We start from the raw sequence: 1,138,540 nt of genomic DNA, 5'->3' as shown, positions 1-1,138,540 counted from the left end.
GGAAAAGCGTTGCCTTTTGCATACCAATAATGTCTGATTCATATATGTTCAGTGTCTGTAAATAATTATCTACCCAATGTTTATCTTCAGATATGTCACCAGAGCATCAGGAAGGCGTCCTGATATTTCCTCTCTTAAGCTATTTTTCAACGTGAATATTGCCAACAAAAATAGGAACGATAAAAAATAACCAACTTGATCACCTGAAATCGCAGATGTTGGTAAAGTATATAATACATAGTCAAATTTCTAATGTTAATAACAGATTCCCCACATAACCTTTTACTTATGACTTGTTAAAAATCAAAATCTGTTATAAAATTATGAGGAAAGGAGTGCCTTAAAGGGACATTGCCTTCCTCAAAAATGTGCGGCAATTTTCTCTTCCTTTGTTTACATAAATCGGGATTGGAACGAGCTGAAGTGCTCTTTCAAAGCGTCGGCACACACGAATGGGCCGAATGGCCACCTTCTGTGCTACATGATTCTGTGATACATCAACACCCATTGTCAGCCTTGGTGCACTGAGAAAGCACCTCCCTCCCAAATAAAAAATTGATAAAGAAGTAGAGCTTCGCTCTGCATTTAACTCAATCGGTCACGTCCAAAAGGGGGCGGGATTTCATACCCCACCACTGACATCTCACATTGATGAACACAAGCATTTAAATATACTTTTACAGAATGTTTAATTTGTAGCCGTTTAACTTGACAGCAGAGAATCTCCATTTTCGAGTCAAATTGTCCAATTATATTTCTTTTTTTTTTACATTTTCATTGACTATACCTATATTTTACAAACCAGCTAAGTAACATGTTTTAAAAGATTCTGCACGGATTTATTTAATTTCATTTGCAAATGCAAGTTAATTCTTGCGTTACAGTAAGTGCAAGCACAACTTTAACATTATCATTGGGCATTTTTGTGGCTGTGAATGTATTGAATTATCCAGAATCAAATTTTGGAGATCTTGGCCATAATTTTGACATTTTGCCAAGCAAAAATAATTTCTTTGGCATTAAAACTTGTTTTGATTTTTTAGCACATCATATTTTCCAATATGGATGTTTTAATAGTCTTAATACTCAAAATAGAATTTTGACAAAGTGCATTCAAAGTAATTATGGAATATTATCTATTTTTCTTTTAATTTATTATCAATTTTCTAGCACACTACTGCTTCCTAGATTCCTGATAAAATGTATATCTTCCCTACATGCTTCATTACTAGAACTAAATTTGTATACTTAAGATAAATTATAAGATAATGTGATATTCCAATGTTAGCAAAAAATATCAGGATGATTATAAAGTACTTTATATTCACACAAAATTTCCACTAACATTAGAAAAAAGACTTGCATTTACATAGCACCTTTCACAACAACATGACATCCCAAAGTGCTATACAGCCAATTAATTACTTTCTGAAATGTAATTACTTTTGTAACGTAGAATAAATGGCAGCCAAATTGCACACAGCAAACTCCCAAAACAGCATTGTGATAATGACCAGATAATCTGTTTCTGTGATGTTGATTGAAGAATAAATATTGATCAGCACACCAGGAATAACTCCTCTACTCTTCTTCAAAATAGTGCCATGGGATCTTTTACATCCACCTCAGAACGCAGGCAAGGTCTCATTTTAACATCTCATCTGAAAGATGACAGCTCCAACACTCCCTCAATAATGTACCGGAGCATCATTTGTGCTTAAGTTTCTGGATTGGGACTTGCACCCACAACCATCTGACTCAAAGGCAAGAGTGCTATCAACTGAAAGGAAGTATTTTAACCCAATGTTGACAGTTGATAGGATTCAAACAGTAGAACAAAAGGGGATTCCAGGATTTAGGTCAATTGATAAACCAATTTAGAGAGTGCTGAACTAAGATAGACGAACCAGAGGGCACAGTTATAAAGTCAAACATCAAGCTGAGCTTAGCATAAGGAACAACTGCATGACGAGTCATTAACTTATGGAATAGTCTGCCACCTAGTGTGGACAATACTGACTTAATTTAAGCATTCAAAAGAGAGAAAAAATGGTCACTTCTTGATTCAGTGAGCAGCAGAAAATGTTGGTTTTGAGGCAGTAAAGAGATTTGGAGAAAAAAGCCTGGAGAATAGAATTAACTGAATAGAATGGGTCAGCTTTTGTTTCAATCTTATGTTTTCTCTCTTGTTTTTGTTTTACTAATGAGGCTATGTGATACAGACCTCTCTGCAAGGTTGCCTTTTTTTTCCTCACTTGCTTTGAGCTTCAATTTTAACAAAAGTTACTTGCATATTTTGCGAAAGAGCAATAGGCTCTTTTTTTCAATATTCTTTTTCCTGTGGCTCTGAGAAAAACTTGTTGCTATGTTTTTGAAAGCTTACATCATGCCAGTAGATGTTGTTAATTGGCTAATTTTAATTTAAACCAAAGACTTCTGTAAAACATCTCAATTGTGGCACAAATTTATTCTAATGATGATTTGGCACAATAATATCATCAAATACATTTTTAGGTCAACAACAGTAACTTCCACATTGATAATTCATTTATTTTTGGTCGATTACCTAAGTGTCTGATCATGGTTGTGTGTAAATGTGTACTTAATATCGACATCCACATGTTGGCTTTAGAGAGTCATTCTTTGTTCTGGAATATAACAATTTTATGATACGTTTGTACTTTGCTTCAGATTAATTGTTGCCTTCCCATTCACTGAGTTCTTGTTTCCAATCAATGAATTTCATCACAACTACTGTAAACATAGTGCTTAAAGCAATATATTGACTAAGAGTAATCCAAATGCAAAATACTGGAGATGCTGGAAATCTGAAATAAAAAAGGAAAATGCTGGAAATATTCAGCAGGTCTTGCAGATCTATGGAGAAAGAAATAGAAAGTTAATGTTTCGAGTTGATGACCTTTCATCATAACTTGAAAATGTTAGCCATCTAACAGGTTTTAAGCTAGTACAGAGGCAGGGAAAATGGGACAGGAGGAAAGAACAAAGGGAGGGTCTGTGATAGGGTGGAAGGCAGGAGAGATTTAATGACAAAAGGGATAATGGTGCAAGGCAAAAGGGGTGACAAAGGGACAAGAAAAGAAAAAAAGATGGAATAAAAACAAGAAATACTGGAAATACTCAGCAGGTCTGGCAGCATCTGTGGAGAGAGAAGTAGAGTTAACGTTTCAGGTCAGTGACCCTTCATCAGAACTTAAAAGATGAGTCTCGAGGAGGTGTAAATGGCAACGACAGAACTATTACTTGAACTGCTATCCAATAAAATGGGGGCGATGGTTATCATTTGAAATTGTTGAACTCACTGTTGAGTCTGGAAGGTGGTAAAACGCCTGACTGAAAGACTAAGTGCTGTTCCTCGAGGTTGCATTGAGCTTTATTGGAACAGTGCATGAAGCCGAGGAGAGAGGAGTCAGATTGGAGTGCAGAGAAATAAAATGACTCGCGAATGGAAGTCCAGGGGCACGCTTGCAGACTGAACTGAGGCATTCAGAAAAGCAATCACCCAATCTGCGTTTGGTCTCTCGAATGTAGAGGAGACTGCATCATGAGCAGAAAGTACAGTATACTAAATTGAAAGAAGTACAAGTAAATCGCAACTTCAGCTGGAAGGAGTGTTTGGGGTCCTGGACAGTAGCAGATAAAAGGGCAGGTGCTGCAAGAGCACGTGATGTGGGAAGAAGACCGGGTTTGGAGTTGATGGAAGCGTGGGCCAGGGTGTTTCAGAGGGAACGGTCTCTTCAAAATGCTGGAAGGAGAGGGGAGGGTCAGTAATAAAATTCGTTTTAAAGTATAAGCTCTGCTGAGTAAGTAGCACTCCTCCCTTTCAGTCACAAGGCTGTAGGTTCTGAGGATAGATCCAGGATTTGAACTTTTGATTTAAGCTGCCACTTCAGTGTAGTACTGAGTGGCTGCATTGTCAAAGGAGTCATGGGGAATATTAAACGGAGACTCCATCTGTTTAGATTGGCACAAAAGATTTCATTGCACTATCCAAAGAGGGGCAAGAAAGTTTTCCCAATAAAAACAAGAAATGCTGGAAATACTCAGCAGGTCTGGGAGCATCTGTGGAGAGAGAGGCAGAGTTAACGTTTCAGGTCAGTGACCCTTCTTCAGAACTAGCAAATATTAGAAATGTAAAAGGTTATAAGAAAGTAAAGCGGGGGTGGGGCAAGAGATAACAAAGGAGAAGGTATAAATAGGACAAGGCCACAGAATAGCTGACCAGAAGGTCGTGGAGCAAAGGCAAACAATGTGTTAATGGTGTGTTGAAAGACAGATAGGGTGTTAATGGACTGCAAATTGAACAGCCGCAAGTACAAACATGAAAAAAACAGTGAGTAAGCAAACTGAACAAACTAAGATGAAATAAAATAAAATAAACACAAAAAATATTTTTATAAAACGAAAAAGAAAAAAATAACTGAAAATAAAAGTAAAATGGGAGACCCATCATGTTCTGAAATTATTGAACTCAGTGTTCAGTCCAGCAGGCTGCAGTGTGCCTAAATGGTAAATGAGATGCTGTTCCTCGAGCTTGCGATGATTGTTCACTGGAACACTGCAGCAATCCCAGGACAGAGATGCGAGCATGCGAGCAGGGGGGAGTGTTGAAATGGCAAGCAACCGGAAGCTCGGGGTCCTGCTTGCGGACTGAGTGGAGGTGTTCCGCAAAGCGGTCATCCAGTCTGCATTTAGTCTCCCCAATGTAGAGGAGACCACATTGTGAGCAGCGAATACAGTATACTACATTGAAAGAAGTACAAGTAAATCGCTGCTTCACCTGAAAGGAGTGTTTGGAGCCTGGGATAGTGAGGAGAGAGGAGGTAAATGGGCAGGTATTACACCTCCTGCGATTGCAGTGGAAGATGCCATGGGAAGGGGACGAGGTGGTGGGGTTAATGGAGGAGTGGACCAGGGTGTCACGGAGGGAACGATCCCTTCGGAATGCTGACAGGGGAAGGGAGGGGAAGATGAGTTTGGTAGTGGCATCATGCTGGAGGTGGCGGAAATGGCGGAGGATGATCCTTTGGATATGGAGGCTGATGGGGTGCGTGGTTCTGGGAGGGAGGGAAGGGGTGAGAGTAGAGGTGCGGGAAATGGGCCGGACACGGTTGAGGGCCCTGTCAACCACAGTGGGGGGAATCCTCGGTTGAGGAAAAAGGAAGAAAAAGGAGAGTAACAGGGTCGTTGTTATGGGGGACTTTAACTTTCCAAATATCGACTGGAAATACTATAGTTCGAGTACTTTAGATGGGTCAGTTTTTGTCCAGTGTGTGCAGGAGGGTTTTCTGACACAGTATGTAGACAGGCCAACCAGGGGCGATGCCACATTGGATTTGGTACTGGGTAATGAACCCGGCCAGGTGTTAGATTTAGATGTAGGTGAGCACTTTGGTGATAGTGATCACAATTCGGTTAGGTTTACCTTAGCGATGGGCAGGGACAGGTACATACCGCAGGGCAAAAATTATAGCTGGGGGAAAGGAAATTATGATGCGATTAGGCAAGATTTAGGATGCGTAGGATGGGGATGGAAACTGCAGGGGATGGGAACAATCGAAATGTGGAGCTTATTCAAGGAGCAGCTACTGCGTGTCCTTGATAAGTATGTACCTGTGAGGCAGGGAGGAAGTTGTCGAGCGAGGGAGCCGTGGTTTGCTAAAGAAGTTGAAGCGCTTGTCAAGAGGAAGAAGAAGGCTTATGTTAGGATGAGACATGAAGGCTCAGTTAGGGCGCTTGAGAGTTACAAGCTAGCCAGGAAGGATCTAAAGGGAGAGCTAAGAAGAGCAAGGAGAGGACACGAGAAGTCATTGGCGGATAGGATCAGGGAAAACCCTAAGGCTTTCTACAGGTATATCAGGAATAAAAGAATGACTAGAGTTAGATTAGGGCCAATCAAGGATAGTAGTGGGAAGTTGTGTGTGGAATCAGAGGAGATAGGGGAAGTGTTAAATGAATATTTTGCGTCAGTATTTACAGTAGAGAAAGAAAATGTTGTTGAGGAGAATACTGAGATTCAGGCTACTAGGCTAGATGGGATTGAGGTTCACAAGGAGGAGGTGTTATCAATTTTGGAAAGTGTGAAAATAGATAAGTCCCCTGGGCCAGATGGGATTTATCCTAGGATTCTCTGGGAAGCTAGGGAGGAGATTGCAGAGCCTTTGTCCTTGATCTTTATGCCGTCATTGTCGACAGGAATAGTGCCGGAAGACTGGAGGATAGCAAATGTTGTCCCCTTGTTCAAGAAGGGGAGTAGAGACAGCCCTGGTAATTATAGACCTGTGAGCCTTACTTCGGTTGTGGGTAAAATGTTGGAAAAGGTTATAAGAGACAGGATTTATAATCATCTTGAAAAGAATAAATTCATTAGCGATAGTCAGCACGGTTTTGTGACGGGTAGGTCGTGCCTCACAAACCTTATTGAGTTTTTCGAGCAGGTGACCAAACAGGTGGATGAGGGTAAAGCAGTGGATGTGGTGTATATGGATTTCAGTAAGGCGTTTGATAAGGTTCCCCATGGTAGGCTATTGCAGAAAATACAGAAGTATGGGGTTGAAGGTGATTTAGAGCTTTGGATCAGAAATTGGCTAGCTGAAAGAAGACAGAGGGTGGTGGTTGATGGCAAATGTCCATCCTGGAGTTTAGTTACTAGTGGTGTACCGCAAGGATCTGTTTTGGGGCCATTGCTGTTTGTCATTTTTATAAATGACCTGGAAGAGGGTGTAGAAGGGTGGGTTAGTAAATTTGCGGATGACACTAAGGTCGGTGGAGTTGTGGATAGTGCCGAAGGATGTTGTAGGGTACAGAGGGACATAGATAGGCTGCAGAGCTGGGCTGAGAGATGGCAAATGGAGTTTAATGCGGAAAAGTGCGAGGTGATTCACTTTGGAAGGAGTAACAGGAATGCAGAGTACTAGGCTAATGGGAAGATTCTTAGTAGTGTAGATGAACAGAGAGATCTTGGTGTCCAGGTGCATAAATCCCTGAAGGTTGCTACCCAGGTTAATAGGGCTGTTAAGAAGGCATATGGTGTGTTAGCTTTTATTAGTAGGGGGATCGAGTTTCGGAGCCACGAGGTCATGCTGCAGCTGTACAAAACTCTGGTGAGACCGCACCTGGAGTATTGCGTGCAGTTCTGGTCACCGCATTATAGGAAGGATGTGGAAGCTTTGGAAAGGGTGCAGAGGAGAATTACTAGGATGTTGCCTGGTATGGAGGGAAGGTCTTACGAGGAAAGGCTGAGGGACTTGAGGTTGTTTTCGTTGGAGAGAAGGAGGAGGAGAGGTGACTTAATAGAGACATATAAGATAATCAGAGGGTTAGATAGGGTGGATAGTGAGAGTCTTTTTCCTCGGATGGTGATGGCAAACACGAGGGGACATAGCTTTAAGTTGAGGGGTGATAGATATAGGACAGATGTCAGAGGTAGTTTCTTTACTCAGAGTAGTAGGGGCGTGGAACGCCCTGCCTGCAACAGTAGTAGACTCGCCAACTTTAAAGGGCATTTAAGTGGTCATTGGATAGACATATGGATGAAAATGGAATAGTGTAGGTCAGATGGTTTCACAGGTCGGCGCAACATCGAGGGCCGAAGGGCCTGTACTGCGCTGTAATGTTCTAATTCTAATATCAGAAAGTTGGGGGGGGGGGGCAGTGGGGGGGAGGGCATGGTTTTGTGCATAAATTGGTTGCCAGATCTGCCTGCTCAACAGTGAATACACTTCAATAGTCTCTAATTAACTGTGAAGCAATTTGGATGTCCTGAGGATGTGAGAAAGATTACATGAATGTAAGTCCTTTCTTTTAAAAGAATCATGATTAAATATTGACTTTAATGGATGAAACAGGCTATTTCTTTGTTGTTCATTGGTGGCATGAGAATTTGAAAGGTAAGCAAATAAAAATGTACTTGTGGTGGAACAGCATAACAGAAGGTGCAAGTTATGAAAATATAAATTCTAAAACTACAATAATGAACTTGACAAAAGCAAAGATCTGATGAAATGTCATCGACCGGAGACATTAACTCTGTTTCTCTCTCCATAGATGCTGCCTGAGCTGCTGAGTATTTTCAGCACTTTTTGTTTTTATTTAATACTTACTTTTACTCTTATTAACAAACTTATATGCATCTAACCTTTATCTATGATTTCCTCTAGTTTGCAGGAACTGACCATAAACCAATTTGTCTCCAAGCCATGTCAACAACAACAAATTGTATTTATATAGTGCCTAAATCATAATAAAACATCCCAAGGCGCTTTACAGTTAAACAAAATTTAACATCGAGCCACCGAAGGAGATATTAGGGCAGATGACCAAAGGTTTGGTCAAAGTGGTAGGTTTTAAGGAGCACCTTAAAGGAAGAAAGTGAGATAGAGAGTTGGAGAGGTTTAGGGAAAGAATCCCAAAGTTTAGGGCTTTGGCAGCTGAAGGCACATTTGCCAATGGTGAAGCGATTAAAATCGGAGATACTCAAGAGGCCAGAATTGGAGGAGTGCAGATATCTTGGAGGATTGTAGGGCTGGAGGAAATTAGAGATATGGAGGACAAGGCCATGGAGGGACTTGAAAATAAGGATGAGAACTTTAAAATCGGGGCATTGCTTAACTGGGATCCAACATAGATTAGTGAGCACGGGGGTGATAGGTGAACTGAACTTGGTGCAAGTTAGGACATGGACAGCAGAGTCATAGAGTCATTTACGGCACAGAAGGAGGCCATTTGGCCCATTGAGTCCATGCCGGCTCTCTACGGAGCTATGCAGTCAGTTCCACTCCCCAGCTCAATCTTGGATGAGCTCAAGTCACAGAAAGGAGGAAAGAAATACTTGCATTTCTATAGCACCTTTAATGACCTCAGGGCATCCCAAAGCACTTTATAGCAATTGTAGTAATTTTGAAGTGTAGTCACTGTAGGAATGGCTTGTTAGGTGAATTGCAATAATTCACTGAGTAGTGAATGAGATGCCTTGTACTCAGTTCCATGCCACATAGTTAATACCAAATCATTGAAGAGCATTGAAAAATCAAAATTCTTATTGTCATTTTATTTTGGTGCAGACATGCTCCATTTTCTTTTCTATAAGCCCTCATTTATTTAGGTTGGTTTCTGCTTATTCCCAGGCTGTGCTGTCAACAAGTCTGAATTAATTTGTTGTTGAAACATACTGGCTATAGAGGTTTCCATTGACAAAGTTGCAGTAATATGCTACAACTGTCATTCCTTCAGCATGAACATCATCACATGTAGCGACATGGAGTGCACTGGCGGTCAGAGTTGTTACGACCAGGTGAGAAAGGGGTCTCAGGCTCCCCTCTTGCCCCTTTCCTGGTTTGGCCATAACAGGGTTTATCTTTTAAAGCACAGTGATTTTAGCTTACCACCCCCCCCTCACTATACTCTAATTGTAATTGCAAATGAACCAATCAGACAGGTTTTCTTAGGTTTAATTAAGAAAGATGTAAGTTTATTAGCCTTATCACTCTAACCCAGTTAAAATTACTAAAATATGTGACACAACCATGCTCACATGCATACGAGAGGCACACACACACAAATATATCCAGAGGGGAAGAAAGAATTTGGGGGGGGGGGGGGCGGGTGGTGGTTTGAAGTAGAGTTGGCAATAAATGGAATACAGGTACTGTCTTTTGTGTTCTTGATGTGATGTCCTTGATTGAAGTTAAGGTCTTGAAGGTCTCGCTGGAATGTGGAGCACAATTTCAGACATGCTTCTCTGGTACCAGAAGACCGAAGATGTGCTTTCTCTGTAGTCTTGCCATTTATGCTGCCACTGTGGGTTCCTTGGGACTTTGCTGGAGAGAGAGACAGAGAGAAAGAGAGAGAGACTTTTCTTCTGCTAGTCTAGTTGCAGTCTTTTTCCTTTCTGTGGCACAATTCCAAAAGTCCCAGTCTTACCAGCAAGTAGGTCATGTGGCCATCTCTGTTTGAAACAGCAACTTCTGGGAGCGTTGTTGGATTTCAGAGCCTCCCAGACATACTGGTGGGGGGGTGGGGTGTTGTCTCTTACAAAGTCAAAATCTGTCGATGTCTTTTGATCATCACTATTGTTCAGACCAATCTTGTTAATTGAATCAAGGAGCACCCCCATTGGCTTTCCATTCATGTCTCTCAGAATGCAAATGCGCATCCATGTTTTCAGCTGCTCAGTTCTTTTTTTTAAGCAAGTTCTTTGCAATGTCCAGTAAAAAGTTTCAAGTAGTTACACATGTGGCAAAATTAATATGTTTCCTTTTGGCAGGTGTGATTTCCATCACGGAGTTAACACTGAAAGTCACCTTTGACACAACAGGGGACAGAAACAATCAAACCTTGTCTCAAAATGAAGACTGAGTTATACATACTATAATCTGATATTGGGGTTTAAACAAAGGCTCTTTGAGGTTCATTTTGAGAGATGGACTTCATAGCATTAGAACAGTAGACCGTGGCCACCATAATTGCAATGTTACAGCCACTTGGTCAAAAGTAGGACCGTGAAGGGGTGGGGGTCCGATCACTGGAGGGGGAGAGCCAGAGCAGCAGTGACCCAGACTAGTTTTGTGGAACCTGGAGAAGCGATCCTGCTTCTCTTGAGCCCACAGACATAAAAAAGAACTTATTTTTCCACTGGGACAAGAGCTGATGCAGTCAGAAAACTCATGGCGCATGTCCTGCCCAATTCAGTCCAAAAGTGGCTATCAGGCCCCATGCACGACATAGGACCTTGATTAGCAATTTAAATAGGCCTAATTCCTGTATCAGGGTAGTCGAGTTCTGCTCTCTCCATCAGCCAGTAGACCCAGGGGAATGTTAATTGTGATTAGAATCATAATCTAACCCTATACTGTACAGTATTTTACAAGCCTGCAAGAGGAGTAATATTTTACAGCTGGATTTACTGGTTGTCAGGGATCAACTGGACTCACCTCTCTATCAAATCAATTTGAACATCTTGAAAGTTGGTCCACAGTTGCTCTATTATGATTTGACCTATCCACAATGGGTCAAGCATTTCCTTCCAGTCTCATGGGGTAGAACTTAATCAGGATAAATGTAGAGTAACATTTGTATAAAAGGCAACATGACTTTGATTGGGTACATAAGAGTTCAACCAGAATGATTTACTTCTGGTCTCATTTTGAATGCCAAGAATGATTTTTAACAGCATGTATTGCAATTTTTTTTTACCAAGAATAACAAGTCAACACTCCAATGTTTTGTGTCAATTGTGGCACCCACTGGATTATTATTTTACTGCTTTTAAATCACATGGGCACTTCATAAATAATTCTTATAGTAAATCCTGACATAATTTGGATAACATTCTGGCTTTTGGGGGGACCTATTTACATTTTTAACTTTCCAAGAAGGTGCCCAACTTCTTATTTCACTGTTAACCATAATCTAAATTGAAAAAGCCAGAAAAAGAAAACGGAATATAGAAAAAAGAGAAATCAGGATTTTAGTTTCTGCTAGTATGTTACTATTGCACTCAATCCTTATTTCATTCATTTACTAGTGGATCTCCCATGGAGCTGCTCCTAGTTAGTCAGAGGATATATGCTGATTTATAAAAGACATGTCAGTGTATTAGCCTGCTACTGGACTTGATGCGTCCATTTAAAACAAAGGAACAATTGTATTTATATAGCACCTTTCATGACCTCAATATGTTCACAATAAAGTTCTTTTGAAGTGCAGTCACTTATTTTGTAGGCACATATGGTAGGCAATTTATACATGACAAGATCGCACAAACAGTAATGAGGCGAATGACAGGTAATCTGTTTTTCGCACTTTTCAGTGAAGGGTAAATAACATTGGGAGAACTAACATTGGGAGAACTAACATTGGGAGAACTCCCTACACTTCTTCAAAAAAGTGCCATGGAATCTTTTGCATCTCCCTGAACAGGCAGACAAGGCCTTGGTTTAATTATCTCAGTGAAAAGACAGAACATCTGACAACTGAGCAGACTTTTAGTGCTGCATTGCACAACCTAGTTCATGTGCTCAGGTGCTGGAGTGGAACACACTTGAAAAACACACACAAATAAACCTCCCATGTTGCTTATAGTAAGACAGAGAATGTGGTGTTTTATAAGGACAGGAAAATTATACCATGTAAAATAAAATGTTAGTATGTTGCCCTGTAAGGCAAGGAGGTGAAATTGCTGTGAATTCTTGAAATTAGTGTTAGGATCAGTTATGGGTCTAGACCTTGTCTTCGTTTGATTGACAGGTCAAGTAAGAAGGTGGGTGACATTGTGGAACTAGAGTGTTGTTGGAGGATGGAAGCTGAAACACAGAGCACTTTAAGATTGTTTTTCATGTGTAAAGAAGAGAGCTGACTTTGGGAGTTAAAGGGCAAGATTTTAATTCACTCAAAACCCATTCACTTACACAGAGTTAAAATTTGGCCTTAAAATCAGTTCTGATGAAAGGTCACTGACCTGAAATGTTAACTCTGCTTCTCTCTCCACAGATGCTACCAGACCTGCTGAGTATTTCCAGAACTTTTTGTTTTTATTTCAGATTTCCAGCATCTGCAGTATTTGGCTTTTATTATTATAGTTAAAATTTGGCCTTTTAGTTCTCATAATTGTAAGAATCAAACAGTTTAAATGTTTCTACATTTACATCTAGGCCCCAAAGTTCCTCAGGTGTTCTCCCAGCCTCCTGCTGCAAGGTCTCCACCATTTCTTTGTGGATTTTAAATGTCCCACCTGAATTACAATGGGAGACCAGAAGAACCGTGTAGACTTTCATGATCCTGTATCCAAATTAAGGTTTGTAATATGAAGAGACATTTAAAAAATTACACATTACACACTTAAATGAATAACCTTAACTGTAAAGTTGTCTGTTGCGTCTTTGAGCACCTTGATTTTACTTGAAGGTGCTGTGTGAGTGTAAAATAACACCCAATCCTTTTACTCCATTGGTAAAAGTATTAGCGAACATCTTTTTAAAGTAACATTTGGTTTTAGGTTGAGATGCTTCTTTATCTCTACAATCAAGACATAGTGGCAAAAGCTTTGAGATCTTCTATTTTAATTTTTTTTTGCCCCAGAAAAATTAATAAACCTAGTAACATGGCCCTAGCCAATTGTATTTGCAGATAGTGGTAACTAAGTCTATCGAATGAACTGCATTGCTTTTGTTTCCAACTCCACCCCCCCCCCCACCACCCCCACCCCCACCCCCAACCCAGCGGGGGCATCCTTCTTGTGGAAGCCTCAAAACTGAGCTCATCCCAAACCTTATTTCTTCTGCATAGCACTGTTTGCCAGTTGAGTTATTCATATAATAAGGAGGATTATGATGCCTTACTGAAGCTATTTGCAAATATTCTTATTCTCCTGGAAACAATTTCTGGTCTTTCTAGTCAGATTTATTAGTAATTGAGCATGCAGTCAGACTCAGCATATTTGTTGAATTATAATATGCAAGAGTACTTTATAGTCAAATCAAAACAGTATTCACTAAGCAAAAGACCTTCTTAGCATTAGCTGATGCTATTATAACTGTGTCTGGCATCCGAACAAGCATTATGCTTTGCAAGACCTCACGCGGCCCCTTCAACTTTTAATCAGCAAATCTAGTATTTCCATATGCAATTGCCAAAGCTTTTTGAACAAGTTAATCAGATCTGAAATCTGAGTACTGCAGAATTATACTATGCAAACAGAATCAATGTGTGTTTCTGTAAGTCATTTAAGCCACTTTCATAGTGTTCTTTAACCACCAGGTCCCAAAGTCTGATTTTCTGCAGCCAGCAGTCAGATAAAGGTTTTGTTAGAATGGTGGCCAGAAAGATCCATATAGTATTGTAGTATAGTGGTGACTTCACCTTTAAGAAACCGTACCTTTAAGAGACCAGGCCACTGATGCAACTGATGACATCATCAGACATATATAAGGATGAGACACCGTTTTGAGAGACATACTCAGCACATGGCTTACAGAGAGCACATATACATCAGCGAGGAAAAGACCTGGACCTGAGATCATGCAATGTAGATAAGTAAGACAATGAATAGTGTTTATGTTCAATCTAAATATAAAGCCTGCGGTTATCATTTAAGAAGACTTAAAAACAGAGCATAACACTACACAATTTTTCCCCAGATCTTAGTACCTGCCAGTCTAACTATACCAAGTAAATACACATCACTGGCAGCTGTGTGCTTTCGTTATGTCCCTTAATGATCTCAAACGGATGATGTGGCATCATCATTATCCCCCCCACAATTTTTCCCATCCCATGTACATTTTTCATTTTGTGATGTTGCTCGCTTTTAATGTACTTTTAATACACTTACACTGTGGATTCGCAGCAGCCAATTTATCATGGTTACTTTGTGGTTGTGCTTCCCCTTTCATGCCAGTTCAGAGTGGAGGGGGAAGAGACTGGTGGTGTGGCTTTTGGGCTGCTTTCCCAAGATCTAGTTTATAATATAATCATCCCTTTAAACACTACTGAAATCTCCTACAAAGGCTCAGAGTGAATTTTCCAATGATCCATATAAACGGGAAGGTCAGATTTGATGCCCAATCTGTCCTGTGTTTGTTGATCTCACCCAGAGTGTAATTAAAGACACTAGAAATGGTCCCAGAATCCCGGAGTTTGATGAAATTGCATTTCAACTGTTATACAGTCTGTTCGAATCATATGAATCTATTGTAGCATTTATTGTTTTCTCAGAGTTGCTAAATATTTCTGGGAGATTGTTTCAGAAGGAAAATCAAATGTTTACTTTCTTCTTGTGAATAAATCTGGAAAATTTAATTAACATTGTATTGTTAGAAGTAGATTGTTTTCAGCTGTAATACCTGCAGAAGAACAATTATAAAGAGCATTTTTATGGCACTATCTAAATGTCTCTAAATAATTTCAAGTGCCTAAAACAAATTCACATTCATTACAAGGTGCATGAATTGAACTGTATAGGTAATATGGATTTCATAAAATATATTGGCTGGAGGCGATTATGTGTCAGTTAGAACCCTAAGAGATAAACAACTTATTTCTGAATATAATTCTCTTCCACCAATGCTTTGTGCCTGTCACGTGTTTACAAATTCAACGTAAAGAGATTTGGGAAGAATCCTCAGTGAAAACATTGGGAGTTATTTTGATTTTTGGCCCGCCAACAGATGAGGCATGTTGGCCAGCCTTCCAGTTTAGCAGCACAGAGGCCCCCACGATTTTGAGGTGCTGGTCTCGTAAATATGGCAGAGGAGCTGCAGGGTGCTAAACAGGCATCCCGGTGCAGCTCAACAGATTGCGGTGTCTAGAGTAGGTAACTAGCAAGGCAAGTTGCGTGAGGGGAGGTCACGATCGCAGAGGGTGAGGGTCCCGGGACTGCAATAACCTCAATTAATTTTAAGGGTCCCAGAGGCGGCACAGTGGCGCAGTGGTTAGCACCGCAGCCTCACAGCTCCAGCGACCCGGGTTCAATTCTGGGTACTGCCTGTGTGGAGTTTGCAAGTTCTCCCTGTGTCTGCGTGGGTTTTCTCCGGGTGCTCCGGTTTCCTCCCACAAGCCAAAAGACTTGCAGGTTGGTAGGTAAATTGGCCATTATAAATTACCCCTAGTATAGGTAGTTGGTAGGGAAATATAGGGGCGGGTGGGGATGTGGTAGGAATATGGGATTAGTGTAGGATTAGTATAAATGGGTGGTTGATGGTCGGCACAGACTCGGTGGCCGAAGGGCCTGTTTCAGTGCTGTATCTCTAAACATAAACATAAACTAAACAGAGCAATCCTGCTTCTCTAGGGCCCACAAACGTAATTCCATACTTACCGTTAGTAGTCCTCTTCTGTTTCATTGCTTGTGGAGCTGTGCTGGCTCCAACCAGCTCTGACCTAAAATTCCAATCTGTGTTCTGTTTACATCAGTGGACCCCGATTACCATATTAAAAAGGTCCTATCATCTGAATCTGCTGTTGATAGGCCCCTTTCAAAATAGAGTTGGTCTTATCGCTGGAATTAAGGGAACAATAAGGATATTGACCCCATTTTGAAATCATTACTGATCTGTCAATGCCAGGTGAAGGCTGTCAAAATCCATCCCACCATCTTTAGGGACAATTACAGGGATTGCAGTAGTATACTAGACAAAATGCCAATGGTGATGAGCCACGTTCCTCTGAGGTTATTTGAGAGCTGACACTGTGGAGGAAGGAGGCCCAGCAGTTAAAATTATCTTTGCCATAAGAAAATACAGACAGAAAGCAGCAGACTTGTTTAGAAAATGAGTGTGATGTGAAATTAACTGCAAGCAAGAATAGGATCTTGATTATTATACCCTGCAATGGAACAATCATCCAACTCAAGGGCTTCCTGGGTTACCTTGGTAACAAACTGCAATGTCAACACTCAGTCCCCTGAAGAACAGCAAATATGAGAAGGTCATTTTCATAGCCACAATTTGCAAGGCTATCCAATCTACTTGTAGTTGATTTGCATGACTTAGGTGAATAATTCTTTTATCTCAGATATACAATCACTCTTGACATGTTTGCATCTTTAATGTGTTTGCTTCATCTTCACTACATATTAGCATTTTAATTTGCAACAGTATTTTGTTGTTAATTCAGATAGTTATTCTCATGGCAATTCATTTCCAAGTAAGAATATGTTTGCATTCAATCATTTCACATCTCTTGGTCTCTCCAAATCATGTGATGGTAGCAGCCGCATGGGAGAAGGGCTGCCCTACTTTGACTGTTTCATATCATTCACATGATAAGGGAATTAATGAAATTCTCCATTTATAGTCAGAGCATATTTAAAGCTGTCACTAAAATTGTTTTCAGTTATGAATGCTGCAGATGGTGAGGATTTGACTGTATAGCTCTCAGGAGCCATTCTAAAAGCGGTTCATTGTAGCTCAAAGCTGTTATTGCTAAAGGTGTTATCATTTTTTAAATGGCTCAATCTTTGATGCCAAGTCACTGACTATCAAGTGCGTTAAAAAAACACTGCTGGTGACTTTAATTATTTAGTCTTAGTTTAATTAATTTATGGTATAAAATATTTATCCTGATAAGTAATGGAACATGTATATGAGTTGGATAGTAGTTTATTTAATATATTGGGAACTAACTTGTTACTGGCAGACCAAAAGCCACACTGCTTTCCATTAATTATTTATTTGTTCATGGGATGTCAGCACCACTGGCAAGGCCAGCAATTATTGCAAATCCCTAATTGCCCTTGAGAAGGTGGTGGCAAGCCGCCTTCTTGAGCCGCTGCAGTCCCTGTGGTGTAGGTACACCCGCAGTGCAGCTAGGAAGGGACTTCCAAGATTTTGATCCAGCAATGGTGAAGGAACAACAATATATTTCCAAGTCAGGATGGTGTGCGTCTTTGAGGGGAACTTGCAGGTGGTGGTGTTCTCATGTGGCTGCTGCCCTTGTTCTTCTAGACATTCTTCAATAGAATATTAAGCTAGCGCCACTGCTTCAAAGTTGTATGGGACATGGAAATAGGTAAACAGAAAAAGTATATTTGCCTGATAAGCATAATTTACTTTTAACATACTTTTCTTCATATTAAAATGAGTGGGAAGGGAAGCTACTGCATAACTGGCAAGCCAGTGGAAGATTCCAGAAGTTTTGTAACAAATATCAGTTGCTGCCTGTACTCTGTAAGGAAACTTCTTGGTACCATTAGCAGCAAGTGAGCATACACATTTCCTACTTCCCTTACAATGATTTCTATTTTATGAACTAACTCAACTATCATTGCACTAAAACAATCCGTGAACCATTTTATTCTTCTTAAGTTTCATATTTAGTATCAATCCCCCACATCCGGAATAATTACAGTAATTAGTGTGCAAAATAAATGAACTGTTGCAAGTTGGAAAATTGAGATGGTGTGTTTCTACATTCAGGAACGTAGATTGCTATTTTTTAATGATTTCCTGCCACATTTGTATAATTTGATTAGAGGTCGCACTGTATGAAAACAAAAACCATCTGTTATTCTGATTTAAAAGTTACCACTATACTGAAAATACTGAATAAATTATGTGAATGAATATATGTTTTCTGAAGTTTTATTATCGCCTGCACAGACAATTGCCTCATGGCAATTAATTTACTGTTTTTTTTAAAATGAGGGAACAATTCCCTTTTCAGCTTTCCAGCAACTTAGCAAACAGCAGGGAGGTAACTCACTCCGAGGTGCCCAGTCGCCCCAGGTTTCCCATTGCTACAAATGGACATATAACAGCACCTGGCAATGGTTCTACTTTTGCTGTTCCTTTCCCCTGGTTTCCACTCAAGTCGTAGAAACAGCTTTGGTAGAGTTTAATAAAATTAAAGACACAGGCTTCCAGCGTCTCTGTCAGCTGGGTTTGTTGTTTTACTATCACTGAGACACTAAGGAGGTTCCTGCTATCTTTAGAACATAGAACATTACAGCGCAGTACAGGCCCTTCGGCCCTCGATGTTGCGCCGACCTGTGAATTCCCGTGACCCAAGAGCCCAAAATTTGAAATTTGCAACATGTTACAACTTGGGCAGAATTTCCTTTGAAAAATTTGGCATCCAACAGAGTGATACAGAAGCTGAGAGTTTCCTACTTTAGTATAAGTCTGAAGGATCACAGCTCCATCTCACCACTTGGTGGAATTGATAAATTTGTTTCTTTGAATGCATGTGATCTTGGCTATGTATCACGAATGTTTAATACTGAATTGATTGATCATTATGTGAGACAGTGAAATGACCAGAAGCAAACCATTGTCAATTAATTGAACCTCTTCCAATTAGCTTTCACCGTCAGTGATTGTTATGCTCCCTTATGATGTTGAGGTCTTATCGTTCTGAGTATACGGTTTACAGTTCTGCATAGCAAAGTAAACTGGAACACTGTCCCTGCCCAAAATTTCAGTCTTCACAAGTAAATTTCATTGTAATTTATAACTAAGAACATACATTCATGATATAAAAAGAATACTTGGTAGGAAGTGAGTTCACTTTGTTACTCATGAGTTTACTAATGGAATAAAGATTGTAATAAAGTTTTTACTTCCAGTATCTGCATTCAGCAACTTTGTAAGCAGTATCCTTACTTTCTCACTACCTGGTTGTCCATGTTATCACTGGCGAGATGACAGGTAATAATTTAAGGAAAATATTATGCTCCTTTTGTGTTGTTGCTGCTGCCAAGGGGCATGAATTGTGAGCTTGGAAGTGGACCAAACATTTCAACTCCATTCATCAGAGTCTTTGGATTAGAGTATCAGGATATACTTTGATTCAAACAATGCAGAAATTGTTCAAGAATCTTGGTCACAAAGTCCTGTCAGAACCCATTATTATTTGAATTGGCTTAGAAAAGTAATGAAGTTTTATTGAATTCTTTTGTTGGAAACAGTTGCATATTGCAACCAGTTTGGACACAAGCTTTTGTTTGATTATTACCAGAGGTGTTGAATAAATAGGTTTCTAACATAGGCAGGTCCCATATTCCAATGAACATAGTAAAAATATAATATAACTGCAAATCTTATGAATGAGTAATATTTTTTTCTGTTGTTTCACATAGAACTTCTTCCATATCCTACTAGTGCTGTAGATTAAAATACTTTTCTTAATAACAATTTAATTTTTAAATCATGCGAATGCTTCTATTTATAAACATTATATTAAATGTTCTGTAGAATGCGCTATTAAAGCACAATTGCATTTATGACATTGGTAGGCCTCTGGCAAATCGCTGAGGTCTATGATCCAGTCCGGTGATATCACCCAAAAATAACGAATAATGTGTTAGAGTGGGGGATTGTAATTAAGTATGTAAAATAAGAAAGTTAAAGTATGAGATATGTACTTATATTGCTTTTCTTATAGCTTAGTATTCAGATAATAACTGATAATCTACTTAAACCTATTGACAGAGGTCTATGCTGACAGTGCAAAGGACCATTGTACTTGTATCCCTGTTTCTTAAATTGTCTCTCATGTTTGTAGTATCTTGAAATTCATAAGATTTTATTATCTTTTGGATTTTACTCCATTTTCTTTCACCAAGGTGGTGTCAGATGTGGAGATTATGCAGGATTATATCCAGGTAGTTTACACCATGCTATTTCAGAAATACAGCTAAAGGTCAGCTGTACACAAACATAGCTCTAATGTAGGTTAAATTGGCTAGAGCATGGACAGTGCAAACTTCAACCAATTCTCTCTTCACATGGCACTGGGGTCCTATGAAAATCATTGGGCCTTGGTTTGCTCTTTAAATGCGCCTATCATTCAACTCGGAGCTGTGGGGTGGGTCGCTCTGGTGTCCCAGTGGTAGGCCCAAGCAAACATTACCATGGCCACAGTGACAATTTGACACTCACAGCTAAATAGATCTGCATCTTCTCAGAAGTAATGTACATTTCCCAGTTTATCATTTATAGACCAGAGGTACTAGCTAAACAATCCTGACTTTTCTAGATTCTATTTCTAGGCGATACATAACCAGAGGCAGAAGTCCCTTCTGTTTTTTGTGAAATGGATATTTAAACTCCATATAAAGAGAGATAATACAGAAATATTTTAAGGATACAACACAGGAGTGAGCCTTTTGTCCATCACAAACTGAAGTGGAAAGGTTTATGCTGTACAGAAAAAAATGCTCATTTCTGGCATGCTATCATTACAACATCCAGCCAAAATCTGTATTCACTATTCCTAACTTGGCTTTCTGATATTAATATTACAAGTGAAAAATTGGCAAGTTTTCAATTCCCCAGCACTGATATCATTCACTATGTTGGGCAAAAGATGTTGCTAACTAGAAATAAATTCAATGGGAAAAAAAACAAGGAAGCAATACCAAAGTGTTTTTTGCTCATTCACCATCTGGCATTGTTTTCATGGCTGCATAATACCAATATTAATTCAATATAATTAGGTGTCTGATCTCAGGCCAGACTGAACTTTTGATTTTGTCGCTTGTCTCCAGGCAACAGGACACATGAGATAAACATTATGGCTAGAAACATATGTGACATTTTAAAATGCCTAAAGACTGCAACAGTATACATCCCACACTATGCTGAAATTGAGGCTTTCAGGGTCATTCAGAGACTCAGCATAAATGCAGTAGGAGATTTGGTTCTAATTGGCACAGCTCAAATTTAATTAGATTGAAGCAGATAGGAAATATTGTGGCCAGAAGCCAAGATTGAGAAGTATGACTAATTTATATTGTCACTCACACAAACACATACGATGTTCTTTCAATACGAATATGTGTAATAAATACTGCTAGCTGAATATAAATAGTCTACTAGTAGGCACAGTGGAGCAGTGGTTAGCACCGCAGCCTCACAGCTCCAGGGACCCGTGTTTGATTCTGGCTACTGCCTGTGTGGAGTTTGCAAGTTTTCCCTGTGTCTGCGTGGGTTTTCGCCGGGTGCTCCGGTTTCCTCCCACATCCAAAAGACTTGCAGGTGATAGGTAAATTGGCCGTTGTAAATTGGGGATGCTCAAAAGGCCAAAATTGGAGGAGTGCAGATATCTCAGAGGGTTGTCGGGTTGGAGGAGTTGACAGAGACAGGAGGGGAGAGACCGTGGAGAGATTTGAAAACAAGGAATAGAATTTTCAAATCGAGGTGTTGCTTAACCGGGAGCCAATGTAGGTTAGCGAGGACAGGGGTAATAGGTGAACAGAACTTGGTGCGAGTTAGGACATGGGCAGCAGAATATTGGATAACCTCAAGTCACAGAAAGAAGGAAAGAAAGACTTGCATTTGTTTAGAACCTTAATGACCTCAGGACATCCCAAAGCGCTTTACAGCAACTGTAGTACTTTTGAAATAAAAACAAGAAATGCTGGAAATACTCAGCAGGTCTGGCAGAATCTGTGGAGAGAGAAGCAGAGTTAACGTTCCAGGTCAGTGACCCTTCTTCTTGCTTTTATTTCAGATTTCCAGCATCCGCAGTATTTTGCTTTTATTGTCGTACTTTTGAAGTGTAGTCACTGTTGTAATGTAGGAATGGTTTGTCAGATGAGTTTTCACTTTTCAATTGGAGTTACATTGTGGTGCAAGAACATCTCCTAAGACAAAAATTCTTGTCTTTAAACATGAACCTAAATTGAGCTGTGAAACATAATGACAGTCATGGAATCTTCTGCATTTTAACACATCTGATTTTGAATTTTTTTGAGATGCTGAATGATGTTTGAGAATATTTTGGGAAAATTCAAGGTTTGTATGTGCCAGTTTCTGTATTATAAGCTTTTCTTGTAAAACAGTACAGGTCCTTCAGGTGTTACGATGTGTTAACATGACTGAGATTTTTTAATACAGCCTTATGTGGGAATCCTGCGGAATTTTAACAATTATGCTTTCACCTTTGAAATTGAGCATAAGTGATTTATTATATGTTTATAATGAATTTTCAGCTTGTTTTATGGTGGAGTATTAAATAGAAAGATTATTTAAAGCATGAGTCAGTGCCAAGGGCTTTAATCAGTTGACAGTGTTCCATTGTATTGTGAAACATACTGGGACATTTATTGTGGCTTTATAATTAGATAGATAGTGGTGTTAGCGTAAGCTGTAGCAGTTTAATTCATTGTTAGAAAGCTGGCCTTTCTACACATTAATGTCTGGTTGCTCAGTCTCACAGATCAACAAAAAACAATGATCTGCTAAATTGTGCAATATACGTGCTTGCCATATTGGAGGCTTAGGCACCCATTTAGCCCCAAATAAACAAGAGCCACACCATCAATGGATCATCAGTGCTGCTCAGACACTGGCACTGTGGAACATCACAATCCTTCAATATCCTGTTGGACAGGGGCCGGCAACCTTTTTTACCTGAAGAGGCACTTTAAAAGAATTTGCCTAAAATAACAACTATTGGAAACTGCAAGATTTGGCATTTCAAAACCAAATACATGGCAAATTACCAGTCTCCCTGATAGAATGCATAATTTTCATGTGTAATAAACAATTTATATCAATGACTTAGATGAGGGGAACGATGGCATGGTAGCTAAATTTGCAGATGACATCGAGATAGGTAGGTAAGTATGTTGTGAAGAGGACATAAGGAGGTTGCAGACCAAGAAATATAGGTTGAGTGAGTGGGCAAAAATCTGGCAGATGGAGTATAATGTTGGAAAATGTAAAGTTGTTCACTTTGGCATGAAGAATAAAAAAGCAGAGTATTGCTTAAACCGAGAACAACTGCAGAATTCTAAGGTGCAGAGGGATCTAGGTGCTCTAGTGCATGTGTCACAAACAGTTAGTATGTAGGTACAGCAAGTCATAAAGAATGCTATCCTTTATTACGAGAGGAATTGAAAATACAAGTAAAGCTGTTATGCCTTAGGGGTAGATGGGAGTGTGGAATTCAAGACAAAAGCAGATCAGCCATGATTTTTTTTTTTATTCGTTCATGGAATGTGGGTGTCGCTGGCTCGACCAGCATTTATTGCCCATCCCTAATTTCCCTTGAGAAGGTGGTGGTGAGCTGCCTTCTTGAACCGCTGCAGTCCATGTGGGGTAGGTACACCTACAGTGCTGTTGGGAAGGGAGTTCCAGGATTTTGACCCATGTGACAGTGAAGGAATGGCGATATAGTTCCAAGTCAGGATGGTGTGTGACTTGGAGAGGAACTTGCAGGTGGTGGTGTTCCCATGCTGCCCTTGTCCTTCTAGTTGGTAGAGGTCATGGGTTTTGAAGGTACTGTCTAAGGAGCCTTGGTGCGTTGTTGCAGTGCATCTTGTAGATGATACACATGTTAGATGGCAGAGAAAGCTCGAGGGACCGAATGGCCTACTTCTACGTCTAAGTCGTATGTTCATATGTTTGTAAAATACATTTATTGAATTTATGTATCAATAGAAAAAAAAATCTAAAGTAAGATAGACCTAAGTCTGAATTATGTTTTTTTCACTTTTTTGTGACTTTTTTGATTTTTCCGTAGTATCTGCAGAATATGCATTTTCAGGTTTTATGCTCATTTCCACTTTGAATAAAAAAGTAATGGCCAATTTACATATAAAACTGAAAGAATGCTTTTTGTCTTTGTGTTTTTATAACAGATCTGGTAATAAATTGAAATGTTTTACTACAAGTTCGTCAGTAAAGTCTTCTTTAAAAACAACCTTAGCTCAAGATGCATTGAATTAAGACAATTTTTACGGCTATTGATTCTCATGATAAAAAATAGCTTCTAATATCACATTCAGAATAATTGACCATTTCAGTTATATTAGAACCAATAATGGTCGCAACCATAAAACCGGTTCCTCGAACCAAAGACATTATCTATAACCATGGTGTAGCTATACCACTCAAAACAGGTTTACTTAGAGCACGATGATGTTTTTCGTTAAAATAATCATTTTATTCCCACAATAAAAACATGGCTTTTATTTTTCTTGACTTAATTTTTTTTAGGCTTTTTCAATGATAATGCGAACCAATTGGAAAAGGTTGGGAGCCACAAGTGAGATGTTAAAGAGCCGCATGCAGCCCTGGAGTAGCAGGTTGCTGACCCCTCCCCTGTCTGATCCTATCCTCTCTCTTTACATGTTATCAATTGCTATCTCTTCCTGTTTATTCAACAGGTGATTCCAACATCTCACCTGAATGTGTGGTTAGTCAGACATATGCCTGCTTTTAGCAATAAATTGCAGGCGTTTAACTACCTCTGAACTCTTTATTTCTCTGGGCTGGATTTTCAAAACGAGGTCAGGGTCCTGACGCCTGGATGATTTCCAGGACTTGACCCCGCACCTCGGCTGCATTGTCAATGCGATGCGATCTTCAAATGGTAATGCCCTAATAGGGCAGGAAGCAAACTTGGTGTTCAATTAGTGGTGCTGAGCACCTGCCGGAGGCAGAGTCGCCTGCCTGGCAGCAGAGGCAAAGGCAAGCGCAGCCATGATGTGGCCTGGCTTAATGGCTCCTAATTGGAGGTGAACAGCTTCCCCATTCCCTCCCCCTACTCTTACATTAAAAATTGTGGACATTCCTGGAGGCATCGGGTTCCAGAGATGATCTTCAGGACTGTGATTTTTAAATCGCGGCGGCACTGGCTCCTGACCCCATGGCTCTTTCAAAGTTTGGCTGTCTGTCTCTGACTTTCTTTGTTCCCCCCTCCTTTGTCCCTCCCTCATCCCCCTGTTGCCAGCCATGTCTTCAGCCACCTCCGGCCATTCTGTCCCTCCACCTTCCTCTCCTCTTTGAAGGCATTCCATAAAGCCTACTTCTTTGACCAAGCTTTTGGTTGTCCTTTCATAATATCTCCTCCTTTGGCTTAGCGTCTATCTTTGCCTGATTACAATTCTGTGAAGCGCCTTGGGATGTTTAACAACATTAAGGTCACTAGGTAGCTGCAAGGTGTTGTTTTTATTGGTGGTGGTGATGACGCTATCTGGAAAGTGCATGTCTGTGCATTTTGGGTGAGGGCAGGATCAACTTTGGCTTTAAGGTTCTCCATAGTCAAACTACTTGCCAGTACTCACTGTTGTATACCAAAGTATTATATATCTTTTAATGTACAGAATTCTTTTTAACCATGTAACTGCTCCTTTATTTCTTTTATATTTACGAATGTAGAAGTTGTGGTGGAGTCCTATGTGTAGCGTCTGTCTCATGGTGGCAACATGAAACATCGAAGTATCCAGACTGAAGATATCTAATGAACTGTATTGTGGGCCTGAAAGCGCAAGGCAGGATGGTCAATTTGGTCATGACAGAGTCTTGCCAGAATTAACAAAATCAAAATGAATTAAACTGCCGAAGTGCTTGCATCCAAAGAGAAATACAGGCATTTGCTCATTAAGAGCGAATAACCATGTCCATCTGTACCATTTTGGAGACTGATAACAGTGCTAGAGATAACAAAGCAGAGCTAGGCCGTCTGAAGCTTGAAATTCCTGCATGAGGCCCAAGGTATAAACCATCTGGATAAGTAACTGACTTGTGTTGGAAAGGACAGTGAGGTCATTATAGACCAATTGAAAGAGTCAAAGACAGGTTTTACCTTATATGGAACAGGGCACTAGCAAAAAAACTATAAAGAAAGAGCCCACAGGAATATCTTTGCTGCAATGGTTAGAATGGTGGGGTCGGCCATCCGGAAGTTGCACGGAAGATCTGTCGGTGGATTGACCACCAAGGCGGACTCCCAATCGCAGGTCTGCTAAGCAACCGGTATTATCGTATGTACTATTGCTTGGTGGTATAATAAAGGTCTACCACATCTAGTGGAAAACATCCAAGTTGTTGTGTGCCATTGATATATAGAGTAAAGGCTAGAATCTTTAGACCAGGTAAAGTGTCTTGCACTGTCTAGGATCATACATGAAGAACAGACAACTTGGGTCAGACGACTCATGCCTGTTGAATTGTACCCCAGCATTAGTCACGGGATGAAATTGGACAAGACTCTGGAATGCAAAACAGGTGGAATTGCACTTGCTTTCCGCTACGGGACACGGCCAATATTTAGTTCTATCAAAAGCCATGGAACTGAATATTGGCTGGGTTGTATACAGGCGACCAACGCAATACTGCATATTTTGGGTTTTTGCTCACCTCCAATTTCACCCCCACTTTCCTTTGTAGATGAGTGAAGAAAATTGTAAAAAAAAATTTACTTTCAACAGATGAGGTAGATGACACAAGGCAGACCACTGAAAATAGTAATTATTTTTAAGAAAACCAGTGACATAGATTGCAAACCCACAGGATTAAACAGAGTTGTGCTTTTTTTTTTGCAGCAACAAGATGTCAAGAAATGTAAAAGCAAAATACTGCGGATGCTGGAAATCTGAAATAAAAACAGAAAGTGTGGGAAATACTCAGCAGGTCTGGCAGTATCTGTTGAGAGATAAACAGTGTTAACATTTCAGGTCTATGACCTTTGCCAGTTCTGATTAAAGGTCATGCTGATGCTGCCAGACATGCTGGGTATTTCCAGCACTTTCTGTTTTTATGTCAAGAAATGTACTTTATTTTTACAAAAGCCAGTGACCATCCTTGATAAGTCCGATTTGATAGATATGGTAAAGTGATCTGTAAGGCAGAAACTGCAATGCCTTGTTAATTTCTCTAGCTATAGGGAGATCCGAATGAGTAATAAGCAATCACAAAATGGCAAGACTCACGTAGCTTAAGAGCTTACCATCTGAAGTGCTGAATTGCTCAAATTTGTCTACAGTTTCTTTTCATCACAGGGGAAAAATTACTCTTGCAAATATGCTTGCCCTATTTAAATGACCTTCCTTCATTGTTCTTAAATTAAAATACTTCAATATCTTTGGCTTGTCTATTATTTATAGGGTATTTAAAATAGATCATTGTTTTTATTATCAGAGCAATTTTGTCTACATTGGAGATTTTGGGCCAGATTTTATTCTGTCGACAGGGGTCCCAGTGGCGGGCTGGAAGGCAGGGGGGACCCCGCCTCTGCCCTCCACCGGACCCTTGTTACTATTTCATGGCAGGCATGCCGTTCCTTTCAGGGACGAGCTCCCTCCCTCCAGAGCTGCTGGCCAATCGGAAGGCTGGCAGCTCTGCAGTAGCAGCAGCACCACTGATGGTGGTGGCTACTACTAGTACTGCAGGAGGCCCTGCAGAGGAGAAGACTTGAGAAAACCCCAGGAGAGGTAAGTGGAGTCAAGGTTGCTGGGGCCATCAGGCAGGCCCTGGCAATGGGGTTGGGGGTGGGTGGGTGTTAATGAGGGTTGGAGGGGGCAGCCATCACTACCGGGTGGGCCCTCCAGAGACCATGGATTGGCCCCAAAGGAGGGACCCCCCCTCCCACCAACCCCATAGAATCTACACCAACCCCCCTAGTGGCGCTTCCCCACAGTGGCGGGCCTCTCCATCTACAAAATTGAGGTAGAGGCGGTAAGAGCCTTTAAGTAGACACTTAAGGGTCTCAATTGCCCTGGGGTAGAAAGGCCTTCCCTGCCCTGGACAAAATGGCAGGGGACCTGAGCAATTTTGGGAAGCGCCCCCCACCCCCCCCCTACCATTTTGTTTTCTCCCCTTCCCTGCCTCCAAAGACAGAACAAAATCTTGCCTTTTATTTCAGTTGATCCAAGAATTTTTACAACTTCTACCCATGTGGGTAGAATAATAGTGGTGTAACAGAAACGACACATACACACATGCTGAAAACGACAGATGGATACAGCCAGTGGAACAAGAATATTGAGTTCTTACCAGTCTGATCAGAAAAACATCCTTTCCTGTTATATAGAATCTTACAGCACAGGAGGCCTTTCCGCCCATTGTGCCTGAATGGGCTCTTTGAAAGAGATATTCAATTAGTCGATTCCCCTGGTCTTCTTCCCACAGCTCTGCAATTTTATCCCCTTAAAATATTTATCCAATTATTTTTGAAACTTACAATTGAATCTGATTCTACCACCCTTTCGGGCAGTGCATTCCAGATCATAATAACCTGAGTTAAAAAAAAAATTCTCATCTCACCTCTTGCTGTTTTGACAATTGCCTGAAATCCGTGTCCTCTAGTTACTGACCCTTCAGTAAAAATTTTGGGTCAATATCTGGAGGAAAATATTCATCAAGGGTGCCAGATATTATATTATATTGATTATACACATGCAGACATAACTAAGATATTTTGCCACATTTATATCAGATATTAATATTGGTTTGAGCTCCTCTGATAGCTCAGCTAGCTAGGTAGTGAGAATGTGTGCTGAATTGGCTAGGAATCTCCCAGACTCAAACTCTGGTCTGTGCTCAATTAGCATCAGGCAGCAATAGGAGCACTCCACTTAGCTTCAGAGCCATGCACTTCAATGGGGAAAATTGGTTATGGTACCCCCTTCTAATCACTATCTGTGTTTCTGAGATTGTACGTGTGTGTAAACATACTGGGAATAATACCCTGAGAAGGATATTCATCAAAGGCGCCAGATGAATCCTCAATCCTTTTACCATAACTCCTCATCAAGGAACCATCCAGGGTTTACCACACAATTTATGCCAAATAGTGGATGATGCTAAATTTGGCTCACTGAGGTGTTTTATAGCAATCAGTTCAGATTATACTGTATTAGCATTTGCGCTATTAGCTTCCCATAGAATCTACACAGAGTAAAAGGTGGAAAAGGTGAAGGAATTAATCACTTCTGGCCAATTATCTAAAAAGAAGTCAAAGGACAAAGACATGAACTAACAATTATTTATTAGCCTTATAATCATAGTGTGCAGGACTTAAACCTAAACATTGGCTGGAATTTTACGCCGCCCCAGCGAGTCGGATGATGGTGTGGGGGCGGCGTAAAATTGAGTGGCAGGCTCCAGGAGGCCTACCCGCTCCGATTCTGCCTCTGACCAAGTTTACGGAGGCCCAGCGGGGGCGGGGGAAACGGCCCGCCCGCCCGTCTGAGGCCAATCAAGACCCTTAAGTGCCCACTTAAGGTCCCTCGCCCACCTCCACGGGTAGTTTGCCCGTGGTAAGCGGGTGTGCCGGGGACGTGAAAGGCCGCCCAGCTATAGCTGACGGTCTTTCCGCACCCCGGGTGGGGGGGGGGGGGTGCATGGCAGTCGGGCACAGAGCGCCCAATTGAGGGCCACTCCCACCACCCAACCCAACCCAACCCCGGGATCCAATTCGCCCCCTCCCCCAAACGACCACCCTAGCCTCACCAGGGCACGACCGATTCCTCTGGTGAGGCAACCCAAATTTACTTTCAGTCCCGGCTCCTTGGTATCCTCCTCGGTCTGCTGGGCTGCAGTCCCAGCAGTGGCCACCGCTCCCGGGAGGAGGCGGGACCTCCTCTCTTAAGTTTGTGGAAGTCCCGCCTTGGGCTAATTAAAGCCTGGGGACCTGTAAAATATGGGACGGATACCCAGGCTGGGCGGAAGCGGATCGCCACCGGCATTTACGTTGCAGTCTGGCTCCCGTCCGCCCACTGTAAAATTCCAGCCATTATGTATACAAATAATTCCTGCCAGTTGTTTATTGCCCAATGATTGACAAATCTTTTGGGCCTCCTTATCTCGAGAGACAATGGATACGCGCCTGGAGGTGGTCAGTGGTTTGTGAAGCAGCGCCTGGAGTGGCTATAAAGGCCAATTCTGGAGTGACAGGCTCTTCCACAGGTGCTGCAGAGAAATTTGTTTGTTGGGGCTGTTGCACAGTTGGCTCTCCCCTTGCGCCTCTGTCTTTTTTCCTGCCAATTACTAAGTCTCTTCGACTCGCCACAATTTAGCCCTGTCTTTATGGCTGCCCGCCAGCTCTGGCGAATGCTGGCAACTGACTCCCACGACTTGTGATCAATGTCACACGATTTCATGTCGCGTTTGCAGACGTCTTTATAACGGAGACATGGACGGCCGGTGGGTCTGATACCAGTGGCGAGCTCGCTGTACAATGTGTCTTTGGGGATCCTGCCATCTTCCATGCGGCTCACATGGCCAAGCCATCTCAAGCGCCGCTGACTCAGTAGTGTGTATAAGCTGGGGATGTTGGCCGCTTCAAGGACTTCTGTGTTGGAGATATAGTCCTGCCACCTGATGCCAAGTATTCTCCGAAGGCAGCGAAGATGGAATGAATTGAGACGTCGCTCTTGGCTGGCATACGTTGTCCAGGCCTCGCTGCCGTAGAGCAAGGTACTGAGGACACAGGCCTGATACACTCGGACTTTTGTGTTCCGTGTCAGTGCGCCATTTTCCCACACTCTCTTGGCCAGTCTGAACATAGCAGTGGAAGCCTTACCCATGCGCTTGTTGATTTCTGCATCTAGAGACAGGTTACTGGTGATAGTTGAGCCTAGGTAGGTGAACTCTTGAACCACTTCCAGAGCGTGGTCGCCAATATTGATGGATGGAGCATTTCTGACATCCTGCCCCATGATGTTCGTTTTCTTGAGGCTGATGGTTAGGCCAAATTCATTGCAGGCAGACGCAAACCTGTCGATGAGACTCTGCAGGCATTCTTCAGTGTGAGATGTTAAAGCAGCATCGTCAGCAAAGAGGAGTTCTCTGATGAGGACTTTCCGTACTTTGGACTTCGCTCTTAGACGGGCAAGGTTGAACAACCTGCCCCCTGATCTTGTGTGGAGGAAAATTCCTTCTTCAGAGGATTTGAACGCATGTGAAAGCAGCAGGGAGAAGAAAATCCCAAAAAGTGTGGGTGCGAGAACACAGCCCTGTTTCACACCACTCAGGATAGGAAAGGGGTCTGATGAGGAGCCACCATGTTGAATTGTGCCTTTCATATTGTCATGGAATGAGGTGATGATACTTAGTAGCTTTGGTGGACATCCGATCTTTTCTAGTAGTCTGAAGAGACCACGTCTGCTGACGAGGTCAAAGGCTTTGGTGAGATCAATGAAAGCAATGTAGAGGGGCATCTGTTGTTCACGGCATTTCTCCTGTATCTGACGAAGGGAGAACAGCATGTCAATAGTCGATCTCTCTGCACGAAAGCCACACTGTGCCTCAGGGTAGACGCGCTCGGCCAGCTTCTGGAGCCTGTTCAGAGCGACTCGAGCAAAGACTTTCCCCACTATGCTGAGCAGGGAGATTCCACGGTAGTTGTTGCAGTACTTGGGAAAAAATACCACTGAAGAGGCTTCGACTACAAAGCCCAGAAATACTTGTGCAGTTTAGATATCCTAATCCCCCTGACTCCTAACAGTTCAATGGAAATTCCAAATCAATTTATACAATTTACTAGGAACGACTGTTTTTTTGATGCAGTCAGAGAGAACCAATTATAGCATCCCTGTTCTTCACCCTGCTATCAGTTGGATTGTGGAGGTTTATCTTTGCTGTATGGAAGGGAAAACAATTTTTAATTGGGGTAGACTTTCTGTTTTGAGTATCTGACTCAGCACATGATAATCTATGAATATTGAATATCATTTTGCAATATTCTGGAAATAACTTTAATTTAAAAAAAGTTATTCATTCAGTGCGTGGTCCATCCAAACAACAATCTTGTGCTTGTTGAACATACAAGGGCTCATGAAGAGTTTTGTCTCAGCATTTCTTGTACATTGAAAAGGTCCATCTCAAAGAAAAGGGCCTCAGAAGATTCCCTGGGGCTAGATTAAAAAGCCAGGGCCTGGAATGTTAATGGTTAATTATGTTAAAGGTAAACAGCTGAAGGGCTTTGTTCAATTAAGGATATGAAATGAATATGAAGAGAGCCTGTTGGACAGAAGGTTGGTTAGTGAACAGAAGGCAGAGATGTATAATGTTGCATTCTGTGAATAAACTGACTAGCCAGAAAAGGATCTACATCTAGTTTCATTCTTCACTGTTTAGCTTAAATCCATTTAACATGGAACCTGGTGCCATGCCAGATTTACTGCTGTAAAACTGGCAACTGCATTCAACATGGCAACCTGCTTACTCATACGCTCATTCCACACTGGCAGGACAGGGCAGAGTGTGTGAGTAGGAGAATAAGTGAAGTGCATTGGAGTGATTGTAGGAGAGTGAATGGAACCAAGGGAGACTATTGTGAGCAATGAGGCTGCAGGTGGTGAAGCTGTGAGGAAGACTAAGAAGTCAGGTTCTTACCTTAACTCTGGTGAAGTCGCTGAACTTCTATCAGCATTGCAGCCATGTCCTGGGAGGTAAGCTCCTTGCAACCTCTTCCCACTGACAGCAGAGGTGTAGCTTAGAAGGCTTTCTTCCCTCCAAAGAGGATCTCCCTCCTCCTATCAACCATGGACTAAGGCCTCCACCACTGCATCAGAGATCATCCCCTTTCTGGACCTCTTGCAGCCTTTTCTCTCCTTGCAAGCATTCCCTGCTGCCTTCAACTAGGGTACACTTCCCCTTTAAGAGTACTCAATGCCGTTAAGTGACATCCCCAGTACTGCACTGGGAGTGTCAGCCTAGCTCTTATGCCCAAGTCCCTGGGGTGGGACTTGAACCAACAACCTTCTGAGCTAAAGAGGAGTGTACTACCAGTGAGCGACAGCTGACACTGAGATACACCACCCTGCGAATTTCTAAGGCCACTTTCAGGGCAAGAGAGATTGTTTGGTAGTAATTCACAGATATCACATGGTTAAAAGGTACTTAGACTTGAAATGACTCTCTCTTCATTTCAGCGACACATTTTCTAACTTTCTGACTACTTACATCTCAGCCAGAATCATATTCATTAAATGATAATGGACCAGATTTTGCTATAGCAGGGCATCTAACAGCATCTGTCATTAGTTAGATTTTCCCTTTCAAGCTTAGTTTATTAATTTCCTTCCTTTGGCAAGTTGCTGAAAGTGCGAGCTAATAACATTGCAGCGAGGGAAACCAGGCATCTGGGACCTGTGTGAAAAGGGCCACCAACTGTGTATCTTCTTATTCAATCAGATTGAAGGATTCTGAACTTAACAACTCAAGGACCGACAAGGAATTGTAAATTAGAGTGTTTGAGTTCAATGTCAAATCAGATACAGGAAGAGAAATCAAGAGAGGGAAAGAAAAATTGGATTAAGAGAGAGAGAGAGAGAGAGAGAGAGAAAAGAGACCGAAAGGAAAAGTAAATTTAAAAATGTTTCAATTTACAATTTGACCTTTTTTAAATCTCCGATGAATTTACTGCCTGAAGGAATGAGATTCCATACTTATCACTGTTCACTTTCAGGGCAAGAGAGATTGCTTGGTAGTAATTCACATATATCACATGGTTAAAAGATACTTAGACTTGAAATGACAAGACTTAACTTTCTTTGAGTTTAGTTTGTATCTACCACACAAATACAGCAACCTCACGGCATTCAATGCAGTACAAATGTGGTGCAGACAGTGAGATGCCATTTTCTCCACTAATGACAGAGCGATGCAACTCGGGCAGCAACTTTTATATCTTTGCATTTAATCGAGCATCTGCCCCTTGCCTGAAATTGCTATACCATTTGTGTATAAAAGACGGTTAAGTGCCATAAGCCTCAGCGATATTTTGACAGAAATTTCTGGCCTAATAGCACATATATGTCTGGCTCCCTCTGTTGGAAGATTGTGAAACTACATAATGCAACCTGAAACACTACACAGCAAATTCAGCAATTCTCTCACAGCCATGGAATCTCACTAGATAGGTATTAGCTGTGCAACCAGTTCTGTGCTCTAAGCTTCTATCAAGGAAGCTTCTATGAGAAAGAATCACTTAAAAGCCTGCTCTCTAAACCAAGAGTTAATAATGATACTAATTTGCACTTATCTCTAGCAAACACGAACAAAGCTGATCCATTATAACATGACTTATGAATTATATACCATTCATTATATTAAAATCATTTCCTAATCATTTTGGGGATCATTTAATTCTTCAGAAATACAGGAAGTCTGCTATTTCTTGGTAGAATCTGCCAAAGTTGCAATGAATCTCTCTGTTCTATTGGAACATCTCAGTCTCAACTAAGTCATCTTCATGCCTCGGACTGTGATGAATCCCATGATATTTTGAGAATATTTGGAATTTTGCTCTGTTATGTGGGAGAATAGTATTGGCATTCCATAAACTGCAAAAATTTTGTTCAGGATGGTCCTATGGCTGGAACAGATGTTGATCACAGAAGTTCAACTTCTGAAAACTTCAAGTAATCATTTATGCTCACAAATAGCTAGTCAGCTCAACTGATGTAATTCATCATAAATCAACACTTTCTTTGTGCCTTTGGTATTCCACAAGTTCAGACATTACACGTGATGCCTGTATGCTTTTGACATGTGTCGTCCAGCAAAGTAGCCAAGATGTCATAACTTCTCCAGCCTTTAGGCTAATGCCACGGAACCATATTTTTTCATATTGCAATGGCTATGTCTTCAAAATTCTTTGGTACCCTAATGTGAAAAGTTTCTTGAGTGATGTTTATTTTAGGTATGATGATGGTGCTGTCTCTTTGAGAGTAGCTCAATCATAGGTTGTTGATATTTCATCTATGTTCTACAGTGCTCTGCGTATCTCCCTTATCTTGTGCATTTTACTTGTATAATAATACGGCATTATAGATTCTAGCACAGTATTTTTGCTTTAGATATGATTTCAAACATGTGAGCATTTGGAATGGTGTGTAATGAAGCTAATGAACTTACCGGCTCATTTTAAAGAGCAGCTTAAAAAATGGAGTGATGTGACATGTAACACACTTTGGTAATGGCTTACAATCATAGATGACTGTAATTTGAAAAGTCATTGTTTGATCTAGAGCAAAGGGTTCAAAATGTCAGCACTCAAAGATAGGTACAAGTGTTATATAGGATTTATTAACTTTGAACTTCTGGAGAAGTGTGAGGGAATACATTTGGGGAGGGCAAACAAGGCAAAGGAATGCACAATAAATGGGAGGATATTGAGAGGGGTTGAAGAAGTGAGAGACCTTGGAGTGCACGTCCACAGGTCCCTGAAGATGGCAGGGCAGGTAGATAAAGTGGTGAAGAATGCATATGGAATGCTTTCCTTTATTGGCTAAGGTATAAAATACAAAAGCAGGAATGTAATGCTGGAACTGTATAAAACACTGGTTAGGTCACAGCTGGAGTATTGCGTACAGTTCTGGTCACTACTTTACAGGAAGAACATAATTGCTCTGGAGAGAGTACAGAGGAGATTTACAAGAATGTTGCCAGGGCTTGAAAATTGCAGCTATGAGGAAAGATTGGATAGGCTAGGGTTGTTTTCCTTAGAACAGAGGACGCTGAGGGGTGACTTAATTGAGGTGTGCAAAATTATGAGGGGCCTAGATAGAGTATACAGGAAGGACCTGTTTCCGCTAGGAGAGGTCAATTATTGGGGGCACAGATTTAAGGTGATTGTTAGAAGGATTAGAGAGGACATGAGGAAAAACTTTTTCACCCAGAGGGTGGTGGGTGTTTGGAATTCACTGCCCAGATCAGTGGTGGAGGCAGAAACCTTCAACTCATTTAAACGGTACCCGAACCTGCACCTGGAGTGCTGTAACCTGCAAGGCTACGGACCAGTGGACCAAGTGCTGGAAGATGGGATTAGATAGGGTGGCTAGTTTTTTCAGCCAGCGCAGACATGATGGGCTGAATGGCCTCTTTCTGTGCTGTAACTTTTCTATGGTTCTATGAACAGATAACCATATGCATTTATGAAAACATTGTAGTTTCTCTACTATTACAGATGCCTCTCATTTGATCTGGATATAGGAGGTAGAATAACTAAAAATATGAATAACTAATTAATAATTTAAAATGTTTAGTATTACCTCTTAGCTTTTGTACTTTTTGCCTCTCTTTATAAAACTTAGGATCGCTAAGTTTTTTGATAATTTATCATCTGATAAATAAATGGAAAGTAGGATATGAGAGTAAACTAATTAGAGATGTAAAAGCAGATTGTAAAAGCTTCTTTGGCTATGTAAAAAGGAAGAGATTAGTGAGAGTAAATGCAGGTCCCTTAGTGGCAGAGACAGAAGAAATTATAATGGGGATTAAGGAAATGGCAGAGACATTAAATGAATACTTTGTATCACCTTATGTTTGCACTACAAAACACAAAAAATATTCTGAAGGTAATGGGGAACAAAGGGTCTAGTGAAAATGAGGGATCGAGGATATTAGTATTAGTAAAGAATATGAGAAATTAATGGGACTAAAAGCTGATAAATCCCCTGGACTCTGTTGACCTACAGCCTAATTTTTTAAAAGAGCTGGCTACAGAGATAATAAATGCATTGGTTTTGATCCAGCACAATGCCCTAGACTCTAGAATGGTCTTCATGGATTAGAAGGTAGCAAACATAATCCTGCTATTCAAGAAAGGAGACAGAAAACAGGGAACCATAGGCCAGTTAGCCTGACATCAATTGTAGGGAAAATGCTAGACTATTATTAGGGACATGATAACAGGGCACTTAGAAAATCATAATATGATTGGAGAGAGTCAACACGGATTTTTTTTTTTATTCATTCATGGGATGTGGGCGTCACTGGCCAGGCCAGCATTTATTGCCCATCCCTAATTGCCCTTGAGAAGGTGGTGGTGACCTGCCTTCTTGAACCGCTGCAGTCCATGTGGGGTAGGTACACCCACAGTGCTGTTAGGAAGGGAGTTCCAGGATTTTGACCCAGCGACAGTGAAGGAACGGCGATATAGTTCCAAGTCAGGATGGTGTGTTACTTGGAGGGGAACTTGCAGGTGGTGGTGTTCCCATGCATTTGCTGCCCTTGTCCTTCTAGTTGGTAGAGGTCGTGGGTTTGGAAGGTGCTGTCTGAGGAGCCTTGGTGCATTGCTGCAGTGCATCTTGTAGATGGTACACACTGCTGCCACCGTGCATCGGTGGTGGAGGGAGTGAATGTTTGTAGATGGGGTGCCAATCAAGCGGGCTACTTTGTCCTGGATGGTGTCGAGCTTCTTGAGTGTTGTTGGAGCTGCACGTATCCAGGCAAGTGGAAAGTATTCCATCACACTCCTGACTTGTGCCTTGTAGATGCAAGGGAAATTGTGTTTGACAAGTCTGTTAAAGTTTTTTGAGGATGTAATTAGTAGGGTGGATAAAGGGGAAACCAGTGGATTTAATGTATTTGGACTTTCTGAAAGCATTCAATAAGGTGCCACACAAGAAGTTATTACAAAAAATTGGGGCTCATGGGATTGGGGCAATATATTAGCATGGATTGAGGATTGGTGAATGGACAGAAAACAGACAGCAGGATTAAACAGGTTACTTTTGGATTGGCAGGCTGGAACTAGCAGGAGAGCGCAAGAATCATGCTTGGGCCTCAGGTGTTTATATCAATGACTTAGATGAGGAGACTGAGAGCAAGATTTTGCCTCTGGCGTCTGGAACCCGAAGTCGAAACAATTTCCTGGCTCTGACCCCACACCGGGGTGGGAAGTAGTCACAGTTCGTGATTTGGAAACATAGAAAATAGGAGCAGGAGTAAGCCATTCGGCCCTTCGGGCCTGCTCCGCCATTCAAAAAAGATCAAGGCTGATCGTCTAATTCAGTACCCTGTTCCCGCTTTCTCCCCATATCCCTTGATCCCTTTGGCATTAAGAAATATAGAAACATTTTAGGAAAGAAAAATATATTGGCAGAGGCAGACTGCTAATTGGCTGGAGGTCTGGCTTGGCAGCCAATTAGCAGCAGAGGGTGCATGATTGATGTGGGACTTCTGAAGTGCAGTCCCAATTTAAGGGCATCACGGCAGCCATCAATGTAGCAGCCATTTTGAAGGAGCATCCGGGTTCCAGTGAACAGGAGGAGAGGCTGAGTCTGGGCACCTGGGCCAGAGCTGCCCTTCGTTTCACGGATGCAGAACTTGAAGCAGTGAGAGAGAGGAGGGAGGTCCTATTTCCCAGAGGGTGGCAGGAGAAGGCGACCCAGCCATAAAAAAGTAGGCCTGACTGGAGGTGGCTGAAACTGTCAACAGCAGGAGTGTAGTGCGGAGGAACTGGCCACAGTGCCGCAAGTGGTTCAATGACATTCTTCACTCCAGCAAGGTGAGTGCAATATGACACCTTGATGACAGACCTCTAGGTATGCAACCTGCAGCAGACACACCAGCTGAACAGCCTGAGGGCATATGCTGCTCTTGAACATTGAAGTAATGTGTGCCCAGGGTATTTACTGACACCTCAGCAATTCCCAGAGCTCTAGTTCTGTTGAGGACCTGGCAGCGCTGATGCATGAAGCTTCTTAGGTTAATAAGCTGCTGGCATTGGTCAGAGGGGCCAGCATTGCATTATCTCTCTCTCTCTCTCTCTCTTTCGTTCTTGCAAGAGAAAATAGCACCTAACTCTCGGAAGAGGGCTCGGACTGGAGGAGGATTACCCCAGTTTGCTATGTCTGTCATGGAGGAGGCAACGGTAGAAATCGCCAGGGTGGCCTTGCAGGAACAAGTAGTGGATGGAGAGATGGGAATACCTGAAAGAGAGGGTGAAAAGATAGTGAATTCTGTAGATGAAGGGGGTGGAATGCACTCCTCCCCATCTGACAGCATGCCAAAGAATCAGCTGTATTGGGAAACCAGCATTGGAAAGGCTTCTGCTGTCACAGAGTAGTTCTCATGATCTCCTTCATGTGTCTCCCACAGGGTCAGTTGTGGAGGGCAAGTGCCAAAGCACTGTCACATTACTGGGGCAGCTCCAGCATTCATGACTGCAGAGCCAGCACCATCACATCATACAAGCTCACTTTCCACCAGCGCAGATACTCTCATGTTGGTGAGTCCTCATGCGCACTTAGAAAGGATGGCACTGGGTGAACAGTTTGGCACAAGTGAGCAGGAGGAGGTGAGACAGGCAAAGGCAGCTGTGGGCAATTCCCTTCGGAGGATGGAGAACAGACACAGCTATGCTTAGCTGGGTGCAGACTCCAGGGCCTCAGGAGTCACAAGAAAGAAGGCTGAGATAGTGGCCAACCTCAGAGAGCCAACCATCCTGAGTGGATGCATGCAACATTCTGTACCTTGACTGGTCAGTGGCGCTGATGGTGCAAAGATGCATGGAGTGATGCCAACCAGCTGGTTGTCCCCACTATTGATCCAGATATCCATCCAAGGGCTAAGGCAGTCACTGAAGAGGATGTGGGAGCCTCACCACACGGGGTGCCACCACCATCTTCATTGCCTCCTTGGCCCCTCTGACTGCGGGTCCATCTATGCAGCAGAGCCCAGTGATGGAGGCTGCTGCTGCATTGATACTGGTGCAGCAGCCTCTGCAGGTGCCCCCACTAGCACCTCCATGACGAGGATGACTACCACGGGCATTTCAGCTATAAGTAGAGACAAGTTAGCAGGCTTCCTCCACCTCATCCAAGGCCACAAGGGGAGCACCGCATAGAAGTGGGCGAGGGTGGAAGCCATCATGTCGGTCAGAACACTGAGTGGTTCACTGGGGTTTATTTCATTTCTTAATATGCACTCTGTTACTTCTTGCTAACACTGTAAATATTGACACATGACTCCAGACATATGAGCCTCCATTCTTTAATGGCAAAATTCAAGAAGTGGGATGAAGTGGTGAAGGGAAACAAAGGCCTTTGAAGGGGGAGAGTGAGGCCGCAGGACAGGGATGCATCATTCATTGGCCCCAAGAGTGATTCTATTCAAGGTTGCAACTTCAATGGAAGTGTTCTGACAGGCAGCTCAAAGTGAGTTCCAGACCATGCTGTCCTCCTGGGTTAGGAGCGCTCAGGTGAAATGCTCCTGGATCAGATGCTTCCTGGCATTGATGACATTGTGATGAGACTTCGAGTCCTGCGCGGCCCCGGCCACCTCTCTGCACAGTCTGGAACATCTATGCTCTGATTCTCCTCTTCCTCCAATGACCAGTCCCATTCCAGGGACTCACCCTCTTCAAGGTTCACACCTCTCTGCAGGGCCAAGTTATGGAGAGTTCAGCAAATCACCACAATGCTCAAGACCCTTGCAGTATTGTACTGCAGGAGACCACCTGACTGGTTGAGGCATCGGCACCACATCTTCAGAAGCCCTATGGCCTGCTTGGTGGGGATCCTTGTGAGCGGATGGCTTTGGCTGTAGCGCCTCTGTAGCTCTGTCTCAGGGTCACATAAAGGTGTGAGTAATCCACTACAGAGTTTCAGTGGTGGCATGAAGAGCTGCAGAACCCCGGACCGATGGAGGATGAAGGCATCATGACAGCTGCCAAGATAGTAAGTGCATACATGCATAAAGCTCTTGTAGTCACAGACCAGCTGAATGTTGAGGGAGTGGAACCCTTCCTGTTGATGAATCTCACTGGGTGGTCACTCAGTGCCTTGAGGGCCACATGGGTGCAATCGATGATGCCCGGCACCTGGGGGAATCCAGCAATGGAGGCGACACCCACTGCCTTTTGTATCTGCGAGGCCCCATATGTTTGAAATTGTATGGACTGCCCAGCTTTTGCAAATAGCCCATCAGTGACCTGTGAGCTGCAATAGTGTGCTGATCCTTGGAAGGAGCCAGAAGCGACAAAGTTCAAGGACACCGACTTTGACAGCAGCTAAAAGGGCACGGCAAATGTTGTGAGGTGTGAGGTCTTCCGCTTCGAGGGCACAAATCTCAGATACCATCTGCCGAGATAGGCGCAGTCTCCTGCGGCACTGGTTCTCCGACATGACCCTTGTTCCTCTCATCTGCCTTCCTCGTGCCTGGGGCTTTGCCTCTGCTGCTGAGGATGTTGATCCAATCTCTGAAAACATTAACCCGATATCCAGCTGATGCCTTGCTTGCGCTAGGCTTCACTCACAATAATGTTGGCTTCATCCTCCCCGCTTATAGTCACAACCCCCTCCACTGCCTGACTGCACAGCGACCACTTGCCCCACTACCTCAGCTCATCCGATTGCTGAGTGCCCTCTCACCCGTGCTCCCTTTTGTGGGCCCGACTAATTTCATGGTACCGTCATGACTGGCTCCCTGCTGTGTTGTCACCTGGACTATGTCTGATCCATCGTGCAACTCCAGTGTCGCCATCAAATTTCCAAACTAGCCTTTAACTATCTGACAATTAGCTTGTTAACAAGATCAATTGGCCATTTATCCAATTCGGGAGGGTAGCTGGTTCCTGCCTTCTCCTGTCCTAAGCAACATCGCCAGCAGCAGGAACGGTGGTGTCAAACCGGTATGTTGCCCGGCGGCGCTAATTTTCACACTTGCCCACCTCTGCACTTGCCCCCATCAGGACCTAAAAATCCTGCCCTGAGTATAATGTTTTCACATTTATTGATGTTACAAAGTGAGGTGGGACGGTAAGCTGTGGGGAGGATGCTATTAAGGACAGATGGTAAGTCATGTGGGTGGCTTCCACTTTTCACCTCCCAACTGATCACAGATAGTGGTTTGTTCAAAATAGTGTGATAGTCCCTGAGTGTTTTTAGAGTCAAATAAACAAACAACAGGTTTTCTGCTAGGTTAAAAAAAAAGGAAGGATAAATTTTTATTTAAACAGCAAATTGTTCACTACCTTCACCCACTCTCACATTCACACACACATGCTCACATAAAGATAGATAGATGGACGGAAGGAAGCAAGCAAGGAAAAGGGTAAGATGCAATTACAATTCCAGGTGATGTAAAGGTTCATGTTGAATCTTCTTGGGAGGAAAGCCATAATGAAATAAACAATGAACTGGAGGAATAATGGCAATAAAAAGTCAACTGATAAACTGAACCACAAGAAAATGGGTATATTTGTACCACAGACAAAATGGAATAGAGGTCAGGTGACCCCCACTGTACTATAAATAAACAAACCTATTTGCAAAGACAAAACTTATTAACTGCACCTGAATTAGCTCTGGGGAAAACCCATTGAAATTGAAAGGAGCCCATTACATGTTAATGACACCTGTCTGCAGAAATGAACTAACAAAGGTTCCATAAGACAGACTGACTCCACAGCCCAATTTAGACAGGTTAAATGAATGGGCAAGAATGTGGCAAATGGAATAATATGTGGAGAAAGGTGAAGCTATCGAATTTTGTTGGAAAAATGAAAACAAATATTTTTTAAATGATAAGAGGCTGGGAAATCTTGATATTCAGAGGGATCTGGGTGTCCTTGTACCTGAATCGCAGAAAATTAACATGCAGGTACAGTAAGTAATTAGGAAAGCAAATGGTATGTTAGCTATTATTACAAAGGGATTGGAGTACAAGAAGAAATACATTTTTACACTATTGTATAAGGCCTTGGTGAGATCACGTGGAGTACTATGTACAGTTCAGGTCTCCTTACCTAAGGAAGAATATTCTTGTCTCACAGAGAGTGCAATGAAGGTTCACTAGATTGGGTTGAGGAGAGATTGAGTAGACTAGGCTTATATTCACAATGAAACATTAAGGGGCTTGGCGGGGTAGATGCTGGGAGCATGTTTCCCCTGGTTTGGGGATTCTAGAACTAGAGTCACAGGCCGGAGATTTCTGGGCCTTTTGGGGACAGCTCGGAGACGGAAGTGCTGGCAAAATGGCAGAGGGGAGGGAAGTCAAAAGTCTTCCCGTCGCCATGCCATATGCCAGTGGCAGGAAAGTTGGTGACTCAAATGTACACCAAGAGGTCAATTAAACAACTTAAGTGGCCAATTAAGGGCCACTTCCCGCCTCCGCAGGCATTTTGCCCACACTGGGATGGCATGTGCTGTGCAGGCAGAGCGCCGGACTCACAATGGGTTCTGGGGGGGGGCCTCCTTTAGGGGCACTCCATGGCCCACGGAGGGGTCCCCCTCAGCAATGGCCACTCCTGAGGCAATGGTGTCACTGCCCCCAGCTTCTTCCAACCGAACTTACGTGTCTTTGAGGGCACCCAGCTATTGAGGCTAGTGGTGGCGTTGCTGAGCTGCTGGCCCAACTGCTGAGCTGCCTGCCTTCTGATTGGGCTGGTAGCTCTTGGGAGCGGGCCACTATCTTTAATTGGACAACTGCCCCAGCTGCAGCCTCTTATTTGGCTGCCACCAGCAATATGTCACCCCAGGTTCCACTACTGGCCAAAGCGGGGCTTCTCTGTTAATGGCAAAATTCAGCCCACAGTCTCAAGGTAAGGGGTCAATTATTTAGGACTGAGATGAGGAGAAATTTCTTCACTCAAAGGTTATGAACCTTTGGACTTCTCTAACCCACAGAGCTGTGAATGCTCAGTCGTTAAGGATATGCAAGTCAGAAATTGACAACTTTTTAGATGCTAAGGGAATCAACTGATATGGGGAGAGTGCAGGAAGGTGGAGTTGAGGTAGAAGATCAGCCATGATCTTAATGAATGGCAGGGCAGGCTTGAGGGGCTGAATGGCCTATTCCTGCTCCTATTTCAATGTTCTTAACATAACCCTTCTTGTTAGATGCCACTCCCAGTTTATTAGATTTCCTGCTGGGACCACAGAATTATAAGCATACTTGTGAACAATAAACTATCTGGAACGTGTTTTCATTTAAATTAATTCTACCATTTGTGTTGTAATGACCTTATAGAATTGACAATCTTCTTCTTTGGCCTCCTTGTCTTGGGAGACAATGGGTAAGCGCCTGGAGGTGGTCAGTGGTTTGTGGAGCAGTGCCTGGAGTGGCTATAAAGGCCAATTCTAGAGTGACAGGCTCTTCCACAGGTGCTGCAGATAAAATTGGTTGTCGGGGCTGTTACGCAGTTGGCTCTCCTCTTGTGCTATCTTTTTTCCTGCCAACTGCTAAGTCTCTTCGACTCGCCACACTTTAGCCCCGCCTTTATGGCTGCCCGCCAGCTCTGGCGATCGCTGGCAACTGACTCCCACGACTTGTGATCAATGTCACAGGACTTCATGTCGCGTTTGCAGTCGTCTTTAAAACGGAGACATGGACGGCCGATGGGTCTGATACCAGTGGCGAAATCGCTGTACAATGTGTCCTTGGGGATCCTGCCATCTTCCATGCGGCTCACATGGCCAAGCCATTTCAAGCGCCGCTGGCTCAGTAGGGTGTATAAGCTGGGGATGTTGGCCGCCTCAAGGACTTCTGTGTTGGAGATACGGTCCTGCCACCTGATGCCAAGGATTCTCCGGAGGCAGCGAAGATGGAATGAATTGAGACGTCGCTCTTGGCTGACATACGTTGTCCAGGCCTCGCTGCCATAGAGCAAGGTACTGAGGACACAGGCTTGATACACTCAGACTTTTGTATTCCGTGTCAGTGCGCCATTTTCCCATACTTTCTTGGCCAGTCTGGACATAGCAGTGGAAGCCTTTCCCATGCGCTTGTTGATTTCTGCATCGAGAGACAGGTTACTGGTGATAGTTGAGTCTAGGTCGGTGAACTCTTGAACCACTTCCAGAGCGTGGTCGCCGATATTGATGGATGGAGCATTTCTGACGTCCTGTCCCATGATGTTCGTTTTCTTGAGGCTGATTGTTAGGCCAGATTCGTTGCAGGCAGCCGCAAACCTGTCGATGAGACTCTGCAGACACTCTTCAGTGTGAGATGTTAATACAGCATCGTCAGCAAAGAGGAGTTCCCTGATGAGGACTTTCCGTACTTTGGTCTTCGCTCTTAGACGGGCAAGGTTGAACAATCTGCCACCTGATCTTGCGTGGAGGAAAATTCCTTCTTCTGAAGACTTGAACGCATGTGAAAGCAGAGGGAGAAGAAAATCCCAAAAAGTGTGGGTGCGAGAACACAGCCCTGTTTCACACCACTCAGGATAGGAAAGGGGTCTGATGAGCTGCCGCCATGTTGAATTGTGCCTTTCATATTGTCATGGAATGAGGTGATGACACTTAGTAGCTTTGGTGGACATCCGATCTTTTCTAGTAGTCTGAAGAGACCACGTCTGCTGACGAGGTCAAAGGCTTTGGTGAGATCAATGAAAGCAACGTAGAGGGGCATCTGTTGTTCGCGGCATTTCTCCTGTAGCTGACGAAGGGAGAACAGCATGTCAATGATCGATCTCTCTGCTCGAAAGCCACACTATGCCTCAGGGTAGACACACTCGGCCAGCTTCTGGAGCCTGTTTAAAGCGACTCGAGCGAAGACTTTCCCCACTATGCTGAGCAGGGAGATTCCACGGTAGTTGTTGCAGTCACCGCGGTCACCCTCGTTCTTATAGAGGGTGATGATATTGGCATTGCGCATGTCCTGTGGTACTGCTCCCTCATCCCAGCACAGGCAAAGCAGTTCGTGGAGTGCTGAGAGTATAGCAGGCTTAGCACTCTTGATTATTTCAGGGGTAATGCCGTCCTTCCCAGGGGCTTTTCCACTGACTAGAGAATCAATGGCATCACTGAGTTCCGATTTTGTTGGCTGTACGTCCAGCTCATCCATGACTGGCAGAAACTGGGCTGCATTGAGGGCAGTCTCAGTGACAACATTTTCCCTGGAGTACAGTTCCAGGTAGTGCTCAACCCAGCGGTCCATTTGCTTGCATTGGTCAGTGATTGTGTCCCCTGATTTAGATTTGAGGGGGACGATCTTCTTGATGGTTGGCCCAAAAGCTCTCTTATTGCCATCATACATTCCTCTGATGTTTCCAGTGTCTGAGGCCAGCTGAATATGACTGCATAGGTGTTGCCAGTAGTCATTTGCGCAGCGCCTGGCTGTTCTTTGTGCAGCACTTCTGACTGCTTTAAGTGCTACGGATGTTAACTCGCTGGGGGCTTTCTTGTAGTTCAGCAGTGCAATGCGCTTAGCGGCTATGACAGGTTCCAGCTCTTCAAAGTGAGATTGAAACCAGTCTGCATTCCGCTTCACACGTTTGCCATCGGTGGTCATTGCTGACTCATAGATGGCGTCTCTGATGTGGGCACACTTGGTCTCTGCAGCCCCTGTGGGAGTGTTTTGAAGGGCTTTTTCAAGTGAATTTAGACATTTTTGTAACAGCTGTGGATAAGAAATTCTGCTCGTGTTGATGCACGGGTGGCCCTTCTGCTTGGAGTGATGCAGCTTCTTTGGTTTGAGTCTAACCTTGCTGCACACCAGGAAGTGGTCGGTGTCGCAGTCCGCACTGTGGAAGTTGCGTGTGATTTGAACGCTGTTTAAGGAGGCACGCCTTGTGACGATGAGGTCCAGCTGGTGCCAACGACGTGATCTTGTGTGCCTCCAAGCAACCTGGTGACAGGGTTTAGTGTGAAAGAACGAGTTGGTGATGCAGAGGTTATGATAGGTACACAACTCAAGCCACCTTCAAATGGCTCAGAACGCATACTGTCCATCCAACTGCTCACCGCCTCTGGTCCAGTATACCTGCTCAGCATCTATGCTCCAACACTCTGCTCCCCACATGAAGCTAAAGGCCAGTTCTACGAGGAACTCCATAATATCATTATATCATCCCTAAAACCTAACATCTGTTCCTGCTGGGGCACTTTAATGCCAGAGTTGGGGCCGACCATGACTCATGGCCCTCCTGCCTTGGGCACTATGGCATTGGAAGGATGAATGAGAATGGACAGAGACTTCTTGAGTTGAATTGACAATAGTCTTAGTGTAACAAGAGAGTGGAAGAGACTATGTACAATGATGCAGTCACTATAACCAAGGCAGACCTGTCTGCTACTGAGAAGAGCGTACTTTCCAGATCATAAGTATTTTCTAGCAGCCTAATGAGCTCTTTATTTTTTTTAAATGTCTGTATTTTTAAGATGTTTAACTTTTCTCCCTTAACAATGTACCATCATTAGATGAGAGGATGCTGTCATGGTCCTGTAGTTTTTTTTCTCCTGAGAATATGTAGTATGTCTTTCAGGCTGGAAAGGAGCCGTACTGCTTTAAGAACCATCAAGCCTCAGGAGTTAGAACAAATGCATTTTAGTTGCCGTTGGATACAATGATATGAAGAAGGAACCAACCAGCTTCAGAGAATGCATCCTGCAACAGCCATTCAGGGACCCAGGACCGGATATACAATGCTACAATTCAATTTTGAACTGGCTTTTTAGTTGAAGACAGTCTGTTCCAACAGAGAACACAGGCAGACAGCTGGTGTTAGCACCTGAAAGAAAAGCTCTCTGCCATTTAAACTGAAGGAAGAGAATTTTGTCTGTTTAATTATTATCTCTCAAAATTCTAAATGAAAAGTCAAGCTGAAGGAAGGGAAGTTAGACTATGACAATCTTTTAACCCTCAAAAACTCTAAAGTCAGATTGAATCTATTGAAAGTGTTTGCAAGTTGTTAATTGTTGAAATCCATTGCTGAAGGAAGGAAAGCAGCACTTACTGCTGGATTAGACTACGGACTGTTCTACTGCGGAAGAACCTTTTTTCCCCTTTGGACGGCTGTGAGGACTTCAAGCAACACTGGAATGTAAATTTGCAAGGACTCTAATTTTTTCTATTTTAAATGTTGTTTATATCTTCATAGTGTTTAAGAATTTAGTTTTTCTAATTAAACAGTTAATTTGTTGATTTAAAGAGACCTGGTTTGGTTAGCCTCATTCAGGGGTTAATGGATAGTACAATTTGGCTGGGTCTTTCTTTAATTTGGAAAGTTTAAAATGATATGTTAGGCGATCTGTGGAGGGACGGGATTGAATTAACAGTGCGTTTCTCCCACCACAATCAGATTCGTATATTTTAATTGGGGGCTTTGACTGGTCTTAACAATGGGCAAATGACCTATTCCAAGACTTCTGTTTATGCCATAGTTGGTCCCACAGTTAGAAATTGGACACCTCGAAGGACAAGAGCAGCAGATGCATGGGAACATCACCATCTGCAAGTTCCCGTCCAAGTCACACACCATCCTGACTTGGAACTGTGTTGCCGTTCCTTCACTGTCGCTGGGTCAAAATCCTGGAACTCCCTTCCTAACAGCACTGTGGGTGTACCTACCTCACATGAACTGCAGCGGTTCAAGAAGGCAGCTCACCACCACCTTCTCAAGGGCAATTAGGGATGGGCAATAAATGCTGGCATAGCCAGCAACGCCCACATCCCATGAATGAATAAAAAAAAAAGTAACCTGTTAATGACGTTCGTTCTGATTTTCCTTCCCTTCTCTGACACCACACTGCTTCCGAACATTGTTTCCCCATGGTAATGTGGTGAAGATTTGGAACTTGGCCAAGTAGGGAATTGTACCAATGTCCCACTAGCATGGCATTGCACATTGATGCTCCAAAGTTCTGCTACCAAAAATCTTTTTTAAAAAAATCAAATTAATTGAATGCTTTATGACAATACTTGTATGCGCCTTTAAACTTCTCCTGTAATCTGATTCTGGGGATTTGTCGTTTGAATTATAAATCACCGTTTCAGACCATAGGCTGGCAAAGAAAAAATGTTCAGACAGAAAACAGAGGCATTAATGTTCTACCTGGCAGGCATTCACTTGGCAATTCTCTTTCCGTAAATCTGCTGACTTATCTAGAATTATCAAGGAGAAATGAGTTACGGGTACAGCTACATTAAGAAAATGAAACCTTTTCCTATAGAGTATAGAAAAGGAGAGCTGGAGTGGACCGAATCCAAGACATTGAAAGATATAATAATCTATTCGCTCTCTACTATTATTGCAAGGATGTTGGAAAGCTGATAGAATCATGAGTAAAGCAAAAGTAACCTGTTGGGCACTGCTCGATTGATACATGGAAAGAATAAGACAAAACAAAAGAACGTCAATTTTACCTTCCTGAACCCTAAGTGAAATACTTTGGATTCTCATAATGAGTCTTTTGTATATTTGGCTTACAAATGCATAATTAGGACAGTTACTGTTTTCTGATCTGAATATGACCAACTATACATCCCTAATGCAAATGGAGAAAATGAGGATACATTCTAGCATTTTGTGATTTAAGTTGTGGAACGTCATCAAACCACCCTATTAACTGGTCAATTGAAAAAGGGAGTTGGAATGCTGCCAGCTTACCTTAGTACCTGAGTTTGAAACCATCCCTAATGGAATGAATGTGTCCCCCCAGGGGCTGGTTAAAATTTTTTTGAGTAGACTCAATTAATCCATGACACAAAACTTCCTGTAATTCAAACATTAATTGACCCTAACTTATCAGTGTCATTCAGTGAAGTTAGGATGAATATTATGGAAGATGAACATGGCACACTGTTAATAGTAGCAGCTCTCCTGTAAATTTTTGGTTAAAACACAGTCATGGCAATGTACAGGGAGCTTTATTTGCATTTTTGTCATATTGGACCTGGATTTTTTGCCATAGTTATTGAGTAGAAAAACTGAAAAAAATTGCATTATGATTCTTGCTGGAACACACACTAAGAAAAAACCTTGCTTTTATATAGTGCCTTAGCAACTCTCTCAGAAACATGTCACAATACTTGACCTATAATGAATTACTTTGAAATGAAGTGACTGTTGTTATGTAGGCAAATGTGGTATTGTTTTGTACAACAGGATGTCACAAAAAATAATGAGGTGAATGACCGGTTAATCCGTTTCTGATGGTGATGGTTAAGAGAAGGCTTCTGCCAAAAACTCTGCTCTTTTTGAATCGTGCTGTGGGATTGTTAATGTTTACTTGAACTACGGAACATGCAGAAGGGCTTTAGTTTAACATTTCATCCAAAGGACAGCACCTTCAGCAATTCAGCACTTGGTCAGCACTTGAGTATCAACCAAAATTATGTGCTCGAGCCCCGAATTGCCTATTTAAGAAGAGTGCCATTTCCTTGGAATTGCTCCAAAGGAATCATAGTTGTGTCAGTTTTGCAGAAAATATTATGTTTACTGACAGAGCAAATTAGTACTTATGAATCCCTGCCTGTTCATTAAGCAGGTAGGTGATATGATAAAGCTTATACCAGTACCACCTAATAAACTAGATGCTTCAATTGCCCTCAAATGGAGTGATCAGTATAACCAGGGTCAACCAAGCTTTTAGATATCTAAATGGCAGTGCACTCTTCTCAGTATTTGCAAATTTTCTATTGACTTACATTTATTGGTTTACTGCTGAATTTATCCTTTAGTACAAAGTATGATTAATCTGTTACATAAACAAACCAAGGAGTAGAAAAAGCTTTATTTGCCTTTTCCTGAAATTGATTCTATAAATCGGTTTAATTTACATTCCTATAATTGCTCCCAAGAGGTGCTAATGATGATTTTGGCACTTAATATCTGGGCAAGGTTGTAACTGTTGCAGATTGAGGATGATTTCCATTTTTGCAGAAAAGTCAATAATATACTGCTCCTAATTTATCTTGCACCCTCCCAATATTATTTCAATTAATATGGATATCACTAATATATGTGATCAATTAGGAAAGAAAAAGGAAAAGCTGAAAATGCTGGATTTTAAAAAAAAATAGAAAATACTGGAAATATAAAGCAGATCAATCAGCACCTCTAAACAGAAAAGACAACTTATGACATCCTGGATATGCATAACTTCGCTTTTCTCTTTACAGATGCTAAGTGACCTGCTAAGTAAGAACAGAAAGTGCCAGAAATACTCGGCAGGGCTGGCAGCATCTGTGGAGACAAAAACAGAGTTAACTTTTCAGGTCTGCCACCCTTCATCAGAACCCTGAACCATTCTGACGGTGTGAAATGTTTGTGCTTAGAGCCAGGGCTGTTCATTTTACAGTCAATTGACACCCTCTCTGTACAAATGCTTTGTCTTTTAACATACCATTTGCCTTTGTTACATGACCTTCTGGTCAGTTATTCTCTGTGACCTTGTCCTATCAACCCTTTCACCTTTGTTATCTCTTGCACAACCCCCGCTTTACTTGCTTAAAACCTTTTACATTTCTAATATTTGCCTGTTCTGATGAAGGCTCACTGACCTGAAACATTAACTCTGCTTCTCTCTCCACAGATGCTGCCAGACCTGCTGAGTATTTCCAGCACTTTCTGTTTTTGTTTCAGATTTCCAGCATCGGCAGTATTTTGCTTCTATTTACGCACAAAGGGGAATTGGGGTTGGCACGTGGGCGTCTGGGCGACCTGAGCACGCGGTGAGCGAGCAGGGGCGCGCACGAGCAGCGTCCGCGCGTGCAATGACCTGACATGCACGCGCCCAACGTTCGGGACGGACGGGTCTCGCGCGCGTGTGCGCGCGCAGCAAGCAGCAGCAGCAGCCGCCGCATCAGCATCAGTGCTCCAACAACGAGAAGGGCTCAGATGTCCTCGGGGAAAGATATCACAGGATATTGATCGGACGCAGTTGTACAATTTAATTTTGAATTAAATTGTTTGTAAAAAGAACTGAAAGGAAGCAGAATGGCTTTCGCCAACCCGGGTCACACCATCCCACAGCTGAAGCTGGAGGACGCGGCTGAGGACAGTTTGTTCAAGAACATTTCGGTGAGGTCGCTCCAGCAGTTCCAGCACCTGAGGAGCAAACCGCCTTCCCCGGCCGGCTTGAGGCACCCCAGGTAGGAGAGGGCCAGAGAGCGAGTTTTTGCACCGACTGGGTGTCCCGGGGGTTTGCACTTTAACGGGTTTTTGCCAAACAAATAGCGTTGTCAAGCAGAGCAGGAGCTGGTTGTGTGCTAAATGGCTTCACAGCAATTGGGCATCATGTCCATTTCAGGACAGTGACACATTGCGGATTTATTTATTTTTTAATAGCAAACTTCTTTACAACTTGGTGGTTATCATCGCATAAGCGGAAATGGTTCTGCAAGCTTTTGTTACAGCCGCATTTTCCAGAAGATGTACCATTTAAAAAAAAACTTTTTGAACCATTAGCAAATGCCCTGCAAACTAGGATATGTTTTCAAATCGTGCCTTATGATTGCCTAATAAACAAATCGTATATTTGGCTGGGTATCGTTTTGCTTTATCTTTGTCATGCCTTCTTGCCTCCTGTGTCTGAGCAGTGGGACTTTTGCAGATGTGGCACTGGGAATATACTTCTGGCGTGATATCCTATATCCTTTGGTTATAATATATATTCAAAGTGTTGATCCCTAATGATCTATTGAAAGCTTTTTGTTAAATAATACTTGTTGTATGCCATTGTGGATTGTTGTTACTCCCTTTTCAGAAATTGATTTACGTCTTGTTTGAATCTTCCTGTATTAGAATTAGAACATTACAGCGCAGTACAGGCCCTTCGGCCCTCGATGTTGCGCCGACCTGTGAAACCATCTGACCTACACTATTCCATTTTCATCCATATGTCTATCCAATGACCACTTAAATGCCCTTAAAGTTGGCGAGTCTGCTACTGTTGCAGGCAGGGCGTTCCACGCCCTTACGACTCTCTGAGTAAAGAAACTACCTCTCACATCTGTCCTATATCTATCACCCCTCAACTTGAAGCTATGTCCCCTCGTGTTTGCCATCACCATCCGAGGAAAAAGACGCTCACTATCCACCCTATCTAACCCTCTGATTATCTTATATGTCTCGATTAAGTCACCTCTCCTCCTCCTTCTCTCCAACGAAAACAACCTCAAGTCCCTCAGCCTTTCCTCGTACGACCTTCCCTCCATACGAGGCAACATCCTAGTAAATCTCCTCTGCACCCTTTCCATAGCTTCCACATCCTTCCTATAATGCGGTGACCAGAACTGCACGCAATACTCCAGGTGCGGTCTCACCAGAGTTTTGTACAGCTGCAGCATAACCTCGTGGCTCCGAAACTCGATCCCCCTACTAATAAAAGCTAACACACCATATGCCTTCTTAACAGCCCTATTAACCTGGGTGGCAACTTTCAGGGATTTATGTACCTGGACACCAAGATCTCTCTGCTCATCTACACTACCAAGAATCTTCCCATTAGCCCAGTACTCTGCATTCCTGTTACTCCTTCCAAAGTGAATCACCTCGCACTTTTCCGCATTAAACTCCATTTGCCATCTCTCAGCCCAGCTCTGCAGCCTATCTATGTCCCTCTGTACCCTACAACATCCTTCGGCACTCTCCACAACTCCACCGACCTTAGTGTCATCTGCAAATTTACTAACCCACCCTTCTACACCCTCTTCCAGGTCATTTATAAAAATGACAAACAGCAGTGGCCCCAAAACAGATCCTTGCAGTACACCACTAGTAACTGAACTCCAGAATGAACATTTGCCATCAACCACCACCCTCTGTCTTTCAGCTAGCCAATTTCTGATCCAAAGCTCTAAATCACCTTCAACCCCATACTTCCGTATTTTCTGCAATAGCCTACCGTGAGGAACCTTATCAAACGCCTTACTGAAATCCATATACACCACATCCACTGCTTTACCCTCATCCACCTGTCTGGTCACCTTCTCGAAAAACTCAATAAGGTTTGTGAGGCACGACCGACCCGTCACAAAACTGTGCTGACTATCTCTAATGAACTTATTCTTTTCAAGATGATTATAAATCCTGTCTCTTATCACCTTTTCCAACATTTTACCCACAACCGAAGTAAGGCTCACAGGTCTATAATTACCAGGGCTGTCTCTACTCCCCTTCTTGAACAAGGGGACAACATTTGCTATCCTCCAGTCTTCTGGCACTATTCCTGTCGACAATGATGACATAAAGATCAAGGACAAAGGCTCTGCAATCTCCTCCCTAGCTTCCCAGAGAATCCTAGGATAAATCCCATCTGGCCCAGGGGACTTATCTATTTTCACACTTTCCAAAATTGATAGCACCTCCTCCTTGTGAACCTCAATCCCATCTAGCCTAGTAGCCTGAATCTCAGTATTCTCCTCGACAACATTTTCTTTCTCTACTGTAAATACTGACGCAAAATATTCATTTAACACTTCCCCTATCTCCTCTGATTCCACACACAACTTCCCACTACTATCCTTGATTGGCCCTAATCTAACTCTAGTCATTCTTTTATTCCTGATATACCTATGGAAAGCCTTAGGGTTTTCCCTGATCCTATCCGCCAATGACTTCTCGTGTCCTCTCCTTGCTCTTCTTAGCTCTCCCTTTAGATCCTTCCTGGCTAGCTTGTAGCTCTCAAGCGCCCTAACTGAGCCTTCACGTCTCATCCTAACATAAGCCTTCTTCTTCCTCTTGACAAGCGCTTCAACTTCTTTAGTAAACCACGGCTCCCTCGCTCGACAACTTCCTCCCTGCCTCACAGGTACATACTTATCAAGGACGCGCAGTAGCTGCTCCTTGAATAAGCTCCACATTTCGATTGTTCCCATCCCCTGCAGTTTCCTTCCCCATTCTACGCATCCTAAATCTTGCCTAATCGCATCATAATTTCCTTTCCCCCAGCTATAATTTTTGCCCTGCGGTATATACCTGTCCCTGCCCATCGCTAAGGTAAACCTAACCGAATTGTGATCACTATCACCAAAGTGCTCACCTACATCTAAATCTAAATCTAACACTATTCTTCGCAATCACTGCACCTCATAATGCTACCTAATAACATGCAAAAGAACCAAATTTCAATGGAAAGGTTAGCTTCCCGGTATGGCAAAAGTATCCCAAAACATTGTTCTAAACTGTAGAACACTTCAACAATTGTTATAAACATTAAGCTCCTGCAGATTTCTTAAGGCCAACTTTTTCTGGTTATAAATCTTTCTATATTTTAAACCACCCAAAATACAATTGTTTAGCTGGTGCACTGAATTTTTTCAGAAAAAGTTTGTTCATAATTGATTTAAAAACTAATGTATATGAGAAATATGTGTTAATAACACAAACAGTATCCCTCTGCTCACTAATCTCTCTGGGGAAAAAACTGCCATGAATAACTGAAACACAGACAGTACATTCAATATGAGAAGCAAGTTGGTTATACGATTCTCCCCACAGTCAATTACATATTATTTCTTAACAGATTTTCAGTAATGTTAGTGTTATCATTAATTCTTCAGTTTAAGTGTTCTACCTTAATATAGTCATATTTTTTGGTTGGAATCTCTGCTGAGCACAAAAATGGGCACTGTCTTTATCACAGTCTTTATAACTGAATGCAACAGCTTGTAATGTTAAAGGTATTTTTAAAGGATATCTTAGTGTGATTAGAAAGCAGTTTTCTAATCTTGGGACTTGGAGTTTTGGTTTATAATATGCAGAGCTTGATGTTGGAATTCCACCTTGTCATCACTCTCGGGTATCTATGACTGTAAATGTAGTTTTATCAGTGGGTTGAAGTAATATGTGTACACTGCTAAATAGTTGTGCTCACTGTTTATTCCATGATCTGAAATTCATGATACTGGCATTGATGTTTTGTAACTTTCTTCTAGTACCTATATATAGAATAATATTTTCTGCTAATGAATGGTCTTTTCATTGCCTTAGTAACTGATGAATAACTTCAAATTTAAACAGTGCTTGATTAACCTAACCTATCATTTATAATTCCTCAGTGGTGTGTAGCATTCCAGAATGAAAATACCATGACTATTATTGCAATAGTAACAAGAAATTTGGAGAAACTAGTAGTGTGCATCTGCTTAAATTGTGACCAGATAGTGAAACGTTTGAAGTTTAAGTACAATATCAGAGTTCTTCTGGTAATCTTATATATTGCATTAATGTAACGTGTGAACCAATGTTTTGCAGAAATATTTCATTTTAATGGTTTTTCTAAGTAAAAATATTTTGAAATTTTCTTAAATATTATGTGTTGATGAACTTGTGCCACTGGTTGAACAAGCTAGACCTCTATCAGAAATTTCAGAAAAGCAGTTTTGGAAACATGTATGAATGCTGCACTCGCTTTAAAAAAAAATTGCTTTAAAACTAAAATTTGCAGATCATTGTTTATTTGTATTAATGAATTAATGGGTACATTCAATGGATAGTTGGTAATCTCAACAGAATATTGCTGATATGTATGTGATGCCTCAGTCTTTATCACAGGGAACAGACCAAGATACTGTCAAAATTATTACAATCCAACAATAGTGAATGTGTAAAATTCATTAAAGTGTTGCAAAAATACAGTGCAATCGGGTGTACAAGTTGCATCTTCATGGAGATGTTTTTATCTTCAAAAATACGAAGTATAATCTCTACACTGGATTTTGCAGCTGATTTTTGTTGTGTGAAATCATATTCTGTGACATTCACTGTATGCTAATATATTCTTATGCAATTCTTGGACCACTATTTCCTGGAGGCATTAACCCATTTAAAATAAGCGCATGTGTCCATTTCTGAATATTGCACAGCACAGTTACACTCATGCCAAAATTTGGATGAATTGCAGACACAGTTGTGTAAGCTTGTTTTTTGTTTCTGTATTTATGTACCTGTTTGATGATGTTGGTTTCTTGGTCAATACTTGATAATAAGTACAGCTAAAGCTTGAAAGAAACATGAGAGGGCTGTTGTTTATCATGAGTTATTACCTGGGTGAATTGATTGGGGCAGAAGGTATTTGTTCCATTTTTCTTCATATAAGTAGCACTATGAAGCCAATACTGTAGAATTGTACAATAAAATCAGTCATGAAACTGAAATTGTGGCATGTTTTGAGGAATTGCTGTGTATACAGTGAAAAACAAATTACAAGTAAATTAATTGGAGTACTGTGTGATAGTTCTGATCGTTATTCCATACTTCTGCAGCTTTAAATAAATATAATTGTTTTAAAGACAAACCAGTTTTTATACATTTACATTGATAACAATGGCAGGTCAGAACATCTAACTAAGCGAAATGTAACTGCAATTTTTTTTTGTAAAGGAAGTGCTGATCGCTTTGGGAAACTGGATTGTATAATATGTTGATTTCTGTGCTGATGTACTCAATAGTTGACACAAGACTGACTCATCAACCTAAACTTTCCGATTGGTATTATTTTTACACCATCAACATTACACTAATCAAGTTGGAAAATGCAAACATATCATGGAATGTTAAAGCACAGAATTTGCTTTTTATTTACGCAGTTAGTTCTATGCATTTTTCATTTTTTTTAGATTTGTCTGTCATTACAGGGTGATGTAAGGATAAATTCACTTTCTGTGGCAGAGAAGTATTTCATATTTTTTAGAAGAAAGGACTGATATGGCAGCTGCCATGACCAGCCTCCCATTAAAATTTCATTATTTTAGTTTATAATTTTAATTATATGAAGCAGTGAGTGAAATTTCATTCAGGTTAGTACTCACAGGTTACATTGTGGCACATTTTGAGTGAGGTGACATTTTTGAAATATGAATGAGTTCAATAATGTCAATATTAAGTAATAGCCTAATTTCACCCCTGATCACATGGCTGTCTCATTGCTGCCTCTAATTCTAATTAATCTCTTTCTGAAGATTAGAACATTACAGCGCAGTACAGGCCCTTCGGCCCTCGATGTTGCGCCGACCTGTGAAACCATCTGACCTACACTATTCCATTTTCATCCATATGTCTATCCAATGACCACTTAAATGCCCTTAAAGTTGGCGAGTCTACTACTGTCGCAGGCAGGGTGTTCCACGCCCTTACTACTCTCTGAGTAAAGAAAGTACCTCTGACATCTGTCCTGTATCTATCACCCCTCAACTTAAAGCTATGTCCCCTCGTGTTTGCCATCACCATCCGAGGAAAAAGACTCTCACTATCCACCCTATCTAACCCTCTGATTATCTTATATGTCTCTATTAAGTCACCTCTCCTCCTCCTTCTCTCCAACGAAAACAACCTCAAGTCCCTCAGCCTTTCCTCGTAAGACCTTCCCTCCATACGAGGCAACATCCTAGTAAATCTCCTCTGCACCCTTTCCAAAGCTTCCACATCCTTCCTATAATGCGGTGACCAGAACTGCACGCAATACTCCAGGTGCGGTCTCACCAGAGTTTTGTACAGCTGCAGCATGACCTCGTGGCTCCGAAACTCGATCCCCCTACTAATAAAAGCTAACACACCATATGCCTTCTTAACAGCCCTATTAACCTGGGTAGCAACTTTCAGGGCTTTATGCACCTGGACACCAAGATCTCTCTGTTCATCTACACTACCAAGAATCTTCCCATTAGCCCAGTACTCTGCATTCCTGTTACTCCTTCCAAAGTGAATCACCTCGCACTTTTCCGCATTAAACTCCATCTGATCATGGCTGATCTCATCTCGGCCTCAACTCCACTTTCAACAGTAAAGTGACGGAAGGGGTCATCGACAGTGCTTTCAAGCAGCACTTACTCAGCAATAACCTGCTCACTGACACTCAGTTTGGGTTCCGCCAGGGCCACTCAGCTCCTGACATCATTATAGCCTTGGTCCAAACATGGACAAAAGCTGAACTCCAGAGGCGAGGTGAGAGTGACTGCCCTTGACATCAAGGCAGAATGTGACCGAGTAGGGTATCAAGGAGCCCAAGCAAAACTGGAGTCAACGGAATCGGGGCAAAACCCTCCGCTGGTTGGAGTCATACCTAGCACAGAGGAAGATGAAGTAAGCCTTTAGCAACCATAAAGTGAGTTTAGTTAATGCAGATTAAAGCAATAATGACCGCTGATCAAAATCTGTAGCTTTTTAGGGACGTTATTACGTGATTTAATTTGTATCACCTATTTATTAACTTTACAGCTGGTGGAAATAAAGTCTAAAGATTAGTCTGGAATTGCTGATTACTCTCTACATTGCATCAACAGTCTTCCCTGCATCTTCATGGTCTCAGCAATTAGGCATTCACCGACATTGCCCTCACCTCCGACTTATAGCCAAAGGTACTGTGTAGACGGTGGAGCTTTGGCCATAATTCCATTCATAAGGCTATATTTATTTAACATAATGTATAGGAAACAGGCATTCACTTTAAAATTTGGCTATTGCCACAGCCAGTATTCATCTCAAAATACATAAGCTACTGCAAATCTTCCTGTTAGTCTAGGACCATCCTGGAGGGCCACGACAATGCATAGCTTTTCTTCATGATTAATCACCACAAAACCCTTTTCCCTGCCCCCACCAAGTACCAAGAGCTCTTGGATTTCTTTGTCTTCAAGATTGAGACTATTGTGCAACAGCTTCTGTCATTACCTTCCCCTCCTCTCCCTCTTTGTTCCTGACATCACCACCAGTCGCACTCTACCTTGATAGCCTATCACTTTTTTGTTTCTGTCCCACTTCTCCCTTCACCAGTCTCTCCATGAGACTAATATCATTTAACTCGAGTTCACACTGAACTACCCCGCCTTGCAACCTTGCTTGCTGATGTTATAAATAGTTTTCTCTTCCTTTCAAAACCACTGCCTCCACACCCTCTTCAAAAATCTATTCCAGGCTACTTTTCATGCTCAAATGCATGTTTTTAAGGAAAAACCCTCATCAGTTAAGAAGGAACCTATTCAGCTAGTAATTTGCTGCTGCTTCTGTGTTACCATCACTGCTTACTCATGCTTTGTGTATCACCCAGTGTGTTCTCCTGTACCTCACTTTCTAAATTCCCTTGAGTGGATGTACCCAAACTGGTAACTTGCAGGGTTTGAGGGCGTTACTTCCTTTTGGGTTTCTAAAACCTGACTTCACTTGATGTGGCACATTAGGAAAAATAAAACACACGTTACATTGGTATAATAAACGCAAAATACAGCAGATGCTGGAAATCTGAAGTAAAAGCAAAAAAGTGCTGGAAATACTCAGCAGGCCTGGCTGCATCTGTGAACAGAGAAGCAGAGTTAACATTTCAGGTCAGTGACCTTTCATCAGAACTGGCAAAGGTAAGAAATGTAATAGGTTTTAAGCAAATAAAGTGGGGTTCGGGCAAGAGATAACAAAAGGGAAGGTGTTGATAGGATGAGGGTCACAGAGAATAACTGACAAGAAGGTCATGGAGCAAAGGCAAAGAGTGTGTTAACGGTGTGCTGAAAGACAAAGCCCTGTCATGTTCTGAAATTATTGAACTCAGTGTTCAGTCCGGTAGGCTGTAGCATGCCTAATTGGTTAATGAGGAAGACATATCGGAAGTGCTGTTGTGGAAGAACATTGAGTTCAATAATTTCAGAACATGACAGGGCCCCCCTTTTTTATTTTTAGTAACATTTATTCTTTTTACTTTAGTTTGTTTCATCATTCATTTTTTTACCATGTTATTTTTCATGTTTGTGCTTTTGGCCAGGGCTGTTCATTTTTCTGTCAATTAACACCCTCTCTGCACTAACGCTTTGTCTTTCAGCACATCGTTAACATACCTTTTGCCTTTGCTCCATGACCACCTTGTCAGTTATTCTCCGTGACCCTCTGCCCTATCAACACTTTCCCTTTTGTTATCTCTTACCCCATCCCCATTTTATTTGCTTAAAACCTATTACATTTCTAACCTTTGCCAGTTCTGATGAAAGGTCACTGACCTGAAATGTTAACTCTGTTCTCTGTCCACAAATTAGGGCGGCACAGTGGCGCAGTGGTTAGCACCGCAGCCTCACAGCTCCAGCGACCCGGGTTCAAATCTGGGTACTGCCTGTGTGGAGTTTGCAAGTTCTCCCTGTGTCTGCGTGGGTTTCCTCCGGGTGCTCCGGTTTCCTCCCACAGCCAAAAAGACTTGCAGGTTGATAGGTGAATTGGCCAATCTAAATTTCCACTAGTATAGGTCGGTGGTAGGGGAATATAGGGACAGGTGAGGGTGTGGTAGGAATATGGGATTCGTGCAGGATTAGTATAAATGGGTGGTTAATGGTCGGCACAGACTCGGTGGGCCGAAGGGCCTGTTTCAGTGCTGTATCTCTTAAAAAAAAATCTAAATACTGCCAGACCTGCTGAGTATTTCCAGCATTTTTTTGTTTTTATTACATGTTACATTGGTGTCTCACTGAAACTCTTTGGATGTAACTTTCCATTAAATGACATGGAACTGTGTTTCAGTGAATGCTGTGGTGTCAGTGTGTTGTTTTTATCTGTTTATCTTCCCTTGAATAATAGTTTGAAGTAGGGGAAGGATTCACAAGCTGGGGAATGGTCTGACTTGGACGTTCCTTCCATGGTCATAATTTTATAACACTGATAAGGTGGTTGGTCCAATGTGACCAGAGGATTGTGTGAGCAACCGCAACCCAAATGCTAAGGAATAGGGTCACCCATATGCACCAAATGTGAAAATCCCATTGAATGTCAACCCAGAATTCAGAACTGGATGATCTGTTAACAGTTCTGTTATTGGGGAAAAACATCTGATTCTAACAGTTTGGAAAGGCGGTAATATACTGTCCTAAAAGAAACAGGGTGAATTATTTGCAGGTTAATTCTGTTCCTCAGAAGCAATCTTAAAACACATAAACATCCAGAAGAGAAATTAATGTGGTTACGGTGTGATCCCTGTGCCATATTGGGTAAACACAAAGCACCCTTGTTATTGGGCCTAAGGCCTCATTTATTAAAAGAGAATGGGGAGTTGCAGGCACTGGCTGGGCATCTCTGACAGCGTGTTGGCAGAAGATTTCAATTTTGAATCATTTAGGTAGGTCCTGGGAGTGAGGGGGAACGATTAGGAGGGAGGGGGTGATCAGGAGAGGGGAGAAGTGATTGGGTGGAGTGGAGAGATTGAGAGGCGGCCAGCAACAATTTTTGTCTCCCCGTTCAAATAAGTATTTTTAAAAATGAGCTTTTTTGGTGGCTGCCTCCAGTAGTCCTTTTAATGAATGCCGGTTATGTTGTATATAGACCACATTTTCCTGTACACAGCCTGCTGAAACTAATTATGGGCGGCGCAGTGGTTAGCACCGCAGCCTCACAGCTCCAGGGACCCGGGTTCAATTCTGGGTAATGCCTGTGTGGAGTTTGCAAGTTCTCCCTGTATCTGCATGGGTTTTCGCCGGGTGCTCCGGTTTCCTCCCACAGCCAAAGACTTGCAGGTTGATCGGTAAATTGGCCATTATAAATTGCCCCTAGTATAGGTATCTGGTAGGGGAATATAGGGACAGGTGGGGATGTGGTAGGAATATGGAATTAGTGTAGGATTAGTATAAATGGATGGTTGATGTTCGGCACAGACTTGGTGGGCTGAAGGGCCTGTTTCAGTGCTGTATCTCTAAATAAAATAATTAACTTTATTTTTTCAAATATCAGTATTGGAGTTCTTTTTAATTCCTTCACAGAATCTGGATGTCACCAGCAAGGCCAGCATTTGCTGCCCATCCTTAATTGCCCTTGAGAAGGTTGTCCTGGATAGTGTTAAGCTTCTTGAGTGTTTTTGGAGCTGCACTCATCCTGGCAACTGGAAAGTATTCCATCACACTTCTGACTTTTGCCTTGTAGATGGAGGACAGGGGTTGGGGTGTTAGGTGAGTTACTCATATCAGAATTTCCAGTCTCTGACCTGTTCTTGTAGCATGGTATTTATATGACTGGTCCAGTTAAGTTTCTGGTCAATGGTCATCCTCCAGGATGTTGATAGTGGGGGATTCAGCAATGATAATGCCATTGAATGTCAAGTGGAGATGGTTAGATTCTCTCTTGTTCGAGATGGTCAGTGCCTGGGATGTTTGTGGCATGAATGTTACTTGCCATTTACCAGCCCAAGCCTGAATGTTGTCCAGGTCTTGCTGCTTATGGACACTCACTGCTTCAGTATCTGAGGAGTTGCAAATGGTGCGGAACATTGTGCAATCAGTGAGCATCTCCACATCTGACCTTATGATGAAGGAAGGTCATTGATGAAGTTTCTGAAGATGGTTCTCTGAGGAACTCCTGCAGATGAATCCCAGGTGGCCTGGGACTAAAATGATTAGCCTGAACAACCACAGCCATCTTCCTTTGTGCTTGGTAGAACTCCAACCAGTGAAGAGTTTTTTCCTTGATTCCCTTTGACTTCAATTTTGCCAGGGCTGTCTTGCAATCTTGTTGACTTTTGCAATTAGAAATGCATCTACTACAGCAGTTTTCACCCGTGCAATAAAGGATCCTCTTCATTATATTTTTCTGTGAAATAGTGGTATTCTGTGAAATTGAATAGCCTTGTCTTCAGGATTTGCTCTGATTTATGATAACGTATTATTGTTTGGATTAGTTCGGTAAGCATATTTGTGTTATGTAGTTATCATGAATGCTTTGGGCTGCACTTGCTTGACTGGCACGTTTTTAATTTTAGATTTAAGGACTTTAGCTTTGTAGACCATTGCAGTTTCTGCATCTTGACCTCTGTGTCCAATGTATGTCCCTGTAGCTTACTGGGACTTTGCACAGCTTTATCCCTTGAAATCCTTTTGAGGGGTGACTTTGTCAGCAAGGTTCAGTAAAATCAAATTAGAAATTATTATTCTTACTGTTCTGTTATTTTGTGCTTGAAAGACCATCATTTTGGGCACTATTGTCTTTCATATCTTTTAAATGAAAACCTGTTTTCTATCATAAAAGATCTACAAAAATACTTACCTGACAAATTTCTGACACTCGATAAAATAGAATTTGAAAATATTAACCATAGATTACTTCTTAACTACTATATTCACTGAATTAACTTTAAAGAGCTTATAGTCTTGTTAGATTTCTATTTTGGCAAAATTAGTTCCCAAAGGGTAATTACATTTGGAAGAAGTATTGCTGTTTGCATGGTGCAGCAAGACAAAAGATTTCCTTGCGGCTAATTGAATGGAAGGTGGAAGATTCAATTTTCATAAAGCTCAGCAGTCGCGATCCAAGATAAATAGTCTAGTGATGTCAGCCTAGGAATGAATTCTGTGTCACTAGCAATAGTGGCCCAAAAATGTGGGCACGCCCATATTTGGGCACACTGGGAGGGTTCATTCCCTGTGCCTGAATGGTGAATCTCTGGAGAGCTTCAGGCCTCATTATAATGGATCCTGTATGGCAGCAGAGCCTGCCAGCAAAGTGTGGTAAACTATTGGGCCACTGTTTTCGTCACAGTGATATTGGTTTGGCGATATTGTCAGAATCTCTCAGTTCACCATGCATTGCTGCATCAGTGAGGTGATAGAGGCCCTGTCTGCCAGGAGAGGGGACTTCATAGTCTTCTCTCTTACAAGAGAGAAGCAGGAGGAGTGGGCACGTGGCTCCGCCAGGCTGGCGGAATTCTCAGTGGTGCAGGGAGCCATCAACTGCATGCAAGTGGCTCTCCGGGGCCCCACATATTAATGGGGAGATGTTCCATAACTGCAAGAACTACCAGTCCCTAAATGTGCAGTTGGTCTGTGACCATGCACAGAACTTGATGTTGGTGAATGCCCGCTTTACTGGCAGCAGCCACAGTGCTTAAATCTTGCGGCAGTCAGCTGTTCCTGTCATATTCTAGCCACCACAACAAGCCAGAGGCTGGTTACTTGGTGACCAGGGCTAACTGCTCTACTTCCCTTCACCACCCAACCATGTGTGGACAGCGCGCCTACAATGAGAGCCATGCTGCCACCAGGAACATTGTGAAGCAAACCATCAGATTTCTGAAACAACGGTTCTGCTGCCTGCACCCTTTAGGGCAGGCCCTACAATACTCTCTGGAGTTTGTCTCCAAATTTGTGGTGGGCTGCTGCGTCCTCCATAACCCCGCTTTCATGAAAGCGCAGCCCTTGCCACCAGGCCTTCGGTGGGCACCTCAGGAGGAGGAATAGGAAGAAGAGGAGGAGGAAGGGAGGAGTCATCTGGGGGTCCCTTCGCTCTGGAAGAGCTTTCTGTGACCTGCTGCACAAGAGTCTGGCTTGCCTACAATCTCATCACCACAGCTCCACAATTCCCCACTTTTCCATCCCTCTGCTATAGACCATCACAACATCCTGTTGGCTAAAATGCTGAAATAAAAGACACCAGAAAACAACCATTCCATAGCAGCTTTATTCAACAACACTCCCAATAATACATACAAAACTGAACTATTCATCCTTGTTCATTCCTATAAAGTCTCTTTTTTGCAGGTACCTTTGTCTGGCTTAGTGCTCTGACGCAGTGCTACCTCAGTGGCTGTAGCATGACTCGTGGAAGTTCAGTGAAGTGGGGAGACTGCAGATGGCCTTGCAGGATGACTTTGAGCTGCTCTTGGCTTTAAGGACTCTGCTTTAGACTGCACGACCCTGGCATGGGCAGCCGCAGTCTGTGTTAGCTGGCTGACTGGCAACAGCAAAGGCACTGGTCGAGTGGCAGTGGTGGGAGCATAATGCTTCCATCCTGAGAGAGGACAGCAGGTGCATAGTTCATGGAACCGCTGCCACTTCCTCAGGGTTGCACCTTAGCGATCGTAATGGTCTGCTGGATCATCGATTGTTGGACTGCTGTGACAGCCAGTGTGCCCCTTTTGGCGTCTGCAACCACGATGGCAGCAATCAGAGGCTTCATGACACCCAGCTGGGCTTTCATGGCAACAAGAATGGATCTCGTGACCTCAGTCTGAACTTGCACTGCAGTCATTGGGTAGCTTCTGCCTTGCTGCAATGGAAGCTCAGACATTGGCCACCAGACACTACATCATGGCTGAGTGCACAAGTCCTGTCATGGAATAGTATAAATGCAGAGGTCTGGGTGCAGCTAGAAATGGAGTACAGATTGTAAGCAGAGTGTGGAGATACGAGTTTGGTGAGTGGGGAGTTCAGTGAAGTCAGGAGAAGGTACTCCTTTTTTCTACTTTTTTCACCCTCCAGTATTTGGTTCTTAGTTCAGTGCAATGGAAGGAGCTGGTTGGTGAGTAACTGGTAAGCTATTCTACTTGCAATAAATAGTCTGTAAGGTTAAGCTGTGACAGGGCAATGTGGCCGAGTCGAATGTACAGCCTGTGGCATGTGGGAAATCATGGACGCACCATGTGTCCTAGACAAACACATCTGCAGGAAGTATTAAGTCCAAGCTTGAGTTCCGGGTTTCAGAACTCGAGCGGTGGCTGGAGTCACTGTGATGCCTCCGTGAGGCAGAGAACTATGTGGATGACACGTTTAGGGAGGTGGTCACACCGCAGGTTAGGAGCATGGAGGCAGATCAGGAATGGGTAACCGCTAGGCAGACTAAGAGAACGAGGCAGGTAGTGCAGGAGTTCCCTGAGACTATCTCGCTTGCAAATCGGTTTTCTATTTTGGATACTAGTGAGGGTGATGGTTCGTCAGAGGAGTGCAGCCAGAGCCAAGTCCGTGGCACTACAGGTGGCTCAGCCGTACAGGAGGGAAGGAAGAAGAGTGGAAGAGCAATAGCAATAGGGGAACAGACAGATGTTTCTGCGGCCATAGACGTAACACTAGGATGGTAGGTTGCCTCACTGAGGCCAGGGTCAGGGATGCCGTGGAGCGCTTCCGGACATTCTTCTGGGGGAGGGTGAACAGCTAGAGGTCGTGGTCCACATTGGTACCAACGACATAGGTAGGTTGGCGGATGGGGTCCTGAAAACAGATTTTAAGGAGCTAGGAAGGAGATTAAAATGCAGTACCTCAAAAGCAGTAATCCCAGATTACTCCCAGTTCCATGTGCGAGTCAGCGTAGGAATAAGAGAACTGGTGTAGGAGGGAGAGCATCAGAATTCTGAGGCATTGGGACTGGTTCTGGGGCAGGTGGGACCTTACAAGAGGGATAGGTTACATCTTATCAGAACTGGGACTAATATCCTCTTAGGGAGATTTGCTAGTGCTGTTGGGAAGGGTTTAAACTACATTGACAGGAGGATGGGCACCTGAGAGAGAACTCAGATTGGAGGGAAGCAAAACTGGTAACTTCTCGGGTGTGGGCATCAGGAGGAAATATCAGAGAGGAATACCAATGTGCATAGAATACTGAGAGAGATAGATAACACAAGAGTAGGGAATAGTAAGCTATTTGATTCATAGTTATACAGCACAGAAACACGCCCTACGGCCCATCGTGTCTGTGCCGGCCATCAAGCACCTATCTATTCTAATCCCATTTTCTAGCACTTGGCCCATAGCCTTGTATGCTATGGCGTTTCAAGTGCTCATCTAAATACTTCCGAAATGTTGTAGAGGCAGGAACCCTCACCACCCTTTCAGGTAGTGTGTTCCAGATTCCAACCACCCTCTGGGTGAAAACATTTTTCCTCAAGTACTCTCTTAAATCTCCTGCCCCTTACCTTAAATCTATGCCCCCTGGTTATTGATCCCTTCGCTAAGGGAAAAAGTTTCTTCCTAACTATCCTATCAATGCCCCTTATAATTTTGTATACCTCATTCACGTCTCCCCTCAGCCTTCTCTGCTCGAAGGAAAACAACCCAAGCCTATCCAGTCTCTCTTCATAGCTGAAATGCTCCAGCCCAGGCAACATCCTGGTGAATCTCCTTTGCACCCTCTCCAGTGCAATCACATCCTTCCTATAGTGCAGTGACCAGAACTGTACACAACACTCCAGCTGTGGCTTAACTAGCATTTTATACAGCTCCATTATAACCTCCCTGCTCTTATATTCTATGCCTCAGCTAATAAAGGCAAGTATCCCATATGCCTTCCTAATCACCTTATCTACCTGTGCTGCTGCCTTCAGTGATCTATGGACAAGTACACCAAGGTCCCTCTGTACTTCCTAGGGTCCTACAATCCATTGTATATTCCCTTGCCTTGTTAGTCCTCCCAAAATGCATCACTTCACACTTCTCAGGATTTAATTCCATTTGCCGCTGCTTTGCCCATCTATATCGTCCTGTAATCTAAGGCTTTCCTCCTCACTATTTACGACACCACAAATTTTCGTGTCATCTGCGAACTTACTGATCATACCGCCTATATTCACGTCTAAATCTTTAATGTACACTGCAAACAGCAAGGGTCCCAGCACCAATCCCTGTGGTACACCACTGGTCACAGGCTTCGAATCTCACAAACAACCCTAGACCATCACCCTGTGCCTCCTGCCACAAAGCCAATTTTGGATCCAATTTGCCAGATTGCCCTGGATCCCATGGGTTCTTACTTTCTTAACTAATCTCCCATGCGAGACCTTATCAAAAGCCTTTACTGAAGTCCATGTAGACTACATTAACTGCCTTACCCTCATCTACAAATCTAGTCACCTCCTCGAAAAATTCAATCAAGTTTGCTAGACATGATCTCCTCCTGACAAAGCCATGCTGACTATCCCTGATTAATCCCTGTCTCTCCAAGTGAGATTAATCCTGTCCCTCAGAATTTTTTCCAATAGTTTCCCTACCACTGATGATAGACTCTCTGGCCTGTAATTACCTGGTTTATCCCTGCTACCCTTCTTGAATAATGGTACCACATTCGCTGTCTTCCAGTCCTCTGGTACTTCTCCTGTGGCCAGAGAGGATTTGAAAATTTGTGTCAGTGCCTCTGCTATCTCCACCCTTGCCTCACATTAACAGCCTGGGATACATCTCATCTGGGCCTGGGGATTTATCCACTTATAAGCCCACTAAAACAGCTAATACTCCCTTTCAATGCTAATTTGTTCCAACTATATCACAATCCCCCTCCCTGATCTCTACACCTACATCGTCCTTCTCCATAGTGAACACAGATGAAAAGTAATCATTTAAAACCTCACTTATGTCCCCAGACTCCACACACAGATTGCCACTTTGGTTCCTAATGGGCCCTACTCTGTCCCTGGTTATCCTCTTGCCCTCCATGTACTTATAAAACGCCTTGGGATTTTCCTTTATCTTGCCTGCTAGTGTTTTTTCATGTCCCCTCTTTGCTCTCCTAATTACTTTAAGTACCCCCCTACACTTTCTATACTCCTCTAGGGCCTCCGCTGTTTTCAGCGCTTTGAATCTGCCATAAGCCTCTTCTTTTTCCTTATCCAATTCTCTATATCCCTGGACTTGTTGGTCCTACCCTTCACCTTTATGGGAACATGTTGGCCCTGAACTCTCACTATTTCCTTTTTGAATGACTCTCACTGGTCTGATGGAGAGTTTCCTACAGGTAGCTGCTCTCAGTCCACTTTGGCCAGATCCTGTTTTATCATATTGAAATCGGCCTTCCCCCAATTCAGTACTTTTATTTCCGGTCCCTATTTGTCCTTTTCCATAACTACCTTAAATCTTACAGCGTTATGGTCACTATCCCCGAAATGCTGCCCCAGTGACACCTCTACCACTTGTCCGGCATCATTCCCTAGGATTAGGTCCAGTACCACCCTTCTCTTGTAGGCCTTTCTACCTGCTGGCCCAAAAAGCTCTCTTGTATGCATTTAAAGAATTCTGTCCCCTTTAAGCCTTTTGCACTGACTATCGCAGTTGATATTGGGGAAGTTGAAATCCCCTACTAGTATTCCCCTATTATTTTTACACCTCTGAGATTTGCCTACATATCTGCTGCCGTATTTCTCCCTGACTGTTTGGAGGCCTGTAGTACACTCCAAGCCAAATGATTGCCCCATTCTATACCCTGGAATATTGAGCTGCCAATCCTGCCCTTCCCTCAACCATGTCTCTGTGATAGCAATAATATCATATTCCCATGTGTTAATCAATGCCCTCAATTCATCTGCCTTCCTAGGAATACTCCTTGCATTAAAATAGATGCAATCCAGCCTTGCATTGTTCGCTTGTGCCTTAACAGGTCTATATTTGGTCTGCCTTCCAGACTGACTGAGTTTCTCTAATATATTTGACTGTGCATCACCCCTTATTGTACCTCCACTCTGTATCCCATTTCCCTGGCAAATTAGTTTAAAACCCCCAAAAAGCATTAGCAAACCTCCCAGCTAGGATGTTGGTCCTGTTCCAGTTCAGGTGCAACCCGTCCAACTTGTACAGGTCCCACCTTCGCCAGAAACAGACCCAGTGATCCAGGAAGACCCTGGGGTCAGAGTAAGGGAGAAAGTAATGAAGTCTAAATAAGGGTTAATGTGCATGTATGTGAATGCACGGAGTGTTGTTAATAAGATTGGTGAGGTATAGGTGCAGATTGCCATGTGGAAATATGATATGGTTATAACAGAGACCTGGCTCAAAGAAGGGCAGGACTGGGTATTAAAAATGTTCAGGAAAAATAGGAAAGGGAAAAAGGGAGAAGTTTTTTTTTTATTCGCTCATGGCATGTGGGCATCACTGCCTAGGCCAGCATTTATGCCCATCCCTAATTGCTCTTGAGAAGGTGGTGGTGAACTGTCTTCTAGAACCGCTGCGGTCCATGTGGGGTCGATACACCCACCGTGCTGTTAGGAAGGGAGTTCCAGGGTTTTGTCCTAGTGACAGTGAAGGAACGGCAATTATAGTTCCAAGACAGGATGGTGTGTGACTTGGGCGGGGGGCGGCGGGGGGTGGGGGGGGAACTTGCAGGTGGTGGTGTTCCCATGCATTTGCTGCCCTTGTCCTTCTAATTGGTAGAGGTCATGGGTTTGGAAGGTGCTGTCTAGGAGCCTCGGTACGTTGCTGCAGTGCGTCTTGTAGATGGTAGACACTGTTGCCACTATGCGTCAGTGGTGGAGGGAGTGAATGTTTGTGGATGGAGTGCTAATCAAGTGGGCTGCTTTGTCCTGGATGGTGTGGAGCTGTTTGAGTGTTGTTTGAGCTGCACCCATCCAGGCAAGTGGAGAGTATTCCATCACAGTCCTGATTTGTGCCTTGTAGATTGTGGACAGACTTTGGGGAGGTGGAGGTATAAATTAAGGAGAGCATTGCAGTGCTGGAGAAAAGGGATGTCCCAGAGGGGTTGAGGATAGAATCAATTTGGCTGGAGCTCAGCGAAAAAAGGTGCAGTTACATTGCTCGGTTTTGTCCATAGGCCACCAACGTTCGGGATATACACGGAGGAATAAATTTGCAAGGAAATTACAGAGAGGTGCAAAAATTATAGGGTAGTTAAAATGGGGGACTTTAATTATCCAAACATAGACTGGGATAATCCAAGTGTAAAAGCAGGGAGGGGCAAGAGCTCCGAGAGTGTGTTCAGGAACATTTTCTACAGTGGTATGTTTCTAGTCCAAAAAGAAAGGAGTCACTGATGGACCTGGTTCTTGGGAATGAAGTGGGCCAAATGGATCAAGTATCAGTAGGAGATCATTTAGGAGACAGTGATCATTGTATCATAAGGTGACTATGGAAAAGGACAAAGAACAATCCAGAGTAAGAATAATTAACTGGAGGAAAACCAACTTCAATGGGGTAAGAATGGAGCTTGGGCAAATAAATTGGAGTCAGAGGTAGGCAGGAAATACAATAGCTCAACACTGGGCTACCTTCAAAGAAGAGATAGTTCGGGCACAGTCAAGGTATGTTCCCTCGAACGGGAAAGATAGGGCAAACAAATCCAGAGCTCCATGGATGGCAAAAGAGGTGGAGATTAAAGAAGAAAAAGTGCTTATGACAAATGCCAGGTAGAAAATACTATTGAGAAGCAGACTGAATATAGAAGGTCTGTGGGGAAGTGTAAAAGCAAATAAGAGAAGCAAACAGAGAGTGTGAAAAGAGAATTGCAGCTAACATTAAAGGGAATTCCAAAGTTTTCTATAGACATATAAATAGTAAAAGGGTGGTGAAAGGAGGAGTGGGGCCGATTAGGGACCATAAAGGGGATTTACGCATGGAGGCATAGGGTCTAGCTGAGGTAGTAAATGAATTCTTTGCATCTGTCTTTACCATGGAAGAAGGTGCAATCCAGGCAATGATGAAAGAGAAAGTAATTCGGACACTAGAAGGGTTTAAAATTGGTGAGAGGAAGTATTAGATAGGCTGTCTGTACTTAAAGTGGATAAGGCACCAGGACCAGGTGAGATGCATCTAAGGATACTGAGGAAGGTGAGTGTGGAAATCGTGGAGGCACTGGCCATAATTTTTCAGTCTTGCTTAGACTCGGGGGTGGTGCCAGAGGACTGGGGAACTGCAGACGTTACACCCTTGTTCAAAATAGGGTGTAAAGATAAGCCCAGCAACTACAGTTTAACTTCGGTGGTGGGGAAATTTCTAGAAAGAATAATTCGGGACAAAATTAATAGTCACATGGTCAAATGCGGGTTAATTAAAGAAAGCCAGCATGGATTTCGTAAGGGAAAATCATGTTTAACTAACTTGCTGGAGTTTTTTGAGAAGGTAATTGTTCTCTCAACCTGCCCTGCCACCTTCAATGACTTATGCACATCTACATCCAGGTCCCTCTGCTCCTGCACCCCCTGGGCTTTATTAATAGAGCATAGAGTACGAGAGCAAGGAAGATGTGTTGAACTTGTATAAGACACTAGTTCGGCCTCAGCTGGAGTATTGCGTCCAGTTCTGGGCGCCGCACTTTAGGAAAGACGTGAGAGCATTGGAGAGAGTACAGAAAAGATTCACAAGAATGGTTCCAGGGATGAGGAACTTTAGTTATAAAGATAGATTGGAGAAGTTAGGACTGTTTTCCTTGGAGAAGAGAAGACTGAGAGGTGATTTGATAGAAGTATTCAAAATCATGAGAGGTCTGGATGGATAAGATAGGGAGAAAGTGTTCCCACTCGTGAAAGGATCGAGAACGAGCGGGCGCAGATTTAAAGTATTTGGTAAGAGAAGCAAAAGTGACATGAGGAAAAACATTTTCATGCAGTGAGTGGTTAAGGTCTGGAATGCACTGCCTGAGAGTGTGGTGGAGGCAGGTTCAATTGAAGCATTGAATAGGGGAATTAGACTGTGATATGAAAAGGAAGAATGTGCAGGGTTGCAGGGAGAAGGCAGGGGAATGGAACTGAGTGAATTGCTCTTTCAGACAGCCAGTATAGACACAATGGGCTGAATGGCCTCCTTCTGCACTGTAACGTTTCTGTGAATTGGTCACCACTTCCACACTGGAAAGGATGTGCTTCAAGCTCTGCGTGAAGCCATGTGCCAGGTTGGTGTTGGATTCCGCCATGTTCCCTGACAGTGGCAACAGGCTCTGTGGCACGCCTACCAAAGCACCAAGCATCACTATTCGCATGTCCATCAGCATTCTCCATACCGCCCCATCAGCATTCTCCATACTGCCCCATCACAGTCCTCACATGAACCCTCTGCAGCAAAACATGTCTATGACCTTGCCCTCTGATGACCTGGTATGCACGCTTCCTTTCCCCCTGGCCTCTCTGCAGCCCAGTCGTTTTCAGTGATTCACCATGTGCTGATCTTGACTCTACTACCCACTAAAGATCGACTTGTACCAGTATCTGAGCTTGTGGCAGTGCACATCAGATCAAGTGACTGTGCTTCTTCATCAGATGTCTGCTGTTGCTCACGCCCTTCATGGTGAGGCTGCACTTGCTGGCTAGGCAGCAAGTCTTGGATATGCAAAAGCAAAAATGCAGAAGGGGAAAGTTGGAGTGAAGGAAGGTGTGTGGAATAGAAAGCAGAATGTGCATGATCACATCACCTGCAGCTTGCACTTCGTGCCAGAGGACAGGATGAGGGTGAGGTAGAATTTGAGAAGGGGCATAAGGCATAGTGTCATCCTGAATGTTTCCAGCAAAGCTGGATACAACAGCCTCAGTGACTTCCAGTCCTATAATGTGGAGCACCATCTCCTTCAAAGGACTCAGGTGATGCAGGCATGCTTGACCCCGCCGATTCTTAGCTGCTCCTTGCGGTTATGTGAAACCTTGTTCTGCAAGAGAGGGAAAGTCATCAGTGAGTGTGTTGCAGTGTATTTGGGTGATGTACCCACCCTAGCTGGCAGTATTGGTAAGTGTGTGAGGGTGAGGTGGAGCATCTGACTGTTAGGTATGAGTTGTAATTGCTGATGGATGAGTGGGGCTGTGATGCTTAGAGCAGCATGAGAGGTTGGTGGTGTGGTGGATAGAAGGTGACATTTGAGGACGCATTTACTGACCTTGACCACTTGTGTAAGGTCATTGAACATTTTCTGGCATTGCAGGCAGGTCCTTGGGGCCAGACTCTGGGAATTGACCTCCATGGCCACGTGCTCCCATTCCCTTTGGAGGGTATGCATTGAGAGCTTCTGGGCCCCTATGGAAACAACACATATCTCTTCCTCTTGACCTCCCGGACTAAGGCCTCCAGCGCCACATCAGAGGACTGGGATTCCTATCTCTAGCCTGAGAGGCGTTGGACATGCTGTGTGAAATCCAGTAAGTGATTTAGTGCTATCATGATTAATTGCTAAATTCAGGTTACGTTAACAGTATGGTATCAAGGAAAAGAGTCAGTCTTCAGTTTGTAAAAGTTATGGTCTGCTTATGGAAACTGTCTGCTTATGGAAACTGTCATCTGGCTGTTCTCAAGACAAGAAGGTGTTGGGGGGGGGGGGGCGGAGGAAAGCTTATGTTTAATTCATCATAAGTACATGCAGAAGTATATTAATGCTATTTGATAACTTTAAAATTTGCTAATATTTTGAAGAAACCTATCTTTTCTAAATATATTTCATTTTTCACTTTAGTTGTGTCAGGTATAGTACAAGGTGCATTGCAGGCTGTTTTTCAAAAGTATCTTGTGTTTAGGTGTTCTCAGTTAAGTGGTTTCACATTATTTTGACAATGTTATGTTATTGGCAAAACATTTTGTAATTTGCAGTTTCAGCTGTCTATAATGTTTAACGGTGTTTATTCTTACACAATAGCATTTGAAAAACATTTTTTTAGTATTTTGTGATTGTTTGTACCAACAACACAGAAGGGAGGTAAAAATTGATTAAACAAAATTGGGACAGTTCTCCTGAGAACAGAGAAGGTTAAGGAGAGATTTAATTGAGGTGTTCAAAATAGAGTGAATAAGAAGAAACTGTTTCCAGGAGGGTCAATAACCAGAGGATAAGATAATTGGCAAAAGAACCAGAGGGGGAGATGAGATTATTGTTTATCTTAATTGATTGTGCTCTTTGTCCAGTAACTCTGCCAGACTACCAGCCTCCTGGCTTTAAAGAGGGCACCTTAGAGAATATGATGTTTGAGGGGAGCTTGCCTTCCTGAGCGTAGGTGAGGTGGCCACCCCATTCCATGCCATGAAGGTGAAGGTCACACCAGAGAGTGAACATATAGAGCAAATGGGCAAAGACCCAGGAAAGGATAATGAAAACAGTCTGTCCGCCCAGGCCCAGATGAGCAAGTTGAAGTTCATGTAAGATGCTCTACAGAGAGTCAATATGGACCCAGTGGGTCAAATGGCCTCCTTCTGTGCTGTAATGCTGTGACTCTTAATACGCAATTTTAAAAATATAACAGAAAATGAAGGGAGTTGCCAAAGGTGTACTTGAATGATGGTTGTCTGCAGTGCTGATGTAAACTTTGTTTTTTAAAATAATACCTTTGCATTGATAAAGGTCGTTTCAGCATATTTTCAAAAAGAGTGGTAGAAGTTTGGAACCCTTCTGCAAATGACAATTGATGCTAGATCAATTGTAAATTTTAAATCTAAGATTGATATCTTTTTGTTACCCAACGGTATTAAGAAATGGGCAAAGGTGAGTATATGGAGTTGGGTCGCAGATCAGTTATGATCTCATTAAATGGCGGAATAAGCTTGAAGGGCTAAATGGCCTTCTCCTGGTCTGATGCTCCTATGTTTTACAACACAAATTATTTATAGAGTCATAAAGTCATAGAGAGGTACAGCACTGAAACAGGCCCTTCGGCCCACTGGGTCTGTGCCAACCAATAAAGGAAAAACACTATGATCAGGAACGACTAATATGTGGCTGCCATCAAGGTTCCACAAACAACTGCAGTTGTTTATGCAGTGAGTTGCGACGTTCTGGAATGCACTGCCAGACAGGATCGTACAAGCAGAGTTAATAGCAACTTTATTCATATACTTAATTTTTCGAAGCCATAAGGTATTGAACAGTTGAATACAAAACCAGAGGGGTTAATTAAACAAAATATACAGGAATGTTCCTTTGAATTCTTACAGATCTTGAGATTAAACATTTCTCAGAAAGAAAATAAGCAATCTCTTTCCTCAGCAGAATATAATCTTAATATGAATTACGTTGTGCAAACTTCAGAGTCTAATGCCACCATGTAGCATGGTGAACTGCACAGAAGTGCTGACACAAAGGGCTGAAGTTTTGCTTTCGGTGCGGAAACAGGAACCAGGACTGTCTCCGTGTCCCTGAACCCATCCCTGGGGGGAAACAGTCACAGGGTTGGAAATTTGATTGGGGTGCCCTTTTAATTGGCAGGTTCCCTGTCCATTTAAGGGCGATGGCCAAACTCTAGAAGCTGGAGGGCCAGTCAGAAGCCTTCCAGCTTCAGAGGAGCACCTGGCTGCAGTAAAAGATAAATCACTGGGAAGGCGCTTCAAGAAGATGCCCTCTGAGCCACTTTTTATAATTTAATTTCAAAATAGAGAAAGCAGCTAGGCCACCACTTTGGGGTGGGGTTGATGTTGGGAGGAGCTTCCTTACAGGGAGGTCTTTGGCTGCATTCCACCCAGGCAGATAGGGAGGGTGCGTAGGCCTGCCTGCCCTTTTGTTTTGAGATAGCTTCTGAGCACTTTAAAAATATTTGTAATTAAAAATGGACACAGCTGCCGGACCACCATTGTGGAGGAGAAATTCCTCCACAGGGTGGCCTGTGGTTGCAGCCGTAAGCAGCTAGGAATGGCAGCTGCAAGAGGGGAGGGGGGGGGGGTGCCTCAGTGATCCTAGAGCACTGCATCCACCCCCTCCTCCAACTACCACCGGGAGGGCACCTCCAGTCATCTGCTGTGCTTTCAGCATCACAAGCCAAATGGAAAATTCCAGTTGACCTCTGATCAATGGCCTTAATTGTCCTTTTAATTGAGTTAACAAGCTACCTGTCGCTTCTCGGTGAGTAGCCCTTCGCGCATCATCTAGCCTCCAGGAAAATGGCTGGGAGTTGGAACCGTGGTGGGAAGTGGCACACCAGCTAGTGCCAGGAAATTCTGCGCCTGCTTGCCTCCGTTCCTGCCCCCATATTGGCACCAAAATCCTCCCCTAAATATGCTTTTTAATATATCGCCTTTAAATAACACTTTTTTAAAAGTTAGCTGACATATCCTAATATTTTCAATAGATAAACACAAAGGCTTACTTATTGCATGGGTGCTTGATGAAGAACATAAAGATGTTATTTTCAAGCAATTTTCATTCATATGTTACTTGTATAATATTGTGAAGTTTAATGAGTTTGGCAGGTGGGAAGGAAAAAATATATAGCGCATTGGGGAAGTCAGTACAGTAAAGAAGCATAACAGTCTAAAATAGTAACCTTAAGAAGGGAGACATGTCATAATGTGGTTTAGAGCTATTATGAGAGAAAAAGGATAGTGAAGGAACTAATAAGGGCAAAAGGGTACTGTCTAGCATAAATGTTTGGGCAAGTAGAGGCACTAATTGGAATAAATAACATGATCTTGTGACCTTGACAGAAACTTGGCTGAAGTTAGGACAATATTCCTAGTTAAAACTTTCAAGGGAGGTAAAGAAAAAAAGAGGTAATGGGTGGTCTCATTAATTAAAAACAGAATTACAGCCATGTGGTGCTCAGATAGAGGGTTGAGTTAACAAATAATAAAGGATATGTTACCATATTGGAAATGCATTATAGACCAATGAATATTGGCGAAGAAATAGTGAATGAGTAGGCAATTTTGAGAGGCTGGTAGGAATGGAGGATTTCAATTATTCTAGGATAGACTGAAGTAAGACAAAATTTTGTGTCAAATCGGGGAAGGGTTCTTGGAACCCCAGGACCATTTCCTTAATTGGTAAATTGCATCCCAGGCAGAAAAATATAACCATTACCCTGGTCCTGGGTAACAAAGCAGGATAATAAGCGACTCGTACGCAGGAGAAACTGGACATTATGACTATAAACTAATTTAGGATCACATTGAAAATAGTTAAGCACAGAGGTCATGATAATGATGTTGGACTCAAAATTAGATTATCTGAGGGAGATAAAAGTGGACCTAGCTCAGATTTATTGGTTGGGAAAAATGGAATATCAAACAATAGACCAACAGTTGAAGATATTTAAATATGAGATGCATTTCAACTAGGGGTAATAGGGCTGAATCAAAGAAAACTGAGAATGTGAAAAATTCACAGTCACGTAAAGGGATTTAGCAAATAAATGAATAGTTAAAGCAAAGTGGAAAAAATTGGTAAATTTTGTACTTGAGAGTAAGAGATTTGAAAAAATGCATCAGTATTTTATGTCCGTGTTTATGGAGGACGATTCAAGTTAGGACTGTAGGAGTACCTGAGAAAGATGTGGAGAAGCTGCTGCTGGAGATAAGTATTCAGAAAGATCCAATTAAAAAGTTATTGGGACTAGGGTGATTTTGTGAGGCTCCGCTCAGCGCACAGTCTTGCTAGCAGTGAGATGCACCAGAAAATTGGCACTAACGATGTAGTTTTATTTCAGTTAGTATATTTGCTACTTACCTCAGTCAAATGTGAATTTGTAATGAACAGGTTGTGATTGACTAACTTATAATTTAATTTAGACAAATACAGTAGCCAATTTGCACACCGCAAAGTCCCATAAACAGCAATAAGATAATTGACTAGTTAATCTGTTTTTGGGTAGTTGTTTGAGGGATAAATATTGGACAGCAGACCAGGATTCCCCTACATTATTTCAGATAATCCTATGTGTTTTTCTACATTTGACCAGATAGACGGGACCTTAGTCTAATGTCATAACTGAAAGACAGCATCTTTGACAATGCATCATTATCTCAGTATTGTATTGAAGTGTTAGCCTAGATTATGTGCTTAAATCCTGGAATCCGCAATCTCTGACTCAGAGGTGAGTGCTATCTCTAACCAATTTTACTGTTTAAAAAAAGAAAGAAAAACTTACCTTTACCTCGTGCCTTTCAGGATGTCCTAAAGTACTTTACAGCCAATTAAATTTATAAATGGATATATTTATATATTTGTCTTTGGTATTCTGTGGGATAATTCTGGTAAAGTTACTCCATATTGTTATACATTGCCAGTGTGTCAAACTGCCTTAAAGAAAACGTACATCAGTTCAAAAATTTGGTTTAGAATGCTTTCCATACACAATTGCATGTTCCCTTGGGAGATTTGAATTGTGGACAATGTAAAGCTCCCATGATTGTAGCAAAGGATACTTTTATAAGGCTTGCTTGACACAATGTTGGAACAGTGCCAACAGTATTGTGCTTTATGACTGCTGGCACATCTATTCTGTAGGACTTTTAATAGTATTGTTGAATACAGATATGAAGAATCTATCTTCAGAACAACCTATTTCCTTATGTAAACACCAGTTTAAAAAAAAAAGACGAGATGAAATTACTAATTTAATAAGAGGGGACATTGTGAAACCATATGGGAAGCTCCTTGAAATAAAATGCAGCCCAGCTGTGGAGAGTATCATGTTCCTGTTTACTATCAGATATCTGTGTAAATATAGATCCTCATTTTTGTAACAGTCAATTTAAGAATACTATAGAGTGATGCATTCTCCAGCCCAGTTGACTTGATAAATTAATGTAATTGTTAAATGAAGTGACATTATATATTAATGTGAGACTTGAGATGTTTTTAAGTTGATTGTGTAAGCTCTGTGTTCATATGCACTGTCTGATGTGGTACTGAGCCATACACATAGGATAGCCTCAAATTCAGACTGAGCTCGGTGATCTTAACTTGCCCATGGTAGGGTAGCTGAATGGTTCCCAGCAAGAAAGTCACGCTACGTTTTAATTTAAAAAAAAGTCCCCAGTTCTCATTGTAGTCAAATAAGATATTGTAAGCATAGCTTTACTGTTTGGCTTAACTAAGTCACTTTGTATTTAAACAAGACAACTAAGACTACATTCTAAGGTTTCTACCAGTAACTGGGTTATGGATTCTGCTGCACAGAGACAGATTTTGCTGAACACTGGTTCACTGGTTTTGAAAAGCTTTCCAGTTGAGTGACATGGTCTGTATCTTCTTGGTGATTATCTTTTGTACATAGTAGCTTGCTAGCCTGTATATTCGTTTATATTGCAAAATTTCACATTGGACTGTGGCCATTTTGTAATTTGCTTCAAATTATTTACCAGATTATATCGTGTTCATTTGCTAGGACTTTCCACAGTTCTAAAGCAAATTAGCTGCCACATTTCCTACGTTACAACAGTGACTACACTTCAAAAGTACTTAATTGATCGTAAGGCACTTTGAGATGTCTTTAGGCCATGAAACGTGCTATATAAATGCAAGCCTTTCTTTTAATTACTGCTTTTAGCACTTTTATATCTTGCATCTCTGATCAGAATTGTCTAAATTTATAAATGTAGAATTGAAAAATGGTCTCCAAGTTATGTAAGTATCTGAAATATTCCGAATGCTTAGTTGTAGAAGTCACCTTTCTATCAAAGAAATTAAATAGTATTTAAGCTCTGAAAATGTGTATTTGGTATGACCTTTAATGGTGAAAGGAGTCATCAAATTGTGATGTAGCAACTGTTCCATTGTGCTTTGCGGTTTCATGGTTGCTGTGGAGACCCTTTTCAATATAGCAACCAATTGACTTTCTGAACAGCACTTGGGAGAATAATATCCATATGAGAATTCCAGTGCTAATTAGCGTTTGCATAGATGTACAAATCCAAAGCTCCAAGCACCTTCTTGGCAAGAACAAAATGGTGTTTGGATTTTGATGTATAAGGAACTAGATTTACACTACACTAGTGTTCTGAAAAACTTAGTCATTTATGCAATTAGTGGAGTGTTACAGTAGGAAAGTACAGAAAATCACAAATTAGCATCTTCCAAATAAGTGTGGCAAAATAAATCAAATGCACGAGGTTGTGACTGTTTTATAACGTACCATTGCTACCAAAAAGTGCTATTCTATGTCGGCATAGGTCTGTGTTATCAGGAACAGTGACTTTTCCCTTTTGTTTTTCCTATCCTGTATCAGTTACAGCCATAAAATTGACTTAAGTTCTTTGTTTAATATGTATTAATCTTGTACTTTATACCTCCACTACAGAGAGTGCAGGATTAAATAATTATGACTGACTTTAAGGGAAGGTGCAATTGAAATGATGGCTCAGAAATTGGCAGGCTGGCATGAATTGGATGTAGGCAATAATCAATGTGCTGAAATGCTTAGGGCCGAGGCACACCCAATTCTGAGCCTCATTTAAATGAGACCTGTAATCTTTGAATGGGCTCTGGGCAGCCAGGCAACTTGTCAGTAAATTAATATTGGATTTTATGCTGTTCCATGCCTGCCAGTAACCCTGAGACAGGTCCTGGGGGAAGGCAATTGTGAGGGGGGGTAGCGATCGATTAGTAGGGGAGGAAGCGATGGTTGAAGTGATAGAGAAGTGGGGGCAAGTGATCGAGAGGGAAGAGAGCAATTGGAAGAAAGGGAGGTGTTTAGAAAGGAATGGGGCGATCAGGAGTGGCGGGAGGCAATTAGGGGCCATGTGGGGGCCAGAATTTGTCTTCGGCACTGCAGTGAAGCTGGAAGGAGCAAGGCTACATCTCCCAGCTCCACATTCACGCGTGTATTCTCTAATCAATTTATCTTTTTGGTAGTGGACTTTAATTGTCCCTTCAAGGACAGCTGGTTAGGCAACATATACACCATGTTTTGAGAAAAAGGCCTCAAATAGGCATAGGTATTAGGCTCCCTATATTTGCATCTGTTTCAGGTGTGGGCCCTAGGTGCCTCTTTTTCTGCCTTTACCAAAATGCCGGCAGCGCATTTCCAGTGCTCAGTGTGTGCGTGGATGCCAGCCAGTATAGTGGATGTGTGCACGGATGCCAGCCAGTATAGTGGATGCTTTGGTGCCTTATTTTGCACCCATAACATGTGTAGGAGTCAATCAGTATCTAGGCCCATGTTTCATGTGATGCTGTGGAAAACTGCATTCTCATCAGGAATGTTTGTACCCACTTGGAAGATGCTTGAGCATGTTGAGGGGGGAATAATAATGCCCAACTTTGGATCCACGATTTTAGTTTTTGAAATCTTATCAAATCTAATATCAACATTTGCCAACGTTTTATTGTGCCATTTCATTTTATTTTTGAAAACCTCCAGCTGATCACCCATCAGAATCTAAGTAAATTCGAGTGAATCAGATAGGATGTCTGGTAAGCTACTTCTCGGATGTCTAAGAACTCTTTGTGAACTGTGAATTTTAAGACCTGAGAGATAATGGTTGGACTATTTTGACTTTGAGACAGTTGCAAAGGGGAGACAAGTTTGGCAATTGAGACAACTATGAGGAACTGTTTGGGATAAACTTTAGGTATAGGAAATTAATTTATATAATGTAATGGAAAAGAATCTTGGAGCCAATTTTACAAAAATAGTGCAGAGGCACATGCCTGAATTGCTCAAAAGCATACTGTAGGAGAAGGGTATGGCATAGATCTTGAGAATTTGTGAGGATTGCTCATTTAAATAATTATTCAGTGTTGCCAGATTCAATTGGACGACCTGCTGAAAAGTCAGGCGTCAGATGGATATCCAATGCAGTAACAGATTCATAGCGCTACTGCTGTGCCTTTAAAAGAGCAGATACCAATTTAGCACTGAATGTAGCAGGAGAATTATATGGACTGCAATGAAACAGATGGCAGAGAATTCTGGAGGGAATAATTGCCTCCCTTACAGAGAGAGCTATTGTGATATTAAAAAGGTGGCCACTGCTGGCACTGCAGCCCAGCCGAGGACATGGAGGCATCCATGACTCGCCGGGCTACTTGGTCGCAGCTCGGCGAGGCACGGATGGACATTTGGGGGGGCGCGTCTCGGGTCCTGGGGGTGGTTGGGGAAGCAGGGGCGGTCCTCAATCGGGCATCCTGTGCCCGATTGTCAGGCCCTGCCCCTGCCCCCCTCCTGGTGCACTGAGGCTGCCAGGTATCACTGGGCAGCCTTTCACGTCTACCGGACACCAGCTTGCCACAGGTAAAATATCCATGGAGGCGGGTGAAGGCCCTTAAGTGGCCCATTAAGTGGCCACTTAAGAGCCTTGATTGGCCTGGGGCGGGTGGTCTGTTTCTCGCCCCTCTCCCCCCGCGGCCCACGTAAAGTGGGGCGAAGGCGGGAATGGGCCGGGAAGGCCTCAAGGAGACTCGCGCTCAATTTTACGCCACCACCCTGCCACCATCCGACTCGCTGATAAATGAGCCACATCATTAAAAGGTTTTCTTGGAAGCTAGAAGGTATTGGATGTCTGACTATACACAGCCTCCTGACTCTGAGACTCAGACACTAAAGAGCAAGACAGAGTTGGTCGAGTTGAAAGTGTGTGTTGCAGCCATGCCATAGCATTACATGTGAAGTATCAACTTAGCTTGACAAAATTCCTGAATGTGTTTTTTTGTCATTTGTGCCAATGACTTCCTCACATGTGAAACAGCATTTGCTTGTTCTGTCACCATTGCCCAAGCTGTCTGAACAGCAGATTTCTGAGAAAAATGCCCCCTAAACCAAAAAGATTGTAACTTTCATTTGCTGAATGTATTTTTTAATCAAGTGGCGCTGCTGGAACTAAGAGCTGCCGGCCCGATGATTGGCTGGCAGCTCAGTGAGGCAGGAGGTCCTCCCTTAATCATGTGGAAGTCCTGCCTCTGAACAATTAAAAGCCGGGGACCCGTAAAATGCGGGTCAGATCCCCGGGTCGGGCGGATGCGGGTTCGCCACCAACTTTTACGTCGGTGGTCAGCTCCTGCCTGCCCAGTGTAAAATCCAGCCCAATGTTTACATCAGCAACACTCTTCAAGCTGCATGCTCATTGACATGTTTTGGGAGGCAAGCTGGCTGTTTGCAGAGCAATGCCAGAGCTCTTTAAATTTCATCACTTCTTCAACCTACAGTTGAAAGAAGTCCAGAAGGCTGAGGCAAGCAAATGGTGGAGTTCCACTGCCATTCTGAAGCCCTAACCCACTTTGAGAACTGGTCCTGCAAATAGTTAGCCTAGAATGGGTGCAGCCAAATAGAAAGGGTCATGTAGGAATGCATCTTGTAACTCCAAGCTCCTTCGTATTGCTGCTTTTTTCTCATTTGCATTATCTTTAACTCGGGCACTTCATCAAACACAGATGTAGCATGCACCACAACATTATAGCACAGCACGTATTGGAAAGTTATGTTGCAAGTCGTGTGTTGTTGATATCATTGCATTTCCACAGGTGTCCCCAAGGAGTGCCTGCTGTGAAATCAGAGGATGCGGAACCTACCACCTCACAGCGCATAATGGCTCCATTTATCACAAGTATGAGCACAGGAACATCCACTCTGGGGATTCAGATTTAGACTTTTGAGAAAAGAGCACCAGGTGAAGCACACAATATGAATGAGGAGAAGTAAGTGCGAATGGCAGCCGAGGTGCAGGAATGGGTTCCCCAGAGGACTAACTCAAGAACATAAGGTCGCCTTCTGCTGTTGAATTCGGTCAAGTGACCTGCAGTCATATCCAAGTAGCTTGCCTTGACGCATCAATGCAATTCCATGAATGACAGGGGCTGTGAGGGTTCTAAATTTTCAGTCCTCTCCCTTCTGCATCTATGCACGAAAACAAATAGAATAAATTATGCCCATGCAGAAAACCACCAGGCATTTGCTCCACTCTTGTGTTTTAACTACTACTCAATATAGGAATAAACAGTGAACGATATTGAGTAAAAAAATTAGCAGAGTGGAGCATAAGTGGAGCAAATAACATTGGCATGCAGACCTCAAGTGATCTTAATTAGCTTACTAGTGCAGGGAAAAAAAGATAATTTGGAATTGATATTCGAGCTCACCGAGGGTTACCTTTGGTCTACAATTTTTGCAAGGCCGAGCTATTTGCTGCTGCCTTCACAACTTACTGTGTTCTTTGCCAGGTTTAATGCCTTTGTTAGTAGATGCTATCTGAATATTTCAGTCCCTATTAATATTGTAGAAGGAAGACTTTTTTTAAAAAACAGATGATACGAACGTATGAATTAGGAGCAGGAGTAGGTCACTGAACCCCCCCGTGCCTGCTGTGCCATTCAATAAGTTAATGGCTGAACTGATTACTCCACATTTCCATCTACCCCCAATAACCTTCTACCCCTTGCTTATCAAGAATCTATCTACCTCTGCCTTAAAAATATTCAAAGACTCTGCTTCCACTGCCTTTTGAGGAAGAGAATTCTAAAGACTCACGACCCTCTGAGAGAAAACATTTCGCCTCATTTGTGTCTTAAATGGGCGACCCCTTATTTTTAAGCAGTGACCCATAGTTCGAGATTCTCCCACATGGGGAAACATCCTTTCCACATCCACCCTGTCAAGACCCCTCAGGATCTTATATATTTCAGTCAAGTCACCTCTTATTCTTCTAACTTCCAGTGGATACATGCCTAGCCATTCCAATCTTTCCTCGTAAGACAGCCTGCCCATTCCAGGTATTAGTCTAGTAAACCTTCTCTCTACTGCCTCCAATGCATTTACATCCTTCTTTAAATAAGGAGATCAGTACTGTACACCGTACTCCAGATGTGGTCTCACCAATGCCCTGTGTAGCTGAAGCATAACCTCCCTACTTTTGTATTCAATTCTCCTCGCGATAAACGATAACATTCTATTAGCTTTCCTAATTATGTGCTGTACCTGCATATTAACCTTTTGCGATTCATGCACTAGGACACCCAGATCCCTCTGCATGTCAGAACTCTGCAATCTCTCACCATTTAGATAATATGCTTTTTTATTCTTCCTGCCAAAGTGGACAATTTCTCACTTTTCCACATTATACTCCATTTGCCAGGTCTTTGCCCACTCACCGAACCTAGCTATATCCCTTTGTAGCCTCCTTTTGTCCTCTTCACAAGTTACTTTCCTACCTATCTTTGTGTCATCAGCAAATTTAGCAACCTACCTTCGGTCCCTTCATCTAAGTCATGTATATAAATTGTAAAAAGTTGAGGCCTTAGCACTGATCCCTGTGGCACACCATTCATTACATCTTCCCAACCAGAAAATGACCCATTTATGCCTACTGTCTATTTCCTGTTAGCTAACCAATCTTCTATCCTTGCCGATATGTTACTCCCTACACCTTTTATTTTCTGCAATAACTTTTGATGTGGCACCTTATCAAATGTCTTCTGGAAATCTAAGTACAATACATCCACCGGCTCCCCTTTATCCACAGCACATGTAACTCCCTCAAAGAACTCCAATAAATTGGTTAAACATGATTTCCCTTTCACAAAACCATGTTGACTCTGCCTGATTACCTTGATTTTTTTTTCCAAATGCCCTGCTATAACATCTTTAATAATAGCTTCTAACATTTTCCCTAAGACAGATGTTAAGCTAATTGGCCTGTAGTTTCCTGCTTTCTGTCTCCCTCCCTTTTTGAATAAAGGAGTTACATTCACTATTTTCCAGTCCAATGGAACCTTCCCTGAATGTTGGGAATTTTGGAAAATTAAAACTAACGCATCAACTATCTCACTAGTCACTTCTATTAACACACTAGGATGAAGTTCATCAGGACCCGGGAACCTGTCAGCCTGCAGCTCCAACAATTTGTTCAGTACCACTTCCCTGGTGATTGTAATTTTCTTGTGTTCCTCCCTCCCTTCCATTTCCTGACTTACAGCTAATACTGGGATGTTACATGTATCCTCAATAGTGAAGACCGATGCAAAATAACTGTTCAGTTCATTTGCCATCTCCTTATTATCATTATTAATTCCCCAGACTCACTTTTTATCGGACCAGTGCTCACTTTGTTACCTTTTTCTTTTTTAAAATATCTATAGAAATTTTACTATCTGTCTTTATATTTCTAGCTAGCTTTCTCTCATACTCTAATTTTACCTTCCTTATCAATCTTTTAGACCTTCTTTGCTGTTTTTTATATTCTGTCCAATCTTCTGACCTGCCTCCCATCTTTGTGCAATTATAGGCTTTTTCTTTAAGTTTGATACTATCTTTAACTGTTTTAGTTAACCACGGATGGCGGGTTCCAACTTTGGAATTTTTCTTTCTCGTTGAATTAGAAACATAAAAACATAGAAAAATAGGAGCAGGAGTAGGCCATTCGGCCCTTTGAGCCTGCACCGTTGTTCAATGCGATCATAGCTGACCATCCAAACTCAGTACCCTGTTCCCGCTTTCTCCCCGTATCTCTTGATCCTTTTAGCTCTAAGAATTATATCTAACTCTTCCTTGAACATACTTAATGATTTCCCTTTCATTGCAGCAGCTTATTCGGGAGCAGAGTGTGCGAGCGAGTGATCAGCTGGGAAGGTCAGTTTCAAAGTAAACTTAATTTCCTTTTGTTTTTGGCGGAGACCAGGGGGCTGCTGGTAAGTAAAACCCTATATATTTGGGCCGTTTAAAATAACTTGCCTTTCATTGCAGCAGCTTATTCGGGAGCAGAGTGTGCGAGCGAGTGATCAGCTGGGAAGGTCAGTTTCAAAGTAAACTTAGTTTCCTTTTGTTTTCGGCAGAGACCGGGGGCTGCTGGGTAAGTAAAACCCTATATATTTGGGCCGTTTCTGAACCCGAGACACTCCACAGGTATTGTCTCCCACCTGCCCTCCTCCTCTAACCAAAAAGAAAAGGACTCGGTGGTGTGTAGATAAGGTAAGGCTTTTTCTATTTCTCTTTTTTTTTATCGTGTGATTGGTAAAAACTTTTCGTTCCTTTTTCATTTAACGAAGTTAAGCTTAAGATTAAAAATGGCAGGAGATCTCAGACCCGTGTCATGCTCCTCTTGCTCAATGTGGGAGCTCAGGGACACGGCTGATGTCCCTGACTCCTTCACGTGCCGGAAGTGTGTCCAGCTGCAGCGGTTCTGTGGTCGAAAACGAGACACCCGAATGGTATGTTGCCTCCCAGGTGCACGGGTCAGGGATGTCTCAGATCGGCTGCAGAACATTCTGAAGGGGGAGGGTGAACAGCCAGTTGTCATTGTGCACATAGGCACCAATGATATAGGTAAAAAACGGGATGAGGTCCTACAAGCAGAATTTAGGGAGTTAGGAGCCAAGTTAAAAAGTAGGACCTCGGAGGTAGTAATCTCAGGATTGCTACCAGTGCCACGTGATAGTCAGAGTAGAAATGAAAGAATAGTCAGGATGAATGCGTGGCTTGAGAGATGGTGCAGGAAGGAGGGGTTCAGATTTTTGGGACATTGGGACCGGTTCTGGGGGACGTGGGACTATTACAAATTGGACGGTCTACACCTGGGCCGGACTGGAACCAATGTCCTTGGGGGTGCTTTTGCTAACGCTATTGGGGAGGGTTTAAACTAATGTGGCAGGGGGATGGGAACCAAATGAGGAGGTCAGTGGACAGTAAGGAGGTAGTAACGAAAGCCTGTAAGGAACTAGATAATGAAGTCAGCGTGACTAAGGGGAAGAGTAGGCAGGGAGCAGATCATGAACGCAAAGGGAGTGGTGGTCTGAGGTGCATTTGTTTTAATGCAAGAAGTGTAGTAGGTAAGGCAGATGAACTTAGGGCTTGGATTAGTACCTGGAACTTTGATATTGCTATTACTGAGACTTGGTTGAAGGAAGGGCATGATTGGCAACTAAATATCCCAGGATATCGATGCTTCAGGCGGGATAGAGAGGGAGGTAAAAGGGGTGGAGGAGTTGCATTACTGGTCAAAGAGGATATCACAGCTGTGCTGAAGGAGGGCACTATGGAGGACTCGAGCAGTGAGGCAATATGGGCAGAACTCAGAAATAGGAAGGGTGCGGTAACAATGTTGGGGCTGTACTACAGGCCTCCCAACAGCGAGCGTGAGATAGAGATACAAATATGTAAACAGATTATGGAAAGATGTAGGAGCAACAGGGTGGTTGTGATAGGAGATTTTAATTTTCCCAACATTGACTGGGATTCACTTAGTGTTAGAGGTCTAGATGGAGCAGAATTTGTCAGGAGCATCCAGGAGGGTTTTCTAGGGCAGAATGTAAATAGTCCAACTCGGGAAGGGGCCATACTGGACCTGGTGTTGGGGAATGAGCCCGGCCAGGTGGTTGAAGTTTCAGTACGGGACTACTTTGGGAATAGTGATCACAATTCTGTAAGTTTTAGAATACTCATGGACAAAGACGAGAGTGGTCCTAAAGGAAGAGTGCTAAATTGGGGGAAGGCCAACGATACCAAAATTCGGCAGGAGCTGGGGAATGTAGATTGGGGGGAGCAGCTGTTTGAAGGTACATCCACATTTGATATGTGGGAGGCTTTTAAAGAGAGGTTGATTAGCGTGCAGGAGAGACATGTTCCTGTGAAAATGAGGGACAGAAATGGCAAGATTAGGGAACCATGGATGACAGGTGAAATTGTGAGACTAGCTAAGAGGAAAAAGGAAGCATACATAAGGTCTAGGTGGCTGAAGAAAGACGAAGCTTTGAAAGAATATCGGGAATGTAGGACCAATCTGAAACGAGGAATTAAGAGGGCTAAAAGGGGTCATGAAATATCTTTAGCAAACAGGGTTAAGGAAAATCCCAATGCCTTTTATTCATATACAAGGAGCAAGAGGGTAACTAAAGAAACGATTGGCCCACTCAAGGACAAAGGAGGAAAGTTATGCGTGGAGTCAGAGAAAATGGGTGAGATTCTAAACGAGTACTTTGCATCAGTATTCACCGAGGAGAGGGACATGAAGGATGTTGAGGTTAGGGATAGATGTTTGATTACTCTAGGTCAAGTCGGCATAAGGAGGGAGGAAGTGTTGGGTATTCTAAAAGGCATTAAGGTGGACAAGTCCCCAGGTCCGGATGGGATCTATCCCAGGTTACTGTGGGAAGCGAGAGAGGAAATAGCTGTGGCCTCAACAGATATCTTTGCAGCATCCTTAAACATGGGTGAGGTCCCGGAGGACTGGAGAATTGCTAATGGTGTCCCCTTGTTTAAGAAGGGTAGCAGGGATAATCCAGGTACTTATAGACCGGTGAGCCTGACGTCAGTGGTAGGGAAGCTGCTGGAGAAGTTACTGAGGGATAGGATCTATTCCCATTTGGAAGAAAATGGGCTTATCAGTGATAGGCAACATGGTTTTGTGCAGGTAAGGTCATGTCTTACCAACTTAATAGAATTCCTTGAGGAAGTGACAAAGTTGATTGATGAGGGAAGGGCTGTAGATGTCATATACATGGACTTCAGTAAGGCGTTTGATAAGGTTCCCCATGGTAGGCTGATGGAGAAAGTGAAGGCGCATGGGGTCCAAGGTGTACTAGCTAGATGGATAAAGAACTGGATGGGCAACAGGAGACAGAGTAGCAGTGGAAGGGAGTTTCTCAAAATGGAGACGTGTGACCAGTGGTGTTCCGCAGGGATCCGTGCTGGGACCACTGTTTGTGATATACATAAATGATTTGGAGGAAAGTATAGGTGTTCTGATTAGCAAGTTTGCAGACGACACTAAGATTGGTGGAGTAGCAGATAGTGAAGGGGACTGTCAGAGAATACAGCAGAATATAGATAGACTGGAGAGTTGGGCAGAGAAATGGCAGATGGAGTTCAATCAGGGCAAATGCGAGGTGATGCATTTTGGAAGATCCAATTCAAGAGTGAACTATACAGTAAATGGAAAAGTCCTGGGGAAAATTGATGTATAGAGAGATTTGGGTGTTCAGGTCCATTGTTCCCTGAAGGTGACAACGCAGGTCAATAGAGTGGTCAAGAAGGCATACGGCATGCTTTCCTTCATCGGACGGGGTATTGAGTACAAGAGTTGGCAGGTCATGTTACAGTTGTATAGGACTTTGGTTCGGCCACATTTGGAATACTGCGTGCAGTTCTGGTCGCCACATTACCAAAAGGATGTGGATGCTTTGGAGAGGGTGCAGAGGAGGTTCACCAGGATGTTGCCTGGTATGGAGGGCGCTAGCTATGAAGAGAGGTAGCGTAGATTAGGATTATTTTCATTAGAAAGACGGAGGTTGAGGGGGGACCTGATTGAGGTGTACAAAATCATGAGAGGTATAGACAAGGTGGATAACAAGAAGCTTTTTCCCCAGAGTGGGGGATTCAATTGCTAGGGGTCACGTATTCAAAGTGAGAGGGGAAAAGTTTAGGGGGGATATGCGTGGAAAGTTCTTTACGCAGAGGGTGGTGGGTGCCTGGAACGCGTTGCCAGCGGAGGTGGTAGACGCGGGCACGATAGCGTCTTTTAAGATGTATCTAGACAGATACATGAATGGGCAGGAAGCAAAGAGTTACAGACCCTTAGAAAATAGGTGACATGTTTAGATAGAGGATCAGAATCGGCGCAGGCTTGGAGGGCTGAAGGGCCTGTTCCTGTGCTGTAATTTTCTTTGTTCTTTGTTCTCTTTGATTTGGCCTCAGCTGCTTTCTGTGGTACAGAATTCCACAGGTTCACCACTCTCTGGGTGAAGAAATGTATCTATTCTGTGTTATTATGAAATATCCCCTTCCAGTCTGCCACTGCATCTCTATTGACCTATCCCTTAACCTGATTTGCCAGTTCACTTTAGGTAGCTCTGCTTTCATACCCTCATAATTGCCCTTATGTAAGTTTAAAATACTAGCCCTGGACAAACTCTTCTCTCCATCAAATTTCTACCTGTGGCAGAAGGCATGAAGAAAGCTATTTAATGTGTAAGTTCTTAGCCATTTGTTAAAATCTAGTTTCAATTGTTTCCAGTTGTTTTAATATAGTAATGATTTCCTACTGGGCATACAAACTGATAACTTGAAAATCCAGTTGCAATAAATAAAACATTACTATATAAGAATTCACTTTATATGCAAAATAAAGGAAAAATTTAGGAAGAATAATTCAGTAGGAAAGCAAGAGAGGGTCAAATTGTGCCGATAAACCATTGGTTCTGGAACAGTAACCTTTCATATTTTATACTTCATGCAGATAATTTAAGGGGGTGGAATTGTTCCTGTTGATAATGTTAATGGAAAAGTCAGCATGAATACAAAGTACGATTTCCTATGTCAGACTAGCCCCCCACCTGCCAAGACTGCGGCACACATTATTTTGCTTCATAAACATTAAAACTTAAAATTGCAAGCCTCTGACTGGAAAGATATTTGCATAGTAACTGACAGTGTTGGAACAATGGGGACCCAGTCATTGCTTCCCCAATACACAGAAGAAATGGTCAGATCAGTTTTGGTCCCAAGACTGACTGACTGTTGAAGGTTTTGAATTTGAACTTCCCACAGAGGATTTGAACTCAGAAAGCCATGTGCTCCTGGTTGGAACAGAACTTCCTCTCCAGTCCTGCCTGCCGCAATCAATTTCCCACAGAACTGAATCTTGTGAAAACATGTGAACCTCAAACACAGAAAAGTTTCCTACGTGAACAAGGTTTAAGAAGAACACTGAGCCCCGCGAACAGCAAGACTACCTACAGTCAAGTGAGTTCGAAGCACAGTAAACAAGAAACTCTTCTGATGTTGCCTCAAACCCCTCTCTACTATATTTTCCTCTCTTTTCTGTCCCTATTTGCATGTGTGTATCGCATTTGCGTGCTAGCATGGGTGTGCCGTATATCCGTAGGCGTTAACCATATTAGAGTTTAAGTTTTAATAAAATTTCATCTTTAAACTTTGAATCTCAGAAAACCTGTGTGAATTGGTTTCTTTGTCTTATAATTGGAAAGCTGTGAACAAATATTCATAAAGGGGGAGCTCAAAACACAATGTGTTTAAAATTAAACACTGTTACAATAAGACCAGGTGAAGATAGTAATAGACCCCTAGACACCTTTCTCACCTGGTCGTAACGCCTATTGTATTTGTACCAACTTTTCTGACAAAATTATCAATCTGAGGAATTATACCATAACATTTTTAAGAAGATTATTGAACAAGATTTTTGAAGAAATCCTAAATCTGACTTTTATTGTAAATTTTGATCACAGTCTTTCAACATACGCTAGTTGTATGGCATATACCATCTTAAACTCTTCAATCATGTGGTCAGAGCACAAGATTTAATTTTTTGAATCTAATGAGCAGTGTTATCACAGGTTAACTATTTGTAGTATTATAGTAGTAATTTGCTATTAAAATCAGTGTGAAGAGATGTTACTTTAAATATTAGAAAGCAAATTAAGAGAACAGTTGAAAAAAATTAATTTGTGACCAAAAAGGAAACTTGGCTTTATTCAGGTTTGTTCTCAATTGGGATAACCTGCACACAATTTGCTGCATTGCCTCCAGATTTAGGTAACCTAAAATAGTTGGTTCTAGATGCTTGATAATACATTGTCTGCAGGCTTCATACATTTTATCTGATTAAGTAGGTCACTACGAAGAGAGTGTGGGAAAATGGCGCACTGACACGGAACACAAAAGTCCGAGTGTATCAAGCCTGTGTCCTCAGTACCTTTCTCTATGGCAGCGAGGCCTGGACAACGTATGTCAGCCAAGAGCGACGTCTCAATTCATTCCATCTTCGCTGCCTCCGGAGAATACTTGGCATCAGGTGGCAGGACCGTATCTCCAACACAGAAGTCCTCGAGGCGGCCAACATCCCCAGCTTATACACACTACTGAGTCAGCGGCGCTTGAGATGGCTTGGCCATGTGAGCCGCATGGAAGATGGCAGGATCCCCAAAGACACATTGTACAGCGAGCTTGCCACTGGTATCAGACCCACTGGCCGTCCATGTCTCCGCTTTAAAGACGTCTGCAAACGCGACATGACATTGATCACAAGTCGTGGGAGTCAGTTGCCAGCGTTCGCCAGAGCTGGCGGGCAGCCATAAAGGCGGGGCTAAAATGTGGCGAGTCGAAGAGACTTAGCAGTTGGCAGGAAGAAAGACAGAGGCGCAAGGGGACAACCAACTGTGTAACAACCCCGACTAACAAATTTTTCTGCAGCACCTGTGGAAGAGCCTGTCACTCTAGAATTGGCCTTTATAGCCACTCCAGGCGCTGCTCCACACACCACTGACCACCTCCAGGCACTTACCCATTGTCTCTCGAGACAAGGAGGCCAAAGAAGAACTTTTGGACCAATAGGTATTTCTCTAATAACCTATTGTAAGCCCCAGAAATGCTTCAGATTCATTCCTATGATAAAATCTTGTGTCATTATATAACATTTTTCAAGGTGACATTTTCTTTGATTTACTTAGCTTGTGCTTCCTTTTCCTTTGCAGTGAAGCAGATCAATCTATACTGCAAGTCATAATTACTGCATGTGCATGAGAGAAAATATCTATTTTTGGTCATTTGTGCCACATTGTGGTAGAAATTCATATGTGCCAGTGCAAACTGGGCACAGGGAGCAATAGCTACGCCAAACAGTTGTGCCTGAGACCCAATTGATATTGAGAAGGAAGTAAAGCAAAAATCACATTAAATATAAACTAGTTGGCTCAACATCTGTCGTGGATACAAAAGCAAAATGTTGCTGATGCTGAAAATCTGAAATTAAAACAGAAAATGCTGTAAATACTCAGCAGTTCTGGCAGCATCTGTGGAGAGTGTCACAAAAACATGCTAGGTCGAATGATGATTTTTTTTTAATCCACCGGCTGGAAACCTGAATATTAAACTGGTGGAGATGAACTACTCAAACTGTGCGAGCTTCGAACTCTGCCTGCTGACCATGAGGACCAAGGCATATTCCTTGCTGCAGACTGCAGTGTTCAGTGGTTTAATTGATCTGTGTTTGATTGTGTTAGTCTGTTCACCGATCGATGCTCACTGTGCTTAATTACTTAAGCTTGGGGTAGGGGAGTGGGGGGCCCTACTGAGGGTAGAGAAGCTTCAGGAAAGAACAGAGAACCCTCCTTGAAGGAAATCAGCCGCATTGCTGCCTCTTGGAGAATCACCAAATCAGCATCCACATCCTCAAACCAGAAGCCTCAGGACCACCAAAGGAAAGTTGCGCGACCACCGAATTTAACCTGAAGCCAGCTGAGTCACTAGCCTCCACAGACTGTATACTCCTTTTATTTCTCTGGACTCTAATTCGACCAATCTATCCTTTCCCACTCTGTAACCTATTTGTGTGAGAAAGTTGGAGTGTAATTTATTATTTTTACTTAGATCAGTTTAAGTACAATAAAGTTTACCTCTTTCTTTGTGAAACTCGAGAAAACCTGTCCAATTTCTTCTTTTTATGATCAAGGCCCGCAAACAGTTAACCACTCACTGAAAGGGCAAATATATCCACTTCAAAAAGAAATAAAACTGTCGTGGTCAAACAAGGAGAGGGAAAAGAGGGGAGCCCTTCGACCCCTCTTTGCCTGATCTTAATGAGCAAAACAGAGTTAACGTTTCAGGTTGATAAACTTACAAGGCATATGGAATTGTTTCCTTTATTAGTCGAGGTATAGAATATAAGAGCAGGGAGGTTATGCTGGAACTGTATAAATTATTGGTTAGGCCACAACTTGAGTACTGTGCGCCGTCCTGGTCACCCTCATTACAGAAAAGATGTAATTGCACTAGAGAGGGTACAGAGGAGATATACAAGGATGCCGGGACTGGCAAAATGCAGCTATGAGGAAAGATTGGATAGGCTGGGGTTGTTCTCCTTGAAATAGAGAAGGCTGAGGGGAGATTTGATTGAAATGTACAAAATTGTGAGGGGCATGGATAGAGTGGAGGTGAAGGGCCTTAGCAGAAAGATCAGTGACTAGGGGGCATAGATTTAAAGTGATAGGTAGAAAGATTAGAGGAGAGCTGAGGAAAAATATTTTTCACCCAGAGGGTGGTGGGGGTCTGGAACCCACTGCCTGAAAGGGTAGTTGAGGCAGAAACCCTCAACTCATTTAAAAGATTTCTGGATATGCACCTCAAGTGCCGCAACCTGCAGGGCTACGGACCAAATTCTGGAAGGTGGGCTTAAGTTGGATGGCTTGTTCTGGCACAGACACGATGGGCCAAGTGGCCTCTTTCTGTGTCATAAGCTTTCTATTGATTCTAACCTTTCATCAGAACAGTAGTGGATAGGCTTTCAGAGGTCATAATTTAGGATAAAATTAACAGTTATTTAGAAAGGGCAGCCAGCATGAATAAAAGTGAAGCTGTATCTGAGAGTATTGATGAAGGAAATGCATTGAATTTTGTGTATTTGCATTTATAGAAGGCATTTAATAAGATGCTGTATAAGAGTCTTGCTGATAAAATAAGGGCACACAGGATTAAAGGCTTATGGCAACACGGAGGAGAAATTGGATAAACAACCAATCGTGGTCACTGGATTTTTTTATGGCCTGGAGGGCTGTAAACATTTTTGTCCTTGGCATCAATGCAAAGGCCATTACTCTTAGGATGACGGGCCGCAATATAAAAATTTGTAGACCACATTAAAATAGGGCTTATGAAGAGGTCTGTAAATGCCCTCAGGAGGACATACAGTTTCATAGATTGAACAAACAGTTGAAATTCAATTTGGGATATAGCAGCTCATATTTTGTGAGGGAGAATATGGAGAGGAAATACACACTAAATGGTAAAAGTTGAAAAGGAGTAGCAGAGCAGGGGAGATTTAATAGAAATGTACAAAATTATGGCAAACTTAGATAAGTTACTGAAAATCTGTTCCCATTAACAAATGGTACAAGGACTAGGGGACATAGATTGAAGGTTTTGGACAAAAGATGCAGGGGATTATGAGGAAGCACTTTGTTCCGCAGTGAGTGGTAATGACCTGGAACTCGCTGCTCACAAGGATGGTGAAAGTGATAATGATCAATGACTTTAAGAGAAAGTTGGATGGCCACCTGAGAGAAATAGACTTGCAGGGCTACGGGGATCGAGCTGGGGAGTGGGACTAACAGCATCGCTCAGTGGAGAGCCGTCATGGACTCGATGGGTCGAATGGCCTCCTTCTGTGCCATAAATAGCTTGACTCTAAAAAGTACAGTAATAAAGCTGTAGCAAAAACATATGGGATTCCATGTTTTATAAATAGTGGTATAGAGTACAAACGTAAAGAGTAATACTAAACCTGTACTAATCATTGATTAAGTCATAATTAGAATATTGTGCCTCTTTTTGGGTATCCTACTTTAGAAAAGATCTCAAGGTCATGGAGACGGTACAGAAGAGATTTTCTGAGATGAGACCAGGAATGAGTGGTTTTAGAATCATAGAACCATAAAATGCTTACAGCCCAGAAGGAGGTAATTCGGCCTGTTGTATCCTTGGTGGCTCTCTGCAAGAGCAGCTCAGCTGGTCCCACTGCCCTGCCCTTTCCCCATAGTCCTGCAATTTTTTTTCTTCAAGTGCTTATCCACTTTCCTTTTGAAAGTTCCAGTTGTATCTACGTCCTCCACGCTCTCAGGTAGTTCGTTCCAACCACTAGCTGTGTAAAAATGTTTTTCCTCATGTTGTCATTGGTTCTTTTGCCAATTACCTTATATCAGTGTCCTCTGACTCTCGACCCTTCCACAAATGGGAACAGTTTCTCTCTAGCTACTCTGTCTAAACCTCTCATGATTTTCAATGCTTCTATCAAATCTCCTCTCAATCTTCTCTAATCAGAACATCCCCAGCTTCTAGTATCTATCCACATAACTGTAGTCCCTCATTCCTGGAACCATTCTCATAAATCTTTTCTGCACTGTCTCTATAGCCTTCACATCCTTCCTAATGTGTGGTGCCCAGAATTGGATACCATACTCCAGTTGAGGCTGAGCCAGAGTTTTCTGAATGTTCACCATAACTTCTTTGCTTTTGAACTCCCTGCCTCCATTTATATAGCCCAGGATCCTATATACCTTTTTAACCACTTTCTCAACCTGCCCTGCTATCTCCAATGATTTGTGCACATCTACCCACAAGTCTCCCTGTTCCTGCACCCTGTTTAAAATTTTGCCCTTTATTTTATATTCTCTCTCCTCGATCTTCCTACCAAAATGTACCTCGTCTCACTTCTCTGCATTAAATTTCATCTGCCACGTGTCTGCCCATTCCACCAGCTTGTCTATGTCCTCATAAAGTCTTATCACTATCCTCCCCACAGTTCACAATACTTCCAAGTTTTGTGTTCTATGCAAATTTTGAAATTGTGCCCTGTACTCCCAAGTCTAGGTCATTAATTTAGATCAAGAAAACCTGTGGTCCTAATAACTGACCCCTGGGAACCCCACTGCAGACCTTCCTCCAGTCTGAAAAACACCGCTCGCCACTACTCTGTGTTCATGGAATGTAAAGATAACCCCTAGACTCTTTTCTCTACTGCAAGCTCTCTTCCTAAACCACTCTCCCATGTCTCCTCCATCACCTCCACCAATAAGTGCAAGAAGCTCTTGGACACGGAGATCAGGACCATCCAATTAGCTGCCTCTGCCGCATCCCTTTCTTCAAGCCCATCAGGCCAAATTTCCTCTAAGGTTTCTCCGCTGCCCTAGCTCTGAGCTCTCATCTTTCTCCAGTTTCTGTCCTATCTCCCTGTATGCCCTCTCTGAGCTCATCTTGTCCATGAGAACCACCACCTGCTCCCTCGACCCAGTTCCTACTAAACTGCTGACCATCGGTCCCCATGTTAGCTGATACTCTTAGTGGTTCTATCTATTCAGATATTGTCCCTCTCTCCTTTTCTATCTGCCATCATCACCCCTCTCAAAAAATCCAACACTTGACACCACTGCCCTTGCAAACTAACACCCCATCTTCAACTTCCCTTTCCTTTCCAGAGTCTTTAAACGTCTTGCCACTTCCTGGAACTCCATGTTTGAATCCCTCTAGTCAGGTTTCCGCCCCTGCCTCAGTACCGAAATGACTATCAAAATCAGAGTTTACCTTTGACACAGTCACATTATCACTCCTCGTCCTTCTTGAGCCGCCTGCAGCCTTTGACTCAGTTGACCATCCTCCTCCAGTGCCCCTCCACTGTCGTCTAGCTGGGTGGAACTGATCTCATCTGGTTCCATTCTTATCTATCCAATCGTAGCCAGGGAATTACTTGCAATGGCTTCTCTTCCTGCTCCCGCACCATTATCGTTGGTATCCCCCAAGGATCTATCCTTGGCTCCCTCCTATTTCTCATCTACATGCTGCCCCTCAGCGACAACATCCGAAAGCACAGTGTTAGTTCTCACATGTTCGCTGATGACACCCAGCTCTACTTCACCACCTCCCTCAACCCCTCCACTGTCCCTATATTATCACACTGCTTATCTGACATCCGGTATGGATGAGCGGGAATTTCCTCCATTTAAATGCCTGCTCTAAACTCCATTCTTTAGCTACCGACTCCATCCCTCTCCCTAACAACAATCTGAAACTAAACCATTCTGTTCGCAACCTTGGTATCATATTTGACCCTGAGATGAGCATCCGGCCACATATCTATGCCATCACTAAGACTGCCTACTTCCACCTCTGCAACATCACCCAACTCCACCCCTGCCTCTGCTCATCAGCTTATTAAACCCTCTTCCATGCCTTTGTTACTTCTAGACTTGACTATTCCAACGCACTCCTGGCCAGCCTCCCATCTTTCACCCTTTGTAAACCTGAGATCATCCAAAATTCTGCTGCCCATATTGTAATTCGCACCAAGTCCTGTTGAACCATCGCCCCTGTGCTCACTGAACTACATTGGCTCCTGGTTGACCAACCTCTCGATTTTAAAATTCTCATTCTTGTTTTCAGATCCCTCCAGGACCTTGCCCCTCCCTATCTCTAACATCCTTCAGCCCCTCAGCCCCACAACCCTCCAAGATATCTGCATTCCTCCAATTCTGGTCTCTTGCGCATCCCCTGCTTTAATCGCTCCACATTGGTAACTGTACCTTCAGCTGCTGAGGTCTTAAACTCAGGAATTCCTTCCCTAAACCTTTCCATGTCTCTACCTCTCTTTCCTGATTCTGGACACTCCTTACAACCTACCTCTTTGACTGAACTTTTGGTAATCTGCCCTATATCTCTTTATGTGGTTCACGTCAAATTTTGTTTGATAATGCTCCTGTGAAGCACCTAGAGATGTTTAACTACATGAAAGGCATTAGATAAACACAAGTTTTTGTTCATGTTGTATCTGGCCTAATTAGAAGGTGTAGCTATAATATTGTGGACAATTGTGAATCAACTCTTGAACTAAATTATTTCTGTAATTCAGGTATCAGTTTTCCTATACTAATTCATTGATCAACAAGATGATGAAATATTCCTGCCACATTCTCTCCAGCAGTTTTGCACCTGCCCGCCCACACTCTTGTACTTCACAGAGTACAGTAACAGAATATCCTAATGGGATAGTTTCCATTACCATAGATAGTGATGCTGCATGGCATTTTGAACTTCCATCATCTCTCATCAACTGCTTTCCAGGTGTTATTGGCTCAGCTAACGCACTGAACTAATTTAATATGTATTTTTAGATGCATTTTTCCAGAACTCAATGCTCAACAGGCATGTGGTTTCATTTTTCTTTATGCTTATAAAATATATGGGGTAACTTAATTTGATATCTTATGTCAAAGCACTTACACATTTTTAATATAATCAAACTTTGAGTGAATATCAATTTTTCTTAAAAGTATTCAGTACATTATAACAGTTTAAACTTCAGGAACCAATATCAGAATTTCCTTGATAAAAAATAATAGCCAAAAGGTTTGACAGCACATTGAATTTTAAACTGGGGAGATGTTTTTCCTGGTCACATTTATTAAATTGAAACCATAATTTTGCAACATAAATATTTGCCTATGCTGCCACATACATATGACATTGATATAATCAATGATTTCAAGTACACTTCTGCACAATTATTTCTCATAAAATAAAAGAAAATACTGGAAATGTGCAATGCATTTCAACGCATCAGAAATAGTTTAATACAAAAACAAGAAATGCTGGATTCACTCAGCAGGTCTGGCAGCATCTGTGGAAAGAGAAGCAGAGTTAACGTTTCGGGTCAGTGACCCTTCTTCGGAACCAGTTCCGAAGAATGGTCACTGACCCGAAACGTTAACTCTGCTTCTCTTTCCACAGATGCTGCCAGACCTGCTGAGTGAATCCAGCATTTCTTGTTTTTGTTTCAGATTTCCAGCATCCGCAGTATTTTGCTTTTATTATAGAAATAGTTTAATGTTTGATATGGAACCCTGCATGAAGTACTGGAACTTTTCTTGTTTCATATAGATTACATTGGAAATGTTCCGCATTGTTTTTGACCTGAAAATAGTGACTTTCAGTGTTAGCTGCTCCAGCACAAGTTCAGTGGTACTGATTATAACTATCGCTCCCCTCCAAATAGTGAAGTGAAATTGCTGCATTAATGCTTCCTCGAAGCCTAAGCTCCACTATTCTGCTCCTGTACTTGCAAAATAAGTAGGATGTAGAAAAAAAATCACCTAATAATTATGTAACAGTTACAAGTATAGTTCTACAATTTAACTTGACAAACTGAAAGTTGCATTGCCAGAATAGTTGAGAGCAGTGACAAACTGGTATATCCAAGTTATGCCCAAGATTGTGCCACCCTGAACAGGATCACACCTCAGTTTTGCCACTGATCAGAATTTCTACCTGATGTTTTTTTCCCCCTCAGTCCTTCATGCTGAATATTTAATCTATTTTGTTTCAGGTGGGTGACACTTGTAGATTTGCAATTTGCTCCTTTTAGCTTCTGAAGTTCTTTGCAGCTTTTACTGTTAACTATAGTAAAATTAGGAAACCTCAACACTCTCAATACTACCACATCTTGCAAGTCAATGCTCACTCCGATAGAAGCTGCAGTGAGTCATTCATTTTAAGGCAATGCAGCATGCTAGCACTCTTCCATATTGAAATGGAAGTCTGAGGTGGCACCTAGGAGATCAGGAATATCCTTTGTTGTCACAGCTGATGACACCTGCCTTTCACTCAGGGCATGTGCTGGGCATTTGTGTAATGAGGCACATGTAGCTACCAGAATCACAATAGAGCACAGGCATGTTGAAGGCATGTTTCAGGTACCTGGATTGTTATATGGGTTCAAGCATCGTGGTTGTAACAACTCTGCAGTAAAGTTTTGAGAGTACCTATTGCACATTGGGTGGCCATTCGTCCGATTTTCATGTGGTCTGTCTCCTGTCCATTTCCCGATTTGAACCGGATGCCTTATTGTCCGGTATTGCCTCCAGGGAAGCATTTAAAATCAAAATTATTGGCCTTGCCTGTAGCTACGTAAGCCCAGCCTGGGGCCACCATAGCGGCCCTGCAAAGATCCTATCGGGCCTATTTGTCCTTATGATACCCTCATGCTATGTCACTACTTTGCTTGCGCCATGATTAAGGTATACGTAGAGCTACACTGATGCATACTGCTCTTGAGTAGCTGCCATGAGGAGCAACACAACAGCAGCCTGATTTTAAAAAAAACTCTCTGTCTGTCTTGCTCCTATTATAGAAACATAGAAAATAGGAGCAGGAGTAGGCCATTCGGCCCTTTGAGCCTGCTCCGCCATTCATTATGATCATGGCTGATTCTCAACCTGGATATTGCTGTCCATAAAATGGATCGGGTTACTAGGCAATCTCAACGCTTGTACACACAGTTACTGATTAAAAGCATCACTTGAATTTTTTTTTAACCTGTTTAAGCTCCTCCAAGGTTCATTATAAGCTGGAAATGTACAAGCTGCCCAAGTTTAGTTCGGTCTAAGACACTGGGCCCAATATGTAAGGTGTTCTCACTCGTCTGAGCAAAAGGTTCGAATCAACAGTTAATTTATTTTAATTTTTAAGAAGTGCGCAAATGCATGTACGCATGGGGGTTGGCAGGGGTGTCTGATATTCTTGAGGTCCATCAGTTGTAATATTCTGATAACTATTAAGGCTTAGTACAGAATATATAAGAGTATGATGGTTGAAATAATGGGAGTCTATTGAACATAGCATCTATGGTTTCCTCTGCAAATCTCCATGAAGTTCTGTACAGATTACATTACATTACGTCACTCCCTGTGATGATAATCACAGGCTGTTTCCATAATCTGCCCAGTAACTACTCGATGCCTACTATATTACATTATACTACATAAGTGGCCACGCTAACCTCAAACAACACACTTCAAAGTATATTTTGTTTTAAAAAAAAGTGTCATTTCATGCTGATGGCAACTAAAGATTAATTTTTGTTGATGAAATTTGCAAGTTTTGCTGGAGACATAAATTTTTAAGACCCTGGCAAACTGCAAACTCCTTTTCACCGACAGCAATTAATCTGCAAATGGCCTCATAATTTGCAGCATTTAGACTTAGTGGCCTTAAAGGGACAGGGCATTATTCAATATACTTAGTAGGATAATCCAAGAATACGTGGTATAACACATCTGTCATTATAAAATAGCATAGTCACTGATTTGATGACAACAGTACCATGGGATGTTCACCAGTAGAAGTAAATGTACTAGGACAGTAAAGTGTATGAAAACAGAATGAAAATGGGGAGGGGGGGTAATTTGATTTACTGCACAGTGCAAGATTTTAAAAACAGTAATAAAATATAAACAGCAATACTAAGCTCCACTTAAAACATTTTTTCACAATACAATGCTGTTTTGTAAAGTTTCCCATGCTATCAGCATCAAGCTGTAATAAAATATTCATGCCTAATTATGGCCAGACTTTTACACCCGCCCCCCCCACCGAAAAGTGGGAAGGTGGCAGGGGGGTGTAAAATGGAGCGGGAGGCTCGGGGGGCCCTCCCCGACCTGCTCCCACCTCTGCTGCCACTTTTCGCAGGGCGGCGACGACAATAAATGGCCCAACCACCCCAGTCCAATCAAGGCCCTGAAATGGCCACTTAACGGCCACTCAAGGGCCTCTGCCCGCCACCACGGGGATTTTACCCGTGGCAAGTGGGCAGCCCAGGCCCGTGGAAAGTTGCCTGTTGAAAGCAGGCGGCTCTCTGATGGCCTGCGGGGGCCCCTCATGAACGGGCACTCTGTGCCCGATAGAGGGCCATTCCCGCTGCCCCAAGCACCCCCAACACACAACACGCCCCCCCGTCCCCCCTGTTGACCACCCTGCCACGCCGGGGCCCGACCAATCACCCCCGGTGAGGCAACAAAAACTTACCTTGGCTCTGGGGCTCCCCAACATAATCATCTTGAAACTGGCTGCAGTCTCAGCAGTGGTCACCACTCCCAGCACTGATTGGCTGGCAGCTCCACTAGGCAGGACTTCCTGCCTGAAGCAGGGGGAAGTTCTGCCTCAGAACAGTTAAAGGCAGGGGAATCGCAAAATGTGGGTCAGATCCCCAGGCCAGGCGAAAGCGGGCTCGCCACCGTCTTTTCAGTTGGTGAATTCCTGAAGAATACTTGCTCTATATTAGCAACAGTTAACAGTTAGCACCAGGCGCTTACCCATTGTCTCCCGAGACAAGGAGGCCAAAGATATTTATGGTGACTTTTTAATGATGGCATGGGTTTAATTTGGAGGCCAGGAGTTCTTGCCATGCAAGCAATCAGGATCCAATAGCAACACTTAGCTGACGGGCAACAAAATTTGAAATTATGTTCTCCTTTTTGTTCTAGCAGTGTCACTTTAGATATGATTTTGGATTTGCAGAGGGTGGGGTGGGGGGGTGGAGTTTGACTGTTTCAGCTAGAGAGACTTGGAAGTTGGATTTTCAATTGGCTTTTGAGAAAGAAAATTCTGTATGCCATTCTCTGCTATTTTCCGATATGTCCAGCATGGTGTCATTCCCCCATCACCACCATACCAAATACAAAGGACACAGATAATTCAGTGTTTCTACTATTGAGAAAGTAAGGTCTCTGATCAAATTTATGTGGAATAAATAGAGCCAACAGGTTTAACTGCTGGAGGTAAGCTGTTTGACTTCTTTTCCTTCAATATGCATAAGCAGAAAATTAATCCCTTCACGATCATATGTACTTTAGATAGACAAATTGAAGTTTTCCAGTGTGTAATTAACTCAACTGTATTTTAAAGCCAAGATTTATTTTTGGACACAAAAATATCAACCAGAAGCAAATGAATCCTCTCGAAAGGGTTGGTGTATTGCTGCAATCTAAGCTGTTACAGTTGTTTAAACACCATAGATCACAGGAAGTGCACCAAACACCAAAGAAAAGGAGATTAACAACAAAACACTCACTTGTTAAAAACTCAATAAGGCCATAGAGCTAAAAATGAACAAAGTATAACTGAGGTTGGGGGTAGGTGTAGGGGATGGGGAGTGGGGGGCAGTGTGGTGGTCAGGGCAAGCGCAGAGGAATTAATTTGCTTTGCTGCAAGGATGAAGGCTTGACCCATCCTCTGTCTCCATTGACTCTGGTAACTGGGAAATTAAATGGCTAGTGGTGAATGATTCTGACTGAAATCTATTGCCACTTCTACCTTCTGCTGTTGATTTTTAGTCAATATTTCATGACGTATTAAATATCTTGAAAATTAAAGCCATATATTACAATTAGCTCATTACAATTTGGAACTTATTATAAAAGACAGTAGCCCCTCTGGATGCTTTCATATAAAAGTCATACATTTTCTGTTTATGTTGCGCTTTCAATGATTATTGTAATGGAAATTGATATATTTTGGTGAAACATTTCTTTGGATTCTTCATCCAGTGGGAATACTGAAATATCTGTATTTAGATTTCCCGTCACTTTATTTCTTAACCAAATTATTTGTCAAAATACTTAAGAATACAATCCTTAATTACATATGCCACATGATATTAAAATGCTACTGTAGAATATGTGTATTTGCTGACATCCTGTGGTAATAAGGTACTGTTGCACTCGTGAAAGGAGTTTACTGTTTTGCTGCTCATATTGCACAACATCAAGAGGTTGGACCAGTTGCTGCACACTGAGGCTCCTGTTAATATTAACTATAAAGAGGAACATGAGTTGTCCAGAAGTCATAGTCATAGTTATATTTATATATAAGTAGTCCCATTTTTCCCACTGCTTCCTTTCTGTGGAGAGATATCTGACTTCAGTGCTTCTCGATGATAGCACAGCTAAGGTTGGTAACTGGGGAGTTAGATTCTCACATACAGCCACAAGCAGAGTTGTAAGATCCAGTATGTTGTGCTATTTTAGAGATTCTGCTTTGCTTTTTGATTGAGGGAGTATCTTCACAAATAAATTTTGTTCCTGGTAACTATTAATGATTTTATCCAGAGCCCCTGTGTGCTGCCCATTTCCTTCAAATAACAGTGAAGGATACAATCTGAGGTGACATCAGTCAAGGAGATCCACTTATGCATACCATAATAAGGGAGTACATGGATTTGATATCTTTGGACACTAGCCAACGACTCTTTTTCCTAGTTAAGCGGGACTCTTATTTGATCAAAATTAATTTGCAATGACCATACTTAGTTGACCTTTAACTCAGTGAAATCATCTATATATTTTAATTTTTGAACTGTACCTTGTTAAGTGAGACATCCACAACAAACATCTGTTATTAAGATGTCTTTGTATCTTAATAATTTAGTCTAACTTTTTTTCAGTTGGCCTCAACTTTCAGGTCATAGTTTCTCAGTATCATTGCTTTGGTACAGTATATATTTTAAAGTTTTTGAATGTAGTTTGATATCCATATACAAAGCTTCTTTCCCTTTGTCGCCCTTGGTTCTCTTCTAGACTTGGTGCAATTTGGAATTTATTACAATATGTTTAAATTGTGACTAGTTTTGTCCCTCCCTTCATATGGTTCTTGATATAGAGGCTTTCGAAAAGGTTCAAAGAAAGGCCACAAGAATGATTCACAGCTTAAACAACCTCAGCTACTCATTAATTATTAAATGCTGGGTTTATTCACTTTAGAGAAACATAGACTTCAGGGTAATTTGATAGAGGCATAAGAAATATATTTTGTTCCCATTGATAGATTGGAGGAAGACCAGGGGTCTTGAATGTAAATTGCATAAGGATAGGGCTAGGTTTCCCAGAGGATAGTATAAGTATAGAACAAAGTGCTAACTTTGACCAAAGTCCCTATCCTTTAAAACACTCACGTTTAAAACGGGCAGTTGCTGATATTGACCAAAAAGCGTTAACCATTTGCATTAAAGTTAATATCAAAGTTGCTGGTTATAGCATCTTAACTGCTCTGTTTATTTCAGGCATGAACAGCTGTTGCTTACTCACTAGTTGACACTTCGTTATGGTGCACTAAATGCAAGAACAAACATTAGTAAATAACACATCATTACTCTTCAATTACCTCTTGTGTCTTAAACCTCCCACAGCCAAAGACTTGCAAGTTGATCATTATAATTGGCCATTATAAATTGCCCCTAGTATGGGAAGGTGGGGATGTGAGAGGGTAATGGGATTAATGTAGGATTAGTATAAATGGGTGGTTGATGGTCGGCACAGACTTTGTGGGCCGAAGGGCCTGTTTCAGTGCTGTATCTCTAAATAAATAAATCCCATCTAAGTGGTATGGGGTTACAGATTGTGCTGTGCGCTGACTGCAGTTTAAATAAAGCTTGTTGCAATGCATGCAATCTTATTCAGTTTATTCAGTGTTGATCTGCAATGTTTTTGTTTGATGTAATAGTGCTACCATGTTTACTGACCATAGTGTTTGCCAGAACACATCCGCTATCAGCGGTGGAAACTGTATCTTTAAAAGAGAACTAGACCAGTTCACAACTGGGAAGAAGATCTTATTGTCTTATAAAAAGTATGTGCAAATATTAGATAATAAATGCACAGTCAATGTAGTCTGCTGGGCTACCTTCAGTCATCTAATCCTGATAGTTTTCCAGATTTTTCCCCACAAATAGGCCTTGGGGTTCTTTTTTAGCTTTGCCCAGATGACTGCATGGTTCGTTTTGATCAGGGGATGTCTAGGCATCATGACTGTGTGTGGCAGGCTTGATTGTCTTTTCCTGCTTGTTATTTTTATATATATGTTTTATAAGCATTTTTTTAAATAGTTGTTAGGTAAAGAGTTTCACATGCCCATTTTGATATAATAGGGGTAAGTCTTGTTTTTTGTTCAGCTGTGTGTCGAACAGTTATGGACACCTAACTTATAGTTAGAAGCCACTTATATATTGGTGTCAAAATGCAAGTTTCACGTAGCTGTCATCATCCCAATGTAAAATTCTATATGCTGGTGTTCAGGATGATGCTGGGAAAAAGACAGGTCATCATGTTTGAAAATGTTACTGATTCTGACAGGTTTACTTTGGAATTCCAGCCAAGTGCAAGAAACATCTACTTTGAAAACTGTGAATGTAAAAAAACCAAGTGATAGCTGTATAAAAGCAGCATAAGAGTCTCCAAAACAAGTTACTGAGAAATCCACAGTGGTAGAACTTCTGTTTGCCAATATGGATTGCACACTTTTCCCTCTAGGGACACATTCAGCTTATCTAAAAGAGCTTGGAGACAGAATGGCAGATCCAAGGCTTAGCAATCTCCCAGTATGTGGAGAGAGACTGCTGAGAATGTACTAGCTAAAACTGCACAACCGACCAGCACAAAGCTTTCTACTGCTAGTCCAATTAGAACCATCCTACTTATTTGGGACATTGTCTTTCCATTGTTATATGGAACAATGTGGGAAGAAACCCAGTTCCCACTGACAGGTCAACTCCTCCAGGTTCCATTAGTGAGCCAGGCTGATTGCTAATCAATATGAATTTCCTTCAGTACTGCGGACCTGGGTGATTCAGCATTGGCCCTGTGGTTATACTATGTGTACTAGGTTGCTGGTACTGTATATATGTTATGTTAATACTTGCATCTGCATTGAGTATATAAACCATTTGCAACTCCTAATTTAAAATGGTAAGGTTTAGCTGGCAACAGGCCTTATTTGATGACCTGTTACATTGTCATAGCCAAGACATGTTGACAGGGACATATGGGCCTGATTTTGCGATCAGCAGCAAAGAAACTGTGCTCTCTGTTCATCACCCTGACAACACCCTACAAACTTTAGGTGAGCTTTTGAGCAGCAACCTTTCGCTGTTTAGATATCATTTCCAGCATTGTGTCTTCTCCAAGGGATCTGGAGCAGCTGTGAACATGGCAAGAAACAGCAAGGTTGTTGAACTAATTAGATTGAAGAATGCTCACTGAGTCACAGAGTCTGAATCAGGAAGTATAAACCAGGAAGCATAAATTAGATTTAATTCAACGTAAAAGCATGCACGGAGAGCAAAATAAAGAGAGGGAAAGAAAAATGGGATTGTGAGAGAGATAAAAGAGACATGCAGGAAAAAAAGTATTCTGATTTTTTTTTTTAAATTGCCAACAGTAAATTCTGAAGCACTGGAACTCCACACTTTTAAAACTCAATTTTCAGTGCCAGAGAGGTTGTTTGACAGTAATTATGACTTATCATACTGTTAAGCCAGTATGAATTTTTTTTTTTTAGAGATACAGCACTGAAACAGGCCCTTCGGCCCACCGAGTCTGTGCCGACCATCAACCACCCATTTTTTATACTAATCCTACACTAATCCCATATTCCTACCACATCCCCACCTTTCCCTATATTTCCCTACCACCAACCTGTACTAGTGGAAATTTATAATGGCCAATTTACCTACCAACCTGCAAGTCTTTTGGCTTGTGGGAGGAAACCGGAGCACCCAGAGAAAACCCACGCAGACACAGGGAGAACTTGCAAACTCCACACAGGCAGTACCCAGAATTGAACCCGGGTCGCTGGCGCTGTGAGGCTGCGGTGCTAACCACTGCGCCACTGTGCCGCCCTAAAGACTCTCATATGTCTGAATACGCAGCCCTAAGTTTTTCGAGTGTGTTTAGTGTGTAAGTATCGCATCTTCACAATCTTATGTGGATTTCAGTGATGAGTCTATCGGCAAGGACAATCAGCCTGCGGAGGTGGAGGGCAACATGTTCCTCACCGTACCAATTTCCACATTTAACTGTGTGTGTGTGTGTGCTGGAAATTGCTGTTTGATTTACTGTTTAATAATGGTGAGTGCTGAGAGTCTCACAGTTATTTCTGTTACAAAATCCAGGCCAGTGAATGTTGGTTTTATTTGCATTACAACATTAGCCAAGCTGCCACTCCTGGTTCACTTCAAAGCCAGGGAAAATAACAATGTTCTGAAGGCCCAATAGAGTTAGAAAAGTAATAGTAATAATTGAATACAAGCTGAGTAAAACCACATAATAGTTAAATACCAAATCCAATAAGCAGCTTTTAACTTTAAGATATAATTAATTCTATAATGTTCAATCATCTGTGTGAAGTAACTTCACACAAATGCCTATGCGGAGAAGATTGTGCTATTTTTTTTCCCTTAGGCAATTTGTTACCTAAGTTTCAAACAAATTTTAAATATTCCTTATCAGTCTTATTTTATGCTTACCATTCAAATTCCAATCGTACAAAATATAAATGGCTTTTTTTAATCTTCAAGGACTGATACTAAATTTCGACGTGGTATACTTAATTTACTTACTATATTTATTTATGACATCTAAGTTTTAGACCCTTTTAATACATTTGTCTCCAACTTAACAATGTCTCTAGAAGCCTTTTGGTTTAAATTCTGTTTCTGTAAACTTGGGAATATGTCCATATACCTATTTCATATAAACATTGCCCATTATAGTTGTCTGGTAAAGCTGTTTAGATGCCTTTCCTCTAGCTCAGATAATTTACAGGAGATGAAACCTGAACAAATTAAAAAAAAAAAACTAGCATTTACATTCATAAACAGAACAGGTGAACAGTGGATGGAGCAATTGCACCATCTGCATGATGGGACTAGCCAGAGACCCAAACCATTTTAAGCCAGTTTTCAGGGGCTAGAATCAGTCAGTATAAAAGTGAGCCATCTTACAGTGCTGACTTTGTTTGCATTGGAGTGCTGACTTGGGTTGCATTAGAGTGCTATAGTGGAAGTTTGGTAACTGAGGAAGTTCGGTGAGGAGGGAGTGAGGAGCTCCTTTCATTTCCTACCTGTCCTCAGAGTGAGGGGAGCCGAGAGCTTCCAAAGAGCACAGCTGACTGGGAGAAGTCTCAGAGGGCGGAGTTCCGGACTGGTAAGTATAAAAAACTTAACTCAGGGTTTTGTGGCCTGCATCCAGGGAGAAGACTTAGAGGGCGGAGTTCCAGACCGGTAAGTATAAAAAACTGAACTCTGGTAAAAAAAAACAGAAAGTGACGTCACAGGAAAGCTGTGACCTGATTGGCTGGTAGGGAATTTTTACTGAATTTGAAAATAAAACATTGATAAGAATTGATCAAAACCCTAATTAACTAATTAATAAGTAGAGTATCTAAACCAGAGGGAGGAGATTACTGTATTTAGTTAGCATTTAATATTTATAGTAGGAATCTAGCACTAGGGACCATATAGTTAATTATAACAATTTAGTAAGGATTTAATAAGTATTTATTTTAAATTAATTTATTAATTAGTGCTAGAAATGTCAGTTAGAGGGGTGCAGTGCTTCACCTGTGAGATGTGGGAGGTCTGTGACGCTTCCAGCGTTCAGGATGACTACATCTGCAGGAAGTGTACCCAGTTGCAGCTCCTCACAGACCGCATGGATCGGTTGGAGCGGCAACTGGATGCACTTAGGAGCATGCAGGTGGCAGAAAGCGTCATAGACAGGAGTTTTAGGGAAGTGGTTACACCCCAGGTGCAGGCAGATAGATGGGTGACCTCTAGAAGGGGCAGGCAGTCAGTGCAGGAATCCCCTGTGGCTATCCCCCTCTCTAACAAGTATACCATTTTGGATACTGTTGGTGGGGATGGCCTATCGGGAAAACATCAGCAGCCAGAGCAGTGGCACCACGGCTGGCACTGTTGTTCAGCAGGGAGGGACAAAGCGCTGAAGAGCAATAGTTATAGGGGACTCTATAGTCAGGGGCACAGATAGGCGCTTCTGTGGATGTGAAAGAGACTCCAGGATGGTATGTTGCCTCCCTGGTGCCAGGGTCAAGGATGTCTCTGAACGGACAGGGGGCATTCTGAAGGGGGAGGGTGAACAGCCAGAGGTTGTGGTACACATCGGTACCAACGACATAGGCAGGAAGAGTGACGAGGTACTGCAGGGGGGAGTTTAGGGAGTTAGGTAGAAAGTTAAAAGACAGGACCTCTAGGGTTGTAATCTCGGGATTACTCCCTGTGCCACGTGCCAGTGAGGCTAGAAATAGGAAGATAGTGCAGCTAAACACGTGGCTGAACAGCTGGTGTAGAAGGGAGGATTTCAGATATCTGGACCATTGGGATCTCTTCAGGGACAGATGGGACCTGTACAAGAAGGACGGGTTGCATCTAAACTGGAGGGGCACAAATATCCTGGCTGCGAGGTTTGCTAGTGTCACTCGGGAGGGTTTAAACTAGTGTGGCAGGGAGTGGGAACCAGAGCAGTAGGACAGCAAGTGAAATAAATGAGGGGGAACAAGTAAATAAGGCCAGTAAGACGAAGAGCAGTCAGGGAGATGTTGCGGAGCACAGCGGGACTGGTGCTCTGAAGTGCATTTGTTTCAATGCGAGAAGTATAACAGGTAAGGCAGATGAACTTAGAGCTTGGATTAGTACTTAGAACTATGATGTTGTTGCTATTACAGAGACTTGGTTCAGGGAAGGACAGGATTGGCAGCTAAATGTTCCAGGATTTAGAAGCTTCAGGCGGGATAGAGGGGGATGTAAAAGGGGTCGGGGAGTTCCATTACTGGTTAAGGAGACCGCTGTACTGCGGGAGGACACCTCGGAGGGGTCATGCAGTGAGGCAATATGGGTGGAGCTCAGGAATAGGAAGGGTGCAGTCACGATGTTGGGGATTTTCTACAGGCCTCCCAACAGCCAGCGGGAGGTAGAGGAGCAGATATGTAGACAGATTTTGGAAAGATGTAAAGGTAACAGGGTTGTAGTGGTGGGTGATTTTAACTTCCCCTATATTGACTGGGACTCACTTAGTGCTAGGGGCTTGGATGGGGTAGAATTTGTAAGGAGCATCCAGGAGGGCTTCTTGAAACAATATGTAGATAGTCCAACTAGGGATGGGGCCATACTGGACCTGGTATTGGGGAATGAGCCCGGCCAGGTGGTCGAAGTTTCAGTAGGGGAGCATTTCGGAAACAGTGACCGTAATTCCATAAGTTTTAAGGTACTTGTGGATAAGGATAAGAGTAGTCCTCGGGTGAAGGTGCTAAATTGGGGGAAGGCTAATTATAACAATATTAGGCAGGAACTGAAGAATTTAGATTGGGGGCGGCTGTTTGAGGGTAAATCAACATCTGACATGTGGGAGTCTTTCAAAAGTCAGTTGATTAGACCGGCATGTTCTTGTGAGGAAGAAGGATAAGTTTGGCAAGTTTCGGGAACCTTGGATAACGCGGGATATTGTGAGCCTCGTCAATAAGAAAAAGGAAGCATTCATAAGGGCTGGAAGGCTAGGAACAGACGAATCCCTCGAGGAATATAAAGACAGTAGGAAGGAACTTAAGCAAGGAGTCAGGAGGGCTAAAAGGGGTCATGAAAAGTCATTGGCAAACAGGATTAAGGAAAATCCCAAGGCTTTTTATACGTATATAAAGAGCAAGAGGGTAACTAGGGAAAGGGTTGGCCCATTCAAGGACAGAGAAGGGAATCTATGTGTGGAGCCAGAGGAAATGGGCGAGGTACTAAATGAGTACTTTGCATCAGTATTCACCAAAGAGAAGGACTTGGTGGATGATGAGCCTAGGGAAGGGAGTGTAGATAGTCTCAGTCATCTCATTATCAAAAAGGAGGAGGTGTTGGGTGTCTTGCAAAGCATTAAGGTAGATAAATCCCCAGGGCCTGATGGGATCTACCCCAGAATACTGAGGGAGGCAAGGGAAGAAATTGCTGGGGCCTTGACAGAAATCTTTGCATCCTCATTGGCTATAGGTGAGGTCCCGGAGGACTGGAGAATAGCCAATGTTGTTCCTTTGTTTAAGAAGGGTAGCAAGGATAACCCAGGAAATTATAGGCCAGTGAGCCTGACGTCAATGGTAGGGAAATTATTAGAGAGGATTCTTCGGGACAGGATTTACTCCCACTTGGAAACAAACGAACTTATTAGCGAGAGGCAGCATGGTTTTGTGAAGGGGAGGTCGTGTCTCACTAATTTGATTGAGTTTTTTGAGGAAGTGACGAAGATGATTGATGAAGGAAGGGTAGTGGATGTTATCTATATGAACTTCAGTAAAGCCTTTGACAAGGTCCCTCATGGCAGACTGGTACAAAAGGTGAAGTCACACGGGATCAGAGGTGAGCTGGCAAGATGGATACAGAACTGGTTCTGTCATAGAAGACAGAGGGTAGCAGTGGAAGGGTGCTTTTCTGAATGGAGGGATGTGACTAGTGGTGTTCCGCAGGGATCAGTGCTGGGACCTTTGCTGTTTGTAGTATATATAAATGATTTGGAGGAAAATGTAGCTGGTCTGATTAGTAAGTTTGCAGACGACACAAAGGTTGGTGGAGTTGCGGATAGTGATGAGGATTGTCAGAGGATTTAGCAGGATATAGATCGGTTGGAGACTTGGGCGGAGAAATGGCAGATGGAGTTTAGTCCGGACAAATGTGAGGTAGTGCATTTTGGAAGGTCTAATGCAGGTGGGAAGAATACAGTAAATGGCAGAACCCTTTGGAGTATTGACAGGCAGAGAGATCTGGGCGTACAGGTCCACAGGTCACTGAAAGTGGCAACGCAGGTGGATAAGGTAGTCAAGAAGGCATACGGCATGCTTGCCTTCATTGGTCGGGACATAGAGTATAAAAATTGGCAAGTCATGCTGCAGCTGTACAGAACTTTAGTTAGGCCACACTTAAGAATATTGCGTGCAATTCTGGTCGCCACACTACCAGAAGGACGTGGAGGCTTTGGAGAGGGTCCAGAAGAGGTTTACCAAGATGTTGCCTGGTCTGGAGGGCATTAGCTATGAGGAGAGGTTGGATAAACTCGGATTGTTTTCACTGGAATGACGGAGGTGGAGGAGCGACATGATTGAGGTTTACAAAGTTATGAGCGGCATGAGTGGATGGTCAGAAGCTTTTTCCCAGGGTGGAAGAGTCAGTTACTAGGGGACATAGGTTTAAGGTGAGAGGGGCAAAGTTTAGAGGGGATGTGCGAGGCAAGTTCTTTACACAGAGGGTGGTGAGTGCCTGAACTTGCTGCCGGGGGAGGTGGTGGAAGCAGGTACGATAGAGACGTTTAAGAGGCATCTTGACAAATACATGAATAGGATGGGAATAGAGGGATACGGTCCCCGGAAGTGCAGAAGGTTTTAGTTTAGGCAGGCATCAAGATCGGCGCAGGCTTGGAGGGCCAAATGGCCTGTTCCTGTGCTGTACCTTTCTTTGTTCTTTGTTCTGATAAATCAGAAGTGACATTCTAAGATTGATCTTTCAATGCACTGACCTCTTTACAAATCCTTGGTCTACTGTCTAATTCTATTTGCTTTTCTTTCTGTTTCATCATTGTCTCTTTTGGTAGTAGAGGACTTGAATATTGCTGAAAACAGACATTTTGTCAAAGCTTTTCGTCCTGCACTCATCAGCACAAATCGCTAGAATACCAATATAAGGGAAGCAACAAATTTATACGATATGAAAAGAGAGTGCTGATTGTTTGGCAAGTGGACTCTGATTAGTAGAGGCATTGACATGGAGAATGCACCAGTTTTTGGTGACTGACAGCTCACTGCCATGCTTTGTTTGAAATTTAAACCAGGCAGCTTTACTCTGATTGGCCAAGGCATTGCCCTGAGGAATGAACCAGCGAATGACTGTCACATTTTATTTAGCTGAAACAGGCGCAATGTGTGTACATCTTTCTGTCTGCAAAGAACAGGGCCCCGTGTATTAATATATGTAGCCTCCAGTATATGCAAATGTGCCACACTGCGATCCTGACTGACAATCTTAAATTGGTTATTGGCAAAATTCTTAGCACACTGAGGATTATTTAGCAAATGTTGTCCAATCACTGAATCACATCTAATGTTCGACACTGTGTTTTGAGTTTTGCAAGCACAGGCTGCTTGGGTACAGTGTGTACCCTGCCCGTTGCGAACAGCGGAAGGGACATGTTGTTTGGTACGATCCACCAGTCTTTGGGACGTGCGGCCTTTATACCTAGCATCGCACTGGCATTGAAATTCATACATCTCATTACTCATCTGTGTGATAGGCAGAACGTCTTTTTGGCTTGTCGGCAGCATCCTGTTCGTGGCGAACGCCACATGTGTTGCTGTTGCATAGTAGCAGCTATCTCTCTGTTTCCTAGCATTTATTTGTAAAACATGCTACATTATTTATCCTCATTATTTTTCTTCCTTCGCATATTTGTTATTTTCTCTGCCTCTGTTTCTCTTCCACTCCCCATCTTACATAGTATGTGCACATATTAAAACTATTGCCAACAGCTCAGTTGTTCCTGAACCATGCAAACACCTAGCATGTGGTCCTTTTTGTCCTACCTAGTTATTGCTACTTTGTTTATAACATTGTTCCTGGTGACAAATGGGAGGTGAATAATTGAAGAAATAAATGGGTGATTCATCTATTTGGTACAATAAACAAGATTGTAAATTAGACAGCTTGTTACCCAAGTTCATTTTGATGGGATTCATTTATTCTGAACTCAGTAAATGGAGAACACAATGGGGTAGAAATTTGTTCCGGCCAGTCTTTGGCCTCATACCCCATCCAGGAGTCAGAGGCCAGCCCAAAATTAGGCTTCCGGCTTCATTAACTTTGTGTGGATGAACTGACTGTATCCGTCATGCATCCACAGTTTAAATTGCATGGCTCTCGTCAGATATAGGGTAATATAAAGTTGTTAGTTGGATGTACAGGTTTCTCTCAGATCTAAAGGGGGTGAGATTTAAGCCAGCTAGTCCAGATACAACTACCAGCACAGAAGGTGAATTTACCCAGGAGCAGGTAAGGCAGCAGGAACAAACAGAAATCTCTGCAAATGGAGACTTACCACTCAAGGCTAACATCATCCTCCTGGAGGAAAACGGGACAACCGTTCATCCATGGCAAATTACATGGATGAGGTTGTGTTAAGAACTTTTCCAGAACTACAAGCATATCGATCATAATAAATTAAAAGCAAAATGCTGGAAATCTGAAATAAAAACAAGAAATGCTGTAAATACTCAGCAGGTCTGGCAGCAGCTATGGAGAGAGAAGCAGAGTTAACGTTTCAGGTCAGTGACGCTTCTTCAGAACTAGCAAATATTAGAAATGTAAAAGGTTATAAGCAAATAAAGCTGGGGTGGGGCAAGAGAAGGTGTAAATAGGACAAGGTCACAGAATAGCTGACCAGAAGGTTGTGGAGCTTTTTTTTTCAACAAAAGGCAAACAATATGTTAATGGTGTGTTGAAAGACAAAGCATTTTTTCAGATAGGGTGTTAATGGACTGCAAATTGAACAGCTGCAAGTACAAACATGAAAAAAAAGACAGTGGGTAAGCAAACTGAACAAACTAAGATGAAATAAAATAAAATAAACACAAAAAAGAAATTAAGAAAGGGAAAAGAAAAAAAAAACTAAAAATAAAAATAAAATGGGGGGCTGGTCATGCTCTGAAATTATTGAACTCAATGTTCAGTCCAGCAGGCTGTAGTGTGCCTAATCGGTAAATGAGATGCTGTTCCTTGAGCTTGTGTTGATGTGCACTGAAACACTGCAGCAATCCCAGGACAGAGGTGTGAGCATGAGAGCAGGGGGGAGTGTTGAAATGGCAAGCAACCGGAAGCTCGGGGTCCTGCTTGCAGACTGAGCCGTGGTGTTCCGCAAAGCGGTCACCCAGTCTGTGTTTGGTCTCCCCAATGTAGAGGAGACCACATTGTGAGCAACAAATACAGTATACTACATTGAAAGAAGTATAAGTAAATCGCTGCTTCACCTGAAAGGAGTGTTTGGGACCTGGGATAGTGAGGAGAGAGGAGGTAAATGGGCAGGTATTACACCTCCTGTGATTGCAGGGGAAGGTGCCATGGGAAGGGGACGAGGTGGTGGGGGTAATGGAGGAGTGGACCAGGGTGTCACGGAGGGAACGATCCCTTCGGAATGTTGATGGGAAGTGAGGGGAAGAGGCATTTGGTAGTGGCATCATATTGGAGGTGGCGGAAATGGCGGAGGATGATCCTTTGGATATGGAGGCTGATGGGGTGGAAAGTGAGGACAAGGGGAACCCTGTCGCGGTTCTGGGAGGGAGGGAAAGGGGTGAGGGTAGAGGTGCGGGAAATGGGCCGGACAAGGTTGAGGGCCCTGTCAACCACAGTGGGGGGGAATCTTCAGTTGAGCAAAAAGGGAGACATGTCAGAAGCACTCTCATGGAAGGCAGCATATAGATCATACCCATTCAATAGAGTGGCAATTAATGTTAACTTGTCAGTTAGCTAAGAAGTCCAATCCTAAATTATCCTCACCAATTTATGTTGAATTCTGATCTCAACTGTAAATTTATAATCAAGCAGTTAATGCAGAATATTTAAAAGCTGGTATATTCACTGTTTAAGTTTAAAGGCTGCTAACCATGATTATTAGGCTATTAAGCAATTGTTGGTTTATGACATTAGTGTCTTGTTTTGATAAATGGCAAGAAAGTGAAAAATTATTTCACTCTAATTTATGTGTATATGAATGGGAGGTTTGTAATGTAAATACTAGTATAATCTGAACTGGCTAATATAAAAAAGTTTGCCAAGCCAAATTTAGGCCTCATTAACTCCTAAGCATCGAATCATGGTACAACTTGGGACAATTCCTTGACGAGGAGTTAAGGTGAAGAATTTGAAGATTCATCTCGTGTACTTGATGAATATTCTTGTCAGGTTATCAATCCCGCTATTCTTAGAACACTTAATAAGAAGTCATAGCAGATGCCATTCAACCATATAAGCTGGTAGAACATTTTGGATAGGTGCAACTATTATTTTCAGATAATTAAAGATCCCTGGTAGACAAAGAAAAGCTGTTCCCATTTGCTGATGGTACAAGGACTAGTGGACACAGATTTAAGGTTTTGGGCAAGAAATACAGGGGAGATGTGAGGAAGACCTTTTTTCGCAGCAAGTAGTAACACGCTGGAACACGCTGCATACGAGGGTGGTAGAAGCAGAGACAATCAATTTCAAAAAGAAATTGGATAGGCACTTGAGGGAAATAAACTTGCAGGGCTATGAGTAGTAGACTGGATTGCTCTACAGAGAGCCAGCATGGATTTGATGAGCTGAATGGTTTCCTTCAGTGCCATAACTCTATCCTTCCTCCTTTCTGTGCATAAAATTCACCCAAATCTGTCAGTCAATCCCTGTAAGACATGGTGTTACAACCATTTGGACATTACCGCCCCTTTAAGAATTGTGCACAATTTGGATCCATATTCCTCATATGGTACATTTTTCTTCTTTTTTGGATGTCGGCCTGTTTCTATGTATTTGGAGTTAGAACCATAGAAAAATTATGGTGCAGAAGGAGGCCATTCAGCCCATCATGCCTGTGCCGGCTGAAAAATCTAGCCACCCAATCTAATCCAACCTTCCAGCACCTGGTCCGTAGCCTTTCAGGTTACAGCACTTCAGGTGCATGTCCAGGTACCTTTTAAATGAGTTGAGGGTTTCTTTAAATGCCTTCAAAAAATTCTTGACAGGGATGGTGGAGGGGAAGACAATGAAAAGGAAATTGGATGGCCACTTGAAGCAAATAGACTTGCAGGGCAACAGGCATCGACTGCGACTGACAGAATAGCTCTGTGGAGAACCAGCATGGCCTCGATGTGCTGAATGGCCTCCTTCTGTGCCGTAAATGACTTTATGACTATAGCTACAATTGGAAAGTTAACATATTAATTAATTCTATGAATGCCCTGGAACAAATATGTTCATAATGTTTGTAATATCTTTCCTAAAATATTTATTAAAATATTTCCTTAGACTTCCACCATTTTCTGCTATCCAAAGCATGAATGGGTCTTTACTTTGGTGAATTATTAGATTATGAAAGAGATTTTGCTAGGGAATCATTGAGTAGATCTTTCCTGACAGTTGCTAAATTAATTTTTGAAACCTTTCTTCTAAACCAGTAACCTTTTCTGTATTGAAGTTCAATAAAAGTGCTTTGATTATATTTAAAACTTAATTTTCTTTTACCAGATTCAAAATGAAAGAGTGGCTATCCAGTCAGCTTCTTTACAAACTTCAGCATTATCAATCATATATGAAGGTGAACCATGATATTGTAGGTTAAATTAAAACTTCGGCAGTGATCTCCTATGTATCAAACGATCTAACTGAATTCCAGTTGTGAAAGTGCAATTTGTCACTGCTTTAACTATGTTTTTTTTACTTCTTGTCTTAGTATCATTAATTGGATGTTAATTTTGTATTTTGAGCAATAATAACTTGAATTCCTAAGCAGGGAGAATGTAACTCACAGAGCTTAAGGTTAATTGCAATGTAACATGCAAATGTTTCCTAAGAACATGCATTTAAAAGTAGTTGTGTCTCATTATACTGGGAGGAAAAATACATGTGTATAAAATCAAAGATAATGGCTTGGATTTTGCAGTCACTGGTGAAAGAACAGCATTCACTGTTCATCATAGCTGCTCACAGACTTTTCAAGTGCTTTTGAGTAGCATTTCACGTTACTTGTTATGGACAGAATTGAGAGAGAACTGAAACCCCTGTTCGCTTCCCTTTGCTGTCTGTAATCAGTGTGTTTTTGACAAGGAAGATGTGTTTGTTTCTGAACCCCTAAGTTTATGGTCAATTTGAATTACCAGCAGCAAGCTTTTTGTGGGTTTAATGAAGAGGATTATTTTATTCACACATTCACCCCGAAAGTCTAACGTTACGTCACTCATTTGCCACTCACAAACATACACATGCATACTCAAGAAAGAAAGCCGGTAAAAAGGATAGTGCAATTTTACTAATTATAAGTAAAAGAATAGTTCGTAAGTCACATGACTTGGCTCATCTTGGGGGAAAAGGCATGCTTGCAGTCCCGGTGAAGAAAGTGTTTTCACTCCTGAAGTGTAGTTGGGTGGATTCGATAGCCGTAGTCGTATATCAAAGTCGTTGCAGGATTTTCTCAAAGAAGTGGATTTCCATCTGGTTTCAAAGTTAGTTGCTTGTAGTCTCATTACTAGGAGTTCAGTTTTCCTTACTGGTGGACTTATAAAGTAACAGGCTTGGAAACTTTAAGATGTTACAGCCTGCAGCTCCTTTAAGGCACGATGGTACTGTCTTTTGTTGCTGTCCCTTCTGGTGGTTTGCAGACTGACCAGTTTCTCCCTGGTGCTTGGAGTAATTATCTGTGATTTAGTTTTGGTCATGTGACCACCTGATCAATACTTCTGTTGCCTACCCAGAATGATTTGAAGTTCGAAGCCATTGCTACACAATGGGGGATGGATGGTAGCTATTCACACCTGCTTATGATTTAATTCCCATCCAGCACTACCTGCCTCTGTCTGGCTGAACTTGCTCTTACATTGAACAACTTCACCTTCAACTCCACTCATTTCCTTCAAAGAAAAGGTGTTGCTGTGGGTACCCACATGCGTCCTTGTTCAGCCTGTCTTTTTGTGGGATATGCCAAACATTCCTTGTTCCTTGTTCGGGTCAGTTCCGAAGAAGGGTCACTGACCCGAAACGTTAACTCTGCTTCTCTTTTCACAGATGCTGCCAGACCTGCTGAGTGGTTCCAGCATTTCTTGTTTTTATTCCTTGTTCCAGTCCTACTCAGGCCCCTCCCTCACCTCTTTTCCTGGTACATTGATGACTGTATCGGTGCTGCTTCCTGCTCTCGCCCCGAACTGGAAAAAGTTATCAACTTTGCTTCCAGTTTCCGCGCCCCTCCCACTTTTACACAGTCTATTTCCGACACTTCCCTTCCCTTCCTTGACTTCTCTGTCTCCATCTCTGGGATACACTGTCCACTAATATTCATTATAAGCCCACCGACTCCCACAGCTGCCTTGACTACACTTACTCACACCCAGTTTCCTGTATGGACTCCATCCCTTTCTCCCAGTTTCTCTGTCTCCGACGCATCTGTTCTGATGATGCTACCTTCCACAACAGTGCTTCTGACATGTCTTCCTTTTTCCTCAACTGAGGATTGCACCCCACTGTGGTTGACAGGGCCCTCAACTGTGTCTGGCCCCCACACTTCTGGTCTCACCCCTTCCCTCCCTCCTAGAACTGTGACAGGGTTCCCCTTGTCCTCACTTTCCACCCCACCGGCCTCCATGTCCAAAGGATCATCCTCCGCCATTTCCGCCACCTCCAGCATGATGCCACCACCAAACACATCTTCTCTTCCCCCCCCCCCCCCCACCCCCCGCGACACCCTGGTCCACTCCTCCATCACCCCTTCCCACGGCACCTTCCCATGCAATCGCAGGAGGTGTAATACCTGCCCTTTAACCTTCTCTCTCATCACTATCCAAGGCCCCAAACACTCCTTCCTGGTGAAGCAGCGATTTACTTGTACTTCCTTCAATTTAGTATACTGTGTTCGCTACTGACAATGTGGTTGCCTCTATATTGGGGAGACCAGCCACTTTGCCGACCACCTCCGCTCAGTTCGAAAGCATGACCCCGAGCTTACGGTCTCTTGCCATTTCAACAACCCCCTGCTGTCATGCTGACATTTCTGTCTTTGGCCTGCTCCAGTGTTCCAGTGAACATCAACGCAAGCTCGAGGAGCAGCACCTGATCTTTCAATTAGGCACTCTACTGCCTTGCGGACTGAACATTGAGTTCAATAACTTCAGAGCATGACTGGCCTTTTTTATATTTCCATATTTTTTATTTTTTAAAATTTTATTTTTTAACCAAGTGCCTGCTTTTTCATGTCGACAGAGCTGCTCATTATTCTGCTATTAACACTCTATCGACTAATGCTTTGTCTTTCACCACAAGCATTAACACACTCTTTGCCTATGTCCCAGGACAGCTTGCTTATTTAATCTCTCCTGCCCTCTGCCCTATCACACACGATTCCTTTTGTTCTTTTCCCCCCCCCAACCCTCCCCCCACTCCCTTCACTTGCTTAAAACCTAATTCTTTTCTAACCTTTGCCAGTTCTGATGAAAGGTCACAGACCTGAAATGTTAACTCTGCTCTCTCTCCACAGATGCTGCCTGAGCTGCTGAGTATTTCCAGCATTTTCTGTTTTTATTTATAATTTAACTGTTTTCTTACAGCTGTCTTTGTTGAGTTTTGAGCTCGGAAACAATGAGTCTAGAGTCCAAAGATATTGAGTTTTGGGTAGACCACAAACAATAGGAGCTGTGAATTCCACCAATGGTTATGCCTTGGTATCTCCATTCAAGGGAGGCATGCCACCCATGGTCGTTCAATTAGGAACTTTCCAGATGCTTGAGATGCTTTTGAGTCTGGGCCATAGTTGCAAAAGTCACCTGACCCTTGGCAGCCATCTTATTGCAGCATTTTAATATCCATTGTGGATCATTTAAAAAGAAAATTCAGTTCCAGAAGATTCTATGCTCAGTACAGTCCATGTTTAAAGTTATGAATAGGACATGTGTTTACTGAGCATGATGTACTAAAGATCCTTCTCAGCACAGAGCCATCTACTGTGGATTTGTGACATGTAGGAGCAGGGCAAGCAACAGAGTGTCTCTTCAGCCAATCAGAAGAATATTTACTGAAACATCGTGACTTTGACGGGAAAATCTGGGCCTATATGTTCTACTGGTCCCGACTTTGCAGTCAGCAGCGAAGTAACACTGTTCACCGTTCTCTAGGCTTCCAACTGTCCACTGACTTTTTGTGGGCTTTTTAGTGGCAACTTGGTGTTATTGGACGTCTGATCCAATGCACGCCCTCTCTACGAGGGTTCTGCGGTATGTGTGAGCTGTGTCAGATTGATGAATCCTCCCTGAGACATGCAGAGTCTAAACCAGGGAGCTAAATTTTTAATCGCTCGGAGGGGTGAGTTTGGGTGTGGGCAGACAAAAATCGTGCACTCGGAAGGTGTCGCTGATTCCCAACACCTCAGTGACGTGACTAGATTTTCAAACGGCGGGTGTGAGTGATGAGTCGACAACCTGCATGCCCCCAGTTAATTGCTTGTTGAGTTCATTATAGAGCTTGTTAAGAATATGGGGAACAACATTTGGGAATTTTCAAAAGGCAAGCATGGGGAACACGGAAACTCTGGGACACATTTGAGTGTGGTTGCCGGGAACACAGCGGGGACTCATTAGTGCTCATGACTGCAGTGTGGCAAAGTTGTATAAAATGACACATTTAAACTCAGTTGCTCATGTAGTGGCACAGAGTTGCCATTGCTGAGAAGCTTGATTTTGTGAGGCTGCTGGCATCCGTGGCCACCTCTAGCCATGCCTGCTTGGCTCGGTTGAGTTCTTCCAGATCGAGGAAAGTGTACAGCTCTCCTGTCCGCCACAGCTTTTATCAGGGCCTCAAGGGAGGCATCAGCAAAATATGGGGCTGCCTGGGGATGACTACCCAAACCACTGCTGACTCTTTGCTCTCCCTGCTCATCCATTTGCAAAGGCAACAGCAAAGGCAACAGTTATAACTGCTGTTTGCCTTTTAAATTCTCCCCCTGTGCCTAGATCACACCTCCTGCCCGCACCCGACTACTCGAATTGGGTGCCAAACCCGCCTCTGGGTCAATTATTAGCTACATATGGAAAATTGCGTCGTGTCACGAACATAGATGCAGTGCAGGATCGGGACTTGGAAAGATTCTGGGCGTCTGGTTCCCGATCCAAATGGAAATTCTGCCCAGGAAGGCTAAATCAGGAAGTATAAATTAGAATATTTAATTCACTATAAAATCTTCAATAATTAAATTCTGAAGGAATAAGATTCCACACTTATAAGATTAAGTTTTAAGGGCCAGAGATGTTTTTTGGCAGTAATTAAGACTTAGCATACCATTCAAAATTCATTTACACCTGAATGCATCAGTCCTAACATTTTCTGGCGTGTTTATTGGGTAAGTACCACAATTTAATGCCCTTTGTGTATTTTAATGCTAAATCTGTTCACGAGGTACCTGTGTAGCGAAGCTTGAAGATCAAGGCAAATCAAACAGCAGCTTAGTGATTTCACAGTTAACTGCGCTTATGCAGATGCTGGAAGTTGCTGTTCACTTTACTGAATAATACTGGTGAGCGCTGATTCCAAATGCAGTGTCGACAATCTACAAGATGCACTGCAGCAACTTGCCAAGGCTCCTTTGAAAGCATCTTCCAAACACATGACCTCTACCACCAAGAAGAACAAGGGCAGCAGAGACATGAGAACACCTCCAAGTCACACACCATCCTGACTTAGAACTACATCACGATTTTTTCACTGTCACTGGGTCAAAATCTTTTGGAACTCTCTCCCGATAACAGCACTGTGGGTGAACCCACACCACATGGACTGCAGTGGTTCAAGATGGAGGCTCACCACCACCTTCTCAAGGGCAGTTAGGGATGGGCAATAAATGAGAACAGAAAGTGCAGGAAATACTCAGCAGGTCTGGCAGCATCTGTGTAGAGAGTTAAAGTTTCAGGTCTATGACCCTTCATCAGAACACTGGCCTTGTCAGCAATGCTCACATCCTGTGAACGAATCAAAAATCTGGACCAAAATTTCTATTTTCAGAATTTCAGAAAAGCGCATTTTTCTTTAGTCCTGAACAATTCTATTCCTTGCAGTAAGTTCTGAAAAATAATTAATGCATTTTAATTTAATATTTTAGCCTTTAATGGCAGCATTGGCATCAATTCAACGTTACATGCTGATTGACTCACTCTCTGCCCACTCATGCTTCTTGTGCCTGTGCTAATGACCTACCTAAGATGGTATCCAGCATGGCCTGCCCCAGAACAGTGCGGATGCCATTTTGGAACCCATAGCTACCAAACAATGGGTGCCAAGGAGCCATGTCTTGCACCCAGTGACTCACTGAAAATAAGTCTAACTTGATGGATACTTGCTGATTGAGCATATTGCCATCCTCATTGCTTACTGTATGAGGCACAGGTTGTAATTTCAGTTTAATTTCCTTGTGACATAATTTCACAATTCATAAATGATACATCTTCATGCACTGTAGCAGTAATCAGCCAAATGCCATAACTTGCTTTAATTTTTTTCATCTGAACTCCCTCAACTGTGCTTTGTAAGTATTTGTCAATTTAGTGTATGCTGTCAGTCTTTATTGTATATTACTACTGATGATACTGGCATCTATTATATCGTAAGTATTCTGCTTACATTAGTCTCACAGCAAAGAATTGCCAGTGTAGATTTTGCACTCATGTCTGAAGTGAGATTTGAACCCACAACCTTCCGAGACTAGAGTATCTACCATCAATAATTTACCAAATAAAAATGTATTTTTAATATATTTATATATTTATTTTAAACAAAACCAAATCAAGCTACCAACTTAACTCATTCTATGACAATTATATATTCTAGAAATAGATATTTAAAACGTCAGTCATATGGAATCAGAATGCCATTATTTGTGGGAATAGAAATCTTCTGAGAGAGTTTGAGTTGCAGTTATTTTCATGTATCTATTATTTTGAGCAACACAACCACCTCACCAAAAGGGAATTTCAGCTTGAGTGAATGAGACTTTAGAAGTTGGAGACACTATCTGGTAAATGCTATATTTGAACAGTGATTTCACTTGAAATTTACATTAGTAATTAGTTTGCATGAAGTGCAATGTAGCCTTTTTTTTTAAAAGGAATGACGAAACCAGTTCTTTTTCAAATAAAATGGTTAAGAACATTGAGAATAGTTTAAAACTTTTTCCATTTATATCAGCCTGCACGAGAAATCCCCAGTCATGATGTGAAACATCATGATAAGGAAATCCTGCATACTATGTCATAATCATAGAGTTATACAGCACAGAAACAGGCCGTTCGGCCCATCACGTCAGTGCCGGTCATCTTAACACCTAACTATTCTAATCCCATTTTCCAGCACTTGGCCCATATCCTTGTATGCAATGACGTTTCAAGTGCTAATCTAAATACTTCTTAAATGTTGTGAGGGTTCCTGCCTCTACCACCCCTTCAGGAAGTGCGTTCCAGATTCCAACCACCCTCTGGGTGAAAATTTTTTTCCTCAAATCTCCTTTAAACCTCCTGCCCCTGACCCTTAAATCTATGCTCCCTGGTTACTATCCCCTCCGCTAAGGGAAAAAGTTTCTTCCTATCTAACCTATCAATGCCTCTCATAATTTTGTATACCTGAATCATGTCCCCTCTCAGCCTTCTCTGCTTTAAGGAAAACAACCCTAGCCTTTTCAGTCTCTCTTCATAGCTGAAATGCTCCAGCCCAGGCAACATCCTGGTAAATCTCCTCTGCACCCTCTCCAGTGCAGTCACATCCTTCCTATAGTGTGGTGCCTAGAACTGCACACAGTACTCCAGCTGTGATCTAATTAGCATTTTATACAGCTCCATCATAACCTCCCTGCTCTTATATTCTATGCCTCGGCTAATAAATGCAAGTATCCCATATGCCTTCCTAACCACCTTATCTACCTGTGCTGCTGCCTTCAGTGATCTATGGACAAGTACACCAAGGTCCCTCTGACCCTCTGTACTTCCTAGGGCTCTACCATCCATTGTATATTCCTTTGCCTTGTTAGTCCTCTCAAAATGCATCACCTCACACTTCTCAGGATTAAATTCCATTTGCCAGTGCTCCGTCCATCTTACCAGCCCATCTACATCGTCCTGTAATCTAAGCTTTTCCTCCTCACTATTTACGACACCACCAATTTTCGTGTCATCTGCGAACTTACTGATCATACCTCCTATATTCACGTCTAAATCATTAATGTACACTACAAACAGCAAGGGTCCCAACACCGATCCCTGCGGTACACCACTGGTCACAGGCTTCCACTCGCAAAAACAACCCTCGACCATTACTCTCTGCCTCCTGCCACTAAGCCAATTTTGCCAAATTGCCCTGGATCCCATGGGCTCTTACTTTCTTAACCAATCTCCCCTGCGCGACTTCATCAAAAGCCTTACTGAAGTCCATGTAGACTACATCAATTGCTTTACCCTCATCTACACATCTCGTCACCGCCTTGAAAAATTCAATCAAGTTAGTTAGACACGATCTCCCTCTGACAAAGCCATGCTGACTATCCCTGATTAATTCCTGTCTTTCCAAGTGGAGATTAATCCTGTCCCTCAGAATTCTTTCCAATAGTTTCCCAACCACTGATGTTAGACTCACCGACCTGTAATTACCGGTTTGTCCTTGCTACCCTTCTTGAATAATGGCACCACATTTGCTGTCCTCCAGTCGGTACCTCTCCTATGGCCAGAGGGGATTTGAAAATTTGTGTCAGAGCCCCTGCTATCTCCTCCCTTGCCTCACATAACAGCCTGGGATACATCTTATCTGGGCCTGGGGATTTATCCACTTTTGTCCGCTAAAACAGCTAATACTTCCTCCCTTTCAATGTTAATATGTTCAAGTATATCACAATCCCCCTCCCTGATCTCTACACCTACATTACCCTTCTCCATAGTGAACACAAATGAAAAGTAATCATTTAAAACCTCATCTATGCCCTCCGACTCCACACACATATTGCCACTTTGGTCCCTAATGGGCCCCCTTGGTTATCTTCTTGCCCTTAATATACTTATAAACGCCTTAGGATTTTCCTTTATTTTGCCCGCCAATGTTTTTTCATGTCCCCTCTTTGCTCTCCTAATTACTTTCTTTAGTACCCCCCCCTACATTTTCTATACTCTTCTAGTGCCTCCGCTGTTTTCAGCGCTCCGAATCTGCCTTAAGCCTCCTTTTCTTTCCGTATCCAATTCTCTATATCGCTTGACATCCAGGGTTCCCTGGACTTTTTGGTCCTACCTTCACCTTAATGGGCACATGTAGGCTCTGAACCCTCACTATTTCCTCTTTGAATGACTCCCACTGGTTGGATGTAGACTTTCCTACAAGTATCTGCTCCCAGTCCATTTTGGCCAGATCCTGTTTTATCATATTGAAATCTGCCTTCCCCCAATTCAGTACCTTTATTTCCGGCCCGTTTTTGTCCTTTTCCATAACTAACTTAAATCTTACAGAGTTATGGTCACTATCCCCAAAATGTTCCCCCAGTGACACTTCTACCACTTGTCCAGCTTCATTCCCTAGGATTAGGTCCAGTACTGCCCCTTCTCTTGTAGGACTTTCTACATACTGGCTCAAAAAGCTCTCTTGTATGCATTTTAAGAATTCCGCCCCTTTTAAGCCTTTTACACTAAGACTGTCCCAGTTGATATTAGGTAAGTTGAATTCCCCTACTATTATTACCCTATTATTTTTACGCCTCTTTGAAATTTGCCAGCCTATTGGTTCATCTATCTCTCCCTGATTCTTTGGAGGCCTATGGTACACTCCCAGCCAAGTGATTGCCCCTTTATGATACAGTTGCTTTTGAGATCATAGTCCTCTGATTAAGCACTAATGATCAGACCTGGCAGCACTCCTGTAGTTTTTATATATATATATAAAGGCTACTAATTCCAGGTTTTGAAAAGGTAAGCTGGAGAATAATGTGGAGCGAAGTAATTCTGTTGTTCTTTGACCAGGCAGTTATTTTAAACAACCCAATTGTTATTGCTTTATTGTCACAGTGGAGGGTTCTTCTGTTGAACAAGATTGTTGTGATAAATAAGACACCTCCAGACAATTTTAATTACCTGGATTAACTTTGCAGATACCTTTTTTGTTTGCCTGGAAATGGGCCTGAAAATATTTTAGGTGCAAAATGGGTGCCTAAGGATCCAATATGACAGGCAGGGTGCGCATATGTGCTGGAAGTGTGCTGCCCACTGTATTGGTAAAGGTGGAAAAAAGATTTCAGGGCCTTCTGAGAGAAGAAAATCTGTTACCTTGTACTGTGTACTTGTTCCTTTCCACACTGAATTTGCAAAGGATCACTTAGTGTCAGATTCCAAAAAACTATTAGAAGTTTGATTTCATATTAATACTACACAACCCAGATCCTTTGCTTGAAGTTCCTGAATAGGGATGACAAATGCAATTTATACTGTGGACCTGATGAGATATGCTGGCACTTGGGATGGGCCACATTAAGCAAATGTTATTAAAATAGGAATACTTAGCATTTTAGTGTGAATCATTGCATCAGTGTTTGGAGCAAATGACTATTCTGCGATTTCTTGATTATCAAGAACATGATTTAAACTTGCTGATATTCATGATGGAGAATATTTGTTCACACATATCCATGGTGCCAAAGAACTTCAGTTTGGGATAATTTGGTGTCTGATGAAATTTTGTATCACCAGTATTGGAAAACTTCAAAGAAATATCACACTCTGCAGTTCAATAACTTCTATTTGGATCTCTTCTGGTACATCATATACATTGACAAAAAATGGTATGCTAAGAATTGAGAACGCTCCTTCATGATTGCTGAAGTCCAAGAATTGTTCTTGCAATTCAGCAAAAGCACAACAAGCTGAAAGGCCACAACAATGCATAAATGTCTATTATGTAACTGTTCTTCGTACTTCTGTCTATAATAAAGGCACCTTTTAAAAAACATCAAATATACAGTTGTTCTGAGTCACCATGTCTGAAATAAATAAGAAATTTGTTATTTTGGAATGGGTGACAAATGGAATCCACTTGCCGCATTGTTCCTCACAGAATGGCTTCTGCTTTGCTTTGCACAGATCTTGCATAGTATTCTATTTTTGCTTTTGTGTATTACATCGGGACAGCTTATCTTTTACTTGATGTTTCTGATAATATTTGAGTAACTTTGTGCTCATTAATGGTTTGTTGCAAATGATAAAGTATTATATATTCCAATAATTGTGACAGCTGATAACTTAGTTATCTGGCACAGACCATATAAAGATTCCATTGATTAACTAGCTGTGGTATGAATGTGTTTTATGCCACATTGGAAAGAGAAAAGCCTGGAAAGAGTTATAAAAATAAAAAAAAACTTATAGCCGTACCTTCATTGAAAGAGTTAAGAAAGACTTGCGAGAAGGTTAAATCAAATGGAAAAAGGTATGTAGGCTTTTTTCATCTGTCTATGGTGCATCACATACTAATAGAGCAGAAAGACATCTGTTGTTTAGATACTTCAGAATAAATCTTTACCTCCAACTTTACATTCCACTGATTGGCACATTCAGTGAGCAAACTGTGAAACTCTTGCTCCTCAGACACTACCACAGCTGTTGGCGTGCAGATATTCCATCTCAAATTGCACTTGTTGTTCGTGGAACTACAAAATTCACAGTGTGCTATGTATAAATTTGTGTATCTGCATGAGAGAAAAACTCTGTGGCATAGGGAAACGGACGCTGAGCCAGCAGGCAAAAGTCAGGAAGAGTGCCCAAACGCTTTGCTGAACAGATGCATTTTGATGAGGTTTTTAAAAGAGATGAGCGAGGTGGAGTGATGGATAAGTTTATGAAGGGAATTCCAGAGTAGGATATAGGAAGCCGAGGACTACCCCTGATGCTGTAGTGAAGGGGAAAATAGACAAGACCAGAGTCAGAGGAATTAAAAAAAAAAAAAAATTAATTTGTGGGATTTGGTCATCGATGGGAAGGCCAGCATTTGTTGTCCATCCCTAATTGCAGTTGACAACTGAGTGGCTTGCTAAGTCATTTCAGAGGGCAGTTCAGAGTCAACCACACTGCTGTGAGTCTGGAGTCACATGTAAGCCAGACCAGGTAAGGATGGCAGATTTCCTTCCCTAAAGGACATAAGTGAACCAGATGGGTTTTTACAAAAATCAACAATGGTTTCATGGCACCATTACTGAGACTAGCTTTCAATTCCAGATTTTAATTCATTAGTTCAGTTATTGAATTGAATTTAAGTTCCACCAACTGCCGTGGTGGCATTTGAATACATATCCCCAGGGCATTAACCTGGGCCTCTGGATTATGTGTTCAGTGACATTACAGTTACACCAGTGTCTCCTCTAATGGAGTATTAGGAGTGGATGGAGTCATAAGGCTGGAGTAATCTGCAAGGATACAGTGAGATACTGTCATTTTCAGGACTAAAAGCCAAAATACAGCATTTCAAGATAAATTGCCGATTTGCTGTAAACAAATTTGAACTTATCATTGTCTCAATTTTATCACACTATATCAGTATGTCAGTAATACACAAGCCAAACAACTGCTTACAGTTATAAAAGCAAAATACTTCAGATGTTGAAAATCTGAAATAAAAACAGAAAGTTCTGAAAATACTCAGCAGATCTGGCAGCATCTGTGGAGAGAGAAGCAAGACTGCTTCAGTAACTGCTCAGAGTTGATGTTCTGTCAACGCTTTCACCATTTAAAAGATTCCACTGCAACACTTTATGTTCAAGATGGTGTCTAGCATGGTCAGGGTTTTCTTCTGTGCACTCACAAGCCTGTGATGTTCCTGTCTGTTCAAATGAAGGAGAGGGAAGTTTTGGGCTGTCAAGTGGACAAGTGGAAACCCCAGCTTAAACATGTACTTGTGCACATACATAATATTAGCTCTAAAGCTTGAGAAGGGATAGGATATAATATAAATGTATTTAGTGCTAGATATATCAAAGATAGTATGATATTAAATGAAAGGCTATTTAGATAGATTTGGTGCCAGGAAGTCATTATGTAAAAGGGAAACTCGGTCAACAACCACATCAGGCACAACTTTATAGCTTCTTTGGAGAAATCTGCAGGGTTCATTAAACACAATAAATTACAGCAGTTTGTCAATTTAGAATCTCAACAATAACTGATTCACTAATGTTTGTGGAAATATATAGAATTTACAGCATGGAAATGGGTCATTCAGCCCAGTTGGTCCATGTTGATGTTTAGGCTCCACTTGACCCTCCTCCTACCCCTTTTCATCTAACTCAGAACAGCATAACCTTCTATTCCTTTCTCTCTCGTGTTTATCTAGCTTCCCCTTAAATACAACCATGCTATTTGCCTGAGCTACTCAATATGTCAACGAGCTCTATATTCTAGCCACTCTCTGGGTAAAGAATTCCCTGTTTGATTTAATAGTAACTATCTTATGTATATGGTCCCTAGTTTTGGACTCATTTGCCAGAGCAAATTATCAGTCTTGAACAGAAGTTAGAACTTTAATATAGCGGCTAGAGAATTAAATACAGGTACATTAATTCTTTATTAAATATATGATGGGCTATAACTTGTCCATCTTTGGTAGTCGTTTAAATGTCTCTTCAAAAAAACTCAATAATCTTTTATTCTTCTAAATAAAAGGTTAATTTCACTGCCTTTGCAGGTATTTGTCAATCACAGGTTTACAATCTCTTTTGCATAGTCCAAAGTCAGCTTCAGGTGATACTTGCAACCTATCCAACATTCCTTATGGTTTTGGTTCAAACTGCTTGGAAGATTTTCAACATCAGAGTCTGTAATTATCCTTATAACCCTTATTCCAATTCTTAATGACATTAACTGCTGAGAGTTGATTCCATATGATAATTATGTTGAGGGAGAACATTTCATGATTTCATGTACTCTTCTATTTATCTTCTGGTTCATTCAATTATTCTAGAATTTGTCAGAATAAGTTATGATCTTTAGTCTTTGTCAAGTTGATTTATTGCAATGCGGTTGGAGCTCACTAATAAGACTAGAGGAGTAATACAGAGCCAAATCAAAAAAACCTTTTCTCCTCTCAAGCACAAGAAAGTGAAAATATTGTCTATTGCCCATTATCTTGTGATTTCTTCGCTCAGTTCTTGGTCTATAATTTTGTTTTTTCTTTAATGTTTTGCATTTATGTTTCAGACTATACTTTTATCCATTTGCCTTTTGATTATGCTTTCTCTCACCCCTTTCCTTTTTCTCCTCCTCCATTTCTTCTTCACCTCATCTTTTCCTTCTCCCTTTTCAGTTCTCTTCTTTCTCTCCGACAACTACTGCACTCTATAGGAACTGTTTTTGGGAATGATGATTGTAACGTATGTATGCAAAAATGTGCAGTTTGTTTGACACTACTAACTAGTATTGGTAAATCTGTATGCTGATAGAAAAGTTCACCCTTTCATGCAATAAAGTAACCAAGGGAAAAATTCACTGGACGGAATTTTATGTTTAAGATGCCGGTCCTGCTGTTGTGACCGGAACCAGGTACGAGGCACATCGGGGGCAGGAGTGGCCAGCCGCACACGATTCAGCAACAGGCAGCCTATTTAGCTTAATGAGCTGTGACACCCGGCCAATTGTGTGGTCAGTGTCGGGTTCGAAGGTGTGGAGTGCAGCGTCAGGTGACTCCTCAGCAGGTACTGGCATCATTTTTAAAGGGCTGTCAGCCCTGCATTAAACTCTGCACTGTGAAGTCTTGGGAGAAGAGGAGGTGATGGGAGAAACCAGAGATGGCTGAGTGGAAACCTCCGGCGGCCCCAGGCTTTCCTGATGCCTCCCTCCAGGTACTTTTGCAGGCTGCAAGGAAGAGGAGGGACATCTTGTTCCTGAGGGACAGAAGGAGGAGAGCTGGGAGCCAAACCAAGCAGTCCTGACTCCAGATCGCAGAGGAGGTCAGCAGCCATAGGGTTATTCTGTGGACATGGATTCAGTGCTGCAAGTGGCTCAATGACTTCATCTGGGCTACAAATGCAAGTCCTTCCCTGCCAGAAGTCCCCACTTGTGAGATAAAAACAAGAAATGCTGGAACCACTCAGCAGGTCTGGCAGCATCTGTGGAATGAGAAGCAGAGTTAACGTTTCAGGTCAGTGACCCTTCTTGAGCCTTGTCCAGATGTTACTTGCCTGTTGTCTCCCTTGCAGTGACCCTCCCCTCCCCTCCCAACAGCTCAAACAACATTCCCCTCACACCTCACGCAATGCCCTCTCTTGGTCACCCTGCCAGGCCCTCAATGGTTGCCCCCCTGATGGCCTCCCCGAGCAGGCATCCATGCTCTCCCACTTCCATGTCGCATCCTTGAAGAAGGTGTTCCTCTGAAGCCCTGTGAAACCCATATGCCATTTGTAAAAATCCAATCTAGCCCATAACATTGCTTTCAGTTGGTCTCTAAAGTATCTTAATTACCTGCCTGTCATGTCACCGTCAGATCTCTACCTTCCATCTTTGCCGCCATTGATAAAATTGGGATGTGCCCTATCCCGATTTTATGTTCCTCCCACACCTCCCTTCCATCCATATAAAATTCAACCTCCAGCTAAACACAAAACATGATGGGTATTGTTGAAAATGTGGATGCTAATCTAGACATTATTTAAATGCCATTACCTACATGGGTAGAGCAGGGGCAGGAATGGATGTTGCAGGTTCCGGGATTTAGATGTTTCAGTAAGAACAGAGAAGATGGTAAAAGAGGGGGGGGTGTGGCATTGTTAATCAAGGAGAGTATTACAGCGACAGAAAGGACGTTTGAGGACTCGTCTACTGAGGTAGTATGGGCCGAGGTTAGAAACAGGAGAGGTGAGGTCACCCTGTTGGGAGTCTTCTATAGACCTCCAAATAGTTCCAGAGATGTAGAGGAAAGGATAGCGAAGATGATTCTCGACAGGGGCGAAAGTAACAGGGTAGTTGTTATGGGGGACTTTAACTTTCCAAATATCGACTGGAAATACTATAGTTCGAGTACTTTCGATGGGTCAGTTTTTGTCCAGTGTGTGCAGGAGGGTTTTCTGACACAGTATGTAGACAGGCCAACCAGGGGCGATGCCACATTGGATTTGGTACTGGGTAATGAACCCGGCCAGGTGTTAGATTTAGATGTAGGTGAGCACTTTGGTGATAGTGATCACAATTTGGTTAGGTTTACCTTAGCGATGGGCAGGGACAGGTATATACCGCAGGGCAAGAATTATAGCTGGGGGAAAGGAAATTATGATGCGATTAGGCAAGATTTAGGATGCGTAGGATGGGGAAGGAAACTGCAGGGGATGGGAACAATCGAAATGTGGAGCTTATTCAAGGAGCAGCTACTGCGTGTCCTTGATAAGTATGTACCTGTGAGGCAGGGAGGAAGTTGTCGAGCGAGGGAGCCGTAGTTTATTAAAGAAGTTGAAGCGCTTGTCAAGAGGAAGAAGAAGGCTTATGTTAGGATGAGACGTGAAGGCTCAGTTAGGGCGCTTGAGAGTTACAAGCTGGCCAGGAAGGATCTAAAGGGAGAGCTAAGAAGAGCAAGGAGAGGACACGAGAAGTCATTGGCGGATAGGATCAGGGAAAACCCTAAGGCTTTCTATAGGTATATCAAGAATAAAAGAATGACTAGAGTTAGATTAGGGCCAATCAAGGATAGTAGTGGGAAGTTGTGTGTGGAATCAGAGGAGATAGGGGAAACGTTAAATGAATATTTTGTGTCAGTATTTACAGTAGAGAAAGAAAATGTTGTCGAGGAGAAGACTGAGATTCAGGCTACTAGGCTAGATGGGATTGAGGTTCACAAGGAGGAGGTGTTATCAATTTTGGAAAGTGTGAAAATAGATAATTCCCCTGGGCCAGATGGGATTTATCCTAGGATTCTCTGGGAAGCGAGGGAGGAGATTGCAGAGCCTTTGTCCTTGATCTTTATGTCGTCATTGTCGACAGGAATAGTGCTGGAAGACTGGAGGATAGCAAATGTTGTCCCCTTGTTCAAGAAGGGGAGTAGAGACAGCCCTGGTAATTATAGACCTGTGAGCCTTACTTCGGTTGTGGGTAAAATGTTGGAAAAGGTTAGAAGAGACAGGATTTATAATCATCTTGAGAAGAATAAGTTCATGAGCGATAGTCAGCACGGTTTTGTGACTGGTAGGTCGTGCCTCACAAACCTTATTGAGTTTTTCGAGAAGGTGACCAAACAGGTGGATGAGGGTCAAGCAGTGGATGTGGTGTATATGGATTTCAGTAAGGCGTTTGATAAGGTTCCCCACGGTAGACTATTGCAGAAAATACGGAAGTATGGGGTTGAAGGTGATTTAGAGCTTTGGATCAGAAATTGGCTAGCTGAAAGAAGACAGAGGGTGGTGGTTGATGGCAAATGTTCATCCTGGAGTTTAGTTACTAGTGGTGTACCGCAAGGATCTGTTTTGGGGCCACTGCTGTTTGTCATTTTTATAAATGACCTGGAAGAGGGTGTAGAAGGGTGGGTTAGTAAATTTGCGGATGACACTAAGGTCGGTGGAGTTGTGGATAGTGCCGAAGGATGTTGTAGGGTACAGAGGGTTATAGATAGGCTGCAGAGCTGGGCTGAGAGATGGCAAATGGAGTTAAATGCAGAAAAGTGCGAGGTGATTCACTTTGGAAGGAGTAACAGGAATGCAGAGTACTGGGCTAATGGGAAGATTCTTGGTAGTGTAGATGAACAGAGAGATCTTGGTGTCCAGGTGCATAAATCCCTGAAGGTTCCTACCTAGGTTAATAGGGCTGTTAAGAAGGCATATGGTGTGTTAGCTTTTATTAGTAGGGGGATAGAGTTTCGGAGCCACGAGGTCATGCTGCAGCTGTACAAAACTCTGGTGAGACCGCACCTGGAGTATTGCGTGCAGTTCTGGTCACCGCATTATAGGAAGGATGTGGAAGCTATGGAAAGGGTGCAGAGGAGATTTACTAGGATATTGCCTGGTATGGAGGGAAGGTCGTACGAGGAAAGGCTGAGGGACTTGAGGTTGTTTTCGTTGGAGAGAAGGAGGAGGAGAGGTGACTTAATCGAGACATATAAGATAATCAGAGGGTTAGATAGGGTGGATAGTGAGAGTCTTTTTCCTCGGATGGTGATGGCAAACACGAGGGGACATAGCTTTAAGTTGAGGGGTGATAGATATAGGACAGATGTCAGAGGTAGTTTCTTTACTCAGAGAGTAGTAGGGGCGTGGAACGCCCTGCCTGCAGCAGTAGTGGACTTGCCAACTTTAAGGGCATTTAAGTGGTCATTGGATGGACATATGGATGAAAATGGAATAGTGTAGGTCAGATGGTTTCACAGATCGGCGCAACATCAAGGGCCGAAGGGCCTGCACTGCGCTGTAATGTTCTAATTCTAATTCTACAGAAATCACTCGCCGATCAGAGAAATGTTCTGGTATTTGTGATCATTATCAGTGTGTTAAATTTAATTTGTGTATTAAATGTACATTTTATTTTCCACATTTCAGCATTTCCCATGATCTAGTTACTGGAAATGTTACTTGCCCGTTGTCTCCTTGAAGTGACCCCCTCTCCCCCCACCCCCCCCCCCCCCCCCCCAACAGCTGAAACAACATTCCCCTCATGCCCCGGCACAGTGGTTAGCACCGCAGCCTCGCAGCTCCAGCGACCCGGGTTCGATTCTGGGTACTGCGTGTGCGGAGTTTGCAAGTTCTCCCTGTGACCGTGTGGGTTTTCGCCGGGTGCTCCGGTTTCCTCCCACAGCCAAAGACTTGCAGGTGATAGGTAAATTGGCCGTTGTAAATTGCCCCTAGTATAGGTAGGTGGTAGGGAATATGAGATTACTGTAGGGTTAGTATAAATGGGTGGTTGTTGGTCGGCACAGACTCGGTGGGCCGAAGGGCCTGTTTCAGTGCTGTATCTCTAAAAAAAAAATAAATAAAAACCCATTGAAACTGTTTACATTAATATTCCTGACCTGTATTACACAATAATAAAGTAATGTGTTTAGGCAACCTCAAGTTGACAGCTAAATTTTAAATTTATTTAGTCCCAGAGATATTACAAACCAATGCACAATCCATGAAGGTACTTAGCTTCGAGCAAGCCTCATGTTTAAATGCATTTTTAAAGTATAATATAAACAGAAAATATCATATAGAACTGGGGAGATACTTTATATTCCTCTTATAGCATTTGAATTTGACAATTTGTAAGTTATCTGTTCAACCCATTGAGATTTTTGCTCTCAATTCCTTTTTAATGTTCTAAATTTACACAGAGATGCAGTTTGTGAAGTGTATAAATATACTGTTTGCATACGCCTGCCCCTGCCAAAGTGCAGATAGCTCATCCCAAATTGTGGCATACCGTAAAATCACCCAAGTCCAGGTAGCCTCTCATTACTTGTAAATTCTTTTGGGCCTCCTTATCTCGAGAGACAATGGATACGCGCCTGGAGGTGGTCAGTGGTTTGTGAAGCAGCGCCTGGAGTGGCTATAAAGGCCAATTCTGGAGTGACAGGCTCTTCCACAGGTGCTGCAGAGAAATTTGTTTGTTGGGGCTGTTGCACAGTTGGCTCTCCCCTTGCGCCTCTGTCTTTTTTCCTGCCAACTACTAAGTCTCTTCGACTCGCCACAATTTAGCCCTGTCTTTATGGCTGCCCGCCAGCTCTGGCGAATGCTGGCAACTGACTCCCACGACTTGTGATCAATGTCACACGATTTCATGTCGCGTTTGCAGACGTCTTTATAACGGAGACATGGACGGCCGGTGGGTCTGATACCAGTGGCGAGCTCGCTGTACAATGTGTCTTTGGGGATCCTGCCATCTTCCATGCGGCTCACATGGCCAAGCCATCTCAAGCGCCGCTGACTCAGTAGTGTGTATAAGCTGGGGATGTTGGCCGCTTCAAGGACTTCTGGGTTGGAGATATAGTCCTGCCACCTGATGCCAAGTATTCTCCGAAGGCAGCGAAGATGGAATGAATTGAGACGTCGCTCTTGGCTGGCATACGTTGTCCAGGCCTCGCTGCCGTAGAGCAAGGTACTGAGGACACAGGCCTGATACACTCGGACTTTTGTGTTCCGTGTCAGTGCGCCATTTTCCCACACTCTCTTGGCCAGTCTGAACATAGCAGTGGAAGCCTTACCCATGCGCTTGTTGATTTCTGCATCTAGAGACAGGTTACTGGTGATAGTTGAGCCTAGGTAGGTGAACTCTTGAACCACTTCCAGAGCGTGGTCGCCAATATTGATGGATGGAGCATTTCTGACATCCTGCCCCATGATGTTCGTTTTCTTGAGGCTGATGGTTAGGCCAAATTCATTGCAGGCAGACGCAAACCTGTCGATGAGACTCTGCAGGCATTCTTCAGTGTGAGATGTTAAAGCAGCATCGTCAGCAAAGAGGAGTTCTCTGATGAGGACTTTCCGTACTTTGGACTTCGCTCTTAGACGGGCAAGGTTGAACAACCTGCCCCCTGATCTTGTGTGGAGGAAAATTCCTTCTTCAGAGGATTTGAACGCATGTGAAAGCAGCAGGGAGAAGAAAATCCCAAAAAGTGTGGGTGCGAGAACACAGCCCTGTTTCACACCACTCAGGATAGGAAAGGGCTCTGATGAGGAGCCACCATGTTGAATTGTGCCTTTCATATTGTCATGGAATGAGGTGATGATACTTAGTAGCTTTGGTGGACATCCGATCTTTTCTAGTAGTCTGAAGAGACCACGTCTGCTGACGAGGTCAAAGGCTTTGGTGAGATCAATGAAAGCAATGTAGAGGGGCATCTGTTGTTCACGGCATTTCTCCTGTATCTGACGAAGGGAGAACAGCATGTCAATAGTCGATCTCTCTGCACGAAAGCCACACTGTGCCTCAGGGTAGACGCGCTCGGCCAGCTTCTGGAGCCTGTTCAGAGCGACTCGAGCAAAGACTTTCCCCACTATGCTGAGCAGGGAGATTCCACGGTAGTTGTTGCAGTCACCGCGGTCACCTTTGTTTTTATAGAGGGTGATGATATTGGCATCGCGCATGTCCTGGGGTACTGCTCCCTCGTCCCAGCACAGGCATAGCAGTTCATGTAGTGCTGAGAGTATAGCAGGCTTGGCACTCTTGATTATTTCAGGGGTAATGCTGTCCTTCCCAGGGGCTTTTCCGCTGGCTAGGGAATCAATGGCATCACTGAGTTCCGATTTGGTTGGCTGTATGTCCAGCTCATCCATGACTGGTAGAGGCTGGGCTGCATTGAGGGCAGTCTCAGTGACAGCATTCTCCCTGGAGTACAGTTCTAGGTAGTGCTCAACCCAGCGGTCCATCTGTTTGCGTTGGTCAGTGATTATGTCCCCCGATTTAGATTTGAGGGGGGTGATCTTCTTGATGGTTGGCCCAAGAGCTCTCTTCATGCCATCATACATTCCTCTGATGTTTCCGGTGTCTGAGGCCAGCTGAATATGGCTGCATAGGTGTTGCCAGTAGTCGTTTGCGCAACGCCTAGCTGTTCTTTGTGCAGTACTTCTGGCTGCTTTAAGTGCTGCGGATGTTAAATCGCTGGGGGCTTTCTTGTAGTTCAAAAGTGCAATGCGCTTAGCGGCTATGACAGGTTCCAGCTCTTCATTATGAGATTGAAACCAGTCTGCATTTCTCTTCGCACTTTTGCCGTAGGTGGTCAAAGCTGACTCATAGATGGCGTCTCTGATGTGGGCCCACTTGGTCTCAGCATCCCCTGTGGGAGTGTTTTGAAGGGCTGTTACAAGTGAATTTAGAAATTTTTGTAACAGCTGTGGGTGAGAAATTCTGCTCGTGTTGATGCGCGGGTGGCCCTTCTGCTTGGAATGATGCAACTTCTTTGGTCTGAGTCTAACCTTGCTGCACACCAGGGAGTGGTCGGTGTCGCAGTCCGCACTGTGGAAGCTGCGTGTGATTTGAACACTGTTTAAGGCGGCTCGCCTTGTGACAATGAGGTCTAGCTGGTGCCAACGACGTGATCTTGGGTGCCTCCATGAAACCTGGTGACAGGGTTTAGTGTGAAAGAACGAGTTGGTGATGCAGAGGTTATGATAGGTACACAACTCAAGCAGTCTCTGCCCGTTCTCATTCATCCTTCCAACGCCATAGCGCCCAAGGCAGGAGGGCCATGAGTCATGGTCGGCCCCAACCCTGGCATTAAAGTCCCCCAGCAGGAATAGGTGTTCGGTGTTGGGGATGCTGCTAATGATGTTATGGAGTTGTTCATAGAACTGGTCTTTAGCTTCAGGTGCGGAACAGAGTGTTGGAGCATAGATGCTGAGTAGGTGTACTGGACCAGAGGTGGTGAGCAGTCGGATGGACAGTATGCGTTCCGAGCCATTTGAGGGAGGCTCTATCATGCTGAGCAAGGAGTTTCTGATGGCGAAGCCCACTCCATGCTGTCTTGGTTCTTCAGGATCCCTGCCCTGCCAGAAGAAGGTGTAGTCTTGCTCTGCTAGAGAGCCACTCGCGGGGAGGCGAGTCTCCTGAAGTGCTGCAATGTCCACATTGAGTCTACTGAGCTCGTTGTTAATGATGGCGGTCTTCCGAGAATCGTTGATTTGTGTAAGGTCTTCCGACAGGCCAGGACACATAGTTCTGACGTTCCAGCTTGCAAAGCGAAGGGCTGGTACCTTCTTTCCTTTTTTCATGTTGTTTGGTGCGGTGTATCAGTCCACCTTTCGGGCAATGACCCTGAGCTCCAAGCACCCATTGAAGCAGGCAGACTGTGGCGGGACAGAACCTTATTGACCGGGGGCTGCCCGGTTTGAGGCGGGCGGTAGCTGTCCAGTGAGGTGCAATGACCTCTCCCACCGACAAAGGCAACCCGTGGCGCCCAGTTTCTACGCCAATTTATCTGGACTTATAACCCGTAACTGCTGCCTTCCGTGTTGTTTCAGTCGCTGTGAGGCAACTATGGAGTGACCTCTCCATGGCGCATGCCTGGGCAAATTTATGGAGGTTGAGAGTTGCCCAGTCGTCAAAACCCCCCTCTCGGCCTTTCTGGTGGGGTCCAAAGGAGTGCAGGACACGACGTTTGGCACCAGTATGGCTGCAGGAACTGCCGGAAACATGCCAAAGGTGACACATGACCGCCTACGGGGTTCCGCTAAAATAAGAAATTATTTTTCTCTCTGCTACCTTTCCTTTTAGAAATTAATTTTTCAAGATGCAGCATTTATATCATTTCACCCCAGCTTCATCTAAGATCTCAATATACAGTTGCATGCCACTGAAAACCCAACACTGCTGGTCTGTTTTTACCATCAGCTTGGTCAACATTGTAACCCAGTACATACACATCAGAAATTTGTGGGATTTTAATATGAATCACTTTTCAGATAAATGTCTGAACTTCTGTTCAAAAAAGCACAGCATGAGTAAAGTTATATGAAGGATGTTAACAAAGCTCTTTTTCCAATCGCTTTTGTCTCGATCTTACTCTCCTCGAATCAACAAAAATAATTGAATGGGCGGCACAGTGGTGCAGTGGTTAGCACCGCAGCCTCACAGCTCCAGCGACCCGGGTTCAATTCTGGGTACTACCTGTGTGGAGTTTGCACGTTCTCCCTGTGTCTGCGTGGGTTTCCTCCAGGTACTCTGGTTTCCTCCCACATGCCAAAAGACTTGCAGGTTGATAGGTAAATTGGCCATTATAAATTGCCCCTAGTATAGGTAGTGGTAGGGAAATATAGGGACAGATGAGGATGTGGTAGAAATATGGGATTAGTGTAGGATTAGTATAAATGGGTGGTTGATGGTCGGCACAGGCTCGGTGGGCCGAAGGGCCTGTTTCAGTGCTGTATCTCTAAACTAAACATTTAAGATGGCTTCTTTTCCATTTGCTGTGGAACTGTGCAGCCTCCAGCTAGTTCCTTCTGAAACGACAATCCAAGACTTATTTGTCATTGGACCCCAAGTTCCATATTAAGAGGGGCACTTTGGACACACAGAGCTCCTTTTAAAATGAAGACTGTTGCATTGCTAGTGTTAATGGAAGAGTAAGGCTAGCGACTCCATTTTTCAGCTATTCCCACCCCATTAACACCAGATGAGGACACTCAAAATTGACCCCAGTAAGTCAAGATCAGTTGCAGTCTTCACGTGAAGCAGGGCTAAAGGATAGGGTTAATTATGGGCCAGATTTTGCTGCAACAGAGCATCTAACAGCAAGGGAAACTAAGCATCTTGGACCTGAGTGAACGCGGCAAGCAGCCGTTGAAGGATTGAAGGATTGTGAAATTAATGTGCCAGGGCTCGGAAGGAAATGTAAATTAGAATGGTGAATTCAATGCTAAACCAGGTACAGAAAGAAAAATAAAGGGAGGAAAAGAAAGATTGGATTCAGAGAGAAAAAAAAGACAAAGGAAAAGGGGAATTTTTAAAAACATTTCAAGTGTGTAAAATCTCCAACAGCTATTAAATCCTGAAGGAATAAAGCTCCACATTTGGAATAGTTACTTTTCAGTGCCAGATAAATTGTTTGGCAGTAATTAACAGTTATCATGGTGTTAAAAGGTTAATTATACTGGAATTGACAAGATTTAACTTTCTGTGGTGAGTTTAGTTCATATCTACCATGCGAACATACCAACGTCACTCCATTCAATGTATTTCAGTGGTGAGGCAGAGAGTGAGATGTCATTTTCATGATGCTGTCAGCGAAGCAGCGCAACTTGGACAGAAACTTTTGAACAATTGAGTTTAGCTGTGTATCTGCTCCTTGCCTGAAGTTGCTGTACTATTTATGCATAAATAACGGTGATTACCATTAGCCTGAGAAGAATTTTGACAGGAATATCTGGGCCGATATGATCTGTTGGCTCGGATTTTGCACTTAGCAGCGAAGGAACACTGCTTACAGCTGCCGACAGATCTTTTGTGGGATTGTGGCGACAATTTGCTGCCATTGAGTATTTGATCCAGTGCGGCACCCTCTACTGGGGATCTGTGCTGTGTATGAGCTGGAAAAGCAATAGTGGGGCTCTTCAAACAATCAGATTGAAGGATCCTCAATGAGACACACAGGGCTTCATTTTAACTCGGTGGAGAGAGAAGCGGTTTCAGGTCAGTGACCCTTGACCTGAAACGTTAACTGCTTCTCTCTCCACAGATGCTGCAAGCCCTGCTGAGTATTTCCAGCATTTCTTGTTTTTGCAGTATTTTGCTTCTATATTGATTTTGACTCTGTTTATGTGACTGATTTTAATTTAGTTTTCAAAAGAAAAAATCTCCAACAATACTTAAATTTTGAAGGAATGAGATTTCACATTTGTAAAGTTATATTTTCAGGCGCTAGGAAGTTGTTTGGCAGTAATTAAGAAATCACGCCATTAAAAATTCACCTCAATGCACCAATCCTAACATTTTTTCCCCGGCACATTTAGCAGTAACGAGTGGGTAAGTACAGCAACTTCACGCCCTTACGTAGATTTTAATGCCGAGTCTACAGTTGAGATACTGGAGTAGTACCGCTTGTGAAGGAGCAGTGTGAATTGGATAGCAATTTCCTAATTTCCACATTTCAACTGCACATGTGTGGACTCCAGAAGTTGCTGTCTGATTTACTCCGTAGTAACATTGAGCGCTGTTAGCCTCACTATAACTCTTAAAGCAAAATGTGAGCCAATATAATTTCCTATGTTCACATTTATAATGCAAACTGTATGACACTATCTTACCAGTGGTAGAGCACCTCCACTGGCAGGAAGTTATAATAACTGTATTACAAGTTTACATGCTGAGTTCCCCTGATAAGCGCCGTTATTGAATACTAAAAAGGTTGAGGGAAAATGACGGCAGTCTGATGATTTCATTGTGTGTGTCTATCCCATTCTTCTTTCCGAATTGTCCTTATACCAGTCGATGTATGTAGTTATAATGGAGCACGTTTTCCTATAGGCTCCTTCTCGGTTACTTGCGCGCCTGCATCTATCTTGTGATTCGATCGTGTGCCCATCTCTTTGGATTTCGCCAGCAGTGAGAATGTAGCGAGAGGTTTGTGTGCTGTGTGGGTGTATGTGCGCACGCTGCTACAGAGGCGCGGAGACCTGCCAGTGGGAGGCACTTGGATCACAAATACTCCTTCTCACCCTCACTCGTAAACCCCGAGCTAAAGCTCGGCACTTCGGTATAACCCAACCATACTCAGAAGAGAAGGCAGCTTGTCCGTGTACTTCATCTCTGCGCACATGGACTTGGTTAAAGGGTACGGCGTTTAAGTGAGAGTTTTTGTCCATTAGTTGAAATGATTCAATGTTTCAGCAGATCCAGGTATTGGGACTGTACAACGTTATTCTTTTTTATTTTCCTATTGCAGTTACACCATTCGTATATTATTTTAAGGTTGTATTTCCATATTTTCTCAAAGTTTTGTAAAAATAATTAAAGAGCTTTTTAAAGATGTAAAATGCATGAAAGGAAATACATTTGAAAGCAAAAGTAATTGGATGTCATCAGTTGGTTTATTTGGAATATTTAGATATGAAAATAGATGATTACTTTCCCTTACCAACAAGGGTTTTCAATGACGCTGTGCCACGTAGTTTGGGAATTATGTGTAGGACTTAATTCCCCACGTAAGCCTTTGGTTTTCTAAGAATCTTTGGATTTATTGATTAAAATTTGGGTCCTGAGTTCTCCCTATCTTCCGAACTGCACGTCTGTAAATTTCGTGTGGTGTAGAACCGCTCTGCAATGCCAAGTGTCTCCAAACATTAAAACATTATAGTGTCTGCTGTTGCTGGTGTGAAATTACTTACTTTGTTTAAAAAGGCAGTTTTTCCCGTCAAGACTTTTGTTTTACAGAATTAAGAGGTCGGATCTCCAAAAGGAAGCTAATGATGGATTTTTTTCAATTTTCCTCCTAGTGCATTATTTTAAACAAAGACAGTCAGTATAATTATCATCTGGCCTGAGGATGTCTGACGAAAATCACAAGTCAAGATACAGCCATCAGTGTTGTCATAGCTTAAAATAGATAAAATATGGGAATGTATTGCACTTTAAACATTGCTTAAATACCTTGGGAGCCTGTTATGTGATTGACATTCAATGTGCAAGAACCTTTTGGGGGGTGAGGGGGGGTGGAGGTGGTGATGGGATGGCGAGGGTTATCTGGGCAATATTTTCCATTTTGTTGTGATTTTTTCCATGGATAGTTCATGGGCCATGATCTTTTTCATAGCTCCTCCTCCCCTCATAAAGATGGAGTATATGTGCAACATGAACAGGGCTTAAGTTATATGCTGATAATTGAATCTTTTTTTAAATATTTCTTCATGGAATGTGGGTGTCATTGGCTACGCCAGCATTTATTGCCCATCCCTAATTGCCGTTGAGAAGGTGGTGGTGAGCTGCCTTCTTGAACTTCTGCAGTTCTTGGGGTGTGGTTACACCAACAGTGCTGTTAGAAAGGGAGTTCCAGGAGTTTGACCCAGCCACAGTGAAGGAATGGCGATATAGTTCCAAGTCAGAATGGTGGGGAGCTTGCAAGTGGTGGTGTTCTGATGCATTGGCTGCCCTTGTCCTTCTGGGTGTTAGAGGTCATGGGTTTGGGAGGTGCTTTCGAAGGAACCGTGGTCTGTGGTCCTAAGCTCTGGAATTCCCTCCCTAATCCTCTCTGCTTCTTTCTCGTTTAAGTCGTTCCTCAAAACCTCTTTGATCAAGCCTTTGACCACCTGTTTATATGATTCAGTGTCAGATTTTGTCTGATAATGCTCCCACACATTGTTGTTGTGGTCAAAATTTAACCAAGTTAAAGAAGAGATAAATCAGGAATCTAACTTGGACTGGTAATTTTGATCAAATTTGTACAGCTCTTCACTCTTATTGTTTGATCCTGATAATTATAAATTTGGATTATGTGCAATGTAGATAGTAGCTGTGACACTTGTTGCAATAGCAAATGTTCTAGTGCAGTATGAGAAAAAAGGTTATATTGTAGAAAATAATCACACTTGGTTTTAAGCACTTCCCTTGTATGTGGCCTGCAATGCATCTTTAAATAAACAGCCTGTATCCCTTTTACTCTTTATTGGTCTAATTAGAAAAACAAACTGATGCAAATTAATTTCCAACCTTTTCATACAGCTTTGAGTGGTTCTTCTAAAAGAATCCAGTCAGAATGGTAGATTAATTGAGCACACTTAGAGATTCACTGATATGAGTTATGGATATCTTTGGAGTTCTTGGTTTTGTTTTAGATTATGTAATCGCCATGTATGCTGTGCACCAGGAATGAATTAGACACAAATAAGGATTCTAAATAAATGAGTAAATGGTGAGAAGTAATTTTGATGGCTATATAATCTCAGCTCATCTCTGTGACGTTGACGGACTAAATATTATTCAACAGTTATTTGTTGTGCAGCAGTGGGAAGGTTCAGATTCATGAAGTGCCCCTTCGAGTTTTATTTCTTCTAGTGTAGCCTTTTAAGCCACAAAAAGGAATATTAATAAACCAAAAAAGTCTTAGCATAAATAACCATATTATATTTAATAAATTCTATTTTTTGTTATTGCTGCTGAAATTAGTCATCTTTTTTAAAATGTACTTCTTAAATGTGCTTTGGATGCTGCCCATTAGCTTACATCTCCATTATAATGGCAGCTTTCATTAATATTGGCTGGATTTTATTTATATTATCAATTTCAAACATTTGTTTAGCTGCTTTCCAGATTAAAAATTAATGAATCTGCTGTGTATGGTAGCAAATATTTAAATCTGATCTCTTAGTTTTAGAATTATTTTCAGAAAGTGTTATTTTGGTGGACGCACAGGAAAAATTAAACTAGAATTTAGGATGTGCAGTTTTTTTGGATGGAATGCTCTTCAGTGTTTATTGTATTGTAACATAATACATGTAGCCCCCCTCAAAAAATGTTTGTGTTAAAAGTAAGCCAAAATCGGTTGGTGCCTGAGGCACTTATGCAATCGGCATCATTGAAGAGGTTTATTTTGTAAATCACCAGTCCCTGACATGTATCTTTCCTAGGCCCAATAGCTTTATCTTCCATTTTCACTATAACTCCTATTGTATAGCAATTAAAGCTAAGATTGACCAGCTGCCTGACCTAGAATTAAAGATTGGTTTTACCATATTAATTTTACTATAAGGTAGAACTAACTAATCAAAAAATATTTATTAACTGTCTCAACCCATGATAAAGCTGCTGCTTATCAGGATTACTTTCACCAGATTATGTGATTATTATTTAAAATCGTGCACTTAACATTTATCACATTACCAAATTTTCTGTCCTAGAACCATAGAAAAATTACGGCACAGAAGGAGGCCATTCAGCCCCTCGTGTCCTCTATTTGCATATAGAACTCCAAATGAAAGAAAACTATGTTTGCCAAATAAGAGCTGTGTTTTTTTTAAAATTCATGTCACAAATCAAGATTCAGAAAATTACATAAGGGAGTTGACCATACAACCCATGGAGTCTGCTCTGCCATTTAGTATGATCATAGCTGATCTTGGGCTTCAACTCCACTTTCCTGCCCACTCCCCATATCCTTTGATTCCCTGAGAGGCCAAAAATCTGTCTATCTCAGCCTTAAATATATTCAATGATGCAGCATCACAACCATCTGGGGTAGAGAATTCCAAAGATTTACAGCCCTTTGAGTGAAGAAATTTCTCCTCATCTCAGTCTTAAATGATTGGCCCCTTACCCGGAAACTCTGCCCTCTTGTTCTAGATTCTCCAGCCAGCGGAAGCAACATCTCAGTATCTATCCTGTCAAGGGTAGAGATAATGTCACTGGACTAGTAATCCAGAGGCCTAGGCTAATGCCTTGGGGATACAGGTTCAAATTCCAACATGGCAGCTTCAATTAATATTAAAAAGCTCAATTAATTGATAAAAATATGGAATTGAAAGCTAGTCTCAGTAATGGTGCCAGGAAACTATCAATTGTCGTAAAAACCCATCTGCTTCACTAATATCCTTTAGGGAAGTAAATCTACCATCCTTACCTGGTTTGGCCTACACTGCCCTCTGAAATGGCCTAGCAAGCCACTCAGTTGTCAAGGGAAATTAGGGATGTGTAACATCTGCTGGCCTTTCCAGCGATTCCCAAATCTCATGAAAGAATTAAAAACAAATCCCCTTCATAATCTTGAATGTTGCAATGAGATCATCTCTCCTTCTAAACTCCAGAGAATATAGACCCAATTTGCTCAGCCTCTCATCATAGGCCAACTCTCTCATCCCAGGGACCAATCTAGTGAACCTTCACTGTACATGCCTCCAATGTAAGTATATCCTTCCATAAATATGTAAACCAAAATTGCACACAGTATTCCAGGTGTGGTCTCACCAAAGCCCTGTACAGTTGCAGCAAGACTTCTTTATTCTTGTACTCCAATCCCCTTGCAATAAAGGCCAACATGCCATTTGCTTTCTGAATTGCTTGCTGTACCTGCATGCTAATGTTTTGTGTTCCTTTTACGAGTACACCCAAGTCTCTCTCAACTTAAGTATTTTAGAAGTTTCACACCTTTTAAAAATATTCTGCTTTTCTAGTCTTAAGACCAAAGTGAATAACCTCACACTTGCTCACATTATACTCCACCTGCCACCTTGTTGCTCACTCACTTAACCTGTCTATATCCCTTTGCAGCCTCTTTGTGTCCTCCTCACAGCTTGTATTCGCACCTAACTTTGTATTGTCAGCAAACTTAGATGCATTACTCTCTGTCTCTTCGTCTAAGTTATTCATATAGATTGTAAATAGCTGAGGCCCCTGCATTGATCATTTTAGCACTCCACTAGTCACAGCTTGCCAACTTGAAAATGCCTAATTTATCCCTAGTCTCTGCTTCCTGTCTGTTAACCAAACCTCTATCCATGCTAATACATCACCCCCAACTCTATGAGCCCATATCTTGTACATTAACCTTTTGCGTGGTAACTTATTGAATGCATTTTGGAAATCCAAGTATACTACACCAACTGATTTCCCTTTAATCTACCCGACTAGTTACATCCTCAAAAAACTCTAATAAATTTGCCAAACAGGATTTCCCTTTCACAAAACCATGTTGACATATTCTAATCATACTGTGCTTTTCCAAGTACATTGTTAATACTTCCTTGAGAATAGATTCCAGCACTTTCCCAACGATTGATGTCAGGCTAAGTCGGTTAGCATTTTTTTTACTCTCTTTTACACTGTGGACATGGTGAATCATTTAACAAATTTTAAATAAATATTTTAAAAGCTAGTGATAAATACAGTGTTGTGCTTTAATAAGGTTGGCAGGGAATATAGACAGACCTCCACTGCCCAGTTGACCATTAATCATTCCTGTTTTTAAACCACCTTCAACACTGTGGCTCCAGCCACAGTGGTTAGCACCGCAGCCTCACAGCTCCAGCGACCCGGGTTCAATTCTGGGTACTGCCTGTGTGGAGTTTGCAAGTTCTCCCTGTGTCTGCGTGGGTTTTCTCCGGGTGCTCCGGTTTCCTCCCACAAGCCAAAAGACTTGCAGGTCGGTAGGTAAATTGGCCATTATAAATTGTCCCTAGTATATATAGGGGAATAGAGGGATAGGTGGGGATGTGGTAGGAATATGGGATTAGTGTAGGATTAGTATAAATGGCTTGTTGATGGTCGGCACAGACTCGGTGGGCCGAAGGGCCTGTTTCAGTGCTGTATCTCTACAAAAAAAAATGTATAGAATTGTACTTTGCTCATCACACCTCTCCATTAGGATTTAAAGCTTCTATCTATACTTGCTCCCATGGGGTCTGCTATTTAAACTGATTTATCTCAATCTGTTTCTCTTTGAGATTGTTGTAAGTCAACACTATTTGTTACTTTATAGATGCATCCAAATTGTCATTAGATATAGTTAATTCACAGTCTCTTTTCCACCTTCATATTTGTATTTTCTAGACAACAGTGATAAATACTGCATACCCTCATTAAAAAGATACATTTTGTGCAATTTTTGTTGGGGATGCAGATTGCACTTGGGGAGGACTTCAGCACTATGAGCAATTAGCTCTGTTCTAATAGGCTTGATGTGACAGGAACATTTCATTTGTAGGTACCAGAAGTTGTTCTGTATTTGATTCTCTGCTTTGAGGATCTCACTGGGTTTTCTATTCGTGATATTTCAGAGTATCTATCATGCCATATTAGATTACTCTTGTGCATCTTGTGGAATATCTGGGTGTAAGCATGTAGATGTTGCCAGTAATAGAACTGATAGAATGTGGAAGTGGCAGCCTGTGTAGCTCTAGAATCATAGGGTGCACTGGACTATGTGGTATGACTGAATGGGGAGTATTATTTTGCAGGTAAACATGTAGGCGAAGCGACAATGGACTCATTTATCAGATTCATTGCCTGCCCTTGGCAACATGGGTATTAGTCTATGTTGTGTTTGCTGTGGATTTCATATTTTATATCAAAATCTATTCAACATAAATGGATATCTAGTGTTACACCACAGGGAACTTTGATTTCGGTTTACATTTCCAGAGAATAAAGATGACCGTGTCGTAACTTCTCTCTTCTTCCTGTGTAAATGTATTTGAATTACAACAGCTGATCTGTAGTAGCCTATTAGAGTTGCTTTGGGATCAAAAGTAAAATGTAGGAGATTGTTACACTATGAAGACAAGAAAAAAATCCAGAACAATGAAAAGTTTAATTTCAAAATGACACAGTCTGCATGACAATGTAATTAGCAATTCCTTTATTGTTTGGAGAAGGAGGAGTCTAAAATTTGTCATTCTTGGAACAGTGGCATGTGTAAATGAAGTATTGGTGCTTTTCATTGTAATGAGCGTAATTGTGGTTTGTGTTCAGAAACAAAAGAATAACAGATTTGCCAAACATTTATACATGAAGGCACTGATCCTTTTAAGATAGTTAATAAAGTGGAAGTATTTAAATTATTTCAACTGAACACATTGTTGTGAAATAGGACAAGGCTTTAAAGTTTGAAAGTGGCTCCTTTCGGTATAAACTGCCATCCATATCAGTTTCATAGATTTCTGTTGGAGCTGGAGGCAGAGGAAAGTAAACTTAAAATAAGGAATAGATAATGATGAATAGTATTGATGGTTAGCAACAGCTGGAGACTACCTGCAGTACAGTACTACAGGCTATGTAGACCACCTCCAGTGTCTCTCTGTTAATTTACGGATGTCTGACGCTGAATTTTGGCTGACTAGATACAAGTTGTGTTTCTTCTATAAATTCGATGCCAGGGACTGAAATGTTTAGAAATGAGAAGAGTATGCATCATAATCTCAGAAATAAGATACAATTTGTTATCCTACATATAACAATAGCTGTTCACCTGTAACATTCTGGCATGTTAATAATGAAGACAGCTTCATAATTAAAATAAGCCTTGGAATAATATACTATAATAAAATAATTATAATTTCTCTTGGTTCATGTAAAACAAATTTTGTAAAAAAATATCCTGCATTATAAATGCAAGAAGTACATTCAAAATACATTGGCTTCATGGAGTAGGAATTGGGCGTTGTTGTGCCCATTTTATTCATGGGCGGCACAGTGGTTAGCACCGCAGCCTCACAGCTCCAGCGACCCGGGTTCAATTCTGGGTACTGCCTGTGTGGAGTTTGCAAGTTCTCCGTGTGTCTGCGTGGGTTTTCTCCGGGTGCTCCGGTTTCCTCCCACAGCCAAAAGACTTGCAGGTTGGTAGGTAAATTGGCCATTATAAATTGCCCCTAGTGTAGGTAGGTGGTAGGGAAATATAGGGACAGGTGGGGATGTGGTAGGAATATGGGATTAGTATAGGATTAGTATAAATGGGTGGTTGATGGTCGGCACAGACTCGGTTGGCCGAAGGGCCTGTTTCAGTGCTGTATCTCTAAACTAAACAGTTTGCATTATTTCATTCAAATGCAAATTAGATAGAATTCTTTCAGAAAATAACTCTTTGGATACAGTTTATGAGTAATTTCAGACGAGATGCAGTAAGTGCAGCATGCTTGGGAGGAACAGGTGACTTTAGACATTTAGTTCTCGAATCTCTCCACCACTGTGGTTATCTTTATATCATGCCTGGGTCTGTTGTAGACTAACTGATAATTAGCCAACAATTTCATTATTGTTTTAAGATATATTATATGACTGCCAGTATGGTAGAAGGCTAACTAAATGGACAGTGGCCTTTCTTTGTCTAGCAGTTCCTTTACTTCTATGTTCTTGGTTGGGATGCACATTGTCTGCACCGTGCCAAGTCTGGGCAAAAAATGGAGCAGTATTTTGAAGCTTTTTCATCTGAGAATTTGTACCACAGCAGCAGTTAAAGATAACTTTTCTACAGTACCGAGTTCTTTGCTGACACTATTGTTGATAACCAGTCTCTGAACTACAGCCTAGTGTTTTTAATTGTATTTTTAAAAATAATTATGCAATGACGTTTACGTGAACAATTAGGGATGAATGAATAGGTTAGTTAAAATGAAGAGTAATTTCAGTGTTTAAAAATGGTGCTTATGTTAACTATTTCAGTGTTGCAGTTTTGGCTAAATGCCAAATTTTTTTTATCAGTATGTTAGTTTATATTATTTTGTATTATTATTACCTGATATAAATATATATACAAAGTGTTTGAGACTAAAGATATAATTTTTGAAAATCATAGCTATTCCTATTCTGTTGAATGAGAGAATCTTTGTAATATGTTGTACGAATAGGAGAGTATGCTCTAACATACTTGATCAGTTTGAACCCAACCAGTGTGCAGGGAATGGTTACGGGATCAAACTTTGGCATTTCAGTACTAAAACAATTCTGCATTGTCAGAGTGGCTCAATTTCCTTTCTGCCTATTTTAAGTGGATCTAAAAGATCCCAATGTGCTATTCAAAGAGGAGGACTGGCATTCTGGTATCCTGACCAACATTTATTCCTCAACCAACCACATCAAAAATGGATTAAGCGGTCATTTATTTCATGGGTTTTTATGGGACGTTACAGTGCCCAGATTGGCCCAGTTGCTGGTAACAAATCATCTGAAGCAGCATTGGCCATTTTCATAAAGAAGGAAACAATTCAGTAACATTACTCTATTTAACTGAGCTTCATTGGAGCAGCTAGCTACCACAAAGCAGTCCAATGTTTTCAAGCACTGTCATGTTTACAATTACTTGTTTAATGTTAAATAGAAAAAGAGTTGATGTGCTTCATGGGGTAGGACATTGATCTTTCCTTATCCTTACGGATTGAGTTCCCAATTATGGCAGTGTCATTAAGGCCATGACTTGGTTGGAGCCTAAGCATTTTTCTACAAAAAGTGAGAGTCAATATGCCTACACATCCACCCACCACTGCTAAACGTGAGAGGAGGATGCCTACTTGCCCACCCAATAATACTGAGAGAAGGAGAAAATACATTTTAAAACTAGAAAGTGTATTTATAAATTTAAATATTAACACAAGAATAAAATAAAAATCCTCTGTCTATAGGATGAGATTAAGAAAGGAATAATGCAGCTTGAAGCATCAATGAAAGCTTGACTTCTGAAATTGCATGGAACTTGGCGATGTTTATCTAAAATATGAATGTTTATGTCTTTGAATTTTTCACCTATATTTGTATTATTTATGATCAGGTTTGGAGACATTTGCAGTAGCACAGTGGTTTGCCATATCTATAGGATCAAAGATATGTTTAAATAAAAGCATGAATTCAAGTAAAAAAAATTCTTGACTAGGTTCAGAGGTGCAGTATTTATCTGTAACTCCTGCACCTTGGGAGCTGTTCATTCAGAACCAGCTGAGATCAAAAAATGGTGCATTAAATTTTCTCAGCAGCCATTTTTCTCAAAGTTAGAGTATGGTTCAGCACATTAAGTGCTGGTGGAAAGATCCTTTGAAAAACATTCAAGAAAAATAGTTCAACATCCGTAGTAAACACTTTTAGTAAACATTAGTAAATAATGTTCACTGTTAAGTTTGACTTTATTCTTGTGCAAATTGTGTGAACTGGTACTGTCTTAAATACAGTACATTAAGAAAAAACCTTGCTTGAATGGGTTATTCAGAATGACCAGTGACATACCATTTTTGTGATTCATCAATTATTTTTGATTTATTTCAGGGGCTGAAATAAGTTTACCTACTTATTGTGTTAACTGTGCGATACTTCGAGAATGTTACTTGTACTCAATGTATTCTATGAATTTCTATCATTTATCTTGTTAATTTTCGAGAGTGACCCTCCCACCATTCCCCCTCCCGCCCCACCAACATTGTCCTGAATAAAGAAGTGATGTGTCTCTCGGTCTTTACCACACTATAGCTATTCACTAGGGGAGTCACAAGAGCAGTGATTTGTCTACCCCTATAAAATATGATTCCCTCCTTCCCTTCTCTATTTGCCATTTTGCTAGACAGCTTGGCCACAATCAAAAACTGTATTCTCCTACTTCATGGTCTAGGGTGTTGCATCTGATTTGGTTGTAGAGCTAGTTCATTTACTCTTGTTAGTTCTCTTCTATTTTACGATTGCAAATGTGTCAGCTTGAATATGCGTAATAAATAACCGCTTAAACATTTTGGATCTTGCTGAAATACCATCAGGAATTCTGAATTAATTTTACCCAATATTTAGCCATTTAGCATACTGGACCTTTTGAAATTTGAATTCTTCTCAAGCTTGTTGGATTACATTCCAGCTGTGAATTGACTGCATTTGGGACAAAAGCGGTATTTATCTATACTTAAGAAGTATTTATATATGTAGAACCCAGGGAGATGAATTACTGCCATTTACAGTAAGTACTCCAGGATCTTTTCTATCAATTCCTTTCTTCACGGAATCACAGAATTGTTACAATGCAGAAGGAGGCCATTTGGCCCATCAAGTCCCCACCAGCTCTCCGAATGAGCAATTCACCTAATGCCATTCCCCTGCTTTCTCCCTGTAACCCTGCACATTCTTCCTTTTCAGATAACAGTCTAATTCCCTCTTTGAATGCCTCAATTATTATTATTATTATTTCTTGCATTAGTGATTATACATATTTTGCATTATTTTTATCAGGAGAAGTCACTTAATTAATTAATTGGATGAATGCAAGCTACGCTTTAATACAGAACACTTTACTTTGAATAGTAAATGTTATCAGTGCCGTTGCTGGATGATGCATTTAAATACAGATGCATAATGTCTTTCAAAGCATTTCTCTGACCACCAATTTTGATATTTTTGCCACGAGGTTCGTCTGCTTTTGGATTTCAAAGATACACATTTTTTTTAAGCATACATATGTCCCTGAGAGACTTCATATTAGCCAAGACACCAGGAAACAAACTTAATTATTCTTAACAATGCAATAAAGAAATATGTTTTCCTCAATCAATTGATAAATGCAGGTATGGACTTAAATACTGCCTCCACTCCATTAATCCATCTCAGTGATGAGTCACAGAATATGGAGCTTAAGCAACAGAGATGTTATATTAGTGCAGTGGAAAATTATTTCTCTTTGTCCTTACAGGCTGATAATTAAGTGTGTCAACAAAGCAATGTGGCGTATCTCCAGCTCTACTTGGTACTTTCCATTGCTTTGCATTCCCAAAAGTCGGAGTACTTGATGCTGCCTGTAGATGCAAATTTTAAAAAATCCTTGCCCTGGCAATACGAAGTACAATAAATCCAGATTATCTCCTTTTCATATCAGCAGCATGAGAAATAATGAATGAAGTATTTTTATGCCATATGAATAAACTATCGTTAAAAGTGCACCTTATATGCAAAAATATAAGGATTCTTGATGCAGGAGGCAGAAATGACTTCTCGGTGACTTGGTCCATTGCAGTCCAGTCTGATGTGGTGATAGCCTGGGGTGGTTGTAGAGATGCTTCGTAAAGTAAGTCCAGGTAGCCTTAATCCAGTTCCAAATGACATGGGCCTTTGGAACAAAACTGCCACCAGTTGACCGCTATGAATTAAAAATCTGACTCAGAAAGCGTGGTTGGTTTTGTATATAGAAAAGAATCTCATTGATGCAGTATGGAGTGCTTTTCTGAGATTGAAGTTGGAGCATGTTGAGCCAAGTAGTGTGAAATTTATTCGGCATGTAACCATGCTTTAATTGTCCTGTGAGTATTTGATGATGAAATTTTGACATAGGAAAGTGTTCCATTTCCTGGCACTGATGTGCCTTAACTTGATGATTGCAAAAAACATGAAAGTAAAACAATGAAGTTCTTCCAGTATCTTTGCACAGAAATGAATCTTTAAAACCTTCTGGTGATGGCTCCCAATGATGATATAGGTCGTGAAATTTGGCCCCATAGCGCCTAGTTTTTCAGTGCTCTGGGTTCTGTTTGCCTCGAAAATAGCATTTACTATGTGCAGGCACACTTCTGGCGTGAAGCACACCAGCTGCCATTTTGGGGAGGGCATTAACACACGAGCAGGGAGCATTTGATGGAAGTATGCAGATTGCTGATTTGACGCCAGCAGTGCCATTTTGAAACTCAATGCGAGCTAATGCCCTCTCTTTACTTATCATAGAAGTGACAATCTTATCATCGAATGATTACAGCACAGAAGGAGGCCATTTGGCCTGTCGTGTCAGTACCGGTTCACTGCAAGAGCAACTCACTCCCCTGCCTTTTCCCCGTAACCCTGCAACACTTCACAGAGAAAGGGAGAAAATTTATCCCCTCTCCCTGGGTTGGATCTGCACTCAGAAATGTCACTTCCAACATTTCCCAGATCTAAAGCAAATCCAGTTCCTCTGGAGGGGGGCAAAACACACTTCACACAGCTCAACGTGTGTTCAACAGCTTGAAGGATTGCCCACCAGCACTGTATAAAGTGTTCAACTACTTTTAGGTTAGTTGTTGTTTGATTTCTGCTGGCTTTTGCTGCAATTGTAGAAGTGTTTGGTGGTTTCCAGAGTTGTTTAAAATTGCTGAAGCCAAAAGGGACTGGTGTGGCATGTGCTGGAAGATTTTGTCCCGACTTAAAGGAATCTGCAGAAACCACTTACTGCCAGACATGGGTGCAGCTGTATGCATACCCTTGGACTACAGCATGACAGGAAAAATGAGCAGAGGTGACACACAGCATGTCAAACTGCTCAAGAGGGAGGAGGAGGAGAGAAAGGGTCTCAACAGACCATATCCACCCTGGGTGTTGAGGGAGCAATTCTCCGACCCGAACCTCAGCAAGGAACAGTGTGTGGCATGTCTCTACTTCACGAAGGAGGTCCTTACTGAAATCAGCTGTCTGCTGTAGGCACAAATGCCTCAATGCAGAGTGAGGATGGTATTGCCAGTGGCTGTGACGATGCCCATGGCCATGAACTTTTATGCATTGGCTTCCTGACAAGTGATATTTGCAGCATTTCCCAGTTTGCAGTTCCCTATTGCATTAGGGAGGTTACTGAGTCTCCAAATTGCAAGAGATCTAAATACATTTCATTCTCTCTTGCCAGAGAGAAGCAGGCGGAGTGAGCACATAGCTTTTTGAGGATCGCAGGCTTGCCGTGGTGCAAGGTGCCATTGACTGTGTGCATCTCGCTGCATGTCAATTCTAAGATGGGATTCCAGTCCCTCCATTTGGTGTGCGACCGCACACAGCGTATCATATAGGTCAATGCCCGGTATCCTGACAGTAATCATGATGCCTTCATTCTGCAGTTGGGTCGCCACGACAAATCAGACAGTGGCCACTAGGCGGCAAAGGCTATCCTTTGACAAAATGGTTCATGATTCCGTTGTACAACCCATGCACACGTGGGCAGCGTGCGGATAATGAAAGCCATGCTGTGACGTAGAAGATGATAAAGCAGACCATTGGGGTTCTGAAACAACACTTTCACTGCTCTGGACAAGCCCTTAAGTACTCGGCAGAACATGCGTCAAGATTCCTGGTGGTCTGCTGCGTAACTTCTGTATCATGAAGACACAGCCCTCGCCACCAGTTATATGGTGATCAATTGAGAAGGAGGAGGAGGCACCCAACACAGCCTTTCTGGCTGGACTGTCCTTGATCAACTCATTTGACTGCTATGAGTAAATGAAACCCAAATTCCACATTCACCATAAGGTCTGCACCTGACCTTCCCTCTTTACTGATCATCACAGTGTCCACTTGGCCATGGTTCAAATATAAAAGCCACCACAAAATAAGCATTCCAAACAAAATTTATAAATAACCCAAGCCAATATTGCGTACAAATGTCAACTAATCACCCTTGCATATTCCCTTAATGCCTATTTTCTGTGCGTCTTTGCCTGTCCTAGTGCTCCTACACAGTGCTACCCCAGTGGCTACAGCATGGTTGGTGGAAGGCTGCTGACTTTCAATGGCAGAGGCTGGAGATGGCTTTACAGGATGACCTTGAGCAGCTCTGGGCTGAGAAGGCCCAGTTTCGGACCTGCAGCTTCTCAGCATAGGCAGCGGCAGTCTGGGCGAAAGGCTGGCTCGGGTTTGCAAATGAAACCCGAGTCGAACCCGACAGAGCCACATCCGACCCCGAGCCCGACCTGGCCTCAGTCCTTCCATTTTTTTCCTGCACCCGACTCGACCCCACCCATCAGTTAACCTACCTGCTGTTTTTCACTTTGTTGCTTATCTTTCCTTTTCCTTTTGGGCCTCCTTATCTCGAGAGACAATGGATACGCGCCTGGAGGTGGTCAGTGGTTTGTGAAGCAGTGCCTGGAGTGGCTATAAAGGCCAATTCTGGAGTGACACCACAGGTGCTGCAGAGAACTTTGTTTGTCGGGGCTGTTGCACAGTTGGCTCTCCCCTTGCGCCTCTGTCTTTTTTCCTGCCAACTGCTAAGTCTCTTCGACTCGCCACAATTTAGCCCTGTCTTTATGGCTGCCCGCCAGCTCTGGCGAATGCTGGCAACTGACTCCCACGACTTGTGATCAATGTCACACGATTTCATGTCGCGTTTGCAGACGTCTTTATAGCGGAGACATGGACGGCCGGTGGGTCTGATACCAGTGGCGAGCTCGCTGTACAATGTGCCTTTGGGGATCCTGCCATCTTCCATGCGGCTCACATGGCCAAGCCATCTCAAGCGCCGCTGACTCAGTAGTGTGTATAAGCTGGGGGTGTTGGCCGCTTCAAGGACTTCTGTGTTGGAGATATAGTCCTGCCACCTGATGCCAAGTATTCTCTGGAGGCAGCGAAGATGGAATGAATTGAGACGTCGCTCTTGGCTGGCATACGTTGTCCAGGCCTCGCTGCCATAGAGCAAGGTACTGAGGACACAGGCCTGATACACTCGGACTTTTGTGTTCCGTGTCAGTGCGCCATTTTCCCACACTCTCTTGGCCAGTCTGGACATAGCAGTGGAAGCCTTTCCCATGCGCTTGTTGATTTCTGCATCTAGAGACAGGTTACTGGTGATAGTTGAGTCTAGGTAAGTGAACTCTTGAACCACTTCCAGAGCGTGGTCGCCAATATTGATGGATGGAGCATTTCTGACGTCCTGCCCCATGATGTTGGTTTTCTTGAGGCAGATGGTTAGGCCAAATTCATTGCAGGTAGCCGCAAACCTGTCCATGAGACTCTGCAGGCACTCTTCAGTGTGAGATGTTAAAGCAGCATCGTCAGCAAAGAGAAGTTCCCTGATGAGGACTTTCCGTACTTTGGACTTCGCTCTTAGGCGGGCAAGGTTGAACAACCTGCCCCCTGATCTTGTGTGGAGGAAAATTCCTTCTTCAGAGGATTTGAACGCATGTGAAAGCAGCAGGGAGAAGAAAATCCCAAAAAGTGTGGGTGCGAGAACACAGCCCTGTTTCACACCACTCAGGATAGGAAAGGGCTCTGATGAGGAGCCACCATGTTGAATTGTGCCTTTCATATTGTCATGGAATGAGGTGATGATACTTAGTAGCTTTGGTGGACATCCAATCTTTTCTAGTAGTCTGAAGAGACCACGTCTGCTGACGAGGTCAAAGGCTTTGGTGAGATCAATGAAAGCAATGTAGAGGGGCATCTGTTGTTCACGGCATTTCTCCTTTATCTGACGAAGGGAGATCAGCATGTCAACGGTCGATCTCTCTGCACGAAAGCCACACTGTGCCTCAGGGTAGACGCGCTCGGCCAGCTTCTGGAACCTGTTCAGAGCGACTCGAGCAAAGACTTTCCCCACTATGCTGAGCAGGGAGATTCCACGGTAGTTGTTGCAGTCACCGCGGTCACCTTTGTTTTTATAGAGGGTGATGATATTGGCATCGCGCATGTCCTGGGGTACTGCTCCCTTGTCCCAGCACAGGATGAATGAGAATGGACTGAGACTGCTTGAGTTGTGTACCTATCATAACCTCTGCATCACCAACTCGTTCTTTCACACTAAACCCTGTCACCAGGTTTCATGGAGGCACCCAAGATCGCGTCGTTGGCACCAGCTAGACCTCATTGTCACAAGGCGAGCTGCCTTAAACAGTGTTCAAATCACACGCAGCTTCCACAGTGCGGACTGCGACACCGACCACTCCCTGGTGTGCAGCAAGGTTAGACTCAGACCAAAGAAGTTGCATCATTCCAAGCAGAAGGGCCACCCGCGCATCAACACGAGCAGAATTTCTCACCCACAGCTGTTACAAGTGAATTTAGAAATTTTTGTAACAGCCCTTCAAACACTCCCACAGGGGATGCTGAGACCAAGTGGGCCCACATCAGAGACGCCATCTATGAGTCAGCTTTGACCACCTACGGCAAAAGTGCGAAGAGAAATGCAGATTGGTTTCAATCTCATAATGAAGAGCTGGAACCTGTCATAACCGCTAAGCGCATTGCACTGTTGAACTACAAGAAAGCCCCCAGCGATTTAACAACCGCAGCACTTAAAGCAGCCAGAAGTACTGCACAAAGAACAGCTAGGCGTTGCGCAAACGACTACTGGCAACACCTATGCAGTCATATTCAGCGGGCCTCAGACACCGGAAACATCAGAGGAATGTATGATGGCATGAAGAGAGCTCTTGGGCCAACCATCAAGAAGATCGCCCCCCTCAAATCTAAATCGGGGGACATAATCACTGACCAACGCAAACAAATGGACCGCTGGGTTGAGCACTACCTAGAACTGTACTCCAGGGAGAATGCTGTCACTGAGACTGCCCTCAATGCAGCCCAGCCTCTACCAGTCATGGATGAGCTGGACATACAGCCAACCAAATCGGAACTCAGTGATGCCATTGATTCTCCAGCCAGCGGAAAAGCCCCTGGGAAGGACAGCATTACCCCTGAAATAATCAAGAGTGCCAAGCCTGCTATACTCTCAGCACTACATGAACTGCTATGCTTATCTACACAAGCTTAAAATAACTAACAAAACTAACTTTCAAGCCCAAAAAGTAAATTAACATTTGAGCCACTTACCTAGGGTTGTGATAGAGTGTGTCCGACCCGACCCGAGCTCGAATGTCGGACCCGGACGTGTGACCCGACCCAAACCCGACACATGTCGTTGGGTCCTGTCAGTTTGGGGTTGGGTAGCTGGCCTTTAGTCTGGGCTGGCCAGCTGACAGGCAACAGCAAGAGCACTGATGGTGGTGGGAGAATGAATGCTGTCATACTGAGAGAGGACAGCAGGTTCATGCTCCACAGAGCTACTGCCTGTCCCATGTGTGGTGCCTCAGCAATCATATTAATATGTTGCAGAACAGATTGCTATATGGCTGTGAGGCCCTGCAAGCCACTTTGAACACAGGTATCCACGGCTATGATGCCAGCAGTCTGAGCCTGCATGGGAGCAAGCTGAGCCTGTATGATTTCAGTCTGAGTTTCCACTACAGCACCCAGACAGTGGGTGACTTCTTCTCATGCTGCAATGGAAGCTGAGACAGCGGCCTTTAGACAATGCATCATGGCTGGGTCTGCAAGTGAGCTAATTTTCCATGCTGGAGAGGATGGTTCCAAGCTCTGTGCAAAGCCCCGTGCCAAGTTGGTGCCAGACTTTTCTATGCTCCTTACCATTGACTACAGTCTTTCTGGCTGACCTGTCAGTGCACTAAGTATTTAATTGTGCATACCCATCAGCCGCCTTCTGTAAACCAAAGTTCGCATACGAGTTCTCTGCAGCAGAACCCATGTGAAACCTCGCCCTCCAGTGAACTGGCACCTGTGCCTCCCTTGTACCTGCCGTTGCCGCAGACCGTTCATGCCTGGTGACTCACCACTTGCAGATCCCACCTCAACGTTATTCTTTAAAGTATGCACAGCGTGACTATCGGAGCTGGTGGATGTGAGTGAGAGTGGATGATGGTGTTGTTTCTTTGCTATTTTCCTCCTCTTCCAGCTCCTTCTCTTCCACCACTGTCCGGCCAGATTGCAGTTCCTGGATATCTGAAAGGCTACGGTCGTGGCAATGGAAGGGGTGTGGGTTGGGAATCAAGAGGTGCATGTGGGAACCAAGAGACACATGCTTGGTCATTTGTAGCTTGTAAATCAGAACATACGAACTACGAGCAGGAGTAGGCCACTCAGCCCCTTGAGCCTGCGCCGCCATTCAATAAGTTCATGGCTGAACTGATTACTTCACATTTCCACCTACCCCCGACAACCTTCCACCCCCTTGCTTATCAAGAATCCATCTACCTCTGCCTTAAAAATATTTAAAGACTCTGCTTCCACTGCCTTTTGAGGAAGAGAATTCCAAAGACTCATGACCCTCAGAGAAAACATTTCTCCTCATCTCTGTCTTAAATGGGCAACCCCTTATTTTTAAACAGTGACCCCTAGTTTTAGATTCTCCCACAAGGGGAAATATCCTTTCCACATCCACCCTGTCAAGACCCCTCAGGATCTTAATAGCTTAAAATTCTGAAGGAACTGGATAACCTGCAGCCATAAAATGGGGCAACAGCGAGACCACCTTTAACTCCAACATACTGGGCAATGGCCCAATAAATCACACTAATTAAATCCATTTTGAAAAGCTTTAATGCGATAACAGTGCCACATCTAATTGGAGAAATAGGGAACAAGGCTTTCAGGGTACCTTCGTACTGTGACAACAGGTAAAGACAAATCCATCACGAGACTTTTCATGTGACATGGGCTTCAGTGTCTGGAAATTACAGTACTTGAACTCAAAATGAACTGGACATTTAAGGCCATTTTCCCAGTTTTTGGGTCACTTTTTGGATATTTAAGTATTTAAAAGAGCAACTCATAACGGTGTAAGAAAAGAAAGTAGCTGCCAGAGCTCATGGCACTCACCAGTATCTTTCTGTGTATTCTTGAGTTTAAGCTTTTTCGATCACCTCCCCCGTGCTGATCTTCCCCCAATGGGCATATTTAGAGCATCCCCAATGCTAATCCTACCCCATGGGGAATTTAGAGCATCTCCTACGCTAATCCTACCCCATGGGGAATTTAGAGATCCCCAATGCTAATCCTACCCCAATGGGGGTATTTAGAGCATCCCCAATGCTAATTCTACCCCAATGGGGTATTTAGAGCATCCCCAATGCTATTGCTACCTCATGGGATATTTGGAGATCCCCTATGCTGATCCTACCCCATGGGGTATTTAAGAACCTGTTGGGTGAAGGAAAATTGAAATGTCAGCAGGAGATATGAGCATACCATCATCTAGGATTTCAGCTCTGCTGCTGGCCATGACCTCACTTGTGACTGCTCCAGTGAAGTTGAGCATCATCTCCTCCATGAGGATAAGGGCATTCCTGTTACCTGCCGGTTAGGCGCTGCTGCTTGCAGCTATGCACCATCTTCTCCTGTAAGAGTGAGGGAAATGTTTGTGTATGGTCCAATGTGTTTGGGTGATGTGGCTGTTTTGGTTGAATAGCTGGCAGTATGTGCATACAGGCATGTGTGTGTGAGGGTGAGGTGAAGCTATGATTTGTAGGTATGAGTCATGATTGTTAGAGATTGTTGGTAGGTGAGCGATGGGGGTGTTGGACAGTTGGTAGGACATGGGATTTGAAGATACAGTTGGTCACTTGTGCAAGGTCATTGAACTTTTTATGGCATTCCATCCAGGTCTTCAAGCTTCACTCCAGGCGATGATTGCCACAGATATCTGCTCCCACTGCCTTTGAAAGTTTGTTTGGAGGGCCTCTGTATCCCGCTGCGGATAGATGACATCTCCTTCTGCACCTCCTTGACCAAGGCCTGCAGTGCAGCTTTGGAAAATCTTCGAGTCCCGCTCTGTCATATTCTGCCATAATTCTATGTTTTTGCTCACACTTTCTTCTGTAACCAGTTTCAGCACCTTTTTGAGCCACAATGCACCTCCCCTTTAAGAGGTGCAGGCTGGCTTTAACTCATGCTAGCCTATCATGATTTTTTTGCCCCCTGCTCAGGTGGGCAGCCACTCAACAGTGCACTTAGCACTGGCTGGGTGCTACAATCATTTTAATAAGCAGGCAGCACAAAGTTTGAATGTTGATTACATCTGCAGCAACAGACACTGTTTAATCATGCATCATGATCCTAGCACCCATTTTCGTTTTTATCACATTCTTATTGCATTGCACGGTTTATGAATGTAAGCAGAATAGTACGATATAAAATTTGTACAATAATTGCAGGAACAATATGTTTTTCAGCTATACAGCAAGCTCTTGGAGTCAGAAGAGTAGTAAGAGGAAGCATACTCGGCAAATAGACAGTTACCCTCCTCCATCAAGTAACTGTGCATTCCCCTAGCACCCATCGAATCCTTTAAGCCAGTTGCTCCCCTGCTTCATCAAATCATTTCTTCAGGACTGGAAATGTGGGAAGTGGTGGACTCCAGATGCTCGTCTGAATGCACCCTCTTAGATATTTGTAATCCACAAGTAAAGGCAATGATTGGCGCTATTCCCTGTGCATCCCTCATATTGCCCCACATAACATCCGAGAAATTTCTTCCACCATGGATGCAAATAAATTCAATCTCTAATTTGCATATTTTCCTCAAAATGACATGAGATTCTCATTTGAAAAGATGTTTAATTTGGATAGATGCAGTGGTTAGGGTGAATGCTCAACATTCTTACATTCTTCAGGGAAACATTAAAGGTGAAGAAAAAAGAGAGATCTGGTTGTTTTAGAGCATATATCTCTAAAGCTACATGAGCAATGTTGCAAAGCGATAGAGCAAATAGAGTGTTGGGGTGCCTTCATAGGATACTGTTTCCATTGGCGGAAGGGTAGTAAACATGACGACACTGATTTAAGGTGTTTGGCAAAAAAAACACAGACAATGTGAGGAAAAACTTATTTATGCAACAAGTGGTAAGGGCCTGCAATGCACTACCTGAGAGTGTTGTGGAGGCAGATTCAATTGTGGCTTTTAGAAGAGAATTGAATAATTATTTCAAGAGAAGACATTTGTAGGGCAATGGGGAAAGGGCAGGGGAGTAGCTGACAGAAAGCTGGCATGGACATGACAGGGCAAATGGCTTCCTTCTGTGCTGTAACCATTCTCTAATTCTGTGATGGATTATAAGACAAGCCATATTATTTTGTCCTTGTACAAGATCTCGGGCAAGCACTTGGAATACTATGCCTAGTTTTGGTCTAATCACGTGATGGGTGATATTGAGATTTTGCAACAGGTGCAAAGGAAGGCCAGTACACCAATTTCCAGTAAAACCTCTTCAGTATCATCGAGTCATCTATGGCACAGAAGGAGGCCATTTAGCCTTTCGAGTCCATGCCAGCTCTCCGTGGAACAATCCAGTCAGTCTCACTCTCCCACTCGATCCCCATAGCCCTGCAAATTTATTTCCTTCAAGCGCCCATCCAGTTTCCCTTTGAAATCATTGATTGTCTTCGCTTCCACCACCCTCGTAGACATAGAGTTCCAGGTCATTCCCACTCGCTGTGTAGCAATAGTTCTTCACATTCCCCCTACATCTCTTTCTCAAAATCTTCAATCTGTGTCCCCTGGTCCTTGTACCATCAGTTAATCTTGTACACCTTTATCAAATCTCCACTCAATCTCCTTTGCTCCAAGGAGAACAAACCAGCTTTTCCAATCTAACCTTGTAACTGAAATCCCCATCCCTGGAATCATTCTGGTAAATCTCCTCTGCACCTTCTCAAGGACCCTTGCATCTTTCCTAACTTGTGGTGACCAGAACTGGATGCAGTACTACAGTTGGGGCCTAACCAGTGCTTTGGAAATATTCAGCATAACTTTTCTGCTTTTGCAGTTAAAAAATGAAATTTGTATAAGGGAAAAGATATTCAAAAAAAGAATAGGATTTTTAAAAAAATCTGTCGGAAATTGGCATTTTAAAAACATGGGTAATAATTATTTTGAAAGAAAAAAGGGGAAGGGCCTTAAAAACAAAGTTTTGTAACTATACCATTTTTTTAAAAATGAGACCGGGAAGGGAAAAATAAACATACAAAGGGACTTGAGAAAAACAGAGGCAGGGAAAGAAATAATATAGAGAATATTGATTGAAAATAGAGCAGGGAAGGAAAAAACAGCGCACAACAGAGTTTGAATTATGAGAACGTGTACTGTGCAGAAATAGTGAATATTAATACCTCTAACACAAGGAATGAATTAAAGTTCATTGCTGCTAGTCCACCACCTAGCATTACATGTATTTATTTATTATTTATTTATCTACGAGTAACTTTGTGTAAAATGTTGGGAGCATTGTATGGATAATACATAAATTAAAGGTACAAGATTCGAGGAATCAGTTGATTCCTGCAGCACGACCATCCATTTATTTAATTTTCAGCCTACGGTTCTTGTGGGTGGACTCAATTATTTATTTGTATGTTAACTTTGTGGTTGAGATTTCAATTCATTTAATACTCACGGAATTAAAAATTCTGTGTGGGATCTTATAGTCAGCACATGAATTGAACTTGAGAGCTGACAAATCGATTGATACTTGCAGCACCATCATTTATTTGTTTAACGTTGAGTTCACAAGTCAGGCTTATTTTCAATTTTCAGCCACTATTTTTGTTGAAATATGTCCGGTCAGAAAAATAGAAATGGAGTAGCAGAATCTGAAAAACCCCTGATATCCTGTCTCGTTGAGTTCAGATAAGGATTCAGTTCACTGAAAATAAACTAACCTGGGGGACACATTTGAGAGGTCTAACCTGGATGAAGTCAGCCAATTGCAAGTACTACAATGACATGAGAACTATCAGATAAGAGGTATGACCAATAAAGCATGCAAACAGACGTGAAATTGAAGATGAGCTCAAGATAACAAATATTCTGAATAATTACTTCAAGTATTCACAAGGGAGCACAATAACATGTTCATGTAAATTAATTGTATTTAATTGTATGCAGGTGGTGGGCATTAACTGGGGATTCAATTGAGCCCCTATAAATAGACACAGACTAAAACTGTGGTTGTTGGGTTAGGAGGTGTATGCTTGTAATGTTTAACTCTAAATAATTATAGAAGTGTGTAAAGATTGGCTTCAGTTATATCCTTCACCAACTGGCTTTCTGAAATAGAACACAACATGCCCTCCCCAAAAAAAAGGGTACTGAAATATAATCCAGGATTTCAATGTAAATATGATGGAAGTACTGGACAAGTGAAAGGGCTTAAAATAAATAAATGCCTAGATTTAGGTAGTATTTATCCCACAGTGTTGAGACTGGCAAGGCGATTTATGAGGCTAATTACTATGAGGAAGTCGATGGAGAGAGGTACCAGTAGATTGGGAATAGGCTAATATGGTGCCAACATTCAAAAATGATGTCAAAACAGATACAAGCAACTATAGACTTATCAGTCTCCAGTTCTGTGTAAAATAATGGAAATGATTATCAGAAGAACTCTTTCTTTTTGGTAATATGTCAAAGTCTATTACATTCCACCTGATCGGACAGATGGTGCTTGGATGGGTTGTGCACCTACAACATCACGAGAGCGTGTAACCGACTTGGCCAAGCTGACAATAACATCATTAAATATCCAGGGATTAGATGAACAGCAAAGATGGAGTTGGCAAATTTCAAAAGTAAATTTCAGCAAGTTTGAGTTCTGTGCTTTATTAATGTGAGTTCTCATTTAATTGTTAACCTTATGTGGGTGAAAAAGGCATGTTCCTTTTCTACTGTATTATCTCGAATATACTTAGTAATCTAGCTCTTGGAGTCCTTTCATAGTTATTCCATTTATTATTAAGCAGCTGCTTTTTAATCTTAAATACTTCTGATCATGATCATCTTTGACCATTATGACATGTTCATAGAGAAGTAATTTTATGTAGCTTTCAGCTTATTTTATGTTCTCCATTTCTGTCTTTACTCTCCTGTCCTTTGTTTACATTCTGTCCACACTATTGATCTCTAGTCTTCAGCCTTGGATTCTGCTTGTATGATTTATAATTTACAGCCAATTTTCACACAGTGAAATTCAGGAATAGAATTCTGTTAGATTGAAATGTGGAAAGTGTTTTCAGAGGAGATATTGGGCTGGATTTCTTTTAGGAGGCGGGGCCTCTGGCACCGGAATGAAAAGGCAGGGGGAGCCCACCTCGACCTTTTCGTGACCCCCCAACCTCTTCCCCCAGATCAATTGTCCAGTCTTTTTACATCAAAGTTTCACGAGGTAGGATCCGTGTCCCTTTAAAGATGGGAATCCTGCCTCCATGAACTGCCAGCCAGTCAGAGGTCTGGCAGCTCAGCAATATTGGCAGCGCCACTGGTACTGCAGACCCACTGCTGGAATCCCGGGCCAGAGGTAGGTGAGGCAGGGTCGCTGGGGCCAGTCCGGAAGGCTCCAGTGAGGTGTGGCGAGGGGGTGGTTTGTGCAGTCCAGGGGGATGTGGGTCCCAGGGAGTGAAGTGGCTTCAGATTGCCCACAGAGGAGGGACTCCCCCGCACCCTCCCCCCAAGCCCGCAGGGAGGGTGCCTTGTTTTACAAGACGTCTTCCCCACATGGCAGAGACACCCCTGCCAATGGTAAGATCCCAGTGGAGGTGGGAAGAGGCCCTTAATTGGCCATTAATAGGTCACTTAAGGGCCTCAATTGGCCTCTGAGCGGGACGGCCGTCGTCTGCCTATCCCACCCCCAGTAAGATCGCTTGGCGATGGGGAGTCGACTGGCCTTCCGCCACCCGTCTGGATTCTCCATGCCAACCCCCGGCCCCACTATTGTGTGCCTTGGTTTTAGTTGAGGTTTAGTATGCCAGTGTAATCCACTGGAGTTCTAAACCCCATGGCTGGAATTTAATGTTCTCCCCTGCGGCAGATTTGGAGGTGAGGAGAGCACAAAATCATGTGGGAGTTTGCCACTGCCATCCTGCCTCTGCCGAAATTTAGTCTGGAGAGGGAAAGCCTGTGAACAGCCTTCCCACCCTGCCGCCAATTGAGGCTTTTAACTGGGTAATTAACCCCCAATTAAGGACCTCTTCCCATCACATCCGCAGTTACCCATGCAGCGGGCGGCCCTGTCACCGCATGGGAAGCACAACACGGAAGATTGTGCGGTTTGCTTCTTAGGGTAGGGGGTGGGGGCTGTCCCTCATTCAAAAGTACTTGGTGCCTGAACGAGGTGCTCGCTGAGGGCCACCCCCCCCCTGCCCTTGCTACCGACCCCCATCCCATGACCACCACCCTGCGAGACCCCTCCTGCCCCGAGCTACCTGAGGCCTGGTTCCAGCAATGCTCTGTGGCCTCAGGTACAGTCATTTCCAGCAGCAGCCACCGGCCTCTGGTCAGCAGCTCTCCAAGGGCAGGACTTCTGGCGACAGGGTCCTGAATCCTATGGAAGGCCCACCGCCGTCCACTTCAGTGCCTGATTGGCACTAAATTCTCAGGCCTTCCAGAGAACATGCGACATGGGAATCTCGGCGTCGGTTTCTCCCGATGTCGAGACCCCCACCACCAGCATAAATCTGCAATTGCCCCCCCCCCCACTTGTGTCATGGCAGAATCCAAATTTGACTCTCCACATAGTGAGTTGCCAGTCTCAGTTTCACTGTCACTGAATAGCCAGTGAGTGAATAGCTACTTCATCAGTGGAAGTGCAAGGAAATTGAAAAGCCACCAAGTCTTTTGTGCATTTTCTACTCACTGTTCATAGTGGCATAGGCAGCAGTTCATATGCCCACCATCCTTGCATATGATTGTGCATGGTGCTCTAGCAATAGCAGGTAAAGGACAAAAGTGTTTTTAAAGTACTAGCTTTAGCTGATCTACTGGAAGTCAGTTAAATTGAGATCTCAAGTGATATGACAAAGATTTTGAGTAAATTTCCATGATTACACTTCACAGCCAACCTTTTTTTACTGGCCAAACGAGTAAAGTTTGGTGAAATAGGAAGACCCTGAGCTCTTATGAATGTACTTATGAACTGGGTTGAATATGCTGAAAATCTACAACACAACCTCTTTCCCCAACATCACAGTGATTTCCAGTATCCTATAGGTAAAATTTGTCCAATTATGGGCGCTGTGCTTTAGAGAGGGTGCAAACAAGATTTATGAGAATGGTTGCAGGGATGAGGGACTTCAGTTAAATGGATTAGTTGGAGTAGCTGGGGTTGATCTCCTTAAAGAGAAGGTTGAGAGGAGATTTGATAGAAGTGTTTAATATCATGAGGGTTCTAGACAAAATAGATGGAAAAAAACTGTCCACATTGGCAGAAGGTTCAAGGACCAGAGGACACCGATTTTAAGGTGATTGACAAAAGAACCAACGGTGACATGAGGCAAAATTTTTTACCCAGTGAGTGGTTATGATCTGGAATGTACTGCCTGAGTGTATGGTGGAGGCAGATTCAATCGTGTCTTTCAAAAGGGAATTAGAAAAGCACCTGAAGAGAAAAGATTTTCCGGGCTATGGGGAAAAAGCAGGGGAGTGGGAGTAGCTGACTTGTTCTTACAGAGAAGTGGCGCAGGTATGATGGGCCGAATATGATTTTATGATCATTTTGAATTCTCAATATTTTTGTGCAAAAAAACTGGCCCCTCTAAACACTCTTCTTAAAAAAAAAAAAAGTTAGCTTGGCTTTTGCTGATGAATTGAAGACCCTTCAACAGATGTTGGGTCCCTTCAATATGTAAATGAGGAGCCTATCAGCCAGGATGCCTTAAGAAGGTCCCTCGAGTTTAGCAGTGGGGCCAATGCTTGTCTAGCAGTTCCACAGTTAAATTGATATGCTTCGCCCTGTTTTACACCCAAAAACCAGCACATTCTATACCAATTTCTAGCCCCTGTGTAACCAAAAGAAATACTGAATGTGCTACAAACTTCCAGTTGTTCAGGTGGTTGTATTCGGGTGGCAGTTTCCATAATAACTATTTAATCTGTTATTTCCAAGTTAAATGAATTTACCTACCTAGAGCACAGAAGTATTATCATCCTAGACTTGATAAAAACAGTATACTGTTTTGTATGGTCTAGTGTACTTTTAGATTATGCTGGTACTTGATTTTTTGGCATAATTGGCTTTGATCAGCCTGATTGTAAGCCAAAACGTCTTTTGCATTTGCTACTCTTTTCTAATCCGCTCTAGTCGTGAACAGTCTGAATGACAGTAATTTTGTGGTAGAATATCCTTAGAGTAGACTGAGCAATGGGAGTTCCAAATTTGGCAGCTAATTGTTTTTACTTCCAATAATGAGGAAGTCATATGCCATGTTGTTTTGTCAGGTTGCCAGCCAAAAATTCAGTTAGCAAATGATCCATAACAACGATAATAAATGTGTGTGTGTATATGTATATATATTTATATATATTTCTTAGGCTGGAATTTTTAAAAAAAATCAATTTTCGACATAAATTAATGATTTTCCAGTCCCAATAAAAATGAATTCATTGAATTAAACATGCAGCGGTGCTGAGTCATGAGGAAAGGGTTTACCATGTAGTTTGGTGCAGCACCAACTGTTTTGCCAGTAGTTATATTGGCTATTATACAGTATGAACTGGTGGCAAAAGTGAGAACTGCATGAACAATTTACTAACCTGACACAATTTCAATCTCCTGAGCCAATTTAGCTACAATTAAGCAGCTATTCATACTTAGCAGTCTATAGCATTGTGTGGTGCTCTAGCCAGCTGTATCGGTGCATTACCCCTGAAAGAAGAGTTTCACTCCATCATTCTGGATTGGAGTCATAGAGTTATGCAGCACAGAAACAGGCCCTTCGTCCCACAGTGTCTGCGCCGGCCATCAAGAAACTATCTATTCTAATCCCATTTTCCAGCACTTGGCCCGTGTATGCTATGGCGTTTCAGGTGCTCATCTGAATCCTCCTTAAATGTTGTGAGGGTTCCTGCCTCTACCACCCCCTCAGGCAGTGCATTCCAGATTCCAACCACCCTCTGGGTGAAAACATTTTTCCACAAATCCCCTCTAAACCTCCTGCCCCTTACCTTAAATCTATGCCCCCTGGTCATTGACACCTTCGCTAAGGGAAAAGGTTTCTTCCTATCTATGCTGCTCATAATTTTGTATACTTCAATCCATTACCCCCCCCCCCCCAGCCTTCTCTGCTCTTAAGGAAAACGGCCCTAGCCTATCCAGTCTCTCTTCATAGCTGAAATACTCCAGCCAGGCAACATCCTGGTGAATCTCCTCTGCACCCTCTCCAGTGAAATCACATCCTTCCTATAGTTTAGCACCCAGATCTGTACGCAGTACTCCAGCTGTGGCCTAACTAGTGTTTTTTCTGCGCCATCATAACCTCCCTGCTCTTATATTCTATGCCTCGGCTGATAAAGGCAAGTATCCCATATGCCTTCCTAACCACCTTATCTACCTGTGCTGCTGCCTTCAGTGATCTATGGACAAGTACACCAAGCTCCCTCTGACCTTCTGTACTTCCTAGGGTACTACCATCCATTGTATATTCCCTTGCCTTGTTAGTCCTCCCAAAATTATCACCTCACACTTCTCAGGATTAAATGCCATTTGCCACTGCTTCGCCCATCTTACCAGCCCAACTGCATCATCCTGTAATCTAAGCTTTTCCTCCTCACTATTTACGACACCACCAATTTTCGTGTCATCTGTGAAATTACTGATCATACCTCCTATATTCACATCTAAATCATTCATGTACACTACAAACAGCAAGGGTCCCAGCACCGACCCCTGTGGTACACCACTGGTCACCGGCTTCGAATCGCAAAAACAACCCTTGTCCATCACCCTCTGCCTCCTGCCACTAAGCCAATTTTGGATCCAATTTGCCAAATTGCCCTGGATCCCATGAGCTCTTACCACCTTAATCAATCTCCCATGCAGGACCTTATCCAAAGCCTTACTGAAGTCCATGTAGACTACATCAACTGCTTTACCCTCATCTACACACTTAGTCACCTCCTTGAAAAATTCAATCAAGTTTGTTAGACATGATCTCTCCCTGACAAAGTCATGCTGACTATCCCTGATTAATCCCTGCCTCTCCAAATGGAGATGAATCCTGTCCCTCAGAATTTTTTCCAGTAGTTTCCCTAGCACTAATGTTAGACTCACGGGCCTGTAATTACCTGGTTTATCCTTGCTACCCTTCTTGAATAATGATACCACGTTCGCTGTCCTCCAGTCCTCTGGTACCTCTCCTGTGGCCAGAGAGGATTTGAAAATTTGTGTCAGAGCCCCTGCAATCTCCTCCCTTGCCTCACATAGTAGCCTGGGAAACATCTCATCTGGGCTTGAGGATTTATCCACTTTTAAGCCCGCTAAAACCGTTAATACTTCCTCCCTTTCAATGCTAATTATACCACAATCCCCTTCCCTGATCTCTACACCTACATCGTCCTTCTCCATAGTGAACACAGATGAAAAGTAATCATTTAAAACCTCATCGACATCCTCCGGCTCCACACGCACATCGCCACTTTGGTTCCTAATGGGCCCTATTCTTTCTCTGTTATCCTCTTGCCCTTAATATATTTATAAAATGCCTTGGGATTTTCCTTTATCTTGCCCACTGGTGTTTTTTCATGTCCCCTCTCCGCTCTCCTAATTACTTTTTTAAGTACCCCTCTACACTTTCTTTGAATCTGCCATAAGCCTGCTTTATTTTCCTTATTCAATCCTCTATATCCCTTGACATCCAGGATTCCCTGGACTTATTGGTCCTACCCTTCACCTTTACAGGACCATATTGGCCCAAAATCTCTCAATTTCCTTTTTGAAAGACTTCCACTGGTCTGATGGAGACGTTCCTACAAGTAGCTGCTCCCAGTCCACTTTGGCCAGATCCTGTTTTATCATATTGAAATCGGCCTTCCCCCAATTCAGTACCTTTATTTCCGGCCCATCTTTGTCCTTTTCCATAACTACCTTAAATCTTAGAGTTATGGTCACTATCCCCGAAATGCTGCCCCACTGACACTTCCACCACTTGCCCGGCTTCATTCCCTAAGATTAGGTCTAGTACTGCCCCTTCTCTTGTAGGACTTTGTACTTGCTGTCTCAAAAAGCTCTCCTGGATGCACTTTGAGAATTCCACCCTCTTTAAGCCTTTTGCACTAAGACTATCCCAGTTAATATTGGGGAAGTTGAAATTCCCTACTATTATGACCCTATTATTTTTACTCCTCTCTATGACTGACTTGCCTGCATATCTGCTGCTCTATCCTTCCCTGACTGTTTGGAGGCCTATAGTACACTCCCAGCAAAGTGATTGTCCCCTTTATGTTTTTAGGTTCTACCCATATGGCCTCCTTTGAGGTACCTTCTAAGATATCATCCCTCCTTACTGCAGTAATTGACTCCTTGATCAATAGTGCAATGCCACCTCCTCTTTTACACCCCCCCCCCCCCCCAATCACGCCTGAAGATTCTATAGCCTGGAATATTAAGCTGCCAGTCCTGCCCTTCCCTCAACCGTGTCTCTGTGATGGCAATAATATCATATTCCCATGTGTTAATCAATGCCCTCAATTCAGCTGCCTTACTTGTAAGACTCTTTGCGTTAAAATAGATGCAATCCAGCCTTGCATTATTCGCTGTGCCGTAACAGGTCTATATTTGCTCTGCCTTCCAGACTGACTTAGTTTCTGTTCTATATTTGGCTGTGCATCACCCCTTACTGTACCTCCACTCTTTATCTCACCCCCCCTGTCAAATTAGTTTAAACCACCACCCCCCCTCCCCCACCCACCCAACAGCACTAGCAAACCTCCCTGCAAGGATGTTGGTCCCGTTCCAGTTCAGGTGCAACCTGTCCGACTTGTGCAAGTCCCATCTTCACCAGATACAGACCCAGTGATCCAGGAAACTAAAGCCCTTCCTCCTGCACCATCTCTTCAGCCACACATTCATCTGCTCTATCCTCCTAATCCTATACTCACTAGCATGTGGCACTGGGTGTAATCCAGAGATTACAACCTTTGAGGTCCTGCTTTTTAATTTGCTACCTGGCTCCCTAAATTCTTGTTGCAGGACCTCATCCCTCTTTCTACCTATGTTGGTGGTACCAATGTGAACCCAAGGGTGACAGAACAGCATTCTACCCAGTACCGTGCAGCCCCAGTACAAATCATTTCACAGCAGGTCAACAGTTGTTATGTTGGTGGATGCTTTGCCTTGCTAGTATCAAGAGTGGATTGGGTTTTCTCCAACACCCTCTCCCTTCACCACTGGTGCATAGTGACAGCAGTGTGCACCATCTACAAAATGCACTGCAGCAACTCGTCAACACTCCTTTGACAGCACCTTCCAAACCCATGACATCTACCACCCAGCAGGACAAGGGCAACAGACATTGTCACCTGCAAGTTTCCCTTCAAGTCACACACCATCGACTTTCCTTCACTGTCACTGGTCAAAAATCTGGAAACCCTTTCCTAACAGTACTGTGGGTGCACCTACACCACATGGCTGCAGTGGTTCAAGAAGGCAACTCACCACCAACTTCACAAGGGCTGTTTGCCTACACTGCTTGTTACAACCTCAAGAAACTCCAATAGATTTGTCAAATAAGATTTCCCTTTCGTAAATCCATGTTGACGCTGCCTAATCACATTATGATTCTTTGAATGTTCTGCTACCGCATCCCTAATAATGGATTCTAGCATTTTCCCATGATCTGACACTTGAACATCTTAATTTAGGGGAATTTGTGCTGGAAAAGTGTGTCCTACACTCCCATTTCTCCATCTCTTGTCACAAGTACTTTAAGTGACTGGTACAGTGGGTGCTTTATTAGGAATAAACAGCTGGTCAGTCCAGATATGACTGCCAAGGGTTGTGAATGTTTCCTTGTCCCTATGATCTGCATCTCAGATCCGGGCCTTAATCCCAACCACCTTAAATGGCCACAACAGCTGGCAGGTTTTATATGGGCACAAGACCCAAGGCCACATCACTACTGAAGTGTTATGTAACCTGCCCTCGCAATAAGAACCATGAGGGCTGGATAAAACACAGCAAAGTAATACAAACTTGTGTCTGAGAGAGCAATGAGGGAAGAGGTAAAGCCGAGTGTGCTAAATACATCGAATCTTTGATCACTTATTCCAGAAAAAGAAATTCGAAAGAAGTCAACTAAACAAAATCTGATTTCAATCTGTGGAATGTCTGCTAAAATGGACATCAAAGTAGATTTATTCTTAGCTGTCCTTGAAGAGATCGCCAAGAAAGATGAAAATTCTCATCAGAAAATATCAAGTACTATCTATCGTGTCGAAGAGGAGATCATTTCAAGTGAAGACCATGAGCGAAAGAGAGCCATGCAGATGACCTGAGGGCTTCTGAAAGTTTACTTGCAGAAGCTCAATGTCAGTAAGGGTGCATCTGGAAATATTGTGGGAACTCCGATCGGGCGACTGATGCCACACTGTGCACACAATTCGCTTCCTGTTCGACAGATGGCCCTGGACTCTGTGAACACCATTCTGTCCATTCAGTTATCATCTAAAGGCGCCAATCTGGAGCAGCTAGAGGATCTGAATACACTCGGAGCAGTTAGACGATGCTGACGTTTAAGTCCTCTTGCAAAAATGCCATCAGATCGCAGAAGTCATTTTCAAGAATTTGCCCCATGACCAGCTGCGCAACTTGCTCCTCATGGTCTTCAAAGGACTTTCTGACCAACATCCCAGCTATTCCTTTGCAGTCTCTGTGCTCGTAAAAATCATAATTGAAAGGCGAGACAGTGAACATCGGGACTGGGTCTCAGATACTTGACATACTGAGGGTTCAATTGGAGTCAGTTTCTTATGAAGATGTAAAATGTCCAGTTCTACATAGTATCACCATTTTGGCCTTGCACATTACAGCAGCAGTTGCGTCCTGTTCCTTACCTATCCCATCCCTTTGGAGAAATTTGTCAGAGACATTTGGAGATCAGTGGCTGAAGACACAGAATGTGCAGTCAGGACTGTGAAGAAGCTGGTGTACAGACTTGGAATAAGAACCTGCCCCATCAGTGGGAACAGAAAACAGTATTCAACCGCTGTATCACTGGTTTCTGTCTGCAGGCTGCATGAGGGATTATCACTAAACCTGAGTTGGCAGAGGTGGTGAATACATTATTCCCACTGATATTCAGTACCTTACTCATTTCCTTAACTAGCTGCGTTAATATTTCTCTGGTCGATTGTTCAGATATTGAACTGCAGCAGAGAGACTTTGCAGCCGAATTTCAAACATCGACAAGTAGGGATTTGTGTAAGAAGTATGTAAGGACAATAAAGGTCCTGCTAGGCCAAGCAACAAATGGAGATGTAGTTGAAAACTTGCGTAGAAATGGAGGATGGCACCAGATGCTGAAGCTGAGCGACTACAACAAGGGGGTTGTTCTACTGGCCAGAGCAATGGCAGAATATGCTGGCTGTAGTTCACAGCTCACAGATTCTGTGGTAAACAGTTTAATGAGGTATTTGTTGTATGCTTCTCCTGTTACCCAGTTGCTGTCTGTCAGGCTCCTGAGAAATATTAACTTTGGAGCTAAAAGATGGTCTTGGAACGTGATGGGCACAATTTTTAGATTAGATTAGATTAGAGATACAGCACTGAAACAGGCCCTTCGGCCCACCGAGTCTGTGCCGACCATCAACCACCCATTTATACTAATCCTACACTAATCCCATATTCCTACCAAACATCCCCACCTGTCCCTATATTTCCCTACCACCTACCTATACTAGTGACAATTTATAATGGTCAATTTACCTACCAACCTGCAAGTCTTTTGGCTTGTGGGAGGAAACCGGAGCACCCGGAGAAAACCCACGCAGACACAGGGAGAACTTGCAAACTCCACACAAGCAGTACCTGGAATTGAACCTGGGTCGCTGGAGCTGTGAGGCTGCAGTGCTAACCACTGCGCCACTGTGCCGCCCAATGATTAGTCTGTTGGGGAATGAGCAGAACTCAGAGGTGCTAACGCATGCAATGCTGACCTGCCTGTGTAAGAACATAATCCAGTCAATGGCAGACACCATTCAGCCCTTTGTGTATCCAATCCTTTCCAGAATTCAGCCACTCTTCGGGGCAGAGTGCGAGAGTGCGGGTTGAAGCATTCAACGTGTTGGGGAACTTGACCGAGTGCGGAATTGGAGGGTCCACGTCTTTCTTCCCCCAGCAGGTCCATTCCAACCTGGTGTGCTTGTTGTTGCAATTGGATGGAAAGAGTGAGGAGATCACCCGATTTTGTAGTTTAACACTGTGGATAACCTTCCCACGTATTTGATCTGCTAAGGGTTCCTCTTTGAAATATATCTAGAGGAGCCCAACTGGAGTTACATGGACTTCCTCAGAGGCATCTCACGTCAGTTGGATCACGATTTCCCCAACAGGGCCATAGAGTCATTGAGTTATACAGCACATGGGCCTTTGGCCCATCGTGTCTGTGCCGGCCATCAAGCACCTATCTATTCTAATCCCATTTTCCAGCACTTGGCCCATAACCTTGTATGCTATGGCATTTCAAGTGCTCATCTAAATATTACTTAAATGTTGTGAGGGTTCCTGCTGCTACCATCCCTTCAGGCATTGTATTCCAGATCCCAACCACCCTCTGGATGAAAAACCTTTCCTCAAATCCCCTCTAAACCTCCTTCCCCTTACCTTAAGTCTATGCCCCCTGGTTATTGACACCTCCGCTAAGGGACAAGTTTCTTCCTATCTATGCCTCTCATAATTTTGAATACCTCAAACATGTCTCCCCTCAACCTTCTCTGCTCTAGGGTTGAATTCCTACGTCATGGATGACCAGGAGCAGCTCCGAGATTATACAGAGTCCTTTTCATGTTGAACTTTACTTTATTCCTGAGGGAGCCAGCATGTTACCGACTCAGCCGGTCAGCCACCTGGTGGAAAAATTGCTCAATCAACTGCTGTTGTCGAGTACCCGAATAAAGCCTAAAGAGACACAGGCCCTGATCCTCCTCATCCTCCTCCTCTTCTTAACATCAAACTGATTCCCATTTTCAACATGATTTGTACATTTGTAACTTTTAAGTATTGTAAATAAATAAATGTTCTGTTATACTGTAAATAAATATTTTGTTGTAATAAATATTCTGCAGTGCTTATTGTAATTATTGGTGGATATTCAAACAGTGCAGTTTCTCTTGATGAACGCACACACAGACAGACACACACATGCTCATGCACAGACCCCAGACATTGGAACACTCACCAACTTATTGCGAGAGACACCCTTACTCACGATCTTGCAAAGGGGTTCTGAAATATCGGAATTTTTGACAGGCATTGAAATACCTACCTTTTCTAGTCTGCTCCGTACTGTCCTGCCCCAGTGGATCATGTGACCAGAAAGGCTGCTTTCCCCTTCAGCATGGACGTGAAGCTTCCAACATAGGGACATAGGAGCAGGAGTAGGCCATTCAGCCCATCAAGCCTGCCTCACCATTCAATACAATCACGGCTGATCATCCACTTCAATGCCTTTTTCCCACACTATCCTCATATTCCCCTTTGTCATAGGTATTTAGAAATCTGTCAATCTCTGCTTTAAACATACTCAGTGACTGAGCTTCCATAGCCCTCTGGAGTAGAGAATTCCAAAGATTCACAGCCCTCTGAGTAAAGAAATTTCTCCTCATCTCTGTCCTAAATGGCTTCCCCCTTATTTTGAAATTGTGTTCCCTGGTTCTAGACTCCCAAACCAGGTAAAACAACTTAGCTGCATCTATCCTGTCTGTCCTTTTTATGTATTATGTAGGTTTCGATGAGATCACCTCTCGTTCTTCGAAACGCTAGAGAATACAGGCCCAGTTTTCCCAATCTCTCTCCATAGGACAGTCCCACCAACCCGGGATCAAGTCTGGTGAACCTTCGTTGCACTCCCTCTATGGCAATAATACCCTTCCAAAGGTAAGGGGACCAAAACTGCACATTGTACTCCAAGTGCGGTCTCACCAAGGTTCTATACAATTGAAGCAAGACTTCACTACTCCTGTACTCTCATCCTCCTGCAATAAAGGCTAACATACCATTAGCCTTCCTAATTGCTTGCTGCACCTGCATGTTAGCTTTCAGTGACTTATTGACAAGGACACCCAGGTCCCTTTGTTCATCTACACTTTCTAATCTCTTATCATTTAAGAAATACATTGCACATCTGTTCCTTTTGCCAAAATGGAGAACCTCACATTTTTCCACATTATATTCCATCTACCATGTTCTTGCCCACTCACTAAGTCTGTCCAAATCTCCTGGAAGTGGCTTTGCATCTTCCACACAACACACATTCCCACATAGTTTTCTGTCATCTGCGAACTTGAAAATATTACATTTGGTCCCCACATACATATCATTGATATATATTGTAAACAGCTGGGGCCCAAGCAGTGATCCCAGTGGTACGCCACTAGTCACAGCTGCCAACGTGAGAATGACCCATTTATTCCTATTCTCTGCTTTCTGCCTGTTAACTAATCCTTAATCCATGCCAGTATATTACCTCTTATCCCATGTGCTTTAATTTTGCTAACCAACCTCCTGTGGGGAACTTTATCAGAAGCCTTCTGAAAATCCAAGTATACTACATCCACTGACTCCCCTTTATCAATTCTGTTAGTAACATCCTCAAAAAAACTCCCAACAGGTTTGTCAAACATGATTTCCCATTCATAAATCCATGTTGACTATGCCCAATCAGATCATTATTATCCAAGTGTCCATTTATCACATCCTTTAGAATAGATTTAGCATTTTCCCAACGACTGATGTAAGACTAACAGGTCTGTAATTCCCTGTTTTCTCTCTCCCTCCCTTCTTAAATAGTGGGGTGACATTTGCTACGTTCCAATCTGCAGGAACCACTCTAGAATCTATAGCATATACAAGGGGAACAGGCCATAGACATGACAGTACTAAATCCAGGACAAAGATTGCAGTTGACAGTCTGAGCCTGGCCATGTGAGTGACTGGGAGTCGGGGCAGCAGCAGCCTGAGGTTTGGTGCTTTGTGGACAGGGATCTACTGGATCCTTAGTATTTAAACACAACATTGGTGCCAAATCTCTTTAAGAGGAATCAGTTTGCATGGGACTCGATGGCCAGACGACAATCTAATTAGGTTTGATAGAAAAACTGAAAAGTAAAGGGGACTGTCAATGATAGTTACTGGGGCCAATTTCAATAAGTTAAAAAGAGAAGCAGCCCCGATCGATTAGAAAGAAAAGATGGCAAATAAGACAGTGCACAAATCATGGGAAATGATTAAACTGGAGATGACTGGGGAACAGAGCTTCACAGGACAACATTTACAACTGACAGACTGAGCAATAACTCAGAGATAAATATATTGATCAACAACATACAGACAGGTAATATCAAATACTTGGAAACTAATAATCACATATACAAAAACATTTCTAAATAACACAGGTATAAGTACTTCTATAATAATTTTTTTTTTGTCTTTCTGGACTATTTTGATTGGTCAGTTTAAGGGGGGGTTTCTGTCGGTGGTTGGTGCCTGTCGCACACAGAGGCGCATGGCATGCGTGGAGGATTGGAGTACGTGATGCACTTAGGCTGCCAACTGTTGGTGGCTGCAGTGACGGTAGTCTGGAGTTTGGGTAGAACAAAAACAATGGAAGGTAAAGTTACACTGTCTGGAGAGATTGTTTCTGTAAGGAGTGGGATGGGATTGTTAGGAGGGATGGGGGTGATGAGGATGGCATGAGAGGGATGGAAGGAATAGAATGAGGGTGGCATGGGATAGAAGATAGCATAGGATGCATGGAAGAAATGGGATGGGGGATGGCATGAGATGTAGGGAATGGCATGGGGGTGTGGCTGAGATGGTGGAATTGATTAAGAATAGCAAAATGGAGGGGACAATTATTATTCGAAAGCTATTCTTTGTGCTAAAAATGAAGATTCACTAGAATAGAATGGAGAATGTTTTGGAAAAACTGTGATGATGGGGCAGTCAAGTTGGATCATCCACTCAGCTCTTCTGGCTGAAGATGGTTGCAGTTGCTTCAGTCATCGTCAGCCTTGTCTTTTGCGCACTCATGCTAGGCGCTGCCATCTTTCAGGATGCGAATGTTCTCTGAGCGGCGTCCTCCCGTTTAATTGTCAACCACCATTCATGACTGAATTCATTGTGTGATTGCTTTGCTGCCTATCGCATGCTGCTCCCAGTGTTCAGCATATGAGTAATCGTGTGTTGTAGCTTCACAAGTTACAACTCATTTTCAGGTACACCTGGTGCTGCTCCTGGCAGACTTTTCTACACTCCTTATTGAACCAGTTTTGGCCTCCTGGCTTGATGTTAAAGGTAGAGTGAGAGATTTGCTGGGCCATGAGGTTACAGATTGTGCTGTTGGCCCTTAGCGCCTCATGAATGCCCAGTTTTGAGCTGCTCGATCTGTTCTGATTATATCCCATTTAGGACATTGCTAGTACTATGTAACACAATGGAGGGTGTCATCAGTGACAGGGCGGGACTTTGACTCCACAAGGACTGTGTACTGGCCATTCCTACCAATGCTGTTATGGACAGATGCAACTATGACAGGTAGGTTGATGAGGACGAGGTCAAGTAGGCTTTTGCCTCATGATGTTCTCATCACCTGCCAAAAGCCCAGGCTTGCAGTTATATCCTTTAGAATTTGGCCAGTAATGCTGCTACCAAGCCACTCTTGGTGATCGACATTGGTACTTGCCTTTGATTAAGCTTGGAGGATTCAGTCTCCAAAACAGGTGATGCTATGGGATATTTAACATTGACCCCTCTGTTCCATCTCTAAGTTGCAAGTTGCTGTTGTCACCAGCACATGATTCTAAAAATTAGGCCTGTTGCCCAATGCTATTTGCCCTACTTCTTTGCTGCTGTCTCCTCCCACTAAGGCCCTCCTGACCTCTGGGCCTCAAAGCTTCCAGCTCTGCAATCCAAGAAACTGCATTCATGGAAATCAGTTTAAGCATGCTTAAAATGATTGTTTTTGTGTCTTCACACTTTTCCTTTGGAAGTAGTGTGTGTTAGTACATCACTTTACAGACCAATTAATAATCCACTAGGCTGCAACAGGAACACTTGTTCCATGGCCATAACCATCCTTACACCAGTTGATATGGTGATTAGTCCTATATGGCAGGAGGGTTGCTCCTATATGGGGGGAGGGGAAGGTTCAGGTGCTAGCCACACCCAGCTGTCACAGAATACCCTCTGGATAATCAACTCAGAGCCTGAGCTCCGATCTCTATTCATGGGTACAGTCCACAGTGCTGAGGGAAGTGATGGTTGACATCGCGGGGACACTGGCCATAATTTTTCAGTCCTCTTTCGACTCAGCCAGGGGACTGGAGAATTGCAAATGTTACACCCTTGTTCAAAAAAAGGGTGTAAAGATAAACCCAGCAACTACAGGCCAATCAGTTTAATTTCTGTGTTGGGGAAACGTCTAGAAAGAATAATTCAGGACAAATGAATAGTCACATGGATGAATGGGGGTTAATTAAGGAAAGCCAGCATGGATTTTGTAAGGGAAATTCATGTTTAACTAACTTGCTGGAGTTTTTTGAGGAGGTTGATGAGGGCAATGCCATTGATGTGTACATGGACTTTCCAAAGGAGTTTGATACTGTGCCACACAACAAACTTGTGAGCAAAGTTATAGCTTATGGAATAAAAGGGACGGTAGCAACATGGATACGGAATTGGCTGAGTGACAGGAAGCAAAGAGTAGTAGTTAATAGATGTTTTGGGGGCTGCAGGAAGGTTTGTAGTGGAGTCCCCAGGGGTCAGTGTTGGCACGCTTGCTTTTCCTGATATATATTAATGACCTAGACCTTGGGCACAATTTCAAGGTTTGCGGATGATGCAAAACTTGGAAGTATTGTGAACTGTGAGTAGGATAGTGTCGAGCTTCAAAAGGACATAGATGAGTTGGTGGAATGGGCGTACAGGTGGCAGATGAAGTTCAATGCAGAGAAATGTGAAGTAATTCATTTTGGTAGGAAGAACATGGAGAGACAATATAAAATAAAGGGTACAATTCTAAAGGAGTTGCAGGAGCAGAGGGACCTGGGTGTATATGTGCATAAGTCATTGAAGGTTGAGAGAGCGGTTAATAAAGCATTCAGTATCCTGGGCTTTATTGATTGGGCATAGAGTACAAGAGCAAGGAAGTTATGTTGAACTTATATAAGACACTAGTTTGGCCTCAGCTGGAGTATTGCGTCCAGTTCTGGGGGCCGCACTTGAGGAAAGATGTGAGGGCATTGGAGAGAATACAGAAAAGATTCACGAGACTTGTTCCAGGGATGAGGAACTTCAATTATGAAGATAGATTGAAGAAGTTAGGACTGTTTTTCTTGGAGAAGGCTGAGATGTGATTTTATAGAGGTATTCAAAATCTTGAGGGATCTGGACAGAGTAGGTCGGGAGAAACTTCGCACTTGTGAAATGATCGAGAATGAGAGGGCACAGATTTAAAATAATTGGTAAGAGAAGCAAAAGCGACATGTGGAAAAACTTTCTCATGCAGCGAGTGGTTCAGGTCTGGAATGCACAGCCTGACGTGGAGGCAGGTTCAATTGATGTATTCGAAAGGGAATTAGACTTTTATGTGAAACGGAAGAATGTGCAAGGTTGTGGGGAGAAGGTGGGGGAATGGCACTCAGTGAATTGCTCTTTTGGAGAGCCGGTGCAGACGCGATGGGCTGAATGGCCTCCTTCCACACAGTAACAATTTTGTGATTCTTTAATTAAAACTGCTTTTGACTACATATATTACCGTTAATGGAGTGCTTTGCGATTGTGCTAATTACACATGCCAGCTTAAATTAAGTGGAAGATGTGGTTTGCACAAATAATATATTTCACCAGAAGTATTTTAATGTAAAATGTAGCAGTTATTGAAAGTAAAATTGCTGTTTAATCAACCATTTTGGTGAAAATGAATTTAGGCTTTAAGTGAATAGAATGGAAAATGAACTGATCCAGATACGTGATTTGTACTGTAGAGGCAACAACTACATTGCAATCCTTTTTAAATATTTACTGAAAAATGGTGTATCTAAATTGACATGAAATTAATTGAGTTAGCATAAATCATATTTAAAAATAATGCCTGTCTGATGGAGTGGGTAAATTTTGTAACAGCATGCACTACCACAGGCATAGATTTGTGCCCATAATTCCCTACTCAACATTCTGGCCAAAAGATCTTCTGGCACTATTCCACTCCCCCATTCCAAGGGTATTGTGCAGGGGCAGTGCACCCAAAGTGTGCTGCACCAGACCTCTGTGCGCCTGAATTTGGTAACCTGAGTCATTTCCATTGTAAGTTTGCATTTGCGATGCCGACCTGCTCCTGGCAGCATCTGGAAGTGGAACAGGACAGTCAGCTGTTGCTTTGGCAAAACTACTGTAGTCAAGTCCTTCTGTCCAATCAACTGCGAGAAGGTCTCCAGTTGACTATTGGCTGAGTCCTTAAAAAGAGTAGAAGAGATTTACTTGGTGCTAGGCCCTCACTGCTGTTCCAATTGGAGAGGGGCTTGCTTGGGGGTGGAGGGGTGGGAGGGTTCTGAGACTTGGCATCTGTCCAAAGGGTAACTGGGTAGCAAAAGTAAAAGAAAATTGGGCTCCCTTCTGCCTTTTTTGCATTGTCGAGTAATCCATGGGTCTGTTGCATGCGCAGGCACTTTTGAGGAAATCTTGAGCCCTCGTAAAGGGGGCAGAGACCCAACATCACCATTCTTTGTCCATAGTTTCTATTATTAATGCCTGGAGAATAAACATTCTTTGGGTGCTCGTGACAGAAAAATCAGCCACATAGCTTTAAATACTAGAATAAATTGTTAGAATTGTAATGTTCTATTTTTAAAAATAATTGGTATGATATAAGTTTATTGTTGATTTTCCTATTGTTAGAATGAATAGCAGCAGAGAATAAAATTACTCATGAATTTAACTTGATAGGCCATGATTTGAATGGAAATTCTTCTGTCACCTCATTTTGTGCCTGAGGAGTTACTTGCACAGTGATTAAAAATTCTCAAGACATCAAAGCTTGGTATGGAGTACTGCAAACACCTTCATTTATTTCTGTTCTTGCTGCATGACCTTTGTGTTGGTGTTTTTTATTTATATAACTGCAAATATCACTGAGGGTGTTTTATGCATTATTATTATCAGGGGCAGCTTCTGATTTCTCAGGTAGTTTTACTAATTGTAAGAAAGGCCTAGGTGCACCAATGATTATCATCAGCCCACATTAACACCTGTCATCCAGTCATGCTTTATGACCTACAACCTCTCTCAATTGTTATAACTTTCTAGTGTTGTAGATTGCTAAGTACAGCTTGAGCAAAACAAACAAAGCATTTTTTACTTATTATTATTCTGAGTGAATTGAAGTTTAATGAAACTTCTTTTCAAGATATTTTCTCCTCCTCTTTTGAGAGACTCCCATTACACCAGGCAAGTGATGACTACACAAATGTCCAGCAATGCCACTCTAAAATGGCTGCTAGGAGATGTACAAGAGAGGCTCCCCCTGACTCTTTTTGCATTGGAGCACTAATCTGTTACAATTTCAAAATGCCTCCTTGTGGTTAAAATTTTATTTTTGTGTTTGAGAAAAAATCAATTATTTAAAGAGTAATGTCTGCTGTGTGCTTAATATCTATAGCCATTCCAGTGTTTACTGCTAAATGAATACTGGAAGTCATCAATTCATTTAATATTTTATTTTATTTTCAATTTATTTTGTTTCATGCCCTTCCCCTTTAAGGTTCCCTAAATGGGAGACTAGGCAATTTGGCTTTCCCCTTTGAAAATACTTTTATGTTCTGGTGGTAGGAAGTGAAAACAAGTGGGCCACGGTAACTCACGCTACACATGTCCCTTGTGGGACCAAGCCTAAGGCTGGGGTAATTTTGATTTTAGGTGATATAGAATCAGCGCCTGTTACATGTTTCTCTTGATTTTCATTTTCTTTGACTTCTATTGAATTCAAAATCAGGAGAGATTTAGCACCTTTCACGACCTCAGATATTCCAAAGCTCCACAATCAGTGAAGTATTTTAAAGTGCAGTCACTTGCTGTGCGACAACCAATTTTCAAGTCCCACAAATGCCAATGAAAAAATTATACCATTGGTTGAGGGATAAGTGTTAGCCAGGACACGAGGACAGCTCCCTGCTCCTCTTTGAATAGTGCCACGAGGTCTATTACGTTCACCTGAGAGGACTGGACATCAGTTAAATATCTGAAAGACACCTCTGATAGTGCAGACCCCCTCAGCACTGCACTGGTGTGCCGAAATACGTGGAGTGAGACTTAAACCCATAACTTTCTGCTTCAGAGGTGAGAGTACTACTACAGCAACAAGACTGAGTGTTTCATCCCTGTTCAGTACTTCGTGTCCACTATGTTTTCCTTCACCAATGACTTTTCCAGTATCAAAAAATTAACATGCAGGAATTCTGAACAAGTAAACTGGAGAGAGAGAGTGTACAAAAAGTGGAGGTAAGTGGCCCAAAGCAAGTAATGTTTTTATATTGTGTGAGATCCATGTTCATGATAGCAGTTCCTGATGTATGGATCTTGTGTAGCCGGTTATAACAAAAAAGTAAACTTATGGGATTTGCCATGACTGATGGCTAGGACCCCTTTACCATTACTGATTTACTAGAGTAGATTAACTGCCCTAAAACGACACCTGAAAGTGACTGACTGCCAGTTGAAAACCATAACTTTTCTCAACTGGTAGTGGATGTGCCTACTTCCTTGTAATAGTTTCATTACCTCTTTCTTCCTTCCAATTTTTCCAAAAAGATTTTTGTTCTATTTTATGTATATTTTTTAAATTGCTCATGTGAAGTTGAGTTGCATAGTAAATACATAAAAACATAAAAAGTAGGAGTAGTTCATTTGGCCCTTCAAGCCTGCTCCGCCATTCAGTAAAATTATGTCTGATCTACCTCAAATCCACCTTCTCGCTCTATCCCCATATCTCTTGATTCCATTCGTATCTTTGTCTTGAACATACTCAATGACTGAGCATCCACAAATCTCTGGGGTAGAGAATTCCAAAGATTTATGACACTTAATTTCTCTCAATCCTAAATGGCGAACCCCTTATTCTGAGACAGTGACCCTTACTTCTAGATTCCCCAGCCAGGGGAAGCATCCTCTAAGCATCTGCCTTGTCAAGTCTCTTAAGAATTTTACATATTTCAATGAGTCAAACTCTCATCAAGAACATAATGTAAGAAATAGGATCAGGAGTAGGTCATTTTGCCCTTTGAAACTGCTCGCCATTCAATAAGATCTTGGATGATCCTCAGCCACACCTTCCTGCACAACCCCATATCCCTTGATTCCCTTGGTGTCTAAAATTCTATTGATCTCTAACTTGAATATACTGGATGACTGAGCATCCATAGCTCTCTGCATTCCTTCACCCTTATCACATTCTTCTAAACTCTAGGGAATATCGGGCCAGTCTACTCATTCTGTCCACATTCATCCAAGGTATCGGTTTATCTTTGTTGCACTTTCTCTAAAGCAAGTACATTCTTCCTTAGGTAAGGAGACCAAAACTATTCACAGTACTCCAGGTGTGGTCTCACCAAGACGCTATATAATTGCAGTAAGACTTCTTTACTCTTATACTCCAATCCCTTTGCAATAAAGGCTGACATGGCATTTGTTTTCCTAATTGTTTGCTGTATCTGGTTGTTAACTTTCTATGATACATGTGCAAGGACACCCAGGTACCACTGACTACCAACATTTCCCAGTTTTCACCTTTTTAAAAATAATTTTTTTTTGATTTTTTTTCCTATTAAAGTAGATAACTTTACATTTCTTCACATTATATTCCATCAGTCTCGTTCTTACCCACTTAACGGACAGAATTTTAAATGCCAAGGGGATGCAGGTTTGGGTGCGGGCAGGGGTTTGAAACCCCATAAAATGGCATTGGATCAGAAAGCCAACATGATCCCACTCACCTCCAGGTTTAACACAAGCAAGTTCTTCAGGCAAGTGGGAAACCCTCATAGATCTGTTGGGTAAGTAATTAAAATATTTAAATCTCCAATTAAATCCCCAGAATTTCTGCTTTAACAGTCAGTGCACATGTTTCCCAAGTTGTGTGGAACTCGCCAGGGCCAACCAGGCAAAAGCACTGTGCGGACTGCTTGTTCAGTGAAACAGACAGACTGGGCAACCTTCAAAAAGTGAAACTGAATAGCTGCAGCCTTGCCTAGGTGAAAGGCTGGTGCTCACAGCACCTCTTCTGAGAGTGTGTGTTCACTGCTCACAGGTGTTTATCAGCTTCTTGGAAGTCAGTTCACCTGCCTTGGACTTAACTCACCTTGATCAGTACTTTCCTGGAGCCAGCCTTCACTGCAGCATGAGAGCAGCTCCTCTTGGACCTCTGATGAGGAACAAGAGGAGGAATACCAGCAGCAGTAAGAGCAACACCAGCAGTAGCAGCCTTCCCCTCAGCCATATGCTATTCTATGGGACAGAGGAGATGGACACAGAGATCCAGCTCGAATGAGGCAAGGCCCCCCCCAATATAGGGTCTAAAGGCATGTCTCTCGACATGTGTCCACCTGGAGCAAAACCTCCTTCCCAGTGGACCAGGTGTAAACCCATTGTCATTGGCGGTCAAGGTATCTATCTCTGGAGGCCGCACCCCCCCCCCCCCCCCCACCCCGGGTCTCTGCCTCTCCCCGGAGTTCTGCACCCTCTTCTGCAAGGAGAGAAAGAAGAGAGTTTGAGTATGAGAAATGGGTTGTCTGGAGAGGAGAAAAGGACAGCATTTGTGAAGGGTGACTGTGAGGCTTGGGTGTGAAGTGGCGCAAAGCTAAAGGTGAGTCTCATTGGCTGTTCTGATGGGGATGTGAGGAAATGTCTGGAGAGAGGAATGAGTGGAGCTGCACGGTGTATTGGTCTGAGGAGTATTGTGCAGGAAAATGCTAGGAAAGTCAGGTGGGGGCTGGCACCCAAAAGTGAGATGACATTCGCCTTTCCTGCACTCCTGAGGTCCTTAAATCACTTGCGGAACAGGTTCCGGGGGCTGCACTCCTGCGTCTCATTTCCTCAGCCACTTCCATCCAAGCCTGCTTGGTTTGAGAGGCTGGCTTCTTCCTCCCATCCATGGGAAACATCACCTCACTTCTCTCCCTCAGATTCTGCAGAAGGACTTCCAGGTAAGAGTCAGATACTTTGGGGGAGGGGGGAAATCCTTCCCAAAACTCCTTTTCTGTCCTGTGGTTGCTGAATCTTCAGGAATCAATGTACAGTTCAGCCATTTTGACCCCTGCTGGGGTCCTGTTAACTAGAAATCTTTTCTTTGACATGTGGTACATCATTCTATCTGCCTGGTCGGGAAACCCGGAAGTAGGATGATAATGTTGTTGCTGAGTTAAGAAGGTATCCCAAAGCCTGCTTAAATTACAAGTGGGTTCCCAACCAGCTAATGGACTCTCGCTGTGTGTTAAGATTTTGCCCAACCTATCTATATCCCTTTGTAGCCTTTTTGCATCCTTCACACAGCTTACTTTCCCAGCTAGCTAGTTGTCAGCCAACTTGGATACATTATATTTGGTCCCCTCAGCTGAGACATTGATATGGATTGTAAACCTCTTAGGCACAAGGACAAATTCTTGTGGTGCCCCATTAGTTGCAACCTGCCAACCCAAACGAGACCTGTTTTATTCCTATTTTCTGTCTGTTAATCAAGCCTTAATTCATGCTAATATGTTACCCCAATCCCATAAACCCTCATTTCATGTGGCACTTCATCAGATGCTTTCTTGAAAATCCAAATACAGTATACCTGCTGATTTACCCTGCTGATTACAACCTCAAAAAAACTCGTAACAGATTTGTCAAACACCATTTCCCTTTCATAAATCCGTGTTTACTCTGCCTGGTCATATTATGATTTCCTAAGTGCCCTGTTACCACGCCCCTAATAATGGATTCTGAGGTCAGACTAAGTGGTCTATAATTCCTTGCTTTCTCTCTCCCTCCTTTCTTGAATGGTGGAGGTACATTTGCTACCTTCCAATCCATGAGGATTGTTCCAGAATCTAGGGAATCCTGGAAGATCAAAACAAATGCATCCACTATCTCTATAGCCACCACTTTTAAAGCCCGAGGATGTAGGCCATCAGGTCCAGAGGATTTGTTGATTTTTAAGTCCCATTAGTTTCTCCAGTTTTTTTTTTACTAATAATTATCCCTGCGTTCCTCATTTCCACAAGACTTTGGTTCCCCACTATTTCTGGAATGTTTTGTAAAGACAGATACCAAGTATGCGTTTAATACCTTTTCCTTTTCCTCCATTTTAATTTCTCCTGTCTCTGCCTGTAAGGGACCCACCTTTACTTTTGCTAATCTTTTCCTTTCGACGTATCTGTAGAAGCTTTTGCAATCTGTTTTTATGTTTCTTGCTGTTTTACACTCCTAATCTGTTTTCTCTTTCTTTATCAATTTCTTGGTCATCCTTTGTGAATTCTAAAATCCTCCCAAGCTTCAGACTTACTACTGTTTTTGGCAACGTTATAAACCTCTTCCTTGAATTTAATCCTACCTTTAGCTTCTCTTTTTAGTCACAGTTGGACGACTTTTCCCATGGATTTTTATTCTTAAAGGGAAAGTATATTCATTGCAAATCATAAATTAATTCTTCAAATGTTTACCATTATAGTTTTGTAGCAATAGGAGCCTTTTGCACAATGTCTTCGCTCCTTGGACCATTAGTTAAAATAGTGATTAGGGCCCTATGATAGCAGAGACCAAGTTGCAAATTTAAAGAGGGACCCATGTGAATTCTCGTGGGTGCTTTTGATGTCTACTCAAAATTGAAGACTGCGAGAAGGGATGTAAGCGGGTAATGCTCTTGGCCAATTTTTAACTGCCCATCCACCTTGTTCCCTCTGGATAGGAAGGGTTAAAATTACCCCCTTTTTTTTCCACTGAATCAAGTTAAGAGCTCATTATGAGGAGTGCTGATTTACCATTGACAAAATAACTTGTGGTAAGTATAATGTTGGGCCTCAAATAAAACTTTAACAAGAGACTTTGAAAAGTTGTGATACATTTGCCTTGATATTTCCGGTGCTGCACGTTCAGAATGGTATGAGGAGGTATTATGGATGGGAAACCTGGAAGTATGGATTTCCCGAATGTTCTGCAGTTTTTAACTGCAACATGCATTTTGATGTTGAGATAAATCCAGAAATATGAAGCCAAATTTCAAAGAAGATCTAGATCTAGATTTTTCCAGATCTTTTCCACAGCTCACAGATCAGAAAAACCAAAAAGTGGCAGCAGATTATAGATGGAAGCAGACTCTTACATTTTTCCCAATGTAGTCCAGTGCAGAAACATGATCTTGATGTCCAGTGAAGCCAGGAATTTGAAGCCAGATTTGAGAGAAAAACCACATCTCGGTCTTCTCCAGATCCTAACTCATGTTTACCAGAGCTCACAAGGTAAGGTCAGGGGATGAGGTTTGTACCATCAGACAGAGGCTGTTTGAACTAGCAGTTAATTTGAAGTTTGGGATAAACATGCACCCATTATTAAAATCAGGCGGACTTGAACAGCAGAAGAGAGGATTGAGTGGGGAGAAAGAGCAACAGATGGCAGTCGATGGCCACGGATAGACGTTCCCTAGGGAGCTGACTGCCCAGGCGACGTTTTGGTATAAATGTGGCAACATGACAACTTGCACTGCACTGTACAGTTTGACGGCTCCACTTCCGACAGTTTCAGAGTGAAGAATGGAGTGAAGGAGGATAGTGTCTTAGCCCCCACTCTGTTTAGTATCATCATCTCCATGCTCCTGACCTTCGCCTTCCTTGCAGATATGGAAAGAGTCTACTTGCACACTATGTCAGATGGCAAGCTCTACAATCTATCAAGGCTGAAAGCGAAGACAAAAACACATTGCGCCTTGATCAGAGAACTCCTGTACGCTGATGCTGCTGCGCTAGTTGCTCACATGGAAATTCAGCTACAACAACCCGTGGACTGTCTGTCCCATGCCTGTAATTTGTTCCCCTTGACTATAAGTGTCAAGAAAACTGTAGTCATGAGACAAGGTATTGCATCTCCGCCCTGAGCACACGAAATAACACCCAAGTGGAAGTGGTTATCAGATTCTGCTACCTTGGGTCCATGGTGACAGACAATCTGTCCCTCGATGCAGAGCTTGATACATGCATAGGGAAAGCAGCTACTACCTTTGGCCGACTTACGAAAGGTGCATGGGATGACATCAAGCTGACTCTTAAGACTAAGCTGATGGTTTATAAGGCCTGTGTTCTCAGCACTTTGCTGTATGGCTGTGAAACATGGACAACTTATAGGTAACTAGAAAAGAAGTTCAATAACTTCCATCTTCGCTCTCTGCAGTGCATTATGGCAGGACAAAATCACAAATGCAGCAGTCCTTTCAAAGGCAGAGCTCCCACCTGTGTTGGCACTAATCAAACAGGAACGGCTTTGGTGGATCGGATATGTCTACAGGATGGAAGATGGTCGCATACTCTAGGACCTTATGTATGGTGAGGCAGCCGGGGCCAGACGACGGGTAGGTCGCCCAAATGTCCCCTTCAAGGATGCTTCAAGGCCCTAAATATTGACTATCTTGCCTGGGAGTCACTAGCTGTGAAAGAGGGAAATGGTGCCACATTTTGTGGACTGGTGGGCACTACTACCATGACCAATTGCTACAGCAGCTTGGCAACAGGCGCAAAAGTCAAAAACAATCACTCACAGCGTCACTTGGCAACTTCATGTTGCAGCACTTGTGGCAGAACCTGCCTCTCATGGATTGGCCATCAGCAAAGGTGCACCAAGGGAAGACACCCCACCATGCCTTTTAAATGTTTTCTCCAGGTTTCCTGCCTGACAGCCAACCTGATTGACAGGCTGACTGCCTGTCAGTTGGGAAAACCTTTAGCAGAAGGATGTAGCAAAGGAGCAGGTCAATCTACTAGTGTGGGATAGGTGGTGAGAGATAGCAAGGTAGGTAGAGTATGGTCAGGGGTGGGGGAATGTGAGATAGTAGTCAAGGGGGTGGTAGAGCATGGTCAGTGGGTTGCAAGGTGGTGGTCATGGGGTGGAGCATAGTCGGGGATGAGATGGTGGTTGTGGGAGGAGGGCAGAGCATGGTTGGGGCGAGCGAGATGGTAGACAGGGGATGGGCATGATATGGAGTTGATGGTAGTCGTGGGGGTAGAGTGTGGTAGGGTGGGTGTGAGACGATGTTTGTGATGTGGGTATAGCATGGTCAGGGATGGTGAGATTGTAGTTGTGGGACTAGAGCATAGTCTCGGGGGGTGAGTGGGGTGAAATGCTGGTTGAGGGGGTTTAGAGTCTGTTTTGTGGGGGCAAGATAATGGTCGCGAGGAGTAGAAATCACGGGATGGGGGGGACAATGATTGCAGGCAGTGAGAGGGAGATCAGAAACGAGACAGTGATCCTGGGGGTGGGTTGGACAGATTGTTGGGGGTGGGTGTTTGGTTTACAGGGTAGCTTGTTGGGCTGAAAGGAAACACTTAACTTACAGATCCAGCCCTTCTCATCTCTTTTTACCTGACGGATTTCCCAAGGCCAAGGAAATCCGGCTGCCATTAGTGAAAAAAGAGAAAGGATGTTAAAATGGGGGCACACAGCCTCCTTCAAAGCTTTCAATGACTGACCCACCTTTTGAGAATGGATTGGTTGCCTGCCCCTGTCCCGCCTCCATTAGAAAGTTTTAAAATTTTAACTTCCTACCAAACCCAAACCTACCCATTTTTGGGGTTTAAAATTACCCCGATTATGATCACTGACATCAGTCTGGAGGAATGACTTGTCAGATGGCAGTGAAGATGTGCCATTTTCAGTAGCAGCAGGAGAAGGCTTCACCAGCCGATTATTTATCATTGCATTGCTGAACTGTAGATACCAATGAATAATGTCTGACAAAGCCTTTGGTCACCTGTCCTAATATCTCTTTATGTGGCTCAATGTCAGGTCATGTTTGATAACGTTTTGATGAAGTCCCTTGGGATGTTTTACTATGTTAAAGGCACTACCTAAATCTAAGTTGTTGTAACAGAGAACAGACAGTTGGCATTTCTGACTCTGACACTAAATGCACAAGCCTGATTCATTGACAGACTGCTCTCTCCACAGATGCTGACTGACTTGCTTTGTGTTTCTAGTTTATTTCATTTTTTTTTTTGATTCTAGTATTTTGCTTTTTATTCAGTTGATATTTCCAGCAGACTCAGTCTTTTGAAACAAATACTGTTGTTGAACTCAGTCTACCCAACATTTTAAGAAGTTGCAATAATTCCTGTAATTGGGGAGTTGATCAGTAAGAAATATCACATTTTCAAAAAAAAAATTCCTCCTTCCCATCTAAATTAGCAGCAAGCTGTTTAAAATTGCTGAAAGCTGCTCAGAGATGGTTTCTATATTGTTTTTGAGACAAATGTTAGCTCTATTATTTGTAATGTCATTTTCTCCTCCACTTTACATAGTCACATTTGCTTCATTGAGCAGGAGAGTGGGAGTATGAATCATGTCTCCCACCTCAACTTTCAATGACTGTGTATTTCTCAACCTGCAGAAGTCACGCCATCATTTTCCAGCAGGGTGAGAAACTGTCAAAACATTCCTCCAAGAGGTGTAAAGATCCAGCGTCACAGCCAGCTGAGATCTGACAGCACTCATCAAAATTTAATTTGCTTCCCAAGATATTTTTTATTAAATATGAAACATCTTTTTATTAATACTTCACGCTGACTTTCTCAATCTATATCCTTATTTTTCAGCCCTTAAGGAAAATGAAGATTGTTTCAGAATAAAAGGGAAAAGTGATGAATGAAGTGTAAAGGTTGTTAAGTGACATAGATTGTGTCAGAACTAGTTAATATGTTAAATACTAGTCCTTTATTCAAACTGTAAGATTTTGCTCTGCAATCATTAAAAGACTCAGACCTTGGTTTAAAACAGTACTACTTCCAATTAAGTTCATTGAAGCCCGTACAGAGTAATTGATCTTTGTTACACAAGAATAAATTTCATCCCCTCCATTTCCTTCCTCATTTATCTCTCCTTTCTTGATGATGGTGACTGATATTGGACTTTAGTTCAGTGTAGTAGCTGGCTGTTGGGTGGAAGCAGAATCTTGGGAGGTCGCATCCTGGGAGCTGAAGGAACAGTCACTGGTACTCAGGTAGGTGGTTGGGGGGGTGGGTTGGAAGTACCTCGCAGTCGTGATTGGCAAGGGCAGGCCCAAGATTTCCTCCTGGTCCTCCTGTAAGGCCCAAGTTAAAATTGCAGTGGGCCCCAATGTCATCATCAGAGCTTGATTTGCATATTTGTAGCAGCCTTCCAGCGGGTGTCCCTCGTCTGCTGAGAAGAGAAGGTTCAAATCATAGTCAGCGAGAAGTGAGCAGGATTGGTACAGGTAAATTGCACAGGCCTTTCCACTGAGGGGACAGTACTAAAATCGGCACTTTTATTACAGATAAATAAAAACATTGAATGCTGGAAATCTGTAACATAAGCAAAATGCTGAAAATGCTCAAAAACTTTGATGGTCGTCTGAGTAAGATTTATCAACAATTAAGATGCAAGCCTTTATCAATGTTTGATTTTCAGATGTCTCATGTCCGCTGCCAGCATTTTCTGTTTTTAATTCTGAATCTTTGTCAATTCGCTGACCTTTTTTCTTTTGCCGATCTTGACCTAAATGTAGCAGGTATTGGAACTGAAAGTGGAAGAATATTTTTTGCCTGGTTTAAAATGAAGTATTGTTGCCATGCCTATTATTTTTGCCCAAAAGTTACTAATCCATAGCTGGTAATTTGGTGTACAGTTTGGTGCCTGATGTCAGCTTTATGTGTCAACTTTGCTTCAGTGAGAATACTCCTACCTCTGATTCAGAATGTCATGGGTTCAATCCCCATTCCAGAGATTTGAACGTATAATCAAGGCTGACACTTCAGTGCATTACTGAAGGGAGTGCTTCTGTGCCAGGTGTTTTGTCTTTTGATGAAATATTAAACCAAGGTCCCATCCGCCTCCTCAAGTGGATGCAAAAGATCCCCAGCAGAAAGAGCAGTGGAGTTCTCCTGATATTATGGTTAATATTTTTCCCTTAACCATTATCACAAAACATATCATTATCTCATCATTGCTGTTAAGGGACCTTGCTGTGCATTAATTGTTTTCCCTATTTGCCTACATTACAATAGTGATGATATTTCAAAAATACTTCATTGGCTGTGAAATGCTTTGTGCCATCCATCTTAAGGATGTGAAAGGCGACAAATGCAAGTTGTGTCTTTATCTCACCTGTATCTTTCACCAAGGCAGTTCCCATTAAAAGTCTTCTGCTGGGTTACCATACTGGCATCACGAACTGTGGACCTACACACCGAAGCACTCTGTTCTGAAGGAGCTCTTCAATTCCGTTTCGCTTTGAATGTTATCAAGTGCAATTATGTATTCTCAGTCTATAATATATCACCATTATGTGAATGGCAAAACCAGAGGATTCCCTGAAACAAGAATTGATACTTGCATACAAATATACGAACCAGGAGCAGGAGTAGGCTATTCAGCCCCTCAAGCCTGCTACGCCATTCTATAAGATCATCGCTGATCTGTTTGTGGACTCAACTCCACTTTCCTGCCTACCCCTGAGACCCTTTGACTCCTTTGTCAAGAATCTGTCTACCTCTGCCTTAAAAAAAAATTCAATGAGCCTGCCTCCACTGTTCACCGGGGAAGAGAGTTCCACAGACGCTCTACCCTCTAAGAGAAAAAAAATTTCTCCTCTTCTCTATCTTAAATGGGAGACCCCTTATTTTTAAACTGTGACCCTAGTTTTAGTCTCTCCCTCTAGGAGAAACATCTTTTCAACATCCACCCTGTCAAGTCCCCTCAGGATCTTATGTTTCAATAAGATCACTTCTCATCCTTCTAAACTCTGATGAATACAGACCCAATCTGGCCAACCTTTCCTCATAAGATAACCCTGTCATCCCAGGAATCAGTTGAGTGAACCTCTGAACTGCTTCCAATGCAATTATATCCTTTCTTAAGTAAAGACACCAAAACTGTGCACAATACTTTAGATGTGGTCTCACCAATGCCCTGTACAACTGTTAACAGAACATCTCTACTTTTATATTCCATTTTGTTGTTGCAATAAACAACAACATTGCATTTGCCTTCTTAATCACTTGCTGTACCTGCATACTAAGGTTTTGTGTACTAGAACACCCAGATCCCTCTGCACCTCAGTGTTCTGCAATCTCTCTCCATTTAAATAATGTATTACTTTTCTATTCTTCCGGCCAAAGTGGACAAATTCACACTTTCCCACGTTATACTCCATCTGCCAAATCTTTGCCCGCTCACTTAACCTATCTATATCCCTTTGCAGACTCCTTATGTCTTCACAACTTACTCTCCTACCTATCTTGGTGTCATCAGCTAATTTGACAACCATACATTTTGACCCTTCATCCAAATAATTGATATCAATTGTAAATAGTTGAGGCCCCAGCACTGATTCCTGTGGCAGTCCACTAGTTACAGCTTGCCAACCTGAAAACGGCCCATTTATGCCTACTTTTTGTTTCCTGTTAGCTAACCAATCCTCTATCCATGCTAATATTTTACCCACTACACCATGGGCTCTTATTTTGTTTAGTAACCTTTGATGTGGCACCTTGTCAAATACCTTCTGGAAATCTAAGTACGCTACATCCACAGGTTCCCTTTTATCCATGTTGCTTGTGACTTCCTCAAAGTACTCTAATAAATTAGTCAAACACTATTTCCCTTTCACAAAACCGTGTTGACTCTGCTTGATTGCTTTGAGATTTTCTAAATGACCTGCTATGACCTCCTTAATAATAAACTCCAGCATTTTTCCTATGACAGATGTGAAGCTTGCCTGTTGTTTCTTGCTTTCTGCCTTCCTTCTTTCTTGAACAGCGGAGTTATATTTGCTATTTTCCAATCTAGGGAATTCTGGACATTTCCAGAATCTAGGGAATTTTATAAAATTAAAACCAATGCATCCAATATTTCAGCAGTCACTTCTTTTACGACCCCAGGATGAAGTCTATCAGGACCTGTTTAGTACATTACGCAGTGTAAGTTGTGCTATTTAAACTTATATTAACAATTATTCTGAAAACTTGGCTCAAAGGATTGCAGGTTTTGCACTTGGAGTGTTAGCAATTTTTCAGCTCAGTTTCCATCAAGGATAAACTTATACTTTTGTTAAGGACACTTTTAACAGTATGACTGCTCATTATTTCCCAGTAAATATGTAACAATGTTTAACACATCGTTGGTGCTTATTACCAGTGAACTTAAAACATGTATCGAGCCAATTATTACGAAGTAGATCCCATTAATTTTAGTTAATTATTTCCAATATTTTAAACCTCCTACACCACGAACAGAAGTCATATTTGAGCCGAGAGATGCCAATAGACACAGATATTATGTATTTTGTTTTGTTTAATTTGACAGAGCTTGTGATGTGACTCTTGAAACCCAAGTAATGCATTATGATTCATCATAAACCCACATAGATGATGTTTTACAACATTGTTATGTGGTTCACAATGTCCAACACACCTATTAGTTTTAAGTTATATAAGTGTATTGTTCTGAATGGATAATTGTGAAAATTTGTAATTGCAGAACTTTTGAGGGGGTATAGTGGGTAAAATATGTTTAAATTGATAAAAGTTTAGATTTATGAAAAAGGGCCCAGAGAATGAAACTGATGAGAAAAGAAATTGTAGAAACTGTGGGAAAAGATTGCAGTATATTGAAAAGACATCATACTGTATGAATTAACAACCAGCAGGGAGGAGAAAGTTAGGCACTGGATAGAGATGTGAGATAAGAAACGGTTAGATCAAATAACCATATAAAATTTGAAGGTGACATGGTTATTAACTTCATTACAACATTTTTAACAAAGCAAATAATATAACTGTAATAAATAAGGTATATATTTGAATCATGTGAAATAAAACAATTCGATTCGCTACAATAGAAATACATAGAAAAAGCATGGAAATAAAAGTTCTTTTGAGTACGTTTTACAAAGAATATTCTGTCTCTTATTCTTCTTCTTTGGCCTCCTTGTCTCGGGAGACAATGGGTAAGCGCCTGGAGGTGGTCAGTGGTTTGTGCAGCAGCGTCTGTCTCTTATAATTGCATTTAATTATTTTATGTTGGTCGAAGCTGAAAGAAAGGTATGCCATTATGATATTTTTAATGAGTATACATAGAACTCTTATAGCATTGCTCACAGTGAGTCAGGATTTGCTGTTTTATGAATTTATGCCATGTAGGAGGCAATTTCAGAGTGACCTGATTTAGAGTGACTGAACAAGTCAAATTCCATTTTTATTAATGTATTCTGGGATTTTTATTGGTGGTTTTAAAATTCAATTTCACATTATTCTGTGAATACTTTAAATGAGTGGTCTTGGGCGCAGTCCTCGGCTTTGGAAGTAATGGGGACATTCCTGGGCTTAGGGGCAATAGGGAGAGTCCTGGGGAGTAATGGGGCCAGTCTTGGGCTTTGGGAGTAATGGGGCCAGTCTTGGGCTTTGGGAGTAATGGGGCCAGTCCTGGGCTTTGGGAGTAATGGGGCCAGTCCTGGGCTTTGGGAGTAATGGGGCCAGTCCTGGACTTTGGGAGTAATGGGGCCAGTCCTGGACTTTGGGAGTAATGGGGACATTACTGGGCTTTGGAAGTAATGGGTACAATCTTGGGCTTTGGGAGTAATGGGGCCAGTCCTGGACTTTGGGAGTAATGGGGCCAGTCCTGGACTTTGGGAGTAATGGGGCCAGTCCTGGACTTTGGGAGTAATGGGGCCAGTCCTGGGCTTTGGGAGTAATGGGGACATTCTTGGGCTTTGGGAGTTATGGGGGCAGCCCTGAGCTTTGGGAGTAATGGGGACAGTCCTGGGATTTGGCAGGAATGGGGTTATTCCTGGGCCTCTGTAGGAATGGGGTCTGTCTTGGGCTTTGGGGGTAATGGTTTAAGTCCTGAGATTTGGGTGTAATGGGGGCCGTCCTGGGCTTTGGTAGCAGCTGGAGATGGTCCTGAATTTTGACAGAGCTGAGATTCTGGAGTTGGACAACACTACAGTGGGCTGTTGGAGTTTGGCTTCATGGGTCTTTCCTTTGTTCTGACATCACTTTGGAGGGGAACCAGATATTTGATAGATCTGTGGAAGGCAGAACTGAGCTGCTCCACACTGCGGTTGGGGGTGGGCGGGCGTTATATATAAATTTTGACTCAACAGTGGAGCCTTGGGAGTGAAATTCAACTAATTGTCATTAGACTGATGAAGTTTGTGTTGTTTGTTGCTGTGCCCAAACTGTGCTGGATGCAATATTGACTCACATGACTTTTAATTGTCTACATTCCCCACTGAAAACAGCAGGGGCCTAAGAAATATTTGTAAAAAAGAAAGTTTCGCCTTTCATGATAACTGGAGGTTTCAAAGTGCTTTACAGTAAATGAAGTACTTTCGAAGTGTTGTTACTGTCTGCAGTTTAGAAGAATGAGAGGCGATCTACTTGAGACATACAAAATTCTGAAAGGGCTTGATAGGGTAGAAGTTGAGAGATTGTTCCCACTGGTCAGGGAATCTAGGACACGGGGACACCGTCTCAGAATAAGGGGCCAATCATTCAGGACTGAGATGAGGAGAAATTATTACACTCAAAGGGTTGTGAGTCTTTGGAATTCTCTACCCCAGGGGGTTGTGGATGCTCCATCATTGAATACATTTAAGGCTGGGATAGATTTGGTCTCGTAGGGAATCAAGGAATATGGGAAGCAGGCAGAAAAGTGGAATTGAAGCCCAAAATCAGCCATGATCGTATTGAATGGCCGAGCAGGCAGGCTCGATGGCCCATCTGGTCTACCTCAGCTCCTATTTCTTGTGTTCTTGTATTGTAGGATCCTGTGCCTTCTGCCTAATATTTATTCATTCTTTCTAAAATCTGCCAACAATTCATGGTGGCAAGTTGTAACAGATGTTGTACAACCATTATTTAAAGGGATCCTCAGCTGCAGACAGGTAAATTTTCTGGTTAGTTGTTCATGATAAGTAAAGGCAAAAACTAGGTGCTTTAAGTGTAAAATAGTCACCAATAAATCCATTAAAGAATAAGGAGAAATTTCTTAACTTGGAGAGTGGTTGGAATGAGGAACATGCTACCACATGGAGTATTTGAGGCGAACAGCATAGATACATTCGAAGGGAATCTAGATAAGCACATGAGGGAGCATTTCTTTTTCTTTTGGGCCTCCTTATCTCGAGAGACAATGGATACGCGCCTGGAGGTGGTCAGTGGTTTGTGAAGCAGCGCCTGGAGTGGCTATAAAGGCCAATTCTGGAGTGACAGGCTCTTCCACAGGTGCTGTGGAATAAGAAAATGGAAAACTGCAGAGAAGATGAGCAAAGAGAAACATCAAGGAAGATGAGTATGAGGGGAGAAAACAAGAGCAAACAATGTGTTAGTATATTTTTGAAGATGTTTTATAGCATCTATCAGTGAGTGAAGAGATAATCAAACTGTCGAAGGGGAGATAAAGCAGGTAGCAGGATAATGAGTCACAGATTCAGGGTCATGAAGGACAAAATTTTGGACAAATGTCAGGCAGTATCTGCTTACACAAGCAGTGGTCAACAGCTGAGACAAACTGCCAGGAAGAGTAGTTGAGGCCAGGGTACTTGAGCCCCTTTGCTTTACTGTTGAATCTGATAGAGGCTGTGTGAGGAATTGTTCCCGCATAAGTCATCAGACCTTCTGTTAGTATGGCCTCATGCACAGTGCTTCTCTTCTCCCTGCTGCTCCTGCTTTGTCCAGTCTTCTTGGCTACTCGCCCTCATCCTCTAGCTCCAAAGGCAGCCCTGCCAGACCATCCGTGGAACTGTTTTGAAAGCAGCCAGAAGCAGTGTAGCAGGAGCAAAACCTTTTTTGCAAAATTCACGATTAAACTTTACAAGTCAGAAAATAGAGTTACTGGTGGGAACCAAAGACAGTGGCTTTAGTCGTCCCACAGAATCACAGAATTATTACAGCACAGAAGGAGGCCATTCGGCCCATCATGTCTGCAACCTGGCTTTCTGATTTTCTTCCCCCAGTGTTTAACTGAAGGAAACTGCAGTTCATCCAAGACTAAATGTCCAACAAGCAGTCTGACAACATGGGCAATGGAGTAGTCAAGAGAGTTGGTAGAGTTGAGGATCGTCAGTTCACATATGGCAGCTGGGGGTAGAAATTGGTCTGTGTTAGGCCTATTTCTTGGGCATTAAATGAATGCAAAGCGTACTAATTTAGCAGTAGGATGACCTGTGCCTAATCTGTGCAGACGTCAGTCCCACTGCTAAATTCATGGGGAACTTTTTTTGGAGTTGCAGGAAGGGTGCTTAAGACAGGAGTAAGGTCTTTTAAATATGTGAATCTGGGGCCTAACGCCCGTTGAAGGACCCCATCCATAAATTAGCTGGTGATGTGTAAAGTGTAAACATCTTTATTTTAAAAAGGAAATACTCCTGTGAAGCCAGAAGAGCAGGAGTGCTCCTCCAACTCTATTGGAGTCACAATCATCATGCCTCCTCCATAGCCCACTCCAAGTCCCCCTCCCAGGACTTAACTGAGCATTGTTGCCAGTGAGGTAGGTGACCCGAATTGAAGTCTTCACTCAGATTAGTGTGGAGGTGTGACCAGTGCCAGTAGCTGATGCCAAATATGCTGACAAGGTCCAATAATGAATTTCCTTTGATCCTCGAGCCTCTTGATTCAAACATCAGCTGATTGAAAAGCGGTCCAGATGAAAAACTGCTGTGCTGTGCAAGAACTGCTGCCACTTTTCACATATGTGGATGATTATTTGCGGACACGCCAGCGAGCACAGAAAATTGAACAAAGCTTCGTAACCACTATGTTGTTGGATTGGTTGAACATACATTAGATCTATTTTAAGGTCCTCCTGGGGCACCTAAAAACATCTGTATAACAATAAACAGTAACAGACAGACTGGCTGTAATACAAAAGTGTATTCTCTGGTGAATGGCTGCTCAGTCCTCTGAATGAAGCTTGATAAGAGGCCCATGTGGTAGTAACCACCCCACGGCCAGCCCATTAAACGTAATCGTTTTGCAGCAGAACCTGTGTAATAACTAATGAAGTGTGATTTCCCTCCTGAAAGCAAAAGCTGTTGAATCAAAGTAAAGTCACACATGAATTGACCAATGTACAGTGAGCTGCAATAAAAGCAGAAAAATCTGGAAACACAGAGCAGTTCAATCAACATCTATGGAAGGAACAAGATTACTGGCCCATCAATTAAGTTTCTTAATTAGCATAATTACAGGACTATCTTGCATAATTTTCCACTCCCACCATCGCTCCATGCTTACCACCACAGGGTTTATCATCAAGTCTCCTTCATCATCACAGCACTCCTCATAATGACCAGTTATTGAGCAACATTGACAGAGGCTTGGGAGAAGGTGACCTGACCACCAACTTAGCAAGAAAGATTGATGGGTTCTGAAGGTATAGTCAAACAAATGGGTTTTTAATGCTAGCAAAGCATGGTAGATGGTAAGATTAGCTGCTTTACGGAAGAGATGTATAAATGGCAGTGATGCCATGGATGAAAGAGCAATTTCAGTTTTGCAGCAGAGACAGGAGTCACTTAGTAAGCTAGAGTAGAAAGGTGCAGATGAATGCTCAGAATATTTCATGTGAGAGGTCGAGGTGTCTCAAAGAATGACCATCAACAGTTTGATTGTCTTTTAAGTTTTAGCAAATAGATGTAACAAACTTGCAATTTTTGGACATGGGGAAGCAATATCTTTCATTGTAATATAATGAACCAACATTGTTTTACTGTAATCTCATGTACAGAACAAAAATTGCTTCATCTGTTGTCTTATAATGTCACTTCTCAAGATTGCAATAAAACTATCTTCACTGAATCATCAGACATGGATGAAAATTATTTTTAGCATTTTACATTTTAGACAATTATATGTGTTGTATTCCCAGCCAAGAGTGTGATTAGTCAAAACACAGCAATGTAAATTGTTAAGATATTATTACAATAACGTTGTGACAAATAATAGCATTGTTTCCCTCTGTGGCTTAATAATTGTTTGGTAACCAATAGAAATTCACCAGGGTGCCAACTGTATCCAATATATATGAAAACTAAAATAAAAAGAAGAAATGTTGAAAATACTCAGCTGGTCTGGCAGCATCTGTGGGGAGGTAAACAGAGTTAATGTTTCAGGTCATGTTAACTCTGCTTCTCTCCCCACAGATGCTGCCAGACCTGCTGAGTATTTCCAGCATTTCTTGTTTTTATTTCAGATTTCCAGCATCTGCAGTATTTTCCTTTTATTATATATGAAAACTAATTTTCCAGAAAGTTATATGTATAGTTTCCATTCTTTCTACTGCCAAATGCTTAGAAATACAGCAGCAATAACGATATTAATTGCTTGAAGTCAATAAGTTGTCGAGTCTGGGTGATGACTATACATTAAATCCAATGCTGGTTCAAAAAAGGAAGTCTTTGCATTTATGTGATGTGTTTTATGAAATTGGCTCTTCCCAAAGTGCCCGACAGCCAATGAAAGGCTTTCAAGTATATTCTGTTTAATATAGAGAAAGGCCAAAGCTAAGTTTCACATAGAAAGGCTCCACAAATAACAATGAGATAAATGACTTTCTAATCTAGTTTAGTGATGCTGATTGATTTGTTTTAAATTGTGTCCGCAGCTGTTTTCAAGCACAATTCTAAGTTGTAAATACAATTGCATATTTCATTGGATATATTACGTAATAAATATCCCCAATATTTAATGAGATAGCACATTAGATAAGAATGTAATGAGATTTTATGATGGAGGAATCAATAGCACATAATATGTACCTGAATTCAACGAATTGAGATGCTATTCTGTTCCAGACAAATATTGGGTCATGCAAGTAGGCAGTTGTGAACAGTATGGCTGGTAGATTAAATCAGTCTCTAGACCTAACTTTGTATCCTCAGTACCTGCATCTACTACTTCTGTACCAAAACTGTGTACCCCAGACTGCAGTGTAAATGCTGTAGCTCAGACCTTAGAAGGGCAAATGTTAGCAAGGCTGGTAAAAAAAAAAATTGTAGAGGAATGTCCAATTGTTTGTTTCTCCTGAGGGTGAAAGGACATAACTTTAAGCAAAAAAAGAATTAACTGAAATATTTGGAGTGCATGTGTTGTGATGTCATTTAACCAATGTTTCCTCTAATTTCCTTTCGCTGTACGCGGCGGGTTAATTGCACTGTGCATCTTATAGGGACCACTGCTTGTGTGTGGCCTGTTTTTCTCCTGCGCAGATTTGAGCCAACATTGCATTACACCATTAACTGTTGAATCCCTTAGCGTTCAGATTGGGTTTTGAATGTGCCAATATGAACAGAGCCTTCAAGCCAAAGCAATCTTGGGAACAGTTTGCTCAGCGTTCCATCAACAAAGTATGAATTTATTCTTTAATACGTGCATGGAGGCTTGCTCCTTGGCTTCTTACTGCCAGTGAAATTTCCAAAAATTGGAAGAGCTGATGTGCCTGGCAGTTCTTTTTGGTGCGCTGAACTGTCACCTGAAACATCTAGGCCAGGGGTCGGCAACTTACGGCTCTGGAGCTACATGTGGCTCTTTACATTTGTGGCTCCCATTTAACGGTGTTTATATGACCAATTTGTAATGTGCAGTAACATTTAAATGTTTCTGCTCCTATCAGGCTATTTTACAAGTATGTTTTGAAACAGAAAAATGAGCAGTATTTTAGAGGTCTTATTCTTTCTTCCTGTCAATTCAATCCACTCCAGCAGCTAAAGAAAGACTTTCAACCAGTTCATGTTATCATTGCATTAATTACTCCCAGATCTGGTTGAACTAATCCATATATATATATATAGCGCCTTTCATGGACCTTATAAATTCTCGATAAACAATTTTTCCTCTTAAGATATGCTCATGCTTTTACTTCATTATTTTTTTCATCTTGTGGCTCTGTTTTATTTTAGGCAATTTTTTTAAAAAAGGGTCTTCAAGTAAAACAAAAATGGTTGCTAACCCCTGATCCAAGCCTAGAAATTGCATTGTAGCCTCCATTTTTTGGACACCCAAGGGGCTGAAAAGGCAGGCAGGGAGAGGGGCTAACATGGCCAGAAGTTAGCATCCTACCATATTAGGTAAAGACAAAATTGAGGCATCCTTTACCCATGCCTGAAACAGATGTTAGACCTTTGCAGATGAAAATAAGGGGCCTGAAGTTTATTTGAAGTCCCCAATACAAAATTAGTTTGTTCTGGGCCACCAGTGCTATATGTAATTTAATGTAAATGTTGAGATGGGAGGAGTAGGAATTGTAATTTAGCTGATACATATTATTAGCAGTGTGGCGAACCATTTTATCAAGTGGTATCCATAATTGATTCCAGTGCCATAACAGCAGTGCTATGCTAGGAGTCTTGTGTTGGAATGGTCTCCTATGCAAGACTTTTCAACAAAGCTGTGGCATTAAATGATATTGGTTAGATATCAGAAAATATTTTACTGATTGTGTTGCAAATTTTGATAAAATGTAGAAATCCGGGCCCTATTGGAACTTCATGGAAATTTCACTACAATTGTGATCAATAATTCTTGAAACATTTTGATAAAAATTTAGAAGAATTACAGCACACAGATGGACAATAATCTTCGTGTACCCAGGCTTCTTAGTATTTTCAGATAGGATTCATCTGTGGCTTTATGACTATTCTGCCAGATACTAAAAGTAGAAGCAAATACATTGATAGGTAAATTTGATATCTTCAAGTTACTGATGGAGGTAAATTTTGAAAACCCTGTTGATTGCTAATCTCCTCTAATCATAGGGCGGCACAGTGGTGCAGTGGTTAGCACCGCAGCCTCACAGCTCCAGGGACCCGGGTTCGATTCCGGGTACTGCCTGTGTGGAGTTTGCAAGTTCTCCCTGTGTCTGCGTGGGTTTTCTCCGGGTGCTCCGGTTTCCTCCCACAAGCCAAAAGACTTGCAGGTTGATAGGTAAATTGGCCATTATAAATTGTCACTAGTATAGGTAGGTGGTAGGGAAATATAGGGACAGGTGGGGATGTTTGGTAGGAATATGGGATTAGTGTAGGATTAGTATAAATGGGTGGTTGATGTTCGGCACAGACTCGGTGGGCCGAAGGGCCTGTTTCAGTGCTGTATCTCTAATCTAATCTAAAAAAAAATGTTTTATTTGTTATGTACTGGCGAAGATCAGAAGAATTGTTGTATTTGATTTTCTGTCTGGTGTAATTTAAAAGGGATATATTCCTCATTGCTTTCTCTCCCCCCCACCCCCCACCCCACTCCATACATTTTAGTTGTCTATACTTGTCCTAAAAGTTCCATCTACAAAACATGCAGTGCCAAAGTACTGTAATTGTAGATCATTTCTTATCTGTGAACTGGCAGTTAAGGGGTGATAAATAGCCATGCTTTTGCAAAAGTAAAAGCACTATCTGAGCCCCCATCCGCCTAGTTGTCATGGAAACCTTTGTGTACATTTTAGAGTCTGTTAGATTGCTTCTACCTACTTTGTCCCCGGTTTGCCTAAAAGCTGTTATCAGGAAGTGTGGCAGGATGACTATGATTCAAGGCAAGCAACAGATCAGACTTGATGAATACTTCTGAGAATGAAAAATAGCATTGATGTAAATGGTAAATGTGCCTTTTAAATAACATCAAAGCTATTTGAGCAGATACACCAAGGGTTCTGTAGTAATTTAGAAATTATGAATTTTGTTAAAGTAACAAGCCATTAATCATGTAGTATTCCTACTTCTGCAGTGGCCCGTGCTGTTCCCTCCTCTCCCAGCTCCATATTTAGGTGAAAAACCTACTGATACTGCAGGTGATCCCGAGGAGCGTTTTCCCTAAGTGCAGCCCACGATGATACTGGAATCATGGAAACGGGACTTCATACAGGTGTTAGGCCCCTTATTTGCACGTGCAATGGGTTTAAAATGAATGGGATTCAGCTAAAATGCTTATTTTAAGAGCTAATGTACCACCTTATTAGAATTTTCTCACAAAAACAAATCAAATAGAAAATTTGCTAAAAAGGGATTATATTTGAGCAACACACATGCAGAGCTGTCAGATGTTCAGTCACACTTTTCACCTCATTATTCCAAGATCTAATTTCAGTAGATCTGCTTATCACTTATTTAAATCTACTTTGCTCTATAAATATATAATTCCAATTCCTTCTGATGACAAGAAGAAATCAAAATCACTTTTATGAACCTTTACATTGTGGGGTAGAAATTTGTCTTGGGCAGTAACACACAACAGGCAGTATTGTTTTGGCTACCAGTTACACTCCCTGCCCGATATTCAGTTCTAATGCCTTGGCTAGTACTGAGTATCAAGCCAGGCGTATGGCTGGTGCCCGATGCGATAGCACTAAATGGTCAGTATCTTCAAACAGGAATTTCTACCCCATTGTTTCTGTAATGGCCCCCAATTTATGCTACAGATTTGTTGGAGGGTATGTAACTGTTTCCTTTGTCCATTTAAATGCACCTGATAGGAAAAAAATGAACGTATTACATTAAACTAATTAGAATTGCATCTGGTACCTTTTCAGAAGCTGAAAAACGCATATTTAGGTTGCTAGAATTGCTCACTTTACAAATCACAGTCGAGAGCAATGTACTGAACATAAAGAAAATGGAATTGCCTGCTCATCCAACAGAAGTATATTTCTGAATGGAAATAATATCAGTGCTAGTGGTCCTAACCATTTACTTTGTCAAGAAAAGTGATATGCCAAATAAAGAATATTAATTCATATGTTGGAAACTTACATTAAACTTTTAATGGAAAAAAATCCTGCAGTTAACATTTAAAAAAACTGGCAGCCAAGATGGCCACCATAATTTGCATCTGAAATACCTTTTCACATTCCAAGGCCCCAACTGGAGACAGAGGTCTGATGAGCATGGACTCAGTACAATTGCTTGCTCGAAGTGATTGAGCTACCTAAGATTGTTTCATTAGCACGACATTCAAGGCATTCCTAACACGTTGACTTTGAAAGAGCAAACCTCTTTGAGTGTAAATATTGGCATCCTTGGGCCTGGGGAGCCAATTCCAAACCTTGAAACTCATTAGAAGTTTCCAGAGAATACCCTGAGGCAGTCATGTGACCGTCTGTCCGTCTCTCTGAAAGCTGGGAGTTTTTTAAAAAGTCATTCATGGGATGTGGGCCAAAATTTATTGTCCATCCCTAATTGCCCTTGAGATGGTGGTGGTGAGCTGCCTCCTTGAACCGCTGCAGTCCATGGTAGGTACATCCACAGTGCTGTTAGGAAGGGAGTTCCAGGACTTTGACCCAGTGACAGTGAAGGAACGGCGATACAGTTCCAAGTCAGGATGGTGTGTGGCTTGGAGGGGAACTTGCAGGTGGTGGTGTTCCCACGTGTCTGCTGCCTTTGTCCTTCTAGGTGGTCAAGGTCGTGTGTTTGGAAGGTGCTGTCTAAGAAGCCTTGGTGCATTGCTGCAGTGCGTCTTGTAGATGGTACACACTGCTGCCACTGTGCACGGTGGTGGAGGCAGTGAATGTGTGATGGGGTGCCAATCAAGTGGGTTGCTTTCTCCTGGATGATGTCGAGCTTCTTGAGTGTTGTTGGAGCTGTACCCATGCAGGAAAGTGGAGAGTATTTCATCACACTCCTGACTTGTGCCTTGTAGATGGTGGACAGGCTTTGGGGAGTCAGGAGGTGAGTTACTCACTGCAGGATTCTGAGCCTCTGGCTTGCTCTTGCAGCCACAGTATTTATATTGCTACTTACAGTTCAGTTTCTGGTCAATGGTAACCCCCAGGATGTTGATAGCGGGGGATTCAGCGATCATAATGCCATTGAATGTCAAGGAGAGATGGTTAGATTCTCTCCTGTTGGAGATGGTCATTGCCTGCCAGTTGTGTGGTGTGAATGTTACTGGCCACTTAACAGCCCAAGCCTGGATATTTCTACACGGACTGCTTCAGTATCTGAGGAGTTGCGAATGGTGCTGAACATTGTGCAATCATCAGCAAACATCCCCACTTCTGACCTTATGATTGAAGGAAGATCATTGATGAAGCAGCTGAAGATGGTTGGGCCTAGGACACTACCCAGAGGAACTCCTGCAGTGATGTTTTGGAGCTGAGATGATTGACACAACCATCTTCCTTAGTGCTCGGTGTGACACCAACGAGCAGAGAGTTTTCCCCTGATTCCCATTGACTCCAATTTTGCTAGGGCTCCTTGATGCCATACTCAGTCAAATGCTGCCTTGATGTCAAGGGCAGTCACTCTCACTTCACCTCTTGAGTTCAGCTCTTTTGTCCATGTTTGTACCAGGTTGTAATGAGGTCAGGAGCTGAGTGGCCCTGGCAGAACCCAAACTGAGCATCAATGAGCAGGCTGTTGCTAAGCAAGTGCCAGTTGATGGCACTGTCAATGACTCCTTCCATCACTTTACTGATGATTAGGAGTAGACTAATGGGGCAGTTATTGGCCAGGTTGGACTTGGCCTGCTTTTTGTGTACAGGACATACCTGGGCAATTTTCCACATTGCTGGGTAGATGCCAGTGTTGTAGCTGTACTGGAACGGCTTGGCTCGGGGCGCGGCACGTTCTGGAGCACAGGTCTTCAGTACTATTGCTGGAATGTTGTCAGGGCCCATAGCCTTTGCAGTATCTAGTGCTTTCAGTCTTTTCTTGATATCACGTGGAGTGACTTGAATCGGCTGAAGACTGGCATCTGTGATGCTGGAGACTTTAGGAGGAGGCCGAGATGGATCATCCACTTGGTACTTCTGGCTGAAGATTGTTGCAAATACTTCAGCTTTCTCTTTTGCACTAATGTGCTGGGCTCCCCCATCATTGAGGATGGGGATATTTGTGGAGCCACCTCCTCCAGTTAGTTGTTTAATTGTCCACCACCATTCACGACTGGATGTGGCAGGACTGCAGAGCTTAGATCTGATCCGTTGGTTGCAGGATCGCTTAGTTCTGTCTATCACATGCTGCTTAGCTGTTTGGCATGCAAGTCGTCCTGGGTTGCAGCTTCACCAGGTTGACACCTCATTTTGAGGTGTGCCTGGTGCTGCTCCTGGCATGCCCTCCTGCACTATTCATTGAACCAGGGTTGATCCCCCCAACTTGCTGGTAATGGTAAGAGTCGGGGATATGCCGGGCCATGAGGTTTCAGATTGTGGTTGAGTCCAATTCTGCTGTTCTGATGGTCCACAGCGCCTCATGGATGCCCAGTTTTGCATTGCTAGGTCTGATCAAAATCTACCATAGCACGGTGGTAGTGCCACAGAGCACAATGGAGGGTATCCTCAGTGTGAAGATGGGACTTTGTCTCTACAAGGACCGTGAGGTGTCACTCCTACCTATACTGTCATGGACAGATGCATCTGCGACAGGCAGATTGGTGAGGGCGAGGTCAAGTAGATTTTCCACTCACCATCTGCTGCAGACCAGCAACTATGTCTTTTCGGACTAGGCCAGTTTGGTCAGTAATGGTGCTACTGAGCCACTCTTGGTGATGGACATTCAAGTCCGCCACCCAGAGTACATTCTGCGCCCTTGCCACCCTCAGTGCCTCCTCCAAGTGGTGTTCAACATGGAGTACTGATTCATCAGTCGAGGAGGGGGTGGGGGGGGGCGGTAGGTGGTAATCAGGAGGTTTCCTTGCACATGTTTGAGATGAGTTTTCTTGAGCAAAGAGTCAAACCAGGAACTCAGACTGTGCAGCAGCAGAAAGGGTGTGCGCTTCCCTCTCTCTCTTCCCCCAGATAACAGCACAAATTTGAAAACTGTCTGCAACTGTGGACTCTCCAAGCCTCCAGATTGCTACAGACAGAGAACAGGAGAAGAGAACCACCTACAAGTCTGCCTACAGAAAAGCCTTGAGCCAAGCAGGCCAGCCACAAAGTGCACTTTGACCAGCCAAAGATTTCAAGAATACAACTTCAACCAGAAGACCACTGAATCATTCAACCTCACAGACTGTGTATATAATTTCCATTTATTCTGGACTCTAATCCGAACACAAAATCTACTTTTCACTCTAATCTATTTGTGTGTGTGTGTATGTGTGTGTGATTTTCATGTGAACGTGTGCATGAATGTGTAGGGTATTTTTATTTTTTAGATTGGGTTTAGATTGTTAAGTGTAATAAACTCACCTGTTTCTTGTTTAAACTCAAGAAAACCTGTCCAACTGATTCTTTCATGATCACATGGAAGGTAAAAGGTAAAATATTCACTCTCTGAGGTAGTAAGCACAACCACTGTTTTTTTTTAAAAAAAGGAATAAACCCTGTTGCGGTCAAGTAAGAGGAAGGGCAAAAGGGGAGCCTGTGACCCCCCCTCCTCACCTGGCTGTAACAACTGTAACTGGTATAAATGTAGTACTGAGTGCTGAAGTCAGTGAATAAATGGCACTTATGACTGGTGTTCTTATGATAAGCATCAGATTGCTGGTCGACCATGCGTATGGCCAGGTGACAGTTCTATCATCTATCTGATCTTGCTAGTACAGTAGTGTTGGTGAATTTATGTCTGTACGATCTCTGGTAGTCTTGTAAGAAAGATGGTAGAGAGCCTTGTGGCCATTGTGTTTTAGACCATTCCCTGTGAGGTAGCAGGGCGCTATGCATTGGTTGTATTCTAACATAATTCATGGAGTGTTATTCAAGAAGGCAGCAATTTATATCAATTCACATCATTGGTGTGACAATTCTACATCCTTTCATTTATACCAAGTGTTGCGAGTTAGAAAAGCCATTTTTCTCAATTGTATTTTTTTACTTTTGGCCATTGTATTTGACTTTGGTCAAAGTTGAACCCAAAATGTGCAAAGATTTGAATTCTTGAAGTTGCCTTAGTCAGTGCACATTTCTTGTAATTTGTTTAAATATTTCGGCATTGAAACCATCCATGAGACTTTGTTATCGTCTGCTACATGCCAGAAAAACAGAAGCTACTAATTAATAATATACTCTTGCTTAGACAAGTGGTATGATAAATTCACTTCATAGCTACACTGAACTCTGGAGTCATTTTAAAATATTGTAACAGCAACTGACATTTATATAGTGCCTTTAAGCCAAAGCACTTCACATTAATTCATCTGAATGACACTACCGCTGTCATAGAGTTACACAGCACAGGAACAGGCCCTTCGGTCCACCGTGTCTGCGCTGGTCATCAAGCACCTATCTATTCTAATCCCATTTTCCAGTACTTGGCCCGTAGCCTTGTATGCAATGGCATTTCAAGTATTCATCTTGATACTTCTTAAATGTTGTTAGGGTTCCTGCCTCTACCACCCCTTCAGGCAGTGTGTTCCAGATTCCAACCTCCCATTGGGTGAAAACATTTTTCCTCAAATCCCCTCTAAACCTCCTGCCCCTTACCTTAACTCTATGCCCCCTGGTTATTAATACCTCCACTAAGGGGAAACGTTTCTTCCTATCTACCCTATCTATGCTCCTCATAATTTTGTATACCTCAATCAGGTCTCCTCTCCGCCTTTTCTGCTCTAAGGAAAACAACCCTAGCCAATCCAGTCTCTCTTCATAGCTGAAATGCTCCAGTCCAGGAAACATCCTGGTGAATCTCCTCTGGACCCTCTCCATTGCAATCACATCCTTCCTGCAGTGTGGCGACCAGAACTGTACACAGTACTCCAGCTGTGGCCTAACTGTGTTTTATACAGCTCCATCATAACCTCCCTGCTCTTATATTCTATGCCTCGGCTAATAAAGGCAAGTATCGCATATGCCTTCCTAACCACCTTATCTACCTATGCTGCTGCCTTCAGTGATCTACGGACAAGTACACCAAGGTCCCTCTGACCCTCTGTACTTCCTAGGGTCCTACCATCCACTGTATATTCCTTGACCTTGTCCTCCCAAAATGCATTACCTCACACTTTTCAGGACTAAGTTCCATTTGTCACCGCTCTGCCCATCTTACCATCCCGTCTATATCGTCCTGTAATCTAAGGCTTTCCTCCTCACTATTTACGACACGACCAATTTTCGTGTCATCTGTGAAGTTACTGATCATACTGTCCGTATTTACGTCTAAATCATTCATGTACACTACAAACAGCAAGGGTCCCAGCACCGATCCCTGTGGTACACCACTGGTCACCGGCTTTGAATCGCAAAAACAACCCTTGACCATCACCCTCTGTCTCCTGCCACTAAGCCAATTTTGGATCCAATTTGCCAAATTGCCCTGGATCCCATGGGCTCTTACCTTCTTAACCAATCTCCCATGCAGGACCTTATCAAAAGCCTTAATGAAGTCCATGTAGACTACATCAACTGCTTTACCCTCATCTACAGATCTAGTCACCTCCTTGAAAAATTCAATCAAGTTTGTTAAACATGATCTCCCCCTGACAAAGCCGTGCTTACTATCCTTGATTAATTCCTGCCTCTCCAAGTGGGGATTAATCCTGTCCCTTGGAATTTTTTCCGATAGTTTCCCTACCACTGATGTTAGACTCACTGACCAGTAATTACCTGGTTTATCCCTGCTACCCTTCTTGAATAATGGTACCAAAGGATAACGGTATCAAAGGATAAAAAGCATACTGTGAAAAATGACTGTTTCCCAGCATTGTCACAGCTCATTTTAATGAGAAGCTTATAAATGTTGGGAAAAAATTGATTTTATGTCCTTTAACAAATAACTGTTTATTATTGAGAAATTATTCTCGATGTTCAGTGTCTCTATTGGGAATGATATACAATTCTTTGCTGAGGGTAATGAAGAAGCTTTCATATTTCTGTGTTTCCCTGTTGTGTAATAATTGATTTGATTGATTTGTGGTTCGTAGGTACCATTTTGTCCTGCATTTAATAATTTATCTCAGTGTTAAAAAGGCTACCATTGGAAGTAATGAAGTTACTGAGTGAAGTCCAGTTCTGATATAAGTATGATGGAATAGCCTTTTCAAATATCCCCAGCTGCCATTTTACTCAGTTCTTCACGATGAATAAAGAAACAGGAGCTAACCTTGGAGAAAAATGGAGAGAAAAGCTAATGGGGCCTTTGAACCAGTTCAAAGAAAAAAGTTCACAGAAAAAAAAAGGGATGGTGATGTGTTAATGAAGGTCTCTTCCTCTTTTGTTCATGATGCCCATTCCTCGGTGGCTGGGTCAAGTGAGGAGAACTTCATTATAATAAAACGACATACATCACTGTTAAAACACTTCTCATGTCTCTTTTTTTTCTTTGGCTTTTACGCTGAGCCCATGCCATTTCCAAAGGCTGCACATATATATGGATGACCAACTTTGCTTGACACTGAGCAGTACACAGAAGAAAGTAAGAGAGCCAGGGGAAAGATTAATTCACAAGTTTTTAGGCAACTTCTGGTTTGTTCTTTTGTAGCTCTTTCCTGCTAGAAATTAGCTTTGCATGGACCTTTATGCCAAATGACTTAATTTTTTTTAAAGGGTGGAGGTCTTTGTCCATCTCCTCGTACCTGTACACTGTCACCTGCTGGGAAAAGTGACAACCTCGCACTGGCAGAATGTTAGTGCACACAAAAGCTGCATCTTTGAAGTTAGGATATGATAACAAACCTGATGGCATAAGTATGTGTGAAAGCCTACTTAACAGTTATGCTGGATGATTCTTAAGCATGAAAGAATTTATGCTAGATTGATCATCGGTCAGCAAAGTCTGTCTGGCTGCACTCACCAAGTTACAAATGACATTCTCATTTTCACAGGGTTGTGGAAGCCCCTCCTGTTCATGAATCTGACTGGTTGTTCCCTGGGTACCTTAATGGCCACATGGGTGCAATCGATGATGCCCTGAGCTTGAGGGAATCCTGTGGTGGTGGCGAATCCCACTGCCCAATGTGCCTGCGAAGCCTCATCTGTCATGAACTGAAGGTGCAGTCCAGCCCTGGCAAATAGGCCATCAGTGAGCTGCACGATGCAGTGTGCAGCTGTTTGCGAGATGCCACCAAAGTCAGCAGCTGATCCTTGGAAGGAGCCAGAAGTGAAGAAGTTCAAGGCCACGGTGACTTTGACAGCTACTGGCAGGGCATGGCGACCAGTGCTGTGAGGTGAAAAGCCTTTAACGACAAGGGTACAGATGTCTATGACCATCTGCCTGGAGAGTCACAGTCTCCTGCAGCACTGGATCTCTGTCATCTCCAGATAGCTCTGTCTTCGGCTATGGATCCTATGCTGAGGGTATAGTCTCCGTTGCCTGCGTGCCACTTTATCCTCTCCCCTGCCCTCCTTCTGCCCAGGTCTCTGGCCTTCCTGCAGTGGGTGTGGCTCCTCATTGCCACTGGGTCCAAAATATGAGTTGTGTCCCAATTGCCAGTTGCTGCTTTCCTTGTGGACATGTGACCTTCTAATTGTCCTTGGCAGCCTTTTCCCCCTGCACTTCTGGCCTTGCGATGTCAGGAGAATGATGTTCCCTACAATGCCTGAGTGCTTACTGCCCATTCTCCCCACCACCTGAGGTGCACCAAGGGGGGCACCTGTTTGCCAATGGCCGAGTCTCCCGCTGCACCTTTCATTGTTTTATGGGCCTGGGTAATTTCCTACAACAACAGTGACTGGTCGCCCACATCCCTTCACCTGATCTGCTGCGAATAGCGTATGCAACCTATGTACCCCACAAAAATCTCAACATCCTTCCCATTAACAAGCTCATCACCATCTTAGTTGGCCTTAATCAGGGATTGGCAAGAGTGTGATCTCACCCTGGTGAACATAGCCTGTGTCAGGAACAGTATTGGGAAACCAGCGCTTCGGGAATTGGGCACGCCAGCCAGCGCCTGTCATTTTGGGCCATAGAATTGTGAATCTCCAGAGCTTCCTGGTCAAGTTATTCTTCTCTGCCATTTGCCTTGTATAAAACAGCATCTCATTCTTAGCCTCCCTGTTTTTTTTTAAGAACTTGTGGATTTTCACATTAATTGCCCATTAAACTTGCCTCTGAAAGTTAGGAGTCATAACCAACAGTGTAAGTACCTTTTTAATGACACGATAAAACAGACATTCCGGCCCCCAGCGGGATCTGAAATTTCAGCCCAGAGTTAACGTTTCAGGTCAATAATCTTTCATCGGAACTGGCCAGTCAATTCTGATGAAAGGTTACTGAGCTGAAAAGTTAACTCTGTTTTTCTCTCCATAGATGCTGCCTGACCTGAGCATTTCCAGCATTTTCATTTTTTATTTGATTTCCAGCTTCTGCAGTATTTTTCTTTTATGTCGATGTTGAGAACTGATACAAATCCAATCTGATTGGGAATGTGCAAATTTCTGAGATCAGCTCATTTGCATAATGAACAGATCCAGTTGTAGATTTGGCAGGGGTACAGTGCATAGCACTGATGAGCGCTTTGAACCTTTTTTTGACAGTACCTTACAATGCTGTGTTGCTGAAAGTGGCTGCGATCTCTACTCAGTCCTGTTTGGTCTAAATGAGTGGCCTCCTTCTACCACCCTGTGGGATGAGGACCTTCTCTCCCTCAGAGCCTCTAGAATGACCTCCAGATCGTTGTCAGAAAAACAAGGAGCTGCACTGCCCCAGGTGCCAGGCCTCTGGCTTTCCTGTGACATCATAGAAGATATCAAACCAGGCCAAGTCTTGATGGGAATCATCTTCTGTTCTCCTTCACAACTCACATAGCAACCAAAGTATTGGCTGCCGTGGTGAGCTTAAATTGGCCCTGTACTTCAGCTAGCCTGCCTCCATTTCCACCCCTGTGGCCGCTAATTGGCCACCAAACCCGTCTCCACATCAGTTAAGGGGTTACCCCCATGAAAATTGTGACTCTATTCTGTTTCCCCTGGGGGAGCCGTCGGGACCCGGAAACAATCTCGATGACCGTTTTCTGCCGCCGTTGTGAAAATCCAGCCATTTGTTTTTCTCTCCACATTTGCTGCCTGACCTGCTGAGTATTTCCAGCATTTTCTGTTTTTACTTAACATCTATAATGTGATTTATACCGTTGGAGGAAAATCAAGCCTAATGTAAAAAAGGATTGTCTCTCACTGAATTTTGTTTCTCTTTAACTCACCTAGAAATCAAACTGTAAAATACATTTTTTTTTTACATGCAAGGAGAATGAATAATCAATTATGCCACAAACAACTGACTATTTGTGTTCTTTTTATTATGTTACACTTCAGTAACTTCAGTATTGTATATTTTTTTTATCATATTGTGAAATAAATGTTGCAGCAAGCTAACAAGAACTTTCAGCCTTTTATATATCCCAATACATGCTAGTTTTTTGTACAGTTTTAGATAATGAACATGTCTATTTTGGGTACTATTCTACAGCTGCTTATTTTACCCAGTAATACTGGTTGCTAGATAATGGGGTATTTGAGACTCTTGGCAGCTCATGGGTTTATATATCCAGTCTCCAATCTTTTATTTGCAACTCAGATTTGGATTCTAGAATGAGAACCATTGTATTGTAGAATGTGATCTTAGTGATCTATTAAAGACAACTGGTGGGGGAGCGGGGGCGGGGGGAAGAAAGAAAAAAAATTCGCAACAGCTGTTTTCCTAAATTTTCAAAAAGGAATGGAGAGAGTTGCGTTATCAAAGAGGCACGTGCTGTTTGTATTAGTGCTTCAGTCTGCTGTTTTATGTGAAAAGATACAAGTGTTATGTAAAATCTGAAAATGAAAAAAGATTGATGGGCTGAGCTATTATCAGGTAAACCACTGTCAGCAACAGCCCCCTTTCCTTGGAATAATGCAGAAGACTAGCAGTTGGTCTGTACTACTTCTTAGAACTTAGTGGAAACAGTCCCCAGCATAAACTACTAAGAATCGAATTGTTTTTAGTTACTAGTGTATCTGCCCATTGTGTAGTTATCTGACTTTTTATACATAAAATACCAATTTCATGCTCTGGAACTCTTGGAAATAATACAGAAAGTTTTGTCTGATTATCCTGGCTTCTTACACAGAAATGAGGAATGCACTCCATCTGAGTCTGAAATAGCCACTCTTGTCTATACCTCAGTTGCAAATTAAATGGATTTAGGGACACTATTAGTAAACCCAAACATCTTGTGGCTTCAATACTCCTCTCGCAGTTGGCAAGTGCCTGTGAAAGTTTGAGGTGGTGCTGAGATGCAATACTAAACAGAGAAGAGCTATTTGATGGTGGTATGAAATGCTGTATGCACCAAGACCTGGGCAGCATCCTGGCTTGTGCTGATAATGTGGCAAGTAACATATGCACCACATATGTGCCAGGCAATGACCATCTCCAACAAGAGAGTCTAACCTTGACATTCAATGGCATTACAAACACTGAATTCTCCACCATCAATATTCTGGGGTCAGCATTGACCAGAAACTCAACTGAACCAGCCACATAAATGCCCTAGCTTCTTGAGCCAGTCAGAGGCTGGATATTTTGTGGCAAGGGTCTCACCTCCTAACTCCCCAAAGCTTCTCCATCACTGACAATACACAAGCCAGGAATGTGATTGAATACTCCCTTTGCCTGGATGTGTGCATCTGCAATAATACTCAAGAAGCTTAATACTATCCAAGACAAAGCAGTCTGCTTGATTTGCAGCTCATTCACCACCTTAGACATCCTTTCCAAACTAAAAACTCAGAGCTTAATTGCACACAATAAAGCAAATACTTATTTCTATAAATCAATTTATGAAAATCTAGAGATGGCCATGTCAGTGAATTGGGCTGCATAGAATATTTACTTAATTCACCAGTGCCCTACACTCTGGAGCTAGTTTAACGTCCTTGGCTATCAGGCTGTTGTTTAACTAGCTAAGTGGCTGTTGTGTGTTCATTAAACCTCTGTGTTAGTAGAGACTGTACACAAAGACTGACCACTCCAGGTGGGATCAGTAACACAATATTGTGGGTTCTTTTTTGAATAATGGTAGAGCAGCAAGTACATAGAGATGTTCACTGTATAGGTGTTTCTTCAAGACTGCTAAAAACTCAGAATCATGTGTTGTGTTGCATGATCTTGTAGCCACACCTCTTAAAGGTATACACACACATCTCCCTTTTCCCAAAAGGAAAAGAAGAACATATTTACAAATTTAAACATCTGCTTTAGGCGGTTAGACGTTGACTATATACATGTACAGAAAAGTATTATGAGGTACTACAAAGAAAATGCCAGACCATCAATCGTGAAAATGTAAAGGTGGTTTGATAACTCTGCTAGATTTTGAAACAGGGTAGCAGTTCTCGGATACTAGAATAGATGTTTGTGAATTGGATTTCATGGAAGAAGACTCACTCATCATTTTGCCTCTCCTAAAAGAAAATTGCCGTTCATCAGAAAATAACCAAATCAATCTACAGCTATGGTACATGATTGTCCAACTCGGCCTTGCTGAAGAGTAACCCATTCACTTCGATATGGAGTGAGCTGAGTACTGACAGTCAACACGTGTTTCCAGTTGAAGCATTTTGAAGCCTCATGAGAAATATTTAGTTTTATTTGAATGTTTCCTGAAATGCTGAAGAGCTTGTTCATGTACCACTGAGATAAGAATGTGGGTCTCGCGGGAGTGTCACAGTAGAATGATGGGGCTAAATTTTATGTGCATGCCGAGGTCTCGGCAGTGATGCTGGAAGTGGGTGCCGTTGCTGCAAGAGCGAAATGTGGTTGGCTGACCACAGTCACGAGGCAGCTGGCCAATTAATGGCCTGGAGGCGCATGTATGAGTGGGGCGGGCAATGAGGCACCGATCTCAGCGTCACCTGATGGAAAAGCAGGTGCTGGCACCATCTTTAGAGGGCTGCCTGTGCTGCATGCAGTGCTGCCTTGTTCATCGGGATCAGCGCAGTAGCCTCCAATCTGAACTCCTCCAGCTGCCACCCTGCAAGACAGCCACCCGATGCAGCTCCCACCCTACAGCAACACCACCTGATTCACCACCTACCCTTAGAGGCCTCCTGCTGATGGCTGGCAATGGCCGCCACTCCCCACTCTTTCCCTTCGAGTTAACAACGATTTTTAAAATGGCTGGCTTCCAGAGACAGCACTGAGGCCTCGACTCGTTGCCACCACCTTTTAACCGAGCAGGGATCTGAAGGCCTGTGATCTCTCTGTGCCATTCGTGAAATACAAAACACAAAAGTTCCATTCAATTGCATGCATATTTTGTTTAATTACCTTCTAAACAAGCTAAATTGATGTCCCACCGCGTTGTATGGCAAGTCTGCTCTCCATCTTTCCCGCCGCTAGCAAAATTCAGAAATGATGTCGGGGTTCCATCCGAGCGCGTCTCCTCCTGATTTTTCGCCCGCCAATCCCCGCCACTTACCCTACTCTTTCAGGTTCCATAAAATTCAGACCATGATATGCAAACTGTATCAAGTACACAAAGTGTAGCAGCTGTTTGTCTTTGTCATGTTTTAGAAATACAGATTTCAGTTCCTTAGTGAGAAGTTGATATTATTTTCACTAAGGAAACAAAATAACATAACTTTCCTAATTCCAGGTTGTCTGAGACATATTTAGTAGTCTGTCACTGGTAGGCTGCCTCCAGGCATCTGTAAGGCTCCTGCCTCCACGGGGGGACAGGCCGACTGAAATATTCCAGTTGGCCTCTGATCAGTGGCCTTAATTGCCCTCTTAATTGAGTTAACAAGCTACCCGTTGTTTGTAAAATGGCCGGGAATCGGGACAGTGGCAGTGAACCAACACGCTGGCCAACTCTGGCAATTCGACGCCTTCCTGCCTCCATTCCTGCACCAAAATCCTGCTAATTCCTCATGATAATTTCTCCTGTCTCTGCCTCTAAGGGACCAATGTTTATCTCTCATCCTTTTTATATACCTGTAAAAGCTTTTACAATTTGTTATTATGTTCCTGGCTAGTTTACTCTCGGATTCATTCTTACCTCTTTAAAGGTATCTGCTCAATGATGCTTTTGATTGAGAACCAACCAATTGCAGCGGCAGAAGTGTTTGAGACCATTGGGAAATTGAAACAGGTAGCAACTGGCTAACAAAGGAAATCACTCTATTTACCTTCCTTCCTCACCCCAGTGACTCCCAATGAAGCAGCATGCACAGCATTCATTCAAAGTGTAATGATAATGGCTCATTTTCTGTACGTGAGCAAATGCATACATATTCTGCCTTCATATCTAGGTTTCCTCATTATTATTACCATCCTGAAGACTCTGCACTGTATTTTATTTTTATTTATTTAGAGATACAGCACTGAAACAGGCCCTTCGGCCCACTGAGTCTGTGCCGACCATCAACCACCCATTTTATACTAATCCGACATTAATCCCATATTCCCTACCACATCCCCACAATTCTCCTACCACCTACCTACACTAGGGGCAATTTACAATGGCCAATTTACCTATCAACCTGCAATTCTTTGGCTGTGGGAGGAAACCGGAGCACCCGGCGGAAACCCACGCGGGCACAGGGAGCACTTGCAAACTCCACACAGGCAGTACCCAGAATCGAACCGATCATGTATGTGATGAGACTTTGGAATCTGCATCATTGATCCTAGCATTTGTCAAGGATTCTCCACTTGCTTGTGAAGTATGTTTCTTGTATTTACTGGGTGAAATTTACTTAATAACTTATGAATATGCCTTAACCTACAGAGCTACGGACTAAGAGATTGAAAGTGGGATTAGGCTGGCTATCTTTTTTACGGCTGGCACAAACTTGATGGGCTGAATGGGTTCCATCTCTGCTATAAATTTTCTGTTTCTATGACGAATGGGCCTCCTTCTGTGCTGTAACAATTCTGTGATTCTGTGAATTCGTGTAATTGTTGTAGTCAGTCTCGTTTGTAGAATTAAAGCTCATGGAGAGAGAATTTCTGAGAGTTCTCCCAATCTTCCACCGTAACTTAAGAGGAGGTTTGGTGGCAGTCCAGGAGAAGTGGTGTAAGAATCAATTTTTATCTGTTTCTCGGTGGGGGGGTGCTCCACTGAACACCTGACAGAAAATCCCTTGAAAAGCCCCATTGATTTCAGAAGGAGGTATTGAGTATTATCATGTGTATCACAATCGTGTTTTATGTCATATCTAAAAATAACATTCAGTATATAACTAGACATTGAAATCCATATATTTAATTAAGGATCGCATTTGAGCAAAAGCACAAGCTTCACTTGCATGCAACCATTTACTTCAGGTTTTATTCAAAGCTTTATTGTGTGAGATTTCAGTTCTTCGGTGTTACTGTTGGGATGATATGGAGGGCAAACAGAAAGCAGATAGATGTTGAGCTCATTTCATATTTTCTCATCATTGTTGCTAGTTTAGCATTTATTTAATTATGGTGATGAATTGAGAACTTGCAGAACTATCTGAAGGTCAAACTTGCATGATTTATTTTTACTAGAAACAATTGAAGCTGTAAACCATATTAGTTATATTATAAGTACCAGACAAGCTGCTTATCTGAAATATTTGGGTTAGTTGCAATAGATAGGTGGTGCCAAAGTTCACTTTTTTCCAGTTAAGAACAATGCAAATTGTTAATTATTTTCGTTTAATATTTACTTTAAAATTATCACAGATTATTTTCCATAAATAAAACATGTCATTGTTAACTCATAGCCACATTAATATTAGTTAAAGTTTCTTGGAAAAATACATATATTTTCACCTGTGGGAGAAGGTGTTTTTGATCAAGATTATTGATTTTTTTTTGCCTGGCAAGACACGAGTTTTAATCAGGAGGTTCGTAGGGACAGCACTAATTAAATGGTTGATTTTTAGGCAGCTGTTGTCATGTGGCTTTGGTAGGATGTTGCATATTGCTTTTGGCAGCCTCTGGGAGGCACCACACATTAGCATTTCTGGCTAGAAAAATTGCATATTTAGAACTGAGCTACCTAAACTGTATTACCTAGTGGATGAAAGCTGACAGTTCACTCACAACTGGCACAGTGTGTCATGTGAATTTCACTATCACCTCCTGTACATGAATACAGCGAATTGAATAAGCAATATCCAAAATAAATAATTTTTCAGGAAGACTAGTTGTGCTAGTATTGGTAGAGTCAGTATTCAGCATATTGAAGTACAGTAGCCATATAGATTGCCAACCTCAACCTTAATAAATGATTTATGTATCCCATACAAATGGCACTCAACTTGAGTATATTCATGAAAGCATGTTCCATTGCATTCTGAGATGGGAAGATGTGGAAAAAAAGAGGCACTCAAAAAAAAAAACAAATATGGACAATGCACTAACCATGAATTTTCTGTAATCTGGATGGCTTTGTGCATAAAAATGCATTGTCAAGAGTTTTAAAATTATGCCATTAGGTCAAACTTTACATACATTTTACCACTACATTTCCAAAAGCTTCAAAGGATAATTATTCAGTAAATGATGAATGTGAATAACTCTCTTTCATTGACCTCATGTTCTGTTCACGTAATAATTCACACGGGATTTATTTATGTGCACCCAAATTAATTCAGAGGTGATGCGATGGGATAACATTGATTAGTAGTATTTATATATAACGTGTGTAGGGGAGTTTATTTTTATTCAGAGTTGTTAAGGAGTGAACACTTCAGAACATTGTAGCTCATTATCTCAGACTTTCACGAGCTGTACTGGAATTCAGTGGATCACGTGTACTTGCTGTTGATCTCTTACAATGCTGAGTGCCCTGAGTGAAAAAGAAAACCTGGAAAAACTGGAAATATGAAATAAAAATAGGAAGTACTGGAAACTGTTTTTGGTTGGAAGCCTTTGCTAACCTTTATCTTCTCTTTTTTGATGATAATGTACTTACTATCGCTAGCATTTTCTGTTTTTTATTTTTATGGTGAGTTTTGTCCATTGACAAGTAAAGATATGTATTTGATGAAGTGTTGTATTTAGTTTCAGTGTCTTGCTCTGTATCTTTTAATTTCATCTTTCTTTTGTATTCTATTCTGGGTTGTGGTCTTTGAACAATACCTCATGGGAATAAAAGAAAATCCAAAGGAACATTGATCGAAGTGTCATTAGTTTTAAAAAACTGAGTATAAGTGAAAAAATTAATTTATTAATTGATTAATTTATGAAAGTGTTGATTTCTTCTAGGAAAGTATATTTCAGTTCTTATAAAGGTAAATATTGCTATTGTGGAGAATGGGAGGTTGTCCTGTAGTGCTTTATCCTTGATACCTATCAGCTGCATTCTCAGGGTTCAAGAGTGGGTTTCAAACATGACCTAACTTCCTTTCGGTTTCTTTCTTTTTTTTGTGTATTTGTGAAAAGAAAAGTTGTCATCTAGGTATCATGACTCAACTATCATATTACTGGGTTGGTAAACAGAAATACACAATGAGGAAACCCACTGATCATCTCTAAGCTGCTGGGCTAAAATTTCCCCAGAGTTTTCCAAACCTACTGCTGTAACATAGGTGGAAAACCTGTGGAAATCTTGGAGAATGCGAATAAACCCTTCCCGTGATTTCTACCAATATTTCATGGGAGTCTTGGTGGGAGATAAAGAGAACCAGCGTGGAAATTTTACCCTTTCTCTTCAGTTGACTTTTTAAAAAATAAAGTAACTGCTCATAAACATAATAATTCACACTGTAACAGATGCTAAGTACTTCAGCAACAATGTACATTAATGTAGCGCCTTTAATGTTTAAAGTCCAATGGCATTTCACAAATGAAAATAAACAGGGAAATAGACATCAAGCAGTGGGGAGAGATTAGGCGAGGTGACCAAAAGCCTGGCAAGAAGACAGATTTTGAGAGTGCTTTTGGAAGATGAGAGAAAAGTGCAAAATTAAACGTATTTAGGGAGGGACCTTCAGAGAGTGTGGCCAAAGTACCTGAAGGCTCTGCCGCCAATGGTGGGGCAAAGGGGGGGGGTGGGGGGGTGGCGCACAAAAGGCAAAACCCAATAAGAGGTAGTGGGGGTGGGAAGGAGGGGGAAGATAGCAGGTTGGGGGAGATTGCCAAGATAGGGGGTGAGGGTGAGGTTAGACAGGTACTTAAAGATGAAGATGAAAAGTTTAAGATTAATACAATGAGGATCAGTATGCCAGGGTAGGTCACTGAGGATGGGAATGGTGGGTGATGAGACATAACGTGGGATGGGATACATGGATGGCTGTGTTTTTGAAAAATAGCAGTTAGTAGTCTGATGGAGTCTTCAGGTGTAGACTGAGTTCTACACAGCTTGGGCTGGATTTTGTTCTCCCCCAGGCGTCGGGGTCCTTGGTGGGAGGAGGGAGGCCGGGGGGAGGCCTGAAGATGCCTTCGGGAGAGGGCCACCATGAACCCGGGACTCCATTTGAATATTTAAATAAATTAAAATTAATGAATTAATGATACTTAATGTTGCCGCCTGATGTCCTGCTGCGATCTTCGGGCCGGTGGCTGGCACTCCCATGCTTTCGGATCCCTGTCCGGGGAAACGAGGCGCCACACTGGTGGGGAGGTGGGGGAGAAGGTCAGTTTATCTGTGTGGGGGTGGGGTGGGGGGAACGGGGTCAAAGTTACACCATGGGTGTAGGGGATGGTGGGAAGGGTTGGAGTTTAAAGTTGGTGCAATTTGGGGAGGGGCTGGTCAGATGGACAAGGTAAGTGTTTTTGGGGTGGGAGGTTTAAGGGAAAATAATTAACTTTATTGTTATTGTGGGGGGGAGGAGGTGGGAGAGGGGCAGAAGAAATGTCTAGATTTATTTTCCTTTACGTTAACTTTAAATATTTAAATTTCCCAGTAGGGCTCAAAGCCCTTTAAAAATGGCGTCAGCACCTGCGCACAGGCAACTGACGCCATTGTTGGGGACAGCCAGCCAGCCCTCTCCATGTGATCGGGGAGGGTTGGGGAATGACCTGTTTAAATGAGCTGCTGCACGGAAGATTGCAGCGACTTCGCGATATGTGGCCTGCACAGGCGGGCCGCCATTTTTTTCTGCACAGAAGATTCAGCCCCTTGTGTTTGTTTTTTTGGAGACAGTCTCTGATTTGAAATTGAAACTTAAGGCTTCCAGGTTCTGGGAAGTCAAGCCCAGGTTAGATAAACAGACCTGTGACTGAGGAGGAACAAATGCTTTTTTTTAACCAAGGACGTGTGACTGGGGTCTTATGTTTCAGTTTGACCAGAAAGCTTTTTAGAGTTAAGAAGAACACTGCAGTACATGGAAAAAATCAGCCAGTTATTGTTTGAAGAGATAGGCTGAGAGCTGCAGGTTTCTGTGCTTCAGAGAGGCTGTTTGGAATTGAAGCAGCCAGTTGAAGCAGTTGTTTTGAGTGAAGGCAGAGGAACCTGGACTGAGGGCTAACCATTGAGTGAATAACTTACGGCAGTTGTCTTTGCGAATGAAAAGCTATCAGCAGAACCACACCATCACAACAGTTTTGGGCAAGGCAGAGATTGTTCAAGAGGCAACAAAACAAAACACTGAAAGGGAAGATTGCATTACTTGCTATCGACCAGACCTCATAACTGAGTGGCGCCACAATCAACAGAGAGAGCAGGGAAACCGAGCGCCGCCGGGGTTAGTATACAGGTAAGTTTTTAATTTAATTTAATTTAATTTAAATCAAACATAGCATCAAATATCACAGGAAAGTGGGTAGGTGATTGGTTTGGGAAGAAGCTATCTGTTTGGTGAATATCTGGTAAATGATTAAGGTCCATTCTAATCCTATAGTTTAAAATAGTAAAGGGACTAGTGGTAATCTTAATAAAATATATTTTAAAAAAAAGTAAAATAAACTAAATAATTGAATCAAATAATTAAGTAGTTAATTAAAACACATTAAGGATGGCAGTACAGGTGATGTGTCATGGCTGTAGACACTGCAACACATCAGGGAGGGGGAAAGTTACCTGGACATTTTGTACCAGGAGGCGGTCACACCCCTTAGGATAGGGTCTTCTGATTTGGTCAGGGACAGGAGAGTGTGGCTGCAGCTGAGGCACTTAAGGGGACCCAGAGGACAGGAGCCTCAGCCTTTGCGATTGTCCAACAGCTTTGAGGTTCTTTCAGCTAGTTTGGATGAGAGTGGGGGCTGCAGGGTGGATGAGCAACCTGGCCACGGCACCATGGTACAGGAAGCCATTCAAGTGGAGGGAGAAAAAAGGTAATGGGGACATTATAGTCACGGGGATTGACACTGTTCTCTGCACTAAAGAGTGAGAGTCCAGATGGCTGTGTTGCCTGCCCAGTGCCAGGGCTCAGGACATCTGCTCAGGGCTGGAGAGGAACTTACAGTGGGAGGAGGAGGAACCAATCGTCGTGGTCCATGTAGGTACCAATGACATATGCAGGACAAGGAAAGAGGTTCTGCATAGTCAATATGAGGAACTAGGCACCAAATTAAGAAGTAGAACCTCAAAGCTAATAGTCTCTGGATTATTACCTGAGCCACGTGTAAATTGGCATAGGGCAAATAAGATTAGAGAAATTAATGCGTGGCTGAAAGACTGGTGTGGTAGACGTGGGTTCCAGTTCGTGGGGTGCTGGCACCAGTACTGGGGAAAGTGTTGGCTGTACTGTTGGGACGGTCTACACCTGAACTATGCTGGGGCTGGTATTCTAGCGAGCTGCATAACTAGGGAAGTAGATAGGGTTTTAAACTGGATAGTGGGGGCAAGGAATCAAATTTGGGAAGATATGGTAAATCAAGGAATAGACACAAGGCAAGAGAGATAGGTATTAATATGGGAAATGATAAACAGACTGTGACAGGAAGGGACAGAGCATACAAATCTAAGAGTAAATCAACAGATAAGACTAGAGGTTACAAAAAAAATAAAAGGACAAAACTAAAGGCTCTGTATCTGAATGCACACAGCATTTGAAACAAAACAGATGAACTGAAAGCGCAAATAGAAATATATAAGTAAGATCTGATAGCCATGACAGAGACATGGCTGCAGGATGACATAAATTGGGACCTGAATATTGAAGGGTACATGGCTTTTGGGAAGGACAGGAAGCTAGGAAAAGGTGGAGGGGTAGCTCTGTTAATTAATGATGGTATCAATGCAATAGAGAAGGATGACCTAAGTTCAGGAGACCAAGATGTAGAAGCAGTTTGGGTAGAGATGAGAAATCGTAAAGGCATTAAGTCACTTGTCACAGGCCACCTAATATTAACCACACTGTTGGACGGAGTATAAAAGAAGAAATAATGGCAGCTTGTCAGAAAGGTACAGCGATAATTATGGGGGATTTTAACCTACATAAAGACTGGAAAAATCAGATGGGCAGAGGTAGCCTAGATGAGGAATACATAGAATGTTTTTGGGATAATTTCTTGGAACCAAACATTTTGGAGCCAACCAGAGAGCAGGCTATACTAGACCTGGTATTGTGCAACGAGATAGGATTAATTAATGACCTCATAGTTAACCTGCTCCGAGGTAGCAGCGATCATAATATGATTGAATTTTACACTCCGTTTGAAGGAGAGAAGAGGGGGTCCAAGATTAATATTTTAAACTTAAATAAGGGCAATTATGAGGGCACGAAAGCAGAGCTAGCTAAAGTGAACTGGCAAATCAGGTTAAGGGATAGATCAATAGAGATGCAGTGTTAGACATTGAAAGGGGATATTTCAGAATACACAGAATAGATCCATTTCACCGAGAAAGAAAAATTCCAAGGGTGGGACCCGGCATTCGTGGTTAACTAAAACAGTTAAAGATAGTATCAAACTTAAAGAAAAAGCCTATAATTGTGCAAAGATGGGAGGCAGGTCAGAAGATTGGACAGAATATAAAAAAGAGCAAAGAATGACTAAAAGATTGATAAGGAAGGTAAAATTAGAGTATGAGAGAAAACTAGCTAGAAATATAAAGACAGATGGTAAGAGTTTCTATGGATACTTAAAAAAAGAAAAGAGTTAACAAAGTGACTGTTGGTCCTATAGAAAGTGACCTAGAAATTAAAAATGGATAATAAGGAGATGGCAGATGAATTGAATTTGCATCGGTCTTCATGATTGAGGATACAGTAACATCCCAGTATTAGCTGTAAATCAGGAAATGGAAGGGAGGGAGGAACTCAAGAAAATTACAATCACCAGGGAAGTGGTACTGAACAATTTGTTGGAGCTGCGGGGCTGACAAGTCTCTGGGTCCTGATGAACTTCATCCTAGGGTGTTAATAGAAGTGACTAGTGAGATAGTTGATGCGTTAGTTTTAATTTTCCAAAATTCCCTAGATTCGGGGAAGGTTCTGTTAGATTTGAAAATAGTAAATGTAACACCTTTATTCAAAAAGGGAGGGAGACAGAAAGCAGGAAACTACAGGCCAGTTAGCTTAACATCTGTCTTAGGGAAAATGTTAGAAGCTATTATGACGTTATAGCAGGGCATTTAGAAAAATCAAGGTAATCAGGCAGAGTCAACATGGTTTTGTGAAAGGGAAATCCTGTTTAACCAATTTATTGGAGTTCTTTGAGTGAGTTACATGTGCTGTGGATAAAGGGGAACCGGTGGATGTATTGTACTTAGATTTCCAGAAGGCATTTGATAAGATGCCACATCAAAGGTTATTACAGAAAATAAAAGCTCATGGTGTAGAGGGTAACATATTGGCATGGATAGAAGATTGTCTAGTTAACAGGAAATCGAGAGTAGGCATAAATGGATCATTTTCTGATTGGCAAGATTTAACAAGTGGTGTGCCACAGGGATCTGTGCTGGGACCTCAACTTTTTACAATTTATATAAATGACTTCGATGAAGGGACTGAAGATATAGTTTCTAAATTTGCTGATCACACAAAGATAGGTAGGAAAGTAACTTGTGAAGCGGATTTAAGGAGGCTACAAAGGGATATAAGTAAGTTAAGTGAGTGGGCAAAGACTTGGCAAATGGAGTATAATGTGGGAAAGTGGGAAATTGTCCACTTTGGCAGGAAGAATAAAAAAGAAGCATATTATCTAAATGGTGAGAGATTGCAGAGCTCTGAGATGCAGAGGGATCTGGGTGTCCTAGTGCATGAATTGCAAATGGTTAGTATGCAGGTACAGTAATTGGGAAAGCTAAAAGAATGTTATCATTTATCGCAAGAGGAATTGAATACAAAAGTAGGGATGTTATGCTTCAGCTATACAGGGCATTGATGAGACCACATCTGGATTACTGTGTGCTCTACTAGTCACCTTATTTAAGGACGGATGTAAATGTGTTGGAGGCACTAGACTAATACCTGGAATGGGCGGACTGTCTTAAGAGGAAAGATTGGACAGGCTAGGCTTGTAGCCGCTAGAATTTAGAAGAGTAAAAGGTGACTTGATTGAAACATATAAGATCCTGAGGGGTCTTGACAGGGTGGATGTGGAAAGGATGTTTCCCCTTGTGAGAGAATCTAGAACTAGGGGTCACTGTTTAAAAGTAAGGGGTTGCCCATTTAAGATAGCGATGAGGAGAAATTTTTTTCTCTGAGGGTCGTGAGTCTTTGGAATTCTCTTCCTCAAAAGGCAGTGGAAGCAGAACCTTTGAATATTTTTAAGGCAGAGGTAGATAAATTCTTGATAAGCAAGGGGGTGGAAGGTTATCAGGGGTAGGTGGAAATGTGAAGTAATCAGTTCAGTCATGAATTTATTGAATGGCAGAGCAGGCGAGAAGGGCCAACCCCTGCTCAGAATTCTTATGTTCATCTACATCCTGGAGGACAGAATTTGAAAATCTACCTGAGGAAGACCCTGATTTTGTTGTAATGTGGGACTTTTGGATGCCATCTTGCTGATGAGCCTGTTCAGAGGACTTGTAGGTGTTAATCTGTTAATTGTGTATCAATTGTTTGATTATATGTAGGTGGAGAGTATTAATTGGGATCTTACTTGAGCACTTATAAGCAGACACTGAGGCTGGTAAAGGGTTTTTCGCGAGGAGCTAGATGTTTGTAATCCATTTACTCTGTAGAGTAAATCTGAAACTCTGTAAAAATAAATAAATAAATAAAAATTTATTAGCTTCATGTTCTTTGGGTCACCTAGAGATTGGAACTTAAGTACATAGTAAGGACTACCACGTCAGCAGACGTGGTTTCTTCAGACTACTAGAAAAGATCGGATGTCCACCAAAGCTACTAAGTATCATCACCTTATTCCATGACAATATGAAAGGCACAATTCAGCATAGCGGCACCTCATCAGACCCCTTTCCTATCCTGAGTGGCGTGAAACAGGGTTGTGTTCTCTCACCTACACTGTTTGGGATCTTCTTCTCCCTGCTGCTCTCACATGCGTTCAAGTCTTCAGAAGAAGGAATTTTACTCCACACAAGATCAGGTGGCAGGTTGTTCAACGGCGCTTGAGATGGCTTGGCCATGTGAGCCGCATGGAAGATGGCAGGATCCCCAAAGACACATTGTCCAGCGAGCTCGCCACTGGTATCAGACCCACCGGCTGTCCATGTCTCCGCTTTAAAGACGTCTGCAAACGCGACATGAAGTCCTGTAACATTGATCACAAGTCGTGGGAGTCAGTTGCCAGCAATCGCCAAAGCTGGCGGGCAGCCATAAAGGCGGGGCTTTATGTGTGGCAAGTCGAAGAGACTTAGCAGTTGGCAGGAAAAAAGACAGAAGCGCAGGGGGAGACCCAACTGTGTAACAGCCCCGACAACCAACTTTATCTGCAGCACCTGTGGAAGAGTCTGTCACTCTAGAATTGGCCTTTATAGCCACTCCAGGTGTTGCTTCACAAACCACTGACCATCTCCAGGCGCTTACCCATTGTCTCGCGAGGCAAGGAGGCCAAAGAAGAAGAAGAAGGACCACCTTTGTTGCATCTGTTTGTTAACCTGTAACCTTTAAGATATGCATACATCGATCGTGGTTAAATTGTTAGTCCATGTTTAGTTTATGTGAAAATCTTGTCCGTTTGGTTTTTGATTTGTGGGTGGATTTGATTGTTTTGTTTTGTTGGTGGTCTCCAAGGGGATCATAACAGTAGATGGTGGCTAAGGAAGGTCAGAAAGGAAGGCATTGGAATAGTAAAATATCATCATCTTCTTTAGGTGACAAAAACAATTATCGAATCATAGAATAGCACAGAAGGAGGTTATTCAACCTATTGAGTCTGTGCTGGTTTTTTTGAAGAGCAATCCAGCTAGTCCCACTGACACAGACTTTCCCTATTCCCTGCAATTTTTTCTTGTGTTTATCCAATTCCTTTTTGAAGGCCTCAATTGAATCAGTATCTATCACTCTATCAGTGCATTCCAAATCCTAACCAGTCATTGTGTAAAAACATTTTTCCTCATGATGTATCTAGTACTTAATCAATCACTTTAAATCTGTGCTGTCTTGTTACTGACCCTTCAGCCAATGAATACAGTTTATCTTTATTTTCTCGATACAAACCATTCTAAGGGTTTCAGCTGCGGGAGGACTGCGGTAAGGGTGAGGCGGATACTGTTGCACAGATGGAAGCAGGGAATCACAGTGATGGATTGAATGGATATTTTGAAACTCAGTTTTGAACCAGATGCTAAAATTTTGAATAGTGTGGTTCAGATTGAGTGAGTGGCTGGGGTACGAGACGGAATTAACTGAAAGGGAGTGGCGTTTATGGTGGAGCCAAAATATGGGTAACTGCATTTTTTAGTTATTGATTTTCATGTAACCGAAGTTTTAAAAAATCAGTTTCTGTACTGACCAATCAAATAAACCTTTTGAATAAGTGTGCAGAAGATCATTCAGGCAAATTTCTCGTGTCCAGTAGACCTATCAAAAACAAAAAAACTCCAGGCCTAAATGTAAAAGCAAAATACCGCGGATGCTGGAAATCTGAAATAAAAACCAGAAATGCTGGAAATACTCAGCAGGTCTGGCAGCATCTGTGGACAGAGAAGCAGAATTAACATTTCAGGTCAGTGACCCTTTGTCAGAGCTTCATCAGGCTTAAATGTAACCGTGCCTATCTGATGGGAACAGATAGATGAGTGGTTGAAATAGGGTGGGGCACTTGCCGCTGCTTTTCTAACATGCTCCCGCCTGTCACCATTTTAACTGATGGCTTTTTGTCAACATTAGGGGTACCTACTTCAGGCAAGTAGGGCCTCATTATAATACAGTTCGGGCCCCAAAATGATTTTAACTTCAGATCACCGCTGAGCCTGCCAGTGAAACCTGCTGTCAATTAGGAGCTGGACCAAAAGAGGTCCAGGAACGTCAGTATTTTAATTTTTTATGGTTCCTTTGTGGGTGAGGAGAAGGGGAGCTCCTCCAGATTCTACAAGGAATCCTGGGGCCTCACTTACCCTGTGCTTCCTTTTCTTCCCCTGACCTTGACTCCTGCCCTGTCTCCCTCCACCTCTTTAGCTTGGGTCTCTGGTGGAGGCCTCCTGTAGCCCATGATGCCAATTCCACTTGCCAGATTGGATTCAGCCAGACTTCCATCACAGAGATGATGCCGGGAGTTAAAATTTACTGATCCTTATGTCGATAATGTCATGAGTGCTTTCCGTCTGGCTGCTTGACTGGTACCCTGAATTAAAATTGATGCCTCTCATTTTAACCTGGTGGTTGATAAACTACCGATGTTGTAAACTGAGTAATTTTGAATAAACGTATTTTGTTTTAAACTTGTACTTTGTTGGAAATTAATTCAAACCATTAATTCAACATGAACCCAGCAGTTCCCAGACTGTCAGTGTTGTTAACCACGGTCAATGACCAACATTAGCATTAAAGATATATTTGTATACTTTAAAACTCTTGTTCTCCAGTTGAATAAGAGTGTTGTTTCTATTCGATAGGTTTGTGACCATACATTTTTCTCCAATAATTAACTAACATTTCACTGCGTGAGACCGACTGTATTTCCAAAGGGGCTCTTCTTTGAATGGTACATCTGTGCCGTAAACATTCTGTGTTTCTCTGTCTCTTTGTAACACCTTGAATTTCCACATATTTAGTTAAGTTTATGCTTATTAATTCCTTGCTCATAGAAAAAAAAGCTCAGAATGAATTACAGACAATCATGACAATTTTCCATCATTTGTGCCATTTATCGTGCCATTGATGCCATTTGCAGTTTTACAGCCTAAAACTAATGAATGCCTTTGTCGGAACTATTATTTTCTACATGGCAAATATTGTACTTGCTAGTTTTTTTTTAATGACCAAAAACGTTAATCAGCCCCAGGAGAGATCATTGTCAAGTATCAATTTGCTGGAGGAAGCATCAGATTTCAATCTGAGATCTGAGGTTAATGCACTGCTGGATTGAAAGACTTGATTATGTTCAAATCCTGGTCTTCACTCCGCTCCAGGACTTGAACGTAATCTGGGTTTTTTAATTCAGTGCAGTGCATTGTCAGTGTTGCGATCCTTTGGATGAGACATTAAACCAAAGCTGCATCTGCCTGTTCACATGGATAGAAATGGTACAATTGCACTTGTTCAAAGAAGAATAGGGTGCCCTACTGGTGTTCTTGCCAGCACTCATCTCTGGTCAGTAATCTTATTTTCTGTTTGTAGGACATTGTTGTGTGGAAATTGGCTGCTGTGTTTGACAACATAACAGTGATTTTGCTTTAAAAGTTATCTAAATGTAAATTCCTTATTTCTATCTGCAAAGGTTGTCAGCACTGAATAGTAATGGATATGGAGAACACTGTAGGCACCAGCATAATATTCAATGGGTAATATTACAGCTTTTTGGGATTTTCTTCTCCCTGCTGCTTTCACATGCGTTCAAGTCCTCTGAAGAAGGAATTTTCCTCCACACAAGATCAGGGGGCAGGTTGTTCAACCTTGCCCGTCTAAGAGCGAAGTCCAAAGTACAGAAAGTCCTCATCAGGGAACTCCTCTTTGCTGACGATGCTGCTTTAACATCTCACACTGAAGAGTGTCTGCAGAGTCTCATGGACAGGTTTGCGGCTGCCTGCAATGAATTTGGCCTAACTATCAGCCTCTAGAAAACGAACATCATGGGGCAGGATGTCAGAAATGCTCCATCCATCAATATTGGCGACCACGCTCTGGAAGTGGTTCAAGAGTTCACCTACCTACGCTCAACTATCACCAGTAACCTGTCTCTCGATGTAGAAATCAACAAGTGCATGGGAAAGGCTTCCACTGCTATGTCCAGACTGGCCAACAGAGTGTGGGAAAATGGCGCACTGACACGGAACACAAAAGTCCGAGTGTATCAAGCCTGTGTCCTCAGTACCTTTCTCTATGGCAGCGAGGCCTGGACAACATATGTCAGCCAAGAGCGACGTCTCAATTCATTCCATCTTCGCTGCCTCCGGAGAATACTTGGCATCAGGTGGCAGGACCGTATCTCCAACACAGAAGTCCTCGAGGCGGCCAACATCCCCAGCTTATACACATTACTGAGTCAGCGGCGCTTGAGATGGCATGGCCATGTGAGCCGCATGGAAGATGGCAGGATCCCCAAAGACACATTGTACAGCGTGCTCGCCACTGGTATCGGACCCACCGGCTGTCCATGTCTCCGCTTTAAAGACGTCTGCAAACGTGACGTGAAGTCCTGTGACATTGATCACAAGTCGTGGGAGTCAGTTGCCAGCGTTCGCCAGAGCTGGCGGGCAGCCATAAAGGCGGGGCTAAAGTGTGGCGAGTCGAAGAGACTTAGCAGTTGGCAGGAAAAAAGACAGAGGCGCAAGGGGAGAGCCAACTGTGTAACAGCCCCGACAAACACATTTTTCTGCAGCACCTGTGGAAGAGTCTGTCACTCTAGAATTGGCCTTTATAGCCACTCCAGGCGCTGCTCCACACACCACTGACCACCTCCAGGCGCTTACCCATTGTCTCTCGAGATAAGGAGGCCAAAGAAGAAGAAGAATATTACAGCAAGCAAACTTGGAGCAACCTCAGAATTGGAGATTTGAGTATCAAACAGATGTGTCAACCAGACTTGATTAAAAGGATTCCCCATAAAATAGTTGATATAGTGAACAAACCCATAGCTAAACAATTAATACTGAGTCAATTAACACAGTGGAGTGGACTAAATATCCCGTGAAACATGATGCCACCTCTGTCACTGGGACCATGGAAATATCTTTGCAAGGAAGGCAACTTCAAAGGTTGTAAGGTGAGCCAGCCACATAAATTTTGCTGGATTTAATTTTGGGGATCTGGTAGTGGCTTAGAGACACTCTGGAGGTTAAATGAGTCCATGATAGAGTTGAAGCTATGTGGAGTGAGCAAGCTTGAATAATCTTTCTCTCTGGTTTTTCATGTTATTTGTAGCAGTATTTTAATTTTTTAACAGCAGTTAGCCATTGCATGAAATAATGCATAAATTTAAGTGCAGTACAATGTTAAAACACTTGCTGCTTTGTCTTTTGCAGTTGTTTTTGTTCATTCCTTGAATGCTATTGCACAGGTATTCATTGGGGTATATCAAAAGAAACAATACTGGAAATGCACAGTAGCTTGAACAGCATCTGAAAGAGAAAGGTGGGTTAACATTTTCAGGTAGACCTGACCTGTTTTTCCTACCTGTGAGGGATGGATGCGAAAGGACACTAGGATGAGGGTGAGAGAGTGTGTTGGCTGTTATGCCAATGTGTTCTGTTGAATGATAATTTTCTTTAATCCACTAACTGGAGATCTGAATTTGTAATTTTTTAAGAAATTTTTTTAAAGACTTTTTAAAAAAGATGATTTTGATAGCAACTTAAGATGATCACCTAGTTTGCAACACTGTATCCTACATTGCAAAAGACTGTGAGGAGGGAGCCAAAATGGCTGCATTTCCCAGCAAGATCCAAGACTCGGGAAGTTTAAAGGAACTACCTATTCTTTCGGCAAGCAGAGAGATACTGCTAACTGCTATGTTTGAATGACTGAGTGACTGCCAAGAGACAAGCCCCTCCCCATCTGTGGTTTTTAAGCTGGTGTTTTTCTCTGCAGCAGAGGAGAAGCAACTGGACTCTGACATGAGCAGACCCCCTCTCTCCCTCCCTTTCGTTCTCCATTCCAGCTTGAAAGCTTTCAAATCCTGCTTGTTGACTGACCACCTTTGCATAGTCTGGCCACAATCTGAAACCCTGTTGGAGGAAATCATCCGCTTCGCTATCGCAAAGAGACCCATCGAACCAGTCATCTACCTCTTCAAACTAAAAGCCTCAGGACCATTGAAATCAGCTGGAAGCCAGCTGAATCACCAAACTTCACAGACTGTATACCTTTTTTATGGACTCTAACTCAACCGATCTACCTTTCCCCACTCTGTTACCTATTTGTGTGTGTGTAAACCTCTAGTGTGTGTGAGAGTGAAAGTTGGTGCATTGTTTATTATTTTAATAGTTCAGTTTAGGTGCAATAAAGTTAACCTCTTTCTTTGTTATAGAGTCATAGAGTTATACAGCACCGAAACAGGCCCTTCAGCCCACCATGTCCGCACCGGCCATCAAGCCTATCTATTCTAATCCCATTTTCCAGCACTTGTTAACTCAAGAAAACCTGTCAGGTTGTTTTTTGTTATGATAGCAAGTAAGTAATAAAACACCTTCTGAACTGGCCAGTACATCCACTTCAAAAAAGAATTAAACCTGTTGTGGTTAAACAAGGAGAGGAAAGAGAGGGAACTCCATTGACTTTTACTCACTTGACCATAACACTGTTCAGATGCAGATTTGAAGAGGTGCCTGGAAAGAAAGGAATTTATGGAACAGCAAAGTGTCAGTAAGAGTAATGCTGTGTAGGAAAATGCTGGGGAGGTCAGAAGTGATGAATGCCACCTGAAAGTGGTATGCCTCTCACCTTTCCAGACCTAATGAGTCGATAGGTCTTTTCTGCTCCTGAGTGCAGGTCTTGGGCACCACATTTCTCTTTCCCGTGGCCTCAGCAACTTTCTGCTACGCCTGCTTCGTTTTGGTGTCTGGCATTTTCCTCCCGTTCACAGGGAAGAGGACCTCCCTTCTGGCCCTCCCGGCCTCCAGCATGACTTCTAGGGAAGAGTCAGAGAACCAGGGAGGGTGGGGAGCCTTCCATGTACTTCCCTCCATCTTCTTGCCTACAGATTGCTTTAGCAGCAAGCTTTCCTGCAGCATTTTGACCCCAGCTGGGGTCCCTTTAGATAGAGTCGTCTTTGACAGAGTGCGGGTCATCATCAAGCCCGCACTCTGTGATTGGCCAAGAGACCTAGAAGCAGGCTGCTAATGCAGTGCTGAGTTAAACAGCCACAGCAAAGCCTGCTTCAATCACCAATGGGTTTCTGACCCACTACCAACCTTCCCTCTGCATGCCAGTCCATTTTGTTAAGATTCTACTCACTGCCTTTTTACATAGTTCCTGCCCCTTGTAATGTTGCATTACCCAATATCACGAACATGTGATCATGACTCAGTTAAGATTACTCCAACTAGCTGCTAGAAAGGCCACTACAATGGTAACTGTCAAATATTTCTTTTCTCTCATTGCATACATGCCTGAATATCACTTTTTTCCTGCCTATTTTGTACAATTTTATTTAATTTCTATTCTAGGCCTAGAACCTTTCATCCTTGGTCATACAAACAGACATGCAAGCAATGACTTGATGCTTAAGCTTTTCCAAGGACATTCTAGATCAGTGACTTAGATGGACAAGAGTAGTTGTCGTGACTGTTCCTCTCCCTTCCTTCCACATTGTGATGTCTTGAAAGTCCAGCAGAGATTGGGAGCAATGTGGAGGATTGTTCCATAGTCTGAAGATGCAGTACTCCATGCACAGCTTGTCAAGCATTCAGTGTATTGCATCACTTCCTTCCCTCTCCATGCCTTGATTTCCAGCATTCATAGTTTATTACTGTGATGACGAATGATGTACTTGAGATTATTAAAAAGTGGGGTCATCCTGCAGGATTGTGCGCTCTGCATTCTGTTGTAGAATTCTCAGTATCCTAGCAGGTAGTGAATCTCAGGACAAAAGCTGTTCATTTTTCTGTATACTTTATGTGGAAACAGAAACTTTAGAAGCATTTAAAAAACAAACCAGTTTCGTTTTTGACTTTTCATCAGTCCTGACCAAGACAGATTGATGGATTATACTGCAAGTGAGGAAGCAGAGGAACTGGGTGGGAGGGTGAGTTGTGAGGAGGATGCAGAGAGGTTTCAGGGTGATTTGAACAAGTTGAGTGAATGGGCTAATGCATGGCAGATGCAGTATAATGTGGATAAATGTGAGGTTATCCACTTTGGTAGCAAAAACAACAGGAAGGCAGATTATTATCTGAACGGCTATAAACTGAGAGGGGAATATGCATCGAGACCTGGGTGTTCTTGTACACCAGTCGCTGAAGGTAAGCATGCAGGTGCAACAGGCGGTAAAAAAATCAAATGGTATGTTGGCCTTCATAGTGAGAGGATTCGAGTACAGGAGCAGGGATGTCTTGCTGCAAATATACAGGGCCTTGGTGAGGCCACACTTGGAATATTGTATGCAGTTTTGATCTCCTTATCTGAGGAAGGATGTTCTTGCTATAGAGGGAGTGCAGCGAAGGTTTACCAGACTGGTTCCTGGGATGGCAGAACTGACATATGAGGGGAGATTGAGTCGGTTAGGATTATATTCTCTGGAGTTCAGAAGAGTGAGGGGGGGATCTCATAGAAACTTATAAAATTTTAACAGGACTTGACAGGATAGATGCAGAAAGGATGTTCCTGATGGTGGGGGAGTCCAGAACCAGGGGTCATAGTCTAAGGATACGGGGTAAACCTTTCAGGACTGAGATGAGGAGAAATTTCTTCACCCAGAGAATTGTAAGCCTGTGGAATTCACTACCACAGAAAGCAGTTGTGGCCAGGACATTGTATGTTTTCAAGAAGGAGTTAGATATAGCTCTTGGGTCTAAAAGGATCAAAGGGAATGGGGCGAAAGCAGAAACAGGTTACTGAGTTGGATGATCAGCCATGATCATAATGAATGGCGGAGCAGGCTCAAAGGGCCGAGTGGCCTACTGCTCCTATTTTTTATGTTTCTATGTATTATCTATAAGGTATTTTAATGATGATTATCCAAATGCATCTCAAAATTAATTCTAACAGTTTTCAACTCAGCAAGTGGGGCAAGTGATGCACAGGTTAGAGAAATACATGAAAAACGTCACAAAGTCTGTTTGCTGTTCTTGGAAATGTTAGTTTCCTCTTATTTTTGTTCCTTTGGTAGGTCATTGGCCATTAGGTTTCCTGTACACAGAAGGGTGGGATTATTTGTATCATAGCCCTTTCCTTGACTGCTGTTAATGTAGCTGAGAAGAAATGTGCTATTAAATTCAGACTCATGAAATTATGTTTTTCTCTCTGTCTGCCTGGCTTCTGTGTGGCATACCATTTAGTAGAACAGCTGAGAACTGCTGAATTGCTTCAAGGATTCTGGGCTGTTGTGGAACAAAATGAGGAGAATGAGTTTTGAGACCTTCCAGCAATACAGAATTGCAGTTACACCACTACCAGTGATTCAAATAAAATTTTGAGATCTGCAAGTAGTGCGCATTGTTCCTTTTCTCTTCTCTTTCCCTCTTTGATTAGCAGATATATTTGCAGTATACTAGTATGCAGATGATTCCAGTATTATAGCGGCTGAGGTGCTGCTTGAATTTATTTGTACAAAAACCGTACCCTGCAATCCTACTGTTATTGCACAACTGAATGGCAAACAAGTGAAGTGTTGCCATGACATTAAAAGCTCTGTAGTTCTGAGAAACATAGCTCTCCACATACTTAATGTCATTTCATTTATCTTTCCAGCACAGGGTGGGAAGCATATGTGTTGACGTTTATTTGCCCAAATTGGACTGCAGGAAACTGCAGGCTGGTTTTAGCTTCATAGTTTCTGTCCAGAACATGTCACCAGTGTGCAATTTATGTTGCCTGATAACTGGGAACAGATTCCAGCTGGCAGAAAGTTTTTTTTTAAAAAGGGCAGAGCCAATATAACAGGTAACAGGTCTGAAATACAAAATTAATCCAGATTCCAGGCATCAGTAACTTATTATAAATGAAGCATGAATTCCTTGATCAGATAACTGCCTTGTAATGATTTCACGTAATGCCCATGTTCTACTACACAAACTTTGTGGGGATGGGGGGTGAGGGGGATGGGGGGTGGTAGTGTGTGTGGGGGGAATGTTATTCATATTATAACAGTAGTTACAATTCAAAAATACTTAACTGATTGTGAAGTACTTTGAGACCTGCTGGGCACGGAGAGGCAGCGACATGTTGCACCACCGCCAGTTGACAAGATTACTAACTCAGCCACGGACATGGGGGCTATTAATTGTGTATATATAGTGTATAGCCAACACAATGCCTTCAAAACACAGTCTGATTTAAAACATAATTCTCTCTATTTAGTGATATATTTGGCATTGATTTTGCTTGCACAAGTAGTCAATGGCTGCCACACACTTGATGTAGCGCTGCGGAGAATTTGAACAGATGTCTGTCGGTCAGGAGTGATCTTGATCTCTTTCTCTCACCTCTCTTCCCCCATTCCTGTCTCTACCCTCTGTCACTCCCTTCCTCCCTGTCTCTCTCCCTCGCCTCCGCCCTCCCTGTCTCTCTCCCTCGCCTCCGCCCTCCCTGTCTCTCTCCCTCGCCTCCGCCCTCCCTGTCTCTCTCCCTCGCCTCCGCCCTCCCTGTCTCTCTCCCTCGCCTCCGCCCTCCCTGTCTCTCTCCCTCGCCTCCGCCCTCCCTGTCTCTCTCCCTCGCCTCCGCCCTCCCTGTCTCTCTCCCTCGCCTCCGCCCTCCCTGTCTCTCTCCCTCGCCTCCGCCCTCCCTGTCTCTCTCCCTCGCCTCCGCCCTCCCTGTCTCTCTCCCTCGCCTCCGCCCTCCCTGTCTCTCTCCCTCGCCTCCGCCCTCCCTGTCTCACTTTCGCCTCCTGCTCTCCCTGGCGCTCTCTCACCTCCTGCCCTCCTTGTCTCACTTTCGCCTCCCGCCCTCCCTGGCTCTCTCTCACCTCCCGCCCTCCCTGGCTCTCACTCGCCTCCCGCCCTCCCTGGCTTTCTTTCGTCTCCGCACTCCCTGTCTTGCTCTCTCGCCTCCGTCCTCCCTGCCTCTCTCTCGCCTCCCGCCCTCCCTGGCTGTCTTTCGCCTCCGCCCTCCCTGTTTAGCTCTCTCGCCTCCGCCCTCCCTGTCTCTCTCCCTCGCCTGCGCCCTCCCTGGCTCTCCCTCGCCTCCGCTCTCCCTGGCTCTCTCTCGCCTCCGCCCTCCCTGTCTAGCTGTCTCGCCTCCGCCCTCCCTGTCTCTCTCCCTCGCCTGCGCCCTCCCTGGCTCTCTCTCTCGCCTCCCGCCCTCCCTGGCTCTCTTTCGCCTCCCGCCCTTTTCCCCGCCCGCCCTCACGCTCTGTCTCTTCCTTCCCCCCCGCCCCCCTCTCCACCCCATGCCAAGGCCAGTGCTTCTTTAAAGGCTGCCTGACTTTCAGCATGCTTCCTCTGCGCCACGCCTCTGTCTGTGTGCTGGCCTGCTTCCTGCTGTTCCCTTGGCCTCTCTCTCCCTCTCCACTGCAGCAGCCATTCCTGCTCACTCCCTGAACCGTGAAAACAACAGGGGCAGCCGATCCCAGCATGATTCCACCACGTACCACCACTCAATGCTCATCCCGCACGGGCAACCTGCTGTCAGTCACAGACAGTGAGCAATCACAAACAGGTGGCTGCTGTCCGTCAGACACAGGTCCCGCCTACCCCCTCCACCTAACTTTAATAGGAGAACTGTCAATCAAAGCCAAGCCCAGGCAGCCCACTGTCAGTCACAGAGGATTCGTGGGCCAGATGGAAACCAGTGACACTGCTGTCTGTGTACAGACACATTGCCGACCCTTGCTCCTGAGAATGTGAAAGGTACTCCAGAGCAAGCAGCGCTCCTATTCAGGTTGTTCCAGTACAGCTGGTGCAGGGGTGGCACAGTGGCGCAGTGGTTAGCACCGCAGCCTCACAGCTCCAGTGACCCGGGTTAAATTCTGGGTACTGCCTGTGCGGAGTTTGCAAGTTCTCCCTGTGTCTGCGTGGGTTTTCACCGGGTGCTCCGGTTTCCTCCCACAGCCAAAGACTTGCAGGTTGATAGGGACATTGGCCATTATAAATTGCCCCTAGTATAGGTAGGGGAATATAGGGACAGGTGGGGATGTGGTAGGGATATGGGATTAGTGTAGCATTAGTATAAATGGGTGGTTGATGGTCGGCACAGACTCGGTGGGCCGAAGGGCCTGTTTCAATGCTGTATCTCTAAATAAATAAATAAAGCTATAGCACTGGCAAATACCCGAAAATGTGGAAAATTGCCCAGGTATGTCCTGTCCACAAAAAGTAGGACAAATCCAATCTGGCCAGTTATTGTCCCATCAGTCTACTTTCGATCATCAGCAAAGCAAAGGAAGGTGTTGGCGACAGTGCTATCAAGCGGCTTCTACTCAGCTCACCAATGCTCAGTTTGGGTTCTGCAAGGGCCACACAGCTCCTGACCTCATTACAGCCTTGGTCCAAACATGGATAAAATAACTGAATTCAATAGGTGAAGTGAATGGCTTCGTGTGACGTCAAGGAGCCCAAGTAAAATTGAAATTAATAAGAATTGGGGGTATAACTCTCCACTGTTTGTAGTCATACCTAGCACAAAGGAAAATGGGTATGGTTGTTGGAGGCCAAAGATCTCAGTCCCAGGACATTGCTGCAGGAGTTCCTCAGGGTAATATCCTAAGCCTAACCATCTTCAGCTGCATCATCAGTGACCTTCCCTCCTTCATAAGGTCAGATGCAGAGATATTCGCTGATGATTGCACAGTATTCAGTACCATTCGTGGATCGTCAGATACTGAAGCAGTCCATATCCACATGCAGCAAGACCTGGACAATATTCAGGCTTGGGCTGATGTGTGGCAAGTAACATTCACGCCACACAAGTGCCAGACAACAACCAGCTCCAAGAAGAGTGAACCGTTAAGATCACTGAATCACTGAGCAGGAGTAGGCTATTTGGCCCCTCGAGCCTGCTCCACCATTCTATAAGGTCATGGCTAATCTCATTGTGGATATAACTTCACTTTCCTGCCTATGCCCAATACCCTTTGACTCCCTTGTTTATCAAGAAGCTGTCTACCTCTGCCTTAAAAACATTCAATGGCCCTGTCTCCACCTCTCTCCGGGGAAGAGAGTTCCACAGACTCACGGCCCTCTGAGGGGAAAAGATTTCTCCTCATCGCTGTCTTAAATGGGAGACCCCTTATTTTCAAACAGTGCCCCCTAGTTTTAGTCTGTCCCACAAGTGTCCTTGGCTTAAATCCTCTCTGTTCTTTCTTCCTTTAATTAATTTATTCCACTGCAGTCATGAGTTTTGTAGAACTTTGTTCCTGATGTCCTGGCTATTATTGATCACTCAACCAATGCCACAGATCATTTATTTATTTCAGTGCTTTTTATGGGACCTTGCTGAGCTCAAATTGGCTGCCACATGTGCCTATGTAGCAACAGTCACTTCTTCAAAAGTAATTGATGGCTGTGAAGCACTTTGTGACATCCTGAGGATTTGGCATCTCTTTCTCTAGAAATATTGGTTGACTGAGCTTATAGATGCCATCCAGTAAACAGCTCCCCGATTAAATTTGAGATATGAAATGGCAGTTCTCAATTGAGCTGGTGAAAGTCTGATACCATCATTGCAAATGATTAGTAAAATGTTATTTTATAAATTTTTTTTTATTAGTTTAGATTAAAAAGTAATTAAAAGGCGATTGATATAATAATTGATATAATATAATGAAGGAATACCTACTGAGCTCTGATGGCTGAGTGGTTATGGTTTTAGATTTGAAATTTAGTGGTGTTTCCCTGTGCAGGTTCAAATCCGGCCTACAGTGATTTTGTTTCCGCTTTCTTCCTGGAGTTGAGGTTACAATCAGATCAGCCATGATCTTGTTGAATGGCAGAGCAGGCCCAAGAGGCCGAGTGGCCTACTCCTCCTAATTCGTATGTTCATAGGAATTCATAGGAACTCTGTCATACAAGTACTTCATCAACATTTACCTTTTTATTGAAGTTTGTTTCCTTCCTTTCATTAAAACACAAGATTTCAAAAGTGTACACAATGTTGTTTTCAGTTTAATCACTACGCTCTTGCATCTGATAAGTCAAGTACAATAACACTCCACCCTGAAAACTTGATCTGGTGTTCAGTGTATATTTATCATTGGGAGCATTAGCAGGATATTTGTTTTAAGAGTTGTTTTTGGTTCAGACTAACGACTGAATCCTTGTAAATTTTTCCTGCACCCATTTATTTCTCCAACTTTTTCATTTTAAACAAGCCTGTCTTATAATGGTACTTATAGTTGGTTGGTATATTATAGACGGCAGTAGTAAACCATAATGTTCTTATGATGTCTCCAAAGCAGTAAATAGCAGTCTTCAGCAATGCAGCTCACTTTGCAATTGCTATTCCCAGGAGCATTCTGTGTATTAAATTTAACCTGCTAAAAGTCTGGATTTTCTTGATTTTTTTACAAGACAAGTTTATTTTTCTAGCCATTTACTGCTAGACCAGCTGCGCTGTAACCCCACATTAGAGAGGAAACTTAGCAAGACTCCTGTCCGGATGTGGAGCCTCCACACAACCTATGTGAAAGTGTTTGACAATGAAAATCAGCATACATCATTGTGTCTGTGTTTCCCATCCTCAGAAATGGTCTTAAATAATTCCTATTGCTGCAGTAAGGAAGGAAATTTTCCCATTGCATTCTGCAGACAGAAATTCTCACCAAATCAGAAATTCAAGGCCACAGTCTGAAGTGGCCAAAATCATTTTAAAGTATACTTTTTTCAATTAACAAAAATGCACCATTTTTTTTTTAGCAAAGGGAGAATCCCCCAAGGTCCCTAAAAATGCAGTATTGATTGACTCAGGAGGGGAAGGAAGTATTTGGAAGGGATGTGCACAATTTAAAGTTGCTGCTTGCAGTCCTGACTGGAATGATGCCATTGCCATGCTCAGTAAAGGCATGTCCTATTCATAACTTCAAACATGTTTAAACATGGATCATATTCAGCATAGAATCTTCTGGAACTGAATTTTCCCTTTTTTTTTTAAATGAACCACAATGGATATTTAAAAACTGCATAAGATGTCTACCGAGGGTCAGGTGACTTTTGCAATTTCAGCCCAGACTCTGAAATATCTCAAGCCTCTGGAAAGTTCCTAATTGAATGACCATGGGTGGAGTACCTCCCTTGATTTGATGGACCAAGGTGAAAGCATTTGTGGAATTCGTACCTCCTATTGTTTGTGGTCACTGTTTCCAAGCTCAAAACTTAACAGAGAGCTGTAAGAAAACCGTGAGACCAAAAGTCAGTGCAAATGGCCACCATCCATCCCCACTGTGTAGCAATAGCTTTGACCTTCAGATAGAAGTTTTGATCAGGTGGCCACCTGACCAAAACTAATCACAAATAACAAATCTTATTACTCCAAGCACCAGGGAGAAACTAGTTCATTCTTCAATTAACAGCTGCAGAGACAGCAACAAAGGTAGAATACCTATGCTTTAAAACTGGAGACTACAACATCCTAATGTCTCCAAGCCTTTTCCTTTTCAAGTCCACCAGTACAAAACATGGACCTCCTAGTAATGAGACTACAGGCAACTAACTATGTGACCTGCTGAAAATCCACCTTTCTGAGAGAATCCTGCAATGACTTCAATATATGACTCCGGATATCGATCCACCTAACTACACGCCAGGAGTGAAAGTCCCTTCTTCACTGGGCCCGCAACACATGCCTTTTCCCCAGGACGAGTCAAAATCATGTGACTTCCGAACTATTCCTTTGCTTGTAAGTTATAAAAGTGCACTATCCTCTAACATTGCTTTTTTTTCTTGAGAGTGTCATAAGCGCTTTTTTAAAATAAAAAGGAGGTCTGTGTGCCTTTAAGACTGGTAAAAATCTCTGTGGACAATAACTGCAGAGATTTAGTGTTTGAAGTGTCCAGGCTGCAGGGCAATTTGTATCCAAGCAACCTAATGGTTTTATGACAGTCTTATGACTCCTATTGCTGGAGACTTTCAGTTCCATTTTGGCAGTGAAAGAAGAAACCAGGGGGCCTTGAGCAGCTGAAAGAGTTACTGCTGGAAACTGGCCAGGAATACAACCCAGAAACCACTCTCGAAAAATAACTCCTGTATCAAAGAGGAGGAGATTCAGAGAAGGGGAATTACTATACTCTGTGGAGAAACACTGTTTTGGAGAAAGAAAGCCATGTGTTTCAGGTGGGGCAGGTTGCTGTTGCCTCCATTCAAGAATTCCTGTCTGAAGAGTGAGTTCTGTAATTGCTGTGCTCTGTGGAGAAGGCTCCTTTGCTGAGAGTAAGTCCTGTTGACTTTTGTGTTTTTGGAAGTTCCTGAACTCTCAAGGAAGTTGTTACTGTTAAACTGCTACTTTAAAAATTTAAATAGACCTGTTGCTACAACCTGTTGCTGAAAGATCTGCATGACGCCTGCTGCAGACGAACTACCTTGAACGCCTACCCATCATAGAATGTTCATTAATTTCTCCTGGAGAGATATCGAGTGGCATCTGAGTATTCAACTCTGGGCCACCTCACCGAATTGGAAAATACCACCAGATGTTACAACCCAGTTATTTTATTATTCCTGAGAAACTGCTGTAAAGACCATATTTCCGTTTTTCCTGGTTAACTGTTGGTAATTGAATGTATGTGTGTGCATGAGGGTTAGGAAGATTAGAGTTATAAAGTCTTTTCATATAGATTCATCTCATTATCATTTAAAACCTGGTTTATTCATAAGTAATTTTGTTGTTGAAAGAAACCTGGTGTGGTGTGTTTCATTCTGGGGATAAATAAAGCAATTAACTTGGCTATTTTCCGGTAGGTGGGAGACTTTACTAATATGCTGTGGCCTGTGGAGTGGTGGGACTGAATTAACAATGCATTACTCCCGCTCGGTAGTAACGAGAGAGAGAGAGAGAGAGAGAGAGAGTGTGTGTATATGAGAGAGAGTGAGGGTGGTGCGTGAGTGAGTGACGTAGCATTAGACTTTAGGGGTGAATATGTGAATAAAGAAAAATAATCCTCTTTATTTAAACCCATGAAAAGCATGCTGCTGGTTATTCAAATTGGCCATACACTCAGGAGTTAAGAAACACATACATCTTCCTTATCAAATATCCACTGATTACCGACAGGAAAGGGAAGGGAACTGGGGTTTCAGTTCTCTCTCAATTCTGTCTGTAACGCCATGGAACAAAGGAAATAGGAGCAGGATTAGGCCATTCGGCCATCAAACCTGCTCCGCCAGGGGATGTGATCCAGTAATATTTAGTGTGTCCCCTTGACACCAAATAATAACTTGACTTTCTTTACTGTTTCATCACTTCTTTGTTTCTTTTTGTTTCCATAAAAAAGGAATCATTACAGTAAGTTACTCAGCAATATTTCAAACCTGAAGAATGTAAGCATTTTTCTTCCAGTGATGAGATTATCTGTTGCAACTGGAGAAACAAAATGTTGAATATTTTTTGAAATTCAGCAAGAAGATAAAGTAATTTTGAATAAAGTTTCACAATGTCCCAGGTTGGATGAAAAATTGCAATGCCCATACAAATCCACGATCAGCTTTAATGCCATCATAGTCGTCTTCCTGTCTTATCAGACCTATCACTTGGTAACCTTTCAGTAACCTACACCCATTTAAACTCTTATGGCTGTGTTTTCCCTGTTGATGCCACTTGTGCTTATTTGCATCGTGAAACACGAAGTTAGCCTTATTGTCAAGTTTTTTTTTACAGCTTTGCATGGAGGGGAAACTAGCCTTTCATGGAAAATGCAAATCCTGGGCTGAATTTTTAAATGGCTGCAGAGGCAGATGGTCCCATAATTTCCCAGCACAAGGCAGCGTCCCCATTTTCAGCCATGGTCCCGTCTCCAGGCCATTTTCGTTCCGGGAAGAGTAGGGTTATGGGGGATGTGGCAGCGGGGGATTGACGACTATCCCCCTACAAGTGTCAGGTAGCCGATTAGGTCAATTAAATGGCATATTATGGTCACTCAGCAGAAGCCGACTGGAATTTTCCAGTCGGTTTGTGGGCCCCCCCACTGAGGCCAAAATATGGTCAAGGGCTGGAGGAGGCCTCACAGTGATAGACCAGGGGTGGAGGGGTCAGTGCGCCATCCACCTAGAGGAACCCCCACCCGCTCCACCTGCCATAGCCAGCAGGCCACACTGTGGAGGAGTTTCACCTGACTACAAGTTACATAAGCATGTGTGCGAAGCAGAACTGTAAGGTGGGTCGTAATCTTCCTGTAACAGTTTTTCTGCTTTCTTTCCTATACGTTAATCTTTTTCCTTATGTGGCTTTAGGGGATGATGCCTCAGATATAATTATGACTGGCTGCGACTTTTGTGCACTGGAATGAGGCTATATAATGGATTTCATTTCCTTTTTCAGTGCAAATAATAAGTTGTGCATGTGCACCTTGTGGGTACAGTTCTTGCTCTCTGGAGTTTAAATTGGGATTTCAACAAAAACCCTGAAAATAAAGAGGGGCCTGCTGATACTTTTTAGAACTGCGCCACTCTAATGCCCATAAAATCTTGGTTCTGGAGTATTGTATATATGCCAAGAGGGAATTACAGACAATCTGTGGTAATTCTGTTTTGTTTTCAAAGATGATTCCATTCGGATAAAGTTGGAATTAACAATGTTAGATGAAGTTTAATGGGAAGAAATGTGAGAGGATACATTTTGAGAAGAAAATAAGGAGATGAAATCTACAATAAATTACCAAATTTAAATTAATAGCACAAAGACAAGGGTTCAGAATCACAGAATAATACAGCGCAGAAGAGGCCCATCGAGTCTGCACCGATGCATTAAAGACACCTGACCTAATCCCATTTGCCAGCACTTGGCCCATAGCCTTGAATGTTATGATGTGCCAAGTGCTCATCCAGGTACTTTTTAAAGGATGTGAGGCAACCTGCCTCTACCACCCTCCCAGGCAGGGCATTCCAGACCATCACCACCCTCTGGGTAAAAAAGTTCTTCCTCAAATCCCCCTTAAACCTCCCGCCCCTCACCTTAAACTTGTGACCCTTCATAACTGACCCTTCAACTAAGGGGAACAGCTGCTCCCTATTCACCATGTCCATGCCCCTCATAATCTTGTACACCTCAATCAGGTCACCCCTCAGTCTTCTCTGCTCCAGCGAAAACAACCCAAACCTATCCAACCTCTCTTCATAGCTTAAATGTTCCATCCCAGGCAACATCCTGGTGAATCGCCTCTGCACCCCCTCCAATGCAATCACATCCTTCCTATAATGTGGCGACCAGAATTGCACACAGTACTCCAGCTGTGGCCTTACCAAAGTTCTGTACAACTCCAACATGACCTCCCTGCTTTTGTAACCTATGCCTCGATTGATAAAGGCAAGTGTCCCATATGCCTTTTTCACCACCCTATTAACCTGCCCTTCTGCCTTCAGAGATCTATGGACAAACACGCCAAGGTCCCTTTGTTCCTCGGAACCTCCCAGTGTCAGGCCATTCATTGAATACTTCCGTGTCACATTACCCCTTCCAAAGTGTATCACCTCACACTTTTCAGGGTTAAATTCCATCTGCCACTTTTCTGCCCATTTGACTATCCCATCTATATCTTCCTGTAACCTAAGACACTCCACCTCACTGTTAACCACTCGGCCAATCTTTGTGTCATCCACGAACTTACTTATCCTACCCCCCACATCTATGTCGTTTATATAAATGACAAACAATAGGGGACCCAACACAGATCCCTGTGGTACGCCACTGGACACTGACTTCCAGTCACTAAAACAGCCGTCTGTCATCACTCTCTGTCTCCTACAGCTAAGCCAATTTTGAATCCACCTTATCAAGTTACCCTGTATCCCATGTGCTTTTGCTTTCTTGATATGTCTCCCATGTGGGACCTTGTCAAAGGCTTTGCTGAAATCCATGTAAACTACATCAACTGCACTACCCTCATCTACACACCTGGTCACATGCTCAAAAAATTCAATCAAATTTGTTAGGCATGACCTCCCTCTGACAAAGCCATGCTGACTATTCCTAATCAAATTTTGCCTCTCCAAGTGGAGATAGATTCTCTCCTTCAGAATTTTCTCCAATAGTTTCCCTACCACTGACGTGAGACTCACTGGTCTGTAGTTCCCTGGCTTATCTCTACAACCTTTCTTAAATAGTGGGACCACATTAGCTGTTCTCCAGTCCTCTGGCACTTCCCCCGTGGCCAGAGAGGAATTAAAAATTAGGGTCAGAGCCCCTGCAATCTCCACCCTCGCCTCCCACAGCATCCTGGACACAAATCGTCCGGACCTGGAGATTTGTCCACTTTTAAGCCTTCCAAAACATCCAATACCTTGTCAGTCCCTATGACAATTTGCTCAAGAACCTCACAGTTTCTCTCTCTGAGTTCCATATCTACATCCTCTTTCTCTTGGGTGAAGACAGATGTGAAGTATTTGTTCAACACCCTACCAATGTCCTCTGGCTCCACCCACAAATGTCCCCCTTGGCCCCTAATGGGTCCTACTCTTTCCCTGGTTATCCTCTCCCCATTGATATACTTATAGAATATCTTGGAATTTTCCTTACTTTTACCAGCCAGCGCTTTCTCATATCCCCTCTTTGCTCTCCTAATTGCTTTCTTAAGCTCCATTCTACACTTTCTGTACTCCACTAATGCTTCCATTGATTTGCTCTCTTTGTATTTGCTTAAAGCCTCTCTTTTCCTTCTCATCGTACCCTGAATGTTTCTGGTCATCCATGGTTCTCTGGGCTTGTTGCTCCTACCTATTACCCTAGAGGGAACATGTCGGGCCTGTACCCTCCCCATTTCCTTTTTGAATGCCCCCCACTGCTCTTCTGTAGATTTCCCAACAAGTAACACTTTCCAGTCTACCTTGGCCAGATCCTGCCTTATTTTACTAAAATTCGCTCTCCACAATCCAAAACGTTTTTTTGCAACTTGTCTATTTCTTTCTCCATAACAAGCTTAAATTGTACCATGTTGTGGTCGCTATCACCAAAATGCTGCCCCACCAGCACATCAACCACCTGTCCGGCTTCATTCCCCAGAATTAGGTCCAGCACTGCACCCTCCCTTGTTGGATCCTCTACATATTGAGCTAAAAAGTTCTCCTGTATACATTTTAAGAACGCCACTCCATCTAAGCCCTTAACACGATGACTATCCCAATTAATGTTGGGAAAGTTGAAATCACCTAATATAATCACCCTATTATTTTTACACACCTCTGCCAATTGCGCACATATTTGCTCCTCAATTTCCCGCTGACTATCTGGGGGTCTATAATAAACACCTAGCAATGTGGCTGTCCCTTTTTTATTCCTAAACTCTACCCATAAAGCTTCATTTGATGCCCCCTCCAAGATATCATCTCTCCTTACTACAGTAACTGATTCCTTAACTAATATTGCAATGCCCCTTCCTCTTTTACACCCCCCTCTGTCTTGCCTGAAGATTCTATATCCAGGGATATTGAGCTGCCAATCCTGCCCCTCCCTCAACCATGTCTCCGTGTTGGCTACTATATCACAATTCCAGGTGTCAATCCTTGCCCTTAACTGCCGGACTGAACATTGAGTTCAATAATTTCAGAGCATGACAGCCCCCCATTTTACTTTCATTTTTAGTTATTTTTTCTTCCTTTTTTTTTTGCATTTTTTTTTTACATTTTTTACAATCTTTTTTTGCATTTATTTCATTTCATCTTAGTTTGTTCAGTTTGCTTACCCACTGTTTTTTTCAGGGTTTTTTTTCAGGTTTGCACTTGCTGCTGTTCAATATTCAGTGTATTTACACCTAATCTGTACTAATGCTTTGTCTTTCAACACACCATTAACATATTGTTTGCCTTTGCTCCGTGACCTTTTGGTCAGCTATGTGGCCTGGTCCAATCTGCACCTTCTCCTTTGTTATCTCTTGCCCCACCCCCACCTCACTTGCTTATAATCTGTGACTTTTCTAATATTTGTCAGTTCCGAAGAAGGGTCACTGACCCGAAACGTTAACTCTGCTTCTCTTTCCACAGATGCTGCCAGACCTGCTGAGTGATTCCAGCATTTCTTGTTTTTGCTTGCCCTTAACTCATCTGTTTTACCTGCAATACTCTTGGCATTAAAGTAGAGGCCTTCCATCCTGGTCTTACTCCCTTGAAACGTACTTCTGCTGTATTCCCTCTGACTTGTTTGCTTTCCTGTGTTTAGCTGTGTCCCTATTCTGCTTGGAGTCTACATCCCCTCCCCCTGCCAAATTAGTTTGAACTCCTCCCAACAGCACTAGCAAACCCGCCAGCAAGGATGTTACTCCCCCTCTGGTTCAGATGTAGACCATCCCGCTTGTACAGGTCCCACCTTCCCCAGAAACGGTCCCAGTGGTCCAGGAATCTAAAACCCTCCCTCCTGCACCAACTCTTAAGCCACGCGTTCATCTGTGCTATTCTCCTTTTTCTATACTCGCTAGCACGTGGCACTGGGAGTAATCCAGAGATTACAACCCGAGAGGTCCTGCTTTTTAATCTACTGCCTAACTCCCTGAATTCTTGATGCAAGACCTCATCCCTCTTTCTATTTATGTCATTGGTACCAACATGTACCATGACCTCTGCCTCATCACCCTCCCCGTTCAGGATGCCCTGCAGCCGTTCAGAGAGATTCAGATACACAAATCTTTAAAAGTGGCAGAACAAATTGGTAAAGCTGTTTTCTAAAAAAAAAGTATAAGGGATCCTAGATATTACAAACAGGGATATCAAATACAGTTGCAAAGAGGTAATGTTTTACCCTTACAAATCTTCCATTAGGCCAGAATTAGAATATTATGTCTAGTTTCAGGTGCTATACTTTAGGAAAGATGTCAAGGTCATTGAGAGTACAGAATAGATTTGCTAACAACAATATCAGGGCTGATACTCGAGAAACTGGGGATTCTTTCAGTAGCATAGTATAAGTTAGGAGTTCTGATGAATGTGTTCAAAATTGAGTGACTTTAATACAGTAGAACTATTTCCAATGGTAAAAGAATCAGTAACCAGATAACACAAATTTAAGATCATCAAAAGAATGAAGAGAGAGGTTAAAGAATTTTCTTTATCTGAATGGGATTGTTTGGACATGGAAAGCCCAGCAGAAACAAAATCCATAATAGCTTTTAAAAGAGAAGAGAGTAAGTTCCATGGTTGAAAAATAAAAAAGAGTATTGGGGAAAGGGCAAGAGAATGGGATTAAATGGGTAGTTCTTTCAGAGAACAGGAACAAGTGTGACCAGCCAAATGGTATCCCTCGGCAAGCGAAAATTCCATGGCCTAGAAATTAAACTCTGCTGTGCCCATTTTCCAGTTGCCAATATAATGGGTAGGAAGCGCACACTCATTACAAGCCAGAAGTGCATCGCCTGTAATTGGTAAAGCCCTAAAATTCGGCATGAGTACCCATGCCTGAAACAGACATTAGCACTTTGCATACAGAAATATTGGTCTAAAGTCTGCATGTGGCCTTATAGGTGGTCCTTAAAATGAGCAATTTTTAAAATATATTTAACTTAGTGTGGTGACGGAATGAGCAGGTCTCATCCTCCCATTTTTTCATTCAAAGAACGTATGCTGCTACTGAACACCAATTCCCCTCCCCCCATCCCCCCATCTCCCCCACCCATCATCCCCCTTCCTGGTCGTCCCCTTCCCTGTTGCCCCTTTTCTCATGTACCAATTGGCCACTGTGACACCAGTAGTGGATCAGTCATCAACCACACATCACCGGCAGGCAGCATGTTGCTGTCTGCATCTTGCCAGCTCACTGGAAATGAGGCCCAGGGCCTAATGTGTGCTCCTCAGGCCTCACTATTCAGGCTCATTGTTCCTTTCACTGCTCCCACACTCCCATGCACCCACAAACGGACCCAGATGAATTTCTAGGCCTAAGATTCTGAAGTGCCACTTTGCCTAATCATTTTGAACTCATGCAGTGTTTATTACTAAAGTGATTTTTTTAAACAGAAATAAGTCCCATTTGTATATTTGTAAAATCAAGTGGTGATCTTGCATCTATTAGTCATTCTATGCAGTAGCTTTCTGTCTGTTCCCAGAAGTGCCTGGGTCATTACTATTTTTAAATTTGAAGCCTTTAGCTTGCGTGCCATTCTCCACTAATAAACACCAGGATTACGATAGCTTTCATCTTGTACTTCTGGTAGTAATCGAGATAGGTGAAAGATCAGATTGTGTTTCGCTAAATGATGCAGTCACAAGTCTGGCTTAAGGGGAGATGCATGTGATGCTTAAAACACAGAAAATATGTTAATAGCTACATGATCGTCTGTTTTTCATTAAACTAAACTTCTGTGGAGACTTTAGTGTTTAGGAAATATGTGTTTAATTTACAATTTCTTGCCTACATTAGGTGCTACTCGGCTGCTTAAGACACCAATATGACAGGCAGGAAGCATTAACAACTTCCCACCAGAAGTGCACGCCTGCCATATTGAGCAAGGATGAAGAGGGGTATTTTTTACCTACATCTGAAGCTGGCATTAGACAATTAGTGTAAATAATTGAAGTGCCTAAAGCCTGCTCTGGCCCCTGGTGCAACTATGGTTTGCTCTGAGGCAGCCAGCGCCAGTGTCAGTTGCCTCCAGGAAAACCAAATATACGCCACGTAAGTTTAAAGAAAGTATTTACATACGATAAACATTACCAATCCTGGTTTCATGATCTTCCTGCTGACTTCCAAGTCCCCTGATCTCCCCAGTATGCACATGGCCTCCTGGCTCCCCATACTCTCTCCCAACCCCCCCAACAGTACTCCTGAAGCCTGCGATCTCCCGACCTAATCCTCCACTGAATCCTGATCACGCACTCCCAGGCCCACCCATCCCTGTTCCAGAGTAGGCAATCCATCCTGCTGATTTACCTGGAACTTGGTGTACTAACATGTGTGGGTGCCTCACCATAAAATCATTATGGCACAGAAGGAGGCCATTTGGCCCATCTAGTCCACGCTGATTCTCTGCAGAGCAATCCACAATCAGTGCCATTCCCCAGCTCTATCTCCGTAACCCTGCAAGTTTATTTCCCTCACGTGCCCATCCAATTTCCTTTTGAAATCATTGATCGTCTCCCCTTCCACCACCCTCATAGGCAGCGAGTTCCAGTTTATTACCAATTGCTGTGTTTAAAAATAAAAGCTCTGCCTGACATCCTCCTGCATCTCTTGCCCAAAACCTTAAATCTGTGTCCCCTGTCCTTATACCATGAGCTAATGGGAACAGCTTTTCTTTATCTACCTTATCTAAACCTGCCATAATCTTGTACACCTCTATCAAATTTCCCCTCAATTTCCTTTGCTCCAAGGAAAACAATCCCAGCTTCCCCAACCTAACCTCGCAGTTAAAATCCCTCATTCCTGGAAGCATTCAGGTAAATCTCCTCTGCACCTTCTCAAGGACCCTCACATCCTTCCTAAGTCTTATGACCAGAACTGGACACAATACTCTAGTTTTGGCCTACCCAGAGTTTTATACAGGTTCAGCATAACTTCTCTGCTTTTGTACTCAATACCTCTATTTATGAAGCCCAAGATCCTATATGTTTTGCAAACTACTCAACATGTCCTGCCAACTTCAAAGATCTATGCACATGAACCCCAGGTCTTTCTGTCCCTGTACATTCATTACAACTGTGCCATTTAGTCTACATTGCCTCTCCCTATCCCTTCTGCCCAGATGATCACCTCACACTTCTCTTTTAAATTCCATCTGCCACTTGTCTGCCCATTCTGCTAGCCTAGCTATGTGCAAGTGCAGTCAATTGCTATCATCCTCACTGTCTGCCACACCTCCAAGTTTAGCATCATTGGCAAATTTTGAAATTTTGCTCTGTATTCCAATATCCAAGTCATTTATAAATATCAAAAAAGCAGTGGTCCTAGCACTGAATCTTGGGGAACAGCACTGTCTACAATCCTCCATACTGCAGAACAGCCATTTACCACAATTCGCTTTTTAAAAAATCCTTAAGCCAACTTTTTTATCCAAGCTGACACTGATCCTCCTATTCCATTTTGTTAACCAGCCTTTTATGTGGTGCTTTGTCAAATGCTTTCTTAAAATCCATATAGACAATATCCATTGCTCTCTCTTCATCAGCCTTCTCTGTTATGTCATCAAAAAAATCAATTAGATTAGTCAAGCAACACCTGCCTTTTACAAATCTGTACTGGCTCGCTTTAATAACTCAAACCTCTCCAAGTGCCTATTGATTTTCCCCCCCAATTGTCTCTAAAACCTTACCCACCACTGATGTTAAAATTGACTGGCCTGTAGTTACTAGGACTGTCCTTAAACCCTTTCTTGAATAAGGGTGCCACATTTGCTGCTTTCCAATCCTCCTGGTACCTCTCCCATATCTTGGGAAGATTGGAAGACTATGGCAAGCCCTTCCACTATCTCCACTCCCAGTTCCTTTAGCAATCTGGGATGCAAGGCATCCAGACCAAGCACTTATCCATTCTAAGCAAAACCAATGTTTCCTTTACCTCCTTCCTATCAATTTTCACCCCATCCATTACCTCTACCTTCTCTACTTCTAATATTTTGTCAGCATCCTCTTCCTTAGTAAACACTGATCCAAAGTACTCACGAAGTACTCTAGCCTTGCCCTTCACCTCTAAGCATGTATCACTATCTTTGCCCCACTCCACCTCTTTCTACCCACTTACTATTTACATGCCGGTAGAAGATGTTTGAGTTCCCTTTTATGTTAACTGCCATTCTATACTGCTCTTTTTGCCAATCTTATTTTCCTCTTCACTCCCTCTCAACTTATTGTATTTGGCCTAGTTCTCATTCGAAGAATTCACCTTACCTGCATCATAGATCCACTTTCTTGTTTCTTCATATTCTTTATCTCCCTTGTCATCCAAGGAGCCCTGGCTATGGTTCCCTTACCTTTCGCCCTTGTTGGAATGTACCTAGACCGTACCTGAAACATCTCCTCCTTAAAGCTCAATCATTGTTCTGTTACAGTTTTTCCTGTCAATCTTTGGTTCCATTTTACCCCGGCTAGATCCCCTGTCATCCCATTGACGTTAGCCCTCTTCCAATTTCGAAGTTCTACTTTTAGATTGTTCCTTGCTCTGCTCCATTGCTAATCTAAACCTTATGATACAATGATCACTCTTACCCAAGTGTTCCCCCAAAAATACTTGATCCACTTGGCCCACCTCATTCCCAGCAGCAGATCCAGCAATGCCTCCTTCCTGGTTGTGCCGGGGACAAACTGGTCAAGGAAGTTCTCCTAAACACATTTCAGAAATTCCTCCCACTCCTTTCCCTTTACTCTAATATTATCCCAATTGATATTTGTGTAACGAAAGTCCCCCAGTCTCACCACTCTATAGTTTTTGCACATCTCTGTGATTTTCCTGTAGATTTGCGCCTCTCTCTCTCTCACTATTTGAAGCCTTATACAATACCCCAAGTAGCGTGATCATATCCTTATTGCGCTCAATTCTAACCAAATTGATTTTGTCTTTGCCCCCTCAAGGACATCCTCCCTTTCCAACATTACAATGTCTTCCCTGTCACTCCATCTATGATGAGGTCCGAGGCCCAAAATCCATAGCTCCTTGGAATTCACCATTTGAGGGTGTTAACATTGTGCAGATGAGACATCCAAAAATGGAAGCTCCCAAATTTACCCTCCTCAGAGTTTATTTCACGAGTTTATAAATGGTTTAAGGGGTTTGCAGTTTTACAAAAAGTTCTACTCTTTATTCCAGCACTGCAGCTGGCTGCCTCAGGGCAAGCAGCACTGGCTGCCATGTGTTGGCTGTGAAACAATTATTTTCAAACTCAAAGTGATGATGATATTGGGTCACCAGTCTTGCCAGTACCATTTTTAAAAAGAGTTTATTTTTGTGCAAAATTGTGGGTGAATTTTTTTTATTTTGATAAGAGCGAAAAGCCGAAAGAACCAAGTGTCATGTGTTTGTATATTTAAGAGGGCAGAGCTGGAGGAAGGCAGAGTTCTTGGAGTGTTATAGGGCTGGAGGAAATTACAGTGATAGGGAACGACGAGGCCATGGAGGGAGTTAAACATGAGGTTGGGAATTTTAAAATTAAGTTGTTGGATCAAGAGACCGTGTTAGCGAGCACAGGGGTGATGGATGAACAGGACTTGGTGTGAGTTAAGATATGGGCAGCAGAGTTTTGAATGATCTCAAGTTTATGGAAGGTGGGTAATGGGGAGACATCAACACGTTCAAGGACTTTGGAATAGAAACAGAGATTGAAGATGTGTGAGTAGTTTGCTAGAACAGAGGGGTCAAGGACAGCTTTTTTGAGGAGGGGATAGTGATTGAAGATTTGAAAGGGAAGGAATAGCACCTGGGCAGGGGAACCTTTTACGATATCAACCAGCATTGGGGTCAGGAAGGGAAGCTGGATGGTCAACTGTTTACTAGCAATAGGGTCAAGAATGCAGGTGTCCATTTAAATAGGGATTGAGAGGTGCAGTGAGTTAGCACATGGTGCTGTCACCTTTAGAGCTCAGTTTGTGTCTAGTCAGACACACAAATTGGAAATCTGTCTGTCTCTCCGTGTTGTAAGAGCCCTTTAATATATCTTGAATGACAGTATGAATTCTCAGATCTCAGTGTGGAATTGTAGGCAGTATTGTCCAAGTTGGTAGCCTTAGTTGTAAAGATCATAAGGATAGCTGGTGTGGGAAATGGAACTATCACACTGGTGTACTAGGGCTGCTTTTCTGAGACTGCACTTTTTTTTAAGCATACATCTAACTTATGTTGTACCGGGCTTTGATTATACTACTAGGTGCAGATAGTGTATCTTTTTCTTTCTTCTTTGGCCTCCTTATCTCGAGAGACAATGGGTAAGCGCCTGGAGGTAGTCAGTGGTGTGTGGAGCAGCGCCTGGAGTGGCTATAAAGGCCAATTCTAGAGTGACGGGCTCTTCCACAGGTGCTGCAGAAAAATTTGTTTGTCGGGGCTGTTTCACAGTTGGCTTTCGCCTCTGTCTTTTTTCCTGCAAACTGCTAAGTCTCTTCGACTCGCCACACTTTAGCCCCGCCTTTATGGCTGCCCGCCAGATAGTGTATATAATACACAATATCATAAGGTTATGGAGGCACTGGAGAGGGTGCAAAAAAGATTTACAAGGCTGGTACAAGAAATGTGAGATTGTACCTGTTAGGAGAGGATGAGTAGGCTGGGTCTCTTTTCTCTTGAAAAGAGAAGGCTGAGGTGAACTAATAGAGGTCTTGAAAATTATGAATGGTTTTGATAGAGTAGACACTGGGAGTGTTTCCACTTGTGGAGAAGAACAAAACTAGATAAAAGGTCACAGACCTGAAACGTTAACTCTGCTTCGTTCGCCACAGATGTGCCAGACCTGCTGAGTATTTCCCTCACTTTTTGTTTTTATTTTAGAACTAGAGGCTGGCAACAACAACAACTTCAATTTATATAGCACCATTAATGTAATAAAATATCCCAGGATATTTACATGAGTATAGTAAAATGAAAAATCAAAAATATCAGAACAGAGACATTGGAGGAGGATGGTGTGGTCAACTGTACCAAATACTGCAGACAGGTCAAGAAGGATGGGGAGGGATACCTTATCTTTGTCACAGTCACATAGGATGCCAATATCATGTCAAAGGAGGAAAGCGGGTCAGAGATTTGGGGAGGGAGTTTCAGAGCTTAGGGCCTTGGCAGCTGAAGGCACGACTGCCAATGGTCAGCAATTAAAGTCAGGAATGTTCAAGAAGCCAGAAATGGTGGCGTGCAGAGATCCAGGGGAATTATGGAACTGGAGGAGGTTACAGAGATAGGGAAAGGCGAGGCAATGGAGAGATTTGAAAACGACAATGAGGATTTTTAAATCGAGGCATTGCTTAACTGGGAGCCAGTGTAGGTCGGCAAGCACAGGGGATGTGGGCGAGCACGACTTGGTGCAAGTTAGGACAAAGGCAGCAGAGTTTTGAATGACCTCAAGTTTGCAGAGGGTACAACTAGGGTGGCTGACCAGGAGTGCATTGGAATAGCCAGATCTAGAGGCAATAAAGGTATGTATAAGGATTTCTGCAGCAGATAAACTGAGGCAAGAGTGGAGTTGGGCGATGTTATGCAGGTGGAAATAGGCGGTCTTAGTGATGGTGCTAATATGTGGTCAGAAACTCATTTCGGGGTCAAGTATAACATTAAGGTTGCAAACTATCTGGTGCAGTCCCAGACAGTTGCCAGTGAGAGGGATGGTGTTTGTGGACGGTTCCAAATGGCACTTCTGTCTTTCCAATATTTAGTTGGAGGAAATTTCTGCTGATCCTGTACTGGATACTGGACAAACAGTCTGACAGTTTGGAGACAAGTGAAGGGGTCAATATGAGATAGTCACTAAGAAATCAAAGAGGGAAGAAACTTCTTTACTCAGAGTGGTGAGAATGTGTAACTCACTACCACAGGGAATGGTTGAGGATGATGGTATAGATGCATTTAAGGGGAGGCCAGATGAACATATGAGGGGCAGGGGAATACAGGGTTATACTGATAGAGTTAGAAAAGGAAAGATGGAAGGAGGCTCGCGTGGTGGATAAATGCTGGCATGAACCTGTTGGGCCAAATGGCTTGTTTCTGTTGTGTATATTCTGTGTAATTTTTTGTAAAATGGGAACATTTTATCCCTGAACTTGACAAGCATTAGCAATTACTTCTCTATTTCTCATTAGAATCATGTATATACTTCATTTATTTTGTCTCAGATTGTATTTCTCTGAATTTCCCCACCATTTAGTTAAGAGCAGGTTTGCCCCCTTATGATGTAAACGTTCTCTGATCGTTCACGATGAGTGTATGTATATGAAGTGTACATGCATGTTGGAGGGAGGAAGAACCTCTATCAATGTAAATGTACCTTACGACCACCCTTATAATGCAAATTCATTATCCAAAAAGTCAGCAAATTCCTTCGAAACCATCCCACAGAACAAGTAATTTCACATAGAACATAGAACATTACAGCGCAGTACAGGCCCTTCGGCCCTCGATGTTGCGCCGACCTGTGAAACCATCTGACCTACACTATTCCATTTTCAATCATATGTCTATCCAATGACTACTTAAATGCCCTTAAAGTTGGCGAGTCCACTACTGTTGCAGGCAGGGCGTTCCACGCCCCTACTACTCTCTGAGTAAAGAAACTACCTCTAACATCTGTCCTATATCTATCACCCCTCAACTTAAAGCTATGTCCCCTCGTGTTTGCCATCACCATCCGAGGAAAAAGACTCTCACTATCCACCCTATCTAACCCTCTGATTATCTTGTATGTCTCTATTAAGTCACCTCTCCTCCTCCTTCTCTCTAACGAAAACAACCTCAAGTCCCTCAGCCTTTCCTTGTAAGACCTTCCCTCCATACCAGGCAACATCCTAGTAAATCTCCTCTGCACCCTTTCCAAAGCTTCCACATCCTTCCTATAATGCGGTGACCAGAACTGCACGCAATACTCCAGGTGCGGCCGCACCAGAGTTTTGTACAGCTGCAGCATGACCTCGTGGCTCCGAAACTCGATCCCCCTACTAATAAAAGCTAACACACCATATGCCTTCTTAACAGCCCTATTAACCTGGGTGGCAACTTTCAGGGATTTATGTACCTGGACACCAAGATCTCTCTGCTCATCTACACTACCAAGAATCTTCCCATTAGCCCAGTACTCTGCATTCCTGTTACTCCTTCCAAAGTGAATCACCTCGCACTTTTCTGCATTAAACTCCATTTGCCATCTCTCAGCCCAGCTCTGCAGCCTATCTATGTCCCTCTGTAACCTAGAACATCCTTCGGCACTATCCACAACTCCACCAACCTTCGTGTCATCCGCAGATTTACTAACCCACCCTTCTACACCCTCATCCAGGTCATTTATAAAAATGACAAACAGCAGTGGCCCCAAAACAGATCCTTGCGGTACACCACTAGAAACTAAACTCCAGGATGAACATTTGCCATCAACCACCACCCTCTGTCTTCTTTCAGCTAGCCAATTTCTGATCCAAAGCACTAAATCACCTTCAATCCCATACTTCCGTATTTTCTGCAATAGCCTACTGTGGGGAACCTTATCAAACGCCTTACTGAAATCCATATACACCACATCCATGGCTTTACCCTCATCCACCTGTTTGGTCACCTTCTCGAAAAACTCAATAAGGTTTGTGAGGCACGACCTACCCTTCACAAAACCGTGCTGACTATCGCTAATGAACTTATTCTTTTCAAGATGATTATAAATCCTATCTCATAACCTTTTCCAACATTTTACCCACAACCGAAGTAAGGCTCACAGGTCTATAATTACCAGGGCTGTCTCTACTCCCCTTCTTGAACAAGGGGACAACATTTGCTATCCTCCAGTCTTCCGGCACTATTCCTGTCAACAATGACGACATAAAGATCAAGGACAAAGGCTCTGCAATCTCCTCCCTAGCTTCCCAGAGAATCCTAGGATAAATCCCATCTGGCCCAGGGGACTTATCTATTTTCACACTTTCCAAAATTGCTAACACCTCCTCCTTGTGAACCTCAATCCCATCTAGCCTGGTAGTCTGTATCTCAGTATTCTCCTCGACAACATTTTCTTTCTCTACTGTAAATACTGACGAAAAATATTCATTTAACGCTTCCCCTATCTCCTCTGATTCCACACACAACTTCCCACTACTATCCTTGATTGGCCCTAATCTAACTCTAGTCATTCTTTTATTCATGATATACCTATAGAAAGCCTTAGGGTTTTCCTTGATCCTATCCGCCAATTACTTCTCGTGTCCTCTCCTCGCTCTTCTTAGCTCTACCTTTAGATCTTTCCTGGCTAGCTTGTAACTCTCAAGCGCCCTAACTGAGCCTTCACGTCTCATCCTAACATAAGCCGCCTTCTTCCTCTTGACAAGCGCTTCAACTTCTTTAGTAAACCACGGCTCCCTCGCTCGACAACTTCCTCCCTGCCTGACAGGTACATACTTACCAAGGACACGCAGTAGCTGCTCCTTGAATAAGCTCCACATTTTGATTGTGCCCATCCCCTGCAGTTTCCTTCCCCATCCTACGCATCTTAAATCTTGCCTAATCGCATCATAATTTCCTTTCCCCCAGCTATAATTCTTGCCCTGCGGTATATACCTGTCCCTGCCCATCGCTAAGGTAAACCTAACCGAATTGTGATCACGATCACCAAAGTGCTCACCTGCATCTAAATCTAACACCTGGCCGGGTTCATTACCCAGTACCAAATCCAATGTGGCATCGCCCCTGGTTGGCCTGTCTACATACTGTGTCAGAAAACCCTCTTGCACACACTGGACAAAAACTGACCCATCTAAAGTACTCGAACTATAGTATTTCCAGTCAATATTTGGAAAGTTAAAGTCCCCGATAACAACTACCCTGTTACTCTCGCTCCTGTCGAGAATCATCTTCGCTATCCTTTCCTCTACATCTCTGGAACTATTCGGAGCTCTATAGAAAACTCCCAACAGGGTGACCTCTCCTCTCCTGTTTCCAACCTCGGCCCATACTACCTCAGTAGACGAGTCCTCAAATGTCCTTTCTGCCGCTGTAATACCCTCCTTGATTAACAAAGCCACACCCCCCCCCTCTTTTACCATCTTCTCTGTTCTTACTGAAACATCTAAATCCCGGAACCTGCAACATCCATTCCTGCATATTCAGAAGTAGAGCATGGAGTTGAAACTGAACATGGCAGAGATACTAAACACTGGATATCACATCTGTTGCCTGTTAGATGCCCTGCCCCATATTCAATTCCACTGACTTCAGTGGCACTAAATTTTGGGCTAATTGTCTGTTTTGTGTCCCCACTGTGTCCAATTTCACCTCCCATAATTTTAATTTTTAAGGTTTTTGTGATTGGTCAGCCTGAAGAGCCAGAATTGTATCAGCATGCGTCTCAAGGCCAATTAGGGATGGGCAACAAAAGCTGGCCTTGCCAGCGATGCCCAATTCTATGAAAGAATTTTTAAAAAGAGCCAATTTTACATGCTGAGTAGCTGTATTGGTCCAGTATTACATTTTGGATATTGAGCCTGCACTAAATAGCGAGCCCTTGTTTCGAAAATGTACAGTTGAGTTTGAACCTGTACTACTTGCAAGGTACAGGTACTGAACCTTTACTCCATGCATCCCCTCCAGAGCACAGGCATGACATTAGTATTAGAATACTTACATTAGCTATTACAGAGCCAAACAAAGTCTTGGTTGGGCAGTTAAGAGCTCAGTCATATCAATGGCTAATTTTTGTATGTGTCCCAAAGGAAGGATTATAGAGCAGGCCCTACTGCATTAGTAAGATGACTACACCAGCTTATTCTCGCCTTTTATAAATAGGCTATTGAAACATTCCAAAGCTTTTGAAACACAGCTCTATGAACTGACTACAGGAAGGTCATCTTACTGAAATGCACAACAGCTGAAAAAAAAATCAACTTTTTGAAAAGTAAATTTTATTAACAGATTAGTCGATTGTAGTTCATTCCAACATTTTTAATATCGGTAAATGACTACATTCTACAACCTCTTGGCACAAAGGTGGTTAAGTAAAGGTAATGTCTTGCTTTTAAGTTGTACAATTACTTTTTGTTGTAGCAATAATTTTATGATGCAGTGAATGCAATTTAAGATTGCATGTATTTTTTGTTTAGGCACACATATGACAAACAGTATGGGCTCAATCTATCTTCATCATTCTTCTGTGTATTAACCAATTGCAACATTTTTCAGATAATAAGCACAGAAATTACTTGCAATGTTAAGATATAAACTCCTTTTCTTAGAGAAAGGGATAGAAGATTGCCCTGTATGATCATCAGGGACTGATGTATGCTAAAACATTCCCATGCACCATTATTCCTGCACCTACTAGTCATTATGTAGATTTCAAATCCGATCATCAATAAGATTTCCATAATCTTATCTGTGTGGCGTCTTTAAAGGGAATTTCTGTTTAATACATTTAACATTCCTCGAATACGTACCTCCAAGCACTAATTGATTTTTGGAAAATAATTTCATCCACATAGGAAAAGCAAGTTTCCAAGTGGATGTGTTCCACTCACTGACAAAAACAGCTGATTGCTGTGGCAACTTTGTTAGCAGCTTGGTGTCACCAGATCATGAGACTGCAATGATTTTGCTACCTGAAGTTAGTGGAAATCTGAAGTTCTGTATATTTCAAGTTCTTGTTTGTCAGTGATTTCCAGCTGAACTGATTACACCTCTTCCATTTAATCACAGTTTTTAAAAAGCTGTAGTAATTAATCTCCTAATTAAAAAAAGGTTTCTCTTGTTGACAGATCATCGAGGAATTTGGCAGATTTTTTTTTACTGTGAATTGGCCTAGGGTTTTTATGCTGGTCTTGGGTTTACACGGTTGCTGACAGAAAGGGGTTACTGTATAAGATTGGCTTTAAAGGACCAGCTTGTCTTTTCCTGTCCATTTTTGTACAGTCTTGTGTTTCTACCTACGGTAGTTACAGTTCCCTGGTGTATTTTAAACAGAACTTAACAAGCTGTATGACAATGTTAAAGTAATTCTAAAGCCAAATGTATTTAACTATATGCCTGCAAAATCAATGGGCAGATTTTTACCAGCCCTGTGATGGCGGGAACGGATGTTTAGGGCCGGTAAAATAGCAAGGTGGTGCTTTGGGACGCCAGTGGTGGGCTGGCTTTCAGGTTGCCTGCTTGTCCACGGAGGCAGGCAGCCACTTTGCCTAATTAAGGCCCCAGTTGGGGGCCATTTTGCAAGGCTGCCGTGATTTTGCCAGTGATGGAGCGGCTCTCAGCCGTGTGACGAGGCTATCAGTTTTTTCGAGGTGGCCTTCCTGCAGCAGCCCTGGGGGGGAGGGGGGTGCCATCAGAGCAAGAGACTTCATGCCCCACAGAGGGAGCCACAGGCAGGATAGGCAGCCCCAATGATCATTCCGGAACAGTCTCCACTCTGATCAGTGGGGCCTTCCACCCTCTGGAATCAGAATTTTAAAATTATACTTCTGTCTCAGGGGCGCCTTCCTGGTCGCCGAGCTGCCTCAGCAGTGCCCACCTCTTTCGGTGGTGCTGCCAAGGTTTCAGCGCTGCTGGCTCTGTGATTGGGCCAGCAGCATCGGAAGCCTGCGCTCCCTTCCTAATTGGACAGCAGACCAAGAGGTGGCTAATTAGGAGGCCACCTCTGGTAAAATCGCCAAGCTGGTCCCGCTACTTGCAAGCGTGGGCTCGGGGCCCCCATTTGGTTCTGTCGTCGGGGTGCCGAAGTCCATTGTAAAATTCAGCCCAGCATTCCTAACTTAATGAAACCTGCTGTGCATCTTCACCATGACCACGTTTTTAAAATGTTGTGTTGCGTAAGAAAGCTGCAGCTGTGCATTTTAAACATCGAGTTAGTGAGTTTTTTTATCCTTTCAAAGGGAAATAAAAATTATTCATGGGAGCAACAAGACTGGAGCAATTTTGGTTTCATTTTATATTAAGAAAAATAAAAGTGAATATGAAATTTTAATTGATGAATACAAGAGCATGAAATTATATCATAACAACTTGCATTCTTACGAAGCCCCACACCCAAACACACATCTTTACTTGCTCGTTCTATCTTTTTCTCAATTACCTGAGAGTAATGGTAGAAATGGTACCATCAACCTCACCATTAGTTTCGAGAAAATGTTACATTTGTGCTGTTTATACGAACTAAACTCACCACAGCAAGTTAGGGCCACCGTTTAATACCTTGTGGCCCTTTTAATAATGAGATTTATGTTCCTGCAATGGCGCTCAACCTTGGAAAACCAGAAAGGAAACAATTGAAACTGTGAAGTCTCACTCCTGCAGGTCTTAATTTGTTTCTAGAGGTTTGTAAAATTAGTTTTTCTTTATTTTTCCTTTCTGTCTCTTTCTCCCTTAATCCAACCGATCTTTCCCTCTCCTTCAACTAATTTGACCTGAATTCACCCTATTTTATTCTCCATTATTTCTCTGTTTATTTCTCTATCCTTAGATTTCATTAGTCAAAGTGATTGCTCCTGTTGTCCACCAAGGTTCCAGATAACCTGCACCACAACTCGCACTTCTAGCAATTTGCAGCACAAAAACTTTGAAAGCTGAAGGGTGAGGGAGTATAAAACAATTCACAGGGCACATTGAGATGCCCTACTCCAGGAAATTTTGACCCAATGTTCTTCCACTACTTTCTTTATTATAAAGTCTGTTGGTTTTACCTCAAAAGTTATACAGACTAGGCATTAATCAGATGTGGTGACATTTAAAAGCTCTATGACCAGTTTAGTCAAATAAAAAGGCCTGTCAAGAAGTATGGGTTACAAATAATGATGAAAAAACAATGTTGGAAATATATAGCAAGGCAATCAGCCATACAGAAAACAAACTTGTTAATGCTTTTTGTAAGTAGCCTCATTAAAATTGATCTTTTTTCTTTCTGGTGGAACAAATGCAAATTAACCTGCATTTAGAATCATTTTTCACCCATACATAATTGCCTGAATCAACCAGTTATTTTGGCATACTGTACATCCAAAGAACCATTGAAAGAACAACTAACTATGTGGATATAGTCAGTACAAAAATATATTCCGTTTCAAAGACCTTCTGGTAAACATAAATATTTAGTTTGTATTAAAAATTTAATTTTTATCCACACATTAAAAACAAGCTTCAAAGTGTTGCTAGCAGCTGTTAACTACTTTTTGGAAGATCATAAACAACCTGTTGACACTAGAAGAGCACTTTTTCATAATATTTGTTATTGCATAAAACAAGTAAAGCATTAGAACTAGAAATAAAATCTCGACTATGTCTTCCGATCTCTGGGACTGAATTCAAGCCCAGCCCAACTGATGCAATAAAATTCTTTGTTCTGTATGTGAGATACATTTGGTAGTTTCAGTCCAATTCCTTGTGATTGTAGGTTCACAGGACAAAACTACACAAAAATCAGCAATTGCCTCAATCAGGGAGTACATGAAAATAGGTGGTGTGGAAAGTGAAAGTGCCACACTGTGCACTAGCAGATGTTATAGTGAGGTTGAAGTTAAGGAATGTTATTGAGTGAGTGTAAAGAGAGCTTTATTCTAGTCTATGCCATATCTGACTTGGGAGTCTTTGATACACAAGTGTTAGATTTAGAAATGTTTCAGACGATGGCAGTCTGAAGAGTGATTTGATGCACTGCTGGTAATTTGATTTAAATCTGCAATACCTCAGCTGCGCTATAATAAAACTTCCATTACTAATCTTCTTTGGCCTCCTTGTCTCGAGAGACAATGGGTAAGCGCCTGGAGGTGGTTAGTGGTTTGTGGAGCAGCACCTGGAGTGGCTATAAAGGCTAATATTAGAGTGACAGACTCTTCCACAGGTGCTGCAGAAGAAATTGTTTGTCGGGGCTGTTACACAGTTGGCACTCCCCTTGCGCTTCTGTCTTTTTTCCTGCCAACTGCTAAGTCTCTTCGACTCGCCACACTTTAGCCCCGCCTTTATGGCTGCCCGCCAGCTCTGGCGATCGCTGGCAACTGACTCCCACGACTTGTGATCAATGTCACAGGACTTCATGTCGCGTTTGCAGATGTCTTTAAAGCGGAGACATGGACAGCCGGTGGGTCTGATACCAGTGGCGGGCTCGCTGTACAATGTGTCCTTGGGGATCCTGCCATCTTCCATGCGGCTCACATGGCCAAGCCATCTCAAGCGCTGCTGTCTCAGTAGTGTGTATAAGCTGGGGATGTTGGCCGCCTCGAGGACTTCTGTGTTGGAGATACGGTCCTGCCACCTGATGCCAAGGATTCTCCGCAGGCAACGAAGATGGATTGAATTGAGACGTCGCTCTTGGCTGACATACGTTGTCCAGGCCTCGCTGCCATAGAGCAAGGTACTGAGGACACAGGCTTGGTACACTCGGACTTTTGTGTTCCGTGTCAGTGCACCATTTTCCCACACTCTCTTGGCCAGTCTGGACATAGTAGTGGAAGCCTTTCCCATGCGCTTGTTGATATCTGCATCTAGAGACAGGTTACTGGTGATTGTTGAGCCTCGGTAGGTGAACTCTTGAACCACTTCCAGAGCGTGGTCGCCGATATTGATGGATGGAGCATTTCTGATGTCCTGTCCCATGATGTTTGTTTTCTTGAGGCTGATGGTTAGGCCAAATTTGTTGCAGGCAGCCGCAAACCTGTCAATGAGACTCTGCAGACACTCTTCAGTGTGAGATGTTAAAGCAGCATCGTCAGCAAAGAGGAGTTCCCTGATGAGGACTTTCCGTACTTTGGTCTTCGCTCTTAGACGGGCAAGGTTGAACAACCTGCCCCCTGATCTTGTGTGGAGGAAAATTCCTTCTTCTGAAGACTTGAGCGCATGTGAGAGCAGCAGGGAGAAGAAAATCCCAAAAAGTGTGGGTGCGAGAACACAGCCCTGTTTCACGCCACTCAGGATAGGAAAGGGGTCTGATGAGGTGCCGCTATGCTGAATTGTGCCTTTCATATTGTCACGGAATGAGGTGATGATACTTAGTAGCTTTACTAATAAGCAGGCACCAAAGGCACATAACTCAGTCAGTCATTTATTTGTTAATCAGCTTAGCCCAATTGGTAGCACTATCACTAAAATCTAGGCTGACACTTTAGTGTCACACCATGGATGATATTAGAAAGGTACGACTTCCGGTGCTTCAGGCACTTATCAAAGAAATCTCGTGGCAGTATTTAAGGAAGTGCAACAAATACTTCCCACACTTAGCCAATATGCCTCTTTAACTGACATTACTGAAACAAAAACAGATCAGTTAGTTATTCATGTTATTTAACTTTGTTCTTGCATATAATTTAAGTATTTTACACATATGCATACAAGGACACAGATCATCCCAGGAGTTTCAAGTATTTGTAAGAAAAAGGCAAGTCTTGCATTTATATAGCAGCTTTCACATGTCCCAAAGTGCTTTACAGTCAATATGCTACTTTTGAAGTGTAATCACTGTTGTAATGCAGGAAACGTGGCAGCCAATTTGCACACAGCAAGCTCCCACAAACAACGTGATGATGACCAAATAATCTGTTTTTGTGATGTTGAATAAGGGATAATTATTGGCCAGGACACTGCAGATAACTTCCTTGCTCTTTCATACCCACCTCAGAGAGCAGGCACGGCCTTCGTTTAATATCTCATCCGAAAGACAGAGCCTCTGACACTGCAGCACTCCCTCAGTCCTGCATTGGAATGTCAGCATTGATTTTTGTATTCAAGCCCTGGGATAGGATTCAAACCCAGACAACCTTTTGTCTTTTGAGGCGAGAGTGCTACCAACTGAGCCGTAGCTGATACTGCATAAGGTATAGACTGATCCCTGAATCAGGTATACAGTCTCTTACCAGTGCCAAAATTTGGACACCAATCTATTGTGCTGTGGTCAATCAGGAGTGGGTGCACTGACGTATTTGGGATGATTCTAAAAAGAAAAGACGGTAAACCTACAGTTTGTGTAACAGTCTGATTGGAACCACATTTACCATTGTAACAGCGTTCTTTATGTTTGTTGCACAGATAAATAGCAGTATATTTTTGAAGTACGAAATGCATTTTTTCTGTTATTTGTATTTCCTTTTCATCGCAGTTGAGTTCTTTGCAAAGGTATGTTTTAAATAACATCATGATATTGGTTATAATGACATAATTTAGAATTATCTTAAAAAAAACGTCATTTTCTTGTCTTGCACTTCGATATATAAATATCTCAATTTAGCACTGCTACGAAGGTGGTCTGTGCTACAGGCGCACTGATGATATTCTCTAAATCTCTTTATGCCCTGAAAGAAAACATAAATGCACAGATTACGATAAAACTCCTTGTCTGAAATGTAGGGTTTTTTCTGGTTACATGCTGTTTACCCTGGTTGCTGATAGGCTGGTTTCAGTGGTCTGCTACATTTTGACACACGCTGTGTGAGATGCACTGTATCCAACGGGACAGTTTAGGTCCTGCACCCGGCCGGCAACGATTGGTGTACTGATGCGACTGATCACTGGATTTCGGCCAGTGATTGGCAAATACAACTGTCAATCACCATCTCGCCCCCACACTAACTCTCCTGTTCGAGCCGGACTGAATGGAGGCAACTACTATATTGGGGGGTGGGGAAATTAACTGTGTTGCCAAATTTAACTTTCACAATTATATAATTTGAACTTACTGTTTGTGTATGTCTAGAAAATTACTGCAATATCAGTTCAAACGTCGGACTGTCGTACTTATGGTTGAGAAAGTTAAGCAACTTGTGTTTCGTGAGTCAGAGGTTCCACTTGCTCCCCTTCCCCCGAAGCCGGGAAATGTTTGCTGTATTTGACAGGAAATCTAAAGCGGTGAGAAAAAGACATCTCGAAAGCAGAGGAAATTGGTGACCCGGTTTTTAAACATTACAGAGTCAAAGCAGGTCTTATATTCTTCACTTTGAGTTAAGGTAAGTGAAGTGTGTAGAGACTGGGGTGGAGATGGAGAGACTGCTGGAGTTTTGAGTACTTGTCGAGTGACAGCTCCTGGCTGATACAATGTGTGTTCATGGAAAGTTACTGCAGCATGCAAGAAGAACAGTTATTCAGAGAATTAGAGCCATCCCGAGTACCTCTTTCCAAGGTAGGGTATCTCGACCTCTCTACAGGAGCTCCCTGATTCTAACTTCCAGTGCTGTTAAGTGGTAGGCACTGAGCTCACTTTAAACTGTATTCGTTCTTTTATAAATTGCTGCATTTGTCAGACTACCATCTGGAAGTAATAGTTGCTTTGAATCACTGAAATAGATTTTTTTGCGGGGAGGGGGAGATGTTTAGTAAACCTATGGGGAGAATGCTCAGTTAATTTAAGTACTTGAGTTCAAGTACATTTTTGTTACTTTACAATAACGATACAGGACCTCAACAATGTTACATTTTGGAATAGGTGCCATCATTTTCTTAATGATACTAACTTTCATAAAAGTGTTATAAATTCAGATTTAGCATGATAGGTAGGGGTGACTAAAACTAGAGGGCATAGATTTAAGGTGAGAGGGAGGAGGTTTTAAGGGGATCAAAGGGGTAAATTTTTCACACAAAGAATAGTGGGTATCTGGAATGAGCTGCCTGAGGAGGTGGTGGAGGCAGGAACAGTAGCAACATTTAAAAGGTATCTGGACAGGTACTTGAATGAGCAAGGCATAGAGGGAGATGGAATTAATGCAGGCAGGTGGGATTAGTATAGATAGGCATTATGGTCGGCATGGACGCAGTGGGCCGAAGGGCCTGTTTCTATGCTGTCTGACTCTATGTTAGCTGTTTGCTGATTATAATAAAGTGTTTCAATATAGTTCCTTGTGTATTCACCTTGTAGAGGAGGTGAGAATACACAGATCCTGGTACAGCATTGGCATATTATGATGCCATATACCTCTGGCTCCTGCGCTATTATATTGTATTATAAAGCTTTTAAAAAGTTTGGTGACTTTCAGACAAATGCTTGTTTACTAGGCCCTGATGATAATCATTCAGATTTCAATTTCATGGCTTATGGCGTTATTGGAGCCTCTTAATTTAAACAATATCATTCAAGTCAATGCCAAGAGTTTATTTCTTGTCTGTGTCTCTTGGGATTGTTAAGTATTAAATTTAAGTTATGCACAGTCTATGTTATGAACACTGTATTTCAATCATTGTAAACATTCAAAGATTGTTCTTCATAACTGAGATAAAAATAGATTCAGTGTGGGAAGCACAACTTGAGTGGCATTCTGTTTACAATAAGGAGAATAAATGTTGGAATTGGAAACAAAGATGACCTAGACAAATTGTGAAGACGCATGGTGAAAAAGTTCAAACAATAAAGGAGACAAGTTTAAAATCTGCACATTAGGAGTAAGAAAGTAAGTTATGCAGTAGTTTTTTTAATGCTGGGGTAAGGTACCAGGGAAGATCTTTGTGAATAAATCTGAGGTAACTAGATGCATTTCTGGTGTGAGCAGGTATTGACAAATGTGAGAAAGTGGGTAACTGGGATTGAGATCAATCAAAAGGAATGGATTTCTGAACTTCTGTGCTCCAATAATTTCTTCAGTGTGTATTTGTTATGCATAATTAATTCCTGTGTGCTTTTATTGTATGATGCAGAACAACGTCATAATTGTAGCGCATATAAATTAGTAAACTGCCGCTGAAGGAAATGATTGTACTCTAGTATCTTTTGCTTGACACCAATTTCCTTCAGGTCAAATGTCATTAGTAGCTAGTAATACAGAGGAAGATAGCATGTGCTTTATATTCCTGTCTGTAAAAAAAAACTTTACTGCTCCCTTCTGGGCATTTTACATTTTACTAAAAAAAAACTAGTTTTGTTTTCATCAAGTTGGGTGCTGTTAGTTGGAGAAAGCAACTTTTTCCACTTTTTGCATCCACTGTCAAGCTCAAGCAGTCCCAGATCTCTCTGTGTGGGATTGATGCAGGATGAAGCTATTGCTACACCACCCAAGTATAAGCCTTAGCCCAACTAAAGGCAAATATCTTACTGCAGTGATATACCGTTTTAAATTCCCACACCATTCAGCCTTACTGCCTTTGAGTCATTTAGTTAGACTGTAATTTAATGCCAATTACAGTCGCACCAAATAATGGGCAGTTTTGTGCAATGACCATCAGAGAGGAGGCGTTCATCCCACCAGTCTTGGCTGCGCTCAAATCCAGGGCTTAGAGGAGACTTGGTGGTGTTTACCAGACAGTTCCCACCTGAAGGCAAATGTTGATCAAATTTATAGCTGCTTCTAAAACTGCAGGAAAATTTACTTTCTGGAGCTTTCAGCTGACCTTCCTAGGCTTTTCTTTTGTGTGATGCTGTAGCAGTAGTCTGCTTTACTTTTTCATTTAGACCAAATCAGCAGAGAGGAGACAATAAATACCCAGGAGCCTGAAAAGCATGAATAAATTGGATAATTCTTAGCAACATATGCCAAAGAAGGGTCTTGTGTTTTATGGTCTAAAGTCTGAGCTTCCGTTTTTTCTCCTTGTAGAGATATTTATGTAAAATATACAGCACAGAAATTGACCATTCAACCCAACAGGCCTATGTCAGTGTTCACGCTCCACACAAGTCTGCTTCATCTAACCCTATCTTAATTTGGGTCGAATTAGCCCTGATTTATTATAAATTGTGCAATAGAATTTAGATTGGGCTGTTGCTTCAGTCTGTTGTATGCTGGAAAATACAACACATTAAATTTGATCATACAGGCTAAATCAATTAGTGCAATTTATTTGTACAGAAACAAATATTAGGCATATACAATGGAATACAAGATGTTATGTTTTAAAATAAATGCAAAAGTACAGATGGACTGTTCAGAGCTCTCAGCAACCTTTCCCGACCATCGGAACTGTCACTTGAAACTAAACAGTTTCTTGGAATAAGACATAGTTTTCAGGTAAAGAATTCCACATGAAGTACATAAGCCAAATATTACAGGATTTAGTCTAATCTAGATCAGACTATAGTTATCTAATTAGACTATACTAATAGTCTGAGCATATTTCAGAAACCAGTTAAAAACAATCATGAACAACTTTGATCCTGCCTTTGATCTCACTTAATTCCTTTGGAGATCAAAGCAACAATACTACTTTGACACATGATGGTGCAAATTTTCTTACTATGATCTAATCTTGGAGAAATATTATCATGAAAACGCCCCTTATCAATAAGGAGATATATAAATAATTGCCTAGAATTCAATTTAGTTTAACATTTCAGAGTCTGTTAGCACCGGAGCTATAACACTTTGCATGTTGAACATCCTGAATTAACATGAAGCATTCTCCGGTGATGTATAGTACAGTTCGATGCTGATAAAGCTCCATTCTTGACACCAGGAATGTGCCCTGGTTCCAATCTAAAAAGAGTGCCCTTTACTATGTGTGTGTGTTGTTTTTTCATTTCCTACACCAACCTCATGTGGCTCATCGAATTACCAGGATAGGGCCAGTTATTTTTATGTTGTGGGCTGATTTTCCAACTTGTTACAAATAGGATCCTCTCCAGCCCATCAGCTTGATTTTGAAAGAGAATCAAGGTCCCATAGGTTAAAGGTCATTGTCCTCCCTTGGCACCATCCAGTATTCCTTTAAAATGTATTTAAGTTTCAAGCACCGTGGAAATCTTTAGCATAACAAGTTCTTCCAGGCTGGTCAATGTTTAAAGTACTGTACAGTACTTGTACTGTACTGAAACTTAGTGAAATAAACTTCAAAGTTCATGAGTGGTCTCTGCCGGGTTGGCAGTGAGGACTATATTGAGGGTGAGGGAAACATGGTGGGGGCTCTCGTGAACACCTTTTTAATTTATTCATAGGATGTGAGTGTTGCTGGCAAGGCCAGCATTTATTGCTCATCCCTATTTTCTCTTGAGAAGATGGTGGATGGCCATCTGTTGAGGACAGAAATAGACTTTCTATGATGCTCCCTATGTCATATATCTGACCAAAATACTTTCTAGGATTGCATGTGAAAATTACTCTGGTATGGAATTGTCTCCCAGCATAAGTTCGTATATTCAGAAAAGGGGAGAAAATTCGGAATGAGAAGCAAAATCTTCAAAATTTTGAATCCTGTACTTTATTTTTAAAACCTTTTATGATTCCCTCTCCTTATGGCATTGACTTCTTGCTGGGGTACAGTCCAATGGGAATGGGGCACTGTTCACTGTCCAGCACTTTGTTCACATGATCGTTATTAATTTATGACATTGATTTGGACAAATGGTTTGCTAATGGAAAGCTTCACAGCCAAACCCCAATTCTCTCATCACTCGGTATCCACACAGGCACACCTCCAGCAGAGATTACTGAATAGATCAACTACTCACTGTCTGAACTCAGTGAGCCATTGTGAGAGCTATTTGTTTTATTATTCGGATTTACAAAAAATGCTGCTTTAAATTTTGGTTTCGAAAAGTATTAAATTGTTTTGGAAAATTGCTGTTCTTGACTACCTCTGTATTTCTGTGTCTGGTAATGTTACAGAGATGCCACTGTGAGCCTCAAACAGTGAAATGCTGCTGGTAAATGGGAATGGGCAGTCACACCTCCCTTAGTACACCAATGCTTAAATTATTTGGAGGGGATGGGCTACTGCTATATGCAGCTCCTTGTTTTTATCGCAAATATGTACTAACAATAACAATAGCCAAATAAACATGTAACTTTGTGGGCACAAGTTTTTATTTCAATTTGTCCTATTTTAAGCTAAGGTAGGTGTGGTGCAAAGTATGTGAGATCTGATGTAAGGTGAGGGTTTGTACCTGCTATTTTTCCATCAACTGAGTTCTCAGTCAATAGAGGTGCAGAGCAGGAACTATTCACTTTGCAGATAGAGGGAGAAGAAATGAATAGCAAGTCAACTTAGTTTCAATTTACAAAAACAAAATACTGCAGATGCTGGAAATACTCAGCAAATCAGGCAGCATCTGTGAGGACAGAAACAGGGTTAACATTTCTCTCTACATGAAAGCTGCCGAATCTGCTGAGTATTTCCAGCATTTTCACTTGGTTTACTTTTAATCACTTAAACATGCAATTGGAAGTAACCTTGTGACATGAGTAGGTAATTGGTTGGGAGGTAGGAGACAGAGAATAGCAATAAATGGTTAATTCTCTGATTGATTAGCAGGATGTGACAAGTTGTGTTCCCCAGGGACCCATACGGATGGCTTTTCATCATATATGTTATGACTTGGATGAAGGAATAGGGAGCTGTACGTCCAAGTGTGCGGATGACAGTAAGGCCGAAATTAGACGGTCCCCCCCCCCCCCCCCCCAAACGAGTGGGCTGGTGGCGGGGGGGCCTTTCCTGACCCCTTGCCGCCCCCACTGCAATTTTATGCGAGGCAGCAGCGGCGAGAAATGACCCACCCGTCCCTGGCCAATGAAGGCCCTTAAGATGCTAATTAACTGCCAGTGAAGGGCCTCCTCCCCCTGCCACTGGTATTTTATCCACGGTGGGTGGACGGCAAAGGCTCCAAGAATGCCGCCAGGTAAAAGCTGGCTGCCTTCTTGAGGGCTGGGGGAGGGGGCTCTCCTGATCGGGCACCCTGTGCCCCATAGAGGGCTGACCCTGAAGCCCCAACCACCCCACCCCGCAACATGCCCACTGATTGGCCGGCAACTCAATTAGGCAGGATTTCCTGCCTCAAGGAGGTGGAAGCCCGCCCAAGGCCAATTAAGGGCCTGGGGAGTGAAAAATCCCGGCATGGCTCCCCAGGCTCCGTGGAGGCGGGCTTGGCAGCGCTGTTTTGGCAGGTCCCGCCCAATGTAAAGCCTAAGTTAGGAGGCACAGTAAGTTGTGTGAATGGGAGCAGGGAATTGCAAAGTGACATGAGCAGTTTAAGTGAGTGGGGAAAACTTTGGCAGGTAGAATTCAATGTGGAGAACTGTGATTTCATCCATTTGGATCTGAAAAGAGAAACTGGAATATATTCTCAATGATGAGCGACTGGGAACTGTGGAGGAGCAATGAAATTTAGGTAGGTGGTCTTGTACAGAAATCACTACAATCTAGCGCAAAGGTATAAAAAGCTAATTAAAAAGGCTAATAGAATGTTGACTTTTATCTCCAGGCAGTGATGCTTCAGTTATGAAGAGCCTTTGTCAGACCCCATCTGTAGTTCTGTGTTCAGTTTTGGGCAGGAAACCTCAGGAAAGATATATATTAGCCTCGGAAGGGGTACATTTCAGATGCACCATGACTCAAAGGTGATGTGTCTGGTGCAATCCAGAACCCAAAATATGAGATGATTTATGTGGAGGATGATATACAAAATGGTTGAATTGAGATGGAAGTGTGTAATGCAAATGTACATTGCATGTAAAATAGAATGGAAGGGTTGTGAGGCAACTCTCATTCTATGTTGAAATAAACTGATGTCTTTTGCACTTTCTGGAATGTCAACTTGGATCTGTTTTGTAATGTATTTTTTACAGATTTTTATGAATAAAGTATATTTTTGGGGAAAAAAATGAAAATTTACATAAACGTGGTTTGTATTCCCTTTTTAAGGTTTAGGGGTGATCTAACTGAAGTGTTAAAAATGATAACAGAATTTGATTGGGTAGATACAGAGAAACTGTTTCCTCCAGTGGGGAAATCCAGCACAAGAACATATAATGTTAAAATTAGAGGTCAGCCATTCAGATGTGAAATCTGGAAACTTTTTTTCTTTACACAAACTATAGTGGAAATCCGGAACACACTCGCACTCAAATATCTGTGAATGGTAGTTCAGTTGAAATTTTCAAAACTGAAATTGATATCTTTATTAGGTAAGGGTGCAGAACGAAGTTGGGTAAATGGAGTAGAGGGACAGGTCAGCCATGATCTAGTTTAATGGCAGAGCAGAATCCAGGGACTGAATGGCCTACTCCTGTTGCCATGTTCCTGGTGATTCATATAACTACAAAATTGGCATAGATCTGGAAATGAGCTATTTTTTCTTTTGACTGTTGATGGTTCATGGGGACTCAAAGAAGCGAGTTGAAAAGCCATTGTAAAAGGATAAATGATTTTGGTGATGTAGTGTACTGGATGTAGGTTTATGATTGTGGTTATGGTGTTGGGGACAGGTGCTGAGTAGAGCCCAGGTACCTGACTATGGAATGGAACACTCACCATTGTCTGCTTTCCTATATGAGCTAAAAGCTTATTTGAGAGAGAAAAATGGTTAGAAACTGGCAGAGTGGATATATCCAGTACAGCATTGCAGCTTTCTCTAGAAAATCCAACCAACAGCTGCTTGATGCATCTTCTCTCGCTGTTTGTTCTTAACATAGTAATTGGGACAGATACAGTGTCAGGATCCTATCAATCAGAGTTGTTAAGTTCACTTTCTCCATTTGTCATATTGCAGGACTTTTGAATCTCTGTACTCATTGCAAACAATAGAATTCTTGCCAGTAAGGTACTAGAACATTCCCAATTTCTCATACGTTTAATGTAATTTATATTTTTTAATGTAATATGTTGTAATGGTGCTGTGCCTATTAGCTGGTTACACATTGTTTTTTAGGAGGAATTATCTTCTTGAAAAAAAGGGTTTTGCTAGCTTTTAATTTGGGAAGGGGGAGAAAGTTCAGAAAAATGTTGCATGATGTCATCTGAAAGGGACAGTGATGTGTTTTGACATGAACTGTGTTACACATCATCAGTTTGTAAATTTATGATAAAAGGTAAAGCAATTTATTTTTCCTGGAGATGGTACTCTTTTAACTACTGCAAGTCAAATAAAGGATCTGTATTTTTATAAACTAGAAAATGAAACTTCCACACATATAACAGTCTGGTCAAGGGCTAACCTACAATACTGCCTTTATGCTGGAAAAGCAATGATGTCATGTGCCATTTATTATTCAGTTCCCTAGTGGGTCACACTGTTCCTGATCAAATAGCTAGTCACTACATGTTGCTAAGGAACCATCATAGTAGCATCTTTGATTGTTTTGCTATAGCATCATAATGCCTAACAATTAATGTAATATCCATGAGAAAATGTTAATATTTAATCCTGAAATGACAGTTATTTAATTGTAAGACTTTACCAAATTCTTTGGACTTTTAAGGATCTGAGAAAACAGTACAGATGCGGTCACACTCATCGATAGGGCCGCTCAGCCTTTTCAGGCTTTTGTAATGAAAAGAAAGTGGTGATTGTGTAATGATTTCTCAACTTCTGTTTCACTGATGAAAATGCCAGGATAACTCATGAGCCCATGGGATTCCATGGCAATGTAATTAGTAGAGGTACATGACCCTTAGCTGTAAATCCTGGGGTTGGCGGTCACTGCAGCTTGTTTGCATTGGTTGGGGAAGTTTTGTTAGTTATTGTCTAAACTGTAGGATTGAGTGATAATTTTAAAGCCGCGAGTGTGCCATGATTTGTTTAGGATGTTTCCGGGTGTTTTCTGGTAGACAAAATATCGAACTTCTGCTTATTGTAGTTGTAATTCATCATTTACTGATTAGAATGCACTGTACAATAAACTACTTATACAACTCATGAGTCCAAATTAAGCAAACACTTTTCCCACATATTGTGTAGGGCACGCTACCATGAGTATTATGATTATGGTAGCGTCTATATTTATTACAATACTACTATGGATTTAGGTTTTTAATGTTAGTATTGGTAATAAATTCATTTATTGATGTGTACTAGGAGTTTGAACCCAGTTTATTTCTCATGATCCTTTAGGAACATAAGAAGGAAGATAGGAACAGGAGCAGGCCATTCAGCCCCTGAGCTTGTTTTGCCATTCAGTGAAATCATGGGTAATCTGTACCTCAACTCCATTTCCTTGCTTTTGCTCCATATCCTTGCCTAACAAAAATCTATCTATCCCAGTTTTGAATTTTTCATTTGACCTAGTCTCAACAGCTGTTTGCGGGAGAGTGTTCAGATTTCCACTACCTTTTGAGTGAAGAAGTGTTTCCTGACATTCCCCCTGAATGGCCAAGCTCTGGCATCTTGTTGCGGACACCCTCACAAATTGAAATAGCTTCTATCTACAAATCAATTCCTTTAATCATCTTAAACAATTCAATTAGATCATCTCTTATTCTATACTTGGGGGAATACAAACCTACTTTATGCAAGCAGTCCTTAAAATTTAACCCTTTGTAGACAGTTGTAGGTGGGAAGAGGAGGATATTTTGTGATAAAATGTGTGGGGTTTTTTTTTTACAGGTTTTACTGACTAGTGAGCTCCAAGCTTCAATTGTAAGGAGCAAAGGCTGTGATGTATTTCTCTAGAGAAAGCATTAATGTGACAAGGTAGTGGTGTGTGCAACAGTTAACTGAATGAAAGTTTTAAAATAGAAAAACTGAAAAACAGTTTGTGAAAAAATTAAGTACTCTAATTCTTGAGTAACTTACTGTAATGATTCCTTTTTATGAAAACAAAATAAAACGAAGAAGTGGTGAAGTAAATTTAAAATGAAATAGGAAAGAAAGTCAAGTATTTGGAGTCGAGCGGTCACACTAAACATTATTGGGTCACATTCCATGGCGGAGCAGGCTCGAGGGGCCGAACGGCCTATTCCTGTTCCTATTTCCTATGTTCAAGTGAACCCCCAACATGCAGCTAGACTGGGTTGAAAACCATGCTGCAATATTACTTTTGAAACTGGTCCAAGTAGCAATTTCACAAATTAAATATTAGGCAAACCACAAAGTTGAGTTATTTTAAATTTTGTTGTCATTCAAACACAACCACCAGTACACAACTCTTCTTACTCGACTAGATCCTTTCTGGTCAGCGGTTTACTCAGCATTGAGCCTATTGTTTTCTATTATAAAAATAAACTGCTCCAAGTAGTCTCTTCCTTGCCTGCGTTTTTAATAGTGCTGTGAATGGAGACTTTGAAAGTTGCTTGAATTTACTTATGGTTTTGAAAGCTTTTACAGTTCTCCAATATCGCATGTAATTGTTCTGAGAAAGTAGACCATTTTCAGTGTAGTGGCACATAAATGAAATGACCTTCCAGATTGCTAGTGAGGGATTTCAAGTTCAGGGCAGGCCTCCCAAGAAACACAGTAAAGTGAAACAAGGCAAAAGTAGTTTGTGAAGGCTGCTCTTTATAGATATTATTCAGCCTTCAAAAGGTGCAACTTTACTTGGTTTTCTGATATAATTGCAGTCTACGAATAACTTCTGATCTGTGGTAGTATTGCTGCAGCTGAGCTGTTGTTTTGTGGGTTACTTTGATAAAGTGTCCGCTTAGCAGAGGTTAAGTTTAGAAACCAAAACTTATACCTCGAAGCACTTCCCTCTTTTGGTTTGTAAGTGTAGATGAAAAAGGAAAAAACGGTCTGATGAGTAAGTTCCTAATTTCATACGTTGAGAAACCAAGAGTCTCCACTTTTGTCCCTGATGTAGGTAGTTCTGACAGTGTGAAATTTAAAAACTTAAAAAAAAAGTAAAATAAAAAGGTTTGGTACTACAAAAATAATGAACGTGGTAGTTGTGTGAAGCTGCAGTACTCTGCAGTGGCCCATCCTATCCATTGTTCTTGTGTGTAGTGCTCAGCCAACAATCTCACATGTAGGTAATGGGAATGGTGTCTGAATCAACTGAGTGTTGAGAGAGACTTTCTGTTAATATAATGTTGTGTCTGGCTTGAATTCTATACTGTATCAAGAACTTAAAGGCAATGTCAGAAATTGCAATTTTTTTTTGATGCACCGAGAGGAGACAGAGCACTGCTCCCCCCTGTTCTGAGCATTGCTCAAACTGCACATCTCACTCTCTCCAAAATTACAGTATTGATGCTTCGAAACCCTGAAAATCAAGTCCAATTTTTACATATAGATATCATGATGCCTAGCATCTCTCCTGAAAGCAGCACACAGAAAGAGAGAGCAATGATTGAAATTCCTTTCCATCCCCTGTTATGGGACGCTTCCTTTAGTTCTCCTTTGCTGAAACAAGTAGGGAAGGTGTATATAATACTTCTAAAAGAAGTGTTGATTATCATAAATGTCGCACTAGATGTAACAAAGCTACGTGTTTTAAAATTCGGGGTTGCCGTTTAAGAACAGAGATGAGGAGAAATTCTTTCTGAGAGTTGTGCGATTTGGAACTCTGCCTCAGAAGGTGGTGGAAGCAGGGTCATTGAATATTTTTAAGGCAGAGGTAGATAGATGCTTAGGCAAGGGACTTAAAGGTTATCAGGGGTAAATGGGATTGTGGAATTCGAAACACAACAGATCAGCTGTGATCTTATTAAATGGTGGAGCAGGCTCTAGAGGCCGTATGTTCATGTGTAAGAGCAGGTCAGAGGCTAGGAATTTTGTTCATAAGCTTGGTAAATGGGTGACAACTAAGCAGATAGGAGAACCTTACTAAAGTTAAAAAATCTTTTTTCCACAGAGGATGCCTCCTTCCCCACAATTGAGATTCGAGCAAAATAAATGTGCCGTGTGAGATAGAAGATAAACTCATTCAAATGTCTTCCTCCAGTGTATTAAAGCACAATTGTATTCTCCTTTTTAAAATGCTTCAGTCTGTCATTTTGGACTAAATTCTCCAGCATTGTGCCTGATAACTTTTAGTAGAAGAGAAACACTTTGCAAAACTTCCCTTTTCAGAAGGTTGCATAAATTGGGTTTAGTACAGGGTTAATTGTACATATTTTGCAGAAAATATATGTTTGATGTGCCGAATGGTTTTTATTCATTCTTCCTTGTGCACTTAACATGTTTCAAATTCAGTCATTATCTGTTTCTAATTTTGGAACGTAATTCATAGTCAATGCGAATTCAACCTCTGATTGGCTCATGTCATGCTTTTTGTCATGGTGGGTAATACATCTATTGTATAAACACTGGTTTCAAATCATTACAAAGCTGCTGCTTGAATCTGACCTTGGTAAAGTTTTAGGAAACTGACTGGAAATGTATTCACAGAACTTTTTCTTGTTTGTTTTTCATTACTACCCACTCCTATTAAGTAATAGGATAGAGTTTTGGTTCCTGACAGTAAGAGGTCAGTTTCCCGAGAGAAATGTTAAATAATTGTTTTTATTTTCTGTCCCAACATCATGACGTGAACCAAACTGCATCAGTTAGTTCCCATGATCTAAGGTCAACATTTTCTTCTTCAATCAGATTTCCCTTCTCAATCCTCACAAAGAATGGTAGCTACACTCTTTCCCCCTCCCCTCTGTTACACATATGCAAACGAAGTTTCTCTTTATGCGGTCGACGTTTTTGCATTCCATCTTTCACTGTCTTCTGCACTTTTGATTACTCTCTCAATTTCATTCATATAAGTCTCTTTCCACTAACAGCAGCTAAGTAACTGTATTTTTGAAGCAGCCATTTTTGAAGTAGTTTCTTTATATATTGCTGGTTCTTAACATAAATATTTTTTCTGCTTTAGTAAAAGTTTGAGCACTCCACTACTATATTAAACTAATAACTTGTATTTATATTGTGCCTTTAACATAGAAGTACGTCCTAAGATGCTTCACATAGGGTAACAAGACAAAAGTATGGACAATGCTAATGGAGGAGATATTGGGAGGGATGACCAGAAACTTAGTCAATAAGCTGTTTTTTTTTTTTTGAAGGGCTTTAAAGGAGGAGAGGGAAGTGTTTAAAGAGAGAATTTTAGAACAAGGGGCCTGAACGGCTGAAGGTATAGTCACTGATGTTGAAGAGAAGGGAGGGGGGATACACAAAAGGTCAGACTCCGAGAAACAGAGTTCGAAGGGGGAGGGTGCGGTGGTTGTAGGGCTAGAAGAGATTATGTAAATAGGGAAGGGGCAATGACATGATGTGATTTAAATACAAGAATGAGAATTTTAAATTGGATGTGTTCGAGGACCTGAAGCCAAAGTGGGTCAGCAAGGGTTTGTATAATAAGCAATTGAGACTTGCTTGGGATACGATATGGGCAACAGAGTTTTGGTTGACCTTGGGCAGAGTTTACAGTGGCTGAAGTATGGAGACCATCAAAATAGTGGAGTCTGGAGTTGACAAAGGCATGGATGAAAATTTCTGTGCCAGATGGGCTGATGCAAGTACAAGGTGGACAATGTTTGAGGTGGAAGTAGGCAGTCTTTGTAATGGGATCTCTGCTTGTGGTTGAATAGAATGGTGAGATTGCAAACAGTCTGCTTTAACCTGAGACAATGGGAAGGGGATATAATGGGTGGTGAGAGTTTGTGGCAGGAGCCAAAGTTGATGGCTTCAGTTTTCCCAATGTTTAATTGAAGGAAATTGTGGTTTATCCAAGACTGGATTCATACAAGCTATCTGCCAACAAGGCCAACTTCCTTCCTTTGTTAGGGCTGCGAGAGCTCTGACTGTCCTTTGACAATGTGAACATTGTTTATGTTGAGCCGCGAGCGTGAGTTTTGGCAGGTTATTTGACCATGGGCCCATCACGGTCAATCTCACTCAGTCCAGTTTTAATCACTGGGGACATTCACAATTGGAATTTTTGACCATTTCTCCACTGAGTTACATTTAATAGTTAGATTTTTAGTGAAAAGTGTGTGCATAGAGGATTAAATATAGTGCTGATACGATTGACTGTAAACAATAAGTAGTTTGTTAGTCTGTATTGGTATTTGATAAATACTGTGAACACATTGTGTTGGGAGCTCCCTGCTCCTAGATGCTTGGCAGGGCTTGTCTGGTATAGATCCACCCCTCACGTTGTGACCATGAAGAGTTTACAACAGACAGATTCTGCTGTGCCGTAATGAATCTATGACTCTAACTCTAAGAAACCGTCACTGACAGAAAACTGTGAGGGCAAGCTTTCACGAAACTCAGAAGATTAGAATGCAGGGGAGTAACTAGAAGTTAACTTGCTTAAATTGAGCAAGATGACCCACTGTGATGTGGAGAAGCAGAGTGTTTGTTATTTTGTATTATTATGCATAATCATGACAGCCCAATCATAACTGTGGCTCTGTATATTCACTTGCTGTGAAATAAAGCAGCTTAATGATTTATATGTGGCCTTATTTTATCAAGTGTTTTTGCAGTTCACCTATTTAAAGATCAGAGATGTGCATGTAAGGGGATGTGCAAAAAATACATTTAATTCCGATCACAGGGGGGTGCCATTGTTACATCCCAAGTTTCTTTATCGTATTAAATATTGGGCAATATGGGCACTCCATTAGCTGCAGGACGTTCAGATCACTTAAGGGAGTAACGAGCACAGCTGTACCTGAGAGAATATGTAAGACCAAACTGTAAATTTGTAATCGATGTGCCAACTCTCTACTGCATAAGAATCTCTTTTAGACTGTACAGTTTTATGAGGTAGTTTTTGCATTTTTGTATTTTATCGTATGTTGACTGGATATAGAGTTATAGGGCTGTATTTTACATCGGGTGGACGGGAGCTGGCTACCGACGTAAAAATCAGTGGCAAACCCGCTTCTGCCCAGCCTGGGGCTCCAACCCACGTTTTATGGGTCTCCGGGCTTTAATTGTTCTCAGGCAGGACCTCCACCCGCTTGAGGGAGGAAGTCCCGCCTCATTGAGCTGTCGGCCAATCATCAGGCCGGCAGCTCTTAGTCCCAGCAGTGCTACCGGGAGCGAGGACATGCAGCCAGGAGTCCAGGTAACTTAGGGTTGCCTCGCCAGGCTAATCGGTCACGCCCCGGTGAGGCAATGATGGTTGTTTGGGGGGGAGGGGAGTGGCGTCTCGGGTCCTGGGGATGGTTGGGGAAGCGGGGGTAGCCCTCAATCGGGCACTCTGTGCTTGTTTGTCCAGTTCCCCCCCAGTGCGTTGAGGCCGCCAGGTTTCACTGGGCGCCCTTTCACATCTCCCGGACGCCACCTTGCCATGGGTAAAATCCCCGTTGGGGCAGGCGAAGGCCATTAAGTGGCTGTTAAGTGGCCACTTAAGGGCCTTGATTGACCTTGGGTGGGTGACCCGTTTCTCATACCACCCCCCCCCCCCCCCCCTCCCCCGGCCCAGTAGGGTGGGAGCGGGTCGGGAAGGCCTCCCGGAGCCTCCTGCTCAATTTTATTCCACCCCCCCCCCCTTCCCTCTTATCCCAGCACCATCCGGCTCACTGGGGTGGCGTAAAATTCTGGCCATAGAATCAGAGTCATAATGTCACAGAAGGAGGCCATTTGGCCCAGCGAGGCTGTGCTGGTTCTCTGTAGAGCAATCCAGTCAGTCCCATTCCCCTGCTCTATCCCTTTATCCCTGAAAGTTTATTACCCTCAGGCACCCATCCAACTTCCTTTTGAAATCATTAATCTCTTGATTGTCTCCACTTCCAACACCCTCGTAGGCAGAGTGTTCCAGGTCATTACCATTGTATGTGAGGCCCTCCTAACAGTATTATGAAACCTGTATCTGATCTAAACTGGCTGCAGAGGATGCTAAAGGTGTCTGCAGTTTCGGGAATACAGGAAATTTAAATGGACCTGTATCAGGCTGAATAAAGAAATAATTAGATGCAGCAGTGGCAGTAGTGTGGGGTAGCTCTAATTGGATGAATTGAAATGGGCCAAAAGGCCTTCTCCCTTAATAAGAACATAAGAAATAGGAGCAGGAGTAGGCCATTCGGCCCCTCAAGCCTGCCCACCATTCAACAAGATCATGGCTGATCTGCCCCAGACCTCAACTCTTTTGTGCCAGCTTCTCATGGCCCTCATTTAGACCAACGGACTGTTAATTCAATCCTGTCATTCCACAGATCGGCTAACATATCATTTAAAAACTTTTCAAATTAAAGAAAGACTCAACCAAATTGTACCATCTATTAACCCCCGAATGAGGCTAACCAAAGCAGTTGTCTATCAATCAACAAATTAACTCTTTAATTAGAAGAACTAAATTCTTAAATACTATGAAGATATAAACAACATTTAAAATAGAAAAAATTAGAGTCCTTGCAAATTTACAGTCCAGTGTTGCTCGAAGTCCTCACAGGATGTTGCTCGAAGTCCTCACAGGGTGTTGCTCTCGTCCAGCGAATTTCAACAATTAACAACTTGCAAACACTTTCAACAGAATCAATCTGACTTTAGAGTTTTTGAGGGATAAAAGATTGTCACAGTCTAACTTCCCTTTCTTCAATTTAAATTACCAGAGATCTCTGTTTTGGCTTGACATTTTTTTTAGAATTTTGAGAGATAATAAACAGACTAAAATCCTCTTCCTTCAGTTTAAATGGTTGATAGCTCTTTTTCAGGTGTGCTCATCACAGCTGTGTTCTCTGTGTCTGTGAGTCTGTTAGAACAAACTGTCTCACTAAAGGCCAGTTCAAACTGAATTTAAACAAATGTATCGCATCAGGCTCTCTCCTAGTGGCTGTTTTCATGGTATCGAGAATGCACCTTTTGAATTGCAGTCTCCAAATGGCTGTTTCTAAGGCAACGAAAATGCACCTTCCTATAACTCCTGAGGCTTGCTGGTTCTTAAAGCAATACTGATCCCTTGCAAGTCTTAAAGGCAAACCGCATTCCGAATAAAAACTACAGGACCATGACAATATATATATACCTTGATATGTTGATTTGTGTTGACTGATATGATCCATGAATACTATAAAGTTTAATTTTGATTCCAAGGAGTTTAGGTTTTGCACTGACTCCTAAGTAATGGAGTGTAATTTTTGTGTGACAGTTCCAACTGATTTCAAAGCAAACCAAAGTGAGGCTATCTTCTCTTCTCAATTGAGTCTCGCTTCCTTTTGCTATGGGCCGACTCAAGTCCACACTGACGCTGTAATTGCATTGTCGCTGCAGGTATAGTATAAGGTAAAACAATTTTGCCACCACTCTGAACGCATCCTTTCAAGGAATACTTCGTATAAGGCCTTACAAGCACATGGCATGTGGAACAATCCCAACAAAGCTGAGGGTTACAGGTAAGATTGATGGTAAGAATGCATGCCATTTGGTGATGGCAGAAATAAAGATTGCATAGAATCAAATTAAAGTTAGAATGTGAAGGTCTGTTTGCCTTTAGTTTTCTAAAAATATTTCAATAAATTCAGTACTTTTCAAACTATGCAGCATTAATTTGTTTTGCTGCTCTAATAAGAGTAATTATTTATTTAGAGATACAGCACTGAAACAGGCCCTTTGGCCCACCGAGTCTGTGCCGACCATCAACCACCCATTTATACTAATCCTACACTAATCCCATATTCCTACCACATCCCCACCTGTCCCTATATTTCCCTACCACCTACCTATACTAGGGGCAATTTATAATAGCCAATTTACCTATCAACCTGCAAGTCTTTGGCTGTGGGAGGAATCCGGAGCACCTGGAGAAAACCCACGCAGACACAGGGAGAACTTGCAAACTCCACACAGGCAGTACCCAGAATTGAACCCGGGTCGCTGGAGCGATGCTAACCACTGTGCCACTGTGCCGCATTGAAATTTACTGGTTTCCATATGCCTTGATTTCCTCCTGTATTTGGTATGGGAATATAAGAGTTCAGATACTGTCTAGTCTCAATAATTCACGACCATAGTTTGTACTAAAAAAAATCCAATAAGTTGAATTAGGCAAAGTAAGTATTGTAAGGGAATTTAGCGCTACAAGTTGAACTAGCTGATAATTTTGTACACAAGGTGGAAATGACATAAAAACAGAAAATGCTGGAAACACTCAGCATGTCACAGGCAGCATCTGTGGAGAGAGAAACGCATCTTGCCCTGGCTACAAAGCCTTTTTTAAATATAACATTACCAATGCTCTCTTCTGCCAATGACCTGAAGCTTTGTGGTGTCATTTTCTGTACTTCTCAATCATGCAATGAGTGAGGAATTAAAAACTACATCACTGTGATTTAAATTCAGCCGCAGTTTGTTAACAAAGTTACTACCAGAGTGCAGAAATTCAGAGGGTGGAACTAGACTCCCCAGTAGCGCAAAACAGGCAGCAGTGAATCAGCAGCTTGTTTTACTCCCTGCCTGATTTTTCTTTTCCATTGAAGTGGATGGTAAAGACAATCCATTGGGGTGTAAAATTGCTTGCTGATTCACCTCTCCATTTTACACTACTGCCGAATTTTATGCCCTCAATGTCTTAAATTGTTTGTGTTCTTAAAGCTTGTGATTGAGCAACTTTGTGTTGCGTGTAATGTCAGAGAAATCCCTCCCTTAATAATAAGGTCGAGATATGCCAATGAAAAATGGCAACTAAATTTTGCTAGTTTTATTTAATCATCATTATCTCATCTAAAATAACTAGTTTGTCTCTGAGGTAAAATTGCTCTGCCTTCTCATTGGCATATCTCTACCTTATTATTAAGGGAGGGATTTCTCTGTGACGTAATGCGCACCATAAATCCGTTTCCCTAAGTTATTTTTTTAACCTGACAAAGTAAAACACTGTACTATGCTGGGTATTGTGCTGGGTGTTCAATAAACCCTCAGGTTTAAATTATCTCCTGAGTAGTCAGGGAAAATTTCAGCTAACGCGCAATGTTTTAATAAAACTAAATTCTGGGATGTGAGGTGAGCCTCATTAGTGTGATCCCATCCAGTAAGCCCAAATAAAAATGTAAACACAATCTTTTGTAATACCAACTCATAATTCAGTAGTTGCAGCAAGTGCAAAATTTACTTTGTGGAAATGGTAGTGTGGTTGGGGAGGATGAGTTGAAATAGTGGTGTTGAAATAGTAGCAGTAAAAGCATAAACTAGTGACTTTTAACCTTTTATTTACACATGTATCATGCCATTAACATCCTCGGCCAAACGTTCACTGATGTTTAACTTACTTTTATTTTAATTTCCTCTGTGTGTTAACTATACTCCATGGTACCATAGAAGGTTGTGGGTTGAAGCCCCGTTTCACGACCTGAGTACATTAAGTTTAAGATGATGTTTGAGTACAGGACTGAATTGTCAGGTGTGGGAACAGAATTTTCGAGAACAGAATAATATGGGGACATTTAAGGTGAAATAATTAATCAATCATGTACTACTAACAAACTAACCTTGGAGCTGCAGAGACAGCTTATCAGAAGTGACTTCATAGCTTCAGGGCTGCACAGACAGCTTATCAGTAGAAGTAGACTAACAAGAAAAAACTAACAGGACAGCTGCAAGCTGCTTCATAGTCGCCTATTGTATAGCAATCAGCCTAACGGTCCAAGGAGATAGGGGGGATGAGAAACTGCGAGAAGGGAAGGTGACAAGGCAGTACCCCAATCGGGCCATGATACCAAGAAACTGCAGAGTTTGTAAACCAATTGGGAAGATAAAGGGGGTGTCACTGACTTGTATGAAGAACTATAAGAAAGGCTTGATTTCCCTGTTCAGGCAGGAGAGGAGAGAAGAGCCCAGGTGTTGTTGTAGTTTGCTTTGCTGATGATGTAACCAAGAAGTACTGCAATAAAGTTTCGTAAAGCTACAGTCGGACTTCGTCTCTCTTTGTGTAACTAATGGGATCCCAGGGATGTCACCTTTTGGGTGAGACGTTAATCTTGTCTGCCTGTTTGGGTTCATGTAAAAGATCCAAATGCATATTTTCAAAGCAGACTGGTGAATTCTTCTGCTGACTTAGTCACATTTATTCCGCAATCAAAACCACCAAAACTGATCACTTATTGCTGTTTGTAGGATATTGTTGTGCACAATTTGACTGCAGTGTTTGCTTACAAAACAAGTGACTCTGTTTTAAAAGAATGAAGTTGGCTATGAAGCACTTTGGGGCATCCTGAGGACTTGAGGATCACTATGTAAATGCAACTTCTCACTTTCTTCCTCACCAATGTTTTGAAAGTGTTCTTTTATACGTTACCTTTAACACCTGGCTTTTCTATTTATCTTAAAAAATTTGGTGTCAGAAATAATTTCAATCGTCACTATTGCTTCTTCATTTTTCATATGAAGTTCATTCTGTGTTATCACTCAGCCAAGCTTGCCCTGATTAATTCATTCTCATCAAATCCTTCATTGGCAGTGTAATCATGCATAAAGTGCTGATGTCCATCATTCCTGTTGCTGACAAAATGGAAGAGAAAACAAAGGAACTCATCTGATTTCACAGTATGTGTATGCCATGGATCTAGGGAAATTTCCAAGCTAGTAGTCACAGTTTAGTGTTCAGATGATGGTTATACTTGGTTGAGCTTTGCTTCTGTGTTACATGGCATCATGTGAATTCCATTAGTGAGATTAGTATTCTGCAATCGAACCCAGGAATTCACTATTGCCCAGTTCAAGGCCATTTTAATTTATTTTGGCTTTTGTCATGACCAAGGCATGAGCAATGCACTGTCAATTCAGTCCCATCACTCCACAGTTCGGAGCATATTATTAAAGTTTTCCCACCTAACCGGAAAACAGCCAAATTAAACACTGTATCAATTCAAACACTGTAAAATACACCAAACCAGATATCTTTAGATAACAAGTTAACTATTAAAAAAATTTAATCTTAAACACTATTAAAACAAACTTATGTCTAAAGACTTTATAACTTCTTATTTAACCTAAGCCTCCCCCTGCGCGCACACATGCATTCAAAAACTAACAGTGGTTAACCAGTTTTTAAAAAATTATAGTGTTTCTTAGGAATAAAATAAGTAGCTGGGTTGTAAGTTACGTCCCTTGTTGATGAGGTGTGCCAGAGTAGAGTAACCAGATGCCACTTCAAGTCTCCAGGCAAATTCAAAACAGTTTTTGATAGGCATTCAAGTTATTTCAGCTGCAGCAGACGTCACACAGTCTTTCAACAAGAAGCGCAACAATAGGTCTACTTAGATTTTAAAATCAGCAATCCTTTTGGTAGAAAATTGACTGAGAATTCCAGCAAACACAAATCGGCAATAGAGAATTACTTCTGTAGCAGACTTCTTGGGGTTTGACAGTAAAACAGAATTTTCTACCTTCAATAATGTAAATTATTCTTTTTCAGGGGTTTATTCCTTCTTAGGCAGACATAGTCTGAGCTCAATGTAGATTTTATCTGCTGAGAAATAGCTTCTTTTCAGTGTACAGCACACTCTGTTTGTCCAGTCCAAACTGGTTTTAGCCAGTTTTTGCACAAAGTTAAAAGTTATAGTACACCATGTGACCTCTCTATCCTGCTGTGGCCGAGGAACAGGTGCAGCTTGGATACTACCCCCTTTAGTTTTTAAAGGCACACTGTATTTAAACAGAGAGGGAAAAAATACTACACTTCCATGACAGTTTCTCCTCAATGAAATGTGCAAATGACTACACAACCCATCTAGTTCACTAATGTCATTTAGGGAAGAAAATCTGACTTCCTTACCTGTGACTCCAGACCCACAGAAATGTGGTTGACTCTTAAAATGCCCTTTGAAATGGCCTAGCAAGCCAGTCAGTTCAAGGGCAATTAGGGATGGGCAATAAATGCTGGCCTAGCTAGTGACGCCCACATCCCACAAACGACTAAAAAGAACGCAATACTTCAGTTGCTGAGATCTTTTTCAAATTGAGCATTACTCTTTTGGTATTCCATGCCTCTGGATATAGAAGCAAGCAATTGTCACATTTTGTGGTAAACATTGGTGGCACTTTACTTGATTTATACTACAGGTTGTGTGGGGTTTTGTGTTTGAGGTTTTGAAATGGAATGGAAAATATATTCTGAAATAAAAAGAGAGTGCTGGAAATATTCAGCAAGTCAGGCAGTATCTGTGGGGACAGAAACAGAGTGAACCTTTCAGTTTTGTGACCTTTCATCAGAACTGGCAAAGTTAAGAAAAGTATTAGGTTTTAAGCAAGTGAAGGGGGTAGTGGGGAAGAGAAAAAGAGGGAACGTGTGTGATAGGGCAGAGGGCAGGAGAGATTAAATAACAGATGGCATGAGACAAAGTCAAAGGGAGTGTTAATGGTTGTGGTGAAAGACAAAACATTAGTCCAGAGACATTGTTAATGGCAGAATAATGAGCAGCTCTGTCCAAAAGCACAACTTGAAAAGCAGGCACATGGTTAAAAAATAAAATAATTTTAAAAAGAAATAAATGTTGAAATCATTGTTGAGTTTGCAAGGCTGTAGAGTGCCTAATCAAAAGTTGATGTGCTGCTCCTTGAGCTTGCATTGGTGTTCACTGGAGCACTGCTGGAGGCCAAGGACAGAAATATGTTGTGTTGAAATGGCAAGCAACTGGAAGCTCGGGGTCATACTTTTGGACTGAGCAGAGGTGTTCCGCAAAGCAGCCACCCAATCTACATTTTTGGTCTCCCCAACGTAGAGGCGACCGCATTGTGAGCAGTGAATACAGTATACTAAATTGAAGGAAGTATAAATCATTTTATTTTCTGTTGTGATCTGAAATATCTTGAGGTGATAATGGACAAGAAGTTTAATACTGTCTTGTAATGGGAGGAAGCAAACATTTAACATTGAACTTGGCATCAGCTCTTATTGTGTTCTTGTAAGTTTTTCAGTAGTAAAAGTAGATCCTTGGGTGAACAGAGCAGTATAAAGGCAGAGCTGGAAATGGGAAACTAATCAAAAGCATTATTCAGTGAGAAATGGAGGGAAGCAGCTAAGACTTGTGTGAGATGGGAAAGAGGTATCAAAACATCAATGATATTGAAAGAGGGGTTGGGAGAGAACCTAGGAGAACTGTATAGTGTGAGAATAAAGCAGTAAAATCAGTAGAGAGTTCCAAAAGAGGTGGTGGCAGTGGTGAAAAACCGCCTGACCCAGGAAAATCAAGACCCTTAAGTGGCCGCTTAACAGTGTACTTGTCCATAGATCACTGAAGACAGCAGCACAGGTAGATAAGGTGGTTAGGAAGGCATATGGAATACTTGCCTTTATTAGCCAAGGCATAGAATGTAAGAGCAGGGAGGTTCTGATGGAGCTTTATAAGACGCTAGTTAGGCCACAGCTGGAGTACTGTGTACAGTTCTGGGCACCATACTATAGAAAGGATGTGATTGCACTGGAGGGGGTGCAGAGAAGATTCACCAGGATGTTATAAAAGCAAAATACTGCAGATGCTGGAAATCTGAAATAACTCTGCTTCTCTCTCCACAGATGCTGCCAGACCTGCTGAGTATTTCCAGCATTTCTTGTTCTTATTTCACCAGGATGTTGCCTGGACTGGAGCATTTCAGCTATGAAAAGAAACTGAAAAGGCTAGGGTTGTTTTCCTTAGAGCAGAGAAGGCTGAGGGGGGACATGATTGAGGTATACAAAATTATGATGGGCATTGATAGATTAGATAGGAAGAAGCTTTTTCCCTTAGCGGCGGGGTCAATAACCAGGGGGAATAGATTTAAGGTAAGGGGCAGGTGGTTTAGAGGGGATTAGAGGAAAAACTTTTTCACTCAGGGTGGTTGGAATCTGGAACGCACTGCCTGAAGAGGTCGTAGAGGCAGGAACCCTCACAACATTTAAGAAGTATTTAGATGGGCACTTGGAACACCATAGCATACAAGGCTACGGGCCAAGTGCTGGAAAATGGTATTAGAATAGTTAGGTGCTTGATGGCTGGCACAGACACGATAGGCCAAAGGGCCTGTTTCTGTGCTGTATAACTCTATGACACTATGACCTGTGGAGAAGTGGGACTAGAAAAGATCGTGCACTCCTCCTACCTTGTTCGTAACACTGTGCTTCTCTAAAGTATAAAGACCAGCTCTTTGAGCCTGTCTGGCTAATTTGAGGTGTATTAATCTGGGAAGTAATCTTGTGACCCTCGTCTACATCCTTTCCAAACCCCTCCCTGCTCCACCATGTGAGAAGTCCAAAACTGGACATTGTATTCTAACTGAGATCTTTATACAAAGAAAAAAATGGTATGCTTTGTTTTGCAGTGAATTGTCTTGTGGAAAAAAAACCCTGTTTGTTTTAGCTGTAGCTTGACAGATTGGTCATAAGCTCTTAGATAGTAATTCACTATTAGGTCTAGATCTTTTTCTTTCACCATTGCTCTTAATTCTGTTCACTGTAGGTGTATGCAGACCCACCCATGAGCAGAACACAAGACTTTTCTATGTTAAACATTAATTGCCAAATACAGACCCATTCCCCAACACATTGAGATCTACTTGCAAGAGTTACAGAAGTGGCCCTAGAAATAGTGGATGCATTGGTGGTCATCTTCCAAGATTCTATAGACTCTGGAATAGTTCCTACAGATTGGAGGGTAGCTAATGAACCCCACTATTTAAAAAGGGAGGTAGAGAGAAAACAGGGAAACCAGTCAGCCTGATGTCGCTAGTGGGGAGAATTCTAGAGTCCATTATCAAAGATTTTATAGCGGAGCACTTGGAGAACATTGGTAGAATCGGATAGTCAGCATGGATTTATAAAAGGGAAATCATGTTTGACAAATCTACTAGAAAAGGCAAATGGTATGTTGGCCTTCATAGTGAGCGGATTCAAGTACAGGAGCAGGGATGTCTTGCTGCAATTATACAGGGCCTTGGTGAGGCCACACCTGGAATATTGTGTGCAGTTTTGGTCTCCTTATCTGAGGAAGGATGTTCTTGCTATAGAGGGAGTGCAGCGAAGGTTTACCAGACTGATTCCTGGGATGGTGGGACTGACGTAAGAGGAGAGATTGAGTCGGTTAGGATTATATTCGCTGGAGTTCAGAAGAAAGGGGGGATCTCATAGAAACCTGTAAAGTTCTAACATGACTTGACAGGGTAGATGCAGGAAGGATGTTCCTGATGGTGGGGGAGTCCAGAACCAGGGGTCATAGTCTAAGGATACGGGGTAAAACTTTCAGGGCTAAGCTGAGGAGAAATTACTTCACCCAGAGAGTGGTGAACCTGTGGAATCCGCTACCACAGTAAGCAGTTGAGGCCAAAACATTGTATGTTTTCAAGAAGGAGTTAGATATAGCTCTTGGGGCAAAAGGGATCAAAGGATATGGGGCGAAAGTGGGAACAGGTTACTGAGTTGGATAATCAGCCATGATCATAATGAATGGCGGAGCAGGCTCAAAGGGCCGAATGGCCTACTCCTCCTAACACACTCTCATAATGTATCATCTGAAAAGTTGTGGATTATTCTCCCAACATCTACACCAAGGTCACGAATGAAAATATTATTAAAAATGGTCTTAACACTGAACCCTGTGGGACTCCACTGATAACAGATCCAAATTCATTGACAACAGCTTTCTGCCTACGGGCACTGAGCCAGTTGTCAATCCACTGCAGAGGGTTACCACTTATTTTAGGAGGTTTTATTTTGTACATTGAACTAATCTAATTGTAAGAAATGTAGACATATACTGATTTTGTTTCAAGGTAACTGTGGGAGTGGCCCCATGCAATTTGACATTGAACAAACAATCAGGCTGGGATTGTGGCTTTAATTGTTAGCAAGGGAGCAGTGTAGTTGATTGTAATATTATTCGTAGTACAGTTCAGGCTAAAGTTCTCCTGTTACGGATTATATTGGGCAACATGAATAGTTCTACAGGCAGTGTTTGAGTTCTGTATCCTCAGGCTAAGGATTTGATATTCTTCAACTCTGGGGCCAACCAGCAGAATACTTGTGGTGGATTTCAAACATTATTCCACAAAGTGAGCAGCAGTTTAATAATTTAAAGTGTATGTTTACTAGTGTAGTCTTAACTCTACCCTCCTTGGCACATAAAATAGTAACTTACATTTTATGAAAGGTCACAGACATGAAATGTTAACTCTGCTTCTCTCTCCACAGATGCTGCCTGACCTGCTATTTCCAGCACTTTCTGTTTTTATTTCAGATTTCCAGCATCTGCAGTATTTTGCTTTTATTTTATATTAACTTACATTTTATACTGTTTTCCTGTTTGGTCATTGGTCTTAAGCAAATAAAACTATTAATTGGTTCAAATGTTTGTATTTTTTTTGTCTGCTAAGAGCCCATATCCAGCCTGTCCTTGGAGAGAAATTATATGGGGCACATGATACATTCCAGTAGCTGGTGTACAGAAGAAGAGTTTTTTTTACAATGCCTGTGTCTTGCCATTGATTACTTAGATGGTAGGCAGCAAATGGAGCATTCTGGATGATAAGGATGCGAGGTCCATTTGGGTCTGGACAAAAAGGATGCGAGGTCCACTTGTGGGAGTAGCTAGTGATGATGAACCTGAGAAAATATCTAATGTGCAAACCCACAAATATAACAAAAAAAAACTGGACTTACAGAAGAGAGAGATTCGTATATCAACAGTTTGTTTTTTCAGTGGCCCAGAAATAGATGGGCAAAGTGTGATCAAGGCATAATGAGATTGCATAATCGTGAAAATCTTGCAGTCTTGTATATGGGGAGGAAAAGAGATGTGTTTTAAAATAAGTTCATATTGTTTATCTTATCAATTCTGCCAAATATTAAAAATGAATCTGCACAAATACAATATTTGAGGAAGCTACCAGAATATGATTTATAATCCACTTGTGATTGGGTGCTGACCCATAATTTATCTGTGGTTTTGTCCATTTTGAGTTATGGCACCATATCATAATCCCATATCTGGTCTTAATGTATCCTTTCTGGGCCCTTTGTCCTGTACCAGATCAATCTGTCCAAAACAGTTATTACATATATTTATTCTTTCTGAAGCATTTATAGTTTTATTTTCATCTGGCTCAGGCTTGATCGAGGCCCTATTAGAAGCAAAAATTATATTGTTACGACCAGGTGAGAAGGAGGTCTAGGGTTCCCTTTCAGCCTTCACCTGGTCTTAATTTTTAAACACACTGTTTTTAGATCCCCTTGGTGAATTCATTTTCACCACTTTCCAATTATAATGCAAAGAAACCAGCACAAACAGGCTTTCTTCGGTTTAAAGAAGAAAAGTTGAAATTTATTAAACTTAAACCTAAACTCTAAGTCGGTTAACGCCTAATTAGATTAGATTTTTTTTTGTTCGATACACGAAGCGCCCACGCTAGAATGAACATGCGATACACACATGCAGATAGAGACAGAAAGAAAACAGAAGAAATCAAGTGGAAAACTTTGAGGTAGTATCTGAGGAGGTATTTTTTGTTGCAGTTCTTAGAGCTCAGTGTAGAGTCCTTGATTGTAGGTAGATCTTGCTTTTCGTTGGGGCCCAGTATTCTTCTTAAATCTTGTTCGCTGCAGGAGACGTTTCTGTCTTGGGGTTCATGTGTCTTCAGTGGATTCAGAGGCTTGTGAAAAAGAGATGGGAACAGACAGGAGAGGCTGTGGCGAGCCAGCCAGGAGAGATCTTCTCAGTCCAGGAGCACTTTTTTTGCCCAAAACTGTTTGTACAAATTCAAAAAACTCAGGTTGCCTAGCAGGTTAGTCATGTGACTAGCTGGTTTGACCATGTCCGTTTTTGTATTCGGCCATTTTAGCAGTCAACCTGGAATGCAAGCTCCTCCACCTTCAACGCCTGGTGATCAAAAGTTCGTTGTGGGTTGAATGTCAGGGAATGGCTGCTTTGTCCTTCCAAACACAATCTGTTAATATGCAAATGTCTTTTCCAGCCACAGCTGATCTGTTTCACAAGTCCTTTCTTCACTCCAGTAACAGTTGAAAATGAGTGTTAGTGACAAAATTGATGTGCCTCATTCTTGGCAGGTGGGTGCCTAGCGTGACAAAACGAACATGCGAAGTAGGAGCAGCAGTAGGCCGCTCGGCCCCTCGAGCCTGCACTGCCATTCAGTAATTTCATGGCTGAACTGATGACTGCACATTTCCACCTGCCCCGATAACCTTTCACCCCCTTGCTTATCAAGAATCTATCTACCTCTGCCTTTAAAATATTCAAAGACTCTGCTTCTACTGCCTTTTGAGGAAGAGAATTCCAAAGACTCACGACCCTCTGAGAAAAAATTTCTCCTCATCGCTGTCTTAAATGGGCGACCCCTTATTTTTAAGCAGTGACCCCCAGTTCTATATTCTCCCACAAGGGGAAACATCCTTTCCTCATCCACCCTGTCAATACCCCTCAGGATCTTGTATTTTTCAATCAAGTTGCCACTTCCTCTTCTGAATTCCAGCTTATACAAGCCTAGCCTGTCCAATCTTTCCTCGTAAGACAGCCCAGCCATTCCAGGTATTAGTCAAGTAAACCTACTGTCTCCACCACATTTACATCCTTCCTTAAATAAGGAGACCAGTACTGTACACTGTACTCCAGATGTGGTCTCATCAATGCCCTGTATAGCTGAAGCATAACCTCCCTACTTTTGTATTCAATTCCCCTTGCGATAAACAATAACATTCTATTCGCTTTCCTAATTACATGCTGTACCTGCATACTAACCTTTTGCAATTCATGCACTCGGGGCATCTCAGAACTCTGCAATCTCTCACCATTTGGATAATATGCTTTTTTTTTATTCCTGCCAAAGTGGACAATTTCACACTTTCCCACATTATACTCCATTTGCCAGGTCTTTGCTGATGCACTTAGTCAAGTTTCCAGTAAATTAACATAAAGCATTGCACATAATATACTCTGCTAAACTGCAGAAACATTTGCAAAATCTATGGAACTCATGTGAAATCTGCCTGTGTACTTGGAATATGATGTACCTGTACATCATCATCATCATCATCACCCTCTATAAAAACAAAGGTGACCGCGGTGACTGCAACAACTACCGTGGAATCTCCCTGCTCAGCATAGTGGGGAAAGTCTTTGCTCGAGTCGCTCTAAACAGGCTCCAGAAGCTGGCCGAGCGCGTCTACCCTGAGGCACAGTGTGGCTTTTGTGCAGAGAGATCGACCGTTGACATGCTGTTCTCCCTTCGTCAGATACAGGAGAAATGCCGCAAACAACAGATGCTCCTCTACATTGCTTTCATTGATCTCACCAAAGCCTTTGACCTCGTCAGCAGACGTGGTCTCTTCAGACGACTAGAAAGGATTGGATACCCACCAAAGCTACTAAGTATCATTACCTCATTCCATGACAATATGAAAGGCACAATTCAACATGGCGGCACCTCATCAGACCCCTTTCCTATCCTGAGTGGCGTGAAACAGGGCTGTGTTCTCGCACCCAAACTTTTTGGGATTTTCTTCTCCCTGCTGCTTTCACATGCGTTCAAGTCCTCGGAAGAAGGAATTTTCCTCCACACAAGATCAAGGGGCAGGTTGTTCAACCTTGCCCGTCTAAGAGCGAAGTCCAAAGTACGGAAAGTCCTCATCAGGGAACTCCTCTTTGCTGACGATGCTGCTTTAACATCTCACACTGAAGAGTGCCTGCAGAGTCTCATCGACAGGTTTGCGGCTGCCTGCAATGAATTTGGCCTAACCATCAGCCTCAAGAAAACGAACATCATGGGGCAGGACGTCAGAAATGCTCCATCCATCAATATTGGCGACCACGCTCTGGAAGTGGTTCAAGAGTTCACCTACCTACGCTTAACTATCACCTGTCTCTAGATGCAGAAATCAACAAGCGCATGGGAAAGGCTTCCACTGCTATGTCCAGACTGGCCAAGAGAGTGTGGGAAAATGGCGCACTGACACGGAACACAAATGTCCGAATGTATCAAGCCTGTGTCCTCAGTACCTTGCTCTATGGCAGCGAGGCCTGGACAACGTATGTCAGCCAAGAGCGACGTCTCAATTCATTCCATCTTCGCTGCCTCCGGAGAATACTTGGCATCAGGTGGCAGGACCGTATCTTCAACACAGAAGTCCTCGAGGCGGCCAACATCCCCAGCTTATACACACTACTGAGTCAGCGGCGCTTGAGATGGCTTGGCCATGTGAGCCACATGGAAGATGGCAGGATCCCCAAAGGCACATTGTACAGCGAGCTCGCCACTGGTATCAGACCCACCGGCCGTCCATGTCTCCGCTTTAAAGACGTCTGCAAACGTGACATGAAATCCTGTGACATTGATCACAAGTTGTGGGAGTCAGTTGCCAGCGATCGCCAGAGCTGGCGGGCAACTATAAAGGCGGTGCTAAAGTGTGGCGAGTCGAAGAGACTTAGCAGTTGGCAGGAAAAAAAGATAAAAGCACAAGGGGAGAGTCAACTGTGTAACATCCCCGACAAACAAATTTTTCTGCAGCACCTGTGGAAGAGCCTGTCACTCTAGAATTGGCCTTTATAGCCAGTCCAGGCGCTGCTCCACACACCACTGACCACCTCCAGGCGCTTACCCATTGTCTCTCGAGATAAGGAGGCCAAAGAAGACTTGGAATACATATGACTACAAGAAATTATACCTGTGGGATAATGCCTCCAAGATACTGAATATGATAAGGGATGGTGGTGATTTAAAGCTGCATGTTCTCAAATGAAAGGGGATTGGAGCTTGTAGTTCTAAGTAGTTTGTTTCCAGTTGTCACTTCAATGCTGTGGCTGGTTAAAAGCACTTTGCATTCTTCTTTATCATATTTGTAACTAGAGTCGCACTTCTGTTTTATTTCTTATATTTCTCAAGGCAGGAATCAGTTGCATTATTAATAGCACTGAGGCTATGTGGAATAGAAATGACGTTAGGTTTCCAAGCACCTTATGCATCTGTTAGTGTTGTAACATATTTTAATAACATAAAATTTACAAAAGTCTGCCTGACTAAAGATTTGCATATTCTAAACAACCTTTCCTCTAATTTTATTCTGGAGTACGCTGGCGATTTGTTTAAGTGAGCAGCCCCTTTAAATTTTTTTGCGCGGCCACACGAGTGGTAGTTTAAAGGAGCTTACTTGTGCACGGTCTGCGCATGGACTTTCATGTTATGTTAATCGTCATCAGTCTGAGAATGAAGAGGAGTAAGTCTGCCTACCAAACTGTAAATCTATAGAGCAATAGTCCTACCCACTCTACTCTACGCATGCAAAACTTGGACTGCGAACCAGCGTCATGCCTTCGGAAGCTTCTGAAGATTAGATGGCAGGACAAAATATCAGACACTGAGGTGCTCACCTGTGCTGGCATGCCAAATATCCACACACATTAACAACTGATTTGGGCTGGTCATGTAGCCAGAATTACCAAAGCGAATCTTCTATGGAGAGTTTGAATCTGAGATGCACTCTCTTAGCAGTCAAGGGAAGCGCAACAGGGACACACTGAAGGCTTCGCTTAGAGATTTTGATATCGACCTCAGGTCCTGGGAGAGGTTCACCCAGGATCGCTGCACTTGGTGCAACCAAATCAAAAAGGGGGCAGCCTCCTTTTAAAGCAAGCACTTATCAGAGACCGAGAGAAGACCCAAGGAGAAGAAATCTCAAGCCAGCAGCTCATTGAAACTCAAGAGTCTGCGGTATTCTGCCCTATTTGCGGCAGAAACTTCCGGCGCAGGTCAGTCTTATCAGTCACCTGCGTACCCACCAAAACCCTACCAATCATCCACAGATGGTGGACGTGGTCATCTTTGTCCCGAAGGATGGACATCATGTTAATGGTCTCTGTAGGATAGATGTCACAAAAACAAATATAGATGAGAAAGGGCAACTTGTCTGCCTAGCTGCTCCTCCTTTACAAACTTATGGCCTTATTATCACAATGTCCATCTGCCTCCTTGAATTAGTTTAAACTTTTTGCCTCCACTACTCAACCCAGTCGATCAGAAGTCGTATTCATACTTTATGTGTAGTGGTTCCTAAATCAATCTTGACCCTTCCTTTTTGACTTATGTACCCTTGACCTACAGCTGTAGTTTAACTTGAAGTAATGCTCTGTACTAACCTTTCTCTATTCCTCTTAGTATTTTTTTTACACTTAATCATGTTTCTTTTAGCAAGGAGGACCCAACCAGTTAATTTAAATGGGTTGTGTCCTGTTCAGCTAAAGAACTGGAGACTTCTACTAGAAATACCAGCTCTACCAAGCATTTATTTCAAATTTTTATGTTTTATTTAGATGTAAATTCTCTGTGGTGCTGTTTATAAGTCATGTATTTGAACATTCTAATACTTGAGTCAAGTTTGACCTGCTGGATTATTTCAAGATACATTTTTTGAGCTAAGATGTAGATATGTCTCCCTTTAAAGGCCACAAAATTTAGTTAGTAACTAAAGTTCATTTCAAAGATCAATTTAAAAGGTGCACACATTTCAGCTCCAGCATGCTTTGTCCCTTTCCCTTCTCCTCCTTTTTCAATTCAAAAAGGGAATTGGATATATTCTTGAAAAGGAAACGTTTGCAAGGCTGTGGGGTATAGGAACTAATTGAATAGCCCTTTCAATATGCTGGCACATGCATGATGGGTCATATAGCTTCCTATTGTGCTGTAAGATTGTATGATTCTGTGTTTCCACCATCTCCCCACCCACCCCCTCTTTTTTCCACTGATCAGACCGGTGTTGACTTTTATGTTAGTGCTATCAGTTAATGGAGGAATGCTGGCAAATGCTTTACTTTGAATAATACAATATGACATTTAATATCCATTTGATTATAAGGAGAACATTTTTGTAGAATAGCACCACTTACAATGTAGCATTCTCTCAGCACTGCACTACGGTGTCAGCCTATGTATGTGCTCAAATTCAGAGGTGCAGCTTGAACTCTTAGCTTTCTGATCCAAAAAGTGCTATGTTTTTCTGTTACTTATGATTTTGAAATATTGGACTTAGCCAACCCAAGTTTCTGGCATTTATTGCAGCAAATAAATTTGAAAAAGTAGAGCGATTCTGGAATTATTATTAAATCCTTTCTTAAATCCCTTTATTTCAAATTTCTATTGCATGTCTTGAATGCAAGTAAAAAAGGAAGAATGAGTAAGGTATATAGTGTGATTTGACAAATATAGTTCCAGTCCATGGCGAAAGAACTGTGGCGTACTGCCAAGTAATCTTTATTCCGTTTTTATCAATTTTCCCCCCAACATAAAAGCTTAATTTTTAAGACCCTGTAATTGGAAAAAAATTCTAAATAGCATTGCTCCAGGCATCACTTCACAGTTCTGCTTCCATTTACAAAGCATTGAATAATTTAAATGAGAGATTAATTAATTGAAATGAATTAATAAATATTGCGTGCTATGCCTTGACTTCCAAAAGCCATTTGACGAAGTTCTGCTTGGACGGCTGTTCGTTACACTCTGATATAAGGATTCAAGAAAAATCTGAAAAATGGATAAGATTTTGGCTGAAGGGTGGTGAATAATGGATAATTGGAGGAATTATACTTACTGAGGTGCTCCAAGGAAAATTGTTAGCATTACTCTTTCATTTACATAAATAATTTGGATTCAGAAACTCAGTGCAAATTGGAAAAACCAGGAGGTAACGTCAAACCAGGAAGGGGAGTGGATTCGGAAGCAGCTGTGAAATGATAAAATGAGTTGTACAAAATATGTAAGCGGTACGAAAATGATGTGAAAATCAATGCAAATAAGTGTAAGGTATTGCGCAAAGGAAGGAAAATAGGTGATGTACATACTCCATGAATGGTGTTGACATAGTTAAGGATGAAGCTAAAAGAGATTGAAGAGTCTTACTCCACCAATTCAGTGCAGCAGTCAACAGGAGAAGTTTAAATTTTACATATTTTAAGCCATCATGCCCTGGGTAACAACTGACATACGAGCACTTATTCATTGGTATGAAATGCAAACATGTTCTTCTATTGTGTCTTTAAGCTTGAATGCCTGACAACTTTCAGAGGTATTTTCGTTTGGAATATATACTATGGGCAAATCTCATTATCTTCAGTTCAGAATTTGAATTGACACTTGGACTCCATGGGCTGACAAAGGAATTAAGTTGAGCACATTTTTGAGGTTCTGCAAAAGACATCTTCAAAAAGCATTATCATGTCTTGAACTGTGAAAGAAACAGAGTCTGAAGAGAATATTGTAACCTCTGTGAACTGATTCTGTGGGCAGATTTTCAGTTCCTGGTTTGGGAATCTGGCGTTGCAAAGACCTCCAGGTCCTGACCCCACACTGATGGTAGAATGCGCATCTGATGCAATTTCCAGATGCCAATCCTCGAATTGGACAAGTGCCGTGTTCGCTGACCAATTACTGGCGGCAGATGCCAGAGGGAGGCGGAACTAGTCTGGAAGTGGGCCTGAATTAAAAGGTGAGCATCAGCCATTCCTGAGGCTGTCATTTGCAAGCATTATGGAGGCTGAGGCAGAGCAGTGGCAGCCTGCAGGGAGGGCTCCTGTGACGGGGCATTCCCCCCCAGTTTTCGGATGAGTCACTTCAGGTCACGCTGGAAGTGGTGACAGGCCCAAGGAGCATTCTCTTCCCTGCCAGTTGTCACAGGAGGTCCCCATGACAGACCAAGAGGGCATGGATGGAGGTTGCCAATGAGGCCAGCAGCAGAGGAGTGGTGTAGAGGACCTGGGTGCAGTGTCAGAGCACTTCAACATCTTCACTCTGTCTGGCAGGGTGAGTAATGAGAGAGACCCAGGTGGTATGCCTCCCAGTGTGCAGTCATCAGAGTGCCAGGGAGAGGGGCATCCTGTGGACGCTTAGACGGACCACCAGCATGGATGAGGGGTGTGCAGTGAAGCCTTGTTGTCTCACTGGCATAGGCCATCGGTCAGAACCCAAGTGCTGCTGCTCAGGAAACTGGAGTGAAGTCTGTAATGATGTCAGTGAGTGAAAGGCTACAAGTGAAGAGGGAGGCCTTGCATGGATGGCATCGTTCTTCACCTTGCAGGCACAACATGAGATGAACACTACTGAGATGGAGAGGGCATGCGTGGAAGGAGGGCAGGCATAGCTCGCAGTCCTTAGTCACTTTGAGGATTGGGCACTTGAAGTGGCCAGAGTGGCCATCCGCAGGGACGCAGGGAATGGCAGACAGGCTGAAGACATCTCAACATTTCCAGATTCAGGGGATGCATGCAGATGCTCCCTGTGCAACCGGCTGACACTGCAGAAGCTATCATGCCATCATTTTAAACAGCAAAAACATCTGTTGTGTGCACTGATCTTTCCTCACTATCCTCTCTTATGTCTCCCACTGGGTCACATGCAGAGGGTCAGCAGTCGCCGCGTGAACAAGTCCCTGAGGAATCTGAGGAGGAAGACATCTTGGTGACTACACCATCACATCATACCAGCGCACCCTCCACCAGCACAGGCGCTCGCAGCTCAGTAGGTCCGTTGGCGCCAAGAGCGATGATGGCTCAGGGTGAGGCACACATCACCTCGGAGCTGGAGGATTTGGGGGAGGCAGATTTGGCTGTGGCCTGTGCCTCTCGGAGGACAGGTACAGTCCTGCTTCGCAGGGTCGAGATGCTGAGGCCCGTGTGTCACAAGCATGGGGCTCTTCATTGAGAATCAATGTGAGATATGTGCCCACGTGTTGGAGTTACCTGAGGCACTGAGGAATCATGTGATGAGAATGGAGGAGTCCAGTCATTTTGTGCTCCACAATGACTCAGCGCTTTGAATGCGTGAGCTCATCCACTGAGAGATTAGCGAATCTCGTGGAGAGCCATATGTGGCATTACTCAGACTGGATGCAGGAACAGCCATGAATGAATAAATAAAATGGTGCGAATGGCACAGAGTAATGTAGCAGATGCCAGCTGCGCCCCAGTTGGTGGTTTCCCCCAAAGAAGAAGAGGGAAGGCATCGTGGCCAGAATAGGGGTCTACAGCTTAAATGTCAGCCTGTCCTTTCTTTCATACTATTCTGGTAGACTTACCAGTGTTGGACCATGACTTTCTGCCTTTATCTTGGTAAGCACTGTTTCCTCCCTCTCCAGTGCTCCTTTGCGATCTGCTGCTGCTGCCTACATTCCATTCTTTTTGCTGCCAGAACTGTGAGGGCCATCTCACAGTCTTCTGTACTGGGGTAACTATAAATAAAATGATGGAACATTACTGAAAGTTTTACTGTGTTGGAAATGATGTACATACATTCCAAAACTGGTTTGCAAATTATATTTAACAGTTGTTTTGGTAAAATTTGCTTTTTTCCCCTCTCTTGATCTCATATCCTGGGAGTGGTTCAGCAAACTCTCGTCACTGAAAAAGCATGCTAAGAATCTTCTTTTTTCTTTGGCCTCCTTGTCTCGACAGACGATGGGTAAGCGCCTGGAGGTGGTCAGTGGTTTGTGGAGTAGTGCCTGGAGTAGCTTTCAAGGCCAATTCTAGAATGACAGACTCTTCCACAGGTGCTGAAGATAAAATTGGTTGTCGGGGCTATTACACAGTTGGCTCTCCTCTTGCGCTTCTGTCTTTTTTCCTGCCAATTGTTAAGTCTCTTCGACTTGCCACACTTTAGCCCCGCCTTTATGGGTGCCCGCCAGCTCTGGCGATCACTGGCAACTGACTCCCACAACTTGTGATCAATGTCACAGGACTTCATGCAGACGTCTTTAAAGCGGAGACATGGACGGCCGGTGGGTCTGATACCAGTGACGAGCTCGCTGTACAATGTGTCCTTGGGGATCCTGCCATCCTCCATGCGGCTCACATGGCCCAGCCATCTCGAGCGCCGCTGGCTCAGTAGGGTGTCTATGCTGGGGATGTTGGCCGCCTGGAGGACTTCTGTGTTGGAGATACAGTCCAGCCACCTCCAGAAGCAGCGAAGATGGAATGAATTGAGACGTCGCTCTTGGCTGACATACGTTGTCCAGGCCTCGCTGCCATAGAGCAAGGTACTGAGGTACTAAGAATAGTCAGTGATTTAGGCTATGTAGGGATTTCAGTTGATTAAAGGGGTAAATGTTAGTGTCAGTCATTTTAAAAAATGAATACACAAAGCAATGATGAAATCTCATTGAAATGCTTCATGGTGGTACTTGAACCGCACTGTTGTAATGCAAATAGGGCATACCTTTCCTGCTTTTTCTTTGGTCCTCAAATGCCCCATTAAAACTATCAGAGCTCTCCATAGTTAACCCTACATGATAGCATTTTAGGTGTATCTAAACCACACAGACAGCAGCAGGTCAAGAAGACGGCTCATCACCACCTTCTCGAGGGAAATTAAGGATGGACAATAAATGCTGGCCTAGCCAGAGATACTGACATCCGTTAATGAATAATAAAAAAGTGATTCCTTGAACCACCCACACATTACATACACATATTTTTATATCCGAACCAATTATTCGCTGACAGTGCTGTTTTGAGGAAGAGAAGCCTTACTAATGGAAATCCAGTTATAATTTCCTTTTTTAAAATGCCCTTTAAGCATATTGATATATTAATAATAAATGCTGGAACCACTCAGCAGGTCTGGCAGCATCTGTGGAAAGAGAAGCAGAGTTAACGTTTCGGGTCAGTGACCCTTCTTCGGAACTAGCAAATATTAGAAATGTCAAAGGTTATCAGCAAGTGAGCCGGGGGTGGGGCAAGAGATAACAAAGGAGAAGGTGTAGATTGGACAAGGCCACATAGCTGACCAAGAGGTCATGGAGCAAAGGCAAACAATATGTTAATGGTGTGTTGAAAGACAAAACATTAGTACAGATAGGGTGTTAACGAACTGAAGATTGAGCAGCAGCAAGTACAAATATGAAAAAAAAGTGAGTAAGCAAACTGAATAAACTACAATGAAATGAAATAAACAAAAGAAGAAAAAATTGTTAAAAATGTAAATAAGAAAAACTCTGCTTCTCTTTCTACAGATGCTGCCACACCTGCTGAGTGGTTCCAGCATTTCTTGTTTTTATTTCAGATTTCCAGCATCCGCAGTATTTTGCTTTTATTGATATATTAATAAATCTGCTACTAAGGAATTTTTCCTACTGTTCATGATGAGGATATACGATTTCATAATGTATTGCTCAACTTTGACGGAAACTGTGTCTCCCGCCTACACCATCATCTTTCAAATGGATTTTCTGTCTCCACCAGCAGCATGTGTGCTAACTATCCACATTTAACACAGACATCAGAGTTTTAGGGGCGCTGTCTTCAAGTCTGCATTTAGGGATAACAATTGTGGGTATTCTTGAGTTCTTGCTTCAATTTTGAAGCTGTCCACTCTCTGTAGAAACTCCTGTGAGATTAGAAGTTACTGCCACAGTGTGCAGCAGCATTCAAAATTGAAAGAGTAATTGGGAGTCCAAAAGTAGTGACTGATGGAAGAGAAAGGAAAGCCTGAGTTGATGGTTGAAGCAGAACTATGTCAACGTTCAAGATTAGATTGAACAAAAGAAAAGAGATGATGCGATATGGGAACATGTTGGGTAAATTTGATTAGAAATATTTGCTCACTTGGAGTGTAAATGCCAACATGGATTGTTTCTGTTTCTGTGCTTTAACTTTTTACTATCTATGTACTTCTCTGAGTGATACTTGTGTGGAGGAGGGAATAGAGGAAGACCCAAGAGCAGCTCTGGGTGGAAAGGAGTGGGGTGCGGATGGAAAGAAAGGGAAGACCAAGAGTGGTATCTGGGAGCAGGAGATGAAAATCCAAAGCAGCATTGGGAAGATAGGATCCCTAGTGCAGGGTTGAAAAGATAAATATATCAGCATGAACCCGGTGGTAGCTGCACTGTGAATGAATTGAGGGAGAAGAGCTCTAGTATGAACTGGGTTTTGGGGAAAGTGTGTCTGTAAACTGGAGAGTGGAGTTGGTGGGCAGTGGGAGCGAGTTTGTGAACTGAAAATTTTGGTGAAAGAGAGTATCCCTATAAATTGAAGAGGGATGTAGAAGAGAAGAGAGCCTATTTGAATTGGAGAGGGTGATTAACTAGATTTTTTTTTAGTGTGGGTGTATGGATAGCATTTGGAAGAAATATGTATCATTATCAGTTTACGGCCTATAAACACTGACTTGTGCTCAAGAAACTCAAGGTTACATTCTCTATTTTCTGGGAGCCAATTTCCTTTAAAAGAAAATTATCTATTATCTATTTTTGATAATTCAGTCATTTTTGCACCAGAAAAATTAAATTATCCAAGAATTTGAATGAAAAAATATGGAAGACCACAGTAAGTGGAAACTTAGTGTTAAAAATTTGAATTATTAAATTAAATTGAGCCACTATGAATTAAGTAGATCAAAGTATTTTTCTTCTGGCTAATATATTATCTAGAGTTTTAAATATGAAGAAAAATGATTCCCCGATTAGTTATTCACAAAATTAAGCAAATAGTCTTAATTTTAAAATTTGTAAATTCCCATGTTGATTGTAACATCAAAATGTGGAGAAATGCACGAAATAAAATTATTTTTAAATATTAAATTATGTGGGGTGTTGGTGGCTTTGCTCCAAGAGCTTCCTCAGAAAATAAGTTTTGTACCTACAACATTTGTATTCTTCAAGCTTACATGTGCTCTCGTTTGCTTCCTCCAATATAAATGCAACCATTATAGGTTTATCTACAGCTTGTTACAAACCCATATTCTATTGCACTTTTAGTGTATTGATTTCTTTTAACATGTCAAGCTTACTTTCAAGGTTACTTGCAAGTTGCCATTGCTTTCGCAGACAGAGTTGGATGTTTCTTTAGCTGTTGTTCGCTTTTGCTTTTTTTAGTGTAAGGTTAAATCTTTCCACAACGAGCAAGGGCATTTTTAAATTTTAAAATGAAGAACATTTACTTAATTTTATTGAAAGTAACAGTCATTAGAGAATCATTGTTTTTCTTTATTTTAAAAACTCTGGATAATCTGTTAGCTATATCTATGAAACAGGTTCTTTCTCACCATCTCCACAGTAAAGTATCTCTTTTTCTCCTCACTTCCCCTGTATAAACTGGTCTCTTCATCTTCCTTTGTCCCACTTCAGTTGCAGTTATAGCAGTGTAATTCTTATCCTTGTTACCCTGCTCATTTTTACTTGGAAATAATATTCTATTCCAGCTTTTAAATTTATTTTTTAGCTTCATTCTCTTGCATGCTTCATTCTCCATCCGAGAGGGTTACCACTGGATCTTTGCGAATGTCTTATAATCATTTGCTGGGAGGGGCACTGGTGTTCTTTATGGTGATTCATCTTCTGGTTTTCCTTTCTTCTTGCAGTGAAGCAGATTCTTTCACTTTGTGCCAAACTCAATGACCTAGGTGAGGCTGGAAATTAGTGCAAACACAGGCTTAATCCCTCATTTTGTCATTCAGCATTGCAAATGAGTAGATTAGCATGCGGAGCCATCATGCTGCTTTTGATTTCAAGATTTGAATAGAGCAGTTCATCTTGATTGAACACAAATCTATTAATGATCAAAGTTTGGTGGTAATACTGATCTTTGACCTATTTGTCATGGCTTTTAACTCTAACTTCAGTCGAACAGCTTCCACTCCACTGATTGATTTCTCCATCTTTTGCTGTGGATTGTCCCTGTTTAAACTGGTAATTGCTGTTCGGTATAGGAAGCAGGTAGATTTGTGTTATAGAGTCATGCCACTGGCTGAAGGATCATTTATTTGAATATTGTATGGTGGTCTCAAAAATTGTTGTATTCGAGTTCCATACATTATATTCTGAAGAGAAAAACCGGCGTGTTATGAGACTGGTCTGTTGAGAGATTTAGATGACATTTTGAACATTTGCTTAAACTTTGGAGTGATTGACAGCTCTGAGCTGACCAGTTGCTATTTTCATGACTGTTTTAGCCTTTGAAACATTTTTGAACAATTTTGTAGCTTTTTGTTTGAATTTTCTGATGCATATTTTTAGAGTTTATTGCTGTGGAGACCACAGAATTTGGTACTGTATTTCATGGTGGGCAGTCTGTTTTTCAATATTATGATGTTTACTTCTCCACTCAGGTGCTTTGTCGTCCCAATTCCCTACAACAACAACTTATACTTATATAGAATCCTTAACATAAAACATCCCAAGGCGCTTTACAGGAGCATTATAAAACAAAGTCTGACATTGAGCCACAAAGGGAAATATTAGGTCAGATGACCAAAAAGCTTATTCAAAGAGGTGGGTTTTAAGGAGTGTCTTAAAGAAGGAAAGCGAGGTGGAGAGGGGTAGGGAGGATATTCCAGATCTTGGGGCCTAGGCAACTGAAGGCATGGCCATCAGTGATGGAGCGATTAAAATCATGAATGCACAAGAGGTCAGAATTAGAGGACCTACCCCATCCTTTCAGTACTCCTCAACCTTCCTGCTCTGTTGCCACCATCCCAGGCTTGACTCCCTCTTAGATAAGCTTACAGCTTCCCTCTGTGCCTCACTTAGCATCTTCCAACAGGCTTATCAAGGCACTCCCCGCTGGCTCAATATGAGCGGCAAGCCTAATTGCCCCATCCCACTCTCGTGTCTTTCCGCTCAGTGCGCCTGGGGACTAATCATGCCAATCCTCCTTCTGTCCAACTCACCCATTCCCCAGTTGACCCTATAGACTCTGGCAGCAGACCAGCTCTCTTCTTCCCTCTGCGCATTTCCCTCCAGAACATTAATCACTTTTGAACAACGCCCCTGCCATCATCATCTAATTGCAGATGATTGCATCGAGATCTTGGCCTAAACAGGAACTTGTTTGCGGGGTGATGACACCTTGCCCCTTAATGAAGTATCCCCGTCTGGCTACATCTTCCACCACTTGCCAAAGCAACCCCCCCCCCCCCAAAAGACTGTCACTGTGGCGGCGTGGTGCTTATCCCTAGATCACACCTTGGCATGACCTCCTGTCCCTCTGGCACTTTCTCCTCCTTTTGAGTATCTCATCTTGTTCCACCCCTCTCATCTCATTCAAAATCATCGTTCTTTCATATAGATATCTTCACTTCTTTCCTCCCTCAGCCTCTGCATTGAACGACTTCTCATCCCTGGTGATTTCAATCTCCTTCTCACCTCATCATGTTCTCCCTCTTATCCTTTCTAAATATCTCCCTCCATGTAAACTTCCCAACCCATATTCATGGCCACCCCCTCGACCTTGTCATCTCATGATGTGGTCTTGCTAGCCCCATCGTACCAATTACAGATAAGGCTATCTCTGATCACTTGCTTGTATCACTCTCCACCCACATTCCCCTTCCACGCCCCAAGCCTACTTTGTTCTGTATCCATCCCTGGTAAAAGCTATCCCATAATTCACTTAAAACTGCGCCTTCAAAATCCGAACTGTCCAGCCTATGGGCCCTCCGTTCGCTACAACATTTCTGCAGCTTCTGATTTGCTCAATGACACCCACACCTCCACCTTTAATGCTCTAGTCCCTAATAAAACCATTACTCTTTCACCTTGGCTGTTCCCTGGTACAGTTGTCATCTCCCCTCCCTTAAGTCCAAAGGACGCAGACTTGAAGCGATATGGCTGACAACTGGTTTAGCCATCCACTGCCATATCTGGCTGGACCACATAAAGCACCATCGGATCCTGCTCTTGTCTGCTAAAACTGCTCACTATTCCAGGATCATCCTGGAATGCAAAGATAACCCCCAGCTTCAATTTTCTACTGCAAACCGTCCTCGTAAACCCTTTTCCCTGCCCCTCCACCCTCACCACCAACAATAAGTGCGTGGAGCTCATGGACTGCTTTGTCAATAAGATCAAGGCCATCTGATCGGCTGCCTCTGTTGCATCGCTTCCTTCCAGTAGCCCACCTGGCCAAACTTCCTCTAATGTTCCACCCTGCCCTAACTCTGAACTTTCATCTTTCTCTAGTTTCTCTCTACCTCCCCTCATGCCCTCTCTGAGCTTATCTTGTCCATGAGAGGCACTTCCTGCTCCTTCGATCCTATTCCCACTAAACTATTGACCACTGAACTTTCCTTCCTGGTTCTTTTGTTAGCTGATATCAACAGTTCCCTTCCTTCAGGTGTTGTCCCTCTCTCCTTTAGCTCTGCCATCATCACCCTGCTCTTCAAAAGAAAAGAACAACCCTTGACCCCACAGTCCTTGCAAACTACCATTCCTTTGCCAACCTCCATTTCCTTTCCAAAGTTGTTGAATGTGTTGCCGCCTCCCAAATCTGTTCCATCTTTCCCAGAACTTCATGTTAGAATCCCTGGAGTCAGGTTTCTGTCCCCGTCATAGTACTGAAATAGCTCTTACCAAAAACACAAATGCCGTCCTATTTGACTGTGACAAAGGTAAATTTTGCCTCTTCATCCTCTTCGGCCTGTCTTCAGCCTTTGACACGTTTGACCCACACCATCTTCCTCCAACGCCTCTCTACTGTTGTCCAGTTGGGTAGGACTGCTCTCACCTGATTCCATTCTTATCTATCTAATCTCAACTCGAGAATCACTTGCAATGGCTTCTGTTCCTGTTTGTGCACCATTATCTCTGGTGTGCGCCAAGGATCTATCCTTAGCTCCTCCGATTTCTCATCTACATGCTGCCCCTCACCGAAAGCAGGGCATTAGTTTTCACATGTATGTTGACGACACTTAGCTGTACCTCACCACCACTTCTCTTGACTTCTTCACTGTTGCTAAATTATCAAACTGTTTATCTGACATCCAGTACGGGATGAGCAGAAATTTCCTCCAATTAAATATGAGGAAGACTGAAGCCATTGTATTTGGTTGTCGCTCCAAACTCTTCCCGAGCTATCGACTCCATTCCTCTCCCTGGCAACAGACTGACTTTAAACTCGTCTGTTCGAGACCTTGGTGTCACATTTGACCACGGGATGAGCTTCTGACCTCATGTTCGCGCCACTAAGATCGCCTATTTCCATTTCTGTAACATTGCCCAACTTTGCCCATGTCTCAGTCACCTGCTGCTGAAGCCCTCATTCATGCCTTTGTTACCTCTCAACTTGACTATTCCACACAATCTTGGCTGCTCTCCCACATTCTGCTCTCCATAAACTTAAGGTCATCCAAAACCCTGTAGTTTGAGTCTTAACTCGCACCAAGACCTATTCCGCTGCCAGCCCTGTGCTCACTGACCTACATTGGCTCCCGATCAAGCAACATCTTGATTTTAAAATTCTCATCCTTGTTTTCAAATCCCTCCATGACCTTGCCCCTCCCGATCTCTATAATCTCCTCCAGCCCCACAGCCCTCCTCTAATTCTGGCCTCTTGAACATCCCCAGTTTTAATTGCTCTGCCCCTGGTGGCTGCGCCTTCGGTTGCCTTGGCCCTAAGCTCTGGAATATCCTCCCTATACTTCTCCACCTCTATCTTGCTTTCCTCCTTTTAAGACACTCCTTGGAACCTACTTCTTTGACCAGGCTTTTGGTTATCTGACCTAATATCTCCTTATGTGGCTCGGTGTCATTTTGTTTTACAGTGCTCCTGTGAAGCTCCCTGATGTGCTTTATGACATGAAAGGCACTATATAAATATAAGTTGTTGCCAGACCAAACTCAAATTTATAATGAGAGTTTAACTGATTTACAGTGATTTTTAGAAGAGTTCCTTTAGTTACTATAACTTTACAAGTATAGATGTTGAACCCTAGATTTGCACTTCAGATCGCAACATTTATCCTATAAATTCAACTTAAACATAACCAGTTTCAAAATAAGTTTAGCGGTGGGCTATGCACAAATGGGAAGTTGTGTTAAGCACCGTGCCCGTCACTTATGCAAGGTCCAGCAGGCAGGCAAACTGTGAGGTTCACTTCTGGACATTGTGATACATATCTGGAAAAAGCTCTGAAACTACGCAAGTGTTAGGATAAAAGTAACAGCTGAAAGTTCAACAGGCTAATCGATTCAATTCAACAGGCCTCTTAAAGCTTCAAAACCTCCTGCATAGCCAAATAAACTCAGTTTATTCAAGATATGTCACATTGAGCAGGTTCTTCCTGTATTAGCACTAAGCTAAAATTATACATGAACTTAGTTTTAATACCCTTTTTATAAACCATAATGGGTTCTCAAAAAAGTGCATTTGCAGTTTATGAAGCTATTGGACATACAAATGTACAGTTTTACATTGTAAAGGTTTTTAATAATAGCTACAGGCACAGGCATGTTTCCGGCAGTTCCTGCAGCCATACTGGTGCCAAACGTCGTGTCCTGCACTCCTTTGGACCCCACCAGAAAGGCCGAGAGGGAGGTTTTGACGACTGGGCAACTCTCAACCTCCATAAATTTGCCCAGGCATGCGCCATGGAGAGGTCACTCCATAGTTGCCTCACAGCGACTGAAACAACACGGAAGGCAGCAGTTACGGGTTATAAGTCCAGATAAATTGGCGTAGAAACTGGGCGCCACGGGTTGCCTTTGTCGGTGGGAGAGGTCATTGCACCTCACTGGACAGCTACCGCCCGCCTCAAACCGGGCAGCCCCCGGTCAATAAGGTTCTGTCCCGCCACAGTCTGCCTGCTTCAATGGGTGCTTGGAGCTCAGGGTCATTGCCCGAAAGGTGGACTGATACACCGCACCAAACAACATGAAAAAAGGAAAGAAGGTACCAGCCCTTCGCTTTGCAAGCTGGAACGTCAGAACTATGTGTCCTGGCCTGTCGGAAGACCTTACACAAATCAACGATTCTCGGAAGACCGCCATCATTAACAACGAGCTCAGTAGATTCAATGTGGACATTGCAGCACTTCAGGAGACTCGCCTCCCCGCGAGTGGCTCTCTAGCAGAGCAAGACTACACCTTCTTCTGGCAGGGCAGGGATCCTGAAGAACCAAGACAGCATGGAGTGGGCTTCGCCATCAGAAACTCCTTGCTCAGCATGATAGAGCCTCCCTCAAATGGCTCGGAACGCATACTGTCCATCCGACTGCTCACCACCTCTGGTCCAGTACACCTACTCAGCATCTATGCTCCAACACTCTGCTCCGCACCTGAAGCTAAAGACCAGTTCTATGAACAACTCCATAACATCATTAGCAGCATCCCCAACACCGAACACCTATTCCTGCTGGGGGACTTTAATGCCAGGGTTGGGGCCGACCATGACTCATGGCCCTCCTGCCTTGGGCGCTATGGCGTTGGAAGGATGAATGAGAACGGGCAGAGACTGCTTGAGTTGTGTACCTATCATAACCTCTGCATCACCAACTCGTTCTTTCACACTAAACCCTGTCACCAGGTTTCATGGAGGCACCCAAGATCGCGTTGTTGGCACCAGCTAGACCTCATTGTCACAAGGCGAGCCGCCTTAAACAGTGTTCAAATCACACGCAGCTTCCACAGTGCGGACTGCGACACCGACCACTCCCTGGTGTGCAGCAAGGTTAGACTCAGACCAAAGAAGTTGCATCATTCCAAGCAGAAGGGCCACCCGCGCATCAACACGAGCAGAATTTCTCACCCACAGCTGTTACAAAAATTTCTAAATTCACTTGTAACAGCCCTTAAAAACACTCCCACAGGGGATGCTGAGACCAAGTGGGCCCACATCAGAGACGCCATCTATGAGTCAGCTTTGACCACCTACGGCAAAAGTGCGAAGAGAAATGCAGACTGGTTTCAATCTCATAATGAAGAGCTGGAACCTGTCATAGCCGCTAAGCGCATTGCACTTTTGAACTACAAGAAAGCCCCCAGCGATTTAACATCCACAGCACTTAAAGCAGCCAGAAGTACTGCACAAAGAACAGCTAGGCGTTGCGCAAACGACTACTGGCAACACCTATGCAGTCATATTCAGCTGGCCTCAGACACCGGAAACATCAGAGGAATGTATGATGGCATGAAGAGAGCTCTTGGGCCAACCATCAAGAAGATCGCCCCCCTCAAATCTAAATCGGGGGACATAATCACTGACCAACGCAAACAGATGGACCGCTGGGTTGAGCACTACCTAGAACTGTACTCCAGGGAGAATGCTGTCACTGAGACTGCCCTCAATGCAGCCCAGCCTCTACCAGTCATGGATGAGCTGGACATACAGCCAACCAAATCGGAACTCAGTGATGCCATTGATTCCCTAGCCAGCGGAAAAGCCCCTGGGAAGGACAGCATTACCCCTGAAATAATCAAGAGTGCCAAGCCTGCTATACTCTCAGCACTACATGAACTGCTATGCCTGTGCTGGGACGAGGGAGCAGTACCCCAGGACATGCGCGATGCCAATATCATCACCCTCTATAAAAACAAAGGTGACCGCGGTGACTGCAACAACTACTGTGGAATCTCCCTGCTCAGCATAGTGGGGAAAGTCTTTGCTCGAGTCGCTCTGAACAGGCTCCAGAAGCTGGCCGAGCGCGTCTACCCTGAGGCACAGTGTGGCTTTCGTGCAGAGACATCGACTATTGACATGCTGTTCTCCCTTCGTCAGATACAGGAGAAATGCCGTGAACAACAGATGCTCCTCTACATTGCTTTCATTGATCTCACCAAAGCCTTTGACCTCGTCAGCAGACGTGGTCTCTTCAGACTACTAGAAAAGATCGGATGTCCACCAAAGCTACTAAGTATCATCACCTCATTCCATGACAATATGAAAGGCACAATTCAACATGGTGGCTCCTCATCAGAGCCCTTTCCTATCCTGAGTGGTGTGAAACAGGGCTGTGTTCTCGCACCCACACTTTTTGGGATTTTCTTCTCCCTGCTGCTTTCACATGCGTTCAAATCCTCTGAAGAAGGAATTTTCCTCCACACAAGATCAGGGGGCAGGTTGTTCAACCTTGCCCGTCTAAGAGCGAAGTCCAAAGTACGGAAAGTCCTCATCAGAGAACTCCTCTTTGCTGACGATGCTGCTTTAACATCTCACACTGAAGAATGCCTGCAGAGTCTCATCGACAGGTTTGCGTCTGCCTGCAATGAATTTGGCCTAACCATCAGCCTCAAGAAAACGAACATCATGGGGCAGGATGTCAGAAATGCTCCATCCATCAATATTGGCGACCACGCTCTGGAAGTGGTTCAAGAGTTCACCTACCTAGGCTCAACTATCACCAGTAACCTGTCTCTAGATGCAGAAATCAACAAGCGCATGGGTAAGGCTTCCACTGCTATGTCCAGACTGGCCAAGAGAGTGTGGGAAAATGGCGCACTGACACGGAACACAAAAGTCCGAGTGTATCAGGCCTGTGTCCTCAGTACCTTGCTCTACGGCAGCGAGGCCTGGACAACGTATGCCAGCCAAGAGCGATGTCTCAATTCATTCCATCTTCGCTGCCTTCGGAGAATACTTGGCATCAGGTGGCAGGACTATATCTCCAACACAGAAGTCCTTGAAGCGGCCAACACCCCCAGCTTATACACACTACTGAGTCAGCGGCGCTTGAGATGGCTTGGCCATGTGAGCCGCATGGAAGATGGCAGGATCCCCAAAGACACATTGTACAGCGAGCTCGCCACTGGTATCAGACCCACCGGCCGTCCATGTCTCCGTTATAAAGACGTCTGCAAACGCGACATGAAATCGTGTGACATTGATCACAAGTCGTGGGAGTCAGTTGCCAGCATTCGCCAGAGCTGGCGGGCAGCCATAAAGACAGGGCTAAATTGTGGCGAGTCGAAGAGACTTAGTAGTTGGCAGGAAAAAAGACAGAGGCGCAAGGGGAGAGCCAACTGTGCAACAGCCCCAACAAACAAATTTCTCTGCAGCACCTGTGGAAGAGCCTGTCACTCCAGAATTGGCCTTTATAGCCACTCCAGGCGCTGCTTCACAAACCACTGACCACCTCCAGGCGCGTATCCATTGTCTCTCGAGATAAGGAGGCCCAAAAGAAGAAAGTAATCATATATCTTTTACAGGAGAAGATAATTGAGGGGAACACAACCTGTAATCATGAAGGTACGGTACCTTTCCCATATGACAACAGCACTAACAATGTTCATTTGTCTTCAAGAACTGACTCTCTGTCTAAAAGGTCAAAAGGATAACTTCCAGACTAAAATGGGTCATCAACGCCCATCCTGAAACCATCAGGAGACATTCCTGAATTGAAATTGGGGATGCATATGAGACCAGAATTGGAGGAGCACAGAGATCTCGGAGGGTTAGGAGCATAAGAACAGGAGTAAGCTATTTAGCCCCACCAGGTTGTTCTGTCATTCAGTGACACATCTTGGCTGATGTGCTGTAGAACTGGAGGAGGTAGGGAGGGGAAAGGCCATGGATAGATTTGAAAACAAGGAGGAGAATTTTTATATCAAGGTGTTGTCGGACCAGGAGTCAATATAGGTCAGCGACTTGGTGCGAGTTTGGATTTGAGCAGCTGAACAAGCTCCAGTTTATGGCGACTGAAAAGGGAAGTCAACCAAAAGAGCACTGCAATAGTCGAGTCTAGAAGTAATAATGGCATTGATGAGGACTTCAGCAGCAAATGAGCTGAGGCAGTGGTGGAGTCCGGTAGAGGCCTGCTCGGGTCTGCAAAAAAAACCCCGACCCGAGCCCGACCTGGCCTGAGTCCTTCCATTTTTTCCCGCACCCGACCAGACCGTCAGTTAACCTACCTTCCGTTTTTCACTTTGTTGCTGATCTGCACAAGCTTAAAATAACTATAACAAAACCACCTTTCTAGTCCAAAAATTGAATTAACATTGGAACCACTTACCTGCGATAGAGCGTGTCTGAGCTGAGCCCGGATGCCAGATCTGGAAGTGCAAGCGACCCGACCCGAACCCGACATGTCATCGGGTCCCGTGGGTTCGGGTCGGGTAGCTGGCCTTTAGAGTCCGGCCATTTATATGGAGCAGGCAGGTTGAAAAGGACTAGGGGAGATAGTTTACCATCATCACATCACATTGGATGTCATTTGACATCTTGAGAGTTGTTTCAGTGATCTGGGCAGAAACCTGACTGGAGGAATTCAAACGTGGAGTTGCAGGAAAGATGAGGATGGATTTGGGAGGCAGCAACATGTTCCAGGAGAGGAAAGGGAGGTTTGAGATGGGGGCTGTAGTTCACAAGGACAGACGGGCAAGGCTGATATTTTTGCAAGGGTAATGATCAATGTTCCCTTCAAGCTGAGCAGCCGTGCAGCAACCCAAAAGTTCCCATGCAGGCTATGCTCAATTCGACCCCTTTAGGTTACTGTGCGTGCACGACCACGCAAAAAATTTAATGCACCCATGCATTTAAATAAATCACCTGCGAACTACAAAGCAAAATTAGAGGGTTGTTTGTAATGATGACAGATTTGAAGGTGAGGGGACAGTACCTAAGGAGGAAGCACCATTAACAAACAGCTAGCATGGGGGCAGAGAAGGGAAGTTGAATGGCCAGCAGCACGGTGGAAATATGGTTGAAGGAGCATAAAGTGAACCTCGTGGCCAAATATGACCTCCGGCAGGGCATTGAGGGAATAGGTGAGTAACGAGAGAGAGAGATAGGAGTTTAGGGCATGGGGGAACAGAAGACGTTTGGTTGTTTGGTTAGGGGAAGGGAGGGAAACAACAGTGGCAGCTGAAAGAATGGTCTCAATCTTAATGATAAAGAGGCTCGAGAGCTGCTCACGCTTGTTGGAGGTGAGGGTGTAGGGGGCAGGGGTTTTAAAAAAACAGGTCTGTTGTGGAGATGAGAAGTTGCGGGTTATCTTTCCATTTCAGGATGATCCTGGAATAGCAAGCAGTGTTGGCAGAGGAGTGAAGGACCCGATAGTCCTTTGCATGTTCCAGCCAGATCTGGGGATGAATGGCTAAATCTGTTGTCCACCATAAACCTTTAAGACCGGATCCATTGGACTTAAGGGAGCAGAGCTGAGGCCTGTACTGGGAAAGGACCAGGGTAAGAGAGTAATGGCTTTAATGAGAAGAAGGGCATCAGAGGTAAAGATGAGGGTATGATTGTGCACAATGGCAGCTGCAGAAATGTTGTGGTGAATGGTTAGACAATTCGGAATTTGAAAGCGCTGTTGAGTGACTTGAGGGAAAGATTTTCCAGGGGTGGGCCCAGAAGGAAGGGAGGGGGAAGGGGATTTAGCAGTTTCTGTGTGAAATGTGTTATTTGAAATGACTTCTTTTTGGGCTGGTGAGGTGGAAGACATTCCTGTCTCTGCTTAATCCTCAAAGGAAGTTCTGCCTGATGCCTCCTGTATTGATGCAGCTGTTAGGTATTTTGGCAGCTATGTTGATTGCTGTGGGTACAGCAAGTGGTTTGATAAAGGATATCCTACAAATATAGATGCACAAATTGGTTGGGAGCCAAAGGAAGTTCATAGCTTTAAAAAAAAATCTATCAGTTCTTAAAGATGAAAGACTTCAGGCTTCAGTACAGTGAACTACATTGCTTTTGATAGGACTTATAAATGGGTCTCATTTGTATCTGCGGCAGCATTGTGTATAACAGAACCTGTGTGGCATTCCTAATATCTGAGAACTGAATCGATGAGTCAAATAAGCACAGTAGATACAACCATGTCTGTAAACATATTTATCAGATAGTAAATAGTACCCTAAGGGATTGAGAGGCATGACCCTCTGCAATTCTTTTAAAATTATCTTAATACTATGTAGTTTGCATTTTCTTTCACATATATTTTCTAGTTGATGCTGTTGGTAATTGTAGTTTGATTATTTACACTCTAGAGCACAGGACGGAGATATTTTGGTAGTTATGATTGCGCTAATGTGAACATGTGGATGAAGCATGGACATCATAATTTGCATTCCCCTCTCCACACTGCTGAATCTGAGGTCAAATGGGTTACCATTATTATAACCAGGTGAGAAAGAGGTCTAGGGTTCCCTTTCAGCCTTCACCTGGTCTTACTGTAACAGGGTTTAATTTTAAACACACTGTGTTTTTAGCTCCCTCTTGGTGAATCCCTGTTCACTGCTTTCCAATTATAAGGCAAAGAAACCAGCACAACAGGCTTTCTCAGGTTTAAAGAAGAAAAGTGAAATTTTATTAAACTTAAACTCTATTTCGGTTGGCGCCTCTGGATACATGAAGCGCCCACTCTAGCATGCATAAGCAATACACACATGCAAATAGAGTCAAAAAGAGCAGAAGAAAAACATAGTGAAAAGTTTGAGGCAATATCTGAGGAGTTTTTGTCACAGATCTTCGAGCTCACTGTAGAGTCCTTGACTGTAGGTAGGTCTTCCTTTTCGTTGGGGCCCAGTATGCTTCTTAAACCTTATTCGCTATAGGAAACTTTTCTCTCTTGGGGTTCATGTATCTTCAGTGGGTTTTGGAATTCTGTGAGAAAGAGATGGAGGCAGACAGGAGGTCTTCTTCAGTCCAGGAGCATTCTGCTTGCTGCCTGTTTGAACACAGTCTCTACAATTTAAAAAAAACCTGCCAAGCAGGTTAGTCATGTGACCAACTGGTTTGACCACGTCTGTTTGTGGATTGTATTGGAGCAGGGGATAGCTTCCTTGTTCCACACACTGTCTGTTTAGTATGCAAAAATGTCTTTTCAGCCAGGGGCCTGGCAACCCCTTGGCACAGGCCTTCTCTTCTTGCCAGCAACAATTTGAAATGTAATATCCATGTGGCGGAATTAATAATGCCTCATCCTTGGCAGGTGGGGGCCTGCATGACACCATGTATTTCCATGCAAACAACAATGACAATGAAGGTGTTTGAGCTCCGAGGCCCGTGTTATCTGTTCCATGCTTGGTTATAGTGAACTCTTTATCTTCAGTTTTCACCAAAGAATGTTGGGCTGTTACACCAAAATGTTTTTTTACTATGTAATGCAAATGTACATTGTATTTAAAATGGAATGGCAAAAATTGTGAGGCACTTCATGTTTTTCTGTATCAAAGAAATCTGATCTCTTATACTTTCTGAAATGTGAAATTTGAACTGTTTTGTAATGTATTTTTGCAAATTTTTATGAATAAAGTATAGTTTTGGGAAATAAATGCCAAACAAAAAAGTCTATCATTCGTTTTTACACCTTTATCTTAGAGTTCATTCTACATGTGCACTTCATTCCACAATGATAGATTAGCCTATACAGAGTCCTGATAGGCCAATAGTGCGGAATCTGTCAGTACAATACAGTGTTCTTATTAATGTATGGAACCATCTAGTCAAATGGTCATTGAGGCATTGTTATTTCTAGATAATTTCCATTAGTTACTGTTAATTATTTTATGACATGTTGGGGATGTCCTGTATCATTGTTCGTGGTCAGTCAAGGATACAGTTTTCTAAAATGGATGCTTGAAGCACCTCCCACATCCAACAGACCTAACAATCCCTCCTGAATATCCCTCCTGAGTATCATGTATCTCTTCCTTTTCCTATGTTCTGCCCCAACACAACAGGATCTCTCTCTAGCTTCAAGGTAGTGATGCCATCTGTCTTCAAGTGAAGATTCTAATTCAATTGAACTTTGGTTTTGCAATTTTAAGATGCTGTCTAAACTCTGAATAATGTGACTGCCCTGTAATTACTCATCTGTTTCCTAAATTTCTATTTCATTTTGCTAAAATTCTTTCTGAACTATATCTAATTTGTGTGTTGCACAAAAATTCACCAAGGCATGAAATTAATTTGCCTACATTGTCCCAAAGATTTCAGTGCAAAGAGGATAATGTGAGTACAGTTTATTTAACGCTAATGTAGATCTTTGATGAAAGTGTTATGATCCTGTAGTTTTTTTCCGGGAAGAATGCGGTGTACCTTTAAGGCTGGAAAAGGAGCAGTACTGCTTGAAGGCAACAACCTCCAGAGACTGAGTCAAAGAATGTTTTCTCATTGCCATAGGATACAGCCACTCGGGACCAAAGACACGAGATATGTTGTTGGCGATCGATGTTTGAAACTAGTTGAGAAACTGGCTTTAGAGACACAGTTAACAGAGACACAGACATACAGCTGGACCAGCATATACTGAAGGAAATGAGAGCTCTCTCTTGGTTTATTTAAACCCTATTTATTATACTCTCAAAATTCTGATTTCAAGCCAGATTAATTTCTTAGAAGAAAATAACTAATTCTTTTAACTACTGAACTGTAATTGTTGAAGTTCATCGCTGGAAAAGAAGAGCATCAATTCAACTGCTGAACTAGACTATGGATTGTTCTACTGTTGAACTTTTTTTCCCCCCATCGGACGGTTGTGAGGACTTCAAGCAACCTTGGACTGTTCTACATTGGAAGATTTCACTTCAGCAGGAGCGTAAATATGCAAGGACACTAATTTTTCTATTTTAAATGTTGTTTATATCTTTGTGTTTAAGAATTTAGTTTTTCCAATTAAACAGTTAATTTGTTGATCTGAAGACACCTGGTTTGGTTAGCCTCATTCAGCGGTTAACAGATGGTACAATTTGGCTGGGTCTTTCTTTAATTTGGAAAGTTTAAAATGATATGTTAGGTAATCTGTGGAGTGATGGGACTGAATCAACAGTGCGTTTCTCCCACCACAATCAGAATCATGTATTTTGATTAGGGGCTTTGACTTGAGTGGTCGGTCATAACAAAAGTATGTGAATCAGACACTATTACTGTGGTAATTATACTTAATCTTCATTTAGTCTGCTAATTAGATTTTCGTGATTTCTGATCTGGTTGATTGTCGTCCACCAATCTTCCATAAACGTTAGGGCTACCGATTAGGAGAATCCCGAAGGAAATTCTCACTGTTGCTGTCTTACACTCTGGGTTACATTGGTATAGAAATGTTTAAAGTGTGATTACTGAACTCGGGTTTATGGTGGAGTATGTATCTCTGAAAGTAACAATACATGCAATGAGCTAGACCTTTTTTTAAATTTATTCTTCTCTGATCCCATCAGATTTCTGAAACTAAAATAAGAACATGGACAAAGTATTTTTTCTTGTAGTGCAATAGTATAGTCTTGTGAAAGTTTTGAATTACTCAGTGAGAATTCTTTGTGAAATTATACTTATCTAAAAAGGTTAGTATTTTGATGAATTTATGGAAATAATTTCATTTTCATTCATCCCTTTCCTTAATGAAAAAAGAGTTGCTAACACTGGGAAAATCCTAGGTGTTAAGCTTTTCAAATGTGAATTAGCCTGCATGCCTAATGCATACTAGATACATTGCTTTGCATTTAAATCCTAAAGACATGTCAAAAGTAAGTTGCACCCATATCTACAAGAAATGCTGGAAATACTCAGCAGGTCTGGCAGCATCTGTGGAGAGAGAAGCAGAGTTAACGTTTCGGGTCAGTGGCCCTTCTTCGGAACTCCGGTGGTGGTGAGCCATCTTCTTGAACTGCTGCAGTCCATGAGGTGAAGGTTCTTGCAATGCTGTTAGGGGGTTCCAGACTGTTGACCCAGCAACGATGAAGTCAGGATAGTGGAGGACTTGGAGATGTGCCTGCTTCCCTCGTTCTTTTAGGTGGTAGAAGTCCTGGGTTTTGAAAGTGCTGTCAAAGAAGCCTTGGCGCGTTGCTGCACTGCATCTTGTAGATGGTACACACTGCATTAATGGTGCACCAGTGATGGAGGGTGTGAATATTTAAAGTAGTGAATAGGGTGCCAGTCAAGCAGGCTGCTTTGTTTTGGATGATGTCAAGCTACTTGAGTGTTGTTGGAGCTCTGCTCACCCAGGCAAGTGGAGAATATTCCATCACACTCTTGACTTGTTCCTTGTAGATGGACAGGTTTTGGGGAGTCAGGAGGTGAGTTACACAACAAAATTCTCAGCCTCTGAACTGCTCTTGTAGCCACAGCATTTGTGTGGCTGGTCCAGTTAAGTTTCTGATCAGTTGTGACCCCCAAGATGTTGAAGAAGGATTTAGTGATGGTAAAGCCGTTGAATGTCATGGGGAGGTGGTTAGACGTTCCCTTGTTTGAGATGGTCATTGCCCAGCACTTGTGTGGCACAAATGTTACTTGTCAGTATCAGCTTAAGTCTGAATGTTGTCCAGGTCTTGCTTATGCGGGCACGGATTGCTTCATTATCTGAGGAGTTGCAAACAGAATGTTCGCCGTACCTTCATCTTCCTATGCCCTGGTCTAGAGTTCCCTCCCTAAACCTCTCTGCCTCTCTATCTTGCTTTCCTCCTTACTGCTTAAAACCTACCTCTTTGACCAACGTTTTGCTTTTCTGCCCTAATATCTCCTTATGTGGCTCGGTGTCCTATTTTGTTTTATAATGCCTCTATGAAGCACCTTGGCACATTTTGTTATGTTAAAGTTGCTGTATAATTACAAGTTCTTTCGTTGTTGGAACTGAACACTGTGCAATCATCAGCAAACATCATCACTTCTGACCTTATGATGGAGAGAAGGTCCTTGTTGAAACAGCTGAAGATAAACTGAATTTAAATTCCCCAGCTGTCATGGTGGGATTTGAACTCAAGTCTCCAGATCATTGTCCATGCTCCTGTATGAAAGAGCATCACTTAATAGGATGTAATACAACCAAAATAATTCACTTGATAAAGTATTTTTTCATAGCTAGGCAATAAAAAAAAACACAACATAGGAAAAGGAGTAGGCCATTCAGCCCGTCGCGCCTACTCTGCCATTCACTTAGATCATGGCTGATCATCTACCTTAACACCACTTTCCCGCACTATCTTCATATCCCTTGATGTCATCAGTCTCCAGAAGTCTACCAGTTTCTTTCTTGAACATGCTCAATGATTGAGCTTCCATAACTCTCTGAGGTAGAGAATTCCAAAGATTCACCATCCTCTGAGTGAAGAGATTCCTGCTCATCTCAGTCTTATATGGCCTACTGCTTTATTCTGAGATTCTGGGCTGAATTTTATCAGTGCACCGCCGCAGAGCCCCCGCGATATTATGTGGGGGGGGATCATTTAAATGGAGGGGGCGGAGTGGCAGCCTCCGATGACATAGAGGGGGTGGCGGTGGCCGCGTCCCCGGCAATGGCGTTGGGCGCCACCGCGCAGGCGCTGGTGCCATTTTTGAAGGGCTTCAAGCCCTTCAGGTAAATTTAAATTTTTGAAGTGTTATCACAACACATTTCATTCAAATAAAACATTAAAAGATGGAGGCCCTTTCCTAACCCCCACAATGGTGTTTTTATTGTCTGATGTGATTGAAATTCATTTTAGTCCCAGCACAAACTTCCCCCCCACCACCTCCCAACCTCACCACATTTTCTCTTCAACCCCTTCCCACCATCCCCATAGCCAATCATTATTGTTTTTCTCGCTCCCCCCCCCGCCCTGATAATTTCATTCCTCCCCCTCCCCACCTGTGTCTTGCCTCGGAGCTCCGTATGACATTCTGAAGGCCCATGAGTTACGGCCGATGGCCGTAAAATTGGTGTGGGACGGTTGCTTGGAGCAGATAAGGCAATTTGCATTTCCATTGAAATAATTTACATATGGAAATAAAGTCCCCACCGCCTAGCGGCATGGGGACCGTACCGAGGCCTCGCCACCGCGGGTAATATGCGGCGGGGCCTTCTCAGCACTGTGGGTCATGGCGGGCCATTCCCGCAAGCATTTTATGGGCCTCCCCGCCACGATCCACGACGTTGAGGGGCTGGTAAAATCCAGTCCTATGTCTCCTGGTTCTTGACCCACTAGTCGGGAAACATCCTATCCACATTCATCCTGTCGCACCTCGAAACTTGCTGGTCTTCCAGCGCAAAGAGTTGTCCATGACCGAATGTTGCAGACTGGCACATTCCAAGGTCCAGGACTACGTGCTGAGGGACGCACTAAAGCTTGGGGCAGCCACAGCAAAGGCTCAATGGGGAAAGACCACAGTGTAAGGTCCCCCCACCAAGCTGAACAGAGGGGCTGGATCCATGGGAAACACCTTGAACTGTATCGGGAAAATTTTGTGTACTGTAAATGTAAAAATGTATATAGCATGACAATGAAATGGTTGTGAGGCAACTCATGATTGTATAGAAGGAAACTGATCGTCTTTGCACTATTTGTATTTTTTGACTTGATGCTGTTTTAAACTGTTTGGGAATGTAATTTTTACAGATTTTTATGAATAAAGTATATTTTGGAAAAAAAAAACCTATAAGAATTTTGTAAGTTTCAATGAGGTCACTTCTCATTATTTGAAACTCTGGAGAATACAGGCCCAGTTTTCTCAATCTCTCCTCATAAAAAATCCCAGAGATTAGTCTAGTGAACCTCTGTTGCACTCCCTCTGTGGCAAGTATATTCTTCCTTAGATAAGGAGACCAAAACTGCACACAATTCTCCAGGTGCAATTTACAATATTTTTTTCTCTTTGAGACGATTTACAATAAAACATGTTTTTTTAATCCACCTGACAGGAGAGGAGGTATTCTGAAAAGATTAGAAATTATAATATGGGCTACTTTTGAAATTCCAACATTACCACCTTCGTAGTAGAAGCTTAAAGAGGAAGGAAAGCATAGGGAACTAGTAACTTCATAATAATCACTCTGTATGGTTTACTTGAAATATTTCTCATTTCAAAAAATTAAGTGAGGCTCTGGTGGTGCTAATTAATTTGATGATGTTATTGTGGCAACATCTATTACTCAGGAGTGAGAATAAAGCTTACCTGACTGACATGAAAATATCTGACTGGTGATGGTATCTGCTATTTTTGTATTTCAACAGCCAGTTGTCAGTGTAAGAAGGTAAAATGTAATTTATATCCTGTAGAATCATAGAATCTTATAGCTCAGTAGGAGGCCATTTGGGTCATCATGCCTGTGCTGGCTCTTTGAAATAGCTAAGTCTGTCACCCTTTGTATGACCCCAAAAATGTTCATATTGACAAATCAATCAAAATAGCTTATTGAGACTATCCAAAACTTGTCAACACCTTTACATCTTCTGTGAAACTTAGATTTTACATTCATTTATAATTTATTTTACTGTAGCGGAATGAAAAATATCTTGCATCTATAGCTAGAATTAATATTTTTTAATTGTGTTTCTGGTCATGCATACACATTAAAATATTAGTCTAGTGCAGTTAATTTTTCAATGTAAACCTGCTGCTTATTTGATACACTCCCTTAATGTTTAATGATTTATTCCCTTTTTCAGTGTGTGAGAACTTTAACTGGAACTTTTTTGTCATGCAGATCAGTTTCACTGTCAGTTAGTACATTTTGTAAACCTACATGTGTTCCTCATGTATCTTTCAAATGAGTTATCTGACATTTTAATAAAAGAGTCACCATTGATGTTTATGACCAACACTACTATCTTTGTCATCTGCTACTGTTGCTGTCAGTTGAGCAACCCATGGTATTCTGCAAATCGGTCAGCACATTTACCTCTCAGCTGACTGATAAATGATTCATCTAACTGGAGAAAGTAAGTTTTGAATGCCTCACAAAGTTATAAGAAAGAGTAAAGGAAAATGGTGAAAGAAGTGTATATTAAAGTTTAAAAAAAGAAAACATAATTTATTGGCTACTGGGCAATATGGTGGCCTTTCACTTTTGGGTTCTCAATTCAAACCTAGACAAGAAGTAAAGGTGAAAAGACATTGCATAACCTTCTGATGAAAGGCCACTGACCTGAAACGTTAACTCTACTTCTCTCTCCGCAGATGCTGCCAGACCTGCTCACTATTTCCAGCATTTCTTGTTTTTATTGCATAACCTTAATCCATTTCCTAATGTCAATCAGCCCACAACTCAAAATACCACATAATCTATCACAGATTATTAAAATCAAACTTGCCATGCTGTGGAAACAGAGGTTGGAGTTGAGGAACATTGTTGAGACTGTTTAGGTCCTTTTTTTATTTTACGCTGTATCTGATAGGAGTGTTCAGTATACACATTATACACATTCATTGTCAAAAATTAGTAAATGAAAAGATGGATTTTTAAAAGGGAGTAGGGTTACCGAAGATCTGGAGTTCGTGATGCCAAAGGTGTTTGGGAACTTGCCAGCTGTGCCTTCTAGCATTAATCCCATTGGAGTTTGTAGAGTTAAGTAGAAGGGCACTTTATTACAATGGGTAGATGCTAGCGCTGTTTAAGGTGCATCTCTGGCACTTGTCATTTTGGGAGGGGAATGGGATGGAGCCCACACTGGTGAATCTCACTTTTTCCCTGCTGAACACAAGTATGCCTCGACTCGCATGGTACACTGGCCTCCACGAGTACAACAGGACCCAGTAGAACCAAAGAAGTGGGAACTCCTAGTGTGTTCAGTTTCTATCTGCCCCCTTGATTCCTGTTGCCATTTCGTCGCTTAGAGTTAAAGGGGCTGGTTTGTTTCACGCCATGTAAGACAAATACAACATTTTTGGGAATGGGAGCAACCTAGTTGAACAGGATTTCCACTGTTTTCTGAGAATTGAAAGGATATGGCAGAGAACTGGTTTAGCCATACACTGCCAGATCTGGCTGGACCACTTAAAACACTATCGGGTCCTGCTCTCGGCTGTTAAAACTGCTCATTATTTCAGGATCATCCTGGATTGCAAAGGTAACCCTCAGCCTCTTTACTCAAACTATCTTCTTAAACCGCTGTCCTCTATCTGTTTCACCCTCGCCTCCAACATTAAGTGCAAGGAGCTCACGGACTTCTTTTTCACTAAGATCAAGGTCATCTGATTAGCTACCTCTGCTGTATCCCTCCCTTCCACTAGTCCTCCTCATCAAACTCCCTAAAATGCACCCTCCTGCCCTAACTCTGGGCTTGTATCTTTCTCTAGTTTCTCTCCTATCTCCCCTCATGCCCTCTCTGAGCTCATCTGGTCCTTAAGACCCATCTGCTGCTCCCTTGATCCAATTCCAATCAAACTGCTGACTACTGAACTTCCCCTCCTGGTCCCCATGTTAGCCGATATTGTAGACAATTCTCTCTCTTCAGGTGTTGTCTCTCTCACTTATAAATCTGCCATCATTACCTCTCCTCAAAAAAAAGCCCTCGACCCCACCCTCTTAGCAAACTACCGTTGCATCTCCAACCTTCCTTCTTTTCCAAAGTCTTTGAAAGTGTTGTCGTCTCCCAAATCTGTTCCCTCCTTTCCCGGAACTCCGTATTTGAAGCCCTTCAATCAGGTTGCCGCCCCAGCCACAGAACCGAAACAGTTCTTACTGAAGTCACAAATGATGTCCTACGTGACTGTGACAGAGGTAAACTTTCCCTCCTCATCATCCTCGACCTGTCTGCAGCCTTTGACCAAAGCATCCTCCTCCAAAGCCTCTCCACTGTTGTCCAGGTGGGTGGGACTGCTCTCACCTGGTTCCATTCTTATCTATCTAATCGTTACCAGAGAATCACTTGCGATGGCTCTGTTCCTGCTTCTGCACTGTTACCTCTGGTATCCCCCGAGGATCTATCCTTGGCCCCCTCCTATTTCTCATTTACATGCTGCCCCTTGGCAACATCATCCGAAAGCACAGCGTTAGTTTTCAAATGTACGCTGATGACATCCAGCTCTACTTCACTACCACCTCTCTCAACTCTTCCACTGTTGCTAAGTTATCAAACTGCTTATCGGACATCCAGTACTGGATGAGTAGAAATTTCCTCCAACTAAATATTGGGAAGACTGATGCTGTTGTTTTCGGTCCCCACTGCAAACTCCGTTCCCTAGCTGCCGACTTCATCCCTCTCCCTGGCAACAGTTTGAGATCAAGCCAGTCTGTTTGCAACCTTGATGTCACATTTGACTCTGAGAGAACTTCTGACCTCATTCATAAGATTACTAAGATCACCTATTTCCACCTCTAACATTGCCCGACTTTACCCTGTCTTAGCTCATCTGCTGAAACCCTCATTCATGCCTTCGTTACCTCTGGATCTGACTATTGCAGTGCACTCCTGGCTGGTCTCCCAAATTCTACTCTCTGTAAACTTGAGGTCATCCAAAACTCTGCTGCACATGTCTTAACTCACACCAAGTCCTGTTCCCCTATCACCCCTATGCTCAGTGACCTATATTGGCTTTCGATTATGCAAAGTCTTGATTTTAAAATTCTCATCCTTGTTTTCAAATACCTCCATGGCCTTGCCCTTACCTAGCTCTGTAATCTCCTCCAGCCCCACAGCACTCTGTGATATCTGCATTCATCTAATTCTGGCCTCTTGTGTATCCCCGATTTTAGTCGCTCCACCATTGGTGGCTGTGCCTTAAGTTGCCTGGGCCCCAAGCTCTAGAATACTCTCCCTGCACTTCGCTACCTAGCTTTCTTCCTTTAAGCTATTCCTTAAAACCAGCTTGTTTGACCAGGCTTTTGGTCATCTGACCTAATGGCCGGGATTTAACCCTGGGTGGATGGGGGCCGGGCTTTAATTGGTGTGAGGCGGGACTTCCACCTAACTGTCCCAGCAACGCCACCGGGAGCAGTGGCCACTGCTGGGACTACAGCCCAGCTTGAAGATGATGTCGGGGAGCCCGGAACAAAGGTGTTTTGGTTGCCTCACCAGGGGTGATCAGTCGGGCCCCGGCAAGGCAAGGGTGGTGGATTGGGGGGACTGGGGGGGGGGGGCGGAGTGGTGTTGGGAGTGGTTGGGACAGCCCTCCGTTGGGCACGGAGTGCCCGATCATGAGGGCATCCCCCCCCACCCCGGGCTGTCAGAGAGCCGCTTGCTTTTGTGAGGTGGCTTCTTTCTGGCCTTGGCCACCTGACAAGCCATGGGTAAAATCCACATGGAGGTGGGCGAAGGCCCTTAAATGGCCACTTAAGGGCCTTGATTGGCCTAGGGCAGGTGGGCCGTTTTTCGCTGCCCTGCGTTAAGTGGCGGTGGAGGAAGGAGTGGGTCGGGAAGGGCTCCCGGAGCCTCCCGCTCCATTTTACGCCCCCCTCCCCCCACCACCACCATCCTGCTCTTTGTGGGGGCGTAAAACTCAGCCCCATATCTCAGTGGCATATAGCATTTTATAATGCTTCTACGAAACACCTTGGAATATTTTATTATGTTAAAGGCGCTATATTAATATAAATTTTGTTATACAGTTTCTGCCAGTTTCCTGCAGGAGTTCGAATGGGACTTTAGTGAAAGACCTGAGTGATTTAAACACTGATGTTTATTGCTGTGATCATTTTGTGGGTTAAAACTGGTGTGATTTTGTTACTTTTAAAAAATCTAGATTTATTCTCGGTTCAGTGTCTTAGATCAGTCTCATAGTATGCCGTTGCTCCTTATTTTTCCTGGGGTGTGCTTTCACTTGATCAGATCTAAAGTAAATTAGTGTTGAGGAGTCAGAGAACCCTCCACTTTGTTTCATCTTACTGGTTTTATTCCATGCCCTTGTGATCATCTTAGACTTTGGAAAGTGGAAGACATCCATAGAATATAAGCGGCCTTTTAAAAATGTGCAGTGCTTGGTATTTGCTAAATTCACTTGTTGAACATTAGGCAGAACAATTAGATTTCATTTTTACGTTTTCTAAATTAAATCAAAATGAATAAATGCAGTAACAATGCTATGACTAAAAGATTTCTGATATTTTAATTTTCTGAACAAGTGTGAACTGCACTTGAAATGGAAAAAATTATATTCTAATGAAATAATATGAGTGTTGCATATTAGACCTGAAGAGATTACTTCTAAACAAGTTAATATTTTATTGACAATTACCATTGCTGCCAAATGCTTGCACTGAGTTCACAAGCACTCCAAGACCTGACACAAAGGTAAGAGGGCAATTGTAGTATTACTGTAGGTTATACTCATTTAGATAACTCTGTTTATACAGTATGGACTGAACAAACTTCTCATTGATAAGGCTGCGTGGTAAAACGACAGAAAATCTGGTTTTATGTACAGTATTCATACATGAAAGGAAACAAAGGTTAAAACTGGCTGAGACTCATGTCATTATTATACTGAACTACTGGGACTGCTTTGAGACCAATTCAGAGCAGGGAGAGCTGACAGTATCCAAATATACAGCCCTGTTGTAGTGCTTTGAAATTGGAAGATACAAGTGCAGCGCTCTGCTAATTGGTGTCAAAACTTAGATGGTGTTCATATTGTTGGTGAAGAACCAACTGTCCAGTCAGGTCTTTACTAACCATAGATAGTTGAAGTGGTCTATGGGAACTTTTTCAACTTTAAACTTCAAAAGATTGGCTTCACACTTATTGCAGTTGCACTGAAAATGCATTGTGGAACATTCACTCGATTGTTTCTGCTCAAATTTTCCTGCATTACATGTGCCCTAGATAGTGCCTGGTGTGGGTGGGATTGCAATTCATAAATAATCTGGATCATCACTCTTACCCTGGTGGAATAATATTTGACAGAGTGAGGAAATAACAAATGTGAATCTCATCTTCAAAAAGTGGGTGCAGAATGAGCCATCAAATTAAGGGCCTGTAAGCTGCCTTTCACTGTTGAGAAACTGTTTGTTTGTATTATGAGCAATAATATTAGGCAGAAACGTGAGCGGCGTCATCTGTTCTAGGACAGTCAGCTTGCTTTTCGGAATAGGATGTTATCCTTCACTAATTTATTGGATTTCTTTGAAGAGGTGACAGACCTACTAAATAATGGAGACAGTGGATGCTATATACCTGGATTTCAGGAAGGCATTTGACACTATCCCACAAATTAAGTTACGACATAAAGTCCAAGCCTTTGAGATAGATAGAAATGCATTAAAGTAGATTGCAAATGGCTAGTCGGTACACAACAGTAAGTAGTCACGTATGAGCAGATATCTGATTGGCAGCCAGCTACCAGTGGAGTGTCACAAGATTCAGTGTTGTAGACAGTATCATTTATAATTTTTATAAAGGATATTGAGGAAAGAATTGTGCCCAGATTTGAAGATAATACCAAATTGGGAACAGTGTCAAATAATGAATATCAGTACCTGGAAAGGATCTGGAAAAGCTTGATCAGTGGTTGGAGAAATGGCAGTTGCAGTTTAATACAGGGAAATGTAAGATTGAGATTCAGCAGAGTGGAGGTTGATCTGAATTATGTGCTAAATGGAAATATGTTTAAAGGTATCAGAGCAGGACAGAGATTTTGGCGTTTTAGTGGACTGGTTACTAAAACCATCGGCACAATGTTCCCACTCTTTTTTTAAAAAGAAGTAACAGAATTTTGGGATACATAGCAAGGCATATAACACTTAAATCCAGAGAGGTCATTTAAATGAATTGGGCTCTGTGGAGTCTATATCTGAAGTATGGTGTGCAGTTCTGGTCTTCTATTCCAAAAAGGCTATTCAGTTATTGCAGGGGGTAGTGAGAAGGGCTATGCTGTTTCTCCCAGAACATAAGATAATGGTGTACAGGGACAGATTAACTACCCTGGGTCTTTTCTCTAGAAAAGTGAAGACTGCAAGGAGATATGATGGAAGTGTTTTCAATTATGAAAGATTTGAACAAATTAGTTTTTCTGCTGTGTACAAAATTTCCGTACAAGGGGTCATATTTACAAGTTAAGGATATCTAAAGAAAATAAAATATGCAACAGGATTTTTTAAATTAAAAAGTTATTAAGCATGTGGAACAGATTTGTGGTCAAACAAGAAAAGAGAAGGAATTACACAAGTTCTCTTCCTAATAGCACTGTTGGTGTATGTACACCCCAAGGACTGCAGCAGTTCAAGAAGGCAGCTCTCCACCACTTTCTCAAGGGCAATTAGGGATGGGCAGTAAATGCTGGCCTAGCCAGCAACACCCACATCCCATGAACGAATAAGTTTTAAACAAGTTCTTGTTAACAAATGGGATTCATGGTTATTAAAAATACACATAGATTGGTGGGTTAGATGGACCAAAGCTCTTGCCAAAAACGGTTAATATATTGCAAAGCCATCAAACTCAAATGGATACTATTCCATTAAGCTCATTTCTTGGTACTTGGCCTATTGAAATTGCAGTGCCAGAAATAGAATCTATATTTTGCATCAGCTTGCTGGTTGTGGTTTTATTTTTTAATAAAACTAATAGAGTATATAAGGACACGAGACCAGAATGCCTTAGACAGCAGTACATTCACAATCTTTCATCATATTATATAACACATTTCTGGCACTTGAAATCTGGAATGTGAACAAATTTACAGTTGTGTAGGAGCCAAGAGCTGTAGAAAATGAAAAGATTATAAGTTCTAGTGCCAAGCAGCTTGACAGTGAACTGAGGCTTGTTGTACTTCACTTTTAGAACTGGATCTCAGTCAGATTCACAGCCGTTCTGGTTTCAAAACTGCTGTGTGACCAGGTGTTGGAAATAATGTCAGCCTTCTCCTTGTAGAGTATAATCGTGCTTGAATTAATTGCTTTTCATGAAGAAACTATTTATCATTCTTAAAATAATATGTAGAATCATTCCATTTTATGTTTAGTGATGTGTAAATAGTTTTTAATGCAGAAGAACGCATTGATCTTTGTTTTGGAAAGTATGTTCGCTGTTCCTTTCCATTTCACTGAATTGCTTGATTTGATGACATACAGTTTTCTTGTGTGGGAAGGAGCACCCTGAAGACACTGATTTTGATTTAATGTTTCAGTGTCTCACCATCAAACAGTTTTCAACAATGAAAAGCTTTTTGTATTGAACTCGAGAAGCTTTAGAAGCTGGTAACCAAGCCATAAAAATAGGTTCTTTCAATTTAGTATACTTATATTTGCTAATCACAATGTGGTCTCCTCTACATTGGGGAGACCGAACGCAGATTGGGTGACCACTTTGCGGAACACCTCTGTTCACTCCGTAAGCATGACCCTGAGCTACTGGTTGCTGGCCATTTCAACCCCCCCCCCCCCCCCCACCTCCCTGCTGTCCTGCTCACATCTCTGTCCTGGGATTGCTGCAGTGTTCTAGCGAACATCGACGCAAGCTCGAGGAGCAGCATCTGATTTACCGATTAGGCACGCTACAGCCTGCCGGACTGAACATTGAATTCAATAATTTCAGAGCATGATGGGCCCCCCCCCCCTTTTTATGTTTAGTTATTTCTCCTTTTTCTTTTTCCTTTCGTCATTTTATTTTTGGTTTTTTTAGTGTGTTTAGTTTGTTTCTGCTGTGCCTACCCACTGTTTCTGTTTTTACATTTTTTTTTTAATGTTGGTGCTTGGCGTGCTTTGTGCTTTACAATCTATTCACACCCTCTCTGTACTAACGCCTTGTCTTTCAGCACACCGCTAACATACCGTTTGCCTTTGTTCCATGACCTTCTGGTTAGTTATTCTCTGTGACCTTGTGCTATCAACACCTCTTTTGTTATCTTTTGCCCCACCCCCTGCTTTACTTGCTTAAAATCTTTTACATTTCTAATATTTGTCAGTTCTGAAGAAGGGTCACTGACCTGAAACGTTAACTCTGCTTCTCTCTCCACAGATGCGGCCAGACCTACTGAGTATTTCCAGCATTTCTTGTTTTTATTTCAGATTTCCATCATCTGCAGTATTTTGCTTTTCATAAGAATAGGTTGTTCTTCTCAGCTCTCCCATTAGTTTAGTGGATAAAACAATGTATAACTCTGCCATTAATTCCTAATTTGATGTTGGCCTGGATGACGGTTGCTACAGTTGGCCTTAGTGCCCCAGTATTGGTCTCCTTATTTATGGAAGGATGTAAGTGCGTTGGAAGCAGTTCAGAGAAGGTTTACAAGACTAATACCTGGAATGGGCAGGTTGTCTAGACAAGCTAGGCTTGTATCCGCTGGAATTTAGAAGATTAAAGTAAAAAGTGACTTGATTGAAATATATGTCATGCTAGGCCCCCACCTGCCATGAATGAGGCACACTAATTTTGTCATGAACATTAATTTTAAACTGTTACTGGATTGAAGAAAAGACTTGTTAAACAGATCAGCCATGAATGGAAAAGACATTTGCATATTAACAGACAGTGCTTGGAAGGACAAGGGACCATTCCCTGACATATTCAGCCCATAATGGACCTTGATAACCAGGTATTGTGTGTAAGAGGAGCATTCCAGAGACTGCTAAGGTGATGCAATCCAAGACATGGTCAGACCAGTTAGTCACATGACTAACTTGGCAACTTCTTGGCAACCTGGGTTTTTCTGAATTGTACAAACAGTTCGAACTGAGAGTGTCTATTTGCTCCTGGACTGAGAAGATCTCTCCTGTCTGCTCCCATCTCTTTCTCACAAGCCTCTGAATGCACTGAAGATACATGAACCCCAAGAGAGAAGAGTCTCCGACAGTGAACAAGGTTTATGAAGTATACTGAGCCCCAACAAAAAGCAAGAACTACCTACAATCAAGGACTCTACAGAGAACTGTAACAAAAATGCCTCAGATATTGCCTCAAACATTTCCACTTCATTTTTCATCTCTTTCCTTTCTCAATTTGCATGTGTTTATCCTGTATGCATGCTCGCATGGGCATGTCGTGTAGGCGTCAATCGAATTAGAGTTTAAGTTCAAGTTTAATACATTTCAACTTTTCTTCTTTCAACCTAAGAAAACCTGTTTGTGCTGGTTTCTTTGCCTTATAATTGGAAAGCAATGAACAAGGATTCACCAAAGGGGGAGCTAAAAACACAGTATGTTAAAAATTAAACCCTGTTATGGTAAGACCAGGTGATGGCTGAAAGGGAACCGTACACCTCTTTCTCACCAGGTCGTAACACATTTAAGATCCTGAGGGGTCTTGACAGGGTGGATGTGGAAAGGATGTTTCTCCTTGTGGGAGAATCTAGAACTAGGGGTCACTGTTTTAAAAATAAGGGATCGCCCATTTAAGACAGAGATGAGGAGAAATCTTTAAATATTTTTAAGGCAGAGGTAGGTAGATTCTTGATAAGTAAGGGGGTGAAAGGTTATCAGGCCTAAATGGGAATGTGGAGCTGAAGTTACAATCAGATCAGCCATGATCTTATTGAATGGCGTAGCAGGCTCAAGGGGCCAAGTGGCCTACTCCTGCTCCTAATTCATATGTTTGTATTCGTGTGTTTGTATGTTTTGGGGATTAGTCAGTCAGCACACAGAACATACTGTTTAAAAGCTACAGCTAACATCCAATTTGATGAGTTGTTATCAGATTGAGGCTGTTAATTTTCAAAATCTTCATGTATATTATTTCCAACATCTGTAACCCATTGCTAAAAGCTACCAACCATGAATGATATTTTTTGAAGTTTTCTTCTATAATGGCAGACCCACCAACTCGCTAGTATCTGGTCAGAATCTACCATGTGAGTTTCCAATCTTTTTGATCAGAATAATTATCACAAGTGATGATGAGCAACATTTCCCATAGTGCAAAATAACACAAATAAGATCCTATCAGCCATATATTGCACAAAATCACTAGGACATACTTTAGCACTTGAGGATCCTTTTGACTTTAATGCACGGCAGGTAAAATACTAATCTTTTCAGAATAGCAACAAATCTGAGTTGGGGAGGGGTGAGATTTGTATATGGTCTATAGTTGTAGCTGAAGCAGATGGAAGAACAGGATCAGGTGGGCAAGTGGTTGAGTCTTGTTGTTTGCTTTGACACATGTCTGCACAGTAGAATTGTCACCAAGGGAGCATATTGGAAGCAAACATGATCAGCTGCGAGCCTCAGCAACCATTAGACAACAATGATCCAGGGCAAAACAGTCGAAAGCACAGTGATGGTATCGAGTAGATTGCAATTGTGGTTCTGATCTCAGGCCGATGATAATTTAAGTGATTCCTTTTCAGAACCTTCACCTGTTACGCAAATTGGAACTTGCATAGCTGCTGTGTGTTTATTTTCAGCCTTCACTAGCAACAAAATGGAGCAGACTTTGGTGTGTACACGTCAGGACTAACACTTAGGGATACAGTGTTTGGGTGATGCAGATCAGAATATCACTCATATTACAAATCTCTGCAAATGAATATATGTGAGTTAGCACCTTCTCATATTTCTGATGGTTTTAGTGCTTATTTATTGTAATCAGTGTAACTCGTTATTAAGTTCTGCTGAATTTTCCGGTAATGTCTTTGTGTGTGCATTTTGCAGTTCATAATTTGGAGGATTGCTGCTGCTTTTACACACTGAATCATAGAATGGTTACAGCACAGAAAGAGGCCATTCAGCCCATCCTGTCTACAACTCAGCTAGTCTCACTCCTCTGTCCTTTCCCCATAGCCCTGCAATTTTTTTCTCCAGGTGTTGAACTGATTATATCTGCCTCAACCACACTCTCAGGTAGTGCATTCCAGATCTAACCACTCACTGTGTGAAAATATTTTTCCTCGTGTTGCCTTTGGTTCTTTTGCCATTCACCTTAAATCTGGTTCTCGACCCTTCCACCATGGGAACAATTTCTCCCTGTCTACTCTGTCCAGACCCCTCATGATTTTGAACAGCTCTATCAAATCTTCTCTCAACCTTCTCTAAAGTGAACAACCCTATTTTCTCCAATCTATCCACGTAACTGAAGTCCCTCATCCCTGAAACCATTCTTGTAAATCTTTTCTGCACCCTGTCTAATGCCATCACATCCTTCCTAAAGTTTGATGCCCAGCATTGGACACAGAATCCAAGTTGAGGCCGAACCAGTGTTTTAAAAGGTTCACTATAACTACCTTGCTTTTGTACTCTCTGCCTCCTATTTATAAAGTCCAGGATTCCATATGCCTTATTAACTACTTTCTCAACCTGCCATCCCACCTTTAATGATTTGTACACATTTACCCCCAGGTCCCTCTACTCCTGCACCCCCTTTAGAATTCTATCCTTAATTTTATATTGCCTTTCCTTGTTCTTCCGACCAGAATGCATCATGTCTCACTTCTCTGCATTAGATTTTATCTGCCACATGTCTGCCCATTCCACCAGCCTGTCTCTCTCTTTTTGAAGTCTTTCACTGTCCTCCTCACAGTTCACAATATTTCCAAGTGTTGTAGCATTTGCAAATTTTAAAATTGTCCACTGCACACCCAAGTCTAGGTCATTAACATAGAACAAGAAAAGCAGTGGTCCTATTGCTGACCCCTGGGGAATCCACAGTATACCTTTCTCCAGTCCGAAAAACAACTGTTCACCAATACTCTGTTCCCTGTCACTCAGCCATCTTTGTATCCATGCTGCCACTGTCCCTTTTATTCCATGGGCTTTAACTTGTTGACACTTTATCAATTGCATTACCTTCATCAACCCTCTCTATCACTTCGTCATAAAACTCAATCAAATTAGTTAAACGTGATTTGCCTTTAACAAATCTGTGCTGACTTTCCTTAATAAATCCATATTTGTCCAAGTGACTATAAACTTTGTACCCGATTATCGTTTCCAAAAGCTTTCCCACCACCGAAGTTAAACTAACTGACCTGTAGTTGCTGGGCTTATCCTGGCACCTTTTTTGAACAAGGGTGTAACACTTGCCTTGTTTGGGGGAGGAAGGGCAGCAGTATTGAATCAATCTCTGTCAATTCTATTCAGCAAATGGGCGAATCTGCTTTGGTATGAATGAATTTGAAATTTGTTTTCAGTATTAGAATCAGAGGTTACAGATTTATTTGATGACAGCAAAAGCTTCAACCCATTGATGTCCTGTACATTCAGCTGCCATGATGTGTATATTTGCCTGCGTGCAGATTTCTTGATGGTGCAGTCTTCCTCAGCTTAAAGGGAGCGTAAAATAAGAGGCAGGTTTAACAAGAGGCAAGGAGCAAGAGATTTAAGGACCCTGAGAAGGAGAGGAAATTAAGGGATGAAAGAAAAGAGAATAAAAGAAAGAAACTACTTGCACTTGCATAATGCCTACAAGAGCTCAGCACTTCACAACCAATTAAGTACTTTTTTGAAGTGTAATCACAGTTGTAATGTCGGAAATGTGGCAGCCAGTTTACTCACAGCAAGACCCCGCAAAGAGCAATGTGATAATGACCAGATAATCTGTATTAGTAATGTTGGTTGAAGAATAAATATTAGCCAGGAGACTGGGAGAACTTCCCTGATCTTGGAAAGAGTGCCATGGGATCTTGTACATCCATGTAAGAGGACAAACGAGGCCTCGGTTTAGCGACTTATCTGAAAGATGAATAGAAAGGAGGAAGTTATTTTTAAAAAGAACTATGTCGAGAGACAGGTCTTCACAAAGTGAGCCTAAACCCTGTTGACAACACTGGCCTTGGACCTCAATTTCCAGACAGGCCTGGAATCCTGCCCACCAATTTTGCTCTGGACTCCTATTTCCACTTCTCAGTTTTGTCTACAACAGACTTCCTGGTCACATTGAGCTTTTCCATTTAACTTATTCGGATGTCTTTTTCCACGTACACTTGTGTGTGCATCTTAGCTACTGCTGTGGCCCTAAGCACATTGGCCATCTTCCAGTCTTCCTGTACTACTCTTCATCTCTCATCTTCCCTGACCTTTGCCATCATTAATTTTCAGCAACATGCTTCTCTTGGTCTTCCACCTGATCTGATGATACTCAACAGCAAAGAATTGGCAAAGCAGAGAAGCTAAGGGAGGGAATTCTTGAATGTGGGCATAAGGTGGCTTAAAGATTTGCAGCTTATCAAGGGGAGGGAGCTGGGAACAAGAATTCGGGCCAGTGTTGGAAGACCAGAGGGTGTGTGCAGGGACATGGGGCCCATTGAGTGATTTGAAAGTGAGATGAGGCACAGGCAGCTCGTGGAGTTTGGCCAGGGCAGGTTGTGATATGGAAGCAGGTCAAGACATTCTGGAAGACTTGTAGTTAATGGCTGATGGAAATGATAAGTAGGCAAGTCGAATATTGGAGAAGTCCAGTTGAAGGGTTAAAAATGCAAATTATTGTTTCAATGTGAAGAGGAAAAGGGAGAAGCTGGCGGTATTGTGGAGGTGAAAAAAATGATCTTTTTGAGGGATTAGATGTGAAAGAGGAAGATAAGTTTGGCATTGAACAATACGTTAAGTTTCCTTAATACCTTTAGCTTAGAGAAATCTGGTTTCACAGGATGATTTTCACACCGCTCTACCCGTTAGTATTCATGATTTACGTAATACCCAACTCTGATATATTCTTGACCTTGGTAAGCTCAGGTTATTAAAACAATAGCTATTTCAACTGCATCTGCATCTAGAATAAGAGAAGGATTTGCTGCACCAGCCTGAAAGACAAACATGTCTTCCTGCAAGAACAGGTGTCACAGGTACAGAGTCCAAGACATAGTCATGTTTTTGACTTTCGGCTGTACATATGTAAATGATTTTCTACTCTAATTCCTCAGGCAGATCTTTAATGCACTCAAAGGTGATCTGAAACTCAAAAGCATTGATAGTGGCAATGGGTTGTCCAGCACCACCACATTGTTCACCTGCACTTTTGTGATAGCTCCAACATATTTCTCTTTTCAAAAATTTGTTTTTTCAAACTCCAGCTCTGGCCCACTGTGCATTATGAAACAGAGACCGAGGCTGTGGGCTAGCTTGACAGAGTGTGATGGGCCCCCAAGTCTTTTGGCTGTACTCCCTTTTAATGATGCAGAGTTGCAACCCTTTTGATGGATCGATGTCCCTCAAACTTTCAGGGTTTCTTTTCAGACTTTGCCAGCCGGTGAAAACTGAAATTCCTGAGAGTTTGACCAGCCAAATTGTGCTCAGATGCCGCACTGGATGATCCAGGGAGATTGGAGCAGGCTCATTTCCTTGGTGAGTTCACCTCTCTCAGACCAGCTCCAACCATCAAAATGGCCGCCAAATAGGGATGCATCAAGAGGTGGCTATAGCATATCCCAACAAAGGGAGTGAAAAATCAGAAGGCAAGTTGCTCCTGGAGGGTCTCCAGCATCTCCTGGCAGCAAGCCTATAGGATATTGGTGTCCTTGCAGCAGGTCGATTACATGCCGTTCAGTGGGATAAATAGCAGATTAAATGACTCAAACTGACCAAAGATAAGGGATAATGTATATGGATTATAAATCTTACGATTCTCTATTTGCATTTTCACTTACTGTCAGCTTTGACTTTTTTTTATTTATTCTCCACCTATTTAAAAATATTCTTTCTCTGTGTCCATACCTCTGCCAATCCTTTGTGTCCCTGGGTGTCTGGAAGTGAGTGAGATTAGCTTATACTCCAATTTCTCATCCTGATTGCCACCTCCTTTGTTGGCTCAACCCAGATTGGGAATTTGCCATGTAACGAATAACCTTTAGAAAGAAAAGCCTTTAATAACAGGAGATTCTGTACAAAGAAAATCTAACTAATCATCTCCAGATATTAGCCGATGTTAGCCTAAGTGTATTCACTTAGTGATCAATAACATGATTCCTGTCGAAGTTATTAAAATTTTGCTTGGCATCAAGGAATTTCAGCTGCTATAGTTACTGCTTTGCTTGCCAAAGTCTTTTGGAAATTGCAGGTTGGAACAAACACATATTGATGGACAATGTCACCTTAATTTTAGTTCTAACCAAGCTAATGGACCACTTATATCAAAGCACTGAGCAAACTCTCCATAATTTGTTTTCGGGATATAACATTAGTCAGTGCATGTGGCAGTTATGTCCATTCAGTCGTCTGCTCTATTGCCCTTTTATCTCATTGTACAAAGGTTATTGGTTTACATACTGATACTGAATACAATGATTTGATATTTATTAAAGGAGCGCCTTAGCTAATCACTGTTTAAAAACTGTAGACCAATCATGTATAATCAACTGATTCAAAGGACAGATGTGTCAACAACAACAACTTGCATTTATATAATGCCTTTAACTTAGGAAAATGTCACAGGAGTGTAATCAGACAAAAGATTACAAAATATTCTTGTTCCATTTGCTCTTTAATCTGCTTCTGGCCTGTGCTTTATTTGATGTGTCACATTCGCATTCCCTCCAATGCCCTTTTTTGATGTTGGTATTAGTTCCCTAGCAAGTAGTTGAATCTGTACCCATCAGAGTCTTTCACAAATTGACCTAACCTTTATTCTCTGAATTATTTTTTTGCCCCTCTAATTAAATCAGTTCAACTTTACTGTTTCATGAAATGTTGCACAATTTGTAGAAATGTCTGAATGTGATGGTCATGTTTGCGCATGCACCTTTTAAGTTTGAAAGCCTGTCTTAACTCAGCTGCTGAGACAGTGTTGGTGTTAAGTCTTCAATGTAGGAAAAGTGATTTAAATAAATGGACTTTGTATTCTTTTGTTGCTTTTTTTAAAGAAAATTTTGCAAGTGCAACTGTAATGATCAGATTTAGCCTTTACCCATTCCATTTGAAAGATTCTTGTGTTGCACGAAGGGAATTGTTTTAATTCAGCATTGCTCCAGGCCCTGAGAATTAACATGCAGATTGTAAATGTGGATTAACTTCATTGGATGTCTGTAATTGAATGCCTTTTGAGAATTTTAGGGTGCAACAGCATGCTTTTTGGATACTAGGAAGTACAGTACCTAGTGTTCAATATAGCTTAGGAAATACAAATATACTTGAACACTAAACTGGATTTTTTTTTAAAACCTTATTCTTTCTCATTTATATGCATCCAGCTGACATTGAATATATAGACTTTACTTTCAGAATACTGTGGATTCTAATCTCATGTTTGCTTAATTGTAGTTTCCTGTAAGATAACACTTGTTTAGAGGGTTTTCCAGGCAAGACAAAATATTCTAATTGGAAATATCTGCATGTTCTTGCTCTGAGTAAGATGTGTAAATGGAAATATGGTTTTAAAAAATTCAAACATCTTTTAAACAGGAATCATCTAGATATTTTATTCAGCTATTTTAAAATTAAACAACCTCATTCAAAGGAGTGCTTTGAAAGACACTTTTTTTGGTATATTTGAATCACAACACTGGTATGTCAGCACAGAATTGTACTGTCTCTTCAAAGTATACAGGTAGAATACAAATATAAGCTGTTGTATAATCTGTAATGTGCTCGATAAATAGAATGCATAATTAGTCATTTATCATTCATGTACTGAATATTTACAACAGATAAAACTAATTTTTATTCCTTTTAGGGGAACACTGCTGTTTGAACTTGTGTGTGCATCCTAGTTACTGAGTCACTAATCTTCACACTCATTCTGCTTACATCGAAAAGTATATTTTGTTAAACTGAAAAATAATTAACACCATGATGTGGAAGAAGAATGGCATTGCCATGTAGATGTGGGATTAGGAGTTTGGCCATTCACCTGAGGAAGGTTTGACAGCTTGCCGTCCTGCTTGTACAGTCGCTTAATAATGTAAGCTGGTCCCATGAGGCAGAGACTAGAATTACATGCGACAATCGCTTATGCATATTTTATCTTCTGCATTATCTAATATTACAGCTTCCTTGATGGGCACTGGTTTCTTTATCACACTGCTGCTGCTCAAATAAGTAGTCATTTCCTTTGTGGACTTTGGTTGTTAACCTTTGTTTACAGTATCTGCCCTCAAAAAGTATGGGTCAATGGGCATTCAGCCTTCTAATAGTTTGCTGCTGACAGTTAACTCATTCTGGAGAGCTAAAGGACACTGAAGAAGTTCCAACTATATTTCAGTTTGGTGAACGGCTAGAAAAGACTACACTTTTCAAAATCTTTGTAATTCAATTTATGAAGTATTTGACTGCACATCACTTTATCTAAAGGAACAACAAAAATAAACAAAGTGAACAGGTACTGGATCTAATCTTACGATGTGAGTGATTTCACAGTGACAACTACCATTTTCTGGTGTGTGACTTTGAGTGTTCCTTTTTCTTCTATAAGACTGTTTTAGAACTGTGTTTTACAGCACTATAAAGAACAATAAACTGCAGAGATGACTGATATGCTGCAGCTTCCTGCTGTACAGATCTCATCTTCAGGCAATGGCACTGTGTCCTGGTCAAGATCCTCAACTCCAACACTTCGCAGAAAGCGTTTCAAAATGAAACGTTGGAAGAATGTTCAGAGTGAGAAAGAACAAATGGTGAACAACATTTACTGTGGCCCAATAACCAAAGAGTACCTGCAGCTTCCTGCTATTGAAATTACTCCATCAAGCGACGAGGATACTCCTTGGTCAAATTGCTCCACGCCAAGTGCTTCCCCACGCCGAAAACGCTTCCTGTTGAAGAAATGGCTTAAGGTTCGTGAGAAAAGGGAAGCAAGTGAGACCAGGTAGGTATTGAACATATAATTGAGAAATGAACAGTTAATGTGAAGTGTTGTAAAATAGAAATCTATCTGTCAATCATCATAAGATGCGGACACCAAAAATATCCCTGTTCTTTCCTGGAATGTTTAATAATTAGAATTACTGCTTTTGTAGTAAATGCTAGCTACGTTATAAACAAAAACAATAGTAGGAAATAAGTGCAGTAATGTGTGCGGTTTATCATTTACTTGCTTTTAGAGAGAAATTACATCTGTCTCATAAAGTATGGCTTTCAGACAAGGTTACCAGTGTGTTTTTAGTTTCTGATTATCTTACTCCCCCTTACACCAATATGCACATGTGTATGTGTTAGTAAGTAAATATACAAACATTTTTATTGTCTGTTAGAGTTTACAATAATGTAGTGAATCCTACATAGCTCTCCTTAACTAAATTGCTGAGATTTTTTTCTAAAATGATCTTGAAAGTTACTGTTTGGTACTGGTTGTGAAAACCACACAGGTTTAGCAGTCTTTAATAGACCTACTGGGGAGTGAAACATTTGGACAATGGAAGAATCTTTACCTGTATTGCTCATACATGTCTCCTAATAATCTTCCAGTTGCCCCAAAATAGATTATCTTGACCTTACTACCAGGAGGGATAGTGTATATTTGGAATGGTGGGGGCGGGATGAGAAAATGGAAGCATGTAAAAAAAAAAAATTTGAATGAAAATTCACAAGTTGTCACATATTTAGCATTGATCAGTGACATTAGAGGGAGTCAAGCCTGTGCGCAAGGTTCTTTGAGGAACCAAGGATATCATCAATCATGTTATATGGAACGAGATAGCCTCTTAATTTAATGCCTTCTGACCTGCACCATAAGTAACAATTCTTACAAAAAAATGTAGTGCTGTCTTTGAATCTATTGGCTAATGTATAATTTTATACCTTACAAATGGTCTTACAACTCAAGACTGTTGACTAGACATCATTTTCCATGTAAACAGCTTGGTTAACATAACAAGCTTTAGAGTTTCATAAGAGCTACAACTGGATTGCAGTCTCCATGTGGAAGCATTTAGTGGAATTATTTAACTTTTTCTCCTGTTTTAGGGACTGACTTATTGAGATATTGAGTACAAAGCTTATCAAAATACCTTTCATCTATGTGAATTTAAAGTAAAAGTTAATTTTAGGAACAAGGCCAGTTTGAATTTTTCTGGAAATGGTTACAGAGCTCAATCATGTTTCCTTTATTGTATGAATAATTGTGATCAATTTACATGGTGAAGTATGCTCTGCAACCTTTTATGGTAACTCCTTTTTTGTCCGATTTGGTTTCAATGGCCTTGACGCAAGTGCAAGTGAAGAAGGTTAGAATTTCTATAAGAGCTAGGTCAATTGCTCTAAAAATGTTAATAAATTTGAATTGTTGAGTGAGAAAAAGTTAACCTGCCAAGATGTTCAGGTTTGGTACCTTCTGCAAATTTAGTAGCAGCATTAATATTCTTTCAGAGTTGTAATACCAGTATCTGAACAGTGAATATGATCATACGAATTAGGAGCAGGAGTAGGCCATTCGTTGAGCTTAATTCAGCACATGAATTTGGTTTTAGTTTTCAAGGGTCTAAAGTATGACTCCTCTGAAAATTGATATTTACCAAGCCTGTGAAGCAGCGAAATTGAGATGCAATACTAGATTTTGCATTTAGCAGTCCACCAAAAAGGGTTATTAACCTGAAAGTGTACTCCTCCTCATCTCATAAGAAATGATCATAAGGCTAATGGCATGCTGGCTTTTATTTCAAGGGGGCTGGAATATAAAGGGGAGGAAGTGGTGCTTCAGGTGTGCTGAGCCTTGGTCAGATCCCATCTGGAGTACTATTTGGGCACCGTATTTCAGGAAAGATATATTGACCTTGGAGGTAGAGGACAGATTTACCAGAATGATACCAGGGCTTACAGGGTTAATTTCTGAGGACAGAATATATATACTTTTGGGTTGTATTCCATTGTGTTTTGAAGGTTGAGAGGTGGTTTAATTGTTGTTTAAATTAATAAAAGGACCTGATAAAGATGCTTTTTCCTCTGATGGACGTGTCCTAAAATTAGAGTTAGCCCATTCAGGAGTGAAATTATGAAGCACTTCTTCACACAAAAGGTAGCGCAAATCTGGAATTCTTTCCCACACACCCTTCCAAAAAAAAGTTGTGAATGTTGGGTCAATTGAAATGTTCAAGTCTGAGATTTACATCTTTAGTGAGTAAAGGTGTCAAGGGATATAAATCGAAACAGATCAGCCATGATCTAATTGAGTGGCAGAACAGGCTCAAAGGGCCTCGATTCCTGTTGCAATGTCATTTTGTTCTTATTGTAATAGAAACTGTACTTGAATAAGGCTTCATCAGGTTGAAACGGCTCAAAGCACTTAAGTAAGAGTAAGAAAGCATTTTGATTCTAATGATCATTATTCCATTTGGTATTTTGATTAAGGCTATGATAAAAATAACTGCAGGACTTTAGAATAGTATGCTTTCTAGAAAAGAATGGTCCAGGAGTTATACACAAGGTAATGATTTGTCGTGCTGTGGCATATATACTATGTATAATGTGATTTGCTGCCTGAGTACTGCAGTTTTACATAAAATGTCCAGGATGTAGCCGTATTACTAATTTCTGTGTTTTAACCAGTCACTTAGAAAAAAGTGAGTGAGAAAACTAAAATGAATTTTAGAGGAAATAAGAGGGTTGTAGAAAGGTGAACTGTACGTTCTGACCAGAGCGATCCCATGAAAATTTAGTAATATATGTGCTGATGAAGGATGAAAGACCAGCTAGGCCTAGTATGAGTAAAATGTGTTGCATTAGAGGATCAGGAATTGACAGGTGTTTCAAGAGTTTAAATCAGTTCTCATATTTGCTTGCCTTACCTCCACCCTTTCTTTTTCCTTTGTCTTTTATGTTACAATTATGCAAAAACATATATTCATTTTTGATCCTTATCTGGGACTTCAAAACTGAAAATAGTCAGGTCCTAGCATTTGGACCCATTATATTTTAATCCTGCTCTTCCAGCTTTATTTCCATCAGCCAGCAGCACCAGTTGCTTAACAGGCAACGAAAAGCATATTTTAAAGAGCTTGGAGATGCTCTGTCAGCAGTTTCTCAGCCCCAGGGTGTGAGGATGGTGAAGTAAAACACATAGTTTGCACTCGATGTTAAAGCTTCCCTTGAAATTTCTCTTTCAGTAGTCATGATGCCACTTCTATTTAATCCTAGTTTTGTTATCCAACTTTGCAATTTTCCACATTCTGTCCGAAAGGTACAGATTTATGCTGGGTGTGGTGCTATGGGTGCTGGCTGCATTGGTACCTTGCCTAGGTAGATAGATATTCATATTTGATCCAAGACAATAGTTGCTGCAACAATATTCAACTTCAGGGGATTACAGAAGTAGTCTCCTGTATTATTGTGATGAGGAATGGGACCATATCTATCTACTTTTCCCTCTTAATCCCAGAGCACTGAGCCCAACTGTGTAGTTCTGCTCTGCTTTACATCAGAAAGCTGCACAAAGTTGTGGATCGAGCTCGGCACCTTCTTAGTCTCTACAATCTAGTTTCACTTAGCAATCTAGCTTTACTGCCTAGCTTAATAGGTGTAACTTTGAAAGGCAATCCATATACTCCATCTCTAGTCCACAGATCTGTACTGAGGCTGTGAATGCATTTCTAATTAGGGCCAGGTGATGAACATTTTTAGGCTTTTGACTCATATCCTAAAGTGACTGAGTTGTGAACAACTGAACTCATCTGCTGTATAGGCAGTGGAGAGGATTCTTTACTCCCATGGGCAGGATTTTATCCTGCCCCTTGGAGACTGGAACAGAGGTGGAGGTGGGTGGGGGGGTGGGGGTGATAAATAAAATGGCAAAGGATGGTGTGCCCAATGTTGTCCTGGCCCCTTGCCATTTTGTCCGGGGTGGGGAAGGCCAAGGACGGCCGTCCTGCCACAGGCCAGTTGAGGCTCTTAAGTGGCTACTTGAGGGCAGCCTCTGGCCTTGGTCGGATTTTGTGGAAGATGGAGGGACCTGGTGGCTCCTATCAGGCTCGGGGTAGGAGGGGTCCCTCCTTTGGGGGCAATCCATGGCCCCAGGAGAGCCCTCGCGGCAAGACTCCCCACCCTCACCAACAATCACCCTCCCTCACCACCCCCCCCTTCCCCCTCCCCTCCCCCCCCCCCCACAAAACCTGGTCACCGGGGCCTGCCTGATTAACCCCAGCGATCTGGACCTCACTTACTTGTCATCTTCTCTGTAGGCCTTTTTTTTTATATTTCCAAAATATACTTTATTCAAGAAAGTCTGCAAAAAAAATAAATAAATAAATACATGACAAAACAGTTCTAAACAGCACCAGGTCAAAAATTACAAACAGTGCAAAGGAGGTCAGTTTCCTTCAATGCAGGAGTGAGTTGCCTCACCACCCTTCCATTTCATTGTCATGCCATATACATTTTACAGCAAACAATAATTTTCCCGATACAGTTCGAGGGGTTTTCCATGGATCCAGCCCCTCCGTTCAGCTTGGTGGGGGGACCTTACACAGTGATTTTTCCCCGTTGAGCCTTTGCTGCGGCTGCCCCAAGCTTTAGGGCGTCCCTCAGCACGTAGTCCTGGACCTTGGAATGTGCCAGTCTGCAACATTCGGTCGTGGACAACGTTTTGCGCTGGAAGACCAGCAAGTTTCGGGCGTCTTTCACCGAGTTGATAGTCCTCCAGCGGCAGTTGATGTTTATGTCGGTGTGCGGCCCTGGGAACAGCCAGTAGAGCACAGACTCCTGTGTTATAGAGCTGCCTGGGATGAACCTCGACAAAAACCACTGCATCTCTTTCCACACCTGCTTTGCAAAGACACGTTCCAGAAGGAGGTGGGCAACTGTCTCTTCCCCACCACAGCCACCGCGAGGGCATTGTACGGAGTGGGGGAGTCTTCGGGCGTGCAGGAAGGATCTGACGGGGAGGTCTCTTCTCACCACCAGCCAAGCTACATCTTGGTGCTTGTTAGAAAGTTCTGGTGATGAGGCATTCCGCCAAATGACTTTGGCCGTCTGCTCAGGGAACCATCCGACAGGATCCACCATCCCCTTTTCCCGTAGGGCCTTGAGGACATTCCGTGCACACCACTGCCTGATGGATCGGTGGTCAAAGGTGTTTTTCTGCAGAAACTGCTCCACGAAGGATAGGTGGTACGGCACAGTCCAACTGGATGGAGCGTTCCGCGGCAATGTGACCAGGCCCATCCTTCGCAACACTGGGGACAGATAGAACCTTAGCACGTAGTGACACTTGGAGTTTGCGTACTGGAGGTCTACACACAGCTTGATGCAGCCGCACATAGAGGTAGCCATCAGGATGAGGGCGACGTTGGGTACATTTTTCCCACCCTTATCCAGAGGTTTGAACATCGTGTCCCTCCGGACCAGGTCCATTTTGGATCCCCAGATGAAGTGGAAAATGGCTCGGGTGACCGCCACAGCGCAGGAGTGGGGTATGGGCCAGACCTGCGCCACGTACAGCAACAATGTGAGCGCCTTGCACCTGATGACCAGGTTCTTACCCAGAATGGAGAGAGATCGCTGCTCCCACATGCTCAGCTTGTGTTGTACCTTGGCTACTCGCTCCTCCCAGGATTTGGTGCATGCCCCGGCCCTTCCAAACCATATCCCCAGCACCTTCAGGTAGTCTGACCTGTTGGTGAAGGGGGCAAAGGATCGGTCAGTCCAGTTCCCAAAGAACATGGCCTCGCTCTTGCCGTGGTTAACTTTGGCTCCCGAGGCCAGTTCGAACTGGTTGCAGATGTTCATGAGTCTGCGCACAGACAGCGGATCCAAGCAGAAGACAGCGACGTCGTCCATGTACAGGGAGGTTTAAACCTGAGTGCCTCTACTGCCTGGGATTGTCACCCCTCTTATGCTCGCATCCTTCATAATAGACTCAGCAAAGGGTTCAAAACAGCAAACAAACAAGACAGGGGAGAGAGGACAGCCCTGTCTCACTCCAGATTGGATCGGGGAACTTTCTGATTCCCACCCGTTGATTGAGACTGCGCTATTGATGTTTGTGTAGAGCAGTTTGATCCAATTGCAGATTCCCTCCCCAAACCCCATTTTGGAAAGCACGTCCATCATGTAGGTGTGCGATATCCTGTCAAAAGCCTTCTCCTGGTCCAGGCTGATGAGGCAGGTGTCCACCCTCCTGTCCCATACATAGGCGATCGTATCCCTGAGTAGCGCGAGTCTATCGGAGATCTTCCTGCCGGGTACAGTACAGGTTTGATCAGGGTGGATCACCAACTCCAGAGCAGACTTGACTCGACTGGCCGTGACTTTGGACAGAATCTTGTAGTCAACATTAAGCAGGAGATGGGCCGCCAATTTCTGATTTCTGCCCTCTCCCCTTTCTGCCTGTAGATGAGAGTGATGATGCCTTTCCTCATGGATTCTGATATGCAGCCGGCCAGGAGCATACTCTTGTATACTTCCAGCAGGTCCGGGCCGACCCAGTCCCACAGGGGCGAACACAACTCAACCGGTAAGCCATCGCTTCCGGGAGTTTTACTCGTCTCGAAGGACTCGACGGCCTTTGTCAGCTCATCCAGAGTTAGCGGCTTGTCCAGTCTCTCCCTCATGCTGTCATCTAAGACCTCTGTGATAGATGACAGGAAGGACTGGGAGGCTCTACTGTCTGTGGGCTTCGCGTCATACAGCCCAGCATAAAAGGATTTGCTGATCCTTAGTATGTCGGACTGCGAAGATGTTACCAAGCCATCCTCTTCCATCAGGCTGCTGATAACAGAGCTCTCTCTGTGTACCTTTTGGAAGAAGTAACGCGAGCACGTCTCATCCTGCTCAATGGAGTGGACTCTGGACCGGAAGATGATCTTGGAGGCCTCCGTGGCAAAGAGCGAGGCCCGCTGGCTCTTCACCTCTTGGAGCTCCTCCTTGACCTCGACCCCCATCGACTGCAGCCGGAGCAGATTTTGCATACTTTTCTGGAGTCGGGACATTTCCCTCTGTCTGTCTCTCTCGCCCTCTGAACACCTTTGAGGATAAAAAACCTCTTGATGTTCTCCTTGATCGCTTCCCACCAGTGAACTGGAGACTCAAAGAGGGGTTTCACGGTCCTCCAACCTTTGTAATCCCTTTTGAGTTCCTCAACGTTCTCTGGCATTAGCAGTGTAACATTGAGCTTCCATGACCCCCTGCCAACCCGCTGGTCGTCCTGTAAGTGACAGTCGGCCAGAAAGAGGTCGGAGAAGAACACCGGCTTGACGTCGGTGGATCCGACCGTGACAGCACACACAAACAGGAAGTCAATCCTGGAACGGGCAGACCCGTCCGATCTTGACCATGTGTATCTACGCTGCGCTCCGTCTGCAGGTTTGCTGAAGACGTTGTGCAGTTTGGCATCTCTTACTGTTTCTATTAGGAATCTGGACGTAGCGTCCAGTTTGCTGTCGTCTCTGCCGGATCGTCCAGCTGCATCGATGATGCCGCTGAAGTCACCGCCTAGGATGACCAGCCTGGATGTCACCAGCAGCAGTGGAAGCTGCTGGAAGATGGTCAGCCGCTCGTTGCATTGAACCGGGGCGTACACGTTGATCAACCGGAGCGGAGCATTGTTGTACATTACATCTGCTACGAGGAGGCGACCGCCCACCACCTCCTTAACTTCGGAGATGGTAAGTTACTTCCCCGCAGCAGAATACCCAGGCCAGAGGAACGGCAATCATTACCCCCTGAACAGATCGATGGCCCGTGGGACCACCATCGCAACCACTGCCTGTAGGTGCTGAGGTGTGGTATTCCACACTCCTGCAGAAACAGTAGGTCGTCTTTGACCTTGGCGAGGTAATCCAAGGTTGAAACGCATCGCGTAGTGAATTTAATGCTACGCACATTAATTGAAGCAATTCTTACACCCATTTTTTACTAAAAATTAGTTGTTGCTTCCCATACCATTTGTCCTTGCTAGTCCCAGTCCTTCGGGATGTTCCTGCATACCCATAGTGTGCGCAAGCTGTTTCACGTTCGTTGGGCTCAGAAACCCCTCCTGGTTTTTCATGCAGGGTTTGTTCCACTGGGGTGGCATCGGGTGGTGGGGGGGGGTGGGTGGGTGCGGTTCTTGTAGGCAGCAAGGATTGGGCTGTCCTCTGCTGTTCCCCTCTGTTCCTCCTCGAAAACGTCACTGCTCCCGGCTTCCCGGAGCTGAGGTGCGCCAGATGTGTCTTTGCTCTCGTTGTCCTGGAGCTGGGATGCACTGGCCATGTCGCTAGGTGTGGCGCTTTGGAGTTGGGGCACGCCGGGCCCATCACAGCTTCCAGTGCCCGGGGGCTGGGGGGCTTTATCTTCCAGCTCCTTTGAGTTCTGCCGCCTCTTTTGAAGGAGCCGTTGTTCCAGCACTTCCTCGTTCATGAAGAGGAGCTGCTGTAGTCTGTCTCAGACGGTAGCCTCCTCTTGCCACTGGTTTGGGTGGTGGCCTGTTCCGCTTTTGGAGGTCTTTTCTGTGGGCCTTTTTTTTTCCAAAATATACTTTATTCATAAAAATCTGTTAAAAATTCATGACAAAGCAGTTTCAAACAGCACCAAGACAAAAAGTACAAACAGTGCAAGGGTGATCCGTTTCCTTCAATACAATCATGAATTACCTCACAACCCTTCCATTTCATTTGTCATGCCATATACATTTTTACATTTTACAGCAAACGAAAATTTTCCCGATACAGTTTGAGGGGTTTCCCATGGATCCAGCCCCTCAGTTCAGCTTGGTGGGGGGACCTTACACAGTGGTCTTTCCCCATTGAGCCTTTGCTGCGGCTGCCCCAAGCTTTAGTGCGTCCCTCAGCACGTAGTCCTGGACCTTGGAATGTGCCAGTCTGCAACATTCGGTCGTGGACAACTCTTTGCGCTGGAAGACCAGCAAGTTTCGGGCAGACCAAAGTGCGTCTTTCACCGAATTGATAGTCCTCCAGCAGCAGTTGATGTTTATCTCGGTGTGCGTCCCTGGGAACAGCCCGTACAGCACAGACTCCTGTAGGCCTTTTTTTATTTCCAAAATATACTTTATTCATAAAAATCTGTAAAAAAAAAAAAATACATTACCAAACAGTTTCAAACAGCACCAAGTCAAAAAATACAAACAGTGCAAAGGTGGTCAGTTTCCTTCAATACATTCATGAGATGCCTCACAACCCTTCCATTTCATTTGTCATGCCAAATACATTTTTACATTTTACAGCACACAAAATTTTCCCGATACAGTTCGAGGGGTATCCCATGGATCCAGCCCCTCAGTTCAGCTTGGTGGGGGACCTTACACAGTGGTCTTTCCCCTTTGAGCCTTTACTGCGGCTGCCCCAAGCTTTAGTGCGTCCCTCAGCACGTAGCCCTGGACCTTGGAATGTGCCAGTCTGCAACATTCGGTCATGGACAACTCTTTGCGCTGGAAGACCAGCAAGTTTCGGGCAGACCAATGTGGCCACCGCTCCTGGTGGCGCTGCTGATACTGTAGAGCTGCCAGCCTTGGAAGTGGGAGCTCATCCCTTAAAGAGATGGCGTCTCCGACCGCAGGCATTTAATTGGCTGCCTGCCGTTAAATTGCAACGGCGGTCTGATGGAGGGATGAGGCGGGTTCTGCTCCCATTTCTGGAACCCCCTTCGCCAGAATAAAATCTGGCCCCATCTGTCTGTTCTAGAGTCTGAGAGATAAAAAGATTGTGCCTGTTACAACCAGGGGAGAAAGGGGTCTCGGGGGTTCCCTCTCAGCCTTTGCCTGGTTTGACTGCAACAGGGGTTTACTTTTAAAACACTGTTTTTACCTCCTCCTCAGTGAATCCTTGTTCACTACTCTCCAATTCTAAGGCAAAGAAATCAACCACACAGGTTTTCTTAGATTTTAAAAAAGAAAGGTGTAAGTTTATTAACCTTAAAACTCTAATTCAGTTAAAATTACTACGAATACGCGATGCGACCACGCGAGCATGCGTACGCGATAAACACACGCAGATAGAGACAGAAAAGTAGAAAGAATAAAGGGGAAAAGTTTGAATGAATAGCTGGGGTTTATTTTTTAATCTGCCTTTGAGTTCAATGTAGAGTCTTTGATTGCAGTTAAATCTTAATGTTTCGTTGGGGCCAGTGGACGCTTTCAAACTTGTTTCGATGTAGGAGTCTTCTCTCTTGAGGTTTAAGTGTTTTCAGTGGATCGGGAAATTCATGAGAGAGAGAGCTAGGTCGGAGAGATGCTCTTTCTTCAAGTCCAGTTGCAGCCTGACCCAAACTGTTCTGTGAGCAGTTCAAAACCAAACCTGGGCCAGCAGGTTAGTCATGTGACTAGTTGTTTTTTTTTTAACAAACTCCCCTGCGTTTTTGTGGATTCCTTTGATCTTAGTAGATACCTGCAGTGCTGGGGAGAAATGGAATGCTGGCTTGTTCCACATTGTGTCTGGTGATCAAAATCCATTTGGGTTAATTGGAAAGTTAATTGCCTCTCCAGGGAACTGTCTCTTAGTATGCAACTTTTTCCAGCCACTGCTGATCTCTAAGCATTTCATCTCTTCAGTCCAGCAACAGTTTAAAATTAATGTATCAAATGACAAAATTAATATGCCTCATTCTTGGCAGGTAGGGTCTTCATGACAGTGCCAATAAAAAGCTGACCCTGTTCTGAATACACTGTTCCAAGTACACACACAATGTACAGTGAACAGATATTTTGAAACATTAATGGAATATAAATATTAACCATATATTTATATTCTGTCTAATCTAGTTTATTGTTGCGAATATATCAATAACTCAGGTGCAGCACGAAAGAAATTGATGACATTGCAAAACAGGAAGTAATTATTTTTGATGTGTTGATTTTATAAGATTGTCTGTACTGCTTGATGACAATTCAGCAATGTTTCCAGCAATTCATTACTTTGGAACAAAAATGGTGTTCTTGAGCTGCTCTCTCAAATTTCTTCCACCATATTCTAACTGGTAAAGGTAAGATGATGACTAAGAAAATAAATCAATCTACATTTCAAGATTTTAATCTGCTTACAGCTGAGGACCATTATTTAATAGTGAGGTAAGTGTTTCCTCTCCTATTAGCTTGCATGAAAAGAATGGCTTTGCTGTCACTTAGCTGGTACTTCCACATAGCATGCTGTAAAGTTTATCTCACAGCAGAATGCTGCACTGGGTATATTATAAATGTAATTAAACAAGCCACCTACCCCAATTTTTTGTCAAAATTAGCTTATCACACTTTATGTTGGTGCAACAAGAAGCAATATTGCATTTTATATTGGTAACTTTAGTGCTGATATAAACAAAATGCAGTACTTAATGAAAAATTTGTAAATTAAAGATTCAATACTCCCTCGCAGTATCAATGGTCACTTTGACACCTAGACACATTATATAATCTCAATTATTTGATTGCCCTATACTTGATTACACCTACTGCTTCTGCTTAGTTACAGTTTGACAGATATCTAAAATTCATTTGGAAACTTTATCAATAGTAAAACAATATTTGACCCATATGCAGCAACATGCACCTTAAGTGTGCATAACCATTTAGTTCAGATTTTGGCCAGATTTTCCAAATCCCTCATTAAGTTGAGTTTGGGGAGTGGGTGGAATGAGGTTGAGAAATTGAGCTGCTGGCTCGTTTGATTCTTTAGATCCATGGGTCATACATTTGACACCCTTGTTTTAACGGCTGGTATTTCATAACCTATTTTGGCCATCAGAGTAAGATGTAACACAGAAGGGAAATTAAATAATAAATCGGGGCCTGAATCACACTCCATGGTATCATAGCATCTCCTTGCTATTGGCCCAACAGTCTCGTAAGCATCAAAGTCTTGCATGCCCCCCTGGTTGTTGGAATGGTATGTGGTGAAGAAAGCACCTGAATGGGTAGAAGTGAAAATAATTTTTTGTACACCACACGTAAAGGGGTGGAGTTTCTGCTTTGGAGTCATTCGCAATTCTGGCCCAGGTTGTGCTCAAAACAGCATCCGTTTTGAAAAGTATTCTTTTCCCCAAAGTTTTTGTTTGAACTCATTTGTGAATTGCCGAACACACAATCTGCCATAAACCAGAGCAATCAGACACTGATTGAAAATGTATATTTAAAATTTTGCTGTAGAATATATTACTTGATATATTTAAGAGTAGTAACTTCGTAAAGTAACTTGATTTAATACAGATGAAAATAGGTTAAGCTTTTTAAATAAGTGTCATTCCACCACCTGTGAGTAATGTGATTCTAAACTACTGAAAGTTACTTTTAGACCAAACTGTTTTCTAGTTACATTGGATTACAGTGGTCAGTAACCAAAACAAAATCATTTAAAAGCTTTCAAAATGTACCTCTTGGTGTCCTTGTGCGAAAAAGACCCAGCTTAATTTTTGGAGCTCCTCAAAGGCCTGCAAATGAACACAATTAGCCGAAAATTCCACTGGCAATTAATTCACCATGCAGAGTTTTTGGGAGATGGTGTGTTGGGGGGAGTGGCTAGTTTTTTTCTTGTTTGGGGCCTGCTTGTGATATGTTGTTTTTAAAACTGGCACAAAAGATCACTGAAACTCTAGTTGTACTGAATGTAATTTACACTTAAAATTCCACGATCTTTCGCGGCAGTTATGCCAACGTTGAGAGAATTGTGGCGAAAAATGCAGCACAAACTGAGTGGAAACTCCAGGCCAAGAAGGTTGTGGTAAAAGCATGAAGGCTGAAAGGATAAATTGCTGTATGGTATGACATCAATGATTGATGGACTTCAGCACCTCACTACCACCACTGCCAACCCTGACCCAAACCCACCTTTCTTTTTAGGTTAAAATTCAGCCTTATGTACACTGAACACACCAAGCTCTACTTCACCACCACCTCTCTGAACCTACTTCACCACCACCTCTACTGTCTCTGATTTATCGCACTGCTTATCTGATCCAGTATTAAATGAGCAGGAATTTTCTCCAATTAAATATTGGGAAGACCAAAGTTCAATACCTTAGTTCCCTGGCACAAACTCCTTTTGATAGCTACCAATTCCATCTCCTTTACTGATCACTGATGTTGAACCAGGCTGTTATCATCTGCAGCATTTGCTTTGACCCTGAACTGAGCTTCTGACCTCTTCATCACCAAGACCACCTACTTCTGCCACCGTAATATCACCCGTGTCTGCATTTGCCTCAGCTCATCTGGTGCTTTTGTTACCTCCAGCATTTGTTGCCCATCCCTAATTGCATCACCACTCACACACAGGGGCAGCAGTGTGTACCATCTACAAGATGCACTGCAGCAACTCACCATGCCTTCTTAGACAGCACCTTCCAAACCCAAACCTCCTCTACCTAGAAGGATAAGGGTAGTGAACACATGGGAACTGCACCACCTGCAAGTACCCCACCAAGCCATACACCATGCTAACTTGGATCTGTATCGCTGCATTGGATCAGAGTCCTGGAACTTCCTTCCTAACAGCCCTGTGAGAGTACCTGATGTATGATCTAGTTGAATGGTGGACCAGACTCGAAGGGCCAAAAGGTCTACTCATGCTTCTATTTCCTATGTTCCTTTGTGGGCATCGCTGGCAAGACCAGCATATGTTGCCCATCCCTAATTGCACTTGAGAAGGTTGTAGTGAGCTGCTTTCTTGAACTGCTGCAGTGCATCTGGTGTAGGTACTCCCACAGTGCTGTTAGGAAGGAAGTTCCAAGATTTTGATCCAGTGCTAGTGAAGGAATAATGGTATAGTTCCAAGTCAGGATGGTGTATGGTTTGAAGGGGTACTTGCAGGTGGTGGTGTTCTCATGTGTCTGCTACCCTTATCCTTCTAGGTGGTGGAGGTCACGGGTTTGGAAGGTGCTGTCTAAGGAGGCATGGTAAGATGCTGCAGTGCATTTTGTAGATGGTACACACTGCTACCACTGTACGTCAGTGGTGAAGGGGTTGAATGTTTGAGTTGGTGGATGAGGTGCCCCGCAAAACTGACCTTTTTGACCAAGCTTTTGGTCAGTTGTCTTAATATCTTCTTAAATAGCTTGTTTCAAATTTTGTTTGATAATGTTCCTGTGAAGGGCCTTGAGACATTTTACTATGCTTAAAGGCGCTATATAAATGAAAGTTGTGTTTCATCAAATCAACATGTTAGATTGTAAGTGCTTTTTTCCCCATTCATGAAATATGGGTATCATTGGCATTACTGCACATCTTTCGTTGCCCTGATAAGGTAGTTAATGGGCCTTCTGCTTGGTAAATTGTCCAGCTTGGTAGGACACTTCAGAGGGCAGTTAACAGTGAAACAAGTTTGAGTGGGACTAGAGTAACATATTGGACAGACTAGGTAAGGATAGAAGGTTCCGTTCCCTAAAGGACATTAGTGAAATAGTTGGATTTTTATGTTTTATGCGGCTTGTTTTTATATATACTTTCAAAATGCTAAAAATGTTTTCTTGTCAGTTAGTGCTAATTTTCCATTGCTTGGAGAGGGAGAAGGTGGAGCTTATAAACAGCAAATTGTGATATACCCTGTGAATGGCTGGTTTTGCTGTAAATCATAGGGAAAAGAATTCTGGTAGTTTCAACCAGTTACTTTATTGAGTCTCTTCAGTTGAAAGCGATGGCTATGGTAACCCCTAGCATTCAAGATTTAGACTTCTGAGACAAATGCAGGCCTCCAGGTGGAAAATGTTGCAGGTGTTTAAAACCTTGGAAATGTTATGTAGGCAATTATTTGCTTGCAAATGGTGTAATTCTTTATGATATTATGCCATAAGCCTCATTTCCAGTAGTAAATGAGCTTGGGCTCAGCTGTGATGCTCGCTGTGACAAAGTAGCAATAACATCGTAAAATTATTATATTTGAACAGATAGAATATCACTTCTGTAGAAAGGACTTCATAAATCATGATAAATAAACCTCTCTAGAACCCCAGGATAATTGTAGCTAGAAATTGCTGAGACATATCGATTTTTCTTTAATAATAGCGTTGCATATCATTGCTCACAGTAATTAAAAGGATACTAATTTTTACATAAACAGGGATAGTATGCAATTCACACAATTGTGAGTGGCGCAGTGGTTGGCACCGCAACCTCACAGCTCCAGCGACCCGGGTTCAGTTCTGGGTACTGCCTGTGTGGAGTTTGCAAGTTCTCCCTGTGACCGTGTGGGTTTCCGCCGGGTGCTCCGGTTTCCTCCCACAGCCAAAGACTTGCAGGTTGATAGGTAAATTGGCCATTGTAAATTGCCCCTAGTGTAGGTAGGCAGTAGGAGAATGGTAGGGAATATGGGATTAATGTAGGATTAGTATAAATGGGTGGTTGTTGGTCAGCACAGACTCGGTGGGCCAAAGGGCCTGTTTCAGTGCTGTATCTCTAAATAAAAATAAATAAATTTGTTAACCGCTAGGGTGGAGCTATGTCCAGTTGGCTGGTGCAAATGGATGCAATTTGAGGTCAATTACCAGCTAATTCGTCTTGAGGTGCAGCCTGAGATTAATAAGGGGATAATTGTTACTCTGTAAATCAATCCCAAAATTGTATGAGAGGAGTATATCCTGAATAAGTACAGAGATGCATTTGCTTCCAACCTCCTCAGCTGACCCCACCGAGGTTCATGGGGTTGGGGAGGGGGGCTTTTGGCTGCGAATAGCTGGCCAGAAATGCTGGTCAAAACTTGCCAGGGTCAAGGGAGGATGCCAGTTTTCTGTTCCCAATCTTCAGCATTCAAGCCCTGATCCCTGCCTGAACCCCCAGGTGGGTCGCACATTCAGCACTGTTGACAAAATACCCCTCATCAGGTTTCAGCCACAGAAAATTGATCCATGCCTGCTGTAGTCAATGTTCACGTAGTGGTGTCTATTCTATTTAAATTCAGCAAGGATGCTCATGTCTAGAAGATTTTGTAAACATGAAAAATTAATGTGCTCTGCAAGCCCGAAACATGTGACTTGCTTCTCGTAGCAGCCATTTTCTGTGCTGGTTTCTGTAATTTGGAGTGTTTCTTGCATGCTTTCCTGTACTTGCTGCTTCAGCATACACAGGGAACAAAACAGCACTTTCACTGGTGACAAAGGTAAACTACCCCATGTTCTTTGCTTAAAATAGAGTGATTTTCGTATTAGGTGCAGCAATGACTAAACACAAAAAAAACTAAGTGCAATTTGCACAGCAATGAATAAAAGATCAGAGTTCCACAGAACTAAAATCCATCTCTTCTCATTTATTATCAGTAAATTCTGCTGAGATCACTGTCCAAATATTGCATAAATACATGTTTAAATCTCCAGGATTTATTTATAGAGAAATAGGAGCTATTGAAACATTTTACTTATGAAAGTAAATTGTTTCTAAGATCCATTTTCATGTGGAAACTGTATTTCAGGCCCTGTAGATAGAATTTGACTAAATTTAAATTTAGACCACTAATTGAGCCAATATATATTTTGTAGCTGATGTTCAAAAGCACATTCACAACTCCCCAAAGGGTTCAAAACTGAATTGAAAGACTGACCTGTATATAATTTCTGGCATGTATGTAATTGCACAAAAACTTATGCTGATCCATCAGAAGTTAGACTCAATTACATTGTCAGTTTTCAGGTATGAAATTACATCTTTCCTCTGAATCAGAAGGCAGTGGGTTAAAGTCCCAGTCCAGAGACTTGAGCACAAAATCTAGGAAGTTGCTGCAGTGCAGTAGTGAGGAAGTGTTGCATTGTCCATTTTTTAGATGAGAGAGTAAACTGAGGCCATGTCTGTCTTCTCAGGTGGATGTAAAAGACCCCATGGCACTATTTCAAAGACAAGCAGGGTGTTCTTCCCGGTGTCCTAGATAATATTTATTCCTTAACCAACATTACTGAAACATATTATGTAGTCATTTTCACATTGCTGGTCGTGGGAGCTTGCTGCATGCTAATTGGCTGCTACATTTCCTACCTTGCAACAGTGATTACACTTCAAAAGTACTTAATTAGCTGTAAAAAAAAAACCCCTGAGAAGTGATAAAGGCATGAAAGATGCAATATAAATGCACATCATTTGTTTAATCTATGTGTGTAAACACTTCAGCAGGAGCCTTGAGTATGCCCCAGTTTAAACCCTTGCATTCCAAAGGTTACCTGGAATGCCAAATTGATGAGACCTCAAGCTTTAAGAATCTGTACTCCAGAATATTGAGAGCCAGTTAGTGATGAAGTAGCACAGGCATTAGTAATTTCCTCAAAATTCTTTGGAGACAGGAATTGTATCAAAGGCACAGACAGGAAAATCTTACACCCGTATTCAAAAATGTAAAAGTAATAAACCAGGTAATAATTGTAGATTAGCTGACTTCACATCCATAGTAAGAAAATTGCTAGAGTGCATGAATGAATATTTTAAAAGTATCAGCTAGTCAGGGACAGTCAACACAGATTTATAATGTGCAGGATATACTTAACTAAAGCAGTTGCATTTTTGAGGAAATTACCAAGGTTATAGACTAACCGGATGTGGTATACTTGGATGTTGTAAAAGTATATGATATTTTCATGACCTCAGGATATCCCGAAGTACTTTTGAAATGTAGTCACTGTTGTAATGTAGGAAACGCTGCAACTAGTTTGTGCACAGCAAGCTCCCACAAATAGCAATGTGATGACGACCAAATGATCTGTTTAAGTCAAATAAGAACAGAAAATGCAGGAAACATTCAGCAGGTCAGGCAGCATCTGTGGAAAGAGAAACAGAGTTAACATTTCAGGTCAATGACCTTTCATCAGAACTTTAAGTGATGTTGGATCGTGCAATATAGGAGACGTGCAAAAATTAAGATCCGTTGTATTAACAATAATGTCAGCATGGAGAGAGGGAAAGGAAATAGAGAGTAGGATTAATGAATGTTTTTGGATTGATGAGATCTAGTATGCCTCAAGAATCTTGGCCTTATGAACCTGGCTCATGTACAGTGGCTCTTCTCTCCACTGAAACTTTCCTGCTCATGTATGTATTTTACCATGTCACGTGGAGAGTGCGGTATAGCTGCATCTCCTTGCCATTTCCTATATCCATGTAGAGGGAATGGCAAGGATTTGCAGCTACCACTGGCAATGGCAAAGTGGTCCATATAGTTGATTTCTTTGCTGAAATTCCTGTGATATTATTGGGAGAAATTCAACTTACAGCTGCCTGTTTTACACCTGTAAAATGGAAGTTAAGCTTCACAGTATTGAGACACAATCTATCGTTTCTGATCAGGATTGTAATATCTGGGTTACTATACTTTTTGAACCTAATAAAGGTAGTAGTCTGTGAGTTAAGGTAACTGGAGTTTTTACAAATGCCTATCAACTATGGCTGCCACTACAATACTCCTCACATGAGGTTCTGTACAATCTGTGACATCATATCCTGTAATGCTTACAGTCTACTTACATATCTACCTAGAAACAATCTATATCACATTATATGACATTTCCCCTCAAGTCTCTGACTTCATTCATCAGGTTAAGTTATGCTGTGGTGTTTTCATGACTCTGCCACAATGCGTTCTCCTTTCATTTGAAGATGTTTGGGGTTTAGAGTCTCTTAGTTCTTCCTCTTAACTTTCTTATATCTGAGTGGAACAATTTGATGACTCCAGTTCTCTATCTCAGTTGTCCACTGGATTGTCTGCTGATTGTCGAATCACTGGTTTACCAACTCTCCCTGATGACCGATTCTCTTGCACTTCTTCCATTTGTTTCTTCTTGGAACTGGTACCAATGATCTTCTGTTCCTTCTTATCATTCCCTGGTCAGTCTGGATAATGTATGATCTTGGAAAAGGTGATTTCTCTCTCAATTCTCAGTTCCTATTCTGGTCTTAAACCCAAACTGATTCTCCAGGTTGGCTGTCTGACAGATTTTGCACTCGGTAGCTTCTATCATAATTCTCAGCTTGAATTGATCGCTCTCTAACCTTTCTCTTACATTTTCCAAGTCTTCTCCACTAATTAGTGCACTTGGGAGAATAGGTAGTTTTGTCTTCAACCTTCTTCCCATTAATAATTCACAAGGGGCTAACCCATTCTGAATTAGAGTAGATTGATAGCGTAACAGTGCCAATTGAAAATTTTTGTTTTTCTTCAGTAACATCTTCACAGTCCGTACACCTCTCTCAGCATCTCCATTGACCTCGGTGAACTGGTGGCATGAACAAATCCATATGTTTCAGTAAACACTTTGAAACTTTCATTCACAAATTGTGGTCCATTGTCAGATATCACAATATCTGGAATGTTGTGTGTAGCAAAGATTTCTCTTAAAGATTTGACCATAGCCTCTGAATTCTGGCCATGTAGTAGCTTAACATCAACCTATCTCGGGTAATAGCCAACAACAATAAGGAGCATCTTCCCTTTATGCTCAAAGAGATCCATTTTTAGATGCTCCCGTCGTCTGGATGGAAATGAAGATGACATAAGTGGCTCCCTCACTTTGTCTGCTGGTGGCAAATGCGATGCATCTGGATACCATTTCTTTGCTATCTTTTGATATCCCGGGCCACCATACTGAGTTTCTGGATCTTGCTCTACATTTAGTGATCCCTAAGTGACCTTGGTGTAATTTCTGCAAGATATCCAATCTTAAAGCACTTGGGATGACCAGTCTTTCATCATAGACCAGCAAATCATCCACAATACTCAGATGACCTCTTTGCTCATGATATTTCCTTAAAACCAGGTTATGTGGCATATATGCTGACCAACCATTTTGACAATATTCTCTTCAATTGCATACCTCGTCGTCTTTCGTTAAGTTTCTGATTTCACTCAATTTTTTAGCTGTTGCCAGTAAGTTCTCGGTTATTGTTAAAGCAAAGACTTCTGCTTCCTCCAGAAGTAAGACATTTCTTTCTTCAGGTCTTCCAATGTTGCTCTTGATGATGCATCTGCTGTTATTTGTTATTTGCCTGGAATATATTGGTCGTCAAATTAAGTCTCATTAGTCTTAGTTGAAATCTTTGTACCCTTGGGGGTAACTTAGCTAGCTGTTTCGAATTGAACAACTTCAGGATTGGTTTGTGATTGGTTTCAATCTTAAACGTAAGGCCCAGTACATAGTTCAAAACTTTTTTGCATGCCCACCTTATTGCCAACACTTACTTCTCAATAGCTGCATATCTCTGTTCAGTTAATTAATGCAAAGTGAAATACACAGGTCTCCGTCTTCCATCCTTCTGGATCTGAAACAAGACTGCACCTAAATCCTGTTGCTGATGCATCCGCATTAGCTCTAGATCATAGTGCGCTAACACCTCTGACAAAGTTAACATCTCTGATTTTTTTCAAAGGATTTTTTCTGGCTTTCTCCCCAATACCAGGTATGACTACTCTTTAGCAGTTGTCACAAGGGCTCATTTATTGTAGCTAAATTTAGTAAGAATTCCCCTACCTGATTCACCATTCTCATGAATCTTTGTAGTTTCATTATGTTCTTTGGTTCTGAGAAATCTTTTATTGCCTAGTCTTCTGTGGATCTGCCTTGATGTCTAACCTATCAATTACGTGATGCCACGGAACCGTATTTATTTTTCTCCTCGGAATAAAACGGTGTGCCTTTAAGACTCAGTTAAAAACAGTGTACCTTAAGACAGAGAGAGAAGCTTTTGGATTTCTGAGGCGCAGTGTGCCAGCTGCACTTGTTACCTAGGCCACAGCAGGAGAGAGAGGTCAAATGGTGTACTGTAACAATTTAACTGTGTGTAAAAACCGGCTGAAACCAGTTTCCAGAGCTTCACCAGCGAAGCGTGCTAATGTAGAAAAGAGCTATCTATTTCTCTCAGCAAAAATTCTACAAGGAGCTACAGGCTGAGTTAATTGCCCAGGAAGGAAAAAAAAATTATTTGTAGAGACTGTTTGTGTTGCTGATGTAAAGTTTCGACTGAGACACTGTCGGTTTTAAAATTCAAGTTGATCTATTGCTGTGCTCATTGTTGAAAGAACTGATTGATGCCTGCTGTAGCCGAAGTGTTTTGAATGCCTATCTGCAAAGAGATTATTTCATCAAATCCGCATGGAGACTTCGAGTGGCATTTGATTATTTTCACGTTAAAATACCTCACCCATCAAGAACCTAACCCACAAAATCTTATATGCCAGTTATTTATTTATTCTTAAGAAACAGCTAATTTTTAAACATAACTTTTTTAGAAAGGAAACCAGTTAACTGTGATTTTTGAGTGCATGTGTGTGTGCATGGGGGAATTGGGTTAAAATAAGAAGTTACAAGGTCTTTAGACATAGGCTTATCTTAATAATGTTTTAAGATTTAGTTTTTAATAAATAGTTAATTTGTTGTTTTCTAAAGATACCTGGTTTGGTCCGTTTTATTCTGGGGGTTACTAGAGTGTTTAATTTGGCTGTTTTCTGCATGGGTGGGAAAACTTTAATAATATGTGACCTTTGGAGTGATGGGACTGAAATGACGGTGCATTGCTCCCACCTCGGTCGTAACAGTGACCAATGACCGTCACTGTCTGCAAAAATACACCGTTTTCATTTAACTTGAGACCTGCTTTTTCTAGTCTTTGTAATACAGCTCTTACTCTTGTGTCGTGTTCCTTCTGGTTTGCTCTGTGAATTAGAATGTCGTTCATGTGACAGATTATTCCCTCCAAGCCTTTCAGGATTCTTGACATTGTTCTCTGAAAGATCTCTGGTGCCAATGTTGTACCAAATGGTAACCTGTTGAAACAGAATCTCCCAACTGATGTTATAAATGTTGTCAACAATTTAGACTCTTCGTCCAACAGTAACTGCCAGAATCCACTGTTTGCATCTAATTTTGTAAATATGGAGCTTTTTCCAGTTTTGCTGAACTTTCATCCACGGATGCCATTGGGTGGCTCTCTCTCTCTCTCTACTGCTTTGTTAAGTTGAGTGAGGTCTACACACAGTTGGATAGGCAAAGGATAATATTTAAAGAACGTGTGCATGAATTACAACAATTACCCATTCCTGTCTGGTGCAAAATTAAAACCGGAAAGGTAGCTCAACCATGGCTTACAAAAGAAATTAGGGATAGTATTAGAGCCAAAGATGAGGCATATAAAATTGCCAGAAAAAGCACCAAGTCTGAGGTTTGGGAGCAGTTTAGAATTCAGCAAAGGAGGACAAAGAGGTTGATTAAGCGGGGGAAAATAGAGTATGAGAGTAAATTTGTGGGAACATAAAACTGACTGTAAAAGCTTCTATAAATATGTAAAGAGAAAAAGATTATTGAAGACAAAATGTAGGTCCCTTACAGTCAGAAAGGGGGAAATTATAATGGAGAACAAAGAAATGGCAGAACAATTAAACGCATACTTTGGTTCTGTCTTCACAAAGGAGGACACAAATAACCCCCCAGAAATGTTAGGGAACCAAGGGTCGAATGAGAGGGAGGAACTGAAGGAAATCAGTATTAGTAAAACATAGTGCTAGGGAAATTAATGGGGTTAAAGGCTGACAAATCCCCAGGGCCTGATAATCTACATCCTGGAGTACTAAAGGAAGTGGCCCTGGAAATAGTGTGTGCATTGGTGGTCATCTTCCAAAATTCTATATACTCTGGAGCAGTTCTTACAGATTAGAGGATGACAAATGTAACCCCACTATTTAAAAAAGGAGAGAGAAAAAATAGGGAACTACGGACCAATGAGCCTTACATCAGAAGTGGGGAAAATGCTAGAGTCTATTATAAAGGATGTAAAAGCAGAACACATGGAAAGCATAAACAGGATTGGGCAAAGTCAGCATGGGTTTACGAAAGGGAAATCATGCTTAACAAATCTACTGGAGGTTTTTGAGGATGTAACTAGTAGAATAGATAAGGGAGAACCAGTGGATGTGGTGTATTTGGATTTTCAGAAAGCTTTTGATAAGGTCCCACATCAGAGGTTAGTATGCAAAATTTAAAGCACATGGGATTGGGGTAATATATTGACATGTATTGAGAATTGGTTGACAGACAGGAAACGGAGAGTAGGAATAAACGGGTCTTTTTCCAGTTGGCAGGCAGTGTCTAGTGGGTTACTGCAGGGATCAGTGCTTGGGCCCCAGCTATTCACAATATGTATTAATGACTTGGGTGAGAGAACTAAATGTAACATTTCCAAGTTTTCAGACGAGACAAAGTCGGGGGGGGGGGGGGGGTGGGGTGGGTGGCGGGGGGTAAGTGAGCTATGAGGAGGATGCAAAGAGGCTCCAATGTGATTTGGACAAGTTAGGTGAGTGGGCAAATGCATGGCAGATGCAATATAATGTGGATAAATGTGAGGTTATCCACTTTGGCTGTAAAAACATAAATTCAGATAATAATCTGCCTGGCAATAGATTGGGAAAGGGGGAGGTGCAACAAGACCTGGGTGTCCTTGTACACCAGTCGCTGAAAGCAAGCATTCAGGTGCAGCAAGCAATTAGGAAGGCGAATGGTATGTTGGCCTTCATTGCAAGACGATTTGACTACAGGAACAAGAATGTCATATTGCAATTATACAGGGCCTTGGTGAGACCACGTCTGGAGTATTGTGTGCAGTTTTGGTCTCCTTATCTGAGGAAGGATGTTCTTGCCATGGAGGGAGTGCAAAGAAGATTTACTAGGCTAATTCCTGGGATGGCAGGATTGACGTATGAGGAGAGATTGGGTCGACTAGGCCTATATTCACTAGAAGAATTTGAGGGGATCTCATAGAAACCTATAAAATTCTAACAGGGCTAGAGAGGCTAGATGCAGGGAGGATGTTCCTGATGGCTGGGGAGTCCAGAACCAGGGGTCACAGTCTCAGGATATGGGGTATGCCATTTAGAACCGAGATGAAGAGAAATTTCTTCACTCAGAGGGTGGTGAACCTGTGGAATTCTCTACTGCAGAAGGCTGTGGAGGCCAAATCATTAAATATATTCAAGAAGGAGATGGATATATTTCTTAATGCCAAAGGGATCAAGTAATATGGGGAGAAAGTGGGAACAGGGTACTGAATTAGACGATCAGCCATGATCTTTTTTGAATGGCAGAACAGGCCTGAAGGGCCAAATGGCCTACTCCTATTTTTTTCTATGTTTTCTCTTATGGACCCATTTGGTTTCTTTACTGAAACCATGCCAGAGCACCATCTAATTGGTTTAGTTACTGCTGATATCACTCTTTGGTTCTCCATTGCTTCTGTTTCTTTTTTAACCTTTTCCAGTCCTGGGTGTGAGATCTTTCTCAGTGTAAGTAAACACACTGGCTTGGCCTCATTTCTCAGACTTATCTAGTATTCTGTCTTCAGTTTTCCGAATCCTCTAAATAGTTTTGGGAATTCAGCCCTAAAATCTCTTGGTTGGTTCACTTGTTTTTAAATTTCTTTTAGCCGACATATCAGTTGTAGGTCAATGCAAGCCTTCCTGCTGAGTAATGAACAACTCTGATTCTTAATAATATACAGCATTTTGGGAATCTCTTTATTCTTGTATCTTAAAATCATTCTCAGTTCCCCTATAACTTTCAGCTCTATGCCTCCAGGCCCAAGTAGCTTCTTCTTTGTTCTCAAGCTTCCCTTCTTTAGCAATGGTTCCTTACCCGAGAGAACAGAAACTGATCCTCCTGTGTCTAACTTAAAGCTAGTTTAATTTCTCCTACTGTGGTATCTGATGTCTAGCAATTTTCATTTGCTCCTTGTATTTCTCCTAAGATGGGAGGTTCAGTCATTTGCTCGCTTATTCTCGTTTAAACAATATGTCCCTTTGCTGGTCTGCAGTATTTGCTTCTTGCTGCAACACAGCAACTGAAAATGTCCCTTTTCTCTACATGGGAAACATTTGCCTCCTGGCTGGGCAATTTTCCTGCCAATGTCTCTCTTGTCCACACCTACTACAATTCAGTGCTGCCATCTCTGGATGTCTTTTCCCCCCTTTTGGGCTTTTTGGTGCCATTCCGTTTTTTTTTTTCACCGACACCGTTGAGTCTAATGCCTTTGAGTTCGGACTCTCCCCTTTCCCTCAGGTCAGGTCAGTTGAATTTTCTAACCTCCCGCTGTCGTTTTAGCTGATTGGCTTTTTGTAAACTCAAGTCTTCCCTCGACTGTAGTTGATCTGACAGCGCATCGTCAATAACCCTGACCACGATTCTATCTCAAATCAATTCCTCACGCAAGTTTCCATACTCACAATCTTCAGCAATCTTGTATAGATCATTAATAAATGTTTAACAGCTTTTCCATTTTATCTGGTTGTACTTATTAAATTTTGCCCATTCAAAGATAACATTTTTTCTGATCTTGAAATACCCTTCTATGGCTTTCCTGACTTCTTCATAAGTAGTCTGCTTCTCATTATTCATTGCATTATGAGAATGTTGTTTGCACACTCCCCCGTGGGATATAACAATGTACAGACCTGCTCTTTGTCTGGTCTGTGAGCTAAACCTGACGCAGAATGGTACCCCTCGAATCTCCAGACCCATTTTGGCCATGCCTTGGCTTGGTTCCGACCGCTCGAAGGCCTCTGGCAAGGGCAATGAATTTTCCATCATCTTCTGTTTTTTAATTTTTTTTTTTCCCCCCATGTTATTGTTTCTTCTCTTCTATGATCACTTTTCCACTGCCACGATATGATACCTGGGTTACTATACTCTTTATACCAAATAAAGATAGTAGTCTTTGGGTTAAGGTAACTGGAGTTTATTTATTAATGTCTATTATCTCTGGCTGCCAATACAGTCCTCCTTGCGTGAGGCTCTGTACAATCTGTGACATCGCATCCTGTAATGATGCTTACAGTCTATCTACATATCTACCTAGCAACAACCTACATTACATTATACTACAGGGATCTGAAGAATGCTGGATGCCATATTGACTCAGGCAAATTTTAGTTGTCTGGGGCACCTGCCTCAAATGGGTATTCAGCTCTTTAAATATGTTAAATATGTGAATCAAGAACCTATGCAGGTTGTAGCACTCTGAAAGAAAAATATAGGGGCATTTGAGCAGAGTTTGCGCTGCACATTCTGTACTGAGTTGTATTAGATCTTGAATGGCCTAGCCAATGGCCCTGAAAGGGACTGCTGGAAACTGTTCAAAAAAAAGACCTAAGAAATTTTCAGTCATTTTTGTGGGCCCAGGTGAAGCAAGAATGCACACACACATTTTTCTGGTCTGCAGCAGGGAGGTTCAAGGCTTTCCCTGCAGACTTAACTTGCCAGTTGGCCATGCATGAAAACCACTGAGATCCTGCCCTCACCAACTGGCAAGTTGTACTGGAGTGTTGTCTTGACTTCTGCAGCTTGTCGGCATTTTTTTTAAAAAACCTGAAAGCCAAATTTGGCTTGGACCTCAGGACACATGGACGTTGTCCGATTTGGGTGAAAGTTGAAATTCCCTTGCTGTGATTCCCATGTCCAAAGAGGCACACTTTCTAGCATTTGCTGCTGTGCAACAATCAGGCCCTGAAATAGGAGTTGATTTTTCCTTCCCCAGCCCAGGAGGGCTGAGACCACTAGTCTGCAGGTGGTAAACTGGCCTAATACTGGATAAATGGTCCACTCTAAAATAAAATTACGTATTCAATCGTCATTAGACCTGGGCAGTTGCTCATTGTAGCCCATGTCCCTCTGCAGTCCATGGGAAACTCCGGATTTTCGTCTTTTAGGTGCTGATTACCCTGCCTCAATTGCTGTGGATCAAATGAGGAAAAAGATTTTCCAAATCATAGCATACTTTCCTGGATTGGCCATCCAAACAAGCTCTTCAAGGAGTTCCTCCAAAAAGATTTATTTTTCTCATGTTAATATGGTACTTCCAAAGTCCATTGCCATGACAATGAAGTGGGCAGGGCAGACTCGTGTAGGCACATATAATTTTTCATGCGTTTTTGAGCATTCATGGCTTTTTATTTAATTGCTGGTATACTATCTTCCTGCAAGACTAATATTGCATCTTTTGCAGCAGAGAATTAAATGTTAATCCATTACAAGCCATTTTACTTGGCAATAATAGGCAATTTTTAAAAGTTCTTCCTCCTCCCCCTCACGTAGCCAACACTCCCAAAAAAAACTCTCCTCCTTCAATTCTCTTTCCTTTTCGGAGCATCCACCAGCCCCTCGCCAGAGTGGCTATTTGTGATATGTGCGTTTAGGCAGTGAATATTCGTAGGCTATGTGACATTGGGGTGGGTGGATGGATAGAGGCTTGTGTCATGGATGGGTTCAATTCTGCCTCACCTGATGTCCACAGAGGGACACTTCCAAGCAGGAGTTGCAGGACAGCAATAAGGCACAGGAATACTGTGGATTTTTTTCTTCCCTTACCCAGGAGGGCTGAAAGGCTCTGCCATTGTAACTGAGCTCAGCTAACTTGTCAACAGACTATAAATTGGATCTGGGACCTTCTGGTCTATATGGCTAAGTTATATGCTCCTTTTCTAACTGAGCATTAGAGAATCGTGCTACATTTCAACTATCTTTAAAATTTACAGATAGAATTTCTTAAATGTTTGCCAAAATTGATCATGGCTATAAACCAGAGCAAAGCATTTTATACTCGTGCCAACTTATTTATGAACATTAGTACAGAGAGAAAATCATACCCTTATGATCTGTGTCAACTGTTCCATTCATAAGAAATAGGAGCAAGAGTAGACCATACGACCTGGTAAGCCTGCTTCGCATTGTGTATTAGCAAACAGTATGTGTCCCAAACCCTTTTCATGAACATTAATGGAGGACTATTTTTCTCTTTTGTGCATGGTGTAAATAATTACATAGGCGAAACATATCCAGGAAGATTGTATCGAAAGGATCACATGCCTGTAATAGAGATTCCTGAATTTTTCTTTCACTAAATTGGGTGAAATATGTAATAGCATTTGTATTAATTTAAAGAGAGTCCTATTTGAATTTTTGTAATTACTTTGAGAGAGATTAAAGGTTCCTTCTATTTCATATCCATTTTCTGATGGTGCCAAAGCAAATCATTTCTTATTGCAGCTAATTTCAATGAAATTGAGAGACTTTAAAAAAGGTAAATGTTAATGTCAGGATGATCTTGTCATGTGTTTTTTGGTCATGTCTATAGAAAGGCAGAAAATGTTAATTTTAATTCTTTCTGTGGATTTCACAGGTCAAATTGTCAATCCATGACTGAGAGGATGAGGACGTGACAGACTTGAGAGAAGGTCACAATACTGATCTAACCAGAGGTGTAGGAAGGTAGCATGGCTGACAATATTCTTATTTCCACTCAGTGGGAACAGCTTCACCATTATGGTGGTACCTTCTTCCCGATAGCTTGAAACATAGAAACATAGAAAATAGGAGCAGGAGTAGGCCATTCGGCCCTTCAAGCCTGTGCCACCATTCATTATGATCATGGCTGATCATCCAACTCAGTAACCTGTTCCCGCTTTCTCCCCATACCCTTTGATGCCTTTAGACCCAAGAGCTATATCTAACTCCTTCTTGAAAACATACAATGTTTTGGCCTCAACTGCTTTCTGTGGCGGAAACTTCCACAGGCTTACCACTGTCTGGGTGAAGAAATTTCTCCTCATCTCAGTCCTGAAAGGTTTACCCTGTATCCTTAGACAATGACCCCTGGTTCTGGACTCCGCCACCATTGGGAACATCCTTCCTGCATCTACCCTGTCAAGTCCTGTTATAATTTTATAGATTTCTGTGAGCTCTCCCCTCACTCTTCTGAGCTCCAGCGAATATAATCCTAACCGACTCAATCTCTCCTCATACGTCAGTCCCGCCATCCCAGGAATCAGTCTGGTAAACCTTCGCTGCACTCCCTCTATTGCAAGAACATCCTTCTTCAGATAAGGAGACCAAAACTGCACACAATATTCCAGGTGTAGCCTTACCAAGGCCCTGTATAATTGCAGCAAGACATCCCTGTTCCTGTACTCATCCTCTCGCTATGAAGGTTAACATGCCATTTGCCTTTTATACCACCTGTTGCACCTGCATGCTTACCTTCAGCGACTGGTGTACGAGAACACCCAGGTCTCGCTGCATATTCCTCTCTGTTTATAGCCATTCAAATAATAATCTGCCTTCCTGTTTTTGCTACCAAAGTGGATAACCTCACATTTATCCACATTATACTACATCAGCCATGCATTAGCCCACTCCCTCAACTTGTCCAAACCACCCTGAAACCTCTCTGCATCCTCCTCACAACTCACCCTCCCACCCAGTTTTGTGTCATCTGCAAATTTGGGGATATTACATTTAGTTCTCTCATCTAAATCATTAATATATATTGTGAATAGCTGGGGTCCTAGCACCGATCCCTGCGGTACCCCACTAGTCACTGCCTGCCATTCGGAAAAAGACCCATTTATCACTACTCTTTGTTTCCTGTCTGCCAACCTATTTTCTATCCATTGCAATACACTACCCCCAATCCCATGCGCTTTAATTTTACATGCTAAACTCTTATGTGGGACTTTGTTGAAAGCCTTCTGAAAGTCCAAATAAACCACATCCACTGGCTCCCCCTCATCAACTCTACTAGTTACATCCTCAAAGAACTCTAGTAGATTTGTCAAGCATAATTTCCCTTTCATAAATCCATGCTGACTCTGCCAGATTCTGCCACTGTTCTCTAAGTGCTCTGCTATAAATTTCTTTCATAATGGACTCTAGAATTTTCCCCACTACCGATGTCAGGCTGTCTGGTCTTTGATTCCCTGCTTTCTCTCTACCTCCCTTTTTAAATAGTGGGGTTACATTCGCTACCCTCCAATCTGTAGGAACTGTTGCAGAGTCTATAGAATCTTGGAAGATGACCAGCAATGCATCCGCTGTTTCTAGGGCCACTTCCTTAAGTACTCTGGGTGAGATTGGGAATTTGATGTGTGGAATGGTGGGTCTGATTCCACTTTCAATCACTGTACGGTGCAGCACTCAGTGCACTTGTGTGTCACTCCACTAGTCAGCCCTGGCTTAATTATTTTATTAACAATTGGTCATTAAAATTCATCGTGAAAAGTGCACCAGAAAGTGATTGTTGCTGACGGCAAGCCCCAGAGTGCAGAATGGAAGTTTTGCAACACAAACTGTGTGAATGTAAGTACAGCACATTGTAAAGTACAGATTCAATACTTGAATGTAATGGGGGGGAAACCCATTTCTGTGAATGGTTATACCCAATGTACTGCACCTCTTATTTATTCTAACTGTTGAAGAGAATACTGAAGTTTTCATACTTTCATTTTAGTTTAGAAACTAACCTTATCCACAAGACTCTCAGCACTATGATTCTTTTAAAATGATATGTTTGATGGGGTACAGTGATTGCATTTGGGATGGATGAGAAAATGGATGACATCACAAAGTTGAAGTTTATGGTTTCTTAATGGTGGTATCATACTCCATCTGCATCATGTCAGTGATCATTGTAAACTTTCTGCATTGGCTTCTTTTAGAAGACAGATTTTTAAAGCGTGTGGGGTTTCAAGTAAAAGAGTGGGCTGGTGAAGGGCACATTAGTATTTTTTAAAATTCCTAGATTCATACCCTCAATTTTTTTACAGTCCTTATGGAGTGGGAATAAATCCAGATACCGGTAGTAAAAACAGATGATTCCCTCAACTGTTAACTATATATTTATTTTCCCCTCACCTTTGATCTCTGGAATGAAGTAAATGCACAATAAAGGTTATAACAAGACTGAGCTGGTAATATGTAATTTAAGGCCATGTGGTTAAGATGAGTGTGGGACTCTGAGTGAATGCAACTTTTGGATTTTTGAGTTAATGAATGGTGCCTTGCAGGCTTAATACTTAAACTATTCTGGTTACTCTTTCAAGCATTTTAGTACCATCTCATAGCACTATGAACTCTCATACAATAGGAAACCTGCGTAAGCCATGTTTGGTGTTAGTGAATTCCGGTAATGAAGCTGCTAGTATCACTTTTTCAACAGGAAAATCCTGTAGTACTTTTTTTTTAGCCAAGTCAAATCTGCTGTGTAGTATTAGATTATATGTGTTACTTACATGTTTTCTTCTTTGGCCTCCTTATCTCGAGAGACAATGGGTAAGTGCCTGGAGGTGCTCAGTGGTGTGTGGAGCAGTGCTTGGAGTGGCAAGAAGGCCATTTCTAGAGTGACAGGCTCTTCCACAGGTGCTGCAGAAAAATTTGTTTGTCGGGGCTGTTACACAGTTGGCTCTCCCCTTGCGCCTCTGTCTTTTTTCCTGCCAACTGCTAAGTCTCTTCGACTCGCCACACTTTAGCCCCACCTTTATGGCTGCCCGCCAGCTTACATGTTTACTGTTGTTAAATAGACGTTAATTTTTCATGTTACTTCGAACTTTTGGGTGCAATATGGGAGGAGGGGATAAGTATAAGACCAGAGATGAGGTTTCTTATAAAGTATATTTGTCAGGAGTTGAATACTTTGAACATAAAATGTGAATATGAGTAATGTATTTACACATTTGTTAAAGTTGCTTGTTATCTCAAAAATGGTGATTCAGGTTTCAAGCTGTGTATATGAAGTTTACAAAACTTCTGAAGAATGTAGCAATTTCCTTTTTCAAAGAAATATTCAATTTAATCATTATTGATTTACAGTGATTATTAAAGGCAACACTATGCTTCTTATGAAACTTGTTCCTAGATTGTCAGTATGTTACAAATCAAAAAACTAACTGATCAGTTCAATTGCTCTTGTGGGTGGTGAAAATCAAGCTCAAACAATATCAATAGATCTTATGATAGACTTACTACCATAACGCACTGGCAGATTATTTGGCACACTGTATATAGTGTTACTTGTTTTTATAAAAGGTACTTAATTGTATGTAAAGTACTTTGGGGTGTGAAAGGTGCTATATGAATGCAAGTTCTCTTCCTTTTATTTCTTTTTCCTCCTCCTGCAGAATTTGACATGATGAAGGTGAGAGCCCAATAAAGGCAGTGCTCTGGGCCCCAAAGTTGAAAAGCAAATATCACTGGGTTATAGTACTCTATTTTCACCAGGGGGTAATTGGTAAACAAAGAGGGACAGATGTGATTTTGCAAAAAAATACTAAAAAGAAAACTTGTTTCAAGTAAATTGTCAATAAAATTTAAAACATAGTGTAAGGAAAATAATTTAAAAAAAAATTTGTATGGATAAGGAAAAATGGGGAAAAAAAGGAAATAAAATATAAAGGCTAGAAAATGGTAGAAAAACTTAGGGGGAAATGCAAAATGGAGGCTAACGAATAAACAGAGCATTTGGGTGAAAAGAACAAAGTGCAAGCTAAATATTTTGCTTGCTGACATAATCCAGGGGATTAGAGGGTGGTCTAAATGAACTTGTTGCACAGAGTCCTGGGAAGTGTGGCAATGATGCTGGATAATGACACATATCAGGGGTCAGAATCAGGAGATGGTAAACCCAGAGAGTGATCGAGGACACCCACAAATAGATTGATACTGCTCCATATTAAAAACAGAACAGATGGGAGAGGCTTCCTCTCCCTTATATTTTATTTATAAATTCATGAGGCAGGAGCTCTACTTTCAGATCTCTGCCAAAGATGCTTTCTGTTCTGTATCCTCCTGCTAGTCGGGATGTGTCTGGCCTGTTTTCATAGACTTCCATGACAATAAGATAGTGCACAACTTCCTTTTTTCCTCCTCCCTTTTCAGACATTCCAACATTGCCTATACTATTCCATTGGAAGTATGGGTGGGCAGGATCACTCTTGCCACAACTGTTGTCACTGATATTTTATCGCAGACTGCAGGTGTGATCCAAGTGGGTGTCTTTAAGATATCTGGTTTTGCTTCTAATGAGAGAGAGTGTCATCTGGAAGTGAGGTAATGAAGCTAAAATCTGGTAAAACACAGCAACTGTGAGAAAGTGAGCCTGAGTAAGGTGATATCTTGAAACTCAATCTCAAGACTTGTTGGTCATGAGTCAAGTTCCCAACAAAATCTTTTAAGTCATCTCCAGTCCCAAATATAACTTTGATCAAAGGATAGAGCTCTGATATCTTGGCATTATTTTTGTTTTTTAGCTTACAGCTTTCATACTAACTCTGCCTTTCCTCTTCCTTACTTCCCACTTACTTTCCCCTTCCCTGCCAAAAATCTGTTGAAAACATTAGCATTATTAAATTTTCTATGTTTGTGTTAATGATGTGGTTTAGTGAAATGTAAAATAATGGGTGCTTGTTATAGTTGAACATCTTTACCTTAAAAGATTATTATAAAATTGTCATGACACATGGGGCATCATATAGTCTCTGCTGAAAACTGTAAAGAATGTTGACCTTAAAAATGCTGAGGAGCCAAAGTATGTCATTCCTCATGAACTGTGTTTCCTGCTTAGGAACTGTGTATCCTGTAAGTGTGCAGCTTAAATGCTCCACATGAGCTCTAGTGATTTGTAGTGAACATATCACCAATACCGACTTCAAAATACTACTTTTGTTCCTGTTGGTTTATTATACATAGAACTACTGACAAATGGATCTGTTTCTGTCATAAGAGATTCTAGTTGAGCATTTGAATAGATCGTTCTGTGGTATTCAAATAGGTACTCATTGCAATAGGGTCTCAATAATATCCCATTATGGAATTGTGGATATATAATTGTAGATTGGTCTTGCTAGTAGATTGGCTTATGAAAATAGTGGGTTGTTTCCATAGTAATGCTGAATTATTGGATGTTTCTTTATTTCTGATTGGTGGGAACCCTGTTGGGCATCTTGAGAGCTATAGCCTGATTTATAGATTGATAGGCCTGTGTCTTATCACTGAACTGGATAGTCCATTTCAAAGTAAGGATGAGTTCCTGAATTAATTTATTGAAATATTAAAAAGGAATATTTTTTCCAGAAGTTGAATTACAATCCAACTTGCACAATGGTGATGGCGAGGGATGTTCTGTTGCTGTTTAATGAGGCTGACACAGTGAAACATTATTAGACAAAGCTGCCATCTTTGCAGCAACAGGGTTACGTCTACTATTAGAAGTTTCACAACAGTGACATACATAGAGATCCTTCCAGTTTCAAAGGAAACTGGAATTCCAGTGTGTGCACCTGCTTCACCAGCTGAACTCTTATCTATTTACTGATGTAGTCTGAAAAGGGTCTGATTAATTAAAGGCCTGCATTGATTATTATCAGGATGATGAGGTGCCTGATATGCATCAGGCTTGACTTGCATAAGTTTCAGGAATGCGACATCAACTACTGTTGTTGTGCTGAAGCTGGTACAGGGCTTCCCCAGCACTCAGCCACTTAATTATGTCTCACTGGAGGCTAGATGCACTAGTTCTGAATTTACTGGTCCTCCACAATGCATTTTAGGCCAAGTTTCTGCCAGTAGCAACCTGAACTTGACATCTAATTTATACAATGTTAACCTTGCATTACAGACAAAATTCGGTGTAAATTTTGCTCATGATGGTTAACTTCAACTCCATAAAGAACTAATTCAATCTCACAAGTTCTTTAAGATGTAAGGCTTCATCAAGAGATACTGTAAAGTTGGCTTTTAATAATGATTTCTCTTCAAATACCAATAGATAGTAAAGAATCTATGCATCAGGTTTCCATCCATATAGGAATGCCAAAAGCTTATGGGATATTTGGGTTGCAAAACTGATGAAAACGCTGAAGTCTGAAATGGGTAATATATAGATTGCCCACTGCTAATGGTAACTGTACAAGTGGTTGCTGAAGTTCTGAGAAGATGCACCCTGTGTATTTTCCCACTGAATCTCAGTGTTCCAGGATATTTATTGTTTAAATGTCAGGGTCTGAGGCAGTAGGGATTTGATGATTCTGAAGAAGAAAAAATGTGAGGAGCAGAATGGGAAAGAGAAAACATAAAATAAAACAGCAATAAGAAGAAAACAGATTGAGTAAGAAGCAAAGTTTGAGAAAACAATAATAAGTAAACATAGAAATAGGAGTAGGCCATTCAGCCCTTCAAGCCTGCTCCGTCATTCATTATGATCATGGCTGATCATCCAACTCAGTAGCCTGTTCCTGCTTTCGCCCCATACCTTTTGATCCCTTTAGACCCAAGAGCTGTATCTAACTCCTTCTTGAAAACATACAATGTTTTGGCCTCAACTGCTTTCTGTGGTAGCGAATTCCACAGGCTCACCACTCTCTGGGTGAAGAAATTTCTCCTCATCTCAGTCCTGAAAGGTTTACCCCGTATCCTTCGACTATGACCCCTGGTTCTGGACTCCCCCACCATCGGGAACATCCTTCCTGCATCTACCCTGTCAAGTCCTGTTTGAATTTTATAGGTTTCTATGAGATCCCCCCTCACTCTTCTGAAGTCCAGTGAATATAATCCAACCGACTCAATCTCTCCTCATACGTCAGTCCCACCATCCCAGGAATCAGTCTGGTAAACCTTCACTGCACTCCCTCTATAGCAAGAACATCCTTCCTCAGATAAGTGGACCAAAACTACACACAATATTCCAGGTGTGGCCTCACCAAGGCCCTGTATAATTGCAGCAAGACATTCCTGCTCCTGTACTCGAATCCTCTCACTATGAAGATCAACATACCATTTGCCTTTTTTACCACCTGTTGCACCTGCATGCTTACCTTCAGTGACTGGTGTACGAGAACAGCCAGGTTTCGCTGCATATCCCTCTCTCAGTTTATAGCCTTTCAGATAATCTGCCTTCCTGTTTTTGCTACCAAAGTGGATAACCTCACATTTATCGACATTATACTGCATCTGCCATGCATTAGCCCGCTCACTCAACTTGTCCAAATCACCCTGAGGCGCCTCTGCATCCTCCTCACAACTCACCCTCCCACCCAGTTTTGTGTCATCTGCAAACTTGGAGATGTTACATTTAGTTCCCTCATCTAAATCATTAATATATATTGTGAATAGCGGGGATCCTAGCACCGATCCCTGCGGTACCGCACTAGTCACTGCCTGCCATTCGGAAAAAGACCCATTTATCCCTGCTCTTTGTTTCCTGTCCGCCAACCAATTTTCTATCCATTGCAATACACTACCCCCAATCCCATGCGCTTTAATTTTACATGCTAATGTCTTATGTGGGACTTTGTCAAAAGCTTTCTGAATGTCCAAATAAACCACATCCACTGCCTCCCCCTCATCAACTCTACTAGTTACATCCTCGAAGAATTCTATTAGATTTGTCAAGCATGATTTCCCTTTCATAAATCCATGCTGACTCTGTCCGATTCTACCACTGTTCTCTAAGTGCTCTGCTATAAAATCTTTCATAATGGACTCTAGAATTTTCCCCACTACCGACGTCAGGCTGACTGGTCTATGATTCCCTGCTTTCTCTCTTCCTCCCTTTTTAAATAGTGGGGTTACATTCGCTACCCTCCAATCTGTAGGAACTGTTCCGGAGTCTATAGAATCTTGGAAAATGACCACCAATGCATCCATTATTTCTAGGGCCACTTCTTTAAGTACTCTGGGATGCATACCATCAGGCCCTGGGGATTTATCGGCCTTCAATCACATCAATTTCCCCTACACCATTTCTCTACTAATACTGATTTCTTTCAGTTCCTCTCTCTCACTAAGCCCTGTGTTCCCCAACATTTCTGGTATGATATTTGTGTCCTCCTTTGTGAAGACAGAACCAAAGTATGCATTTAGTTGGTCAGCCATTTCTTTATTCCCCATAATAAATTCCCCTGTTTCTGACTGTAAGCGACCTACATTTGTCTTCACCAATCATGGAATTCACGGAAGCTGATTGGTGAAACGGATATCAATATTTTATTCACACACTAAGTTATCAAGTACAAGTTCTCACTAGCTTGCACAGTATCAAGAATCTTCAAGTACAAGTTCTCTCTACTTGCACAGTATACTACCTGTCAAGGCACGAAGTGATCAGTCTTGGACTTGCGGCTGCTCTTCTGTTCTCTGAGCCCTTGGCTCAGGGTGTCATCTTGAGTGTTCTTCCCCAGGGTTCTTGTGCCGTCCCCAGTTTTAGTCAGGGGTTAAATCTTGTTTCCAAGACCCTCCCCTCTTACTTACTCATAGGAGTCTGGTATAATGACATAATGATAATTCCTTATTTGATTCAGTGAGAACCCATCAGCACTTTTTCATTTCTTTAGTTTCCCATTGTCTACTGTGAGTCTAATGGTATCTTGTGTCCATAGCGACTCCTTTATCTGGTACATACAAGGACAGTGTCTGGTAACATATCTGTTTTTTTCTATACTGTCTACAATTCCTTGACCATCTGTGTGCTGTGGCCCCTTTCTACCCAGTCCCCCTATGCTTTAACACACTGTGTATTGTTGTGTGATTAGCCCCTTTGTTTCAACTAAGTTCTTATGTATTTTTACTGGGTTTACAGTCTGCCCTTTGATCCTGCAGGAGTATGCTGAAGGGATCACACTGCCATGTCTCTTAGGTAGTACACTTGTGCAGTTACAATTTCATTTTCAAAGCAGAAGCATAGGCAGTGTAATGTTAAAAGAAAGCACAATTTAAGCATCACTATTACATAATCACTTGTGCGAACATAATACAGTCGCAATTTCATTTTTAGAGTACATTCATTAATTTATTTTAAGTATATACCAATAGGTTATACAATTACCCTCGTGTTACATAATTAATTGTCTATCTTTTTATAAAGCAAGTTCGAATACTGATTGCCTTTAAGGTAGCTGTCCAACCTGCGTTCATACATCCTCTCACATTGCTTAATCAATTTCTTAACTTTCCAAATTAAGGTACGTCCCATAAAACACCATGATACCCAAAACCACTATCAGGACATGGGAGATAATTCTAAACCAGGGGTGTATCTGCACATTTGACCCCCAGTTCCATAAGTCCTCCCACCAAGTAGAATCGTCTATCTTGTCAATCTCATCTTGTAGCTTCTTCGACTGTTGTTCCAAATTGTAGTACACTACACCAATGGCTTCTAGCTGCTGTCTCTCTTTATCCAAGCACATGGGCAATGGTTGAATAGTATATTTGTATTCCCAGAGGTAATTTATCAAGTCCTCCTTCATAATTTCTTTCACAGCTTTCGTTTCTGTCTTTCGTTTATGTATGTCTACCAACTCCATCTTTCCTACTCTGGTTGGTATTTGTGGGTTGAAACCGAACGTACTGTTGCTCACTGGACAAGTTCGTTTATGTCCATATTGGTATTCCTTTGCTGTGGTGGTTAACCAATATCTCCCCTTTCCCATATAGGCCATGTGGGTTAGCCCTGACAATGCTTTCCTAGTTTCCATGGTGCAATTTACAGTGGCATTAAATCCACATTTTGATTCTGCTGTTTTATATATAGGATGAGGACATATGACCACCTGGTTTTCCAGACTACACTCAGACAGCGTTGTTCCAACTGGCTCTTTTCCAATTTCCACAACATAGGATAATGTATCATAGTATTTTATGTAATCTTTTCCTCTTTTCATCCCTATATTTTCTACTTCATATAATTGCATCCCTAACTTATCTCTTGGAACTACAGGTATTCCCAACACTACTCCAATACTCATAGTTCTTGTATTTACACACTCCTGACCTTTCCATACCTTAAGCTTTCTTAGTTGGCACCTGGTTATTTTATCATTTGTGTGACTAGCTAAGAACTCCAACTGGGTGTCATTTTATCCAAACTGGCACCTGTCCCCCATCAATTTGACTCAGATTTTCACAAGTTTGTTCTAACATCCATGAACCGTATGTACTACAAACACTTTCATTATTTGAAATATTGTGGACCTCCTTTACCTTTTCTATTGTATCATTAATAGTATGAGCATGACCTTCTCGTACTCTTACCAGTCATGTCACGGCATTCGTCAAATCCTGTCCTACTTTAGCTACACCACTCTGTTCCTTTTGCTCCTTGTTCAAAATATCCTTTACTAGCTGGCTGGGAGTTCTAACCTTCTGGTCCACATTTTCCAAATCTATAGTATTGACAATTGAAGTTCCTGTATGAAAAACAGTAGCTGCATCATTCACTAAACTACGTTTACGTTTCTTTCCCTTTATTATTCCCTCATCACCGAATTCCTGTCCCAGCAATTGTTGCAGTAGTACCTTGTACAACTCTCGGGTCTTCTCAGGGCACCAATCAGGTACCTGGCTATCTGACATGTTCAATATTATTGGTAACAACTCATGCTCATAGGGCGGCGCAGTGGTTAGCACTGCAGCCTCACAGCTCCAGCGGCCCGGGTTCAATTCTGGGGACTGCCTGTGTGGAGTTTGCAAGTTCTCCCTGTGTCTGCGTGGGTTTTCTCCGGGTGCTCCGGTTTCCTCCCACAAGCCAAAGGATTTGCAGGTTGGTAGGTAAATTGGCCATTATAAATTGCCCCTAGTATAGGTAGGTGGTAGGGAAATATAGGGACAGGTGGGGATGTGGTAGGAATATGGGATTAGTGTAGGATTAGCATAAATGGGTGGTTGATGGTCGGCACAGACTCGGTGGGCCGAGGGGCCTGTTTCAGTGCTGTATCTCTAAACTAAACTAAACTGTACATTATATGCAATTTTATTAGTTTTTATTATCGCAAGTCCATTTTCTGGTCCTGCAGTTAAGGCAGGGGAAGGGAGGTCAGTCACTTGTGGCTGCTGGGTTGTAACCCTACTTATTGATAATTCGGATGTGGGGGGTAACCATGGGGTTGGTGCTTCTCGTCCGAATAACCCCAAGATCTGTAATAGGGGATGTCCTTTTTTATTTTTTCCATAACATTCAAGCTCATATCTCCTACCGTTGGGTAATTTCACGCACATTGGTTTCTACAGTCTTTATCATCGCACTGCCATACGAGGAACTCGGTTCGGGACCTTGGAGTGACGCTAACGATGGTGGTCTCTTTTGAGCATTCGAAACATACCCATTGTCCGCCAGTGATGTTTACATTGATCGTCCTCAACTCGTCACAAACCTGTTCATTTTTCCGTAGCCCCAGGTAGTTGCCGTGCATTTCCACCGGTCGGACGATGTCATCCGGATGTCCTTCCCTGAACCAGTTTCTGTTTCAGCACTTGGTGTTATACGGTCTGTCATCCTCCTTCAATGCGTCGACGGCCACAGCCGCAGCAGTCGTCATGAGCGATAAATGCCAAAGTTTTATTCCATTACCTGTAAGATCAAAATAACACCTGCTGTTATTTACAGTTTTGATTAATGTACCCCAGCTGGGTCAAACTCATCATCATTTATGCGGACTAATTGACCCCGTACCCCTTGTTCTGACGAACCACTCCCCTCTGGCTTCTCCATCCACTTCCACTCTGTCCGAAGCGGTGGTTTAAGCTGTTTCTTCTTTGAATGGACAGCTGGTTCCACATTTAATGCCTCTGTTTTGATGCTACCTTCCTCAGCTTTTGTGGCTCCAGAGGAAGTGGCTTCTCCTAGGTCCTCTGGTAACATTTTCTGGAATGCAAAACTTAAGTCCTCCTTATCATCCGCTAAGAACTGAGCACTCTGCCCGTTTCCTCCCTGGCCGGGAGCGTTTCCCAGTTGCCTCATCTCCACCTCTCCTAGTGCGTCTAACTGTGCATGGTGTTGATGGATATTCTGTTTTCCAAATAGTTTAAGTTGGCTCACGTGGTACCAGAGTGCCCTACCTGTCCCCATCATTACCAACTGGCTGGTCTTATTCACTATGCGGTATGGCCCAGCGTATCTTGGGAACAGAAAGGTTCCCGCCTGTTGGACTCAAACCATAACTTGTTGCCCCACGTCTAGTTCTAATATCCTTACTTTTCCATCAAAATATGCCTTACTCTGTTTTTGTTTCCACCCATCTGTATTGCTGCTATCTTCTGAGTTGCCCGCAGGTACTCCAACAACTGATACATAAATTTCTCATGGGTTAGGGCAGTTATCTCAGGTTCAGAAAGATCTCACCCCAGCAGTATTTCTATCTCTCATTTTGCTGTACTGTCTTTCTCAACGTTCCCTTTAAAGTCCTGTTCATTCTTTCTACTATCCCACTTGACTGAGGGCGATAGGCTATATGGAATTTCTGATCAATCCCTAACATAGTCATCACACTCTGCATCATTTCGGCAGCGAAGTGAGACCCTTGTTCCAATTCTATGCTTCGAGGCAACCCCCATCTGGTAAAAACATGCTGTACTAAAATATCAGTAGTTTACTCGTGCTGTGTTAGCACTAGTGGGAAAAGCCTCTACCTATTTAGTGAAGGTATCAATGATCACCAATACATATTTAAATCCTCCCTTGCATTGAGGCAATGGCCCCACATAATCAATTTGCAGATTCGTCCACGGCCCTTCCACTGGACATGTGTGTCATAATTCTCCTTTCTGTGCATACTGGTCTGGAGTATTTTGAGTGCAAATCAAACAGTTTTCCACATCATGCTTCACATCTTCCTCCCCACACCCCCACTCCCCCCCCCCCCACCTCCCCCACCCCCTGCATTCCTGGCCACCAACACAACTCCTGTATCCTACCATCTGTAACCTCCACCCCTTGGTGTCCTTGCACATCATAAATTATTTGATTCCTATCCTGTATCGGCACTACGTATTTTCCTTCCTTCCTTCAGTACCAATCCGGTATCCATCTGTATCCTTGACTTCCATCTAGAATACTTTTCTGGCCACTTCTCTCCCTTCTGTATCGGTTTTAGCATGGGATCTAGGCTTTGTGCCTCTACCAAATCTTCGGTCTTAAGGTGGGAGATTATTAGCGCACTTATGGGGTTCATGTCATCTCCCCTCGGATCCCAATATTTCCCTGCTTTTGCTCCCATCCGTGCCAACTCATCGGCCCTCTTATTTCCTTCAGGGGACTCTTTGCTATGAGCCTTTACTTTAATGATCCCATCCTGGCCTTCCCTTTGCTGCGTTTACTATTCTCTACAGTAATGGGGTGGATGGCAAAGGTTTTCCATCTGCTGACACAAAACCTCTCGCTTCCCACAGAGGTAGGTACTCTATTAAACTGTTACACACATACATACTGTCAGAATATATGTCAACCGGTGGGGGAGACATGTGGTTGTGTCACCACAAAAGTGACTGCAGCTTGTTCTGCACCCTGCACACTTGAACTCGCTGGTAACTGTAAGGCAATGTCTTTAATAGGTGCTCCATTATGATCCTGTACATGTAATTCACACCCTGTCTGCCTAATCCTGTCCTCCACTGGAGAGGAACCGTCAACAAAAATTTTGAGTGCTTTGTGTGCTGGCTCCTTCCCTTGTATGCCTCCCAATGATTTTGACACAAAAGGTCCCTTGAGGGCCTTTGCTGTCAAAACCTGACACTCATGGGGTTCACCCTGGTAGGTTAAATTGTCCGCCAGGCATAGAGTCATAGGCTGGAATTTTACGCTGGGCAGACGGGAGCCGGACTCCGATGTAAATGTCGGTGTGATCCCGCTCCCACCCAGCCTGGGGATCCGTCCCGTATTTTACGGGAGCGGTGGCCACTGCTGAGACTGCAGCCCAGCCGACTGAGGAGGATGCACTGGCACCGGTACAGAAGGTAAGTTCGGGCAGCCTCACCAGGGGAATCGGTCGTGCCCTGGTGAGGCTAGGGTGGTGGTTTGGGGAGAGGGGGTGTCTTGGATCCTGGGGTTGGGTTGGGAGCCGGGGGTAGCCCTCAGTCAGGCACCTTGTGCCCGATTGCCAGGCCCCCCCCTGCCGGGGTGCGGAAAGGCCGACAGCTATAGCTGGGTGGCCTTTCACGTCCCCGGCACACCCGCTTGCCGCGGGTAAAATACCCGTGGAGGCGGGCGAGGGCCCTTAAGTGGCCGTTAAGTGGCCATTTAAGGGTCTTGATTGGCCTTGGGCGGGCAGGCTGCTTCTCCCACCCCCTGCCGGACCTCCATAAACTTGGTTGGAGGCGGAATCGGGGTGGTTAGGCCTCACGGAGCCTGCCGCTCAATTTTACACCGCCCCCATGCCTCCATCTGACCCGCCAGGGTGGTGTAAAATTCCGGCCACAGAGTTTTGCAGCACAGAAATAGGCCTTTAGGCCCAACGCGCCTGCGCAGACCATCAAGCACCCATCCAAACTATTCCCATTTCCCCGCACTTGGCTCGTAGCCTTGTGTGTTATGGTGTTTCAAGTGCTCATCTAAATACTTCTTAAATGTCGTGAATGTTCCTGCCTCTACCACCCCTTCAGGAAGTGTGTTCCAGATTCCAACCACCCTCTGGGTGAATAAATCCTTCCTCAAATCCCCTCTAAACCTCCTGCCCCTTACCCAAAATCTATGCCCCCTAGTTATTGACCTCTCCGCTAAGGGAAAAAGTTTCTTCCTATCTTTCCTATCAATGCCCCTCGTAATTTTATATACCTCAATCAGGCCCCCCCCTCAGCCTTCTATGTTCCAAGGAAAACAATCCCAGCCTATACACTCTCTTTTCATAGCTAAAATGCTCCAGCCCAGGCAACATCCTGGTGAATCTCCTCTGCGCCCTCTCCGTTGCAATCACATCCTTCCTATAGTGTGGTGCCCAGAACTGTACACAGTACTGCAGCTGTGGCCTAACTAGCGTTTTATACAGCTCCATCATAACCTCCCTGCTCTTATATTCTTTGCCTCGGCTAATAAAGGCAAGTATCCCGTATTCCTTCCTAACCACCTTATCTACCTTTGCTGTTGCCTTCAGTGATCTATGGACAAGCACCCCAAGGTCCCTCTGACCCTCTGTACTCCCTAAGGACCTACCATCCATCGTATATGCCATTGCCTTGTTAGACCTCCCAAAGTGCATAACCTCACACTTCTCAGGATTAAATTCCATTTGCCACAGCTCCGCCCATCTTACCAGCCCATCTATATCGTCCTGTAATCTAAGGCTTTCCTCCTCACTATTTACGACACCACCAATTTTCATGTCGTCTGCGAATGTACTGATCATGCCTCCTATATTCACGTCTAAATCATTAATGTACACTACAAACAGTAAGGGCCCCAGCACCGATCCCTGCAGTACCCCACTGGTCACAGGCCTCCATTCACAAAAACAACCCTCTGCAATCACCCCCTGCCTCCTTCCACTAAACCAATTTTGAATCCAATTTGCCAAATTACCCTGGATCCCATGGGCTCTTACTTTCTTAACCAATCTCCCATGCGGGACCTTATCAAAAGCCTTACTGAAGTCCATGTAGACGACTTCAACTACTTTACCCACATCTACATGTAGTAGTCCTTGCCTTTTTTACCGAAATGTTTCTACCTTGCAAAAGCAAGGTCCACTGAGCAATACGATTCTGACCAACATTACCGTCCTTCAATCGTCCGTCCAGTAGCAACTGTGTTCAGTTAGGATAGTTACAGGACTGAGGCCGACAATATAAGTAAAATTTTGAATTGCCCCAAAGACGGCCAGCAAATGTTTTTTACACACCGTAAAGGCTCGTTCGACCGACATTAACAAGCGAGACACGTATGCCACTAGGCAAAATCGACTATGTTTTTCCTGAAGCAATACCACTGATAAGGCAGTATCTGTGGTAGCGACCTCGAGGGCAGAGGTTGGGATGGGTCCGGCACCTGTATCGCCGGAGCTGTGGCCAGCGCCTGTTTTAATTCTGCAACCGCTGACGTACACTCTGGTGTCCGTACCCACTCTGAATTCCTTTCCAGGAGATCATATAAAGTTGCTGCCTTTAAGGCAAATCCATTAATATGGTTCCTGCAATACCCAACGAGGTCCAAAACTGATCTCAGAGCCATAATATCCTGTGGTTGGGGAAGTTCGAGGATTGTCTGTACTTGCATTTGCTCGATCTCATGCTTTCCCTGTGTTATTACTATTCCCAAATAGGAAACCTTTTCTTTCATTATCTGTGCCTTTTTAGGATTAACTTTCACTCTGACCTTCTGGAGGAGTCGAAGGAGCTCCTCCAGTAGCTCTAAGTGCTCCTCCTTACTCTCCGTTTGGAGCAGTAGGTCATCCACATACTGGATCAAGCATTCTGATTGGGAGAAAGGACATAACCCCTGTGTCAACCGCTGGTGGAATATCAACGGACTATTATGAAAATCCCTGGGAGAGAGACTTCCAGGTGTACTGTTGTCCCTGAAACGTAAACGCAAATTTATATTGACACTCTTGTGCCAGCGGTATGGACCAGAACCCATTGCTAATTTCCAACACTGTAAACCATTTAGATTGTGGCAACTGCTTCATTATCGTTGCAGGGCTCGTAGCAACAGTAGGCGCTGTCAAGGGCGTGACCTTATTTAATTCTTGATAGTCAATAGTCCATCTGGTTTACGGACGGCCAAATAGGAGAGTTATTGGTGGATGCCACTGGTCTTAACACCCCTTGTTGTAGGAGACTGTCAATGACCTTCCTTACCTCTATCTCCGCCTGTTTGGGGAACCCATACTGTTTCTGGGGTCGACGATCTGGCCCCTCAACTAGCACGTCCCCTGTCATCTGTCCGCAATCATGCTTGTGAGTTGCAAAGACCAAACGGTGTTGCTCAATAAGTTGCTGCGCTGCCACGTCAACAGTGATGTCCTCTGGTTTTAACCACAATTCTGCCATCACAACGATCCTGTCTGTGTATTGACCCGTTTGGATCATACCAGGGAAACCCTGCATGTTCGGCAATTTCCAGATGCAGCAATTCACCGGATCAAAAGACAAGCCTTGTTCCCTCATCACATCTGATCCCAAAATGTTCTCCATCGATCATCCCAACTTGATGATCACACATGCATGGTTAAAACAATAGTTACCAAATCTGAATAATAATGGTTTAGTTTCAATCCCTGTCTGAACGTGGCCACTTAACATCACTTTATTCTGGGTATGCCAAGAGGGGTCTGTTCCTTTAGACTGGTTCAGCACCGTCCGGGAACCACCAGTCCCACAAAAACATAGTGAGGTGGCCTCCTACCTCATTTTTCACCACCGGTCACCCAAATGGATCCCACCCCCCTTTGCAAACCCACTCCACCGAGGCCTGACACCATCAGTCTTCCCAGTTGGTATCTAGCTCAGAATTCCAGGTAACCGACTTTGTTAACCCTTCCTTCTGTCCAGCCCTTCTCCTGATTTCACCAACAGGAGCCATGGGATGGTATCGACCACCCTCATGCTCTGGCTGTTGAGCCACCGGCAGCCTGGCCCCTTCCAAAGGCAACGGAGAGTACAGGGATGGTGCTCCCGGTTCCCCTTCCCTGGAATATCACCGGGGTGCATTACAATCACATTGCTTCCCACAATTATAACATCTGCCGATTGTGGGCAGAGGGGAATTGTTTCTGGCCATCACTCTACCTCGCCCCACTTGTTCTTCATGGGGAGGGGGGGTGTGGGTGGTACCCTATCCATACCACCTCGACCCTTCCCGGGTCCCTCATTCCTCCATACTGCTCCCGGGCACCTCGGGTGAAAGGCACTGATCTTACCCTTTTCCTTGTCTTTATTTTTTTCCCGTCTTCCCAGGCCTCTCTCCCATAAATGGGTCATACGTCGGAGAGCCCACTGTTAAGTGTGGGTTTGGTCTTCCGGATTATAACTTTCATATGCATTCTGACTACTCTCATTAGAATGAGCTATCAAAGTGCGTGCCCATCTGTATATGTTATTCCCAAGATTACCTCTGTCCAGTCCGGGCCCATAAACTCCATTGAAATTATTCCATAACCGGTTGGCAGATGCCACCAGATGCTCATTCGACCCCTGCTGGCACTTGTGCAAGCCTTCCATGGGATCCCCTTTATTGCAATCTGACGCTGCTAATATTGCCGCCTTCATTTCATCTGGGGTACCTTGCCCCCTTGCTGTGACTGTGGCAACGCAGAGAAGAGTATGGGATCTAAACACATTCCCAACAATCGAACATCCTCTCTATTGACCAATCCGTGCAGAGCCTGTAAATGGGTTATAGCCGCAAAAGTAACGTATGGGTCCCCAGTTCCGTTATACTTGGGGATCTCCTTCTGCATTTGCGCCAATTGAGTGATGGTATCCAGAGTAGTATATGAGTATATGTTAGTGTCTGCCCCCCCCCCCTCCCCCCGGCCCCATCTGTTCGATTCGTTATCAGTGGCACCTTAGGGTAAGGCTAGGGTGGGCGCCGACGGCTCAATTGGGGGCTCAGGTGGTCTGGGAGGTGGATCATCCCATGAGCTGTTTTCATCGTTATGGTACCTCCTGGCCTGGTCTGCCAAGTCGACCCAATTAACATCGTTATTGTCATCATCCTCCCTATCCGCAAACGCACATATTATGCCCCTTTGCACTGAGAGTTGAGACTGTAGTTTATTTATCTCCTGCTGACATTTGGTATGATCCCTTGAATGGTACACCCACTCCGTCTGTGAGCGGTGCATAACCGCCATTGCGGTCTGTAAGTCAGAGCATTTCTGTTCCGCTCTTGTGAGCTGTCCGTTTCCTTCAGCCTTCTTGGCCTGAGACTGGAATTAGCTTAAATGCACCACCTGTGCTGCACTAACTGTTTCTGCCTTCAGGGCCCTATCACACCACTCATTCGTTTTTTCTGACTTTTGCAACTCCTGCTTCAATCTTTCAACTTCACTCTCTTTTTCATCTAATTCCTTCATACAAGACGCTATAGCAGTGTCTTTCACTAACTTAGGTGCCCGTTTGGCTTGGTGGGTATGCGCATCCTCCCAATGCTGTACCCCAACAGACCCCTGGCCTGTGTACTGCTTAACTGCAAACTCTATCCACAAGGGCCACTTGGCCTTCAAATATTTCCGGAGTTCCAACTCCCACTCCGGCCTGGCCAGGGCCATAATTATTCAACCGTTGTCCTGTTTTGTCTACTCAATTACTCAACCGTTCACCAATCTGATCCGTCGAACTCGTAACTTGCTTTATAAATTAGTTTGAAGTCGGCGAGGCTATTCAAAATAATTTTAAATAGCACTACAACTGAGTCCCTGTTGGGGCGCCAATTATGCTGTGCCTATTCCATACTTACTCTTAACGAATTCATGGAAGCTGATTGGTGAAAAGTATATCAATATTTTGTTCACACACTAAATCATCAATTACAAGTTCTCACTACTTGTACAGTATACTACCCGGCAGGGCACGAGGTGATCAGGCTCGGACTTGTGGCTGCTCTTCTGTTCTCTGAGCCCTTGGCTCAGGGTGTCTTCTCAAGTGTTCTTCCCCAGGGTTCTCGTGCCTTCCCCAGTTTCAGTCAGGGGTTAAATCTTGTTTCCACGATCCTCCCCTCTTAATTACTCTTAGGGGTCTGGTATAATGACATAATGAGAATTCATTATTTGCTTCAGTGAGAACCTGGTCAGCACTTTTTCATTTCTTTACAGTTTCCCATTGTCTACTGTGAGTCTAATCGTATCTCGTGTCCATGGCGACTCCTTTATTAGTACGTACAAGGACAGTGTCTGGTAACGTCTTTTTTTCTGTACTGTCTACAATTCCTTGGCCATCTCTGTGCTGTGGCCCCTTTCTACCCAGCCTCCCAATGCTTTAACACACTGTGTATTGTGTGACTAGCCCCTTTGTTTCAACTAAGTTCTTGTGTTTTTTTACTGGGTCTACATGCCCATCCTGCACTCTTGTGAGAGGGCAGATAATAAACCTAGAGCTCCTAGCTCCTGTGTTTCAGACAACAACGGGTAACCTTTTGACATCAACATCCAGGAGGAAAATATTATTTACAATTTCTGCAAAGCAGTTAAGAACTGCTCATAAGTAGATTTCGGTAACGACTTTATTATGCAGCTGAAGTGACAAAAAATTGATCTGTGCCAGGAACTGGATGCTGGAGGCATATCTTGTGTATTGAACAGAAGTTTTTCTTTAAAGCTCAGAGCTGAATGCAGTTTTCCAATTAACTTCTAATGAATATGTTATTTTAAAATGAGTAATAATCCTTGATAAAGGAACTACTTTCCTTGTACGGGGGCCTCCATAGTATTCTAAGAATTATGTTTTTGTACAACGCCTTCTCTGTGGCATGTGTTATTATTTTAGAGGGGACGGAATATTTCTACATTTTAGAAAATTAGCCCGTCAAGCTCACTGTTATTGGCCATGCAAGCATCTACAGAAATTCTACAATCTTCAAGCAACCTTAAAGTTATCCAATTCGCTGCAGTTACCATACAGCTTCTCTATGGGCTAGCTTGGCAGCACGACCCATCAGTGTGGTGACTGCAAGTGGTACAGAACTTATTTGACTAATACTGAATATATTTCTGTTTACAGTCCCCCAGAACAATATTGTCAGATGTAGAGTAAAATTTCTACTATTCTTCCATCACATTTCCTTAAGTGCAGTACCAGAAGAGCACTCTTCACTGCACCATTGTGACATTTTCTGTTTCTCACACCAGCCATTATGGCCTGTGTAAAATTTCAGGTTGATAATTGACCATTTTACACCAATCCAAGTTTGTGTCATCATTTGGAAATTTAAAGAGCAGTAGGAAAAAAACTTCCATCCTGTTAGTCTAGCTGGATTCAAGAATGCATCCTAGAAATGAAAGGGACAGTGTCTTACCCAATATACTGTCTAGACTGTTTGTTCTTCTGGTTAAATATGTTTACTTTGTCTTGTACCATAATGTTGGTTTGTTGGAAAATGTCCACTGTTATTTTGGATAATCTTGGTGATAGTTATGATTTCTCAAATGTAATTCAGTTAAAATTAAGGCAGAAATGTCATCAATTTCACAGAATTACATAGAATGTGCAGCACAGAAACAGGTCATTTAGCCCAAGTGGTCCATGCCAGTGTTTATGCTCTGTATGGGCTTCGTCCCACCCTCCTTCATCTATACTGCATAACGTGAAAAAAATAAACTGGGAAAAACAGTGCACACGGTTGCACTCTCTAATGGATAGAATGAACATTGATGAGCCTGATACCGTTTCTCATCTTTTTTGTAGGTCTCTATGTAATTCACACCAGACAGATTTCAATAGGTTCTCTTAAGTACTGATTTTACTTAGTGCTGTAAGCTAAATGTTTTCATGCTTTCAGTCTGGCTTGCTTATAGTATCCCTGCTTATTTTGTTCAAAATATTGCCACATTCATTAGATTCCTTTCAGAAAATTGAGGTGACCGTCTTTAAATAAATTACCTTTTACGTTGAGTGTCTGCAGGATAATGGAAGATTTGGCAGTAAGTAATTCAATGAGGTGTTTCTGATGATATCCAGAATTGTTTACTGCTGTCAGAACATGTATTTTAAATTGCTATATTAGATTGACTTTCAGTATATTGTTTCAAATGATGCATTAACACTCCAAATGCTTAGCAGTTTTAGCTTTGCATCAACACTGCCGTGGGGTGTAAATCAGGTGTCAAGGTCCAAATTAACTCTAATGCAGAGTCACACCCCCTTCAACCCCATGTCGAGTCGTGCCCTGCCCTGTCCAGATTCAGTTGCTTGTCCACTATAACTGCAGTGGTGGTACAAAGCAAGACCACTTTGCATTGATGCTTTAGTTATTGCGTGAATGCACCTCTGTATCTGGTTTACTTTTGTTAAATTAAGTGAAGATTTATGTTATGGGCTTACTAAATGCAGTAGAAGCAGTGTTATGTGGATAAAGGGTTAGTACATAGAAGCTCGGTTTACAATAGAGCATCAGATGAGTAGTGCTATAATATCCAGCGATACAATTTACAGACTGATTGAATAGCTTTAATTTTTGCTAGCATTATAAACCGAGCTTACAAAATCGACAAAAAGTGAACAGAGCAATCGCAGTTATGCAGAAAGCATTTAAAGACGGTGCATTTATTTTTGCATGGGCTGATATTATACATAGTTCTTGGAACTGTCTTTTTAAGTGTTCTGTAATGTTTTCCTGTTTTTTTTTTAACAGAAGGCTTTGTATTATTATTGAATTTCTTCCCAACCAGAACAAATGCTTTGAGTTACAGTACATACATAAAGACAGTAGTATTCCATTTAAGTAACTTACAAATTCTGGATTTTTATCAGACTTAGTTGGTTTGCTAGCACCCGCCTCTGCATTCCTTTTGAAAATAACAGTACTGGAAAGTGGTATCTGAATCTGCACCGTGTACCTTTAAGTGTTCATCCAAAAATGTTCGGTAGCCAGTTCACAGCAATTTTTTCTTATCATGTAGATTATTTGTTGTCCTTCCTGAAAGCATTTTAAATTCACCTTTGTAGGCACTCGCTCACCTAGGACTTTTTCTAGCTTCAAGTAAAAAGAAAAAGCTCATCTTTTTGAACGTCTGGCAACAACAGGGCTCTCAGAGATCTCAGGAATTAGGCAAATTCTGCTTAATATTTGCTTTGTGTGGGGACATCTCTCCCAAATACTGATCAAGGTCAGTACTTCCTCAGTGAATGTGAACCCTTCAGCTTGAAAAGCAGTGGGCGTGCATCTAAGTTTAGAAGGCTGGTGTTCTTTCAACATACCTTAACTCTTAACATTGACTAGCTATGAAATATTTAGTAGATAGTGCCAAAGTTATCTTGAAGTTAATTAGAAATATTTTGGTCGGAGACACTCTCATGCACATACGTTCAGATTGTCACAAAATTAAACTGATCTTTACTTAGCTACTAATAATTTAGTTCTTAAAAATGCGTAATTTGATGATTGCATCACAAGAATGGCAGTTGTTTCACACTGAACACATAAATCACTACCTTCGGACATGAAATATGACGTTTTGTTTGCTCCTTGATAAACTGTCTTTGGACAAACCTTTCCATTTTTATTTTTTCTTAGGATGTGGGCAGCATTGGCAAGGGCAACATTTTATTAACCATCCTTAGTCACTCTTGAAGGTGGTGTTGGGCTTTCTTCTCAAACCACTGCAGCTAGTGCAGTGAGGGTGTTAGGTAGGAAGTTCCAGGCTTTTGAGCCAGGAATGCCAATATACATATATCTATGTCAGGATGGTTTGTGAATTGAAGGGAACTCGGAGGAGATGGTGTTCCCATGCACCTGCTGTCCTGGTCTTTCAAGGTGATGGAGGAATTTGGTGTGTTTGGGAGGTGCTTCCGAAGAAGTCTTGCTGACTTGATGCAGTGCATTCTGTAAATAGTAGGGAATGGATGTTTAAGTTGGTGAATGGGATTCTGATCAAGTGGTTTTCTTTGTCCAGTATGGTGTTGACCTTGAACTTTGTTGCAGCTGCAATCATCCAAGCAAGTGGAGAGTATTCTATCGCATCTTCACTTGAGCCTTCTAAGTGGTGGAGAGGGTTTGGGAGTCAGGAATTGAGATAGTTGCCACAGAATACATGTGCCCTGAGCTACCGTAGCAGTCATGGCATTTATGTGGCTGTTTCAGTTGAGTTTCTGGTCAGTGGTGACCCCACCAGGATGTGAGTGGGGAATTTGGGGATGATAATGCCACTGTCAAAGGATGGTGGTTCGGCGCTCTCATGTTGGAGATGGTTATTGTCTGGCACTTGTGTGCCACAAATGTTTCTTGTAACTTATCAGCTCAAGTCTGGATGCGGACATGGATTGCTTCATTAACTGAGGAATTGCAAATAGAGCTGAATGCTGCAATCGTCAACCCCATTTCTGACTTTATGACCGAGAGAATGTCATTGATGAAGCAGCTGAAGTTAGTTGGGCTTAGGAGGCTGTCCTGTTTAGCAAGTGCGCTGTTTTTAATTTTACAAACCTACAGTAAAATGATGCAAATTAGATTGAAATGTGTTTTCTTGCATTACGTCATCAGAATAAGCATAAATGCATGGTTCAGTTTTCCTCCAAATCACGAACCTTTCCCAAATATATTGTTGTTTAGCCTCTCGATCCATGGTCATTTCATAACATTGATGCTGAACGCTTTATTTTGTTTTTACAATAGATCGGTTTCACATGTCACTATAGTTGGAGCTATCATGCAATTTCTTTGTTTCTTAGTATGACAAAGGAGCAAACATATAATTTCAAACACATACATCAGTGGGAAAGGAATAGACAGATTTGCTGCATGTAACAAGATAGAACAAATAAGGCACAGTGTATTGCAGCTGGAAACTCTGAACTAAAATATATATCCCACTGTAGACCTGCAGGATTGTTTACTAAGCAGGTGGTTTAAGTCTTCCAAAAAGGCGGGTGACTATTTGATAACCTTGTGGGTTAGATTGTAGTCTGTGAAGTTGTTAGATTCTCGTCTTGTTTTTCCACAGCACCTTCATGAAGAGGAAATGCTTCTCCTGTGGTGGTGTTATTGGCAGTTTTTTGGACCTAGTTTATGCATCATTAAAAGCCTACTAGCCATTTAAGTAAATTGCAACCAGATACCAATATCTACATTTACAGTGAATACTTTCTGCACTATTTCAAGCCAGATTGACAGTTGTCCCAATCATGGTGTCCTTTTTTCACTAAGTTGAAATAGTTTACCTTACAGTAGTAAATATTGAGCAAATTTAATTGCACATTTTTATTCTCCCAGAACATCATAGTTACAAACAGTTGAAACAAATAGTTTGAGGGGTCTACTTAATAAGATAGCTTTGACTCTAAAATTCTTTGTAGTTAATTGGGCTAAACGATAGGGTTGATATCAGAGCAAACAGCATCACTGGTGCACTGAAATAATTTGTATTGAATTCTTCAGAATGGCTGCAAATTAACTTGGAATGTTGGAAACACTGGGTAGTCTAAATATAAATGCCTTTCCGTATCTATGCTATTTTTTGTAACTGGTATGTCGCCTGTTTCAGTGCACTTTGTCTAATTTTAATGAAGTTGTGGAGACATTTCCCACATTGCAGTTGGACTGCAGAATCAGCTTTGTCAAAATGGCCCACAGAATTTGTGCAGGAGTTTGTCTTCATTTCTCTTTAATCATTGTAATATTGTCAGAATTAATATATTTTCAAATTGCCTCACAAACTCAATTTGAATTAATTTGACACCAGGGTTAGGAATATGGTCACATAAACTAAATTAGCAGAATTTCTCATCCACAGCTGTTACAAAAATTTCGAAAGTCACTTGTAAAAGCCCTTCAAAACACTCCCACAGGGGATGCTGAGACCAAGTGGGCCCACATCAGAAACGCCATCTATGAGTCAGCTTTGACCACATATAGCAAACGAGCGAAGAGGAATGCAGACTGGTTTCAATCTCATTTTGAAGAGCTGGAACCTGCATTAGCCGCTAAGCGCATTGCACTGTTGAACTACAAGAAAGCCCCCAGCGAGTTAACATCCGTAGCACTTAAAGCAGCCAGAAGCACTGCACATAGAACAGCCAGGCGCTGCGCAAATGACTACTGGCAACACCTATGCAGTCATATTCAGCTGGCCTCAGACACCGGAAACATCAGAGGAATGTATGATGGCATTAAGAGAGCTTTTGGGCCAACCATCAAGAAGATCGACCCCCTCAAATCTAAATCAGGGGACACAATCACTGACCAATGCAAGCAAATGGACCGCTGGGTTGAGCACTACCTGGAACTGTACTCCAGGGAGAATGTTGTCACTGAGACTGCCCTCAATGCAGCCCAGCCTCTACCAGTCATGGATGAGCTGGACATACAGCCAACAAAATCGGAACTCAGTGATGCCATTGATTCTCTAGCCAGCGGAAAAGCCCCTGGGAAAGGACAGCATTACCCCTGAAATAATCAAGAGTGCCAAGCCTGCTATATGCTCAGCACTACATGAACTGCTTTGCCTGTGCTGGGACATGGGAGCAGTACCTCAGGATATGCGTGATGCCAATATCGTCACCTCGATAAAAACAAAGGTGAGCGCGGTGACTGCAACAACTACTGTGGAATCTCCCTGCTCAGCATAGTGGGGAAAGTCTTTGCTCGAGTCGCTTTAAACAGGCTCCAGAAGCTGGCCGAGCCCGTCTACCCTGAGGCACAGTGTGGCTTTCGTGCAGAGAGATGGACCATTGACATGCTGTTCTCCCTTTGTCAGATACAGGAGAAATGCCGCGAACAACAGATGCCCCTCTACATTGCTTTCATTGATCTCACCAAAGCCTTTGACCTCGTCAGCAGACGTGGTCTCTTCAGACTACTAGAAAAGATTGGATGTCCACCAAAGCTACTAAGTATCATCACCTCATTCCATGACAATATGAAAGGCACAATTCAACATGGCGGCACCTCATCAGAGCCCTTTCCTATCCTGAGTGGCGTGAAACAGGGCTGTGTTCTCGCACCCACACTGTTTGGGATTTTCTTCTCCCTGCTGCTCTCGCATGCGTTCAAGTCTTCAGAAGAAGGAATTTTCCTCCACACAAGATCAGGGGGCAGGTTGTTCAACCTTGCCCGTCTAAGAGCGAAGACCAAAGTACGGAAAGTCCTCATCAGGGAACTCCTCTTTGCTGACGATGCTGCTATAACATCTTACACAGATGAGTGTCTGCAGAGTTTCATCGACAGGTTTGCGGCTGCCTGCAATGAATTTGGCCTAACCATCAGCCTCAAGAAAACGAACATCATGGGACAGGATGTTAGAAATGCTCCATCCCTCAATATCGGCGACCACGCTCTGGAAGTGGTTCAAGAGTTCACCTACCTAGGTTCAACTATCACCAGTAACCTGCCTCTAGATGCAGAAGTTAACAAGCACATGGGAAAGGCTTCCACTGCTATGTCCAGACTGGCCAAGAGAGTGTGGGAAAATGGCGCACTGACACGGAACACAAAAGTCTGAGTGTATCAAGCCTGTGTCCTCAGTACCTTGCTCTATGACAGCGAGGCCTGGACAACGTATGTCAGCCAAGAGCGACGTCTCAATTCATTCCATCTTCGCTGCCTCTGGAGAATACTTGGCATCAGGTGGTAGGACTGTATCTCCAACACAGAAGTCCTCGAGGCGGCCAACATCCCCAGCTTATACACACTACTGAGTCAGCGGCGCTTGAGATGGCTTGGCCATGTGAGCCGCATGGAAGATGGCAGGATCCCCAAGGACACATTGTACAGCGAGCTCGCCACTGGTATCAGACCCACTGGCCATCCATGTCTCCGCTTTAAAGACGTCTGCAAACGCGACATGAAGTCCTGTGACATTGATCACAAGTCTTGGGAGTCAGTTGCCAGCGATCGCCAGAGCTGGCGGGCAGCTATAAAGGTGGGGCTCAAGTGTGGCGAGTCGAAGAGACTTAGCAGTTGGCAGGAAACAAGACAGAAACGCAAGGGGAGAGCCAACTGTGTAACAGCCCCGACAAACTAATTTTTCTGCAGCACCTGTGGAAGAGTCTGTCACTCTAGAATTGGCCTTTATAGCCACTCCAGGCTCTGCTCCACAAACCACTGACCACCTCCAGGCACTTACCCATTGTCTCTCGAGACAAGGAGGCCAAAGAAGACATAATCTTGTTATACAGAGCCCAACAAACACACAGCTAGAAATTTGAAACTGATTCCTACCTAAAGTTAATAAAAGCAAAATACTGCAGATGCTCGAAATCTGAAATAAAAACAGTGCTGGAAATGCTCAGCAGGTTTTTCTGTTTTGACTTTTTGACTTTAGTGCTTCTCAGTAGAGATAAATTCCCCCCAAAAATCTTGCTTTCATCCATCTACTGAGTTGAGTTGTACCAGTCTCTAAATCAATCCTTCGATACAGCTGTAAAAATGTGAGAAAAACTGACAAAGAAAAATGTCTATTCTAACGAAGCTCATTCCAGTAGTAACTAACTCTGATTAAAACATCCTGGCTTGTTTCAAACATCTTTAGTGGTTTTGCCTCGACTACTGCTTTCAGCAGGAAATTCCTATTGTACAGTAATAATCAGCTGTACTTGATCAATAGTTAATGTGAATTTTTGATATGGTGTTGCAGTGTTTGAGTATAGGAAGGTATATTATAGTGGATAATCTTTGCATCTTGCTTTAGCTTGACCTCTGCCTCTGCTTCCTAGAGGGTGAGTATCCAGCTCACAGCTGCCTCCTTTATGCAGCTGCTAAGAAGAATGAGGTACTTCCCAGAACTCTGAAAAAGAATTGATAACCCATAACACATGCCAACCAATAAATTGTGTTTTTTGAAGTGCCGTCACTCCTGTTACCCAGCAGTCAATTTGTGCATAAAAGGAACCCACAATCAACAAATTAGGTTAATGACCTGTTTATTTTTGGTGGTGAGGGGTCAGGGTTGCATATTGGCAGGGTCACCAGGAGAGCTCCTTGCTTCTCTTCGAATAGTACTATTGGATCCAACTGAATGGGCAACCAGACAGAGCCTCAGTTTAATACGTGATTGGAAAGGCAGCACTTCTGACAGTGTACTGCATTGAAAAGTCATCCAGGATTAGATCTTGGAGTGGGTTTGAACCCATTACCTTCTGAATTCGATGTGAACTTACTACCAACTAAACCAAACCAACACCATTTTGTCAAACATAGGTAAATATCCAAATGTGAAGTTGTTGATCCTGACTCTGCGAGTCATTTGACTTGAAATGCTTCAGTGAACTTGTTTTAACTGTATATGATTAGGGCCCCTGAGTGGGATTTTTGCAGTTGCCTTATAACTGGAAAAAAAATATGGTTGTTATTTTTCACTATTGGATTAGGTCAGTTTGCAAATTAAAAATATCCTCTTAAAATACAGGTGTGTTAATGGCCAAAGTGTGTATACTGTACAATTGATTAAAGTAGCGCAAGTCTGGCAATGCTGTGTAATATGGGTTCACCAAGAAATATATAATGAGCATCCATTTACAGAAGAACTGTCTTTTCGTGCTTGATTTTACTAGGAACTCAAAATGATCACTATAATCAGCTGATCACTGCATCAGAAGATAACAATCCCTGATGTGTACTGCTGATAAACTGAGTTGTGCTATCTGCAACAGTGCTGGCTAGTGCTGCTTAATGCACACTGGAATTTTTAGCAGCTGATTTAATAGCTCAGCCTGCACTGCTCAAAATGTTATTGCTGTAAAAAGAATGTTAATTTAACTAAAAGCAAAAAATTCAGATGATGGAAATCTGAAACAAAAACAGCAAATGCTGGAATTGCTCAGCAGGTCAGGCAACATCTGTGGAGAGAACAGACCAATTAAGGGTTCAGGTACCCACCTATATTCAAACTTTGTGAATTAAAAAGGAGCAGGACAAAGGGAAAAGCGAGAAAAATGGATAACTGCACACATTCAATGTAGAGGAGATTGTGAATATAGTATTCAGGGTTGGAGAAGGTTCACACAAATTGCTCCCACCCAGTCGGAGTGTTTAGCCCACTGGAGAGTGATGCAGGAAGAAGTGAATTGGCAGGTGTTGCACCTTCTGTGCTTGCATGAGAAAGTGGCAGTGAAAGAAGTGCAAGTGGTAGGTGTGGTATAAGGTGGAAATAGAATGCCATGGAGGGAACACCCTTAGGAAAGACGAGAGGAGAAGATATGCTTGGAGGTGGTGGAAATGGCAGAGGATTATCTATCAGATATAGCTTGTAGATGAGAGCAACAGGGGATTGTGGTGGGAGCAGAAGCATGGAAAATGGGATGGACCCGGTTGAGGGTCTTATTACCATGGTGATGGGGGAAAGTCCCAGTGAGAGAAAGGAAGACATTTCAGAAGCACTGGTGTGCGACTTGGCATTATCAGAGCGATGAGATATAGATTGAGAAACTGGCAGAAGGGGACAGGGTCCTTCCAGGAAATGGGTGGGAAGAAATATAATCCAAGTAGTAACGGCCGTCATTGGGATTATAATAGATGCCAGTGAACATTTCCAACGATAGAGAGAAGTTTAGGAGGGGACGTAAGAGTCAGAGATAGGTCTGAAAAGTTAGGGAGAGGTGAAAATTTTAAGCTAAATTAATGAAATCCTCTAGATTGAGGTGAGAGCAGGAAGCAGCATCAGTGAGGTCATCAGCGTAATGAAAAAAAGAGGTTAAAGGATCCAAAGGCCTGGAACAAGTTCTATTCTCAGCCCCTCAAAATCAGCTTTTCCCCAATTTATTACTCTGGTTTTTGTTTTGCTTATGTCCTTCTCAATTATTACCTTAAAGTGTATTACACACAAGAATTAGGAGCAGGAATCGGACTCGGTCCCTCGAGCCTGCTTAATTTGATATTATATTATGTTTTCTATTGCCTAGATGTTCCCCTCTTACTTCTCTTAACTGCTCCGGTTTATTTCCCCTTTACTAGATCTGTAGCGAATCTTCCCTTGTTGGGCTCCTTACTTACTGGGTTAGAAAAGAGCCCTCTACACATTGTGAAAATTCCATTCCCTTATCCCCGTTAGCTATCTCTTCTGGCCAATTATGTTTGTAGCAGTTGAAATCCCTTGTGATAATTTTTTTGTTCTACTAATGTTACTAATTTATTTGCATATTTCTTCGTCCACCCTCCTTCCACTATTAGGTGGTCTGTATTAGTGTGAACCATCCTTTTTTTTAATTTGTCTCATGGGATGGGAGTGTCGCTGGCTAGGCCAGCATTTGTTGCCCAGCCCTAATTGCCCTTGAGAAGGTGGTGATGAGCTGCCTTCTTGAAACGCTTCAGTCCATTTAGTGCGGGTACACCCATGGTGCTGTTAGGAAGGGAGTTTCAGGATTTTGATCCAATGACAGTGAAGGAACAGTGATATATTTCGAAGTCAGGATGGTGTGTGGCTTGGAGGGGAACATGCAGATGGTGGTGTTCCCATGCATTTGCTGCCCTTGTCCTTTTTTTTTAGATTTAGAGATACAGCACTGAAACAGGCCCTTCGGCCCACCGAGTCTGTGCTGACCATTAACCACCCATTTATACTAATCCTACACTAATCCCATATTCCTGTCCCTATATTCCCCTACCACCTACCTATACTAGGGGCAATTGATATTGGCCAATTTACCTATCAACCTGCAAGTCTTTTGGCTGTGGGAGGAAACCGGAGCACCCGGAGGAAACCGATGCAGATACAGGGAGAACTTGCAAACTCCACACAGGCAGTACCCAGAATTGAACCCGGGTCGCTGGAGCTTTGAGGCTGCGGTGCTAACCACTGCGCCACTGTGGAAAAGTTGCAGGTTTGGAAGGTGATGTTGAAGGAGCCTTGGGTGAGTTGCTGCAGTGCATCTTGTTATGTTATACACTGCTGCCACTGTGCGTCAGTGGTGGAGTGAGTGAATGTTTAAGGTGGTGGATAGGGTGCTGATCAAGTGGACTGCTTTGTTTTGGATTGTGCCGAGCTTCCTGAATGTTGTTGGAATCGCACTCATCCAGACAAGTGGAGAGTGTTCCATCATACTCCTGACTTGTGCCTTGTAGATGGTGGAAAGGCATTAGGGGAGTCAGGAGGTGGGTTACTTGCCCCAGAATTCCCAGCCTTTGGCCTACTCTTGTTGTAGTCACAACATTCACATGACTAGTCAAGTTCAATTTCTGGTCAGTGGTAACTCCCAGGATGTTGATAATGGGGGATTCATTGATGGTAATACCATAGAATGTCAAGGAGAGATGGTTAGATTCTCTCTTGTTTGAATTGTTCATTGTTTGGCACTTGTGTGGCACAGATGTTACTAGCCCACTTATCAGCCTGAATGTTGTCCAGATCTCGCTGCACATGGATATGGACTGCTTCAGTATTTGAGGAGTCGCAAATGGTGCTGAACGTTGTGCGATCATCAGCGAACATTCCCACTTCTGACCTTATGATGGAGGCAAGCTTATTGATGAAGCAACTGAAGATGGTTGGGCCTCGGACACTACCCTGAGGAACTCCTGCAGCAATGTCCTGGAGCTGAGATGATAGGCTTCCCACAACAACAACCATCTTGCTTTTTTTTTATTCATTCATGGGATGTGGGCGTCACTGGCTATGTCAGCATTTATTGCCCATCCCTAATTGCCCTTGAGAAAGTGGTGGTGAGCTGCCTTCTTGAACCGCTGCAGTCTATGTGGGGTAGGTACACCCACAGTGCTGTTAGGAAGGGAGTTCCAGAATTTTGACCCAGCGATCGTGAAGGAACGACAATATAGTTCCAAGTCAGCATGGTGTGTGACTTGGATGGGAACTTGCAGGTGGTGATGTTCCCATGCATTTGCTGCTCTTGTCCTTCGAGGTGGTAGAGGTCGTAGGTTTGCAAAGTGCTGTCTAAGGAGCCTTGGTGCATTGCTGCAATGCTTCTTGTAGATGGTACACGCTGCTGTCACTGTGCGTCGGTGGTGGAGGGAGTGAATGTTTGTGGATGGTGTGCCAATCAAGCAGGCTGATTTGTCCTGGATGGTGTCGAGCTTCTTGAGTGTTGTTGGAGCTGCACCCATCCAGGCAAGTGGAGAGTATTGCATCACACTCCTGACTTGTGCCTTGTAGATGGTGGACAGGCTTTGGAGAGTCAGGAGGCGAGTTTCTCACCTCAGGATTCCTAGCCTCTGACCTGCTCTTATAGCCACAGTATTTATATGGCTACTGCAGTTCAGTTTCTGGTCAATGATAGCCCCTAGGATGTTGATAGTGGGGGATTCAGCAATGGTAATGCCATTGAATGTCAAGGGGAGATGGTTAGATTCTCTCTTGTTGGAGATGGTCATTGCCTGGCACTTATCAGCCCAAGCATGGATATTGACCAGGTCTTGCTGCATTTCTACACAGACTGCTTCAGTATTTTAGGAGTCACGAATGGTGCCGAACATTGTGCAATCATCAGCGAACATCCCCACTTCTGACCTTATGATTGAAGGAAGGTCATTGATGAAGCAGCTGAAGATGGTTTGGCCTAGGACACTACCCTGAGGAACTCCTGCAGTGATGTCCTGGAGCTCAGATGATTGACCTCCAACAACCACAGCCATCTTCCTTTGCGCTAGGTATGACTCTAACCAGCAGAGAGTTTTCCCTTTAATTCCCATTAACTTAAGTTTGGGCAAGGCTCCTTGATGCCACACTCGGTGAAATGCTGCCTTGACATCCAAGGACAATCACTCTCACCTCACCTCTGGAGTTCAGCTCTTTTGTCATATTTGGACCAAGGCTGTAATGAGGTCAAGAACTGAGTGGCCCTGGCAGAACCCAAACTGAGCATCAGTGAGCAAGTTGTTGCTGTTTAAATGGCACTTGATAGCACTGTAATTACACCTTTCATCATTTGCTGATGATCGAGAGTAGACTGCTAGTGCGGTAATTGGCCAATTAGATTTGTCCTCCTTTTTGTGGACAGGACATACCTGGGCAATTTTGCACATTGTTGAGTCGATGCCCGTGTTATAACTTTACTGGAACAGCTTGGCTAGGAGCACAGCTACTTCTGGAGTACAAGTCTTTAGTACTATAGCCAGGATGTTGTCAGGGCCCATAGCCTATCTCTATCCACTGGGATTCTATTTCTGTCTTATTGATATCTCTGCCACTTTTTTCTACTGCCATGGTGTTATCGCTAATAAATACTGCACCTTCCCTTCCCCCCACCCCCCCATCTTTTTCTAATTGTGTTACTGCATTGTTTAATTCCCAGTCCTGATTTTTCTGTAGCTGTGTCTCAGTATTCACAACTATATCTGGTTCCTCGCAACAACTTATTGCCTCCAGTTCCCATGTTTTATTATGGACACTGTGTGTATTGTTTTACAGACTGTTTAACTCATTTTTAATAATAGTTCCTCTCATTTATTTGAACCATCTTTATAAATTCCTGTTCTATATATATTTATTCCCTGGCCATTTATGTCCTCCCTTAGTTTTGTCTGTCCTATGCTCTCCTTTCCTGTTTTGTTTATATTTCAGCTTGTTTAATTTCTTGTAGATCCCTCCTCCTATCTTACTAGTTTAAAGCCTTTGCCATCTCGTTGTTGACCCTTTGGGCAAAGACACTGTCAGGTGGACCCTGTTCCATCGGTACAGCTCCTCCCTATCCCAGTATTGGTGCCAGTGTCCCATCAAAAGGAACCCCTTTTTCCCACAGCAGCCCTTTCGCCACATGTTAATTCTCCTGATCTGTCTGTATCTCTGCCAATTTGCACACAGCTCGGGCAATAATCCAGAGAGTATTACCCTTGAGATCCTGATTTTTAATTTAGATCCTAACTCCTAATACTCACTCAGCTGAGCAACCCCCCCGCCCCGCCCCCAATGCCACCACCACCTCCGCCTCCCTGTTCCTACCTGTGTTGTTTTGTTCTGACATGGACCACAGCAACTGGATTTTCCCCCTCCTTTCCAAATTCCTGTCCAGCCCCTTGGCACTGGGTAGGCAACATGCCCTTTAGGACTGTCGTTCCTGGCTGCAGATGACACCATCTAGCCCCCTAATTATAGAATTTCTATTCTGCTCTCCATGATGCCTTGGTCTATGTTGTGGCTGTCCTCCCTACAGTCTTCTTGTCCTCACTGGTAGAGTACATTGTTCAGACAGGATTGCCTTCTGAACTTCTGCTAACTCCCTGCTACCTAATTCCCTGTCATTTACACCCTACCCTTCCTTGAATCCGTGCTTTCCTCCAGGATGTGACTGTGTGCTGGATAAAACTATCCAGAAATTCCTGCCCCTCTCTTATGTTTCAGAGTGTCTGTAACTCGCAGTGAATGACTCCAAGCCAGAGTGACCCGAGGCAGAGACATTTCCTGTAGATTTAGGAATCTGGGACAGTCTCGCTGCCCACGAACTCCCACATTCTCCCCACCATCTCTAGCAATGTTCACTGTACACAGCTGGCATGTTGCACTGTGTGGTCTTTTTAAGATTGATGCCTGGCAGCACATGCACGTATATTAAAGGAAAAGTTGTTTGTGCGCAGCTTTTTTATTCCCTACATGGTATATTTCTGATTGCCTCGCTGCAGCCCACCCACATAGTATCGAGGGAACATTGATCTTTAGTCTTTTATATTCAATTGTTTATTGATGGCCTGAATAAAAATTATGTAGACTCCTTTTATTAAAACATTACTTACTGTTACCAACATGAAAGCAAAAAAATGTACTACCCACCAATCAATCACCAACCTGTTGTTCTGTGATGTCACTGTTTCCGGGAGTTGTTTACCCCAGCCAAATGGATGCTATGGGAAAATCTCATGCTTTTGGAAACCTGGTTTAGGTATCTTAGTTCTTTATCTTGGTCTATATTTATTTATGGATAATTACCCATTAGTCTGTTAAATAGTAGTATTAAATACTACCTCAAGTTTATCCAAACTGTTGCAAGTGTTAAAGACAAAAAGAAGCACCTTTTTTCCTCTGCACCCCGACTCTCACCAAATTCTAAACTTCCTATTCAGTTCACAGTCCACTCAGTTAACATTGCAATTTGTGGTTACGCTATGTCCTGCTGTTAACTGTTCTGTTCCCTTCCACTGAATGCACAGTTTTTGTTCCTTATTTGTCTTATTTTGTTACATTTATTGCTCTCAATCCAAAATGAACATTGAGTGGAGCAATGCTCAGCTATTGAAAGTGCGAGTGAGCATGAGGCAACACAACTCAGTAGGGCAGTCAATGAGGCATCCTTAAGATTGTTGAGTTATATCCAGTTAAACACAATTAGCAGCCCATTAGAAATATCATTACTCTTTCATGGTCTAGATGGTGCAGATTAGCAATGTTGCAAAAGAGGCAATTTTCTTTTAACAATGGTGAATTGTCACTAAACTGTTGAGCGCACTGATTACTATAAATGATAGCAATAGTCGCATCTGAAGTGTTATGGTTGTGGAAAGCAAATATTGATCATTATGAGGAACTGATAACTGAAGCAGTTATCACAGTAGCAATGTTTTGCTGTTTTGCCACATTGCTGGAATCCCGTGCAAAGGAGGATATGTTTTTTAAATTACGATTACTGAGTGTGTTTAATTGGGCTTAGGCAGAGCATAAATGGGGAATGGAAAATGTTTCTGGGGAGAAGTAAACCTGCTCCAAAACAAAGTTTTACATATTAATTCCAGCAATCACAATACAAATAGAATACAAAATCAAATGTACATTTTTTAAATCTGAAAGGGAAAATTTGGTCATGCATGGGAAACTTATTTATGGCCAATGCTGACATCTAGTGGAAACTTTCATACTAACCATTTTCACACCACAAATGTTGAGATAACAGAAAAATGACCAAGCAATAAGCATGAATTCATAGGCTATATAGATACTTTTATACCAATAGACTTTTAGCATCAAATCTACCCAGGATTAAAACATTCCTTATTTAGATGCAATCATGCCTCTAGTTGCCCACAACTAGCTGTATAGCGGTTTCGATTGTGCACAGTCCTTGTGGAGACAAAGTTCCATCTTCACATCGAGGATACCCTCCATCATGTTGAGTGGCACGATAGATTTTGAACAGATCTAGCAATGTAAAACTGGGCATCCATGAGGTGCTGTGGGCCATCAGCAGTAGCAGAATTGTACTCGACCACAATCTGTAACCTCATGGCCTGGCATATCCCCCACTCTACCATCACCATCAAGCCAGGGGACCAACCCTGTTCAATGAAGAGTGCAGGAGGGTATGCCAGGAGCAGCACCAGGCATTCCTCAAAATGAGGTGTCAACCTGGTGAAGCTACAACCCAGGACTACTTGCATGCCAAACAGCGTAAGCAGCATACTATAGACAGAGCTAAGCGATCCCATAATCAACGGATCAGATCTGAGCTCTGTAGTCCTGCCACATCCAGTCGTGAATGGTGTGAACAACTAACTGGAGGAAGTGGCTCCACATATATCCCCATCATCAATGATGGGGGAGACCAGCACATCAGTGCAAAAGATAAGACTGAAGTATTTTGCAACAATCTTCAGCCAGAAGTGCCAAGTGGATGATCCATCTCTGCCTCCTCCTGAAGTCCCCAGCATCACAGATGCCAGTCTTCAGCCAATTTGATTCACTCTGCGTGATATCAAGAAACGACTGAAGGCACAGAATACTGCAAAAGGCTTTAGGCCCTGACAACATTCCAGCAATAGTAGTGAAGACCTGTACTTCAGAACTTGCCGTGCCCCTAACCACGCTGTTCTAATACAGCTACAACACTGGCATCTACCTGGCAATGTGGAAGATTGCCCAGGTATGGCCTGTACACAAAAAGCCAACACAAGTCCAACCCGGCCAATCATCGCCCCATCAGTCCTCTCTCAATCATCAGTAAAGTGATGGAAGGTGTCATCAACAGTGCCATCAAGCGGCACTTGCTTAATAATAACCTGCTCAATGACACTCAGTTTGGGTTCCGCCAGGGACACTCAGCTCCTGACCTCATTACAGCCTTGGTTCAAACATGGACAAAAGAGCTGAACTCAAGAGGTGAGGTGAGAGTGACTGCTCTTGACTTCAAGGCAGCATTCGACTGAGTATGGCATCAAGGAGCCCTAGCAAAACTGGAGTCAATGGGAATGAGGGGGAAAACTCTCTGCTGGTTGGAGTCATACCTAGCGCAAAGGAAGATGGTTGTGGTGTTACGACCGATCACTCCAATCAAAGCCCCCAATCAAAATATACGATCCTGTAGTGGGAGAAACGTACTGTTAATTCAATTCCGTCCCTCCACAGATTGCCTAACCTATTATTTTTAAACGTTCCAAATTAAAGAAAGACCCAGCCAAATTGTACCATCTATTAACCCCTGAATGAGGTTAACCAAACGAGGTGTCTTTAAATCAACAAATTAACTGCTTAATTAGAAAAACTAAATTCTTAAACACTACTAAGATATAAACAAAAGTCCTTGCAGATTTTTGCTCCTGCCGGATGTGGAACAGTCCAAGGTTGCTTGAAGTCCTCACAGTCGTCTGATGGGGGGGGGAAAAAGGTTCTTCAACAGTAGAACAGTCCGTAGTCTAAATCAGAATTTGAAATTTTTGCGTTCCATCTCCAATGATGAATCTCAACAATTAACAAATTGCAAACACTTTTCAATGAATCAATTTGGCTTTAGAACTTTTGAGGGATAAAAGATGGTGATAGTCCTTCAGTTTAACTTATTAGAGATCTCTGTTCTGGCTTGACTCTTTAGAATTTTGAGAGAGAATAATAAATAAAAAAAGACTAAATTCTCTTCCTTCAGTTGAACTGGTCTGAGAGCTCTCCTTTCAGATGCTGACACACAGCTGTCTGTCTGTTTCTCTGAGTTAGAACAGTCTGTTTCCACTATAAGCCAGTTCAAAATTAAATTGTAACAATGTATCTCTTGGTCTCTGGTCCTGAATGGCTGTATCCTGGGTGACGAGAATGCATTCTCTGACTCGGTTTTTTAGAGCTTGCTGCCTTAAAGCAGTATGTCTCCTTTTCCAGTCTTAAAGGCACACCGCATTCTTCCCGGGAAAAAAAAGCTACAGGATCATAACAGTGGTTGTTGGAGGTCAGTCATCTCAGTTCCAGGATATCATTGTAGGAGATTATCAGGGTAGAGTCTGAGACACAACCATCTTCAGCTGCTTCATCACTGATCTTCCTTCAATCCTAAGGTCAGAAGTGGGGATGTCACTGATGATTGCACAATGTTCAGCACCATTTGCGACTCCTCAGATACTGAAGCAGTCCGTGTCGAAATGCAGCAAGACCTGGACAATATCCAGGCTTGGGCTGATAAGTTGCAGGTAACATTCGCACCAGACAAGTGCCAGGCAATGACCATCTCCAACAAGAGGGAACCTAACCATCTCCCCTTGACATTCAATGGCACTACACTCACTGAATCTCCCACTGTCAACATCCTTGAGGTTACCATTGACCGGAAACTGAACTGGAGTAGTCATATAAATACCATGGCTGCAAGAGCAGGTCAGAGGCTAGGAATCCTGCAGCGAGTAACTCACTACCTGGCTCCCCAAAACCTGTCCACCATCTACAAGGCACAAATCAGGAGTGTGATGGAATACTCTCCACTTGTCTGGATGGGTGCAGCTCCAACAACACCCAAGAAGCTCGACACCATTCAGAACAAACCAGCATGCTTGATTGGCATCCCATCCACAAACATTCACTCCCTCCATCACCGACGCAGAGTGGCAGCAGTGTGTACCATCTACAAGATGCATTGCAGCAATGCACCAAGGCTCCTTAGATAGCACTTTCCAAACCCGCGACCACTACCACCTAAAAGGACAAGGGCAACAGATGCATGGGAACACCACCACCTGCAGGTTGCCCTCCAAGTCACACACCATTCTGACTTGGAACTATATTGCCGTTTCTTCACTGTCGATGGGTCAAAATCCTGGAACTGCCTGACAGCACTTTTGGTGTATCTACCCTACATGGACTGCAAAGGTTCAAGGAGGCAGCTGACCACCACCTTCTCAAGGTCAATTAGGGATGGGCAATAAATGATGGCCTAGCCAGCGATGCCCACATCCCATGAACAAATAACAAAAAAATCGTAGGCCAATGCTGCAGAAGTTTTCTACGAATTACATACAGGAAATCTATATTTTACTCTTAATTTCCTGTGTATTAGTTCCTTTTGTATATACGCCATTGCAGCAATAAGTACATCAGACCTGGATTTAGTGGTCGGTGAATAAAGGATGCTACCTGTTAATTACACTTGCACTTATTCACAGACTTTCTGTGGGCTTTTGCACTGGAACTTGCAGAGGGCAAAAACAACTGGTATCCTCTACAGGGAATCTGTGTAAACAGGGCAAGCAACAATGCATCTCCTGAACCAATCTGATTGAAGAATCCTTACTGAAGCACGCAGAGTCTAAACCAGGATATGTCTGTTAAAATGGTTAACTCAATATTGAAAGCAAAATAGAGAGGGAAATATGGGTTTAAGAGCAAGGTAAAAGACAACAAAAAGTGAAGAATTTTCCAACAATAATTTTGTAGTCTGCAAGAATGAGACTCCACATTTCTAAAATTCAATTTTCAGTGCCAGAGAGGTTGTTTGGCAGTCATTAAGACTTATTATGCCATTAAAAATATGCTTACACTTGAATGGATAAGCCTAACATTTTCTGACATGCTTACTACATATCTAATGGGTAAGTGTTGCAAATTCACACCATTCCATGTATTTCCATGAAGCTTCTGTCAGAACAGGGCAATCTGGACAGTAACTCCCTGAATTCTGTGTTCAACTGTGCACGTGCAGCCACCAGAGATTGCTGTCTGACTTACTGCTGAATAACGGTGAACGTTGCTAACCTTGCCGTTACTTTTAATTGCAAAGCTTGTGCCTTCATAGGCTGTTCAATCACCAAGAATGTCTGCACCAATATAACCTGGCTATCAGTTTAATAAATTAATTTAAAAAGCAAATGGATATATTAAAACAGTTGTTACGGTCAAGTGAGGAAAAGTTGAAGGGCTTCCCTCTTCTCCCTCTCGTCGTTTGACCACAACAGGTTTAATTATTTTTTAAAGTGATGTACTGGACAATTCAGTAGGTGTTTGATTCTTGTTTTGATTATAGCAAGTAAGTAATCAGAAAGGTTTTCTTGAGTTAACAAAGAAGGAGGTTAACTTTATTGTACCTAAACCGAACTAATAAAAATAATAAACGTGCCAACTTTCTCTCTCTCTCTCTCTCTCTCACACGCACACACACACTAGAGATTTACACACATACAAATAGGTTACAGAGTGGGGAAAGGTAGATTGGTTGAGTTAGAGTCCATAGAAAAAGGGGTATACAGTCTGTGGCATTGGGTGATTCGGCTGGCTTCCAGCTGAATACGGTGGTCCTGAGGCTTTTAGTTTAAAGTGATAGATGACTGATTTGGTGGGTCTCTTGGAGACGGCAATGCGGATGATTTCCTCCAAAGGGGTTTCTGATTGTAGCCGGAGTATGCAAAGGCGGTCTGTCAACAGGCAGGATCTGAAAGCTTTTAAGCTGGAATGGAGAGAGAGAGAGAGGGACTAAAGGCCTGCTACCCGACCCGCACCTGACGGGACCCGATGACAGGTGTCGGGTTCGACTCGGGTCAGGTTGCACTTCGGGGTCCAGCATTCTGGCTGTAGTCGGATACGCTCTATCACAGGTAAGTAGATCAACTGTTCATTTAAATTTTTGGACTAAAAAAGTGGTTTTGTAACAGTTAATTTAAGTTTGTGCAAATCAGCAACAGTGAAAAACAGAAGGTAAGTTAACTGATGATCGGGTTGGGTCAGGTGCGGGAAAATATGGAAGCACTCCGGCTGGGTTGGGCTCGGGTCGGATGTTGTTCTATCGAGCTCGGGTCGGGTTTTTTTTTTTGCAGACCCGAGCAGGCCTTTAAAAGGGACCCCCACTTGAGTCTTCTCCTTTCTCTGCTGCAGAAAGACACGAGCTTAAAACCACAGATGGGGGAGGGGCTTGTCATATGACAGCCACTCAGTCAATCAAACATAACAGTTAGCAGTCTTTCTAGCAGGTCATTCCTTTAAACTTCCTGGGTCTTTGTTCTTGCTGGGGCATGAGCAGATATTTTGCCTCCATCCTCACAAGCATTACAGTGTAGGAAACAGTGTAGCAAATTAGATTGCTGCCTTAAGCTGCCAGCAAAGCTATCCTTTTAGCTGGTCTTTTTAAAAAATGTCTTGAAAAAAATATAAATTCAGATCTCCAGTCAGTGGATTAAAGAACATTATTATTATTCAACAAAGCACATTGGCATAACACAATGGTGTACAGACTTCCACCAAATCAGATTTCAGTATTACCAGATATGAGGGACTAATAATAAATGTCTGAAAGAAAATATATAATTATGAATGAGTTAACGATGCAGTCATTTGGTTTTCGGGTGCAGATGATGCATATGAATAGCTTGTACAATGCCTAGCTATTTGTGATGTTGCTTCAGTGAGGTACTCTCTTGACCACTGTAAGTTTGGTCAGGAAGATAAGAAAGGAAAAGTGCTGATTTGATTATTTTGCAGGAGGAGGGGGCATTGAATGTGATAGTGGTGGGAATGGCAGTCAGCAGTCATGCCAAATACTGAGAGCAAAAGCAAGTTTGACTAGTAAAATGTTAATGATATTAAACTTTAAAGTACTGTAACTATTTAGTATCTCTCATCTAATAATGATTCTTTTTCAATCTTCAGTAGCCAGCAGAGCAGTCAACAAAGCAGCCATGACGATGACTCTTCTCGGTTCCTGACTCCATACATACGAGAGGAAAGGTAAGTGTCCATTCAAGGAAAATGATTAAATTAAATCACAGAGTTGTGTGCTCACTGGCATCAGTCAACGATAGCTGCATATTGTCTATACCTCAGAGAAATAACTTCTTTATAAAGCAGAATTTGTTTCCATTGCTTACTGTTAGCACATGATGGCAGTGTTTGAATAGTACAGACTCTAATGTCTACAATATCCCTGTTATATTCATCATCCTCTTTGAATGTGAAAGGAAATGTTTAACTCATTCTTGGTGAGTAAGGGCTTCACTTTGTTGAAGAACCTTAGTGTCTTGAGATGGTACATTCTTAAGAAATGAATGTTGCAGTGTTTTTTTGGTGATTTATTTCTACGCAGTGCTGAAATATGGATTTGCAAGTTGCTCTTTGTTCGACAAGTCGAATTTTAAAAAATTCACCTGATTTGACTTTTCACCGTTCAGTTGTATTGAGACAAAATACATTCAAGAAGGAATAAACTGTACGTTTGGTATGGTCAAGAAATTAGAAAGAGTGGCAACAAAATCAAAGCGACGGATATAACAGATAAATAAGCTCCATAAGAAATAGGAGCAGGAGTAGGACAATTCAGCCCCTCGAGCCTGCACCACCATTCAGTAAGATCACGGCTGATCTGATTGTGGCCAAAACTCCACTTTCCTGCCTGCCCCCATAATCCTTGACTCCCTTATAATCAAAAATCTGTCTAACTGCTCTCTGAGGAAGAGAATACCAAACACTAATGACCCTCTAAGAGAAGGAATTCCTCCTAATCTCCATCTTTAAAGGGAGACCCCTTATTTTGAAACTATGCCCCCTAGTTCTACATTCTCCCATGACGGGATTACATCCTCCCAGCATCTACCTGTTCTTAGGACCGCTCAGGGCAAAGCCCCCAATCAAAACATATGACTCTGATTGCGGTGGGAGCAACACACCGTCAGTTCAGTCCCATTGCTCCATAGGTTACATTATATATCTTTAAGCTTTCCAAATCGAAGAAAGCAGCAGCCGAATTGAAACAATCTCTTAACCCCCGAATGAAGCGAACCAAACCAGGTTATCTTTAGATATCAACAAATTAACTGTTTATTAAAAAAACTAAAATCTTAAACACTACTAAGATGAACCAATATCTAAAGACCTTATAACTTCTTATTCAAAAAAACCTAACTCCTGCATTCGCATACATATACTCAAACTAACAGTCGTTTGGTTTTTAATTAGCTGTCTGAAAAAATAGAAAAAAAGAATGAAGTCTTTGCAGATTACGCTTGAGACGAATGGTCTTCTGATACAACACAGTCAAAATTCACTTGCAGTCTTCCAAGGACTGATGAATCCGAAGATTCTTCCAGAGATAGGAATTCAGCAGTTCAGTTCAGCAGTTCTAGTATTGAACACTTTTTTCAGCGATGAACACAGATCAATAATTTGTTTTTTCTTCAAGAAATTAATCTGGCTTGAAATTGTTTTAGAATTTTAAGAGAAAAACTACCCACGGTCTAAACTGACTTAGAGAGAGCTCTCCTGTTTCCTTCACGTGCCAGATCCGTCTGTTAACTGTGTGATTCTGCTAGTCAGTTTCAAAATCAAAATGGATATGTTGAAGTCCTGTTCTCCCTCTCTCTATGGTTGTTTCGGGGCTACCAGAATGCACTTTGGCTTACAGTCTCTGGAGCTTGCTGCCTTAAAGAAGTACTGATCTTTTACAATTTAAAGGCATACCGCAGTATTTCCCGAGGAGAAAAAAACAGGATTGTGACACTGTCAAGCCCCCTCAGTCTGATATGTTTCAATAAAATCACCTCTCACTCTTCTAAACTCCAATGAATATAGGCCCAGGTTGCTCAACCTTTCTTAATAAGACAACCTCTTCATCCCAGGAATCAGCCTAGTGAACCTTCTCTGAACTGCTTCCAATACAAGTATATCCCTCTTTAAGTAAGGAGACCAAAACTGAATGCAGTACTCTAGATGCGGTCTCCCCAGTGCCCTATACAGTTGTATCAAGACTTCCCTATTTTTATACTCCATCCCCCTTGCAATAAATGCCAACATTCCATTGGCCTTCCTCATTACTTGCTGTACCTGCATGCTAACTTTTTGTGATTCATGTATGAGGGCACCCAGATCCCTCTGGACAGTAACTTCCTGAATTCTGTGTTCATTTAAATAATCTGATTTTCTATTTTTCCCTCCAAAGTGAACCAACACACATTTTCCCACATTGTACTCCAACTGCCAAATTTATACCCACTCTCTTAACCTATCTATATCTCTTTGCAGACACTTCGTATCCTCCGCATATCTTGCTTTCCTACCTGTCTGTATTGTTGCGAGTGCTTCCATTTTTATGTTAAATTTTGAAGATTTGTAGTTTAAAACTAAAGAAGTCCATGGATTTTTTTTTTACAAGGCTTACTGAGAGCTTTGGACTGTAAACAGTTACTGGTAGGCACCTGTCTTCAAATAATTACCCAGCAGGGGTTGTTTTTGACTTGGGGAAAGATGTTTGCAGAGAAGTGACAGGTCAAGATTTATAGAGGTCAGGAGGAGGCTTGACTCCTGACTTTGACTCCTGACTTTGTTTATGGTTTCGCTTTGGACCATGAGTTGGGATATGGACAATGACTTGAAAAGACAGTTGGAGAAAATTTGCAAAGAGAGCAACACCCAGCTCAATCTGTTCCAGCTCTTTGAAAAAGCCTGTTTTCCATCTCTTGAGAAGCAAGTGTAAGAAACTGCCTGAAACCCCTGTTACTGCATTTTCTCCGGAAAGCCTGCCCAAACTGATCTTCAACATCGCCTGTCAAGAACTCTTCTAGGAAGATCCCAGTGACTATACGTATTTGGGATGCCAAACCAAAGAGGACTTCTGACATCTTTTCATATCTTTTTTTTCCCCTTCAAGAATTCAAGAATTAGCAAGTATTTTGGCCAGCGTATTTTTTTGTACTAGAGCTCTAAAGAGTAAATCTCTTTATTTTTCAGTTAACTGGTGCGTGTGTGGCTAAGGTAAAAAGGGAACTTTAATATTTCGATCTGTGTGTTTATGCTTTGCTTCATTATTGGTTAAGATTTGTTTTATAATAAACTGATAATTTTGTTGTTTATTGAAGAAACCTGGTTGGTATGTTTTATTCTGGGATAAAAGTAGTCTAATTTTGACCGTATGGTAAGTGGGAAAAAATGTAAATATATGTTGTGACCTGTAGAGAAGTGGAACTAGAATAAACAGTGCACTCCTTCTGACTTGATAGTAACGGTATCATCCGCAAATTTGTCGACAATACAATTATATATATATATAGGTGATAAGTTGTTAAGTCCCAGCATTGATCCCTGTGGCACTCCACTAGTTACAGTTTGCCAACCTGTTCCCTGTTAATTAGCTAATCCCCTATCCATGCTAATATATTACCCCTAACAACTTGAGCTCTTATCTTGTGTAGTAATCTTTTATGTGGAACCTTATTGAATGCCTTTTGGAAATCCAAATACACTATATCTGTTGGTTCCGCTTTATCTACCCTGCTTGTTACATCCTCAAAGAACTGTAATTAATTTGTCAAACACCATTTCCCTTTTATAAAACCATGTTGGTGCTACCTGATTGATTTTCTAAATGTCCTGCTACTACTTCCTTAATAATGGATTCTAGCATCTTCCCAATGACAGATGTTAGGCTATCTAGTCTATTGTTTCCTGCTTTCTGTCTTCCTTCTTTCTTGAATCGAGGTTTTACATTTGCAGTTTTCCAATCCGCTGGAACCTTTGCAGAATCTAGGGAATTTTGGAAGATTACAACCAATTCATCCATTATCTCAGTAGTCACTTCTTTTAAGACCCTAGGATGTAGGCCATCAGTCTAGGGGACTTGTCAGTCATTAGTCCCATTAGTTTTCCTATTACTTTTACTCTAGTGATAGTGATTATTTTAAGTCCCTTTTGCTTCTTGATTTTCTACTATTCTTTGGATGGTTTTTATGTCCTCTACAGTGAAGACAGATGCAAAATACTCGTTCAAAGTCTATTCCATTTCCTTGTTTCCCTTTATTAATCCCTCTTTCCCCAGTACTGGTGCCAGTGCCCCATGAATCAAAATCCATTTCTCCCTTGCCAATCTTTGAGCCACATATTCAGCTCTCTGATCTTATTCACCCTTTGCCAATTTGCTTGTGATTCAGGTAGTAATCCAGAGATTATTACCTGTGTGGTTCTGCTTTTTAATTTGGCTCCTAGCTGCTCATACACCCTCAGCAGACTGCTTTCTTAATCTTACCTTTGTCGTTGGTACCTACGTATACCACGACAACTGGATCCTTCCCCTCCCAGTCCAAGTGCCTCTCCAGCCCCGAGTAGATGTCCTTAATCCTGGTGCCGGGCAGGTGACACAGTCTTCAGTACTCTCACTTTTGGCTGCAGTGACCAGTATCTATCCCCGAACTATACTGTCCCCTACTTCTACATTCCTTTATACACACCCTACTTGAATGGCCGCCTGCACCACGGTGCTGCGGTCAGTTTGCTCATCCACCTGCAGTCCCTTCTCTTTTACACAAGCTGTAAGAACCTCAAACCTGTTGGACAAGTGCAAGGGCTGAGGCTCCCCAGTGCTACCTTCTGGATCCCCATACCTGCCTCTCTTGCAGTTACATCCTCCTGTCCCAAAGAGCAGGCCAAATCTGAAGTACTTAGCCTTAGGGGTGTTACTGCTATATTTGCAGATGACACAAAGATAGGTAGGAAAGTATGAAAGCAAAATACTGCGGATGCTGGAAATCTGAAACAAAAACAAGAAATGCTGGATTCACTCAGCAGGTCTGGCAGCATCTGTGGAAAGAGAAGCAGAGTTAACGTTTCGGGTCAGTGACCCTTCTTCGAAACTTAGGTAGGAAAGTATGTTGTGAAGAGGACATAAGGAGGTTGTACACCAATTTAGATAGGTTGAGTGAGTGGGCAAAAATCTGGCAGATGGAGTATAATGTGGGAAAATGTGAAGTTGTTCACTTTGGCAGGAAGAATAAAAAAGCAGACTATTACTTCAACAGAGAATGACTGCAGAATTCCAAGGTGCAGAGGATCTCGGTGTTCCAGTGCATGAGTCACAAAAAGTTAGTATGCAGGGACAGCAAGTCATAAAGAAGGCTGATGAAATGCTATCCTTTATTACGAGAGGAACTGAAAATAAAAGTATGGATGCGATACTTCGCTTACACAAAGCATTGGTGAAACCACATTTCTTTTCTTTCTTTTGGGCCTCCTTATCTCGAGAGACAATGGATACGCGCCTGGAGGTGGTCAGTGGTTTGTGAAGCAGCGCCTGGAGTGGCTATAAAGGCCAATTCTGGAGTGACAGGCTCTTCCACAGGTGCTGCAGAGAAATTTGTTTGTTGGGGCTGTTGCACAGTTGGCTCTCCCCTTGCGCCTCTGTCTTTTTTCCTGCCAACTACTAAGTCTCTTCGACTCGCCACAATTTAGCCCTGTCTTTATGGCTGCCCGCCAGCTCTGGCGAATGCTGGCAACTGACTCCCACGACTTGTGATCAATGTCACACGATTTCATGTCGCGTTTGCAGACGTCTTTATAACGGAGACATGGACGGCCGGTGGGTCTGATACCAGTGGCGAGCTCGCTGTACAATGTGTCTTTGGGGATCCTGCCATCTTCCATGCGGCTCACATGGCCAAGCCATCTCAAGCGCCGCTGACTCAGTAGTGTGTATAAGCTGGGGGTGTTGGCCGCTTCAAGGACTTCTGTGTTGGAGATATAGTCCTGCCACCTGATGCCAAGTATTCTCCGAAGGCAGCGAAGATGGAATGAATTGAGACGTCGCTCTTGGCTGGCATACGTTGTCCAGGCCTCGCTGCCGTAGAGCAAGGTACTGAGGACACAGGCCTGATACACACGGACTTTTGTGTTCCGTGTCAGTGCGCCATTTTCCCACACTCTCTTGGCCAGTCTGGACATAGCAGTGGAAGCCTTACCCATGCGCTTGTTGATTTCTGCATCTAGAGACAGGTTACTGGTGATAGTTGAGCCTAGGTAGGTGAACTCTTGAACCACTTCCAGAGCGTGGTCGCCAATATTGATGGATGGAGCATTTCTGACATCCTGCCCCATGATGTTCGTTTTCTTGAGGCTGATGGTTAGGCCAAATTCATTGCAGGCAGCCGCAAACCTGTCGATGAGACTCTGCAGGCATTCTTCAGTGTGAGATGTTAAAGCAACATCGTCAGCAAAGAGGAGTTCTCTGATGAGGACTTTCCGTACTTTGGACTTCGCTCTTAGACGGGCAAGGTTAAACAACCTGCCCCCTGATCTTGTGTGGAGGAAAATTCCTTCTTCAGAGGATTTGAACGCATGTGAAAGCAGCAGGGAGAAGAAAATCCCAAAAAGTGTGGGTGCGAGAACACAGCCCTGTTTCACACCACTCAGGATAGGAAAGGGCTCTGATGAGGAGCCACCATGTTGAATTGTGCCTTTCATATTGTCATGGAATGAGGTGATGATACTTAGTAGCTTTGGTGGACATCCGATCTTTTCTAGTAGTCTGAAGAGACCACGTCTGCTGACGAGGTCAAAGGCTTTGGTGAGATCAATGAAAGCAATGTAGAGGGGCATCTGTTGTTCACGGCATTTCTCCTGTATCTGACGAAGGGAGAACAGCATGTCAATAGTCGATCTCTCTGCACGAAAGCCACACTGTGCCTCAGGGTAGACGCGCTCGGCCAGCTTCTGGAGCCTGTTCAGAGCGACTCGAGCAAAGACTTTCCCCACTATGCTGAGCAGGGAGATTCCACGGTAGTTGTTGCAGTCACCGCGGTCACCTTTGTTTTTATAGAGGGTGATGATGTTGGCATCGCGCATGTCCTGGGGTACTGCTCCCTCGTCCCAGCACAGGCATAGCAGTTCATGTAGTGCTGAGAGTATAGCAGGCTTGGCACTCTTGATTATTTCAGGGGTAATGCTGTCCTTCCCAGGGGCTTTTCCGCTGGCTAGGGAATCAATGGCATCACTGAGTTCCGATTTGGTTGGCTGTATGTCCAGCTCATCCATGACTGGTAGAGGCTGGGCTGCATAGAAACATAGAAAGTAGGAGCAGGAGTAGGCCATTCAGCCCTTCGAGCCTGCTCCGCCATTCATTATGATCATCCAACTCAGTAGCCTGTTCCTGCTTTCGCCCCATACCCTTTGATCCCTTTAGACCCAAGAGCTATATCTAACTCCTTTTTGAAAACATACAATGTTTTGGCCTCAACTGCTTTCTGTGGTAGTGAATTTTACAGGCTCACCACTCTCTGGGTGAAGAAATTTCTCCTCAACTCAGTCTTGAAAGGTTTACCCCGTATCCTTAGACAATGACCCCTGGTTCTGGACTCCCCCACCATTGGGAACATCCTTCCTGCATCTACCCGGTCAAGTCCTGTCAGAATTTTATAGGTTTCTATGAGATCCTCCCCTCACTCTTCTGAACTCCAGCGAATATAATCCTAACCGACTCAATCTCTCCTCATATGTCAGTCCCACCATCCCAGGAATCAGTCTGGTAAACCTTCGCTGCACTCCCTCTATAGCAAGAACATCCTTCCTCAGATAAGGAGACCAAAACTGCACACAATATTCCAGGTGTGGCCTCACCAAGCCCCTGTATAATTGCAGCAAGACATCGCTGCTCCTGTACTCGAATCCTCTCGCTATGAAGGTCAACATACCATTTGCCTTTTTTACCGCCTGTTGCACCTGCATGCTTACCTTCAGCGACTGGTGTACAAGAACACCCAGGTCTCACTGCATATTCCCCTCTCTCAGTTTGTAGCCTTTCAGATAATCTGCCTTCCTGTTTTTGCTACCAAAGTGGATAACCTCACATTTATCCACATTATACTGCATCAGCCATGCATTAGCCCACTCACTCAACTTGTCCAAATCACCCTGAAACCTCTCTGCATCCTCCTCACCACTCACCCTCCCATCCAGTTTTGTGTCATCTGCAAATTTGGAGATATTACATTTAATTCCCTCATCTAAATCATTAATGTATATTGTGAATAGCACATCTCGAATATTGTGTGCAGTTTTGGTCTCCTTATTTAAGGAAGGATGTAAATGCATTGGAGGTGGTTCAGAGGAGGTTTACTAGATTGAGACCTGGAATGAGCGGGTTGTCTTATGAGGAAAGGTTCGACAGACTGGGCTTATATGCACTGGAGTTTAGAAGAGTGAGGGGAGACTTGATTGAAGTTTATAAGATCCTGAAGGGTCTTGACAGGGTGGATGTGGAGAGAATGTTTCCTCTTGTGGGTGAGTCCAGAACTAGGGGGCACTGTTCTAAAATTAGGGGTTGCCCTTTTAGGACAGAGATGAGGAGAATATTTTCTCTGAGGGTTGTGCGACTTTGGAACTCTCTGCCTCAGAAGGCGGCGGAGACGGGGTCATTAAATATTTTTAAGGCAGAGGTAGATAGATTCGTGTTAGGCAAGGAAATCAAAGATTATTAGGGGTAGATGGGAGTGTGGAATTTGAAACACAAACAGATCTTATTGAATGGCGGAGCAGACTTGAGGGGCCGAATGCCCTACTACTCCTAATTCGTTTGTTCGTAAGATAAACAAACTTATATTTAAAGGCTGGCAAGTTGCGTTACTTTTCAGTTCATGTAGTTAAGAGAGGACCTTGTCCCTGACTGGTGAATGGAAGTTTACAGACTAATCTGTACATTGTAACACCAGAATTCACTTGAAAGTCACTGCTTATATAAACTTCCATCACCAGCAACAAAAACAAAATGCTTTGAGACTCAGATTCTGGGTATTAGAGAAGAGCAACTAAATTCAGGCAACAAATTTATGGACTTGGAAGCTGACTCTCAAGGGTTCACATTTCACGACACTGCCATGTAGCAGTACCAAGTACCTGTGTTTTACAGCCTGTCCATTAAGAGATAATGGAATCAAAGTATGAAAATCAAGTGTTGTAATTCAGTTTTCATAATTAAACCTACCAGGGATGCAGCGAGCTTCAGTTCCTTCAACAGACATTTTATAGCACTGATAAATGATTGTGTAAGTTTCGATTTTAAAAGCTTTCTGGATTAGAAAGAAGGGGCCAGATTTACGGTAGAAATAATGGTGAGGCTCACAGCACTCAATATTGAACTTAAATAAAACCAGTTACATAGATATGAGGGGCAAGTTGACTAAGATAGATTGGGAAATTAGATGAAAAAGTATGATAGTAGATGGCATCAATGGCAAACATTTAAAGAATTATTTTGTAATTCTCAGCAAATCTGCATTTCATTAAGAAACAAAAACTCCATAGGAAAAGAGATCCATCCGTGGGTAACCAAAAAGGTGAAGAATCATATTGGATTAAAATAAGGTGCTTATAATATTACCAAAAAGAATAGTAAGCCTGAGGATTGGGAGAGTTTTAGTTATCAGCAAAGGTTGCCCGAAGTAACATGGCTTAGGTGCGTAATTCAGTAGATTGTTAGTATGACTAGGAAACTGTTTCTCCGCATGTTGAAACATAATCTGATTTTCTTTGACACTGAACGTTCTGTACTCAGCAACGGTCTCAGTTTTACACCCCCACCTCAATGAATTTCGCGCTTGGCATGACGTTGAGCTCTTCGGTCACCTGCGCCCCCAGGCTCACTTCTTCAACCAGCAGTCCTTCCCCCGATCAGTAGACCCATTCATCCGCCTCCAGCATTCTCCCTCTACCTGGACCCCTTCCTCTGGCCTCTTACCCGCTCTTGATCTTTTCATTGAAAACTGTCGGCAAGACATTGGTCATCTCAATTTCTCTGCCTCCCTCACTCACTCTAACCTGTCCCCCTCTGAACTTGAGGCACTCTGTTCTCTCAGGTCTAACCCCGACATGGTCATCAAACCTGCAGACAAGGGTGGTGCTGTTGTTGTATGGCGTACCGACCTCTACCTTGCAGATGCTCAGCGCCAGTTCTCTTCCTACCTCCCTCTGGATCATGACCCCATCAACGAACATCAAACTACTGTCCACAGGACTGTCACTGACCTCATCTCCTCTGGAGATCTTCCATCTACTGCTTCCAACCTCATAGTCCCACAACCCCAGACAGCCTGCTTCTACCTCCTTCCCAACATCCACAAACAGGACTGTCCCGGCAGACCCATTGTGTCAGCCTGCTCCTGCCCCACTGAACTTATTTCTTCCTATCTTGACTCTATCTTTTCTCCGCTGGTCCAGTCTCTTCCCACCTACATCCGTGACTCTTCTGACGCCCTACGTCATTTTGACAATTTCCAGTTTCCTGGCCCCAACCGCCTCCTCTTCACTATGGACGTCCAATCTCTCTACATCTCCATCCCCCACCAGGATGGTTTGAGGGCTGTCCGCTTCTTCCTTGAACAGAGGCCCAACCAGTCCCCATCCACCACCACCTGGCTGAACTTGTTCTCACATTGAACAGCTTCTCCTTCAACTCCACTTACTTCCTTCAAGTAAAAGGTGTTGCTATGGGTACCTGCATGGGTCCACATTCCTTGTTCCAGTCCTACTCAGGCCTCCTCCCCCAACTCTTTTTCCGGTACACTGATGACTATATCGGTGCTCTTTCCTGCTCCCGCCCGAACTGGAAAACTTTTATCAACTTTGCTTCTAATTTCCACCCTTCTCTCTCCTTTACATGGTCCATCTCCGACATTTCCCTTCTCTTCCCTTCCTCGACTTCTCTATCTCCATCTCTGGGGATAGGCTGTCTACTAATATCCATTATAAGCCCACCGACTCCTACAGCTACCTCGACTACACTTCTTCACACCCTGTCTCCTGTAAGGACTCCATTCCATTCTCCCAGTTTCTCTGTCTCTGCGCATCTGCTCTGATGATGCTGCTTTCCGTGACAGCGCTTCTGATATGTCTTCCTTTTTCCTCAACCAAGGATTTCCCCCACTGTTGTTGACAGGGCTCTCAACCGTGTCCGGCCCATTTCCCGCACCTCTACCCTCACCCCTTCCCCTCCCTCCCAGAACCTCGACAGGGTTCCCTTTGTCCTCACTTTCCACCCCATCAGCCTCCATATCCAAAGGATCATCCTCCGCCATTTCCGCCACCTCCAGCATGATGCCATGACCAAACGCATCTTCTCCTTCTTTCCCCTGTCAGCATTCCGAAGGGATCGTTCCCTCCTTGACACCTTGGTCCACTCCTCCATTACCCCCACCACCTCGTCCCTTTCCCATGATGCCTTCCCCTGCATTCGCAGGAGGTGTAATACCTGCCCATTTACCTCCTCTCTCCTCACTATCCCAGGCCCCAAACACTCCTTTCAGGTGAAGCAGCGATTTACTTGTACTTCTTTCAATGTAGTATACTATATTCGCTGCTCACAATGTGGTCTCCTCTATATTGGGGAGACCAAACGCAGACTGGGTGACCGCTTTGCGGAATACCTCCGCTCAGTCCGCAAGCAGGACCCCGAGCTTCCGGTTGCTTGCCATTTCAACACTCCCTCCACTCCCCACCCCCCCCCCCCCCTCCCCACCGCTCTCATGCTCACATCTCTGTCCTGGGATTGCTGCAGTGTTCCAGCGAACATCAACGCAAGCTCGAGGAACAGCAACTCATTTACCAATTAGGCACACTACAGCCTGCTGGACTGAACATTGAGTTCAATAATTTCAGAGCATGACAGGCCCCCCACTTTACTTTTATTTTTTTTTTCTTTTCCCTTTCTTAATTTCTTTTTTGTATTTATTTTATTTTATTTCATCTTAGTTTGGTCAGTTTGTTTGCCCACTGTTTATTTTCATGTTTGTACTTGCGGCTGTTCAATTTTCAGTCTGTTAACAACCTATCTGTACTAATGCTTTGACTTTCAACACACCATTAACATATTGTTTGTCTTTGCTCCACGACCTTCTGGTCAGCTATTCTGTGACCTTGTCCTATCTACACCTTCTCCTTTGTTATCTCTTGCCCCATCCCTGCTTTACTTGCGTATAACCTTTTACATTTCTAATATTTGCCAGTTCTCAAGAAGGGTCACTGACCTGAAACGTTAACTCTGCTTCTTTGTCCACAGATGCTGCCAGACCTGCTGAGTATATCTAGCATTTCTTGTTTTTAAATCTGATTTTCTTTCTTGCTTTGAAGGCTATAAAATGCTGCAAAATGATTCTGTTCATAATTTTGGGCAGTTTGATGACGCATGGTAGTCAACTTGAGCAAGATTCTAATATAGCAGCCCTGGTCCCTCTGATTCAGATAGACGTAAGGTCCTGACTGCAGTATGAGGTTAGTTTTGAACTTGGATAATTGTGTGCGCCTTCGGGCCTGATGATTATCATGGGTTCTGGATTATTATAATGAGACTAATATTTTTTCCACAATAAGAGGTAATAATTCAAATAAAAGTATTCTTTCCCCTACCCACGAGATTGATCTCCCCCCTCCCCTTAAGAATCAAATACTTTGTGTGTCTTGCATCGAAGTGATGGAAGACAGGAAACCAATTGGGCAGTTAGAAGAGGCTGTTGGGTTCCTTTAGTTTCTAAGGTAGCTACGTCATTTCTACCACAGGAAAAGACTGAAGCAAACATCATTTTGACTTGAGAGTAATGGTGTACAGGCAGAGATAGAGACTGAAAGAAAGAGATGGTGAGACCTTGCAAAGGAAAGAGGTAAACTTTATAGTCATTTGTTTCACTGTCCGTCCAGTAGTTTATGTACCATAGAGTCATAGACTCTCTTTATTGGGAAATAGTTGATGAATAAGATAATGGGAAAATAATAGAAATGTTATAATAGGTCCCTTATTGCAGTACTTTAAGGAGATGCCTATTTGGATCTCCTCAGTTATCTCTCTAATCTTAACTCAATATTAGTCGGAATTAATTTGAAGCCTTGGTGCATTTCACATTAGTACTTGATAATTCTTAAGTAGTTAGTTCTAAGGAGTACAAATCTGTAGTAGAGCCACAGCATGGAGTTAAATCGTTATTGTTTGTTGTTTATGGAGTGCTTATTTAGCTTTTCTAATCCCCCTGCAATAATAATTCTGGAGTTGGGCGGCTGCAACATTGGTCATTCTAAATGCTTGATGTTGAACTCAATAACAAAATTCTAGCTCTCTGAATGTCTAATTTCCAACCCAAATGGTCATTTTTATAGTAATGTGTTAACATTGTTCAGGAAGCTGGTGAAAGAGAAGTGAAGCTTGTGAGATTATCTGTTCTGCCTGTGGCTACTAACTATGTCATTTCTGAAACATCAACATATTATAACCATACTACAGCAGGATGTGGGCTGTCTGCTGTTGGTATGAGAGAAATACTATCTGTATTCGACTTCTCAGACATATGCTACCATCAACCTAAAGGGGAATTGTCGAAAAATAGTTAGGCAAACCTAATTTCCCTTAGTAATCAAATACACAACATAATGATCTAAATCTTATTGGAAGGTATCATTGGAGCACCAGTGTGCCATGCACCATGAAGGAAATAGATGAGCAGTTCTCAAAAAAAAGTTTGCCAAATACTTTTTCATGAAGACTGTGCTTCTTTAACTAGGGATCAGCTGATTCTTGTGGGTCCAGCTTAAATCGATTTCCAACATATTCTGTGATACAGGAAAAAATCTAGAAGATAAATGGCCATATCAATACTTTAAAAGCCCAGCTAACAGGAAACCTGGAAAGATGACACTTCTGTTCTTGAAAAGAGGATGTTGTTCTCAAAGTAAATTTTGCTGTTTGTATCTGCCATCAGTGTCAAATGTCACAATCTTATTCATATTTAAAAGGTAAGATGAATGAGTACCCTTGCACCAAATAAAGAGTTATTGGGCTGAATTTTAACTTGTAGGAGCGTGTGGGTTTGGGAGCGGGTGGAAGGTTAAATGCGCAAAAATTGACCGTGTCGGAAAGCCACCTCCAACGCCTTGACTTCCGCATTTAACTGCAGCGTGTTTGGCTGCGTGTGAGTAACTCCCCTCAGCAGAGGCAGGTTGTCATTTCGATATCCTAGTCAGTCTATTAGTGATATTAGCATGGCTTTTGGAATTCTACTGGGGATCCCAGGCTTCCTGAAACTCACCAGTGAAAGCAATGCGAGAACACAACGACAATTGTGGGGGCAAAGATGTGACGGAAAAAGTTGCCAATAAATACTGAAACCTCACAGCTGCTTTTCTGCCAGATTATGTGAAAGGCTTTGTTTACAGTACTTGTGCTGAGAGATTATTTTCACAACTTTAGGGCTGTGATCTATCAGATCAGCATGGGTGCCACTTAAGCTGTTTTACTTTGGACGTCAGATGAGAACCAAGATGACCAGCAGCAATAGCCTGTTCCTCCCAGAGCTACCTCTCAACAGGAGAAAAGGGAGCTCATGGTAGGTCATACCCGCAACACAGGGTGCAGACAGAGGATAAGATTCTTTGACATGTCAGAACACCAGTGTCTCAGGAGGCTCAGGGTCTTGGGGTAGGTGATGGTGGACATTGCAGCCTGCTGGAACAAGATCTGCTGCCAAGTGGACCTGGTGGCCATGCTTTGCCAGTGGCTGTCAAAGTCACCATCAGCCTCAACTTCTTTGTCTCTGACTCCTTTCAAGGCTCTGCTGAAAACATTTGCAAGATCTCACAGTCATGGAGTTACTTATGACACAGAAGGAGGCCATTTGGCCCATCGAGTCCATGCCGGCTCTCCATGGAGCTATGCTGTCAGTCCCACTCCCTGCAAGTCTATTTATCTCAAGTGGCCATCCAATGCCCTCTTGAAGTCAGTGATTGCTTCCACTTTCTCCACCCTTGTGGGCAGCGAGTTCCAGGTCATCACCACCCGCTGCATAAAAAAAAGTGCTTCCTCATGTTCCCCCTGCAGCTTCTGCCCAAAACCTTCAATCTGTGATCCCAAGTCCTTGTGCCATTTGTTAATGGGAACAGTTTTTCCTTGTATAATTTATCTAAGTCTGTCATAATTTTCAGTGAGTATGAAAAGATAACCGATGGTATTTTTGCCAGGGTAGGTAATTATGTCAACTTTGCCACCAATGCTGCCACCCAGTGAGTGGGTGCTCAGATTTGAGGCTGTAACTGGCTTTTCACAGGTGCATGTGGCAATTTAGGTACTCCCAGATCAACTGCAAAGCCTTCCACTCCATCAATCTGCAGCTGGTATGTAACCACAAAAAGATTATGCAGGTGTGCGCAAGATTCCCAGTCACCTGCCGTGATGCTTTCTTCCTACGGTAGTCCACACTTCCTTACTGGCTGACTGTTTGAAGTCAAGGGATACTCCTTAAATGGTAGCTGATGACACTGGTGAGCATCTCAATCAATGAGGCCCAGGATTAATACATTGAAAGCCAAATAACAACAATCACTGACCAAGCCATCAGCATGATGAAGATGTGGTTCAGGCTCCTGGACAGATTTGGAGGAATCCTTCAATACATACCAGCCAGGGTCTCCAGAATAGTCGTGGTGTGCTGCGCTCTGCACAACATTGCACAGCAGCAAGGTTTGGACTTGCAGGAGGAATGAGGCATTGAGCGTCTTCAGATAATTCCAAGGAGGAGGAGGCAGAATGTGATGCGGCCAATGCACCAAAAGCAGTGCACACTGCTGCCTTCATTATTGTGAGGCTCACGTAGGTTCCACCAGTCCACTGGTCTGATAGCCATGTGCAAATGCCACTCCCACCCCCCTTCCCCCAACACACAGCACTTCTGCAAACAGCCACGTATCCCTAGCCCCCATTGCTCAGCACCAAATCTTGTCTTACCATTCGTCACAAGTAAAAAGGCCTCTTCCTAGGCAGAAACCCAAAATGGGAAAGATGGGAAAATGGTTGAAAGAAATAGTATTTATGTGGCTGAAATAAATAACAGAAACTTAACATTCTAATATTGTGTGACACATTAATTTGCATACCGTTGTGCAACAACGAATTTTTACTATTTCCCTTGCTAGCATCTACGTGATACAACTCCTCGAGTTTCAACAGAGATAAAGGCAGGCTGCTCAGATCCCTGCTGTCTGCTGAGATGCTTTTGACTGACATCTTTTGGGTTTTGGAACCTGTGAGGGCCCTGCCAAAGATTGTTCACCTGTATCTGTGCAGGGGTAGACTCAGTCATTGGCACATGAGGTTAACTGACTGGGAGTGGTGGATGGGGGGAGGGAAATGACTGAGAAGTGGAAGCACTTTGATACAAGTTCTCCCTTCCATATCCCCTTTCACCATGATCTCATTCATGGCCCACCCGCACTTCAGCTAGCAATGAGCTGGAAAACATTTTGCTGCAGATCAGTGGGGCGATGAACGGCCAAGGCTATAGTATCATGAATCCTACTTAATGCACATTAGTGAGGGATTTTAGAGGTGGGGAGAGCATTTAATCGGATGCGATGGTGGCTCGGAATTTCCTCTCATGTTTTTTCTCTCCCTCTGATATGCACTTACTTTCGAAGGAGGCTGCACCCATTTTTATTTGGTTGCGCTAGGTGCAGCGATTCTGGGTGAGCTTCTCCTAGGATCTGGGATCAATATCAAAACTCCTAAGTGAAGCCTTCAGAGTGTCCTTGTAGTGCTTCCTCTGACTGCCATGAGAACACATCCCATATGATGTATGAGGAGTAATGTGCTAGAGTAGGCTTGAAGGCAGAGTGAGGGGATGAGCATGATATACACTTCAGGATGTAGTTAAATGTGCCACTGTACTCCCCTTTCCTGCCTGGCTTAGGTCATTAAACTGCTTTTGGCATTGAATCCATGAGTGTGGCACAACACTGCTGCTGCTGCCCTCCTACGCCTTCTTGCTTTTGCTGTCAGGTTTCTTCCTCCTGTCAGCCGGGAACAATATCTCCTTGTGGGCCCTTACAGCCCCATGTCTCACATCTATGGGGGCCTCACTAAAATGAGGCACAGCCTTTGAACATGTGTGCTCCATTCTGTTAATTCGTTATGTACTACTCCCAAATGCAGAACTCATCAAATTTCATGTTGGCAATGTCCCTGTAAATAATAGTGCCTGCTCACATTAATTGGTTGGGAAACCTGGAAATAATGTGGTAGTAGTGGTGACCTTGTTCTCTTCTCATTTCTCCACGCCTCACAGACCTGCACTTTCCCCTTCAGTTGCTCGTAAGAGCCTCCCATTTTTTAACTTCCATGAGAAATGAGCAATATGACGAGGGAAAAAGTACATGAGATGGTTTCCTGTTGCCTTCCTCATGTGGGCTTTGATGGAAACACCAGTCCTCTTCCCAAGGGATCCTCCACATGTGAGTAGCCATTATCCTTGAGGTCCTAGCTCTTCCGCCATCACCAAGAATTCGCCGGTTCTGCCATTGGACATGACCAGGTTAAAAAGCCACTGACAGACATGGTGCACATAATTCTGGGTTTCCCATGTGCTGCTGGACCTCTCAATGCATCAGGAACTTAAAATCCAGTCCAGTCCATTGAGTCTGTATTGGGATAATGTTCTCTCTGGTTTAAAATGTGTGTGTTTGAGTTATTTGAGGCACTTTGAAAATACGTTTTAATAGCCTCAGTCAGTTCCTGTTGGCAAGTGAATATTTGTAACTTTGCCAAAGTATCTCATTGACACTTAACAGTACTTTGTAAAGTTACACAATGATATAAATAATTAAAGAAATTTCTTTGATTACACTTTGCTTTCATGGTTTCACAGAGCACATGGCAATATTTAGAATTGAAGAGAATATGCTGCAGTACAATGACAGAAGATTTAAAAAGGGAAGAAAAAAGCTGGAGCAATTAGACATTTTCATTCAACTTACAGGGAGATTAAGCTGAGCTGTAGATCCTGGAGGCTAAAATCGAGAACTTTTAAATGTCCATTCCACCTGAAAAACAACAGCTTCAAAAAAGTTAACAAAGTTGCTAAATGCTAACAATTCAAGAATGGTGCTGATTATAAATCTGTAACATGTAAAAACATATGGTAACACTGATTTTGTCGATTGATCCAACATTACTCTGTCACGGGGGAATAAAAAAACATGAGCATATGAAAACCTAACGAGGAGAGAAAAATGGTGAAAACATAAAATTATGCATTTCCCAGGGAACTCTGGCTTGTTTCTCCAGAAAACTGAGTTTTTAAATTAAAAAGTGATTCATTTTGGTTAATTGTAACCACTTTTGTACTGCACAATGAATTGACTTTTTTTTTTCAAACTGGAGAGAAAAATTATATTAGAATTTTCAACAGACCAACCTGCCCATCTCCTCCAGAAGTTATGTCAACAGTCACTTTCTTACATCCAACTCCTCCCACCACAGTTCAGAGACAATATTTTCCTAGCAAACACTGTACTCCCATTCTACCCTCCCACCTTTTCCCAGGGACTCTGGGGGGACTTTTAGATCCCCCATGATGGGTGGGGGGAGGGGTGCGGTTAAATCTGTGTAAAACAAAAATAAGCGAAATGTACCAAGAATGCACTTGCTTCCAGTTAACCGTCCGAGTAATCCATTCTGGAGAGGCGGGTCAGTGATTTTAATATAAAATTAAGGTCCATTTCTGAGATTTTGGTGGCCATTTGAATATAATGACTCGAGGTGGGTTTCCTACGGCTCGGGAAACCCAGCAGCTGAAGGGAGGTGGGAACTGCCAGATCCAGCAAATTCATACTGTGGCTCTTTTCCATTTTAATTCCCCCAATTCAGCCTGGTATTCTTCTCCCCCTCCTATTTTGTTCAAACTTATATCATCTTCCCCTCAGTTCATGCTGCCACTGATTTCCCCCATCCATCCCTTCAATTAAAGCCCTCACTCTTTCCTCCCTCCCAAGTTAATGCTGGCACTCCTGTCTCCTCTACTATAAGGTAGCACTCCCAGCTTCTGCCTCCTTCTCTCCCCTTCATTACCTTCTCCCCTTCACTGCTATCTATTTTCTGCCTTTATTATCATCCATTTCCCCTCCTCTTAGTTCCACTACTATACTCGACAGCTGATAGATTGAACCGGGCCTCTCTTGCCTTGATGTTACTTGTAACGCTAATGGCCATGATTCTGACCTCTCTCTGGTTATAATCAGGAAGTTCTGTTCTCATGAGAATATCCACTTACAGTATCTAGAGGTCAGAATCTCTTCCATTAGTATTTTGAGCAGTGTTGAGAGAGGTGTCCGGTCTGGTCTGTTAGCCACACTGAAATAGATGTGGAGAAAAGATGAGCACAGTCTGCTTTTGGCAGTGAATACTGAGGCATCGAAAGGAAATCTAAAATGTGCAGAATGCTAGTGGTTAGCATGTATGTTAGAATCATAGCACTGATTAGCTAAAATTCTTCTTCTTTCTTCTTTGGCCTCCTTGTCTTGAGTAAGTGCCTGGAGGTGGTCAGCTAAAATATTAATAACAATATTGGATTTACATTCTCAAATTGCCCCTAATTTATGAAATGTAGTGAATCTTGTTACATGGACAGGGAGGGCACCACAGTTTGACTAAGGAGTTTGTAGATTGTAGAGTAGTTTCTCAAGCTGATCTATAGTTCTGAACCCGACTACTTGCTCTGGAGCAGCTCTGTATTCAAGGTTTCCATTTGGTCTTGTCACCAAGCTAGCATGACAGGTGGGATGCCCTACTTCACAGTCTCCATTCCTGGTCAGCAAATCTGTTTTTTTTTAAATCTGCAAAATTCTCATGAGCTGATATATTTTCCATAAAAGCTGTAGTATTTCCTCCCAAAGACTTTTCTTCCCCATTTAAAAAATCAAGGATGTTTTTGCATGCATCTAACTGACAACACAGGAAACAGCAATTCAAAGAGGAGCTTCACTTCCTTACCTTCCTGTTGTAACAATCAGTTATTTCTTCCCATGATCTGTCCAAGGAAAAAGTTACTATGTCTTTGCCAAATATTAAGGTAAGATGGATGTTCCGGAAAACCTTCTTACCAGACAGCTATTAGTTTTTAACTTTATTACCGACCCACATTCTGGTAATTTGAAGGAATTATCCTTGATATTTTGTAGTTCTGAAAAATTACTAACCCAACTTTGACTTCAGCCATTTGAGTATCCAAAAGGGCAAGCTTAGTACTTAAACTCAAGGTCTCCGTTTCTCAGTATTGTCTTTCCTATAAATGTTGGCATAAGTCTTAACCCAACAATTTCAAAGTTAAGTAGTTCGAAACAAGGACTATTTACTGATGTCTTTACTGGATCATGACTCTTTTCTTCAGAGGGATTATTCAACTCCAGATCAGACTGGCTTGGAAAATATGGATTCATTTCTTCTAGAGTACATTCTATACGGATCCGTTAAATCTTGCTATCAAAAACTCATTCCACAGTCTTAGAATAATATTTGAAAAGAATTGTGCTGATTTTATAATATCACATACATGGATCTACTCTGAAGAACAATAAACTATGAAGTGAAAAGTTTCTACCTATGCCGATGTAATTTTGCATCCAAAACACATTTCACTTAAAGGATACATAGTCATAGAGTTATACAGCACAGAAACGGGCCCTTCGGCCTGAATTTCCTAAAATCCCCTCTAAACCTCCTGCCCCTTACCTTAAATCCATGCCCCCTGGTTATTGACACCTCCGCTAAGGGAAAATTTTTCTTCCTATCTACTCTATCTACGCCCCTCATAATTTTGTATACCTCAATCAGGTCCCCCCTCAGCCTTCTCTGCTCTAAGGAAAACAACCCTAGCCTATCCAGTCTCTCCTCTTAGTGCCAAGTAGCAGATTTTTTTTTGACATTTTGCTTCTGGAAACCGAACATTACAAATTTTTTTTTTTAATTTGCGATATTTGGGCAATGCATGTAAGGCAATATTTATTGCCCAACCCTTGTAGCCTTGAGCATCTGGTGATGGTCTTTATGAATAACTAGTCTTTTTGGTGATGGCACTGCCATGATGGTTCTGGGTTGGGAGTTCAACGATTTAACCCAGCGGGTATCCAAGATAAAATGGTTCATGACTTAGAAGTGAACTTAAAAGTGATTGTGTTCCCATGATATTGCTGTTTTTATCCTTCAAGGTGACAGAGGTCGCAGAGCTGGAAAGTGTTGTTGAAGTGAGCTGCTTAACATTCTTAGATCGTACACATATTGCAGCCACAGTGCACTGGTGGTGGAGGGGGTGGTGATTGAGTCCAAGTTAAAACAGAAAATTGACGCATATTTGTTAAATGATACCAGCACAATCATAGCCACGAACTGTAACCTTCCAATAGTTATGTTTTATTTATAGGACTTGCTCTGCTGGAGCCTCTATTAAAGTTAATTCAGCCACATTGCAGCTTTCCATCTCCACATAATGCAGAAAATATGTTGCAGAGCACCTATTTGTTCTGAGGAATTGGAATATTGGACCTTTTGTCTTGACTGTCAATATAATTATGGACTTCAGTGTTGTAGTAAGTTGATGTCTCTTTTGAACATGTCATACTTTGGGTTTAAATTTTTACTTTACGGTCACAGCAGTGTTATGTTGTTGACTTCTGATGCCATCTTAAGTCCTTGCAAGCAAAATCAATTGCGAGGGCAACTAAAGATGGGCAATAAAATTGCCAAAGGCACCTACATCTTGGGAACAAATGTACAAAAAAGAATCAGATCAGTTAGTTTCAAACTCTTACCATCCGGGAGTGGAGCGGAGAAGAGCGGAGCGGACCAGACCTGTGGGGAGAATGGCGAGAGCGGAGCCTATAAATCGAGCCCGAGGATCGAGGCCCAGTCTCTTACCTTCCGGGAGCGGAGCAGAGCGGACCTGTGGGGAGAACGCCGAGAGTGGAGCCTATAAATTGAGCCCGAGGATCGAGGCCCAGTCTCTTACCTTCCGGGAGAAGAGAGGAGAGGAGCTCTTCCAGTGCGCCGGAGTTTTGAAAAAAAAAAGAAAAAAGCCAACAGCAACGTCAGAGGAGAGCTGTAAGGTGATTGGTTGGTGAGTCACTGTTGTTAGTGCATTTAAATATCTTTAAAAAAAAATAAGGGGAAAGTTTTTTTTGTTGAAAAAAAAAACCTCTGGTGATAAGGTGAGTACTACTAAAGTGTTTTTTTAAAATTCAGTGTAGCTTATTAAGGACCTTAGATTGTAGTGGGTAGAACAAAGCCCCCAGTGTAATTAGTATTTTTAATTAAGGGAGTAAATAATTAATCGAAGGGTAAGTCATGGCAGGAGAGCTCAGCCCCGTGATATGCTCCTCCTGCGCTATGTGGGAAATCAGGGACGCTTCCAGTGTCCCTGGTGACCGTGTGTGCAGGAAGTGTATCCATCTGCAGCTATTGGTTACCCCCGTTACAGAGCAGGAGCTGCAGGTGGATTCACTGTGGAGCATTTGCGATGCTGAGGACGTCATTGTTCTTTGTCATAGATAGCACGTTTAGTGAGGTGGTCACACCGCAGGTAATGGCAGCACAGGGAGAAAAGGGATGGGTGACCACCAGACGCAGAAGTAGGCGCAGGCAGGTAGTGCAGGAGTCCCCTGTGGACATCCCCCTCTCAACCAGATATACCACTTTGGATACTGTTGGGAGGGGATGACCTCCCAGGGGAAAACAGCAACAGCCAAGTTCGTGGCACCACGAATGGCTCTGCTGCACAGTAGGGGAGGAAAAGGAATGGAAGAGCTATAGTGATAGGGGATTCTATCGTAAGGAGTGCAGATAGGCGTTTCTGTGGCAACAAACGAGGTTCCAGGATGGGATGTTGCCTCCCTGGTGCTAGGGTCAAGGATGTCTCGGAGTGGCTGCAGGACATTCTGAAAGGGGAGCGTGAGCAGGCAGAGTTCATGGTCCATATTGGTACTAACGGCATAGGCAGGAAGACGGATGATGTCCTGCAAAGTGAATATAGGGAGTTAGGCAGAAGGTTAAAAAGCAGGACCTCCAGGGTTGTAATCTCAGGATTACTCCCTGTGCATGTGCTAGTGAGGGTAGGAATAGGAGGATAAGCCAAATGAATGCGTTGCTGAAGAGCTGGTGCAGACGGGAGGGCTTCAGCTACTTGGATCATTGGGATCTCTTCTGGTGCAGACGTGACCTGTACAAAAGGGACGGGTTGCATCTGAGCTGGAAGGGGACCAATATCCTTGTGGGGAGGATTGCTAGTACCACTTGGGAGGGTTTAAACTAGTCTGGCACGGGGGTGGGACCCAAAGTAGTAGTCTCTCCGATGAGATAGTTGAGGCAAATGTAGAAGTTAAAGCAAGCAAGTCCAGAAGGCTGGCCGGGTAGGGGCAGGACAGGGAGAGTGGAAGGTCTGGTATGCTAAACTGCATTTACTTTAATGCAAGAAAGGAATGAAACTGGATGGACCACCCGGCATCGACCGAGGCACCAGAAACGACAACGGCAAACCCAGCACTGTCGACCCTGCAAAGTCCTCTTTACGAACATCTGGGGCTTGTGCCAAAGTTGGGAGAGCTGTCCCACAGATGAGTCAAGCAACAGCCTGACATAGTCATACTCATGGAATCATACCTTACAGACAATGTCCCAGACACTGCAATCACTATCCCCGTGTATGTCCTGTCCCACTGACAGGACAGACCCAGCAGAGGTGGTGGCACAGTGGGATACAGTAGGGAGGGGGTTGCCCTGGGAGTCCCCAACATCGACTCCAAACCCCATGAAGTCTCATGGCATCAGGTCAAACATGGGTAAGGGAACCTCCTACTGATTACCACCTACCGCCTTCCCTCAGCTGATGACTCAGTACTCCTCCATGTTGAACACCACTTGGAGGAAGCACTGAGGGTGGCAAGGGCACAAAATGTGCTCTGGGTGGGGGACTTCAATGTCCATCATCAAGAGTGGCTCGGTAGCACCACTACTGACCGGGATGGCCGAGTCCTAAAGGACATAGCTGCTAAACTGGGTCTGCGGCAGGTGGTGGGGGAACCAACACGAGGGAAAAACATACTTGACCTCGTCCTCACCAATCTGTCTGCTGCAGATGCTTCTGTTCATGACAGTACTGGTAGGAGTGACGCACCGCACAGTCCTCGTGGAGACGAAGTCCCACCTTCACATTGAGGATACCGTCCATCGTGTTGTGTGGCACTATCACCGTGCTAAATGGGATAGATTTCGAACAGATCTAGCAATGCAAAACTGGGCATCCATGAGGCGCTGTGGGCCATCAGCAGCAGCAGAATTGTACTCGACCACAATCTGTAACCTCATGGCCTGGCATATCCCCCACTCTACCATTACCATCAAGCCAGGAGACCAACCCTGGTTCAATGAAGAGTGCAGGAGGGCATGCCAGGAGCAGCACCAGGCATACCTCAGAATGAGGTGTCAACCTGGTGAAGCTGCAACCCTGGACTACTTGCATGCCAAACTGCGTAAGCAACATGCGATAGAGCTAAGCGATCCCATAACCAACGGATCAGATCTAAGCTGTGTAGTCCTGCCACATCCAGCCATAAATGATGGCGGACAATTAAACAACTAACTGGAGGAGGTGGCTCCACATATATCCCCATCCTCAATGATGGGGGAGACCAGCACATCAGTGTGAAAGATAAGGCTGAAGCATTTTGCAACAATCTTCAGCCAGAAGTGCCAAGTGGATGATCCATCTCTGCCTCCTCCTGAAGTCCCCAGCATCACAGATGCCAGACTTCAGCCAATTCAATTCACTCCGCGTGAAATCAAGAAACGACTGAAGGCGCTGGATACTGCAAAGGCTATGGGCCCTGACAATATTCCGGCAATAGTACTGAAGACCTGTGCTCCAGAACTTGCCGCGCCCCTAGCCAGGTTGTTCCAGTACAGCTACAACACTGGTATCTATCCTGCAATGTGGAAAATTGCCCAGGTATGTCCTGTACACAAAAAGCAGGCCAAGTCCAACCCGGCCAATTACCGCCCCATCAGCCTACTCTCAATCATCAGTAAAGTGATGGAAGGTGTCATCAGCAGTGCCATCAAGCGGCACTTGCTTAGCAATAACCTGCTCAGTGACGCTCAGTTTGAGTTCCGCCAGGGCCACTCAGCTCCTGACCTCATCACAGCCTTGGTTCAAACATGGACAAAAGAGCTGAACTCAAGAGGTGAGGTGAGAGTATGACATCAAGGCAGCATTTGACCGAGTATGGCATCAAGGAGCCCTAGCAAAACTGAGGTCAATGGGAATCGTGGAAAACCCTCGCTAGCTGGAGTCACACCTAGCACAAAGAACGATGGTTGTGGTTGTTGGAGGTCAATCATCTGAGCTCCAGGACGTCACTGCAGGAGTTCCTCAGGGTAGTGTCCTAGGCCCAACCATCTTCAGCTGCTTCATCAATGACCTTCCTTCAATCATTAGGTCAGAAGTGGGGATGTTCGCGGATGATTGCACAATGTTCACCATTCGTGACTCCTCAGATACTGAAGCAGTCCGTGTAGAAATGCAGCAAGACCTGGACAATATCCAGGCTTGGGCTGATAAGTGGCAAGTAACATTCACGCCACACAAGTGCCAGGCAATGACCATCTCCAACAAGAGAGAATCTATCCATCTCCCCTTGACATTCAACGGCATTACCATCGCTGAATCCCCCACTATCAACATCCTAGGGGCTACCATTGACCAGAAACTGAACTGGAGTAGCCATATAAATACCGTGGCTACAAGAGCAGGTCAGAGGCTTGGAATCCTGCAGCGAGTAACTCATCTCCTGACTCCCCAAAACCTGTACACCTGTACAAGGCACAAGTCAGGAGTATGATGGAATACTCTCCACTTGCCTGGATGGGTGCAGCTCCAACAGCACTCAAGAAGCTCGACATCATCCAGGACAAAGCAGCCTGCTTGATTGGCACCCCATCTACAAACATTCACTCCCTCCACCACCGACGCAGAGTGGCAGCAGTGTGCACCATCTACAAGATGCACTGCAGCAATGCACCAAGGCTCCTAAGTCAGCACCTTCCAAACCCACGACCTCTACCAACTAGAAGGACAAGAGCAGCAAATACATGGGAACACCACCACCTGCAAGTTCCCCTCCAAGTCACACACCATCCTGACTTGGAATTGTATCGCCGTTCCTTCACTGTCAAAATCCTGGAACTCCCTTCCTAACAGCACTGTGGGTATACCTACCCCAAATGGACTGCAGCGGTTCAAGAATGCAGCTCACCACCACCTTCTCAAGGGCAATTAGAGATGGGCAATAAATGCTGGCCTGGCCAGTGATGCCCACATCCCATGAATGAATAAAAAAAAAGAAGCCTTACAGGTAAGGCAGATGAACTCAGAGCATGGATTGATACATGGGATTGTGAAAATATAGCTATTACGGAAACGTAGTTGAGGGATGGGCAGGACTTGGCAGCTCAATGTTCCGGGGTACCGATGCTTCCGGCGTGACAGAGGTGGAGGTAAGAGAGGAGGGGGAGTTGCACTGTTGATTAGGGAGGACATCGTGACCGTACTTAGAGAGGATATTCCGGGGGGAGCGTCCAGTGAGGCCATATGGGTAGAACTTAGAAATGAGGAAGGGGTGATCACTTTGATGGGATTATACTATAGGCCCCCCCAATAGTCAGAGGGAATTGGAGGGGCATATTTGTAGGGAAATCACAGATAGGTGTCGGAATTATAGGGTTGTAATAGTGGGTGATTTTAACTTCCCTAATATTGACTGGGACTGCCTTAGTGCTAAGGGATCTGATGGGGAAGAATTTGTTAAGTGTGTCCAGGAAAGTTTTCTGAAACAGTATGTGGATGGAACTACTAGAGAAGGGGCTACACTCGACCTCCTCTTAGGAAATGAGGCTGTGCAGGTGGTTGATGTGTCAGTGGGGGAGCACTTTGGGACCAGTGACCAGAACTCTATTAGCTTCAAGATAGTTATGGAAAAGGATAGGACTGGTCCTCAAGTTGAAGTCCTAAATGGGGGAAGGCTAATTTCAATGGCATCAGACAGGTACTCGCAAAAGTTGAATGGGAGGGGCTGTTTACAGGTAAAGGGACGTCTGGCAAGTGGGAGGCTTTTACAAGTGAGATAGGAAGAGTTCAGGGCCAGCATGTTCCTGTTTGATTGAAGGGCAAGGCTGGCAATTTTAGGGAACCTTGGTTGACGAGGGATATTGAGGGGCTGAAAGAAGGAAGCATATGTCAGGTATAGGCAGCTGGGATCAAGCGAAGCTCGAGGAGTATAGGGGATGTAGCACTACACTTAAGAAGGAAATTAGGAGGGCAAAAAGGGGCCATGAGATTTCCCTGGCAGATAAGATAAAGGAGAATCCTAAAAGATTCTGTAAGTATATTCAGAGTAAAAGGGTAACTGGGGAGAGATTAGGTCCCCTTAAGGATCAGTGTGGCAATCTATGTGTGGAGCCACGGGAAATGGAAGAGGTCTTAAATGAATACTTCTCGTCAGTATTTACCGTGGGCAAGGTCATGGAAGCTAGTAAGTTCAAGGGCGGGAACACCGGTATCCTAGACCATAACAACATGACAAAGCAGGAGGTGTTGGAGGTTTTGAAGCGCATTAAGGTGGATAAATCCCCAGGGCCTGACTAGGTGTATCCTAGGATGCTATGGGAAGCAAGGGAGGAGATTGCTGGGGCCTTGGCAGAGATTTTTGTATCATTGTTAGCCACGGGTGAGGTACTGGGAGACTGGAGGATAGCTAATGTTGTGCCTTTATTTAAGAAGGGCAGCAGGGATAAGCCAGGGAACTACAGGCCGGTGAGCCTTACATCAGTGGTGGGAAAGTTATTGGAAGGGATTCTGAGAGACAGGATTTATATGCATTTGGAAAGGCATGGTCTGATTCGGGATAGTCAGCATGGCTTTGTGCGTGGGAAATCATGTCTCACGAATTTGATTGAGTTTTTTGAGGAGGTGACCAAGAGGATTGACGAGGGCAGGCGGTGGACTTTAGCGAGGCCTTTGACAAGGTCCCGCATGGTAGGCTGGTACGGAAGGTTCGAATACGTGGGATCCAGGGTGAGCTGGCCAATTGGATACAAAATTGGCTTGGTGATTGGAGGCAGAAGGTGGTAGTGGAGGGTTGTTTTTCAGATTGGAGGCCGGTGACCAGTGGTGTGCCGCAGGGATCGGTGCTGGGCTCTCTGTTGTTTGTCATATATATTAATGACTTGGATGTGAATGTCGGGGGCATGATTAGTAAGTTTGCAGATGACACCAAAATTAGTGGTATAGTGGACAGTGTCTAAGCTTACAACAGGATATAGATCAACTGGGAAAGTGGGTAAGGGATTGGCAAATGGAATTTAACACAGACAAGTGCAAAGTGATGCATTTTGGGAAGTTAAACCAGGGCAGGACATATACATTGAATGGCAGGGCCCTGGGGAGTGTTGTTGAGCAGAGAGACCTTGGGGTTGCAAGTACATAGTTCCCTGAAAGTGGCAACACAGGTAGACAAGGTGGTGAAGAAGGCATATGGCATTCTTGCCTTCATTGGCCGAGGCATTGAGTACAAGAGTTGGGACGTCTTGTTACAGTTGTACATGACATTGGTTCGGCCGCATTTGGAGTACTGTGTGCAGTTCTGATCGCCGCACTACAGGAAAGATGTGATTAGGCTTGAGAGGGTGTAGAAAAGATTCACAAGGATGTTGCCTGGTTTGGAGGGCTTGAGTTATAAAGAGAGATTGGATAGGCTGGGTTTGTTTTCCCTGGAGCGAAGGAGGCTGAGGGGGACATGATAGAGGTATATAAAATTATGAGAGGCATAGATAGGGTAGATAGCCAGAGTCTGTTTCCCGTGATAGGGGTGACTAAAACTAGAGGGCATAGATTTAAGGTGAGAGGGAGGAGGTTTAAAGGGGATCAAAGGGGTAAATTTTTCACACAAAGAATAGTGGATATCTGGAATGAGCTGCCAGAGGAGGTGGTGGAGGCGGGAACAGTAGCAACATTTAAGAGGCATCTGGACAGGTACTTGAATGAGCAAGGCATAGAGGGATATGGAATTAATGCAGGCAGGTGGGATTAGTATAGATAGGTATTATGGTCGGCATGGATGCGGTGGGCTGAAGGGCCTGTCTCTATGCACTACGACGCTATGACTATATGACTCATTGTAGATTTATCACTTTTCTTTGGTATTCAGAATCTTGAACTTTATATGAACTTCTTACTAAACTTGTCTCGTGATATATTTCCCATGGCCTTTTTGCATGAGTTACTTGGCATGATGTGAGCAAGCATCAGAATATTGTGTGAGATAACTTTTCCCCAGGCAGGCGCTCAAAATCTGCCCTCGAGTGTCAGTTTTCAAGAGATTGTTGTGTTCTTTCAGCAAGTGCACACTCCCCACCTGACTTTCCATGGACGTCAAATCAAAGGCTGGGAGCATGCAATTTTGCGATGTGTGCTCCTGTTGCATAGTCGGAACGGGTGCATTGGAATTTTACTCCTTAGCTTATTCTCCATGCCCTCCTTCCCACATTACTTCTATTTCTGATTTGGTGTTTGCACTTTTACTATTCCTGTTTAACAAATTGATTCCCTCATCATGTAATCAAAGCCCACACCATAAGCTGCTTCTATTAAAAAGAACCTGGCTGTGGGTGAGATATTCATGCAGTAGAGCATGATCGGATGATTGATGTGAGTTTCTAAAGTAATCGCCCAATAATATTCATCCAAGTGGATGACAAGCAGTTTTGAAGGTTACATGCACGAAAACTTACATTTAATGAATGAAGATTATTGCACTGAAGGTAGGTAATCTTACTATTTTTAAATGGTATTACAACCACTCAGGTTTGTTGTGAAAAATTGCACAGATGCAATAAATAGAACATTGCAGATCTGAACACTGTAATTTGTCGCCTGATTCACAAGTCACAAAGACATGGATAATCACTTTTTAGACATTTAAAATAAAAAGTAAATTATGTTGTACTTATATTTTGTTTGCTACACCATTGATTTCTGACGAAACCAAAAGACTGCATTTAAAATATTTGCCATTTTGATGTGACTCAGAGCTGTAGAGCAGCACTATAACTCTATGGTCCAGAGTTTGGTGAGCACCTTTAAAGTAATGAGGCTGTTTTGATTGGAAATACTCTGCCTTCTATTGTATGTACCCTGTGCATGCTGAGAACATCAGGGCATCTCCAGTTACAAAGTACTTAATCAGATTCTTCTGAAAGCAAAATAGATTGTGCAGATTTTTAAAATTGTCCGATTACTGCTGTTTCAAGGGACACCATTGCTTCATAAATTGGGCTTTAAGATTTGTACAGTGTATGTACACAGACCGTTGCCCTCAGTTGTATTGTTTACATTTTCCCCTAAGTATTTTGTAAGTTTTAAGATTTTTTGAGAACATAAAAATTCATGGCTATTGTAGATAGGAGGAGTTATCAATTCCCTTGAGGTTTCCAAACATTATCTTACAAGAGCAGCTTTAAAATCTCTCACCAATGTCAGTGCTCATTTTTAAAGTAGTCCTGAAGTTGGTGGCAAAACCTATTCATGTTTCAAGGGCTCAAAAAGTTTTAAAGCATTTTGGTGATTTTTATTTCTGCATAAACTGTAAAAACTGAGGTACTTGACTGTGAAAACCTGTGAGAAACCTGAAACTGTCTTCCCGTAGGTTGGTCCATTAGATTTTAAATTAATTTTTTACTGCCTTTTGTACCACGGAAATAGATTATCTGGTCATTTGGGCGGCACAGTGGTTAGCACCGCAACCTCACAGCTCCCGCGACCCGGGTTCAGTCTTGGGTACTGCCTGTGCAGAGTTTGCAAGTTCTCCCTGTGACCGCGTGGGTTTCTGCCGGGTGCTCCGGTTTCCTCCCACAGCCAAAGACTTGCAGGTTGATAGGTAAATTGCCCCTAGTGTAGGTAGGAGAATGGTGGGGAATATGGGATTAATGTAGGATTAGTATAAATGGGTTGTTGTTGGTCGGCACAGACTCGGTGGGCCGAAGGGCCTGTTTCTCTAAATAAAATTTTTTTAAAAAATTATTTCATAGGTGTTTGTGGGAACTTGCTATGTGCAAATTGGCTGCTGCATTTCCAACAGTACAACAGCAATTATGCTTCAAAAGTACTTCATTGTCTGTAAAGCGCTTTGGGATGTCCTGAGATGGTGAATGGCACAATAAAAATGCAAGTTTTTCTTTTGTCTAATGCTGATTACTTGGGATAGGTGTGCAAGCTACCATTTCCTTATCTAGAGGAAGTAATTTACCTTCAAGTATTTGTCTTTTTTTTTTTAAAATTAGCCTCAAGAATTTTTTTAAGTCTTAATGCTCTGACTGGCATAGAGACCCTCAGGTTGAGTCGTTGTAACTGCCTGGCAGCCTCACGACATCGTTCCCTATGAGGCTCTACAGAAATCAGCACTGCAATGTCAGTGGGAGTCCTGCAGCCTTCGAGTCAGTCGGAAACTTCTGCCTCCCCTTAGCACAGGTACTCTGTCCATCATTTCTTTTTCATTCATGGGATGTGAATGTCGCTGGCAAGGCTAGCATTTATTGCCATTCCTAATTGCCCTTGAGGAGATGGTGGTAAGCTGCCTTGAACTGCTGCAGTCTGTGTGATGTAGGTACAGTGCTGTTGGGGAGGGAGTTCCAGGATTTTGACCCAGCGACAGTGAAGGAACAATGATATAGTTCCAAGTCAGGATGGTGTGTGATTTGAAGGGGAACTTGCAGGTGGTGGCGATCACATGCTTCTGCTGCCTTTGTAGTGGTCATGGCTTTGGAAGCTGCTGTTAAGGTGATGCCAAAGAATGGTCTACTAGAGAGGAGGATCCTAACTAAGAAATAAAACAAACTTTTTTAAACAAGTCAATTAAATGCTCCAGACACTTTATAAAATGAGATGGTGCTTATGAAATAAAAATATTCCGTCTGAAGTTTCCTTCCCTTTTACAAATTTTAGTTGTTATACCAGGTGTTTAGCATGGACAGCCAATGTATTGAATAATTCTGATTTGAAAATACCGAGTCCTATCTGTAGATATAAGCACTAGACCCTGTCTAAAGTAAATTATTTTGAAGAATATTTAATAGATCACTGCAGGGATCCAAGTTTCCATTTATTTATGGATTCTGACCCCCTGCCAAAATAAAACTGTGTGCACACTCTTGAATAGAACCCATCAAACACATCTCCACCGTTGGTGTCCAAATCAGAAGGCAGCACAGATTGCATAAAAGGAGCCTGGGATGAGACCTGAACTGTGGTATAGCAGGGGAGGAAATCAATCATTAATAACGCATTTATATGGTGCCTTTTAACATGGAAAAATGTCCCAAATTGCATTTTAGAGGTATAATCAAAAGATAGATGCTGAGCCCAAAGAAGGAGGCACCTTTGGCTCAGTTGTAGCATTTTTGTCTCTGTGTCAGAAGGTTGTGGTATTCAAGCCCTGCTCCAGAGAATTCATTATATAATGTGGTTAGACACTTATACTGAGAGAGTGCTGCGCTGTTGGAGGTGCCATCTTTAGATGAGATGTTAAATCAAGGCCCATATGCCCTTTCAGGTTGATGTAAAAGATCCTATTTCAAAGGAGAGCAGGGGAGGTTTCCTGTGTCCTGGACAGTATTTGTTCCTCAATCAATATCACAAGAACAAATGACCTGGTCATTTATTCTCATTGCTGTTTGTGGGACCTTGCTGTGTGGAAATTGGCGGTCGTGGTCCCCTACATTACAACAGTGACTCCACTTCAAAGGTACTACTTTGGGATGTCTTTAGCTGTGAAAGGCACTATCTAAATTCAAATTCCTTTTTTCTTTAATGGAAGGGATGTGCAAAGGTTTGATGAAAGAGTTGAGTTTTAAGGATGGTTTAAAGAAAGAGAGGGAACTGGAGCGATTTAAGATGAGAATTCCTTAATGTGGTTCCTAGGTGACTGAAGACATGATTACAATAGTGGGGTGAAGGGAGACATGTTGAGAAAGAGGTGAGAATCAGAGGAACAGAGAGTTCTGGGGGTGGAGATTCCATTGGTAGGGAGATGCAAGGCTATAGAGGGATTTAAAATAGGGGTCAGAATTTTAAATTTAAGGTGTTGGGATCAGGAGCCAATTTAGGTCAGTGAGGATAGTGGTGATGGGTGGATAGGATACAGGCAACAGAGATTTGGAGGACCTTAAGTTTACATAGGATGAAGGATGGGAGGCCAGTCATAGCTGCATTAGAATAGTCGAATCTGTAGGTAGCAGAGGCATGAATGAGGATTTCAGCGGCAGATTGGCGAAGGTAGGTAACGTGCTGGGCAATGTAGGTGGTCTTTGTGCTGGAGAGAATTTGGCGATCAGTATTATGGCTTGTGGTTGAATCGGACATTGAGGTTGAAAGCTGTTTGGTTTAGGCTGAGATAATGGACAGAGAGTGGGAGGATAGAATCAGTGACAAAGGAATGCGGCACAGTGGCGCAGTGGTTAGCACCGCAGCCTCACAGCTCCAGCGACCCGGGTTCAATTCTGGGTACTGCCTGTGTGGAGTTTGCAAGTTCTCCCTGTGTCTGCGTGGGTTTTCTCCGGGTGCTCCGGTTTCCTCCCACAAGCCAAAAGACTTGCAGGTTGGTAGGTAAATTGGCCATTATAAATTGCCCCTAGTATAGGTAGGTGGTAGGGAAATATAGGGACAGGTGGGGATGTGGTAGGAATATGGGATTAGTGTAGGATTAGTATAAATGGGTGGTTGATGGTCGGCACAGACTCGGTGGGCCGAAGGGCCTGTTTCAGTGCTGTATCTCTAAAAAAAAAAAGATCCACAGAACTACTACTTGTAGTTTAGAAGAGGGTTATAATAGGTACATTGATCAGCATCCTACAAATGCATCATAAATTCTGCCTCTCCCTAGGAGCTGACTTTTCAAAGTAATGCAAGCAGAAGGGCACACTGTATCATGTGGTTTGGTCATGCCAGAGCTGTTCTCGACAGCAGTTGGGGAGTGGGTGTCAGTTGTGTGAATTTAGGTCTGTGTCCACTTGGGTGTATTTGGAGAACAAACTCCTTTCCTCCCACCAGGCAACTGATAAGCTGGTGCATCTATCACCACTAGTTGCAAGAAGACACTTCCTCCCCCCCCCCCCCCCCACCCCCACCCTCACCGTCACCCTCACATTGTGAAGTGCAATCCTCCCACAACAAGTGTGGTGGAATACACACCAGTAGTCTAGTTGGAATGGATAATGCATCGGCTTGACCTGAAACTTGAAGTGTCAGGTGATCCTGAGCCCTTTCCTGCAGCCTACTTGATCCAGGTGTTCCTTTACCCTTCCACTCATACACATCCAGACGTTATACTGCAAGGAAACAGACATTTTTCTTTTCTGTTTGACTGGTTCCTTGAAGCCCTACATAGCTCAAAAATACAAGTTTGTGAGATTCCTTAATACATGGCGGCGCAGTGGTTAGCACCGCAGCCTCATAGCTCCAGTGACCCGGGTTCAATTCTGGGTACTGCCTCTGCGGAGTTTGCAAGTTCTCCCTGCGACTGCATGGGTTTTCGCCGGGTGCTCTGGTTTCCTCCCACAGCCAAAGACTTGCAGGTTGATAGGTAAATTGGCTATTATAAATTGCCCCTAGTATAGGTAGGTGGTAGGGGAATATAGGGAAGGTGGGGATGTGGTAGGAATATGGTATTAGTGTAGGATTAGTATAAATGGGTGGTTGATGGTCGGCACAGACTCGGTGGGCCGAAGGGCCTGTTTCAGTGCTTTATCTCTAAATAAATAAATAAACATGCTTGATCTTGCCGTATTAAATTACATTATTTGCATCTTGTGCTTAACTGCATCAGGGACCTAGTGTGCCAGTATATTCTCATGCCACTTTGTGACTTTACGAAATCTAGGTTTCTCTGCATAAATAGAAAACATAAGTACAATTGTTTTATATTATCATATATTACAGCTATGACTGTCAAATTAAAAACAAATCACACTTAATTTTGCCTTCTGACTATTCTTTATTGTAATTTTGGTCTCTAGATGTTTCTTGATTACACCTTTGAGTAATGATTGCATTATCTTTCCCATAACCAATTTTAAGCTAAATGGTCAAAAGTTCCCTGGATGTTCTATCTCCATTTTTAAATATAGGAATAACTTTAAATAATCATCAGTCCTCTGGCACCATTTCCTTTACTAATGAATTTATATATATATATATATATATATATATATATTGCTATCTCTTCCCTAACTACTTTTGATATGTGTGGATGAAATCCAGGGATTTCATGCTTTCAACGTTGAATTAGTTAATCAATTACCTGCTGCTATCTTAAATATCTTTGTATCTTTTTGATCTCTTATTCAAATATCTTTTCCACCTTGTTAGCCTTCCTGTTAAAAACTGAGGCAAAGTAACTATTTGCAAGGGTTCACAGAGGAAAAATGTCAGGATAAAGATATAAAATGTGAGTTTACAATATAAAATAGTGGATTCTCACCATTTGATCCTGAGAGAGATGAACTTGGCCATCTAACGGAACTACAACTTTTGGTAGTTCCGTCTGTGTTTCTTGTTGGTTTCCCTGCCTTTAAGCTTCACATGATCACTCGCTTATTAACAGATCTAAGTGAATTTTCACATCGCCTCAAAATTTGCTATCTCTACACAATTTTGTATGGAGATATTTTTGGTTTGCTCCATACTTTTGGTTTGTTCACACCCTATATTCTTGACTCCCTGGGACCCTGTCCGAGTCTTCTCCCTATCTTCCTTGTTATCACCTCGTGTGTGTGTGTGTGGGGTGGGGGGGGGGACGGATTTGGTGGGAGTGTTCTGAGCTGATCTTTGTTTAAGTGTTGAGTGATACCTGCCTTCTCTCTCTGCCTATCTGTGTGGCCCACAATTTTCTAGGAAAAGAACAGCAAATTTAATGTGCCCCCATTATTAGTGTGTTAAGATAACCAGAAATCTGTGGTGAGAATGTGATAGCCCATGAATGGCGAATTGCCACAAATTATATATTTAGAGATACAGCACTGAAACAGGCCCTTCGGCCCACCGAGTCTGTGCCGAACATCAACCACCCATTTATACTAATCCTACACTAATCCCATATTCCTACCACATCCTCACCTGTCCCTCTATTCCCCTAGGGCCAATTTACCGATCAACCTGCAAGTCCTTTGGTGGTGGGAGGAAACCGGAGTACCCAGCGAAAACCCACGCAGACACAGGGAGAACTTGCAAACTCCACACAGGCAGTACCCAGAATTGAACCCGGGTCGCTGGAGCTGTGAGGCTGCGGTGCTAACCACTGCGCCGCCCTGGACAATTTGTGTTGATCCACTGTCAGCCATGCAATAACCAAAGCTCGCAATCTGCCTCCCTGTTTGTTTTAAGAAATTGCTTCGTTCATCAAGGTCCCAGATAACCCATTGCATTTGCTATACCATTATCAATTTGCAGTTCTAGCAATTTGCGGCACAAATATTTTTTCAGCTGAAGGTTGAGAAATAAATCCAACTTACAGACATGCTGCAAGATGACTCACTCCAGCAAATCTTCGTCCATGTGTATATGTATCTGCCTGCTTTAGCCTGATTCATACCTTTCCAGTCCCCTCTGTGACAGTTTTATTGCAATGGCTCCACCCTTGCACTCGCACTCCTTCCTGCTGCGGATTGCCTGCCTTTTCTACATGAACAAACGATAATGCCCAAGCACCCGGTTAGCAATGATGATGAGTTTGCAAAACGCAAGTGCAATCTTATTCAGTGGAACGCTTAATTTTTTGTTGTCGTTTATTCTAAATTGTGGTTTTTAAAAGTAATTTTCTGACTTTGTTTTAATTGTTCATGACTAGGTGGTTGTGAGCCGCCTTCTTGAACAGCAACTTTTCTGTAGCGGTTTGATACAACTTAGTGCCTTGATAGGCCATTTCAGAGCCAGTTAAGAGCAAACGACATTGCTGTAGGTCAGGGGACATATGCAGGGCAGACTGGGCTAGGATGGCTGATTTCCTTCCATGAAGGATGTTCGTGAACCAGATGGGTTTTTACAATAATCCATGAGTTTCATGATCATGATTACTGAGACTAGCTTTTTTTCTTGTGTTGTATGGACATAATTGTCATAATTAATGTGGGACTTAATAAAAACTCCAATTAATATATTCACAGAATTTAGCAGATTAATTAACAGTCCCACTTTCAGCCACAAGGTAGCGACCAGTAGACATTTATATTGCTTAGTTTCTGTACAGCATCACCCAGTGGTTGGAATTAGGTATTGTGAGACTGCAAACATTTCAACATAAAATTTAATCTTTCATTCCACCATTAGAGTGACAAGAAGCAATTGTTAAAAATTCACTCTCCAGAGAATATTTTGGTGGTGTTAGGAACTTTAAAAAGGTGAATCACAGAATTATTAGAGCACTGAAGGAGCCCATTCAGCCCATCATGTCTGCACCGGCTCTCTGAATGAGCAATTCATTTCATGCCTTCCCCTGCCTTTTCCCTGTAACCTTGTACATTCTTCCTTTTCAAATAACTATCTAATTCCCTTTTTAATACCTCAATTGAACCTTCTCCACCAAACTCTGGCAGTGCATTTCAGATCCTAACCACTTGCTGCAAGAAAAGGTTTTTCCTTATGTCGCCAATGCTTCTTTTGCCAATCACCTTAAGTCTGTGCCCTCTCTTTCTTGATCCTTTCACGAGTGGGAACAGTTTTTCCCTATCTACTCTGTTCAGACTCCTCATGATCTTGAATACCTCTATTAAATCTCCTCTTAGTCGTCTCTTCTCGAAGGAAAACAGTCCCAACTTTTCCAATCTATCTTCGTAAATGAAGTTTCTCATCCCTGGAACCATTCTTGGGAATCTTTTCTGCACTGTCTCCAATGGCTTCACATTTGTCCTAAAGTGCGCCATCCAGAACTGAACACAATACTTCAGTTGAGGCCAGGCTAGTGTTTTATGCAAGTTTAACATAAACCTCTTGCTGTTGTATTCTATGCCCATATTAATAAAACCTAGGATACTGTATGCTTTATTAACGACTGTCTCAACCTGTCCCGCCACCTTCAATGACTTATGCACATATATACCCAGGTCCATCTGCTCTTGCGCCCCCTTTAGAGTTGTGCCCTTTATTTTAAATTGTCTCTTCATGTTCTTCCTATCAAAATGAATCACTTCGCACTTCCCACATTGAACTTCATCTGCCACTTGTCCACCCATTCCATCAACTCGTCGATGTCCTTTTGAAGTTTTACACTATGTTCCTCACAAGGAGCGACTAAAATTAATCAATGAAGTAATAAAGATCTGGATTTATTTTATTTATTCATTCTTGGGATGTGAGCATCTCTGGCAAGTTCAGCATTTATTGCCCATCCCTAATTACCCTTGAGTAGGTGATGGTGAACTACCTTCTTGAACCATATGACCTAGGAGCAGAAGTAGGACATTCAGCCTGTCGAGACTGCTCCACCATTTAATAAGATCATAGTTGATCTGTTTCAGTTTTTAATTTCACATTTCCATGTCCCCCTGTTCATCTTACGTTCTTGTTAGGCAAGGGAATCAATCTACCTCTGCCTTAAAAATATTCAATGACCCCACCTCCACCACCTGCTGAGGCAGAGAATTCCAAAGTCGCACAACCCTCAGAGAAAACAATTCTCCTCATCTCTGCCCTAAAAGGGTGACCCCTAATTTTAGAACAGTGCCCCCTAGTTCTGGACTCACCCACAAGAGGAAACATCCCCTCCACATTCACCCTGTCAATTCCATTCAGGATCTTATATACTTCAATCAAACCTCCCCTCACTCTTCTAACCTCCAGTGAAAACAAGCCCAGTCTGTCCAACCTTTCCTCGTAAGACAACTCGCTCATTCCAAGTGTCAATCTAGTAAACCTCCTATGAAAAGCCTCCAATGCATTCACATCCTTCCTTAAATAAGGAGACCAAAACTGCATACAGTATTCGAGATGTGGTTTCACCAATGTCCTGTATAACTGAAGCATAATAGCCTTACGTTTATTTTCAATTCCTCTTGTAATAAAGGATAGCATTGCATTAGCCTTCTTTATTACTTGCTGTACCTGCATACTGTCCTTTTGTGCCTCATCCACTGGAACACCTAGATCCCTCTGCACCTGGAATTCTGCAGTCGTTCCCCATTTAAGAAATACTCTGATTTTTTATTCTTCCTGCCAAAGTGAACAACTTTTTATTTTCCCACATTATACTCCATCTGTCAGATTTTTGCCCACTCACTCAATCTATCTATATTGGTCTGTAATCTCAGCGAGGCCAGGACAACGTATGTCAGCCAAGAGCGACGTGTCAATTCATTCCCTCTGCGCTGCCTCTGGAGAATCCTTGGCATCAGGTGGCAGGATCGTATCTCCAACACAGAAGTCCTCGAGGTGTCCAGCATCCCCAGCTTATACACCCTACTGAGTCAGCGGCGCTTGAGATGGCTTGGCCATGTGAGCCGCATGGAAGATGGCAGGATCCCCAAGGACACATTGTACAGCGAGCTCGCCACTGGTATCAGACCCACCGGCCGTCCATGTCTCCGCTTTAAAGACGTCTGCAAACGCGACATGAAATCCTGTGACATTGATCACAAGTCATGGGAGTCAGTTGCCAGCGATCGCCAGAGCTGGCGGGCAGCCATAAAGGCGGGGCTCAAGTGTGGCGAGTCGAAGAGACTTAGCAGTTGGCAGGAAAAAAGACAGAAGCGCAAGGGGAGAGCCAACTGCGAAACAGCCCTGACAACCAATTTTATCTGCAGCACCTGTGGAAGAGTCTGTCACTCTAGTATTGGCCTTTATAGCCACTCCAGACAGTGCTCCTCAAACCACTGACCACCTCCAGGCGCTTACCCATTGTCTCCCGAGACAAGGAGGCCAAAGAAGAATCTCCTTATGTCCTCTTCACAGCATAGTTTCCTACCTATCTTTGTGTCATCTGCAAATTTAGCTACCATGCCATCACCCTCTTCATCTAAGTCATTGATATAAATGGTAAAAAGTTGAGGCCCCAGCACAAACCCCTGCAGGGCTCCACTCATCACATTCAATCAGAAAAGGGTCCATTTATGCATACTCTCTGTTTTCTGTCAGTCAGCCAATCTTCTATCCATGCTAATATTTTACCTCCTACACCATGAGCTACTACTTTGCGCAATAACCTTTTTTGTGACATCTTGTCAAATGCCTTCTGGAAATCCAAGTGCAGTACGTCAGCGGGCTCCCCTTTATCCATGGCACATGGTACTCCTTCAATGAACTCCAATAAATTGGTTAAACATGATTTCTCTATCACAAAACCATGCTGACTTTTCCCGATTACCTTGAGTTTTTCTAAGTGCCCCGCTGCAGCCTCCTTAATGATCGGTTCGAACACCTTCCCCATGACAGACGTCAAGCTAACTGGCCTATAGTTACCTGTGTTCTGCATCCTCCGCTTCTTAAATAGAGGAGTTATATTTGCTACTTTCCAGTCTGATGGAACCATTCCAGAATCTAGAGAATTTTGGAAAATTATCACCAAGACATCTACAACCTCCTTAGCCATTTCTTTTAAGACCCTAGTAGGAAGCCCATCAGGACCCAGGGACTTGTCTGCCCGCAGCTTCATAAGTTTGGTCAGTACAGCTTCCCTGGTGATTGTAATTTCACCAAGTTCCTCTCTTCCTTCCACCTCCTGATTTATAGCTATTACTGGAATGTTTTTAGTATCCTGTATAGTGAAGACAGAAGCAAAATATTTGTTCATTTCACCTGCAATTTCCTTATTATCTACTATTAACTCCCCATTCTCACTTTCTGGAGGACCAACGCTCACTTTACTTACTCTTTTCCTTTTTAAATACCTGTAGAAACTCTTGCTAACTGCTGCAGTTCATGCAGTGTAAGTACACCCACAGTGCTATTGGGAAGGAGGTTCCAGGATTTTGGCCCAGTGACAGTGAAGGAACAGCGATATACCTGCAAGGATGGGGGGAAGCAGATTCAATTGTAACTTTCAAAAGCGGATTGGATATTTATTTGAAAAGTATTTTTCAGGGCTATGGGGAGGAACAGGGCTAGAGTCATAGTCATAGAGTGATTATAACACAAGAACACAAGAAATAGGAACAGAAGTAGACCATATGGCCCATCAAGCCTGCTCCGCTATTCAATGCGATCATGGCTAATCTTGGGCTTCAATTCCACTTTCTTGCCCGCTCCCCACATCCCTTGATTCCCCACCCGAGACCAAAAATCTATCTATCCCAGCCTAAAGGTTTTCAACAATGGAGCAGCCACAACCCTCTGGGGTAGAGAATTCCAAAGATTCACAACCTTTTGAGTGTAGTAATTTCTCATCTCAGTCCTGAATGATCGACCCCTTATCCTGAGACTGTGCCCCCACATTCTAGATTCCCCAGCCAGTGGGAATAATCTCTCAGCTTCTACCCTTTGCAGCAAGACCTGGACAATATCCAGGCTTGGGCTGATAAGTGGCAAGTAACATTCACGCCACACAAGTGCAAAGCAATGACCATCTCCAACAAACGATAATCTAACCATCTCTCCTTGACATTCAATGGCATTACAATCACTGAACTGGAATAGCCACATAAATACCGTGGCTACAAGAGCAGGTCAGAGGCTAGGAGTCCTGCGGCGAGTAACTTACCTCCTGATTCCCCAAAGCCTGTCCACCATCTACAAGACACAAGTCAGGAGTGTGATGGAATACTCTCCACTTGCCTGGATCGGTGCAGCTCCAACAACACTCAAGAAGCTCGACACCATCCAGGACAAAGCAGCCCACTTGATTGGCACCCCATTCACAAACATTCACTCCCTCCATCACCGACGCAGAGTGGCAGCAGTGTGTACCATCTACAAGGTACACTGCAGCAATGCACCAAGGCTCCCTAGACAGCACCTTCCAAACCCGTGACCTCTACAACCTTGAAGGACAAGAGCAGCAAATGCGTGGGAATACCACCACCTGCAAGTTCCCCTCCCAGTCACATACCATCCTGACTTGGAACTATATCGCTGTTCCTTCACTTTCTCTGGGTTAAAATCCTGGAGCTCCCTTCCTAACAGCACTGTGGGTGTACCGACCTCATATGGACTGCAGCTGTTCAAGAAGGCAGCTCACCACCACCTTCTCAAGGGCAATTAGGGATGGACAATAAATGCTGGCCTAGACAGCGCTGACCACATCCCATGGAAGAATTTTTTAAAAAGCCCTTTCAGAATCTTGTATGTCTAAATTTTTCTAAGCTCCAGAGGCCCAGTTTACTCAGCCTCTCACCATAGGGCAACCCCCTCATCCCAGGGACCAATTTAGTAAATCTTCACTGCACCACCTCCAGTGCAAGTATATCCTTTCTTAGATGTGGAGACTGAAACTGCACACAGTATTCCAGGTGTGGTCTCACTAAAGCCCTGTACAATTTTAGTAAGACTTCTTTATTCCTGTACTCCAATCCCCTTACAATAAAGGCCAACATGCCATTTACCTTCCTAATAGACTGCTGCACCTGCATGTTAACTTTGTGTATTCCTTGTACGAGTACACCCAAGTTTTTAAAAATTCATTCATAGGATGAGGGCATCGCTGGCCAGGCCAACATTTATTGCCCATCCCTAATTGCCCTTGACAAGGTGATGGTGAGCTGCCTTCTTGAACCGCTGCAGTCCATGTGGGATAGGTACACCCACAGTGCTGTTAGGAGGGGAGTTCCAGGATTTTGACCCAGCGACAGTGAAGGAACGGTGATATAGTTCCAAGTCAGGATGGTGTGTGACTTGGAGGGGAACTTGCAGGTGGTGGTGTTCCCATGCATTTGCTGTCCTTGGCCTTCTCGTTGGTACAGGTCGCGGGTTTGGAATGTGCTGTCTCTCTCAACATGAACACTCAGCACTTTCTCACTTTTAAAAAAATTATCTGCTTTTCTATTTTTATGACCAAAGTGAACAACTTCACACTTTGCTACATTATACTCCATTTGCCATCTTGTTGCCCACTCACTTAACCTGTCTATATCTCTTTGCAGCCTCTCTATGTCCTCCCCGCAGCTTAACTTTCCACCAAGCTTTGTATCATTAGCAAATTTAGATATATTACTCTCTTCTTCCAAGTTGTTAATATAGAGTGTAAATAGCTGAGGCCCTAGCACTGATCCTTACGGCACCCCACTATTCACTGCCTGCCAACTTGAAAATACCTCATTTATGCCTTCTGCTTCCTGTCTGTTAACTAATCCTCTATCCATGCTAATATATTACTCCCAACACCATGAACCCTTGTCTTGCCTATTAATCTTTTGTGTGGCACCTTATCGAATGCCTTTTGGAAATCCAGGTATATTACATCTACTGGTTCCTCTTTATCTACCCTACTAGTTACATCCTCAAACAAATTTGAATAAATTTGTCAAACAGGATTTCCCTTTAGTAAAACCGTGCTGACTTCTAATCATATTAGGCTTTTCCAAGTGCATTGCTAAGATTTCTTTAATAATAGTTTCCAGCATTTTCCCAACGACTGATGTTAGCCTAACTGGTCTGTAGTTCCCTGTTTTCTCTGCCTCCTTTCTTGAAAAGCGGTGTAACATTTGCACAGAAGGAGGCCATTCAGCCCATCAAGTCTATGCCAGCTTTTTCTATAGCAATTCAGTCAGTCCCATTTCCCCACTCTATCCCCATAGCCCACAGCACACGGATTGAAATATGAAAGGTCCCCTTTTTAAATTCCCCACACACAAACTCATACACACATGAAAAAATACAGAAATTCTCTCTACAGAGCTCTGTTACAAAGAAAAGACAAAAAAAAGAATATGTTGGCCAAATACTTGCTAATTCTTGATGACAAAAGAGAAGATATAGAGAGATGTCAGTTGCCCCTTTTTGGCCTGTTGTCCCAAATATGGGTAGATGACTGTCACTGGACTCTTTCTAGAGCAGTTCTTTTCAAGCAGCGTTGAGGATCAGGAGAAATGCGGCATCATGGGTTTCTGGCAGGCTTTTCAGGAGAAATGCAGCATCGGTTTCTCTATTTCTTAAACTTGATTCTCAGGAAATTTTCAAAGAGATGGAAGAGGGTGAGTTGATGGTGGCTGCTCTTTTGGGTGGTTTTCTCCAACTGTCTTCAAAATAGTTCACACTCCAACACACTGTCCAAAGTGAAACTAAAACAATATCTCAAGAGTCTAGCCTCCTGACCCTTATAAATCTTGACCTGTTACTACTCTATAAACATCTTCCCCGGGTCACCAAGGTTTCTGTTGTTTATTGCTTAAAGCACATGACTTTCCAGCAAGGCTGTTTTTAAACAACATCTCAGTGTCCTTTCAATGAATTGTCAACAACAAAGCAAAGTCCAGCTTCTATGAAATCTTCAGCCGTCCAATGAATTCATTTCCACAATTTAAATAGAAATCCTCAGAAACATATACTTAACAAAAAATATAGAAGCACTTTTGTAACAATACTGTTAAATATAATGACATTTCAAATTATTATTGAAGAAAGTCAGATGGCCCTTTTAAGAAAGCTGATGAATGGTCAATGCATAGTTGTGAAGTGACAGTTCAAATTGTGCCATTGAAAATACAAACTACAAAAACTAACATTTCTACTGACTTTACATTACAAATATCATGGGATTTGTCGCAGGAAGTAAAAAATACTGCAGTGCTGTTTTTGTCTTAGGAAAATCTCCAAGAATGAAGTTTTCCAGCAGTGTGTCATTGAGCAACATACTGTTTTCCCCAGTGAAAGCATACTACATTTTTTTTCTTTTTTCATGCTTCAAGTGCTTTGAGAGTACAGTAGTCCTTTATTGTACCACGACCAGTTGACACAACGTAGTTGGCTAATCATTACCTCATTATCAAAACCACACAGAGCAGCTTCTTTATGGGAAATGATGTCTGACTGGCAATTTTAAAAAGATGTTCTATTTCATTAATTATGCTTTTAAAATAGTTTTTAGGAATGAAAAGATAAAAACGAAATCGAACCTTACTAAATGAAGCAAAATGCAAGATATGTTGTTTTGTCTGTCTGCTGTGATACTATGTATAGATTGTATTTTACTAAGCAAAGTGTTATTCACAGTGCTAAGGTCACTGTCAGTGTTCTGGAATGTCATTCGATTTACCAACCATAAGTAAGACTTACGTAAGACTTTTGTTGTGTTCCTGGTGAAACCCACACTATTGCTTGTATTTTCCCTTATGCCTCCCTATGCTGAGTAATTTCCCATTAGTTCCACATTTGGAAAGTATTTCGAAGTCTTTTGGCTCCACCTTCAGTGCTCTGGTTGTAATTGATTGCTCCCTGATCGTTGATAGTCTTGTGCTAATAGGTATCAATTTCCTTTTCTGGATATTGGAAGACATGCTGTGAGCTTTGATGCCAGTAAACCTGTTTATGCCCTTTTAAGTAGTTCAGTGTTTGTTCAGTGCTACACAGGTGCAAGCACTTTCTTTCTTGAACTCTGATTATGCTTCTAATAACAATTTTAATGCCAGTGTGTACATTTCCCAGTGTACATTGCTTGTGTTCTATCTTGTTAAGGAGTTCAGTCAGTTTACTCTTCTATGTTGTAGTCTATCTGTTAATGTTTTACCCAGGACTTAAAGAATATCAGGAGAAAATCTAAATTCCTTTTCCTTGGCCTTGATGGCAGTGACTACTGCAGGCACATAAAGGTAGTGGTATATCTGTGGTAGCAGATATTGCAGATGAGAAAATATCACTCATTACACCTGGAACCATCACTTCCACCTGCAGTGAAACTTTTCACTTCTGCAGAGCACCCCATCAGATACTGTGCTGACATCCTGGCTGAGAATGAATATTCATATGTGGAAGTGGAAATGAGAACCAAACTGACCTGAGGTACAGATAGACTGCAGACTCTGTGGCTACACATTGACAGCCGTTTGCAATCTTGCCTCTTTCATTTGGGTAGGTCACTATGCAGGGACAAATATCAAGGTCATGCTGTGATCTCCCACTCTGGAACTGACTGAGCGGGTCGGTTTGGAGAGGTAAAGACTGGCTGGATGACTTTTAGAAGGATTTATCAAAAGATTTTTAAAATGTTTGGGCATATCACTGCTTTATTCACTGGATTATTTCGAGAAAGCTTCCAGACCAACCAGTTGAGGCAACATAAAGTAGTGAACAATTAGAAAAATTAAGATTTCCTTCAGCTTCAGGTTAGGTGAAATTCAGATGGCTCCAAAACACCGTATTAGGTTTACTTGGTCACCCAGAAATTAGAATACTTTGCCTTTCCCTTTCAAAAAAAATTAACTGATCATTGCAGCTTTGTGTTTCAAGTATTTACAAAATTCAGAGATCATTTGTACTTTTGTCTCTGTGTCGAAGATTTAAAGGTGTATAATTTTCTCATGGGAATTGCCTTGCCTTTGAGGTAATTATGTGTTAAAATAATTTATTTTACCAATTCTAAATGTTGCCCAGAGAAAATATCTGCTTCCCTTTATTTAATTGAAGAGGACAGTAAATTGTTAAGAGGAACCTTTAGTCCTTGCGGCTGAGAGGACAGAGTGTGTTATGGTTTGACTAAGCTCAGGAGCCTTTAAAAGAACTTTTCTCACTGCCTGCCAATAAAATGCAGTACAAAAAAAAATGCTTATCTGCAATTGGGCCAACAGGAAGCTATGCTCAAAGGCAGTCACCTTAGTTTGATTCTGCATGAACAAATGGTTCTCCACTGTTGCACGTAGGTCAGGTTCCCTGGTTATCTGCATCCAACTTCTGAATGTTGAGTAATTATGGATAATTGGAGCAGAAAAAATAATTTAGTCTCCAGGTCAGTTATGATTCAAATGATTGAAGGAACACGCTTCTGAAATCCTGCAGTCACTGATGGAGCCTGATATTCTATGGCACAGAAGCAGAAAACGGGTACCTGCAAAAGCACCTGCGCTTCTTCCAAGCCAGATCATCCATGTAATCTGCAGGAAACCGCACCATGTCAGCACTGCTAGGGAAATCTCTACTATTTTAGAAGGACTGATTTTTATATCCTGTTGTATTTATACTGGCATTGAAAATGCATATTTTAGAGCGACTTGGCTGCTTCCAGCGGTTGGACAGGTTAGTGTGAGTTGATTAATGATGGTTCAAACAGAGAATGAGACATCAGTGCCAATTTCCTGTACATCGGCTGTAAAACAGGGCTGCCATTTTCGTGTTTCCTCTCTCAGAAAACGACTGTCATTTAAAAGATCCAAGTAAGTTTTAGATTGTGTTGTTTTCCTTTACTGACCGCACTCTGCAATGAGCAGTTTCTCGTCAAAAAGGTCAGTTACACAAGCAACAAAGTGAGTGGACAACATTGCTGGAGGAACAGGAGGGTAAAATGATAAAGGTATACCCTTCCTGACCATCCCTTCCTTTAAAGGAATATGTACCCCAGTCAAGATTCCTAAATTGCTTCCTAAAAATGAATGTAAAATATAACTGCCTTTGTTGTTTTATTTTTATTGAGGTCTCATGGTTTTTTTGTTCTTCCATTATTCTGCATAGCTTCTAAAAATAAGTTTGAGTGCTGAATGCTGAGTTCAGGCTCCTGAGATGCCAGTGCTAAGTGGCATGGAAGAAAATATTATATCAACATAGTGTTCTCCTGGGGCGATCTTATAAGCTTTTTGTGAACTGAATGCCGCATCTCTGTTAAAGAATGACACTATCTTAAGGCTGGCAGCAAGTTATCTCCCTTGTACACTTGGTATGGGAAGGTGGCATTGTGCGACAGAAACCAGATAAAAGGGATACTTGTCTTTATTTAAAAAGAGTGTTAAAAAGCATTATATATTGAAAATATTTTGATGCACATAACTATTTACTTAATAGTCAGACACAGTATTAGATTAAAGCAGAGATGACTGAGGGCTGCATTGTTCAACAAAGTTATTTGGTGTCATTGCTATTTCATTGTGCAGTTACAGTTTAATTTTGTTGCTGTATTTTGACAACTTTGATCAGGCTTCCTTCCAAAAAATCTGATATCCACAATATGTGTGAAACAAGAGACATGATGCAAATTGGTTAAAATTCTGTGTTATAATTTTAACTAGAGAGTCTATAACACAGTGCATTTATGCATAGTCACAGTTGGCTCATGATGAGCAGAGGAACAAAATACACTTGCTGACATCTTTTATTAGATCAGCCTTTGATAATGTGTGAGGAAAGAAATTCTATTTTGCATATGGCATACTAGAAGGGAAAGCAAAAAGTGATGCCACCAGTCAACTGAAGCTCTTTTGTTGCGATCAGCTGGTGAATTTAACATGCCATTTGATGTAAACAACCCTACAGACCAATGTTAAAAAATGTTATTGAATTAATGATTTTTTACACCATCTTAATCCAAATTAGGTGTTTCTTCAGGTCCTTGTAGCCCATTTCTGTAGTTCTAACATTACTTTGATTGTCGAGGTTTGGCACTTGACTGAGTTTTAGGATTTATTGTCATAGATTGGTATTTATCTGTTGTGACATCTGTGCTTGGTTGTTTCAACAAAAACTACTTTGTGTTTTGGAATGAATAGTTAAATAGTATAAATAAACTTTGCCATTGCAAACTGGTAAGCTTAGTTTCTAAATCTGCACGTGTTTTATATCAGTCACATCACTTGAGAACCCTTTTGTGTTTCAGAGGTAGATAGATACTTGATAAGCAAGGAGGTGAAAGGTTATCAGGGGTAGGCGGGAATGTGGAGTTAAGGTTACAATCAGAATGTTGGAGCAGACTCAAGGGGCTGAGTGGCCTGCTCCTAATTCATATGTTCCTTTGTGTTACTTTGCTTGCTATTAACCTGTTCTCTTTTTTAGTAACACAAGTTCTTTTTGGATTACGATAGCACTCAGGACATTAATGCTTACTTTCATGAACTTCTTTCCTACCCTCTGATGCCATGTTACTCATTTGCTTTTAAGCTTTGCATTGTTTTTAAACTTAAAAATTCCTGACCTCCTTAATGCTTATGTTTGGTATTATTATTGTTGGAAAGGCTGCTGAATGGGTGTAATGTATCCTGGTATTGCCAGAAGATTGAGTAAAACCAATCTTACCAATTTATATTAAGAAGTTAGTTGCTTGTGCTTGTTCGTATGTTATAAGATAGTATGAATGTCTGCAAAGCGTTTTATGTCAGACTTCTGCATTGTGCAAAAAGATAATCAGGTACAAGTAAATTAACCCATTATGCCATGTATGCAGTAAAATATTATTCTGCTTCTGTATTGTAGATCTGTGCCCTTTTAAAACTAGTAAGTCAGCAAGCTCTGGGTGAGTCCATTCAAAGGTTGGATTGTACTCAGACTGGAGATCAAAACTTTGGTTTGTTAGGGAAAAAGTTAATTAGCTGTCTGAAGATATTTTGGCTCCAGCATTTCCTAACCCAGGAGAGTTTCTCTATACATACTAAATTACTGCTTTTATTTCTTTTCACTTTTTAAAAAAAAGCAAAACACAAGTTTGTATTGGATAGTAAATGGCAAAAAGTTAATATAATGTTATATATAATATCGGGGGCAGGCTGCAGTGACCGGGCCTCTGGCACGGGGTCCTGCACTGTGGCTCAGAAGGGAAGGAGGGAGAATGGGAGAGCACTAGTCATCGGGGACTCGATGGTGAGGAGTACGGACAGGCGGTTCTGTGGGCGCAGGCGAGACGCACGGATGGTTTGTTGCCTCCCTGGTGCCAGGGTCCGTGATGTTTGTGATCGCGTCTTCAGGATCCTTAAAGGGGAGGGGGAGCAGCCAGAGGTCGTGGTGCACATTGGCACCAACGACGTAGGAAGGAAGGGTGGCACAGATGTTAGAAGTGAGTTTAGGGAGTTAGGCTGGAAGCTGAAAGCTCGGACGGACAGAGTTGTTATCTCTGGTTTGTTGCCGGCGCCACGTGATAGTGAGGCTAGGAATAGGGAGAGAGCACAGCTGAACACGTGGCTGCAGGAATGGTGTAGGAGGGAGGGCTTCCAGTTCTTGGATAATTGGACTGCATTCTGGGGAAGATGGGACCTGTTCAAACAGGACGGGCTGCATCTGAACCAGAGGGGCACCAATATCCTGGGAGGGAGGTTTGCTAGTACTGTTCGGGAGGGTTTAAACTAGTTTGGGAGGGGGATGGGAACCGGACTTGTAATCCAGGGACCAGTGGGTCCACTCAGAAAGACAAAGAGTGTAGTGAGGTATTGGGGAAGGTAGCACTGTCACAGAGGACAGATGGGCACGGAGAAGGGTTAAAGTGCGTATACTTCAACGCAAGAAGCATCAGGAATAAGGTGAGTGAATTGAAGGCGTGGATGGGCACTTGGGACTACGATGTTGTGGCCATCACTGAAACGTGGATAGGTGAGGGGGAGGAATGGTTTTTGGAGGTACCTGGTTATAGATGTTTTCATAAGATTAGGAATGGTGGTAAAAGAGGTGGGGGGGTGGCATTGTTAGTTAGAAATAGTGTAACAACTGCTGAAAGAATTTTCGAGGAGGATCTGCCGACTGAGGCACTGTGGGTTGAGGTCAGGAACAGGAAAGGAGCAGTCACCTTGATGGGAGTTTTCTATAGGCCCCCCAATAGCAGCAGGGAGGTGGAAGAGCAGATTGGGAAACAGATTTTGGAAAGGAGCAGAAGTCACAGGGTAGTAATTATGGGGGATTTCAACTTCCCAAATATTGATTGGCAACTCTTTAGATCGAATAGTTTGGATGGGGTAGTGTTTGTGCAGTATGTCCAGGAAGCTTTTCTGACTCAGTATGTAGACTGCCCGACCAGAGGGGAGGCAATATTGGATTTGGTACTAGGTAATGAACCAGGGCAAGTGATAGAGCTGTTGGTGGGCGAGCACTTTGGAGATAGTGATCACAATTCTGTAGCATTCACTGTGGTAATGGAGAGGGATAGGTATGTGCAACAGGGCAAGGTTTACAATTGGGGGAAGGGTAGATATGATGCTGTCAGGCAGGAACTGAGGAGCATAAGTTGGGAGCATATGCTGGCAGGGAAGGGCACGGTCGAAATGTGGAACTTTTTCAAGGAGCAGATAGTAGGGGCCATTGATAAGCATGTCCCTGTCAGACAGGGAAGGGATGGTCATGTGAGGGAACCGTGGTTGACAAGAGAGGTTGAGAGTCTTGTTAGGAAGAAGAAGGATGCGTATATAAAGTTGAGGAAAAAGGGCACAGGCATAGCTCTGGAGGGATACAAGATGGCCAGGAAGGATCTGAAGAAAGGGATTAGGAGAGCTAAGAGAGGGCATGAAAAATGCTTGGCGGGTAGGATAAAAGAAAACCCCAAGGCCTTTTACGCGTATGTCAGAAATATGAGGATGACTAAGGGGACCGTAGGTCCGGTCAGGGACAATAGCGGGAGACTGTGTGTTGAGCCGGAAGAGATAAGTGAGGTTTTGAATGAGTACTTCTCTTCGGTATTTACGAATGAGAAGGGGTGTATTACTGAAGAGGACGGTGGGAAGCAGACTGGTAAGCTCGAGGAAGTGCTCGTTAGGAGGGAAGATGTGTTGGGGTTTTTGAATAACTTGAAGATAGACAAGTCTCCCGGGCCTGACGGGGTATATCCAAGGATGTTATGGGAAGCAAGGGATGAAATTGCAGAGCCGCTGGCAATGATCTTTTCATCTTCTCTGCTGACGGGGGTGGTACCAGGTGATTGGAGGGTGGCAAATGTTGTGCCCCTGTTCAAGAAAGGGAATAGGAACAACCCTGGGAATTACAGGCCAGTTAGTCTTACTTCGGTGGTAGGCAAGTTGATGGAAAAGGTGCTGAGGGATAGGATTTCTGAGCATCTGGAAAGACACTGCTTGATTCGGGACAGTCAGCACGGTTTTGTGAGGGGTAGGTCTTGCCTCACAAGCCTGATTGAATTCTTTGAGCAGGTGACCAAGCAAGTGGATGAGGGTAAACCAGTGGATGTGGTGTACATGGATTTTAGTAAGGCATTTGATAAGGTCCCCCATGGTAGACTTATGGAGAAAGTCAGGAGGCATGGGATAGTGGGGAATGTGGCCAGTTGGATTAAGAATTGGCTAACTGATAGAAGGCAGAGAGTGGTCTTAGATGGTAAATACTCAGCCTGGAGCCCAGTTACCAGTGGCGTGCCGCAGGGATCAGTTCTGGGTCCTCTCCTGTTTGTGATTTTTATTAACGACTTGGATGAGGAAGTCGAAGGGTGGGTCAGTAAATTTGCAGATGATACAAAGGTTGGTGGAGTTGTGGATACCGAGGAGGGCTATTGTCGTCTGCAAAGGGACTTGGATAGGTTGCAGTGCTGGGCTGAAAAGTGGCAGATGGAGTTTAACCCTGAAAAGTGTGAGGTCGTCCATTTTGGAAGGACAAACATGAATGCAAAATACTGGGTTAACGGTAGGGTTCTTGGGCATGTGGAGGAGCAGAGAGACCTTGGGGTCTATGTGCATAGATCATTGAAAGTTGCAACTCAAGTGGATAGGGCTGTGAAGAAGGCATATGGGGTGTTAGCGTTCATTAGCAGAGGGATTGAATTTAAGAGCCGTGAGGTGATGATGCAGCTGTACAGGACCTTGGTAAGGCCTCATTTGGAGTACTGTGTGCAGTTCTGGTCGCCTCATTTTAGGAAGGATGTGGAAGCCTTGGAGAGGGTGCAGAGGAGATTTACCAGGATGTTGCCTGGAATGGAGAATAAGTCTTACGAGGAAAGGCTGAACATTCTAGGCCTCTTCTCATTAGAAAGGAGAAGGATGAGGGGTGACATGATAGAGGTTTATAAGATGATCAGGGGAATAGATAGGGTAGACAGTCAGAAACTTTTTCCCCGGGTGGAGCAAAGCGTTACAAGGGGTCATAAATTTAAGGTGAAGGGTGGGAGATATAAGGGGGATGTCAGGGGAAGGTTCTTTACCCAGAGAGTGGTCGAGGCATGGAATGCCTTGCCCGGGGAAGTTGTTGAGTCAGAAACTTTAGGGACTTTCAAAAGGCTTTTGGATAGGTATATGGATAAAGGAGAATGATGGGGTATAGATTAAATTGTCCTTGACAGAGGACAAAGGATCGGCACAACATTGTGGGCCGAAGGGCCTGTTCTGTGCTGTATGTTCTATGTTCTATGTTCTATGTTCTAATATACTTCTTTGGCCTCCTTGTCTCGAGAGACAATGGGTAAGCGCCTGGAGGTGGTCAGTGGTGTGTGGAGCAGCACCTGGAGTGGCTATAAAGGCCAATTCTAGAGTGACAGGCTCTTCCACAGGTGCTGCAGAAAAATTTGTTTGTCGGGGCTGTTACACAGTTGGCTCTCCCCTTGCGCCTCTGTCTTTTTTCCTGCCAACTGCTAAGTCTCTTCGACTCGCCACACTTTAGCCCCGCCTTTATGGCTGCCCGCCATAATGTATATAATATATACATTTTGTATTTGGTCATTTTTATGCTGTTATTTGTGGAAGTCACAGTGTTGGTAAATGCTCATAAAACTGTTTCCATTATGAAGTGAAGAAAACAGGAGGGAGCTAGACTAGTGATGACCAAAACATTTGGCTACTGCTTTCCTCCTCCTCCTAGTGAAACTTCATTGCACTGGGACTGGGCAGTTTTACCCGATAATAGAGATAAGTTGAGCACATAAAATCACTTTATAAAGCAGCTCTTAACTATTAATGAAATATTTAGTTTATGCAAAAATGGTTTATGCAACTGAAGATCTGTTCCATACATTAGCTAATTGTCTCAAATACTATTTGAATTATGGAAAATAATTTGTATAGATGCACTTTGGCAGAAAAGGCCCATATTTTGTATATTGCAAAGCACATTCAATGCACTTGCACTAAACTGCTCAATTGTGGACCTATATAAATTCATTGGTGGTAGGATTTCATTTACATTGAGCATCATTTAATAAAATGGTAGTTGCTTTTATGAATAGATTAATCACAATTTCCATCTGCAATACTTAGTGCATTGGTGTGTTAAATTCTGCATGTAACTGATGCATATGTTAAAGTACTTGTTACTTTTCTCAATTGACGTTGTACTGTGCTTACATTTTAATCCTTTTTCAGTGCACATTTTTCCTTCTCTACCCCTCCCCCCCACCCCTCCCCAAAATTTACTTTAAAATTCTTGGAGGTATTTTTGTCATGGTTTCTTTGTCAGAAAGAAAGTTTTACGACTGAGATTGAGCCAGCAGATACACCGAGGTGGTAAAACCACATGCTGGTTAGTCACAAAGGAGCTGAAAGAGTTCCGACAAAAATGTTGTCCATTTTTATTAACATATTTGAAGTAACTTATCAGATGTATTAAGGTACCAAACAGCATTAAAAAGACCTGGATGCAAAGCTGGTGTTTAACTTGTTTTCCCAAGTAGCATTCTGGTCTTTTTCAGGGGCAAAATGCTTCATGTAGAAGAGTGGTTTATTTGCTGAAAGAGGTCGTGGGTGGCACAATTGCGCAATGGTTAGCACTGCAGCCTTACAGCTCCAGCGACCCGGGTTCAGTTCTAGGTACTGCCTGTGTGGAGTTTGCAAGTTCTCCCTGGGACCGCGTGGGTTTCCGCCAGGTGCTCCGGTTTCCTCCCACAGCCAAAGACTTGCAGGTTGATAGGTAAATTGGCCATTGTAAATTGCCCCTAGTGTAGGTAGGTGCCAGGAGAATTGAGGGAAGGTGGGGATGTGGTAGGGAATATGGGATTAATGTAGGATTAGTATAGATGGGTGGTTGATGGTCAGCACAGACTCGGTGGGCTGAAGGGCACGTTTCAGTGCTGTATCTCTCTATGACTCTAGGTTCATGGAGAGAAATTGGTTTAGGTCTGTTTTCAGGCACACTTGGAGCGTGTGTCAGAAGCTGAAACCCCAAAGCTCTGAATTTGAACCTCAGGGTTTGTGTGATTAATTCTGGCAAGCTGCTGGCACTTGTTGGGCCTCATAATACAGCTTGTCAGTTTCCTCTGGACCAATTTGGGATGGCTACCAAAGTGGCAGTAGCCTTTGGGTAGGTTTTTTTTTTATATCCAAAATATACTTTATGCATAAAAATCTGTAAAAAAAAAAATGACAAAACAGTTCCAAACAGCACCAAGTCAAAAAAATACTAACAGTGCAAAGGAGGTCAGTTTCCTTCAATACAATCATGAGTTGCCTCACCACCCTTCCATTTCATTTTTCATGCCATATACATTTTACACCAAACGAAAATTTTCCCGATACAGTTCGAAATGTTTTCCATGGATCCAGCCCCTCCGTTCAGCTTGGTGGCCTTCGGGTAGGTTTTTTTAAATTTCCAAAATATACTTTGTTCATAAACATCTGTAAAAATTACATTGCCAAACAGTTTCAAATAGCATCAAGTCAAAAAATACAAACAGTGCAAAGGTGATCAGTTACCTTCTATACAATCATGAGTTGCCTCACAACCCTTCCATTTCATTGTCATGCCATATACATTTTTACATTTACAGCACACAAAATTTCTCCGATACAGTTTGAGGGGTTTCCCATGGATCCAGCCCCTCAGTTCAGCTTGGTGGGGGGACCTTACACTGTGGTCTTTCCCCATTGAGCCTTTGCTGCGGCTGCCCCAAGCTTTAGTGCATCCCTCAGCACGTAGTCCTGGACCTTGGAATGTGCCAGTCTGCAGCATTCGGTCGTGAACAACTCTTTTCGCTGGAAGACCAGCAAGTTTCGGGCAGACCAAAGGGCGTCTTTCACCGAATTGATAGTCCTCCAGTAGCAGTTGATGTTTGTCTCGGTGTGCGTCCCTGGGAACAGCCCGTAGAGCACAGACTCCTGTGTTACAGAGCTGCTTGGGATGAACCTCGACAAAAACCACTGCATCTCTTTCCACACCTGCTTTGCAAAGACACATTCCAGGAGGAGGTGGGCAACCGTCTCTTCCCCACCACAGCCACCGCGGGGGCATTGTGCGGAGGGGGCGAGACTTCGGGTGTGCATGAAGGATCTGACGGGGAGGGCCCTTCTCACCACATCCCAAGCTACGTCTTGGTGCTTGTTAGAAAGTTCTGGTGATGAGGCATTCCGCCAAATGACTGACGGTCTGCTCGGGGAGCCATCCGACAGGATCCACCGTCTCCTTTTCCTGTAGGGCCTTGAGGACATTCCGTGCAGACCACTGCCTGATGGACCGGTGGTCAAAGGTGTTTTCCCGCAGAAACTGCTCCACGAAGGATAGGTGGTACGGCACGGCCCAACTGCATGGAGCGTTCCACGGCAATGTGACCAGGTCCATCCTTCGCAACACCGGGGACAGATAGAACCTCAGCACGTAGTGACACTTGGAGTTTGCGTACTGGAGGTCTACACACAGCTTGATGCAGCCGCACACAAAGGTGGTCATCAGGATGAGGGTCACGTTGGGTACATTTTTCCCGCCCTTATCCAGAGATTTGAACATCGTGTCCCTCCGGACCCGGTCCATTTTAGATCCCCAGAGGAAGCAGAAAATGGCTCGGGCAACCGCCACAGCGCAGGAGTGGGGTATGGGCCAGACCTGCGCCACGTACAGCAACAACGTGAGCGCCTCGCATCTGATGACCAGGTTCTTACCCACAATGGAGAGAGATCGCTGCCCCCACATGCTCAACTTTTGTTGTACCTTGGCTACTCGCTCCTCCCAGGTTTTGGTGCACGCCCCGGCACTTCCGAACCATATCCCCAGCACCTTCAGGTAATCTGACCTGACAGTGAAGGGGACAAAGGATCGGTCAGCCCAGTTCCCAAAGAACATGGCCTCACTCTTGCGGTGGTTAACTTTGGCTCCCGAGGCCAGTTCGAACTGGTTGAAGATGCTCATCAGTCTGCACACGGACAGCGGATCCGAGCAGAAGACGGCGACGTCATCCATGTACAGGGAGGTTTTAACCTGAGTGCCTCCGCTGCCTGGGATTGTCACCCCTCTTATGCTCGCATCCTTCCAAATAGACTCAGCAAAGGGTTCAATACAGCAAACAAACAAGACCGGGGAGCGAGGACAGCCCTGTCTGACTCCAGATTTGATCAGGAAACTTTCCGATTCCCACCCATTGATTGAGACTGCGCTACTGATGTTTGCGTAGAGCAGTTTGTTCCAATTGCAGATTCCCTCCCCAAACCCCATTTTGGAAAGCACGTCCATCATGTAGGTGTGCGATATCCTGTCAAAAGCCTTCTCCTGGTCCAGGCTAATGAGGCAGGTGTCCACCCTCCTGTCCCATACGTAGGCGATCATATCCCTGAGTAGCGCGAGACTATCAGAGATCTTCCTGCCGGGTACAGTACAGGTCTGATCGGGGTGAATCACCAACTCCAGAGCAGACTTGACTCGACTGGCTATGACTTTGGACAGAATCTTGTAGTCAACATTAAGCAGTGAGATGGGCCGCCAATTTCTGATTTCTGCCCTCTCCCCCTTCTGCTTGTAAATGAGGGTGATGATGCCTTTTCTCATGGATTCTGACATGCTGCCGGCCAGGAGCATACTCTCGTATACTTCCAGCAGGTCCGGGCCGACCCAGTCCCACAGGGCCGAGTACAACACAACCGGTAAGCCGTCGCTTCCGGGAGTTTTACTCGTCTCGAAGGACTCGATGGCCTTTGTCAGCTTGTCCAGAGTTAGCGGCTTGTCCAGTCTCTCCCTCCTGCCGTCCTTCGGGTAGGTCCTGGAAGAGTAGTAAGTGAATGGGAAAGGGTCGACTACTACAGGCTAGCAATAAGGCGTAGCACCTCTCCTGGCTCCACATTAAGGTTAAAAAAACTTGCCTTTCTGTTGGTGGCATTGAGTGGTCCTTTTAAGACTGCTTGTTCGACTGCAGAAGGAAGTGGTAAAACTAAGCGGAATATGCTTGGTATTTATTCTGCTCAGTTTCTGACTAATTCTGGAGAGAGGAGTCCTTAAACCAACATTAGGCTCCTCATTAGCATAAGAAAAGGGCCTAAGGCATGCTTTACTTGGCTATCTAGGATGCCTGAATATCACCTAAGCCAATATGGCAGTGGATGTATTACAGGTAAAGATGGGACACAAGTCATGACCCGACAGAATTTTACCATTTTGCGCCTGAGAAACGGGCAAAACGAGGTTCCGTTTTGCCTCCGTTGTATCACATTTGGCTTGAAATACATTTGATCTTGAGTTGCTGTATTGTTTGTCTATTTCTGGAAAACCATGATGCCCAGATTTTAAAGTCTGTCTTGCTATCAGCTTTTTTAAAAAAACATTCCACCATCTAGGGCATAGCAGTTCATTTGATGGACAGCATTGTTGCCAGTCTCAATATCTACTGCTCTGTGGCTATGGTATGTATGATCTACAATTATGTCCGCCAGCAACTCACCAAACTTAGTTGTACAGCACCTTCCAGCCCCCTGACCTCTATCCTACAGAGAAGGATAAGAGTAACAATATTGCAGGAACACATCAGCTTCAAGTTGCACGACATTTTGACTTGGAGATATATCACCAGACCTTCATTGTTGTTGGGTCACTATCCGAGAATTCCTTAACTCACATTATTGTGGGAATTCCATTCCCACAAGGACTACAGTGATTCAAGAAATGACCCCACCAGCACCTTCACAGGGCAACTAGGAATTGGCAATAAATATGGACTTGCCAGCGTCACCCATATTCAAAGAACAAATGCAGAAGAAAACTGACTTGAAGAAGTTAATCGGCTGACTGTGCAAACCTAAGTATAGGTTCCTAGAGTGCGTCAGCTTCACCAGTAGGTGTTAATTCAGCTGCACTGCAGTGTCAGACTCTATCACTGTCATTATTTTTAATTCTTTTTCATTGTTTTCCAACATCAACTTGCACTATTGCATTGTTTCAAAAATATCTGAGATGAGAATAACTCACAATTGAATAGTTAAAAACAAAAGCTGAATATCTTTGAAAAGTATTCTATTTGGAGCATAGTGAATCACGATTCCTTTTAACTTTAAAAAAAAAGACTTGCATTTATATAGCACGTTTCATGACAGCTGGATGTCGCAAAGCACGTTACAACCAATGAATTACATTTTTTTAAAGCATAGTCACTGTTGTAATGTGGGAAATGTGGCAGCTAATTTGCATGCAGCAAACTCCCACAAACGGCAGTGTGATAATGACCATTTCATCTGTTTTTGTGATGTTGATTGAGGGATAAGTATTGAACGGGACACTGGGAATAACTGCTGTGCTCTACTTTGCAATAGTGCTGTGGGATCTTTTACGTCCACCTGCGAGGGTTTCGGTTTAATGCCTCATCTGAATGGTGGCACCTCTGACAGTGTATCACTCCCTCAGCACTGCAGTGTCGGCCTAGATTGTTGTGCTCAAGTCCTGGAGTGGGACTTAAGCGCACAACCTTCAGACTCAGAGGCAAATGTGCCACCAACAGATTCATGGCTGACACGCCATCAGCTGCAATTGTTTTACTGTTGCATAATAGTAAATCTGCTTGGTCTCAGGCTTTCTTTATATGTTAATTATCAACCTGTCTTGTTCAAATTGGAGATACTATCTGAAGCTTTTGATAGTCAGGTGAGATAGCTTCTGTAAACAATGAACAAAGAATACGTTTACAAACCATGTTTTATATTCCACTATTGGGATAGCTAGCTACAGTTAATGACAACTGTAAAAATACATAGTGCAATCCTGCTACTATTCCCAAAATCTTTCACTGTTTAATGGATTTGAGATAGGGATAACTAAGTTAATTGTATTTTAAACAAATTTTATGGTGTTAAGTAAATCATATTTCATAAATGTATGTGAGGTTCAGTATCAGTCAGGTGAGCAATATTTATACCTCGTGCGAGCCATGGAACCATTGAAGTTGAGTTGTAAAATCATTGATTTTTCTGTCATCTCTGTCATCTGCAAATGTGTTACCTTGATCTCTGTGACAAGGTGAAGGTGACCCCTGTTTCATTCTTGTATTGGAACAAGCATCAGTTCCTTCCTGTTCTGCTCTCGTAGTCCAACGTTACCTAATCTTGGGTATTCAAGTAATTGAAACCCGATTGTAGCAAAGGTTGTTGCTCTTTGGAGGATCAGAGGAAAGCGATTCGAAATAAAAGTAGATAAATGAAAGCTGTAGGTTGGAGTTGTCCTGTGTGTGATGCTGTAAACAAATATTTACCATTTATAGTGTATGGTTTCTTTGACAGTAATGCTCTTTTTAGTGTAATTATCATCAGTCACATTCCACACATCTGAATAGGAACAGAAGCACTTTAAACACAGTTATTTTCCTCAATAATTCTACAAACATTTGAATTAGGGGCAGGAATAGGCCACTCGGCCCCTCGAGCCTGCTCTGCCATTCAATAGATCATGGCTGATCTGATTGTAACCTCGACTCCACATTCCCGCCTACCGCCGATAACCTTTCACCCCCTTGCTTATCAAGAATCTACCTATCTCTGCCTTAAAGATATTCAAAGACTCTGCTTCAACCGCCTTTTGAGGAGAAAGTTCCAAAGACTCACGACCCTCTGAGAGAAAAAATTTCTCCTCATCTCTGTTTTAAATGGGCAACCCCTTATTTTTAAACAGTGACCCCTAGTTCTAGATTCTCCCACAAGTGGAAACATCCTTTCCGCATCCACCCTGACAAGACCCCTCAGGGTCTTACATGTTTCAATCAAGTCACCTCTTACTCTTCTAAATTTCAGCGGATACAAGCCTAGCCTGTCCAGTCTTTCCTCATAAGACAACCCACCCATTCCTCGTATTCGTCTGGTAAACTTTCTCTGAACTGCTTCCAACGCATTTACATCCTTCCTTAAATAAGGAGACCAATAATGTACACAGTACTCCCTATGTTGTCTTACCAATGCCCTGTATAACTGAAGGATAACCTATGTACTTTTGTATTCAGTTCCCCTCGCAATAAACAAGAACATTCCATTAGCTTTCATAATTACTTGCTGAACCTGCATACTAACCTTTTGCAATTCTGCATTTCAGAGCTCTGCAATCTCTCACCATTTAGTTAATATGCTTTCTTTTCATTCTTCCTGCCAAAATAGACAATTTCACATTTTCCCATATGATACGCCATTTGCCAGATCTTTGCCCACTCACTTAAGCTATCTATACCCCCTTTGTAGTCTCCTTATGTCCTCTTCACAACTTACTTTCCTACCTACCTTTGTGTCATCAGCAAATTTAGCAACCATACCTTCGGTCCCTTCATCTAAGTCATTTATATAAATTGTAAAAAGTTGAGGCCCCGGCACTGATCCCTGCGGCATACCACTCATTACATCCTGCCAACCAGAAAATGACCCATTTACGCCTACTCTCTGTTTCCTGTTAGCTAGCCAATCTTCTATCCATGCCAATATGTTGCCCCCTACACCATGAGCTTTTATTTTCCACAATAACCTTTGATGTGGCACCTTATCAAATGCCTTCTGGAAATCTAAGTACAGTTCCCCTGTATCCACAGCACATGCTACTTCTTCAAAGAACTCCAATAAATTGGATAAACATGACATCCCTTTCACAGAACCATGACAAATAAGCTGTACTGTGCTGTCAATTTAAACATCCAAATCAGCACAAAACAAAAGGGGACAAGTAATTCAGACTTTACATAAACTGTTTGTTGACGAGTACAGCTATTATGAACTAGGTCTTTATTTTGATTAGATTTCAACAAATAAGGCTGGATTTTACCTAAGGTGGATGGGAATTCACCACCAACGTAAAAGCCGCTGGTGAACCTGCTTCTGCCGAGCCTGGGAATCCGTCCCGCATTTTACTGGTCCCCGGGCTTTAATTGTCACGAGGCGGGTCTTGCACCCGCTTGAGGGAGGAAGTCCCGCATCAGTGAGCTGCCGGCCAATCAGTGGGCTGGCAGCTCTTAGTCCCAGCAGCGTCACCAGGAGTCGTGGCCACTACTGGGACTGCAGCCCAGCTGATGACATGGAGCCGGGAGGGAAGGTAAATTGGGCATGCCTCCCCAGGGAGATCGGTCCTTCCCTGGTGAGGCTAGGGTGGTCGTTTGGGGGGGCGTGTCTTGGGTCCCGGGGGGCGTGTCTTGGGTCCCAGGGGGCGGGCTGGGAGGCGGGGGCGGCCCTCAACTGGGCACCCTGTACCCGACTGCCATGGCTAATCACCTCCCCCCCCCCCGCCCCCCCGGCGCGTGGGAAAGCCAGCGGCTATCACTGGGCGGCCTTTCACATCCCCAGCACGCCCACGCCACGGGTAAAATACCCATGGGACGCGGGCAAGGACCCTTAAGTGGCCATTTAAGGGCCTTGATTGGCCTTGGGCGGGCGGGCTTCCCCCCCTCCCCACCCGACCCCTCCATTAAGTTGACCGTAGGCGGGAGTGGGGCGGGTAGGCCTCCCGGAGCCTCCTGCCCAATGTTACACCGCCCCCCATCCGCCCTCACGCCACCATCCGACCCACTGGGGCAGTGTAAAATTCAGCCCATAGTTTCAAGTATATAGAATCAAGAGAAAACGATACACGCTTGGTGATTTTTTTTTTTTGGGGGGTGTGGCTGAACACTTGGGGTTTATGCGTCTCGTTTATTACTAAGGCTAGTAAAGAAAGCACACTCTTCCAGTACAACATGGAGAAACAAAGAATTGGGTGGGGGGATTGTAACGGTCCAGTGCCTTGATTTGATTCTTGTGCCTGCTAGTTAGAGATAAATGGAATGGTTTCTCTTCTCATTTCAAAATTTGTTTAGAATTGGCACCATCAACAAGAGAGATCACATTCCTGCTTGAGGTGCTCCAGGCCAAACTATACAATACCCTGATGAGGCTCCAGACTGTGCACTAATTGGCTTAGGCTGACCCGGATGACATTTCAAGTGGCTAATTCCACACACAGCATTGAGCGCAAGCCATTCCAACTGTCAGCTAAAGTAATGTGCAAAAGAGTTTCTGGAAGCCCCTTTGCTAGCTGTGGTAACCTGCTGAATAGACCAAAGTCCTACAAAGCCAAATTGCAACAGTATGCAATCCACCTGCAGAACCTCAAAGGCTTGTATATCTGTGTGCACATGTGTATGGTGCAAAACAGAAGTCTTTCAGACAAGAATGTTTGCTTCCACATAAAAATGAAGGTCAAGACAGAGATTAGGAGAAACTTTTTCTCTCAGAGGGTCGTGAGTGTTTGGAATTCTCTTCCTCAAAAGGCGGTGGAAGCAGACTCTTTGAATATCTTAAGGCAGAGGTAGATAGGTTCTTGATAAGCAAGGGTATGAAAGGTTATCGGGGTTAGGTGGAAATGTTGAGTAATCAGTTCAGTCACGAACTTATTGAATGGCGGAGCAGGCTCGAGGGGCCGAGTGGCCTACTCCTCCTAATTTGTATGTTCATAAGGTTTTACTTTTGCATTTTGGGCAGATCTTTTGGGCAGCACAGTGGTTAGCACCGCAGCCTCACAGCTCCAGCGACCCGTGTTCAATTCTGGGTACTGCCTGTGCGGAGTTTGCAAGTTCTCCCTGTGACTGCGTGGATTTTCGCCGGGTGCTCTGGTTTCCTCCCACAGCCAAAGACTTGCAGGTTGATCGGTAAATTGGCCATTATAAATTGCCCCGAGTATAGGTAGGGGAATTGAGGGAAGCTGGGAATGTGGTAGGAATATGGGATTAATGTAGGATTAGTATAAATGGGTGGTTGATGGTCGGCACAGACTCGGTGGGCCGAAGGGCCTGTTTCAGTGCTGTATCTCTAAATAAATAAATTTCATTCTGTTGCTGTAAATATGGCCTTTGTTCCCTTCAGGATATGTCACATCTTCAGTCACTTATTGATGATCTAGTTGGGGTAGGGATGGCATGGGTTTTGTTATAAGTAGCAGTTATGGTAGTGATGTTGGAATTTCTTTAGGGAGTATTCTCTATTGATAGTCCAAACAGATGTATTGAATTAAGGCCTGTGATTAATGAACTAACGTATCTGTATGGTATTGAGTATTTAACTTCCCAGCTGAAAGAATATTCATATAATGTTTGAATTGAAAATGTGACTCCAAGTGCCATTGTAGGTTGAAGATTCTGTTTATTCATTCCATATTCAGCAATTTGTTAGTTGGTTAAACATTACTTGGATGCTTATCAGGATCATTGGTGGCCATGCCAATTTTATAACCGTCAGATGCTTCCGAAGTCTTTGTGAAAATATTCCTAACTCTTGCCAGGTATGATTAGTTTCTGGCCTTTTTGGTAACGTGATCTATATTAACTCAGGGTGGGGTTTATGGGGGTATAAAGATGGAGGAGCACTTCAGAATCCTAGTCAGTAGACTTTGAGTTCCTGCATCTCTTCCATAAAGATGCGTGTTCAAAATGCTAAACTACTGTATGATGTTGCCTTATTAACTTATAGACAACAAGGGGCTAATTCCAGGTTAATTAAATGTTGATTGAAAATGTATATTTTTTTAGTGGTTTACATTATTGCTGCAAATTTCTACACAGTTATGTAGAAAATGTCAGTTTAATTAAGGTAGTTCTAGAAGATGAGAATTTATGTGCTGTAATCACATCACACGTGCCATACAAAAGCTGGAAATCTGAAACAAAATCAGAAAATGCTGGGAATACTCAGCAAATCAGGAAGCATCTGTGGAGAGAAAAACAGAGTTAACGTTTCAGGTCTCTGTGACCTTTCAGAACTGATGAAAGGTCACATAGACCTGAAACGTTAACTGTTTTTCTCTCCGCAGATGCTTCCTGATTTGCTGAGTACTCCCAGCATTTTCTGATTTTGTTTCACACGTGCCACAGTTTTCAAGGTCACAGTGGAAAATGGGCATTCTTGAGTATGCAGCCAAAGGATTTTGCTGTGCTTTGAAAATGTCTATACCAGCTGTATGAAGAAAGCCTGATTTGTGCATCCAGTTTTCAGTGGACTAAATTTCTTACACAAGTCATTGTATAGATCTCCTGCTCCAAGCATAATAATTAAACAACACATTTTTCTTATTGTAAGTGTTTTCATTGATCAGGCAACAGGAACAGTGTCAAGTTCTTTGTATAGTTTTGCGCATGCGGTGCAACATATCAGAAGTCTAATCAGTTAGTTGCATTTCAATACCTTTTCAAATGCTTTTAATTGACCTAGTTCTACCTCTTTAAACTTTACTGGAGTCTAACAAGCATGGAACTCATGGCAATTGTATGATACCGATTTTTTTCTGTAGAGGTAGTATGTGATTACATTGAATTACATTGAAATTACAGCATGGGAACAGGCTGCTTGACCCAGTCCATGTTGCAGCAGTAGTCCCAATCCCATCTGGCCATCCTATTCCTTTATCCCGTGATCTTCCTTTCCTTCAACCACCTACCTAACCTATTTTAAATGTTGACAATCTCTGCTTCAATCATAGGTGCAATCTACAGCCTCAGATCCCTCTGTGTAAAAAATATGTTTCTTCTGCTCTCTGGCCTACATTTCTTGTGTCTAATCTTATAATCTATGATTGGTTTGAAATGGCACCCTGGACACCATTACAAACAGCCAATCCAAAAAACCTCTCTGTAAGATTTTAGATTGGTGGGCAGGACAACCATAACGAACATTGCTCTGTAAAGGTGATTCTCCACTTTTAAGAAGGGAGTCGATCTTGCACAGAGTATGCGGTTAGAGAATTTAGGATACAGTCTTGTAGCTCTGACTGTGACCTGTGCATTCCTTGATTGTTCCTTCCCTAGTGAGAGAATGGGATCACATTCACCCTAGTAGATATTTTAATCCTGGATTTTAAAGCTGTTTCTTTTTGGGTAATCTTGCCTCTTCTTTGGAAAACTGTAAGTTATTGATTGCAGTTTCTTTTTGTTGTGGCTGTGTTTGATTTAGGTCTTCCATCAGAGCAAATATCATCTGGCAATGCTTTTATTATATCAGGTTCAACTTGGCACAAGGACTGTAAGTGAGGAAAAGTAAAATAAATGTTAAAAAAAAAGCTTTAAGCTGTCATTGTTAAGTGGTCAGATTCTGAGTCGGAAAGCTTATTTTTGTAATAGCTTGCCTAGACTCCTCCAGTGATTACTGAATAAACACACAGACCAGTGAGACCCGAGCCACAAAGACTTGTTTGGCCCCAGGTTGAACCCCTGGTTAGAGCTATGTTAAACAAATTCAGTAAGACTACAGCTGGCCTCAATAACCCTGAGTGGGTGGTGGAAAATCAGTCAGGGTTCCTGCTCATGATTGGTATGCAAAGATCATTGCTGGAAAAGGTGCATGTGTGTTTTGGGCTTGAGAGAACTGGACTGTAATGACCCACCCACTATTAATTGTTTGAACTTGCATAAGAAGAATGGATGCTTGGAGGAGGTACTGGAGAGTTGCTGACATCCATGATGCATCCTACAGCAGGAGCCAGTAACTTCTGATAAGGAGGAGGAACAATTGGGAGAAGAAACTAGTTTTCTCTCCTGCAATTGTAAATCTCTGCAATTATAGGAACATTGTAAACGGTACATGTATTCACCAGTTGTATCATTACCCTCTCACTGGAATATTCCCAGACCCTAGGCTTGCACATCTGCATGAAATGATGAGTATCTAAAGTACCATGTGACTAAAAATTCAGATGGAAGGTATGAGATTCCAAAGTTGACATCACAAGTCCATTAGTAACCAGAATTTAAGTGAATATTAATTCCTCTATTAACAGAAGCACCTGTCTTTTGAGCAGGACAGTTAATCTCCAAAGTCACTACTGAATTACATCAAAATGCTAACGTCATAAGTCAATTGTTTGTTTAACCCATTGGGTACCAAAGGAGTTTTTGTTTGTTATCTTTAAGACGTAATAAAACAGATTTAAATTATTTTGCCTTAAACAACTTTGCCAAGAGTCACATATGAAAATGCTTGGTGGCTTGGTCGACATAGTATCAAGGACTATTGATGCTCTTGTGCATCATCACCTTCCAGAGGTGAAGGGTGGGTGGGGAACTAGCAGGGAAATGTGAGGGGATTTATGTCATAACATGAGAAATACTTTCAATTCCTGTTTCAACCCCATAAACATTTTGAGGAGACACAATTTATTTATTCCTGTGCCTTAGCGGCAATTCAGAACAATCTAATTTACGCAATGCTTTAAAATGTGCCACCTTTCTCAAATCATTTGTTGATTTCCCTGAAAATCATCTAACCCTGTTTGCTATTTTAATTGGTTTCATATCTTACCTCAAGTACTTTTAACTCTAATTCATTATCTGAATGGATGCAAATATCAGAAATTTGGAGCTTCAAAGATTCTTTCCCTTTATCTTAAAAATATAGCTTCTGCCTGGATCTAAGGAAATATCAGCCAACCTATGCCACTTTCCTGGAGGCTTGTGCAGCACAGTCAGAGTACTATCACTGCAGCACAATAAGATTTTCCTTTCATAAAAGCAAAATACTACAGATGCTGGAAATCTGAAATAAAAACAAAAAGTGCTGGAGATATTCAGCAGGTCTAGCAGCGATCTGTGGAGAGGGAAGCAGAGTTAACGTTTCAGGTCAGTGACCTTTCATCAGAACAATGATTTATCCTTTAGTGGCAGGTGAGGTAGCCCAGCTTGATATCCCTACAAAATGCCACTAACACCTCATTTATCCTCCAACATTTAATCTGGCCAATATACTTGATGCTGATCTATAAAATATTGGTGTATAAAATAACTTGTGAACTATAGTTAGACCAACTGAACCTGATACATAAATGTATGTTGAATTTTTTTTTAAATTCAGAAAATTTCAAAAACTTGAACTACCTAATAACTGTAACAGCTTTCAAAGCATCTTTTATGGTTTCTTTATGTGATAAAATCACATTTCATTTGGTTCCCAGTATTGCAACAACCAATAATGATGATTACTGCCAAGTCACAACATCTATTCCTGGCTTGTTTCCTACTTTCTTGACAAGTATATAATTACTTTGCTGAGAGCATTCAATAATGAATTTATATGAACCACAGATCAAAAAAGCCATTTATAAATATTGCGTCAGTTCAGTTATTCAATTCAATCTAACAAGAACAATGGAAAACTTTAAACAAATATTTGCCATAAAAGTAGTGGATTTGTAAAATATTCTGTTGTCTTAAGTAAAACATAGCAGCAGATTGATAACTGGATTTACTATTTCTGGATAACTGTTCTAGTATGACTCTCATTCCATGTGTGGATATAGTACAGGGGCATTTGGGAAAAATACAAGTAATTTGGTGAGACAAAGACACGCAGGTTGTTGATCATTGTAACTGAGCAGCATAACAGGCTTGGATTATGCTCCACTGTGCACATAAGTTGCCCTTTTTCAGCTTCGCTCCACACACAATTAGGCAATACAATTAGTATCAAACATGTTAAGTTACACAAGAGCACAACATTATAGTTGCTCATTTTCTGCAGTGCCCTTTAGAGTGTATCTAGCTCAGGCCGCAGAAAGTTGAAGCAGCAGACATTGTAAGATTCTCCTTGCTGTAGTGGAGAGGAAAAGCAAGTACAGAATTATTTCCTAAATTAAACCCAGCTTTTTTTCAATGTAAAACCTGGAAGCAGACACCACGCTTCCAATCAATTGGTAGTTGCACTTTTCTAGATAGTTTCTTCTCAATTATCAGTACCTTAGCCTTTCAGCAGTCCTATGACTGTGATTGTAGGGAATGAGGAGTTAATATCTGGCACCCAATAGACTATAGTTACCAACAATGAACCACCAGTTAATTCCTTATCCTTCATTGTTTTAAACAGGGCATCTCCTTTGCCTTGGTTAAAAAAAGCTATGAACATCTGTTCTCTGACTTTTACTATCTGAAAAGCCATTTCTAATTTTTGCATAGAAATCATTATTTGCTTTTCTTGCAAAGTAACTTCATGTTTACTACCATATTTACGTATTTTAAAAAAAAATTCTTAGCTATGTTATGGACAGTGGGGAGATGGTGTGGATGATTTCTACTTTTCACCTCTCAACTGATGGTAGACAGTGTTTTTTAAAATAAATTGTTTTAGTCTTTGAGTATTTTACTGGTCAAAATAAACAGATAAGTGATAGGTTTTCTCATAGAATTAAAGATAAATTATTGATTAAAAAATACCTGAAAAAATTTGCAACCTCACCCACTCTCACATGCGCACACACAAGAAATAGAGATTAGAGGAAAGCATGAATTTAAGTCCGATTGTTATAAAAAGAGTTCACTTTGAAACTTTCTTGGTTTTCCGGGAGGAATTTTTAACTGGTGCAGGTCCGGTGTTCCTTTTCTTGGTTCACTGGAGTATTGCAGACTTTTCTGGTTAGTGGTGAGAATACTGTTAGGTTGACTAGGTGGGAAGTTTTCAAGGTCACCCTGCAGTCTCTGACTCTGTGGTTTGAAGATGGTCCTCTTCTTGGCTGGAAAGGATATCTCTGCTCCCTGGCTGGCTGACTTTCTGACTTTGAGAGCTCTTTTTAAAGAAACAAAACCTTATCAGGACTGGTTTCAGTCAGGTGACCATAGGTGCTCTCCCCTGGTGTGTTCATACAATGTCTTTGAACATGTGGTCATTAATACACAATCGGGCTTGAATGTAGCTTTACCTTGATAATGTGGTGGAATGTCCCACTGATTATCTTGGCTTTGAATCTGGAGTCTCCCTGTCAACGAATGCCTTTGACAACCCAATTCTTGAAAGTGTTTAGCATTTTAATGTGCCTTCCACAGGACTCGTCCAGACATGATGGGTTTAGCCTGCAACAGTCACTATGTATATTTGCAGTACAGGAGAGGCCACCTGACCTCATACACCATTTTGTCTGCAGTAAAAGTGTGCCTTTCTTTTGGAGTTCAGTTCATTTCATTTTTACAGTCCATAATCACTTCAATTCCTAATTGCTACTGGAGCATGTGTGACAGCTATTACAGGCTGACTCTGTTGATTGTGCACACTGGGCATTGAGTGTGTTTGTTGGAAAATATTTAGGATGGGCAGAGTCCCGCAAAACATTGGCGGTGAAATTAGTATCTTTATTGCAACAATACTTATTTAAATCCCCTTTCCATGCCCTTCCATCCTTCCCATGCCATCCCTCTCACACAATACACTTTCCATTCCTTTCATCCCTCTTAAATTATCCAGATCTCAACCCCATCCCACACCTTTTTCAAGTGCCATCCCCATTCCCCATTCCAGCCTGCCCATGCCATCCCATCCCCAATTTCCAATCTCCCGTCTGCCCCACTTCAGTGCTTCCCCAGCCCTTCCCTCCCTCCCATGCTGCCGTCTACCCTCCCTCCCCTCCCATATCCCCCCTTTCCGTGCCGTCCATCCCCCCCCTCCTGTACTATCCCACCTCCTGTACTATCCCACCTCCTTCCTACCCCATGCCATCCTGCCTCCCTCCCCCCAATGCCATCCTGCCTCCCTCCACCTCCCCCATGCCGTCCCACCTCCTCCCCATGCCATCATCCCTCCCCTTTCATGTGGTCATTTCCCCTTCTTCCCTCCCCCACCCATGTCGCTGTCGCCCAACCCCCATCGCCTCCTCCCATGTCGTTCTTTCCCCCCAGTGCTGTTCCTCCCCCTACCCCCTCCCAAATTGTCATTGAGCCCAGTAACCAAGGCGGGCATGCAGCAATAACTGGGAGCCGAAACCCAGTAAACGAGGCCGGTAAGTGTCGGGCCAGCAAGCGAGGTCAGGGAACACTGGGGGCCAGTAAGCAAGGCCGGGGAGTAGTGGAGACTGGGCCCAGTAACCAATGCCAGGAAGCAGCGAGCAGGGGGCCAGTAAGTGAGGCCGGGGAGGAACGAGAGCCGGGGACCAGTAATGACGGTGCATGTGCCAGGCTCTGTCCACCAAATTAAACTATCGACCAATCAGAAAATGTGGACACAAACTGTAGTATAGTTATAGATACTTTGTATGCAAGGATGCAGATTCTCTACTGTAATGGTCTTAGATTAGCAAGTTGATACATAATAGGTGATGATATTGATAAACTGGAATTCAGTGGTTAGAATAGAGTTGTACTTGGAAGAGGCGTTAATTTACGTGGAGTCAACTGAATTAACCAAAAAATAGGTCTAACTCCAGCTTGGACCTCATGTCCTCTTGTCTTTGCTGTTGACTAGTTTCCTTGTATGCAAGAATGCAATTATTTTGAACTGTTGTATTGTCCAATTGTAAATTAAAATGTAATTTCCAACTTTAGGTGGACAGACATTACTTTTTTAAAATAAAGTTATAATTCCATTACAAGACAGTATTCCATTACAATCAGTACAGCAGTACTGATTTCTATTTAAAATTAATCTTTTAATTAGCTACAACACTGGCATCTACCTAGGTATGTCCTGTACACACAAAGCAGGACAAACCCAACCCGGCCAATTACCGCCCATCAGATATACACTCGATCATCAGTGAAGTGATGGAAGGTGTCGTCGACAGTGCTATCAAGTGGCACTTGCTCAGCAATAACTTGCTCAACAATAACCTGCTCAGTGGTGCTCAGTTTAGGTTCCACCAAGGCCACTCAGCTCCTGAGCTCATTACAGTCTTCGTTCAAACATGCACAAAAGAGCTGAACTCAAGAGGTGAGGTGAGAGTGACTGCGCTGACATCAAGGCAGCATTTGACCGAGTATGGCATCAAGGAACCCTAGCAAAACTGGAGTCAGTGGGAATCAGGGGGAACCTCTCCGCTAGTTGGAGTCATACCTAGTGCAAAGGAAAATGGTTGTGGTTGTTGGAGGTCAATCATCTCCACTCCAGGACATCACTACAGGAGTTCTTCAGGGTAGTGTCCTAGGCCCAACCATCTTCAGCTTCTTTATCAATGACCTTCTCTACACCATAAGTTCAGAAGTGGGGATGTTCGCTGATGCTTGCACAATGTTCTGCACCATTTGCGGCGACTCCTATACTGAAGCAGTCCGTGTAGAAATGCAGCAAGACCTGGACAATATCCAGGCTTGGGCAAGTGGCAAGTAACATTCACGCCACACAACTGCTAAGCAATGACTATCTCAAACAAGAGAGAATCTAACCATCCCTCCATGACATTCAATGGCATTACGATCCCCAATCCCCCACTATCAACATCTTGAGGGTTACCATTAACCAGAAACTGAACTGGAGTAGCCATATAAATACCATGGCTACAAGTGCAGGTCAGAGGCGAGTAACTCACATCCTGACTCCCCAGAGCCTGTCCACCATCTACATGGTACAAATCAGGAGTGTGATGGAATACTCTCCATTTACGTGGATGCGTGCAGCTCCAACAACACTCAAGAAGCTCGACACCATCCAGGACAAAGTTGCCTGCATGATTGGCATCCCATCCACAAACATTTATTCCCTCCATCACCGACGCATAGTGGCAGCAGTGTGTACCATCTACAAGATGCACTGCAGCAACGCATCAAGGCTCCTTAGACAACACCTTCCAAACCCATGACCACTACCACTAGAAGGACAAAAGTAGCAGATGCATTGGAACACCACCACCTGCAAGTTCCCCTCCAAGCCACATACCATCCTGACTTGGAACTATATCGCTGTTCCTTCACTGTCATTGGGCCAAAATCCTGGAACTTCCTTCTTAACAGTACTGTGGCTGTACCTACCCCACGTGGACTGCAAGGGTTCAGGAAGATGGCTCACCACCACCTTCTCAAGGGCAATGAGGGATGGGCAATAAATACTGTCCTGGCCAGCTATGTCCACATCCCATGAATAAATAAACAATGCAAGAGGGTGGACTATGCAAAAAACAGACGATAACTATCTTATGCTAGTACAGTTATTTGTGAAGGCTGTTCATGCTTTAGAAGGGAAGCCATAGTCGCATACAACAATGTGACCTACCATCATAGATGTTGAGATATGAAAAATATTTCCTTCTCCCCTGAAGACAAAATTGGCATGAGCACAATATTTGTTTATTGTTTTCAAATGTATCCTCGTTATATGTTTAGCTACATGAGCCATTCAAATATTGTTGAAGATAAACAAATCAGCATGGTATTTGATATTTGGCAACTTTCAAATGCAAATCCAGTTTCCTGCTTCCTTAAGAGTCTGAAGCAGCATACTTTGTTGCTGCTGGTTGACCAGTAGTACAGATTTGTATTTAAAATTAATCTTTTAATTAGTGCAATGTAAATGAAACTCTTTCTTAATATTACCAGTCATTTGAGTGCTTATGCTAAATCACTTGCTAACGCAAAGCATTAATACAGAACTTAAGACAAATGAGCTGAATGATGTATACTCTATATTTATTTTGAACTATGTTTTTTGTTTAACATTTTGTTATTATTTCAGGTCAGAAAGTGCTACTGACAGGTTTGAGTATGTGATCACTTCACCAACTTGAAGTGAAAGAGTGGCATGGGAAACCATATAAATATGAGAGTTAATTTCAGTATGTAATATTGGAGGTTTGTTGGGCTGTACAATAAATTGCGACATAACATTATTAAGACGATATGTTGCTGAAATCTATTAACTGAACCTACACAAATACGAAGTTAAAGGTAAATGTTAGTGCAGTAGTATCTGTAATGGTACCACAGTGGAAATCCAAGACAAGGGGCTGAATTTTATGAACCACCGCCGATTTTGGCGGCGGGAGGTGGGCTGCACGTCGCTGAGCCGCTGCGATCCTAAGCCCGTCGGCTCTTTAGTATGCCCGGGTCAGGCCAACCCCCCTCCAATGTTGTGGAGGGAGCGGGCTGGATGACGGTGTGAACAGCGTCAACTGACTAGTCACCAGGTGCTGGTGCCATATTTAAATGGCAGCCAGCCCAGCATTCATTCTGAATCTCTTTAAAAACATTGCTGCTGGAGCAGACCAGCCAGCACTGAAGTTATTCAGCCGCAGCTGCCATACAAGTACCCCTGCAGGCACCAGAGGTGCGAGCAAGGGTGGCTTCATGGCTCAGCGATGCCTCCCTTCTCATTCTCCTCCAGGCTGCATGGGCAAGGCAGGAGGTCCTTGTCCCCATTAATGGTAAGAAGAGGCCCTCCCGCCTGACCAAGGAAGCCTGGACAGAGATTGCAGAGGAAGTAAGCTACTGTGGGGTCACCCACCGAGACTGGGTCCAGTGCAGCAAGAGGATGAACGGTCTCGTGCTCGGAAAAGGTAAGTGGCACTCTTTTGTACGGCTCCGTTTGACCTAGGTGTCCCCACACAGAGTGGCACATGGGTGACACTGCCATGTTAAAGATAGGGAGATCAGGCAGGGAGGATTGATGCCATATGAGTGGCTGCCTATGTGCAAGAACTCACCCTCGTTTGTATGCCAGAGCATGGCACCTATATGACAAGCTGAATCCATATTACACACTGATTGTCCCCCACCTTTTGTAGTCGCGCCCCTATTGTGAAGTGCATCATGTTGTTGCCTGGCAACATTATATATTTGCATCCTTGCTCTTCAGGCAAAGCGGGCACACAATGTGAGGGAGGCCTCCAGGACTGGCGGAGGAGTGCCAGACATACGACAACTTTCACAGGCTGAGGAGGAGGCTCTTGAGCTAGGTGGCAGCCAGGGAGGACGTGCTGTTTCAGACATGGAGTTCGGGGTCCCGGGTGAACATACATCTCTGACAAACACAATGGTTACTTGAAACACTTCATTTGTGGACACAATGCTGTCATATTTGTGACATATACACCAGTAAACCTAAAACTGTGCTCTTCACATTTTATCTTGCTGGGCGACTCTTAGAGTCAGCATTGCAGGCCCTGGAGAGTTCCAGCACCTCTGAGGAAGAGACAACCTCAGAGGATGCAGCGTCCCGTGACGCTCCCGCACCTTCCACCAGCGCAGATACACTCACCTCGGTGGGAATCTGTTTGGCTCTAGAGTCTGGGTCACAAGGTGGTGAAAGCACCAACACATGCCCGACCAGCTGGCTGAGGCTGAGACAGGCAACACCTGTGACAGTTGGAGGACTGTGGGTGGCCAGGTCCATGCTGAGCCCCAGGTTGATGATGATCCTCTGGTGTCGACAGCACAGGGTAGGCTGGAGTTGCAGGGAGAGGAAAGGCAACATCTGGCGGAGATCCCACAGGTCATGCGAAGCCATGCGCTGATGATGGGGGAGTCCATCCAGGCCATGACAGCTGCCATGTCCCAGACATATGAGCGCATGGCTTCCTCCTTGGAGAGGATGGCGACCCTCATGGAGAGCCACCTTCCACAGATGCGCGCAGACCTGCAAACCCTCGCCTTGGCCATGAGCTGGACACAGCAGTGGCTAGGCAAGAGAGGGACCAGAAACCTGGAGAGTGTCTCTGCGACTGGTCCTGGGGACCCCCTCAGGGTGTTTCCAATGTGGACACCAGCCCCTCTGCCATTGAGTCCAGCTCCAGCAGCCATGATGTCCAAGGAGAGCCCAGCACTGGTGCAGGAGGCCCTCAGGCGGCCGGGGCCCTCCAGGCCTCGTGTGCCCAGAGGATGATGGCCCAAGTCATCCAAAGCCAAACGGCCCTGATCAGCAGCCTGCCTCCTGTCAAGCTGCTAGAGCAGAAGTTGCACTGCAAAGGAGCACCTGCAAATGTTTAAATAGACACCATGCCACATGGGTTTTCATGGGTGACAATGGCTATGTATTAATTCCTTCTCACTAAATGTGCTTTTCTAGTGTCTCCTCTTTACTGTGTGAATGACGCATGCCAGCATGTGGCGATTATGTGTTCCCCCATTACACCATTGACCAGACAGAACTGCCAATCTATGGAACATCATTATTGCCATGCCAGTATGCGTGATGTGGCACTGCATGGATGCAGTCACATGGGCAATGGCTCAGTCATCTGCTGCCAGTAACAGTGGAGACACAGATGTCGCATGCAGAAGACTGCCTACCAGATGAAGCATGGTGGTGTGCGACGTGGGGGTATATTGTGCACTTCAGAGATTATGGGAGCGCTCAGAAATAAGGCAATGTCGTGCAACCCTTGCTTTCTGCTCGCCATCTCTGTTCTTCATCCTCCCATGCGCATATGCTGCTGAAACTCCTCTGTGCTCTCATCGTCCAAGGATGTCTCCTGCTTCCGTCTCTCATCATCCTGCAGACCTCCCCCCTCTGTTGCAAAGTTGTGCAGAGCACAGCATACAGCAGTGATGTGCGCAACCCTTTCTGGTTCATAATGTAGGGCCCCATCTGATCTGTCCAAGCAAAGGAAATGCATCTTCAGCATGCCAGCTGCTCGATGCTAGCTGATGTTGAGCCGTGGCAGGCATTGTATTTCTCCTCTGCATCGCTGGTGGGATTTCTCACCGGCATCAGGAGCCATGTTTGAAAGGGGTAGCCCTTGTCCCCAAGAATCCAGCCCTGGATTTGAGCCGGTGCAGTGAAGAGCATTGGCATCTGAGAATGGCGCAGGATGAATGAGTCATAGCAGCTGCCTGGAAAGTGGGTGTACACTCGCATGAAGCGCTTCCTGTGGTCACATGCTAACTACAGGCTGAGGAAGCAGAAGCCGTTTCTATTGAGGTATGTGGCTGATTGTCAGGCTGGAGCCTTGGTGGCCACATGCATGCAGTCAATGACCCCTTACACCTGTGGGAAACCTGCGATGGCCCCAAATCCGAGGGTTCTTTGGTGCTGACTCTTGGGGTCTGTCCTGAAGTGCACAAAGTCACCGGCCCTCCTGTACAAGGCATTGGTGACCTCCTTGATACAGCGGTGCACTGCTGACTGAAACCCTACACAGGTTGCTGGTGGGTCCCTGGAATGATGCGGAGGCGTAGAAGTTAAGAGCGCGGTCACTATGAGAGCCATAGGCATAGAGTGTCCAGTAAAGCCCATTGGCCCCCACAGGTCATCATTCAGCAGTACACTGAGATGAGTCACTGCCTCTCTGGACATTGGCAGTCACCTCTGACGCTGGTGTACTGACATCTACAGGTATGTCATGTGGGGCCTGTAGACCCGCTATCTTCTCTGGCTTCAAATGCACCTTGATGGCTGCTGCTGCACGCGTCCATGAGCTTCCATTCGGGCTGCACCTGTTTCTTGGTTCCGTTTCTGGCGGATATGGCTCCTCACGGCACTTGGATCAAGAAAGACAGGATGGATCAGCTCTATCTATATGCTGCTGGTGAACTCGGTTCCCTCAGTAGGTCAATGGCACCTATCAGCGGAGAGTGATGCAGATTGGTGCTTTAGCTGTGTTCCGGCATGACCTAAATGGTATGGCATGACATTGCCAGTCTTAGCTTTTGAATAAGTGCGGGGCAGCATGAGGACATATTATTGACCTTACCTGGAGGGGAACACCGGCAACTTAACCTTGGACCTGCTACTATTTTTGACCCCCACCCCATACAAAGGGGTCATGGAGCGTCATTGTTCTCCCTTCCCCAAACAGCATTGGCCGATTGCAGGGTCAGCCCTTTCTCTCCCCGCCTCCCCTCCCCCCCACAAATGTTAGTGGGTGCAGAGTGGCCCCCTTTATGGAAGAAGGGCATGGGGTATCGCCCTTCATGAATGCAGAGTTAAAATTCCTCACATTGCAGTCCCCCACCCACCTCCCTTCTTAAATGTAGAGTTAAAACCCAGCATATTGCAGTATCCCACCCATCTCCCTTCAAGAATGTAGAGTTAAAATCCCTCACATTGCAGTCCCGCACCCACCTTAACAGGCTCCGAGGACTGATGCCTCGGTGTCGCCGGCATTTCACAGACGTTAAAGTGAAGGCACCTGAGTGCCGCACGTCTGAATGAAGATCCTAACCTGCTGCCTGAATCGCAGCGGCCTATGTATTCATGAATGGTAAGTGCCCATATACATATTCTAATCCGGGTCCCATCGTTACGTGGCGGGGCGGCCATCACGGTACCTCGCTGCTGCCCGGAGGATTAGGCTGGGCCCTACTGACGTCGGGGTCCGTGGCGGGCCTCATCTGTGGCCATCTTCTGGCACCACCCCCAACCACAGTTCCTGACATCAAGGGCTCCTTAAAATCCTGCCCAGGATTTGTATTTATCTGTTGGTCTTGTTATGGACAAGTGGGTGATGGCATGGTTGGTGTCCACTGTTTACCTCCCAACTGACCACAGACAGTGTTTTTGTGTTACTATTGTTTCAACCCCTGTGTTTTACTTGCCAAATAAACAGATAGTGATAGGTTTTCTTTTAGGTTTAAAACAGAAGATTAACTATTTATTAAACAATATTCATTTCCCAAAATGTTCGCAACACCTTTCACATGCATTCACTCTTACGTGCACTCTTAAGAGAAGACAGATAGAAGGTAAAAGGGTAAGAGTTCAAGGTGAAAAAGTCTGTTGTTTCAGGGAAAACCTGTGGATCCTCTTGGAAGGTGAATTTTGCAGTTGCAGGCCTGGTTACTGGTTGGCTTGTAATTGCTGGGCTAATGCAGCCTTCTCGCAATCCTCTTTGGGTTGAAGATAGTGCTGATGGCTTAGTTCAATTCTCACAGGTCGAAGAGTAGTTCTTACAAAGGCACTCTCTTGTTTCTGCTGTAGCTGGCTTCCAACTTGCCTCAGCAGGGTTCAATTCTGTGGGTTGGAACTGATCTCTCTCTCTCTCAGCATTGTTGGAATTCAAGATGGCTTTAGATGTTTTCTGTGTGGTTGATGAGCGACTAGCCTGAACTTGATGTCTGAAGTTCTGTACTGGCAAGACCCCCTTTGTTCCTCAAAACGATTACCTTTTAAGGTGAATTTACAGCTGTTAGTTTTGCCCACGTGACTTTAGGTTTCAGATCTTGCTGGGCTGCACAATGGCCTTTTGATGGCCCTGCTTTGAGGACATGAGGATATGAGGACTGTTCACACCCCATTATAATGAAGGTTAGTTAGAGATGAAAAGTCTGGGGAAGATCCTAACCTGTTGCCTGAGTTTGTTTTAGTATAGCTCATGTCCACATGCAGTTATTTGTCTTATTTCCATGCAGGTGGGGTTGATTTGGTTTTTAGTCTTAGTAGATAATGGGTGTGGATTATAGTGCAGGAGGCTGAATGAGTCATGTGACTTGTCCTCCATTTTGTTGACAATGTACCAGTCTTTTAAAACTGTTCTAATTTTTATAACTTGTCATTTTGTTTCTGTATTTTCACCTCTGCACTTCTCGTGAGTGTGACAGTCTCTTCAGTTATGATAGTTACATGCCTCTTATGCAGTTATACATTTTAGAGGAGCAGATTTCAGCAACTGAGTGGTATAGTCAGTTAGTACACTGTCTTTGTCACTTGGCCTTGAATCCTTTCTGAACTAAACTAATCCCCACTTACTGGTTGCAACAGTGTTATGTGAAATTCATTTAGATAATCTCCACCCAGTTTCTCATGGATTCAGATTCACACCCAACTCTAGCTACAATTTGGCAAACAATAGTTCCCTTACTCCAGAGAAACCATGTGGATGGGTATTGTGGGAAATGGAAATGTAGGCAATGCTTTATTGAAATTGAGGTTTGTGGGCAGAGTAGAGTATTAGTTCGTTTGCTTCAGCCTATGTTATATCTGACCTGGAAGTACTTGCACCCAAAGTGAAAAATATTCATGCCCTCAGTATTCTCTGTCACCTTGCTAAGCTTAAAAATATTTATAGAGTAGAGAGGCTGAAGAGACATGGGAAAAGTTACTGAAATGCAGCAAGTCCTTCTGTAGTTATCAGCAATGAGATGAATATATTTACAATGTTACTGCTTGTGCCTAAACCAGATTAGAATGTTCAGAAAGATGTAAATAAGCATTAGAACATGTAGTGAATTCCATATTTTAATAACAAACCTGAAAAAATGTCATGTTGAGCTCATACATAACTTTAGATGAGTAGGGCAGGAAACAAAGCAATAGTTGCACAATATAAATTTTGAACCAACTTGAATGTTTTGATGCAGAAAAGTATCACATATATTCACAAATTGTATAGGTTCAGATTTGCATGGAAGGTTTCAGTTATAGTTTCTAAAGATCCTGTAAATACATTCCTTAGTTGACTTCTAGCTTGCCTATGTTGATATTGTCAGAGCCATTGATGTACCATGTCTGGATAAAGCAATTTATTTTTTTTATGGTATCCAGAGATTTTGAGGATCAAATTCTGCGACTTAATTGGTTTTTCTCTACTTACCTCCTTCCAAAGCCCAGGATACCCCTCACTTCTACCGGACTCCACAGTTTCCATTGCTGATAACTTCCAACTAACATGTTGCCTATAATTTTGTAGTATATTGTGGGCTTTAAATTGATAAAATTGAGTAACTGTGTAAAGGAACATGAAAGGAACAAAAAAAAAACACTGATTATAGTTTTACAGAAAGGTTGACAGGGTCCCAGGATACCATCTAATAAAGCAATTTGATTTACACCCAATCGTACAGCACATCCCTGATTTGCTGTAAGCAATGTCATAGGAGATCTGTGTAATAATTAAAAATGTTACATCTTGTGCACATTTTCATTTTGTCACGCATCAAATGTCACACTCAAATTTCTGTTTCTAAATTTATAACCTATCATTTGGAATATACAAATGTATGCTCTAGGAGCACAAAATATTTGTGTAATAAATTCCACAGGGTGTTAACTGACCTTACCTATCACGCTTTTTAAAAGACGAACACTGAAGTCAAAGTAACTAATCATCTCTGAGTTCCCTGAATGTTTATTTGCCTTTGTGGCCCTAAAATGGCGTAAATTAATTTTAACATCAGAATGTTACATGTCCCTATTCTTATGAAATGGCATATGATCTTACTATGAGAAATGTCACAAAAGACTTGCTAGTTATATATTAAACAATTCACAGAAAAGTGTGTACAGACTTATTTACTGATGCAGTGCAATATAAGTGTTGAAGTCTGAAACTGTAAAGGGCATTCCAATCTGCAAAGGTTACTAATCAAAGAAGAATTAAACTTTGATTGACTTAATCCTGTGTTTGCTGAATGACAATCAGAGTTTGTAGCAGTACAGAGCATAATTCCATTTTAGCAGAATAATACATTGTGTATTACATGGTATAATATTCTCAATCTGATAAAAATATTTTCTCTAAGCAATACCAGTATATATAACAAATCAATCAGACGTTACACCTGCAAAGCTCTGTGTCACATATTTGATTAAAAAGTAAAAGAAGGCAAGTCATTCCCGCTGGTTTCTTCTTGCACCTAATTGAGCTCAAGATGTCAGAATCTGCTTAAGATCAATTAGCGTCTAATTAACCACAAGAACGTATAGCAAATAGACAGGTTTTTTTTATATTTGTTCATGGGATGTGGGCGTCACTGGCAAGGAATGGGCATTTACTGCCCATCCCTAATTGTCCTCGAGAAGGTGGTGGTGAGCTGCCTTCTTGAACCAAACACATCTGCAGCTTGATAGAAGTATTTTGTGAGCAGTTGGACAGGAGACTTACTGATACTGTGAAAAGTTTATATTGCTACAAAATCTTGTAACAATGAATTACTTCAGAAAAAACCATATGTTTGCCACTTCGTAGTAAAATATGGGTAGTTCTCTCTTTACAGAGTGTTGCACTCTTCTGAACCATTGGCATTAATATTGAGCAGAATCCTGACCCTTTCTGTGAGTAAAGGTAATTTAAGGGTGTCAGTATCTGTAAGCATCTAATGGCCAGTTTCAAGGTGGCATTGACAGATGGGACAGGTTATCTGCCGATCTCGTTTCCAGAGGAAAGATCATGATTCTAGGATAAGAACAATGAAGGAAGAAGAAAATACTGGGCCAGGTTTTGCAGTCAGTGGTGAATGAATGGTGCTCGCCATTCATTACATTTGCCCATAGACTTTCTGTGGGATTTTGGACTGGAACATACTGTAAATTCGGGAGCCAAGAAGTGCATGGCCTCTACAAGATTTCTGGGGCCTGTATGAGCAGGGCAAACAATTGTGTATCTCCTTCACCAATCAGAGGGAAGAATTATTATTGAACAGTGAAGAGTCTGAATCAGGAACTGTCAGAATAGTAAATTTAATGACAAATCAGGTACAGAAACTAAAATAAAGAAAAGCAAAGAAAGCTAGGATTAAGATGGAGAGATAAGAGACAAAGAAAAAGTTTTAAAAAAGCTATTTACATATTACATTTTTTTAAAAATCTGTAGTAATGAGTCGTCCCACGAGGAGTTGTTGGAACACCATACACACTGCTTTGCATCTCAGTGCCTTGACTGGCATTAGCTCTGCACCCCTTCACCCCAGCATACTGTATACCATGCACTGTTCCTTTGGGTCCAAGACGGAGCCAGTTTCTGCCCCTATTCCTGGTCCTGCCCACTGGCCCTGACGTCACATCCACCGGCTTCAGGTGGGAGACATATTTAAATGATGCCCATCATTGAAATCATCTGGGCCTCGCTTCCAGGTGTGTTACCGCCTTTGGGCCCCCACCTGCACTAATCCCGGCCCAAGTTAAAATCCACTCTGCAGTGTCTGTTGTTACATAAATGCAGCCAGTGTACCGAATGCTTACTGTTTGAATAACTTTTCTGTCCCTTCTATACTGCAGCACAATTTGTTTGTTTTAACAGATGTGTTTGTGCTTCATGTATCCATACCGTTACTGCCTAACCAGCAGATGTTATGAGTGCCCTGTTTAAAATCAGTTGCATTCTTCAGAACAATAGCAAGTTTTGCAATGATGGTATAAATAGGGATAATTCAGATTCATTGTGGTTTACCAGCAAAGATTTAATGCCATGTGCAAAGCTGACAGTCTAAACCAGGTATTACATCTGCAAGGGCTATTTAAAATATAAATTACCCTCTTAACTACTCAGGCTAAATTATTCAACTCAATTGATCGATAAATCCAATGTAGTGTTTTATGGAAAATTATGTTTATTCCACAGTGGCGCAGTGGTTAGCACCGCAGCCTCACAGCTCCAGGGACCCGGGTTCGATTCCGGGTACTGCCTGTGTGGAGTTTGCAAGTTCTCCCTGTGTCTGCGTGGGTTTTCTCCGGGTGCTCCGGTTTCCTCCCACAAGCCAAAAGACTTGCAGGTTGATAGGTAAATTGGCCATTATAAATTGTCACTAGTATAGGTAGGTGGTAGGGAAATATAGGGACAGGTGGGGATGTTTGGTAGGAATATGGGATTAGTGTAGGATTAGTATAAATGGGTGGTTGATGTTCGGCACAGACTCGGTGGGCCGAAGGGCCTGTTTCAGTGCTGTATCTCTAATCTAAAAAAACAAATCCAAACGAAGACTTTATACATATTGGAGCTATTTAAACATCAAAATCATTGAGACATGTTTTGATTAAATAGAAAGATTTTCTGCTTGGTGAAATAGATCCTAGTAATGGCTGCCTAGGCTCTTAACCCCAATAGTTAGCTATCTATTCAGCTGTACTATGGAGACCAGTAATTACAGTGCCTTAATTTACATCAGAACTTTTGTCTTTCTCCACCCCATGGCTCATTTCCAGATAATGAAGAGATGCTAATGCAGGGGTTAGAACAGGAAACTGTGTCTTGTTTAAAGATAGTTCTATTGATCTCCACTAATGTTGTCTTTTGGTAATGTGTTACTCTGTCAGTCCGATTCATTGTGAACTGATGCCCTTCAGAGTTTAGAACAGAGAACAGTACAGCACAGTACAGGCCCTTCAGCCCACGATGTTGTGCCGAACCTTTAACCTACTCTAAGATCAAACTAACTACCTACCCTTCATTCTACTATCATCCATGTACCTATCCAAGAGTCGCTTAAATGCCCCTAATGTATCTGCTTCTACTACCACCGCTGGCAGCGCATCCCACACATCCACCACTCTCTGTGTAAAGAACCTACCTCTGACATCTCCCTGAAACCTTCCTCCAATCACCTTAAAATTATGCCCCCTAGTGATAGCCCTTTCCACCCTGGGAAAAAGTCTCTGACTATCCACTCTATCTATGCCTCTCATCATCTTGTACCCCTCTATCAAGTCACCTCTCATCCTTCTTCGCTCCAATGAGAAAAGCCCTAGCTCCCTCAATCTTTCTTCGTAGGACATGCCCTCCAGTCCAGGCAGCATCCTGGTAAATCTCCTCTGCACCCTCTCTAAAGCTTCCACATCCTTCCTATAATGAGGCGACCAGAACTGCACAATATTCCAAGTGTGGTCGAACCAGGGCCTTATAGAGCTGCAGCATAACCTCGCGGCTCTTAAACTCAATCCCCTGTTAATGAAAGCCAACACCCCATACGCCTTCTTAACAACCCTACCAACTTGGGTGGCAACTTTGAGCGATCTATGGACATGGACCCCAAGATCCCTCTGTTCCTCCACACTACCAAGAATCCTGTCTTTAAGCCTGTATTCTGCATTCAAATTCGACCTTCCAAAATGAATCACTTCACACTTTTCCAGGTTGAACTCTATCTGCCACTTCTCAGCCCAGCTCTGCATCCTGTCAATGTCCCGTTGCAACCTACAACAGCCTTCCACACGATCCACAACTCCAGCAACCTTCGTGTCATCGGCAAACTTGCTAACCCAGCCTTCCACATTCTCATCCAAGTCATTTATAAAAATCACAAATAGCAGAGGTCCCAGAACAGATCCTTGTGGAACACTACTGGTCACCGAACTCCATGCTGAATACTTTCCATCTACTACCACCCTCTGACTTCTATGGGCCAACCAATTTTGTATCCAGACAGCCAACTTTCCCTGAATCTCATGCCTCCTTACTTTCTGAATGAGCCTACCATGGGGAACCTTATCAAACGCCTTGCTAAAATCCATATACACCACATCCACTGCTCTTCCTTCATCAATGTGTTTTGTCACATCTTCAAAGAATTCAATAAGGCTTGTGAGGCATGACCTGCCCCTCACAAAGCCATGCTGACTGTCTCGAATCAAACCATGCTTTTCCAAATAATCATAAATCCTGTCTCTCAGAATCCTCTCCAATAATTTGCCCACTACCGACGTAAGACTCGCTGGTCTAAAATTCCCAGGGTTATCCCTATTCCCTTTCTTGAACAAGGGAACAACATTTGCCACCCTCCAATCATCCGGTACTACTCCAGTGGACAGTGAAGACACAAAGGTCATCGCCAAAGTCGCAGCAATCTCTTCCCTCGCTTCCCGTAATATCTTTGGGTATATCCTGTCTGGCCCCGGGGACTTATCTGTCCTCATATCATTCAAAATTTCCAGCACATTCTCCCTCTTAACCTCAACCTGTTCGAGCATATCAGCCTGTTCCACGCTGCCCTCACAAACGACCAGGTCCCTCTCACTAGTGAATACTGAAGCAAAGTATTCATTTAGGACCTCCCCTACCTCCTCCGACTCCAGGCACAAGTTCCCTCCACTATCCCTGATCGGCCTCCCCTCACTCTTGCCATCCTCTTGTTCCAAACATAAGTGTAGAACGCCTTGGGATTTTCCTTAATCCTACCCGCCAAGACTTTTTCATGTCCCCTTCCAGCTCTCCTAAGTCCATTCTTCAGTTCCTTCCTGGCTACCTTGTAACCCTCTAGTGCCCTGTCTGATCCTTGCTTCCTGAACCTTAAGTAAGCTTCCTTCTTCCTCTTGACTAGCTGTTCCACATCTCTTGTCATCCAAGGTTCCTTCACCCTACCATCCCTTCCCTGCCTCATCGGGACAAACCTATCCAGCAGTCGCAGCAACTGCTCCCTAAACAACCTCCACATTTCTGTCGTGCATTTCCCTGAGAACATCTGTTCCCAATTTATGCTCCCCAGTTCCTGCCTAATAGCATTGTAATTCCCCCTCCCCCAATTAAATATTTTCCCATCCCGTCTGCTCCTGTCCCTCTCCATGACTATAGTAAAGGTCAGGGAGTTGTGATCACTATCACCGAAATGCTCTCCCACCGAGAGATCTGCCACCTGGCCTGGTTCGTTGCCAAGCACCAAGTCCAACATAGTCTCCCCTCTAGTCGGCCTATCTACATATTGAGTCAGGAAACCTTCCTGGACACACCTGACAAAAACTGCTCCATCCAAACTATTTGCACTAAGGAGGTTCCAATCAATATTAGGGAAGTTGAAGTCACCCATGACAACAACCCTGTTACTTCTGCACCTTTCCAAAATCTGCCTCCCAATCTGTTCCTCCGTGTCTCTGTTGCTATTGGGGGGTCTATAGAAAACTCCCAACAAAGTGACTGCTCCTTTTCTGTTTCTGACTTCCACCCATAATGACTCAGTAAACAAACCCTCCTCGACGACCTCCCTTTCTGCAGCTGTGATACTATCCCTGATTAACAATGCCACTCCCCCACCTCTTTTACCTCCCTCCCTATTCCTTTTGAAACATCTAAACCCCGGAACATCCAACATCCATTCCTGCCCCTGTGATATCCACGTCTCCGTGATGGCCACAACATCGTAGCTCCAAGTACTGATCCATGCTCTAAGTTCATCACCCTTATTCCTGACACTTCTTGCGTTAAAATAGACACACTTCAACCCATCATACTGGCTGCAACTTTGCCCTGTCAACTGTCTAACCTTCCTCATAGACTCTCTGCACTCGGTATCTGCCTGTTCAACAGCTACCCCATCCACTGATCCGTGGCTCCGGGGCCATCCCCCTGCCAAACTAGTTTAAACCCTCGCGAAGAGCTCTAGCAAATCTCCCGCCCAGGATATTGGTGCCCCTCCAGTTCAGATGCAACCCGTCCTTCTTGTACAGGTCCCACCTTCCCCAGAAGGTATCCCAATGATCCACATATCTGAATCCCTCCCTCCTACACCAGTTCTATAGCCACGTGTTCAGCTGCACTCGCTCCCTGTTTCTAGCCTCACTAGCACGTGGCACCGGTAACAGTGCTGAAGGTCTGTGCTTTATTAAGTTTCCACCTGCAGCCTTACAGTTCATTAGTGTTTCATAAGTCAATTTTTCATAGCTGTTATGCATGGCGAAAACATGTTGTTCTGAAATCTGCAAATGAATTGTCAAACTCAGTGTGTTAATAGCTAATGTTGCAGGACGTCTTTTGGATTGTTGCGTTCTCATATACTTGTCATAGAAACATAGAAAAATAGGACCAGGAGTCGGCCATTCGGCCCTTCGAGCCTGCTCTGCCATTCATTATGATCATGGCTGATCATCCAACTCAGTAACCTTGTTCCCGCTTTTTCCCCATACCCTTTGATCCCTTTAGACCCAAGAGCTATATCTAACTCCTTCTTGAAAACATACAATGTTTTGGCCTCAACTGCTTTCTGTGGTAGCGAATTCCATAGGCTCACCACTCTCTGGGTGAAGAAATTTCTCCTCATTTCAGTCCTGAAAGGTTTACCCCGTATTCTTAGACTATGACCCCTGGTTCTGGACTCTCCCACCATTGGGAATATCCTTCCTGCATCTACCCTGTCAAGTCCTGTTAGAATTTTATAGGTTTCTATGAGATCCCCCCTCACTCTTCTGAACTCCAGTGAATATAATCCTAACCGACTCAATCTCTCCTCATCCGCCAGTCCCGCCATCCCAGGAATTAGTCTGGTGAACCTTCGCTGCACTCCCTCTATAGCAAGAACATCCTTCCTCAGATAAGGAGACCAAAACTGCATACAATATTCCAAGTGTGGCCTCACCAAGGCCCTGTATAATTGCAGCACAATATCCCTGCTCCAGTACTCGAATCATCTTGCTATGAAGGCCAACATATCATTTGCCTTTTTTACCGCCTGTTGCACCTGCATGCTTACCTTCAGCGACTGGTGTACGAGAACACACAGGTCTCGCTGCATATTCCCCTCTCTCAGTTTATAGCCGTTCAGATAATAATCTGCCTTCCTGTTTTTGCTACCAAAGTGGATAACCTCACATTTATCCACATTATACTGCATCTGCCATGCATTAGCCCACTCACTCAATTTGTCTAAATCACCCTGAAGTCTCTCTGCATCCTCCTCACAACTCACCCTCCCACCCAGTTTTGTGTCATCTGCAAATTTGGAAATATTACATTTAGTTCTCTCATCTAAATCATTAATATATATTGTGAATGGCTGGGGTCCTAGCACCGATCCCTGCAGTACCCCACTAGTCACTGCCTGCCATTCGGAAAAAAAACATTTATCCCTACTCTTTGTTTCCTGTCTGCCAACTAATTTTCGATCCATCGCAATACACTACCCCCAATCCCATGCGCCTTGATTTTACACGCTAATCTCGACTGGGACTTTGTCGAAAGCCTTCTGAAAGTCCAAATAAACCACATCCACTGGCTCCCCCTCATCAACTCTACTGGTTACATCCTCGAAGAATTCTAGTAGATTTGTCAGGCATGATTTCCCTTTCGTAAATCCATGCTGACTCTGCCCGATTCTACCACTGTTCTCTAAGTGCTCTGCTATAAAATCTTTGATAATGGACTCTAGAATTTTCACCACTACTGACGTCAGGCTGACTGGTCTATAATTCCCTGCTTTCTCTCTACCTCCCTTTTTAAATAGTGGGGTTGCATTAGCTACCCTCCAATCTGTAGGAACTGTTCGAGTCTATACAATCTTGGAAGATGACCACCAATGCATCGATTATTTCTCGGGCCACTTCCTTAAGTACTCTGGGATGCATACCATCAGGCCCTGGGGATTTATCGGCCTTCAGTCCCATCAATTTCCCCAACACCATTTATCTAATAATACTGATTTCCTTCAGTTGCTCTCTCTCACATTTCTGGTATGGTTGATAGGTGGGCTAAAATTTATTTTCCCTTGGTTGTAACTTTGTGCGTTACAATTTGTGTGGGTTGCATCATGGCATACTGGTTTTTTTAGATTAGATTAGAGATACAGCACTGAAACAGGCCCTTCGGCCCACCGAGTCTGTGCCGAACATCAACCACCCATTTATACTAATCCTACACTAATCCCCTTTTCTTACCAAACATCCCCACCTGTCCCGAAATTTCCCTACCACCTACCTATACTAGTGACAATTTATAATGGCCAATTTACCTATCAACCTGCAAGTCTTCTGGCTTGTGGGAGGAAACCGGAGCACCCGGAGAAAACCCACGCAGACACAGGGAGAACTTGCAAACTCCACACAGGCAGTACCCGGAATCGAACCCGGGTCCCTGGAGCTGTGAGGCTGCGGTGCTAACCACTGGTGTTACTATTTGACCTCTCTCTGTCTCCAGGATGAACTTTTTACTACCATCTCTTTCTTACAAGCTACTGACTCGTACAATTACCTGAACTATGCTTATTCAACAAATTTCCTGTAAAGACTCCATTCTCCCAGTTTCATTGTCCCTGTTGCATCTGCCCTGATGATGCCACATTCCACACCAGAGCACATGAAAAGTCCACCTTTGTTCTACTTGTCCTCCTTCATCTTACATCCCTCTGAAAACCATGATAAGGTCCCCTTATTCTCACCTACCTCATCAGCCTCTGTATTTGAGAGATCATCTTTTGCCATTTCTGCCATATTCCCTTCCCTTTTCCTCTTTCCACTTTCCGAAATGGCCATTTCCTCAGTGATGCTCTGATTCACTCTCAGTCCTGCCAGTCCAATTCATTGTGACCCACTATTGTTCTTTCCTTGGACTTTTCTTTACAAACACAGGAGATGCAACATCTGCCCAGCCAATTCACCACCCCACACATCACTGTTAAGGAACCCAATCACTCCTTCTATGTGAAACAGCAGTTAAATCAGATTTAAGAAATTGGATTTAATAAAGAGTCCACACCTGATTCATTAATTCATCTGTTCTTTCCACACTCCCACGTTGGATACAGAACGAGCTAGATTCAGTGTAAACCTCCATCTATGCTGCTCTATCAGACACTAGCCTAGTGATTACTGGACTAGCAAGCCAGAGGAAAGTTGTGAAATTGACATACAACCCTTCTACAACAAGTACATTTGTTACACATGGGGCAGAATCTTCTCGCCTTAGTCCTGCCAAAACACTGGGACCATCAGGGGTGAGGAACCAGTTAAACTCTCCAGGCGGCTTTAACTGAGCCACTGTATTTGCATCCTGTCTCCGGGTTCCCCAGCCAATCAGAGAGTGCAGGTGGGATGACGCGCTGGATCTGACGAAGGAAAGATTTCTAATTAAAGGGACCACAGCTTGGGTTAGAATGCGTCAACCGGACATGAATTTTTGAGGATGCAGCAACCATAGGAGTGGAGAGAAAATTTGGGAAGGCTACTCCTGGGGGTCTCGCTCTTACCTGGAGTTCTTGCTGCAGGATCTGAGGGACTGCAGAGAGCTGATCTTTCCCAAGAACAGGAGGAAGAGGAAAACCTGTCCAACTAAACACGCATGGATGGAAGTGACCAATCCTCCCTGTATATGGATGATGTCAAGGTCCTACGGGAAAAGGAGATGATGGATCCTGTCGGATGGTTCCCCGAGCAGACTGCCAAAGTCATTTGGCAGAATGCCTCATCGCCAAAACTTTCAAACAAGCACCAAGGCATATCTTGCCTGGTGGTGAGAAGGGCCCTCCCTGTCAGATCCTACCTGCGTGCCTGGAGTCTCACCGCCTCAGCACGCTCCCTCGAGTTGGCTGTGGTGGGGAAGAGACCGTTGTACACCTCCTTCTGGAATATGCCTTTGCAAAGCAGGTCTGGGAAGAGATGCCCTTCTGAAGAAGGGTCACTGACCCGAAACGTTAACTCTGCTTCTCTCTCTACAGATTCTGCCAGACCTGCTGAGTATTTCCAGCATTTCTTGTTTTTATTTCAAATTTCCAGCATCCGCAGTATTTTGCTCTTATCATACTAGAAAGAGATGCCGTGGTTCATCACGAGCAGCTCTGTAACACAAGACTTTGTCCTCTACGGGCTGTTCCCAGGGACACACACCAAGATAAATATCAACTGCTGCTGGAGGACCAGTGACACAGTCAAAGACGCTCTTTGTTCTGCCCGAAACTTGCTGGTCTTCCATTGCAAAGAGTTGTCCACGACTAAGTGTTCCAAGGTCCAGGACTATGTGCTGAGGGACACACTAAAGCTTGGGGCAGCCGCTGCAAAGGCTCAATGGAGAAAGGCCACTGTGTCAGGTCCTCCCTCCATAGTGTACTGAGAGGCTGGAACCTGTGTAAAACCTCTCGGGCTGTATGTACCAAATATGTTTTTTGCTGTGTATCGCAAATGTACATTGCATATAAAATGGAGTGGAAAAAGTTGTGAAGCAACTCACGTTCTGTATCCAAGGAATCTGATCGCTATTGTAATTTCCAAAATGTCAAATTTGAACTGTTTTGTAATGTATTTTTTACCAATTTTTTATGAATAAAGTATATTTTTGGAAAAAAATCTGTAGGCACAGATGCCCGTGGTGGAGAAATTAAAATTGGGGTGGCTCAAGAGGCCAGAATTGGAGGAGTACAGAGATCTCGGAGGATTGTAGGGTTGGAGGAAGTTGCAGCTGTAGGGATGGGCGAGTCCATGGAGGAATTTAAAAACAAAAATGAGAATTTTAAAATTGAAGCATTGCCAGACTGGGAGCCAATGTAGGCCAGTGTAGAGCACAAGGGTGATGAATGAACAGATAATATGAGATAGGATATGGGCAGCAGAATTTTGTATGAGCTAAAGTTTATGGAGGGTGCAAGTTGGAAATCAATGGAAATGGGAGTAGTGCCTGAGGATTGGATTAGCTTAGTGAAGACCTAGAAAACTACAGGTAATTGATTTGAACATTCATTTCGGGTAAGTGCTTAGAAAGCACCCTGCAAGCTGGGATAATTAAACATCTACATATGTATGGTAAGGGAAGGATTTGCCTAACAAATTTGCCAGATACGTTGAAGAAATAATGGTTGAGAAATTTGACTTCCACCTGAAACAGTTATTTGGGATAGTAGGTGATTGAGTGGTATTCGTTTTTGGGATTGGAGAGATGAACTGCAGAGTCTTCTGGTCATGTACTTAGCTATGCTGAGTTCTAGGCAATTTTGTGCTGTAGATTTATACTTTTAGGAATTTGGATGAGCCTGACCATACTGATTTCACTTTAGGGGCATTAGAGTGATGAGAGAGAGATAGAGGAACTTTTGCCTTCAATCTTGGCTGGTTTAAAACTGATGCATAGAGGTGAAAGGAAAGTGTGGCAACCCACTGCACTATCTAGGTCTGCCCTGCTCAAACTAAGGTGCTGGTTTACTTATATCCTGAATTACCAAACACCCAACACTTATAATTTATTTATTTCAGGTATCAAATCAGGCTCAATTCAAGGGCAGTTTTATGCTGTGGAATAAGTTGGCTAGAACCAGGCATTTAGAATCTCTCCTATTTTTCAAAGCCTGTAAATTCTGGTGTTTTATAAGTGGAAGCTTAAGGTCCAGTCCTGTTAATGCACAACTTTTGGTCTTACATGCGCATCTTCATTATTTCAAAAAGGACAGATCAATCAATGGTTAAAATTGGATAAAGTCTGGATATTCACAAATAAATCGGTAATGATTTATTTATTGTTTCATATTTATTTCGCCTCCAGCGAGGCCTGGACAACGTATGCCAGCCAAGAGCGACGTCTCAATTCATTCCATCTTCGCTGCCTTCGGAGAATACTTGGCATCAGGTGGCAGGACTATATCTCCAACACAGAAGTCCTTGAAGCGGCCAACATCCCCAGCTTATACACACTACTGAGTCAGCGGCGCTTGAGATGGCTTGGCCATGTGAGCCGCATGGAAGATGGCAGGATCCCCAAAGACACATTGTACAGCGAGCTCGCCACTGGTATCAGACCCACCGGCCGTCCATGTCTCCGTTATAAAGACGTCTGCAAACGCGACATGAAATCGTGTGACATTGATCACAAGTCGTGGGAGTCAGTTGCCAGCATTCGCCAGAGCTGGCGGGCAGCCATAAAGACAGGGCTAAATTGTGGCGAGTCGAAGAGACTTAGTAGTTGGCAGGAAAAAAGACAGAGGCGCAAGGGGAGAGCCAACTGTGCAACAGCCCCAACAAACAAATTTCTCTGCAGCACCTGTGGAAGAGCCTGTCACTCCAGAATTGGCCTTTATAGCCACTCCAGGCGCTGCTTCACAAACCACTGACCACCTCCAGGCGCGTATCCATTGTCTCTCGAGATAAGGAGGCCCAAAAGAATTTATTTATTTAGAAATACAGCACTGAAACAGGCCCTTTGGCCCACCGAGTCTGTGCCGACCAACAACCACCCATTTATACTAATCCTACATTAACCCCATATTCCCTACCATTCTCCTACCACCTACCTACACTAGGGGCAATTTACAATGGCCAATTTACCTATCAACCTGCAAGTCTTTGGCTGTGGGAGGAAACCGGAGCACCCAGAGGAAACCCACATGGTCACAGGGAGAACTTGCAAACTCCGCACAGGCAGTACCCAGAACTGAATCCGGGTCGCTGGAGCTGTGAGGCTGCGGTGCTAACCACTGCGCCACTGTGCCGTCACTTTATTTTTATCTCCAGTGGTAATTAAATTGAAATTGCCATAAATTGTCAAAGTTATCAGACTGAAGACTCCAAACATTCAAGGCTGAAGTGAACCAGTAACATTTTGGAGACTCTTCTAGAATACCCAATTTTCTCGTTAAGTAGATAACTTGAAGGCAGATAATAGAAAACATTTATTACCTTTAGGACGAGGTACTGTATCTGAAGAGTCTGCCATGAGCCACTGTAGTGGTAGAGCAAGCGGTAACTGTTAAAAGGATTGAAATGTGAGAAATAATGCTTTCTCAACATTTGTGTTGAACTCTTGTGATACAAACGAGAGCATGAGGAAGATTTATTTTTCAAATTGTTTTGAGGAAATTATTTTGTTTTAGTCACCTTTCTTAAACATCCCTATGCCACACAACATTTCTTGATTCGGAGAATGGGCAGGCTTAACGACCAACTGCTTGCAAGTACATGACAGCTCAGGGTAGCTGACTCACTATGTGGGGAATCATGGGTGTGACACTTTTACATTTAGCTTGGATTTACAAGAGGAGTCCTACCTCTTCAAGTATAATCAAAAATACAGTTGGCTGCATGATATTGATACTATTTTGTTTTATATATATTCATATATGTTGCATGTGTTTTTTAGGCTTAAGTGATCTTCTTGTTGCTGAATATTCAAAAAACATTACAACTGAAGGAAGCTATTTTTAAATATAACAGATTATCGATCAGTTTGGCCAGGATTGCTTTGTCAGGTCATTGCAAAAGTACAGGATTTGGAGCAGTGAGCATTAAATGATAGTGCTGATAATGCCCAGCCTCAGATGAAGCTAAGAATCTGTGTGCATCAGTTCTGGTGAGTAAAGGTATACTAAGATTAAATTATTGAATAATTGGGTAATGTTCAGAGAAAGCTAATAGTATATCATTTGCTATCTGTACGTGTTTATTCTACTGAAGAATTTGCAACTTTAGTTTTTAAAGGAATACAAACAGCAAGTCATAGAACAAAGCTTAATTTAAAGGGCAGTCACTTCAAAATAAATATTAACGGAGCATTGCTATCACTTGGGAGAATGCAAACCCAGAAATGCAGCTACTGCACCTATGTCCTATATCTGTTGTAATGTAAACTTATATAGCATGTTTTGTTTAGGTAGTTAAAGTAGAAAATTGCACTTTCATCCATTATATATAATTTTGTGCAGATTTTTTTCTTTTTCCCTTACAACGGCTGGTACTTTGCTATCATAAAATAATCCATAAATTCCTTTGACTCTTTCTGTATGTTTCCTTCTAATTATTAGATGTTTCTTCAAATGCCAGTCTTCGACACTAGTACTGTTGACATTTACTCACCTGTAAATCATTCTGCTGCATGCCCTAAAAGTAGACCATATGTAGTGCATGGGAAACTTATGGCAGGCTTGATGTCTATTATGCACCCAACAATCCTGATGAGATTTTATTCTTCAGAGCTGTCCATGAGTTACAATTGAATAGTTCCAGATTTTGTTGTCCAGTAATTTAAGGTATGTGAGTTGCACATGGAAAAGTGAAAGGATTTAAACTCAACAGGCGTGTTTAGATTTTATATGTTAGCAAACAGATCATAAATCTAAGTGTGTGAACTGGGGAAAAAAAATTGTGGGTGTGCCAACCTTTAAATAAACTGAAGTGCTCCAAGATTTGGGCTTGGCAACAGTAAACATTTCATTGTGTGTTAAGGGATTACTGAGTGTTTTGGTGTGCCCAAGATCTCCAAATCCAGTATATAAATAATTGGAAAGCTCATTATGATTATTTAAAGGTTTGGCATTTTAAGTATGTGCACTTTTTGAAAACCTTCAATAGCTTGGATTTTTTTTTAATCTGACAGATTCTGTGTATGATGTTTAGGAAACAGATTTATGGTCCTAATAGCAAAATGTGACTGTTTTCCATTTCCCCACTCAAGGAAATATAGCTTTTTTTTAAATGGAGGTTTGTATTGCAAAACATAGAGAAGGACAGACCAGACTGCAGGATCCTCTTGTACATGTAATATAATTTACATTAAATTAGTTGAGGTCAAGAACATTACATTTTTCAAAAGTCTCCAATTTTTACAAGTAAATAAATTTGGAAAAATATAAAAGATATAGAAGTTTCTTTTTTAATTGATGAATCATTTATCAAATAATACTGAAATTAATGTCTTCTGTAAAGTGGTGTACATGAACTGGAGAAGCCTTTATAACCCTTTTGGGCTCTTTCCAGTTATCTGAAACTGACATCATATTATTTGATTTGAATAAGCTTTAATACATTACAGTGTTTGAGCAGCAGTTTACAAGGAACAGTTGAGAATTCCTTGTATGGAAGTTGTGACTCCTGTTCCATGTTTCCCCTGCAGTTTGTTCTCGTTCACCCTCCAGATGCTCACTGTTGAATCTTCTATACTGAGAGTGATTCCAAACCCTTATACTCCAAAAATAGGAAGTTGAAGTACAGTGCATCCAAACATGCTTTCTCCCATACTCCAACCTGCTCCCCCGCCTCCATTGACTTTGCTTGAGCACTACCTATCTGTATTCAGACTCATCACAAGCTTCTATTGTTCGCGTGTTTGTAACTTATCCTGCAGACCGTGAAACTAATGGCCTTACTGTCTGCAATCAAGTCTTAATACATTGTTCTCCTTATTAATTTAATTAGCGGATTGAATGTAATTGTGGCTTATCGAAGCTATGAAATTCTATGTAGTCTACCAAGGCTCAATAATATTTACTAATTAAATAGGTGAATGCATTCCCCAATGCATTCTGAGCCATCATGCTCCCCCACTTCTGCTTGCTGCTGCAGCTCTATATCTCCTTGCCAATCTTATCCCCCTTTGATTCAAGACCCCTGTGTTCCATTGTTGCTGGCAATGTTTACACCCCTCAGTTCTAAACTCTTGAACGTCTTCCGTAAACCCTCTACTTACCGCCTCCTCTCCACCTTCAAAAATCTCAGAACCTTTTCAGCTAAACTTTTAATCATGCCTCCAATTCGTGGCTTGCTTTTTGTTTCCTTATGTCCTTCTGTAAAGTGTCTTGGGTTTTAATTAGATTGTATGTGTACATGTTTCAAAACTTTGATAAGTGGTCATTAATTTCCAGTAAGGATGTTCGAAGTGGAGAAGAGATTGTAATTTGTTAAAGAGAAAAAATAAGTCCTTTCTGTAGGAGTTTAATGCCATCAGAAGTGTTCTTGGTTGACACAAAAGCAAGATCAAGATGTGACTGGACTGCTTCTGAACTTTTGTTTAAGCATTATTTTGGGCTGAATCAGAGCAGAAAATCTGCTGAGACACAGTTCAGCTGAAAAGGATTCTGCGAGAGTCAGCAATCTTAGCGTGAGCTTCTGTATTTGTGCTTTCCAGACAGCCAGGAATTGTGCAGGATGTTTGTCTGTATCATTGAGAAGATGGATCTGCTCTTGTTGCTCATTGAAGCATTACTGAGTGACAATGGGTTTATCTTTAGACTGTTGAAGAAAATTGTATGCAAGGCAGTAGGAATTGAAATAATGTCAGGAAATTACAACACATTGACGGGTTAATGAAAGTATCACAATTATTCTAAATGTCAAATGGGAGTAGTTTGATTTGAAGTTTTTTTCATTAAGTGCATTAATTTTAAGCTGTGTCATTTAAAACTGGAGCTTGTAGATATTCTGGATATTTTAATTATTAGCTTCTTTGTCTCTCTAGCATGGAGCATCAGGGGAATTTGTGCAAAGGCAGGCAGACTACATTCCGTGCAACTGTTTGAGATGGATGTTTCTGGTGTTGATTGGCAAATTAATTGGACTAGTATTTCATTGGAGAAAGTAATGCTGTAACTGATCTCCATGAGTTAGAACACTTAGTATCCACAGTAGGACTCCTGGAAGCCTGCATTGATTTTTTTTCTCCTGTGGGTAATGTTTTGCTTCAGTTTAATAATTCAGAGCGTACAGTAAGCATCTGATCGGGATCCTAGTATCTTTTCTGCAGTTGCAACTTCAAGACCTTTCAGCTATTCAGTCATGAGAGTGGGATGATTCAAAACTGCATTAAGCTTTCCATCTGTTGTAGGTGGCATTGGAAGTATCCAGTCAGCAGCAATTCTGCATCTCACTGAATACTTTTTAAACTGCTGTGCTGTAGAATGTGCTAGTGGGACCAACACTTTCCAGAGGATTAGCTGTTACATAACCTAATGGTTTCAAGACATTTATCTTTTCTAGCGATGCTAATGAACAGAGGTGAGCATGGTCGCTCAGCAGTCACTTCCAGTACAATTCACCAACACAAGGTCAGGTATTCTTAAAGCAAGCCTAGCCCTGCCTTGGATGAACTGCTCCATAACTGGCACTTTGTGAATCCCAGTTTAGCAGGATATTGTTACCTGGCTTACATGTATTTATATATGACAATGTTTTAGATAACAAACTGTTATTAAGTGGCAATGTTATATAATGGTTTAGAAAGAAGCTATAACTAAGTGTAAAGAGTTCAGTATTAATCGTGATATTTGTTGCACGATCAGCATTACTATGGCATGGCCTATTCTATAATCAAAGTAAAAGCCATACTGTGTCCTTCACAATTATATCTGATGAGGTAAATAAGCTCACTTTCATCAGATTATACTTAGTGATTGAATATTTTATTATACTAATTTTTTGAAACTTTTGAGTAAAATGATGCATGACATCCATTTTTATCTGTTCTTTGCTGCTATATTTTATCTGAAGTTATTGTGACCCTGTGTCTATAAATGTAAAGCACAGGGTTATTTGTAAGTTGTGCTGTAAATGGGGGAGTGTGGGAAGGTAAATTGATCAAAAAGAGTCAACATAACTGAACTTAAACTTGAAATGATTTACTAATGCAATTATAATTGTAGTGTTTTTAATCTTAAAAAGAAAATCATGTTCAGAAAAAATATCTGCTTCTGTTTTCAACCCCACTACTATATTGTTCACCTTTGCTGTCTTTGGTTAATATGACAGTTGAAATGGTAAAGAGATGTATTTGCAATCTTTAATAAAGGTAAATAGGATGGCTTAATTTCTTAAGAACCTCATTAATATTTTAAGGGCATTGATTTATGTTAGAAATAGCATGGCAACTGGTTGATTGCAACCTGCGTACCTTTTTTCAATATTTATCCTGACTGTTCATGAGTACTAGCCTGACTTGATTTTACAGAATTTTTTGTTAGTCTTTCAGTTCTCTGTCAAAAGCATGCTATTAACCCTTTACCTCCACCATGCTACTCGCCACTTCAGAAAGCAGCTGATCTTTGACTGCAGAGTAGTCTAGTGAAGCCAAAGCCAAACAGAAAAGAATAGTCTATTCTCCAGAACTCCCTTTAACTCCTGAGGAGAAAAAAAGGCATCTGTAGTTGTTATGAATGAACCACTATAAAGATCCCAAGATCAAACTCTAGCCTATGCTGAGTTAGCTGATCTCACTGAGGCAGCAGGCAGGCTGCCACAATCATCATCTCAGCATCCCTGTGCTAACTGGCTGGGGTGGGGAAAATCATGCAGGCATTCTTCTCCTGAACATTTCCTAATAAGCCCATTCCCTCCTGCTGGAGAGTGTACATATGTGGGTGTCAGATCAGGACATGACTGCGATGCTTTCCATGGTTGAATAGTTTATGACACCCACTATCCAGATTCGCAAATAAAGAATAGCTATTTGAGAAAGGTGCTGGATGGTTGCTGGCATCTGTGGCTGTATATGCCATCATTGAATGACTAGCCCGTCAGGGGCCACTGTCTAGGATTTTACTGCTGTCCCTGTTGAGATCAACTAACTGAGCACAGACGGGGAATAAAATCTGGGCCCTTTGTATGAGTTAGCACAATGTCACGCATTGCATTTAACCATTAAGACATTGGAGAGCCAAAATTGTAGATTACTAGTACAGTATAATGAATGTGCAATTAATAATCTGTCATACAAATGGGCAATATTTCAAATTCCTGTGTCATCATTTTCTAAGTGATTGATTGCATCTATCAATTCCACCCTCTTGCAGCCTGATTCATTTGAAGTAGCATGTGGTACTGTGCTTGTAGTGATAGGTTTGCTCCTGTATCTGATGTAATACACGAGGGCACAACTGGCCAGATTAGGCAAAGTCTAGTTACATAACTGTTAAATATTTTTAACTTTTTAAAATAGTACCCTAATGGGGAATGATGATGTATTTATTTGTTTTGAAATACAAATACCTCTTCTAATCATGGCACAATAAATCTTCGATCCCATCGCACATCTTAATTCATATTATTTACCTAGTTTTAAAAAATCTGAGTGTTACACAAGAGAACTAAGCAGTCACATGGTTGACAACAGTGTTAATTTGAAGAGTTTCTGCCATTATTTTGTAGAAGTGAAGGAAGAAAATGCTTTCTATTTTAAAAATATTCCCTTTTGCTAATGTAAGCTCTATGGGCATGATGAGTATCACATGACCTGGTGAAATTCTCTCATGCTGCATTTAATACAGATATAATTAATCTCAGCAAAGTATGCTATCCTCATTGCCTCAATTTGTTATAATGAACAGCCCAAGCCCACAACATGATTTCTTCAGTCATAATGTAATACTGCCAGCTTTGGGAATCCATACACAGGCAGAAGGGATAACTGGACCTTTAGTTATTCCTGGTTTCTCAACCCATCCCATCATGTATTCAGGTGAGGTAAGTAGAGTAGGCTGCTTATTATGAATTGGATAACAGGATTGGAGAGGTATGTAAAATTAAATGTAAGTAACTTTAAAAAGAAAATGATTTCCCTTCCCTTCACGCGTCATGAAATGGAATCCCCAGATGGGATCAGTCATGCAGCAAACACGTCGAAATTCAGGGAGCTGGCCACAATTATAAAATCCAACAATGCAAACACACTCTAAAACATACTTGATTTACTTGTGCGGTGACGATAATGCACAAAATCCCTTAAATGCACAGCAATTACGATTTTGACTGGATTAATGACTACTCTAAATTTAGATATTAAGTTTATTATAACAATGCGAATCATAATTAATAAGTAATTTGCTGACCATGCCCATTTTTTGCTTCCTTTAGAATTTGTCTTTCTTGATTGTCATTCTTGATTTTAATCCAGATGGGCATTTCCCCCAAAGGGAAGTTACTTGATTCACTGGATGACTATTTGAAATTAAATTGTGTTTACATAACTGGCTTTTGTATTTGTTTTCAGCAAATTCAATCCTCCATAAATTGAATAAATGAGGCCCTCCACAAAGGCCCAAGTGCAATAAACATATTACTTTCCATCACTTAACAACAGATCCACAGTCCTCACACTGGTGGCACTAATGATTTGATCTCCAGACAGTGTAAGGCAGTAGCATTTCACTTTACCATGATCTTGTAATCTGCCTCTGGCCCATTACATTGATTGAACTTTCCATGCCATGTTGAAAAATTCCATAGAAAATAATCGGTTAATTTTTTCAATTATTTTAGTCGGAAACGTAAAGGCCAAATATAGAATTGTGTTCATGCATTGGTGGGACGTTTCACAAATATACAAAGGGATCAGTCTCTGTGTATTCAAGTATTTTCTATGGGCCTACATGAGATGGGTGAGAATTAAATTAAAAATAAATAACATGGAGGCCACTTTCGTGTTATTCTCTCAGGGGCAAGTGCACAGATCTGCCATGTATGAGGGTCTCAGAACTGGTTAAGATTGATTAACTCAATTCTGGTTCAAAGACATTACTAAATTTCAAGTGTGAGGAGGCTGCATTAACATCCACAGGGATAGTCATTCGTCTAAGGTGTTTCAGTTTCAAATGTGCATTGTAATTGAACTCTATTGCACTAAAATGTTTGTTATGGTGCACCTTTAAGGTACTTGTATATTGTGTGAGACTCATGCTAGCACTGTCAGATTCCCCAAGCACTGCTATTGCACAGCAGACTCCAAGCCAAACATGAAACTGTTGGAACTAGTTGCCAGGAAGACCCATTTTGATAGTCATGAAAAAGGCCTTTGATGTGGGTGCAGCCAACAATATGGTACAGTCATGCTGCTGTGCGGCCCCACCATCCATGCAAACCAACCAGCTCCAAGAGTCTGCCACACATCCAATTTATTTTGAACCAGCCACAGTATAATGGGACCATTTTGAAGACTAAAGTTGTTAAATTATTGTGGTGCAAGGTGACGTCTTTCTATTTTCCACAAATTAAAAGGAGTTGACTGTGTCACGCAAAGAAGCTGAGAGTACATCAGTAGTAGGAGACAAGCACATTGTACTCTTTGCATGAGTGATGTTTACTGGTTATACTTGTAATGTGAATGGGTGCATAATTGCACATTTCCTGTCTGCGCAGTTGCTCAAATGTGGTATGTCCTATGATACTATTGTAAAAGAAACTTTGGGCACAGTAACTCGAGCCATTAACTGTCAGTGTTGGCACTGAGTGATTCACTACAAATATTCAGTAAATTCAACTGAAAAAAAACAAAGATTGTTAAAGGAGGACAATGTGTGTGGGATTATTTCAGTACAAAGTACTGCTCTTGACGAATACATTACAGTAGTTTCAAGGATTGTTTTATTTATCCTAGCTCTGGATTTTTTCCCAGTTATGAGATAACCTGCTATAAACGTGCCAATCTAGAAAACTACCCAGGCTGACTGATATCTTCAAACAATCCCTCAGTTGAAATGTGCCTTGAATATAAGCCTAAAATATGCAAGAACAAGTAATAACACATAGTGCAGTGTGCCACAGGCATATAAGTTGCAGCATTCCTAGCATTCATGTATTGAAGGCACAAGATTTAATTTCTGGCGTGCCCCTGGAAGATGTTGACTTTTTACATTTCATTAGTGCATTCAGGTTCATCTTAATCACTCTTATTTAATTTTTAATATAAAAAAATGAAGTGGTTTTTGTGCTTCCAAAAGCCAAACCAAGCCATCATTTCTGCAAAAGCCTCAACAGTTGCTCTGCCTCCTTCAGAGACACACCATTCACAGAGACATTTTGTCCTCCACCTTCTCGCCTCCAATCCACTAGTACATTAACCCATTCAATACCTTGCAGTGCATAGGCATTCAGTACCCTTAAGATCACACTGCCAAGTTTTGCTCTCAAGCTTTATCCTCCCATTTCTAACACTGTTCTCAGACTCCTCCTCCAGCACTGCTGTCAGGCTATTCTGCTTCCCATTTTCTGCAGTGCTGTCTTGCACTCCCTTTCTCTCCCCTCCGCAGATCTTTCTGGTCCCACCTTCAGCACCACTTTGGGCCTCCTACTTTGTTGTCCTGTTGTAGAACAATTGAGCATGGCTGAAAACTCTGGATGCAAATTCCTTATCAATACTCTTGATGAAATTTGATGTTTTCCTGTACCTCTTGTCATTGTCAATGTGCAATCAGGGCACCCATCATACAATCGTAAGGATAGAATATTACTTGCCATAAAATATTCTGCATACCACATTTGAATAAAAAAAGCCTATCTAATACTAACTTGCTGAAGTTTAGGCCACTGACTATCGACAGTTTGTCTTGTCTACATAGCCAGCTATGTTACTGGCTCTTAACACTTGCATTAACATCTCACAAATCGACACATTATTTCTACTTCCAGTCTAGGCTGTGCAAAACTCTGCAATTCCCAAATCTCCTCATCTTGCTGCATTATTTTAGCTTAGCAAAACAGATTTGTCACAAAGTACTAAAAATAACGGCTTAGAAATTAGATCGCAATGGAATCAGAGAATGATGCTGTCGCTGCACACTCTAGAAGCACCGAAACAGCCCAATTGCTGGACAATGGAAAATTGGTGCTCCGGCCTCATTTGTTTATTACAGGGGAGCTGCAGAGGCCAGCCATGACCCCGAAGGATAAAGGCCTGCTATCCGACCTGAACCCGATGGGACCTGGCGACATGTCGGGTTTGGGTTGGGTCGCTCATCCGGGTCCAGCTTTTGGGCTTGGGTTGGGTCAGGCCAGACACGCACAGTAAGAAGTGTTAAAAGTAAAAAACCTACCTGAGCTGTGAGTCCGGGATGCCAAAGAGGGAAATTCTGAGTCTGCGCAGTGAGCAAGTGAGCATCTCTATGACGTCATCACACTCATGCTGCAGCTTCCTGTAGATTGGGAGTCACAAGGTAGGTAAAGGGAATATTCTGGTGGTCTGGTCGGGCACGGGAAAAAAGTAGAGGGACTCGGGCCGGGTCAGGCTCGGGTCCGATGTGGTTCTGTTGGGTTCGGGTCAGTTTTTTCTTTCCCTGACCTGAGCAGGCCTTTACCCAAGGCCAGCTTTACAGCCTTGGGAGGCATCCAAGAATCTGCTGATGTGGATTCCGTTTGAGATGGTAAGGAGAGTCCAGGATGGGTTGTGGGTACAGAGGTAATTTTTTTTTCCAAAGAAATATACTTTATTCATAAAATTTGTAAAAATATATTACATAACAGTTCAAATTTGACATTACATAAAGTGCAGTACAGATCAGTTTCTTTCAATACAGTACCTCATGTCCCGTATGTACAGTGCCTCACTACATTTGCCATGAGAGGTTATATTTACAATGTGCATTTACATTCCATGTCAAACATTCTCTGTTGTATACAACCTGAGGGGTTTTACACGGACTAATCAGGAGGAGGGTGAGCAGTGGCTGGCAGCAGCCTGCAAATTTAATGTGGAGCCAGGAGGAGCAAGAATCCTCCTTTTGGATTCACAATAAGTTAAGTAATAATATTTAAAACTCAGCAATCCAGTGACAACCTCCAGGTGGTTTGACTAACAAGCACCGGATAATATTGACTGCAACATGCACAACTTATGCTGCATTCAATCACAAATGAGCTTTGTAAAAGAGGCTTCAAACAGGCATTCGGCCCCTATTTACATATGCAATTGAACTAATGCCTGTTTCAGGCTTTCTTCCTGGATGCCTCGGCAAGAACCTTCACCATTATGGCTGGTGATGCACTTGCAGTGCAGAATGACTGCATGCACACTGCCTATTATATTGGACACTTAAGTGCCCGTTTTATGGCACAGCGCAGTTCAATTTCTAGGCAAATATGCATTTTTATTAGTGGAAAGGCGGTTTAACATTTAGATTTTCCAATTCAGGTCCAAAGAAATCAACCAGGTTCAATTTGCATTCAGTTTAGATGCAGGAGCTCATTGTTTTTTTATTTAAATGTAGGCCATTGGTGAGATGCATTTGTCAAGATTCAGGAGATATTTTAGCATCTGTAAGGAGAACACTTGAATGATTCATGACAGAGTTGAGATTTTTCAGCCAATCAAGTGACGCTTTCCCTTCCCATATGCGTTTTGTAATTCTTCATTATTAGAGGAAATAGTATGGATGTGTTGGTGCATAAATTTAGCAATTTAATTGTAATTTTTTCATTAAGCTAACTCTCAATGAAGTATGATTCAAATTAGCAAGTAGACTTATTGCACTAAAACATCTCTGACATATATACTTTCCACTTTTGCTTTGTATCAATTGCATAATCCCAGCCTTTTTATTCTAAAATTCTTAATTACCTTGGAAGAAAAGTTGCTTTTAATGGAAAAGTACCCAGAAAGAGGGAATCTTAGTCTAAACTTCAATGAAAAGCATCTAATATGGAAGGTGGCGTTTGCACACACATGTTGAGCCACAAGTGCCCTGCCCGTCATATTGGTGTAGGTATCAAAAGAGATAACCAGGGCCCATGCTTGAAACAGGCTTATTCAAAGAGGGGGGCCTATCTTTTTTTATTCTAAGAGGTGTATGTGAGCTTGATGGAGATAGTCAATGTACCTTTTACACTTCAAATACAATGTGTATAACTTGTTATGGAACTATGATTTTCCTGTATCATTTGGCTAAATAATCAATGTTTGTTAACTCGGGTACTACAGCAACACACATAATTTGTCAAATTATGTGACTTTACAAATTTGTTGACAAGAAGTGTAAAATGAGAGATCCTTATATTGAATCTATTGTTAAGAACAACATATCACACAGTGTGTCCTAAAGAAATCTCACATTGCTTGATTGATAATCTCAACTTCTTGTTGTGTGACAGATGGGAAAGACTTCTGGGGAAAGTTTGAGATTGTAGGTGGTTTCTTACATGTGTATGCATATGTATTGAAAAGATATACTACAGATCTGCCTAATTTGAAATGTATGGCTGTTTTTAAAAATCCTCCACAGAACAATGTTCTATTTTTCAGCTATGTTGTGCTCGGCCAAAATAGCTTTTCAAGGTATTCTGAAAATGTTGGAGAAAGCAGCATGATTCTGGAGATATTAGGGGTGAAATTGGTCTTTGGTAGCATAAAATAGGCAATGTTGAATTGGCTGCTCATTTTACACCCCACCTGATTTTCTTTAGGGCTAATGAAAAGCAAATATGCGGTGAAGATTGGTGTGCCAGGAGTCATTTTATGACTTTGCAGCCTCAAATTTCTGACATCCAGCTAAAGATTCCATGATGAGTGCAATGCCAGAAGATTGTTCCTGCTCTGGTCATTCCTTGAAGCTTGCAATATTCTGTGATGTTGACTTAAGTGGACTGTACTTCTCAAGTGTCAGAGGCAAATGAACACTTTTTCAATAGAAACAAACTGCAGTCTTATGTTTTGCCATAAACAGCAGATATCAGCTTCCTGTTGAGGAAACTTACGTTTTGAGTGCAAGATTTTAAAATATTTTTGTGTAAAGATCCTGATGGGATTGGCTATTGCAAGAGAGTGGAGGGCAGCACGTATGGTCAAGCAGTTGGATAATCCTTTTGTTAAAAAAACACATTCATTTTTAAAATAAGAAATGTGTTTATGGAGCACAGTAGGCTGCTCCACTGGCACAGTGTGCTCGTGCATACTAAATAATACGACATGGATTTACATCTCTGATTATAGAGCAAATTGCTGATCTCGCTTGGCTATCAGGAAGCACTGAGAGGTGGCGGGCGAGACATTCCATTATAGGGGGTGAGAATAAAAAGTCAGTGAGTTATTTTTTTATACCTTCTAGAGGCCAGTCGCTGAAGAACATCCCAAGGAGGATTTAATTCGGGCATTAAATCCAAACAAGAGTATATGCTTGTGGGGCTTAACAGATTTTATGAATTATTGATACAAAATATATTTTACAGCATCCACAAGTGATAGCGGTCAAATACTGGATTATCTATAGACATTGCAGTTTTTCATAGCTTGAAACAGAAAAAGAGTTGTGTGGATCATTGCAAAGATGGTCAGCTGTGTTAGAATCATACAGCACAGAGAGGCCATTCAACCCATTGTGCCTGTGCAAGCTCTTTGAAAGAGCAATCCAATTAGTCCCGCTCCCTTGCTCTTTCCCTGTAAACCTCCTCCCCTCAAAAAATGTCTCCCCTTCAAGTAATTATCCAATTCCCTTTGAAAGTTATTACTGAATCTCTTCCACCACCTTTTCAGGAAGTGTATTCAGATCATCAAAACTCAGTGCATATTTTTTACTTCAAGTCACCTCTGCTTTTGACATTCAGGAAAGCTCAGTACTTTTTCTTTTGGTTTTAAAGCTACCTTAACATCGTTAACTTTCCAAGTGAAATGTGATTCCTGGTGTTTAGAGGATTCAGCAACTGTAAAGTACAGATATGAAGACGAAAAATTTTGACGAATGAAATTATAACTGCTGGGTGTTTGCAATCTAACCAAAGTGTATTGTACTGAACATAAAGAGATTATTAACCAGTAATTCCACTGATGATATTAGAGTGTTCGTAATGTAAAGCGATGACGCTCAGTTAAAATACTACAGGCAAGCTGTTTACTCTCTTACTTACATTGTACTGCCTTTATTGTTCTTTAGGCACTTTTCAAATCAAGCTAGTGATAAAGTCAACTGGAAGAAAACATTTTCTGTATATAGTGTGCAGTCACAAATAGCTGTCCATGAGTTTAAAGCTGTGATTCAGGATATATTAAATGATAACAAGTAGTAGTTAGCCATGACTTTAACGTTGTGATTCTGTTTTGTTGTTTTTGGTGGTGTTTATAAGCTACTAGAATTTGGTTTTCAGTTTATGACCGCATCAGATCTGCTTTTTTACATTGCATTATTGTAATGCTCTGCTCCATTGCATTACATCCTGTAACTTGCACCCTACTCATTATCCATTCTGGATGAATATTCTCCTTCCTGTTATTGATGGCAGCTAATGGATAATGAATATCACCCTAAGTTACACCGAATCGTTTTAGCAGGTGACTGATCTGATATCACCTGTTCGATGTTGCCATTGAAAGTTAAAATTACCCCCAAAGTGTTTCCTCAAAATTTGCTCTGCTTGAAAAAAAGAGTTTCTTACCACAGTTTTCAAATTAAAGATTTCCTTATGGTTCCATTAATTCACATGATTTGCCGTTGTGGTATTATCACTGGACTAGTAACCCAGAGACCCAGCGTATTGATCTGGGGACATGGGTTCGAATCCCACCACCACAGAAGGTGGAATTTGAATTTAATTAATACATCTGGAATTAAAAGCTAGTCTAATGATGGCCATGAAAACCATTGTCGATTGTTGTAAAAACCCATCTGGTTCACTAATGTCCTTTAGGGAAGGAAATCTGCTGTCCTTACCTGTTCTGGCCTACATGTGACTCCAGACCCACAGCAATGTGGTTGACTCTGACATGCCCTCTGAAATGGCCTCGCAAGCCACTCAGTTGTACCTAACCGCTATGAAGTCAATAAAAAGGAATGAAACCGGATGTACCACCCGGCATCGACCTAGGCACCGGAAACGACAACAGCAAACCCAGCCCTGTCGACCCTGCAAAGTCCTCCTTACTAACATCTGGGGGCTTGTGCCAAAGTTGGGAGAGTTGTGCCACAGACTAGTCAAGCAACAGTTTGACACAGTCATACTCACGGAATCATACCTTACAGACAATGTCCCAGACACTGTAATCACTATCCCTGGGTATGTCCTGTCCCGGTGGCGGGACAGTGGTCTACAGTAGGGAGGGAGTTGCCCTGGGAGTCTTCAACATCGACTCCGGACCCCATGAAGTCTCATGGCATCAAGTCAAACATGGGCAAGGTAACCTCCTACTGATTACCACCTACCGCTCTCCCTCAGCTGATGAGTCAGTACTCCTCCATGTTATACACCACTTGGAGGAAGCACTGAGGGTGGCAAGGGCACAAAATGTGCTCTGGGTGGGGGACTTCAATGTCCATCCCCGAGTGGCTCGGTAGCACCACTACCGACCGAGCTGGCCGAGTACTAAAGGACATAGCTGCTAGACTGGGTCTGCAGCAGGTGGTGGGGGAACCAACACGAGGGAAAAACATACTTGACCTTGTCCTCACCAATCTGCCTGCCGCAGGTGCATCTGTCCATGACTGTATTGGTAGGAGTGACCACCGCACAGTCCTTGTGGAGACAAAGTCCCGCCTTCACATTGAGGATACCGTACATCATGTTGTGTGGCACTATCACCGTGCTAAATGGGATAGATTTCAAACAGATCTAGCAATGCAAAACTGGGCATCCATGAGGCGCTGTGGGCCATCAATAGCAGCAGAATTGTACTCAACCACAATCTGTAACCTCATGGCCCGTCATATCCCCCACTCTACCATTACCATCAAGCCATGAGAGCATCCCTGGTTCAATGACAAGTGCAGGAGGACATGCCAGGAGCAGCACCAGGCATACCTCAAAATGAGGTGTCAACCTGGTGAAGCTACAACCCAGGACTACTTACATGCCAAACTGCATAAGCAGCATGTGATAGACAGAGCTAAGCGATCCCATAACCAACGGATCAGATCTAAGCTCTGCAGTCCTGCCACATCTAGCCGTGAATGGTGGTGGACAATTGAACAACTAACTGGAGGAGGTGGCTCCACAAATATCCCCATCCTCAATGATGGGGGAGACCAGCACATCAGTGCGATAGATAAGGCTGAAGCATTTGCAACAATCTTCAGCCAGAAGTGCCAAGTGGATGATCCATCTCTGCCTCCTCCTGAAGTCCCCAGCATCACAGATGCCAGTCTTCAGCCAATTCAATTCACTCCCGTGATATCAAGAAACGACTGAAGGCACTGGATACTGCAAAGGCTATGGGTGCTGACAATATTCCGGCAATAGTACTGAAGATCTGTGCTCCAGAACTTGCTGCACTCCTAGCCAAGCTGTTCCAGTATAGCTACAACACTGGCAATGTGGAAATTTGCCCAGGTCTGTCCTGTACACAAAAAGCCAACACATGTCCAACCTGGCCAATTACCGCCCCACCAGTCTACTCTCAATCATCAGAATCACAACGTTAAAGTCATGGCTGACTACTACTTGTTATCATTTAATATATCCTGTAACATGCTGCTCAATTACATTACGTCCTAGTAGCACCCTACTCATTATCCATTCTGGAGCAATTCAGTATTCATATCATTTTTGGTTACATAATTCATGGGTTATTGCTGAGTTTACGCTTCAGCTCTTAGCGTATGCAATCCTTAGGAACGCAGTAAATGCAAGCCAGGCTGTGGTTAAGATTTAAATAGGCTATTTGATTAAAAAGTTGAATAGAAAGAAAGCAAAATGATCCACCAGATGTCTTGTTGATGCTGCTGTTGCCTTGTTGCTTGTATCCTAACTATAGTTGATCTGGTTGGTCAGATTTTCATGACTGCAAAACAACTTTAAAAATGCATTAAGACTTTCGTTTACTATCTGGTTAGTGGAATCGTGCACTAGCTACAAATGTTGTCTCATTAGATGTTTGGTGCTATCTGGGTGAATGAGCTTCAGTTGTCACAATCAATACAACTATTGATGAGAAAACTAATCAATTAGCATTAATACAAGATGACGAAGCACAAACTGAAACACCTTGCAACATCTAGAATACAGCATTGCAGTGCTATGGGCGGCATTATATGGGGTACGTTAGATCTGAGTTGATGCTTAGGAATCTAACAATTCATTATAGTTCTATGAAACTTCAGATCTGAGTGTAGTATTAGTGCCATTTATAATATTGACCCATTAAGGTGTCAGTTTTGCCTTAGAGAAAAGAAAGATTTGCATTTATATAGTGCCTTCCAGGACCAAAGTACTTTACAGCCAGTGAAGTACTTTTCTAGTGTAGTCACTGTGTGCTGTCACATCTGAGTCAGAACATTGTTGGTTCAAGTCCCACTCCATAGACCTGACCACATAATCCAGACTATCACATCACTGTAGTACTGAGAGAGTACTACATTGTCAGAGGTCTCAAATGAAACGTTAAACCAAAGCTCTCTGCCCTCTAAGGTGGATGTAAAAGATCCCACGGTACTATGGCACTATTTGAAAAAATGAAAAGGAGTCCTGTCCAATATTTTATCCTCAACCATTGTCACCAAAACAGATTAACTGGTCACTTATCTCATTGTGGGTCCTCGCTGTGCTCAAGTTGGCTGCCACATTTTCCTGCAACTGTGTTTCAAAATGGTTCATTGGTTGTGACGTGCTTTGAGGTGTTCTGATGTGAAAGGTACCATACAGCTGTAAGTTTGTTTCCTAAAGTCTGTTCCTGTTTTCACTATCTATCATACTGATGTTTGCCCTACAGTAACTGAATTTTGCCTAAGATTATTAGTATGTTTTCTATTTTTTATATTACTGTCTTGCATGTGTGCAGTTCTATTTTTTTGACACTTCATTATAGGAGGAACCATATTGGCATGAAATACTACTGTGGTTCTGTGTGTTTCCTCTGACGATTGCTGGAAAGAAGTGATAAGGTAAGTGATTAGTGTTGACTTTTGTGTATTTTCTAGTCTGTATATATATCCAATCTCAGATCAGGTTAAGTTGATCCAATTCATCTGTTTCCTTTTTGCCCATTTATAGCCGCCTTTGGCCTCCTTGTCTTGAGAGACAATGGGTAAGCGCCTGGAGGTGGTCAGTGGTTTGTGCAGCAGCGCCTGGAGTGGCTATAAAGGCCAATTCTAGAGTGACAGACTCTTCCACAGGTGCTGCAGATAAAATTGGTTGTCGGGGCTGTTACACAGTTGGCTCTCCCCTTGCGCTTCTGTCTTTTTTCCTGCCAACTGCTAAGTCTCTTCGACTCACCATGCTTTAGCCCCGCCTTTATGTTGCCCGCCAGCTCTGGCGATCACTGGCAACTGACTCCCACGACTTGTGATCAATGTCACAGGACTTCATGTCGCGTTTGCAGACGTCTTTAAAGCGGAGCCATGGACGGCCGGTGGGTCTGATACCAGTGACGAGCTCGCTGTACAATGTGTCCTTGGGGATCCTGCCATCTTCCATGCGGCTCACATGGCCAAGCCACCTCAGGCGCCGCTGACTCAGTAGGGTGTATATGCTGGGGATGTTGGCCGCCTCAAGGACTTCTGTGTTGGAGATATGGTCCTGCCACCTGATGCCAAGGATTCTCCGGAGGCAGCGAAGATGGAATGAATTGAGACATCGCTCTTGGCTGATGTACGTTGTCCAGGCCTCGCTGCCATAGAGCAAGGTACTGAGGACACAGGCTTGATACACTTGGACTTTTGTGTTCTGTGTCAGTGCGCCATTTTCCCACACTCTCTTGGCCAGTCTGGACATAGCAGTGGAAGCCTTTCCCATGCGCTTGTTTAATTCTGCATCAAGAGACAGGTTACTGGTGACAGTTGAGCCTAGGTGAACTCTTGAACCACTTCCAGAACTTATAGCCTACTTCCTCATATTCCTACTAGCTTGGTAGGCATGGAGCAGTATACTTGTAGCTTGATTTCAAATGGGTTTGCATATACCTCAACCAATTTCTTTATCATGTTGTGGATTTCACATTCGAAGATTCAAATGTTAGTATCAAAACCTGCAGTTCAAGTGAATCAACAAAGTTGTGTTCATTGAAACAACGATAAAATGATTCAGTGATCTGGTCATTCATTTGTTAGAATGCAGTTGTATACTTTTCCACTTAGAAGCAACATGAAAGTTTAAAAAGTAACTTTGTTTTTGTACAATTCCTTGAATATTCTCCTGCTTTTAATGGAACAAGTCTGCTGTAGGCTGATATTTGGGATGTCTCTAAACATTAAAGCGCCAGCATTAAGTACAGACTGTTGCAACGAATTGAAAAATTGTCCTTTTCACCTCTTTGATCCATATTTGAATTCAGTCCAGAAATAGTCTGTTCTTCCTAATGAGGAACAGACTACAATCCCAAGCCAGCAAAGACACCCTTGTATTCAGTACAATTGTAATTAGTTCATCAGTCATACCATAAGGTTGCATAGTATAAGACATTCCTGTACATTTTGAGAAGGATTAGGTTGAGAAATACTCTGCTGCGTCTGATATGTTTGCTTCTGGTGGGAAAAAAATTCAGTATGACATTTTGGTGAATAGTAATTAGGTTGTTGTTTGGCCTTTGAGGTGAAGATGACCATGTCCATCATCTGGAATGTTTGGTAGGGTTTCAGTGGGTGCATAGGTGACTGCTAAGGCCAATCTGCGCCCAGAAGTTCTGCTGCAAATAGGGCAGAATGCCACTGATGATTGAGTTTTGGATGAGTTACAGTCTCAGGATTTCCTCTCCTTGCATTTTCTCTCTGCCTCTGATACGAGCTTGCTTTCAAAGGAAGTCGCGCACATTTTATTTAGACGCCAGGTGCAGTGATTTTGGGCAAGCTTCTCCCAGGACCCGGAATTGATATCAAACCTCCAAAGCAAAGCCTTCAGAGTGTCCTTGGAATGCTTCCTTTGACCGCTGTGAGAGCACATCCCAGACTCGAGCTCTCCATAGAAGATTTGCTTTGGTAAGCGAGTACCAGGCATTCTGGCTCCATGATGAACCCAACTAAGTTGTAACTGTCTCAATATAGTGTGGATGTTTGGCATGCCAGCTCGGGTGAACACCTCAGTGTCTGGTATATTGTCCTGCCATCTGATCTTCAGAAGCCTCCAAAGGCAGCTCAAGTGAAAGTGGTTGAGCTTTTTGGCATGATGCTGGTACACAGTCAAGTCTTGCATGCGTAGAGCAGAGTGGGCAGGACTATTGCTGTATAAACTTTTGTAGGCAGACTTCTCTTAATTCCAAGACTGATGCCCAGAGGCTACACTTGCTTTGGCAATTTTTACATGTGTCTTGTCTTCGATATAGACAGCTTGAGAGACTGTGCTGCCGAGAGAGGTGACCTTATTCACTGTTGACAGATTCTGGTCATGGACTGAAACTTTAGGCTCGAGATAGGGCTTTCCTGGAGCAGGTTGGTACATAACTTCAGTTTTCTTTGTGCTGATCGTAAGGCCAAAGTTGTTGCATGTTCTGTTCTTGACATTTCTCCTGGAGCTGTCTGACTGCAAACACCATATCAGTGGTTCCTCGACCTGTTCTGAAACCACACTGACTCTCTGGCAACAGATCCTAGTCGAGATGTTGCACTTAGCGGTTCAGAGGTATTCTGTCGAAGCTTTTGCCAGAGATGGAGAGGAGTGAAATTCCTCTGTGATTGTTGCAAGATTGGTGAGTTCCTTTCTGCTTGTACAGGTGAACAATGGAGGCATATTTGTATGCTTGCCAGATAGTTCCTTGCTGCCACATAGACTGAAGGAGTTCAGTGGGCTTCTTGACCAGGCATTGACCTTCAGCCCTGTAGCTGGGATAGCATCAGCTCCTGGAGCTTTGCCGCTAGACAGGAGTTTCATAGCTTTTGTCATTTCTAACAGTGTGGGAGGGTCATTAAGAGAACAGTTGACGGCAACCTGTGGCAGCCTGTTGATAGCTTCTTCGTTGACGGATGAAGGCTGGTTGAGGATGTGGTTGATGTGCTTTGCCTATCTTTCTAGAATTTGGGCTTTTGTTGTGAGCAATGCTGACCCATCGGCAATGAGGATTGGTGATGAACCAGTAGACTGGGCCTGTAGACAGATTTCAGAGTATTGTAGAATTTCTGCAGTCTTTGTGATCGGCGTATGACTGGAGTTCGTCTGCTTTCTGATTCAGTCAAGTGTCTTGTATCTCTCCACGCTTGCATTGGACAGTCGTGCAAGTGTTAAGGTAGGCATCGTGCTTGGAAAGTGGTGACTTGTCATGGAGGTAAGCCCTATGTTTATCCTCCAGTAGATTCTAGATCACCTCATTATTTTCATCGAATCAGTATTGATGCTTATGAGAAGTAGGGCCAAGGACCTCTAGAGCAGTGGAGTACACTATAATCCCTGAAGGTCACCACTCATCCTCAATGCAGTAAGTGTCCATTTTCATTGTATACAGGCGATTCTCGAGTTTCTCTGAGCAAGATTCCTCTGTGACTGCCTGTTTGAGCCTAGAGATATTGAGACCCTTCTGGACCTTCGTGCCCTGAGGGCATCTAGGGGATGGATCTTGATGTTTAGCTTTGAGATGATAAGACAGTGGTCAGTCCAGCAGTCAGCGCTGCACATGGCCTTCGTTACGTGCACCTGCCTATCCCTCTGTCTGGTGATGATATTGTTGATTAGATGCCAATGCATGGAACGAGGGTGCATTCACGATGTCTTGTTGCAGTTAGGAAGATGGAAAACTGTGTTGGTGATCAAGAGCTTATGCTCAGCGCACATCTTCAGCAAGAGGAGACCACTTCTGTTAAAACTGCCAACCCCGATTTTTTTCCGATGACCCCCTCCCACACCTGGTGATCTGCACTAACTCTTGTGTTGAAGTCACCAAGAATGATTAGCTGGTTTGGCCTTGGCACAGTGGCAATCAAGGAGTGGAGGTCATCATAAAATTTATCCTTGACTTATCATGGCTGGTCATAATAAGGACATACACACTGATGAGAGTTGCTTGCCTGTTGCCATGCAGGGGGAATTCAAGCACCATCAAACAATCATTAATACCCTTGGACAGGCAAGTCAACTTACAGACGAGATGGTTCATGACAACAAAGCCTACACCAGCTTCGCGTCGTTCTTCTTTTCCACAGCCACTTCAAAAGAATGTATAACCTGCGCCGATTTCCTTGAGCCGACCCTCCTTAGGTAGATGAGTCTCACTGAGGGTGGCAATATGGACGTTGTACCTAGCCAACTGTCTACCAGGTCAACTGTCTCAGGTCTGTCAACTGTTGTGCTGTCCATGAGGGTGCGCACATTCCATGTGCCAATGGTGACCGGTACACCCTTACTTCCTTTTTGAGATTGACATACGACCCTGTTGATGGGATCCCTGCAGTTTCGACCTACTGGGTAGGTGAAGCAGACAATGTTTGGGGCATCTTTTCTAGCCCCTTCCTCACAAGTCCTGTGGCCATGGGTGAGTGATGTAGCAGGAGGTATGGATTCACTGGGAGCTAGTAGATCAGGCCATAGGATCGTTTTTCACTGGAAGGAAGTAGTAGTGGAACTCAGCAGCCCCCTGAGTGACTGAGCAGCCCTTTTTAGGATCACACTGCTCACTTCCCTGGATAATTATGGTCAGACTCGCCTGAATGCATGTTTCTGATTGGTATTGCAGTTCAAACAAGTCAAGGGCATTGATGGTTTTTGGAAATGGAGCACAACCAAAATAATCTGTCAGAATGTAAGATTCTTTAGCAAGGTTCGTCCAGAATGTTGCCACTCATATCCTTAGCCCCTTAAAGCCTCGCCCTAGTCCTCATGAGGCTGCTCTAACTCCCTGTGCCTGCATGAATTCATTTCAAGATCCATACTATTAAATGCATTCAAGCACTTTCCCCACCTAAACTCTGACCACCTTCAGCCTCATGTCCCTGTTTGCATCCTTCATTCCTCTGATATTGCTTTAATCCTATTTCCCCATTCTGTCCACCTCAGCATTGCCACCTGCTCTTTTAGCTGCACACTTGCCCATTGGAATTCGCCATTATTCCCCCCCGCCCCCCACAATGTCCCTCCACCTTCATCTTCACTGCTTCCAAAAGACTACTACTTTACAACTGTTTTCTTGGTTCTGCCATTAATTAATTCTTCCAATTCTCCTTCCCACTCGATTTTCATTTATCTGACCTCTAAAGCACACTCAGATATCATTCTGATGCCAGGAGCATTAAAATGCAAGTTGTTATAAATTTTAATGAAGTGGGTGTTGGGAGGATCTGCAGATTTCTTGGCTGTTTCTTTGATTAGAAGGCAACATGCTGAGTCAGCTTTATTGCCCCATAGGTACCCTGGCTCTAATAAGTAAACTTGATTAAATGCTGATTCTGCTATCTTTATAACTCAGGATGACATTCATCGTACCTTTCCCCAGCGAGCTTCAGGAAATACTTTAAATAATTTTGTTTAATTTTATTTTTGTGCATTTGACTCTTTTCACAGGATCTATACTATTTTTCTCAATTGCAAGAGCAACATTCAGGCTTTATTCACCTTCATTGGTAGTGCCATGAAGGAGATAACCCATCGAATAAAATATTCTAACCTTGCAACTGAAGAAGGAGTAATATCTCTAAGACACCGGAGTAACAGGGCCGAATTTTGATTAGGCTATGGGGGAAGGAGCAGAGGCAAGTGAGCTCGTAATTTCCCACTGCCGGCCAGCATGCCAGTCTACTGCCATGGTCTCGCCTGCGGACCATTTTCATGCAGGCAGGATTGGGGAGATGATGGCTACCTGCCTGCAAGTGGCAGCTGGCTAATTAAAAACCTTATTAAGGCCACTCTGCACACGCCAACTTTTTCCAGTCGGCATGTGGGGCCCCCTCTGAGGCCAAAACGCAGCCAAGGACTGGAGGCGGCCTGCTAGCAGCAGATTGGAGGGGGCCCAGCACTCCATACAGCTAGGAAACACACACCTGCCATAGCCATAGAGCCACAGCTGTGGTCGCTGGCTGTCCAGTGGCAGGATTATCCCTCTATGATAATGGTCAGGCAGCTGTGACCTCTTCGATTTTAAAAATGTGAGGCACCCTCTCTTTCTCCTCTGATGGTGGGGCTGCCGATTTCTGTGCTGGAAGACTTCTTGTTGACTCTCCAGCCTCAGGAGACTGCCCGCTGTCTTCAATTGCACAGGGCTGACAGAGGTGGTCAGTTAATTAATTAATTGGTCGCCTCCTCGAAAATTGCCCTCTGGGTCCTGGCATGTGTGGGTTCCCGACCCGCATTTCCTCCCAACAGCAGGATTGGGGCCCGGCCCCAATGAAAATCCAGCCCATGAACTTTTGCTTACAGTCCTTGTATTCTGGAATATCTTTGAACTCTGAATTGCAAGAAGAGACTTTTTGAATCCCAGTTTCCAGGGATATTAACTTGGGCCTCCCCTATATTTGCTTTGAACAAAATAGGATGTAATCTATCACCTGACTTTCTCACCCCAGAGTTCAGAGCATTTTTCAGCTTTTTAATGCTAAAGAAATGTCTGAATATTTGACAGACTAGAAATAAGCTATTACATATGATGCCACCATCTGGAAATTCATTTTAAAAGCACATTGTCATGCTCAGTTTTGTATTTTTTTTTTGCTGTTGCCAAGAAGACTTGAATTTCAACAGGCTGCCTTCCTCTTCTAAATAACAATGAGCTGAAAATGAAGTAACTGATGTACGATTATCTCCAGAGTTGGCAAATTTGGAAAATGATTTGTTCTCTTAATCATTATGTTTGAGAATTTTCTGTCATTATATTGTTTGTATTCTCTTGTGACCTGTTGGCATCCAATCATGATCGTTATTTTATCTAAAGGTGACCTGTCCATTTTCTATGAGTTACGCACTAATATTCTAATCTCAGAAACATATGAGAAGGTTTGTGCATCATCTCCATGATTTAAATAGTATTGAATTAGCCAACAAAGTTTTTCGAAAGGCACTCATTTTTAGATTAGAAAATCCATCCATAATAAAAGCCATATCAGTCTTTTCTGATTTCTTGTATGAATGTTTGTTTCACACACAAAATATAGTAAAATGTTAGATTCCATTCTTATGAGAAGCCTGTGTCGTCATTATTTGAACGAACAGCAAAGATCCCAATGCTTATGATCAGAAATTAGCATATGGAGATGTACAGTTAGAGGACTAATTGAACATATTTTAGGTTGCGTTGGGACTGGCTTAGCTGGAGATTTATCTGTTAAGTCAGCAAGTTGGAATAGTTTTTACATAACCTTTACAGTACAGATCTTGAAGCATGTTTCTAGAGTCTTAAACACTTAAGACTTTGAATTATATCATAATCATTGGAATGCATTGTTAATAACATTATTGCTGTTGGAGTTCAGTTATATATCTTTCCATTACTTTTCTGGGTGGTCGTTAAAGCTCTGACTCCGGATCTGGATTGTGACACCATCATCTGATAGGACGAGAATGATTTACCGCTTCTCTGATTGTATATTAGATGATTGCGTTGATTCATCTTTCCTTACTCCATATTACTCTGTGGAAATCGGACGACATGCAGCCAATTTTGGCGTTAAGTGAAAACTCATCAACTCTAAGAGTTAGCTGGGTTAATTGGTACCGCACTCACCTGATTCATAAAGTTGTCAGTTCAAACCCTACTGTGGACTTGTGCGTATAATTTATGTTGACATGTTTGTGCAGTACTGAGAGAGTGCTTTATTTTCAGAGACTCATCTTCCAGATTAGACATTTAACTGAGGCCCTGTCTGCCTATTTTGTCGAAATTTTGGAAGTAAGCAGAGAGTTCATCCAGTGACTGGGCTAATATTCATCACTGAACCAGCATGAGGAAGAACACCTTATCTAGTAAATCATTCGTATGCTCTTTGTGGAAGTTGTTGTGTGCAGTTTAGCTGCTGTATTTGCATACTGACAATAGTGATTGCACTTTAAAAAGTAATTTATTGATTGTAATGCACTTTCAGACATCCTGATGACGTGATAAAGCTCTATACAAATGCAAGTTCTTTCTTTGTTTCCTTTTCAGAGCAGCAAGCAGCACTTAATTGTGGGCTGACGTTGATCTCCCTGAAATTTTTCTTCCCCTTGCATTGTAAATCAAATGAGCAGTGACAGTAGTACCGATTGATAGCACCATAATAGTCATCCATAGTTTTGAGATATGAATCAAAGTGAAAGGTTGAACCTCAGCCAGATGAAAAATGTCAAGGACTGAACAATAAATGTGATGGGCTCCAATGGAATTGCAGTTCATGTTGGAGTCAACATTGGTGCCCGTTTGGGTGTAGATATGGTTTTATTTTTATTTCCAAAATATACTTTATTCATAAAAATCTGTGAAAAATACATGACAAAACAGTTCCAAACAGCACCACGTCAAAAATTACAAACAGTGCAGAGGAGGGCAGTTTCCTTCAATACAATCATGAGTTGCCTCACAGCCCTTCCATTTCATTTCTCATGCCATATACATTTTTACATTTTACAGCACACAAAATTTTCCCGATACAGTTCGAGGGGTTTCCCATGGATCCAGCCCCTCAGTTCAGCTTGGCGGGGGGACCTTACACTGTGGTCTTTCCCCATTGAGCATTTGCTGCGGCTGCCCCAAGCTTTAGTGCGTCTCTCAGCACGTAGTCCTGGACCTTGGAATGTGCCAGTCTGCAACCTTCGGTCGTGGACAACTCTGCGCTGAAAGACCAGCAAATTTCGGGCAGACCAAAGGGCGTCTTTCACCGAATTGATAGTCCTCCAGCAGCAGTTGATGTTTATCTCGGTGTGCGTCCCTGGGAACAGCCCGTAGAGCACAGACTCCTGTGTTACGGAGCTGATTAGGATGAACCTCGACAAAAACCACTGCATCTCTTTCCACACGTGCTTTGCAAAGACACATTCCAGAAGGAGGTGGGCAACCATCTCTTCCCCACCACAGCCACCGCTAGGGCATTGTGCGGAGGGGGTGAGACTTTGGGCGTGCAGGAAGGATCTGACGGGGAGGGCTCTTTTCACCACCAGCCAAGCTACATCTTGGTGCTTGTTTGAAAGTTCTGGTGATGAGGCATTCCGCCAAATGATTTTGGCGGTCTGCTTGGGGAACCATCCGACAGGATCCACCGTCTTCTTTTCCCGTAGGGCCTTGAGGACATTCCGTGCAGACCACTGCCTGATGGATCGGTGGTCAAAGGTGTTTTTCCACAGAAACTGCTCCACGAAGGATAGGTGGTACGGCACGATCCAACTGGATGGAGCGTTCCGCAGCAATGTGACCAGGCCCATCCTTTGCAACACCGGGGACAGATAGAACCTCAGCACGTAGTGACACTTGGAGCTTGCGTACTGGAGGTCTACACACAGCTTGATGCAGCCGCATATGAAGGTAGTCATCAGGATGAGGGCGACGTTGGGTACATTTTTCCTGCCCTTATCCAGAGATTTGAACATCGTGTCCCTCCGGACCCGGTCCATTTTGGATCCCCAGATGAAGTGGAAAATGGCTCGGGTGACCGCCACAGCGCAGCAGTGGGGTATCCGCTAGACCTGCACCACGTACAGCAACAACGTGAGCACCTCCTATCCCGTACATAGGCGATCGTATCCCTGAGTAGCGCGAGACTATCGGAGATCTTCCTGCCGGGTACAGTACAGGTCTGATCGGGGTGGATCACCAACTCCAGAGCAGACTTGACTCGACTGGCTATGACTTTGGACAGAACCTTGTAGTCAACATTAAGCAGTGAGATGGGCCGCCAATTTCTGATTTCTGCCCTCTCCCCCTTCCGCTTGTAGATGAGGGTGATGATGCCTTTCCTCATGGATTCTGACATGCTGCAGGCCAGCAGCATACTCTCGTATACTTCCAGCAGGTCCAGGCCAACCCAGTCGAACAGGCCGAATACAACTCAACCGGTAAGCCATCGCTTCCGGGAGTTTTACTCGTCTCGAAGGACTCGACGGCCTTTGTCAGCTCGTCCAGAGTTAGCGGCTTGTCCGGTCTCTCCCTTGTGCTGCCATCTAAGACCTCTGTGATAGATGACAGGAAGGACTGGGAGGCTCTGCTGTCTGTGGGCTTCGCATCATACAGCCCAGCATAAAAGGATTTGCTGATCCTTAGTATGTCGGACTGCAAAGATGTTACCGAGCCATCCTCTTTCTTCAGGCTGCTGATAACAGAGCTCTCTCTGTGTGCCATTTGGAAGAAGTAACGCGAGCACGTGTAGATATGATACCAATTGTCAAGCAAAGCCTATTGTTTAAATAATTCATTCTCAGGATGTGGGCATCATTGGTATCCCCAGTTGCCCTGAGAAGGTGATGGTAGGCCTCTTTCTTCAACTGCTGCAATCCCTGGGGCAAAGAAAAAGCAGAAAATTCTGAAAATACTCAGCAGATCCATCATCATTTGAAAAGAGGAAAGACCTCTTTATGTTTTGGGATTAAACCTTCTATTAGAGCTGCAAACTGGAAGATATGCCCCTTAATGGAACTGAACAAAATGAGGGAAGAAGTTGAGATGGTAAAGAAAGGAAGGAGCCGTGATGAAATAAACAATGAGCTGGAAAAAGTATGAAATGAAAAAGTAAAAAACTGTGGCACGTGGCTATCCAACAAAATGGAAGAGGTCAGATGATACATCCCCCGTCTCCCGTCCTGCACTGGAAATATACATGTTTGTCTGCTGACGATGAAACTCATTAACCTTGTTTGAATTAGCTTTGAAAGAAGCCTATTACATATTGATGACTCTTAGCTACAAGAATGAACTAATAAACACTTTTTGCAGGCATAATATAAGGAAAATACTGCAGATGCTGAAAATCTGAAATACAAACAAGAAATGCTGGAAATACTCAGCTGGTCTGGCAGCATCTGTGGAGAGCTCTGATGAAGGGTCACTGACCTGAAATGTTAACTCTGCTTCGCTCTCCACAGATGCTGCCAAACCTACTGAGTATTTCCGGCATTTCTTGTTTTTATTACTTTTTGCAGGCAGCCTATCTCCATCCAAGGTCATCACAATAGGCGTGAAGGACACCACTTTATCGAAAGTGGACTGCAATCATAGGCCATCATGCAACAATGTCTCCCATATCCTGGAGCATTGAATGGTCACCACAGGAGGATGAAACCCTGGTCACTTGATTGAGTCTCAAACTTGAGGTCTTTTACCTTAAAAAGTAGCCTTCGGCAGAGAGAGGAAGATCAGCCAAAGAAAACACCGAAAGCCACATTCCAGCAAAAGGCTATGAGATCGGTCCAGCTAAGCAAGAAGCCCAGCTGCTGATACTATCCTTCAAAATTAAATGAAAAGGTGACTTTAAAAAAAAAAAAATCCTCACCTGTGCAAGTAAACCAGGAATTTCCATCAATGTCTCTGGTCTGAAGTTTTAACCACTGGAAATCTACAACGCCTCAGCAAGTTCAAGACTGCAAACATCTAGTCTGCACCTTTGAAAAGACTTTTCTCCCGGGACGATTCAACAGGTGTTTGTAAACCACAAACTCTTACACCACTTTAATTGCATCTTGCCCGTTTCTTTCTATCTAGCTATCCTTATGTGTGCATGTTTGTGTCTGAATGTGTGAGTGGGTGAAGGTTGCGAAAAATTCAGGTTTTGCTGTTTATAATAAAATTTAACCTTTTATTAAACCTACGAGAAAACCTGTTGCTGTGTTTATTTGGCAAACAAAACACTCAGACTAAACACGATTTTAAAAAAAATACTGTCTATGGTCAGTTGGGAGGTGAAAAGTGGAAGTCACCCACACCATTTGCCCATCTGTCCATAAAAACTGGCCGCAGTCAAGTGCTGTAATTTTTTATCAGACCAAAGTTCTGGAGTTCTGGGGGTGGTTGGCATATGCAGGGCATTGATCTGTCTGCTTAATTCCCATGTCAGCCTTGGCTCAATGGTAGCATTTGCAACTCTGAATTAGAAGGATTGTAAGTTCAAGTCAGAGATGCAAAAACTTAAGCAGCACAGCGGCACAGTGGTTAACACCGCAGCCTCACATCTCCAGCCACCTGGGTTCGGTTCTGGGTACTGCCTGTGCGGAGTTTGCAAGTTCTCCCTGTGGCCGCGTGGGTTTCCGCCGGGTGCTCCGGTTTCCTCCCACAGCCAAAGACGTGCAGGTTGATAGGTAAATTAGCCATTGTAAATTGCCCCTAGTGTAGGTAGGTGGTAGGAGAATGGTGGGGATGTGGTAGGGAATATGGGATTAATGTAGGATTACTATAAATGGGTGGTTGATGGTTGGCACAGACTCGGTTGGCTGAAGGGCCTGTTTCAGTGCTGTATCTCTCTGTGACACTATAACAATGTTGGCACTCCAGGGCAGTAGTGAAGGACTGCTGCACTGTTGGAGAAGTTGTCTTTTGGAAGGAAAAGGCACCATCTGCCCTCTCGGGTGGACGTAGAAGATCCCATGGCACTATTTGCAGAAGCGCAGGGGATTGCTCCTGATCTCCCAGCAATAACTATCCGTCAATTTGCATCACAAAAATAAAAGCAGATTATCTGGTCAATTATCTCATTGTTTTTGTGGGACCTTGCTGTGCGCAAATTGGCTGCCATGTTTCCTATATTACAACAGTGACTACACTTCAAAAGAACTTTGTTCTTATGAAAGGTCATCGACCTGAAATGTTATTTCTGTTTCTGTCTTCACAGATGTAGCTTCTTTATTTATTTAGGGATACGGGCACTGAAACAGGCCCTTCGGTCCACCGAGTCTGTGCCGACCATCAACCACCCATTTATACTAATCCTACATTAATCCCATATTCCCTACCACATCCCCACCATTCTCCTACCACCTACCTACACTAGGGGCAATTTACAATGGCCAATTTACCTATCAACCTGCACGTCTTTTGAATGCATGCATTGCAACATCATCACACAGTCATAATTACACAATGTGTGTGTGCATGAGGGATAAGGAAATAAGGAGTTTTTCATATATATAGATTTATCTCGTTAGTTAAGACTTATTATTTCTTTTCTAATGAATAGTTGTTTAAAGAAACCTGGTTTTGGTGTGCTTTATTCTGGGGGGTAAATAGAGTGTCTAATTTGGCTATTCTTGGTAGGTGAAAAACTTTTTGATATTGTTACAGTACGAGCACTCAAGACAAAGCCCCCAAACAATATATATAATTCTGACTGCGGTGGGAACAATGCACTGTCAGTTCAGTCCCGCCGCTCCACAGGTCGCATCATATATATCTTTTAAGCTTTCCAAATCAATGAAAGCAGCAGCCGAATTGAAACAATCTAGTAACCCCCGAATGAAGCGAACCAAACCAGGTATCTCCTATTTCCTTCATGGACAGAACAGTCTGTTCACTGCATCTCGCTGCCAGCCAGTTTCAAAGTTAAACGGTAACATTGTATTTTGTCTCTTCTCGATTTGTATGATCGTAGCTAAGCAACCAGAATGCACATTTGCTCAGTCCTTGGAGCTTGCTGCCTTAAAGAAGTACTGATCTTTTACAGCCTTAATGGCACACTGCTTATTTCCCAAGGAGAAAAAAAAACAGGATCGTAACAATATGCTGTGACTTGTGGAATAGTGGGACTGAATTAACAGTGCATTACTCTCACCTTGGTCGTAACAATCTAAACATGTCTGTTCATTAGGAAGTCTCATTCAAGCAATGCAAGTGTTGGGCATTCCACTCCATATACAGATAAAAGTAGTTACGCCTCAATCATAAATCCATAAAGACTTAATTCAGGACTCTGCATTCGTGAGAATACAGAGAAGATGGAAATTATTGAGCTTCTTTTATGCCCAGGTTTCACAGCCATACGGCAAGGTGCTGAGAGCACAGGCCTTGTAAATCATCAGCTTGGTCCTAAGGGTCAGTTTGGTGTAATCCCATGCGTGTTTTGCAAGTTGAGCAAAGATGGTAGCTGCTTTCCCAATGCGTGTATCGAGCTCTGCATCAAGGGACAGATTGTCTGTCACCGTGGACCCAAGGTAGCAGAATTTGCTAACCACTTCCAGTGGTATGTTATTTAGTGTGATCGGGGCAGAAATGCAAGACCTTGTCCCATGACGATGGTTTTCTTGACGCTAATAGGCATGGGAGAGACAATCCATGAGTCTTTGTAGCTGAGTTTCTGTGTGAACGAGTAGCACAGCATCATCAGAGTAGAGGAGTTCTCCAATCAGGATGTGATGTGTTTTTGTCTTCGCTTTCAGCCTTGATAGATTGTACAGCCTGCCGTCTGATACATTATGGGTATATCTTGGCAGAACAAAATCACAAATGCTGAGGTCCTCTCAAGTGTGTTGGCGCTAATCAAAAAAGTGGCTTTGGTGGATTGGACACGTCCGCAGGATAGAAGATGGTTGCATACCCAAGGACCTTCTGTATGGTGAGGTGGTCAGGGCCAGATGACCAGTGGGGCGGCGAAAGCTCCGCTTTAACGATGCTTGCAAGCATGACATGAAGGCCTTAAGTGTTGACTTAACTCCCTGCTGGGAATCACAAGCTGGCGAAAGAGGGAAATGGCTGCACATCGTGACAACCACAACGACCAGTGGCACAGCAGCTTGGCAACAGGTGCCAGCACCAAAGAAAAAACTCACAGCTTCACTTGGTAGCTTCACATGCGGCACTTGTGGCAGAATCTGCCTCTCAAGGATTGGCCTTCACAGCCATCAGCAAAGGTGCACCAAGAGAAGACATTCGACCTCAATGGATTGTTTGCTGCGTGTCCATCAGCTTTTGTACATGGAAGGATGCCAACCAACCAGAAAATTTACAGCTACTTCTAACATTGTAAACGGAAGTTATTTGAAGTTGTGAATCTTGAATCACAGTGTAGCACCAGTTCCCACTCTTTTCACTCACCTTAAGTATAGAACAATATCCTATAGTCCCTGAACATCAGATGAAGGAAGATTGGTGACTAGAAAAGCTGAACTACAAGTCCATTATTTTCATATAAATTACTGCAATTAATATTTTATTTGTAAGCTGCAAAAACATTGATTTCATATTTAATGTAAATACAACCATTCATTTTGCTTGAGTTGTACAACTTGCATTAATGGAGATGCTGTTATTATGTCAGTGCATAATTGCATTCCTCAGAGGGTAAAGTCAGATACCATATTTTATTTAAACCCATAATAGCTTTCTTAGTCTGATAAAATTCTGCCAAACATTAGGTAATGTTGGTATACAATATATATACCAATATTTAAAACTCCATTTGATTCTGGTCAAACATCTCAACTCCTTAAAGGTTCAATTTAGAACAGAATGTGTGGCACATGTTTCTGTGACATGGTGCTAAATTCATTGCTAAATTAGGGTGCAAAATAAAGCTTTGCTTTTTGCTGTTTATGTTGTGTTTTTGTTCTTTGGAACACTGTTGTATACAGTGTTTGTAACCTAATACAAGCACAGTCCAGAGTGAGAAAAAAGGATGTTGGTTATGTTTGCACGTTGTGGGCAACTGATAAAAAACTCAGATGAATCTCTGAAAATAACCAGCTAGCAGCACTGTCTTGAATGATAAGCAGCTCTTCATTGCCTTTACTCTTCTGTTTTCTTTTGTGCCTTTTTTCCCAACCTGCAAAGGCTTAATCCAGACTTGGCGTATTGAGTAAAGAATTTCTGTTATTTTAAACAAAACCACGTTTCGCTATTATTAGTCTTTACAATTCTGTAGCAGAATTGTATGAAGAATTTTATTCCATGGGCACTGTCTCCCTCTCCTTCAAATCATCATCTCAAAAAAAAAATTCTTGACCCATCTGCCCCATCTCCAACCTCCCTTTCCTCTCCAAATCCATGAACCTGCTGTCACTTCCCAAATCCATGCCTATCTTTCCCAGACTCCATGTTTGAATCTCTCCATTCAATCAGGTTTTTGATCAGTCACGGCACCAAAATGGCTCTTATCAGTGTCACAAATGACATCCTAAATGACTGCGACAAAGGTAAACTTTCCCTCCTCATCCTTCATGACCTGTCTGCAGCCTTTGACACCGTTGATCACATTCCTCCATCGCCTCTGCACAGTTGTCCACCTGATTGGGACTGCAGTCATCTGGTTCCATTCTTCTCTATCCAGTCACAGCCAGGGAATTGCCTGCAATGGCTTCTCTTCCTGGGCCTGCACCATTACCTCTGTCTTCTTTAAGGAGCTATCCATGGCTCCCTCCTATTTCTCATCTGCCCCTTGCCAACATCTTCCAAAATCACAGCATCAGTTTTCATATGTATACTGACTGACACCCAGTTCTATCTCACCACCACGTCTCTCAACCCCTCCACTGTCTCTAAATTATCGTAGTTCTTGTCCAACATCCAGTTGTGGATGAGCAGCAACTTCTGAGTAAGTATTGGGAAGACCAAAGCCATTGTCTTCGGTCCCTGCCACCAATTCCATTCCCCAGCCACCCACTTCATCCCTCTCCCTGGCAACTGCCTGTGGCGAAACCAAACAGATCACAATCTCGTTGTCATATTTGATCCCAAAATGAGCTTCTGACTACATATCCATGGCATCACTATGACTGCCTAATTCCACCTTTGTAACATTGCCCAACTCCACTCTTGCCTTATCTCTTCTACTGCTGAAACCCTCAGCCCTGTTGTTGTTAACTGGACTTCACTATTCGAATGTACTCCTGGCCGACCACCCACTTTCTACCCTCCACAAACTTGAGGTCATTAAAAATTCTGCTACCCATGTACTAACTTGCATCAAGTTCCATTCACCCATTACCCCTGTGCTCGCTGACCTACATTTGGCTCCATGTTAACCAATACCTCAATTTTAAAATTCTCATTCTTGTTAATGGATCCTTTGCCCTAGCCCCTCCCTATCTCTTTAACCATCTCCAGCCCTACAATCCTATGAGTTATCTGTACTCCTCCAATTCTAGACTCTTGAACATCCCCAATTTTAATCGCTGCACCATTGGCAGCTGTGCCTTCAGCGGCAAAGGCTATATGCTCTGGAATTCCCTCCCGAAATTTCTCTGTTCTCTCGTTCTTCCTTTAAGTTGCTCCTTGAAACTTACCTCTGAGCAAGCTTTCGGTCATCTGTCCTATTAAACACCTTTATGAGGCTTAATTTCAAATTTTGTTTGACACTCCTGTGAAGCATTTTGGGATGTTTTACTACATTAAAGGCTCAATGTTGTTTAAATCAGTGATGTTCTTAAAATTAAATAATCAGGCACATGTCTGTTCCTGACTCCACACACAGTGGCGCAGTGGTTAGCACCGCAGCCTCACAGCTCCAGTGACCCGGGTTCAATTCTGGGTGTGTGGAGTTTGCACGTTCTCCCTGTGTCTGCATGGGTTTCCTCCGGGTGCTCCGGTTTCCTCCCACATGCCAAAGACTTGCAGGTTGATAGGTAAATTGGCCATTATAAATTGCCCCTAGTGTAGGTAGGTGGTAGGGAAATATAGGGACAGGTGGAGATGTGGTAGGAATATGGGATTAGTGTAGGATTAGTATAAGTCGGTGGTTGATGGTCGGCACAGACTCGGTGGGCTGAAGGGCCTGTTTCAGTGCTGTATCTCTAAACTAAACTAAACTATCCTGAGTTGGAAACCAGTGTGATTTAAAGAAAAGCTCTCTTGAGGATTGCACTCTGCATTTGCAGTATTGATAAGAAAATGTGCACGAGCTGCTAACCAAATGGACAATGCAGTGGACTCAATTAGCTGATGGAGATTTTGTGCAACGTAATGAGCTTTGGACAAGCAAAGTCCACTCTTTGTCGAGACCATGAGGATTTTGTCTTATGGATTCTACCTAACTGATTTAGTAATCTGAAGCAAAGTGTTGTGACCCCAGATATCATCAAGTAAAACTCCACAATGCCAACCTATACTTTGTGGTATACTGTATTAAACTGGCTGATTGTATTGTAATATCCTGCCTTTCTGCTGCCCTCTCTGTTGGGAGGTATAAATTAAGTTACCAACATGGCTGTTCCCTGTTAAGACCTCATGTTAGTTTTATTCTGAATACACAACAGAAATATGACAACGAAAGGATGGGATTGATGGATTATTTTTACATCTCATTCAAGAAATTACAGTCTGATACAATTTTTGGAACACTCAAAGTTGATTTTGAGGAATTTTGGCTTATTTGAAAGATTGCTCTGGGTGTGTCCTCAATTTGTATTCAGCTACAACTCAGTGAGTATGTTATTTTAAAAATATGCCACTGAAGACATATTTTGGCACAATGGAGGGAATTCAACCTGAACAAAGAGGTGTAATTATGAACGAAGGTTACACATTTGGCTGTAGGTTAATAAAATCCTAGATGAGGATAAAGTGACTGTTTTCGTGATTATAATAGGTCTGGATGCTTTTGAGGTGGTCATAGAGAGATACAGCACTGATACAGGCCCTTCGGCCCACCAAGTCTGTGCCGACCATCAACCACCCATTTATAGTAATCCTACATTAATCCCATATCCCCAACCACATCTTCACCTTCCCTCAATTCTCCTACCACCTACCTATACTAGGGGCAATTTACAATGGCCAATTTACCTATCAACCTGCAAGTCTTTGGCTGTGGGAGGAAACTGGAGCACCCGGTGGAAACCCACGTGGTCACAGGGAGAACTTGCAAACTCCGCACAGGCAGTACCCAGAACTGAAGCCAGGTCGCTGGAGCTGTGAGGCTGCGGTGCTAACCACTACGCCACTGTGCCGCCCGTTTAAACAATGTTACCCTAAATCCCCAGTACCTTGGACTACTCAGAAATTAATGAGATTCTGGACTCATGATATGGCTTGACTAAGAACAAAATTGCATTGCGAGTTGCATTTCGTGGAAGGAAATAGTTGCCAAATGAGTCTATTGTATTCTTGATTAAAGAAACCCTCACTGTGGTTATGTTGCCAACTTAGAAGTCAACCTTAGAGACACAGTCATTGGAGGTCTCAAGAACAGTAAATTCTAGGCCAACCTTTTGTGTAAAGACAATAAGCTGACAGGGAAGGAGGCATGCGAAGAGGCCACAGCCGTGGAAATGGCAGGAAAGAAAAGCTTCAGATCGCAAGGAAATTATTTTCCTGATCCAGCAGTGGAGGTCCACAAGATTTCAGCAGGAACCAGGCAGCCAAGTTCACAGACTCAGAGTCAGTAATTTAGATGCTATTGTTGTTATGGTAGCCACCAACCATCCAAATGATCCCCTTTCCATCAAAATGCTATACCTATGGGAAATTCGGTCATATCCAGATGGCATACAGGAATAGAGGAAACAGTGATGCTCCAGGTCATGGAAAAGATCCAGGTTGCAGCAATGCACCAGGTCGGGGTCGTTGTAGACCTAAAGCTAGATTAGGCTTCTGGAAGTCCTTGAGTGTGCATATGCTAACATGGAAAGAGATGTTGATGTTTTCGAACAGGAAGATAAAGAGTTGTACTGTCAGAGAGAATGGAAAACAGAACATGGAAGTTGAGAGAAAAAGGGCTGTAGATATAATTCCAGCACCCACAGTAAAAATGAAAATCGGAGATTCACAACTTTCATTGTCGATACAGCCGCAGCAGTGTCCGTTATCCCGGAAGGAGAGTACAAGAAGTCCCTAAGTTATATTCCCTTACAAAATACTGGTATGAAGCTGACTAGTTATTCCAAAAGCAGTATTCCAGTATCAGGTGAAATGAGTGTTGAGTGAAATACAAGGATGCATCCTATATATTGCCACTGGTAGTAATAGGAGGGAACAAAGTCTCTCTGATGGGAAGAAATTGGCTTAAGAACCTCAGTTTAAACTGGAACGAGTTATTTTCAATAGGGATCAGTAATAGTATGTCTGGCATTGAGGAAGTGAGATTGATTCATTTTTAGCCCATGAGTTACCTATAAATTACCTTACATACGCAAATTACATGCCAGTGTCTGCCAAGGAAATTTCTGAAGAAACTCGCAACGTTCAGTAAAGTATTCAATTGTGTTATGAATGGCTGGTCTAAAGAGTGTGATGGTGAGAAATTGCAGAAGTCTTTTCCATGTAGAAATGAACTAAGTGTAGATCAAGGCTGTCTCCTATGGGGTTTAAGTGTCATTATTCTGCCAAGGTTTAATGAGATATTGTTAGAGGAACTTCATGCAGAGCACACAGGGATAGTCCGAATGAAAGCTATAGCAAGAAGCTATTTTTAGTATCCAAAGGTAGATAAAGATATTGAAGAATTGGTGAAAACTTGTGAAGTGTGTCTCAGGATGAGAAATGATCCAACCAAAGTTCCATTTATTACATGGTCAAACACAAGAAAACCATGGGAACAATTATGTCAGTTTCTTTGAAGTGGAAGATAAAAGAGTATTTTGTTTTGGTCGATAGCTTTAGCAAGTGGATAAATGTTGAGTTTATGCCCAATTCCACAAGTGCCAAAACTATTGAGGTTTTGAGAGGTTGGTTTGCAATTTGTGGATTGCCAGAAATGTTGGTGTCAGAAAATGGTCTACAGTTTACGTCAGAAGAGTTTGCAATATTTCTGAATAAGAATGGAGTCAAACATTCTCTAATACCACAATATCACCCAGCATCAAATGGTGATCCAGAAAGAAGTGTACAAATTGCGAACAGGTCTGTGCAGAAATATTTTCTAGGTGACAAGCTAGGCAGTAATTTCCATGTTTCTCTTCTACACAGGCTAGATACTTTCTGTTTTCTTACAAAATAACCCAACAGTCTACAATAGGTTGCTCACCTTACGAGTCAGTATTTAAGCATGCTTCTAGGACAAGGTTTGCTTAAGATAGACATCAATAGCAAAGAGAAAAGTAAGACAGACTGAAGATATGCCCTGATACTTGAGGCATGAAGCATGGAGAATTCAATGCAGGTCAGAAGTCATGGTTTTAAACTACTGCGGTGATGAGGAGAAGTATATGTTTGGAGTTGTTGTAAAAACACTAGGTGCACTCAAATATCTAGTGAAGGTTGGAGAGACACTCTGTCAATGTCATGCCAATCATTTCTTTGAAAGAGGAAATCTGACAATGGGAGAGCATGAGAAACTTCCTATAGTCCAAGTTCCTACAGTCCCAAGAAGAAGTTAGGAAGAAAGCGAAAGTCAGAAAAAAGTTTTCCGCTATCACAGAATCTACCCCCGGTAGAGCTAAGTGAATCATGGTCTTTGATTAAGACTATTCAATCAAATTCTCAGCCGTTAAGTGGAGTTAGTCAAAGTCAAAGTTCAGGGTCGACACCCTGAAGAAGGATGTTCGTGCTATAGAGGGAGTGCAGCGAAGGTTTACCAGACTGATTTCTGGGATGGTGGGACTGACATATGAGAAGAGATTGAGTCGGTTAGGATTATATTTGCTGGAGTTCAGAAGAGTGAGGGGGGATCTCATAGAATCCTATAAATTTCTAACAGGACTTGACAGGGTAGATGCAGGAAGGATGTTCCCGATGGTGGGGGAGTCCAGAACCAGGGGTCATAGTCTAAGGATACAGGGTAAATCTTTTAGGACTGAGATGAGGAGAAATTTCTTCACCCAGTGAGTGGTGAGCCTGTGGAATTTGCTACCACAGAAAGCAGTTGAGGCCAAAACATTGAATGTTTTCAAAAAGGAGTTAGATATAGCTCTTGGGTCTAAACGGATCAAAGGGTATGGGGAGAAAGCCAGAACAGGCTACTGAGTTGGATGATCAGCCATGATCATAATGAATGGCGGAGCAGGCTCGAAGGGCCAAATGGCCTACTCCTGCTTCTAGTTTCTGTGTTTCTATGACACAGTCTGAGATGTTGGAAGAGCAGAGTCAAGCAAATGAAAATGGAAGAAGATACCCAGACAGTAAGAGAAAGAATCCAGATAGGTTAATTTAAAGTATGTAGAAAGGAAGAAGGAATAAGTTGTTCTTTCATTACTTTTCGTCAATGACAATATATTTGTTAAAGACATACTGGAGTTAAGGAAAAACAATTTTTTTACAAGTAAATTACTCTGCAGATATTGGTTATATATGTTTTAGTTGTGATTACTGTAACAACAAGCATGCAACCCAAGCTGTTATATTTCAGAGTATTGTATTTTGGGAAATTATGTACAAGCACCATTAATGTCAAAATAAATTAAATGGGGAGGGAGTGTGGTGTACTGTATTAAACTGGCTGATTGTATTATATCTTTTGTATACTGCCTCTCTGCTGGGCGGTGTAAATAAAGTTACCAACATGGCTGCTCCAAGTTAAGACCTCATGTTAGTTTTACTCTGAATGCACAACATACTTAACACACCTTTTATTATGGAAACACAATAAGTTGCTTTCCATAGATGATCGTTCATTAGTCTCATGTTCAAGGGAATATTTGCTCATCTCTTTCTATACCATTCAAATTTAATGTGGTAGGAAGTCCATTGATTCAATCGTGCGGACGCTTCCTCACAGTTGGCCCTGAAGTTAGAACGACCTTAGAGTTGAGATTTCTTTGTGCAATGACATCTGAACTGTTGGATTCAGCAAGGTTATATTGTTCTCTGCAGATTGGAGTTTTGCAGAGGGTGGCTGTGCTTTGACTTCTTATTGTCAACATAAGTAGAATGATATGCAAAGCAAGAAGGGTTTACATGGTAACTTTCATGTTATCAGGATACTTCAAAGCACTACACTGCCAATGGGTTGCTTTTGAAGTATTGTCGTTGTTAAGTAAGTGCATGAGGTGGTCAATAAAAAAGTTAACAAAGTGAGCATTGGTCCGATAGAAAGTGAGTCTGGGAAATTAATAAGGGAAAATAAGGAGATGGCAGATGAATTGAACAGGTATTTTGCATCGGTCTTCACCATAGAGGATACAAGTAACATCCCAGAAATAGCTATAAATCAGGAAATGGAAGGGTGGGAGGAACTCAAAATTACAATCACCAGGGAAGTGGTACTGAGCAAATTTGTGGAGCTGCAGACTGACAAGTCCCTGGATCCTGGACTTCATCCTAGGGCCTTAAAAGAAGTGGCTAGTGTGATGATGCATTAGCAAACATGAAACGGAGAGTCGGAATAAATGGGTCATTTTCTGGTTGGCAAGATGTAACGAGTGGTATGCCGCAGGGATCTGAGCTGGGGCCCAAACTGTTTACAATTTATATAAATGACTTGGATGAAGGGACTGAAGGTATGGTTGCTAAATTTGCTGATGACACAAAGCTAGGTAGGAAACTAAGTTGTGAAGAGGACATAAGGTGGCTGCAAAGGGATATAGATAGTTAAGTGAGTGGGCAAAGATCTGGCAAATGGAGTATAATGTGGGAAAATGTGAGATTGTCCATTTTGGCAGGAATAATAAAAAAGAAGCATATTATCTAAATGGTGAGAGATTGCAGAGCTCTGAGATGCAGAGGGATCTGGGTGTCCTAGTGCATGAATCGCGAAAGGTTAGTATGCAGGTTCAGCAAGTAATTAGGAAAGGTAATAGAATTTTACCGAGAGGAATTGAATACAAAAGTAGGTAGGTTATGCTTCAGTTATACAGGGCATTGGTGAGACCACATCTGGAGTACAGTATTGGCCGCCTTATTTAAGGAAGGATGTAAAGCAGTTTGTTGTATGTTGGAAGCAGTTCAGAGAAGGCTTACTAGACTTTCTTTTTCTTTTGGGCCTCCTTATCTCGAGAGACAATGGATACGCGCCTGGAGGTGGTCAGTGGTTTGTGAAGCAGCGCCTGGAGTGGCTATAAAGGCCAATTCTGGAGTGACAGGCTCTTCCACAGGTGCTGCAGAGAAATTTGTTTGTTGGGGCTGTTGCACAGTTGGCTCTCCCCTTGCGCCTCTGTCTTTTTTCCTGCCAACTACTAAGTCTCTTCGACTCGCCACAATTTAGCCCTGTCTTTATGGCTGCCCGCCAGCTCTGGCGAATGCTGGCAACTGACTCCCACGACTTGTGATCAATGTCACACGATTTCATGTCGCGTTTGCAGACGTCTTTATAACGGAGACATGGACGGCCGGTGGGTCTGATACCAGTGGCGAGCTCGCTGTACAATGTGTCTTTGGGGATCCTGCCATCTTCCATGCGGCTCACATGGCCAAGCCATCTCAAGCGCCGCTGACTCAGTAGTGTGTATAAGCTGGGGATGTTGGCCGCTTCAAGGACTTCTGTGTTGGAGATATAGTCCTGCCACCTGATGCCAAGTATTCTCCGAAGGCAGCGAAGATGGAATGAATTGAGACGTCGCTCTTGGCTGGCATACGTTGTCCAGGCCTCGCTGCCGTAGAGCAAGGTACTGAGGACACAGGCCTGATACACTCGGACTTTTGTGTTCCGTGTCAGTGCGCCATTTTCCCACACTCTCTTGGCCAGTCTGGACATAGCAGTGGAAGCCTTACCCATGCGCTTGTTGATTTCTGCATCTAGAGACAGGTTACTGGTGATAGTTGAGCCTAGGTAGGTGAACTCTTGAACCACTTCCAGAGCGTGGTCGCCAATATTGATGGATGGAGCATTTCTGACATCCTGCCCCATGATGTTCGTTTTCTTGAGGCTGATGGTTAGGCCAAATTCATTGCAGGCAGACGCAAACCTGTCGATGAGACTCTGCAGGCATTCTTCAGTGTGAGATGTTAAAGCAGCATCGTCAGCAAAGAGGAGTTCTCTGATGAGGACTTTCCGTACTTTGGACTTCGCTCTTAGACGGGCAAGGTTGAACAACCTGCCCCCTGATCTTGTGTGGAGGAAAATTCCTTCTTCAGAGGATTTGAACGCATGTGAAAGCAGCAGGGAGAAGAAAATCCCAAAAAGTGTGGGTGCGAGAACACAGCCCTGTTTCACACCACTCAGGATAGGAAAGGGCTCTGATGAGGAGCCACCATGTTGAATTGTGCCTTTCATATTGTCATGGAATGAGGTGATGATACTTAGTAGCTTTGGTGGACATCCGATCTTTTCTAGTAGTCTGAAGAGACCACGTCTGCTGACGAGGTCAAAGGCTTTGGTCAAATTACTAGACTAATACCTAGAATAAGTGGGTTGTCTCATGAGGAAAGGTTGGATAGACTAGACTTGTATCCGCTAGAGTTTAGAAGTGCCGACTTGATTCTGATTCTGAGGGGTCTTGACAGGGTGGATGTGGAATGGATGTTTCCTCTTGTGGGAGAATCTAGAACAAGGGGTCACTGTTTAAAAATAAGGGGCCGCCCATTGTAAACAGAGATGAGAATTTTTTTCTCTGATGTTCATGAGTCTTTGGAACTGTCTTCCTCAAAAGGCGGTGGAAGCAGAGGCTTTGAATATTTTTAAGGCAGAGGTAGATAGATTCTTGATAAGGTAGTGAAAGATTATTGGGGACAGGTGGGAATGTGGAGTTGAGGTTACAATCAGATCAGTCATGATCTTATTGAATGATGGAGCAGGCTTGAGGGGCCGAGTGGCCTACTGCTGCTCCTAATTCATATGTAATTTGTGCACAGCAAGATATCACAAGCAGCAAGGTTAATGGCCAGTTAATCTATTTTTGTTGGTGTTGATTGAGGATAAATATTGACCAAGATACCAGGCGAATTCTTTGCTCTTCGTCAAATAGTGCCATGTGATCTTTTACATCTACCTGAAGTTTAGTGGCTCATCCAAAAGACGGCACCTCCGATAATGCAGCACATTCAGTACTGCACCGAAGTGTCAGCCGATATTATGTGCTCAAATCTTGGGGTGCACATGACCTGACTGGGAAGAGAGAATGCTGAGTCAATATTATTTTAACATTCCATATACATCTCCTCTTATCTCTCCAGTAGGATGGTTGACTGTAGTTGGAGGTTTGGCACTCTAGGAGGTTTCATCAGATGACCTCCCGCTTCCACCATTGGTCATCCTTACAATGCATTAACCTCCCACACCAATTGGGAAGTGAAGAGACAGTTGTTGCCCAATTAGCTGATCCCAGACAGTCAGTCAGACAGACTATTCTCCTCCACCCTGTCTCTAATATTTTTATAACTCATAGACAAAGCTGTTCTAAGAAAGTAAAAAAAAAAATCAGTTTTTTTGAATGCCCTATGGTTTTTAATTGTCTTCCCAGGTTTCTTACAGCAGTGTTTTGGAGATTAATCTTTAATTTCTGGAGACTACAGGACAAAAATGCAGCATTGGCAACCCCAGTACTCACAGAATTGTTACAGCGTGGAAGGAGGCCATTCAGCCCAGCTTGTCTGTGCCAGCTCGCCGAAAGAGCAGTTTACCTAGTGCCACTCCCTGGCCTTCTCACCGTAGTCCTGCACATTCTTCCTTTTCAGATAACAATCCAATTCTCTTGATTAAATCTGCCTCCACCAAACTCTCAGGCAATGCATTCCAGATCCTATCCAATGTGTGAAAAAGTTTTTGCTTATGTTGCTATTGCTTCTTTTGCCAATTACCTTAAATTTGTGCCCTCTTATTCTTGATCCCTCTGCCAATGGGAACAGTTTTTCCCGATCTACCCTGTCCAGACTCCTCACGATACCTCTTTCAAATCTCCTCTCAACATTCTATTCTCCAAAGAAAACAGTCCCAACTTCTCCAATCTATCCACATAACTGAAGTTCCTCAACCCTGGAATCATTCTCATGAAACTTTTCTGCATTCTCTTCAATGCCATCACATCTTTCCTAAAGTGTGTCACCCAGAACTGGATATTATTCCAGTTGAGGCCGAACCAGTGTTCTATACAAGTTTAATGTAACTTACTTGCTTTTGTACTCTATGCCCCTATTAATGAAGCCGAGGATACTGTATGCTCTATTAAGCAACCTCTTAACCTGTCTTGCCACCTTTAATGATTTATGTACATATACACCCAAGTCCCTCTGTTCCTGCACCCCTTTTAGAATTGCACCCTCTGTTTTATATTGTCTCAAGGTGTTTTTTCTACCAAAATGAATCACTTCACACTTCTCCACGTTAAATTTCATCTGCAGATGTCTGCCCATTCCACCAACCTGTCTATGTCCTTTTGAAGTTCTACACTATTCTCCAAACAGTTTACAATGTTTCCAAGTTTTGTATCATCTGCAAATTTTGAAATTGTGCCCTGTACACCAAGGTCTAGGTCATTTTTTATATAAGGAACAGCAAGGGTCCTAACACAGACCCCTGGGGAACTCCACTACAAGCCTTCTTACAGTCCGAATAACATCCATTAACCACTTCTCTCTGTTTCCTGTCACTCAGCCAATTTCGTCTCCATGTTGCTCCTGTCCATTTTATTCCATGAGCTATAACTTTGCTCACAAGTCTGTTGTGTGGCACTTCATCAAATGCTTTTTGCAAGTCCATGTACACCACGTCAACAGCAGTGCCCTGATGAACCTTCACTGTCACCTCATCAAAAAACTCCAGATAGTTAGGCAAGTTAGTTAAACATGATTTGCCATTCACAAATCTATGCTGCCTTTCCCTAATTAACCCGCATTTGCCCAAGTGACTATTAGGTTTGTCCTGAATTATCATTTTTATAAGCTTCGCCACCATCGACTTTGTCTGTCCCCTGTTCTAATTGTCTCTTGCAACACTGCTGATGTCTGGTCTTCTGATTCATGTGTAACTGTAACCAGATGGAAAGTGTCTGCTCTGTACTATGCAAAGAAAAAAATCTGGTGCAGATTGAGGCTGCCTTTGTTGCATGTCTTCCTACTCTTTATTGGAACCCAGCCTGTCTAAAGCTCTTGATGGTTGGCATTTTCAGTCAGATCATTAAGAACTTAACTGAACAGATTCATGAGTGTTTTGGTGTTCCTTTAAAAACAGAAGACAATTGAATAATTTGAGAATCAAATGTAACCTTTGTTTAGAGAAAATGAGAAAGAAACACTTTAAGAATGCATGTTTGAATATTCCTGTCTTGAATCTACAGCCCATTAGTCACCATGGAAACAATTCCTGGGGCATTTGCATTGAATGGTGTCAGTAAACAGGAAGCCAGGCCTTGCTGCTTAATCATTCAATTACTGGAAACATTGATAAAAGTTCTATTATGCAAAGGGAATTTTTTGCCCTAGAGAGAGAGAACAGAAAGATAAGGGGAAAATGGAATGGTCTGAAGAATAAAAGAGCAGGCTGTTAGATTGTTGGAAAAAGTCCCACATAAATTGTAATGCAAAATATGATTTAGTTAAATTTTAAGCCTTGCTTTAACCCTGTTGCCAGTTGCTGTTGCACTTTCCCATGCGAGAATTTCATGTTAAATTTCCCACCTGAGACCAAATGTTACTAGTATAACGAAGTCCCTCTGATAACGCAACTCATTCATTGAGAGGAATTCAGGATTTTGTTTTACCATGCACCAGTGCATTTATCAGTAATCCGTCACCATGCTAGCGACTGATATTCAAATCCAAATCTTCAAATAGGAATATAGTGCTGCACCACTGGAGCCCAGTCAGTCAAAGATACCATGGTGCTGTTTTCAGGTTTACTCAGAGGGAGAGAGCAAGCAGAGGTCATGCAATTCTGCACAGGGACTAAGGAAAAACAAATCAAAGGTGAGTTATCTGGGCTGCTGTTACATTCCTCCTTGCAGCTGTTTGAAGAATGCATGAAAAATAGTTTGTGGACCTTGAATAAAGTAAGAAAAGGGTCAATAGAGATATAAAAAAAAACAAAGGTGGTTCCAAAGTTAATAATTATTCAGACTGAAATAGAATCGAACAGATTTATTTAAAATGGTTACTCATAATTTAGGGTGACACTTCAGTACAATTCTGAGGGTGTGCTGCATTGTCAAATGTGCTATCTTTGGGAATATTTTAAACATGAGCAGGACATTTAAGTCAGATCTGACTCGAAACATCAAGTCTGCGTCTCTCTTCACAGATGCTGCCAGACCTGTTGAGTATTTTCAGCATTTTCTGTTTTATATTTTAGATTTCAAGCATCCACAGTATTTTGCTTTTATTGCTGTGTTGCAGAGCTTGTTAACACATGCTACCCTTCATTATATTTGTTTTTATGCCATTATTAAATTTTCAACACATTTATTATGTAATAAATATCTATCAAAAATGTTGAACACTAGAATTTCAGAATGGAAAAACTTTTTAATGCAGCAAATGCTTAGGATCTGAAATGCACTGCCTGGGAATAAGGTGGAGGCAGATTCAATCGTGGCTTTCAAAAGATAATTGGATAATTATTTGAAGAGAAAAAAAAACTCCAGGGCTATAGGGAAAAGGTAGGGGAGTGGGACTCGCTGAGTCGTTCTTGCAGAGAGCTGGCACGGAATGTTGTAACCATTCTATGATATATGGAGAGCAGTAAACAATAAATTACTTTGCTGTTAAGGAACAGTTTTGTGTGAACTAATCTGTTCCTTTTACGGTTGGTTGGCTGGCATCCTTTCATTTACGAAAGATGATGGACCCACAGCAAACAATCCATTTAGGTGGGATGCCTTCTCTTGGTGCACCTTTGCTGAAAGCTGTGAAGGGCAATCCTTGAGAGGCAGATTCTGCTACAAATGCTGGACATCAAGCTGCCAAGTGACACTGTGAGTTGTTTTTGACATTGGCGGCTGTTGCTAAGCTGCTGTAGCAACTGGTGATCATGATAGTACACACCAGTCCGCAGGATGTGTCGCCAGTTCCCTCTTTCGCCAACTGCTGACTCCCTGGTTCTATAGTTGACATTTAGGGCCTTCATGTCACACTTGCAAGCATCCTTGAAGCGGAGCTTTGGGTGCCCCACTAATCACCTGGCCCCAGCTACCTCACCACACAGAAGACCTTTGGGTATGCAAACCTTTTCCATCCCGCAGACGTGTCCAATCCACCGAAGCCACCTCTGTTTGATTTGTGCCAACGCACTTGGGAGCTCTGCATTTGAGAGGACAGCCGCATTTGTGATATACCCATAATGTGCTGCAAACAGTGAAGATGGAAATTATTGAACTACTTTTCCTGGTAGCTATAAGTTGCCCATACACAGGGAAGGCCTTTGCTAGGGTCATAGTTAAAAGATTCCATTTTCTTGCAAACCGAGTGTACCCAGAAGCACAGTGCTGTTTCTGTGCCAGCAAATCTACTGTGGACATGATCTTCTCCATATGCCAGCAACAAGAGAGTGTAGAGAACAGAATAAACCCCTTTACCTTACTTTTGTAGATCTCACTCAGGTATTCAACACAGTCAGCAGAGCAGGGCTCTTTTAAGGATCCAAGGCCTAATTGCTGTAACATGAGGTCAATCAGAGGGTAATGAATCTTAGAGAAAGGCTGGGTGACTTGGAAGTGATGATGTTAGAATGATATTGCTCCCCTTGTCCTTTGTCGCATTACTATTTTGGACTTGGTTGCTACATATTATCGACTTTATACTTTCTGGTCTGAACACTAATATAAATTGTCAGTTATTTTTGGATGTTTGATAGATGTTAATGGTGTATTTTGGCAAGTATTACTAACTCCTTAAAGTTGAGAATTTGATAAATTTGTCGTAATGAAAACTATGGTATCTGTGAAGATCTGGGGCGGCACAGTGGCGCAGTGGTTAGCACCGCATCCTCACAGCTCCAGCGACCCGGGTTCAATTCTGGGTACTGCCTGTGTGGAGTATGCAAGTTCTCCCTGTGTCTGCGTGGGTTTTCTCCGGGTGCTCCGGTTTCCTCCCACAAGCCAAAAGACTTGCAGGTTGGTAGGTAAATTGGCCATTATAAAATGCCCCTAGTATAGGTAGGTGGTAGGGAAATATAGGGACAGGTGGGGATGTGGTAGGAATATGGGATTAGTGTAGGATTAGTGTAGGATTAATATAAATGGGTGGTTGATGGTCGGCACAGACTCGGTGGGCCGAAGGGCCTGTTTCAGTGCTGTATCTCTAAACTAAACTATATGCAAAAAGTCATGTTATGCCAATGGACTATTTTATTGCCAGATGCTTTGCATCAAAGGCTTTGACCTAATGCGCTGCTCCCCTCATGCTAAACACGGCTATGCCACCAATGTCCGATCTGGCATTGCCGATGCAGCTGCTCTGTCATCAACCACATTCTGAGACACAATTTGGGTCTCCGGTTTCCATATTGCAAACGTGTACAAGCCTCCAAGTGCCAGCTGGGAACAGTAAGTTCTGCCAATACTGCCTCACCCAGCCACCTAAGTGGGAGATTTCAACAGTCACCAAACTAACAGCTGTTACTCAGTACCAGACAGAAATGGTGAACAACTTCTAGAGTGGGCCTCCAGTAACGACCTCACCCTGATACACTACCCCAAGCAACAGGGAATGTTCTGTTCAGCCAGATGGGGTCAGGAATATTCACCTGATCTGTACTGGGTCAGTTCCCTTGGTGGTCACCCTCAACCAGCACAGTGCATAGTCCTGGATGACTTTATACATAGTCAATGCAGACCATTGCTCATTTGCATTGGCCTTTGCCTTCCAGTCGTCAAAAGTGCAAGGAAGATGCGATGGAACTTCTGTAAAGCAGATTGGCGAAAATATAGCGAGACCTTGGACCACATCATTGTAGCTATACCTATCCATAATATACCTGTGGAAGAATTATATAAGCGCTTTTGTGATACCATTCACAAAGCTACTTGTATAACCATCCCTCGTGGCTACCAACCCATCTACATCCCATGCCTTGATGCAGAGAGCGCAGCACTCCTAAAGAAATATGAATCATCTGGTGACCCTGATATAGCAGACCACCTCATTGAGTCTCTCAATGCTGCACACCTGGCCAGATGGGGGGAAATGACAGTAGGGCTCACTTTCATTCATTCCAGTTGTAAGTGCTGCAGCCTGATGCACCACCTTGTAGCAGCCCAGAAATCACCTGTACTAAATTGCCCATCAGTCACCCTTAACCAAGTTGCTAGTTATCTGCTCCAGCGAGGAGACCACTGGAAAAGAAAACAAAATGCATTATCTATAATGAACTGAAGAAACAATGCCAGCAACGTGCAGGACAAGGCAAAACTCATCCCTTAAAGATCACAGAACTGGAGAAAGCATTATGGGGTCTGAAATGTGGCAAAGCAGCGAGATATGACAACATTGCACCAAAATTCTTGAAATAACTTGGCCTCTGTGCTCGTGCCAGGCTGACTCAGTTCTACACAAGAATCGTCAGCTGAATCTCATTCCCGAAGGTGTGGCATATGGTAAAAATCATTGTCATTCTAAAACCCGAAAAAGATCTCTCACTGGTGGCCAGCTATCGACTGATTTCACTACTTTCTGTGTCCTTTAAGATCTTTGAGCTTCTTATCCTGCAGCGCATATCTCCTGTTAGATGGAATGACTGAAATGATCACTAGACACCTCAGGTCTGTGGTTCAATTGCCAAGCAGTCTTTATTTTTACACCGGTGGGGAGACAATCTCTGCTGGTCAAGCCAGGAGACTTCTCCACCGATACAAAGATTCATGTGATATTTATCCTTCACGTTACATTGATTACGATCCATTTCTTTAAACTTCTGCAATCACAGCTAAAGCACGTACACTTGGGCTCCGCCCATATTACTAATATAGCTTCTTGACAGTTTACCCATATTTTGCTGATATAGCCGTGACCGTTGTTCCACTTGGTGCCTTTCTCAACATGGTTTCCTCATCTATTTTTGCATCCCTGATCCTTGAAGCAGTCATGCCTACTTTTTGTTCCCGTTATTCCTCCCAAATGTCTCCCTAGTGGTCAACAGTTGTCTAGAGTTATTTTGATTAATTGCTGTTAGTGTCAGCAGTTTTAACTCCTATAGTTAATCTTCTGATTCTTAGCAGCTTGAAACTTATAATATTTAAATGTCCCCCTTCAGTCCCCCCCCTTTTTGGTATTTGGCACAAGCCCAAGTTAACCAGTTATTAACAACTCGACTCTACATTTTCCCCCTGTCCTACTCCTGCTCCCCGCGTGTCCCCTGCCCCACTGTGGTGATCAGTCACTTGCTTTGGGGGACCCGGCGCTGCCTTTTACATAATCACTAAGTTCCCGGATAGTGACCTCTGCTGCTCTTGTCACATAATCCTTGCCTTTCGCTTATTTTCTTGTCTTTTACACGTTCCACATGCAGTAATTGTTCATGCTAGCACGAGAATAAGCTGTATCACAACTAATACACGGGATATTATCCGAATCCATGGGTGGATGTAAACGTTCATTCCCCAGCTCCATTTATGCTCATAGCATGCTTGTGCTCGCGGGTCAGTTTCTATGTTGGATCCTATATCTGTGAGCTCTTGCCTTAGCACATGATATTGTTTTATTACCCTTTGTACGCCCTGCCTGATGTTCTGCAAGCTTTCGCATAAGTGGGGAATTGGTGCTGCTATGGGTTCCTCATACTGATTTAGGTCTTCCCCAAGCTGGTCTGTGACATTGACGGTAACCTGATCACTTAGTTTTACATATACCATTTGGGCATGACCGATGGTGACAGGGACGCATGGCTGAAAGCAAAAGTTTGGCATGGTGATGTTACAGGTGAGGCCTGTGTATTGGTACTCAGCTTCGGTGGTGGTGGCACAATACTCTCTTTGACCCCTATATGCCGAACGGGTATAGTGGTAGTCTACATGCAATATTTCTAGCATGCAGCCTTCGGTTTTGTTGTAACCACATTCATCCTTTGTACCCGTACCCACAGGGTGTGGACATATGGTAAGACTTCCCTTTCGGCGGCACCCACTCAACGATGCTCCCCTTATTGTCCCATTCTTTCGGAGAGCATACGCATCGATGGGGTAGTACCCTGGATCAGGCCAATATTTTCAACCCGATATTGGGGATATGGGTGCACATTTTGCGTGACTACAGGGATCATAAGTACTATCCCCACCATCTGCGTGGCATCCACTGTGCATTCTTGGACCATCAGATAGACCCTGGTCATTCCTTTGAGGGTACAGGCATCTATTAAACCGGGACCTTGGGCTAGATTGTGGAGGTATGAGCTGTTAATCCAGTCCGGAACCTCTCCTTGCTGTATCTGTGCCAAACTGTGCTGTAATTGACCCGTTGCCCATTGACGATAGGCATGGCACAATTCCCGTTTGACCCCGTCCTTAGCGTCCTGGTATTCCCTATCGTTTGATTGATTAATTGTATCCGCATGGCTTTCTATAACTTGTATACCTTGGAGCAAATTTGTGGCTGTTTGCTGCCCTACTATCGTCCCTATCTGAGCAACTTCGTTACTTCTCTTCATCAGTCTCATGTAACACCACCTTTAACCATTCCATCTCCGATTGTACCATCTGTATGTCGAGCGTATTTATCAGGGAAGTCCCTGTATTTACCCCGGTCAATACGTCATTAACTATACTACTTTTGTTAAGATGGAATGCGGCATGCCCCCTAAAGTGCGTGGCACCAGTGGCATCAACTGCTTGTTTTATCATAACATTCATCAGATTTCTGTATAACCGTACTAAATGCGTAAACTTTTTACAATATTCAGGCAACCGTAACATGGGAAGGTTAACTCTGACTGGTACAATTTCGTGCTTTACGTTATCACACAATTGTTCACCTTCCGTAAATAATACCAGTCCATTTTCCAGCCCTGCAGTTAAGGCAATGCAAGGGAGATCAGTCATTTGTGGCTGCTGGTTCGTTAATTGTGTCCTTGGTGTCAGTGTTCTGTTCGTTGATCCCTATGGTCTTGAGATCTTTTGAGCTATTATGGTATGATCTGGTTGTCACTTGGCGGGTTGAGCCTTCGCCAGTTCCCAGTCCCAGGAGCGTCAGTATTGTGGATAACATTCTGTAAGATATAATGAGCCTTCCAGTCGTCACTGGTCAGCCGTGATTAAATTCTGCAAAACAAAATCAGTCAGTTACACGTTTCAGCTGCGTCCAGTATTTCCAGCATCCTTTACCTCTGATGTCCACACAGGCACAGGTATCGCTGGTCATTATTACCTCGTAGGGTCCTATTCACCTAGGAGCAAATCTTCACACTTACACCGGTATCACGATATCATGCTACACATTCTCAATTCTCAGGTGATCTTATCAAAAGATCAAAATGTCGGGCGGAGTTGGTGGTGTCTGTCTGAGATGTTTCAGTTGCCTCCCCCTGCAGGGTCCTGATATCTCGGGATATGGCCAGACTTTCAAATCTAGCTCTCTTAAAAACTCATATCTCCAACTTTCACTGGAAAGTTCTAGGCTTCTTGGAAAATCTACATTATATTAATTTAACGGTTTGAATTCTAATTTCACCATTGTTTATTCCCAGAATTCCTTTATTAGCTCTTGAATCAGCCAGATCTAATTGCCAATTCCCATTAATTATAATTCTATTCCATTTTGAGCCCTGGATAAACTTTACAGTCCAATACTCATAATTCCTTAAAACAGAAATCAAATATTCCCATTTGATTCCAGGCATTACTATATTTTACATGTTTTTTCCCTCTAAAATGACATTTTAATTTCTTAAAAGTAACCTGCTAAATTACATTGGATTTTCGACATTTTAAATTATTCCAAATTCAAATAACAAGTGTTGCTGGAGTGACAGGTTTTATTAATGTTCCATTTAATATCTCCCCAAAAGAAACTGTTTTTTTATACTTAGGAACCACCTAGACTGTTTTTTTTTGTTTTCTAAAACTTTGATTCTCCCCTTAAATGTCAGATAAATTTCCCTTTGAGAGCTTTAAATATCCACTCATATCAATTTAATTTTGTTTATCGATTCCAATTTCCTATGCCCAGACTTGGTGGTATTGCATGTTTTTTTTTACACTAAAGACATGAGTGGTTGCAAATATGTCTCCTTCTCAAGCACTTCATCTCACAGATAAAGATTCTGTGACATTTGTTGTCTGCAGTTATGTTCTTAACTATGTTATGTTCTTAACTTCTTAAAGCTACTGGATCTCTTTCTGTGGCCTCAGTTCTCATGTGGCCTTGGAACCTGCTTAAAAAAACACAAAGAATCCATTGTGGCTCTGCCCCTGAGCCCAATGGGTTAATTTGTCCAATTATAGTCAATTTAAAATGTAATAATGTCCAAGCTGCAGCAGGGTTCATTTCTTTGCTTCTCTCCAAAGGGCGGAGCCAAACATTCTCAGATGCGTGTATTATCAATATGAATGCTTTTTCTTCTTTTTGTTTCTTTTCTGCGTTCCATCGCACTCTTTGCTCGGCTGGTGGATCATTTGGTTTCCAACCTTGTTTAATCATTTTTGCAATTACTTTCTAGTTTTTATCACCTAAGTACCTTACCAGGGACCCCTCCGGTCCCCAATCGAGCTCCATATTTCCCTTCTTATCCACGTCCATCCTTAAACCTATTGGGTTAGTCATTGTCAGCAGTACTTCTCTATTACGCTCCCTCCCGGGGCGGCACAGTTACTTGCAACTAATACCAAACACTTGTTATATACTATTACTCTATACAACTGTGAATGTTTCGCCCAATACCTTTAACTGGTTGGCGTCTGACCAGACTTGCAGGTTTGGATACTCAGCTGGCAGACACAGAACGGTTTCTACCTCATCCTAACTTACTGTGGTAATTTAAATGTACTCACACGGTGACTCAGCTTTCTCCGATCCGTGTCCTCCGTCCGTCTGTATCCTGCCGACTACGCCCATTTTTTAGGTGGAATGACTGAAATGATCACTCGACACCTCAGGTCTGTGGTGCAATCACCAAGCAGTCTTTATTTTTACACCGGTGGGGAGACAATCTCTACTGGTCAAGCCAGGAGACTTCTCCACCGATACAAAGATTCATGTGATATTTATCCTTTGCGTTACATTGATTACGATGCATTTCTTTAAACTTCTCCAATCACAGCTAAAAAAATGTACACTTGGGCTCTGCCCATATTACTAATATAGCTTTTTGACAGTTTACCCATATTTTGCTGATATAGCAGTGACCGTTGTTCCACTTGGTGCCTTTCTCAACATCGTGTTTTCCTCATCTATTTTTGTGTCCCTGACCCTTGAAGCAGTTATGTCTACTTTTTGTTCCCGTTATTCCTCCCAGATATCTCCCTTGTGGTCAACAGTTGTCTGGAGTTATTTTGGTTAATTGCTGTTAGTGTCAGCAGTTTTAACTCCTGTAGTTAATCTTCTGATTCTTAGCAGCTTGAAACTTATAATGTTTACATGTCCCCCTTCACTCCGGAAGTAGAGAACATCCTTTATGTCGACCAAACCGGTTTCTGTAAGGGGCACAGCTAATGTGATCAAGTTCTGGCACTTACCACCTACATTAAAAATGGCTTCTAAAAGAACCTGAAGACAGGCATAAATAAAAACAAGAAATGATGGAAATACTCAGCAGGTCTGGCAGCATCTGCGGAGACAGAAGCAAAGTTAACATTTCAGGTCAGTGACCTTTCAACAGAACTGGCAAATGTTAGAAAAGGTTTTAAGCAAATAAAGTGGGGGTGGGGCAAGAGATAACAAAAGGGAAGGTGTTGATAGGACAGGGACACAGAGAATAACTGACCAGAAGGTCATGGAGCAAAGGCAAATGGTATGTTAATGGTGTGCTGAAAGACAAAGTGTTAGTGCAGAGAGGGTGTTAATGGACAGAAAAATGAACAGCCCTGGCCCAAAGCACAAATATAAAGGAAAAAGTGGGCAGGCACATGGTAAAAAAAATGAATGGTGAAATAAACTAAAATAAAATAAAAGGAAAAAATAACTACAAAGCCTGTCATGCTCTGAAATGATTGAACTCAATGTTCAGTCCGGCAGGCTGTAGCGTGCCTAATCGAGCTTGTGTTGATGTTCACTGGAACACTGCAGCAAACCCAGGACAGATATGTGGGCATGAGAGGAGAGGGGTGTGTTGAAATGGCAAGCAACTAGAAGCTCGGGGTCATGCTTTCGGACCGAGCGGAGGTATTTCGCAAAGCGGCCGCCCAATCTGCATTTGTTCTCTCCAATGTAGAGGAGACCACATTGTGAGCAGCGAATACAGTATACTAATTGAAAGAAGTACAAGTAAATCGCTGTTTCACCTGAAAGGAGTGTTTGGGGCATGGATAGTTAGGAGAGAGGAGGTAAAAGGGCAGGTATTACTCCTCCTGCGATTGCATGGGAAGGTGCCGTGGAAAGGGGACGAGGTGTTGGGGGTAATGGAGGAGTGGACCAGGGTGTCACGGAGGGAACAATCCCTTCAGAGCTGACGGGATGGGAAGATGTGTTTGGTAGTGGAATCACGCTGGACGTGGTAGAAATGGCGGAGGATGATCCTTTGGATGTGGAGGTTAGTGGTGGAAAGCGAGGACAAGGGGAATCCTGTTGTGGTTCTGGGAGGGAGGGGAAGGGGTGAGGGTAGAGGCCCAAGAAATGGGCCGGACACGGTTGAGGGCTCTGTCAACCATAGTGGGTGGGAATTCTCGATTGGGGAAAAAGGAAGACATAAGAGGAGATGCGTCGGTGACGGAGAAACTGGGAGAATAGAATGGAGTTCTTACAGGAGACAGGGTGTGAAGAAGTGTCGTCGAGGTAGCTGTGGGAGTTGGTGGGCTTATAATGAATATTAGTAGACAGCCTAGCCCCGAGATGTCAACAGAGAAAACAGAGAAGTCGAGGAAGGGAAGAGAAGTGTCGGAGATGGACCATGTAAAGGTGAGGGAAGGGTGGAAATTGGAAGCAAGGTTGATAAATTTTTCCAGTTCGAGGCGGCAGTGGGAAACTGCACCGATACAGTCATCAACGTACCGGAGAAAGAGTTGGGGGAGGGAGCCTGAGTAGGACTGGAACCAGGAATGTTTGACACATCCCACAAAAAGACAACCATTACTAGGACACATGCGGGTACCCCTAGCAACACCTTTTACTTGAAGGAAGTGAATGGAGTTGAAGGGGAAGTTGTTCAATGTGAGAACAAGTTCATTCAGACGGAGGAGGATGATGGTGGATGGGGACTGGTTGGGCCTCTGTTCAAGGAAGAAGTGGAGATCCCTCAAACCGTCCTGGTGGGGGATGGAGGTGCAGAGAGATTGGACGTCCATAGTGAAGAGGAAGCAGTTGGGGCCAGGAAACTGAAAATTATCAAAATGACATAGGGCGTCAGAAGAGTCACGGATGTAGGTGGGAAGAGACTGGACCAGGAAAGAAAAGATAGTGTCAAGATAGGGAGAAATACGTTCAGGGGGCAGGAACAGGCTGAAACAATAGGTCTCTCAGGACAGTTCTGTTTGTGGATTTTAGAAAGGAGTTAGAAGCGGGCTGTTGAGGGACCAGATTCCAACCTCATAGTCCCGCAATGAGCCTCCACATCCAAAGGATCATTCTCCGCCTTTTCTGCCACGTCCAGTGTGATGCCACTACCAAACACATCTTCTCCTCCCCTCCCCTGTTAACATTCCGCAGGGATCGTTCCCTCCGCAACGCTCTAGTCCACTCCTCCATTACCCCCGACGCCTCGTCCCCTTCCCACAGCATCTTCCAATGCAATCGCAGGAGGTGTAATACCTGCCCTTTTACCTCCTGTCTCCTCACTATCCAAGGCCCCAAACACTCCTTTCAGGTGAAGCAGCGATTTACTTGTACTTCTTTCAATTTAGTATACTGTATTCGCTGCTCACTGTGCGGTCTGCTCTACATTGGGGAGACCAAATGCAGATTGGGCGGCCACTTTGCGGAACACCTCCGCTCAGTCCTAAAACACGACCCCGAGCTTCTGGTCGCCTGACATTTCAACACACCCCTCTCCTCTCATGCCCACAAATCTGTCCTGGGCTTGCTGCAGTGTTCCAGTGCACATCAACGCAAGCTCGAGGAACAGCACCTCAATTACCGATTAGGCACGCTACAGCCTATCGGACTGAACATTGAGTTCAATAATTTCAGTGTGACTGGCGCCCTTTTTTTTAGTTTTACTTGGTTTTTTTTATTTCATTTTATTTTAGTTTGTTACATCATTACGCTTTTTTTTACCATGTGCCTGCCCACTTTTTATTTCATGTTTTGCTTTTGGCTAGGGCTTTCATTATTCTGCCATTTAACACCCTCTCTGCATTAATGCTTTATATTTCACCACACCATTAACACACTCTTTGTCTTTGCCTTTGCCACATGACCTCCTTGTCAGTTATTCTCTGTGATCTCTATCCTATCAACACCTTCCCATTTGTTCTCTTTTGCCCCACGCCCACTTTATTTGCTTAAAGCCTATTACATTTCTAACCTTTGCCAGTTCTGATGAAAGGTCACTGACCTGAAGCGTTAACTTTGCTTCTCTCTCCACAGATGCTACCAGACTTGCTGAGTATTTCCAGCACTTTTTGGCTTTATTTCAGATTTCCAACATCTGCAGTATTTTGCTTTTATTCTATTAACCAAGCTTGCTGTTTCTATGTGGGACGCTGCTGCCACAACACTCTGGGTCTCAGTGCTTGCCCTATCATACTCAGCAGCAGAGTACTGTATACCTGTCTGGCATTGGTCATCATACACACATCTTTATTGAATGCAGCAATGTACATCATAACTGGAACCCTCCGCTCAACACCCCTCCCGTGGCTTCCTGTCCTTGCACACATCACTCCCCCACACATCTGTCGACTGAGGAAAACCCACAAGCTGGTTCAAACCATTCGTGCTGCACCTCACTTACCACTCCATAATGACATGTTCAATCCACCTACTGCCCGCCTTCCATCTTGGCACCCCAAATGGAGCAACCTTCCTGAGCAAGATTCACCAGCAGACATCCTTTGGATCAAGGAATGGGAAACATGGGAAGTCACTAACAAGTTATTTGGGACAAATCACATCTGTCAAATGGCAGGCTTTGAACTACCACAGCGAGAGTGGTCCTTGCCGAACAGGTTCAGGACAAGTCAGGGCCTCTGCGCAGCCAACCTCCACTGCTGGGGCCTCAGTACAAACCCCTGATTTTTTTTTCAAAAATATAGTTTAATCATAAAAATCTGTAAAAGAAAAAAATTACAAACGGTTCAAAACAGCACCAAGTTGACATTTCAGAAAATGCAAAAGAAATCAGTTTTCTTCAATACAGGAGTGAGTTGTCTCACAACCCTTCCATTCCATTTTACATGCCATGTACATTTTATTGCAAACCCATATTTGGTGTATACAGCCCGAGGAGTTTCCCATAGGTCCAGCCCCTCAGTTCACTATGGCGGGTGGACTTTAAACAGTGGTCTTTCCCCATTGAGCCTTTGTGGCGGCTGCCCCAAGCTTTAGTACGTCCCTCAGCATGAACCCCTTATGCATTTGTGGAGCGACACAAACAATGCTGCACATTACCGAGGAATGTCCCTCTACAAAGTCAGAGTCACGGACTAATCACCTTAAACTCAGCAAATGAGAAGGCTATCGCTTGACTCCAGGGATTTACATTTGCTAAGTAAAATAAATGTCCCATAAAACCCAGAACCGACACCATTGTGCCAGTTGTTTTTCTCCAGCTGTAAAGATTGTTTCTGTTTCCCCAAGTGTGCCTGTTATTATCATATTGTGGCAGGTCTCTGATTTATCTATTAGAGTAGTTTATATTAAATTGTCTATGAGCAATAAAGAATTTGCAAGGCAGGTAATCAGCCTTAAACTGCCACTTCTAGGTTTGTAAAAATAATGCTACTGGTTTGGGAGAAATTGCACCAAATGTTCTTTTTCCAGCTACTAAGTGCATTCCTCAGGTTCAAAATTTTCAAATTGTGTAATCTAACTCTGCTGTCGATGAGTGGCTGATTGAAATCCACCTGCATTTTTTTTTTGCTCAGTACATTTCCTTGTCAGGTTTGTTTTTCAAAAAAAAAAGGATGTACTTGTCATAAATTTTAATTCATCATATAGAAATGCTTTGTTTGCATTGCTTAGAAACAGTAACAAATGCCTATGGCTTAAAATCCAAGATTTTCACCAATATATATAGATTTTTAAATAGTAAAATAAAATGTTGAAATATTCTAAAGAATGTTTATCAAAAACCAAGGCAATAGAAATTCGGTGTAATTGTCTGAAACCAACCACATAACTTTCTCAAAGTGCATCTTAAATTTTCCGTTTCCCCATTTGTAAGTTAGTTTCTCTTGTTCTCTAGGTTGGTGAACCCTGACCTATGTTGCAAACTTTGTGATCTAAAGTAGGCCAAACTCTAGTTACTTTATAGAATATCTGAATTTGGGCCAGTTGGGAGACTTTAGATATGGATGGGCCTGTTTTATTAAAACACTGGTAAGGTACAGAGGCCAAAGAGCAGAATGTTCCATTCTTTTTTCCATCCCATCTTGAGTTCAGCAGCAACAGTGTGTTCATGGTAGGCTGGTCCATGGAGAAGTGTTTTTGCTGATTATTTTTGTTGAACAAGTTATTTATAATAAATTGACGTCTGCTGCAGTGAGGTTAGTATTTACCAGCCATTTACCCATGTATCTGTCAAGTGTCTGGAATTGATCGACATGACCCAATTCAAGTGATGAAAATCAACTGTTTGTAAATCTGTGCCAATAATTCCCAGTCTGAATAAGATGTATTTTCACCTTTTTTACTCTATTCGATGCAAGATTTTCGATATATTGCTAGTTGATCTCCTACGGTCTTTTTAATTGAAGTGCTGTTGAAAGGAGGGAAATGTAATTTAACCAGGATACATGGCTGTGACTCCATCACCTTTTGATAGTCATGCATTCTGTCTTTATATTTCCATTAAAATTACTATTTACATTTATGAAATGGTGACTGTGTTTGTAAATGCAACACATTGCAATTATACTCTCCTGTCAGTGATGGCGCTGCTGTGCATCCATTGGCAGGAGGGTATAATTACAGCTAGTGTGGTAAACAGTTTCCATTGGAAGTAAGGACCTAGGAATTTTTTAAAAAATTTATTGGACATGTGTGTAGATGTAAGATTTTAATATATGCATATTATATATACAATAATTTGTATTTATATTGTGTCTTTAACATAATAAAATGTTCCAAAGCACTTGAAAGGAGTGTTATAAAGCAAAATTTTATACTGAGCCAGATAAAATATATTTTAGAGCAGATGGCTAAAAGCTTGGTCAAAGAAGTAGGTCTAAAGGAGTGTCTTAAAGGAAGAAAGAGAGATAGAGAGACGGAGAATTTAGGGAGGTAATTCCAGAGCTTAGGACCTAGGTACGAAGTAGCATGAAGTTCTGCTCGGCTGAGTGCTGTGCAGCAGAGTACTTAACTCAGAAATTTGATAAGTGTGGGAGTTTGGTACAGTGAGGGAGGAGGTGCTGTTCTGGTCTTTAACAGAACAAACCGCGATCCAAGAGAGGGAGCTGGCAACAGTGAGACCCAAGAGCTGAAGCCCAGAGGCATTAATTAGTTGAACAGTTTGGTGAGTTTCAAGCTTTTTCTTTCCTTTCTAAACCAGTGCAATAGTTTAAACTCTTACTGAGGAGATATAAATATTGAATTAAATTTGTAGCTTAACCAGTTAAATTCCTTAATATAACTACAAATTATCAGTGATATTTCTAAACTTGAAACCTAATTAGTTAAATAAAACACGGTAGAGATGGCAGGGCAAGTAATGTGTTGCAGCTGTGGGAGCCGGTAGACACCTGTCTGATCCACTGCATCCACATCTGCAATAAGTGTCTGCAGCTCGAGGAACTTTGTCTCAGAATTGATGTGCTGGAGTCCGAGATTCAGACACTGCAATGCATCAGGGAGGGGGAAAGTTACCTGGACACTATGTTCCAGGAGTCAGTCACACCCCTTAGGCTAGGTACTTAAGATTTGGCCTGTTCTCAGGGACAGGAGGGCGTGACTATGAGTGAGCTAAGTATGGGGATCCAGAAGGTATCAATGGAGGAGCCTCGGTCCTTGCATTTCTCCAAAGGTTTGACGTTCTTGCAGTTTGTGTGAAAGAGAAGGCACTGCAGGGAAGATAAGCAAATTAACCACAGCACTGTGGTGCAGGGGGCCATTCAAGTGGGGGGAGTAAAAGGAATGTAGTAGGGGACAGTATAGTTAGGGAGATAGATACTGTTCTCTGCAGCTGAGAGTGAGAGTCCCGAAAGCTCTGTTGCCTGCACGGTGCCAGGATTATGGACATCTCCTCAGGACTGGAGAGGAGCATGGACTGGGAGGGGAAGGATCCAGTTGTCACGGTCTATGTGGGTACCAGCGATATAGGTCGGATTAAGAAAGAGGTTCGGCTAAGGTCTGAGCAGCAAGTGGCCAAATTAAAAAGCAGAACCACACAGGTAATAATCTCTGAATTACTACGTGAGCCATAAGCAAATGGGCAAAGGGTAAATAAGAATGGAGAGCTGAATGCGTGACTCAAAGATTGGTGTGGAGAAACGGGTTTTGATTCATAGAGCACTGACACCAGTATTGGGGAAAGAGGGAGCTGTACCGTTGAGATGGCTTCTGCTGAACCGAGTTGGGACCAGTGTCCTGGCGAATTGTATAACTAGGCCTGTAAAGAGGGCTTTAAACAAAATAGGGGGGCTGGGGGTGGGGGGAGGATGGGTTCAGGTGAGGGGAAACTTAGTAAGATAACAAGAAAGGACAAGGTAATAGTGCAGGGTAGCAATATAGGTCATGATAACCAGTGTGTGATAGGAAGGGACAGAGCATAAACATAAAAATGCACCAGCAAATAAGGTCAGAGTAGGGGAAAATGGCAATAAGACAGAATTAAAGGCTCTTTATCTGAATGCACGCAGCATTCAAAACAAGATGGATGAACTGTTAACACAAATTGTAATGGCTATCATGTACCCATTTATTTCTGAGATGTGGTTGCACGGTGACTAAGGCTGGGAACTAAATATTCAAGGGTATCTGACATTTCGGAAGGTTAGGAAGAAAGGAAAAGGAGGTGGAGTCATTCTGCTAATAAATGATGGCATCCGTACAGTAATGCGAAATGATCTAGGCTCAGAAGATCAAGCTATAGAATCAGCTTGGGTGGAGATAAGAAATAGCAAAGGAAATAAGTCACTGGTCAGAGTATTTTATCAGCTCCTGAACAGTAACTACACTGTAGGACGGAGTATAAATCAAGAAATAAATGGGGGCTTGTAGCAAAGGTACTGCAATAGTTGTGGGTGATTTTAATCTTCATACACATTGGAGTAATCAAATTGGCAAAGGTAGCAGGAGGATGTGTTCATAGAGTGTATTCGGGATAGTTTCTTAGAACACTCCATTAGATTAGAGATACAGCACTGAAACAGGCCCTTCGGCCCACCGAGTCTGTGCCGAACATCAACCACCCATTTATACTAATCCTACACTAATCCCATATTCCTACCAAACATCCCCACCTGTCCCTATATTTCCCTACCACCTACCTATACTAGTGACAATTTATAATGGCCAATTTACCTATCAACCTGCAAGTCTTTTGGCTTGTGGGAGGAAACCGGAGCACCCGGAGAAAACCCACGCAGACACAGGGAGAACTTGCAAACTCCACACAGGCAGCACCTGGAATCGAACCCGGGTCCCTGGAGCTGTGAGGCTGCGGTGCTAACCACTGCGCCACTGTGCCGCCCTTTCTGGAACTAATCCCAGGAGCAGGCTATTTTAGACCTGATAATATATAATGAGACAGGATTAATTAGTGACCTCATAGTAAAGGATCCTCTCGGCAAGAGTGATCATAAAATGATAGAATTTCACCTTCAGTTTGAGGGTGAGAAGTTTGGGTCTGAAATTAGTGTCTTAAACTTAAATGAAGGCAATTACAAGGGTATGAAGACAGAATTGGCTAAAGTGGACTGGGAAAATAGGTAAGACTGTACGTAAGCAGTGGCAGACATTTAAGGAGATATTTCATAACTCTCAACAACGATATATTCCATTGAGAAAAGAATTCTTTACAAGAAGGATGCATCATTCCTGGCTAACATTGGAAGTTAAGGATGGTATCAAGTTGAAAGAAAAGGCATACAATGCTGCAAAGATTAATCATATGCCAGAAGAATGGAAAGTTTTAGAAACCAACACAGGATTTTAAAAATTCATTCATGGGATCTGGGCGTCGCTGACTGGGGCAGCATCTGTTTCCCATCCCTAATTGCCCCTGAAAAGGTGGTGGGCCACCTTCCTGAACCGCTGCAGCCCATGTGGGGTACATACACCCACAGTGCTGCTAGGAAGGGAGTTTCAGGAGTTTGACCCAACGATAGTGAAGGAATGGCGATATAGTTCCAAGTCAGGATGGTGTGTGGTTTGGACGGGAACTTGCAGGTGGTGTTCCCATGCATCTGCTGCCCTTGTCCTTCTAGGTGGTAGAAGTTAAGGGTTTGGAAGGTGCTGTCTAAGGAGCCTTGGTGTGTTGCTGCAGTGCATCTTGTAGATGGTACACCCTGCTGCCACTCTGCATCGGTGGTGGAGGGAGTGAATGTGTGGATGGGGTGCCAATCAAGTGGGCTGCTTTGTCCTGGATGGTGTCGAGCTTCTTCACACTCCTGACTTGTGCCTTGTAGATGGTGGACAAGCTTGGGGAGTCAGGAGGTGAGTTACTCGCCGCAGGATTCCTAGCCTCTGACCTGCTCTTGTAGCCACGGTATTTATATTGCTATAATAAAAACAAGAAATGCTGGAACCACTCAGCAGGTCTGGCAGCATCTGTGGAAAGAGAAGCAGAGTTAACGTTTCGGGTCAGTGACCCTTCTTCGGAACCGAGGAAGGGTCACTGACCCGAAACGTTAACTCTGCTTCTCTTTCCACAGATGCTGCCAGACCTGCTGAGTGGTTCCAGCATTTCTTGTTTTTATTTCAGATTTCCAGCATCCGCAGTATTTTGCTTTTATTTTAGTATTTATATTGCTAGTCCAGTTCAGTTTCTGGTCAATGGTAACCGCCAGGATGTTGATAGTGGGGGATTCAGCGATCATAATGCCATTGAATGTTAAGGGGGTGATGTTTAGATTCTCTATTGTTTGTTCTGTGCTGAGTTAACTGGCTTCAGTTGTCCTCCATGCCTTATATTGACGAGGGGATTAACCAGGCAGGGTTGCCACTCCTGACTGCTCTCCAGTGTTGTAAATGATGGTGGGTGGGGACAGGATTGGGTTTAACTGTGATGGTCAGATTGCCTACTAACACTCTGTCATGTGACAAAGCTAATTGATGAATGGCACTGTTCTATACCAGTAATTGCAGCACAGTGTAGAAATTTAAATTGTACTGTTCATGTGCACAGGTGTATCTGTGCCAGTTTGCAGTATTACCTTCATTTCTAAACTTGAAGTGACTGATTTTCATTTTAAGGTTACTGAATTTTGTGTGATTCTTAAATGTCTGTCAGAAAAGGCTGAACAAGCTGAAGGTCTTTTCTCTAGAAAAGGGAAGACTTGAGAGGTGACCTCATGAAGTTTAAAGTTAGGAAAGGGTTTGATAGGATAGACATAGAAAAAACATTTCTACTTGTGGGGAACTCCAAAACTAGGGGCCATGAATATAAGATGGTCACTTATAAATCAAATAAGGAATTCAGGAGAAAATGTCTTTGCTCAGTGATGGGAATGTGGAACTCAGTACCACATGGAGTGGCTGAAGTGAATAGCATAAATACATATAAGGGGAAGCTAGATAAGTATATGAGGGAAAACCAACAACTTGCATTTATTTAGCGTCTTTGTAATAAAATATCCCAAGGTGCTTCACAGGAGCTTCATCAAACAAAATTTGACACAGAACTACATAAGTTAACATACAGTGTATTTGAATTTCCAAAAGGCATTTGATAAGGTGCCACATAAGAGGTTACTTTACTGCACAAGATATTGTTGGGGTGGGGGGATAATATATTAGCATGGATAGAGGATTGGCTAACTAACAGGAGTCGGGATAAATGGATCATTTTCAGTTTGGCGAACTGTAACTAGTGGAATGCCACAGGGATCAGTGCTGGAGCCTCAACTATTTATGATCTATATTAATGACTTGGATGAAGAGACTGTAGTCAGATTTGCCCAAAATACAAAGATAGATTAGATTTAGATTAGAGATACAGCACTGAAACAGGCCCTTCGGCCCACCGAGTCTGTGCTGAACATCAACCACCCCTTTATACTAATCCTACACTAATCCCATATTCCTACCAAACATCCCCACCTGTCCCTATATTTCCCTACCACCTACCTGTACTAGTGACAATTTATAATGGACAATTTACCTATCAACCTGCAAGTCTTTTGGCTTGTGGGAGGAAACCCGAGCACCCGGAGAAAACCCACGCAGACACAGGGAGAACTTGCAAACTCCACACAGGCAGTACCCGGAATCGAACCCGGGTCCCTGGAGCTGTGAGGCTGCGGTGCTAACCACTGCGCCACTGTGCTGCCCGGTGAGAAAGGAGGTTGTGAGGAGGCACAAAGAGTCTGCAAAGGAAGATAGATAGGTTAAAAGCAAAAGTTTGGCAGATGGAGTATAACGTGGGAAAATATGAAGTTATTCACTTTGGTAGGAAAAATAAAAAAAGCAAAATAGTATTTAAATGGAAAAGATACTACTAGAATTCTGTGGTACAGGGGGATCTGGGTGTCCTCCTACATGAAACAAAAAGTTAGCATGCAAATAATTAGGAAGGCAAATGGAATGTTGGCCTTTATTGCAAGAAGGTTGAAGTATAAAAGAAACAAAGTCTTGCTGCAACTGTATAGGTTGTTGGTGACACCACACCAAGAGTACTGCATACAGTTTTGGTCTCGTTATTTTAGGAGAGATATTCTTGTATTGGACGCACTTTAGAGATGGTTAACTAAGTTGTTTCCTGGGTTGAAGGTTTTTTTTAAATGAGGAAAGGTTGATCAGGTTGGGCCTATATTCATTTGGAGTTTAGAAGAATGAGAGATGATCTTATTGAAACATATAAGTTTCTGAAGGGGCTTGACAGGTTAGATGCTGAGAGGATGTTTCCCCTTGTGCAGAACGTAGAACTAGAGGGTATAATTTCAGAATAAAGGGTCTTCCTTTTAAGATGGAGATGAGAGGAATTTCTTCTATCACAGGGTCATTAATCTTTGGAATTCTCTTCCCCAGAGAGCAACATTATGACTGATTCAGAACAGCATGGAGTGGAGTGGAAAATTACAACTTGTCAGCCAGCTCAGCCTACCACTGATGTCATTGGCACATAATCCAAGAAAACCAGGAAATGGGAGGATAGTTCAACTTGGAGGCATAATTTCAGAATAAGGGGTTTCCCATTTAAGACGGATATGAGGAGGAATTTCTTCTCTTGGAGGGTCGTGAATCTTTGAAATTATCTACCCCAGAGAACTGTGGAAGCTGAGTCATTGAATCTACTCAAAGCTGAAATAGACATTAAAATTAGAACATTACAGCGCAGTACAGGCCCCCTGTTAAACTATAGGGGAGTCGAGGGTGATGGGAACAGTTGGGAAAGTGGAGTTGGGACCAAGATCAAAAATGTTCTTATTGAATGGTGGAGCAGCCTCGATGGGCTGTATGGCCTATCCCTGCTTCTTGTTCCTATGTTCTTATTAGGACAGATGACCTAAAGCTTGGTCGGTGGTAAGTTTTAAGGAATGTGCTAAAGGGGGAGAGAGAGGTGGAGAGGTTTGGAGAGGGAATTCCAGAGCTTAGGGTTTAGGCAGCAGAAGGCATGACTGCCAGTGGTGGAGCGATGAAAATCAGGAAATCACAAGAGACCAGACTTGGAGGAGTGCAGAGATCTCAGAGAGTTATAGGACTGAAGGCAGTTTCAGAGATAGGAATGGTCAAGGGATGTGGTGAAGTTTGAAAACAAGAATGAGAATTTTAAAATCAAGGGCTTGTCAGACAGGGAATGGAATAGAAGGATGTGGAGATCGGGTGAGATGAATTAAGGTGGGAGGAGGCTCATGTGGAGCAAAAAACCCCTGCATAGACTGACCAGCTGTGTTTCTGTGCTGTAAATTCCATGTAACTAATATGAAAGGATGCTTATCCACTTCAGTTTAAGATATACTGAGTGTGTCAGGTCAGAGAGGTAAGCAGTTCAGTATTCTAAAGATTTTAAAATGTTGTGCCTTTCAAAAATGTCCCAAATACACAGCTTTCAACATTGGTTCAAAAATGATGGCCTTGAGGTACTTTGCTGATTTGGGTAAGTGCTTCCTCTCCACAATCCAGCATAGTACATGGACTGGAACACATGCCAAACTAAGTTAGATGCTTTAAAATACTCTATGAAATTTAGATAAATTTACTGAACTGAAGATTAAAGTAAAGGCTGAATCCCTGATCATTGTATAATAAAAAGCAGATCACAGACATACAATGTAGAAATCTCATTCGACCCTCAAGAACTAAAAAGCATCAATTACCCACAAAGATCAAATTAAGAAAAACACAAGTCCCATTTCCATTTTAATCACTGTAATAATCTTTGAGAAAGTCAAGTGCATGTCTGTGTTCTAATAACAGTATTTAGTGTCAGCTGTTGCGAATCTTTCATGTTTTATGTCTGAATGTCAGTGTGAAGGACAACACCATACAGCAGATGACAGAATGTAATTTAAACCTACAGCATTACCCAGCTGAGCTCTGTATATTCCACACTTGTCCTTTATTGTTACTTGGCAGGTGAGAAAGTGACTCGACATAGATAGGACCACAGAGCTTATTTCCAGTGCAAATATAGGTTTTTAAAATGTAGGTGGAACCTGGTGGCAAAGCAGAACCTGTGCGAGGAGCCTAGCCTGTGAAGGGGAGGGAGTAACGCCTGGCATTTCTGATTTTTTTAATCCATTATCTGAGCTATCCTCCGCCTCCTCTCTGACCTAGTTTGTAAAAACAAAAGCCTAGCTAATCCTAGTGATTTTTCAAGGGTTTTTAGCCTGTTAACATTTTAGAATGGTTTCAATACGTGCTGGAGCATTATTCTTTTTTAAGTTCGTTAAGCTCAAGACAAAGCCCCCAATCAAAATATATGATGCTGATTGTGGTGGGAGAAAAGCACTGTTGATTCAGTCCCGCTACTCCACAGATCGCCTAATATATCGTTTTAAACTTTGCAAATTAAAGAAAACCACAGCCAGATTGACCACCTATTAACCCCTGAATGAGGCAAACCAAACCAGGTGTCTTTAGATCAACAAATTAACTGTTTAATTAGAAAAACTAAATTCTTAAACACTACTAAGATATAAACAGCCTTTAAAATGGCATAGTTACACTCCTGCTGAAGTAAAATCTTCCAATATGGAACAGTCCAAGGTTGCTTGAAGTCCTCACAGCTGTTCGATGGGGAAAAAAAGGTTCTTGAACAGTAGAACAGTCTTTGTCTAATTCAGCAGTTGAATTGATGCTCTTCTTTTCCAGCGATGAATTTCAGCAATTACAGTTCAGTAGTTAAAGGAATTGGTTATTTTCTTTTAAGAAATTAATCTGGCTTGACATCAGAATTCTGAGAGTATAATAAGTTGGGTTTAAATAAACCGAGGGAGAGCTCTCATTTCCTTCAGTATATGCTGGTCCAGCTGTCGGTCTGTGTCTTTTAACTGTGTCTCAAAAGCCAGTTTTTCAGCTAGTTTCAAACACCAATTGGCAACATTGTATCTCGTGTCCTTGGTCCTGAGTGGCTGTATCCTACGGCAACAAGAATGCATCCTTTGACTCAGTCCCTGGAGCTTGCTGCCTTAAAGCACTACTGATCGTCTTACAGCCTTAAAGGCACACTGCATACTTCCCAGAAAAGAAAAAACTACAGGATCATAACAAGTTCATATGTATTAGTTTTTTATAAGTTGTGAAAAGATTTGGGGAAACCAGTGCTAAAAATGTGCTGCCGTTATTCTTAGCTTGCAATTAACATAATTTAACACTTGCGCATGATCTTTTCATGATGAAAATGTCAGAGCTCTTCTACTCTTCCTCTTGGAACAGAAAAACATTTGGCCAAATATTTTTTCTTGAAGACTGTGCCCCTTTTAAAAAAAAACATTCTCAAGGGAAATTAGGGATGGGCAATAAATGCTGGCCCTGGTAGTGATGTTCACACCACATGAATTAAAAAAAAAGCTGAATGTTGCTGTTTGCTCATTTCTAACATGTTTGTGATAATGACTCAAATGTCTATCCAACTATGTGACTAGAGATTACTTGGAGCATTGACTGACATAACCAGCAGCCTTTATACTTTGCCTAAACAGGCTGGTCAGATATTCATTTGCTGAATCAGTGAGAATTAGACAGGCAATGCTGGGCCCTTCCATTGGTTCAGTGGGTAACTGTACCCCACTTGTAAGTGGTGCCAAGGCACATTGACCAAACAATTTCCAGGTTCGAGGCTTGGTTTGTGCCAAGTTAGTCGATCTTGGTGGGTTTTTGCAGGAGCAATACAATTAGATCTCGGTGCCCTGGAGTTAGGGAAGTTAAAACTCAGCTGAGATACTTGTTCCTAATTGACCTCCAATGGCCCTTGCTGCATGTGTGGATGTTAGGAGAAGACAAAATCAGGCTTAACTGTGTTATGCCAGCATGATTAGATGGGAAAAATAAAAGGCATTCAGAATGCTTTCATCTGAAGTACTTGTTGTAATCTTTCTAGAATTTTTTTAATGAATTATTATCTCTATCCACTTTCATGCCTCCCTGTAACATATTGTGTATCCTAGCTGACTGTGTTGCAATGTAATTTTAATCTGGGCCAATGAGAATGGTGATGATGGGTGAGCAGGCTTTGTACAGGTCAACATATTGTCATGGAACTTTTTTTTTCACCTCAGTTTTTAAAGGCACACTGTTTTTAAACAAAGGGGCACAGTGTGCCAGCAGCTGCACCCATTTCCAAGGCAACAGCAGGAGAGAGAGGAGGTCACCTGGCATATTGTAACTTTTGACTGTGTAAAAGACTGGCTTAAACCAGTCTGTTCCAGAAACTAGCAAAGTGCGCTCTGAAGGAAGGAGTGGTTAAGATCTCAGCAGAAAAATCTACATGAGCTAAGGAGAAAAACCCCCCGGAAAAGAACATTTGTATTATTGGAGGTAGCAAATTCCATTTTTACTTCCAAATTCTAAGAGGTCTTTGTCTCAGAATTGACTCTCTGTTATCTGTTTGTATTTGCTGGAATTCTCAGTAACGTTTCTACTGAAAGACGACCAATTTTAAAATCCAAATAGACCTGTTGCTGTACTCCTTGTTGCTAGAACTGTGTGGTGCCTGCTGCAACCGAAGTGCTTTGAATGCCTATCCCTTAAAGACTATTCATTGAATTTGCCTGGAGACTACGAGTGGCATCTGACTGTTCTACTCTGGGACACCTCACCAACTGGGAACGTAACTCTCGAAGACTTACAACCCAGCTACTTATTTATTCCTAAGAATCATCAATTTTAAACCGGTTAACCATTGGTTTTTGAATGTATGTGTGTGTGCATTAGGGTTAAGAGAAATACATTATAAAGTCTTTTAGACATAGGTTTATCTCAATAGTGTTTAAGATTTAGTTTATTAATAAATAGTTAATTTGTTGTTTAAAGATTCCTGGTTTGGTCTGTTTAATTCTGGGGGCGTTAATAAAGTGTTTAATTTGGCTAATTTCCGGTACTTGGGAAAACTTTAATATGCTATGACCTGGGGCAATGGGACTAAATTGACAGTGCATTGCTCTCGCCTCGGTCGTCACAGTAAGTTTTGGATCAGTTGGAATTGTTAACGATTGGGATTAGAAAAATCAAGTTTAAAGCTGGGAAAAGAAGGGTTGCAGAGGTGGGCAATGTTTTGAGGGTGGAACAAAGTGCTTTTGGAGATGGATAGGTTACGCTCAATCCTAGGTCAAACAGACGGCAAGGTTTCACACACCGTGGCTTAGCCTGAGTGGCTGGCTGGTCAGTCAATGGAGTTGGTGACAAGGGAGTTGGCCTTTGTGGCAGGGTCTGAAAACGATAGCTGCAGTCTTCCCAGTGTTCATTAGTAGAAATCTGTGACTCATCTATGATGTCACATTTCTGACACATAGATAATATTTCAATTCATTATCGTAGTGACATGTGACTGGTGAAAATCAGAAATGCTGGAGGTGGGGGGAAGTCATCCCACTGGTACAAATTCAAAAATCTCCTGATCTGCTGTATGATTTTAATGACTGTTAATTATATATCTACCCTGTCACCATGTTCATTATTTGTTTTACTTCAATTGGGTTAGTTTTTGTTGCTGTCTGAATTATATAGTTGCTAAGTAGCCACAAAACACATTAACCCTCACCCTTTGAATAAACACACTTGTCTAACAAATGCAGTGCCTGCTATTTTAAGAAGTAATATAAGCACTTGGTGATATTTTCCAACCAGCTATTTGTCATTTTGTTGAACTGTCCTCCATTTCCAGGTTTTCTTAGACTTTGTGCCAACGACATCAGTGGCAGGCTGAGCTGGCTGACATGCTTCATCTCCATGTCCACTCCATGCTGTTCTGAATCAGTCATAATGTTGCACTTAAGACCAGACCAAATCTGACTCCCATTACTTTGGGTTTGGGAAATGTATAGCTTTCAGTTCCCCACAGCAACATGTACTAAAATTAGAAACTTGAAAGATTAAGGGTGTGTATTTTCACTTAGTCTCCTGTGATACTGAACGTTGTGTTCCAAAATGATTGACACTCATTGAGCACGGTACTAAGCCTCTCCACCTCTGTACCTCACTTTGCTCCTTTAAGACACTCCTTAAAAACCTATCTCTATGACCAATTTTTTAGTCACCTGCCCTCATCATCTTTTGTGGCTTGGTGTCATAATTTGTTTTATGTGAAGTACCTTGGGATGTTTTATTATGTTGCAGATGTGATAAGTTGCTGATGTAAGGGAGGTGAGCTGTTGCGATCAATCTCAAAAGATAGGTCAAAACAAAGCTATTTTAAAATACACACAAAAACAATTTAATTGGTGAATTATGCTACAATTTTGTGCCTTCTTACATATTGTTCACGAGGATTATTGGTAATGGATTGACATAACCTAAATGAGGTTCATATTATGTCACAAACTTGAAAATAAAGCCAAGGCAATTTAGAATAAACTGAAGCTTGATATTCAATTAATTCGAACTGAATCTCTGGTATCTTTTAAGTAGAACCTTCCTTTGGGTGAAATGCTTTCTACAGTTCTTCTCCCAGAAAGACAATGTCAACAAAAGTCCAAAGCCCCATCCCTGAGAGGAAATCTTCCCCTTTATGTTTTGGGATATGGAGCAGGAATGACCCACACTTCCTGTCATTGCTTGAAAATATTCACAACATTTTTACTGTTTCTTGTCATTTCTGTTACACATGTAATTAAAACAATCAGCAGTTTATAGAGGAATTCTGTGCGTTTCAAATGCCTTCCTGCAGTGGGGGCTTTATTTCACTTTGGTTGGATATATTATTTTGACAGTCAAAATGTACTTTATGGACAGGGTTTCAGTGTATTCTGATGAGAACAGCAGCAATGGCATAAAATTGAGCGATTTTATTCTGTCCCAATCTGCATCAGCTATTGAGTCTTGATAACTCCTGTGTGCAAGTTCCCATGCGAATTTAGCAGGAGAGTCAAGATCCAAGGGTGGGGGCTGTGTAACACATCTGATCCCCTACATGCAGCATTTCGGCATTGATTAAGAGATTACACTCACAGCTGCCACCAGTGATTTCCAATGACGTATGTTGTCGATGGTTGCACTCGGTCCATTTAATCCTTGACTCATTTGAGGGCATTCTCGGCACAGGAAGGTGGGCGATGGTGATGCCATGGGTCTGTCCTAACTGCGGTGACCAGCTCTTGTCAGCCTTCCTGAGTGTGGAATGGAGCTGCAGGCTGTGTGAGCGTTGGTGCGCACAGAACTGTTGCTAGTAGTGAAGCGTCAAGTGAAGGTGAGACACTTGTCTCCCTCTGGAGCACAGATTGGAGAGCTTTACTGCATTTGTGAATGAGCCCTCGCCCTTGCATGCTAGCATGTTGTGGCGCGCTCATCCTGGTGATAGGGGAGAAGAGGCTATGGGTGTCGGATATTGTGTACTGCACTGATGAAAGGCTTCAAGCTTGCCTGGTAAGTAGAAGCGGCAGCGTCCGCAGCTCAGTCAATCTACTCAGCGCATACTCAAGAGAATTAGCTCGGCCCAGTTTTTCTGGGAGAGATGCAGAATACTAAATCACTGCTGGTAACTACCCTTCTTCCATTGTTTGCGTTATAGCTGCAGAATATCATCGGCTATTGCCAGTACAAATCCGAGCTAAATCAAAGAGAAAGACGTTATTAAGGGCAAAATCCGTTACAAGTTCTGAGTGCTGTCAGATTCGTAACAATCTGTGTACTATTTTATGAGTGTGTTGCAATATACTTTACGGAAGTTAAGGCTAAGTATGCGTTTATAAGAAGGTCCTGATAAAACTTTGCATTTGTCCAGATTGAATGACTTTGTATGCTGTATTTCATCCAATCTCGTTCTACTGTGTAACAATCTGAACTATGTGTATATTTTGCGGAAGTGACTTGAATGAGACTCTGACAGCACTTTCAGTGATAGTTTCCCGTTAGCAGATAATCCTGTTGCCGCCCATAGTTTGATGAATGCAAATACATGCTGGAGACTGGATTCCACCCCCCCCCCCCCCCCCCCCACTCCGTAAAATGGTTCGGGATCAGATTTTTCAAACAGTACCACTGCATTAGTACAAGTATGCCCAGTACAAGTATGCTGTATGTTTTATGGTTGCCAGTGTTACGACCGAGGTGGGAGTCATGCATTGTCAATTCAGACCCATTACTCCACAGGTCATAGCATATTATTAAAGTTTTCCCACCTGCTGGAAATTAGCCAAATTAAACATTTCTCCTTGTCTCAAGAGACAATGGGTAAGCGCCTGGAGGTCGTCAGTGGTTTGTGGAATAGCGCCTGGAGTGGCTAGAAAGGCCAATTCTAGAGTGACAGACTCTTCCACAGGTGCTGTAGATAAAATTGATTGTCGGGGCTGTTACACAGTTGGCTCTCTCCTTGCACTTCTGTCTTTTTTCCTGCCAACTGCTAAGTCTCTTCGACTCGCCACACTTTAGCCCCGCCATTATGGCTGTCCGCCAGCTCTGGCGATCACTGGCAACTGACTCCCACGACTTGTGATCAATGTCACAGGACTTCATGTCGCGTTTGCAGACGTCTTTAAAGCGTATACACGGACGGCCGGTGGGTCTGATACCAGTGATGAGCTTGCTGTACAATGTGTCCTTGGGGATCCTGCCATCTTCCAGTAGTCTTTAAGAGATGGGTGTTCAAAGCACTTTGGTTGCAGCACGAGTCACACAGTTCTTTCAACAAGGAGTGTAGCAACAGGTCTGTCTGGATTTTAAAATTGGTAGTCTTTCAGTAGAAACTATACTGAGAATTCCAGCAAACACAATCAGACAATAGAGAGTCACTTCTGAAACAGAAATTTCTTAGAGTTTGGAAGTAAAAAAAAAGAAGGAATTTGCTACTTCCAACAATACAAATGTTCTTCTCTCCTTAAGCAATACAGAGCCTGAAGATAAATGCAGATTTTTCAGTTGAGAGCGGGATCCTTCCTTTAGTCTAGAACATGCTTCGCTGGTCTCCAGTTCAAACCAGTTATAGCCAGTCTTTACATACAGGTTACAGTACACCATGTGACCTCATCTCTGTCTCCTGCTGTTGTCTTGGAAACGGGTGCAACTGCTGGCACACTCTGCCCCTTAGTTTTTAAAGGCACACTGTTTTTAAAAAGAGGAGGGAAAAAACAGTTCCATGACACCAGTTTCATTAAGTAATTGGGTTGCCAAATTTGGACATAATCCTGGGGGTGTGGGCATGTGACATTTGATGGTGTAATGCTTACCCGGAAATGTTGTTGCATTTACCTTGTAAGGTTGGGTCCCTGTAGTTGAGGTCTTTGTTTCCTGTTGTTGTAGTGTGCAAAGGAAACCCGATGGAGCCTGAATGCCGGACCCAGAAGTCCGACCCAGCCCAAACCCGACACGTCGTCAGGACCCATCGGGGTCGGGTTGGGTAGCAGGCCTTTATCCATGTACTGACGTAACAGGACAGGCTGAGTATCAGGAAATTTCCCAAGTTCTGCAATGAATCATTCCGATCATTGTATTCTCTGCTGCCCCAGAGTTTGTTCATTTTATTTTCTATCATGGTTCTTGTAATCTGTTGAAATGTTCATCTTGCTTGCATCATTTCTTCAGGTTTGCAAAGCTGGACTTTGCAGAGCTGTACCATAATATATGGTCCCAGCTATGCTCTGTGTAAAGCAATGTCTTTCCTTTTGCTAGCACATCTGAATGTTTGTGCCTTAAAGGAAAACATATTACCACTATATGATTGAGTCCATTTCCAGCAAAACATCATTAATATTACAAAGGAATGTTTCAGCTCGGCCAAGGGGCCATTGCATTTGTTCCGTAATGATCTGCTTTTATTGTGAGTTAGATACCAGGTGGTTTTCACTGAGCCAGTGGGAAATTTAGTATCCTCAATTAGGATATTTTCAGAGTGCTTTTTTTTTCTGCAGATTAGTGAATACAATTTACTGCCATGTTATAGGTACACAAGTAGACTTGAGAATGAGCACAAATTTTTGACAAGTCATTAAAGTAAGCAAGGTACAGCCAGCCATAAGGAGCGAAGCCCTGAGAAACAATAGTTTCAATCAAGTTTGTGACAGCTGGGAATCCTTTAATGTCCATCACAAGATAAGGTTGAAACCATTTTCTTTTATTTGATGTGCTCAGTCTTGTACTTTATTAAATGATTGATGAAGTCAGACCCTTTTGTTTGTTCCTCAAGCTAGCTTTCTCAGTATGATCATCAGTTCCATTATTAAGCCAAGCTGCACAAGAATATTTGTACTTATTTTTAACAAATCAATATCTGCTTAATTTCTTTTGTGTTGGAACAATAACGCAGCTGATGATGTAATAGTTTCTCGGTAATTGTAAATGCAATAGATGGTGTTATGATACTCGTTTCTTGAGTATGGGACATAATGCCTTGATAACGATTGTGGGGAAGGAGGGAGTGGATTGAAACAAAAATATAGGCGCCTGCCACCATTTTTACAGCAATGGGTTGTGAAGTGTGTGAATATCTGATCTTGTAGAGGCAGAATACTTCATTAAAATATTTATATCGGGCTCCCAAAGTGCAATTGGGCCCCTAATTTTAATTTAACATTTGCTCTGCAGGTTTCCCAGGGCTCAGAAAACCTGGCAGAAAGATGGAGGCAGTAGCTGGCGGCTTCACTAATTTCCCCCGGTCCCTCAAGGAAGCCTTCGACCTCCCCTCTGCCGATTTGTGACCTGTCTCCAACCCCTGCCGGGATTGGTGACCTCCTGCCCCACCCCCATCCCAAGCCCCAGCCTGTACCTCCTTCCTCCTGATTGCCAGGGACCATCCCGATAGGTTCCTTGCTGTGGTCTCCTGCTGCTGGTTTTTCTGCCCAGCAGCCTGTCAATTTAGGAACATAGGGAATAGGAGCAGGAGTATGCCATTCAGCCCCTCAAGCCTGCTCTGCCATTCAACTAAATCATGGCTGATCTACCTCAGCGCCATTTTCCCACACTATCCCCATATCCCTCGTGTTACCTTCTTGTGTGTTTTGCCCTGATAGCTGTTAAACACCCCTGTACTATAAACAGGCTGGTTTAACAGAAATATAAATTATATTCATTGTAAAACAAAATACATTTAAAGGCTTTTAAGTGGTGGAAATTTGATAGACTTCAACATCCTACTGTAGTTACTACTTGTGCATTTATACAGAAAAGAACTGCTTCTTATATACTTGCAAGTGCATTGCATGTGCATAGTCATTCTACATTTGTAGAACAGTCACAGCCAACTGGTGGGGAAGTACAAACAGCTGGGATTATTTCCTCTGATCAGATTTCAAACTAAAATCACTTTCTCCTTACCCTCAGTGTTGCCTGAACTGTGCGTGTACAGAATCAGGCTGATAAATGGAGTTAAGATACAGATCAGCCATGATCTAATTAAATGGCGGAACAGTTGAAAAGAATGTATGGCCTACTCTTGTTCCTATGTTCCTGTGAAATGGGAGAGTCATAATGGACTAAATCTAAACACTTGATGCAAAGCTCTGTTTGCTTTTAGCTCGAAATTACTGTATGCATTCGACAAGTATTTTATTAGACGTCAGTATATGGGAGTGGAATGATGTGTGGAGAAATGAACGGTGGGTTTTCCTAGTTTTGTTTCTAAGTCATAACCCCTCTTATGTATTAGCTTCTTATGGAACAAATTAAACTGACTTCAAATTTCTGTTTGGTTCCATATTTCACAGGTAGAAATATCAACAGTGATTTCATGCATTGCTGACAGGGTAATTGCAGATATTTCATTAATCAGCTCCAGACAGATTCTCAATAAATGTGAGCATAAAGAAGTATTTATTGTGCCTGACCTGTTCGAGTAGTGTGTTTAGTTGAGGGTCTTTGACAATAACAGTTTATTCCAAGAAATATATATATTCAATTTCATATAAGAGGTAAGCAGAAATTACTGGAATTAAACTGAAGTGATTTACTTTTAACTAAATTACTATCAGGAAAGGGCCTTTCCTGTGTTTACTTATTAGGTTATATTGCTGACTGACTTTCTTCTGGACTCAGATCCCAAAATTTTCCAGGTCAGCTTTAACGAATAATTAATTACTTCCCAGCTTATTTGTGGCCTGGCAAGGGAGCTCACCAAAGGTCAGAATGGTGGGTGGGCAATAGCATGTGATAGCAGCCCTTAAAGGGGATTTGAAAGGCAAACTTGATTTCCACAGACCGTGACATCTCTATAATGCAGATGTCCTGAGAGAAAATTACACAGATTTGTGATCACTCTACCAGCGAGTTCATTTCCCCAGGCCATGTGAGGTCGGCATACCAAGAGCCATGGATCTGTTTAATACCAAGGTGGCCAATCATAGGTGGAAAAAAACTGCATAAAAAAACAGCAAGTAATAGCAGAAGCCAGAACTAAAAAGAAATTTTAAAACAGGAAGATTAATAAAGGGTAAAAATTGTATAACTTTTTAGAAAGCTGCATTTTTCACAGAGCTTTGCTTAGATCCCCTGAAGATGGTTGAAGGGACTGCCTAGCCCAGTCCTCTCCTGAGCAGCTGGAAAGTTATGCAAGGTCTTGTTCCAATCCATTATAATATCTAAGCTCCTTTTTGGAGAGACCAATTCACAACTGACAGAAAATTGCTATCTGCACTAACCAGTGTAAATCTGGTTATATCAGGAATGTTCAGGCTTTTTACTCTTCATCTGTTAGATAAATTAAGGGCCACATGAAAAGATTTAATCCATGCTCCCATTAATTTGCATATATCCAGTTGCTGATAGCAATATAGGTCTGTGTATTTTGCTTAAGAATTTATTGATCAATGATGCAATACCATCAAGATCAGTCTTTTCTGAAGCACTAGGCCCACTAAATTCAAACAAGACATCCCAACAAATAAGGAATGTCAGCGTAGATACAACTGAATTGACGTTTGTGGGCCAGTTTACAGAATTTGGGCCTTGCATTATTTGACTATTCCTGAATTACCCAATTTACCTCTACAATTTAACCTTGAATGTTGATGGGGTTTCTCCCTCAATTGCATAATCTTGGAACTGAATTCTACAGCCTCGCAACTTTTCCATGACCATCGTTGGGGCTGATTCTTGATTCATCAGTAGGAAGTGCTATTTAAGATGGATGGTAATTTTGCCACTGAACCTGAACTTCCCCCGACCATCTGGGCATTTCGTTGAACCCAGCTGAGAACAGAAAATACAACTTGCTTGAATGCAGATAACCAAGTTTAAACAAGTGGGACACCTTGGAATTTAAATTTGAATCCCTCAGGATTCAACTGCTTGACTCCATGACTTGGTTCACGCAAAATAGAAAAATGACCTGTTTTCTATCATCGTCAATCTTTAACCAAATTAACACAGAAACAAACAAGACCAAACTCTGGTACTTTTAGTTTAATTTTGCTCCTTGCTCTTCCAGAAGCAACTAATTCTCTACTCATCAATCCTAACACTGATTTAAAAAATGTCACCGGTCATCAGCAACTATTTTTTGTGCTGTAATTTAGTTTTGAGACATTCTAAATCCACTTAACACAGTGTCAAACAAAATGCACTAAACTTGTAATGTTGCTTGTCTTCTATCTGCATTATGGAATATGACAAGATAATAAATCAGAAGAGCCAAAGAATGTGCACAGTTGGCATAGTATTCACATTAATCATATAAATTATACTTGAAAATTGATCAGAGATTAGTTTACTTGTGATGGAAAATAGTCTTAGTTTGAAATTTAAATGAATAACAAATTATACAATGTAACAATATTTTGAGAAGTTGATTATAGATGTTAATTGTACTGGAGATTGGCTAAATGTTGTTACTGTGTTATTAAATTTCAAAAACCCCAGTAATTGACCTGGAGAATGCCAATTTTTTAATATTTAGAAAACAAAGAAATATAACTTATACACCACATATTATAGTGTTTAAAAACTTCATTGTAACTGTAATGATTCACTGCCATAGTCTTGCTGTCTCAGGAATTCCTTTTTGACAGATTAAAAGGTCTAATTCTTCATAATCAGTCGACAGAATTGATGGTCAAACATAGAATTGAACTTAGTTCTCTTGAGAACTGAATCATACAGCACGTGCAGTATTTCAATGCTGTAACGTCAGAATGGTTTTGTGGAAAACTAAAATACTAAATAATAGAAAATAGAGGTCAATGAGTTAAGGAACAGAGATTCTAGAGCTCTTCAACAAAAATGAGTGAGGGACTTACTGGTGTCAAGGAGGCTAACAAATTCATAGAATTACATCTCAAACTATGAGATCAAAGCCCAAGTTCTTTAGAAATCTTAGTTAAACCTAAGATTATACTATACTTTAGCTCGTTCCCTAATTATCAGTTCAGCTTGGTTCTTTTATTAATTTTGAAACACAACTCTGCCTTCTTAGAATTGGTAGAGTCCCATTGTATCAATGATCCAATGTTTAAAAAGAGGCATTAACCTTCTTTATTACATAAGTCTTGCAAAATTACCAGAAAATAATTTGCCAAGCATAATGGTCTTGTCTACATTGTATTGAAAGTGGGCACCTGGGAGTGAGTTCTAAGCCTGTAATCTAAATGAAAGTCCTTATTATTTTGAAGTCATCCCCAAACAAGAACCAGAAATTCCTAAGCCAATTCCAAGTTTGTTCTGAGTTATTTGATCTTCTCTGGGCTGGCAATACAATTGGCATATTTGGGCTAGAGAGGAAAAATCTGCCACGGTACCCACTCCTAATTATCTGCACTCATCATGTGAGAACACTATTTGCTTCAGCTGTAATGCTTAGAATAGTCAAACACCCTGCTAACATTCTCCATCTGCACTCACACATGAAGTGTGGCCACTTGGGTAAGATACTGGAACGTTTGTGGAACTATATCCCAACAAGAGTCAGTCCCTGAGGAAATTAGAGATGAAAATTGGGCACTTTTGTTTTTAAGCTGTAACTGAGCTGCTATTTCACTTAGTCTAAGACTAAATACTTCTCTCGGAGGATGCTTGCTGTTCGTATTTTGTTGGTTTTCCTAGGAAAAACCTGCAATAATCTGTATTAATATGTTGACTCATTGAAACCTGAGTGTATTATGATTTATTGGTACATGGAAATGAGAAATAATATAATTCAAGATTGGAGGACATCTTGAACATGGACTAAAAATTTTGTTTTTGAATGGCATGAGCCCTTAAATTAAATATCCCCTTTTACTTGGCCACCATTCACATTTTTATGATGTGTAGTATGGTGTCAGGAAAATAATTAGAATTGTCAGTTAAGAGGAGAGCTGAAATTACTTTTGAAGACTGCAAGAAACGGTTGTGATTCTCATCCTTGCAGATTAATGTTGCCATGTAATTCACAGAAAGCTGTAATCGAGAGAATGGTGGATGGCTGGAAACTGTTCAAGGCACAGGTCTTGGTATGGGGTTCAAATGGCATTACAAACTACTGGAACAAAGCCTGATTGGTTTTTAACCATTGTCTGAACCCCAATATGTGATTATTGAAAGTGCCTTTTGTTTTGAATAATATATACTGTCATTGTATAAATAATTATCAAATTAGTGACATCATCATTGCAAACCTATTGAGTGAAAAATAATAATGACTGATGGAGTATTATATGGTTAATCTTCATTAACAGGAAATAAATGGCTCCGGTAACTTACACAGGCACTGCCCCGTTGTGTGTTGCGCCTTTAGAACATATCCATCGAAGTCATTTTTTGAAAGAAATTTTTCCTTCCATTTTTTGTCTGTCTTCACTTATCTTCCCTACCCATTTATTCTGGAGGCTTTGAATCATGCTGAGTCACAGATCCAGGAGCAAGAATGGCTTCCCTTGACCCTCACCCCTCCCCACCCACCCTCTGAGTGCTGGTCATTCTTCAGGGATGAGTGTGAGTTCTCGCAAGCTGTTGAACTCTGAGAGCCATCACCATTCCTGTCATCATGTCATCACTTCACATCTATGTATACACTTCCCAAAGTGGTCACTAATTTGCATCAAGTGAGAGATCCCAAGCTTTTTTTTTTGCAGGACAGGACTTCTCTGACAAGTGTGGCAGCTACTGCATTATGAGCTGCAGTGAAGTCCGATAATTCAGCACGGACCGGTTATCGATCTTGGCACTCATAGTTTATAAGTTAGTAGCGCATTTTGACAGCTGCATTACTTATTTTTATATATTATACATAGTTTGTATACAACTTTAGTACTTTCCCATCAGAATTTATCTTGTTATTGCTAAGTGTAGCCATTATGGTGACAAGTCTTTTTCATGTACCCCTTGTCACTTCGATTGTGAGAATAAGACAGTTTAATGATCTGAAGTGGATTACAACAACAATATATATAGCACTTTTTTAATGTAATAAACCATTCCAATGCACTTCACAGGAGCATTATAAAGCAAAATTCAACACTGAACCGCATAAAGTAATATTGGGATTGATGGCCAAAAGCTTGGTCAGAATGGTAGGTTTTAAGGAGCATCTTAAAGGTGGAAAGCGAGGTAGAGAGGTGCTGAACTTTAGGGAGGGAATGCCAGAGCTTAGTGTCTTGGCAGCTGAAGGCACGGTCACCAATGGTGGAACAATTAAAATCAGGGATGCTCGAGAGGCCAGCATTAGATGAGCGCAACTATCCCGGAGGGTTGTGAGGCTGGAGGAGATTAGAGATAGGGAGGGACACTGCCTTGGAGGGATTTGTAAATAAGGATGAGAATTTTAAAATCGAGGTGTTGCTGGACCGGGTGCTAATGTAGGTCAGGGTGATCAGTGAACAGAAATTGGTATGAATAAAGACATGAGCAGCAGAGTTTTGGATGATTTTAAGTTTAAGGATAAATAATTTTCCAAATTTTGGAGATTATTAAAACAAGCAAACAGTTATCAATGAGATGGCTGTTCCTGCTTCTCCCCACAGAGTTTGTCTATCCTTGGTGTGATGTTCGACAATGCACTCATAAATCATTCTCCACTTCCAGACATGACCTATACTATCCTAACATGTGAAGCTACGAAGTACTGCAAAGTTTTGGCCAACGGCCTCCAGCAGAAAGATAACCTCTTTACGGATGACGAGCAGCAACTGCATTCATTTCACACAAATGTACCTGGATGCAAGACATCAATTTAAATTCGTAGCATGTAATATAACTCCAGACTAGAGTCATAGAGTTGTTTACAGCATTGAAGGAGGTCATATGGCCCATCAAGTCCATGTCAGCTCTCCATGGAGCAGTTTCGTCAGTCCTACTTCCCTGCTTGATCACCGTAACCCTGCAAGTTTATTTCCTTCAAATGCCCATCCATTTCCTTTTGAAACCATTGACTCCGCTTCCACCACCCTCGTGGGCAGGGAGATCCAGGTAATTACCACTCTGCGTTTTGAAAAAAAACTCTTCCTCATAATCCCTCTGCATGTCTTGCCCAAAACCTTCAATCTGTGCCCCCTAGTTCTTGTACTATCAGTTAATGGGAACAGTTTTTCCTTGTCTAACTTATCCAAGCCAGTAATAATTTTGTACACTTCTATCAAATCTCCTTGCTTCAGGTAGACCAACCCCAGCTTTGCCAACCTAACCTTGTAACTAAAATCCCCCATCCCTGGAACCATTCTGATAAATCCCCTCTGCTCCCCCTCAAAGACCTTGCATCCTTCTTAAAGTGTAGTGACCAGAACTAGATGCAATACTCCAATTGGGGCCTAACCAGAACTTTCTAATGGTTCAGCATAACTTCTGTGCTTTTGTACTCAATGCCTCTATTTACGAAGCCCAAGATTCCATATGCTTTGCTAACCACTCACAACATGTCCTGCCACTTTCGAAGATCCATGCACATGCATCTGTTCCTGCACACACTCTTCAGAACTGTACCATTAAGTCTATATTGCCTCACCTTGTGCAAAAATGCATCACTTCACACTTGTCAATATTAAATTCCATCTGCCATTTAACTGCCCATGCTACTAGCTTATCTATCTCTTGTTGTGGGCAATTCATATCATTCTCACTGCTTGTCACTGCTCCAATTTTGGTATCATCGACAAATTTCAAAGTTCTACTGTGTATTCCAAGATCCAAGTCATTTCTAACAAAAAAAAGCAGTGGCTCTGGCACTGACCCTTGGGGAACACCATGTCCATCTCCTCCAGTCTGAAAAGCAATCATTTGTCATGATTTGCTGTTTTCTGCCTTAAGCCAGTTTTTTTTTATCCAGTTGGACATTGACCCTATTATTCCATGAGCCTCAATTTTGTTACCAGCCTTTTCTGTGGTACTTTTATCAAATGCTTTCTTAAAATCCACATAGACAACATCCACTAAATTCCCTTCATCAACCTTCTCTGCTACTTCATCAAAAAATTTGATTAGATTAGTCAAGCATGATCTGCCTTATGGCAAATCTGTGCTGGCTGCCCTTAATTAACTCAAAGCTGTCCAAGTGCCTGTCGTTTTCCCCCCCAATTATTGTTTCTATAACCTTACCCATCACTGATATTAAACTGACTGGCCTGTAGTTGCTAGGACTGTCCATACATCCTTTCTTGAATAAGGGAGTCATATTTGCCACTCCAAACCTCTGGCACATCCTCCATATCTCAGGAAGATTATAAAGTCCAAAGACCCTGGTTGGCTTGTTTGGATGCTCAATATTTCAAAGCAGAAATGTTTCTATCATCTCAGCTGCAGTAGCCAGATCTTTTTGTTTATTTTCTTATGCTGCCAGTCATGTACACAGGAAATGTTTTATAGAAAAACTAAAACTTTCAAATCCCTAATATTTCATTGGCTCATTGGCAATTCAACATGCTGCAATTGATTGGGGATAACTTAAGTCATTGCAGCATTTTGCAAGCCTTTGAACTAGTCCCACACGAGCAAGGGGACAATTGGAAGTGAGGAGGCGTTCATGGAACAATGGACAGTCACTGGTTTGCTCACAATTTATCAGCAATTACCCACAGGCTCACAGATGTGCTGCTGATGATTGACGAGATCTTCATCCAATCCCTGGAAAACATCTCCGGCTGCCACTTATTCGCTTATTTCACAGACCGACCGCCTGGAAAGTCTCTATGGACTCCTAGGGGTCCACAGACACAAGTGTGAAAAAACACTGCCCAAGTTAGCAAGTGCAGGCAGGATATTTGAGTCACAAAAGCATCACAACTAAGCCTGATCCTCTCCAAACATGCACTTTCCAGCAGGATTCACTAGTCAGTGATCGGGAGCAGGAATTCCTCTTCCTAGCCAAAGGGCACTGAAAGCAATGTAGTGCCCCTACTAGTACCACTTCAGTTCAGATCAATTAACTCAACAACAATAACTTGCATTTATATAACATATTTAGCAGTTATGAAGAAGTCCCATGGTGTTGCAGATAAGCATAAGGAAGTTGGATGCCGAGCCAGAAAGCAAAAGATGAGGTATGCTGACTGAAAGCTTGGTCGAAGAGGTAGATTTTGAGAAGGTTTTTAAAGGAAGCGAGAAAGGTGGAGGGGCAGAAACATTTAAGGAGAGAATGCCAAAATGTGAGACCCAGACAACTGAAGGAAAACAACAGAAACTTGGAATTAAACCTCAGTCCTTCTGGTCCATATGGCTCCATTAAATGCCTAATGTTCCAGCTGAGCCTACAAGGAGAGTGGAAAGTGCTCTACTTTTGTTTTATTCTGTTGTTTGCCATGCACTGAATCTGCAGATTTTTGGAGACTTTAAATTGATCTTAACTACTGAGCATTGATCTCTGTTTGGAATTAGCAGCTGTAGTAATATTTGCTTGTACTGTTGCTGTGCTGGAAGATACTGCATATTGTATTGCTGTCTTTTTTGTTGCAATTTTTCAACTATATTACCGTAAGTAAAAACTGCTACATAGTCTTATGTCCTTTGCATGGCTGGTAAGTATATTTTTAAAATCTTGATCTTTATTAGCAGTGCAAAGAGATTTATACCGTTATTTGCTAAGAAATATATTAATTGTCCCAGTACTGATGTGATACATTGTGCTTAACACAAGCTGGAAGCTGCAGAATTATTTTTGTTTTCGTGGTAAAATATGTTAACCTTGGTCAGATTGTTCTTCCTTCACAAAAGATAATTATGTTTTAATCAGATTGTCTAGATGTGCTTATGTCCGCTTCCCTCCCCCTCCCACACATGCACTCATGTATGCAAGGATCGATGAGACAACCCAAGCTACTGCTTTTTCTAGCTGTAATGGATTAGATTATAACAGTCAAGATGGAGGGATGTGGGCAGGTTTTGACAGTGCAGGCGCTAAATCTGACTGCAGCTAGTGATTTAAAGGAAAATTACTCGAGATGCAATTTTTAACTCGTACAGCTGTACTTGATTCAGGAGCCTGAGAGAATATATTGTATAAATGCTACTGATTTAAAGCTGTAGTGCACTATAGGTCTAGGCATAGGCTTTGAGTATTTCATTGGGTTAAACACTGGGGTTCAGTTCCAGCCTGGAGCAATGGGATAGCAGAATTCCTCATTCTATGATGGCTGCTGAGGAGGGAAATTACGGAAATAGTCATTTTATTTTTCTTTGGTAATGCGATGAAGTTTGATGTAATTTGCAGCCTTACATCCTGGAGTTTGCTAAACAGTTTGAGTTTCAATTGAGTTCTTTGAGAGCATCGGTGCACAGCTCAAATATCAGTCAAAGATAATTGGTTTGGAAAATGAAAATGTCGCATTGGTGCTGTAGGATGAGGGTGCCAATTTTTCAAAGCTCGAGAGACCAGAAAAGCTTGTGTAGTGGCACAAAACCACAAGCTGCCATTTTCAGCAGAGGAGATCTGATTTCCCCAGTGCACAGATATGCTGCCTCTTTGCGATATTCTGCAGCCCATTCCAAATGATGATCGATAGATTTGTACCTCCTGAGCAAACTTAGAATGAAATTGGAGTTCAGGGAGCTCAACAATTGGATTAATTTAATACCCAAGCACTGTATCCAAACCACAAAAAAGTGTGTCACTTAACAGCCGAACCAACAAAACTCATGTTATAACTGCTATTAAAAACTCAATAGTGCAGTAAAGGCTGAGAATCCACTCACCTGGCAGGGGAGAGACCTTGATCCTGCAGCAAGTGTTGTGTGTTTTTTTTTGTGTTTTGGGGGCCGGGTTTCAGCGCTGTTTTTCAGCTTTTCACCCCTTTGGGTTTGGAATTCTCCTGTGGTTGTTGTTTTCCTGCTGGTTTGGGTCTTGGTGCATACCTGGCAAGACTTCAAGCAAAAAATGGCTGCAACCAGCACTAGAACTCCAGGCCAAGGAGTGCATAAGACTGTTAAGGTGGCAGTGAAAAATGGCAAAGGTGGTGCACCTATGGACTGGACCTTCTTCAATAAACACGTCCTTTTTGAATGCTGTGGATTCAAAGCTGTGGACATCTTCTGCTTGCAGGATTTCCCTAGCAGTGGCTACTTTGACGTGACATTCAAAAACGTGACTTGGATACGTGAAATTCCTGAAGGTCTTCTGGAGAGAGGAAACCAGGCGCCGCTGTTGATCCTCACAACAGAGCCGCTGTTTACACTGCCATCACAACGGAACCGGTTAGTGACCACCTCTACAGCCCCTGTGTTCATGTCGTGGGTGTGCTCACTTTCCTCGCCAGGTATGTTGAGATGGCCGGGAGCAGCATCGAGGTCAAGGACCCGTTCGGGATTTGGACCAGCAAACAGCAGGTCAAGGTGACTTTGAAAGTGGACACCAGCAGAGCCATCCTCTACCCTCCCTCCAGCTTCGCTATCAGGAGAGGTCGGGGCTACTTGATCTACACGAGGCAACCCAGGGTTTGTCATACCTGTGGCAAATATGATCATGTGGCAGTCAACTGCAGCACAATGTTCTGTAAGCAGGAAGACCATTAGACAAAGGACTGCAAGCAGAATAAGTGCTGCAATCTGTGTGATGGAGCAGGTCACCTTTACAAGACCTGCCCAAAACACTGCCTCAGTTACGCACAGCTGTCGAGAACCAAGGAGAGGCATGCGTAAGGAATGGTGAACGTAGCTGGTGCTGCAAAGGAGACCAGCAACCCTCCCCCTACCAAGCCTTCCAGCAAGGAAAATTTCTCTGAGGAAGACCAGGAGAAGAAAGAAAGAAGAGGGAGCTGCAGCAAGCTGCCAAACATCAAACCTGTGCCCAGAGCTGTTTCCTCAGCAGACAGAATCAATGGAGGAGGAGCCAACAGAGGGACAACCTGGCAAGTGGTCAAGAGGTAGACCACAAGAAGGCGGCCCAAAAAAGGGAGCAGGCCACCACCTAAACAAGTGGCAAGAGGAGGCTAATGGCTGAAACGGACTACAGCAGCTGCTCTTCATCGGATGAGGAAGGGCAGGAAATTCAATACTAGCAAAAAAAGTGGCAGAATGCAAAGGTCCCCAATTCTGAAACACTGGAAGCAGTGAAGGGCTCAGTGCACCCCTCCACAAAGTTCCAAGTGCAGTGAGACGCCCTGCATACCCCAGCTCTGGGAAACAGGGAATAGTGCAGCACCCAGCACATCCCAACTCTGGGAAGCTGGGTGCAGCAATGTCCTCGAGGAAGAACAGGGGAAAGACACCACCAGCAGAGGACAATACAAACCTGTTCTTTAACTAACTTATCTTTCTCCTCAGTTCAGCTGCTTATCAAATCTTAAGAGTTCTGCCTGAAGAACATTTTCTGTTTTCCAAAGACCCGACCTCTCTTCACAAATAAGCTCTCCAAACTAATTTTCTGTACATTTTGATAGCAACATTATAACAGTTGAACTGAAGAAATGCATGTCACTAACTTACAAATGCTGTGTACAAATTGATTTACAAAGTTGTAAAGTTATTTCATTTTTGATTTTGGTACAGTGAATATTGTTAGGTTGGCCATCAGAAAACAGGATATGGGATGAGTTTATCTTTGGCTGTTGGTCTTGGGATTTGGACAAATAAAAACATCCAAAATGAGGCTGAATTTTTGATCTTAGTGTTCCAGATGTGCCTGGCTTCAGCTCAAAGTGGTAGAAAGTGGATTCACACTCACATTTGCTACACTATAATTGGTGTTGAGATGATTCCCCAGAGGAAGATGGTGTCATGAACACTTGCTACGCTGCATGCTGAATTTTTTTAATCCATTGGCTGGAAACTTGAATTAACTTTTAACAAAAAGGTTTAGATTAGATTAGAGATACAGCACTGAAACAGGCCCTTCGGCCCACCGAGTCTGTGCCGACCATCAACCACCCATTTATACTAATCCTACACTAATCCCATATTCCTACCAAACATCCCCACCTGTCCCTATATTTCCCTACCACCTACCTATACTAGTGACAATTTATAATGGCCAATTTACCTACCGACCTGCAAGTCTTTTGGCTTGTGGGAGGAAACCGGAGCACCCGGAGGAAACCCACGCAGACACAGGGAGAACTTGCAAACTCCACACAGGCAGTACCCAGAATCGAACCCGGGTCCCTGCAGCTGTGAGGCTGCAGTGCTAACCACTGCGCCACTGTGCCGCCCTGTGAGCAACTCAAATGGCCACCAAAATTTGCATCAAAATCCCTTGCATTCTACTGCATTGAAAGGGAATCGAAATGTCGGGCTAGTCCCCTCCAGCACAGTGACTTGAGAAGTTTAGAGTGCCTCACCTGGCCACTAAAGGCAATCTTGGGACATTAAATTGGTGCAGACTGACCACTCAAAGGTAATCACTTGAACAATGGGACCCTAATTGAAAGAAAGAGAATTACAAGACATGAACCAATTAAGTTGCAAGACAGAATCATACTGAGCCATTATGTGACAGGCCCACCATCTGTGTGTTCTAAGCTGGCTGTTCTCTCTCTGCAACAGACCAGCAACTAACACTGATCAGAAGAGACCCAAGAGGGGGCCTCACTCACACTCTTCCCCCACTTCCCCCTCTCCTCCTCCCTCCCTTCATCTACCACCGAGTTTATCCGGAAGACAACTGAGTCACCACACTCCACAGACTGTATACCCCATTAATTTAATTGCTCTGGGCTCTAATCTGAACAATCTATCCTTCCCCACTCTGTAACCTATTTGTGAACCTTATGTGTGTAAGTTGGAGCATAATTTATTATTTTACTTAGATTGGTTTAGTACAATAATGATAACCTCTTTGTTAAACTCAAGAAAACCTGTGCAATTGGTTCTTTTATGATCATTGCAGGTAAATAGTGAAACACTTACTGAATTAGCAAGTACAATCACTTTTGAAAAGAAATAAACACTTGCGGTCAAACGAGGAGAGGGACAAGAGGGGAGCCCTTTGACCCCTCCTCACCTGATCACAACAATGGGGAAACTTGATCAATGAGCTAGTTGTGAAATGACTGTGGCAGAAGCCTGAAGTACTTGTCATGAGCAATTTTGTATTTAAATCAACTTTGTTTTTTTTCCTTTGAAACAATTTCATGGGACATGATTTCAAATATTGAAATTTTCATGACTGAGATTGCTAGATTTTTGTTGGGTAAGGGTATCCAGGGATATGGAGCCTGAACAGGCAAATAGAGTTGAGGTAGATATCTGTCATAATCTAACAAGCTGGAGGGGCTGAATAACCTACTCCTGCTTGTATGTCTTCTGTGTCTAATTTTTGTAAAGCAAAAGTATATGAAGCAACCAGAAATCTTAATTACATTAGGTAATATTGGTATGAAGAAAATTCACAGTGCAGGATTTGAATTTCTGGCTACAAGTCCCATAGGCCAAGTTACTACATAATTCAAGGGGGGGTGGGGGGCGGTGGTGGTGGTGGTTGGTGACTAGAGTCACAATGAGGGAAGGAACTGAAAATTCAGCAGCTGAATTGAAGAGTGGCTTGGCAGAGTCTTGTGAATAGATGGTCTACAATGGTGCATGATATTTCTTCCTTTTGGGCCTCCTTATCTCGAGAGACAATGGATACGTGCCTGGAGGTGGTCAGTGGTTTGTGAAGCAGCGCTTTGGAGTGGCTATAAAGGCCAATTCTAGAGTGACAGGCTCTTCCACAGGTGCTGCAGAGAAATTTGTTTGTCAGGGCTGTTGCACAGTGCATGATATAGTGCTGGTTAAAGAGGGAAGAACAGTTAACATCTCATATTTGATATCTGACTGGGTATGCAGTAGGTGGTGAGGGAACCAGCATGAGGGAAAAACATACTTGACCTTGTCCTCACCAATCTGCCTGTCACAAATGCATCTGTCCATGACCGTATTGGTAAGAGTGACCACTGCACAGTCCTTGTGGAGACTAAGTTCTCTCTTCACATTGAGAACACACTCCATTGTGTTGTGTAGCACTATCACCGTGCTAAATGGGATAGACTTGGAACAGATCCAGCAACTCAAAACTGGGCATCCATGAAGCGCTGTGGCCATCAGCAGCAGCAGAAATGTACTCAACTACAATCTGTAACCTCATGGCCCAACATATTCCCCACTCTACCATTACCATCCTGCCGGGGGATCAACCCTGGTTCAATGAAGAGTGCAGGAGAGCATTCCAGGAGCAGCACCAGGCATACCTCAAAATGAGATGTCAACTGGTGAAGCTTCAATGCGGGACTACTTGCTTGCCAAACTGCGTAAGCAGCATGCGATAGACAAAGCTAAGAGATCCCACAACCAATGGATCAGATCGAAGTTCTGCAGTCCTGCCACATCCAGTCGTGAATGGCAGTGGTCAATTAAACAACTGACAGGAGGCGGTGGCTCCATAAATATCCCCGTCCTCAATGATGGGAGAGCCCAGCACATCAGTGCAAAAGATAAGGCTGAAGAATTTGCAACAATCTTAAGCCAGAAGTGCCGAGTGGATGATCCATCCCAGCCTCCTCCTGAGGTCTTCAGTGTCGATTCACTCCACGTGATAGCAAGAAATGACTGAAGGCACTGGATATTGCAAAGGCTATGGGCCCTGACAACATTCCGGCAATAGTACTGAAGACCTGTGCTCCAGATCTTGCCGCGCCCCTAGCCAAGCTGTTCCAGCACAGCTACAACACTGGCATCTACCCTGCAATGTGGAAAATTGCCCAGGTATGTCCTGTACACAAAAAGCTGGACAAATCCACTCGGACAATTACCGCCCGATCAGTCTACTTTCAATCATCAGGAAAAGATGGAAGGTGTTATAGACAGTGCCATCAAGCAGCACTTGCTTCGCAATAACCTGCTCAGTCACTCTCAGTTTGCGTTCCGCCAGGGCCACTCAGCTCCTGACTTCATTGCAGCCTTGGTTCAAACATGGACAAAAGAGCTGAACTCGAGGTGAGGTGAGAGTGACTGCCCTTGACATCAAGGCAGCATTTGACCGAGTATGGCATCAAGGAGCCCTAACAAAGCTGGAGTCGATGGGAATTGGGGGAAAAAACTCCACTGGTTGGAGACATACCTAGCGCAAAGGGAGATAGTTATGATTGTTAGAGGTCAATCATCTCAGCTCCAGGACATCACTGCAGGAGTTCCTCAGGGTAGTGTTCTAGGCCCAACCATCTTCAGCTGCTTCATCAATGACCTTCCTTCAATCATAAGGTCAGAAGTGGGGATGCTCGCTGATGATGGCACAGGGTTCAGCACCATTCATGACTCCTCATATACTGAAGCAGTCCATGTAGAAATGCAGCAAGACCTGGACAATATCCAGGCTTGGGCTGATAGGTAACATTCGTGCCACACAACTGCCAGGCAGTGACTATCTCAAACAAGAGAGAATCTAACCATCTCCCCTTGACATTCAATGGCAATATGATCACTGAAACCCCCACTATCAAAATCCTGGGGGTTTCCATTGAAAAGAAACTGAACTGGAGTAGCAATATAAATACCATGGCTACAAGAGCAGGTCAGAGGCTAGGAATCCTGCGGCGAGTAACTCACCTGATTCCCTAAAGCCTGTCCACCATCTACAGGCACAAGTCAGGAGTGTGATGGAATACTCTCCACTTGCCTGGATGGGTGCAGCTCCAACAACACTCGAGAAGCTCGACACCATTCAGGACAAAGCAGCCTGCTTGATTGGCACCCCATTCACACACAATCACTCCCTCCACCACTGACGCACAATGGCAGCAGTGTGTACCTTCTACAAGATGCACTGCAGCAACGCACCAAGGCTCCTTGGACAGCATCTTCCAAACCTGCGACCACCTCCACCTAAAAGGACGAGGGCAGCAGATGCATGGGAACACCACCACCTGCATTTTTCCCTCCAAGCCACACACTATCCTGACTTGGAACTATATCGCTGTTCCTTCACCTATCGCTGGGTCAAAAACCTGAAACTGCCTTCCTAGCAGCACTGTGGGTTTACGTACCTAACCTGGACTGCAGCGGTTCAAGAAGGGGCTCACCACCACCTTCTTGAGCAATGAGGGATGGGCAATAAATGCTGTCCTAGCCAGCGACACACACACCCCATGAATGAATAAAAAAATTGTGGTATGTCAGAATTTGAGCCATTTCATTTCCCAATTCCACAACAAGTGATATTAGAGCACTGGTGTTATTGTTTTTCGGGATATCTGGCTTTCCCCAAATAAGACACAATCAGAAAATGGATTAAACATTTTTAGTAGTGCAGAATGAATATGGAAGGTGTTGCTTATATGAATTATTTTTTGAGATTCTTGCTTTGTTAGACATCCTTTGAGCATTTTGCAGCCCAGTACTACGTCCAGGAATACTATGCATTATGGATCACTCTGGAAACTAAAATATTGATTTTCTTTTAATAGCATAATATTCAGGAAGCAAAAGTGACATGAGAAAAAACCTTTTCATGCAGCACGTGGTTAAGGTCTGGAATGCACTGCCTGAGAGTGTGGTGGAGGCACGTTCAATTGAAGCATTCAAAAGGGTATTAGACTGCTATATGAAAATGAAGAATGTGAAGGGTTATGGGGAGAAGGTGGGGGAGTGGCACTAGGTGAAATGCTCATTATGATAACTGGTGCAGACACAATGGGCCAAATGCCGCCTCCTGCGCTGCAACAATTCTGTGATCCTGTGATAAGTACTGGATCTTAGGCCAAATCAAGACCTTCTGTATTTTTTGTTCAAGTTCCAAAGGATATTATGCATTATGGAAACCCCTGGAAACTAAAACAGTTTTTTTTTACAGCATAATATTCAGGATACATAAATATTGGACCTTAGGCCAAATCAAGACCTTTTGTATTTTTGAAGTCCCAAAGGTTTAAGTAGACTGAAACACTTACAAACCTTTTAGATACTTAAAGAGCCATCGTTGTTTTAATGGTAGCCCTGTAGCCTGAGTCAGAGTTCAAGTCCCATTCCAGAGAGTTGAGCACATAATCTCGGGTAACGCTTCAGGACAGTCCTGAGGGAGAACTACTCCAACCGCCACTAGGCAGATGTAAAAGACCGCATGGCACCTTTCAAAGAAGAGTAGCGTAATTCTCCCAGAGTCCGAGCCATTATTTATCCTCCTTTGGCCTCCTTATCTCGAGAGACAATGGATAAGCGCCTGGAGGTGGTCAGTGGTTTGTGAAGCAGTGCCTGGAGTGGCTATAAAGGCCAATTCTAGAGTGACAGGCTCTTCCACAGGTGCTGCAGAAAAATTTGTTTGTCGGGGCTGTTACACAGTTGGCTCTCCCCTTGCGCCTCTGTCTTTTTCCTGCCAACTACTAAGTCTCTTCGACTCGCCACACTTTAGCCCCGCCTTTTATGGCTGCCCGCCAGCTCTGGCGGACGCTGGCAACTGACTCCCATGACTTGTGATCAATGTCACAGGATTTCATGTCGCATTTGCAGACGTCTTTAAAGCGGAGACATGGACGGCCGGTGGATCTGATACCAGGGGCGAGCTCGCTGTACAATGTGTCTTTGGGGATCCTGCCATCTTCCATGTGGCTCACATGGCCAAGCCATCTCAAGCGCCGCTGACTCAGTAGTGTGTATAAGCTGGGGATGTTGGCCGCCTCGAGGACTTCTGTGTTGGAGATACGGTCCTGCCACCTGATGCCAAGTATTCTCTGGAGGCAGCGAAGATGGAATGAATTGAGACGTCGCTCTTGGCTGACATACGTTGTCCAGGCCTCGCTGCCATAGAGCAAGGTACTGAGGACACAGGCCTGATACACTCGGACTTTTGTGTTCCGTCTCAGTGCGCCATTTTCCCACACTCTCTTGGCCTAATATTACTATCCTAATATTACTAAAACAAATTATCTGGTCATTTATCTCATTACCATTTGTGGGAAATTTCTGTACACAACTTGCCCTGTTTCCATACATTACTGTAGTAGCTATACTTCAAAAATAGACTTTGAGGCATCCTGAGGTATGGGAAGGCACTGTATAGATGCAAGGTATTTATTTAGTTCTCAATTGTTAGACTAGCACCTTCCAGGTGCTTATAAAAGTGATATTAAGTTGAATCAGTGAAATATTAGGCATAGCACCCTCTTATTAAACTAATGTTCTTTTCTTTTGAGTTTTTGCTTTGTCTAAAGTAAAGTTTTTATACTTTACCTTTACTTGCACGTTCCATTTACATTACATCGTCTCATGCACTAGGGAAGGTCGTGCGCTGATTTTTAAAATGCACTTCTATATTTGATTTAGCATTGCATTGCCTATAAGGAGCTGATTCAATTCCAAGATGATATTGTTAGAAAGATTAAATGAGAACCTCCGCTCGACCAGCCAAACACTAACATGCTACCTCACCTGATTACCATTTAAAGCCACCTGAAAAATAGCATGTTGGTCTCCCAAGCTGATTTAATGGGTGATTTCATAGTCTGCCTTGATACCAAGCCATATAGATGGATTCAGATTGCTGATTTAGTTGATATTAAGTTGAGGTGCTATAACTGGCCTCAGCATCCCTGATCTAGCAAAGGGAAATATCAGGCAAAACGTCCTGCTTAGACTGGCTCTCCAGTCATCTCCACTGGAAACTGCACCTGTCTGGACAGTGGGGCCAATCATAATAATGCCTCCCAGCTCCAGTTTGTTAAACAGCTAGATGAGACTCATTATTTAAACTCATGCATAAAAAAAAACACTTGTCAACCCATCCACCCGCATGGATCAATTACTGTATCAGGAGAAGGAAGTAAATTGAGGAAAAGGGAAGAAATCAATCTGATTCCTCTCTTACAATTGTGTGGTTTAATATGTTCCTTTATGCTTGCTTTTGTTTCTCTGTGCCATCAGACATTGCTACACTACTTGGTTTGGTTGGGTGTGCAGTAAATTTGAGTAGTTGACAGCCAGACTGAGAAAAGGAGTGCATCACATAATGGAGATAGACTGCCTCCGTCCCAGTTTATCTAGATGTGCATCCTTCTCGCTCATTCTTAACAAGGCATTAATGTTGGACTTTGTGGAGTCCATATTCTGTTTGCCTTCTCTGCTTGAGAATGATAGTATTGGAATAAGGGGAAAAGATGGAATGAAAAAGGAAGAAAATGCTATTTGAAATGAATGGAAAACGAGTTAGAATTGAAAGATCATATATCATTTTTTTTCCTGATCAAAACTCCTTATTGGACGATGGCTTTATTATTTTTTTGTAAGTTTACACTTGTTTCTCACCACCACTTGTTCCGTGTTTTCTGTCTCTCTTTGGGTTTCACATTCAAGAAGCATCCTTATCGACTTGGGGTCGAATCTGTGCTTTGTAGCTTACCGTACAACATGCTCTGCCAACCACTTGATATGCAGTGAATTGTATTCCAGCTCTATTCACTTTTTCCTTAAGTTGATCATGTCACTAACGGCTGCCAAAACCCATTACATGTTGATTGAAGGTGTATGTTTCACACAGATCTGGTACTTGAATGCCTAACTAAATGTTTATAGTTTTAGCTCTCTCATTGAAGTCAATAGAAAGGAAAATTGGGCATTGGAACATAAGCACTTGGCCCGATGGTGCACATTTCCCATCTGGCAAGAATACAGGTGTCTGAATTCTTACATATCTGGACAGTTGGGAAGTTACTATGTTTATTAAATGTTGCCAATTTTTCTCGTTCAGTACGATATTTTTAGGTGAAATTACTATATAGCAGGAATGTGATTAGTCATTTGTTGGCAAGAACTGTGAACTTCGCAACAGGTGTAATGAGTAGGCACCAGCGAGCTTGCGAAATACAGCTGTTAAAGTATGCACTGGTGTGGAGCCAACCGTTCACTGTATACTGGAGACCTATGTGTTTGATCCAAATACCTTTCCATAGTCAGAAATTCACATGGCAGATTGATAGACAAGACCTGTAGAGAGGTGATGGTCTTCACATGAAGATTTGTGAGCTTCCTTACTGCAGGTTTACCACCTCAGAAGATCCTTATCTAACTTGGATTGCTACATGTTGATATCCTATATCTATCGGATAGGTATTTGGTCTTAAATAATAAGATTCAGAATGGCGAAATATTGTGTTGCTGCCCACTTCAAACATTTTCTTCGAGGCAAGCAGTGTGTCTCTTGCTTTGCTGGTTATTTGGTGAATGAATACTATTTTGTTTAGAAGGAATATTGCCAAGGTGGGTGGGAGGGATTAATTAGTTTTATTGTCTGCTTCACTCTTCCTATTGCAAAGGGAATGACTTTATTTATTTATTTAGAGATACAGCACTGAAACAGGCCCTTCGGCCCACCGAGTCTGTGCCGACCAACAGCCTCCCATTTATACTAACCCTATAGTAATCCCATATTCCCGACTTATGCTGGAGTATGATTCCCTAGGCCTGGCTGTCGATTTATCATCTTGCTGAAATTACTATTTTGTATGTGTTAGCTAGATAGTAAATGTAGCAGGCTGTTCAATTCAAGAAGCGAACATAACCAAGCTAGACCATTCAAGCAAGGTCACTGGATAGCAATCAGGATCAAAAGGCATGACTTTTTTTCTCCCCTTCTCCAGCACTCTGACATCAACGCCAACTTTGGCACCTCGTCATGCCTTGGCTGAGATCAGATCAGAACAAACCTGAGATCCAACTGGTGCCTTTTGTCTTGCTCAAATATTCCTATCAGGTGATCTAAACCATGGGGGAAGCCTGGAACTTATTTTTTGTCTGGGTCCAGAAAACATAACCACAGATTTTAGTTATGGTAAACTAATCTGGCTCCAGACTGCATGATTCAGGTTTGCCATTTAAGTAGAAATAACTACAGATTTTGCCAGTGAGCAGTTAAGCAATACAGAACAAAAAGGTCCCAGTTTCAGCTGTCCTCCTCTACTCAGTTAGCTGACTTCAACTGGGGAAGCTGTAGGTAATAAAAATAATTCTGGCCCACTTCCCTCCCCAAGTCAGAGAAAAAGCAGTCAAGGATCCAACTGATAGCGACCCATGAGCTCTATTGAAAACATTCCTGTGTTGGTTGGTTTTGATTATCATAGAAAGGATAAAAGGATTTTTTTTTTGGAATAAATATATTTATGCTCCATTAAATTAAATGGCCAATTCTCAGCAATTGTGATGTTGGTGATGAATGCCATTCAACACTGTTGTGCTCCCTGATTTTTCCAATGGTGCATTTTCCAAATTTGTTGAAAAAGTAATTCAAATATGCCACAGGGAGTGCAGTGGATCAGGAGAAGTGTGGTCAATGGACGGTTGAGAATTCACTTCAATCATTTATTTCTGCGTGAATTTCAACCTAATTTATTTGCTTATTTATTTATATCCAGTAACAAATTATCTAAACAGGAATAAATATTAAATAAATATTGCCACAAGGACAGTTTTTTAACTCTTGCACTATGAAATGAGGCTGGCAGCTGAGGGTTTTAAGATTGCTGCACTTCATTAGCTGATTGACATCAGAAAACAATTTCAGAAGCAATTCAGTCACGTCAAGAGGCAATTTTACAGTGTTTCAAAGATTACACTACTTTTTTGATTACAGTCTTTAGGAATGTCAGAAATAAGTATAAATAAAATTCCCATTTGCATTATATTAAACCTTTAAAAATGTGGGCTCGGCTTTTATCAATCTGATCAAGCAAATTTAGTATTCAAATAGCAACTGTATAATAAAGCCCAGAAGCTATGTTGCCTCTTTTAAACATATTTCTGTTCTGATTCCTGTATGCTTAGCCAATCAGCACCATTCTGTGACAATCTAACTGGCAGTGGCCATCTCAGTGGCTTTAACCCAGCAAGCTCGATCTTGCCATTGATTTTAATGGGAGCAGAGATATGATGATGAATTGTTCAGCTGTTTTGATGAGGGGAAGTAAAGGTATCAGGAAATTTTGGCGTTACAGAACTAATGGCCTAAGTTCTCACTTGTAAGGAAATCTCTTAAAGTCAGATAAATGATTCCTTGTGGTTTAGGCTTGACCGTATCGTGCAAATGTAAGTTTATTACTCAGATACCAAATAGTATAACTATTACGGTCAAACAATAAACTCATGCAACCTGGTTTCCTGCAGATCCAACATGATCAAGCTTGGTTTCAGTAGGTGTTGGACTATGCGTGTGCTCCAACTACATACAGTATGGGCTGCTACCCGTTCTCTTTACCCATTGTCATGTGTCCTAAAGACTTTCCAAGCATCCTTAAAGCACTTTACCTTTAATGTAAGTCATATCACACAATACCCAAAATGTATATTGTGGTGAGATGCCTTCCCACCAAACTGCTTGACCTTGACAAAATGAGAATCTTGATGGTTTAATTGCTGATCAGTTTAACCTGTTGTTACCTGCCTCACCTTACAAAGGAACATGACCTACCTTGGATCATCCCAGATAGAAAATGTAATTACTGGTTGGTCTGTTAGTTTTCTGCCCCTCCATTGTTCCAGCTAACCTCCAATAGTAACACATCCATATCTGACAGTGACCTCGGGATGTGATTGACTTTGGGACACTTGACACAAGCAAACTCTTAAATCATGCCATACTTTCTTGGAAATAGTAATGGTATGTGCGGTAGATACATCATTACAATGGTGCAAGTTTCCAGAAAATTCTGGCCGAACATTCCATTCTGTGTTTTGGGCAGATCCCAAATGAGTTGCGTTAATAAGTAGTTTCTCCGATGTGTTTTGTGTGTTCTACTTTCAAATATTTAACATTTTACTTACAAATTTTCAACAAGAGTTTAATGTTTTTCTTTGTTGCAGGTTTATAATATTTTACCAGCAGGCTAAAGCTGGTTGTGACTGAAAGTATATGCTTGTACGATTTACATTTGGAACTATATGGTTTTAGTTGCACATTGTTTCACTGTGTGTACGGGTCCTCGCTATTTTGATTTGCTCTATGTAACATTTTCTATTTGTGTCCATCCTTCTATACATTTTTATTTATTTTATTATTTTATTTATTTAGAGATACAGCACTGAAACAGGCCCTTCGGGCCACCGAGTCTGTGCCAACCAAGAACCACCCCCAAGAACCACCCATTTATACTAACCCTACAGTAATCCCATATTCCCTACCACCTACCTACACTAGGGGCAATTTACAATTGCCAATTTACCTATCACCTGCAAGTCTTTGGCGGTGGGAGGAAACCGGAACACCCGGCGAAAACCCACGCAGTCACAGGGAGAACTTGCAAACTCCGCACAGGCAGTACCCAGAATCGAACCCGGGTCCCTGGAGCTGTGAGGCCTCGGTGCTAACCACTGTGCCGCCCACTCTCCTGTTAATTTTCTCCTGTTAATTTTGATTTCTCCCATTTCACCAAACTGTTCTATTTCTACTTCTGCCAGCAGTACTTTTGAGATCACCTCCTCTCTGGTAACTGTGACAGAATGGCATATGTGATGTAATTTTGATTTTTACCTCCCATTTGTGGGAAAAGGGTCTGCTCTTGAAGTATTGCAATGGCAAGCCCAAAGTTCATCCCCTATTGTACTCGGCTTCAAGGCACCACTGTCTGTCAATATTAGACAACATTGTTAAATTTATAAAGTCCAACTTATTTCAATCAATGCTTGAATTTTAGCTTTAAAATGCTTTCTGTAATTTGTTCAGTCACTTTGGAAAATGAATTTGTTGTGTTACCAGCTGCCCATTGTCTAATGCAAGATCAAATTATGTATAATTCTTTATCAGTAACTGCAATGTTCTAATTCAATAATTGTATTGAATGTTTAATTTTTTTCACCTAATAACCAAAGAATGCAATGGGGATTTTTGCTTTATTTTTAATTTTCTTCTTTATGATTATAGTTTAGTGCAGTTGTGCCTAAACTGTGTATTGTTGTGGACTGCTTAGGTGCACAATGGAGCCTCGAGGGTTCACACATGTCTCAGGCTGTAGACATGAACAGATCTATATGTTCTGATTCTGGATTTATCCACCAAGTACAGTAACAGTGTTAAGAACAGCCCATTCCAAACCTCCAGGCCCTCAAAATATCAAGGGGCCAAAACAATAAGGGAGAAATGTAACCAGAAGTAGACCTGAATTGCCTGGTCTTCACGGGCGTGATTGTTGGGGCTTGAGGGCCATGTGTCCCTCTACGTCATAGTTTAAACACCCTTCGTTTAGCAGATCTGTATATAAATTTTAAAAATCTATTAATTGCCGTGTAGTTTGGATGACATTTAAATCATCCTACAATCTTTGGTATTTAGTTTTTAAACGATGAATCAGAAGTATATTTTAGCAGCTCTGCCCTTTTATAACTATATTTGCCACCATTTTAGAATCATTTTTTCTTGTCAAATATTCTATGGTGTACATTAGTCCTTAGGCACAGGCAGTTGTCTCTAAATTTCTTCGTCTACTGATAGTTGGTATGTTGGGACGAATTGGAGTGATATGATTTTCTGCTCATCTTGATGTTTCATCTCCAAGTCAAGACTGGAATCAGTAACTGATCCAGTGAGGAATGCTGGGTTGCAATTAATGGTTTACCAAGTTATGACAAATGTGCTTCTAAATGCTTTTGCCGATGCTCTAACATAATTCTGCGTAAGAGTTAAATTTTCAAATACCATCTTTTGGGTGTAACATTAACTCAAGGCCGAGTTTGCCATTTTCCGGTGGTTAAATTTGACATTAAAGATTCCATGGAAACAGGAAATTATCCCAGTGCCCTGGCCAACATTCTTTCCTTAACCAACATCACCAAAACAGCATAATTCATCACACAATTAATTTGCTATTTGTGGGTTCTTGGTGCATGTAAATTGATTGCCAGTTTAGCCTACCTGAAAGTAGTGATGCTCAACACAGAAAAGTAAGAAAGAAGAACTATATCTCTTAAAATATCTATATCCATCTATATATATTGCTGTACATGTTCTGAGCACTTTACCACCAGTGAATTACTTTTCAAGTGAAGTTTGTTGTATGGCATCACAGTAGTAAGTTCATGCCTACACCAAGGTCCCACAGACAACAAAAGAATGGATGACCAGATAATCAGTTTTTGATGGTGTTAATTGAGGGAGGAATATTGGCAGACTGCTTGGAGGGCTACCTGTTCTTCAAAAACTGCTACAGGAACGTTATCATTAAACTGAGGACTCATCTACCTGCTTAGGTGAATATGTCATCCGAAAGACTCTCAAATTTAGAGTGTGATTTCAGCTCTCAAATTTCAGACCTGAGGTAACACTGGTATGAACAGAGCCAAGCTAAGCACTTTGGGATGCCCTGAGAACACCAGGTACTGTATAAATCCAAGTCATTAAATGAAGGGAAATATATTGATTTTACAGAGCTGGAGCAATGATAAATGGCAGATTTATATTTGTTTGGGACACTATCATTAAATGTAAGATTTTGCACTTGAACCACAGCCAGTATAATCTTTCAGATCCTTTCATGGACTGCATGTAAAAGTATGTACATCAGTAAATATAGAAATGTTCTGGCAGTATTACAGGCTTTAGTTTTGCCATCTAATGAAATAAGTGTATCCATGTACAATTTATTTTAAAAAGTTTGCATCTGCACATACTTCCAATCAATGTTTCTATTAGAATTTCTATGTCCATATTTATAGTGCAAATTGCCTTTTCAATGTGTTTATAATGGAAATATGAAAATAAGGATGGAATGTATGACTTCATAATGGAGATTGATTGATTTATGTCTGCATGCTCCAATTCACTTATCCCCTGGCCTCTAAACCTGCTTCATTTGAAGAGTACAGTTGGAATCACCAGGAAAACTTGCAAATTAATTCAACTTCCTACGAAAGGTCAAGCCCACATTAACCCAATTCTGATAGTTACAGGATTTATAAAAATTCTGATATGCAATCACCAAGCATGAAATGGCTTGAGAATTATTGATTCCCTATGTGGCATAATATAGGAAGTTGACTAGTAATATATTAGAAGTCTTGTATGTTACACACACTTAAGTGTCACACTTTAATACTTTCCCTCTCCTATGCTGTTGATAACATCCTCTCAGCGCCACAGAAGATCTGCCAGTTGGAACTAAAACCCATAAGCCACTTTCTTTCCACCTTGCATATGACAAATGTCCATGATCTTTGTACGATTTGTCAATTGAGAATATTCCCCATTCTTATAAACCTTTTCTTTTTTCTAACATTGAAGTTTGATTGTACCAGCAAGCTTTGGCCTTCATCTGGTAGCACTGAGTATTACATTTGGAGAGGAGCAAAATGCAGTTTTATAACATGCCATAGTTTGAATGTTGATCGTCTCAGTGATCAGTAATTAAATGAAGAGTGTGGGTCAGTCAGGGTGCTGAGAGTCAGTATAACATCATGGTAGGGAATCACCAGGAAAACTTGCAAATTAATTCAGCTTCCTATTAAAGGTCAAGTCTACAATAACCCAATTCTGACAGTTATAGGATTTATAAAAATTCTGATTTGCAGTCACCAAGCATGAAATGGTTTGAATTATCGACAGGCAGGACATTATAAAATGACTTGCTACTGCCCCAAAAGTGTGTGATTTATGTTTTTTTAAAATAAAAATTAACTTTTTGGTTGCCAAGCACAGTTATTTGAACTTCAGTCAAGGAAATTAATGTTTAACTGAAAGGGGAGAAACCAGCTGATGGCCTAGGGGAGAACAAGCCATAAAGGGTCAGACCATAGCTTACCAAAGTTTGTGTGTAATTCGCTCTAGGCTTGTTGGACAATCTATTTTCCAGTCTAGCCAGATCAGGCAGTTTGAATTTGCAGATGACGTCCCCAAGTAACAGGCCAAAAAGCCCTGAAATTGTTTACGGTTCAATCATATTGAATACAAGAATCCATGTTAAGAATTTATGTATTTAAACATGTAAAAAAATTATGGTTACAGGAACATAACAACACACAATGATCTTAATAAAATCTTTGTGAAGTGCCACATGTACATAAGCATTGGATGAGCTAGGTACTTTTCCTAGTTTTGCATAAAATTATTTGCTTGGCCTGGGGTGGAGGGAGGGGAGTCAAACCAGCTCCAGAATTGTTTTTCTGTGCTGAGGGACCAAATGTACTTGATCTATCAAGAACGTTGTTTAATGAGAACATGGGATACATTAGCTCCTGCTAACATCGAATGTGAAGAAACTGCTGCAAAGTGCAGGCTGTGACTCCAAACTGAGTTTACAGTGTATCTGGCTCATTTTTGTGAACCTTTTCTAACTGATAAATACTAACAAAGAACAATTTAATTAATAAGGTGAGAGTTCTGCACATTGGTGCGTAAGAGTTTGTTCTGTTTTGTAGGTGAGAGCTCTTGTTAGCACATTGGTGCTGAAGAGTTTGTTCTGTTTTGTGGTTGGCTAGGTTTGTGATTAGATTTTAATAATGTGTTATGTCTTACTTTAAATACTGCTGCAATGAGGGGCTGCTACCATATAATGGGCTCTTTTTATGTTGTCTGATGCAACATAAATGAGATGCCTGAAGTCCAGTTGGTTAAAGATCTGAAACAGGTTTATTAACAGCTAACTATTATATACAGTACAGAGCTAACTAATTACAGAACCTTCATCTAGGTGTTACAGTTAGTGACTTGGGCTTGTAGTCACATGACTGCATCCTGGTACTGAGCTCATTGGCATACTAAAATCTTAAAGGGACATCACTCTTAAAGGCAATCATACAATAGCTGCAATTTATGAGTTTTCCTTTTTGCTGTTTCATAAAGAATATTGCGCTACAACATGCATGCTTCAATTGAAAATTCAAACTGCAGTGACTGGAATGTGTCTCTGTCAGCACAGTTACTGATCCTAGTATTTAAAATTCATTTTCTTGTTCTGGCAAAACCTATAGCTTGCATGTTGTTGGCTGTGCTCATCTCCTTCTGGAATGTGTCTTTGCAAAACAGGTGTCGAGGTTCATCCCAAGCAGCTCTGTAACACAGGAGTCTGTGCTCTATGGGCTCTTCCCAGGGACGCACACTGAGATAAACATCAACTGCTGCTGGAGGACTATCAATTCGGAGAAAGGTGCTCTTTGGTCTGCCCAAAACTTGCTGGTCTTCCAGCGCAAAGAGTTGTCCACGACCGAGTGTTGCAGACTGGCACATTCCAAGGTCCAGGACTACGTGCTGAGGGACGCACTAAAGCTAGGGGCAGCCGCGGCAAAGGCTCAATGGGGAAAGACCACTGAGTAAGGTGAACTGAGGGGTTGGATCCATGGGAAACCCCTCGGGCTGTATCCAGAAAATATGGGTTTGCTGCAAAATGTACATGGCATGTAAAATGAAATGGAAGGGTTATGAGGCAACTCACTTCTGTATTGAAGGAATCTGATCTCCTTTGCACTCTGTATTGTCAACTTGGTGCTGTTTTGAACTGTTTTGTAATGTATTTTTTACAGATTTTTATGAATAAAGTATATTTTGGGGAGGGGAGAAAAAGCTAATCGATTGTCATAAGTTCTCCCTCTTCTGGCGTGATCATCTGTTTTTCTGCTGCAGCTCCTGCTTTGTCAGCAATAGGATTACGAGATTACTTTGCATACTTTTCACAGAGAGCATTGTACAATATTGAAAGCATCACTAACAATGCAACTAGGAGATATCCAAATGCAGAGGAATAGTAATTAAATAGACAGTGTTTAGTGACACCACCTGATGTAATTAACAAAACTTGTAGTTGCGCCGCCTTGAAGCGGGAGGACAATAATCACCCAACACTTTTTTCCTGGAATGTGTAATTTGATGCAGTCAACAGTACTGAGAGGCCCTGGCAGGGCAGAGACCTTGATTGTTCTTGCAGGCTGATTGTGAGTTGTTTTTTTTGAGTTTTGTTTTATTTTTAGGAGGGGTTTCAGCGCCGGCTTCAGCCTTTCACCCTGTTGGTGGTGGAGCTCTCCCGTGGTGGTTGTTTTCATTCTGGTTCTGGTCTTCGTGCTGCAACTAACACCAGAGCACCAGGCCAGGGGGTGCGCAACACTATTAGGGTGATGGTGAAAAACAGCAAAGGAGGTGCACCCATGCAAAGACCGGCTCGGGTCTGCAAACTAAACCCGACCCGAGCCCGACAGAACCACATCCGACCCAGCCCGAGTCCTTCCATTTTTTTTCCCGTGCCTGACCCAACCCGACCATCAGTTAACCTACCTTCTGTTTTTCACTTTGTTGCTGATCTGTACAAGCTTAAAATAACTGTAACGAAACAACCTTTCAAGCCCAAAAAGTAAATTGACAGTGGAGCAACTTACTTGAGGTTGTGATGGAGCGTGTCCCACCCGGCCCAAGCCTGAATGGCGGACCCAGAAGTGCAACCCGAACCCGACACATATCGTTGGGTCCCATCAGGTTTAGGTCGGGTAGCCGGCCTTTACACCCATGGACCAGAACTACTTCATTAAGCGAGTCCTTTCGAATGCTGTGGATTTGAAGCTGTGGACATTTTCTGCCTGCAGGACCTCCCCAGCAGTGATTCCTTCGCCATGACATTCATGAACGTGGCAGGAGGTATAAAACCCACGACCTCTATTGCCTAGAAGAACAAAGACAGCAGAAGCATAGGAACATTACCATCTACAAGTTTTCCTCCAAGCCACATGCCATCCTGACTTGGAACTATATTGCTGTTCCTTCACTGTTGCTGGATCAAAATCCTGGAACTTCTTTCCTAACAGCACTGTGGGAGTACCCACACCAGATGGACTGCAGCAGTTCAAGAAGGTGGCTCATCACAACCTTCTCAAGGGGAATTAGGGATGGGCAACAAATGCTGGTCTTGCCAGCGATGTCCTGAAGGCTACCTTTATCTGCTGCTGTGTGTAGGTCCCGAATACGCAAACACCAAGTGTCACTATGTGCTGAGGTTCTCCCTGGTGTTATGAAGGATGGGTCTGGCCACGTTGTGGTGGAATGCTCTATTCAGTTGAACCATGCCATAGCACCTGTCCCTCAAAGAACAAAGAACAGTACAGCACAGGAACAGGCCATTCGGCCCTGCAAGCCTGTGCCGATCATGATGCTTCTCTTAACTAAAACCTTCTGCACTTCCAGGGTCCGTATCCCTCTATTCCCATCATATTCATGTATTTGTCAAGATGGTTCTTAAACCTTGCTATCGTACCTGCTTCCACCACCTCCCCCGGCAGCAAGTTCCAGGCACTCTCCACCCACTGTGTAAAAAACAAAACGTGCCTCGCACATCCTCTCTAAACTTTGCCCCTCGCACCTTAAACCTATGTCCCCTAGTAACTGACTCTTTCACCCTGGGAAAAAGCTTCTGACTATCCACTCTGTCGATGCCACTCATAATTTTGTAAACCTCTATCATGTCGCCCCTCCACCTCCGTCGTTCCAGTGCAAACAATCCGAGTTTATCCAACCTCTCCTCATAGCTAATACCCTCCAGACCAGGCAACATCCTAGTAAACCTCTTCTGTACCCTCTCCAAAGCCTCCACATCCTTCTGGTAGTGTGATCGACAAAAGAGTACTGGACCTAATCCTAGAGAATGAAGCCAGACAAGTGGTAGAAGTGTCAGTGGGGGAGCATTTCGGGAATCGTGACCATAACTCTGTAAGGTTTAAGGTAGTTGTGAAAAAGGACAAAGGTACTGAATTGGAGGAAGGCCGATTTCAATGTGACAAAACAGTTGAAAAAGATAAAGTTGACTGGGAGCAGCTACTTGTAGGAAAGTCTACAGCAGATCAGTGGGAGTCATTCAAAGAGGAAATAGTGAGAGTTCAGGGCCAACATGTACTCATTAAGGTGAAGGGTAGGACCAACAAGTCCAGGGAACCCTGGATGTCAAGGGATATAGAGGATTGGATAAGGGAAAAAAAGGAGGCTTTTTTTTCAGAGCGCTGAAAACAGCGGAGGCACCCAAGTAGTATAGAAAGTTTAGGGGTGGTACTTAAAAAAAGTAATTAGGAGAGTGAAGAGGGAACATGAAAAAACACTGGTGGGCAAGACAAAGGAAAATACTAAGGCATTTTATAAGTATATTAAGGGCAAGAGGATAACCAGGGAAAGAGTAGGGCCCATTAGGGACCAAAGTGGTAACCTGTGTGTGGAACCGGAGGATGTAGTTGAGGTTTTAAATGATTATTTTCATCTGTGCTCACTGTGGAAAAGGCGATGCAGGTGTAGAGATCAGGGAGGGGGATTGTGATATCCTTGAACAAATTAGCATTGAAAGGGAGGAAGTATTAGCTCTTTTAGCGGGCTTAAAAGTGGATAAATCCCCAGGCCCAGATGAGATGTATCCCAGGCTGCAATGTGAGGCAAGGGAGGAGACAACAAGAGCTCCGACACAAATCTTCAAATCCTCTCTGGCCACAGGTGAGGTACCAGAGGATTGGAGGACAGCGAACGTGGTACCATTATTCAAGAAGGGTAGCAGGGATAAACCAGGTAACTACTTTTCCTCATGGAAAAGTTTGGACAGAAAAACACATTTGACCACAAGTCCATCAGGCAGTGTTCCGCCTGTAACATTCTCAAGGTCCTACGGGAAAAGGAGATAATGGTTCCCCATGCAAAATGTCAAACCCATTTGGCAGAATACCTCATTGCCAGAACAAGCACCAAGATGTATCGTGGCTGGTGGTGAGAAGGGCCCTCCCCATCAGATCATTCCTGCATGCCCAAAGTCTCACCGCCTCCTCATGCTGCCAGCGAGGTGGGGAAGAGACTGTTGTCCACCTCCTTCTGGAATGTGCCTTTGCAAAGCAAGTCTGGAAAGAGGTGCAGTGTTTTTTGTCTAGGTTCATTCTAAGCAGCTTTGTAACACAGGATTTGGTGCTCTACAGGCTGTTCCCAGGCACTCACACCGAGATAAACATAACTTCTGCTGGAGGACTATCTTTGGTCTGCCCAAAACATGTTGGTCTTCCAGTGCAAAGAACTGTCCATGACCATGTGTTGCAGACTGGCACATTCTATGTCCAGGACTACGTGCTGCGGGACGCACTAAAACTTGGGGCAAGGCTCAATGGGGAAAGGCTGGAAACTGTAAAAACCCCTCTGGCTGTATGTACTAGAGAATGTTTGACGTGTAATGTAAATGTACATTGTAACTATAACCTGAAATCATAAGTGTAGTGAGGCACCTTGCATTCTGTATTGAAAGAAACTGATCTATATGGCACTTTATGTAATGTCAAATTTGCATTGTTATGAAATGTATTTTAACTGTAACCTCCGCCATTACCAATGCCTTCAGGAGAGATGGTGAGAAACACCTGTGTGCAGAGTAAGAATAAAACTAAGACTGTTTAATTACACCATCGTTACAACTAATGATGTGTAATTTGATGCAGTCAGCCTGTAGATTGACAATGCTGCATTGAAGTGCTCTGCATGGCTAGATTCAGCAGTTCAGCGCAGTGCTAACACTTGAACGACTGAGGATGTCATACTATGCGTGTCAACAGTTTAGTGACGGTGTCAATATTTACTCCAAATTTCATCATTCTGCAGCACTAGTGCTTTCCATTTCGCAGAGTGTTAATATTCTGCATGCTTTGCATTTCCTTCAAAGGCTCTTGCCCAGTAGTGGGCAGATTATTTTTGAGTCAACAAATGTTAAGGCTTGAGTAATGAACCATATTTTTATGGGAAACAAAAAGAATAGTTTGTGCCGCCATGTGGGAGCAAGTCAGTACTGGGCAGCAATTTGGAAGGTACCTGAAGGCGTCCATGTGTATCCATGTGTGACGGGCTAGAACGTTCTGCAGAAATTAATTAGATAAGCATCTGCAGAATAGTGAACTGGCCAGCAGTCATGCATACCAAGATGGATTACAACAGTAATATAACTGTGCTGCCTTGAAGTGTGTTCTTTTATAATAGAAAATACAAACTCTCTTTTTTTTACTGTTGATTTGCAAGTGTCACAGAGTCATAGTGTGTTGGAGAGCTCAAGGGACCCAGGGTGACTTGCATCTCCACAAGTTTAGCATTAGTTCCAAACTGAAACTGCTTTGCACCAACACTAAATGTGAAGGTACTAAGGCCTGAACTGTGTGTGAAGCAAGGCAGAGTCATTCTGCCTCCCCCAAAGCATCTCTCTAAGCACAGTTTCTGTTATCAGGTCTGCCCATGATGCTAGATTCAGGCTGCACATACACTGTAAATGCTACATCAGTATGAAGCTCCATTACTTTGCATCAACATTTAAGAAGTCCGCCCAAAATGCATCACCTCACACTTCTCATGATTAAATTCTATTTGCCACTGCTCCGTCCGTCTATATTATCCTGTAATCTAAGGCTTTCCTCCTCATTGTTTACGACACCACCAATCTTCGTGTCATCTGCGAACTTACTGATCATATCTCCTATATTCACATCTAAATCATTAATGTACACTACAAACAGCAAGGTCCCAGCACTGATCCCTGCGGTACACCACTGGTCACAGGCTTCCACTCGCAAAAACAGCCCTCGACCATCACCCTCTGCCTCCTGCCATTAAGCCAATTTTGGATCCAATTTGCCAAATTACCATGGATCCCATGGGCTCTTATCTTGCCGGACCTTATCAAAAGTCTTACAGACGTCCATGTAGACTACATCAACTGCCTTACCCTCATCTACGTATCTAGTCACCTCCTCCAAATTCAATCAAGTTTGTTAGACACGATCTCCCCCTGACAAAGCCATGCTGACTATCCCTGATTAATACCTGCCTCTCCAAGTGGAGGTTAATCCTGTCCCTCAGAATTTTTTGCAATAGTTTCCCTACCATTGATGTTAGCCTCACTGGCCTGTAATTACCTGGTTTATCCCTGCTACCCTTCTTGAATAATGGTACCACATTCGCTGTCCTCCAGTCCTCTGGTACCTCTCCTGTAACCAGAGAGGATTTGAAAATTTGTGTCAGAGCCCCTGCTATCTCCACCCTTGCCTCACATAACAGCCTGGGAAACATCTCATCTGGGCCTGGGAATTTATCCACTCTTAAGCCCACTACAACAGCTAATACTTACTCCCTTTCAATGCTAATTTGTTCAAGTATATCACAATCCCCCTTCCTGATCTCCACACCTACATTGTCCTTCTCCATAGTGAACAAAGATGAAAAGTAATTATTTAAAACCTCACCTACTCTTTCCCTGGTTATCCTCTTGCCCTTAATATACTTATAAAACGCCTTAGGGTTTTCCTTTATCTTGCCTGCCAGTGTTTTTTCATGTCCCCTCTTTGCTCTCCTATTTTACTTTTTTAAGTACCCTCCTAATCTTTCTATACTCCTGTAGAGCCTCCGCTGTTTTCAGTGCTTTGAATCTGCCATAAGCCTCCTTTTTTTTCCTTATCCAATCCTCAATATCCCTTGACATCCAGGGTTCCCTGGACTTGTTGGTCTTGCCCTTGACCTTTATGGGAACATGTTGGCCCTGAACTCTCACTATTTCCTTTTTGAATGACTCCCACTGGTCTGATGTAGACTTTCCTACAAGTAACCGCTCCCAGTTCACTTTGGCCAGATCCTGTTTTATCATATTGAAATCGGCCTTTCCCCATTTCATTACTTTTTCCGGTCCTTCTTTGTCCTTTTCCATAACTACTTTAAATCTTAGAGTTATGGTCACTATCCCCAAAATGCTTGCCGACTGACACTTCTACCACTTGTCCAGCTTCATTCCCTAGGATTGGGTCCAGTACTGCCCCTTCTCTTGTAGGTTTTTCTACGTACTGGCTCAAAAAGCTCTCCTGGATGCACTTTAAGAATTCCGCCCCCTTTTAAGCCTTTTGCGCTATGACTATCCCAGTTGATATTGGGGAAGTTGAAATCACCTACTATTATTACCCTAATATTTTTACACCTCTGAGATTTGCCTACATATCTGCTCCTCTATCTTTCCCTAACTGTTTGGAGGTCTGTAGTACACTCCCAGCCAAGTGATTGCCCCCTTTTTGTTTTTAAGTTCTACCCATATGGCCTCATTTGAGGTACCATCTAAGATATCATCCCTCCTTATTGCAGTAATTGACTCCTTGATCAACAGTGCAATGCCACCTCCTCTTTTACACCCTCCCCTGTCATGCCGGAAGATTCTATACCCTGGAATATTGAGCTGCCAGTCCTGCCCTTCCCTCAACCATGTCTCTGTGATAGCAATAATGTATTCCCATGTGTTAATCAATGCCCTCATTTCATCTGCCTTACTAGTAAGACTCCTTGTGTTAAAATAGATGAAATCCAGCCTTGCATTGTTCGCTTGTGCCTTAACAAGTCTATATTTGCTCTGCCTTCCAGACTGACTCAGTTTTTCTTCTATATTTGACTGTGCATCACCCCTTACTGTACCTCCACTCTGTAGTCCATCCCCCTGCTAAATTAGTTTTGAACCCCCTCCCTCCCTTCCAGCCCCCAGTAGCACTAGCAAACTCCCAACAAGGATGTTGGTCCCATTCCGGTTCAGGTGCAAGCCGTCCAACTTGTACAGGTCCCAACTTCATCAGAAACAGATCCAGTGATCCAGGAAACTAAAGCCCTCCCTCCTGCACCATCTCTTCATCCACGCATTCATCTGCTCTATCCCCCTATTCCTATACTCGCTAGCACACGGCACTGGGAGTAATCCAGAGATTACAACCTTTGAGGACCTGCCTTTTAATCTGCTACCTCGCTCCCGAAATTCTTGTTGCAGGACCTTATCCCTCTTTCTACCTATGTCATTGGTACCAGTGTGGACCACTATCTCTGACTGTTTGCCCTCCCCCTTCAGAATGTCCTGCAGCTGGTCCTTGACATCCTTGACCCTAGCACCAGGGAGGCAACATACCATTCTGGAGTCACGTTTGCAGCCACAGAAACGCCTATCTGTACCCCTTATGATAAAATGCCCTATCGCTATAGCCCTGCCACTATAGTCCTCTAGTTATCAAACTGGTTCTGCTCTGTATGATTAAAATCCTTAAAGTGGTCTTTTCCCTTTGGTTCATAGGATGTGGATATCTCTGGCAAGGCCAGCATTTCTTGCCCATCCCTAATTGCCTCTGAAAAGTTGGTGGTGAGCTGCTGCCTTGAACCGCTGTAGTCATTGTGGTGTAGATATATCCACAGTGCTGTTTGGGAGAGAGTTTGAAGCGGTGGCAGTGAAGGAACAGCGATATATTTCAAAGTCAGGATGGTGTGTTACTTGGAGGGGAACTTGCAGGTGGTGGCGCATGTGCTTGCTGCCCTTATAAGTGATAGAAGTCATGGATTTGGAAGATACCTTTGAAAGAGCCTTGGCGCGTTGCTGCAGTGCATCTTGTAGATGGTACACGTTGGTGCCACTCTTTCATCCTTAGGACGATCTTGTAAATAGTATTTGTTTGCGATACTAGTAACTAGTAGGTGGAAATGTGGAGTAATCAGTTCAGCCCATGACCTTATTGAATGGCAGAGCAGGCTCGAAGGGCCGAGTGGCCTACTCCTGCTCCTATTTCTTATGTTTGTAATAGGTGATTTCTGTTCATTTTTATTTACTATAGACACCTCTGAAAAGTCATTTTTTAAAACCTTCTGTACATAGGAATGCTGTATTGTACAGTAAGAAGATTTAAAGTTTTTGTTTTTATTACAGTTTACAGAGGAAACACGTGCCAACAGTTTGGCATATTGTTAGCATTTGGGAAAAATATGGAAGCAGTGGAGCTAAATAAAAGATGATAGTGATTTAAAGTAAATTTATCTTTTATCCAGTTGAATTATTGTGTTCCACCAAACTGCAAAGTTCACTGATAAGGCAAGATCAAACTTAGAGAAATTCATAGAATCGTACAACACTGAAGAAGGCCATTCTACCCATCATGCCTGTGCCAGTTCTTTTAAAGAGCTATCTAATTAGTCTCATCCCCTGCTCTTTCTAGATAGCCGTGCAGTTTACTTCCTTTTAAGTATTTATCCATTTTCCTTTTGAAAGTTAGTTTGGAATCTGCTTCTACTACCCTTTCAGGCAGTGCATTCCAGATCATAAGAGCTTGCTGTGCTTTAAAACATGAAGTCCTTATTTTCCCTCTGGTTCTTCTGCCAATTGTCTTTAATCTGTGTCCTCAGGTTGCTGACTCTTCTGTCAGTGGAAGCAGTTTCTCCTTATTTACTCTATCAAAACCCTTCATAAGTTTGAACATCTCCATTAAATCTCTTAGCCCTGTCTGCTCTAAGGGCAACACTCCTAGCTTCTCTGGTCTGTCTGCATTACTAAAGTCCCTCATCCTTGGTATTATTCTAGTAAATCTCCTCTACACCTTCTTCAGGTCATTGGCATTCTTCCTCTGGTGTGATGCCCAGAAATGGGCACATTACTGCAGCTCAGGCCTAACCGGTGCTTTATACATTGTTTCCTTTGTTCCACATATTTGCAGTGTAAATGCCACAGTTGGTGATAGCTTGTGAAATTGTTTTCTATATGTTGAAATAGGGTTCGTTTTACATTCATTTACACAGACGTGTTGATGTAAGTCACAAGCCTAATGTATACTACTAGTATCTTTCATGAGACCGAGTAAAGTTTATAAATACAAAGCTTTTGAAGTTTAAAAGGCCTTTTCCTCAGAGTGATCACTGAACCCTGATTAGTTAAGGCAGTATCAGAAGCTACAGAGCTTCAATCTTCTACTTAGGTGGAGCCTCAAGTATTTGCAAACTGGATATTTACAACCTATGGGAACAAAACTTTAGATAAATGCGTTGCTAAAGAGAGATGAGTGAATTAGTACAATATTATCTTTTTACCTTAATCTCTTCAAGGGCAGAAACCAGCAGCAGTCAGAGCACAATCTACGTGTGCTGTACTCAATTCATGGGTCAACCTTTAGCGAAGCTGCCATTCCACTGACTGTAAGGCAGCTACCTGCAGCAACTCGCATGAGTTCACCAAAATATTATTGTCTTTAGTGTATAACTCAGGACAGCCAGCACTTTGGTCAATAGTGCGATAAGCTGATTTGACATATAGGTCTCCAGTTCCAATTGTATGTATAGGCTGGACTACCTTCAAAGAATGAGGAAGGCCATATTTGTCTAATATTGACCAACCAGGCCACAGCTACATTTAATAGGCCTCAGCTCATGGGAGAAGTTGAACTTTAACTTATGGTGCAAGGTTTTTTTTGAGGCAGCTTTATGTTTTGGTTGTCTCAACATTTAGTCTTGTACATAACAGCAGTGGACAGAACTGGAATGCAAAGACCAATTGGGATTCAAGATGGATGGGTGGCACAGGTATATTAATGTACTACAATACAAGACAATTACATGGGATCTCTTACATGATGATACTTCAAGCTCATGTAGGTAATTCACGGAAATATTGAGTGTTGATAAAGCACTTCCCAAAAGAGAGGGGTGGAATTAGGAGTGACCTAGTGGACTTGTAGAACTCTGTTGCAAAGAAACATTGGAGAGAAATGGGACTAAATCAATGGGCTGCTCTATCAGTCAGGAGAGGTGTATGAAAGATAAAGAAGTGGGAATATTTTTGTTTAAAGATCACAAAAGAAATGAATTTCAATTAGGTAAAGTTTAGAAGAATCTGAACTGGCTCCATTTCAAACTCTTGGCTTTGAAGCTTTCCCCTAATCTGTACAAATGGAATGACGTTAGAATGTCACTAGTGTAAAGGAGGTTAGGAGTCCCAGTGTGCATTGATCAGTGCTTTTAGGCAATCTCTACTGTGAAGCACAAAGCTACTAATGTTGGGGTAGGCGGTGGCGTAGTGGTATTATCACGAGACCAGTAACCCAGAGACCCAGCGTATTTCTCTGGAGACATGGGTTCGATTCCCACCACAGCAGAAGGTGGAATTTGAATTTAATTAATAAATCTGGAATTAAAAGCTAGTCTAATGATGGCCATGAAACCATTGTCGATTGTTGTAAAAACAACACTAATGTCCTTTAGGGAAGGAAATCTGCTGTCCTTACCTGGTCTGGCCTACATGTGACTCCAGACCCACAGCAAAGTGGTTAACTCTTATATGCTCTCTGAAATGGCCAAGCAAGCCACTCAGTTGTACCTAACCGCTACGAAGTCAATAAAAAGGAATGAAACCGGATGTACCACCCGGCATTGACCTAGGTACCAGAAATGACAATGGCAAACACAGCCCTGTCGACCCTGCAAAGTCCTCTTTACTAACATCTGGGGGCCTGTGCCAAAGTTGGGAGAGCGGTCCCACAGACTAGTCAAGCAACAGCCTGACACATTCATACTCACGGAATCATACCTTACAGACAATGTCCCAGACACGGCAATCACTATCCCTGGGTATGTCCTGTCCCACTGGCAGGACAGACCCAGAAGAGGTGATGGCACAGTGGTATACAGTGGTATCCCAGTTGCCCTGGGAGTCCTCAACATAGACTCCAGACCCCATGAAGTTTCATGGCATCAGGTCTAAGATGGGCAAGGTAACCTCCTACTGATTACCACCTACCGCCTTCCCTCAGCTGATGACTCAGTACTCCACCATGTTGAACACCACTTGGAGGAAGCACTGAGGGTGGCAAGGGCACAAAATGCACTCTGGGTGGGGGACTTGAATGTCCATCACCAAGAGTGGCTCGGTAGCAACACTACTGACCGAGCTGGCCAAGTCCTAAAGGACATAGCTGCTAGACTGTGTATGCGGCAAGTGGTGGGGGAACCAACACGAGGGAAAAACATACTTGACCTCGTTCTCACCAATCTGCCTGCTGCAGATGCTTCTGTCCATGACTGTATTGGTAGGAGTGACCTTGTGGTCCTTGTGGAAACGAAGTCCCGCCTTCACATTGATACCATCCATCGTGTTGTGTGGCACTATCACCGTGCTAAATGGGATAGATTTCAAACAGATCTAGCAATGCAAAACTGGGCATCCATGAGGCGCTGTGGGCCATCAGCAGCAGCAGCAGCAGAATTGTACTCAACCACAATCTGTAACCTCATGGTCCGTCATATCACCCACTCTACCATTACCATCAAGCCAGGAGACCAACCTTGGTTCAATGAAGAGAGCAGGAGGGCATGCCAGGGGCAGCACCAGGCATACCTCAAAATGAGGTGTCAACCTGGTGAAGCTACGACCCAGGACTATCTGCGTGCCAAACTGCGTAAGCAGCATGCGATAGACAGAGCTAAGCTATCCCATAACCAATGGATCAGATCAAAGCTCTGCAGTCCTGCCACATCTAGCCGTGAATGGTGGTGGACAATTAAACAACTAACTGGAGGAGGTGGCTCCACAAATATCCCCATCCTCAATGATGGGGGAGCCCAGCACATCAGTGCGAAAGATAAGGCTGAAGCATTTTGCAACAATCTTCAGCCAGAAGTGCCGAGTTGATGATCCATCTCGGCCGCTCCTGAAGTCCCCAGCGTCACAGATGCCAGACTTCAGCCAATTCGATTCACTCCGCGTGATATCAAGAAACGACTGAAGGCACTGGATATTGCAAAAGCTATGGGCCCTGACAATATTCCGGCAATAGTACTGAAGACCTGTGCTCCAGAACTTACCGCGCCCCTAGCCAAGCTGTTCCAGTACAGCTACAACACTGGCATCTACCCTGCAATGTGGAAAATTGCCCAGGTATGTCCTGTACACAAAAAGCAGGACAAATCCAACCCGGCCAATTACCGGCCCATCAGCCTACTCTCTATCATCAGTAAAGTGATGGAAGGTGTCATTAACAGTGCCATCAAGTGGCACTTGCTTCGCAATAACCTGCTCAGTGATGCTCAGTTTGGGTTCCGCCAGGGCCACTCAGCTCCTGACCTCATTACAGCCTTGGTTCAAACATGGACAAAGGGGCTGAACTCAATAGGTGAGGTGAGAGTGACTGCCCTTGACATCAAGGCAGCATTTGACCGAGTATGGCATCAAGGAGCCCTAGCATAACTGAGATCAATGGGAATCGGGGAAAACCCTCGCTAGCTGGAGTCATACCTAGAGCAAAGAAAGATAGTTGTGGTTGTTGGAGGTCAATCATCTGAGCTCCAGGACGTCACTGCAGGAGTTCCTCAGGGTAGTGTCCTAGGCCCAACCATCTTCAGCTGCTTCGTCAATGACCTTCCTTCAGTCATAAGGTCAGAAGTGGGGATGTTCGCGGATGATTGCACAATGTTCAGCACCATTCGTGACTCCTCAGATACTGAAGCAGTCCATGTAGAAATGCAGCACGACCTGGACAATATCCAGGCTTGGGCTGATAAGTGGCAAGTAACATTCGCAAGTGCCAGGCAATGACCATTTCCAACAAGAGAGAATCTAACCATCTCCCCTTGACATTCAACAGCATTACCATCGCTGAATCCCCCACTATCAACATCCTAGGGGCTACCATTGACCAGAAACTGAACTGGAGTAACCATATAAATACCGTGGCTAGAAGAGCAGGTCAGAGGCTAGGAATCCTGAGGCGAGTAACTCACCTCCTGACTCCCCAAAGCCTGTCCACCATCTACAAGGCACAAGTCAGGAGTGTGATGGAATACTCTCCACTTGCCTGGATGGGTGTAGCTCCAACAACATTCAAGAAGCTTGACACCATCCAGGACAAAGCAGCCCGCTTGATTGGCACCCCATCTACAAACATTCACTCCCTCCATCACCGACGCACAATGGCAGCAGTGTGTACCATCTACAAGATGCACTGCAGCAATGCACCAAGGCTCCTTGGACAGCACCTTCCAAACCCGCGACCTCTACCAACTAGTAGGAAAAGGGCAGCAAATACATGGGAACACCACCACCTGCAAGTTCTTCTCCAAGTCTCACACCATCCTGACTTGGAACTATATCGCCATTCCTTCACTGTCGCTGGGTCAAAATCCTGGAATTTCCTTCCTAACAGCACTGTGGGTATACCTACCCCAAATGGACTGCAGCGGTTCAAGAAGGCAGCTCACCACCACCTTCTCAAGGGTAATTAGGGATGGGCAATAAATGCTGGCCTAGCCAGCATCGCCCACATCCCATGAATGAATTTTAAAAAAGTATCACAAGTATCAAATTACTTGATCCATGTGTGTTAGCAGGTCACACATAGTAATATACAGGAGCCATGATGTAACAATACTACACCAACCATGAAACCACTACCAGGAATGATTGGAAGAATGTGCATTTGAACTGTCCTGCAAGATGGGACATTTTCTTTCTGCTAGCTGCTACGTTTAATTTAGTGATTTTTGCAGTATTCATCAGTGAGTAGGCTATCAGGGAAAGGACATTCTTTTCTGTTTTTAGTGCCTAATCTCTCCAAGATCAGATGTCGCAGAGTAAAACTCCCTCTGCAATGTTCCTTGAGCCTATCCCTTATTTTTCACAGCAATAATCTCTGAGATTTCTCCGTCAAATTGTAAATTTGTCTTTAATTGTGGGCAGATTTAAGCTGTATACCTGTGTCCCTTCTTCTGCCTCCGCCCTCTCTTTTCCCCCCCCCCCCCCCGCGCCCCCGCCTCGCCCAGAGCTGAGTTGAGGTTGCATCCAATTCACATGAAATCTTCACAATAGATGTAGTGAGAGGGGTTTCATCCCATTAGTCTAGGCTGCATTGAAATTCTTATCCCAGAGGTGAAGGAAAAGTGCATTAACCTGCAAAGGCTGATTTAAAAGAAACTTTTTTATGAATTGTTTATGAAGCTGATTAGAAAATTCACATTAAGTTTACTGACTTCATATTGGTAATTTTTCATCATTGTAGGAATAGAAGCAGTGCTACTGAATATTTTGAGGCCTGTGTGGAATTACACCGCCTAGGAGCAACTGTTACCACAAAGCTAAAGCAGAAATGAACAAATGCAACCAACTCTCAGATATTTGGTTTCCCTTGTCACTTTTATTTCAAGCTGGATTTGCAGCCCATTGATATGCATTGAACTGGAAAGCATGCCTGTCAGCTGTCTCACATTCTGCCGGGAAGAAGAAGTTATGTAGTAATGCTTGGCACCAGATTATTTCAGACGAAGCACTAATGTCCAGTCTGATGAATAATGCACTTATTGTTGGATTGGCTCCCAAACTATTTCCATAAAGTTGCCAGGCTCTATAGAATATATGACAATGCTTCACTATCACTTTTCCCAATTGTGTTTCCAATACGGAATGCTCATTGCAAAATTGGCACCATTCTGTACATATGAATCATTTAACTTTGCTGCTGCAGTAATACATTTCTGTTTTTGTGAGACTGATCCATACACTGGGTAAAGGCCAACTAAAATGTCATCAATCCAACACCCTGAAACTATTTAAAGTATTACGGCTAAGAAGATAATGCATCTTGCTAGTAAATTTACTTTTTTTTAATAAATGGTAGAGTGGGGTCCACAACGATGTGGTTATTTACAACGAATGAAGGTATCTTATCTGGTGCAGTGCATATTTGCCACAAAGGTCAATGATATTTCTAAATCTGAGGTTTCAGCCTCAGCTGTTCCAAGAACTGGTTTAACAAATGGACCCACTGGGAATGGGCTGCTTCTGCACCTGTTCTAAATGACATAACGAGAATTTACTGAAAATATTGGTATATTGTGTAATTTGATTCAGGCAGTCAACTTTTTCCCCACCCGTTTGAAAAGATTGTCCTGATCTATTGTAAAGTGTTAAACAGCCAAATAGGCATATGTTCTAGATCTTTTTAGGCATTCCTAAATTAGGTTTAATGTTAACCATCTCTCTGCTTTATGTATCATATTGTCAGGTGGTTGGTATTGAAGGATGAGGGGGAAGCTATGTATTCGAGTCTCTAGTTATACCTAGAGTAATATAACTACATTGTCAACAAACCCAAAAAACACAGCCAAGCGAGGCAGTACATGATTCCTTGATGTCAAGAATGCATTTGTAAAACTGAAAGTTCTGGTAGATTATGTTACTATGTTGATATGTTTGGATATGCAAGCACATGTGTTTGACTCCTGGTAATTAGGCAAAATATCTTGCCTATATCTCTATTGGATTTTGCAATATTTTAGACAAACTGACTGGAATAGTCATATTTGAATTTCACAAGCACTTGACTTTAAAGAGTAGTCAAATAATAAACACCTACAGATATTGTACAAGCAAAAACATAAAGAATCCCCATAGCGACACATCACTGGTATTCTGCACTTATGCCCCGGTATATGGTGGGGAAGAGACGGTTGCCCACCTCCTCCTGGAATATGCCTTTGCAAAGCAGGTGTGGAAAGAGATGCAGTGGTTTTTGTCAAGGTTCATCCCAAGCAGCTCTGTAACACAGGAGTCTGTGCTCTACGGGCTGTTCCCAGGGACGCACACCGAGACAAACATCAACTGCTGCTGGAGGACTATCAATTCGGTGAAAGATGCCCTTTGGTCTGCCCGAAACTTGCTGGTCTTCCAGCGCAAAGAGTTGTCCACGACCGAATGCTGCAGACTGGCAGATTCCAAGGTCCAGGACTACGTGCTGAGGGACGCACTAAAGCTTGGGGCAGCCGCAGCAAAGGCTCAATGGGGAAAGACCACAGTGTAAGGTTCCCCCACCAAGCTGGACTGAGGGGCTGGATCCATGGGAAACCCCTCGAACTGTATCGTTAATATTCTGAATTGCTGTAAATGTAAAACTGTAATTGACATGACAATTGTGAAACGGAAGGGTTGGGAAGAAACTCATGACAGTATTGAAGGAAACTGATCTCCCTTGCAATGTTTGTATTTTTTGGTGCTGTTTGGAAACTGTTTGGCAATGTAATTTTTACAGATTTTTATGAATAAAGTATATTTTGGAAATTAAAAAAAAACAAAAAAACTTATGCCCCGGTACAACGCAGCGAGCGGCTGACTGTCTTCCAGCAGCTCCCACTGCTGCTGGCGACGTCCAGGCCGGTCATCCTAGGCGGTGACTTCAACTGCATCATCGATGCGGCTGGACAATCTGGCAGTGACGACAGCAAACTGGACGCTACGTCCAGATTCCTAATAGAAGCAGTTAAAGATGCCAAACTGCACGACGTCTTCAGCAAACCTGCAGACGGAGCGCAGCGCAGATACACACGGTCAAGATCGGACGGGTCTGCCCGTTCCAGGATTGACTTCCTGTTTGTGTCCCGTCCCGTCACGGTCGGATCCACCGATGTCAAGCCGGTGTTCTTCTCTGACCACTGCCTCTTACTGGCCGACTGTCACTTACAGGATGACCAGCGGGTTGGCAGAGGGACGTGGAAGCTCAATGCTACACTACTGACCCCAGAGAACGTTGAGGAACTCAAAGGGGATTACAAAGGTTGGAGGACCGGGAAACCCCTCTTTGCGTCTCCAGTTCACTGGTGGGAAGCGATCAAGGAGAACATAAAGAGGTTCTTCATCCACAAAGGTGTCCAGAGGGCGAGAGAGAGACAGAGGGAAATGTCCCGACTCCAGAAAAGTATGCGAAATCTGCTCCGGTTGCAGTCAATGGGGGACGAGGTCAAGGAGAACCTCCAAGAGGTGAGGAGCCAGCAGGCCTCGCTCTTTGCCAAGGAGGCCTCCAAGATCATCTTCCGGTCCAGAGTCCGCTCCATCGTGCAGGATGAGACATGCTCGCGTTACTTCTTCCAAAAGGTACACAGAGAGAGCTCTGTTATCAGCAGCCTGAAGGAAGAAGATGGCTCGGTATCGTCTTCGCAGTCCGACATACTAAGTATCAGCAAATCCTTTTATGCTGGGCTGTATGACGCGAAGTCCACAGACAGCAGAGCCTCCCAGTCCTTCCTATCATCTATCACAGAGGTCTTAGATGACAGCAGGAGGGAAAGACTGGACAAGCCGCTAATTCTGGACGAGCTGACAAAGGCCTTCGAGATGAGTAAAACTCCCGGAAGCGACGGCTTACCAGTCGAGTTGTACTCGGCCCTGTGGGACTGGGTCGGCCCGGACCTGCTGGAAGTATACGAGAGTATGCTCCTGGCCGGCAGCATGTCAGAATCCATGAGGAAAGGCATCATCACCCTCATTTACAAGCGGAAGGGGGAGAGGGCAGAAATCAGAAATTGGCGGCCCATCTCACTGCTTAATGTTGACTACAAGATTCTGTCCAAAGTCATAGCCAGTCGAGTCAAGCCTGCACTGGATTTGGTGATCCACCCCAATCAGACCTGTACTGTACCCGGCAGGAAGATCTCTGATAGTCTCGCACTACTCAGGGATACGATCGCCTACGTACGGGACAGGAGGGTGGACACCTGCCTCATCAGCCTGGACCAGGAGATGGCTTTTGCCAGGATATCGCACACCTACATGATGGACGTGCTTTCCAAAATGGGGTTTGGGGAGGGAATCTGCAATTGGATCCAACTGCTCTACACAAACATCAGTAGCGCAGTCTCAATCAATGGGTGGGAATCGGAAAGTTTCCCGATCAAATCTGGAGTCAGACAGGGCTGTCCTCTCTCCCCTGTCTTGTTTGTTTGCTGTATTGAACCCTTTGCTGAGTCTATTAGGAAGGATGCGAGCATAAGAGGGGTGACAATCCCAGGCAGCGGAGGCACTCAGGTTAAAACCTCCCTGTACATGGACGACGTCGCCGTCTTCTGCTCGGATCTGCTGCCCATGCACAGACTGATGAGCATCTGCAACCAGTTCGAACTGGCCTCGGGAGCCAAAGTTAACCACGGCAAGAGCGAGGCCATGTTCTTTGGGAACTGGGCTGACCGATCCTTTGTCCCCTTCACCGTCAGGTCAGATTACCTGAAGGTGCTGGGGATATGGTTCGGAAGGGCCAGGGCGTGCACCAAAACCTGGGAGGAGCGATTAGCCAAGGTACAACAAAAGTTGAGCATGTGGGGGCAGCGATCTCTCTCCATTGTGGGTAAGAACCTGGTTAGCTGGTGCGAGGCGCTCACGTTGTTGCTGTACGTGGCGCAGGTCTGGCCCATACCCCACTCCTGCGCTGTGGCGGTCACCCGAGCCATTTTCCGCTTCATCTGGGGATCTAAAATGGACCGGGTCCGGAGGGACACGATGTTCAAATCTCTGGATAAGGGCGGGAAAAATGAACCCAATGTGGCCCTCATCCTGATGACCACCTTCGTGTGCGGCTGCATCAAGCTGTGTGTAGACCTCCAGTACGCAACCTCCAAGTGTCACTACGTGCTGAGGTTCTATCTGTCCCCGGTGTTGCGAAGGATGGGCCTGGTCACATTGCCGCGGAACGCTCCATGCAGTTGGGCCGTGCCGTACCACCTATCCTTCGTGGAGCAGTTTCTGCGGGAAAACACCTTTGACCACCGGTCCATCAAGCAGTGGTCTGCACGGAATGTCCTCAAGGCCCTATGGGAAAAGGAGACGGTGGATCCTTTCGGATGGTTCCCCGAGCAGACTGTCAAAGTCATTTGGCGGAATGCCTCATCACCAGAACTTTCAAACAAGCACCGAGACGTAGCTTGGCTGGTGGTGAGAAGGGCCCTCCCCATCAAATCCTTCATGCACACCCGAAGTCTCGCCCCCTCCGCACAATGCCCACGCGGTGGCTGTGGTGGGGAAGAGACGGTTGCCCACCTCCTCCTGGAATGTGTCTTTGCAAAGCAGGTGTGCAAAGAGATGCAGTGGTTTTTGTCGAGGTTCATCCCAAGCAGCTCTGTAACACAGGAGTCTGTGCTCTACGGGCTGTTCCCAGGGACGCACACCGAGACAAACATCAACTGCTGCTGGAGGACTATCAATTCGGTGAAAGACGCCCTTTGGTCTGCCCGAAACTTGCTGGTCTTCCAGCGAAAAGAGTTGTCCACGACCGAATGTTGCAGACTGGCACATTCCAAGGTCCAGGACTACGTGCTGAGGGACGCACTAAAGCTTGGGGCAGCCGCAGTAAAGGCTCAATGGGGAAAGACCACAGTGTAAGGTCCCCCCACCAAGCTGAACTGAGGGGCTGGATCCATGGAAAACCCCTCGAACTGTATCGGAGAAATTTTCTGTGCTGTAAATGTAAAAATGTATATGGCATGACAATGAAATGGAAGGGTTGGTGAGGCAACTCATGATTGTATAGAAGGTAACTGATCACCTTTGCACTGTTTGTATTTTTTGACTTGATGCTATTTGAAACTGTTTGGCAATGTAATTTTTACAGATTTTTATGAATAAAGTATATTTTGGAAATAAAAAAAAACTTATATTGTGCATCCAGCAAAATTATGACTGAAATCCATATCGATCAGCCCTCTAGGTCATCTTGGGTTGACATAAGACCACAAGCAGCCCTAAGCAATTTGTTATTTGGGCCACATTACTGATTCTGGCTAAATACTGTCAAATATGCACCATTTGTGAAATTTCACTGCTAAAAGCTTTTTTCCCCCACCTTCGTTCCTCTTTAGTTCAATTATTGTTCTTTCCTTTTCATAATGTCCATGTACCATTAACAGTTGAGAGGACAGCAATGAGATGATGTCCTGGTGCAGCTCTGAAGTGTTTGCTCGATGTGCAAGACAAGTTCAAGGATAATTATTTTTCCAATTTGCTTTCTTTCCTTTGGGGGTGGCTCATGGCAATCCCTTGGCACCTACCTTCCCTCTCGAACAGTTGAAATGGGTAGTTCAGAGGATGGCTTCAGATGTGCACTCCATGACGAGGTATCCTGGAGCTCCACTGTAGTCTTTGAGCTGAATATTTGTTTTTATTTGCTTATATCTGAGTTGCACCTACTGATTCTCCTGGTTTCTTTGTTGATGGTCAGTTTAAAATGGCATGAAGTCCATATTGAGTGTCTCCTTTTATTATGTACCTGTATGACTTTTAAAATGGCATAGAGAAAGGGTAGTACAACTAATTAGTGCTGACACTTGTAGCTCACTGGTGTGTAGCATGCTCGTGAAGCCATACCATAATTTATAACTTTTGGATCTGGGAGCTGACTGCAAAGTAGAAACTGTATTCCAATCTACTGTTGCCCACTATAATCAATAGTAACACAAATGGGAAAAAAAACCCACACGAAGGGGTTTAATGTGAATTAGTTTCTAAATACTTGAAATATATACAAAATTTCAAATTTTTCAAAATTAATAACTGGATTGTCATCCAGTATTAGAATTAAATTGGAGGATTTATGTCTGTATGTGCAGAAGTATTTGTAGGGTTAACACATTATACTAATCCAGATTTATGGGTTTAAAGATATTTAGCTTTCCCTGTGCCCCAGTTAAGATGCTGACACATTTAGTTCACTGAATAGCTCAAACACATGACTTCATTGCCTTTAGTACAAGGTCTACCACAAATTTTGGCAATGAGAATACTTCACATAAAAAGCCATTGTAAACCCAATTCAAGATTGTAGTAGATAATTGTCCGGAGAACTGCTTATGTACTCCTTCAACTGCAACCTTTTAAGTTTGATTTTTCACAGCTTGGGAACAAACTTGAGAATATTTTTTTCCCCTGCAGCAGTTTCTAGGATAAACAGACAGAGGCAACACTGATCCTGACCCTTTTTTTCAAAATGCGATTCATGTGCAAAATTTCTTAGTATTTTTCAGATTGTAAACGTAACTAATTTAAAAAAGAATTGCCTATTAAAAAGGAAAACCTTTTCAGTGTTTGTCTGAAAGAAATACGTTTGAATTGGGAAATGATTCAGTTTTCTATGCAAAATAAATGTAAATTAGAAAATTGTGCCAGGAATGAATTGAATGGGTCTACTTGTGAGTTGAAAAACAGACTGGTTTGAGTGATCTGTATACAACAATACTGTGTGGAACAGTAGCATTTCAGTACAAGATGTCTGCAGTAGGCTAGGTCAGAGAAAGGTCTTTTTAAACTTCTTGCATCATGTCCAAAAATACAGCAATGTTGGAAGTTTTGTGATTGCCAAAGTGGTATTCTTAATGAGGCTATTTTAGTGCAGTTATGCATGGTCCTACTTCTGGATTGGTTGCTCTCTCAGCCTCCAATGACTTGCAAATCACCAATATACTCTTACTGCACATTTCCATGTCTCTAAGGCCAAAGAACTGTGGAGACCAAATGGATACAAGTTCCATATATAAGCACATCTAAGCACTTAATTTTCTGTATAATCTAGATAGATGCATTTCTGGCAAGCACTGTCCAAGAGATTTGGCTTTGGCTACTTGTTTGACAGTCATGCAAGCAGTTTGAATTTCATTCATAAGTCTTCAGCTAAAATATCTTGTTCAGTCTGATTTATGAGCAGCCGTAGCCAGCTGACTCCCAATGTGTTGCAACTGCTGCATACACAACTCGCACAGAAAGGCTTGTTTGTAGATATTGTAAGCAGATTAGATTACAAAACATCAGAGAGGAAATCTATATGGAATAGTAATGAAAAGCAGGGGAAGATCAACCAATTTCAACTTCACAATGTTTCCTTGTTTTGCCCAAAAAAAATTGCAGATAAATGTAAAGTGAATACCTAATTCTAGCATCAAATCTGTGCATTTATTTAGACAATTTCATGCACAACCCAGTGAATCACCCAACAGGGTAACCATTTTATATGTGGAGAACTTTTTTTTTCATTTTCACCCCCTCTGTGCAGTGTCAGTGCAATTTCTTTCTGGAATTTTGAAATTCTAGTGTTCAGTCTCCAATCTCAGTCTGATGGCTATTTCACCTGTGTATGGAACATGGTTACAGTCCTCAAGTTTGATAGCTTTAGCCCTTCACCAAAACTTCCTTCTAAGAGATGATGCAATGCTAGCCATTTTCTACATAAGTAACTATCTTAAAAACATATAACTTGCACATGGACTCTGATAGGATACAGTCCTGGAGGATCCGTTGATTTACATGTTAACATTGTTGTGAATTTTCCATAAAGCAGCATAAAATATGAAATAGATGGATGCACGGCCCAGTGACCTTAAAGAGAGCATCTGGAAATTCCTGGAGCCCTGCTGTGCTGGTAAGTACAGCTTGAGTGGAACCCCTGCCAGTTCTTGCTCAAGACTACAGACACCCCCCCCATACCAAATTCTGAGGATTATGTCATTTGCAAGAGGGCATCAGAAGTGATTGCTTGATCCACTCTCACCAGACCTGGAATGGAAGGATTATTTTGCTTCAGTAATGATTTGCGATCTTGAGAAGGGATCCATTGCAAGCTTAAACTGGCATGAGTTCTGCTGCGGTCTTTCAAGGGCATAAAATTTCCTGGGGAGTCTGAGAATTCCCATGACATGTTCCCTTGATGTTGGGGAGCTGGTGGAAAATTGGGCTCATAAATTATCCCTGCGGAATGAATTTAACACATGCCCTATCCAACTCCAGGAATTTCAGGCCCAGCATATCACAACTAAAGAGCCTTTCATGATGTGCTGTGTTGTATGGCTAAATCCTGAACAATATGTAGCTTGGTTGATAAGATGTATCATGATTTTCTCAGAATTCCTGTAAACTCCAGTAATTGTCAGTTTTGTACCATAACATATTTACTATTCACTCAGCAAGTCGATCTTAAATGGAAACAGAATATAGTGAACCAAAACTTAAACATTACACTGAAGTGATCACATAATGTCTCACTAACATTTGTCAGCAGACTGTTTGATATGGCTCATTAATGTAGTATTGCCTGCATGTCTTTGAATGTTAGCATCAATTCAGGAATTCTGTACTATGGGAGTGAATGGGATGTTGCCTAGTGTTTTAGCTTGGCTCTGAAGCTGGCTGCAGAAAGTGATGGATGATTAGGAATGACTAAGATGCATTTTAAGTTTTGGTGCCATTTCTATACATTGTGGACCAAAGTTAGCTTGGGACCGCATATCTAATTTTAATGCACCATAAATCATCCATTGCTCTTTGCATTCAGAGAAATCCTATTGTCATAAACTCTATTCTGCTGAAAATTCTTCATATACCATAGTTTAGAATCATGTTGGCTGTTTGACACAATCAGGAAGCTGCTTCATGATGGCAATCTGGTGTCCTTGGGTAAATCAGGCTGGTGCAAATTGTACTTCCAACTCCAGTCTACTGTGATATTGCACAGCAATGCCACAGGAAAAGTATCTAGTAAATGGACACCAATTTCCATCAAGTGAAATTACTTTTGATTCCAGTTACCAATCTCAGTGATTCTGTTAAGTATCTTTTATCCCTGAAAGGTCTGCTGCTGTTGATCCACAAAACTGAATTTAAAGCAAGCACACATTAACTGGATTGTTCAGGGGCCTCCAGAGACTTATCAGATGAATAGAGCATGTAATTAGACATACCAAGTATAATTTATGTTATATAACCTTATGTCTGCTCCTAAACCGATGGCAGCAACTGTAAAAAAAAAACATAAATGAGAAAAGGGGATTCCACACTTACTGCTCAGAGTGAATGTGGTCAAAAACACCTTTTCTCTTACTTTGTTTTACCCTTTACCCACTTTAAATGAAAAATAAAGATGCTTTGGCCAAAGTACTTGTTAATTCTTGAAGAAAAAGGATAAGATGTGTTATAGGAACATAGGAACAGGAGTAGGCCATTCAGTCCCTCGAGCCTGTCCTGCCATTCAATGAGATCATGGCTGATCCGCGGCCTAACTTCATATATCTGCCTTTGGCCCATATCCCTTAATATCTTTGCTTAACAAAAATCTATCTCAGATTTTAAATCTAACAACTGTTCTAGTTTCAACTGCTGTTTGTGGGAGAGAGTTCCAAACCTCTGCCACCCTTTGCGTGAAGAAGTGCTTCCTAACATCTCTCCTGAACGGTCTGGTCCTAATTTTTAGACTTTGCCCCCTAGTTTTAGAATCTTCAACCAGTGGAAATAGTTTATCTTTATCTAGCCTGTCCTTTCCTGTTAATATCTTGAAGACTTCGATCAGATCACCCCTTAACCTTCTAACTTCTAGCGAAAACAGGGCCAAATTTGTGTAATCTCTCCTCGTAACTTAACCCCTGTAGTCCAGGTATCATTCTTGTAAGCCTACGTTGCACTCCCTCCAAGGCCAGTATATCCTTCCTAAGGTGTGGTGCCCAGAACTGCTCACAGTACTCCCAAGTGGGGTCTAACCAGGGTTTTGTACAGCTGCAGCATAACCTCTGTGTCTTTATACTCCAATCCTCTAGATATAAAGGCTAGCATTCCATTAGCCTTTTTGATTATGTTCTGCCCTTGCTCGTGGCATTTTAAAGATTTATGCACCTGAACCCCCAAGTCTCTTCGGAGATCCACTGTACTTAACCACTTCCCATTTAGAAAGTACCCTGCTCGATCCTTTTTTGTTCCAAAATGGATAATCTCACACTTGCCCGCATTGAAATCCATCTGTCACAGTTTTGCCCACTCACCTAGTTTGTCAATATCTCTTTGCAATTTTATGCTATCATCTAGACTGTCTACAATGCCGCCTAACTTTGTATCATCAGCAAATTTGGATATATGACTTACTATGCCATCATCCAAGTCGTTAATGAATAATATGAATAATTGAGGCCCCAATACAGATCCCTGCGGGACACCACTAGTCACATCCTGCCAATCGGAGTACTTACCCATTATCTCCACTCTCTGTTGCCTACCACTCAACCAACTTCCTAACCATGTCAATAATTTGCCCTCAACTCCATGGGCTTCTACCTTAGTTAACAGTCTCTCATGTGGGACTTTATCAAATGCCTTCTGGAAGTCCATATAAATAACATCCATAGACATTCCCCTGTCCACTACCTGAGTCACCCCTTCAAAAAATTCAATGAGATTTGTCAGGCATGACCTTCCCGTCATGAATCCATGCTGGCTCTCCCTGATTAACTGAAATTTTTCTAGGTGTTCAGTCACCCTATCCTTGATTTATAGACTCCACCAACTTTCCTGCCACAGATGTCAGGCTAACTGGTCTGTAATTTCCTTGGTTTCCCCCTTTCACTCTTCTTAAAAAGTGGAGTGACATGTGCAACTTTCCAATCCAGTGGGACCACTCCTGAATCTAGGGAACTCTGAAAGACTATAGTTAGGGCATCTACAATGTGCTCCCCTACTTCCTTTAACACCCTCGGATGGAAACCGTCAAGTCCTGGGGATTTCTCACTCTTTCGTTCCATTAATTTCCTTGTTACTGATGTTTTACTTATGTTAATTGTATTAAGTCCCTGTCCCCTATCGGCTATTAATTTTTTCGGGAGTTCCAGCAAGTTATCCTCCTTTTCAACTGTCCATACTGAGGCAAAGTAATTGTTCAACATGTCTGCCACTTTCTCATTATCAATGACAATATCTCCATTTTCAGCTTTTAGTGGGCCTACATTGCTCTTGACCACCCGCTTTCCCTTTATGTAACTATAAAATTTCTTCTTATTGATTTTGATGTCCCTTGCAAGTTTTCTTTCATAATCTCTTTTAGTAGCTTTTATAAGCTGCTTTGTGACCCTTTGCTGGTCTTTGTATCGATCCCATTTGGCTGGATCTGTGCTGCGTTTTGCATTTTGTAAGCCCTTTCTTTTTGTTTTATGCTATCCCTAATCTCTTTAGTTGTCCATGGCTGTTTTTTCTGTGAAGAAAAAATCTATCTCGGGTATGTACTCTCTCTGTATTTCATTAAATGTTTCTTTAAATATTCTCCACTGTTCTTCAGTCATTTGACCCATTAACAGATCTACCCAGTTTACCGTAGACAGTCTGTGTCTCATCCCGGTAAAGTCAGCCTTACCCAAGTCTAAAATTCTTGTAGCTGATTCGTGCTTTTCACTTTCAAACACTACCTTGAATTCGATCATGTTGTGATCGCTATTTGATAAATGATCACTAACAGTTAGGCTACTAATTAAATTTGGCTCATTACTCATAACTAAATCTAATATTGCCTGTCCCCTTGTTACATCTAGGTCATATTGCTGTAGGAAACTATCCCAGACACATTCTAGAAATTCACTACCTTTCTGACAGGTGCTAGTCTGCCTCTCCCAATCTATGTGTAAGCTAAAATCCCCCATTAATACTACACTGCCTTTGTTACACACTTGCCTAATTTGTGCATTTATACAATCTAACGCCTCAGAACTGCTACCAGGGGGTCTGTACACAACACCTATTACAGTATTAGATCCTTTTCTGGTCCTCAGTTTCACCCATAAGGTCTCCACTGGATGCTTTCCTGTCATTATATCCTCCCTCACTAATGAGGTGATATTATTTCTAATCAGTAAGGCTACTGCACCCCCTCTGTCATTTTCCCTGTCCCTCCTGTAAACTTTATAACCAGATATATTTAGTTCCCAGTCCTGACCATCCTGCAGCCACGTCTCCGCAATGGCCACCACATCATAATCTTCCATTTGAATTTGTGCCTGCAGCTCACCTAGTTTATTCCTTACACTCCGTGCATTTGTATATAGAACTCTGATTTGGGCTATACCCCCTAACCTGTCCCTCAGCACTGCTGCTTTATTCGCCTGTTTATTATTTCTCTCTTCTGGTTTAACCAGTATACTACTTGCAGTTTGGTAACAATCAGCCTCACCACTAACCTGCACTCCTACCTTCTCCTTTAACTTCCTGTTTCTCCATGCAACTGAACCCTTGCCCCCCCCCCCCCCCCCCCACGATTTAGTTTAAAGCCCTATCTAAAGCCCTAGTTAAGTGATTCGCCAGGACTCTGGCCCCAGCATGATTCAGGTGGAGCCCATCCCATCGGAACAGCTCCCTCCTTCCCCAGTACTGGTGCCAATGTCCCATGAATTCGAACCCATTTCTCCCACACCAATCTTTGAGCCACGCATTTACCTCTAATCTTATTGATCCTTTGCCAATTTGCTCGTGGCTCAGGTAGTAATGTGGAGATTAATACCTTTTTGCTTCTGCTTTTTAATTTAGCCCCTAGCTGCTCATATTCCCTCAGCAGAACGTCTAACCTCGTTCTACCTATATCGTTGGACCACGACAACTGGATCTTTCCCCTCCCACTTCAAGTTCCTCTGCAGCCCAGATGAGATATCCCGAACCCTGGCACCAGGTGGGAAACGCAGCCTTCGGGACTCTCGATCCTGGCCACAGAGAACAGTGTCTATGCCCCTAACTATACTATCCCCGGTTACAACTACATTTCTCTTTTCTCCCCCCACGGTGCTGTGGTCTGTTTGCTCATCCTCCCTATAGTCCCTGCTCTCGTCCACGTAGGGAGCAAGAATCTCGAACCTGTAGGACAAAGACAATGGCTGAGGCTCCTGCAGCACTACCTCTTGGATCCCTCTACCTGCCTCACTGATAGTCACACCCTCCTGTCCCTGACCACTGGCCGAATTCAAGGTAGTTAATCTAAGAGGTGTGACTGCCTCCTGAAACACAGCGAAAAAGGTAACTCTCCCCCTCCCTGATGTGTCGCAGTGTCCAAAGCTCAGACTCCAGCTCATCAACTCTGAGCCGGGGTTCCTCGAGCTGCCAACACTTGCTACAGATGTGTTCACCAGGAACCACAATGGGGTCCACCAGCTCCCACACCATGCAGGTACAACACATCGCCTGGCCCTGCATCTCTATTTTATTTAATTAGACTTTAATTTGTTTTTTAATTTTCTGACTGGTCTTTAGTTTTTAATCTGGGAAATATTTCTCCTATTGACCCTAAATCTGAAATCAACTTAGAATAGGTAATTCAAATTAGCAGTTACTTAGCAACCACTGAACTTATGGTTTTCCTGTGATGTCACTCTTTGTTTTATTTTTCACTCTGTTTTTACTCCCTTAAATTACCCAAAAATTAGATTATTTACACCAGGAACCTTGATTTCCAACCCCCCCCCCCCCCCCACCCCCCAAAAAAACCACTACCTGCTATATTAAAAAAAGAACTGTGGACCGTTCTCTTTAGTTACAAACCCAGCTATTTAGAGTTATTCCCTAACAGCAGTTATTCACCAACCAATCACCTTGCAGCTATCCTGTGATGTCGCTGTTGACTATTTTTCAAACCTCTGGCACTGTCTGAACGAACTCTCGCTCTCTCTCCCAGTCTCTTTATGCTCCGGCTCTGCTCTCGCTGTTTCCCATTGTCTGAGTGAACTCTCTGTCTCTCTCCCGGTCTCTATGCTCTGGCTCTGCTCTCGCTGTTTCCCATTGTCTGAGTGAACTCTCTGTCTCTCTCCCGGTCTCTATGCTCTGGCTGCGCTCTCGCTGTTTCCCGCTGTCTGAGTATGTTCCAGATGGCATACAGTCTGGCGTCCGAGTATACGTAGACCGGTCACTGGGATCTTATCAGAAGCAGTTTGTTCAGGAGATGTCGAGAGGAAGTCTTCCAGAAGCTTCTCTGGAGAAATGCTGCTTCAGTTTCTCTATTTCTTTGCACTTGATTCTCAGGGTTTCTCAAAGACATGGAAAACAATGAGCTGGTCTTCTCTTTTAGCAGGCTGACCCCTAATTAATTCAAAACATTATTCAAAATGAAACCAAGTCTTGACCACCATAAATATTGACATGTCACTTCTCTGTAACTAACTCCCATAGTCAGAAGGCACCTGCTGTTTACTTAGCTGAAGACGTGACTTTAGTAAGTATTTTTAAACAAAGTCCTTCCAATGACATTTAACAAAAACCTGAAGTCCAGCATCTGTAGAATCACTTTAGTCCCAAATGAATCCATCTCCACAATCTTCAACCACGAGTCCTCAAAAAGATAATAAATAAGAAGCACTTCCATAACACTATCCACCTCTGCCTTAAAAATATTCAAAGACTCTGTTTCCACTGCATTTTGAGGAAGAGAGTTCCAAAGACTCACGACCCTCTGAGAGAAAAAATTTCTCCTCACCTCGCTTAAATGGGCGACCCCTTATTTTTAAACAGTGACCCCTAGTTCTAGATTCTCCCACAAGAAGGAACATCCTTTCCACATCCACCCTGTCAAGACCCCTCAGGATCTTATATGTTTCAATCGAGTCGCCTCTTATTCTTCTAAACTCTGTTACGACCGAGGTGGGAGTAGTGCACTGTTAATTTAGTCCCACTTCTCCACAGGTCACAACATATTTAAATTTTCCCACTTACTGAAGCAGTCAATCAGATACTCGAAAATCCCACTGTTTTTTTTCAGGTTTGCACTTGCTGCTGTTCAATATGCAGTGTATTTACACCTAATCTGTACTAATGCTTTGTCTTTCAACACACCATTAACATATTGTTTGCCTGTGCTCCGTGACCTTTTGGTCAGCTATGTGGCCTGGTCCAATCTACACCTTCTCCTTTGTTATCTCTTGCCCCACCCCCACCTCACTTGCTTATAATCTGTGACTTTTCTAATATTTTTCAGTTCCGAAGAAGGGTCACTGACCCGAAACGTTAACTCTGCTTCTCTTTCCACAGATGCTGCCAGACTTGCTGAGTGATTCCAGCATTTCTTGTTTCAATCAGATACTCGATTTGTTTTCCCCCCAGAATAAAGCACACCAACCAGGTTTCTTTAATAAACCACAAAATTATCCATTTATTATAAACCAAGTCTTAACCAATAATAAAGTAAAACATACACACAAATTGGAATATTAAAGCCCCTTATTTATCCTAGCCTTCACACACGCGCGCGCACACGCGCACGCACGCACACACGCACACAACCAGTTAACTGGAAATTTGTTTACAGCTGTTACAAAGAAATAGAAGGAATAAAAAAAAACACAGGCTGAAAAGAAGGTATGGAAGGAAGTCCTTTGTTTTGATGAGGTATCCCATTGGCGAATAGGTGGGTCAATGGGATCTTCCTAAAACAGTTCTTTCCAGGCAATGTTGATCAATTTGGGTAGGCTTCCAAGAGCTGCAGCTACAGAAGGTTTCAATCAAGTTGCAGCTACAGAAGGCTCCAAATAAGTCTTACAGCAGGGAGGTAGCAGCAAGAGTTTCAGTTGCACACATTTGACATGCAAGTTATTTAATCGTGAAGGCCTTCTTCAAATACAGGAGGAAACAGGAACACCCTTGATGCAGGATTCCTTTGCAAGAAAAAGATGGCTGGTAGTCTCCTGGCAGATCAATGAGCAAACTTCTTCTGTTTCAGGCCAAATGTCAACTGGCTTTTTTAACAGTTTAAATCGAAACTAAAACTTTCCAGAAGCAAGTCCTGTGACATCTATAAATCTTGGCTTGTCACCTCTCTCCAAACATTTCTCCAGCCAAAACAACCCCTGCTGGGTTCTTTGAAAACAGGTGCCTTCTAGTAACGCTTTACTCTCAAGTCAAACCTTCTGGCGATCTTCCTTTTTTAAAAAACACAAAGTTCAGCTTCTTCAAGATTCCAGATGAATCAATGTCCATCATATATTTTAAAAAAGAATCTCTTAACGCCATTTGATACAAGCCTAACCTGTCCAACCTTTCCTCATAAGACAACCCGTCCATTCCAGGTATTCGTCTTGTAAACCTTCTCTGAAGTGCTTCCAATGCCTTTACATCCTTCCTTAAATCACTCGACCAGTATTATACACAGTTCTCCAGATGTGGTCTCACCAATGCCCTGTATAACTGCAGCAAAACCTCCCTACTTTTGTATTCAATTCTCCTCACAATAAATGATAACATTCTATTCGCTTTCCTAATTACTTGCTGGATACTACTTGCATTTAACATAGCATCCAAGAGTGTCAGAAAACCTGTTGTTTCTGAAATATGTGTTTTGATAGCAACACTATGATTCTTCTCATTTTCAAACATTAACAGAGGGAGCACCTTATCTCTGCTGCAAGTGTTGAGCAGGAAATCTTTTGCAAACAAGTGAATCATTTTTCTCATAAAGATATTGAATGTCAATTTGATGTAGTTGTGACATAGGCTGTTGTGTCACTCTTAGCAAATTATCTCACTTTTGCTTATATCGAGACATGATATCCTACATAATGACACTGAAATTAATGATGTCACTCAAAAGGCAGCCAGGTTTGTCCATTTTACATCTATTGAAAAAGATCAGAAGCTAGTTCATTTGGGCCACTTTGAGTTCAAAATTATCTCAGCTGACAAAATAAATGATGTGAATCACAAAATATTCCTCTTTGTATGCATGACAGGACATTCTGTGATCTATCTGCGAGACCCTGACTATAATGTCTATGTTGTTTGATGGTACGGCACAGTTGTAACTTAGCTGGAGCATTTGAGCTTTGACTTCAAGAATATTGATCCTAAATAAAACAAAATACTTCTCCTCCCAAGTGGTTCCTGTAATTCAAGAATTTGAAAAGTCCATGATGTCCTTTGTAACGCTTTTATTTTCCTGACCATGTAATGACTTCTGATACTTGCCTCTCATTTAAGAGAGGGAAAGGAAGCAAACATTTTGAGATGCACCATTAGAATCGGACTTAATGCTAAGTTTGCTGATTTGTCAGTGCTATAAGTTATGATTTTGCTGCCTTATTTGGGATTCCACCCCTCACTATATAATTAAATAAGGAAGTGGATGGATTGCCATAAGGAACATTCTATTTAATTGCAAGGCACTCTATGATACAATTTGCACATAAAAATCATTAACACTACTTGGTGTATTTTTTGATTACCCATAACAGAAGAATGAATTTATTTTTATCCAGTACTAACTGGTTTGTTAAGACTGATAATGTACTGGGTCATTCATCCATCAAACCTGACTTTCATTGAGTCTGTCAGCACATTTGAAGGCCCTGTTGCAAAAACTGCTGCTTGACACAGATTCCTCCCTTTTATTCCACAGTGAATGTATGTGCTTTTTTCGTCGGTGCTGTTTTTGTTTTTTCTCTTCTAGTAGAAGACCTGTGAAATTCTGCTAGGTTTAAGTTGATAAAGAATGAATTGAAAGGACTCTGCCATTTGCATGCCACTAAATGGGATTAGCACACAAGATGCTGACTCTGTTGCTTTCCAAAGCTACAGCCTAGTATTTAGTGCTTTGCTTCTGAGGATATGGCTGGTGGGTGGGGGTGGGGATGTAGGATTTTCATCCCCACCATCTCCTGGCACTCTTTTTTTTCTTTCAAAATAATAATGATAGATCAAAAGTGTTCCAGAAAAACATGGTAATTGTAATTTACACATTAAGGCAACCACACTCGACAACCTCTGTCAGCCAAATGAAATACCTTTCCGTGTCCTGATACAACACATTGTTTAACACAGATGCAAGTATTATCTACAAACTCTACAAAGAAAGTTACTTTTAATCAAAAGCACTCTTCCAAGAAAATTTGGAAGAAATATTGAGAGGGGGTGCTCTGTTTCAACATGGCGAGCTACCATTTTGAGTCAGCTAAGCAGAATAAATCCAGTCAGAGATGAAGTATCTGGTAGGTCCATGTTTGGCTGGCTGCCATTAAGTTCAGTGTGGATCAACATCTTTTTGTGTTGGATGTTAATCCTGGTTCTCAAATCCAACTCGGAAGTTCTGTATCTGTCAGCTATGTTTTTGAGTGGAATAATTTCAATTAAACAAACTCATTTTCTCTTCCTCCTCCATCCCTCCCCACCTCCCACCATTATGAAGTGTTGTTCCCTGTCATGAAGACCTGCCACGAAGGAGGCATATTAATTTCGTCAAATGAAACATTAATTTTAAACTGTTGCTGAAGAGATGAATTGTTTAACGAGATCAGCAGTGGCTGGAAAAATTTGCATTCTAAGAGACAGTTGCTCTGGAAAAGATAATGGAGCTCCTCCCTGATCCAATTAACCCCCCCCAAATGGATTTTGATCACCAGACATTGAAGGTGGAACAAGCAGCATTCCATTCCCCCCGACCCCCTACTGCGGGTGTCTGCTAAGATGAAAGGAATCCACAAAAAAGCAGGAAAGTTTGTTTAAAAAAAACAACTAGTCACATGACTAACCTGCTGACCCAGGGTTTTTGAATTGTGCTCACAGGACAGGTTGAGGATAGTGTTACGACCAGGTGAGAAATGTGTCTAGGGGTCTTTTACTATCTTCACCTGGTCTTATTGTAACAGGGTTTAATTTTAAACACACTGTGTTTTGAGCTCTCCCTTTGTGAATCCTTGTTCACAGTTTTCCAATTATAAGACAAAGAAACCAATTCACACAGGCTTTCTCAGGTTTAAAGAAGAAAGATGAAATTTTATTAAAACCTAAAAGTTAAACTCTAATACGGTTCATGCCTACGGATATATGACGCGCCCAGACTAGCATGCACATGTGATACACACATGCAAATAGGGACAGATAAAGTGGAACAGTTTGAGGCAATATCTTGTTACAGTGCTTCGAGCTCACTGCAGTCCTTTTGTAAGTAGTCTTGCTTGGAGCCCAGTAGTCATCTTAAAAACTTGTTCACTTAGGAAACTTCTCTCTTCGAGTTTCACATGTTTTCACAAGATTCAGTTCTGTGGGAAGGAGATGGAAGGAGGCAGGAGAGAGGTCTTCTGGCTTCAGTTCCAGGAGAGATCTTTACTCCATGAGCACATGGCTTTGTCTGTTCAAAATCTGTTTTTCCAGTTTAAAACTCCCCTAGTTCGCCAGCAGGTGGTCATGTGACTAACTGGTTTGGCCAGGTGTCTTCTGTGTATTGGAGCAGGGACTGGTTCCCTATGTTTCCACATTGTCTGGTACTATGCAAATATCTTTCCAATCAGACATTTGCAATGTTTTAAGTTTTATTCATGTGGCAAAATAATGTGTGCCTCAGTTTTGGCAGGTGGGGGGGTTTGCCTGACAACAGAGAAGGGACGTGTCTCTCCCTGGTTCGCTCTCTCTCTCGAATTTCCAGATCCACTGAAGTCACTTAAACCTCAGGAGAGAAGACTCCTACATCAAAACAAGTTTGAAAGCGTGCACTGGGCCCCAACAAAATGGCAAGAATTAACTGCAATCGAAGACTCTACATTGAACTCAAAGGACAGTAAATGACCTCCAGCTATTGCTTCAAACTTTTCCCCTTTAATCTTGCTCCTTTTCTGCCTCTATCTGCGTGTATGTTTATGGCATATGCATGCTAGCGTGGTCGTATCGCGTATTGGTAGTATTTTTAACTGAATTAGAGTTTTAAGGTTAATAAACTTTCACCTTTCTTGTTTAAATCTAAGAAAACCTGTCTGATTTCTTTGCCTTACAATTGGAGAGCAGTGAACAAAGATTCACTGAGGAGGAGCTATAAATACCATGCTTTAAAAATAAAACCGTGTTACGGTCAAACCAGGCAAAGGCTGAGAGGGAACCCCTAGACCCCTTTCTCACCTGGTCGTAACAGAATTTTGGGGGCTAGCGTCCAGATTCGACCCACAAACAAACGAGAAATTGGAAGTGGGAAGTCAAATTGATCCCAATCAAAAAGAGAAATGATTTCAATACAGGTTTTCATGGGGTTGTGTGTGCTAGAATACGAACATGTCTGTGACTGAAGTCAGTTAGTCCCCAAGCTAGGGTGAAGTAACTTAGGATAAGTTAAAAGCACTGTTCATGGAAGAGTTGAGACAAATAGCTGAGCAGTGTGGGATCACTGTCCATGCCAAAGCTAGAAAGTCTGAACTCCTAAGACTAGTGGCCAACCATATTTCCCTTGAATCTGAAGAAGCAGAAACGGGGTTAGAAATAGGCTCCGACAGGGTATTGCTAGCAAAGCTACAATTGTAACAGAGAAAACTTGAATTAGAAGACAGGGAAACAGAAAGAGAGAGATGGGACAAAGAAAAAGAGAGAGGGAAAGAAAGAACTTTCCAGAAGGAATGCGAAGAGAGAGAGCTGAGATGGCTTGAGTTAACTAGGGGGCGACAGAGTAACCCCAGTGAAAGCATAGCCAATATGGAGGATCGTAATTCAGGGCTGGGTACAGAATTGTTAAAATTTTCCCAATTGCTTCCAAAATTCAATGAGGGAGACGTGGAAGCATTTTTTGTATCTTTTGAAAAGCTTGCAAGGCAGTTCAAATGGCTCGCTGAAACTTAGCTTGCTTTGTAACAGCAGAGTCCAACAGGAAAAGCCCATGAGGTTTATTCCCTGTTGCCAGATGAGAGTTCATCCAATTATGAACTGACAAAAAATGCTATCCTTGGGGATATGAGTTAGTACCGGAAGCCGATCGCCAAAAGTTTAGAACCCTCAAGAAGCAAGCTGATCAAACGTACCTAGAGTTTGAGAGAAATAAGCAGGTGGCTTTTGACCAGTGGCTGAGGGCTCTTAAAGTACAGCCCAGCTATGAAAATCTCAGAGAAGTAATTTTGCTCAAGGAATTTAAAAACTCTCTCCCACTCTCCATAAAGACACATTTAGAGGAACAGAAAGTTCAGAGAGCCTGGCAAGCCACATGAGTTTGCTCCCATTGATAAGTCGGTTCCCCAGGGGAAAACATTTCCTGAACACCCCGACAAATCCAAAAACGACAATGGGTGGGAAGGTGATAGAAGCCTAAGCAGTCCTGGGAGAGAAAGAAAAGCAGGAGACACAAGGGGTCCTCCTCCAGCCAAAAAGGATAGTGCTGTAAGTAGGAGTGAGACCCGGAGACCTGTGTGCTTCCATTGTAATAAAGCATCTAAGAGCTGACTGCTGGAACTATGGAGAAAGCCGAGAGGGTTAATCAGGGCACACCCGCTCAGTGAAGGAGAAAGGACCCTGATGGAAAGCACAGCAGAACAAGCTGTGGTTTTAACTGCAGTAAGAGCAAGGCCCGGGAAGCCTACTGCTGCACGTGCAGGAAAATGTAACAGGATTCCTGAAGGTTATCAGGATTTTGTGTCTGAAGGAAGAGTAACACCATACCCCTCGAGGGGGGCAAGCAAGCCCATAATAATCCTCAGGGACACGGGGGCCACTAGATCTCTTTTACTGGGAAAAGGCCTGACCGTTCCCCCAGAGAGTGCAGTAAATGCCAGAATGGTGGTGAATGGTATTGGAGACCAGTGTAGACCTTTACGTCAGATACACTTGGAGTGCAACCTTGTTTCGGGACCGGTGACTGTAGGGATTGTCCCTAGTTTGCCTGTGGACAGGGTTGACTTGCTCCTTGGTAATGATCTGGCAGGGGCAAAGGTGGTAGCTGCCCCAGTAGTGAAAGAGAGACCGCAGGAGGTCAGTGAAACAGAGCAGTGGCAGGAGACAGTCTCCTGCAGTTTCCTTGCATGTGCAGTGAATCGGGCCATTATCAAACCAGCTCCCCAGAGGAGACGGAATTCGCACTGCAGGCAGATTACCATGAGGTCTGTCTGAGACTTTCTTCGGAAAGTTGGAAGACCCAAGGAATGAATTAAATGAATCTTCAGCCAACAGAACAGTTCTGATGAAGGGTCACTGACCTGAAACGTTAACTCTGCTTCTCTCTCCACAGATGTTGTCAGATCTGCTGCCTATTTCCAGCATTTCTTGTTTTTATTTCAGATTCCCAGTATCTGCAGTATTTTGCTTTTGTGTACTGTTCTAAATCTTGATTGTAACTTACTCATGCCACACTAAATATGTTCTATATATTTCCATTGCTGTTTAAAAGGAATTAGAAAATAATACTTCAACTACTGTATAATGCCTAGTTACACAAATATTTTGAAAGCTGCTGAGGACACTTAACACTCCAGCGTTAATTGGGTTATGATCTGTTACCGTAACCCATCTAGGATCTGGAAACACATACTTTACATTCTCGTTTAATATCACCATATGTAACCCATCATCCTATCATCACTTGTGCAAACATGTAGAGATTACTGTTTTCCAAACTCCTGTGCCCTACAGGAAAACAAATCATTATCTTGAATGGAAATTGTTCATTTCCAGGAACTAACTTATTGCAATATATTTTAATTACTATGGATACACTTCAATGGATTCCCCTCTGGTTCAAATTATATTTAATTTAGTGAAAATAATTCACTATTTGTTTCAGACCAATGGTCAGTTTAGTTAACAACTATAGTAGCTTTTTGCATTCACAAGGATTCACAAGAATCTATTGTTTTTGGTTGTAAAACTCAGCATAAACATTATAATGGAACTGATGGTTGACATGAACTGAGCTGATTCTAGTGGGAGGAGCATGTGAATATTTAATGCTAAGAACAAAGGAGGGCCACGTAATTGAGAGGCCCAAATGAGTCAGATGCTTGGGGTTTAATTCTTCATACTGGGCAGTATGTCTTGCATTTCACCATATTGAGCATACCAGACAATCAGAAGTATCAGATAGAGTGATGCCAAAATGAACTCCTTTCAGTCCCATTGACAGCAGGGTTTGTATTGATCATTAGTTATCCTTCAACAAGTTAATGATGTAGTTGTACTGCAGTCTACTCCTGTTAATTCAAAAGCAATTAATTCAAGTTATTGGTTAATGCAAAGTTTTCTTTGGCACTAAGAAGCTACTGTTGCAGTTTTAATTCAATTGGGCAATCTAAATTAACGAATCATTCAATTGGTACAAAAATGACTGCATTAAAAAGAATAGACAAGGTAAAAATGGAGTTCAGGTTATTTAATTAAAACTACTTGTATGCAATACCTCATCCTGAGCTTTGTTAACAGTAACAGATTTCCAAGTTTTCTGTGAAACTATTTGTATTTATTAACTACACTTTTAATTCTCCTTCCATTTTCAGCTCTGTTGGGGGAATGGTGGTATGAAACCTCACATTAAAGCTCCCATCACTTTGGTAGTGTGATTTCAAGTTCTATCACTCCTGGATCATGTAATTATTTATGTGAACCCTGAAGAAAAAAATTACAATGTTTCTTTTGAAACTAAAGTTATGGACACAAAGTAGGCAAACATAATACTATTTCCACAGGAAGTCTGTTGAATGGAAAAATCATCTAATATAATGATCAAAAGAGGGAAATGGGACTTTGTGGAAAGATTATGGAAACCATCACCCCAGTGCCAAATGAGGTATTGGTCTTCATGGATAAAATACAAATAGGATAAAAGTCGCTGCTGTATAAGGTACTGATTATATCGAATCTGGAGTTCTGTATAAGGCAACGGTCAGCACTGGATGAGTATGGGGTAGAATACACAAAATGATTGTGCTTGTTCTCACTGGGTACAAATGTAGATGACTATCATAATTGAGTCTCAACTCCCTTAACCTTTGTGACCATCTTCACCAGCTATGATATTGAGGTAACCTTTTGGCAACATGCCCCAGGATAATGAACAGAATAACAAAATTTATTACGATTTTAGCTGCTAGAATGTCTCCATAGAACGTGTCTGCTGTTTCCAATGAAATATACAGCATCACAAATTCAGACCTTATTTTAAGTTTAAATTAAGCGCATTTATGTTCCAAAAGATAAATGGATGAATAAGGGATGTAGAAATATTTCTGTCTAGCTCCTTGATATAAGTAATTTTTATGTGTGGAATACTTTTATATACATAATGTTCCTTTCTTTGTATTTCCTCCAGTAGCAGAACCTGATGACAGTTTCTTAAATATTTCTGACAATTACCATGACCTCCTGAATTAGAATAACATACTGAAATAACTGGCTGTCATACATATATCTAAACAAATTCGATAGCCTGTTTGGAAATGGCATGACTTCTCCATTAAGCTTTGCAGACAATTATATGGAACGTGAGGCATTTGTATCAAGTCAAGTTTGGCAAAAGATTCTGGCTGCCACTGGCTTTTAACTGCCTTATGTATTAGTACTAAATTTAAAATTGCTGCCACTAAGCCAAAACAGACAAAATTAAGTTGTTGTATATTTTCACATCATGAATGCAGTTAGCCACACTGAATTTGCTGAGGTGCCTGGTGTCATGAGAAAGAATGCAAGTTTCTGCCAAGAAGTTAGTTAAATGTTTGCTGACGATGGCATCAAATTGAAGAGGGGAGGGGTCATCAGTTTTGTTCAATGGCTACAGGTATCCTGAGTGATCTTGGGAGAGGGTAGCAGCAGAGCTGTGAAAGCTGCCTACATCTTCATTGATACTGGCAGTGAGTGGACTTGGAAAGGCTGACATTGATGTGAATGCTATGTTAAGTCAAAGTGTCTAATAGTGCAGTGATGAGTGTCAGTATGCCCATGAAAGTACAGTGTCCAACTACTTTAATATATTATGTTATTTACCTACTGGACATCCATTTCAAAATTAGGATATCAGCTACAAAGTAGTAATCATGAATCTGGTTTGGGGGTAACGTTGCTCAAGACATCGGGGAGAAGTTTCCCTTAATTTTGTGCACAGATTCCAACACAATCCGGTGGAATCGGCCAAATCAGCACAAAAGATCAGGGAATTTAAAACACAGGTGAGTTATGCCCAAAAACCACTTGCGTTCATGTTTCCTGTGATCTTTTACATTGGTTCAAGGCTCAATTTGCCAAATCAGGCTCCACCCACAAAACTGTCCATGTCCCCAGGTTGATATTGCAAGATTCCACCAGTTGCACTGGTTGGGAAGGCTTTTCAAAGTGCACACATTTTTAATACAGACGGGCACTAACAGGCATGTTTTTTAAAATTTTCATGTTTAAAAAAATATTTAATTTACTGAGAAATTGACTAGTGTACACTAATGAATGCTTCAATATAGATTTCTTTAAGTCATTTCCAGTGATTTTAAATCCAGTTACTCACAGTTCGGGAATTGGATACACTTGGTAAAAAATGCTTGTTTTTGGTGATACACCCATTTTCACTTGTAATAAAAAAAACCTAAACCAGGTTACCACTTTTAAATACAGCAAGGAATATTTTTTATTAGGAAGAAAAAGGACAATGATGTTCTATTGTGCTGCCTGAATTGCAATGGTTCATTGACAATATTACATTTGTGACTATGCAAATGAATTTTAGTGGAGACTTGAAGCATAACCTAACCAATGCAATTTCAAGCACAATTTCCTAATTATGTCCCAAGCTCAAACACAAGGCAGCGATTTTATTCAGTATGGATAAGGCCTCATGTTGAAAAATTGCTGTTTATAGAAAAAAAGCACAATGCACCAGTGAATGCCCTTCACCGCCACCACCACCCCCCCCTCTCCCCCCCACACACACACACACAACACACACACTTTGCAGTATTGCTGCTGGTATGTCTGAAGATGATAATACAAGGAAGTTGTATTTGCGGTGCACAGGTAGATAGTGCGCAAGAGTACCAGGATATCTCCAAGCCCTTACTTCCATACCCCTCATCCCAGGAAATAGCAAAGATCATTTTAGTTTATCGTCTTTTTCATAAGCAAGTTACTGACTTAAAATGCGAGTTGCAATCGTGAAGTGTCTTGAGATCTTTCTCTGTCACTGTTATCCAGAATGAGGAGGGAAGTACAATGATGTGATTGTGCCTGCCACATAAATTTAATATTTTTAATCTTAAAAATCTTTGGTTTTCACAGTAACACACGCAACAGGAGCATTGTCTGCTTGGCAGCTTTGCTGTGAACTTTTCAGAATAGGGCTACTCCCTGAAGACGCTCCTGCAAATCTTCCTGATGTGGATCCGCCTGCCTTCTTAACAGGGAGTGACAAGTTAACAGTGTCTATTCTACATGTCCCTGGGCATTCAGAACATTCATGAACAATCACTTCTTAACCAATTTCACTCGGTCATTGGAATAAGTCGAGGTTAACAAAAAAAAAACAAGCAGGAATAGCATACTTGCCAAAATGAGATGATGATGTCGGGTATTTATCACGAACTGGGGAACTAATGGACAATATGGGCTCCTCTTAGAGAGCCAGCCCATGCAATCAACCTCAAAATTACTTCGAAACATCCCAATAAAATTGCCATTTCTAATTGGGGCAAGTGCTTTTTTTCTTACAGTAAGTTTCAAAGGATGCATTGAATATTGCCAGGATATTCTGAGGTGTGATTTGTTTAATTGACTCCTAATTTGATTCAGCAAATTGTGTGACATTATACACCTATCTTTAATTTTAATAAATTATTGCAGGTAGCTCACAAAAAATTCATTTTTTTAATATTACAATATTGGCGTTATTTCCTGAGTCATAGATGCATTAGGTCTATTCAGGCTGCTTTTATATCTGTGAGTGAAAGCTGGATTCTGTTAGTTTGGAAAAAAAAAGCTCATCAAAGGTAACCTACCAGAACTGCAGTAGCAACGCGTGTATCGAATAGCACTGCAAACCCAACACATTTTTCACAGTAAAAATCTGTTTCTCCCAAATTCCTCCAAGGTTATAAATAACTCGAGATTTTTTCCTATTCTTTCATAGGATGTGGGCGTCACTGGCAAGGCCAGCATTTGTTGTCCATCCTTAATTGCCCTTCAGAAGGTTATGGTGAGCCGCCGCCTTGAATCACTGCAGTCCATCTGGGGCGGGTACTCCCACAGTGCTGTTGGGAGGGGAGTTAAAGGAACGGTGATATAGTTCCAAGTAAGGATGATGTGTAGCTTCAAGGGGAACTTGCAGGTGGTGGTGTTCCCATGCATCTGCAGCCCTTGTCCTTCTAGGTGGTAGAGGTTGTCGGTTTGGAAGGTGCTGTCGAAGGAGCCTTGCTGCAGTGCATCTTGTATATGGTACACGCTGCTGCCACTGTGCATCGGTGGTAGAGAGACTGTTTAAGGTGGTGGATGGGGTGCCGATCAAGTGGACAGTTTTGTCCGGATGGGGTCGCGCTTCTTGAGTACCGTTGGAGCTGCACACATCCAGGCAAGTTGAGAGTATTCCATCACACTCTTGACTTGTGCCTTGTAGATGGTAGACCAGCTTTGCAGAGTCAGAAGGTGAGTTACTCACCTCAGAATTCCCAGACTCTGACCTGCTCTTGTGGCCATGGTACTTATATGGCTGATCCAGATCAGTTTCTTGTCAATGGTAACTCACACGATGTTGATAGTGGGAGATTCAGCGTTGGTAATGCCATTGAATGTCAAGGGAGATGGTTGGATTCTCTCTTGTTTGGAGATGGTCATGGGCTGGTACTTGTGTTGCTCGAATATTATTTGTTGAAATTAGTACTTCTCTTTCCTCAAACAGTTTAACTCTGTATCTTTTTTGAAGATTGAGAAGTGCAGGTAAAGGGCCAAGTGCAGGATATCAAGAGTAGGAGAGGAAACAAGTTAAGAATTAGTGGTGAGGTGATACCACGATTGGGCTTTCAAAGCTTGTTGATAGAAGGATGTAAGATTTGAGGACAATAAGGAGGTCTTGAGGTTCTGTGGAAGAATGAATTGGAGATGGAGCAATGGATCTTGATTTCAATACAGGGATGGTGCAGGGAGGAGGAAGAATTTGCAGAACAACATATTTGGAGTAAAAACAAGAAATGCTGGAAATACTCAACAGGTCTGGCAGCATCTGTGCAGAGAGAAGCAGAGTTAACGTTTCAGGTCAGTGATCCTTTAGAACTGGCAAATATTAGAAATGTGAAAGGTTATAAGCAAGTAAAGCGGGGGTGGGGCAAGTCCTGGGTTGTAGCTTCACCAGGTTGATGCCTCATTTTGAGGTATGCCTGATGCTGCTCCTGGCATGCCCTCCTGCACTCTTCATTGAACCAGGGTTGATCCCCCAGCTTGATGGTAATGGTAAATATGCCGGACCATGAGGGTACAGATTGTGGTTGAATACAATTCTGCTGCTGCTGATGGCCCACAGCAACTCATAGATGCCCAGTTTTGCATTGCTAGATCTGTTTGCAATCGATCCCATTTAACACAGTGGTAGTGCTACACAGCATGATGGTGAAGATGGGACTTCGTCTCCACAAGGACTGTGCGGTGGTCACTCCTACCAATACTGTCATGGACAGATGCATCTGTGACAGGCAGATTGGTGAGGACAAGGTCAAATATGTTTTTCCCTCATGACCTGCTGCAGACTAAAGCACTGCAAAGCCCTGTTGGATAGCCTTATATGGGAAATTCCCAACCCAAACTTGACACATGTTGTCGGGTAGCAGGCCTTTACCCAACTTGACGGGAGCTGACGACATGTGTCGAGTTCGGGGTTGGGTCGGGTCGCACTTCCAGACCTGGCATTTAGGCTCGATAGGGTTTCCTTTGCAGACCTTTACTGCAGACCCAGTCTAGCAGCTATGTCCTTTAGGACTCGACAAACTCGGTCAGTAATGGTGCTACTGAGCCATTCTTGGTGACGGAACTTTAAGTCCCCCACCCAGAGTGCATTCTGCGCCCTTGCCTGCCTCAGTGCTTCCTGCAAGTGGTGTTCAACATGGAGGAGTACTGATTCATCAATTTGGGGACAGTGGCAGTAGGTGGTAATTAGCAGGAGGTTTCCTTGCTCATGTTTGGCCTGATGCCATGAGACTTTGCGGCAACTGGAGTTGACGTTGAGAACTCCCAGGGAAACTCCCTCCCAACTGTATGCCACTCTGCTGGGTCTGTCCTGCCAGTGGGAAAGGACATACACGGGGATGGTGATGGCAGTCTCTGGGCCATTGTCTGTAAGGTATGACTGTCAGGCCGCTGCTTGACTAGTCTGTGGGACAGCTCTCCCAACTTTGGCACAAGCCCCCAGATGTTAATGAGGAAGACTTTGCAGGGTCGACAGGGCTGAGTTTGCCATTGTCGTTTCCGGTGCCTAGGTCGATACCAGGTGGTCCGTTCAGTTTCATTCCTTATCGACTTTGTAGCGGTTTGATACAACTGAGTGGCTTGCTAGGCCATTTCAGAGGGCATTTAAGAATCAAGCATATTGCTGTGGGTCTGGAGTCACATGTAGGCCAGACCAGATAAGGACAGCAGATTTACTTCCCTAAAGGACATTAGTGAACCAGATGAGTTTTTACAATAATCAGCAATGGTTTCATGGCCATCATTAGATGATTAGACTAGCTTTTAATTCCAGATTTTATTATTTGAATTCAAATTCCACCTTCTGCCGTGGTGGGATTTGAACCAATGTCCCCAGAGAAATACCCTGGGTCTTTGCGTTACTAGTCCAGTGACAAGACCGCTATGCTACCACCTCCTGAGTAAAGAAACCCTGTATTACCAGGCTCTGAAGGCAAGTGTGCGACATTTAAAAAAAAAAGTATTACGTTGCTTCCTCCAAAAGCACTGTTGCCATTAAAGTCATTTATCAATATGTGTGGAAATAAACTTAGCATATAATTTCACAAGACAGTGCCAAGCGATGGCAGCAAGAAATATTATAAATAAACTTGATAAAATAAGTCCAACATCTAAAACCACCTGCAGGAAAACTAAAGTTCTCTGATAAAGTATGGGGGTATTCAGTAGCAATGCGTAGTGGAGAGGACAGAACAATTTCTTGAGGGAATGTGGATCAAAGAACAAAGAACAGTACAGCACAGGAACAGGCCATTCAGCCCTCCAAGCCTGCGCCAATCTTGATGCCTGCCAAAACTAACACCTTTTGCACTTCCGGGCCCACATCCCTCTATTCCCTTCCTATTCATATATTTGTCAAGATGTCTCTTAAACGTCGCTATCGTATCTGCTTCCACCACCTCCCCTGGCAGCAAGTTCCAGGCACTCACCACCCTCTGTGTAAAAAACTTGCCTCGCACATCCCCTCTAAACTTTGCCCCTCGCACCTTAAACCTATGTCCCCTAGTAACTGACTCTTCCACCCTGGGAAAAAGCTTCTGACTATCCACTCTGTCCATGCCACTCATAACTTTGTAAACCTTGATCATGTCGCCCCTCCACCTCCGTCGTTCCAGTGAAAACAATCCAAGTTTTTCCAACCTCTCCTCATAGCTAATACCCTCCAGACCAGGCAACATCCTGATAAACCTCCTCTCCAAAGTCTCCACGTCCTTCTGGTAGTGTGGCGACCAGAATTGCACGCAGTATTCTAAGTGTGGCCTACCTAAGGTTCTGTACAGCTGTAACATAACTTGCCAATTTTTATACTCTATGTCCCGACCGATGAAGGCAAGCATGCCGTATGCCTTCTTGACTACCTTATCCACCTGCGTTGCCACTTTCAGTGACCTGTGGACCTGTACGCCCAGATCTCTCTGCCTGTCAATACTCCTAAGGGTTCTGCCATTTACTGTATACCTCCCACCTGCATTACCTCACATTTGTCCGGATTAAACTCCATCTGCCATTTCTCCGCCCAAGTCTCCAACCGATCTATATCCTGCTGTATCCTCTGACAATCCTCATCATTATCCGCAACTCCACCAACCTTTGTGTCGTCCGCAAACTTACTAATCAGACCAGCTACATTTTCCTCCAAATCATTTATATATACTACAAACAGCAAAGGTCCCAGCACTGATCCCTGCGGAACACCACTAGTCACATCCCTCCATTCAGAAAAACACCCATCCACTGTTACCCTCTGTCTTCTGTGACCAAGCCAGTTCTGTATCCATCTTGCCAGCTCACCTCTGATCCCGTGTGACTCTAAGGAATATGTAGCACTTGAGTTATGACAAAGGTCCCGAGTTCGATTACATTGTGTGATTGTCTAAATAATGTAGATTTTACGTATATAAAAAGTGCACATTGCCTGTCTCAGATGGGTCCCTCAGCAGGTGAAAAAGTGGTCAATCAGGAAATTATTGCTTTTGCTTTCAAAAGCTCAATTTCTGGAATGAGTGATTCTGTTTCATGTAGTCACGTTTACTAAGTGGGTCAGCCTGGCTTATTTGGCTCATCTCTAAGTCAGCAGATAGTGGATTCTAAGCTTTGCTCCTAGAATTTAACACACATCAAGGCTGACAGTCCAATGAGGTTCCTCTGCATGAGACATTAAACTGAGGCCATCTGTTTGTTCTGATGGATCAAGTGGATATTATAGATCCTGAGGCACCAATGTCCTGGTGTTCTGGCCAATGTCCTCCTTAAGCATCCTGTTATGTGGGCAAATGGCTGTCCCATTTTCCTTCATAATAAGTGACTGACTTTTAAAGCAATTGTATGTGAACCTTTTTGGTGTATTTTTGAAAGGTGGTACGGTGCTTCATAAATGTAAGCTTTTATCTGGTGAACCATTTTCAGTTTTCCACAACCAATAAATTTGTGATTCCCTATATGTTTGTTGGGTGGCACTCTGAACTGTGTTAAAAGCGTAACCAGCCATGAGGAGTTGCAACAGAGGAGCTGATGGCACCTGCCCCTGGTTGATGTTAGCCTTCTCCCCATGAAGAAAGAATTGGCCCCCTGCTTGGTGCCTCCCTAGATGGGCATTGCTGGCATTATGTTGCCAGGTGGGGAATTATGGGTGTGATGTCCTGGGTTGCCTGGGCAGTGTGTTGGAGCATGAATGTGACACGTTGTCATAAATAGATTTCAAGGATTGTTAGTACATTTGGATGGAAGAAGCTTTATATGTTAACCACAGGATAGAGTACTAATTTAAAGTTTGATTCCACAAACCTATGTGATTGCTGCTTATATAGATAAATGCCCCTTCAGCTTTGTTGGAGGATTCTTCTAGTTCTGGTTGTTAATCTGTTAATTGTGTATCAATTGTTTAATTATATGCAGATGGAGGGTGTTAATTGGGTCTTACTTGAGCACTCATAAACAGACACTGAGATTGATGGAGGTTTTTGAGTGAGGAGCTACATGTTTGTAATTCTTTTACTCTGGACAATAAATGTGAAATGGAGTAAAGATAGTTCCAGCATCATCCTTCCACAACAAGCTTTCTGGAATTTAAAAGCAAAATACTGCAGATGCTGGAAATTTGAAATAAAAACAAAAATTGCTCGAATTGGTTCTGATGAAAGGTCACTGATCTGAAACGTTAACTCTGCTTCTCTCTCCACATGTGCTGCCAGACCTGTTGAGTATTTACAGCATTTTTTTGTTTTTATTTCTGGAATTTAACACTGATAACATTCAACTTTGAAGCTGCTGATGTAATAAACATATTGAAGTGTCTGCAGGATGGTGGTTACTTGTTGCTACACAATATTCAGCAGATTCAGATAGAGAATTACAGATGACTGGGAGTGCAAGTGTGACAGAGCACACTTGGTGTGCAGATTGTGGCATAACTACAGCATTGCTGAGTTTATGAATGACGTAGCAGTTTGAGTGTGCTCCTAGACTATCTTTATCCTTTCAGTGTACACATTTAAAAAAAAAAAAAATTTGTGTTGCCCTTCAAGTTTACAGCTCCCATTACCACTGCTGGCTATTGACTTTGCAATGACTTCCATGTTGCTGTTTTATTCGTGTTTTATGCAATGTTGGGATTTTTTTAAATTTAATTTTATTTAACTACAAGATTAGGGACTTGTATGAAATTCTCAGATAACCAAACATGCTTTATTGAATTTAAAAAACTGGGTTATAATACTACATACTATATACTTCTGAAATATAATTACAACATTGATATAACATTTGAAACTAATATTTTAATTTCATTGCAATAGTAAACTTTCAGAATGTGAGTTATCCATTGGAAAACTCCAGAACCCTGGCTTACGCTCGCTCTCACTTATGGTAGCATAACAGTTCTTGGATTTGTAATAATTAAAATGAGGGAGGGAGGTCTTGAAGTAATGCAGTTCCTGAGGCAGATTGGCTGAGCTTGCATTGATCTGGACATGCAGCCAAACCAGGAAAGGGGTGTAAATTGACCTGAGGCAAGTGATGTCACCTCCATTCACGAGGAGCATGAATAATTCAACAACTGACAGACTGCACCAAGCAGCAGCATTTTGTAAAACAGCTGAACCGGTGTGCGTTTTTTGTGTGTGTGAGGAGCAGGACTGGAAAAGCAGCAATATAGCAATGATAGAAGTGAACCTGACTGACTGCTTACAGTATCGTATTTTCTATTCAAAACAAGCTTGAATTCCGGTCTTGTGATGGTAGTGGAGGTGAGTATCCTCCCACCTCCTCACAGACCCTGAATGTATGAATGAAGCTCTAGGTGCTTGTCAGTGTGGTGCAGTCCTTAATGGCTTCCAGGTTAGTTCTGCTGTTTGGCCAATATGTTTTTGCGTATTTATTTACTGTTTATTTGAGAAAGACAAGGTCCTGAGAGCATTTCTGTTCTTTGTGTATTTTTATGACGAGCAGAAAGCAGGACTGTTCGAATTCATGGGGGTGTCTGTGCATTAATACTTGTTTTTTTCCCAGCATGTCTGTCAAGCAATTTAATTCTAAGCTGTTTAGAATGGCGGGGTGGGGAGGGGGGTTGGTGGTGGTGGTGACGGCAGGGGGAGAAGATCATTATAATCCTGAGGCCTAGTTACATGATGCTTTGGTTTTTTTTTGCTTCTGCTGAGTTGATTTATTCGCAATGCTTGTCTCCCTGTTGTTAAAGAAATTAAAATACCTGGCTATTCAACAAAAGAAAAGAATTTTGAATGCGTCACAGAGTGAGTGCAGGGGCTGGCTGGCAGCAAGTACTGGAGTCGGAATCAGTGCTGCGTGTGATGGAGAGCATTATCTATATGTCTCCTCAGTGTGTGGCACCATGTTTAATCCTGAGAGACAAAATAACACCCTCTATTCAGCATATTAGTATGGGTCACTGCAGAGATATCAGGGCAGGCTCTGTGCATGCTGTTGTTTTTAACTTCTTGTGGTAATCTATTTATCCTCCTGCTGCACATACTTAACTCTTGGATATCTCCTCATTATTTTGCAGCATTTTAGGTAGACCCATCCATATATCTATTTTAAAATTGTTTGCAGGATATTTGCATATCTCCTGAAAACATTTTTAAATAAGCCTTCCTAATTATTAGACTTCAATTGTATTATTAAATTCTGTGCAGTGGAGGGTTTTTGCATTGAAGCTAAAGCAATAAATTGTACGAGGCAATTCCTCTTGAGGTGGCCTGTCATGTCACTAGGGTCAAAATAGCGAATGGCAATAACTACTGCTGCCAGCTATCAGTTTATCACTCAGCCTACATAGCAAGACTACACCTTCTTCTGGCAGGGCAGGGATCCTGAAGAACCAAGACAGCATGGAGTGGGCTTCGCCATTAGAAACTCCTTGCTCAGCACGCTAGAGCCTCCCTCAAATGGTTCGGAACGCATACTGTCCATCCGACTGCTCACCACCTCTGGTCCAGTACACCTACTCAGCATCTATGCTCCAATACTCTGCTCCCCACCTGAAGCTAAAGATCAGTTCTACGAGGAACTCCATAACATCATTAGCAGCATCCCCAACACCCAACACCTATTCCTGCTGGGGGACTTTAATGCCAGGGTTGGGGCCGACCATGACTCATGGCCCTCCTGCCTTGGGCGCTATGGCGTTGGAAGGATGAATGATAACGGGCAGAGACTGCTTGAGTTGTGTACCTATCATAACCTCTGCATCACCAACTCGTTCTTTCACACTAAGCCCTGTCACCAGGTTTCATGGAGACACCCAAGATTGCGTCGTTGGCTCCAGCTAGACCTCACTGTCACAAGGCGAGCCGCCTTGAACAGTGTTCAAATCACACGCAGCTTCCACAGTGCGGACTGCGACACCGACCACTCCCTGGTGTGCAGCAAGGTTAGACTCAGACCAAAGAAGTTGCATCATTCCAAGCAGAAGGGCCACCCGCGCATCAACACAAGCAAAATTTCTCACCCACAGCTGTTACAAAAATTTCTAAATTCACTTGTAACAGCCCTTCAAAACACTCCTACAGGGGATGCTAAGACCAAGTGGGCCCACATCAGAGACACCATCTATGAGTCAGCTTTGACCACCTACGGCAAAAGTGCGAAGAGAAATGCAGACTGGTGTCAATCTCACAATGAAGAGCTGGAACCTGTCATAGCCACTAAGCGCATTGCACTGTTGAACTACAAGAAAGCCCCCAGCGAGTTAACATCCGTAGCTCTTAAAGCAGCCAGAAGCACTGCACAAAGAACAGCCAGGCGCTGCGCAAACGACCACTGGCAACACCTATGCAGTCATATTCAGCTGGCCTCAGACACCGGAAACATCAGAGGAATGTATGATGGCATTAAGAGAGCTCTTGGGCCAACCATCAAGAAGATCGCCCCCCCTCAAATCTAAATCTGGGGACATAATTACTGACCAACGCAAACAAATGGACCGCTGGGTGGAGCATTACCGAGAACTGTACTCCAGGGAGAATGTTGTCACTGAGACTGCCCTCAACGCAGCCCAGCCTGTACCAGTCATGGATGAGCTGGACATACAGCCAACAAAATCAGAACTCAGTGATGCCATTGATTCTCTAGCCAGCGGAAAAGCCCCTGGGAAGGACAGCATTACCCCTGAAATAATCAAGAGTGCCAAGCCTGCTATACTCTCAGCACTACATGAACTGCTATGCCTGTGCTGGGACGAGGGAGCAGGTCCTCAGGACATGCGCGATGCCAATATCATCACCCTCTATAAAAACAAAGGTGACCGCAGTGACTGCAACAACTACCGTGGAATCTCCTTGCTCAGCATAGTGGGGAAGGTCTTTGCTCGAGTCGCTCTAAACAGGCTCCAGAAGCTGGCCGAGCGCGTCTATCCTGAGGCACAGTGTGGCTTTCGTGCAGAGAGATCGACCGTCGACATGCTGTTCTCCCTTCGTCAGATACAGGAGAAATGCCGCGAACAACAGATGCCCCTCTACATTGCTTTCATTGATCTCACCAAAGCCTTTGACCTCGTCAGCAGACGTGGTCTCTTCAGACTACTAGAAAAGATTGGATGTCCACCAAAGCTACTAAGTATCATCACCTCATTCCATGACAATATGAAAGGCACAATTCAACATGGTGGCTCCTCATCAGAGCCCTTTCCTATCCTGAGTGGCGTGAAACAGGGCTGTGTTCTCGCACCCACACTTTTTGGGATTTTCTTCTCCCTGCTGCTTTCACATGCGTTCAAGTCCTCTGAAGAAGGAATTTTCCTCCACACGAGATCAAGGGGCAGGTTGTTCAACCTTGCCCGTCTAAGAGCGAAGTCCAAAGTACGGAAAGTCCTCATCAGGGAACTCCTCTTTGCTGACGATGCTGTTTTAACATCTCACACTGAAGAGTGCCTGCAGAGTCTCATCGACAAGTTTGCGGCTGCCTGTAATGAATTTGGCCTAACCATCAGCCACAAGAAAACGAACATCATGGGGCAGGGCGTCAGAAATGCTCCATCCATCAATATTGGCAACCACGCTCTGGAAGTGGTTCAAGAGTTCACTTACCTAGGCTCAACTATCACCTGTAACCTGTCTCTAGATGCAGAAATCAACAAGCGCATGGGAAATGCTTCTACTGCCATGTCTAGACTGGCCAAGAGAGTGTGGGAAAATGGCGCACTGACACGGAACACAAAAGTCCGAGTGTATCAAGCCTGTGTCCTCAGTACCTTTCTCTATGGCAGCGAGGCCTGGACAACGTATGTCAGCCAAGAGCGATGTCTCAATTCATTCCATCTTCGCTGCCTCCGGAGAATACTTGGTATCAGGTGGCAGGACCGTATCTCCAACACAGAAGTCCTCGAGGCGGCCAACATCCCCAGCTTGTACACACTACTGAGTCAGCGGCGCTTGAGATGGCTTGACCATGTGAGCCGCATGGAAGATGGCAGGATCCCCAAAGATACATTGTACAGCGAGCTCGCCACTGGTATCAGACCCACCAGCCGTCCATGTCTCCGCTTTAAAGACGTCTGCAAACGCGACATGAAGTCCTGTGACGTTGATCACAAGTCGTGGGAGTCAGTTGCCAGCGTTCGCCAGAGCTGGCAGGCATCCATAAAGGCAGGGCTAAAATGTGGCGAGTCGAAGAGACTTAGCAGTTGGCAGGAAAAAAGACAGAGGCGCAAGGAGAGAGCCAACTGTGTAACAGCCCCGACAAACAAATTTTTCTGCAGCACCTGTGGAAGAGTCTGTCACTCTAGAATTGGCCTTTATAGCCACTCCAGGCGCTGCTCCACACACCACTGACCACCTCCAGGCGCTTACCTATTGTCTCTCGAGACAAGGAGGCCAAAGAAGACCCATCAGTTCAGCACTGTGGATTGTTTGTTTCTTGACCTGCATTACCTTTCCATGCAGGCTTTTCCCATCCCTTTCCCAGCCATCATTGAAGGCTGGCAGCCAGAAAACAAGAGTGGTGATGGTGTGCGATTGCTTGAGTACATAGTTTCTCTGTTGCTTGCGGTGCTCTGGAATCCACCCTGTAATGTAAATGGACACATTTCCGAGCACTGGCAGGGCAAGACAAGCAGGACTGTTTCAGTTTGAAGCAGTTCTTCTCTATAGTATGAAGCCCAGTGAGGATGCCATGATTATACATTTGCATTGCCTGTTTGAGTCTAACTTCAGCTATCAGAATGCTGGTATGTCATTATGAATTAACAGATGTTTGACAGCAGGACTGACCATTCACAGCACATGATTTTTTTTGACAGTAGAATAGTTTGAGCAGAAAATGGCAGCCTAGAGATGCATTCTGGGAGACCACCAGAGAGATAGGTATTGGTTGACAATGGTGCATTTGAGAAGTTGTGTACAGAGTGATGCTGATGTGTTCTGACTGTTAAAGTCTGCTACCTGGCCAAGTGCAGGGAAAACTTTGCAAATTCTAGCAGTGAAGCAGAACTCCAGACCTCAGAGAAAAAGCCGATGCAAATGCCACAGAATGCTGTGCAATAGAGTGCTTTATAATCTGTGGTCTATTCTAAGGATGTGATGGTAATTTTAGCTGTGAATTGTTAAAATTTTAACGTGTTCATTATGTTAGAAATATTGTTTGTATTGCAATATCCTCAGGATATTGTGAAATTCAAATGACAACTGATAGCATTTTCAAAAACAATTTTGAGCAATTTATTGGTTCTCCTTCTCTCCTTTGCTAGTTGTTTACTGCCCAGTTCTTGATTAATAGGTTTCCTGTTTAGTAATATTTCAGGCTATTGCCATCATTCAGTTAGTCCTGACTTTTTATTTTAATTAATATGTTTGAGCCATTAAATAAGTTTATCATATGTATTGCATTTGTGATGTTAGTGTGTTGATCAGTTTATTAGTGTGATCTTTTAATGTTTGATGAACATAGACCAAACGCAATCCTTTAATTATAAAGTTTGGAAGTAGTTCCTGTTCAATTAAATGTTTGCCCAGGCAAAAGAACATCATAGGGAAATGTTTATGTTGCACAATTTTTATACTATTATCTGTGCAAGAAATAGTTTTCTAAGAGAAATCTACTATTATTGGCAGATAGTGGGAATAAGTCTCAAAATTTAAACAAAATGTGACTTCTCCTGCAACAAGAAATTAGTGTTACACTTATTCTGCTAACAGGAGTAAATGCAATAGAGGTAGACAGAGAATGTTGGAATCTTGATTTCTGTTTACTGAAGAATATTCATGTGCTGTATGCAAAAAGTGGAATACCTATGTGCTCAATCTTCCAATCATGAGCATTCAGTATTGGACTTTATATCTATCATTTGCCCTGAATTAAACTTGCCTTCACCAGCCACTGCTGTTCAATGAGGTTGACTCCTGACATTATTTTGTGAAAGTTATGCATTTCTCTGGATTATGATACTGAAGGCGAGGAAAGTTTCAGGATTAAATGACTAAGTATAAGAATATCTTATGAACATATGAATTAGGAGCAGAAGTCGGCCATTCAGCCCCTCGAGCCTGCTCCGCCATTTAACAAGATTATGGCTGATCTGTTTGTGTTTTGAATTCCATACTCCCATCTACCCCCGATAACCTTTGATTCCCTTGCCTAGCAAGAATCTATCTACCTCTGCCTTTAAAATATTCAATGACCCTGCCTCCACTACCTTCTGATGCAGAGAGTTCCAGAGTTGCATAACCCTCAGAGAAAACAAATTCTCCTCATTTCTGTCCTAAAAGGGCGACCCATAATTTTAAAACAGGGCCCCCTAGCTCTGGATTCGCCCACAAGAGGAAACATCCTTTCCACATCTACCTTGTCAAGACCATTAAGGATCTTATATACTTCAATCAAGTCTCCTCTCACTCTTCTAAACTCCAGTGAAAACAAGCCCAGTCTGTCCAACCTTACCTCATAAGTCAACCCACTCATTCCAGGTACCAATCTAGTAAACCTCCTCTGAACCATGGTTTTGTGAAAGAGAAATCATGTTTAACCAATTTATTGGAGTTCTTTGAAGGAGTAACATGCACTTTGGATAAAGAGGAGCCCGTTGACTTACTGTATTTCCAGAAGACATTTGACAAGGTGCCACATAAAAGGTTATTGCGCAAAGTAGGAGCTCATGGTGTAGGGGGTAACATATTAGCATGGATAGAAGATTGGCTGGCTGGCAGTAACAGGGAGTATGCATAAATGGGTCCTTTTCTGATTGGCAGGATGTGACGAGTAGAGTCCCGCAGGGGTCTGTGCTGTGACCTCAACTTTTTACAGTTTATATTAATGACTTAGATGAGGGGAGCGATGTCATGGTAGCTAAATTTGCAGATGACACAAAGATAGGTAGGAAACTATGTTGTGAACAACGCATTTACATCCTTCCTTAAATAAGGAGACCAAAACTGCGTGTAGTATTCGAGATGTGGTCTCACCAATGCCTGTATAACTGAAGCATAACATCCTTTTATTTTCAATTCCTCTCGTAATAAAGGATAGCATTCCATTAGACTTGCTGTACCTGCATACTAACTTTTTCTGACTCATGTACTAGAACACCTAGATCCTTCTGCACCTTGGAATTCTGCAGTCGTTCTCCATTTAAGTAATACTCTGCTTTTTTATTCTTCTTGCCAAAGTGAACAACTTCACATTTTCCCACATTACACTCCATCTGCCAGATTGTTGCCCATTCACTCAACCTCTGTATATTGGTCTGCAATCTCCTTATGTCCTCTTCATAACATAGTTTCCTACCTATCTTTGTGTCATCTGCAAATTTAGCGATCATGCCATCACTCCCCTCATCTAAGTCATTGATATAAATTGTAAAAAGTTAAGGCCCCTGCACAGATCCCTGCAGGATTCCACCCGTCACATCCTGCCAATCAGAAAAGGATTCATTTATGCATACTCCCTGTTTTCTGCCAGCCAACCAATCTTCTATCCATACTAATATGTTACCCTTACACCGTGAGCTCCTACTTTGCGCAATAACCTTTTATGTGGCACATTGTCAATTCCTCTGGAAATACAGTACGTCAACGAGCTCCCTTTTATCCACAGTGCATGTTACTTCTTCAAAGAACTCCAATAAATTGGTTAAACATGATTTCTCTTTCACAAAACCATGGTGACTATTCCTGATTACCTTGAGTTTTTCTAAGTGCCCAGCTTAGCCTCCTTAATGATCGATTCTAACACCTTCCCCACAACTGATGTCAAACTAACTGGCCGATAGTTACTTGTTTTCTGTCTCGCCCCTTCTTGAATAGAAGGGTTATATTTGCTACTTTCCAGTCTGATGGAACCTTTCGAGAATCTAGCAAATTTTGAAAACTTAACGCCAACACATCTACTACCTCATTAGTCACCTCTTTTAAGACCCTCGGATGAAGACCATCAGGACCCAGGAACTTGCCAGCCCGCAGCTCCATCAGTTTTCTCAGTACCACTTTGCTGGTGGTTGTAATTTCACCTAGTTCCTCTCTTCCTTCCACCTCCTCATTTACAGCCATTACTGGAATGTTTTTTTTGTATCCTCCATAGTGAAGACACAAGCAAAATATTTGTTCATTTCATCTGCCATTTCCTTATTATCTACTGTTAGCTCCCCATTCTCGCTCTCTAGAGGACCAGCGCTCACTTTATTTACTCTTTTCCTTTTTAAATACCTGTATTGCTGTCCGTTTTTACATTTCTAGCTAGCTTCCTGTCATACTCTAATTTCTTTCTCCTGATTAACCTTTTAGACAATCTCTGCCGTTCTTTATATTCTGACCAATCGTCTGGCCTGCCACTCATCTTTGCGCAGTTTGATGCATTACTTAACTTCTTTAGTTAACCACGGATGATAGGTCCTCCCCTTAGAATTTTTCTTTCTAGTAGGAATATATTTATTTTGAGTATTCTGAAATATCACCTTAATGTCTGCCACTGCATGTCTATTGATCTATCACCTAGCCTAGTAACCTAGTTCACTTCAGCGAGCTCAGCTTTCATGCCGACATAGTTGCCCTTATTTAAGTTTAAAATACTAGTCTGAGACCCACTCTTTCTTCCAAACTGAATGTAAAATTCAATCATATAGTGGTCACTGCCACCTAGAGGTGCCTTTACTTTGAGGTAATTAATTAATGCTGTCACATTACACAATACCAAGTCTAATAGAACCTGCTCTCTGGTCGCTTCTTGGCCTTTTGGCTAAGATCAAGTGTAGTATCTGTTCTTATCAGTACTTACTCGGCAGAGGAGAAACCATGATCAATGGCTTTTGATCCTGGGTAGGCTTTGAGTAAAATGGCTATAACCAATCTTCGAGCTTCAGGCCAGGGAGTGCATAACATCGTTCGGGTGGTGGTGAAGGACAAGGAAGGAGATGCACCGGTTGATCGCACCTTCTTCATCAAGAAAATTCTCATCGATTGCTGTGGATTACAAGCCATGGACATCTTCTGCCTGCAGGACTTCCCCAGCAGTGGATATTTCGATGTGACGTTCAAGAATGTGGCGGGGTGCATGAAGTTCCTGAAGGAGAAAGGGAGCCTGGCACCGCTGTCCATCCTCACAGTGGAGCCGCTCTTCACGCTTCCGTCACTGCGTGACTGGTTGGTGACAATCCACCTCTACAACCCTCACTTTCCTGTGGTGGATGTACTTCCCTTTCTCGCCAGGTATGTCGAGGTGGCCGGCAGCAGCACTGATGTCAAGGACCCTTTTGGGATTTGGACCAGCAAGCGGCAGGTCAAGATGACTTTGAAAGTTGATGCCAATGGAGCCATCATCCACCCTCCCTCAAGCTTTGCTATCGGGAGAAGTTGAGGCTTATTGGTCAATGCTGGGCAGCCCAGAGTTTGTCACACCTATGGCAAATCTGGTCACGTGGCAGCTAACTGCAGCACGGTTGTCTGCAAGAAGGAACGCCATCAGACTAAGGACTGTAAGCAGAGTAAGTGTTGCAACTTGTGCGGTGCGGCAGGCCACCTCAACAAAACCTGCCCCAAACGCTGCCTCAGTTATGCTCAGACGGCAAGGTCCAAGGAAAGGCCGGATGAAGGAGTCCGGTGCTGGAAAGGAGACAAGCAACCTTCTCCGCAGCGAGGAAAGCCTACCTGAGAAGGAGAAGAAAGGGGAGGCAGCTGAAACCAGCGGCCCAGCACCTACCCTGCGCCCGGAAACTCCTCCTCCACAGACAGAATCAATGGAGGAGGAGGCAGCAGATGGACAAACAGGTCAGTGGCAAGTGGTACAAAGGAAAACCACAAAGAAAAGACCTCCAAAAGTGGAACAGGCCACCACCCAAACCAGTGGCAAGAGGAGGCTACCGTCTGAGACAGACTACAGCAGCTCCTCGTCACTGGACGAGGAAGTGTTGGAAAAGATGGCACCTTCAAATGAGGCGGCAGAACTCAAAGGAGCTGGAAGATAAAGCCCCCCAGCCCTGGAAGCTGTGATGGGCCTGGCGTGCCCCAACTCCAAAACGCCACACCTAGCGACATGGCCAGTGCATCCCAGCTCCAGGACAACGAGAGCAAAGACACATCTGGTGCACCTCAGCTCCGGGAAGCCGGGAGCAGTGACGTTTTCGAGGAGGAACAGAGGGGAACAGCAGAGGACAGCCCAATCCTTGCTGCCTACAAGACCCCCCCACGGATGTTAGCCCAGCGGAACAAACCCTGCATGAAAAACCAGGAGGGGTTTCTGAGCCCAACGAATGTGAAACAGCTTGCATGCAGGAACATCCCGAAGGACTGGGACTAGCAAGGACAAATGGTATGGGAAGCAACAACTAACTTTTTAAAAATGGGTGTAAGAATTGCTTCAATTAATGTGCGTAGCATTAAATCCACTACACGATGTGTTTCAACCTTGGATTACCTCGCCAAGGTCAAAGCCAACCTACTGTTTCTGTAGGAGTATGGAATACCACACCTCAGCACCTACAGGCAATTGTTGCGATGGTGGTCCCACGGGCCATTGATCTGGTCAGGGGGTAATGATTGCCGTTCCTCCAGCCTGGGTATTCTGCTGCGGGGAGGTAACTTACCATCTCCGAAGTTAAGGAGATGGTGGGCGGTCGCCTCCTCGTAGCAGATGTAATGTACAACAATGCTCCGCTCCGGTTGATCAATGTGTACGCCCCGGTTCAATGCAGCGAGCAGCTTACCGTCTTCCAGCAGTTCCCACTGCTGCTGGCGACGTCCAGGCCAGTCATCCTAGGTGGTGACTTCAACTGCATCACCGATGCAGCTGGACGATCCGGCAGAGACAACAGCAAACTGGATGCTATGTCCAGATTCCTAATAGAAACAGTAAAAGATGCCAAATTGCACGACGTCTTCAGCAAACCTGCAGACGGAGCGCAGCGGAGATACACATGGTCAAGATCGGACGGGACTGCCCGTTCCAGGATTGACTTCCTGTTTGTGTCCTGTGCTGTCACGGTCGGATCCACCGACGTCAAGCCGGTGTTCTTCTCTGACCACTGTCTATTACTGGCCGACTGTCACTTACAGGACAACCAGTGGGTTGGCAGGGGGACATGGAAGCTCAGTGCTACACTGCTAACCCCAGAGAACGTTAAGGAACTCAAAAGGGATTACAAAAGTTGGAGGACCGTGAAACCCCTCTTTGAGTCTCCAGTTCACTGGTGGGAAGCGATCAAGGAGAACTTCAAGAGGTTCTTTATCCTCAAAGGTGTCCAGAGGGCGAGAGAGAGACAGAGGGAAATGTCCCGACTCCAGAAAAGTATGCGAAATCTGCTCCGGCTGCAGTCGATGGGGGTCAAGGAGGAGCTCCAAGAGGTGAAGAGCCAGCAGGCCTCGCTCTTTGCCACGGAGACCTCCAAGATCATCTTCCGGTCCACAGTCCGCTCCATTGAGCAGGATGAGTCGTGCTCGTGTTACTTCTTCCAAAAGGTACACAGAGAGAGCTCTGTTATCAGCAGCCTGAAGGAAGAAGATGGCTCGGTAACGTCTTTGCAGTCCGATATACTAAGGATCAGCAAATCCTTTTATGCTGGGCTGTATGACGCGAAGCCCACAGACAGCAGAGCCTCCCAGTCCTTCCTGTCATCTATCACAGGTCTTAGATGACAACATGAGGGAGAGACGGGACAAGCCGCTAACTCTGGACGAGCTGACAAAGGCCTTCGAGTCGAGTAAAACTCCCGGAAGCGATTGCTTACCGGTTGAGTTATATTCGCCCCTGTGGGACTGGGTCGGCCCGGACCTGCTGGAAGTATACGAGAGTATGCTCCTGGCCGGCAGCATGTCAGAATCCATGAGAAAAGGCATCATCACCCTCATTTACAAGCAGAAGGGGGAGAGGGCAGAAATCAGAAATTGGCGGCCCATCTCACTGCTTAATGTTGACTACAAGATTCTGTCCAAAGTCATAGCCAGTCGAGTCAAGTCTGCTCTGGAGTTGGTGATCCACCCCAATCAGACCTGTACTGTACCGGGCAGGAAGATCTCTGATAGTCTCACGCTACTCAGGGATACGATCGCCTATGTACGGGACAGGAGGGTGGACACCTGCCTCATCAGCCGAGACCAGGAGAAGGCTTTTGACAGGATATCGCACACCTACATGATGGACATGCTTTCCAAAATGGGGTTTGGGGAGGGAATCTGCAATTGGATCAAACTGCTCTACACAAACATCAGTAGCGCAGTCTCAATCAATGGGTGGGAATCGGGAAGTTTCCCGATCCAATCTGGAGTCAGACAGTGCTGTCCTCTCTCCCCTGTCTTGTTTGTTTGCTGTATAGAACCCTTTGCTGAGTCTATTAGGAAGGATGCGAGCATAAGAGGGGTGACAATCCCAGGCAGTGGAGGCACTCAGGTAAAAACCTCCCTGTACATGGATGACGTCGCTGTCTTCTGCTTGGATCCGCTGTCTGTGCGCAGACTCATGAACATCTGCAACCAGTTCGAACTGGCCTCGGGAGCCAAAGTTAACCACGGCAAGAGCGAGGCCATGTTCTTTGGGAACTGGGCTGACCGATCCTTTGTCCCCTTCACTGTCAGGTCAGGCTACCTGAAGGTGCTGGGGATATGGTTCGGAAGGGCCGGGGCGTGCACCAAAACCTGGGATGAACGAGTAACCAAGGTACGACACAAGCTGAGCATGTGGGAGCAGCGATCTCTCTCCATTGTGGGTAAGAACCTGGTCATCAGGTGCGAGGCGCTCACATTGTTGCTGTAAGTGGCAAATGTCTGGCCCATACCCCACTCCTGCGCTGTGGCGGTCATCCGAGCCATTGTCCGCTTCATCTGGGGATCCAAAATGGACTGGGTCCAGAAGGACACGATGTTCAAACCTCTGGATAAGGGCGGGAAAAATATACCCAACATCACCCTCATCCTGATGACTACCTTCGTGTGCGACTGCATCAAGCTGTGTGTAGACCTCCAGTACGCAAACTCCAAGAGTCACTACGTGCTGAGGTTCTGTCTGTCCCCAGTGTTGCGAAGGATGGGCCTGGTCACATTGCCGTGGAATGCTCCATCCAGTTGGACTGTGCGGTACCACCTATCCTTCGTGGAGCAGTTTCTGCGGAAAAACAGCTTTGACCACCGATCCATCAGGCAGTGGTCTGCACGGAATGTCCTCAAGGCCTACGTGAAAAGGAGATAGTAGATCCTGTCGGATGGTTCCCCGAGCAGACCGCCAAAGTCATTTGGCGGAATGCCTCATCACCAGAACTTTCAAACAAGCACCAAGCTGTAGCTTGGCTGGTGGTGAGAAGTGCCCTCCCCATCAGATCCTTCCTGTATGCCCGAAGTCTCACCCCCTCTGCACAATGCCCTCGCGGTGGCTGTGGTGGGGAAGAGACAGTTGCCCACCTCCTTCTGGAATGTGCCTTTGCAAAGCAAGTGTGGAAAGAGATGCAATGGTTTTTGTCGAGGTTCATCCCAAGTAGCTCTGTAACACAGGAGTCTGTGCTCTATGGGCTGTTCCCAGGGACGTACACCGAGATAAACATCAACTGCTGCTGGAGGACTATCAATTCGGTGAAAGACGCCCTTTGGTATGCCCGAAACTTGCTGGTCTTCCAGCGCAAAGAGTTGTCCATGACTGAATGTTGCAGACTGGCACATTCCAAGGTCCAGGACTACGTGCTGAGAGACGCACTGAAGCTTGGGGCAGCCGCAGCAAAGGCTCAATGGGGAAAGACCACTGTGTAAGGTCCCCCCACCAAGCTGAACTGAGATCCATGGAAAACCCCTCGAACTGTATAAGGAAAATTTTCATTTGCTGTAAAATGTATATGGCATGAGAAATGAAATGGAAGGGTTGTGAGGCAACTCACTGCTGCATTGAAGGAAACTGACCTCCTTTGAACTGTTTGTAATTTTTCCCCTGGTGCTGTTTAGAACTGTTTTGTCATGTATTTTTTTTACAGATTTTTATGAATAAAGTATATTTTGGAAGTGAATAAAAAAAAAAAGGTTCCAGAACATCCTGCTCTTAGAAACGATCTTGAAAGCATTCTATGAACTTTTCATCCAGGCTACTATTGCCAATCTGATTTTTGCAGTATATCTTGATAGTGATCACTGTTATTTTTGTGCAATTGTATTTTAGACTTTTGTACTCACCAAGATGAAGGATGGCAGTGCTAGGAAATGGAACCACTTCCATTTTGGGTGCCTGGTATCAGTTTGAAATGTTCACATGTCAGGTATGGTGCAGTTGAAATTCAAAGTAAAGCACCCTCTATTTTCCAACCTGAGAACTGCATTCTGTGAAATTTCCATTTTCCACAATAGCCACTCCTGTATGAATGAGAGTGACCATTTATTGCTTTTTAAAAAAAAAATTGGTGATGAACCATTTTATATCCAGGCCACATTCATTTAAATAAAAGCAAAATACTGCGGATTCTGGAAATCTGAAATAAAAACAAGAAATGCTGGAAATACTCAGCAGGTCTGGCAGCATCTGTGGAAAGAGAAGCAGAGTTAACGTTTAGGGTCAGTGACCCTTCTTCGGAACTGTTCATTTAATGAATAGTTCATTTAAACTATTCAAAAACGGGAAATTCCAGTCGATTCTACCTTAACACCATGCTGCTGTTCCTAATTATATTGTTACGAACGACCGCTCCAGGCAAAGCTCCCAATCAAAATATACAATTCTGATTGAGGTGGGAGAAACGCACTGATAATTCCATCCTGTCACTCCACAGATCACCTTGCATATCATTTAAAACTTTCCAAATTAAAGGAAGACCCAGCCAAATTGTACCATCTATCAACCCCCAAATGAGGCTATCCAAACCAGATGTCTTTAAATCAATAAATTAACTCTTTAATTAGAAGAACTAAATTCTTAAACACTATGAAGATATAAACAACATTTAAAATAGAAAAAATTAGAGTCCTTGCAAATTTACAGACCAATGTTGTTTGCAGTCCTCACAGAATGTTGCTTGAAGTCCTCACAGTCGTCCGATGCAGGAATCAAAGGTTCTTCCACAGTAGAACAGTCCTTAGTCTAACTTCAGCAGTAGGTGATGCTTTCCTTCTCCAGCGAATTTCAACAATTAACGACTTGCAAACACTTTCAATTGAATCAATCTGACTTTAGAGTTTTTGAGGGATAAAAGATTGTCACAGTCTAACTTCCCTTCCTTCAGTTCAAATTACCAGAGATCTCTATTTTGGCTTGACTTTTTTTTAGTATTTTGAGAGATGATCATAAACAGACTAAAATCCATTTCCTTCAGTTTAAATGGTTGAGAGCTCTTTTTCCGGGTGCTGTCACCACAGCTGTCTGTGTGTGCGTCCTCTGTGTCTGTGTTCTGTTGGAACAAACTGTCTTCAACTAAAAAGCCAGTTCAAAATTGAATTGTAACAAATGTATCGCTTAATACTCACTCCCAGTGGCTGTATCTCTGGTAATGAGAATGCACCCTTTGAATCGCAGTCTCCAAATGCCTGTTTCTAAGGCAACGAAAATGCACCTTCCTATAACTCCTGAGGCTTGCTGGTTCTTAAAGCAATACTGATCCTTGGCAAGCCTTAAAGGCAAACCGCATATTCCCGGAAAAAAAACTACAGGACCATGACAATATGTATGAAGTTTTTGTCTTGGAAGATAGTTTTATATGTTGCAAGGAAACACAATGGACCAGAATTAGCTGAAGCAGGGTATCTCATAGCAAGTACCCTTAATTGGATGTTTTTACTCAATCTTTAGTTTGAATTTTTTTTGCACCACCAATTGATGGAAATTCTAATTGATAATGGTGCAGTGAAGTTAGCGGGACATTTGGGATGTCCTGAATGTCAGGGCTAATGGTCTATCTCTTTAAAAATGACATTTAAGGATAGAGAAACAGAGCAAATAATGAAAAGGAAATAAGGTGAATTCGAGTAAAATTAGATGCAGAAGATTGAGAGAGAAAAAAGAACCAAAAAGGAAAAGTAAGAAAAAAATGTATAAAAGTTTGAAGAACAGTTTACTGCGTCTGGGAGTGATATTGTTCCCTTTCTGTTCCTCCAAGATTGAGTAGCATGTCATGGCCATCACTTATATCATTAACAAAGCCCTTATGACATGAATTACCAGCCCTAATTGGCTGCAGCGAGATTCATTCCTATTAACATTGTAAGTTGAGCAATTTCATGGCTTGAAATGGGGAGACTCACAGAGAGATGGTATTATTTTTGGTTTTGGTGAGGCTAGCAGCAGAGCAGTGTAGCTCGTTCACCAATTTGTGCTGAATTGAAACTAATGGTGTATCTCTCCTCTTCACAACAAATTGCTGCTTTTTTTACACACTAATAATGGTCATCTACCTGAAAAGGTGGTGGAAGTTGAATCCATAAATAATTTTAAAGGAAGTTGGACAGGTACTTGAGGATGAGGCATTTACAGAGTTGCGGACAAAAAGTGGGGATCTGGAATTAAGCATGACTGCTCTTTCAAAGAGCCAGCACAGGCATGATGGGCTGAATGGCCTCCTTCTGTGCTGCAAGTCTCTATGATTCTATGATTACTTTTCCAGCATTTCTGGACCATTGATTCTGCAGCTGTGGGTGAATTGGAAGCTATAGCTGCACCTGATATGATCACTCACATAAAGCCTGCTTTATTATTCTAGGCTCACTAGAATTCCAACCCTTCACATACTGATTAAAATGAAAAAATCCAAACAGTTCAGACAGAACAACTTAAATTAGTAGATTGCTTTCTTCAAAACAGATGAAGCAATTCCTTATTCTTACAATATCTACCTAAAGAGCGAGGACACTGTGAATTGGAGTCTGTAGGGAAGCTGGATGGAATTGGAGAGCCAAGTTGCTTCAGGGGCATAAATGACAATAAGATGATCAGAAAGTGGACATATGATCATTTATAATGGGAAAAAACACCAGAGTATGTTCAGTTACCCTTGTTGACTGGAAGACGGCGTTTACATTTGCCCACAGTACCCAAAAGGTTTGCACAGAATGTTGCAACAAGCCTCAAAGAGGGAACAAATATTAATGCATTCTATCCACTTTTAGAACATCCACATCAAATTCAGGAAGGCATTGGTGGAGTGGGAGGGCGGAGGGTGAGTGAAGACCTTGGACCACAGTGCAGAAGGCATTTTAAGTTCACATGTTCGATGCTTGTATTAATATTTCAGGGCAAGAATTTGTCTGCAGTGGCCACCTTTGGACTGACTTCAGCTCATTTGCAACTAAGGTTCAGGTCTGAATCAGCAACAACGACTAATTATATTTATATAGTACCTTTAATGTAATAAAAATGTCCCAAGGTGCTTTACAGGCGCATTATAAAACAAGGTATGACACCAGGCCACAAAAGGAGATATTAGGTCAGATGACCAAAATCTTGGTCAAAGAGGTAGGTTTTAATGAGCCTCTCAAAAGAGGAAAGTGAGGTGCAGAGGTGTAGGAAGAGTATTCCAGAGGATGGGGTTTAGGCAACTGAAGGTGCAGCCAAAAGTGGTGGAGCAATTAATATCGAGGATGCACAAGAGGCCAGAATTAGAGAAGATTAGATTAGATTAGATTAGAGCTACAGCACTGAAACAGGCCCTTCGGCCCACCGAGTCTGTGCCGAACATCAACCACCCATTTATGCTAATCCTACACTAATCCCATATTCCTACCAAACATCCCCACCTGTCCCTATATTTCCCTACCACCTACCTATACTAGTGACAATTTATAATGGCCAATTTACCTATCAACCTGCAAGTCTTTTGGCTTGTGGGAGGAAACCGGAGCACCCGGAGAAAACCCACGCAGACACAGGGAGAACTTGCAAACTCCACACAGGCAGTACCCGGAATCGAACCCGGGTCCCTAGAGCTGTGAGGCTGCGGTGCTAACCACTGCGCCACTGTGCAGATATCTTGGATGGTTGAGGGGCTGGAGGAGATTACAGAGATAGAGAAGGATGAGGCCATGGAGGGATTTGAAAACAAGGATACGAATTTTAAAATCAAGATGTTGCTTGACCAGGAGCCAATGTAGGTCAGCGAGCACAGGGTGATATGGGAACGGAACTTGGTGCAAGTTCAGACACGGGCAGCAGAGTTTTGGGTGACTTCAAGTTTATGATGAGTAGAATGTGGGAGACCAGCCCACAAGTCTCGCGGTAACAAAGGCATGAATGAAGGTTTCAACGTCATTATTATATTATCAGGACTGTCATTGAAAGACCCATCACTATATCTGGCTTAGACAGATTTCATGTAAAATATACTAACTATTATTTACCAATTGATTATTCAATAATCATCCAATGGTGACACAACTGGCAGTAGGTGTCTATCATGAGATTGACCACTAATAAATGGACCATAAGAAGAAGGAAAACCATGTTCCTAAACTTATTTCTATATTTATGAGAAGTATTACTTGATCTCCCGTGGTGTTGTGTATCGAGGTAGGTGTAGTTTTCAGGTGAATAGGGTAAGTAGCCAAGAGATAGTTAGACCAAGGGCATGCAGACATAATTCAGTTCCTATTTTAAAGTTATGCATTCTGACTTTTTCATATTTCAGTTATAAATTGATATGTAAACTTTGCTGTAAATACAGCTTCCCTCAATGCTGGCCCTGCAGTGCCTCCACTGGCAGGACATTGTAATTGTGACATGACAGATTTACCAGACATTCTATTACAAATGTAGATGTAAGAATTTATAAGGGTTAAAGCTGACAGGCAGTCAAGTGACACAAACAGTTAATATGTGAAAACTTAAGCTTTTTTTATGTAGAAAGCGTCCAAGAGACAGACAGATGTCGTCACTGCAAAACTGGTGTATGTATGCAGATACTAAGCAACTAACGAATCGTGTGACATGCAGATTGTGTGACCTGCAAGAATTTTCAGCATCTCAAATGCAAGTAGTTCCTCCTCCTCTAAACCTAAATCTGCGATATTTTTTGCCTGTACTTCATAATGGGTTCTTAGTAACTTCATTGGGTTAATGATTTCTGCATTTACAATTTTCCACTTTTGATTTATGCTGTCAGACCGTTACACATGCTCAAATCTAATCTTTTATTTCCGTCTGCTTTCTGAGCTGGGATAAGGCATAACCCAACTGAATTAGTGGCTATGCATATTTTGAATAATGAATGAGTGTAATAGTTTCCTCATACCCATGAGATCACTACTATTGTTGCATAATACAGTGAGAAACAGACACAAGGGAGCACAAATAAAGTTCATTTTGTAACACTCTGTATAACATAAGCATTTTGGCACTAATAATATAGCACTAAACCATACAAACCAAGAAGTCCCATTCTCAATTCCCAATTGGCAATGAGTCTATCATTACAGTTTTGTCCAGTACCAAAAAGCTGGATGGGAGAAATCAGCTGGGGTTCCTCTCTCCTGATCACTAACCATGAGTCTTGCTGGAAAGTGCATGTGTGTTTATCAAGTGGGACTTTGATTAGACTCATGCTCTTATTTTAAAGTAGATTGATTACCTGCTTTTCTCAATAGCTACCCATTGTATTAAATTTCACTCACATTTTGATTTGGCCAGCTTTACCTCTAATATGTGTTTTGATCCCTGGGGAGATCAACAAGCCAAAAGAACCAAATTTACCGAACAATGCAATAGGAAAACCAAACGGACAAGATTTCCCTTTTATAACTTCTACTTTAACAGTCAAACCAAAATTAATATATATTAAACATGAATTAACAGACAAATCACAGTCAATATATATATTACACATTAACTATCAAATACAACAAAGATATATCTCAGGGATTTACTAGGCAGTCCACTCACCATATATGGCACCAATTACAGCTACAGACTTCTTTTAAAGCTCTGAACTTCCTCAGGAAGATCTCCAGCTTCTTTCAAGATTTAGCCATCGATTCTCGTCCAACGGCAGTTCTGCTTTGACCCAAACTCTGCAGGTACAGTCTCCACCAAAAATTGCACTCGGCTCATGACAGTCTTGATGGCGTGGATCCACCAGTATTGCCTTAAGTAACCGAAACAGCTGTAGCCACTTGTATTTGCCTATGGCCAGCTCCTGGATTTAGCCTCTGCTCTCTTCAGCTTGCCTGCACACTGCAATCTCAGATCTGATCTTGAATGGCTCTGTGTCTGTTCTATGTTTCCAACCAGTTCTGTCTCCCCAGAACTCTGAAGTTTTTAATTCCACTTTTAGTAATGGACTGTCTCAACAAAAACAAGTGCTGCAACCAGAGTCATTGCACCTAACAGAGTATCCAACAAGTCATCTGTTCAGACAACAGCTTGCACATGCTCCTCCACTGGTCTCACAAACACTGAACTCCATCACATATGAATCATTTATGAATTAAAGTCGGTGCTGCTTAGAATCATAAAATTTTACAGCCTAAAAGGACACCATTTGGTCCTTCACAGCTGTGCCTGCTCTCTGAAAGAGTTTACTTTATCCCATTATCTTGCTAATTCCTTGTATCCTTTAAAATGATACATTTCCAAATATTTGTTCACTTCCTTTTTGAAAGCTGGTATGAATTCTGCTTCAACTATTATTTCTGGTGGCCTTCCTGTGTCCTAACAACCTTCTGTATTCAAATGAAGGTTTCCTAACTTGTTCCTTTACCAATGATGTTAAGTCATTTAGTTACAGTCTAGTAGAAATTATTTTTTCCTAGTCTGCCTCATAATTCTGAACACCTCTATTAGTTCTCCTCTTAACCTCCCTTGAGCGAATGAAAGAGCCCCAGTTTCTTTTGGCAGCTCTATTATATCACACTATAACCAAATTATGTTCAATTCATATTGCACATAAAGGTTAAATTTTATTTTTTAAATGGCATGGCAGTTTCTCGTTTCTCAACCCTTTTCTGTAAAAATCTATATATATATCAATAGAAATGTGTGTTTATATGTTATAATATTGAAAGCGGTAGGTGATTAACCTTCCTTTGGTATTGTGCCTGTTCATAACACTCTGATGGCCACATTATGTGAGCATTAAATATAGTGGAGCTCAATATTACCTCACCGCTGCACTCTACTGATCTATCCCCCATTGATCAACTAGAACAAGTAACGAAATGCAAGGATCATTAATTTAAAAATTGATGTATTTTTGTATTTGCATCAAGCATAGTCTTCTGGCTCAAATTGATAGGATAGAGATAAGGAAATAAAACATTAGGGTACCTACCCTTCCTTCAGTTTCGGGTCAGCAAAAATGGCCAGCATGATGGCGCCTCTCTGGGGCTGCCACAGAAATCTGCATGTTTCCCATGACCAGGCAGGAACTAGCGATGTGCTGTAATATTTTTTTTTAAAAAGCAGCTTTGGCTAGAAAATGAACCTTCCCTCACTGAGTGGATTTCATAGTCACAGTCAATCAGGAGCACATTTCAAAATCTGTCACCATAATTGTAATTTAGGGCATAAATCTTGGTTCATCCGATCCTTATGCCTGAATGGTAGATAATGACCTTAATTCTTTGTGGAATAGATGGTAATTACGCAGGGAACAATACATATAACTATACCAAAGTAACTTAACAAATCAGCTCAAATGATAAGATGTGGCCAAGTCTCCATCATTGGAGGTGATATTCAACTTGCTGCACAAGCCAGTATGCACCCCTTAAGGGCTACTGGTTAGGCTGTTCAAGAGCTCATACAACTGAAAGGAACTTGTATCGTGCAAGCGCTGCCACTTGTACCTGAATTTTGCATTAGGGGCTTAGAACTGACGTCGTTCTACAACTGACATGGTCCTACAACTGACGCAGAACCCCATCGGGGCCCCATAGCTAACATAGAAACCCATTGGGGCCCCACAACAGACACAGCACCACAATTTACATAACAAAGAAGCCATACTCTTGTTTCATGTGGGCAGGCTAGCAACTCGTCCATTTATAGGCCAAGCTGATGAGCATCAAGTGAGCCTTGGACATCGGTGGAGTTCCAGTGGTTCATCCTACCCCACCTTGCAGTTTTCAGCTTCTGGCCATCCATTTTTCAGGTGCAAAATGGGCAGCTGTAAAATGAATATCTCTCTCATCATGTCTTAAAGCGGAAATTTCCTTACATAATAGCTTCACTTACTGAACTTTTGTATTCTGAACATTGCAAAGATACTTTTAGTAAATGGATGGCATTTACCCAGTGTCTCTGTGGAGCTAATGTGACGACCTGTGTACAGCTGAATGCATGTTCAAATGATTGAAAGCTGCTTGTTATTTAACAAGATCCAAAGACATTCAGTTCCAGAAGATTGGGTGACTGTAGGCATAAAGCAAACTTGTTAATTTTGTCAGGAGGGTTTTGTACAAGAACAAGGTTTTTATACATAGATTAACAGACTGTGCTGTGCAAGATATTCACTAGGGTTGTATCCAATAGTTTTGTTTTTGCTTGTTTCCATTTGTTCTGGTAAGAACGTCATTAACCTTGGAACAATAAGAGGATTGACAAGGCTCCAGGGTCACACTTCTGCATTGTACATTTCCATAATGGGCCAATAGACAGTTGAAGACAAGGTAATGAATAAAGCTATATTTAGATACAATTTCGACAGTGTACTTCATACAATATGCACAGCACAATTGAGCCAAGGCAAACATGTTTCAGCTGTGATATGGGAAACAGTACTTTATTAAGTTTGAGAAACCACCTTCTAAGTAGCATAAAACTTGCCTTTTCCAACTGTGGGTAATTTTTATTTTTGTTTATTGTGATGCAGGTTGTCAGTGCTTGGAATGAATATTTGTATTTTGGCACCAATTTCAGCATTGAGTAGTTACATATTAGACATAGGTCAGGACATGCAAATGCACATCATCTGGCATTGTAACCCCAAACATAGACCGGGATCAGTGCGCTCTGTGACGTCTCCATTTCGTATCATGCCCATATCTGTAATGTTTTTGCATTGTACTGTCCATTGAGTAGTGAAAAGAGCAGTTGCCTAGAATCCAGGTTAAGAATGCCTAAACACATTTTTCCTGGCAAACCAGTAGAGTTTCAAGACAGTGCACTTCCCCAAAGACAGGAAAGAAAAGTCAAGATATAAAGTCCACAGATGGCACTACCATGGATCTCTGAGCAGCCAGTGCCAGATTCACCTTGACAAAAGCCTAGAGCAAGTTTGGGGTACATGACCTAACGGAACAGGGAGAAAAATGACTTCAAAATAGAAAATAAATATGTTGAGTTCATTCCTACACAAGTGTTAACTCAGAGAGCCTAACATTAAGTTTTGATTTTTTCAGTCATTTTTTGCATGGGATGGTACTAGCTGGTTAGATTCCAATGTTATTGATGGGTTCTACAGTAATTTCTACATTCAAACCTGTCCCACCCTCCTGAATGTGAAGGATAATGGATGAATTAGGAAACGTTGGAGAAAACAGATGTGAGGATGGTAATGAAAAACATATATAATGCATTACTCTCCAATCTTTGTCAGTGATCTTTCCTGTATAAATATTGCGCACTGGCGGATCTTTCAACTTTTACGTGGACATAAAATGACTTGAATAGAAAGAAAATCAGGCAGGGTGTATCAGAGTATTGCATAAAATATACAGCACGAGCAGACTATTTGGCACAACCAGTCCTTGCTGACATTTATGCTGCACTTGAGCCTCCTCCCATCCTTCCTCACCTAATTCTATTAGCATAACTCTATTACCTTCTCCGTAATGTGCTTCTCTAGCTTCCCCTTCAATGCATCTATACTATTCACCTCATGCATACAGGTTTGAATATTCGTGTCATGGATGTTCCGCCCCAAAAGGTTCAGCTTTGAATTGACTCACATTACCCATAGAATAATTCAGATGTGAAATTTTCCTAATTAAATTTAGAGAGAAATTTTAAACTAAGGTTTGCAAAGAACCAGTGGAATAGTTGTCCCTCTTCTCAGATTAATGGCTAACTGACATTTCAGTGTTCCATTTCTCTTGGCCAGAGAGCAACATAATGTAACACCATCATAATACGTCATTGGTGGTTTAGTATCCTCTGTACCTTTGATATATTCAGTCATCTGCATCTCTATTATATTCTTTGTATAAAATGCATAAAATGTTTATTTTCTAACTCAGCAACCTTTTCATAAAATGCATAAAGTGTTAAGCACAACAATTTCATAGACTCATGGAATGTTTAAGGCACAGAAAGAGGCCACTTGGCCCACATAGCTTTCAACATAGCTTTCAAAAAATATCAGTGTCATAAACTATGGCATTAACAGAGTGTCAGATTGTGCTGAAATGGTACCTTTTATTTTTTATCCAGCTGATCAAACTTTGCAGCTATGTGACATTAGGATGTGTATAAAATGCCATCGAGATGGATCAGAATCCCTTGTTAATCTTAAGGCAGAAAAAGGGCAGACAAATAGCAATGGAAAGACTGATGCATTGCTATTTGGCCAGGCTTCATCTCACTGTAGGTCACTGTGTTACTTGTACAAAGTTGTTGGCAGTTTTCATAGTTACTGACAAGTTTGCAAAACAGCCCCTCTGCTTTTCAAAAGAAATATTTCAATACATTATCGATTGCATAGTGATTGGCATTGAAAAATAATTGAGTACCACTGCTTATTCTAATCAGGAGCTAAGCCAAACTCTCTCAGTTGAAAAATCAACACACCACTTCAAAATCTGTGCTTCAAAATATATTTTCTATTTTTAATTTTCTCTCTTTGACTTTTGTATGCATGTTGTGCGAATAGAATGGAGTGATTACTTACTTTCCATCCCCAGTCAGTACCAGCATATGGTTAGTGAGTTAGATTGGTTGGAATGATAAAGTCTATGATTTCCCAACTTCTGCCCTAGGGGAGTACTTTTACCCGTCCTCCCCTGTGTGGTCCCTCTCCCTGATGGACAATCTGGGATCGAGAAAGCACCACATATAGACTCTGGCAGAGATAAACATTCTGTCATTCAGTGGCATGAGGATACACCACTGTACCACTTCCTGCACAATCCTTTCATTATAATATCCTCTATTGTCCTCAGTACCTTGCTGTATGGCAGCGAGGCCTGGACAACGTATGCCAGCCAAGAGCGACGTCTCAATTCATTCCATCTTCGCTGCCTTCGGAGAATACTTGGCATCAGGTGGCAGGACTATATCTCCAACACAGAAGTCCTTGAAGCGGCCAACACCCCCAGCTTATACACACTACTGAGTCAGCGGCGCTTGAGATGGCTTGGCCATGTGAGCCGCATGGAAGATGGCAGGATCCCCAAAGACACATTGTACAGCGAGCTCGCCACTGGTATCAGACCCACCGGCCGTCCATGTCTCCGCTATAAAGACGTCTGCAAACGCGACATGAAATCGTGTGACATTGATCACAAGTCGTGGGAGTCAGTTGCCAGCATTCGCCAGAGCTGGCGGGCAGCCATAAAGACAGGGCTAAATTGTGGCGAGTCGAAGAGACTTAGTAGTTGGCAGGAAAAAAGACAGAGGCGCAAGGGGAGAGCCAACTGTGCAACAGCCCCGTCAAACAAATTTCTCTGCAGCACCTGTGGAAGAGCCTGTCACTCCAGAATTGGCCTTTATAGCCACTCCAGGCGCTGCTTCACAAACCACTGACCACCTCCAGGCGCGTATCCATTGTCTCTCGAGATAAGGAGGCCCAAAAGAAATATCCTCTATTGCAAACTAAAAAGGAGAATCCCGTCCACAAAACACTTAAAATGGATTTGTAATAAAAACAAGAAATGCTGGAACCACTCAGCAGGTCTGGCAGCATCTGTGGAAAGAGAAGCAGAGTTAACATTTCGGGTCAGTGACCCTTCTTCGGAATGCTTCTTCCGCAGAAGGGTCACTGACCCGAAACGTGAACTCTGCTTCTCTTTCCACAGATGCTGCCAGACCTGCTGAGTGGTTCCAGCATTTCTTGTTTCAATTTCAGATTTCCAGCATCCGCAGTATTTTGCTTTTATTAAAATGGATTTGTGTTTATTTCCACTTTCTTGTTCTCGGAAATGTAGTCCACCCCCTGAACTGCTTTGTGATTTTTTTTCCCCCCCCTTCGGTTCTTCCCACTCAGACATTCTTCTACCTCACAGCAACAGTTACAATGTCACCCTGCCTTTATCATCACCACAGTTGACATGGGGTTTTACATATAAATATTGGTGAGACAAAGCAAACTTTGCCAGCAGAAGCTTCGTATCTTAAAATTACTGTCAAATCCAGGATTCCAGTAACCTCAGTTTAAGCAAGTGAGTACTTTTCAAACTCTTGATTTTTTTTTTCTACTTAATGCTCAAGGACTCAGCATTTGAATCCTTGCCCGTGATGTGAAGCTAATATTGGTACAAGAAACAAAACAGCGTTTTTCATGTTTAGACAGTTGCTTTAAAGAGACTCCTGGAGCACAATTTATTGGGTCGTTATTCCTAAACAGGATTAAATAATTAACTTCTTAGTGGGTAAACCATTTTTATTATTGAAAGTTTACTTGGTGAAGAAACCTGGATGTTGTGTGGACTTTCTAAATTTTGTAATCCTGTTTAATCCTTTTTCCCAGAATCTTTTTTAATACATTGTATACAAATTTTAAAATAACTCGAAATAAATTCATTTAATTTTTTAAAAATAGTTTTTCTTTCGCTCAGCAACACAGTCTAATACTATTTTTAACTGAAAAAGTTAATTTTAGATGGTTTATGTTGTCCGTGGAACCTCTCAGATTGTCTTACAGGCTGTACTACACTCCACCATGACTGGTTAATGGATATAATGTATACACTGGGAGTGCAAGAGTGCTTAATTTGCTCTAAATCCTGCTGCCTGTAGAGTTCACCCCGACTGCAAACCCTTGGCCTCCTCAAAAGATGACACACAACAGGACAAAGAGTCTAAATAAGATTGCAGCACAAGTTCACTTATACGGCTCCCCCAGTGATGCAACAAGTTTATCCATTTAGACACTGAGCCATACAAACCAGGAAAGTCCCAGGTTTGCTGCTCGATCCATGCTGGTTCGAGTTGACCTCAGCCAGGCAGCAGTAGGAAGGCTGAAAGTGGCATTGTTCCTGTTTCACAGTCTAATAGTAATGAACACAAACTCCCAGCAGAGGTTGTTAATGTGTGTGTCTGTGTGTGTGTGTGTGTGTGTATATATTTGGCAAGGACGGGATTGAGCCCAGCTGTGATGTTGACCAGGACACTGAGTGAATCTCTGCCCTGCGTAGCCTGATGCGGTAACAGAAAGTTTAACACGTGCAACCATAACCAAGCAAAGAATCATCTGCAGGACAGGAGAAAAGAGTTGATCAAGGATTAAAAGGATGATGAGGTAAAATGCATCCTGTTGATCAGATTATGGACAAGTTCTCGCATGCCTCATGTCATGTAATAGAAAGGGTCATTGGTACAGGGACATTTTTGCTTTAGTAATACTAGATAATGCGACAGGAACTGAATGTAATATAGAGGACTATTGCATAAATGTATACAATGTAGGGCTATTGCACAGAAACTGTATCATAGAGAAATTGCATAGCATCTATACAATAGAGGGATGTTGCACAGGTACTTTACATAATGCAGTGAGATATTATGCATGGACTGTAATAGAATGATATAGGACTGTATAAAGGGATTGTTCAAGAATTGTATATAATAGTGTCATGCAGACCCCACACTTGCCAAGAATGAGGCATATTAATTTTGTCATGCGAGCATTGATCTGAAACTGTTGCTGGAGTGAAGAAATGACTTGTTTGAAGATCACCAGACACTGGGCTGGAAGGACATTTGCATACTAAGAGACGCTGCTTGTGGAGACGAAGGGCTATTCCCTGTTCCAATTAACCCAAATGGATTTTGATCACCAGACATTGAAGGTATTAGGAAGCGTATTCCAGGCCCTGCTAAGATGATACAATCCACAGAGCCAGGACCGGTTAAACCTGCTGGTCACGTGGCTGGCTGGTCCAGGTTTTTTGAACTAGCCACAGGACAGTTTGAAATCAGAAGGCAGTATGCAACTGAAGCTGAAATAAACAAGTCTCTCGCCTGGCTGTCTCTCTCGCGCTTTCTCCCAAGCCACCGGACCCACGGAAGACACATAAACCTCGAGAGAAAAGACTCCAACATCGGAACAAGTTGAAGCCTGAACTGGGCCCCAACGAATTGCAAGACTTACCGCAAGCAAAGACTCCACATTGAACTTAATAGACTTTAACTACCAGATATTGCCTCAAATTCTTCCCCTTTATTCCTTCTACTTTTTCTGTCTCTCTCTGCGTTTGTGTTTATTGCATATGCATGCTAGCGTGATCGCGTCATATATTCGTAGTCGTTAACTGGATTAGAGTTTAAGATGAATAAACTTATACCTTTCTTGTTTAAATCTAAGGAAACCTGTTTGATTTCTTTGCTTTACAATTGGAGCAGTGAACAAGGATTCACTAAGGGGGAGCTAAAACCACTGTGCTTTAAAATTAATCCCTGTTACGGTTAAACCAGACAAAGGCTGAGCGGGAACCCCTAGATCCCTTCTCACCTGGTTGTAACAATAGTTTTTACAAGATGTCAATATGCAGGGGTGAAAATCGTCTTACTAGTTATTAAAAAAAAAGTCAGCTAGAATTAACAACAGGATGAATTTCACCCCATTGAAATTGCATTAGAAATTATATATTATATGGAGGTTACTAATTAGTGCTGTATCAGAGGAAGATTTCCTTGCTGCTCCGTATTATGGAGAGAAATTACCCAGACAGTCTATATCATAGGGAAAGACTGCACAGAATATATTTCTCCTGCAAGCCAGATCTTGTATGTCCAGAATGTGCAGACGGAAATGAAAGTTTACTTATTGAAAAATAAAGGTCAGAAACTTGTCAATCTGCTGGGATGCAGAACGGAAGGAATTTTACACTGATTAACAACTGAAAAGAAGTGTTCGCACAAGGTCTTTGAGTGGTTATACACTTGTAGTTTTGATACTTTCTTACCAGATTTTCCCTTTTGTCATCAGCACTGCCAGTAATTCTGCTCGGAGCACCCCAGCCTGCTCACCCATCCTGAGGAAGCGATCGCGATCCCCGACCCCTCAGAACCTGGAGGGTGAGAACATGGTGGAGAAGGGCTCGGACCATTCCTCAGACAAATCACCTTCCACCCCCGAACAAAATATCCAACGGAGCTACTCTTCCCAGTCTGGTCGAAGCAGCAAGAACTCCAAGGTGAGCTGAGTTTAGTGGTAAAGGGAGAGGGATTTAGTGGTGGGAGGAGGGTAGAGGAAATCACATCTGTAAAGATTCTGTAGCTTTGTGTCAGTACTGCAGCCCATTATTGAGCAATGTAGAAATCTGCTAAAAGTCTTGCATTCTGAGGAAAAGCACACTTATGCTCTAAAGAAATGAAGCTAAAGTATTCAGGCATTTTCTGACTCATGATTATTTAAAAATATCGGTTAATATTTTCAACATTTTTATAAACACATTGAGTAGCTTAGCTTTATTTTGTTCAAAGAAGTTCCCTTGGGTGCTGTACTTGTGTTCTTGTGAAATCTCAGTTATTTTGCTAATATTCGTATTTGATCAAATTAAGTTTTCATGTTGCCAATCGTAATTTACAGCAATCTATATGTCATGAAGTTTGCCTTCCTTCAATATACCCAAATTCTTGTGGTTTCAAGGCTTGGTTATGTGCGCTCATCCAATGACTCACTTGATCTGGGCTCTAGGAGGCTGTGTAAGGCTGGCTGAATTATGCAGAGGGGGGAAAAGTCCCAGGGTGAATCTCCAGTTCAAAAGCACATGGGTTAAAATTTGCTTCTGAACCCTTGGTCTGCAGAGAGGAAAGCCTGCCAAAATATCCAGTCCTGACTACTGTCTGGCTCTTACTGAAAAGTGTATGAATGTGGATGTCAGATGAGGAGTAAATTGAGTTTGGTGGTAATGCATTTCATAGTTAAATTGCCTACTGACACTTGCTGCTTGGCTCACATAAAGAATTCTTACTTAGGCAGGTTATCTGTGGAAGCATACCCCAACACAAATTGGACTCTTAGGAGAGAGAGGGAGGACCTGATGACTTGCATCCAAGGATCTTAAAGGAAATGGCTGCAGAGATAGTAGATGCATTGGTTGTAATCTTTCAAAATTCCTCAGACTCTGGAAAGGTCCCAGTGGATTGAAAAACTGCAACTGTAACATCTCTGTTCAAGAAAGGAGGGAGAGAGAAAGCAGGAAACTATCGGTCAGTTAATCTAACGTCTGTCGTTGGGAAAATGCTGGAATCCATTATTAAAGAGGTAGTAGCAGAACATCCAGAAAATCGCAATACTATCAAGCAGAGTCAACATAGTTTAATGAAAGGAAAATCATGTTTAATAAATTTATTAGAGTTCTTTGAAGATGTAACAAGCAGAGTGGATAAAGGGGAACCAGTAGATATAGTGTATTTGGAATTCCAAAAGGCATTTGATAAGGTGCCACATAAAAGGTTATGACACAAGATAAGAACTCATGGTGTTGGGGGTGATTATATTGGCATGGATAGCAGACTGGCTAACTAACAGGAAACAGAGAGTCGGGATAAATGGATTATTTTCAGGATGGCAAACTGTAACTAGTGGGGTGCCTCAAAGATCAGTGCAAGGGCTTCAATTATTTACGATCTATATTAATGACTTGGATGAAGGGACCGAGTGTATTGTAGCCAAATTTGCTAACGATACAAAATTAGGTAGGAAAGCAAGTTGTGTGGCGGATACAAGGAGTTTGCAAAGGGATATAGATAGGTTAGGTGAGTGGCAAAAATTTGGCTGATGGAGTATGAAGTGGGAAAATATGAGATTGTCCACTTGGGCAGGGAGATCAGAAAAGTAGAATATTATTTAAATGGAGATAGACTACAGAATGACTTGGGTGTCCTTGTACAGGAATCACAAAACGTCAGCATGCAGATACAGCAGCGTTGTCCAACATACGGACCAGGATCCGGCCCGCCAAAGTTTTCCATCTGGCCCGCGGATGTAAACTGTAGCCGGGGCCGTTCCTCATCCTCGCCAGGAATCTGTGACTGGAGATAAGAAATTTCAGGCAGATTCGGGGTTTTTTAAAAGCCCTGCGGAAAACCCTGAATCTGCCTGAAGGTGGGAAATGGCTGTCCCCATGTCACTAACTGTCAGCTCTGAAACTGACACTTGAGGTTTAAAAAAAAGTGATCAAGTATCTGTTGTGCATTCCCACTCTCTACAACTGTCAGAGAGGGGGGGTCATAGAGAGGAGGGGGCATAGAGAGGAGGGGGGGCGGGGTCAGAGAGAGAGAAAGGGGGGCAGAGAGAGAGAGAAGAGAGAGGGGGCAGAGAGAGAGAGAAGAGAGAGGGGGCAGAGAGAGAGAGAAGAGAGAGGGGGCAGAGAGAGAGAGAAGAGAGAGGGGGCAGAGAGAGAGAGAAGAGAGAGGGGGCAGAGAGAGAGAGAAGAGAGAGGGGGCAGAGAGAGAGAGAAGAGAGAGGGGGCAGAGAGAGAGAGAAGAGAGAGGGGGCAGAGAGAGAGAGAAGAGAGAGGGGGCAGAGAGAGAGAGAAGAGAGAGGGGGCAGAGAGAAGAGAGAGGGGGCAGAGAGAAGAGAGGGGGGGCAGAGAGAAGAGAGGGGGGGCAGAGAGAGAGGGGGGGGCAGAGAGAGAGAGAGGGGGCAGAGAGAGAGAGAGGGGGCAGAGAGAGAGAGAGGGGGCAGAGAGAGAGAGAGGGGGCAGAGAGAGAGAGAATGGGGGCAGAGAGAGAGAGGGGGGGCAGAGAGAGAGGGGTGGCGGGGTGGCAGAGAGAGAGGCTGGCACAGAGAGAGGGGGAGGGGGTAAGAGAGACAGAGAGGGGGGCAGAGAGAGAGACGGGGCATAGAGAGGGAGAGACAGAAAGGGGGGTGCAGAGGGAGCAACAGACTGGGGGGCAGGAGGGGAGGGGAGAGGGAGTGCGAGGGGAGTGCAGCAAGAGTGCGTGCGAAGGAGAGGGGCAGAGAATGAGAAGGAGGGAAAGAGGGGACAGAGAGAGAAGAGGAGAGAGAAAGAGGGAACAAAGAGAGGTGGGGCGATCAGATCGAGAGGTATGGGCAGGAGGGCATCAGAGATATGGGAGGTTAGAGAGAGAGCGAAAGCAGGACAGAGAGAGGGGGGCAGAGAAAGAGAGAGCAAGGGAGAGAGAAAGGGCAGGGAGAGAGGGGGGACAGATAGAGAGAGAAAGGGGGACCAAGAGAGGGGGGGAAAAGGAGAGAGAGGGAGAGAGAGTGATCAAGATCACTCCTGACAGAATGACATCTATCTGGAATACTCCGCATCACCACAAGAAGCGTGCAGGCAAAATTGACTGCTTGTGCAAGCAAAAATGTCAGAGATCTCACTAAATCAGGGTCCATCATAGTGAAAAGAGAGTAAATCAATAAATTAGTCTTCTCATTTAAAGCTTCTTCACAAAAATGTACATTCGTTGCTGTTTTGATTAATAAGATAAATTTTAATGCCTTTATCTTTTTGAAATTATGTCACCGGTCCCCCATTGTCAGTCAAAAATTGTAATGTGGTCCCTCACACGAAAAGGTTGGACAAATGGAATATTGACCTTTATTGGAAGGGGCTGAAGTATAAAAGTAAGGAAGTCTTTCTACAACTGTACAGGGTATTGGTGAAACCACACAGTAATGTATACAGTTTTGGCCACCTTATTTAAGGAGGGCCATACTTGCATGGGAAGCAGTTCAGAGAAAGTTTACTAGGCTGAATCCTGGGATGAGGGGTTTATCTGATGAGGAAAGGTTGAGCAGGTTGGGCCTATACTCATTGGAGTTTACAAGATTGGTCTTATTGAAATGTATAAAATTCTGAGAGAGCTTGACAGGGTAGATGCTAAGAGGATGTTCCCCCTCATGGGGGAATTGAGAACTAGGTGCCACAGTTTCAAATTAAGGGGCCTCCCATTTAAGACAGAGATGAGGAGGAATTTCTTCTTTCAGACGGCCATTAGTGTTTGGAATTCTCATCCCCAGTGAGCAGTGGAGGCTGAATCATTGAATATTTTAAAGGCTGATTTAGACAGTTTTTTGATTGACAAGGGAGTCAAGGATTATGGGGGACAAGCGGGAAAGTGGAGTTATCAGATTAGCTATGACCTTATCGAATGGTGGAGCAGGTCGAGGGGCCGAGTGACCTACTCTTGCTCCTATTTCTTACGTTCTCAAGTTCTAAAATTGGAGTAGGAGGGCAGGCTAACCACTTTACCGTTTTGCTTTTGGTTGTACATATTTGAAAATTGTGTTACATTTGAAACATGACATCCTAACTGAAACAGATTCAAAGTGTATCAGCTCTAGTTATATGTTTCCATTTCAAAAAAATCTCTAACCCTTCCTCACGTTGTAAGCGAATGTCTCCATTCTCAGGGAATTGTGGTATAGCACAAATAACCTAATTGACTATGCATACAAGATTCTTTGTTACTCAGTTGTGAAAGTTGCACTCGTCTCCCACTTTTTCCTCCCTCAAGGAAACCTCCTGAGCTCCATGCCCAATAACACAGATAAGATTTTGAACTAATGAGTAGTGCAGTGGGAAACTGCTTTCTGTAACTCTGTCACAATATATCAGAGCACTAATGTACATTGGGGTACTCCCTTAGCCTTGGTCTCTCCCGAGACGCCCACTGCCTTGTGGGCGTCTCGGGAGAGACCAAGGCTAAGGGAGTAAACCCGAACAGAAAATCCGGAGCGGAACCCCGTAGGCGGTCATGTGTCACCTTTGGCATGTTCCGGCAGTTCCTGCAGCCATACCGGTGCCAAACGTTGTGCTTTGCACTCCTTTGGACCCCACCAGAAAGGCCGAGAGGGGGGTTTTAACGACTGGGCAACTCTCAACCTCCATAAATTCGCCCAGGCATGCGCCATGGAGAGGTCACTCCAAAATTGCCTCACAGCGACTGAAACAACACGGAAGGCAGCAGTTACGGGTTATAAGTCCAGATAAATTGGCGTAGAAACTGGGTGCCACGGGTTGCCTTTGTCGGTGGGAGAGGTAATCGCATCTCACTAGACAGCTACCGCCCACCTCAAACCGGGCAGCCCCCGGTCAATAAGGTTCTGTCTCGCCACAGTCTACCTGCTTCAATGGGTGCTTGGAGCTCAGGGTCATTGCCCGAAAGGTGGACTGAAACACTGCACCAAACAACACGAAAAATGGAAAGAAGGTACCAGCCCTTCGCTTTGCAAGCTGGAACGTCAGAACTATGTGTCCTGGCCTGTCGGAAGACCTTACACAAATCAACGATTCTCGGAAGACCACCATCATCAACAACGAGCTCAGTAGACTCAATGTAGACATTGCAGCACTGCAGGAGACACGCCTCCCCGCGAGTGGATCTCTAGCAGAGCAAGACTACACCTTCTTCTGGCAGGGTAGGGATCCTGAAGAACCAAGACAGCATGGAGTGGACTTCGCCATTAGAAACTCCTTGCTCAGCATGATAGAGGCTCCCTCAAATGGCTCGGAACGCATACTGTCCATCCGACTGCTCACCACCTCTGGTCAAGTACACCTACTCAGCATCTATGCTCCAACACTCTGCTCCCCACCTGAAGCTAAAGATCAGTTCTACGAGGAACTCCATAACATCATTAGCAGCATCCCTAACACCGAACACCTATTCCTGCTGGGGGACTTTAATGCCAGGGTTGGGGCCGACCATGACTCATGGCCCTCCTGCCTTGGGCGCTATGGCGTTGGAAGGATGAATGATAACGGGCAGAGACTGCTTGAGTTGTGTACCTATCATAACCTCTGCATCACCAACTTGTTCTTTCACACTAAGCCCTGTCACCTGGTTTCATGGAGGCACCCAAGATCGTGTCGTTGGCACCAGCTAGACCTCACTGTCACAAGGCGAGCCGCCTTAAACAATGTTCAAATCACACGCAGCTTCCACAGTGCGGACTGCGACACCGACCACTCCCTGGTGTGCAGCAAGGTTAGACTCAGACCAAAGAAGTTGCATCATTCCAAGCAGAAGGGCCGCCCGCGCATCAACACAAGCAAAACTTCTAACCCACAGCTGTTACAAAAATGTCTAAATTCACTTGTAACAGCCCTTCAAAACACTCCCACAGGGGATGCTGAGACCAAGTGGGCCCACATCAGAGACACCATCTATGAGTCAGCTTTGACCACCTACGGCAAAAGTGCGAAGAGAAATGCAGACTGGTTTCAATCTCACAATGACGAGCTGGAACCTGTCATAGCCACTAAGCGCATTGCACTGTTGAACTACAAGAAAGCCCCCAGCGAGTTAACATCCGTAGCTCTTAAAGCAGCCAGAAGCACTGCACAAAAAACAGCCAGGCGCTGCGCAAACGACTACTGGCAACACCTATGCAGTCATATTCAGCTGGCCTCAGACACCGGAAACATCAGAGGAATGTATGATGGCATTAAGAGAGCCCTTGGACCAACCATCAAGAAGATCGCCCTCCTCACATCTAAATCTGGGGACATAATCACTGACCAACGCAAACAAATGGACCGCTGGGTTGAGCACTACCTGGAACTGTACTCCAGGGAGAATGTTGTCACTGAGACTGCCCTCAATGCAGCCCAGCCTCTACCAGTCATAGATGAGCTGGACGTACAGCCAACAAAATTGGAACTCAGTGATGCCATTGATTCTCTAGCCAGCGGAAAAGCCCCTGGGAAGGACAGCATTACCCCTGAAATAATCAAGAGTGCCAAGCCTGCTATACTCTCAGCACTACATGAACTGCTATGCTGGGACGAGGGAGCAGTACCTCAGGACATGTGCGATGCCAATATCATCACCCTCTATAAAAACAAAGGTGACTGCAACAACTACCGTGGAATCTCCCTGCTCAGCATAGTGGGGAAAGTCTTTGCTCGAGTCACTCTAAACAGGCTCCAGAAGCTGGCCGAGCGCGTCTATCCTGAGGCACAGTGTGGCTTTCGTGCAGAGAGATCGACCGTCGACATGCTGTTCTCCCTTCATCAGATACAGGAGAAATGCCGCGAACAACAGATGCCCCTCTACATTGCTTTCATTGATCTCACCAAAGCCTTTGACCTCGTCAGCAGACGTGGGCTCTTCAGACTACTAGAAAAGATTGGATGTCCACCGAAGCTACTAAGTATCATCACCTCATTCCATGACAATATGAAAGGCACAATTCAACATGGTGGCTCCTCATCAGAGCCCTTTCCTATCCTGAGTGGTGTGAAACAGGGCTGTGTTCTCGCACCCACACCTTTTGGGATTTTCTTCTCCCTGCTGCTTTCACATGCGTTCAAGTCCTCTGAAGAAGGAATTTTCCTCCACACAAGATCAGGGGGCAGGTTGTTCAACCTTGCCCGTCTAAGAGCGAAGTCCAAAGTACGGAAAGTCCTCATCAGGGAACTCCTCTTTGCTGACGATGCTGCTTTAACATCTCACACTGAAGAGTGCCTGCAGAGTCTCATCGACAGGTTTGCGGCTGCCTGCAATGAATTTGGCCTAACCATCAGCCTCAAGAAAACGAACATCATGGGGCAAGACGTCAGAAATGCTCCATCCATCAATATTGGCGACCACGCTCTGGAAGTGGTTCAAGAGTTCACCTACCTACGCTCAACTATCACCAGTAACCTGTCTCTAGATGCAGAAATCAACAAGCGCATGGGAAAGGCTTCTACTGCTAGGTCCAGACTGGCCAAGAGAGTGTGGGAAAATGGCGCACTGACACGGAACACAAAAGTCCGAGTGTATCAGGCCTGTGTCCTCAGTACCTTGCTCTATGGCAGCGAGGCCTGGACAACGTATGTCAGCCAAGAGCGACGTCTCAATTCATTCCATCTTCGCTGCCTCCAGAGAATACTTGGCATCAGGTGGCAGGACCGTATCTCCAACACAGAAGTCCTCGAGGCGGCCAACATCCCCAGCTTATACACACTACTGAGTCAGCGGCGCTTGAGATGGCTTGGCCATGTGAGCCACATGGAAGATGGCAGGATCCCCAAAGACACATTGTACAGCGAGCTCGCCACTGGTATCAGACCCACCGGCCGTCCATGTCTCCGTTATAAAGACGTCCGAAAATGCGACATGACGTCCTGTGACATTGATCACAAGTCGTGGGAGTCAGTTGCCAGCGTTCGCCAGAGCTGGCGGGCAGCCATAAAGGCGGGGTTAAAGTGTGGTGAGTCGAAGAGACTTAGCAGTTGGCAGGAAAAAAGACAGAGGCGCAAGGAGAGAGCCAACTGTGTAACAGCCCCGACAAACAAATTTTTCTGCAGCACCTGTGGAAGAGCCTGTCACTCTAGAATTGGCCTTTATAGCCACTCCAGGCGCTGCTCCACACACCACTGATCACCTCCAGGCGCATACCCATTGTCTCTCGAGACAAGGAGGCCATAGAGAATGTACACTGCAATCTGGGTAAACATCACGGGGTTGAATTCTATAGGCCCGCCGCTGAAAAAATAGCGGCCTGACAAGCCGCCATGATTCCATGCGCGGCAACTCATTTAAATAGCCAGGGCAGGCCACACCCCCAGTTGTGTGGAGGGGGTGGCCTGTCCGTCAGCTGCCTGTGCGCAGGCACTGTCGCTATTTTTAAAGGGCTTTGAGCCCTTCCGGGATTTTTTAAGAAAGCAATGAACATTTATTTAAAAACAATGAAAAGCGGTATTTTTGCACCTCTTTTTCTATCCCCTGCACCCCCCGCAAACCAATAATCTCAATATTAAATACTTGCTCTCTCCAGCCCAAAACACTTTTTTAAATGACCTTCCCCTCCCTCAAAGTGCTTCAACTATAAACTTGACCCCTTCCCACCATCCCCTCAACCAATGAGAAGACTTTACCGCTGCGCCCACTGACCCCTCTCCCCACCCCGCAGAAAAACTGACCTGCTCCCCCCTCCCAACCAATGTGGCACCTCAATTCCCCAGACAGGGATCGGAAGGCACGGGACTGCCTGCCAGCGGCCTGAAGCTTGCAACGGAACCGGAGGCAGGCTTGCAATTAAGTCAGGTATGTAGATTTATTTAAATATATAAATGCAGGGCCCGTCACCAGGCGGCAGCAGGGCTGCTACAAGGCCTTTCTGCCGTTGAGGTCCATGGCTGGCCTCATCCGGGGCCATCTTCGTGCTCCTCCGCCCCTGCCACAGATCCTGACATCGAGGCCTCTGTAAAATGCAGCCCCACATTTCTACAGTGAGCACCATGGACATTAAAACATTTTTGGTCTGTGGATCTCTGACACGAGTTTACTCATTGGAATCAATTCCAGACAGGTGAAAATTTCACATTAAAAATTTGACATAGTTCAGGCAGTCTTCCAAACATAAATTTTCTATTGGGTGAGAAATTGCCTTTATGAATGTTGGTACTAGTCCAACAATATACACCCTATCCGTTAGACTGTACAAGGCAGCACAGTTGTTAATTGCTAGCAATGTTATTAAAGTCACATTTAGTGCCAGCCTTGGCTCAGTTGTGGCACTCTCCCTCTGAGTCAGAAGGTTTTGAGTTCAAGCCCCACTACATGAATTGCGCGTATAATTTCAGCTAACACTCCAGTGTATTACTGATGGAGCACTGCCTCGTTGGAAGGAGATGATTTTCATCTGAGTTCTTAAATCAAAGTCCCATCTGTCCTCTAATGCTATAACACAGAAATAGACCAGTTGGCCTAACTGGTCCATGCTGGTATTTATATTCCACATGATCCTTCTCCCAATCAGCTGCAAATCAATCAGCATAGCCTTCTATTCCTTTCTCCCTCTTAACCTTATATAGTTTCCCCGTGATAGCGAGTTTTACATTCGCACCACTCTCTCGATAGAGAAGTTTCTCCTGAATTTCCTATTGGATTTATTAGTGACAATTTATGATTTATGGCCTCTTGTTTTGGTCTTACAAGTGGAAACTTTTGTGCATATCTATGCTTTCATCATCTTAAAGACCTCTATCAGGTCATCTTTCTATTTTCCAGCCTTACCTAATAATTATAACCTCTCAGTTCTGGTATCATCCTTGTGAATCTTGCACCTTCGCCAGTGCTTTTTCTTTTATAATATTTATACAAGAACTATGCATAGTATTCCAAGGTTCTATATAATTTTAACATGGCTTGTCTGCTTTTCAATTCTATCCCTCTAGAAATAAAATCCAGTACTTAATTTGCTTTTTGTGTGGCCTTATTAATCTCTGTTGGTACTTTGTGATTTGTGTTACTGTACTCCATAGATCCCTTTAATTCTTGACCTCATTTATTCTCTTATTTTCCTAGCAATATGTGGCTTCTCAAATCTTCCTACCCAAATGTACCATTTCACACTGAAATTCATTTGCCAGTTAAATGCCTATTCTGCAAGTTTATTAATATCTTCCTGTATTTTGTCACATTTTTCCATTGTATTAGCTGCACCCCCAAATTTGGTGGCGTCCGCAAATTTATAAATTGTACTTCCAATTCCCACGTCCAACTCGTTAATGTATATTGTGAACAGTGGTCCCGGAATTTATCCTTTTGGAATATCACTTCCCACCTTTTGTCAGTCTCAGTAGTTTCCATTAAACCTTACTGTTTGTTTTCTGTTTTGTAATGAGCTTAGCTCCCATTCTGCTATCTGTCCCCTGAGCCCACATGCTCTGACCTTCGTCATGAGTCTACAATGCGGTACCTTTATCAAAGGTCTTTTAAAATTACGAATATATTGTACCTACTACATTACCTATATCTACTCTTTCTGTTCTTCAAAGGATTCGAGTATGACCCTCCCTTTGGAAATCCGTGCTGTCTACTCTTTGTTATATTTTCGGATTCTAGATGTTTTTCCATTACATCTTTCAGTAACAATTGTATTACCTTTCCCACTACTGATGTTAAGCTAACTGGCCTATAGTTCCCTGGACTCTTTTTAAGTATAGGAATAACATTAGCTGTCTGCTAGTCCTCGAGTACTATTTTCTTTTCAAATGAATTTTGTTATATAGTGCCTTTATTATCTGTCCCTAATTTCTAATATGCACGGATGCAATCGATCCAGACCAGGGGTTTTAATCTAAGTTTGATTACTTTATCAATTATCTTCCCCTTTCTAGCTTAGGTGTCTTCACATCCTTCTTCATCTCTCCTAATTCCATGCCAGCACATTAGGTTCTTTGGTAATTCCTGAGGCCAAGTAATTATTTAATACTTCTGCCATTTCACTGTCATTTTTTTAATAAGTTTATCATGTGCCTCCCTTAATGGCTCCATTCCTATCGCTATCCTGATTTTCCACTTGTTACTTATGTGTCTGTAGAATACTTCACTGTTGCTTTTCATACTCCTTGGTAATTTAATTTGGTAGTTTGGCTTTGTTTTTCCTGAATTGTGTAGTAGGTGTGTGAAACCTAACTGTATTCATAACAAAAAGGCTTGCAATTTCACTATCCATAGTTTATAGAGGAAATCCTTTCCTTATAAAACAATCAAGGCAGATCCAGGAGACCATGGCTACCTATAATGTATCAGCAGGCCTCAATGCCTTTCTCTGGAACAAGTTGCCTGTGAAAGTTTCTTTGTCTGGCAAGCTTACTGAAGAAAATATCCATGGTTTCTAACCAGATTGTTTGCTGATATATCATCATTATGTTATCTGCCATGACTCAGTTGGTAGCACTCTCACCTCTGAGTCAGAAGGTGGTGAATTCAAAATAAAAACAAGAAATGCTGGAACCACTCAGCAGGTCTGGCAGCATCTGTAGAAAGAGAAGCAGAGTTAACGTTTCGGGTCTCTTTCCACAGATGCTGCCAGACCTGCTGAGTGGTTCCAGCATTTCTTGTTTTTATTTCAGATTTCCAGCATCCGCAGTATTTTGCTTTTATTATGGTGGTGAATTCAAGTCCCACTCCAGAGATTTGAGCTCAAACATCTAGGCTGATGCTACTGAGGAAGTGCTGCTCTGTTGAGGTGCCCTCTAATTGGATGAGTTGTTAAATGGAAGCCCCGTCTGCCCCCTCGAATGCACGTAAAAGATCCCACACTGCTATTTTTAAGGAGAGCAGGGGACTTATCTCTGGTGTTCTCGCCAATATTTATTCCTCAATCAACGTTACAAAACAGATGATCTGGTCATTATCACATTGCTGCGTGTGGAAGCTTGCTGTGTACAAATTGGCTACCACGTTTCCTACATTACAGCAGTGTCTACACTTCAAAAGTACTTTATTGGCTGTAAAGTGCTTTGGGGCATCCTATGGCCATGAAAGGTACTATAAAAATGCAAGTCAACTTTTTTATATTCATGAACATTTCCTCCACTTGTACTATCACTAATCATTTTGATAATCTTACCCAAATTTGCTGTTTCCAATCTAGTCATAATTTTAAAATATTAATTAAAACATCTTAAAAATGCCCCCATCTCCAAAATGCACAACCACTGTAGGGAAACTGAAGAAAACATATATGGAAAATAAGAGAAAAAAGGATAAAGTCATGATTAGAAGTTCTATGCTTCTTGCAGATTAGCTTTGAATCTCATCCTATGGGCAATCTTGTCAGCTGTGGAACAATCTGCAGCTACAGTCAATTTGATTTCCTTTCATCGATGCCATATTTGATTTCTATTTTCTGAAGTATTTCTCTTTAAATATTGCCCCCTTCACCCTGTACAGGTGACTGTCCCCCACTATCAACATCCTAGGGGCTACCATTGACCAGAAACTGAACTGGAGTAGTCATATAAATACCGTGGCTACAAGAGCAGGTCAGAGACTAGGAATCCTGCGGCGAGTAACTCACCTCCTGACTCCCCAAAGCCTGTCCACCATCTACAAGGCACCAGTCAGGAGTGTGATGGAATACTCTCCACTTGCCTGGATGGGTGTAGCTCCAACAACATTCAAGCTTGACACCATCCAGGACAAAGCAGCCTGCATGATTGGCACCCCATTCACGAACATTTAGTCCCTCCACCACCGATGCAAAGTGGCAGCAGTGTGTACCATCTACAAGATACACTGCAGCAATGCACAGAGGTTCCTTAGACAGCACCTTCCAAACCCGTGACTTCTGCCAACTAGAAGGACAAGGATAGCAGTTGCATGGGAACACTACCACTTGCAAGTTCCCGTCCAAGTCTCACACCATCCTGACTTGGAACTATATCGCCGTTCCTTCACTGTCACTGGGTCAAAATCCTGGAACTCCCTTCCTAACAGCACTGTGGGTGTACCTACCTCCCATGGACTGCAGCGGTTCAAGAAGGCAGCTCACCACCACCTTCTCAAGGGCAATTAGGGATGGGCAATAAATGCTGGCCTGGCCAGTGATACCCACATCCCATGAATGAATAAAAAAGAGTAGTCAGGCAAGAAATCTGCTCTCAGGTCTCTGCTAGGCCTCTTCAGCTGAGCATTTAGCTGAATGTAAATAGTAAATAGGGTGATTTATTTATTCTCCCTCCTTATAAACTATAAGTGCTTAATATCTCTGCTCTTCTGTGGCACTATGCAGAAGCATTATTGTACTCTACAATCTCAAATATTTGATTAAGAATAAGATGCTGAAAGTCTCATCATAGGAAAATTTGTTCCATAACCAGTTCCATATTCCAGTGCTTATACACGAATGATGGCAAAACTTGGTAGCATTGTGAACTGTGAGGAGGATAGTGATTGAGAGAACATAAACAGACTGGAATGGGCAGATTAAATTTAATGTACAGAAGTGTGAGGTGATATATTTTGGTAGGAAGAAAGAGGAGAAGCAATATAAATTAAAGAATACAATTCTAAAAGGAATGCAGGAGCAGCAAGACCTGGGGGTGCATGAATTATTGAAGGTGGCAGGTTGAGAAAGCTGTTGTTAATAAGGCAAACAGGATACTCGGCTTTATAAATAGAGGGATAGTACAAAAGGAGGTTATAGTTAACCTTTGTAAAATACTGGTTTGGCCTCAACTGCAGTATTGTGTCCAATTCTGGGCACCACACTTTAGGAAGGACGTGAAGGTTTTGGAGAGGGTGTAGAAAAGATTTACGAGAATTGTTCCAACTTAAGTTACATGAATAGATTGGAGAAGCTGGGACTGTTCTTAGAGAAGAAAAGGTTGAGAGGAGATTTGATCGAGGTGTTCAAAATCACGAGGGATCTGGACAGAGTAGATGGGCTGTTTCCATTAGTGGAAGGTTGGAGAACCAGAGGACACTGATTGAAGGTGAATGGTACGAACCAAAAGCGACCTGAAGAAATTTTTCTTTTACACAGCTATTGGTTAGGAGCTGGAATGCACTGCCTGAGAGTTGGCGGAGGCTGATTTTTATCGGGGATTTCAAAAGGCAATTGGGTAATGGAGAAAATTTGCAGGGCTACGGGGAAAGGGTGGGGGACTGGGACTGCATAGAACCGGCACAGACATGAAAGACCAAATGGCCTCCTTCGGTGCTGTAACCTTTCGATGATTCTGTGTGTATGCAACATTCAATGCATTAACTATCAACAAAATTAGACTTGAGTGTCATAGTTACTGTAGTGGAAATGGCCAGAGAATCAAAATAGTTTCTGCTGGTCATTGAGTGCAATGGAATGTAAAATGGGGCAAGATATAAATTGAGCACTTAACTCAAATCAAATTCTGGCCAAGCAGGTTAAGTTAATATTGGAGCTTTAGTCTCAAACACGTCCTTATTAATTAGTTTTCATTATTTATAGTGGAGACTGCTTACCAGTTCTGTTTGCAAAGAAAATGGGTTAAATACTTCTTGTTAACTATTAGAAGGTGGAACAATAAAGAGAGTTAATTGTAGCTCCATATAGTAGTCTCCAATGAAACTGAGGGTGGTGCTGGGGTGAGGAAATTGATGCTTGTGGGGCCAGTGAGGATCTACTTCAGGTTTTAGAATGTAAAAGTGATGGTACTTTCTGAGTTGGGTATGGAGCATAGTCACATTAAATATTAAAATATGACTAATCACTTTCGTCATCTTGGAATATTGCAGTGAAATCTGGTTTACTAATGACTTGCTTTGAGCAGATGTTCACAGAATCACTGCTACATGGGAAATGTTTTAATTTGACAGTATTGTGTCTTTTTTTCCCCCTGGTGAGTTTTACATTTTTTTACATTGTGGTTTAGCACATCTCCAGTGAGAAACTAAGCTTTATTGATCAGCAAGGTTCCAGATTCAATCCTGGTGTATGTGGAGTTGGCTGATTTCAGTTTGGGTGACACTTGGGATGCTACAATAGGACTTGGTGCCCCTGGACTAGAAGAGGGGGAAATCAGCTACAATTTTTGATTGTGATCACAGACATCGCTGCAGGAATTCCTCGGGGTAGTTTCTAGGCCCAACCATGTTCAGCTACTTCAGCAATAGCCTTCCCTCCATCATAAGGTCAGAGGTGGGGCTGTTCGCTGATGACTGCACAGTGTTCAATACTATTCGCAATCCTCAGGTACTGAAACAGTCCATGCCCGCATGCAGTGAGACCTGGGCAACATTCAGGCTTGGGCTGATGAGTAGCACGAATGTTACTTTTCACTTAAGTGCCAGGCAATTACCATGTCTAACAAGGGAGAATCTAACTGCATTACTATTGTTGAATCTCCCATCAGCAACATCCTGGGAGTTAGCATTGACTAGATACAATACTGTTGCTAGAAGAGCAGGTCAGAGGCTGGGAATTTTACGGTGAGTAACTCATCTAACTCCCCAAACCCTGTTCACTATCTGCAAGACACAAGCTAGGAGTATGATGGAATACTCTCCACTTGCCTGGATGAGTACACCCCAACAGCACTCAAGAAGCTCACCACTATCCAGGACAAAGCAGCCTACTTGATTGGCATCCCATCCACCGCTTTAAGCATTAACTCTCTCCTACCAGCGCACAATGGCAGCAGCGTGTACCATCTTCAAGATGCACTGCAGCAACTTGCTAAGCCTTCTTCATCAGTACCTTCCAAACCCGAAAGCTCTACCACTTAGAAGGGCAAGGGCAGCAGATGCATGGGAACACCACCACCTGCACGTTCCCCTCCATGCCACACACCATCCTGATTTGGAACTATATCATCATTCCTTCACAGTTGCTGGGTCAAAAACCTGAAACTCCCTTTCTAACAGCACTGTGGGTGTACCTACACCACATGGACTGGTGTTTCAAGAAGGCAGCACACCACCACCTTCTCAAGGGCAATTAGGGATGGGCAACAAATGCTGGTCTTGCCAGCGATGCTCGTCGCCCATGAACGAATAAAAAAAAAAGAGACTCTTTAGCCATGTTGAAAGCATGTTTGTACATGTCAGATGAGAACAGCCTGTTTGTGATCCTGCGGACAGCCACTGGTTAAAGAACTGACTCTCCTATGAAACCATACCACAAACAAGCTAGTGCAGGAGGCTGGTTCAGGCCTAACAGTTGACATGATAGAGTAGCCTAATGGTGATCTACAGAGCCAGTGTGAAGATTTGATGTGCTGTTTGTAATTCTATTCAATGCCTGATTTAGACCGATTTATGGCTATAGCCTAAGAGCAACGATTCTTTTGGCGATTATCATTGGATTGTGTGATAACCTCTTCACAATTAAAAGGATTGAGCAGAACTCCTGAAATTTAAGTCAACTTTATTCACATTGTGAGTCGAGTGGCTCAGTTGCATGGAAATTTGTAGATTTGTGTATCTAAAGAAAGATCTTATCTTTACAAAGAATCTTTCATGACCTCCGAACATTCCAAAATACATGTAATAAACTCTCTCCAATTTCCTCCTTTCCCTTTCCTGCAGATATGACTTCTTCGCAGGTTGTGGTTTCATGGAGACGGTCATTGCCCTTAACCTTGACGAAATGTCCATCCTTCCTGTGTAAACTTTGATGGTGATTGTGTTTGATATTGCAGTCAAGTCCAATCTTATGCTTACTCAGCATTTGAATAGGTGCACTTCCAGTAGTGATTGTATGATGATTAGGAGACTAAATCTTGTTTGATTTTCTCTTCACTAATCATGGGGGGCTGCAGCAAAATCTAGCTCCTGTGATGCTTCCTCAGCTGAGATAGGCTGGAGATCAAACCTGGAAGCTTCCTTTTTGTGAATCAGAGTTGAAGACCTTGGGGGGAATTTTAACCTAATCTGCCTATTGGGAAACTGATGGATTGGGTGCAATGTCGATTTTGCATTCCACCCGATTTTACTCTCCATTAAAATCACTGCAAATTAATATTGGGCAGAATGTAAAACCAGCATTCAGCTGATACAGTGGGTCTCCTGTCTGGTGAGTTAGGTTAAAATTACCCCCTTACATTCTGAACCTTGAAGAGAGCTGTTAATTCGTAAATGAAGAATTTCCTGTGCTATATGAATTACTTGTATTTATATGTTCCCACACATTTCAGAATTAATACTAAAAGATCATTTATCCAACTCACTCTTGTTTCATGGAGGGGATGAGGATTCTGAAATGGTTGCTGATATTTTGAGTATACAACCACAGCTTGTATTTATATAGCACCTTTAATGTAATAAAACCTCCCAAGGCACTATATAGGAGTATTATAAAACAAAATATGACACTGTCACAAAAGGAAATATTAGGTCAGATGACCAAAAGCTTGGTCAAAGCGGTAGGTTTTAATGAGTGTCTTAAAGGAGGAAAGCGAGGTGGCGAGGCAGAGAGATGTAGGGAGGGTATTCCAGAGCTTAGGGCCTAAACAACTGAAGGTGCGGCCACCGGTGGTAGAGCAATTAAAATCTGGAATATACAAGAGCCCAGAATTAGAGGTGTGTAGGTATCTTGGAGGGTTGTTGGGCTGGAGGAGATTACAGAGATAGGGAGGGGTGAGGCCATTGAGGGATTTGAAAACAAGGTTGAGAATTGTAAAATCAGGACGTTGCTTGACTGGGAACCAATGTAGGTCAGTGAGCACAGGGATGGTAGGGGAACTAGACTTGGTGCGAGTTAAGACATGGACATGGACAGCAGAGTTTTGGATGACCTCAAGTTTACCAGCAGTGTCCATTATCGCCAAGTAAAGGCCTGCTTGGGTTTGCAAAAAAAACCCGACCTGAGCCTGACAGAACCACATCCGACCCGGCCCGAATCCTTCCATTTTTTCCCACGCCCGACCCGACCCAACCATCAGTTAACTTGCCTTTCGTTTTTCACTTTGTTGCTGATCTGCACAAGCTGAAAATAACTGTAATAAAACCACCTTTCTAGTCCAAAAATTAAATTAACATTGGAGCCACTTACCTGTAATAGAGCGTGTCCAACCCGAGCCCAAACGCCAGTCCCAGAAGTGCAACCCGACATATGTCGTCGGGTCCCATCGGGTTCGGGTCGGGTAGCAGGCCTTTATTGCCAAGTGTTAAATGGCTTTGTTCGAAAGGACCATGTTCCATTGGTTACACTCCATTATATTTGCAATTATTTTACAATCTAGAATTATATGCCTACTGGTTAATTACTACCCGCTCACACAAAAATTTTTTTTGTTAACGTATGTAAAACATTGTGGCCCTCAATCTGTTCTGCTGCAGTGACACAAATGCCATTGAAACCGAGCAGTGAGAAATCTAGCCGACACCTGAACTCCTCTTCCAAACATTTGTTATTTGAATCTGTTGAGGCAAAAAAATGTCTAATACTAGGAGTCTCCCAGGAGACAGCAACAAAAAGAAATCCGTTCTGCTTGCACCCACAGCTACAAAGAGTAGTAGTTTGTACTGAGTTCCAGTTTATCTGCATACAGTATAAATAGACATTCCTACACCCACACTCCTTTTGCACATAAAGGCGCTCCTGACAATTTGTATTGTTTAGTTAACTGGTAGCACTGGGCAAAGGATTGAATGTCCGGCAGTAATATAAATATCTCCGCAATCAATTTTATAAGTATAGCATGTTTCACGTGAATATGACGTACTGCACCCAGCATTGCTCAGAATAATGATTCCCATGGGCTCAGTTAATGGAAGCAGTACTGTTTTTTGACATTTTAATCCACTAACATCTTGGCTTGAAGTTCAGTCTCTAAGTGTTTTTTAAAAAATATTTCAACCAATTTTATGTTGTGATTTCTTTGTTCTCTTCTGTGCATGCTTTGTCTCTGCTAGTCTCACAAGCGACTTTCAAAAGTAAGCATTTTCTTTTCTGTTTCCTTAGACTGTGGTTTCTGATTGTATTCTTTTGTATTGTTACATAACACGCACCAACAGACTGAGTAGTTCAGGCCAGTCAGGATGTTTTCTTAGTCCAAGCTCATTCTAAAGTAAATCTCTTGTTCTTTTGTGTTCTGAGAGCTATAAGGACTAATGTATTCTGAGATGTACAGTAAACATAGGCACAGGCTTAATCAGGGGGAGGTTGACATTTGTCACCATATGCTATGACTAGAGAATTGGTGTCTTTAAATATTTAACATCATCGGCTCATAATATTCATCCTGATGTTTTCAAGTGTTCCTCTCCAACAAATAAACAAAACCGTTTCACCAAAAGTAAAATATGAAACAAAACTCTGAAACAACAAACTACTTTAACAAATGTTATCTGACACTTCAGTCTTCAAACATTTGAATTCTATTAAACCAAAAAGGTAAAACAAAAGTGGAAATTCTGGAAATCTGAAACAAAAACAGAAAATGCTGAGAATACACAGCAGGCCAATCGTGCATCTGTAAAGAGGAAAGACTGGTTATGGCATTTTGCATGTGTACCTTTCATCATGAGATATTTCTCTTTACAGATGCTGACTGACCAGTTGTGTATTTCCAGCATTTTCTGTTTTTTATTTAAATTCAAATGCTTATGTACAGTTATTCAGCAGGAATACAACAGTTCTTTACTCTATTTGCGCACTTTACTGAGTGTTATATTTTACATTTGATTCGGGTGTTTAAAATAATATTGTGTTATTGCTTTGTCTTGTTATTTTAGTAGCCAAACTAGTGACCACATGAAACTTGATTATTAATATATGTATGTTGGACGATGAGTAACTTTCTCTTGATTCTGCTTTTGCATAAACATTCAAAGAAATACCTAAATTAATCAAATATAAAATAAGACTTGACTGATTCATGAGTATGAAAACTAAAAACCAAAGCGGATTTTATAATTTATCATATAATTAAAATCGGTGCTCAATTACTCCAGACATTGTGTAGGGGCGGAAGATGTTGGTATGGTTGTTAATGAATACTTTGCGTCTGTCTTCAGAAAAGAGGGGGATGATGCAGATACTGCGGTTAAAGAGGAGGAGTGTGAAGTATTGGATGTGATGAACATAGGGAGAGAGGAAGTATTAATGGGACTAGCATCCTTGAAAGTTGATAAATCACCAGAGCCAGATGAAATGTACCCTAGGCTGTTAAAAGAAGCAAGAGAGGAAATAGCAGAAGGTCTGACCATCATTTTCCAGTCCTCACTGGATACAGGAGGATTGGAGAATTGCTAACGTTGTATCTCTGTTTTAAAAGAGAGTGAAGGATAGGCCGAATAATTATAGGCCAATCATTCTAACCTCAGTAGTGGGCAAATTATTGGAATCTATTCTGAGAGACAGGATAAACTCTCACTTCGAAAGGCACAGGTTAATCAAGGATAGTCAGCATGGATTTGTTAAGGGAAGATCTTTGACCAACTTGATTGAATTTTTTGAAGATGTAACAAGGAAGATAGTTGAGGGCAGTGCAGTTGATATGGTCTACATGGATTTTAGCAAGGCTTTTGACAAGGTTTGACATGGCAGACTGGTTAAAAAATAAAATCCCATGGGATCCAGGGAAATACAGCAAGGTGGATACAAAGTTGGCTCAGTGGCAGGAAACAAAGAATAATTGTTGCCGGATGTTTTAGCGACTGGAGGGCTGTTTCCAGTGGCATTCCGCAGGGCTCAGTACTGGGTCCCCTGCTTTTTGTAGTATATATTAACAATTTGGATGTAAATGTATGGGGCATGATCAAGAAGTTTGCAGATGACACAAAGATTGGCCGTGTGGTAGATAGCGAGGAGGATAGCTGTAGGCTGCAGCAAGATATTGATGGTCTGGTCACATGGGCAGAAAAGTGGCAAATGAAATTCAACCTGGAGAATTGTGAGGTGATACATTTGGGGAGATCAAACAAGGCAAAGGAATACACGATAAATGGGAAAATACTGAGAAGTGTAGAGGAAGTGAGGGACCTTGGATTGAATGTCCACAGATCCCTAAAGGTAGTAGGACAGGTCGATAAGGTGGTTAAGAAGGCATATGGAATCCTTTCCTTTATTAGCCAAGGTATAGAATATAAGAGCAGAGCGCTTATGCTGGAACTGTGTAACTCATTGGTTAGGCCACAACTTGAGTACTGTGTGCAGTTCTGGTCACCTCATTGCAGAAAGAATATAATTGCACTAGAGAGGGTATAGAGGAGATTTACGAGGATGTTGCCAGGACTGGAAAAATGCAGCTATGAGGAAAGATTGGATAGGCTGGGGTTGTTCTCCTGGGAACAGAGAAGGCTGAGGGGACATTTGATTGAGATGTACAAAATTGTGAGGGGCCTGGATAGAGTGGAAGTGAAAGGTCTGTTCACCTTAGCAGAGAGGTCAGTGACGAGGGAGCCTAAATTTAAAGTGATTGGTAGAAAAATTAGAGAGAAGATGAGGAAAAACTTTTTTTACCCAGAGGGTGGTGGGGGTCTGGAACTCACTGCCTGAAAGGGTAGTTGAGACAGAGACCCTCAACTAATTCAAAAGGAGTCTGGATATGCACCTCAGGTGCCGTAATCTGCAGGGCTACGAACCAAATGCTAGAAGATGGGATTGGAATAAGTGGATCGTTTTTTGGCTGGCACAGACACAATGGGCCAAGTGGCCTCTTTCTGTGCTTTAAACTTTCTATGATTCCAATTACTCGATCAGATCTAGGGGATAAAATTAAAAGTAGGGGATAGTAAAACTGGAGATGTCTGAATTTTTCAGCAAATTAAAATCTAAGGTTTTTAGATAATAGGAGTTAAGTAAAAACATTTCTGTTAAACTCCCTATAAAATAAAGTGACTTCAGCAAAGCAAAAGCAGCTGATTAGTGAGTGACTTGTGAGTTTTTTAAAGTAGTATGTTCAATAGTCTAGTAAATAGAGGCATGGCAGGGCTGCTCAGACCCAATGGAGTATGCATCCTGCTCCATGAAGGAACTCCAGGACGCTTCTCATCTCTTGAACAACCACATGTGCTGGAAGTGTCGTCAGGTGCAGCAGCTGAGGTTCCAGGTTTCAGAGCTTGAGCAGCAACTGGCGCTATTGCGGTGTATCCATGAGGCTTAGTTTTTTGGTAGCCCATTTATAGATGGTATCACCCCGCAGCTTAAGGGTAGGCAGGCAGAGAGGGAATGGGTGACTGCCAGGCATTTGAGAAGGACCAGGCTGGTAGTGCAAAAGTCCCCTCAGTGCATCTCACTCACCAAATTGTATTCTGTCTAAATGCTGTTGAGAGTGTTGATTCCTTTGGGGTGTGCAGCCAGAGTCAGGATTCTATTTTTGGGGGAGCAGACCGGCGTTTCTGCAGCCACAGAAGTGGTATGTTGCAGCACTGGTGCCAGAGTCAAGGATGCCGCGGAGCGGCTGCGGAGCACTCTGAGGAGGGTGGACAGCCAGCAGTCATGATCCATCTTGGTACCAGCAACTTAGGTAGAAAGAGGGATGAGGTTCTGCAGGCAGAGTTTTGGAGCTAGGAAAGAAACTAGGAAGCAGGACCTCAAATGTAATAATCACTGGATTGTTCCAAGTACCATATGCGTGAGTATAGATATAGGAGAATAGACCAGATGAATGTGTGGTTGGAGAGATGGTGCATGAGGAAGGGCTTCAGACTCCTGGGACCAGTTCTGGGGAAGATGGGATGTGTACAGTCTGGATGGTTTGCATATGAACAGACCAGTACCAATGTCCTTGCAGGGCTACTTTCTATTGCTATTGGGGAGGGTTTAAACTAACTTGGCAGGGGTGTGGGAGCCATAGAACCATAGAAAAGTTACGGCACAGAAGGAGGCCATTCAGCCCATCGTCACTGCGCTGGCTGTAAAAGCTAGCTGCCCAATCTAGTCCCACTTTCCAGCACCTGATCCATAGCCTTTCAGGTTACAGCACTTCAGGTGCATGTCAAGGTACCTTTTAAATTAGTTGAGGGTTTCTGCCCCCACCACTGATCTGGGCAGTGAATTCCAGACACCCACCACCCTCTGGGTGAAAAAGCTTTTCCTCATGTCCCTTCCAATCCTTCTACCAATCACCTTAAATCTATGACCCCTGGTAATTAATCTCTGCTAAGGGAAATAGGTCCTTCCTGTCCACTCTATCTAGGCCCCTCGTAATTTTGTACACCTCAATTAATTCACTCCTCAGCCTCCTCTGTTCCAAGGAAAACAAGCCTAGCCAATCCAGGAGGGGTAGCTGTATTGATTAGGGAGATCATTACAGTGCTGGAGAGAGAGTATGTCATAGAGCGGTCAAGGACAGAATCTATTTGGTTAGACCTAAGAAACAATAGAGGTACCATTACATTCCTGGAGATAATCTAGAGGCCACCACCTAGTGGGAAGGATATAGAGAAATGAATTTGCACAGAAAATACAGAGAGGTGCGAGAATTATATAGTAGTTATAATGGGGTCTTTAATTATGCTAATATAGACTGGAATAGTAATAGTGTAAAAGGCAGAGAGGAGCAAGAGTTTCTAGAATGTGTTCAGGAGAATTTTCTACATCAGTATGTTTCCAGTCCAACGTGGAAGGAGGCATTGCTGGATCTAGTTCTGGGGAATGAGGTTGATCAAGTGAATCAAAGTGTCAGTGGGGAACGTTTAGGGGACCGTGACCATAGAATCATAAGGGTTAGGTTAGCTATAGAAAAAGACAAGGAGCAATCCAAAGTAAAGATAATTAATTGGGGGAGGGCTAATTTCAATGGACTGAGAATGGAATTGGCCCAAGTAAATTGCAGTCAAAGATTGAAAGGCAAAACTGTAACTGAACAATGGGCTGCCTTTAAAGAGGAGATAGTTCGGGTACAGTCAAGCTACATTCCCATGAAGAGGAAAGGTAGGACAAACCGATCCAGAGCTCCCTCAATGACAAAAGAGATAGAAAGATGAAGCAGAAAAAGGTTGCATATGACAGATGTCAGGTGAATAATACAATTGAGAACCTGGTTGAATATAGAAGGTTCAGCGGGGAAGTGAAAAAACAGCAGCTAACATAAAAGGGAATCTAAAAGTCTAAAGTAGGAAAAGGTGGAGTGGGGTTGATTAGGTATCTAAAAGGGGATTCATGCATGGAGGCAGGGGGCATCGCTGAGGTACTAAATAAATACTTTGCATCTATCTTTACCAAGGAAGAAGCTGCTGCCCAAGTCATGGTGAATGAGGTGGTAGTTGAGACACTGGATGGGCTAGAAGATGATAAAGAGGCGGTATTAGATAGGCTGGCTATACATCACTGGGACCAGATGAGGTGCATCCAAGGATACTTAGGGAGGTAAGGGTGGGTATTGTGGAGGCACTGGCCATAATCCTCCTTGATACAGGTGTGGTGCCAGATGACTGGAGAATTTCAAATGTTACACCCTTGTTCAAAAAAGGGTGTTGGGACAAGCCTAGAAACTACAGGCCAGTCAGTTTAACCTCGATGGCGGGAAAGCTTTTAGAAACAATAATTTGGGACAAAATTAACAGTTACGGACAAATGTGGATTAGTTAACAAATCCATGCTGGCTTTCCTTAAGGACAACTTGTGTTTAACTAACTTGCTTGAGATTTTTGATGAGGTAACAGAGAAGGTTGATGTGGTCGACATGAACTTCGAATAGGCATTGTCAGCAAGGTTAGAGTCCATGGAATGAAAGGGACAGAAGCAGCATGGATATAAAATTGACCGAGTGACAGGAAACAGAGTGTATTTGTGAATGGTTGTTTTTGAACAATTGTTTTTCGGACTGCAGTAAGTAGTAGTGGGGTTCCCCAGGACTCGGTGTTAAGACTCCTGCTTTTCTTGATATATATTAATGGCCTAGACTTGGATGTACAGAGCACAATATCATAATCTGCGAATGACACAAAACTTGGAAGTATTGTGAACTGAGGAGCATTATGATATATTTCAAGAGGACTTAGACAGGCTGGTGGAAGAGCGGGTATGTAGCAGATTAAATTTAATGCAGAAAAGTGTGGAGTGATTTATTTTGGTAGGAAGAATGAGGAGAGGCAATATAAATTAAAGGGTACAATTCTAAAGGGGATGCAGGAGCAGAGGGCCCTGGGAGTATATATGCACAAATCAGTGAAGGTTGCAGGGTAGGTTGAGAAAATGGTTAATAAAGCCTATGGGATCCTGGGCTTTATAAATAGGGACATAGAGTACAAGAACAAGGAAGTTATGATAAACCTGTATAAAACACTGGTTCGGCCTCTACTGGAGTATTGTGTGCAGTTCTGGGCACCACACTTTTGGAAAGATGTTAATGTAGTAGTAAGGGTGCAGAAAAGATTCATGAGAATGGTTCAAGGGATGAAGAACTTCCTCATGTGGAGAGGTTAGAGAATCTGGGGCTGTTCTCCTTGGAGAAGAGGAGATTTGATGGAGGTGTTCAAAATGATGAGAGATCTGGACAGAGTAGATGGGGAGAAACTGTTCCCATTGGCAGAAGGATATACAACCAGAGGATGCTAATTTATAGTAATTAGCAAAAGAACCAAAGGTGAAACAAGGGAAGGTATTTTTACGCAGCAGCTGCTTAGGATCTGGAATGCACTGCCTGAGTGTGTGGTGGAGGCAGATACATTCGAGGCCTTCAAGAGAACTGGATAATTATCTGAAGAGAAAAAATTTGCAGGGCTATGGGGAAAAGGTAGGGGAGTGGGACTAGGTGAGTTGCTCTTGAAGAGAGCCAGCACAGACATGATGGGCCGAATGGTCTCCCTTTGTGTGCTGCAACTATTCTATGATTCCTAAAACTGGAAAGGGAACTTCCTCTTTCCTTTTATCCTAGCAATTTCACTCTTCTGTTAGATCATAAATTGAAATTGCATACTACATATAGTCAGATACTAAGCTTAATCACTGGCTCAGATGGCATCATTTGAGTAGTTAATAACTGTTGTCTAAGCCCTGAGGTAAGAGTACAATGCTGCAATCTATCCATTGTTGCATATATTGTGGGGCTGTTTTAATTACACTTTGCATCACTTTTCTTGTGATTTTGGATGTCCTGGCAAATGCTGACAGCTGGAAATTTACAAACATCGATTCTACAATTTTAGTAGAAACACTGTAAATACTTTCAAATATTTAACTGTGGTTTGGCACAGTTAGCGACAAAATATTGAATCATTTGTCACGCATTCTATTTTTTATCGAGCAACACTGGCAGAAAGGAAACTGGGATTACACGCAACTGACCAGGTTAAAATAGATAGTGGAATTTTAGCCTCTTTCCTGCCTATTGGAAACCAGATGAGGGGTGTGTTCAAATGTAACGGGACCAATGCATTAGCAGCTCGCCTCAATCCTGCCAACTGTAATTTCAAATTACAGACACCAAGGACAACTGTTAAAGTTGATGGAGATGTTTATATATGCTGATAATGCTGTCAAGACTTGACTGTAATATTAACCCGCATGCATTCCCTGCCAAGCCAAACCTGCTGACAGTGGAGGCCCAGTAAGGTATATTTATAAAATCTATTTTCTATTTTTTTATTACTTGTCTTGTGGGCCAGGAGGAGCTGCAGTACTTGTGTGGGCCCTGCAAGGAAATGATGGACTTCCCTGATAACAGGTTTACCTCCCCACTCCCCTGACTGTAATCTCCTCTAGAATTCCCCCCTCATCCTGAGCACTTTCCTTGATACCAGGGATTGTTCTGTCCGCTCCAGATGACCTTCTCATCATTATTAGGAACAGGATTAGGCCATTCAGCACCTTGAGCTTGTCCTGCCATTCAGTTGGATCATGGCCGACCTGTATCTTAACTCCATCTGCCCACCTTGGTTCCACTGCTCTAGCCTAACAAAAATCTAACAATCTCAGTTTTGAAACTTCAAATTAACCTAGCCTCAATAGATTTTTAGGAGGGAGACTTTCAGATTTCCACTGCTCTTTGTGTGAAGAAGTGCATCCTAACATCACCTTTGAATGGCCAAGCTCTAATTTTAAGATTGTGCCTCCTTGTTCTGCACTCCCCTTTAATCATCTTGAACACCTTAATTAGATCACCCCTCAACCCTCTAAACTCAAGCTTAGTCAATGCAAACTAATCGCATAATTTAACACTATCATTCCCACTGGGTTCAGGCAAGTTCATCTTGCTGAACGTAAATGAGGCCCAACCATTAAAATCGCCTGGGCCTCCTTGCTGCCACTGCCTTGTGGGCCAGCCATTCTCTAGGTCATACTCTTCAGCACCGCCCCCCCCCCCCGCCACCACCAACCTCCTCCTGGGAGTTAAAAATCAACCCAATCTGTTATTTCGGAGGGCAATTAAAAATTGTTAGCTAATGGAAGGTGCCTAATCACTGCTGAGTGCTGATGGCCTAATTTCCATTTATTTGTGTTTGTTTCGTGACCAATTTCCTCCATTTTGTTTATTTCTCAGAGGAAAATGTGACTTGAAACTATTGCATTTTCAGAGCCATTTCTACGTTTCAATAGCGAAATACCTGATAAGATGCCAATTTACATGATATGTGCTATCAAGAAGCACTAAATAATTTTTCTGGCAATAAACACTGCGTTATGTAGTGTCCTCTACACTGTCACAATCACTTCATTTCAGACTTGTGTATTGGCATGTGCTTCCTTGTGTTTGGAAACTGAACCACACTTGTCTCTGAGATCCTTTGTTACGAAATTGTTCACATTTTCCTTCAGTAGATACAGTCTACCTCTCGTAATTCAAAGTCATCTTTGTACTAAAAACAATGCATTAGTGGCGTAAATGGCACAGGAGAGAATTTACTGCTGAAAAATATGTTAAACTTGTTAGAGAATTTGAATCAAGCAACTTTGAATAAAGAGTAGACATTGCACTATTATTTTGAATGATCATGTGAACTCCTTAAATTTAGCTTTTGCTAAAGGCATTCAAAAATACTTTATTCAACAACTCATCTCAAATCCACAAACCAAAATGCTGCTCTCCTGATGTTTCATTTTTTGCTTGAGACTTGGATAATTATCTGAATAGAAAAAGTTTACAGGGCCACAGGGAAAAGGCAGGGGAGTGGAACTAGCTGAGTTGCTCTTGCAGGGAGCAGGCACTGACACGATGGGTCGAATGGCTTCTGTGCTGTAACCAGATTATGATTCTGTGAGCTGCCTTTATAGCATTGTGCCATTCAGACTAGAAAGATCCAAGGTTTGATCCTTGCTTTCTTGTTGATTAAATGATCACGGCAGAGTGGGTATAATTGACTTCAGTGTGTCTGGGTAGAGGGGGAAAATTTGGGCAGGTCCCTATTCCTGATCTCTAAGCAGTGAACTGTGCTGAAAAGTGTTTGGGTGATAATAGGATTGGGCTTGGCTATGATGCCCCTCAATGTCAGATATCTTGCTGATACTGTCATGCATGAAGAACAGCGATTTAGTGAGATACCATGAGGCAGCTGACAACTGTGGAATTGTGCCCCAGCATGTGTTGGTGCTATCAGTAAAGAAAGTATTGTAGGGATCACTGCCAAGGCCTGAACACTTTCACAGATAAGGGTCACTGATTTTGAGTCTTTCATTCTGTCACAGTGTTCAAGTTCTGAGGTACAATATATGGGTTTATTCAACATACTACTGCTGCATTATTTAGTTTCTCCCATTAAAGGCCTCATATAAATTATGCAGAAGTTCCAACTCTATCTGATGTGAAAAAATAGACATCTAATAAGTCTGCTTGGTGCCAAACTGAGGCATCCAGCAGGTACAGAGCATCTTTTTCCTCCCATCATCTGTAGGAACAGTTGGAGCCTAGGCATTTCAATAACATAACAAAAATGTTGTTCAATATCTTGGCACGGGTCACCAATATGGTGCTTGCAGAAAAGGCTGGCCTACCATCTTGAATTGGGAAGGGTATAAAGTGTGAAACAACAGGCCAGCCTGCTTCACAAGTATGTAGCATAGGTAGTGAACAGAAGTAAAGGAGGGAATAAACAGGGAGAGAAGAAAGTTTTATATTATAATCCTGATATTTGATGGTATTACATTAGGGTGTTTTGATTAATTCTGTGTTAATAATTGATGATGCTGATCATGACCAAATGCATTAGACTACCTTCCTTCAAATCAGATGGTCATAAGATTTGAATGCAACAGTATACGTCACTCAAGCCAGCTGCTGCTGTTGGCAACCAGCACCATAAGTTTCTAGTTGGCTTACTAGATGGGGTAGTTTGTTGTGAGGGCATGCCCTGTTTTCTGGGAGAAGAGATGCTGTTGGAGAGAGGACAGGCAGAACGAGAGAAGTGACAGTCATCTTGACCCACTGTGTATATTTTCTGTCATCCAAGAGTGGGATGGCATTGACCATGAGCATGTGTCTACGGTTTGTATTGTGGGCATCATTATAACAGCAGATCTGCAAGTTAGAGAAGATCAGATGGCAGGAGGGCTACAAAAATAAACTAAAACCAAAAATACATTTCACATTTTTCCTCAGCTATTGTTTCTTTATAATCCAGTTCTTTTCCGAATTCTTGTTCATTTTATATCTGATTAATATAGTTCTGTGAGCATTTTCTTCTGCACATTAATTGTCTTAAATTAAGTGCCCTTTACTATCATATCCATTTTGATGCAGTTATTCCTGTCCCATTCTCAAAATTGCTGTCTTCTCTCTCTTCAATTAAGATTCTCATAAAATTATTGTAAAAGACACTCAAAAGCAACTTTGATTTACATCAATTTTTCGCTTTAAGTAAGGTTTGTCTTGAATGTTTCTGTGAGAGGAAAAATATTGTAAAAACTCCAAAGGGAATGTTTGCAAACTGGGGTTAAGCCCAGTATTTGGGAATTGAGAAAGAAAGAATGAGAAAATAGACCCCCCAAAGTATCCCTGTATGATGGATCATGAGTAAAATTGAATTGATACTCCTCCTGTTGCCTAGCGAGACACAGCCCCTTGGTATTGTTTGATGACCATCAGCTGTTGTCTTTTGTTGTAACCAGAAGCAGCCACGATATTTAAATAATCAGTCCTCACACTGTTGACTGCATGAATTTTGTTGTTAGTGAGCCACTCTTTGCGAGGGAGTTTTACTTCAGCACTAGCATAACAAAAGGTTATGATCATGTTATATTGGAACTGTTACTTATGAATTAATCTTTTAAACTGAAATTCACTCCATAATAGGCAGACTCCTTGTGCTTTTTGAAGGTGGTATTTTGTTGGCTGAAACAAATGCATGAGTATTTTTAACTCTTTGCTTTCTCATTTTGATTTTTTGCTTTCTATTTGTGTTTCTTTTCTCAGTATGATCGCCTAAACCTGATAAAAGTAAGGCCAACTCAAGTTTGCTCTTCCTCTTTCCCTTCTTTAGTCTAGATAGAATTGAACTGATAGCTCTGAAATTCTTTTTTTTCACTCGTGTTCTTGTTTGTGTAAATTTAATCCCTGTCTTCTGCTGGTAGCTTCCAGTTTGCATCCTTGCATCTATTTCCAGATATTTAGCCTTGCATGCTCTACCCTCATTTATTACATTTTAAGCAATGTATAAATGCCAACTGCTGCATATGTATCACCCACTCTGGTTACTGTGTTGAAGAAATTCTGCCTTTGCAACAGATTACCACCAAAAAGCTGGTACATTTATAATTTGAATAAAACGTGCAACAACCATGGAAAGGGCAGGAAGCAGCTTGTTACTGATCAGGTGCTCTCATGTTGTGGATATGTTGCTTCTCTGTGTCTGTCATGAACTAAATCTAATATAATATTTACTGAAGTTATATAATACATATTTATGTTAAGATATCTTATTTCTCAATAAACCCTCCTTTCCACATGACCTTGTTTCGGAAAAATCTTATAAAACAGCCCGTTTAACTGTCACATGATGTTACATGGAGACACATGGCAAAGCTCGGCAGCTAATTAGCAAAGCTCATATACCTTTTATCATCTTCCCTCCCCTCATATCATCCTTTGATCCACAAAAGATTATGTAACAACTGAGCTATAATTCTTTTGGGATTGGGAATGTTTAAGCCACTCAAATTTCCATCCTGCTACTTTTATAGCATCTTTTTGAGCATCTTGATATATAACAGTGTGTTGTAGTGCATTCGAGCATTGTTTGGTCTCTGACATGTTGTCGAGTGATAGAGCGGGAATGCGTATTTTCTCACACATCTACTTAATTAGGTTTTTGTTTAATTGATGAGCCCTGATGAAGGGCCAAGGCCCATTGTACAAAATTACATTAAAAAACAGGAGAAATTATGAGATTATTCAACAACAACTGTTTGAATTTATGCAGCATCTTTAACATAGGAAAAGACTTCTCAGGGCGCTTCACGGAGGCATTACCAAAAACCTGGATGCCAAATCAGAGAAGGAGCTATTAGGAAGGGTAATCAAAAGCTTGGTCAAAAAGGTTGAGTTTTAAGGAGGTTAAATAGATAGGGTAAATTACACCCCTCCCTATTTATATATACATAAAAATGTAGAGTTAGCATTTGGTTTAATCTCAGATAATCAAAGTTTTGTGTTTCTTTTTACTGATAGGTAGCTTGTAGATTTTTACTGTAGCTAGAAATAATGAAATGGTTAAAGTTGTTCATTTCCAGAATGCTTTGGGGTTTAATGTGACCTGAGAACAATTTAGTTGACTTGTGGTATTTAGTTTCTGCTGCCACTGCAGGATATGTCATTCGTGCCTGTTGACTTATTTTTGTAGCCACATTCTGAAACAAGATAGCCAAGGCAGTTTTGAGATAAGTCGAGCTCAGAATGATTTACCATCCGAATGGTAAACAAGTTGGCACCTGGTGTTTTGAAGGAAATCCCCCATTTCTAAGGGTATTGTTCACAATAACACTTGTCATGCCATAATGAATCAGCAATGATCATGTTCGTGAGAATAGCATGTAAAGATCTTAAACTTTCCTTAGCAAGTTGTAGAGAGATTCAAAATTGAGGAGTATCAACAAAGGTTACCTGTCTATCTGGGGAGCTGTGGTCATATAGCTTATTTTTCTGCATGTCTACAGCTCAAAGACATCATGGGCATCTGAACTTGGTTGAACATAATGAACAGATTTTTTGTTGGAAACCATATTTGTTGACCGATTCAAACTGCTTACAGGAGGGAGAACTGTGAACGGGTTTAAATCTGATGGTGAGAATATTAAATTTGAGGCGTTGGGGTACCAGGAATCAATTAATGTCAATGAGGGCAGGAGTGATATGTGAACGGCAATCATTGGGGGATCCACTACAGGCAACACAGTTTTGAATGGACTGAAGCATATGAAGGGTGGGGGCTGAGAGGCTGACCATGACCCAATGGAATAGCTGAGCTCAAATGTAATTGGTAGACATTGCCAAAGTTGAATTTTTAAAATGTATAGACTATAGAAGGTCAGGGAGGCTGAAGGAGATGAGAGATGGGCAATGCTGTTTGATTACCTATTTAAATGCCAGATATAAAGGGATCCTGTGATTTCTTAACAAAATATTATGTTGCAACAAATAGTCTGTTAGCACTGAGACTTCAGGCAGAGCACATCTGAAGTACCTGAACTTCTTACAGAATAAAACCTCTTTGGGTTTTTTTGTACATGCAGCACATCAGAGCCACATCCTGTGATCTCAGAAACATTTACCTCTGAACTTAGAATGGGATGCTGTGCAAACCACAGGTCATAGACTTTTCAACCAGCTGATCTGCTGCCAGGAGTCTGACACTGTCATTCTTGGTATAGTTGCTCGGACAAGTCCTGATTTTGCCCCTTTGCTGCGGGGAAGTTCCCTGTCTCTGCATTAAGTCACTTGATGCAATGCCACAGACTAAGAATTCATTGTGTGGAGTTACAAGAATTCAGATATGTCCTTTCTACAGCATAAACTAATGTGTTGCAATGTTAGAGTTGCTTAATAATTCTAAAATTTGACCTCTAGTATTGAATAAGATACCAATTAGTTTTATTTACTTTCAAGCTGTCAATCATTAGTCAAGGCATTAGGCACGATTACTTATCTCTTGATTGCAAAGGGTAAACAATTAATAGATTAATTATGAATTTTATTCATATGTGGAACTAATCAAAAAAACCTTAGTGATGTGGTGATTCTAGGTCCGACGTTGCTCGCATTAAAAGTATAATTTACCTCACCCTCACTTCATGTAGCTTCTACCCAGTGGTATAGTAAAGGGAGGTGAGAAGTACAATGGAGTAGAAAGTGAACACTCGAGGCAGCATACCACAGCTTTTATGCAGATGAGATAATAAAATTTGATGAAACCCTCACTGGTTGAGAATTTGACTGTTCCTTTTGTTCAACAAATGGATTTATGAAATGAGGTTCTGGTGATATATAAGCATGTGGATCCAAAAATGATGAGCATGTATATTAAATAAACCCTGAAGAAAGGCATGAATGAAGTAATGCAACTGCGCTTATACACTTCCACAGTTCCCAGTTCTGCTGTCCATATCCCAATTCACAGCAAGTCCCCTTCACCCATCACCCTGTGCTCATTGATCTGCACTCTCATCTTTGTTTTCAAATCACTCCATAGCCTTGCAACTTCCAATCTCTGTAATCCTGTGCAGCCCTGCACTCCTCTAAGATCTTTGCGCTCCTCCGATTCTGGACTCTTCCAATTTTAATTACTCCACCATACCCATGCCATCAGCTGCCCTAAGCTCTGAGATTCCCTCCCTAAATCTCTCCACACTAACTCTCCTTCCTTCTTTAAGTCACTTCCTAAAACCTACCTCTTTGACAAAGCTTTTGGTCACCAGTCCTAATATCTCTTTCTGTGACATGGTGTCAAACTTTGTCTGATAACGCTCCTAAAAGGCACTATAGAATGCAAATTATTGTAAAAGCAAACTCCTTAGGAAGAAAACGCTCCTGTTATGACTGTAGAATTCCAGAGTTAAATGTATGTAACAGGGATACTTGATGGCAGATCATTATGGTGTTGATGATAGCAGGATCATGTATGTTTCCTTGGGTGCTTATTAAAGTTCCTAAGATTGCTTTAGTTGCTCTCCTTCTAAAAACTCATTCCTTATTTGCTAGCCAGGTTCCTTGTAGAACTGAAGTTCTACAAATTAGTAGTGTATGCATGGCATTGGCTAGGATAGGTTAGTTTCCATGAGGTCACATTTATTTACCTATCAGTTTGATCAATGGGTAGAATTAGCATTGCCTCAACAGTTGCTCCTCCTTTGTATGATTGTCACTGTATTTGAAGACAAAATCTGGTTTCTCTGGCAATGCCACACCCCAGTGAAGAGTGGCAGGATTTAATATGAATTACACTAATTGGCTTGTTGAATTTCTCAAAGTTACATTGTTCAAGATTTTGATCAACTGAGGAGAAATGAAAGTGAGCATGGCAAGCAAAAAAGTATTTCAATCCCTTTTATGTACTGAATTTGTTATTTTACATTGGGGTTAGAAGAAGCTACTAGAGACTTAAACCCGTAAAATACCAGGTATTGGTTTGTAGTGTGTGTGAATTAGTTTGTGATTCCAGGTGTGTGACTAAGAGCTCTGTTCTATGATCCTTGACTTAGAGGATCAGAAACATTCAGTTTGCTTGCAGATGCTTGCACTGCTTTCACGAGCCACTACAAAGTAGGTCATGAAATGTAATCCTCCTTTGAACTGATAAAGTCAACTGTAGCTAGGTAGTTATAGAGTCTAAGCTTGAAGAGATTGCCCTCCTTGTTCTGTCTGAGTCATTGCACAGCAGAGTCTAACCTTTTCCCTTGATTGTTAATAGGAACCTGGGAGCCTGATCTGAATTGAACTGAAATGAAACATGTTCCTTCAGAGGGGGATTAGTGCCAGAGAGACACTGAACGAGATGCAGTTTTTAGTTTGGCTGCATTTGCTGACAACGCAACCGCTAGGTGGTGGTGTACTAGCAAATGCGGCCTCATCCACTTAAACGTCACTGTCTGCGATGTTAAGGCTGCTGCCAGGATTAAAGATGGCGCTGCTCAATTTATCACAGAAAAACAACTTCAACCTATGGCAGCACACAATAGACATGTTTGATACATGGAGAACATTGCGCTGTTTAAAGTCTGATCAGAAGGACAGCACCTCTGACAGTGCTGCAGATCCACCGTAATTCTGTGAGATTTCAGTGCCATCTTGCTCTCTGGCCGTTCACTCACTCCCCCCCCCCCACCCTCCCAAATCCCTCCAGACGCTAGCTCCAGGCCACGCCGCTTCCCTACTTTTGGCCACTCCTACATCGCTCCATCACCCCTCACAGCCCGCTTTGCTTCTTCGGGTGGAGCGAATGCCCGAGAGAAGGGAAGCAGCCCGTGGCCTAGCGTCTGGAGGGATGGGGGGAAGTGGGGAGCGAGCGGCCGGAGAGGGGGAGGGGAGCAAGTGGCCGATGGAGGAGAGTGTTTTTCTGCACTTGCGCCTGTTAGTCCTGGCAAGGCAAGACATAGGCTGTGCATGTGCAGCATCTCAGAGCACAGGAGACCATTTGCGCATGTGCGCAGCTTGGAGCGCTCTGATGACATCAACGGGCTGCTGCGTTGTCAGAGGTCGCTTTGTTTTAGTTTAGTGATTTTTAAGAATCCAGGGAAGGAGAGCCCTCTACAGGTTAATCTGAAATATTACAATCCTTGTTCTCTTAAATACTTAGATTCATTCAGTAAATCGCAGAATTGGGCGGCACAGTGGTGCAGTGGTTAGCACCGCAGCCTCACAGCTCCAGGGACCCGGGTTCGATTCTGGGTACTGCCTGTGCGGAGTTTGCAAGTTCTCCCTGTGACCGCGTGGGTTTTTGCCGGGTGCTCCGGTTTCCTCCCACAGCCAAAGACTTGCAGGTGATAGGTAAATTGGCCGTTGTAAATTGCCCCTCGTGTAGGTCGCTGGTAGGGAATATGGGATTACTGTAGGGTTAGTATAAATGGGTGGTTGTTGGTCAGCACAGACTTGGTGGGCCGAAGGGCCTGCTTCAGTGCTGTATCTCAATTAAAAAAAAAATTGTTACAGCACAGAAGGAGGCCATTCAGCCCATTGTATCTCTGAGTGAGCAGTTCACTTAGTGCTATTCCCCTGCTTTCTCCTCACAACCCTGCACAATCTTCCTTTTCAGTTAATGGTCTAATTCCCTTTTGAATGCCTCATTGAACCTGCCTCCACCACATACTCTGGCAGTGCATTCCAGATCCTAATCACTCGCTGCATGAAATGTTTTTCCTCATGTTGCCATTGCTTCTTTTGTCAATTACCCTAAATCTGTGCTCTCTCGTTCTTGATCCTTTCGCGAGTGGGATTTGTATATTGTGCTAACCTGTAATTCGGATTTACAAAGTTATACTTTCACATGGTGACATTTCAATATTTAGAAATATCAATTAAACAAAAAAGAATTCTGAGGATAAGTTTATTTAATGTAAAGTGACTAACTCTGACCAATGATTGGTAGCAGACGCACATCACCAAAAGTTGCCTCCTTACTACCTGTAATTTCTATGAATTAACTGAGTGAGTTCTGGGTTCTACAGAGAACCCTTCAACTACAAATTGATGAAAAATAGAGCAGAGCATCTCAATAAGGCCACTTCAGTGGGTGGGGACTTGTCTTCTTGAAGCACTTTTATGACTAAAGGTTTTTAATTTTGACGGTTTGTAGGCTGTAAATAAAGTGTCAGACTTTTTCAACATATGATTTCTGTACCTTATTCAATGAATTGCTTCCTCCATTCTATAATTTACATTTATCATATTGGGTCTATTGATGACGCATGCTGTTTCCCTAATTATGAAAGAAGCCAAATAAGATACTTTGCCAGACAATGTTTCCTGTAAAATTTTGTTGTTGCACACGACCAGTTTTTTTCAATGCATGGTACCTTTTAAAGTTTTTTTGCGTGGCTGCGGTATTTATTACGGAGCAAGGCCTGCAAGGTACCTTCCAGGTTGCTGCACAGCCACGCACATGCAGTTTAGCGGGAACATTGGTGCCAGATATCCAAACAGGTTGACCTCACCCTCTTCCTGTTGCAGGAGAATAATTTTTTTATGTTCTCTAAGAGGTATACGTTTGATGAGAAACTCATTGGATAAGGAACTGTGTAGATAGATGTATTCCATTCCATGTAATGTTGTTCCTGTTCTATTCCATATTTTGTGACCTTGTAGACAACTAGGTCAATCAGATAACAGCAGTCAGCAAGGGTGTCAGCTGGGACCACATAACCAAGAAAAGTTGTAGAATAAACAGCATGTGCTGGATACTTGAGCTATTTTAAAAATGAGCTTATCTTGTGCCCTTCAGTGGAGGAGTCAGGGAACAGAGTTTTATTATGCACTTCATTATAACGTTGTGATATTACTACCATGATACAGAACTGAATACTCGTCTGTGTGAAGATAATGTCAGGCAAACCCCCTACCTGCCAAGACTGAGGCACCCATTACTTCACCGCATGAACATTAAAACTTAAAATTGCAAACCCCTGACTGGAAAGATATTTTTGTATAGTAGCGAGCAATGTTGGAAGAAAAGGAACCCATTCGTTGCTTCCCCAATCCACAGAAGAAGTGGTCAAACCAGTTTTAGTCACACGACGAGCTGGCTGGAGTTTCTTTTGAATTTGAACTTCCAACAAAGGATTTGAACTCAGAAAGCCATGTGATCAAGAAGTAAAGATCTCTCCTGGAACTGAAGCAAGAATTACAGCCTCTCCTGTCTGCCTACTTCCATCTCTTTCCCACGCAACTGAATCTTGTGAAAACATGTGAAACTCAAAGAGAGAAAAGTTTCCTACGTGAACAAGGTTTTAAGAAGACCACTGGGCCCCAACGAAACGCAGGACCATATCAGGGATTGTTACTTAGAGCAATACATTGCAGAACCTACCCAGGAATAGGCTATTTTAGATCTTGTAATGTGTAATGAGGTAGGATTAATAAGAGATTTTAATTCCATTTATTCTAATTAGTTATTTAATGATCCTCTAGGGGGTAGAAATCACAACATGGTAGAATTTCAAATTCAGTTTGAGGGCAGGCAACTCGGGTCTCAAACCAGTGTCCTCAACTTAAACAAGGGCAATTACAGAGGTATGAAGAAAGAGTTGTCTAAAGCGGGCTGGGAAAATAGACTAAGGGGAAGGTCAGTGGATGAGCAGTGGCAGACATTTAAGGAGATATTTCATAACGCTCAGCAAAAATTTATCCCGGTCAAAAAGAAGGACTCTATGAGAAGGATGAACCATCCTTGGTTAACAAAGGCGGTCAAGGAGAGTATCCTATCAAAAACTAAGGCATGCAAAGCGGCAAAAGCTAGTGGTCGGCCAGAGGATTGGGAATTTTTTTAGGAACCAGCAGCGGATGACTAAAAAACTAATAAAGAGGGAGAAAATGATTATGAAAGTAAGTTGGCAAGAAATATAAAAACAAACAGTCAGAGCTTCTGCGGGTATATAAAAAGAAAGAGAGTATCTGAAGTGAGCGTGGAACCCTTGGAGGATGCAACTGGAGAATTGATGGGGAACAGGGAAATGGAAGATAATTTAAAGCAATATTTTACATTGGTCTTCACGGTGGAGGACACTATAAACATCCCACAGATATCAGATAAGCAAGGAGCTAATGGGAGGAAAGATCTTGTAACAGTCTCTAACATTTAAGAAATATTTAGATGAGCACTTGAAACGCCATAGCATCCAAGGCGACAGGACTAGTGCTGGAAAATGGGATTAGAATAGATAGGCTTGATGACCAGTGCGGACACAGTGGGCCTGTTTCTGTGCTGTGGAACTCAATGACGCTATCACAAGGGACAAAGTATTTGACAAACTAATGGGACTAAAGGCAGACAAGTCGCCAGGACCTGGCCTGCATCCAAGGATTTTAAAGGAAATGGCTGCAGAGATAGCGGAAGCATTGGTTGAAATATTCCAGAGCTCACTGGATTCCGGAAGCATCCCAGCGGATTGAAAACCCGCTAATGTGACACCCCTGTTCAAGAAGGGAGGGAGACAAAAAGCAGGAGACTATAGGCCAGTGAGCCTAACATTGGTCGTTGGGAAAATGCTAGAGTCCATTATTAAGGAAGAAATAGCAGGAGATTTAGAAAAGCTTAATGCAATCAAACAGAGTCAACATGGTTTTGTGAAAGGGAAATCATGTTTGACAAATTTGCTAGAGTTCTTTGAGTGTAACAAGCAGAATTGATAAAGGGGAACCAGTAGATGTAGTGTATTTGGATTTCCAGAAGGCATTCGATAAGGTGCCACGTAAAAGATTATTGCACGATAGGAGCTCACGGTATTGGGAGTAATGTATTAGCATGGATTGAGGATTGGTTAACTCACACAAGACAGAGAGTCAGGATTAATGGGTCTTTTTCAGTTTGGGAAGACGTAACTAGTGGAGTGCCACAAGGATCAGTCCTAGGGCCTCAATTATTTACCATCTATATTAATGACTTGGAGGAGGGGGCAGAGTTTAATATATCCAAATTTGCTGACGATACAAAAATCGGTGGGAGGGCATGTTGTGATGAGGACATAAGGAATCTGCAAGGGGATATAGATAGGTTGAGTGAGTGGGCAAAAACCTGGCAGACGGAGTTTAATGTAGGAAAGTGTGAGATCATTCACTTTGATGGGAAGAATCAAAAGGCAGACTTATTTAAATGGAGAGAGACTCCAAAAAAGTGCAGCACAGAGGGATCTGGGTGTTCTTCTGCATGAAACACAAAATGTTAGCATGCAGGTGCAGCAAGTAATTAAGAAGGCAAATGGAATTTTGGCCTTTATTGCTAGGGGGTTGGAGTTTAAAAATAGGGAAGGCTTGTTACAAGGTGTTGGTGAGGCTGCACCTGGAGTACTGTGTACAGTTTTGGTCCCCTTATTTAAGAAAGGATATACTAGCATTGGAGACAGTTCGAAAGGGATTCACCAGGCTGGTTCCTGGGATGAACGGGTTGACCTGTCAAGAACGGCTAAACAGGTTAGACCTTTATCCATTAGAGGTTAGAAGAATGAGGGGTGATCTTATTGAAACGTACAAGATTCTGAGGGGGCTTGACAGAGTAGATTTTGAAAAGATGTTTCCATTAATGGGGGGGAGGCAATGTCAAACTATGGGACATAGTTACAGAATAAGGGGACGCTCATTTAAAACTGAGATGTGAAGGAATTTCTTCTCTCAGAGGATAGTGAATGTCTGGAATTCTCTACCCCAGAGAGTTGTGAAGGCTAGATCACTGAAAGTATTTAAAAAGGAGGTAGATAGGTTTTTGAAATATCGGGGCGTTGAGGGCTATGAGGAGCTGGCACGAAAGAGGAGTTGAGGTCTGGGGCAGATCAGCCATGATCTTATTGAATGGCGGGGCAGGCTTGAGGGGCCAAATGGCCTACTCCTGTTCCTATTTTTTATGTTCCTATATCTTCAATCAAGGATCACAGCGAGCTCAAGAAACAGTGTGTTTAAAATTAGATTAGATTAGAGATACAGCACTGAAACAGGCCCTTCGGCCCACCGAGTCTGTGCCGAACATCAACCACCCATTTATACCAATCCTACACTAATCCCATATTCCTACCAAACATCCCCACCTGTCCCTATATTTCCCTACCACCTACCTATACTAGTGACAATTTATAATGGCCAATTTACCAATCAACCTGCAAGTCTTTTGGCTTGTGGGAGGAAACCGGAGCACCCGGAGAAAACCCACGCAGACACAGGGAGAACTTGCAAACTCCACACAGGCAGTACCCGGAATCGAACCCAGGTCCCTGGAGCTGTGAGGCTGCGGTGCTAACCACTGCGCCACTGCACCGCCCTGTTACAGTAAGACCAGGTGAAGATAGTAACAGACCCCCTAGACACTTTTCTCACCCGGTCATAACAGTATTAGGGCGGCACAGTGGCGCAGTGGTTAGCACCGCAGCCTCACAGCTCCAGGGACCCGGGTTCGATTCCAGGTACTGCCTGTGTGGAGTTTGCAAGTTCTCCCTGTGTCTGCGTGGGTTTTCTCCGGGTGCTCCGGTTTCCTCCCACAAGCCAAAAGACTTGCAGGTTGATAGGTAAATTGGCCATTATAAATTGTCACTAGTGTAGGTAGGTGGTAGGGAAATATTGGGACAGGTGGGGATGTTTGGTAGGAATATGGGATTAGCGTAGGGTTAGTATAAATGGGTGGTTGATGTTCGGCACAGACTCGGTGGGCCGAAGGGCCTGTTTCAGTGCTGTATCTCTAATCTAATCTATACAATCATACAGTGATGCCATTCTGATGGCTGATGATATTACAGATCTTATGGGCAATCTGAGTTTGTTATGTTGAGTTTAATCTGGAAAGAATTCTCTACCTAGTTCATCACTAATTCATTCTCAGGTTCCCAGTTTCCTATCCTCTGGCCTGCTATGTCTCACTATCATGTATCACTATATATTTGCCACTGTCGATCCATTCACTGAATCCCACGCTTCTGCTTTTTATATTCTTGTTCACATCAAATCACTATCTCTCTATTGCCAGCCCCTGGTACAGCTCCTAGCTCCAACAGTGTGAAGTTTTACTGTGCATTGTTCTCCACAGCCAAATCCTATTATTACTCCAATATTATCTTAGAAAGCAAAGAATAGTCCATGATGAGTTGTATGCTAAAACTGCTTTTGCCCTCACCTCCAATCTTTCTTCCAACACCTCCTTTTCCCCTCACATCCTGATCAACCTCCCTAACCTTCCCCATGCTAATCTCTTCCATGAGAATCTACCTCCTGATCTCTTTCCACTAACTTCTAATTTCCTGATTACTTTTTAAGGCACCCCTATTTTTCAAATGTTGTTAATAGATCCCTTTGCTCTCTTTTTCAAAAAGGCCATAATTTCCCCTCCCCAGCTGAAAAGGACTGAAAAAGAATTGTGTACAAGACACTTACCTTCTTCAACTGACAGCTCAAACCTTCCTTTTTTTTACTGCCAGGTTTTCCAAGCCCTGGGAAACCCATCCAGCAACTGTTGAATTTAAATCAAGTTGCCAATTGCACTGAGGGAGCTTGATTTAAATATGTTAGTGAAGTGCCCTCCTTGGAGAGGTGGGACACTTGCATGGCATGCTGCTTTGGGGACACGATCGCCTTTTAAAATTTTTACCACCACCCTATCACCCTCAGCTTCTCTCCATTGTGGGTGGGGTTTATTATCAAGACCAGTCGTTCTCTAAGTGCATTAGAGTGTTGAATTTGTTAACAGCAGAGCTGTAGATAACCATTATGAAGTTGTTTTATTTATCTTTTTATGTGCTTTAGTCTAACATTGTGGAATATGTTTCTTAAAAGTTGAAAGAGTGATTGGAAATGTGTTACCAGAAATACGTGTAATTCTTGCCGGAAGCACATCTGTTATGCTGGACTTTTAATGTCACTACTGTAACTTTGTGATAGAAATAACGGTGAGCCTCTCAGTGCTCTCGGGAGTAAATCGGATAGCAATTCTAGTGTCCACACATGTGCAATTAAGCATGAAAATCTGGAAATTGCTGTTCAGTTTGCCCTGCTCCTCTGCAAACTTCACTGCACTGTTACCTCACCAAGAGATTGCTATTCAAGCACTTGAAGGGCGTGAAATTGCTGTACTTGCCCACTAGATACCCACTAAATATGCCAGAAAAAGTTAGGGCTTGCCCATTCAATTGTGAGGAAATTTTTAACAACGTGGTAAGTCTTAATTACTACCAAAGAACTTCTCTGGCACTGAAAATTTACTTTTACAACTGTGGAGTCTCATTCCTTCAGATTTGAATTATTGCTGGAAATTTTTAAAAATTCAAATAAAAACTTCACTTTTCCTTTCTGTGTCTCACCTATCTCTCTCAATCCCTACTTTCTTTTCCTGTCTATTTTTCTTTCTGTACATCATTTTACATTGTATTTAACTTACACTTCCTGGTTTGGATGCTGCATTCTCAGTAAGAATTCTTATTGGTTAAAGAGGGAAGCTGTTACTTGCCCAATTCACACAGGGTTCCAGATCCTCTGTAGAGGTTGCTGTGCTGTTTCGGACTCCAAATGACCATAAGCTGCTGCCCAAAAGCCCATGTAAAGTCTGTGGGCAGCTGTAATGAAATGAATGGCCATCACTTTTCGCTGCTGACCACAACATCCGGGTCATTATGGATAGATATTGTGAGAAACACAAAGTTCAGACAGTAATTTAAAAAAAAATCGAAGATATGATATTCGAATTTTTGTGCTGGAGCTTCTTCTTCTTTGGACTCCTTATTTAGTTTAGTTTAGAGATACAGCACTGAAACAGGCCCTTCGGCCCACCGAGTCTGTGCCGACCATCAACCACCCATTTATACTAATCCTACACTAATTCCATATTCCTACCGCATTCCCACCTGTCCCTATATTTCCCTACCACCTACCTATACAAGGGGCAATTTATAATGGCCAATTAACCTACCAACCTGCAAGTCTTTTGGCATGTGGGAGGAAACCGGAGCACCCGGAGGAAACCCACGCAGACACAGGGAGAACTTGCAAACTCCACACAGGCAGTACCCAGAATTGAACCCGGGTCGCTGGAGCTGTGAGGCTGCGGTGCTAACCACTGCGCCACTGTGCCGCCCTTATCTCGAGAGACAATGGATACGCGCCTGGAGGTGGTCAGTGGTTTGTGAAGCAGCGCCTGGAGTGGCTATAAAGGCCATTTCTAGAGTGACAGGCTCTTCCACAGGTGCTGCAGAGAAATTTGTTTGTCGGGGCTGTTGCACAGTTGGCTCTCCTCTTGCGTCTCTGTCTTTTTTCCTACCAACTACTAAGTCTCTTCGACTCGCCACATTTTAGCCCCGTCTTTATGGCTGCCCGCCAGCTCTGGCGAACGCTGGCAACTGACTCCCACGACTTGTGATCAATGTCACAGGATTTCATGTCGCGTTTGCAGACGTCTTTAAAGTGGAGACATGGACGGCCAGTGGGTCTGATACCAGTGGCGATCTCGCTGTACAATGTGTCTTTGGGGATCCTGCCATCTTCCATGCGGCTCACATGGCCAAGCCATCTCAAGCGCCGCTGACTCAGTAGTGTGTACAAGCTGGGGATGTTGGCCGCCTCGAGGACTTCTGTGTTGGAGATACGGTCCTGCCACCTGATGCCAAGTATTCTCCGGAGGCAGCGAAGATGGAATGAATTGAGACGTCGCTCTTGGCTGACATACATTGTCCAGGCCTCGCTGCCATAGAGCAAGGTACTGAGGTCACAGGCCTGATACACTCAGACTTTTGTGTTCCGTGTCAGTGCGCCATTTTCCCACACTCTCTTGGCCAGTCTGGACATAGCAGTGGAAGCCTTTCCCATGCGCTTGTTGATTTCTGCATCAAGAGACAGGTTACTGGTGATAGTTGAGCCTAGGTAGGTGAACTCTTGAACCACTTCCAGAGCGTGGTCGCCAATATTGATGGATGGAGCATTTCTGACATCCTGCCCCATGATGTTCGTTTTCTTGAGGCTGATGGTTAGGCCAAATTCATTGCAGGCAGCCGCAAACCTGTCGATGAGACTCTGCAGGCACTCTTCAGTGTGAGATGTTAAAGCAGCATCGTCAGCAAAGAGGAGTTCCCTGATGAGGACTTTCCGTACTTTGGACTTCGCTTTTAGACGGGCAAGGTTGAACAACCTGTCCCCTGATCTTGTGTGGAGGAAAATTCCTTCTTCAGAGGATTTGAACGCATGTGAAAGCAGCAGGGAGACGAAAATCCCAAAAAGTGTGGGTGCGAGAACACAACCCTGTTTCACGCCACTCAGGATAGGGAAGGGCTCTGATGAGGAGCCACCATGTTGAATTGTGCCTTTCATATTGTCATGGAATGAGGTGATGATACTTAGTAGCTTTGGTGGGAATCCAATTTTTTCTAGTAGTCTGAAGAGACCACGTCTGCTGACGAGGTCAAAGGCTTTGGTGAGATCAATGAAAGCAATGTAGAGGGGCATCTGTTGTTCACGGCATTTCTCCTGTATCTGGCGAAGGGAGAACAGCATGTCAACGGTCGATCTCTCTGCACGAAAGCCACACTGTGCCTCAGGGTAGACGCGCTCGGCCAGCTTCTGGAGCCTGTTCAGAGCAACTCGAGCACACTTGGAAATAAAAATGTGTTAATGAAAAGTGTTAGCGGGAATGAATCTGGAAGAATCACTCGACACTCAGGTCTGCTCCAATGTCAAACAGTTTATTTAGTTACGCCAGCGGGGAGCAGGTCACTGGGCTGTCCAGATGCCTCTCCACTGAACAAAGGAAAATCATCCATATTCATTAATAGAATTCTTTGAGGAAGTGACAAAGTTGATTGATGAGGGAAGGGCTGTCGATGTCATATACATGGACTTCAGTAAGGCGTTTGATAAGGTTCCCCATGGTAGGCTGATGGAGAAAGTGAAGGCGCATGGGGTCCAGGGTGTACTAGCTAGATGGATAAAGAACTGGCTGGGCAACAGGAGACAGAGAGTAGCAGTGGAAGGGAGTTTCTCAAAATGGAGACGTGTGACCAGCGGTGTTCCACAGGGATCCGTGCTGGGACCACTGTTGTTTGTGATATACATAAATGATTTGGAGGAAAGTATAGGTGGTCTGATTAGCAAGTTTGCTGATGACACTAAGATTGGTGGAGTAGCAGATAGTGAAGGGGACTGTCAGAGAATACAGCAGAATATAGATAGATTGGAGAGTTGGGCAGAGAAATGGCAGATGGAGTTCAATCAGGGCAAATGCGAGGTGATGCATTTTGGAAGATCCAATTCAAGAGTGAACTATACAATAAATGGAAAAGTCCTGGGGAAAATTGATGTACAGAGAGATTTGGGTGTTCAGGTCCATTGTTCCCTGAAGGTGGCAACGCAGGTCAATAGAGTGGTCAAGAAGGCATACGGCATGCTTTCCTTCATCGGACGGGGTATTGAGTACAAGGGTTGGCAGGTCATGTTACAGTTGTATAAGACTTTGGTTCGGCCACATTTGGAATACTGCGTGCAGTTCTGGTCGCCACATTACCAAAAGGATGTCGATGCTTTGGAGAGGGTGCAGAGGAGGTTCACCAGGATGTTGCCTGGTATGGAGGGCGTGAGCTATGAAGAGAGGTTGAGTAGATTAGGATTATTTTCATTAGAAAGATGGAGGTTGAGGGGGGACCTGATTGAGGTGTACAAAATCATGAGAGGTATAGACAGGGTGGATAGCAAGAAGCTTTTTCCCAGAGTGGGGGATTCAATTACTAGGGGTCACGAGTTCAAAGTGAGAGGGGAAAAGTTTAGGGGGGATATGCGTGGAAAGTTCTTTACGCAGAGGGTGGTGGGTGCCTGGAACGCGTTGCCAGCGGAGGTGGTGGACGCGGGCATGATGGCGTCTTTTAAGATGTATCTGGACAGATACATGAATGAGCAGGAAGAAAAGAGATACAGACCCTTAGAAAATAGGCGACATGTTTAGATAGAGGATCTGGATCGGCGCAGGCTTGGAGGGCCGAAGGGCCTGTTCCTGTGCTGTAATTTTCTTTGTTCTTTATACATTTTCAAACAGTTACTCAGCCCATCCCGGCCGGACATGGTCCAATCACAACGATTATCGATTATATACATTGATTATCATAGCCAATAGAAGCGGTTACTAGGCATAGAGGGGCTGCAAGACCGGCCCATCCACAGATAGGGGATTACTCATGATGTTTTCCATACCCCCTTATCTTCACCTCGTTGCTGGCCCATACACAGATAGGGGACTACTCATGATGTTTTCACCTCGTTACAGGCTAGCACCTTTGTCAGCATTCCACAAGGGTGCCTGCTTTTCATTTTAATTCGCCTTTTGTTTGAGATTGGATTACTCAGCTCCTGTGGAATGTGGTCAAGTTCACTGAGCCCCATGGTGCTTTGCAACCTCCTCACTGTTCACTAATATTATATGTTACTGGTTGCTCAAATAATATTTAAACAGTATGATATTTACTGCAGGTGCCTCTGCACTTTGGAATACCCTACAACAAAAAGCATAATGGTAATTATATATAGTTGAAAACAAGGCAGAGTTAGTTGCTTCCGCAATTACAGTCTGCCATCTTGAAGCCATATAGAGCTAAATCACTTAATGATTTTGAAATAGCTTAGAGATTTGAATACTCTACTCAAAAATTGTGTGTGTGTTACATGTAGATGTATTCTGAGATTATTTATCTATTGTAAGCACAAGGTAATTGCTCATTTTGTGATAACCCTATACAGAATTAGACTGGCAAAAACAAAATTTTGGAAGACAAAAGCTAGGTGGTATTTCTTTGTAAAATCTGCTTTACTCATCATTTGACCCTGTTATAACATCATAGCATGAAAAACATCCCCCTGAAATGCTGTAATATTTCAATGGGAAGCTTCAAAAAGGTGAACTGTAATAAATGAGAATGAGTTTGGGAACTTATTCAATACCATGACATAATGTGGGAAGGAAAAGGAGGATTGAATGATCATTTTAGCCACTCATAATTCTGTCTTGTATTTTGTGAAGCCCCTAAAGTGTGTTACAGCCTTGCAACATGTTCCAAGCAATTGTCTGTTAACTTAATGAGATTTTCTCTCACTGAACACTGTGTTCCTTTTAAAAGTACAAAGACAGCATTTTTGTGTTGAAATCTGCTCCTCATGCTTATAGGGATGTTTGGACAAAATAATAGAATAAATTACTTAAACTGAGCGATCATTCTAAGAGAAATTCTCATCTGGTAAATTATCTTGCAAGAATGTGACCCTCTGAATGACCTCTCATCTTAATTAGCTAAAATATTTAAATTGCATACACTCTTTTATGACAGACTAGCTTCTTATTTATGTTAATAAAATCTATTTCTCACAAAAACCTACATTCCAAGTAAAAGTCTCAATTTATTTACATTATGCAAAGGACTTATATTCAAATTTGACATTCTTGCTTTATAATTACTCAAATTAGTAGCAATTCCAGTTTTTTCAAATTGCTCTCTCCTGGCTTGATCTTAATCTTTCGTTCAGTGGTGGGGCAATGGGAAACAGATTGATTCATAGCTATTTGTTTGCAAACTATGTAAGGCAAGGCACCAGGCTCGTGATGTTAAATTGTTGAATGTGGAGACTTCAGTTATTTTGCAGCCTTCGATTCTCTAATTGAAATAAATGAATAAGGGGAAAATACACTTTAAAGTGGATGCATGTATTGCTTTTGTAAATATGATAAAAGTAGCACCTCAACAAACAGCAACAACTTTTTCAAGTTGACAGTTTGAATTAGCATTGAAAGACAAAAAGTATCTCTTCAATGAAAACACCTTTAGATTAGAGATACAGCACTGAAACAGGCCCTTCGGCCCACCGAGTCTGTGCCGACCATCAACCACCCATTTATACTAATCCTACACTAATCCCATATTCCTACCAAACATCCCCACCTGTCCCTATATTTCCCTACCACCTACCTATACTTTCTTTCTTTTGGGCCTCCTTATCTCGAGAGACAATGGATACGCGCCTGGAGGTGGTCAGTGGTTTGTGAAGCAGCGCCTGGAGTGGCTATAAAGGCCAATTCTGGAGTGACAGGCTCTTCTCTGGACTTATAACCCGTAACTGCTGCCTTCCGTGTTGTTTTAGTCGCTGTGAGGCAACTATGGAGTGACCTCTCCATGGCGCATGCCTGGGCAAATTTATGGAGGTTGAGAGTTGCCCAGTCGTCAAAACCCCCCTCTCGGCCTTTCTGGTGGGGTCCAAAGGAGTGCAGGACACGACGTTTGGCACCAGTATGGCTGCAGGAACTGCCGGAAACATGCCAAAGGTGACACATGACCGCCTACGGGGTTCCGCTCCGGATTTTCTGTTAGGGTTTACTCCCTTAGCCTTGGTCTCTCCCGAGACGCCCACAAGGCAGTGGGGTTGTTGGGGCCCCTACACAGGTGTAGGATGGTGCCGGTGGGAGGAGGGGATGCAAGGGGGAGGGGTAGAGGGAGGGGGTGGGGGGGGTGGTGCAGGGGAAGAGGGTGCGGGGTGAAGATGGTGCGAGGGGGGGGCGGGCTGGGACGGGGTTGTGAGGGGGTGAGCTGAGAGGGTGGTGCAGGGAAGGGGACGGGGGTGGGGGGGGTGGTGGAAGGGGGGTAAAGGGGGGGGGGAGGGGGGGTGGAATCTGGTGCAGGCACCAGATTCCACCTATACTAGTGACAATTTATAATGGCCAATTTACCTATCAACCTGCAAGTCTTTTGGCTTGTGGGAGGAAACCGGAGCACCCGGAGAAAACCCACGCAGACACAGGGAGAACTTGCAAACTCCACACAGGCAGTACCCAGAATCGAACCCGGGTCCCTGGAACTGTGAGGCTGCGGTGCTAACCACTGCGCCACTGTGCCGCTGTGTGTTTAAATGTCTGCACAATACTGTTGGCTTGGTTATCCTGAATAGTTTCAAAAACAAAATGGTACAGATTAATTAAAGGATGCATAAGTTTTTGTTCTTTTGAGGCCATATTTTGCAGTGTTACAATGCTGACTTGACATCATTTTGAACCTGTCATCCAGACACCATAGCTTGCACCAGTATTGTTTCTGTAACCTATCCCTTCAAGATTGAAATTTATTGACTGAATTTTCCCTCTGTCACATGATCTGAACATCCTTTAATCATATTTAGTGGTACAAATTATTTGATATGGGTACAATAATTCAATTTGAATTAACTGTATGGACTCCATTATAGCTTTTTTGGGTTACAATTGTTTTTAAAGGAAACATGATCTCTAACAAAGTACATCACAAAGTGGTTTATTAGATTGAAAGAGAAAATTACATGGTCACCATAACCTGACACAATGAGATTAAGGTGAATTCACAGTACTGATATAGGACTTGACGACCTGCAACCTTGGGTTTTGAAAGAGGTAGCAGGAGCGATAACATCGGTTTTGATCTTCCAAATTTCCTTAAATTGTGGAACAGTTCCCAAGGATTGGAAGGTAGCAAACATAACCCTTCTATTTAAGAAAGGAGGAAGAGAGAAAATGGGGAACTATAGGCCAGTTAGCCTAACATCAGTATTAGGCAAAATAATAGAATCTATTATTCGGGACGTGGTAATGGGGCACTTAGAAAATCATAATATGGTTAAACAGAGTCAACACGGATTTATGAAAGGGAAATCGTGTTTGACTAAGCCGTTGAAGATTTTTGAAGATATTAACTAGTAGGATGGATAAGGAGGAACCAGTGGATGCAGTGCATTTGTATTTTTAAAAAACATTCAATACGGTGCCACACAAGAGGTTATTACTCAATATTAGGACTCATGGGATTGGGGGAAATATGCTAGCGTAGATTGAGGATTGTTTAACGGACAGAGAAGAGAGCAGGAATAAATGGGACAAGAGCGAGTGGTTAGGATCTGGAATTCACTGCCTGAGAGTGTGGTAGAGGCAGGTTCAATTGCGGCCTTCAGAAGAGAATTGGATAATTATCTGAAGAGAAAATTTGCAGGGCTACAGTGAAAAGGCAGGGGAGTGGGACTAGGTGCTCTTGCAGAGAGCCAGCATGGACACCATGGGCCAATAGCCTCCTCCTGCGTTGTAACCATTCTGTTAAAAGGCTAATAAATGCTCTCAGATGATCACACTATTGTGTGAAGTCATGGACTAGAACATACTTAAGTGTTTGAGAGCTTTTTTAAAATTTAGAAACCTAGCTGAAGGGCCAAGGTCTGTAGCACAGGGTACTTAGAAGCAGAGCAGACAAAATGTACAAAGAAGTTCTGGTTAGCTAGCAAAGCTGAGGTTTTAACAACATGAAGATTGCAACTTGGAAAGAAGACAGAGAGAGGTAATGATCCTCAATTGAGAGAACCTGGCTAAGGATGAGTTTGAGTTCAAGATATTGCAGGGAGTTTTGACCCCGAGGGGGGTGGCGTGGGGGGAGAGTGGCGGTGCACACCGTGGGGAGAGTGTAAAATAGCAAATTTGAAGCATAGGAAGAATGAGAGAGGAACGTGCAGAGGAAATGCCTGTTGAGGAACTCTATTATGCACTGACAATAGCTCCTGCTCCTTTTAATGGAGAAGCTTTTTATGTTTTCTCATTGCATTTCCTCTCAGTTTAGTCTGTCCATTGTGTAGCATAACAGCTCAATCATGGATACCATACGTCAATTCCTCAATGTAACTTTTTGGACATGGAACTTCCCAGTAATGCTCACTGATCAGTTCTTAATGAATTGATGATAATGATGCCATAATTATTTACTCTCCACTATTAGGTTCATCACACAAGGGCACAAACCAACTTTGTCAGTTGGCATTCCTGTATAATTATGTAAACAATACAAATATTTCAGTTATAATTAAGTCATTGTTACATAAAGTGGGACTTTGGATTCTATTTGATGCCTTTTGCCTGAAAAGGGTTGGAGAAGAATTCCCCTCACAGGTTAATAGTCACTAGTGTCCTGCATCATAAAGCACTGAATTTTAATACACCAGTTGATTTAATCTATTTGTTAAGCTTTTTAAAAAACGTTCGTCCCACTTTACAGGAAACAGTAAGTTGCTGCACTTCAGTAATTTCTTTTTGTATGTAGCGTACCCAATTCACTGAGTGCTGGTCCAGGGAGTCCCCTATATGTGTAATATATAATTCGCTAAGTAGACTTTGAAGCTATGACCGCTAACTGTTTTGCTCTCACTCAGCTTATCCATTATAATGTCCATATAACTGCTTATTGCACAAAAACTTTCAAAAGGGAAATGGATAAATATTTGAAAAAGGGAACATTTAAAAGTGTTTGTGTAAGGCACAGGGAAATGGGACAGCACTTTCAGAGAGTTGATGCAGACACAAGGCAAAATTGGTGGTAATATCCTATGCGTTGGAACAACAGACCTAGCATCTTGTTCAAAAATGATCTTCAAATGAGAACATAGACCACATTCAGATTTTTTCTGGGATCTCACTGGGTGACACTCTTGACTGTATGTCCAGAAAGTGTCTTTGCAATTTTGGTTAATAGCACCTTTCCTTAATTATATTTGATATTTGATTTAACTCAAACAAAATGTCAGCACCTCAGCCTTAAAGACAAAAGATAATGGCTTTCAGGAGCTTAGAATGTCTCTTTAGTATGTTAATATTAAAAAGGTTCCACTTTCCATCACTCTAATTACAGCAGCACACTACAAGATTAAACCGAACAAAATAAATGCCAAGGAAGGCAAATAAATCTTCAGAAAAAAATATATCAGTGGATTGGTGTTTACGTTGTTGGGTGCAAGTACGGTTATGAGATACCCGGACATGCACCTAAGGCACTGTAACCTGCGGGTCTATGGACCAGGTGCTGGAAGGTGGGATTATTTTGGGTGGATAGCTTATGCAGCCGGCGTGGACACAATGGGCTGAATGGCCTCCTTCTGTGCTGTATTTTGTTCTATGTTCTCTAACCATGACGCAAGTGTAAACATTTCGTGGAAAGCAATTTGGAATTATTTCTAAGGATTCAAAATTTGAACAGTAATAAATTATCTTGGTTACCTAGGGCATCTTGTCTTGACTACCTCTCTAAAAACACATACCATTACAAGGAATTTAGGAAAGTGCAGAATCTGAAAAGGGCACTTAGTTCCTTCCAGAATACGCCGTTCACTATATTAACAACCACAGCAAACTGCATTTTCTAGCTTCAATTATTGTTTTTTTTGTCAAAGGCTTGACCAGCTCCCTCTTAAAATGACTAATGTTATCAGACTCAGTTGCCTCCCAGTACACTCCATTCCCAACATTGACCAACCCCTGCATAACATAATTAAATTTAATTTGTCTGTTCATCTTTCCCCTAAATATGTTAAACCTTTTTGAATTAATTATGGATGAGGGAGGCCATTTGGTTCAGTCTTTCATTGAAACCAGAGATTTCACCCTTAGAATTTCAGTGTCTCTTGAATGATTTACAGTTTTTACCTTCTATATACTATCCAGAAGCTCATTTACTCTTCCTAGCATCAGTTCTGAACATTTTCAGTTATTATCCATCATCTCGTATCCTGCAGTGCTGGTTCAGCTTAAAATACTTTTCCAGACTTTATCTTTTCCATTCTACCCAGGTTCTAAAGTTTTATAAGGTACCCTTTCATTCTCCTCCTATCAAGGCTGAAAGGTTGAGTTTTTCTCGCCTTTCCTCTTAATTCATTCCCAGTTATTGTTACTACTCAGCACTGAGGTTGCAGGGCGAGTTTGAAAGGATCATGCATTGCACCTTTTTTTCTGGGTACTAGTTCAGTCTTATTACAGCAATGCATAGTTTGTGATCTTTTTTTTTAAAAAAGAGACTATTTAGGGGTATTTATACAATGTCAAAACAGCTTTACATTTACTATATTGTCTCCCATGATAATGCCCATAGGTAGTCTAGGGTCTGTAGCATGGTTGTAATGTTTTGCTGCTTCCTTGGCATGTCCCCTTTAAGGCCAATGCTGAGGTGCTACTTGTGGGGAAATGATCTAAATAGGTCTGAGAGGAATATGCAGATTGCAGGTGTTTGTAAATTTGTGACTCCTGGAAAAAAAAATTCTGTGTTTTTGAAACTTTTGAAGTATGATCTCTGTAGTATCTTGGATACTTTTGAAGTTTTTGTACAGATATAAATGTATATAAATGTCTATTGATTCCAAGAACCATGTAAGATTTCCAGCCCTCAGAAAATGTTCTGTTTCTGCATAGATGAAGCGTTTCTGATACGAATTCTGCACTAATATTCCTATTTTTAAAAAAAATACTTTCCAGCCTCTGACATTTATTTAAATCATCACATTGAGCCAACTGATGCATAAGAATGCATAAAATTAATTCAATTAAAGGCAATGAACAATCAAACAATTTAAAAATCAATACAAAAATCCAGTACCATTGCTGATACTAGATTTTTATTCCAGATTTATTTAATTAACTGAATTCCATTTCCCAGCTGCCATGGTGGGATTTGAACTCACATCTCCAGATCATTAGTCCAGATCTCTGGATTACTAGGCCAGTAACATAACCACTATGTTATCATACCCATTTTGAAAATCTCTATCAGGTCACCTCTTAGTCTTTTCCAGAGAAGATTCCCCAGCCTCCTCAATCTTTCCTGAAAGTTGCATCTTCCTGATTCTGGTAACATTCTTGTAAATCACTTCTGAACCTCCAAGTGCTTCAGTATTCTTTTTTGTAGTATTCCTGTCTCCCAGTAGGTGCTGCCCTACCAAATCTGGTGACATTCATAGTGATGCTACATATCTTTCTTGAGAGACAGCTGCCTTCGTCTGTCCAGCTAGACTGTCACCATGACCACCATTGCACAGAACCGGGAAGTGAATCTCCTAAATTAGCCAACCCCTCCCACCCCAAGGCAATGCTGACTTGTCTGTTTATTCCCTTACCAAGCCATCCAATTGTTTTACAAGGTAAAATTGATCCAAGTCCCATTTGTGATGATCTCCAAGGTAGCCCATACACAATTACGATCCCAAGACCACCACAAATCTTCGAGATTCTCATCCCTTAAGATTAATTCAAACTTCTGGATTTATTTCCAGTATTGTAGCTCTTTTCACACCTTCTTATCCACTCAGGCAGATCATTTGCTTCACTCGAATACCACGGCATCCCTATTTATAATTACTGGGGGAGAAGAAGCTTCCACTAGTTTTAGAACATGGGATAGGAGGTAATATACTGGCATAGATTAAGGATTGGCTAACAGGCACAAAACAGAGAGTAGGAATAAACGGGTCATTCGTGCGTTGGCAGGCTGTGACTAGTGGGGTACCGCAGGGATTAGTACTTGGGCCCCAGCTGTTCACAATATATATCAATGATTTGAATGTGGGGATAAAATGTAATATTTCCAACTTCGCAGATGACACAAAACTAGGTGGGAATGTGTGTTGTGAGGAAGATGCAAAGTGGCTTCAAGGGGATTTGGACAGACTTAGTGAGTGGGCAAGAACATGGCAGATGGAATATAATGTGGAAAAGTGAGAGGTTATCCACTTTGGTAGGAGGAATAGATGTGCAGAGTATTTCTTAAATGGTAAGAGATTAGAAAGTGTAGATGAACAAAGGGACCTGGGTGTCCTCAGCAATAAGTCACTGAAAGCTAACATGCAGGTGCAGCAGGCAATTAGGAAGGCTAATGGTATGTTAGCCTTTATCGCAAGAGGATTTGAGTACAGGAGCAGTGAAGTCTTGCTTCAATTGTATAGAACCTTGGTTAGACCGCATCTGGAGTACTATGTGCAGTATTGGTCCCTTTACCTTAGGAAGGATATTATTGCCATAGAGGGAGTGCAACGAAGATTCACCAGGCTTGTTCTCAGGATGGCAGGACTGTCCTATGAAGAGAGATTGTGGAAACTGGGCCTGTATTCTCTAGAGTTTCAAAGAATGAGAAGTGATCTCATTGAAACCTACAAAATACTTAAAGGGATAGACAGGGTAGATGCAGCTAAGATGTTTTCCCCGGTTGGGGAGTCTAGAACCAGGGGACACAATTTCAGAATAAAGGGGAAGCCACTTAGGACCGTGATGAGGAGAAATTTCTTTACTCAGAGGGTTTTGAATCTTTGGAATTCTCTACCCCAGAGGGCTGTGGAAGCTCAGTCATTGAATATGTTTAAAGCAGAGATTTCTAAATACCAATGACATAAAGGGATATGAGGATAGTGTGGGAAAATGGCATTGAGGTGGATGATCAGCCATAATTGTATTGAATGGCGGAGCAGGCTCGATGGGCTGAAAGGCCCATTCCGGCTCCTATGTTTTGTGCCCAGATTCCAGTGCAATCTGGGTGGAATTGGCTAAACAAGCACAAAAGCTCAGAGAATTTAAAATGCATGTGAGCTGCACCCAACACTACTTATACTTGTTTTCACCCAATCTTTTATGCGGGTTCAAGATCCAATTTGCCCAAAGCTGGTGCCACCTATAAAATTGGCCATGCCGCTAAGGTAAAATTGTGAGATCTTTCCCTTTGTGCTGGTTCGGGAAGCCTCATCAAATTGTGCTTATTTTCTGAAGTGCACAAGCACCAATAGGAATGTTTTAAAAGATTTTTCACATCAAAAATAGTTAATATAGTACATCAATGAAATGAGTAAATAGTTTTGTACAGCTGTTTGTCATTTTCAGTGATTTTTACATTGGGTTACCCCCAGGCAGAGGTATCCTCATAGAAATAACTTCATTTTTAGCTATATTAATAAAACTACGCCAGGTTACCACTCTTAAATACTTTTCCCTGGGGAAAAAATACTTTATATTATGCTGCCTGATTACAGCAGTTCACTTAAAGATTTTGAGTCTGTGATTATGTGGATGAACTTTAGCAGAAACTAGTGTAACCTAACCAGTGCAATTTGAGCACTTTTGAGTGCAATTTTCCATGGATGAAATTGCCAACCATGTCTTCAAGCTGCCATTTTAGGTCCACCAGCCTCAATTTTGGTATGTTAAAATAGTCTTTAGAATCATAACTACAACGATAAATACTATTTTTAAAAAATGTTTTAAATGCATGTAAGTACAATGTAGAGCAAAAAGTATCGGAAATATTTTGTTCGTTTTAAGTGGAAGGAGTATTTGTGTCTTTCTCACAGGTATTTCAAATTGGATGCTTCTCTTGTGTAGGCCCGTACAAAATAAATCCTTTTTCCAGCTGCTGTTCTTTGTGGATTATCGGTCACCTTTTATAGCACTATAAGGTTAGATTGAAGTCTCAATTCTTTCCACTTCAGTAGTGAAATGGAAAAAGTGACATCTATGTCATATGAGTAAGCCTATCTATATTATAAATGCTAAAGCACTTACTATTGAAATGCACCGCTTGGCAATTTTTTTCCTTCACTCTGAGATCCATGATCACAGCAGAAGTGTTCTAGACAAGGCCATTTATCTATTTCAGTCTTTTAGAGTAAGAATGTTCATTAGCAAAAGCTAGGTCAGCAAGCACCTGTTTTCTTTAAACAAATAATATCTTGTGATAAGGTATAGGTAGTGTCAGCAATCCTGGTGGGTTAGAACGTCATTGGAATTTAACCGTTCAACCACCACAAAACTAAGTGAATTTAAAAATGGCACATTTAATGGACTTCCTCTTTTAAAAGTCATAACTTGCAAGGCATGTTGGTTAGTACCATACTATAGATTTACACTTGGTGGAACTCACCCTAATGCCTGGAGTAATATTTTCCACATTTCTGGCACATATTGATGAGTTAGTGGACAACTTTTTCTTTGACACTAAGAGGGTAAATTTAACCTAACTTGCCAGGTGGGAAACTCACGAGATCGGGTGGAATGCCTATTTTACACCACCCCCTCCCCCGCCCCCAATTATTAGTCTCCACTGATTTCAGTGGTAAGTAATAATGGGCTGAATGTAAAACCAGAATTGCAGACTATCCCATCAATTTCCCAATGGGTGAGTTAGGTTAGAATTGCCTTGTAAGACTTTACCAAATAGGGACATGGTAATGTGTAAATTTTTCCTATCCTGCCTTTTTCGTGAGCTTTGTTCTGCACTTTCAATATTTACATTTCTTTTTTGCTTTGTTCTTTTTCAGAAAAGCCAGAGCTGGTACAACGTAAGTCTTCCTGTTTAATATCTATGTTTTCTTTGTGTTAGTCGTCCATCAGAGCACAAATGATCCCATTTGACTGCTGTAAGTGATTTTAGTCAATTCTAATTTTTTCGTAATTGCATGTGCTCACAAACAAAATAAGCTTCAGTATAAATTGAACATGCTGCATGAGTGAATAATTTAGATCTAATGCATTGGTCTTTTAATAACCTGTCAATACAATCTCAAATTTAAGTTTCTTTTTCTGGTCATGTACAACATAAGACCATTTGTATGAATTTGGCCGAAGAAATCTTGAGCACGTATTGATGCAGGTTCCTGTTGACTGCCATCTGCTGTAATCCACTTTTGTTATCAGAAGGAAAGTGCATGTTTTTTAAAAAAAACACTCTGGGATTGAGAGCAATTTTTCCATTCCTGTTGCAGTACCAAGTACAGCAGTAAAACCTTACAGGAGAATGTATTGGTCCAGTGTTGACCATTACAGGAATGGACAAAGCAGAAAAAGGTGTCACTGACCATAAATGCCTCGACTGAATTGTTGATACGACAGGGTGACTCTCAATCTGATTGTTACATCTCCCATTTTCTTTGCTGCCTTAGCTTTCAAATTGGGTTGCAGTTGCACTGAAATTGGCAACACTGAAACGGTGCATCTGTTGAACACCGTTGTGGTTCATTAATCCATCTCTGCGCTCAGGTCTCACTTGGGCTTCACTTGAAGGGATTGACTTAATTTATTTCACAACACAGATCAGCTCATGTTTGGCTATTGTTTAAGAACCTGCTTTGTCACTGATTACTTTTTGTCTTCTCTGGAATAGTCTAGAATGTTCCTACCACTTCCAATAGTGGCTTCGTGTTTTAGGTATTCCCATCATCCAGCAGCTGAGATAGCTGTTTGTTAATATTTACCATTATCAGCAGCAAATACTGCTTCCCGTCAATGAAGAAGTTTTTTATAATAACGTTCACAGAACAGGAGTACTAATGGTGCATGCTGAAATGATGACCTCATCACATTGCATTGTTTGTTTACTTTGTTTTTTTGCATGCAGCAAATAAAGAGTAGTGTACGCTTAAAAAAAATTGTCTTGAGCAATGCATTATTAATTATATTAACTAATAGTTATATTAACCAATAGTTATTTATATTCAGCATTAAAAAGGTACAGGATATAGTTTTTAACACCTTAAGGCAGAGTATAGTTGCATCTCTCTTCCTGTGCATGTCATGTAAATAATGCTAGTGTTATATTGCACTGGATGTTTATTCCCTGATAAAATATACATTAAATACACTTGATGTTATAGTAAAGTGAAAAAGAAAAATTAAAAGCTGTAGAGAATATTCAGATTGCATGACTGGTTTCTTAACAAAAGGCAACTCAAGTGGCATGACATCCGTGAACAAATTCTGCATTTCTGCACTGGTTGCATTTGATGACATCTGATGTCCATTTACTGTAATTTGGCATAAAAACCTAGAAGCAGTTAAAATGCCAGTTTCTGAGCACAACACATCATATGTCCTAACAACAGGCTATGGATATACCTTGAGAGATTTATAGGAAAATTGTTTTCACCAATGCAGACTCTGTTACTATATTATTATAACAAAAGGGTAGAATATGTTGAATGGTCACTTACTGTTTGATCATTTTAAACAGTACCAGCAAAATAGAGGCTGGCTTTTTAAAGCTGATTACTATAATTTTATGCCAAACTATGATGTCTTCTAATGTTCTTCCTGTATAGTTCATATCTAGGGTTCCAAAAGCTGAGTTTAATATGAACTAAACTGATATTACCAAAATTATTGTTATCGTAACTTCCATGGGACTGATCAGTACTCAAGACTGAATGACTGAACTCTTTGTAATGTATGTTTAAAGGACTGTTATCATCAGCAGAAGTAGCTGTGTTGCATTTTGGAAAATATATAGTTGTTGCACCTTTCCCTAGGATTCCTGATTCTTGGTGGCTCCAAACTAGACCAGTGTTGAAGTATGTAAATACCTTTCAATGTTTGACTAATCTTTTTCATTTGTTTACAAAGCCTACCACATAATAATTGCACACATCTCATCAAAACACACAATACTGTCACTTGTGCCTAACATCATGATGATGGGTGCTCCTGACCTTTCCTCCTTCCCAAATGAAGGTTTGTCAAAAATATTTGTGACAACATTGTTGCTTCCTGCACACCAGTGGCAGAAGAGTCAATAATCCGAGGACACAGCTTTAAACTAATCAGCAAAAGAACTGGAAGCTGGGGGGGAGGGGGTGGTGTGTTGAATGAGGAAATTTTTTTATGCAGTGAGTTGTTGTGGTCTGAAATGTACTGCCTGATAGATTGGTGGAAGAAGATTTAGTAGTAACTTTCACTGGGGACTTGGATAAATACTTGAAGGGGAAAAATTTGCAGGGCTATGGGGAAAGGGCAGGGGAGCAGGACTAATTGGATGGTTCTTTCAAAGAAGCACAATGGGCCGAATGGTCTCTTTCCGTGCTGTATTATTCTATGATTTAATTAGCATGGAGACCAGCACTCCTAGACTGTGGCATTTGATACTGGCTTTCTTTACTCCAGTGGCCCATAATTTTGTTTTTGTGGAACATTAGGTGAAATCAGACGGTGACCTGAAGATTCAAATGCACTCCTGAAATTTCTCTCTCCTCTGTGCCAGACCCATTTAATTAAAAAGCCTTTGGATAAAGGAGTAGACATATGTAATGGAGAAATGCAAGTGGATCCAGCACATCTCATAATTCCAGAAGATTTAGTAACCTGAGGAATTATATATGTTCTATGGATGTTTTACTCTGAATGTCCCCTCCGACATTCATTTTGTTGTACCTGTGCACATGTACTTGTTTACAATGATTAAAACATAACTTCAGAGTGTGAAAATGATTAGAGTAAAATTGGTTAACCTGCTTTGAAGTTAGGAATCTGTGATAACAGATGACAGAATATATATCATTCTATTAAGAATGTAGGGAGCAGATGATTTTGTGAATTCAGCTTACTCTGTTATTGATCAATGTACAAGGCCCACTGAATCCATTTTCATCTCCACCTGTCAGGCAGCACTGAACCTGTGCAATTCCACTTCTGGTTGAACCAGGAGTGTTTTGAATGTTTTAGCTAAGACCTGATTAATTTGCATTGTGCTACCACCTATACCTCATCTTCTGAATGTATACAGCAGAGGGCTGCAAAATGGTATCATTACAAGACCCTGACAAATTACCTCACTGGGAATTACTTCATTTTCCATGAAAGATGATGTAAACCCAGCATTTAAAAAAAACTTAATGTATTGCACACGTGAATCACAATTGTAATTTACAAGAACTCTACAGTTTGTGAACTCATGATTTCATTTAGGGTCTTGCAGCGATGAATATCAGCATTGTGCTGAAGACAGATGTTGACTGTGAGATTATAACATTATTAAGTAAAGTAATTCTGTGTTCAGTTAGTCATTGGCTGCAATGAGATTGCAACCAAGTTCAGCTGATATATAACGGAAGTTGCTTTTGACAATGAAATGTTACTTTTGTGCGCCTCATCTAACATCACAGCTTCTGATTTGTTTTAGATGTTCAAACATGCACATGACGGAGATTAGTGTTTATGTTTTGTTTATACTGTAGGTCTGTATTTGATTCAGATTTTAATACACTGCATGAGTCAGAGCAGTAGCTTTTGGTTTGCGATGGTCTTTAGAGTGGTAATGCTGATTTAGGATAAGTTAACCACTTCCACCATTTTGTTTTGAGTGCAATCAATCAGATAGATGCATCAACCCCCGTTTCTCAAACAATTAAGAATCAGATGGGTGTGTAACTCCCCCAGGATAGCTCATCTTCATACTATTAGACTGACATCTCTCACTAGATTAATTTCTCCTGCAACAAGTATAAAATTAATATAGTAGAATTCCATGAAAGGATAGTCTCATTGCAAAAGCATTATAGAATATATGGTGAATTCTGGGATGGCCAAGCTTCTTTTCTTCATGGGTTGCATCTGTGCCTGTCATGGAGCCATCGGAACTACATGTAAAGTTTAAATCCAAGGTCCTATTAAATTTTGTATACTTAAACTTCTTGATACTAATGTATTTCAGTGTTCTGATTTAGGATTTATCCAATAATGAGGTAACAGTGCTAACAACAGACCTTTGAAAACTTCTAGGGACACAAAATTCAAAGAGGACAAACCAGCAAATAAGTTAGTGGTGCTCACGGGGCTGGATTACCTGGACTTTCAGGGTGGGATTGGCAGGGCAGCCCACAACCTGAAGTTTCGATACCCCTAAATCAAATACACCCATTAATTGGAATGTACAATAGTCGATAATCCAAAAAAATTGTTTTGGATAGACCCTGGAAAGTGCTAATATTTTAAACATAGGACTTGGAATTTTCTGCTTCTGCTTTTCCCAGTCCGTGATTTTCTGAGTGTTCACTTTAATAGATGGAAAATTGCAAGATAATGGGCACAGGAATGGAAAATCCTGGCCTTAATTCAAACCACTTTGTGTGAACGATTACTGGCTAAACACTAACAATACCATCCACCTCTAGGTGGCACCAAAGCACACACTTAAATGTTTGATTTGAATCTGGTAACATCAGAACAGGAAGAAGCCATTCAGCCTTTCAAGCCTGTTCAACCATTCAGTTAGATCATGGCTGATCTGTACAGCAACTCCATTTACCTATCTTTGTTCCAAATCTCTTGATGTCAATCTTGAAAATATCAATTGACCCAGCATCCACAGCTTATTGGGGAGCGAGTACCAAATTTCCACAACTCTTTTTGTATGAAGAGTGCTTACTGATTCCCCATCTAAATAGCGTATCTCTAATTTTAATATTATGTCCTTTTGGATTCTCCCACCAGAGGAAATAGTTTCTAAGTAAGCATAATAATAGAAAGTAGTAGACGACTTTATGGTGGTTGCATTTTTGTTGTCATTAGCTATGTGCCACTCCATAATTTAACTTCAATTTTGCATCTGCTGAAATGTCCAGATCACCTACAGAATCAATCTGGAGTGATCCAGTCTGCATGAACTTTACTTTCACAGCTGCCAGGCATCAAAGACTGGTACATGATAATCTATCCCTTTTAAACCAAATATAAATTTTCCTTCAATGACTTTGTGTTTAGGGAGTAGAGCAGATTTAATTTGTGCGTGTTTCAGACTGAATCTTGAAGTCTCTATTCAGACTCAGCAGTTAATTTAGTGACATTAGAGTCATAGAGTTATACAGCACAGAAACAGGCCCTTCGGCCCAACGCGTCTGTGTTGACCATCAAGCACCTATCCAATCTAATCCCATTTTCCTGCACTAGGCCTGTAGCCTTGTATGTTATGGTGTTTCATGTGCTCATCTAAATACTTGATAATTGTGAGGGTTCCTGCCTCTACCACCCCTTCAGGCAGTGTGTTCCAGATTCCAACCACCCTCTGGGTGAGAAAAGTTTTCCTCAACTCCCCTCTAAACCTCCTGCCCCTTACCTTAAATCTATGCCCCCTGGTTATTGACCCTCCACTAAGGGAAAAAGTTTCTTCCTATCTATCCTATCAATACCCCTCATAATTTTGTATACCTCAATCAGGTTCCCCCTCAGCCTTCTCCGCTCCAAGGAAAACAACCCCAGCCTATCCAGTCTCCCTTCATAGCTGAAATGCTCCAGTCCTGGCACCATCCTGGTGAATCGCCTCTGCATCCTCTCCAGTGCAATCATATCCTTTCTATAATCTGGTGACCAGAACCGTACACAGTACCCCAGCTGTGGCCTAACAAGTGTTTAATACAGCTCTAACATAACCCCCTGCTCTTATATTCTATGCCTCGGCTAATAAAGGCAAATATCCCGTATGTTTTCCTAACCATCTTATCTACCTGTGCTGCTGCCTTCAGTGATCTATGGACAAGCACCCCAAGGTCCCTCTGACCTTCTACTCCCTAGGGTCCTACCATCCATTGTATATTTCTTTGCCTTGTTAGTCCTCCCAAAGTGTATCACCTCACAGGATTAAATTCCATCTGCCACTACTCCACCCACCTTACCAGCCCAACTATATCGTTCTGTAATCCTCACTATTTATGACACCACCAATTTTCGTGTCATCTGCAAACTTACTGATCATACCTCCCATACCTCATTAATGTACACTACAAAAAATGAGGGTCCCAGCACCGATCCCTGTGGTACCCCACTGGTCACAGGCCTCCATTCGCAAAAACAACCCGCGACCATCACTCTCTGCCTCTTTCCACTAAGCCAATTTTGGATCCAATTTGCCAAATTGCCCTGGATCCCATGGGCTCTTATCTTCTTAACCAATCTCGCATGCGGGACCTTATCAAAAGCCTTACTGAAGTCCAGGTAGACTACATCAACTGGTTTACCCTCATCTACACATCTAGTCACCTCCTCGAAAAATTCAATCAAATTTGTTAGGCACGATCTCCCCCTGACAAAGCCATGCTGACTATCCCTGATTAATCCCTGCCTCTCCAAGTGAAGATTAATCCTGTCTCTCAAAATTTTTTCCAATAATTTCCCTACCACTTTTGTTGGACTCACAAGCCTAGTTACCTGGTTTATCCCTGCTACCCTTCTTGAATAATGGTACCACATTTGCTGTCCTCCAGTCCTCTGGTACCTCTCCTGTGACTAGAGAGGATGTGAAAATTTGTGTCAGAGCCCCTGCTATCTCCTACCTTGGCTCACATAACAGCCTGGGATACATCTCATCTGGGCCTGGGGATTTATTCACCTTTAAGCCCGCTAAAACATCTAATACTTCCTCCTTTTCAATGCTAATTTGTTCAAGTATATCACAATCCCCCTTCCTGATCACTACACCTACATCGTCCTTCTCCAAAGTGAACACAGATGAAAAGTAATCATTTAAAACCTCACCTATGTCCTCTGGCTCCACACACAGATTGCCTCTTTGATCCTTGATGGACCCCACTCTTTTCCCTGTTATCCTCGCCCTTAATATACTGATAAAACGCCTGCCGATTTTCCTTTATCTTGTCTGCCAGTGTTTTTTCATACCCCCCTCTTTGCTCTCCTAATTACTTTTTTAAGTACCCCCCGACACTTTCTATACTCCTTTTGAACCTATTCTTTTTTCAGCACTCTGCATCTGCCATAAGCCTGTTTCTTCTTTCCTTATCCAATCCTCTATATCCCTTGACGGCCAGGGTTCCCTTGACTTGTTGGTCCTACTCTTCACCTTTACGGGAACATGTTGGACCTGAACTCTCACTATTTCCTTTCTGAATGACTTCCACTGGTCCGATGTAGATTTTCCTACAAGAAGCTGTTCCCAGTCCAATGTGGCCAGATCCTGTTTTATCATATTGAAATCGGCCTTCCCCCAATTCAGTACTTTTATTTCCGGTCCCTCTGTGTCCTTTTCCATAACTACCTTAAATCTTACAGAGTTATGGTCACTATCCCCAAAATGCTACCCCACTGCCACTTCTACCACTTGTCCAGCTTCATTCCCTAGGATTAAGTCCAGTAACGCCCCTCCTCTTGCAGGACTTTCTACATGCTGGCTCAAAAAGCTCTCCTGAATGCACTTTAAGAATTCCGCTCCCTTTAAACCTTTTGCCCTAATACTATCCCCCCTAATATAGGGGAAGTTGAAATCCCCTACTATTATTACCCTATTATTTTTTTTTATTCATTCATGGGATGTAGGCGTCGCAGGCCAGGCCAGCATTTATTGCCAATCCCTAATTGCCCTTGAACTGAGTGGCTTGCTAGGCCATTTCGAGGGCATGTAAGAGTCAACCACATTGCTATGGATCTGGAGTCACATGTAGGCCAGACCAGGAAAGGACAGCAGATTTCCTTCCCTAAAGGACATTAGTGAACCAGATGGGTTTTTACAACAATCGATAATGGTTTCATGGCCATCATTAGACTAGCTTTTTTAATTCCAGATTTTTATTAATTGAATTCAAATTCCACCTTCTGCTGTGGTGGGATTCGAACCCATGTCCCCAGAGCAATACCTGGGTCTCTAGGTTACTAGTCCAGTGACAATACCAGTACACCACCGCCTCCCCATCACCACCGCCTCCCCATTTTTGCACCTCTCTAAGATTTGCCTACATATCTGCTCCTCATCAATCTCTCCCTGGCTGTTTGGAGGCCTGTAGTACACTCCCATCCAAGTGATTGCCCCCTTTTTATTTTTAACTTCTACCCATATGGCCTCATTAGAGGAACCTTCTACCATATCATCCCTCCTTACTGCAGTAATTGTCTCCTTGATCAACAGTGCAATGCCACCTCCTCTTTTACCCCCTCCTGTATTAAATCTGAAGATTCTATACCCTGGGATATTGAGCTGCCCTTCCCTCGACCATGTCTCAGTGATAGCAATAAAATCATACTCCCATGTGTTCATCAACACCCTCAAATCATCTGCCTTACTAGTAAGACTCCTTGCATTAAGATAGATACAATCCAGCCTTGCATTATTTGCTTGAGTCTTAAGAGGTCTATATTTACTCTGCCCTCCAGACTTATATTTACTCTGCCTTCCACTTTATATCCCAGCCCCCAGCCAAATTAGTTTAACCGCACACCCGCCCGCCCCAAACAGCACCAGCAAACCTCCCAGCAAGGATGTTGGTCCCGTTCCAGTTCAGGTGCAACCCGTCCAACTTGTACAGATTCTCACCTTCACCAGAAACAGGCCGAGTGATCCAGGAAACTAAAGCCCTCCCTCCTGCACCACCTCTTCAGCCACGCATTCATCTGCTCTGACCTCCTATTCCTATACTCACTAGCCCGTGGTAGTGGAAGAAACCCAGAGATTACAACCTTTGAGGTCCTACTTTTTAATCTGCTACCGAACTCCATAAATTTTTTTTGCAGGACCTCATCCCTCTTTCTACTTATGTTGTTAGTACCAATGTGGACCACTACCTCTGGCTGTGCACCCTCGCCCTCCAGAATACTCTGTAACCGCTCGGTGATATCCATGAACCTTGCACCAGGGAGGCAACGTACTATCCTGGAATCACGTCTGCGACCACAGAAACACCTATCTGTTCCTCTAACCATATAATCCCCTACCACTATTGCCCTCTTGTCCCTTTTTCTCCATCGCAGCACAGCTGAGTCACCCATGATGTTCCGGTTATGAGACACGGTGCATTCTCCAGTGGAACCCTCTTTCCCATCTGTACTCAGAACTGAATACCGGTTAGAAAGTGGGATGTCCTCTGGGAACTCCTGCACTACCTGGCCTGACTTCTTTGTCCGTCCAGCAGCCACCCAGGCCCCCCCGCCCCCCACCGACTGTGCTTGTCTAGGCACCGGGTTGACTACCTCCTGAAATGTGCCATCCATGTAGTCCTCCACCTCATGGATGCACCACAGGGACTCTAGCCACTGCTCCGAAACCTGAAGCTCAAGCTTCTGCAACTGGAGACACTTTCTGCGGACATGTTCGCCAAAGTCACATGGCACATCCACGACTTCCCACGTTGAACAGGAGGCACATTCCGCTTGGTCGAGCTGCCCTGCCATTACTTAACATTACAATGAAAACTTGCTAGTGTAATAACTTAGCAGCTATTTACAATCAGCCTTTATCCCCTGTACCTTTGAGGCTGTGAAGACAGAAATGGAAGAGACCAAAGAGCACCTTCCACCACCCCCAGCCAGCAAAAATACCCACACTCAACCCACAGCCTCACTCCATGCAAACAACACTAGTACAGCTAGTTACTGTCCTGTTTACAACTTTCTTTTGGTAAATAGATAAAATTGCTTGTTCAAGATCACCTGTTTGTTTTTTTTTAATGCCCATTTATCGCTCCAAGAAACCATGACTCATTCTGGGCTGAGTTTCCATGGATTCCAGCCTCCTCCTGATATCTTGCTCAAGTGACCATTTTCATGTTTGAGTCTAGGTAGCGTATTTTATGCTATTCCAACATCGACCCTCTCACCTGACATCGTCAAATATCCACTTTCAAGGAACATTGGATAAAAGTGAGCAGCTGTGAATACCAAGGATAATTTTCTCCTCTCTGGCCCAGGGCACCGAGCTCAGCTGTTGTACCTGTCCCCTTACCCTAGCTGTGACCAACTAACTCAGCACAGACTGAATGATGACTAGCATGTCCAGATTTATACAATCCAGGAACCTCTGTTGCTTAAACAGTACCCCAGTGCTTGTGCCAGACTTGCCAGTGCTTGTTGAATAGTATTTGAGAGTTGGGCATCTAAGTATATAGTAGTCAAATTTAACAGTGGGCTCAAATGACTGTTAATTCTATCGAATTTGTTTTTCTTTAACCTCTGAACTTCTTTGTTTATTTTCATATCTTCACACTCTTCCCATGGAGCATAGCATGAAATAGTGAAATGCTTCACAGGCTGATTAACACTCCTTCCCTGACCATCTTTATACCAACTGATGGGGTGATTAGTCATTTACGACAGAATTGGGTGGGGATGGTAGGGTTATGGGCTCCCACAATCCATATAATGGAAGGGGGCACCTCGAATTGTAAAGCTGGAGTACTGGTCTCCACTTGTCAGGACTGTGGAGTGTGGTTCGAACCCTGCTCCTTGTAACTTAGAGGTGGGAATGCTATGACTATGGCAGTGGCTTATTCTAGTTCTGAACTTATTGATTAGATTATTGTTGCATTTACTGTCTTGCTATCCATTATACTGTAGGGCCAACTTAGTGATGGTGTACTCTGACACTTTGCTGAGTCAGGCCAGAACTTAAGTTTATTGTTGCATTACTTACTGCTGATATTAGCCATGTTATTTTGCACTGTTTTTCTCCAATCCTTGACAAGGACAAGTCTTGCTGACAGCAAGCAAATTGCTCAGCATGGTAATTCATTAGGGCATTTCTAGATTTGAATGAGGAAAATGAGTTTCTGTAGGAGCAACCATGATACCTCCACTTACCATCATCCAGTGATCTGTGTTCAGTCCTAGGCAGACCTGCGATGATTGCTGTTCATTGACTTTTCCCAATCCATTGATGGTTCCCTTCCGTTGACTTCACCAATTCTTTGGTAATGTATTAGACGAAAGCTTCCCTCAAACTATGCTTTATGAAGGAGGCAGTTAGCAATTTGTATCTCCTTGATCTAACATCGAAATAACTTTCACCATAGGGATGGCTTTGTACCTAGCTGTGGAAGTGTCAATACCGTAACATTTCTATGTCACTGGATCTTTCCAAATCACCGCCACTGACCATGCATGCCAAATAAGGTAGTCTTCTGTGCACCACTGTGCCAACTAGGTAACAGATTTGTGTGAAAAGGGCAACAGTGTTTCTCAGTTCTTCAGGGAAAAGCAGACATCAGTTTGACACAGCAGAACTTTTACTGGCAATATGTATCCCAGGAGTGCTGGTTCCCTCACGCCAACCCAGGAGCCTACATGAACCAAAATGTCGTATTTTCTGTAAATGTCCTAGCGATGCCAGATCCTCATCATGAGAATTGATAACCAAAATCCAGTGAGCACTCTTCATGCCTACATTATAGAACAGTCCACTGTTTGAAGAAATAGCGAGACTGGACCTATGACTGCCAGGGCTACCAGTTTCAGCCCGAGCTGATGACACCCCCCACCACCCATTGAGCCTCCCCTGCCTCTTTCCCCTACCCTCCCCCCACCCCCCCAAGAAATCCCAGAATTTCCAGTTACCTATATTCATTTATTCTCCTGTCATGGTCTCCAGGTCCTGACCTCAACTTAGAATTAGTTTCAAAGCAGTTAGATTGGAAGCTGTCAGATAGAATGTAACTTTACTTCATATCCCAGGAGTTCTGCTATCTGACTGCACAGGCCATTTTAATACATATCCTAGCTCAGGGAAGCAAATCCAATCGGACCAATTTGATCTGAACTTGATTTAATGGTGAGCTTGAAGAAGAGGTTTTGGAGTTTTCAATGTGTACTTCCACCACCTTACTTACTAAGCACCAATATCTCTTCCCTTTCTTTGCCTTTACGCAAGACGTTACAAAAAAGTCAAAAATAAGGGAAGTGTTTATGTCCTCCGCTATGCAAATTAATTTCAGATTATTTTTAGCTTCTAGTATTTTAAAACTCTATGATTTTAAAGAGCAGAGAAGATTTTCTCTATTTGCTTTATGTAATGAAATTTTAAACAAGGCAAAATGGACAAATTTATGATTTCATTACAAATATCATACAGAAGAAATCTTCCCTCAATAAAGTCTGAATTTCTTTGTGCAATGTTTCTCGGCTATAGACGAGCAGGGTCTTTCTGATTGTTTGTTTGCCCACTCCACCAGAAATTAAAGTTGCTGCCAGTGTCATATGTTCCTCTTTTCAGGCTCTGACTGGCTTTGCTTGGTGCAGTTTGGATTTTTTTAATTTATTTTTTATACCTACCAATGGAACTTGTTTTTAGCTTGAGTCATGTCTGATTTGTTTTGAAACCAGACCTTCCATATATTGCCTTTCTTTTTTCCCCTATAACTTTCCTTGTTCTGTTAGCATGAAAGACAGACAGCACATCATGAGAGTAAGCACCATCTCTTTTTCTATTTGTGTTGTATTGAGACTATGTACTCTGCAATAACATTGAAAAGCCAAATACTGTTGTTACTTTAAAAATATAGTAGAGAGCTTCATGTAACTGTTATCTCTTCAACTTTATAAATTTGAAATTTCTGATTCTCTTGAATGTTTTGGAAGTGACAGCGTTTCAATTGTTCAGGAGCGATTACTTGGTCTTGGTTCAAATGACGTCACATACTCTGAGACTCAACTGATTTATGATGTGATGTGAACATCGCGATTAAATGGTATTACCCTCACTTAATCAGCAATAATTTATTCACGTTCTACCATTGACTATGTTTTATAACAGAATAAATAGAGTACTGATGATACTTGAAAGTAGACCTGAAATGTCATTGAAGATTGAGAGTCGCTATTATGATATCGTATTGCAGAATGCAATAATGCTGTCATCTAATTCAGAGGAGGATATAACAAAATAAGTTCCAATTCTAAAGAAAAGTAACAGTGAAATTAGACGTCTGTTTTGTATTTTACTGTTTTACTTTTTCTTTTATTAGTAGCAAAATGGTGAATTACTAATTTAGAAAGAGCCTTGTGAACTGTTGGTCAAACCACATTAATAGTCAGTAATGGCTCTTTATTTACTTTAATCAGTAAAGGTACTTTAAATTATACTGCATACATACATTAATTGCTTTAACAGTGTATTACATATTCTGTATACACACGTCATTAACAACTGAAACAGAGCACTAAGTTTTTGACATAACTCATATATATGGTTGGCATCCTTCCACCTACAAAAGCTGATGGACACACAGCAAACAGTCCATTTAGGTGAAATGTCTTCTCTTGGTGCACCTTTGCTGATGGCTGTAAAGGTCAATCCTTGAGAGGCAGGTTCTGCTGCAAGTGCCACACATGAAGCTACCAAGTGAAGCTGTGAGTTGTTTTTGACGTTGGCACCTGTTGCCAAACTGGTGATCATGATAGTGCACACCAGTCCACAGGATGTGTCGCCATTTCCATCTTTCATCAGCTTGTAACTCCCAGCAGACCAAGATGGCTCCTAAACAGTCAACTCCCGAGGGAGCTCCTCGCTGTTCACATCTATCCATGGCCAACTGTTGCTATCCGTTGCTCTTTCTTCCCACTAAATCCCCTCTTCTGCTGTTTAAGTTCACCTTATTCTAACAGTGGGCGCATATTTAGCCCAAACTTCAAATTAACTGTTAGTTTAAATGAGCTCTGTCTGATGGCTCAAACTCTATGTTTTATATATATATATATATGTATGTGTGTATATAAAAACCGGTATACGCAACATTCCATCACTTGTATAGTGGAGGATTGTGGCAACATTCCTGGGATTTTCCTTTAATTCCTGTGGAGAAATTTTATAATTTTGTTTGTATGTTTTGGTGCTCACTGTTGCTGAATCTGACAACTTGCTTCAAAATAGTACATACAGTCGTCACAGTGATGTGAGGGCATTTCCCCCATCCCTGTCCAATACTCAGAGGGCACTTTTCTCCTCCCTCTTCAGACCCCAGCTCACAGTGATCCTCTTTACCTCCAGCCATGTTCACACTTTCACTTTTTTCTATTGCACTTGTTAATTCAACCCAGCAATCTTCTCCACTGTCCCCTGCAGCTCATGCTAGCACTGTCCTCCCTTTCTCTTCCACTGCCTGCCAGTTGATATTGGTTGTCTTCTCCCTCACCTGTTCCCAATTCCATCTGGTATCTGAGTCGGGGACATGCTAATGTTTAGCCATAGAATCGTTACAGCACAGAAGGAGGCCATTTGGCCTGTTGGGTCAGTGCCAGCCTTCTGCAACAGTAACTCACCTAGTCCCACACTCCTGCCTTTTCTGTGTAAACAGGTGCTTTCAATTTCTGTTAGTATTCGGCTTGGCTGCTAGAATATTCTAACAGTCAAATGAAAATAGCAAAGTTACTTTATTATTAGCCTATCTCCGGTTAGTTGATCACAAAGAGATTCTGTGTTGGCTGTGGTAAAGTCTGATACCCAGGCTACCCTGAACTCCTGATTTGAAGTTGGTTTGAGTCAAGGAGATAAGTTAGGAATAAGAAATGGTGAGCATCATAGGCAACCTCCATTAATGCTTCATGCAACAACAACGACAACTCCATACCCAGGAGCTATAGATTAGTTGAGGCTCCAGTTCATCAGAACGGCAAGCTGCATTTGCAGTAAGGTGGTTATTCCTAAGGCAGGCCACTAGGTGGATTTTATTTAAATGACACAGTTACCTCTTCAATATAGAATTGTTTCTCTGCATCAAAGAGTGCAGAAATAGTCAGTGAGTACTGGTGGGTGACAATACCAGCAGCATCCCAGAGCATTGGCTATTTGTGGGGCGCGATGGATTGAAAGAAGCTAATTTTTCAAAAAGAAACACACAGTGTTACGTAAGAGTATGTAGCATCTGTACTACAGTATGAAGTAATATTTGTTGTAACACTCACCCTTTTGTTTTGCAGAAGTAGCTATTCCTAGACTTTCCCTATAGTTAGAATTGTTCTCTGGTTAGTACTTTAAAATCGTTATGCACTGTAGTACGAGCAATCGTGGAAGTCAGCACGTAAACATGTTTTTTCATTTTCTTTTTGAAGTGTTAACCTTGCCAGGATTTGGAAACATGGTCTGATAAATGAATCAGGAATGAGAACTTGAAATTTGCGTCCAGTTACCACAGAAAAGTAGTATCTGAACTTCAATTGTTTCTCAGTGTTGTTGCTTTCTTTGGCCTCCTTATCTCGAGAGACAATGGATAAGCGCCTGGAGGTGGTCAGTGGTTTGTGAAGCAGCGCCCGGAGTGGTTATAAAGGCCAATTCTAGAGTGACAGGCTCTTCCACAGGTGCTGCAGAGAAATTTGTTTGTCGGGGCTGTTACACAGTTAGCTCTCCCCTTGCGCCTCTGTCTTTTTTCCTGCCAACTACTAAGTCTCTTCGACTCGCCACACTTTAGCCCCGTCTTTATGGCTGCCCACCAGCTCTGGCGAACGCTGGCAACTGACTCCCATGACTTGTGATCAATGTCACAGGATTTCATGTCGCGTTTGCAGACGTCTTTAAAGCGGAGACATGGACGGCCGGTGGGTCTGATACCAGTGGCGAGCTCGCAGTACAATGTGTCTTTGGGGATTCAATATTTTAGACCTTTTTAAGTATTGAATGAACAAAATGGATTTTTTTTTCTATCTGCCTGAGACTGTTTTAGTTACAAAAGGCATGAGTTGAAGATCTGACTCATTTCTATCAAGGAATGGTGTTTGCACACTGCAGTGATGAATTTCCATGGCACTGACTGATGAGTGATTAACTATCCACTAAATTCTGAGCAGATGTGGCTGCAGCGTGTTTCAGTCTGGAATTATTAAGAAGTTTCTTCTAGGGCTAAACTGAAGATATTGAAAAATTATATGTTCTTTTTCTTTTCCTCCCTGCTTTGAGTCTGCACCATTCTCCTGCCCTACAGGATGAAAGCAGTGTACTCTCAATCCCCTTGTTAATTTTTTGTATCACTAGGAGGTATGTGAGATTTTGATCTGGCCTCTGTGTTTCAATCTCTTCCTCTTGGAAGGCACCTTATATAGTGTTCTCCCCTGAAGAGTCATAGAGATTGGAAAGTCACCATTTGAAGAATTTTCTAGCCTGTATAACTAAGCATTAGAATACCTACTATTTATCCTGAAGTAAAATTTCAGATTTGTATAAATGCAAATCAAACAATATCCAGTTCCTCTCTCAAAACAATTCATTGCTTTACTTCTATCTGATGGGAGCTATCAGAACTCGTTTGTACCAGTGACAACACCACATTATCATACCTGTCAGTGAGAAAGTACAATGATATTTCTCTCCAACATATGACAACACTGAAAGTAACAAAACTTAACCAACAGATTTTGAAGAGCAAAGATAGCCAACAAAAAGCTGAAATCTCAAACGGTCTTATGATATAGCAAGATAAGATTTTGTATTTTAACTGTTTGCTGTGCCTTAAGCTGCAGGTATATTCAGAGTCCATCTCTTTCATTGCAGTGGAAAAATAAAACTACGGTGGGGGGGGGGGGGGAAACTAAAGTATAGAAAAATGCCATTTGCCACAAAGGTGAATTCAGAAATTATTGAGGGGCTTAATGAGCGCTGAACGCACACTATTTATTTTCTAGTTGGTGGGATGGGGGGTTTGGGGGGAGCTGAAAGTTCCAGCTAGGTATTTTCCTACATACTGGAAATTTAAAAAAAAGTTGCACACTGTCATTATTCAAGAAAAAACCAATGGTGCACAAGAATGTGGCTTATAGGGACAGGTCTAGGTCTGAATTTTTGTTCTCTGAAGGGGACCTAACTGAATTGTCTGCATTTTGGTACTGACTGATAAAATATACCCTTATTATTATAATTTTTCACATTGCCCAATGGACTGTTCCGATTTCCACCACTCCCACAAACACACTAATACTACTTTCAAAATTACAAACACACAAATGGTTCACATCACCGTATTAGGTTGTTGTATTGCAGCGTAGTAGCATCCTACATATGGGAGTGTAAGTGCAATTTAAATTAAGTAAAACTCAGCATCACTCTAGTCTTCCTTTCCTTTTTATTTTGAAGCTTTAGCAATGCCATGTAGCAACATACCATAAGTGCTCACATAAAGACAGTTAAAGCATATCTTAAAAAGCAGTGATACCCATTCTTGAATAGAATAAAAGTTTAACATACAACAGTCAGAAAAAATCCTTTAAGGAAAATATTTATTTTTAAAGCTGCATTTTAGCAGTTAAGTAGCTTACATAACTTTTTAGATTACAAACATTTAGTAAAAAAAAACTTGTAAATGCAACTCTTAGCATCATATTTAAGTTTGATCATAACCAATAGTAGAAGAAATGAAGACCAATTTTTCAAAATTGTAAAATAATATCTGATCCTGTCTGGCAGGCGCCAATCCTACCCTCCAATTGATCGGAATATCCTCCCTGCACATCTCCACCTCACTTTCCTCCTTCACGGCATTCCTTAAGACCAACCTTTCTGACCAAGCTTTTGGTCATCTGACCTAGTATCTCTTTTTGTGGCTTGGTATCATACTTGGTTTTCTGATGCTCCTGTCAAATACTTTGGGATGTTTTATTACGTTAAAGGCAGTATATCATATGTTATTGTTGATTGTTTGATGGGGAAAAAACCTCAAGTCCTTGCAAAGGAAATCTAATTTTTCTTGTGAAATGTGAATAAATTGACAGGTTAAAACACTGAATGTCAAGCTAAAATGCTGATGGTTGGCATTTATAGTGTAAATATGCCTATTTATAAATAAGAGAGAGGAACTGGGAGGCAGATCAGTGGCACTGTCTTTAATACATGTTAGAAAACTATTGAACTAGTTATAAATATATATTTACAAATTTACTGACGTACATGGGCAAAAGAGCTGAACTCAAGAGGTGAGGTGAGAGTGACTGCCCTTGACATCAAGGCAGCATTTGACTGAGTATGGCATCAAGGAGCCCTAGCAAAACTGGAGTCAATGGGAATTGGGGGAAAACTCTCCACTGGTTGGAGTCATAGCTAACGCAAAGGAAGATGGTTGTGGTTATTGGAGGAAAATAATATCAGCTTCAAGACATCACTGCAGGAGTTCCTCAGGGTAGTGTCCTAGGCCCAACCATCTTCAGCTGCTTCATCAATGACCTTCCTTAAATCATAAGGTCAGAAGTAGGGACGTTTGCTGATGATTGCACAATGTTCAGCACCATTTGTGACTCCTCAGATACTGAAACAGTCTGTGTAGAAATGCAGCAAGACCTGGACAATATCCAGGCTTGGTCTGATAAGTGGTAAGTAACATTCGAGCCAATCAAGTGCCAGGCCTCCCCCACCCACCCATCTTCCCTTGACATTGAATGCTATTACGATCGCTGAATCCCCCACTATCAACATCCTGGAGGGTTACCATTGACCAGAAACTGAACTGGAGTAACCATGTAAATACTGTGGCTACTAGGGTTATTAGGCTTGGAGATAGATCAACAGAGAAGCTGTGGCAGACATTTAAGGGGATATTTCAGAATACTCAGAATAAGTATATTCCTACTATAAAGAAAAATTCTATGGGGCGGACGCACCATCCACGGTGTGTTTATTTATTTTTATTTATTTAGAGATACAGCACTGAAACAGGCCCTATGGCCCACCGAGTCTGTGCCGACCATTAACCACCCATTTATACTAATCCTACACTAATCCCATATTCCTACCACATCCGCACCTGTCCCTATATTCCCCTACCACCTACGTATACGTGGGGCAATTTATAATGGCCAATTTACCTATCAATCTGTAAGTCTTTTGGCTGTGGGAAGAAACCGGAGCACCCGGAGGAAACCCACGCATACACAGGGAGAACTTGCAAACTCCACACAGGCAGTACCCAGAATTGAACCCGGGTAGCTGGAGCTGTGAGGCTGCAGTGCTAACCACCACACCACTGTGCCACCCTAACATTAACTAACAAAGTTAAGGAAAACATCAAATTTAAGGAAAAGGCATATAATTGCACAAAGATGAGTGGCAGTTCAGATGATTGGTCAGAATATAAAGAACAGCAGAGAACGACTAAAAAGCTTAATCAGGAGAAAGAAATTAGAGTATGAGAGAAAGCTAGCTAGAAATGTGAAAATGGATAGCAAGAGTTTCTACAGGTATTTAAAAAGGAAACGAGTAAGTAAAGTGAGTGTTGGTCCCCTAGAGAGTGAGAATGGGGAGCCAATAGTAGACAATAAGGAAATGGCAGATGCAGTGAACAAATATATTGCTTCTGTCTTCACTATAGAGGATACAAAAAACATTCTGGCAATAGCTGTAAATCAGGGGGTGAAAGAAGGAGAGGAATTTGCTGAAATTAGTCACCAGGGAAGCGGTATTGACCAAACTGATGGAGTTGTGGGCTGACAAGTCCCCGGATCCTGATGGGCTTCATCCTAGGGTCTTAAAAGAGATGGCTATGAGGTAGTAGATGCGATGGTATTAATTTTTCAAAATTCGCTAGGTTCTGGAAAGGTTCCATCAGACTGGAAAGTAGCAAATATAACCCTTCTATTCAAGAAAGTGGGGGTGGGTGGGTGGGGGAGGCAGGTAACTATAGGCCAGTTAGCTTGACGTCGGTCGTGGGGAGGGTGTTAGAATCGATTAAGGAGGCTATAGCTGGGCACTTAGAAAATCTCAAGGTAATCGGGAATAGTTAGCATGGTTTTGTGAAAGGGAAATCATATTTAAGCAATTTGTTGGAGTTCTTTGAGGGAGTGACGTGCTGTCTATAAAGGGGAGCCTGTTGATGTACAGTACTTGGATTTCCAGAAGGAATTTGACAAGATGCCATATAAAAGGTTATTACGCAAAGTAGGAGCTCATGGTGTAGGGGGTAACATATTAGCATGGATAGAAAATTGCCTGGCTGGCAGAAAACAGAGAGTATGCATAAATGGGTCCTTTTCTGATTGGCAGGATGTGACGAGTGGAGTCCTGCAGGGGTCTGTGTTGGGGCCTCAACTTTTTACAATTTATATTAATGACTTTGATGAGGGGAGTGATGGCTTGGTAGCTAAATTTGCAGATGACACAAAGATAGGTAGGAAACTATGTTGTGAAGAAGACATGAGGTTGCAGACTGACATAGATAGATTGAGAGAGTGGGTAAAAATCTGGCAGATGGAGTATAATGTGGGAACATGTGAAGTTGTTCACTTTGGCAGGAAGAGTAAAAAAGCAGAGTATTAAACGGAGAATGACTGCAGAATTCCGAGATACAGAGGGATCTAGGTGTTCTAGTGCAGGAGTCACAAAATATTAGTATGCAGGTACAGCAAGTAATAAAGAAGACTAATGAAATGCTCTCCTTTATTACAAGAGAATTGAAAATAAAAGTAAGGATATTATGCTTCAGTTATTCAGGGCATTGGTGAGACCACATTTCGAATACTGTGTGCAGTTTTGTTCTCCTTACTTAAGGAAGGATGTAAATGCGTTGGAGGTGGATCAGAGGAGGTTTACTAGATAGATACCTGGAATGAGGTCTTATGAGGAAAGGTTGGACAGACTGGGCTTGTTTTCACTGGAGTTTAGAAGAGTGAGAGGAGAATTGATTGAAGTTTATGAGATCCTGAACAGTCTTGACAAAGTGGATGTGGAGAGGATGTTTCCTCTTACGGGTGAGCCCAGAATTAGGGGGCATTGTTTTAAAATTAGAGTTTGCCCTTTTAGGACAGAGATGAGGAGAAGTTTTTTCTCTGAGGGTTGTGCAACATTGGAACTCTCTGCCTCAGATGGTGGTGGAGGTGGGGACATTGAATATTTTTAAGGCGGTGGTAGATGTATTCTTGTTAGGCAAGGGAATCAAAGGGTATCGGGGGTAGATGGGAGTGTGGAATTTGAAACACAAACAGATCAGCTGTAATCTTATTGAATGGCGGAGCAGGCTCGAGGGGCCAAAAGGCCTCCGTCTGCACCTAATTTGTATGTTTGTATGGAAGAGCAGGTCAGAGGCTAGGAATCCTGTGGTGAGTAACTCAACTCCTGAATCCCCAAAGCCTGTCTACCATCTACAAGGCACTAGTCGGGAGTGTGATGGAATACTCTCCATTTGCCTGGATGGGGGCAGCTCCAACAACACTCAAGAAGCTCCACAACATCCAGGACAAAGCAGCTTGATGGGCACCCCATCTACAAACATTCACTCCCTCCACCACCGACGCACAGAGGCAGCAGTGTGTACCATCTTCAAGATGCACTACAGCAATGCACCAGGGCTTCTTAGACAGCACCTTCCAAACTTATGACCTCTACCACCTAGAAGGACAAGGGCAGCAGATGCATGGGACCACCACCACCTGCAAGTTCGCCTCCAAGCCACACACCATCCTGACCTGGAACTATATCGCTGTTCCTTAATTGTCGCTGGGTCAAAATCCTGGAACTCCCTTCCTAACAGCACTGTGGGTGTACCTACCCCATATAGACTGCAGCGGTTCAGAAAGGCAACTGACCACCATCTTCTCATGAGCAATTAGGGATGGGTATAAATGCTGGCGTGGCCAGCGACGCCCGCATCCCCATAAACGAATAAAAAAAATACCAAATTGCAGTGATGAATTTATTCAATACATTAATTTATAGCAGTATTGTGACAGTTGACCAATAATTAACATTGTTTTGTAGTTGGTAATCTACAATTTTGTTAACGTTTGAGTATTAATTTGCTGGAAACACTTCACAGTACACAGCTTGTTTCGGACCCATAAGGTTGAGTTGTGTTTTTCTGAATGGTAGGTGGGAGAATCGTTAGTGTGTTGTTGGTGCTAAAGTACACTAACTAGTGAAATAGTAGCACGTGCATTCTTGTTAACAATCCTCCACATAGTGAAGTGCCACTTTGATTCTGTGTTATCGGAATAATGCAGAGTGGAAACTACATAATTTGAATTGGGAAGGAAGGAGGAGATATGCCTCGAATTTAAAATTGTCATCCTTGTTTTCAAGTCCCTTCCTATCTCGGTAACCTCCTCCAGACCTACAGCCCTCCACGATCTCTGTGTTCCTCCAATTCTGGCTGCTTGTACATGCCCAATTTTAATTGTTCACCTGGAATTCCCTTCCCCAAACATCTCTGCCTCTGTACATCTCTCTCCTCCTCTAAGATACTCGTTAGAGTCTACCTCTTTAATCAAGCTTTTGGGCATGTTCTAATCTCCTATTGTGGCTAGGTGTCAAATTTTGTGCACTAGCACGCCTGTGAAGCATCTTGGAATGTTTTACTACAGTAAAGGCGCCACATAAATGCAAGTTGTTGGTGACTCACCGAATAACACTCTTCTGTCCCTCTTGAAAGCCTGCTGTAGCAGCATTGACAATCTTGTGATTGCATTTTATATACAATGTACATTTGCTTTACATACCAAAAACATTCTCTGGTGCATTCAGCCTGAGGGGTTTTTACAGTTTCTAGCCCCTCTGTATACTATGGTCAGTCAGTTTTTCCATTTCCTATTTCTTGCTTTGGCACAGCCTGTCTTAGTAATGGGCCTTGAGGGTGTCCACAGGAAATACTATTATAATAAATGGTTGTGGCATTTCCTGAATGTGCTGGACACTTTGCCGCTTCTGCCAAAGTCAAGTTATGATGAAGTTTCCCTGCAAGCTCAGTGGTATAAGCTCTAATGTTAAATCTCCCATGAATCAGTGCAATCAAGCAGCATAATTGAACCTAATTGATTTGTGACTGGAACAGGGTCAATTGTGCTTGGTGGAGCCATATAAAAGGTAAGCAAAATGAATTTGAGTGAGGGCAAAGAGAGCAAGGTAAGAGACTTACGATTGGCTGGTCGCTGCTTCCTTCAATTAACTAATTACCGCAACTGAGCAGGACATATTTCTGTAGCTTCAATTGACTGCAGGTCACAGGTCTTTAATGTACCTAGGGCAGATCAATTGACTGAAATCAAACAAATTTAAACTGAATTTAAAGTAATTGAGCAGCAGGAGGAGAAACAGAACTGGACCCAGCTTTAATTGACTACTTGTCTGTGCAGGCCAAGTGATTACCGCTAAATTAATGTAACCATGTGTACCCAAGCTCCTAGACGCAATGTGATGGACACCTGACACCACCCCCTGCCACCTCTGGAAAATGGGTGCAATCGGCGAGAACTTGCCATTCTCACCTGGGGGTAAGGTCAGATTTATGGGTGGGAATTGCTTCAACTAAATGGACTTTGGAACCAACGTAAAAGATCGCAGATATTCAACTCACTTATGCTTCAAATTCCATGATCATTAGCACCAGTTCGTGTCTCTGCAAAAGTGCATTTGTGTTGAGTCACCATGTATGCTGTTGGTTTAATTGCTGATCATAAAACCTACTGACGTCATAATTGTGTTGACAGTATTTTTTATTGAAACCTTTATTCGTACAGCACTTGATGTTTACTCATGAGCATTCTCCGTTTGGCCCAGTTAATGGCCAGATGTGTTTAAAAATGCAAGTTCATTTCTGGAGTTTGGAACTCATTGCTGATAAATTAGGTAACAGCTTAGTATATTAATGAAATCCCAAGAATCCAGAACAGAATTGGCACAATCAGGTAGGACAGCCATCACTAAGTTGATTGTATTGGAATCCCCATAACGAATTTTGAACAGGTTGAACACATTTTGCTAAGTGCAGCTCTTGTAGTGAGTTCCAATAATAAAAGACCCTACCTAGAATTCGAACTCACTAGTCAGGCAGTTGGGATTGTAATAAACTGTTAATTCTGTATATGAAGTGCCATAAAAAAATAAAATGTTTCCATCTGTGTTCACTGATTCAGGGATAAGAATGCTGTTGAGTTGCCAGCAATGGTAAACACCTAGTACTATCCCAGCATCACAACCTAAACTGCACCCATCAAGCAGTCCACACTTGAAATGTTAACTCATTTTGTTCTCTCCATGGATGCTACCTGAACTGCTAAATGTTTCTAGTATTTTCAGAAAGCGAGAACAGGCTCTATGACATTGTTGCAGCGTCTGAGGGGATCTAAAGAATTTCGGCAATTTTTTTTTAATTGGGGGAAGGAACGGATTTTTGAAGTGTTGAATAGAAATAAACACAATGATAAAATAAATAGCTGATTTCTCTAGAAGAGATCCTGATGTTGAGATTTTCTGTGCAGGTTTTAGTGTTTAGATTTTATTTCACACATTTGAATAAATGTAACAGCTAAGTGCTAATACTTTAGATCTATGAGCAAAGAAACCTTTCAGCGATTTACATGAACTGTTGGCTAATATATGTGACAATATCCAACACACATTGAAGAGTTGCTTTGTGCATTAATAGCATTAAAATTAAATTAGGCTTTAAAAAATACGGTAGCAGCAGAGCTTGCACCTCATGACTTGCCAGGAAAAGAACAGTAAGACCTGAACAACATTTAGACTTGGGTTCATATGTGGCAAATAACATTTGCATTGCACAAGCTCCAGGTAATGACCATCTCCAACAAGAGAAAATCTAACCATTTTCCCTTGACATTCAATGGCATTACTATTGCTGAATCCTCCACCATTAACATCCTGGGGAGTTACCATTGACCAGAAACTTAACTGGACCAGCCATATAAATACTGTGACTACAAGAACATTCTCTGGTGCATTCAGCCTGAGGGGTTTTAACAGTTTCTAGCCCCTCTGTATACTATGGTGGGAGGGCCTTACACATTGATATTTTCCCATTCAGTCAGAGGCTAGGAATTCTGGAGCGAATAACTCACTTCCTGACTCCCCAAAGCCTGTCCACCATCTACAAGGCACAAGCCAGGAGTGTGATGGAATAACCTCCACTTGCCTGGATGAGTGCAACTCCAACAACACTCAAGAAGCTCAACACCATCCAGGGCATCATCCATCAGCCTGCTTGATTGATATTTTCCCATTCAGTCAGAGGCTAGGAATTCTGGAGCGAATAACTCACTTCCTGACTCCCCAAAGCCTGTCCACCATCTACAAGGCACAAGCCAGGAGTGTGATGGAATAACCTCCACTTGCCTGGATGAGTGCAACTCCAACAACACTCAAGAAGCTCAACACCATCCAGGGCATCATCCATCAGCCTGCTTGATGGCACCCAACCCACTACCTTCAACATTCACTCCCTCCACCACTGGCACACAGTGGCAGCAGTGTGTAAAGTCTATGAGACGCACTACAGAAACTCACCAAGGCTCCTTCCACAGCACTTTCCAAACCTGCAACCTCTACCAACTAGAACAACAAGAACAGCAGACACATGGGGACACCACGACCTACAAGTTCCCCTCCAAGTCAGACTTGGAACTGTATCGCTGGTTCTTCACTGTGCTAGGTTAATATCCTGGGAATTCCTCCTCAACAGCACTGTGGTTGTCCCTATACCCGATGGACTGCAGCGTTTCAAGAAAGCGGCTGACCCCCACCTTCTCAAGGAGAATTTTAGATTTTAGAGATACAGCACTGAAACAGGCCCTTCGGCCCACCGAGTCTGTGCCGACCATTAACCACCCATTTATACTAATCCTACACTAATCCCATATTCCTACCACATCCTCACCTGTCCCTATATTCCCCTACCACCTACCTATACTAGGGGCAATTTATAATGGCCAATTTACCTATCAACCTGCAAGTCTTTTGGCTGTGGGAGGAAACCGGAGCACCCGGAGGAAACCCACGCAGACGCGGAGAACTTGCAAACTCCACACAGGCAGTACCCAGAATTGAACCCAGGTCGCTGGAGCTGTGAGGCTGCAGTGCTAACCACTGCACCACTGTGCCGCCCTATTAGGGATGGGCAATAAATTCTGGCCTTGCCAGTGATGCCCACATCTCACGAATGAATTTAAAAATTTCTACTGCCCTGGGAGAGAGGAGGAAATGGGGTCTCCTCTCCTCCAATGCTGGCAGCACCTGCCCCACATCAATCAATGCTCACATCAGTGCACTGAATTAAACTCTTGTTGTTTTGGAGGTGGGTAAAAAAATATAAAGCCAATTTTGAGGTCTCATTCTCAGTAATAAATGGAGAAGTACTGGCATCGATAGTGATCAGTCTCTTTTTTTGCTGACCCTACTTGCAGAATGGATTTTATTCTTGAGAGATGGTGATTTGACAGACACCTTGAAAACTTCTCATGGCCACTCAGGGGGCCATGAACCCCAGTTGAGAACCCCTTCGCTACAGGATATCAATGTTTGTGTTGTTGAACCTGGGAATTTTCCTTCACAGACAAAGAGCTGAATAGTGGTGATGGATTAATATTCTGGAGTTCAGTTTGATAATCTTTGGGAATTGGGGAGTATTAGTGCAGAATGTTCTTTCAGTGGACTAAATAGGAAGAACCCATTTCATGCTTTTGTAGATTGTACAAGATTTGTGGAAGGAGAAGGCTGTTATGGACTGATACTTTTTGAATCAGAAAGCATGGAATGAGGAAAATACATTCCAATGGTGTGTGGTTTAGCACCTCCAGGCAAGTTTAGATTATGTTAATCAACAATTAAGACCAAATTTATGTGCCAGATTCAGACTTTCAAATAGGCTTGTCTTTTTAGCAGGGCATTCATTTAGCCTGTTTTCGCCCTTTGGTCAAAATAACCCCCAAGTTTTGCAGTTAATGCGAGCCTAGTCAAAAAGTAAAAGGATGGGGCAGTCATTTTTTTATTTTTGTATGTGTTTGAAAGAGTTACTGGGTTTGACTTTTGCTGAATGGTTGCTGCTCAGTGATGTGTAAAGTGATATATGTTTCCTGCCCATATTTGTTGAAGAGATTACTTAGGGAGGGTTAGCTGTATTTCTGTCCAAGGTTAATTTGCCATATTGATGGTGATGGGGCAAATCAACTTACCGACAACAATTCGCAAAGGATAAAGGACTTGATTCAGAAGACCTGGGCTAGGCATCTGGGAAGTGGACTTGATAATTTGGAATACATCTCATAAAATGTTTATTTCAAATTATACCTGCCACCAGTGCTAGAAAATAGCTTCTGTCGAAAATGTAAGACTATTTTCACCGATAATGCCAAACTGTCTGCCCAACTGAAGATCCAGTTTGTGGATAAGCACATTGGCCTGGAGTTTCTGCTAGTTGCACATTTTTTGGGGGCCAAAAAATGGCCAAAACAGCACACAAGATGGAGGAATTTCAAGCACAAATTATGCCCAGTGCAAATTGAGTTGCTGCGATCAATTGTATTACAGTGCTGTAAACCATCTCTGCCCACAAAACTGGCTATGCCCCCAGATTGAATTAATGAGTAAAGTATTAGTATTTAGTATTAGAGATACAGCACTGAAACAGGCCCTTCGGCCCACCGAGTCTGTGCCGACCATCAACCACCCATTTATACTAATCCTACACTAATCCCATATTCCGACCAAACATCCCCATCTGTCCCTATATTTCCCTACCACCTACCTATACTAGTGACAATTTATAATGGCCAATTTACCTACCAACCTGCAAGTCTTTTGGCTTGTGGGAGGAAACCGGAGCACCCGGAGAAAACCCACGCAGACACAGGGAGAACTTGCAAACTCCGAGTTTACACTAAATTGCGCCCATTTGCAGGCTGTTGAGGGGACTCTAAAAATTAAGCTTTTTTTAAGCTCAAGGACACTATTAGGCACCTTTAAAAGCTTTTGACTATTGAAAAATATTTATCTTACTCAAGAGCATATATCAATGAAACTAGTAAATGGTTCTGTGTATTTTTCTGAAGTCTTTTTCAATTACTAAAATTGGGTTACTCTGAGATGGATTAGATATTCTGGTTAAAAATTATTTTGGGTGATAACCCCATTTTTAGCTGTATTAATAAAACTGCAGCAGGTTACCAATCTTAAATGTATCCAGGAATATTTTTAATACAATTTTAAAAAAATTACATTTGAAAATTGTGTCCATTTACACTGGTTCGTGGAAGATTTGATGTTCAGCAATGTACAAATGAGTTTGAGTGGAAACTTGAGCAAGAAGTACAATTCAGAAAACAAAAACGAATGCAATTTTGAACTAAATTTGCACCTGGACTGCCAATTGCAGTCAGAGCAGAAACTCCTGGCCATTTTATATTGATCCAAATTAGTTGGGTTCACACAATAAAACTATGACATTTGTTTAGTGGATTATTTTCAATGTTACTGCGTTATTTCAAGTATATAACAAAAATATGTGAGAGATCATTGTTGCAGCTTCATTCAGATTTGGATTATATAAGATGTGACATGCAATGAATCAGAAATGACTATTTCTGCTGGTTTCCACATCTTTGATTGCTTTTAGGTTCCTCTTCGGTGCAAGGTGTAGAATATCTGCTATGTGATGCTACTTTGAGGATGTCTTACCCAGAGTTACAGACTTTTATTTGTTGGTTACCAGGAAGAGCTGTGATGCTTTGACAAGCTAACCAGCTTTCTAATATATACATATTCACCTATCTTCGATCAATTGTACTATTCTAATTCCAGATCTCTCTACAGCATATCTAACTCCTTGTCATATTTTATATCATTCTTTTAAAGACTGTTTTTGATCAAACTTCAAGCAACTGATTTTTTTGTGGGATCCTGTTATTTTCGTTTTGCAGCACATATGGCTCTTTATATATCTGCTTATATTGGTGTTAATTAAATACTGTGGGCAGGGGTTATTGTTTGGGAGAGAGATGTAAATCAAAAAATATACCAGCAGTGTATAACAAGTTCATGACACCTTCGTGTTGCTCCTTCCTGGTCTTTTTTGAACTTATCATTTTTTAATTCTGTTGGATGACTGGAAACATGTTTGCAAGTTCAAATTTCTAAGTCAGGGTAGCAGTGACCTTGTACTAGATGCATACTTGCACTGGTCTAGTTCTACTTAACAGAAGTTCCTATTGCCAGATTCTTCCACTCATATTTCTCCTCTTAGGGTCCCCACTATTGCCTGTTATTTTGGAAACATGACATCTGATTAAGGATGTAGTGTGACATCTGCAAAGCATCAAGTCTTTTGTGATCTCAGGCTGGGGTTCAAGGCATTTCCTGTCGCTGACTTGAATGAAATCCATAGAGTCTACACAGTGAGAAACAAAGAAAGACCTAGTGGTTTGTGAGTTATGAAAGTTTAACTCCTGAGTGAATTCATTCAATATCATTACCATGGATTAGTAGGATACCCTTATTTACACAGTTCCTGGTCTCAACCATGTTAGCAGTTGGGGACATTTCAAGAAAAGACTGTTACTTTCTGATCGAAGACTAAGAGAGAGTCACTGCTTCTCACTTTTGTGCACTTTCCAGTATTCAGTTGTATAGTAGAAGCTTGGAACCAGGTCAGCTGCTCTGTTCTCTCCATGAGATATTGTGTGGTAGAATAGAAATCACAAAAGGGAAGCTATGAAAAATTACTCATGATAGTGACACTTAGTGATGCAACTGCACAAAGTAACCATCTTGCTGTCTCTTCCTGTCTTCAAACGCTGATCTACTGTGAGTGCTAAGAATAGTATTTCTGAAACACGGCAGATGCAAGCCTACTTCAACCGTGGCTTAGAAATTGAAAATCTCAGTCATCTTTCCAGCTATCCGGCAAAATCAAGAAGATCATAATATGATGACGTGGAAATTTCCAAGCCTATCCCCAAATGGGACACTAACCACTGTGGAGTGAGAACACTGAAGAGAGCTTCATGGAGGAGCCATGTAAATGAAGATTATTTGAAAGTGAAACTTGGGTAAAGAAAATTGAGGGCAGGAGGTGACTGTGCTATTGGTGATACTATGTACCTGTTGATACCTTCTTCTCCAATGGAATAGTGAATTGCAATTCAAATGTCACTGTGTGTGACTGTGAAATCTAAGATTAGTTTACAGTTTCAAAAACACTCCTTTCCTGTTGTGTAATATTGATATAAATGGGCTCTGTTTACATTTCATAGACTTACTCTTTTAATCCTGTGCTTGGAAGGTTTGTGAGTTTGATTGTTTTCACTCTCCTGCTAGTGGACTAAACAACTTTCCTTATCAATCATAACAACAGAGCTGACAAGCTAGACTTCAATATGATAGTGTTATTTCTTTGAAGGTGTATGCAGTAAACTCAGAAGTCAGAGGGGCAGTATGACCACAGAAAGTGTGATGGAATCAGTGCAGAACTGTTGAAGTCAACTGCAGTTGGTTAAAGGGAAATTGTGAACCATTCTACATTTACACAAAAAAAATTATAGGGGGTGTATATGAAGGGGTTAAAATAGTCTGTAAATGGCAAACCTTCTTACAGCATAGCAGTTTGTCATCTGTTTGTTCTGCATTTTATCTGGATTACAGAGAAACAGAGCCTGAAGTTCACTCACCCTGTGAACTTGGTGCCTTTCCTCCCTTGCAATAAGTATCACATCTGGTTTCAGTTTTATCTGGTACTCTCTCTGAATCATCGTGCACTGTTTATGAAGGTGTCCACCCTTATAACGTATGTTAGCTGGCGGCAGTCTGATAAATTGTACTGCAACAGAGGAAAGTTCTGTCTTTTTGTGAAGTTAAAATAATCTGAGTCACTCTCTGCAGTGACTGTTGTGGAGGAGGGGAGAGCCTGTTTATGTACCAACAGGTCCCAGAGTTTATTGTTTGCCAATAGGTTAATAGTTAATACTGCCATTGCCCACTTGGCACATCTGCACCACCAGTGTTTGCTCAGGCTGTGGAACCACACCAAACCCCTCCCACAATGAGGCATCAGAACTGCTTATATATCGGAAAAGACTGAAGATGCACTAATGCTTAGTTGACAATACAGAGGGAGACACTTGACTGTGTGTAATTGTATGGAGTTACGTTAACTTAGTTCTCAGAACAGAGCTTTTCTTCCTTCTTGTTGACAGGAAACATCTGTAGTTGGCAATGTGTGAGAGCTGAGGTTACTATAGGACAGTGGAAACGCATAGAATCAAGGCAGTCAGATATCTAATTCGTTGCATGTGGGAGTCAGGCTGATCCCATCTTCCAACACAAGTGGTAAATTGCAAAAATAATTAAGTTGAGAACAAAGTAAGCATCCAACCTAAAACTGCTTTTTAGAAGTAGCTGCAATATACAGTCAAACAGGGAAAGTTTAAACTAGATTTAGCCGTCTGAGTTTAACCCATTGCAAATTATGTATTTTGGAAATGAGCTATACCCTGGCTGGGATACCCCATATCAGTCTAATGAGGCGACTGCAGCTTGGTGTCTGGAGAGGACGCGTTATTTGCCAGACGGTGTTAATATCTGGATTGACCCAGATATGGATGATGAAGAAATCCCAGCAGTGAGTTAAATGCTACCTGATCTTTGTAAAAGTGTTGCCGCGGGACATGTAAATTTTCAAAATTTCCCTTCCATGATGAGGAACCTGTATGTTTTTAGTAAACAGTATTAGGTACAGGCTATAAAATGAATTCACTTTAAACCAAATAGAGTATGAAGATGTGTTAATACTTTCAATAGGGAATAGCTTCTGTATTGAAAGACTGTGCATTTTAAAAAACAGCTTAATGTATAACATATATTGTTGTGCCCATGTAGTGGTAGACCATGTGTTTATTATTGGGGACCGTTGTTTTGGTGAATGTTGCTTGCTTCCAAGTCTTCTTCCTTGTAAATGAAAGACAAATTTACAAACTGGGAACCTAGTCATATTGTGGGACTGCTCTGGGTAATAGCAATACACACAATCCTTTAGGCCGCACAGTCACAAACTGTACTTTGTAGCCAATGGTGCATCTGTAATTTTTAAAATATTAAAAGTATATTTGTTAATAGAAAAATTAGCACTTCCTATATGGGGAAAATTCCAATTTTCACCAACTGAACACAGTAAGACTGCATATTGGGACTCTTACTGTAACCTAAGCAGCAGAAATTTACCATAAAGGCTCTAGAGATTGAATTTCCACAGGATTTTTCCCGATCATCCGCTGCAACTTAATCGCAGCATTTAAAGAAAGCTTCAAGAAATAGTGATTATGCAGTTTGTCCAGGGGTTTCACAGATCTTTCATCGAAGCCATAAAAGAAAAAGATGTACATTTATAAAGTGCTTTTCACAACTACTGGACATCTCAAAGCACTTTACAGCCAGTGAAGTACTTTTAAAGTGTTGTAATGTTGTAACGTAGGAAACGTGGCAGCCAGTTTGCACACAGCAAACTCCCACAAACAGCAATGTAATAATGACCAGATAATCTGTTTTGTAATGTTAATTGAACGATAAATATTGGCCAGGACACGGGATAACTCCCCAACTCCTCTTCGAAATAGTGTTATGGGATTTTTCGCGTCCACTTACGGAGAGTCCAGTGTAAATTCAACCCCTGCCCTCCATGCCATGTTTTTATTCTGCCTTTAAATTAAGACAGGAAACTGGAAAATCTTCAATTTTTTCTTACTTTTCCTTTGTCTTTTTTCTCTTTGTTGGCCCCAACATTTACAAAGGTCCCAGATGTTTTTGTCATTTTGTCAGCTTGCACTTCCAGCAACGTACAGGATGAAAAGATTTGGAGCTGAAGGGTGCAGGAAAACGTCTAATGCATTGAGATGCCTGCTTTAGGAAAATTTGGGACAATGATTTTAATGAAGAAAAACATCTTAGGATTGTTCACAATGGACAAAAGGATCAGACACAACTTTTGTGGAAGAGCTAGAAGAGTATGCTAAAAGTTTGGCCAAAAAAATGTTTTTTAAGAAGGCTTTTAAAAGTTGTGAGTGAAGTAGAGAGGTTGAGGGAGGGAATTCCAGGGAGTAGGGTCATGAAGGCTGAAGACTTTGCCAACAATGGTGGAGCAGATGAAGTGGAGGGTGGGAGGTCATGACACAGAAGGCCAGACTCTGAGGACCAAAGAGCATGGGAAAGGCTGTTACCCTCTACCGGTGTCTGCTGATGACATTGACTAGTAGGCCATAATTAAAACATTTTTCTAACTTCTTACAGTTGTAAGAAGCCAATGATGTTCAGTGTTTTCACATCTGTAACACTGGTACAGCTTGTTACATAGTGGAGATAAGAGAATTGCTGTGATGACGGAGCAAGCACTTATTTATAATGTGGGGATAATATAATTTCCTGTGAACCTCATTGTCAAGAGTGAGTTTTTAATGCCCAGAAGGGGAAAAAGATCAGTTTAAGCCACCATGTTTTCTTAGAAGTGGAATCCTTAGTAGATTCTCTTTGTATGATTGAGGTACTTCAGAAGCACAAATCAAAACCCTTGATCAGCTAGAACTTGTTGCAGATTCATTGAAGAGTCAACATATTTCCACTTCTTAGGGATTTATCTCCATAATGTTTGAGATCCCACTGTATCTGTCTGTGAGGTCATGATAATATTTTGTTAGCAGTAATGAAAATTATGGATATATTTAAGAATAGCCAAATATGCCATTTTTATCTTTTAGATTTTTATTTATTTAGAGATACAGCACTGAAACAGGCCCTTCAGCCCACCAAGTCTGTGCCGACCAAGAACCACCCATTTATACTAACCCTACAGAAATCCCATATTCCCTACCTACACTAGGGGCAATTTACAATGGACAATTTACCTATCACCAGCAACTCTTTGGCAGTGGGAGGAAACCGGAGCACCCGGCGAAAACCGATGTGGTCACAGGGAGAACTTGCAAACTCCGCACAGGTAGTACCCAGAATTGAACCCGGGTCCCTGGAGCTGTGAGGCTGCAGTGCTAACCACTGCGCCACTGTGCTGCCCAGTTTTTGACAGTGGTTGTATTGCACTTTCTCAAAAAGAGTTAATATCTTAATATCTATGATTTATGTAACCAAGTTCCTCTGGGAAGCAATATATTCTCAGTGAGTGACCTTGGATATGACTCAGCCATACTTAATATCAGTATTGTGGCCAAGAGTACAGGTTGGTAATTGACCATTTCTCTCTTCAGGCTCCAATCCTCCTACTCTGAACAAAGCTGATTTTATGGCTGCCAAAAATTGCTTGTGATAACCACACTGTACATCACAATGAATTTCTCTGAAATTCTATTGCAACTTTAAAACAGAAGAGATGGCTTAATTGTGGAACCAGTAGGACTGTAGACCAAACAAAGATAACTTGTTTATTTTCACTTATAATAACATTAACCAAACCAGGTAATACAGCTCCGGGTGGGCAGTGTGAGGCTGCTAAATATTCATTCAACAGAAATATTTACATATCCAATATTTATTTAGTTGGATAATGATTCATTCCACATATTTATGGTATCCATTATGTGGTGTTGGGATTCTTCATTAGTTAAAAGGGAATAATTCCAGTTTTCACCATGCCATCATTTGGACTGTTACATCTAGTATTATAATTGTTTTACTCCACTGACAGAAATTTGGCATCAGCCTTACAGCTGTGAACTTTACTGATAAAGTAATGTGGTGCTTTGTATATTTTTGATCCCCAGTTCACTCACTGTCTTTGTAGCCTCTCTGAGTTAGACAACCAATTTCATACTAATAAGGTACCATGTTATGCACACTTCTGTTTTCTTGGCTAGTGATTACTAGAACCAGGTTGTAGTAAAACTATGATGTGTAGAGCACGTTAGAACATAAGAAATTATGAAATTAGAAAATGCCCTAAGTCTGTACACTCCATAGATCACATTTAATTTGTCCTTTCGTAGATTTTATCCAACCCTTACTTAATCTCATGAAGGAAGCAGCAACCATAGCTGAAATGCCCAAAAAATTGCTGATAAATTTCACTTACTATCAAAGATAATTGAATAAAGCTTGAAGATATTAATCCAGAGATTTTTTTTTTAAACTGCAAGTTCTGAAAACCTAAATTAAAAGCAGAAAATACTAGAAAAACAGCAGGTCCATCAGCATTTCAAAAGAGAAAAAAAAATCAATGTTTTAAGGGTTGACCTCCATTAGAGTTGGAAACTGAAAGTGAAGCATCTTTATAGGACTGAACAAATCAAATCAAATATGTGGCATGTAGAATAATAGGGAGCTGTGACTTCAGCCACCTAAACCCCATAGTTTGGAATTCTGTCCCCAAACATTCCGCCTCTCTACCTCCTTCACCTTTACAATTCTCCCTCAAACCAACATCTTTGACCAGGTTTTTGTTCAGTCCTCCTATTCTTTAGCCCAAAACCGTATTTTTTTTTACCTTTTTATGAAGGGCCTTGTGGCACTTCTCAACATACAAGTATTATGTAAATCCAAGTTGTTGTTGATACCCTCTTTAAGGAACTTAGGGCAACAGACTAATGCAGATGAAAATAGCAGATGAGTGTTTAATATATAGTTTCACATTTCTCTGTCCGCTATTTTAAAGAAGGCATTAATCTGCTAATCATTTTGAAAACCTGGATAATAACTGATCTCAGTGTCTCTTCAGTGAAAATTAGTCGAGCTCTGAACTCTCACTTTGTAACTTAGAGCTGAAAGACTTGTAAACATTCTTACACCTCTTCTCTGAACTCTGACCAATATAGAAATTAGTTTTTGAAAGTGGGATGGACTGTGTTAAACACATTTAAAAAATCGGTACCAATGAGTTATAGAGGATTAAATGATCTGTTACAATTTGTTATCGAAATATCACTGGAACACGATTGAGTTTGTCAATAATAGCTTGATAGCTAAATACTTTGGACGCTTAATAGATACATTCATTCTTTTCATTTTTGCGAATGGAACATAAATTGTTAGTGCATAATATATTTTATATATAATATATATATATTATTTATCCTTTATATAATGCTTATATCTACATTCAAATCACCTAATTCTTGACCCACCTTTTGCATGATTTTGAATATTATCAACTTCCTTGTGTTAGTCTCCTGGCCACGTGGCTTCGTAGCATTAACCACTTATAATATTACTAGAAGTGCTCTTCTCCAATTCACTTACGAATACTGTAAACAAAGGACAACAAATAGGACCTTCCCCCCCCCCCCCTTTCACCCCCAAGATATAACTTTTTTCTCTTATCACCTCCCTCTTCAATAAGTTTTAACCCAAGTATTATATTTGCCAATCATTGCATGATCCTTAATCTTCATTGAAAGCCTCACTTCTGGAACCTTTTCAAATGCTTTCTAAAAGTGGACATAGATTATACATCCAATTTTGAATTTTATATCTCATAACTATCACCTGATTTTGAGTGTGGCCTCTGCCATTTCAAAATCTGACAAACTGACTCCTTTCTTCAGCGTATTGTTAAGAGGAGGAAAATGGATCATTTACCAGATAAAAAGTCATGAAAATGAATCGGGATTGCTGCTGTCATTGAGGAGTTCCCTTTGTTGCTTATTTTACACTGTGGGGGTTCATGTTGCATAATATCTTTTCATTCTATTTGTAATAAGTAGACCACAATGATCCCTTGTAACGCATTAGAATTCTCTTGTAAAGTCTCAAGCAATCTTGTGCAATATTGTGTGCATTAGAGAAATAATGTGTGGTGTTGCACAGTGGTATGTCACCAGCGTCGTTTCCTACTTTTCTACATTTCCGATTTCAGCCAAAGGTCACAACTGCCTAGGAAGAGATTAATTGTGAGTTGGAAACAAGTGGCCACTTTCTCTGAGCCACTGTAGAATCTGTGACGCAGAGGAACCAGTGAATGAAGAAAGTAAGGGAGTAACAGAAAGTACATGGAGAGTCCCCTAAAATGTAGCTTCTAATCCAATTGCCTCAGTATTCAAAAGTGTTGGGATTTTACTTTCAAAATATTGTCTCTTCCGTCTGAACCTGCTGATTTCACTAGATATGCTGCCCTCATAATTTCTATTCAGCTCGGCTCATTTAGTTCAAGAAGACTTTGGTTCTTTTGCAACTAGGAAAGAAAGAAAGAAGTTGCATTTATATAGTGCCTTTCATGATCTCAGGTCATCCCAAAGCACTTTACAGCCAATGAAGAACTATTGCAATGTAGTCACTGTTGTAATGTTGAGAGAAACACAGTAGCCAATTTTTGCACAGTAAGCTCCCACAGATAGTAATGAGATAAATGGCAAGATAATCTGCTTTTAGTGCTGTTGGTTGAGAGTTAAATGTTGGATAGAAAACTGGGAGAGCTAATACTTTTCTTCAAATAGTGCAAAGGATCTTGTTTGCGCACCTGAGAGGGCAGCCAAGACCTCAGTTTAGTGCTTAGTCCAGATAATGTCACTTCCAATAGTGCAGAGCTCCCTCAGTGTGGCACTGAAATGTCAGCCTAGTTTATGAACAAATTAGTGGTGCAACCATATTCCATTGTGCTGCTGTACATGATGTGAAGAAGTGTCTCAGTACAAGCAAGGCCAACATTAACATATAGATAATTATGTATAAAGCAACTACTGTCTAGCACTAAATGAATCAATAAATGAAGGTGGTCTTTTGCAGTGCCTCTTCTCTATCGTGCTGGCTTAATTTGCTTCTGACCTTAGGAGAGTTCCGGTAAGATGTTTAATGTCTTCTATATGTAGTAGTCTGAAATGATTGGAAATAGCAACTATGGTTAAACTCAAGTATTTGTACAGAATTCAAAGTGCATTTTCTGATTTCTAATGTAAGAAAAAAAGTTGTTTTTATACTTTAAGGATCACGTGTGTGTATGAAAGGCAACCAATTATGTGTATTGCTGAATAGCACTTCACAAAGTATTTTGGAGCATCTTCACTTAGTGTCATGATCCTATGGGAATGAAGATACTCCAAAAGTGGCACCAATTAAATTTCATGATTATGGAGCAATGTGACTCTAAATTGCATTCATAATTGAAGACAAATCACATTAGAAGTCACTGGACCAGACTATGTGTAGCACTGGAAAATGGTTCTTATGAACAATGCCTTAACTTCCAGACTAACCAAAAAAAATGCTTCCGAAATGTTGACAATTATAATCATTTGCAAATTTTGTGATCAAGGCCTATGTGGGCTGCTCAAAAGGCAGTTGCAATAATTCACTGTTGGTGGTTTCCCTGAAAACAGGATTTAAGAGGTGAAAATTCATAACTGCAAACTTATGAAGAGAAGGATGGAACTTTCATCAGTGTTTAAAGTCTACGTTGTGTGTATCGTATTCATTCTGGGCCTGTAAGAGGCGGGTTACTTATGAACTTTCCATGTCTGTGGGTTTGAAATGTATCTAGCAGGTTTTGAGACTTGGATTGAAGATTCAAGCTGGTACTGATTAAAGTTTCAGAACTAGCATGTGCAGGATGACCTTTACCTGCTCAGGTCCGAATCGCAACCTTTTCAGTGTTTCATGTAATAAATCCATCAGTATGTGTTTGCTTTAGTCCACCTCGTCGTTTCATCATCTACTTTTGCAAATGTGCTTCTGGACCTTTTCAATTTACACCTGGGTAACATATTGAGGCATTTTTTTACGTCTAGTTTATTTGGACTGGGTCTGTCTTCATTCCGCGCAGTTGATTTGGATAGGGAATTTGGGATTGCAGATAGCGGCTGTAATAGTGATATACCCGATATATGCAAGTTGCCCCTTTCTTCAAGCTGATTTGACTATTGGACTGACAACTGGATACAAGTTGGATATGAGGAGTTAAGTTTTGTTATTGCTCTTATAGTGTTTATGAATTGCCATTTAGCAAATTGAATATTATTTTTGGCTGCATTGCTAAACTGCCTTGAGACCGCATTTCTAGTTTTGTTTACTTATGTAAGGAGAGGGTGATAAGAAAATAGTACCAGGTACAAGCTACCACCAAGTAAAGTGAGGTAAAATATTAACAGGCAATATAAACTCCAATATATGGGACGTTACTCTGTATCTATTTGTTATGCATAGGAAATATCAGGAAACTATTATATAGTGTGAAAACAGCACAAACTAACGCTTTCAAAACCATGCAGGTCATTTGTTGCCGCCAGGTATGATCATAGTCTTGGCCCCTGTGGCACTCAACAAGCTATTGGGGTGACGATTGACATCCGCACTAGCCCCTAAAACCAATCAACTTTGCTTGGAAACCTTTTCCTATTGATAGTGAGACACTTGGCACCCTCTCTGAGGACCACACAATCCTATTTGTCACTTGACAAGTCACCTGAAGAAACTTCTTATCCAGGCTGTCAAAAATTCCTGATACCAGCTCCCCACCACATGACCCTCATACTTTAATGTCTCTGCATTCAGCCAAATCTGCATATTTCAGCATCTTTACTTCATGTTTCCATATAAGCTTTGGAATGCTGCAGCTACGCACATGCCTTGCAATGTATCAAGTCCTATGGCATGATCTGCAAATGAGGCGCTCTCATCATCAGTAGTCTTTTAACATCTCACAGTTACCAAGACTGATGTCAAAAGAGGACAGAAAGCCTTGGGAGTGCTTTTGATTTGAAGTACTCCCTTGTCTACATTAAAATAGATTAACACTGTTGAATGCTTCTCTATAGTGATGTGGCTCCGGAACAGGTCTCAATGATTGGAGCTGTTCAGACTATCTTTCCACCGGTGATGTTATGGAGTGGTTTAGTAGTGAGGAGGAAACAAACTGGCAGATTTCTGTCCAGGTGGAGTTGCCTTTTCTTTTTAAAGCCAAGGATTTTTTTTCTGGATATCAATTTTTTGAATATAGAATGGTTGAGCACTTTGAGTAAGGAGTGCTCCCTCCAGATATTCTCTTGATTTGCTGAGTATTTTTGTTTGAACAGTTGGGACTAATGATCTCATTGTGGAAATTGGCTGGAGGAGTTCCAGAATCCAGATGTGTGAAGGGGCTGAATTGTTTGAAATGAGAAGATAGTTAAAGTACCTCCAGTTAACTCAGCCTGTGCTAACCCACCCTCCACTCCCTTCTGCTCTTGGACCAAGTACCCAACCAAACTAGTACTCCAGGTATTGTCACCAACATCCATTATTTGAACAAAAACAGCAAACATAACAGACAGTGAATGGAAAAACACGTTTTTAAAAAAATGGTAAACCTCCCTGTTTAAATTAGTTTTTAGCATTTTATCTTCTGCAATTTTGTTGTTTATATCAAAGTCATTTGTAATAATTCAATTCAAATGTATCTTTTTGCCCTCCATTTTCTTCCCTTCCCTCCCTCACCCCAAGGCCATTAACCCCAAAACATCCTCCTTAATCCTGGAGGGCGAGGCGGACGGGAACACAGGCTTCTCTTTGAAGACTTCTTCTGATGATGCTCCATGTTCAGTTGATAGGAGTTGCGCTTGCTGCGGGGTGAGTTGGGCGATGTTTTTCCACCGTCCCACCTAGTGGCCCTGTTGAGAACTAACGACCATTGCACATGTAACTAGCGGGTTGGACTGGCAGTAGATGCTGGGACTGCAACCTGTAACTATACGTGTGCAATGCAAGTATCCTATTCATTATTCTACTGGGCTATTCATAAAATCCATGCCTCCATCATAACTACAGTCAATTTTCCTTAAGCATAAGTAGGATCTTCCTTGAAGACAATTGTTTTTTTTATTGAATTGAGTCCTGACTAGAATTTCACATTCAGTATTTAATCAAAAAAAAAATTCATCCAATAGATTGTTAAAAATCTGGTGTTTGTGTCTGGTGTATAACTTTTGCCCTTTTTTAATTGTCTTTTTGATATAAATTAGAGGCTTCTACTTGGAGCATCAAGGGATGTTCCTGAAGCTACAACATATACACCAGAGTTAACAGTATTTGTTTTCAAGTTGAGTTAACCTGTGGAGATAATACACAGCAGTGATAGTTTGAAGTGCATGTTAAATGTGCAATGCCTGAAGCTGCAGGAATAATTACTGAGTTTTATTTGTGCACTTCACGCTAAAGAATAGAATGGAGCACTTTCTTTGTCTTGCATTCAGTGTCAGCATCAAGCACTCCCAGGCAAAGCTCCCTCGACTGTGCCCCAGCAGCATGCTTTAACCCCAGTCTCAGAAAAATACCCACTGCTGCATCGCTTTGGCATTTCTATTTCAACACCAGCCATTCTACCATCCCTGTGAGTGATATTTTTGGTTTAGTGCTGAATTTGGGGCAGATTGTATTGTGGGCTTATTTTGAATGGGCCCCTTATGGCCAGCGGACTGAGAATTCTGTTGTTCTGGGCTTGGATGAGGCCAACTTGAGACCAGAGTTGAAAGACCATTATCGAACTCACTGCACTCGCCTATCCCCCCACGGTAATAATGTTAATCATGTGAATGTCTGCATTGCTTTCAGCTGTCATCTCCCAAAAGCTTGTAACAGGCTGAATGAAGCAACAGAATCTCAAAAGATTACTCAACTTCTATCATATTTTTTATACTGCAAGTAGACAGTTATTTTTATCTATCAGAAGAAGGGGCATAGTCCATTTTATCTTTTCAAAATGGTGTCAACATGATATAAGTTCTTAACTCACACAGCTGCCTGGCACAATGTCTAGTAAAAGTAATAAACCTAATGGCAAACAGAAATATCCAGAATGCAGTATAACGGTAACAAATTCAAGAGAAAAATCCCAAAGATGTCATCTTCAGTGTTTTGATGACACTAAAAAAAATCACTTCAGCTATATTGATGTCAAACCTTAATTAGGTTGAATCCTTGCCATCATTCCATGCTCCTATGATTAAGGAGGTTTTATGTTGGAATAGAATAACCCAATAAAATAGGCTATGTTCTCCATTAAACTGCTGTTTTCCTGTCAATGGAGGTTGTTACTATCCTGATTTAATGCCATCAGCTTTCATTTTAGACGCAAGGGAACTAGTTAGTGCCATAGGTTAGACTGCTCTTTCCCTTCAAGGGCCCGCTTTTAAATCTAATGCATAATGATAAATAAAAGTTTTCTCTATCTGCAAAATGAATTTGGAGAGCTCCACCAAATACCCACAGGCCCAAGATGCCAAAGGTGTTGCAAAATTGGCATTAATTGACAATCTTACTTTATAGAAACATAGAAAACTAGGAGTAGGCCATCGGCCCTTCAAGCCTGCTCTGCCATTTAATACGATCATGGCTGATCATCCAAACTCTGTAACCTGTTCTTGCTTTCTCCCCGTATCCCTTGATCCCATTAGCCCTAAGAACTATATCTAACTCTTTCTTGAATATATTTAATGATTTAATCTCAACTGCTTTCCGTGGTAGAGAATTCCACAGGCTCACCACTCTCTGGGTGAAGAAATCCCTCCTCATCTCAGTCCTAAATGGTTTACCCCTTATCCTTAGACTGTGACCCCTGGTCCAGGAATCCCCCGCCATCGGGAACATCATTCCTGCATCTAGTCTGTCCAGTCCTGTTAGAATTTTGTAAGTTTCTATGAGATCCCCTCTCATTCTTCTTAACTCTAGCGAATACAAGCCTAATTGACTAGAAGTATAGGGCTATTTCTGAAAATGTGTATGAGGCACCAGTATAGGGAGATCTTTATTCTGCATATAACCTGTGCTTGATGCTATCACCTGGTGCTGAAATTAGAAAAGTATTTATTATCCATTACCAATATATATATCAATATATATATAATGAGCACCAAACATCACAAAATAAACCTCTTCCTATTGCATAATGTGTAACCACATGTTATACTTGAAAAGGAAAAACTTGCTGGGCTATAGGGAAAGAGCAGTGGAGTGAGACTAATTGGAAAGCTCTTTCAGAGAGCTGACATGATGGACCAAACTGCCTCCTGTGCTGTAAGATTCTATGTTGCTGATGTGCATCAGTGGAGGAAAATCTAAACAGTTGCATAGGGAATTGCGCAAAGGGAGGGGCAAAGAAGGAAGACAATGGGGAAAAAATGGCTGGGAGTGTGTTCATACTTACATACTCTGTTTGCAAGTGATCAGAAACTAATCAGGCCACTCTTGTAGTATGTGACATCATCCAAACCAAGTGTTTCAAGCACTTAAAAAGAAATTGTTACCAGATAGCAAATTAGTATGTATAGTAATTGGGGGGAAATTCATGCTGCAATATTTTAGCCATTAATTTTCCTGGTAGCCTAGAGGTTATACAGATCAGAAGACCCAGATTTGATTCTTTTGTTGGATGAGTTGATCTCAGCTGGGGCATGTGTAGGATGCTACAATTAGCCTCAGTTCCTTTTGACTGTCAAGGGTAAAAAGCAGTCTGGGTGCTTGCTCTTGATCATTATCCAGTGACAGTGACTGAAGTATGTACAATTGTCAACTGAGGATAGGATTGCATAATCCTAAAAGAATGCCACTGCTCTTTTTTCTGGACTCAGTTGGATGAGGTACAGGAAGAATATTGTGATGAGGGGGTGCAGTACTGGAAAGGCAATGGTCAATAATTTTATCACTTGTCATTAGGCACTTAGATTCTGAACTTTTTTTGATTATTGGTTCTGACTGTATAATTACTTGTTCTTAACAGGAAAAAAACTGTTAAGTGGAGTTTGCTGTTACCTGATTTGTTTTTAATTGGAATAGTCTATGCATCAGCCATGTATTGTGGTTGCAATAGGAATTAATGGAAGGGAAAACAAGTCTTCTAAAGTGTATGAGTTACTTGTAACGTGTACTTTCAAGACTCTACTCCAATCCTGTAAGCAGAAAAAAAAAGTACAAGTACTTTGAGGTATGTTATTTTTCTGAAGTATTTGTAGTGTCATTAATGATGCTGTCTGAATTGCTTAAGTATAGGTAGGCATTGATACTTGAAAAGCACAAAACTAAACAAGCAAAATAATGACACATTCTAATCCTTTTCCTGACTTGTTTTACTGAGTTACTCATGAGATGGTAATTTGTTAGTCTTTTCAGCCTACATTTTACTTGTCTCAGAATATTATTAAGCTGACTGCCTATTGATGACAATATGAACATTAATTATAGTGTTTGATGATCAGAAATCTGAGGGTGTCCCAAGTTTGAACTCCGCTCTATGCTAAATTAGCTAACTTAGGTAGGTGAATAGTTGCGGTGCTGCAATTGGCCACAGTACATCTGTGCTGAGAAGGAAAAATGAAGCAGTGTTCCTGCTCCTGATCACCAACCAGTGACCTCTGATGGAAAGTGAATGTTTGTGGATGTCAGATGAGGACAGGATTGAACTTGCTATGATACTGCCCATGGTCAGTCTGCTGTTAGTCCCAGTCAAGATTGACACGTAATATGGCCTTGTACACATCATACCAGAGAAGGCCTGGTTACTGTGATACTGAGCCCCAGTGTAAATTGGCACCTTCATGTTTTTTGACACATCAGCTCAGTGTCAAAAGAGGTTCATCATTTCAGTGCACTTAAAATTTATCTCCATGTGGCCCTTAAGACACATTCTATTGTCTGATGTTTCAGCTGTGGCATCAGCCAAATGCACAACTTGTGAGACAATACTTGGAGTCTGACAAGCTAATTGTGCTCCAAACACAGACTACTTAGATTAAAATAGCCCCATTTGTGTTGTTTGTCTGTATTGGTCAGGACAAAAGTTGGGGGAGGAAGCTTTGGTTTGTCTGTGTCAGTTTCTCGGCATAGAATTATTTTTTGGGGGTGGTGTGGGGGAGAGAGGAGGAACAGAAAGGTGTTTCGCTTATCACCCTTTGTTACCGCTCTGATTGTCACAGGCAAAAGTGAAATTAATCGAATTATCATGTGTTATGGAGCACTGAAATAAGTACAAACTAGATGGAAGATTTGAATCATATCAAAGATGCCCCACAATTCATTCTGGACAGTGCCAACTTTGTCCATCACTGGTACATTTTTGTGTTTTTATTTTTTATATATTTTTGCATCTTGAATGTAGTGACACATCCACAAATTCAGGTCTTAAAATATTAGCTAAGATTTCTGGGGCTCGTATTGTAAACTGTAGAACAGAAAGCTCGGCAAATAATTTATAAACAAGCAAATTTGAATAAGCTCCTCGTAGTTATTATACATATAGCAATGAAAATATGAGTAAATGTACATGTGCCTGATGCATATTTTTACTGAGTTCCAATCTAGTTTATTTGCGGTCTCAGAATGGTTATATAATTTTTTTTTAGTTAATTCACGAGATGTGACCATCGCTGGAAAGGCCAGTATTTATTTCCCATCATTAAATGTCCTTGCGAAGGGGTGGTGAGTCTCCTCCTTGAACCACGGAAGTCCTTGCGGTGAAGGTACTCCCAAAGTGTTGTTAGGGTTGGGAGTTCCAGGCATTTGACCCAACGATGATGAAGGGACGGCGGTATATTTCCAAATCAGGATGGTGTGTGACTTGGAGGGGAACTTGGAGATGGTGGAGGTCCCGTATGCTTGCTGTCATTGTCCTTCTAGGTAGTAGGGGTTTCTGTCAAAGAAACCTTGACAAGTTGCTGCAGTGCATCGTATAGATGGTACATACTGCAACCGTGAATGCTTAAGCTTGTGACTGGTGTGCCAATCAAGCTGGCTGCTTTGTTCTTTGTCTTTGGCCTGATATTTCCTTATGTGGCTTGGTGTTTTTATTGATGCCGCTCTAGTTAAGTGCCTTGGGATGTTTCACTACGTTAAACGCACTCATGAATGTAAGTTGTTATTGTCCTGGATGGTATTGAGCATGTTGAGTTGGAACTGTACTCATCCAGGCAAGTAAGGAGTATTCAGTGCTGTTTAATGGAATTATGTTTATGTCGTATTGTATCATTAGAATCTCACTGTCTAATCATGTTTATTAGTTTGAAAGTTAATATTTAAGATAACTAAATGGTTGTAGTGTATGTGACATTGACTTTTTTTACTTTTTTTAAGTCAGTAGCCAGTAAGCCTAGCTAACATATTTTCCTGTGTTTGTACGTAATCAACATTGATTATGCTTCCTCATTAATCGAGGACCCATGAAAAGTATCGAGCAGTGCTTCAGTAGGCTCTTTGTTTGACTGTCCAAAACTACTTACCAGAGCAGGAGTGGCCAGGCCTTGGAGCAACTCTGTCCTCTTTGTATCGTTCCCATTTGTTGGTTTGTCCTGGTTGTGTTTTGAGGACATTGAGATTTTAAGTGCTGATGCTTCATTTGTGGATAAATAACAACAAGATCCATTAGCAACAGCGACTTGAAATATATGCAGAGTAACAGGAGTGTAGATTTAAGATATGGCTCAGGGGCTCCATGGAATGCATGCCTCTGCTCTACAAAGACAATAAGCTTGGACAATCCAGTTCTCCAGGACAATCCAGTTCTAGAGGAAATGCATCAGGAGTAATTTTAACTTGACTCTACCATCAGGAAACTGACAGAACTGTGTGCGAAGCTAGTTTTACACCCCATCCCACTTTACTCTCCATTGAAGCCACTGGTGGGTAATTAGGGGCGATGTGCAAAACAAGTTCCAGGCAATGACCGTCACCAACAACAGAAAGTCTAACCACCTCCCCTTGGCATTCAACAGCATCCAAATCCCCGACTATCAACATCCTGGGGGGGCGGGGGGGGGGGGGTGCGGTCATTGTTGACCAGAAGCTGGACCAGGCACACACACGCTGTGGCTACAAAGAGCAGGCCAGAGTTTGGGTATTTTGCAGGAACTGACTCCTGCTGGTGACCCAAAACCTTTTCATCATCTGCAAAGACATAAGTCAGAAATGTAATGGAATACTCTCCACTTATCTGGAGGAATGCAGCTCCAACAACAGTCAAGAAGCTCAAAACCATCCAGGAGAAAGCAGCTCACTTGATTGGCATCCCATCCAACAACTTAATTTTTGCTCCCTCCACTACCGGCGCACCGTGATTGCAGTGTCTACAAGATGCATCGCAGCAACTCACCAAGGCACCTCTCAAACCCATGACCTCGACCATGTGGAAGGACAAGGGCAGTAGGTGCATGGGAATAGCACCACCTCCAAGTCACACATGTTGTCATTCCTTCATCATCACTGGGCCAAAATCGTGGACCTCCTTTCCTAACAGCAGTGAGAGAGGACATTCACCATATGGACTTCAGCGGTGCAAGAAATAGTTTCACCACCGCCTTCTCGAGCAATTGGGGATGGACAATAAATGCTGGCCTTGCCAGTGAAACCCACATCCCCGAATGAATTTTTTAAAAACTTGCATTCCACCTGATCCCATGTGTTTCCAGCTCGGAAAATTATGAAAAGTGAATCCTCCACATTGTATTTCTAAAAGGCAAGGGATTCTATACCTGTTTCAGAAAAGAAAACCTTGTTAAGTGTTCCAAAACGCTTCTAGGATTTAGAAATTAGTTTGAATAGAAATTCTTAACTTGCTTCTGTATTTCAGGTTTTGAGTCCAACCTACAAACAACGGAATGAGGATTTCCGAAAGCTCTTTAAGCAGCTGCCAGACACGGAGCGACTCATTGTTGGTAAAGAACAAGAATCTGCTTGTACCGACCATGCACTGTTTTATAAGCTTGCTTCATAACAAGACTGGCTGCATAAAAAAAACTAAACATTTATAATTAAACAAACATTTCCATACTAAATAAGATACATTTAGATGACTGGAAAAGAAGTCTGATGACTGGGTTTCCTGCTCAGGAAAAAAAAGGCCACTGAACTCCAATGATACTGTAATATTTCCAGCACTACTTACCATTGGATTTTGTTTTATATTCCTGCTGCAATTTATAAGAAAAATTGAATATGTTAAAAGGCTTTATGGAAGGTTGTTATAAGTTCTGAGATTCAGCTGAAATCATTTTATGAGGAGTTTAGGATGAAATTCACTTGATAACTGGAGTGCAAAGTGGTGTGTTCCCACTTTGCATTTATAATGTTAATACGGCCTGAAACCAGAGTCAGAACCTGAACTAGCACTAGGACAAAGTGAATTGAGATCACTAGAGGTGGGAATTTCACCTCCATTCATTTCAGAGGCAGTTTAAGCTTTCATATCTGATGTACAATCCCCAACTTTAGTGTTGGAGTGGAACAAAATCAATATGACTGCCTGTTAGTAAAAGAGCCATTCCCTGCTCATTAGCAATTGCTGTAACATTTTTCTATCAAATGACTAAAGTTTCAAAACATAAATCACATACCTATTTAATTTATTGGTAATTTTGAAATTAATACTGTACTTGTAATGTGACATACACTCATTCTTCAAAATGGGCTTAATTTATCGTAGAAGTCATATTAACAATTGTCTTTTCAAGGATGGAAACAAAACATGATATGGAAAGATTTACGGCAAAAAGGAGGCAATTTGGCTCATCTTGTCCATGCAAACTGTAAAAGAGTTAAGCAGTCTAATCTCAACTTCCAGCTCTTGGGCCATAGCCCTGTAGTTTATGGCACCTCAAGTACATATCCAGCTGCTTTTTTAAATGCTATAGGGGTTTCTGCCTCTAACAACCATTCAGGCATTGAATTCCGACCCCCAACGCCCTATGGGCGAAAGAAATTCTCCACAACTCTCCGATCCATACACCAATTACTTTAAATCTATGCTCCCTGGTTATTGACCTCTCTGCTCACAGAAATAGGTCCTTCTTCTTATCCACTCTGTCTAGGTCCCTCATAATTTTATGCACCTCGTTAAATCTCCTACTGGTGCAGAGACTGCCTCAATAATAAGCTAAAATGGATACTGAGTAAAAACCATTCTGTTTCTAAAACATGAACAGTTTCTGGAAGCTGAATGTATTGTGGGCAGCCAGAGCAATTTTTATTGTAACTTGGTTCACCTCAGTTTGATTGTAAGTTAACTTGTTTCAACTACTGAACTGCCCAGGTTTACTATAAAGTTTCAGTGTTGGTGCTGACTAACATTAACATTGGGATGCTGTTGATCTTAAGAATGCACATTGCTTTAGATGTTAGTGAATATATATTGGGTGGTGCTCGGGTTCTGGTGGACAGTTTTGTGCATAGTAATAATTTTAATTTTGTTTCTGTTGTGACCTGACCTTTGCCAGATTACTCATGTGCCCTGCAAAGGGACATCCTCCTGCAGGGGCGACTCTACCTCTCGGAAAACTGGATCTGTTTCTATAGCAACATCTTCAGATGGGAAACACTGGTATGAAGTCCTGAACTATTACAGATACATTTTCCTCTAGTTTTAAGAAGACAATGAACGTCATAACAAGGACAAAATATTATTATGATTTGTATCTACTGGCAAATTGCATGTTCCTATCGGCAGGTTTTTAAAATGGTTGGGGCATGGGCATAGTTGGAGAACGGTATTGTCATCTAAGAAAATATTTAAAGATGTCATAAAATCATTAGTGTAATATTTTTCGAAATAAAATTTAATTCATTTAATAGGTAACTAAGATTGTACTACTTAGTTTAATATAGAATCTAGAATTATCTATTGTAGTCAATGGGCATGTGGGCTGCAGTATCCAATAACATGGGTTGTAGCAGATCTGATGGGCTGTATTGGAGGAGTGGTGATTATTTTGATATAACCCATAATAGGGGTTGTGTTAGAATATCGGGGAGGAATGTGTAAACTCATTTCCTAACTGATTTTTGTTCAGCATAAGTAATAAAAAAGCTTACATTACCTAAAATATTTGCATAATGATGAAAAACTACTGGCAATAGATAGCTTTTCTGCAAAATGGAAATCTAACTTAAAATCATTAGAGATTTTATAATTGAAATAGAATGAGGTAAGGAACCAAATGCGCAGCGATTTTGTTAGTGTGGGACATTAATCGCAAAGGTCACCATGTTAGTGTGAGATACTAATTGTATAGGTCACCATATTAGTGTGGGTGATGCTAAATGGATGGACAGAAAATTTGAGGAGCTGCAGAGGAAATAATATACAAGATAAAAATTAAGAAACATATTTTAAAAGTTGTAAATATCTGGTTCCTATGCCAAAAATAAATTTTGGGCACTAACTCAGAAATTCAGATTGTTCTGTATTGAACATTTGAGCACTGATGTCAGAGATGTCTACTACTTCATTATAATTTTTAACTTTTGGAATAATGCGAAACTTATTTAAAACTTTTTTTAAAGGTACTTATGTCTCTAAACGTAACCCTAATCTTTACCATTTCACTGCTGCAGACATGTAATTTCTAAATAAAATTGTTTTCTGATGGAACACATCACACCAGACATCTTCATTTTTAAACGTTTCACAAAGTCTTTTCTGCCCATTGAGGGGGCTTTGTACATTCTTGCTGAAGTAATGGATAAAACAATTGAAATGTATGCAGAACACGGGGCAGTTTCAACAAATTGATTTTACAGAGTCTGTTCCATTTTGAGAGTTTTCAATCCACCGAAAGATGCAGTTGAAACATTAGATTGCTAACTTAACAGAATCTCTTGCAAAGGAAATATTCCTGGAAGGCTTAAGATACATTTGTTTGTGGTGTTGCAGAATTTAAAGTCCATATTTCAGATAAACAATATTTTTTAAACAGTGAAGATTAATCAATCAAAATAGCGTAATCATCTTCTGAAAAATGATGATTGGTTCTAATTTTCCCTTATAACTTTTTAAAGTTCCCCTTTTTGATTACTTTCTTCACTTTTGACATTACAAGCAAGGAGATAGGAAAATCTCCCTCAGGACTCTGAGAATGCTGCACTGGAACCAACCACAGCAAGGTGCGGTAGTGTAACCTCCAGTGATTGATTTTTTCCGGATGGGAATTGGTTGAGCTTCCATCTCCTGTTCAGTAATCATGACTCAGTCAAGCTGAGGAGTTCATTCCGCAGAAAATTGTGTGTGCAAACCCATATTCACCTCTCTATGGTTTTTGACCAACAGGCCATCCGAGCATGATCTTTAACAGTTCAGTCTGTTGACCTGTTTAAAATGCCATTAAAATCAGCTTTTTTCCAAACTGAAATGAACTATCAAAATTACTTTATTATAATTAATTAAATGAGGAATCTAACAATTATGGTGACTTAGTAATCAAACAGAATTATTACTAATATTAAAGTCAACATCCTCTTAGCTATCCTTTGTACATTTTTTGGAATATATAAATATCATTGAGTCATTGCGACACGGAAGGAGGCCATTTGGTCCATTGAATTTGTGCCGGCTAGGCTGACTCTTGACTTTTTTTATTCATTCATGGGATGTGGGCGTCGCTGGCCAGGCCAGCATTTATTGCCCATCTCTAATTGCCCTTGAGAAGGTGGTGGTGAGCTGCCTTCTTGAACCGCTGCAGTCAGTTTGGGGTAGGTATACCCACAGTGCTGTTAGGAAGGGAGTTCCAGGATTTTGACCCAGCGACAGTGAAGGAACGGCGATATAGTTCCAAGTCAGGATAGTGTGTGGCTTGGAGAAGAACTTGCAGGTGGTGGTGTTCCCATGCATCTACTGCCCTTGTCCTTGTAGGTGGTAGAGGTCTCAGGTTTGGAAGGTGCTGTCTAAGGAGCCTTGGTGCATTGCTGCAGTGCATCTTGTAGATGGTACACACTGCTGCCACTGTGCATCGGTGATGGAGGGAGTGAATGTTTGTAGATGGGGTGCCAATCAAGCGGGCTGCTTTGTCCTGGATGGTGTCGAGCTTCTTGAGTGTTGTTGGAGCTGCACCCATCCAGGCAAGTGGAGAGTATTCCATCACACTCCTGACTTGTGCTTTGTAGATGGTGGATAGGCTTTGGGGAGTCAGGAGGTGAGTTACTCGCCTCAGGATTCCTAGCCTCTGACCTGCTCTTGTAGCCACGGTATTTATATGGCTACTCCAGTTCAGTTTCTGGTCAATGGTAGCCCCTAGGATGTTGATAGTCGGGGATTCAGCGATGGTAATACCATTGAATGTCAAGGGGAGATGGTTAGATTCTCTCTTGTTGGAGATGGTCATTGCCTGGCACTTGTGTGGTGCGTATTTACTTGCCACTTATCAGCCCAAGCCTGAATATTGTCCAGGTCTTGCTGCATTTCTACATGGACTGCTTCAGTATCTGAGGAGTCACGAATGGTGCTGAACATTGTGCAATCATCAGCGAACATCCCCACTTCTGAACCTCTGATTGAAGGAAGGTAATTGATGAAGCAGCTGAAGATGGTTGGGCCTAGGACACTACCCTGAGGAACTCCTGCAGTGATGTCCTGGAGCTCAGATGATTGACCTCCAACAACCACAACCATCTTTCTTTGCGCTAGGTATGACTCCAGAGTGTGGAGAGTTTTCCACCTGATTCCCATTGACCTCAGTTTTGCTAGGGCTCCTTGATGCCATACTCGTTCACATGCTGCCTTGATGTCAAGGGCAGTCACTCTCACCTCACCTCTTGAGTTCAGCTCCTTTGTCCATGTTTGAACCAAGGCTGTAATGTGGTCAGGAGCTGAGTGGCCTTGGCGGATCCCAAGCTGAGCGTCACTGAGCAGGTTATTGCTAAGCAAGTGCCACTTGATGGCACTGTTGATGACACCTTCCATCACTTTACTGATGATTGAGAGTAGGCTGATGGGGCGGTAATTGGCCGGGTTGGAATTGTCCTGCTTTTTGTATATGGGACATACCTGGGCAATTTTCCACATTGCAGGGTAGATGCCAGTGTTGTAGCTGTACTGGAACAGCTTGGCTGGGGTGCGGCAAGTTCTGGAGCACAGGTCTTCAGTACTATTGCCGGAATATTGTCAGGGCCCATAGCCTTTGCAGTATCCAGTGCCTTCAGTCGTGTCTTGATATCACGTGGAGTGAATCGAATTGGCTGAAGTCTGGCATCTGTGATGCTGGGGACTTCAGGAGGAGGCAGAGATGGATCATCAACTCGGCACTTCTGGCTGAAGATTGTTGCAAATGCTTCAGCCTTATCTTTCGCACTGATGTGCTGGGCTCCCCCACCGTTGAGGATGGGGATATTTGTGGAGCCACCTCCTCCAGTTAGTTGTTTAATTGTCCACCACCATTCATGGCTGGATGTGGCAGGACTGCAGAGCTTAGATCTGATCCGTTGGTTATGGGATCTCTTAGCTCTGTCTATCGCATGCTGTTTCCACAGTTTGGCATGCAGATAGTCCTGTGTTGTAGCTTCACCAGGTTGACACATCATTTTGAGGTATGCCTGGTGCTGCTCCTGGCATGCCCTCCTGCACTCTTCATTGAACCAGGATTGGTCTCCTGGCTTGATGGTAATGTTAGAGTGGGAGATATGCCGGGCCATGAGGTTACAGATTGTGGGTGAGTATAATTCTGCTGCTGCTGATGGCCCACAGTGCCTCATGGATGCCCAGTTTTGCATTGCTAGATCTGTTCGAAATCTATCCCATTTAGCACGGTGATAGTGCCACACAACACGAAGGAGGGTATCCTCAATGTGAAGGCGGGACTTCGTCTCCACAAGGACTGTGCGCTGGTCACTCCTACCAATACTATCATGGACAGATGCATCTGCAGCAGGCAGATTGGTGAGGATGAGGTCAAGTATGTTTTCCCCTCTTGTTGGTTCCCTCACCACCTGCCGCATATCCAGTCCTGCAGATATGTCTTTTAGGACTCGGCCAGCTCGGTCAGTAATGTTGCTACCGAGCCACTCTTGGTGATGGACATTGAAGTCCCCCACCCAGAGTACATTTTGCGCCCTCGCCGCCCTCTGTGCTTCCTCCAAGTGCTGTTCAACATGGAGGAGTACTGACTCATCAGCTGAGGGAGGGCGGTAGGTGGTAATCAGCAGGAGGTTTCCTTGTCCATGTTTGATCTGATGCCATGAGACCTCATGGGGTCTGGAGTCGATGTTGAGGACTCCCAGGGCAACTCCCTCCCTACTGTATACCACTGTGCCACCACCTCTGGTGGGTCTGTCCTGCCGGTGGGACAGGACATACCCGGGGATGGTGATGGCAGTGTCTGGGACATTGTCTGTAAGGTATGATTCTGTGAGTATGACTATGTCAGGCTGTTGCTTGACTAGTCTGTGTGACACCTCTCCCAACTTTGGCACAAGCCCCCAGATGTTAGTAAGGAGGACTTTGCAGGGTCGACAGGGTTTGCCATTGTCGTTTCCAGTGTTTAGGTCGATGCCGGGTGGTCCGTCCAGTTTGATTTTTATTGACTTTGTAGCGGTTAGATACAACTGAGTATCTTGCTAGGCCATTTCAGAGGGCATGTAAGAGTAAACCACATTGCTATGGGTCTGGAGTCACATGTAGGCCAGACCAGGTAAGGACAGCAGATTTCCTACCCTAAAGGAGTTTAGTGAACCAGATGTGTTTTTACAACAATCGACAATGGTTTCATGACCATCATTCGACGAGCTTTTAATTCCAGATTTATTAATTGAATTCAAATTCTGCCTTCTGCTGTGGTGGGATTTGAACCCATGTCACCAGAGCAATACCCTGGGTCTCTGGGTTACTAGTCCAGTGACAATACCACCACGCCACCGCCTCCTCAATGCTGAATGCTGAGGGCAGACCTGGAGGATTACTGAACTTAATTGCAAGGGAGCTGAAATAACATACATAGTCAATGCTGAACCATTCTTTACAATTGAAACATAAACTCCCAAATTAGGATATTTTAATATTGACAGTGTGTTAACACAGAACCCTGAGACTCACGACTTATCCAAGCCAAAACTCCAGATGCGGACATCAACCCTCACTGTTTAAACAAGCCTATTTAAGATACATGTGTTTAAATGAAAATACTTCACATTCTTTAAACATGAACAAAATAAATAGATGGTGAGACTTTTTAATAAGCTGATGCTCAGATTTCAGTGTTTGGGATAATGCTAAACCATAGTGCATATGGCTGTTGTGTTAGCTGCTATACCAAAGATGGCAGCAAATTAAACAGTTCACTGAAATTATTTGACAGCAGCCTTGAGTAACCATATGATAAGAGGTTCAGCTATTCTCTTTATCATCTGCCAACTTTAACATAACTAAAAGCAAGAGTGAAAGTTCCTATCTCTGCTGTAGAACAAAATGATGAAATATTCCTTTAATTCATGCCTCCTTTTTCATTGTAATTAGCAGGGATGGAAATTTTAACTCCACAGTGATTACAGCACTCAGGATGTGATCTTCTGTCATTTACTGTTGTTCATTTTGTTACTTGTTGATAATAAAATTGACATCACTGGACTTTTTGTTACTCTGTTTCCACAAGTTCAATTCTGGGTACTGCCTGTGTGGAGTTTGCAAGTTCTCCCTGTGTCTGCGTGGGTTTTCTCCGGGTGCTCCGGTTTCCTCCCACAGCCAAAAGACTTGCAGGTTGGTAGGTAAATTGGCCATTATAAATTGCCACTAGTATAGGTAGGTGGTAGGGAAATATAGGGACAGGTGGGGATGTGGTAGGAATATGGGATTAGTGTAGGATTAGTATAAATGGGTGGTTGATGGTCGGCACAGACTCGGTGGGCCGAAGGGCCTGTTTCAGTGCTGTATCTCTAAAATAAACTAAAAAAAATTAAAGTAATTGGAACCCCAACCTTCATGAAATGTCCCTACGGTCTATAGCCAGATGTCATGTTTCCTACATTCATTTCCATTTATTTCTTCTCCAACACTTTCTGGATGATATTTTTGTTAAAGTCAAGTTGGAAGTCAATCATTTTCAAGTTTCTTTTCAAAATGTTTCTTATCATATTTATGTTTTTAATGTAATCTGAGTTGTTGAAACAACCAGCAGTAACTTGAAAACTGAGTGGAAAAGTGGTTGATGGGATCATTTTTAGTTACTGCAGATAAGGCAACATTGTCCCACATCTGTCCAGAGTGACATCATTTAGACTTATAAACAATCTGATGTAGTAATGATTTTTGCAAAAGTTTTGTTTGGGCAGGAATATATTATTTATTTCTAATGTAATCATTTCCAGGAAATGTAATAACTTTATTGCATTAAGGATATTTTAATTGTGTACACATCTGCTTGTAAAGGTCAATAACTAGGGGGCATAGATTTAAGGTAAGGGCGAGGAGGTTTAGAGGGGAGTTGAGGAAGAATTTTTTCACCCAGAGGGTGATTGGAATCTGGAACACGCTGCCTGAAGAGCTGGTAGAGGCAGGAACACTCACAACGTTCAAGAAGTATTTAGATGAGCACTTGAACATACAAGGCTACGGGCCAAGTGTGGGGAAATGGGATTAATTAGGACGGGTGCTTGATAGTTGGCACCGGCGCGTTGGGCCAAAGGGCCTGTTTCTGTGCTGTAAAACTCTATAACTCTAGAACACATTATCAAGTGGCAAATATCCATTCAAGACTTGCAAACTCAGTCCAATTGAAAATAAAAACACAATCTTACTTCCATAAACAGGATATTCTCTTTGACTATTTCATAGCACACTGTATTTTGTTCCCAATCTTTTAATGTACAATCTCTTGTGTGATCTAGCTCACTGTACGTCTCAAGGATGTTTGCTCAATGACAAAGGAGAAAACAGCCCGCCTCATTCCCAATGCTGTCCAAGTTTGCACTGACACTGAAAAGGTAAGGTGCAGTCATTTTCTCATACAAGCCATTTCTAGTTGAACAAATCAGTCTATATATAGGTTTGAACATAATGCTTCATGCAATGCAGTAAATTGGGTTTGCTGGAAAGCCAGTGAGATGGGTTGTACTCAGCCAACCAGAAACTGAAACATACATATACTATTTAAGTTTAAATCACTGTAGATCTTTACCCATCACTTCAGCATAAATTAAACCATTATGAAGGCTGTAAGGTTGCTTCAGCAATGCTAAAAGGCATGAGTAATGATTGCCCTTTGGACTCGGGTACATTTGCCTCTTAATTCTATTTTTTTAATTCTTTCATGGGATGTGGGCATTGCTGGCTAGGCCAGCATTTACTGCCCATCCCTAATTGCCATTTAGAGGGTGCTGGTGAGCCGCTGCCTTGAACCGCTGCAGTCCATGTAGTGTAGGTACACCCTCGGTGCTGTTAGGAAGGGAATCCCAGGACTTTGACCCAGTGACAAGTGAAGGAACAGCAGTATATATATATCCAAGTCAGGATGGTGCATGGCTTGGAGGGGAACTTGCAGGTGGTGGTGTTCCCATACATCTACTGCCCTTGTCCTTGTAGGTGGTAGAGGTCTCAGGTTTGGAAGGTACTGTCTAAGGACCCTTGGTGAGTTGCTGCAGTGTATCTTGTAGATGGTACATACTGTGCGTCGGTGGTGGAGGGAGTGAATGTTGAAGTTGGTGAATGGGTTGCCAATCAAGCGGGCTGCTTTGTCCTGGATGGTGTCAAGCTTCTTGAGTGTTGGAACTGCACCCATCCAGGCAAGTGGAGAGTATTCCATCACACTCCTGACTTGTGCTTTGTAGATGGTGGACAGGCTTTGGGGAATCAGCAGGTGAGTTACTCCTTATCAGAATGGTTTCAGCTGAGCTCTAAGAAGCTTGAATCAGAGACCACACATCATCCAACATCTAATAGACACATAGTCACTGTGAAATTGCATCGCCTTTGCCCACTAACAAAAAATAATTTTATCTTGTCTGGTCAACTATATTTCCGCTAAGCTGCATGTTGCGTGGCTGCGCAGCAACCTTGAAGATATCGTGCAGGCCTTGTTCTGGGTTAAATACCTGCAGAATTTCCCTTTTAGGCAAGGTAAGCTCCCTCTCTGTAGAATCCCACCTGCAATCAACAAGCTGAGCTGGGGTTCAATTCAGAGAGTGGGCTGAAGTTCCACCCCCTGTAAGTACTCGCTACTGGGAGGCAAATTCTCACTTCTCACAAATTGGACTTTTAATCCTAATGTAAGGTTTTTAGTATTAACTTTTGTAAGTGGTGCAGTTTACTTATGTGTTTTCCTGTTGATATTAAGTAAGTGACAGCTGAGGAGAAATAACTTGGTGTCCCAGAAAGATTATTTCACTTGTGCTGGTGATGTTCATGCAGTTCTCATTCACTGATGATGTTTAAATATTTGGCAATTATATTCAGAACCTTTTATTGTTTTATCACACCTCTTAACTGTTGTTCTGTAGCTGGGATTTGCCATCGCAACACTGCAGTAACTGACAGTAAATGCTGGCCTAGATAGTGACGTCCACATTTTTTTATATTCATTCATGGGATGTGGGCATCGCTGGCCAGGCCAGCATTTATTGCCCATGACAACTGAGTGGCTTGCTAGGCCATTTCAGAGGGCATGTAAGAGCCAACCACATTCCTGTGGGTCTGGAGTCACATGTAGGCCAGACCAGGTAAGGACAGCAGATTTCCTGAGGGCGGCACAGTAGCTAGCACTGCAGCCTCACAGCTCCAGCGACCCGGGTTCGATTCTGGGTACTGCCTGTGTGCAGTTTGCAAGTTCTCCCTGTGACTGCGTGGGTTTTCGCCGGGTGCTCCGGTTTCCTCCCACAGCCAAAAACTTGCAGGTTGACAGGTAAATTGGCCATTATAAATTGTCCCTAGTATAGGTAGGTGGTAGGGGAATTGAGGGAAGGTAGGGATGTGAGAGGGTAATGGGATAAATGTAGGATTAGGATAAATGGGGTGGTTGATGGTCGGCACAGACTCGGTGAGCTGAAGGGCCTGTTTCAGTGCTGTATCTCTAAATAAATTTTTAAAAAGGACGTTAGTGAACCAGATGGGTTTTTAGAACTAGCGACAATGGTTTCATGGCCATCATTAGACTAGCTTTTTAATTCCAGATTTATTAATTGAATTCAAATTCCACCTTCTGCTGTGATGGGATTTGAACCCATGTCCCCAGACCAATACCCTGGGTTACTAGTCCAGTGACAATACCACTACGCCACCGCCTCCCCTATTACCACATCCCACAAACTAATAAAAAAAAGTAGCTGAAATTTGTGACTTCTGTTGTAACTGTACTGAGAGGATCTGATTGCACCAACTGACCTTCGGAGAGCAGTGAATGAATTCATATGAAATCTGTTTTCAGTCAGTTCAAGTGATGAAAGCTTGTTCTTTACTTTGTGTGGCCAATGGTTTATATTTGTTATTTGTAGCACTTTTTTACTTCATTTGGAGCCCGGGACAGAACCTACATGATGATGTTCAGACTCTGGCAAAATGCACTGCTTGAAAAGGTAAAGATTAAAGCTATTGACAATTGAACCCCCTTTTGAAACAATAACATTGGATGGTGCAGCATATTAGATTATGAAGGTGATTTCCCATTGAAAGGTGGGATGCAGGCTTGATTTCCCCTACTCTGCATAGTTTCCTTTCCTGTCATATCACTTTCAGGTCAGATGCAGTCGCACTGCGAGAGAAAGAACAGTCATTCCTAGGCCACTTAAATGAAGTTCATAGTAATCACTTGGTGCAACATTTGCAAGAAGTCTGTCTTCTTGACCCCAGGAAAGAAAAGAAGAAAAAATATGGGGCAATCAAACTCAAAAGGAATAAAAACATGGTCAATCTCCCACTGTGTTGCACTGGGTGAGTCGAGACAAAGAGCAAGAGTTTCATAGAAAATTTACGACATAAAAGGAAGCCATTCGGCTCATTGTGCTTGTGCCAGTTGCCAAAGAGCTCCACAGCCTAATCCCACCTTCCTGCACTCGGTCTGTTGCCCTGCAGGTCACATCTCTTCAAGTAGACATCCAAGTACTTTTTAAATGTGGTGAGAGTTTCTGCCTCTACCACCCTTTCAGACAGGTTACCTTTTTGGTCTCTAATACACTTACTCTTTCCTTAGTTATTACCTTGCTCTTTATATACTTAAGAAAAATCCAAAGATGTTTTATGATTTTACTTGCCAGTAATTTTTCATGCCCTTTCTTTGCTTTCCTAATTTCCCTTTTCATTTCATCCCTGCTCTTTCTGTACTACTCTTGGCTTTCTGCAGTATTAAACTCTCAGTGTCTGACATAAGTTTCCCTTTTTTGCCTGAATGCACTTTGTCATCCGGGGACTCTAGATATGGCTGTCCCACCCTTTTTCTTTGTGGGAACATATTTACCTTGAACCCCTTGAATCATCTTTGTGAATGCCTCCCAATACTCTAACACCAATTTATCTTCAAGTAGCTGTTTGCACTCCACTTTTGCTAAATCACATTTCGGACTAATAAAATTGGCCATTCCCCAATTTAGAACCTTTAGTCCTAATTTATCTTTGTCCTTTTCCATTACCATGCTAAATCTAACTGAATTATGGTCACTACCACAAAAATGCTCTCCCACTGATGCTCCTTCCACCTGCCCAGCTTCATTCTCTGAAATTAAATCCTGAATTGCCCTGTGTCATGTTGAGCTTGCCACATACTGGCTTAAAAAAGTTCTCTTCAGTGCAGTTTAGGAGTTATGTGCCCTCTGTATCTTTTACACTGACTGTATCCCAGTTAATAGTAGGGTAATTGAAATCCTCCACTATTACAGCCTTTTTTTTGCTTTTGTCAGTAATTTGTTCTTCTATCTCCCTCTGAGTGTTTGGGGATCTGTAGTACACTCCCAATAGTGTGATTGCCCTTTTTGTTCTGTAGTTCAACCCATATAGCCTCATTTGATAATCCCTCTAACATATTATCCCTTCTCACAGCTTTAATTGTTTCTTTAATCAATATTGCTACCCCATCTCCTTTTTTTAATCCCCCACTCTATCTTGTCTAAAATCCCTTTAACCAGGAATGTTAAGCTGCCATTCCTGCCCCCCTCAAAGCCATGTTTCAGTAATAGCTAAAAAAAAAATCTAACTTACACATGTCAATCTGTGCCCTCAGCTCATCTGCCTTATTCACTATACTCCTTGCATTCAGATTTGTAACATTAAGCAGAACCGGACTGCTCTTCGTCTATTTTCCAGCCTTTGTTTGCTCCGCCTTCCAAACTGTATTTCTAATTTTCTGACTTCCATTTCCAGCTCTGCTTTTCTCCCTTCTGAATCTATGGCGAGCTTCCCCTCCCTCTGTCCAGCTTGCTTAAATCCTCCCCAACAGGACTAGCAAACCTGCCCGCGAGGATATTGGTTCCAGCCCTGTTGAGGTGCAACATGTCCAGCCTGAATAGATCCCACCTTCCCAAGAACTGGTCCCAATGCCCCAAGAATCTAAAGCCCTCCCTCCTGCACCATCTCTCCAGCCGTGCATTCATCTGCTCTATTTTCCTATTTCAATACTCACTAGTGCATAGCACTGGGAGTAATCCTGTGATTACTACCTTTAGGCTCTACTTCATAATCTCTTTTCTAACTCCTTAAAATCTACCTGCAGGACCTCAACCTTTTTACTAACGGTTATTGGTACCAATAAGGAGCATGATCTCTGGCTGTTCACCCTTCCCCTCCAGAATGTTCTGCAACCACTTGGTGGTATTCTTGACCCTGGCACTAGAAAGGCAACATACCATCCCGGAATCATGCTTGCTACCACAGAAATGCCTGTCTAATCCCCTACCAATGGAATCCCATTTAAATATCACTCTCAACTTTTCTCCTCCCTCCCTGTACAGCTGAGCCACCTATCGTGCTATGGTCTTGGCTCTGGCTGCACTCCCCAGAGGAACCTTCTCCCCCATCAGTATTTGGAACCGCATACTGGTTAGAGAGCAAGATGCTCTCGGGTAACTCACTCAAAGTCCATTCAACTACACAGTGTTAAAATTGGGCCCAAAGTATTGTCTTCATATGAAACAGAGTTAGAGAGTGCGGGCTATTTTTGTTCCCATTTTATTATTTATACTTTCTGTCCTTATTTTTGTACTGCCATTATGAATGTGACTGTAAGAATTTCAAATAGGAACAGTCGAGATAAACATACCATACTGTAATTTTATCATCCTGCTGCTTGTGGCACTACAAATTCTCCAATTAGGAAGTGTGAGTAATTACAATGTGACAGGTTTTTGTTATAAAAATGGGCATAGGAATTTGTAATGGAAAAACATTGGCAGGATCTGGGTGTCGGTTTTTAACATCTTATAGATATTTGGGCTGATCTTCCTACGCCCCACCTTCCCTCCAGTCCTGGCTGGGGAATGCTGCTTTTCCTGTCCAAATTATTAATATGGGACACTTCGCAGAAAACCGCAAGCAAATGCCACACCGCAAGCAGACAAGTGGTTTATGATAAAGATGCATGAGAAAAATTAACCTATAAGTTTTTCCAAAAACATATTTATTCAGAAGCTTTGTAAGTACTTATCACATTTCAACAGGTGTGGCTAGTTCATACAGCCAGTGCAGTTGTCATGTAAAGCTACTGGCAGTAGAACTAGGACCAATAATTCTCTGTTCTCTGTTGTTTGTGAACTGAGAATCAGACTGATGTTCTTTCACTGCAGTGCAATCTCTGGTTGTTATTGAGAACTCAGATTTTTTTTGTGCAACAAAAAAATACAATTAGATTTGTATTGATTGACTTCTATGTCTGCAGCCTCTTTGTCCGAAAGAGCTGTGGCACTTTGTTCATCAGTGTTATGGGAATGAACTTGGTCTAACCAGTGATGATGAAGATTATGTTCCTCCAGATGATGACTTTAACACGATGGGGTGAGAAACCTTTTTCTTTCCTTTAAAGAAACCATTATCTCCTTATCTTGGTTCACCATGGTATCAAGTCAGCATGGCTGATGGAACACAGAAGGGGTGGGAACTGCTGAATAATGGTACTACATAAAAGAACTGAATATACCAAAGCAGGGCAAGGGCATTCGTGGCACCATTTTTTCCCTTTCACTTGAGTTGGAACACTGTACCTATTGCATCCAACCTACATTAAAAGGAAACATGGTGTATCTGCAATGATCAAATCTAATGAACAATCTATTATTCTAATCTGGAACCTCTGGATTTGGCAGACGTCAGGCTAGGCAAATGATTTGACAACAATTGGAATGCACCTGATAAATTGTGTAAATCAATGTGGCATAGGACCGATACCATACACATTTTAGTATAAGGCAGTCCAAACAACAGTTCATTAGGCAGTACAGCAAACGTGCAAGCTGTCCAAATTATGCAGCTTACAAATACACGGGTTCTGTGAGCTAACGATAATACTCGCACATGGAAGTAAAAATATGATTGTGTTCATTAAGTATGTCAGACATTTTAAGGCATATCACAATTGCAGCAATTTGTTTCCATTTATATGCCTTCACTTACATAATGAACATAGGACTGAATTGATTATTGCTTTCAGATTCCCATTTGACTAGGCTTATACTTTGTATGTTAAAAGTATCAAATTTGGTTATTTTCTATCCATGTTTTGTAAGTCTGTGCCTCTTAATTGTTTATAAGCTTCAATAAAAGTACAGAACTTCTTTCATCTCAACGCCTAGCATGTCTGTCAGAATAAGCATCAGAATCATATGCAAGTTCAGACAAATAAGACCTCTGGTATTCACATTAGATGGGGTATCATTCTATTTGAGAATTGATTAATAACAGGAGCATTGGGGTGAAATGGGCAGGAAAAAAGGAATGCTGAGAAATTTGCAGCATGAGTTATAATTAAAAACTTATGATATACAGTAACTTTTTGAATATTAAATATATTTCAGAAAATTAGAGACTAAATCTGATACTTCAGTAACTTCAGAATAGGTAGACTGCTCAGCATAAATTTTCCAATTGGTATGATTTAATGGCCGTATTAATGCAATTATTTAAAATAGGGTAATGATCAGAAATTTAGGCTCTCTTCCTCTGCTTCCATTTGAAGAATTTAAGGGATGAAAGATTCTGAACAAATGTCATCTTACCATGTGCAAAGCTGAATACCGGTACAATCAAAAACAGAGAGCTTTTCAAAGTCTGCCGCCTTTGTTTGTGAAATATGTCAGTATTTTATTGCCATATGAAATGGTGTACATTCTGTTTCTGGCAGGTTCTGCGAAGAAATCCCAGTGGAAGAAGTAGAGGTGAATGATAATGCATCTAAAAGCAGCATAGAAGTAAAAACGGATGCCAGTCCACAGATGCATAAGAAGTCAGTCACGAACAGCACAATAACTTCCACAGGGAGCAGTGAGACTCCTGCTTCAGTATGTGGATAATTCAGACATTTTCAATATCCCTCTCAAATACTGCAAGTCTTTCTGAAATAGTAAAAGAAATGTCAGCAAAGAAAATTTCATGAAAATACTGGCATTTAGGAGAATTAAAGGCACCATATTCCAATACTTCAAAATGATCTGTCTTCTCTCCATATATTAATTTATTTTAAATTTAATGTGACTAACCCCAATGGCTCTCTTGGTAAAGACTCTTTTTTTGCATGACTTTACACTGGAATCCTCTGCATTTCCATTACTACCCCACCCCCACCTCCACCCCGCCCCCTGCATCTCCAAATTTACGTGCTGTTTTGACATTCCCATCATCAAAAGAATGAATGTAGCCTTAAAATACAATGTTTATTTCAATTCAGACAAATCAGATTTAAGAAAAATATCATGCTTCAGATATAATCGTGTTACAAACCACGACCTGGAAGGTGGCATATTAATGTTTAGCAACCTAATGTCTTTGCCTCCAGTATGCTTCCAGTTGCATCTTTAGAGTGTACAGAGGAATGGCCTGAAGGTCACAATTTTTTATTTCTTTATTATGTTGAGTTAGATGATGTCAGCCGAGAAGGCAGTACAGTATTGCAATTGACCACATTAACCCTGGCTGAAGGAGAGGAAATCTACTCCGATTCCTACTGATAATTGCTATTCAGTGATTATTGCCAGAAAATGTACCTGTGGATGTCTGTTAAGGATGGGAACAGATTCAGCTGTGATGCCTCAGGAGTTAAATACCCTATCAACTGTGATTGTCTAGGTTTGCTACTAGACTGAGGTACCAGAAGATGCTTTTGGAACTGTACTCCAGCAGGAGTCAATATCTTCTGGTGAGGAGGAATAGGGAAATTTAGCAAAACTAATTTATTATGGCTGACTACTGCACCAATTTATCTCAAACATATATTTTTAATTCAAATTTTAAAATGCATCAACTTCTTGATGTCTTGCAAATAATCAGTATGCGATTATGCATTGTATCTGTAATCAGATATATCCAATAAATCCAAAATGCTACTCTGAAATTAGATTTTAGGTTAAAAGCTCAGAAAAGTTAAATTTGTAGTATATTAAACTGTTCCCCGAGCTTATCATGGTGAAGTTTGACTTTTTGACAATCTTAAGCCTTCCTGAACAACTTCTCAAGAAAGCAACAATGCCCCAATAAGCTAGTAATTGGTACTAATTTACCATCTTCCGCTGCTGTTTTTGGCTCTTTTGGCAGGGACTGAGCATCTGTTTTATGTAGTTCTTACGGCTTCCTTTAGTAATCTGCCTCCTCCCTCCCTTCCTATCATATACAGTACTGAGGGTAGCTCCACAAGATATGTATACCCTCCAGGGCTAACCCATCTTACCCAAAGAACCTTATTTGCAACACTTTAGTCTAACTTGGTAGATTAAGCTTTATTAGTTTGTTAATCCTTTAGTTGTGGCTTAGGTAAAAGGAAACAGCTACCCTAAGTAGTAGCACTTTAGTGTCTGCTGTTGGTCAGTGGCAACGGCAGTTATTTATTAGATGTAGAGGATTTGGATTTAGAATATATATTTTGCTTAGAACTCGATCAATCTGTGAATCAGACACTGGGCTGAATCTGTGTTGTGTCAAAGTTGAGAAGTTTGCTATATTTCATTTACAAAATAGACATGGAATTGTTCAGAATTGATACTTAAATCATCATAATCTCACTAAACTTCTAATTTGGTAATTTAGCCCTGAAAGACCTGGGTTGAATGGGTGCAACATGATTATACCATTTAATGCCCTTGACCTAGAAACAACAGCTGCAATGTAAATAACATCAACTCCCTATTGATAGACATTAAAATGTCATAGGCAGTTTGAGCTTCCAATAAACAGCGCCAAAGAGCCATCAGATATTAGTATGGTTCCACTCCATTAAATTGTTAATATTGGCTGCACTGCTGTGGCAAGCAGTGGGGAGGCCAGTGCTCATCTGTAAGTGACAAAAAATGTCAAGAGTGACTGGACCGCTGTGAACCATTACCTAGCAAATCAAAGAATAAAATTGCAGCAGATAATTTCCTCAGTCCTTCTGCCACTGTTGGTGAAGAAATTTGAATAGAGGCAAGGCAGAGATATAAAAATGGATACTTGTACCCCAATGGCTCAGAAATTAAGTTTTCAAGCCTTATCAGAAAGGTGCCAGTTTGATCCCTGGTTTGTGCTGAGTTAGCTGTTATTTACCTGAGGCAACAGAAGCAGTGATGCAGTTGGCCTCAAAGAACTAGATTTAAGGAGTGAAAAAATTACCTCGGGTTCTTAATCCTAGTTGCTATGTAACTATCCCTACTGGAAGAGGACGTATGTAGATGCAAGGCCAGGACAGGATTGAGCTTGACTGGAACAGGATAATCTGGTCCTCGTGCATCCTAACCAGTGGACCATAAAGGGATCACTGGAGGCTGCTACCAAAAAGATATGTTTAAAAAAAATTACTTACTTAAATGCACCTTAAACTGTAGGCCACTGCTCACCCCCTTCCAACTGTGTACTCGCTTCCCCCAGATGCAATTTAGACCCTTGATGGTTCTCCACTAATGAGGCAATTGGGCCAATTTGCCATGGTCTTGTGGCCAGCCTCATTAGGCATGTGCAATGGGCTCTAGATATGAATTGTGCTCTGGTTTGAATGAGATCCGATTTCTAGACTCGAGTTCATTGACATAGGCATAAAAGGTAAAGAAAACTCAGTTTAATGCAACATGAGGTTCTTGCTGCAAGGAAGATATTGGCTGATGTAAAGAACAAGTTCAAATGATTGATCAATTTCAGGTAAATACCATTAATGGAAGAACTAACAAACCTGAATTGTAAGAGTACTAGGCTGATTTAAAACCAGGATAATGTACAAATATTTTAATTGCAAAAATGTGGGGGAACTGGAATCATAATCATAAATCTAAACATGATGGTGGGTTGGATTTCAAATGCTTCTTCAAAACTCACACTGCAAGTTGAATTTCTCTTATTTCTGGTGTCATAGTTTGATGGTATTCTTGTGGAGGAGGAAGTTGACTGTCACCTAGAAGGTGAAATTGCAGCCCTTGAGGCCATCGACAAGAATGAAATCAGTTTGCCGGTAAACTCCCCTTCCCTGGACTTCAATGATAATGAGGACATTCCAACAGAGCTGAGTGACTCCTCTGAAACGCACGACGAGGGTATGTCATTAACCCAGTGTATCTCTTGTCACTTTTAACATATCTTAGGAGGTTTTGTATCATGTCAGGTCTGAAACCTGGATTGGACTGAAGGGTGGTGAGGGGACATCAGCAAACCATGATTAGAAAGAGATTTTATTCATTATTAAATAGTATGTAGGATCTATGAAACCGATCGGACGATATTGATCATGTGATATTGATCAACCATCATGCTGAAACTGTGAACTTTGTGGGGATTATTTTAAATTAGCCAAGGCATGTTTTACCTAATTTTATCCAGCTTGTTCTGCTTTTAAAACTGCATGAGGGCCAAGCCCTCTCAGCCAGCGAGAGAAAAGAGCAACCAGATTTTAAAAAAAAATTAAATTCTGCATGTAAAATAGAGCACAATGTGCATTTTCAAAAATGTGTTTTCATTTCTTTTTAATTTTTTAAAATAAAATATTCAGGAACAGCTTGGTTTATTGTCAGTATATTTTGATGACCTCAAACGTACACACAAAGAGAATTTTGAATACTTGCTCGACCATTCTTTGAAAACTGGAATCAAAAGTATTGACACAAAATGCAGTTGGCAGCTGTGATGATAACTAGTCTAAGCGCAACACTCATTTGTCCTATTTTCACTTTCATTTTTCCTGTCTGCATTCATTTCAGTGGGACTAACTACAGCTGATTTTAAAAAACTGAAAACAGGTATGGAACCATTGAGTTTAAAGATAAACAATTTTTTTAAGATTTTAAGATTATTTAATCTTTTTATGTCTTGTGAATATAAAAAAGAACACAGGCTTCATACCTGTAAAGGAAATTCAACACAATTTAAAATAAATGATCAAGTTTAATAGTGTATTTATAACACAAGCCTCTGCACCATCTCAGTATATAGAAAATTGCTGCTTTGTATCCAGTCATGTAAAATTGCTTTCCCAAAATCAGTTTGTTCAAATGGCTCAATTATAGAATCACTGTGCATCATATTTTAATTGTGTTTAGTAGGACATGGCAGAAAACAGAGAGTATGCATAAATGGGTCCTTTTCTGATTGGCAAGATGTGACTAATGAAGTCCTTCCGGGGTCTGTGCTGGGGCCTCAGCTTTTTACAATTTATATCAATGACTTAGATGAGGGAAGTGATGGCTTGGTAGCTAAATTTGCAGATGTCACAAAGATAGGTAGGAAAGTATATTGTGAAGAGGACATAAGGAGGTTACAGACCAATATAGATAGATTGAGTGAATGGGCAAAAATCTGGCAGATGGAGTATAATGGGGGGAAGAATAAAAAAGCAGAGTATTACTTAAACAGAGAACGATTGCAGAATTCCGAGGTGCAGAGGGATCTAGGTGTTCTAATGCATGAGTCACAAAAAATTAGTATGCAGGTACAGCAAGGAAGAACGCTAATTGGAATGCTATCTTTTATTACGAGAGGAATTGAAAATAAAAGTAATGATGTGATGCTTAAGTTATACAGGGCATTGGTGAGACCACATCTCGAATACTGTGTGTAATTTTGGTCTCCTTATTTAAGGAAAGATGTAAATGTGTTGGAGGGGATTCAGAGGAGGTTTACTAGATTGATACCTGGAATGAGCTGGTTGTCTTATGAGGAAAGGTTGGACAGACTGGGCTTATTTGCACTGGAGTTTAGAAGAGTGAGGGGAGACTTGCTTGAAGTATATAAGATCCTGAACAGTCTTGACAAGGTGGATGTGGAAAGGACGTTTCCACTTGTGGGTGAGTCCAGAACTAGGGGGCACTGTTCTAAAATTAGGGGTTGCCATTTTAGGACAGAGATGAGGAGAAATTTTTTCTCTGAGGGTTGTGCGACTTTGGAACTCTCTACCTCAGAAGGTAGTGGAGGCGGGGTGATTGAATATTTTTAAGGCGGAGGCAGATGTATTCTTGTTGGGCAGGGGAATCAAAGGTTATCGGGGGTAGATGGGAGTGTGGAATTTGAGACACAAGCAGATCAGCCATGATCTTTTTGAATGGTGGAGCAGGCCTGTGGAGCCAAATGGCCTACTTCTGCTCCTAATTCATATGTTCGTATGACATCCCTTACTGTATTTACCTAGAATTCATCCCTTCATGCCTTCATTCCTAGGGTTAAATACACACAACAGAATCATAATGCTGAATTATTCACTTGTAAGCTTTCCACAGACAACATTTTTACTTCCTCTTCCCTTTCCTTCCGCAGTGCCTACTGATTAACTGCTTAGCAATTTCTTTCCCTTTGAGCATTTTGAACCTGAGCTTGATTGGGTGTAGTGGGTCCCAGATGGATTCACATTTTTGGCAAAACAAAGTATTTTTTTTAATTGAGCCAGTTCTTTTTTAAATTACTGGTATTAAGAAAGGCAAGGTAACTATCATCAGCCTTGTGGAAACCTGAAGTTATTTTACCAGTATAGAATAATAAACAAAGTAAAGGATTGCCTTGGTGAGTAGACTGTTCAAATTTTCCAATTTTAATTGGGGTTGAAGTTCCCTTTAATTTCTTCCAAATAAAATGGACTTTTCTCTGCATGTAACAAAAGCTGTTAACAGATTTTTATTGCATTTGTAATGCTGCTTTCATTTCTAAAATTTCCCACAGCCCCAATTGAGTTGCAGGTGGTTGTTATAAGTGTAAAGAAATTGGGACGCAACATCACCAGTGCAATTTTTAAATTTTAAATCTGTTTTTGTAGCGCATGGCCCTTTTCTACTTGATTTAAACTCAGCCCCAAAGTTGACACATGATGTGGATCATTAACTGATAATCAATTGGACCAAGATGTCAGTTCTTTTTAAAATTTTCTATTTCAAAGTATCATGTTGGAAAGAACTTTCACAAATGTTCATAGAGGAAAAGTGATGATAAACTATAATGGTGGTTACTGGACAGAATATGAAACAGACTGTTCTTTTACTTCTTGGTTATAAGATTAAATCAAACCCAGAGAGGGAGTATGATGATTGTTCAGGATATAGGTGTTTACTGATAGCTACTATTGACTATTAGTACAAAGGTGTGGTCAGTGACCTTAGCTACATATCTCCTTCAAAAAAGATAATAGTGGGTGTTAATTAATGTTACACATTTGGATTTCTCCTGTCCCATATATGTCATCTTTATTATTGCTTCTGTTTGGAAAATAATCCAATATTAAGAAACTATGAGAAGCCGGAGTAAAACAGTTCTTGTTCAGGTGACTCATGAAGCACCCCATAAGAAGTATTGCAAGCAAACATGCATCTGAAAGGGATTAGATTGAATTATAAGGTCAGGGGACCATACCAAATGAAGCTGTCTGTAACTGGTCCACAGTTTGAATATTTAGTCAATGAGCTAATGTAACCATATGTAGGTATCTGAATAAAGGGAAATTAGATGATGATCAGCACCATCTCTCAAAGTTGTTACTATAATCTTCAGCCAATTGTATATTGGTTTTGTTTTTGCAGGGTGGGGTGAATTTATGACTAATTTTATTTTCACATCTCTTCCTGCCTCACTCCAGGAGAAGTACAAGCATTCTATGAAGACCTCAATGGCCGACAATATATTAATGAGGTTTTTCATGTCAATGTGGACAAGCTATATGATCTACTCTTCACTGACTCCCAGTTTCTAAGAGATTTCTTTGAGCAGCGGAGGTTCACTGGTAAACTTGTTTTCATTATGCCTTGTGTAAATAAAGCTGTGCAGTTGTACCTTGAGAGCTCTGTTTCCAGAACTGGTGCTCTTCTGTATGACTGAGAATTGGAAAGAGGTTTTATTTTACTCGAGCCTTAATACTATTATTCTCAATGAAGATGAAATGTAAACATTGGACATATTTAAATTCTGAAGAAAATTAAAGAGGAAAAATTCAAGTTACTGTGCCAACAACTAATAATAATAACAAGTCTCCCAGGAAATTGTTTGTTAACTTGGAGGGTATGGAGACCACTTATGAGATAGCAGGCTCATGCTAATTAATAGGCAATGCATTATTCTGCTAAGCTGCAGCTGTCTTTGAGGTCACAGAGTCTTACTTTGTAATGACAACATCTTGAAGTCAATTTGCAGTTAAGTGATGTTGGCAAAGTAAGCTTGCAGATTGGCAGGTACTTGTAAATTCCAAACTCCAGATCAGAAGAAAGCAACTTGAAACAAAGTGCCTTTGTTTTTCTCTTTTATATTTCTGACACTTTAAAATGTTGCATCTGAATTGTGACATATGTAAACAAAAATTAATATGTGTATATTTTTACAAATCCTTGGTGTTTTAAGGAAAAATAATCAAATGTTGTACTCCAGAAGGGGCCCACCACTTTAGGTCCATTTTCCTCCAAGCTTCTATGGCGACATAACTGATCGGGAGAACTTCATGGCTCATCTGTACTCATTTTTTTTTAAAACAGATAATTAATCCCAAAACAATCAGCAGAAATAGATGGTCAATCATTACTAGAACATACCTGTGAACAGAGATCTTAAAGGGCACTAACTCCATGAAAATATATTTATCAAACCTTCTATGTATAGTTTGCAAACAGATGAGGCATTGGCTATCAAAACGTGTTGTCGTATCACTTTCGATGTGAAAAATATGTTGTTTTTTCCCCAGACATTGAAATATTAACTTTTGATAACTTGAACTGTGACATTTGAAGTGTGATACACTTTTATTTTACATAAATTAGTCAGTTGTCCATGACGTTGAACAAGGTGATTCAAGACTAAGTGTGTTCTTTAGGTGAAGTGGGGTTGCAGGACAGGGAACAATTGGACCACAGCTTGCAAGTGCAATTCAGTTCTTAGTTTAAAGTCAACCATTCCATCCTTATATATGGTGCTTCTATTTTAGATTATTTATAATTAACTCACAAAATCTATAGCATTTTGGGAAGCAGAGTAGTAGGGCTGGGGAACATAAGGTCATTCCTGCTGTCCACGCTGAAGAGCTGGAGATGCAAAACTGAAGCAATATAATGCCACTACAGTGTGATAATTTTATGTAGGCAGTTTCCAATGTAAGTATTAAGATAGGACTTTATAATTTCAAAAATTGACAGAAAAGTGTGAAAAAAACATGAAAAGGGATGTTTTCTGGACAGGAATTGCTTTTTATTCATTAGTGGTAAGAGAGCATCGCTGGCAAGACCAGAATTTATTGTCCATCCCTTATTGTCCTTGAGAAGATGGTGGTGAGCTGCCTTCTTGAATCGCTGCAGTCCATGTGTTGTAGGTTACACCCACAGTGCTGTTAGGGAGGGAGTTCCAGGATGTTGTCCCAATGGCAATGTAGTTCTAAGTCAGGATGGTGTGTGACTTGGCAGGGAACTAACAGGTGGTGATGTTCCCATGTGTCTGCTGCCCTTATTCTTCTAGGTGGTAGAGATCACAGGTTTGGAGGGTGCTGTCACAGGAGACTTGGCGAGTTGCTGCAGTGCATTTTGTAGATCATGCACAGTGATGCCGCTGTGTGCAGGTGGTGGAGGGAGTAAAAGTTTAAGGTGGTGGCTGGGGTACTGATCAGTTGCTTTGTCTGGTGTCATGCAGGCCCCCACCTGCCAAGACTGAGGCACACATTATTTCGCCACATGAATATTAAAACTTAAAATTGTGGCTGGGAAGAAAAGAGGGCCTATCACATGGAATTGCCACACCCCTGACTGGAAAGACATTTGCATAGTAACAGACAGTACTTGGAACGGACAAAGGGGCCACTCCCTGCTCCAATTTAATCCAGAATGGACTTTTGATTATCAGATGTTGAAGATGGAGAGGCTAGCATTCTAGGTTAACTGCTAAGATGGCTGAATACACAAACAGATGTGGTCAGACCAGGTTAGTCACATGACTGACTGTTGGCATTTTTTTGAATTTGAACTTGCCACAGAGAATTTGGACTGAGAACACCTCTCTCCTGTCTGCTCCCATCTCTTTCTCACGGAACGGAAGACCCATTGAAGACACTTGAACCCCAAGAGAGAAAAGTCTCTACAATGAAAAAGGTTTAAGAGGAATAATGGGCCCCAATGAGAAGCAAGACTACCTACAATCAAGGACTACAGCGAGCTCGAAGCACAGTAAAAATCCCTCTTAAAAGATTGCTTCAAACTTTTTTACTTTATTTTTCTTCTCTTTTCTGTCTCTATTTGCATGTGCATATGGCGTATGCATGCTAGCGTGTGTCACCGCGTGTATCCATAGGCGTTAACCGGATTAGAGTTCAAGTCTTAATAAATTCCACTTTTCTGCTTTAAACCTATGAAAAAAATGTTATGCTCATTTATTAGTCTTATAATTGGAAACTGGTGAACAAGGATTCACCAAGGGGGAGCTCAAAACACAGTGTTAAAAAACATAAACCCTGTTACAATAAGACCAGGTGAAGGCTAAAAGGGACCCCTAGACACCTTTCTCACCTGGTTATAACACTGGACAGTATTGAGCTTCTTGAGTATTGTTGGAGCTGCACACATTCAGGCTTTGGGAAGTCAGGAGATGAGCTACTCGCTGCAGAATTCCCAGCCTCTGACCTGCTCTGGTAGCTACAATATTTATATGGCTGTTCCAGATAAATTTCTGGTCCAGGATTTTGGTGGTGGGAGATTCAGCGATGGTCATTTTTAAAAATTCATTCATGGGATGTGGGCATAGCTGGCTAGGCCAGCATTTATTGCCCATCCCTAGTTGCCCTTGAGAAGGTGGAAGTGAGCTGCCTTTTTGAACTGCTGCTGTCCATGTGATGTTGATACACCCACAGTGCTGTTAGGAAGGGAGTTCCAGGATTTTGACGCAGCGACAGTGAAGGAGCGGCAATTTAGCTCCAAGATAGGATTGTGTGTGGCTTGGAGGGGAACTTGCAGGTAGTGGTGTTTCCATGCATCTGCTGCCCTTGTCCTTCTAGTTGATAGAGGTCATAGGTTTGGAATGTACTGTCTAATGAATCTTGGTGAATTGCTGCAGTGCATCTTGTAAATGGTACACACTGCTGCCACTGTGCGTTGGTGGTAAAGGGAGTGAATGTTGAAGGTGGTGGATGGAGTTCCAATCAAACGGGCTGCTTTGTCCTGGATGGTGTGGAGCTTCTTGAGTGTTGGATTTGCACTCATCCAAGTAAGAGGAAAGTATTTCATCACACTCCTGACCTGTGCCTTGTAAATGGTTGGCAGGCTTTGGAAAGTCAGAAGATGAGCTACCCACTGCAGAATTCCCAGCCTCTGACATGCTCTTCTAGCTACAACATTTATGTGGCTGGTCCAATTCAGTTTCTGGTCAATGGTAACCCCCAGGATGATAGTGGGGGATTCAGCAATGGTAACACCATTGAATGTTAGGGGGCGATGGTTAGATTCTCTCATTTTAGATGGTCATTATCTGGTACTTGTGTGGTGCGAATTTACTTGCCACTTATCAGCTCAAGCCTGGATGTTGTCCAGGTCTTGCTGCATCTGGACATGGACTGCTTCAGTATCTGAGGAGTCGCAAATGGTGCTTAACATTGTGCAATCAGTGAACATCCCCACTTCTGATCTTATGATGGAGGGAAGGTCATTAAAGAAGCAGCTGAAGATGGTTGGGCCCAGGACACTACCCTGAGGAACTCCTGTAGTGATATCCTGGGACTGAGATGATTGCCCTCCAACAACCAGAACCATCTTCCTTTGTGCTAGGTGTGACTCCAGCCAGTGGAGAGTTTTCCCCTCGATTCCCATTGACTCCAGTTTTGCTAGGGCTCCTTGATGCCATACTCGGTCAAATGTTGCCTTGATGTCAAGGGCAATCACTCTCACCTCACCTCTGGAATTCAACTTGTTACGACCAGGTGAGAAGTGTGGCTAGGCGTCTTTTGCTGTCTTTACCTGGACTTATTGTAACAGGGTTTAATTTTAAACACACTATGTTTTGAGCTACCCCTTTTGTGAATCCTTGTTCACAGCTTTCCAATAATAAGGCAAAGAAACCAACACAAGTAGGTTTTCTCAGGTTTAAAGGAGAAAAGTGAAATTTATTAAAACTTAAACTCTAATATGGTTGACGCCTACGGATATACGACGCATTCATGCTAGCATGCACAAGTAATATACACATGCAGATAGGGACAGAAAGGAGAAGAAAAGATAAAGTGGAACGGTTTGAGGCAATAACTTGTTAGTGTGCTTTGAGGCAATATCTTGTTACTGTGCTTCGAGCTCACGATATAGTCCTTTTGTAGGCAATTCTTGCTGTTTCGTTGGGGCCCAGTATTCTGTTCATGTAGGAGACTTTTCTCTGTTTGAGGTTCATGTGTTTTCACAAGATTCAGTTCCGTGGCAAGGAGATGGGAACAGGCAGACAGGAGAGGGTTCTGCTTCGGTTCCAGGAGCACATGGCTTTCTGAGTTCAAATCCCTTGTTGGAAGTTAAAATCTTAACAGCCAGCTAGTCATATGACTAAAACTGGTCTGACCACTTCTTCTGTGCTTGTGGATTCTGCTATCTTAGTAGTCAACCTGGAATGCCAGCTCCTCCCACCGTCAAGGTCTGGTAATCAAAAGTCCATTGTTGGTTGAATGGGTCAGGGCATGGTCTTTTGTCTCTTGTTCCAACTCTGCTAGTTACTATGCAAATGTCTTTCCAGTCAGGGGCTTGCAATTTTAAGTTTTAATGTTCATGTGGCAAAATAATGTGTGCCTCAGTCTTGGCTTGTAGAGGGGGGGAGGGTTTGCCTTACGAGATGTTTTCTCCATATTTGGACCAAGGCTTTAATGAGGTCAGGAGCTGAGTGGCCCTGACAGAACCCAAACTGAGCGTCAGCGAGCACGTTATTGCTGAACAAGTGCCGCTTGATAGCACTGTTGAAGATGCCTTCCATCACTTTGCTGATGAACGATAGTAGACTGATATAGCGGTAATTGGCTGGGTTGGGTTTGTTCTGCTTTTGTGCATAGGACATACCCGGGCAATTTTCCATATTGCTGGGTAGATGCCAGTGTTGTAGCTGTACTGGAACAGCTTGGGTAGGAGCGTGTCGTGCCATTGAATGTCAATGGTTAGATTCTTTCTTGTTGGAGATGGTCATTGCCTGGCACTTGTGTGGCATGAATTTTACTTGCCACTTATCAGTCCTAGACTGAATGTTGTCCAGGTCTGGCTCTGTGCAGGCACAGAATGCTTCAGTACCTGAACACTATGCAGTCATCAGCGAGCATTCCCATTTATGACCTTATTTGGAGGGAAGATCATTGATGAAGCAGCTGAAGATGGTTGGGCCTAGGACACTACCCTGAAGAACTCCTGCAGCAATGTCCTGGGTCTGAGATAATTAGCCTCCAACAACCACAACCATTTTCCTTTGTGCTGTGTATGACTGCAACCAGTGGAGAGTTTTCCTCCTTGATCCCTATTCAGTTTTGTTGGGGCTCCTTGTTGCCACACTCAGTCAAATGCTGCCTTGATGTCATCCCAGCTCTGGAACTCAGCTCTTTTGTCCATGTTTGGACCAAGGCTGTAATGAGATCTGGAGCCAAGTGGCCCTGGTAGAACCCAACCTGAGCATCGGTGATCAGGTTATTAGTAAGTATCGCTTGATAGCACTGTCTAAAGATACCTTTCATGACTTTTCTGATGATTGAGAGTAGACTCATGGGGTAGTAATTGGCCTGATTGAATTTTTCCTGCTTTTTGTAGACAAGACATATCTGGGCATTGTTTGGTGGATGCCTGTGTTGTAGCTGTACTGGAACAGCTTAGCTCGGGGTGTGGCTGTAGTTCTGGAGCACAAGTCTTCAGTACTGCAGCAGGGATGATGTCCAGGGCCATAGCCTTTGCTGTATTCATTGCCATCATCTGTTTCTTGATCACGTGGAATGAATGGAATTGTTTGAAAACTGGCATCTGTGATGTTGGGGACCTCAGGAGGAGGCTAAGATGGATCATCCATTCGGCACTTCTGACTGAAGATGGTTCAAAATGCTTCAAACTTGTCTTCTGCACTGACGTACTGGGCTCCACCACCATTAAGTATGGGGATGTTTGTGGACTATTCTCCTCTGGTTATTTGTATAATTGTCCACCACCCTCAAGGCTGATTGTGGCAGGACTGCAGAATTTCGATCTGATGCATTAGTGTGGGATTGTTTAGCTCTGTTGAAAGCATGCTGCTTCTGCTGTTTAGTATGCATGTAGTCCTCTTGTAGCTTTGCCAGGATGGCACCTCATTGCAAACAGATGTAAGATTTTCAACACATGATGGATAATACATTAACTAATGTTTCAAGAGGGAAAAAAAACATTTCTTGCTTTATCAAACACTTACCATTTCCAGCCTGACCTCACTGACAGAGATGTTTAAAAAACACATTCTATCTGTGTATGATGAAATTGAATACTCAAGTTAGCCACAACAAAAACCTACTTCTGCAAACCTTGCATTCCAGATGAAGGCTCTAGAAAGATGAAGGATGGCCAGTAATGCTGATCTTTTTTCTTTCCAGATATGGTTAGTCATCCCTGGAAGAAGGAAGTTAATGGCAATCAGACTCGAGTGATGTTGTACACTATTGCGCTCTCAAACCCACTTGCACCAAAAACTGCCACAGTCACTGAGACCCAGGTGAGACTTGTCTGTGGAAGTTAGCATTAAATGTGGTCTTGTTCACATCTTTAATACTTTACAGAGTTGATCTTCGATTCCTGAACTGGTGTTGTTGGAGCAAATACGTCCTGTTATCTCAGTAGAATTTCTCCAGGTGTTTTTATGCTCTTAACAACTGCCAGGGCCAATTTTCTGAGACTACAGTTAGTTGCAATAAACTGCAGCCTACTTTATCCAACAAAGATATTAAAAAGATTTTTTCTGTTGACCAGTCGTTACTGTATTTTTGAGCAATGTAAGGTAATAACCTCCTGGCTGCTGTCAACTAGCTTGGAGCCAGTAATTTCCACCTTCACCAAGCTAAATATCTCATTAGTTTGGAATAATATTGTTCCATGTCAGTTGCAGAGGACTGATCTTGGAGTAAGCAGTTACCTACAATGTGTATCCCCAGAGTATTCTTCCATTGTAATTAATGCGATTTGTGACCATGAAGTTTCTTTTTCATCACAGACTTTGTACAAAGCCAGCCAGGAAAGTGAGTGTTATGTGATCGATGCAGAGGTGATTACACATGACGTTCCATATCATGACTACTTCTACACAATCAACAGATACAGCCTTACACGGGTGGCAAAAAATAAAAGCAGGCTGAGGTGATTTAGTTGTTTTGTGCAGAAGTTTTATTAAGTTTTATCCAATGGTTACTTTTGTGTAGCAAGTGTCAAAAAAAGGGCTGTGATTCTTCTTCATCTTGCTTTTCTTCTCTCAAGTGAGCATAATTTAATTCCAAGGAGATAATTTTCGATCAGTGGGATCTAAATAGAGCTGGAATGGATCCTCAGCTATGCGGCATTATGTATTTAGGCTGTAACCTTGATAGTTCAGTGTAGTCTCATGTTCAGTGTCAAAGACGACCACTGTGGATGAGCCATTGTTCTCCAAAAAGCAACATGCACCTATGCGCCCATCATTTGATAATGTAGCTAGTCCAGGAATCAAACAGAAACTCCCGTCCTTGTATTGTATTTATTTTACTGGAAATATCCTGAGCCCTCTCATGCTGTTCTCGATTTTGGTAAGTAATAGAAGAAACACTCTTACACAATAAACTACCAAAAAAGGTTTAGTACTAACTCTTGATGACCAATAGCAAAGACAGTCTGGAAGATTGCAGAATTCCCTAAACATATCTATTCCTCCTTGACCCTACAGAAGATAGTAAACATTTCTAGTACCCTTTATTAATAATAATAATAATTCCAGACCAGGGATAACATCCCTTAACAATAACCTTTCATGGTATTCTTTGTCTTTTCCCCCATGGAGTGTTCTACCTCTTGTTGTGCTACTACTTCACACAAAGGATAATGGAAATAGCGAAACCCCTTGCCCAAAAAAGCTGTTGAGGCTAGATCAATTCAAAATTTCAAAAATGAGATTGATAGGATTTTTGTTAGGCAAGGGGATTAAGGGATACGGAACCAAGAGTTATCTATGGAGTTAAAATACATATCAGCCATAGGAACAGGAGTAGGCCATTTAGCCCCTGAGCCTGTTCTGCCCTTCACTGAGATTCATGACTGATCTGTGACCAAACTCCATATACCTGCCTTTGCCCATATCCCTTAGTACCCTAACAATTGATCTAGCATCAATTGCTGTTTGCAGAAGAGTTTCAAACGTCTACCACCCTTTATGTGTGGAAGTATTTCCTAACTTGATAATTTAATTGAATGGCAGAACAGGCTCAAGGGACTGAATGGCAACTCCTGGTCCTATGTTTCTACTTCCTTCTGATGGCCTTAGAAAAAACTGGATGTACACTTGCTGATGTTCGCCCCAGTACCCTTTGAAGTTTGACAAGGCAAGAAAGAGATCAAAATGTATCTATCAAAACTAAGTTGCCAACCATTCAGATACACAAAAAGGCTTATGGAAGTGAAGTCGCATGGGGTCCAGGGTGTACTAGCTAGATGGATAAAGAACTGGCTGGGCAACAGGAGACAGAGAGTAGCAGTGGAAGGGAGTTTCTCAAAATGGAGACGTGTGACCAGTGGTGTTCCACAGGCATCCGTGCTGGGACCACTGTTGTTTGTGATATACATAAATGATTTGGAGGAAAGTATAGGTGGTCTGATTAGCAAGTTTGCAGACGACACTAAGATTGGTGGAGTAGCAGATAGTGAAGGGGACTGTCAGAGAATACAGCAGAATATAGATTGATTGGAGAGTTGGGCAGAGAAATGGCAGATGGAGTTCAATCAGGGCAAATGCGAGGTGATGCATTTTGGAAGATCCAATTCAAGAGTGAACTATACAGTAAATGGAAAAGTCCTGGGGAAAATTGATGTACAGAAAGATTTGGGTGTTCAGGTCCATTGTTCCCTGAATGTGGCAACGCAGGTCAATAGAGTGGTCAAGAAGGCATACGGCATGCTTTCCTTCATCGGACGGGGTATTGAGTACAAGGGTTGGCAGGTCATGTTACAGTTGTATAGGACTTTGGTTCGGCCACATTTGGAATACTGCGTGCAGTTCTGGTCGCCACATTACCAAAAGGATGTAGATGCTTTGGAGAGGGTGCAGAGGAGGTTCACCAGGATGTTGCCTGGTATGGAGGGCGCTAGCTATGAAGAGAGGTTGAGTAGATTAGGATTATTTTCATTAGAAAGACGGAGGTTGAGGGGGGACCTGATTGAGGTGTACAAAATCATGAGAAGTATAGACAGGGTGGATAGCAAGAAGCTTTTTCCCAGAGTGGGGGATTCAATTACTAGGGGTCATGAGTTCAAAGTGAGAGGGGAAAAGTTTAGGGGGGATATGCGTGGAAAGTTCTTTACGCAGAGGGTGGTGGGTGCCTGGAACGCGTTGCCAGCGGAGGTGGTAGACGCGGGCACGATAGCGTCTTTTAACATGTATCTTGACAGATACATGAATGGGCAGGAAGCAAAGAGATACAGACCCTTAGAAAATAGGCGACATGTTTAGATAGAGGATCTGGATCGGCGCAGGCTTGGAGGGCCGAAGGGCCTGTTCCTGTGCTGTAATTTTCTTTGTTCTTTGTTCTTTGAATGGCTGCAGTTGCAGTGACTGCCCCTTGGAGTATCAACAATGTCTGTCCAATAAATATCAGACCCATTTGTCATCTGACTTCAAATTCCTTTCACCTTAAGGAACTGTTCACAGAACAAAGCAAGCCATTGTGTCAAATTCTAAACTGAATCAGATCTAATCTTAACAAATTTTACAAGAAAAATGTATTTGCAAGGGAATAATGCCCTGCCTGTTCAATTGAATTTGTAAACCATGGATTTTATTTGTAGTGCCAGTGAGTAAAATTTTAGGATTTAAGGTTAGAATTGTGACCTAAGCTCCATGCTCATCACAAGTGGATCTCTGGTTCTACGTTACTCCTACTGGCCTACTCCTGTTCCTATGCATTAAAGCATGCATTAAATAACAACAGTGGGTGACCTGTTAGCCACTGTGAATTGAGTTAGATTTTTGCAGCTCCCCTGTCAGAGGAACAATTTACATTATAATGGTGAAGTATTTGTTAGTCAAACTGCAAGGTGAATGTTGCTTCTTGCTGTTTGGTGGTGAGTACGAAGTGGTTTAGGGAAAAAGTTGACATGTCAGAACTAGATGAACCTCAGTCATTTTGTATTTGGAATGACTCTGTGGCTCATCCTAATATCTCTTTCACGCCTCCCAAACTGTGCATCTTGTTGCCCAGGAGGAAGGCTGCACTGGCAATAGTCATATATCCTACTGAGGGTAGATCCCCATTCAAGCACACTGATCTTCGGTAAATTTAACAGTAATTTTCATCACCAATTTACCATGGTGTTGGAGATTGCATATATAACTGAAATAAAGTTTTGAAAGATAACTGAACTGTAAAGGTATTCTTTAATGAATTAACAGTTAACTTCTTATATCTAGGATATCAACAGAACTGAAATATAGGAAACAGCCGTGGGGGTTGGTGAAATCGTTCATTGAGAAGAATTTTTGGAGTGGTTTAGATGACTACTTTAGACATTTAGGTAAGGAACGTTTCATTTTCTTCCTTCTCTTATTGCTGGAGTATAGTTTCATGGGTTCTGCCAGGCAAATGATATCTCATCTAAGTGGCTATTTTTCCACACATGAGCCCAACAGTGAGAACTAGTAATAAAAACAAGAAATGCTGGAACCACTCAGCAGGTCTGGCAGCATCTGTGGAAAGAGAAGCAGAGTTAACGTTTCGGGTCAGTGACCCTTCATCGGAACTGACATTAGAAAAGTCACAGGTTATAAGCAAGCGAGGTGGGGGTGGGGCAAGAGATAACAAAGGAGGTCTAGATTGGACCAGGCCACATAGCTGACCAAAAGGTCACGGAGCAAAGGCAAACAATATGTTAATAGTGTGTTGAAAGACAAAGCATTAGTACAGATTAGCTGTTAATACACTGAATATTGAACAGCAGCAAGTGCAAACCTGAAAAAAAACAGTGGTTAAGCAAACTGAACAAACTAAGATTAAATGAACTAAATGTAAAAAAAAAAGATTGTAAAAAAGAATGTAAAAAAAAAGGAAGAAAAAAATAACTAAAAATGAAAGTAAAATGGGGAGCTGTCATGCTCTGAAATTATTGAACTCAATGTTCCCCGCACCTCTACCCTCACCCCTTCCCCTCCCTCCCAGAACCGTGACAGGGTTCCCCTTGTCCTCATTTTTCACCCCACCAGTCTCCATATCCAAAGGATCATCCTCCGCCATTTCTGCCACCTCCAGCGTGATGCCACTACCAGTCGCATCTTCCCCTCCCTTCCCCTGTCAGCATTCCAAAGGGATCGTTCCCTCCGCGACACCCTGGTCCACTCCTCCATTAGCCCCACCACCTCGTGCCCGTCCCATGGCACCTTTCCCTGCAATCGCAGGAGGTGTAATACCTGCCCATTTACCTCCTCTCTCCTCACTATCCCAGGCCCCAAACACTCCTTTCAGGTGAAGCAGCGATTTACTTGTACTTCTTTCAATGTAGTATACTGTATTCGCTGCTCACAGTGTCGTCTCCTCTACATTGGGGAGACCAAGCGCAGACTGGGTGACCGCTTTGCGGAACATCTCCGCTCAGTCCGCAAGCAGGACCCTGAGCTTCCGGTTGCTTGCCATTTCAACACTCCCCCCTGCTCTCATGCTCACATCTCTGTCCTGGGATTGCTGCAGTGTTCCAGTGAACATCAACGCAAGCTCGAGGAACAGCATCTCATCTACCGATTAGGCACACTACAGCCTGCCGGACTGAACATTGAGTTCAATAATTTCAGAGCATGACAGCCCCCCATTTTACTTTCATTTTTAGTTTTTTTTTTCTTCCTTTTTTTTTCAATCTTTTTTTTTGCATTTAGTTCATTTCATCTTAGTTTGTTCAGTTTGCTTACCCACTGTTTTTTTTCAGGTTTGCACTTGCTGCTGTTCAATATTCAGTGTATTAACAGCTAATCTGTACTAATGCTTTGTTTTTCAACACACCATTAACATATTGTTTGCCTTTGCTCCGTGACCTTTTGGTCAGCTATGTGGCCTGGTCCAATCTAGACCTCCTTTGTTATCTCTTGCCCCACCCCCACTTCACTTGCTTATAACCTGTGACTTTTCTAATGTCAGTTCCGATGAAGGGTCACTGACCCGAAACGTTAACTCTGCTTCTCTTTCCACAGATGCTGCCAGACCTGCTGAGTGATTCCAGCATTTCTTGTTTTTATTTCAGATTTCCAGCATCCGCAGTATTTTGCTTTTATTTTAGTGAGAACTAGTAAGCTGTTTTACCAATGCACCATCATGGCCACACTTGATCCCCTGCTTAGTCAACACCCACCAGTGCAATTTCCAGAAAAAGTCACTGGATATTGATCAGGAGTGTGAAATTCAGTTAATTTTCCCCCTCAGTAGTGCAAGGGTGCTAAAGCCACAGCTACCAAGATTAAGATCAGCGAAGTCTGAAGAACAAGGCTTGTTTCTTAGTAAGGAACTTTATTCTGAACAGGTGTGAACAATTTAAACCTGCATCTGTTTTTCTTAGGACAATTGAAGATTGAAAAACACACTGTGGAATTGTGACCTACTAGTTGTAATAATTTTAACACTTTTTTGAGCTATGATGATGCAGTATTTGGAATGATGTATGCTAATGGTTTCCCAAATTTACCATGATAGTTGCTGAGATCACAACAGGCTAGGATGGTTGTATTTAGATGGCAGTCAGTAAGATCCAAATCTCCCCATGATCTGATGTGTACTCTAACATTATATTTGAACTTTTGCACAAAATGGGCACACTTGCAGATGACGAGTTAATCAAGAGGTAGAGAATACATCGGTTCAATTCTGCACAATGTAATGTTTAATCAGTTTAGATTCTGTTTTCCTTGATTGACTACAGCTTGAAAACATTCTCATTTTGGTATCTATAGATAGTGAACTTGCAAAAGTAGAGAAACAATATGCTGCTGAATTGCACAGGCAATCTCCAAAAGAAAAACCCAACAAATCGTCCACAATTCGGAGGAGAAAACGGCCTCACATGCACGTGCGTAGCCTACATCTCGATGAAACAGTCAGCCCCGTTACTACACCGACTGATGAAGAGGTGGCCCAGAGAATTAAACATGTGGCAGGTAAAGTACAAAATAAAAAAAAATGTCAGTGGTGAGAATATTCCTTGAGTGCCATTTAGTTTCTTTGTCACTTTAAACTTCCACACAAACTGAGAGCCTCCGGATAATTCCAGGTAAGAATGAGATTGCACAGGAAAAACAATGATAGTTTCTCGCCAAATACATTCTTAATTGTGTTTTATACATCTCATCAGCTGACATGAACACTCGGAAGAGGTGTAAACATTTTATCAAGCAACAAGTTGCACATTTTTATCCCAAAAAATCTATTCACCGGAATTGTGGTTTGAATGATTTGGGTGCCACTAGTATAAGATACTTCTGAGCATTCGTTACCACTCAGTAATTATGTCTCCTGTTTCTGTCTATTGTATTGATCACTCATCTTCTGCCTGGTACAGCCCTCCACTATCCTACTGGATCACAGAAATGTTAAACCATCTCCCATCCCGACTCCATGCGAAACCACCCCCCCACCCTGACACGTGTTTTAAAGTAAAAACATGCCTTATCCGTACTTTGGGATAGATGTGAATTATGGACATACACTTGTGATATGGCAAAAATAATTTACCTGTGAGTTATGCAACATATAACCAGTTCATGGTTTATTTTCATAAGTAACTCGTTTTCACTATGTATTCCCCATGTGTTTCTTAAAGGGATTTCTTCGTCACTGAATTATCTGTGGATCTTTCATTATATCAAAACCCATTGGACCACATCTTGCTAGAGTTAGTAAGACTTTTTCCTGCACCCTTCAACTCAAATTTCTTTGCACGGTAACTTGCTGGAAGTGAAGTGCAGGCAACGGGTTGTGGGTGTGTGGTGGTATCTGGGACCTCGGTGAACAAAGGGACCAACAGTATATCTCCTTAACCAATTAGATTTAAAGATAGAGAAAGAAACAGAGAAACGACAGAGAAGGAGGGTGCATTAGAGTGTGTAAATAAGAGTCAAATCAGGTACAGGAGAAGAAAGTTTCCATTCAGGGAAAAAGAAAAAAGAAACAATGGTAAAGTAAGAAACTTTTAAAATTTGAAATGTTCAGAATCTTTTAACAACAATTTAATGCAGGTAGAAATGAGACTCAACAGTTTAAATTGTTTCTGGGCTGGAGAGGCTGATTTCCATTGCATTAACAATTATCGTGTCATTAAAAATGTACTTACACTGTTGGTTATGGCTCCGAACTTTCAGAGGCAAGTTTAATGGCCAATTAATGTGAAAATCCACAAGTTCTTAAAAACAAAATAACAGGGAGGCTAAGAGTGAGATGCTATTTTATACAAGGCAAATGGCGGAGCGGAATAATTTGACCCGGAAGCCCTGGAGATTCGCAATTCACGGGGCATCTCTCCATCCCCTGAACTTCTTAGTGAATTTGCATTTATAATGGTATGCGTCATTAATACACCGTCATTTTCTCAGGGTGATTTGGCCCATTGTCTTAACTCTGTGCTTTTGTTCCAGTATGCTTTTGTACCTTATTTCTGCACTCGGGGGGTGTCTACCAAATTATATTGCATGCAGAAATTTAATCAGATTACTAGGAGGCATATCGATTCTTAATGTTGAAACACTGTCAGATGCAACAATTGGAAACATCAGCAACATTCACATAAAACATGTTGCATTCTGTTTTCGCACAGGTTCCACTCAAACAAAACACATCCCAGAAGAAATTCCAGGAGGAATTCAGCTTTACAGTGTTTCCAAGTTATTGCTCATCATAAGCTTTGTGTGAGTAATATCTTTACAAGATGCTATCTTTGACTGTTTCATTGTGGCAGATTCTAAAAGGCTTAGGGACGCACGGTCTTTGTAAGCTTTTAAAATCAGTCAGTGAATTTGCCCAGGGTTAAATGGAAGCAATTTCTTTTTCAAATTAAACTTTCATTGGAGTCTCCAGTTATATGCATATGGAATCAAAGGTGTACATAACCAAAAAAATGTCACATACGCGATTCCTTTGAGTTGTAATGGTAGAAACATCTGTTCAATCCCATACAGTGCACACAGCTATTTTGCCAGAAAAGGCATTAGATTAACAATTTGGGGTTTTGGTTCAAAATTCTGAAGGACTTTGATAAAGTAAATGGGGGGGAAATTATTTCCAGTGGTCAGTGAGTAGGCAACTCAAAGGCATAAATGTATCATCAACTAAGGAATGGGGAGGTTAGAAGATTTTTTTTTATGTGGAGGGTTGTTAAGATGGAAAGCTATCCTGGAAACAATGCCTGAAATAAAATTCATAACTTTTAAAAGGGAAGTATCTAAGTCTTTGAAAAAAGGTTTCAAAAAAGGGTTTGGTGAAAGGGCAATGGAATGGAATTTTTCTTATTCGTTCGCAGGATGTGGGCATCGCTGGCTAGGCCAGAATTTGTCGCCCATCCCTAATTGCTCTTGAGAAGGTGGTGGTGAGCTGCCTTCTTGAACGGCTGCAGTGCTTGGGGTGTAGGTACATCAACAATGCTGTTAGGAAGGGAGTTCTAGGATTTTGACCCAGCAACAGTGAAGGAATGGTGATATAGTTCCAAGTCAGGATAGTGTGTGGCTTGGAGGAAACTTGCAGGTGATGGTCTTCCCATGCATCTGCTGCCCTTGTCCTTCTAGGTGGTAGAGATCGCAAGTTTGGAAGATGCTGTCTAGGGAACCTTGGTGCGTTGCTGCAGTGCATCTTGGATATGTTACACACAGCTGCCACTGTGCGCCGCTGTTGGAGGGAGTGAATGTTCAGAGTAGTGAATGGGGTGCCAATCAAGCGGGCTGTTCTCTCCTGGATAGTGTTGAGCTTCTTGAGTGTTGTTGGAGCTGCACCCGTCCAGGCAAGTGGAGGGTATTCCATCACACTCCTGACTTGTGTTTTGTAGATGGTGGACAGGCTTTGAGTTACTCGCCACAGAAGTCTCACCCTCTGACCTGCACTTGTAGCTACAACATTTATGTGGCTGGTCCAATTCAGTTTCTGGTCAATGGTAACCCCCAGGGTGTTGATAGTGGGAGATTCAGCATTGGAATTGCCATTGAAAGTCAAGGGGAGATGCTTAGATTCTCTCTTGTTTGAGATGGTCATTGCCCGGCACTTGTGTGGCATGAGTGTTAGTTGCCACATCAGCTCAAGCCTGGATGTTGTCCAGGTCTTACTGCATCTGGACATGGGCTGCTTCGGTATCTGAGGCGTCGTGAATGATGCTGAACATTGTGCAATCATCAGCAAACATTACCACTTCTGACCTTATGATGGAGGCAAGGTCATTGATGAAGCAGCTGAAGATGGTTGGCCCGAGGACACTACTCTAAGAAACTCCTCTTGTGATGTCCTGGGACTGCGATTATTGCCCTCCAACAACCAAAACTATCTTCCTTTGTGCTAGGTGTGACTCCAACCAGTGGAGAGTTTCCCCCCTGATTCCCATTGACTCCAGTTTTGCTAGGGCTCCTTGATGTCATACTCGGTCAAATGTTGCCTTGATGTCAAAGGCAGTCACTCTCACCTCACCTCTAGAGTTCAGCTCTTTTGTCCGTGTTTGGACCAAGGCTGTAATGAATTCAGCAGTTGAGTGGTCCTGGAGGAACCTGAGCGTCAGTGAGCAACTTATTGCTGAAAATAAATGGATCGATCATTCAGAGAGACAGTGAAGATGAAATATGCAGAATTGTCTCCTTCACTGCTATAAAATTCAGTAGGTACACAAGCCAGGATGTTAGACCCAGAGCAATAGGGAATTTGCTGCCTCCTGAACACTAAGGATTTGCTATGTAATGTTTAATCATTGGTAAAAATCATTGGATTTTCAGTATGAGAGTCCACATGGGCTCAGGGCAAAAGCTGAGAATTAAATTGTTCTGAATATTGGAAAGTGTTACAGCTTACATTCCCTCTCAGAGGTATCTAGGCAAAAACGAATCTTGGCTTCAAAAAATGATAGCTTCCAGTTTCCTTCTTTTATACTCTGCAGAATGAAAGGGCACCAATCCAGGGTTCTTTTGTTAAGCTTACATGGTGTATGTTTCTTTGTGGTTTCTATTTTACTCAACTCATGGGTAATTTGTGGCACGGATTCGTTACCTAGTCTTCAGGATTGGAAAATTCCTCATTTGGAGTTGTGTGCCCCATGATTAACAGCAGTGGCAGGAGCTGCTCTGTAATGAATGAAGATCAGCTACATTAGGGAATGTAGGCGTAAGAACAACTTACTTAAAATTATAGTATGTAACTGAGTTGTGCCAAAGAGATCATTTAAGATTTCCATAACTGTTGTTAGTGATAAATACTGTAAAATATTATTGGGCCAGAATTTGCTGGGAAACTAATGGTGAGTTTAATATGCACACCATTATTAGTGTGTAAAGGACCCAGCAATTTGTGGAGAGGAAGAGATACGCTGTGAGTTGTGAATCACCGTGAGTTGCTGGATGATTTCCACTGCTACATCATTAGCTTTGCAAAAATTGGAGCTCACCATCAACCTTACCATGCGTTTCAAGAAATTTCTGCATTTGTGCTGTTAAAACAAATTAAACTTGCCACAAAAGGTTAGGGCTGGCACTTAATGACATAAGGACCTTTTACTGACTAGATTTATGTTCCTGCAACGCCACTCAACCTCTCTGGCCCAGAAAAGGAACAATTGGAATTGTGGAGACTCATTCCTCCAGCAAATTCTGGGCCACTGTATTTTTTTTTAAAGTATAAGGATAACTTTAATGGGTAATTCCACAATTCAGTACTTCCAGTGTGTAGCCAGCCTGACATGAAGCCTAGGTCAGAGAATGGGGTAGGAGGATATAGCCTTATCTCCAACTCATGCTCCCTGTGAGTGCAGACCGCACTGAGAGTGAGAGATTGTGGAATGACCCCTTGGAATCAAATAATTGAGTTATATTCTTTCAGAATAAATGCTTGATAAGGGCATGAACAATTGCTATTCTTCTCAGATAGTTAAATCTGCTCCAAACTTCAAATGCTTGATGAAAACAGTACAGTTAAGGTTCTGTTTTGTATTTTCCATTGTCTAAGGATGTTTAGAAGCTACAGTAAGGTACTTTCTGGACGATTTGTAAGCCAGAGCACAGCATGTGTAGCTGAAATACTGTACATAAATGTGTTTACAATCAAGTTTACCTATTTAAAATGGATTAATTTTGATTTTTTGTGTTCTCTAACTAAGTCCCCTATTCATAAGCCTGACCAGGCCTATTGGTACATTTTTATAAATGATGTAGATGAACCTATTCATTTGAGACAGCAAGCTTCAGTAATTGCTTTAACCGCGCTGTCCTCGATCTTCTGAGATGTTTTCCTTTCTGATCATTATTTTCCTCTTCTGTTTACTGCTCCCTTTAGGATCTGTTTAAGGTACAACTTGTAGTTCTTTTGCACTCTTCTTCAGTTCTGCTTTCTGTAAAATACTTGCATTACATAAGGGGCACACGGCTAAGTGGTTTGGATAACTGAGCATTTACGGCTCACTAGAATTAATATCATTTAAAAGAAGACAAGCTAAATATCCAATTTATAGGATAGGTTAAAGGAGTTTTAAAGTAAGTTGCTGAACAGCCTGCTCTAAAACCTCTGCTCCTAGTATATCATTGGGAAACTCTAACTACAGCAGATGCTATCCAGTTATTGTTCTAATAAAAAGTGAACTTTTACATGTTGCCTTTTTTAATAAAACGAGACAAAAACAATGAGTTTGTAGTGCTGATGGCTGATTCAGACTTTCTATACTGTTTTTCTGAATGGAGGGATGTGACTAGTGGTGTTCCGCAGGGATCAGTACTGGGACCGTTGCTGTTTGTAGTATATATAAATGATTTGGAGGAAAATGTAGCTGGTCTGATTAGTAAGTTCGCGGACGACACAAAGGTTGGTGGAGTTGCGGATAATGATAAGGATTGTCAGAGGATACAGCAGGATATAGATCGGTTGGAGACTTGGGCGGAGAAATGACAGATGGAGTTTAATCCGGACAAATGTGAGGTAATGCATTTTGGAAGGTCTAATGCAGGTGGGAGGTATACAGTAAATGGCAGAACCCTTAGGAGTATTGACAGGCAGAGGGATCTGGGCGTACAGGTCCACAGGTCACTGAAAGTGGCAACGCAGGTGGATAAGGTAGTCAAGAAGGCATACGGCATGCTTGCCTTCATCGGTCGGGGCATAGAGTATAAAAATTGGCAAGTCATGTTGCAATTGTACAGAACCTTAGTTAGGCCACACTTAGAATATTACGTGCAATTCTGGTCGCCACACTACCAGAAGGACGTGGAGGCTTTGGAGAGGGTACAGAGGAGGTTTACCAGGATGTTGCCTGGTCTGGAGGGCATTAGCTATGAGGAGAGGTTGGAAAAACTTGGATTGTTTTCACTGGAACGCCGGAGGTGGAGGGGCGACATGATAAAGGTTTACAAAGTTATGAGTGGCATGGACAGAGTGGATAGTCAGAAGCTTTTTCCCAGGGTGGAAGAGTCAGTTACTAGGGGACATAGGTTTAAGGTGTGAGGGGCAAAGTTTAGAGGGGATGTGCGAGGCAAGTTTTTTACACAGAGGGTGGTGAGTGCCTGGAACTTGCTGCCAGGGGAGGTGGTGGAAGCAGATACGATAGCGACGTTTAAGAGACATCTTGACAAATATATGAATAGGAAGGGAATAGAGGGATATGGGCCCCGGAAGTGCAGGAGGTGTTAGTTTCGGCAGGCATCAAGATCGGTGCAGGCTTGGAGGGCCGAATGGCCTGTTCCTGTGCTGTACTGTTCTTTGTTCTGTGTTCTGTGTATAAACATGCTGCAGTTCAAGCTGCAGAGTAGTATCATTGGACAGTTCAAAAAGGCCTCATTTATTTAACTTCATGCAGATCAACTGGCCATTCATCTCTGTCGTTTGTGTAGCTTGTTGAGCGCAACATATTATGTGAGGAAACAGGTGACTTAGTAACTACATATCAAGATCATTCATTTTGTTTGAAATGATTTGAAATCTTTCTGTGATGAGGCATATAAATGAGAGTCTTTTAATATTTTTGAATATTACAAATATTCAGAGGATGCAGTTCTTTTATCTTTTTGTTTCAGTTGGACTTGCTCAATTTGGTGCCGCCTTGACTCTGTGTCCAGTAGAGTACGAGATTTCATACTGAACCTGTTCCATTCCTCAATCATCTTTCTTTCTCTCTCCAACCTTCTCCCCTATTCTGCACCCCTGAGACATCAGCTAACTCCCTTAATGCCATATGGTTGCACAGCTGGCAGTCAGCCTCTGGTACCCCATCCACATTTCCATCGTTCATGTGTGAGCCAGGACTAAGAGTGCTGACAGGCGAATACATCGAGCCTGAGCCTGATCTCCTCCTCATCACTCTCCATATTTCCAGTGAGAAATCTTATGATTAGCAACAGGAACCTTGGCCAATTTCCTCTTCCATAACCACAACCACCCCAACTATCTTAGTGCAAGCTGGGTGCCTTGGAGACTGGGTTGGTTTGTAGGTAAGCAGAAACACAACCACAATTCTTTCAGCCTATCAGCAGTTAAAGGAACGGCCGAATGAAAGACTTCTATCTACATAGTGTCTTATCACATTTCACAGGTCCTAAAGTGCTTCAACTTAAATGATTACTTTGAAGTACAGTAGCTATTGTAAAGTGGGCAAATGAATCATGCTTTCACGAGCTGGAGAGGTAATGAAAGTGCTAGTTAAAATTTAAAATAAGACATGTTTGCCATTATGGGATCAATATATTAATGTGGTACAATCGCAGGATTTAATTCTATCACCAGGTTAGTGTAATGCAGGAAAAAGCATATTGAACATGAAAAGGTTCCAGCTCAGTGTCTCTTTATTCCACGAGCTGGCACCAAACATGAATGTATACTCATGAAGGAAAAACTGATCATAAAGATACAAACTCAATACAGTGGACGACAGTTTCTCGCCACTTCAAAGCAGTAGATAATTCAGAGTTCGGCTCCTTGTTTCGAATCAGCAGGGTTGCAGACTTGTTTGTTGAACAATGGGACACAAGGATGCCTTGTTTTCAGCAGGAGTGCAGGTTTGTGATCCTGAACCATTGTCTCTCAATCTCTTAACCCCACTCCTCGCAAGAGGGTTTTAGTCTTAAATACTGTACTTGAAGCACCCGAGAACAAAGTCGAGAGCAGGCGGGCTCATGGCCCTCCTGTTGCTAATTCCACTTGAACTCGTGAGCAACAGATTATCTTGATATCCAGATCACCAGAGGCCTCTTCAGCATCTCAGGGCTTCTCGATCTCATGCTGCCTTGCTAGTCCTCGGTGGCCCTTGGTAGCTGGATGCACATCCCAATTCCCCCATTGCCGGCACCCTTTCCCACAGGCTGCTCCCTCTGGCTCTTTCTTCTCCTGCCCATACTCCAGCCAGCTGCTTGTGGGTTTTCCGGCTCCACCCCTGAGCCTGCCAAAGACACGCTCCAGTCCCCGGCAGGTCTTCTGGGCCAAAAACTGCTCCAACCTGGCGCTCTCCACCATTGCCACCTTTTGGCCTGGAGGTGCGCACCCTGAGGAGAATGTCCAGTGAAGCAGAAGTTGTTCCAAACTCCAAGGAAATGTTTGCTCGTTGGTTCACAGCAGCTGACAAGGCGACAGCGTGACCCACTTTTGAAGTGCTACACACTTCCCTGCTTATGACTTGCTGTCCCAGCAACTACCCATATCAACATCTACTGTTCACTAAGTAACTGCAGAATTAACCAGCTCATTTGAACTATGATGGTTAAAACATTGGAATCCATAGTAGTGACAGCAGTTCCTTCGTCCATCATAGATCTGGGTAAATGGTAAGGATTAGGATGATAGCCAACATTCGCTCGAGATGACCTCCTTAGTCCATTATCTGTAAGGGTACTTTCAACAGATATTCTAGGGACAGCTGAGACATTAGAAACACTCTAACCTTCTTATATTCCAATGGTCAGCCGTGGTGGGGTCCATGTCATTCATATCTTAAGGGACTTCCTGAGCAGGAACTCTTGCTGCTTCAGCTGCAGTCTCACCATGTGCCGTTTCTGCATATTCTTTAGGGACTAGAATAGACCTCCTCACACTAGATGCACTTTCTAAATTCATGACTTATCACAGGAATCAATGTCTCTATCTGATTCCTGATCATTTGAGCCCTGCCAGCTGACTGTTCAGGGATGGCTACGTCGTTGTGTGTGTTGTTTGTTCTCACAACATCTACAAGGCTTCTGGCATCAAGCAGTTTCCCTCTGTGAAACGTTTTCTGAGGTTACCCTCCAGTCACCGGTTCCGCAACATAAATGTGACCACCAGTGTCAAGACGCTTAACAGTTTTGTGGTGTTCAGAATCCTAGATATCTTGTTTCGCCCTTTTATATTCCTGTTCCTGAGGAATACTCTGACACCGATTGGGAGATCTGCACCATCAGCCCTGTGGTCATGTCATGCTTTTCTCTTCAGTGCTTCCTTCTCTGTCTTCTTCTTTGACGCCATCTCAAACGCATGGTTTAGCCGTGTATGATGTTCAGCTACTTGAGAAACATGACGCTGCAGCAAGGCTGGATGTTGACCAGTTGGTGACGGCTGGCATGATCCTTTAAGGATGGTGATGGTGGTGGCGGGTAGGAGAACAACTCGATTCCCTGCCACTCAGACGGTTCTAAGGTCAGGTATAGGCTGATGCACCTTAAATGCCTGAAGCAAGGTTGAGAACTCTGGACCTCCCCCTGCCAAGTTCGTATTGCATGTACTTGTCACCATAGATGCTTTCCAGGGATGCCTGGATGTGTCTCAACACATTCGACCCTAATACTGCAGGTATTCTCAACTTCCTTATTTCTAATGGAGTATCTATTTGGTCACAAACTATCAAAAATCCAAGGTTATGAAAGGTGTGACCGAGGATTGATATGGAGAGCTCGACATTGCCATGATAAGGAAAGTCAGATCCTTGCGAAATAGAAATTCAGATGAATGAAGAGAAGTCTGTCAACTCACACTCTTCAGCTAGGTGCTCTTTTAAGAATTGATTGGTAATGGTTGACACTTCTGCGCCTGTGTCAATAAACATGCGCTTCTACCCCACCAATCTCAAGTCAAGTTCCTACTGCTTTACATATGACCAAGCCTCGTTCCAAGGAAATCTCTCTTCCCGCCTGGCTCACGGTGAAAGGCTTAACTAGTTTACCATTGGTTGACGGAGGGGGTATGCAGTTACGCTTGATGGGATTTCCGTTCCTGCTGCCAGTGGGGTCTGGGACTGTGAATTCCCTCGCAAGTACTTCCAATGGCCTTGTAACCATCAGGGATCCTATGCTGGGGTGAAGCCACTTCCCTGCTTTGGCCAAGATACGCCTCTTGCATTTCTGACAGTAGTTGGCAATATCAGCAGCCATCGCTGGTCAGTAACTCTGCTCTCTCGTCCGCACCATTGTCTTTTCCAATGCCTGGTGGCCTTCCTGATCGGGAACTGCTTCCAACATTTGAAGCTTGAGACTGTTGGGGAGGCTGAGTTGCTTCACTTCCCTCCCATTGTCAAGAACAGGTCAGTAGAGAACACCATCTTCCTCCCTGATCCTTTTCCAGCACCTCAGCAGTTTACTTGTCTGTTTGGACTCCTTCAGAACATAGCATCAGGTGGGTGGGTGTTTAGTTTTCCAGCAGAAGTGAATTCTGCTGATGTCTACATTAGTTGAAGCTGCCTGAGCTCCTCCTTTGCGATAGATGGCTGAAGTGTAGCTCTACTCTTCTGGATCTGGTCTGAATCTCATTCATAAGCACATCGGTAACACTTTGAGGGCAGTCTTGTTTAAAGTGCCCAATACCATTGCAATTTCAGCACTTCTTTGAGGTATCTTGGGTGTGATTGGCCTTGGGGCTTGCTTTAGAGCAAGGACAGCAAAGATTGGATCTGCGTCTGTTACGTTGCAGTCTGCTCCGCTTGTCTCTTTAGCATGATGTTATATTTCTGTCAGCACCGACAGTCACCCCTCTCTGATGGTAGCCTCCTTCCAGGTCTTGGTAATCCTATCCTTTCCCATGATCTTGATAATGTGATCACCTGCGTCAAACATGGACAGTTGGGGCTTTTCACTGATATGTCTTCTCAGCTCCATCTGAACATTTTTATCCCTCACCGCTTCCGCTAAACGATTTTTCATCTGAGTTTCCCTTGTTGGTTTGAAGGAGGGATCCAGGAGGACAGTCTGATCAACCAGGTTTACCAGTTCAAGGGATATTGAGACTAAGTCCTCTCCTTCAGACTGCTTGTATCCGTAGAACGTCTGCAGCTGCGGCAGACTACTGCTGTCGCCGAACACTCATGTCAGGACTTCGAAGGTGAGTTGCGATCTCTTCTGGGTATCAGTACCTCTCCCTAGTATTTCTGTGCAGGCTTTCTCAAACAAATGCTTCATCAAGAACACCGCCTGCTCACTCTCATTGAGGCCCTTGGATGCCATGACCATCTGAGCATCCTCGATCCAGGCTTCAGCTGAAGGGTCGCTCGACATTTCTGGGTCTCCCTCCAAATCTATCCATCCTTCCTTCCAGTTGGTAGATAGAACGTGTGTGAAGGGACACTCCTTCCTTCCTCTGCTGAACTAAGGGAGGACCCATTGGGAGGCCTCTTCCTGGTCTCCGCCGCTGGAGCTAGAGCAGCTTTGGCCACTTTCATGGATGTAGCCCATTTCAGTTCCTCAACCATACGCTTCATCTCTTGATACATGGTTAAACACTGAGAGCTACAGAAGATATTTAGCTATGGTGATGTCGCCTGCGATGCTCACTGGGTAGAAGTGGCTGCCTGGATCTTGGCCACCCACACAAAAAAATGTCAAGGTTTTGTGCCTGCGTTGCGGAATGCTGCCAACAATGCCAAAAATGTAACACAGGAAAAAGCACATTGGATGGTTCCAACTCAGTGTCTCTATTCCACTGGCACCAAATATGAAAGTACACTCATGAAGAAAAAACTGATCATCAAGGAACAAACTCAATACAGTAGCGACTGGCACTCTCCATCGCCACCGCCACCCAATGGCCCGGAGGTGCGCACCCCGAGGAGAATGTCCAATGAAGTGGAAGCTGCTCCAAACTCCAAGGAAATGCTTGCTCATCAGTTCACAGCAGCCAGTGAGGAGACAGTGTGACCCTCCCATTACATTAGATTCCTACAGTCGCTCAGCAAACGTATCCAGTGAGTACCTTAGTTACAAAGATCAGGGAAGCTCTCCATTTCAATCCCTAACCTGTGCTGATTTGCTAATCTCAGTCAGGGCAGCAGTAGGAGTGTTACAGTTGTGATGATTTTCAAAGATAACTTTTATTTAATGTTGTTGCCTGCCTTTGAACTGTAGCCAGTAAATACACAGATGTAGTGCTGAGCATTGCTCTCTGTCTCTGTTTTGCCTTTTATACACAGTACACACCTCCGTCATCTCATTCTTAGTGATGACATTGCAGATACAGCAAGCAATTAGGAAAGCAAATGGATGTTGGCCTTTATTACAAAGGGAGCATAAGAGTGAAGAAGTCTTACTAGAATTGAATTAAGCATTAGTCAGACCACACCTGGAGCACTGTGTGTAGTTTTGGTCTGCTTACCTGAGGAAGGATTTACTTGTCTTGGAGGAAGTGTAATGAAGGTTCACTAGACTTGTTCCTGGGATGAGGGGATTGTCCTATGAGGAGAGATTGAGTAGACTGGGACTTTATTTCCGAGAATTTCAAAGAATGATAGATGATCTCATTGAAACATATAAAATTCTTAAAGAGCTTAATAGGGGAGATGCTGAAAGGATCCCTGGTTGGGGAGTGTGGAACTAGGGATTGCAGTCTCAGATTAAGAGGTCAGCCACTTAGGACTGAGATGAGAAGAAATTTCTTCACTCAAAAGGTTGTGAATCTTTGGAAGGCTGTGGATCCTCAGTCATTGAACATATTCAAGACAGAGATTGATAGATTTTTTTGATACTTAGGGAATTAAGGGATATGGAGATAGTGCAGGAAAGTAGAATTGAGGTAGATGATGAGCCATGATCGTATTGTATGGCGGAGCAGGCTCGAAGGGCTGAATGGCCTACTCCTGCTCCTGTTTCTTATGTTCTTTTGTTAATTGTTTTGTTCTCTCCACAGCTTGGTGTTACTAGTATTTCTGAATATGATGCTATTTTACAAGCTATGGATGTTGGAGTATACAACGCAGAGTCTCACGACCTGGCATGGGATCAGGCTCCAGGAGAGGTATTTTCTTCTCTGACATTTGTCACCAAGTAGAACCCATCTAAAGGAGACTTTAAGCAAATAAATGACTTCAATAGGTGCTGGACTGTAACTCTACTGTCCTCCTCCTGCAAAGACCATCTTTGCATTTTCACTACCCCATAATAGAATTTTGAAGCAAACAACAACCCTCACTGGTGAAAGCAGAAGAAATAAAGCAGTAAAGAAACCAAATTAGCAACTTTAAATTATGAGATCGATAGATTTTTGTTTGGTATTATGAGATATGAAGCAAAGGCGGCTAAATGGAGTTGAGCTATAGGTCAGCCATGATCTAAGAGAATGGCAGAACAGGCTCGAAGAACTGAATGTGCTACCCCAGTTCCTAAGTTGCTATTGGAATTCAAGATGATTCTCTACTAGTACAAAATAATGAACCTCTGGCTATATCATATGGACTGTAGCACAAGTCCAGAGATCCCATAATTAGGGCAACCACTCAATTTCTGCATTCATGGTTAGTAATGTTATGAGAATGACTTACTTATTTTACAGTTTGTAGCACACTACTCGCAGCTCTTATGCCATACACAGTATTATATAGGCAGTCAACATTTTTAATACAGACAAAACTGTAACCCCCAAGATTTTCCGGTCTAAGAACAAATTCAAGATCATCAGCTGGTTAAGGGACACTGAGACCTAGGATATTGTGAATATTCACGGTATTTTTAAATAGTGCTGTGCCAGTTTACTTGGAACTGTAGCTTCCATGTGAAATGGTTAAAATACATTGCTGACATAAAATTACCGAAAAGATTCCTGCACAGCATATTACTCTTGCAATACACAAACTATCAAGCAAAGCACAAAGCAATCAGGAATTCTGTGTCTTCATTATGCATAATTAATGATAGTAGACTGCACAGGGCGATGTAGTGTATTTGGATTTCCAGAAGGCATTCAATAAGGGAACGGCACAAGAGCTCATGGTGTTGGCAGGTAATATATAAGCATGGATAGAAGATTGGCTAATTAACAGAAAACAGAGAGTTCAATGAGTCATTTTCAGGTTGGCAAACTGTAACTAGTGGGGTGCCACAGGGATCAGTGCTGGGGCCGCAACAATTTACAATCTATATTAATGACTTGAACAAAGGGCAATACAAAAGTAAGTGGGAAAGGAAGTTGTAGGAGAACATAAAGAGTCTGCAAAGGGATATAGATAGGTTAAAGGCAAAAGTTTGGCAGATGGAGTATGATGTGGGAAAAAGTGAGATTACCCACTTTGGTAGGAAGAATAGTAAAGCAAAATATAATTTAAATGGAGAGAGACTACAGAATGCTGCAGTAAAGAGGGATCTGGGTGTCCTTGGACATAAAACAGAAAAAGTTAGCATGCAGATACAGCTAGTAATTAGGAAGGCAAATGGAATGTTGGCATTTATTGCAAGACGGATGGAGTATAAAAGGGAAGACTTGTTACAACTGTACAGGGCATTGGTAAGACTGCACTTAGAGTTATGTGTACATATGTTTAAGGAGGGATATACTTGCATTGGAGGCAGTTCAGAGAAGGTTCACTAGGTTGATTACTAGAATGAAGGGGTTGTCTTATGAGGAAAGTTTGAGCAGGTTGGGCCTATACTCAGGAGTTTAGAAGAATGAGAAGTGATCCTATTGAAACATGCAAGATTCTGAGGGGGCTTGACAGGGTAGATGCTGAGAGGATGTTTCCCCTCGTCAGAGAATTTAGAACTAAGGGGCATAATATCAGAATAAGGGGTTGCCCATTTAAGATGGCGATAAGGAGGAATTTCTTCTCTCAGATGGTGGTGAATCTTTGAAATTCTCTACCCCAGAGAGCTTTGGAGGCTGAGTTATTGAATCTACTCAAGGTTGAAATACAGATTGTTGAGCTATCGGGGAGTCAAAGGGTTATGGGGGACAGGCAGGAAAGTGGAGTTGAAGCCAAGATCAGATCAACCATGATCTTATTGAGTGGCAGAGCAGGCTTGAGAGGCCGTATGGCCTACTCCTGCTCCTATTTCTTCATAATCATCACTTAAATACGACCATTTACATAGCACCAATGGCATTGGTCAATGGATGGTGGCTATGTAAGTACAGGGAAGTTCTGCTCTAACTTCAATGCTCTGGTCTGGAAACAGACTGCTTTTCAAGAGTGCTGCTGCCTAAACAAACTGAGCACTGTTGGTTTATGAAAGAAGCCAGCCAGTACTATCAAAACTTTTTTTGTTCCCAGATCAGATTATAAGACTGAGAAATGCATTTTTTTAAAACTCACTCCTCAATGAATATTTTGGATAATTGCATAATAGCTAATAGTTGTTGATTAAATGGAGTTGATGGTATATGACTCCAAATAACATCCCACCTCTCCATAAACACTGCATTGATGCACTAAACTTAGCCACCTTAGTCTATTTTTCACTTCACTTCAGTGTATGTAACGTTTTAAAAATCAAGAAACAGAAATATTTTTTTGATTAAAGACTTTGGGGTAGAGCTTCCACTTTTGGTGGAATCAGCAATCCGATAACAAATTGTGCTCAAATTTGCACTAGTTTCAAAAAGTAAAGTTATTTTTCAAGTTTCTGCACAAAATCATTTACATTAGAGCAAATGTAAAATTGTCCAAGAACCACCACAATTTGTCAGTGTTTTAGAATGGAATTGGTATTTTTTTCCCCTTGCATGAGAAAAGATTCCTTTATATATTTAAGAGTGGTGACCTGGTGCAGTTTTATTAATGCAGCTGAAAATGGGTTTATCACAAAAGATAAATATTTTTCATGAGAATTATCTAGTCCACCAACTGTGACTAGCCTTATTTTAATTAACTGGAAATTATTTTTAAAAAGCTATACAGAATCATTGACTAGTTTCATTAGTTTCTTAGTAAATTAAATGTTAATGTTTAAAATCTACAAAAGGTGTTTATTATGGCCGTTGCACCCAAAAAAAAAAGCTTAATTTTAAGAGCCTCCTTGAGGGGTTGCAAACAAATGCAATTAGCGGAAACTTGTCATGATGATTAATTTGATCGGCAGCATGTCCAGTTTTGTTGACAGGGCTAGCTTCCCATGCGATGTTTCTTAAACCATCGCAAATGGTCGCAGGAACTTGATTTGCACTGGACGTGATTTGCACTTGAAATTCCATGATCTTTTGTGCTGGTAAGGCCAATTTTAGGCAAATTGGGCTGGAAATACCAATGCAACCTACCCCAAAAACTTTTGTAACTTATTTATTTTCTTCATACAGCAAACTTCCCCAGTCACAGGTGGAGTGGGCCCAGTTATTAGAGTCACAACAACGTTACCATGATGCTGAGCTACAGAAATGGAGAGAAATTTTAAAATCATCAGTAGTGCTTCTAGATCAGGTGACTTATTTCTTATTGACCAGTGCAAACATTGGGACCAGAATTACACTGCAGCTCCATCAGTGGACCATAACTGACTTTATGTAGAAAATTCACCAAACTTAGGGGAATTTATTTTTATAGCTGAAGATCATACTGTAGTGCAAGTTGGTGTGTGATCACATTCTGCATCTCAACCACATGACTGCACATGTCTCAGAGTGTGAAAAGTAAGCAGCCGTGAATCCTGAAAATCTTTGTACCCACGTCAATCTGGCCTTTACAAAAATAGCTGCTGAAGCTGACGAGAGGTCTGTGATTCCCAATCTGGTGTTAATCTCCTATTTGACAGATTGTCAGTTCCAAATTTTATCTCAGTCTGATGCAAGGAAGATTAACTCTTGCAGAGCCTGTAAAGTTTTTCCCCCACTAAGGTGATAGAGTAAGAATGAGGAAAGTTATTGTGCACTTGGCTGTTATTAAATTTTAATATTGTTGTGTCCTAATCAGAATTTTTGAGTTTCCACCCAAATACCAGGTCTGTGGGAGAATCTGTGCAGAACATTAAACATAAAACTCCTACCAAGTAGTGGAACAGATCTTTGCATAATACTGTCTCAGTAAACGTCTGCTTGATTGTTACAATATGTTGAGATGGTTGCTTCAAAAATTATTACATTTGTTGTGCACGATGCCACCCTGATGAAGATCATGTTACTTCCTCCCTAAAAAGTTTAACAAATAGTTCTTCATGAAGACTGTTCCCCTTTAATGTTTTTCTAATTGACTAAAGGGGGCAGCGTGTGCTGTGATGCCTCCCTTTTAATTTATATCTGTTAAAGATGTATATTACATTGACAGAAATGGAATCTAGGCTTCTGCTTCATCCTGAAGATCTGGCTTTCAGCCAGGCTAAATTAAAGCCTCCTCTGTATATGATGATGGTAGTTAAGTTGCTTAGATAGATATTGGAAATTCATTTTTTTTTTTAATTCATCCTACAGATGAGAGACTCGTTAGTAACTCTACAAAAAGGCATCGGTTTGCGTGATTACAGTTCTGAAACAGACAAGCGAGATCGGTTTCACTGATGGGCATTACCAAGGCCGAAGAGGGAATAGTGTGCAATATAGTTATATATAAATTATATAAATAAATAAAAATATATATATATATATATATATTTAAAAAAAAAGTAAAAACACTGGAACCGCAGGCTGAATTGGATCTCCAGGACTGCTTCCCCAGTCAGCGGAATCACAATTGATAAAAATCAAGATCCTGTACCGATTACAAACTGTGGCAGAACTAAGTTCTGACAGCACTGAAGCATCATGGGAAGACAACAACCACTCTAATCTGCCTATACACTCATGTTGTAAATCCTAGAATGTTGTACTGTAAGCTTTAACATGTAACAAAAGCATGTAATAATCTGTGGGGTGTCTCTGTTGTGGAAGACATGTAATTGAAGTCCCGTGTGCTCTCTGTGAAAATAAGGTATTCATCAAACACAAATAGGAGCAGGGTGAGGATCTTGAAATTATTACAGGTCACGGTGCCTATGAAAAGTTCACTTATACAACTTGTAATTATTAACAAAATTAATCAAGTATCTTGATTCTGGCTTGAAGTGAATGGATAAAGAAACTGTGAATATCTGTATTGATAAAACTTGAAGACGTTCGAAGTTACAAGTGACTTGCAGAAGTATGGCATGTCAGTCTGTTCAGTTTTTAGTTCTACAGTTGTATAGTAGAATATTGAAAAACTACAGAAAAGTAACTGGAATCCTGATGTGACTGACTTAGATATTTATTATTGTAAATACAGACTAAACAATCTATCATAGGCAGGTCCCAGAATATGTAGGGCAAAAGCGTGTTTCTGTTCTGTTACTCTAAAAGCTGCAGATTGCTCACCTGATGCTCACAGAGTGCATGTGTGGAACCTGACTGTGAGGCATTCCGTGTTCTCTGATGAAATGGTAACAGTTTGTTGGGGATTAGAGTTTTATTATCAGTACTGTTGATGTGCTGAGGCAATTGCAGGGAAGTGCAAGGCAGCTGAGATGTGTGTTGTCATGCTTAGCTGTTCTGCAGAAGTGTGGCATGTCAGTCTGTTCAGTTTTTAGTTCTACAGTTGTCTAGTAGAAAATTGAAAAACTACAGATTAGTGCAGTTTTTGATTATATACATATGTAATGTTGACCCTGGCTGATTTAATGAGATTTAAATTTCCCAACAGGAGTCAATAAGCCACAGTTTAATAAAAATAAAGAATTAAGGATTTGTCTTAAAGTTCCCTGTGGGATTTGATCCACAGACCAGGTAGGGTCTTACTGGATTCAATGGGATTTTTAATTGGAGTGTCCTGCCATTTGTTGAAGTCTCTTACTAGGAACAGATAAACTACGCTGTATGGTTGCTGATACAGCATATGAAGGAGACAAGGATATAATGTTTAGTGACCAAAATTCGATGTGGTTGACTCCTGAGAACAGAAATACATGCAATAACAAGAGCATGGTGCAGGAACACACATGCTGCATGGTGGAATAGGGGCAGAGAGCTGATAAAATGAAGTGGCAACAGCCAAGCACTTTAATCCACCCAGGCCCCAGAATCATCACTGAACTTGTGCATGCTGACACTTTAAACAAACATTGGTAGATAATATGCATTAGTATGTGCAAGAATAAAACAAATTCAAAGTGAATTCTGAAAACAATATGGCCCACTACGATACAATCTTCAAAAATAGGACCTTGGAAATTTGTGCTTGCCTGTGAGTTGTTTGGGATGGAATAAATTATCTCCTATTAACATAATCCAAAAAAAATTAAATAGTTTATTTTTGTGCAGTCGCTTGTCTGTGAGCTGACAGAGTTGGAAGGTATTGTGCGTTGGTTGACAGGTGCTGATTTGGGTTTGCCTCTTCATTTTGTTTGAAGATTGGCCAGTATTGTGGCCAATCATTTCTATGGGCACCCTGAACTGATGTGTTTGAAGTAGTGTAGGGACTATCTGGGGGAAGTGGGAATTGAATTCTGGTGTTTCGGAAACAAAGAATGTCATCAGGCTTCGATGCTTCTCAACATGAAATTTGTGGTAACTTGGTTTTCACATTGCACAGGCTGCTGCATTGTGGATTGTATTTGTGCTATTTTATTTGTCTTGTGAAAAATGAAATTTCAAAGACTTGCAATGAATTATGGAGGGAGAATAATGTGCTTTAGAGTTTATAAAGAAATTGGACTCCAGGAACTAACCCTGGAAGTGCACCTTACCTGAGGGTGCTTCTATATGGATGATTATTAGGTCTATAACACAGCTGCCAATATGTTCCATTTCAATGCAGTCAAATACAATAAGATTTGATATAAAATATGAGGTGCTTTTAGTATGACTGATATGACATTTTTTAAAAAATGCTTTCTAAAAAGAACAAACCTTTCTATTAGTTCCAAAGTTTGTGTTGTCAATCAGAAATTATTGAACAATATTTAATCAATTAAAGTGAGATGTGTGTGATCAGTGAGATATTTGCATAGTATCCACATATATGCCCAAGGACATACCAGTGTGCTGTTGTCACCGATCAACAGAATATTTCAATGCAATTCATCGTTAAGCCCACAATATTTTGTCTTAAGAGCAGGCCCAGCGTGACCCAACCCATGATCCACTTAACTCATTGGGAATCTAGAAAAAGGCAATGTCACATTCCAACATAGATTTTGGATATTTTGGTAAATACTGACAACTCCATTTCTAACTGAATTATGGCATCATATTCTGTAAGCAGGTCATTCTCATGCATACTACATTCAATTTGCTTTTTGTCGCGCACCACATCTACACTCAGCATGACTGGTAGAATCAAGTGGCAGTAATGCTATTAATCAGATTCAATAGGTTTGTGTTGTTGATCACTCCATATAGCATCATGTTGATGAGCTAAAGTAGTAATTTAATTTTTTTTTTAATTCTGAACTCATTGCTACATTTTGTGTTGCCTTTAATATTTAAGTTTATATTTTCAATTCATGGAATGGAATTCAAAAATAGTCAAAAAAATAGATTTACACTATAGAAAAATAATTTTGGATATCTTAGTGCTGCTCAGCTGCTTACACCCATTCTGTGTTCTCTGTTGTATAGGATTGCCAGCATATTATGAATTGAAACCGTTTTGTTTTTAAACTAGCTCATACATATGGCTAGTTTTGTTTTTAGAGTTTACACATATGTAACACCAAAAATCAGTCGAGCAGGAATTGAGAAGTGTCAGGATCATGAAATGGTTATGCAGGTCTGAGAGTAAATTTACAAGCTGTGACTGAATGAATGAGTGTGTATATGAATATGTGTTGGAAGGGAAGAGATAAGTTGTATAAATTACACAGAATTAAAATTGCTATACTGACCACTGGGTAATAACCCATGAATCAAATTTGAGTTTCTCGCAGGACACTAATGAAGAGGTCAGAATGAAAATATATTCCCATCAAAACTGAGCTATTATCTTGCTTAAAATAAAGATGGGCCAGAACCATTTCTGGTGGGTTACCCTTACTGAAATATCCCGTAGTTATCCTATTTGAAAAATTGCAAAACATCCTATTCGGATTTTCCAAGGTTTTAGGAGAAATTGTAAAATAGAATATATGGGAGAATTAGTAAATCCTACTCAACTTTTGGTAAGGGTAGATTTCTGTATTTATTTACATCAGGTAACATACCTGCTTATGTTTATTTTAGTTCTACTTTATTCTGTATAACATGTGATACTTTGAGTTAAGGATGATTTGGTTGAAGTTTCATAATTCCTTTTTTTAAGGTAGCACAGTGTGTTTTTACCATGATATAATTATCATAATGTAATGGAGGTGGTAAAGTGACCCCTGTGCCTGAAAATAACTTGTGACCAAAAGAATCCTAAAAGTATAGCGCAATGGTAAAATAGATTTGGTCCAATAAATTATAGTAAATGTTTTGAAATTGGTTATTTCTAATCATTTTGTATTCATACAGCACTTTTGAAATGTCAATGTATTAGTACTACTTAGAACTAAAATGTATTTGCAGAAATGGTGTCCTCTGTTGCAAAAGATACAAATAATGTGTATGAGCATTCAGGACCTACTCGCACATGCATTATCTCTTTTACTCAGATTTATGTTCAAGTTCTTGCGGCATGCACTTTGCCCACCTTTTGTCTCTTGATTTTTGCGTTTTATGGTTAAATGTGATGAACAGACATCTGACAGTCATTCCCAAATTCAGCATAATCTCAAATCTAAAATCAGATTACAGGTAAAGGAGTCACCATTTCTGATAGCAGATAGAGCTGTGCTGTATATGGTCCTTTATGCTGTATTTGCTTTCACATATGGGCCTAGAAATTCGGCTGCACAGCCTCTTAAAGCCTCGAATATAGGGGGTAGAAAGTGCACGCTCATGACAAGCTGGAAGTTCACCTCTGGCCATATTGGTAAAGACCAAAAATCATATTCATATCTAAACTATGGGCCTAACCCTTGCTTTTGAGGCCCCCTCAGATTGGTTTGCCCTGAGTCAGCTAGTGCTGGCGCCAGCTACACTCAGTAAAACCAGTTCCTACATGCAGCCCTGTAGGCAGTCTGAGAGCGACCAACAAGATACCCCTGACCACCACTTCTTTCCCAACATGATCACCAGCCGCCCCCCCCCCCCCCCCTTCTCAGTTATCCACCCCTGTTGTCGCAGCATCTCGTTTCTTCACGGGTGAACTGTTATTACCAGCTCACCACACAATGATAATGAGATCTGGGATGGAATATCGGGTGTGTCTCAGATCGGAATATTCAGGCACAGGGACTAGCCTTGTGCCACCCACACCCCCCCCCCTCGCTTAGTGCCCAAATATGGGCGCACCGAGATTTCTAGGCCATGGACCTTAGCCTTTGCACCATTTCTTACTGCACTCACTGCAATGGTTGTTTTTGTTGCACACCTATTGTCAAATTTATAATACGTGTGCTGTCAATCCACAGTAGTCATTCTCCTTACCATTGCTTATTACTCAAGGTAAAAGTTGCATTGTTGTATTTTCTTTTCCTTGAACTCAAAGTTAAATATAGTATTATTTCAGAAGAAAATAGACAGCCTATATAAACTCTTGCGAACTCAGTTACCTTTTCATAAACACTTCTACACCATTATCAACATGTTGAATTCTTTTTATTATAATCCAAAACACATCAAAGGAATTTGTGTTTCAGAGGAGTTTTATGGGCTGTACATTTTCAGGACTGTGTGGTAAGAATTTTTTATTAACTGATTGCCGTCATGTTACAAGACATTGAACAATGATTGTTTTACTGTATGCAGGATTTGAAAATGTGAATATGATGAGAGTATAGTTTAAAAGAGACAGTGTCTGCCTCATGTGGGTTATTCAACTTGTGTTAATTTCTGTTTAAATAATGCAAAGAATCACAAAAGTAGTCATAATTGATCATTGCATTGAGATTTTTAAACTGACAGTGCATGAAAAATAGAACAAATGAATGTGTTTACTGTAACAGTTGGAGTCCATTACTAGGAAACTAATTGTTTTTATTGACTCTACAATGTTATCAATTGAAGAATGTGCAAAAGCTTTTCATCTGTATGAGAATACAGTAGAAGTTCTTTTTGGAAGTGCCCAGATAGTGCAAAATTTATCCCATTGTATCAATTAAGTAAACTCTATAAAACATATGGGGAATGAACTGGTGCCTGAGGGAAAAAAACATTTTAAAATGAACCTTCCAATTGAACAGGATATCCGTTAACTGGCTGAAGCTGTACTATAATGTAATTTAGTTCAAATAAACCTGGCACCCACTGCAGGCAGATATTTCTTTTTTAAATGAGATGCATGTGTATCTGATGCTGCCTAATGCTAGCCTGTCGGCTATGCAACCATCACCAGATGAAATGAGGTAAACTTGGATTGTGCGGCTTGACTATACCCTGGCATTATGTAACAAAGTATCACGATGTGCATTCAAAAATAAGGTACATTTTTTTTAGAACTGTTTTGATCTCCATATATGAAACTTAATTGTAAACTTTGCGCTGTGCGCAGGTTTAGTTTTAATAACCTTGCCTACTAGAGTTTAGGTTACTATGGCAACCCACATGTAAGTTAATGTAAAGTAGACACAAGGTATGAATAAAAAGTGTTGAAAAAAATTGCCTAATACTTTTGTCACCTCTCTTTCCTCCTTTATATTGGAAAATTACTTTTGGTCATCAATGTCTTTTTTTTCTTGCCTGTAAATAATGGTCTTAGAAAATGATTTAGAGATTTTCATGACCACACACTTGGCCCGTTCTCAATCCTGTTTATCACAGTTTCTTTTTCTGTATCTGCTCATTAAGGGGAGGGCTAACAATGATCGTGCTTTTATTGGTTGATAAATTCAAGTATTGTTTCCAGACTTACTTTAAAAAAACTACACAGGTGATCATTTCCGTTAAATATTGTTTTACATTTCTTGGATGTGTCATCTTGGAAATTAGCCAAATGAATGAAAATGATTGTTACTGACTTTACATGAACCACTTTTGACTTTATACCAAATTAGGCCATATTTAAAATGATTATTTACATCTCGCTACTTGGTATAAACAAAATATGATGAGAATCCATGGGAATTGAATGTTCACAGCTATGCACGAACAATAACTCACTCCTGACTCTTGTAACCCATGGATCTTCATCCTGAAATCTATGCTTATTTTAAATTCTCCAATCCATTCATCATTTTGCAACTATGATGGTATTAGTCTGAGACCAGTACCTGGAAACAACACTTTGAAGTAACAACATCTGAATTATACAGGCTGAATCATACTTTGTTTTATCAGAAGAGAGTTCTGGGTACAAATGATTACATACGTGCAAGCAGCTCCTGAAAGGTAAGTTTTGCAAGTCAGGGTAGCAACATTGGTACTATCAAAACATTTGAAAAGAAAACTCTGCTTCAATCTATAAAGTATGTAGATGGTGCAAGCATTCTAGAAATTAGCCACTTTAAAATCCTGTTTGACACCACTTTGAGGTTATATGCCATCCAGAACGAACTCTGCTTCTCCTTAGGCTCTTAAATTACATTGGTGAGGTTGAGGACCTGATTCCATTTTTAAATGTTTGGGTCTGCGTTACTGCAAGTCAGAAATCAGCAGTGCAGAAATTATGGTATAAATTTATCCGTTAAGGGAAGGTGGTCACACACTCATAACTCTGTACCAAAGTTGCCCTGTAAGCAGCTTCAGGGGACCCAATTTTTCCTTTCACTTTTAACAGCAATACTGCAGAAATAACTGCACATCCCACCAGTCCATGGTCCAGTCAAGGACGATACAGGTAGATGAGCAAAACATTGCAGATATTGAAAATCTGAGATTAAAAAACAGGAAATGCTGGAAATACTCAGCAGCATTGTTCCCTGTATTCTGTGCAGCTGAGCAGCAACCCTGAAAGTACCACGCAGACTCCTCACAAGTTGTCCCTTTTTAGATACTGCGCAAACAATTTAATGGTACGGTGCATTCAAATGAAAGAACAGCAACATTGAGAAAAATTTAGAAAGGATGATGCTCAGCTGGTCAGGCAACATCTATGGAGGGAGAAATGAGTTTACATTTCAGGTCGATGAGTTTGCATCAGAACAATGTAAGTTGATACTGGTATGAGAGCACCAGAAGTTCAAAGTCACAATTATATGGAACAGACTGGTTGGACCAGTAGGGCTCTCCCTCTCCATAATTTTGCATATGTTCCTCAGAGGTTTCTTCAAATGTCTGCATATTGACAGCTTGTCAACACATGGTTGTAGTCATCCTAGCACAAAGGAAGATGGTTGTGATTGTTGGAGGTCAATCATCCCAGTCCCAGGACACCACTGCAGGAGTTCCTCAGGGTAGTGTCCTAGGCCTAACCATCTTCAGCTGCTTCATCAATGACCTTCCTTCCATCTTAAGGTCAGAAGTGGGAATGTTCGCTGATGATTGCACAATGTTCAGCACCATTCGTGATTCCTCAGATACTGAAGCAGCCGTGTCCAAATGCAGCAAGACCTGGACAACACCCAGGCTTGGGCTGATAAGTGGCAAGTTACGTTCGTGCCACACAAGTGCCAGGCAATGACCATCTCAAACAAGAGAGAATCTAACCATCTCCCCTTGATGTTCATTGCCATTGCTGAATCCCCCATTGACCAGAAACTGAACTGGGGCAGCCACATACCGTGGCTACAAGAGCAGGTCAGAGGCTGGGAATTCTGCAACGAGTAACTCGCCTCCTGTCTCCCCAAAGCCTGTCCACCATCTACAAGGCACAAGTCAGGTGTGTGATGGAATACTCTCCACTTGACTGAATAAGTGCAGCTCCAGCAACACTCAAGAAGCTCTACACCATCCAGGATAAAGCAGCCCGCTTGGCTGGCACCCTAGCTACCACCTTCAACATTCACTCCCTTCAACACCCACGTACAGTGGCAGCAGTGTTTACCATCTACAATATGCTTTGCAGCCACGCACCAAGGCTCCTTTGACAGCACCTTCCAAACCTGCAACCTCACCTAGAAGGACAAGGGCAGCAGATGCATAGGAACATCACCAACTGCAAGTTCCACTTCAAGCCATACACCATCCTGACTTGGAACTATATCGCTGTTCCTTCACTGTCGCAGAGTCGAAATCCTGGAACTCCCTTCCCCAACAGCACTGTTGGTGTACCTACACCCAAGGACTGCAGAGGCTCAAGAAGGCAGTTCACCACCAATTTCTCCAGGACAGTTAGGGATGGGCAATAAATTCTGGCCTAGCCAGTGATGCCCACATCCCACGAATGAATAAAAACAAATAAGAAAACCATCTCAAAGGTATGGTATAATGGTCAGCTCATGACGTAAAACATTTTATGTTGTGATCTGGAATTCACTCATGAAAGGGTGGTGGAAGTAGATTAAATAATCATTTTCAAAAGGGAATTGGATAAATACTTGAAGGGAAAAGAATTGCAAGTCTCTGGGGAAAGGGCAGGAGAGTGGGACAAATTTGATAGCTTTCAAAGAGCTAGCACAGACATGATGGGCCAAATGGCAGCCTCCTGTGCTGTGTCGTTCTATGGGTCTATGATTTTTTATAATGAAATTTTCAGTCAAGAGTAACATAATTTATTTTATATTTGATAGCTTCTCAACATGCCTCTTTATGTGGTAAGAAATCTCTGGTGCTTAATAGTCATCACTGTTTTGTCATACATTCATCCAATGACGTTTTAAAACTTTTGCATTATTTTGATTTGAAATCTGCTCTTAGCCTGTCTGGGGGGAGAAAAGCACCATATATTAGTGACGGAAAGTTGTGAGCTGCGTGCATGGCCAGAGAGTGGTTAGAAGATGAAAATCGCTACCACAGCGGATAGCTGAGGCTAATAGCATAGGTGAATTTAAGGAGTAGATAGAAAAGCACTTGAGGGAGAAAGGAATAGAAGGATATACTGATGGTTAGATAAAAAGGGGTGGGAGCAGACTGATATGGACCATAAGCACTGGTGTAGAGCAGTTGGGCCGGGGACCTGTTTCTATGCTGTACGTTCTATGTAATTAAAGAGGATGCCTTGCTAGGCCCCCACCTGCCAAGAATGAGGCACATTAATTTTGTCATGAACACTGATTTTAAACTGTTACTGGAGTGAAGAAAGGACTTGTTAAACAAATCAGCTGTGGTTGGAAAAGGCATTTGCATATTGACAGACGGTGCTTGGAAGGACAAAGGGCCATTCCCTGACACATTCAACCCACAATGGACCTTGATAACTAGGTATTGTCTGTAAAAGGAGCATTCCAGTGACTGGTAAGGTGATACAGTCCAAGACGTGGTCAGACCAGTTAGTCACATGACTAACCTGCTTGGCAACCTGGGGTTTTTCTGAATTGAACAAACAGTTTGAACTCAGTGAGTGTCTTTTGGCTCCTGGACTGAGAAGATCTCTCTTGCCTGCTCCCATCTCTTTCTCACAAGCCTCTGAATCCAATGAAGACACATGAACCCCCAAGAGAGAAAAGTCTCTTACAGTGAACAAGGTTTAAGATGAGTACTGGGCCCCAACAAAAAGCAAGAACTACCAACAATCAAGGACTTTACAGTGTGCTCGAAGAACCCGTAACAAAAACTCTTCTGATATTGCCTCAAACTTTTCACTTTATTTTTTTCTTCTGCTCTTTTCTGTCTCTGCACATGTGTATCGCGTATGCATGCTAGTGTGGGTGTGACGTGTATCCGTAGGTGTCAACCGAATTAGAGTTTAAGTTTAATAAATTTAAATCTTTCTTCTTTAAACCTAACAAAGCCTGTTTGTGCTGGTTTCTTTGCCTTATAATTGGAAAGCGGTGAACAAAGATTCACCAAGGGGGAGCTAAAAACACGGTGTGTTTAAAATTAAATCCTGTTACGGTAAGACCAGGTGAAGGCTGAGAGGGAACCCTAGATACCTTTCTCACCGGGTGGTAACAGAGACATTTTTTTATCTGTCATTATTTTCACTGTTCTATTATTGTGTCATTGCTGGAAGTTATTTTCCATAACAGGTACGAGATGACACTGAGAGGAATTAAAAGCAATTCACGGCAACTTGGCAGTATCAATCTGCATTGTAGGACAGTTCACATCTCATCAGCATTGTCAACAATTGATGGTATCTAACTGGACCTGCAGCACCAAAATGGTAAGTGACTTTTCTTCTGTTATTTGTTGGAAAGTTAGTGCTTGATCTCTGGCCTATTGGTAGAGTACAAGATGGATCATATTGACCAGTACAGTGGCTGAGAACCCAATGATCTATGGTCTAGAAGAAGTATTGTGCAGAACCACTTCCAGTCTAGTGCACCAGCCGTTGAAAGGATACCCTGGCTTTAGACTGTATGAAATCTCAATTGTAGATATTTCAAATACAAACAGAAATTGCTAATGATTGATATCTGAAATGTTTGCCTGTGTTTTCCTTTGCAGATGCTGATGAATCTGCTGTGCTTTTCCAGTATTTTCTTTTTTTAATTCCCATTTCCTAGCATTTGTCATAGGCATGTTATGGAAATATTTGGCTTGAATTTTGATACTAGATTTAAATCTGCAGTGAGCTGCCACTTACAAAATAAAAGTTGCAACAGAGGACAGTAAAAGCACTTTTATTTTAGACGAGTTGATCTCCCATGGTGGTGTAAACAGGAAGTCAAATGTGTGGTCTTCAAGTGAAATGGAATTAGAAAATGGGAAATAGTTGAACCAGGACACTGAGCTGTGATTCAATAATCTCCGTTGTTCACATTTCAAAGAATTCTTTTTTTTAAAAACTATTTCCTTGTAAGTTCCTTTGTTCACATTAGTAGCAGAAACTGCTATGTAAACTTGCCACACTGTCAGCATACCATCCCAGTAGTAGTGCAGCAGCACCCACAGTGGTGGGAGGGTATGATTATAGGGTGCCAAGTTTATCTCTGCAGTTTCCACTATAAATGTGGACAGAGGAATTTATAATGGAAAAAGCTGACAGGAAGTGCATGCAGAGGTAAGTTTTTCAATGTATTATAAACTGTTCTGATCCAATTGAACTGACAGAGTTTGAGTCCAAGCAAATCGGCAGTATTTTTATAAAATTAAATACTGGGCTGTGGGATCTGTGGAAGCTTAAACATACAGAGTAATGGAAAAATATGAAATATGCATTAATATTCATTATCACCAAATATCTTGAGAGTGATGTTCACTGGTGAAATACCATTATTCCACTGATAATGTGAAGATGTATTTTGTTTTGTTTTATTAAATTGCAAGGCCCATGCAAGGGACTTGAAATCAAAACTCAGCTGGCCCTCCAGTGTAGTGTGTTGGCATCTTTCCATTTACGAAAAATGATGAGACACAGCAAACAATCCATTTAGGTGAGGTGTATTCTCTTGGTGTACATTTGTTGATGGCTGTGAAGGCCCGTCCTTGAGAAGCCGGTTCTGCCACAGACGCTGCATGTGAAGCTGCCAAGTGACACTATGAGTTGTTTTCAGCGTTGGCGCCTGTTGCCAAGCTACTTAGCTGCTGATTGTCGTGGTAGTGCACACCAGTCCACAGGATGTATCCCTTGTCTTTCTAAGTGTGATAGTCAATGTTTAGGGCCTTCATATTACACTTGCAAGCATCCTTGAAGCAGAGCTTTGGGCGCCCCACTGGTAGTCTGGCCCTGGCAGCACAGTGGCGCAGTGGTTGGCACCGCAGCCTCACAGCTCCAGCGACCCGGGTTCAATTCTGGGTACTGCCTGTGTGGAGTTTGCAAGTTCTCCCTGTGTCTGCGTGGGTTTCCTCCGGGTGCTCCGGTTTCCTCCCACAAGCCAAAGACTTGCTGGTTTATAGGTTAATTGGCCATTATAAATTGCCCCTAGTATAGGTAGGTGGTAGGGAAATATAGGGACAGGTGGGGATGTGGTAGGAATATGGAATTAGTGTAGGATTAGTATCAATGGGTGGTTGATGGTCGGCACAGACTCGGTGGGCCGAAGGGCCTGTTTCAGTGCTGTATCTCTGTAACTGTAACTATACAGAAGGTCCTTGGGTATGCCACCGTCTTCCAGCCTGTGGACATGTCCGATTCTTTAGCTGCAGATCTGCTCTAGCACTTCCTCACCTTAACTCCCCCTCTCTGCAGACCTACTTTGCCTCCTGGTTTCCCAATGTCTCCAATTTAGAAAGTACTCATCTAGTTTCCCTAATGAAAGCATCTAACCTATTTGCCTGAATCACTTCCTGTGGTAGCAAGTGTCACACTCTTACTACTTTCAATAAACAAATTTCTCTTTATTCTCTTTGATTTATTCGTAACTATCTTGTATTTATGTCCCCTGCCATCTTAAATGTGTAGATTTTGAAAGATGAAGAGGATATTAAATATCCAAAACATTAAACGTGCAGCCTAAACCTATTAAATGAGCAATCAATCTCTTTGTGGGCTACTTCATTATCAATCTTACTCAGCAAATTAAATCATCAAAGAAGGATGCATATTTTACATAACATGTGCTGCTGTCTGTAAGACTCATATTAGTAAGGCTCAGAATGGGTTGCTTGTAACTAGGGCTGGATTTAGTGTTCCCATCGTGTCTTCTGGCAGTGGACCCGGAAGTGGATGCCGTCGCCGCTTGTCACGTACGGCCAACCCATTGCAATCACATGGCAGGTGGCCAATTATAATAATGGAGACGCAGGGCCCTGCAAATTATGCGACGGGGTGGGATTCACAGGTGCTAGCTCCATATTAAAAGGCCTGTCAGCCCTGCACCACTCCTGTCTGTTTTGAAAGAGTTCCTTTGGCTGCCCCAGGACCCCTTCGGCTGCCTGATAGGCAAGGAGCTGAACCCAAGCCTACAGCAACCATGGCTGAAGGAAGACACAGGTTGATCCCACGGTTTAGCGATGCCTCCCTCGAGATTCTTCTCCAGGCTGCAAGGGAAAGATGGCAGGTCCTCTTCTCCAGCGATAGCAAGACGAGATCCTTCCGGCTGGCCAAGCAAGACTTGATGGAAATTGCAGAGGAGGTCTGCAGACGTTCGGTCAACGACCCCCCCCACTCCACCCCAACCACCAAACATGGGTACAGTGCCACAAGAAGGTCAATGATCTCATTCATTCTGCCAAGGTGACTGCTCCTTACCGCTCCTTTTTAGGGATTGTATGTAGCTATGCAGGAAGAAGCGGGACATGAGAAGGGAGGCACCACAGAAGTGCTGGCAAATGGGGCCAAGCATCATCTCATCCTGATAGATGCATAGCTGCATCTCAGCCACAGGCCACCCTCTTTCACAGTTCACCCCCATTAACTCCCCTGAGAGCTGACAGGAGAATGAGCTACATAGTAAACCCCAGTAGGGGACAAGGGGGATCCCACTCGCATAACTGTCATGTTGATCTCTCTGTGAAGTATAACTATCTTCCTATTCCCACCTGCCGGACACGAGGGCTCATAACAGCAGGGAGACATCACGGACTGGCAGAGACATCCCAGACATCGGGCCTTTCTGCACAGCTGAGAAGGAGGCACTAGGATTAGTAGGGACCCAGGGCAACAGCTCAATAATGGATGGTGGGACTGGAGTCTCCGTGAAAGAGAGTGAGAATGGTCTCCCATCAACATACAGATCACCTCTGAATATACACACCATTGCAAGACAAGATCGGCACAGCCTAACCCACATGTGTGGCACAGTGGCGCAGTGGTTAGCACCGCAGCCTCACAGCTCCAGGGACCCGGGTTCGATTCCGGGTACTGCCTGTGTGGAGTTTGCAAGTTCTCCCTGTGCGTACGTGGGTTTTCTCCGGGTGCTCCGGTTTCCTCCCACAAGCCAAAAGACTTGCAGGTTGATAGGTAAATTGGCCATTATAAATTGTCACTAGTATAGGTAGGTGGTAGGGAAATATAAGGACAGGTGGGGATGTTTGGTAGGAAAATGGGATTAGTGTAGGATTAGTATAAATGGGTGGTTGATGTTCGGCACAGACTCGGTGGGCCGAAGGGCCTGTTTCAGTGCTGTATCTCTAATGTGTTTTTGTTCTCTCATGCAGGTCAGCGCACACAAGGAACTCTAGTAGAAGGGGGACATAATTCCATCTCTGAGGAGGAGGAGCAGTGAGAAACTGCACGTTCCACCAGCGCAGATACTTCCACCTTGGTGGGTTTCCACTTGGCTTTAGAACCAGGGTCTCAAGCTGGTGAGATCACCACACACACGCCCCAGCAGCTGGCTGAGGCCTTTGACAGTCGGAGAACTCTAGGAACTCTTGCTGAGCCCAGGCTGCTGATGAGCCTCTGGTGTCCACAGTACAGGGCATGTTGGAGTTGCAGTGAGAGGTAAGGCAACATCTGGCAGAGATGCCAGAGACAATGCACAGCCATGAGCAGACGATAGAGGAGTCCATCCAAGCCATGAGTGCATGGCTTCCTCCATGGAGAGGTTGGTGACCCTCGTGGAGAGTCAGATCCCACAGATATGTGCAGACCTGCACACCATCGCCTTGGCCATGAACTCAATGCAGCAGTGGCAAGGCAAGAGAAGAACAAGATTCATGGAGTCTTCTCCAGCTCCTCATCCTTCTCTAGTAACAGGGATGTTCAGGTGAGCCTTGAAAGGAAGGAGGAGAGGCTGACCTCCACAACTGAGGGCTCCCCTCAGGGCACGCCGAGTGTGGACACCGGCTCCTCAGCCCCTCCGCCAGTGAGTCCAGCTCCAGCCACCTGGAGAGAGTCCTGCACCAGTGCAGGAAATTCTCAGACAGCTGGGCCTTCCAGACCTCAGGCAGCCAGAGCATGGCCACAAAAGTCATACAGGCCAAGGGACAGCCTGATCAGCAGTCTGCCTCCAGCCAAGCTGCTGGCAATGGGTTCACACCTCGTAGAAGGTCTCACAAATGTATAAAGAAAAACACCTAGACACACTTGGAGGTTCATGGGTGTTTGATTTATGATGAGAGGATGTATGAGACCCATGCCAGGAGATCAGTAGGTCTCCAGAGTGCTGTTCTTGCAGAGATGAGCCTGTCTTGGCAGCTTTCCCTTTACTCCTCCTACCAGCCGACTGCCTAATGGCCCTCAGTGCCCACCCTTGCTGAGAGCTGACCCTCTCACCTGGCAGAATGGACACCCCAATATTGCCACCCAAAACCAAGCACCGCCCCCCCCCCCCCCCCACCATTGCATAACGCCCAACACCCAGGCCCCTTGCTCAATACCCGACACCAAACCCTTACTTGTTCAACAGCCGAGACCCAGCCCACCTAGTACTGCCACCTGAGACCCAGTGCAGCCATGCAGTGTGTATAGCACTGTAGGTCAACAATGGCCTCAGCTCCCCCCTCAGCCTCTGTGCAGTGCTGGCCATGGCTGCCTACTCGTCACGGCATTGGGGCTTCGCCTTGGTGGCGCCAGCTTTCAATGGTTGAGGTTCTGAAGGCACATTATGGCCACCTGTCGTCCACTTCACCCCAAGTCCCACATTGAACCGCATAAAATTACATGCAAATGCATTGAAGTTAATTGTTGTGTAATTTAAATTACACTCCCGTCGCATCAGGGCACCAACGTCGCATTGGTGTTTTCCTGCTGCTGACTAAATCTGGAACTAATGTTGGATTTCTGGGCGTACTGGTCCCAGGCTATTCTCTGGCATCCTCCCTAACCCTCCACCTCCATTCCTGCTCCAAACGGCCAGACTACATTCTGCCCCTAGTGTGCAGTGTATTTAAATCTGATGAGCGGGGGACTACCGACTTAATATTAAATGATCGGATCTCCTGTGGCATTGGTTACAGAGAATAACAGCACAGGAAAGGTGCATGTGTCCACTGAAGTATTTGAAAAGATATTTGTAAGATCTGCGCAGGAACAGGAACAAGTGTTTTTGATTGGCTCCTAGAAAATAAATGTCACGTTTGCCTCATTTGTTTAGGGTAGGCCAAAAAATGATCAAGCTGAAACATTAAAATAATTTGCATCTATCCCTCCTTACTTGTATAATAGCACCATGTTACCGAAAATATTCTGCTTGACTAAACATATTTAAATTTATAACTTTTGCTCAAAACTTCCCTTCAAACTTGAATAATTATACAATGATTCCAGAGTTTGCAACTTGTTAATAATTGTTTCTATGCAGTGCTTTCAGTTCTCCCAATTAAACATGGATAAAAGCAATGCAGCTAATCATATATTACAAAATGCAAAATAAACCACTAAATACTGGCAAAATTGCAACGGGAGAAGTTTTATTTGTCACACACGGAGCATGCTGTACTTTCTAAATAAACAACTCCAACTTTTATTAACTCGTTGTTTGGTTCATCTAAGTTACTTCAGAAAATGTTGAGTAGTTCATGCTTTAGTTTGTATCGCTATTTTATTCTTTAAAACAAATTCAGGTCAGAGGGTCGGCTTAGTTGGTAGAACTCTTGCCTCTTGAGTGGAAAGGACATTGATTCAAATCAAGGACTTTAATGTAGAAATATAAGCTGACATTCCAATGCAGTATTGAGGGAGTTCTACACTGTTGGAGATGGAGTCTTTAGGATGAGATGTTGAGATCATGACATAAGAAATAGGAGCAGGAGTAGGCCATATGGTACCTTGAGCCTGCTCCACCATTGTATCAGATCACAGATGATCATCTACCTCAACTCCACTTTCCTGCCCTACCTCCACATCCCTTAATTCTCTTAGTGCCCAAAAAATCTATCAAACAATTCCAGAATATACTCATCAACTGAGCATCCACAGCCTTTTTGGGTAGAGAATTTTTAAAAATTCACAACACTCTGAGTGAAGAAATTTCTTCTCATCTCAGTCTTGAATGGCCAACCCCTTATCCTGAGACCTAGATCCCTAGTTGTATACTCACCAATTAGGGGAAGCAGTCTCTCGGCATTTACCCTGTCTAGCTCTCTAAGAATTTTATACATTTTAATGAGATCACCTCTCATTCTTATAAATCCAGAGAATCTAGGCCCATTCCGCTCTAGCTGCCCTCAATATGACAACCCTCTGATCTCAGGAATCAATCTAGTGAACCTTTGTCGCACCCCTTCTAAGGCAAGGAGACTGAAACTATACACAGTACTCCAAGTGTGGTCTCACCAAAGCCCAATGTAATTGCAGCAAGATGTCTTTACTCTTATACTCCAACCCCCTTGCAATAAAGGTGAACATCCCATTTGGGTTCCTGATTGCTTGCTGATCTGCATGTTAATTTTCTGTGATTCATGTTCAAGGATGCCTAAATCTCTATGAATACTAACATTTACTACTGTCTTACCTTTTTAAAAAAAAATCTGGTTTTCTATTCTTCCTACCAAAGCAGACAATTTCACATTTCCCCACATTATACTCCATCTGCCACCTTCTTGCCCATTCAAACCCATGTTAAATCCAATCTGCCTGGTAATGTAGACATAAAAGATCCTTTGGCACTATTGGAAGATAATCAAGGAGTTCTCTCAGTGCCATGACTTACATTTCCTCCTTAACTGACAGCACAGGAAGCAGATTGAGATCCTTGCGTCCAACCATCTAAACCCTTTTACTTCTCCGCTTCCCTCCCTTCCTCCTATAAGACCTTCTTTGAAACTCACCTCGTTGACCAAGGTTTTGTTAACCTTCCTAATATTTGCTTCTTTGGCTCAGCATCCATTTTTTAGTTTATAACTCTATGAATTGTCATTTTTTTCCTATATTAAAGGTGTTATAAAAATACAAGTTGTTGCTATAATATATGTAAATTCATGCGCTGCTGCTGCAAATGAGTTTTCTGGGGTTTTTAGTCTTCAATCCACAATAATTTGCCATGATTAGCCAGGAGGGAAGGAGAGCTGAGACTTAAAATGGCAAGTTCTAGCATGCTCTGGGAATGACCAGATTGCTGTCAAAATAAAGTCCAAATTTTGAGAGTTTTAGGCACAGATTCATGCTGTGAGCTACAGATTGTCAGCAGTTTAGCTCTGGCAAGCTGAGGATCCCAAGGCCTAAGCTTCTCAGAGAGGTACAGTGAAATGTAATTTTAGAGACATTTTTAAATAGTCATTTACAGCATAGAAGGAGGCTATTTGGCCCATTGAGTTAATACCAGCTCTCTGCAAAGAAATCTAGTCAATCCCACGCTCCCGCTCGATCCCCGTAGCCCTGTAAGTTTATTTCCTTTAAGTGCCCATCCAATTTCCTTATGAAATCATTAGCTTGTCTCTGCTTGAAGACGTAGGGGTAGAAATTAGCCCTGGGCTGATTTTGGGCGCAGACATGGCACTGCGGACAGCAAGTCCACTAGAGTCCCGAGGCTGGCCCAAAATTGGACTTTGTGGTCTCACACCTCCACAGAAGTTCGCATATTACAAATGCCGAATATTATGGCAAAGGTGGGATGGGAGTTGGAGTCTGAGGGGCCAATTGCGGCTATTGTGGAGTCAGGGTACACTCCTGCTACTCCTGACTCCACAGGAAAGTTTTTCTTTACACACTTAAATATTTAAAAAACATACTTTTCATTGGAGGACACAGAAGAATTCAAGCATGGCAGGCCCAGCACTTGCACCTTTTCAACTAATCTTAGAGGGTCCTCACCAGTGTGCTAATTGTGGATTTCTGCTGGACATTCAAGTTGATTTTCAGTCCTTCAAATGACACAGAATGCTTGTTTTAACTCAAAGCCCTCTTTGATTGGAACAGTGCGGGCCTGTGCTCCTTTATGCAACAGAATCGTGGTTTAAAGCTTTAAAGACATTTATTTCACTGGAAAACACAATATAAATATACATTGCATAATACATCTTGTGAATCAGTCGTAATTGTGACCATACAGAGAATCTGGAAAACAGCATTGTGCCAAGACAATGATCACTGTACTAATCACAGGCCAGTGTCAAAAGGTAAAAAAACTGTAAAAATGCATTCTTTGAATCAATAACAACCCATTTCTAATGGGTTATATTTAATAAATTGTTCAATCTCCTTGCCAGTTATTTTTATTAATGTCTACACAGATTTCAATTAAATATCTTTCCCTTAAAAAATTGGATATTTTACTAAACAAAACATCCAGCCCTTCTAAGTAGCCAGAAAATTCTGAATTCGATATAAGCCTGCTTCTAATCATTTCTGTTCAGCTACATTTGGCTCAAAAATGCCTAAGGTAATGACTAAAGCCAACAATTCCCAATGGGTGTTTAATCTACTTATACTGGCATCAACAGTTATTGGATTGAGCATAGGCAAAACAGTAGGGTTGAGAGTGAGAGAGACCATTTAAAAATTCAATTAAAAATCATTTATGATAAGTGATTGGTCCCAGGTTTTATCTATTATTCTGTGCAATAGTTCCTTTCAGGCACAATCCACAAAAGCCCAGAATGGTTGTGTAGACCAGTGAAAGGCCAATTCTGAAAATGTTCCTGTGTCATTAGTGCTCTTGTGAGCCATTCCATTATTGTTGTAGCTGAATGCAAATTTGATATCAGTGGGGACAGAGAATGAAAAAGTGAAACAAGACTTTTATCAGTGCGCACTGCTGCTGCGAACAGACTCTCAGTATCATTTCAGAACAATCACATTTGGATAGTCCACAACAACTTAAGAATTTAAGAAAATAATGTCATTTCAATTGTTACAGTTGTTCTTGTGTTGTAATTTAATTTGATACAGTTGGCATAATAAAAGTAGTCTTTAATAGTTGGAGTCCTACAATTCTTTTTAGGGTTCAATGGATTCCAGAAATTGGGTGATAATTTTTCATGGAGGGCGATTATTTCTTTTAAAGACCTTCCATGTTCAGAACCCTATTTGTCAGCAGGATAAAATCCAGGTTGATTGAATTAGATTGGAATTGATGCAATAATGTTGGATTTTACAATGTAAACTCTACCTCATTTATAACAGTTTTCAGGAGCCAGGCAGCTTGTTCTTTATAAAAAATGTCATCAATATGTCAGAAAACACATTTAATAGAACCTGAAAAAGTCAGGATCAGTATTATTAAAACACAGAAAATACAGGAATTGAAAACCTTACAATGTGAGTCAGGCTTTTATAACTAAACCAGTTCATATGTTGTACTTTATCAACTTTTACTCTTATGCATGGACTGGCAAGTACTATGGGAGTTAAATCAATTGATTATCAGAGTCATTTCCTCACAAGTTTATATTTTTGTAAATAATCTGAATCTAAAATTCACAAACTATTTTCTACTTGTACTATTTCTAGTCAATCCTGTCAATTTTTTTGTTGTGTAGATTAAAATCATTTGACCAGGTTTTTAGATCTAAATAAACACCTTCACCATCATAACACATTACAAAACATTTGTTATTTCTACAGTATATAAAAGCACACAGTGAATCTAAACTTATAACGACAAGGAGTGTTTTGCATTTTAGACCCTTACCCAGTTAAATAAACCACAACTCAATATAATTAGCACAACTCCTGAATAGTATGACTGAAAATCCCTACAATAAGTAAATGCAATATTTAGGGAAAATTCATTCCATATGAAAGCAGTCAATTTAGAATCATATAGCAATAAATAAATTATGATTATTATAATTATTAATCTTTAAATATTTGTGGCTGAGGGGATCCTCTAGCATGGATTTGGCCCTCAATATCCACCATGATATCTAACATTGTCGGTGATGAAAATGGAATAAAATATAAAATTGCCTCCACCAACCACACATTATATGTACAAATAAATGCCTGGTGGTTGACTTCAAGACAATAATCTCATCACTGATGATTATAAACTGCTCAAGCTCCACTTTCATGGTGTATATTATCAACATGTTGACATTACTGCTTCCTAATCACTCTCTGTTTAAACTGGACTCTAAAATGGGGTCGGGTGGTGGAAACACATCAGCAAGAATTTTCCCTCGGGGCTTCTTCCAATCCACACTATAACTTTGGTCTTCAGGGGAAGCCTAGAGGTAGTTCACCCCAGCTGCCCTTAGATCAACATTCATGGTAGATAAGAGTGTAGTTATATAGATCATATATTGATCAAATTAGACAAAATCATCTATTAAGTGATCAGTATATGTCACAGAACACAAATGGTACTGTCATCAATTAGCACATTGCTGTACACACCAGGGATTTAAAAAAAATGCTTCATTGTTATTTTTAGGTCAAATTAATTTTTTTTTCAAGTGTTCACCCTTAGTAAGAAACACTGCCACTTATATTGGCAAATTTCTTGAATATTATGCTATGATTCCCAGAAAGCTATTTTATATGGTCTCATATGAATCCTCTGGCTGATGCACCAGTTTTGAAAAGAAGTCCCAGCAGTTGCTGGTGAGATGTGCAGTATCATGTCTTGCAAACTACAATCACAACACTACTAGATCCCATGTAAATACAATCACATGCAGACATATTATGCAATATACAAAAATGGGCTAGGTCCTAATTTGCTGTTTTTTTGTCCTGTTATCCAAAAAAACTTCCTAATTGCTTTTCAACATTGCCTAGAAAAAAAATCTGACTTTCACAGAAGCTTCATGGAAAACATTAGAAAGTCCTCCACTAAAATGTTTAGATATTTCAATGTAGATAAATTCCAGACAAAAGCCTTAATTAATTAAATAGTTTGTTAGCTGATGGACTAGAAGTTAGTGCTTGCAAATCAGAGTTAGAAACAATTTACATTATGTTAGAATAAACTGAAAATGAAATTGCTGATTCCAACTTTAATTAAATGAATGTCTTGTTCCCACTTTTCCCACTTTTCTTTGCACTGTTGGCCTCAAGAAATCCTTAGCCAGTAATTGTTTTAATTCCCTGTATGTAAATGATGGGCAGTGAGCATGTTCTGCTTGTAGTTAAAATCAGTTTGTGGATTTCTGGTGATATCATCAGAGATGCGGAGCATTTTGTAAAGGGAGCTGATCCTCTTAGTCCTTCTGATCTGCAGTATGCTTTAATTTGGCATGGTCACTCGTGAATGTTTTCTTATTGGAAGGTACTATCTGGCGAATGGTTTATCTCAATCGAGAATCCTACAGTATCCAATGTAACGGTAGTAGCTGAGACAGCAGATTTAATCTGTTTTTTCCTGCAACCAAGTCACTATTTTCATTAGCCCTGCATTCTGAAATGGGGGTTTATAGCGTGATGGTTGTACAATTGCTAGAATTTTAAGATTTCAAGAAACTATTGGTTTACTTGCTCTCAGCCATAATTTTCTAAGAATAAAGTGCAAATTCCAAGGAGAGTCAATTGGCAAATGAATAGTTTAGTTTCCAGGCACTTCCGCCAATCAGGATATAATAGACTGTTCCTTAATTGAATTTGCCACCAAAGGTGGATGGCAAGCCGAGATAACTAAATAGGCCCACAGTCAGCTTGGTGACTGGAGCTGTTTCAGCATCACCTATAAATAAAACAGAATGGCTGGTATTGTAACTTCTGCAAGGTTAGTAGCCTTGACACCAATGGATGAACCTTTCTCATTCAGCATTATGGGCTTTTAAAATACCCTTTGATTTGTGCCTTTAAAAAGGTGCAGTACAACTGGGATATTCCTCCAACTACACATTACAAGTCAGTATTGCTTCTTCATTGGAGAGCTTCCAACACATCCTTTGGCGCCCCTGCTGTCTAAACAACTGGTCGTTCCTGAAAAGGTCCTGGACTCATGTCACCATGGACTCATTCCCTCTATTATTTGATGAGATTACTAACCATAGCTTTCTTTGGCTTTTGCTTGAGGAAATTGCTTGATTTTTCATGTATACAACCAACAGCATATCCTACATATCTACAACAAAAACAACTTATATTTATATAGCATCTTTAACATAATAAAATGCTTCACAGGAGCATTATAAAACAAAATATGACACTGAGCCACATAAGGAAATATAAGAAGGAAAGTGAGGTGGAGAGGTGTAGGGAGCAAATTCTAGAGCTTAGGGCCTAACCAACTGAATGCACGGCCACCAATGGTGGAGCAATTAAAATTGGGGGATGTTGAGGAGGCTAGAATTATGAGAGCAGATATCGCAGAGGGTTGTGCGGCTGGAGGAGATTACAGAGACAGGGAAAGGTGAGGCCATGGAGGGATTTGAAAATGAGAATGAGAATTTTAAAATCAAGACATTGCTTGACTGGGGACTAATGTAGGTCAGCGAGCACAAGGATGATAGGTGATGGGACTTCATGTGAGGTAAGACACTGGCAGTTGAGTTTTGGAAGACCTCAAGCTTACGGAGAGTATAATGTGGGAGACCAGCCGGAAGTACATTGGAATGGTCAAGTCTAGTGATAACAAAGGCATGAATGAGGGTTTCAGCAGCAAATGAGCTGAGACTGCGGCGAAGTTGGGCGATGTTAGTGATGGCGTGAATATGAGGTCAGAAGCTCATCTCTGGGTCAATTGTGACACCAATGTTGCGAACAGACTGGCTTAGTCTCAGATTGCTGCCAGGGAGAGGGATGGAGCCAGTAGCTAGCGAACGGATTAATCCATCATTGGTGTCAAATGCAATTATGAAACAGTCAGTTGCATCTTGATTTGTGAAAGTTCCTGGAAAGTAAACTATTCTTTTGCCAATTGACCCCCCATTGCACTTTTATTCTTAGAAAATACGTCTGAGATCAGGTAAGCCAATAGTTTCTTGAAATCTTAAATTTCTGACATCCCGTCACATCTGTCAAAAAGGACTTCTCAGATCCTGAAGCTGAAACTGACTGTGTTGGGGGAGGGGTAGTTTTGGGTAACAGTTTCAGTGTAAGATGCAGAGCAGCAACCAGCTGTTTAGGCAGCAAAAGAGACTTAGAATTAGAAGGCTGTTTCCCTTGTGGGGGGGGGGGGGGGGGGTGGGCTGGTGAAGGTGGGGGATGTCTTCCTGTGGGGAGGAATTACCCCCAAAGGAGGGACCCCGACCCCGCTAGGAGGCCGCCAAGCTTTACCTGGCGGCATCTCCCCACAGTGGTGGGCTCCTCTGCCTTCCACAAAATTGAAGTAGAGGGCAGGAAGTGGCCATTAATTGGCCTGGGCAGGGAAGGCTGCCCTCGGCCTTCCCCATCCTGGACAAAATGGCAGGCGACCCGGGCAACATCGGGAACTGCGCCCCCTGCCATTTTGTTTACCCCCCACCTCTGTGCCCACCTCCAAGGGCAGGACAAAATTCTGCCCCACATTTCCCACAGAGGTAATCATTATAAAGAATATGTGTACTCAATAGACAACAAAAATGCCAATTTAAATGATAGTTATTCACACTAGCAAACTGAGACCTATACAGTTCTCCTGGGTGTAATTGCTTTATTCCTTTTGTTCGACACTTAGTTGCTATGGCATTCTTTCAATAATGCTGACTCCGTGGTAATGTAGCCACCAGAGAATCTATATATGGGACTGAGTGCAAAATAAAATTGATCTGAATGAAAAGCTGTTGGGAGGATTGCTATAAATATTTTGCTTACCTCATTCTCTGGGGGCAGGTTAGGTTATATTTGTGTACGTGGCAGAGCAGAAATATATATGTAATTTTAAAAATATTTCTGAGAGTATGTTTCAAATTAACTTAGTATCTTACTGTAGGTCAGCTCACAGGAATAGACGCAGCAAACTTTCAAAGGTTAACTGTAATGTTAAATAGTGTATTTTTCTTGTCAGAATTAATGCCAAGATTGCCACAAAATTAAGTTCCAAAACAAGTTTTGTAACTTGTGATTTCTGCTACATTTTACAATTCCCATTATTCGTACTTCCCTTCAGATGCATGTTATTATCACTGAGTAGCAAGCTGGTTGGACCGGCATGTGGTCAACTCTCTAAATATGGTGAGGAGCATCCCTTCAGCAAGAGCAATCACAATGCATACTTCAACAGTGCAGGAAAGGAATACCTGCTTAGTTTTCCTTTCCCTCCTCATTGCATTTGTGTCGAAGTTTGATCAGCTCTCTAGCAAAAGAAGCCTGGGTATGATTGTGAGTCATGCTATAATTCAAAACTAGCTGCAACTTGCTCATCTACATGTTGTGCAACTTTCAAAGATACAAAATATTAATTACGCCTTCTCACACACAATACCTGTCTAAACCAATACATTTATTTTCTGCCTTCCTATTTGTCTGCTTTAATATTGGCATTGCATAATATAGTCTTTGTAAATGCTAGGTGTAAAACTAAAATATTAAAATAAATCTTAACATTAGATTTCCAGAAAGAATGAAGAAGCAATCTGATTTTTCTGCATTGTAAAAACCTCAATAAATTTTCAGCTGAATCTAGTCTGTTTAACTATCCAACTGAAGAGAAGTAGGCACGTAGTGAGGATAAAAACTGAAAGCAAACCTCAAACTGCTACTAATAGCAAACAAGATGCACGTCACTAGAGTCTAATAACAGTCATGAGCTACAAAATATTGAAAATTAATTATTCTCTCCTATCTATTGTTTAACTGACACTGAGGCCACATGATCCCCTACAGTCTGCACTTAGTTTACATTCAGATCAGGCACTCAGAAGTATATAGCAATGCACAGGTGAGACTTATTCACTGATTTTGCCTTCTCTGTACCCTCAGGGTAAGTATCTCCACCAACAGCACAGTTAAGTTCAGGAACGTGAGTAGGGAAAAAGAGAAATAAAAAAATCTGATCATTCCATGTCCCAGCACATTTAAGCACCTAGTTATCCCACAAAGAGGTTGGAATTGGAAGTGGAAACATCTCTCCAGCGCATTCTGAGGTTGGGTTTAGGCACCTTTTTGGGACAGAGTAGAATGCTTACAGTCTTGCAATACCTTGTTTTTATTCATGCACATGATGTGGGCATCACTGGCAAGGCCAGCATTTATTGCCCATCCCTAGTTGCCCTTGAGAAGGTGGTGATGAGCCACCTCCTTGAACTGCTGCAGTCCATGTAGTGAAGGTACTCCCACTGTGCTGTTAGGTAGTAAGTTCCAGGATTTTGACCTAGCGACGATGAAGGAATGGCAATAAATGTCCAAGTCAAGATGGTGTGACTTAGGGGGGAATTTGGAGGCGGTGGTGGCCCCATACACCTGCTACCCTTGTCTTTCTAGGTGGTAAAGACCATGGGTTTAGCACCTTGGTCTGCTTGATGATAATATTTAGTGCCCAAAGTTCCATTCCCCAGCACTGACATTCAAAATTCCCCAAAATTAAATTAGCACTTGTTTTTTCAGCTGGTTACTGATGTTTCACTTCAAATTGACCAAACTTTGAGCTTGAGTAGAATATTTTCTTTCTTATGCGTCATGAGGGGACAACTCTAACCTCTTTTCAGCCTCATTCTGTAAGCTGATCTAATGAATTTTCAAATAGTAGTTGAGATTGACCTTAAAAAAATATAGAATAAAGCAATGAAAATGATAAGAATAAGAAGAGTGTTACTGAGAAAAAGAAAGTAAAAAGAACAGTATTATCTTTTTATGATTAACCCATGGTTTTCATATCCTTTTTCATGCATCCATCATATATTTCAAATGCCCATTAAACTTACTAAGACATGGCTGAATCCCAAGGGTTTATCAAGTGGCACTTCACTGCAAAAGACAAATATTGACAATTTATACAAATAATGACCTGATTAGCACCTATCTTGACAGCAGTCAAATTATATTAATTTGTAGTTGAACAAGTAAACAAAATTTAAAAAAAAGATTAAATAACATCTTTGCTTTTACTTAAAAGCTGTCAGTATTATTTAGACATTTTATAATGAAACATCTTATTTTCATACCATTTTGAAGTGAGTGAATTTCAAAATGATATTTCTCTGTCCCAGCCTGCTCAATCTTGATTTGAACTAAAACAGTCTACTATCCTCGTTATTGCATGGCTGAATAAAATCAATGCTTCTGAATTGCAGTAACTGGCACCAATTATTGACATTATTCATTCATTTTGGGTAAAGGCATTTGATTTGATCAGATTAAGCACTTTTGGGCAGCTTTCATTATTCCCATATAATTCATTCGCCGTGAAGCACTTTGGGGCATCCTGAGAATGTGAAAGGTGCTATAAAAATGCAAGGTCTTTCTTTACTATTTTTAACAATATCACTAGTGAGACTTTGCTTTGGATAAGTTTAGCCTAGGAGTTTAATAATAGACTGTCAAATCCCAAATAACATTTCCAGTAGTTGTCCAAAACATGTGATTGTGTTTTACTGAGAGTTATAAGCATCTTCTGATTTTGGTCAACATACGAAGAATAATTTTTAAAACCTCAGAAAAAGGAATACAGCTCGTAAAAATATCCCTGCGTTTTCTGATATTCGGAAGAGGAAAAGCATTCAGGTTGAACGAACACTTTTTTGGGCCCTTTAACTCTGACTGTTGTATGCAAGGGGACATGCAAGTAATGGTGGGGAAGCATCAGCCAGCGGTTTTACAAAACCAGAATCTGAAGCAGATTAAAGAAAGACTGCTGCTATAAAATTTTTCAGCAACCCTCAACAATTTATGTCAGTTATGTTGTTTAATAACCATCTTTTTTAACAAATGCTGTAACTTCCAATAAAGAAATTATAAGAATTCCGTTAGATTTAAGCAGAATCAGACAACTACTATCTACATGGAGTCAAAACATAACTGTTGCTCTCGCCTATCGGATAATACACTTTGCACTGTCTCTGAATTCTTTTTAGGGTATGAAAAGTCGTGCTCTTCCCAAATACCTTTAAGTAATTCAAGATCAATGTCTCTTTCACTCAGTGTTCTGTATAATTTGTTACAATGGGCTGGATTTTACCAAGCCCATGAAGTCGGACTCCTTGACAGGGAAGGGGGGCCAGAAAATGGTTCTGGCAGCGGTCCACCATGGTGGCCGATGCTGGAGGGTCCAGCCCGATTCTCCCGTTGGTGATGAGGCTCCATGGAGGCCCCCTGCCACTGGGCGAAGGGACCTGGATTTCAATATTTAAATTAATGACATGAATAAATTTAAATAACTTGCCTTGAATCTTCTGGGCCCTTTGCGATCTTCAGCGCGGCGGCTGGCAGTCCCGCAGGCGTGACATTAGTGGGGAGGGGGTGACACAGGGTGCCCAATCAGGAAGACCTCCCCCCCACCCCCCCCCCCCCCGCCCCGGCAAAGAGGCCACCAGGTGTTACTTGGCAGATTCCTGGGGGACCTCAGCCGCCTGCCGGCCACTGGTAAAGTACCAGCGGCAATGGGAGGAGGCCGATAAGTGGTATTTAATTGGCCACCCAAGGGCCTTAATTGGCCTGGGGCAGGCTGGCCGTTTCTCACCGCCACTGCCCCTCATAAATTTGCAGCAGGGGCGGGATGGCGTCGGGAACGGCACCCCTCATTTCCCACTCAATTTTATGACCTGCCCCGCCACCAGCCCACTCCTACAGAGGGAGTAAAATTCCAGCCTAAGAGCCAATAAGTCTGATGCTACAACTATCAAGCATGGTGAGTGTTAGAAGTGCTGAATTGGTCCAGTAAGAGCTAGTTTTTCTTGATTCAGAACAGAATGAAGGAGTCTTGGTCGTTTAGACTGGTGTGGACCAGTGACTTAATATGGAATGAGCTGGATGAGCTAAATCTCACTCCTATGTCCCTTATTTTCCTCCTTTGTTACTGGCAGGTTGCTGTATAAGTAGGTTTTAATTCCCTCATTAATCTCCTAGGTACTTAATTATCCATGTATGTATATGATAATATTAAAAATGTGTCCTATTTAAGGAAATGAAGCAATTGGATGTACCAGCCTGTAGAATAGAACCGATCATGCAATAACCACACTTGACAATGTGATCTCTACGTGTGCAATCTGAAACATGATACACACAAATAACACTTGATTAGCAATGTGTCCAAACACTCTGTAAGACACTACTGAGAGTAACTGATTATTATAAAGTTTTTCAGCAATTATTTCCTTTTAACACTTTGCTACAAAAAGTAGTATTGATGGCTATAGAATAGTGGTTAATAATAGGCCTGAAAATTACATAAATCGAAGTGAATCTGGCCTTAAACTATTCACCAGTAATGCAACCCCCTTGCACCTTCACCACTAGAGTGATATTTCAAATATTCCAGATCTTTAAGCGGACAGTCTGTCTTTAACGGTGGCCAAATCTATACGAATTGGTGCAGCAAATGATGTAAAGAACTCGAGGCCCATTCTCTTGTGGCAAAATTAAAACTAATTGTCAGTAATGCGAACTGAAAATTCTAATAAAACTGCAGGGTGTTAATTGGTTACACATGCTGCACATTAATAATTCAAATCTATTTACTCAGCCAAGCAAATAGACTCTCAGTTAACTTACACTGCATTTGCAAACAACTGGGAATGAAATCTGCACAAATAGTACATTTGGCAAAACAATGCAGCCATTAAAATTTGGAGGTCGGTTAATTCAAACTTAAAAGGTTCAAGAAGTTCCATAAAGAACCCTTTGTAAAACATCCAGCAAAAGGGAGAGTTCTGATTCCTAGTGACAACTTGCCTATAGTTTGTTAGCTGTGAAGAAAATAATGAATGCTCCGTGGAATCCAAGGCAAAAGAGTCTATACACTTGTTGTTTTTCTCTGCTTTACAACATTTCAGTCCAATGCTAGTGACTGATCTCCCTGGGGATTGCAGAACCTAAACAAAGAAAAGTCAATCATCAAGCTTGAGAAGAACAATAAATCGGACAAGGTAACAAAAATACATTCTATTCATATTTCATGGCAAAAAACTGTGAAAAGTGTGTTATAATTCCATGGGAAAAGCCCACTAGGTCCACAACAACAACAACTTGTATTTATATAGCACCTATAATGTAGTAAAATGCCCAAGACGTTTTGCAGAAGCATTATGAAACAACGTTTGACACCAAGCCACCTAAGATATTAGATGACCAAAAACCTGGTCAAAGATCGTAGGTTTTATGGAGCATCTTAAAGGAGGAGAAAGAGGTAGGGAGGTTTAGGGAGGGAATTCCAAAGTTTAGAGCCTTGGTAGCTGAAAGCATGGCTGCCAACAGTGCAGCGATTAAAATAGGGTATGATGAAGAGGCCAAACTTGACAGAGTGCAAAGATCATGCATGGTTGTAGAGCTGAAGAAAGTTACAAAAATAGGGAGGGGTGTGGCCATGGGAGAATTTGAAAACAAGGATGGGAATTTTAAAATTGAGATGTTGCTTGACCAGAAGCCAATGTAGATCAGCATTTCTATTGAATTATAACTTTACGATATGAAAACGGTTATAATTTGTAGTTGATTTCTATTAACTACTTAATGCAATTAAATGTTTTTGTTTCCTTAGAAACACGATTAGCTAAAGAAACAAAAAGGACTACAAATGCTGAAAATCTAAACTAAAAAGAGAGGAGAATGGAATTGTAGAAATTAAAGCAGATAAAACCATTTGGCCCATCGTGTATCAGTTTACACCCTCGACTGCAGCTGTCTACTCTAATCCCATTGCCCCCAACCTCGCCTGGTTGATATGCAAAGCAGGTCAGTCAGCACCTGAAAGAGAAAGACAGGTTAATGGTTCCAAAGATTGTACCAGATTAAAAGTAAATGATTTAATAGTTTACATAATCATGGTTGATGTGGTTGCCTGGACTGGTTCTGACCACTGGAGGGGATCAGAGAGGAATTTTCCAGATTTGTATCCAGTTTTGACCCTGTGTTTCTTTTTCTAATTTTTTATTTCTTTGAGAATGTTGCATAGCTGCCAGGAGTGGGTGGGGGTATGTGTCTAATCAGGTTTCATCCAGGCATCATGAATGGAAGGCATCTCGATGGACCAGCTGGTCTTTTCCTGCCGTCACTTTCATATGTTTGTAACACAACCATTAGTTAAGGGAATGTTTCCCAAAATACAGGGTTAGCTTAGCCTCTTTGAGATGAGGGTTTCCAATTATTTCTGCTCAATGTTTGCTGTATTATTGTCTCACTTTTCACTCATGTACACTATGAATCTTTTATGTTTGATTTTTCTCTTCATTTCCTACCATACTAAAGGTTGAGAGATTCTTTTCACTAAAAATATAAGCAGTCCGAACAAAATTTTTTGTAGTGTACGTGAAATGCATTTGGTATAAGCTTTTGATGCACACCAACTGAATTATAAAAGCAGAAACTCTTACACTTAACATTAGTTCTATGGGAGAAAAGCAGAACGCTTCTTTCGCAATCGATAACCCTAACTATTCTGTGAAATAGTACCAAAAGGTCTATTTCATTCTTAGATTCATTTCATGAGTTTAACCTGATTAATCAATAAAATATTCAGATCATTGAGTTTCGGTAGCTTTACTAATGCTGGCCTATATATACAAACTGGAGCTGCAGTTTAATAGGGGCATTGTCTGCAAAATGCCGGTCATATCCTGGCAAGGGAAAATTGTGTTGAAAGTTCACCAGGATCATTGCACAGACAAACAATGCACCTTCCGCAGCACCCATTCGAAATATTTTAGTCTATTTTTAACTAGTTGGCACAGATGTGATTGATGTTGTTGTGCCACTATACCAACGTTGGTTTAAAGACCTGATAAATGACTTGTAACACACTCTGTGACCAGCAGTGGTGCATTGACGTCATCATTGTAGGCAAGAAAACAAGAACAATTAAATAACACACATTCTAAAAAAAACTTCCTGAATACACCTGAGTGGAATTTATCTTTCTCTGTTGTAAAATGGTCTCTTTCTGAAGCTGTTGGAGAAAATGTCAATATGGTTCAGTTATTGAAAATCTGGTGAAAGTCGATCAGACCAAATGAGGTACAGTGAACAGGAGATGATGTCAATTCTAGAAAGATTTATTACATGTGCTGTTACTTTTTTAAAAGATTATTCACAGTCAAGAGTACATTTTTGCCACAGTTAGCACTTCCCAAATTTAGTTAGCATCTAAATTTTCTTTGGCGTGAATGCTTTGATGTAGGAAACATTCTCAAGTTTCAGCAAGAACACAACAAAATGTGGAACAAGAAAAGGGCACTTGGCTGTTTGAGCTCACTTCCTTCAACAGACTATAAACAATTTGCACTTGTCAAATATTCCCAGACTAATCTGAGGTAGGTAAAACCTCCAAGAGAAGCTCTGGAACTTCCTTCTTCCACCAGTCCCCAAGGTAATTAAGCCGAAGCCTCAGTCTAACACTGATCTACATTAATAATATATAAAATAAAATGAAAACAAAAAGTGGTGGAAATGCTCAGCAGGTCTGACAGCATCTGTGGAGAGAGAAGCAGAGTTAACATTTCAGATCAGTGACCTTTCATCAGAACATTAGATCTACATTAGTCAACTTTCACCAGTTACATTCCACCAATGACATTCAGATCCGCAATCATAATGCTCAATGGAATATTTGATCACTTGTTTATTCTACATGCTTATTTTTGTAACCTTTACTCCTCTGGGCTTTACTTTGAAATTAACTAATATAACATGAACTATGTTTGACAGGAACTAATTCCAGGTATGTACAACTCTGTGGGAAAATAAGACTGTGATGAAAGGTCATCAACTTAAAATGTTGGGCTGAATTTAGTTGTCCCCAGGTGTCGGGGTCTGTGGCAAGGAGGCCTGACGATTGCTCCGAAGGATGCCCGCCCACGACCCCTGATGCTATGTGGGCCTGGCCTGATCTTCACTGAGGTGGAGAGACCTTGAGGCGGCCCCCCGCCACTTTGCGATAGGCCTGGCAGTTACATATTTGAATAAATTTAAATACCTGCCTTAATTGCAAGCCCGCCGCTGCCTCTGATCCTGTTGCGATCTTCGTGCCGCTGGCCGGCACTGCCATGCCTTCTGATCCCGTCTGGGGATTCGAGGCGCCACACTGGTTGGGAGGGGGATGCAGGTAATTTTTCCTGTGCTGGAGATGGGAGGGGGGTACAGTTAGCAATGATAAAGATCCCTCATTGGTGGAGGGGATGGTGGGAGGGGGTAAAGTTGATCGTTTGTGCACTTAGAGGGGGGATAGGTCATTTGGAAAATGCAAGTGTTTTGAGGTAGAGAGGGAAAGTATTTAATATTGTGGGTATTGAGAGGGAGGGGGTGGGATGGGAGAGCTCCAAACATACAGGTTTCAATTGTTTTCAAAAATGTGTAGTGATTTCTTTAAAAATCCCAGAAGGGCTCAAAGCCCTTTAAAAATGGTGCCAGTGCCTCTGCACAGGCAGCTGATGCCGTTGCCAATGACGATCGGGCTGCCCCCTCCATGTGATTGGGGGGAGGAGGGGAGGTGGTGGCGGGCCACCCTGTCCATTCAAATGAGCCGCCGCGCTGAAGATTGCAGTGGCTCCCCGACATGCGGCCGGTGCGGGCTGGGTGCCGCTTCCTTCGCTGAACAAGATTCCGGCCATTAATTCTGTTTCTTTCTCCACAGATGCTGCCAGACCTGCTGGGTGTTTCCAGCACTTTCTGTTTTTATTGTCATTATTTTTCCTACATGCAATTGGAATGAATTTGCTGCTGTGTGAATATAAGCTTAACATGTAACAGAGTCTGGCAATATGTGAATGGGATCGTTTTGAATGTTGGCTGTTTCAACAAATAGCTTCTCCTGGTGTGTATCTGAACCCCTTATCAGCTTTCTGCAGAATTAAATAATCACCAGATTCCCAGGTTAAGTAAATGATGCACTTAGAACTAAATAGTTCTTTTTTTAAAGAGTTCCCCTCAACATACACTATGATAAAACCTTATATGTTCCCTGGTAATTCTCCAGACTTCTCAGTTTTGAGCCTTTAATTCTTTATTTTTTTGAAAATAACTTATTCCAGCCTCTCATGTTGTTCTTACCAAACTATTCACTGTCCAAGTGAATGAGTTCCTACTCTTCCACAGGAACTGTCGAGTGGTTCTCTTTGTTTCCAGATGGTATTGCCAGATAGTCTGTTCTGTAATGATAAATTGAATTGGAAATCAATTTGAATCTTCAGAATTATCTGAACAGTTTATATATTTCATAACAACTGCCTTAGTAACAGCGAAAGACAGACATGACCATATTCTTTAATATCCAATAAGGTGGGTACCCATCCTCATCTCTTTACATGGTGAAATTTTAATGAAACTAAGCATTGACAAGGAAAATAATCAACTATGGTACTGAACAAACTATAGCAAGAGATAAATAAAAATGCAAAAAAAAAATTTAAGAATGACTTTAAGTACCTGACTTTAAGACGCAGACTAGATACTATTGCCTAGCAATTAGAGTATGCCTGACAGATTTATCCCCATGTCTGAATGGATAGGCCCAAAGTGAATGTGATATTGGGCCTCAAGCCTCATTTTTATCATCGTACCAGTGAACAAGAATCAAAGATAGATTGCTGCAATGACAGCTGTAGCTCTCCAGTAAGCCCTTAACGTCTAGGAAGGAGGGTAATCAAGTCAGAAAAAAGGGTTATTGAATCTGGCTATGTTCAGGGCAACCTAATATTAAGAGGGGGCTTCAAAAAGGATTAGGCTCCTTATTTGGATATGAAAACGTGTGGTCCTGCATGCCAATGTGCGGGTAGTGCGTTTCTGACTTGATATGAACATGCATTCTTGCCCACTATCTTGGTGGCATAGGGGGCTGTTTAGCAGGTGCTGCACGATTGACTTTCTATGCCGGTGTGTCCCAGTCTGCTGTTTGTTTTTATACAGAATTCTGTGGGTCAAACCTCACCCACTGTTGAGATTTGTTCTGAGATTTTTTTTAGGTATATTTACATATCAAAAAATAAAGTTGTGGATGCCGATAGAGCAGCTTAACTTAAATTGTTCATCAGAAATTGGATGTCCCACAAATTGGTCTCATGCCCAATTATTCCACCCAATGATTGTGAGGCCTGTACTGCTGGCAGGGCCTTGATAAAGCAGGTTCAATGGACAAAAGTAGACCAAATGTCAACTCTGGCTCTCCTTTCCTAATAAGCTCGTCATAGACAAAATAGTTTAAAACATTGTCTGTTCAACCCATTACTTTCTTTAATAGGAATAATTCATGTTTTGCTACAATTGGTGAAGTTATGTACAGTACTGTGATTCCAACACAAAAATAGCCCATACTTAACACATGGCAAAAAAAAATTGCGACTATTCACATATTTTGAAATGAGATTGTGAAAACAGCCCAAAAACTGTCAAAAATGTCAAAAAGGCTTGATTTAGCTGGAGATACTATTGGGTTCTGAAGTGTCTGAATTTCAGTTATTCTTGTCATGTCTGAGTCCTAAAGTCATTTAATAGAAATGAACAAATATGGACCGACTCTGCTCTGTCCACAGAAAAATGGTACATGTGTGAGTGCGCTGAAGGTAGTGATAGTAAAAGTTAATGACTCCTTAGCTTCCATCTGCATCTTTTTGGTATTAAATGCAACATAAAAGAACGTTCAATTTTCTCAGCTGTGCCTGAATGAATTCACGCACAAATGCATGCACAAAATAATGTATATACAGTGTCCTGAGGTAACTTACACATTTTCTTGCGCAGCTTCTTCTGATTTTAATATCTTCCTATAGCAATATATCATCTCTATAACAAGCCATAAAGTGAGGGAAACAAGGAGAAGATACATCATGATTTCTGAAACGTATGAAGTAAAATCTTCAAGGGCTAGAAAGAAATGGAAGTGAAACCAGTTAGCTTTTGCAAAGCTTTTCATGTTTGAAAACCTTTCTCCTTTAGACATTCTCAGTATGAAAGCTCTATATCCCAACTTTCTGGAAAGTCTCTTTTCCCACTTTGGTGGGAACCAATAAAAGCAAAATACTGCAGATGCTGGAAATCTGAAATAAAAACAAGAAATTCTGGAAATACTCAGCAGGTTTGGCAGTATCTATGGAGAGAGAAGCATAGTTAATGTTTCAGGTCAGTGACCTTTCATCAGAACTGATGAAAGGTCACTGACCTGAAACGTTAACTCTGCTTCTCTCTTCACAGATGCTGCCAGACCTGCTGAGTATTTCTAGCATTTCTTGTTTTTATATTGGTGGGAACAAATCCTGTCTAAGCTGACAGTCTGAAATGTAGTTGGATCCTAGATGAAGTCTACATAGGGTGCAAGATACATATTTTGACTCTGTTTATGTCCTATTTAGTCTGAAATGTATCAGTTACTGGGGTTATTAGGTTGGAACTTGATATCTAAAAAGCACTGGCCACTGGCAAATTATATGATACTTAATGCCTCTCATTTACTTGAGGTGCTTCTGCTAAGAGGGAATATAATTTGAGAAATTGTTGTATATGGTTATTATGTAGGGCAACAGTTCTAGAATTCTGCAACTCCACAGCTGCAGAATGTAATATTTGCTATAGATTTGGCCTTGCACCTCAAATCTGTTCTAATATTTCTGCCTCCTCCCTTACACATGGAAGTGCTGGTGTATCATTCCACAGGCACTGGCAGCACTCAACATTTTTTATTTAATCAGCCCAATCCCATCTTCATCCTATATCTACATGTGCTTTTTCCAATGGGGCACTGTAACTGTATGGTGATCCAGGGCAAAATCTCTGGCTGTTTTCATCTTTCTCCTTGGTCCCAGGACCACTGATGAACATTATAGACCATGATGGCTGCCTAGCTGAAATCGTCAAACACAGCAAAGGCCTAAAGGTCAAACCTGGGACTTTCCTTGTCTACATGGCTCATCAGGTTATGAATTTTTTGACTAGCCATCAGGGGAGCTAATGGGCCAAATTTTGCTGTAGCTGGGTTTCTAATGGCATCTGCCATTAGTTAGACTTCCTCCTCCACCCTTCAACTCAAAAATGGTTAGTGAAAGTATGAGCTGATAGCAGTAAGGCAAACAAAACAGGGTCTCTGACACCTAAGTGAACAGGGCAAGCAACATGGTATCCTCTTAACGGATGAAATTTAAGAATTGTGAAATATACTGTGGAAGCACTAAGAAAGAGGGTTAAAGGGCTTGTATTCAACATCAAATCAGGTACAGAAATAGAAATAAAGAGAGGGGGAAATTATATTAAGAAAAAGAGGGGAAAAGGGACAAAGGAAAATAAAAATAAATAAAATTTGACATTTTTAAAACTTGCCAAAAAATTCAAATCTTGAAGGAATGAGTCTCTACACTTGAATTAGTTAATGTTCAGTGCCAGTGAGGGTGTTTGGGAGTCATGAACACTTATTACCACATTAAAATGGTATTTATACTTGTAATTACTAGCCCTAAATATCTGTGGCACATTTAATTCTTATCTACTGCGCAAATACAGCAACTTCACAACATCCAATGCATGTTAATGGTGAGGCAGACAGCAAAATGCTGTTTTCACACAGCTAATGGTGCAGCAGGGACTGCAACGTTTGGATATTTACTGTTAACCATGCATCTGTTCCTCATCTGACATTGCTGTAGCATTTACGCATAAATAGCACCAAGTGCCATTAGCCTCACCGATATTTTGTCAGCAGAATCTGGCCCGTGATATAGCCCAGTTTCTCTTAAATTTTACCTGGAGATGGCTGTTCCTACCTTTTCTCTTTTATTTCTGTCTCATGTTTTGTATCACAGAGCTGTATTTTGCCCTGTATTTATTTATGGCCTTGCAAGTTGACAGCTTCTGGCTTGAGGAAAGGAATCTGACCATCCAAGCAAATATACATTCTGTGAATAAATCCAAGTATATCTGGGACAATATAATTTGTACCTATCCCTTTGCCTCTGGGGTATTCATACCCTGAGCTCCTTATCCAGAAGCTTCTTTTGGGGCAATACTTCTTAGGTGGTTGTTCAGTTTTAGTTACAATTTGTTCTTATTAAGAATATTTGCTTACTGATTTTTATAAGACTTCACTTTATCCTATTCTGTGTATCTCCTAACTGTTCCTTTTCTGTACAGTTTTTCCTTATTAGAATGCTAAATAAATGAGAAGTTAAATAATTTTTACTCTTTATTTCCTGAACTGTTTAAGTGTATGTCGTATGATCTTAATGACTGCAGTATGCACAAAGTTAAAATGAATATTTAGCAATGATGAGTCACCATTCAAATTAGAGTAGATCAGTTTAACTTTTCAGAAATTAACAGTAAACTATCTCCAGATTACCGTAGTTAGAATTTGACCAAAGAATTTCTATGTACTATTCTGTTAAATGAATATTCACAATAATGTATATAATCCACTGAATTGAATGATGATATTGCTATAATCTAAACAAAAGAATGTTTTCTTTTCCATGTTGCATGTTTGTTAGTGACAAATAGTCCTTTCTATGCTAACCTGAAAAAGCTGTGTTTGAGCCGAAATAGTGGGGGGAGTTTTAACCCCACCAAAAAAGACAGGTTTGGGTCAGATTGGGGTTCAAGTGTTAAAAGCCTGAATTGTGACCCCAAACCACCTCGAACCTGCCCATTTCTTGTTTAAACAGAAACGGGATGGGGAGCAGGCAGCCAACCTGCTCCCAGGAGATGGTTGGCAATTTAAATATTATAATAAGGCTGTGTGCCTCATTTTTATTCACCATTTCAAATTTAACCCTGGCTGGCTGGGTTTCCCATGCCTGGAAAGAACCCACTGGCTGAACCAAAGTGAAGGGGTGCTGAATCAGGAGGTGTCTTTACATTTACCAGCTGGATTCAGCATGCCTGCCTGGCTAGCCACCACCTCTTCCCCCCTCCACCCACGTTTGGATATGTCATTCCCCCACCCTTCTGATTCCTGCTCAAGCCTCTTATTTGCACCCCCACCCTGCCCAAGACTTCTGATTCCACCCCCTCCCCACGCCACGCCCACAGCCTCCTATCCTTTAGTTAAGTTAAAACTCCGTATATGCAGAGGGAGCCCCAACTTCTGGGTTTCCCGTGCTCGACTGGATCACCCTGCCCTGCTCCTGATGTGTCAACAACTTCCCCCAGAGTGTCAGGATGCTATCCCACCATGGACAACATCACAATGCAGGTCACTGGATAGCAATCAAAAGTAAGGCCCTTTTATTTTGGTCCTGGGGCACTGAAGCCAATTGTAGCACCTGAGCTGAGATCAGCATAGGCCAGGCATTGCATTTAGGACCTTCTAAGTCTGTATGGCTGAGAGCAGCACTAGGTAGTGCCTTTACCCACTATGGGGTACTCAAAATTCTGGTACCTTTTAAAGGTTAAACAGTATTAACCATCAGTGCTGTGAATTAAATTCTGCAATCCTCAGTACACAGAACTTAATCTCCTCACCGTCTTCATGCACTGTTAGCTGCACCTCTTTCACATCTGTCACAGAAGGTCTGTGTATCTCATAATTAAAATACCGTTTGATCGTGCACCGGTACAGACCGCTGTCGTTAAGTGTAACATTCACTATGGTTATGGATACATCTTGCAGATCTTTACTTCCATTCCACAGAATTCTGCCCTGATAAGGTCCTTTTAGCTCTCGTGGCTCTCCGTTGTACTCATAAATCTGTCACAAAGACACAGATTTCATCAGGCGATGAATTGCTAAAATGCCAACGTAATACTTCAGAGTTTTTTCCCCTCAGTTTTATATTCTCTTACCCTGAAGGAGCTGACTCTTGTTGCGATGCAGTTGCCTCACCCACATATAAACCGAGATGGTGTGTGTCAGCAAGCTGTTTAACCACGGAACAGGATTGCAGCCAAGTCTGATCCTGTTTCCACCCAACATCCACACACATGCTCCTTCCACCAAGAACTACCTTTTAGTGATCAGGAGAAGGGAAATCTAGCTGATTGTTTTCACTACCTAACCCAGGGGTGCTGAGGTCAATTCTAGTACCTCAACTATCACCACAAAGAAATTATCTAACTGAACACAAACCTGTCATCAATTTTTTTTTTAATTCATTCATGGGATGTGGGCATCACTGGCTAGGCCAGTATTTATTGCCCATCCCTAATTGCTCTTGAGAAGGTGGTGGTGAGCTGCCTTCTTGAACTGCTGCAGTCCATGTGAGTTGAGACACCTACTGTGCTGTTAGGAAGGAAGTTCCAGGATTTTGACTCAGCAGCAATGAAGGAATAGTGATATACTTCCAAGTCAGGATGGTGTGTGATTTGGAGGGGAACTTGCAGGTGGTGGTGTTCCTGTGCATCTGCTTCCCTTGTCCTTCTAATTGGTAGAGGTCGCGAGTTTGGAAGGTACTATCTAAGGAGCCTTGGCGCATTGCTGCAGTGCATCTTGTAGATGGTACACACTGCTGCCACTGTGCGTCGGTGGTGGAGGGAGTGAATGTGGATGGGATCAAGCGGGCTGCTTTGTCCTGGATCGTGTCAAGTTTCTTGACTGTTGTTGGAGCTGCACAAATCCAGACAAGTGGAGAGTATTCCATCACACTCCAGACTTGTGCCTTGTAGATGGTGGACAGGCTTTGGGGAGTCAGGTGGTGAATTACTCACCGCAGGATTACTAGCCTCTGACCTGCTCTTGTAGCCACGGTATTTATATGGCTACTCCAGTTCAGTTTCTGGTCAATGGAAACCCCTAGGATGTTGATAGTGAGGGATTCAGCGATGGTAATGCTGTTGAATGTCAAAGGGAGATGGTTAGATTCTCTCTTGTTGGAGATGGTCATGGCCTGGCACTTGTGTGGCGCGAATGTAACTTGCCACTTATCAGCCCAAGCCTGGATATTGTCCAGGTCTTGCTGCATTTCTACACGGACTGTTTCAGTATCTGAGGAGTCCTGGTCCATATGTCTCAATTCCACAATTAATTAAGTGGCTGAGCCACTGGGAACCTCTGGAGAGTTTTAACCAAAGGGCTTGCATCATGAGTGAAAACTCATGAAATGACTCAAGTATAGACTTGCTAAATAAGCTAACAGAGCTGGTCCTTAAGTACTACTAGATCCACACTGAAAGATGTGTATAAATTAACATATAGGCCATTTGAAATATCTCTAGAAGTAAAATCAGTAATATATTATAAATGATCATTGTGATTTTTAATATATATCTCTAGTTATGTAACAAAATATATTACATGGGAGACTAGATATTGCAGTCAGTTAGAAGATTGTAATTTCATCACAGACTTGATTGCATGTGAAGTTAAACTGATGGGATCCAAATTTCTCTCTCCTTAACACTGCATTAAGTGACACTAAATTGATCCAGTTGACATGAAGATTAAATATTTAATCTGTGTCATAACTGGCTAGGGAGTATTTCATGCTAACACTAGTTGTACAATGCCAGCAATATGCACCCGTCTTTGACGAGCACAAACTCAAGACCCCTGTTAATACAGTTTCATTTTTTATAAATGTATATAAGTTAATGTGGAATGCATACAGAAATAAATTATATTGTAGCTACCTATTTAAAAATATATTCTAGAAAATACAGTAGAAATACTACTGACTGGAATGCGCAACTGCACTCAGATTTTTTTGGTGGAATTTTGTTTGGGTAAGTCCTGCTCAATGAGGTGTTAGTCAGGTGGATTCCACCTCAATAAGAAGGGCCTTAAGGATCATTTTACACTTACATAGCCAATGCACCAATTTTAATACGCTGGGAAGCATAATTGTCCTACATAATTCTTCTCTTGTGGCCTTTAACTTTGATATATTTCCTTGATATTTAATTGATGTTTCTAATTTTTAATAATTACAAGGACATTTTGTTTTATGGGATCATTTCCCATTTGGTAATTCCAATGCAGGTAAATATTTTTATTCTGTTTGGATTTCCAACGAGCAAATATTTGACAAAGGGGACGTCATATTTGAACTTTTTTTTATTCATTCGGGGACTGGCTAGGCCAGCATTTATTGCCCATCCCTAATTGCCCTTGAGAAGGTGGTGGTGAGCTGCCTTCTTGAACCGCTGTAGTTCTTGGGTGTAGGTACCTTGGAGGGGAACTTGCAGGTGGTAGTGTTCCCATATATCTGCTGCCCTTGTCCTTCTAGCTGGTAGAGGCCGTGAGTTTGGAAGGTGCTGTTGAAGGGGCCTTGGTCAATTGCGGCAGTGTATCTTGTAGATGGTACAGACTGCTGCCACTATGCATCGGTGGTGAAGGGAATGAATGGTGAAGGTGGTTTATGGGGTGCCAATCAAGTGGGCTGCTTTGTCCTGGATTGTGTTGAGCTTCTTGAGTATTGTTGGAGCTGCACCCATGCAAGCAAGTGGAGAGTATTCCATCACGCTCCTGACTTGTGCCTTGTAGATGGTGGACAGGCAATGGGGAGACAGGAGGCTGAATTTTACCAGCTCCTCAACATCGGGTGGTGGCGGGGGGGCCCATAAAATACTTGAGGGGGCGGCCTGCCAAGAAGGCCCTGCCTCATTTTACCAGTGGCAGCGAGGTTGCGGTGCGGCCTTCATTTAAATATTAAAATTAATTAAAAGATGCAAATCAACTTACCTTGTCCCGGCAGCCGTCCAACACCGATTTTACAGCTGCCAGCCGCAACTCTGTACGGTGTTCCGAGGCAAGACACTGGTGGGAAGGGGGCGGACTGAAATTATCAGGGCGGGGGGGGGGGTGCAAGCGGGGAAAACCTTTTTTATTGGCTGTGGTGATGGTGGGAAGGGGTCGAAGGGCAAATGTGTCGAGGTTGAGGCGGAGCGTTTGGGGTGGGACTAAAGTTAACGTTTGTCATATTGACCAGTAAAGAAACCATTGGGGGGGGGGGGGGTTGGTTGGGAAAGGGCCTTTGATTATTTAAAAAAAAAATTAACAGTAATTAAAAATTCAAATTTTTGCTAAGGGCTTAAAGCCCTTTAAAAATGGTGCTGCACCTTTGCGGTGGCACCGGACACCATTTCTGGGGACGGAGAGGCTGTCCCCTCTGCATTATCGGGGGTAGCTGCTCCGCCCCCCTCCATTTAAATGAGCCACGTGCAAAATATTGCGGGGGCTCAGCAGCAGCGCTTCCGTTTCTGAAGGCCACCGACTTCAAAGCACGCTGCTGTGATGTGCGGCACACTAATAAAATTCAGCCCAGGAGGTGAGTTACTCGCCATAGAATTCCTCGCCTCTGACCTGCTCTTGTAGTCACAGTATTTACGTGGCTGGTCCAGTTTAATTTCTGGTTAATGGTGACCCGCAGGATGTTGATAGTGGGGGATTCAGCAATGGTAATGCCATGATGATCTTATTCCCTGATAGTTGCATCAACTTTTCCTGTCAAGAGACACTGGATACTGATTGGGGTTGGGTAGCTTGGAGGATTTATTTGCTCCGCAGTCCAGAAGTGTTGAGGGCAATTATACCACCGCTTCTGCTGATACCAGTTAATTCAGCTTAGACCTGTGATTTAAGCCTGGGTCCTGCTTTGTTTGTAAGGCTCACAGCCACTCTGGTATTCATTTACTCACTCAACCACTGAAAGAATTGGTTCATGGGGCTAGAAATTCGGCTTTGTAGTGCTCGAGTTGTCGGTGCAACGGGTGTTGTTCTGTGTCAAAAATGGGCATCCGCACAATTCTGATGCATGCTACACTGGCTGCCATTTTGGCAATGGCCACACAAGACATGTCCTTTGCTCATGTCAGAAGCAGGCATTAGGCTATTAACATATGCAAATAAGGGGCCTAATACCTGCTTCTGCTGGCTCTTGCAACTTTGATTTGCACCCTAGGCAGCCAGCACCAGTGCCGATTGTCTCCAGGAAACCAATGCTAAGCAGCATGGAATGAAACAACGATAAATACTTACCATAATCACCTCCGCTCTCAATCCTGAGATCTCTGACCTCACTCCTGACTCCGATCTCTAAGCCCCCAGCCCAAACCACCTAGCCCCCCCCCCACACCCACTGATTGTACTCTGAGGCCCCCCCCCCAAATAATATTGCGATGTTCTTTAGTCATAGAGAGATACAGCACTGCAAGCCGTTAGTGCTCCACAGGTAAGCTGCTCGAGTTTCTAAGCCATGATGTTTTAAAAGGAAGTGCTTTTTAAAAAAAAATGTATTTATGACTGCTCTCTTTACTGCTGAAGATGGTGATGGATTTCAATGCTTGCAGATAGAATTTCTTTTCTACTTTTGACAATCGGTCTGAAGGTCTCCCAGATCAGATACAGCATGCCCAGATGCAGAGTTGCCCTCTCACCTCCATTCAACCTACCTATCTACAGAAGAATAGCTTCTTCTGCACCATTTTCTACATGAACTATCCTTGTGGCCACTTTTAATGTGTGCCCTGCTAAGGACAGCTTTTCTTGGAAATAGAGTGATATTATCCAAAATTATTTGGTGTGGGGTCTTAGAACTGACAGGAAAACTTTCATTGAATCAGTTTTGTTGGGTTGACACAAAGTATTAGTAAGAACGTAGTTAAGTATGAAATCAGGACATCATAATGCCATATATGTTGGTTATTTTTCATGCTCATGTAAGGACTGCAGTTCTCAAAGGCACAAAGACAAAGTGTAATTATGTCAGCAATGCGTAACTTCAAGTTAAAAAATATGACTGTCGCCTCAATATACTGAGGACAAAACAGATGACGCCAACAGTGACAATATGGTGTGATGCCTTGGATAGTCTTTTCATAGCAGAGACTTGGAAATGAACTTACCAATGGGCCACACTTGTTCAGGTGTTTTGTCTGCTTGGTCTGTTAGAACCACTGGCACCCAGCTCTAGTTAAAAGTAAAGCAATGCATTGTGGATCAAATAAAGTGACCAAGTGAGTTAGAATTGGTTCCAGGATCATGTGTTACAGAATACTGCTCTGTCTGTGTTATAACATAACTATCATTCCGTCTTAGTAATGAACAATCTCCCGGGGTTTCCATTAATTTATCAACCTTATGCCTGATCAGGGCACATTAGTTTACAATGTGGAAAGAATCAATGGTAAATGGTGTGCCCTCAATATTGTACTTTTAGCTGAATTATTGAGTTTAGTACAATCTTATTATGAAATAGCTCAACAAAAGCCATGTGTACAAGATATTTACACTGGGCATTGTACAACCTTTAGCTATGAAAACTGACCTATGGATTTAAAGGACATTTCTGTTACTTAATACATAATCTATTCACATCTGTATTTTTGTTTTAAAGTAGACACATACTGATATCTCTTTCCCATCATTGGTGATGTAGCTCCATTCAACCATGGTGTCAGTATTCACTTCTTCTCTCTTCATACAGGAAATGCAAGTGAGTTTCATATTGGTTCCATGTAGGGCTTCAGTGTCTGAAGGAACCTCAACACAGACTAACCAGCAACAGCGTACTGTAAGAGACAGAAGGACAAATCAGCCTAAATTCACCCCAAGTTAGCACCCCCTCTGTACTGAATGTAAGCTGCAGCAGAGCAACCCTGACTGCATAGCATAATTTGGATGCATGATAACATTCCATCCACTTTGCAGCAATGGTGTTTCTCAAACCCAATCTCAATAGAGTAACCCCAGTACAGCATTCTGACATTTATTTTTTCCACACCATCAATCCTCATGGCCTTTGTGATAAGATGATTAATTTGGTAGAATTATGAGCAGTTTTGTTCTGTAGACTTGCATGGCTACAACTGGAACACAAATTACACAATGTATGACTAAAATTATTATTTTTGGAGGAAAGTGAGAAAGAAAAGGAGATTTTTTTGTTTAGAATTATTCAGTCCAATGGATAAGGAGAGCTTACTCTAGTCACTAGGTGTAGTACATTCTAAATGTTTCTGAATGTCAGTTGGTAGCAGTCTCGCCTCTCAGTCATAAGGTTGTGGGTTCAAGTCCCACTCCAAAGACCTGAGCACAAAAATCGAAGATAACACTCCAGTGCAGTACTGAGGGAGTGCTGCACTGCTGGAGGTGCTGCCTTTCATGTGAGACATTGAATAAAGGCCCGATGCAGCGCTATTTTGAAGAAAAGGGGCATTCTCCCTGGTATCCTAGCCAATATTTATCTCTCAATCAACATTACAAAGGTCGATTATTTGGTTATTATTATGTTGCTGTTTGTGGGACCTTGCTGTGTGTAAATTGATCTCAAAAAGATTGGCTGTAATAATTCATGGATGACAAAATCAGTGACAAGTCTTTGAAAAAGATACCTGCCAAATGCAGGTAAATTGATCGCTGCGTATCCTACATTACAACAGTGACTACACTTCAAAAGTACTTCATTGGTTAAAAAGCACTTTGGGACATCCTGAGGTTGTTTAAGACACTATATAAATAGTTTTTTTTTTAGTTTTTATACATTGCCCAACTCAGTTTTTCCCTTGTAGTATTCACTTAAATATCATTATTCTTTTCAAAAGCATTTGGCAGGTATTTTTTTTCAAAGACTTGGCACTGATTTTATCTGACTTTCAGCTCAATCAGTAAATAACTGTAAGAAGATCCATGAATTATTACAGCCAATCTTTTGGAGTTCTGAGCTACTGTCTCTTTTAACTGAATAAAGTGAGCAGCTGATGCAATTTATCTTGATCTCAACCAAAATGTCAATTCATACTTTAACTTGGTTTATGCATGTTCCAGAAAATGAAATATTATCAGCTCAGAGAAACAAAATTGGAATTGGGTATTTAGCCTGTGGTAAGGCAGCAAATATCATTGTACAATCCTGTACTTGGAAATTTAATGTATTAGTTCCTCCTTCCGTTATAAAAACTGCTATAGAAGTATTGCCTTACTTGATCCATGTCTAAGTATACACATTCCCTTTGTACAGGTTTATGATTGTATGTTTCATACCTTTTCACTCCAGTGATCCTCAGAGTATTCCAGCTTTAGATGTACTAGATTATTCTTTGTTATGTGGGTCAAAGGCAACTTTATTTAGAATATGTATTTCTTTATTTTCCAGAAATAAAAATCAAATTTTTTGACCATTTTAAATCAGCAAACGATGATTTAAAGAAGAATTTAAATTACTTTAAAATATTGAACGTTTCATTCTAAGTGGTTTCAGTACATGATTCTTGTTATCCCTTTATACTATCTCAGTAGTGGAAGACTTCTTCAGCTGGTGAAATTCATTTGTACACTGACCGGATCTATGTTTCCATTGAATATTCATTTGAGCACCTTTAGCGTTTCAGAAGCATGTGCCAGGTTTCTTTTTTCAAAGACTTGGCACTGCTTTTACCTGACCTTTAGCTTAATAGGAAAGTAATGTAAGAATATCCATGTATTATTAATTCCAGTTGTATTAAAAAAAAACATATTTAAGAACATGAGATAGACATGGGTGAGGAAAGTCTATTGATGCATTTTAGTTCATTCACCTCTAAAAACCCTGAACACTCCCAGCATGGAATTAAAATGTTAAATTATTCCTGAGTGTTTGCCTCCACTGCCTTACCCAGAAGTTTCGATCTGCTAAACCAATCATCATTAAACATATTTTTCTTTGTTTTTTTTTTGTCTTATCTTGGGTCTCATCACACCCTGTACTGATTTCTGCCAATGCTAATGATAATGGCCAGAGGGTAATGGCCCTCTTACCTGCCTTCCTCCTCAATGGGAAAATATTAGAGTCTTCTAGACCTATCCCAGATAGTCCAGCCAAAGTCATGTGTGGGTAACTCTGGGTAGAAACCTACATTGTCCAACTTTAGGTGCAGCATGCATATACACTACTACTCTGTGCCACTAAAGTACCTAATTTATAGATTGCTAAAGATAAATATTTTAAATTAAAATCTGACAACATTCTGTAATCTACCTTCTTGAAATTAACCAAAAACTCCCATCTTATTTGTTTTTAATTTTTGTATACAATTCAAAGACCTCTAAAACCTTCAGGGGACTAAACACCAATGGAGTTGCAGTCATACATAAAATAAAATATCACTGTAAACTTTGGTCTTAACAGTTCATTACTTATGTCTGTGCAGTTCAACCAATGATGCCTTCCAATTTTCCCTGATAAAAGTTTATTTCCACTCCTTGATTTTTCACTTTAGACTCTTAACCTTCCTTTATCCTAATCAGAATAGATATAACTTCCTCAGCCTCTGTAGAACTGTGACCCAAATCCTGCAATCATTGATGTCATGCTTTCCTGAATCCTTTTTGCTGCCTTTAATAATGAATAAGGAATAATGCCCTTTGCTAGGTGGTGCGTGAGAGTTAACCACAGTGGTCTCCTCCTCCTCTGTCAAATGAAGCTTCATTTTCATTGCATGATGGCTTGACTGAAGTCAGAAACATATTATGGAAAACAATGACATGAGCCCATGGCCTGGTGCTGAGTATTACAATTTTGCCCTATGTACCAGAGAATATTATAGTGAAGGGCATAATTATGGAGTGGGCTGACAAGATAATTACGTTTACAATCACCACTGTAATAGGTAACAAGGTAAGTCAACTGAGAAAGCACCTAAAGTTGTCTTAAACAAAAATCATCATAGGCTTGATATGTTTGCTTCAATGATGTAAACAGTCAAGTGTCCTGATGCTTAAAGAGCTGAGAAATAATAATTGTCAATTGTCAGCTAATCAGACACAAAATTTTACCTATTTGATCCTACACTCAGGATTACAGATCAGATCTGTGAAGGCACAGGAGAATGTGTATAGTAAATAATTACAAATAAAATAAATAAGGAAAAATAATGCCATTTATAATGGAAGAAAGGAGCTATTAGATCAAAGCTGAATAGAAGAAAGAAAAACAGGAAAAGTCAGAGAATCAGGGAATAGAGAAATGAGAAGCACAGCAAAAATATTTTTTAAAAATGTAATCAATAAAACAATATTGCAGTAATAAACATATTTTGATGTCTGGATAACTGTATCACTATACCAATTAGTCATTATCACAGTGCGGATGCAGAAATTGGAAGAAATAAATTACTTGCTCAGGAACAACAAAATTGCTAAGGTTCCAAGCATTCTTAAAAGTTAACTACAAAGTCATAAGCCCAAGACCCCCTGTTGATTATCAGTTCTGAAGCCCCTCCCAAATGATGAGCTCCTCTATGTATAAGGAATAATATTACTACCCATCAACATAGAGCCACCTATTGTTACTAACATAAGTTACATAATAACAACTATTGAAAGTGTCATAGAATTATAGAATGGTTACAGCACAGAAGGAATCCGTTTAGCCCACCGCGTCCTTGCTGGCTCTCTGCAAGAACAACTCAGCTAGTCCCACTCCCCCACCTTTTCCCTATAACCCTGCAATTTTTTTCTATTCAGAGAATTATCCATTCCCTGTTGAAACCATGATTGAATCTGCCTACACCACATTCTCAGGCAGTGCATTCCAGATCCTGATCACTCACTGCATAAAAAGGTTTTTCCTTTGGTTCTTTTGCCATTCATCTTAATTCAGTATCCTCTACTTCTTGACCCTTCCGCCAATGGGAACTGTTTCTCCCTATCTACTCTGTCCAGACCCCTCATGATTTTTAACACCTCTATCAAATCTTTTCTCAACCTTCTCTAAGGGGAACAACCCAACTTCTCCAATCTATTCATGTAACTGAAGTTCCTCATCCCTGGAACCATTCTTGTAAGTTTTTTATGCACCCTCCCTAATGCCTTCGCATCTAGGACTGGATTTTGTTTCCAGCCCGATGTCAGGTTCCATGGCGGAGAGAGCCGGAGAATTGGAGCGGCAGCAGCCGGGATAGCTCTGTGGTGGCCCCTCCACCGCTCTGCAACGGGAAACTGCTTTCCATATGCTAATTAGATCTTTGCATTAATTTAAATGTAACCCGCAACAATCTTACCTTCAGTTCCTGATATTCAGTATGACCCGTGACACTCACGCACCTTCACTTTCCCATCCAGGGAAAGCTGGCACCACCGAGGTGGGGAAAGAGTCAACCTCTGCAATATTTGTATCGGGAAGGAGGGGAAGGGGTCAACTCTGTATTATGTTGAACTGTTTGCAGGGCTGGCAGCCTTTTAAAAATGTTGCCAGCGCCTGCTCCCACATCAGGTGACGCCATTAACGGCATCGCCAAGCCACTCCCACCATGATTGGGGGGGTGGGGCGGCTGCCGTGAATATGCTAAGTGGCTGCCTGCCGCAAAATTGCTGTGGCGCGGGTCGGCTGCCATTTTCTGCACCCGCCACTGCTCCCAGCAGTGGGACAAGATCCAGCCCCTAAAGTGTGATGCCCAGAACTAGATACAATACTCCAGTTGAGGCCAATCCAGTGTGTTACAAAGGTTCACCATAACTCCCTTTCTTTGGTACTCTTTGGCCGGAATTTTAACCATCTTAATCGGGTCCGTTCGGTGGCCTCTGGGTGGTAAAATGGCATCCGATGATGTCGGGTTGGGTCCCCGGCATCATCACACACAGACGCCATTTTAAGATCCAAGAAGTCGGGTTCGATCAAGTTGCCGCTTGCACCCCCGACCACAAATAATTTCAAGTCACTTAAAGCAATTGAGAAGCCAATTGACTGAAATATACGTGGCCGTTTGATTTTAGGGCCGTAAATCGGGTCACTGATCGTGTCGGGGACCCGACAGCTTTAAAAGGGCAGAAGACAGGCAATTAGTGAGGCTGTTGGAGGTAAATTTTCTGGTGCTGCTTATCTGTGAGAGTTTTTGTGTCATATAAATGTTGACATTTGTAGCTTGTGCAGAGGGCTCCAACTGAGTCTGACTCACTGCAGCTTGAGACCTATCTGTCCTGGGTCAGTGAGTGGAAGGAAGGGGGTTGTGTGTGCCTGTCCTGACAGCTGGAGCTTAAGAGATTTAATCATTGAATTTGCTAACCAGTCCAATGATGGGAATTGTGCATCCTGGAGGCAGCACTTCAGAAGAGGAAGACCATGCCCCAATCAAGGACAGAAGTACAGCTGGGCATGTGCATGCGCAAGCAGCTGGTCAAGTGGCTCCCCGTTATGTGGGAGGGAGAGCAGGTGCCAGAGTCAGGCGAAAGTGAACACATTCAGGAGACGCGCCTACCCAACAGGCAGGGTATACTGACCGCGTCTAAGCTACCTGCAGCTGTCAGAATGCCAGTGCAGAAGAAGGCTGCGTCTGTCACGTGAGACCATGACATTTCTCTCAGATGGTGGCAGTGGATGTAGCTTCAAACTGCCTTAGTGGCCATCCAATGCCGGTCACTCTAAAGGTGACCGTCGTCCTTAACTTTTATGCGTGTGGCTCTTTCCAAGCATCGATGGCAGACCGGTGTGGAGTCTCCCAAGCAGCTGTGCACCACTGCATAAAGGTTGTGACTGATGCACTGTTCAGACGTGCTAACAATTTCATTAGTTTCAAAATGAACAAGACCAGCCAGGCTGAATGAGCAAGAGGATTCAGTGCAATAGCTGGGTTTCCAATAGTCAGGGCATTATAGGCTGTACGCATGTGGCAATTAGATCACCAGCAGGCCATTCAGGGGCATTCATTAACCGAAAAGGCTTCCATTCATTGAACGTTCAGCTTGTATGCGATCATCGCAAGAGAATCATGCAGGTTTGTGCACGGCACACAGGGAGTTGCCATGATGCATACACTCTCAGAAACTCTCAGCTTCCTGCTCTTTTTAGTCCCCCGGTCAGACTGGAAGGTTGGATACTTGGTGACAGACGTTATCCTCTGAAGACATGGCTGATGACGCCCGTGAGAATCCCAAAGGGTCATGCTGAGGAACGCTTCAATGAGAACCATGCGGCCACAAGAGTCACAATCGAGTAAACGACTGACCTGCTCAAAATGAGATTCAGGTGTCTGGACCAATCAGGTGGAGCACTGTAGTACGCGCCAGCACGGGCATCCAGGATTATTGTCATTTGCTGCGCCTTGCGTAACCTGGCGATGGAAAGGAGAGATGCCATTGAGGAGGCTCAAGGTAACCATGAGGCATCATCAGATGAAGATGGAGTTTCTGATGAGGACAATGGGCAACACCCACATGGCATGGTAGAGGAAACAGAATGTCCTCTGGAATTAAGAGCAACAGAGACCCAGGATGCCCTAATAGTCAGGTGTTCCTCTTGAGAGGATTGCTCCATGCAAAGATTTCACATTGTGGCATGCAATGAGCCATTGTGGGATTGCGAGAAGGGAATGACACGCACATCCAAGGGAAGAGATGATCAGATTAAAAACAACATCACGTCACGATGAATCCAACTCAAGTCTGTGACATCTCATAGATAACCACTTCAGCAACGCAATGATGTCTGATGCTACCTCATGGATGACATATGCAAAGTTAAATGTTCAAATCACAAATTTATTTACAGTAATGTAATGTGCAATTGAAATAAATAATCAGAAGGTAACCCAGTGAACCAGGACTGATGTTACTGTGATTTCTTAGAATGTTTGCGGGTGCTCTTACGTGTGGACGATCCCTCGCCACCAGACTCACCGGGGGCAGGTGACTGATCGGGCTGCCGTCCTCCTCTTGATGACTTTGGCGGACGTCCTCTCCCTGCTTGTGGACATGCAAGCCGTGGAATATCAGGATGCTCATCAGAAATATTAGGTGCACCCTCTAACACCCTGGGAGTTTGCGGTTGACATGTCACTAGCGGAGGGAGCAAGGTGCTGCATGATGCATCAGGAGCACCCTGAGAGGAGCTCCCATGTGCTATCGGCTGCTGCCCCCATGCCCTCCTGAGACTTGACTTATCCTCAAAGCTGACCTCAGAGGGATGAGCAGCCTTGACCTGCCGCATGCACATCAGAGTTTGCACCCTGACGGCCTGGTCCAGGGAGGCTACACGCCCCCTGAGATCACGGATGGCTTCCAGTACTGGCCCCTCCACTGCAGCCACAATCTGTAAATGGAGGATGCCAGACGGAGAAATGCCTGAGAGTTTGAAGCAGACATGCCCTGGATGGAAGTTTCCAGGGTATGTGCTATGGCTCGCAGCGTCTCTGGCAACTCCGCCAGATGTTAATGCACCGCATGTTGAACCTGCAACATCTCCTGCCGAGTGGATGTTCTCAGAGGTGCATCATCAGCTTGCGGCTCTGCACTGGCCTGGCCTCACACGCACCTCCAAGTGTGTGAGGCATCGGCTGGTTCTGCCTCTGCTGGCTGGTCATGTGACTGTGCTGTGTTAACACCTGTAAGTGACATCGTTTCCGTGGAGACAGTAATCCCAACCATGGTGGAAATATCTACACTGGCGCTTGGTGAGGTGCGATGATGTGATAGCGCACCCTCTGAGGTGATCTCATCCTCAGAGGGGGACTGTTGAGACCCCGAGACCCCTCCTGACCACTGATGTGTTTCACCTGCAGGGAAAATTAGACTGATCAGTTTGATCAGCACCACAGATAGAAGCACATGTCCCTTACTGCAGTTTGCACACATTTGTGTGAATCAACTTTTATTAACACACTTAAGGGCATGAGATAATCACCACTTCAACTGCACCCCCCCACCCCCCCCCCCCCCTTACATCCTCCCAACACATTATGGGTCACTCACTCTGACGACCAGGGCTGCCAACCTCGCCATCTGCCATGGCCCATTATCCCCTGCCAGCATCGGCATCCTCCTCCATACTTGTCAGATATGCCTGATTGCCCTGGCCACCCTCGGGCATTGTGAGGCTTCTTCTATTTAAACAAGCACACCTTAGTTTAGACTTATGAGTTGGTCTCTTACACCTTCATCCATTGGGTTTATTGTTGCATTTCAGTGCGACTGCAATACAGTGCCCAATTTGAACATTATTGGATCACCATGCATCCCAGACCTGCCCATCCTGCGTCCCAATACAATGCAGCAGGCAAGGACTGTTCATTGATGGTTTACACCTTGCATCGTTAGGACAGACTGAGCTTTCCATGACACATTCACAGTGGGATTAACGAGGAGTAGCCCTTACCGGGGCAGAGGGAAACTGGTCATTGAGCCACTTGGGGCACTGGAGCCATGTCCTCCGTACCACACAGCGGCTGCTGATCTCCTCGGTGATCTCCAGCCAGGCCCTCTTGGTCATTTCTGTGGGCCTTCTTCGGCCATCAGCGTAGAATAATATGTCACGCCTCGCCTCCACCGCCTGGAGGAGAACCTGCAGAGATTCCTCGGAGAACCTGCAGAGATTCCTCGGAGAATCTGGTGGCTGTGGTGAATCTTCTCCCCTCCATCGCTCTAGATTTCTTCTGCAAATGTTCGCCCCTTTCCTGACCCTGGGCGCTGTCACTCTTCCTTCACTTCTTCACTTTCCAGTCAGTTGGTCACCTTGGTAGTTACACTGACAACTGACAACTCCTCCTCCGCTGTATTCCCCTGAGCATCTGCTCCATGGTACTGCTGTATGCGTTTTTAAAGAGCTGACATTGGCCATGCCCCCAAATCCACTGCTGTAGCCGGCCGCGCGTGCCCTGTCGGGAGCAGGATACGCCAAAGGGCTGCTAATTGGCAGCCCCGTGCATGATGTCTGTGGGCGAGCGGCGTGGAGCTGATTTGGTTTTCTCGGCCGCTTCCGATCCGGCTGCCCTGGAGTCGCCGGCAGCAGTAAAATTCCGGCCTCTGTTTCTATTTCTAAAGCCAGCAACTTGTATGCTTTAATAACTACCTTCTCAACCTGTCCTGCCACCTTTAAACAATTTGTGCACATATACCCCCAAGTCCTTCTGCTCCTGCTCCCACTTTGGAATTATATTATTTATTTTATATTTCTTCTCATTCTTCCTATCAAAATGTATTACTTCACACTTCTCTGCATTAAATTTCATCTGCCATTCCACTGGCCTGTCTATGTCCTCCTGAAGTCTATCACTATCCTCCTCACAGTACTTCCAAGTTTGTGTCATCTGGTAATTTTGAAATTGGGCCCTGCACACCCAAAGTCAAGGTCATTAATATAGATCAAGAAAAGCAGTAGTACTAATACCAATCCCTGGGGAATCCCACTGTATACCTTCCTCCAGTCTGAAAAACAACCATTCACCACAACTCTCTTTTCTGTCACTGAGCCGACTTTGTATCCATGCTGCTACTGTCCCTTTTATTTCATGGGCTTTAACTTTGCTGACCAGCCTGTTCATGTGGCACTTTATCATATGCCTTTTGGCAGTCCATTATTCCATATCAACCGCATTACCCTCATCAACTCTCTATATTACCTCTACAAAAAAAATCAAGTTAGTTAAACACGATTTGCCTTTCGCAAATCTGTGCTGGCTTTCCTTAATTAATCCACATTTATCCACGAGATTGCTAATTTTGTCTCAGATTATGGTTTCTAAAAACTTTCCCACCACTGAGGTTAAACGGACTGGCCTGAAGTTGTTAGGCGTATCCTTACATCCTTTTTGAACAAATGTGTAACATTTGCAATTATAGCCAGTGCCTCTGCAATTTCCATTTTTTTCTTCCCTCAATCTCCTTGGATGCATCTGATCTGGTCCTATTGACTTATCAACTTTAAGTACAGCCAGCCTTTCTAATACCTCCTCCCTTATCAATTTTTAACCCATCCAGTCATAGTCATAGAGATGCAGCACTGAAACAGGCCCTTCAGCCCACCGGGTCTGTGCCGACCAACAACCACCCATTTATACTAACCCTACAGTAATCCCATATTCCCTACCACCTACCTACACTGGGGGCAATTTACAATGGCCAATTTACCTAACAACCTGCAAGTCTTTGGCTGTGGGAGGAACCCGGCGAAAATCCACGCAGTCACAGGGAGAACTTGCAAACTCCACACAGGCAGTACCCAGAATCGAACCCAGGTCGCTGGAGCTGTGAGGCTGCAGTGCTAACCACAGTGCCACTGTGCCACCCAGTGAGGAAGAAAGCTGTAGACCGTGTCATGCTAGACCCCCTCATCTACCAAGAATGAGGCATAATAATTTTGCCATATCAACATTAAATTTCAAACTGCTGCTGAGTGAAGAAAGGACGTGTTTAAAAATAAATCACCAGGCCCTTGGCTGGAAAAGGATTTTCACATACTAACAGTCAGTGCTTGGAAGGACAAAGAGGCGATTCACTGCTCCAATTTAACCCACAATGGACTTTGAGCACCAGGTATTGTGTGTAAGAAGAGACATTCCAGGGTCAGCTAAGACCAGAGAATCTACAAACAGATGTGGTCAGACCAGTTAGTCACATGGCTAACCTCTTTCACTGTGACTTTGGCACCATTGACTTGACATTTAAAATTTCAGCTGCTGATCATTATTCTCATAGTCATTCAAGCATAGAAGGAGGCCATTCGGCCGATCAAGTTCATGCCAGCTCTCTGTAGACCAATCCAGTCAGTCCCGTTCCATCACTTTATCACCATACCCCTTCAAGTTTATTTTCCTCAAATGCCTATCGAATTTATTTTTGAAATCATTGATTGTATCCGCTTCCACCACCCTTGTAGGCAGTGAGTTCCAGGGCATTACCACTTGTTGCATTAAAAGATTCTTCCTCACATCTCCCTGTATCTCTTGCCCAAAACCTTAAATCTGTGTCCCCTAGTCCTTGTACCAGCTAATGGGAACAGCTTTTCTTTGCCTACCTTATCTAAACCTGTCATAATCTTGTACATCTCTATCAGATCTCCTCTCAACCTTCTTTTCTCAGTACTGTTACTGTATGTGTGTAGAGTCCTGACAGTGATTATTTTATATTTTTTATAATAATTAATTGATCAGGACCTTCCTGGTCTCTGCATCTCAGCTGCTCACTGAATAAACTTGCAGCAAGTATTTCAACCTGTAAAGCAGGAGTCCTCCGTTAGTGGCGTGGGGGTGGCGTAAAATTGAGCGGGAGGCCTACCCACCCTGCTCCCGCCTCCGGCTGACTGTACAGCGGTCGGGCGGAGTGGGGGGGGAATGGCCCACCCGCCGGGGCCAATCAAGGCCCTTAAGCGGCCACTTAAGGGCCCGCGCCTGTCTCCACGGGTATTTTACCCGTGGCATGCGGGCTTGCTGGGGATGTGAAAGGCCACCCAGTGATAGCTGCTGGCTTTTCCGTGCCCCGGGGAAGCATGGGAGTCCGGCACAGGGTGCCCAATTGAGGGCCGCCCCCCACCTCCGGGACCCAAGATGCCCCCTCCCCCCAAATGACCACTCCAGCCTCACCAGAGAAGGACCAATCTGCCTGGTGAGGCAAGCCCAACTTACCTTCACTCCTGGATCCATCTGCTCGGCTGGGCTGCAGTCCCAGGAGTGGCCACCGCTCCCGGTGGTGCTGCTGGGACGAAGAGCTGCCGGCCCGCTGATTGGCCGGCAGCTCACTGAGGCGGGACCTCCTCCCTCAAACGGGTGGAGGTCCCACCTCGGGACAATTACCCGGGATCCGTAAAATACGGGACAGATCCCGGGCTAGGCGGAGGCGAATTCCCATCTGCCTAAGGTAAAATCCAGCCCACCGATACAGTGTGGCACAACTCCATGGGTTTCTGTTTAACTCGTGACCAAATGATCACTGACTTCGTGGCTCCAATCTTCATCTTTTTAAACAACCTTTCAAGTCCAAGTAATACTGTGTGCCCCTGACCTGGACCCGCCCGGCCCGACCCGTCCCGAGCCCGAAAGCAGGACCCGGAAGAGCGACCCGACACATGTCGGGTCCCGACGGGATTGGGTCGGGTATCAGGACTTTATCTTCTGTCCCTTCATACTCTTTAGAACTCTGCCATTAAGTATATATTGCCTGTCCTTATCCCATCTGTCAAAATGCATCACCGCACACTTCTGTTTTAAATTCCATCTTCCACTTATCTGCACATTCTGCTAGCTTATCTATGTCCTGTTGCAGTTGATTAGTACCATCCTCACTGTTTGACACACCTCCGAGTTTGGTATTATCAGGAATTTTGGAATTTTACACTGTATTCAAATATCTAAGTCATTTATATATATCAAAAAAGCAGTGGTCCTAGCACTATCCTTGGGGAACATCATTGTCTACCATCCTCCAGTCTGCAACTTTTACCATGACTCACTGTTTTCTGCCCTTAGCCATTTTTTTTTGTCCAAGCTGACACTGATCCTCCGATTCCATTGTATTATTTTAACTCCAAGTCAATAGAGGTAACTTTCAGTTATAGCCAAATTACCCAGAGTTGATACATGGAGAAAATGTCTCAGTGTGTGAGTGCAATGAAATCATAAAGGCACTCTTTTAAATGCTACCCTTATTGCTCAGAGGAAACCTTTCACCACAGTTTTCTGATTAACAAGCTAAAACTGTTGAATTAAATCATAAAATAGGTCAGTTTGCTGTTAGTTAGCTTGCTCAACAAATTAATAAATGAATCAATTACAGACATTCATCACTAATTTATGCAGTGAATTCCAGAAATGCCCATGAGGATCGTGAAATTTTGTTGAGAGGTTTATACCATTTGCTTTGGGTACTGTAAAATCATAGAATCAGCTACAGATTGTAAGAAGAGAAGAGGCCATGAGGTAATTGGAAAAAAGGTAGTTACTGCTTTCCTGTGTTCAAGTCAATAAAAATTGATGTCTGAAAATATACATGACAGCCAAGTCAACAGTAATTTGGGAATGCATTCCATTTCATTTATACTGCTATCATATGGAACTTCCCGAACTTGGACATAAAAGTTCCATTTATTGCAATTACAAACAAAAAGCAAAATGTTAATGTTGACAAATTATTTTCATTTTTGTGCTTTTTTGATGAGGTTTATCAATCTGGAGAAACTTGATACTCTCCACTTTGTACATCTAATCATTACCAAATTATTTTCTATTTTGTGGAATTGCGTCCGTAGAAGAGATTGAGACTTTCTAAATGTAATTTATGATGCACTCTAGACACCCAGTAGAAAGAGGAGAAGGCTTTTGGGTTAAATTTTAATCTAGGTTTAAGATGTGAAAAGGCAATTTGTAGCCCATTTAGTTACCCTTCATTTTTTTAACCATGAATATTTACACACAAAGTAGTATCATGCCTTCAGTATATGAAATATACAATGAACTGAGGAATTATGAAATAAAGTCAACTGTTGAAATGAACCACAAGAAAATTGGCATATTTGTACCACAGATAAAAATTGAGTGGAGGTCAGGTGACCTCCAGTACTGTCAATATACACATCCATCTGTTGAGGATGAAACTTGTTAACCTTGTCTGAATTAGCTCTGGGGAGAACCCATTGAAATTGAAAGGAGTCCATTATATATTGATGACTCCTATCTACGGGAATGAACTAACAAAGGTTCTGTAAACAGATTGACTCCACAGTCCAAGCCAAGATGAATAATTGTGTAGTAGCACCATTATAACAGAATAGTCCCCATCCAGACACCAACAGACAGCAATGGCTCCATATCCTGGACCAGTGTGTGGTCACACCGGGGGAGAGGGCCCTTTGTCACCTGACAGAGACTCAAATGTGATGGATTTATACCTTAAAAGGTAGCCCTCTGGAGAGAGAGGGGAGATACATGAAGACCACAGAAAGCCAGAGGCTGTGAGATACAGTCCAGCTAAGCAGAAAAACCCTGCTGCATAACTACTTGAACAACCACTGCAATAGAGAAATTGTAAGGTAACTTTGAGACTCTCCATTTGTGAAAGTAAACCAGATTCACACCACCAATTTTGGGCTGAGTTTTAACACAGAAGACTACAACACTTCAGCAACTCCAAGACATGGAACATTCAGGCCTGCAGCACCATTATAAAATTTGCTCCTGAAAGAAACTCTGAAGGTTGTTTAAGCAACAGACTCTTGTACATTAATGTGGACTTTAATTGCATCATATTGATCTATTCTCGTGGGTGTGTGTGAATGCGTGTGTGGGTGACATGGTGACCATTTCGTGAATTATTTAAAAATAGTTATTTTTTTTAACCTACAAGAAAACCTGTAGTTTGTCTCTTTATTTGACCCTAAAAATGCTCAGGGATAACACACCATTTTTAACAAAACACTACAGCCAGGATTTTGTGTGGACCCCGTGAGGCAGGGTTGGAGGCGGGGAGCATGGAGTAGCACAACAGGTGGTGGGGGTGGGTGGAGGGACCATCACCCAGTAATCTTCCCACGGGGTGGGATAGGCTGACAATGGCCTTCCTACCAACAGACCAATTGAGGCCCTTAAGTGGCCTATTAACGGCCAATTAATGGCATCTTCCCACCGCTGCTGGGATCTTACCCAGGACACTTTGTAACATGAAACGCCCTTCTTGCAGGCTTGGAGAGGCAATTTGTGGCCCACGGAGGACATCCACGGGGAAACTGTTTACCCTGCAGGGTCCCCCTCCCCCTGGACTGTACGACCACCACCCAGCCTCTCGTCAGAGGGGCAACCCCATCTCACCTTCATCTGGTCTGGGGTACCAGGGCTGGACCTGGGTCCGAGGCCTCTGTAGTATCACAGTGGCTACCTCTCAGTGGTGCTGCCGATCAGAGGGCTGGCAGCTCATGAAGGCAGGATCCCGTCTTTTAGAGAGACGGGTTCCTGGATTGAAAAAGACCGAAGGATCACGTCGGTGGGGGGTGCAAAAAGGCTGAGGCGGGGTTCCCCCTGCCTTCTCGGCCTGGCAACCCCCCTGCCTTCTCGGCCTGGTGCCAGGAGCCCCAGCTCCAGCACAAAATCCAGCCCTATCTGTGGTCAGTGGAAGGTGAAAAATGAAAGCCACCCCACTACTTACTACCTGTCCGTAATAGTAGGTACAAGATTGTTGTTTTGATTTTGCCTTTGAATTATAATTATGATTTATATATTGATAATAGTGTATTATCTGAATTTCAAATAACCTATAGTCCAGCTTCAAAATGTTTCTTCAGCTGGGTACAAATTAGCTTTGTTGAAATAGTGTAATGTCTATATAAGTGTAGTAAATATCATTTGCACAGAGCTCAAGAAATATTAATATTCTTAGATGTCGTGTAAAGATGGATATGAGAATAATGTTCTTAGAATGTTTTAAGTGCTGAAGTTAAGAGTGATATTCAGTAGCTCTTTAGTGATGAAAGAGAATACTAGAGAAAAAAATACTGGAGAATAAAATACTGGCAGCTTATTACTTAAATGAGTGCACTAGTTTTATGAGTCAGTCAGTCAGCTATATAAATCATTAATATTTTTGTAGACAAATATTAATAAAGGTGATGAAACTTCATGCTCAGTTGATGGTGAAACATTAAATGCAATATGCATTTGGGCTGAATTCCCAAAAATGGCTGCTTTTATATGTATCAAGATCCTCTAAAATTTTTATTGGAAATATGAATTTTATTTATGGCCTGAATGTTGACAGTTCATTAGGAAGAACATTTTGTTTTTTATGTATTTGAATTGCCTCACTAGTTGACCTCCATAAATCAGGCAACAGGTTCCACCTCTTAACAGCTTTCCAAAAAAAACTGGGTGTCAAATCCTAATGCTATCTTTCTCCTTCTACCCCTTTTTGTTTTATTCACTGATCTTCCAATTTCCAGTTCTGATAAACAGTCTACATCCCAAACCTCAAACCATCTTTTCTCTGCACAGCTTCTGATGAACATTGTGTAAAATCAGTATTTTGAACAAATTTCTTTTGTGTGTCTCTCTCTCTTTGCTTTCTAAACCCTTCGGAGAATGTGATTATAGCCTAAGATGTAGGCTTAGGCGAAGGTGGCCATATTAAACAATAAGTTCAGTAAGCTCTAGCTCCTGTATCATGAGGTAGATCTGCCAGTCACTTAAGACATTGCTGATCAGGAAATGGAAGTATTAATTTAGTCCATATTGCCTTGCTGAGCTGCATCATTACCTCCAGAATGCTCTCTGTAGACGTTGGCCTTACTTACATTGTTAAAATTGCTCAGAATATGGCATAATCCTATGTGTTGTGTGATAAATTGTTTTTTGTTTTAGTCAACTGTGTCCAGTACCCAATATATGAATATGATACTTCAAAATAGGGTCAAGGATTAACCTGCAGAAGTTCAGGCTTAGAGGCTGCTGATCTTACATTATACTCCTTATCACGTACATACAAGAAACTCAGGCCAGAATATTTTGCCCCCACTAAACAGCGGGCTGGTGGTGGGATTGGGGGGGCATAAAATGGAGTGGGAGGCTCGGGGGGCCCTTCCCGACCTACTCCCTTCTCTGCTGCCATTTTATGCGGGGGTGGCGGTTGTGAGAAACAGCCCGCCCATCCCAGGCCAATCAAGGCCCATAAGTGACTGTTAACTGGCCACTTAAGGGCCTCCATCCATCGCCATGGGGTTTTACCATTGGCAGGCGGGTGGCCCAGGACTGAGAAAAAATGCTTGTAAAAAGAAGACAGCCTTCTGACGGCCGGTTTGGGGGGGTGGGCCCTCCTGATCGGGCACTGTGTGCCTGATGAAAAGCTGCCCCCAATGCCCCAACCACCCCAGCGCCCAACACGCCCCCGCCTCCCGCCAATCAACCCCTCTTGCCTCACTGGGGCCCGACTGATCACCCTCGGCTAGGCCCCAAAAACTTATCTCTTCTCCATCCTCTCCGTCAGCTTGATCTTGAAGCTGGACTGTAGTCCCAGCAGTGGCCACTGCTCCTGGTGGCGCTGCTTGGACTAAGAACTGCCAGCCTGCTAATTGGCCAGCTGCTCCATGAGGTGCGATTTCCTGCCTCAATGAGGTGTAAGTCCTGCCTAAGACCAATTAAGGGCCAGTGGAGGTGGGATTGCCACCGACTTTTCGGTAGGTGGACAGCTCCCGTCCGACAAGCGTAAAATTCCGGCCCCAGCCTCACAACAGCAGTAAGTGCCAGAAAATTGGTATTGTATCTTAGTCAGTTTTAATGATATGGAGTGCTCATATCAAGGTATCGATGTGTTAACCTTTTCATTTGGAAACACTTTTGAGATTAATTGAGGAACACCAAAAGCTGCAACTGCGAGTTTATTTATTTTTTTAATTCGAACATTTGCATTTCTGAATATCACTAGAATAAATAAACTGTCTCCCTCATTAGTCAAATAATTTTTAAATCATTGATATTTTACACTTCCTGGTAATTATTTTCAACTAAGCTTATGTGAAATATACCAAAATGAATTCAGAGATCACTACGTCCATGTAAGGTACTTTAACAGCCCTTAAGCAGAGTTATCAGTGATGTGGTAATGCCAGGCTGTCTGTCTGATTCTGAACAGCCACCAGCAGTCAGAAAACCAGAATGAACTGGAATACTCAGAGCAACACTCTACTTAAAGAAAGGCAACTTAACAATTCAAATATTATTTTGGAGAATTGACACACCCTAACTACTGACTGCAAGTGTCTGCTAATTTAAATGGTGGGCACTAATTTATTCTATACTATTCTTTTGTTAGCATTAGATTTTTAGAAGTATTAAAACAGATGTTAGGAAGGGGCGGCGCAGTGGTTAGCACCGCAGCCTCACAGCTCCAGGGACCCGGGTTCGATTCCGGGTACTGCCTGTGTGGAGTTTGCAAGTTCTCCCTGTTACCGCATGGGTTTTCGTCGGGTGCTCCGGTTTCCTCCCACAGCCAAAGACTTGCAGGTGATAGGTAAATTGGCCATTGTAAATTGCCCCTAATGTAGGCAGGTCGTAGGGAATATGGGATCACTGTAGGGTTAGTATAAATGGGTGGTTGTTGGTCAGCACAGACTCGGTGGGCCGAAGGGTCTGTTTCAGTGCTGTATCTCTAAATAAATAAATAAAAAATATTTGTGTTAGCAAGGAGTGGTCGAGCAGCAGGTGGCAGATCAGACAGAGTGAGTGATATTATGCCTCTTTAAAATCCATAGGAGACACTGGGTTGCCCTTGTGTCATCAAACAATAAAATCTAACAGAAGTGCCTAACTAATAGAAACCCAAATCATAAAAATCAAAGAAAACTTAGAGTTAAATAATCATGTGGCTTATGTTGACTGTACATTGAGGTGTACAACAACCCAGGTGTTTCCTTTTAACAATTGTTTTTGTCCTTCCAGCTTTGGAAAGGGGGTGGGCGGGTGTTGGTTGAATAGAGTACTATTTTTTACCCATGGTGTGCACATTTTGACTCGATCTATGCATTTTTAAACCTAATTTCTTTACTGGGTTTCATCCTCATTACCTTTTTCAAAACGGTTCAAAAGGATTGACTCATGTTATCATCTTTTTGTTTTTCTGTTCATATTTTTTTGTTGTGCAGTGAGTGCCAATATGGAGGAGGTAGGAGAGGGGAAATCCCGGATCCCCAGCACTGACAGAATGCTGTAACAAATGTACGCTTACATTGCAAAGAGAATTCTGTAATTATAAGCACAGCCACCAGGGCACGCTGAAATAAAATGAAGAGGTTCTGCTGGAACTGACGGTCGCGCATAATCCCCCCACCAATCTGTTCCAGCCAAGTAAACGTGTGGACCTGATGTAATATGTTCATATTCTGAATGCTACGGGGGGGGGGGGGGGGGGGGGAACTTGATTGCTAATCTGATATGACCTGTTTCACGCTTATGGTGGATATTTGTTATTTTGGAAGAGTTTTTTTATTGGATTAATTTGTCTCTTAGTTCTCCGATGAGGAGGATGGGTGCCCCTCCTCTCCCTTTTCTGAAACTTCATCGGACAGCTCACTGGAGAAAGATTTAGCATTACCCATACAACTTCCTGACCCGGACTCTCAGCACAATCCAGCACCTAACATTCAATTTTAACGAGGCAGCGAGGAGTGGTGGATGGAGATTGTTCTCTCCAAACAGGAACAGAAATAAATCTGGTAAATGCAAAAGCAAGTTAGCTGGAGTTAATCAGAAATTGATGTGAAGTAGATCCTCTTGTACTGATGAGGTCAGCGCTGCTTCCCACTCCCATCAGGCCAGCAGTACTCACCACTTAAAGAAATAAAAATGATGGGAATCAGTGATAAAAGCTGATATTGAATCAGCTCAGCATTATCTTTGGAACTTTAATTGTTGAGGATCTGACCCTATATAGATTAATTATGTAATTGCACCTTCCAATATTTCGTAAGAAAATAAGGCATTGGTTTGTCCTATTTCTTGCAAATTATTATTTTAATATATCTAATATATATATATAATATAATACGCGATTAACCTTTATTGTTGCTCATTGACATATCCTATAAATTCCTTCCATCTCATTATAACGCTAGAAGTTGGCGACCAGGTATCTTGTTTAACAGTTAAATTAAAAACAATGGCTAGTAAGATTTTTTTTAAAACGTCAACTTACCGAACAGAATAATGAGCAATGAAACAGAGTAAAGAAGCGTGTTCCACGAACTCATGGTCAGGGAGAGTCAGACAGAAGGTACAGCTGGAATTTAAAACCTTATACGGAATCTACTTGTAGCTGTTTTCTGGGAACTCTACTCCGCCTGTCGATACACAGTCCACAGACTGAGGCTCACTGAACAATGTCGGTTAAAGCAGTCGTCTGGGTAACAATACAATGGCTCCCTGTGGTGTATTAAAGCCAGTCTCCAACAGGTTTCCATTTACCGATATTTGATTCCTTTGTGTTATTGGTCTCCGAGTCACTGCTGTTTCACTTGGGATTTCAGCACCATAGACAGCGCCAGGCGACGCACATTCAGAGGAACAATAGGCACCCAAATTCTCATTACATGATGAGCCCTGACACGGCGCAGAAATCGCTGCAATAAACCAATTCATCGAATGCCATAAAATGTCCAATTTATTTATTCATTGCATCTTCAGATATTGGTCAGGTGAGAACAAAAAATGTCTTTCGTTTTGCAAAAGTATCGATGTGATCTGCAACTGATCACCACTAGTATTTCTTGAATTTCAAGGGTAGTTAGTGTTGCTCGGCCGAGTACCTAGTGGTTCCTGTTTGTTTTGTGCCTTCTGAATGTCTCGCTTTCTCTATTAGTATTCCCACGCTTACTCCACCTTCCTTCTGAAATGGGCAACAATACAAACACGCATGCGTTGGCAGCCTGTATTGTGGCCAATTAAAGTCGGTGACTATGTCATGTGTCTGAACTGGTTGTTGCAACCTCGTTTGCTGGCAAATGAAATAAGCACCAACTTTAGCAATTATATATGTGTGAAATGGAAGAACATGTCAATCTCAGCATCTTTAAGCCAGATACTTTTTTTTTTGAAGTATGTGAATTAGAAGTTTAAATAATAGTGGTGGATTATCTGTACAACTTTCGACCTAAATTACGTCCTTTCAGTTAGTCCTGGTGTATTTATCAATAATGCCCATTCCTCTCCATGAAAATGTAGCATTTGTGTGTAATGATCCACCCAACCTATCTCAGAGTTAGTGGAGCTCTCCAAGGATATAGACAAGAAAAACAATGTCAAGTATGGTATCGGATGTTTGTTAATGGGAATCACTGCTCTTCCTGTCAGAAACCAAATGCCTGCCTTATTCATGCTGGCATCTGCTTAGAAAATGGGAATGACGTTGCAGTGGCTGTAATCAGATGTCCAATAGGAATGACATTGGCAGACACACCCACTTTTTTTTTTACTATGTCCTGGAACCATTCTTTGATTTAGATAAAGTGGATAGGAAGGACCTATTTCCATTAGCAGATAGGTCTATAAGCAGGAGGGGAGGGGAGGGGAGGGGAGGGGGAGGGGGAGGGGCACAGATTTAAAGTAATTTGCAGAAGGAGTAGAGGGGATTTGAGTATTTTTTTCACCCAGAAGGTGGTGGGGGTCTGGGACTCACTGCCTGAAAGGGTGGTAGAGACAGAAACCCTCATTGCATTCAACAAAGCACATAGATATTCACTTGAGGTGTGGTAATCTACAGGGCTACAGGCCAAAAGCTGGTAGGTGGGATTAGGTCAGATAGCTCTTTTTGGCCGGCAAGGTCACAACAGCCTGAACGGTTTCTTTCTGTGCCATAAATCATTCCATGTTTCTAATTTTACCTTTATTGTTAAAGAGATTTAAGTAAATACTGATATCTGGATGTTCTGAATATAATTACCACTCTCGTTGAATTTACCTTTGATTGGATGTTGCCAAGTGCTGGGTTGTTTTCAAAATTTTTTGTTTTTAAAAAAAAAAATCAGAAATGGGGTATTAATGCAATAAGTTATACAGTATCATTATTCATCACATTATCATTCAAATCTATGGTGGTCACTTCTTACTTGCATATCAAACTAACTTTGTAAAAGGTCATGCCGTGAGAGACACCTACACAGTTATCTCAGCAGCTAAACCTACATTGCCACAGTGCCTAGGGAATCAGGGATATTAATGTAACATTTTGTATGCTTTTGGTATTTAGGCTTGCCCTTCAACAGATCTTCAGTAAGGTATTTAAAACATGTTCCATTGAGCTCTGCAATTCTACTTCCAATATTCTCTTGACATCCATCGTATCATTCCAGCAAGCACAGATAATGGTTCTACATTTTACAGCTGTGACTCTTGGCAAAGTTGTTAACATGGGAGGACATTAGTAAGGACAAGATAATATAGTATTATGTGATGGGAAGTACCTCTGTGAAAGCTTCAAATAAGATGAAGGCTAACCTGTCATAATTTGCTTTTACTTTTAGTGAAATGTGGCTATAATTATGCTGAATTAAATGCTTATACTTTTTAAAGCATTTTTGTCAAATTTTCTTTTTTTCCCCAGTTAATTGATTGTGTCGATTCCTATTCAAGGCCAAAATCAATAGATTTTTGGACTCCAATGGAATCAAGGAATATGAGAATCAGGCGGGAAAGTGGAGTTGAGGTTGAAGATCAGCCTTGATCATAACGAATGGCAGAACAGGCTCGAGGGGGCTGTGTGGCCTACTCCAACTCCTATTTCTTATCTTCTGACACAGTCACTGCCAAAGTCTTGCCTAAGTGTGCATATTTCATGAATAAGACTAAGCAGTGAATGTTTACAGGCTGTTGAACAGTGGGTGCATATCAGTCGAGCCCTACACTGTCCTCACCTCCCTTCTCCATCTGTGCACTTTCCAGTAGTCAGTACTTAAACTGGAAACCCTGACTAATTTCCCATTCCATAGTGCAGGGACACTGAGGCTCATTGTAACACCTCTACTGCCATTCTGGATGAAAGCAGCTAACTTGGGCTGGGGCTGATAAGTGGCAAGTAACATTTGGGCCACACAAGTGCCAGGCAATGACCATCTCCAACAAGAGAGTATCTAACCATCTCCCCTTGACATTCAATGGCATTACCATCGCTGAATCCCCCACTATCAACATCCTAGGGGCGACCATTGATCAGAAACTGAACTGGAGTAGCCATGTGGCTGTGGCTACGAGCAGGTCAGAGGCTAGGAATCCTGCGGCGACTAACTCACCTCCTGACTCCCCAAAGCCTGTCCACCATCTACAAGGCACAAGTCAGGAGTGTGATGGAATACTCTCCACTTGCCTGGATGGGTGCAGCTCCAACAACACTCAAAAAGCTCGACACCATCCAGGACAAAGCAGCCCGCATGATTGGCACCCCATCTACAAACATTCACTCCCTCCATCACCGATGCACAGTGGCAGCAGTGTGTACCATCTACAAGATGCACTGTAGCAACGCACCAAGGCTCCTTGGACAGCACCTTTCAAACCCACGACCTCTACCAACTAAAAGGACGAGGGCAGCAAATGCATGGGAACACCACCACCTGCAAGTTCCTTTCCAAGTCACTCACCATCCTGACTTGGAACTATATCGCTGTTCCTTCACTGTCACCGGGTCAAAATCCTGGAACTCCCTTCCTCACATCACTGTGGGTGTACCTACCCCACATGGACTGCAGCGGCTCAAGAAGGCAGCTCACCACCACCTTCTCAAGGCAATTAGGGATGGGCAATAAATGCTGGCCTGGCCAGTGATGCCTACATCCCATGAATGAATAAAAAAAAACTTAACACAGAATTGAACCTGAAGTGCGTGGCTCAGTTAAATTTTGGCTTTGCCAACTATGCAATTGAAGATGCTATATATATTCTCTTTGATTTATATAGGCAGTAAATTATATTGGTTAGATTGTAGTTCCAGCATATTCAAAACAAAGCCAGGTTACTGTTCCTTAATGGACAGCAGAGATTGTTGTAAACCATTGTTCTTGTTCTTTTTTCCTTCTAATAGTTCTAGCTATACAAGTTAAACCAATTTCAATCATCACAAATGACATCCTATATGATTGTGACAAAGGTAAACTTTCCCTCCTCTTCCTTTCTGCACCTTGACATGGTTGACCACACCATCCTCATTCAAAGCCTCTCCACTGTCGTCCAGCTTAGTGGGACTGCTCTCACCTGGTTCTATTCTTATCTATCAAATCATGCCACAGAATCAGTTTCAATGGCTTCTCTTGCTGCTCCCGTACCGTAACTTCCAGTGACCCCCAAGGTTCTATCATTGGCACCATCCTATTTCTTGTCGACATGCTGCCCCCTCGGTGACATCATTCAAAAGCACACTTTTAGTTTTCACACGTATGCTGACAACTCTCAGCTTTACCTCACCACCACATCTCTTAACTCCTCCACTGTTGCTAAATTATCAGACTGCTTGTGTGACATTCATAACTGGATGAGGAGATATTTCCTCCAATTAAATACTGGAAAGACTGAAGCTATTGTTTTCGATCCCTGCTCCAAACTCTGTTCCCTAGCTACTAACTCCAACCCTCTTCCTGGCAACAGTCTGAGATTAAGCCAGTCTGTTTGCAACCTAGGTGTCACATTTGACCCTGAGATGAGCTTCTGACCTCATATTTGTGCCGTCACTAAGACCCCCTATTTCCACCTCTGTAACATCGCCCGACTTCACCCCTATCTCAGCTCACATGTTGCTGAAACCCTCATACATGTCTTCATTACCTCCAGACTTGACTATGCCAATGAATTCTTGGCTGGCCACCCACATTTTACTCTCTCTAAACTTAAAGTCATCCAAACCTCTGCTACCTGTGTCTTAACTCTGCTACCTGTGGGGCGGCAGTGGCGTAGTGGTATTGTCACTGGACTAGTAACCCAGAGACCCAGGGTATTGCTCTGGGGACTTGGATTCAAATCTCACCACAGTAGAAGGTGGAATTTGAATTCAATTAATAAATCTGGAATTTTAAAAAAAGCTAGTCTAATGATGGCCATAAAACCATTGTCGATTGTTGTAAAAACCCATCTGGGTCAGTAATGTCTTTTAGGGAAGGTAATCTGCTGTCCTTACCTGGTCTGGCCTACATGTAACTCCAGACCCACAGCAATGTGGTTGACTCTTACATGCCTAGCAAGCCATTCAGTTGTATCTAACCGCCACAAAGTCAATAAAAAGGAATGAATCCAGACGGACCACCTGGCATCGACCGAGGCACTGGAAACGACAACGGCTACCCAGCCCTGTCGACCCTGCAAAGTCCTCCTTACTAACATCTGGGGGCTTGTGCCAAAGTTAGGACAGCTGTCCCACAGACTAGTCAAGCAACAGCCTGACATAGTCATACTCACAGAATCATATCTGACAATGTCCCAGACACTACCATCACCATCCCCGGGTATGTCCTGTCCCACCAGCAGGACAGATCCAGCAGAGGTGGCAGCACAGTGGTATACAGTAGGGAGGGAGTTGCCCTGGGAGTCCTCAACATCGACTCTGGACCCCATGAAGTCTCATGGCATCAGGTCAAACATGGACAAGTAAGTAAACCTCCTGCTGATTACCACCTACCGCCCTCCCTTAGCTGATGAGTCACTACTCCTCCATGTTGAACACCACTTGGAGGAAGCACTGAGGGTGGCAAGGGCACAAAATGTACTCTGGGTGGGGGACTTCAATGTCCATCACCAAGAGTGGCTTGGTAGCACCACTACTGACCGAGCTGGCCGAGTCCTAAAGAACATATCTGCTAGACTGGGTATGTGGCAGGTGGTGAGGGAACCAACAAGACGGGAAAACATACTTGGCCTCATCCTCACCAATCTGCCTACCGCTGATGCATCTGTCCATGACAGTATTGCCAGGAGTGATCACCACACAGTCATTGTGGAGACTAAGTCCCGCCTTCACATTGAGGATACTGTCCATCGTGTTGTGTGGCACTATCACCGTGCTAAATGGGATAGATTTTGAACAGATCAAGCAATACAAAACTGGGCATCCATGAGGCGCCGTGGGCCATCAGCAGCAGCAGAATTGTACTCAACCACAATCTGTAACCTCATGGCCCGGCATATCCCCCACTCTAACATTCAAGCCAGGAGAAAAATCCTGGTTCAACGAAGAGTGCAGGAGGGCATGCCAGGAGCAGCACCAGGCATACCTCAAAATGAGGTGTCAACCTGGTGAAGCTACTACACAGGACTATCTGCGTGCCAAACTGCGTAAGCAGCATGCAATAGACAGAGCTAAGCGATCCCATAACCAACGGATCAGATCTAAGCTCGGCAGTCCTGCCACATTCCAGCCGTGAATGGTGGTGGACAATTAAATAACTAACTGGAGGAGGTGGCTCCACAAATATCCCCATCCTCAATGATGGGGGAGCCCAGCACATCAGTGCGAAAGATAAGGCTGAGGCATTTGCAACAATCTTCAGCCAGAAGTGCCGAGTTGATGATCCATCTCGGCCTCCTCCTGAAGTCCCCAGCGTCAGAGATGCCAGACTTCAGCCAATTCAATTCACTCTGCGTGATATCAAGAAACGACTGAAGACACTGGATACTGCAAAGGCTATGGGCCCTGACAATATTCCAGCAATAGTACTGAAGACCTGTGCTCCAGAACTTGCCACACCCCTGGCCAAGCTGTTCCAGTACAGCTACAACACTGGCATCTACCCTGCAATGTGGAAAATTGCCCAGGTATGTCCTGTACACAAAAAGCAGGATAAGTCCAACCCGGCCAATTACTGCCCCATCAGCCTACTCTCAGTCATCAGTAAAGTGATGGAAGGTGTCATCAACAGTGCCATCAAGCGGCACTTGCTTTGCAATAACCTGCTCAGTGACGCTCAGTTTGGGTTCCGCCAGGGCCACTCAGCTCCTGACCTCATTACAGCCTTGGTTCAAACATAGACAAAAGAGCTGAACTCAAGAGGTGAGGTGAGAGTGACTGCCCTTGACATCAAGGCAGCATGTGAACGAGTATGGCATCAAGGAGCCCTAGCAAAACTGAGGTCAATGGGAATCAGGCGGAAAACTCTCCACACTCTGGAGTCATACCTAGCGCAAAGGAAGATGGTTGTGGTTGTTGGAGGTCAATCATCTGAGCTCCAGGACATCACTGCAGGAGTTCCTCAGGGTAGTGTCCTAGGCCCAACCATCTTCAGCTGCTTCATCAATTACCTTCCTTCAATCAGAGGTTCAGAAGTGGGGATGTTCGCTGATGATTGCACAATGTCCAGCACCATTCGTGACTCCTCAGATACTGAAGCAGTCCGTGTAGAAATGCAGCAAGACTTGGACAATATAAGTGGCAAGTAACATTCACGCCACACAAGTGCCAGGCAATGACCATCTCCAACAAGAGAGAATCTAACCATCTCCCCTTGACATTCAATGGCATTACCATCGCTGAATCCCTCAATCAATATCCTAGGGGCTACCATTGATCAGAAACTGAACTGGAGTAGCCATATAAATACCGTGGCTACAAGAGCAGGTCAGAGGCTAGGAATCCTGCAGCGAGTAACTCACCTCCTGACTCCCCAAAGCCTCTCCACCATCTACAAGGCACAAGTCAGGAGTGTGATGGAATATTCTCCACTTGCCTGGATGGATGCAGCTCCAACAACACTCAAGAAGCTTGACACCATCCAGGACAAAGCAGCCCGCTTGATTGGCACCCCATCTACAAACATTCACTCCCTCCACCACTGACGCACAGTGGCAGCAGTGTGTACCATCTACAAGATGCACTGCAGCAACGCACCAAGGCTCCTTAGACAGCACCTTCCAAACCCGCGACCTCTATCAACTAGAAGGACAAGGGCAGCAAATGCATGGGAACACCACCACCTGCAAGTTCCCCTCCAAGTCATTCACCATCCTGACTTGGAACTATATCGCCGTTCCTTCACTGTCACTGGGTTCAAAATCCTGGAACTCCCTTCCTAACAGCACTGTGGGTGTACCTACCCCATATGGACTGCAACGGTTCAAGAAGGCAGCTCACCACCACCTTCTCAAGGGCAATTAGGGATGGGCAATAAATGCTGGCCTGGCCAGCGATGCCCACATCCCATGAATGAATAAAAAAAAAAAATGTGCACCAAGTCCCGTGCACCTATCACTCCTGTGCTTGCTGACCTACATTGGTTCCCGGTCAAGCAACATTTTGATTTTAAAATTCGCATGCTTGTTTTCAAATCCTTCCATGGTCTTGCCCTTCCCTATCTCTGTAATCTCCTCCAGCCTCACAACCCTCCAAGATATCTGTGCTCCTCTAATTCTGGGCCCTTGTGCATCTCATTGGCGGCCGCACCATCAGTTGCCTAGGCCCCAAGCTTTGGAATACCCTCCCTACACCTCTCTACCTCGCATTCCTCCTTTAAGACACTCCTTAAAACCTACCTCTTTGACCAAGCCTTTGGTCATCTGACCTAATAGGAACATAGGAGCAAGAGTGGGCCATTCAGCCCATTTGAGCCTGCTCTGCCATTCAATACGATCATGGCTGATCATCCATTTTTTTCCCACACTATCCCCATATTCCTTTATGTCATTGGTATTTAGAATATCTCCTTATGTGGCTCAGTGTCCTTGTTTTGTTATGCTCCTGTCAAGCAGCTTAGGATATTTTATTATGTTAAAGGTGCTCTATAAATATAAGTTGTTATTGTTGTATCTTGATAGGGAATGAGATTTCCTCTTTTTTTTACATCTTTGCATCTCCATAGCTACAAAGCTTAGTCTTATGACAGGCAGACAGTTTTTCTAAGTTTTGATTGGGTGCCACCTTTAATTGGATAGAATACTTCAACACTGCAATAAAGTCCCCAGTATTAAACAATTCCCACTTTTAGGTGTTCTGCCTAATGACAGACCATTGTATTTATTTAGTAGACTCCCTGCTATTGCCTGGTCATTTAATAAATCATTATACACTACATTTAGACAGTCACAATACATGCTCGATGTTAGTGCTTTTTCTCTGATAGATGCAAGAGATGTGTCTAACAGTCTTGGCCTATTAGGAGGAAATATGAACATACAGTACAGAGGTGACAAGAAGTCCATAATCTATTCATGAATCAGTGCTCCAAGAAATGATAGGAATTTTCTGTGGCTGAAATCTTATAAAAGACATTTATAAGAAACTCCAATTTACTACTAACCAGGATCTTGCGTCAAAGAATTTTCTTGTTAGTAAAATAGATAACCATCATGCTGAATTTAAGCTTAGGCTACTACTTTTTTCATTAGTTGCTCAGATCTGGTTGAATCTGGCAAGAACGTATTGATTGCCTATGCATAGTTGCCCTCAAAAGGTGCTGGTGGGTCTTCTTGAAGTAAGTACACTTGGGAAGATGATGGTCTCACAATGGTGTTAAGCAGGGAATTTCAGGGTACTGATCTAGCAACAACGAAGAAATGGCAATATATGTCGAAGTCAGGATGGTGTATGATTTGGTGTGGATTGCTTGTATATAGGACTCCGTCAATTGGTTAGCTTTTTGTACAATTGATAACACATATATAATTTAGATTATACAAGTAGTTAAACTAATCCCTCTGCTACCAACATAACAAAAGCAAAATACTAGAAATCTGAAATAAAAACCAAGTGCTGGAAATATACAGCAGATCTGGCAACATCTGTGGAGAAACAGTTAACGTTTCAGGTCTGTTACTTTTCATCAGACCTTTCATCCACTTTGCTACCAAGTTGCTCAGCACAGCTATAACACTAGCATTTATCTGGCAGCATGGAAGATTGGTCAGGTTATCCTAGCCAGAAAAAAAAGTACAAATATAATCCAGCTCTATCATCCTCCTTTCAATAAAGTCATGGAAGGAGTCATCATGGAGTGAGTCATCAGCGATGCTATCAAACAACACCTACTCAGTAACAATCTACTTACCAATGCTCAGTTCAGGTTCCACCAGAACCACTCTGCTCCAGACCTCTTCACAGCATTGATCCAGACGTGGACTCAAAAGCTGAGTGCTAGAGGAGAGTTGATGGTAGCAGCTCTTGACAGTAAGGCATCATTCAACTGAGTAGGCAGAATGGAGCCCGAACAAAACTGAAGGCATTGGGGGTCAAAGCAAATTTCGCTTGTGACTGGAGTCATACCTGACGCAAAGGTAGACGATTGTGGTTGTCTGAGGTCAGTCATCAGAGCCCCAGGACATCCTGGAAACATCCTCAGCCCAACTATCTCAAACTGCTTAAACACTAACCTTCCCTTCCATTATAGAGTGGGGCTGCTTGTTGTCAATTCCATAGTGTTCAGCTTCATTTGCAACTCCTCAAATAATGAAGCAGGCAATGCCAGCTTACAGCAGAACCTGAATAACATCCATGCTTGAGCTGATAGGTGGTGCAACTGTTACCTGCCACTTAAGTGCCATTAATAACCCTCTTGAAGAAAATAAAGCCTAGCCATCTCTCCTTGACCTTCAATGGCACTACCATCATGAAGTCCCCTACCATCCATACCTGTGGGTCCTTATTAAGCTGAAGCTGAACTGGACCAGTCATAGCGACACTGTGGCTATGAGAGCAGTACAGAGGCTGGGTACCATACCACAAATGACTCAACATCTTACTTCCAAGTCTCTCCACCATCTATAAGCCTTAAGTCAGGAGTGTATATCATATTCACTGCTTGACTGCATGGGTGTAGCTGGAACAACGCTCAATTCTTGACACCATCCAGGACAGAGCAGTTTACTTAATCGGTGCTCATGCCACTGGACTCAATATTCACTTTTCCACCATTCGTGCACTGTGGCAAAAGTATGTATGATGAATGCAATGCATCAACTCACCAAGGCTACTTCAAAAGCATCTCCTTCACTTGTGACTTGTCACCAGGAACAACAAGAGCAGCAATGATGTTGGGAACAACATCACTTTCAAGCTTCCCTCCAAATCATGTAAACACCTTGACCGTGGACATATGTCACCATCCTTTATTGACTCTGGGTCAGAATCCTGCTGGGTCAGAATCTGGAATCCCCTACTTAAGACCATTGTGGGAGCATTATCATATTAAGAACTACAGTGGTTCAAGGAGAAGGCTCACCACCACCTTTCTCAGGGCAGCTGTGGATGGGCAGTAAATGTGGCCTTTCCAAATAAAAGTGCATTGAGGTTGTCTTTGGTAATGCAACTTTTACTACTCTGACAGATCTCTATCTGTTTTGTAGTTAGCGTGGATCTAACATAACCACTGAATCAACTTTTGTCTTGTTAGGAGAGGGCATACATTTAAAATGCCCAATGATTGTTTCCATAGTTGGCCACTGACGTAGTTACACTAAATAAAGTTATATAACTAGTTATTTTCATACCGTTAAGTACATTGTTTTTCATGTCTGAAAGTTGTGCTGAAGGGAACTTTTATGTTGGACCTGAAATCCCGCTACCTTTTTTAGGAGCCAGGGACTCACAGGAAATGACATGCACAGGGGTCAAATGAATGATGAGACAAGGATGATATGCATCTCAAGACATCAGAATAGCATCTCTTTAAAATTGGAAGAAACAGAACAACAGATTGACTGTAAAATTGAAGATTTTAAACCTTTGAGCCTCATTTTAATTGCATCCACTACTTCTCACGATTTAAAGGTTAATTTAGTTGGGGATTAATTAATATCAAAAGAAACATTATGTAGTTCTGTATCTATAACTCTTAGATGTCAGCATGAGAGTCATTCTTGCAGCTCTTGACATATTTTAAGCAGAAGAAAGCATTGTACTAGCAACATGAATACACAACTTCTGCTCTTAATTACAAATGCTCCCTGACACAGTCACTCCATCATATAACTAATTGGGGAGTGCCAAGGTTACCCTGCACCTGGTCCCTCCTTGTTTACAGCTAATCACGAGTGCTTTATCATTAAAGTCAGATATAGCTGCACTCTCAATTTGTGACACTCAGACATAATGTGGTAGAGTTGATATTGTTTGGAGCTTGGGCACCTAGATTCAAATTGAGTCTGGAAAAGGGGCAACAGCTGCCATAACTTTCAACTAGAATGGGAGCTTGAAGCCTCGGTTTAGTTGCTTGCAGAACTTTAGAGTTCTGCATTTATTGCTAACTGGCATGATTTTCTGTACTGTGCTGGCAACAAGTTTTCTACCGTCAGAGAATTCCACCACTCCTGAGTTATCCCATTTTCGTTAGCTGGTGGCATTATATGGGGAGGATTTTTAGCCCCCGATGGGGGCTAGCATGGAGGTGGGTTGATGTGAAAATTTGTGCCTGTGGCGGGTTTTCCACCACCATCCCACCTATGGGCCATTTTCCAGGAGGTGGGATGGGGGAACGAGAGTGGGGGTGTGGGGGAGGGTGGGGCAGGGTTACGTGCCAGCATGTAGCAGGTAGCCAAATGAGCTTATTAAAGGCATATTAAAGCTTGGTGATAGTTCGCCTCCAGTGCTCTGGAGGTGTCAGGGAACAGTGTAGCTGCCTAGAGGCCGTCTACAGGTGGCAGACTGGGGGGGACGATGGGGCGGTGGGGCAGCTCCAGCCTGCTTTGAGGCATAATGGTGGCTCAGCTGCTTCAGGCATTTTTTTAAATTTTAAAGTTTTAAAAGTTGGAGAGACCGTGCTTCCATCTTGGGGCGCCCTCATTTACCTGAAAAGGTAGCCTTCTGCTTCTTCAGTGCCAGAGGGCCTCCTATTAGCCCTTCAGCTTCGAGATCTCACGGCTGTTCTTAATTGGATGGTGAGCTTGCCCTTTGGCCATTAACTGGTCAATTTGGGGAAAGGTCACTTGAGTAACTGTTCCCAACACAGTGCAGATTCTAAACCCCCATTTGACTCTGATGTCAGGGTCCTGAAGCTTGTTTGAAAAATTCTTCTGTACATTTTGTTCATATTGTGTTCCATCCACAGGCTTTACACATGCCAAAGGCTTATTTTATTTTCAGCTGTCTGGGACATCAGCGGAAGGGGTCAAGTACAGGCTCGAAGATTATGCAAGGTGAGCGAAAGATACCCAGAGAGTGAGTCATTAAAGGGTTCTCGTGCACAGTTCTTAACCGCTGTCTCAAGGGACAATGGCAGAGGCTTGCAGAAAATTGCCTGTCTGCCAGCCTGCCCTCGGGCTGCACAATGGTATATTCAAAGCAGGGAAACTAAAACAAGAAGCACCTCTAACTGAGTTCAGCTAACTCAGCACAAGAATGTCATAATGGATCCTTACTCCTCTCTCTCTCTTCAGGCTCATTTCTAGATAATCAGAATTCGGAATTTTTGTTTGGCGCAGGAAGTGTCCCAGTTATTGACTATTTTATGCTTAGCAAAATTCCAGAATATTAATCAGTCTATAGATCAAATACTCAAAGCCATTGCATCAAAACCCTCACGGTGCTAGACAGCTGAGATGGTTATCTATTTACTGGTGGATTCACATTCCACAAATTTAACATTGTTGTGAAGCCTAACCTACTTCACATTGACATCAAGCTCAAGCTGTAAATGAGATCTGAAGGTTTGAACTGATTCTGAAGTGACGTGGAACAAGACTGACTACTCCAGGAAGGCCTAAATCCTAATTCAGTCTTCATTTACATTATATGTGTATCATTGTTGCAAAGCTAGAGTTGCAGTGTAAATGCACCTGAAAATAGCAGCAAGGGGTATGTCGTGCTCCTGAACTGGTGCATAAAAAGCACTACCAGAATCAGCATAGATATCACTGTGATTTCTCATCAGATGATTGTAGCAGGTAACCAACTCAATGAAGCCCTCAATGCCTGCACTGATTAGTGTGGTAGCTGTATTTCAGGGATACTCAATGATAAGCCTATTTGTTGAGTTGCCGCCTTAAAATTAGGATCCTGTAGAATTAAAAAAAAACACTTTTGCTGTGACCTCTCTGTTGGCTCAAAATTGTAAAACGGTTTCCTTAGAATTGAAAGAGGAAAAACCTTTCATTTATCCAGTTTTCTGTCACAAGCTCAAGTCTTCCAAAGTGCTTCATACCAATTAATTACTTCTGAAGTACAGTCACTGTTATTTTAGGCCAACATGGCAGCCAATGTGTGCATAGCAAGATCTCACAATCAGAAGTTTAGAAGAATGGTCAATTAAATCTGCTATTACTGTTGCTAGGTTATGACAGAAGTATTGGCTGCAGCACTGGGAGAATTCACTACTCTTCAAATATCATCAAGGGATCTCTCACTTTCACTAAACTAGCAGATGAAGCAGACAAGGCCTCGGTTTAACGTCTTGTCTGTAAAATGGCGCCTGCAACAAGCTGCTCTGTGTTAGAACTGCACTGAAGTGCCAGCTGAGATTATGTGCTCAAATGGGATACTCAAACCAAAATGTTTATTTCCATGGGAAACCAACCCTTCAAGAAACAAAGCCAGCAGATGCTAAATCAATCCTGGAGACGAGTAATTTGTTTTGTCAGTTAACTCGTTTTAAAAATTATGCATGTTTTTGGCAGCAGGATTAGATTCTATCTTTAAGTTTTTTCTTTTGAGTTAACTTGTCCTAAATTATGAGCCCGTGATCTTTCATTCTACATTCTAACGAACAATGAATAAAGAGCTTCCTAAGTGATAGCCAGACATGCGAGTTTATCTCACCTCCTGTCATTTTTGTGCAGCAAAATATAGAACCTGAAGAGAGTTCTAGCAATTTTGAAGATGCAAAGGACAAAAATAGTAGGAGTTAATTCATGATGTACTTCTGGGAATAGTGATCTCACTTAATTGAAGCCATTTAACAAGCTGAATTATTTCTATTGCATGAACTGTTGATTAAAAAGATATGTTAACTCATACATTAAATGTTTTTAAGTATGCCTGGAATGTGCTCTATGAAAATATGTATAATTTACAAGTGCAGCATTGTTGTTTTGCAAGGTTTTTATGGTAGTTGAACAAAGAATCTAATGCAGTACAGCATCTTAATAACTATTCTTAATAACTCTGATACCAATGCAAGCTGGTTGCCTTCTCTAAGGCTGCCATGATCCTGGGTTTATTCAGTGCTGTTGGCTTTTGTGTCTCTGCTTGTAATGTTTTTGGCTGGGGCTGGCACATGATCAAAGAGACAGGTCATCAGCTTCACCAGATTTTTGCCTCATTCACAGAGTAGCTGTTGGAGATAAAAATGAAAACTGATGGGTAAACTGCCTTCTGGAATAAATAACCATCACAGATTATTATTTTTTTTCAGCAGACAGCAAATAAAAAGCAAAACCCAAAATATTAGTGAAAACAGTGGCGCAGTGGTTAGCACTGCAGCCTCACAGCTCCAGCGACCCGGGTTCAATTCTGGGTACTGCCTGTGTGGAGTTTGCAAGTTCTCCCTGTGTCTGTGTCAATTTTCTCCGGGTGCTCCGGTTTCCTCCCACAAGCCAAAAGACTTGCAGGTTGGTAGGTAAATTGGCCATTATAAATTGCCCCTAGTCCTGGTAGGTGGTAGAGAAATGATGGGATGTGGTAGGAATATGGGATTAGTGTAGGATTAGTATAGATGGGTGGTTGATGGTCGGCACAGTCTCGGTCGGCCGAAGGGCCTGTTTCAGTGCTGTATCTCTAAACTAAACTAAAAGGAATGAGCTGTTACAGAGCTCACCTCATAGCTTTCAAAATGCACATATTTGTACCAGATGATGAAGACTGGATAGGAGTATTGAGAATCATCACCTTCCTTCCCATTTAAAGCATTGGAGAACTGGGTGATGCAGTGGACATAAGTCTTTCCCTCTGTGGTCTGCATTCAAATGCAGCACAAACATTTGGGATGAAAGACTCCTTTGTCTCCTGACTGTAAGCATCCTGTGTAAAATGAGTTTGGACAGTCTCAAGTCAGTCCCTAGTGAAAATTTAAACAAGTCAATAGATCAGTAACTTAACCACTTCACAAAATGGATTATAACCACACCTTAATACGTCTGTATGTTATAGTTTGTTGTTTTTAATGTTGATTTTTTATGTGGATTGCATTTATAGAACTCTTCTCATTTCAATTAATTGATCTATTTTCTATCTCTTCCCTTTTTTAAGTTACTTTATACTGCATGCTTGATAGGATTGGATAAATTACATCTACCTGGGTACCTGCCAATGATGCCAAATAAAGATATCATCGGGAGGTGAGTGATAAGACTGTAGAGTGACTTCCCTCCTGAAGGAAAACCCTGGGCTCCACACAGCATTTCCCCATGATGGTATGGGCTGAGACAGGAAATTCACCATGAGAGAAACTTTGCACCAGAAACCATGACTATTGCTCCATGGCAGGGCAGTAGAATTGGAACAAAAAAATCTGCAAATATTGACAATATGAGATAAAATTAGGACATGCTGGAAATGCACAGCAAGTTCATCAGCATCTGAAAAAAGACTGAATAACTTTTCAAATGTAGACCATTTGTTGGACATGGCTGTTTAGTTGTCTTGGACCAAACTGGATTTAGCTGTGTAGTTCTTCTCTTGAACTTAGGCGTTAATTATATTCCTTTGTGTTTATCTGAAAGAGAATGAACAAGCATTATCAAATTTCCTCAAGATCCTATATGGAGATGAGATGATTGCAATCCATCCCATTACCACCACTCAGTTTTTTTTCATCTAGTTACTATCACAAATTTCTTTCTTCCAACAGGATGGATGGTCTAGGGTATGACTTTATCGGTACCTGATAAAAGTGGTTCACCAGGACTGTCTGACAGCAGGAACGATTCAAATGGGATGAGTTGGGTAGTTTAGAAAATCTTAAGTGTTGCTGAGTTTATGCAGAGCTATTTAATATAAAAATGATTAAATAAGGCATACCTTCACCTATATATTGATTAATAAAGTGGATAATGCCATACTGTCATAATTTTCCATCAGCAATGAATAAAATGGGAATTATGTTTTCTTTACTCTCAATCCTCTTAATTGACTCAAGATTAACCGACTGAAGACCATTAACATGATTTTGGGTAATTACTTTATTCCTTCCCTGACTGATGTACATTTTTTTAACATAGCAGGTGAACCATTACTTCCCATTGCACCTGTTATCTTCCATTATGTGACTTTAATTAATGGAGGTTACACAAAATACGAATGACCCATAATTCATGTTTGTGGATGAGCAATGATTGTGTATTTCTGAAACTCATTGTTCCCAGTGAGTTTTTTTATGCGACAGAACCATCCCAGGACTCCAAGATAATTTTAGAATGCTGCAGGCAGCTATGGGCTCTGAAGTATTTATTCAACAGGGCACTTTTTTTTAATCAGTGGCTGTTGGAATTATAATTCATCCACAGAATAAATAGACCATAATGGATACGTCAGAGTGATTGGTGTAATCTATTCAAAGCTTTCAAACATCATGGGAGCACTGATATTTACAGCAGGTTGATAACTGTCACTTGAAGGGTGAGATTAGATTACTGCATTGTTGCAGAATACTCAAGATATTTGTTATTTTTTCTCACTCGATGGGTTCGATGTTTCTCACAGACCAATGGAAGCTTGTATATCTGGTTGCCAGCCTTAGCTTAGTGATAGCACTTATGTCTCTGAGTCAGATATTTGTGGGTTCAAGCCCCACTCCAGAGACTTGAGCACAAAATGCTGGCTGATAGTTCAGTGCAGTATTGAGGTATCACATTTGGGATGAAATGTTAAATCGGGTCTGTGCTTGGCCTCTCTGGTGGATGTAAAGGATCCCCTGGCACTATTTGAAGAAAAACAGGGAAGTTCTCCTGGTGTCTTGACTTTTTCTTATTCATTCATGGGATTTGGGCGTCGCAGGCCAGGCCAGCATTTATTTCCCATCCCTAATTGCCCTTGACAAGGCGGTGGTGAGCTGCCTTCTTCAACCACTGCAGTCCATTTGGGGTAGGTACACACACGATGCTGTTAGGAAGGGAGTTCCAGGATTTTGACGCAGCGACAGTGAAGGAACGGCAATATAGTTTCAAGTCAGGATGGTGTGTGACTTGGAGGGGAACTTGCAGGTGGTGGTGTTCCCATGCATGTGCTGTCCTTGTCCTTCTAGTTGGTAGAGGTCACGGGTTTGGAAGGTGCTGTCTAAGGAGCCGGTGCATTGCTGCAGTGCATCTTGTAGATGGTACACACTGCTGCCACTGTGTGTCAGTGGTGGAGGGAGTGAATGTTTGTAGATGGGTGCCAATCAAGCGGGCTACTTTGTCCTGGATGATGTCGAGCTTCTCGAGTGTTGTTGGAGCTGCACCCATCCAGGCAAGTGGAGAGTATTCCATCACACTCCTGACTTGTGACTACTATTTATCCCTCAAATAACATCACTAAATAAAGCATTATCTGGCCATATATCTCATTCATAGAATTATAGGATAGTTACAGCACAGAAGGAGGCCATTTGGCCCGTCGTATCTGTACCAGCTCTCTGGAAGAGCAACTCAGCTAGTCTCACTCCCCTGCCTTTTCCCCTGCAAATCTTCTCTCTTCAGGTAATTATCCAATTCCCTTTTGAAATACACGAATGACTCTGCCTCCACCATCCTCTCAGGCACAGTGCATTGCAGGTCCTAACCACTTGCTGTGTAAAAAAGGTTTTTCCTCATGTCACCATTGGTTCTTTTGCCATTCACCTTAAATTGGTGCTCTCTGGTTCAACCCTTCCACCAATGGGAACAGTTTCTCCCTACCCACTCTGTCCAGAGCCCTCATGATTTTAAACACCTTTATCAAATCTCCTCTTAATCTTCTCTAAGGAGAACAGCCCCAGCTTCTCCAATCTATCTACATAACTGAAGTCTCTCATCCTTGAAACCATTCTCGTAAATCTTTTCTGCACCTTCTCTAATGTCTTCACATTCCTTTCTAAAGTGTGGTGTCTAGAATTGGACACAATACTCCAGTTGAGGCCGAACCAGTGTTTTATAAAGGTTTACCATAACTTCCTTGCTTTTGTACTGTATGCCTCTATTTATAACAGACAGGATCCCTTATGACTTATTAATCGCTTTTTCAACCTGCCCTGCCACCTTCAATGATTTGTGCACATATACCCCAGGTTCCTCTGCTCCTGCACCCCCTTTAGAATTGTATCCTTTATATTTCCTCTCCTCATTCTTCCTACCAAAATGTTTCGCCACACACTTCTCTGCATTAAATTTCATCTGCCATGTGTCTGACCGTTCCACCAGCCTGTCTAAGTCCTCTTGAAGTGTATCAGTATCCTCACAGTTCACAATACTTACAAGTTTTGTGTCATATGCAAATTTTGAAATTGTGCCCTGCACATCCAAGTCCAGATAATTAATATAGATCAACAAAAGCAGTGGTTCTAATAAGGACCCTTGGGGAACCCCACTATATACCTTCCTCCAGTCCAAAAAACAATCATTCACCACTCTTCTCTGTTTCCTGTCACTCAGTCAACTTCATATCCCTGCCTCCATTTTTCCTTTTATTCCAATGGTCTTCAAATTTGCCGACAAGCCTGTTATGTGGCACCTTATCAAATGCTTTTTGGAAGTCCATGTGTACCACATGAACTGCAATACCCTCATCAACCCTCTCTGTAACCTCGTCAAAAAACATATTACTGCTTCTTTCATTTTATACAGTTTACTGAATAAGAAGCTGCTACAAACGAATGCTTCAGTTAGATCCATTTACAACATTTGAGTGCTAATTTGAAACGTGCAGTTTAAGTGATAAATTCACTAAAGTATCCCATTCAATGATGCAATTCTATTGACATTAATACAGCTCCCTCGAGTGCAAGAAACTCCTTTTGTGTTGTTCTCTGAATTATGTCATCACTTAATGTATGTAAAAAAAAGTAAGGTTAATTTTTGTTGTTGTAATTGTTTCTTTGTTTACTTTAACATTGTGCAACTGCTGATTATCCACTGGTATGGTATATGGTCTTATGACTAAATTGAAATGTGGGCAATCGACATGTAAATTATTCAACTGCAAATATTCTTAAGTACCCTGAGTTTGCAAGACTGATTTTACCACTGAAGACTCACCCGAACAGTTTTCTATACATTAGCACCACAAAGTTGCCATCTTCCTTTCTGTAGCTCACCACCACCTTCTCAAAAGAAATTAGGGATGGGCAATAAATGCTGGCCTGGTCAGCAACTCCCACATCGCATGAATGGATATAAAAAAATGTACAGCAGAGCTACCATAGAAGCTGAAAAACAGCAGAAAGTAATACTTGATGGGGTAAAATTAGTGCTGAATGGCATTTAGGTATGCGGGCTATGGGCTTGTTGGTTTACAGGGTGGGAAAGGTGAGAATATTATTTTCAACAAGTATTAAAGTTTCATGCATTTTTCCTGTATTAAATGTAGACATAGGAATGCAATTTAATTGAAATCCAGTTTCTGCAGTTTTATTTAAACAGTCATCAGTACTAGATGTCCTGAAATAGCAGTGAGAGATTTCAGATATATGAGCTCCACATATTATATTACAAACGACGTGGAGGCTCCATTTTTAGCACAGCTGCATTTTGTAACGGATGGTTGATAAATTCTGTTGTTAACGTGACAGTAATGATTTATTTTTGCTTCATATGCATTGTGTGATGTTTTCTGTTGTATCTAGGACTTTATTTAAAGGGACCAATAACGCAGGGGCATTTAGGATTTTGAGGGCAGACAGATATAATACAAAAGCAAAGTACGTGGATGCTGCAAATCTGATATAAAAGCAGAATGTGCTGGAAATACTCAGCAGGTCAGGCAGCATCTATGGAGAGAGAAACAGAGTTAATGTTTCTTGTCAATTAATTTTTCCAGTTCTGATGAAAGGTCGAGATGTAGCAGTTTTAAAGCAAGTACAGAGGCCAGGAAAGGGGTGGAGGAGAACAAAAGGAAAGGTGGAAGGGAAGACAGGAGAGATTAATTGACAAACGGGATGATGGTGTAAGGCAAAAGGAGGTGGTAATGGAACATGTAAAGAAACAAAAGCTAGGTCTAGAGGGGGTATAAATGGGATTAGCGGAATAGTTACCAGCAGCTGCTGTCTGACCAAATAGGGTCAGAGGTCATGATCTAAAATTGTTGAACTCAATGTTGAGTCTGGAAGGCTGTAAAGTGCCTAATCGAAAGACGAGATGCTGTTGCTCGAGCTTACATTGAGCTTAATTGGAACAGTGTAGGAGGCTGAGGCCAGAGTGGGAGCAGGACAGAGAATTGAAATGAAAGGCAATCTGAAGCTCGGGGTAACGTTTGTTAACCGAATGGAGCTATTTCGCAAAGCGATCAACTAATCTCCGTTTGGTCTTCCCAATGCAGAGGAGATTGCATTGTAAGCAGCGAATACAGTGTACTAAATTGAAAGAAGTACAAGTAAATCGCGAGTTCACTTGGAAAGAGTGTTTGATGCCCCAGGCATTGGGAAGGAAGGAGGTGTTTGCACGGGAAGGTGCTGTGGGAATGGGAGGTGGGGTTGGGGGTAATTGAGTAGAACAGGATATCACAGAGTGAACGGTCCCTTTGGAATACTGGAAGGGAAGGGGAAGATGTGTTTGGTGATGGCATCACGCTGGAGGTGATGGAAAAGATGGAGGGGAATCCTTGGATGAGAGGAAAGGAAGTCTTATCAGAAGTTGGGTGGGAAGAAGTGTACTCAAGGTAGCTGTGGGAGTCAGTGGACTTACAGTGGATATTGGTCAATAGCCTATCCCTAGACGGCACTTCTGCTCTCACCCCTTCCTGTAAAAACTTAATTTCATTCTCCCAGTTTTTCAGTCTCTGTTGTATCTATTCTGACAATGCCACCTTCCATACCAGTATTTCCAATATGTCTTCCTTTTCCCTCAATTCCCCTCCACCCGTGGTTAATAGGGCTCTCAACCATGCCCATCCTATTTCCCACACTTTTGCCCCATCCCTTCCCCATCCACCCAGAACCATGATAGGGTTGCCCATGTCCTCACCCTCCACCCCATCATCCTCCACATTCAACGGATCATCCTCTGCCATTTCTGCCACCTCCAAAGTGATGCCACCAGGGAAACATCTTCCAGAATTTAGCATTCCAAAGAAACCATTCCCTGCGTGACAACCTGGTCCACTTCTTAGTCATCCCCAAAACCCCCTCCCCTTCCGACAGCCCTTTCCCATGAAAGCACTGGAGATGCAATACCTTTCCTTTTACCTACCCCTTTCCCACTGTCCAGGGCCCCAAATAGTCCTTCCAGGTGAAACAGCAATTTACTTGTACTTCATTCAATGTAGGATATTGTATATACTCCTCACAATGTGATCTCCTCTATATTGAGGAGACCAAATGGAGATTAGATAACCACTGCAGAACACCCCTATTCAGTCTGCAAGCGTGATTCCAAGCTTCCAGTCACCTGTCATTTTGATTCTTCATCCCACTCCCACTTTGACCTCTCTGTCCTCAGCCTCCTACAGTATTCGAATGAAGCTCAAGTGAAACTTCAGGAACACCACATCATATATCAATTAGACATATTACAGCATTCCGAACTCAACACTTTGAGGTCAATGTCAGGTCACAACCACCGCTTCATTTTTTTCGGACATCAGCTGTTGGTGATGATTCTGTTTTTTTCCCATTTATACCTCCCCGAGACCTATCTTTTATTTCTCTACTTGCACCATTATCCCTTTTGTCATTTAATCTCTCCTGCCTATCACAGACTTTCCCTTTTGTTCTCTCCCCACCTTTTCTTGCCTCTGTACTTGCTTAAATCCTGCTATAATTCTGATGAAAGGTCATCAATCTGAAATGTTAACTCCATTTCTCTCTCCACAGTTGCTGCCAGATCTGCTCAGTATTTCCAGCACTTTCTGTTGGGCCTATATTCTCTAGAGTTTAGAAGAATGAGAGGTGATCTCATTGAAACATATAAGATTCTGAAGGGGCTGGAAAGGGTAGACACTGAGAGATTGCTTCCATTGGTTGAGGAATCTAAAACATGGGGGCACAGTCTCAGGATAAGGGACTGACAATTTAGGACTGAGATGAAGAGAAATGACTTCATTCATAGGGTTGTGAATCTTTGGAATTCTCTATCCCAGAGGTTTCTGGATGCTCCGTCATTGAATATATTTAAGGCTGGGGTAGACAAATTTTTGGTCACTCAGAGAATCAAGGGATATGGCAAGTGGGCGGGAAAGTGGAGTTGTATCCTAAGATCAGCCATGATCGTGTTGAATGGCGGAGCAGGCTTGATGGGTCATATAGTCTACTCCTGCTCCTATTTCTTGTGTTCTTGTGTTTTTAGATTGATATGATAGATGGCACAGCAATGATGTCGAGTCCCTGGACATGTGTGGAACAAACAACAATCACTTAAAAGGAAGTAATTTCAACCATTTGTACTTCACTGCTGTACAATGTGAGCTTCCTGAGGCCCCAGATAGTGATTGGATGATCATCTTTGGTTCTCCTTTCTTAAGCATACAGAACATCAGTTTAAAACCTCGGCAGGTGGGGTGGAAAAGAATCAAAATAATTGCTATGAGAAATGTCACATCCATAGAGCAGTGGCAGCACTGAACAGACTGTAATATTCTGCCCATGGATCAGAATTGTGCTTGGATTGAGTACAGGTTTGTGTGTGGTAGACTCCATACAATCTTCAGTATAAATAGGTTTCAGCATACCGTACACTGTTCTTGAAAGCAACCCCAAATATAACCACAGGGCACTCACCTCAAAGCATTTAGTTACAATCAACGTATCTCAGAGCTGAAACAAGGAGGAGAAATAAAGAAAACCATCAGGAAATTGGAGTCCACCAGCAGCAAACGACCCTTCCAATTACATGGAAGCTGACTAGAATAATCCTAGTCAATCAAAAAAGGATAAAGGCACTAAGAAGCCTTTATTGGGATCCTGTTGATCGAAATCTTCATGCATAGCAAAATCCCCCCGCCCCTTAATCTGCGAGATTTAGTCAGAACCTTAAAGGGAACGGGTATTGAAGTCGGTCGATCCTGTTCGCCTGTCCATATAAACCATAAGTTGCCTCGTCCACAAGGCGAGTGCAGGCAAACGTCTCAGGGACGAATCAAGGCAGCCACTGCGTAACAAAGGGTCTGAGGGCCACGTTTCCCTAATATGTCATCCAGAGTGGGAGTGACGGGCTGGTGACTGCTCCTATACCGGGAGGGAACTGCACAGAGTGGCTTCCCTCCTTCTGCAAAAATATAATCCATGAGCAAATGCTATTCTTGTAGACAATTGGAGGCTTTGTCAGATTGACATGTAAGTCTAAAAGGACAGAAAAAAGACATTACGAATGGTTAATTTTACACAGAGCAACAGTTTTATAGTTTAACTGCCCCCAAATCAAAACTTAATAGAGTTTCTAGTCACACAAAATGCTATCTGCATAAACCTAGAGATGAACTTGGAGCAATTTTTATTTAATCTTCTTTCTGGAAAATGAATCAATTTCCAATTGAGTAATTCTTTGGAGATTTAACATTAAATGTAAAATAATAATTGATGATGAACTCAGTTTGGATATTTGGACTTTTCGTGTACTTGCAACCAAGCAGGTGGACAGCATAAAAATAAAATGTATTTCGGTTTAGCCTCCAGCTCCTGATTCCTAAAGCCTGAAGGAATGATAGAACTATCATGCCTGTGCCAGCTCTTTGCAACAGCTATCCAATTAGTCAAACTCCCGTGCTCTTACCCCATGGCCCTGCAATTTTCTTTTCCCTTTTCAAGTATGTATCCAGTGCTCTTTGAAAGTTACCATTGCTTCTACTTCCACCACCCTTTCAGGCAGTGCATTTCAGATGTCCCTAGATCACGTTTATTTTGGTATATAATTCTAATAACATTGTTTTGTTGTTGCTAAATGTGGCTCTAGGCCTTCTGGTTGGACCAGGAATGAGATTGGTATCTCTACAATGTGTGTGACAGATGTGAAGGAGAACTTTTCACATCATTTTGACAGGTCATTGAAAACCTCATGCATCCTGTTTGACCTTTTTATTTGTCACTCTCAGTAATTTTCCATTGGCCTGGCCAGGACTGTGCAGGAAATATCTAGAATGATTTACTGACTATTTCATTTTAATAGAAGAGGACGCCGTATTTGAAGGAATTTAGTCATTTTTTTAAATCAAAGAAAGTGATTAATTCTTTTGATTGAACATTTGGATTTCAGGTGATCCCATAGCTAAAACACCACATGCTATTACAAGATAGGAACAGATTGATCTGATGCTAATAAGACTAAATAATCATACAAATGAAAATTAAGTAAAAAGAGGAAGATTGACAATTGTTGAAGCAAAGGTAGTTAGTGTTGGCAGTGGGAAGGCAGCCTACTCTAGGAAATTGTGAATCCTACAATTTTAAATTCAGATTCTTGGCTCAACCAACTATACCACTTACAATTAATTTACACATGTGGCAAAATGGTTTATCAAGAATTCCCAAAAGAGGTTTTTGTATCTCCCTGCCTTTTTTACCTTGAGAAAGCTGTAGCAACAGAAAAGGTGAGAATGGAAACATTTTCAAGGAGAAACCATATTGAATTTGAAGTAAAATAATACCCTAGTGTTTATTATCTGTGATAGAGGATGCCTAACCAAAGGGAGATTTGCCAATAATTCTTGCATTCTTAAAATATTTTTCTCACTGGAATTAATAGTACCAGTATAATTATGCAAATAAAGTAATGCTGAATCCAAAAATTAAATTACTTAGCCATGCAATTGCAGTGCTTTTCTGACAGGGATGTGTACTTGTAAGAGGGTGTGGATTTAATCACAACAGGTGTTTTCTCTGGCTCTATTTATCTATAATATGCTGACTGTCTGAAAAACAATTTAAAATTTACAGTTCTATATGGGAGTAACAGTGTTGAGATTTCTTTAGGTGGTCTGGGCTTAATTACAGCTTTTGTAGCACTGTTAGTTGGAGTGCAAATGCACCGGGAGTGTTGGTTTAGAATACATATCTGATTCCTATTGTAAACAGACAATGTCTTATAGATCATTATTTCTAGTTTAGCAGGCCTGTACTTTTATTAGACTGTGGTGGGGAATATTGCCGTATTCAATATTACTTATTTTCACTTTTAATGGATGGACTAACTAATAATATCTTCAATAATAGGGTGTACAGAAATTGCCAATGCTATTATCAGTAACAGACATGAGACACTGCAAGTGTGGAGTCCCAGAAGTCGCTTTTCCCCATTTTCACTAAAGGCAGAATGCATCTACAGACAAAACTAAATGACCCATACTCGATGCCACTGTTATCCCGAAACAATGCGATTTAAAAAGAAGGCAACTGGAAATAAAAAAAAATCTTGTTATTCCTCATCTCATAACCAAATGTGAAATTTCAGATCATTTAAAATATAATCATTAAAATTGAACTGGTAAACTAAGGATCTGGATAGAAGACCTGAACTACTTTGAGGGAATAACAGTACATTAAAAATCCAGCATATATTAGTCCTTATTTTTCCCTCCCCAAAATGAGGAGAAAGAAGAGCCCACCTATATGCCAATATACTATGGTGTCTGGTTCAGCTAAGAGGCATGTAAGATACTGCAATAGCTTCTCACCTGCATAGCAATCAACTCTAAATATAGTAGCAGCATTCAGAGTGACAAATGAGGAGCAAAAAAGAAAACACATAAGCTGAGCCGACTATGACCTCCTGAACTGTTAATCAGTCCATTCATTGCAATTTTGCCACATCACCTAGACAGGCAAACAATGGGCTGCTAAGCAACCTGAATTGAACATGACATGAATTAGGACCTTATAATTGATAGCAGCTGGTGGGGGCTGTAAAGCAAAGTAATGTCATGGTGGCTCTGAGGAGGATAATTCCAAAAATGGAAGGCTCCACTGTGGGCCTGTTTTGGTCCATGAGTTTGGACAAAGATCCAGTATGGACCACAAACGGGTGAAACTGTTGCCTGTAGAATTTATCCAGGAAATAATCAACTATCAAGAACCAATGGACATTCAACAGGCAAGTAAAGTTCTGGAGTTAGGAACTCAGAAACTGGTGTGCTGTAGAGAAGGATGCTCAAGCCTAATTAAAATAGGGACTCATCCTGATTAACCTTACTCTGTGTTCCATTAGCATGACCTTCTTGGCACTGAACTTGCAACATCTTTCACAATATTTTGAAATGCTTATAGATTGAAATGCATTTCCCTTTCCTTTAGAGACACTATGGTTCTATGTTCACATGACACTGGTGGCTCTCTGCCATGTTGGATTGTTTCCCAAGTTGTTGTAGGCACCAGCTTTGAAAACAACAAGCTTACATATAGAAATTGAGATGTCAACACTGATGGTGACCCATCAGGGTTAGTCACAGATACAAGTCAAGCCTTCTTTATTCCATGCAGTTTGCTAGTTTACTGCACAGCCATTAAGCAGTGTTACTCTCACAACTGGGGAACAATTATTTTCAGGGGACATCAACAACTAAAATGCATCAGCTCATGTCACATGGGTGAATGTGGCAGCCAAACACCTTCAATATGTACATAGAAAGCACTGCATAAATAGTTAACATTAATTTCTTTATAATGTATATTGAGTTTGTCCTTTATGCAGAAAATAATCTCTGCACCTACGTTCTTGGACAAAAAAAACTTTTATGTTTAATTTTTCTCACTTTTGAAATTTCTCCTTTTTGTTATTTAAGTCTAGGTCTGATAATGAGGAGTAGAAAACTCCCTTCTACATGAGCTCATTGTTAATGAACTTTAACAAGATCTCATTGCAATATTTCTTGACATTTTTTATTCAGCTATTGTTACGACCTGATGAGAAAGGTGTCAAGGGGTCCCTCTCAGCCTTCACCTCGTCTTACGGTAACAGGTTTAATTTTAAACATACTGTGTTTTTAGCTCCCCCTTGTTGAATCCTTGTTCACCGCTTCCCAATTATAAGGCAAAGAAACCAGCACAAACAGGCTTTCTTAGGTTTAAAGAAGAAAAGTTGAAATTTATTAAACTTGAACTTAAACTCTAATTCGATTAATGCCTATGGATACACGACGTGCCCATGCTAGCATGCGCTACACACATGCAAATAGAGACAGAAAAGACCAGAAGAAAAATAAAGTTGAAAAGTTTGAGGCAATATCTGAAGAGTTGTTGTTATGGTTCTTTTGTTCACTGTAGGGTCCTTGATTGTAGATCTTGCTTTTTGTTGGGGCCCATTATTCTTCTTAAACCGTGTTCGCTGTAGGAGACTTTTCTCTCTTCGGGTTCATATTTCTTCAGTGGATTCAGAGGCTTGTGGGAAAAGGATGGGAGCAGACAGGAGAGCGATCTTCTCAGTCCAGAGCAAACAGACTTTCTTTCCCAAACTGTTCGTAAAAATTCAAAAAACTCAGGTTGCCCAGCAGGTTAGTCATGTGACCCTGTTTGACCATGTCCGTTTATGTATTCGGCCATCTGAGCAGTCAACCTGGAATGCGAGCTCCCCCACCTTCAACGTCTGGTGATCAAAAATCCATTGTGGGTTGAATGTCAGGGAATGGCTGCTTTGTCCTTCCAAACACTATCTGTTAATATGCAAATATCATTTCCAGCCATGGCTGATCTGTTTAACAAGTCCTTTCTTCACTCCAGTAACAGTTTAAAATCAATGTTTATGACGAAATTAATGTGCCTCATTCTTGGCAGGTGGGGGCCTAGCATGGCACTATTTTTAATCTCACAAATTTCACACCGCTCCTTTAATAGCCCTATAATCTGGAAGCTATACTTTCACTGAAATTAGCCCTCTGTATGACCTGAGGATTTTACATAAAAATGCGTGGAAGTTACAAGATGGAAACAGGCCATTCTGCCCAACACGTCTATGCCAACATTTACCATCCGCACAAACAAATTGTACTAATCACATTTATTCACTCTATTCCCATATCCTTTCAACCCTTTTTACACCATCATTCCCACCATACTCATTGTAACCTGCAACTGAATGAAATGGATGCTTGGATCACTGTATTGACTTTGAAATGGAAAGGTAAGAAACTGGGATCAGATTTTAGAGGCTAAACAAAATAATATAATTACAAAATACACTCTGAAAGAATATTTTTGGATATAAAAAGGAAGTATTTGAGACTGATTGGAAAGAAATTCTGGCCTTGTGTGGCAAATTGCACCTGTTTTTATTGTCTCATCACTTCCAGTACTGTTATATTGCTTTGATTTGATGTGCAATCTGATTTACATAATGTTATCCACATGACTGGAGCAGAACAGAATACTTATCCAACCAGATGTGAGAACTTGGAGGATGTTGCTGAGCTAGGATTATTAAAGAGGCAAATAGTTTTTTTATTTTGTCATGGAATGTGAGCATTGCAGGCAAGGCCAGCATTTGTTGCCCATCCCTAATTACCCTTGAGAAGGTGGTGGTGAGCTGCCTTCTTGAACTGCTGCAGTCCATCTGGTGCGGGTACACTGACAGTGCTGTTAGGGAGGGAGAGTTTCAGGATTTTGATTCAGTGACAGTGCAGGAATGGTGATATATTTCCAAGTCCGCATGGTGTGTGACTTGGATGGGAACTTGAAGGTGGTGTTCCCATGTGTCTGCTGCCCTCATTCTCCGAGGTGAAAGAAGTCACGGGTTTAGAAGGTTCTGTTCAAGGAAGTATGATGAGTTGCTGCAGTGCATCTTGTGGATGGTACACACTGCTGCCACTGTGCGTTGGTAGTGGAGGGAATGAATCTTTAAGGTGGTGGATGGGGTGCCAATCAAACAGCCTGCTTTGTCCTGGATAGTGTTGAGCTTCCTGAGTGTTGTTGGGGCTGCACTCATTCAGGCAAGTGGAGAGTATTCCATCACACTCCTGACTTTTGCCTTGTAGATGGTGGACAGGCTTTGGGGGAGTCAGGAGGTGGGTTACTTGCTGCAGAATTCCCAGCCTCTGACATGCTTTTGTAACCACAGCATTTATGTGGCTGGTCTAGTTCAGTTTCTGGTCAATGGTAACCCCCAGGATGTTGATAGTGGAGGATTCAGCAATGGTAATGCCATTGAACATCAAGAAAAGATGATTAGAGTCTCTCTTTGGAGATCATCATTGCCTGGTACTTGTGTGGCACGAATGTTACTTGCCACTTATCAGCCCACATCTGAATGTTGTCCAGGTTTTGCTGCAGATGGACATGGACTGCTTTAGTATCCGATGAATTGCAAATGGTATTGAACATTGTGCAACCATCCGCAAACTCGTTTTGATGGAGGGAAGGTCATTGACGAAGCAGCTGAAGGTGGTTGAACGTAGGACATTACCCTGAGGAACTCCTGCAGTGCTGTCCTGGGCTGAAATGATTGGCCTCCAACAATGACAACCATCTTCCTTTGTTCTCGGTATGACTCTAACCAGTGGAGAGTTTTCCCCTTGATTTCCATTGACTTCAGTTCGCTAGGACACCTTGATGCCACACTCAGTCAGATGCTGCCTTGATGTCCAGGACAATCACTCTCACCTCATCTCTTGAGTTCAGCTCTTTTGTCCATGTTTGGACCAAGGCAATAATGAGGTAAGGTGCTAAGTGGCCCTGGCTGAACTCAAACTGAGCATCGGTCAGCAGGTTATTGTCGTTTAAGTGGTGCTTGATAGCACTGTCGACAACACCTTCCATCACTTTACTGATGATTGAGAGTAGACTGATGGAGTGAAAATTGGCCGGATTAGATTTGTCCTACTTTTTGTGCACAGGACATACCTAGGCAATTTTCCATATTGTTGGATAAATGCCAGTGTTGCAGCTGTACTGAAACAGCTTGGTTAGGGGTGCAGCTAGTTCTGGAGCACAAGTCTTCAGTGCTATTGCCGGAAAGTTGTCAGGGCCCATAGCCTTTGCTGTATCCAGTGCCTTATGCCATTTCTTGATATGTGGAGTGAATCAGATTGGCTGAAGGCTGGCATCTGTGATGCTGGGGATCTCAGGAGGAGTCTGAGATGGATCATCCACACAGCACTCTGGCTGAAGATTGATGCAAATGCTTCAACCTTAACTTTTGTACTAATGTTCTGGGCTCCCCCATCTTTGAGGATGGGGATATTTGTGGAGCCACCTCCTCTTGTTAGTTGTTTAATTGTCCACCACCATTCACGACTGGGTATGGCAGGACTGCAGAGCTTAGATCTGATCTGTTGATTGTGGGATTGCTTAGCTCTGTCTATTGCATGCTGCATTCGCTGTTTGGTATGCCTGTAATCCTGTGTTATGGCTTCATTGGGTTGAAACCTCATTTTTAGTATTGTCTGGTGTTGCTCCTGGCATGTCCTCCTACACTCTTCATTGAACCAGGGTTGATCCCCTGGCTTGATGGTAATGGTAGAGTGAGGGATATGCCAGGCCATGCAGTTACAGATTGTGTTTGAATACAATTTGGCTGATGGTGGTCCACAGCGCATCATGGATACCCAATTTTGAACTGCCAGATCTGTTCTAAATCTATCCCATTGAGCACGGTAGTAATTCCATACAACACGATGGAGGGTATCCTCTGTGAAGATGGGACTTTGTTTTCACAAGGATTGTGTGGTGGTCACTCCTATAGACAGATACATTTGCAACAGGTAGATTGGTGAGGACAAGGTATAGTAGGTTTTTCTCTCTTGGTTCCCTCACCACCTGCTGCAGGCCCTGTTTGGCAGATATGTTCTTCAGGATTCAGCCTGCTCATTCAGTATTGGTGCTAACGAGCCATTTTTGGCGATGGACATTGATGTCCCCCACCCAGAGTATATTTGGTGCCCTTGCCACCCTCAGTGCTTCTTCCAAGTGGTGTTCAACATGAAGGAGTACTGATTCATCGGCTGAGAGAGCACAGTAGGTGCTAATCAGCAGGAGGTTTCCTTGTCTATGTTTGACCTGATGCCCTGAGACTTCATGCGGTCCGGAGTCAATGTTAAGGATGCTCAGTGCAACTCTTTCTTGACTGTATGTCACTGTGCTGCTACCTCTGGTGGATCTGTTATGCCAGGACATGCCCAGGAATGGTGATAGAGTCAGTCATAGATTCATTTATGGCACAGAAGGAGAACATTCGGTCCATTGAGTCCATGCTGGCTCTCCACGGAGCTATGCAGTCAGTCCCACTCCCCGGCTCGATCCCTGTAGCCCTACAAGACTATTTATTTTTGAAGTCATTGATTGTCTCTGCTTCCACCACCCTTGTGGGTAGCGGGTTCCAGGTCATTACTCCATGCTGCGTTAAAAACGTGCTCCCACATATTCCCCCTGCATCTTATGCCCAAAATTTTCAATTTGTGTCCCCAGTCCTTGTACCATTTGTTAATAGGAACAATTTTTCCTTGTGGAACTTATCTAAACCTGTCATAATTTTGTACACTTCCATTAAGTCTCCCCTCAATCTCCTTTGTTCTAAGGAGAACAAACCCAGCTCCCACCATTTCCAACCTAACCTTGTAATTAAAATCTTCTATTCCTGGAACCATTCTGGTAAGTCTCCTCTGCACTACTCAACGGATGCTCACATCCTTCCTAAAGTGTGGTGACCAGAACTGGACACAATACTCCAGTTGGGGCCTAATCAGAGTTTCATAAAGGTTCAGCATAACTTCCCTGCTTTTGTACTCAGTCTATCCTAAGCATAGCCAACCTTTTTAGTACCTCACCCCTCTCAATTTATAAAGTCCAGAATTCCATATGCTTTACTTTCTATTCTGTCAATATGTCCTACCAGCTTCAAAGATCTATGCACATGCACCCCCAGGCCCATCTGTTCCCAGACACTCTCTTTTTAGAATTGAGCCATTAAGTATATATTGTCTCTCCCTATTCCTTCTGTCAAAATGCATCACTTCACACTTGTCAGTATTAAATTCGATCTGCCACCTGCCTGTCCACTCCACTAGCTTACCTATGTCCTGTTTCAGGCAGTTCATATCATCCTCACTGTTTGCCGTACTTCCAAATTTGGTGTCATAAGCAAATTTTGAGATTCTACTCTGTATTCCAAGATCCAAGTCATTTATATATAGAACAAAAAGTGGTGCCAGCACTGACCCTTTGAAAACACCACTGTCTACCATCCTCCAATCTGAAAAGCAAGTATTTACTATGACTCGCTGTTTTCTGTCCTTAAGCCAACTTTTTTTTATATAATTGGATACTGACCCTCCTATTCCATGAGCCTCAATTTTGTTAATCAGCCTTTTATGTGGTACCTTATCAAATACTTTCTTAAAATCCATATGAACATCATCTACCAAATTCCCTTCATCAACCTTTTCTGTTACTTCATCCAAATATTCAACTAGCTTAGTCAAGCATGATCTGCCTTTAACAAACCCATTCTGGCTATCCTTAATTAAATCGCACCTCTCTAAGTGTCCATTAGTATTTTCTCTGATTATTGTTTCTATAACCTTACCCACCATTGATGTTAAACTAACTAGCCTATAGTTTCTAGGACTATCCTTACACCCTTTCTTGAATAAGGGTGTCACATTTGCCACTCTCGAATCCTCCGGCACCTTCCTCGTATCCAGGAAAGATTGGAAGATTATGGCAAGCCCTTCTGCTATCTCCATCCCCACTTCCTTTAACTACCTGGGAGTCAAGTCATCTGGATCAGGTAACTAATCTATCCTAAGCATAGCCAACCTTTTTAGTACCTCCCCCCTCTCAATTTTTATCCTATCCATTGCCTCTACTCGCCACTTCTCCTGATATTTTGTCAACTTCCATTTCCTTAGTGAATATTGATACAAAGTACTCATTAAGTATATTAACCTTGCCCTGCACCTCTAAGCATATATTACGGTCTTTGTCCCAAAAAGGCCCCTATCCACGTCTTACTACTTGTTTAGTATTTACATGCCCATAGAAGATCTTGGGGTTCCTTTTTATGTTGGCTGCCATTCTATTCTCATATTCTCTTTTTGCCAGTCTTACTTTCCTCTTCATCTCCCATGCCAATTTACTGTGTATGGGCTGGTTCTCACTTGAAGAGTTCACCTGACATACATCATACGTTCTCTTTTTTTTTGTTTTTATCTCCCTCGTCATCCAAGGAGCCCAGTTTTTGGTTCCCCAACCTTTTGCCCTTGTTGGAATGCTCTTAACATGTACCTGAAGCTCCTCTTCCTTAAAGATAACCCATTTTTCTGATACAGCTCTTCCTGTCAGTCTTTGGTGCCATTCTACCCTGGCTAGATCCCTTCTCCGCATTAAAATTAGCTCTCTTCCACTCTAGACATTCTGCCTTATTTTGTCCCTTGCTTTTCTGCATTGCTAATCTATACCTTATGATCCGATGCTCGCTCTTACCCAAGTTCTCTCCCAGATGCTTGGTCAACTTGGCCCGTCTCATTTCCCAGCACTATGCCGAGCAATACCTCCTTTCAATTGGGCTGAGAACATACTGATCAAGGACGTTCTCCTGAACGCATTTCAGAAATTCCTCCCCATCCTTACCCTTTACTCTAACATTATCCCAATTGATATTTGGGTAATTAAAGTCCCCCAATATCACCACTCTATTGTTCTTGCACGTCTCTGTGATTTCCCTGCAGATTTGCTCCTCTAGCTCTCTCGCTATTTGGAGGCCTATAGAATACCCCTAGTAACATGATCATACCCTTTTTGCTCCCCAACTCGAACCAAATGGATCTGTCCTTGCCCCTTCATGGTCAGCCTCCCTTTCCAGCCCTGCAATGTCTTTCCTAAACAGGACTGCCACCCACCTCCCTTTTCTCCTTCTCGCTTTTCTGAACACTTTATATCCTTGTATATTAAGCACCCAGTCCTCGCCATTTTAAAGCCACGTTTCTGTTTTTGCCACTACATCATATTCCCATACTGCTATTTGTGCTTGTAGATCACCAACCTTATTCACTACACTTTGTGCGTTCACACACATGCATTGTAATCCTGTCTTTGCATTCCTTGTAGTCGTTCTCAGTCCAGTACCATTTAATATGGAACTTCTTCCTTCTCTAGTATTGTCTAACAGTCTCACTCTGACCCCACCTAATACTTTGTTATTTCCTACTCTAGTGCTATCTGTCTCTTCCAATTCTCTGTGCACATTGGTGTTCCTCTCTCGTATTACCTACTGGTTCCCACACCCCTGTCAATCTAGTTTAAACCTTCCCCAATAGCACTAGCAAATCGCCCCATAAGAAAATTTGTCCCAGCTCTGTTCAGATGCAACCCATCAGGCCTGTACAGGTCCCACCTTCTCCAGAACTGATCGCAGTAATCGAAATCCCTTTCTCCTGCACCATCTTGGTGGTGGCGTCTGGGACATTGGATGTAGGATATATTTCCTTGTGTATGACTATGTCAGGCTGTTGCTTAACTAGTCAGTGGGACAGCTCTCCTAATTTTGGCACAAGCCCCCAGATGTTAGGAGGACCTTGCAGGATTGAGTTTGCCATTGTTGTTTCGGGTGCCAAGGTTGATGCCGGGTGTTCTGTCCAGTTTTATTCCTTTTCAACTTTTGTGTAGCAGTTTTGTACAACTGAATAGCTCACTAGGCCATTTCAGAGGGAAGTTAAGAGTCAACCACATTGCTGTGGGTCTGGAGTCACATGTAAGCCAGACCAAGTAAGAATGGCAGATATCCTTCCCTAAAGAGCAGTAGTGAACCAGATGGGTATTGACGGCAAGTTTCATGGTCACCATTACTGACTAGCTTTCAATTCCAGATTTTCATGAATTAATTGAATTTAAATTCCACCAGCTGCATCGGTGTGATTTGAACCCATGTCCCCTGACTATTAGCCTGGATATCTGGATTACTAGTCCAGTGACATTACCACTATGCCACTGTCTCCCCCTAGTAATCTTTATGTCTTGAGGACGACAGATTTTTGAAGTTTCTGATAATTTCTAAGTCTGTCACTTCTAGCATAAAAATAGAAGTGCAGTCTGACCATCATCAACTATTACTCAGTAACTTGAGAGTAATGGTGTTACTTTCTACAGTGTGACTGATTCAAATCATCGCCAGGTCTCAGTTTACTGCATTTGTTTGCAAAATGCAGCTAGACAGTGATTAGAAATAGATTCAGGAACATACCTGTTACTGTCAGGTAACTATGTTAAGTTAATAGAGAAGTATGAGAAAACTGAATTGTAACTGAAATATTGTTCAAAAAATTGTAAACACCTCAATAATGCAAAGGGAAATAAAGGAAGCTGCAGTTCAAATGTTCTTGGTTGTGATATTTTTCATATTCCTTCTTTTCAGCAAGACCACAAACTTTCTACTCAGGAACTGGTAAAAAAATATGAAACCAACCTTGTAAAAGTGAGTACCTGTACCTTCACAACTCAACCTTTAGTCTTCACTGCAAATCATTTGCACAAAGAAAATCATTACTATTAATACCAGCTGATTAGATGTAGCTAAGAGTATGGTATGTTTAATTACAGTCAACTCTTGATAATTCATAGGTTTATGCACTAAAAAAGAATGATCCAATAATTTGAATTAAGCAACATAAATACTGGAATTTATGGGTAAAAAAATGATCAGATATTTAATTAAGCAACTTTGAATTAAAAATAGGCGATTAATGTTCTGCTTTTCTGCTATAAAAAATAAAGGATTTATTTTGAGTTGTGTGAAATCACCATTTTCCAACAGTGCAGCCTAAAGAATAAAAGCAGTTAAGGTTCTAGCCAGCATCACAGGATGTTGTGGCTTTCAAGAAAAACATTGTTCTCTTCAGATCAGTTAATTTGAATTCATAATTCCTTGTGTCAGATTTGAACAAACTTTATATTGTATAGGAATTGATGGAGGCCATTCAGCCCCTTAGGCCTGTTCTGCTATTCACTCTGATCATGACTGATCTGTACCTTAATTCTATTTGCTTGTCTTTGATCCATATTCCTGATACCTAGAAGGAATAAAAGTCCTATCGATCACTGTATTGAAAATTTTGATTGACCCACCAATGACAGCTTTTTTGGGGATGGGGAGGGGTATGGTGTAGAATTTCAGATTTCCAATACTCTTTGTGTTGAAGTGTTTCCTAATTTCACTCCTGAATGGACGATCTTTCATTTCAAGATTGCACATCTTTATATTCCCCACAAAAGGAAATGGCTTTTCTGCATCTACCCCATCAAATCCTTTTATAATTTTAAACACCTCAATTAAATCACCCTTCAACCTCTAAACTCAAGGAAATGTAAGCCAAGTTTATGCAGCCTGTCCTCATAATTTAACCTGTTAAACCCTGGTATCATTCTGGTGAATCTGTGCTATACCCGCTCCAAGGCCAACATGTCTTGCTGTGCCCAAAGCTGAATGCGATACTCCAGGTGGGGTCTGGCCAAGGCTCTTTACAACTGACGCATCACTTCCTAACTTTTTAATTCCATCCTTCTTGAGATGTAGGCCAATATTCCATTAGCCATTCTGCTTGCCTTTTATCCCTGTGCCCTTATTTTTAGTGATTTGTGTACTGGACAATTGTAGCTTTTATAAACTATTTAGGGTAAGAGAAGTAAGAATCAACTGAATTCCTAAATAATTGATTTTACTGGCATTAAGACACGACAATTTTATAGATAAAGATGCTTACAACCTTACCCAGGAGTATAACTCAAAAGTGAGGTTGAATAATCCTCCTTCTGGGAAACTGAGGGTTTAATTTCTCTTTTTAATTGATTATTGTGGTCGCCTAGAAATGACTGTAAAATAGTTGTTTTTATACCCTTTTGTTACTGCAAACACAACCTGCTAGTGTTTATGCCAAGGTCCTACAGACAAATGTTTTATTTCTGACCTTGGTCTTACCTCTTATTAATAAATGTCTTTTGAAAGTACAGCAAAGCTCTCAGAACTATCTGAAGCAACATGCTACCTTTTGAACTTGGTCACGTTTTTCAAAGTCCTCTGTTTCATTGGTGTGTCTTTTAGTTTACTTTAAAAACCATAATTAAAAGTCCATATTGAAAGTTCAAAATTCTTCATGCTTAATCCCAAAGGGGGTGGGGAGGGAGTGGGTGGTTGGGTTTGGGACCTGGAAACAGTCCCGACTGCTGTTTCCTGTCCTTGGAGGGAAAATCCAACCCATAGAAGCGACAAGAAAGCATTCAATTTTGCATAACTATCACCAGCAGCCAATTTTTTATGCTTGAATTCTAACGTTTTAAAGGTTAATGATAAAAAAAAAAAGTGGCCAATGAGCAGAGCTCTCTACATGAATTGAAGGACAAGGGCAGCACATACATGGGAACACCACCACCTGCAAGTTCCTCTCCAAGTCACACACCATCCTGACTTGGAACTATATCGCCGTTCCTTCACTGTCGCTGGGTCAAAATCCTGGAACTCCCTTCCTAACAGCACTGTGGGTGGACCTACCTCACATGGACTGCAGCGGTTCAAGAAGGCAGCTCACCACCACCTTCTCAAGGGCAATTAGGGATGGGCAATAAATGCTGGCCTGGCCAGCGACGCCCACATCCCATGAATGAATATTTAAAAGAAATTGTCTCTGCTAAAAGCAGGATGAGGTAGCTGCTGGTTGCACTGCTCTCAAACATGCTATTGATGATGGACTGTGTGGGTTATGAAACTAGTGTTTATTATAATTGCTCCGTAATCAACTTTTACAATGTGTGTGTTCTGCAAATAAAGCCCTTCAAGTGTGAGCATGTCTTTCTGGCACTGTTTTGCAGAATATTTTTGAAAATTCACAGCAGAGCCACAGTTCAGGGCTTCACGGTCTGTGCATTCTGAGCTTTGCTGTTTAATCATGGCTTCCGGCCAATGTTGATGTTCAAATTCAGGTTTTATAACAGATTCCCAAGAATGGATATTCTTATTGATCTTCAATAGAAGCAAATGACAATTGATAGTAAAAGGAATTTACTGTAAATACTTGAAGGGCCATGTCAGATCTAATGGATTAACTTATCCCTCGTACATATCTTTAGATCCTTTTGACTACTATCACTTTTGGTATTACTTTTGTAGCTCTTTAGTGGTTTTGTTACAGGGTTTGACCAGTGTAAGAGCAGCAGAGATCCTGGCTCGGGATGGTTCCAATGTACTCACACCTCCCAAACGGACCCCTGAGATTGTCAAGATCTTGAAGCAAATGATTGGTGGTTTTTCCATCCTGCTTTGGATGGGAGCTGTACTTTGCTGGATTGCTTATGGTATTCAGTTAGGAGCAGGCAACCCCTCAGCCAAAGACAATGTAAGTGATAACCTCATACCAAGATTTTGTGTTACAATTTGGAAGTGTCTATTTTTAAAATTAAATGTTTCCTACCGATTTCACCTGAAAAGTTAATGGCCTGGAAATTTGGCCTGCAGCACCTGTATTTTTGGTAGTAGACAATTTCCTGAGCATCCAATATGGTGGACAGGAATGCTCTGCCTGTTGTATTGGTAAGGGCCAAAAAATTAGGCAAGTATTATCCATACCTGACACAGGTGTTGGAAGCCCTTTTGCATATGTAACCAAGGAGCATGATGCAAGATTGGTTTGCCCTGAAGCAGTCAGCTTGCCTCACTCCTGATTGCATCCCTCCCTCTCCTGATTGCTGCCTACAACCCTATTTAGATCATTGCCTCCTTCTCTGTTCCTTTCTGGGCACTTCACCTTAGAAAAGATATATTGGAGGGAGTACAGCGTAGATTTACCAGACTGATATTTGGACTCTAAGTGTTAAATTACAAGGAGAGATTACACAAACTAGGGTTGTATTCCCTGGAATTTAGAAGGTTCAGGGATGATTTGTTTGAAGCTTTCAAGATATTTAGGGCAACAGATAGGGTAAATAGAGAGGAACTATTTCTGCTGGTTGGGGAGTCTAAGACTAGGGAACATAGTCTAAAAATTAGAGCCAGACTTTTCAGGAGTGAAATTAGGAAAACTGTCCACAAACAAAGGGTAGTAGAAGTTTGGAACTCTCTTCTGAAATCGTCAATTGATTCTAGATCAATTGATAATTTTAAATCTGAGATCACAAGATTTTTGTTAACCATAGGTATTAGAGGATATGGGGAAAAGGAGTTAGGCCGCAGATCAGCCATGGTCTCACTGAATAGCAGAACAGTATCGAGGGGCTAAATGGCCTACTCCTATTCCTATGTTCCAGGTTGTTCCCCCTTTACCACTTACCTAACAGCTGCTGCTGGTGTTGCAGCGACCCAATCATTACTCATGCTTCACTGGCAAATTGCCTGTTACTGTCTATGGTTCATTGGCTCAATGGATTTGAAGCCCAAGGCTGAGTATCAGGTGCATCCCAGACCTCAATATTTCAGCACTACCTGCCCAGAATGGTGCCCAAATCTCTAGGCTAATCTGTCTTCAGATTCTGGTGGACTTATTGTACATTTCCAGCATTAATCTGCATTTCAGTTTGCACTGTAATTTATCTTATGACTTGATATAAGTTAATACTATCATCCACATAATATTACAAAGTTTAAAAAAAAATTAAAAATGCAACATTCAAGGGTCAACTGGACAACAACCAGATCTTTTGCCTTTACGGAGTGGTGCTGTATTATCACAGTTGGAAAGCATTAGCAAATGATGACCTGCGTCAACACCCTGACACTTTGTGCACCCGTACACCTAAGGTTACAGGGAACTGAACCACAGTCCAAGGAAGCTGAAAACAGCTGGAGCACTTAGTCATGGCAGAAGGAAATGAATTTGTAGCTCAATTCAATGAGCTCTGAGTCAGAGGAAATTCCAGAAATATGAAAACGGGTTTGAAGAGGACAAGTAGCTCTGTGGATGAAGATGAGTGAGGGGGGAATAGAAACATCAAAACATTCAGATGTAAAATTAAAATTACTATTTAATTGAAGTAAAGTAATTTCTATTATATTAAGGGATGAAAGAATGAGTAAAATCAAACGTTTAGTTTTATGAAACTGGAATTCTGTTTGGTAACAGTTTTGGCTCCTCAGTTATATTTAGGTGTTGTGCTTGCTGGAGTTGTCATCCTCACTAGCTGCTTTGCCTACTACCAAGAAGCGAAGAGTACCAATATCATGGCAAGCTTCCAGATGATGGTTCCCCAGGTGTGCAATCTCATTTATTAATCATTATTTAATCAGTTATTGATGGTTTGAGAATTTAGAATTCAATGTAAATAAATAGCTGGTCACAGTAAAAGTGACCACGAAGCTGTCAGACTGTCATTTAAAAACCCAACTTGTTCATTAATGCCTTTTAGGGAAGGAAATCTGGTTCGGCCTATATGTGACTCCAGTCCCACACCAGCATGGTTGATTCTTAACTGCTGTCTGAAGTGGCTGAGCAAGCCACTCAGTTGTCTCTAAACTGCCATCAGAATTTCAAGGAGAAGGTCCACCACCTCCTTCCCAGGAAAACTAAGGATGGACAATAGATGCCCGCAATTCCCACATCCCCAAGAATGAATCATAACTTTATGGAAAGGATAGTATGTGACTCAGAGGGGAACTTTGAATACTTATCGCAATCCTGTTTAGTCAACCTACATTTTACACAATGCGTTTTAATTCTGCACTAAAATGAAAAACGGTTACAATTGGAGCAACAAATTCTTGTTGAACTAACTTAGTTACAATGTTGAATGTTCTATTCCAGAAAGCCCTTGTCATTCGCGATGGTGAGAAGCAGCTGATTACAGCAGATAAACTGGTTGTCGGTGACATTGTGCAGATTAAAGCTGGTGACCAAATTCCAGCAGACCTCCGACTCCTTTCTGCCCAGAGTTGTAAGGTAGAACATCTATTATTTTAGATTAACAGGCATTCTGACAATAGGTTGCTGCAGCAATTTTAGAAATTCTATTTTTAAAGAAAATACCTTTCAAAATAATCTATTTTAATATGGCCACCTCCACATTTCAGGTGGCAAAAAAGAAAACCTGGCACCCTGCTGTCTAATGCTACTTTTAACATATAACCGTTTACATTTTCAGTTTGCTCTTTGGATTCCCCACTGCTACCAATCATTCCCTGGTTGAGAAGATAAGCAGCCAACCTACTCCCAGCCAGTCCATCATCAGCTGCCAGATACAATCAAGAGCAGCCCAAGTAGTCGGTCTAATTTTTCTCTTCCCTTCCATGCGGACTTAGCCCACCTTCCCTGATACTTCAACAATCAACACAGATTAAATCTGTTCAGCAGAAAATTCTTTGAAGGGAAAGAAAACGCTAGACTTCAAGACACAAATTTCTTTATCACTGATCTATTTCATTTTTAAGACTGGTACTGGCATTTTATACAGTCATAAGGCTGTATTTTTGGGTCCTACCAGGGGCAGGAATAGAGGTGAGTGGGGGATGAAAGTACTGGCACTTCCCTGCTGCCGTTCCCTGAGTTTCACCAGGGCAAGGGAGGGCGACCCCCTAGAACCAGCTGGATCCATTAATAACTGCACTTAAGGATGTTAAACAGCTCATTGAGAGCTCGTTGACAGATATGTTTTGATTTTGGTGTGGGCGCACGGGCTGCAGCTGGGTCAGGGGTGGCCCAGGTGTATACACAGCAGGAAGCCAGTCATGGCCACCCCAACAAATTAGATGGGCGCATAAAAGGGAGAAGGGCTCAGAGTGTGATTCGGCCATTGGCACACGGGTGTCATCAGGTCAGCACAGAGAAGAGTGGTCGCTAAGTCCTCGGGCAGTGCAGGGGATCGTCACCTTCTTGGCGTCATGGCAGCATTTGTGGAGGGAGCAAGACTTCCAGCCACAATTGGGAGGTCACTTGAGCGCAAGGAGGGCAGCAGCTGGCAATGAGAATATGACTCTCAGATTTCTGGTCCAGTGATGATGAGGAGCAACATCCTCCACAGGAAAGGCAGAGTCCTGGGCATGAGGAGGACAGAGGACGAGGACGAGGGGCAGGAAGGCAATGGAGACCTCAGCATAAGCTGTACCAAAGAAGATGGAACTACCAGGACCTGTCGGAGAATAAGTGCTGCAGGACACTGCAAATTTCCAGGCAGATGGTCACAGAGATTTGTGCCCCTGTAGCAGAAGACCTCACACCTTGCAGCACTACTTGCCCATGCCACGCCAGTAGCTGCCATAGTCACTGTGGCCTTGAACTTCTTTGCTGCTGGCTCCTTCTAAGGATTAGCTGTGGACTGTGCCAGCATCTCACAGGCAGTTGCACACCACTGCTTCTCGCAGGTCGCTGATGCCCTGTTTGCAAGAGCTGGGCAGTACATACAATTCCAGACAGATGCTGCCTCACAGGCACAGAGGACTGTGGGTCCCACCCCCATCGCTGGATTCCCCTACACGCAGGGTATCATTGATTACACCCATGTGGCCATCAAAGCACCCAGTTACCACCCACAGTGATTCTCAACAGGAAGGGCTTCCATTCCCTCAATGTTCAACTGGTTTGTGACCACAACAGGTGCTTCCTGCATGTGTGCACTCCCTCTCCTGGCAGCTGCCATGACTCGTTCATCCTCTGGCAGTCTAGGATGCCGCAGCTCTTCATTCCAACCCCAAACTATGTGGATGGATTCTAAGAGACAAGGGATATCGCTTGAAGAGATGGCTGCTCACTCCTGTATGAGTATCCAAGACAGAGGCACAGAGGCGCTACATAGCAATCTGCTAACTAGACCAGCATTGAACAAGCCATTAGGCTTCTAAAGATGCAGTACCAGTGCCTAGAGTGGTTGGGTGGCGTCCTGCAGTACACTCCTGCAAGAGGCTTGCGAATTGTGGTGCTCTGCTGTGCTCTCCATTACCTGGCCCTCCAGAGAGGTATGAACCTTGAAAGGCTGATGCGTTAGATGAACACAGCTTATCAGAGCAAGAGGAGGAGGAGGAGGAAGATGCAGACCACATAGGTGCCCTGGCTGCACAGAGAGGTGGCCGGACCTGGTGCATGGCTCGAGGGTCTCATCAGGATGCTATCAACGTCAGGGATCATCTGATTCATGTTCATTTCAGCTGAGCCCGTCTCACCCAGGATGAATGGAATGGTAAGGAACTCTCTTTGAGCTGCCTACAAGAACACTTCCATTGAAGAGACAGCCTGGAACAGCTCAACTCCTACCGTAATGAAGGATGAATGTCTGCCTGGAGGTTTCACTGTCACCGTTCACGGGCCCTTCACAATTTCACTCCTCTTTTTCTGTCCCACCATTAATAAAAGGAAGCTCACACGTGTCAATATTAACATGGTGCTCACAAAGAAAAAAAGTGCAGAGTTTCAGATGATAAACACCCCAGTGATCCACTCAGTGCTCTGCCCTTCTACATGGTGCTCCCCTTGTGGATTCAGATAAGGTTGAGGCAGTCCAGTCACTTGTCTTGGCTTATGGCTGAGATGCAGGTGGTGGCTGTCCTTATCATGGAGGACGCAATGGGGGCACCTCCAGAGGCTGCTGCACCCAGTCATTGCAGGTGGAGGTTCTGTTACTGGGCCATGCTGCACAGATACTCCCTTCGTCAGAGGGGCCAAGGAAGCCGCTGATGATGATGGTGCTGGGTGAGGGGTGGCACCCACATCCTCTTTGGTGACTGCCTCAGCCCTTGCTCAGGAATGCTGGAGGGGAGAATCAGCTGCGGCACAACTGGCATCCCTTCCAAACATCTCCGCACCCATCAGCACCACTGACTGGTCAAAGTTACATAGTGTGGCATGTATCCTGTGAACGTCAGTGCTCAGTTCCTGCATGCATTCTGAGGGCTGCCACATATAACTTGCCATGAGGTCGGCTGCTCTCTCGATGGAGGAGCTCGTGCTCAAAGCCATGAGCCGTAGCGGCGCAAATAAGCTGGATGGACTCCTCCATTCTCAGCCCCTGATCCGTGCACTGCCTCAGGGAATGACGATATGTGGGACCACATCTATTGCTGCTGCTCTAGTTAGTACCTCCTTTCCTGTGACTCCTTAGGCCCTGTATCTGTGCGCAGCTGGGCAGGGCTGTGAGTGTCCTCCATCCTCCGAGCGGGACTGCCCACAGCTGCCTCTGCCTCTGTCACCTCGACCTGCATACTTTTGATCTGCTCATTACCCAGTGCCACATGATCCAATTGCGTGCGAGGACCCACCGAAGTAACTGTATCTGCGCTAGTGGAGAGTGCGCTAGTAAGGTGTGACAGTGTTTGGTCTGAGGTCTGCTCTGGCAGTGCTTGAGCAGGAATTGGTCTTTATTCATTGATGTTAGCAGTTGTGGGAGACACGAGAAGAGATCATGAGAACTAGCCTTGGAGGGCAGAAGCTGCTGCAGTGCTGGGCTGGTGTGCAATGCAGCTCCTCAATGTACGATTTTCAGTTTCTATTCATTCGCTCCACCAGGGATGCCCATCTCGCCTTTCCTGACTTGCTCATGGGCAGCGTCCCTGGTGATCTCCATGGCACCCTCTTCTATGGTGGTGATGTGTAGGAAAGAAACCCCTGCTCCTGTCTGGGCCCTCTCGCAGGCATTATGCACACATTTCTCCAGAAAGGACAAAAAAGATATAAGGCACTGCTGATCTCTATGCCCAATGCCAACATTTCAATAGTATTAGAAGCTATATGATTCAATGCTCTGAGATGCAGAGGGATCTGGGTGTTCTAGTGCATAAATTGCAAAAGCGCATGGGAAAGGCTTCCACTGCTATGTCCAGACTGGCCAAGAGAGTGTGGGAAAATGGCGCACTGACACGGAACACAAAAGTCCGAGTGTATCAGGCCTGTGTCCTCAGTACCTTGCTCTATGGCAGTGAGGCCTGGACAACGCATGTCAGCCAAGAGCGACGTCTCAATTCATTCCATCTTCGCTGCCTCTGGAGAATACTTGGCATCAGGTGGCAGGACCGTATCTCCAACACAGAAGTCCTCGAGGCGGCCAACATCCCCAGCTTGTACACACTACTGAGTCAGCGGCGCTTGAGATGGCTTGGCCATGTGAGCCGCATGGAAGATGGCAGGATCCCCAAAGACACGTTGTACAGCGAGCTCGCCACTGGTATCAGACCCACCGGCCGTCCATGTCTCAGCTTTAAAGACGTCTGCAAACGCGACATGAAATCCTGTGACATTGATCACAAGTCGTGGGAGTCAGTTGCCAGCGTTAGCCAGAGCTGGCGGGCAGCCATAAAGGCGGGGCTAAAATGTGGCGAGTCGAAGAGACTTAGCAGTTGGCAGGAAAAAAGACAGAGGCGCAAGGGGAGAGCCAACTGTGCAACAGCCCCGACAAACAAATTTCTCTGCAGCACCTGTGGAAGAGTCTGTCACTCTAGAATTGGCCTTTATAGCCACTCCAGGCGCTGCTTCACAAACCACTGACCACCTCCAGGCGCTTACCCATTGTCTCTCGAGATAAGGAGGCCAAAGAAGTGCATAAATTTCAAAAGGTTAGTATGCAGGTTCAGCAAATAATTAGGAAAGCTAATAGAATGTTATCATTTTTATTGCGAGGGGAACTGATTTCAAAAGTAGGTACATTATGCTCTGGAGTACCATGTACAGTATTGGTCTCCTTATTTAAGGAAGGATGTAAATGCATTGGAAGCAGTTTAGAGAAGGTTTACTGGACTAATACCTGGAACGGGCGTGTTGTCTTTTGAGAAAAGTTTGGACAGGCTAGGCTTGTAGCCACTAGAGTTTAGAAGGAATCTAGAACTAGAGGTCACTATTTAAAAATAAGGGGTCGCCCATTTAAGACAGAGATGAGGAGAAATTTTTTCTCTGAGGGTTGTGAATCTTTGGAACTCTCTTCCTCAAAAGACAGTGGAAGCAGTCTTTAAATATTTTTAAGGCAGAGGTAGATACATTCTTGATCAGCAAGTGGGTGAACGGTCTTCGGGGGGGGGGGGAGGTGGGAATGTGGAGTTGAGGTTACAATCAGATCAGCCATGATCTTATTGAATGGTGGAGCAGGCTCGAGGGGTTGAGTGGCCTACTCCTGCTCCTAATTCGTATTTTCGTATGTACTGGCAGGTCCTCAGCAACACCATGGCACTGAGCTTTGCTGAGAGGTCAGTAAGTACACTGGGTACAGACCGCTGTCATGTTCAGGAACAGCATGCGCCCTCAGGCTTCTCAGCTGGAGGTTGAATACCCAGAGACCTGTCCTGAGAGTTCAGCATTGCACTCACCTTGCATGTGGGAATAAGGTCATTGATCCTGTTCCTGCACTGGGCTCAGTTCCTGCAAACCACACTCTGTCTGCCACCTTGATCCAGGCCTGTTTGGTCTGGGATGGTGGCCTTATCCTGCCGCTTTCAGAAAGAGGACCTCCCTCCTCTCCCTCCCTGCCTTGAGGAGGATCTCAAGGTCGGCATCCACAAGCGACGGGCAGCCCTGCCCTGGGTTCCAACCCTCTACCTGTCCTGCTCCATGTGTTTCCCAGCAATTAAAACAGTAATGGCTGCTGTTGTGGCTTTAAATCGGGCCTACTCTCAGTTCTGACCCATGCAGCTGCTAATTGGCCGTCCGACCCGTTCACCAGCCAATTAACAGTCTAGGCCCTTGTAAATTGAGGCCTGTGACTGCTTTCCCACAGGGGCAGGATCTGAACCCTGAAATAGTCCTGACATCCATTTCCTGATCCTGGAAGGAAAATCAGGCCTTTGGAATCATACAGCATAGGAGACAGTGAATCTGCCCATCATGCCTGTGCTGGCTCTTAGAAAGAGCTACTAATTAGTCCCACTCCTTTACTTAATCCCCTCCACCCCCACCATAGCCCTGCAAACGTTTCCTTTTTAAGTAGAGTTCCAATTTCCTTTTGAAAGTTACTATTGAATCTGCTGTCTTCACCCTTTCATCAATGTATTCCAGACTCATATTTTAAAAAAGTATTAATCTGTATTATTTTACTGGTAATTGTAATGCAGTTCTGTTTAAGATATAATTGATTTGTTTTTTCTTGGCAGGTGGACAACTCCAGCCTGACTGGTGAGTCTGAAGCACAATCTCGTTCCACTGAATATACACATGACAACCCACTTGAAACAAAGAATATTGGGTTCTATTCCACCACCTGTCTTGAAGGTAGGCAACAGCTAGAAATAAATGCACTTCCATATTTCTATCTTTAGTACATTTTTTCCAACCTCTTGTTCCCTATGCAACTGAAGTTGCTAATCTCACTGGGGTATGATTCCAATGGCATTAAGATTACTTTGCCCAAGTGACTATTATTCATGTGTCAGTTTATACAGTGAATGTAGGTCAGCTGTTCATGGAACGGATACATCATAGCTGTGACTAATCAAAATGGTAACAGTTTGTGGTATTACACTGTATAGTTCCTTTATGTGTATATGCTATAAGGATACATCAGAAATTTAATTTAAAATGTATAGTGAAACATTTATAATTTTTTTTTACCAAGTTTCTGGTTTAATAGGAAATGGCAGCTGTTGTGGTTCAGGTTTTTGGAAGGTTTGGGCTTCAAATTTCCTAATATTAGGTATTTTCCTGCCCAAGGATGAATTCTGATGAGGCAAGCTGTGTAAGACCTTCCCTGGAGCAGAACCCCTTTATTTAATGTGAAACAAATCCTCAAACGATTCCCAGGGAATGAGAAGACTTGCTTAGTTTGGAAGAATAAGCAGGTCATTTTGGGTGTCAGGCAAATTCTTATCCTCAGGTAATCCAACTCTTTGTCCTAGACCTGAATGTAGTGGCATGATTAAGCAGCTTGCAGATGATACAAAAATTGGCCATGTGAGCATTTAACGTAACAAAACATTCCAAGATGCTCTACAGGACCGTTCTAAAGCAAATTTGACACCGAACCACATAAGGCAATATTAGGACAGATGGCCAAAAGCTTGGTCAGGTTTTAAGGAGCATGTTAAAGAAGGAAAGCGGAAAATAGAATCCAATCCAGCACAAGTCCCCAGGTGTTAGTGGGGAGAACTTTGCAGGGTTGGCTGGGCAGGCTGTGCCATTGTTGTTTCTGGTGCCTAGGTTGATGCTGGGTGGTCCACCTAGTTTTAATCTTATTTGACTTTTTCATAGCAGTTTGATACAACTGACTGGCTTGCTAGGCTATTTCAGAGGATCGTTAAAAGTCAGCCACATTGCTGTGGGTCTGGAGTCACATGTACGCCAGACTGGGTAAGGACAACGGATTTCTTTCCCTGAAGAGCAACTGTGAACCAGATGTGTTTTTATGACAATCTGGTAGTTTCATGATCATCATTACTGAAACCAGCTTTTTATTCCCAATTTATGAATTGATTGAATTTAAATTCCTGCAGCTGCCGAGCCTCTGGATTACTAGTCCAATAACATTACCACTATGCTACCGTTCCGAATATTGGAAGAAGCATTCGAGTGAAGAGAGATTTTGTTTCACTGGCACAAACACGATAGATCAAATGGCCTCCTTGTGCACTGTAAATTTCTATGATTCTATGGCCCTGATATTAATGGCAATGTGGGGAGGGTGCAGAGAAAGCCAAAATCAGTTGTAAAACCTGACAAAGCTGGAGACATGGAGGTCCTGCTGATCTTAAAGATGGAGTCTCATTAAAATATTGCAGGGCCGCCTCCTGCCCAGCAGCCAACCAAACTGACAGCCTGGCTGGCGGGTGGGAGGATCGCTGGCGGCATGAGGTTAAAGCCAGGGTCACTTGGGGACAGTCCCCAACATTGAGAAGGGAGTAATCAGCTCCAGGTAGTGAGTGAGAGGGCTGGGGGAAGGATGAGTGGGAGAAATGGGGGTGGGTAGGTGCAGCTGGAGATCAGGACTTGGGGAGGCCGAAGACTTCCTTGAGGGAGAGCTATCCTGCTCGCCGTGAAGCACAAGGAGTGTTAAATGAGCCACTTGCCACAGGCAGCTGCTGTCTCAGATCAGCTGCTGGGAATCTCACAGATCAGGCCACCCCTCATTTACCATTAAATTCAAGTTGCAGGGCCAATTATGTCATCAGGCCGTGACTTTAGTACATTATTTAGGTCCCAGCCTAGCTTTTGTGGGAGCCTCTTCCATGGCCTAATTTTGTATTTTAATATTTAAAATTATGTTCCATTATATGCAGGTGGAGGGCATTAATTGGGGCTTCAGTTGAGCACATATGAAGAGACACTCACTGAAACTGGAGTGGAATTGAGTTAGGAGGTGTGTGCTTGTATTGTTTCACTCTGTAAATAAATGATTGATTGATTCCAGTACTATCCTTCACCAACTGGATTTCGGCCATATAGCAGGGTTTTCCCAATCCCGATACTTTAATTCCCTACTCTGACTTCCTTCCACCTGTCATCGGGGGTAGGGGGGATGGTGAGGGAGGGATTAAAATCAAGGCCAAATTGCAACTAAAAATATCTTTCCATAAATGCACCTGTTAGTAATTCTTTTAATTATTATTTCAAAAGGCACTGCCACTGGCATGGTGATCAACACAGGAGATCAAACTATGATTGGAGCAATTGCATCTCTTGCATCAGGAGTACATAATGAGAAGACTCCTATCGCCAATGAAATCGAACACTTTGTCTGTATTGTAACCGGATTAGCTGTGACTGTTGGAGTGGTGTTTTTCATCCTTGCGCTGAGTCTGGGGTACAAACTACTAGATGCCATCATCTTCCTGATTGGCATCATTGTTGCTAACGTGCCTGAAGGCCTACTGGCCACCCTCACTGTAAGTTCACAGTAACCACACCAGGCCTTTCTTGTCATCTCCCCTGGTTCTTGAAGCTTTGGGGTGAAAAACCATGGGCTGAGGGAGGAGGCCGGGCAGACTTTTAACTTCGGCCAAAAATGGGAGCAGAATTCCAGTGATTCCATGGTTTCCGATGATGGAAAATCGGCTGGCTTCTGCACAGAGCCAGCTAACAGTTCGGACCTGTAGGGGGAGGAGAGGAGAGTGGATTCAGAGTGGGTGGAGGGAGCGGTGAGAACGGGCCAACAGTGGGACAAAACATTTTTGTGGGGCCAGGAGAGGCAATGCTCCTTCTGGCTCCAGATGAAAATGTCAAAACTTACCTGAGTGGCCTCCAAAGGTCCCTTTAAAAACCACTGGTTAGGCCATTCGCTGTCCTATACAGCATGGGATTAGCATGCATGGAGCATGCTCTGCCCACTTGCACATTAAAATTACAGTTGGGATGCTACAGCCATCGCAGGACTCTGATTTGCATATTTAAATAGCCCTCCCCTGTCTTTTCTGGGCACCCATTTAAAGGTCTGCCTGCAAATTGAAACAGCTCAGCAGATTTTCCTCTGCCAATCTCCCGTTTTTCAGGTGAGGAACGGGTGGCCAACAGTTTGAAATCATCCCCTCTCCCTTCAGCATGCTAACTGAACCAAATTGAGTGATTATTCTGAATTTAATAGTTGAAAAACCTCTGCTATCAGATCATAATCAATGCAGTCTGCCACATGCTTACTGTCTCACCCAGCGTTGTAACGGAGCATTTTTTTGGTATTCACACTTCTGTTATTTGTGGGTTAGAAATTTGCAAACTTAATAGGAATTTTTGCCCGGGACAATAGATATAAGCAATGGGTGGGTATCAGATGCCAGATCTAGAGACACTTGATTAGGAAACATGCACATTTTTTTGTCTACAAGCTGCAATATAGAGCCTGTGACTATATCCCAATGGTTACAATGCCATCCAGCGCTCACCCTACCAGAGGATGGGTTCAGTCAAAGGACTGACAGGCAAATGCAAGATCACCAGGTATATCTCTGGTATCTGCTTGGACCTAGGCCATGGCTATGTCCTTCATTAAAGGGGCCCATCCATCCTCAATTATCATTTGACCTTCAATGCAATGTGGACTGGCATTAGCTTTACTGGGCCCCTTAAGATGGGTTAGTTTGCCAGGATATTTGGAGATGGGGCTTTAGGCAAAGATCCCCATTCCATGTTTTCTGACTGGCACATTTTGCTACTTTTAAAGTTCTGGGCTGTAAAATGTAATTGTGGAATACAATGTGTTTGTCTCCAGCTCTTATTTCTGCTAAAAGAGTATAGCAAGGAATTTCAAATTAATGCACCAAGTATCTCCAAGTGTAATTTCTGGGTTCCTGGTATTTTTTTCATCAATGTGATAATGTTTTCTCTGTAAAAACATACTATCCTTGTTCTGTAGGTATTAAATTTGGTTCATTTGTTATTCAGAGTTATTTAATGACATGCATTCAAATCTCTATCACACCTTAATATGACCTCAGATAGTGAACAATAATATAAATTCATCTTTGCCCTTTTTATTCGCAGGTTAGTCTCACCCTGACAGCCAAAAGAATGGCCAAGAAGAACTGCCTAGTAAAGAATCTGGAGGCTGTCGAGACTCTGGGCTCCACATCTGTTATCTGCTCTGATAAAACAGGGACACTTACCCAGAATCGAATGACTGTAGCACATCTTTGGTTTGATAATCAAAGCCAAACAGCAGATACCAGCGAAGTAGAGTCAGGTACTGGAAGAATGTGATTGAATCTCTGTTTATTTTGTCCTTATTTCACTGATTCTGTTCCGACACCCTAACTGACGCTTTTCTTCAGACCGGAGAAGATTTGCAGGAATTTTAGCTTTATCATCCTTTTCAGTAAATAGTTGTTGGTCAATCGCCCAAAGGTGATTTCAAACGGTCACATTTTTTTTGCTAGGGCAATCATTTGAACTCTGAATAACTTCAAACATCAAGAGGATTTAATTTTCTCTGAGTGTTAGTTTTAGCGGGCTGGGTGATGCATTCATGTTACATTCCCGTCAGCACTATCTTCATGTGGTTATTAACTCACATATTTTAAATAGGCTAACAGCTATTAAAGTAGCACAAGCAAGGGGTTTATTGCAAACGTCTTTATCGGTTTCACTAAAATTAACCATCCTGCTCCCCAACCCCAATAATTTATTGAATAACTTTTCATTATTATACTACAAGCAGCCTTTTCCTACACTTGCTGGTCATTCTCATCCCATTGCATTGCAAATGGGGCACTGACTCCAAAATCCCCTGTAGAGAAAATGCTCTGCATTGTAACTCAGATTTGTAGCAGTTTAACTGTCAGTGCAGCAAAGCAGTCTGCTGCCTCTGCTGCAATATGGTGTGAAATGAGAGTTAGGCACAGACTCTAATGTGTGAGCCTTGAAAAAAGGTGCGAGTTATATTTAAGCACCCATGATGCCAGCATTAATCCGCTCAACTTGGCTAAATCATGGTTTCAGTGCCTGTAGTGATGATTAGCTACCAGCTTCCAACAGTAATTTATCAGTGTGTGATAACATGAGGTTAAATGTCCACTGCTCTGTACTCCCAAAGGTACTGTTGCCTAAACCACAAGTTGAACATTTGTTCATTGTAAAACAATCAGCAATTTCCAGGCTTATATATATGTTTAAAAACAATAAGCATGATACCACAATAAACATGATCTTCCCAGCAGTTGGTGCACAGTTTTTGTTTGGCTACCTATTTTTATTCTATGATACAAAGGAGTTACATCAAGAACTTGCATTTAGTATTGCCTTTAACATCCCAAGGTGATTCACAATAGTGTAATCAGACAGAAATTGGCACTGAGCCAAGGAAGGAGACAATAGGACAGGTGACCAAGTACTTGGTCAATGCGATAGGTTTTTATGCAATGTTTTAAAGGAAGAGAGAGAGGTGGAGAGGTTTGGGAAGAAAATTCCAGATCTTTGGCCGAAGGTGTGGTCACCAGTGGTTGGTTAAAAGAAATGGGAATGCACGCGAAGCCAGAGTTGGAGCATCACCGCATTCGTCTGAGGGTTGCAGGGCTGGAGGACGTTACAGGGATAGGGATAGATGAGGCCTTGAGATTTTAAAATAACAATGAGAATTTTAAAATTGAGCTGTTAGTGGGCTGTGAGCCAATCTAGGTCAGTGACAGCTGAACAGGACTTAGTGCGAGTTGGGATATGGCCAGCATTTTGGATGAGCTCAGGTTTATGGAGGTTAGAAGATGGGAGGCCAGCCAGAAGAGTCAATGAAAGAAAATACTGCGGATGCTGGAAATCTGAAATAAAAACATAAAGTGCTGGAATTACTCAGTAGGCCTGGTAACATCTGTGGAGAGAGAAGCAGAGCTAATGTTTCAGGTCAGTAGCCTATCATCAGAACTGGCAAAGGTTAGATATGTAATAGGTTTTAAGCAATTAAAGTGAATGGGGGGGTGCGGGGTGAAAGAGAACAAAAAGGAAGGTGTGTGATAGGACAGAGGGCCAGAGAGATTAACTGTCAAGGAGGTCATGGGGCAAAGGCAAAGAGAGTGTGCTAATGGTGCTAAGACAAAAGCATTAGTGCAGAGAGAATGTTCATGACAATAATGAACAGTCCTAGCCAAAAGCACAAATATGAAAAACCCAGTTGGCAGGCACATGGTTAAAAAAAACCCAGTTGCTTGCCATTTCAACACATCCCCCTGCTCTTATGCCCACATTTCTATCCTGGGGCTGTTGCAGCGCCCCACTGAACATCAACGCAAGCTTGAGGAACAGCAGCTCATTTTCCGATTAGGTACTCTACAGCCTTCCAGACTGAACATTGAGTTCAATAATTTCAGAGCATGAATGGCCCTTTTTAAATTTTATTTTGTTTCATCATTTTTTTTACCATGTTCGTTCTTCTGCTGAACAATTATAAGTAAATATAAAAAGAGAATCACTGATGAGAATGTGCATTGTATTAATTCACAGCTCAGAGCTTCGATCAAACATCACAGACGTGGACAGCGCTGGCCAAGATTATAGCACTTTGTAATCGAGCAGAATTCAAACCAGGGCAGGAGGATATCCCAATTATGAAGGTATGGCAGAGTCGACTATTTTATTTTCAAGAAACTTTGCTTTATTTATTAGCTGGGGCTTTTAAAAAAAATTCTCAATCAGATAAAGGATGATAGGAACAAAACTGCTTTCTTGGAGCTATGGGAATAATTGGAGCTTGGAGCTTGGTAGTGAGAGTGAAATGTTAGGGATGTCGAGAGGAAATCGCAGGAACATGGAGAGGAGGGAAATCAAAGAGGAAAAGAGCTGAATGAGGTCAAGGAACTTGGATGTTAAATGGAACATTTAGATCATTTCTAATGATCCAGAAACTTTGTGCTTGGTGGACACTATGATATTGGAGGGAGGTTATTCAGTCGCCAGCAGGGACCTGTATTTTTGACATCCAAATTGAAAATTTGATTTTGTTTTTCACTAATTCATTGAATAATATATTTCTAGGTTTAACAACATTTAATACATTAGGCAGGCTCACTAAGCCTTTTTAAAATTTAAAATCACAGCTACATGTCTCAAAAAACTCCAGGGTAAACTTTCCTCTATGATAATTTTACTAGAAGTATAGACATGAGATTAAAGCATTACTTTTTTGTGAAAGCATAGTTCCAGGTTCTCTGTTGGCTGATACATCCAGCAAACATGGATGGCCAAATATCTCAAGCAGAGTGAAAGTCAAATTTGGGTGGAAGAGTAGAGGTCACACAAAATTACAAAATAAGTACAGGAAAGGGCATTCATCTTGCTTTACCTAATTAATGTGAGGAGAAAATGTACAATCTCATACAACTGCATCTCAGATTTTCAGCTCCGTTACCCTATTTGGCAGACCATTCCAAACGCTGATTTTTTTTGTTGTGACTTTTGTTTTGTTTTCAGACATGGATACTAAATTTTTCACCAATTTTTGTCTACATCCCCTTGTTCTACTGTTTTGTCTCTTATCGTCAAGTAACTCACAGTTCACCATTTGTTTCTACAGTTTAATATCCTGTAAACTTTGATAAAGTCCTTTTTCATCCACCTCCATTCAAGGCTAAAGTTTCTTCAGTCTTCCCTTATAGCCTGATTCTTTGGTTGCTCAATGGCTTTGCTGAAGCACTGATGTTTTTTTCTTGTGGCTTGGTGACCAAGCTTGGACATTGTGCGTGTTGGACCAATGGACTGGAAAGTTTCAGCATGACCTCTTCTGATTTGCACTTTACTGATTTAATGTCCATCATTCTAAGTGCATTATTTGTCACACCCATCTACCATTAAATGTGGCTTGAAGACTCATGAAAAATTTAAAGCTTCAATTAAGAGTCTTAAGTGCTATCAATAAAAGCACGAGCCAGTGGTGAACAGAACCAAGACAGTACTGAAATATTTCCCCAGAACAGTGATCAGTTAATGTACTTTTGCCATAAATATTGGTGACATTCTCTGACGAGACATTATTTCAATCAATGTTATGTTATTTCTCTTTTTGCATGCACAGCGAGAAGTGGTTGGAGATGCCTCAGAAAGTGCTCTTCTGAAGTTCTCTGAAACTGTATTTGGTAATGTGATGGAATTCAGAGAGGAGAATCACAAAATATTTGAAATACCATTCAATTCTATCAACAAATTCCAGGTACTGTACAACAAATTCCAGGCACAGGAGAGTATGAATTTGTTAAAATTCCAGGAATCTGTCAGAAGAACTCATAAATACACACACCAATGTCACAGCTCAGTATTAGCACTGAAGTATGTGATCAGTCTCTAATCCACATTTCTAACTACTGTTAGTTGTTAAGTCGAGCCCATGTTGTTCATTTCAATTTACACAGTATTGATTATTTACACATGGGGGGCGGGGGGGGGGGGGGGTGCGGGTATTTGTACAGACACTATTGATTATTTACATTTTTAATAGAATACCACCACACTCAATATAGGTGTAAATCAGTATAAATAATCAGGGTCCAAGGAAAGGGCCGAACCCATACCATGTATTTCGTCTTTTCTAATGAAAATGCAGCTTTCAACTCTCTTAACCATCATTTGTGTGGAAACGCCATTCAATACGATCATGGCTGATCATCCAAACTCAGTACTCTGTTCCCGCTTTCTCCCGGTATCCCCTGATCCCTTTAGCCCTAAGAACTATATCTAACTCTTTCTTGAATATATTTAATGATTTGGCCTCAGTTGTTTTCCGTGGTAGAGAATTCGACAGGTTCACCACTCTCTGGGTGAAGAAATCTCTCCTCATCTCAGTCCTAAATGGCTTACCCCTTATCCTTAGACTGTGACCCCTGGTCCTGGACTCCCCCACCATTTGGAACATCCTTCCTGCATCTAGTCTGTCCAGTCCTGTTAGAATTTTGTAGGTTTCTATGAGATCCTCTCTTATTCTTCTAAACTCTAGCGAATACAAGCCTAATCGACCCAATCTCTCTTCATATATCAGTCCTGCCATCCCGGGAATCAGTCTTTTGAACCTTCGCTGCACTCCCTCCATAGCAAGAACATCCTTCCTCAGATAAGGAGACCAAAACTGCACACAATACTCAAGGTGTGGTCTCACCAAAGCCTTGTATAACTGCAGCAAGACATCCCTGCTCCTGTACTCGAATCCTCTCACTATGAAGGCCAACATACTATTTGCCTTCTTAACTGCCTGCTGCACCTGCATGCTTACTTTCAGCGACTTGTGCACAAAGACACCCAGGTCTCGCTGCATCTCCCCCTTTCCCAGTCTATCGCCATTCAGATAATGATCTGCCTTCCTGTTTTTGCCTTCAAAGTGGATAACCTCACATTTGTCCACATTATACTGCATCTGCCATATATTTGCCCACTCACTCAACCTGCCCAAATCACACTGGAGCTACTCTGCACCCTCCTCACAGCTCCCACTCCCACCCAGCTTTGCGTTGTCTGCAAACTTGGATATATTACATTTAGTTCCCTCATCTATATCATCAATATATATTGTGAAGAGCTGGGTTCCTAGCATTGATCCCTGCGGTACCCCACTATTCACTGCCTGCCACCCGGAAAAAGACCCATTTATTCCTACTCTTTGTTTTCTGTTTGCCAGTTCTCTATCCATGTCAGTACCTTACCCCCAATCCCATGTGCTTTAATTTTGCACGCTAATCTCTTATGTGGGATCTTATCGAAAGCCTTCTGAAAGTCCAAATACACCACATCCACTGGTTCTCCCTTATCTATTCTATTAGTTACATCCTCAAAAAAATCCTGTAGATTTGTCAAGCATGATTTCCCTTTCATAAATCCAAGTTGACTTTGTCCAATCCTGCTACTGTTTTCCAAGTGCTCTGCTATTACATCTTTTATAATGGACTCTAGCATTTTCCCCACTACTGATGTCAGGCTAACCGGTCCATAATTCCCTGTTTTCTCTCTACCTCATTTTTAAATAGTGGGGTTACATTAGCTACCCTCCAATCTGTTGGAACTGTTCCAGAGCCCATAGAATTTTGAAAAATGACCAGCAATATCTACTATTTCTGGGGCCACTTCCTTAAGTACTCTGGGATCTAGATTATCAGGTCTTGGGGATTTATTGGCTTTCAATCCCGTCAATTTCCCTAACAACATTTCCCTACTAGTACTAATTTCATCCAGTTCCTTCTTCTCACTAGATCCTATGTTCCCCAACATTTCTGGGAGGTAATTTGTGTCCTGTATTGTGAAGACAGAACCAAAATATGTATTTAATTGGTCTGCCATTTCTTTGTTCCCCATTATAAATTCCCCCATTCCTGACTGTAAGGGATCCATTTTGTCTTCACTAATCTTTTTCTCTTCACATATCTGTAGAAGCTTTTACATTCAGTTTTTATGTTCTCTGCAAGCTTACTCTCATACTCCATTTTCCCCTTCTTAATCAATCCCTTTGTCCTCCTTTGCTGAATTCTAAACTGCTCCCAATCCTCAAGGTTTGCTGCTTACTCTGGCCATTTTATATTTCTCCTCCTTGGATCCTATACTATCCCTAATTTCTTTTGTAAGCAACGGTTGAGCCACCCTTCCTATTTTATTTTTGCACCAGACAGGTATAAACAATTGTTGTAATTCATCCATGCACTCTTTAAATGCTGGCCATTGCCTATCCACTGTCAACTCTTTAAGTAATGTTCCCTAATCTATCATAGCCAACTCACGCCTCATACCTTCATAGTTTACTTTATTTAGATTCAGGACCCTATTTTCAGATTCAATTACTTCACTCTCCATCTTAATGAAGAATTCTATCATGTTATGGTCGCTCTTCCCCAAGGGACCCCGCACAACAAGATTGTTAACTAATCCTTTCTCATTATACAATACCCAGTCTAGGATGGCCTGTTCTCTAGTTGGTTCCTCAATGTATTGGTCCAAAAAAACATCATGTATGCACTCCAGGAATTCCTCCTCTACAGTATTTCTGCTAATTTGGTTTGCCCAATCTATATGTAGGTTAAAGTTATCCATAATTGCAGTTGTACCCTTATTGCATGCGTCTCTAATTTCCTGTTTAATGCCATCCTCTACATCACCTTTGCTGTTTGGGGGGTCTATATACAACCCTCACCAATGTTTTCTGCCCCTTGGTGTTTCTTAGCTCCACCCATACAGATTTCACATCAGGATTCTCTGAGCTAAAATCCTTCCTCACTATTGTATTGATTTTCTCTTTAACTAACAACACTACTCCACCTCCTTTCCCTTTTTGCCTGTCCTTCCTAAATATTGAATACCCTGGATGTTCAGTTCCCAGCCTTCGTCACCCTGCAGCCATGTCTCCATAATCGCAACTATATCGTATCCATTTACATCTATTTGCGCAGTTAATTCGCCTACCTTATTGCGAATACTCCACGTATTGAGACACAATGCCTTTAGGCTTGTCTTCTTAACATTCTTAGTCATCTTAGCATCATTTCACACTATGGTCCTATTTGTTTCTTGCCCTTGATTTCTACGCCTTTTGCTTTTGCCTTTTTGATTCCTATCTTTCGTTTCTATCCTTGTTTGCTTCTCTTCAGTCTCGCCACTGAGGTTCCCATCCCCCTGCCATTCTAGTTTAAATCCTCCCCAACAGCACTAGCCAATGCTCCTGCGAGGACATCGGTTCCAGTCCTGCCTGGGTGTAACCCGTCCCGCTTGTACAGGGTCCCACCTTCCCCAGAACTGGTCCCGATATCCCAGGAACCTAAATCCCTCCCTCCCTGCACCATTTCTCCAGCCACGCATACATCTGGTCTATTCTCCTGTTCCTATACTCACTAATACGTGGCACTGGAAGTAATCCTGAGATTACTACCTTTGAGGTTCCTCTTTTTAATTTAGCTCCTAACTCCTTAAATTCATCTTACAGAACCTCATCCCTTTTTTTTACCTATGTTGTTGGTACCGACATGTACCACGACCACTGGCTGTTCACCCTCCCCCTTCAGAATGTCCTGCAGCCGCTCCGAGACATCCTTGACCCGAGCACCAGGGAGGCAACATACCATCCTGGAGTCTCGTTTGCAGCCACAGAAACTCCTGTCTGTTCCCCTTACAATTGAATCTCCTATCACTATGGCTCTCCCAGTGTTTCCCCTCCCCCCCCCACTGTGCAGCAGAACCATCTGTGGTGCCACGAACTTGGCTGTTGCTGCTTTCGCATGGGAGGTCATCCCCCCAACAGTATCCAAAGTGATATATCTGTTTGAGAGGAGGATGGCCACAGGGGAATCCTGCACTACCTGCCTGCGCCTACTACTCCACCTGGTGGTCACCCATCCCTTTTCTGCATGTGCAGCCATTACCTGCAGCGTGACCACCTCGCTAAACGTGCTATCCACGACATCCTCAGCATCATAGATGCTCCACAGTGAATCCATCTGCAGCTCCAGCTGCACAATGCGGTCAGCCAGTAGCTGCAGCTGGACACACTTCCTGCACACAGGATCACCAGGGACACTGGTGTCCCTGATTTCCCACATAGCACAGGAGGAGCATACCACGGGGCTGAGCTCTCCTGCCATGACTTACCCTTAGATTAAGCTCCTTAGTTATTCCCTATAATTTAGAGTACTATTTACACTAGGGACCTTATTCCACTCCAATCACTACCTACTACAATCTAAAGTCCCTACCTTTACTTTTGCTTCAGCTATTAAAAGTTGTAAAAAAAAGGGTAGAAATACCCACCTGTTCCTGCTTACCAGTCAGCTGCCTCCCCTTGCAACATGTCACTTTCTGAACTGTGACGTCAGTCGTGGAACTCTCTCGCTGTTCCTCTGAGAGTGTGAAAGTATGCCTCTTTTAAGCTGCTGGAACCCCTGCTCGCTGGTGCTTGTCCCCTCGCAGGTCTGCCTTGGTCTCTCTCTTTCCCAGGCCCCGCACAGCCTCTTTTAAGCGGCTGGAACTCCTGCCCGCCGGTGCTTGTCCCCTCGCAGGTCCGCCTTGTACATCAGGCACAGCATGTTTAAGAACCTGCAATGCATTAAAAGAAACGTGATAAAGTAATTTTCAGTGAGGATAACTTTTTTTTAAAAAAAGCAGAAGAATGAATATCTTTCTTGCTGGGCCTGAAAATCTGGTCTCAATGTGAAGACATACTCCGAACAAGTATAATCGGAAGGTAATCACATTTCAGCTTTGGGGATGAGGCCAGTTTTGTGAGCAGAGATTTGTTCGGGCAGAGGGTTTTAAGGAAACTTTGGGCTTCTTGTACTTGCTTGAATAACTCGCTTATGCCCAAAATTCTGTGATCTTTTAATCTAATCTATATAAAGACAGCTTTCTGGATATGTATCATTTTGAAACTCAAACCTACTGTGGAGCTGACATTAGCCATGGACGTCATGAAGAAGTAATTTTTGTGATCACAAGACATTAGGCATTGGATTATTCAGTGACAGCTGGGTGGCATTTGAAAATGAAATGGTAGGTTTAAGCTTTCAATAATAACAAAGAAATGTAATTTGCACTAATAATGCTAGAGATGCAGGGGTAGGAATTGGTTATGGTCCGTATTCAAACATATAACCAAGAGTGGCTTATCCTACATTGGGCCTCGGGCCTTATTTCATTATTTTTATGAGGAGATCTATTTATGGCCATTTTCCTTGCTAACAGCTGTCATCGGGTAAGTCCTGGGAGGGAGGTGGGGAAGGATAACCTGAATGGGAGGTTGGCTGTTGGCTGGCAGTTTCCCCCTCCTGGCTGCATGTTAAACTGAAAAAATAACTTTTTGGTGGCTGCTACTTAACTCCAGCGACCACTGAAGGATCCTGAGTGGAGCAGGCCTGGGACCTCAGTGCGATCTAATTTAGGAGAGGATTCCTAAAACCGATGTTAAGCCTCCCAATCACATTGGGTTAGGGCCTGGTTTAGGCAGCCACCAGGGATGTTTGGAAAAATCATCCATTCCAAGTTGAGGTCAGACGTGTTCCAGGCTCCCCTGGGACATGGGAAGCGACACTATGAAATTGGGGTTTCTTGGCTATTGCTTTGCATCTAAACGACAAGAGTAGCAGGGTCCAATTTCTTTGCTGTATTTTTTTTTGACTCTTAACTAGAAGGGTTAAAGTTCATAAAGTACTCCACTTTCTTTCCTTCTTTGAGAAAAATGAAACAAATATGTAGATGTTTAACTAATGCATTTTTATTTTTAGCTGTCCATTCATAGGACCAACAATCCATACGATAAACGTCTCCTCTTAGTGATGAAGGGAGCGCCAGAGCACATCTTGGAGTCTTGTTCCACCATAATGCTTCAGGGCAGAGAGGTTCCACTGGACGATGGCGAGATAGATGTCATTCAGAAGGCTTACATTGAACTTGGAGGGCTGGGTGAGAGAGTTCTCGGTAAGAGAACTGCACCATCCACTGCTCATTTTGGCATTTAATTTGAACAAATTATCTTACTGGAATTTTATCATCTACTTTTTAAATTCATTTCATGGGATGTGGGCATCGCTGGCAAGACCAGCATTTGTTGCTCATCTCTAATTACCCTTGAGAAGGTGGTGGTGAGCTGCCTTCTTGAACCACTGCAGTCCGAATTGGAGAGGACAATAATTAGCTCAATGAATCTGCCTAACAATAGTGAGAATAAAACATTCAGCTCATCCAGGGACTAGTCCAAGATTGTTATAGTGTTTTTAGTTTTTGTTTCTACCTTAATGGTTCCAGTTTGTGCCAAGGTTAACAATTTATCCACTTTCTTTCAAATATGTTAACTCAACTAACATTGATTTCAGTATATGACAGTCTCTTTCATATTTCATATAACTCATAAGTATGAACAATTATTTCTGAAACTGAGTTGTACTTCTCTGAATCTTTTCCATTGGCTCTTTGTATCTGAAAAGATACAGTGACCACACCATGACCCACAGTGGTCTAGATTTTTCTTTTTAGCATTATTACAACCAGATAAGTTATTGGTGGATTTTAGACAGACTCAAAATGGAAGTAACCACTTTACACCTAATTTTCCTGGGCCATCTCATAGCAGAATTTCCGGTGCAGATTTGATGGGGTCTAAAAAGTCGACTGGTGCTACGTTCAGCACAAATAAATGTTAATTTACCTTTCTTGTGTGCCAAGTTTAAATTTGTGGTTTTTGACATCAAATTTCTTCATGTAATTTTAAATATTTTGCAATTTTCTTCCTTAAATCAACCAAAGTTTCCTCTTCATTCTTTTTTACCTTCCCCTGGACTATTTCGATTTTGATACAAATTTGATATTAATTACATTTTGTGAGCTTTGAACTAACTATTTTTAATTCTTTTAGGATTTTGTCATCAATACTTGCCAAAAGAAAAATATCCAGATTTGTACATATTTGACGCAGACAGCAGGAACTTCCCAATCTCCAATTTATGCTTTGTTGGCCTCCTGTCTATGATCGATCCACCTCGCTCAAGTGTACCAGATGCTGTTCTAAAATGCAGAAGTGCAGGAATCAAAGTACGTGTCTTCCATTGTATATAATTTGCTTTTAATACTTTACATCAAAGGCTAAATTGGTGAATGCTGGTTCATTTTCCCCTAAAATTGTTTACTCCATAAGAATGATAACTATGTAGCTTCAGTTCTGCTGAACCTGCTTTTCCCGACAATTTATTTGATGAAAGTCACTATCAAAAGAAAATATTAACCAAAGTCGTCAGCTCATATTTTAAAATGCTCCCGTCTTCTTCTTTGGTCTCCTTGTCTCGGGAGACAATGGGTAAGCGCCTGGAGGTGGTCAGTGGTTTGTGGAGCAGCACCTGAAGTGGCTATAAAGGCCAATACTAGAGTGACAGACTCTTCCACAGGTGCTGCAGAAAAAGATTGGTTGTCGGGGCTGTTACACAGTTGGCTCTTCCCTTGCGCTTCTGTCTTTTTTCCTGCCAACTGCTAAGTCTAAAATGTTCAGTAGGTTTTAATCCCGGAATTCCCAACCATGGCAATCTTAGAAGAATTTGGTGTGGTATCTGTATTTCTGCTATTAAAATGGAATTTATATTTGAATTGCAAGTGATTTTGATGCCGAGTTATAAAGAAGCAGAGAGTGAGAGGGTGGCCCGAAAGGCAGAGAACTAATTGTTAAATTATTTACTTCATGTGCAGTAAATGATTACGGATGTATGATGTTTGCAACAATCGACTAAATATTACAAATATATTTGTATTTATTACCCAGCAATAATGTTCTTAAAATCAGTACATATAATTTTCACAGTTAGGGATCTTCATCAATTTGGTCTGGAGAGCTTTTTACATTAATCTGTATGGCTCAGACCTTGCTCTGAGCGCTCCTCACCTCGCATCCAGCTGCCCACAGACTTTTCGCAGGTTTGTCCGCACAGAATTCTGTAATGAGAAGCTTTTTATTTTGTCTGCTGCATCATAAATGAGATGCATGGAGTCCAGGTTGATTGAAGATCTTAAACAAGTTTATTAACAGCTAATTATTATATATAGCACAGAGCTAGCTATTTGCAGAAGCTGCCTCTTGGTGTTACAGTTACAGAGTGAATCTGGCAAGTAATCACATGACTGCATCCTGGCATGTAGCTCATTAGCATACTAAGATCTTAAAGGGACATCACTCTTAAAGACAATCACACAACATCCCCATTCTTTCCAAAGATAATTCTCGTATACTAATACTAAAAATACATAAAATTAGGTAACATCAAAATTATTTGCACGTGAATAGAGATTGTGAAATTTACAAATGTAGAGGCTTCAGAGTCCATATATCATTGTGTTGGTTTGACAACTTTTCCAGATCTGGTTATGGTATAAGCTTCTGGGGATAGGGATTTCACCCTTGGCTATCGTGGGTTTGCAGGCATGTGTCAATGCATTGACCTGACGCACCCCCACCATCAGAGCATGCTCCCTTGGGTTCGCCTTGCACAATTGGAACACTGTAGACCTCCCTCAGTTGGCTCCAGTTCCTTCTCAACACCACTCTGCTAGATGTTGTAATCTTGTAGGAGCTAGGCTCACCGCTTACTCTGGACACCTCTGCAGGCAACCATGTTTTCATTGTGGTGTGTATGACCCTGACCTTTTGTCCTACACGTAGCCGAGGTCGTTCCGCCCCTGCATGTCAGTCATGCAGCATCTTCATTGTCCCCTGTTTCTTGAGCAGTGTCTCCTGCATCTCAGAGAATTTGGACAGATGATGGCTTGGCAGAGTCGTCCGCACTTGTCTACAATACATGATCTCTGCTGGTGATGGTAAGCCCATATCCATAGGTGTAGCTCTGAGTTGGAGAATGGCAACATGAATATCTTGTTTCGTTGTCCTACACTTTAGGATCAGTGCTTTGACTGCGCACCATTCACTCAGCGAGACCATTAGACCTAATGTGGTGAGGATGTCACATGGTTTTCGCCCCATTTGGTGCACATATCCCTGAAAGGTCTGCCCGTATACTTTGGCCCATTGGCAGAAATAATTTCTTCAGGTGCACTTAATAGACTGAATATGGCACTCAATGTGTCTGCGACAACCATGCTTGAAGTATCTTTTACCTGTCTGATAATTGGAAATTTGGATAAAGTCGTCTCCATTAACGGAAAATAGATCAGTGGCGACTTTGGACCAAGGGAGTGACGGAGTCTCGTGAGGGTGAAGAGGTTCTTTGCAGTGTTGTGGCTGGTGGCTCTGGCATGCCTCACATATCCTCAATAACCTTTCAATTTCATTATTGATCCCTGGCCAATAAACAGTGTCTTGAGTCAGTCATCTTGTTCACTGTATGCCCATATGGCCTTGGTGAAGTTGTGACTAGATGTCCTGTCTGAGAGCTTTTGGCACAATCACTTGTTTTCTCTTGAAGGTGACGCCTCTCGAGATACCGAGTTCATCTCTGTAAGGCCAGAAGCATCTGAGGGTTTCTGGCACCTCTTTTAATGTGTCAGGCCAGCCTTCCACGATGACTCTCCACAGTGCCTTCAGTTGGGGGTCATTTGCTTTTTCTGACTGTAGTTGGTCACATTTGTGCTGACCAAAATGCAATAAGTTGACTTTGAGCACATCTTCCACCTCAATGTCCACGCTGTCTGCTTGTAGATACAGTGGAACTTCTTCATTCATGCTCAGGTTTAGCTCAGCATATCCAAGGTGACCATTTTAGTAGCCGGTTTGTAGCAGACATCGAAATTGTACCCCAGTATCTTCACTAAAAGCTGCTGTAGTTGAGGTGGTGCGCTTGACAATGGTTTGTGCCAGATCACCTACAGTGGTTTGTGGTCGGTTTCCACAGTGAATTGCTCAGCAAACAGGTAGGTGCGGAACCTTGTGATCCCAAACACCAGAGCAAGTGTTTCATGCTCTATGTTTGAGTAATTGGACTGTTCTGAGGATAAACATTTGGACCTGAATGTAATCGGTTTGCTATCCTGTAGGAAGCACGCTCCTAGTCCTGTGGAGAAGTATGAGGTAGGAAGAAAAGAAAAGCAGAATTTTTTACTTTTTATTTTAAATATTTTAAAAAGATGTGAAACTTCTAAATGTTGATGCTCAGAGGGACCTCGGAGTACTTGTACAAGGAGCACAAAGTGAGCATGCAGGTACAGCAAGCAATTAGAAGGCAAATGACATGTTGGCCTTTATTGCAAGGGGATGGGAGTACAAGAATAAGGAAATCTTGCAACAGTTGTACAGGGCTTTTAGTGAGACCACACCTGGAGTACTGAGCACAGTTTTGGTCTCCATATCTAAGGAAGGATACACTTGCATTGGAGGTGGGACAGTGAAGCTTCACTAGACTGGCTCCTGGGATGGGAGGGTTGTCCTCTGATGACAGGCTGAGTAAATTGGACCTATACTGTCTCGGGTTTAGAAGAATGAGAGGTGATCTCATTGAAATATACAAGATTCTGGGGGAACTTGACAGGGTATACACTGAGAGGTTGTTTCCCCTGGCTGGGGAATCTAGAACATGTGGGCATGGATACAGGACAAGGGATTGGATCATTTATACTGGGATGAGCAGAAATTTCTTCACTCAAAAGGTTGTGAAACTTTGGAATTTTCTATCCCACAGGGTTGTGGATGCTCCATTGTTGAGTATATTTAAGGCAGAGACAGATGGATTTTTGGTTTCTCAGGGAATCAAGGGACATGGGGAGCAGGCAGGAAAGTGGAGTTAAGGCAGAGGATCAGCCATGATTGTATTGAATGGTGGCACAGGCTGGAGGGGCTGTCTGGTCTACTGCTGCTCCTATTTCTTATGTTCTTAGGTTCCGCATCACCATAAACAGATCATAAGAGAATATCTAGAGCAGACCCAAAACTTGTAACGGTGATTTGCCAGAATTGGAAGATAGTGTTTTGGCTATCTTTAGTTTTATGAATAAAATGGTAATTTTAATAGTTTGCCTACATAAAGCTGTATTTTCAGCTGCTGCCAGGGCTGGGACCAGAGGCAGGCAGGGGCGAAAATTAGCCTGCTGACCACATGCTGGTTCCCTGGCTCCATCTTGTCTCTGCACATTTTTGCGGAGGCGGGATTGGGGGCTAACAGGGCTACCCACCTGCATGCAGCAGGTAGCTAATTCCGCTCATTAAGGGCCTATTGAGGCCAATTAAATGAGGCTGACTAGAATTTTCCAGTCGGCCTACTGGTTCCTGCAGGTGGCAGAGGCCAGATTAGGTGCTTGGAGGAAGGAATTCGGCAGGCCAGTGCTCCAGGCAACCCTCGAGGTCTTCCCTGCCTACCTGGATGCAGGAGCAGCCATAGGCCATCCTGTAGAGAGGTTTCCCCCCTCCTCTCCCCTCCCCCCTGGTCTGGGCTGCTGAGTCCATTTTTAATTACAGATTTAGAAAAGTTGAACAGAGCCTCCTCATAGAAGCGTCCTCTCAGTTACTTACCCTCTACTGCAGCCTGCTGCTCCTCTCAAGCTGGAAGGCCTCTGATTGACCCTCAGGCTTTGAGAGGCCACCCGCTATCCTTAATTAGATGATGAACCTGCTCTCTGGCCATCAATTGGGACGTCCCGGGGAAAATCACAGGTCAGTGACTGCTTCACCCAAGGGGCGGGTTCTGGAACTGGAAACATTTCCACCTCCAGAGATAAAATCCAGACCAAATTGAGAAAGGATTGGTGTCAAGATGATGGAAACTTTAAAACAAAAAAGAAAACAAGCATTATATTCTTCTAAAACCAATCTGTAGTTACCACCGCTTCTTGTTACATATATATCAAAACAAGCTTTGGGATGTCACATCACTAGAAAGATTGTCCACAGACTCAGTCCCTCCATTAAGTGATACATCAGCCATAGCACAACTTGAAGTTGGCTGAAGAAAATAAAGATTCCTTATACATTATTATTGTTGACTTGAATTTTGAACACCTTGCTGGGTAAAATAGGGCTTATTGAAAAATTAAAATAGTTATTTTATTAACAATAAAAACTGTGGACTTTAATCTCGGCGAGTAAAAAAATACTGTAAAACCTAAATCAAGAACAAAAGATACACCATGCCTTCTCTGTAAACTCTTTTATGTGACAGAATTTGCAGTGAACCTGATAAGGCTAATGTGGCAACATATCTATTACAATACCACCCTCTGGCACTTGTTAATTGGGAGTACATCAACATTCACAGGAATTTCTACTGATGACATGTCATTGTGCTGATTTGCTGAATGGAGGATGTGTTCCTTCTGACCCGCAAATATCTCCTGTACAAGTTTTCTTAAAGATTTCATAAATGTGTATGAGTGCAGAAATACACACATCTCTAGCAAAGACTTGAAAAAAATATTTGGATATTAAAAATAGAATGGCAATAAATTAAGAGTTTCTGTTACACAAGTCCATCAGATAAAAAGGTATAAAATCTGACATCTTTTGAATTTTAATATAGTCAAAGTTTAATGATTTTATGTATTTACCCAAAGAATTTTATGGAGCCTATTAAATTACATAAAGTCACAAAATTAACAGTATCTGAGGTATTGGAAATCCTTGAATTTGGCTCAATTTCTTTTTACCTGTTAACATCAATGAATGCCTATTTTTTTCCCTGACAGGTCATTATGATCTCAGGTGATCATCCAATCACGGCAATGGCAATAGCAAGGAGTACTGGTATTTTCTCAGCTGGTAGTGACACCGTGGAAGATATTGCAAAGCGCCTTAATGTCCCAGTCAACCAAGTGAATAAAAGGTAGATTGAGGTAATCTGTGTTACACAAGACTTTTTCTTTAATACTTATATTGAGATGTAATTATTGCAGAAATTGTAGTGGGCAATCAACAAGCAGGCCACTAATTTCTCACAAACTGTTGGATGATCGGGTACTCCTGGTGTAGCAAATGTTGGTGAACTCTGTGTTTCAAACATTGGATACAAGAAACTGAAGGGATAATTCTATGGGGCTGAATTTTACCAGCCCCTCGATGCCGTGGCGCGGGGGCCGGTAAAATTCTGCTGTGAGAGGCCTGCCTCGACCCGTGACATCGAGAAGGGCCCGCTACATATTACTGGCAGTGGGGGGACCTCTGTGTGGCCTCCTCGCCACCTGGCGGTGGGCCCTTCATCTCTATATGTAGATTGCCATTAAATATATCCAAATTGATTTACCTGCCTCATGGAGTTACGAGGCGAAAACCTGGTGGGGGGGGAGTAATACAAATTTCAGGGTGGGAGGGGTGGAAGAGCGGGGAAAACCATTTTTATTGGATGTGGGGTTGAAGGGCAAAAGATTGAAGGTTGGGGGGGAAAGTTCAGGTATTTGAAATATCAATTGATGGTCAATTTGGACAATGAAATGACCATTGTAGGGGTGGGGGGGGGGGTGCGGTACGTAATTTTATATTTAATAAAATTCAATAATGTTTTCCCTTGAAAAATTTAAATTAATTCTAAGGGTTTAAAGCACTTTAAAAATAAAAATGGCGATGGCGCCTGCAGGGTGGCGCCGGATGCCGTTGTCAGGGACGCGGAGCCCGCCCCTACACGCCATCGGAGGTGGGCGCTCCGCCCCCACTATTTAAATGAGCCCCTGCACAAAATACCCCGGGGACTCCTTGGTGGCCGCTGAATGCGGGCACCCCCCTGAGTTGAAAGGGCTCTGCCGCGGAGCGCGGCACCCGAATAAATTTCAGCCCATGGTCTCTCATTGCCAGTGTGCGGGGTGGGGAAAGGGAGGAAGGGGGGCGGATGCCATACTAGGTCAGAGACAAGTCTACAGTATTGTAGCTCCAGTTCTTTAATTGGTGCTCCCTATCAGCACAGCTCCCTGCTAGAAGTGCAGGATTGTGGAATTATGCCTAGATTTGCAGGTGATGCCGCTGTCTGACAGAGAATTCCACAAGCAGGGTAAACAACGTGAGGCTGCTTCACTGCTGGTGTACCCTGTATGGACTTTTAAATGGATGATACAGAGTGTTGAGGTGTTGATGTAGCTGCTGTATTCCTGATACAGGCATGGAAAACTAACCAGTGCATGCAATATCTCTTTGAATTGTTGGAGAGGAAGGTCTCTGGCATAGAGAAAGTTATTCTCATCAAGTCAATTGCGCAGATTTGAACTGTACTGATACCAGGAGCAACAAATAGATTTGAATAGAGAAGAACTAGAAGGCCTGATGATAATTGCATGTACCTGTAGACCCTGTAACATAAAAATATGCCAAATTACAAAATGCAGTAAAATATAACTGGTGTAAATCTTTGCATTTTGAATACTGAAGGGACGCCAAAGCTGCTGTGATTAATGGTTCAGATTTCAAAGACATGGACTCTGAGTTCTTGGATGAAGTTTTGAGGAGCCACATTGAAATTGTATTTGCCAGGACATCACCTCAGCAGAAACTAATTATCGTTGAGGCCTGCCAAAGACAGGTAACCATTCATATGTTAAACTGACAAGCCAGCTTGGCCAAGTGGTAGAATTCTCACTTCTAAATTGGAAGGATGTGGATTTAAGCCCCAGGGCAGGACTGAGCACATTAATCTAGGCTGATGCTCCAGTGCAGCATTATTGAAGGTACCATTTTTTCAGATGAGACATTAAACCATCTGCCTGTTTAGGTGAATGTAAAAGATTCCATGGCATTATTTGAAGAAGGGGCTCCCCTGTTGGCCTGGCCTTGATAAACACCTCCAAAAAAGACTGATTGACTGGATAATTTATCTCAGTCCTGTTTTGTGGAATCACGATGTGTGAAAGTTAGCTGCCACATCTACCTACATAACAACAGTGAGTAATTCATCTGGCTGTGAAGTATTTTGAGATGTCCTGAAGTTGTGAAAGAATTCATATAAATCCATCCTTCCTTCCTGCATTCTCTCCTCAGCAGGCCTCTGCTAAATGTATTTCCTGCAATGGGTAAGCATAATTAAATCTACACCTTGAGTGAATTTCAAGTTCATTTAAAGTATTTTCACTTTAAGTTGATAAGAAAGGGTTTCAAAAAATGACTTAAGGAAAGTCCTTCAGTTCGAACATGGGATACCTGTGGTTTCTTCCCTTACCCCCACCACAGTGAAACTCTGCCCCATCCCTATCAGTTGAACTACTTGATACAGGCCAAAGAGCCTGTCTGTTGCATTTAAATGTCTCTGATACAGAAGGTTGGCATGGGGTTCAGAGGCATATTTGCATGGTGGGTAGAAGTCCAATCATGTGTCTCCTCCTGGGATAGAAACCAGTTGTTGTGTTATGATTTTATGATTCGAGTCTTAGACAATGATAAGGCAACAGCATTAAGTACATTTTTTTTGTGATCTCCAGGCCCACAACATTCCAAGAGACAAAATGAGCAAATAAGAAATATATGTACAATTAGGACTCAATTGCCTGGATTTTGCCACATTGTCAGGGGCTCAAAGGCTGCACATGGCCCACAGGTCACAGCTTAGTCTAATTTAAATATCGACGATGCACATTTTCCCCAAAGTCCAGCCAAGCAAGTGGTTAATTTGGAGTAACTTTGTGACATGCACAATGTAGCAACTAAATGAGTATGACATCCTGGAGCTAAGCAAGCAGGATAACATATATTGAAGTCATTCTTCACCACTGGGGGTAACCCCTCAGTTGACTATCTCGTATGTGAATCCAATAAGTCGCTTAGCATGAAAGTGTTGCTTGCTAACCCTGGGTACCATGGACTCATGCAAGATCCCTTGCCGTACATAGCAGACCCTTTGTTGATTGAATGGAAAGGACCTTATCTTCAGTTCTCAGTAATGCTATTGGGCCTACAAAGGCAGAATGTTTTTTGTGGCCTATTTGGTTTGATTATTTAGTAAATTATTTAGCTTGCACTGAAACATACGTCTCTCTCTTTTTAAATTCTACCAGTGTTTTTGATTCCTTTATAATTTGATCTCACGGTGACTACTAACTACTGCTGTCATAATAAGTTTGGCATTTATTGTAGAAGATTCGGGAATATGAGGCTTTATAGATTTTTTTCAATGAGAAGGTACCTGGGGACTTAGTATTCTCATCTGATTCTCCTCCTTTATATACCAGGGATCCATCGTGGCAGTTACAGGAGATGGTGTCAACGACTCACCAGCTCTGAAGAAAGCAGACATTGGGATAGCTATGGGGATTGTAGGCTCAGATGCAGCCAAAAATGCAGCAGACATGATTCTACTGGATGATAACTTTGCTTCAATTGTCACTGGAGTGGAAGAAGGTACAAGCCACTAAAATATATAGTGCTAAAATATAATTAGAGATGAAATGGAGAGAAAATTATTATTACACAGACTATAAAACAGTGGCCAGGATTTTATCTGGGCAATGGGGGTCTCGGCCACTGACTAAAGCAGCGGTGGGAGGCTCGCTGGATTACGTGCCAACTAGGCACCTGAGTGGACAGAAGCGGGCCTTCCCCAGGATTAAGGACCCGAGCAACGGAAGTCTCACCTATGAGAGCTGCTGGCCAATCAGAGGCCAGCAGCTCTTTAACTGAGCAGCACCACTGCAGAGGTGGTAGCTACTGCAGGTACTGGACGCCCCAGAGCCACTGGACCCAGGCCACAGGGGAGTCAGGATGGGAGGGTTTTGCAGAGTGGGGGTTGGCATCATGGGCAGAGGGTGGCTCTCAGCGGGCCTCCCCTTTCCTGATGCTGGGTCCCTCAATCATGCACTAAATGCCTTTTAATGAGGGACCCCCCTCCCCAAAACCGGTAAGCAACCTCCGTGGGTTTGCTTGGCGTGCGCCCAGTGTGGGGATAGACCCGCCCGCCACTGGGCTGATACCATTGGCGGCAGGATTAATTGGGCATTAATTGCCCACTTAAGAGCCTTAATTGGTGGCGGGGTGGGAAGGCTGTCCACAGGCCTTCCCACCCTGAACTTAATTTGGGCAGAGGTGGGAAGGTGGCAGGGTCCTCCCACGTCGGCCCAATTCCGACCGATTATATGCTTTTCCCACTTCCAAAGTCACCGCAGGGACAGCATAAAATTCCCGCACGGTATGTGCAATTCAGAAATCGATGTTCTTTCCTTATCAACTCAACTTCCCAAGACTAGTAGAAAACTCTGCCACCATGCAGGTGGAGGAAGGGAAGGCGAAAGAAACTCTGGACGCGGTCCCTTTTAAAAACATCGCAGCAGGTGTAACCCCCTAGATCAGGTGCTTTTCTTCACTCAGTCATATTGTTACAAAGGCCTTGATGGATCTCACCTTCTGCCCCTTTCTCTTATGAGGGTTTCTGACTCTCATCCTGGCATACAGATAAAAGATTACTTTTGTTCTTTCACATTTTGCAGACTTTTTTTTCCACAAATATTGTGAAAGTTCTGATTGACGCGTTTATTGAGGGTGTAGTTTTAATTTCAAAAGTCACTGGCATCAGCATTGTTTGTCAGAGTTTTAGTGATGGGTCTATCTAAGGCCTTGTTCCCAAAGGAAACAAACAATTGCCTGACTTGACAAGTCTACATAGAGAGTTACTACTCTGGAAACAGCATCAAAGTGTTTTAGTTTTTTAGTTTTAGAGATACAGCACTGAGTGGCATTTATTTTCACGAGACAGATACAGATGAAGAAGGACATTCAGTCAATCTAGCCAGAAAGATCTACAGCCTCGCATCACAGCACCCAATAACTGTTTCCAGTGTTTTCACCTCTGCTTACTTTACCCAGAGGTCTGTTTCATGTGTTGATCATTTTTTGAGTAAAGAACTTCCTAAATTTACCTTTTACTAGTTTGAACCTATGTCCGTATTAGTACTCTGAATCTACCTTATTTATACTGTTTTACCATCTTGGATACCTCTATAACATACTTCTCACCCCAAGCTTCTTTAACCTTTCTTAATAACTTTCTCTCCTGACATCTGGAATCAGTCTTCTGGCTCAAGATTTGAAAATCTCATTGATTTCTCAGTGACTGGATATGTACATAGTATTCAACATATCGTTTGACCAGCATGCTACACAGTTTGAGTATGGTTTCTAAATTTCTTCTAACTTATGTCCGACTCTTTTGGCCATGTAGCTCAGCTCCGCCTGAACTGCTGATTGCTGCTCTGCAGTGATTGTGCACACATTCAGTAACAATTCTTTTACATAGGCAGGAAAGTGGCAATTGTGTTTTCCTAAGATAAATAAATGGAGATATAGTTCTTTGCAAGAATTGGAGATGTGGTCTTAGATTGCCAATTTAGTTCCAGTTGTGGAGAGTTTAATTCTGTGGGCTTGCACCTTCTAGGAAGTGTGTTGGCACTTCATACATTAACTTGTTGGAGTGAACTGGTGAAAGAGATTTTCATCTCATCCGTGTGCGCTTGACTTGAATTCAGCTGCAAGCGATGGAAGAACAGTAATGTTCGCAAGCATTGGGAGAAGGAACTACACTTAAGGAATGATGGTCTTCATACTTTAAATATTTCCAGGGCAATTATTCAACTATAGTTAGGGTTTGTGGGAATTAAGTTGGGAATCTGGAAGATGAAAAATGTCTACATTGTGCATTCAAGCATCACTTTAGGTTTCTGTTTTTATGATTTGCAAATTAATAAATAAAGATCATAGTAATATATCAATTCGCATCAGACTGTGGCTGTTTTCTCATTACTAAATCAGTTTAATGTGTTCAAAAGGGCGTCTGATTTTTGACAATCTGAAGAAGGCAATCGCTTACACCCTGACCAAGAACATGGCTGAATTGTGCCCATTCCTTGTTTACATCATCGCCAGTATACCACTTCCCATTGGAACTATTACCATCCTCCTCATTGACTTGGGTACTGATCTTGTAAGTAATTACTAATGCTCTAGAATCAGTTTTACCAGTTTCCTTTTTTTTGTCCTCCCTCTTTCCTTACCATCATTGCTGATTAATGATTGTTCCATTCTTAATAGATTGAAAAATAATGGGCAGTTTAAGTTTAATTCCAAGTTACATTTTCCCTTTCACAGATCGCATTATTCATACAGAGAATTAATTCATTATTTTCAGCCTACATATTAAAAGGGGGAAGTCTGACTAGTACGTTGGATCATTGTAAAATAGCAAATGCATTTTTACTCAAGTAATATAAGAATAGGCAGCCTACCAGGGTTGAGGGGGGAACTCTGGTGGTGCTGTCATGAGACCACCACTGCAAAATTACAAGATGTATCCAGGACCTTATAGGGGCAGAAAAGCCCTGAGCGTGAAGGGAGCTGCCACTAACCTAGATACAAGGGAGTCAGACTGTGTGGAAAGGAGGCCTTTACTTTGCTCTTTCCCTCCATTTTTGTATATGGGGGTCATTGTCATTGTTACCTCGGAGCCATCACCACATTCCATAGGACGCGGTGGTAATGGGGCAGATGGGAGGCTGGGTTAGCATTTATAACAAATGGATGGGCAAAGGAAGACCAACAACAATCTTGGGCAAGAGTGAGAGGAGGGAAACAGGTTGGGATAAGGAGGTGCTCACTGCCCCATTTTCCTCCTGTTTCTGCTGCTATTCAGCCTAGTAACTTCCATGAGAAGTTGAAGAATTAATTGAAAGGAATAATGCAAAAATACTACTGCAGCCCTTTAGAGAGGTAAGTGAAATTTAGTACCAAAAATATATAAATGTCAGTGCACAAGTTTTGAGTCAGAAAGATCAGTCCCTTTTAAATTGCAGGAAACCATAGCAACATACAAAATACTTTGTTTTATTTTATTACGTATCTGAACCCTGAAACATATAAATGCAGAGATTTTTGTATCATACTCATCAGTAAGACTTCTTAGTAACCTATTTCGTCAACAGATCCCATCCATTTCATTGGCTTATGAGAAAGCTGAAAGAGATATAATGGATGTCCCACCTCGAAACTCCAGCAAAGATCGACTGGTGAGCTTTCAGCTTGCATCATATTCGTATCTGCAAGTTGGTGAGTACAGAACCTTCAAATTTGTTGCATTTACTTGTGACCTCCTATTCACTGTACACTGATGGAGTTTAATGCTATCTTCAGTGCTTCATCTTCTCTAGAAAATGTATCTGTTAGTATTTCTAATGTTTCACCTGGCAAATGAAACAGCTTTTGAAAAACAAAGTGATTACTGACAATGCAGCCGGCAGCTTACGTCATCCGGCTGCGCCAATCTGCGCACATGCGCAGATTTGTTCCTACCCTCTGCGCTTGCGCTGCATTCCGCAATGCCAGGACTGGTTGGCGCATGCGCAGATGATGTCATCGCATAACACAGCCAGATGGGGTTGGCGCATGCGTAGATGATGTCGTCGCATAAGGCAGGCAGATGGTGGGGGGATCTGAGCCGGAGCGAGCGGGGGAGAGGGGATCTGGGGAGCGGAGAGAGAGCAGAGATGGGGGGAGAGGGGGGGTCTGGGGAGTGGGTAGAGAGCAGTGTGGGGAGAGCGCGGCCGGAGACTTTGCTGGTGGCGGGTGCACTCTCCTCCTTCCCCCCCCGCTGCCTGCCTGCTCACTCACAGCCCCCGGCCCGCTCGCTCACTGCCCCCGGCCCGCTCGCTCACTGCCCCCGGCCCGCTCACTCACTGCCCCCGGCCCGCTCGCTCACTGCCCCCGGCCCACTCGCTCACTGCCCCCGGCCCACTCGCTCACCACCCCCCCACGACCGCTCGCTCACCGTGCCCCCCCCCCAATGACCGCTGGGTTACCCACCCGCTTGCTCCCTCCCCTCCCTCACCCGCTCGCTCCCTCCCCTCCCTGACCCGCTCGCTCCCTCCCCTTCGCGGCGCAGCCTTTGAAAAAAAAGACTCGTAAAGAGCTGCAAAATGAAAATAACATTTTTGATCCTTGATCCTGCTTCTGGATGTAATAAAATCAGAAAAATTACCTTTTTTAAAATAAGCAAAGTTTTAAACACATTTTGCATGAATATTTTTGCCATCCTTGTTCAAGGTATCTGTTTGCCTGTGATCTTCAGTTATATAGTTTTCTGTGGAACCTAGACTGAATCTCTGATTCTACCTGCATGCACAGGAGTGATACAGTCAGTTGGAGGATTTCTCTGTTACTTCACTGTCTTGGCACACCAAGGCTGGCTTCCTTCAAGGATTCTTGGCATACGTCTAACTTGGGAAGATACCACTAATAATGATGTTGAAGACAGCTATGGACAAGAATGGGTATGAATTTTGCTCAATGAGGCATTATGAAGACATGATCTTCAGAGAACTTGCAATTATTTAGCAGGTTGTCACGTCCTCAGGACATCCCAAAGCATTTTACAACTAATAAATTACTTTTTGAAGTGCAGTCACTGTTATGAAGACAAATATCACAGACAATTTATGCATGCTTAGGTGTTCAGACCAACGTAAGGCCATTTTTGTTGATTATGTGTTAAGATTAGCTTTGTGTACCCTGATAACACTTGGCTCTACCTCTCTTGACCTCTCCCTTGCCTATGTAGAGGACAACTTCTCCAACATCCAATATTGGATGAGCTACAATTTTCTCCAGTTAAGCATTGGGAAAATCAAAGCCATTGTCTTTGGCCCCCACCACAGATTCCAACCCCCTACCTGGCCACTGCCTCAGGCTGAACCAGTCTGTATGCAACTTTGGCATTCTATTTGACCTGAGCTGAATTTTTGATCTCGTGTCCTCTCATCATGAAGACTGTCTACTTCGACCGTTGTAACACTGCTCAACCCCAGCCCTACCTCAGCCCATCTGCCTCTGAAACTCTCATCCATGTCTTTGTCACTTCCAGACTTGACTATTACTCAACTCTTTTCTAGCTGACCCTCCCATCTGTTATCCTATGTAAACTTCAGCTCACCTAAAACTCTGCCACACATATCGTATCCCGCACCAAGTCCCACTCACCCACAACCTCCATCCTTGCTAACCTACATTGGCTTCCGATCTCCCAGTGCTTCCAATTTAAAGCATATGGTAATCCTAGGGATAGAGTCTGCTGTTCGGGCGTAATCGGTGATTCTGGCGCAGATTGCACCCAAAATTGTATCCATTCTGAAAAGCATTTTCTATTCCCCCACCCACCTCACCCCCGAGTTTCTGGTCAAACTCATTTATATATCGGCACACACAAAACCTGCTATGAATCGGTGCAACTGGGGCGTGTTTTAAAAACAATTGAGCTTTTAAAAGAAAATCCTTGATATATTTGAGTGGCATTTTAAGAGTTGGCAAAGTTTTATCAAGACATCTGAAAATGGGTTTATCACAAAGTAAGCATTTTAAATTAGACTATCAATTCAGCAACCTTCAGTATCCCAATTTTAAATTACTGAAAATTACATTTTTAAAAAACTGTTTTCTAGTTAGATTGGGGTACAGTAGTCAGTTCCTTAGGAATTTTAAATTTCATTCAAAACATTTTAAAATGTATCTATTAGTGTCCTTGTGCCCAAAAGATCCAGCTTAAATTTTGGAGTTTCCTCGAAAGTCTGCAAATCCCAGTGGTGATTTTAATTTATCTTGGGTGAAGGGCCTGGTTCTAGCATGATATTTTTAAAACCAGCGCAAAAGATTGCAGAAACTCGAGTTGTGCTGAACAAAATTTGTGCTTAAAATTCCACAATATTTTGTGTCAGTTACATTGATTTCCGGGGAATTGCACCAAAACCCCCCCCCAGCACAATTGACCCTTGTCTTTAAATTCTTACATTGCCTCCCTATTTCTGTGATCTCCTCCAGCCCTCTAACTCTCCTAGAACTCTGTTCCTTTCACTCTGGCTTCTTGTGCATCTACCGAACCCTTCACCCCACAACTCTGTTTGTCCCTTCACAGATACTGTCTGACTTTGAGTATTTCCAGCAATTTAAAAAAAATTTTGTTAGCCTATGTACAGCCAACTGAGCATGGGGCTGTCTGGGGAAACTGCTCCCTCCCAGGCAAGCTTCTGCCCAAGACACACCTGTAAATATTCAATTCTCTTTCCTACAGACTTATCAGCAGAGGCTGTACGTGCAGTGGACCTGCTACACAGCTTTCTTTGTTGGGATTGTCATTGAACAGCTTGCTGACTTAATCATTCGTAAAACCAGGAGGAATTCTATTTTCCAGCAGGGTATATTTGGGTAGGCCACTTGATTTTCTGCATTACTTATATAGCTTACATTATTAATTTTATGAAGTGATATCAAACTTCAAAGCAAACCCTGAATGCTAAAGTGTAATTTTTATTAGGAATGTGAACAAAAAGAACTTGTGTTTCAGATCAAACACTGAAAAGGGTCATACAGTTACCTGGTGCTTGTGCTGAATTTACTTCTGAACTTATCCTGCAACACTGAAATTTGTCTCGTAGTTGTTTGACATAAGAAATAGGGACAGGAGTCGGCCATTTGGCCCCTCAAGTCTGCTCTGCCATTTAATAAGATCATGGCTGATCTGAATGTGGCCTTAACTCCGCTTTCCTGCCTGCCCCCCATAACCCTATATTCCGTGTAGATGAAAAATCTGTCTGGCTCAGCCTTCAATATATTCAGTGACCCGGCCTTGACTGATCTCTGGGGTAGAGAATTCCAAAGATTAATGACCCTCAGAGAAGAAATTCCTCCTCCTCTCCGTCTTAAATGGGAGCCCCCTTATTTTGAAACTGTGCCCCCAGTTCTAGATTCCCCATGAGAGGAAACAACTTCTCATCTTTTACCTTGCTAAGCTTCGTCAGAATTTTACATGTTACAATAAGATCACCTCTCATTCTTCTAAACTCAATTGAGTATAGGCCCAACCCGTTCAAACATTCCTCAAAAGACAGTCCCTTCATCCCAGGAATTGACCTACTGAACCTTCTCTGAACTGCTTCCAATGCAAGTATATCTCTCCTTAAATAAGAAGACCAAAGCTGTATGCAGTACTTTTGGTGTGGTCTCACCAATGCCCTGTATGGTTGTAGCAAGAATTCCCTACTTTGAAACTCCGTTCCTTTTGCAATAAAGGCCAACATTTCATCTGCCTTCCTAATTACTTGCTGTACCTGCATGCTAACTTCTTGTGATTCATGTACGAGGACACCAGATACCTCTGCACTGCAGCATTTCTGCAGTCTCTTTCCATTTAAATAACATTCTGCTTTTCTATTCTTCACACCAAAGTAGACAACCTCACATTTGCCCACATTATACTCCATCTGCCAAATTTTTGCCCACTCACTTGAACTATCTTCTTCCCTTTGCAGACTCTATGTGTCCTCCTCACAACTTGTTTTCCTACCTATCTTTATATCATCAGCAAATTTGGCAACAATACACTAAGTCCCTTCATCCCAGTCATTAAAATCAATTGAAAATAGTTGAGGTCCCAGCACTGATCTCTCTGGCACCCCACTAGTTACAGTTTGTCAACCTGAAAATGCTCCACCTATCCTGACTCTCTTTTTCCTGTTAGCTAATCCTCTGTCCATAAGCTCTTATCTTGTGAACCTTATCAAATGCCTTTTGGGATTCTAAATACACTACATCTACTGGTTCTCCTTTATCCATCCTGCTTGTTACATCCTCAAAGAACTTTAATAAATTTGTCAAACACGATTTTCCTTTCACAAAATCATGTTGACTCTGCTTGATTGTATTATGATTTCCTAAATATTCTACTACTACTTCCTTAATGATGGATTCTAGCACTTTCCCAAAGACAGATGGTAGGCTAACTGACTTGTAGTTTCCTGCTTTTGGTCTCCCTCCTTTCTTGAATAGAGGTGTTATATTTGTGGTTTTCCAATCCACTGGGATCTTTCCAGAATCTGGAGAATTTTGGAAGATAACAGCCAATGCAAACATTATCTGTGCAGCCACTTCTTTTAAGATGCTAGGATGCAGGCCATCAGGTCCAGGGAGTTTTTCAGCCTTTAGTCCCATTAGTTTTCCTTGTACTTTTTCTCTAGTGATATTGATTGTTTTAAGTCCCTTTTACCCCTTGATTTTCTACTATTCTTGCAATTCTTTTTGTGTCTTCTACTGTGAAGACAGGTGCAAAATACTTGTTTAAAGTCTCTGCCATTTCCTTGTTTCCCATTATTAATTCCTCAGTCTCATCCTCTAAGGGACCAACACTTGCTTTAGCTGTCTTCCTTTTTATATATTTGTCGAAGCTCTTACTGTCTGTTTTATATTTGTTTCTAGTTTATTTTCATATTCTAATTCTGCCTCTTTTTTTTAGTCATCCTTTGCTGGTTTCTAAAATGTTCCCAATCTTCTGGCCTACCACTAATCTTCGCAGTATTGCAGGCCTTTTCTTTCAATTTGATACAATCCTTAACTTCCTTAGTTAGCCACAGATGGTGCATTCTTCTCATAGAGTCTTTCTTTCTCAATGGTATATATCTTTGGGAGGTTTGAAATATATCCTTACATGCCTGCTACTCTTATCTATTGTGTTACATTTTAACCTATTTTCCCAGTCCACTGTAGCCAACTCTGTGTTAAAATGTTTGTAATTGCCTTTATTTAAGTTTAAGACACTAGTTTCAGACCCAAGTTTCTCACCCTCAAACTGAATGTTATTATTATTGCCGAGAGAATCCTTTACTATGAGATCCTTAATTAATCCTGTCTCATTACACATTACCAGGTTTAAAACAGCCTGGTTGGTTCTAGAAGGTATTGTCCTAAGAAACTGTCATGAATACACTCTATGAACTCATCTTCAAGGCTACTTTTGCCAATTTGATTTGTCCAATCGATATGAAGATTAAAATAACCCATTATTATTGCAGTACCTTTCCTACAAGCCCCTGTATTTCTTGATTTATACTCTGTCCTACAGTGTGGCTACTGTTAGGTGGCCTATAAACTACTCCCACCAATGACTTCTTTCCTTTACTATTTCTTATCTCCACCCAAACTGAGTCTATATCTTGATCTTCCGAGCCAAGGTAATATCTCACTACAGTGCTGATCTCTTCTTTATTAACAGAGCTACCCCACCTCCTTTTCCTTTCTTCCTATCCTTCCGAAATGGCAAATACCCTTGAATATTCAGTTCCCAGCCTTGTTCACTTTGCAACCACATCTCTGCAATGGTGATCATATTATACTCATTTATTTCTATTTGTGCTACCAATTCTTCCGTCTTGTTACGATTGCTGCATGCATTTAGGTAAAGAGCCTTTAATTAACTCTTTTTATTATTTTTCCCTAGTCTGACCTATTTACTGCTGCACTCATATGATTGTATGCTCTGTCCCTTTCTGTCACACTCTGGTCATCATTACCCATGTCGCTATCTCACACTATTGCCTTGTCCAGTCTTGTTAACTTTCTAAATTTCTCCTTGTGTGAATCCTCCCCCCCCCCACAACTAGTTAGTTTAAGATCATCTCTACAGCCCTAGTTATTCAATTTGCCAGGTCACTGGTCCTAGCGGGGTTCGAGTGAAGCCCGTCCCAATGGGACAGCACCCTCTTTCCCCAGTACTGGTGCCAGTGCCCCATGAATTGAAACCCATTTCTCACGCATTCAACTCTCTGATGTTATTTACTCTATACCGATTTGCTCGTGGCTCAGGTAGTAATCCCGAGATTATTACTTTTGTGGTTCTACTTTTTAAAATTTAGCCCTTAGGAGCTCATACTCCCTTAGTGAAATGTCTTTCTTAGTACTACCTATGTCCTTGGCATCTACGTGGACCATGACAACTGGATCCTTCCCCTCCCATTCCAAGTTCCTCTCCAGCTCTGAGGAGATACCTTTTACCCTGACACCCGACAGGCAACACAGCCTTCGGGACTTGCGCTCTTGGCTACAGAGAACAGTATCTATCCCCCTAACCAAACAGTTGCCTACTATAATTACAGTCCTTTTACTCCCCCCACTTGAATGCCCCACTGTATCACAGTGCTGTGGTCAGTTTGCTCATCCTCCCTGCAGCCCCTGCTCTTATCCTCAAAGGCTACGAGAACCTCAAACTTGTTGGACAAGTACAAGGGCTGAGGCTCTTCCAGTGATACCTTCTGGATCCCCACTCCTGCCTCACTAGTCACACCTTCCTGTCCCTGACCATGGACCAAATATGAATTACCTAATGTAAGGGGTGTGACTGCCTCCTTGAACAAAGTGTCCAGAAACCTTTCCCCTTCCCTGATGCATCGCAGTGTCAGAAGCTCGGACTCCAGCCCATCAACTCTGAGCCGAAGTTCCTTGAGCTGCAGATACTTACTGCGGATGTGGTTGCTGTGGATCACACTGATGTCCATCAGCTCCCACACGCTACAGCGGCAGCACATCACCTGCCCTGCCATCTTTATTGTACTTTATTTGAACATGAAGATGCGTTCATGACATCTGAGTGACAAACTGTTCCACAGTCATCGTCGTCTTCTTCTTCTTTGGCCTCCTTGTCTCGAGAGACAATGGGTAAGCGCCTGGAGATGGTCAGTGGTTTGTGAAGCAGCACCTGGACTGGCTATAAAGGTCAATTCTAGAGTGACAGACTCTTCCGCAGGTGCTGCAGATAAAATTGGTTGTCGGGGCTGTTACACAGTTGGCTCTCCCCTTGCACTTCTGTCTTTTTTCCTGCCAACTGCTAAGTCTCTTCAACTCGCCACTCTTTAGCCCTGCCTTTATGGCTGTCCTCCAGCTCTGGCGATCACTGGCAACTGACTCCCGTGACTTGTGATCAATGTCACAGGACTTCATGTCGCGTTTGCAGACGTCTTTAAAGCGGAGACACGGACAGCCGGTGGGTCTGATACCAGTGACAAGCTCGCTGTACAATGTGTCCTTGGGGATCCTGCCATCTTCCATGCGGCTCACATGGCCAAGCCATCTCAAGCTCCGCTGGCTCAGTAGGGTGTACATGCTGGGGATGTTGGCTGCCTCGAGGACTTCTGTGTTGGAGATACGGTCCTGCCACCTAATGCCAAGGATTCTCCGGAGGCAGCGAAGATGGAATGAATTGAGACGTCGCTTATGGCTGACGTACGTTGTCCAGGCCTCGCTGCCATAGAGCAAGGTACTGAAGACACAGGCTTGATACACTCGGACTTTTGTGTTCTGTGTCAGTGCACCATTTTCCCACACTCTCTTGGCCAGACTGGACATAGCTTTGGAAGCCTTTCCCATGTGCTTGTTGATTTCTGCATCGAGAGACAGGTTACTGGTGATAGTTGAGCCGAGGTAGGTGAACTCTTGAACCACTTCCAGAGTGTGGTCGCCGATATTGATGGATGGAGCATTTCTGACATCCTGTCCCATGATGTTCGTTTTCTTGAGGCTGGTGGTTAGGCCAAATTCGTTGCAGGCAACCGCAATCCTGTCGATGAGTGTCTGCAGACATCTTCAGTGTGAGATGTTAATGCAGCATCGTCAGCAAAGAGGAGTTCCCTGATGAGGACTTTCCGTACTTTGGTCTTCGCTCTTAGACGGGCAAGGTTGAACAACCTGCCACCTGATTTTGTGTGGAGAAAAATTCCTTCTTAAGACTTGAACGCATGTGAGAGCAGCAGGGAGAAGAAGATCCCAAACAGTGTAGGTGCGCGAACACAGCCCTGTTTCATGCCACGCAGGATAGGAAAGGGGTCTGATGAGGCGCCGCTATGCTGAATTGTGCCTTTCATATTGTCATGGAAAGAGGTGATGATACTTAGTAGCTTTGGTGGACATTCGATCTTTTCTAGTAGTCTGAAGAGACCACGTCTGCTGTTCTCCCTTTGCCAGCTACAGGAGAAATGCCGCAAACAACAGATGCCCCTCTACGTTGCTTTCATTGATCTCACCAAAGCCTTTGACCTCCACAGTTGTCACCAAAAGGATAACAACATGGACATTAGGAATAGGAATATAGATACTAGGAATTGAATTTGGAAGCTAAATGAGGGGTGGGGGGGGGGGGGGGAAAGAGTAGGTTTTTCTTAAAAACAAAAGTTTCTGAATCAATAATTTTTTTCTTCGTATTTTCTAGAAATAAAGTGCTCTGGATAGGTCTTCTCTCTCAGGTTGGCATTGCTCTTATCCTTTGCTATGGCCCTGGGATGCAAAACAGCCTTCACTTCACCACTCTCAGGTGAGGAATTCACACTCGTGTTGATTTCTAGAGCACTGAGAGTGTCTGTGCCATTGTTTATTTTTCCAAAATATTGCAGAATCAGGCTCAGTAACATATATATTTAAATTATGCTTTTGTTGCTTGCTCAGGAGTGATATCTTGATAAGTGTACTGGGAACATTGAATTAGACTCCAGATTATTTTTTTTTATTCATTCATGGGATGTGGGCATCGCTGGTCAGGACAGCATTTATTGCCCATCCCAAATTGCCCTTGAAGGTGGTGGTGAGCTGCTTTCTTGAACCGCTGCAGTCCATGTGGGGTAGGTACACCCACAGTGCTGTTAGGAAGGGAGTTCCAGGATTTTGACCCAACGACAGTGAAGGAATGGCGATATAGTTCCAAGTCAGAATGGTGTGTGACTTGGAGGGGAACTTGCAGGTGGTGGTGTTCCCATGCATTTGCTGCCCTTGTCCTCCTTTATGATAGAATATGTTAAATTCATGTGGCAGGAATATGATACCAGCTAGAAAACAATGTGGTGATAAAAACTGAATAAATTAACTACGGAAATTTGCAACTAATTAATGATTGTAAAATGTGAAAGTTCTAAAACTTGTTTCAACTCCAAAAAGCAATCGATTGATTCCCTTGATTTATTTCTTGTTAAAGGATAGTGGAAATCTGAAAAAATATTTCCACCCACCAACAAAAACTATTGAGGTACCCATCGTCTACCTGCACTCAGTGCTATTTTACCAGCAGTGGGGAAGGTGGCAAACATCCGGCTGCCCTTAGGCCAATTGAGGCCCTTAAATGCCCAATTAATTGCCACATAAAGGCCTCTTCCCACTGCCGTCGGTAAAATACCAGCGGCGGATGGGCACTTCTGCATCTGAGGAGCCGCCTAGTAATACCCAGCGGCCTTCTTGCAGGCTGGGGGGGGGGGGTGCTCTCCTGCTTGGGTACTCTGTGCCCCACGGAGGGCCCCACCTCTATCCCCCAAACAACACCCCCCCCGCCCTAGACTCTGACACCCCCTCACCCCCACACCCCCACACCCCCACCCACCCCCTGCCAGGGCCTAGCTGATTGTCCCCAGCAAGGCCTGACCCCGCTTACCTTTTCTGGGGCTGCCTCCATTGTTGTAGGTCCTGGCTGGATGCAGTCCCATCAGTGGCCACTGCTCCCAGTGGTGCTGCTGGGACGGAAGAGTTGCTGGCCCTCTGAATGGCTGGCAGCTCTGCAGGTGGGACTTCCTGAGGAAAAAGCCCCGATTGCAGCCAATTAAGGGCCTGAGCGACACATAGTAACAGTGTGGCTGACAGGCCCGGCTGAAGTGGGCTGGCCTCTGACTTAACCAGGCGGTGGGCAGGGCCACTGCTTCACTGTTAAATTCCAGCCACAGAGTAACAAATGGAGCACAACAAATTTAAATAGCGCCATTATATAGAAGTTAAAAATGTAATTTTAAAATGATCATGAGCACAGAATGACCCAGAAGGCAAGATTTTTTTTTTTGTGATTCATTATTGTAGGAAGAGTTCCGTATGCTTAGATACACTGAATAAATTCGAATAGTAAATATTTTTATTCTTTTCAGGTTTCAGTACTGGTTTGTGGCCGTACCTTTCGCAATTGTAATTTTTGTACACGATGAAATCCGTAAATTCTTCATTCGCAGGTACCCTGGAAGTAAGTCTTATTAAAGTTGATTCTTGATTTTTAACTTTAGAGTGTAAATGACAAATGAATTTGTAGTAAATACATCTGGCACCAGTGACTTTTCACTAAATTCATGGCTTTGTAATTTACATGGCAGGATAACTATATACTGTGAAGTGGATGATCTGACCTCTATGCACTCGCTCCAAGTCCATGCTCCCACTGAGCACTTCAAGTTAACTCTCAAAAAATTGACCCTGATATTTGATCCAAAAAAATCACATTGCAGCTTTTTCTTGAATGATTTCTTCAAGATTTTTATTTGAGAAGATGTTGTGAATGGTATCCATTATTTTAATGAAATAGTGTCCTGATACTTCCTCATCTGTTATATATCAATGGATAGCCTATCATCAAAAAGGAAGTAATTGCAGTAGACTCTTGAAGTGGCCTAATGAGTTAAGTGACGTTGCACAGTCCCATTGTGAATACAAAGCCTCCTGCACCTCATCATTCTTCACGGTGCCGTTACTTTTGTTCTATGCTAAAGATAAAATTCCTCAGGCTTTACACTCTCAATCTAGTTTAGTCGCTCAGAAGTACATTTTCTGAGGCTCTGCCAGCAGTTTAGAGCTTGGCAGGAACAGAGCATGTGGTATGACCAGTTTCCTGGTCAGCATTTTGCTTGGAGCAAACATTGTATTGCACAACAGCAAATGCAGATGTCATTACTGTTGTATGTGAAGGAAGGAAATTTCTTGAGAGTGTAAGGAGGTGTGTGAGATCATGTTAATGTGGTCTCTTGCTCAGCTTTATAGCTACAGGTGTGTGTTGACCCATAGTTGGCTACTTCCACAAGTTGAAGTGGGCCTATTGGGGATCTTGGGGCCTGGGTTGTTCAAGCAAGCTTCCTATAAGTAACTACATGTCCTACAGTTTGTTGATTGTTAAGGTTTACTTTGCATTTCTGGAACAGGTTTTATTGTGTCTTGTTACTTGTATTAGTTGCTTTTTTTCTGAATTTGAATTTTTTGGAGAGGGGGGGGGCGCTGCTTTTGGGAGATTTTCATTTCTTGCCAGAAGTTAAATCACACCATACAAAATGGTGAGTGTGCATAATACCTTTCTGGACATGTTATGTCTTTATCTCTTAAAAGAGAAATCTTTTAATTTAGTAAAGTGTTATTGCACATGGAGTTATAAATTCATGATAGTCTTAATATTTGGCTTCTTGGATAATTCTCTCATTGGAACAATGTGACTGTTACAGGTTGGTGGGACAAAAACATGTACTATTGAATGTCGTCTTGTGGTTCTATATACAACCCCTTCGCCACTGGATTGAAGATCTCACCTGTGGCTATAAAACTGGAGAAGACGAGGTCTAGCCAGCAGTAGCGAACACACAAGCATGTAGAAGAAGGGAAGAATCACTATTCTGCAATACATGGGTTAAAACCACATTAGAATTTTCTCTTCATATTTTGCTTCTACATAACTAAAGTGGAGAGCAGTAATTTTGGTATTTTACACTTGGAGAGATTCCAGTTTAAACACACCAAATAGTTGCTGGTTACTTCACTCTACCAGTTTTCTGGAAGCAACTCAATTTAGGCGTAGATTTAAAAAAAAACTCATCCATATAATTATATCCCAGCCCTTTGCAGTTTGCACAAATGAATTTCTAATTAAATAGTCATATGTGGCCTCTCATCTAATCTGCACCTTATTAATTCTTTAAATCAAGTTATTGAATCACTAGAAAATGAAAGCTTTTAATATATTCTATTGTGCTTTTACTTCACAATTTTATACCCTGCACAGTGTAGGATTATGGTGAAAACAAAGCACTTTACAATAAGGCTGAGGAGAGGAAGAAAGATAACTAAGAGTGTTAGAAACATAAGTCTGTGGGCAATGTTATTGTACAAATACTTAAACCATTAAAATAGACATGTTATTTTAATGACAATAACTCATTTATTTTGAAGAGGATGGGTAGAAGAGAAATTTGATGGGAGTATGACAATAATTTGCTTTATTGATTTCAAAGACAGTTTGTTAGTTACTAACCATAGTTCCGTAAAGTGTGACCAAAAATAGCTCTATTTATAAATTGATTTTTATCAGAAATATTTATCAAAATAGATAACTGAATGCAACATCACTGTTTAAGTAGGCAGCCTCAAATGTGCTTCCGCCTCAGTGCTTTCCTGATTGAGGTGTTGGGGTATTTTTACATCTCACAAGGGGTGAAGTGCTCTGCTTACCTGACAAACAAATATGGGGAAAAACATTACCACCTTACAGGAAACAGACATCATATTTATAACACAAAGCTACAGTAAAACAACAGGGACTAATACTAATCAACATATACTTGGCCATACTTCTTAATTCACCAATGTAATTTCTTCCCCACCCAGTTCCAGGCATCAAGTGTTAGCTTTGGCTCAGTGGCAGCACTCCCACATCTTGAGTCAGAAGGTTTTGAGTTGAAGCTCCACTCTAGAAACTTGAGCACATAGCCTAGGCTCACACATCAGTGCAGTATTAAAGGAAATATATTTGGATAAGACGCTAAATTGAGGCCCAGTCAGGTGGACATAAAAGATTCCAAGGCAATATTCAGAGAACAGCAAGAGAGTTCCTCTAGTCAACCGGCCGAGATTTATTCTGAACTGCCATCGCTTAAAAAAACAATTTAGTCATTTATTGCCGTTTGTGGGACTTGCTGTGTAGAAAATGGTTGCTATGTTTCCTACTTTACAACAATAACTAAACTTCAGTTTGCTGTAAAGCAGTTTGGGATGTACTGAGATCATGAAAGGTGCTTCATAAATGCAAGTTCTGTTTTTCTATTATATCTACTATTTCCTAGGTTAGGAAAGTGGGTCGTGTGGTACAGGCCTTTGCCAATGCTGTTTTATGCTTAATGAGTAGGAGATGTTGATGAGGGATTACCCTTTAATTTTTTGGAAAAAAACCTTTCATTCCTGGCCTCTAAAGAACTTGTGTTTATTTATTATCCATCTCCTCAGACCTCCCAAAGCAGTTTATAATCAATAAATTATCATTTTTGAAAAGTGGCCACTGTTGTTACCTAGGCAAAAGCAGCAGCCAATTTTCAGTCAATGAGTCAGGTCTGCAAACAGTCAGAGGTACATGATCAGTTAACTGTTTTTGGTACAGTCCTTGGTTATCTAAACAAAACTGTCCAGTGGAAACAATACCAGTTTAAGTTTAGTTTGAACTGAAGCTATTGTAGTAAATCAGATTTCTTACCATCTGAGGTAGATGAGCGAGAGGGAGATGGTGATGCACACTTTTTGTGTGTCTTCTTTGCTGTTCCTTGGGACTGACTTCGAGGGTCTAGACGAGCTCCTAGCTTAGCTTCAGGAAAAAAGAAACAAAGAGAGACTAGAATGTCGACTTAACTCAGGCCGCTTGTAATTATTCTAAGTGTTGGGATTTTACTTTCATTCTTAAATCAATTACAGCAATGGTGAAACACAGACCTAAACAAGCACAGATATCACAAATGTTGAGTTATGACAGTGATTTAGACTTTTCTAACAAGATATGCTTTATTGCCTCTGTAATTATTGGAGATATCCACCTGTTTAAAAGCTGTGTTGGAAAAGTAAGAGACATCAGTGTTATTGGAGCTGATTTTCAGGTGGCTGGTCACCTTCTGATTGATCTCATGACACTTTTCAAAGGAGACTAGAGGAGCTGGGATTGTTCTCCCTAAAGCAGAGAAGGTTCTGGGAAGATTTCATAGGGGTGTTCAAAATTTTAAGGGATTTTGGTAGAGTAGATAGGGAGAAAATGTTTCCATTGGCAGGAGGGTCCCAAACCAGCAAACACAGATTTAAAGTAATTGACAAAATTGCCAGGGGAAGAGATAAGGAGAATTTCTTTCCTCAATGACTTATAATGTGGAATGCAATTTCTGAAAGGGCGATGGAAGCAGATTAAATAGAAACTTTCAAAAGGGAATTGGATCTCTACTTAAAGAAAATAATTGCAGGGCTTTGGGGAAAGAGCAGAGGAGTAGAACCACAGAACAATTATGGCACAGAAAGAGGCCATTCAGCCCATCATGTCTGCGCCGGCTGAAAAAACTAGTCACCCAATCTAATCCCATCTTCCAGCACCTGGTCCATAGCCTTGCAGGTTTCAGCACTTCGGGTGCATGTCCAGGTACCTTTTAAATGAGTTGAGGGTTTCTGCCTCCACCACCGTTCCTGGCAGTGAATTCCAGACACCACGACCCTCTGGGTGAAAACGTTTTTCCTCATGTCCCCTCTAATCCCTCTACCAATCACTTTAAATTTCTGCCCCCTGGTAATTTACTTCTCTGCTAGGGGAAACAGGTCCTTCCTGTCTAATCTATCTAGGCCCCTAATAATTTTGTACACCTCAATTAAGTCACTCCTCAGTCTCCTCTGTTCTAAGGAAAACAACTCTAGCCGATTCAATCTTTCCTCATAGCTGCAACTTTCAAGCCCTGGCAACATTCTTGTAAACCTCCTCTGTACTCTCTCCAGAGCAATTATGTCCTTCCTGTAATGTGGTGACCAGAACTGTACGCAATACTCCAGCTGTGGCCTAACCAGCGTTTTATACAGTTCCAGCATTACATCTCTGCTTTTGTATTCTATACTTGGCCAATAATGGAAAGCATACCATATAGAAACATAGAAAAATAGGAGCAGGAGTAGGCCATTCGGCCCTTTGAGCCTGCTCCACCATTCAATATGATCATGGCTGATTATCCAAACTCCGCTTTCTCCCCTTCTCCCTGTATCCCTTGATCTCTTTAGCCTTAAGAGCTATATCTAACTCTTTCTTGAATATATTTAATGATGTGGCCTCAACTGCTTTCCGTGGTAGAGAATTCCACAGGTTCACCACTCTTTGGGTGAAGAAATCTCCCCTCATCTCAGTCCTAAATGGCTTACCCCTTATCCTTAGATTGTGACCCCTGTTCTGGACTCCCCCACCATCAGGAACATCCTTCCTGCATCTAGTCTGTCCAGTCCTGTTAGAATTTTGTAGGTTTCTATGAGATCCCCTCTTATTCTTCTAAACATTAGTGAATACAAGCCTAATCGACCCAATCTCTCTTCATACGTCAGTCCTGCCATCCCAGGAATCAGTCTGGTGAACCTTCGCTGCACTCCCTCTGTAGCAAGAACATCCTTCCTCAGATAAAGGAGACCAAAACGGCACGCAATGCTCAAGGTATGGTCTCACCGAGGCCTCGTATAATTGCAGCAAGACATCCTTCTATCTTCCAGGTCCTGCCACCTTCAGGGACCTGTGACATGCACTGCAAGGCCTCTCACTTCTTCTACCCCTCTCAATATCCTCCGGTTTATTGTGTATTCCCTCACTTTGTTTGCTCTCCCCAAATGCATAACCTCATACCTCTCTGTATTGAATTCCATTTGCCACTTTTCTGCCCACTCAACTAAAACATTGATATCATTCTGGAGTCTACAGCTATCCTCTTCACTATCAACTACACGGTAAAGCCTGGCGACCCGACCTGACTACATGTGTCGGGTTCGGGTCGGATCGGGTCTATATTCCGAGTCCAGCATTCGGACTCGGGTCAGGTCGGGCTGGACAGTGCTGCCTCTGGGAACTCACGGGATCAGGCTCACCCATGATTCCCCACAACTCCATCTGCAGGAATAGCCTGCTGCCAGAAGGGATGAATAGGATCGCAAGTATTGTCATTTGGACAAGGTAGAGCACAAGAACATGTTTGATATCATTAAATTTATTGCGATATTCGTGTCTGGTTAGGTCGGGCGCAAAAAAAATTAAAGGACTCAGACCCGGGTCGGGTTCAGGTTGGCTGTGGTCGTGTTGGGCCCGGGTCAGGTTTCAATTTTATACCTGAGCAGGCCTTTACTACACGGCCAATTTTTGTGTCTTCAGCAAATTTCCCAATCTTGCTTCCCGCATTTAAGTCCAAATCATTAATATATACCACAAACAGTAAGTGACCCAACACTGAATCCTGTGGAATGCCACCGGAAACCGCTTTCCATTTGCAAAAACATCCGTTGACTACTACACTTTGTTTCCTGTCACTGAGCCAATTTTGGATCCAACCTGCCACATTCTCCTGTATCCCACAGGCTTTCATTTCACTGATTTCATTCACTGACCAGTTTGCCATGCAGGACCTTGACAAATGCCTTACTAAAATTCATGTAGACCACATCCATTGCACTACCCTCATCAATCCTTCTTGTTACTTTCTCAAAAAACTCAATCAAGTTAGTAAGACATGACTGTCCCTTAATAAATCTATGCTGACTATCCCTGATTAATCCGTGCCTAAGTGGCAGTTTATCCTGTCCCTCAGAATTGACTCTAAAAATTTACACACCAAGGTCAGACTGACCGGCCTATAATTATTTAGTCTATCCCTCGCACCCATTTTAAACAATGGAATAATGTTCGCAGACCTCCAATCCTCTGGCACCTTGCCCTTATCCAGTGAGGATTTGAAGATGATCCTCAGCGCATCTGCTATTTCCTCCCTGGCTTCCTTTAACAACCTGGGATGCAATCCATCCGGCCCTGGCGATTTATCCACTTTCAAAGATGTCAGACCCTCTAGTACGTCCCCTCTTATTGTGCTTGTCTTATCTAATATTTCACACTCCTCTTTAACTATAGTGTCTGAATCGTCCCTCTCCTTTATGAAGATAGAGACAAAAAACAGATTAAGACCCCTACCCACATCATCTGTATCTATGCATAAGTTCCCATGTACATCTCTACCCTTTCCTTAGTTATCCTCTTGCTCTTAATGTACTGATAAAACATCTTTGGGTTTTCCTTGATTTTACCTACCATTAATTTTTCATGTCATCTCTTTGCTTTTCTAATTTCCTTTTTTACTTCACCCCTGCACTTTCTATACTTCTACGCTTTCTAAAGTATTACCTTTTTTGTGATTGTCATAAGCTTTCTTTTTCTGCTTTAACTTACCCTGTAAGCCTCTAGATAACCAGGGGGCTCTAGATTTGGCTGTACCACCCTTAATCTTTGTGGGGACATGCCTACACTGTGCCTGTCGTATCTCGCTTTTGAATGCCTTCCACTGGTTTGCCACTGATTTTCCTTCAAGTAGCTGAATCCAGTCCACTTTCGCCAGATCACCTCACAGTTTCCTAAAATTTGCCTTCCCCCAATTTAGAACTTTTACTCTTGTTTTATTTTTGTCCTTTTTCATGATTATGCTAAAACTAACTATTATGGTCACTATCTCCAAAATGGTCACCCATTGTTATTTCATCCACTTGTCCAGCTTCATTACCGAAGACTAAATCTAGAACTGTGCCCTCTCATTGGGCTTGTTACGTGCTGGCTAAAAAAAGTGCTCTTGAATGCAGTTCAACAATTTTATGCCTTCTGTGTCCTTCACTGTTCGTATCCCAGTTGATATTAGGTAGTTGAAACCCCCAACTATTATTGCCCTGTAGTTTTTGCACTCAGAAATTTGCCTACATATTCTTCTATCTCCCTCTCACTATTTGGAGGTCTATAGTATACTCCCAGTAATGTGGCTGCCCCTTTTTTCATTTGCGTTCAACCCATATGGCCTCATTTGATGATTCATTTAGCATATCATCCCTCCTCACAGCTATTATTGATTCTTTAACTAATAATGCTACACCCCCTCCTTTTTTTATCACCCTCACTATCCTGCCTGAAAACTCTAAATCCAGGGATGTTGAGCTGCCATTCTTGCCACTCTTTAAGTCAGGTTTCCATTATAGCAATGATATCGTGTTGCCATGGTCTATCTGTGCCCTCAGCTCATCCACTTTATTTACTATACCCCTTACATTTAAGTAAGTACCCTTTAACACTGCCAAATTCCTGTGTTACACACTTTTTGACCTTTGCTTCTTCTGTCTTTCAGAGTCACTTGCTAATTTTCTGCCTCCCGTTCCCTGCCCTGAAATTGCCCTATCTGAAACTGCTCTCAGGTTCCCATCCCCCTGCCAAACTAGTTTAAACCATCCCCAAGAGCACTGGCAAACCTTCCTACATGGATATTTTTCCCAGTCCTGTTCAGGTGTAAACCGTCTGGTTTATACACGTTCCACCTTCCCCAGAACCGGTTCCAATGCCCCAGAAATCTGAAGCCCTCCCTTCTGCACCATCTCTCCAGCCAAACTCTCATCTGGTGTATTTTCCTATTTCTATACTCATTAGCACATGGCCTTAAGAGTAATCCAGAGATTACTACATTTGAAGACCTGCTTACTAATCTCTTTCCTAACTCCCTAAACACAGCCTGCAGGACTTCATTCCTCTTTCTTCCTATATCGTTGGTACTAATGTGGACCACAACCTCTGGCTGTGCACCCTCACCCTCCAGAATGCTCTGTAGCCGCTCGGAGATATCCATGTCCCTTGCATCAGGGAGGCAACAAACCATCCTGGAATTAAAGGCCAGCTACCCGACCCGAACCCGACGGGACCTGACGACACGTGTCTGTTTTGGGTGGGGTCGGGCCGCTCTTCCGGGTCCGGCCTTTGGGCTCGGGTCAGGTTGGGCTCGGTCCGAGTGGGCGCATACAGCAAGGCAAGAGTTAAAAGTTAAAAATTTACCTGAGCTGCGAATCCGGGACGTCAAGCAGTGAAACGGAGTCTGCGCAGTGAGAGTGTGAGCATCTCTATGATGTCATCATGCTCATGCTGCGGCTTCTGGCAGATTGGGAGTCGGAAGGTAAGTGAAGTGAACATTGCAATGGTCGGGTTGGGGTGGGTCGTGCTCGGGGGGAAAATGGAGGGACCCGGGTCGGGTTGGGCTCGGGTCCCATGTGGTTCTGTCGGGTTCGGGTCGGGTTTTTTTTTTTGTCACTTGATCAGGCCTTTAACCTGGAATCACGTCCACAGAAACACCTGTCTGTTCCCCTAACTATAGAATCCCCTATGACTATTGCTCTCTTGTCTTTTCTCCTCCCTCTCTGCACAGCTGAGCCACCCATGGTGCTCTGGTCATGACTCTCGCTGCCCTCTCCAGAGGAACTGTCTCTCCCATCAGTACTCAGAACTGAATACCGGTTAGAAAGTGAGATGCTCTCTGGGAATTCCTGCACTACCTGCCTTGACCTTCTTGTCTGTTGGGCAGCCACCCGGTGCTTCTCTGCTTGTGGTCTCTTAAACTCCGGGATGACTACCTCCTGAAGCATGCTATCCATGTAGTTCTCTGCCTTGCGGATGTGCCACAGTGACTCCAGCCACACCAGGGAGTGGGATGAACTAATAGCTCTTTCAGCACAGGTATGAAGTGCCAAATGGCCTTTATCTGTGCTGTCTGATTCCAAGGGCAGGGGAGTTTCAAGTCAATAATTATCCTTCAACCAACATTACCAAAAGAATTCTGATCATTGCTGTTTGTGGGATCTCATTGTGCACAAATTGGCTACGTTCTTCACCACCAACCTCTCCACAACACTTCAAAACTATTTTATTGCCGGCTAAGCACTTTGGTTCATCCAGAAGACGTGAAAGGCATTAAGTAAATGCAACTTTTTTTTACAAATAATTATTTGAATGCTTAACTCTTGATTATTACATACCTTCCCCCATCAACCTTTATCTGATATATTGGTATATCTGTTGTTATGTATATGTGTGCAATGGATTCCATATTGTGAGCATTGAAATCTCTAAATGGACAATATTTTTAACAGTTTTGCTTCTACCTTACTTATAGCATTTTTTCTTTTTCCCTTCCTGGTTTCTGCCAATTCTCCACCACTGCTACACTGAAGCCACACTCAAGGAGATGTCAGACAGTTGACTCCAGGTTAAATGTTCCTCCTTTTTTTCCCGCTGTGAGCCATTTAGGGTCTCTGCACAGTGGAGTGGCTGATACCAGGAACTCAACACATTAAGGATCACTGCTGTATGAACAAAGATCCTAAAACCATATAGAGCATTAGGCTGGCTGCATAATATACTGTTGCTTTTGAATAGATTGTCCAATTGTCCTTTAGTTGTAACTTACCTTGCAGCTTTTACACAGTAGGTGTAAAATATACTATGATATATTTGCTGTATTAATTCTCTTTCTATATAATGATTGGGAGAGCCAACTGTGTAACAGCCCCGACAAACAAATTTTTCTGCAACACCTGTGGAAGAGCCTGTCACTCTAGAATTGGCCTTTATAGCCACTCCAGGCACTGCTCCACACACCACTGACCACCTCCAGGCGCTTACCCGTTGTCTCTCGAGATAAGGAGGCCAAAGAAGATATAATGATAAGCAGAGTTGCTTTCTTAATCTCCATGTGAGGAATGAAAACTGTTCTCCTTTTTTACCTACCTAGGAATTTGGAATTGACAATATTATCATTGTTCAGTAATGGTATATAAACGGGTGTTGAGGCACTGGCTGACTCTAGAAGATACAAAAAGCACACTCATGGTGACAAACATTTTTCCAAGGCACAAAGCAAAATAACTAATTATTAATCACTCTTCCTTTTGTATTCCAACTGGTGATGCTTTCTTACCTTGTTGCTTTCCTCCTCCAGTTTGGAGGGTAGGATGGTCTGGATCAGGGATGATCAGAGTTCTCACGTGCCACTCTGTACCAGTCATCAGTGTTACATTATAGAATAGCATAGAATCTTATAGATTCCCTTCTAGGAATGGATGCTATCTGAAATTCTGCTTGTCGTTTAATATTTTTCAGCTTTGCCTTGCTCTAAAACTAATGTCAGTTTGCAAGTAACATTAGTTTGTTATATCTCTCCAACTCCCAACCTTTACTGCTGCTTTTGACAATTCATATACATAACATCCACTGCATTTCTTTAATCAATACATTATTTCTTCAAAGTCCACTATTATGAATGAATCGATTTCACATAACATTTGTTATGGCCTCTTGAAGCTTACCCAGTTGGGTTGACTGGTCTATACACAGTCATTTGGTTTATTTCTTTAGAGGAATCTACTTACTGTTCACACCAAGAAGAATATAAACCTCTCGTTCAGTCAGGATTTCAGAGGCGTAGCTATGTTGGTTTTGCAATAGATTCTTCACCTGTCCGCTCTCGTCCGCTAGATCAACCTCAGCTTAAGTGAGACACAAACGAACTGAGACAGTGCAAAAATTACTGAGGAATGTTATCAGCTTCTCCCACAATTTCACAGGTTTCTTATATTCCTTTACAAACAACTAGAATTAACTATTTCTCAGAAATCTTGTATTACTGTGTTCTTTAACCCTTTTTGCTACGTAAAAAAAATTTAATTGTTCACCTATCTTCTACCTCCTTTTTTGAAGGTGGAAGCTAGTTTTAGAAGCGTGTTTTTATTGGTTGGCTCCAACAGTTGGCTTTTCAGCTGGTTGAAAGACTGGACTTGAAATAGTAGAAGCACTTATAATGTTACTTCATCATGATTGGTAACACACTACTACACAGGAAGATGGTCTGCCAATAAGGATACCCATTAGCTAACAGATGGGTTAGTTACATAGAATTAACAGCACATGAACAGGCCACTCAGCCTAACTGCTATGCCGGTGATTATGTTCCAAACAGCTTCCTCCAACCCAGGTTCAGCTCACCTTGTCAGTGTACTTTTCTATCCCTTTCTCCCTCATGTAATTATCGAGCTTCCCCTTAAATTCATCTATGCTATTTACCTCAGCTATTCTTCATGTTAACAAGTTCCACATTCTAACCACTCTTTGCGTAAAGATGGTTCTCTTGAATTCCTTATTGAATTTATTAGTGACTATCTTATATTGATGATTCCTAAGCTTGGACTCTTCCACAAGTGCAAACATTGGGCTGAATGTTACCAGCCCTTCGACGTCGGGGGTCGTGGTGGGGGGCGCCCGCCATGACCCCTGACGCTGACAAGGCCCTGCCGCATTTTAACGGTGGTGGCGAGGTCTCGATGCGGCCTCCACCACCTCCCCCCACCGCGGTGGCCTTCATTTACATATTAAAATCAATGGAAATAAATTTAAATCAACTTGCCTTGTCCTGGCAACCGTCCCACGCCGATATTACGGCCAGCAAACGGAAGTCCTGTGCCTTCAGAACTTCATTCGGAGTTCTGAGGCGTGACACTGGTGGCGGCGGTGTGGGTGGGCAGCAGTGAAATCTTCAGGTCGGGCGAGGTGTAGGAGCGGATAAAACTGCTCTGCCTGGTTGTGGGATGGTGGGAAGGGGTTGAGGGTCAAATGTTCTGAAGGTGGGTGGGTGGGTGGGGGGGGGGGTTAAAATTCGTTATTTGAAAAATTGGTTTTCCGGGGATAGAGGTAATTTTATTTATTGAGGTCTCATTGGGGGTTGGGAGAAGGGATACAAAGTCTAAATAAAATTTTATTTCAATGATTTGTACGGCGGGACCTTTAAACATTTAAATTTACATGAACGGTTTGAAGCCCTTTAAAAATGGCCCCGGCACCTGCCACGGTGGCGCCGAACGCCGTTGCTGGGGATGGAGCGGCCGCCACCCCCCCCCACCCCCAACGTCATCGGGGTGGCAGCTCCACCCCTTCCATTTCAATGAGCCCCAACCCGAAATATCGTGGGGGTCAGCGATGGCGCATCTGTGTGAGCAGACCGCCGAGATGAGAGCGCACCACCGTGAAATGCGGCGCGCTCATAAAATTCAGCCCATCATTTACTGCTGGGGTTCTCCCACTTATCCATCAGTACTTTGGCAGAAAACACATCTTATATCATTTTCTCAGGGTTTTTTGGCTTTTCCACCAAAGCTACAACAGGCAAGCAGATGAATCCTTATGGAATGATTATATACAAACTGCACTGAAAGTTCTAACCACCATTTTTACATTTTAGTCTCTTGCTCATTCAAAAGGACTTTTATAATTGCAATGAGAACAAATAAATAGTCAAACAGAAGGGTTAGACAGCATGAACTTCTGTTTTGACTGGATCTTTACAGCTGTGTATTTCTTTACTGCCTTTCGATCTTTTGGATTTCCCTCTGATCCCTAGTAAATAAAGTAGGAATAAACCCTATTTCTAGGCCTCTGCTGATACTGTTCCAGAGCCAGATCCCAGGTGATACACAAAAGTTGGACAGTGACATATTTTTCCTTCTGATCTTCCTTATTTTCTCTCCCCATGGAAAAATACTTGACCTCTGCCCCTTCTTGACTACATGACTGAGATTGAGAATTCACCTTGCAGAGAGTTATTGACACAAACTTCTGATCATTTGTTGACGACTGTTCTTTTGGTGTGAAAAAGATGCAAAATGTATCCTAGACCACTGGTATCCATTTTAAAATAATGTTTTGAAGTTGTACCATTTGCTATAGAGAACCTGAAAATTCACAATCAATTTTCTGTAATTGTGCCACTGATATTTGGTGGATGTGTGTCAATGTTGAAGTCACACTGAGGGTCAAAGAGCAGAGGTCAACATATGAGTATAAAAGTAGCACATTCAATACAAATAGAGCCACTTATTATCTATAATTAGGGAATGTTTTCCTTTGGTGAAATGAGAGATGTAAAAAGTGGCAACTTTGTATAGTTGCTCTTACCTTCAGTTTCATAACAACAGTTTTGTTTGATGCAATCCAGCAAAACCTGGGTCTTACAGTATGAATTGAAGAGAGCGTGTTCATTATCTGCAGCGAACAGCATATGGTTACATTATTAAAATGATTGAAGAATTCTTGTGATTCAAAGGTGCCACAAGTACCAGTGAATAAGCACAGGAGAATTTAACTTCTTGACTAATCAATATTTCATATTATTAAATATTTAACGTCTCCCTTAATTTCTTTCCCTCCATTTCCTGATACTAACTCATGCTGGAGTACAGTTCCTTGATGATCTAGACCAACTGGCCATTCATTCCTCATGTATAAACCCATACAGTGAACGCGGACAAGATGCTTAATCACTGGTATCTGCACAGCTAGGTGTTGACATCCATGTGGGCAGAGGACTCAAAGGTTAGCATTTGGTAATGGAAACTCTGACTGACCCAAGGGGGTGTTGAGGTCAATTGTAATAGTGCCATCTCCATCTCATATGGAGATCCACTAACTCAGCACAGACCATAGGCTTGAACCTGGGATCATCTTGGTCTGCATGACAGTGAGAATACACCAGCCTTCGTAGATTCTAGGCATAGGAGTAAGCCATTCAGCCTATGAGCCTAATCATGGCTGATCTGTATCTTAACTCTATTTACCCGCCTTAGTTCCATATCCTTTCATATGCTTACCCAACAAGAATCTATTAATTTCAGTTTTAAAATTTTCAATTGATTCCACCAAGCAAGGAAATAGTTTCTCTCTATCTACCCTCTTCCAGCACTTCAAAAAGTATGTCATTGGTTGTAAAGTGTTTTGAGACATCCCCTGGTTGTGAAAGGCATTATATAATACAATTTCTTCCCTACCCCCACCCCCATCCTATCTATATCAACCAACCAATAAATGGGCACTAAACCTCCTTTTGTACCTTTTTAACCCCCCCACCCCACTTTTGGGTCAATGCAAAAAGCATTTGTGCCTATCCACAGGATGGAAAATGATCCCTTTGTGTTGGCTGCATTCATTATAGGGCCTAATTAGCTTTAAATAGGAACTATTCATTTTACAGATACCATGCAATTAACAGTTTAATTATTTGAGGGGATAAAATGGTTTATTTCTAATTTTTAATCAGTGACATATCAAAGTCCAACAGATAACTACCATAAGTAATTCCTAAATGGACGGCACAGTAGTGCAGTAGCTAGCACTGCAGCCTCACAGCTCCAGCGACCCAGGTCCGGTTCTGGGTACTGCCTGTGCGGAGTTTGCAAGTTCTCCCCATGACCGCGTGGGTTTCCGCCAGGTGCTCCAGTTTCCTCCCACAGCCAAAGACCTGCAGGTTGATAGGTAAACTGGCCATTGTAAATTACCCCCAGTGTAGGCAGGTGGTAGGGAATATGGGATTAATGTAGGATTAGTATAAATGGGTGGTTGTTGGTCAGCACAGACTCAGTGGGCCAAAGGGCCTGTTATAGTGCTGTATCTCTGTGACAATGTACTGTGGCAATACATATAAAACAAACTCTGTAATTTAGTGTTTTTCGTAATCATTATTTGTAGAACATGGATGTGACAGAGGTGACAACTATTTCTGTTACAGTAAACCTTCCAACTTCTGCTCCTGACTGAAACTGCATCGTAGTTGGAAGAGATCCTAATTGATTGAACCTTCAATCGGAAAGTTATATTGAGGCGTGACTGTTAACTTTTACCACGTACAGCCAGGTTCAGAATCACAGGATTCTGCAGTTTAAACTAAAGATACTGATTCAGGAAGTGAGACAATTATTTTAACTGTTGAAAGGATTCTCACACTTACCTCCATATAACACTGTAATAAACATGATGTGTTACAATCACTACTGGAAAACTAACACAATCCTGAAACTTCAATATCGGATGATAATTGCAACATTCCTTTAACTACAAACAGCAATGCAAGACTGGACATGTTGCAGTGTTCTCCCACCCTGAAGCAAGTAAATGAATAAATGATTCAGCTGAGGTAACATTCAATGAGCAATATGGTATACCATTAATTATTAACAAGCAGTGGCTCAAATATTTATTGGATACTTTTCTGAAGTAATGCAGAGTAACAAAAGATCATTGTTGAGTAGCTGTAACCTGGCAATTTAATCCTCAGTGCTTTTATCATCATGTGTTTTCAAAAGGCCATTTACAATGTATAACTAGCATAAAGGAACATACTGTTCCAGTCCTTCAATTGGGTCGAATGTGACCTTATTTTATTATGTATTAAATAAACATGATTTATTTCCCAGTCACTTAACTTCTGCTTTTTTCACCCTGACTGCCATATGGGTCACCAGTAGCACCACTAAATCAGCAGATCATAGGTTCACGTCCCACTCCAGGACTTGAACATGTAATCTAAGCTGACATGGCAGCTAAGAGAATGCTACATTTTTGGAGATGCTGCCTTTTCACTGAGATGTTAAACAAAGGCCCAGTCTATCCTCTCGAATGGATGTAAAAGATCCCACAGAACTTTTATGTACCCAGAGCTAATCTATTGGGGCACTCGAGCATGCACATCTGGATGACCAGAGAAACATGAATGCAACAGGCTAGAAATTTGACAATAAATTAAAAAATAAAAGCAAAATACCGCAGATGGTGGAAATCTGAAATAAAAACAAGAAATGCTGGAAATGCTCAGCAGGTCAGACAGCATCTGTGGAGAGAGAAGCAGAGTTAACGTTTCAGGTCAGTGACCCTTCTTCAGAACTGGCAAATATTAGAAATGTAAAAAGTTTTAAGCAAATAAAGTGGGGGTGGGGCAAGAGATAAAAAAGGAGGTGTAGATAGGACAAGGTCACAGAATGGCTGACCAGAAGGTCATAGAGCAAAGGCAAAAAATATGTTAATGGTGTGTTGAAAGACAAAGCATTAGTACAGATAGGATGTTAACGGATTGAAAATTGAACAGCCGCAAATACAAACATGAAAAACAGTGGGTAAGCAAACTGAACAAACTAAGATGAAATAAAACAAAAAAATATATAAAAAAGAAAAAATAACTAGAAATTAAAGTAAAATGGGAGGCCCATCATGTTCTGAAATTATTGAGCTCAATGTTCAGTCCGGCAGGCTGTAGTGTGCCTAATGAGATGCTGTTCCTCGAGCTTGCGTTGATGTTCACTGGAAAGCTGCAGCAATCCCAGGACAGAGATGTGAGCATGAGAACGGGGGTGAGGGGGGAGGGGGTTGTTGAAATGGCAAGCAACCGGAAGCTTGGGGTCATGCTTTCAGACTGAATGGAGGTATTCCGCAAAGCGGTCACCCAATCTGCTTTTGGTCTCCCCAATGTAGGGACCACATTGTGAGCAGCGGATACAGCATACTAAAAGGCGGCACAGTGGCGCAGTGGTTAGTGCCGCAGCCTCACAGCTCCAGCGACCCGGGTTCAATTCTGGGTACTGCCTGTGTGGAGTTTGCAAGTTCTCCCTGTGTCTGCTCTGGTTTCCTCCCACAAGCCAAAAGACTTGCAGGTTGATAGGTAAATTGGCCATTATAAATTGCCCCTAGTATAGGTAGGTGGTAGGGAAATATAGGGACAGGTGGGGATGTGGTAGGAATATGGGATTAGTGTTCTTTTGGGCCTCCTTATCTCGAGAGACAATGGATACGCGCCTGGAGGTGGTCAGTGGTTTGTGAAGCAGCGCCTGGAGTGGCTATAAAGGCCAATTCTGGAGTAACAGGCTCTTCCACAGGTGCTGCAGAGAAATTTGTTTGTTGGGGCTGTTGCACAGTTGGCTCTCCCCTTGCGCCTCTGTCTTTTTTCCTGCCAACTACTAAGTCTCTTCGACTCGCCACAATTTAGCCCTGTCTTTATGGCTGCCCGCCAGCTCTGGCGAATGCTGGCAACTGACTCCCACGACTTGTGATCAATGTCACACGATTTCATGTCGCGTTTGCAGACGTCTTTATAACGGAGACATGGACGGCCGGTGGGTCTGATACCAGTGGCGAGCTCGCTGTACAATGTGTCTTTGGGGATCCTGCCATCTTCCATGCGGCTCACATGGCCAAGCCATCTCAAGCGCCGCTGACTCAGTAGTGTGTATAAGCTGGGGATGTTGGCCGCTTCAAGGACTTCTGTGTTGGAGATATAGTCCTGCCACCTGATGCCAAGTATTCTCCGAAGGCAGCGAAGATGGAATGAATTGAGACGTCGCTCTTGGCTGGCATACGTTGTCCAGGCCTCGCTGCCGTAGAGCAAGGTACTGAGGACACAGGCCTGATACACTCGGACTTTTGTGTTCCGTGTCAGTGCGCCATTTTCCCACACTCTCTTGGCCAGTCTGAACATAGCAGTGGAAGCCTTACCCATGCGCTTGTTGATTTCTGCATCTAGAGACAGGTTACTGGTGATAGTTGAGCCTAGGTAGGTGAACTCTTGAACCACTTCCAGAGCGTGGTCGCCAATATTGATGGATGGAGCATTTCTGACATCCTGCCCCATGATGTTCGTTTTCTTGAGGCTGATGGTTAGGCCAAATTCATTGCAGGCAGACGCAAACCTGTCGATGAGACTCTGCAGGCATTCTTCAGTGTGAGATGTTAAAGCAGCATCGTCAGCAAAGAGGAGTTCTCTGATGAGGACTTTCCGTACTTTGGACTTAGGATTAGTATAAATGGGTGGTTGATGTTCGGCACAGACTCGGTGGGCCGAAGGGCCTGTTTCAGTGCTGTATCTCTAAACTAAACTAAACATTGAAAGAATGTTGCAGTGTTCCAGTGAACATCAACGCAAGCTCGAGGAACAGCATCTCATTTACCGATTAGGCACACTACAGCCTGCCGGACTGAACATTGAGTTCAATAATTTCAGAGCATGACGGGCCCCCCAGTTTACTTTTATTTTTAGTTATTTTTTCTTTTTAATTTATTTTTGTTTTATTTTATTTCATCTTAGTTTGTTCAGTTTGCTTACCCACTGTTTTTTTCATGTTTGTATTTGCGGCTGTTCAATTTTCAGTCCGCTAACATCCTATCTGTACTAATGCTTTGTCTTTCAACACACCATTAACATATTTTTTGCCTTTTCTCTATGACCTTCTGGTCAGCTATTCTGTGACCTTGTCCTATCTACACCTCCTTTCTTATCTCTTGCCCCACCCCCACTTTACTTGCTTAAAACCTTTCACATTTCTAATATTTGCCAGTTCTGAAGAAGGGTCACTGACCTGAAACGTTAACTCTGCTTCTCTTTCCACAGATGCTGCTAGACCTGCTGAGTATTTCCAGCATTTCTTGCTTTTATTGTAGGCTAGAAATTTGGCTCCGTAGTGCCTGAGATTTCGACAATATGGGTGCCATTTTGTGGCCAAAATAGCATCTGTGCAGACAACTCTACTGCGGGCCACGCTGGAAGACATTTTGGTAAGGGCCAAACGAGGCGTCCTTTACCCACATCAGAAGTAAGCATTAGGCTATTAACATTTGCATGCAAATAAGGGGCCTTATGACTGCTTTTTCTCCCTCGTATGCTTGCGCCTGAGATCTCCGACCTCACTCCCAACTCCAACCTCCAGGCCCCCCCCCACCAATTGTATTCTGAAGCTCACTCAACAATATTGTAGACCTTCGTAATATTTGTTCCTGATCCCCTAGCCCCATGCTTTTTTTTTTATTCATTCATGGGATGTGTGCATCACTGGCTATGCCAGCATTTATTGCCCATCCCTAATTGCCCTTGAGAAGGTGGTGGTGAGCTGCCTTCTTGAACCACTGCAGTCCATGTGGGGTAGGTATACCCACAGTGCTGTAAGGAAGGGAGTTCCAGGATTTTGACCCAACGACAGTGAAGGAACAGCGATATAGTTCCAAGTCAGGATGGTGTGTGACTTGGATGGGAACTTGCAGGTGGTGATGTTCCCATGCATCTGCTGCTCTTGTCCTTCGAGGTGGTAGAGATCGCGGGTTAGTAAGGTGCTAAGGAGCCTTGGTGTGTTGCTGCAGTGCATCTTGTAGATGGTACACACTGCTGCCACTGTGCGTCGGTGGTGGAGGGAGTGAATGTTTGTGGAGTGGGTGCCAATCAAGCGGGATGCTTTGTTCTGGATGGTGTCGAGCTTCTTGAGTGTTGTTGGAGCTGCACCCATCCAGGCAAGTGGAGAGTATTCCATCACACTCCTGACTTGTGCCTTGTAAATGGTGGGACTGGCTTTGGGGAGTCAGGAGGTGAGTTACTCGCCGCAGAATTCCTAACCTCTGACCTGCTCTTGTAGCCATGGTATTTACATGGCTACTCCAGTTCAGTTTCTGGTCAATGGTAGCCCCTAGGATGTTGATAGTGGGGGGATTCAGCAATGGTAATGCCATTGAATGTCAAGGGGAGATGGTTAGATTCTCTCTTGTTGGAGATAGTCATTGCCTGGCACTGGTGTGGCGCGAATGTTAACATTATTACACGTTATTACACTCCGAGGCATTGCCATTCCTCCTCCAGACCCCTGTGATCTTACCTAATCACTTACCTGCACATTACCTGCACGTGAATCAGTACAGGCTCCTGCGACTGTGCCTTCTGCATCACAATGAAGCTCAAGCCACAAAATTTTGAGTTCCTCAGACCCCTCCATTTTAGTGCGGGCTGTTAGCAGTCTGGGGATGTCATGCCAAAATTGGACGCAGCCAATGTCCACTGGATTGTTGGGGACTCGACATCTCACTGTTGGAGCACCACGGATATGATGTGGAACCACAAGTGAATGCATGTGAAAATAGCAAACAGTCCAATTTTCACAGCTTGAAGGAGTGTGCTTGTCGTTCAACATGTAGCACTCTCCATTTTCAAACTATCAGGCATCTGCAGTGTCGTGGGCAGTCAACCTAATCTTACTCAGAAAAGCAGCCTCTCCAAATTACTCCAATAGGCTTTTAAGATTCTGCAAAATCAAATTGTTTATACTGATGGCGTGCAATTTTAGAATGCTATCCAGAATTCACAAGCATGATAGTTGTGGTGAAAAAAATTACATTGCTGTTGTAATATTTGTCATGTATAAACCAGACTGCAGTATTTATTCAAATACAATTTACTATATTTTTCTATGAAACTGTCATGACTATTTTACTGTCCACATTAAAATCCAAACATTTCAAAATCATGATATTACTACACAATGCTTCACGTTACACTTAGCAGACAGCTATTCAAGCTGATGTTTGAACGTCTGCTATAGTTTTCACAAAGATCATTATTTCGCAAGTTCATAATTGAATCTATATAACACCATCTTTTACTCTTTCCTCACTTGAGGCAGTCAGAAACTTGCCCTAAACTCCCACACGCAAAGGGATAAGGTAAAACCAGACACTGAACATGAAGTGGGAAGAAGTAGTTGAGCAGGCAACTGAGGAAACATTGTAGAACTAGGTTTTGATGACAGTTTTTTGTAAGTAGGGAGAGCTGTTGCAAGGTGGGAGGGATTCAGGTAAAGAACTCCAAAGTGTAGGGTCGTGATCATTGATGGATCTGCCACTATCGGTGGAACAAATGCTGCTTTGATGTACAAACTCGGAAGGGTGAAGAGTAGAAACACTATGCAAAAGAGGGAGAAGCAAAGCTGTGGAGGAAATTGTAAATGAGGACATTGACAGTCATGAGACACAGGCTTAAATTATCCATGCTTTGGAGTCTCGATCTTAGCTCATCACAGTGGTGAGGCCACAAAAAGCTCTACCCCTTTCTTCCCCAAGAGGGAAAATCCAGAGAGAGGGAGAGATAAAAGGGAGTTTGTCATCCCACTCTGCTCTTGTGCATCTTCTAGCTGTCAGCTTACAGTGACAGAGAGGCTTAGGCGAAGTTTGTTTACATGGCTTCCCTTTCTACTTTAGTTGGGCAATTGCCAAAGTTGTCCCAGGAAATAAAATCTGGAAGAAATCAAGATAGCATTCATCCCAAAATAAACAAACAACAACATAATAGGGAAAGCGTGTTCTGAGGTATCTCTACAAAAAAACAGAACTTTATGTTATACTGAAATCTGAATCACAACAGGCTCGTGAAACATTCAAAAAACAAAAATACAGGCTTTGTTGTTTATAAAGCAGAAACCTCTGTTTCTCCTAGTGATAATCATCCAAAGTGATTGACTAGCGCGATACAATAACACCAACCACATTTTAGCAGGAAGTTTATAAAGTAAAATATCTAAACTATCTTTTAAATGGATGAAAGTTCCTCTTATTTTACTCCACAGAATAATTGTTAACTCCTTTTTTACCCTGTTGTAAGGAGTTAAAATATGAGGATGCAAATTAAGCACTATTTTGAATACAAAATTATGAGGGGCGTTGATAGGATAGATAGCAAGAAACTTTTCCCCTTAGTGGAGGGGTCAATAACCAGGGGGCATAGATTTAAGGTAAGGGGCAGGAGGTTTCGAGGGGATTTGAGGAAAAATATTTTCACCCAGCGGGTGGTTGGAATCTGGAACACACTGCCTGAAGGGGTGGTAGAGGCAGGAACCCTCACAACATTTAAGAAGTATTTAGAAAAGCACTTGAAACGCCATAGCTTACAAGGCTATGGGCCAAGTGCTGGAAAATGGGATTTGACTCTATGAGAATAGATAGGTGCTTGATGGCCAGCACAGACATGCTGGGCCAAAGGGCCTGGTTCTGTGCTGTATAACTCTATGACTATTTAGCTGTATTTCTGACAACTTGAAATAAAATTTAAATAATATGACTTTCAGTGGGGTAGTTCCACTGGTCATTGAACAGACGTTGCTGTATATTTATAATCGAAAATGTGGCAGTCTTTCGATGAAAGTAGCAGTGGGTTGAAGTGGTTGAAGTGATAAAACCTCTGCTTGTGGGTCTTGCATGTATTGATAGATTAAATCAATCATTCCCCTGCAGAGGGTGAGAGAAGGGTTCCCTTCAAGTGTGGCTTTCCCACTAGGACCACAGGACCGAGCACACTCTGACAACTGAGATGAGGAGAAATTTCTTCACCCAGAGAGTGGTGAGTCTGTGGAATTCACTACCACAGAAAGCAGTTGAGGCCAAAACATTGTATGTTTTCAAGAAGGAGTTAGATATAGCTCTTGGGTCTAAAGGGATCAAAGGGTATGGGGCGAAAACGGGAACAGGATACTGAGTTATTTATTTATTTAGAAATACAGCACTGAAACAGGCCCTTCGGCCCACTGAGTCTGTGCCGACCAAGAACCACCCATTTATACTAACCCTACAGTAATCCCATATTCCCTACCACCTACCTACACTAGGGGCAATTTACAATGGACAATTTACCTATCACCTGCAAGTCTTTGGCTGTGGGAGGAAACCGGAGCACCCGGCGAAAACCCACGCGGTCACAGGGAGAACTTGCAAACTCCGCACAGGCAGTACCCAGAATTGAACCCGGGTCCCTGGAGCTGTGAGGCTGCGGTGCTAACCACTGCGCCACTGTGCCGCGGATGATCAGCTATGATCATAATGAATGGCGGAGCAGGCCTGAAGGGCCAAATGGCCTATTCCTACTCTTATTTTCTATGTTTCTATTATAAAGTGGATGGTGACGTTGGGTTAGTTTGACTCCATCATGATCCACTAGCAGACTTAGATTAGACCTTAGATTATCTCTCTCACTTGGGTATATAATCAGATAAATTAGTGAAACCTGTTAAAGAGTACACTCTACATGCTATATTATAAATTGTGAGATAGTCTGTATATTTGAATGTTATTACTAATTGGCAGGGCCAGGATCCAACCTTGGTGGATGATTTGAGTTGGATAGGAAGAGTAAGTCAGGGGATTTCCAGGCATTAGGTTTCAGGCAGTGTCCATGAATAATTAGGAGGGCAGATGGGAAATCCTTTTTCTCCGACTACTCAAATCAAGTAACAATTATAATTATTTAGGCTTCGTGTTACAAATTCTTCAGTTTAATCTCCTTTGTCTTTCCACCTCACTTTCTATCTGTGCTTCCTTTTTCATGTTTGAAGTGCTGGATGGTTTGCTTTCCGATGCTGTGTAAAGTTCTGCTAATTCAGATTCCAGTTCCTTTAGCCTGTTCAATACACAACGTCTCTGTAGATGCAGCATTGATAGTATGTCCCTTGCCTGTGAGAGATTGTTCAACAGGTTGCTGAAATCTTCCAGAGTCGACTCACTTCTGCCCCTGGGCTCCTGAAACAATGAAACACATGAAGAGACTGTAACACAAACGAGACAAGCACCTGAGATTTCAGACAGCATCAGTCATGTTACTTACAGAAACTCTATAGAACCCATGTTCCTTAGAACTAAACAATAATTCTAGCCAAGAAAACACTGTAAGCATCATAAATCAGGCTGTGACAGGAAAAGGTGTTTGTGAGAAAGTGGTAAAGGCATCTTGGGAAGGGCTTCTGAAACCTCCTTATTCATCTTTCTCACATCAGCCATTATTGACAGATGTACCTTCAGTTGCACAGGGCTCCATGCTCTGAAATTCCCTCAATGCCTATCTCATTCTCCAAAATCCTCCTTAAAACCTTGACCACATCTTTGGTCACTTCTCCTTATATATCTTCCTTTGGATCAGTGCCCAGTTTCTTTTAATAATGTCCTTAATGAAGCATCTTGGAATATGTTAAAATTGCTACAAAAGTGCAAGCTGTTCTTGTTACAATGGGGATTCCTCTGATTTTTAGTAAGAAAAAACGTGCTGATGAGAGATCTCTTGTCCCCAATGATGAAACAATATTAAATGGAGTGTATTTATTTCACAGAATAATATATTGATACAAAACATGAGCAGGATGTTTTGCAAAAATATTAGCTTAATTTAAATATTAGCACTGTATTTTGGGACTTTCACAGTTATCGCAACCCTGGAATCTGGTCTGATTGACTAGTGAGTAGGCACTTTTTAATTCAGAAGTGATGCAATGTGGGTTTGCTTATGAGCGATAGCAATGACTGGGTTTTGTTTACATCTTACTCAGCTCTCAGCCTCCTATTCCACTATGGACCCTGTTTGGTCAGTTCTAATCTAATCTCCAAATAAAAAGAGAAAAAATAAACACCAGGGCGGTGAAAAAAATATAATTTCCCACAAGAACAAAACAAATGCAGGGGAAAACCTAACCAACAGCACTTTGTATCTATCATTATTTAGTCTGGATGCATACCTGTGCCAAGTTATTCTGGATCTTTAGCTCCTGCTCCAGATGTTCTACCTGTTGGTTGTACTCTGCAGTCTTGGTTGTGTAAAGAGAAAATTCTTCATTTATTTTATCTACCTCATCTTCCAGTTCTGCAATTCTGATCTACAACAAAATTATAAGTGTTGACTTATTAGCCAGTGAGTTACAATTTGCTGTTAGAAATTATACTCTGCAACGCATGGCACTGAAGAGAATGTAAAACACATAATTAGATGTTCGTTCTGCCCTCTGTATATTTACAGTTTATAAAGTTCTCTTGTTTTTATACTGTTTTCCAACAGTTAGATTTTTCTAATTTTTGTTTCTGATATTTTGAAAGTATTTCCCAGAGAATATCACAGAATCATTACAGCACAGAAGGAGGCCATTCGGCCCATCGTGTCTGCACCAACTTTCTGAAAGAGCAATTCACTCAGTTCTATTCCCCTGCCTTCTCCTCATAACCCTGCACATTCTTCCTTTTCTAATAAAAATTTAATTCCATTTTGAATGCTTAAGTTCAACCTGCTTCCATCACACTCTCGGGTAGTGCTTTCCAGACCCCAACCACTCGCTGCGTGAAAAAGATTTTCCTCTGGTCGCTTTTGCTTCTTTTAACAATTCCTTTAAATCTGTGCCCTGTCGTTCTCGATGATTTCACAGGTGGGAACAGTTTCTCCCTATTTACTCTGACCAGATCCCTCATGATTTTGAATACCTCTCTCTAATCTCCTCTCAGCTTTCTTTTGCCCAAGGAAAACAGTCCTAACGTCTCCAATCTATCTTCCTAACTGAAGTTCCTCATCCCTAGAAAGATTCTCAGAATCTCTTCTGCACTCTCTCCAATGCCTTCACATCCATCCTATTTTTTTTTGAAAAGCAGGGAGATGCACCTTGTGTAGGAAGTATTTGATTTCTAGCTTTGCAGCTTGGAACAGGCTACTTCAACATTTTTTAAATGAATTTCCTCCTTCTGTACTGAGGGTGATGAATCATGCTCCTTTACAGTCCAACAGTGTCAGCAGCCCTCTGGCACTGTACCCTGGTGGCCACTTTCCAAGAAAAGTTACTGGGTCAAGATCTGAAGCTAAATTTTTGGCTGAGTTTCCTCTCCCTTAGGCAAGGTGCCAGAGGGAATCTGGAATCCTGCTGAGGAATCTAATACTATTGTTCAGCCAGCCATTCTAGACCTGGAGTCAAATATTTATACAAATTTAATGGGAAGAAAAGGTCTGACCTACTTGGCAGAACTCTATGCCTTGATAACATTGATGATCTTGCTTGAAGGAAACAAAGTGCTGTCGCTCTAAGTCACACAAAGCATATGCTTGTGAAAAGAAGAGTGGTCGGGGTTTGGGGGGTGGCTGAGTGGTAGTTTCTCACTGCAAGGGGAACACCAGGAGAAGGAAGATGCTGCTTAATTTTAATTGTAGAGTTATTTTGAAAATCTATTTTAACAGGGTTTTATTTGTTTGTAAGCAAGACAAATCTGAAATGAGGGGTTTTCATGTAACCTGGGAATTCTTAGTATATACATGATGGCAACACCAATAGATGTCAATGTAACACCAAATAAGCAACCTCTGCTTCAGGATGATTCAGTATTAGTACAATGACATGCACTGATGATCCACGCAATAGTGATGGAAGCCAACTATAATACGTCACTGTCTGCCAGTGAAATCTAAGTAACTCTCTTCTGCACTCCACACTTCCAATCCATCTTCTATATTCATTGTGCATTTGGCCATTTAAGCAAATTTTCTACAATAGTAATTTTGAAGGTTTAATTGTTTCAGCATAATAATGTGACAATGGTTTGAAGAAATGCAGTTCAATAGAAACTTCTTAAAAACAATTTTCAGCCATTAAACAATACACAACATCAAACCTGATAGATCAGTTTAGAACAGCCAGGTAACCTTACACATCAGTCAGCATGATTGGGTGTAGAAGAGGTAAGATAGTGTTTCTGATCTGCACCATATTGATGGAGTACCTGTGTGTTGGATTCTGCAAGACTTTCATCTTTATCTTCGAACTCTGGCATAAGAAAGTCAATTTTATGTGATTAATCAAAAATATGATCTGTTAGCAATGTACTTCAAATAGCAAAACAGATTCTTTTGGTACAGAATTAACACAGTCAATTTCCTCTTCTAAAATTCTGTCTTCTGAACCACTCAGAGTCATATAATTGTGCCAAAAGAGACAATTTATGAGTTTCTGAAGAGATCTTTTAGAACTGGTCGCTCTGATATTCAGTAGTAACTTTTTAATAACTAGTCATTCTAAATTCTTCAGCAGAAATGTCAAAAGCTTGCTTCAAACCCCAACATTATTTCAATCTGTTCTAAACACCAAACTAAATCATTGCATGAGGATGAAAAAGTGAAATAAATAATTTGCAGAATTTGCTAGTAGCATGAATTATAATTTTAAAAGGACTAGAATAACAATTCAATATCAGAAAATGTTAGCAGATGTGTTTCATGCTCCAATTCTAGTTTCATTGTGTACTTATATAACCATGCAGGAAGGATGTTCCCGATGGTGGGGGAGTCCAGAACCAGGGGTTATAGTCTAAGGATACAGGGTAAACTTTTCAGGACTGAGATGAGGAGAAATTTCTTCACCCAGAGAGTGGTGAGCCTGTGGAATTCGCTACCACAGAAAGCAGTTGAGGCCAAAACATTGTATGTTTTCAAGAAGGAGTTAGATATAGCTCTTGGGTCTAAAGGGATCAAAGGGTATGGGGCGAAAGCGGGAACAAGTTACTGAGTTGGATGATCAGCCATGATCATAATGAATGGCGGAGCAGGCTCGACGGGCCCAAGGGCCTACTCCTGCTCCTATTTTCTATGAGAATGTAAACACCCACCAGTGAATTAATGCTTTTTCTAGGTTAAATAAGAACACAGTTGACCTGGTCATAGCAAAAAAAAAGTTAATTTTCTATCGAAATCTGATTCAATGTTTCTGTAAGTTTACCTGTTTCAGTTTGAACTGTATACGCCATGTCAGCAGCTGACCTATTTCCCTCCTGCGCTGAGAATCTCCTGTATGTTCCTGTGGGCCTTAGGATTTGTTGCAGCACACTGTGCAGTTTAAAAAAAGTGTATTTCTTAAGTCTGGAAATTGGAAAGCAGCATTAATGGTCTGAAGGCGAAGAAAAGCAAGCAATGCAGATTGAAATTAGATTCAAAAAGCTACCTTCTTTTCACTGAGGAGTTTGTAATAGGAGCTATAGATTTTAAGTTGCTTAATTTTTCTGTTTGCCCAAAGGTGTTATGCTCTGATCTAAATTTACACAGTGGGCAACACAACAACAACTTGGATTCATACAGCACCTTTAACATAGCAAAGTGTTCCAGGGTGCATCACATGAGCATTATCAGACAAAATTCAATGTAAAGCCACATAAGCAGATATAGGGACATGTGTCCAAAAGCTTGGTCAAAGAAGTAGGTTTTAATGTGCATCTTAAAAGGAGAAAGAGGCAGAGATGTTTAGGGAGGAAATTACAGATCTTACAGCTGGGAACTGAAAGCACTTTTAGGTAAGTAGGCAACATTTCATATTGTCTCTGTGCTTGAGGTAAGACAAGTACCATTACTAGTCATCCCTCAACAGGAGACTCCACGGTCACTTGTGATAATTTTTATTTGATACATTTCCATGGTCTTTATAAACTTCAATAAATCTCAGTGAAATGTCATTCACTACTTTGGTTCATTTAGAAAGGTTGGAATTAGGCCATACTCTAGTTAAATTTACACTCAAAATCAATAGTTTGCAGTGTTGGTCCACTGCAAGCAAAAAGCAGGATCATTTGACACTGTGGGTAAAATTTTTTATATTTAATTTTAGTCTTTTCAAACTTGACAATCAGATTGATCAACTGCACCCCCAAACTATACATTCAGCATCGTGCTGAAACAATGCAAACAGCAGCCACATTCCAGGCTGCCTTTCTCATTTCTTTAGCAGCATAAAATTAGGAGGAATTTATTTTAGCTCCATTTTCTATCAAATTTTCTTTAATAATCCAACACTTTACACAGGGCAGCTTTCAGTAGATACAATTAACAGCCTATTTATTCTAATTTTTAAATTGGCATCGTTCAGAAATGACAACAAATGACTTCTTGGCAATAAAAATTTGTCGTTGGAAGTGCAACCACAAAATATGCCGAGCAGATTTTGCAGTGTCACACCACCCAGTGGTAGAAAAGGAGCCCTGCACCTGGAGTCTGCTGCTCCTCCTTAGACCCAAGGAGGAGAATTTCCTGTCCTGGGCTATTTGCATTGCTTCTCATGTAGGCCTGGCCTCTGAGATGGCCTAATATTATAAGAAGGGGTAGAAAATGAGATGGTTTGAACCTCAGGGACTGAAACTTTCTGGGTGCTGATGATGGCCCCAATAGAATAGTATGATGGAAAAAAACCTATCTCCATTCTTCAGCTCAGGATCTCACAGACCTTGCAGTCAGCAGGGTTCAGGGAGCAGGCTACAGCTCCATGTTTTTTTTCTTTTAGCGCATCCAGCTGACATCCAAAGGGAATATGAAGTGAGAGACTGGGAATGTTACAGCCTACTTTCATTCAGGCTTGTACCTATTGCAGGTACGTGTCAAACTCGTCACCCTTCCCTCCTCGCCACCACCAACAGAGGAGAACCTCTGAAATCCCAGGGCAACATAGAAGACAAAGAACTGGAGTCTCTGGCACTTTTGGCTAGCCTTTAACCCTGGGGAATGCTCACATTCCCTGGGAAGCAAAGAGCAGGCAAATTGCCCTTTAGGAATGTTATAATATGACACATATTGAAAATTGCCTTTGATAGCATTTCTTAATCTGGTATGGTACACTACAATTCTTAAAACAAATTTTCAAGTCGAAATATTTCCATTTAAAGAGAACTAGGTTTTTGACCAAACCAAAGCAATGAAACACAAGGGACGTTTGCTTGAATCTATTGGCAGCAGTTTGCCCTCCACTGGTTCCTGTGACAATTACTGAATAATACTCAATGAACATGGACGGAATATTTGCCAATACACTGCTGGGATAAATTCTGCTCTATTTACATATCTTATACACACTAACCAATATCCTGTTGTGTTGTTAACAAAGTGTGACAGAGAAAGATTTACATTTATAATATATATATTATATATATATAATATTGATTAATTATTATTTAAATGCTGGACCAGCATTGGATTGTGGGTCTGAATCACCTACTGTGATTGCAAACTGACCTTTGTACACTGTTAGGGAAGAAAAATGGTGACAAGAGTCGAAACCTTGGCAATCACTATCCCCTCTGCCCAACCCTTACCCAGATGGCATTAGGTGTTCCCACTTTTATTCAAGTCTTTCTTCTCATTATACTCATCTTGCAATAACAAGTTCTGTATACATGTGCCAGCATAGAGCAGGTGAAAAAGACCAGAAGAGTTTTCATCCCCTTGTCATTATCTAGTAGTTAGAGCTTGCCAGCATTGACAGGTCATCCCAGTTAGAACCCTTCAACAGTGAGTCCCTCCTAAGTATTGGATAGTTCAGAGTGGGCTAAACTTGTGATGTTAGTTGTCGAGTTCAATGGTTTAATTGATCAGTGTTTGATTGAGTTAATTTGTTCACTGATTGATGTTCACTGTGTTTAATTGCTTAGGTCTGTGGGTGGATCTTAAGAGTTAAAGAACTGAAACTATACAAGAAAGTTCTGGTATAAACAGACTGAGTTCTGATTGAGACAAAGTGTAGAAATCTTGTAAGTGCTGAGATATTTTAAAGTACTGTAAATAAACTTGTTGTTGACTTAGAACATCTGGCATCTCTGCATTGCTCAGAGATAAATCTGATATATAAAATATCCAGCAAAGTGGCAAATACATAACATTAGTATTTTAAAAGAGAAGCTGAATTGCTCAATACATTTTGGGGAAGTGGCCTTTGGAATTATAAAGATATCAGTAAGTGCTTCAAGGTAATTAAGAGCATCATGTGGTTACATTTAACATCTTGTGAGAAGATATCTACCTTTTATTTAGGATTTCTTCAATAAACTTTGTTTCAGGTGGCACTTTGATATGGATAAGATCTTCAAAGATTGACTGAACAGAAGGAATTTGTTTAGTTTTGTTCCAGTTTTCAGAGTCCTGGAAAATGGAAACAACACCCAGTTCACACTCAAACAGTACCCACAGTTCACACCCAGTGATTTGTAAACAATAAAGATCAGGTTAGGTAGCAAATTGTGAGAAGGAAACAGTTACCACACATAAGGAAATGGAAATATGGATAACCTGAGAAGAATTCACAAACAGCCTCAAATGTTGGAAAAGGTGAAGCAATACACATTACTTTGCAGCATGAAGTGGGAGACTTTCTAATGAAAAGAACAAGTGAAAGATTTGGGAATGGGAGTGCAAATAAATCGAGTACAAATGCAGTGAGGAACTGCTGAGTCTCCACAGAGATCTCACTTGGAATACTGCATCCAGTTTTAAAGGAATGCTTGAATGTACAGATAAACTACAAAGACCACAGAGAAGAGCAAACATTGTGGTTTTCAGCTTGAACTCAAGTACTAGGAAAGAAGAGAAGATAAGAATCAAGATTTTAAAATTGGAAAGGAATTGATGGAATGAAAGAGTTTTTCTAACTCGACAAAGGTTATAAATAAAAAGGCACAAAAATATTAGATACGGAAATTAACCTCAATGTGGTCAATGTAGAAATTATAAGATTTTTTTAGTGCAGAGGAGTATTATTCATCAGATAACGTTCAGCAAACTTCAGGATTTAAATTAGAGATTGTTGAAATGAGATTGGTTGCACACCAGAGATGAGAAACAGGATAGAAATATTGGTGTGTGAAAATAATGCAATAAACCGAGTTACAGAGGAATAGTCTAAATATTCTTTACTATCAGTCCTCCATCAATTACTCATTGTTCATAATTCACTTTTTGTTCTCAGCTGAAGGGAATGACATCACAAATATACCATCACTGCTGTTACTAAAATGCAAAATGGGAAAGGGAAACAGCAGATAACTGTTGTAATGCATAATGAATGTTGTGATGCATAAATGTATACTATGCAAAATATTGCATACAATAGTTATGCATTACTTTAAGCTAGTTACATCCAGCAAGGATAAAGTAAGTTGCAGGAACAAATGGTTGTGCTCTGTGCTTAGCTTTCAGAATGTGATGACTTTAACTTAAGCTCTAAAATATTTCAGTAATACCTTTAAATTATCAGATGAGAATTCATGAAACTGGTATAGCTAATAAGGTAGGAGATTTCTACAAACAACCCTTAGAGGAAAAGATCAATTAACACTGAAACTCCATAGATCATTCTTGAATTTCTAGGTTAAGGTTTCCATTGTTGAAACTGAAAATTGGAACATTTGCTCTAAGGAGGTGGGCAGATTTGTTAGAAACAAATAAGAGATAGGCGAACAGCCAAGTCTTTAGCTGTTTATTTAAACTAATTGAGATAAGCAGAAGTGGGAATGATAAAATTGGTGACTTTTGGACTCTGGCAGGACTTGCATTCTTTCTTGATAGAGAGTCCTCCATTAGCAGAAGATATTGTACCAGGTTGAAATTGGTGACTTGAGTGTTAAGTATAACAGTGATAATCATGCTTACAAAAAATTAAGTTTGATCAAAACATTTCTTGAGACAAAATTACATGATACTGTGGTTTGATGCAGTTGGGTAGGTTTTGACTGTGTGATAGTGTAAGTCGGGTGATAGAAAATCGGCATCCCAGTTTACATCTCAATAAGATGTAAAACAGGCTGGCGATTCACCATCACCCATTTTACACTATCCCAGAGAGTCAAAATTTACCCCATTGATTCCAGATCTGAACTACAATCACAGCTGAGAGCTGGACTCTTAGGATTGACATTGGCGGCACAGTGGCGCAGTGGTTAGCACCGCAGCCTCACAGCTCCAGGGACCCGGGTTCGATTCTGGGTGCTGCCTGTGCGGAGTTTGCAAGTTCTCCCTGTGTCTGCGTGGGTTTTCGCCGGGTGCTCCGGTTTCCTCCCACATCCAAAGACTTGCAGGCGATAGGTAAATTGGCCATTGTAAATTGCCCCTAGTGTAGGGAGGTGATAGGGAATATGGGATTACTGTCGGGTTAGTATAAATGGGTGGTTGTTGGTCGGCACAGACTCGGTGGGCCGAAGGGCCTGTTTCAGTGCTGTATCTCTAAAAATAAAATTATGGCCTGGAGTTTCCACTCAGCGTAATCTGCCCAAAGTCGGCCAAACCAGAGCAAAAGATCGCAGAATTTTAAACGCATGTTGTGTCAAGGATACATATGAGTTTTCATGATCTTTATCGCTGGTTTAAAGACAATTGCACCCATTTGCAACTGTTCAAGGAGGCTGTTCTAATTAAGGTAAACAATTTTGCATGCAATGGCACATATTAAAAGTTTTTAATTTACGAACAAACTGACTAGTGTACACCCATGAAACTAGTAAATGGTTCAGTCAAGTTTTTAAAGTCATTTTCAGTGATTTCAAATCAATTACTCACAGGTGATGAATGAGACACTGAGTAAAAATGCTATATTTTTGTGATAAACCTATTTTCAGCTGTGATAAAACTGCCCCAGGTTACCACTCAAATATATGAATATTTTTTAACACTAGGATAAACAATTACATTATATCATGCCCAATTGTGCTTATTCATGGAAGATTTTAGATTTGTATTTATGCAAATTAGTTTGGGCAGAAACTTAAATCATATCATCACTTTGGAAAAACAGCACAATCTGTTTCCAGTTTGCCAATTGTGCCTGAAGTGGAAACTCTACCCCAGGAAATGTAACTATTTCAGACCCTTAGAACGACTACAGTGCTGTTCCCTAATAACTTGTCCTGGTGTTGTTTCATTACAGGATTCCAATGATCATACTACCACAGGTTAAACATTCAATTTTTTTTTTGTTACCAATATTTCAGTATCTTTGCACTCTTCTGTCACATGCGCAGTAGTGTCACAACACATTAAGAATAGAGTGTTGCCCAAGGTGGCAACTGCACGTTCGAACTCCTCGGTGAAGATGGGGTGACCGTCATTTATTTGGATTCCTGAAGACACAGACAGAATTTAAGAAATAAATATACCTCTGCAAGTTACACCCAACAATGCACTTACAATGGTTTAAAGCTAATGGAACACAATCATATAGTCAATACTGTAATCTGCTAATACAGGGCTTGCAATTATATAATGCAAGAATGCTTAACATGTCGAATGCATTGTCCGATATGTTAGTGGAACTGTTAACTACTTTTATGAATAGTGGATTTTCATATGCATTGAGTATTCACAACCTGTAATCTTGCAGCATGATTTCCAGGCCATACTGATTTGGCCTTATACCATATAGTGAATAACCAGAACATGTTCGGTTTTTTTCCACATTGCTTTCATACAGTACTAAAGCTTTAGATCATCTGACCAAGTCCAAAAGCTCTAATTTCTGCTTCCTCACTGCCATTATACTGCAGTCCCTCCCTTTCTCCATTGAATTTTATTCCTATCCCATCTGTTTGAAACCAGTGCACTCAGGCTCCATCAGCTTCTTTCAGATTGCACACTCTCAGTAATCATGACCTCTGCTCCTCCAACAATGCAATGAACAAATCATTATGTCTTGATCTCCCCATATCCTTCAAGGACCAATTGTTTCTTGCAATATTTCAAATACAGTTTCTTCTTGTGACTCATAATATTCATGTCTCTACACTTAGTCTTTCTCCATCCAACCTTGTTGCCCTGCTATTGAATCTGACCTCAAATGGAATTCTCACATCCTTTCCATTGCTGAAGATTCCTTGAGGAAGCTTGCTTTCCTCTTTTATGCCAAGCAGAGCTTTCCTCACTAAAAGTTTTCAACTCTTTAAAATAAGAACTAAATCTGTTCAAGACTTTAATTTTGCTCCCATATCAAGGGAGTATCTTCTAGTGCCTCTCACATATTCTTGGATAGGAAACAAGAAAAAGATCATCATTTGACAGATGATTGCTCTCTTATCTCTAGCCTTGCAACTTCTTACTCTCTCCATTGCAGGTTTTCTTGTCTTTCTTTATTTTATCAATATAGTTTGTGTTCCCGTTAATTTTTCTCTTTTTTTAAAAAACACCAAACACCCTGTCAAATACTGTTGCTCTTCCGACGTTGCTGAATGATTCATCTCACACTCTTCTAATTGCCATTACCGACTCACGGTTACACGGAGATCAAGGTTGGGAAATAAATATTCCAGGGTACACAATATTTCGGCAAGACAGACAGAATGACAAAGGAGGAGGGGTAGCCCTGATAGTAAAGGACAACATAACAGCATTAATAAGAAGGGATCTGGCCTCAGAAGATCATAAAGTCGCATCAGTTTGGGTGGAAATTAAGAATAGCAGGAGTCAGCAAACACTGGTGGGAGTAATTTACAGGCCCCATAACAGTAGTTATATTATTGGATGGAACATTAAATGGGAAATTATTGGAGCATGTAAAAAAAGGTAATGTATTAATTGTGGGGGATTTTAATCTGCATATAGACTGGGACAAGCATATTGGCAACAGTGGTCTGGAAGATTAATTTTTAGAATGCTTTTGTGACAGTTTCTTGGAGCAATGCGTTGCAGAACCAACTAAGGATAAAGCTATTTTAGATCTCAGATTTGTAATGAAGCAGGATTAATAAGCAATGTCATAGTAAAGGAGCCAATGGGAAATAGTGATCATAATACCATAATTCCCGGGACCAAATGGCCTACATCCTAGGGTTCTAAAAGAGATAGCTACAGAGATAGTGGGCTGAATTTTACGCCGCCCCCGCGTGTCGGATGGTGGGGTGGGGGCAGCGTAAAATTGAGCGGGAGGCTCCGGGAGGTCTACCCATCCTGCTTCCGCCTCCGGTGAAGTTTACGGCGTCGGGTGGGGTGGGGGGGAAACGGCCCGCCAGCCCGAGGCCAATCAAGGTCCTTAAGTGGCCACTTAACGACCCTCGCCTGCCTCCATGGGTATTTTACCCATGGCAAGTGTGTGTGCTGGGGACGTGAAAGGCTGCCCAGCAATAGCTGCCGACCTTTCTGCAACCCCGGGGGTGCCATGGCAATCAGACACAGGGTGCCCAATTGAGGGCTGCCTCCGCCTCCCAACTCATCCCTGGGACCCAAGATGCCCCCCTCCCCCCAAACAACCACTCCAGCCTCACCAAGAAAGCAGCAATCCCCCTGGTGAGGCATGCCCCTACTTACCTTCCCTCCTGGATCCATGGCTTTGGCTGGGCTGCAGTCCCAGCAGTGGCTACCGCTCTCGGTGGCGCTGCTGTGACTAAGAGCTGCTGGCCCTCTGATTGGCTGGCAGCTCACTGAGGTGGGACCTCCTTCCTCAAGTGGGTGGAAGTCCCTCCTCTGGACATTTAAAGCCCAGGGACCCGTAAAATGCAGGACGGATCCCCAGGCTTGGCGGAAGTGGGTTTGCCACCGACTTCGATGTGGGTGGCGAATTGCCATCCTCCTAAGGTAAAATTCAGCCCAGTGGATGCACTGGCTATGATTTTCCAGAATTCCTTGTATTCAGGAATGGTCCCGTCAGATTGGAAGTCGGCAAATCTTACGCTGCTTTTCAAGAAAGGAGGTAGAGAGAAAACAGGGAACTACAGGCCAGTTAGCCTAACATCAGTCGTTGGGAAGATGCTGGAAACTATTATTAAGGAATAGTTAACATTGCACTTGGAAAAGCATTGTATGATTAGAACAAGTCAGCATGGCTTTACTAAAGGGAAATCGTGTTTGCCAAATTTATTAGAGTTTTTTCAGGATGTAACTAGTAGGGTAGATAAAGGGGAACCAGTAGATGTAGTATATCTGGATTTTCAAAAGGCATTCGATAAGGTGCCACATAAAAGATTAATTGGCAAGATAAGGGCTCATGGTGTTGGGGGTAATATAGCGTGGATGGAGGATTGGTTAACAGACAGGAAGCAGAGAGTGAGCATAAATGGGGTATTTTCAAGTTGGCAGGCAGTGAATAGTGGGCTGCCGCAAGGATCAGTGCTGGGGCCTCAGCTATTTACACTCTATATTCATGACTTGGATGATGAGACAGAGCGTAATGTATCTAAGTTTGCTGATGATATAAAGCTTGGTGGAAAGATAAGCTGTGGGGACGATCTAGAGATACTGCAAAGAGATATAGTGAGTTAGCAACAAAATTGCAAATGGAGTATAATGTAGGGAAGTGTGAAGTTGTTCACTTTGGTTGTAAAATGGAAAAGCAGAATATTTTTAAAAAGGTGTGAAACTGGTAAGTGTTGATGTTCACAGAGACTTGGGGGTACTTGTACAAGGAACGCACAAAGTTAACATGCAGGTGCAGCAGGCTATTAGGAAGGCAAATGGCATGTTGGCCTTTATTGCAAGGGGATTGGAGTACAGGAATAAAGAAGTCTTACTAAAATTATACAGGGTTTTGGTGAGACTGCAGTTATGGTCTCCACATTTAAGAAGGGATGTACTTGCACTGAAGACAGTGCAGTGAAGATTTACTAAATTGGTCCCTGGGATGAGGGGGTTGTCCTAAGATGAGAGGCTGAATAAATTGGACCTATGTTCTCTGGAGTTTAGAAGAATGAGAGGCGATCTAACTGAGACATACAAGATTCTGAAAGGGCTTGATAGGGTAAAAGCTGAGAGATTGTTCCCACTGGTCAGGGAATCTAGAACACAGGGACACAGTCTCAGGATAGAGGGGTCAATCATTCAGGACTAAGATGAGGAGAAATTACTTCACTCACAGGGTTGTGAATCTTTGGAATTCTCTACCCAAGAGGGTTGTGGATGCTCCATCATTGAATACATTTAAGGCTGGGATAGATAGATTTTTGGTCTCGCAGGGAATCAAGGGATATGAGGAGCAGGCAGGAAAGTGGCATTGAAGCCCAAGATCAGCCATGATTACATTGAATGGCGGAGCAGGCTCGATAGGCCATATGATCTACTTCCGCTACTATTTCTTGTGTACTACTTGAACTAATTTGTTCCCCTAGCCTAAAAATTGCATAACTAGAGTTCCAGTAAATCATTTCTTCCTCCTACAATCTTCAAGCCTTTGAAACCCAAACTTAACAATACTGAATCAGTAGCTTCTGACTGAATGCCTATTTTATTTCTTTCAACCGTACAGGAGTATTGACCCTTTACTCTGACTCCCACACAAACAATCAAGCCTACGTGATTGTCTTTGATAAACCTAAGTCTACTGTAATGCTGACCCCCACCTGCCAAGAATGAGGCATATTAATGTTGTCATATCAACATTGATTTTAAACTGTTCCTGGAATGAAGAAATGACTTGTTTGAAGATCACCAGACACTGGGCTGGAAGGACATTTGCATACTAATAGATACTGCTTGTGGAGACAAAGGGCTATTCCCTGCTCCAATTAACCCAAATGGATTTTGATCACCAGACATTGAAGGTGTAAGGAAGCAGATTCCGGGGACTGCTAAAATAATACAATCCACAAACCTCGCAGGAGAGACTGTTCCAAATAAGGAGCTAGTCACATTACTAACGTGCTTGGCAACCTGGGTTTTTTTGAATTGTACCACACAGAAAGGAACAGAGGACATTTACAACTGAAGCTGGAACAAGCAAGCCTCTCTGCTGGCTGTCTCTCTCTCGCTTTCTCCTCAAGCCACCGGACCCACGAAAGACACGTAAACCTCAAGAGAGAAAAGACTCCTACATTGAAACAAGTTGAAGCATGAACTAGGCCCCAATGAATAGCAGGACTTACCAGCCACCAAAGACTCCACATTGAACTTAAAGGACAGTAAATAACTAACAGATATTGCCTCAAACTTTTCCTCTTTATTCTTTTCTACTTTTTCTGTCTCTATCTGTGTGTGTTTTTATCGCATGTGCATACTAGCGTGGTCACGTAACATATTCGTAGTTGTTAACCGGATTAGAGTTTAAGATTAATAAACTTGTACCTTTCTTGTTTAAATCTAAGGAAACCTGGTTGATTTCTTTGCCTGACAATTGGAGCAGTGAACAAGGATTCACTAAGGGGGAACGAGAAACATGGTGTTTAAAAATTAAACCCTGTTACGGTTAAACAAGGCAAAGGCTGAGAGGGAACCCATAGACCCCCTTCTCACCTGGTTGTAACACTACTCATAGGAGGTACTTTATGGTATTAAAGCTTGTTTAATTCCCTTGTTACCAAAGATTTATATCATAGGTCAATACAGGCTTAAACTTTAAAGTAAGCCTGATATTAGATGGAGGAAATTGCCCCATGTTAAAACTGCCTTTCATCTGAGATATTTTCTAGTGTATGTCACACATGTATCACATGTTGTCTTGGAAAGAGCAATGTTCTATTTTTGACTAATTCTGAACAGGGACAGTCTTTACATAATAAACAGATATCATGCTGGTGTGAATATTGGCTGGTCTTCCATATCGCCAACTTGTACTTGCAATAAAGAAAAATAGACTCTCATACAGACCACATCCCCAACACTTAAGCAATTTTTTTTGTTTCTTATGAATGTTAATTCACTAATTATTCCAGCACTTCAGTGCCATCATATTCATATTCAAAACAATGTTCTCATGTATTTGAACTGATATGAATGGATAAGGCAACTAGCAATTAAAACAGAGAACAAACAGTGCTTCCCTGCATTGTGGACATGGGAAATCTGTCATACCAGTTTTGGTAGGGATCATGTTATACTTCAGAAATGTCAATGTGCAAAGGGAGTTATTAATGAACTTATCCCAATGTTTGATGCAAATAAAACAGTAATGCAAGATTTAGCTAGTTATATATTTTTACTTTAAAGAAAAGGTTTGATAAATATTGCTTAGTATATTTTTCTTGGAAGTTCTATGTAGCTAACTGCGGGGGGTGGGGCATAAGATTCTGGTCAAAGTGTAGAAAATTATGAGGCGTCTATATAGAGTGGAGAGGAAGGCCTTATTCCTCTTGGTTGAGGGGTTCATAACTACGGGGCACAGACTTACGGTAAAAGTTAGGAAGTTTGGAGAGCATTTGAGGGGAAATCTTTTCACCTAGAGGGTGATGGGGATTTGGAACTCACTGCCAGAAAGGATGAGGCAGAAAGTCTCATAACATCTAAAAAGTACCTGAAGTGCTGTAACCTACAAAGCTATGAAGCGACAGCTGGAAATTGGGATTTGGCTGGATGGCTACTTGCTAGCTGGCATGGACACGATGGGCCGAATTGGCCTCATTCTGTGTTATAAATTTATTTCTATGATTCTAATTCTGTCCAGGAAAGCACCTGCAGCAGCACATGGAAAATTTCAGAGGTAAATGCAGACATTTTAAATGTTGCATTTTATTTGTTAACAGTTGATATAATTCTTAAATGGATTTTATTTATCTGACTTTTTTTCACAAGAATGAAGTAACTTTTAGAAAAAAATCTGATGTTTTAAAATCCTGCTTACATGCATATGACATTGTAAGATGACTTCAAAATAACTGAGACTATGGTAGGAATTTTATGCTCGCGCACGTGGCAGGTTTGGAGACGGGGGGGAACATAAAATCGGCTGGGATTGTGGCGGGATACCTTTCACCATCCTGCAGCCGCCAAAATTTAGCCTGGGGCAGGAAGGCCTGTGAAGCGCCTTCCTGCCCCGCCACCAATTGAGGCCCTTAACTGGGCAATTAACCCCCAATTAAAGGCGTCTTCCCACCGTAGCTGCAATTAGTTGTGCAGCAGGTGGCTCAGTCGCTGCACAGGAAGCACGGCTCAAAAAGCCACGTGGGCTGTTTTCAGGCTCTGGGGTGTGGTGGGGGTGTGGTGGGGGGGGGGCGGGGGAGGCCCCTCATTAAAAGGCACTGAGTGCCTGAACGAGCGACCCGGCTTCGGGAAGACTAAGGGCACTCCCACCCTGACCATGCTGTCGACCCCCTACTCCTCCCTCTCCTGCAACCCCCACTCTGCGAGACCCCTCCTGCCCTGACCTGACCTACCTGAGGCCTGGCAACAGCGACGCTCCTTGACCTCTGGTAGGTGCACCTGCAGCTGCTGGCCTCTGGTTGGCTGTCAGCTCTCCAAGGGCGGGACTTCTGGTGACGGGGTCCTAGATCCGATGGAAGGCCCGCCGCTGTCCACTTAAATTTGGTGGGACTTCCGGAAAGGAGGCGAAGTGGGGATCCCAGCGTCTGTTTCTCTGGATGTAGAGCCCCCTTCCCCACCCCCCCAACCCCTGACAGGATAATATTCCCCCCATCTTTCTAACAGGTACTGCAATACATTACAGATTAAACCTGTGATGGAGAAACCTGCCTTTTCCGCTCTGTGCACCAGTTTTGTATGATTTCTGTTACATGACAACCCAATACAGGGATTAGCAAAGAGACAGGCACCATGCCCGTAGACTGATCATGAAGCATTATTGCACAACTTTTCCCTACAAGAAGGACTGACCCTCCACACCACAGAAGGGATTGTACCAGAAGTGGATGAAATGGAGGATTCCAACATGGATATTGCTGGAGCCATGCTTCCTGGACCACTTAAGGAAACCCCAGTTGCAGCCGCCAAGGCAGCTAGAGAGCAACTGGTTGCTGATGCATCTGGACATTAAAAATGGCAAAATCCCTCTCCCTCCCCCAGGAAAGCAGACAATAGAACAGTATAGACGAAAAAGTGAAACAAGTGACATTTTATTTTAGCAGCAAAGACTCATTGCAAGGCTTTTGACATAGTTATTGCTGAACAATACAAACCAGGTGCTTGGTGCAAGACTTTTAATGCCATTTGTGCTAATTAGCTATTTTTCTACATTGTAAACTGTCGTAATGTTAAAATGGTTCATGTTAATAAAATTATTTTGAATACTTTAGAATGACTTCAAGCCAACAACAGACTCAAGTAGAACACAAACAGTAATTTATAAATATAAATTTCAATAATTAACGCAACACCCCCTCTTCATATTTAATAAGATACTTCAGGAAGGCCACATCATCACCAGTCAATGAATGCCCCAGGCCGTATGAACCATCTTACTCCGAACAGACATGCAAGATAAATATCACTTCTATGTTGCTTTGGGCAAGACTTGTTCGGGTGATCTGGAGACGATTTCACACTTCCACCATGCTGCAGCCAGAAGTTATAAATCTCGCTCCAGCCATCGAACTACGTGAGTGTGAATTTATCAGCGTGGTCAGTGGCGAATCCAGCTGCTTCACTGCTGACCACAAAACCTGGGTCACAGTGAATGAACTTGTATGATGTAGCAGTTAGCCTGAGTCTACAGTATGGGGCTTAACTATGGAATACTTTGAATAACACACCAAATACTCTTCCCATCTTCCCATGAGTTCCGATGAAGGGTCACTGACCCGAAACGTTAACTCTGCTTCTCTTTTCACAGATGCTGCCAGACTTGCTGAGTGGTTCCAGCATTTCTTGTTTTTATTTCAGATTTCCAGCATCCGCAGTATTTTGCTTTTATTTTACTCTTCCCATCTTGATGGTGAAGACCAGTGATACTGATATAGGCATAACAACAAAATTCTGACAAGCACAGTAGTTCGTTCACTTACCGACTTTAATATGTGCCATTGTGTGCAGAATGAGAACGATAAACCCGCCTGCATTGTCGAGCCAGGTTGACCTGATGTATAATATTCTGTTGTGCGCATCGTAGTAAAAGCCATTCCTGTACGAACTTTTATGGCAGCGGGTGCTTACTTCAGTGGGAATTTTGTCAGCTAGGAGGAGGGTAACAGGAGAGTGACCACAGCTATTGCACAGCAGGCGGGAGATGTAACACCCAAATCTGTAGATGATGAAGTGGTGTGGGGATAGGCTGCCCAGATCAGCTGGAATGAGGCTGCCATCACTCAGCAGAACAGGATCCGATTGATTAACATCACAGCTTTCTATAAAGAAAAATACATCAATGAACACTATTAAGAATTTTTAATGACTTGTGTGAGAGAGAATAGATCGAATAATCATCTCATTTCTTTGCCCATCCCAGGGCTTTGATAGCAGTAGCGCAGAGTTTAGCTAATTCAGCATGAACTGCAGATTGAACTCAAGATCTTCCCAGTCTGTATGGCTGAGCTACATATTGGATAAGCATACAAGACCATCATGATAGTTTTGTCACACAACCAGCATTGTTCTAGAAAGACTGGCCCTTATTTCTCCTTCAATCACAGAACTTCCTTCTAATGATGGATAGGAGTTCTAGCATCAGATGAAGTTCAGTTAAACTCCTATTTTTAAAGACAGTGGCCCTGAATTTAACTCCCCCGCCGCCTGGCCGAAAGTGGGTGGATGGCCAATTAAAACAAGGGCAACAATTTACCAGCTCAGATCCCACTGCCTTCCTGCTGTGGCCTGATGCTAAACCTATCTTTTGAGTAGTGCTCCTGTCCCAAGCAGGCAGGGTCTCGCTTAAATATGCATATGCCCACTGATCACCTTCTGCCTGAGATTTTCAGCTCCCACCCACCGGCCTAGTAGTGCATCTGGCCCAGTTAAGGGAGACTCTGATGAAAGTTATGGCAATAAGGCCTGGCTGTTAAGATCAGTTGGACTTCTACATCCCTGGGCCACCACTTCAAGGTTTGCACAACATACTCGCTTAAGACCAATACTTATTGTCCAACCCTAATTGCCCTGAGGGCACTTGGAGTCAAACAATTAGATGCAGCACTGGAATCACTCACTGACTCAGGGATTTTTTTTTTTAAATTTAGAGATACAGCACTGAAACAGGCCCTTCGGCCCACCAAGTCTGTGCCGACCAACAACCACCCATTTATACTAATCCTACATTAATCCTATATTCCCTACTACATCCCCTCCATTCTCCTACCACCTACCTACAGTAGGGGCAATTTACAATGGCCAATTTACCTACCAACCCGCAGGTCTTTGGCTGTGGGAGGAAACCAGAGCACCCGGCAGAAACCCAGGCGATCACAGGGAGAACTTGCAAACTCCTCACAGGCAGTACCCGGAACTGAACCCGGGTCGCTGGAGCTGTGAGACTGTGGTGCTAACCACTGCACCACAGTGCCAGATTATGATACTGGACTAGCAATCCAGAGGTTATGACTTCAGTTCCACAGTAAGATAGCTCCTGAACTGCATAAAAATATTTTAATGCGTTCTTCACCTTCTCAATTTAATGAGCAAATAATGCACAAAACACAGGGAAATTGGTGTGTGGGCCACTTGGCCACACCCCCCTGCTCACTTTCGTTAAATATGGTGGGTGGGAGACCTTCCAGGGAAATTATGTTAGCCATTTCTGGGCTGGAGGGCATCCTCGTCCCATGTTTCTTGCCAGACTGCCTTGACATCACACAACAGACAGTGTTGTAAAGAAAGATCCAGGCATCAATGTCTCATTTCTGTCCATAGGTTGAGACCTACTAGGAAGTTAGAACCAGATACTAATCACATACAGCCACCACAACAAAAAAAAACCACAATACATTAGACAGGGTAAGACAAGAGAATTGAGCAGGCTTTTATTCAATTAAACAAAGATAATTTTTAATTAATAATTTTATTAAATGCATAATAGCTGATATTAATCCAATGTTAAGTTCTCAATTTGGTATTTTAGGAGCAGAAAACATTGACCAACTTGTGTTTTATCAGTTCCCATTCCTACCTGCTTTGAGGCCATGGTGATTTTTTATTAACGCTTGTTTAATCTCTTTCAGTCTTTTCAGAAGTGGAGAAGAAAAGAGGATCTCAGTTATTTCCTCATTAGAAGGAGGGGTTGACTCAGTGAATGAATCAGGCATTGACAACTCTTCTGCCAAAAGAGAACATTTGTAATTATAATGGCATTGAATTAACATGCAACCTACCCAAGCATAGGACTGGATTTTGTGAGGCCCTTTGGAGTGGGAATGGAGGCGTGGGGGAGGGGGTTCTGGAGAATAGCTTTGGAAGCATCCATCCAGAAGTCTGATGTTGTGACGTCGGTTCTGGATTCAGGCAGCGGCAAGAAAGCTCCAGGGTGGTGTTGCCGCCCCGATGCAACGGGACGGCCATTTGAATTGCTGAACAGGTGGTTGTAACACATTTGCATTCAATTGATTGCGATTCACTGGAGGGGTTTGGAATTAAGTGGACAGCAGGCAGCCCTCACATGCCTTCAGATTCCCCCGCCGTTGAAAAGTGGCAGCGCCGAGGCAAGGCCTCAGTGGCGTGACGGGAAGGCAGCCATGATGAATACTGGACAGGGGAAGAGGGTGGAACAGAGGCCACTGTCGGCCTGCAGTGCTGTACACTCCGCACGGGTGGGCTTGGTCTCGGGTGGACATATTCTAGGGTGAGAGGGTTGGGTTGCCATGCTGCTGGGCTGATTCTCAGCAAGGGTAGGCACTGAAGGTTATTAGCGCACAAGCCGAGAGGAGTAGCAAAAGTAAAGACACCAAGGCAACTTCGTCCCTGCAAGGACAGCGATCTGAAGCCCTACTGATCAGCTGGCATGGGTCTCATACACCCTGGCCGGAGTTTTACAGTGGGCGGACGGGAGCCAGACTCCGACGTAAATGTCTGTGCCGAACCTGCTTCCGCCCAGCCTGGGGATCCGTCCCGTATTTTACGGGTCGCCAGGCTTTAATTGGCCCGAGGCGGGACTTCCACCCACTTGAGGGAGGAGGTCCCACCTCAATGAGCTGCCGGCCAATCAGCGGGTTGGCAGCACTTAGTCTCAGCAGCGCCACCAGGAGCGGTGGCCACTGCTGGGACTGCAGCCCAGCCGACCGAGGAGGATTCCAAGGAACCGGTACTGAAGGTAAGTTTGGGTTGCCTCACCAGGGGAATCAGTTGTGCCCTGGTGAGGCTAGGGTGATCGTTTGGAGGGAGGGGGGGCGTCTTGGATTGCGGGGTTGGGTTAGAAGGCGGGGACACTTCAATTGGGCACTCTGTGCCCGATTGCCAGGCCCCCCCCCTCCCAGGATGCGGAAAGGCCGGCAGCTATAGCTGGGCAGCCTTTCACGTCCCCAGCACACCCGCTCGCCATGGGTAAAATACCCGTGGAGGTGGGCAAGGGCCCTTAAGTGGCCACTTTAGGGTCTTGATTGGCCTCGGGCGGGCAGGCCACTTCTCACCACCCCCCTCTGCTGGACCTCCGTAAACTTGTTCAGAGGCAGAATCGGGGCGGTTAGGCCTCCAGGAGCCAGCTGCTCAATTTTACGCTGCCCCCACGCCACCATCCAACCCGCTGGGGCGGTGTAAAATTCCGGCCCCTATGTTTGTGGACCCCATGGCCTGATTTCGACAGTCCCCAGGTGTCACAGCTTTTCAATCCCCCTGCTCACCTTTAGGGATGGATTCTCGGGTACAAGGGATACTCATTGAAGAATGGCTACTGCCATCTGTGCAGAACCCTCGTACCACAGCAGAGCAGAGGTACAATACTTGCCATGGCTCCAGAAGAGCGACCATCGAGCAGGCCTTTGGGCTGCTGAAGATGAGATTCTGGTGCCTGAATTGATCCGGTGGAGCCCTGCAGTATACCTCAGTGAGGGTCTTGCATATCGTGGTGGTCTGCTGTGCTTTGCACAGTCTAGCACTGCAGAGGGCGGAGGCCTTCCATTAAAAGGACATGATTGATCGCCAGTCCTCAACTGATGAGAAGGACGTGGAGGAGGGTGATGAGTGGGCAGCACTGAATCTTGAACCCCATGGATAGGAGACCAGGCACATTGAGCGACAAGCCAGGGAGGCAAGAGACAATCTCATACTTACCCGCTTACAGCTACCATAATGGCCTCTCAGAGTAAACTCAATAAAGACTCATCTTAATGCATTCAGTTTGTCACCTTTCTATTTGGACTCTGTGCCTAGTGCCCAGCTTAACCATGTGCTCTAGCACATCCAAGATGTGTACCAAAGGAGGGTTGTGGCCACACTGGCAGCCCAATGAGGGAAGAAGGGTGAAGGCAGCATCTCACAAATAAGGCACGAAAGAATAAGCAGTAACAACAGAACTTTATGACACAAAACAATGCCAATGTCAAACACCCATGAAATCCCAAGTGTGCCTATGTGCTTTTCTTAATATGTTTCTGTGTGCTTCTACGCGGTGTGACCCCTTCGATAGCAGCTGGACTGGAGGAAGGCTGCTGATCAGGCTGCCCCTTGGCCTGGGATGACTTTGGCAGCCGTCCTCTGGCTGCCTAAGGCCTGCAGGGCCCCGGCTACCTCAGGGTTTCCTGCACAAGTGCAGGACTCTCCTCAGACGTTGCGACTACTGGAGCAGGGCTCACTGGTGGAAGGGCTGAGGAGCCACTGTCCACACTCAGAATGCCCTGAGGGGAGCCCCCCCAGTTGTGGAGGTCAGCCTCTCTTCCTCCCTTTCAAGGCTCTCTTGAACCTCCTTGCTGACCAGAGAAGGACGAGGACCGTTTTTTTTTATTCATTCAGGGGATGTGGGTGTCGCAGGCCAGGCCAGCATTTATTGCCCATCCCTAATTGCCCTTGAACTGAGTGGCTTGCTAGGCCATTTCGAGGGCATGTAAGAGTCAACCACATTGCTGTGGATCTGGAATCACATGTAGGCCAGACCAGGTAAGGACAGCAGATTTCCTTCCCTAAAGGACATTAGTGAACCAGGTGGGTTTTTACAACAATCGACAATGGTTTCATGGCCATCATTAGACTAGCTTTTAATTCCAGATTTTTTTTTTTATTAATTGAATTCAAATTCCACCTTCTGCTGTGGTGGGATTCGAACCCATGTCCCCAGAGCAATACCTGGGTTTCTGGGTTACTAGTCCAGTGACAATACCAGTATACCACCGCCTCCCCGACCTGGAGAAGACTGAGGGTCACGAGGGTCGCCAACCTCTCAAAGGCATGCCTGAGACACAGAAATGCTGATGGCATGGATGGACTCCTCCATCGTCTGTTCATGGCTGCGTATGACCTCTGGCAGCTCAACCAGATGTTGCCTTACCTCTCTCTGCATGCCCTGTGCTCAAAGGCTCATCATCAGCCTCGGGCTCAGCATAGGCCTGGTCACTCAGTCCTCTGACTGCCAAAGGCCTCAGCTGTCTCAGCTTCAGCCAGCCGCTCGGGCATGTGTGCAGTGCTCTCACCAGCTTGTGACCCTGATTCTAAGACCGAGCGCATACCCACTGAGGGAAAGTATTTGCGCTGCTGGAAGGTGCAGGAATGCCATGTGACGGTGCATCCTCTGACTGCTCCTCCTCAGAGGTTGACAGCTGTCCCTCTTCAGTTGGGGCCTCCTGTGGACGACGACCTGCATGAGAGAACACAAACACGTGTGGGTTAGGCAGTGCAGATCTTGTCAGGTCAGCCATGCATGGTGTGGATCTCCAGAAGTGTGTTTGATGTCGAATAAAGATAATCCTCACTCTTGCGTGGAGACTCCAGTCTCAGCATTCATTATTGAACAGCCGCCCTGGATCCCCGCCAGCTCCAGTGCCTCCTCCTCAGCCTTCGAGAGAGGCCATATGTCTGGAATTGCTCCGCCGTACTTGAGGTTTCCCTGTTGTTATGGGCCCACTTGGCCTGCAAGTGGAAACCTGGAGATAATGAGGCTTCACAGGAAGAGTGAGAGAACAGTCCTGCTAGTGACAACTCCTCATCCCCTGCTGGGGTTTCCTAAATGGCTCCTCCCCACATCTGCTCTCAGGCAAGCTAATGGGGCTGAGCTGAGAAAGAAAGTGGCCTGTGGCCAAGATGCAGCCACACATCTGGCAGGATGTGATAATGCCTAACCCCCTTTTCCAGTGCCTTTGTGGTGACTCCTTCCTCATGTCGTGCTGCCTCCGACATAGCCACATGCAAGCTCCAAAGAGGAGAGAGGTATGGAGCATTCACCTTGGCAGAACAAAAGAGGTCATTGACTCTCTTTCTGCGCTGCCCACATGTTTTGGGGGGGTCAGATGGTGGGGGGGAGGGGGAGGTGCCTGAACCCATGGCTGCTGACCTCCTCTATGATCTCCACCCAGGCTTGCTTGGTCTGGCAGGAGGACCTCCTTGCTATTCCTGGGGAAGAGGATCTCCTTTTCCATTTTGCAACCTCGAGCAGACTCTCCAGGGAGGCATTGCTAAACTGCAGGACCACCCAGTGTCTTGCCACTGCCATAGTGTGCCTTCCTTCTCCGGTGGTGGAGGGTTGTGGTCCAGGAGTTACTACCACACCAGGTTCAGCAGTGATCAGCAAAGAGTAAATCACTCAAAGGCAGTGATGCCAGCAGGACTGGCAGGGCTTTAAATATGGTGCCAACACCTGCTCTGGAGTCATCTGATGCGGCAATCAGTGCCTAGGAGCCCGTCCTGTCGCGCAATTGGATGGGACCCACACCTCTATTATGATAATTGGCTGGCCACCACATGATCGTGGTGGGTGGGCCACACACATGACAAGTGGCGATGGTGCCACTTCCAGGTCCGCCGCTGGGACCCGCGTTGGACTAACTAAATTCAGCCCTGTCTGCAATGTATGCTGAGACAAGTCTCCCCTTCATTGTTTAGCTGCACCCTCTGGTGGTTCAACCAAGGAACAGAATGCATCTTGTAATTATTGTCCTTCCAACCAGTGAGTGTGTGGATTAGGGGAAGAATCGGGAATCGAAGAATAATAACTCAAATATATTTCCTTTCTTTTTTTTCTCCTCATATCAATAATTACAACATACTGAGAGGGGATTGAAGACCTGCTCTATGGCTTCCTGTCTCTCTGTAGAAGTGGTAAGTCTGTGTTCCATTTCTGCTATGATGGCACTGGGAATTTGTTGTGTTGTCAACTGAAGAACATCAATCAATATTCTACAACTTTATTGCAGAGCATATTAGAGCAGAAACACTCAGCACTACAATTAGCAACACTCACGAATCTAATGTTTCACCAATCAAAAACATTATTTAGATTAAAAGCAAAAGCAGATATAGGTATTAAGACTTTTCAAAGTGTACAAATTTGGTTCGGGTTTCAAGGTAAAATACGTATTGGCCAACTTATTGCTGAGGGCGAGTACTGATTCCTTCAATGGAGGTTGCAGTCACCTTTTCCAATGTTATTGATATTGAGCACCTTGGTACATTTGACTATGTTAGAGACGCTATATAAATGTAGGTTCTTGTTGTTTAAAAGGCCTTATGGAAGACATTTCAAATGAAGGCAAAAATGAGTTGACATGAAAGGCCAATGTTCCTCCCGGACTCCTGCACTTTCAGAGCTTCGTTATGGTGAGAGCTCCATCCATTCAATGACGGTGCCCCGATTCCATCTGATATCCCGGGACCAGGGTCATTTGAATATGTTGGGCAGGCTACTGATGGGTTCTACTTGCACTGGAGAGCCCCTCACAGGAAATGAAGGAAAATTCTTATAGCACAACTGAAATGCTGTATGACATACTCCTGTCAGTTACTGCTCATTCTAAGATGCACGTATCAACTCTTAATTTCTTCCTGACATGTTGCTCAGTGCATTTCATCATACCCTTCATTTAATTAGTGAGATATGTCTAGTGGTTATGGTACTAGGCTAGCAATCCTAGAGGCTGTGTGCTCAAATTTCCACCATGGAAATTTGTGAATTGCGAATTCAGTAAATCTTAGAATTTGTGGGATGGCACCAGATCAAATGGCCATGAAAGTTGCTGGATCGTCATCAAATCCCAACTGACTGACTATTGTCCATTTGGGACTTGCTCTCGCTACCTGGTCTGCCCTACACATGACTCCAGTCCCATGCTATGGCTGGGATTTTCTTTAAAGTTTCTACGCTACAGTAACCTCACCAGAAGTGCGGCTGTTACACAATTTATACACATGACTGGTGTTTCTGCTGCACTTCGGGTGCAGGTAGGACAATAGAGCAGTAGCATCTCTGGGGAAATTCCTAGCCTATTTGCTTGACTCTTCATACCCTCATGACAATGATGGGTGGGCAAAAAAAAACTGCCTTGTTGATGCCACCCACCACCTCCTGAAAATTAATTTTGAAAAATATCTGTCAGCAATAAATCAGGGAACCTCATTCTTATTCAAAAAATATCATAAAGCTTCCGCAATGGCTCAGTTGTTAAATAATTCAGTAGTTGAGTCATTCAGATTAGAAGGCACCAAGTTTAATTTTTGGTTTGTGCTACTGGCTAACCTTTGCTGGGATGGCAGTAGCTACAGTACAGTTATCCTCAAAGCTCTAGACCTATGAAGAAAAAATAAAGACTCCCACACTTGACAGGCATTCAGTGACTGTGCATTTGTGTGTGGATGTGAAGCAGAAACAGGGCTCAGCTTGGCCTTGGTAATCTCAATGGTCAAATAATCACCTATTGATGCTCATACAAAACAATGGCTGCCTGGATAATGTACTGAAGGGCACTCAGCCAAATGCTGTTGTGAAGAAAAGAAAACTAACAAATCTGCCGGCTTTCACATCAAAATTTATGGGCTTCTAAAGACAATTTTAAAACCATGTAAATAATCTTGCTATAATCAGAACAAACAAGAATAAATGTTGAGTCTCTTGGAGAGATACCAGTAGAGCGAAGCTTCTGGAGAACCAGGGCCACTCTGACACCAACTTCCTGATTTCCACATTTAACTGTGTGTGTGTGTGGACACTGGACATTGCTGCCTTGTTAAATGATGAGCACTGATTTCAGACTCACCCTTTGCCAAAGATATGATTGTTCTTTGTTTCTCAATATTGCCTGATGCTTCTGCACTGTCAATGGCAAATTGTTCAACAGGATTCATTTCCTAAAGAAAAATCATTAAAAAAAACAAGGTTTAATTTGCTTTGTGTGTTACAGTTAACATGGCTTTCTCAGGCATAAAAGTGTAATCATTTTATAACTTAGCTTGATTTGAGTAGTCTGTCCTTCTGAATTGGCTAGCAGGAAGGGTGGGTAACTGTTGCTAGTTTCTCCACTGTATGTGAATAATTTCCTTTTAACATTATGTAATAAGCACCTACTGCAAGCATTAAAATGTTCAACAGTTGTGTTTAACATTGTAGTATAAGAGTCTGAAAGGGTTAATGTTGAGAGAGTGTAAGGAATACTTCCTACCATGATGATGTAAGAGATCACATGTGACAGAGACTTGACGATAGATATAGTGTGGCTTTAGAGGGGTCACACAGACTGGTGTGAAGCTGCACATAGTTATCATTTAATAAAGGTTAATGTTCTAATTACTCCTGACTAACGAATCTCTCTATGCTGGACTAACTAAGGTGGCAGTGTACCAAACAAACATACAACAAACATCATGCATCACTCTGCTGTCGCCTTGTGCTCCATGAACTAGTGTGGCTTGTTCCATGTACTATTGCAAAGTGTTGTCCTATTAGGAGTATATGTGGAAGATCCCTGAGAAGTCTACAGAAGGGACCTGCTTGTGATTCCACTGGCTGCTGACTGCAGAGAGATCCTATCACATCATATAATAAACCATAAAATTAATTTTACTATTGTTGTATGGAGCTCTTGTTCAAATACAAAACTGTGCCCCTTGTATAACTTTTTACCTCTGGTTCTGTATTGTTTTGAGTGGGTATAGTCAAACCATCTGGAAACCCATACAGTCTTTGTGCCTTTGCGATCATTTCTTTGGATATGGTGATGTGTCCAGAGTTAATTTTATGAACTAAAGTATGTAGATTATCAAAAAGTTCCTCAAGATGCTGGCTCAATCGGTCTCCTAAATAGAAAAAAGAAAATTTAAAATATGACATATAACTTAGGGTGCGAAGAACATTGCATAATCAGGTTGCTCACTTTGGGGCTGTACAGTTTTACTATACACAAAGGATTGGCACTTCCCTAGTAACTACATCATCTCTCCCACCGCTTCCTTCATTTATATGATCTTCAATTGCTAAAAGAGTTTCTATCAGATTGTAATTGCGTCACCTTTCTTCCTATATTGTGATGTAAATACCTCAACCCGATTGAATTGGCAGATTGGTTGTGATTTAAATAACCATGGCATATTGTGGTTAATCACCAAACCTGATCATTTGATCAATAAATGCAATGACGATCTCAGATCAACTATAACTTCTATTGTTGATTTTTCCACAAATTTTTAAATCAATTGAAATCCTCAAATTGATTATCCGAAGCAATTTAAGATCCCTCACATTATCAATGTGGAATAATTAGGCTTAAGCAACTTTTGACTGCTGGCTTAACCTTGGGTTTTGATGACCAGTTTGAGACTGATATTAGCTCCACGTAACCTTAAAGATGTAAAAGTCAGGAAAATTTCACCAATAAAATGAAAATCTTCAAATTGGTTTTTAAGACACAACAGAGAAAATAGTTTGATCAACAGGAAAATGCTACACTCTCACCTTGCCTGAGATACAAGTTGAATTTATCGCAACTCAATAGCCCCAAGGTATGAAATAAACAACCAAAGGTCCACTGTTGGAAGCTCGATTGTCTTGTCAGTTTTACAAGGCAAATTTCTGGAGAATCTACAATGGCATATCACACAAAAATTGTTCCTAGCTATAGAAGTCATGTGATGCAGGTCACCATGACCACAAGAATGAATCTATAAGGGAACTATAGGTCTCTCAAACTAAACAAATACAAAACAACCAGCTGTATGAGATTGCTGTTTTTGTTCTGTGTTTGTCAGCGGCTCATTCACACATTAATAGTAGCAAATAACTTTACAAGAAATTGGTAAATCTAATGTAATTTGGGCTGGATTTTCATTGAATGGTGTAACTAGCAAGGTTACAGCAAAATTTTATGCTGATTTTCCCGTCAGCATCTTATGCCAAAAATCTTATTTGCACACGTCGGAATGTAAAAACTGCTGTAAAATAAGCAGCAATCAGTGTAAGCAATCAAATCCCTCAATATGTTTGATAATTAAAGTTCGGAGCCATCAAGCCATTATTTATTCACATTAGGCACAGCATGCTTGAGAAATTGCAACCGTGGAAGCTTCACAATTTTTAATGCAACTCATTCAGAGATGACATAAAAATACGCTAAAACACTGCAGGAAAGTGTGTTGGGCGCCGATTTTCATTCAGAAAAGTTGTTATTAACATGGTAGTAAGGGCCTTAAACTGCGGTCGGTAGCTGTATAGGCCCCATTAACCCCAACAATGGGCCTGCTATCACTTACACAGAGGCCGACCACTGGGTGGCCCACAGGTTTGCCTGAAACAAGCAATTGGCCTCTTTCCAATGTAACTCAGGGTCCTAATGGAGTAGCTAGGACCCTGACTGCAATTTTAAGGCACACAAATGTGGAGCTTGTGACATGGAGACACCACCCAGGTCTACTCGTGTTCTGATCTGGGAATGGCCAGAAAAAGAGTGCACCTCTAGGCTCCACAAAGATATTGTGGGCCCCTTTCAGCCTCTCTTTCCCCCTCAGCATCTACTTATGCATCTCTGCTGGCATGTTCAGCCAGCTGACATTCCTGAGGTCAAGGCGTGGCTATCTGCATTAGGACTCCTGTTTGAAGTCGATAGCTCATCTGCCACATTCAAATGAAGGAGTAAGAATATTACAGCTGCTTTTTTAATGCTGGAATGGGAGGCCAGCGCACTCCAAAAGTCAAAAATCTACTCCCAGGTCTATGAGGAGAAATTAAAAAAAAATTAAAAATCGCCATTAAAAACAAGGAATATGACAGTGGGTCACGCTGTGCCTAAAAGGTTAGGCATAAATTTACAAACGGTCCAGAACCAGCATGAATGCAGCAACAGAGGGCTTCGGCAGAAGTCGGCATAATTGGTTCAAAAGATCAAGGAAATTTGGGTGTAATGCAAGCCACTTTTACACAAATTTCCTCAATCTTGTGGGCTGAAAATTGACATGCTGCAGTTATGCCATTGTTTCAGTGCAAGTTTCCAGGAAAATCTGGCTCAATGTATTTTACCCAGCATTTGCACCAGGAATGAAGAATAAGAGAAGTCGTTCTTACTCTGTATTATTGGGCTCCTCTCCTGGAAGTTAATGGCGGTACTGCTGTCAACTCTGTCACTTGTCATTACGCTCAGAGCTTCAGCCTGTGCTCTGCTCGCGGTTTCCAGCTCCTCCACTGTTATCCATTTTCCTTCCTTATTTTGGCATTCATAAGGATTTAAACATTCTAACATTTCCTAAATAAAAAACATCACTGCTAGAATATAATTTCTCAAATCAACCACAGTTGATTGAAACCATTCTTAAACATTTAGGAGTGAAATCAAGAAACACTTCTTCATATAAAGGGTAGTGGAAATCATGAACTGTCTTCCCCAAAAGGCTGTGAATGCTGGGGCTGAATGAAAACCTTCAAGAAGGGGATTGGCAGATTTTTGTTAGGTGAGCACATCAAGGGATTATGTATTGAAGGTAGGAAAATGAGGTTGATGTACAGATCAGCCATAATCCAACTGAATGGTGGAACAGGCATAACGGGTTGAAAGCCCTACTCTTGTTCCTATTTAAGAAATATAGGGCTGACTCCACATTCCTCTGCTGTCAGTGGGGAGCTGCACTTTCAGGATACAGCATCAAAATTCCAGCATCATCTGCATTATTTTAACTATAACCTGGTGTAATGAGGGAAATGCTTCACATTGAACATTCTTTCAATAATGTGGTTTACTGTTATCGTGAAGAATTTCATTTTAAAAAATAAATATTTTTGATTTGTTTTATGCTATTTTTAAAATTCACGATGGAGGTTGGATCCCTCCAGTATATGGTCCTCTGTATTTCAAACCTTTAACTCCTGAGTCTGTTGGCTGATGTGTTGATAAAATGTCTGCAGATCACTCTTGTGTTTACTCAGCTGAGAAGCAAGGTGAAGATTCTGATCCTCCAGTTTGTCATACAAAGTGCGGACGCTAAAATCCTCTAGTTCGGTCTCCGTTTGCCTTTTGCCTGATAATACATAAAAGTGTAAACAATCTTGGACATCAAAGAATATATTTAATTGACTATCTAATTCAGTGTTCCTTTTATTCTATATGAGCATGTACCCCCTAGGTTGCACTGTAATGGGAGATGGCTTGGATCCTAATATTTCATTAATTTGTCAAAGAATATAAAAATAACAGTGAATTAGGGCATTTAATGAAGGAAGGAATGGTGAAAAATATTTGCATTTTATGTACTGTCTTTCAGAGTGCCCTGAAGTCTTCCCAGCCAATGGAAAGTAGTTATAGTTGTTATGTAGCCAAACATGGTAGTCAGTTTATACCCAGGTCCATTTATCTACTTTTGATTGAGGGTTGATTGCTGTCAGGATATCATGAGAAATCTCTGTTCTTCTTTGAAAAAAATGCCATAAAATCTTTTGTGCCCATCTCAACAGGCAGATGGGGCGTTGGTCTATTGTCTCATTCGATATATGGCACTCTGCTAACTCAGCATTTCCTCAGAACTGGACTGAAGTTTCAGCCTAGGTTATGTGCTCAAGTCCTGAAGCAGAGCTTGAACCCAGTGCTCAACTTAGCCCCTGCAATAGGAAGGACTTCATTTTCATAAAAATGTTTCTATAAACAAATGAGAAAAATTTGCTAAATATGTAGGGCACTTAATAAATTAGTGAAATGGATCACGATATAAGACTGGAATAGAAAATATTTCTATGAGAGAACCTGCTAAATCAAGAGCAAGGGTGCAGGGGAGAAGAGCCGAGATGCCACTACCTGCTATTAGGGTTGACTCCTCTTCTGCTTCTGCTCCCTCTCCAGCACCTCGAGATCCAAGAACTTCATAAAAATCCAAACTAAGGAAAAGCATTTCATCTTTATTCATTGTCCTCAACGAAAGGGTTAGTCACAGATATGTTAGTGCACATAGAATCATAGAATGGTTAAAGTACAGAGAAAGGCCATTCAGCCCAATGTGTTCATGCTGCTCTCTGAAAGAACATACATACATATGAACATACAAATTAGGAGCAGGAGTAGGCCACTCGGCCCTTCGAGCCTGCTCCGCCATTCAATAAGTTCATGGCTGAACTGATTACTCCACATTTCCACCTACCCCCGATAACCTTCCACCCCCTTGCTTATCAAGAATCTATCTACCTCTGCCTTAAAAATATTCAAAGACTCTGCTTCCACTGCCTTTTGAGGAAGAGAGTTCCAAAGACTCACAACCTTCTGAGAGAAAAAATTTCTCCTCATCTGTCTTAAATGGGCGACCCCTTATTTTTAAACAGTGACCCTTAGTTCAAGATTCTCCCACGAGGGGAAACATCCTTTCCACATCCATCCGGTCAAGACCCCTCAGGATCTTATATGTTTCAATCAAGTCGCCTCTTACTCTTCTAAATTCCAGCGGATACAAGCCTAACCTGTCCAATCTTTCCTCAAAAGACAGTCCGCCCATTCTGGGTATTGGTCTAGTAAACCTTCTCTGTACTGTCTCCAATTAATGCCCGATATAGCTGAAGCATAACCTCCCTATTTTTATTCAATTCCCCTTGCGATAAACGATACCATTCTATTAGCTTTCCTAATTACGTGCTGTACCTGCATCTCAGAGCACTGCAATCTCTCACCATTTAGATAATAAGTTTCTTTTTTATTCTTCCAGCCAAAGTGGACAATTTCCCACTTTCCCACATTATACTCCATTTGCCACGTCTTTGCCCACTCACTTAACCTATCTATAACCCTTTGTTGCCCCCTTATGTCCTCTTCACAAGTTACTTTTCTACCTGTGGGGCGGCACAGTGGCGCAGTGGTTAGCACCGCAGCCTCACAGCTCCAGGGACCCGGGTTCGATTCTGGGTACTGCCTGTGCGGAGTTTGCAAGTTCTCCCTGTGTCTGCGTGGGTTTCCTCCGGGTGCTCCGGTTTCCTCCCACATGCCAAAGACTTGCAGGTTGATAGGTTAATTGGCCATTATAAATTGCCCCTAGTATAGGTAGGTGGTAGGGAAATATATAGGGACAGGTGGGGATGTGATGGGAATATGGGATTAGTGTAGGATTAGTATAAATGGGTGGTTGATGGTCGGCACAGACTCGGTGGGCCGAAGGGCCTGTTTCAGTGCTGTATCTCTAAACTAAACTAAACTATCTTTGTGTCATCAGCAAATTTAGCAACCATACCTTCAGTCCCTTCATCTAAATCATTTATATAAATTGTTAAAAGTTGAGGCTCCAGCACAGACCCCTGTGGCACACCACTCGTTACATCTTGCCAACCAGAAAATGACCCATTTATGCCTACTCTGTTTCCGGTTAGCTAGCCAATCTTCTATCCATGCCAATATGTTACCTCCTACACCAAGAACTTTTATTTTCTGCAACAACCTTTGATGTGGCACCTTATCAAATGCCTTCTGGAAATCTAAGTACAATACATCCACTGGTTCCCCTTTATCCACAGCACATGTAACTCCCTCAAAGAGCAACTCACTGAGTTGCATTCCCCTGTCTTTTCTCTGTAGCCCTGCAAATTTGTTCTCTTCAGATAATTATCCAGTTTTCTTTTGAAGGCCTCAATTGAATCTGCCTCCACCACACGCTCAGGCAGTGCATTCCAGATCCTAACCACTCTCTGCGTAAAAATGTTTTTCCTCATGTAGCTGTTGCTTCTTTTGTCAATTGCTTTAAATCAGTGTCCTTTGGTTTCGTATCCTTCCGCCAATGGGAACAGTTTCTTCCTATCTGCTCTGTCCAGACCCCTCATGATTTTGAACACCTCCATCAAATCTCCTCTTAATCTTCTCTTCTCCAAAGGGAACAGACTTTTCCAACCTACTCAAGTAACTGAAGTTCCTCATCCCCGGAACCATTCTTGTAAATCTTTTCTGCACCCTCTCCAACGCCTTAACATCCTTCCAAAATATGGTAACCAGAACTGGACACAATACTCCAGTTGAGGCCGAACCAGTGTTTTATACAGGTTTATCATAACTTCTTTGTTTTTGTATTCTATGCCCCTATGATTTGGGTACAAACACCCACAGGTTCCTGCTCCTGCACCTCCCCTTTAGAATTGTACCTTTTAATTTATATTGCCTTTCCTTGTTCTTCCTACCAAAATGAATCACCTCACAATTTTCTGCATTAAATTTCATCTGCCAGTTGTCCACCCATTCCACCAGCCTGACTATATCCTCTTGAAGTTTACCACCATATTTCTCACAGTTCACAATACGTCCAAGTTTTGTGTGATCCGTAAATTATGAAATTGTGCTCTGTACACCCAAGTCTAGGTCATTAATATATATCAAGAAAAGCAGTGGTCCAACCCCGACCCCTGGGGAATTCCATTATATACTTTCCTCCAGTCGGAAAAACGACCATTCAAAAACAACCGTTCACAAATACTCTCTGTTCCCTGTCACATAGTCAATTTCATATCCATGCTGCTTCTGTCCCTTTTATTTCATGGGCTCTAACTCTGCTAACAAGCCTGTTATGTGGCACTTTATCAAATGACTTTTGGAAATCTAAGTACAATACATCCACTGGTTCCCCTACATCACATTAACCGCATTATGCTCATTAACACTCTCTATTAGTTCATCAAAAACTCAAGCAAGTTAGTTACATACAATTTTCCCTTAAAAAATCCATGCTGGCTTTCCTTAATTAATCCACATTTGTTCAAGTGACTTTAAAACTTGTCCTGAATTATCGCTTCTCAAAGCTTTCCCACCACTGAGGTTAAACTGACTGACCTGTAGTTGCTGGGCTTGTCCTTACACCCTTTTTTGAACAAGGGTATAACATTTGAAATTCTCCAGTCCTCTGGCATCACACCTGTATCTAAGGAGGATTGGAAGATTATGGCCAGTGCCTCTGCAATTTCCACCCTTACTTTCCTATGTATCCTTGGATGCATCTCACCCGGTCCTGGTGAGTTATCTATTTTAAGTGCAGCCAGCCTAGCTAATACCTCCTCTATCAATGTTTAGCCCATCCAGTGTCTCAACTATCTCCTTTTTATCCAAGCATCTTCTTCCTTGGTAAAGACAGATGCAAAATACTTGTTTAGTACCTCAGCCATATCCCCTGCCTCCCAGTCTGCTTTTAGGTCCCTAATCGTCCCCTCTCTTCCTTTTACCATCCTTTTACTATTGATGTGCCTATAGAAAGTTTTAGATTCCCTTTTATGTTAGCCATGAGTTTCTTCTTGAATTCTCTCTTTGCTTCTCTTATTTGGTTTTTCACTGAACCGTTTTCCTCTAAACCTTCTATATTCAGCCTGATTCTCAATTATATTATCCACCTGACATCTGTCAAATGTACCCTTTTTCTGCTTCATCCTATTCTCTATCTCTTTTGTCATCCAGTGAGCTTTGGAACTGTTTGACCTCCTTTTCCCCCTCGATGAGAATATACCTTGACTGTACCCAAGCTATCTCTTCTTTAAAAGCAGTCCATTCTTTAGTTACAGTTTTGCCTTCCAATCTTTGACTCCAATTTACTTGGGCCAGATCCATTCTCACTCCATTGAAGTTGGCCTTCCCCCAATTTATTTTTTTTATGCGTTTCAAGGGATTTGTTGCCCATCATTAATTGCCCTTGATAAGGTGGTGGTGAGCTGCCTTCTTGGACCGCTGCAGTCCATCTGGTGTAGGTACACCCACAGTACTATTAGGAAGGGAATTCCAGGATTTTGATCTAGCTACAGTGAAGGAATGGCGAGATATTGCCAAGTCAGGATAGTGTGTGGCTTGGAGTGGAACTTGCTGATGGTGGTGTTCCCACGCGCTTGCTGCCCTTGTCCTTCTAGGTGGAGGAGTTTGTGGGTTTGGAAGGTGCTGCCGAAGGAGGCCTAGTGCGTTGCTGCAGTGCATCATGTATATGGTACATACTGTTGCCACTGTGTGCCGGTGGTAGAGGGATTGAATGTTTAAGGTGGGGTGCTGAGCAAGCGTGCTGCTTTGTCCTGAATGGTGTTGAGCTTCCCGAGGGTGTTGTTGGAGCTAGAGTGCTCCTTGTCCTTTTCTATAGCTAACCTAAATCTTATGATGCTGTAGTTACTGTCCCCTAAATGTTCCCCTACCGTCACTTGATTCACTTGACCCACCTCATTCCCCAGAACTAGATCCAGAAATACCTCCTTAATTATTGGACTGAAAACATACTGATGTAGAAAATTCTCCTGAACACACTCTAGAAACTCCTTCCCCCCTCCACTATTACTATCCCAGTCTATATTAGGAGAATTAAAGTCCATTATAACTACTCTATAACTCTTGCACCGCTCTGTAATTGCCTTGCAAATTTGCTCCTCATACAACACATCTGTAAAACATATATTAAAGCATCATTTGGCTATGTGTAATTCATTTTTGTCATTTCCTTTATGGCTGCTCCATGAGATGGTCTAGATAATGGGCAAGTGATTTGCTATAAGGGTTCTGCCAATGCCTTCTGCAACTGACCAGACATTGGTCCACGGTGACTCACCTGTTGATTTTCCTTCCCCTTTTTGTGAGGTGCTGCCTTCTGCTTGCTGCCTCCCTTGGGAGCACAACTAAAAATGAACTTAACATATGGACAAATGCAGATGAAAGCCACATTGTACCACTCAAAGACAGCATTGGAATGCCAACATGCTGCACAACAGCTTCATCCTTTAGCAAAGGCTTTTACAAACCTGAAAGGTGGCATAATTGGGGAATCTCTTCAACACCCAAAAGAAGTTTGAAAATTTCAGTTGTAGCAGATTTCCTTGCTATATATGTATATTTTTAATTACTAAATAAAATGAATAAGTATAGCACAATTTTGCAAAGAGCAGTCGTTACATCTTCCTGGAATTCATCTCCAACATCGGAATGTGTGGTATTATTCAGTGACTAACAGATCTCCTTGTTAATATTAAACACAGGTGATTTATTTCCTTCTTGCTTACCTGTCCTTTAGTGCGACATACTCAGGTGGGATATAAGGCTCCCCCAAACTGCGCCATTTTGGTTTCCACTTCTGCATGGGGTTTAATGCTAACCGAATTGGTTTCAACACTAGAGCAGCCACCGTAAACAGTGCAGTAATCAGACAAAGGAGACAGAGTGTACCTGAAGCAAACAACAGCAAGTGAACTCATCCCAGCTTCAAAGTAGCATGAAAAGACATCAATGGTTCATTAAATCAACTGCGTAAAGATTTAGGAACTAAAGAAACATCAGCTGTTATATTTTTAAAAAATCCTAGCAGATATCCCATGGCGTTGATCACAGTAAGTCAGATTACTGTATACCATGCAAAACAATGTAGTACTGCAGTGTTAAATGTAGCTCAGTGCCTGTCCCATTGAGACCACAAGGTCTACTTTCTGTAAATAGGTTAATTAGATACTAAACAGATTTTAATGTCAAATAGAGCCGACTGTTTCTCTGTAGATTTTGTAAGGCACTGTGTCAATGCCAATTCTTTGTTTCCCAAAGTCAGAAGCAAGCATCACCAGGTGACTGACTTTTACAAGTTCTTTTTATGTTCGGCACAAAAAATTGCATGTGTGACAAGGGTTTTATATATCCCAGCAGCTCTCCTCTGTCATTACTCATGGATTGCCTGGGACCTGGAGCATGGCTGCAATACGCAACCTCCTACCTGGCCTGTGGCTTTAAGGTCAGTACTCACATATACCCTGTGGAATTTAGGCAATTGAAGCTTCTTGTTAATTTCTCAGGTTCGTGATAAGATCAATTGTAGACTTCAGGCACCTTGTCAAAAACTGGTTTTGCTTAGATTATTTTGTATCTGGGATAAAGTGCGATTGGTGTTCAGTGTGTGAGAAACGTGTGATAGGAGTTCAATAATAATGAACAACATCTAACATTCTATTATTGGAGAACTGGATTTCTCTCTTTCCTGTTAGCACTTGAACTCCACTGCCAGAGCACCATTTGGGTCAGTGGGATGGGTGACTGCAGCTGACTTTTATTCAGCTATTCTAGATGGGAATTTTGAGTTGCATTTAGGATTGCAATTGTGGTTGAAAACTTCCTAGTGACAATCTCAACACATCAAGTTATCAGCAGGTTTTTTTTTTCATTTACCAGCAAATAACTGAAAAACATAAATTCAATGTAAAACTCACATAATAAATCATTTATATGTGTATGTATAAGATCAGGATAGATACAAATCATGAACTTGTAATCAGGCGTGCATACAACAGGATGGCTACAGTTAATCTGGAATAAGCCCAAACTAGGTAACTGACTACAGTTTCCACTTCAGCTGCAAAGAATTTACTGATGTTTTTAAAGGTTTGTGTAACAGATACCTCATCTCTTTATATTTATGCCTGAGACCATCCATCAGAGACTTTAATATACCATTTATATCACAAACATAATGCTAAAACAAAATTCTTTATTCACCTATGATGAGGGCCCAATCAGGTGCCAGGTTGAGTTTTTGCTGCTTTAGAATTCCATGTCTTACCAGCTGGATCGGAGAGGATGGTTGGACAAGTAAAGGTGCAGTGTCACACTCTGTATTAAACTTACTGATACTCACTATTAAGGCTCGATCAGGTTCAGCATTATCATAAAAGACATATTTGCCAGGTTCCATGAAAACATGAGCAAACCTAAATATAAAAAGTGAATCAGTACAATGTATTGCAACATCTGACAATATGCAGAAATAATGCTTGGCAGGTTCTTGGTGACAGTAGATTCTCTGTCTGATTTCTTCCAGATTTTCAACAGCAATTCTAGATTATGGTTACATCTGCGTGTGACTGTGTCGAATTGTTTGCTGTGGCTCAGTTGGCAGCACTCTCATCTCTAAGGAAGATTGTGGGTTCAAGTCCCACACCAGGCCTTCAGCACAATAATTAAGGCTGATCATTCCAGTGCAGTACTGAGAGAGTGCTGCACTTTTGGATGAGATATTAAATGGATGCCCCATCTGCCCTCTCACGTGGTTGTAAAAGATCCCATGGCACTGTTTCAAAGAAGCACAGGGGAGTTGTCCCTGGTGTCCTGGCCAATAATCATTCCTCAGTCAACATTACAAATACATTATTTGGTCATTATCACATTACTCTTTGTGGGAGATTGCTGTGCGTGACTTAGCTGCTATGCTTCCTACATTATAATAATGGCTACACTTCAAAAGTACTTCACTGACTGTAAAGTGCTTTGGGCTTCCTGTGGTGGTGAAAGACGTTATATAGATGCACCACGTTTTTGAAGTGTCTGCACGAGAGGGTGTGCAAGTGTGTATGTGTGAGAGACAGAGTGTGTCTGTGTATGGGTGTGCAAGAGTGTGTGTGAAACAGTGTGCATGGCAGAGAATGTGTGCGTGTGTGAGACAGAATGTGCAAGAGAGAATGTGTGAGAGAATGTGACTGTGAATGGCTCATGCACCTTATGTTAAACTGGGTGCAAACATGTTTGATAGTCAAAAATTCTAATTATCACAATGCAGATTGTATCTACATTAGAATTAACTACTACTGCAGCATTTTCCCAGATGTGGAATTTAGATCAAATCAAACAGCTGGAATGAAAACTGCTGAAAAACATCAGCTGACTGACAGTAAATGAAACTCTGCGTATGTTCCATCTACCAGTCAAGGGTAAATCTGTGAAGTCACAGATTGAAAATGTTGTCACCTGGAGATGTTGAAATTGGTTTCCCTAATGAAATGATCCAACTTCCTGAAGGGCCCAAAGTCCCAGTCTGAATTTGTGTTGAATAGATGGTCTTTCTGGTAGACAGGGTAGTGACTCAAACTGCGATCTGTTAAAGAAAATAAAAAAAAAAGAAATCACTTACTGCCCTTAGTGTAGAACTCACTATTGAGTTACTCAGAAACCAAACAAATAGGAAGAAACACACATGCTTAGAAATGCTGGCTTGATGTATTAAACACACACAAACTTAACAGCTACCTCAAGATTCCTTTGTCCGTTATTTAACTAGTGACAGTAACCAATTTCAAAGACACTGAACTAGGAGTACCATAGCCACTAAAGCAGTCCTTGGCATGTAATTCCCCCAAATGTTGCTTTTGGCAAAGATAAATGCTGACTAATGTCAGCACTTCTATGGTCCACCAGCTTGATCGTGCCATAGACATCACTTTGACTAATTTTGTTCCTTGAATTAGGACATCAGCAATTTGGGTTCACAAACTATCATGCAACCATTGCACACAGCAATGACACTAGGTAACATGCGCTGAAATCATCCATAATTAATTACTGATGGATAAGATGCATCATTCCATGCCAAATTGTGAGATTTGCATCCTACAGTGCAGCTTTCCTTGTTGATCTTTCAATGCACTGACACTTTGGTTTTCATCAGCACCAGGTTTTGAAGCTTCATGTTCTGCCTCTCTCTGTCTGCCTCAAATCTTGTTGCTGTAACATTTGCTGCTCAGCTCCAATTAATAGCATCTATAATTTTAAATAATGCCAGTGACTATATGAGCAGCTGTTGCAGTAGCCAGTGACACTCAGAGATAACGATCCAACTGACACTTTAAACAATGCTGGTGGAGAGTAAAAACTGACTGACACTGCCAGAAAACTAGTCTGCTGAACTTCCCATGATCTTGGGCCTTTTCCTCAATACCAATACCAGTTCACTTGTCATAATGCTGGAGGAGGAAAGAAAGGGAGGAGTGAACAAGTATCTTCGGATCTCAGATTTTAATGATGGCAAAATCCTGGTAGCTGAGCATCAGAGTTTGGCAGTTTTACAGGTAAGCTGCTTCATTTTGAACCAACATTATTTTTAACACAATGGAGACGTTATTTGACAGCAAAAGGAGTTACCTAGAAACTATAAATCATGAGAAGTGTAGTAACAATTTTTTTTAAATTGAGAAACCTAAAGAATGGCTAAGTCTCACAGTGAGACTTACCAAGGCTGAAAAGATGTAGAAGAGAAAATGGGATAAACCAGGTACTAGTAGTTGGCAACACCAAGATATAAGCCTGTCTATCATAGGTCGATACTCACTGCTCTGATGGATGCTGAGTTTGAAGAGAATTAAGTCGTTTGGCCTCAGACAGACAATGGGGTTTGGAATTTTGGGAATTGCAGCATTCATAACAGTGGAAATGGTCCTTTGTAAATAACTTGGTTTTTTTGTCAAGAATTGTGGATTTTGAAAGATATCCAGCTGTTCATTGTCTGCATAGAGAAAAATGAAGACAGTATTTGAGAATTAATACCCATCAGTGTGATAAACACTAAAGCCCTGATTTTAACCTAACCTGCCCAGTGGGTAGGGGTTGGATCCCAGTTTTACATGCTGCCTGATGTTATGCTCCGACCTCAACCTGCAATATTCCTGCTGGGTGGGTTACGTTAAAAACGGAGTTTGACTATTCCATGAGAGGCAGATGTACAGCAGCAATTCATATATTTCACATTGTACCATAAACTGAAATAACAATCTTCAACAGGCTTCTGAGCATAAAAAATCTTCAAATAAATAAGTATCTCAAATCCACACTCAACTACTTCTCGTTCTTTACATTGTAGAGTTATCTGGCAAATTATAGCAAAGGAATATTCGGCAGTAAATACATTGTATAATCAAACTGTTCTTTTGCTGTTTGATTAAAATTACAAGTGTTCTCAAATGTTTATTATATTGAGTTATTTAACTGAACCAGACAAACTACAGCTTTGGAAAAGGTCGTAAGTCATCCATGCCACAGACACTTGGATGGAACAACACAATCCAGAACCTGCTTCATCTCAACAGGATCATTTCTCTTGAACTTTGTTGAACTGAAAAACAAGCATGTGAGTAATGTATAACATCACCCTTCTCCACCTTGGCTATTCTTCTGTATTTGATCCTTTAGCTTAGATTCTTTGAATGATGTTACTTTAATTGCGGCAGTAACCCCTTTATTTTACGGTTGGTGCTCAAACAAGGCTGATCTAAGCTTTGTGTCCTTCTTAAGACATTCCTCTCTCAATAACCAGCTACTCATCTGCACCAAAAGGTCTATTTTATTCATTTTAAAAACTAATTTACTCTGTTTAAATTCCAAATGATAGTGAAGGTGATTTACGTTCACTAGTAGATCTGCTGTGGCATTGCTCACATGTACCAGAGGAGACAGTGAACAGGATACAATAGACATACATCTTCATCTAGTGGCCACAGCCTGTAACTACAGCATCAATGTGACCTGTTACATAGGAATTCCCCATTAGAACTGAGTTAACATTTCCAGTGTTAAATATTGACATAAACATCATGACCAGAAATTATGACAACTGAGTGAATTTAGTCATCACGAAATGTATAGATAAGCAATTTTTAAAAATATAACCTCTAGCTATAATTACTTATAAACAAAGGGTTGAAAATCTTGCCTTAAAAGGCCCAAGAAGCAAGTGGTGAAAACTTTTTAAACTGTGGAACAACATTCCATTGTATCATCAAAGCATCATTTAAAATGTTTTATCTGTGCTTAAATGGTCAATAAGGAATGGCCTGTTTGAAATACTTGTTAAGAAATTCATGTCTGAGCCACAGTGATATATTTTAGTACTTTCTGTGTCTCTCTGAGTGCTGCACCCATCCGATAGCAGCAGCTGCCCATCTTCCTGTGGTAGCAAATCAGAGCTCGCCTTACTTTGGTCACTGACCTGTCAGGAACTTATCAACCACATTCTTTCCGGATAAAATCAAGCCAAAAATTCCAGCAGGCTCAAAATGGATAAACAGAACTCCAAGACTATCTAAAATGTGTTCATCTGGACCCAGCACATCAGCAACAACCTGAGAAGGTAAAAGACATCAAGAGTTACCTGATCAGTTGGCAAAGTGAATGTTGATGGAATCAATTTTTTGGAACAATTTTATACTGGGGTGACCAGGAAAATAAATTGCATTTGATCACATGTACTTCAATTGAATGCATGACTGGAATCCATTCCTAATCACCAAATGCAAAGTGGAAAGATAGCTCTAATCTTCTGTTGCGTATGACTGGATAAATGCTGCTGGCCTCTGGGATCCTGTGGTACAGTTCCACAACAATAACAGGACAACTATTCAAAACCATCAGTTTGGCCACTGAGGCCTTGTAAAACTCTGCTTACCCGTCATCTTACTGATGGAGTAGTGCAGTGGCGTGGAGGAGCTAATAGAAAAGATTTTCATTTTGCTGACTCACCCACTTTTTATGCTCCCTGACGACTCCATTCTGAGCAGTTAAAACAAGCTCTCCAGTAGGATGGGTACTTGCAGAGATGTTCAGAATTCCAGCCATACAGACTGTGTCACACAGCTCTTCAGCAGAGATGTATTTATTACAATGGCACCTGGAATAAGAGAGAAATCTCATGCACTTGAATCCCAAGCAAAGTATGAATCCAGCACTTCTCAACAGGTTGCAAAAAAGATACAAGTGAATGGATGAGATGAGAGGGCCCAAGGATAAATGGTTATTTTCTTTCCGCGACAGTTTTCTTCTGTTTTCTTCTCCTCTCCTGAAGGTGTTTAGTCCTTGCTGGAATATGATCTGAAGGATTCTAAAGACTCTCCTGAACCTCACCTAAGCAGCTACTATTTGTGTGCTGCAGGGAATGCTGGAAGACTATTTATCCAAACCTAATTCTGTCCTCATTCAGTGTCCACAGACATGCACTTCCAACAGGGGTCACTGGATGGTGATAGGAGTGACTGCCTCGGTCAATTGCCCTTCCCTCTAACCGTTCATCCAGATTGATTATAGTGCAGCCAAACATGACAAATTGCTCAATCTGGATTACCCTCACAGCACATATCAACTCTAAAGTAGGGGATAAAATAACTACCTGCTGGAGGTGGAGCACTTCACCTGCCACTTACATGTTACTTCAGTACATTTACATGCTGTGAATTTATCACAAATAGAAGAGTTCTTATCAACCCAAATCCACTCAATGTGGGATTAAAAGTAAAACTATAGATAACTTCTCTTTTGATCATTGAAATTTTCAGAAGGAATGGGGAGAAGTCTTTAGATCCTTAGATTCATCATCCAAATGTGTTTAAAACTGGTGTAATCTAGGGCTTTGGACAATTGAGAAAGTAAGATCTGCCAAGACATAGCATTCACATTATATGTCATTCACATTACATAGTTCAAAAGGAAATTATCCAACAGGCATATATTCCGCAGGATCTCCATATGAATGTGTAACTGTTTTATGGATCAGTTAATTTCCTGCAACATTGCACACAGGGAATCAAGACCAATTGTAGTCTTCAGGTGAAGTGGGACTAGAGGCCAGGGTATCAGTGGAGCAGGATTCACTGATGTAATTCAATTCTTATTTTAATGTCATGATTTCTGTCCTTATTTTTAAACTGCCAGTATAAATTCCTCTGTCCACATTAAAGGCCAGCTCGGGTCTGAAAATGAGACCCGACCCAAGCCCGACAGAACCCCATCCCAGCCCCAGCCCGAGCCGACCAGAGTCCTTCCATTTTTTCCTGCGCCCGACCAGACCAGCTGTTTTTCGTTTTTCACTTTGTTCCTTACCTGCACAAGCTTAAAATAACTGTAACAAAACCACCTTTAAAGTCCAAAAAGTAAATTAACATTAGAGCCACTTACCTGAGGTGCTGATAGAGCGTGATCTGGCCCGACTAGAGCCCAAATGCCGGACGCAGAAGTGCGACCTGACCCAACCCGAACCCGACACATGTCGTCGGGTCCCGTCGGGTTTGGGTCGGGTAGCAGGCCTTTAGTCCACATTCATAATGAAGCTAAAACAAGAAATGCTGGATTCACTCAGCAGGTCTGGCAGCATCTGTGGAAAGAGAAGCAGAGTTAACGTTTCGGGTCAGTGACCCGAAACGTTAACTCTGCTTCTCTTTCCACAGATGCTGCCAGACCTGCTGAGTGAATCCAGCATTTCTTGTTTTTGTTTCAGATTTCCAGCATCCGCAGTATTTTGCTTTTATTATTCATAATGAAGCTACTTTCACTCTGTAATTGCACCCTTCAGTCAGTCGCAACACTGCAATTTCCAGAATGAACATGGACAGGGGAATTTATAGTGGAAAAAGTTGACAAGAAATGCATGGAGCTCATTATACGATAGCGCCTATTATTGTAAATGTCTTTCTCTTGAGGTGCTGTATTAGATAGGTATTCCCTGTGACTGACATTCCTAGCTCCACGTCCAGCTTGCCCCCAAAATTCCCACAAGCTGTTGTGCAGTTATGGTGCTCAGGGAGAACACATCTTCTCGTAGAAGCCAGTCGAGCCTCACCGACACTGCAACGATCATTCACCTGGAGAGACAAGATACAAATCCCAGTCAAAAACTGAAGACACGATATGCAAATCTACAAGAAATAAAAAAGAACCAAGACTAGCAGATAAAAAGTTATCTCCACACAAACGTTAATGACTTGTTAACTCCTACTTGTAACAATCTCAAATATATCAAGTCTGGTGTTTCTATTGAGTCCGAAATGCAATACATCTTCTTTCAATAGTCTTGATCAGGAATGATAGAAAAGATCTAAAACATGAGAATAAATAACTTTAAAACTAGTGAAAAGTCTGACATGTGATTTGCGGGCTCTCATGAGTTGTAACCATCTCTCGTTTGCACATACCATATGACCATACGAGTTAGGAGCAGAAGTAGGCCATTCAGCCCATCGAGCCTGCTCCGCCATTCAATAAGATCATGGCTGATCTGTTTCTGTCTCGAATTTCACACTCCCATCTACCCCGATAATCTTTGATTCCCTTACCTAACAAGAATCTATCTACCTCCACCTTAAAAATAATCAATGACCCTGCCTCCACAACCTTCTGAGGCAGAGAATTCCAAAGTTGCAGAACCCTCTGAGAGAAAAATTTTCTCCTCGTCTCTGTTCTAAAAGGGCGACCCCTGGTGCCCCCTAGTTCTGGACTCACCCACAAGAGGAAACATCCTTTCCACATCCGCCTTGTCAAGACCATTCAGGATCTTATATACTTCAATCAAGTCTCTGCTCACTCTTCTAAACTCCAGCGAAAACAAGCCCAGTCGGTCCAACCTTTCCTCATAAGACAACCTGTTCATTCCAGCTATCAATCTAGTAAACCGCCTCTGAACTGCCTCCAATGCATTCACACCCTTCCTTAAATAAAGAGACCAAAACTACATACAGTATTTGAGATGTGGTCTCACCAATGCCCTGTATAACTGAAATATAACATCCTTACTTTTATTTTCAATTCCTCTCGTAATAAAGGATAGCATTCCATTAGCATTCTTTATTACCTGCTGTACCTGCATACTAACATTTTGTGAGTCATGCACTGAAACATCTAGATCCCTCTGCACCTTGGAATTCTGCAGTCGTTTCCTGTTTAAGTAATACTCTGCTTTTTTATTCTTCCTGCCAAAGTGAACAACTTTACATTTTCCCACATTTTACTCCATCTGCCAGATTTCTGCCCACTCACTCAACCTACCTATATCAGTCTGCAAGCTCCTTATGTCCTCTTCACAACATACTTTCCTACCTATCTTTGTGTCATCTGCAAATTTAGCTACCAAGCCAATGCCCTCCTCATCTAAGTCATTGATGTAAATTGTAAAAAGTTGAGGCCCCAGCACAGACCCCTGCAGGACTCCACACATCGCATTCTGCCAATCAGAAAAGGACCCATTTATGCAGACTCTCTGTTTTCTGTCAGCCAGCCAGTCTTCTATCCATGCTAATATGTTACCCCCTATACCATGAGCTCCTACTTTGCGCAATAACCTTTTATGTGGCATCTTGTCAAATGCCTTCTGGAAATCCAAGTACAGTATGTCAACGGGCTTCCCTTTATCCACAGCGCATGCTACTCCTTCAAAGCACTACAATAAATTGGTCAAACATGATTTCCCTTTGACAAAACCATGCTGCCTATTCCTGATTACCTTGAATTTTTCTAAGTGCCCAGCTATAGCCTCCTTAATGATTGATTCTAAAACCTCCCCCCCAACCCGTTCTTGAATCAGGGGTTCTATTTACTACTTTCCAGTCTGTTGGAACCTTTCCAGAATCTAGCGAATTTTGAAAAATTAACACCAACGCATCTACTACATCATTAGCCACCTCTTTTAAGACCCTGGGATGAAGCCCATCAGGAGCCGGGGACTTGTCAGCCTGCAGCTCCATCAGTTTGGTTAGTATCGCTTCCCTGGCGATTGTAATTTCACCAAGTTCCTCTCTTCTTTCCACTTCCTGATTTATAGCTATTACTGGAATGTTTTTGTATCCTCTATAGTGAAGACAGAAGCAAAATATTTGTTCATTTCATCCGCCATTTCCTAATTATCTACTATTAACTCCCCATTCTCACTCTCTAGAGGACCAACACTCACTTTACTTACTCTTTTCTTTTTTAAATACCTGTAGAAACTCTTGCTTTCCATTTTTACGTTTCTAGCTAGCTTCCTCTCATACTCTAATTTCTTTCTCCTGATTAACCTTGTAGTCATTCTCTGCCATTCTTGATATTCTGACCAACCATCTGACCTGCCACTCATCTTTGCACAATTACATTCTTTTTCCTTATGTTTGATGCTTTTTTAACTTCTTGAGTTAACCACGGATGGTGGGTCCTCCCCTTAGAATTTTTCTTTATAGTAGGAATATACTTATCCTGAGTATTCTGAAATATCCCCTTAAATGTCTGCCACTGCTTCTCAACTGATCTATCTCCTCGCCTTGTAATCCAGTTCATTTCAGCTAGCTTAGCTTTCATGCCCACATAGTTGCCCTTATTTAAGTTTAAAATACTATTCTTAGACCCACTCCTCTTTCTTCCAAACTGGATGCAAAATTCAATCATATTGTGGTTGCTGCAACCTAGAGGTGCCTTTACTCTGAGGTCATTAATTAATCCTGTCACATTACACAATACCAAATCTAATATAACCTGCTCTCTGGTTGGTTCCAGAATGTGCTGCTCTAAGAAACTATCTCGAAAATATTCTATGAACTCCTGATCCAGGCTACAATTGCCAATCTTATTTTCCCAGTTTATATGTAGATTAAAATCACCCATGATTATTGCCGTTCCTTTATCACAAGCACCCAATATTACTTATTGTATACTTTGTCCTAGATTGTGGTTACTGTTAGGGAACCTGTAGACCACTCCCACTAGTGATTTCTTTCCCCTACTATTCCTCATCTCCACCCAAACCAATTCTACATCCTGATCTCCTGAACCAAGGTCATCTCCAACTATTGCACCAATGCCATCCTTGATTAACAGTGCTATCCCTTCACATATACCTAGCTTCCTATTCTTCTAGAATGTCACATACCCCTCAATATTGAGGACCCAATCCTAGTCATCCTGCAGCCACGTTTCCGTAACGGCTATCAGATCATATTTATTTACTTCAATGTGCGCTATTAGTTCGTCTACTTTGTTATGAATGCTATGTGCATTCAGATACAGAGCCTTTAGTTTTGTCTTGTTGCTGTCTTTGTAACATCTAGTCTTGACTGTTGGTGTGTTATTAAGTTTTTTTCTCTATGTCCCTTGCTCCCATTCTCTGACCTTCATTCCCATATTACTATTTGGCTCTCCTGCCTTCACTCTACCCCTTGGTTTGCTACATCCACCGAGGCTTGATCCCTCACCCCACCTTGTTTAATTTAAAGTCCTCTCTACTTCCCTAGTTATGCGGTTTGCTAGAAGGCTGGTCCCAGCACGATTCAGGTGCAGACCATCCCAATGGTATAGCCCCCACTTTCCACAGTACTGGTGCCAGTACCCGACAAACCAAAACTCACTTCTCCCACACCAGACTTTGAGCCACGTATTCATTTCACTAATCTTCTGTGCCCTCTGCCAATTGGCACGTGGCTCAGTAATAATCCAGAGATTATCCTTAAGGTTCTGTTCTTCAATTTGGTGCCCAGCTCCACATACTATCTAAACAGAACCTCTTTCCTAGTCCGACCTATGTCATTGGTACCTACGTGGACCATGACAACTGGATCCTCCCCTTCCCACTCCAAGTTCCTGTCCAGCCCTGAGCAGATGTCCCAAACGCTGGCACCAGGCAGGCAACACAGCCTCCTGGACTCATGCTCTCGGCTGCACAGAACAGTGTCAATCCCCGTGTCGAACATTTTTCCATTCAGAGACCTGCATGACAATGCGAAAATTAAATGTCTGAAATTTCACTGTGCTTTTGGAATTTGTTTTCTGCTTAATTTTTTTGTTGGAACACGAGTGTCAGAGAAGAAACAGCATAAGAATAATGCTTTAAGATAAGTTTTTGTTAGGAAAGAAAGGAATGAAATAGAAAGTAGATTAATTAGAAATAAAGCTAGAAACTGAGTGTGGGACAGCAGAACGAATAGGGAGAAAGGAAAAAGTCAAATGCCATGTGCAGAAGAGCTCAAGTTTCCTTGATGTTTAAAATTAAAATAGTTGTGAAGGAGTAATGTTTCTGAAATCTGAGTAGCTTAATCACTGTAATATAGATATTTAGTGAAAGAGAATGCTCCTTGGACCTATGAGCTGTTCAAAAATTAAAAATAAGCATAGATTTCGATAAACAATGAGGCAAGGTTGAGCAGGTTGGGTCTATACTCATTGGGTTTAGAAGAATGAGAGGTGATCTTATTGAAACATGTAAGATTCTGAGGGAGCTTGACAGGGTAGATGCTGAGGGGATGTTTCCCTTGTGAGGGAATCTAGAACTAGGGGGCACAGTTTCAAAATAAGGGGTCTCCCTTTTAAGACAGAGATGAGGAAGAATTTCTGCTCTTAGAGGGTCGTTAATCTTTGGAAATCTCTTCCCCAAACAACAGTGGCGGCTGGGTTATTGAATATATTCAAGGCTGAGTTAGACAGATTTTTGATTTACAAGGGAGTCAAGGGTTATGGGGGGGGGGGGGGGGGGGTGGGGCAGGGGCAGGCAGGAAAGTGGAGTTAAGGCGTCAATCAGATCAGTCATGATCTTATTGAATGGCAGAGCAGACTCGAGGAGCCGAATGGCCTACTCCTGTTCCTATTTCTTATGTTCTTATGATCTTATTCCTGATACTGCTAGCAGTCATTTCCAAACAATAAAAGACGACTAAAATTAATGGAGTAGATTTTACCTTGTGACCACTGTGGGAATGCAATACCTGAAATGGTGGTGGAAGCAGATTTGAAAGTTGAAAAGGATAAATTTGCAGAGCTATGGGGAAAAATCAGGGGAATGGGACAAATTGGATAGCTCTTTCAAAGAGCCAGCACAGACACGATGGGCTGAATAGCCTCCTTCTCTGCTCAATGACTCTATCGGAGTGCAAAGAAATCACTGTATTCTGGCCATTAAAATTGATCAAGCCTCTGTGCCTGAAATCATGAGGTGCTCCTGCTGTATGATACTCTATACTGGAAGTACCAAGCTATAAAATCTAACCCCATATACAATACGCAGTAACAAAACCTGCCACCATGGGAGGATATGAAGCCGTGCTTTTTCTCAATGATGCCCATTGGTACAGAGCGATGAAAGAGAAGATTTTCCTGCCTTGCATCCCCCAACCCGCCATCGCAAAATTTCACTCAAACTTCCAAGAACGTAACAATTCTGTGCGTTGCCAGAGTCATTCCTCAAGAATTACCTCTCACCTCTGGGTAACAGTCCATGTCACTGTTGCTGTTTGAGCTTTTCTGATCTGCCTCATTGTAATAAACATGTCCCATCTTACAGATACATGATCCATCTGATTCTTGGAAAGCGCGATTCAACCCATGGCACTTGCACGTCATGGAACCTACAGGAGGCAAAGAGCATTAAACTAGTAACATTCAAGCATTGCCCAAACTATAGGTCTTTTATATCATTTAAGAATGTGTTTTTATTCTTTTTATTCAGGCTTTCCTTTCCCTAATTCAACAATTCTCTGGATCACTGTCCATTGGTCCCTCTTCAAGTGAACAATGACGATAGTAAGGCTGCATTTACATTATGGGTTCAGCATCTGTATGTAACGTTTTCAGCTCTGCACCATGCTAAACTGACAGTGCAAATCTGGAGTTAGACCCTTAATTGAGTCTGGAATGAAGAGGGCTGAGACTCTCTGGAGGGGCAGACTCATATCACTTTGATTTGATATAACCTGCTGTGTAAATCCAATGGATTGTCCCACCAGGTTTACAGAGGGTGCCTGCACACCCTCTGGACACTGCATAAATCTACCTGGCCTAACTTTAGCAAGTCAGGATTCTTCTGTCTCTGTCCTCTAAACATTCAGCTTTCTAACTTTTGGCAGACGCTCTATATGCCTGTATCAGGAACATGGAGAGGAGCTCGTGTAAAAGGAACAAGAGAACTGACCAAAGCAATAATAAAATAAAACCAAAGAAGGACCACAATGTAGGAAAAGTTGAGGACTAGATGTGTGTTAGAAATTGTTTATTAGACTTCCATCTTGACCAGAAGTACAGGTAAAGTACGAGCAGATTCTCCCCAGATATGGGACCAGTATTGACGCCTTGGCTGGAATCTTCAAACCCACTATTAGCATGCACACGAAATACAATGATGGTAATCACATTACATCTTGAACCTTCCAAATTTGCTTTAGAATGTCTGTCAAAGATTGTGTGTAAAAAAAGAGAGAGTAAATCCTGCTTTTTAGGTCAAAATGAAACCAAATGTTTTGCAAATAAAAAACAATCTTTAAAAACAACACTTCAAGCTAATAATAAATGCTTACAGCTGTCTTCATAAATTAGGATGTTAAGAGTTGATGATGTGTTTCAATGGCTGCATTGCGTTTGCTGCCTCCCTCAAGGATCAGTAAATTATCTATGGGAGGATATGAAGCTGTGCTTTTTTCCCAATGATGCCCATTGGTACAGAGAGACAAAACAGAAGATTTTCCTGCCTTGTACCCCTCAACTACGCATCTCTCCCATTTGCTGAAGCTGCATAGGAAAAGTGAACTCAAAGTGTACTACTCCTATCCAAAGCCAGAAACAATGAAAATTCATATTCTGGGCCATTTACATGGCCCAAAGACACCCAACAGATCTGCACCCACCCCCCATGCCCAGTAGGGCCAATCGTTGGTGGAAGGGGCACGAAAAGGAGATGCAACTTCAGGCTTCTCAGCTGCCTATCAGGCCTCCGACATCAGAATCTACTGGCTACCAATGGCGATCAGCAGTCAGAAGGCCCCAATTAAATTTCAAGATGGTCAGTGGCATGTTAATTTTTTTTTGAAATGGCCCTATCTTCAGCTTTCAACCTGCCCTGAGACGTTGCCAATCCTCCAACCACAGCACCATGTTTTCTAGACACCCCTTTCCTACGGCACCATCAGAATGTGGACTGGAAAATGAGGCTGCAGGACAAGGTCTGCTCTGTCAGAAAAGCTCCAAAAAAATGAGGACAATGTATGCCTAGAGATTTGGGTCTTTGCCCTTTTTTCCTGATCTTTGCATCCAGTAAACCAGGCATTCCTTGGGGGACAAGGGTCAGGAAAATTTGGTGCGCTCTGCACCAAATCTGGAAAGTAGCTATGTGCTTGCTTTCATATTAGTGGATCTCTGGTCTTTAATTTTAGTTGCCCCCTCATTGCTCACCTGGTCCTGAATATGAGGTACTTCCACATGGAAAGCAAGCTCTCTGTGCATACAGATGGTTAAACATGTTTTCAGGACATGGGTAGCATTCGCTGTGATGCTTAGCATGGCTAGTGTTTCCATAAGTCCCTGGAGGGCAGGGCACTGGAAATCTGGTCATTTCAGAGCAGTAGTAGCTGACTGGGCAAGGACTCGACAAGTAGCTTTCAGAACCTGCGAAAATGAAACAGAGAAAAAGAAAATACATCTTAAAGAAAATAACAGCAATGCATTATGGTACCAGTTCTAGAGGTTGAAAATTCAGTAACATGTGGTGTGTTGTATCAGGACCACAGACAGTCACTACCACTAGGTATTTAATTTGTAAGTTGTGGCTCTTAAGGACAACATGGAAATAAGTTATTTGACCCAAACAGTCCGCATCAGCATTAACCCTTCATGCAAGCAAATAGTCCAAATCAGATTTACCCACTTTGTTTCCATATCCATTCAGCCGCCTATTCAATCTAATCTTGCATGTTGATGATGGCTGTATTTTGTTCTTCCCCAGGTGTCGGGTTCCTTGGTGGAGGATCGTGGGGGGGGGGGCCTGAAGATGGATACAGATGAGGCCCATCACGGACCTCGACACATGAAGGCCTGGCCCAATCCTCCCGGCGGCGGTGAGGCTCCCTGGCGGTGCCCCGCCGCTGGACGATGGGGCCTCAATTAAAATATTCAAGTTAATAAAAAGAATATATTGAAATAGACTTACCTGCAATCTTGAGGGCTGGCACCCCCGCGCCTTCAAATCCCCGTTCGGGGAAATGCTGCGCCACACTGATGGGGAGGGTGTAGGAGGTAAGATAAGATTTTCAGTGTGGGAGGGTGGGGGAAGGGGGTCAAATAAATGTAATGGGTGTAGGGAATGGTGGGAAGGGTGACCTTTAAACTTTGTGCAGTTTGGTGGTAAGGTCACATGTTTTTTGGGGGGGTGAAGGGCAAATAGTTACTGTAATTGTTATTGGAGGGTGGAAAAGGGGCCTTATAAATTTACTTATTTAACTTTCAGGGGGTTACTTCTTTAAAAATTTAAATGTGCTGGCTGGACTGGCTGCCCATTAAAAATGGCACCAGCGCCTGTGCACAGACAGCTGGTGCCATTGCTGGTGACGGACAGCCTGCCCTCCGCCCCCCCCCACATGATTTTGGGGGGTTGGGGTGCGGGCCGCCCTTTCCATTTAAATGAGCCGCCGTGCGGGAGATTGGTGCAGGCCGCCATCTTAAAATCCATCCTGTAGTTTCTGCCTCAACCACTAACCCTGGAAGTGGATTCTAGAGCCTCACAACTTTCTTGCTAAATGTGCTTGCCTTTCTTTCAAATATTCTTTCGAGGGATGAGGGTGTCGCTGGCAAAGCCAGCATTTGTTTCCCATTCTGAATTGCCCTTGACAACTGAGTGGTCTACTTGGCCATTTCAGAGGGCAGTTAAGAGTCAAGCACCTTGCTGTGGGTCTGGAATCATATGTAGGCCAGACCAGGTAAGGATGGCAGATTTCCTTCCCTAAAAGGATGTGAATGAGATGAGTTTTTATGACAATCGATGACAGTTTCATGGCACCATTACTGAGACAAGCTTTCAATTCCATATTTTCTTATTAATTAATTGATTAAGTTTAAGTTCCACCAGCTGCTGTGGTGGGATTTGAACCAGTTTTCCCAGGGCATTGACCTGGGCCTCTAGATTACTAGTCCAGTGACATTACCACTTTGCAACCATCGGCAATAATTTGGAGATTGAAGATCTCCAATCTGAACGACAAGTAATTATTTTAATCTACTTATTAAAGTGTGTAATGTGCCTGGTTTATACTTTAGTGTAAATTGTAATCTGATCATTGCTCGTCAGCTAACACCACAGTCCGTGACTCACATGTCGTAGACGGGCCAATTATTTTAACATATTTTATGCTGTGTCTAGCCTTTGAAAGCCCAACATTTTGGTACCAAATTTTGGTAAAGGAAAGTAAAGGAACTCGTGGCCCTTTACTGGAAATGTCCTCTCCAACTGAATAGCATGAATGCTGAATAAACTAACTCCTGTTTTCCCCACTTACGCATGAGCTTTGGTGATGGGCACACAGTTCTTCACTACAATCAAAATTTTTAGAACTAAAGTCCCAATGTTTTGCACAGAATTGGTATCAAATTCCAAACAAAATAAAAGCAGAATACATAAAGGAGCCAAAATAAATTATAAGCTCAAACCATACAGTCTACTGATAACTTGAACTTTTTTAAAAATGCAAAATATTAAATTGTACACTAATTTGAATTAAGCAGCTCAACTAACACAGCAAAGTGGGAATTTATGCTAAAAAGTGAAACTATCAGATCATTTGAATTAAGCAACTTTAGGAGCAGGTAGAATGGCAATCTCATCACATTAAGAAGCAACATTAACCGCACCTGCACGGGGAGAAACTGGATGCGTTGGCAGTTAAAATCAGCCAGTTGGTTTATTTGCCAATGGTCCACCTTGAACACCTGCCTTCAAATTTAAAAGCCTATTTTGGGCAGGCAACAAAGGCACCAGCCTGAAACTACTGGACTACTTCTTGAAATATGCAGATTGGGGTCCGATTACATATTCAGGCTCTGATCGTAACATTAATAGTGGCCTGAGTGGGAAGCTGTTATTGTTTCCCCACCATGTGAGATAGTGGGAAGAGGTTCCGGGACCAGAATAGGCAAGTTTTTTTTTTTTACTTTTCTTGTAGAGGCAGGAGGAGCCCACCAGGAAAGTTTAGGCCTCCCCTGACTCAGGCTCCCAATCATCACTCCTATGCGACCCTCTCAACATCGTCAATCACCTCTTGCTGCCCCATCTTCCCCTCCCATCAAGGGTCATTTTCCACTTCTCAGCCATTTTAGGCCTATGGATGAGGCCCAAGGTGGAATTTTATGCTGTCCCCCACAGCTGATATCGAAGCGGGGAGAGCATAAAATCAGGTGGGATGGTGGCAAGGCGTTGGGGTCGTGGGGGGACCCCGGCATCATCACGACTCTGCTGAAAATCAGTCCAGGAGTAGGTAGGCCCGTGAACGGCCTTCCCACTCCACCACCAATTGAGACCCTTAACTGGGTAATTAATCCCTAATTAAGATCGTCTTCCCGCCGCCCGCCGCAGCCACAATTACCCACGAGGCAGGTGGTCCTGTTGCTGCACGGGAGGCATGGCATGGAAAATCATGCGGGCTGCTTCCCGTCTGTGGGGGTTGGGGGGGGGGGTCCCTCGTTAAAAGGCACAATGCCTGAATGAGGGACCCAGCGTCGGGAAGGGAAGGCATGCTGAGGGCCACCACCCCCCCCCCACCCCACCCTTGCTGCCAACTCCCCTGCTCCCCACCTCCTCCACGACCCCTGCCCCATGAGACCCCTCCTGTCCCGATCTACCTTGACCCTGGTTCCAGCGCCACTCCATGGTGTTGGGTCACTGCAGCTACAGCATAGCCACTGCCTCCACAGTGGCGCAACAGCTGCTGGCCTCTGATTTGCCAACAGCTCTGCAAGGATGGGACTTCCAGCGACGAGGTCCTAAATCCAATGGAAGGCACACCACTGTCGTTAGGTGCCTGGTTGGCAATAAATTCGGCGGACCTTCTGAATAAGAGGCGACACAGGGATTCCGGCATCTGTTTCCACTGATGACAAGGTCGCTACTGCTGGCATAATATTTCACCCCAGGAGTTAAAAACCACTCGGGCCTCACATTGCCAAGTCAGTAAGGTTTACCACTCAGCCTTCCCCATCCCCTTGCCCAAAATCCACTTCAAGTTAAAATCAGGGCCTTAGTATCTAGAGTGGTCCTAATCTGACATACCCATTGGACAGTGGAAGCCTGCTGGACACGGGCTACAGTGGAATTCAGCAGCAGAGCCTCTTCGATAGGTTCCGGCCTCACAGATTAGACAAGCTGTTTCCAGATGATCCCTGAGCCCTGTCACATTGGCTGGCATGTACCCTCCATCACAAGGCAGCATTGACGAACTATTTGCAGGACAGTAGTATGGGAACACACATCTGCAACAAGAGGCAATTATCCCACTGCATATTTGTCAGAATTACAGGGTATAACAGAGCTTTTGTAGCACTTTGTTCTTATTTATCATAAGTGCATCCCTTCTTAAGCATTCTCCGAAACACAGGGCTGTTATTAGATTAATGTGAAACTAAATAAAATTAGAAGTGACACTCTTACTTTGTAACTGCCAGATTAAAACACATCACTGTATTTCAGGTGAGAGAACTAATCATCCATTGTTGCCAGAGTTTGAGTGGCAACTTGTGAGATCTCACCACAGAACCTCATACACCCCAAACAGCATTAACATTTGAAAAGCATCTTTTCTCCCTTCTTTTCATGAACATGGCCCCATTCACATTGGTTTTAATGGATGGAAATCAAAATGGCAGGGACATGTGTTGTTTTAGTGTCCAAATGTTAGTTCAATATTCTTACATATCTATTATTATATTTGATCTCTGATGAGGCATGAGGAGCATGCAAAGATGAAAACTGAATGCCTCCGAGGGCACATCCATGTTGACGTGTCCTCGTGGTCCCTGACCTGGTTCAGCAGCTCCCATCTCTGCCGTAAGACTGCTGAGGCTCCAGAGGTGCTGACCCGCTGATTGGGTTGGCAGCATCGGAAGCCCACCCACCCACCCTCCTTAATTGGACGGTGAGCATCTGCCCTTTTCCTGAAGTTGCTGCACCATTGACGCATAAATAACAGCGAGCCTCATTAGCCCTTTTGTTATTTTGACAGGAAAATCTGGACCAATGTAATTGTATGGATCGCTACTGGTTGATACGTACAATTGCTCTGGGGTGTTGTATGTGGTGGAACCAAGTGGACAGAAATAACCACTGGGGCAGACAGTTGCACTCCCTGTCATAACACTGCAGTATGAGCCTGGCCTGCACAGAGTCTCACTTACTGAACCTGAAACAAAAAAACACATCAGTTATTATCACCTTCTCAGAGATTTAACCACAGTTTAAAAATATAAGCTGCAAATAGAAAGAACTGTGCTTTTTATGATTTCAAGACATCCCAAAGTGCTTCAAAGCCAATGAATTACTTTTGAAGTGTAGTCACTGTTGTAATCTTGGAAACAGCAGCAGCCAATTTGCCCACAGCAAGGTCCCACAAATAGCAGTGCGATATTGACCCAACAATCTAGACTGGATTATGTGCTGGAGGCGGGGCTCCCTGCGCCTGCCTCTGCCGTTTTGTGCCCCCTGGAACGATCTGCTGGTGTTTTTTTGCCTAAGTGTCCTGTGCCGGGATCCCCGTCTCTTTAAAGATGGGGATCCTGCCTCCAAGAGCTACCAGCCAATCAGAGGGCTGGCAGTTCATCAGTATTGGCAGCGCCACCGGGAGCAGTGGCCACTGCTGGTACTGCAGAGGCCTTGGACCCAGGCCCAGTGCTGGAACCCCAGTCCTCAGGTCAGTGAAGCGGGGTCGCCGGGACCAGGCCAGAAGGCCCCGGCGAGGTGGGGTAGGCTAGAGGGGTGGTCGTCCAGTCCAGGGTGAGGGGCCTTCCTGGGGGTAAGTTGGCTCCCAGCGGGGGTCCTCCGTGGGCCACAGATTGCCCATGGAGGACGGACCCCCACCCAACCCCCATGCCCGCAGGGAGTGCGCCATGTGTTACAAGGGGACCTCTCCACGTGGCAGAGACTCCCCCTCCGCCACTGGTGAGATGCAGCCGGGGCGGGAAGAGGCCCTTAATTGGCCATTAATAAGCCACTTGAGAGCTTCAATTGGCCTTTGGGCGGGAAGGCCATCATCGGTCTACCCTGCTCCCGAGAAGATCGCTTGATGATGGGTAGCCAACGGGTGGAAAATTGGATTGCCACATATTTGGTTTTTAAGTGGTGTTTGTCAGTTTCTAAAATGAAAACCAGAAACAAAAAACTGGATTTGTGAAATAAAAGTCCATTTTCCCTTATGTTTTTTGAGCCTTGTGATGAGTTGCCACAAAGTTTCAAAGGTTTTTCACCATTAGCAGAGTAAATATCAGAATCAATCCCCTATTTTGCACCTTGTTCAATTGAGAACTTGGCAAAAGATGGCTGATCTAGTGCCAAATCACAGCCTTGAATACTACTTGCTCATCTTTAGACATGGTCGGGTAAATTTTTGGCTTGCCTAAACCCAGTCAGGATCAGAATTTGGAGAATTGTAGGCATGAACATTTTCTGTTTGCTAAAATTAATGGAAGGATGATTGTGAGCTTTCTATATGTAATGTTTTGATGAGGTGAGGCCCTGCCTCTACTTCACCTAAACTTTATTTTAATCTTACCTGCGGGGCAGTAATATCCAGCTCGGCATGGCACTGCATTGATATTTGGTTGACCAGTTTCTCTTGGATCAGGACAGTAGTAACCAGGTGAGCATGGTTGACAGTCCTTGTAAAAGGCAGCACCAGTCTTGTTTCCCATAGTTCCACCAGGACAGATCACATGGCCTCCTTTCCCAGGGCACCAGTACCCCAATGGGCAGAGGTAATTTTCATAGGTGGTTAGTCCTGTTAACAGTTATATTAGTTACTGCAGTACACAATCATTTTTGACCACCAAATAACTGGCAGCATTATTTAAATACTCAAGGTCATCAAGGAAAATCATAAATAAGCAAATATTGCTAAAAGTAATTTTAGCGACTAAGTAAAGGTGACTTAAATGAATATTCTCGTAAATTATTGGGAATACAAATACTTCTGAATTGTTGTGTAATTCCTAAATGCTATATAGGATCTTGTCTGTAGGTTTAACTAACGTCTTTGACTCACAGCTTGAGAACAGAAATTTTGAAAACTGAATAGTGAGTGTGGCACACAGTCTCCATTCACAGGCAATGTGGTCCTTAAGGCTGTGTTTACAAGAGTGCAGCCTCCAGTTTCCATCAATGATATCACAAACAGTTTTTCCACCAGCAGTTCTACAGCAGAAAACATGGTAATGAGGGGTGCCTGAGAGACACTGAAAAGCAGATGTAGGTGCTCTATTTAACAAAATTTACAGAAATTTAGGCCGTCATGTTTTTCCTTTGCTTAAGTTGAAAATGTGGGTAGTTAGTCATTTTGTCAAAGCAATAGAAAAATAAGTTCATTTTAACTATCATTTATCAGAAACATTTTTTCAGATGCTAAACTTCACTCACTGGGCTACTGGACGTTTCCATTAAAATAGTGCTACTTTAGGGTAGGAACCAGAAATGTACCTGTCTCATTGCAGTAGTATCTTGGAGGACAGGGCTGGCACGCTGCCTGACTGGCTGCTCCACTGATATTGGAATATGTGTGGATAGGGCACTTCTGGGGTCCAGCAGGGAACTTAAAGGGGGCCTGAATAACTCCATCACAGAAATACCCCGCAGGACAGCGATAAAGAACAGGATCACCTGAATTCAGGCAAATGTTTACTATAAATCACACAAGACTTGAAAAATCTACTATAAAAATCATAGGGTATTAATAACATGAGTAAAAATTTTAACATATATACAGATGTTGGCAGAATTTCAAATTGAATCCCTCAAAGGATATTGTACTAGAAAAAGGCTTAAACAATTGTATATTTTTAACATGCAAAATCTCATTACTTTCAATACCAAATATGTTCAAGTGAACCAGTTATTTTGACCTAATAAGCTCAACTGATACCTTCTTTACACCAATGCCCAGGTGGGCAAGGCTGGCATTCCTCTTGCTGTCCACCACCAGGCAGTAATCTAATTGTGTTCGCCGGACAGGCTTTGGCTGCTTCAGTCCCCTCAGGACAATAGAAACCTGGAGGAGCAATTCTGATGATCACATTCAAAGTGCAATTGAATCATATCAATTTTGTCAGACCCCACATTTCCCAATTTACCCAACAAGAGGCTTTCTCAAAACTCCTTGAGGGGGATTTTCTAGAGAGGATTCTCCCACTTCACCACCATAAGTTCAGCAGCACAACTGCAAAAGCACCAGCTTAAATGCTGTTCACGGCTTTTTATTGAGCGTTTGGCGGCTCTTTTCCCAAAGTTACATTGGACAATTGGGAGAAGCTCCTGTGGAAACTAAGCCTCTTGGGCATTTTAAAATAGACTTTGATTCTCTTCTGTGTAACACAGTCCTTGACATCTTCACCTTACCTGCCTCTCCCCTGCTTTCAAATAAAGGGATATTCTATCAATCCATTCTACAACATGGCAACACTTCAGCTCTATTTGGCCCTATATGAGCATGCCAATAATCATTATTTTATTGACGAGGTTAGCTGCAAATAAATACACCTTTTCCTGGATGACACTAACCTCCATGAATAACCATCCACAACGTCAATGCACTTTGTATTTTATTATAATAGAGTCCAATGTTAACACAAATCAACATACTGTTTCTAATGCCATACCACCCCTGGGAGGCTGCAAATGTCTTTGTTTCACTTATTTTAGTGCTTCTAGGTGCCATGTGAGGGCCAGTATCAGTATCAAGGCCAGATTTACCAGAATGATACTTGGACTTCAAGGGTTAAATTACGAGGAGCAATTACACAAATTAGGGTTGCATTCCTTGGAATTTAGAAAATTAAGGGGTGATTTAATCAATGTTTTCAAGAGATTAAGGAGAACAGATAGGATATATAGGGAGAAATTATTTCTGTTAGTTGGGGTGTCCAAGACTACCTATCTAAAATTAGAGCCAGATCTTTCAAGAGTGAAATTAGGAAACACTTCTACATGAAAAGAGTGGTAGAAGTTTGGAACTCGCTTCTATGAATGACAATTGATGCTAGATCAATTGTTAGATTTAAATCTAAGATTGATAGTACATTTGGTTGACAAAAATCTAAGAGATATGTGGTAAAGGCAGGTATATGGAGTAGTGGAACAGACTTGAGGGGCTAAATGTCCTACTCCTGTTCCAATCTTCCTGCATTTCCAATATCATGTTAGGTTCCAAAGGGTATGAGGTGGCCTTTTATGGCCGTTTGCTTTTGGCAGGATATTTCTGAAGGTGGACTGAAATAGTTTGTGAGGTGAGACCAGGTATGAATCAATAAGCAGCTTATTTTACAGACAGCAAGTGAATACATAGAATAACAGATGCAATAAAATCCCACCTTGATTTAACTCATTAATGAACCTTCCTTGAGAAAAGGAAAAAAAGTTCTGAACAGTTCTGGACCTGATATGAGTGAGTTTCCTCTCACTCAGTTGAGCTTTATCCACAGATCAAGCTGACTGACTGACTGCCCATGAGTTTCATTATTATTTTTTCCTGTAAACCCAGCCAGTCAGATGGCTGACCCCCTGACTCCTTCTCCGATCAATAATTTGCCAGCAGTTCAGTCAATAAAGCAGGATACCTTCCCCCACACCCTCCACCCTCCCCAGCCTCCCACCTGCCCTCGGGCTATGGGTTTAAGAAAATACCTCCTGCTATGCTGAATATGAATGATGGATGTTCTGGATTAATAGGCCTGGGATTTGGACAAGTGAATTTCATTGCATCAGTTTGAGACAAACTATGAGCTGCAAGATTCCACAAAGTGCCTCATTTGGTTTTTTATTAATTTTCAACACCCAGGAATTCACTTTTTATAACACAACACAAATATAGGTTATTCCCAAAGGCTTTCCATGAAGAAAAAAATAATTACAAATTCTGAAATGTGACATGGTCTTGCAATACAACTGGTAATATCCCCAACGTAGAACCTAACACTACATGAAGAAACCTTGCTTTTAGCATGCAACAGAAACACAGACCACAGAAAAGCAACAATGAGATTTGTTAATAAATTAAACGTTATTTTATCATACCTGCAGGGCATGGTCCGGCACACAATTGGCCCCACTCACATAAATTATGATCATTTGTGACATTCGGGATAATTCTGTGAGGGGTAGAAGTATAACTGCCAGCAAGACAGAAGTAACCAGCAGCACAGAATCCCTGAATTTTTCCATTACTGCAAAGAGACACAAGGTCTAAATGTATCCAAACACACAAGTACGAAGGCTGCAATATTCATTTTTGAAACAAGTGCTTGGACCATTATTTGAGATAGTGATCATTATCTTACAGGCAATATTATTGGACAAAGGCAGTTCAGTAATTTTGTGCCCAAATAATTACTTCCAAGCACATCAAGAAAGTAGGTCCAAAGGGCAAAGTGAAATTAAATGATAATTAAATTAGAACAGCCATCATCTTTATCCACAGATGGTAAATATTTAGAATAACCTACCAAAGAAGACAATGGAGGTAAAAACACTGGGTTACTCAAAGCACAATTCAATACCACAATGGGAGAATTAACATATGAGAAGGTTGAGCTTCAGTGGGCTGAATGGACTTTTCCTAATCTTGACTTTGTTCTTCTGTTCTGTTCTAGCATGTACCAGATATCTCTGATTGGAACTGAGGAATTATATAGACGTCTCTAAATAAAAAAAAAATAGAAATTGTAACGCCCTAATTTCTGGCATTCAATGCAGCAGTGACATTTATCCCATTGAATTTATAAATTGGCTCATAATGGTGATTTTGTGATGTAGTCTGTGGTTTATTATGGGGCTCAAATGATTGTAGTTCTTTATGGGATGCAAATAAATTAATATATTAGTAATGCAACTGTACTGATTGCAGAATAATTGTAATTATATATTATGGACACCGAATGTACTTAGACGAAAACTGCAGCAGGGAGTGCCAGAATCTTTGAGGGTGTGTCGATATGGCTCTGAAGGACCGTTTTACAATAATGTTAGAGATAAAAGGACAGAAACCTAAACTGTGAACAAAAATTGATGGAAATATACAGCAAGTCAGTTAGTTTCTGTAAAGAAATAAAGTTCATTCCCTAAGAGGATTATTTGTCCGAAGGATCAGTCCTTTAAGCCCAACTAGCACTCCCACTAAAATCATTAACCATCAATATTTCTCTTTCAAATGCCCAATGACCTGAATTCTCTTTTTTTAAAATGCAAAATACTGCAGTATCTGGAAATCTGAAACAAAAACAGAAAATTCTCAGCAGGTCAGGCAGCATCTGTGGAGAGAAAAACAGAGTTAACATTTCAGGTCTGTGACCTTTCATCAGGACTGTCAAAGGTAAGAAATGTAACAGGTTTTGAACATGTGAATGGGGGAAGGGGAGGGAGTAAAACAAAAGGGTTCCGAAGAAGGGTCACTGACCCGAAACGTTAACTCTGCTTCTCTTTCCACAGATGCTGCCAGACCTGCTGAGTGATTCCAGCATTTCTTGTTTTTGTTTCAGATTTCCAGCATCCACAGTATTTTGCTTTTAAAACAAAAGGGAATGTCTGTGATAGATTGGAGGGCAGAACAGATTAAATGAGAAAAGGTTTCAAGGTACAAAGCCAAAGGCAGTGATTATGGAACAAGTAAAGAAACAAAAGATGTGTCCAGATGAGCTGTTAATGGCAGGATAGCAGCTGTCTAAACATAAAGTAAAGGAGTTAAGAAAGAAAAGGAGTGGGGGGGGGGGGGGGTGGGGAAACAAACCAGCAAAAAAACACAAAAAAAAAGAGGTCAGAGGTTATGATCTAAAATTATTGAACTCAATGGGCACTTTCGGACTCAATATTGAGTTCAATAATTTTAGTTTTAGAGATACAGCACTGAAACAGGCCCTTCGGCCCACCGAGTCTGTGCCGACCATCAACCACCCATTTATACTAATCCTACACTAATCCCATATTCCTACCACATCCCCACCTGTCCCTATATTTCCCTACCATCTACCTATACTAGGGGCAATTTATAATGGCCAATTTACCTACCAACCTGCAAGTCTTTTGGCTTGTGGGAGGAAACCGGAGCACCCGGAGAAAACCCATGCAGACACAAGGAGAACTTGCAAACTCCACACAGGCAGTACCCAGAATTGAACCCGGGTCGCTGGAGCTGTGAGGCTGCAGTGCTAACCACTGCGCCACTGTGCCGCTCTTTTAGATTTTAGATCATAACCTCTGCCTCTGTATGTTTTTCTTTTTTCATTTTTTTTTGCGAGTTCATTTTTCCCCCCTCTTGTTTCTTTCTTAATCTTTTTACTCTGTGTTCTGATGACCTGAAGCAATAACTCTGCTTCAGTCTCCACAGATACTGCCTGACTTGCTGAGTATTTCCAGAATTTTCTGTTTTTGTTTCTTTTTTTCCTCTCTTTACAACAAATTTATTAAGAGAATAGGCACATGACTCTACCTGAGTCTTTGCCAATGCCAATCTGTATTCAGTTGTATGGTGATCCAGGAGAACAGTCTGCTTACAGCCTGACTGAGTTTCCTTGATGCACTCTCCACTTTCTGTGATAACTTTGTATGCATTAGAGGCTTGTGGTGCTGGGGTCTGAGGCATTAATCTGAAGTTGACACTCTGTGGACAAGCTTTTGAAGTTTGAAATGGAAGTGAGCGAACGAACACGTGCTGACTGCTATCGATCCCTACATATAGCTGAAGAGATTTCTAATTATCTTTCAACTCAGATCGTAATAGAATGGTATAAACATGCGCCTGAACAGGAAAAACTAGACTGGCTGACCTGCAGTACTTGCCAGGGGGACAAGGCAAGCATTCACTCTCCTCCTTCAAGCCAGATGTTTGTCCTGGGGTGAATGTCCCACTATGACAGGGAAAAGGAATCTGGGTACCTGAAAAAGTTGTTACAAACAGCAGTAAATTTGGATGAAGATACAAGCTGACAGTGAATAAAATAATCATCTTTCTCAGATTGTTCATCGCATTACAGCTTTGGAGGAGGAGACTGGGAACAATGGTTTCTAATTTGTTTGGACTGATGAGGAAAATGAATAATTACTTTGTTAATATGCAAATAAAGAAAGAACCTGCATTTATATAGCACCAGTCACATCCTCGACACTACAAACATTTTGCAGTCAGTGACTTATGGCTGAAGTGCAGCAATTCTTTTTTTAGGAAAATGTGGAAGTCAATTGATGCATAGCAAAGCCCCACAAACAGTAGTTAATCTGTGTTTGGAAGCATTGACTGAGGGGTAAACATTGACCAGGACATCTTGCTTGTCTTTAAATAGTGCTCTGGGATCCTTTACATCCACCTGAGAGGGCAAATGGGCCCATGTTCTAACACCTCCTTTGTCAATAAAGCACTCTTACTGTACTCCACTGAAATAGCAATCTAGACTAGGTGCTCAAATTCTGGAATGGGACTTGAATCCATAACCAACTTAATCAAGTGCAAAAACACTACCATTGAACCAAAAAAATAACTTACTTGTTTGGACTGATGAGGAAAATGAATAATTACTTTGTTAATATGCAAATAAAGAAAGAACCTGCATTTATATAGCACCAGTCACATCCTCGACACTACAAACATTTTGCAGTCAGTGACTTATGGCTGAAGTGCAGCAATTTTTTTTTTAGGAAAATGTGGAAGTCAATTGATGCATAGCAAAGCCCCACAAACAGTAGTTAATCTGTGTTTGGAAGCATTGACTGAGGGGTAAACATTGACCAGGACATCTTGCTTGTCTTTAAAAAGTGCTGAACTAAGCTCTAAATTAGATTCCTCCTGTCATGCCATTTGACTACAGTACCTGCTTTAAGTGAGTTCTACTGCTGGTCTGGGACTTTTCTGTTGTCAGAGAAGGTGCAGCTCTTAATATACACAGTCTTACTCATTTTTAATATTAACACAAAGCTGATAGGCTCCTTTGCTCACAGTAGAAAGTTTAAAAAATAAATAAAATTGAAAGTTCCCAGTAGTTTCTTTAAGTTTGTTCTGCACCAGTCATAGTTGTAGATTGTAGTGAGCATGAAGTTTAAATGGGCTTCAGACGACAGCACTCTGACTACTACTTGAAGTGGTCTCAGTGTTTCAGTTAAACTGTATTGAGAAGAAAGCATGCCAGAGAGCTAGTGACACCCTCAGGCTATAATCACTGTACTAACTACTCCATTGAGCAACATATCCAAAATTGTGAAATACGTAGTTTAATCGATAATATTGAGTCTGCCTACATATACCTACAAAACCACTTGGAGGCTGATTTTGCATTTGATTCAGTACCCATTCTATCATGAAACTGGGTCACAATTACAGCACGCTGGCAAAAAAGGTAATTGAATCATGACCTCAGTGCAGGTTAAGAATGGAACAGTTTTTTTGCCAAACGATCCCAATACAATCTGAGGATATCATGCTTTACAGCGTGATTTTAATATCCTGCCTTCGAACATGGAGCTTGCCCATTGTTCAATTGTGAACAGAAACATGAATCCCAAATGTAAATTGGAGAACTGCCTGATTGACAACCATCACAAAGATAGATCTCTCGAGTGGTCAGACCTCAGAGCGTTTCAAGTTTTCAGCAACTCTTCACAGTATTCACAGTGAGAGTTACTTTATAACGCTGAATGTGAAATGCAGAATGGAAACATAAACTAGGTGCAAAAATCAATCCTGTAACAAATCATTGAAATACTAACCTTCCGGGCAGTAAAAATGGGGTGGGCAGAGTATTTGGTCTATTGTTGCAGGTTTCTCACAGTAAAAGCCTGCCCGACATGGGATACACACATCAGAACGCTCATTTGATTGATATTTTCCCGCTGGACATGGGTTGGGAGATCCTGAACCTTCAGGACAAAAATGTCCCTAGACAGAGAAAATAAAATAAAAAAATTACACTTAACTGTTCATCAGAAATTGTTCATATTTAGTGAATTTGGTAGTGCAATGTGATCTCCCAATCATAATAAGCATCTCTCAGACCTTGTTTTATAGAATTGAGCAGTCATACCTAAGATCCTACACAGAAACTGGTGCATGATTTGGAAGTACAGGAAAAGAGATTATCAGCCCAAGAGCACAATTCTAAGTATGAAAATGAATATATGCTGGCCACATTATCTTTTGGTAATCAACTATGATCATTTCACAAACTTAACTCATTATACCAGAATCATTAATTGGTCAATACCAGCAGAAAAACAGACCACAAAATAAATAAAGCAAACTCGTGAACATAATAACTACTTACACAAGAAAATTGGCACCATAAAATGATTTCAATGTTATATTTTGTAATTGGTCAGTGTTAGCTCTTTTGTCCATGTTTGGACCAAGGCTGTAATGAGGTCGGGAGCTGAGTGGTCCTGGTGGAACCCAAAATGAACATCAGTGAGCAGATTATTGCTGAGCAAGTGCCGCTTGATAGCACTGTTGATGACCCCTTTCATCGCTTTGCTAATGATCGAGAGTAGACTGATAGGCGGTAATTGGCTGGATCGGATTTGTCCTGCTTTTTGTGTACAGACATACTTGGGCAATTTTCCACATTGCCAGGTAGATGCCAGTATTGTATCTGTACTGGAACAGCTTGGCTAAGGGTGCGGCTAGTTTTGGAGTACAAGTCTTCAGTACTATTGCTGGTATGTTGTCAGGGGCCATAGCCTTTGCAGTATCCAGTGCCTTCAGCTGTTTCTTGATATCATGTGGAGTGAATTGGTTTGGCTGAAGACTGGCATCTGTGATGCTGTATCCTGGCTGTGATAATGATATTGTAACTTCAATTTGATGCACATTTTCTTAAATATGTCTCTAGTCCAATAAAGAAGGAAGCAGTTTTAGATCTGATACTGGGAAATGAAGGAGGGCAAGTGAAGTGTGTTACAGAAGGAGATCATCGAGCTAACAGTGACCACAGATGCTGCCAGACCTGCTGAGTATTTCCAGCATTTCTTGTTTTTATTTCAGATTTCCAGCATCTGCAGTATTTTGCTTTTATTTTAGCGACCACAACATAATTTGGTTTAAAGTAATTAGGGAAAGAGACCAGAAAATATCAAAAGGTAAAATGCTTTTGAAGCATTGAAGCATTGATATACAGAGAGATCTTGGTGTCCATGTACAAAAATCGTTAAAAGATGGTACAGCAAATTGATAAGATGGCCTTTATAAATCGAGAAATAGAACGTAAAAGCAAAAGAGATCAAGCTGGAACTTTATAAATCACTAGTTAGGCCTTAGCTGGAGTATTGTGGACAATTCTGGGAATCACATTTCAGGAAAGATGTAAAAGTCTTAGAAAGGGTACAGGGAAAGGGTACAGGGGAGGTTTATCAGGATGTTACCAGACAGTAGGGACTTCTGTTTTGAGGAGAAGTTGGAAAAGTTAGGACTTGTTCTCCTTGGAATAGAGGTTATGCGGTGACCAAATAGAGGTTTTCAGGATGATGAGAGATTTTGATAGAGTAGACAGAGAAAAACTGTTCCCTCTGGCAAGTGGGTCAATAACTAGACGCCATGGATTCAAAATCATTAGAAAACGATCTCGAGGGGAGATGAGGAGAATTTTTTTCCACTCAGATGTTGGGATATGAAACGCTCCACCTGAAAAGGTGGTAGAAGCTGACACCATAATTAATTTCTAAAGTAGGTTGGGCCATACAAGAGGATAAGGAACTTACAGAGTTACAGACAAAAAGAGGGGATATGGCACTAAGCATGACTGCTTTTTCAAAGAGCAAGCAGAGTCATGATGGGCCAAATGACCTCCTTCTGTGCTGTTATATTCCATAGAATCATAGAAACTCTTTTCAGCACTTTTAGGTATTTTATTTTTGATTGTACATTTCACAGCGTTGGCAAATTCCAATTATATTTTTCCACTTATTCTCAAAGTTATGGAAAAAGACAAAGATGGACCGGAAATTAAGGTATTGAATTGGGGGAAGACTGATTTCAATATGATAAAACAGGATCTGGCCAAAGTGGACTGGGAGCAGCCAGTTCAGACCAGTGGCAGTCATTCAAAAAGGAAATAGTGAGTGTTCAGGGCAACATGTTACCCTAAAGGTGAAGGGGTAGGACCAACAAGTCCAGGGAACCCTGGATGTCAAGGGATATAGAGGATTGGATAAAGAAAAAAAAGGAGGCTTATGGCAGATTCAGAGGGCTGAAAACAGCAGAGGCTCTAGAGGAGTATAGAAAGTGTAGTGGGGGGGTGGGGGGGTGGGGGGGCGTGGTACTTAAAAAAAGTAATTAGGAGAGCACTGGCGGGCAAGATAAAAGGAAAATCCCAAGGCATTTTATAAGTATATTAAGGGCAAGAGGATAACCAGGGAAAGAGTAGGGCCCATTAGGGATTAAAATGGCAATCCGTGTTTGAAGCCAGAGTACATAGGTGAGGTCTTAAATGATTACTTTTCATCTGTGTTCACTATGGAGAAGGACGATGTAGGTGTAGAGATCAGGGAGGGGGATTGTGATATACTTGAACAAATTAGCATTGAAAGGGAGGAGGTATTAGCAGTCTTAGTAGGCTTAAAAATGGATAAATCACTAGGCCCAGATGAGATGTATCCCAGGCTACTATGTGAGGCAAGGGAGGAGATTGCAGGGGTTCTGACACAAATTTTCAAATCCTCTCTGGCCACAGGAGAGGTGCCAGAGGACTGGAGGACAGCAAATGTGGTACCATTATTCAAGAAGGGTAGTAATGATACACCAGGTAATTACAGGCCAGTGAGTCTAACATCAGTGTTAGGGAAACTATTGGAAAAAATTCTAAGGGACAGGATTAATCTCCACTTGGAGAGGTGGGGATTAATCAAGGATAGCTTGTCAGGGGGAGATCATGTCTAACAAATTTGATTGAATTTTTCGAGGAGGTGACTAGATGTGTAGACGAGGGTAAAGCAATTGATGTAGTCTATTTGGACTTCAATAAGGCTTTTGATAAGGTCCCGTATGGAAGATTGGTCAGGAAGGTAAGAGCCCATGGGATTCAGGGCAATTTGGTAAATTGGATCCAAAATTGGCTTAGTGGCAGAAGGCGATGGTCGAGGTTTGTTTTTGTGATTGGAAGCCTGTGATAAGTGGTGCACCTCAGGGATCGGTGCTGGGACCCTTGCTGTTTGTAGTGTACATTAATGATTTAGATGTGAATACAGGAGGTATGATCAGTAAGTTCGCAGATGACACGAAAATTGGTGGTGTCGTAAATAGCGAGGAGGAAAGCCTTAGATTACAGGATGATATAGATGGGCTGGTAAGATGGGCAGAGCAGTGGCAAATGGAATTTAATCCTGAGAAGTGTGAGGTGATGCATTTTGGGAGGACTAACAAGGAAGGGGAATATACAATGGATGGTAGGACCCTAGGAAGTACAGAGGGTCAGAGGGACCTTGGTGTACTTGTCCATAGATCACTGAAGGCAGCAGCACAGGTAGATAAGGTGGTTAGGAAGGCATATGGGATACTTGCCTTTATTAGCCAAGGCATAGAATATAAGAGCAGGGAGGCTATGATGGAGCTGTATAAAACACTAGTTAGGCCACAGCTGGAGTACTGTGTACAGTTCTGGTTGCCACACTATAGGAAGGATGTGCTTGACTGGAGAGGGTGCAGAGGGGATTCACCAGGATATTGCCTAGGCTGGAGCATTTCAGTTATGAAGAGAGACTGGAAAGGCTGGGGTTGTCTTCCTTAGAGCAGGGAAGGCTGAGGGGGGATCTGATTGAGGTATACAAAATTATGAGGGGCATAGATAAGGTAGATAGGAAGAAACTTTTTCCCTTAGTGGAGGGGTCAATAACCAGGGGGCATAGATTTAAGGTAAGGGGTAGATGGTTTAGAGGGGATGTCAGGAAAAAAATTTTCACCCAGAGGGTGGTTGGAATCTGGAATGCACTGCCTGAAGGGGTGGTAGAGGCAGGAACCCTCACAACATTTAAGAAGTATTTAGATGAGCACTTGAAACACCATAGCATACATGGCTATGGGCCAAGTGCTGGAAAATGGGATTAGAATAGATAGGTGCTTGATGGCTGGCACGGACACGATGGGCCGAAGGGCCTGTTTCTGTGCTGTATAACTCGATGACTCTATGAAATGTGGCTGTTGGTATTTGACTGCGCTATCCACATATACAGAAATAGGCCTCACTCACTGCAAAATGCTCTTAAGGAATAATTCCGCAAATTGAAATTGCTGATTAATTTACTGGAAGGAGCTCAGGAACTACAATTATTTTCAATAGGATTTGACTAGCTATCTTCAGTCTGATTGGTGTGGAATGTTCAGGCACAACCTGGACAGTTGCAATCAGTGCTGACTGTCAAGTACCAACACATACCTTTGGGCAGGAGAAAGCATTTGGATTGATTGAGCTCTGATTGGCAGGACAGTAGAACCCAGCAAAGCATATCCCGCTGGGATGGCTTAGACCTTCACTCGCACAGTAATAGCCAGAATAGCATGGTGTGCAAAACTCTAATGAAGCTCCTCCTATTGGCAAAATAAAATCAGGTCAGTTTGAATGGCTGTGTAGCACCAGCACAGTAAAACCAGGACAGACAGGTTACATTTCTCAATTGATGTCCTATTATTTCTTCACCTTTTGAGATAGAAAGTAATTGAAATTCCAATTCCAGAGAGAGAATCTGTTATAAATTGAACAATTTTTCCTCGTATTGATTTTAAAAGTGCAGAACAATTGAAGAAATACCTGTTAATATGTGGAGATGGAGGATGGGCTCAACTAAATACAAGTTTGACCTTCTCGGGTTAAAAATGTTCTCTCCAATTTGTCTAGGATTATGAAATTAATATGATCAAAGTATAGCTTACTACACTGACTTATTTATCAAAGAGGTGTTTACAGTATACTTATTGGTACTTTTCCTCCCTTAGTTTGATGCTAAAATGGTGCCTTGAAGAAGTCTATAAGCATCTGTTTTGTATAATGACATCCCAAATTTCTAGTCCAGTGACATCTTGAATGGGAGCGCTGATCTCAGCCCACTGTTTCTGTCTATATCACTGGAATGTAATTTCATATCATTATAGAAAGAAGAGTTGGACCCCTAATTTTGGTGCCTAAGCTGTTTGTAACCAGCAGATCTGAATTAGAAAACACTGTGCCTACCCGTTACAGCATTTAACATTATAGGGCCATTCAGCATTCATCGTCTTTAACTAGTGAATCTGTTTTGTAACCTGAAATTATTTATGCCAGCCCCTTATTTAAAATCCAAAATTGGTATCCAATGTATCCCAGAAAGACACCACATGTTCCACTACCTTCTTATAGAATCTTACAACACCGCAGGACCATTTGGTCCATCGTGCCTGTGCTGGTTCTTTGAAGGAGCTATCTAATTAGTCCCATTCCCTGCTCTTGCCCCCAAGCCTTGTAAATTTACCAGGAAGCATAGGTTTTTTAATAAGATGTGTGTATCCTCTGTTCAGATATTCTTCCCTCCTCACTCAATACTGCTTGAAAAAAAATCTTTACTGTTTTGAAATAATTTTGGCCATTTGTTTGAGCTTGCCATTTGGATTTCTTTCCCAGCAGAGTGATAAGTTGGGGACTAGTAATAATAATATGCAAATTTTTGCACAGGAATACAGGCGTCATAGGAAAGAATGAACTCAATAACTGGTTTGCTTTTATTGTTATATACTTTCTTACATACTGATGCTAACAAACATAATTCCATATAGAAGTGAGGTTTAAATAGCTTAAATATGTTTACAATGTCATAACAGAGGTCAAAGATAAAGGAATATTAAGATTGTCAGAAACAGAGTACAACAAGGAGGTATTAAAGGAGTTGAATTACAAGATGAAAGTAATGGAAACATACACATTGTGGATCAAGGAGTGCAGTCGTTAAGGTGATACATAGTTCTTCAAAGTTCATAACTCATGAAATCTTGAAGAAGTGATCAGATCATGGGTTGTCACGCTGTCGACAGGGTGCTTTACCTGGTGGGAGCTGATACCCAAGTGCTGCACATGACATACTGACCCTTTCCTATACCAGGACAAATGATCAGAACATTTTATGCAATGCACAGCTAAATTTCCAACAAGTGCTACAGGCTGGCAGCAGCAGAAATTTGGAGAATTACCCCTTGGAAGCCAATACGCACATCACTTGATACATTAAGGTCTCTCGGATTAGTTTATTCTTCAAACTGAAGAATTGTGGAATTAATTGCAGACAAACTGCAAATTACAATGCGGTTAATTCTCTTCACTCACCAGTTGTGTTCTTAAATGTTCCCGTTGGGCATGCAATTGGTGCTTTGGTGCCTGTTGGACAATAATAACCTGCAGCACAAGGACCACTCATTGGAAATGCTGGATTGCTCTGTGGTATGGGACCTTTTGCTCCTCCCTGACAGTAATATCCTCCTGTACATGGACCTACAACAGAAAATTTTTATAGCAATTCAAATCTTCAGTACATATTCAAACTGAGCCCAATTGAAAGAATCACACAGCTTGTGAGGAGTGATGATATTTTACATTTCATTGACTGAGGGTAGCACATTAACCCAACCAGAGCTTCATAAATGACCAGGAAACCAATGGGTCAGGTTAAGATGTGATAAGAGTTCAGAGGTATAACATTACTGAACCTGACAAAGCCATTACTGGTCCTGATTTTCATTCTTGCCCCTTTACAAACAGCAGCATTTCTTAATAAATATATTTTTCTATAAGGCACTAATACTCACCATCTGGCTCAGAGCTTGCCATGCCTTGGCAGTATAACCCAGTTGGGCAGGTTACACAGGCAGTGGCAGAGGAGGCTCCATTCAATGCACTGTATGTTCCTTCTGGACATGGCAATGGAAAACTTGTCCTTGATAAACAGTAGTAACCTGGAAAAGCAAAGGGTCACAGACAAAACCTGTAAAAAAAATGTATCGACAACAATTGATGCGGCTTTTTTTTTTAAGTTTATTTTTTTATTTGTAGAGAGAGAGAGAGGGGAAAGAGAGAAGCAAAGTGGGGAATTTTAGCACACAGAAACAGGTGGGTTTTGAGTGGATGGGGATAAAAAATGTAAAACTCTGAACTCTGACCCCCAAAGCACCTGCTTCCGGATATTTGGGAGGTGGGACAAGAGGCAGACAGCCAACCAGGAGGTGGGTCGGCAACTTAAATATGTTAATAAGGCTGACAGCCTCTGATTTAATCTGCTTTGCAGGTTTTACAGTGGGCAGCTGGGTTTCTCAGGCCTTGGGGAACCTGGCAACTGAAGCATGCCGAGGACAGTTTCAGGGAGAAGGCAAGAAGAGAAGAACATAAGAAAAACAGGAGCAGGAGTAGGCCATTTGGCCCCTCGAGCTTTCTCCGCCATTCAATAAGATCATGGCGGATCTGATTGTGGCCTCAACTCCACTTTCCTGCTTGCCCTCCATAACCCTCGACACCCTTGTAGATCAAAAATCTGTCCAACTCAGCCTTAAATATATTAAATGACCCAGCCTCCACTGCTCTCTGGGGTAGAGAATTCCAAAGTTTATTGATTCTGACTTCCGGGTGGAGAAACTGCCAGGGCCAAAGGATGCACGCTGTGGAGTTAAAATTCCATGGCATGCAGGGAAAGCCGCCTTCCAGATTTCACCTCCCAAACTCAGTCCACCACCTCTTTCCCACCCACCCCTGTTAATATTCAGGCCAAAAGAGACTGATTGATCCATAATATTTTACTGGGATGAGGGAATGTATTAATTATCTCTGTTATGTTACAACAGTGACTACACTTCAAAAATACAAAAGCGAAATACTGTGGATGCTGGAAATTTGAAAAAGAAACAAAAAGTGCCAGAAATAGCAGGTCTGGCAGTATCTCTGGAGAGAGAAACAGTGTTAATATTTTGGGTCTATGACCTTTCATCAAAACACTTCAAAAATACTTCATTGACTGTTAAGCTCTTTGGAAGGTCTTGAACCTCTGTATAAATGTGGAACCTTTCATCTTTTTCTTTGCTAGTGTTAAAGGGCAGCTTGGTTTGAGGGTTGGTGCTGGAGAGGATATATATGTGTATGTGCACTCTGGTAATCACGTGGTATAGCTGCACTCATTGTTGGTAAAATTCAACTTCAGTGGGACAGGGAAAATCAGGTGAGTGTATTACAGCAGTCTGTTTCGGGACTGCCTGTATTATGCCCTTGTCATAGATGAATTTTACCCAGGTTAAATTTTCACATTCCCATGGTGAAGAATGTTTCTCTGTTCACTTATGAATTACGGAGGTTTGTATGCTGACCAATTGGATCTTAATCAACTGCAATTTTAAAGCTATGCCAATTTTATTGGTTTGAAGTAAACCTTATGATTAAAAAAATCTCTGCTCACTGATATTAGTGTAGTTTGTTATAACATGGTGTCCTTCAAGAGGTTTGGCACTAGCCTGGACCTCTTTCTCAAAGTGGAGATTTTATTTAGGAATCTAGTTAAGCTTCCCAACAATCAGTGTTCTTGAGCACTGTACACATTATTCCCAATGAAACTCCATAAATCTGCACTGCTGTGATAATTTGTTTTTTCATTCATTCATGGGATGTAGGTGTCACTGGCCAGGCCAGCATTTATTGCCCATCCCTAATTGCCCTTGAGAAGGTGGTGGTGATCTGCCTTCTTGAACCGCTGCAGTTCATTTGGGGTAGGTATACCCACAGTGCTGTTAGGAAGGGAGTTCCAGGATTTTGACCCAGCGACAGTGAAGGAACGGCGATATAGTTCCAAGTCAGGATGGTGTGTGTGTCATCAATTGGTTGGTGCGAGCTTGTTTGAGATAAATCAGAAAATTTTACCTTTGGGGCAAGCAGTAGGTTCCACTGTGCTGCTGTTGTCACACACAGTACCAGCAGGGCAAGGCAAACAGACACCAGCTCCAGGTGATGGATTGTATGTACCAGGTTTACAGGGTAACTCACTGATAGTACCAGCAGGACAGCAGAAGCCGCTGGGACACACATAACCCTGAATACCGTCTGAGGGACGAGGCACAGTACTTCCAGCATGGCAGACATACCTGTGAAAAAATTCACAGGTAAATATACAAAGTGAAGTATTGATTCTCAGCTGACAGTTGCAGTTGTGTACACAGGCATGACAAATGCATGAACATAGACATTCTGGCAACGGCATGAGGTACTTTAAAATGTAAAAACATCAAGGCATATCTACTCAGGGAAATGATTCACAAAAACAGATTACTGTACTTTCTTGCAGGTAGCTGGTGGAATAAGCAATATTTTAAAAAATCAATAAGGACTTCTTGTGAAAAGCTTTTAGATAGTTGGACAGATTGACAGGCAGATCTACTTTAACATAGCAATTAATTATGTGCAAACAATACATCTCAGGCAGTGGCGCAAAACAGGCAGTATTGGCCATCCGTTACACGCACGATCTGAATTTCAGTTCCACTGCAATCAAAACGGGCTGCAGATCTGATACTGCCAATTTTGTGCCACTGCCTGAGACAAATTTCTAGCTCTATATCTCTCTGAACCACTTCACATGCAATGCATCACTTGAAATGCAAGCACTGTTAGAACTACTATTTAATATTTAGTTACTTATATGCAAGCCAGTTTATCAGAGCAGTTTTATTTGATTCACTAATCACTCACATTGAACTGCAGCAACGTCCTGCATTAGATTAACCTAGCTGCAATTTTTTCCTCCTCCGTTATCACTGGATTGATCAGTCACTGTGAAAGAGTCGATTCGTATCAGTACTGGCTATCTAACTAGCTGCTCAAACCATCCAAAGAAACATAGAAAATAGGAGCAGGCGTAGACCATTCGGCCCTTCGGGCCTGCTCCGTCATTCAAAACAGATCATGGCTGATTGTCTAATTCAGTACCCTGTTCCCGCTTTCTCCCCATATCCCTTGATCCCTTTGGCATTAATATATTTATCTCCTTCTTGAATATATTTAATAACTTGGCCTTCACTGCCTTCTGCGGTAGAGAATTCCACAGGTTCACCACCCTCTGAGTGAAGAAATCTCTCCTCATCTCGGTTCTAAATGGCATACCCCATATCCTGAGACTGTGACCCCTGGTTTTGGACACCCCAGCCATCAGGAACATCCTCCCTGCATCTAGCTTGTCTAGTCCTAGTAGAATTTCATAGTTTTCTATGAGATCACCTCTCATTCTTCTAAACTTTAGTGAATTTGGGCCTAGTCGACCAAATCTCTCCTCTTACATCAATCCTGCCATCCCAGGAATCAGCCTAGTAAATCTTCATTGCACTACCTCCAAGGCAAGAACATCCTTCCTCAGATAAGGAGACCAAAACTGCACACAATACTTCAGATGTGGTCTCACCAAGGCCCTGTATAACTGCAGTAAGACATCCTTACTCCTGTACTCAAATCCTCTTGCAATAAAGGCCAACATACCATTTGCCTTCCTAATTGCTTGCTGCACCTGAATGCTTGCTTTCAGCGACTGGTGTACAAGGATACCCAAGTTTTGTTGCACCTCCCCCTTTCCCAATCGATCACCATGCAGATAATAATCTGCCTTTCTGTTTTTACAACCAAAGTGCAAAACCTCACATTTATCCACATTATACTGCATCTGCCATGCATTTGCCCACTCTCCCAACTTGTCCAAATCACACTGGATGCTTTGCATCCTCCTCACAGCTCACTTATCCCCCTAGCTTTGTGCCATCTGCAAACTTGGAAATGTTACATTTAGATCCCTCACCCAAGTCATTAATATATATTGTGAATAGCTGGGGCCCAAACACTGATCCCTGCGGTACCCCATAGTCACTGCTTGTCACCCGGAAAAAGACCCTTTTATTCCTACTCTCTGTTTCCTGTCTGTCAATCAATTCTCAATCCATGCCAGTATATTACCCCCAATCCCATTTGCTTTAATTTTGCACACTAACCTCTTATGTGGGACCTTATCAAAAGCCTTCTGAAAATCCAAATACACCACATCCATTAGTTCTCCCTTATCTATTCTACTAGTTACATCCTCAAAAAACTCCGGTAGATTTGTTAAGCATGACTTCCATTTCATAAACCCATGCTGACTTTGCCCAATCCCGTTTATGCTTTCTAGGTGTTCTGCTATCACATCCTTTATAACAGACTCTGGCATTCCCCCACTACTGATGTAAGGCTAACTGGTCTGTATTCCCTGTTTTTCTCTCCCTCCTTTTTTAAATAGTGGGGTTACATTTGCCACCCTACAATCTGTAGGAACTGCTCCAGAGTCTATAAAACTTTGGAAGATGACCACCAACGCATCCATTATTTCCAGGGCCACTTCCTTTAGTACTCTGGGATGTAGATTATCAGGCCCTGAGGATTTGTCAGCCGTTAACCCCATTAATTTCCCTAGCACTATTTTTTTTACTAATACTGAATTTCTTCAGTTCCCATCTCTCATTAGACCTTTGGGAGGTTATTTGTGTCCTCCTTTGTGAAGACAGAACCAAAGTATGTATTTAATTGTTCTGCCATTTCTTTGTTCCCCATTATAATTTCCCCCGTTTCTGACTGTAAGGGACCTACATTTATCTTCACTAATCTTTTTCTCTCCACATATTTATAGAAGCTTTTACAGTCAGTTTTTATGTTCCCTGCAAGTTTACTCTCTTACTCTGTTTCCTCCTGCTTAATCAACCTCTTGGTCCTCCTTTGCTGAATTCTAAACTGCTCCCAATCCTCAGACTTGCTGCTTTTTCTGGCAATTTTATATGCCTCCTCAAAGCACTATCAATCTTTAGGTTCACAAGTTATAAAGGGCGTTGTGGTTAAGTTTCACTGAAAAATGTTTTTGCTTGAAATTAAAATAATTACCTAAAATGCAGGCAAATTAATGAACTAAAAATGCCAGAAGAGTGGGGGGAAAAAATGTGACATGCTTGATCGGGTATCCAGAAGCCAACTGTTTCCTGGTTGCAGGTTTGACTACAACATACCTTGCATCACAATTTGGTGCTTAAGTATTTCTTAGTTCCGAATAGATTAACCTTCACACATTAAAATATAGGGCAGAACTTGATTGACACTTACCCAGGGTCACAAAGTTGAGCTTGGCTCAAGTCCGTCAGTCCTAATTGGCTACAATAGTACCCAATAGGACAACGTTGACACTGGGCTTCACTGGCCAGCCCTGCAGTAGGAGAATATGATCCCAGCGGACAAGGCAGTGGATACTCACTACCCTCTGGACAGTAGTGACCAATGGGGCAGACATCATTACCAGTAAAAGTGGTATTATCAAATTCAACCTAGAACAAGAATTTTTAAAATGTAAATAAATGTAATCCAGCAGCTTACATTGTGTAAATATCAGCCTCTACCAATATTCTAAAACCCAATCCACAACATTAATTCAAAACAAAGTTACATACAAAAGCTTTAACTGGACATGTTAAAGCTCCTTTGTAAAATCCTTAATTTCAAAACATTTGTATGATTTGTGAACAGTACACAGGGAAACATATGCTGGGATATTTGTGTTTATGCATTTTAATGAAGCCATATTAATACAGAAACTACACATAGATGGCACATTGTGGAAGCTGAATAATTTACTGTCTGCTTTTTTGCATTCATTATACAATTGATCTGAGCATATTCCTGTTGGTTATATAGTTTACTGATGCACCAGCTAATTAGGATGCAATAATCCCAAAACATGCCTAAAACGTGATGAATAATAAAGGGGATAAATGTCAACACAGAGGTTACAGGGGATTTGAATGTATTTGGGAATTGGGCAGACAAGTGGCAAATAAAGTTCGTAGTTGGGAAAAGTGAAGTGCTTCACAAAGGAACAAAAAAATTTAGGAAGCGACTATTATTTAAATGGCAAAAAAATAAAGTGTATGGAAAGTAAGAGATCTGAGGGTCCTATTTGACAATAAATTGAAGTTATGACAACATTGCTTAATGGCAGTGAGTAAAAGTAATCAGATGTTGGGATGTATTATAGGTTTACTATTGAGCCACAATAGTGGGGCAACCCTCAACTTTAGAAATCATTGGTGCAACAGTACCGAGAATATTGTTGGGCAATTCTACTCATTGCAGCATAGAAAGGATATTGCAGCTATTGAGAGAATACAAAGAGGGCAAGCAGAATGATTGAAGGGATGGAGGGACTATATTATGAGGAGCTCCTCCAGTACCAACCCTCCATCCCACTCCTCAGCTGCGGCCTACGCCTGACAGCTGACCAGCCAGCCTCTCAATATGGCTGACTGCAGCTGGGAAACTGAGACAAAAATATCAGGTCCTGTTGTTAAATTCGACTGTTCTTCCGGGTTTCCCATCCACAAAACAGTCCCACTTCTCTCTCCCCACCTCCAAGGTAATATCAGTGCCATTATTTCAGTGAGTTGTAAATCTATGGAACCTGCTCCCTCAAGAGGCTGAAAGTAGTAGGTACAACTCAAGTGCAAATTAGACAGTTTTCTTTCAGAAAATAATATTTTGAATATAGTAAATGAGTAACTTGAAACATGACTTAAGTGTAGCAAGCTTGGAAAGAACAGGTGACTTCGGACCTATGGTTCCCAAAGCTCTCCACCACTGGCAGCTTTTTCTCACTTCATACCTGGGTCTGTTGCAGATTAATTGGTAGAGATTGACTGGTATGATTCCATTATTGTTGCACCATGTGACTATCAGGATGATAGAAAGCCAACCAGATGGACCATGATCTTTTCCTCATGCTGTTCCTATCTTAGACAATCCACAAACCATCTTCTAAGCCAATCCCTAGCTCAATCCTAAGTACACTTCCTGCGTAACTGAGCAACCACCATCTTCGATGAAAGAGGAAGATCTAAAGAAACTCCCTTCTGTAACTTAAGTAATAACTAATAAAGAAAATCGACGTCAGAAGTTAAAACAGGTAAAATGTTGTTATTGTGATTATCTTCTTCCTGGAACAGTATCAGGTCACAGGACTCAATCTAAAATATTACAGTGCAATATTAATTTATCCAGTAATTGTAGTTATTTGATCAAAATATTTTGCTTAAATATAATTTTAAATAGTTCTGATTCCAATTTATTGATGCAGGTTATACCAAATGCTTGATAGGAGTTGGGCTGATGGCACTTCCAGTACAGTAGTAGCCAGGATCACAAGATCCAGTCGGATTAGAGAGTCCATCAGAAGCACAGTGCATACCTGTGAGAGAGATACACAAGTCAGAATGACAAAAATTGAGCTCAGCTTCCCTTTATTTACTATATGGGTTCACTACTGTTGTTGTTATGGTACTAGACTAGCAACCTTCGGCTGTGACTTCAAATCACGCCGTGTCAAGTTGTGAAATGGAATTAAATTAATCTGGTCAAAAATGGCCATGAAAGCAGCCGTTTTCCTATAAAAGCTAAATGGTCCTTCAGGGAAGGGAAGGTGCCATGCCCAAGTTACCTCAGTTTACACTACATGGTTGACACTCTGGAGTGCCCTTGGCCCACTTTCTCATGGCAACTAGAAAGAGGGAGGTTTTATTACATTAAAACGTGCTATATGAATACAAGTTGTTGTTAAATATACCCAAACCAAGATGCATTTATATAAGAAAAAAAAATCACATTGTACAACTTTAAATATTTATCATATTTGGGATGAAGATTTTTCTTTTGGCCAGTCTACAACCAAACTACATTTAAATCAAAAAAAAAATAATTGTTTTGACTTTTCCCAATTCAAACAAGGTGCTTTAAGTAAAATATACTTTTGTAATCTTGTACTTTGTACAAATAGATGTTTTGATGGCATTTGTGTTTTGCTCACAAAAACACAATTAGATAAGCTCAGCAATGTTAACTTTAGATTTTCCTGTCTTCCAAGATTTTATTATCATGACGTTTAAGAAAAGGTAATTAATCACTTAAATACCATTATCTCAGAGGAACATACAGTCTCTCTAATAGAGAAATGACATACAATACCCTTTCCACAACATACCCTGAAGTATATTACAACCTTCGTCTATATTTTTACATCAACGTGCAATTGTTGCCTTCAAAGAGTTATATTTTCTACTGTCCTCATCATTTTTTATTTCTACACATTAAATGTTGTTTCCTACCTGGTGAACAGGGAACACAACCTGACTCATTAGCTGCACCAGGCCAAGGACCAAATGTACCCTTTGCACAGGGATGCTCTGTGCCCAAAGTGGTGCCAACCGGACAGAAGAAGCCTGCGGGACACAGTTCAGACAATTTTCCACCAGAACCTGAAGTGACAAAGAAAACATGAACAAGGTATAATATAAACAAGAAATGCTGGAAATACTCAGCAGGTCTGGCAGCATCTGTGGAGAGAGAAGCAGAGTTAACATTTCAGGTCAGTGCCCCTTCGTCAAAACTGGCAAAGGTTAGAAATGTCATAGGTATTAAGCAAATAAAGCGGGGGTGGGGTAAGAGATAACAAAAGTGAAGGTGTAGATAGGACAGGGTCACAGAGAATAACTGACCAGACGGTCATGGAGCAAAGGCAAACGGTATGTTAATGGTGTGTTGAAAGACAAAGCGTTAGTGCAGAGAGGGTGTTAATGGATAGAAAAATGATCAGCCCTGGCCCAAAGCACAAACATGAAAAAACAGTGGGCAGGCACATGGTAAGAAAAATTAATGATGAAACAAACTAAAATAAAATAAAAAGAAAAAAGAAAACGTGAAAAGAAAAAAAAAAATCTGAAAATCAAAAGTGGGGCCCGTCATGCTCTGAAATCATTGAATTCAATGTTCAGCCCAACAGGCTGTAACATGCCTAATCGGTAAATGAGATGATGTTCTGCGAGCTTGCATTGATGTTCACTGGAACACTGCAGCAAGCCTAGGACAGAGACGTGGGCATGAGAGAAGGGTGGTGTGTTGAAATGGCCAGCAACCAGAAGCTTGGGTTCATGCTTTCGGACTGAGCGGAGGTGTTCCACAAAGTGGTCACCCAATCTGCATTTGGTCTCCCCAATGTAGAGGCGACCACATTGTGAGCAGCGAATACAGTACACTAAATTGAAAGAAGTACAAGTAAATCGCTGCTTCACCTGAAAGGAGTGTTTGGGGCCTTGGATAGTGAGGAGAGAGGAGGTAAAAGGGCAGGTATTACACCTCCTGCGATTGTATGGGAAGGTGTCGTGGGAAGGGGACAAGGTGTTGGGGGTAATGGAGGAGTGGACCATGGTGTCATGGAGGGAACGATCCCTTTGGAACAAGGTATAATAGTTACTTAAGAGCAGGAGGAAAACAGAGATGAATCGGTGCTCTGAAATATTCTCTTACCGTATAATTGAATTAAATATGATTTTCTACTTAAGTGCAATGGATTAACCTTTATAAACATATCTCATTCTGCTACCTGAGGCAATTGACAAGCTCATTTTACTAAATGGTTTCTTTCGGCTATTAAAGAGAAGTCTAGTTTTTATCATTCATTTCTCAGATAGAATGAAGACCATGGATAACAGTCCATGGAAGATGCAATTATAAATGTGTGGTGATGATTTAATTCAATACAAGAGCTTGTTACGGAATCCTCCTTGAATGTCTCGTTAAACAGCTTATTACTTTGTGAACTTTCCCTCTGCAGCCGCAGTCACGACAGGAAGGTATTGTAACCAGGTGACTCCTGAGCCTCACTATAGGCTAGAACTTGCAACAGAAATGGAATCAGACCGGATATGTGACTCACAGTAGTGGATCAAATGAGCAAATCAGAAAGTATGAAAGATGCACGGTGACAAGCATTGAACACAAGAGTCATACATTAAGTAGCAGTATCATATCCAACAGTTGGAACATTAACAGCAGTCGGTATGGAATTTGATCATTCTCCAATCTGTCTTTCTTTTGCTCACCTGCTTAATATCTGCCTCCGTAAATATATTATTTATTTATTTATTTTATTTAGAGATAGAGAAACAGGCCCTTCGGCCCACCAAGTCTGTGCTGACCATCAACCACCCATTTTATACTAATCCTACACTAATTCCATATTCCTACCACATCCCCACCTGTCCCTATATTTCCCTACCACCTACCTATACTAGGGGTAATTTATAATGGCCAATTTACCTATCAACCTGCAAGTCTTTGGCATGTGGGAGAAAACTGGAGCACCCGGAGGAAACCCACGCAGACACAGGGAGAACTTGCAAACTCCACACGGGCAGTACCCGGAATTGAACCCGGGTCGCTGGAGCTGTGAGGCCGCGGTGCTAACCACTGCTCCGCCCTAATCATTACTCTTCTCACAAAAAGTTAAGGAATTCAAGTGGTAGTGTGGGTGAAGGGGGTACATAATCAGAGACAGATTCCAAAGTCATAAAAATGTGGATTCAAGCAGACACAATGAATGTAAGAAAGAGATAAATGCAAGGCCATTCAGATTACAAGCCTTGATAAACAATTATGTTCTATTTTCTTTTTCAAAGTAATTTATATAAATATATGTAAGCAATCATGTGTCTTAGAAACTGGTCAGAATATTATATTGACTTTCTCACCATTAGTGAACTGACAAAATAATCCAGCTGGACATGAGTCACAGGATTTTTGACCTTCATTTACTTGGTAAGTTCCTCCCTCACATGGCAGTGGAATGGCAGTTCCGCCAGGACAATAAAAGCCAAGTGGACAGAGAAATGATATGGGGCTAGCTGAACTTTGACCTCGGGGGCAATAAAATCCCATGGAACAAGGACCATCAGGAACCTCATTGCCTGGCCCTTGAAAAGGAAGTAATGTCATTTTAGAGAAATACTATTTAAATAAACCATTTATTTCAAATAATAATCTTACCAATAGACTTCACATCACTTGTGCAAATAATGAGAAACACAGCACTGGCGTCACAATGGAGGGATGCACTCCAGCACCAATACACAGTGGCATGCAAAGACACAAGAGCCATTCACCTACTCTTCATCGAGTTCTTGATCTTGGTCATGCTGCAGTGGGGGCCTGCTGACTCAAGAGAAAATGCTGAGTAAAGGACAGAATTGTCCCCATGAGGAGAGGGACATTCAGAGAGACTGCTGTTACCAGACTGCAGTGCACATCCCCTTGTGGCCACATGAACAGTGGGATGCTTAAAACTCTAGAGCAAGAGACTCACCTGCTCTCTTTAATGTAGGGGTCTATGGCGCAGAGAATCTAAAAGTAGTATTAGGTGGAGAAATTACTGTTGGCAATATTTATAGGACAATCCTTATTGTGTTCCTTTGACAGTACTCAACGCTGTTTTGTTGAAGTAGTGGACCGAGGAATGCATTATGAACATATTAAGGGTTCATTCACTAGTATTGCCAAAGCAAATTCTAAGCTTACCAAGACATTTTCTCCCTTAGACAGAATCACTTGGGATGCATTCAAACTGCAATTTTAACGTTTGTAATACTAGGAGGTGCTTTGCACAAGCAACATTCTCTCTAAGCTACGCAGGTGCATGGTTGCACAGCAATGGATAATGTACTGCACAGGGAACAAAACAGGCCGCAAACAAGCAGTGGTCCTTTTAAGAGGTGTGCAGTGCAACAAATGGGCCGCATACAGTGAAGGGACGTTAGGGGGAACATTGGCTGCAATGCCAACTTATTTCTAAATTTGTATAAGTTCTCAAACAATTAATTTTAGGTTTAATGGCTATTTCACATTATACTGCTTCATAAGTCTGTCTACACACAACCTTTTACTATGACCGAGAGTTAAGTGCAACCTTCTTAGACATTTTTTACCATCACAATACTGTCCACCGAGACAAGGCTGGCAGTCCAATTCTTTTCTGTTTCCAGTGCTGTTGCTGTAAGTACCAGGTGGACAAGGCATGGGAACGGCCGTGCTGTTTGGGCAGTAGAAACCAGCAGGACAGAGGTGTTGGTCAGGCTGCGTGGAAGCAGCATCGCAGTAATAGCCTGCAAAACATCCACCTGCAGCAAGCAGAGAAAATGATTATCATAAATAACATAATCCTCCATTTCATTTTACTCCAGAAACATAACTTTTCTACAACAAACTAGTTAATCCAAGCTAAAATGCAAGAGGGCCATTCATTTAAAAATCATTCGGGCAACATTAAAATGTAATTTGAGTAAATTAGAAAATGTCCTGACAATAGCTAGACCAGGAAAGTATGAGGCCAGCAGAAAAGAAACAGAAAATTAGCCATTGATTTATATTTGACTTAAAGGGAAACTTAATCAGAACAACTGATAGCTTTTCTGTTTAGATAAACCACTTTTTCCTACAGTTATCGTTAATGTAAAAGCTGTGCAATTAAACTGACACCTTCTGATTCTAGTCAGAGTCATTACAGCACAGAAGGAGGCCATTTGGTCCATCTAGTCCTTATCAACTCTCTGTAGAGCAATCCATTGTTCCATTTCCCCGCTCTATCCCCATAACCCTGCAAGTTTATTTCCCTCACCTGCCTATCCTATTTCCTTTTGAAATCATTGATCATCTCTGCTTCCACCACCCTCATGGGCTGCAAGTTCCAAGTCATTACTACTCGCTGTGTAAAAAAGTTCTTTCTCAAATCCCCCATATCTCTTGCCCAAAATCTTAAATCTGTGTCCCCTAGTCCTTATACCATCAGAAATGGGAACAGCCTTCCTTTGTCTACCTTATCTAAACCTGTTATAATCTTGTACACCTCTATCAGATCTCCCCTCAACCTCCTTTGCTCCAAGGAGAACAACCCCAGCTTCTCCAACTTAACCTTGTAGCTAAATCCCCTCATCCCTGGAATGATTCTGGTAAATCTCCTCTGCACCATCTCAAGGACCCTCACATCCTTCCTAAAGTGTGGTGACCCAGAACTGGACACAATACTCAAGCTGTGGCCTAACCAAAGCTTTATAAAGGTTCAGCATAACTTCCATGTTTTTGTCCTCAATACCTCTACTTATGAAGCTCAAGATCCCATATGCTTTGCTAACTGCTCTCTCAATATGTCCTGCCACGTTCAAAGATCTATGCACTTGAGCCCCCAGGTCCCAGTGTCCTTGCACACTCTTCAGATGTGTGCCATTAAGTCTATATTGCCTCTCCCTATCCCTTCTGCCAAAATGCGTCATCTCACACTTTTCTATGAAATTCTATCTGCTGCATGTCTGCCCATTCTGCTAGCCTATATATGTCCTGTTGCAGGCGATTGGCATCATCCTCACTGTTTGACACTTCTCCATTGGTGTCATCAACACATTTTGAAATTTTGCTCTGTATTCCAATATCCAAGTCATTTAACAGTAGTCCTAGCACTGACCCTTGGTGAAAACCACGGTCTACCATTCTCCAGTCTGGAAATAAATCGTTTACCACAACTTGCTGTTTTCTGCCCTTAAGACAATGTTTTTTATCCAAGCTGTCACTGACCGTCCTATTCCATTAGCCTCAATTTTGTTAACAGCCTTTTATATGATGCTTTGTCAAACGCTTTCTTAAAATCCATATAGACAACATCCACCAAATTCCCTTCATCGACCTTCTCTGTTATTTCATCAAAAAAATTCAATTAGTTTTTTTTATTCTTTCATGGGATGTGGGTGTTGCTGGCAAGGCCAGCATTTGTTGCCCACCCCTAACTGTCCTTGACAACTGAGTGGCTTGCGAGGCCATTTCAGAGGGCAGTTAAGAGTCAAGCACATTGCTATGCATCTGGAGTCACATGTAGGCCAGACCAGGTAAGGGCAGCACATTTCCTTCCCTAAAGGCTTTTATGACAATCGATGATAGTTTCATGGCACCATTACCAAGACTAGCTTTCAAGTCCAAATTTTAATTAATTGACTTTTTTAATTAATTGAATTTAAATTCCACCAGCTGCTGTGGTGGTATTTGAACCCATGTCTTCAGGGGATTAGCTGGGCCTCTAGAATGCTAGTTCAGTGACATTACCACTGCGCCACCATCTCCCCGTCACGATCAGTCAAACATGATCTGCCTTTCACAAATTGGTGCTGGCTCTTCTTAGTTAACTCAAACCTCTCCAGGTGCCTGTTAATTTTTTCCATGATTATTGTTTTTAAAACCTTCCCCACCACTGATGTTAAACTGACCAGCTTGTAGTTACCAGGAATGCCCTTTCACTCTTTCTTCAACAAAGGTGTCACATTTGCCTCTTTCCAATCCCCTAGCACCTCCTCTGTACTGTAATTTACATAAAAAATATTAAGAATGAGCATACCTGTTGGCATGGCAAGTCCTGGATTTGAGCAGTATTTCCCTCCATCACATGGTACCGGAGTGGGAGATCCGGTTGGACAGAAATAACCAGCTGGGCAAAGCCCACCCACCAAATAATATTGGTCTGGACACCACTTATGCCTAAAGTCATTAAAATAATGAATAAGATGTATAGTTTATAGTATGTTATACATATACAGTACTATGAAGATAAAAAATTAGATTGCTAAAGCTGATATATGACCAGTGACTATCTGTCCCCTCTGTTTTCTAGCCAGTACTAAGAAAGTAACAGAAGCATGGAAAAGCAGGATTCAGCAGTCAGAAATGGAAAATTAAAATTAACATGACCAATTCAAAACCTGATTATCCTACATCACTGCTATTGTACTGATGAGCACAATTAAACTGCATTTCTAAAAAAGGAAACACACAATAAATACTGCTATCTTTAGTTGTTTTGCTCTTTTCTTGTTCTGGAAAGTTTGCCAGGTAAGACCAGATGAGAATGTTGGCTGACAGAAAAATCAAATCAATAATGGACTTTGACAACTTATGACTGAATTATGCCCATTAAAATTGACACTCTGGTTGTAAACTATCTTAGATTTTTGGAAGTGGAAGATCAGAAAGAAAGGAGTTTAAGATAAGCGTGCATTAGATTTGTACACAATATATTGGACAATCTACATGAAGCAGCTCGTACATTAAAGGTTGAGTCTCAGAAGAGTTGAACTTAATTTTCCATAAATTTTCTGTGCAGATTACAAGAAAACATTCAGATTGCACCCATAGATCAGACAGTGTTCAGTCAGATTCAATAGAATTTAGATTCAGTTAGAGGTTTGCATGTCATTTCTCTAGGTTTAAACAGTATCTAATCACATCTTAAAATTGGAGAATGTAGACCAAAAAGGATATGTAATAGAATAAATCAGATAGTATTTTTAACAAAGGGGAATAAAAGGTGGGTTGGAGCACTTACTCTGAGGTGGAGTTCAAGGAAACATTAAACGTTAAATGATTCAGAGTTGGTTTGTCAGTTGTGGACCCCCCAGTACAGTAATAACCTGCAGCACACAGCCCAGAAGGTTCTGTGAGGCCAGATCCGCTGCAGTGCCATCCTGCAGGACAGACCTGACACTCTCTCTCACTTCTGCTACCTGAAGAAAGAGAAATTAAGAAATCAAGTTTACGGGTTCGTGCAGAGGTGTGTCATGGCATAAGACTAACTCAATGCCCTTGCTACAAGATTAAGCACCAAAAACACATCTTCTCTCATTAGGCTGGTTAATTCACCTACATTTCTTCATTAATTCAAAACAAATTACAGAATTTTTTTTGAAAGGAAATGCAATTGTTCTATATTGTAGGATTTCAATTCACACCCTACTATGAAATCATGAACTACACACAGGAGGTTCAATGGATGGATTGGTGTTTATAATGCTGATAATTACAATACCTGACTGTCCATTGTATGTTCCTGGAGGACAGGGATACTGAGTGGCTTCCTCTGTTCCGGTGGGGCAATAATAACCTGGCAAACAAAGCTCAGGGATCCCCAAAGTAGACAGACAGTAATATCCTGCAACAACCATCAAATGGCATTAAGAGGTTTAAAATTGCTAAAGAGGTCATTTTGAGTTCTAGTCACCATTATCAGCTTATAAATCATAGAACATAGAACATAGAACATAGAAAAATACAGCACAGAACAGGCCCTTCGGCCCACGATGTTGTGCCGATCCTTTGTCCTCTGTCAAGGACAATTTAATCTATACCCCATCATTCTCCTTTATCCATATACCTATCTAAAAGCCGTTTGAAAGTCCCTAAAGTTTCTGACTCAACAACTTCCCCAGGCAAGGCATTCCATGCCCCGACCACTCTCTGGGTAAAGAACCTTCCCCTGACATCCCCCTTATATCTCCCACCCTTCACCTTAAATTTATGACCCCTTGTAACGCTTTGCTCCACCCGGGGAAAAAGTTTCTGACTGTCTACCCTATCTATTCCCCTGATCATCTTATAAACCTCTATCATGTCACCCCTCATCCTTCTCCGTTCTAATGAGAAGAGGCCTAGAATGTTCAGCCTTTCCTCGTAAGACTTATTCTCCATTCCAGGCAACATCCTGGTAAATCTCCTCTGCACCCTCTCCAAGGCTTCCACATCCTTCCTAAAATGAGGCGACCAGAACTGCACACAGTACTCCAAATGAGGCCTCACCAAGGTCCTGTACAGCTGCATCATCACCTCACGGCTCTTAAATTCAATCCCTCTGCTAATGAACGCTAACACCCCATATGCCTTCTTCACAGCCCTATCCACTTGAGTTGCAACTTTCAACGATCTATGCACATAGACCCCAAGGTCTCTCTGCTCCTCCACATGCCCAAGAACCCTACCGTTAACCCAGTATTTTGCATTCGTGTTTGTCCTTCCAAAATGGACGACCTCACACTTTTCAGGGTTAAACTCCATCTGCCACTTTTCAGCCCAGCACTGCAACCTATCCAAGTCCCTTTGCAGACGACAATAGCCCTCCTCGGTATCCACAACTCCACCAACCTTTGTATCATCTGCAAATTTACTGACCCACCCTTCGACTTCCTCATCCAAGTCGTTAATAAAAATCACAAACAGGAGAGGACCCAGAACTGATCCCTGTGGCACGCCACTGGTAACTGGGCTCCAGGCTGAGTATTTACCATCTAAGACCACTCTCTGCCTTCTATCAGTTAGCCAATTCTTAATCCAACTGGCCACATTCCCCACTATCCCATGCCTCCTGACTTTCTCCATAAGTCTACCATGGGGGACCTTATCAAATGCCTTACTAAAATCCATGTACACCACATCCACTGGTTTACCCTCATCCACTTGCTTGGTCACCTGCTCAAAGAATTCAGTCAGGCTTGTGAGGCAAGACCTACCCCTCACAAAACCGTGCTGACTGTCCCGAATCAAGCAGTGTCTTTCCAGATGCTCAGAAATCCTATCCCTCAGCACCTTTTCCATCAACTTGCCTACCACCGAAGTAAGACTAACTGGCCTGTAATTCCCAGGGTTGTTCCTATTCCCTTTCTTGAACAGGGGCACAACATTTGCCACCCTCCAATCACCTGGTACCACCCCCGTCAACAGAGAAGATGAAAAGATCATTGCCAGCGGCTCTGCAATTTCATCCCTTGCTTCCCATAACATCCTTGGATATACCCCGTCAGGCCCGGGAGACTTGTCTATCTTCAAGTTATTCAAAAACCCCAACACATCTTCCCTCCTAACGAGCACTTCCTCGAGCTTACCAGTCTGTTTCACACCGTCCTCTTCAGTAATACACCCCTTCTCATTCGTAAATACCGAAGAGAAGTACTCATTCAAAACCTCACTTATCTCTTCCGGCTCAACACACAGTCTCCCGCTATTGTCCTTGACCGGACCTACGGTCCCCCTAGTCATCCTCATATTTCTGACATACGCGTAAAAGGCCTTGGGGTTTTCTTTTATCCTACCCGCCAAGCATTTTTCATGCCCTCTCTTAGCTCTCCTAATCCCTTTCTTCAGATCCTTCCTGGCCATCTTGTATCCCTCCAGAGCTATGCCTGTGCCCTTTTTCCTCAACCTTATATACGCATCCTTCTTCTTCCTAACAAGACTCTCAACCTCTCTTGTCAACCACGGTTCCCTCACATGACCATCCCTTCCCTGTCTGACAGGGACATGCTTATCAATGGCCCCTACTATCTGCTCCTTGAAAAAGTTCCACATTTCGACCGTGCCCTTCCCTGCCAGCATATGCTCCCAACTTATGCTCCTCAGTTCCTGCCTGACAGCATCATATCTACCCTTCCCCCAATTGTAAACCTTGCCCTGTTGCACATACCTATCCCTCTCCATTACCACATCCCACTGTCCATCGCATAATTGATGTGAATCTGGCGCATTCATTAGGCTGAATGGCCTCCATCTGTGCTTCTATTCTATGAATATAGTACCACCTACTTAAAGAGTTTTCCTTTTCTAAATTACAATGAAATCTAAAATGTAGCACATGTAACGAAGACAGTTGGAACAGCTCACTACCAAATCTGTTTCTGTATCTAATCCTGCTCACCAAAACCAATCATTTAAAGCACTGCCACCTTAAGTAATAAATGTTTAATCGACAAATCATGAGACGGCAGTTCAAGAGGCTGCATTCAAGGATTTAAAACAAAACATTAAAAATGAAAGACCTCATCAGGCAACATACACATAGGGCAGCTCTGTTAAGATCAATTGAGAAGCGTGAATGCTACAAAAATAATACGTTAATACTTATTGTAACAATAATGAGTGTAACATGAAGACACAAACAGAATAAAAACATAAATGGCATATTAAACATCAATATTCTGTCCATAAAGGGCTGAGGAAACCACCATAAATACTCAAACTGGACTTCAACGGAGAGATGTGGAAATTGCCACAGGTATCAAAACTTCCCAAGTCATAGCAGGATCAATTATAGGGGAGGAAAGAGCGGGAGTAATCTCTTGTACATACAGAGCAACAAAGAAAGATCCAACTTCTCCATAATAAAAATATTTTCATGAACAACATTACCATTTATTTCAGAATTTCTACATTGTTTAACATCTATGAGCTATTATCAAACAGGCATATTTTACCAGCAGGGCAGGTTCTACAGTACTCCAGTCCCTCTTCTTCAGCATAGGTTCCTGATGGACATTGTTGTGGTAGAACTGAACCTGAAGGACACTGCTGTCCAATATCGCACTTTCCACCTGTTCCCAAGAAGAGCTGGGTTGGACCAGGATTGGGAATGTTGACTCCTGCGAACAAGATAGTATTGTTACGATTTCAGTATGACCGCTAATTTTAAAACAAGAGATATGAACTTCCCAATGACCGATTAAAGAGCACACAAGGTTTCACATTTTCAAACTTTTATTATAACAATTAAACTAAAATTCAACATTAACTAAACAGTACTTAGTAGGTAGCCAATATACTAACTTACAAAGAAACACACTTGAAAACCTCATACCGCATTTATACGTTACAAAGTGTTCTCACTGAAAAGGTATCCTTGCAGTTAAAGTCCAAAATTCCTCCCAGGTGCAATGGGTTGGATCTCCCAGTATCTTTCTCAAAGTCAACGTCCTCTTCATTGATTTCTTCTTAGAATCTTCAACTTGACATCTGTTAATAAGGCAATCTCTGGAGAGCCTGTTGGTCTTTTTCCCTCTGCAAACTTTGAGCCTTTGAACCGGGCTCTTACCCCAGAAACAGCCCGCTGGTCTCTCTGTCTCTCTAGGCTGCGCAACTCTGCTGGTCTTCGTTTCTTCCTTTCAGCCTCCAGACCTAGGAAAGCCTCTCAAATTTATCCAGATCAAGTTTATAGTTGTTTGTCTTTGACAATTCTCAGAGACCATATGGGGCTGGATTTTATGGGCCCCCGAGGCAGTGGTGGGGGGGGGGAGGAAGCAGACAATCATGACAGGTGGGGGAGGGCCCGTCACTGCCTCGTCGCCAAGTGATTTTCCCGGAGGCAGGATAGGCTGATGACGGCCTTCCTGCACAGAGGCCAATTGAGGCCCTTAAGTGGCCCATTAGTGGCCACTTAAGGACCACTGCCCCTCACCACTGGGATCTTACCGGCGGCAGGGGAGGGGGCTCCACCACATGGGGAGGACACCCTCTCTGTGGGCATGGTGGGTGGGAGTCCTTTCTCCGTGGGCAATCTGTGGCCCACAGAGGGTCCAGGTTGGGAATCAATCTACCTCCCAGGAACTCCCCTCCCCCTGGACTTTACGACCATCCCCACCCCTCCCCTCGTCAAGACCTTCCAGCCTGGCCCTGGCAACTCCGCCTTATTTACCTGAGGCCTGGCATTTCAGCGTTGGGCCTGGGTCCGAGACTTCTGCAGAGAAGACTGAGGGGTGACCTGATCGAGGTGTACAAGATTATGAGGGGCATGGACAGGGTGGATAGGGAGCAGCTGTTCCCCTTAGTTGAAGGGTCAGTTACGAGGGGACACAAGTTTAAGGTGAGGGCCAGGAGGTTTAAGGGGGATTTGAGGAAGAACTTTTTTACTCAGAGGGTGGTGACGGTCTGGAATGCACTGCCTGGGAGGGTGGTAGAGGCGGGTTGCCTCACATCCTTTAAAAAGTACCTGGATGTGCACTTGGTACTTCATAACATTCAAGGCTATGGGCCAAGTGCTGGCAAATGGGATTAGGTAGACAGGCCAGGTGTCTTTAATGCATCGGTGCAGACTCGATGGGCTGAAGGGCCTCTTCTGCACTGTATTATTCTGTGATTCTGATTCTGTGAATACCAGTAGTGGCTACCACTCCCGGTACTGTTGCCGATACTGCTGAGCTGCCAGCCCTCTGATTGGCCGGCAGCTCTTGGAGATGGGATCCCGTCTTTAAAGGGATGATGATCCTGGTGCCGGAAACATCGCCTCCGTAATGATGGAGGATCGCATTGGTGGGGCACGAAAACGCTGAGGCGGGATTCCTCCCACTTTTTCGGCTCAGCGCCGGAAGCCCGCCTTTGCACAAAATCCAGGTGCATAAGCCTGACAATAGCAAAACCACCTGGGCCAGCCTTTGTTTCCAGGTATTAAAAATTGCAACACAATCTGCATTTTGAGAGCCTCTGGATCCCTGCTTAAAATCTGAGAGTCTGAAAGAGCGAAACCCCTTGTCCTTCAGGTATTACAACCTTGCACCCTACTTTCAAAAGGATCTTTGATCGGGGTAATAAAAGCAAAATACTGCGGATGCTGGAAATCTGAAATAAAAACAAGAAATGCTGGAACCACTCAGCAGGTCTGGCAGCATCTGTGAAAAGAGAAGCAGAGTTAACGTTTCGGGTCAGTGACCCTTCTTCGGAACTGACAAATATTAGAAAAGTCACAGATTATAAGCAAGTGAGGTGGGGGTGGGGCAAGAGATAACAAAGGATTTTTGATCCTTTTGATCGGGGTGCCTTGTTCACATGGTAATCAAGAACTTGCTTGGGCTGAATTTTTATAGCTCGTCACTGATGTTGGCGACGAGCTTCAGGATCAGTGTGGCGCACGTGCGAGATATAACATAAGTAAAACATCAGTAACAAGGGAATTAATGGAACCAAAGAGTGAGAAATCCCCAGGACCTGACAGTTTCCATTCGAGGGTGTTAAAGGAAGTAGGGGAGCACATTGTAGATGCCCTAACTATAGTCTTTCAGAGTTCCCTATCAGGGACAGCCAGCATGGATTCATGACGGGAAGGTCATGCCTGACAAATGTCACTGAATTTTTTGAAGAGGTGACTAAGGTAGTGGACAGGGGAATGTCTGTGGATGCTTTTTATATGGATTTCCAGAAGGCACTTGATAAAGTCCCACATAAGAGACTGTTAACTAAGGTAGAAGGCCATGGAGTTGAGGGCAAATTATTGACATGATTAGGAAGTTTGTTGAGTGGTAGGTGAAAGAGAGTGGGGATAATGGGTAAGTACTCCAATTGGCAAGATGTGACTCGTGGTGTCCCGCAGGGATCTGTGTTGGGGCTTCAATTATTCACATTATTCATTAATGACTTGGATGATGGCATAGTAAGTCATATATCCAAATTTGCTGATGATACAAAGTTAGGTGGCATTGTAGACAGTCTAGATGATAGCATAAAATTGCAAAGAGATATTGACAGACGAGGTGAGTAGGCAAAACTGTGGCAGATGGATTTCAATGCAGGCAAGTGTGAGGTTATCCATTTTGGACCAAAAAGGATAGAGCAGGGTACTTTCTAAATGGGAAGAGGTTAAGTACAGTGGATGTCCAAGGAGACTTGGGGGTTCAGGTGCATCAAAAAGGCTAATGGAATGCTAGCCTTTATATCTAGAGGACTGGAGTATAAAGACACAGAGGTTATGCTGCAGCTGTACAAAACCCTGGTTAGACCCCACTTGGAGTACTGTGAGCAGTTCTGGGCACCACACCTTAGGAAGGATATATTGGCCTTGGAGGGAGTGCAACATAGGTTTACAAGAATGATACCTGGACTACAGGGGTTAAGTTACGAGGAGAGATTACACAAATTTGGCCTTGTTTTTGCTAGAATTTAGAAGGTTAAGGGGTGATCTGATTGAAGTCTTCAAGATATTAACAGGAAAAGACAGGCTAGATAAAGATAAACCATTTCCACTGGTTGGAGATTCTATAACTAGGGGGCATAGTCTAAAAATTAGGACGAGACCGTTCAGGAGAGATGTTAGGAAGCACTTCTTCAGGCAAAGGGTGGTAGAGGTTTGGAACTCTCTCCCACAAACAGCAGTTGAAGCTAGAACAGTTGTTAATTTTAAATCTGAGATAGATGGATTTTTGTGAAGCAAAGATACTAAGGGATATGGGCCAAAGGCAGGTATATGGAGTTAGGCCACGGATCAGCCATGATCTCATTGAATGGAGGGACAGGTTCAAGGGACTGAATTCCTACTCCTGTTCCTAACTTCCTATGTTCCTAGTGCCATTTCTAAAGGGCTTCAAGCCCTTACAAGATATTTACATGTTTAAAGAGAACTGCAAGTGTGTTTCAAATTTTCACATTCAACAAAAGAATAAAGCCCCTCTTCCACCCCCCAATGACCTAACAAGTTTTTATTTCCCTCACTTCCCCACCCCCCCAACACCCCTCCCCGATAAAAATGTTTTGCCGGTCCTGACCTTTTACCCCCAAAAGTAGATATCTTTGCCCTTCAACCCCTTCCCACCATCCCCTCAGCCAATAGTAATAATTTTCCCTGCTCCCCCACTTTCCACCCTGAAAACTTCACTCCTCCTCCCTCCCCACCACTGTTCCGCCTTGGATATCTAAACAGAGATCCAAAGGCGCGGAACTTCTGGCCATGGGCCAGAATGTTGGCATGGGATGTCCGTTGTGGAAAGGTAATTATTCCTTTATCATCATGTATTTATATACATTAATGAATTCTTTCTCGCCGAGCGGCGGGGGCGGGGGGGTGGGCCGCCCCAAGGCCTTGCTATCGCTAATAAAACGGGGCAGAGCCTTCCCGGCGGCGAGGTCCATGCAGGCCTCTCCCGGAAGTATTTTCCAGGCCCCCCCTCGCCATGACCCCCAATGTCTGGGGGTGGGGGGTGTGGTGGGGGGGGAGGTGCCTGGTAAAATTCAGCCCCTTGTCTCTGGGTAGGTGTGAGTTCACATGTTTCCACCGAATGTCCATTTTACACTGCATTAAAGATCACAGTTTTTAAAACATAACCATACTACAAAGTCAGCATTCATAACAATATCTAAATCCTTCTCAATGGTTTCCATAATTGTTTATTTTCAGTGTTTTTTTTCATATTATTGCTTTTCTATCTCAAAAGTTTGAATTTTCCCTCAACAAACTTTACAACATTCTTTATTTTACAATATCTTACTATCTACTTAAGTATGATCCCGTGGTATCTTAGACATCTGGTATTTTGGCCAAGTGAAGGACATTATTCAGGTGTCAGCATTGGTAGGTTGTGTGACTGGGGAAGAGAGACTGGGAGCCTCATGCCCAAGTCAATTCCTGTCCTCACCCAATGTGGTCACCCGTCCTCTTCCAGCAAGAGCTGCTACATTGTCATCAGAAATGGGAAGTTTGTGTGATTCTCCCCTCCCTAACCCTAGCTACTAAACTGAGATCTTCCTGATCTGAATGGTGTAGCTACTCACTGGATTAACTAACTGAAACATTGTCGAGTTGCTTTTATAATTTCCACCATAAGATAAATAGCCAATGGTTATTTATCTTTTGAAATGCATGTAAGAACCCACACCAACACTTTCATATTTTATGGCACCATTACCTTCCTTCCCTATTAAGTATCCATTGTATTACACTGAATTTCTGGTATATATTGCATTAGCACACTTGAATTCTCTGAGACTTCAAGATGAAAATAGCCTTAAATGGTGATACAACAGGTTATTTTTGCTTCCAGGACAGAGGAACAGCAATATAGTTACTGAAAGATTAATAAGAGCATCTGTCCCATATGGACAACCATATGTAATTGTTAAATTTAAATTATTGATGGTGACGCACCATTGTTATCTTTCTTGGATGGAGAGCATTTTGCAATACGGAGGTTTTAGCAGGTACAGCAACTAAAATTTACTAAGATTTTATTGTGGTAACTAATGTTGTTTGTGACCTCTTCTTACTGCAAACAGTGTCCCAAAGGAAAAAGAAACTGAAATTATACTAAAAGTATTCAAAATACACCAAGACAAAATTTATAAAAGCACCACCGTAGCCAAGCAATTCAATTTGTTCAACAGGGAAAATATGTAATGAGGGAACTGGACATATTCAAGGGGTTGAAATGTATTGCTTCAATTATTTTCCGTTGTTGAGGAGAAAATTTATCTGATGAATAAGATATCACATCGTGCAAAAATTGAATAATTCACAAATACATAATTATCTTTTCTGCATTGAAAAGTTGCAAAGTTTCTAACAAAAACCCCCTAATTATTTACATTTAAAACGTTTCCGTGTCAAAATTCTGACAGAACATTTATTCTTGAGGTTTTCTCCTTTCATTTTTCTTCCTCAAACTGTTTTAAATGCCGGTTGTTTTTACCTGAGATACAGTAATGTCCAGGGTCACACTTTCCCTGAGGCCAAGGAAGGCCACCTTGAGCGCAGTAGAATCCTCCTTTACATGGCAAACAATCATCCTCTCCCTTCAGACCCATTCGTCCTCCGTATGTACCTGAGGCAAAAAGTACATATTTCTAAGTTGCTTATGTACTTGCTGAATTTTAATTCAAAACAAAATAACACAGGGTTGAAGGGGTCAAAATCCCTGTCAACAGTAACTTTCAAAAGGGAATTGGATGAATACTTGACCAGGAGAAAAATTCCAGGCAATGGGGAAAGAGCAGGGGAGTGGGACAAGTTGGATAGCTCTTTCAAAGAGGCAGCACACGCATGGAGGGCCGAATGGACTACATCTCTCCTAGATTCTGATTAAGAACATAAGAAATAGCAGTGGGTGTAGGGCATATGGCTGTTGAGCCTGCTCTGCCATTCAATAAGATTATGGTTTAACTTTGACATCAACTCCTCTTTGCTATACTATCCCCATATCCTTTGATTCTTTGATTTTATGATTTACGTTTAGTGCTGTTTCTTATGAATATCTTTAAAACAGGTTGGATGAAAATCTGCCGACCCACCCAATTAGCCTTTAGTGACCTCACAGGCAATTAGCCAGTACTGGCAGTATAAGCAAACTTTGAAACCAACCATGAACAGTGGTTAGAATTGTTGGGATATATTTTTTAAAAACACACATTAAGACTACAGCAGGCAGGCAAATCCACACCCAAATGTAGGAAGATGTAATTTTGAATCTATTCTCATTTCTTGAAGATTATATTCCATAATTATTGTGTGAAACAATATATTGAACAAGATAAATTCAGCTGTTTATTTGAAATATTGAAACCCTGCTGATCACCAAGACTTTAAATCAATGTCATGAAGCAATTTTATTGTATCCTACTCACCTGCAGGGCAAGCTGGGATTTCTGCTCCAGTACCTTCTGGACAGTAGAATCCTAATGGACATGGGTTAATCCTGTTGCCATGGACGCAGTAAAATCCAGCAGGACACACAACACACTCAGCCCCGCCACTACGATTAAGGAATGTTGTAACTGGGCAAGGGACAGGGGTATGGGTTCCAGCTTTACAGTAAAATCCCTCAGGGCAAACATCACCACTTTCTCCATCT

The 1,138,540-nt window shown here is 42.4% G+C and overlaps 4 protein-coding genes and 1 pseudogene across 19 annotated transcripts; 3 read left to right on the top strand and 2 right to left on the bottom strand.

Annotated features, from left to right (window-relative positions):
* Nucleotides 1-276,715: 276,715 nt before the first annotated feature.
* On the top strand, nucleotides 276,716-866,773 carry gramd1ba (GRAM domain containing 1Ba). 15 transcript variants are annotated; one of them, XM_068053903.1, is made up of 21 exons: nucleotides 276,716-276,734; nucleotides 424,168-424,242; nucleotides 700,665-700,872; nucleotides 758,494-758,514; nucleotides 805,906-805,990; nucleotides 807,548-807,651; nucleotides 814,917-815,012; nucleotides 817,515-817,595; nucleotides 820,883-820,998; nucleotides 822,341-822,497; nucleotides 825,530-825,707; nucleotides 826,368-826,406; nucleotides 829,223-829,366; nucleotides 836,171-836,289; nucleotides 836,785-836,927; nucleotides 840,220-840,323; nucleotides 842,737-842,940; nucleotides 844,593-844,683; nucleotides 856,076-856,183; nucleotides 859,451-859,571; nucleotides 860,555-866,773. In XM_068053903.1, the coding sequence occupies exons 3-21, from the start codon at nucleotides 700,762-700,764 to the stop codon at nucleotides 860,639-860,641; spliced, it is 2,109 nt and encodes a 702-aa protein (XP_067910004.1). In that variant the 5' UTR covers nucleotides 276,716-276,734; nucleotides 424,168-424,242; nucleotides 700,665-700,761; the 3' UTR covers nucleotides 860,642-866,773. The 15 variants fall into 15 exon arrangements, with proteins under 15 accessions (XP_067910004.1, XP_067909990.1, XP_067909991.1 ...); XM_068053888.1 differs by lacking the exon at nucleotides 276,716-276,734 and adding an exon at nucleotides 353,158-353,240 and having other exon boundaries at nucleotides 424,165-424,242; XM_068053900.1 differs by lacking the exon at nucleotides 276,716-276,734 and adding an exon at nucleotides 353,179-353,240.
* On the top strand, nucleotides 680,361-680,469 carry LOC137381675 (U2 spliceosomal RNA; annotated as a pseudogene).
* Nucleotides 866,774-894,954: 28,181 nt separating the features above from the next.
* Nucleotides 894,955-911,856, bottom strand: LOC137381625 (sodium channel regulatory subunit beta-3-like). Its single transcript, XM_068054330.1, has 6 exons — nucleotides 911,847-911,856; nucleotides 908,529-908,553; nucleotides 906,133-906,316; nucleotides 900,315-900,540; nucleotides 896,594-896,732; nucleotides 894,955-895,021 (listed from the first exon to the last, which is right to left on the bottom strand). Exons 1-6 carry the CDS (start codon nucleotides 911,854-911,856, stop codon nucleotides 894,955-894,957), a joined length of 651 nt encoding a protein of 216 aa, XP_067910431.1.
* Nucleotides 911,857-960,314: 48,458 nt separating this feature from the next.
* Nucleotides 960,315-1,014,578, top strand: LOC137381383 (potassium-transporting ATPase alpha chain 2-like). Its single transcript, XM_068053887.1, has 22 exons — nucleotides 960,315-960,332; nucleotides 962,256-962,315; nucleotides 965,023-965,226; nucleotides 966,960-967,073; nucleotides 967,624-967,758; nucleotides 973,878-973,995; nucleotides 976,333-976,601; nucleotides 978,190-978,388; nucleotides 980,635-980,744; nucleotides 982,202-982,336; nucleotides 988,368-988,560; nucleotides 989,495-989,670; nucleotides 995,248-995,384; nucleotides 996,914-997,064; nucleotides 998,704-998,872; nucleotides 1,001,290-1,001,444; nucleotides 1,002,439-1,002,562; nucleotides 1,003,637-1,003,782; nucleotides 1,005,573-1,005,706; nucleotides 1,011,531-1,011,632; nucleotides 1,013,218-1,013,309; nucleotides 1,014,550-1,014,578. The coding sequence occupies exons 1-22, from the start codon at nucleotides 960,315-960,317 to the stop codon at nucleotides 1,014,576-1,014,578; spliced, it is 2,970 nt and encodes a 989-aa protein (XP_067909988.1).
* A 699-nt stretch (nucleotides 1,014,579-1,015,277) lies between these two features.
* On the bottom strand, nucleotides 1,015,278-1,028,840 carry LOC137381624 (uncharacterized protein CXorf65-like). Of its 2 annotated transcripts, XM_068054327.1 has the most exons (6): nucleotides 1,028,698-1,028,840; nucleotides 1,026,873-1,026,959; nucleotides 1,024,298-1,024,414; nucleotides 1,023,657-1,023,731; nucleotides 1,016,565-1,016,672; nucleotides 1,015,278-1,015,549 (listed from the first exon to the last, which is right to left on the bottom strand). In XM_068054327.1, the coding sequence occupies exons 1-6, from the start codon at nucleotides 1,028,720-1,028,722 to the stop codon at nucleotides 1,015,482-1,015,484; spliced, it is 480 nt and encodes a 159-aa protein (XP_067910428.1). In that variant the 5' UTR covers nucleotides 1,028,723-1,028,840; the 3' UTR covers nucleotides 1,015,278-1,015,481. The 2 variants fall into 2 exon arrangements, with proteins under 2 accessions (XP_067910428.1, XP_067910429.1); XM_068054328.1 differs by lacking the exon at nucleotides 1,023,657-1,023,731.
* Between the last annotated feature and the right edge of the window lie 109,700 nt (nucleotides 1,028,841-1,138,540).

The sequence above is a fragment of the Heterodontus francisci genome, chromosome 22, assembly GCF_036365525.1.
Source record: "Heterodontus francisci isolate sHetFra1 chromosome 22, sHetFra1.hap1, whole genome shotgun sequence".
Lineage (NCBI taxonomy): Eukaryota > Metazoa > Chordata > Chondrichthyes > Heterodontiformes > Heterodontidae > Heterodontus > Heterodontus francisci.
Note: the sequence above shows the minus strand (reverse complement) of the source record. Positions and strands in the feature narration are given on the sequence as shown.

Bases quoted from the DNA above. Each gene is read 5' to 3' on its own strand.
- gramd1ba (XM_068053891.1), top strand. From the start codon at position 384,276: ATGTGTTACTTACATGTTTTCTTCTTTGGCCTCCTTATCTCGAGAGAC. The intron at 826,407-829,222 runs GTATGGAACCAT...GCCTCACTCCAG, and splicing joins TTTTAAAAAACTGAAAACAG to GAGAAGTACAAGCATTCTAT. The intron at 856,184-859,450 runs GTATTTTCTTCT...TTCTTCATACAG, and splicing joins GGGATCAGGCTCCAGGAGAG to CAAACTTCCCCAGTCACAGG.
- LOC137381625 (XM_068054330.1), bottom strand. The intron at 906,317-908,528 runs GAAGGCAGGTAA...TTTAGGCTGATT, and splicing joins AATATTTTCCCATTGAGGAG to TGTCCTTCTGTCTCTTACAG. The intron at 900,541-906,132 runs GTATGTGTCTAC...TCTTTGTGACAG, and splicing joins ATGATGGGAAAGAGATATCA to ATTTATGAGTACAACGGAGA.
- LOC137381383 (XM_068053887.1), top strand. The intron at 965,227-966,959 runs GTAAGTGATAAC...TTGGCTCCTCAG, and splicing joins ACCCCTCAGCCAAAGACAAT to TTATATTTAGGTGTTGTGCT. The intron at 976,602-978,189 runs GTAAGTTCACAG...TTTTATTCGCAG, and splicing joins GCCTACTGGCCACCCTCACT to GTTAGTCTCACCCTGACAGC.
- LOC137381624 (XM_068054327.1), bottom strand. From the start codon at position 1,028,722: ATGTTTATTACAGTGTTATATGGAG. The intron at 1,023,732-1,024,297 runs GTAAGTAGATTC...TGTATCTTCTAG, and splicing joins TATTCTTCTTGGTGTGAACA to AGTCAGCCAGTGCCTCAACA. The intron at 1,015,550-1,016,564 runs GTAAGAAATCTG...TTTGTTTGTCAG, and splicing joins TCGCTCATCTACCTCAGATG to GTAAGCAGAGCACTTCACCC.